This window comes from Ambystoma mexicanum, chromosome 3p, assembly GCF_040938575.1.
Source record: "Ambystoma mexicanum isolate Mex_15411 chromosome 3p, UKY_AmexF1_1, whole genome shotgun sequence".
NCBI lineage: Eukaryota > Metazoa > Chordata > Amphibia > Caudata > Ambystomatidae > Ambystoma > Ambystoma mexicanum.
The window spans coordinates 861352953-862504082 of NC_090925.1; the positions used below are offsets into that span (position 1 = coordinate 861352953).

The 1151130-nt window shown below is 47.4% G+C and overlaps 2 protein-coding genes across 6 annotated transcripts in view; both read left to right on the plus strand.

The window, feature by feature from the left end:
• LOC138581009 (serine/threonine-protein kinase TAO2) overlaps positions 1–48255 on the plus strand; it is a 1567916-nt gene extending 1519661 nt beyond the window's left edge. For all 4 annotated transcript variants that reach the window (XM_069652009.1, XM_069652012.1, XM_069652010.1 and 1 more), the window contains one exon: positions 44273–48255. In XM_069652009.1, coding sequence (XP_069508110.1) covers positions 44273–44740 — 468 coding nt within the window. In that variant the 3' untranslated portion in view covers positions 44741–48255. The remainder of the gene's footprint in view (positions 1–44272) is intronic.
• A 100809-nt stretch (positions 48256–149064) lies between these two features.
• Positions 149065–821382, plus strand: LOC138581011 (uncharacterized). Of its 2 annotated transcripts, none has more exons than XM_069652014.1 (9): positions 149065–149180; positions 185953–186014; positions 419540–419743; positions 545066–545267; positions 747223–747292; positions 748670–748754; positions 749116–749187; positions 762518–762655; positions 821039–821303. In XM_069652014.1, exons 3-9 carry the CDS (start codon positions 419558–419560, stop codon positions 821156–821158), a joined length of 873 nt encoding a protein of 290 aa, XP_069508115.1. In that variant the 5' UTR covers positions 149065–149180; positions 185953–186014; positions 419540–419557; the 3' UTR covers positions 821159–821303. The 2 variants fall into 2 exon arrangements, with proteins under 2 accessions (XP_069508115.1, XP_069508116.1); XM_069652015.1 differs by lacking the exons at positions 149065–149180; positions 185953–186014 and adding exons at positions 291782–291906; positions 292656–292710 and having other exon boundaries at positions 821039–821382.
• Positions 821383–1151130: the final 329748 nt, after the last annotated feature.

Sequence of the window (1151130 nt, forward strand, 5' to 3'; positions counted from 1 at the left end):
GTTGGTATTTTTTGCCGAAACTCGGTTCCAAAATGGCGTTTGTGTTTGCTTCTGTGACTCCAACCCAAGTCGGGCCCTTTGTTCCACTTTTTGGCGGGCTTCTCCACAGAAGCCTCCAAAAGTGGTGCCACTCTGTCTGGGTACCACAGGGGGTGTGGGAGGGGGTTTAGGCACCCTGGACTGAGTTGCCTTGGCAACTCAAGTCGCACTCTTGTGTGATTGGCTCCGGCTCACCACTTAACATGTTTGATTGACAGCTAGGCTGAATGAATGGGGGTTTGCTGCATAAAAGCAGGGCTTTGGGGACTGGAACTTCAGAAGTCGCCACAGGACCTAAAGAATCCGAAGAGGGAGAAGCTGAGCCGACCTGCAACGACGACACCACCGGTGGAGCCCGGCTGAACCGTCTCACCACTTTTCCCGACGACAGAGGAGATCTCCAGCCCGGAGAGTCTTCTTCCTTTGACTGGTGGGGATAACCAGTTTGCCCGTCTTTTCGCCTTCCCGGATCCTCTCGTGGCCGCCTTGCCTGTGCCAAGCACCCCGGCAACCGGGATACCACGGTTTTTCCACTACCGCGAATAAAAGGTTCATACCTTTTAACCGGAGAACTCCGTGGCTGGTTTCTTCCCTGGCAGTGCAACGACCTTCAGCTTTCCTCCACGTCGAGACCATCTCTTCCTCTGGACGACGCCGTGACTTGCACCTGCTGCCAGGAACAACTGCCCCCACTGGAGGATCCTCTCCACTTTGAAGGTACTGTGTCCGCCTGGCCTCCCTCGCAACGGTCTGTGTGGGATGACTCTTAAAGCCTCCACTTACCACTTGGGTTGGCCCTAGGCTGGCTAACTGAACTTTTCTGAGCTGACTTAATTCTTTTCTGAACTCCCTGCAAGACTTTTCAAGACTCTTAAAGTGCGTGATCTTGGGCGCATTGGTGCTCTGTTCGCTCTAAGAGGGAGCCTGGCCTCTGAACTTTTTGCTCACAAGTAGACTTGACTTTCCTGCCTTGCTGGGTGCTTCTAAAGTATTGTGTTGTGTGCTTTTCCTAATTTCTGCCTTTTCCCTCCCTTTTTCTTAACTTATTGGAGTGCCATCTTGAGTTAAGCGCTCACCTCTGTCTGGAAATAAGTGGTGTTAACTAAGACTTGTCTAATAAGGAATAAGGGATGTACATCTAGTAATAGTGACTGTGTGTTGAATTTACTTACCTTTTTGTGCTAGTGTAATTTACAAGTGTGCCTTTAGATAAATAATTATATACTTTTACACCAAAGCTCTGGTCAGTGTTTGCTTGTACTACTGTGTCTCTGTACCTATTGTGTATACTCTGCATACTGCCTAACTCATCTTGAGAGAAGTCTGACTGCTCAGCCACAGCTACCAGGTAAATCTGGGTGGTACAGACTGCTACCAATTGGGTTTACTGCCAACCACCTGTAGTCCTAAATCTTTTGCAGTGGTCCCTAAGGGAACTGCACAGGTTTCTGCCTAACACCGGAACTCTGGTTTTAAGCCAGAGACCCAGGCGTCACTCATAAACAAACCAATCGAGGATTCTAACCTCATTGGGAAAGCGGTGGACGACGCACTGGAGACCGCTAAGAAGGATTTCGAGACCCTAAAGACTTTAGACCAGATCTCAAGGCCTCCCAATAAGCGAGGATTCGGCAACAAACGCCTTTTTCGAGGCCAACGTCAACAACAACAACAGCAGTACACTGCAGGCAACTGGTCCTCTACTCAGGGAACCAGTGGCCAATACACTCAGAGGTCAATGCCGTGGCAAGGGTAGAGGTCGGGGCCCCACTCCCAGAGGTTCCCCGGCTACCAACACCAAATGACCCGAAGGTTCGGGTCCCCTCCCATGCATCGCCAGTCGGGGGTCAGTTAACATCTTTCCTACCAGAATGGGAGGGAATAACATCATACCGCTGGGTATTGTCAACTATAGCCTGCAGTTACTGCATAGAATTCAGTCGGTCCCCCACGTACAGACCCCCAAGGGGACGACGCCTATCACCGGAGCACCTCGCCATCCTTCAAGAAGTGGAACTGCTGCTACTTAAAGGAGCAATAGAGGTTGTGCCTCTATCACAGGTAACGGAAGGTATTTATTCAGTGTACTTCCTTGTACCCAAAAAGGACTTAACCATGCGCCCTGTATTAGATCTGCGCCCAGCGAGAACAAATTTGTCAAACCTCGGCATAGCGTCAGCACGGAGGGTATTCACGAAGGTACAGGCAGTGGCAGCGGCCCACCTGCGCAGGTTGTCCATCCCAGTATACCCCTACCGGTTACCAGACATTTGGTCGAATGCATTTGATTGAATAACAATATGGTCGAATCAATTTGGTCGAAAAAATGGTCGAATTTTTTTTTTTGGGGGGGTGGGGGGTCCCCCCAACCCCTGTTTTTGGTGTTAAAACACCTTTTTTTAACCTATTTTTACCTATACTAGAGCAAAAAATATATATATACTTTAAAAAAAAAATTCGACCTTTTTTTTCCGACCAAATTGATTCGACCAATTTGTCATTCGATCAAATATATTCGACCATTTGACTGGACAGCCCCCTACTTCGACGATTGGCTCATAACAGGGGATTCTTACGAGACATGCTGCTCAAATACCCAAAAAACTGTAGACCTTTTGTTCCAACTGGGCTTCTCCATCAACGAGAGGAAGTCCAGCCTAGACCCCAGCCAGATCAAACAATTCCTAGGGGCTCTAATTCGAACAAAGGACGGCCTTGTCTTCCCCTCCAACGAGAGGGTCCAAAATATGCTGTTTCAGATCCCTCAATATGTGGCCGGTTGAGAGGTGATGGTACGCAAAGCAATGCGTTTGCTAGGAATGATGGTGTCATGTATATATTTGGTACCTCACGCGCGCATGCGCCCAGTGCAAGAGTGGCTCAACAGCCAGTGGTGTCAGGCCAGCGGACAGTGGGACTATCTAGTGGTGGTCTCGCAGGCCTTGGTTCTCTCGCTACGGTGGTGGTTGAAGGAAAACCTTGTAATAGGGAAACCATTCGCCACCCCCGCAGTGGAAGCCACTCTAACCACAGACGCATCCCTCACAGGATAGGGGGGCTCACCTATCCCATCATACTGCACATGAAGTTTGGACTCCGAGTGTAGCGTCCAAACACATAAACTTGCTGGAACTGCTAGCGGTCTTCAAAGCACTGAAGACTTTCCAGGCGCACCTGCAAGGGAAGACAGTGATGGTCCTCACAGACAGCACCACAGCCATTTACTACCTGAACAAGCAAGGGGGCACTCACTCTCCAGGACTGTCCAAGCTGTCCCAGAACATCTGGAAGTGGGCTCTCAAACACAAGATGTTCCTGTTGTCACAACATGTACCTGGGAACTCAATCTGCTAGCAGACGAATTCAGCAGAGACTTTCCCCGGCCCGCAGAGTACGAATGGCGATTACGAGAAGACATTGTCTTCGATGTTTTCACACAATGGGGATTCCCAGAAATGGATCTGTTCGCAACTCTGGAGAACTCCCAATGCCAAGATTACACCTCCAGGTACACCCAGAACCGATCTAAGGGGAACGGTCTCTGGATAACATGGTCAGGGAAATTTGTTTATGCGAGCCACAACCCCCCCACTCCCGACTCCCCTTCTCAACAGGATAGTGCACAAGATGCACCAGGAACCAGTCACCATGATACTAGTGGCCCCGATGTGGGCCCGGCAGCCATGGTTCACTCACCTGATGGAGATGTCTCTATCTCCACCGGTGAAACTACCCTGCCCGTACAACATGCTGTCACAGGACAGGGGCAAGACGCTACACCCATGCCCGCAGACCATGAACTTAGCAGCCTGGCTCATGAGGTCATAGAATTTGGACATTTATAGCTCCCTCAAAGATGCATGGACATTGTTACTGCTATTCTAGCAAGTGGAAGAGATTCGTCATCTGGTGTAGAGGTAAGAGCATCAACCCCGTTGACTGCTCTCCCACACAGATTGTTCTTTACCTGACTCACTTATTAGACTCCGGATTGGTCTTTAATTCTATTAAAGTTCATCTAGCTGCACTTTCCGCATACACCATTTCTCAACACAAAGTGTCATGGTGGAAAGTCCCAGTTATTAAAGCCTTCATGGAGGGAGTGAAGAGGATGCACCCCCCTCTAGCTAACCCAGCTCCCGGATGGGACCTAAATGTGGTACTTGCCAGGCTTATGGGCTCACCCTTTGAACCCATGCACAAAGCATCCCTTAAGAACCTCACTCTTAAAACTGCTTTCTTAATAGCTATCACCTCCATTAGGAGAGTGAGTGAACTACAAGCACTCTCTATACTAGACCCCTTCGTAACAGTTCACAAGGATAAGGTGGTTCTACGCACACATCCTAGGTTTGCACCAAAATTCATTTCTAAATTCCATGTCAACCAGTCAATAGAATTGACAACGTTCCTTCAAAACCCTTCAAATTTTGGAGAAAAGAGCCTGCATACACTGGATGTGCGCAGAGCCGTCATGTTTTATATGGAAAGAACTAGACCTCTGAGAAAGACTAATCGGTTCTTTGTCTCGGTGGCAGCAGGAAGAGAAGGGGATGCAGTTTCAAAATCCACTATATCTAGATGGATTGTCCAATGCATCACTCTCTGTTTCTCTCTTGCTAAGAGAGAACTACCCTTCAAGCCAAGAGCACATTCTACTCGAGGCACTAGGGCTTCCATTGCATTCATTGCAAATGTCCTTCTTGAGTCTATTTGCAAAGCGGCAACCTGGAGTTCTGGACACACCTTTACAAAACACTACTGTCTAGATGCCCACTCTAGATCGGATTACCAGGTGGGACAAGCAGTATTAAAACATTTTTTCTACTGTTCCTTCTCACAACCCACCTCCAACTCCGGGTACTTCTCGCTGGTCTATGCACAGCATGTGATTCTAAGCAGATTAACAAACATCAGAAGACAATGCATTACTTACCGTAAAAGCATTTCTGATGGTTGTATCTGCTTAGATTCACATGCGCTCACCCTTCCTCCGTGCTTGGATGGAAGGAGCATAGACATCCTTCATCTCTCTTTTCTGTAATAGGCTCCCTCAGGGCAGAAAAAATACAAACAGAGGGACCTCGACGCATGAGGGATTGTGGGTACACTGCACGTCACTATAGTGATAGTGTTACAGACACGCCTTGTCGACGTCCCCTTTTCGACTACGAAAAACAAAATGCAATACTCTGCAGTGACCACTGGATGTTGGACTATGCACAGCATGTGAATCTAAGCAGATACAACCATCAGAAATGCTTTTACGGTAAGTAATGCATTGTCATCTAGATACATATGGGAAGAAGCACAGGGCTCGGCGATCATTCCAATTTCATGTTCCGCCCATGATATGGTGATGGTGGACTTACACTGGATAGGTCTGACCCCCAAAGGTGCGAAATGGAGGTGTAACAAATCCCTGTGGAAGGACCCTATATTCCAATTGATGGACAAGAAAATTCTGGAATACTTTAAAACAAATCACACAGGTGAGGTAGAGAAAATAATTGTGTGGGAAGCCGGGAAGGCTACTTGGAGAGGGATCTTGATTAGGGAAGGGGCGAGAAAGAAGAGGGAGCAATCACTAGTTGAAAGTAGGCTGAGGGAAGAGATAAAATAATTGGACAAAGGGGTGCATGTGCTTTCAGGGAAGCGAGAGGAATGCATACTGGAAGCGAGGGGGAAAAGGGAGGAGCTGCGTTTTCTGGAAGAGGGGGAAAATAGTCCACAACCTGCAGTTTCTAAAATGGAAATTAAATGAAACTGAGGCTAACGCGGATGCACTCTTGGCGGCTAGACTAAGGAGGGAGCGTTCAAAAGATTGGAAGGGATTTCGGAGGATTTGGGAGGCCTTGCGGCCTTCTATGAGAAACTGTGGCGGGTGACATAGATACGATTTTAGCTGGTATCCAACTGGCCAAACTCTGTCTCACTGGAAAAGGCCTTGTGTGAGGATTGGTTCTCTGCGGGATTCTCTGCGGGATCTTTTAGGTCATTTCTCTCCGCCTTCCTCCCATTTATGACAGAACAGTTCAATGATATACTGAACACCAGACCAGGCCTCTGAGTCCTTCGCTAGGGCGCTTATCACAGTGATACATAGGGAGGGTAGGGATCCCCGAGTGTGTGCAGCCTATCGCCCTATCTCCCTCCTTAACATAGATGCTAAAATATATACCCGGGTGCTAGCGACTAGATTAGAAAGGTACATGCCGGGGCTTATCCACACGGACCAAGTGGGCTTCATTAAGGGTCAACAGGGAGCGGCTACAATGAGGAAAACCTTACACCCGAAACATGCAGTCCAATCGATTAGTTGGGGACCCGTCCCTCCTGTCAGTGGATACCGAGAAGGCATCTGATAGGGTGGAGTGGGGGTTTCTCAAGGCAGGGCTCATTAAGTTTGGAATAGGGGAAAGGCTTCTCTGAGGCATAATGGCAGTCTACTCATCCCCAAAAGCGTGTGCTATGGTTAATGCTGGATCCTCACGCTGGTACTGGGAAGGCCAACTAGGCAGTGTTGCCCCCTCTCCCTGACATTATTCGCACTCTCGATGGAACCTCTCGCCCATAAGATCAGAGTTGACCCATGTGTGGTGGCATTCTCAGAAGGGGGGGTGGACTACTAAGTTGCACTGTATGCAGACAAGATGCTTCTACACATAATGGATCCCCTGAACTCCATACCTGCATTGATTCAATTGATGGAGCAGTAGGGCTCTATGGCGGGACTAAAAATCCCTACATTTTTGATTGAATATGGAACCATTTTATTCTTAAAAGAATTCATAAAACGAGTCAAAAAGGTGCAAGCAGTTTAGAATTGTTTAAAACAAATTTAGACGGGATAGTGTCGTTCAAACAGGAAGTGGGCCACATGCTCAAGAGTATGTGCCATCTCCATAAGTAAACTAGGTTTAAAATTAATATAACGGGTCCAATGGGAGAACCACTTGTGATCCCAGAATCTTGTAGTACATTATTAAGATGGGCCTGTCCCACAGTTTTTGTAGAGATAGTATGAAATGTATCCGTAAATGTCTGTTGGATTTTCGTACAATCATCATTTGTATGAATAGGTAATTTAGTTTGTAGATGGCTTTTCCAGATGTTTAAGGACAGCAAACATTTTTCTTAGTGATATTGTTAGAGGTCTCAATTTCATTATTGAAAAGGTATTTTTTTGTATTAAATATATTCAGTTTATACACATTTTCCAGTTGTTTCCAGAATTGCTGGTCTACATCAGTTTTATTCTTTAACCATGCCTGTTCGGCACGTCTTTCTGTTTCAGTTCTGCTAAGAAGCGTGTGTACCACTGGCTATGGATAAGATTATCTCTAATAATCCTGGTCTTCAATGGAGCGATATCCAGAAAGTCACCTATTTGATTATCATATAAGGTGACTAGGTGATCTGGGAGGACAGAATCAGATGTACTCGACATTAAGTCACAAAGGCATTTTTGCAGTTTGTCAGGGGTCACTTTTTTAAATTTTTTTACCTGTGACCAGGTTAGGAATTATTTGCTTGGGTACAGATTTGCTAGGCAAAATAACCTTAAAATTAATAATCGCAGAGTTGTTGAGAGAGTTGACTGCAGTTGGAGTCCCTAGCATTTTCTTCATTTCCTTGGTTTTCTAAAGGAAAGAGGCGGGGGTTTTAAAACCCAGTTCAGCACCGGAGCAGTGTTAATGAGAGAGTTGACTGCAGTCAGTGCCGGCCTGCTGCGGACGGACGATCCTTCCTATCTAGCTGTCTCGAATCAGAGACTTTGCAGTGTGTACTGAGACACATGCACATTCTCAACTCCAAACTGAACATACGGCTCATTGCGAGAGTGTGCGCAGGAATGTGGGTCCCCCGAGGACTTGTTCATGGGTGCCCCATAGCCTGTGTTTTCAAGTGGCGTGGATCCATGTGTGTCTGCGGATTTGTTTTAGAATGAGGTTGGGTGTCGTAGCTGGCTTTATTTTACCTGGACGACGATAAGTGGAATTCCCTTGTGTCATTATATTGCTGGTAACCTTGTGTGTTGCCTCTGTGTTCTCATTGGAGTCGTCCTGAAGCACACTAATTACTGATAACAGGAGGGTGCCTCTCAGCTTACTGCAACTGGTCAAAAATAAATAGGAAACTGAGCTGCTTTGGTCTCTTAATCTGGTTATGGTGGCAACCTTGAAAAGCATGGGGCGGGGCGGGACTCCAGTAAATTAGCCTGTACCTCACATTTTCCTGTTAATGAGGGAGCCTCGGCAAGTTTAAAGTATCTCCACTCTGTAGGGAAACTTGCAGACATGGAATTAGCTGGCCTTACTGCAGATTTAACGTTGACACAAAGGACTGGGGTGGTCCCTAAATCGAATGCTTTTGGGGCACCCCTGGGAGGGAGGCCAGCGACTGAAGCAGTGGCCTTGGGGGACGGACACATGGATGGATCTCCCTCCAATTCCCCAAATGGTGTGATGCAGGAGTAACAAGAGGAGGTTGGGTACTTATTTGTGAAATTTACCGGAAATCTTGACCAGGCAATAACAAGGCTGGAGGAAAATATCCAGGATATGGTGTCGGGAGACCTGCTTTCTGCAGTGGACTTGGCATCAGATGTGTCCCTGGTGGAACCTGTTATCTCTCAAGAATTGGGTAAACGCGTTAGACTCTTGTTGGACTTTAAATCAAACCAATGGGTAATTCTAGAATCCCCAGTGAATTCTCATGTTTTCACAGAAATGTTCCTGTATCAGCCTGAAATTGAGCAAATAGGGTGTTCTGATGCAGCTTGTTCCCCCATGTTAAAAGACGGCGGTGGAGGGTGGATACAGGGGAGATTGGTTGATTTTTCTTCCGAGAAGAGCCTCAAGCCAGTTGTGTTGGGGAAGGTGAGGGGGGGTTGATCCCTCTCCTCCCACTGGCCTGGCGCAGAGGGAGAAGTCTGTTAGACCCGGGTCAGACACGACATTGGTACATGTTATAGTTTTCCAGTGTTGTCGCAGTTGCTGGATACTATGGACAAGGGGATATGATTTTCCAAATTTTGAATTGCGTGAGGTAAGAAAGGTCCTGAAAGATCTCTTGGGGAAGGTTGGCTTTCTCGGGGAATTTATTATAGCATCCACCAGGCCTCAATGCCGTCATGTGTGCTGAATGAAGTGTTCTGGGGCTACTCCAAGTTGTAGTCCTAAATCACAGGTGGCTGAGCGTTTCGTTGAAGGGGAGGAGGCACAAATGTAGGGTTCAAAAGAAGAGTTCCTGTCTTCAGTCTCTCTTCTGGATGGGGAGGCTTGGTGGAACTTAACATCTTGAGTAGTAGCCATAAAGAGTCTGCCCCCAGAAACTATTGCAAAATCTAAGCCTTTCAAGGGTGACGCCGGACTGCACATGTGGATTCTGAGCGGAAAAGACATATGGGCAAGAAGAAGGGAGCAACTAAGTCTCAAGGACCTGGAAAAGTTGTTGAAAAATGTACCGTTAAGGGGGACATCGAGGAGAATGAGCTAAGGCCTGATGGTGGGTCTATTAATAGTGAATAGGGTGCTTCCTTAGACATAAGTAACATCTCGGTCTATTCGTGTGATGAGGTTATGGAAGGAAACATTCTGGAGGCCATGGCACAATACTTTAATTAGACATCTGTCCTGAAAGAAGTGCTGGTGGTGGGAAATACTGTTGTAAGGGATTCTAATATGAAAACCCTGAAGGGAAGCCAGGTATGTTTTCTCCCGCCTTCTACTCCCATCCCACCAATAGTGCAAGACCCCAATAAAAAAGCTGAACATCTTCCCAATATTTTCAAAAGGACAGGGCAATAAATCATTGGTGAATTCCCCGAAGGCTCCAGAGGTAATTCTGGAGAAGGCACTCCTTTTGTTGCACACTATTGAAGAGAACGGTTCTGGATTAGCCAAAGGTAGGAATCTACCAGAGGGAACGGTTTTAAGTCCCCCCACCCCACTAAAGGGAGAAACAATAAGATGCATAAAGGGGATAAGATTAAAGTGGCAGAAAACTCAGGAGAGAAAGTACATTGCTAAATCATGCAAATTGTGTGCTTCTGAGTCGTCTGTTCAAAAGCTCTAACAGGATCCCCTTAAACAGACAATATGTCCTCTCCCTATTCTTTGAAATTCCGAGCCTCGGACTGGTTACATCCAAGGATATTGAAATGTCTATATCGAGATTGCTTTGATATTGTGAAAGTGCATCTTCAATCGCACATTAAAAATGCAATCCTGGTAGAGGATGCAGGATTCCTCTCACTGGGCTTTGCAGTGGCTGACTGGGGGTGGTTGGCTTCTTCAAATCCTTTGCTTCCATGGGAGGTTTTAACCTTGAAGGGTGAATGTTTGAGACGTGACTTGAGGGAAGAGGTTTACACTGATAATGCTATAGCTCAGATGAGAGAACATGGTAATGTGGTACGTAACTGGACCCAATCCATGCCCGCTTCCCATAAGGAGAGATGAGGGAATGGGTGGGAAGAGTGAATGACAGTGGGTAGGCTTCTATCATGGAATTGCACAGGGTTTGCTAGCATTATGAGCAATCAGGTTATGCTTGTTCAATTTGACATCATATACATCCAGTAAACATTACTAATGGATACAGCACTGATTGATGGATTTGATGTGAGTTTGTCAAGGCGCAGTGAGGTACGAGGGGCAAGTCCTACTGGGGACTTTTGACAGCAGTCAAGTGTAAATTAGGCCTTAAACTGCACCAAATAGATCTCAATAGAAATGATATGGTTGCAACCCTCTGGCCGCTCTACGGTACAGGTGCATTACACAAATGTCTCAATCAATGTTTACTTAAATCCTGAGCTGGGGCGGATGGAGGAGGCACTCTCTTCCCTCTCGTTTCTTCTTTTGCTTGAAATTCCAGAGGATGGTGCGTCAATAATTGTCCTTGGTGACTTTAATGCAGTGTTTGGAGGATCAATGGTACCAGTTGCCAAATAGGGGGAAAACGTCTACTGTAGCGCGAGAGAGGGGCGCCTTGGTCAAACGAGAACCAGAGGCATGGGACCTGGCAGTGTTAAATGGCAATTGCACAGGTGATGTGCCACCACGTTTTACCTGGCATTCCATGTGCTGCTGAACGCTGGAATACTTATTTGTTACTCCTGACAACTTTGAGACCTGAGGGGGCCTAGAGGCAATTCAGACCGATTTAAGTGACCGTTGCATGGTAGCTTGTGACATTCCTCTGGTTTGTTTAGGTGGTTCTAGATCTTCAGGGATAATTCTTCAGATAAACCTGCCAAACGGTGCTGTAAGATGGTCACCAAGGATCTCCCAGGTCTTTGAGGACCGGATCTCTGCCTTACTTGCGAATAATGATAGGGGCTTCATTTCTCCTGTGGGGTTTGGCCAGAGTTTCCGCAAGGGTCCAGAGTTTTGGGTCATAATCATGCCTTTGACGCTGAGGTACAGGCCCGTAAAAAACAGATGAGGGCCTTAATCAAAAGTATCAGTTTGGTAAAGTCAAAGATTTGCATACAAAGATCTCTGCTGTGAATAGGGATTTTCCAAACTGGCTTAGGGGTCATCATTTTTGATGGCCTTTAATGATGCAGAGAAAATGTTGGGCTGCATAAGGGGAAACACTGGTGCATTTTGGCAACTTATTAAACACAGAGGGTTCGAGCAGTACCTCCAGATACAAGCTATCCCTGAAGAGGCCTATGTACGGCACTCCAGGGACTTTTACTTTAAAGAAGGCTTGCCTATGCAGCAGTTGATATCCTGCTTTTGATTAAGACCAGCAAAAATTCTAATGCTCCAAGTCCGCACAGTTTGACGAATCTGACATTTAAATCTAATCCTTCACTCTGGGCAGGCGTATTGTCCCAATTGTTTGGAAATATACTATTACATCGGGAATTTCCTGGGGTGCAGCCTTGATTGTTATTATTTTCAAGGGAAGAGACAGTCTGTCCCTGTTGCAGTATCGCCAATATAGTTGTTGGATGGGTCCAACAAAACATTTGCCAGGTTACTGTTGAAAGAACTTCAGTTATGGGCGGGCAGCGGAGTCAAATGGCTTGGATCTGTGCCGATCTGGTTTTATGAAGGGGGTGTGTGGTCATTGCTAAATAGTTTTGTTTTGTCCCTTCAAAAAACTTTAGGAGGCTGTTTTTTCTGGCCTTCCTTGATATACCTAAAGCATTCAACCAGGTTAATAGGGCAGTTATCTGGGAGAAGCTTGATAAGAATGGCTGCCCTCGGCCCTCAATTAGTATGCTGGAGCCCTCCATTTGGGAACCAAAATAAAGGTAAGATTAGATTCTTATGGGTCCACATCGGTTTGGATTGACACCAATCTAGGTTTACGACAGGGGTGTGTCCTTGCGCCTTTCCTTTTTAATTTGTATGTAAAGGACATGGCCTCTTGCTGGGAAACGGTAAGGACAAACCCCTTAATCTTGGGGCGAGCAAAACTCCAATACCTGAATTACGCGGACGACATGGTTATCTGCGACATGACACCAATTGGCCTCCAGCAGGCCTTGCAAAGTATTTTGGCCTTTTCAGGGAATTTGGACCTCACAATTAACTCAGCTAAATTGAAAGAAATCTGCTGCTGAATGGGGGGTGCTCAAAATGGAAAAAAATTAAATGGTCCTTGAATGGCCAGAATATGGAAATAGTTTATCATTTAAAACACCTGGGCTCAATTATTTATGCCTCAAAAGAGAAGTTTGGGCCTGTGAGTGACCTCAAAACAAATTCTTAGCAGCAGCTTCTCAGTTGATGCTGTTTGATTATACATTTGGAAGATTCTCGGCTCTGCCGTTGATGAAATTATGCTGGCATAAAATCCTCCCACGGTTTATTTTTGGTGCACAAACCCAAGATGTGGGAATTCCTTGGGCAAAGTTGGAAGCAGTAATGTGGAAGAAGGTTCTCTGTCTTCTGAAAGCGGTACCATTGGTGGATATTCTTCATGAACTGTGTCAACTCCCAGTCCAGACCTTTATTGATTGGGGTCGTTTACAATTCTATCCCAAGATAGTGTTCCCTCCTCCTGCCTTTTTCTTTGTCCATCTCAACTTAATGTTGGGAAAGGGTTTGTGTAGATTATTGGATCAGTGCGGACAATCTTGTAGGATATTGCTGATTCTTCAACTGAGGAGCTGTCTGGAAACCCCAATAAAACACAAATGAAGCTTTTTAGACCAGTATGGATTGAGTTGAGGGCATAAGTAATGGCATATCGTTGTTTTAATGACCATTTTAGTTGATCAATCAAAGCTTTTAATGCACTGTCTCCATACTTAAGGAAGCATACAGCCAGGGACTTCACTTTTAAAAATCTGAGGTCGAAATTAAATCTCCTCCCGACAATGGAGGTGTTTGGGTTTAGGGGGAAAGTTCCAAGAGGCATACGACTGTGTCGGTATTGTATGAGTGAGGATGAATCTTTAAAACACGTGTGCATATCTTGTCCTGCGTTATCCCCCCTCTGGAGATGGAAACTAATTGTGTTTGATTGGTCGTCAAATGAAGAGGATTTCTGGATTAGGATTTTAAATATAAATTCAATTTCGATTTTTATTAAGAGTTTTAGACTTTTTGGGAAATTTGTTTTAGTAATGTTATTGAAATAATGTATTTGATTTGTGTAATGAATTAATGTTGTATGGTTGAAATGTGTGAAAAGTAAAATTTCGAACTAAAACACACAATAAAATAAATAAATGTTCAGACCACACACATGGACTAACATCCCATGAAATAAGGGATAGATTTTTGGACGCAACCCAATCGAGGGTATTCCCCATCACATGTGTGGGAGCATTTTTATCTATAGTAAAATCATTATTTACGAAAGGTTCTTCCAGGATAGAGGAATTGGTTAAAATCGCCCAATATAAGGGGAAAACAATTGGATTCATTCAGTGGTATCATAATAGAAGTAAGATCCTCAATATAATTGGGCATGTCTTTAGAGAGACGTTAAAGTAAGATACCCAGGGGTGGCAGTAGTTGAAAAGAATGTTTGCGAGTGTAGAGGGGCCCACTAAATGAAAATTCTCATTGGCCTTGTGGAATACCAGAGGCCACGCTAATTTTCTCCATAAAGGTCTCTCATTGGACTTTCATTTACAAAACAAGATATTTATGCTACAAGAAACTTGACTAGTGGACCTGTATTTCATTCATGGTTATCACTTGCATCAGGCCATGGCAAAAAAGGGCCCACGGGGGAGACCTTATGGTGGGTTGCTGGTAGGAGTAATCCATTAACATGACTCCAGGGTGCTCCACCCTACCGACCCGGAAGAGAAATGCCCTGGCTGTGGAAGTCCTCTTGAAAGGATCTTTTTTCTGTAAAATGCTTGTTGGTAATAAATATCTATGCCCCACCGGAGGGTGAGTGGACCAACATTTTTGAATATGTTGATTCAGTGGTCATTAACTAGGTTAAGTCACCAGGGGAGGATGGCATTATTTTGGGAGGTGATCTGAATGCAAGGTATGGTGAGCATAGGACGGTGGGAAATGTTGGTACTGTCTGTTTAGATAGTAAAATGGAGATGAAGGCTTCAAACGGAAAGGAGAAAAAGTGGCTAATGTACTTAATGGAGTGGGATCTAGTAGTACTGAATGGAAGAACGGATGGGGACATCCCAGGCAAACCATCCTGGCAGTGTGGGCGTCATCCGGCAACTTTGGACTATTTGTGTTGTAATAGTGTTTTGACTGATAGAATTGCTGGGCTGGACATCTCTATGCAAAAAGCAAGTGGTCACGCTGGCTTGCAAGCGGTATGGGCACTTGAGCTACAGGGGTCCAATATGGGGGGCCCCTCTGATGTGATTGTTTCAGGGGCCGGAAATAGGCTTTCATGGTCTGAAAGTAATGTCACAAGGGCCTGTGTAATCCTATGGGAAGAGCTTAATGTGAAAAAGGTTGTCACATGTGAATTACCAGTGAATGAAATGGAGTGCTGGTTGACAGTAATTGCCTCTTGTGCTGGCAAAAAGAAGGGCAAGATTATCTCCAAGTCAGGTAAACGGGCCACCCACCAGTTCGACCCCGAAATTAGAAGTGCAAAATGTTCCTTAAGAAAACAGTTGTGCACATTGCGCAGGTCTGCCCTCTCCCCGCTCGCAGTCGAGTGTGAAACATCTAGAGTAAAAAACCAATATAGAAACTGGGTAGGGAGCAGGAAAAGAGAGTGTAGGATTGGAAACTGGCAATAAATGACTGACGCCTTAACAAGTCACAATTCAGGCAAAATATGACGGATTCTGGCTTCAGTAAGGTGACCCACTGACCAGTCAATCCTGAACCCTATTATGGAGAGTGTGTGGGTCAGGTTCATTGACGCTAAAATGTTTGGTGGAGGGGTCCAACAGGAGCCAACGTGGCCTTCGGAGTCCAGTTGGCCTATTAAGATCACTCTTAGTAGTATTTGTAGTCACTTAAAGACCCTTAAACTCTATGGCTCCGGGGCCAAAACAGTCTATTGGTTGCAGCACTGATGGGTGATATCAAGTTGTGGGCAGGTGTACTATGTCAATTACTGTTGAAGGTCTGTGTTACAAAAACTATACCAGGCCCATGGAGAAAATCAGTAATGGTCCCAGTTTATAAAGCTGGGGACCGATGGGCTCCGGAAAACTACTGATTCCCCGTAATATCAAGCAGGGACAATAAAGTATTTGCATTATATATCTTGGAGCATTTACAGAGCTGGGTTATGGACAATAACACACTGCACCCCTTTCAGGCAGGTTTCCACCCTGGTTCAAGCACTATACATAATATAACAACACTTGACAAAATGATATCCCAAGCTAGACAGTCTCGAGAGGATGACTTCCGCATCAATTTATATTGCTTTTATCGAGTTTAGGTCGGCATTCGACCAAGTTGATCGAAATATACTGTGGAGGAAAATGCTACAATGGGGGTGTCCGAGCTAGCTTTTGGAGATAATCATGGCTCTGCACACTAACACCTCAGCCCAGATGTAGCTAGAAAAATTGTTTGGTTTTGCTGGGTTCTCGCTAAAAGGAACTTTGTTACTATACAAACAATGGCTTGGCTATGTCCAACGGTTTTGTATGGCTTGGAAACTCTCGATATGAATAATCTAAAATGGCTAGACTATGTGGAATCTCGTTTTTGGAAGGTTGCGCTGGGATTGTCTAGCTCCAGCTCGATCGAATATGTCCGCCTAGAGTTTGGACTGACATTGAAAGCCCAGCTTTTGATCCGCAGGGACTCCTTAAGGGTGACGGCCAAGATGGATCCAATTTGCCCTCTGTTAGCAAACTTGGGTAGGAGTTATGCCTTGGGTAAGTCAGAGAAAAGTGCATCCCTGCAGGTGAATCTAGTCCAAGAAACATGTAAAATGATTGACTGGTTCCCAGATTTTGCCAGATGTAATGTTTATGGCATACTTAAAGTGGCATTTAGTCATCGGGGGGGGGGGGGGGGGGATTAAATAGGATTGGCTATGCAATTTTGAACATCTCGCCAGACTAAAGGGCCATGTGAGTATGACTCATGTGGTTTACCGTTTTAGGCAACCAGAAAGATATCTATTGTTATGCCCAGCTGTCCGTAAATTCAGATTAAGGGTTAGGAGAAATCAATTGCCAGTATTAACCGTTAGAGGCCCACAATTGAAGCTGGCTCCTGAAGCAAGACTTTGGCGAATTTGTAAAATTGTGAACAATCTAGAATCTGCTAGGCGTGTGCTTACAGAATGTCCAGAAATGGGAGCATTATGTATGGTTATGCTTGGGCCATTTGTTCATGAGTATAATTCCATAAAGTAATTCGATTTTTGGGCTTTTTGCTTAAAGCCAGAGTCGATGCTTGCATTTCTGGCGCTATACAGGGTATGGAGACAGATAGAAAAGTATCTCGATTAAAAGAACGATTCGATGTAGCCATTCAGTTGACGTGTAATATTAGGCATTGAAATGAATTGTATTCTGTTTTGTCTCCATTTTGTACTAAGGTTTGTTTTTAGCTGCGATTGGAAGAAACGATTAATTGTTGACTGTTTGAGTGACTGATATATTTTAGTCAATAAAGTAAGTGCTTGAGGTAAATGGAAAATGAATGCTGTATGAATTGATTTTATAAATGCATGTTGTAGAAGTGATTATAAAATTGATTGTAAGTTATTTTAGAACTATCTACAATAAAGTATTCTAAAATAAAATTAACACATGAATTCTCAGGTGTCATTTTTAAATGTGCAATTTCGCAGCCTTTGCAATCAATTGGGGATGTAAACACCCTCAACTCATCTCTCGCTACAAAAGCAACACCACCACAATTACCTTGAGCACGATTTTGCCCAACAAATGTATATCCACTGGGAGTCGTAAGATTAATATCTGGGCCACTGGACTCTTTCAGCTAGTTTTCTGTCGGGCACTTAAGGTCTATATTGTGATCTGAAATATGATCCTGTATATCAATGGCGTGGCTTCGTACAAAACGTGTATTTAGTAAGGAAACAGTAATAGTTTGATTCAAGGGGAGAGCAGCAAGTGGTCGAGAATGTTCAACAGTGGTTTTAGATTTCCTAATAATAGGACTGGGGGTGATGGCCTAGTATTACATATCGTATCTGGAACCGCCCCCGACAACAGGGAGATGGATGGCTCAGAATTTGGGTTTTTAGTGTGGAAACTGGAAGCATGTGAACGTAGCTTATTAGTATTATTGCTCTGATTACTTACCGGTAATCTTCCTTACTCCTAGTCCTACTCTTCCTCGTCGCAGTACTTCATGAGGCACCTGCCTCCGACACAGGACCTTCTTCTATTTCTTTAAATCCCTATAACTCCTCCCCCACATCCACGTCACTCAGTTTCATATTACCAAGCCGGAGCATGGGACCTTCCCCGCAGGGAGGGTGAGTGTCGTCAGTACTGTGACGAGGAAGAGTAAGACTAGGAGTAATGAAGATTACCGGTAAGTAATCAGAGCATTACCTCCACGTCCACTCTTCCTCGTCCCAGTACTTACTTCATGAGGTATACCAAAGCAGCAACGGGGAAAAGGTCCCAATGAGACACAGCGCCAGAAACAGTGCAGCAAAATACACCCACAATAACTCTTAAATCACATCCCCACAGACAAAACTCCAACCACGAAGGAACCAACCCCCGAGTGGGAGAAACTCAACCCATAGCGGTTGATGAAAATGCCTAGACCAGCCAAGGCAGCAGCCATATAAAATCTTTTGCAGAGAAAAACCCTCCTTGCATTGGGCCAGGAAGCCGCCAAACCCCTGGCGGACCGCCCCTGATCGTGCGCAGGTACAGGCAGGCCAGAAGCCACAATGGCCCTGGAGATCACAACCCGGAAACACCGGAAAAAGGAAACCACAGATGTGTTATGCCCAGCCCCAGCCGGACCACAAGCAATCAGAAGACTATCAGATTGGTGGAAAAAGCAAACCAAGCCAAATACTCCAACACGTCCCGCCGGACATCAATGTTAAGTCGAGCCACCTCCTCAGGCGTTCTTGGATCATGAAAGAAGTCAGGGAGAACCAGACCCTGAGAGGTGTGAAAACCGAGAGACAATTTAAGGGAGAAACTTCGGGCCACACCCCCCAGCACCACCGAGTCTGGCAGCACCCACAGGAAAGGAGCGTGACATAAGAGAGCCCCAATTTTCCCAAGCCTATGGGCAGAATGAGGGCAATAAGAAAAGCAGATTTCGGTGTAAGATGTTTGATATCAATCTCGGAAATGGGCTCAAAAGGAGGCCCGAGAAAGAACTGTAATACAAGAGGGAGATCCCAAGGGGAAAGCCCTTTATCAGCACAAGGACGGGAAGAAGAAAAACCCTGGATCAACTTCCCCACAAACACCTCCCCATCCAAGTGACCCTCAGAGTCCCCCAAAAAGGAATGTCATGGAGGCCCACCGAGGGCGAAGCCTGGAAAAACTGCCAGGCCCCTTTCAAAACCCCTCCTGGAGGAACCGAAGGATAGCAGAGAGGCCAGAACGCAGGGGAAGGGATCCCAGACCGCCCATACCAGTCTCGGAAATGGCCTCAATGTCTGCCGAACACCTTCAGAGTGGAGGGTCTAAGAGCATCCATTATGGACTCAACTACAGGATCTGAGAACCCCTGAGATATCAACCTAGATTGAGCAATAGCCACACTGCCCATTGCATTCGTTGGACTTCCAACCGCAGATCCCCTTGAAGGGGACACGGCCACCTCGGAACCACCCAAGGTTCCTAGAACTGAAGCTCCAACAGAGAGGGGAGCCAACTCTGGCGGGACCAGAACGGAGCTAACAACAACACAGTCACCCTGGACACTGATGAGCCAAACCACCCGGGGCAGAAGGAGAATAGGCGGAAAAGCATAAAGGAAAACCCCAAGGCCACTGTACAGATAGGGCGTCCATCCCCCAATCCCCTCGGCCTGAAACCGAGAGCAGAAGAGGGGAACTTCTGCTGAGGCTGGGGATGCAAACAGGTCTAGAACCAGAGACCCCAATCTGACACAGGTCACCGCAAAGATCTGGGCCAATAGGACCAGTTCCGCAGAGGAGTGAAAACCGGCATCTGAGAAGATCCGCTTTAACATTGTCCACCCTTCTGATATGTTTGGCCACCAGAGACACCAGATGAGATTCCTCCCAGGTGCCTATCCGCGCTGCCAGAGCATTCAAGGAACGTCCGGAACTCCTTTTGCAGTTGACATATGCCAAGGCCGTCGTATTGTCCGATCGGACCAAAAACAGCCAGCAACTCCTCGAGGTACACCAGAGCTTGGACAATGGCACAACTCTTGCCAATTGGATGATCACCGGTTCCCAGATCTCACAACCCTTGAGCTGAGAGGACCCCCAATGTAGACCCTTTCTGCTGGTGTTGGTAGTAAGAGAGGCCAGAGGAGGAAGGACCATGCACACCTCAGCCTGTAAACCTGAAACCCCCCTGCCACCATAGCAGGGAGACTCGCAGCGCTGGGGACACTGAAAACAAAACTACGAAAACCGAGATGTCGGGAGCCAGTGGGAGAGAGTATAAGACACCAGTGGACGTAACCGAAGACGGGCTCAAGGAACCGGACAACATGCAAGACGCCACATGCCCCGTAACTTCAGCAACAGGCGAGCCGAAACATACTGCCTTCTGAGAACCCAACACAGAACAGCCAGCAAGCTCCCCTCCCCCCCTGCACAACATCCAGAGTACGCTCTCCCCAGACGTCCGGACAAGCAGTGCAGGCTCTTGAGACCCATAAGCAGGTGACACATCCTAGAAGGCATAGGGACCAGGAACACCTGCAAGTAGAAAACTTGACCCTGAACAGGGAGAGGAACGGGCAAGACGGTAACCCACAACAACCGTTCGGAGAGAACGGATCCCATGGCCAACTACTTGGACCGTGAGCTAGTCCTAACCATGCAAACCTGGACAGGAGGGGACAGGAACGGCAACTGATACCCCCCTCCGGATGGAGCCCATTGCCCAGGAAGCCGAACCCCACTGGTCCCATACACCTCCGAGAAGATAGAGACGAGGAGCCAGAGAAAACCGCCAGTCACTGCACTTGCACCAGAGGGAAATCACAGGACGTTGAAACAGGCCTGCGCCACAATATAACAGCATGCTTGTAAGCCCACAAAAAGATCCGACCTATCAAAAGGAAGATGCAGGACAGCCCAGAAGTCCAGCAGACTATGGCCCCCTCAGCCGACAGAGGAGCCACCAGGCTGGCGTCAAAAGGGCAGAGTACTGTCACAAAGCGGGGCAAAGCAATCCATCCCGGATAGCAGACATCAAAGGCAACCCCCTACCTGGGGTATGCCTATACTGGAAAACCCACTGAAGTGACATCCCCCTCCACCGGCACCAGGGGCTCTGAGAACCCCTCTAAGCACAGACAGGTGCCACCATGTGCCCTATCACTTCCCACAAGTCTGAGAGGAGGCGTGAAAGCAACACATCGGCACTGGAGGACCTAGGCCCTAAAAGAAGAGACACTGGGAACCCCCTGCATGGCCGTTACTTCCATGATGCATTTTCCATAATCCCATGCCGGACAAGGGAAAAGCAAATGAACTCCTTTGACTTTCCCTCGCGCAGTTTAGAGGAAGAGGACAGGACAAGGAGTCTGCATCCATAGCTAGCACAGATCCAAACACACCACTAACACGCCACATGACTGAGAGGTGGGTTGAGCCCTGTATCCAGTAGCTGGTAGCCCCATGCTCTAAATGGTTCCAATGTGTCGGTCTAGGCAGGATGAAGGACCGAGTCAGCACCGCTGAGACTCGAACCCGAAGTGTATACTATTCCAGGCCGGTACCCTTCCGGCCGCTTTTAGACGTGTCCAAATATGCGCCGTATTCACATGCAGCACGCAAGGAATGCAGCCAAAATCAGGTGCATCCTGGGCTGTGTGTGTCTGAGAAGCGGGTGGTATGTGACATGCCTGTGACAGTACAGAGCCCCCGCACTTTCAAATACTCTGTCAGTCACCCCACGACAAGAAGCAGAGAGGCCTCACAACAAAAAGGGAATGCTAGCCCATACTGCCAAGTGCTTGCCATAATTTCCAATAAAGATGTGTACACAGAGCACGAGGAAACGGCCTGTCGAAGGAGTCAAGATGGCTATACCAGCAAGAGAGGGGAAAACATCAAGCATAGTCCTCCCCTCTCCTTACCTTCTCCCAGATAATGCAGCTAACATCCGGTGCATCCTGGGCCGTGTGTCTCTGAGGAGCGGGTGGTATGTGACATGCCTGCGACAGAACAGAGCCCCCGTACTCCCAAAGACTCTCTGCCACTGTCACCCCACGACAAGAAGCAGAGAGGCCTCACGACAAAAAGGAAGGCTAGCCCATACTGCCAAGTCTAACCAAGATGGGCAAAACGGGAGGAGAGGGGAAAAGCATCAAGTCCAGTCCTCCCCTCCCCTCTCCTTACCTTCCCCGGGCCCTGCAGGACCCGGGACACAATGCTCACGCTGCGGTCCGGAGCCCAGCAAAGAACCGAGTGAGGCAATCCAGCTCAACTGTGACCCCAAGTCCCGCAGGGCGCCCAGGAGCAGCGCCGCACCTGAGGGAGCCGAGGGCCCTGCCACACAGCCCCGCCAGGAAAAATTAAACTGAGTGACGTGGATGTGGGGGGAGGAGTTATAGGGATTTAAAGAAATAGAAGAAGGTCCTGTGTCGGAGGCAGGTGCCTCATGAAGTAAGTACTGGGACGAGGAAGAGTGGACGTGGAGGTAATGCAGCTCACAATGGAGCCTACAAAAGGTGTCGTCCAATTAACATATTTTCTCACAATGTCTTTGTGAGCAATTGCTTTTGAGCTGTAAGAATAGTTTGAATATCCAAACATAAAGGCATAATGCTGAGGAGAACAGAGAACGAACGCACAGTGACTTTCGACTCAAACGAGACAAACTGGCACTAACCAGCTGGGCTTGAACGCATCAGGGCGTCTGTTAAGTAAATAAATATTGTGAGGTTTTGCGCGGGCCCTCCAACCGGTAAGAGGAAGTATCATGCGGGAGCCAGGATATGATTCAACCGTTCTTTATTTCAACACGGTAGGAACTGCCGAACAAACCCCTGGCCCCCACCCTCGCCCAACGTCACTTCCCTTCCCTGGGAAATAGGACCGCAGCGGCGGTCCGCCCGCACAACGATGTGGGCGGGCTGTATGCCCTGAGGGACGACCTGACATCTCCCTCCTTTTTAACATGTAAGACACTGGTCGCTCCTCACTCCATCTCTTCTAGAAGTCTGTGGGGTTTTATGCGGCTTCTCTGGGGTCGGCCGCTCTTGCGCGGTGTCCTCCATCAGTTCATGCAACGTGAGATTGTTCTCACTTTCCGAGGCCTCACTCTCTCCTAGGTAGGGGGTGTCTAGGCTTTGTTCATTGTCACTGTATCCGTTTCTGTCCGGCGCATTCTCTGTGTGGCTTCTCCAGGGTTTGAAGTACGATATATTCCTAGTGACAGAGGATTGATCTGTTCTCTGGCCCTTTTCTTTGTGTAACAATCAGCGGTTCTTTTGCAAACGTGGCGTCCTCCTTTCTTTGTTTAGGTTGTCGCATCCACACTTGGTCTCCGGGTTCAATGTTTGACTACTGTGCTTTCCTTTTGTGGTCCGCAATCTCTTTCATCTTGGCTTTTGCCGTGTCATCCTTGTCTCTAGTCTCCTGTTCAAGTGGCGTTGCCTCTGTCGAGTGTGCGTCTTCCGGCAGTCGTGTTTGGATCGGTCTTCGGAACATCAGGTCGGCTTGGCACACGCCCGTCGTGCTGTGAGGGGTGTGACGATAGTGCCTGAGGAACTGATACAGTGCTTGTTCGAAGGGTTTGTTGAGTATGGCCGCTATTTGTAATGTTCTTTTGAGGTTGGCCATGAATCTCTCGACCATGCCGTTTGCCTGCGGCCATCTGGGTTCTATTCTTTGGTGCTGGAACCCCATGTATTTCAAAAGGTTCTCAAAGTCCCTGCTCATGGCGTCCGGTATCGCCTCAAATGCCCTCTGGCAGTCTGTGGACCACGTGTAGGGTTGATCTTTGCGCGTTAGTTGGCGCAGGGGGTTGCTGATGGTTGCATAGTCCTTTAGGTATCTGGAGCAGTAGCTGACCAGCCCTAGGAAGGACCGGAGCTCCGTCGTGTTCGTTGGGGGTGTGGCTGAGTTGAGCGCTGCCACTTTGTCCGGGTCTGGCCACATTCCTTTGCTGGAGAAGATGTGACCGAAGAACCGTAGTGAGCCTTTCCCGAATTCGCATTTTGACTTGTTCAGTGTTAATCCAGCCGCTTGTAACGCTTCGCACACTCTGTGAAGGGCTGTGTCGTGCTCCTCCTTAGTCTTCCCGAATACCAGGACATCATCTGAATAGTTCAGGCAGTTTGGCACGTGCCTGATAACTCTGTGTATTTCATCTTGAAAAATTTCGGCTGCAGAGGATATCCTGAAAATGAGCCTCTTATATTGGAATAGGCCCAGGTGTGTGACGAATGTCGTGATGTACCTGGACTCGGGTGCGATCTCAATTTTATGATAGCTTTTTGTGAGGTCCAATTTGGAGAAGACTTGCGCCCCGTGGAGGAGGTGGATCATATCGGTGATCCGGGGCGCCTGATGTCTCTCCCTTTCGATTGCGACATTAGCTCTCCTCATGTCTACGCACAGGCGTATTGATCCGTCGGGTGACTTTTTGGGGACGGGGACAATCGGGGATACCCATGGCGTGGGCCCTGAGACTGGTTCGATGACGTTGAGTTTGATGAGCTTGTCTATTTCCTTCTCAACTTGATGTTGTATGCTCACCGATATCCCGCGATAGTGTTGAGCGAATGGTGGTATGTCCGGGTTTATGTGCAGCTGTACTTTCCTGTGTTTCAGTTTTCCCAGTCCTTTGAACAGATTCGGAAAGGTTTGTTCTATCGCATCCGGTCTGGCGAAGTATTTGTGGGCCATGAGTTGATACAGTATGTGCACCAAACCCATCTCGACAGCGGTCTTAAAGCTGAGGATGCACCCGCTGTTGGCTTCTGTCTTCAGAATATGTAGGGGAATCTTTGCCGCGTGTGATTTGTGCACGCACCATGCAGAGATGGTCCCTTTGCAGGGCAGTGGGGTGGTAGCTCGTTAAGGGTATATGTCCACTGCTGCCTTTCGTATTTTCGGTGGGTTGGAGAGTGAGTTGTAAGCCTGTTCGCTTATTATGTTAACTGTCGCCCCTGTGTCAATGAGGAACTCAAGTGGAGTGTTGTTGACTTGTAGTGTGAGCGTAGGACTGTGTTGAGTGGCCGTGGCGTTGTTGAGTGCCCACACATAGCCTTTTTTCTGTTGGTCATCCTCTGATGACTGGGATTCGCTGCCTGATGGGGATCGCATTTTGATGTATCGGACGAATCTCCTCCTTTGAGATCGTCTGGAGCTGTCGGATGTCTTCCTGTCTTCCTTCGCATACGAACTCCTCCGGGTTCTGTCCTCTCTCCGTGGTCCCATCTGTTCGTCTTCTCCTCTCCCGGCGGGTGGGCTGTGTCGCGAGCCTCTCCTTCTTTCCTGTTGTCTCGGTCTGCTGGTCCTGGGTCTGGGTGCATTCTTGCAGACGGCTCTGTAATGGTCTATTCCGCCGCAAGCGGCGCACTTTTGTCCGACTGACGTGTGAATATTCGTACCCGCATCAATAGCACGTGGCGTTGGTGAGTTTCCCGCCTTGTGAGGGAGCAGCATATAATTTGTTGATTGTGTCCGAGTTGGGTGTCTGGTGTTGAATGGTGACCTTGCCTAGGCTGTCCAGCTGTGACTCGACTGCAGCTTCCATTCGGGCTAGAGCGAGAATTTCCTCGAGGGACCTTTGCTTTTGGAGCAGTTGTTTTCTGAATGGTTGTGATATGCAGCCAGCTATGACATGAGATCTCAATGCTTCCTCGTTGGAGTATTTGTGGAATTCACAGTATTTCAGCTTGATGTGTAGGCGCATCACGAAATTGTCTAGTGACTCCCCTTTTTCCTGTCTTGTGGTATGGAATACATGGCGCTCATAGTCAATATTTGTATGGGGGGGGGTGAAGTATTCCGAGAGTTTCCCATGAAGTTCTCCGTAAGTAACAGTGTCTACATTCATTAGTTCGCCTGCTATGTCCCTGACAGTGGGGCCTACTGCCATGAATAAGGTGTTTTTCAGCCTTGCGTCATCGGTTAGTCCGATTGCTCCCACATAAAATTTGAAATCCCTTAACCATATGACCCATCTGGGTCCCAGATTAGAGGTGTCTCTAACATCGAATGGACCAGGCATGGGCATGTTCTGGGAGGCGTTACCTGATCCTTGTGCCTGTTGAGGATTATCCGCCATGGTACCCGATCCGCCTGATGGGGATGCTGCAGGGCTTGCTGGAGCCGACATGTCAGTGATGGCGTGTGTGCTCTGGTCCGGGCCTGCTGTTTCTGGAGGGCCTTATGCTGTTGCCGTGTTGCGACCTTGCAGCACGTGGAGCACGTGCCTTGTAGGAGCTGCCAGAGCTCTGCGTCGCCGTGGCAGGCTGTGGTGTATCGCCCGGACCCTCGTGGGGTTTGTCCTAGGGTCTCCGGTATCCTGTGGTGCTTCCTGCGGAGGGAGGAGGGGGGGCGGGGTTGCCACCCGCGACGACCCGTGGGCCTGCTGGGCCCACGTCGTGGCTCACACGCACACCCAACGTGGTGTGAAGAGAAAATGGCCTGCATCTGCCTTGCTCGCGGTGCTGGATGGGCCTCCCTCTTGTGGCGGGTCCGGTCTCATAGAGAGGAGCGCGGACGCGCCGCTCGACCGCGGTCCTCTGCGTGCTTTCCGGGCCTCAGGAGCAGAGTTGCACCGACGCGCTGTGACCGCTCGACTGCGGGCCTCCATCTGGCACGGGCGGGTGTTGAACACCTTTCGTTGCCAATTGTGAGGTTTTGCGCGGGCCCTCCAACCGGTAAGAGGAAGTATCATGCGGGAGCCAGGTTATGATTCAACCGTTCTTTATTTCAACACGGCAGGAACTGCCAAACAAACCCCTGGCCCCCACCCTCGCCTAACGTCACTTCTCTTCCCTGGGAAATAGGACTGCAATGGCGGTCCGCCCACACAACGATGTGGGCGGGCTGTATGCCCAGAGGGACAACCTGACAAATATGTGCAAAGATTGTACCACTGGAAATTGTAATTCTTAAGGCGCAACTACACTTGCAGAGAACAGCACGTTTAAAAGTGATTTTAGCCGGAACTAGGGTTTATAAAAGCCAAAGGGTCAGCAGGGCATACAGCATATTGCTAAAAGTAAGTGACTATTTGATTTAAAATGCAAACGATCAACATATTTAACAATATATATAAAATACAGTTGTTAAAATAAAATGTAGTGCAAGTGGACGCTAAAAGTGTCTAGTGCAACAGCAAAGAGAGAAAGAATCAACAGACCTCTTATATTACCGGCACTAACAGTCTTGTAAATAAAGATGCGCAAGGACTACAGTACCACTGGGAATTGTAGTTCTTAAGGCGCCATTACACGTTAAGAGAACAGCACGTTTAAAAGTGATTATAGCCGGAGCTAGGGTTTATAATAGCCAAAGGGTCAACAAAACTTATAGCAGATTGCTAAAAGTGCCTATTTGATTTAAAATGTAAACGATCAAAACGATATTTAACAATATATAAAATACAGTTAAAATAAAATGTAGTGCAGGTGGATGCTAAAAGTGTCTAGTGTAATAGTAAAATGGTCTTATGTTTCTACCTTTTTTCCTGTGCTGGCCATGTTCCTTTTTGGGTGGTGTTTGTTTTTCTCCTACTATGGCAAAGGTACTGAGATTGCAGGGACCTTTCTGAAAAGGCCATGGATGTGAAGTTGACCTTTTGATCCTGAGTGCACGAAGGCACTTTTATGCCTGTAGAGGGGCAAATGTGTATCATTTGAGGCTGTGCAGAGTTTCAGCCCATTTTGCCCCACAGCTGTTTTCCAATGTTCATGAGTGGTATTAAAAAGTCACTGTTGAGGTCTGTTAGCCACAAAATCTGTTTGTAACCCTTTGTTCTGATTTGGTTCTTTAATGTGTCCCTGATCTTTCTAATGGTGGCTTCTTTGGCTCCTCCGAATGGATGGTCTTTCTGACCGCTGTAATTTCTACAGGCTGTGTGAATAAGCTGCAGGTGCTTTGTTTAGCCCTCTTTTCTGATGTGTCGAAAGGAAATGATTTGTAGAGGAAGACCATTCTTCCAAAAGTATTTGAGTTTCACCTCTTAGAAGATAACATCTTATGGTGTTTTCTCCTCCTCCACATCCCTCATAGACTAAGGAGGTGTTTAATTACCTTAATTCAAAGAGGGCAGTCTGCTTCTGTGTGCTTCAATCCAAAAATTAGTGGATTCACCATCTGCTATTTGTTGCATTTGCTGGCCTTTCAAAGGGCAAGGCCATTGGCAAACAATCTCTCTGTGTGTTGTATCACAAATGGCTTTAATAACACGCAGTCTCCGGGCAAATTCGAAGGGGAGTTGTATTTTTTAACACAAAACAGCGTAAGAGGTATTCACTGTTGTGTTATGGTAATCAATTGTTGATTATTCAGCAGTAAGACAGGCATTTCAATAGAATGCACCAACCTGGAGAAGAGGGTTTGGTGGGGCTCGCCAATGGTCAGCCCTTTCTCGCATATAAAGCACTTCCTCCCCAACCCCAGGTTATTAGATAGCAATTGTTTATCCCTCAGTATGCTAAAGTCTGTATTCTCGAAGACTCAGGGTTAAAGACAAATGCCTTATCTGTTTAGGTTCCCTTAGGTACTTCGTAGACTGGCTCTACACTATCAATGAGGATAGTTCTATATGGCTGTGCCGTAAGACACTCTAGTCCAACTCTCTCCTTGTTACTATTCTCCTCCTGCAACTCTCCTCCATCCAGTTCCACCCACCCTCTCTCCTTACCTCATCTGTCCCTCTGATGCCCCCTCTTTTTCCACCTTCCTCCACCCTTCATTGTTACTAGTGTCTTTCCTATCACTCTCCCGCACACCACCAATGCCACTCTCTGCACCACTACTGCTTACCCCTCTGCGCACTTCTGCTACTCTCCCCTCTCCACTCTACTACACTCTTGTCTCCTTGTGCCACACTTAGGAATGTGGAGTCCTGCTCATTCTTCCAGGAATAGAGTACCCTGCTCACGCTGCAAATACACTCTCCTCATATGCCTCACTGCTCTCACCCCCCCTCACTGCTCTCCCGTCTCTTTGCACCCCACTCCTACTGCCCTCTCTACTATCCCTACTCCCTCCCAACACTCACTTCTAGCCTCAGTACCCCATGCTACCTCTATCTTTTACTTCTCCCTCGCTTTCTACACAGCCCTGTCCCCCATTATTATGAAACACACTAAAAAATGGTATCACTCTCACAAATAACTCCCCTGCACTCTGGTCAAATGATGCCACAAGCTCTCTAGCACTCCTCTCCTCTGTGCGCCTTCCACCTAGTTTCTCGTTCCACCTTCATCTCCTCTGACCTCACCCAAACGCCCATGCTCTGCCTCGCCTCCTTTCTCCTTTTATACAGTGCTTATGATGTTGGTCTTGCCCTCCCATTGGCTGCAGCGCTCACTTGTTTATGCACCAATCGATACATGTATTTTAACCAGGAGCTGTGTTTCACAGATGTGAGGCTTTAAAAACCCTTCTAAGCCCTCCCTCCTTCCTTTTCCAGCATGGTTTCAGAAAGTGTCTCGGATATGGTAACAGCCATGGGCTCATGTTACTAGTTCTGCTTGTGGCTTTGCTCTGGTGTTGGTGATTGTTGTTGCCATTTCAGTTTGGAGAGGGGTTCTGTGTCTCAACTGTCCGCCTGCAGTTTCACCTTGCTTCCAGATCGTTTTCTGCTGGCTCCCCGTTTGTGTGTGGTCTGTGTGTGGTCTGTCTGGGATTGTCAAGTCGCAGTGCTGGGTTGTCTGATTCTTGTTCAGCAGGGAGATTCTTAGTCCATTCCCTGCCTGTGCTTGATTTCGCTCTTGTGACTCTGGTCCGGGGTGCCGTAGTTTCTCCCTGGTGCTCTGTTGGAGATTAAGTCCTGCAACAGAAAAGAGAGAACCGTGGCCAGAAAATGTGCTGGGCGGCTTTGGGAGATAGGGCGGCACCAGTGGTGACATTTGTGGCACATGGGGATGTTTTCAGGGACAGGCCCTTTCTCCACTAGGAGCACCTGGGACACGGCTGGCTGTGGCTTTTGGCCTAGTGAGCGGTCTGCACCAGGTTAAGGGTCAAGACGTATGGACAGGGGAGAAAGCGGTTCTTAGAAACACACAAGCCCCCACTCCACGGTTACATCTGTTCACTTGCAAAACAAACAATACCGCTTCCAGTTTTGCACACTTGTGACTATAACATGATTCATCCTGTGACAGGAGAATACATATACCGGCTGTTTTGCAGCACATTACCTGTTACATATTATGATACTCCCTGTAATCAGGGCCGTAGTTAAGATTATGAAGTGGGAGTTGAAATGATTTTGTAGGTAGTATGTCATTCTAATTCCCATTTGGGGTGTTTAAAGGAATGGTGCGGTCAGAAATATTATTGTCCCCATAGTTGAGGCATGTGTTTTTAACCATACGTTAATCGATCGTACAAACATTTCCTAGGCACCTTACCGTAGTTTTCGTCTTTTGTACACAAGCGAAATCGGGCAGCAAGGCGTGGCCATTTTGTGATAATCTAATCAGTTGACACATCGCCCAGGGTGTACTGCCTTTGCGGCACTAAATCATATCCCCCGCCCCTGAGCCTGACATCACCAAATCATTGGTATTCTTTGCCTTTCTCCCTGACGTTACTGGGCAGCGTAGCCAAATGCGCCCAGTCGTCACCTACGCGACTTGGCGCAGAACCCAGAAAACACACATCGTCTCACAACACAGCATGTCAGAATTCGGAATATGAAACTGTACTTTAAAAGGAAACAGCAAGACTGTACAATTGGTAAAGTACATTTATTTCACAGCAAATGCTTGGGGAACATTCGGCGATTGATATATTCAATCAAAATGGAACTTTTTTTCTTTGCTCTCGATCCGCAAATGTTTATCGTGAGTCACACACTGTTCCTTTTGGGTACACAGGGTGTTCGTTTTGGGTAAAAGAAGCACTTTGGTCGCACAGTGAATTGCAAGGCTTGTGCATCAACTTGGCACTAGACCACCATAAAGGTTATGTTGCTCCTAATCGCTGGTGCAGCGTAAGGGCATATCGGCCCTTGGCGATCGTCCCAAAAAAGAGTAAATAAATCCAGTGATTAACATGTAGCTGCAGCTGGCGGTTGAAGAAACCATCGGGTGGGGTCTGGAATAGATGACAATCGCAGAATGGCAGGATGTACCTGTTTGCAAAACATAAAAATAGAAATGTGTCTCAGTAGCCGATCTTTATTACAATTAATCATTTTACTTATTAGCACAGACATGAAACAATGTGAACAGAGAGAACACAATGTGGCAAGTACTCCACTAATTGCTTCCGAGGATAGTGCAACAGAGTATGTGCAGCTCTAAACGTAATGCGGAAGCTGAGGCAACAATTCGAGGTGCACAATGTAATGATTTATTAGCGTTGAACCAGGGGGAACCGAGTGGTGGTCTACATGCGTGTCGATGCTGGACTGCCCATGTGCCCGGTAGAAAGACCAGCACACAAAGGCTGTACTTGTGTTTCATTGCAATATGCCACACAGAATGAACGAGTACAATGTAACCCAGCAATAACGGTCAGGTAATGATATTTTGACTAGTTCTGGTATAAAATCGTCTAAAGTGAAACTTGCATTATATTCGGCATTTCCATTCTCTTGGCGTAATGTAGACCGTAGCACAGACTCGGTTTGTGTCAATGATTTTTCATAAACTGAACTTACATGTACCTTGGTCCAGTTTTGGAATGGACAACCTTATCATCTCTTACGTTATTACACCCATCCTTCAATTCAATCCCTTTCGGAATGGTCCCTGTCTCTCAAGGTAAAAAAACAATAGAACCTTATACTGTGTGTGCTACGCGTGGGCTTCCTCCGCTCTCAAGCAAAAATTCAAAGCTGGTGACCTTCACTCACAATGAACATACATTCTTAGTTTGCAACATCTGGTGTCAACGCATCCATGAGAACTGGAATTGTGAAGCACGGGGACAGGAGGAAAACTTTGGGGGCTGTCGCTGTTCGTGGCGCTGCTGAGGGGTAGGGGAAACTTGCCAATGACAGAATGCGCCCTACTCCAAAATTGTAGTCGAGGAAACACAAAAATGCAGTCAAAGTGTGTCTAGCAATAGCCACACCTCTACTTATGTCACGGCCTCCTACCCCATGGCATGTTTTCACAGTCAGTACTTCTTGCGTGCCTAGTATCTTATGTAGCCTAGGTCTCATCCCTTTTGTGTGACGAGCAGTTATTCAGCAGGTTGGGTAACTGTATGGTAAGGCAACTGCCGAAACCCAAAGATTCTTGCACACGGTTATCCATCTGGCCCTACCACGATCAATGAAGGTCCCACAGTACCTTGACAAAACAGTGAAATGTGAAAGCACAATGTTACATTGTATGGCAATCGTAAAAATTGTACTATTTGAAAAAAAAAAAAGACCCGATAGATTTCAAAAGAGAAATTGCATACTTTATTTGAACACTTCATGAAAACATTGTTGGTAAAAATAAAAACAGATGGTAATCATTTGTACCGGGATTTGAACTGTTCAACGAGCTCTCCTTTGGGTGGACAGGGCACGTTGGCAATGTTTTGTGGTAATGTATGTGTGCTCTGAACAAAATCGCGCGCAATTCCATGAGTATGCATCTCCAAGACATTAATAAGATATTTCCCAAAATCGAATTCCATTTCTTCATATACTGGCTTGACCACCCATTTTTTGCTTCTTTTCGTAAAGGCCATAGTGTAGCGAAGCATCCCTAAGTTTCCTGCAGTCCTAGATTGTTCACGGCCTACATTCTCGTTATGCACTAATACCGCTAGTAATGTCCTATATTTCATCCCTCCGATGCCAAAATGCAATCTCTTTGGCCTGTACTTTAGGCACATATTGTGGAACACCTCCAAATCTCCTGTGTGACAGAATTCTGAGAGTCCCTCCAGATCTCTTGATGGAGTTTTATCAAACACAATCTTCTCAAGGGCTTTGTGTGGAGGTGAAGATGGAATCAACCACTTCTTCCGTGCTTGCTCCGGGGACAAAGGGCCATGTTCACATTGGTGGAAATGTTGGTTTTCTGTCCATGAGTGAACGTTGGAACAGTGGTGCATTAGTGACCGCCATTTTTCCAATAGAGTTTCCACAGACCCATCACATGTTTTGGAGCTCCACCAAAGATGGTTGCTGAAAGAATGGGACCACTGTGAAATACTTTCCGAACCTTTCTTTCCCCTGCATCCGAGATTTTTTTATTGATTGATTTGGCAACATGCCATACATCAAATTGATGTTTAATTTTTGGAAACTGCTCTCTCATTGTCTTGGCTATTGAAATGTGTCTGTCCGTGGCTATGAGGTCGATTTGCATTCCCCTCGATTGTAGATCTTCCAGTGATTTTATAACACCAAGTTTCTCTATTGCCACTTTGGATTTACATTCGGACACCTGCACGACCATGAAACTCACATTTTTTTTTTACTTTCCATGTCCTGAAAGTGCTATGTGCAGTACGTAGCAGAAAATCCGGGGCTGTCACACTGTCCATCGCCAGCTAGCCTGAACCGTTTGTCAGAGAATGTACTTTGAATAGACAATTGTTCCATTTTCCAAGCTTCACTAATGGCAGGGAATAGATAATCACATTGATATTTGTAGTACTGTGTTTTAGAAATGAAATGGAGTCCCACAAACTGACAACTTCCTGAAACTAGAGCCACTGAAAAGTAAAGCTGCTGCACACAGTAGATTGCCAACTGGCAGTTTCCCCAGCATCGGTTGAGCGGACCATGAAAATATTTTATGTAACATTAAACAGGTGGCATGTATGGGTTACTGTCTTGTGGTAGACAAGTCAAATTCACCAATGGCTTCCCACATACTTCCCCTCTCACTGAATGCACACATTTCCGCATCTTTATAATCTCCATCAAGCTGCTGTCGAATACTATGTATTTGGCCTCCTTTATTAGACTGTCATCCTGCATTAATGTTGTTTCGGACTGAACTGTTGTGGACATAGCAGCCAAACTGGACATACTATAGTTGAGATCTTTGTCTATTTAGTCGGTCAATTGTGTTGATGCTTCAGTCTCTGTCAATTCAACATCTATTACTTGACCATGAATAGGAGAAAACATCAATGTCGACTGCTTTTTGGGTGGCACTTTTTTGGCGGGTGTCGATTATGCCAAGTGGTCTGCGACTAATTGAAAAGTATCTTCAATACATTCAGTTTCATCTTCATCTGGTGAAGCAGTCGCATTGTAGCAATGGTCCAAAAACACTTTGCTGGATTCGCCGGTCCCATTAAATTAATTTACTGGCCATTGGGCAAAGGCATCTCGAGTCTGAACATGCCGCGCCTCAGTTAATAGGTCCTCCATGGTGAAAACAGTTTGGCAAGCAGCATCTCTCATTTGTGTCGCTGTCTGGGTCTGCATAGTCCGTACACCATCGGGGAACTAGAGGACAGATTGGAAAAAGGATGTTCAATGTAAATCCAACATACAGTATAGGACAATTTAAAATAAAAAAAAAGCATATTATGAAGGCCTCGGCACAAAACGCTTGCTAAAAATAGAAACTGTTTATAAATTATCTTATCTTTCTTTCTTTTCGTTGAAACCTTCTTTACTCTAACATCACCAACAGCAAGCTGGTTCACCGACTCGGATCCACGTGCCTCCCGTTCTATAACGGATCTTGTATACATCCCTAGAAAAGAGTATCCATTTAAAATAATTCATTTGTATTACAAATCAAATTAGACCGACTTTCTTTCATTAGAGGGTACTGTCAGTACGCATACCTCCGGCTCCGGATCGACTACAAGGGATGATGTAATTGTAGAGGACGCGCCAGCAACTCCCTGAAACGCAGTACTTGCATTAGTATGGATGAAAATATTGGAAATTGAACACAGACTTTGGGGGGACGACAGAGGTACATATCAATAGCAAACATGAATGAAACATTGTGTAAACGAATGACACTATATGTAAATATGATCAGATTATCTCATTCGATGGAACTGTCGGTACGCATACCTCTGTCTCTGGATCTTCTACAAGGGATGATGTAATTGTAGTGGACGCTTCAGCATCTCCCTGACACACAGTACTTGCATTAGTATGGATGAAAATATTGGAAATTGAACACACACTTTGGGACGCGGACAAAGGTACATATCAATAGCAAACTACGAATGAAACATTGTGTAAACGAATAACACGATACGTAAATATGATCAGATTATCTCAAATTCCATGCATAAAATAAGTCTGGAACAGAATAGTTAAGTAAGACTACCTGATACGCGCTCAAATAGGTTGATGACTCGAGGCAAGACAAGGATGCTGAATTTTGTTCCTTCATATTCAGTGCATAGTCATGGAGTTGTAAAGGGAAAGTATTATTTGATTTAGAAATGCTAATATTAAAAATTGGCCTGTAAGGAGACAGAATACGAGAACATGATGCTTATTTCAATGCATAATATAGCATAGTTATCTGTGTCCATGAATCCATTTTCGAGGGGATTGGCTCCTTCGACGTATTCCATATCTATGACATGTAATCACCACAGCTGTGCTGCTTCGGAAACTTTTTCGGCGTCTGCGTCGATGCGCCGTCGTCGAGGACCTCCTCCGACGTCATCCGATGTGATAAGTAGGACGCACGACGCCCGTCGTTCCGTTTTTTCCGCGAACGTGTTGCTTCGTGAATCTCGGTTAACGCCTCGACTCTTTGGAGTTCTGTTCTTCTCGGTTCTTCGAACCTGTTCGTTTTTGTGAAAATCCTTCTAGGAGTCGGTCTCGCCACTCCTCAGCCTCTTCGAGGCATTCTCGGAAGCGCCGACACCGGTCGTCTTCCAGGTCCTCTTCGGAGGACTCTGCCCGGCACGTCGCTTACCCCACCAGCCCTGCGACGCCGGAGGAATGGGCTTCCTTCGGGAAGAAAATGCTGGCGATTCTTGAGTCGCAGGGTAATAAGCCATCCGCGCCCCCGAGTGGGGTCGGTCGTGAGAGGTCGAGAGACACCGCTCGCAAGAGTGGTCGGCACGAGTCACGGGAGAGGTCCCGTTCGGACAAGGGAACTCGTTCTCGACGTACCCGTTCCAGGTCCCGGTCCTCGACGCGTTCGAGAGCGTGTGCACCTGTGATGTCTTCGAAGAAGACGTCGACGTCTGAGGCGTCGACAGGCTTTCTCGAGGCTCCGAGGAAGTCGTCGAAGCCGTCACCGCTCAGGTCGTCGAAGGACACGCTCGGAGCTCCGGCTTCGAGGACTGTGTCGACGCCGCCGATGCTGGCAGTGCTGCATCTGACGTCGACGCCGATTTACTCGACGCCGATCCTCTCGGCGCCGATGCCTGTTCTCTCGACGCCGGCGCCGATTCGCTTGACGCCCTCGACGCCTTTCGAGGCCGGGGTGTCTGAGGTACCCCGTGGCACGGGGGAACCCCCTAGGAAGGCTCTGGTTAAGAGCAAGCACTCTCGGGTGCCTTCTTTTCGCCACCTGGAATATATTTCAGAGGCGGATGAGGATTCTGATGGCCTGGTTCCTAGTCAGGTTCCAGATGAAATTGTCTCGGGCCATAGTCAGTTTGACGATTTGAGGCAGTCACTGCATGATGCCAGTGGGCTGGACACCTCTCCGGAGGTGGAGTTTGGTAGGCCTGAGCCTGGCTCTCATGCCGATTCCTCGTACCGGCGCCTTATGGCTAGGGTTTCTGAGTACTTGGGATGGTCTGCTCCCCCAGGGGAGTTTGTGCAGGATGATCTAACGGACATCCTTGATGTTGGTCCCCCAACTGACCCGGTACTGCTGTTCCATATGGCTTTACAGAGAAGGGTGGCGGCGGCTTGGACTGCTCCGGAGAGTCTCCCGGCGGTGGGCAGGTCCTTGTTGCGAAAATACCGTCCAGCCAGTAGCGACCCCTGCTACTTGACCAGGCACCCCACTCCGGAGAGTTTGGTGGTACAGGCGGCCCCGGCAAAGCAGGCGTCGTACCCTACCATCCCTCCTGATAGGGACGACGAACGTTTTGATGGCTGGGCGAAGAAAGTGTTTTCTTCTGGTGGTATGGCGCTTCAGGCGGCCAACTCCATTTGTGCCTTGTCTCGTTTCACACACACTCTGTGGAACTGTGTTGCGTTAGCGGCTGAACATATTCCCGAAGGGGACGAACGGGATGGTTTCCTTGCTATGGTCCAGGATGGTAAGGATGCCATGTGTGAGTCCGTTCAGTCAGGTATGGACTTAGCTGAATGCGTCAGTAGGTCCATGGCGGCGAGCACCGTGATACGCAGGTTTGCGCGGTTGTTGGAAGTCGGGCTTCGCTCCTGATGTGCAGTCCCGGCTCCTCAACATGCCCTTTGACGGTGAACACCTTTTTTGGCAGCAAGGCTGACGAGAGCCTTGAGAGGTTGCAGACCTCAAAAGCTGCAGCAAAGTCGTTGGGCGCTGCAGTTCGCCAACCTCTGCCTTTTCGTCCTAGGGGACAGCAGTGGAGGGGTGGTTCCTTTCACTATTACTCGTCCTTCAGTAAAGCGAGAGGAGCTGGCAGTCAAAGAGGGCAACGCAGGGGTACCAGAGGTGGACGACAGTGTACCCGTGGTGCCAAGGCCGCTCGGGCAGTTGCCTCTTTGCCCTCAGGTAACGCCGCTGCCACTCCCACTCAGTCATGAGGCCATGTCCCATGGTTCGCCGGTTGGGGGAAGGCTGGCGCAGCATCTTGTAGAGTGGCAAGCCATTACTTCAGATGTGTGTGTTCTGGAGATCATAACCCACGGCTACTGTCTTCCCTTTCGGCACAGGCCTCGCGACAATCCACCGGGGAACCTCTCTTTGCAGAGTCCGGATCCGCTCCTTGCGCAGGAAATTCAAGCCCTGCTGGAGAAAGGCGCCATAGAACTGGTGCCTGTAGCGGAGAGGAACAAGGGATGGTATTCGCCTTATTTTTTGATTTCGAAGAAAGACGGGGGATTGAGACCCATCATGGACTTGCGCGGTTTGAACAAACTCCTCAGGAAGGACAAGTTCAAGATGGTTACTCTCTCTCAAGTCCTCCAGACCCTTCAGCTTCAGGACTGGTTGGTGTCACTCGACCTCAACGATGCTTACTTCCATGTGCCGATCCATTCCAAGCACAAGAAGTACCTGAGGTTCGCGGTTGGCGACTCGCACTTTCAGTTTCGGGTCCTGCCGTTCGGATTGACCTCCGCCCCGAGGGTTTTCGCCAAGCTCATGGTGGTGGTGGCAGCGCATCTCAGGCAAGGGGGGATTCACGTCTACCCCTACCTGGACGATTGGTTGATCAGGGGGAGCTCTCCCGAGCAAGTCCTGGATCATCTGTCCGTCACCTGCCACTCCCTTCACAGGCTGGCCTTCTCCCTCAATTTAAAGAAGTCCCATTTGATGCCAACACAGCGGCTCCAGTACATCGGAGCAGTGCTCGACACTTCCCTGGGGCAGTGTTTTCCTCCCAAGGTGAGGGCTCTTCACATTCAGCAGATAGTTCACAAGTTTCAGCATGCCCAGACGCTCCCAGCGTTCGAGTTCTTGAGGTTGCTCGGCCTCATGGCATCCTGCATTCTTCTGGTGCCAGAGGCTCGCCTGCAGATGAGATCTTTGCAGTGGGCACTCAAGACGCAATGGTCGCAGTCCTCCGGCAGGATGTCGGACCCGGTCCAGGTGCTGCCCTCGGTCGCCCGGGACCTTCTGTGGTGGGCCGTCGAAGGCAACTTGATGAAGGGGGCTCCATTTTGGCTTCCCTGGCCGGAGGTGACGATCGTGACGAATGCATCCCTCACGGGATGGGGAGCTCATGCCAACGGGCTGACAGTCAGCGGTCGTTGGTCTCCGTCGGAGTCCAGACTCCATATCAATCTGTTGGAGCTGAGGGCCGTCAGGCTAGCCCTGAAGGCTTTTCTGCCGACTGTGCGAGGAAAGAGTGTCCTGATCCTGACGGACAACACAGTGGCCATGCACTACCTCAACAAAAAGGAGGGGGGGCAGGGTCACTTCCTCTGTGCAGGGAGGCGATGCAGCTCGAGTTCTGGGCCATCCAGCAGGAAGTTTCGATCTCGGCAGTTCATCTGGCCAGAGACGAAAACGTGACGGCGGACGCTCTGAGCAGGCAGAGCGCGATCTATCACGAGTGGGAGTTGGCTCAGGAGATTCTCCTGGAGATCTTTGCCCTTTGGGGGACCCCTCAAGTGGATCTCTTCGCCTCCAGTGTCAACCGGAAGTGCGAAAGATTTTGCTCGCGGGAATTTCCTCCAAAAGGAGCCTTAGGAGACGCGTTTGTGGTGGAGTGGTCATTCCCGCTGCTGTACGCGTTTTCTCCAGTCCCCGTCATCCCGCAAGTGCTGCGGAGGTTACGGAAGTTCGGTTCCCGAATGATCCTCATTGCTCCGGCGTGGGCTCGGAGGACGTGGTACCCGGACCTTCTCGACTTGTCCATCTGCCCTCCACGTCGTCTTCCCTACCGAGACGATCTGCTCTCACGGGAGGTTGGTCAGGTTCTCCATCCAGAGGTCGGATCCCTCAACCTTCACGCTTGGCTTCTGAAAGGTTGAGGTATAAGGATTGGGACCTCCCTGAAGACGTGATGGAGGTGTTGCTTTCAGCCCGAAGGCCAGCAACAAAGTCTCTGTACCGTTGGCGTAACTTCTGCGACTGGTGCAGAGTTCAGAATGTGGATCCTTTTGCATGTGACATCCCCATGGTTCTGTCCTTTTTACTTTCTTTGGCCCACAGGGGCTTGCAAGTTGGTACCATTAAAGGTTACTTGGCGGCGCTGTCCATCTTTAAGCGCTCGTCTGAAGAGTGTTCTTACTTTAAAATCCCTTTAATTTCACAGTTTCTGAAAGGGCTCACTAATATGTTCCCTCCGTCGGAGGACCCAATCCCCTCGAAGAACAAGTTACTTTCTTACCTGGTAACGTTATTTCGATGGGATGGTCCGACGACGTATTCCATATCGCTCCCTCCCTGCCTTCCCCGCTGCAGAATTTCTTTTGCGATTGCAGCTTACGTTCCGCAAGGCTTTGTGTCTGACTGGCAGTTGACTAATGTCACATGTTCTATGGGAAAAAACTACAACTGAGGCTACGGGCGTCGTGCGTCCTACTTATCACATCGGATGACGTCGGAGGAGGTCCTCGACGACGGCGCATCGACGTCATCGACGCAGACGCCGAAAAAGTTTCTGAAGCAGCTAAATCCGGAACCATGACTCACTTGAGGCGGCATGTGAACGAATAGTCGGAATAGCATTTGGGAGCAATTTTCGAGTCGTTCTCAGTTGATTCTTCTTTGTGTACAAGGATGTGTCGTACATATTCTGGATAAAGTGCAGGCTGCAGATGCGGTATCGATCACCCCTCTTGTCCTCCAAGACTTTTTTGACTCTACTTTCAAGCTCTTCCGGCGCATATCCGCAATATCTGACCCATTCTCTAATGCGATCTACAGTCTTTGGGAACACATGCATTGTAATGCCTTCAGATTTCTCATGGGTCTTAGAAGGGCAACAGAAAATCGAACATGCAGGCATTGTTGTAAATTCTGCAAAAAAAAGTCAACAGTATTCCAAAATTACTTTACATAAAAACATGAGAAAGAAGGAATTATGCCATACATTCTTCAATGCAAGCTTTGGTTTGGTCACCACAGCAAAGCAAAACCAGTGCAGCGTGGGCGGCTGTATTATACGATAACTTTCATAAACAGTTCTTTGATGTGATGAAAATAATTTCATGTTACTCATCCCTTGAATGTGCTATCATGCATCAATAGGAAATATGCTTATATTACGGACACGGTCCACTAAGGCTGCAATTCGATGCCAATTGACACTGATGGAAATTGATATATCGATAACGTAACAAATTAAACTCAAGTCAATGGCAATGAGACGAATGAACAGAACACTACTGAGTACGTTAGTTCGAAATAGATTGAAATTTAGAGATGAAGGAGATAGGATTAGGATACATGCCCTTACCTTGACCAACAAACAGTTACATTCAGCAAGCAGAGTAGTTAGTGGCAGGAGAACAGGGAGATGTTCACAGGTAGCACAGTGACGAGCTGACTCGCAGCGGTCACAGAAGTTCACAGATAGCACGACGATGAGCAGATTAGCATTGGTCACCGGGGTACTCTGGTAGCAAGTTCACGAGTTGACTTGCAGTGCTCAAAGATGTTCTCGTGATAAATATCAAGTGGTTTATAAAGAATTACAAAAAGGGGTGTCTATGTGAATGAATGACGTGTATATGTTGTGGTATTATGTGGATTGCAGGGGCTTGGCCTGCTTCAAGGGGAGCATGCCTGGAGACACAGGGTCTGAGGAGGGCATGTGAACAATGACCCCTGCACGCAAGATACCTTTGAAGTGTACATGGTGTTTGGCACCTTGGCCGTTTGCGCCCCTGACAGCAACCCTTGGCAGCGCACATCCACTGGTGCCAACTACCTTTGATAATGGAGGGAGGATGGATGGGCCTGGGGCGTGCAGGCAAGACCCGGAACACTGCTGAATGGAGACACACTTGATTCACTGAAAAACTGAAACAACCATTGATAAAAATTCTGTTGTGTTTTATTTTGTTTCTTATTTTGATGGCACAAAACTACTACACATTGTAAAGTTCCGGTTGCAGCACAGTGAGGGAAAATCCCCTGTACTGACCGCTGTCACTGGGGAAAGTTTCTCTAATGGCACCAAAGACACAGGCGGGTATTACTCGTCGAACGCGGTGTCCAAGCCTTCCATGAAGCCACCATGTAAAAGAACAATAGGCCACCAGCCTGTACCACCTGTGAAAGAGAAAGATACAAACTGTTTTTAAATGAACAAGATAAGTGTAGTAAACCTTAGTTGTCAATGACGATGCTTGTATCCATTGGCATTTTTGCCAGTACAAATGCTACCTAGACACTGCACAATATTGAACGACTATTACAAAAAAATTGCAAGACTAAATTGGTATGACAATAATATATTGAAGTTACGACAATATAGGAGACAACCATGAAATAATAGTGGCCTAACTGACATCACAACCAGAGTATACTTACTCGTTACTTGTATTACAAGGGCGAACTGTTGTGCGAAGTTCGTGCATAAGCACCATCAAAATCCTCAACACGGACCGTGGGAGGCAGGCTGCCCTGAAGTCCGGCAGCTCGGTAACTCATTGCGGCCATGGCTCGCCTTGCGATATGTAGGACAAGCATCCAGAGTTTTTTCGACAGCAGCAGTTTTCCACCTCGGTTGGCAAAATGCGCACCGATTGCACGTCCACCAGGTGGAGACGCCGTCCATGCGACTAGGCTCAGGCTCTTGATCTGTTGAATCGTCCTCCAGTCTGTCGTCCGAAGCCCCATCGTTTCTGCATCTTTCTCTTTCCAATAATTCCACCTTGGAATACTCAGGCTCGTACTGGTAGAGCATTATTGTTGCAATTGTGGGGTAAACAAACTAGAATAATTTATAGCGATGGTACTGGTATCTGTTTGCACGGGCTACAAGCAACTAGGGTAGCTGACCAGAGCACAGAAATGAGTCACAGAATACTCAAAGAAATACAGTGAGAGGAATGGAATAGAAAATCTGATGTGTGTTGTGAAACGGTCTGTTTATACTTATTGAGGAAAGAAGTGTCCTGCCAGTTCCATGGCGACACCTCATTAGCTGAAGCGCAGAGAATGTTGACACGAGACGTGCTTTGGCTTTGTGAAATGGGCAGTACGCGTCTAGTGATGTCAGGCTCAGGCTCGGGAGCGGGGGATATGATTTAGTGCCGCAAAGGTAGTCCACCTTGGGCGATGAGTCAACTGATAAGATTATCATAAGATCGCCGCGCCCTGCTGCCTGATTTCGCTTGTGTACAAAATACGAAAACTACGGTATGGTGCATAGGAAATGTTTATACGATCGATCAACGTATGATTAAAAACCCATGCCCGAATGATAGGGACAATAATATTTCTGACCGCAACATTCCTTTAAGTGAGTCGAAATATATTTTAACTTTAAAACATGCGTAGTTTTGTATTCCATACTTCTTTGCACCTACTAATTCATGCAAATTAAAAGATGGTTTTGCATTAAAGGTCTTCATATTAATTAGTAATAATATTTGGGCTCCTTGCAGTGGCTCTGCTAGTACCACTGGTGCAAACTTGCAGAAGTTGCTTTGATGTGTCCATTGTTTCTTATCTTTTGTTACGAGTAACTTTGCTTCCTGGTTTTTGTTGCAGGTATTTTTACTTTTCATTTTTAGCTTGGGCTGTTTGGTGTCGCAAGCGGCACATATAAGCTGAAAACTATTGCATTGGATTACAGATAGGGAGGAGGGGCACAGTCTGTAGGTGTTGTACTCTCCCATTTCCATGCTAATCCCTGTGGCCATTCCTGCCTCTGCCTGCTCAAAACCCCATCTCATGGGAACTCTTTGTGCTCGCTTTAATCCAGCCTTACCATCAGGCTTTGCATTTGTCACCTGCCAGTGTTTGTTCAAAGCAGTCTTCTGAGAGTTAATGACTTAATTGGAGTTGTAAACATGCTACTGCTGTAATAGAAATGTCTTACCAGCTCTGCCTTCACTGATGTCCTGTTAAAAACGAGCATTGGCAAACACACTTTAGTCCTGTTTAAAGCAAGCATTGTCAAAGCCAATAGGTTTGAAGCTTTTTCGCACTGTTTTGCACCTGCTACCAACAATGGGTAGTTAATAACATTACGGCTGTGCCTGGCAAGTGCCTTTCTGATGCCTAAACAAACACACAAACTGTTGGCATTGCCAATGCTCGTTTTTGTGGAAGTATTTACCCATATGTTTGGTGCAAAAATGTCAGGTACGCCACTTTTCTTTAGGGTGGACTGTAAGAGTGATGATATAAATGCACTACTCACACGATAGACACATCTGAGGCCAATGAAAGATCGATCTGGATATGGCAGTGATTTATGTGGCTTTTTTGGGGCAGTTACATGTAGTTATTCCAGACCTTTCCATGCTTAATGTCAGCCTTCTTTTAAAATTATTTTGAGACCACAAACATGTCCAAATCAAACTAACCACTTTATTTGTATTTGTTTATCACTTGTATCATGCACCGAACCCAAAGGTAACTGGGCGCTTGAGACTTAGTAGTTACATAGTTACACAGATACATACATACATGTGAGGAAAATTGCAGTGGCAAACATAAAGGAGAAATTGCAACGACAAAGAAAGGAGAGACCTGGGTTACAGAGCGGTCAGAAAACAAGGGCAAATAAGACTAGTCCCAAGAATAGGACTCTGGTTATAGATGGGTCGAGTGGACCAGATCAGGCAATAGTGCATTATCATACAATGGCTGGGAGAACAACTGGAAGTAGAAGTGCTGTGAGTAAGTTATAATAGCATGCATGCTATAACGGATACAAAGCTGGAAACAACTGTTATAATTTATTTTGCTTCTTTCGCCTGGTATTAATTTTTGTTACTTATTCACCCTTTCTGTCCCCACAAAATGTACAGATCGAGGAGGAGATGCTGGCCTTACAAAACGAACGGTCCGAGCGGATCCGCAGTCTGCTGGAGCGGCAGGCGCGGGAGATTGAAGCCTTTGACTCGGAGAGCATGCGCTTGGGTTTTAGCAACATGGCCCTGACAGGAATTCCGGCAGAAGCCTTCAATCAGGGCTACACAGCCCCTCCCCAGCCCTGGCCCTCCAGGCCTGTCCCACGCAGTGGTTCACACTGGAGTCATGGAGTACAGAACAGTGGAACCCCCCATGCTTGGCGGCAGCCCCCCATGCTTGCTCCGCCATCTGCATGGGGCCACCCACCCTCTACGCCTGGGGCACGTGGCAATGTCTTGCTCCATCGTAACAGCCCACAGCCTTTACGGCGCACAGCCTCCGGAGGACAGTCAGACCAGGGAATGAGCCGCAGCACCAGTGTCACCTCCCAAATCTCCAATGGATCTCACCTGTCCTACTCGTGAACTGAGGTCCTTTCACCAGTTCTTGGATTATCCTTTTATAAATAAGAACTATACATATTTGAAAGAATCTATATAAATATATAGACATATACACACACACATATATAGATATATGTATATATATTTATCTATATAATGTATGTGTGTGTCAAAACTTGAATTCCTTTGCTGCTTTTTGGGTTGGATGAGGATCAATGTTGTTTTGAGGAGGATGTTGAGGGATTCCATTCTAGGTTACTCTTCCCATCTGACAACGCTCTCCTTTTTAAGCTGATGCCAATCCTGTTCACTGGGAAGGGGTAGGGGTTTATATCTCCCTGCTGTTACTAGGGACTATAGAAAAGTCTTGATTGGAGAGGTAAAGGACACCAGAGAAGGGCATACTAAGCAACTTTGAAGTTGATAAACTTAATTTCTTTAAATATTTTTTTTTTACCCAATGAGGCTTGAAGGAAGGGAGGGATCTTTGGGAACACTACACCAAACTAGGCCACCTGTTCAGGTTGGCTGTTTAACTCTTTCCTCATGTTGTGATGGAAATGTCTTAAGGCATATTGCAAAACACACAAAATATATTGACTCAGTAATAGAGCTTGGAAATCCTTATTGGCTTAGATTGGCACAGGAAAGCAGTGCCTAAAGGACAAGATGCTCACAGGGATGCATTCCGTTTCACCTCTAGGATCAGGTATGGCACAGGATTGTAATGCCTATACCCTGCACAATATTGCTGTGCTCAGGTAATCAGAAGGTTGGAGCCTTTAGGGCTGAATGACACAAGGTTCTGGTACAAGGATACTGAATGTGTCTCCTCTAGAACTAGATGGGCTCAAATGGCACATAGAGGGATACAGAGAAGGGCACCCTGTGTCTTTATGGTTCGGGTTCTATGCCCAGGAATACACAGTCGTATACATGACTGGATCGACTAGGATTACTACATTAAAGGTGGCCCACTCTAGAGGCGTAGGGTTATCCAAAGAATCTTTCACCTCTAGCACTGCATGGACTCTAGGCGATTGGTCCACGGACAGTCTGCAACCGCTAATGCTTGTTGGCTGAGTCGTTGAGTTAGGATTGCAGAGACTTTCACTATGATTTGCTGGCACAGGGCTGGCCAGATATGTTGCATCTAAACGGTGGAGTGTCCTTGAAAGTTAACCGTTGTTGTGAAAATGCAGTTGTTAACCAGTCTTAAAATGATTGTACAGTATGATCATCCCATTTCTTGCAGGTCAGCGTCACTAAATGGCACCTTGGTTCATAGATGTCAGAGTCCAGTGGCTGAATGGTCTTAAATATGGGAGCCTCGCCTCAATACTATACTTTGCGGGGGCTCATTTAATTTAACATTCAGTTAGATAGAAAACCCCAGGAGTGGTTGTTTATTCCGTAGTGGGACACAGGAGGATGCAAATGCCTAAGAATATTCTTTTGTTCATGCAGAAATACATTGAGACAGAAGGAAAATGCATACTTTTGGAGTACCTTGAATTGATAAAACAATAAGAAAATAGAAATGCTTGGACTGGCTTTATTCAGTTCAACGACACTGTAAGGCTGGATAATACACATGTGCCTATTGTATGTTGGGGGGGGGGGGTGTAGCTGGCCCTTGGAGATCAATAAGTATAACTGAGTCCTGCTGTTGGGGATAGCTTCTCCCACTGGGGGCCAGGAATGTATGTATGTATGAGTCCCCAGGGGAGCTGTTCCGGGGATTGCATAGGTATATTTGTAACCTGGCGATTGATTAAGCTGCCCTCCTGTGGCTGGGCAGATCTCTCTAGCTCCTTGAAATGTTAAACGCTCGCTGGTTACTGGGCCAGTGTGTCTGGGCCCTGGAGGTCATGATACCTCTTTTGCTGGGGTTTGGCTAGTATATTTGGAGGTGGGTTAGTTACTTTCCTGATGATGAGCTAGTAGCTCTGGTTAATGAAGGTTGGTTAGCTACTCTCCTGGGGCTCTGAAGGTGACTATGGGTCCTAATTCTGAGGGGTAGAAGATAGTCTTCTTCTGGAACCTGTTTCCTTACCCTGAAGGTCTTTTTTTCTGCGTCTCCTGCTATTGGTGCACTGAAGGCGATTGCTGAATTGATTGACTAGCTACAGTAGCATATTGCACTACGATGGCTGCTGTGATTTTACCACTTTAGTGTGTATTGGAGTATATGTTGTGTTGTACTAAGTTATGGAGGCATCTTCCCTGCATGGTCAATAGCTGCCCTATACCAATCCATAAGCTCCCTCTGCAGCAAAGTGTAAGCACAAAAGCTTCCACATCTCTCATGGATCTGACCTGTAGAACTGCACAGGGGACCCTTACAGAAATGTAGACGTCCAGAGGTTTTGACAACCTCTGGGGATAGGCCTATTTTGTAGTTCTTCAGAGGCACTCCTTGCAGTGGAAGTGGTTCAGTCTGGATAGCCCCAGGGAGATGGGGCGGTTAGATGGGTTGGAGAACTAATACATAGGCAAACCTTTGTAGCAGTGATCACAGCAGCATATAGCCTCCGGTCAGGAACATGCATGTAACTGTGCACAGGTGCTCAGTGCAGCATTGTGAACAAAGCCACTACCCTAGCCACCTTGGTGTGGGCAGTGGAAGGTATTGGGGTAGACTGTTTATACGACTGCAACGGCATCCTTTGGAAATGATCACCTTGTATTTGAGTATCAGGAGAAATAATGTGTTTGTGGCTGTGCAGGCACTGCTGCCTGAAGATGGAAGAGGTGGCTCCAAAGCACACCTTGGATGACGCCCGGCTCGGAGAGTCCCAAGAAGTTATATCTGCATCAGCTGCAGACTGGACTTCAGTGTGTGTTAGATTGTCTTGTGCACTGCACAAATAGAATGGTCTTTTTTAATATACAGATCACAATGTTAAACTTTCATTTTCCAGAAATGTAAACATGCTTCCTCTTTCTGTGAATAAACCCCCCCCCCTGCATTTACCTCTACAAAGGAGCAGAAATTGGGGGTTTTGTAACAATCTTCCCCTCCTTCCACCCGCATGGTGCATTGCGGATAGGGATTTTTATTTGTAAATGAAAGCACCGTTAAAAAAAATAGATTTTATGATGTTGGTCAATAGTCTGCATATTCAATGGTTGCCTGCTGAGGTTTTGTAAGATTATATTACCACCTTGGGTTTTGATAGTGATATTTTTTAAAAATTCTGTTGTGCCATATTTTTTTCGTTTGGGTGTTTTTTTGTGTACAGCCATTGTAACACTCCTGTTTTTTTGGGTTTTTCTCCAAAGTCCCTGTTGAGGGGATAACGGTTGTGTGCGTATGAGTGGTATAAATATATATATAATATTTTTTTTAAAAATAGAATAAAGAAAAAAATAATCTGTGCTCAAGGAATGTATTAAAATGTAAAGTGTAAAAATAAAAAAATGTTTTTAGAAAAGCAAAAATAAACCTATTGACGCATTCCATAGCTGTATTTCAGGTGGGGACATACACACAAAAACTGAAGGAACTTTTAATAAAAATGTTGAATATTAAACTTCCTAAGTTTTGCTTTTTGATTTTGAAATGTTGATCCTTTTTTTAGGAAGTTTAAGTACATTTTAAGCCTAGTTGAACACATTTGGATTTTGTAAGTTTCAGAACTTATATTCAGTAGAATCCACTCACCTATACCCAATTTATAGACACATTTTTGACCTGGCACTAGATAATGTCAAAAGGTGCGTGCATGTAGTAATTTCACCTTATTACCTGGATGGAATTTTATTGGAATAACTGATCACATTGAAAAAACATGGATCATAAGAATATTCCAATCTTTCTGAACCCCAGCCCCATTAACCACCACACCTTGTACCTCGCTCACCCACCATAACCTTTCCAAATGTTGAAATTGCATTTCAAAAAGTCTACCAGGAACCAGGGAGCTCATAAGCAACATAGAAGAGAGAGCCAAGTCGACAAGTTACTCATGTTCTTCAGATCTCTGTGTGCTGTCCAGTGTGTTCCCAGTTAGCTGCTCTTTTACCCCAAAGACATTCACCTACTGTAAACTGTTTGCAGTGCTCCAGCTAAGTTTTTGAAGTGAGAGTATTTTACTCCTTTTTTTTTTTCAAAGTTAGGAGTAAAATTATTTTTTAGGGAGTAAAAATATAAGTCCAATTCCCAATAGGAGTATTTTATAAGCGACTAAAAATGTTTTACTTGGAAAACGGAAATGTTTTTGTAATAATTATTCCTTTGCACCTAGTTATTGATACACATTCAAATATAGTGGTTTGCTTCTTCCAATCGGGCAGTGAAAGTAGTAGTTTCTTCCTGGGGTACGACGTGCACTACTAGTCCAAATGTATCCATGGAGCTGTGTGGGTGAAAGCAGGAGCAAAGGTTTTTATCTGTCGGTTTCTTTTTTTGTTGGAAGTTTTTTTACTCTTTATTTTTTGGGAGCATTTGCCTATTTTTAGGGAATAAAAGTGACTAATACACACCTTATCTGTGGGGCTGTCTGTTTCGGACTTATTTTCAATTTCTGCACTTTGCTTTTTCTGTGATAGTCCGAGGGCTCTTAACTGTGTCACTAGGTAGTATCTCTCTGATGCTGGGAAACCCACACCTGCTCAAATGGTGATTGAATCAAGACACTTTAAGCAATCCTGTGTCTCTTATGCCATGGAAACTGTAAAAAGGTTAGCCACAACAGTCCCAAAAACATTCTAAAGGATTGTGTCCTCCCACTAATTCCTCACCTTGGATATATTCAGCTGTGTCAAATGAATCAAAAAAGCACTTTAGCTCAGCAGAGAGGTGCAGTGCGACTCCAGCATCGTGATCCCATAACAGAACCACTCATCAACACAGGACATGACAGGCAGCAATTGTACTTCACACACACCCCTTGACCTTGGTTCCTTTTTTCTGTGTGCTCAGCATGCTTCTTGCAACATGTATTTTTTTTCTTCATAGAAAAATATCTTCAATCACTCCCAAGATGCCCAGTTCTAGAACTTTGGGGTCCAAGCGCTGTGTGAACTGTGACTCTAAGATATTGTTTCTGGACTCGTGCATTTGTTTGTGGTGTTTGGGGATGTATCAGTGTCGGTGAGTGTGGTTTGTGTCAGTCTATGACTCCGAAGTCCCTGAAGAAGAGAGCAGCTAAATTGGCCCCAGGCCTATCCTGGACCAAGTCTCCATGCCCTTGAAATAGAACGCCTCTAGAGGGTAGGAGTTTGGATGCTGCTAAGATATTTTGTTTTACAATTGTTCTTCACTAATTAGGTATCCCTAACACATTCGATCCCCACAATTATGGGGCTACATTAGGGATGAAGATTTCATTTTATTCAAATAAAATCACTTGAAAGGTGGTCCCCTAAGCTTATGCTGGGGAAATCCTGACAGTAAAATAGGTGTGTGTGTGTGTGTGTGTGTGTGGTGTTAGTTGCAGAGTATTGCATCTTGTTTTCGAGGTTCAGAAAGAGACCCTAGTTTACCTCTAGAACAGGGACAAGTTTCATCTTTCTGTAGTAGGGTCTCGACTTCTGCTTGTTGGATGCGCTTGTGTTCTTGCGACATCCTCCTCGGTCTTGGTGGATGGTAACTGGGTATTTGAAGGATCTCTCTAGAATATTTTCTTCTCCCATGTGTGGCTGAATTATGTAATTACTGCAGATGCATGGGAGGGGGCACTCGCCGTTAAGTCATTTATTAGCAAAGGGACGTCGTCTGGGCGTGTCTGTAATACTATCCCTTGTGTACCCACAGTCCTTCACGTGTCGCGATACCTCAGATTGTTTTTTCCGCCATCATAGTCTGTCACGTGTTGCAGGATTCCTGGCTAACACCATTATTATAAAGTTATACTATTATATTAGCCGTTCCAATATATGTACGCCCTTTGCTTGTCGAACAACATTCAGTGACTTTCAACGGACGGATCCAGCTACCATCTTCGACGGGATGTTCTCGACAAACGCAGACTTCGGCCTACACCAGGCCCTCACCAGGCTCCTGCCTATCGCAGTAGGGAGAGTTGGGAATGTCATTTACTCTTCTACTCAGAGAATGCCTATTGCCTTTACACCACTACCCATTATTCTTCATGCTTTCGACTTCCAAAGAGGACGGATCACAGGAAAAACATTACACACCCTCCAAAAACACATTAACAGAGGCTTTACATCATGGAATACATGCCTCTCACCCAGAGCCCTCTCCCTCAGGGTCGCACCCCTTTCCACTTCAGGTATTAGTCATGAGAGACCACTGCGTGGTTGGACCTCAGTGCAGGCTGTAAATAAAGGGCAGGTGCACTCAGTATATGTATCTAGGCTGTGAGGCAGTCCAGGCTTAAAGGAATGGAACTTCTTACCTAGTCAGCGGTCCGTGTAGACACCAGTAGAAAGAACCTTTTGATAACTGGTGTGTTGGAGGGCTTTTGTCCCTCAGCCGCTGAGCTGGTGGTTGACAATTACTCTGATGCGGTGGTCCGGAGGGGCCTCAGGGGACCGTGGGACCTAATTTTGTAGTGGGCTGGTGAGCGTGTTAGTTTCCCTGCGCGATTAAAAGAATTGAGGAGTTCAGACTTGGTACTCTGAAAACGAGTTTAAGGAGAAATCTAAAGTTAAATGGTCCACTGATGGCCGTGGATCTGGATGTCTGTAATGGGCGTACCTTTAATATCCATGGTGTTGCAAATCACGAGTCAGCACAGTGGTTGCGGGCTCTGTGGACTGCGTGTGGGTCCTGGTGTATGGGGGAGGCGCGCTGTGTCTGCTTTCGGAGAAAGCTCAAGATACGCATGCTCTGACAGGCAGTGTCTGGGGCTGGCGTCGTCAGCCGAAAAGGTGCACCGGTCTCGGAGAGCAGTATACTTCTGGTGCACAGCTCAGATGAGGCGCATGCGTATTGGAGTAGTGTATCAAGATGGCGTAGTCATGGCAACTAGCCATTGTGCATGTGTGGTGTTACTGTGAAGTGGCTGTCTCCAAGATGTTATGTAAAATATGACGGTGCCAGCATGCTCATGATGGCATGGTGGTGCTGAGACTGAATTAACTAAGGAGAACTGCCGGATTTCGTGCCTCGTATCGTCGTGACCCGGAGTAGTGCTCCATGCAGGTGCGTGTTTAAACCTTAAAACACTCTCGTTGTCACCACCACAAGAAAGCGGCCATACCTTTAGCCTCAGCCGAAGCACCTCCTGACAAGGAGAGCAAAATGATTTACAACGTAGGCAGAAAAATGGCTTCCTTGGCCGCTTACCAAGTGAGGATAGCTAACAACACTACGCTACTGGCAAATTATAATTGCCCCAAGTGGGACGACATATCACTACAGATGCAATCTGCCCTAGAGCTCCTAAAGACACAGCTTTTACAAATAGTAGCTGAAGGTAAACCGGTAGCAAACTGCATCCTGAAAAACAATTGGGATGCAGCAGACAATGCAGGCCGGATAGTAGCTTAGGGTACCCTCATCAAATGCCAATCATGGTTACGCCAATCAGGTTTCAAGCTGGAAATCCAAGCCACCATTTTAAATATGCTAGTTGAGCCTGATGCCTTATTTGGTAAAGTGGTCGATGACGCACTGAAGAGTGCTAAAGAAGAGTATGACACCCTCAAATCCCTGGGAAAACTCACAAACAAACCCTTTGTGCGGAGAGGCAGGTTTGACACATAGTGTTTTAGAGGAAAAAAATTCCCAGCGGTCCTCCAACTACAACCAAGGCGGGCAAAATTCATATTGGGGATCCTCGCAGGGGCAGTCCTCCAAACACAATTTCAAAGGGGGCACAGAAGGTCCAGAAGTAGAGGCAGATCCTCCTCCAGAGGAGGTTCCACCCCACCAAAACAATGACCACCCGTGTACAGGTCCCCTCCCATGCCTCTCCTGTAGGAGGTCTCATTTCTCCATTTTCCCACGCATGGGAGGGTATCACGTCGGACAAGTGGGTACTTTCCACTGTGCCGGGAGGCTATTGCATAGAACTCAAACACCACACGCCAAGACAAATGCAAACAACGCAGGAGGAACAGAGCATTCTGATGGAAGAGGTCCAAGCACTGCTACTAACCTAGAAATCGTCCTGGAAAACAGGGTAAACAAGAGTATCTATTAATGTACTTCCTTGTGCCAAAGAAAGACCTAACAATGCACCCTGTACTAAACCTGCTTTATGTCAGGCCTCAGAAATGTCACATGAGAAAGCTACAGGAAGTAATCCCACTGCTAAAACGGGGTGACTACATGGCAACCGTGGACATGAAAGATGCTTACTTTCATATTTCAGTGTTCTCGGCACACAGAAAATTCCTGCGCTTCAAAATAGCAAATCAACACTACCAATTCAAGGTGCTACATCGCTCCACGGGTATTCACCAAGGTACTAACGGTAGTGGCAGCGCACCTGCGCAGAGAATCGATCCCAGTGTACCCTTATCTGGACGACTGGCTGATAACAGGGGAATCCCCTCAAATTTGCAAGAAAAATACCCAAAGAACAATCCATCTTCTGTTCAACTGGGATTCTCAATCAATGAGAAAAATTCCTCTTGTTCCAAACAGTTCTTAGGAGCTATCATAAAGATGGGAGACGGGCTAGTCTTCCCGTCCAACGAAAGCATACAAACATACTGCTGCAAATACCTCAGTATCTAGCCGCCCGCCAAATAACTGTACGCAAAGCAATGCGCTTGCTTGGGAAGATGGCTTCATGCATTTACCTGGTCCCGCATGCATGGTTGTGCATGTACCCAATGCAAGAGTGGTTAGCGAAACAGTGGCCTCAGGCAAGTGGTCAGTGGGACAATCAAGCGGTTGTTTCGCTAACCCTAGTTCAAGCGCTACGATGGTGAGCAAAGGAAAATCTGTTAATGGGAAAACCATGTCACAACCCTACAGTGCAAGCGATTGTTACAACAGATGCATTACTCTCCGGATTGGGACCCCATTACCTTCACCACACAGCACATGGCCTGTGGACACAAATCACAGCCAGAATCACATAAACCTTTTGGAACTGCTAGCAGTGCTCAAAGCCCTGCAAACCTTCCAAGTGCGTCTAACAGGTCTAACAGTACAAGTCGTCACAGACAGCACCACTGGCATGTTTTACATAAACAATCAGGAAGGCGCACTCTCCAAGTCTGTCCAGGCTAGCACAAAAAATTTGGAACTGGGCACTCAAGTGGAAACATGTTCCTAGTGTCGCAACATGTTCCAGGAGAAACTCAATTCTCTGACAGACTCATTAAGCAGAGATCCTCTACCCGAAGAGCACGAGTGGCAGCTCAGCAGAAATATCTCAGGCAATATTTTCTCCTTCTGGGGCTATCCTCCCTTAGAAATGTTTGCCACAAGTCAAAACACACAATGCCCAGACTTCACATCCAGGTTTCCCCACCCCGGATCCAAGGAGAGCCTCCTGTGAATGAGCTGGTCAGGGAAATTTGCCTACGCTTCCCCCACCAAACAACACTGCTACTGAGCAGGATAGTGAACAAAATGCATCAGAAACAAGTGACACTAATCATGGTTGCTCCTATGTGGCCAAGACAATCTTAGTTTCTGCGTCTGCGCAAACTGGTGATGTGCGATCCAATCAAACGCCTCTGCCCCTCCAACATGCGCACCCAACGCGGGGGGACAACGTTAAACCCAAATCCTCAATCCATGAATTTGCAGCTTAGCTCCTGAAGTCATAGTTTGCTACCTAAAAGGTGTATGAAAATCCTCAGAGGCACGAAAACCAAACACCAGTCAGTTATTTAACAAATGGAAAAGATTTTTAATATGGTGCCAGTCAAAAAATGTAAACCCAATCAATTGTATGCCATCACACATTCTTTATTACATGCTGCACTTACTAGACTCCGGTCTAGTATTCAACTCCATCAAGGTTCACCTAGGGGCACTATCTGCATACATTACACCACTTCTCAAAGCAAGGAGTCTTGGTAGAAAGTCCCTGTCATGAAAGCATTCATGGAAGGAGTAAAAAGGCTTTACCTCCCACCCCCAATTTCAAACAGACCTCCAGGTGGGATCTAAATGTTGTACTCTCAAAGCTCATAGGCCCCCCGCTTTAAGCCTATGTACAAATCCAGCCTTAAACACCCAACATATAAAACAGCTTTTTTCGAATGGATTGTGTCCTCCAACGTATTCCACATCTTTGACATGTAATGTCCACAGCTGTGTTACTTCTGAATTTTTTTGGCAAAGAGCATCTTGCGTCGATGGCGCTGGGTCAATGTCCCTCGAAAGCCTCCGTTGAGGGCGACGTCAGCAGATGTTATAAATAGTCCGCACGGCGCCCGTAGCCTCAGTTCTGTTTTTTTCTGCAAATGTGTTTGCTTCGAGAACTCAGCACGCCTCGTGTATTCCTCGTGAATAGGTCTTCTTCTTCGACCCCTCCGACTCTGCGGTCTGGTTTTAAGAGTAGCCGGGACTGCAAGTCTAAGATGTCGATTACGGACCCGCACCGCATTTGTTTGTGGTGTCTGGGCGAGAGTCATGACACAGACTGTTCGAAATGCCAGTCTGTCTGCTAATGCCTGTGCGGAGCTTAAGGGAAAGTTACAGGTAGGTAGGGGTCCCGTAAAGCTGCTAAGGGGATGCCCACCGATGATTTGAGGGGTGACTCTCCTCGTCGGAAGGAGTCCTGGGGATCTCGGTCCTGGAGTGGTTCCCACCATTCGTCTTCCTCGTCTCGGCATTCAAGGAAGCGCCGTCACCGGTCGCCTTCCCTGTCCTCCTCGGAGGATGGCGCACCGAGGAAAGTGGCTTGTCCCACTAAGTCCTCGACTTTTTTCAATCCCAGGGCACAGTTCCATCTGCGCCTTCAGAAGCCGGCAGGGAACGGTCTCGATTCGTGGCTTGTGCGCCTTCGGGCTTCGGTCCTCGGCGCGATTCTCATGGGGAACCTTCGAGGTCCCGTTCGGACAAGGTTCAGGTTAGGTTAGTCGCCAGAGAGGTGCTGCATCCAGATCTCGGTCTTTGCCCCCAGCGAAACCGCAGAAATCTGGTAAGGGCTGGAGGTCGGCTTCAACTCCGTCGGCGCTGTGTCCGTCGGATACGGATGTCGAAGCTTTGTCTTCACGCTAGCTGTCGGCGCCTTCGGGGCCTTTTGGCCGGAATTTGCCGATGGAAGTCCCTGGTACTGTGGATCCTCCAAGGAAGGCTACTTCCAAGTCTGTGAGGCCTGTTAAGGATTCCAGACCCTCTTCTGTTCCGAGGCAGGATTTCTATCTTCCTCTGGATAATAGCTATGAAGATGAGGTCAGATTTGGAATTTGACCCTGTTGAGCCGGATGTGCCTCCTGTCTTTCCCAGGGACAGTCAGTTGGTAGAGTTACGTCAATCTCTTCATGATGTCAGTGGCTTGGACACTTCTCCGGAGGTGGAATTTGGCAAACCTGAGCCTGGGGCTTAACGGATATTTTGGATCAAGGTCCTTCCTCTGACCCAGTGTTACCTTTTCATTTAACATTGCAGAAAAGGGTGGCAGCTGCTTGGCAGACACAGGAATCTCTTCCGGCGGTTAACAAGTCGTTAACTAAAAAATACTGCCCTTCCAGTAGCGACCCCAGCTACCTTTCCTCTCACCCCACTCCCGAGAGTTTGGTGGTTCAGGTGGCTACGGACAGCTCGAGGCAGACGGTGTACCCTACCATCCCTCCTGTTAGTGATGAGAACCGCTTCGATGGTTGGGCACGCAAGGTGTTTTCTGCGGGGAGTATGGCGCTGAAGTCAGCCAACTCCACTTGTGCCTTAGCAAGATTTTCACACACTCTGTGGAATTGTTTCTCTAGCGGCTGAGCATATTCCTGAGGGGGAAGAAAGGGATGGGTTCCTTGCTCTCATCCTAGATAGCAAGGATGCCGTGTGTGAATCCCTTCCGTCGGGATTGGACACGGCCGACAGTGTTAGCTGGTCCATGGCTACGAGCACCGTTATACACAGATTTACGTGGTTGCTGCTGTTTTGCTCTGGATCTACAAGCCCGTCTTCTGAACATGCCCTTTGATGGCGTGCATTTGTTGGGCAGCAAGGCTGACGAGAGCCATGAGAGGTTGCAGACCTCAAAAGCTGCCGCTAAATGTTTGAGCGCAGCTGTGCGTCAACCTCTGCCTTTTCGTCCTAGGGGACAGCAGTGGAGGGGAGGTTTCTTTCGTTACTACTCCTCTTTTGGTCGGAAGCGAGGAGCGGCCAGTCAAAGGTGTCAACGTAAAAGTACCTTTGGTGGTTGGGGAAATAGAGGTGCCAAGGCCGCTCAGGCAGCTGCCTCTTTGCCTTCAGGCGCTGCCGCAGCCGCTCTACAACAACTATAAGGCCATGTTCCATTGTTTGCCGGTTGGGGGCAGACTGTCTCAGCATCTCAAAGAATGGCAAGCTATTACTTCCGCTGCGTGGGTTCTGGATACAAAAGCCCACGGCTACTGCCTGCCCTTCCTAAAGCGGTCTCATGACAATCCAACGGAGAATGTTTCTTTGAAGCTTCTGGATCCACTCCTTGTGCAGGAAATCTTGACCCTGCTGGAGAAAGGTGCTACATAGCTGCTGCCTGTAGCGGAGAGGAACAAGGGATGGTATTCCCCATATTTTTGGATTCCAAAGAAAGACGGGTGATTGAGACCCATCTTGGACTTGCGTTGGTTGAACAAACACCTCAGGAAGGACAAGTTCAAGATGGTCGCTCTCTCAGGTCCTTCAGGCCCTTCGACTTCAGAATGTTTAGTGTCCCTGGTCCTACAGGATACTTACTTTCATGTGCCAATTCATCCAAAGCACAAAGTACCTGAGGTTTGCGGCTGGCAGCTCGCACTTTGTTTCATGGCCTGCCATTCAGATTGACCTCCGCCCTGAGGGTCTTCATCAAGCTAAGGGTGATGGTGGCTGCGTATCTGAGGCGAGGGGGGGATTCACGTCTACCCCTACCTGGACGACTGGCTGATCAGTGCGCGTTCTCCCGAGCAAGCAATGGAGCAGTCTCACCTGTCGCTCCCTCCACAAGCTGGGCTTCTCCCTCAATTTTAAGAAGTCGCATCTTACAGCTCCAGTACATCGGGGCTGTGTTGGACATGTCCTTGAGGGTGCTCGCCTCCCAAGGTGAGGGCTCATCACATTGTGCAGATGGTGGACAAATTTCAAAATGCCCAGCGTCTCCCGGCTTTCGAATTCTTAAGTTGCTCGGCCTCATGGCATCCTGCATCTTTCTGGTGCCAGAGGCCAGACTGAGATCCCTGCAATGGGTCCTCAAGATGTAGTGGTCACAATTCTCGGACAAGATGTCGGATCCCGTTCAGATTCCACTCGCAGGATCTTCTGTGGTGGGCCAACGATGGGAACCTTATGAAGGGGGAGCCATTTTGGCAACCGTGGCCGGAGGTGACAGTAGTGACGGACGCTTCCCTCACAGGATGGGGAGCTAATGCCGATCTGACCGCCAGCGGTCGTTGGCCTCTGTCGGAGTCCAAACTCCACATCAACCTGTTAGAGCTCTGGGCCATCAGGCTTGCCCTAAAGGCTTTTCTGCCATCTGTGCGGGGGAAGACTGTCCTGATCATGATGGACAACACAGTGGCCATGTATTACCTCAACAGAAAAGGGGGGGGTAGTGTCACTCCCGTTGTGCAGAGAGGCGATGCAGCTCTGGTTCTGGGCAATCCAGCAGGGAATATCACTCTCTGCAGTACATCTGGGCGGGAGAGGGGAATGCCGCTGCGGATGCTCTGAGCAGGCAGAGCATGGTCTCACGAGTTGGAGTTGGCTCAGGAAGTCCTTCTGGAGATCTTTGCCCTTTGGGAACCCGCACAAGTGGATCTCTTTGGGAACAGTGCCAGCCAGAAGTGCGAGAGATTCTGCTCAAGGGAATTTCCTCTGAGAGGAGCCTTAGGAGAGACGCATTTGTCGTAGATTGGTCATTCCCACTTCTGTACACATTTCCTCCGGTCCGCGTCATTCCTCAAGTGTTAAGGGGGTTGCGGAGGTTCGGATCCCACATGATCCTCATTGCTCCGGATTGGGCCAGGAGAGCGTGGTACCCGGACCTTCTAGAAATATCCATCTGCCCTCCACGTCGTCTTCCCTACCGAGAGGATCTTATCTTGTGGGTGAGAGGGGGGAGTCGGGTACTCCATCCAGAGGTTAAGACACTCAACCTTCACGCTTGGTATCGGAAAGGTTAAGATCTAAGGATTGGGACCTCCCGGATGATGTGATGGAGGTGTTGCTTTCGGCCAGGTTGCCAGCAACCAAATCCCTGTACTGTTGCCGTTGGCATACGTTTTTTGCTTTCTTTGGCCCACAGGGGCCTTCAAGTGGGTACCATTAAAGGTTACCTGGCGACGCTGTCTATCTTCAAGCGCTCGTCTGAAAAATGTTCTTTGATTTCCCAATTTCTAAAAGGGCCCACTAATGTGTTCCCGCCGTCCCCATTTCAGGTGCTGGTTTGGGATCTGAATTTGGTCTTGAAATTCCTGATGGGTGCTCCATTTGAACCATTGCACTCTTGTCCTTTGAGGCTGTTGTCTTTCAAGACGGTTTTCTTGGTTGCGGTTACATCCGCTCACAGAGTGAGTGAATTGCAGGCACTTTCATCTTAGCCACCTTTTACTGTGTCCCACAAGGGTAGGGTTCTACTGAAGGTGCGTCCTTCCTTTCTACGTAAGGTAGTGTCTGAGTTTCATTTAAGCCAGAAGGTGGTACTTCCTGCTTTCTAGCCTCCTCATCCTGGTAAGGAAGAGGAGCGGCTCTATAGGTTGGACCCTAGGAGAGCTCTGAGCTTTTATATTTCTAGGTTGTCCAGGGTCAGAGTGGACAATCAACTCTTTGTGTGGTACGCTGGACACCGATTGGGCCAGGCTGTTACCAAACAGACCTTGTCCAGGTGGATTATCCTCACCATTAATGAATGTTAAATATTGGCGGGCAAGGACCCCCCTGAAGGGTTGTGAGCTCATTCCACTAGGGGAGTGGCTACTTCCACAGCCCTACAGCGGGGAGTTCCTATTAGGAATATGTGTGACGCAGCTACATGGGCTTCTATCCACACCTCTGTCAAACATTACTCCCTGGATACGCTCCATGGTCTTGATATGGCCTTTGGTAAAGTGGTCCTTTATTCTGCCATCTCATTGGGTATTCTAAATTCTTTTCCCTCCTCCATTTTCTGGTACTGCTTTGGGAGTCTGTCAAAGATGTGGAATGCGTTGGAGGACACAATCCATTCGAACAACAAGTTACTTACAAACTGCTAACGTTTTTTCAACTGGATGTTCCTCCAACGTATTCCACATTGCCCTCCCAGCCTGCCCCTCTGGAGAATTTCCTATGCTATTGCAGTTTATGTTCCCTCAAGGCTATTTGCAGTCAAGCAGGTATTGTGTACGAGCATGTCACACGTTCTGGAGGAAAAAACATAAACTGAGGCTACAGGCGCAGTGCGTCCTATTTATAACATCCAGTGACGTGGCCCTCGACGGAGGCCTTAGAGGGACATTGACCTGGCGCCATCGACGCAGGACTTCCTCTGCCGAAAAAATTTCGAAGTAACACAGCTGTGGACATTACATGTCAAAGATGTGGAATATGTTGGAGGAACATCCAGTCGAAAGAACGTTACCAGTTGGTAAGTAACTTGTTCTTCTGGTGGCCATCACCTCCATAAGAAAAGTCAGTGAACTACAAGCTTTGTCAGTGCAAGACCTTTCCTTTGTTATCCACTAAGACAAGTTGGTACTAAGAACACACCCTAGGCTTTCATCTAAGTTCATATCCAAGTTCCATGTCAACCAGTCAATTGCACTACCCCCTTTCTTTCAAAACCCTTCAAGCTCAGCTGAGAAAAACCTCCATACAGTAGATGTAAGGAGGACAGTTCTTTGCTATGTAAACAAGACAACCACTACAAAAAACAGACCGACTGTTTGTCTCCATAGCACCTGCAGGGAAAGAAACTCCATCTCCAAATGAATAGTGAAATGCACACAGCTCTGCTACGCTCTGTCAAACAAAACTCTGCCTTTCACACCAGGAGCTCACTCTACCAGGGGTGCACAAGCTACTTTGGACTTTATTGCAAATGTCCTGCTGGATGCCATTTGCAAAGCAGCTACATGGAGCTCTATTCATACTTTTACTCAGCACTACTGCATTGATGCACATTCTGAAGTAGATTCACAGGTGGGACAAGCAGTGCTAAAACATCAATTTGCCGATGTACCTTCTTACAGCCCACCACCTTCTCATAACACTGCTCGCTAATCTATGCATAGCATGTGATCTAAGCACATTCCACAAGCCTCAGAAGGATACATTACTCACCGTAATCGTATTTCTGATGCTTGTATCTGCTTAGGTTCACATGCGCCCACCCTTCCTCCCCTGAGAGAAGTTGCATAGATGTTATATGAGCTTTCTGTCTATATCTGCTTTGATACAACTGTACTTGAATTACACTTCATGCAACCTCATGTCAGAACAAAACAATCTGAGGGACCTCGACGCGTGAAGGACCATGGGTACAGTGCATGTCACACTAGGGATAGTATTACTGGCACGCCCTGTTGACGACCCTTTTTGAATTTTGTAAACAACTGCAATACTCTGCAGTTGTCAATAGATGTCGGCCTATGCATAGCATGTGAATCTAAACAGATACAAGAGTCGGAAATATACGATTACAGTGAGTAATGTATCATATATATTTACAACACATATGACCCAGGGGTTCAAAATATTCACTAAACCCTCATAGGGAAATATATCAAAAACCCAAGCAATCAAGACCTTGCTGTATTTAAGGGAAAATACTTTATTTAAATAATAAGTGCATCATAAAAACAGGTGAAAAACATAAGTTCACCGGTGATGGCAGACCAGATGGATAAAAACACTCGCCCATAATTTTCTCTTGCCGTTGAGGCATATTTTAATGCAACAGTCTTGCACAGCATTCATTTGCACTATTGTGTCCTTTAGAGCTATGTGTTAGCACTTTAAGGACGTTGAACTTGAACAGTCTATTGAATGTTCAACAATTATTATGTGAGACATGTTTGGACTGCTTAGGTTATGCTTTTTTGTTTCATATGTGCTAGGATGGATACAGGCACTTACACTTTATTCACGCCGGGTGGTAGAAATACATATGTAACCTTTATGTCCATAGCATCTCAATCTACATAGGTTATTTCCACATAAATCCACTTGGCCCTCTAATGGAATGAGTCATTACTGCAGGTTGATTGGGAAATACAGTCAGTATTTAAGCCGTACATTTTTCTGAAATACAGACACTTCATTTGGGGTGTTGTGTGTTGGAATTTACTCTGGACAGTGTGCCATAAAAATAACAGCGCAATTGCACTACTAAACGCCGACATTCATGTAATTACATATATTCTGGGGAGAGTGGCGAACGAAGCCCTCGCTTGCCCGTGTTTTTCCAATTCATATACAATTCTACATATGTTCATAGTGAACTTTATTCATCACTGGAATTACCCAAGATGGTGGCTGTATTATACCGAGCTGCCACTATGTAGATAGAAGTCATGCGACTGCTTTAGAGGGAGACCGGCTGGCGGAGCTGGCGGGTGAAGGCCAAGGGACAAGGCCTCTGTCACTCTCGGCAGCTCAGCTGCGAGAGTTCTTGCCGAGTTCAGAGGAAGCTGCTTTGAAGAAGTCTCCAGGGACACCGGAGTGCACACCTACTCCCTCGTCTGCCGCGCACCATGCGGCATTGAGGGAAACCCAAAATGGCCGGTCTAGTTGTTGGGGCACCCAACAACACGACTCCAGCAGGGAGCGTCACCGCCGATGGCCCACGTTTTCATTGGCCTCCCATACCTGTCTGCTCCTCCCCTCCCACCTTAAAAGGAGACCGGTAGGCAAAGCTGTCGGGTGAAGCCCAAGGGGCAAGGCCTCTGCCACTCTCTGCAGCTCTCCGCTGCTCGAGGATGCCGTGCGCCTACACCCACCTCATCATCCCAAAAAGATAAGGGTCATACAGCATTCAATAGAAATGCTCCTATCCATACCCGTGCTGTTTCTGTGGGCCCTGCCGTTACCCTGCGCTATCCCATGTCAGCCATATTAGCAGATAGGAGCACATGCCTCCATGCGCCTACCTTCCCCGCGCCACTTGTCTCTCTTCAGCCGCCTCCTCACATAAGGAACGTGCGCCTAGGGGCGAGATTTGTATTCCACCCTGCGAACCCTCATAAACTGACTGCTTGCAAATTCGCACACGTGAAATCCTCTGCACTTGTAACATACCTGGAGACATTGCCACATGGAACCCTGTCGGGTCCTCATCTTCCACAACCGGAGTACTTTCCAGTACTAAACACTGCAAGCCTAACGCACCTGGTCACCCCCATCCTGCCTCAGATTGCTGCATATGACTGTGCCATTGATGCCATGATAAATGCACATATGTTACCATCTGCCTTCCAGGCCTCATGGTATGCCCCACAAACATTTCCTATTGCCGATTCTGCATAGCCTATGTCAAATACTGTTGATTTTGTATTACCTGTGCCAAACAGTGCTGTTACAGTACTGCCCGTTGTAATAGTAATGATACAGTACTGCCTGTGCCTAATAGTGTTGATTTTGTATTGCCCGTGCCAAATAGTGCTGCTACAGTACTGCCTGTGCCTAATAATGCTGCTACAGTACTGCATGTGCCTAATAGTGCTGATACAGTACTGCCTGTGCCAAATAATGCTGATAGAGCACTACCTGTCCATAATAGTGTTGATTTTGTATTGCCTGTGCCAAATAGTGCTGCTACATTACTGCCTGTGCCTAATAGGGCTGATGCCAAAAACTGACGATACTACAGCTTTCAATGCATCTGTCTCAATACTATTAGCCAACACCACCATGAAGGCCCCACTGAATACTCCCCTTGGTTGTGCCCTCATCAACGCCCGCTCTCTTCCCGCCCATGCCCTGGACATTCAGGACCTAATCATCAGCTGTAACCTTGATCTCCTGATAATTAGTGAAACCTGGCTTAACGAAGCCACCGGGCCAGCCCTGACCCTTGCCATCCCATCAGGCTACACTATCTTTAAGCAAGACCGCCCACTCCAGAAAGGTGGAGGTGTAGCTCTCATAGCAAAACAGACCATCCCAATCAGAAGGATGAAAGGGGAACTAGGCTAGAATAGAGATTATCTTCTTCTTAAAGTTAACCCCTCCCCTAACCATACCATTGCCCTCCATGTTGTCTATCGACCACCAGGGCCAGTCGCTGACTTCCACAATGCCCTTATTCATACCCTCTCTGATAACCTAAAAATGTCCACCAAATCTATCCTCCTAGGAGATCTCAACCTAGGCCTTAACGACCCTAATGACTTCCAAGCAGCCTCCCTCAATAAAGCCTCATCTACCCCAGGGTTCATACAGGCCATTGCAGAGCCTACTCGCATTAAAGGACGCACCCTTGCCTGGGTTGCACACCATAACTGCCCTCTCATTGTCAGACATCTCCCCTATTCCCTGGTCTGATCATCACTCCATTTGATTTGATCTCAACACCACTAAGAGGTCCCCCAGGCAAGAGACTCCCCCACCCTCCCCCCGGCACTCACCAGAAGCTCTTGTCAGCTCACTAAGGAAAAGCTCACACCCTACCTCCTGGTGCCTGCCCTTTAACCCCACTTCTGCAGCAACCCAGAAGTTCTTGCTAGTACTTTCAAAACCATAATCTCCCAAGTGGTTGACGCCATCGCCCCACTCACCTTAAGGAAAGCTAAGTGCTCCAAGCACTCAAATGCTTGGTTCTCCCAAGAGCTTCTTGAGCTACGTTCCAGGAAAAGGGCAGCGCTCCCCTATTGAAAAACTAACCCCAATGACTCCTCCAAGCTAGCTTTTATGATTATCTCTAAGGAATATAAAGCCGCCATAATCAAAGCTAAAGCCACAATGCCCAGACTTCGCATCCAGGTTTCCCCAACTGGGATCCTAAGGGAACTGCCTGTGGATGAGGTGGTTAGGGAAATTTGCTTGCTCATTTCCACCAACACATCTCCTCAACAAAATAGTGCACAAGATGCACCAGGAACAAGTCACTCTGATTCTGATAGCTCCAATGTGAGCTGGACAACCATGGTATCCACACCTACTCAAACTGGCAATGTGCAAACCAATCAAGCTTCTTTGTCCAGTCAACATGCTGTCCCAACACAAGGGGACAGCATTCCATCCATACCCTCAAACTCTGAACTTAGCCGCTTGGCTCCTGAAGTCATAGAGTTTGGACATTTAATCCTCCCACAAAGGCTTATGGAAACTCTAAAAGAAGCATGGAACCCTAATACAAGACACTGGCCTCATTCCAAGTGTGGCGTTCTGGAAACGAGGATGCCAGTAAATTTACCAGCACCCTTGTTTCCAGACTGCCGCACTAAGAGTTTGCCTGCAGGAGCCATTGCGCCCGGCAGGGTCAGACATGCCGGGCGCAACGGCCCCTGAAGGTAGACTTTTAACAGAAGCACCGGCACTGTTGGCAATGGTGCCCGTGCTTCAGTCTACCTACTCTCAATGAGTCCTATGGGACTCCATGGGAATGGGGAGTTACCAAACCCGTTGCCTGACTTCCCGTGCCACCGGGACATTACATGTCCCGGCGGTGCGGGAAGTCAGGCGGCAGACTGAGTGTTTCTGGGTCGGTGGCAACCTGCCGGTAGCACCGACGGGTTACCGCCGACCTCGGAATGAAGCCCAATGTTATTTTAACAAATGGAAGAGAGTCGGCATTATCACGCAACATCAATCCAATCGGCTTTTCTACATCGCACATAGTTAATTATATGCTTCATCTCCCTAGACCCGGATATAGTCTTTAATTCTGTCGAAGTACACTTAGCAGCTCTGCTTACACTACATAAAAAAAAAATTGTGGAAAGTACCAGTTATCAAAGCGTTCATGGGAGGAGTTAAAATACCATATCCTTCCATTTCAAATCCACCACCTGGTTGTGACCTCAATGTTGCACTCACAAAACTCGTGGCTCCACCCTTTGAACCAATGCACAAAGCCAGTCTGCAACATTTAACTTACAAGACTGCGTTACTAGTGACTATAACTTCTATAAGACAAGTCAGTGAACTTCAAGCACTCGGTCAAAGATCTCTTCATCATTCACAAAGACAAAACCGGTTCTTAGAACACATCCTAGGTTTTCACCAATGTTCATATCAAAGCTCCATGTAAATCAATCTATTGAACTTCCAGCTTTTTTTTCAGCATCCTACAAATTTGGCAGAAAAGAGCCTTCGTACCCTAGATGTAAGGAGGGTCGTTATGTACTACCTAAACAAAACTAAACTGCTCAGGAAAACAGATAAACTCTTGGTTTGCATAGCAATTGGCAGAGAAGGAGATCCTGTCTTTAAGAACGCAATCTCAAGGTGGATAGTGAAATGCATCAAGCTTTGCTTCTCACTGTCAAAAAAGATATTACATTTTACACCAGGAGCCCACTCTACTGGAGGCACAGGGGCTACTTTAGCATTCATTGCCAATGTTCCTTTAGATGCAATTTGCAAAGCTGCTACTTGGAGTTCCATACATACCTTAAGTCGGCATTACTGCCTAAACACACAGTCTAAAGCAGATTCACCGGTTGTACAAGCGGTATTAAAACACATATATTTGCCTGTGTACCTTCACACAACCACCTCCTTCTCCAGGTACTGCTCGCTAATCTATGCATAGTGTGTGATTCTAATCAGATCCACAAGCCTCAGAAGGCATAATACTCACTGTAATTGTAATTCTGATGCTTGTATCTGCATAGATTCGCATGCGTCCACCCTTCCCCCCCCTCTGGAGTTGAAGGTGCATAGATATTTCTCTTTACCTTTCTACTTTCTTTATTGTGCTCATGCAAACACTTCATGCACCCTCATATCAGAAACAAAACAATCTGAGGGACCTCGACGTGTGAAGGACACACTGGTAGCTAGTTTACAGAAAAAAAATTGGCCTGCCTGTGAAATCTCACTAAAACAGTGCACACATGCAGTCATAAAACTGATAAGTTAATGATATTTTTAAATATTTGTCTGAATAATAAACCACAATTCAGATTTCCTTACAAGCCACTTATCGGCCAGTACAGTTTATATTTCACTACACATGTTCCATTTACTTTCCGTAAAGCCGATAAGGGTGGTGCAATCGTTTTACAAGACCGAGAGGCTTATGTGAGGGAATGCGAGAAGCAACTTGTACCCCCTTATCTCTCCTCTCTCATCTTTTTACACCCTCTCCCGCTCCCTTCGATCTGCTGATCTCTTCTTTCTCACCGTCCTCCCTTCCCCATGTGCCTCCTCCTGTTTCTGCTCCTTTCAGCTCCTAGCCCCTCTCCACTGGAACTCCCTACCTCTCTCCATCCCCTCCATCCCCACCTTTACCTCCTTCCGTTCTTCCTTGAAATCTTTCCATCTCCATTCCCCTCCCTGATACCCTTATCCCCCTCATCTCTCTTCCCTCACTTCTTTTCCTATTTACCTCTTCCTAACTGCTCCTTTTTTCCCCCCTCTACCTTACCTCTCCATCCTTACCTCTTCATCCTAAAACCCTCTCTGTTCCCTCCTTCCTCTCTTCCTTAACCCCCCCCCCCTCCTTCCCTTACTTACCCCCACAGGTTAATTGCCCTAACTACTGTTTTATTGGTTTGATTCATATCTTGTAAATTGCTTCTACTGTTATAAATCTCTATGTATCTTGTTATAATGTAAAGCGCTTTGGATTAAAGCTCTATATAAGCACAATAAATACAAATACAAACTATCGGATGCGAGCTCCTACGAACGAATGATCAACGACCCCACAGTACGAGAGAAAACCATTACCAACAAGATCGAAAAAACCAAACAAAGGGGTTGGGTGTCCCTCAAAGAAGCTGAATTTCTAATAATGATAAACCCAGGACACCACAATTTTACATACTGCCCAAAATTCATAACTCTCTTCAGGATCCCACTGGTCGACCAATAGTCTCGGGAGTGAATTCAATTTAAAAAAACCCTGTTGAGATTTGTTGATGCCTTTCTACAACACCTAGTACGCAAGATGTCATACGTACAGGACACCACACGAATCATCAAAGGGGTGGAGGGCATGAATTTTGACCTAGAAAGAGATTTTAGTGGGTTTGGATGTCATAGCCCTATATACAAGCATTCCTCAAGGGGCAACGGTAGAGATGTTCGATGTCATGATGACATCCAGGGTTCATAGTTTAGAATTAGGAGTTCAGGCCAGGTGGGATTCTATGTATAGAACAATAGGTCTAAGGTGGGTGTTAGCCTGACACACATGTCATTCTCACAATTCACAGCATTATATAACCATAGACATCCATAGGGATTCAATAGCTTTTCAAACCTCCATAAGATGGCTGACCAGTGAGTCATGGATAAATATCAGCAGAGATCTAGACATTTGACACTGAGGGATACTTAAGCCCTGCCTCCGCAGTAATGCATGCTTCGCGTTTGGTCCGCTGACAGCGGTGTAACGCTACCAGCGCTTCTGCTCACAGAACCTCTGAAATCAAAGAGTTAGTAATAGTAATACTTTGAATAGCTCACAGAATATCTGTTGACCACAGAGAAGAATTACCTGACCAAAGTTTCCGCTGCCGCAGTCTTCCAGTAGAAGAATTTTCTTTTGTCACAGTTTCCTCTTCAGTCATCAGTCGCAGCATATTCTGAGGTTTTTTCTCTGTATCCAAAGTCCTGCAAAACTTAAGGTACCTTAGTTATAAAGCGAACATTACAGCGTTAAGAGTGAAGATAATTCCTATGCACATACGTACCTGAAGCGTCGCAGAGTTTTTCCTCACAGTTTACCGCGCTTTGCAATAGAAGGTTGTAGTGTTTTCTGACAAGACAAACTTGCGCTGTGCAGCGTTTCTTCTTCCTGATTACGCGTGCACACCTTCCTCAGTCAAAACTCCTGCCAGGATACCGAAAACCCCTTCAAGTTTTGTGCGCTTCATTTTTAGCAAGCGTGCCAACTTTCCACAAGAAAAGGTTTCCATATTCTTTTCCTTGAAACTTCGAACTCTTCTGTTAAAGCTTTATCCTCCCGAGTAGCTGCAAGATAAAGAACAAGAAATTAGATAGCAAGAGAGATCTCTTCAACTTAGAAAGAACGTTCATTCTTCAGAGACAACAGTTTTTTCACTTTGGTTCTGTCAAGAGACTCATTTACTTTTAAAAACACTTGCCTCCAGAGTCTTCCTGAGTTCAACAGCATCCTAGTCTTCAGAGACGCTACATCAACGCGACCCTGTGTGATGGCAGGATGGAGAGCTCCCTAAACACAAAACACAGGTGAGGAGAGTTTTGATTTTAGCATTAGAGGGCAGTTACTGCTGGGTGAAGGACAGACATATATTTCTAGTAGTTTTCTCCATTCTTATCAATTACAGCGCTTCCCTTCTTGGTATTTTTCTTTCTTGACAGGAAACACCTTTTAAAGCCACAGTTTTAGCAGATCAACATGCTCTATCGGCAGATACATGGAACGGCCATGGGGGCAATCCTAGCACCTAGTGTAGCCAATCTCTACATGGAAGCATTCGAAATTCAAAAGACCCACAGTGAGACTAATCCGTACTTGAAACACTTGCGTGTGTGGAGACGCTTTATAGATAACATCTTGATTATATGGAAGGGCAGTGAGACAGGGGTACAACAGTTCTGCGATTGGATTAACCAACAAGATAGATTTTTGAAATTCACATCCAACTCCATTAAAAAAGAATTGAATTTTCTTTATCACTATCACTGTTGAGGAAGCAGGTAAAACACTTTGTGAAACCTTTCCATAAACCAACTGATCGCAATTCGCTACTCCATTATGATAGCTTACATCCACGCCACGTGACAGACAACCTTCTGTTGGGCCAATTCCTACGTTTGAAAAGGAACTGTTGGAGAATCGGCAATATCTGCAGTTGTCTGGATGGCGTATATCAAGGCTAAATTTACTAAACCTACTGCTTTTTGTGGCTATGGGGATACTTTAATCTTTAGGCCTACCCGGTGTGGTTGCCCATGGACGATAGAAGACATAACTATGATCATTAAGAAATCCAAAGGATCAAGAGCCCCAGGTCCGGATGGGATTCCTCCTTGCCTTATTAAACTTAACCCGGATTTGTGGGCAAGAATTCTTAAAATAAAATTTGACGCGTTTTACTCCTTGGGCTACATTCCTAATTCGTGGTGTATGGCCAATATCATACCAATTTACAAAAAGGGCCAATTGAATGATCCGGCCAATTATAGGCCGATAGCTTTGATGGATGCTGCAGCAAAGATCTTCACTAGTTTGTTACTCCAACAGATTAATCAGTACATCATAAAGTCCAATCTTCTATCGAAATATCAGACTGGTTTTCGACGCCAAATGGGTTGTCAACTTAATGCGACACTCATTGCTCATGTATATCAACAGACGAGATGTTATAAGGCAGGACCGGTATACATGGCGTCACTGGATCTTACTGCTACATTTGATTCTGTAATCAGACACATTTTATGGACAAAATTGACTAAATTGGATTCCCTGAGCAGCTTGTGTCCATCATTGCGGCTCTCCATAAACAAACCACTTATCGTATTCGGTTGACTAGAAATGGGGCATTTACCGATATAATTCCCACCGAGATCGGCCTGAAACAGGGATGTAACCTTGCTGCAGTCCTCTTTAATTTATACCTATTAGATTTGGACGAGCAATGGATGGATGCCATCATTTTTCCTGTTAAACTGGGGGCAAATGCGTTAAATTGGTTGAGTTTTGCAGACGATTTGTTATTTTTTGATAGGACCCCCTTTGGGTTACAGACAAAATTGGCCTTGTTTCATTCCTTTGCCAGCAAACATAATCTAGAGATCAATCTCAAAAAATCCTTCATAATAACTTTTATTGAAGGTCGGGGAAAAAAACTGTGAAATTTGATTGGGGTCTGAATGGTATTGGTATCCCTACATCCACTGCCATCCGCTATTTGGGCTACCAACTTGCTAGCTCATACTCTTTGGAAGGATGGAAGATATTTCTGGCCGATAAGGCAAAAATGCTAACAATACAGATGAAAATGATTCATCATCGTCTGGGGAAATACTCTACGATCAAAAGATTGAACAAATTTTATTGTATGCTCTAGATATATGTTCGCTTGATGTGGAATCAATTCTTGACGTGATCCAAGGTAAAATGTTGAAAACCGTATTGGGTCTGGCCTACTCTATCCCAAATGTTATCGTGTGTCATGAGATGGGCTTATTACCATTATCGGTGAAATGGCACTGGCGACTTCTTAGGTACTATGGTAAAATGCTAGTGCCCACTAAAGATTCCCTTTATGAAGATCTAGAAACTATGATAAAGAAAGGATACCCTCCATCGGTTCTAAAATATAGGAATAAGATGGAGGAGTTGTTAGCTAGCGCCATGATCTCTCGGGATGAGTTGGCACTGTGCTTGCCTTCGTGCAAACTTAAATATTTCAGATATCATTGGTGCTAATTGATTGACAAAATTAATGAATATCATACCTTTGGTGAATATGCAAAATGTACATGGCAGTGGGGCTATCGACCTATGTATCAGGCCATTTCTCCCTGTGAACGGGCCAGGAAGACGTATCTGAGATTTCGCTTGAACCAGCTACTTACGAATGAGCGACTGATGTCATGGAAATCCTATAATAATACACCTAATAGTGGTCAATGTAGATTCTGTAACGTGAATAGTATTATGGAAACACTGAAACATCTGACAGTCTACTGTTCGTATTTTGAATCCACCAGAACCCACATACTTGGCAAATAGCTTTACACAGTATCTAACCTAAGCAGAGAGTCCCTCTGGCAAAGATGCATGGTAGGGACGAATCAAAGCCTCATTATTTGTTTAACAAATTTCTTAATAATTCTTGAACAAAAACTGTCTGAAAAGCTACCTACTGTATTTGATGAATCGTGAATTATATATTAAGATTGCCTCATTAGAGGAATATTGTGTCTGTACTAACCTCTGTACCAGCTTGGGTAGTGCATCTTAAAGTTGAAGTCTTATGTAAATGTTTTGTGTGCAATTGGGTATACTAAAGTGGAGACTACTTGCAATACGAAACAAATTGAGTGTTTTATAGTTCTGCCAAGGTCCAATTATTGAACCTTATACTTTTAGTTATGTGATATTGATGCCTAGACATGCTAGCTGCGGTCTGCGATGTTGATGTGTAATCAATAGTTTTTAGATTCTTTGGAATTATTCTATGTACAGATGTTTTTTGTGTTTGTATGTGAAGGATTGTGTTTATGATTTATGTGAATTATACGAGATATTATTGTCTTGTTTGTCATGTTTTAAAAGAATTTTGTAAAGGTTTGTAAAATAAACCATAAACAATAAAAAATAAATTAAAAAAAACTGTACGAATAAACAAGACTTCAAAGAAGAGGCTGGCGAGTTAAGGAAAAAGCTACACCACAGAGGGTATCTGACGTCCTTACATATCAAGCTCTCAAAAGAGCTAGCAATAATAATCGTGATGTACTGTTGGAGTTTAAAGAACTGGAAAATCTGTGCAAATCCACTCAGTAAACCAATAGTGGCGTTTAGAAGAAGTAGAAATCTTCAAGATCAGATAACGAGAAATGACATAAGCTTCAAGACATCAATACAGAAGACATTACTAGAAAAATGGGGCATGCCCCAACTAAATGGACACTATCACTGTGGAGCTTGTTCTTGCTGTCAATCATGAAGAGTACTGAGATCGATATTGGTCTCCCGAAACCATGGAAACAAACAAGCTTCACCAACTGTAATTCAACTATGGTCAAATATGGGATTTGGTGCCCCTGTAAAAAACAATATATCAGGAAAACCGAGGGAAAAATCAAAACAGGCTAAACACCTGTCAATGAATTGGGTACAAACATTTGCCACAGATTAGGCCGTTGTCTGACACTAGTAGTTTCAAATTTGAAGAGTGTCTGGGCAACTACAACATTGCAGATTCCTGACTTGATGTAGGGAACCACAAGCAGAGCACGAGCTTGGTATTGCTAATCTCATGGCATGAGTGGTAGACACAGTAATTTGAAAGAGGACAGGCTATGTTTTAGCCAAGGCCCTGTCGAGCATGTGATTTTTATGGTAATGCATCGAGACACAAATCGAATCGACAACGCATAGAGGAACTGAGACCTCGGCAATGAAGAAAGAAGGAGGGCTCGCGTAGGACTTAAGCACCAAAGATGGTGTTATATATGCCGGATGGAGACCAAGACGCTTGTGTTGTCATTCCACCTAGTCGAGCATTGTAACGCTCACCTGGTATCCACGGGGACACCACTCAATATCTGGACCTCCTATGACCTCAAACCCTTCCGTGGAATCTGTTCGACTGGAGACCGGGCCTGAAACACAGGATTGCCAGCGTTTAACTCTATTGTCTCTGCTTGCTTGACCCCCTCTTCCCTTGGGGACCAAACCTTCCCCTTTGTCCACTCCTCACCTTGCTTTCTTGTGTGGTGCGCTCTCCGTCTTGCCCTTCAGTGCAGGGGTGCGTCGTCTGATGAGGGCTCTATACTGCCTAGTTGCTTCACTGGCGAGGGCCCAACGGACTGGGCTTGCTGTAACTTCAGCACGATCGTTAGGTTGAACGATTCTTATGAACTGTCCTTTTGACTCTTGTCCCTTCTTATAACGTGTCTCACCTCCCTTAGGTGTTGGAGAGGGTCAGAGATGGAGTTGTGCTGCTGAGGGGAGCCGAGCACTAACGGTGAGTGAGAGCGCAATGCTGCCCGCTCTTCTTTGTATTGACCAATATTTGTCTCCGTGTCCTTTTCAGGTGCTGCAACATCCCAGCGCAGCTGCCGGCTGAGAGGGTAAGGTGCGGTGAATAAAGCGCAATGTGCAGGGCCTCCTTATGCTTTCCGTGCTAACCTGGAATGTCTTTTCCCCTTGCAGGTCGATGACATGCTCAGGAGCTGAAGTTACCCCCAAGCGGCTTGAGTTCAGGTAAGCGTTTGACTCTTCTTACAGTTTTTGAGTAAGCTAAGATATGAAGAATGCTTGCTAATGTCTTTTCTTTCAATCGTTTATCCTCCCTTAGGATGTGGCGTGCTGAGATGGAGATGACACCGCCGTAGCTGCCCACAGGACCGGAGGGGCGATGGCTGGAAGCCGACTGCTCCCCAAGGTAAGTATAATATGAATGCCGTTCTTGTTCTTGCCGGTGCACAGACTGCGGAAGAAAGGCGAAGGCCTTCAGGAGACCGATCCGAGCACAGTGAGTGTCACGCTGCAGGTGCGGAAAAACACAAAGCGTGTTTCTCGGGCCCGGCGTGGTTTAAATAGCTTCCATGTATCCCTGGGATGAACCACACACAAAAGGCTAGACCGCATACTCAGTTCAAGGAACTGGGTTATGTGGGGGCATCCATCTTGCCCACAATACATTACAAGTTCAATGCCAAGTGATTCCTTAGAGCTATGTGTGAGTCTGGAGCAACAGGTGCCAGGTCTGACTCCAAGTGGGTCTCTGGTAGGATGGAGAGGCCCTTAAGGGCCATATAGGGGATTGTGGTCTGGTTCCAGCCTGATGTCTCAGAGGGCTGGGGGCAGGAATCATGACAGCATCCCCCCCCCCAAGGCCCCTCTCATAGTGGTTCTTCTGTCTCGCCCTGGTTTGGTTGGATGGTTTTGATGGAACCTTCTAAGCAAGCGAGGTGCATGGATATACTCTCAAGGTTCCCATGTTCTGTTCTGCGGACCATACCCTTTCCGGTCCACTAGATAGTATAGATTAGATCTGACATGCTTTGAATCCAAGATGTCCTTGACCTCAAATTCTGGCTCTCCATCGATTGCTACTGGCTTCGGTGGTGTTGTAACACGGGTCCCAGGTTGAACAGGTTTTAGGAGAGATACGTGGAACACAGGATGAATCTGCATATTGGATGATAAGGCTAGTTTGACTGCTAATGGATTTATCACGGAGGTGATAGTGAATGGACCCAGGTTTCGTGGACGTAAATTCCGAGTTCCCTTAATGGGCACATGTTTAGATGCCAACCAGACTTTGTCTCTGACTTGGTAATTGGGGGCTTTTACTCAGTGTTGGTCAGCAAATTTCTTCTGGAGATTCTTAGCTTCTAAGTGTTCAGCTGCCCTTTTAAAGGTTTCAGAAATATTTGTGTGCAAGTTTTTAATTGCTGCCATTTCCAAGGTCGTAGGGACGTCAGACTCAGAGGTGCGTGGATGCCTGCCATATATGGTATAAAAGGGCGTCTGCCCAGTGCTGGTGTGTAGGGAATTATTATAGGCATATTCAGCTATCCATAATAGGTCTGACCAGCTTCCTTCAGCTTGATGTAGCATACAGCGTAGCTACTGCTTGAGTGTTTGATTAGTTCTCTCTGTTTGACCATCCGTTTGGGGATGGTGACTGGTGGATAGTCAGGTGTCGATTTGGGCCATAGAATAGCACTTCCTCCAGAAGTTGCACACAAATTGAGTACCTCGATCTGAGACCAGTACCGAAGGAAACCCATGGAGCCGTACAATGCGTTCGAGAAACACCTTTGCCCGAGTGGATGCATTTGGGCGACCCTTAAGAGGAATGAAGTGTGCCATTTTTTAAAACGGGCCCACAACCACTAGAATGGTGTTAAACCCTTGACTGGGTGGCAAGTCGGTAATAAAGTCGAGGGATAACGTATGCCAGGATGCTGGTGGAATATCCAAAGGTTGTAAGAGTCCAGCCAGTTTCTGCTTGGATGATTTGTTTTGTGCACACACTCCACAGGATAAGATGAATTGGATAATGGCTTTACGCCACGTGGGCCACCAGTAACTCAGTTTTACTTTGGCTAGGGTTTTTGCAATTCCAGGATGGCCTTCGATTAAAGAATCATAACCGGACATGACTTGTTCTCGTAGTTCTTGGTTTGGCATGAATAACCGATTCCTGAAGTAGGGCAACTGATCCTTTATCATGTGATGTTCTCCTTGTGTACTCCACTCTTCTAATTGCTCAGAACTCATCAAGCTTTGGATTGTTCCATGTAATTCATTTTGTGTTATGGTTTCTGTGATTCCTAGGAGTTTGTCACTTGGAATGATGGCTATCGGGTCAGGGGTCTTGTATCCCTGTTCATGGACACCCATACGGGAAAGAGCATCGGCTTTCCCGTTTTTAACTCCTGCTCAAAACGTGATCACATAGTCTTATTCAGTGAAGAAAAGGGCCCAGCGTAGTTGTCGTGAAGATTGAGCCTTTGCTGTTTTCAGGTACTGGAGTTTTTGATGGTCAGTTATTACGGTGATTGTGTGTCTGGCACCTAGAAGATAATGTCGCCAGGCCTTAAAGGCTGACTTGATGGCTAGGAGTTCTTTGTCCGTGATAGCATAATTGAGCTTGGTGGGTGTGAATTTACACGACCAGAAGGCAACCGGGTATAATTGACCCGTTTCTGGGTCCTTTTGTGAGAGGACAGCTCCCATAGCCATACTCAAGGCGTCCGTCTCCACCACGTACGGGAGGTCTGGGCGAGGATGAAGGAGAATCGGGGCAGAAGTAAATCTCGTCTTGAGTTCCTGGAAAGCCTTTTCTGCTTCTTCTGTCCAGTGAAACTTTTTATTACATTTTCTTAGTAATGATGTGATGGGATGAATCGGCGGTAGAAGTTTGTGAAACCCAACATGCTCTGGTCTCCTTTGAATGAATTTGGCGATGGCCAGTTTAGGATAGCATCTACCTTGTGTACATCCATTCGGATTCCATTCGTATTCCATTCGGACTGAGAATGAAGCCAAGGAATTCCGCCTTGGAGACATGAAATTAGCACTTTCGAGTTTGGCATAGAGCTGGTGTTGACAGAGTTTTGCCAGTACGGATCGAACATGCTTGCCGTGGTCCTGCTTTGATGCGGAGTATACGAAGATATTGTCAACATATACTAGGGCACAGACATCAATTAATTCCCTTAAGACATCGTTCATGAAGTATTGAAATGCAGTGGGCGCGTTGCAAAGGCCAAAGGGCATTACTTGATATTCGTACAGGCCATACTTGGTACGAAAGGTGGTTTTCCATTTATCACCCTTTTTCACTCGAACGAGGTGATACGCTCCTCTCAGATCTAATTTTGTGTAGATTTGGGCGTCTTTGATTTGAACAAGCAGTTCAGGGATTGGTGGCAAAGGGTAACGATTCTTTACGGTGATCTGGTTCAGTGCGCGATAGTCGATGCACGTTCTCAAGTCCCCTTCCTTCTTCGGCACGAAGAATAGGGGACTGGCTGCTGGAGACTTCGAGGGACGGATGAATCTGTTTGCCAGGTATTGGTCTAGATAGGACTTCAGGTGCTGGTTTTCTGGTTCAGTGAGTGCGTAGATTCGTCCACAAGGAATCTGTGCGCCGGGTATCAGATCGATCTTGCATTCGTATGGTCTGTGCGGTGGTAGGGTATTAGCTTGTTCCTTCTGAAATACATCTTGGAAATCTTGGTATTCACTTGGTGAGGTACCGGTTGCCACTGTTCCAAGAGTAGAAGTGCTGGTATCAATTGGCTGTCTCCCTTGGCGATAACAAGTGTGAGTGCAACTCTCGGAAAAGGCCAAATCTTTTGCTCGCCAATCTATTTGAGGATTATGAGCTACCAACCACGGCATTCCTAAAATCAACCGGAACTGAGGTGCCTTGATGAGGTCGAAAGCGATAGATTCCTGGTGTCCATCCTGGCATAGAAGGGTTAAGGCTGCAGTGCATTGGGATACTGGCCCAGAAGCTATTTCCGTGCCATCAACAGTGGTAACAGTGTCTGTGGTTGATTTAGGGCATAAAGGAAGCCCCATCTTTGCTGCGAGATCTTGGTCGATGTAGTTCCCAATGGCTCCACTGTCTATGTACGCTCTTAATGCGTGCATCCGAGATGGTTGTTGGTGATTGACCAAGATCACAGACAATGCAAAATGGGAGGTCTGTAGTTCGCTTTCTTCGCTCGACAAGTGGACCCCCTGCACTTGCCGGGCTTGGGAGTTTTCCGATTCCTTGGTGGTATCTTCCTTGTCCGTGGCCCCTACTGTTCTCTTTGGTGGCTTCACTGGGCACTCTTTAAGGAAATGGCCTGACTTTCCACAGTACAAACATAACTGCTGCTGTCACCTTTTATCCCTTTCAGCCTTAGTCAAGGGGGATCTGACCCCTCCGATCTGCATTGGTTCCCCTGAGCTCTGTTGTTCGAGAGACATTGTCCTTTGAATGCACATACATAGGGTGAGGGTCCGGTCTGGTTCGATCTGCTCTTCGGTCTTGCAATCTATGATCTAATAGAACAACAAGGTTAATAAATTCTGCACAGTCTTTCGGGGGGTCTACCACTTGTGCGAGAACATCTTTTAGCTCTCCCCGCAGACCCCAATGAAATAACGTGGTTCTCTTCTCCTCAGGCCATTCTGCTTCAACCACGAGTCTATTGAATGTGGCTATGTATGTTAATAGGTCTTGGTTCCCTTGATGAAGGGACAAAAGTTTGTTGTCTAATGCCTGTCCATGAGTATGACGGGCAACAAGTTTCTCCATCTCCTGCTGAAAACCCCTGAAGTCATGTAGCAAAGGATCATCTTGATTATCAAAGGGTACTGACCAGTCTGCAGCACTACGGATCAGATAGGATAGCACGAAAGCGACCCGTGATTGGTCATTTGGGAAGGCCCCTGGCCTGCAAAGGAAATGCAAACCGCATTGGTTCATAAATGTTGCATACTTCTTTGGATCCCCCTTGAATCGCTTGGGCGGGGCCAAAGGAACTGCCCCAAGAAGGGTTATCTGAACAGGGTTGGCTGAGGGTACTGGCATTGAAGACACGTTACCCGGTAACAGTGCATGTCCCACTTGTGACTGGAGAAGTTACCGGCTTAAATCTTCATTACGTTCTTTAGCGACTATCAACTCTCTCCTCAGGGTATTGGTCTCCTGCCTGGCTGCATGTACTTGGGCACGTAGCTGCCCCAACATTTGGGCTAACTGGTCGGTTTCTGATGTTTCCATGACGTCCAGGTGGATTATGGTGTGAGGCTTTGCGTTCCGTAACGCTCACCTTGTATCCATGGGGACGCCACTCGGCCTGTCTGGACCTCCTACTACCTTGAACCCTTGCCTGGAATCTGTTCGACTGGAGACGGCCTGAAACACAGGATTGCAGGAGTTTAACTCTATTGTCTCTGCTTGCTTGACCCCCCTCTTCCCTTGGGGACCAAACCTTCCCCTTTGTCCACTCCTCACCTTGCTTTCTTGTGTGGTGCGCTCTCCGTCGTGCCCTTATGTGCAGGGGTGCGTCGACTGATGAGGGCTCTATGCTGCCTAGTTGCATCACTGGCGCGGGCCCAACGGACTGGGCTTGCTGTAACTTCAGCCCGATCGGTAGGTTGAACGATTCTTATGAACTGTCCTTTTGACTCTTGTCCCTTCTTATAACGTGTCTCACCTACCTTAGGTGTTGGAGAGGGTCGGAGATGGCATTGTGCTGCTGAGGGGAGCCGAGCACTAACGGTGAGTGAGAGCGCGATGCTGCCCGCTCTTCCTTGCATTGACCATTGTTTGTCTGTGTGTCCTTTTCGGGTGCTGCAATATCCCAGCGCGGCTGCCAGCTGAGAGGGTTAGGTGCAGTGACTAAGCGCAATGTGCATCGCCTCCTTATGCTTTCTGTGATAACCTGGAATGTCTTTTCCCCTTGTAGGTCGATGAGATGCTCCGGAGCTGAAGTTACCCCCAAGCGGCTTGAGTTCAGGTAAGCGTTTGACTCTTCTGACAGTTTTTGAGTAAGCTGAAATATGAAAAATGCTTACTAATGTCTTTTCTTCCAATCGTTTATCCTCCCTTAGGATGCGGCGTGCCGAGATGGAGATGACCCCACCATAGCTGCCCAGAGGACCGATAGATGGAAGCCGACTGCTCCCCAAGGTAAGTATAATATTAATGCTGTTCTTCTTGCAGGTGCGCGGGCTGCGGAAGAAAGGCGAAGGCCTTCAAGAGACCCATCCGAGCACGGTGACTCTCACGCTGCACGTGCAGAGAAAGACAAAGTGTGTTTCTCGGGCCGGGAGTGGTTTAAATAGCTTTCAGGTATCCCTGGGATGAACCACACCCAAAAGGCTAGACCGCATACTCAGTTCAAGGAACTGGGTTATGTGGGGGCATCCATTTTGCCCACAATACATTACAAGTTCAATGCCAAGTGATTCCTTAGAGCTATGTGTGAGCCTGTCGCCACAGGCGCCAGGTCTGACTCCAAGTGGGTCTCTGGTAGGATGGAGAGGCCCTTAAGGGCCATATAGGGGATTGTGGCCTGGCTCCAGCCTGATGTCTCAGAGGGCTGGGGGCAGGAATCATGACAGCATGGATTATACCACTGGTTGAAGGAAATAACAGCGAGTGGGGCTCCAAGTGTTTGGTACCAACAAATACGCTAAGTATACAAATGGGAACTTCGTAACAGTGAACCATTTGTTTTTCGACAGCCTTTCGCATCAATGACATTAAACCTTCTGTGGATTACTACCGCTGTGGAATCAGAGTTCGCAATACACCAGTAAAGGGCAGACCGTGTTTGTAGAATCACTGAGTTGAATGAATATGTTGGGAAAAGTAGACACCATTATCGGGTAAGAAAGCTCGGTTTGCCTCAGGATATGCAGCATGTAGTTTGGTTATTAGGCATGAGAGTAGCAACAGTGGTCATCTATATTAGAACCCCTATTGTTTCTTGTATATTTAGATGGCGGTTTTGGACTTGAACAGTGATGACCGTTAGCCTGCTGCGTTAAGGGTCTCTTTTTTTTTTTCTCAAAGACTATAGCTCCACAAGCGTCACCGATCCAGAAGTCGGTAAGTGACTGCGTCGGTGCAACGTGCTATCTCTTCATTGATGTAAGACCTTAGCAGAGGCAGGTAATACAGGAAACTGGTATGACAACCGAGCTAATCTATAACATTAGAGACGGTAAACAGTGCATGGATTCATAACCTCCATACCTGGTGCTGCACCATTAAGACCATTGGTTTAGAGGGAGGTGATCTAGATAAGTATACTTTAGATTGTGGAACAGTTGCTCACACTCCAAGGGTAAGGAAGAGTCGAGATCAGTCATTCTAATTAGCAAATGGCGAGCATGCAACATCATTTTTGGCAGTATATAGGAATAATCCACAAGGTAGTAGCCAGTGCCATCTCTCACATGTGACACAGAGCATGTCTCTGGTAGGATTCCATGTCATTTTATCGTGGGATGTTTTTTCGCTGTTTTTTTTTACTGCAGATTGTTTAATGAAAAAACTCATTGAATTTTTTATTTTTGGGGGGTCCCCCCAAACCACCATCCTCCTTTAATTTTTTTATATATTCCCGAACAGCCACACCCCAAATATATATTTTTCTAACCCGCCTAAATATTTCGATGAGTTTTTTTATGTTAAAACATCAGTGGTAAAAAAACCAGCGAAAGGACTTCATACCCTCTGGTAGAGTTTGTACTTCTCATTAAGATTGTTACAAATTAAATTTAACAATACAGAATATAGTTCCATTTCTGTAGTCTAGAAAACTAATAGTGTCCTCTCACTTCAGCACAAGATTATCCATGACATTTTATTGTTAATTTGGAAGCGCATATTTTCTTTGAAAATGGATAGACAAAACACCCTCTCGTCACAATCTGTTTAAATATCTACAGGTATTATTTTATAAATTCACTGTCAGGCTATGATGCATGTGCACCGGTTCAAAACCTCATTTGTGGACTATACCTGTGACAAGCCGCACAATTCAGTTTATTTAGCTATCATTACAAAATGTTGCTCTCGGCCCTGGGAAATGCGCTTTGTTTTTCCTTGCACACACCACCGCGGAAGGCAAATTGCTGTTTCTCCTTATTTAAATGTAATCTCACTGAGCTTTGAACACAGTATATATATATATATATATGATATAATTCCTACTAATAAGCTACAATATCCTGTTCCCATTCTGTCCGTTCGTCATAGTTAATCAGCCAGTGCATGCTGTGCACAATAAAATGCTGTCTCTGCTACAATAAGTCAGATTTCACATGGCTTTAAATATGAGAAAGCACTGTTGCATCTTATACTAAAATATGAAAGCCGTCAATTTAGAATGAACCCACCTCCCCCAGGGGCAACCACCTCCTTAGCCCACCTACAACTGGGTCTGAGCAGATAAATGGTTCTAGAGGGCCTATAACGAATTACATTGGGGACATGTTCATACTCACTTTTGAATAATTATTTAAGGCACATGACCATCAATGGGACCTAAAGAGTTTCCAGGTCATTTATTCCCAGTCAGCTTGCCTCTTCTGGTCTTAGTCTCACTCCTTCAGTAAAGCAGGCCTTCCTGTGGTAAATCTGGTTGAGGCCTCCTCATGGACAATCCCCTTTAATCCCCAAACGTTATCCAAGATCAGCACTTCCAAATGTGTAACGGGGGTTCTCCTTCCCTGTATTTTTCAAAATCCTAGCTCTCCTTCTGTTTCTCTAGAAATATAATGGGTGATATTCCCATCATGACCCCAAACTTTCTTTTAATTGGTCAAATATTTCCATTGACTTGCTCAACAGGCAGACACTCACAGTGAATACAACCCTTTATTTGTTTTTGATAGGTTGATCACATTATTGCACATGTGAATGGGTGGGGATTATACACAGTGGACAATTTTAAGCTCAAAATCCTATTTCTCCTATATTAGCAACATGACATATCGATGAAATATGGATTTCTGAGTTCTTATAAACCTCACAAATGCAGGGACATGTGGCACAAGTTTATGCAATGAAATATAACTTAATTATTCATTTGTAATTTTATCTATCTTTAAGTAAAATAATCCACTTGAGCCAAGTCAGACATGTTGTAACGCCATCTAGTAACCATCACTAGAAGTTCGCCTCCAGTTCAAAGCCACCTCAAAACTGCATTGTTATGCAAATTAACCCAAATACAAGCGTTTTGCTCCAGAAAGTTGCCCTCATCTTGTGTTGGCTGATGTGGCTCAGAACTGGAGGTGAACTTCCAGTGATGGTTACTAGCAGTGGCTATGGCATGTGTGACTTGGCTCACATGAATTATTCTAATTTCACATTTCAGGTACAAATGCTTTTCCAAGCCTTTTTCAACCCGCCATAACATTGCTGATTAATATTTAATAGATCTACAGATATCCTTTTTAGTTTATTTTGTAGAGAAGAATCACATAGTTGTGAAAATACTTTTTTATTTTGGTTCTGGGTTATATGGGTTTGGAATTGCAGCCAGAAATAATTTTTAAATGCATTTCTGGAGCGGATTCAAACACGTTTCATTTCCCCGACTTATGAATCCTGTGCTAGTATCATGAGTCATGTAAAATGCTCTGAGACCCATCTGTTGGATCTTTCATTAGCTGGGCACATGATGTACTTTATTACTCAGATGATGTGAAAAGGTGACACTTAAAGTGCATTTGGGCCTGGAAATACCAAGCTCCTAGCATGCCATTTCTTTTTTATTCCAACTCGAGAGGGCTGTACTTGAGCCCTATTTTTTTTTTTTTTTTATTGAAAAACTACAGTTTTTCTCCTTTCTCTTTCCAACACCAAGATGGAAAGAAGAAAAGAAAAGAGAACTTTTGTTTCAAATCGTCTAAACATCCAATACATATCATTGTTATCAATGAGCCCTAATTGGATTGATAATTATATTTTTCCTGAAAAATATTTCCCTTGAGACGAGTCCATGTGAGGCATCTCATAAAATATTTTTCTCTGGGGATTTGAACAGATGGTCAATGTTAAAGAGATTGAATTATGTTTTTTTGATGCAGTATGGATGAGTCTCTTTATCTCCAAACTGCAAGCTAATCTCCTGGGATATCAACCCCACCCCATTCAACAATGTCTTTTCGGATAAACAGAAGCAATCTTATTGCAAGGGTCCCAGGAATAATCTTAAACTAGCATTGTGTGATGAATCTAGCGATGTCCTGTCCTCACTACTTTGTCTGAGGCCTCTTCCTCCTATGTGGCCAGGGGATGGCAGTGGGAAGTTAATGACATAGAATAACATGGTGATGGGTGAAATGTGAAAGAACTGCTTAAAAGAAAGGAAAGGTCATTGGGAATGTTAGGCAAGATTATATGCAGTACCCTTTGGGTGCACTATAACACCCCTGACCTCTTGGCAATAGGAACCCAACCTTTGGCATAGGTCTGTACTACACAGGTTGGTAGTGTGGTCGAGTAGCTAGGCTTATCTCAAGAGGGGTCAATGTGAGATGTAGCAGAGTTACACAGAGATTCACAGTGACAGGTGTTCAAATAAACTCTCACACACAAGGTTTCTTGATTAAACAATTATTAGTTTAACAGTCAGTTAGAGTAAGCCTTCTTCAGAAGGGGGCAATATAAAGTAACACACAAATATACTTCAAAATACACATTCTTAGTTTTCTAAATCAGCAAATACCCATTTGGGATGGCACGCAGACACTTCCTTCACCCTCAGGTGACTTCAATAGTTAGGGTGCTGTTGACATTAATATATCACTGCTGCATTTAGAATATTCTTGAGAGGAGTGTCAAAGAAGAGAGAGGTCAGAATAAAACAAGAATTCACAGTTATTCTTAAACAGGTATTCACTCAGTCTTAAACAGGTAAGTACTTTTGAAATAACCTCCCAATGCAGAGTCAGTTAACACTTTCCTGGAAGGAAGGTAAAACACATAAGCAGAAGAGAGAAGAGTCAATCAGGGAGCCAGGCCAGCTTGCACAAGTCAAGGGCAGCTGAAGCACTTCTTGCAGGGAAGTAGAAAGTATTTCACAATGTTGAAAAAGGCTTTGTAGAATAGAAGAAATCAAAGTAGGGCCACAAGCTGTTTAGGCTTGTGAGGTAAAGAAGCTGTTAGCAATTCTACAGATGCAACCGAGACACGTCTCCAATGAGGACAAGCAAGGTGTCACAACAAGAGGTAAGTTCTCTCAGACTTTACAGTACCTTTAGGTTGAAGAAAAGTGCTCCAGTTCCTGTGCAGCTCTGCAGATCCTGGTGTCCCTGGCCCTCAGTCATGGATACAAGGGGGAGGACTTCTGGGGAATCCTGCACTGCAATGGGACGGTGACAGACTGCAACGAGCAATCTTCAAACAAGTGGCACTTCAGTGTTTCAGCTCCTCGTGTCTACTGCAAATAGCAACACAGTGGTTCCTGGCTGTAGAGAGGGGCTTTCCTTGCATCTGCGGTCCTAAACTCTGTTGAGGGGGCTCAGGCTCGGTCAGTCCTGCTTCCTGGGAGTCCGGAGGATCTTCTTGGAGCTCTTGGCCACACAAAATCTGGTGTTCCTCTCCCTGGTTATGTGGTTCCAGCAGCGACTGCAGTGGAATTTCAACCAGCTCAGAGAGGATGTCCAGGTGGCTTACTGTGGAGTTGATTGGTCCCACCAACTCAAAGGGAGAAGTCCTTGCAGGGGCTTCTCTGTCAATAGGAAGGAATTTGGAGTTTCAGCACAGCAGCAATGTTTCACCGGGCAAACCAACGGTCCAGGAGTTGCAGCAGGCGTCCTCTTCAAGTTCTTTGGATTCCTTCGTCCAGTGGTTGCCTTCCAAGCCAAAAAGCCTCGCCTTTTATGCAGGTTTCTCCCATTTATTCCATGCTAGCCATCAGCCACGCAGCAGGGTGGCTGTCCTTGCCTGACAGCCAGCCTACCAATCACCTAAGAGTGCCTTCCTGTCTCCTTGGAGATTAAGCACAGAGTTTCGGGCACCTTCCTCGCTTCCTGCCCCCGCCAGACACCCTGAAGCCAGAGGTGGGCTTCAATCGTGAACGCCGCCAAAGGCAAAATAAACAAAGGGACCAAACTTGGTTTAGCGCGCAGAGTAAATCTCAAGAAGGGCGTTTCCACAAAGAAAAGGCAAAAAAAAGACTGCGGCCATTTTGACCAAAATGGCACCCTTGGGTGCTTTACTGCAGCTGCGAACGAAGCCCGCGGTAAATGCACATCACAATATTTAAAAGGAAACCACTGCCACTAGCCATTCACCGAGGAAAGGGTAACATAAATTGTTACATGAGAAGCTAGACAAAGGGGATACTAAGTAACCCCTCCATCACCCTATTTTAAGATAGTGTGTGCTGGGTCTAGAAAGTTACAAATGTAAGTAAAGTCAATTTCACTTTACTGCTCTTGGAAACAGTAGTTTATCCAAGAGAGGGTATTTAAACCTTTGGGAAATCTGAAAGACTTCCCTGTGTCACTGCACGTAAGGTGCTGTGTGACACAATATAAAAGATGATTCCTGTGGAGTTTGTCAGACTCCATAACCGAAAGAAACACAGAAAACACATAGATTTAAAAGTACAAAGTCCCAAAGTTCAGCAAAAGAGCTGGGGGTCTCTAAGGTGGGAGGAATTTAGCACTAAACTGAAAATTCTCCCTAACAGGGGAGAAAGGTACCTTTGGGACTGGAAGTATAGAGGAACCTTGGGGAAGGGAGCCACTTTAGAGAGAAATCCTCTCAGAACCGTGGTGATTCTTTTTGCAGCTGGTTGTTTTAGGCAAAGAACCTATAGAAGGAAGTTCTTCCTAGAACCATGAACTTTGTCTGTGAAGAAACCGTTTTTGTTGGATTTTGAACTCTTGTGTTGAACTATGAACACTTTAAGAACGCAAGAAACATTACCGGTTACACCTTAGTTATTTTAGTGTGTGAGGACCAGCATAGGATTACAGACACAGAACTTATTTTTATTTGGACATCTTGATATTGACAGACTGCTTAGATTTGGGTTGAGGAAGGGACATTCCTAATAGATTAGAGATAGTTAGGGATTTTCCAACCCTTGATTTCATTTAAATAAAAGTGTATAGCCACAAACTAGTCTGTGTCCGTGTCTCATTTCTGGCTCCTCACACGTTGCCAAAGACACATTTGTACATGTCGATTTAAACCATAATGTATTCCTTATTTTAAAGTTTCACATATAATTATAACACATGGTGCATTCACAATGGGTTTGGATTTTACAAGTGCATTACAGTATTTCTCTGACCTATGTTCTTACCAGGATAGATAGTCCATTTATTTGGCTTATTGTTAAAACAGGTAATGTAAGGACTAGTGCCGATTCTTTGGCTTTCTTGCATTCTGTTTCCAACTATTTGTAGGGAGTAATATCAATTAGGTGAAATGATCTTCTCTCAGCAGTCTCCATATTGCTTTATTTTTGGGCCTTGAGTACATTGTTGCCTATGCAGTTCATAAGAATGTTGTGTTTATGGTGAAATCTGCACTGTATGTCAGGTGCTGTCCCTTAGATGGGCAGATAACTACCTGCCTCCCACAGGTACACCCTTTTCATGGTAGCTGAAGGAAAACACAACACGTGAATGAAGTGAGGCACCCTTCCAGAACCTCACACTTTAGAGTTGGCCTTTCTCTTTTATTCAACCCTATGGCACAGGGATGGATAGATCTACAAACATGGAGTCGAGTAAGAGATTCAAGAAGCACCAGAAAGTGTCAGTCATGAAGTCAAGGGCACAGGCATGCAGGGGTCGCATGCACAGGAGACCTGGGTGGACCCTGTCCTGGTGCCTTCGGCGCCAGGCTCATGAACAAAAGTAAACCAGAACATCCATTTAACACCAAAAAGCTTTTATTATGGACATAGCACTTCAGATGCATTAACCTTGAACATTCCATCCATTAAGCAGGATGCATTAACCTTGAACATTCCATTCATTAAGCAGCCCCAATTGTATTCTTGGGTGTGGCTGCTAAAGGATTGCCTTTGCACGTGCTCACTCTCTAGGAGTGGCAGGGTGTGGCTGGTAAGCAGGCCCTAATGGGCGTGCCCACGATCTCAGCTATATAAACTGCCCCGATCCTCAAGACAGACGCTTCGCGTTATTCTGCCCTTACAAGCAGCGTAACGCTCACCATCGCCTGAGGTCAGACTTACCTTTGAAGATTCTGCTTCCTGGACATCCTGCTTCCTGCCAGCATACTTACCAACTGGGGGAAGCTGTTTTTACCTGTACATCTCTTTGGCGATTCATCTTTACACTTTCCGGAACGCCGAAATCTTCATCTTGGCACAGCAGCACGACATGCTCCATTGTCGACAGCAGCGCCTGCAAGGAAAAACAGAAGACAAGGTTAGACATTGAAAAAACAGTCAGGTTAAGGTTGCGCTTCGCCATACTTCGCGCTTTTCCTTAAACCATCACGTACCTGCTGTCGAACATTGCAGTAGCATCCATCTTCCATCCGGCCGTGTCTCGCGTCTCACAGCTGCATTGAGGCCGCATTTCCATCTAAGGGAAGAAAACAGAAGAGCGACATTATTGCGGGCATAAATAGGAGCAACATATAAAGACATTAAACAGAACTAACAGCATCACAAGAGCTCAAGAAAGAGTTACCAATCATAAGAAGAAGCATAGTCGCAGCTGGACTGGACTCATCCTCATCAGGGATCAGTGAAGGAACTAGATCCCATTCGATGTGCCCCTGCCAGAAGTAGCAGGACGGAGAGCTTATCTTCCATAATTCACATGTGAGCTTTATGGGCCGGCGTATGCTCACAGAAACCATACTTTGGGGTGAAGGGTCCGAGAGGTACAACAACCACAGAGTGGCGCACTCCCATACTTATCTCCACGCAGGAGCAGTATCACAGCTGACGGCTCACAGCTATTCTAAGGGAGAGGCCTGAAGGGGGTGATTCAAGTTCAGAGAGGGTTGCAACCGTCCCCCAATGCCTCCGCAGAGACCAGGTGAGCGTAACAGAAAGTACTTTATTAGTGAGTCTCACCATTCCTCCTCATCATCCAAAAAGAGGACAAGATGTGAACACAGCACATCTCCAGAGTTCTATGACTGGGAGCATGTAAACCTTTGTTCAAAATCCTCCACAGCTGGGCGTTAGGAGCAGTTTAGGCTACAATTGCTAGAGCTATTTGCTAACGCAAGGGTGCTCATTGCTTTTGTCCAAGACGCAAATAGTAGTCTGTGGCTTCCATGGCAGTCGGGGCAACTTTAAAGACTGGTACTTGCAAGCACAATAGCTTGGAACTGCTAGTGAGTGCTTCCTGACATGCTCTGCCGAAGCAAGGTCCTTTGCTATCTAAGCAAGGCCCTGTTCAACCTTTTCCAGTTGTGCCTGTACCAGTGGGCATGCTTTCCGGGCAACCATCCCCAACGCCTCCCCTCCCCTGCCAGCTCGTTTAGTTCCTAACCCCACGGGATCAAGGGGTGCATCTATGGACATCATGTCCACTCTAAAGACACTGGTTTTGGAACTCCAGCAATGGCTTCCAGCTGACTTCTCCAGCACAGCCCGTGTGTTTCCTGCAAAGGAAGGGTTGGCTCCTCCACTCTCCATACTCCCTTTAGAGGCTCCACTTTAGTCACCAGTCCTCACAGTTACGGACATTATCCATCCAACAGACAGTTCTCCACAAACCCTCTGCAAACGAGTTTGAGGATCTGGTGCCAGGTGATGGTGAGCCAGCAGAGCAGATCTACCTAAAAGAGGTAAGTCTCCTGACGAGATTGGCTTCTTTCATGTTGCGAGCTGCGAATCTCTTTGATCTCCTCCCAAAGGAGCAGAAATAGGAGGGATTCCTTTATCAAAGGTGACAATCTGCAGAAAGTCGATGATAGCCATTCCAGTGCTAAAAGACATTTGTGAGGATGACCTTTTGCTAGTGAGGAATCCACTCTCTGAGCCACTCACGAAGGATTCCTTCGAGAAGTAAAAGGTCCCAGATTCTGCGCTCAAATGCCTATGCACACTACCCTGCCCATACTGTTGTCTCAGCCACCAACCCAAAGCGCTCGGCCAATCCTTCGTCCCCTTGTATGGTACCTCCATACAAGGAAGCTAAACAACTAGATGCTTTTGGCAAGATGGTCAGCTCTACAGCAGCTACCAACATGAAAGTGGCTAATTCACTAGCAATCCCCTCCCACTACGACCAGGATCTGTGGTTCAAGCTGGGTCCGCTACTTTATTTTCTTCCGGACGATGAACAGGATGAGGCATGAGGGGGAAGCAGCATCAGATCACACCATCTCTATTGCTGTTGACAGATATAGGATTCCGCCAGATGGATAACGGTGCAGTGTTATGACGTCAGGGTTGGCTTAAAGCCACCAACTTCCAGCCAGAAGTCCAGTCCAAGATTGGCCATATGCTTTTTGTTGGCATCGATCTATTTGGAAAGAAAGAAGATGAAACCGTACAGATAAGATAAGATTTTGAAGTGAGAATATTTTACTTCCTATATTTTTAAAGTTGGAAGTAAAATTATTTTTTGGGGGGGGAGTAAAAAAGTAAGTCTCATTCCCAATGTGAGTAATTAGTGAGTAAAAGATGTTTTAATTGGAAACAAAATCTTTAATAACCTTTTATTTGCACTTATTCATGCGCATTAAAAAGATGCATGTTAACCTCTTCAGATCGGGCAGTAATAATCGTTTCTTCCTGTGCACTACTGGTCACAACATAGCCATGGAGCTGTGTGCGTGAAAGCAAGAGCACAAGCTTCTACATTTGTTTCCTATTCTATTATAGGAGTATGTGTAATCCCTATTTTTATTTTGTGGGTGTAATGCTCTTATTTTTGGTTTGTAAAAGTAACCAACACACTGCTTTTCTGTAGGGCTGCCTACAGGCCATCAAAGCCAACACTGAAACCAGTTGTTTGTTGGGTACTCTGCAACAGTGTCACTAGTCCTTTCGATAAGGAAATTGAAGGATTTCAAGGACTGTGAGCTATTATAGATCCTCCTACCACCAGCAGGTCGTCCCGTGCCGGCCCCTACCCCAAGGGTTATAAAGGAAGATTGCAGTCTTCTTCTAGAGGAAACCAGAGGTGATGAGGAATCTCCCACAGAGGTAAAATACCAAAGTAAGCCTGGCAAGGCTCCGGTCCAAATCCCTACTTTGGCACCCCAGTGGGGTGGGGGAGGAGGGCGGCTTGCCAACTTTGATGATCAGTGGAAATACATCACCACCGACAAATGGGTGTTAGCATCATTCAGCAAGGCCACACCCTGGAGTTCATTGGACCCCTATCCTCCATACCTCCAGCCGCAAAGGCTGAAACATACCTACTGCTGTTATTACAAGAGGTGCCGTCCCTCCTAAAAATAAATAAAGGGGGCAAACTAAGTTGTGCCAACGTACCTGCGGGGCACCGGAGTATACTCTTTGTGGTGAGGAAAAAGTCAGGAGGTTGGAGATCTTGGAGCAGCTAAAAAAGGGGGACTTCCTTTTCGCTCTAGACAAGAGGATGCGTACTTTCATGTACCCATTCTTCGGTGGCACTAGTGTATCCTCCGATTCATGGTCGCAGGAAAACACTACCAATTCAACCTTTGGCCTAAAATCAGCAACAAGGGTGTTCTCTAAATGCCTGACTCCATTAGTGGCCCACCTCCGTTCAGGCATTCCTGTTTAGCTGTATCTGGACAACTGTTTGGTGGATGCACCATCACTTCCGCTAGCAATGCAACATACCAGGGGTACAAGCCTATCTCTAACATCTCTGGGGTTCTCCATGAACTTTGCAAAGTCTTGCTTATGTCCTGCTCAAAACTCTTGGTTCCTGGGCTCACGCCTGAACACTTGCGTCGCCATGCCTTTGGAAGAGAGGATGAATACCATCCTCAACAAGGTTCAGCAGCTGCCACGCCTACCAATTGCATCAGCCTGTCCCTTCAAGTCCCTCCTGGGAATGATATCTTCATGCATCCCATTGATCCCACACTGCAGACTCTGAATGAGACCTCTTCAGGGGATCTTGAATACCCATTGGCAGCAAATATCTGGATCTTGGGAGGACAAGCTGCACCTCACGCCCTCCTTTTGACAAGCCCTCCAATGGTGGGGTTGGTGTCTCAACCTATCTCGGGGAACCCCTTTTCGTCTTCCTGCAAACCAGTTAACAGTTTTGATGAATGCCTCCCTAGAAGGGTGGGAGCTCAGACGGGAGAATTCCACACCAGAGGCCTGTGGTTACTGGAAAAAAAGCCCTACACATCATTGTCCTGGAGCTGAGGGCAGTGTTCTGGGCCCTGATGTCCTTCAAGCCACATTTGCAGAACCGGGTGGTTCGCGTCTTCATGTACAACCCCACCAACCATCTTATATAATTGCAAGCAAGGTGGGACCCGCTCTCCGATTCACTCAGCAGAGTACTCTGGTCCTGTCACGAATGGGAACTTCACCAAGGCCAAGTTCTCTGCCTGTTCTCCGAGTGGGGTCATCTGGAGATGAATCGGTTCGCCATAGTGATCCACTGGAAGTGTACCAGTTTTGCAAGCAGGTTTCCCCAAGAGGCAAGACTGAGTGACGCATTCTTGTTCCCATGGGAAGGTCTGTTCCTTTATGCTTTTCCCCAATCCCTCTGTTAACTTGAGCTCTCATTACAGGCCTAGTAGGACACGACGCTTGATGCCGGTACTGTGACTTTGCAGGACGTACATCGTCCATGAGTCTGTCGGGACTCCTTTATGCTCTACACACGTTATTAGTGAGATCATGAACACCAAAGATTGAAAGTTATTGCCCAGATTTGAGAAAGGCAAATGAGTGCCGAAACATGTCATCAACATGGGCTACAACCAAAAATAAAAAAGCATACGAAACAATGCGTTATATAAAAAAATCAAACTAAACTGGTCTCGAACAATATTTCTTGTGGCGCAGTAATGGATGCGTGTGGAATTTTCTAGTCTCATTACACTCCAAGCTGCTACACAATGATCCTGGTAGCCCAAGCTTGGCCATGCCAAATTTGGTACTCAGGGCTGCTTCACCTGTCGGTGGCTCCCTGCATCAGGTTGCCCCCAAAGCACGACCTTCTCTTCAGAGACTGGACAACACGGCCCAACATCTCTCAACTTGATGGCTTGGGTCTTGCAACCCTAGAATTCAGAAACATACCGATTCCTCCAGACTGCAGAAATATCTAGGCCAGGGCAAGAGCACCATCTACATTGACCTACTACAGAAGCAAGTGGAAGCGCTTTATGATATGATGTGCAACTCAACACCTAGATCTGTTCCATGTTCAGGCTTTAGACGTCTTTCCATACCTCCTGTCATTGGCACATGCTGGTTTAGCACTCTTATCAAGGTGCATTTAGCAGCCATCTCACACTACCCAAATGCCTTGGGTACACCTTCCCTCTGGGTGCAAATGTTGATGAAAGAATTCCTAAAAGAACTGGTTCTCATTTTTCCCCCTGTCGGATCTGCTGCTCCAGCTTGGGAACTCAATGAGGTCCTGTCGAAGCTAATGGGCCTGCCTTTCGAACCTCTGTACAGAGCTTCCTAGATGTTTCTCTCCTGGAAGACTGCATTCCTAGTTCCATTACTTCAGCCAGACGAGTAGGCGAACTACAAGCCCTCTCCTACAAGCCTCCTTAATTGGCTTTCCATCAGTCTAAGGTTGTCCTTCGCACGAACCCTTCCTTTATGCCGAAGATCCCAGCAGAGTGATCCCTACATTCCCTAGATGTCACGAGCCCTTAAATTCTATGTGGCTTGCACTAAGGAATTTCAATAGTTTGTTGCCTTCAGATTTGTCGGCAAGAGCAACACCCTTTACAAGTCTTCCATTGCGAAATTACTGTCAGCGTGTATTTCCCACTACTATCATCTGGCCAACAGGCCCCTTCCAGGTAGACCAAGGGCACACTCAACGGGAGCTGTGGCTTCTACTACGGCATCCCTGTCCACGTTCCCCTGGTCTACATCTACAGGGCAGCCACGTAGAGGTCTAGCCATACCTTTACAAGGTTCTACTGCATAGATGGGGATAGGGATTCCAGGGAGGTGCCCAGAGCCGACAAGGCAGTGCTCGCATGAGGTGAGTGTTTCAGAGTTGAGTTGGTTACTTCTGTTGAGTTTTGCCTGTGCCCGTTTAGATTGTGTATATGTACTGCTGTATACAAGTTACTTACCTGTAACTCCTGTTCGCCAGCATTGATATCTTTCATAGTTTCACATGCAACCCTCCCTCCTACCCCTCTCTGGCTCTTCTTGGTTCTTACTGCCACGTTATAGGCACTGCCAAATCTCAAGATGGCCACCAGGGGTGGAGCTAAGGGGACTTGCCTAATTGGCTGTGGGGAAGTATGACCCAAAATGGCTGTAGTAGAGCACTAAAGTGACAAGCAGTTTTAACATTTAAAGGTAAACATCTTAATGTTAACAAGGATTCCCACCCCGACTGGGAATATTAAAGAGCATATGAATTAATGAACAATACCAATGCTGGAGAACAGGAGTCACAAATAAGTAACTTGTTCCTTAGCTCTCATTCCTCGAGTGATTAACGTGGTCAGACTGCATCGGTGCAAACTGATCTTGGTGGCCCCAGCGTGGCCAAGGCAATACTGGGTCTTAGATCTCCTCAGTCTCTCTGCGGCACCTCCCATCAAACTACCTCCAACTGTCAATCTTCTGTCCAGAGATCAAGGAGCAGTGCAACACCACGACCCAGCCTCCTTCAGTCTGACGGTCTCGCTGCTGCTTTCTTAGATTACAGAAGTATACCTTTGCCTCTGGACTGTCGTGAGGTGCTGGCCAACGCCCAGGCTTCCTGCACAGTTTCCTGCTACACGAGCAAGTGGAAGCATTTTCCACTTGGTGTTTTGGTAGTGGTCTTGACCCCTTCCCTGTGCAGGGTCGGGACATTTTAATCTACCTTTTGTCCTTGGCGCAGGCCGTGCTGGCTCACTCTTCCATCAAGGTACACCTGGCTGCTATTTGCAGGTTTGTGTCTTTGAGGACTGTTCCGCTCTTTCCCTCCTGTCCGAGCACCTGGAGTTGAACGTAGTCCTCTCAGCTCATGGGTCCCCCTTTCAAGCCTTTGCACAAAGCCTCTGTGAAGTTTTTGTCCTGGAAGACTGCTCTGTTGGTTTCCATAACCTCTGCCAGGCATGTGGGGGAAATCCAGGCTTTCTTGTGCAAACCACCCACTTGACTTTCCATAGATGCAAGGAGGTCCTTTGCACAAACCTGACTTTCATGCCCAAGGTTCTGTTTTCCACCTAAACAACCCGCCTGTCTTTTTTTGGTTCTCCTTCCTCTTCTGTGGCACACACATTGCAATATTTGGGATTGTTGTGAGCCCTGAAATTCTAAGTCTCTCGCATTAAGGGCTTCTGCAAGCCCTCTTAGCTGTTTGTGACTTTTGGTCAGTCTGGCATGGGCAACGCTCTTTCAAAGTCCTTTCCTGTGATACCTCAGTGCAGCTATTGCCATCCCGAGTGCATCCTTTGAACTTGGAGGATCTTCAACATTTGCTTCAAAATGCCTGCTCCTGTATTTTCAGCCTTCTGGTCCCAACGGAAGTGGTGCAGGACCTGCTCTTTTATTCGCCAACTGAAGATCACCTGTCACCATTTGACCATGGTAACTCCCGTAGAATCCTGTTGTCTTTGCTCCTTGGAGGTCTCCTGAAATTGGCTGCTCTGCAGAAGTCTTCGTCCTTCCTTTCGCAGCAACAGTGACCAGCCGGCCAGTTTCTGGAACCGTAAAACAGCCACTGCGACTGACCAAAACTAAATCCTGCTAGTGTTAACGTCCTCTGCACCCGCAAACCCTGCACCTCCCTCGAGCGGACCAAGCACACTTACGTGACCCAACGGATTGTTGCTCCCCTGAAATGGTCTCTGTGAAAACCGTAGTAATGGGGTAAGTTAACATACCACTTTCTCACCCCCCAACCCCATTTCTCCATTGTGTTATACAGGTGTTAAGTCCTGGCTTTATCTCTCCCTTGACGGACTCAGATCAGTGGTGGTCTAGTCAAGGATCAGCCCCTCCTAAACCTTCTCTATTGCGTTGGGATGGAGAGAGATACTTACCTGAACTTTTCCTAACTTTTGAAACCCTGAAACTCAACCACTGGCATCGTCCAATCAAATAGTAAATATACCTGAGCAATATAACTTTTGGAACTGGTGACTCTAGGGCAGTAGGCCCCATTCCATTTCAGGGCTGGACTTAGTAAGTATTCGGGATCTATTTATAGGTTGCTCTTAAGTGTTTTTGTGTTTTTTAGTAAACTGTATTACACTGGTTTTTAATCAATTGTTTATTCTATCTTCCAACTAACTTTCCCACATAATTATAATAGTTCTTTTATAACGTGCTTCATACCATAGATTGATTTCTAAGCGTGGGATAGGGATTCAAACCAATGTTGTGCTGCTTTGTCTTGCTTCCAAGACAGACGCATTGCCCCCTAGTTGTCGTCCCTTTTCGAATTTCGAAAACAACAACTGTAATACTCCATAGCTTCCACTAGATGTCGGCCTATGCACAGCATGTGAAACACAATTACGGTGAGTAATGTATCCCACTTTATGGAAGTTGAGTGACAATACGTACCTAGATGTTGCATTTTTTATTGTGTATTTTAAGACCCAGCCAATAATTGTATATTTTTGTACGTCTGTCTACCTGGGATTATTGGAGTGCTCTGTGTGTCTCATTGTAGACCCAGACCACTCTCAAACCCCTATGGAGTTTAAGCCTTGCCAAACGGCTGCCTACCTTGATTGGGTTTAGCTAGACTTCAGTGTCTTTCCTGTTCACCATAACAGGTCGGCCTCCCAAAATCCACCACAAGGGTGGATTTAGCAAATCCATATCAACACATTGATAGTTTTTCTGTGCCGTTTATCTCTTAACTCGCATGCACCTGCCTAGCCTCCCAATTTAGGAGCTGATGAGCACAACATGCTTTACTCTGAACATGTTCATTTCATGCCACATAAATTAACAATCTGAGTATATTAACACATGAAGGATCTTGGATAGGGTTAGTGTGGCAGGAATGCCCCTGTCAACACCAGTTTACTTTTGAAGTAAAAAACATATACTATTCTGGTCCAACTACTAGATGGTGGCTTTTGCAAAGCATGTGACCTCAAAGAGGCACAACAAACCACAGAGACTATTACTTGATAGTAAATGAGTCCCCTCGAACCCCACTCTGTCCCTCCCCTCCCCCCGGCTCTGTCCCTCCCCTCCCCCCGTGTCTGTCCCTCCCCTCCCCCCGTGTCTGTCCCTCCCCTCCCCCCGGCTCTGTCCCTCCCCTCGGCTCTGTCCCTCCCCTCCCTCCGGCTCTGTCCCTCTTCCTCCCCCCCGGCTCTGTCCCTCTTCCTCCCCCCCGGCTCTGTCCCTCTTCCTCCCCCCCTGGCTCTGTCCCGCTTCCTCCCCCCCTGGCTCTGTCCCGCTTCCTCCCCCCCTGGCTCTGTCCCGCTTCCTCCCCCCCTGGCTCTGTCCCGCTTCCTCCCCCCCTGGCTCTGTCCCGCTTCCTCCCCCCCTGGCTCTGTCCCGCTTCCTCCCCCCCTGGCTCTGTCCCGCTTCCTCCCCCCCTGGCTCTGTCCCGCTTCCTCCCCCCCGGCTCTGTCCCGCTTCCTCCCCCCCGGCTCTGTCCTGCTTCCTCCCCACGGCTCTGTCCCGCTTCCTCCCCCCCGCTCTGTCTCCCCCTCCCCTCTACCCCCCGGCTCTGTCCCTCTCCCCCCACCCTATCGCTTGCGTCTGTGAGGAATGAGACACGGACACTAGAGTAATCATAGTGATTGCAACAAACCTTTATTGAAATAATAAAAAGGGTTGGAAAATGCCTCACTATCCCTACTATGAGAAATGTCCCTACCTCAAGCAAAACTAAGGGTCTGTCGTGCATGAAGATATCCAAAGCAAAATGTCCTGTGTCGAAAACCCTATCCTAGCCCTCACACTTTAAAAGTAACTATAAGGTGATAAGGGTATTGTCTCTGGCCTAGAAAGTGCACAGATGTTCATAGGAAATGGTTGACTCCAACAAAAAGGTTCTAAATGGAGACTGCTCACAGTTCCATGGGATGACACCCTTCCCCGGGTTTCTTTCCGCAGCACAAACCGTTCAAAGCAATTCAGAATCTCAAAGGCATGTGTCTTTCTCGTAATTCCCTTTTCATAGTGTTGCAACTTGGGTGCAGGTCCCAGACTTGCAAAACACCTGGTGTACTCTCCTGCCAGCCTTCTTTTACATTCAGTATACTTCAAAGTTCTAAGGGCATGCAGTCTTCCTTAGGATTTTCTATCTACACTCTGCTTTGCCTGGTATATTCTCCTGCCAGGGCTTTCTCATGTAATACAACTCTTTCATGTTTGGGTGTGGGTTCCAGGTTCGTAACCCTTTTCTCAATTCTTGACTCTTCCAATTGGTTTCTCTTTTTCCCAGATATTGGGTCCCGACCTGTTCTCACATTCATCAGTTCTACACCTTTGCCCCAGTGTCTCTAATCCCTGCTCTGGGCTTGCTTCCGCTTGCTTAGTGCTTTGCTTTCCTACGCAGTGCTCTGAGCGAAGTGTCCCAGCTCCCTCCTACGGGCTCAGTGGCTTTGTTCGGCTGCTCCAGAACTCCTTGCAATCTTTGCTGCTTCCTCTTTCTGGTCATTAGAGGCGGCTGATGTTTCTCCTGCTCTATTGTTCCTGTGGCGTAGGAGGGACTTATCCTCTTCTCTTGCTCCCAACTCTTACACACAGCTTCTCTCCAAGCAGGATTTCCATGTATGCCGTCTCCTTGAGCCACCTCCTTCTGTGTGACCGTCTGCTTCCACCAGGCTCACCGAGTCGAGACTGTCTCCATTCTCCAGCTGTAATACTTTTAAATGTCCCAGTGCTTATAAGACAGCTGCAACCACTAGAGCACGTTGCCAGCTTCTCTGCGTGAGTGATCAGTATCTCTCCAGACAGCTTCCTCGTCCAACTACTCCCATAATTGGAAATGATGGGCAGTTCTTGACATGTCATACTGAAAGATGTCATTAGTAAGTTTTGTAGATGGTTGGTGGGAATTATCACAGTGAGCCATAAAAGCATGAGACATGGAAGGGCAATCCCTAAAAAGTGGATTTGTGTTTTCATCTGATGATGCTGCATTATCCCATTGAGGGTTGTCTCCCCATGTGGCCCTCCATCGTATAGCTGCCCCCTGGGTTAGGGTCGGGTAGCGGCTGATGTCCCCTGGCCACATGGGAAAATAATACCTCTGGGAAAGGAGTAATGACATCAGATTCATCACACTTCCCTTCTCCCACCCTCTCACTTGCCTCACTCTGTCCCTCTACCACTCACGCTGTGCCCCTCTCCCCCTTTCATACATACACTTACACCTGTAGGACTTATTGTTTCACTTTTTTCATACTCAAGTGCTGAACTGAAACCCTGGAAACACCTAACATAGACTAACAAAGAGCTACAATAAGGCAGACCAGCTGCCATGTAAAAACTGAGGAAAAACGCACTGCCCCAACCTGCAGCACCCTACCACAATGTAACCTCCTGGCAGTTAAAGCTCAGTTCTTTTTTTCACATCTGAGCAGGCAGGATCTTACAACACCAACTTTATTTGTTTAAGCTTTAACTTGCCTTTTTAATCAATATTTCATACTTTTTTACTTTGAGAGTTTATCTACAACTGTCTAGACCAGTCGTTTTTGTGGGTTAAAGAGTATTGTTTCCCGTTTCTCTCTGCATACCTTTTCCCCTCTCACTGCGAAGAACATGTTGGCTCTTTTTGACCTGTGGATTTCATGTGGTGGTTAAAATGTCCTGAAAAGATGACTATATTGGTTGTCTTCCGTGTGACCACACTGTAGAGAAGTGTAAAATGTGTCAAAAGATGTCATATAGACTATTTAAAGACATGGAGGGGATTAGGTTGATATAAGCAAAACAATGGACCGAGATCAAAGGGTAGTGAACAGAACTGGTTACAAACACTCCTAACCAGAGAGAATATATACATGTATTTAGATACACAATTCATGATGAATGGTAATGTTCCAATTTTTACAAACAATATCATACACAAGCACCTAAAAGAAATGAGTAGCTCCAACTCCCATTTGGTCATACACTAATTCATAATTCTCATTCACTCCAACAGTTTTCATACACTCCATATGTCTACTGGTGTGTCTTTCTATTGCACAACAAATGTCAAATATTGTCAACACGTGTTTCAGTCGGAATTAGCGGGCCTTTGTGGTCTGGCCCTTAAGTGTGTATAACTTATAAGTGTATATAAGTAATCATCTCAGATCTCATAGAGACATCCTGAGAGGCATACATCCTCTACCAACCCGAATCTTCCCAGGAAAGTCTCTGCAGGAGCTACTTCACACAGATCAGGCAAAACTGAACATAACCAACGCATTCGATCAGATATCACACCGCCAAGAAAGACTGATGATGGCAACATCCACTGTAAAGATACGTCTCCGGAACGCGACAAAACCAGATACCCGACAGGTCCATGGCAATGGCTAAAGACTGCATTCAAAGGGAAGCCCAGCAGATAGCAATCAGGTTGGGCTAGTACCACACTAGCCCAGGATATATCGGAGACCCTCACATTATCAATGGCCTCATGGAACACCCGGGGACATCTACATTTAACAAACAGAAACAACCAGATCCTGGTGGGTTTTGACATCATATGCCTCCAGGAAACCTGGTTGACTGAGAAGCCTTCTCTAGATGGGTATGAGATTGAACTCTCAGCGGCCAAAAGAGGTTTATTTGGGCATCCGTCATCCGGCCTCCTGCTTGCAGTGAGAATCGGGTCAGGCATCAAGATCTTGAAAAAGTTGATAGAGACTTACGGAATGCTGGCAGTCCTCACATCATGGTCGTTCCAGGGCCCCAGGTCTAAAAAAACCAACACAGTTCAACTGGCAATAGTAAACTTGTATTGGAATCCTCAACAAACATCAATTATAACCTTCTGTAATCAGGTGACAGACGCGATTGACAACATCAGAATTGACTCAAACACAAACCACATAATCATTTGTGGGGACCTAAATGCCAAATGCGCACATGATAACGCCAGTCAGACCAAAAATAAACTCAATTCGTCGTCAGAAGAGAGGCACAGCTTGGATGACCGCCATGAACTCAAGAAACCTTCATAATTTGGCATGGTTAAAACCTTGGGAAAACATCATACCAACGTGGGAACGCGAAAACTCCCGGGCTACACTTGACTACATCTTTGCTTCCAAAAACTTATTACCTCTGATCAAATCATTCAAAATCACGCGGACAAAAGAAAGTGATCACAATCTACTTGCAATAACTTGGTCATCAATACACCATGAGAGTAAGCTTTTTCTTCCATCGTTGGAAGTCAACACCCAACGAACCAGACTTCGCCTAACTGCCATGAACATCAAGACAATCACTGATAAATACGGAAAAACTATAGCAAGAACCCAAAGGATCGCGATCGACCGGATTACCTTCCTTTCCTACTACAGTTCAGGACAGACCCCAAGAACAACAAGGGCCCAAGCAGAAAGCACATGCATGAGTTCGACCGAGCACTAGTGGAAAGAAGAAAAATCCTGAAGAGAGCTAAAAGAAGAGCAATAACTGAACAATCTGATTTGGCCAAGGCAGATTGTATAGCAGAAGTGAACAGCTATAAATCCTGGCTACACATCCGCAGGAGGTCAATGTACCAAAATGATGCGGAGAAGATGCTAAGGACATTAAGCACCAAGAAATCCAGCGACTTCTGGGCACTCATCAAGACTGCAACAAACAGACAGGAAACAGAACTTGCAAAATCTGTCACAGAGGAAAAATTGACCAACTATTTCAAAGGCATGTTTGCTCCAATTATCGGCCAGCTCGAAACGCCATCACAAGCGACCTGCGGCCCATGGGTCAATCTATCAGACGAAGAAGACATCATCAACGTCATCAAACACCTAAAATCCTCGAGAGCTCCCGGCCCTGACAGTCTCAGCAACATCGACCTCAAGCAACACCCGGAAGCCTGGGCCCGATTCATAAGCACTATATTCCAACACTGCAAATCACTTAGAGCTATACCGACCTCATGGACTCACTCAATAATCGTCCCGCTGTTTAAACGCGGCAACAGGGAAGAACCGAAGAATTACAGGCCAATAGACCTGTTGGACATTATTGGAAAAATATTCGCAACGCTATTGCTCAAACATTTCCGAACTTGGGCGAAGGTTTCACCGGCAAACGACCCATTTCAGATGGGCTTCCTAAAAAATGGCGGATCATCCGTAAACATATTGCTGCTAAACTTAAAGCAAAAGTCAAACAGGGTTCGCCACCGGTGTTCTTGGCCTTCATAGATCTATCACAGGCCTTCGATAGAGTGGACAGGAGCCTGCTCTGGGCCAAATTACACAAATGGAAGTGCCCAAATGAAATATTGAATCCAATTATAGCAATCCACACAGCTACCAAACTGCGAGTTCGACTCAACAACCAAGGAGCACTGTCTGAGGAGATTCCAGCAGAGCGTGGGGTGAAACAGGGCTGTCGTCTAGCCCCGGCCCTCTTTAGCAGCTCCCTCAGCGATCTTAAGCACACAGAAGCTTCAGTCAGAGCATTTCCGCCAAAAATAGGAAACATCAATATGTCTCGCCCACTATACGCAGACGATCTAATTTTGTTAGATCAGACGGAGATTGGATTACAGCGTCAACTGACTAAATTGGTACACTACATAAGCTCAAACAATCTGGAAATCAACAAATCCAAAACGAAAGTTATGATCTTATCAAAAAAACACTCCTACAATAGACGCAACAGAGGCTGGTTTCTCAAACACCAAGATTGAAGGAGTTGAGCACTACAAATATCTGGGCATAACGATTGATAGCTCAGCACAGGAAACGACCATGCAAACTATTCTATGGGGCAAAGCCAGGAACCTAGCTGCACAGATGAGCCATCGATAAGCAATATGGAAAATTCTCGCTGGTTCCCGCTATTCAATTCTACAAAGGCAAAGTTGTCCCAGCCTTAACTTATGGAATGGGCGCGACCCTGTCCATGCTGACTTCAATCTGGGCTAAACTAGAAGGTCTACTATGGCGTTCCATCCTGGGCCTACCAAACTCAGCTGCAATCGCAAACATCAGGCGTGACCTAAGGCTACTGTCCCTACTTGCATCCATCGAACAGAATTCTATGCAAATCTACAGAAAAATCCTTCTTCCTGACACACTCCCGATATACAAATCGATTGCTGCAGAACTCTCACCTGGCCATATTAACATCTTAAAAAAATGGTCCCTAAAGCAAAAAACAAAATGTGAAGAAATAGCCTGCACCGAAGAACAACTGGTTGGGAACAAGAACAACTGGTTGGGAACCCTCAGAGAATAAAACGTAAAATTAAACTCATGGACTGGATCCGTACGATCGACAAAGCCCAACAAAAACAAACTGACCGCACATCTGCCACCAGCCTTTAACAAACTAAAAGTCCCCCTGCTATACTGTTCCAAATTTCCTGACAAAAACATAATGAAGATCTTCCTGAGAGCACGTCTGAACTTAATGCCCACACGTGAAGTCCTCTGTATTAGGCTTCAGTCCGTGTCCAAAGAATGCAGACTATGCAGGTCACCTGAGGAAACAGAAAATCTGAAAAATCTACTATTGCAGTGTGAAATGTTAGACCAAGAGAGAAGGGCCTATCTTTCGCCTCTTGGGATGCCTTCCTCAGTTCTAGAAGATGCGTGGTGGAACATATTACTGGCGGGAGAAAACTCCAAATGGACCATTACAACAGCAAAACTTCTGACTACCGCTTTTTATAAAATGAAAGCACAGGGAACATAGAGGAGGGCAGGTAGCAGAACACAGAAACTCTCCCTTTTACGAAGAAAACCCTAGTTCAACCCGTCCATGTAAAAATCACCAGTTGATTATATACAAGTAGGAAAACAATAAAATAATATAACCTTCAGGGCAAAATTGGGTGCCTTGCTGTGCCCCACTTCTACGCCTTATGGTGTTGGTGCCTCATCTATAAAAAACAATCATAAAAAATCCTATTACCAACACACCAAACACCCTTGTTTATTCTTCATGAGAGCATATTTACTCATGCTTGTATTCAGTAAATGATTACATGTCGCGAGTTTACCGCCAGAGAAATCTGGATGCAAGCTTGAGACGATGAGATTACTCCAGGACGTTCACGCGACTGAATCGCTTCCAGCAGAGCCTGTCATTGGACAGTAGAGCGGGAAACGCACAGCCGTAAGTTTCACTGCAATGTGTCTGACTACTTCCACTCAAACTTCCCTTGCACTATACTTACTATGTGCTGTAGAGTGGTTTCTCTCGACTCACAGAAATCCCAATCGCTTCCTCTTGGCTATTCATACCTGCCTGTAAAACATTTATTTTTTTTAAAACACCCATTAAGATGGGGGTCACAGGCTGTATCTTACCTTGATGTCATATACTACAATAAGACAGGCCGCGTACTGCTCACAGTGCTTGTCTTGGTTATCCCGTTTGCAGTCCATGTGTTAAATTCCATTGATATTTGAACTGTCTTGGCTTGACTTCTGTCTGTGTCAATTTCCTTGCATCTAGAGCATGTGAGGGAGAGAGTATATGGCTATAGCCTCGCGGATCCACATATAAAAACTAGCGCGTTCAAATGTTTTAGAATTACACGCTCACACACGGGGGCGCTGGATCAGCAAAATCGCGTATCTGATACAGCACTATTCAGGTGTATGCAATCCCGCTCCCAGCGCTGCTTGACTAAAAGTAACAGTCCATTTCATCGAGAAATTCTGCTCTCCATTGAGAATAAGGCTATACTTATTGCTAAGTCAGAATGTTAAGCTTCCAGGCTCCATATGGCAGTGGTGTGGTTCTTACCTTTGGTAAATGCTCTCTGCTCCATAGTATGTGGCGTTGGTACAACGTCCTTTCATCGCGGGATGTTTTTTCGCGGGGATTCTTACTGCAATTTTTTTCGCCGAAACAACTCATCAAATTATTTTGGGGGGGGTTAAAAAAATTATATAAATTGGGTGTGGGTGTATGGGAATATAAAAAAAATTAAAGGGGATGGGGCTTTTGGGGGGTAACCCCCTAAAAAAAAAAAAGAAAATTAGTTTTTTCGAAAAAAATCTGCGGTAAAAAACCCAGCGAAAAAACATCCCGCGATGAAATGACATGGAACCTATAAAACAGGACTACATGCCTGCTCGTGCTCACAATGGAGCCCTCGTGCAGACACACTGTGCATGGGCTGCATGTCCGGCCATAGAGGTTGTAATGCACAGTAACATGCGCCCGTTATTGTATTAGGACAGGCGCCACACATGTGCAGTCCAAAGGAATGGTCATCCAGTCAACCACCAATGTACTCGCTATAGCCCCAATGGGGCGGCATCTCTCCCACTGGGTACCCAGTTGGGTAAGTCATGCTGATGGTGTTTTTCATGCATCCCGGTATCCCTCAGATCAACATCGGGGATAAAAAGGAAGACCCGCAAAAAGGGCTGTTACTGTTGCAAATCATAGCGGCTAGAAACTCCAGACAGGCGGTCCAACTGTTCATACTATATATGGACTACCTCCAAATAACCTCGAGTGTGAGGACCTTATGTACAGATGAGATTATTCCACTTGGCAGAAATGTTTAATCCATGATTGACTGTATTAAGTCGGTAGTTCCATTTCTGTCCAGTTTTATGCAGTTGTGCTGCCAGATTGCCACCTCGTGACTGCGCTTTGAAGGTTTGAGGATGAACCACCAAAGATCTTGGTCTGTATGGCCCAGCCTGGAGTAATGATCAACCAGGGGTTCATCACATACCTTGTTTCTGATACAAGACCTATGTTCAGATGTGGGCTGTTTAACAGGGCAAATAGTTTTGCCCACATAGAGCAGGTCACAAGGGCACTTGATAATGTAGATGGCATTTTATGTTTGGCAGTTGGTATGCTGCCTTCAAACCAATGTGTAGTCTCTGTAAACCGGCAAGCCACACACTTGCTCATCACTTGGGGGACCGAGACTGCACCAGGCACTCGTAGTATAATACAGGGATTAGGTTGAGAAAGCTGATGGCTTCATCTGAGGCAGATTCCATTTGCTCTCCCTCAAGATGGCAGCCCCTTAAGAGGCCCAGTATGGACACATTCTGATCTTCTAAGCTTCAGATGGCTAGCTATGACACACTGGGTTTCCCTTAGTGGCCCAACATAAGCACCACATCACTGTAAACATGAGTAGACTTGGTCACACAATGGCTACCTGTTCGATATTGAGGGCTGGATTGTCATTAAGGATTTTGAGGTTGGTATGGTATGCTCAATGTCAAGGACATGCAAGGTCAATTTCCTTCAATGGCTGAGCCCACAGAGGTAGCCTAAGTATATCTGCAGCCTAAGGAATCAGATCAATCTCCTCAGGGGTTCTTTTAGGGAACCTTATTCACTGGAAATATCGGCACCAAACCTATCACGCTTTGTAGGACCCCTTAACATCGTGCTAAACCAGAAAATCCAGGTCTGTAGACAAAATACCTGCTTGTAGATCTCATCCCATGATGCTTGTCAGACATTCTGCCGAATAAAGACACTCCTACAGATTACAGCACATATTTACCCAGGTCTCGGGATTCTGTTCCACTTGAAGACAATCGGATTACCTTCTCAGAAGTCTCAAAATGGGCTGCTTGGTATTACATATGCTTAATTATGCCTACAGGCCACAGAGGCTGTCCACTCTCAAGAGAGGTCTAATCATTTCATTTGTTTATTCCCTGCAATGTTGGTGTCTGTTACGGACACCTGCTCCAACAGCAAGGTCTCCTGAAACTGGATGGGAGAGGAAAAGAAATGCTGGGCTCCTGAGCCTGATCCTTTTTGTTTGTACAGATTCTGTAGAGGCCTGTTTCACAGTGATCTGCTATGTTGATGGCAGCTAGCGCCAATGCCCTTCTGGGTAGATATGATGGATCCTTGTGGAATCTGTCAAGAATTTTGCTGAGTTGCTGAGCCAGTAGATAAGGAGGTCCTCTAGGAAGTTTGTCAAGGAGGGATGTATAGTCTCAGACAACAGCATCAGCGTTTCAAAGCAAAAGGTTCATTTCTCCACAAATAATTACTGCTGTGATCTGGTGAATAGAAAATCTACTTGGGTTAGGCTTACATGTTTGAAGCCCAATAGACCACAGGGAATTATGGCTTTGCCCTCCCCTGGGAATGCTCTTTTCTGTTTGCATGCTCATGAGGTGGTGGCAAGGATTGCGCAGAGACCCCCAAATCGGTTTGTTGGGATCAAAAGAAAATGGAGTGCCATCCTACCTTTCTCCGCACAGGGAAAATAAGTTAACAGAAGGCTTTCATTAATCCAAGATTTCCATCACAGTGTCCGAGCAGCAGTACGACTGTTACCAGGAAACGTCACGCCATCAGAGTATCAGAGAAAGAAAACCACCTTTTGGAGGCAGTAGTAAACCGCCTCACCTAAAAAGACACTATGCAGCTACCCAACTTGCAGTGCACTTATGTGCAGGGCAGATGCAGATCAGGCAAACTACCAGTATTGATAGATTTAACAAAAGGTGTTTGGTGCTCCAAAGTATGCAGAATGGATACTCTTTGATTGGTCTTCTTTCCTCCAAACATCGCTTCAAGACCAGGAATTTATCAGCTCTATTAGGACTAGATGCTCCCAGAGTTTCAGACCCCATTGCAGAAAGGTGCAGTAGAACATGTGCCAACGCATGAAAGAGGAAAGGGGATTTACTCCTCATATTTCCTGGTTTGCAAAGAGGATTTGTATCAAATGAGGCCCATTCTGGATTCAGCAAACAATGTGATCAAAAAAGAAAAAAGTACAGTATGATCGCCTTTCATTCGATCTTTCCCAACCCCCGAGTAGACTGGATGTGCTCCATAGACCTTCAGTATGCATGTTTTCATTTGGCAAACATCACAGCGCATAGGAAACGCCTCCCATTCATAGTGAATAAAAGACACTATCAGTTTAAGGTTCTCCAGGTTGGTCTGAATCGGTGCTCCAAGTGCATGATGGTAGAGGCAGCTCACCTCTGAAGAGTGAGAATCTTTGTCTACCCGACTTTGACAACTGGATCATTAAGTCATCCTCTTACCAGCAAATCCTAAACAATTTTCAGATTAACTCAAGGTCTCCGAAATCTGGGCTTCTGTGTAAATTTGAGGAAATCAAACCCCATTCCGTCCCAAAAGATTCACTTTCCAGGAACAAATTGGACGCTCGCCTCGCACTAGTATTTCCTTCGGCAGAGATACTTTTATTCTTAATTGGTGCCCTTTCTTCAAAAGCAAATCAACAACACAGGGAAATGCCACCCACTCTGTGATCAATGTATCTTAATCAATCTTCATGGCAGGTTTCTGTGTGTAGAAGATCAGTCTTCTCAGCTGACAGGCTCCTCAGAAGACAAGTTAATCTTGACCAGGAAAGCATCAGTGTCCCTTTCATGACATGAAAGCAATCTCCTCAAAGGGGCCATTATTCCAGAAACCAAAGCTTCAACTGATTTTTATCACTGTATTAATGGAGGGCTGGAGAGGCCACCTGGACCAGCTCACAATGCAAGGTACTTGTCCAAATAAGGAAAAAACCTATCACATTATCATGTTGGAGCATGGGGTTATGCAACTTCCTCTTAAGGCCTTCCTTCCCTCCATTACAACGAATGAGATTCCGATTCAAACGCACAAAATTACCATGACGTATTACCTGAACGAAATAGGCCGAACCAAATCCGGGATCCTCTTGGAAAGCTCATCCAGAACATTCAAGTAGACTTCCTTAACAGATCTTTTCTTGAAGATCATGAATGGGTCTTCAGTGAAAAAATCCAAGACGACGTATTCTCTTTGTGGGTCTTCAGTGAAAAAATCCAAGACTACGTATTCTCTTTGTATGGCCTGCTAGAAACGCAAACTTCTACTCCAGTTGCCCAGTGCAGAACTCAAGGGGAAATGTCCTTTAGATCAACGGGCATTTATGAATGTCTTTCCTGAGACACCCCTTCATCCCAGGGTGATTCAGAAGTTTAAGGAATCCCCAGCATCTTTGATCTAGATTGCCCCGGTGTTGCCCTGCCAATGCTGACTAGACTTGTTCATTAACCATCATCGGAGATGGCCTTGCAGACCGACCCTCCTGTTCGGAATGAACAAATGTGGTTTTCACCTCTATTTATTGCTGAATTTAATAGCATGACTCTTGTGGTCATGCAACATGGTCCCAGAATTGACCCTCTGACTATCACTGCCTATAGATTCCTTCTCGGATAGCCATATTCACTATCCTAGTGATTACAGATTAAATATTTCTAAAAAGGACTCAAACTGTTTTCCCCCAGTGTGACTGCAATCTCACCATTGGTTGCTGAATGTTATCTCGGCCAAATTGAAGGACTTCCTTTTGAACTGATGCACGATTCAGATTGGCAACACCTTTCCTCAAGAGGCTTTTTTTTATGGCCATAACTTTGGTAGAACGGTGAGCAAAATCCAAGCCCTTTGTATTAATGAACCTTCTATGGTTTTTCACAGTAATGTGTTGCTACAGACTCAGCCCTTCATTTGTCTAATGGTCAGATTTTCATAGTAATCATCCATCTCATAAGTCTTTCTAATGGATTGTCATCCCACGGATTCCTCATCTTTCGTATATTGGTAAATCTGCTTGCAGCTTCGGAAACTTTTTCATAGTAGAGGACGCCATGCATCGTCGACTCACGGCACTCGACGGCCTCCGTCCTGCTCTCAGCCATAACGTCGACACGGTACAAGTAGCTCACATGGTGCCTGTTGCTTGAATTCTGTTTTTCTAAATGCTCAGCACGCTTCGGACAGTTCATCATCTCTGTGATTTTTCTATATACTTTTCCTAAATGTCTACTCCGAAAACTGGATTTGAGAGATGTTCTGATTGAACTAAAGTGTCCAGTGTGGACCAACATCGGATAAGTCTTTGGTGTTTGGGGGTTGGTCACAAAGTCAACGACTGTGGCTTGTGCCAATCTGAAGGTGAAGGCCTTGAATCATTCTCTAACAATTACTTTAGATATAACGGGCAATACTACCTGCAAATATCTGGGGCATCGATGGGCTCACCAGTGGCCCCATCCTACGCAAACATTTTTATGCACCAATTCGAGACTAAACATGTACTGGAGAACCTACAATGGAAAGACAAAGTGAAATGCTGGCTACGGTACATAGATGATATTTTTGGGATCTGGAATGGCACTGAAAGTGAACTACTCGAATTTTGGGAAACACTGTGGCTGCAATAGTAGGATTGGTTTCACAATAGAGATTGGAAGACTGAATGTGAACTTCCTAGATGTAACAATCGAAAGATCAGGGATGGCACTCAAAACCAAGATCTTGTCACGACCCTCACCCAAAACCCCCTCTGGCAAACCCATTGGCCAGGTGGAGTCAGGACTCGGGCCTCTAGAGCCTGGCATCCTCTTCAAAAGCCCTCATGGGGCCAGTCCTGGCGCCTATGGCGCCAGGCTCATACACCATGAAAAACAATGTGCTTGGGAACTACTTTATTCTATTGTCAGCCAACATGGAGGCATCCACATAGCTTTGTTCCTAAGAACCAAGCTATGCGGTCTAGTGTTTTGGGTGTGGTAGCCTAGGGACTACTTTACCTGGACTATTTTGTTGGGGCTATTTAAACCACACCCGAGCAAGACAACACGCTTCACGTTACTTTGCAGCTTGCAACGTGACGCTCACCGTATCCAGCTATTCCCTCGAACCTTTGAGAAGCAGAACCTGCAAGGAGACAAAAGGAACATCATTAGCAGCAGCATCTTACCTGCAGTCTTCATCTTTAAACACTCGCAGCTACTGAGAACAGCTTCCTCGAATCTGCACGCCTCCCGGACAGTATGACCTGAAAGAGGAAGATAGAGGCAACATTAAAGAAAGTAGTAGAGACATTTGCAAATTACGAACTGCTCAAAAGGCTTACCTGGCTGGTCGCCTCTCGGCTGGCACCACTCCGGACATTCCACTCGCCCTGAAGAACACTGCGACCTACAAGGAAGGAAAACACAGGTTATCAAAGGCAAGACTTTGCAGCGCTGCGCATAGAGCTTACTTACCGCATCATAGCGCTCTTAATGCGCCATCATTTACCAGCGGGGCTCAACCAAGCCAGTTCGCCGCGCTGAAGCTCTGCATACCTAAGGGAGAAAAGAGAGACATTTTAAACAAGGAAAGACATGCAGGATAGCAACAAAACTAAAGAGCAGCAATAAGACCTACCTGAACCATATCAAACGGTTCGGCGTCGGTGAAGTAACTGGACCGCACTCGCCCATGAAAGACAACGCGCCCCTGCAAAGAAGGCAGGACGGAGAGCATGCCTAATTCTACCACAAGGTGAGTAGAGGGCGCCGGAGGGACTGAAATCATACAGGGTGGAGGGAGGATACTTACCCCAGTCGGTCAGTCTTGAACACAGTCCTCCTGTATTTTCAGGCAGAATCTTCCCCGCAGACCACATCAGGGCAAAGCTGAGAAGCATACCAGTGAGTAACCCGGCTGGGTGGCGTCCCTGTGGATACCAGGTGAGCGTAACAGATCTACAGAAAACCAATAGATGTCAATAAATGCCTCCAACATAGCAGTTTTCATCCGAAACATTTAAAAGAAAACCTACCATACAGCCAATTACTCAGGCTTAAGAGAATAACATCGGACCAAGTCTTACCGCAGAATGAATATGATCCCATGAAACTGAGATTTCAGGAAAGAGGGTATCCAGTAGAAGCTCTGGATAAAGCACTCTTGAGGACTAATTTACAAGAAAGAGGTGAACTGCTTCGAGGAAACACCAAGAAGGAAACTAAGGACCTAATTCACACATTAAAATACGAGTCAGAGTTTCCAAGTAAAGCGCATCATCCCTAAAAACTGGGACCTCATTAGATCCGACAACACGTTAAAAGAACTTTTTCCTGATCCCCCCCCCCCTATGATGGCTTATAAATGTGGAAGAAACATCAGAGATCAACTTATTAGGGCGGAAAAACTGAAAACACCATTGCAAACCACTCTACGTAAACAGAAAATAGGCACGTTTGCTTGCGTACATTGCCAACACTGCAACATCATCATAAAGGGAGACCATGTGAGACATCCCAACACAGGCAAGAAAATATAGCTGAGACATTATGCCACATGTTATACGAAAAATATCATTTATGCAATCCGCTGTCCCTGTGGGAAGTATTATGTAGGGAAAACCAACCGTAAAGCCAAGGTCAGAAGGACAGATCATAAGTCCTTTATTAGGACTAAAAATACCAAGTCACCAGTTTATAGACATTATCGAGATCAAAATCATAACATCTCACAAATGAGAATGGTGATCTTAGAAGTAGTCCATCCATTGCCAAGAGGCGGAGATTTACTGAAACTGAGCAAAAGGAGAACTGTTCTGGATCCACAAATTGGATGCCATGTTCCCACTTTGGGATGAACGAGGAGTACGACTTAGGACCCTATTTGTAAAAAAAAAGCCCATGTCATCCAATCCAGATCACTATTGGATTACTAAATAGACCTCCTACAACAACTAGCATTCCCCCCTTTTTTCTCTATTCTTAAAAGGGAGAGTACCAAAACTAAGATGCTTAGATGTTCTGATGCAAAGAATGTACACCCCCTAGTGGGTTAGACAAAGCTGTTTTGTGTATATAGATCTATGATATATATAAGACTGTACACCTTAAGGCGTGATGACAAACAAACATCCCTTCAACCTATTCTCAAGGTGGCAAATGTGCTATCTACAGTAGATACATTATTTGTTAAAAATGCTACCTGTCCTAATTTGCCACTGAGGGAAGGAATTATTCTCGTATATAAATCTTTATTCCTTGATTAAGACATTATTACATCTCTATCATCCTTCATCACATTATATTTTCCATTATATTTTCCATGATTACTTATGTTTTTGCAATTTTAGATTCACTGCACATTATTGGCAACCTTTAGCTGCCGAGGCTACTGATACCCTCTTCTACACTTCCTTGTTTTCTTATACAAGACATTATTAGTTTTCACACGTTTTTACATGTAGTATAATTATTGTAGATTTCCATATTTTTCTGTTTACCATAGACCCAGCCTGTGTAGGCTTTTTCTACCAACCCCTTTCCATAGGGATAAATATACAAATTAATATATAAAAAAAGCTTTTTACATAAAGCCTCATACCCGCATTTCAGGCGTCATTTTCGCATATTCGCGGCCTTTGCGTGCATGCGCGAGCAACGCAAAACAAAATGGCTGCACCGTGACGTCATCACGCGCATGTGCGGATGACGTCACTGGCGACTATAAACGCATGATCTGCTTCTGCTCACTGGCAGAAGCGGATGGAGAGTTCCTGCCCTAGTGACTTATCCACATCCAAGAAGACCTCGTTGTGGAAAAGCATTAATTTGCCTACATTTGAGTAAGTAGACCTAAAGTGTGTTTCTACACACTAGCATTAGTATCTTGAATACTTTTACTCAAGTCCTTACAAACCTCTTTTTAGGGATCACCTACACATCACAAGTGCCTGATGACATCCGTTACGCATTATGAGTGCTGGTCTATTGTTTGCCTATTTGTGAATCTACAGACAAACAAGTAAGTGTACTAATGTAGAGCTATTTTCCACACTTCCGCCCACTGTGGTAGATAATTACCTTAGGAACCTTTTTCCTTTTCATTGCTTTTTTGCCAGGTTGCACTAGAAACCCCTTCTTCGCCTACCAGTATAAAGCAGACGGACTCGCATTAAGGAAATTATCACTGATGAAATGTATCTCCCATTTGTTATTTTAAGTAAGTAAACAAACTCCATTTTCAGCCTTGACAGACTAACCTATGTCTAGTTCTACAAACGATTGTGTAGCCACTAGACAATATGAATCCTGATTGAATAATAACAGCTCCTATTAGAGATATGGAGACATGTTTGTCTCCTACCCAACATGGTATTTATTAATGGTACACAGTCAACTGTGCTTTTTCTTTTTTAACAAGAACCCTAAGTTACCAGAACAAAGTCATGTTTAAAAGACTTATTCTTATTAGGCATCTATTAATTATGCATAGCAAAAGGAATTGTGCTTTTGTCTTTGCTTTCTTCTTTGTTTAAATTATAACCTTGAGTTACTAGTATGGGGTTATGTTTAAACTGACATGTATTAGAATACATCATTAATTTTGGATCATCAATTTTCTTTCTCCATAGAAAAAGTTGTTTGAAAAAAGAATGTTTTGCCCCTGATGAAGAGTGCAAGTAAAACTCGAAACGCGTTGGACCAGCTATAAATTGAATATTTTTTTTTAATATGAATAAATATCAATTTGATATTAACATATGTACTATCAAATATGAATTGGGTCGTCGCTGATAAAATGTCCCTGCCATAGCAGGGATAACTAAATTTCTTAACTCAAGAATCTAGAATTGTCTACAAAGCCAAGAGGTTACATTTACATTTCTTTGACAGGAGTGCAGACATAAACCTCTACCAACTTAAACCTCTTACAGGCCTAGGCCTTTTTTGATAGTGTGCAGGGGACGCGGGTTTCCTAAAATTAGGAAACCACTTGTCCTTTAGAAGTGTTACTGTTGCCATGCTAGAAATAGGATTTAGGATAGGTACAGGCAGATGCCATCAGACTCTCCTCTGCTGTCAACTCAACCTCTGACTTCAGTGGTGGCAGCAACCACGTTTGTGGTAAACCGTTCTCCTCTTCTACTGCCTCTACTGCTGCATCTCGGTCGTGCATGACAGACTTTTTGAGGCCTAGGGACACAAGGCATTTTCCAATACGGCATTACACTTAAGGCAAGGAAACGCGGACACCCTTTCGGTTGCTGCAAATAAACGGCTGTTGCGAGAAATATCCTTTTTGCCAAACTTCCCGAAGGACAGGAAGAATCTTTCAAATCAGTTTTGGCAGGGGCTAGATAGAATGGCCATGACCTTGCGTTCACTGTACACCACCTTGACCTATTCAGTCCTGTTATGTGCATCAGCACTGATATGTGGTGCTCTGCCTGGATGTTGTCAACCCATTTTTTTCAAGATGTTCATGAACGTTTTTTGGATCGTACTTTTGATGCCACTGATATATTCTAATCGTCCACAAATTAGGAACTTATAAAAAAAGACAACCAGTTAATTCACTGCAAAGTCTTTGATGGTCTTAAACAAACGGACAACCTCTTCTCCTGGGCACGTTTCTTTGTTGGCTTGCATGGCTACCAGGAGAGAATGGCACATTCGCAGGATAGGTCTTCAAGTACATATTCTTACAAACTTCCCAGGCCAGCTGCTAAGGTTGTTTTCTTTTTTTAGGCCGCCACCTCATCTCCCTGCTCTTCATCCACCTTGGAGGCAAAAGAACAATGAAACATGAGAGAGTAGAAACCCAGACCTTTCTCTGGGACAGAAACCTGTGACACAGCCTTCATTTCAATGAGCTTCATAAGAAGAGGGTGAGAAAAAGCAGGTGGTGAAGGAAGAGGGTGCCAAACCCCCCTCTCCCCCAACACCATGGAGATAATCCATGGGTCTGTAACATGGTGGCACCAAGTTTGGATATGCTGGGCTGGTCTGCCACCAAGCAACATTGAAAATAAGCAAATTTGCGGCTTCTCATTGTTCTATGATTCTTGTCTCCATATTGGCAAGAGAGGATTATGTTCTCTGGTGTCTTGACGGGACACTACAGCGTGTACGCCTCTATTGATATTTGCCAGTGGATTTGAGGCGTTTGAAATCATTTTCAGCTTTGGCAGCAAAAGACATTGGCCCTCATTACGACCCTGGCGGAAATCGAAAAACGATGGCGGAAATGCAATACCGCCATCGAATAGCGCTCGGTGCGATTATGACCCGTCACCGTAAAGTACGATGCCATTAGCGACACCGTAGTGAACGCCAACGCTAACTGCACCAAGTACGCGCACGCGCGCCATGCCAAACCGTAATTACCACCATGGCGCAACGGTACGCGAATTCTGACCCTAGCGGACATGTACCTAACGCCATCAAGCATGGCGGAAAGTACCATTCCGCCATGGTGAGAAGTACGGCATCGCGAATCAACCGTAAACGGCCCTACTGAGTGCCTGTACACCAATCCCTGGCCACATTGCACAACTCCTCGTAGGTGCAATGAAGTCACACAATGCAACCAGTGAAATGTACAAGTCACCCATGCATGCCAACGAACAAATGAATCCAGGGGCTCCAAGTGCCTTGTGAGTGGGCATCCATATTTGCCATGGCACCATTGCCGCACTGATGCAGCACAGGCATGTGAAGGTTCAAGTACAGCAACATGAGCAGAAAAATGAGACAAACAAAAACAGGCCCCCCCATCGACTGACACCAGTGTAAGGCAACATTCAAAGCAGTATCCTGAGTGAGACTGCACCAGCCCTGTACTCCTGCCAGTAAACAAACCAACCATCAGCATAAGCATGTACCACACAAGTTGGCAGAGTGACAGAGCAGCCAGGCTCATCTCAAGAGGGGCCAATGGGAGCTGCAGGGCACAGATGGCACGAATACAGAAGCTATTCCAATGGACATGACCTCAGTCTCCCTCCAAGAAACGCACGCAAACACAGGCACCTGTGACCAGCCATAGTCTGATAATCACATCATTCCACCAATCCACCTGGCTGACCGGCATCTGTTACACAAAAGCTAATCCCCCGCCCCTGAGCATGACATCATTAAAACAGTCATAATGGCAGGCCCCATCCCTGACCTTACTGGGCTTTGTAGGCAAACACGGCCAGTACAGTACCACGCAACTGTACTCAGAAGCCGGAACCCAATGCAGATCTCCTCACAATACACCGCTCCACAAATAGGAATATGCTACATTACTTGCAAAGAATAACGCTACACGGTTAATATCAGAATAGAAATTTAATGCACCACAAAATCACCAAGCCCATACAGCCATTAGGTCATGAACTCCAAAATACATTTCAGTATTGTGGGCTGCATCCGCAATAAATGACCAGCTTCTGCTTGTGTGACGCCCTGTTCCTTCATGGTACACAGGGGCTACATTCACGTTCAAAAAGGCAACATGGAAGCGCCTAGAACCACAGGGCCGTCCCATTAGGTAGGCACTAGTCCAGCTGAAAGGTCGAAATGTTGCTCCTAGCCACTAGTACTGCGTAAGGGCATGTGGCCCATTGGCGATCGTCCCATAAGATCGTAATGGTGCTCCACTGATTAACTCGAAGCAGCAGGTGTCGGGAGTAAAAGCCATCTGCAGGAGTGGCATACAGATGGCAGCGGCAAAAGGGGAGGAGATACCTGTCGCCCAAATGAAATGAAAAAGAATAGTATGGCCATCAGAACTTGATTTGTATTACTCACTTCAAGGATCACACTAAATCTACAGCCATATGCATGCTAGCCCACTCAAAAGGATTATTCCCACCCAAAAATCACTTGCGAATCACAACTATAAAAATCGAGGTGAAAACACTATTACAAACGAGTGTTTGTGTGCATGCGTCTGTTAAGACAGAATCCATTAGATGGGATTAGTAACGTGCATAGACACAAGTGTTTGAAGGCGCGTCGAGACAGGGAGGGTTCAACAAGGGCAGAAAGACGATGGTCCCACTATGGCAGCTCTGCATCACATAGCGCAGGGGAGGTGGATAGATTCCAAAAAGCCCTGTACATGGCAAACTCTCCATCAAATCATCTGTCCATGCATCCATACATCATTCCCTCATCCCGGTATGAAAACGCCTGATTATTTACTCACATAACATGTGAAATTTCCATTGAGTCTGTGCGTAATGCAGTCTGCAAAATCCACTGTGCTTCAGGCCGGAATTCCAGTGTTGTGAAGTAACATGTATTTGGGAACGTCCTGCCTTATCGTCCACTACGCTATTGCGCATCCCATACTATTCATATCAATCATAGCATTCTCGCCATGGCCCCTGTCCCAAGGACATTAAACAATAGAACGTTATATTTGCAGTCAGACCTGTGGGCGTCTCCTCGCCACTAGCTGAAAACCGAAAACGCTGTCCTTCGAATTCCTCATTTGCAACATCACGTCGAAAAGGCATCTGTGACCGCTTGAAATCACAAATCCATCCATGTAGTGCGGCAATGTGTGAAAATGCAAACTGGCTTCACTCACAAATGGGACGCCCCGCCCGTCGGTGAACCGCGGTACAGTGCTGCATGAGGGTCCACCGTTAATCGAGTACTACATTCCACTGACCCTTCACAAGTTTGTTCGCGACTGCAAAGATAGTATGTGAAGCAATGGGACCATAGCAGAATGAACATATGAACCAATATCTCACTGCCATCGGGATTAAATACATGATTGTAATGGCAAGATGCCATGCGTCGAATTGCAGCGTTGTGTGCGGGACGTGCTCGCCCAAAGGGGATTGCAGCTTGCACAGGTGGAATGAATCACCACAGGTGGAGGCAATACAGCTTGAAAACACATAAATTGCACACCCAACCCCCTCCCACAACCACACCCACTCCAAAATGCTACCGGCAGGACTAGCGATGTTGGCCCTGGGGGACCTGATAGCACTGCAAGTACTCCAACTTCAAGAAGAAGACGAACACCAACTACTACAACAACCGGCCGCACAGAGGAGACGCAGGAGGAGGAGGAGGGCAAGGCAGGGCCAGCAAGGCCCGCCAGCACAGCCACTACCACCACGCAGGCAGCCCGCAATCCCACGCCTCCGAGCACATCCGTTCAACCTCACGGATGAGCAGATCCACACCCTCTACCGTTTGGACCGGGACACCATAACCGCCATTGTGGACATGACACAGGCTGACCTTGTCAGCATGATAGATAGCCCAACCGCCATCCCACCCCTACTGAAGGTGGTGTCTGTACTCCACTTCCTGGCCACAGGCACCTACCAGCACACAGTCGGACAGTTGCATGGCATTTCACAGCCAGTGTTCTCACGGACACTATTGCAAGTGCTCGATGCCCTCCTGAAGCACGCAGACGACTACATCTCTCTACCACGCTCGGAGCAGGAAATTACGAACACAAAAGTGGGATTCCATGCACTTGGCGGCATACCGGGTTGCATTGGTGCCATCGACTGCACCCATGTGGAACTGGTCGTCCCACATGCCATGGAGGCCCAGTACCGCAACCGAAAACAATTTCATTCTCTTAATGTACAAATGGTGTGTGACTCCAACAGGATCATTACACATTGTTGTGCCCGATTTCCTGGATCAACCCATGATTCTATGGTCTTGAGGAACTCTACAATACCACGCTACATGGAGCGACACGCAGGGAACAGATCCTGGCTACTCGGTGAGTCTCATTTCATGCATGATAATGTGGGGTATGTGATGCGGTAATGACCTGGCAGGAAGGGGGGGGGTGCGTACGTAGCAATGTCATTCCACAAACATCCTTTATTGTCCACATACAGGTGATGCCGGGTATCCACTGAAGAGATGGCTCCTTACACCACTCCGGAACCCACAGAACCAGCATGAGGAGGACTACAACCATGCCCACTCACGTACCCGTGTAGTCATAGAACAGGCATTCGGCCTACTGAAGACTCGTTTCCGCTGCCTCAGCAGGTCTGGCGGGGCACTCCTGTACCGCCATGAGAAGGTTGCAAAGATGGTCATGGCATGTGTCATGCTACACAACATGTGCGTACGTAGAAATGTGCCCATGCCCCCTGACGCAGAACTGCAAGCACCTGAAGATGGTCATGATGAGGGTGGGGATGTGGCAGCACCTCAAGGAGTCTGCGAGGCACAGGAGGGCCGTGACATTCGTCAGATTCTCATTGATTCATGCTTCTAGCACTCACGCCTGGTGGCTGGTACATGGACACAGGACTTGTGGCACTGTGTGTGTCTGGAACATGCACAATATGGACTGTACGCCTATAAAGGCCTCGTACACAAAGATCAATGTCCACACATCTCATTGGATGATCGTGCATTGTTTATAGCATATGTGAAATTATGTTACACACCCCATCGTCCCGCCACCCAAGTGAGCCCAACACACCCCCTCCACCCTCCTACCTCCCCCCCGAACACCAGTGTCCGAAGATGCTCATTGTCAGTGGGCAGACGCTATTGCAAGCCCCCTCTCCGGGTATCAGGGGCACCCCTGCCTGTGGAGCGCAGGTTCCTCCCAGATCTACGTTCGGGGCTGCCCTGGACGGAACTTGCAACGGATGATGTCTCTGCCTGCTCACGTCCATGCATGTCCCTAAGGGTTTGTGAGAGCTCAGTGAGCACACGGCGCACAGCGGCAAGTTCAGCACATACGTCTTTGGAAGTCGCATGCAGTTCCCCCCTCAGGCTCTCGGTGCTTCTCTCCATTTGTACTCTCAGGCTCTCGGTGCTTCTCTCCATTTGTACTCTCAGGCTCTCGGTGCTTCTCTCCATTTCTGCCCTAAGTGTCTCAGTTGATGTTTCTATGGCTGCCTTAGTACCCCCACATTCATCAGCATGGTCCTTGAGGAGCGTGGCCAGTTGCTGCTGTTGCACGATCACCTGGTCGAGGGACTGTTGCCTCTGCTGTGCCATGGCCATTTGCGGTGGTGTCACAGAGGGGCTGGTCACCTCATGTTGCCTTGCCACAGGGCTTGTGGGGATGGCCAGTCGTCGTCTTGTGGGTGCCCCTGCGTGGTATCCTCATGGTGTACGGGATGAAACAAACAGGGGGATTGAGACAGGTCATGGATGGATCTTACTTCGACATCCCCGTTTTCTGTGTCGGAGCATGCTGCCATTAATGCAGTGTCACCTATGGTGCTGCTGCCACCAGAAGCAGTGCCTTCTGTGGCATCCATTGGGGGGACCTGTGGTGGTGCTGTTGTGGGCATGCTGGCTGCTGGGGTGCCTGTTGAAGTTCCCTCCTGTGTGCTGCCACTTGATTTGTGCTGCTGCCGTGTCTTGATGCGTGCAGCTGAGGTGGAGGGTCTTTGGCCGTTGGTCTTGGCCCTCTTTGCAGGTGTGCTGGTAGGGGTGTCCTGGAGCTCGTCGTTTGAATCGGACCCTGTGGTGGAGTAAAGGAGGGCGAGCGTTATTAATGGGTCTGTTGAAATTGGAATGGCAATGTATCACATGCATTGGGGTGGTACCTGAGGGTGATTTGGGTCGGGGCCTTGGAGGTGGTTTCATTTTTGTGTGGATTGAGGATGCAGTTGTTTTGCAGCCTGCAGTTAGGGTGTGCCTGCTGCACGTGTAGAGGGTGTTTTTAGGATTTTTAATTATTTATGTATTTAATGTGACTTTTAAAGTGCGCTATCAGGCCAATGTATGTGGACGTTCTCCTGGACATGTGTTACTGTTGCACTATGTGGACACATGGTACTTCACATGATTGGACATTGTGGATTTAGCATTGTTTTATTTGGCCCACCTACCGGATTCTTCGGATGTCTGCACTCCTTTCTCCATCCCTCCGACTCCCTCTATACTCTCCATTCCAATGGTGGAGGCACAGATTTCTTCCCAGGGGGTCAACTTGATGGGTGATTCCGATCCTCCCCCGGTAGCTGTGGCAATGTTACAGTTGGCGGATAGTATGCTCCGTACGCGTATCCGCAGGTCGTCCCATCGCTTTCTGCATTGCTGTGGGTTGCGGGGTGCGGTCCCCACCGCACTTACCCGCTGTGCCACCAGGGCCCATATGGCCTTCTTGTTCGCAAGTGCCGTCCTGGTCATTTGCGTCGAAAAGACGACAGCAGCATTCTCCTGGAGGGTCTCTGTGAGCACGGTGAGTTCCTCACGGGAGAAGTGGACCTGCCGCTTGCGGTCGCACGCTTTTTTCGCTACTTTTCCCATTTCTATTGCTTTCACTAGGGTGGATGACGGGTTGGGATGTGTCTCAGGGTAGTATTTTTAATGGTTGTGTGGGAATTCTGATTTTATAGGTGTACGGCGTGCTGTTTCCCGTTCCGGGACCATGTTTTTACTTCCGTTTCCGTATATTTACGGTCACCGTACTTTCCGATTGCCGCTCATTACGGTGACCGCTAAGATGGGTGGCGGAATTGCACCTAGGGCGCCGTACGACGGCGGTGAGGGGCGTTTTGGGGACATTTCCGCCATCGCGGACTTTGCACTTCCGCCATGGCGTAGTGCTCGTGCCCGATGGGTCGGAATTAGCCGCACTTTGCTCCGTCGTGCAATGGCGGAAACGCTATTTACGCTATGGCGGTCAGGTCAGTCACTTTCTGCCAGCGTCGTAATGAGGGCCATTGTCTTTCTTTACGTGGAGACATTTTATCCAGCAACTACTTTCAGTCTTTCTACCAACTTCACACCGAAGCCAGACCCACCTCCTGCTTACGCCCACATCAAAACCATTCTTCAAAGCAGAGTGTGGAGAGTATCTGGTGTCCGTTGTTACGGTGGTCTGATGGACGAAGGGAGAACTCTACATAGGTCAAAAAATAAAAGACAGTCATTTTACTAGCACATTCGTGTGCGATACATCAGCAGTTATGTCACCTGTGCGCATGCCTCTGGAAGACTTGCTTTTCAACTCTTCGATATCGGGCAAGCCTGCATGTAAATCTACATCTTTGAATGTTACTGCCCCACCCCCACATAACATAAGTTTACAAGTATAAGCCCACAGACATTTGTGACCTTGAGCTCAGAAGTGGGGGATGAAGCGTATCATCCCACTCACAACTAATGGGAGCAAGCACAGATGACACAGTACGTGGAGTGATGTTGTGCACACAGCTTTCCGAGGTTGGGTCAGTCGAGGCAAGGTCGAATGCTAAAGCCGTCCTGCACATGCCCCAGAGCACTCTGAATGAGATGTATGAGAAGCACGAGAGGACGTTAGGCATACCTGACTGTTCTCTTTAACAATCATCTAACCTGTCTAATGCATTGGTAGTTGATACCTTGTTGTGCCATAAAGAACTCGTAGTAAAAGCCATGATGCACACCGAGCCCGCCAAGCAACTCGAACAAACGCTGTGTGAGGTCTCCCAGGAGATCCCGCATGATGTTAGATTGAGTGAAATAGCAGTGAATATAACTGCAAATAATTACGAACCCGACTGCAATCTAACAAAAGTTGACTCAGTGAGCACTTGCATGCCGTCTGACTCTGGTTTGAACGTTCAGCGGAAAAGTGCATCTCTTCAGAAAATGTTTCTTGCTTCAATGTGAACAAAAACTCAAAAGGGACAACACCAGCGCCCTCGCCGATTGTAAAAAAAAAAACCTGGGGGTTCTGATGGACAATAATCTCACGCTAGAGCCTCAAGTAAACACTCTCCTCAAGAAATGCTTCTTCCTCCTGAGAGCGGCAAAGAGAATCTTAAGGTTCTTATCGTTCACCAACAAAACAACTACCATCATCGCCCTCGTCATGTCCAAAGTAGACTATGCCAATAGCATATACCTAGGCATGCAAAACTACAACGCATTCAAAACGCGGCAGCCAGACTACTTCTGAAACTACCCCGATGAGAACACACCGCACCAGCGCTGAAAACACTACATTGGCTACCAATAAAACAACAAATGAAATTCAAAACAATGTGCATTACGCACAGAGCAGTACACGACAAAGGCGCAGAGTTCCTAAGAGACAAACTGCGCCTACATCAACCAACAAGAACGCTCAGACCAAGCATGGACATCCGCCTGGAACCGAAGCCCTACAACAAAAGAAAACTTGGAGGATCCTCCTCCTCTCGCCAAGCCCCGAAAACCTGGGACGACCTTCCAAAGTACATACGTAACACAAGAAACCACCTATTATTCAGGAAATTACTCAAAACCTGGCTCTTCACGTCATAACAAGAAAGACTGGCCACAGGGGCACCGACATACCTAAAAACATCAATGAACGTAGAGCGACCGCGATACACACCGATCAATCAATAGGAAAAGCAGAGGTAAATAACCCACGACATACTGAAGAACCAAACGGGAGACAGTCGCAATACGTGCAAAGACAGTAAACTTAGCAAACTAAGACAGAAAGACTAGAACAAATCATCAAGAGGACCATGACCTTAACTATTACCTCCCCAACAGCCCTAGGGACAAAACATAGAGAGGGAAAGGAAGCAATGCACCACGGGCCCCAATGCAATGGGTGAGAAACATAATGTTTCATCACTACACACTGTCCACCAATACAAAGCAGGAAGCACAATGCCCCACCACACAAAACTACAACTAAACAACAGTCTCAAGGATGTTCACCCCACGGAAACCAAAGAACCAGTCAGGACAGAAGGATATGAATGTCTGAATACACAGGCTCACCAAGACGGATCCACTAGGACAACACATCAACATGAACACGACCCTGAACCATCCAAAGCCTTAACCGACCACGGTCACACTAGATCACCTGAGAATAGTTATCACCCACCCAAGCCCACACCTGAAGATTAGATTCAGACGCACCCACCAATCCAAACCATACTCAATAGGATACAGTTGGATCAGCGCAACACTACCAAAGCGAATCAACATCCCAACCCTCAGGCATACAACTCTAACGGAACCATAAGTACCTGAATCAGGATACAGACCCCACAAACCCAACCCTCTACCTTCTGCATACTTAAACCCACACAAAACCACACAACCATCTCTCCCCAGCAATCCGCACGCACTTTACCACACGCATCAACAACACATAAACTTTACCCACAGCACTCGAGGCCTTTCGCCCAATACGATACTAGCACCAAAGCCCAGCATTCAGTGTATACCGAGCTGAAGCTGCCAACAGCACACCACTTCTCCCACTCTCCTTATCCCCTCTTCCCGACTAACCCTACCCACCCTTCCTGTTTACAGATCCGCCAGAGCGCCTGGGGACCAATTTGTTGGTGACGGTGCGCTATATAAGTACTGCTAACATAATATAACAAAAGAGCCATCTAAAATGGGTGGGCACTCCAGAATTCTCAAGAGGGCTCACGTGAGGGGTCGAGGCTCTGGTATCAGTCACCCAAGCACTAACCCCAAGTGACAAGAGCACACGCTCCTTCTGACTTATCTGATGCCGAAATCCTAGCAAGTTTTGAGAATTCCGTTTAAGTAGGAAAAGATATTGAAAGTCATGTTAAAACAATGACTCCCACTAACAAGGAAAGTCCAGGGTTTAAAGACCAAGCTTCAAAAAAGATAGTCCTCATCAGTGCCAATTACACAACACCAACATCGCAGGTGGATTTGAATTTCCCTGATGTCACCATAATAAAGACCTTGACCGATTACGATTTGAGACTTCGAAGTAAAATAACAGTGAACCACGTGATGGAGGTACTTGACAGACAAAACAAAAGCGAAGCAGCTGGATCATTGGGAGTCTCTTCTTCGAAAGAAGTCAGTAATAATGGCAAAGAATGTGCAGCCCTGCGAATGGAGGACGACTCTGCACTGAGGTTGACAACGGAAGAGACGGTTGCAGCCCTAAGTGAAATGGCAATTAATGAATCAACTTACAGTGGAAATGAAGTGACTCAGGAAGAAACTAAAAGGTTGGTGAATGATCAACAACCGCCATCTGTGCGCCAATCAAATACAAGAACTGCACGAGTGACTAGCTATGACTGTATTTGTTATGTTATGTTACTTTGCATTTATATAGCGCCTCATGTACCATTGGTATGATCTCAAGGTGCTGGTAGGTTAAATGCCCTCGGGAACCGTAGTTCAAGTCAGTAGAGAGAGAGAGAGAGAGAGAGTCAATGGGTGCATTTGTGCACCGGATATGTGTGCAGCAGGTGTGGCACTCATATGATAGCTGCTTCATAGCAATAGGTGTGGTGGTTGAGAGATCAGGAGTATGTGTTCGATCTGGCAGAGTGATACCAGACTGATTCTGGCTGCGTTAGGCCTGAGGGAAACGCCTAGACTGGAGAGTGTGCAGCCAGTTGTGTTTAGATAGGATGATGGGGAGTTTGTGGCAGGTGTTGGTATGATTACAGCTATACCGAATGTGTCGTAGTATCACTGTGTTCTAGTTGAGTGGTGGTGTATAGAAGAGAGTAAGCGTGGTGGTGTGATATGATGGTTTTCTGTAGGTGCTTGAGATCGAGCGCCATCATGTTCCATGCTCTTCTAACCGCTCTATGCTCTCCTTACCGTTCTGTGCACTCCAAACCGTTCCGTGCACTCCAAACCATTGGAGAGTTGCAATAGCACCCTTCAAAATGAACTTCCGCTTGAGCAGGAAAACACTCACAGAAAGAGGGGTCCGGGTACTAAAAAACAGAAACCAGATCTCCTCGATTTGATGTCAACCATCACAATAGCGTTAGCCCCATTTATGAAATATGAGAACCTGAACGAAACCTTAAAGATCACACCACGTTACAAGCCATGATGCATTCAAAACTTGTTTTATTGGAGGGCTATGTAACGGCTCACGTTCAAGGTGTGTCTGCTAATCACCTGCAAACAAATCCACGAAACGAAGTAGCAAGACAATCGCCAGTTCACCAACTTGAGGACCACAGACATTATATAATAGCACAACAAGTGGATTTAACAACGGACCCTATGAACCAAAGAGTTCACTGTACTACCCCCATGAAAGTAGCGCCAAACTGGCAAGAGATAGTTACAATCAGAGACTCCGATCAACTTGCCGATGACAAGTAGCGGTAATCAAAACACTAGAAATCATCAAATCCCATTGAAAAGGGCTGATTGGTGTCTTATACCAGACGAGGCATCTAACTTAATTGCAGATGAAATTGGTGGCCCAGATGAAATGCAAAATGTAGCCTTTACCATCTTCGGAGCTCAAAAATTGCATCCGCTTGAAAAAGTACAGCAAGCGAAACGAAATGTCAAAGTAACACAAGCCAGTAAAACTCCAGTCTTCATATTATCACAAACAAAAGCAAAGAATGTACCGCCTAAGCCCGCGCCTGGAAGGTTACCAACAAAAAAGCTAAATAACAAGACATCTGAGCTTGTGCTAACAAAACTCAATCCAAATGATCAAGTGTGTACGTCCATTGGAGACGAAACAAGTCCAACATTGCAAACATTGTTGAACTTGTCAACATATTTATTGGCTCACTCAACTAATGATCTATACGAAGTGTGCAATCAGCAGGAACAAATGTTGGCGCAAGAAGAGGAAGCTTTCCATCTAAACTCTGTGCCGCCTCAACCTTCTACACCACCCTTTATCGCCATGTCAAACAAGAGGAAAATATGTTTTACAACCTGCCCTCAATTGATACGAAGAGAGATCAGTGGATCTAGAGACTCATCAAAAAATACAGATTGGTATATTCAATCTTAGATGAGGAAAAACTTGTGTGACCACAACTGCTCCGTGATTGACAACGTTAGGCATGGATAAAGCAAATGACAATTTGGATCATACATCAAATAAAACTGGGTTAACCATATCTGATCCACAAGGGTCGAATGGTCAAGAGTCCAGCTCCAATGCTGTAAGCAATCGCACAAGTACAGAGAAAAGATCTTCACTACGAAAATCTGACCATCGATCATTTAAATTAGAACGGATATTAGACACCAAGGATCCCCTAATACTGAATAGAAGAGCAGTATTATAACTTTTTGACTACATGCCCAGTCTGTGGCAACTGACTTCAAGAGATATCAAAACCATTGAGTTAGTTAACGACCAAAGAACCAATGTAATATACTTGCACATCACATCTCCTGTAATCAAAACCATGCTTATCAATGCAACTAAAAGATTTCAAATGTTGGGTTACGATGTAACAACAGTCACGTCTTTGGAGGATGTGCAAGCAACCTCAGACGAGAGTTCAATACGAAATGATCGTGAGCTGAATCATGGCACGAGATCTGATCAAAGGAGAGGAGGGCATATTGAGACTGGAATTGTTAAGTATTTGGATCCGTTGAAGGTCGGGCATGTTCCATTGGGCCAGAGACAGAAATTAAAAGTAACATTCCAAACGACCTCCTCCACCCGTGACATTAACTTTACAAATAATGAGTCAACTGCGAAAGCCCTCATCGAGAAACAACGTGATTGGTCTTGGTTGTCAAGAACATTAACCGCTCAGAAAGATTTGTAGCAACTCAGAAACCAATTGGGGCCCGAAATTCGAACATGTGACGAATCAGAAAAGAATCCTTACTGCTTGAAACTGGCCTCACGGAACACTCGCGGCCACACAAATCTCACCAAAAATAATTACATCAATTTAGGTGATTTTAATGTGATTCGCCTAGAAGAGACTTGGCTGTGTAACAAACCATCTCTAGATGGCTTTGAGATTTCATTAAGTGCTGCGGTTAAGGGTAAAAAAGGGCATCCATCATCAGGGTTGTTGACCGCAATAAAATCAGGCAGTCCTCTAACCCTGACACAGTGTGTATTCAAGAGCACTCTGTCGCAAGAAATTGTATTTAAATGGGACACAAATGTGTACTCCCGAGTAACTGGGTCAACAGCAAAAGTTGTACTGATAAACGTATACTGGAACCCAGTATTGATATCAAATGAAAAGTTTATCGATCACATAGTGGAATTAATTGATGATGAATATATAAATCGGAAAACAAACTACCTGATTGTGGAGATCTAAATACCTTGTGCATTACCAACAGCGTGGTTACTCACAATACAGCCCAAAGCCCTGTCAGAACATCTAGCACAACATTGTGGAATAACCTGATGCAGTGGTCGAAGTGTACGAAAAGAAGTAGTGGAACTATGTTCCCTGCTAGCCTGCACCCGCTCCCCACAAACCCCGTCACCCTGCCCCCTCACACACACAATACACACACCCAAACACGTGCACCTGCTGTTTAAGGGAATGCTCGGTGCAGTGCACTGAAAGTGCAGGTTTCAACTTCTTCCTACACTTTTATTTTAAAACGCAACCATTCTGGAACTGTTTCTTTTTAAAATAAAAGTATAGGAGCTGTAAAAGGTCATTTAAAAAAGTAGAGGCGCACCGCTCCCGAACGCTCTCGCTCACTTCGACCACTGACCTGATGGCAACTAAGGAATTGAACATGCTAAATGGAAATTTAGTACAAGACAAACCACCACAAATAACATGGGAAGGGTTGAGCGCCTCCTCCATCATAGACTATGGCTTTGTCTCATAACCATTCTTACCGCTTATTACCTCATTTAAGATAATAAAAACAAGAGAAAGTGATCATCACTTACTCTGCATGGAATGGGTGGGATCCACGAATAAGGTCCGAAAAAAATATGTCGGCAGACATACAAGTGAGCAATCATGGTCAGTGATTGAAGTTAACCCACAAGAACATCGTAAAAATGACAACAGATTTTGATGACAAAAGATTGATGGTGGTCTACAACCCTCTTTTAGAGCCACATTGTGGAAAAATATCTAATAGACGTTGGTTGTCTAGTTATAGTTGTGGACATGGGGGTTAGAAGATAGTAAATCGGAGGAAGAACATCCGAAAACTAGAAAGAGTGGTAAAAAAAACAGATCAATGGGTAACCTTGGAAAACTACGAATCGAAAAGAGAAACTCCAAAAATTGGTTGCGTTCTAAGAGATACGATATATACCAATCTGACTCCGAAGCCATGCTTGAGATCTTGGTAAACAAGAACACGAAGATCATCTGGGCCCTAATCAAGTCGGAGTGCAACCAACGGAGGTTCAAACAAATCTGATGGGGGAAGACAAATGGTTGCAGCACTTGGAGAAAACATACATGGTATCTAACTCAGTCACGGAAACAGACATGTTGACTGAAGGTTCAGTGCAATGGGTCATGCCTGCCAGCCAAGACGAGATCTGCCATCAAATCACTTGTTTGAACAACTCCCGAGCTCCAGGGCCTGATGGTCTCACCAATCTCATGGTAAAAGCACATCCGACAGAGTGGGCGGCCTTCATTTACATCCTATTAATGCGAATTTCCAACACACATCAAATTCCACTCTCTTGGAAAAAGGCTATCATTGTCCCCTTTTTCAAAAAGGGGGACATGGACGATAAGAAATTATTGCCCAATTGCACTTTTAGATGTCCTAGGCAAAGTATATGGTGCAATTATTTTAAATCATTTTTGTACATGGTGTGAGACAATTGGAGCTAATGATCCTCTCCAAACGGGATTTGTTAGAGGCGTAGGAACTTCAGCCAACATTTTCATTATCAACATCTTGAAAAGTCGTGCCCAAAGCAAAAAAGCCATTTATCGATCCTGTACAAGCTTTCGACCAGATCGATCGTGATATGCTATGGACTAAATTGAAAATAAAAAAATGTCCATCTTTGATTCTTGAACCTATAGCAGCAATGCATCAAGATACTTCACTGTGTGTTCGATTAAACGGAAATGTGATGATGTCTGAAGAAGTAATCACAGCTAGAAGAGTCAAACAAGGTTGTCCCATGGCTTCGACCTTGTTTAAATTTTCTTTTTGCAGACTTGAAACACACATACCCTAACATAAGAATCTTTCCGTCAGTTTTTGGAGGAGTGTTCCTCCCGTGCTTACTTTACGCGGACATCGTCTTGGTAGACCAGACGCCGGTAGGTTTGCAACGGCAGTTAAACAGCGTGCTGACATCCATTAGCAATAATGACCTTTAAATTAGCAAATCAAAGACCAACATTTTGACATTTGGGAACTCGAATAGAGGAAAAATCACACCCTCCTGGAAACTTGACGGCGAAAAAATCGAGCAAGTAACAACGTTTAAGTATTTAGGGGTGTGGCTGAGTGACACTATTTCAGAGATTCCCATGATGTGTCATCTGAAAGCTGTCACGAAGACCCTGTCAAGTCAGGCACGAGCTGTGAATCATAATTACGGACGGTTTTGTATCCTACCCGTCCTAATGTTATACCGGTCCAAGGTAGTTTCCACACTATCCTATTGAGCAGAAGTGATGCCACATATTCCTGTAAAAACGTGGGTTGCGCTAGAGAGCCTTTTTCGGGAGAAAGTCCTAGGCCTCCCTCAAGCTGTCCCAATACACACAATAAAACGAGAGCTGGGCCTTTCTTCATTAAATTCAAGTGTTCGGTGGAAAAGTTTGAATTTATTCAGGAAATGTTTTGCACCTTCACGACCTGAGATTTTTTAAATGCTGCGCAAAGAAATCATAACATCTCAAATGCTGATGTTACAACAGTGGAGGGAAGAAATGGCCGTTGCATTAAAAGAAATCGAGAGTTCCTTAGAAGAACTGATTGCAAACCCCATGCGATGTAAGAAGAAACTAAGAGAACTTGATTGGATCCAAACCTTGGAGTCGGCAAGAGGAGTCAAATCGGTTGAACATATATCTGGTGGGTCACGTCGAACTGATACAGTCTGTGACTATTTGAAACAATTTCCAGATAAAAAAAAATCAAAACAATTTCTGCACGTACGTTTTAACTTACAGCCAACAAACGATGTAAGATCCATTTGAGGGCTCAGTGTGAATAACAACTGTCGCTATTGTAAAAATATATTTGAGATTGAAACCTTGAAGCGCACTGGGTTATCTCCTGCCCAGCACTAACTGAGAGACGTACCGCTTTCTTCAACCACCTATTGACGGACTTTCAAAAAGAGAATATGGAGGCATGTTGGTCAACATTGATTGCAGGGGAAAAAAAACAACTCATGTGATTGCAATGACTACATTTTTAATACCTTTACTTGTTGACTCATAATGGAACAAACATCAGTCTAGATTTTAGCACCTAGTCATGGAGTCCATCGTGAACATTGGAAAACAATGGACGATGAAAATGTGTATTGAAATGCCTTGTGACTGATTGTGATGCATGTGTTTTGTTGACTTAGATTTTATATTGATACGTGCAGGTGTCTTGTGCGTTTCGTGTGTCGTGTCTTGTGATGTGATTTGGTTTGGTTGATTGTATGCCTAGTTCTTATTTTGGTTGGTTTAGTGTTTGTCGATAGGTTGCTTTCTTCTTTTTGTTTATTTTTTTTCCCTTTGCTAAAAAAATTGTAAATTACAATTTAAATGCAAATAAAAAAATAAAAATGATGTTCTCGGATCTCCTTCGCCTGGCAAAGGAGGGTCTGAGATTCTTTCAACCTGATCAGGACCTACTTCACCAACAGGAAGGGATGGTTCTTCGTTCAAGCCCTAAATCGCTAGCCTAGCAGCGTGGTACCGGAGGAGTTAACCATGGGCCATATGGGCTTATCTCAAGAGAAACTAAGAATTATCCAAATTGCTGGAAAGCATCAATATTGCCGCAAACGTACAATCTTCAGCCATTCGGCTCTGAATAGGAAATTAAACCCGCTTGCATGTCGGATGGACAATGTTTTATCATTCTTATCTCATCTAGCTCCGAATGGTGTGCAGATTGACAGATGTATGGGATTAATCGAGGGATTCAGTCCCTTCTCCCCAGGGTGAAGCCCCTTCCTGGGAGGCTGGGGAGGTGAGCCTGCTACGCAACATTCCCCAGAGAGGGTAGCGGTAAGTGAGACTCCACTCTTGGGCATAAGAACTTCCTTTTCCAATGAGGAACTCCCTTGTCATTATTCTCAAACATCCAGTACAACCCTATCAGTTGACAGACAATTAGACTCCTCTTAAATCTGTTATTGTAATCTAACAACAGAAGCAAAGTATCAGCCTCATGCTGTGAAGAGCAAGAACATATGAGTGATACAGAATACCTGTCTGTCAATTGCTGAGATGAAGAAACCTAAAGGAGTTATGAAGAGTCCAGATCCAACATAAAGGAAGGACTATCTTGAGAAGCTGGGGAAGCCCCATTGTGGCGTAATAAGTGGGAGGGGCAAGAGAACCAGGGAGAGAGACCCGGGAGTTTCAAACCAGCTGGCAAAGGGAAGCTGGTAACGTGGGTAGAACACTGGATTGTATGTTGGCAAACGGCTGGAGAGACAGCATGCACTATCTGGAGAGCAGGTTAGAGCAAGGTTGTCCAGAGGCTGCTGATCCCTTAAGGGACATTCAAACAGGACTCGAAAGGAGCCCCAACCCAGACGCGTTTGAAGTGAAGCGCGCGCAGGATGGACCAGGCCAGGTCTGTCAATCCAAAGAGAATCCCAGGAGGGAACCGAGCGTGAGAGGTGGTGGCCAGGAAGGGGAGGGGAGTGAAGAACCCTTTCTTTGCTGATAACTCACACACAGACATTGAAGCGTGTCAAATGAGAGAAAGGAAGAAAACCGAGAAGCCGTCCTGACTGAAAACTGTGCAGAAACAAGGAACAATGCCGACCCGGTGACAGAGCCCCATTACACCAAAGGTAAAGGGAGAGTGGGAGACCCGGGGAAAGGCATGAAAGACAAATGGGACAGTCATACTTATGTGTACTAGAAAACTGAATTTAAAGATTGGAGTAATCCTACTCGTCCCAGTGAATTGCAAGATTATAAGAAAAGTGAAAATCACTCGGGGCCTCATCATACTGTGAATGGCAAGAATATAAGAATAGTGTGAACCAGTCAGGTACTCCTATTCATCCCATTGAATGGCAATATCCCCAGAAGAGTAGGAATCAAAGAAAGACTCTGCCTATTTGTTTCATTGAGAAGATAAATAACAGGAGAGGGTGGTCTTCCGAGAACAGATTTGTTTGTCCTAAAGAAGAAAAAAGGATTGTGAAGCCCAATATATATTCAGAGACTCGAGAATCAGATGACGTATAGAGAGGAATTTGAAGAAGAAAGGGACCCAAAATACAAAGGCTTTGAAACAGGACCCTTGAAAGAACTGCAGGACTTATTACGAGAGATAGCGAGAGCATATGTCAAAAGCCAGTGTTGAAGACCATTTTGCTGAAAAGCAATCCAGGAGAAAGGATCTCCTAGTCCCCTTTCCTTATTAAGGCCCTTCCTCCAGCCCTATAATAGTTGGCTACGGCCATGAGACTGGATGGGTTTAGAAGGGGGCTGAAGGGTGCAGCCAGAAGGTGGGGCTTGCAGTTCATAGGCATGCATTCAAAGTTTAAAGGGAAAAGCACTCTTGGAGTGCAAATTGCTACAGTTTAGTCCTGTATGAGACGATCCCTATGGAGGAAAGGGGACTACAGACTAGGAGTACAGTAGTCAATATAGTGAATAGCATTTTCTTTACAGCAGAAACATTGGACAAACCAGAAAATATCTCCCACTGTATACCTTGAATTGACTCAGTGACTCAGTTAAAAAAAATAGCTGAAGCATTCTCCCTAGCTGAAACTGCAGTTAGGGTTGTCAACAGCCCATTGAAAAGAAGTGTAAACCATCACCACGTGATCCATTTTTATTGGAACCCAGCATAGAGGACTGCTTGGTAGTGACCAGTGCAAGAGGATCATAGCCGAAGCTCCCAATGAGGAGAGCAAAAGCATACATGCCATGGGCCAAAAGATGGCCACCTCTCCCGCTCACAAAAGAGAAATGGTACCCAGAAACTATGATACCCCTGTCTCCTGCACACCTTAGTACGGTTACAAAAACCAGTCAGAATTAAGATTTGAGTAGACCATTCAATCATCCAGAGAAAACATGTTGGCGAAAGAGAGTATTCAAAATTCCATAGATTAGTCTGAAGACTACAATTTTTTCTTAAAATAGTCTTTATATTTTGATAGTTGAGGCTCAACTCGTTTCGGGAAAAGCATTCCCTTCATCAGAAGCAAATGGTGACATCTAATAAACAACATAACATATTGGGGTTCTTATTCAGTCACGAAAATGTGCTATAAGACGTGGCTCACAAACCACTGCAGGGGACAAAAGTTAGAGAGATGGCATGCTCTCACAACTGCTGTTCTGGAAAACAGTAAAACATTTTGGCAGATAGTTAGGCCTCAGTCTGAAATTCTACTCATGGTTGTAATGTCAGTAAGGAAGACTGGGAAGCATATATTAGAAAGAACATTGGAACACCAAACAGTTGTGTTTTTGAGTTGGATCTAACTCTGGCTGCCTGGGAGTTTTCCTCAACCGTACAAGATGTAAGTAAGATCATTAGCTCCTTGAAGGACCCTGTGTGCCTGCGCCAGATGGGCTTAGCAGTGGTTTAAGACTTAACCCAATGTGGTGGGGGAAATTACTGTTCTAGTTAAATTGCATCGCTGTAAGCAACAAATTGCCCTCTTCCTGGTGAGGCAGTATAATCGTACCTGTGCACAAAAAGGGTTCTTGCCCCGAAGCAAAAAATGATAGACTGCTTGCTATGACAGATGTGCCCGCAAAGATATTTGCGAGAGTGCTTCTAACTGAGTTGTCTAAATGGGCGATGGAGTTGAACATTATTCCCATGTATCAGACCGGGTTTATTAAGGGGGCAGGCACTCTTGCTAATAACCTGACACTGACTAATGTGATTGAATATTCTTGGCACGTAAAAGGTCAGTGCCTATATGCAGTGTTTGTAGACTTCAGTGCGACTTTTGACATGGTTTGCTGTGAAAAGCTATGGACAAATCTAGCTAACTGGGAGATACCGCCCGGTCTACTTAGGATGCTCATTTCTTTAAATATGGACACAAATGTAACGGTCAGGGTCACTAATGCTGGGGAATCCTCAGAATTGATTTGCATCCATGTAGGCCTTAAACAAGGGTGCATATTAGCTCCACTACAGTATAATCTGTATCTTTCTGATCTCTGCTGTGTTAGATCATAGCAGTTTACTTTGGATGTACGAGAACAAACCGAACGCGAAAAAAGTGCTACACAAATAAATGAAGGAAAAGGTTACGGGCTAATTGGACACTGTCCCCTTAAGGGAGACGGAACTAGGGACTGGGGGAGGGAATGAGGGACGGAAAGCGAAGGTGAGGGAACGAACGTGGGGAAGGCAGTTGGTGTATGGAAATTAAAGGAGATAAATGTGAAGCCCTGTGACCGTGCGTTAATGGTTGCGTGCCCGTGAGAAGGACGCAACAACCGACGATGAGCCAAAGGCCCACGCCTGCTGCCTCGAGGAGGAGGAGGCACAGATACAAAGGAGGACGTCGGCCTGCCTGCTAGCACTAGTACCGTGCTGCTGCTGGTGACGGAGGAGGCTGGCACAAGCTGCATCGGAACCAGTTTGGTGGCCGACACCAGAGTTTGCTGACGGTGGCGGGAAACTGGAGGAGTGACGGTGAATGCAGGCAGGCCGTCGGACACGTACTGAGACAGCTGCGGAGAGAAGAGGATCTCCTGACAGCAGAGAGAGCGAGGTGAGCCCAGACACCCGCGTACGGCGCACACAGAGGAACGCCACCATGTGGGAGGAGAAGCCAGCGGTAAGAAGAGATTACATCAGAACACTGCTGCACACGCTACACATGTAAACGGTTCATTTAAACCCACTAGAACGTGAGGATTGGAAGGTGATAAAGGTGTTGCACAACATATGGACTAAAGTGTTACAAAACCCACTAGAAAGCATGGATCACAACGTCAGAAAGGTGCCGCACACACTGCATGTGCAGAACACTCGTACAAACCCACTAGAAAGCGAGGATTGCAAAGTGATTAAGGGGCGCCCTATTGACACGCAGAGGCACCGCACTTATATAAGCCCACTTGAAAGCAAGGATCACAGCGTTCTAAAGGCACGGGCTGCAAAAGGCTGCACGTGGAGCGCAAAATCAATACCTCCACCCCATCGGGAGTCCACAGACAGGACGCCACATGCCAAGTAGGTCAAAGGCCAACACAGCCTGCATAGCACCACGGGCGCAGTGACACAATGTGCCCAAATTCTGTTGCATATCATCCACGGCACCAGCACGTGTACAGGGACATACGAAATCCCCTACAAAGTGAGGAAAAAGTTCCAAAGATGTCCCAGCACCCAAGCAAAGGTGACCCAGACGCAGCAAACCATATACACGGCGAGAAGGGGCAAATATGTCCCAAGCAGGAGCAGCGGACCCAGCTTCACAAATTGCAGCAGGAGTAGCCCCCACAAACCCGGCGTCCTTACTAAGCCGCCCAAACCCTTTCACCTTGGAGCCACAAGAAGATCCAGGCCAAAGATGGCAGGAGTGGATGGACAAGTTTGAGGAATTCATGAGAGCGGTAGGGAATCAGGACGCACCCAACAAACTAGACATTTTCACCAACCTGGTAGGGAAGGAGATGAAAAGCGTCATTAAGACCATCCCTCCCCAAGAAAATCTACCAACTGCTCATTACCGCAATTAATGGAGGATTGGTAGTCCTTCTCAACAGAGACTATGAACGATACATGTTCAATCAGTGCACCCAGGCACCCTACGAGACGATTGTACAACTTCATACTACGTCTCCAGAGGAAGATCACATATTGTGAGTTTGCAAACTTTAGTGATGACAAAGTCATCACAGTAAGGGTAATGGAGGGTGTGTATCCTCGCAATTTATGAAACACCTGCTAAAGAAACCTCTCCCGCTGCAAGAAATAGCTGAACTGGCAAAGGTCTACGAACGGGTCGACGTACAGGCAGCCCATATAGAGAACCAGAATAAAGCAGACACAGTTGCCGCCATAGTCAACAACTCACAAGGGCCGGCACAGCAGCTGGGTACACCATCCCGCCAAGTCACCTGGAACACCACCCGCCGAGCCCAACCCGAAAGACAATGCTATAGATGCAGGTTTGAATTCCCACATAAGGGCCAATGCCCCGTCATCGGCCAAATGTGCATGAGGTGCGGCCAGGAGAACCATTTTCAAATCATGTCCCGGGAAAGGGTCCCACTACTGCCAGCATACAGACCACCACCACAATCGACTCCCTCCCGAAGATATTACCCGACGAGGCCACCCAACCCACGGCCATACCCAGAGAGAGACAGTGCAAGGACTAACTTCAACAGAAACACAGCAGCGTATGCGACACACCCCGGATTCATCCGAGCCGTGGAGAACTTACAAGTCGAAATGCCAGACCAAGTCTTTGACACCTCGGAGCACCCCTTTCGTGCACAACTTTGCCAAGGGGAAGACCAACGACAGGAATTCTCCACAGATAACCCCTATGAGAACCCTCCAACAGAAGAAGAGCCACCAGTTGCAGAACTGTACTATGAATATGACCGGTACAGTAGGTAATACATCCAGCTCCTATGATACGTCCGATGATAGTACGGCCCCAAAGGTGACCGTTCACCTAGGAGGACTCCATCCACCGTTCCTCATTGACACAGGAGCCACCGTCAATGTGATGAATGAGAAAACATATGAGACCATGGAAGGCACGTACACACAACAACCACCTCAAGCTCACATTTTCCACTGGGAAGCGATCCTACCACTACAATCCAATGGACAATTCCTCCGCGACGTAGTGCAGGGGGCGACGAGTCCCCGTCATGATTCATGTCATTCATAGCCACAGTGACCGGGAGATGTCTCCTCAGTTACAAAACCGCCACTGCCTTACAACTCTTCAACATTCAGCATAACCAGTCTGAGACGATCCAGGGCCTCCTATCACAGACCCAAACCATACGAACCCTGGCCCAAAAGGCACTAGACATAGATGAGCTAAAAACAATGTTTCCCAACCTATTCAAGGGTGTAAGCATTCTGAAGGATACAGTCATCCAACTACACATTGATCCCATGGTACAGCCCGTATTGCAGCACCCTCGAAGAATAGGATTCCATATACAAGCCAAAGTGACACAGGAGCTACACAAATGACAGCATCAAAAGAGTGGAAGAACCCACCCCCTCGGTGTCCCCCCTGGTGGTAGTTCCCAAGTCAGATGGATGCCTCTGCGTCTATATGAGGATTCCTAATAACGCAATCCAAAGAGAGAGACATCCTGGACCTAACATCGAGGACATGCTGGTAAGACTCAACAAGGCCACCCGGTTCTCAAAGTTAGATCTTAACCAAGGCCACCACCAGCTGGGCATCGACGCAGCCTCAAGGCCGATAACTTTCACGACACATGAAGGTTTATTCCGCTATAAGCGGTTCAACTTCGGAATATCCTCAGCAGCCGAGATATTCCAGGAGACTATACGCAGGTTGACAGCACCAGTCACCAATGCTTTCAACTATAGTGACGATATCTTGGTGTTTGGAGTCACTCAAGAACACCATGACGACGCACTAAGACAGGTTTGCACTTTCCTCCATGAGGCAGGCCTCAGCCTTAACGGCCCAAAATGCACCATTAACAAGCACAGCCTGTGCTTCTTCGTACATATCTTTTTGGACCAGGGTATTAGGGCAGACCCCAATAAAATCACCTCCATTGTCGATCTGGACCCCTGAGGGATGTGTCTGAACTAAGATCCTTCCTCGGGATGGTGGGTTACTGTGCCCGATATCTAACTCACTATGCAACATTAACCAGCCCACTTAGACAGCTTCTCAAGAAAGGCCTCCCTTTCACATGGGACGAACACTGTCAAGATGCCTTCTGCACAATCAAAAAGGAACTGGCAAACAACCGCCAGCTTGGTATTTCAACCAGTAGTGGGATACAGAAATTACAGTTGACGCCAGCCCAGTCGGAGTAGGCACCATCCTAGCCCAGACCAGCCCGCACCAAAAGACAGAAATGCACATAGTAGCGTATGCCAGCAGAGCGTTCACCTCTATCGAGCAGGCTTATTCCCAAGCAGAACGTGAGAGCCTAGCTGCGGTCTGGCGAATGCGAAATGTTTCAGCATTTCATCATCGGGAGAACATTTGTCCTCACAACAGACCACCAAGCACTCCTGTCGTTCTTCGGAAAATCCCAAAATCAAGATGCTGCCACGTATAGAACGGTGGGGCATTCGCCATTGTTCACAAGCCGGGAGTAGGCCAACCCTGCAGACTACTTGTCAAGGCACCCCAAAAGCGCTCCAGACACCAATATGCAGCTTGAGGCAGAATCATACATCGCGTACTTATCCCTAAATGCCCTTCCCCCTACCATCACAAAGGAGCAGTTCGCCAAAAAGTGCAGGACTGACCCCACCATCGAGGCAGCCATCCAACTCACAAACACCAATAGATGGCGACACGTGACCACGGAATGCTTTGAAATGGGAGAGTTGGACAGGAGAGACCTGCAGAGAATGGCAAGGATACAGAGAGAACTGGCCACAACAGAACAAGGAACACTCCTAAGAGGAAATCGGCTAGTGGCCCCCAAGAGTCTCAGGACAGCCCTAGTCATTATTGCGCATGAAGGACACAGGGGCATAGCCAATACAAAGAAGATCTTACGCAATCAGGTGTGGTTCCTGTACATGGATACCATAGTTGAGGACACACTGAGACATTGCCCACCATGTCGGGTGACAGCAACAAGCACACCCCAATGTCTGCTCCAAACAGTTCCATTACCATAGGACCCTGGCAAAGGGTGGCAATGGACTTTTATGGACCCCTGAAAGAAGGAGGCCATCTACTGGTGGCCATCGACGAATATTCTTGATTTCCCCTGGTGAAACACGTCCCGTCCGCAGCATTCCACCAGGTAGTGGCCGTAGTGGACGAACTATTCAGTGACTTGGGTGTCCCCAACATTGTAAAGACGGAGAACGGTCCACCATTCCAAGGACAAGAATTGAGGATGTTTGGAGCACACCTAGGATTCCACCATCAAAGGATCACCCCACTGTGGCCGCAGGCCAATGGCATGGTGGAGAGATTCATGGCAACCATAAAGAGGACACGCCAGAAGGCTGCCACAGACCTGGCATCCATGCCCCAAGCCATATCCCAGATGCTGAGGAGCTACAGAAATACCCCTCATGAGACAACCGGCCGAACCCCGGCAGAACTGATAAAATATAAGCCACAAACACAACTACCGCAACTGGAAGACTCTACACCCCAGCTGAAGACACCGAGATCAGGGAACGGGAGGCCAAGAAGAGGAGGAAGGCCAAAGAATGGATGGATCAAAAGTGGAAGGCCAAAGAACATCAAATCCTGGTATGCAAGGTCGTACTGGTCAGACAGACGCAACAACGGAAAACCGACTCCAGATCCGAACCCCTCGTGGTCACTGAAGTCAAAGGGCCTATGATCACGGCCACGGGAGCGCAGAGACATAACAAGAAACAAATCATTCTTTTACAAATTATTCCAAGAGGACCCTGATGGAGAGACGCCCGCGAGGGAAGAGGAAGCTGGTGAAGCGGAACCCCAGACAGAACCCTCTGAGGACCCCCGCTAAATGCACCAGATGAGGACGCCAGTGACCAGCACGGCTGGCCCCAGCAAAACGGTACGCAGGCCCCCCCGCCTCATCGAACAGGCCACAAACTCTCATGATAAGTAAGGAGGGGCGTTATTGGCTAATTGGACAATGTCCCCTTAAGGGAGACGGAACAAGGGACTGGGGGAGGGAACGAACGTGGGGAAGGCAGTTGGTGTATGGAAATTAAAGGAGATCATGTGAAGCCCTGTGTCAGTGCGTTGTTGGTTGCATGACCGTATGAAGGACGTAACAGAAAATTGCATGCATTGTGCAATAATGTCATATTAACAAATATAGGTAAGTATTGCTTCTGCAGGCAGAACACCTACAAAATTAGGCGTTAAAAGTGAAGTTATGCTGCCAAATGAAAATGCTAAGAAAGAAGGTAAGTGGTTTAAATTAACAGAACGGATATTATTAAAACATTGTGTGAAAAAGGACGAACTGGCAACGATGGTGAAAAAATAATTAAAAGATGAAAAAGGAAGTATGTAGTGCGTGGCTAATGAGCAGGAAAAAGCAGAAGACCATGTGAGTAAAAAACTAAAAACCTGCGCAAATTAAATAAAGGAAACACTGACGCAAGTAAGGCTAAGTATAAGTATCACATCAGGGAACTGGAATTTTTACAGGTGAGCACGTTTGGGTATATGAGTAATAAATGGGGGAGTCCAAAACGCGAGTGAAAATAACAGCGCAGTGTATAGGCATTCTGGAAGGCAAACACCTGCCGGTACATGTAAGCACAATGTGGGAGTTCAAGATATATGTGCCGGCAGGCATTTGCTTTACAGAGCGCTTGTCCCCCAAAGTGAAAGTAATTGTGCAGGGTAAAGCTAACATCTTCAGGCAAATGTGTGTTCAGTTTGTTTGTATGGTATAATTATTCAACATTTCCTGTGGTATGGAATCTTGGTACAGCTGAAATGCAAACAATTATACAATACAAACTTTTTTTTCAAAATTTTCTATGGCAACAATTTACTTGTCCCAACCAAGGTTGCAGGCTGCTAAAATCCCCTCTTCTGCCTACCCTGGCGATACCGTTCTTTTAGTTTCCACTCCCAGAGGCTTACAGGTCACCTTAGATAAATTGTGAGAAGTATAATTTGCTAAAAAATTCACTGGCCCTACCCATCGGTTGGGCAATACTTTGGACCTCATATTTTCAGTGTGCTCAGTGGTCACGGTCTTCCCGACTTTCCCAGTCACTAGGACTGATCAATGTATTGTCCCATTTGTCTGGGACATCAGGATATTAAAGCATCCCCCTCACCTCAACGCCGCTCCTCGACGTGGTTGGCACTCTGCCTCCCAGGCTGACGTTAAACAAATCGGCACTTGTCTTGTAGAAACCGCCCCCATAGATCTTGGCTCCCTATCTGACACCTTAGTTTTTGGTGTATTCTTTAAAAAAATAAAGGATCCCTGGTATCAATATATGGTCCCCCAGGTGAGAAATATCAATATAGCAAAAATTGACCAATAGATAAGAGATGACAGTGCCCTTACTTTTATAATTCACAGCAAATGATTTTAATTCATCATATATAAAAACATCACAAAACGTGATAACTAAAGCAAAGGCTTATACCCTTTATCCCATCATTCAAACTCATACACATTCATTCACACAGGCTTTCTAATATCATATACAAAAGAAATGGTGTCACAAAATTGCCATATCAAAATACATAGTACACTGTAGACTTAAAACCCCTTCTGATTAACAAGTGTGTCCCTCTGTATCTGTTACAGGAGATCTAACAGTCGACACATGTTTCAGTTGATAAGGGCATCAAATCTCTTGCCCTTTAATTTCTGCCAACCTTCATCGGGACAAGACAACACCCAGCTGTGTTGCTTTGCAAGAAGATGGGTTTGAGCAGCGTGCTCTATAAAACAATAATAAACTAATTACTCTCTTGGTAAATCTCTGTCATCTAAGACTAACTACTAAACTCAATAAATGGAAGGAAAGTAACGTCTTGCATTGTTACTCTTCTACTCCCTTACTCTACCAAAATGATGGAGGCGAGTGTGGAAGAACTAGGATGAATCCTGTCTAATATCTGTCTGGAAATGCTTGATAAGTAGACATTCCTACAGAGCTGGAAAACAATAGAACAGAGATCTGATATGTAAATCTCCATCTGACCAATTCAGGTAACTTGACCCTGACCGCATAGATAAATGGCAGTAGCAGATTTTTGTACTCACGTTTCAGGTAAGTACGTATAGACAAATCACCAACAAGGCTCTTCTGTTTTTTTTAATGGAGAATCAGCGTCTTGATGATAAATCTCTTAATAAGAGCCACAGAGTACCCCATTAGGTAGTGCCCAAGTGTATCTAAGTGGCATCTGCATGACAGATGCTACTGCAGGTCAGGTGAGTGCAATTCTCATCTATATCTTACCTGGCATCAGTGTATACATTCGTGGATGATCCTATTAGTCTGAGAAGTGGCCCACAAACTCATAAGTGTATTCAAATCCTGTCTGCATGCATATTGCAGTGGCTGAAACAAAAGAAGACTTTTGTTTCCAATGTTTAATACGAAAGGTACATGGTTAAATCTATGTCTACAATTCCCATTTGTCTAGACTTCTCATTGCTGTTAATTACTGATAGGGGCTATATGTTATAGCACAGTTACACATACCGCTCCACAAAGCATACAATTTCAGTGGACTGGCCATTAGGTTAAATGGCGGCTAACCTCCTGTATATCAGTGCCGGGAGCAGTGATCATCACTTCAATGTGCATTTCCGTATCATTGCCGGCCCAGGCACTGAAATCGTACATTCATGTGTGGCTAAAAATGAGTGTAAAAACAGACTGGCATGTGAAGAGGCTGGTGCTGGTGCTTTTGATGTGCACATGAATATATTTAGCTGTGGCGCGGGATACGCACATTCTTTTCACGGCTCAGGCTTAGTGAAAAAGCAGACCGGCATGTGAAGAGGCTGGTGCTGGTGCTTTTGATGTGCACATGAATATATATTGCCACGGAGCGGGATTTGCATATTCTTTTCACGGCTCGGGCTATATGAAAAGCAGACAAGCGTTCGCATTCGGCAGGGCTACGGCCAATGCTTGTTAGTTAACACATACATCGTAGCAAGATGCAACTCCTGGCGCGCATGATGCTATTCCTCATTACACAACTATACAGGCATGTTAAACTAACCTTAAAGGATAGTTCCGGGACTTTTTTTTATTGTCCCTACGGTTCGGCCATGTGTTTTTAAGCATAAATCGGTAGATCGTAGAAAACTTTCCTATGGACCTTACCCGACTTTTCGTCCATTAACGCACTCGAAATCAGCCGCCATTTTCTGATAATCCTATCATTTCCCCCCATCGACCTGGCTCACCTGCTTTTGCGGCACTAAATCAAATCCCCCGCCCCTGAGCCTGACATCAGCAGATGCGTACCGCCCATTTTCCAACGCCAAAGCACGTTTCGTGTCAACAATCGCTGCGCCTCAGCTAATGAAGTGTCGCCATGGAAATGGCAGGACGCCTCTTTCCTCAATAAGTATAAACACACCGTTTCACAACACACAGCAGCAGATTTTCGATTCCATTACTCTCTCTGTTTTACTTTGAGTATTCTGTGACTCGTTTCTGTGCTCTGGTCAGCTACCTTCGCCGCTTCTAGGCCTTGTGAACACCTGTACCATCTCTGTAAATTATTTTACTTTCTTTACCACACAATGGCTACAATAATGCTGTATATGTACGAGCCCAAGTACACCGAGGAAGAACTACTGGAAAGGCAAGCACGCGAAAACGATGGGGATTCGGACGGCAGTTGGGAGGACCAGTCAACGGATGAAGAGCCTGGACCATGTCGCATGGACGGCGTCTCCACCTGGTGCACGTGCAATCGGTGCGAGCTAATGCCAACTGAGGAGGAGAACTGCTGCTGCCGTGAAAATTCCGGGTGCTTGGCCTACATTTCGGAAGGCGAGCCAAGTCCGCAATGCATCACCGAGCTGCCAGAGTTCAGGGAAGCCTGCCTCTCATGGACCGTGTTGAGGATGATGATGGTGCTTATGCACGAACTTCGCGGCACTGTTCGTCCGCGTAATCCGAGTAACGAGTAAGTATACTCTGGTTGTGATGTCAGTGATGCCACTACTATTTCATGGTCGTCTCCCACATATAAAATTACATCTACATATCATTCGAATGCATGTAAATTGGTTCCATGTTGTGCATTTTCTAGATAGAATTTTTTTCAAAGCAGAATGACATTTTTTACCTGAATCGACAGTGATAAGAAAGTTTTGTCATTTTAATACAGTTTGCATCTTTCATTTTCACAGGTGGTACAGGCTGGTGGCCTATCGTTGCTTCACTTGGTGGCTTCACGGGAGGCTCGGACACCGCGTTCGGAGAGTAATACCTGCCTGTGCGGTACTTGCCATTAGACAACATTTCCCCAGCGACAGTGGACAATACCGCGGATTTTCCCTGGATGTGCTGCAACCGGAACTTTACAATGTGTAATGTTTATTATTTATGTTCAATTGAAATTAAGATCTAAAATAAAACCCAACATATATTTTAACAATGGTTGTTTTGATTTTTTAAATGAATCTAGTGTGTCTCCATTGAATAGTCTTCCTGTGCCTTGTCTTGTCACACCACATGTCTCCGGCCAGCATCCTCCCTCACGCTGGCCGCCCACCTTCAATATCCAATTTCACTCATGTTGCATCCGTGGCTGTGATTGCTGCAAAAAAAAAAGACATCAAAAAACATTCTGCAAAAAAAGAAAACACGAACACAAACTGACCTTCATGGCAATTTCGTGTTGGAATACTTAAAAGCGTGAATTATCCCAGATGGCCTCCAAGTGAGAAATATACCGCGTATCTTTGTAGATAACCCAAAGTTCCAAAAAAACCTTAGTGGAGTCAGGAACAAATGTTCCCGTGATTAGTTCGTTCTCATTGAGATGGCTGAGGAGGCAACTAAGAAACAGGGGGACGAGCTAGAAGCCATAGAAAAAGAATTTAAAGATAACAAAAATATACAAGATGTGAAAAAACTACTTGAGAATGTAGAGGAAGAAATAAAAAAATTCAGACAGCTGAAACTTGACAGCAAGTTATATAAATTGCAAAAGGATATAACGAATTACAAAGAGGAGAAAAACTATCCTTCTCTTAAGTATGTTTTCTTCACAGCCCTAGCGGCTGGTCAAAATTACAGGAAAGGGAATCGGCTAGTTACTTTTTCAAACACATCAGGATCATCTAGTGATGCAGATCCTTCCACAAGTGGGACAACAGGTCCACCACCAAGAGGGAGAGGCCAATATCAACAGCAAGGTTTTTTCTTCAGAGAAGGCCAACGGGGACGCCCACGACAAAGACCACCCCAATTTCAGGGCGTAAGGACACGCCAATGGTATTCGAACCAGTGAGGAGCAACTGTATACCCATTATCAACTTGTCAACGTATACACTGAGTGCCATCAAATTACAATTGCTCTCAAAGGGCCTTTCATATGTGCCTGTAGCTAAAGCGAATCTGTTCAACACTGAACTAGAGCTTCATCGCTTTTTTAGGAATATCCACTTAAAGCATTTTTTTTAAATCCAATTGCCGAGCCTGGCTAGAGAAACAGGAATGAACTATCCCAGAGTACTACAATAGAAAATACCACAGGATTGAAAGTTGCATCTAATTTCAATCCTCCTCCACATGTGTGCCCTCTGGAAATTGCCACCTTTGAGAATATTGTTACCAAACAAGTTCTCGGAGCTATAAAAAAGAAAAACTACTGGCCAGATAACCTGAGCAAGGTCGAGAGAACATGTCTTCAAAACCTAAGTGAAATCGAAGAAATAACTATAAAACCCGCAGACAAGGGTGGGGGTATAGTTATCATGGAAGCATCAAAGTATGACATGGAATGTCTGAGACCTTTCAGTGATACTAACTCATACAAAAAACTGGATCAGGATCCTACTAAAAGGCTCCTAAATGAAGAATTGATTATTGTAGAAGGACTGTCCCTCAATAAATGACATCCCAAAAAGGCTGCCTTCTATATAATACCTAAAATCCATAAGGACAAAGATAACCCACCCGGTCGACCTGTTGTCTCTGCCATTAAGTCATTGCTCGAACCATTATCTGTGTACAGTGCAGTGAATTCTTTCTCAAACCTTTCGTTCTTTCCATGCCTTCATATATCAACGACACCACTGATATGATCAGGAATATACAAGCACTGAGTATTGAGGCTGATGATCTATTAGTGACAATGGACGTGGGGTCTCTGTATACCTCTATCCCACAGATGGAATGTCTGGGGGTACTAGGTGACTTCCTTGACCAGCTGAATCAGCCACATAAACCACCTACAGGATTCATACTTGAATGTTCCCGTCTAGCCATAACAGAAAACCTTTTTCTATTTAAGAAACTGCTATTTAAACAACAAAAAAGGAGTCAGCATGAGGGCAACTTTTGCCCCCGATGTGGCTAATCTTTACATGGCTGATTTCGAGTCCAAGTACATTTCTGGAATTAACAACGCATTGGCACAAAACATCGAACATTCACAATATATGCGACACCTGAGGGTATGGAGGCGCTACATAGATTACGTGTTCATCATTTAGAGGGGGGGTCAAGTACTTCTCTACTTGACTTTCACAATTGGCTCAACACACGCGATGTGAATATTAAATTCACTATAGAATGGAGTTTTAATCAAGTAAGCTTTCTTGATCTCATGATTCAAAAATCAGGGAACAAGTTAGATACCACGCTATACAGAAAGCCAACTGATAGAAACACCCCGCTCCATTACTCCAGCTTCCACTCTGCAGGACTGAGGCAAAATTTGCCTTCCAGCCAATTCCTTAGAATCCGCCGCAATTATACAGAGAAGGAAGACTTTAACATACATGCGGGACAATTGAGAGAGAGATTGAAATAACTTGGGTATCCCAAAAAATTGGTGGAGGAAATCCTCAAAAGAGCAGCCAACACAAATGGGGAAATAACTCTGACCCCTCAGGAAAGACGGACAAATTACAGATTGGTATGTGTCACAGCATAAAACCCCATCAGCAATGACATTAAAAAGATCATCAACTGTAACTGGAACCTGGTTAAATATCCAGGGAGCCTGCAAAAAAAATGATGTTTGCGTTTAAACGCAACAGTAATTCACGACAAAGACTGGTGCATATATACAGAGAAAAAGTAAAGGAACAAACAGTATTTGATCAGTGGAGACTGCCACCTGTAATAGGGCACCACAAATGTGAGAACTGCGTGGTATGCCCCATGACTGAAACTAAATATGTGTACAACCATGGCCACGATCTAAGGAGCCACACTAATTGCCTGACTAGAAATGTTATATACATCATCTCTTGTCCATATAACCTGCTATATGTGGGTAAAACCAATAGACAAAGAAAACAGAGAATATGCGAGCACAGATCGTGCATTCGTAACAAAGTGGCAGACAAGCCCCTGGTGTATCATTTTACAAAGAAGGACAACAAAGATACAGAATTAAAATGGTTTGTATTACCAACCATAAAACCAAAAAGCTGCAGAGGTGATATAGCAATGGCACTCCACAAACAAGAACAACAATGGATTTATTCTCTAGACACTGTGCGGCATGGTTTGAACATTTCTATTGAATGAAACGGTCTAATCAGCAGGTGATCGTTTTCTACTGATGCCTTAACTTATCCACTAATAAGTGGTTTGGGAGTTGCACCTACCTTTCCATATGCTCCTGAGGGTTACACTAACACCCCTAGATGGAGACCTTTTGCCCGTTTTTATCCACCTGGGAGTGTGAGCTGGAAATATATGACTCCCTCATGTAAACTACATTTCCTGTGCGTTCATGTAATATGATTCATCAGTCAGTCTCCATCAGCACAGTATTTGCCCACAAATGCCTCTTGATATTATAGAGGGCTTTACTATAACACCTTTACTATATAATTTGATGTTTATATGCAAGAGCCTCTTTTGTGGTTTTACCTATGTTAGCTTCAAATACTTCACTAAGAGGCAACATGTTTGTCCTCTTTCTATGATTAGCTTTCTCCTGCTACATCAGGTGCGGAAAAGATGAGCGTTCACCCTTCCGCCCTCATTGTTTTTGCAGCAATCACAGCCGCGGATGCGACATGAGTGAAATCGGATTTCTATTCAACTGAAGGTTGGTTTAACATGCCTGCATAGTTGTGTAACGAGGAATAGCATCATGCGCGACAGGAGTTGCATCTCGCTACGATGTATGTGTTAACCAATAAGCATTGGCCGTAGCCCTGCTGCCGAACGCTAACGCTAGTCTGCGTTTTCATATAGCCCGAGCCGTGAAAAGAATGTGTGAATCCCGCGCCGTGGCTATATATATTTATGTGCACATCAAAAGTACCAGCACCAGCCTCTTCACATGCCAGTCTGTTTTTACACTAATTTTTAGCCGCGCAAGAATGTACGATTTCAGTGCCTGGGTAGGCAATGGTAGAGCAATGCACATTGAATGTGATGATCACTAATCCCAGCACTGATATACAGGAGGTTAGCCGCCATTTAACCTAATGGCCAGTCCACTTTGACATTATATGCTTTGTGGGGTGGTATGTTTAAACTGTGCTATAACATGTACCCCCATCAGCAATTAACAGCAATGAGAAGTCTAGACAGATGGGAATTGTAGACATGGATTTAACTATGTACCTTTCGTATTAAACATTGGAAACAAAAGTCTTCTCTTTTGTTTCAGCCACTGCAATATGCATGCATACAGGTTTTGAATACACTTATGAGTTTGTGGGCCACTTCTCAGACTAATAGGATCACCCACAAATGTATACACTGATGCCAGGTAAGATATAGATGAGAATTGCACTCACCCTACCTGCAGTAGCATCTGTCATGCAGATGCCACTTAGATACATTTGGGCACTACCTAATGGGGTACTCTGTGTCTCTTATGAGGAGATTTATCAAGATGCTGATTCTCCATAAAAAAATACCCAGAAGAGCCTTGTTGGTGATTTGTCTATACGTACTTACCTGAAACGGGAGTACAAAAATCCGCTACTGCCATTTATCTATGCGGTCAGGGTCAAGTTACCTGAATTGGTCAGATGGAGATTACATATAGCATCTCTGTTCTATTGTTTTCCTGCTCTGTAGGAATGTCTACTTATAATGCATTTCCAGACAGATATTAGACAGGATTCATCCTAGTTCTTCCACACTCACCTCCATTATTTTGGTAGAGTAGGTGAGTAGAAGAGTAACTACGCAAGAAGTTACTTCCGTACATTTATTGAGTTTAGTAGTTAGTCTTAGATGACAGAGATTTACCAAGAGAGTAATTAGTTTATTATTGTTTTATAGATCACGCTGCTGAAACCCATCCTCCTGTGAGGCAACACACATCTGGGTGTTGTCTTTTGTCCTGATGAAGGTTGGCAGAAATTAAAGGTCAAGAGATTTGATGCCCTTCTTACCATTAACCGAAACACGTGGCGACTCTTAGATCTCCTATAACCGATACAGAGGGACACACTTGTTAATCAGGAGGGGTTTTAGTCTACAGTGGACTGTGGGCCTCATTACACGGTAGGCGGTAAGGGTTTACCGGTACCGGTATTTTACCGGTACCGGTAAATCCTTACTGCCTTATTACGAGGTCCCTTTGCGGGTTGGGGAATTTAACGCCTGCTTTTTGCAGGTGTTAAAACCAACCCGCAAAGGGACCCAGGGAGCTAATTACAGTACCGCAATTTGCGGTGCTGTAATTGGCGCCTTCCCCATTCCCATTATGCCCTATGGGGCAAAAATGGGAATGGGGAAGGGCAATGGTAGAAGGGGGAATTACCGCCCTGCCAACCTTGGAATGGGGCGGTAATTCCCCTTTCCACCAAGGCGGTGCCGGTATTTTACCGGCATGAACCATGGCGCTAATAGAGCCATGGTTCTCCGCCTACCGTGTAATGAGGCCCTATGTATTTTGATATGGCAATTTTGTGACACCATGGGCCTCATTACAACCTGGCAGCTTCGGATCGCGGTGATTCCGTGACGGCGGTAATAAAGTTTCCGTGTCCGAAAGGTTGTGGAAAGACCGTCCGATTACGTGCTGTCGGTCGCGCGCACCACACTGACGCAGAAACGTTGTTACCGCCGTCACGGAAAAAGCCACGGAAATAGACATAGCGCTGCCACAAGTAGCGCAAAACCCGTGTCCGCCTCCGTCGCCACGGAACCGGAAATACCATGATCGCCAAAAACCGGAAACAGAGAGGCGGCCATCATATAAAGCACAATCCATTGCCATCCAGAGTCAGCACAAGCACAATCCATACTGTGAGAAGGCAAAATGGACCATCAGCATGTCTGCCAGGATTCCAGCGCAGAGGCAGCGCAAAAAGCGCTTCAGTGAGGCGGAGCTAACTGTGCTCGTGGAGCACATAGTGGAGCATGCAGAGATGCTGTTCAGTGCCGATCAACGGCGTGCCACACAGCAGCGGAGGAAGGAAGTGTGGGCAGAAGCAGCACGCAAGTGCACCGCTGTGGGCGTGACAGTGAGGAGCGTCGAGGACTGCCACAAGCGGTGGGACGACCTCAGGCTGAGGGTTCGTAACCTCATCTCCACACACCGCCAACGCAGCAGTGGGACAGGTGGAGGACCCCGTTCCCCACTGAGGCTGCAAGTATGGGAGGAGCGTTGCAGCAGTGTCCTCCACCTTGAGGGCATTCATGGGATCGGGGAGGCTGAGGCAGGAGTGAGCCCACCTGCAGATGCTGGTAAGTGGTCAAACATGAATGCCATAAAAGAATATGTTGATGGCATTACAGTGCCAAAGGACCCATTAATAACCCCCCCCCCCCCCAGGTAGTGCATGACTGGCCCAAAGGACCCATTAATAACCCCCCCCAGGCAGTGCATGACTGGCCCAAAGGACCCATTAATAAACCACCCCCCAGGCAGTGCATAACTTGCCCAAAGGACCCATTAATAACCCCCCCCCCCCCAGGCAGTGCATGACTGGCCCAAAGGACCCATCAAGATCCGTATGGCACCCAATATCACAACAATGCATACCCCAAGCAATCGGATGCATGTAACGAACACCATACAATGACCAACCTGTATGATGCATGTGATGCACCCATCAGCCACCACCACAACACTAATTGCATGTCCTCTGTGTCCCCACAGCCGTATCCAGTGACACTGCACTACAGGCCAGGCAATCAGCACCGGCACATGCCCAAGTCACTGCCCCCACACAAGAGGATGCTGCCAGCAGTTCGGCATCTCAGCCCCCACTACCAACTGCAACAGCTGTGCCGGCCACCACCACCGACATCCCCACCGTCTCCACGCTGCCTGAGGCAAGACAGGTGCCACGGGAACCCACCATGCCCACCCAAACCAACACAGAAGGCAGCTGCACTGCAGAGAAGGCGGCCTGTAGTGACAACAGTGCCCCGGTAGAGCACTCTGATACAGGGCCACAGGGGGCGACGCCCACATTTGATGACCTGGGTTCCTTCCATCAGCTGGAGTTTAGCCCCACTTCACTCAGAAGTCCCATAAGGTCACCCACCCCATCCATGGCAGAGCTGAATTCCCGCATGCAGCGGATGGAGGAGCAGCAGGCAACCCTCACACAGCTGGTGGAGAGGCAGCTTGAGGAATCTAGGCTGCAGAGGGAGTGCTACAGCACGTCAGTGCGTCGCCTCTCAAGATCTATTGGACGCTTTGCAAGCACAATAGTCACCCTGGCACGCCATGTGCGTGAGGGTAACGACAACACCTCCAGGCTCATTGAGGCCATGTTGATTGGGCAACAGGCAAACCTTGCAGGGATGCCATCCATACCGGATTATGTGCCATCAAATACCACCACCCCATCAAGCTCCACTACTGCCAGTCCAAGGAGGTGCTCAAGTCGGCTAACGGGGCTCTCGGGCAAGGATGCACAGAAGCGCACACGGAAGTGATGATGTGTGTGGGGCACTGCAGGACACACGTGGACTTGAAGGGTGTGAGGGGTGGGTACATTTGGGTGGTGGGGGAGGTTGTTTTGGGTGTTTGAACATTGGGGCCTGGGTGGGGGTGGGTACGTTTGGGTGGTGGGGGAGGTTGTTTTGGGTGTTTGAACATCGGGGCCTGGGTGGGGGTGGGTACGTTTGGGTGGTGGGTGGGCTTGGGTGTACAGCTTCCCTAACCATTTCACCTCCTTCCCTGTTGTGAATTCATCAATATATCATCATTTGAAAGCAAAATATACATGTGTGGACATCTATCATTTCATTTGCAGTACAACTAATCATTTACTGTCATCACTCTATGCATTGCTGTGAATGTGCTGTGTCTCAAAAGTAAATGCGAATCAGATCATCCCGTGCTCTTTGGCCATCAAGTGCACCCCGAGGGGGAGGTGGTGCCATCTCATCCCCATCCTCATCCCCATCCCCATCTCCATCCCCATCTTACTGTTCCTATTGCGGAACACCATCTCAATTGCATGTGGTACTGTCAGCTCAATGTGGGTGCAGTCAAGTGCACCTATGCAATTTGGCATGCCTGCTATGGCATGGAAGGCCAACTTTGTGGCAATGTCCTCGGGGAGGGTACAGGGTAGGGCTATCTGTTCCGACACATGGCGCAAAAGGGCATCCAGTACCTGTACCAGGATTTTCGAGAAACAGGGTTGTGATATGCCGTGCAGCTCACCGACCGTGTGTTGATAGGTGCCAGTGCCAAGGAAATGCAGCACAGACACAACCTTCAGGAGGGGAGGGGGTGGCAGTGGGGGTGTCTATGTGGCTGCTGATGTCCTCAATCATGGCAGTGATGTACAGGATTGTTGGGCGGTCCAGCGGTATAGTGTGTGGATCTGTCCTGGGGTAAGGTTCCAGGGTGAGGCCCTGATGCGTGGTATTGCAGGCTGCCTGCGGGGTAGTGGTGGCTGCACAATGGGGTTTGCCATATGTGCAGGGTTGGCTGGTTGGTGCCTGCGCCTCCTCCGCCTCCTCCTCTGCACCATTACTGCCATCATGTGCAGTGCTGCCTGTTGGTTGAGTAGGCCAAGTCCAAGTGCTACTAGAGCTGCTGCCTGCATGGTTCTGTGTTGTGTTGGGCTGGGTGTGGCCCTTTTGTGGGCTCCCAGTGTGTTGCTGGGTCCAGCTGGGCTGATTTGGTGCACCTATGCCCTGATTCTGTTCAGCAGGCACTGTTTAACGTCATGTTCGCGGTGGCGGCGGTACCGCCACCGTGATCACGGTTTTAACGCCATGTTTCTGGCGGTGTTTCCATGTCCGCGCTAGTTGTGATGCTCGCAGTGTTTCGTGTTGCCGGTAACGGAGGGGTTTCCGTGCAGGTGGACTTTACGGGACCCTTAACTCCGTGGTGGCGGTTTGAGGAGGTGCTATTTCCGGGGCCGCGGGCCATGATTGGGCAGACGTGGAAACTGTGCCGGTATGGTTTTACCGCCGGCGTTAACTCCGGACTGGTGTACTTGTAATGAGGCCCCATGTGTTTTGTATATAATATTAGAAAGCCTGTGTGAATGAATGTGCATGAGTTTGAATTATGGGATAAAGATTATGAGCCTTTGCTTTAGGTATCAATTTTGTGATGTTTTTATATCTGATGAATTGAAATAATTCACTGTCAATTATAAAAGTAAGAGCACTCTGTCATCTCTTATCTATTGGTCAATTCCTTTTTTGCTATATTGACCTTAGTTTTCGTGGCAGATTTATAAGCTGCTCTTAAAGTGTCTCGATTGTCTTCCCGCCAATCTCAGCAGTGGTTTATGAATGAGCTACGAGCTCTCCACTTGAAGCGTAGACAGTCTGAGCTCAAATAGAGGCTATCCTAGTCCTCTACTGCTAAACTTGCCCTATCTCAAGTCATGGCTCATTACAATCGCGCCATCATTAATGCCAAACAGACTTACTATGTAACTCCCTATCTCTCTTTTTTTTCGTGGACAAAATTAACAAGATCAGGTCTAACATTAACTCTCACTCCTTTCAGTCACCCTTGAGCTCTCTGCCTTCTACTTTGTCCACTCCCACTGCTTATTGATCTACCTTTCCCATGTTCTCATATCCAGATGTCTTGGCGGCTGTTAACAAACTCAAGTCTGCTTCCCCTTGGGTCCCTATTCCCCTCGGTATGATTAAGGACATCCTGCCTCAGTTCATCCATGTGCTGACTAAGGCTGTGAACACCTTGTTTCGCACTGGGGTTATCCTTTCCTCTCTCAAGCACGCCATTATCATTCCCCTGCTGAAAAATCTGTCCCTCAACCCCCTGGTTCCAGCTACCTTCTGACTTATTTCTGTTCTCCCTTGAAGCTTTTAGAATGTCTGGTCTGTCCATTACTCATTACTTTTCTTGCAGGATCCTCTTTTTTTCCATGCCTCTCAATCTGGTTTCCGCCCTGGGTGGGGGACAGAGTGTATTCTGGTCTCTGTTGTGGATTATCTGGCTCAGACCCATGTTAAGGGCGGCATCAGTGCCTCGCTTTTGCTCGACCTTTCAGCCGCCTTTTAATACCATCGATCATGGGGTCCTGCTAGAACGCCTAACTGGGGCAGGCATCTTGGGCACTATCCTGGCCTGTGTGAGAAACCTAAGGGTATTTTCCTGAGTAGACCTCCAGAATCCCTTATTCAGGTAGCCAGGGAATGGCTGGCACTCTCAGATCCCATCCCTGGGGGTGGACTAGCGAGGGAGGATCACCTGGGTAGGGGAGCCTGGGTTAGTGCTCAGGGAAATGCCCCAGATGAGACAAGGTATTCCACCGGGAAGGAGGAGAGGAGGACAAGGTCCCTGAGACCTGTGTAGGTTGTACCACATCAGTCTCCCTGCCTGCTAATGAATCTCTGTTCCCCAGATCCGACTCCTCTTTATATGACAAATCACTTAGGTACCCAAACCCTTTTTCACATGGAAACTAGCTCTCCCAGAATCCCTGTTTCCCTGTGTCCTACCCAAATACTCCCAGTCGTTCTCCTCCACATCCCTCTTATTATTGCCAGAAATCCCAATCTGTTTTCACAAAACATCAGTCTCCCCCTATTAATTTATTCAAAAACCCTACCAAACTCACTGAATTTACCTAACCCCCTAGGACAAAGAATATAATTCCTTATGACATATTTTCCCCCTCCTGCCCAGTAGGATACTTAGAGACTTTACACCCTCTGCCCCTTTTTTGACACAAACACATTTGCACACCACGAAAGATGACAGACTAACACCAGAACAGTTTAGCCCTTTCCCCACAGGGATAAAAGGGTGAGCACGAGAGCACACGACAAGCAAGGCAAACTGCACAATGAGACAGCTATCCCAGTACAGCAATTCAAGAGGTGAAGTCGGCGAGAACCGAAGGGGTGACAAGGCGAGAAGAAACCTAACCAGTGAAGGTCCTGATATCGCTAGGAACTTTTGTGGATCTGAGCCCAGATGAGTGGGATCCAGGGGTGAAATGTCATCGCCCAACGTACATGTGGAAAGGAACATTTTGTTTGTTATTTTGAACATATCATGTCCTCGGAGACAAGAGACTTTTTTTTATAGAAAAGAGACCTAATCACTGATGGTCCTGGTAGCTGAAAACAGAACTGTCGTCTCGTGCTGGGAAAGCTCGAGAGTGTGTTGTGTTTAGGAGTCCCGCCTTGTCCCATTTTCTAAAACGTGGGGAAGGGAACCCCCCCCCAGCTACCATATCCTGACTTATCATTTGTGAACACTTCTTTCAGATGGATTGTGTCCTTCCACATATTCCTTGTCTTATGATATTTCCAATAGCCAGCTTAGCTGTTTTGGAATTTTTTTTCCAGCAAAGGGTGCTGCGTTTCGATGTCTGTCGACTCGATGCCCTCGGAGGCATCCATCTCGATGTCGACGTCACCAAAAGCATACATAGCGTGCACAGCGTCTGTTGGCTTCAGTTCCGCTTTGGATACGGTACGCTTTGTTCCTTTGTGAATCTTCGAGAGAAATCTTCGAGGGAAATTTTCGAAAATGTCTTAGTCATCGGCTTAGTTATCAGTATCTTCCACTCCGAAGTCGGGTTTCAAAAAATGCTGTGACTGATGATCAAAAATGTACGTTACGGACCCCACAGAATATGCTTGTGGTGTCTTGGATCCGCTAATCCTTCATCTGGGTGTGAGGACTGCCTGTCCATGACATCGAAATCCCTGAGAGGGCAGAGGGAAACTTGCGGCAGGTAGGATCCATAGGTCCCCCTCAACTGCGTCAAAAAGACAGACATCGGACGAGTCGAGAACTGTTTCTCCTAGCCGTAAAAAAAGTAAACGATCACGAAGTGGTTCCCACCATTCGTCATCGTCAATACATTTGGAGAAGCAATGCCATAGGTTGCCATCTTCAACGTCTTCGAGTTCCTCTCTGGAACGGGTTGTATGTCCAACAAAAATAGCCTCTCCAGCTGAGTGGGCAGAGTTTATTCTCAAAATGATTAAAGTATTTCAGAATGCAGCCTTGACCCCCTCAGGTACTATCAAAAGCCATGCTCGGGTTGAAAGACCCGATTAGCATAAAACCCGTGCACCTTCGGGCCTGGCGGGCAAAACTCCTTGAGAGTGTTCTAAAGATCCCTCGAATCGAGGAAAGGTCCCTTCGAGAACTGAGTCGTCAACGCCATTGACGCTGAAAGAAGCGTCATCAATGCCAAAAGCCCATCAAAAGTCATGGACGCATCGGGCTTTGAGCTCCTGGATGCTACAGGCTTCGAAAGCATTGATGAAGGCATTAAAGCACTCAAAGTCGACTGTGTCCACAATTTCGGGACCTTTGTCGAGGAATATCATGGCACCATTGGGTATCATAGAAAAAACATATACCCCTTTACCTAGGGCTGACTATTTCAAGTCTCTTTCCTTGATTTGCGAGGACGCAGATCCATCATCAGATGAATCAAGACCTTTTGGACTCCAATATGGTATGCGGTCAGTCCCTGAGGCCCTAACTTCTGAAGAAACCAGAATAAAAGACCTTCAAGAGTGCCAGTAGTTTAGACACCTCACCAGAGGTATGAATGAATGCAATTTATTTATACCGCGCATCTCGACCCTGAGGCTTAAGAGCACTGACATTCAAACAATTACAAAATAAATAGATGTCTTAATAAAATAAACATAAAGTCTATAATACATAAATAATTAAAAAGTGGCCACATAAAAAAGTAACACAATATAATATACAGCAATATCCTTAAAGAATAGAAATGTCAATTCAGTACAATTCTTAGTTTGGTAGAAGAATTGGTGTCCAGATTTTTCATTCTATTCAAAAACAAAGGCAGAGTACTATATCCACATCCAATAACAATTCAATCAGTGTTCTCAGTGGAACACTATTTATTTAACTGAATCCTCCGAAGTACTTTCAAATCCTGCGTTCTAACACAGTTGGAGCCCACTCTCCGATTGAACCACAAAAGAATTGTATTCTTCAGTGATTCCCTAGATTCAAATTCCCTGGGCTTATCAACATTTGTAATGATAAGGTTTCTGGGGTCCAAAACAAAGCTCCTTATGTTAGGATCCACGATTTTGGCCATTGTTGATTTTCTTTGGCGAATATCCTTGGGTATTAGAGGGACCTGGGATAGGGCTGGTTTAACTGGGCTCAGGGCATTCTCCACCAACGCAGTACCCCCTATGTCCGGATAAGGGTAAACTACCCTAGCCTGCAATGGTTGTTCTTTGGGGGGAGCCTCACTACGGTCCGTTTGACAGCCTTGATGGAGCCCATTCCGGAAGAGGGGGGTTTGAGAGGATTTATCCGATCTATGAAGTTCTTTCTGTCCGGACTTCCGATCATTTAACGGATGGGAGATGAGCACAGTGGAACTAATGGAGGTCACCCAGGCTTGAAAATCCTCGAAGTTAGAGCAAGCAGAAAAGTCTTGCTGCATGCCTTCTTTAAACAGTGGCCAGTTTTCTAAAGGCTTGGAGGCATCCATCTTGCTGGTGTTACAACCCCTATGCCCTTTACATACCAAGTCCAACATGTTGTTTTATGCAGCAGACTGTTAGGCGATCCTCTGCACACCGATCCACTGCACACCAGAATACTGCTCACATTTCCCCAACACCTCCCTCCAGGGTTCGAGGCTCATGTGATTCGGTTTACCCAAAGGACCGAAAGCTCCGTACCAGGTATGATTTACGGGCTCGATTGCAACCCTTCCTGCACTGGCAGTTGCCATGGAGAACATACAGCAGAAGGGGCGGCGTTACATCTCCACGCCGATCAGTCACTTGCTCACGTGATCCAGAGTGGCATTCCTCACGTGACCTTGGTGGACGTCACATGACCCCGAAACGCACAGTATATAAGGCTTGAGACACGGAACACTCATTGCTTCTCAGCGGTCTTCAGACCCTGTTTGGCGTTACGTTTTGGTTTGCTTTTCTGGTTTACCTTGATCTTGGAACTCTCTTGGACTCCTTCGGATTACCCCTTTGTACCTTTGCTTAGGAACTGTTTACCTGTTGCTGGATTTCGGACACGAACCTGACTTGCCTTCGGATCATCCCTTGGTACCTTGTTGAACTTCTACGCCATTTCCCTTTCTGGGATTCAAGTCACGCCTTCAGTCTTTCAGGTGGTTTATCCTGCATCCACACTTGTCTGCGGTCCTCATGTTCTAGGGACCGCCTCATCTGAGTCTCGAACCTCCCTCCTAGGTTTCCTGGGTTTTCCAAACACCGGATAGGTAAGGCTATTCAGATTCTTTGGTCATTGTGATTATATGCTGTAATTGCCTGGTACTTAACCTCGTTCTTTTTGACAGCAGCATTGGTGTTCCAGAGGTTCAGTGGATCCGGGAAGTAACATCTCCCACCTGTGGCCCCAAAGGTCGCACAGCGGGTTTCTTTTAGTTCCCCTGTGCGTCACTTGAGGATGGAGGTTTCAACGGTCTACACGACACTCAAGTCAGAGCAGACTGAGAAGCCATATAGTCGTGTTAGACAATGCAGGGGTCCACGGAAGAACCCATAGCTGCTTTAGTTCAGGCGATTACAGTATTAAGGGCAGATATGGCCGCCGCTAATACGGTGATTCACCAAAGGCTAGATTCCATACAGAGTGTTCAGCATTCTCTCCCTGCAGACCCTGAATTCGGGGATGCTAGCACTTCAACCACACCGCCTCCGTTGGCAAGTACCCTAACTCCAGCTCCGGTGGTCCTCCCAACCCCTTCCCCTTTGGCTGCTCCTGAACGTTATCAAGGTGATCCCAAGAAGTTCAGGACTTTCATCAATCAGTGCAAGTTACATTTCTTGTGCAGACCTCTGGCATTTCCTAATACCACCACCAAAGCCGCTTTTGCCCTTTCCCATCTGGCCGGGACAGCTGCCGCTTGGGCTAACCCTTTATTGGAGAACAATAGCCCGGTTCTCTATGATTTTGATTTGTTAGTTCTAGAGATGTCTCGAGTCTTTGATACCAGACACAAGGCACAGTCTAGGGATTTGGAGTTGTTAGAACTAACCCAGGGTAGAGGGACTTTGATAGATTACATCACCGGTTCAACCAATTGGTTGCCGAGACATCATGGCCAGAAAGCAAGCGGGCGGTTATATTTTATAGGGGCTTGAATAACGCAATGAAAGATGCCTTAGCAGTGATTCCTTCCATGCCCACTCAGTATCGGGAACTAGTGGATCTTGCCCTGCAGGTGGATGCACGGCGATCAGAGCGCAGAGCTGAGTTGGGGGTTTCTTCCCACCCTACAGTTGTCAGTACCCCTGCTTCCAGTACTGAAGAACCTATGCAAGTAGGAGGTTTACGTAGTCCTATCACAACATCTGAGAGAGAACGTAGAAGGGTGGATAATGCATGCTTTTATTGTGGCACCACGGGACATTATGTGAAGGAATGTCCTCGACGTCCCAAGAAGAGTCAGGTTTTTCGGACAGCTCGACCTTAGATCCGGAGACCAGGTCGAGTGTTCAGTCTTCATCTCCGGGTACCCCTCTTGCCTTTGCTCATGTCCAGCCCATCTTTGTACAGGCCACTCTTTGTCCCTCTACGGGTATTTCTCATGCAGTGACGATCATCATTGACTCAGGTGCCACTGGAAACTACATAGACATTGCGTTAGCCCATTCCCTCAATCTACCTTTAGTGGTAAAAACCCGACCTGAACCTGTTCAGGCCGTAGATGGCACTGCACTAGTCTCTGGTCCCGTTAGACACCAAACTGCACCTCTATTATTGACCATACAAGACATTCACACAGAGACGTTAAGTTTTGACTTCATCACCACACCTCAATTCGGTATCATATTAGGAATACCATGGTTACGTGAACACAATCCTCTGATTAATTGGCAATCAGGCACGGTGCTCTTCGAGTCTGAGATTTGTCAGAACTATTGTCTCCCAACCCATCAAGCAACAGATACTCCTTCTCGGGCCTTGGGAGCTCTAGCTCAACTCACGCTGAATGATGATGGATCAGAGGTTGTGAATTCCCACACCGTTGGGGGGGGTGGTGTCAGGGATTCCATCTGAGTATAAAGCATTCGAATCAGTTTTCGATCGCGGTTCTTCCGAGGTACTTCCTCCACACAGACCATATGACTGCCCAATTGAATTAATCCCTAATTCCACCATTCCTTCGGGCAGGATTTATTCTTTGTCTCCCTCGGAAGAACAAGCATTGAAACAGTATGTACAGAACGCCTTACGATTAGGACATATCCGCCCCTCTACTTCACCAGCTGCAAGTCCCATATTTTTTGTACCTAAGAAAGAGGGGGACTTACGTCCTTGTGTGGATTATCGGCGTCTTAATGCTATCACGAAAAAGGAAGATATCCAATTCCGTTAATCACACCTCTTCTGGACCACTTTTCCCATGCTTCTGTTTTCACCAAGCTGGATCTTCGCGGCGCATACAACCTAGTGCGCGTTCGCGAAGGCGATGAGTGGAAAACTGCCTTTTGCACCCGTTACGGCTTGTATGAATATCTAGTCATGCCCTTCGGTCTATGCAACGCCCCGGCAACATTCCAGCGTTTTATGAATGACATATTCAGGGACATTCTGGACGTTTACATGGTTGTTTATTTGGACGACATCTTGATCTTTTCACGGAATCTTGATGACCATGTAAAGCATGTCCGGGAAGTATTATCCCGTCTGAGGGAACATTCCCTATTTGCCAAACCCGAGAAATGTCAATTCCATAAAACGTCTGTGGAGTTTCTGGACTTCCACATTGCCCCTGGGGCATTATCCATGAACGAATCCAAGGTTAAAGCAGTCCTAGATTGACCAGTTCCTCAAACACTCAAGTCCTTGCAGGCCTTTTTGGGCATCGCCAACTTTTATAGACGCTTTATTTCCTCCTTTTCCACAATTGTAGCCCCACTCACAGCCCTGACCAGCCCTCAGGTACCCTATCGATGGCAGAAGGAACATCAGGAATCTTTTGAGGCTTTGAAAACCGCTTTCACTACCGCAACCGGTGCTCCAGCACCCCAATCCCGATCTTCCATTCATAGTTGAGGCGGATGCCTCTTCTTTTGCTCTTGGTGCAGTATTGTCTCAGACATGTCCTACAACAGGCAAGTTGCACCCGGTGGCATACCACTCCTGTAAATTTTCCAGTACTGAGACCCATTATACTGTAACGGAGAAGGAACTCCTGGCTGTCATGGACGCCTTTCGTGTCTGGCGCCATCATCTTCTGGGGGCCAAGCATCCAATCACTGTATACTCAGATCATCGAAATCTACAGGATCTGGCCTCCTTAAAGTGCATCAATAGCAGACAGGTCCGGTGGCATCTTTTCTTTTCCGCTTTTGATTTCCACATTATGCATCGTCCTGGAAACTCACATGGGAAAGCGGACGCCTTGTCACGTTCTCTGGGTGGGGTCGAATTGCCAACCTTCCCTGACACTGTTCTTGGAAAGAGTCATGTGATTTGTCTCTGCACTCCCTATTTGTCATTGTTAGATTCTGTACGAGCTTGGACGAGCAATCATTCCGACCAACTGCGGGATTGGGATCCCGTTTATTCTGATGGTTTGCCTTTCGTGCATGAACGTCTTTTTCTTCCCACGCCTGACACTCGTAACTTGGCCCTTGAGTGGTCTCATGATGCTCCCTTTAATGCCCATCCCGGTCAAGAACGCACTTTGGATCTCCTAAAGCGCTGGTGCTGGTGGCCCTCTATGAAGCGTGATGTGGAATGCTATGTCAATTCATGCGCTGTTTGTGCTCAGGCTAAACATCGAAGAGGACGACCAGTTGGGCTGCTGCTTCCACTCCCGGTACCTCCAAGACCTTGGCATACACTGACAATGGATTTCGTGACCGATCTCCCCAAGTTACGAGGTTTTGACACCATCTGGGTGGTGGTGGACACGTTCACAAAAATGGCTCGTTTTGTTCCTTGTAAGGGTATTCCTTCGGCCCCAGTTTTGGCAGACTTGTTTTTTGAACATGTGTTCGTGTTATTTGGACTCCCTTCGGTCATTGTATCCGATCGAGGGTCACAATTCACCTCTCGTTTTTGGAGATCATTGACTAAATTACTTGGCATCGATACCAGGTATTCTTCGGCCTATCATCCTGAGACTGATGGGCAGACCGAAAGGACGAATCAATCTATGGAGCAGTATCTTCGGTGTCTTATACTGCAGCAACAGGCCTCCTGGTTGAGCGCTTTACAGCTTGCTGAGTTCGCATACAATAACGCGGTTCATTCTGCTACAGGTTTTTCTCCTTTCTACGCCCTCTATGGCCAACACCCCAAAGTCTTGCCTGTCCCTGATGCTTCTGTCTCTTTGAATCCTGCGGCCACGGCTTGTCTTAGGGATCTGTCTGCTGTTCATGCTAGTACTGTGGTCCATCTTACTGAAGCAAAGGCTTCTATGAAGGCTTGTGTTGACGGCAAGCGTCTGGCTGCTCCTCCCCTGGTGGTGGGTTCTAGGGTGTGGTTGTCTTCGCGTCACCTTCGCCTGGTGGGTTGTCGGAAACTTCTGCCTCGTTTCGTTGGTCCGTGTGTGATCTCTCAGGTTGTGAATCCAGTGGCTTTTCGTCTGGCTCTCCCGAGTTCTTGGCGTATCCATCCTGTTTTTCATGTCTCGCTCCTCAAGCCTTGTCCTGATTCCTCCCGCCTCCGGGCCCCTGTAGCTCCGGTGTCCCTGGCCTCTCCTGATGTTTTTGAAGTGTCGGCCATTTTGGGTTCCCGTTGGTTTAGGGGTAGGCTCCAGTATTTAGTGGATTGGAAGGGTTATGGACCGGAGGAGCGTTCTTGGGTTTCCGCTTTGGATCTTGACGCTCCTCAGTTGGTAGCTCGCTTCCATAGGGATCACCCGTCCTGCCCACGGGGTCGTGGGCCGTTGGGAGGGGGCTATGTTAGGCGATCCTCTGCACACCGATCCACTGCACACCAGAATACTGCTCACATTTCCCCAACACCTCCCTCCAGGGTTCGAGGCTCATGTGATTCGGTTTACCCAAAGGACCGAAAGCTCCGTACCAGGTATCATTTACGGGCTCGATTGCAACCCTTCCTGCACTGGCAGTTGCCATGGAGAACATACAGCAGAAGGGGCGGCGTTACATCTAAACGCCGATCGGTCACTTGCTCACGTGATCCAGAGTGGCATTCCTCACGTGACCTTGGTGGACGTCACATGACCCCGAAACGCACAGTATATAAGGCTTGAGACACGGAACACTCATTGCTTCTCAGCTGTCTTCAGACCCTGTTTGGTGTTATGTTTTGGTTTGCTTTTCTGGTTTACCTTGATCTTGGAACTCTCTCTTGGACTCCTTCGGATTACCCCTTTGTACCTTTGCTTAGGAACTGTTTACCTGTTGCTGGATTTCGGACACGAACCTGACTTGCCTTCGGATCATCCCTTGGTACCTTGTTGAACTTCTACGCCATTTCCCTTTCTGGGATTCAAGTCACGCCTTCAGTCTTTCAGGTGGTTTATCCTGCATCCACACTTGTCTGCGGTCCTCATGTTCTAGGGACCGCCTCATCTGAGTCTCGAACCTCCCTCCTAGGTTTCCTGGGTTTTCCAAACACCGGATAGGTAAGGCTATTCAGATTCTTTGGTCATTGTGATTATATGCTGTAATTGCCTGGTACTTAACCTCGTTCTTTTTGACAGCAGCATTGGTGTTCCAGAGGTTCCGTGGATCCGAGAAGTAACATCTCCCACCTGTGGCCCCAAAGGTCGCACAGCGGGTTTCTTTTAGTTCCCCTGTGCGTCACTTGAGGACGGAGGTTTCAACGGTCTACACGACACTCAAGTCAGAACACAGACATAGCCTGGACACCTACAGTTTGTTAGCTCCTTGGCTGCTAGTGCCCCAGAAATACCCCCATGGGCTTCATGTTGGTCCAACACCATTACCGGCAGACAGTTAACATTGGGAGAGTGAAGGTTGTCATTGCTCATGCAGACTTTGTTACTGAGCAAGAGATTGGTAAGCATAAGACGTTCTTTTTGTAGTGTTTGCCTTCTTATGGCACTAAGTGCTAAGACATCCAATATACAGCTAGAAGTCAGTTTCTTGTTGACCGTAGGATTCAATTCAGGCGCCTCCCAACTCATGGTTACGTGCTTTTGTAAAGCCGCATGAAATTGAACAATTGGGTCTGACTCCCCATTCTATGGGTGCTCAGAGGCAGTTGTGGATTAAGGTTCACCTTGTCCAAAGCTTCAACCTGAGTGGGTGGGTCTGTGATCTTATTCTCAATATCCACATTGTATGGACTTAGCCCTCTAATAAAATACTGAGCCATGTAAATGCAGGCAAACCTGAGGGAATCACCACAGGGCGTACAGACACGAATGCTAAAAAGGCTTACCAGGTAATGCAATGCGGGGGGCGTGAGGGGAACGAGCACAGCAACAAACCGTCCGCACCCAGCTGCTCCACAGAGGTTCCCTCCGGAGTGGACAATGGAGCCACCCCAAGAAGCAGTCTTGCTGAGTTTGATGGATCAGATCCATCTGATCATGCAGAAGTAACTTATAGGCAGTTAGTGTCCAGGGTAGTTGAATACATGGGATGAACTAGACCAAGCCCAGTTTTCGAACAAGATGACCTGACCGATATTCTGGACATGGGACGTCAGGAAGACCCAATTGTTCAATTTAATGCTGCTTTACAAAAGCACGTAACTATGAGTTGGGAGGCGCCTGAATTGAATCCTACGGTCAACAAGAAACTGACTTCTAAATACAGGGTGTCAAGCAGTGATCCCTATTATTTGTCAAAGCTTCGACTCCAGAGAGTCTGGTGGTACAGGCTGCCACCTCAACCACAAGAAAAATGCTACACTACTATCCCTCCTGAAAGGGATGATGAGCATTAGAACGCTCTAGCCAAGGTTTTTTCTGCTGGAAGTATGGCTCTGAAGTCTGCAAATGCCACGTGCGCGTTGGCTAGGTTTACTCATACCTTTTGGGAGTGTATATCAATGGAGGCTGACCATATCCCCAAAGGGGGAAGAAGGAAACAGGTTTTTGAACATAGTCAAGGATGGAAAAGACACATTGTGTGAATCCCTCCAGACTGGTCTTGACTCCGTTGACAGTATCAGCAGAGCAATGGCGGCTTGTACAGTTATGCACAGGTTTGCCTGTTTAAGTAAGTCAGCATTGCTCCAGATGTACAATTCAGACTTCTTAACATGCCCTTTGATGGCATACATTTGTTTGGTAGCAAGGCTGATGAAAGTCTGGGGAAACTGCAAACTTCAAAAGCAGTAGCCAAGTCCCTTGGTGCTGCGATTAGACAACCTCCAATTCGCCCCACAGGTATGCCCTGGAGGGGTAGGTCCTTTCATCACTACTCCACATTTGGAAGAGGCAGAGGACAGCCAGTTCAAAGAGGTAAAAAAAGATTCCCGCTTGGTGGATTGGGAAGAGGTACTAAGACCGCCTCAGCAGAGGCTACTTTGCCATCGGTCACTGCGTCAGCTGCCCCAAAACCTCTCTGGGGACTTAGTTCACAAGACTGCAGTGGGAGGCAGACTTTCACAGAATCAGAACGAATGGCAGGCAATTACTTAAGATGCATGGGCATTGAAATCATTTAACCAGGGTTATTGCCTTCCCTTTCTAAAAAAGCCTCAGACATCCACTGGAGAACAGCTATTTCAAAGTTTCAGATCCACTCCTTATGCAGGAAATATTAACCCAGCTAGAGAAAGGTGCTATAGAAACAGTACCTGTAGCGGAGAGGAACAAGGATTGGTACTCCCCGCACTTTGTAATTCCAAAAAAGGATGAAGGATTGAGACCCATCCCATCTTGGACTTAAAAGACTTGAACAAGTTCCTCAGGAAGGACAGGTTCAAGATGTTTACCCTTTCTCAGATCCTTCAGACCCTCCAGCTTCAGGACTGGATGGTATCATTGGACCTTCGGGATGCTTACTTTCATGTGCCAATCTATCTAAAGCACAGAAGGTACCTGAGGTTCGCCGTTGGCAGTTCTCATTATCAGTTTCGAGTTCTGCCATTTGGGCTGACCTCGGCCTGAGGGTTTTCATCAAATTGATGGCACTCCCTTCACAAGACTGGGCTTTTCCCTCAACTTCAAGAAGTCTCACATGATACCATCTCAAAGACTCTAATTCATTGGAGCAGTCCTGGATGTATCCCTGGGAAAAGCCTCGCCACCAGAGGTGAGGGCTGAAGACATTCTGCAGATGGTCACCAAATTCCAGAGTGCCCAGCATCTCGAAGCCTTCAATTTTCTGAGGTTGCTCGGCCTCATGAAATCCTGCATTTTTCTGGTGCCAGATGCTTTCCTGCGAATGAGATCTCTCCAATGGGCTCTCAGGACTCTATAGTCCCTGATCTCAGGAAGGTGGGCAAACTAGGAAAACATTCTGAAAGGAGAACCTTTTTGGCAACCAAAGCTGGAGTTAACAGTAGTGATGGATGCCTCACTCACGGGGTGAGGAGCCCACGCGAACAATCTGACAATCAGCAATCGTCGGTCCCCATCGGAGTACAAACTACACTCTTACTTTACTGGATTTATTCCACGCTACCATATACCCATAGGCTAAAGGGTGCACATAAATCAACAGAAACTAACGAACAAAAACATAGACCGTGTGCCGAGAACATGGGAAAGAAAAGGGAAACAACTGGGGAGTTAAGCAAATAACAGTGTCTTCCATTTTTCCTGAATGTCTCAGTGTATTTCAGTACTCTGAGGTCAGGTGGCATAGCATTCCATGCTCTAGGGGGCCGCATTCTGAATCAAACCCTTCATAGCTTTGCTGGTGTTGCAGCTGGGGATGACTAGCTGGTCTGCACTATTAGATCTGAGAAGTCTCATATTAGGTTTCTCTTTGAGAAGTTCCTGTAACTAGGAGGGCATTTTACCCAACCAACATGTGTTATGAGTAAAAGGCGATACAATATTCTTGATTCTACTGGGAGCCAGTGCAGACTACGTCTGCCCGACAAGACATAGAGGATCATTACGACCTTAGCGGTAAGGGGTTAACAGCGCCGGTAATGGTGCCGGAGCCATCAACCCCTTACCGCCCGATTACGAGTCTGCTCGCGGGACCCGCAAAGGGCACCTGGTAAAACCAGGTGCCCTTAGCGGGTCCCGCTAGCAGATCAGGGAGCTAACAACGGTTGTTAGCTCCCTCCCCATTCCCATTGAGCCCCATGGGGGCTCAAATGGGAATGGGGATGTACCGGGTCCGGGTTCCTTGAATGAGTAATTACCAGGTCCTCCAAGGTTGGAATGGACCGGTAATTCCTCATTCAAGGAACCCGGACCCGGTACCCGGTAAGGGGGTAACCATGCCGCAAATTGCAGCATGTTTACCTCCAAGGTCGTAATGACCCCCATGGTCTCTCCTAGCAAGACCAGTGACCACTCGAACTGCACTATTTTGTATCACCGGTTGCAGTCCAAATTTGTAATGCCGTACAGCAGACTACAGCAATAATCCATTTTGGCACCCACTATGGCCCTTGCAATGGTTTCGGCACTCTTTTGCGTAATGAATGGGTGAAGATGGGCTAAAAGTTTGATATAGTATGCTGAGGAAGAGACCAAACTGCTGACATGCGCCTTCAAGGTCAGGTGCTGGTCAAGGACAATGGCAAACATCTTAACCTTCTTTTGTGTAGTTATTTTTGAGTCTCGTATAAGACAATTCTCATAGGAGGGTCCTAATTTCTTTACCATATTAGGAGTACAGACTACCATAAATTCCGTTTTGTGTCTATTCCGGGCAAGATTGTTCCGCAGCATCCATCCCTGGATGAGATTGTACACTTTATTGAGAAGAGATTCATCTTTATCATGTAAACCTGTTAACGGGATGACACACTGAGTGTCATTAGCGTAACTCATGAAAGCCACACCATTCTGTTCCAACAGGACAAAGAAGGGGACTGTAAAACTATTATATAAACATGGGGCGATACAGGCCCCCTGGGGAACACCATATTCAAGGATAGTAGGGGAGGCTTCTGCTTCACCAGAGTAGACAAAACACTCCCGATTGTTAAGGAACGAAGAGACCCAAAGGGCTGCTTCGCCTGAAAAATTAGCAACGTCCTGGGGCCTCAATACCTTCAAATCTCTCTTCCTAAATATCTTCCTTCTCGAGCCCTTCGCTCATCCGCCTCCAACTCTCTCATGGTCAGTCGCTTCTCTAAGCAACGAGTTGGTGGTAGATCTCTTTCCTTGGCTGGAGCCTCCCTCAGGAACAGCCTTTCTGCCTCTCTGAAACTTGAAGAGAACCAGCTCTGGTTCTGGAAGCACCTCACAAACTTCCTCTTTGCTTCTGCTTTCTCTCCTCTCCCCTTCTGAACTCCTGGCTGAAACTGAAATTGAACTGGTCACCTGGCTACCCTCTGTTCTCAGGCCCTGGTCCCCTCCCCACCAGTTGCACACCTGCACTGCCCTCCCTGGCAAACCCCTGCACTCAGGGACTGTTTCTGTATTCATACAGCCCCCTACCAGCACCAGACACCGGATGTCTGCACTTACCCCTGCACTTGCCACCACTTGGCTGCACTTCTTATTTATTGGTTTTTATTTATTTTACTGTTATCCTATGTACTGCACTGCCCCCTCCCCTTACCCCTCACACTTTTCTCTCCCCCCCCTTGCACGTTCTCAATGTTACCTGGCCTAATAAGATCATTGTCTCTTGTCTTCCCTCTGTTCCCCCTCCTTTGCCTCGTCGCGGCTTGAAGCACTTGTGTGTAGGTGCGTTATAAATGCCATATCATATCATCATATCATAACCTGGTGATAAAGATGGAATGATCCACCAGGTTGAAGGCCGCAGACAGATCCAATAACATCAGGAGAGACAGATAACCCTTATCCATGTGGTCCAGAAGTCTGGATTTGAGCTCCAGGAGAATAGTCTCTGTACCATCGCCTTGTCTAAACCCTGACTGCTGTTTTTTAAGAATAGGGTATTTGGAAAGGTGGGCAGAGATTTGAATATAGGCCACACAGTCCAACATTTTTAATAGAGACCTTTTGGAACTGAGGGCAATCAGACTAGTACGGGGAAAGAATGTCCTGATAATGACGGACAACACAGTGGCCATGTACTACCTCAACAAAAGAGGAGGTGTAGGGTCACTACCACTGTGCAGAGAGGCAATGCAGCTCTGGTACTGGGCAATCCGAGAAGGGATCTCCCTATCGGCAGTTCACCTAGTCAGACTGGAGAATACGGCAGCGGGCACTCTGAGCAGGCAGAGCACAGTCTCCCACGAGTGGGAACTAGCTCAGGAAGTCCTTCAAGAGATCTTCACCCTTTGGGGAGCCCCCTCAAATGGAACTGTTCTGCTCCAAGGAATTTCCCCCAAGAGGAGCTCTAGGAGACAGGTTTTTGGTGGACTGGAAAATTCCACTCCTGTATGCGTTTCCTCCAGTCCCAGTCATTCCTCACGTGATCAGGAGGTTGAGTAAGTTTGGGAAATCCATGATCCTATTTGCTCCGGATTGGGCCAGGAGGATATGGTACCCGGTCCTTCTGGACATGTCCATCTGCCCGTCAATATGTCTCGCACAATGAGAGGATCTTCTCTCTCAAAAGGAAGGTCGGGTTTTCCATCCAGAGGTCAAGAAACTCCATCTTCACACATTGTTTCCGAGAGGCTGAGATGCAGGGATTGGGGCACCCCGGATGATATAATGGAGATTTTGTTTTCCGCCAGAAGGCCAGCAACTAAGTCTTTGTACCACTGCTGTTGGAACAAATTCTGTAGCTGGTGTAGAGATAAGAATGTTGTTGATCCATTTACATGTTACACCTAGGTAATCTGGGGCTTCAGATTGGTACTATTATAGGATATCTTGCAGCGCTTTCTATATTTAAGCGCACTTTGCAGGAGGTATCTTAGTTCAAAATACCCCTAATAATACAATTCCTAAAAGGATTGACAAATGTTTTCCCGCCGATCCCTTTTCAAGTCCCGGTTTGGGATCTCAACTTGGTGTTGAAATGTATAATGTGTGCTCCTTTCAAGCCTATATGCTCCTGGCCTTTGAGGCTGCTAACCTTAAAAACCATCTTCTTAGTAGCCATTAGATCTGCCCGAAGGGTGAGTGAACTTCAGGCTTTATCCTGCAAGCCTCCATACACTATTTTCTATAAGTTAAACCCACCTTTTTACCCAAAATTGTATCTGAATTCCATCTGACTCAGAAAACATTACCTTCATTTTACCCAGCTCCACACCCTGGGAAGGAAGTGGACAGGCTACACCGGCTTGATCCTAAACGTGAACTAAGATTCTATATCACCAGAATGGCAAGATGACCAACTGTTTGTTGGCTACTCAGGCCACAAGTTGGGTATGGATATGACTACATAGAAGTTATCTAGATGGATAATACTGGCAATATCTGAATGCTACAAACTGGCAGGAAAAGATCCTCCAGGAGGCCTTCGGGCTCATTCGACCAGGGGCATGGTGACTTCCTCCGCATTACAGAGGGGAGTAACAGTTAAAGAAATGTGTGCGCCTGCCACATGGTCGTCCGTACATACTTTCACCAAACATTACAGTTTGGATTCTTCAGGCCGAGAAGGCTTATTTGGTAAGGCAGTGTTGCACTGCGTGCACACAGACCCATGAGATCTACTAAATTGTCATGAAAAATTCAGACTCCCTCCTCCAGAAATACTAGAACTACTTTGGGAGTCTATCGTAAGATAAGGAATACGTTGGAGGACACAATCCATTCGAAGAAGTTACTTTCCCCTGGTAACATTCTGTCGACTGGATGTTCCTCCCACGTATTCCTTATCGCCCCTCCCAACCTACCCCGCAGTCGAATTTCCTTTGCTATTGCAATCAGCACTCTCTCAGTAGGAGTACCTGTCAGGTATGGAATAAATCCTACATTCGTAAAAACGGAACTGAAACCAACGGACGCTGCGCGCACTTTATATGCCTTCAGTGATGTCGATATCGAGACAGAGGCCTCCGAGGGACATCCCTCTGCTGGGTAAAAATTCCAAAGCAGCTAAACTGGATATTGGAAATATCATAAAATAAGGAATACGTGGGAGGAACATCCAGTTGAAATAACGTTACCAGGGGTAAGTAACTTCTTCTTTCTTATGAATCCCATACCACACTCTTTTTGAATTTAGGTATAGGCCCTTTTATTGTCAAGACGCCACTAGGACTGCCTTATTATTAAATGATGGTCGATCTTGCTCCCATCTTATATTTAGGTTTAGAATAGGCGTTTTTCCAACCTGCATATACAGTTTAATAAACACCCTTGAACTGTGATCACTTGTCTGTCTTTACTGTTGCCGCCATGAGTTCCTTACACCTGGTTCTCCTCTTTTCTACTCAAACTGTCACCAAACTCTTTCTCTTCCACCTTTCCTTTGTCAGGCAGCGATCTCACTTGTGTCCCCCAAGGTTCCACCATCTCCCAGGTCTTATTTAACACCTACGTTCAACCTCTGACCAAACTTATCTTCTCCCACGGCTTCCTTTGTTATTCTTATGCCAACGACACTCAGATCCTGGTTTCCTTGATCTTTCCATCCCGGAATCGGCGGCCAGGATCCGTGTCTGCTTGGAGGCCGTGGGGGAATGCATGCGGATCAACTGGCTCAAGTTGAACGGTGAAAAGACTATGGTGTTGGTGGTGGTCCCCCGTCTTGGCTTCCTCTTTCTGGACTTCTGATTTCTGGCCTCCTTCTCTTGGCCCTCCCCTACACCCGTTCCCATCGTCCAAGATCTGGGAGTAAAGCTCTCCTCCTCTTGATGGAGCCACAGGTTAGCTCTATTTGTCAGCGGGGCTACTTTCAACTCAAACTAGTTCAGCGTGTTCGTCCCTTTATCCCTGTCCTCCTCTGTGCTCCTGTCGTCTCTGCGCTTTTCACCTCTGCTATTGATTTCTGTAATTCTCTATTTCCTGCACAACCAGCTTACATTTTGCAGCATCATCAGGTCCTTCAGAACTCTGCTGCTCGCCTGGCCAACTCCACCCCCCACCGCTGGACCCATATTTCCCCCATTCCTAGCAGTCTTCACTGGCTCCCGGTAGCCCAGCGCATCTGCTTCAAAGCCCTCCATCTTGTCCATCAGGCTTTTTATAGCCAAGGTGCAGAATACTTGCAGGCTAAATTTCGGCCCTATGTTCCTCTATAATATTCCTGCAATACAATACAACTATGCCGTTACTCGGAAGCCAATGATTTGATCATTCATTTTTCAAAAAAAAAAAAGCTATGGCTTTTAGTAAGCATACGTTAAAGCCGAAAAATAAGCTTATGTTGAAAATTGGCACGCACGATATTGAGCAAGTCCCTGAATACATATAACTTGGCCTTCCCTTTGATCAGCCTCTCACCTGGGATTTCCATCTTGACCGGTTAGACTCTAAAGTTAAACAATTAATTGCTAGCATTTTGCATTTTGCGGTGGACCACGCAGGCTTTTCTTTGAAGAGCCTGGTAGAACTTTATAAGGCCAAAATATGGACAACCATGTTTTATGGCACTGAGATCTGGGCCAGTAGGCAAATATCCAAACTAGACTTGATGGAAAGACACTGCTTAAATGCTGCTCAAGCTCCCAATTTTCACTCCTATCGAGTACATCTTGTTGGTGAAGAAACTGTATTCGGTGATCTGCTCCTTGAATTTGAGCACTATTCATTTGTTTCTTAAAGTGGAACATTTGGCTGAGAGTACCTTCTTGAATCTTAATTACTTGTTGACTATGACTGAATTTCGGCATATAGGAAAATAACCATTAATAGAATTTCCACGGAGTACCACATTTGGATGCAGAGAGTTGGGTGCTCACCTGGTAATTATGTGTATGCTAAACTGAGCGCTCCACAAAACCAAATCATTCACAACATCAACCTGGAACAGTCATTGGTCAACTTAGCTGCTAAGAGCCTGAGCAGGGACTATGTCTCACACCAAATAAACTCCCTGGGCTTGCAAGGTTACCTGTCTGCATACCCATATAATTGGATAGATAGTATGTGCGTATTCAATTGTATTTGATTAATATCCTGGAATTAACAGGAAGTCTGAATGAGTTAGATATATTCTTGGGTGGGTGCAGTGCCACCGACTTGGAAATGGCCAAGCATCTTATTATTGAGTGCGAAGCCGCCCATGAAAGCCAGAGCTCTTTCTTGCTTGCCTACGAGGCCAATGCAAGGTATACCAACCTCCATGATCTATGGGTTGACTTTTTCTTTATTTTTAAACCAGCACTTTTATCAGATCAAAATTGTTCACTAGTACATTTAGTTGTGCATAATTTTGTTTCACATATCTCAATTCCATCTAACATTTCATACTGTGGTAATTTCAAAACTGCCCCCTCTCAACCCCCCAACCAGTCCTATGAGGGCAGCCCCCGTATTCTTCCTCCCTTGGTTTAGTCCTCTTCCTCCTGCAAAATCCCCAGCATCCTCTGTCTCTTCGGAATATATATATATATATATATATATAGGTGTGAACTATCCTTAAAAGCATATGTAAGAAAGGGTGACCAGACTCAGTGTTCTCCGTAGTATTGCCATCATCTTCTCCACATCCTCAGTGTCCCAAATTACATAGTACCATTGTATAATGGATGGCGGTTTCTTCTGTTTCCACTCTTTTGCTATACACTGCCTCACACTCGTCAATAGATTTGCCCACAGCCTCAGTTTTACCTCCTAATCATTGTGCTCCCTTAGGCACTTTGTTCAGGAGTGCCATAGGTCCGTTGAGTTCCATCTACTCCTAATATCTTACCCACCCTTGACTTCACCTCCTGCCAGAAGTGTTCGAGCTGCAGACATCCCCACCAGATATGTTCCACCGTTCACACTCCCCCACAGCCCCTCCAGCACAGTACCGATATGGAGTTAAACATTTCATGGATCTTTTCTAGGGCGCAGTGCCATTGGTTTAGCAATGTGTACTGTAGTTCGCAGTGCTGTGCTGAGGTGTATTGGCAATACCAACTCTTTAAGGCTTCATTCCATACCCTATCCGTAAACACCTTTCCCAATGTCCTCTCCCACTTGCTCGTCGTTGCCCAGTCCTCCCGTTCCTCCGTCTCTGAGAGAATCCTATAGATGGCTGTTATCAACCCCCTGTTGCTTACGGTGGAGGACATTAGCTTTTCCCATTCTGTCTGTTCCCTTGTGGCCCCTTCCATTATTGCGAGGCCTCCACCCAATGTCTTATCTGCTGATAGGCAAATAGGTTCCCCTTCTCCAGGTTCAACTCTCTAAGGCAGCTTTCAAAGGACCTAAAGTGATTCCCTTCATAGAGATCTCTTATTTCCCTCATCCTTCCTGCTATCCATCGCTTGAACTTGTTGCAGTCCATACCTGGTGGGAAATCAGGATTACGAAAGATAGGTGTTCGCGGCGATGGCCACGGTGCTAGCTTGTTCCCGGTTTAGTCGGTTCCAGCTCGTCAGGGTGTTTCTTGTGGTAGGGTTTTTCTATAAGACCTCCTGGCCTGTCCTCCTTTCTCAGCCACAGTATTTTCCAAAGATATTCCGCCGCCACTGCTTGTTCCATGTTCACCCAGTGTTTTTGATTGCCAAAGCCGGGAGCACCTGTTCCAGCCTAGCCGCTAGTACTCTGGTGTAAAGTTTTGCATCCACATTGAGTGCTAGTGGACGGTATGAAAAGCTGAGAAGCATAGTTATGGGTTATTTTCTGGCTTTGATATGAGAGTGATGTGTGCCATGTTCATGGACGAGGATATCTCGCCCCTCTTTCGGATGTCATTGAATACTTCCGCCAGGCCTTTGGAAAGTGGTTCACTGCATGTTGTGTAGAATGCTGATGTTAGCCCATCCTCCCGCAAACACTTATGTAGCTTCAGACGAGTTAATGCCCTCTGCACCTCTTCCCACGTGATGGATTCCTCTAGTTGGTCTCTTTGCTCATCCCGCCAGGTACGCTTTTTGTTCCTCCCTATTTGATGACTCTTCCCCATAGAGGTGGGCAAAAAACTCACTGACTATCCTGCGTTTAGCCCTTTCCGTCCCTACTTGTTTGCCCCTTTTTATCCTCCAGGGCGGTTATAACCGCCTTCTGTTCTCTAGCCTTTATCTGTCTCGCTAGTACCGTCCCTACTTTATTCCCATGTTCATAGAACGTCTGCCTGCTTCTTAGGAGGATATTCTCAACTGACCTGTTAGTTGTCCGAGTTGTCCTCTCACATGTGCCAGCTTCCTAGAAATCTTATTTGTTCCCCTTTCCTTGTGGGATTTCTCCAGTTCCTGTGTCTCTCTTTCCAACCCCCCTCTCTGCCTCCAACCATGCTTCCTGTAGCCGCTTTGCTTCCCTAATGAAGTGTTCCTTAATCTGTCGTTTAAACTCATCCCATCATTCTCCTGGACTGCCTTTCTTATCTCCCCCCTCGTCTGTAAATCTAAGTATCTCATTCTCTACCTGTTGCCTTATTTCATCATTCCTAAGGAGGTTTTCTTCCAGTCTCCATCCTCTTGACCTCTCCCTTGCGTCCCCTCCTTCCCATTCTAGTGAGAGCGGGGCGTGATCCGAGATTGTCATATTCCATATTTGGTCCCTTCTGGTTAATTGAACCACCCTCTGCATTGCCATAATATAGTCTATTTGGGAGTATGTCCTCTGGACATGTGAGTAAAAGGAGTAGTCTTTTTCCCCTGGGTAGTGCGCCCTCGATACATCGTTAAGGCCCTCCTCCTTTAGCCTTGTCCTCAGTTGTTTGGACATTGTCCCTGCTGCATGCCCCCTCTGTCTGTCCGATCTATCCATGATTGAGTCTGCCACCAGGTTGTAGTCCCAGACCACTATTATTTCCCCCTCCCCAAATCTGTACATCTCCTCCAGGAGCCTCTCACATACACTGATGCCCATGTGTAAGTTAGGCCTCTCATCTTCCCCTTTACCAGGACAAACCTCCCTCTGGGTCCCGTTTCACCTTGGTCCCTTCTACCCATATAGATATTTGAAGGAGAATTGCCACCCCTGCCTGTTTGGTTCCTGCGGATGCGTGGTATTTTCTTATTTATTTTGAATTTTTGTTCCATCGTGCCACAAGCCTGCAGGCCTCAGGGCGCGGAAACAACGACAAAGAAGTAGACAAACAATCGTAACAAAAAGTACAGAAAAGTGCACTAAGAAGGTCAGTGACGGAACTCAGTAGTCGAAGAAAACAGGCCAAAGGAAAGAGTAGTACTAATCAAGTGGAATGTTAAAGAGAAAAGTTTTCAGTGCCTTCTTGAACCTAGACAGAGTATCAATCAGTCTAATGCTTGGTGGAAGTGCATTCCAGGCGCAGGGACCTTGGGAGTCAAAACTGCGTTCACCTGCCTTCACCAGCTTTAATCTCGATTGGACCAGTCTATGATGCTGTTGTGATCTGAGAGCGCGCCTCGGAACATATGGCTGGATGCGCGCTTTGAGGTATTCAGGGGCAGCATTCACCACACATTTATGTGTTAGTATTTTGTGGGTTATACAATGTTTCACTAGTAACCAGTGTAAACCCCTTCTGGCGACAGTGACCAGAGAGCGTCTAGCCAAACCTGCAACAGCCCGTACTGCACCATTCTGGGAGTCCTGAAGTGCCGCTATGACAGAAACGGCACAGCCACTAAGCAGGCTGTTGCAGTAGTCTAGACAGGTATTTATAAGTACTGAGGCTAACGTCGCCAGATTCTCTTGTGTGAGAAAGGGTTGTATGTTATGTAGGAGTTTGTTTATCTGACCACAGGAGGATTTTAGAGCGGCCACATGTTGACACATGGAAAGTTCGGCATCCAGAATCACGGCAAGAGTTTTTACATTTTATTTCACAGCAATGGGCGTGCCAATGACTGAAAACTTTGCATACTCTCCTGAGAGAGATCTCAACTTTTGGCTGGGAGAAACAATAAGAAGCTCCTTTTACTTGCGTTTAGGACCAAAGAATTGACGGCCATCCACACATGAATGGTCCTATAGATGGTATTCAAAGTTACTGAGTCCGCCAGGTATGTGCCTGAGAGTTTGAAAATAACTTGGGTGTCGTCAGCTTAATTTGCCACTAACACACCCAAGCCAAGTAACAGGAGCAAAAAGGGGATCATGTAGATGTTAAACAGCAGTGGGGCGATGCAGGACCCCGGAGGAACACCGCAAGTAATAAAGGAAGGTGCAGAAAAGACATCACCTGCGATCACTTGTGCAGTCTTTGGCCCTAGAAATGAGAAGATCCAGAGCACAGCATTGGGCGAACAGCCCACAAATGACCGAAGTCTCTCTGCGAGTAGATTGTGATATACAAGATCGAATGCCGAAGAGAAATCTAATAGCATCAAAGCTGATGCAAGCCCTTGGTCCATATTCTGGAGCAAATTTGCCTTGAGATCAGGCATAGCCGTCTCAGTGCCAAAGCCTTTCCTAAATCCTGAGTGGTAGGGAAGCAAGATAGTATGAGCCTCAACGTAGTTTTGAAGTTGCAAATGTGCCACTTTGTCCAAAATTTTCTACAAAAGTGGCACATTTGTAATGGGCCGATAATTATCTGGAATGAAGCGGGAGCAGGATTGGAGCGGAAACTCCTTGCTGCGGATACAACCTTCATCTCCCTTCATCAAATGTGTCTCCTGAAGACAGTCTATTCCTGCCCCCCCTTTCTTAATCTCCCACAGGACTGTGACCCTTTTGTTCGGGCTGTTTAGTACCCTTACATTCCAAGAATCTAACCTATACATTTGTTATTTCTGGTCATTGCTCCATTGTGTCCGGACGCCTCTACACCGCTTGACCAAGCCATGTTTTGTCCGACTGCCCCTGGTTGTCCCCCCACCCCGCAGTTTGGTTGTAATTCCCCAACTCTTAACTATCCCTGTAACCATTTTCCAGGTCCTCGACGTGCCCGCTTTGTTCGAGCCTTGTGTGATCGTCGGTCCCCCACCCGTCCTTATCCCCTTTCCATACCCTGCATTAGCCTGTACCGTAGTCCTGCCAGCTTTACTGTGCAGCTTTCTAGGCTTCATTTATCCACTTGTCGTCTTTGGGCTCCACCATTGGGAGCTTGTTTGCACTCTGCCTGATATTCTCCCTTGCTGGTTCTCCATATTGCCCCCCAGATTTTCACTGGGACAACCCCAGTGCCCTTAGTCCATCCTCGACCTGGGAGACTGTCTTTTCCTCGTTACCGGTGCATAATTGGAGCCTTTTTGGAAAGAGCCGTCTGTACCTCGCCTTCCTCTTATTTAGTTCTTCTGTGAGTGGTCTGAACATATGTCTCCTTGCCAATGTGGCTTGCGATAAGTCATAAAGTTGGATTTCACACCCTCTCAGCTGGAGTTTCACCTTCCCCCTTGCCCCTGGCTGCTCCCATGAGCCGTGTTTTATCTTTATAGCTGTGCATTTTCACCAGGATATCCTGCAGCCTTGCTCCTGTATCAGCCATTGGGTGCCTACCCTCTGTGCTCTTTCTATTTCCATGGTTCGGCCCTGATCTCCTTCCATCATGTCCTTGAACATCTATCGGATGGAATCCTGTCATGACCCTTACCCCTGGCCATCACTGGCAAGTCAGGCTTCCAGTTAGGGCCAGGTCAAAGGCCTTAAAACCTCATCCAAGACTCTCTTGGAGTCAGTCCTGGCGCCTTTTGCACCAGGCTCATAACCATCATGAAGACCAACATTAGAATGGGACTATTTACTTGGGAATATTTAACTTGGGGGGGGTTCAGCCAACATGGAGGTACACACATAGCTCAGTTACAAGGAACTGAGCTATGCGGTCTAGTCTTTTGGGTGTGGCAGGCCTGGGACTACTTTACCTGGACTACTTTGGGTGTGGCAGGCCTGGGACTATTTTATCTGGACTACTTTACCTGAGACTATTTAAATCGCACCCAAACAGCAGAACATGCTTCGCGTTATTCTTCTGTGGGCAGCGTAACGCTCACCGTGTCCAGTTCTTTGATGCCAGCTTACCTGAAACCAAGGACCTGCAGAGCGAGAAAGAACACTATGAAATTTACCTGGAACAGTATCCTGTCTTCAATCCATCGCCGACTTCAGTTCCACTCACCCGAAGGTACGAACTCCATCATCCGGCACTGCATGCATCCTCGAATACCATAAACTAGAAAGAGGAGAAAGAAAGACTGCATTAGTAAGCATTTACTCACGTTTCATCCCGATCGTTTCATCTCCTGGTCAGTATCATCGCTGGAACATTACGGCGCTCGGCGAGGAACATCGCGACCTGCAATGAGAGAAAAGACACAGCGTAGCAATATAAAAGGCAAAACAGCGCCGCGCATCGCGCATTACTCACCGGACAGCATCGCGCACACCGCGCTTTCACCTACCGGCCCATGCTCATCTTCAAACTGCATGACAACACCAAAATACCTTTCCATACCTAAAAGGGAAGAAGCAAGACATTATTATCCGAACTAAGAGGAACATAAGAACTGCATATAAAGACTGTAAAGCAGCAAACCTACAGAGTCGCAGCAGGCCTGGATTCCCACAGGGGGGCTTGCACCAGTGAAGTATTGGTCACTGCTCGCCCCCCACATCTACATGCCCCTGCCACGAGGAGCAGGATGGAGAATCCACCTTTTACAATATTAAGACCCATCTTTAACCAGAGGCCTTACCAAGGGACTGGGAGAGGGTTCGAGAGCGCAAATCATCCAACCAGGGCTGGGTGGCGTCCCCGTGGATACCAGGTGAGCGTAACAGAACGCAAAGCCTCAATAATATTATCCACCTGGGCATCATGGAGACTTCAGAGATTGACCAGTTAGCTGAGTTGTTGGGGCAGTTACCCGCTGAAGTACATTCAGCCAGGCAAGAACCCAATGCTCTTAGGAGGGATTTGATTGTTACTAAGGATTCTACCGAGGACATAAGTAGACAATTGCTCCAATCACAGGCAGGACAGACCCCATTGCCTGGTAACATTCCGCCAGCACCTGTACCAACTTCTACCAATCCAGTACAAATAACCCTTCCTGGGGCAGTTACTTTAGCTCTACCTGAACGATTTACAGGGGACCCCCAGAAATACGCAACGTTCATGAACCAGTGTTGTCTTCATTTCCTTTGCAGACCTGAGGCTTTTGCTAACGACCAAGCGCAGGTTGCTTTTGTTTTGTCATATCTGAGCGGCAGTGCTGCGGATTGGTCGGTACCATTGGTAAGTCAGGATGACCCGTTGTTACATGACTTTGGGGGTTTTCAGATGGAAATGGAAAAACTCTTTGCTCATAATACGCAAGGCCAAGCATTAGACAACAAACTTTTGTCACTCCGTCAAGGAAGTCAAGACTTGCTTACATATATAGCAACATTTAACAGACTAGTCGTTGAAGCTGGGTGGCCTGAGGAAAAAAGGACCACACTATTTCATCGGGGTCTACGAGGCAAACTAAAGGATGTCCTTGCTCAAGTGGTTAACCCACCTAAAGACTCTGCAAAATTCATCAACCTTGTGGTGCAATTAGATCACAGATTACAAGACCGAAAAGCAGACCGGATAAGGTAGACACTCGAGCTGTGTATGTCCGGTCAAAGGATAATGTTCCACGTACATTGGGAAACACAGTAGAACCCATGCAAATCAGAGGTGTACGGCCCCCTTTAACTAAAACTGAAAGAGACAAGAGAAGGTAACAGCAATTATACTTATATTGCGGAAAATCAGGCCACTTCCTCAAAGAATGTCCATTGAAACCACCAAGGAGAACTGTTGGAGCCACAGAGAAGAAAGACAATAACAAGGAGTCGGAAAACTACCAAGCCGGCAGGCGTAGAGGTCCGCTTGTCGAGCGATAAGGATGAGCCACAGACCTCACACTTTGCATTACCAGTAATTTTGATCAATCACCAACAACCGTCTGGGATGCATGTTGTCGAAGCATACATAGACAGCGGAGCAGTTGGGAATTATGTAGAGCAAGATCTGGCAGCAGAGATGGGGCTTCCCTTATGCTCTAAGTCGACTAGTGAAAAAGTAACTACTGTTGATGGGACAGAAATAGCTTCCGAACCAGTAACCCAATGTACAGCAGCACTAACCCTACTGTGCCAGGATGGACACCGAGAATCTATTTCATTCGAGCTCATCAAAGCGCCTCAGTTACGACTAATCTTAGGGATGCCATGGTTGGTAGCTCACAACCCTCTAATAGATTGGCGTGCCAAGAAGTTGGCCTTTTCCGATGATTGTGCTCGCACCTGTTATTACCAAGAAAAGGGGAAAACAGACTTATGTACATCTGCTACTCCCAGTATGGCGGCGATTGTACTATGTGTGACTAGTACTCTACCAAATGAATACCAAGATTTTCAAGACGTGTTCCAGAAAGAACAAGCCAACACTCTACCACTGCATAGGCCCTACGATTGTCAGATCGACCTCATACCTGGTGTGCAAATTCCTTGTTGCTGAATCTATGCACTTACTGAACCATAAAACCTCCCTTTAAAGTCTTATCTTGATCAGTACCTGGCAAATGGATTTATCCGCCCGTCTAAATCACTGGCAGCCAGTCCCTTATTCTTCGTACCTAAGAAGGAAGGAGATTTGAGGACTTGCATCGACTATCGCGCATTAAACCAGATCACAGTAAAAAAACGTTATCCACTGCCCCTTATTCCCGAATTATTGGATCAAGTCAAAGAAGCCCAAATCTATACCAAACTGCACCTCAGGGGGGAGTACCATCTTGTTCGAATGAAGAAAGGAGACAAATGGAAAACCGCGTTCGTACCAAATACGGCTTGTATGAATACCAGGTAATGCCTTTTGGACTTTGCAATGCTCCCGTGCATTCCAGTACTTTATGAATTATGTTTTGCGGGAGTTCGACGTTTGCGCCCTGGTTTACATTGATGACATCTTAGTGTATTCTGCTACAAAAGAAGACCATGTCAGGCATGTGCGCTATGTCCTTACTAAACTTCGCCAACATAAACTGTATGCTAAACTCGAAAAATGCTCTTTTCATATCACCAAAGTGGAGTTCCTCGGTTTTATCCTCACACCAAAAGGTATCAGAATGGATAGGCACAAGGTAGATGCCATTCTTAACTGGCCGTCACCAACTTCATTTAAAGGAATCCAGAGTATGCTGGGCTTTGCAAACTTTTACCACCGATTCATCCAATTACATCACTATTGAGAAAAAACAATAAAAAGTTCCATTGGACCGAAGAAGCAGAGAAGGCCTTTCAAGAACTTAAGAAAAAATTCACTGCTGCTCCAGTTCTACGGCATCCTCGCCCAGACCTCCCTTATATAGTTGAAACAGATGCCTCTAGCATGGCTATGGGAGCTGTTCTCTCGCAAAGGGACCCAGGAACTGGCCAGTTACACCCTGTGGCCTTCTAGTCACGGAAATTCTCACCTCCTGAACTCAACTATGCTATCACAGACAAAGAACTCTTGGCTATAAAATCAGCTTTCAAGGCATGGCAACACTATCTCCTTGGTGCTAGACATAATGTCATGGTCATAACTGATCATCGAAACCTGCAATACCTAAAAACAGCAAAGGCTCAATCATCCCGTCGACTGCGGTGGGCTCTTTTCTTCGCTGAGTATGACTATGTGATCACCTACCGGCCAGGAGTCCGAAACGGAACGGCAGACACCTTGTCCCGCATGGGTGTTTATGAAAAGGTATACATAACTCCAGATCCAGTAGCCATCATTCCAGAAGACAAACTCCTGGGTTTTACGACAACATTGACACAGGGTGAACTCCAAAACAAGATTTGTGTATGAGAGTGGTGTACTCAAGGAGAACATTACACCATTAAAGACCAGTTACCATATTTTAGGAACCGTCTATACCTGCCAAGTAAAGATTTACAAGAGCAGGTTATTTCGGGTAGTGCTCTTCTTTTTTGGTCCCATCTACATTTTCCTGTACACTCCTTCCAGGACCTTTACAACCCTTCCCCTGGGATTGCTCTGCTGGCCCTCCGTCTTCCCAGACCTTTACAACCCTTCCCCTGGGATTGCTCTGCTGGCCCTCTATCTTCTCGATCCTTTCCTAATAGTTATGAGTTGCCCCCCACTCGATCTTATCCACCTTTGTCAGGTCTTTTCCGCTCGTGAGGGCGCTCTCCCTTTAGTGCTCCGCTCCCCTCTAAAATCTAGCCCAAATAGACTTGAGGGCTTCCTCTGGCGCTATATGAGACTCTGCTCTCCCCTCAACACTTTGCTTTGCTGCTTGGTGTGTGAAGCCCCAGTTGTTTCTCCAGGGCCTTCAGCTCTTCAGTCCCCTCCTTTCTCTGCTGTCACATTTGCTGCCGGCTGTCCTTGACTGGATTGCAGACCAGTCTCCAGGCCCCCAGGCCTATCAACATCCTTTCTCTCTTTCTTGCTGCTGTTCCGTTGCCTTTCTCCTGACCCTACATGCTCTGTTGCTGTCTGGCAGCCCTCCGTCCCTTCCTCGCTGCCTCTCTGCTATTCCTGTGGTCCGCAGCTTCCTAGCAGGCACCCGGCCACTGATGTGTGCCGTTCTGTATGCCCCCTGCTGCTCCTCACCTCTCGCTCTCCAGGTTCAGCGCTCTCTTCAGGCTGGCTCCTCCTTCTCTCCCGCTTCAGATGTCCCCTGCTGGCTGCACTCCTCACCTCCTTCCCCGCAGGCCCTCCTCACACCGCCTGGGTGCACTGTCCTTCACTGGAGCAGGTTACGTCCTCCAGTGCCTCCCTGCCTTCCTCCGCCTCGGCTCTTTCTCAGCTCCTCTTCCTCAGGACCCACTCCGGGTCTGCCACCAAACCCTCCTTGTGGTTCCACCTTTGGTCTCCGGCGCCCGCTGGCCATGGGATGGTGTCCCTCATCTGCTGGTCCCGGAGCAACGTCCTACATCAGACTACGCAGCAGCTAGGAGGGATGGACAGCTCTTTCCCGCTGGCGTCTACCACATGACAGCCGCCATCTTCATTTTGGGCCTCCGGTCTCCGCGCCCATTGCAATTTTCTTCCATCTTGGCTTCCAAAGCATTTGTGGTGTCCTCTCCTCTGCCTTTGGCATTCTTCTCCTCCTCACAGACTTCTGCTGGCCGTTCACTTGTTTATCATGCAGGATAACGGGCAGGGACGGAGCTCCTCTCCCACGCGTCCTCTCAGCCCGCCATCTTGGCCACGCCCCATGTGATGACTTTTTCAATGGTGAGGTTGTGAATCTAATTTATCATTTGACTAAGTTGTGGGGAAGTGGGGAAGGGTGGAAGGTGGTCTCCAGATGATAAACACATCCTAGATATTATGCGTGATCGCAATTGAGCTGATATATATATATATATATGCGATTGTATGCTGTATTTTTTTATTTTGGGGTTGGGTTGATATACATTTTTAAGTTAAGATGATGTGAATGGAATCCTTTTTTTCCTCTCAAACAGTTGGAGGGATTGAGTGGCGCCTCACATTAATGATGGACACACTTTGTTCTACATGCCTAAAGGTAGGAACTTGGGGCGCCTTCTGTTCTTTGTAAATGGTACTTTCTTTTATTTTCCTGTGACTAGTTGGAGGGACTGGTGGTGCCATGTACTAATGATGGACATATTTGTGCTGAAATTACTTTATAATATGACTGAAGGCAGGAATTGGGGGATCCTTCTTTTTTTTTAAATGTATATTTTATTAGAGGGTGGGATATTGATCATCTTCTAGTACTGTACACATGTGATTGTGAATAATTGCATTGTAATACCATGTCCAAATCAGAGGTGGTTTTAAAGATGTGTTATGTACATTTGCATTTGAATTTGCGTACATTTTTAAGTCTGTGTATATAAAGCCTTTACTTGGCTTTTTTATACTACAAATAAACATAAATATCGTGTCATCATTCTGTTCAATTGACAGGCTTGAGAGTCATATCACAAAAGAACCTCAAAAGTAACATCTCAAGAGAAGGTATACTCAGTACCTTTAGCAAAAAAGAGACACAAGTTCATATAATTAATTTATTCATACAAAAAAAGATATAAGAAAAACTGATATAGCCTCATGTACAACATAGAAGTTAATACAAAAACAATCAGTCAAAAAATGATTAAAAAAAGAAGTAAACACAATGAGGACTGCCGGAGTCAAATCCTCTAGATAACATTTCTGTAAAAGAAAATAAAGACGATATAGCAATAGAAGTCTAAAGATGTGAAATGGTGGAAAAAACAGTCTATAGAATTACCACCATTGTGAGCTACCGTACCGGATTAGGTAGATTCAATCTGCTTGAAGTAAAAAAAAACAACCCTGTAGCCAGAAGTTGTTGAATCTCATAAGAAGCTAAAGGTAAGGAAAAACAATCTGTGAAAATCCAGCCAACAAAAGTGCTATATCATACCCATCAACATAGTGACAGTCATATAGCCTCAAGCTTACCCCAGGTTTATAGTTGGAAACAGCGTGTGCCAGGGTGGAAAAGAGAAAGCCCGTGTGTAGGATTGTAGATATAGATAGAGATAGATAGATAGGTTTAGAGAAAGTAGTAACACATACAAGAATGATAAAGAACATAGAGTATGCAGTACTAGAATTAACCCCGAGATAAGAAGTATAGTGTATGCAGAAAGACAGAAATAGTCTTCAAATGTAGGCTGAATTCTTCGTTAATGCCTCTGGTTGATAGTGTCCAATAAATCAATCCAATACATCTTTCTTTGGAATAATCTTTTAGCTATATCTCCACCTCTGAAGGGGCTATGCACCACTTCTAAAAATGATCATTCTAATGTGAGCAATATTGTGGCTTTTTTCAAGGAAGTGTTGGAAAACAGGTGATTTATGATTGCGTGTCCTAATATTGGATTTATGTTCAATCCGCCTTCCACGTGCCCTCCTGGTGTGATTACTTACATTAAGAAGATTACATGGGCACTTGATCGCTTAGATAACATTACGTGCATTGCAAGTGCTGTAATCCTTCAGTCTACCACCTTGTAACCGGGTCAATTGCACTTACTGTTACCTTTCTTCTATATCTATCTTCTGATGAAACCTGCTCCAAGTCTCCGGCGCCCAGTTACCCCAGGGTTCGGCGTGCGGTATAAATAAATAAACTAAACTAACCTTAGGCCCTGTGTATGGATGTTGTATAGAGTTGCCTTTAATTATATTATTGCAGTTGGCGCAGTTCAAATAGGGGAAAGTGGCAGTTTTCTGTTTTCCTAAGAATCTTTGTCAGCCAATGGGCGTTCAGCTTTCATCAATCTATCCCTCATATTTGTTGCTCTTTTGTAGGCCATCATTGGTGGCTTCCGAAAAAGTTGTGATAGTTGGGGATCAAAGTGTAACCGTGTCTAATGCTTTTTTTAGTAAGCCTAGCTATTTGGGGCTCTATTTACAGTATGATGAAATATGTAACTATGTAATGTTCTTATCCTTCAACTTAGGTTTAAGCAGCTTGCAACTATACATGGTGGAATCTTTAGAGAGCGATTCAGCGATTATTTCCAATGGATAATCCCTGGCTTTGTACCTGTTGCTCAAAATATCGCTATCTGCTTCATAAGTCACAGGATCTGGTGATGATCCTCTTAAGTCTTAAAAGAATTGGCTGCATGGGAAACCTTTCACCAGTGAGCAAGGGTGAAAGCTGTCAAAAATGTAATACATTGACATCTGTGGATGTGCAGACAAATCATGGTTTTAAAACTGTCGTCCAGGAGACTAATCTCAAAATCAAGAAAGTGTAGGGAAGGTGTGTGTACTTCCAGAGTGAATTTTACCCTAGCGTGAATAGAGTTAACATATTCCAAAAACTGGTCAAGTTCAGACCCTTGTTCTGTTCCAAATGCCAAAAAATATGATCAATATATAGTTTCCAGGATATAAAATGCATCACTCGCAATGTACTCTAAACCTAGATATTTAGTAAGTTAGAATTACATTGAGGTTAAAAGAAATGTTTTAAGTGTATTTAGAAAAATACCAGTAATGCAAGCATATAAGGAAAACTCATTAATGGATTAAACATTGAATTCAAATTCACGCAATCGAGAGAACTTTTACGGTTTTTAGAAAAGAGGGAGGAATTAAGCAAAACAGTGTCAGAAACTGGCCCAATAGGCCCACAAACAGGCCAAATCAGTGTCAAAGGACTGGGCATGTTTGGGTCCCAGTTCACCCCCACTTAACAAGCTGCAAACATGTAACTATAATATGGTTCTGTAACACCATTATTCCTACGGGAAAAAGTGAACTGAAGTCATTAATTATATTAAACTATATAATAACACTTGTACTATCTACAGTTATGCTTTCTATTCAGGAAACTCCAGTCATTGACCTTTGGCAGATGAGGGACATCTGTCTAAATCCAGAGAATTACCTCTTAAAGTTTTGAGGAGTTTGAAAAATGTGCCAATGTTTCTCCTGTAGCATAGAGATCAACACGACAAGTGCAATATCCCCGCCAAAGGAGGGGCAATGAGCCAGACTGGTAAACCTTAAGGACCCCCCCAAAAAGAGTTACAGTCCCTGGTTGAAGAACCACTGTGCCAGGAAGAGCTGTTTGCATAGGGAGCCCAGGGCCTATTTATTATGCCCTGACTTCCCTGCCTGTATTTGGGTGAATGGAACCTTGGTGCCTTACTGCTGCATGCTCTCTTGGAATGGCCCCTGAGTGTTCCGTGTGAGTCACTTAGTCTGTTGTCTTCCCTCAGAGTGTAGATGATAGTGTCTGTTCTCTGTATACCTAATACTACCTACTTACCTAACCGATCCTGTTCCTGGTTTCTCCAATGAAGAACACTTACTGCACAGCCTGCCTCCTGTCATCCAGGACTTTTCAACATTACATTATTCTAGCAAAATTGCCTCAACACTAGAAGGGAGTGACTTCAAAGCATCTCTGCTCCCGGACTAAGGGGACCCTGGAGAATGGGACAAACTAAGAGATCAGGGTCTTAGGTTCCCTGATTAGATAGCCGGGGTGCTGGCTGCTGCAGATTCGGGTAGGAACTGCGGGTGCACAGGTGAGTTTGGCTGCCCAATTGAGTTCAGGCTAGCAGCCATTTGGGACTCTGGTTGGTGTGACCCAGAGGAGGCATATCCAATGAGAAAGACACCTGGAGTGACAACCAATGATGTGAAAAACATGGCAGTAGCGTTGGAAGCCCTCTGTACGACCCACAGGGACGTCATTTCACCAAAATGCCTGGGGTAGTGGAAGTGACATCACATGACCCTTGACCCCTGGTGACATCACATGAAGTGATGTCATTTGACATCACCCTGAAGTGATATAGCGGGAAGCGATGGAACACGACCTTTCACCCGTTGACAAAACAGGAAGTGGCATCACATAGCACTGTACACAACGAAAAATATGGTTACGATATCACTACAATGTGATGTACATTTCAAGCAAGACTGGATCGCCATATGTATCATTAAGATCAGTGTGTATAGGCCCATATTACCAAAATACTGTGAATACAAGATGAAAGGCTGAGTTGAGGGGTTTAAGAACAGACTAAATCAGAGACTCACCCCCAGAAGTGTGCCTGAAATAAACCTTTAATGAGTCCAGCAATTATTGTATAGAATTCCAGAAAGACACATTATTTGGTATTCCTATTCTTTCTTATTTAGGGTCAGTGCTGAAAGTGTTAGACTTGTGGCACTCCTGTTCTTATTTTTCTTCTTTTTTTAAGGAGCCTGAACAAGAAAGCCAGCCACTCCAGAAGTAAAGAGCCACATTGCGCTGGCCACAGCCCAGGAGCTTGCAGTTGTGACCTCTGGCGACCCCTAAATGACGTCCCTGACAACGCATCAGGAGTCACCACTCGGCCAATCGGAGAATGAGGGTACAGTAAACAGTTCTTGAGAAGCAGAGGCGTTGCTAGGGGGGGCTAAGGGGGCTATAGCCCCTGATCTTTTGGTTGTAGCCCCGGATAGAATCTCAGGAGCTACAACCAAAAGGCTAGCTAGCCCCCAGTCCCGACAGTCCCAACATCAGCCTAGCTCCGGGTCTTTTCCAGACCTGGCAACACCCCTGCTGAGAAGACAACATTGAGAGCAGCTCACAACCTCCCATGATGGAGCAAAGGTGCAGCAAATGGCAGCCATTCAGGTTTCAACTTTTAGGCACTTGGACCATATGTCTGTTACCAGGGGTACAGCGACTGCGGACAAGGACGAGTCCAGCAAAAACAGCCAGATAAACCGCAAGGAAGACTAGAAGCAAAGTAAGAGCCCAGCAAGAGATTCAACCTGCAATGAGAGGCTGAATGTGAAGCTCCTAGTGTGTATGGCCCCACCAGGATCCTCGGCAGTAGTCTTTAGGTGAGTCCAGCCAGCGATAGGAGTACTGCACAGGCCTTCCCACTGATAAACAAATTCACTCATAAGCCAGCCCAACAGCCTCTGCAGGCAACACATTTGGGTTTGGACGGCTTGCCAATCGATGATGCCCAGGAAATCTGCTGAACAGGCACTCCCACATAGAATGTAGCTTGGGATGTCTGGGAGCTTTAAACCAGTTTTCACTGACCTAAACTGAGGGTTCCTTTGTGGGCTTCGGATGAATCTATGTCCGCAAAACGACTATTTTGGCTGGAACTTGCCCTCAACACTGATCAAAAAACGCCACAAAACTAAATGGCTGGGAGCATGGCTTGAAAGAAAACACATTGTCACTCTCAATGGCTAACATGTAGGTGCATTTGGCTACTAATACGATAACAATTATCAAACACAGGGATAGCGAAAACTAAGTTACAGCTGCCATTAGCTAGTACTCTTCAGTAGAAGGCCCTCTAGTAACAAAAAGAAAGTTGAAAAACTACAGACACCAGCAAAAGAAGTACTGTCGCCTCCTGCGACGTTTCCGGCAGAAGGCCTTTTTCTAAAGCTTCATTATGTTGCCAGTTGTTTTTTAATGATTGTTTTGTAAAATCTTACAGGGAGACTTTCTCTTCCTGATGTCTTCCCAGTATTCAATTTGTTGATTACCAAGCTCTTTCGGTTCAATTTAGTGGTGAATTGAACCACACCCGGTCTTCCTATGCTAGTTCAGGCATACTCAATGAATCCAACATTTCTTGTACCTGCCCTGGATCAGTCCTAATTTGTTGTGTGTACAGTGCTTTTTAATACTCTTCAAATGTTCTGGTTACGTCGGCCTCTCGCCTTTCTGGTTTGAAATAGACTGAATCGTGTCAAACGCCCTCTAGTTTGTTCACCAGCTACGAGCATGAAATCTTTCAACCTTCATTGTTTTGTCTAGCAAAAAGAGGTCTTAGAATTGTACTTCCCTGACCAGTCTTAAGCTTAAAGAAGTTTTCCTTTTTGCCATCAGTTTATCTTGCTTAATGTCGCCAGTGAAAACCAACCTATCTAATTCCTCTCCATGTCTATGTACCCCGAAACATATGGACATGGCTTTGCCCCCGATTGTCAACTTGAATGCTTCCAACAGCAATCCGTGTGAATCCATTGAATTCTCATTGAATGTAAAGTAATCAGTAATTTCTTGAGAGATGGATTGCACAAGCCATGTCTACTAGCATCCGGGCAGACCATCTCACGACTCAAATGCTTGATGTAACCCCTAGACTCCCAAATCCAACCCGGAGTGGTTTATCTTCAGACTTAAATCTACCTAGCTTCTTCTTTGCTGAACTGAACATGCTGAGACTCCTGTTTTGTGTATATGACTAAATCTATGCAGTAAAAAGATTTGCTGTGCAGTGAAACATGAGAATTATGCCAGACCTAAGCTTTCCAGCCCATTTAGATGCCATCGACTGGTGAGCTACCTCCAACACAGGATATGCCCAAGTCCTTATTTATAAAACAGTTGGTTTCCCGCCTATATCCAATCATGGTCAAGTTAGTCACTTAACAGTTTGGCCATCCTCCCAAAGAAGGTCCCTTTGTCTATGTTCGGGCCATACGTACAAAGTAACAGCCCTCCGAATAACATGCCTACATCCCCAAAATACCTCTGATTCTCATCTGATAATGAGCAGTGCTCTCACATACTGAATCCCCACTTGCTGATGATGTAAATTGTATGAATAATAGAGTAGCCCCTTCCAGTCCTTGCCAATCTTATCTACAGAAGTGTTCAGACGTGTCTTGAGTAACATTCAGATACTCACTTGCTTCCGAGTTGGGTATGGGTAGATGCTGTGTCTTTTAACCAAGCTGTTGATGCCTTACATTCCAAGTAAAGCGCTGGAGGTCACACTATGCCATCTACAACAGCTAGTGATATTTATTTTTTTGTTACTTCAACCACTCCAGACGAGTAAAATGTGCAGCCCCTCCATTTGCAAGCTGCATGACTCCAACTAACAAGACCATCTCTAATGCCCCTTCTTCTCTCTTGCACCGCATCATAACCCCCACCAGCCCCCCACCCCCTCAACATCTGCTGCAACATTCTGTTAGGTTAATCCTTGCTACTGTGAGGTGTCCTCCCTCAGTGAACCCGCCCACACCTATAGCGCAAGAGAAAGAAAAACATCTCTTTTGTGTCTCCGCTAAAATAATATAGCTCTTTAACCAGTCTACCACCTTGCAGTAAACTGAGTCTGCTCAGGTAGTGAGAACTCTGACTCAGCATTCAGCGATAGAGGACAGCCTCCCCAGCCATGCCTCTGGGCCGCCTACCACAAACCACATCCTGAATATCCAGGTAGAAGCAGCAGAGCCCAAAAAAGTGAGGCGGCTGTCACCTTCCTCCAGCACCTATCTCAGGTGACGTAAAATCTGCCATGCCTTGTGTTATGTGCATTAGAACTGTTATTTCTAGAACTGTCCCCCATTCTATATATTTCAGTTGACTTTGTCCAAATCTTTTGTTCCATCTCCTGTCATGTGTTGAATGTGTCCTTGAGGTAAAGGCAGGACAACCATTTCTTACATTCTAGGTCATCGTTTCAATGTACTTTGCCTCCTGGGGGGTCCTCAAAGAAAGATCCCTTATCCTGAACATCCATTTGTAATCTCGCTGGCGGCAGGAGGGCATAGCGGATGCCCTTCGCTGTGAGGAACTTCTTAACTGCATCAAATGTTTTTCTGTGTTCTTGCATCCCCACCGGAAGTGTGGGTAGAAGGATATTTTGTTGCCATTACACGTTAGCTACCCCTCTTTCATTTCAGTGGTCAATTCTCTGAGCTTTTCTTGGTGCCTTAGCAGCCCTAAACGTCGCCTTCATAGGCAAAATGCCTGGAGACAAACGCTGCAGGGAGTTTGAACCCAATCCTCTCGTGGGATGCCAGCCCAGTTTTACACCACAGTCCCTCGGCCTGCACCACCCAGCTAGCTGTTCCTCTTTGTCTGAAGCACACTTATGGTTAATGGCCACATTTCAATGGCACCACATTTTCGGTGCTGAATCCGAGGTAACATTTACAGTTCAAAAAGTGTCATTCAGGGCACCATGTCCTAATCCATACACTGCATAATATAGTTTAATGCAGGGGGTTAATCTGCACCCTAGAACTCCAAGATGGTCACCTGGTAGCTCTGCTAAATCATCAGTAGATGCAGTCAGGGCTTTTTTCTATATCTGTGGTATGTAGCCATTTCCCCACCCCTATTCCTCAGCACCCGGATTGCTTGTTTTGTTTCAGTCCTGCCACAAGGATGTAACTGCGCCTTCATGTAGGTGACAACTGCACCCTCTCCCCCATAGCTTTAGTGTAGTGGCTGGCCGTTAGTGGCCAAGGAGGAACTAGTCAACTGGTGGGTTGCTCCTATCGCCACAGCGCCACATGCTGTGAGGATAAAGGCTTGTGCGATGCAGGCTCGGCGGCAGCATCGCGAGACTAAATGGTGAACGCGCAAGCAGACGAGCAAGCGCAAACAGTGATCAGGGAGTGCAGCAAGCGGATGCACCCCGGCACTCCTCTTGGTTAAGAGGCCCGCACCAACGCTACTACACAACAGTGCTCAGTGATTTATATGGTCAATCGGGACATTGAAGCAACTGTCTCTTGGATATTGTTACCACTGAAGCTGGTTGATTAAACACATTATCAGCAATACTGTGTGGTCTCTTATGTGAAGACACAACATAATTGGCGATCATGGAATACGAAATGGACATCCCACATGCATGATGCAAGGAGCTACGCCGTAGGCCTGCCATACCATGGCCTCAGTGGGAACTAATTTGCCACATACTTGGTTGCGTTGGTAGGTGCAGATTATGCCCCAGCAAGAAAGAAGGCTATGTCGCTCAATGCCATGGGGGTGGAAGGTCAAAGAATATCCGCTGGTCTGAAGCCTAGAAGAATAGTCAAGCATTTCTCCAATAGAGAAAATGCAACACTTCACAGAATAAAGTTTTACTGCTTGAAGCAAGAAAATTCTGAGGCAGTGGATGACTGTCATCAGGATGTGGGATTGGCTGCGCTATATGGATTTGTCGACCAGATTGAGAACATGATCTGTGATATACTAACAGTGCATACCAACTGTAGAAAAGTGCAAGATAAGTTTATATTAGAAAAAGATCTGCAACTGGACAGGATGGTCCAAATCGCCAGAGCCGGTGTAAGGAATTGTCAGGAAACCTGCAACCCGCGCAAGTGCATGACATTCAGTACAGAGGTGGCAGGAGCATGTCCAGGAATGATGGCAAGGATGAGAGGAGGTGGGGGGGATAACCTCTGAAATGCCATAGGTGTACCAGCACTTGCCATCTGACGAATGACCTTCACTGTGCAGAGAAGCAAAGAATGCTCGAACTGCAGGAGGTTTGGCCACATGCGTTTGCCTGCATGTGGCGTGGTAAAACAGTAACATCAATTGAAAGTGCATGGTGACGGAGGTGGTAACGAGGCCTCCGAAGAAGACCGACCGTTATCATGGTGAACAGCTCCACAGCAAGGAGAGAGCAAGGCACACTGCATGATCAAAGGGGACGGCACCAAAACGCTGCCGGAGCCTCACAGCGGATCATCGCCACTCGGAAGATGCGAAGCACGCAAACAGGTATATTTGGGCAGAACGAGAGGTCCAGGAGGTATCGGGGATCAACTACAGAACACAGGATAATAGTCTGGGACCCCGAGAACAACAGAGAGAGAAATAAACCAGTTTATGCTTGGCAGACATTATTGTGAGTCTCTGACCCACACCCATATAAGACCCTGAGATTCAGAAGGTCTGGGACCCTGAGAGAAACGGAGATGGAAGAGAAAAACTCCTATGATTGGCAGGAGAGTACACCAAGCTATTGTGAGACTACATTGCGAGTCTCTGACCCACACCCATATAAGACCCTGAGATTCAGAAGGTCTGGGACCATGCGAGAAACAGACGACAAGAAAAACTCCTATGCTCGGCAGGAGAGTACACCAAACTGGTATAATACCTCAGAGCAAGTCTAGGACCCGCACCCATTTAAAAAGGCTAAGAATAAGGTGATGAAGTTCAGTCAAGAAAGCAGGGAAAAGCTGCAAACTTTTGGACACCTTTGGTAAAGCTCAGAAAGCCCAGGGAAGGGAGACAAATCCCCTGGCTGAGTGAACAGTGTTTACTTTTGGAGTTATTTTTTCTCTGTACAACAAACCACATGAGGAGGAGGTGAGATCCTACCTTGTGAACTGAAACAAGAAGGAATCCAGGGGAAAGGAGCTAATGCCTGGTTATTCAAATACTCTTTTGTGGAAAAGGAATGTTTTCTTTATTTATTCGACAACCCGAGACACTGGGAACTTTCTGTTGACAAGAACAGTCATCACTTTATCACTTTAGTTGTGAATGTAGTAGCCTTGCACATTAGGTTTACGTTATTAGTGTTGGGGTCAAAAGTAGGGTTTTTGGGTGCCACAGTGATGGACCTTTTGGCATCCTGACATTTACATTGGATTCCTTTGAGGCAGAGAAATCCCTCTTAGCTTTAGGGAGGGAGATTTATTTTTTTCCAAGGCTTTTATTAGTCAATAAAAGTTTATACTCAAAACGATGTCACCTTTGTGTCTAAGCCTTCCTTCTGCACCGTTACAGTACACAAAATCAGATTAAGACAGAATGCTGGTCTACTCAAACACAAGGTGAGATCCGTGCCAGAGATAGCAAGAAGCGCATTGAAGACACAGCTAAAATAAATGGTTAAAGGCGGCTCAATCGGAATGGTGGAATCGTCTGAATGACTGAGCCTGGTGGGCCTGATTAAAAAAAAAATAGCATGCAAATGACCTGAGAGTATGCATTGACCTACGCAGTTTTAATTTGGAAGACATAAACAAAGAAATCCTGATGATGGAGGCCAAATATTTTTCTAAATTGCACATGAGGGATGCGTATCATGAGATCAATTTGCACAAAGATTCACAACCACTAACGTCTTTCATCACTCCTTTTTGCACATTTCAGTTCACTAGGATGCCATTTGGCTTGTCCTCTGCCGCCTTAGCATTTCAAAGAATGATGGACTCACTGCTATGAAACATTGGCAAACCGTCCTACTTTCAATGAGGCTCCGCTGCAGCATCATAAGACTCCACGGCGCATGCACAAGCGGACAAGTGCGCCAGGCAAGTGCACAGGGAGTGCAGAAAGAGGATGCACCCTGGCGCTCCTCTAGGCTAAGTACCAGTGCTACAACAGAACAGTGTTAAGTGATTTAAATGGGCAGTCAGGACAGTGAAGCAACTGTCTCTTGTAAATAGTTACCACTAAAGCTGGTTGATTAAATACATTATCAGCAATACTGTGCAGTGGCTTATGTGAGGTCACAAAATATGTGTCACACCAGTGCCTCCGATGCACGCCTACCACCATAATATTGTTGGGTGAATCAAGAGTCCCTCTGGGGCCAGTTCACTGCATTCAGAGTCGATGGTGGCGGTCAGCTCATTTTCAATGGCGGGGCTGCAATGGATCAGTGCTGCATGTCTGCCTATTTGGCTTCCCACCCTTATAGGTATTATTGCAAGAGGTCACAGGTGACTCAGACATTTTCATAGCTTAACCATGTTAAAAATGATTTCACTTTGAATTGGTCTTTCAACATTCTGATTTAACTCTGAAAGGTTCCACTTATCCGCCATGTTTGAGCGGCCCCCAGCAACATGGAACTACATTTTATAGATTGCTATCCAGTTATTCGTTGGATTATTTATAGTAGCGAAACGACTTTTGGCTTCAAATCCTAGTTAGAAGACTTCTCTCTGCACTATTTGCGTACCTTAAGCTTTGCAGATAGCTGACAAATGTAACCAGTTTCACTGTTATTTGGCAGCTGGAAAACAAGGAATCCAGAGACAATTTTATATTTGTCTCTTTCCTTGCTACAAAGTTGATTGTTCCCTATCCTGAAATAAAATGTAATAAGAGCTTTGACAACCTATTATTTTTAATGAAATTCTCAGAGCGTGTTGGTTCAGTATGCTATATCAGGATCTATGTGATTATTAAGACCACTTTTATTACGACGGCCGAAAATGCAGACTTTTTTTGTTTTTTTTAAACCCCCCCTTAAACCACATACATATTCGGGTGGAGACCCCCTGCAATACCCCATATTACCATTATATTACATAGCACACACCCTTGACATCCATGACCTAATTCTTAAAAACAATTCCGACCTCCTTATAATGACCGAAACCTGGTTAAATTAAACCTCAGGCCCAGCCCTCTCCCTTGCCATCCCTGACGGATACACCATCTACAGGCAAGACTGCCCCCTTCTTAGGGGCGAGGGAGTAGCCCTCATAGCCAAAGAGAACCTTGCTATCAGGAGGATTGAAGGTGAACTTGGCCACAGTTGCGATTACCTTCCTCTCAAAATCAATCTCTCCCCTAACTTAACCTTGGCTCTTCACATTGTGTACCGACCTCCGGGGCTGGTCACAGAATTCCATGATTCCCTTATCCACGCTCTCTCAGGTAATTAAAAAAAAAACTCCAAAGTCCTACTCACAGGTGACCTTAATCTAGGCCTCAACGATCCGAATGACCGCCATGAGGCCGCACTGAACAAAGCACTTTCCACCTTAGGGTTCGCGCAAGCCATATCCAATCCAACACATATTAAAGGACATTCTGTAGGTTGTGTCACCCACCACAATTGCTCAGTACTAATTACAGGAAAACTCACCTATCCCATGGTCTGACCACCACTACATTCAATTTGACCTAAACACCTCTAAATGGCCCCCCAAACCCACCATCCCTCTTCCTGCAGCTCCCACCAGAAGTGCTCGCCAACTAACTGGGGATAGGATTATGCCCCTCCTTGAGGTGCCTGCTCTCCAAGCCCCCTTCTCTAAGGACCCTGACACTCTTGCTAGCGCCTTCAAACAGGTACTCACCCAAGCAGTTGATGCCATCGCTCCCCTTACTCTTAGGAAAGCTAAGAAAGCCAAACACACAAATGCCTGGTTCTCCCAAGAGCTGCTAGAGTTTCGTGCTAAGAAGTGAGATGCCCTCTCAGCGTGGAAAAATAAACCCAATGATGCTACCAAATCTGCCTTTAAGGCTATTTCTAAAGACTATAAATCAGCCATTATCTCAGCCAAAGCAAATTCCTTCAACACCAGGATTGGCAAAGCTAAATCAAGGACAAAAGAAATCTTCATTTTCAGGGAGCTTGAAACTCCATCCACCCCACCACCCACCCTCCTGAAAGATGAAAAATGGTGCAATGACATCCAATCGGCCATGCTCAACAAACTAAACACCCTGCAAGACAAAATCCGAGCGCACCAAAAAGCCCTGACCCTTTTAATCGCCAACCAGAATAATAACAAGAGCAAGGAGACTAAAATCAACTCCTCCCCCATATTTGACTTCAAGGACATGAGTGAATCTGAGGTCATCTCTCTCCTAAAAACCATCAAACCCTCTAACTGTAAGGGAGACGCATGTACAGCTCAGCTCATCAAAGATTGTGTCCATATCCTTGCCCCTTTTTTGACTGCTTTCATAAATGCATCCTTCCAGTCTGGCCATGTTCCGACTGACCTTAAGGAAGCTTGGGTCCGCCCGCTCCTCAAGAAACCCTCCCTTGACCCATCAGCACCAGGGAACTCTAGGCCCATCACCACCATCCCCTTTTTACTGAAAATTCTGGACAAAGCTGCATACGTGTAAGTCCAAAAATTCCTCAGAGACCACCGTCTTCTGGGCCTTCGGCAGTCTGGATTCAGACCACGACATGAGACCGAAATGCTCTCCTCGACCTGAAAAATCAAATGGACGACATCCGAGACGCCGGCAAACCAGCGCTCCTGCTGCTCCTTGATTTATTAGCCACATTCGACCTCATGGATCATCACACTTTATGTCACCATCTCTCCATAGCAGCCAACTTCTTCCCCCAAGGCGTGTGCATGGATTGCATCATTTCTACAAGAAAGGGCCATGAAAGTCTTCTCTGACTCAGCCTGCGCCTCTCCTAGTCACATCAAATGTGGGGTGCCCCAAGGCTCCTTCATAGCGCCTACCCTCTATAACCTGTTCACCCGGCCTCTCTTCAACCTTCTTGACACCTTGGGCATCTCATACACCAACTATGCTGATGATACCCAAGTGCTCATCCCTCTTACAGGTGATTATGAGGCAGACAGAAACACCCTCAACTCCATATACTGCACTATCCAAGCCTGGATGGCAGAAAATTGGTTATGCCTTAACAGTGAAAAAACCAAGCTTCTGCTAATTGGGTGACCAACCGTTCTGGGTAACCTCGACAAACAATACTGCTCCTTTATCATCGACAATATACCCATTGCTGTGTCCCAAACAGTCAAGACCTTGGGAGTCTACCTCGACTCTAATCTCACTATGGACAGGCAGGGCAATGCTATTGCCTCGTCTTCAGCATACTACTCCAAATTGATTAACACAGCAAGACCCGTCTTATCCTCAGAGAACTGCCTCACCATCGCCAGAGCTACGATAGGATCTAGAATAGACTATTGCAATGCTCTCCTGGGTGGGACATCCGGCAAAAACATTGCTAAACTCCAATTGGTTCAAAATAATACCCTTAGGACTGCCACAGGGCTTTCTAAAAAGGATCACATTTCTGATCTTAGAAGGCGGGTCCACTGGCTCCCCATTAGGCAGAGAATCATCTTTAAAATCCTCTCCCTCACGCATAAACGCCTCCATGATATTGCCCCTCCATACCTTGTCAAAAGAATAGCCATGCCTATTTCTTCCAGGCCTCCTCGAACTGCCTATACCATCCTGATCTCCATCCCAAAAACTCGCAGAGTGCGTGCAGGCAGAGCTAGCTTCCCAGCTACCGCAGCCTCACACTGGAACGACTTACCTACGCACCTTAAAGGGATTGACTCTCACATAGCATTCCGCAAAACCATCAAAACTATGCTGTTTGTTTGACCTACTAAACTCCCTAAGGCGCTTCAGACTTCGTTGCTCTAAATCCCTAGGGCTCACTTGGTACACCTGTTTACAATACTATAACCCAGCACCACATCTGTGACTAAGTACCCTTGTTGTTGACTGTTTTATGTAACGTAATCTTGCATCTGTAACTAAGTACTTCATGTTTTCCATGTAATACGTAGTCTTGCCTAAATACACCTTCGTGCAACAGCGCCTCGATGCCTGTGCGCGCTTTACAAATGTAAAAAATAAAATAAATAAAATACCCCACCACATATATATATGGTGTAAGGCGGGGGGTCTAAAAAAAAAAAGTCGGCATTTTCGACCGTCATAATCGTGAGGGCGACATTTTGGGCCATTACCCTATATCACAGTATCTATGGAGAGTGTTGCTGCATAGGCGCAGATCTCTGACATCTATTTGATAACAATCTGTGAAATAGCAAAAACGTATGAGTTCTTGCTTGCTGTGCTGTATAGTGTGTATTCTGTTTTATTGGTTTATTTAGTGTATGTTTTGATTGTGTAATACCAAGGGTAAACAATACAGTTATTAATTACTGTAAGGGTGCATAAGGAAGAGAGTGACATACAGGTGATTAGTCAAGAAAATAAAGAGAAAACCTAACTTTCCCTTTCTCTAAGAGGGGTTTCCCTGCCTCAATTAAAATACTAAGGGTTTGGTCAGTCTGTCTGTGTAAATCAATAGTCCACCGGTGTGTGTCAAAGAGCCTACTTCTGTCCCTTACTCTTCACACTAAAGATAGATTTTCCTGGTCCCGAAGAATGACTCCCTTCTTCTGTACTAGGGATTCCTGGTGTTAGTTTCTTCTTGGGGGGGGGGGGGAATGGTTTGCTTCATGGGGTCTAAATTGTCCAACACAAAAGACAAAAATCCAACAATTTTCTTTGGTAGAAAGACTGCTTATCATTTAACACTTTGTATCACAAAGTTTTTTCAGCTCTCGTTACCAGGAGAATGACTCAATTCTCCTGGTATCTGGATTCTACAGTTCAACACAACCAAGGGGAAGAACCACCTTCCTTTGGCCTTGGTTTGGTAGTCTACAACACCAGGGGAATGACTCCCTTCCCCTGGCTTTTGTTAAACTTTAGTTTTGGCAGACCTGGTTCACTTTCCTGCCAAGTAGTGCCACAATGATGACTTTGTTAGTGATCAGGGTAGATTAAGTGTCAGAATAGGGGTTATGGTAACGCTAGGTCTAATAGAGTAATTGTTTGGGTAAACAATTGCAATTGTTCAAGAAAGGGATAAGAGGTTGCAAGGTATGGTTATATTGTCGTAGGAAAGGGGCTAGGATAAACCTAGGGGTTAGGGTACAGTAAGCATGTAGGTAGGGCTAAGGTTAGGAGTCGAGCAAGGCTTTGGGTTATGGCCAGTGCTATGGAATTTGTGGAGAGCTGGATATGGGGTTGGAGTTAGGTTCACTGTTCATTTTCTATTTATTTGGAGGTGTGTATATTCACATGTAAATAAAATGCTTTATTGTGCTGAAGGGCTAGTTTTAGGCGAGGGGCCAGGGTAGAATAAGTGTTGAAAATGGAGTTAGGGTAAGGTTTAGGAATTTAGCTAGGGTAACTGTGGAGGTTTTATTGTTGGGGTTTACCACCTGTATTTTTGGGTATTTAAAAATACCTTTTTTGGGGACCTTATTACTGGCAACATTTTCACTCTTTGCATTGCTTGTATTGAACGACTACATTTCTTAAAAACACTTTTTGCTGACTGTTTGAGCTTACTGTAGTTGAGGCCCAGGATAGCACCCCTGCCACCCTTCCGTTTTGTTTGCCTATCTAACTGGAGACTGGGGCTCCAGAGGGGCTGCACCTGGGCTACACCTACCTGGCTTTGGAGTGCCATACTGATGGTAACTCCCCACCCCTCTCCAGTGAGGGCTAATATTGAAAAATGGAGAGTTGGATCCTGGCTAGCTCTACACTACAGATACCAGAATTCCCTGCTGCCACATACTGGTACTTTCCAGAGGGAGCTAGCCCTGAACACCTGAATCCAATCAGCCTCCCTGATGATTGCTGAGGCATGAAAGCGCGCTAGGAGGAGAACATCTTTGGACTGCTTGAGCTTACTGCAGCTGGACCCAGAGTAGCACCCCTGCCACCCTTCCGTTTTGTGTGTGTGTGCATATATATAAATAATAATTTGCACTTACACTACAATAGAATACTAATAGCTTGTAATCTTAATGCCTTGTCGATGTTGGTGGCTAATTTAAAAATATTACCTCTGTCATGTGTGTGTCATGGCGTCTCTATACTTTAGACCATTATCAGCAACAAGAATTATAATCAACAAATATGTCCTCAGCTTGTGGTACCAGGGTCAGAATAAAATGAAATGCAATATATTGTCTAATGGCCACAACCACAAGCCACTGACCTCAGAGCCTGTCACTAGCCATTGGGTCGAACATTTTGTAATTGTGGCAACTCATTAAGTATAATCTGAGTAATTTTCTATTGCAGTTTTTTTTAATTAAATCCTTTTATAACATTTTATTACATTTTTTATTACATTTTTTGTTAAAATTTGACCACAAACAGTTTGCTACCCTCCTAGCATTCTTCATATTTGTCCTGACAAAATATAGCTTTAACAGCTTGTTTCGCATCATGGGAAATCGAATTTGGATTGGTAAGCCACACATATTTGCCTATAGCAGTCGAAATATCTCTCCTATGATAGAGACACCATTGTTTTAGCTTCATAATAAGGTAGAAGGTTTTCAATAACATCTTCATCTTGCCAAAGACTAACCCATGCCCTCTTATATATCATTATATCCCTTATCCATTCAATGTTCAATTCAGTTAAATGTGTGTTGGGCATTTTAAACTGCAAACTTCTCTAGGTGATGAAACGTGGGATTCAGTCACTTGTCCCCAGGAAGGTGTCACGACCCTCGCCCAAAACCCCCTCTGGCAAACTCATTGGCCAGGTGGAGTCAGGCCTCGGGCCTCTAGAGCCTGGCATCCTCTTCAAAAGCCCTCGTGGGGCCAGTCCTGGCGCCTATGGCGTCAGGCTCATACACCATGAACAACAATGTGCTTGGGAACTACTTTATTGTATTGTCAGCCAACATTGAGGCATCCACATAGCTTGGTTCCTAAGAACCAAGCTATGCGGTCTTGTGTTTTGGGTGTGGCAGGCCTGGAACTACTTTCCCTGTACTACTTTACCTGGGCTATATAAACCACACCCTGACTGCAGAACATGCTTCGTGTTACTTTGCAGCTTGCAATGTGACACTCAACGTGTCCAGCTATTCCCTCGAACCTCGGAGAAGCAGAACCTGCAAGGAGATAAAAGGAACATCATTAGCAACAGCATCTTACCTGCAGTCTTCATCTTTAAACACTCGCAGCTACTGAAAACAGCTTCCTCGAATCTACACGCCCGCCGGACAGAACGACCTGAAAGAGGAAGATAGAGGCAACATTAAAGAAAGCTGTAGAGACATTTACAAATTACGAACTGCTCAAAAGGCTTACCTGGCTGGTCGCCTCTCGGCTGGCGCCACTCCGGACATTCCACTCGCGCTGAAGAACACCGCGACCTACAAGGAAGGAAAACACAGGTTAGCAAAGGCAAGTCTTCCCAGCGCTGCGCATAGCGCTTACTTACCGCATCATAGCGCTCTTAATGCGCCATCATTTACCAGCGGGGCTCAACCAAGTCAGTTCGCCGCGCTGAAGCTCTGCATACCTAAGGGAGAAAAAAAGAGACATTTTAAACAAAGAAAGGCATGCAGGATAGTAACAAAACTAAAGAGACCTAAGTGAACAATATCAAACGGGCCGCCGTCTGTGAAGTAACTGGACCGCACTCGCCCATGAAAGACAACGCGCCCCTGCAAAGAAGGCAGGACGGAGAGCACACCTAATTCTACCACAAGGTAGAACCTGCCCCGCAGACCACATCAGCGCAAAGCTGAGAAGCATACCAGCGAGTAACCCAGCTGGGTGGCGTCCCTGTGGATACCAGGTCAGCGTAACAGAACACGAAGCCTACCATAACAAATCCACCTGGGCACCATGGAGACATCAGAAATGGACCAATTGGCCCAATTACTAGGAGAGCTTCGTGCTGAGGTTCATTCTGCCCGACAAGAGACTAATGCCCTCCGGAGAGACCTAATAGTGGCCAAAGAACGCACTGAAGAGATTATCAGGCAATACTTGCAATCACAGGCAGGACAGACTCCTCTACCTGGAAGCAATCCAACGATACAAAACCCCGCCATACCACCCACTCTGGTACAGATCACGTTAACCGGTTCAGTGCCCCTGGCACCACCAGAAAGGTTCTCAGGTGACCCACGGAAGTATGCAGCATTCATCAATCAGTGCCACCTTCATTTTCTTTGTAGGCCTGGAGCATTTCCAAACGACCAAGCTCAGGTAGATTTTGTCTTATCATACCTGAGTGGTAGTGCAGCAGATTGGTTGGTGCCATTGGTAACCATTGACGATCCTCTATTACATGACTTTGGGGGGTTCCAGAGAGAAATGGAAAAACTTTTTGCTCGCCATACCCAGGATCAAGCAGTAGACAATGAACTCTTGTCCCTCCGACAGGGGAATCAGGACTTGTTAACGTACATTGCTACCTTCAACAGACTGGTTGCCGGAGCTAGGTGGCCAGAAAACAAAAGAACCATGTTATTCCATCGAGGCTTACGAGGCGAATTAAAGGACGTCTTAGCCCAGGTGGTTGATCCACCCAGAGACTGTGCAGAATTCATAAATCTGGTCGTGCAGCTAGACCACAGGTTGCAGGACGGAAAGGCAGACCGGTCTAAGACGGACCCTCGGACCGTGTATGTTCGACCAAGAGAAAACACACCCCGTGTACCTGAAAATGCTGTAGAACCCATGCAGATTGGAGGAATACGGCCTCCATTAACAAAACAAGAGCGGGACAAAAGAAGACAACAGCAGCTTTGTTTGTATTGTGGGAAACCAGGACATTTCCTGAAGGACTGTCCAGTAAAACCCCCAAGAAGAACAGTCGGGCCATAGAGAAGGATGAAGCTAAGGAATCTGGAAACTACCAAGCTCGACAAACGTAGAGGTCAGTTTGTTGAGTGAGAAGAAAGAGTTGCTGACCTCGCACTTTGCAATACCAGTGATCTTAATTAACCACCAACAGTCGTCAAGTATGCATGCCGCTGAAGCGTACATCGATAGCGGAGCAGTTGGAAATTATATTGATCAAGAACTGGCAGCAGAGATGGGGCTTCCTTTGTGTTCTAAGCCAACTATGGACAAGGTAACCACCGTGGATGGGACAGAAATCGCTTCCGGACCAGTAACCCAGTGCACAGCCAGGGTAATCTTGCTGTGTCAGGACGGACATCAGGAGTCTATTTCATTCGATCTCATCAAGGCACCTCAGTTAAGGCTAATACTAGGGATGCCATGGTTGGTTGCTCACAACCCTTTGATAGACTGGCGGGCACGAAAATTAACCTTCCCCGGTGACTGCTCCCCTGCCTGCTATTACCAAGAGGAGAAACCCGACGTCTGTATCCCCATGACTCCTGGAGCGACAGTATCAACCCTGGGAGCAACTAATACCTTGCCAAGTGAATACCATGATTTCCAGGATGTTTTCTGAAAGGACCAAGCAAATACATTGCCGCCGCACAGGCCCTATGACTGTCAGATCGACCTTGTTCCTGGTGCACAAATCCCTTGCGGCAGGATCTACGCTCTCACAGAACCAGAAAACCTTCATTTGAAATCCTATTTAGACCAGTACCATGCAAACGGATGTATCCGTCCTTCGAAGTCCCCCGCAGCCAGTCCTTTGTTCTTCGTACCGAAAAAGGAAGGAGACTTGAGAACCTGTATTGACTACTGCGCATTGAACCAGATCACCGTGAAGAACCGCTACCCCTTGCCACTTATCCCTGAGATGCTAGACCAAGTTAAAGATGCCCAGATTTATACCAAATTGGACCTTCGAGGAGCGTACCACCTGGTCCGAGTCAGAAAAGGAGATGAATGGAAAACCGCCTTTCGTACTAAGTACGACTTGTTTGAATATCAAGTCATTCCCTTCGGGTTATGCAACGCTCCTGCGGCATTCCAATATTTCATGAATGACGTCTTAAGGGAGTTAATTGGTGTGTGCGCCTTAGTGTACATAGACGACATCTTAGTATACTCAGCCTTGGAACAGGATCATGTCAGGCACGTTCCTTCAGTCCTCACCAAGCTCCGTCAACATCGCTTGTTTGCAAAGCTTGAAAAATGCTTTTTTCACATCACCGAAGTAGAATTTCTTGGTTTTATCCTTACTCCAGGAGGCATCAGAATGGACGTGCACAAGGTAGATGCCATTCTGAAATGGCCTTCACCGACATCTCTGAAAGGGGTACAAAGCATGCTGGACTTTGCGAACTTCTACCGCTGGTTCATCCCAGACTTCTCTCAGGTTGTGCACCCAATCACAGTACTATTACGAGAAAACAATTAAAAGTTTGATTGGACCGAAGAAGCAGAAGAAGCCTTTCAGGAACTTAAATGAAGGTTTACCTCTGCTCCAATCCTGCGACCTCCTCGTCCAGACCTCCCTTATGTCGTTGAAACTGATGCGTCCAGTCTCGCAATGGGGGCTGTCCTTTCACAGAGAGACCCGGAAACCGGACAGCTACATCCTGTGGCCTTCTGGTCGAAAAAGTTCTCACCTCCAAAGGTTAATTATGCCATCACGGACAAGAAACTCCTAGCTATCAAATCCACCTTTAAAGCCTGGAGGCACTACCTTCTGGGGGCCAGACACACCATTACAGTCATCACAGACCACCGAAACCTGCAATATCTCAAAACAGCCAAGGCCCAGTCCTCGCGCCTACGGTGGGCCCTTTTCTTCGCCGAATATGATTATGTAATCACATTTTGACCAGGAGTCAGAAACGGAAAGGCGGAAGCCTTATCTCGCATGGGCATAGATGAAATAGTATATACAACTCCAGACCCAGTATCAATTATACCTGAAGACAAAATCTTGGGTATCACGACAGTCTTAGCACAAGCAGAACTACGAAAAGAAATCCAACGGACAATGAATCCTGATGCCTACCTCGCATGGCAAACTCAAGGAGAACAATATACCATCAAGGACCACCTACCCTTTTTTAAGGATCGCCTATATGTACCCAAGAAGGAATTACAACAGCATATTATTTCAAACTATCACGATTCACTGATCGAAGGGCATCCTGGGATCGCCAAAACCCTACCTAAGGTGAAAGAGAACCTTTGGTGACCTACCTGGCGTAAGGACATCATTCAGTATATTCAGTCCTGCGGTGTCTGTGCACAAAATAAATCACAGAAACAAAAACCATCTGATCTCCTACAACCATTAGACATTCCTCCAGTTCCATGGCACACTCTTTCCCTTGACCTCATCACTGATCTACCTCCAAGCCAAGGGTTCAACACCATCCTTGTAGTTGTGGACTTATTCTCAAAGATGGCCCATTTTATTCCTCTCTAAGGCCTCCCAGACGCAGCCCCTTTAGCAAAAGTGTTCCTGGAGGGCATGGTTGAGCTACATGGCTTCCCTTCGGTTCTGGTCTCTGATCGAGGCAGCCAGTTTGTTTCAAATTTCTGGAAAAAATGCTGTGCAATGGCGCAGATCGACGTTCGGCTATCTACTAGTCACCATCCCAAAACAGACGGCCAAACCGAGAGAACCAATCAGACACTCGAGCAATATTTACGGTGCATGCTGCACCACAAACAAAGGAATTGGAAAAACCTACTATGGATAGCCGAATATGCATATAACAATTCTTTGCATTCAAGCACGGGACAAATGCCCTTCTATACCCTTCATGGCAGACATCCACGTACCTCTGAACTAGACCTTCCAGCCAGCTTGGAAATGCCAGTGGTAAAGACTCTACACACAACCATTACTCAGGCTTTCAAAAGGGCAAAGGAACACCTTATTCATGCGAAAGAAAAACAAAAGCGATTTGCCGACCAACACCGGAAAAAGGCCCCTGATTATCAAGTAGGAGACAAAGTTTGGTTAGCCGCTAAATTCGTACCCAACAAGGGAACCCGGACCTTTCATCCCAGATTCTTAGGACCCTATACCAGTAAGGCAATTATCAACCCAGCAGCCGTGAAACTGGATTTACCACCTAATCTACACATCCACCCGGTATTCCATGTGTCCCTCCTGAAACCAATGCAACCCGGCACACGGATTGGGACACCACCTAAGCCCATACTTGTTGACGGAGAACCAGAATTCGAAGTCAAAGATATCTTGGACTCTAAATACTCTAGGACCAAGCTATATTATCTCGTCGATTGGAAAGGATTTGGACCACAACATAGATCCTAGGAGCCCAGTGAGAATATCCACGCACCACATCTAATCAGGAAATTCCATCGGAACTTCCCAACCAAACCTGGGCCAGACAGAAGGAACACCATGGGAGGGGCCTTAGGGGGGAGTGCTGTCACGACCCTCGCCCAAAACCCCCTCTGGCAAACCCATTGGCCAGGTGGAGTTAGGACTCGGGCCTCTAGAGCCTGGCATCCTCTTCAAAAGCCCTCATGGGGCCAGTCCTGGCGCCTATGGCGCCATGCTCATACACCATGCACAACAATGTGCTTGGGAACTACTTTATTGTATTGTCACCCAACATAGAGGCATCCACATAGCTTGGTTCCTAAGAACCAAGCTATGCGGTCTAGTGTTTTGGGTGTGGCAGGCCTGGAACTACTTTCCCGGGTATTACTTTACCTGGGCTATATAAACCACACCCTGACTGCAGAACATGCTTCGTGTTACTTTGCAGCTTGCAATGTGACACTCACCGTGTCCAGCTATTCCCTCGAACCTCGGAGAAGCAGAACCTGCAAGGAGATAAAAGGAACATCATTAGCAACAGCATCTTACCTGCAGTCTTCATCTTTAAACACTCGCAGCTACTGAAAACAGCTTCCTCGAATCTACACGCCCGCCGGACAGAACGACCTGAAAGAGGAAGATAGAGGCAACATTAAAGAAAGCTGTAGAGACATTTACAAATTACAAACTGCTCAAAAGGCTTACCTGGCTGGTCGCCTCTCGGCTGGCACCACTCCGGACATTCCACTCGCGCTGAAGAACACTGCGACCTACAAGGAAGGAAAACATAGGTTAGCAAAGGCAAGACTTCGCAGCACTGCGCATAGCGCTTACTTACCGCATCATAGCGCTCTTAATGCGCCATCATTTACCAGCGGGGCTCAACCAAGTCAGTTTGCCGCGCTGAAGCTCTGCATACCTAAGGGAGAAAAAAGAGACATTTTAAACAAAGAATGGCATGCAGGATAGCAACAAAACTAAAGAACAGCAATAAGACCTACCTGAACAATATCAAACGGGCCGGCGTCAGTGAAGTAACTGGACCGCACTCGCCCATGAAAGACAACGCGCCCCTGCAAAGAGGCAGGACGGAGAGCACGCCTAATTCTACCACAAGGCAGAACCTTCCCCGCAGACCACATCAGGGCAAAGCTGAGAAGCATACCAGCGAGTAACCCAGCTTGGATCCCTGTGGATACCAGGTGAGCGTAACAGAAGGTGAACCTGCTATGCGATACATTCCCTAGGGGTTAAAAGCAAGTGGGACCTCACTGGGAGAGACTCCCGCTATGGAGATAAGGACTCCCGTTCCCATGAGGAGCTCTCTTCTGTGATGAATCCAACAATGTCATCACTCCTTTCCCTGAGGTAACCTTCCCCTACGTGGCAGGGTGTGGCAGATGTTTTCTGATCAAAACCCTGGGTGCAGATATATGAGGGAGAATTACATCGGGGAGGTGATCCTCGGGGAGAGGACATGGCATCCTTCCCTTACACAGGACCTGATGACCTATTGTAATATTCACCCTCATTCCTTTGCCTATTCCACCTCCAATATTCTCCCACGTGAAACAGGGAATAATATATCAACAAGTGGAGCAAGGCAGGGAGCAGTAATTATTAACCCCAATAAGGTCCAATATCAGCGTCCCCACAAATACATTTTAAAAGGACTGGTAACATAGACGTGAACCCTTGTGACTAACATATAATGTTTGTGACTTTAAAGCTACTGAATTTATACAACCAAACCTTCCCAGTAATACCAGCTTTTCTGTCCATAGGTATGGAAAGGAAGGACAGAACCTTAATCTTATACCAAGCACGGACTACCATTCCCATAAGCACCATACTCGGACGAGGAAAAGGGATTGAGCAGTGCAGAACAAGGAACAGAACAAGGAAAGCCGCAAGCACAACAAGCGCTCCAGTAGTTCCCCGTACTGTGAGAAACCAGAATGTGTCTCACCCACTAGTCTAAATGTGTATATGCACACCGAACCTCACTAATGCAGAAAGCAGGTAAACAATCTGAGGCGTGTCGAATTGAGAAAGGAGCACTGGGGGTATCCTACATTTTAGTTTTCAGTAAACAACTTGTAATACTCAGAACCAACCACTAGATGGTGTGACATGTAACTCTAAAATTGATAAAAACTCCAGAAAGGCAATTACTGGTAAGTAATATTTGGCATTGTCCCCATTGCACAATTAGGCTAAATGTTCATGCCATGACACCCCCAACAACTCCCCCTTTTTTCCTTCTATGAAAGTTTCCTCCAGCAAGTACCCACGGTAACATTCGTGCGATCACCATAATGGCCCCTTGTGATACCTTAATAATCATTCCCATGGTAACGCAGCATTTTCTCATGGCTGTGGTAACATGCACACACTCAAATTAAAAAGTCGTTCCCATTCCAACTGCCTCTCTCCTTGTGCAATCCTCTTCTATTTTTTGTCCGCACATCCCGTCTACTACTATCCGTCCTGACTCTCTCCTCTTATTCGATTCCCCCCACTGTATCCCGTGGCACACTTTTTGTTCGACTGCGTCTTTCGATGTTCCTGAGGGAAGTGGAAAATTATCTGAAACCAGGCTCGACAACACTGCCCAAAGTATCCAGCTAACTGTTTGGTCCGCTTTGCCCTCCCCAGACCTACCCTGTTGTAAACACTCCTTTCTTCCACTACATCATTTTGAGCCGTTTTCTTTTTCGGCTTCCTGCGGAAGCCCCGTTTTGAAAATCCTGACTGCTGCACTGCACCATGGGAGATGTATACAAATGTTTTAGGATAAGAGGCACCCCCTTATCGGTCAACATTTTTTGAAACGACTGGGTTGTAGACAAATCTAAAATAGGAATAACTGCAACATGGTGTCCTACTTATTTCTTATTTGGTACAAATCTATCCAGCTATTATCGGTTTGTGCGCGTGTTCACAGGAAGCACCTTTTACTGTATTGGAAAATTCATGGGAGTGGGGCGAAAACAGCATTTGCTTGCCAGACATTTGATTTTGAGAATTTCTGCCAGATTCCTCCAGTGAGCCAAAATATATAACCAGTAGAATTTTCAGAAAAGTTCATGCACACTGGTTTCATCTTAATGGTTGGGTGGCGATTGCCACCCTATATATTCTAAATTATCATAAGGTGATGGTTGTCGCCCTACAGTCAAGGCGAAAACATAAGATCCATTGACTGATAACTTGGACATATCTGTATGAAATTATCCAACAGTTTTCCTGCACTGGCCCACCCAAAATTGGAAAGCTTGGTGGAAATAGCTTCCACCCTCATCGTGTCTCCCAACTGAAATGGGAGAAAGTTAGGGCTTTCGGCAAAAGTGTCTTCACAAGTATCCTTCAAGGTCTGAGCTGCCAATGCACTGGCCGCTACGATTTTATATGACTGAGATGTGGTTGAAAAATAATGGTTTTGTGCAATGTTTGCAACCAGACAAGCAAGCTGAAGCACACGTGTGCTAATGGAAGGGGAGATCCGCTTAAACATGCCATTTACATAGTAGTGGGAATTGTGGATGCTGATTTCAGGAAACTGGGCAAAACAGCGGTACAACAGCAGCAAGTGTGGATGAAAGAAACCCATGTTCAGACACAGGTTCAGTCCAAAGTCTTTGACATGCCCTTAGATGGCAATGGCTTACTTGGAAAAACATGTCAAGAACATGTTCAATATCATGACTTATATGGGGAAGGCCATGGAATCCCTGAGCGAATACCATACTTTTCTTGCCTTCAGGTTCCCAAGCTGCAGAGGATCTGGAACCAACAATGGTTCCTTTTCATACCAGAGATATCAGTCGACCCATGGTTTGTACCATTGAAGTTATGGGAGGCAAAAGAAGGGATCCGGGAACATTAAGACACAGATCTCCTTATGTGCCCAATTAGACACAGTCCTTCCTTCCTGACTTCAGCATTCCAGTCGTAGGGGAGAGTAACTCGCCACCTTCACGAGCAGAAAGTCATTACATCAGACAGATGGGTTCTCCAATTGATTGACAGGGCATGCAGCTTAGAACCCACAGCACCACCACATGCTTCAATGTGCTGACAGCACTTGCCCTTTCTGTCAAAATAAGTCTGGACTCCCCTGTGCAAAACCAAAGCGGGCATGGATTTTACTCCGGTTACTGCCTAGTATGGAAAAACAATTGCACTACAATGGAGGCATATTCTTGATCTCAAATAACAAGTACATCAAAAAGCAATTGTTTGGAAGATCAGCATTGCAGAGGGTGACCCCGTTCGTGGGAGCATGATATGTATTGTCCACAATAGACCCAAGTCACAGTGTCCAGAGATGGGGGGCTCTATCAAAGCTGCAAATGTTTTCCCAGATGTCCAGTTGTTCTGTGAGACTGCCCAATTTTTTCATGCGGATGATGTCTTTGTGTGTTGGTCTACTGGCCCACTGCAGACTGGGTGCCCTTAAGTGTACCTAGGCAGTAAATGGGTGATATCAACAGATTAGGTGGGAGCACAAAGTGGTTTTAGGCTCAGCCTTTCAGTTAGGCCTCTGCTGGTGGTCAGTACCAGACAACCTAATTAAGGGTGTAGCCTTGGGGGATCTGTAATGAGCATTGATCATCTGTACTAATGCCTTTCTGGATTGGGGAGCACATTTGGGTGCTCTGCATGGGTAATAGGCACCAGAAAAGCTCACGTCACACCACCATCCCCCCATCAATCGTGGAGCTATACGTCAGGCCCTCATGTTCATTTCAGTCATAAAGGGAACATATGTCAAAATACAAACTGGCCCAATGATGTCCATAATTTTACAGCTGATGGCAGGGCAGAACTAGGTCTCACTTGTTGCAAGGAACACGGCAGCGTAGGACAGAAATATGCAAACGTATTGATCAAACGTCTACCAGGTATGGGAAGCAACCTGGTCAATGCTCTGTAGGGCAAGCCAGATCTTTCATGTCTGGGAGCTGGATGGCCGTCAGCTCAACCCCATTTTTTCCCAGACATGGTGAACTCTGGAACAATATTTGTTTGGGATGGCGGGGAACATAACATGCAGATTCTTTGCCAGCATATATTATCTCGATGGGAAGCTCTTTTGTTGCCTTGGTTACAGAAATGTGATTCTGTGGTTCTGCTCATTCAAAGGGTGCTGATGAGACTCTGATTCCCCAGTTTAGGTGATGACCCTATTGGTCCAAGGTAAATCCGGCTCTTGGAATGCCTGGATCTGCCATGTCAACACTTCATCAGATTGAATGTTAACCTGTCCTCTGATGGGGAAGAAGGGCCAAATCCTTCATTGCGACCCGCATTCATTGGCCCTGGTTATGAGAGGTCAGTGCGGACATCTGACCATATTGAACAATCCTATGCATGAAGAGCTACATGGATAAAACTACCTGGTCACCTTATCTAACTCATGTTTTGGACCTGTTCCTGTCAAGATTCCGGCAGCAATTGCCTATTACTTGCAGGACGAACAACCTTCTCTTGTCATTCATCCAATTGTAAAACAATTTATGTAATGCCTATTGTCACCAGTGACTAGACTAGCATTGGTTTGGGAACTTAATACAGTAGTTTTGCGACTGATGAAGCCATTTGAGCCTCTCACAGAACTGATATGAAGTAGGTTCTTGCACGGCTAAGTTCATAGTGCTGATCGCGCCTGCTCGCTGAGTCAGCGGCATCCACACATCCTCCTCGAGGGAACCATACAGTTTTTCCCAGAAAGACTTGCCTTGCTGCATCTGTGTTACCATCTGAAGGTTGTGGTCAGGTCAAAATGTGCACTCTATGCTCCAAGTACTCTATAGTATTACCCAGAAAAGGCTGCCCCCTAAAAACAATAACCCCAACTCTGTGTGGATTTTGGCTATGCCAACCAAAGTCAAGCTCCACTAGAGCCGGGTGTCTCTAGAGAGATTGTGGGATGTTTTAAGTACTGCCATGAGGCAGCCAACTGGACACTCGAGACTTGCTTGAAAGAGCAGTCAAGAGGCTGAGCAGCCAGAGCGGCATTCCATCTGCCAGGCACAATCCTGGATGAGGATGCGTACCTTGCCGAAGCATTGCTCCTTCAACAAAAAAGCAAGTGCTGAGTCCCTGGCAGGACTACCAGTGATCTGGCATTTATCCTGCAACAAGTGAGAAATTGTGTAGATTTCCTGTTTCTCCCACCTGCCCATTTTAATGTTTTACTGCTTTGCAATCTATTCAAATCATGTGAATCTATTAAAAATAAAATGTAAAGAACAAATGAGTCGCCTGTAAACCTTATTTGTCGAGCATGGCATCTTTCATAGATTCCCATGTGAACCTCCCTCCTCCTTGGTGAGGGAATATGGGATGCCCATTGTCTACATTTCATCAATGGAATTAATCTGAAATGTACCCTGCAGGTAGAGCCTAAGTGTAGCCACCTCACTGGTCAGAATGTAAATTACGCAAAATAAGGTGGATAGGCTACATATATTTACTGTCTTTGTTGCTTGCCTTTGTGTATTTTTTAGAGATTGTTGATCTGTTTAGATTCTGATGCTGGGCAAAGTGTGCCATCTAGTAGTTAGTCTAAATGGGGGTTCTGCAACCCTTATATCTCCAGATGTGTTGGACTACAACTCCCATCAACCCCAGCCAGCATATTCAGTGGAGAAGATTCACGTGAGTTGTAGTCCAAAACATTGGGGGAGTCACAGGTTGCAGGCCCCTGGCCCAGAGAATTACAAACCTATGGTATTAACAGGAGCCTTTCTGTAATATCATCCTTCTACTAAGCATACAGACTACCCACAATACTTCTGTCGGTCAGCACCCTTATCAGACTTTATTTTTCCTCCTTTGGTTCAGTAACGTAGGAAATGCACAAACAACCGTGTTGATCCTATGACAGAGATGCATAACAGAATTTGGAATGGATTGTGTCCTCCCACGTATTCCTCATCTTGTGATAAATCGTTATCTCCAGCTTTGCTGCTTCGGAAAAAAATGTTCTTGGCAGAGGGCGCTGTGCTCGAGGTCGTGGCGTCGATTGTCCCTCGACGTATTCCGTACTCTGTTGACATCACCGATGGTATAAGTAGCTCGAGCCGTGCCCGTTGCTTCAGTTCCGTTTTTCCGATCGCTTCGCTATCGAGAACGGTGCGCTTCTATTTTCTGTGAAGAAAATGTCATCATCTTCGACACCTTCGACACCCAGGACTGGGTTTAAGAAGTGTGCAAATTGTGGATCTAAGATGCCGATCACCGATCCCCACCGGATTTGTCTCTGGTGTCTCGGTTCCAGTCACCGAACCGACGACTGCGGGTCCTGCCAATCGATGACCGAAAAAGCTCTTCGTGAGAGGAGATGTAAACTGTCGGTGGGGAGGGAGGCCTCAAAAAAGGTTTTGTCAAAAAAACATAAAAAAGCGACTGATTCTAAGGGATCGGATCGCCATAGGCACTCAAAGAGATCTCGATCTAGGAGCAGATTGAGACATTCTTTGTCGTCATCGAAAAAAATGAAGAGGAGACGTAGATCTCCCTCATCATCTTCTTCTTCAGAGTCGACCGAAGAAATTCGTTGTCCGACTAAATCGGATTCTCCCAGTAAGTGGGAAGAATTCCGCAAAAAGATGATGGAGGTTTTCGAGAATGCGGCCTCGACCCTCTCGAAAGAACCTCGAAAAAGCCATACCCCTAAAGTCGCTCCATTGGACGACAAAGGGAAGTCCAAGGCTACTATGGCCAAGACCAGTAGCGTCGAGGAATACAAAAAACCTCGAGTCGATGAAAACCGTTGGAGAATCTTCGAGAGTCGAGCACCTCTCCAGTGCCGGCCAAGAAACACAAATCGTCGAAGACTTCGACAACTTCGTCGACGCCCTCGACGTCGATAATTTCGACACCAAAGCCAAATGCGTCATCGACGCCATTATCGAAATCATCTTCGAAAACTTCGAAGACACCCTCGACAACTTCGAGGGATTTGCCATTTCTTTCGAAGCAGATGGAAGAAGAAGAAAGGAGATTCACTCCTTTGCCCAGATCAGACTTTTTCAAATCTATGTCTGTAATCTATGAAGAGTCTGCTTCAGAAGAAGACGAAGTTACTCCTTTGGGAGTTACTTATGGTACAAGACAAGTTCCTGAAGAACTTATTGACCAGAAATCTAGAATGAGAGACCTGAGTGATACTCTATATTCTGCCAGTGGAGTTGACACATCCCCAGAATTAGAGCTCGCCAAACCTGATCCTGCAGAGCATGCAGATGCTGGGTACAGGGGTCTTATGACCAGGGTAGTTGAATACATGGGTTGGGGTAATACTTCACCCATTTTTGAACAAGATGACATGACGGATATTATCGTCAAGGGACCTCAGAGGGATCCTGTTCTCCCTTTTCACAGGGCCCTTCAAAGGACTGTGGAGAAAAACTGGGAGAAACCAGAAACCATTGCTGCTGCAGATAGCACTTTTCCAAGAAAATATAGACCAGCTGGATCGGATCCTGAATATTTGAATAAACATCCGACTCCAGAGAGTTTAGTCATTCAAGCAGCATCCACTTCAAAACAAACTGCTTATCCAACTATCCCTCCAGATAGAGAGGATAAAAAAATTGACGCCTGGGCACGTAAAGTTTTCACGTCAGGCAGTATGGCACTTAAGTCGGCAAGTGTCACCTGTACCCTAGCCAGGTTTACCCATACCCTGTGGGACTGTATTTCGGCGGCTGATCATATTCCGGAAGGCGAGGAAAGGGAAGGCTTCCTGAATATAGTCAAAGATGGGAAGGAGGCAATGGGGGAATGCCTCCAGTCTGGACTGGATACTGCTGATAGTATCAGCAGATCCATGGCTGCAAGCGTTGTGCTACGCAGATTTGCGTGGTTGAGGAAGTCGGGATTTGCACCGGACGTGCAAGCTAGACTCCTCAACATGCCCTTTGATGGCTTGAGGCTCTTTGGCAGAAAGGCTGATGAAAGCCTAGAGAAACTTCAGAACTCGAAAGCGGCAGCTAAATCACTTAGAGCCTCTTTGCGCCAGCCTCTAAAACCCTATTCCGGCTCATCTTCCTGCAGGGGTCGTTCTTTTCAATACGACTCCTCTTTTGGTAGAGGAAGAGGATAGGCTTCTCAAAGGGGCAAAAGGAACTTCCCTCGTGGAGCACGGGGAAGAGGTGCAAAATCAGCCTCAGGAGCAGCATCTGTACCCTCAGCCACTCCTGCAGCCGCCTCCAAATCCCTCTGAGACCTTGTTACACAAAACACCAGTGGGAGGCAGGATCTCTCAACATCTGAAGGAATGACGGGGCATTACCTCAGATGCTTGGGCACTGGAAACAGTAGCCCAAGGTTACTGTCTCCCCTTTCTAAAAAGGCCTCAGAATCATCCACCGGGAGCCAACTCCGTCAAAATTCCGGATCCGCTCCTCTTGCAGGAAATTTTAACCCTGCTAGAGAAAGGTGCCATAGAACTGGTACCTGTAGCGGAGAGGAACAGGGGTTGGTACTCCCCATATTTTCTCATCCCAAAAAAGGACAGAGGACTGAGACCCATCTTGGACTTGAGAAACTTGAACAAGTTCCTCAGGAAGGACAAGTTCAAGATGGTGACTCTTTCTCAGATCCTTCAGGCTCTCCAACTTTAAGATTGGTTGGTATCATTGGACCTTCAGGATGCTTACTTTCATGTGCCAATCCATCCAAAGCACAGAAAGTACCTGAGGTTCGCGATTGGCAATTCTCATTATCAGTTTCGAGTTCTGCCATTCGGGATGAGCTCCGCCCTGAGGGTTTTCACCAAACTGTTGGCGGTTGTGGCAGCAAGTCTCAGGAAAGGAGGTATTCACATATATCATTACCTGGACGAATGGTTGATCAGAGCAAGTTCTCCAGAACAAGCTCAGGAACATCTTTCAATCTCCTGCCACTTCCTCCACAAACTGGACTTCTCCCTCAATTTCAAGAAGTCCCACATGATACCAGGCCAGAAACTCCAGTTTATCGGAGCAGTCTTGGACACTTCCTCTGGAAAAGCCTTGCCTCCAGAAGTGATATCTCTCCACATCCAGCAGATGGTAACAAAATTCCAGAATGCCCAACGTCTACCGGCCTTCGATTTTCTCAGGTTGCTCGGCCTCATGGCATCCTGCATTTTCCTAGTACCAGAGGCCAGGTTGAGAATGAGTTTCCTTCAATGGGCCCTCAGAACTCAGTGGTCCCAGTTCTCAGGGAATATGTCTGATCTTCTGCAAGTCCCGAGCGCAGTTGCTCAGGATCTTCTATGGTGGGCTTGCAACGACAACATTCTCAAGGGAGAATCTTTTTGGCAACCATGGCCGGAGATAACGGTAATGACGGACGCCTCACTCACGGGTGGGGAGCACACACCAACGATCTGACAATCAGCGGTCGTTGGTCTCCATCGGAGTCCAAACTACACATCAACCTATTAGAGCTGAGGGCAATCAGACTAGCTCTGAAGGCCTTTCTGCCCTCTGTACAGGGAAAGAATGGTCTGATAATGACGGACAACACAGTGACCATGTACTATCTCAACAAGAGAGGAGGTGTAGGGTCACTGCCACTGTGCAGAGAGGCAATGCAGCTCTGGTTCTGGGCAATACGAGAAGGAATCTCTCTGTCGGCAATTCACCTAGCCGGAGAGAAGAACACGGCGGCAGACGCTCTGAGCAGGCAGAGCACGGTCTCTCACGAGTGAGAGCTGGCTCAGGAAGTCCTTCTGGAGATCTTCGCCCTTTGGGGAACCCCTCAAGTGGATCTGTTGGCCACCGCGATCAACCGGAAGTGCGATCAGTACTGCTCAAGGGAATTTTCTCAAAGAGGAGCTCTGGGAGACACATTCGTAGTGGAGTGGAAGTTTCCACTGCTGTACGCGTTTCCCTCAGTCCCCGTGATTCCTCAAGTAATCAGGAGGTTGAGAAAGTTCAGGAAAACCATGATCCTAATTGCCCCGGATTGGGCCAGGAGGACGTGGTACCCGGACCTTCTAGACATGTCCATCTCCCCTCCAATACGTCTTCCGCAAAGAGAGGATCTTCTCTCGCAAGAGGAAGGTCGGGTTCTCCATCCAGAGGTCAAGACACTCAACCTTCACGCATGGTTTCTGAGAGGTTGAGATACAAGGATTGGGATCTTCCGGATGACGTAATGGAAATCTTGCTTTCGGCCAGAAGACCAGCAACAAAGTCTTTGGACCGATGTCGCTGGAATAGGTTTAGTAACTGGTGCAAAGACAAGGATGTGGACCCTTTTCAGTGTGGCACCCCAATGGTGCTTTCCTTTCTGCTACATCTAGCTAATCTGGGGCTCCAGATAGGAACAATAAAAGGATACCTTGCTGCGTTGTCCATTTTCAAGCGCTCCTCGGAAGAGGTTTCATATTTCAAAATACTGTTAATAATTCAATTCTGAAAGGGGCTCACTAATGTATACCCTCCAGTACCTTTTCATGTACCAGCCTGGAACTTAAATTTAGTATTAAAATTCTTGACTTGCATACCTTTTGAGCCTCTGCACTCATGTTCATTGAGTCTTTTGACTCTAAAAACTGTCCTCCTTGTGGCCCTATCATCAGCCCGCAGGGTTAGCGAACTTCAGGCTCTCTCATGCAAACCACCATATACTATTTTTTATAAAGATAAGGTAGTCCTTAAAGTTAAACCTTCATTTTGCCAAAAGTAGTCTCGGACTTCCATTTGTCACAAAAAATAGTACTTCCTACGTTTTATCCTCCTCCTCACCTGGGCAAAGAAGAGGAGAGATTACATAGATTAGATCCCAAGAGGGCTCTTAGTTTTTACATCTCTAGGATGGCTAAATTGAGACAAGATGACCAACTGTTTGTGGGTCACACTGGTCAAAAATTAGGCTTATCTGTAACAAAACAGACCATTTCCCGCTGGATCATATTAGCTTTAGTTGAATGCTACAGACTAGCGGGAAAAGAACCACCAGATGGGCTTCGTGCCCATTCTACAAGGGGAATGGCGACTTCTGAGACTCTAAAGAGGGGAGTCCCGGCAGCAGACATTTGTGCAGCTGCAACCTGGAAAACAATACATATCTTTGTTAAACATTATTGTTTGGACACTGCCTCCTCTAACGAGGGTTTATTTGCAAAGGCAGTTCTGCATTCTGTCCACGAAAACTGAAATGGTACTCCCACCTCCAAAAAATTGATACTGCTATGGGAGCCTATCACAAGATGAGGAATACGTGGGAGGACACAATCCATTTGAAGAACAAGTTACTTACCAACTGTAACGCTCTTTCGACGATGTTCCTCCCACCTATTCCTCATCGACCCTCCCATCCTACCCCACAGTACAGTTTACGTTTTCTTACACTTTCCTCTCACGAAGAATGTATCGGTCATGGGACACGCCTGGGTGTTCCTCCTATATATATTTCATCGAAAAAACAGAACTGAAGCAACGGGCGCGGCTCGAGCTACTTATACCATCGGTGACGTCGACAGACAATCGACGCCACGACCTCGAGCAAAGCGCCCTCTGCCGAGACATTTTTTTTCCGAAGCAGCGAAGCTGGAGATAACGATTTATCACAAGGTGAGGAATACGTGGGAGGAACATCCAGTCGAAAGAACGTTACAGTTGGTAAGTAACTTGTTCTTCTGTCTCACTATTGTAGGGTCATGTCATATAGAATATAGAGAATGCTAAACACATTTTTGAAAACGTATGGATTCCAATCCCTCGATCCAACTAGACCCCATATGAAAAAAATGTCCCTTACGTTTTGTCTTCGGAGTAATCAACGTTTCCTTCCGAGAGCTCATAAGTAGAGCACATGCCAGGCCTGCAAATGATTTAAGGGGAAAACTCTAAAGAAACCGTAAGGTGAAGCATTGGGCTCATGCCATAAACGTAGTTAAGGGTGATGTGTCCCAGGAGCTTCACGAGAGAGAGCCTTATATTTTGGAAGCTGCTTCGTCAGTAGGCAGCGACAGAGGTGTTGCTGGTGGGGGCTAAAGGGGCTATAGCCCCAGGTCTTTTGGTTGTAGCCCTGGATAGAAGCTCAGGGGCTACAACCAAAGGGATATAGCTAGCCCCGAATCCCGCCAGTCTCAACATTATCTTAGCCCATGATCTTTTCCAGACCTAGCAACACCCCTGGGCAGCGAGCCTGAGAGGGCCACGCAAATGGGGATAAGCCTAGTGGTTCACTGTAGGGTGACTCCCTTTGGGGCTACGCACAAACCCCTCCTGCCTAGTTATGCCCCAACTCCAAGGGAACTCAAACAAGCAATGTTTATGCCAACAGTTTGGGCTTTTGTGTAGGCATGGGAAAGGCATTTGCCAGGCACTGCTGTAGTGGTATTAGCTGCCAATTGATGGTAGCAGCTGTAAAATGGTGCGAGTTTCTGGACATATAATACCAGTGAATGGCAACTGCCTAATACTTGTATGCAAGCCAAAACTGTTGACTTTGCCAGTGCTAGTTTTTAACAGGACATCAGTGAAGTATGTGCATAGTGCTTATAAATGGAGTGGCTGAAGGCAGACCTGGCTGTCATTTTTATTGCACCAGCAGTAGGTTTACAGCTCCAATTAAGTCATTAAATCTCGGAAGAATGCTTTGAAAAAACACTGTCGGACTGTCGAGCCCGGAAAGGGAATTTCCACACCCCCTCCCTAACCACGGAAGCTGGATGGAGTACCACCCTCCCACCTTGGTTGACATGGGTTCCTGAGCTTAATAAAGCAAGTCACCCTGAGGCAGCCAATAGGGGAAGAGGATTAGAGAGAGGTTGTGGATACATAAAGCGGAGTTGGGATGTCATGCGCCGGGCGTCCCAGCGCATTTGGAACCGCTCGCGGCTTGGGCGCCATTAGTGTTCCATCACGGTTTTGCACTAGCGCACTTCAGCGGTCTAGCGTTGCTGCTGCACGACCCACCCGGGAGGCTTAACTTCCTTCTCCTCTCGACGGCCAGTGCGTTGCAACCGTTGCGTGTTTGCCCTCTGTCCGTTGAATACGCTGTGTTGTCCTCTTGATGCTTACTGCACCTCTGTCTGTCTTTCTCTCCTCTTCGGGCGGCTTGTGCTGCCTTTGCGCTACCTCCTCTGATTCTCCCCACAGCTCTATCTTTGCCTTCTTTCTTAAACCCTTCCTCATACTGGTTCCCTTCTGCAGTCGCCCTCTCTCGCTCTACCTCTCTTTTCCTTTCTTGCTTCTTTCGCTTCTCTGCTCCCCGCCACAGCTCGGCTTCGAGTGCTTCCTGGTCTCTCTCTCTCTCTCTCTCCTCCTGGCTCCCTATCGTCTTAGTATTACGGAAAGTACTAAATTGTTCTTTCTATCCGACTGCCCAAATCACAGACTGGTTCTGAATACCGTAGTGATAGTCCTTACAACTAAAACACCCACATTAGTGGTCCCTGTGATTGTATCTTCCAGGGATTGTTTTCTGCCTTCTGGCTTTTTTCCCCTGCTCAGGGCTTGTCCTGGAAAAGGAGCCAGTGGGCTGCTGTTACTTATCAGCATCCACAGTGGCTTCCTTTCGGGGCAGGCCATACCTCTACAAAAAAAAGGAGACCCCTGGAAAAAGAAGAAGACGACGACTCGGGAAAATCACTAGAGCTCAGGTGAGGAGGAGTGGTTATGTTTGGATTCGGAGGGCGATGTGGATCCCATTGACATGGGAACACCAGAAAGAGGATTAGAGATACGTAAGTAGATAGGAAGGGGAAATGAGGAAAGACGTGGTTTCACACCCAGTGGAATAGCAGATATACCTTGTAATTCCTTGCACTGTTGAGCTCTTTGCCCAAGAAAGGCCAATCTTGTGTGTGGCCCACCTGTCCTGTCCTACCCCTTCAGAAAACTCCTATAAACACAAGAATAACCCATACATTGCAAACATCATGGAGCATAACACATAGAATGAAGATTAGCCCTGCATGTTGCGCAGGGAGTCATGATCCTATTAAAGACACAGAGGCGAGCATTATGCTTCAACTTGTTTATTACTACTCTTCAGCAGTTTCAACAAAAAATAACGGAAATAACTGGAAATGACCACTTTTGCACATTTTCTCTTTTTTACTTTCTGTTTTCTGTTCTTGAACTACATTTCCCTCTGTTCTCACTACTCCTGTAGTCCTTGGCCTTCCTGCCTTGTGCATATGTCACTTCCTGTCCTTCACTCCTCCTCTTCTGTGGATGCTCTGAGCTGATCCTCAATGGTAACTTTAAAGCAAACCAAATAATCCCGACAGCTTTCTGTCCTCCCAATTTCCTTGGGTACAATGCTAGCTTGCCGCACGTATTTTCGCTCTCGCCATGCTGCGTACTGCAGAGGCGGTGCTGGGGGGGGGGCTTAGGGGGCTATAGCCCCAGGTCTTTTGGTTGTAGCCCCAGATAGAAGCTGCGGGGCTACAACCAAAAGGCTATAGCTAGCCCCGAGTCCCGCCAGTCCCGACATTAGCTTAGCCCCTGATCTTTTCCAGACCTAGCAACACCCCTGCTGCGTAGCAGTCCCTTCTCGTCCCTTGCTCAACCTGTCTTCTGGTCATCTCCTGCGGAGCAGACAAGTGAATTGTCAGGAGGGTGGAGGCAATTGCACTGTTCATTACATCACAATTAAGAAATAAAAGTGATCTGTTCTAGTGCATGCGCCAGTGGGAAAGTAATGCTCGCCTCTGTGTCTTTAATCAAATCAAGACTCCCTGCGCAACATACAGGGGAAATCTTCGTTCCATGTGAAGACCGGAGGCGAGCATTATGCTTGTTCAATGCTCCCCACTATTGCTGTCGCCAATGGTTGAATCGGCTTAAAGTAGAATGCCTTAAATGCACTATCGCTGGCCCAGTCCACTTCCTGGAAGATATCCTGTAGCGTCACTCCAGCTGCAAACGCTTTAGAGGCCATAGCGCCTCTTACCGAATGCGCCCCAACATGTCTCAAGTCAATTCCTGCTAATTGCATGATCTTGCAAACGCATTTGGCAAAGTTGGCTGCCACCACTGCTTTGTATGGCTTCTTATGTGCTACTAAGAACCGATTAGCGCCTTCTGGGTGCGTTTCCGCTATTCTCTTTTCATACTCCCTTATACAAGCTGCCACACACCCTTTTCGGGTGCTTTGGTAGATAGGGATAAGAGACAGATGCAGAGTTAGTCTTTGGCCTCCTAGCGAGTGTGAAAGTAACTCCGTCCGGTCCAAATACTTTCCTGTTCACGTCTAGAGCCTTGACATCCGATACACGTCTGCACAATACTAGGTATGGAAGCATAGCTAGTTTACCTGACAATTGCTTCAAGGATAGGTATGTTGGTAGGCCAGTCCGTTAGGAAGCGCCACACTACTGTGACATCCCTTAACTGTAAATAGTTCGGCTCTGGTGGTGCTCGAAACCAGGATCCTTTTATGAGTCTTATTACCGCTGGGTTTATTCATGTCGGTGTTCCCTCCACGGACAGGTGACCCGCTGAGATTGCTGATCTATAAACCCCTATGGTCCTGAAGGCTTTATCGTCTTATAACAGATAGGCTAAGAAATTGAGGACCGCTAATACAGTGGCAGAAACGGGATGAACATTTCTCCTTCTGGACCAACTCGACCATTTACTCCAAGCCACATTGTAGCTCTTCCATGTAGAAGGTGCCCAGGACTCTGCAATGAGCTTTGCAGCTTTTTTTTAAATGCCTGGCAGTGCCCAATGTTTCCTGATATCCTGCATGCCATCAGTGGGAGAGTCCCTTTCACTCTCAGAGGTTTAGGACCAACTAGACCACTTACTCCAAGCCACGTTGTAGCTCTTCCGTGTAGAAGGTGCCCAGGACTCTGCAATGAGCTTTGCAGCTTGTTTCGAAATGCCTGGCAGTGCCCAACGTTTCCTGATATCCTGCATGCCATCAGTGGGAGAGTCCCTTTCACTCTCAGAGGTTTAGGACTATGAAATGGTGGCCATTTTGGGCATGTGACGTTCCTATGATTCACGCAGCTCGAGTCATCAACCTACAAGGATGTGTTCAGAAGAGCCCCATACTCTGGAGCATGTGCGAGGTGCCACGCCCCACTGGAAAGCTTCACCGACCCCTCGCCAGGTTTAAGATAAGTACCAGAGGGCTAGGGGAGACAAGCAGCACATCGTAGCAGCGAGAGCACTAGAGCGGGCCCCTGCTCTGAGTGCAGATAAGTAATGCAGAGTGCATGCCAACCGCACCCCCATGATTGCATGCTTTAGTTTGATGCACTTTGATTAAGCAGCACCACGACAAAGCACATGGAACTTAACCCAAGGAGCCGTTACACATGAACACGGTTCTCAATCCTGATCCTTGAATATTAATCACGCAGACAGCAGCACCCATTTAGACCCACATTTGCTGATACTTTTTGCCACATCTCTAAGACACGGGCAGCATCCTGGAGACAACAAGGGACACTCCCGAAGCTAAGTGCCTTACCATTGTTAAAGTTTGTGTTCATTTGCTTCTCATTGACATAGCTTGTATTTACTGCATATTAGGGGCCAGCCTTGTGTGAGAATGCTGGTACATGCACAGTTCTTGGTCTCAAAAGTTGTATGCATGTATACAGGGGTTACCATAATACCAATGAGGCCCAGCTATTGTGTGCTAGTGTGTGTGTATGTGTGCATGTATGTATGAGGGGATAACAACCAGAGTAAGAACAAGAACACAAGAGCCGTGCAGCAGTACTTGCCCTAACTATCCCCCTTCCTATCCGCAACCTCTCTCTTCATCTCTTTCCGGTTTCCCTGAACTCCTCCTACCCATCCAACCAATGGACCCTAACCATCCCTCCCCATTGGGGTTCCGGAGGCCTGTGTGTATCAAACACCTGCAGGTCCCAAAACCGTAGTATGTGCGAAAGGCCCGTGCTACCCACCCCTGCGCACAGCAATCAGGATCCTGTCGGTGGTGTTCTGAGGAGGTTTCTTCCCACCCACTCATGAAGACCTTTCCTTTTGAAGTAATGCCGTACCTCTTCTAGTATACCCTTTGTGTTGTGACAGCCCACACATTACTTTCTGCTGGAAGTAGGGCCTTTCCTTTGAGTCCTTGTATCTTGGTTCTTTGCTGCCGGGTGGCGTTTGCCTTGCTAGAGTTGATAGGTGACCACAAAGTCAAATTAGTTGAAGTATTGAGACCACCTCAATTGTCTTGGACTTCAAGGATTCACTGTTTTCAAGTACTGTAAATTCTTGTGATCTTTCAACATTGTCACTTGGTGGCGTCCCCCCACATTGTAGTGCCTGCATCGCTGAAAGGCTGTCTTGATCACCAACAATTATTTGTCAGTGATAGAATAAGTGTGCCTGCATCTGTTAAGCTTGTGAGAGAAAAACACCACAAGGTGCAAGGTTCATAATAGTTGTGTTGCTATAGGGAAAGATTGGATGCACCGGTTTCCATCTGGAAAGGTTTGTCTAAAACAGGATGTCAGACTGGTGCCTTGGTGAACGTGATCTTCAACTTTTTGAAAGCATTCTGCCTTGTCATCCTATGTGAAAAGTGTTGACTTCTTGAGTAATCTTGTAATAGAAGTAACCGTCTGGGAAAATGTCTAAGTGAATCATTGATAAAAGTCAATGAATCCCAAGGCAAGTAAAGAAGAAACAGTCAGAACAAATAATACTTTAGAAGTATGGCATAACAGCATAAGCCACACATTCAAAACAAATAATCCAACATTATGGAGGTTTCTGAAACATTTGAAGAAAGAATAATCGTTCCAAGAAATGCAAATGGCACAGTCAATTAAAAGAGAAAAAACAGGAGTACAGAGCCAAAAATATACAGATGCACAAACATGATTAAAAGAATGTATTCAGAATTTTGATAAAATAGAGGAATTAGCATATTTACAAAGCGTAGCATTTTATTTGAAATACTAAATAATGAAAAAAGACTTACCAAGAGGTGTCCAGAATGCAGATATATCCAGGTGCCATAGAAAAGCAAATCCAATTAAATACAAGGGAGAATCCAGAACCCAGAAAAAGAATTCACTTCAAGGAATCAAGACATGAAGAAAACCAGTAAAAATGAGAAAATAATCCAGAAAAAGCAGAGAAATCAAAGCAAAAACCGAAAGTCCAGTGAGCCAGATGTGATCAGAGGAACACAAAGAACCAGTTTACAACCAAATCCAGGGACTGAAATGTAAAGAAGCCCAGCAAAATGATGAAGAAAAACCCAGAAAAATATGCAAAAATAATGTAAGAAAGGTGAAAAATCCAAACGAAAACCAAAAGTCCAGTGAGGCAGAAGAGATCGCAGGAATCCAAAGAACCAGTTTCAATCCAAATCCAGGTACCCAAATGTCAAGAAATCCAGCAAAATGACAAAGAAAGAAAATCAAATGGAAAAGGGATCTCCAGAGAGAGCTGTCCGATCGCATTTAAAGGTGAAGCAGAAAATGGTGTCGGAGAGTTTCCGCTCAAAATATGTTGAAAAAAGTCATAGAAAGACTGACATCTATTGATGAAAAATGATATTGTGGTTTAAAAAAAGAATTACTAGAGTAATAGTTTTAAATATTAATAAAAGATTAAATCCAATTCAATAATTCATTATTTTTGTTTTTCAATAAGTTCTTTCACTATTTTAAATTCACTGAAAATGTTTTCGTTATTATTGTTGTTATTATCACTGTACATCGATTTAAGGCCAGCAGATTCCCCCACCTTTGGGTTGCAAAAAGTTCAAGTCTACTTACATGGAAAACCTCTATTTAAAGTTCAGGAAAGTCAGCTGGATTTTAGGACCCTCTGGAAGGACAGCGTAGGGATCTGGTCACTCCACTCTCAAGGATGGTCCCCAGCTCTTCACCATAGAACCCAGTAAGCTTTTAGGCCTTCCCAGAAATGGACACCTCAAAGCAGATGCACTCTCAGCAATCTCTTCTGGTGTTTCCTTGCAGCTGACAGGTGTTTTGTTTTAGCAGCTCCTTTCACAACTGTATTTTTAGAAGCTCCCCCTTTGTCTCCCATGTTTATAAAAAGCATAATTGTTAAGAACATGCAATGTATTCCCCACATACCTAATTTTACCCCCACCAGTTCGCCACCTCTTATATCCAGGAGATGTTCATAGCAGACATGCACACCTTTTAGCTTGCCATTACAATTCCCTAAATTGCAGATGGAGTAATCTTTAATCACCAAACTCGTCTGGACATGATGTAATAAATGAAACATATATGTAATCAGTGCGACTTGTGGTTTCTGGGAAAACGCAACCATTGTGACAGTCCATTTAAGTAAAGGGAATGTTCATATGTGTAAATATGAGCTTCCCTTCCTCCAGGCCATTTGCCATTTGCCACTCTGGGCCAGCATGTCACCAGAGTTTTTTTATTAGTCTCTTTGAAGTTGGTTGTTTGAAGTTGGTTGCAGCTAGTAAATACCTGGGATATACCAGCTAGAGCCATTTGCTCTGCATAGAACTGCCTTCAGAGACAGCAAGTCTGGGGACACTTGGTTTTCAATACTTTTCAGACAAGCCACATTTTATTGTAGTTTTAAACAGCTGGGATGCAAACCAGGCTTTCATTGGTGGAGTCCTTTATGACATTTCTCCCACAGCAAGCAAAAGTCTACCTTGGGCCTATAGAAACGTTTTCATGAAAACAACGTGGGCTTTACTTTTCAAATGTTTGCCGGTATTTTACATGTGAATCATAATATCAATTATTTTTTTTGTCAACACGCACCATGCCTTTTCCCTGACCTCTTTGGTAGCTGAGGTGCATTTTTGGTGTAAGTCTTTAAAAATCCTGTTTTTCATGTGAAAGCGACCTTTGAATTTCTTCTGCCTTTGTGAATTAAAATACTTCTTTTCCTTCGGTAATGACAGGTAGGCCTTTTCAACATGGCCCTTCAGTTCCGTTAGTTTGGGGCCTTTGATTAAACCCCAAATGCCCCTTCCCAGTCTGTTTTTCCAGGATTCTTTGGTAGGGAAGAGAAGGGCACAGTGGGGTTTCATCTGATAGCCAGTTTGCTTTTTCCTATATTTTTGTTTTCTTTGGACCCTATCGGGCTCAATTTCCTTAATTAGGGAGTGGGCACTCCAGTCTCCCCTTCTGTCTCTGGGTTGGCGGGTGTAGCACGGCACCCCTTTTGTTCCTTCATTAGAGAGTGGGCACTCCAGCCTCCCATTCCATCTTTGGGTTGTGGAGTGTAGCACGGCATCCCCTTTATTCTTCCGTTCTGGTGTCCACAGCATCTGGACTCCCCTCTTGCCTCCAGACTGGAAGTTAAGGAATTTATTCATCTAACAATGGAAAGAAAAAGAGGTTCAGTACTTTTTACACACCAATTTTCTCCGGACGATGGACATTGCATTAGTTTTTATGCTCACCTGGTCTCTGCGGAGGCGTTGGGGCACGGTTGCAGCCTTCCCGGGGGTGAGGTCGCTCGGGTATGACTTCGCCCCCTCTGCACTTATGTGGTGACTGATGGTAATAGGTGATGCTGCTCGGGACTGCTCCTGCGTTGAGAATAGGGGGCGTGAGTATGCCAGCTTGTGCGCCTGATCCCCTTCCAGACCCCTTCTCCCAAACCGTGGTACCCGTGGGATGCGCTGTCCCTGAAAAGCTCACCTGTTGATTAATTTTGGTGTGCACTCCATCCTACTGCTTCTTCATCCTGCTGCTTCTGGCAGGGGCACTTGTATGATCTGGACCAAGTTCCTTCACTTTTCCCTTGCACGTGGTAGCCCAGTCCTGCTGCGACTACGCCACTATACTTCAGGTAAGTGTTCCTGTTTGCCTTTGTCTTTCCTTGTCTGTTTTTGTTGTAGTGTAAAGTTTGTTGTCTTGTATTGCTGTCCGTTCCACTTTTGATGTTTGCTCTTTTGCTTTCTTCCCTGGCAGGTGTTGTTGCCGGCCCGGCAGAAGCTGCGGAGCACGAGGCGACAGCCAGAGGGAATGAGGAACGAAGCTGCAGTGATACAGTAGCTGGTAAATTGTTAACTAGTGGGCGGGCAGGGTTCAAATGCGGCGCGGCCCTAGGAAGGATGTTCTAACCTTGTCTGTCTTCTTCTTCACAGGATCCGAGTTCGTTGATGCGGAGTTTGGTGCTGCGGCGTCGGGATCAACATCACTGGATGTCAGCAGATGAGTCTGCAGATGAAGGGATGAAGCACCGGTTTCCTGGAGGTGAGTCTGCAGGAGAACGCTTGTTTTCAAAGGTAAGTAAACTGGTCCAGGCGGCGGTGAGCATCACGTTGCACGCAAGTGCACAGTAACGCAAAGCACCAGCCTTAAGGATGGAGCAGCTTATATAGCTGAGCTTCTGAAGCCAGCCCCACCAGGTTCAGCCTGCCTGCCACATCCTGCCACACCCGATGAGTGAGCACATGAAGACCAGGCCCAGGGAGCCACACCTGATGAGTCAGCACATGAGGATGTTCTCTGCAATAAAGGCTTTCAGCTCCTGGAAAGTTCTTGTAAAATAAAAGCACTCCTGCAGAGAAATAAAGTAAAAGCACTCCTGCACTGAAATAAAGTATTTCTGCTCACATCTCTATATGATCCTGGCGCCAAAGGTGCAGGGACTGAGTCCAGCCAGGGCCCCTGTGTTTATAGGTCCCGAAGAGACATAAGTGAGTCAAGTGACCCATTGCCCCATCACTAGATAGTGTGGTTTTTGTATTCTGGGGCCTGTTGCCATGACAATTAGAGAGAACATATTTACATAGCAATAGACATCAATTTCAAGACTTCCATTCGAAAGAGGACAACATTGCATTAAACCAGGCACAATATTTGAGAACGTCACCTCAACATATTTTTTTAACATTTCCAAAGAATATTAATTAAAATACTCACATGTTATAATTCTCCATCTGGGGTTTTCACTCCTCAGATGGTTCCTCTGCTTGACTTTCATTTGGCTCGTCAATCAGTTGTAAAGCGTGTCTGGGATGACAGCTTTTCAACTGATTGATGTGGACCCATTTTTCTTTGTCTGTTCTCCTTTTGGGATGCAGGTCTTGTAGGCAACAGGTGATATGTTATCTACAATTTCAAAGACGGGAGAAACTTGTGCTCCTTGGTCCAATTTCTTTGAAAATTGTACAGGTAAACCTTGTCCCCCACTCCATACACTTTCTTGGTGATCTTTAGATCATAATAGGTCTTCATTCCTTCAGCCAACTTTTCTAAATTGTGCTGAACATAAGCAAAAGCGCGCTGGGGTGCTTCCTTATATTTTCAATGTACTCCTTATTAGTGGATGCATTTATAAGTGTCTGCTCGTGAGTTCTGTAGAGCAGATGCTGAGGTAACATCATTTTCATTTGGTCATTAGTTAAAATGGAGACCTCTTTTTTGAGGAAGATGGTGTAGACCAAATAGCCATCAGGACAATTGGTAATCGGATGTCCCAACTGGGTCCAGAGTCTGCCATTAACTTCTTTAAGATACTCACAATTGTCTTGTTGTATCTCTCTATATCCCTCCCCCGCCCCCGCTTGAGGCCAGATCGTAGGCAATGTGCAGTTTTCTTTTGATGCCTAGAATCCCCCACATCTTCACCATCACTTTACTGGTAAAATGGCTTCCCCGGTCGACTCAATCCTTTGTGGCAGGCCGAAACGAGAGATGTGGTTGATCATTAGTGCAGCAGCTATCTCCGCTTTACAATTCAAGTCTGGAGAAAATTGTACCCACTTTGTGAACAAGCATGTCACAGTCAACATGTACTTGTTTCCTCTAGAAGAGCAAATCACTGGTCCAATGAAAGTAACTTGAAAATCTGACCAAGGCAGTGCCATTCCCCTTTTTTGCAGGTGAGCTCTGTGTGTGAGTGAACTGGGTTGAAATTGAGCACACACAAGACACCCCTTTAGGTAAGTGTCGAGGTCATGGCCCATGTGTGGCCAGTAGGCAATCTTGCTCAAGATTTCTAATGTCGTGTGAAACCTCCTATGACCGGCAGTGGCCTCGTCATGGGTGTGGTTCAACATCAGGCTTCAGAATGAGGTAGGTGCCAACCACAGGTCATATAGCCAGATAAGACTCTCCTTACCAACTGTCATGTCCACGCGTACGATCATTCCACAACCGTACGCGTATAGCCCTTCAAGAACGCTGCAGACAGGTGCCTGGAAGTTGGCATGGCAACGCCAGCGTCCCGTCCTTCCCTCTTCCTGGTACCGTCAACGTCACGTAACGTCGTCACATTATTCGTATTTAAGCACCTCCCACTTGTTGTCCGGTGCTTCTGATTTGTAATTAGTGGCGTTACGGAAAATTGCTCGAGTACTCTTGTTTCCCTTGTTTCCTTGTCCTTGTTACTCCCTTGTTCTTGGACCCTCTGTACCTGTACCCCTCCGCCTCGACCCCCACCTTGTTTCTGGAACTATCTTGTGCCTTTGACCCGGACTGTTTACTGGATTTTTGTTTTAGATTGCCCTTTGCTACGTGTCTGCCTGATTCCTGTTTTGACCATGGACAGCTAATGGAACTGCTTTGTCACCGCCCCAATTGTTGTGCTAACTTTCACGAACACGGCAGTTCCTGAACGGTGCTTTTCTTCATCTGCTGCTACAATATGGAAAGCTAAGAACTTTTGGGATACCCAGGATCCTGGGAATTTGTTGGAACCATGACTCTTTAGTCTTCGTGCCGTCGGGTTAGGGTGTGCTTCTTTTTCCCCTGGAATCCAGACCTGTCTCATCTTGCCTCTCTGCTTGGAACTTCCAAAGACCCTACGTACTTTGATATGGTGAGCCCGTAAGGGGTTTCTTGTTTTGGTGCAACCTCAATAAGGGGAGGGGGCTAAGATATATTGATTAAGGTCAGCATTAAGTACCACGTTTACACCTCCAGTCTAACTGTATACTCTTGTAAACTACGTTTTTGTTCCGAAAGAGTGGTTGCCCTGCATATGCACATTGTGATTAACCTCGCACTTCGCTTGTAGGTTCACTGTGTATCCTGCCCTACGCATCTCGTGTTGCCTTGTCAACACCGGCTTCTACGGCATCGATCCTGTGGCAGCGGTCTCCTATTGTGACACCTGGATCTCATCTGGTATCCTTTCTTTCCTCTGATTTGCTGCTCTGGTTGCCTGATTACAGGACCAGAGGGGTACATCAGGTGGAAGAACTCGTCCACTACACTACGTGGGCAACTCGGATCCTGACACCAACAAAGCATCTTGGATCAGGAACAGCTTGGAAAACCTTAACACCCAGAGATCCTCTTTACTGGTACAATCCGACTCTGTTAGAGGAAAACTCACGGGGTCTTCAATGTGTCGATAATATTTCCCAATGATCGGGTCCTCTTTCTGTGCAATGATCCAATTTGCATCTGCGATATCTTTACTACACTGGGCAGTCGAGAGTTCACTATTCGCACGAGTTTGTGACCTGGTGACAGCGGCAACTTGGATGTACTCCAGCAGGGATTCTGTTTCCATGAAATCCCCCTGTAGAGCTCTGGTCAGGCAGGTCCTTCCGAATCTTATCTGGCCCCTTGATTTTGGAATTACCTCTTACCTCCTTCCAATAGATGCTCATCTCATTGGAAGTCACCAGATTGTTAATTGACTGGATCAGTTTGGCATGCTTTAAAGGTGTGTTGGCCCAAAGCATTCCTCGATTCTTCCAATCAATCAGGTGCTCCACAAACCCGTTCCTGACATAATCAGAGACCAGTTCATTGAGTTGGTGGTGCACTGCAATGAGGATAGCTTGATGAATGGCCATCAACTCTGCAACCTGACTTCTTCAGGGTCCTATTTTGTAATCATTATCATTCACCCAGGAATTCCCAGTGCCAGCCACCAGTTCTTTTCCCCCATTGTTTTTCAACATGGTAGGAACACCCATCCAGATAAACTGTGGGTATCCCCTGACACATATTTTCTTCATAGACCTTGTTTGAGGGAGTTAAGGATGCCTCCATGTTATTGTTGGTCATTAGACTTTCGTCCTCAAGACAGTTTTTTGATCACAATCATGCAAGTCTGCCAACCCTTACTTTAGGGGACTCTTCTTGTTTTGGCCATATCTGACCTCCACGGGAAAGCCTTGCATGGACACAATCCAGGAAGTAATTCTGGGATTACTAACGTTCCCTGCCTGGATTCTGTCACTTTGGAGATATTGCAAGGGTTGGTGAGGAGTCTCGACAAAAATCTGCGCCCCCTGGATGAATAGGTGGTAATTCTTCAATGCCCACACCGTTGCCAGGAGTGTCTACTGGCAGTCATTGAATTTGTCCTCCACAGAGGACAAAGGGCCTCATTACATGGATGGCGGTAAGGGTTTACCGGTACCGGTAAGGGTACCAGTGCCAGTAAACCCTTACCACCTTACTACGAGGTCCCTTTGTGGGACCCTACCTTAATGGCTGGTTTTACCAGCTGTTAAGGACGGGACCCGCAAAGGGACCTTGGAGGTAATTATGGTACCGCAAAAATGGGAATGGGGAAGGGCCATGGTGAATGGGGAATTACCGCCCCCACACACCTTGGAATAGGGCGTTAATTCCGCCATTCACCACGGCGGACTCGGTAAAATACCGGCGGCAACCATGGCGCTAATAGCGCCATGGTTACTGCCGTTCATGTAATGAGGCCCAAAGTCTTTCTCGCGTACAAGATGAGTTTGTTGAGCGTGTCATGCTTTTAATACAACACAGTTCTTAGGCAAGTATCTGAGAACCCAGTCTCCAAGAAGAACTCATTGTTCTTTATGGGGTAAGACAAATAAGGAGCCAGGGAAAGGCTTCTTTTCAGTTATTTAACTGCCTCTGCTTGTTCCGTACCCCACTCCCACTTGACTCCTGCCTTTAATAAGTGGACCAAAGGTTGAGTGACCCCTGTGTAGTCTTCATTGTACTTTCGTCTATAATAAGTGCGTCCAGGGAGGCTTCTTAATTCTCGCAGAGTAGTAGGGTCTTTTAATTTCAATAACGATTCCACATTCTTCTCCTGGGGATTAAGACCTATGGGTGCCCTAAGAAGTTCACTCGAGTCTTAAACCACTGTGCCTTCTGAAAAGACAGTTTTGCTCCGGCTTTCTGCAACTGGGTCAGAACATAGCATATTTCTGCTATATTTATTTATTTATTATTCACTTTTTAAGCACTTATACAACAAATAAATACTGTTTCAAAGCGCCCACAGGGTAAAGGGAGGGAACAAGGGAGTAAAACACATTAAAAAAACAAACAAATATTAAAACAGTGGAGGGAAAAAGGAGAAAAAAAGGACAAACTTACTATGCATTGTGAGTATTCAGAACGCACAAGTGCAGCAAGGAAGAAGGGTAGAGGTGTTAAGTGATGGAGTGTCCTAGCTCATGGGTGAGCCACAGATGAAGTGCATGGAATGGTGAGTGCTACACAGCTTGGCGCTGCATTAGGTGTAAGTGCAAGCCTTCAGGGTGGAGGGTGTGCCAAGGTAAGTGCTGAGGGCAGACAGGAGCTAGGGGGATTGGATGTGGGAGGACAGGAGCCCCGAGGATACATAAGAGCCCAGGACACCAATCACAGCAACTGTGAGATTAGCAGAGGAGAGAAGAGAGGAAGGAGGAGGTAAAGAGGAAAGTCTTGAGGAGTTTCTGGAATTCAAGAAAGTCTTGCTCAAGGCGCAGAGGGCAGGGGGGGCTGTTCCATGGGAGGGAGCCAGCTGAGGAAAGCGATCAACCACCTACACTCTGTTTAGCGAAACACTTTACACACACAGAGTTGGTGCCAGAGGAACGTAGAGGTCTAGAAGGAGAGTATTTAGTAAGATACATTTGAAGATAGTGTGGTCCCTGGGCTCAGACAGCCTTGTGGATGATTCAAAGGGATTTGAATTTAATCTGTGCAGCAACTGGGAGCCAGTGAAGACTTTTAGGGCAGGAGACATGCAGTCCCTGGGCTTAAGGCCAAGGATAAGTCTTGCTGCCCTATTCTGGATTAGCTGGAGGTGTTGGAGAGTGGAAGAGGGTAGATTCAGGAGGAGGCTATTGCAATAGTCAAGCCTAGAGAGAACCAGGGCACGAGTAACATTGAGCCTCTGGGGGAAAGGGAGTATTCCTTTGCGAAGGAAGAGCTGAAAGTGGGACTTCTTGGCAGTGTCCCGAGTGTGAGGGAGGAAGGAGAGAGAGGTGTCAAAGATGACTCCAAGGTTTCTGGTTTCAGAAGGATGAATGGTGGGAGAGCCCAAAGAGGAAGGCCAGATTGAAGGGAAGAAAGAGGGAGCAGGGGTAACAATGGGCAGGATCTCAGTTTTACAGGCGGTGAGGCAGAGATCGCTGGAGGTGCACCAGGACTGGATGGCAGATAGGCAGTCCGGGATGATGGAAGGTGCAAGAGGGTTGGCAGGAAGTTTGAAAAAGAGTTTTGTGTCATCTGCATAACACTGGAAGCTGGGGGTGGGGGGGGCGATGAGGAGTGCAAGCTGAGCAAGGTACATATTAAAGAGCCAAGGGGAGAGGATAGAACTGTGGGGGATACTACGGGTGGAGAAGGAAGTAGGAGAGTAGAAGATGCCCAAGATGACTTGGGATGAGCGGTCAGTTAGGAAGTATGTCAGCCTGTCCAGTGCCTGTTCTGAGATACTAAGTGTTTCGTGGAGCCTTTGTTTGAGGATGGAATGGTTGACCATGTCAAAGGCAGAGGAAAAATATGTTCCTCCACAGTTGAGCTCTTGATCAGAACATAGGCCAGGATTCCCCTTTCGCCCAAGTCGGGCATGCCCTTATGTAGAAAGATGTTGAACTAATTGCTGGAGTTGATGTATCCAAAGGGGATCCGGGTCCACGTGTACTGCTGCCCCCCCAAAGGTAAAGGCATGCTTTTACTGGTCTTTCCTACTCATGGGTACTGTTCAGTAGCCGTTGGTCAGGTCAATGGCAGTGTTCTCCTTTGACCCTTGGATCTGGGCCAGTCCCTGATCGATGTAGGGAGGGGGCCATCTTGACATGTGGACCCATTTGCTCAACTCCCTCAGGTCTGCACATGGTCTTCATTGGCCATTTGGTTTGAGTATCCCAAGTACCAGGCTGTTGAAGATACTGTGGATGGGATGAATCATCCCACAGGGTTCTAGGTTCTTAATAATCTCTGAAAGTGACTCCATGGATGTGAGAGGTAACCGGTATTGCTTCACAAATACTGGAGTCATCTATGGGTCCGTGGGTATGGTGGTTGAATGAATGGATATACGTCCACAGTCGTATGAGTCCACTGAAAAGATATCTTGGAATTCCAGGAAGACATGCTTCAGCTTTTGTCTTTGCTCCTCGGTCTCACGGGCATCAGCAAGGTTGATCTTTTCCTCGATCTTCTGCTTGAAGCCTGGGAAGACCTGGGGCTTTGCAATTTCAGTGCTATCCTCCAGTTGGGTGGAGAGATCTTTGGATGGTGTTGACCTGGCCAGTAGCTTCCCCGGATTTGAGGTAGCCGTTCTTGACTCTGAACACTACCTACTCCCTCCTGATGTCACAGGTCACCTCTTGCAACTTGTAGGGGCAGGAAGAGTACACCATGAAATTCCCCCCATGCCTAGCAAGGGTGTTAGATGTTTTTTTTTTTTTCACTCTCAGCTGGCATTTGGACCTCATAGATCCTGGTGGCCTGTCCAATCACTCAATCCAGGGTCCTATGCTCGTGAAAATTATGCTCCAACTGAGTCAGGATGTATTTGGGGAGCACATGGAAATATGTAGTTATGAACTTCCTACTATTTGTATTCACCCGCCAGGAAGTCTGAGAAAATGCACACTTTAGCTCCTCCACAAACTCCCTAGGCGCCTGATCTTCCCCACACTGCAAATTATATTCAGTCTTACAGGCCTCTTGTGGGTTCCAATTTGAGGAGAAATGTTTTAAAATGGCTGCCTAATAGGTGGACCATTTCTAATGATCTTGGTCCTCCAGTCCTGGAACGAAACTGGAGTATTCGGGTAAGAAAGTCCATTTAGCAAATGCTATACAATTCACATAATTTCTGATCTGGAATGATGCCATCATTTACTCATGAAGTTTCAGGTGCTCCCATACCGAATACTTGGAATTTTTGTTGTATGGGGTCAGGAAGATATTTATGGCCTTAATTTGTCTTTGTCACCATCCATGCCACTGACCCCCTCAGGTATAACAGCTCCCTGGCAGCAGTGGGGCTAAAGCCCTTCACACTGGCCCCAAGGGCCTTAAAACTCCATCAGAAACATACATGGAGTCAGTCCTGGTGCCTTTGGCGCCAGGCTCATTATCAGGAATAAAGCAATACCAGTTTTGGACCTTTATCCAACATGGAGGCCTATTACACAGCTCAGTTCTTTAGAATCAAGCCATGCGGTCTAGTGTTTTGGGTGTGGCTGGGCCTGGAACTACTTTACCTGGGCTATTTAAACCACACCCAAACAGCAGAACACGCTTCGCGTTATTCTGCACTCCTGCAACTTAACGCTCACTGTGTCCAGCTCCTGCTCACCTGCTTCTCCGGCGGCCCGATCCTGAAGCTCTAGATCTGGATTCCATGAATAACCTGGAAGAACAAGAACAGCATTAGCGAGCAAGAACACTTACCTGTGAAGTAACCGGTCTTGAATCCATCCTGCGCTTCGCTTACCTCGCCCATCTTCGGAGTTCGCCGCAACCAGCAAAGGTAAAGAAACAAGGACAGCATTAATAACAATTCTTACCTTGGCAAGCAGCGAGTCCTGGCAGCACCCTGCGCTTCTCTTACCTCGCCCATCTCCGGGTTTCACCGCAACCTGCAAGTGAAAAGGAACAAGGTCAGCATTAACAAAGCACTTATCTGGGCAAGCAGCGCTTCGATCGCTCATCACTCCGGAACATCACTGCAACCTATACAAAGAAGGGAAGAGAACACAGTTTAGCAATTAACACCAATAAACAGAGCAGCGCTCCGCGCCTCAATAACTCACTGTGGTCTTCGCCATCGGCGTGGCAACTCCGAGATCGCAACCATCCCTATGAAAACAAAAGACATTGTTAAGGAACAGCGTAGTGGAGCAAGACGCAGAGAAGACAGAGAAAATGGAGGGAAAGAGAGAGACAGAATAAAGAGGGAAAAGACATTACAACTCACCTGGAAGACAGCAAGCAGAGTCAGAGTCACAGCTGGTCTGGACCTGACATAAGGGCACACGGACCAGTGAAGCAACTAGGTCCACGGAACTCCCGCACCAACCACGTGCTCCTGCACAGTGAAGCAGGACGGAGAGTTTAATGCACAAAAACCTAAGGTGAGCAATAACCCCAAGGGAGGGGATTTGGACCAGAGGGAGGTGGGAGTCCACCCATCACAGAACCAGTATCTTAAACCTCCATTCTCCTGTTATAGGCACTACCCAACATCCGGCACTTAACCAAGCAGAGAGGGGTCCGGGATAGCGCTTAGACCTCCATCCAGTATCGTGTGGCACGCCTGTGGATACCAGGTGAGCGTAACAGTCTTATTGGGTCTTTCACAAAACCCTTTCTCTGTTTCACTGTCTTTTTCTTCCTCTGCACCTGAGTCCATTCACCTTCTGACTCATAGCTGCTATTGGTATTCCATTCCCTCTCTTCTAGGTGATCCCTATCTCTATGAAACTGGGAATATCTCAGAGAACCATGGGGTCTGAAGTCCTGTTGCCTGTGCTGCTGTGAATTCTCAAGGTCATTTACCCGGTAGCCACCTTTTGGCACAGGATAATACTCAGTCACTTCCTCAGATTGACTCAACTGTGTAGTCTCCGTACTTCCAGGCAGTCTGGGGAAACTCACCTCTTCCCCTGAATGTAAGGAGGTCTTTAAGGTACCTTTCCTGGGCTGAAGCTTTGAATGTTCTTCTCCAGCGAAGCAAGCTAGGTGGTCTCTCTGCAATCTAATTTTTTTTAGTTCAACTCCCTCATTTTCTCATAAAGGTAGTTTGCATGGTCTGAAGTACTCGCTGGATTATTCCTTACTTCCCAGGATACACTGGTCCAGCCACCTTCCCTTTTGTGTGATAGAGATGAGTACCCTTCAATCTCAGATAAGTACTGGCCTTCTGGATCAGTTTGGCTAGGCATGGGTAAGTCAGGGTGCCTCATGTTTCCTTGGGCTTGGTAGGTGGAAAGCATGAGGCCAGTTGCAGTTGACCCATGGGAAGTTATGGTTAACTGGCATGAGGTTCCTTATGGGGCGGGCACCACCCCTGGATCAGAGGGCCCTTTCCCATATCCTGATTGGTCAGAGTACCTCAATGCCTGTTTGTGTTTTTCAATTTCATTTGCCAAGCTCTCACACCTGCTTCTCTCTGTCCTCATTTCCTGATGGTGTTCGGAGAGCTGGGGCCAGGGCCTGATTGGCCACAAGCACTTTACTCTGGGCCATTAATCAATATTTAATTCCCTGATTTCATTCTGCTTTGACTAGTTTTCGTTTTGTGCAGCCACTTTGTGCGCACATATTCAAAGCGGTTTACTTTCAAAATAATCTTTCTCTTGCGCATTTCTTCAGTGCGCTGCCTGTAACAGCTCAACTCCCGCCTGCCTCACTTGCTCCATGAGTTCTACATTGTGTTGCCTGTTTTCCAGTCATTTCCTGAGAACTTGACTGACTCTTTTCTACATCCATTTTCAATTGGTACACCTCCTGTGCAAGGACACTTTTCTCCTGGTTCAAGAGGTATTTGGCCTTCACCAGTTGAAGTTTCTGTTTTAAAGTATGTACCTGCTGATGTATCTAATCAGAGTCATTTTAAGAATCAACCCCTTTTATAATTAACTGACTGTTTTCCTTGTTTAACTCCTTTATTTGTAATTGAAAGGCCATAAGGTCATCTAACAGCCCTTGATTATAAATAGACTGATCATTGACCTTATGTTGCAATGTGATCCCATTTTCCACATACTCTTTATGTGAATCTTGCAGTGCAGAAAACTGTGTTTCACGTTCTGCACTCTGTTGCTGCTGAGTTTTTAACTCATTTTTGAGTTGTTCCATGAGGCTTTCTTGTTTTAATTCGAAAATATGGTTCTGCTGTGCTTGATCTTCTAACTGTTTAAGTTCTTTCTGTGCCTGATTTAGAATCTCAGTCTGACCCTGTGCACAGCCCTCGATCTTCTTCACTTGCTCTTCCACTTACTGCACAGTGGAAGTATAGCTAAGCTGTGAGCTGAGCCATTTGACTTAGTTCTTCTTGAGCATTTCGGGTCATATAAAATGCCTCTGATGCTTTGTGCCATATCCCACCATCAAACCAGAAGTCAATTCCTTCAGATGTAACATCTTGCATCATTTTAGCTTGCCAGCTCCCTTCATCTGCCTCTGTCCACTCACCACAAATGAACAGTGTAGTAAAGAAATGTCTCCTGGCAGCATCTCATTCAGTTGCATTCCATTTTTTTGGTTTTTTGGGGGGATTTCAATTTTTATTCCAACATTACAATATACAAACATCACAAGTGAGCACATAAATACACTATCTAGGCAAACAATCAACAGCGAATATAAAAACCAATTCTGCAAATGAAACAAATAGACAAGAAAAGAAAACAAAAGGGTAAAAGAAAGAAAGTCAGAAACCAAGAAAGGACAGAGAACCACAAAGCAATTGGTTAGCCAGTGGAACCATCAATGCGAAATCAATGAAACATTGAACATAAATTACAAGTATTAATTAACACAGCAAGAGCATTTTCTAGCTACAGAGACATCACATTGTGAACAGAAAATGAAATTCAACCGTAGACTCAATATCACCCGCATTCTTGTAAATTGCCTTCTCATAAGTTGAAACAGTCAAAAGTTCATCCACCCATTCATCAAAGTTAAAGGAGCTGTTCGACTTGCATGATCTCAATATCATCCTCCTAGCGATCATACTGGCACAAAGTATCCAAGTCGCCTGCCCAAAAGAGATATCATCAATCATTGATACGTCCCCTAGAATCAGCAAGGTAGCTGAGAGGGGAATCGTACAACTCAAAACCAGACCCAATCTCTCACAGATGTACTCCCAGAATTTCTTCGTTTTAGGACAAAACCATATCAGATGACTGAGGGAACCTCTAGCACCCTTGCACTTCCAACAGAGTTCATTGATGAGTTGTCTCTTAAACAACCTGACTGGTGTCCAGTAGGACCTAACGAGCAGTTTCGTTTGCGATGCTCTAAGACCCCAATCCTGACTTACCAATCGGGTATTCTCACAGCAGCGCTGCCAACAGACATCATCAATTTCTCCTAACTCCTCTGCCCAGATCACTGGCAGCCTCGAATCTTCCTTCCTGAATGATTTCAGAAATCCGTACATCGTAGCAGCAGGGTGAGCAGCACTTGCACACAACTGCAACATAGACCAGGCAACAATCGGTTCCGACAAATCATCACCACCAAGGCAAGCATTGACAATGCCTTTCAATTTTTTGTACTCCGAAAATGAACAACCAGCCATATTGTGAGTTCGACACAGCTGTGCGTACGGGATCCAATTTCCTCCATCTATTAGATCACGGAGGTACTTTATTCCCACCAGGAACCCCTCTGGCCAGAAAAAAACCTTCCCTTGACATTTCAGGGCCATATTCAGCCAAATGGAGGCATCCAAATGCAGGTAGGGGTCTGCCTTCATGCGCCTTGATATGTGACACCAGCAATCTTGTAGAAAACCGGTCAAAGGATTCGCACCCTTCGAGTTATTTTTCTTTGAAGTCAACAGAGCTCTGGGTTCCAACTGGAATATAGCGCCACATTCCCACATTACACACTGTGAACATTCATCATTCGGAACAAGGAATTTACAGAGATGTCGGATTGAAAATGAAAGATGGTATTCACTGAAGTTGGGTAAATTCATCCCACCTTTTTTCAATGCCAATTGCAATCTCCATTTAGCTAATCTTGGTGGCTTTCCATTCCAAATAAACTTTTGCTTAAGTTTGTCTATTACTCTGAAAACATGACCAGGAACCTTGATAGGCAACATAGAAAGAAGATAGTTCACTCGAGGAGCCAGGTTCATTTTTATGCAATTAATTTTACCCCACGTGGACAGATGTAAGAGCCCCCACCTGCCTATGTCAGACTGTAATTTTTGGATGAGCATTCCAAAATTCAACGCTGGCAATTTCACCACATCCGCACCAATCCAGATGCCCAAATATTTGATTTGATCACTACACCATCTGAATTGGAAATGTGCACAAGCACTATGAAGACACAGATTATTGAGAGGTAAAATTTCAGACTTGCCCCAATTGATTTTTCTAGCCAGATACAACTCAGAATTCTTGAATGTCATGCATCAAGTGGGGTATGCCATTAACTGGATCCTGGAGTGGGACCAATAGATTGTCAGCGTACAACCAGAGCAAATTGTCACGGTCGCTACCAATTATTGGTTTAAGGTTCACATCCGCACTCAGACAAAGCACCAATGGTTCCATAGACAGGATAAACAACAGTGGAGAGAGAGGACAACCCTGTCTCGTGCCCCTGTGGAGTGTAAATGCATCAGAAATGAGACCATTGGTGAGCACAGTAGCTGATGGGCACCTGTACAGAAGCTGCACCCACTGCTGATATTTATCATCAAAGCGCATCCTCTTCAGGCAAGAGAACAAAAAGGCCCACTCCACCCTATTGAATGCCTTCTCAGCGTCTAAAGAAATGGCAGCAGTGGCTACCCTCTGTCTATGACCACTTTCAATAGACAGCAGCAGACGGTGCATATTATCAGCCACAGCCCTACCTGTAAAAAATCCGACCTGGTTTTTGTGAATTATATTTATAATCACTGGTTCCAGTTGCAGTGCCAGAATTTTCGCAAGTATCTTACAATCACAATTAATCAGGCTAATCAGCCTGTAGTTTTCACACCTTGTGGGACACTTGTCTTTTTTAGAACAGTTATTAATGCATGCCACATCGTTCCAGGCAACAAAACTGAATCAAACGCCGCCTTGTCGACATCACACAAAAGTTGTATGGCAGATTCTGGTAGGATTTTGTAAAACTCGCCTGGAAGGCCATCCATACCCGGTGACTTACCCCCTGTAAGCTTTAAAATAGCCAATTTTATATCTTCCACCGTATATTCCTCTTCAAGATTTGCCGATTGATCATCTGAGAGTTGGGGTATGTCATAAGAGTTAAGAAAATGTACAATACCCGTCTCATCACAGCTCAGGTCTGATTCATAAAGCTTTGTATAAAAGTCACAAAACAATTTGTTTATTTCTCTCTGCTTAGTCTCCATTCCGCCATTTTGATTTGCAATTGCTGAAATGAAACAATCACCCTCTGCTACTTTCAGTCTGTATGCCAACAACTTTCCAGCCTTTTCACAGTTTTCAAAATAATTATTTTTTTGTCTGAATAGGGCATAGTCCACTTGACTTGATATTATTTTATTTAGCTCAAACTTGGCTCTCCTCAGACCATTCTTAATACCTTCATCCCTGCTGCTCGCAAATAATTTATCCAGTCTTTTTGCCTCATTGGAGAGTGTCTGGATTTCCTTTGCCCTCAGTTTCCTTTGCCTACCAATCCTATCAATCAGAAGACCACGGGCAAAACACTTCAGTGCCTCCAATACTGAGGAGAGTTTGACATCATCAGTCTTGTTGATCTGGATAAAGTGCTCGAGTTCATCCTTGATTTCTTCCCTGATAAGTTCATTTTTAAGAATGTTAGAGTTCATCCTCCATCGTGGTGACTTTATCAAAGTGTTTTGTAAAGAGAGGTTCAGAGACACAGGAGCATGATCTGACAGTGCAATAAACCCAATTTTAGCATCACAACAACTGGAAGTCACCCGTCAAGATAAAGTCAATGCGGGAGTATGTGTCATGACACTGAGAATGAAACGTATAGTCCCTTTCACACGGGTGTTCCAGTCTCCATACATCAGCCAGGTTAAACTCCATTATTAGATCATCCAAGGATCTCTTGCTTTTTTGGGGGTTTCTTGAGCAGTCCCCATTTGAGCGATCCAGAGCAGGATCTAGCACCAAGTTGAAATCACCAGCCAGTACAATTGAATCTACATCAAAGCTTTGAAGCAGCACTGCAAGCTCATGAAAGAAAACTGGCTCATCAAGGTTTGGTGCATACACATTACCTATAAGCAATTTTGAATCCTGGACTTTGAGCAAGGCACAGATGACGCTCCCCTCTTCATCCGATTTTTTAAATAGCCTTTTTGCAATGTGTGTAGGTTTCCTTTGCAAAAATCATCCTGTTCACGTTTAATTTCCACTCACAATGCCAAATAAAAATCAATTCTTACTCAATCTTAATGTATCACCTATACACCACCCTGGAACCCGGGGTTCAAGTCCTCACGTCACTTTACGAAAACGCAGATGACTTTCCCTCCATCTTAATGCACTTACATCAAAATGAATGGTCTTTCACAATGCACTTGTCATGAGTCAGAAATAGCCAGCCAAATCCCTGCCACAAGCCCCCAATTGTCACAGTTTGAGAGGCCACCCTCAACACAGGGAGTTCCTTCCCTCCCCATGCTAAGTGTCACACAATAAACGGTTACTGTCAGTTATTTTGTTCAGCCCTATCTCCAATTCATCTAATACCCCTTGGATCCCTCCTCCTGGGCTACCAATGAGCCAAGAACCAGTCTGGTATGCAGGAAATATACTTATTTGAATTAGATGTTAAGAAAATCGCACTAAAATGTAAAACACCACTTTATCCGTGGCACAACACAATATACTTCTCTCAACATAAATAGATAACACAAGTGGGTTGTAATGAACACAAATCACAATTCTTTACTTTCTACAAATTTCACTTGAAGAAATAATTAAACTGAACAATAAACAAAAACAATTACGTATGCAATGCTGTGCAATTTCGATTTTCCTGTGCGCTTAAAAGAGCTAGCTGTTTGATTTACTGATTGGTACCATGCCCTTGGCAATTATGATTTTACCCACACCTTTTTCTTTAAAATAACGCAGGGTGATTTAGCAGTAAGTTCTTCCGACTCACTGCCCCTACTTTGGTCTATGTTGGGGAAGCTTAATGGTAAAAATTGGGATGATTTAAGAATTTGGGATTTCAGACCCTCCTCCAGTTTGAGTCCTGTGTTGGAGAAGCTGGATGGTAAAAATTGGGATGATTTGAGAATTTTGGATTTCAGAGCCCCCTCCACTTCAAGGCCTGTGTGTTGGAAGCTGAACAGAAAGATTACCCCATTAAATTACAGGCTATAGTTTTCAGTGCACACTGGGAATGAGCTTTGTTAAGTTTGATTTTTAACAAAAATCATCTTGTGGTGTTCTGCTACATGGGGAATTAATTTAATTAATATTTTTAGTTAAATAGTCTAAGGATCTACATTGTTTTGCCAAGTTTACAATCTTGGGGAGTACACTGCCAGATTTCTCTCAAATAGGACTCGACAGTTACCCTTCTCTCTCCTCTCAAATCCATCCCATCTCTAAGGATTGGCTTAAGAGTCTAGAGCAGACATATGGCAGCTTCCATTTGCAATCCAAGTTTGTTCTCATGTCAATTTTTTGACAAAAACTAGTTGTGGCAAAAATGTTGTGATTTATTAGTAACTGCCATAATAAATATATATTTGTATTCTGATTCAGCCAATCAAGAGGATTTAATAAAACAATAGCTGGGTGTTGCACGGCTTTTTGGCATTTTTCCGCCATTTTTACAAAAAGCATAATTGTTAGGAAGATGCAATTTATTCCCCACATACCTAATTTTACTCCCCCACAAGTTTGCGAACTATTAAATCTGGGAGATGTTCATAGACCTTTTAGCTTGCCATTACAATTCCCCAAGTTGCAGTTGGAGTAATTTTATATCACCAAAACCACCTGGAAATTATCTAAAAAAATGAAACCTACATGTAATCAGTGCGACTTTTGGTTTCTGGGAAAATGCAAACATTTTGACAGTCCATTTAAACAAATGGAATCTTCATATGTGCAAATATGAGCTTCACTTCCTCCAGGCCATTTGCACTCTGGGCCAGCCTGTGACTAGAGGTTTTTATTAGTCTCTTTGACTGTTTGGGGTTGGTTGCAGTAAATACCTGGAATGCACCGGCTAGAGCCATTTACTCTCCATAGAACTACATTGAGAGACAGCAAGTCCAGGGGAGGTGTGGTTTTCAACACTTTTCAGGCAAGCCACATTTTATTGTAGTTTTAAACAGCTGGGATGTAAGCTAGGCTTTCAGTGGGGGAGTCCTTTGTGACGTTTGTCCCACAGCAAGCAAAACGGTCTGCCTTGGGCCTACAGGAAATTTTTCATGGAAAAAAAGTGGGCTTTTCTTTTCAAATGTTTGCCAGTGTTTTGCATGTGAAGCATAATAGCCATTATTGTTCGTCAACACGCACCCTGTCTTTTCCCTGACATCTTTGTTAGCTGAGGTACATGTTTCTCATGTCTTGCTTTAAACTGCAAACACACGTGCAAAGCCGTTTTGGTGTCAGTGTTTAAAAATCCTGTTTTTCATGTGAAAGGGACCTTTGAATTTCTTCTGCCTTTGTGAATTAAAATGCTGCTTTTCCTTTGGTAATGACGGGTAGGCCTTTTTCACATGGCCCTCCAGTTCAGTTAGTTTGGGGCCTTTGATTACATCACATAACACGCCCTTCCTAACCACGGAAGCCGAATGGAGTATGACCCTCCCCAGCCCTTGGTTGACATGGGTTCCTGAGCTAAAACAGGTCCATGAAGCAGATAAGAGGGGCAAGAGGATTAGGGAGTGGTTGTGTAAAGGGGGGCTGGGAACAATGGAAAGAGGATTAGCGATACATAAGTGGTTGGAAGGGGAAGCGAGGGAAGAAATTGTTGCGCACTGACTGGAATAACAAATGTGTCTTGTACTGCTGGGCACTCTGGCCAAGAATGGGCACTCTTGTTTGTGGCCCACCTGTTCTGTCTACCCCTTTGGTTGGAATATGCCTGTAGAAAAACACTAGCATAACACCTAGATAGCAAGCAACATAAATCCTAACACATAGAAGCTTGCGGGCACAAGTGTTTGCAGCTAGCGTGAATGTAAATACATGGTTCACTTGACTACACAGCCCAGTGAGAGCCTGACATGGAAAGTAATACACAAACACCAAAAGCAAAATGAGCATATGAGGTGCGTGCATGCACTATAACCCCCTGTCTACAGTTTTAGTTATTGCATGTTATAGATTGCCAGAAGTTTCTCACACTGTTATGTAACCGAGTTTTGTATCTGGCATTTACACAAACATAGCATAGTATGTGCAATAGGACATTGTTCAGTTCAAATAGTCATATATATTTTGTCCGGGTACCCTCATGAGAGCTCTCTGGGCACAGTTCTAAGAGTAATGAACTTAGAAAACTTGGAGCTGTACACAATGTGCTACTGAGAGGTTTACGTGTGCCCGATTCCTCCGTGCAGGCAGTTGTCAGCGGGAGCTTGCAGCACCTCTGTCTGGGTGGCCACAACCTGTCTGTTTCTATGGCGAACCGCTGAATATACCACCACTCTTTCCTTGGCCATGCTGCGTGTGATATAATCAGCAAGGGCTGGGGCTTAAATGGAGTTCCTGGCGCAGCATGAACTAGCCAATGTAGTGCTAGCTCCCATCCCGCATCTTCAGGGCTTGTGAGCCTGTTCATGGTAGCTGAGGCAACAAAGGCCCTCGGGACCCCCAACTCCACAATCCTGACCCAGGCACGTCAAGCATACACTTTGATGGGAAGGCTTCATAAAGCTAGCTCAAAGAGATCCCAGGAGGTTGTGTTTTGGGCGGGCAGGGGCAAGAATTGAGTGGGAATGGGCATAGGGATTATTCTGACTATGGGAAGTCAATGGGTGAGTAAATAACCAAACACCTATAAGCTTTGTGTCCCTCCTCATATGCCTTTTCTTACTAACTGTACTTTAAAGCAATAGTTTTGGGTTACAGAAGGTGCTTTAGTGCCACCTAATAGCCAAAACTAAAACGTCCAACAGAAGAAATATGGTGTACAAAAGACTGCCTCTAACATTATGCCCCCACCACCAACAGAAAAAGTGTGCAACTGAATTTACAGTCCATACACATGTCGCTGAAAGATTTGTGTCAGGGGTATTGGATAAGCATGGCTCTGAAACACATGGTTCCAAAAAGGATGGTGGCAAAAGGAGAGTGATGAAATTTCAGATACTGAAATACTGCAAGGATGCAGAGACTGGGAGAATCACAAGACACACGAGTAGTCCTTGCCAGATACATTCGTTCAGAAGTGGGATTACCTGACAACATATACGGCAGACTTGGATGTCAGGCACACATGGAGGACGCTGAATAGCTAAATTCCATAAAAAGTAACAAGCACAGATGTGTTATGAGGACATGCACGTAGGCGCCAGTGATAGCCACCATTGTGACTCATTGGTGGATGGGAATCTTTAAGACATTTAACACTTGTCCAAGCATTATGAAATGTAGAGCTCTTCATGAAAGAGAAGCACAGTGAAAAGGAAAGGTCAGACCAAACAGCCACCAAGCTTTTGAGTTCAAGGCACAAATCTACAGGATACGGAAGATGGTGCAGAAGATATGATTATTTTCCAGAGGAAGAGGAATTGATCAAAGATGAGACAGTGTGTATATGAGAAGATTACCCAAAGGTTTTGAATTAATGGTGACCTATGGCGTTGCCCTACAGTGTGATCCAGTAGTTTGGGTTGGACTTGGAGCCTCTCAAGGTGGGTCCAAGCCTGATTTGCATATGATCTTTTCCCATCTGTAATGGCATGACAAGCTAAAAAATGATGGTCCAGAGGATTGCCAAAGATTATGATTAATTCAAAACCTTCCAGCCATCAACCTCCAGTTTTTCTACCCAATGGATTCTCTAGATATGGAATCCCCTTTATATACAGAAGACCAAGCAATGTACATTGCAGCCATGAGACTAGTACATCAAGGATCAGTATTGGAACCTAAGAAAATGAAAGTGAGAGAATTTGGGGAGATGTGAGCATACTTGCCAAGATAGCCCATTCCAATGTGTAGGTGTTTATCCAGTACTGGTGCCTTTCTTTGCATTCTGGGACTCATAGTTCCAAGTTTCCCATTATAAAATTCAGACTACAAGTCCCATAATGCAAAGACAAAACCAGGACTGGATAAGCACTTATAGATTGGAACGTGTCATGTTCGCAAGTATGCGTGAGAAAGCCAAGACCTGTTTCTCACTGCTTTGCGCGTCATGGAGTCTGTCAAGAAACAGCTCAAGCACACTATACAGGCACAGGCTGCAAACCATCCCCACATGATCTGCTGCTTTAAAACTCAGCCACTGTGCACCTCCTAGTTGGCATGACAGCAAGGAGTAGGTGCAAAACACCCGGTTCAACCTCTGGGGCCCTTACAGAGAAAGAGAGTGTTATGTTTGGAATGAGATCGCATTACCATGCAATATGAAGAACAGGCTGATCTAGATAATACAATAACTTTCAATACGTCAATGATTCACGGAGACAGGAATGTGCGTCTAGCTTCTTCTTTATTCAAGCGCGAACTGCCGTGCCGGCCGTAACCCCCCCCCCTTAACCACGTGGGTCGCAGCCCACGAATAAATGCAATAAAGAGAGGACTCATCCTCTAACAAAGACACATAACAATAGAGGTAGGACATTACATCTCCCCGTCGCTTTAGCATGCAACTGGGCTGCTTAGTTCCTTTCCCCCAATCCATTTCGTGGGTCTTTGTGTGACCCTCCTGGATGGACTGCGAGCTGGTGGAGGAACACTCGTGTGTGTGTGTGTGTGTGCTGTCGCTGTCATCGGCATCTCTTTCTTTCTCATGGTATTCAGAGTCTATGTCTGATGAATCACCTGCTGTTGTCCTTGTGGTACTGGTATGAGTGTTATCGCCTCTGACGGTCCTGAAGAAGGAAGAGTTTCTGGTGACCGTGCCCTGAGGGCTTGCTGCCGTTATCATTGAGCCCTAAACATGTGTTACGGTCATTGATTCAGGTTTGAAAGCGGGAGTGTACTTGGTGTTTTTATTTTGTCGCACCAAGACTTGATCTCCTATTTGCATTGGACTTGGTCTTGCTTGTCTTCGGGTGTCTGCATACTCTTTCATTCTTGTCTTGCTTTCTCTGTCCTTGGTTCTCGCGGCATCAACGTGGGTGGAGTTCATCATGGCTTGAGGGTTGTGTGGCAACCTAGTTCTTATGACGTGCCCGAACATTAGAGCAGGCGGGCTTCAGCTGTCGAGCTGTGGGGTGTGTTCCTATATTCACGTAACAGTATACAAATGGCTTGCATAAATGAGCCATTGGCGATGGAGCATCTCAGGAGGGTGCGTTTGAGGTTTCCCATGAATCTCTCCACCATCCCATTGGCTTGCGGCCACAGCGGCGTGATCTTGCGGTGCTGGAAGCCTAAGTGTTCTGCAAACATGGCAAAATCATGTCCACTGAACGGGGGTCCATTGTCCGACTTTACTATGGATGGGATGCCATAGTCGACAAAATTCTTGTCTAGGGCTGGTATGACTGCCTGTCCGCTGGTGGAGTGGATGAGATGAACTTCCGCAAAGCGTGACATTTCGTCAATGATTACCAATGCGTATTTGCCATTCACTAGGGGTCCAAACATGTCAATGGCTACTTCATCCCACACCTGTAACGGCATTTCAGAGGTTTTGACGGGCTTGGGGAATGTGCGTGGGGCCACTGCCTGACATGCTAGACATTTTCCTAGTAGTCGCTCTACTCGTTCATCCATTGATGGGAACCACACCTTGGTCCTGAGTTGCCATTTGTTTGATACTATGCCTCTGTGCCCTGCGTGTGCGTTGTCTAGTATTTGATCTTGCAGGGTGGATGGAATTACAATTCTGTTTTCTTTTAGTAACAGACCCTCTGGTGACGTCGACAATGTGTGTCGAATGAGTTTGAATGTGCAGAAGTGTTGGTCCTTGCCTGTGTGTATGTTGTGGTCTCCCCTCCGTTTGCTGTGCCACTGGTTCGACCTCAAACACACCTGTATTGTATGAAGTAGCTGGTCCTTTTGTGTCGCTTCCAGTAGTTGAGCTGTTGTGATAGACTTGGGGAGTGCACTGCTTACCCGGTAGTTTAAGTATTGGTTTGCTTTGTTTGACTGTTGCTCATCTTGAGCTGGAAGTGGATGCCTAGATAGGAAGTCTGCGGGGTTATTGTCCTTTCACGGGTGGTGGACTATTTTGAAAGAGTACTCCTGTAGCCTTAACCCCGGCCTGGCAATGCATGGCGGCATTCTGGCTGTTGGTTTGCCGTAGATGGTGGTGAGAGCCTGGTGGTCGATGATTATAGTGAAAGGTCATCCATAAAGGAACAGGTGGTAATGTTCACATGCTGTAACGCTCACCTGGTATCCACGGGGACGTCACTCAGCCTGTTCTGACCTCTTACGACCTCGAACCCTTCCCTGGAGTCTACTCGACTAGAGATGGGGCCTTGTTTTCTTGGAAAGTGTGCTCTCCGTCCTGCTTTCAGCGCAGGGGCGCGTTGATTGATGCGGGCTCGTTGCTGCCTAGTTACTTCACTGGCAAGAGTCCGACAGGTAAGTATAATGAGTCTTTTGAACAGTTCTCTAACTTCGTTCCTTTCCTTCCTTAGATGATGGCTGGCGTCCGGGAATGGCGACATGCTGCTGAGATGAGTAGCGCTGAAGGTGAGTGAGAGCGCGATGCGCGATGCGACCCTTTCGTATTTGTATTGAACTGAGTTCTTTTTCTGTGTCTTTTAGGTGCCACGACGTTTTCAGCGTGGATGCCGGTTATGAAGAAGAAATGCGGTGAGTAAGCACGGTATGCAGCGCCTCTAGATGTTTCCACGCTAACCTGGAGTGTCTTTTCCCTCTTGCAGATGACTGAGAAGTTCCGGAGACAGAGTTCCTCCAGAGCGGCTGGGATTCAGGTAAGCGTTTGAAGCTCATACAGTCTTTAAAAATAAGCGAAGATTTGCTGAATGCTTACTAATGCCTTTTTTCTGTTCTTTTCCCTTTTCCTTAGGAAGCGGCGTGCCAGGATGCGGATGACACCGCCGAAGATGCCCGCAGAACAGAAGGAGCGATGAATGATGGGCAGAAGCGCCTCCTGGTAAGGCTGTTCCTAACAGTGTTCTTGTACTTGCAGGAGCTGAGCGCAGAAGAAAGATGCAGGCCTACTGGAGACAGATCCGAACACAGTGAGTGTCACGCTGCAGGTGCAGAAAACACAAAGCATGTTTCTCAGCCTGGGCGTGGCTTAAATAGTCTCTGGGTATCCCAGGTGTCTCTGGGCTGAACCACACCCAAAAGACTAGACTGCACATCCAGTTCAGGGAACCGAAATATGTGGGGGCATCCATCTTGTCCCCATCAATGCACTACAAGTCCAATCCCCAATGTTATCCTATGGGAGTGAGTGAGTCTGGTGCCACAAGAGCCAAGTCTGACTCCAAGTGGGTCTTTGGAGGGATGGAGAGGCCCTTGAGGGCATGTAGGTGATCGTGGCCTGGCTCCAGCCTGACATCTTGGAGGGCTGGGAACATGAGGGGCAGGAATCATGACAGCACTCCCCCCAAGGCCCCTCTCAAGGTGGCTCTTCTGTCTGGTCCTGGTTTGTTTGGATGGTTTTGATGAAATCATCTAAGCAAGCGAGGTGCATGGATGTACTCACAAGGTTCCCATGTCCTGTCTTGTGGACCATAACCCTTCCAGTCTACAAAGTAGTATAATTTGGATCTGACGTACTTTGAATCCAGGATGTCCTTGACTTCGAATTCTGGCTCCCCAGCGACTACTACTGGCTGCGGTGGCGTTGCTACCCGGGTCTCAGGTTGAACAGGTTTAAGGAGAGACACGTGGAACACAGGATGAATCTGCATGTTTGACGGCAAAGCTAGTCTAACCGCCACAGGATTTATCACAGAGGTGACTGTGAATGGACCCAGGTATCTTGGACGGAAAGTTCGGGTTCCTTTAACGGACACGTGTTTAGACGCCAGCCAGACTTTGTCTCCCACTTGGTAGTTGGGGGCCTTTGCTCAGTGTTGATCAGTAAACATCTTTTGGCCATTCTTAGCTTGAAGTAGGTGTTCAGTTGCCCTTTTAAAGGTTTGAGAAATGGTTGTGTGCAAGGTTTTGACTGCTGGCATTTCCAGGATTGTAGGAACGTCCAACTCAGAAGTACGTGGGTGCCTGCCATACATGGTATAAAAGGGTGTCTGCCCAGTGCTGGTGTGTAGGGAATTATTATAAGCATATTCAGCTATCCATAATAGGTCGAACCAGCTTCCTTCAGCTTGGTGTAACATACAACGCAGATACTGCTCGAGCATCTGATTTGTCCTCTCAGTTTGACCATCCGTTTGGGGATGGTGACTGGTGGATAGCCGGATGTCGATTTGGGCCACAGAGCAGCATTTTCTCCAGAAGTTAGATACGAATTGAGTACCTCGGTCTGAGACTAAAACTGAAGGAAACCCATGGAGCCATACGATGCCTTCAACAAATACCTTTGCCAGAGTGGAAGTATTTGAGAGCCCCTTAAGAGGAATGAAATGTGCTATTTTTGAAAATAGTTCCACGACCACAAGAATAGTGTTAAAACCTTGACTGGGTGGTAAACCAGTAATAAAATCGAGGGACAACGTGTGCCAGGGTGCTGGTGGGACTTCCAATGGTTGTAATAGCCCAGCCGGTTTCTGCTTGGATGACTTGTTTTGAGCACACACTCCAAAAGATAGGATGAATTGGATAATGTCTTCACGCCACGTGGGCCACCAATAATTTAGTTTTACCTTGGCTCGGGTTTTAGCAATTCCGGGGTGGCCCTAGATCAAGGAATCATGATAACCGGACATGACTTGTTCTCGTAGTTCTTGGTTTAGTAAGAACAAACGAATCCTGAAGTAGGGCAACTGATCTTTTATCATGTAATGTTCTCCTTGTGCAATCCACGCTTGTAATTGCTCCGGACTCATCAGGTTTTGGATTTCTTCATGTAATTCTTTATGAGTTATGGTTGCTGTGATTCCTAGGAGCTTGTCACTCGGGATGATTGCTATTGGGTCAGGGGTCTGATACCCTTGCTCTTTCACCCCCATACGGGAAAGGGCATTGGCCTTCCCGTTTTTCACCTCTGGTCGAAATGTAATCACGTAGTCATATTCAGCAATAAAAAGAGCCCAACGTAGTTGTCGTGAGGATTGGGCTTTTGCCGTTTTTAGGTACTGGAGGTTCCAGTGGTCAGTTATTATGGTGATTGTGTGTCTGGCACCCAAGAGGTAGTGCCGCCATGCCTTAAAGGCTGCCTTAATGGCCAGGAGTTCTTTGTCTGTGATAGCATAATTGAGTTCAAGGGGTGTGAATTTATGCGACCAGAAGGCAACAGGGTGTAACTGGCCCGTTTCGGGGTCCTTTTGGGAGAGGACGGCTCCCATAGCCATACTTTTGAGGCATCCGTTTCCACCAGGTATGGGAGATCAGGGCGAGGGTGACGTAAGATTGGGGCAGATGTGAATTTTGCTTTGAGTTCCTGGAAAGCTTCCTCGGCTTCTGTTGTCCACTGGAACTTTTTGTTGCTTTTCCTTAGCAATGACGTGATGGGATGCACGATTTGCGAAAATCCTGGGATGAACCAGCGGTATAAGTTTGCAAAATCAGCATACTTTGAACCCCCTTGAATGACTTTGGGGATGGCCAGTTCAGGATAGCATCTACCTTGTGTACATCCATTCGGATTCCATTCGGGCTGAGAATAAAGCCCAGGAATTCCACCTCGGAGACGTGGAATGAGTACTTTTCGAGCTTGGCGTAGAGCTGGTGTTGACAGAGTTTCTCCAATACGGATCAGACGTGTTTAACGGGGTCCTGCTTTGATGCGGAATGTACTTGTCATGATCTCTGCTTCCAAAAGATCAGGACTTGCCCGACTCCCTTGGAAGCAGACCCATAACCCCGGTTCCGAGTGCCAGCCAGTCCCAATTGGGACCTTTTGGACCCTGTCCTGGCGCCAGTGGCACCAGGCTCATAAAGATGCCCAGTCCCAGCGCTGGAAGCGCCGGGCTCATAATGCTTGGGTGGACTTACCTGCAGCAGACCATGCTGCTTACTTACCTGCCAGTTGAACCCCTGATCCTCTTCTGTTTGGGACTACCTTTCCTGTTGGGTGGGGCAGGAGCCACTCCCTAGGTTCAGAATACTGGAACTCTTCTGGAAAGCAGGAACTCTTTTCTTACCTAGGCATGGCTGTGGAAGGAGACACCGAAGCACTACAGGAGGCTATTTAAACCACACCCGATGGATGAATCTCTGCAGCAGAACGCTCATCGTGTCTTCTGCTTCTGATCCTGGGCCTAAGGGAACAAAGGCTTACCATCCTGGAATCCAGTCTTCAGCAGCACCTGTAAGGACAAAGAAAGAACAGGTTAGCACTACGGTCTTCAGTGGCAGTGCATCTCTTACCTGGTCCATCGGCTGTCACCAACGCCTCGCGCTGCATTCCGGCATCTGAAAGACAAAGGCTTACCTACTCTTCGCATGCTCCGGAGGTCTTCGCACTGCATTCCGGCATCTGAAAGACAAAAGCTTACCAGCCCTTCGCACGCTCCGGAGGCCTTCGGCGCTGCATCCCGCATCTGAAAGACAAAAGAAGGTGCGTTTAAAGACATTGGGCAACTTTATTACTCACGTGCCATTACTCCTTCCTACGCCGAATCCAGTGGGTATTCCAGCACCCTTCAGCTTCTCTAAAGCTCCGAACTTGTACCTGCAAGATAAAAGGGACAGTTAGTGCGCATCGTGAAGCAGGCTACAAGCGCTTACTTACGTGCTTCCAGGCGCTTCTATTCCTCACGCGGGTTCGATCCTCAACTCTCATCAGCCCGCCATCCGCCATCGCCGGAACCCTGCAAAACAAGAGATATCATTACAAAAGACTTTAAAGACATTTGAAGTGCCCAGAACTTACCGTTCGTGCAGTTAACGACGGACAGCAGTCCTCTGAGGTCAAGAGGCCTGCACCCTTATCCAGTGAAGAAACTGGTTACGGCACCCTGCCCCGAGGCAGATGGAGAGCTCGGCGTTCACTTACCTAAGACATCTTACTCTTCGAGTCAGACATACAGTGCACAGAGGTCCAGCCCAAAGAGCCAACCGTGTGTTACACATCACCTTTGAAGATACGGCATTCACCCAGTCAAGACCGGCGCCTCTGCGGGAATCAGGTGAGTGTTACAGAACACAAAGCCTACCGCAAAACTCCCACCCAGGCGCTATGGAAACCTCGGATACCGACCAGCTAGCCCAGTTACTTGGGGAACTAAGAGCAGAAGTGCATGCAGCCCGTCAGGAGACGAATGCTCTAAGAAGGGAACTGATTATTTCCAAGGAGCGAACAGACGATCTCGCTAGACAATTGCTACAGTCACAAGCCGGACAAACTCCGTTACCCGCATCAGGGGCAAATCTTCCTTCAACATCCTCTACGAACCCAGTGCAGATCAACCTACCTGGGAATGTACCTCTGGCTCCGCCCGAACGATTTTCTGGTGACCCAAAGAGGTTTGCAGTATTTATTAATCAGTGCCGGTTGCACTTCTTATGCCGGCCAGCAGCCTTTCCAACTGATCAAGCTAAGGTAGCTTTCGTGCTTTCGTACCTTAGTGGCAATGCGGCAGACTGGTCGATCCCTCTAGTTAATCAAGATGATCCGGTTCTCCATGATTTTCAAGCTTTTCAGCTCAGTATGGAAAAACTGTTCGCAAGACATTCACAGGGGCAGGCCTTGGACAATGAGCTCCTTTCATTGCGACAGGGTAATCAAAACCTTTTGGCTTATATTGCGTCTTTCAACAGACTGATAGTGGAAACTCGATGGCCTGAGGACAAAAGGATTACGCTGTTTTATAGAGGTCTACGTGGAGAGCTCAAAGATGTGTTAGCCCAAGTAGTGAATCCCCCGCAAGACTGTTCGGACTATATTGACTTAGTCGTTCAAATTGACCACAGACTGCAGAACAGGAAGGCCGATCGTTCCAAGTTTGATGCTCGAGTATTTTCCAAACCACCAACTCCTACCAAAGGATTAGACTCCGGGGAACCCATGCAAATAGGGGGCCTGAAAGGACCACTAACACAAAAGGAGCGGGAAAGGAGAAAACAGCTGCAATTATGCTCTATTGCGGAAACTCGGGGCACTTTCTTCGAGACTGTCCGGTGAAACCAGCCAAGAAGGCAGTAGGAGCTGCAGTTACCAGGGTCACAAACTCTGAGCAGGGAAACGACCTCGCCCGACAAGAATAGAGGTCCTCTTGCCGAGGGTTAAAACCAGTTCAGTGACCTCACATTTCGTGATACCTATGGTCCTCATTAGCCCTGAACATCCGGATCGATTACATGCGATTGAAGCTTACGTCGACAGCGGTGCCATCGGCAAATATGTGGATCATGAAATGGTTTTGAGGATGAATCTGACTCTTTGTACAAAGGCTGTAAAGGACGTCATTACTACGGTGGATGGTACGGAGATAGCCTCCGGACCAGTAACGCATACCACCCAAGAAGTGACGCTAGTAAGTCAAGATGGACACCATGAGAAGATCGTGTTCGATGTGATCAAGGCCCCTCAGTTCCAGATTATTCTAGGAATTCCTTGGTTAGAGAAGCACAATCCTCAGATCGATTGGCGAGCAAGAACGGTTCAGTTTCCAGCAATTTCCTCGGAGGCTCCCCAGTTACCTCCTGAATACTTAGAATTCCAAGATGTTTTCCGGAAGGATCAGGCGAACTCTCTACCTCCTCATAGGTCTTATGACTGCCAGATAGACCTGATACCTGGATCTACTCCTCCTTGTAGTAGAATTTATGCCCTCACCGAGCCTGAGAATCTTCACCTCCAACAATACCTGGATCAATACCTAGCGAATGGGTTTATTCGTCCTTCCAAGTCCCCTGCTTCCTCAGCTTTGTTCTTCGTTCCAAAAAAAGAAGGGGACCTTAGAACTTGTATAGATTATCGCGCCCTGAACCAGATCACCGTTAAGAATAGATATCCGTTACCTTTGATCCCTGAACTCCTGGACCAAGTCAGAAAAGCATGCATATATACAAAGCTGGATCTTAGAGGAGCCTACCACTTGGTAAGAGTAAAAGAGGGCGATGAATGGAAGACGGCCTTCCGCACCAAGTATGGGCTATTTGAATATCAGGTCATGCCCTTCGGACTTTGCAATGCCCCGGCCGCCTTTCAATATTTTATGAACGATGTCCTCAGAGAGCTCATAGATGTGTGTGTTGTTGTTTACATTGACGACATCCTCGTTTATTCTTCATCGGAAACTGAACATCGGAAACATGTGAAAATGGTCCTCGAGAGATTGCGTCAACACAAACTTTTCGCTAAATTGGAAAAATGTGTTTTCAACGTGACTGAAGTTGAATTCTTGGGATTCATATTATCACCTAGCGGAGTGCGTATGGATTCAAAGAAGGTCGATGCAATTCTCAAATGGCCATCGCCATCCTCCGTAAAAGGTGTTCAAAGCATGTTAGGCTTCGCTAACTTTTACCACAGGTTTATCCCCGAATTCTCTCGAATAGTCCAGCCCATCACCGCCTTGTTAAAGAAAAACAAACGTTTTGAATGGTCTACCGAGGCGGAACAAGCTTTCCAGAATTTGAAGACTAGATTTATCTCTGCACCGATCTTAAAACATCCTCGCCCAGAACTCCCCTACATCGTTGAAACTGATGCTTCGAGCCTTGCCATGGGGGCAGTTCTATCACAAAAGGACCCAGTAACCAATCAGTTGCATCCCGTGGCATTTTGGTCCCGCAAATTCTCGCCTCCTGAAATCAATTACACTATTACTGATAAGGAATTTCTAGCTATCAAGTCCGCCTTTAAGGCTTGGCGGCATTATCTTCTGGGGGCCCGACACACCGTTACTGTGATTACAGATCACCGAAACCTGCAATATTTGAAAACCGCAAAAGCTCAATCCTCTAGGCAACTCCGTTGGGCATTATTCTTTGCCGAGTTTGACTTCATAATTACCTATCGACCTGGTACAAAAAATGGTAAAGCTGATGCCCTTTCTCGGATGGGAGTGGAAGAACATTTGATCAATCCTAAACCTGTACCTATCATTCCCGAACAAAGAATTCTAGGTGTAATCGCCACACAATCCATAGAGGAAGTTAAGGATAAAGCCAGGCTACTGGTAACTCCAGCAGACATACAGAATTGGCATCTGCAGGGAAAGGACTTTATGGTGAAGGACAACCTATTATATTTCCAAGAACGGTTATACCTGCCCAGCACAGATTTCCAGAAAAAGGTAATCTCTTGTTATCACGATTCTTTAATGGAAGGACATCCCGGTATGACCAAGACCTCGGAAAAGATCAAGCGCTACTTCTGGTGGCCGTCTTGGAAAAAAGATATCAGAGACTTTATAATGTCCTGTGGAGTATGCGCCCAAAACAAGAGTTAAAAGGAAAAACCAGCCGGCCTCTTACGCCCTATTGACATCCCGCCTCGCCCTTGGCATACGCTTTCCATGGACTTCATCACCGATCTACCTCCATGCTCCGGATACAATACGATCCTAGTAATCGTGGACCTATTCTCCAAGATGGCGCATTTCATTCCACTCAAAGGCTTACCAACAGCAGCAACTCTGGCCCGAGAATTTCTCGAAAACATCGTCCGACTGCACGGTTTTCCTTCAGTTCTAATTTCGGATCGAGGTAGTCAATTTATTTCTCATTTTTGGCGAAGTTGCTGTCAGTCGGCTCAAATTGATGTGAGACTTTCGACCAGCCACCACCCTCAAACCGACGGACAAACCGAGAGGACCAATCAACCTCTGGAACAGTATTTGCGCTGCATGCTACAACAAACTGAAAAAACTGGGAAAGATATCCTTTGGATAGCCGAATATGCCTACAATAACTCTGTCCACTCGGGAACTGGGAAGACCCCGTTTTTTCTTTTATACGGTAGTCACCCTCGAACCTCGGAGTTGGATCCACTCCAAGATCTTGGAACACCAGCAGTAGACCACCTGCATTCTACAATCACCCAAGCCTTTAAGGAAGCCGTTTCTCACCTTCAAAGGGCTAAAGAACAATACAAGAAAGGAGCAGACCAACATCGGAAGGAAGCCCCCCAATATCAAGTAGGAGATCAAGTCTGGTTATCCACCAAATATCTACCTCTAAAAGGACCACGCACATTCAACCCAAGATACCTTGGTCCCTATTCCATCACTACCATAGTAAATCCAGTAGCGGTCAAGTTGGACTTGCCCCCTCACATGAAGATACATCCGGTCTTCCACGTCTCTCTATTAAAACCCGTGCAACCTCAAACCCGACTAACTACATCTCCAAAACCTATTCTAGTTGATGGAGAACTCGAGTTTGAAGTCAAAAGCATCCTGGATTCCAAGATCTCCAAATCTAAACTATTTTACCTGATTGACTGGAAAGGCTACGGTCCCCAAGAAAGATCCTGGGAACCTGCAGAATATGTCCACGCGCCTCGTCTAATCAAAAGATTTCATCGAACATTTCCTAACAAGCCCAAACCCCCGGAGAAGCCCGGTTTGGGAGGGGCCTTGAGGGGGGGTGCTGTCATGATCTCTGCTTCCAAAAGATCAGGACTTGCCCGACTCCCTTGGAAGCAGACCCATAACCCCGGTTCCGAGTGCCAGCCAGTCCCAATTGGGACCTTTTGGACCCTGTCCTGGCGCCAGTGGCACCAGGCTCATAAAGATGCCCAGTCCCAGCGCTGGAAGCGCCGGGCTCATAATGCTTGGGTGGACTTACCTGCAGCAGACCATGCTGCTTACTTACCTGCCAGTTGAACCCCTGATCCTCTTCTGTTTGGGACTACCTTTCCTGTTGGGTGGGGCAGGAGCCACTCCCTAGGTTCAGAATACTGGAACTCTTCTGGAAAGCAGGAACTCTTTTCTTACCTAGGCGTGGCTGTGGAAGGAGACTTCTAAGCACTACAGGAGGCTATTTAAACCACACCCGATGGATGAATCTTGCTTTGTGTTATTCTGCATTCTCTGCAGCAGAACGCTCATCGTGTCTTCTGCTTCTGATCCTGGGCCTAAGGGAACAAAGGCTTACCATCCTGGAATCCAGTCTTCAGCAGCACCTGTAAAGACAAAGAAAGAACAGGTTAGCACTACGGTCTTCAGTGGCAGCGCATCTCTGACCTGGTCCATCGGCTGTCACCAACGCCTCGCGCTGCATTCCGGCATCTGAAAGACAAAAGCTTACCTACTCTTCGCACGCTCCGGAGGCCTTCGGCGCTGCATCCCGCATCTGAAAGACAAAAGAAGGTGCGTTTAAAGACATTGGGCAACTTTATTACTCACGTGCCATTACTCCTTCCCACGCCGAATCCAGTGGGTATTCCAGCACCCTTCAGCTTCTCTAAAGCTCCGAACTTGTACCTGCAAGATAAAAGGGACAGTTAGTGCGCATCGTGAAGCAGGCTACAAGCGCTTACTTACGTGCTTCCAGGCGCTTCTATTCCTCACGCGGGTTCGATCCTCAACTCTCATCAGCCCGCCATCCGCCATCGCCGGAACCCTGCAAAACAAGAGATATCATTACAAAAGACTTTTAAGACATTTGAAGTGCCCAGAACTTACCGTTCGTGCAGTTAACGACGGACAGCAGTCCTCTGAGGTCAAGAGGCCTGCACCCTTATCCAGTGAAGAAACTGGTTACGGCACCCTGCCCCGAGGCAGATGGAGAGCTCGGCGTTCACTTACCTAAGACATCTTACTCTTCGAGTCAGACATACAGTGCACAGAGGTCCAGCCCAAAGAGCCAACCGTGTGTTACACATCACCTTTGAAGATACGGCATTCACCCAGTCAAGACCGGCGCCTCTGCGGGAATCAGGTGAGCGTTACAGTACTAGAATATCGTCGATGTACACTAGAGCACAGACATCAATCAATTCCCGTAGGACATTGCTCATGAAGTATTGAAATGCTGCAGGCGCGTTGCAAAGGCCAAAGGGCATTACTTGATATTCGTACAAGCCGTATTTGGTGCGAAAAGTGGTTTTCCATTTGTCCCCGTTTTACACGAACAAGGTGATATGCCCCCCTCAGGTCTAGTTTTGTGTAGATTTGGGCATCTTTGACTTAATCAAGCAATTCGGGGATCAGTGGCAGGTGGTAGAGGTTTTTTACGGTAATCTGGTTCAATGCTCCATAGTCGATGCACGTTCTCAAGTCCCCCTCCTTTTTCGGTACGAAGAATAGAGGACTGGCTGCTGGAGACTTCGAGGGACGGATGAACCCGTTGGCCAGGTATTGGTCAAGATAGGCCTTCAGGTGCTGGTTTTCTGGTTCTGTGAGTGCGTTAATTCACCCACCAGGGATTTGTGCGCCGGGTATCAGGTCGATTTGGCAATCGTATGGTCTATGCGGTGGCATGGTATTAGCCTGTTCTTTCTGAAAGACACCTTGAAAGTCCTGGTGTTCACTTGGTAGGGTGCCGATTGCCACAGTCGCAAGCGTGGAGATTCTGGTGTCTATTGGTTGTTTCTCTTGGCGATAACATGTGTGGGCGCAAGTCTCGGGAAAGGCCAATTCTTTTGCTCGCCAATCGATTCGAGGATTGTGAGCTACCAACCGTGGCATTCCCAAAATCAACTGGAAATGTGGTGCCTTAATGAGGTCGAAAACGATAGATTCTTGGTCTTCATCCTGGCACAGAAGGGTTAAAGCTGCAGTGCATTGGGATACTGGACCAGAAGCTATTCCCGTGCCGTCGACAGTGGTAACAGTGTCGGTGGTTGATTTAGGGTGTAACGGAAACCCCATCTTTGCCTCAAGATCCTGGTCGATGTAATTCCCAACGGCTCCACTGTCAATGTACGCTCTGACTGCGTGCATCCGAGATGGTTGTTGGTGATTGATCAATACCACAGATAGTGCAAAATGAGAGGTCTGTAGTTCACTTTCGTCCCTCGACAAGTGGACCCCTACACTTGCCGGGCTGGGGAGTTTTCTGATTCCTTGATGGTATCTTCCTTGTCCGTGGCCCCTACCGTCCTCCTCTGTGGCTTCACAGGGCACTCTTTAAAGAAATGACCTGACCTTCCACAGTACAGACATAACTGCTGCTGTCTCCTTTTATCCCTTTCCGCTTTAGTCAAGAGGGATCTGACCCCCCCGATTTGCATTGGTTCTCCTGAACCTTCCGTTGTGCGGGCAATATTGTCCTTTGAACACACATACATAGGACGAGGGTCCGGTCTGGTTCGATCTGCTCTTCGGTCCTGCAACCTATGATCCATTTGAACAACAAAGTCAATGAATTCTGAGCAGTCTTTCGGGGGTTTCACTTCTTGTGCGAGAACATCCTTGAGCTCCCCCCGCAACCCCTGATGAAATAACGTGGTTCTCTTCTCCACTGGCCATTCTGCTTCAACTACGGATCTATTGAACGTGGCTATGTATGTTAATAGGTCTTGATTCCCTTGGCGTAGGGACAGAAGTTTGTTGTCTAATGCCTGCCCATGAGTACGACGGGCGAACAGCTTTTCCATCTCCTGCTGAAAGCCTCTGAAGTCATGCAGCAAAGGATCATCTTGGGCCACAAAGAGTACAGACCAGTCTGCAGCGCTACCACTAAGGTAGGATAGAACAAAAGCGACCCGTGATTGGTCATTCGGAAAGGCCCCTGGTCTACAAAGGAAATGCAGGCGGCACTGGTTCATGAACGTTGCAAACCTCTTGGGATCCCCCGTAAATCGTTCGGGCGGGGCCAAGGGAACTGCCCCAGGAAGGGTTATCTGAACGGGATTGGCTGATGGTGCTGGCATCGAGGGCACGCTTCCCGGCAATGGTGCATGCCCTGCTTGTGACTGGAGAAGTTGCCCGCTTAAATCATCAGTGTGTTCTTTGGCTACTATCAGCTCTCTCCTCAGGGTGTTGGTCTCCTGCCTGGCTGCAAGTACTTCGGAACGTAGCTGCCTAAACATGTGGGCTAACTGGTCGGTTTTTGACGTTTCCATGACACCCAGGTGGATTTTGATGTGAGGCTTTGTGTTCTATAGCGCTCACCTGGTATCCACAGGGATGTCACTCAGCCTGCTCTGACCTCTTACGACCTCGAACCCTTCCCTGGAGTCTACTCGACTAGAGATGGGGCCTTGTTTTCTTGGAAAGTGTGCTCTCCTTCCTGCTTTCAGCGCAGGGCCACGTTGATTGATGCAGGCTTGTTGCTGCCTAGTTACTTCACTGGCAAGAGTCCAACAGGTAAGTATAATGAGTCTTTTGAACAGTTCTCTAACTTCGTTCCTTTCCTTCCCTAGGTGATGGCCGGCGTCCAGGGATAGCAACGTGCTGCTGAGATGAGTAGCGCTGAAGGTGAGTGAGAGCGCGATGCGACCTTTTCGTATTTGTATTGATCTGAGTTCTTATTCTGTGTCTTTTAGGTGCCGCAACGTTTTCAGCCTGGATGCCGGTTATGAAGAAGAAATGCGGTGAGTGAGCGCGGTATGCGGCGCCTCTAGATGTTTCCACGCTAACCTGGAGTGTCTTTTCCCTCTTGCAGATGGATGAGAAGTTCCGGAGACAGAGTTTCCCCAGAGCGGCTGGGATTCAGGTAAGCGTTTGAAGCTCATACAGTCTTTAAAAATAAGCGAAGATTTGCTGAATGCTTACTAATGCCTTTTTTCTGTTCTTTTCCCTTTTCCTTAGGAAGCGGCGTGCCGGGATGGGAATGACACCGCCAAAGATGCCCGCAGAACAGAAGGAGCGATGAATGATGGGCAGAAGCGCCGCAAGGTAAGGCTGTTCCTAACGGTGTTCTTGTTCTTGCAGGAGCTGAGCGCAGAAGAAAGATGCAGGCCTACTGGAGACCGATCCGAACACTGTGAGTGTCACGCTGCAGGTGCAGAAAACACAAAGCATGTGAATATGCTTATGTTTTCTAAGCCTGGGTGTGGCTTAAATAGTCTCTGGATATCCCAGGTGTCTCTGGGCTGGACCACACCCAAAAGACTAGACTGCACATGCAGTTCAGGGAACCGAAATATGTGGGGACATCCATCTTGTCCCCATCAATGCACTACAAGTCCAACCCCTAATGTTATCCTACGGGAGTGAGTGAGTCTGGTGCCACAAGCGCCAAGTCTGACTCCAAGTGGGTCTTTGGAGGGATAGGGAGGCCTTGAGGGCCATGTAGGTGATTGTGGCCTGGCTCCAGCCTGACATCTTGGAGGGCTGGGGACATGAATGGCAGGAATCATGACACATGCCCATACTACTGCCAGGCTTTCCTTTTCAGGTTGGGAGTATGCGCCTTCCGTGGTGGATAGACTGCGGCTTGCGTAGGCCACGATTGTTCTCGTGGAATCTGGGGATGCGCCAGGCTTGGATTGCGCTAGTATTGCTCCCAGTCCCACTGGGCTTGCATCTACCGTAAATTCAGTTTTGTGGTCAGGGTCATAGTATGCCATGTATGATGATGCTGTGATACGCTTTTTGATTTCCTGAAAAGCTTTTCACATGCACTAGACCATTGGAAGTCATGATGTTTTCCAGTAAGTAGCCGGAGTGGCGTGCTTAGCGATGCAAAGTCTTGTATATATCGCGTGCAATAACTCGCCATGCCGTGGAACGAGCGCATTGCAGATACAGAGGTGGGTGTCTCCACTAACGTTTGAACCTTTTCGTGGTCAGGTTGCAGACCATCTCCTGAAAAATGTGTCCGAAGAATTTCATGGTGGTTTGCAGATTTCACATTTATCAGGGTTGAGTGTGAGATGGGTTTTTTCCAGAGCCATGCAGACTCTCCTCAGGGTGTCATCGTGGCTATCTTGACTGGTGCCAAATATTAGCATGTTGTCGGAGTAATTTAATCAGTTTGGGATGTGCTTAATTACCTGGTGGATCTCATTTTGAAAGATTTCCGCAGCGATACCCCGAAGCTGAGAGTCTTTTATATCTAAATAAACCAAGGTGTGTTGAGAAGGTGGGGATATACCTTGAGGCAGGGTGCAATTCTAGCTGGTGATAACCCTTATTTAAGTCTAATTTTGAGAACACTTTTTCCCCATGTAGTAAGTGCATCATATCAGTCATTCTGGGGGCAAGGTGACACTCTCGTTCTGTGGCTACAGTTGGAGCCCTCATGTCCACACATATACGAATGCTGTCCTTGTTGTCCTTCTTGGGTACCGGTACAATTGGGGATATCCAGGATGTTGGTCGCAACACTGGTTCGATTATGTCCTGCCTCAAAAGTGACTGGATTTTGTCTTCAACGTGCTTTTGTATGTTGAGAGGTATGCCTCTGTAGTGTTGCGCCGTCGGAGGAACTTGCGGATTTATGTGCAATTTAACTTGTTTGTCCTTTAGCTTTCCCAAACCTGTGAAAAGAGCTGGGAACATTTTCTGCATCATGTCCTTTGGGCTAGCGGTGTATGCTGACATTATCTGGTACATTATTTGAATAAGTCCCATTTGGATTGCTGACTTGAAACTTGCCATACTGTCACCTGGCACTTCACCTTTTATGACATAGATTTTGATTTTCTGGCTCTTGTCCTTGTATTGACAGTTTGCCATGAACATCCCGCGACAATTGAGGGGCTTGTTTGATCCATAAGGATATATCAGCGTGTCTGCTTCTTTTAGCACTTTTTTGTAGGTGAGTAACTTGTATCATTTATTACATTTACGGTTGCCCCCGTGTCAATTAAAAATGCTCTATTTTGTCCATTCAGTTGTAACAGTAGAGTGGGGCTGTATTCTGCGGCTACGCTGTTGCCGATGGCATGAACATATCCCCTTTTGCGGTCTCCGCTGGAGGAGGATGAGTGTGACTCGTGTCTTCTGCGAGGGGAGTCATCTAAGTATCAAATCTTTTGTCTGGAATGTCGTCTTTGCAAATCATGTCTGATTCTGTGATGGCTGGGGTTGTCTCTTCTTTCTTCCCGCCGTCTATCATCGCGAGGTGGTTCACATGGCGTGCTACGAGAATGCAGGGTCTTGGACTTTCCCGACTTTAGATGCGCCATCTTGTCTCCATGTGTCCCTGCTTGATTCTGTTGATTGAAAGAAGTTAATGTTCCTGCAGACGGACTGAAAATTGTTTTCTCCTCCTCATTTGTCACAGTTGTGTCCGATGGCCGGGCATGGGCCGACGTGAGGGAATTTGAAATCGCACCTGTAGCATTTTTTTTGATCTGTCGAGTACCTTGTCGTTCTGATGGGGCATATAGTTGCAGTTGAGGCTGATTGTGTAATCTTGATGTTGCCTAGAGATTCTGTCTGTAATGCTAGAGCAGAGTCAGCTTGTGCTAGTTGCATATTTCTTCTAGTGTTCTGCTCTTTTGAAGCAATTTCTTTCTGAATTCGTGTGATTCACAGCCGGCGATGGCCTGATACTTTAATGCTTCTTCTGTTGAATATCTGGCTAAGTCACAGTACTTCGCTCTTTTCCTTGGTCTCATCACGAAATTGTCCATGCTTTCACCACTTTCTTGGATAGATGTGTGAAAGGTGTGTCGTTCGTAGTCTACATTTCTTAACAGTGCGAAGTAGGTGTTTAATGAGTCAATAACACCTTGAAATGTGTCTGTATTGGATTCTGGCATTTCAAACACAATATCTCGTACCACCGGGCCTAGCGAGTGTAGTAGAATACCTCGTAAGCGGCGCTCTTCCCTCACACCTGATGCATCAATGAAGATGTGCAATTCTTTAAGCCACTTGATCAATCTGGGGGCCAGACTGCTAGTGTCTGCCATGTCAAAGGACTGCATGGCTTGTAGCTGAAGTGATTCAGAGCCACTATCTTCCTTAGATGTGGCGTGGCGTGGCGTGGAGCTGGATGATGGGCTCATGATTCCGCTGTCAGTATTGGCTTTAGAAGTTTTTTTAAACAGTCTTGGTAGAGTAATTGAACTTTGGTGATTGACTGGTGAATTTGGTGTCTTGTCAGGTGCTGCTGACCTGTGCAGCAGTGAGCTGGGCCTTGAATTGGCATATGAGCCGTCCCTGTCAGCTTGAAACTTCTCTTTGCCTTATGAAAACATGAGTGTGTGAGTTTGGAATTGTTGCTTTGTAGTTAAAACACATGCGTGTTTGTTTAGTCTCTCTCTGCGTGTAATACGTGATGCGCGTAGCATAGGCCCAGCTGCATTTGACTCCTGTAGAGATTCACTTGCTGTTTGCCTGATTGCTTCTTACTTGTAATGCGTGCCTTGGTCGTGTGAGTTGTGGGCAACACCAGTGCTGTGATCCGGATGTTCCACCGCTTGCGCACAATCAGGGCGAATGATGCGGCTCCTGCGTTCACCGGACCTCGGTGCTGCTTCAAAAGAACCTCATCGCCATTGTTATGTTTGGAATGAGATCGCATTACCATGCAATATGAAGAACAGGCTGATCTAGATAATACAATAACTTTCAATACGTCAATGATTCAAGGAGACAGGAATGTGCGTCTAGCTTCTTCTTTATTCAAGCACGAACTGCTGCGCCGGTGGTAACCCCACCCTTTAACCACGTGGGTCGCAGCCCACGAAATAATGCAATAAAGAGAGGACTCATCCTCTAACAAAGACACATAGCAATAGAGGTAGGACATTACAGAGAGTAAGAGAATTCAGATTTTCCACACATTCGTTACAGAAAGTCATAATTCTATTAAAGACACAGAGGCGAAGGATTATGCTTTCTCTTCATCTTTACTGTCAGCAGCAAAGAAAAACCAAATATGTAAATGACTAACAAAAAACCAAGAAAAACTACAATAACCATGAAATTTTCGGATTTTTGTAGTCCATCACCATAGGTCCTCAAACTGACCACGTGTTCCATATAACCAATAAAACATCAGTCCTCAGATAAAAGCTCTTGTCCTCTTTCTATTCTCCATCTTTCTTTGATCCTGCGAGGGTATGTTCAGTACTTCTTCGAAATTCCATCCACGTCTTGACTCAGACCCCGGCTTGCTTGTTATCCGTCGCCCCTCCTACAGAAAAATATAAATTTACAAAGGTGACTATAGACCGAAACAAGGGTGGGCAATCGTATACATAAACACTATAAACCATCTCTTCAAGAAATATTACCAATAAAACCAATATTTCTTCGTAAGCAGTACGTAAAAACAGATACAACATGATAAATATCAACTGAACATTCATACGATAGATAGGGTGGGATAATCCTTTGCCTCCGTGTCTTTAATAGAATTATGACTTTCCGTAACAAATGTGTGGAAAATCTGAATTCTATGTCAAGACCGGAGGCTCGGATTATGCTTGTTCAAAGCTTACTTACCACCAACGATGCCGCACTTTCCATGGGTTTAAAATAGAAAGTTTTAAACGTCGACTCATTCGACCAATCTGCAGCTCTCATAATATCTTCTACCCTGGCTCCTATGTTATACGCTTTAGTAACCATCGCTCCTCTAGCTGAATGGGCACCATACCTCTCAACATCTATGCCCGCTTGAACCATCACCCATCTAAGCCATCTAGCAATGGTGGCCGGTACAACTGCTTTATAAGGTCTACAAATCGCTATCAACAATTGAGACACTCCCGGGGGTCTAACTTCCCTCGACATCTCCTCGTAAGCCTCTATACACCTGACTGGTCACAACTTTGGTTGAGCCGGAAAAGATTCATAAGAAATAGATCTCAAGCCTGTTTTGGTCCTTTTTGTTATAAAGAAAGTCACCCCATTCGGAGATGCACTCTTCCTATCAACCTCCAACACTCTAACATCAGATGATCTCTTGAATGCTAAAAGACATAAAAGCATAGCTAGTTTGCCCGAAATCGCTTTCCGGGACAATTCTTGATTATCTGGCCAAGATAAAAACAATTTCAAAACTTTATCTACATCCCACAACAGATTATATTTAACACTGGGCGGTCTCAACATCTTTACTCCCTTTAACAATCTACAGATCAAAGGATGTTCTCCAATCGCTATACCCTCTACTCTAGGGTGCCCTGCAGATATCGCAGACCTGGCTGTGTTGATTGTCCTGTAAGCCTTGCCCTGCGCTGCCATCTGAGCTAAAAAATTGACTACATGCACTACATCTGTTCCATCGGGATGAATATCCCTTTCCATACACCAGCTATACCATTTATCCCACGCTGATCTATAAGCTTTGTGAGTCCCTGGGGCCCATGATTCATTGATGATGTTTTCAGCCTCATTCGATAATCCTGGCCTAACCCAAGATCCCTGAAATCGCCCATGCCACTAGCCTGAGTCCTCCTGACCTCACCAGTGGATGACTGCCCTCTCTGGGATCTCGAATGATAAATTCTGTGTCTGGTAGAACTACTGGGTTGTGATATGTCAGTTCCAATAGACTGGGAAACCACGCTTGACCATTCCAGTCCGGCGTAATTAGAATTATGGATGCTTTTTGACATCTCACCTGTGCTAGCGTCCTCGCTATCATTGAGAAAGGAGGAAACACGTAATTCTTCTGGTGTTCCCAGGATTGAAGAAAGGCATCTGTCGCCTCCGCTTCCGGATCCAGTCTCCAGCTGAAAAACCAAGGAAGCTGTTTGTTTAACCTCAAAGCAAACAGATCGACCTGGCAAGGACCCCACCGAGTCATAATTTCCTGGAACACTACCTCGTCCAGCTTCCAATCGCTGGCGTCTCTGAGGTATCTCGAGTTCCAATCGGCCACTTCGTTCAACTGCCCCGGCAGATATTCCGCCGTCACCGAAACTCTTCTCTCCAGACAGAGTTCCCAAAATTCTTTCGCCAGTTCCGCCAATAACCTGGACCTCGTCCCTCCCAGTCTGTTGATGTATCTGACTCCGGAGACATTGTCCATCTTTAACAGAACGCAACAATGTGCTTTCTCCTGGGTCCAGCATCTCACTGCAAAAGACCCCGCCAACAACTCCAGGCAGTTTATGTGGAGCCTCGTCTCCTGGTCCGACCACCTGCCTCCTGTGGACATGTTCCCACATCGGGCTCCCCAGCCCCATCTGCTGGCGTCGGACTCGATAATAAGGTCCGGGGATGAACCAAATATGGCCCTCCCGTTCCATGCATCCATATGAATGAGCCACCATTCTAGCTCCTCTCTCACTTCCTGTGAAATATTCACTTTTGATTCGTAAGAAACGCCCCTCCTGAGGTGAGATATCTTCAACCTTTGGAGTGCCCTGTAATGCAGGGGCCCTGGAAAAATCGCTTGAATTGAAGCAACTAGCCGGCCCACTAATCTCGCCATGTCCCTCAACGACATTTCTCCTTTCGCTATATGTATGTCTCAGTTGTTTCTTGATGTCGTTCACCTTGAGAATGGGTAAACTGAGAGTTCCCTGTATCGAGTCCACTATGAAACCCAGAAACTCTATTAACTGAACAGGAACTATACTGGACTTCTCCCAATTTATCAGGAACCCCAGACTCTCTAACACCTCTATTGTTATCTGAATCTGCTCTATCAACATTTCCTTCTCTTGACACATTAGACATATGTCGTCTAGATAAATTATCAGTCTTATCCCCTGAGCTCTGTGGTGAGATACCACGGGTTTCATCATTTTGGTGAAACACCACGGTGCCGATGCCAGGCCGGAAGGCAGACATCGAAATTCCCAAATCGTTCTCTCCCAAATGAACCTTAGAAATCTGCAGTGTTCCTCTGCGATGGGAATGGTAAGGTATGCATCTTTCAAATCTATTCTGGCTAACCAATCTCCCTGAATAAGAGTATCTCTCAACAGATGTATTCCTTCCATCTTGAAATGTCTGTATACCACGTAACTGTTTAGGCCTCTCAGATTTATGATTGGTCTCGTCTTGTGTCTTCCTTTCACTATGAACATATTGCTTATGTAACCTCCTAACTGAACCGCAGCGGGTCGAAAAGCTCTTTTGTTTTTCAAACCCTGTAATTCTTTTTCCAATAAAGCCTTGTCTTCTCTGTTCATTTCTAAACCTCTTGGTGGTTCTCTCTGATAAGGAGTTTCTATAAAATCTATATAAAAACCTTGAGCCGTCTGAATCACCCAGGGATCCCCTGAAATGTTCAACCAATTCTCTAAACATTGAGCAGTCCTCCCCCCTACCTCTGGGGTCACCGGAGGTGTGTATGGTAGTCTCACCTGTGTTTTTTTGCTGACGCTCTCCTCGCCAGATTCTGCCTCTTCCCCAACTCCTCGATGGGAAGAAAGGCATCTGTCTGCGCTCTTCCTGATTGCGCCAATTTGCTCTGTCTTGGAAGGATCGGTTGAATTGGTACCGGCCAGCCGAGCGACCCCTGCCTCTGCTGGCCCGTCCAAAAATCTGCCTCCCGAAAACTCTCTTAAGAGAGGGTTGCGCCTTATCTAAGGCTGCCTACGAATTCACAAATCTGGTGAGCTCCTTGATGAAGGAGTCTCCAAATAACTTTCCTTTAGCCGAAGAAGCTGAATCAGACAAGGCTAATTCACTCAACTTTGGGTTGATCTTAAAGGCATGGTCTAGTAAACATTTTTATTGTCCCTACGGGTCGGCCATGTTTTTTTAAGCCTAAGTGGCTCGATTTTAGAAAACTTTCCTATGGACCTTACCCGAGTTTTCGTCCATTAAACGCACGCGAAAACAAGCACCAGAGAGCCGCCATTTTCTGATAATCCTATCTTTTCCCCGATCGCCCTGGCTGACCTGCTTTTGCGGCACTAAATCAATTCCCCCGCCCCTGAGCATGACATTATCAAAACATTCATATTCCCCGCCTCTCCCCGTGACGTTATTGTGCTGCGTAGGCAAACGCGCCCAGTCGTCTTCTGCGCGACTCCACACAGAACCCGGAAACCAACACAGATCAACTCACAACACAGCACGCCACAATTCGGAATATGAAACTGTACTTTAAAATGAAACAGCAACACGGTACATTTGGTAAAGTACATTTATTTGACATTAAATGTTTAGAGAATATTCAGCAATTGCCATATGAACTCCGGAAGCTATTTATTTTCTTTTATCTGTATCCGCAATAACTGTTCCGTTTCATCTTGAGTCACGCGCTGTTCCTTTATGGTACACAGGGTGTTCATTTTCGTAAAAAGAATCACTTTGGAAGCACGGTGAACCGCAAGGCTGTTCCATCAACTAGGCACTAGTCCAGCCTAAAGGTTGATATGTTGCTTCTAGCCACTAGTACAGTGTAAGGGCATGTGGGCCCCAGGCTCGGACTGGCGGCATCGGCCCATCGGCCACTGGCCGATAACCTTTGAGGACCTGGGGGGCCGGTTTTCATGAGGCCACCCCAGGGCCGTTTTTTTTGCCCGTAAAAAAATGTTTACATTCTGCAGCAGGCTGCCAGGCAGGCAGTAGTGACTCATGTGATGTGGCCGAGTCGGGCCCAAGCTGGACCATTTTTTTTTCTCTATTAATTACATTGTGTTGATTGCTATATCAATCGAGCCTCCCTGATGTGACAGTGCCGTCACCACTCACCGTGGCGGCCTGGCGCGGGCCGGGGCCGAAGGCGCAGCTCGCCTAAGAGGTTAGGGGCTGTGCGCTGGCGCCGGCCGGGCGCTGGAGAAGGAAACTGACACACACTCTCTCTCTGAAGGGGTGCGGGGGCGGGCCGGGTTACTTTGTTTTCATCCAAGTTCCACTTCTAGATGCCGCCAGTGCCAGGCCAGCCCTGGCTTAGCCCATGGGGAGCCTGGAGGCGGTGCTGCTGAGTGACGACGGTGACCTGACTGACCTGGAGAGAGAGCGGGACTCGGAAATTGCAAATTGCATTTGCAGTGCAGGTGAGAAGATGCATATCATATGCATGAGCAGCAGCATGCATGAATGCATCAAGGGCCGGCCACCGCCAGCGCCAGCCAGGCCGGCGGCGGCGCAGCAGGCCACCCCTGTGCCCATGTCGTGTGGCCCGCGGGCCTCCCCGTGCTCCTTTGATGTGGGGAAGTTCACAGACAAGTTCCTTTCAACTTTGCAGGAACTAACAACAACGAAATTGTTGTTGCCCTCAATGCCCTGCAAAGTTGAAAGAACTTGTGTTGTGCGCCTGGCCTGGGGGGCGGGCGCCGCCGCTGGCTGCCTGGGGCCGACACTCCGTGCCATTGGACACGTGACGTAACTCTCTTTTCTCTCTGAGTCTCTCTGAGAGAGGATATAGGACCACTCCCCCCCTCTGTTGGGCATTACACCCACCCACGACTGTCGACCACCACCGCGCCGGCCACCGCAGTGCACCCTGCCTGACCCACCAGCCTGAGCCCTGAGCCCCCACAGCAGCAGGCAGAGTACGAGGAGAGTCCGCCGTCCGGGACATGACGCACCGGGCCCCGGCTGCACTCCGCAGCACCTGAGCCAGCCACAGCCAGCCCGGACACAGCGGCAGGCCTAGGCGGGCTCTCCACTCCTCAACATTATTTTTTGCCACACACCAGCACCACCGCCGGCACCAACCACCACCTAGGCTGCCTGTGACTGTCCAGTGCTGACCCAGCCCACGAGGCAGCCTGAGGCTGAGCCACAGCACAGCACAGATGCAGGCAGCAGGCCAGCAGCAGGAACGAGGAGGACTGAGCCTGAGGACACGCACACAGGCACTGGGCCTGGGGTCCGGCCCGGCGCCACTCCGACCGCAGCCAGGACCGCTGACCTGTCCTGAGCCACACAACACACAGCCGCCCAGCCGCAGCAGCCAGCCCCCAGCAGCAGCAGGCAGGAGGCAGCGCAGCAGCAGGCCAGCCACAGTCAGACCACGACCTGGGCCCGGCGCGGCCACAAGACACCACAACACGGTAAGTAACCCAGAGTGAGCCCGGTGCCTGCAGTGCTGGTCGTGGCGCGGGAGGGGCCTTTAGCGCTCGCCGCTCTTCGACTTCGAGGCGAGCTAGCAGCTTGCCTGCCTTTTCCACCATTGTCAAAGCAGCCCAGAATGAAGTATGATCGCCCGGCCGTGCTTGCCTCAGTCATTGTATGCGAATGCGACTCGTGCGCACGGCACAGTCATCCTTCCGTTTAGTTGAATTGCATATGTGCTGCCTGCTGCTCTGCATGTCTCGACTCTAGTACCTCGAGTCGACCATTTCAGCTTGTCTACATCGTTCGTATCTCAGGCAGTGTGCATCTGTGGACCATGTCCGTGCCGTGGCCTGCTCGCCTTGGCTTGTTTCGTACTGCCAGTGCCACTGCTGGTACAGCTCTTCCTTCCCTTGGCCTTTTCCCTTCCAGAAGAAGAGCGCTGCCGTTTAAGGTGGGCCACTGCCTTGCCTTCCACCGCTTCAGCCTCTTATTAGTCAGAATGAAAGTGAAACCCACCGTCTGAACACCTGGGTGACGGTGAGGTCTACTGCCATATGGCCATAACAGCCAAGACCGGCCTGGCTGTATGTAATGTGGGTGCACAGCCTGGTGTGGCAAAAAACAGGGCAACCCTTACCCTACCTTGCTAAACTGATCTTTGGCTACCCCGCCCCCCTCACTGACCTATTCTCGTTAAACCTCACTCTTTTGAAGGGGACTTATCCGCTGCCTTATTCCTGCTTTGCTGAACTGACATATGTGGGTGGGTTTGCCTTGCTCCTAATACTGAAAAACGGATATGCCACTGTCACACTCCTACTCCTGCTGAAGTTGAACTGACGCTGTGATGCATGTCTCTTCCCTCACACCTCCAAATAATCTGATCTGTGTGGACCTGCCTCACTCTTACTCAGGGGCGCAACTCTGGAATTTCGGGGCGACTTCCTTACGAGTTTTTTGTGTGGGTGGGCCAGGGCCACCCACCACACACACTTAGATGATGGAACCCACTTTCAAGCAACGTTTTTGGGCACCATTATTACATTAGCAATTAGCAAATGGTGCTGGCCAGTGGCCACTGTCTGCCAGCTAAGTTGAAGCGCCTTGAAAAGTAGCTTCTGTGGGTTAGCACAAATTGGTTTCGTGAGAGAGCTACATTAAAAAGGGGGGTTCAACATCTCCACATTATTATTGTTTATATAGCGCTTAATGTCCGACTCTTCTTCTAGCTTAGCCTTTGACAATGCATCAAACCCATATTGCATGAAATCGTTCTGTTACCACTGAACTAGCTGCTGTTGGCAGATTTTATTTTATTTTTTATTTTGATGACGTTATCGAATTGTAATGTAATGTTTAACATTGGATTCCTTTACACTGAACGCTAGAAACCCTGTTTCATTCTTTTCTGCTGGCCTCTCTCACACTGCTCTTTTGTGCAGGTCATAAAGAGTGTCTCTTTTGAAAATCACTTACCAGAATTTTAACATTTGTTTAGCAAACAATCATTAAAGCCAGCCAGGTGTGCTTTCAGTATTTTTCGCAGATGTTTTCAGAAGTGTTTGTGTTTATCATGGACAAAAAAATACGACAGTTGCTGGCCGTTTTAAAAGAGTGTTGCTTTTTGAGACCGTGCGATAAAAAATACTGATCAGTGCACTGCAGCCCGATGCGAAGGCTAAGGCTTTATTACAACAATCCAACTCTACACGGTAACATGAGGCTCTGAGCTTGCTACTACATCCCATGATGGGCATGCACAGTCAGACTTCACTTGGGATAAAGCAGTGTGTGAAGCGTTCTTTCTGCCACGTTGTCAATGTCGGACCCTTCCGAGCAGGTTCATTTGGGAGGACTGATCATAGTAGAGGTAGTCTGAATCATCTGCTTCCAATCCCACCTTCCCTGGTATGCATATGACAGCATACAATGCACTGTGCTCCTGGTGTTTATAAATAGCTAGTAATTTTAATTGCTGTGATCTTTTCTTCATTTCCCACTGGTCTCGCCCCCACCTTGGTTCTGAAAAGTATAAAGAAATTAGCAATGTTTTTTCTTCTTTATTTGAAGATGTTGGTTCAATGGAAATGCATAAATACATCTATAAATAATGGAATAGATGAAGAAATGTATACACATTAATCTGGGGGGTACGGGAGAACCTGTCTGTGGAGGGGTTTTGGTGTGAGGGAAATTCAACTCATTGCTCATTGGTCTGGGGTGGATGCAAGGCCCTGGGACAATTACCTGGGTAAATGGGTGAGAGGAGATGAAGTAAGGTGAGTCAGGTCCTGACCTGAGACAATGATACACCTTGGCCAATTTGTGCTCCATATGTAGCGCCTCTGGCATGTAGGCACTCTCCCCTGGCGCCGGCTGCGCTGTGCACCCCAGGGCGTGTTGTGCAGCACCTGTCTGTATTATGCCAATGCCAGGGTGCCAGGCGCCACCACAGTGGCTCTCAGAAGTCACCAGTGCTCCATGCACAACTAGGACTACTTGGTCCGTGGCGCTTAGAAACCTGTGGGTATTAAGCGCGTTATAAATAACCAATCATATCATGTACCGTAATAATGCACTAGACACCGGCTAGAGGATTTAGAGGTCTCTGTCATGCAGTGTATGTTTGCTTCCGGGGCCAGCTTTCTTTCTGCATATTTGTGCTATGCTACTGTGGGTTCCTAATGCTCTACCTTGCTGTGTGAAACGCTATTCTTTCTTAGGTGTGGTATTGTATACTATGTTATATTTGTATGCTAATGCTATACTATATCATATTAAGCTACTGGGACATGTAAAGCAATGTTGGCCTGTTAGGGTCCATGTCGTTTAATGTTAAAACGAAATTGTTCCTTTTAATATACGCCTTCCCTTTATTTGTGGGTCAGGGCCAGGCCCTCCAGAACAGACCTTTGTTGGCATTCCACCCATACACATAGGTGTTCCTGTTGCATCCTTGAGTTGTGTTTCCCTTTCCAATTCCAAACCACCAGTTTGTGCACTTCTCGGCCAGGTGACTGTTCTGGACATACACACACAGAAAAGCTTACATTTATTAATAGGAGTATGCATTACCCTCCACATACATTCAGCATCATTTTTTTCTACAGGCTAGCTACTGTGTATAATGTTTTCACAAAGCAGATGTGAATGTGTACATTACAAATGCTCACATTTTCATCTCCGCTGTGAATTTCCTGCAAGGCTTGCTTGCTGGCGCAACTAATGAGGGTGTGCAAGGGTCTCCTGTCACTTGTTCCAGGAAAGGTTTGTCTCAAGCTCCAAGTGCCCCACATGTTGGTTTACTACTCAATGCGTTCATAACAGACACTGAATGCCGGCGCCGCCTCATATCTAGAAAAAAAGAAAGGCTTTATGGTGCGACCATTAATAAGCATTGAGAATTCCGCTCACTTTGAAATATGTATTGGATAAACATGCCCTTTGCTGCATTCAGAGCTCACCGCATCACAATTTCCCAGATAATCGCCATTAAGAACTGCCATTAGACAGAAGGCTGCTGCTGTTCTGCAAGAGAGAGAGAACAATTCAGCGAAAAGAGTGGTGCATTAATATTTAACTGAAAATAGCTTAGAAATGACATGTCTGCATAGAGTAAACCACACTGTTAAAAGCGGGGTTTCAAGTTAATTTTCATCTAAGGAGCGGGGGAAAGCTCTATTGCGGCACACAGACATCGCCAGTCTGGAAATTCTTTAGCAATTTGCATCCTCCAAATGAAACAAGGAATACATCAACACATCACAAATCATCCTCTATTGTTTTTTAGCTCAATTTGACAATTTGTATACAGCCTTTATGGACCTGGATGCTCTACTCCTTTTTTGTGACAGACTTTCTATGGTTTAGCTAGCTATTGGGGGATGCTTCTTTGGCGCACATCATATCTTTGTTACAAGCCATGCACTGTATTTATATGATATATACTGTGTTTATTGGGTTTTCGTCATCTTTACCTTGTTTCTTTTTGCAGGCAGGTGACAGTCGCTGTTCAAGTATCCATTCTAGTCAGGCCTTAGCGCGGACCTACCGGCAGCAGCCAGCCAGCCAGGCGAGCCCATCCCTGTGCGTAAGTAACCACTCGTGACTGACTGTATATCTTCAATGCAGTGCAATGTAAGGTGGTCCTGTATAGCACACTCAAAGTCTCAAACCACTTTGGCAGCCTTTATTATGCACACCTGTTGTCTCCCCCCAGAAGCACGGCCATCCTAGGCTCCAGTCCATTCTATAAGCAGCACAGTGACCAGGCAGAACTCCTATCCTATTCCTCCTCTTTCAATCTGGCCAAGTTTTGTTATTGTGAATCTTCATTGCATCCAGACCTAATGTGAACTAGGGCAAAAGGAAAACCTGGATTATACCTCTCTCAAACACTGGGGTGGAGGGTAGGATGATTACTGAAACGTGTGCATTTGTGTGCATTCGGCAGGAATTCACTTGCTATATGTATGTTGCTGCATGCACCCTTGGTGTTTCTCATAAATTAATTACAATGCAGCTTTCCTTTTTTGGCTACTATTTTTTTCTGAGACGTCATACCATAATACAACATCCAGGCCACTGCTGGCCTGGAGAAATAACATGCATGCATCCAGTTCATTTACCATGCCATGGCACTGGATTACTGTTAGACTCAGCATATAGGCCCAGCTGGTTGGATATTGTTCTCTTTTTTGGGAGGGAGGTTATGGTGAGGCTGGGGAACAGTCAAATCTGATAATGCTGACAAGCACTTGTTTCCTCTTAATGAAATTATATTTTGGATGTTGGCAGCAAGGTTACTTAGACCTACTGCGGTGAAGGTAGGAATCCGATGAACAATTAAGCTCATTTTATTTTCTAGGAGAGAAATGGATTCCAAAAAAAGAAAGGGAGGAGCAGAAAAACTAAGAGAAAAGAAGAAAAAGCGAATTGAAGAGGAAATCCCGCAAAACAAAAAAATTGAAGATCTGTTTACAGGTCAGACCATCAAAATGTCACGTGGTGGTATTGCTGGGACAAAAGTGGATGAGGGTGACCAGCCATCTCCTTCAGGTACGAGTGTTAAATCTGGTTCTTCACTGGACACATCAGCAAGAGCTCCAGATGTGAGAAGACTAGAAGCCAGAGTCTCTGCAGTTATTGGAGACATCTCAACAGAGGCAGATGCTGCAGCAACTACAATGTCATCAATCATTGAAGGTGCCCCCCGAGAGGAAGTGTCGGAATCAAGTCTGCCAGAAATAATTGAGGCTGTCCATCTCGAGGAAGAGGCAGCCGGTGGTGGTACCAGTCTGCCACAACCAATTGAAGATTCCCCCAAGGAAGAAGTGTCGGAATCAAGTCTGCCAGAAATAATTGAGGCTGTCCATCTCGAGGAAGAGGCAGCCGGTGGTGGTACCAGTCTGCCACAAACAATTGAAGATTCCCCCAAGGAAGAAGTGTCGGAATCAAGTCTGCCAGAAATAATTGAAGCTGTCCATCTCGAGGAAGAGGCAGCCGGTGGTGGTACCAGTCTGCCACAACCAATTGAAGATTCCCCCAAGGAAGAAGTGTCGGAATCAAGTCTGCCAGAAATAATTGAGGCTGTCCATCTCGAGGAAGAGGCAGCCGGTGGTGGTACCAGTCTGCCACAAACAATTGAAGATTCCCCCAAAGAAGAAGTGTCGGAATCAAGTCTGCCAGAAATAATTGAGGCTGTCCGTCTCGAGGAAGAGGCAGCCGGTGGTGGTACCAGTCTGCCACAACCAATTGAAGATTCCCCCAAGGAAGAAGTGTCAGACACAAGTCTGCCAGAAATAATTGGAGACAACATCATCCCCCCAGAGGAAGTGGCAGGTACTAGTCATTCGGAAGAATCTTTATCTGCTTTACAACATACTGAAGACTCAGGGAATGGGGGTGTGAAGCGCAGAGCACGGAAAGATGATCTACAGGTGGAAGACTATTTGTTTCAACGCCCAAAACCAGATCAACTTTCCTATTTCTTTCAGCACCATCCAATTCAACCTCCCAAACATAGACACATTAAAGCAAGCTTAGCCTTTTGGAGGAAAGATGGGGGAAAACGGTATTGGTTAAGTTACTCTGAAATACAAAAGGCCCTTTTTTGCAGTTTGTTTAGCGTTTACTAAACCTGGAGAGAGGGGTCTTTTCATCAACGGGATGAAAAACTGGAGGCGTATTTACCAGCGCATTGCAGAACGTGAGGCAGGCCAAGGTCACCGGAGGTGCACAGATTCATATATGTTGAACTTTTCAGGGGTCGACATAGGCGGTTTACTCTTTCACCGACAGAAATTAGCTCGAAGTGAGCAAATCAGAAAAAGGAGAGACATATTGGAGCGCGTTATTGACGTTGTAAAAGTCATTGGGAAAAGGGGGCTCAGTTTTCGGGGGAAATCAGAGTCCATATCCGAGCTGGATAATGAAGAGCTGGATCATGGCAATTTCCTTGAAACCCTTCTGCTCCTAAGTAAATATGACAGACCTCTAAAGGAACATATTGAGGCCATTCAAACCAAATCCAAAAAGAAAACTGGGCAAGGACGGGGTGCTTCTGTGACCTTCATGTCAAAGACTACAGTTGGGTATGTGATTGAAGCCATTTCCAAACTGATCAAAATGGTCATCTGTCAAGAAATAAAGGAAGCAGGAATATTTTCCATTCAGATAGACTCAACCCAAGATGTGAGTGTTACTGATCAGTGCTCTATAATTATTAGATATGTTACTGACACTGTACATGAACGCCTACTAGCAGTAACCAACTGCACTTTGTCTACTGGAAAGGGGCTGTTTGAGTTGGTGCAGAGTGTTATTAAAAATAATGGTCTGGACCTACGCAAGTGCATTGGGAATTCAACTGATGGTGCATCCAATATGCAGGGGCAGTACAATGGTCTCACATCCTGGCTCAGTAAGGAATCCCCTGGTCAAATACATGTCTGGTGCTATGCACATGTATTAAATCTTGTACTTGTAGAAGGGACACAAGTATCAAATGAATCCACGTCTTTGTTTGGCCTGTTAAACTCCTGTGCCGTTTTTTTCAGGGAGTCCTACAAAAGGATGGATGTGTGGCGTGAGCTGTCTGTGGAAGGCCGCACCATCCAAATAATAGGAGAAACAAGGTGGTGGGCAAAGGATGCAGCACTACGGAAAGTTTTTGGCTCCTTTAATAACCCAAACAAAGCAATGTTCATTGATGTGGTTGTTGCACTCAATAATATTGGCTCAAATACGGATAAATTCAATGCAAACGTCCGTTACCAAGCTTTAAACTTTTCTGAGGCTCTGTGCAAATTCCAAACATTGCTCACAGCCCAGTTATATCTCAGAGTATTTAATTCGACAACCCCATTATCTAAGTGCCTCCAGACAAGTGGAATGGACATTCTACAGGCACAAAGAATGGTCTCGGACACTACAAAAGCGCTTGCTGCACAGTCAAGAAATTTTGATTCTGTGTATTCTGCAGCTGAAAAATTTGCAGAATGGGCCAACGTGGGCTTGGAAGAGAGAGGCTATGATAAAGGAGTGGAAACTGCACTTCCAGAGGGGAGAGTGTCCCACAAAAAGAGGATGCCTGCAATGAATGCAAGGGATGAGCCAATCACTTTGGCTAAAGACCGGTTTAGAGTTACTGTACATAATGCCATTATGGACAACATTCTTCAAAGCCTAACTAGTCGTTTTAAAACCCACTCATCTCTTGCCGCAGATATAGCATGCCTGGATCCCAAAAATTTCAATGAAAGTGTACCCGACAATGCTCTTACAAATATGTGCTCCTTGCTTGAAAGACTGGATGACTCCATAACGCTACAGGGGTTAAGGGAAGAACTCTCAGACTTTGCAAGCAAGTGGACTAAACTGAGGAGGACACTACCAGAAGAGTATGCCTTTGAAGCCCTACATAGTGAAGATCCAGCACTACAAGATTTTGGAGTGCTACCTTTAGCACAGAAATGCAATACATGCCGTAACTGTGCAATATGTTGCTATGCAATTCTAAAAAGGTATGAACTTTTTAGTAGTGCTTACCGGCAATTGTATTTGGCATACAAGTTCATCTTGACCTTATCTTGCACACAGGTAGCATGTGAAAGAAGTTTTTCAAAATTGAAGAATATTAAAACCCGCCTAAGAAATCACCTCTGCCAGGACAACCTCGAAGCCTTTATGCTCATGTCTGTGGAGCGTAATGTGCTTGTCCAATTGCAAAATCCGGACATAATCGACCTGGTTGCACATAAAAGTGCATTGTTGCAGGAACTCTTGATTGAGTGATTTCCAGGATTTTCATGAAGCTGGAAGCAGGATTTCCGGGAGCTGTGGACCCTGTCACAGAACTGTATGCAAAGTTATGTTATTTTATGAGTTGTGTTCTTATTGTGTCATCATTTGGCTGTACTGCTTATTAAATGCAACTCTATTTTCATTACTGGTGTCAACGAGTAGACATGCTTTGTGTCTGGTTCTGCAAAATAAGTATTTTACTATGTGATGATGTTGTTTTTAAAAAAAAAAGAACAAAAGGAATGTTATCACTTTCTCAAGCGTTTACACAAAACATAACAACATGCAACAGACACATGAACCCTCCACAAGTAGCATTTTCTGTTAAGTCGTGAATTGACGCGATTCACGGATGATGGTTTGAGGGCCACTTTTTCTGAGGCGAGGGTTGAGCCACTTTTTTTTGGGTGTCCGGGCATATTTCTTGTCCCAGTCCGACCCTGGTGGGCCCTTGGCGATCGTCCCATAATATGGTGATCGTGCTCCAGTTGTTGACACGAAGCTGCAGGTGTCTGCTGAAGAATCCATCCGCCGGTGTCTCAAACAGATGGCAGTGGCAGAAAGGGATCAAATACCTGTTATGAAAACAAAAAAATGATAATTAGTCTCGCTAGCCGAACTTCATTAATATTACTCATTTTATTTATTACGGCCGATCAGAAACTATTTGCTTGCTTGTTGATAAATCTGAAAAGTAAATATCGACATTATTATACAATCTTCAAGAATAAAGATTTGATACAAAAGTAAATGAATCATACAATGATCAATGCAAGGTTTGTTTTGGTCGCAGGAACTATACCAGTTCATTATGTGCGGCTTAGTATTTGCATAAGTTGCAGAAATGTATAATTGATGTGACTGAAATCTGAACATGTGACTCGTCCCTTGGATGTTCTGTCTTGCACGAGAAGGAAACATGCTTACATTATAGACTGGACCCCCGGAGGATGCAATTCAGTGACAATAGACAAAGATGAAAATAAATAGATCTATTGATAGCATAGCAATGGAAATTCAAGTCAATAGCAATGAGACCAATGAACATAGCACTATTGGGTACTCTACTCGCAAATAGATAGAAATTTAAAAATCTGCGAAATATGACCAGGATACATGGCCTTACCTTGACCAACAAACAGTTGGACTCAGCAAGCAGAGCAGTATGTTGCGGGAGAATAGGTGGATGGCCACAGGTAGTGCAATGATGGGTATGCTCGAAGCGGTCACAGAAGTTCACGGATAGCATGACGACGAGCAGATTAGCACAGATCTCAGTGGTTCCCAGGTAGCACGTTCAGGAGTTGACTTGCAAAGCACAAAGATGTTCTCATGAGTCATATCGAGTGGTTTTTAAAGTATTAGAAACTGGGGTGTGTTTGTGAATGAATGACGTATGTATGTCGTGGTATTAGGGGGGCGGCCTGCTTGAAGGGGAGGCCTGCATGGAGACACGGGGTCTGAGGAGGCCATGTGACCGATGGCCCCTTGGCGTGGGACACCTTTTGAAGTGTACATGTAGTTTGGCACCTTGGCCTTTCGCGCCCCTGACAGCCCCCCATGCCAGCGCGCATCCACCGGCGCGAACCGCCTTTGATACAGGGGGGTGGGATGGATGGCCCTGGGGCGTGCAGATAAGGCACAGGAAGACTGCTGAATGGAGACACACTTATGTGGATTGCAGGGGGGCGGCCTGCCTCAGGGGAGGCCTGGCTGGAGACACGGGGTCTGAGGAGGCCATGTGACCGATGGCCCCTTCGTGTGGGACACCTTTTGAAGTGTACATGTAGTTTGGCACCTTGGCCTTTCGCGCCCCTGACAGCCCCCCATGCCAGCGCGCATCCACCGGCGCGAACCGCCTTTGATACAGGGGGGTGGGATGGATGGCCCTGGGGCGTGCAGATAAGGCACAGGAAGACTGCTGAATGGAGACACACTTATGTGGATTGCAGGGGGGTGGCCTGCCTCAGGGGAGGCCTGGCTGGAGACACGGGGTCTGAGCAGGCCATGTGACCGATGGCCCCTTCGTGTGGGACACCTTTTGAAGTGTACATGTAGTTTGGCACCTTGGCCTTTCGTGCCCCTGGCAGCCCCTCATGCCAGCGCTCATCCACTGGCGCGAACCGCCTTTATATCAATATACAGTATATCGCCTTTATATCAATGATAGTATATCGTTGCTTATCAATAACAAATGCCACATACCGGAGATTCTTGTGAGCACAGACCCACACTTCAACCGGTGTATTATAGTGGTCAAGACCCTAAGGCCTGTATAATCCAATGGTAATTGTTAGTATAGATATATGTGTGACTTTTATAGAGACATAACCTACTGAAAGACTTTGAACAAGTGTTATTTAGTGCATGCATTATCGAGAATATGTTATGTTAGCTTAGATAGATAGTGACCACCCTGCTTCACAGCGACCAGACCTTCACCCATTCGGAGCACAGATGTCTGACGTACATCCTTGAATGGAGACACACTTCATTCATTTAAAAAATCTAGACAACCGTTGTTAAAATATATGTGGTGTTTTATTTTGTATTTTATTTTCATGACACAAAAATACAAGACTTTAAAGATTATACAGGTCAGGTTGCAGCACAGCGAGAGAAAATCCCCTGTACTGACCGCTGTCACTCGGGAACGTTTCTCTAATGGCACGAACGGCACAGGCGGGTATCACTCTTCGAACACGGTGTCCAAGCCTCCCGTGAAGCCACCATGTAAAGGAACGATAGGCCACCAGCCTGTACCACCTGTGAAAAGGAATGAAACAAACTGTTTTGAAATGACCAAGATAAGTTTAATAAACGTTTGTTGTCAATGACAATTCTTGGAACTAATGGCATTTTACACGGACAAATGCTATCTAGACAATGCACACTATTGAACGACTTACATGCGTTACAATGATATGTAGATGTAATTTTGGATATAGTAGAAAAACATGAAATAGGAGTGGCATGACAAGCAGAGTATACTTACTCGTTACTCGGATTACGAGGACAAACAGTTGCTCGAAGTTCATGCATAAGCACCATCATTATTCTCAACACGGCCCGTGTGAGGCAGGCTGCCCTGAAGTCTGGCAGCTCGGTGATGCATTGCGGTCGTGGCTCACCTTGCAAAATGTTGGCCAGGCATCCCGAGTTTTCTCGGCAGCAGCAGTTCTCGTCCTCAGTTGGCATTAGCTTGCACCGATTGCATGTGCACCAGGTGGAGACGCCGTCCATTTGACTAGGCCCAGGCTCTTCATCTGTTGATTCGTCCTGCCAACTGCCGTCCGAAACCCCATCGTTTTCGCGTGCTTCCCTTTCCAGTAGTTCCTCCTCGGTATACTCGGGGTCGTAGATGTAGGGCATTATTGTAGCCATTGTGTGTTAAACAAACTAAAATAATTTATAGCGGTGGTACTGGTATCTGTTCACACGGGCAACAAGCGGCGAAGGTAGCTGACCAGAGCATTGAAACGAGTCACAGAATACTCAAAGTAACACAGAGAGAGGAATGGAATCGAAAAGCTGCTGCTGTGTGTTGTGAAACGGTCTGTTTATACTTATTGAGGAGAGAGGCGTCCTGCCATTTCCATGGCGACACGTCATTAGCTGAAGCGCAGCGAATGTTGACACGAGACGTGCTTTGGCGTTGGGAAATGGGCGGTACAAGTCTGCTGATGACAGGCTCAGGGGCGGGGGAATTGATTTAGTGCCGCAAAAGCAGGTCAGCCAGGGCGATCGGGGAAAAGATAGGATTATCAGAAAATGGCGGCTCCCTGGTGCTTGTTTTCGCGTGCGTTTAATGGACGAAAACTCGGGTAAGGTCCATAGGAAAGTTTTCTAAAATCGAGCCACTTAGGCTTAAAAACACATGGCCGACCCGTAGGGACAATAACATTTTTTACTAGACCATGCCTTTAACCAACAAAGATCTCCTTTCGGTGGTTATAGCATGATTAGCATTACCCAACATGCATATCGCCCTTTGAGCCCATCCTATGAGGATTACCGGGTCAATCGGCTCCCCTTTTACTTTTGCGTCCTCTCCCATCTGGAGGATCTTTGTGAGGGGTCCTGTCACATTAAGCATCTTATCCTGACAGGATCGCCAGGATCTATCAAGTCCTTTCCTCACATCTTTCATGAATTTACCCATAAAGGTTATCATTTTTTCATCAATTACTGGTGTATCAGCTGCACCTTCAGGGAAGAGTGGTCTGGGGCATTCTGCCCTCATTTAGTTTCTAGCCTCTTTGGCTAGCGGCACCCTCAGGCGTTTCTTTAAATATGTCGCAATTCTTTTGGGGGGTTCCCATTCTGATGATCTGGGATGAATCAGTGCCTCCGGATCGAAATCCTCATCATCAGCACTGTCCCCCTCTGCCTCCTCATTCTTCCTTTTCTTTATCGCCTCATGGCTTTCTTCGCCTGAAGAGGATATTGATAGTACTTCCTCCTGTTCAGGGTACTCCTCCTCCCACTCATTCTCACTCTCATCTGAGGTATGAGATGATTCTCGTCCCCTGCTCGGCACCGCTTTACTTTTCCTTTTTCTCTTTCCACCTTTCTTTCCTGGTGGAGTGCCCGGGGGGGTGTGGGCCTCCTCCGCCCTACGGGCTGCTTTACTGCCCCCTTTGGACTTCATTCGAGCCTTCAGACCCTTGACCTCCTCCAGGGCTGAGAAAAACAGATCCAATCCTCCATCAGCGCTCTTTGCTGAGGATCATGTCCCAATGAAGCCCCCAGGGCTTTGTGTAGGACATCAGTCATGGCCGTGTGGCTCCTCTTTTGGCTAACACTAGCCTTCCCCTCATCACTGGAGGAACTCATTATTCTCAGGCCCTGGGGAATTTCCAATGAATAAAAATATGTATACCAGGGATTAATCAACTCTGTCCAAATTAGAAAAAAAACTCCCTGGTTCTGGATATATATAAACAGATATAATAATATCCAATGACAGGTTTTACCTGGGACTGTGCCCGTATGACTGCGGTATCACTGTCTGCCTGCAGGAGCGCTGCAGGGCTCTTGAAACAGAACGCTACGTTCGTATGAACGATGCGTAATGTTATGGCAAGGAAATTGTAATCCCCAACGGATTCCGTTCAAAATTATCACACCGACACTTTCTAAAGACTCCTATCATACGCTCGGCACGGAAGAAGTGAGCGCCGGAACTACGCGGTCCCGTTGCGCTCCTTCTTCCGTACCGCAGTGCCCTCTTAGACGGTTCTGAGAAGCTGCGGCCGCCGGTGCACCAGCCCCGTTGCGGCCGCAAATTCAAGAAACCGTGTAAGCGTAACGGATATGCTCCGCCAAAGGCACGTCCCGTTTACACAGTAAAAAACACAATACACCGTTATAAACACACACCAGGCATTCAGCAAGAATAAAGAAGAAAAGTACTTAACTCGCTACCGAGCAACAAAGAAAGAGGGAGAATAGAAAGAGGACAAGAGCTTTTATCTAAGGACTGATGTTTTATTGGTTATATGGAACACGTGGTCAGTTTGAGGACCTATGGTGATGGACTACAAAAATCCGAAAATCTCATGGTTATTGTAGTTTTTCTTGGTTTTTTGTTAGTCATTTACATATTTGGTTTTTCTTTGCTGCTGACAGTAAAGATGAAGAGAAAGCATAATCCGAGCCTCCGGTCTTGACATAGAATTCATGATGGGTGGGGGGGAAATGGCTTTCGTCAAAATTACCCACCCTGTGTTTTGGAGTCTTTTAGGCCTGTGCTGTAAAATCATAGAGGTATTACTTGGCCGATTCCTTCGGGAGCACTAAAGTTACCAATCGCATACCTCTCACATCCTCCAGCCAGCCCGTCATCCCATTTCAGATTCCTTTGGAATTGGTGAGGGGGATTGGGGGGGGGATAGCTTAAGCCCGTTCCTGGCTGCGAATGCACTGTCCCATATCTAGTAACATGCCCAGGACGTAATTGAAAGGGGCACAAAGTGGTATTCACAGCACAGTGGGTGTCTGCTGCCTCCTAGTGGCCGCTCAAAATAAGAGAAAGGCGCTTCAGCTATAAAGGTCTTGGGGTACTGTTACAACGGCCGCCCCCCTCTACTGGGTGGTGGTCCTCCACTAGCTAGCGAGACTTGCATGAGGAGGCGATTGAATCATACGTGGCTTCCTGGCGGGGCAGTCACTGCTCCGCTCGTAAATCTGAGTTAAAAATGGCGACGGGTCAGAGCAGTTATTGTGAAAGGGCAAACATGCCAGTCACGGTCTGTCCCCGGACGGGCGAGAGAGGCACAGCAGTCACGGCACAGGGGCTGGCGCCTTCTCATGAATGAATTTGTATCGGGGAATATGCAGCGGTTGCCACTGGCGACAGGAGAATGGCAGAAAGGCATGTGTGTTTCCCTGGCAACCAGAAGCATCTTCGAGCAGTTAGACCGACGTGCGAACTCCACCCAAGCGCCTTCCTTCTTCTCGTCGTGTCGCGCGCTGCTCTCTTATTATCGTGTTAAGGAGTACCCCTGCTCTTCACCAGGTTCTCCACCGCCCCCTACTCTCCTTGCTGGCCCCGGATCCTCCCCATTGCTCATAACACTTAGGCTCCCTCATTTCTTCTGACAGTGACAGCGTTGCTTCCTGTTCCTTAACCGTCACTCTACTTTCAGCTAAATAACCTCATCACGCCTCCCCGACTACTTCTTACCAGGCCCAGCCAGCACACCACTTTGCTCCTTCCAGAACTTTCCATCACGCCATGCACCTGAGTAGGACTCGCCTTCATTCCCTGTTTGTCAACAAAGACCACCATCACTCACGGCTTTTCACCCGAGCCTCTCCTCCTATCGTCTCTTCTAGCACTGCCCTGTGCCCCTCAAACAGGCCTACTCCATTCCATACTCTTCACCAGGACCCGGTACTATTGCGGGCTCCTTGTCAGGGCCTGTATTGTTCCCTGCTCTTTAACATGCCCAACACTTCTACATTTTCCTCAACGTAAAATTGCTCCCTTATTAAAATAGATCGTCCTCAATTCTTATGAGCAAAGTGTCATGCTCCTCACAATATCCAGCACCACTGTTTCATTCTGCTCATGTGACCCAGCACCCCTCCCCCATCCTTACCAGGCCCAACACTGCACGGAAAAGGGGAACCACACCGCTCATATTCGCACTATACTTTCTACATTGTGTTAACAATATCTTTTGGTATTACATACACGCACACGTATTTATAAGACATATATTGCCATGCCTATTCTTTTAATCGTCGTATTTTTCTGTAAAGGTTTTCAAGCCGTTGGATCAGAAGCCACCTCCATATTGTTTGCTTGTGTCTGCAGGTGAGACATACATTTTCATTTTGCCATTGACCAGGGGTTAGTTGTGCTGTTCGCTGTTTCTGCCAGAGGTTGCCATTCAGGAATATGCACTGGAAGTTCATGTTCTAGATGCAGGCAGGGTGTCCCCTTGGGTTGTACATTGGGAGCAAGAGAATTAGGGATGATGTTGGGACAAGGCCTGCAATGTACCATTTGCAGGGCATCTTACTCTGTGTAGGGCATTCGTCTAATCCTCAGTTTGGGGTGCTCACTGAAGAGTGAGCGTTGATGGGGCCTTAACACTGCAGTACTTTGACGACCTGCTGTGGCATAGCTACTAGTTGGGTGTGAAAAGTAGAACGCAGTGTTGTTTTGGGCCTACATGGTGGTGCTGTTTATCTATAGAAAGTTAGATGTTTGCATGTTTGTGATGTTTTGCTTCTCGAGTGTGCCGTGGTATGCTTTGTCCTTACTGAAGTCTGGCTCATGGACTGTTGCTAATGATGTTTCGTTCCTGATGGATGTATTGCTCTCTGATTGTACACTGTATAATGCCAATACCTGTGCATGCCTGCTTCTTGAACTGGGGGACATTATGCTTCTTTTTGAGGTCTGAACTTCTGCCCACTAATCTTGCTCGGTCTCCCACCATTACTAATATCACATTACACAACACCCCTCAACATCCAACACCAAACGCAATGACCGGAACCACCACGAAACACGAACCCTACATGACTGAAGCGATACTGAGCTTCCCACTTGACCAGGTGAACTGTGTCATTTGTGCACAAGGTAAGTCCCGGAGAGGGAAACCTTTGGGGTTAGTTCTGCCTATGCCTATTGCATTTCTGCCGTGGTGTGGAATCCTCATGGATTTTATCCTGATCTACCCATGGTTGATAGCATGAATAATATCTGGGAAGTAGTGGATTACTTATGCAATAAGGCTAGGTCCTCCAGTGTACTTGTATGCCTTCTGCCCCAGTACTGGCGTGGTAGTTTTTCCATAATATGTTCTGCTTCCATCTGCTATCATTTCTGGTGGAGGGCTGCAGTTCACCTCTCAATTGTGAAACATATGAACTACCCTATTTGGTATCGATGTATAGTTCTCATCTGCATTTCACCTGCAAACCGATGGCCAAACTGAACAAGTAAATCAGACGTTGGAACAATCGCTTCAAAATACAAATTCAAAAATTGGGTTTCTTAGTTATGAACATCATCATTTTCCTATGATAGCGCCCTGCATTGTTCTATGTTTTTTTCCACCTTTTTACGTGGTATGTGGGCAACAACTTAGAGTGTTACCATTGATGCTGCATTCCCCTCAACAGCACCAGCAAAAGGCGTCTGCTACAATCATCACCGTACTGTACACACCACTATGCAAAAACGTCTTCAAGCAGCACAAGACCAAACCTGCTAGTTTGCAGGTTAGCACCAGCAGAATTTCCTGACTTAACAGGGAGATCAAGTTTGGTTATCTACACAAATCTAAGCATGTGTGGATTTAGACAATTGTAGCCTTGTTATGTGGGACCCAACAAGTAACCCACTTCATCCGGTATTCTATGCCTCCCTTACGCCCTTGCTACCTGACAGGTTCGTTTGCACCAGTAAGGGTTGGTGGGCCAGGTGGGCAGAAAAATGAGGTTGAAACAATTTTGGACTCCCAGGTCTGACAAAGCCACCTTTTATTACTTGCTTGAATGGAAAATAAATGGCCCAGAGGAAAGAGTCACAGAACCAGAAAACCAGAGAATTACAATGTCTTCGTCCTGAATACCTGCATGGGTCGCAGGGCCTCAGGAAAGAGACTGTCAGGGTCCTTGGTGTACCGTGAGAAATGTGTCACCTCCCATGACAAATGGGGGTAACAAAAGTTTGTGTTTTCACCGTCCCATTGACTAAGGTAGAATTGGCAACCTCAGACCTTTAAAGTCAGAGGCCACTTTTGGCCAGTTCCTCGTATTTAAGTCACACTATTCGTTGTTTCAGTTTCCAAGAGAACATAAGAGTCCTAAATCGTGACAGAGGCAGTTATTCTCGTGCAACCTAACAGACGAGGCAAGATTTTCCAACTCGGTGCCAAATTCTCTTTAGTTGCAGGGACGTTAAGGTGAGAACCCCTAAAATTTAGCTAAAGCCACCTTAACTTCGTGCCCCCTGTAGCGCAGCCCATGACCACAATAATGACATCACAGATCACATCACTGATGACATTAGTAGTGACAACACTAATTACATTGGCCCTCATTACGACCCTGGCGGAGATCGCGGTGCAAAATGCACCATGGAGCACGGCGGAAAGCTGCCGATACCGCCATGGGGGTTGGCGGATTTACCGCCCCATTCCGACCTTGGCGGGGCGGTAAATCCCCATTCCCCATTTTACCCTTCCCCATTCCCATTTTTGCCCCATAGGGTATAATGGGAGTGGGGAAGGCGTTAATTACGCCACCGTAAAATACGGTGGCGTAATTAACAACAAGGTCCCGTAGCGCCATGGATTTCTCCGCCCGGAAAAACCAGGCGGAAAACGGCTCCATGGCGCTACGGGAACTCGTAGTAGGGCGGACGGGTCCGCCGCGAATACCGCTGGCGTAAACCCACTCCGCCAGGGTCGTAATGAGGCCCATTGTGTATAACTGATTACATCAATAATGGAATTAAACATAACATAATTTACAAGTTAGCTCATAAAAACCTTTATTACCTTAATAACAATTTAGGCCTTGGACTTGGGTATGACAAAAGCTGAGGTCACTGGCCAGCACTAAAGGCCATAGCTAGTGGTCGGTTAGTGTTAAAAAATTCCAATGTGCATGGCTAAAAGCCATGCCTAGTAGCTTTGAGAAACCAGAGGGTGTCTCGCATGCTAATCCCCAGGGATTTGTCATCCAGCAGGCCAGGACACGACCATCGCTGTCGGATCCCGTTCCTGGGGGTTGACCAGTGCAGGAGGATCACCTGGGTGAGGGATCCTTGGGAAGTAGGGTAGGGGCACCTGATGGTGTGACATGCTATCCCCTTTCCTTTCAAACCTCTTCCCCATCCTACAAGATTAGGTGACCCCCCGCAACCTGTTTTCATGTAAACACTGAGACGAGGAAGAGAGGGATTGGGAGGATGAAGATATGAAGATTACTGACAGAAAACCCAGTCCGACACAAAACAGACTTCACCCTTTTGACAGCAGACTGTCCCAGTAATGATCCCAGTCAGTGTCAGGCCTCCCTTTCCAACTACTCACACCTGACTCAATTTTGCTCTCCTGGGAAGTATAAAAGGTGGAGCAGGAGAGCATACTTTAAGCGAGCTGGGGATGTTGGAAGGTGCCGAGAAGTCAGAGCAAGACCAAGTGAGCTGCAGAGACCGTGGTAGACTGGAGTAGGAGGAAACCGCCCAGACACTGGACCTTTGAACACAGGGGAGGCAGCAGTGTGGAGAGGGAACTGTACCTCCAACAGGCAAAACTAGGGGCAGCTGGGCTCTCCTGACGGTGCCACAGTAGAGCTCCTCCCCTGGGCCAAGCAGGTGAGGCCAGGTCTTTAAGGGGTAGGCGGCGAGACCCTGACCTTTTAACTCCTACAGCCCCCAAAGCCAAAGAATGCTGTTTTGGGGAGCTGTGAAGTGGGAGCAAAAATAACCAGGTGCATTCTGGGACTAAAAGTCCAAAGACATTTTATCGTTGGAAGATAAGAAAAACTTGAAGGGTCCCTGCCCGGCAGAAGGAGACCCTTTGAACAAGGTGAGGAGCCAGACGTAAGTCCCAGCAGGAGTGATAGCGAACTGCTGGCCGGCAGGTGAAACCTAGTCAAAGCTTCCTGCGTGGCTGAATGAAGCAGGGCGGAGCTTTGGCCACTGAAACATCGTCTTTGGCTCCTAGAACTAAAGCTGCTGATGAAAAGGCTTCACGAAACTGGTGAGTTCAAAAGCAAATGTGAGATACCGGTTTGCGTTGGAAGTGAAGGCTGTGAGTGGCAAGAGTGTTGCAAAGTGAACAATTAATTTGAACTTTCTAAATTAAGAAACACGAGTAAATGCCAGATGGCGAGAGGGGCTTTTCCATTGAAGTAAAAAGAAGGCGATTCAGAGATAACTTGCTGCAGAGCGGTCCGGCACCCATGGGGGAGCCCGGTCGAAGGTCTCTGACAAAAGCATCTCTCAGAAAAGCAGAAGACAAAGAGTTTGAAGTGATCCTGCAAAGTCAACAGAAAAATCCCTTTGCAGTCAAAAGTCTTTGAACTTATTGATACCCCAAAGAAATCTAGAAGAATCCTAGGGGAGGGACTTCCCCTCTTGAACGAAAAGTGAACAAGTTTGAGCCTGGATGAGGGGAACTTGTGAAAGAAGAAGGATCTGAGCCTGACTGAGGGGTTCTGTGCCGGACTGAGGGGGATCTGTGATCTGAGCCCGGCTGAGCAGGATCTTTATTCTGAGCCAGACTGAGGGAGATCACTTGTGTGTTAAAAAGGGATCTGAGCCCCACTAAGGGGGATCCGGAGTGGACAGTGAGTCACCCAAAAAGAATATCCTGCGAACTTTGTACAAAAAGGGGAATCCAAGACCAACTGAGGGAGATCCCGATATGAAATAGAAAGAGAAAAAGGTCTGACCCCAGCTGAGGGAGATTTAGAAAAAAGAACGTTGAATTAACTGTATAACTATATAACATTTACTATTCTGTACTACCACAATCCTGGTCCTATGGTAAGGCACCTTTAAACCACCAGCGTAATCGAAATCGCGTTGAGCGATCCTAAGTTTTGTGACATTCATAACAGACCTTTTTCCAATCAGAGAATAGGGAGGTGTCTAATGCACACTCCACCGTATCTACAGATACTCACGCGGTGAAACTTGCTTAGTTCCCCGAGCACAATTCAATCACACTAACATCCTCCCAAAATACTGCATAGTTTTCTGATATATACATTTCACATCATACGTACGCTCTTTAACTTTTCTTGAATACGAGTACACTCATTCCTGCTAATGGCGTTCGTTTCCATGGTGACATCCCCGCCCCAGGGCTCGCGCCCGGCGGTGGGACGCGAGGCGTACGTGCTCCAGCTGGACCACGACGCCTCGTACCGTCTCCATGGTTACATGCAAAAGGAAAGTGAACCCGCCGCGAGCGCGCTTTCCAGCAGCTCACTCGGCTCACACGACTCGCGAGCACAAGCTGACCGGTAAGAATGGCTCGCACAATAGATCCAATGTGCTGACTTCTTTTACACTGGAAGCAGTGTGACACCTTATTTTTCTATTTTGTAGGTACATCTGTGTACAGGCACGTACATAGACAAGAATTGAACATGACTCAGGTAGGACAAGCTAATTAATTACAAACCTCCGGACATAATACATCATACTGCTAGCTAACTAATCAGTGCATTTATTTTGTTTTTCTTTTCCTATGCGCATGGATGTTTTCTACACATGATATGGTATGTGGTGCCGTATTGATTCAATTGAAATGTTATGGTTTGTTGTCTGAAGATTTACAAGATATGAATGCAATATGAGTTCTCCAGCATGGGGTCTGGCATGGATTCACATGCTCATGAATATTCCCCGTCGTCAGGCTGGGAATCCTCGGTAAAGAAAAAATCATTATCAGTTTCGTTTCTGATCTGTCTTTCGTAGTAGTAACCAATCATTGATCTCTGCATCATACTGACCACAGCCAATGACTGCCCTCTACCTAAGCCCCGCCTCTGGCAGCCATCTTCAGATTTTTACCGCACGTTCAAGTGTTGGGATCCTCGTGCTATTGCTCTCGAGCTTTAGTGCTATTTTTTCACGTTTTTTTCTCAAAAACTTCTATTTTTCGGTCAAAAGAGCCTCAAGCTCCACCGTTTCTTCATCCGATCAACGGGGACCCGTGTCGGATTCGTCTACGCCCCTCAAGGGTGAAGATTTCGTCAAGCTACGCTTTTGGAGGACTCCAGAAGTTTCTCAGGCCCATCTCGGACATGGCCCAGGAGAAGGGAAGCTCGACGCCTGGAAAGCTGTTCAGGGTCTGCCCTGGATGCCAGCTTCAGAATGTCTTTAAGGAGGACGAACACTCCTTTTGTCTTTACTGCCTACATGAGGACAAGACGCACGTGGAGAAGGACTGTGCGTTTTGCGGCAATATGTCGGAGCGGACCATGAAGGACCGCCATCAACGTCTCGCCAACTGGCTGGAAGGGAAGAGCCCGTCAGGCGAGAAGAAGAAGAAGAAGTCCGAGCGGTCTTCTAAGACCTTTGAGGACGCCCCGGCGACGGGGGTCCAACACAAGGCCAAGCACTGCGAGTCCGCTGGCACCGGGAGCGCCGAACGGTCGGGCTCTACGGGCGCCAGGCAGGGCGCATCCCCCCCGGCGCCATCAACCACGAGCCAACACTCTATGGTTCGGGAACGAGGAAGGCCGAGCACCCGGCGAAGCTCCTGGAGAGGCCCCGGTCGAGCTTGAAGGCCCCATTGGAGGGAGAGCGAGGCAGTGACCCTCCCCCCAAGGAGAAGGCGGTGAGCGCACCTAAGGTGGTGAAAGCCTTAATCCATCCGGCCAAGGCCTCTATCGAGACAGTCGCGGTGGCCCTGGCTCAGCCTGTGGAGGCTACACCAGTGGTGGCAACCTCGGGGCTCAGAGTCTCCCTGCCACCGCGGAGGGAGTCCTCTTTTATGCCCATCGACAGGACCCCCGTGAAACCTCCGATGGAGAAGAAAAAGGGGGGGCAGGAGGTCGTTGTGGATTCGGCCTCAACCTCTGAGGAAGAGCTGATCGAAGTCTTAAGCCACGGCGTTGGCGTGGAAGAAGACCAGCCCGTCGGGAGGGACCCCGACGTAGGAGACGACGATAACGTCGAGGGTGCCGACAGGGCCCCTGACCGCCCGTCGGACTCCCTTCAACCAGTGCCGCAAGACAACTCGGCGGCCATTTTGTTGGCTATACAGTCCTTATGCTCGGAGATAAGGACGAGACTGCCGTTACCACCAGCGGAGGAACCGCTCCCGACGGGGGACCCGGAGCCAGGCCCTTCTGGGAGCCCTCACCCTAAGAGAAGAAGGATTCATCCTCCGCCTCCTTTTCAGCCATCGCGCCCTGTTCAGCCCTCCTCCCCGTCCACGACTCGGGATGATACGGGGACTGACACGGCCGCGACGGGTACGGACGATGAGGTTTACGACGAGGATCTGCCGTCGTCACCTCCCACCCGGGCTTCCCCGCCCGACGAGATTGAATCGTTTCACTCCATGATCGCCAGGGCATCCAAGCTTTTCCAGCTCTGCCTGGAAGAGAAGAAGAAGGAAGGTTTCCTTTATCAACGGCGCAAGGCCAAGAGGAAGACGGTCCTCTCTGTACCTCTACTCGACGATATTTGGGATGAGGGCCTCACCCTCCTCAACAACCCATCCACGACGCCGGCTAGAAGGGATCGGTACAAGAAGAAGTACCGGGTCCCGGACGCAGCCCCCTTGTGCCTTTGGGCACAGCCGACCCCGGACTCGGTCGTCTCTGCGGCGGCCAGGAAGAAAGCGGGGGGGCGCGGCCTCTACGTCGATCTCCCTGCCGGACGGCGAGGGAAAGAAATTGGATACGATGGGACGCAGAGTCATCTCGTCTGCAGCGACGACGATTAAGGCGGCCAACGCCTTGGCTATCGTAGCCCGCTACGACAGGAAGTTGTGGTACAAACTGGCCCCCTTGCTGGACTTCCTACCGGACGACAAGAAGGCGGATGCCCTAGAGATCTTGCAGGAAGAAGAGGTGGCGTCGGACCACGCCATTACGATTGCGACGGACATCGCTGACACTGGATTTCGCCAGTTGGGCAACGGCGTGTGCCTTAGGCGGCGTGGATGGCTCAAGGCTACTGACTTCCGTCAGGACGTGCAAACCAGAGTCTTGGACATGCCGTTCGACGGAAACAACCTGTTTGGGAAAACAGTGGACGATTCCCTTCAAGCCATCAAGGCAGGCACGGAGACGACCCGGGCTCTTGGGGTTCTCCAGCAACGGCGGCCGCCCTTTCGGAGCGGCGGAGGCAAAAACAGGGTGCCTCCAAAGGTTCCGGCGGCGGATTTTCCACCTACCGTCAAGCGGCCCGTTCGTCGTCGCAGGAAGCTTACAGGGGACGAGGCAAGTCAGGCGGACCCCGCCATCGTCGCCAAGGAGGACAAGGCGGCAAAGCCTCTTCGAAGCAGGACTGAACCGGCCGTGGGGTCGGGCCCCCACCGAAGCACCCCGGTGGGAGGCCAGCTGGCGAGCTTCGTCAGCGTGTGGGAGTCCATCTCCACCGACCGTTGGGTGCTGGACGCCCTGGCCCAGGGTCACGCGCTCGAGTTTCTAAAGAGTTGCCCGCGCGTCCCCCCTGTGGCCAGGAAAGAACATCACGTCGTCCCTCAACTTCTCTTGGAGGTAAAGGCGATGCTCAAGAAGGGCGCCATCGAGCTCGTCCCAAAGAGGCTTCGGGGCTCTGGAGTTTACTCAAGATACTTCCTCGTGAAGAAGAAGACGGGAGGATGGCGTCCCATCCTGGACCTACGAAGACTGAACAAATTCATCAAGGCACACAAGTTCCGGATGGTCACCCTCCAACACGTCCTGGGTCAGCTGGAGGAGGGCGATTTCCTGTCGTCGTTGGATTTGGAGGATGCCTACTTCCATATTCCCATCCTAAAGGGACACCGAAAGTTTCTCAGGTTCGTGGTCCAAGGGCGTCACTATCAGTTCAGAGCCCTTCCCTTCGGACTGAGGTCGGCACCCAGGGTGTTCACCAAGTGCCTCGCACCGGTGGCGGCGCAGCTGCGCCGAGAGGGGATCCACGTCTACCCCTACCTGGACGACTGGCTCATCCGAGCGAAGACGGAGAAGCTCGCCATGGAGCACACGGCAAGGACCGTCCAACTTCTCACGGACCTGGGATTCTCCATAAACTACGCCAAGTCCCACCTGGTGCCCGCGCAAGACGCACTGTTTCTGGGAGCGAAGTTCGACACAGTGTCGCTTCTGGCCTCTCCGTCGGAGGAAAGGACGAGGGCCATCTTGGGCAAGGTGCAGCGGATGCTGGTTGCGGACGCGGCCAGAGTGAGGTCCATCAAGTCCCTCCTCGGAATGATGTCTTCTTGCATTTACCTCATCCGCCTGTGCAGGCTCCGGATGCGCCCGTTGCAGGAGTTCCTGGACGCGCGCTGGATCCAGACGACGGGCAGCTTCGAGGAGAGGATCACACTCGACGAGAGTTTCCGACGAGCGATCCGGTGGTGGGGCACCCGCGCGCATCTGACGGCGGGCATGGACTTTCAGACCGCCGGCCACCAGGAGACAGTGACCACGGATGCCTCCCTGGAAGGGTGGGGAGCGCACACCGAAAATCTGCACGCGAGAGGCCTTTGGCTCCCGACGGAGAAGTCCCTCCATATCAACGTCTTGGAGCTCCGTGCAGTGTTTTGGGCCCTCAGGTCCTTTCTTCCGTCCCTCAAGGGCAAGGTGGTGAGGATCTTCACCGACAACACCACCACCATGTTCTACATCAGGAAACAGGGCGGAACCAGGTCCCCAGCCCTGTCCAGGGAGGTGCAGGATCTGTGGCATTGGGCCGTCGCCCAAGGGATGATTCTGGTGCCGTTTCATCTGGCAGGGATAAAAAACACCATCGCCGACTCACTCAGCAGGGAGCTGCGCTCGTGCCACGAGTGGGAACTACGACAGGATCTAGTGGACCGCCTCTTCCGACGGTGGGGCACACCCCAGATCGATCTGTTCGCGACGGCGACGAACTCCAAGCGCCGGAGGTCCGCCAGCAGGTTTCCCCAGCCGAGGAGCATGGGTGATGCTTTCTCGTTCCCCTGGGAGGGCCTGTTTCTATACGCGTTCCCTCCATTGCCATTGCTGATCCGGCTCATCAACCAGCTCAAGAGGTCACGGTGCAGGATGATCCTCGTCGCACCTGCGTGGCCGAGGCAGATATGGTTCCCGGACCTCCTGGACTTGTCAGCGTCCCCGTCGATCAAGCTGCCAGTGGACGCGGATCTTCTCTCCAGGGAAGGAGGCACCATCCTCCATCACGACCCGAAGTCGCTGAACTTGCAGGCCTGGCTCCTGCAGCGTTAGAGTTTGGAGGATACGACATACCGGTCGACTGCAGAGAGGTTCTTGCAAAGGCCAGGGCGTCCTCAACTCTTAAATGCTACGGACACAAATGGAAGAGGTTCTCTGTCTGGTGCCACGCACAGAGGATTAACCCTCTACGGATTACGGCTCCCCAAGTACTGCCGTACCTACTGACGCTGGCCAAAGCTGGACTGGCGCACGCGTCCATCAAGATTCATCTTGCTGCGATCTCCCGATACACCAGAACCACGGGGCGGACGTTTTTGTGGTCTCATCGTCTGGTGAAAGAGTTCATGAAGGGACTGTTCAGATCGTTCCCGCCGGTGAAGGCTCTGTCCCCGGCGTGGGAGCTCAACGTGGTGCTGACCAAGCTCATGGGACCTCCGTTCGAGCCTCTGCACTCGGCTCCGTTGAAGTTCTTGTCGTGGAAAACAGCGTTTCTTGTGGCCATCACCTCCGCACGACGGGTGGGAGAGATCCAGGCCCTTTCCTGCAAGGCCCTGTACTTGACTTTTCACGACACAAGGGTAGTGCTCAGGACGCAACCCTCCTTCATGCCCAAGGTGCCGTCGGACTTCCACCTCAACGAACCCTTGGTGTTGCCTGTTTTCTTCCCGTCGCCTTCGTCGCCGGCTGAAAGGACTTTGCACTCGCTGGATGTGGCTAGAGCGCTGAAGTTCTACGTGGACCGCACAAAGTGTTTTCGGAAGACGTCACAACTCTTTGTGAACTATGGACCTGTCAATCAGGGGAAGGCTCTCTCGAAGGCTTCCATTTCCAGATGGCTCTCCGGCTGTATCATGTACTGTCATCGGTTGGCAAACCGCCCGCTGCCTGGCCGTCCGAGAGCCCATTCCACCAGAGCGATCGCAGCTACCACGGCGTTCCTATCTGGTGTGGACATCTGCAGGGCTGCTACGTGGAGGTCGACGCACACCTTCACGAAATTCTACTGCATCGATCGGGATTCCAGGGAGGAGTCCAGGGTCGGCCAAGCAGTGCTGCGCAACCTGTTCGCCTAAGGTGAGCCTGGTGAGGAGGTACGAATTGCTTAATGTTGAGTTTGATGTAATGCTTAATGTTGAGCCTTTGCCACCTCCCGTGGTTGTGCATGTGTGTACTGCTATGTATTCTTTATTCATGAGCATGTGAATCCATGCCAGACCCCATGCTGGAGAAGGAACAAGTTACTTACCTGTAACTGTTGTTCTCCAGCATGGGTCTGGCATGGATTCACATGCGAACCCTCCCGCCTACCCCTCTGCGGCTCTTCACTTGGTCATACTGCCACTTCGCGTGCTACCAAATCTGAAGATGGCTGCCAGAGGCGGGGCTTAGGTAGAGGGCAGTCATTGGCTGTGGTCAGTATGACGCAGAGATCAGTGATTAGTTACTACTACGAAAGACAGATCAGAAACGAAACTGATACTGATTTTTTCTTTACCGAGGATTCCCAGCCTGACGACGGGGAATATTCATGAGCATGTGAATCCATGCCAGACCCATGCTGGAGAACAACAGTTACAGGTAAGTAACTTGTTCCTTATGTGGTACTGATTTTGCCTTAATACCGCCCCGAAGAAGGTTTAATCCGAAATGCATTGGCACTAGTGTATTATAGGCAATCCAAGATGGAAACTCATTTATCGATGTGCAAGATTATGTCATTTTAAGGAAAATTCCAGGAATGTGAATTAAACATATCCTGCTATAAAAATATATACTTTTTGAATTAATTATTTAATTTTGATTAAGACTGTTAGGCGCACTTTATATTTTACAAATTAGCAGCAACCACATGGGGCCAACTGAGAAGCGCCATTCCTAACAAAGTAGAGTTACTTTGTTTTTGGATACTTCAAGTTTTGACTGGTCCTAGTGCTATGGGACCATTATGGATTGGCAGCTCCAGGCAAAAACATTTTGAGTATTTAATTTGACTCATCTAAAGAATCCTACTACTTTAAGATTGAATAAAAGTGGTGCCCTCCTCTCCCTCCATACTATCTACTGGCAACCTGGTCAGTTCACCTACTTCCTCTCCGAGTGGGCAGACCTCTTTTCCTCCTGCCTGGTCTCGACCACTCAACTCATCCTCCTTGGAGACTTCAACATTCACCTGGATGCTACCTGTCCTGCCATGGGACTCTTCTGCGACCTTTGTGACTCTCTCTTTTTCTATTCTTCCTTCTGCCCAACTCACTCTGCAGGGCACACTCTTGGTGTTCTGATCTTCTCATACCTCCCCCTCTCTAACTCTCTTACCCCTCCTCTCTCCTGGAGTAACTACTTCCTCCTTTCTTCTCATCTCTCTATCTCGACCCCTTAGACCAAGCCTACCACCCACCTTCTCAGTCATTCGACCCATGAAGTGTGTGTCAGCTGAGGATTTCACTGCATTTTTCTCCTCACCTCTGGCACCTCTGTCTGACACACACCCTGACACGACCCTTTCCATGCTCTACTCTGCTATCTCTGATACTCTCGATTTACTTGCCCCTGTTATGAAGATCCGAATGAAGCCTAAAATCAAGTGCAACTCCTGGTACGACTGGGACCTCGTCATCCTTAAACGTAACCGTAGGGTGGCTGAGAGGAAATAGTTGGCATCTTGTACACCTTCTGACAAACTGGCCTGTCGCCTGCTCCAAAGGCAATACCAACTCTCTAACCACACTCAGAAGAGAGCTCACATACAAGCCCGCGTTTCTGCGGCATCTAACAACTCAGCGGAACGCTTTAAAACCTGCAAGGAGCTGGCCAATCCTGCCGCAGTGTCTTCTTCGCTTGTCCCTTCCCAGGCCCTCTGTACGGCCGAGGCTTCTCACTTCATCTCTAAAACCCAGGCCATCCTACCACCCTCTTGACTTCTCCTGCTTCTTCCCCCATGCTCTCATCTCCCTCCGGCCCCCCTGCGGCCACCCCTCTCATCCCTGACTGTCTCTCTGCAATCCAAGAATGGTGCCCATCAATGATCTCTGCCTGAATGGCAGCAAGACAGAGATCCTCCTCATTGGCACACCTGCACCCCTGTTCCCCCTCACTGTCTGGCCGGCCTCCTTTGGTCCTCCTCCTGCTCCCAACTGTGAGGCTACGAACCTCAGGGTTATCTTTGACTACACACTCTCCTTCTCTCCTCACATTTCTGACGTCTCTTAAGAAGTCAAACTACCAACTGCACCTCCTCAGAGGTAGTCTCCCACCCCTCTCCTTCCCCCAGAAGCTCACTGTTTCTAGAGCTCTGGTTCTCTCTTGGCTTGACTACTGTAACAGCATGTTTTTAAATCTGCCTGACTCTACTCTTTGACCTCTGAAACTCATCCAGAACAGGATGAGTTGTCCTTGACCTCAAGCCTAGGGATCATATCTCTCCATCATTGAAATCCCTCCATTGCCTCCAGTGGCTGCAAGGATCAAAGTCAAGACCCTTTGCATTATCCACAAGGCCTTATGGGGCCTTCTGGGGCCTGGGACCAAAATATCTCCAGCGTTCTCTTCTGAAATACCTTCCTACTCAAGCCCTTTGCTCCTTCACCTCCAACTCATTGAGGGTCAGGTGCTTTTCCAAGCAACGAGCTGGGAGCAGATCTCTCTCTTTGGCGGGCGCCTACCTCTGGAACAGCCTCCCTGCCTCTCTGAAACTTAGGCAGAACCATTTCTGGTTCCGGAAGCAGCTCAAGACTTTCCTCTTTGCTTCTGCCTTCTCTCTTCCTCTTCCCTGCTGATCCCCTGTCTGATATTGCACTGGTTACTTGGCTACCCTCTGAATCACAGGCCCAGGTTCCTGCCCTCCCAGCTGCACACCTGCACTTGAAGCTGTATCTGTAACCCTACAGTCCCCCTAACTGCCCTATCTATCACTTGCTGTTTTGCACTTACCCTTGCACTGCCACCTGCTGGCCGTACTTCTTGTTGATCCTATGTCCTGCACTTGCTCCTCCTCCCTTCCCTCAGCACTTTCGCCCTTTCCTCTTCCCTAAACTTGCGCAATCTCACTATCACTGGGCCTAGTAAGATTGCAGTCTTGTCCCCCTCCCCTGCCTCGTTACGCTTTGAAAAATGTGTGTATGGACGCGCTATAAATAAAATATCATACATCATCTCATATAGGCCATATTTGTTTTGACATGCCACCACTAGGACAGCATTTTTCTTTATTTGATGGTCGTAGCTTGCTCCCATCTGTAGATTTAGGGTTAGATAGGCGTTTGTCAAACCTCTTTGTTGAAATTCAATAAACACCATTGAACTGTACTTATTGTGTCTGCCATACATCTGGTACCATGCCTTCCTTACATAGCCCATCACTGTTTTAAAATCTACAGAGGGCAACGTTGAAAGCTATGGCCAGTGGCCATGGCTAAAGGCCATAGCTAGTGGCCATTGATATGTTAGAATATACAGACTGTACAGCCAACGTCTGTAGCCACTGGCTAGTATTGTGTTGAAGACCATAGCTAGTGGCTGTTTAGTGTATATAATATACCGTGGGCACGGCCCAAGGCCATAGCTTGTGGATGGTTAGTGTTGTACAATACACAGTGGGCACAGCCGAAGGCCATCACTTATTGCATTTTATTATTTTAAAATATACAGTGGACATGGTAAAAGATGTACAAACTGATCAAGGTCAAAGGCCATGGCAAGTGGACCATTTATATGTTAGTATATATATAGTGGGCACAGAAAAAGATTGTGGCCACTGGCCAGTATTGTGCTGAAATCCATAGCTAGTGCCTGATCAGTGTATATGATATACAGTGGACATGGTTGAAGGCTGTATCCACTGGTAAAGGCCACAATCTATGGATGGTAGTCTTTTAGTGATTTAAAATATTCATTACTCATGGGTGAAAGTTGTGAACACTGTCCATAACTGAAGGCCATGACTAGTGATGAGTTAAGCCGGTCCTGAGTTCCCCAATGTGTTGAATTTCAGGGGTTTCGTCGCGATAAGTTTCTTACCTTAACTAATCATTAACGAAAGCTTTTTCATTGAATTTCAAGGGTTTTGTTATTCCATAGATTTGTTCTGCACCAATGGCCATGGCCTTGCACAGTATCCATTTTAAAACTCCAATAGGCTGTGCCCACTGTATTTTTTAAATCACTACCTGGTCAGTGCCATGCCAGCTCTATATTTTAGAACGCCACCAGACCACCAGCCATGGCCTTCTAATAAATATGTCCTCTTGTGCTTTGCAATCGGAATGTGCCAAGTTAAGCTGGTCCAGAGTGCCCCAATGCGTTGAATTTCAGGGGTTTTGTTACGATAGGTTTCTTACCTTAACTGATCATCAACTAAAGTTTTTTCATTGAATTTCAAGTGTTTTGTAATTCCATAGATTCTTTCCGCACCACTCGGTATAGTTCGAATTAGGGTTTCCTGTGTTGTATATATTTGCGATAATTTTGTACACGTACAAAAAAGGGGTCGGAATGCACTCCCAAAAGCAGTTCAGAAACGCTGTGTTGGCTTCTAGCAAAGAGGCAGGGACACCTGAAGGATTCCTGACAAGCAACATCCTTTAATTATAAATATGTCACATAACAAAGAAAGTTACAGAAAAACAACGCGTTTCATGGTGCACAAACGCAGGCAGTCTGTGTTACAGCACCATAGTTGGTGAGGCGACCTGTTTCCGTGGTCACTGATGGCACAGCAATGTATACAATGTTGGTTCCATGGGTGTCGGGATTGGTAGCACATCGTAGTGTCTACTGCGTGCCTGGACCTCATGGAGTGACCCGTCATGTAGTGTGTCCCCTGGGTGCAGTGTGAAGTACTGGGTGCTTATAAGTGGTAGGGTTGCACGGTATGTACCTGGCCACTTGTTCACCTGCATGACTCTGTTATGTTCTGCTGGATGTGGGCAAGACCTACACTAGTGGGTGCATACCGAAAGGCCGTAGGCCAGGCACCGAAGAGCCTAGGCCTTCAGTGTAGCCATGGGACCATAATGCAGGCATGCAGTGTAAAGTATCCATGTCTCCGAGGGAGGTGATGTTTAAAGAATGGTGGGGCAGGAAATTGTAAATGTGATAGAAGAGCACAAGTAAACTTATATGCATACAATACCATATGGTGTACATTATTGCACGTATTGCACAGTAGGTAGCCACATGTCGCCATTTGCCTTTGGTATGGGTTGCCATTTATACCACCCGTCGTATGGTACATTTGTGGATTGCAGCACGCAGCAAATGTTCCCATTCCTGGCGCCAATATGTTGTACGGGGTCTGAGCAAGGCATACACTTTTGGGTCTCAAGAGAGTAGGCCTTGGGCACACCCAGCACCACATAAAGCTGTCATACAGGGTTAACTCTGCATCTCTCCAAGGATGGTGACCTTTGAAGAGTGTTTGTCGAGAACATATTACACTTGGTGGAAAAAGCAAAGGGAGGTAATATGCGTTCACTAGCACATGGTGTAGGTCAGTGAACACATTGTACAATAGGGACCAATTTCTTAATATTTCCGTTTGCTGTGGGTTGTCCTGTACAGGACACTTGCTTAAAGAAGTGTCTTAACACATTGCGCCATGAGAAGAACTTGTCAGCATCACTAAGTGCACGTGTACTGTGTGTGTAACGGTACGTCTGGAGTGCTGAACAGAAATGATAGTGTTAAATGCAGTGGTCTTGCATGTGATAGCTACATGCTTGTGTGCCTATTTCATAATATCTAATGAGGGAGTGTTGCAAATGTAATAGTGGAAACAGAAGAAGGACTCTCTGCTTTTCTGGGGTACGGCCCTTGCTGTAGCTTTGAAGAGGCACGTGGTACAATCGGCCCTTCTGAGCATGGTGGCCTTGCAAATGGAACTGTGGGGATTATCCAATGAGGTGTGGAGGGTGTGGTTCACAGGAAGGGGCGGTAACATTTTCACCCAAAACACGATGCAGTGACGTTGGCAGAGATGGCGAGACGCAGAGTGCTAATTGTGGGTGATACTTTGTGCAAGATCTGCACATGTATGCCGTGATAAGAGGCGGTGCTGCTAACTTTCAGTTGGAAGGAGTGGAAGCTTTTTGGGGCACAGTCTATGAGTGGGGTTTCGGGTGCATGGATCTCCTTTGCCCATGTGTGGCCTCTGTCGGTACTGTTGATGTGGTGGTCATGCCTTTTGGAGCACTACATTTGGGGTACATGTCATGCTCACGCTTGCTCGCTCACCAAAAGAAGTTGATGACAGCAGTGAAGCAGATGTTTCACACGGCCAAGGTGATTTTCTCATCGATAACACCAAGATGAGCATGGGACCATGCCAGTGTACTTTGTCCACAGCCAGAGGTCAGGAGGTGTTGAATAAACAGAAGCATGTGTGACTTTATGTGCAGTGCTGGGATGTTCTGCACCGCCTTTGAAAGCATTAATAACCAGCAAGATTTCCAGTGGTTCCAAGGAATAATTATTTTTTTTTATACCTCCATTGGCAATGCTGTTTTGTTTGCCACTCTGCACGAAGCGTTGCAGAGAATCCCGTAGAAATGTAAGAGAAGCATTGACCTTCAGTCGATAGAAATGTCAGGAGGAGAAGCAGACAGTCAGCGAAAGAGAGAGAACACAAAACAAAATGTATACACGCATGTACATAACAAAAACACGACAAAAAAAACAAACAAAAAAAAAAGTATTTTCCGAGAGAGTACTAAAGACACTCTCCCCATCTCTGTTTTACACCCCACACCACTGCCACCCCCCCCTGTTCCTAGCACGGTAACACTGCAGATCCCGTACTTTTAGGATTAAACATGCCACAACCGGCTCTTTTCAGGATGCAGCTATGGCATTGGCACTGTGGAGGCTAAGTCACTGCGCAATATGGTTGCTGGTTGTGGTGTGTACACAAACACTGTAGCAGAAGGTCTGTTTGTACTGAGAAATGTAGGAGGCTATGGCGAAAGTGTGCAAGGGAAGTGGCAGGCATTCTGTTTGTATGCATGCACTGCGCGCACTTGCTTACCGTTGCTAACATACATTCCGTGCTGCTTTTGTGGGAGCACTTTTCCAACATTTGTAGTACATGGATTACAGTGGAAAGACCATTCTGTGAAGTCTACAAGGTATGTGGGAGGCATCTTGTTGTCATGAATGCAGTGTGTGTATCATATGCTGTGATATGGTATGCTGTGGCATTTGTACCGCACCTAGACTCAAGTGTGTGAAGGCACGATGAGGAGAGGCAGGCGGAACAGATGCCACACAGAGATATTGATCCCACTAGGCCAGGTGACACTGAGAGTACGCAAGTGAATGGGAAGGGGGGGCACAGTGGAGTACATGGCAACAACAAAAATAGCAATAAGTGCAAGGATAAGTGTAGACATCAAGTGGTGGTTGGACTGTTAAGGTTACAGAAAACAGTCCCCAAGTGCGGGGGTTGGAAGAAAGCCAGTGCAGGGGTGGAACTATCGGGAGGGAGGTGGGCTGCGGCACAGATTAGAGGGTGGGTAGGAAACCAGTGCATAAGCAGTTTTAGGCAGGAAGTGAGCAGGGGAGAGGAGGGGAAAAAGAAGGATGAAGGAGCACATGGAAAGGTTTTGAGGTGCTTCCAGACTCTAAGATGGTTCTCTGCAAGTTCCAGGGAGGCAGAGAGCCTGTTCCAGATGGAGACCCCAGCAGAAGAAAAGCATCTACCTCCAACTGGTTGTGTGCAGAAGCAACTGACCCTGAGGGAGTAGGAGGCGGATGAGGAAAGAGCTCGAGCAAGGAGACATTTAGGAAGTGGGAGTGGAAGGTATTGAGGTCCCAGGGACCAGAAGGCCTTGTGCGTAATACACAGGGTTTTTATTTTATCCTTCGCAGCCACTGGGAGCTATTGCAGACATTTTATTCCAGTAGAGATACGATCCCTGGCCTTCAGACCAAGGACAAGTTGCGCATTCCTCTTATGGATGAATTGCTGAGGGCGGCGAGTAAAAGCTGGCAGATTTAAAAAGAGTCTGTGGCAATAGTGCAGCGTACAAAGAACTACAGCCGTGCACACACTGAACCTTTGGGAACTGCCTTTAGGTTGGTAAGATGCATTCAGTGGTGACTTTGATGCCATATTTTTATGATTTATGTAGGAGATAGGAGATAGGTTAGTGGCAAACACAATTCATACCATTGTCGGAAGGAAAGAAGAGAGTTCCTGTTTCGCTAATACACTGTATGATATAGCTAAATGAAAACGTTGCAAGCGGTACCATTGAAGTGCCACTTCATGGTAGGAGATGGGGGAAAACCACTATGCTTTTCAAAAACATAATGGACGCTTAGTGGCAGGTATGGTGCGCAGAGGCACTTATAAGAGAGTTGTAAATATACTGCCAAAAAAATCTTCATACCTTTATTTTGTGGTGATGGGTGCTCATGTGGATGAATGTGCATGCACAAATCCTTCAGTGTTTCACTGAACTTTTCACTGGACGTGGTGCTTAACAGCACACTTGCAGTCTGAATTTGTAACGGTCCATATGACGTCTTGTGGAGAACTGACAGTGTTAGATGCTGACGTCTTGGATGGCATTGGTGGATGCGTGTGTGACTACTTCACAATACCCAATGAGGATGTGGTGGTAAGAGGATAGTGGAAAGGGAAGAAGGACTGTTAGTGCTTTACTGGGGCGTGGGCCTCACAGTACTTTGGGAAGCGCATGTGCCACAATCTGCACTTCTCACAATGCTGGCCAATGGAAATGGCAGTGTGCGGGTTATCCAATCAGGTACTGAGGGTGTGGGTCACAGGACCGGTAACACTGGTATTCATTACTGTGCATAGTGACGGTGGCAGACATGGAGAAACGGATTGTGTTCACTTTGGGTTATGCCTTTTTGATAGATCTGCGCAAGTATGCCCAGGAAAGACACTTTCATGGCAATTTCGGTTTGGAAGCAGTGGACACATTGTGGTGCGCTGTTGATGACCTCAATTTAGCCGATATGCATGCACTTTGCAGAGACCTGTTCAGTTCCGCTACTGTGCATGTTGTTGTCATGCATTATGGCGGCTTGCATTTAGGTTACGTGTCTTGTTTACGTTTGCTCCGTTGACTCAAGAGGCTGATGAATGCAGTGAAGAGGCGTTTTCCCACTGGCCAGGTGGTTTTCTCTGCCATACCACCAAGAAGAGTATGGACCATTTATATTGTCTGTTCTACCCAGCCAGAGGCTGGAAGGTGTCTGAGTAACAGAAGCATGTCTGAATTTCTGTGCGCTCGTGGCATGTTTTTCTGTAACACTGGCATCATTAGTTCTGCAAATGCAGAGGTCTTGCTATCAAATGGCATTTTGCTGTCGTCAATTGAACAGAAAACGCGCTACTCTATGAAACCGCAAACAAGCTCTTTGTGTAGAAGCAGATAATAAAAAATATATTTTTTTTAAAACCCACAACGGTTCTTTTCAGAGCCATCCTTACAGCTGAAAGTCCTTACCCTGGTTGACATTTCTTCCCCCACGCACGCACGCAGCACGAAAGCTACATCTGGGGATTTTCAGAATGGTGGCCGTGGAAATGGGACTGTGGAGGCTGAGGGATTGCGCAACAACATTTCTGGGTGTGGTATGTATGCAGGGGAATGTTGTACAGATCTGCTAGTGTTACATGGAGAGCGCACGTGCCACAATCTGCGCTTCTCACTATGTTGGCCAATGGAAATTCAACTGTGGAAATTGTCCAATCAGGTGCTCAGGGTGTGCGTCACAGGAAAGGGCGGTCATAATTTGTTTTATTACTCTGTGTAGTGAGGCTGGCAGAGATGGCGAGACGCACAGTTTTCATAGTGGGTGATCGCTTTGTGCTAGATCTGCTCCAGTATGCTGTGGAAAGAGGCTTTATTTGCAATTTGGGGGAAGTCGAGGCTTTGTGGTGCGGTGTAGATGTGCATAGTTCCGGACACTTGCTTGCAGAATGTCGACGAGTGGCCACTTGCGCAACTGTACACGTTGTGGTCGTGCACTATGGAGGCTTGCTTTTGGGATCCATGGCTTGTTCACGTGTGTACCATCAACTCAAAATGATGATGAAATCAGTGAAGTATATTTTTCCCACTGCGCAGGTGCTTTTCTCATGTATACCACCAAGTCCAGTATATAACTATTCCAATGAATGTTGTGGTCAGCCAGAGGTCGCAAGGCGTCTTATCAACAGAAGCATGTGTAACTTCTTGCGTGCTGCTGGGATGTACTCCTGTGAGAATGACAACATTGGTTATCGATATGTGCGCCTTCTCAATGGAAATGGCATTTCTTTGTCGCCCAGTGGCAATGACATTTTGTTTTCCAATCTACACGCTGCACTGAAGACGCTATTGTAAGAATGTGAGGCAAAGTACAACAAATAAAAACACTTATAAAAACCAATAAAACATTTTTTCTATGGAAGCAGCTTTAAAAAAAATACAAAACAGCTCTTTAAGAGCCACCACTGCAAACATAATCCCCTACCCTGGTTTACATTTATTAACCCACTCCCGCGCGCACAGCACGAAAAGTCAGCGGACATCGCAATAGATACATGGTTGCACGTCCCACATCCGGCCCTTTTGCAGAGGGCGGCCATAGCAATGGCCCTGTGAACGCTATGGCATTGCTGAAGAAGGTTTCTAGGTGTGGTTTTCGACGCACAAACTGTGATACACAGTGTATTTGTCAATACAAATGTGGAAGTTGCAGTTATGGCTCTGTGCTTCACGCGCCACAGTGTACTTTTTTTGGGGAATTCGGAATACATTGATTGAAAGTGAATGGAACACACTGTGCATTGGTTGCTCATTTTGGATTCTACTATGTGGATTTGAACTGGTATGGAGTACCTGCAACGCAGTGACTGCTTTTGGTTTGTGTTTGTGAGACTTTGGTGACGCGCAATCATGACGCCATTATTGTTGTTCATTGTGGAGGGAAAAATGCACAATATGTTGCCGGAGCTTCCATGCTGTTTGCGATGAAGGAGGCATTTGCCTAGGTCATGCGTATGTTTCCGATCTAATGCATACATTTTTTTATCGCATTACGCAGACACGGATGTGATACTGTGCACTGGAGTATACATTTTGCAGTGAAGGTGGCAGGTTTTTAGCAACAATGTTTTTTATTTGTTTATTTCATAGGTTTTTAGTAGGGCAGTGGATCCAGAAAGTTCCTTCAGTATAGATTTTTCAGTGAAGGTGATAGGTTTTTAGTAGAGCAACTTAACCATAACGTCCCTTTAACAATGTTTTTTGTTGGTAGATATATACCTAAAACACAATGTTATTCTAGTTTGCCTTATACGTGCAAGCTGGATTTGCAATTCTCAATGTATTAGCCGCTCCTTACCCAGCAATAGCTGCTAGTTTCATGTGGGCCTCATGACAGCTTCACCTTTAGAGTGCAATACTTTCAAGGACTGACAGAAGCACGGTTTAAAAAAGAAATTAATGTGGATAATGTGCATTTTTCTTGGTGTGTTATGAGATATTTAAAACCAAGAAAGCACACAGCATCCAGGACTGTGGACTGTCTCCCCTGCATGCAGTTACCGGCACTGACCCTGCTTAGTTTCAAAGCGAGGAAGGGGGGATCCCCTAGGCCATATTGTTCTGAGTGGTCTTGTAACTTGTGCTGATTTATTAGGCAACGTTGCCTAAGCAGGCTGGCCCCTTCCTCGCTTTCAAGCTAAGCAGGGTCGGTCCTGGTTACTGCATGGATGGGAGTTCCGGATGCTTATGTTAGTATGGACTGCAGATAGCCACAGCTATGTGTAGTTCATAGCTGCGAATATCGGAAAAACGGCCAAGTGCCCCCTCGTCTGTGACAGCTCTCCCCACCCCGCGTTGAAGGCCTCCTCACCTCCCCACCCCTATCCCATCCTCCCCCCCCCCGACAGTACTCTGTGTTTCTGTGATACAGTTTGCTTTGAGATGGCAGATATACCCGGGAGGATAGCTCAGCAGCAACGTGCTCACCTTGAAAACAAGATGACACGAAGCAACACAGGTTCGATCCCCGGTTTCGCGCTTAGACTTCGCTCGGTATTAAGCGTGTTATAAATACACAACTAAGATGTATTCAAGTAACAGCGCCTCGATGCCCCTGGCTGTGTGAACGCTTTAAAAATGAAATACCCCAGGTTATAGCTGGGGGTATGGGAAAGATATTTGAGCCCAGTGTTGCAGACTTGGTGTCGCTAGCCTCCCTGCAACTCCCAAATTTCGCTTTCTGTCCTCTTGCCTCCCCCACCTCTAGCCTGATGGCATCTGCATGTTTTTTGACCTGCAAACACCTTTTTTCTGTGTTTCATTTTCCGATACCCTTCGCTATAAACAGTGGTATAATCGCAGTTATTTCTTGCATTGAGAAAAAAAATGTGGCAGCTGTTTCATTTATAAACACCCAGATTCTTCTTTATTTACCCAAGATATAGTTATTTATTTTGGGGAAGCTTTGTGCCCAAGTTGTTTCGGATATGGTCCAAATCCATCCAGCATTTTTGGGCTGTGCAGGGCGGGAAAAATGTACCTTTTTTGTCTGTGTGGAAAATTAATGGGCAGTAGGCCAAAACTGTGTTTTCTGCCTTCTTATTCTTCAAAGAATCTTTCTGAAACTTTCCAGTCTTGGGGGTCGGGGGACGGAGGAGGGTTGACGTAAAATAATATTGCAAAATGTCAGCCAAATCCGTCACACGAGTCAAAGGTTTTTAGCATTTCATTTTTTTTTCGATTTCCCAAGTGACTCTGTTTTACCTTAACCATAGGGTTGTGACCGCCACCCTATAATATAATTACCAAAACAATCACATGGACAAAGTGAGTGTTAACGAATGATTTGTAGTGGTATGGAGTGAGTGTTTGTATCATAACATTGTAATTTCTACAGTTTGTAGACTTTACTTTTGTGTAGAGTAACCTTAACACTTTAAATATATATATATATATAGTGTACATTGTATTGCAGTCTTTTTTGTGGTGAGTGTGGCATATAGCATATGAGTGTATGGCATATGAGGGCATTAACGTATGCATGCAATTGTATGCTCTATATGTATGCCATATGATTTTATCGTGTATGAGTGTGTGGTGTATGACTGTATGCTGTATGACTGAATTCTATAGGGCATATGAGTGTGGAGTAGAGCGATCACTGTACTCCGAAGCCCTACCACTCTACCTACTCCCTGAACAGGCCTGCGCCGCTTATAAAACTGGAAATGATACATTGATTCATACCTAGAAAGTGCCTACTGTGATAGTACTGTGAATTTAAGCATACACCGCACACTTAGAAAATGGTTAGTTTTCCATTGATGCGCACCTAGAAAGTGCTTGCTGAGATAATACAGTGAATTTAAGCCTGCGTCACACACTTATAAAACTGTAAATTATACATTGCTTCACACCTAGAAAGTGCCTACTGTGATAGTACAGTGAATTTAAGCCTGAGTCGCACATTGAGAAAATTGTTAGTATTCCATTGATTCGCATCTAGGATTTGCTTGAGATAATACCTTGAATTTAAGCCTGCGTCACACACCTAGTAAATTGTTAGTATTGCATTGATTTGCACCTACAATTTGCCTACTGAGATAATGCCTTGAATTTAAGCCTGCGTCACACACCTAGAAAATTGTTAGTATGGCATTGATTCACACCTAGAAAGTGCCCACTGTGATAATACTGTGAATTTTAAGCCTGCATCACACATTTATAAACTTGTCAGTACTGCATTGATTCACACATAGAAAGTACCACACTGAGAAAATACTGTGAATTATTAGCCTGAGTCACACACTTCGAAACTGTTAATGGTACACTGATTCACACCTAGAATGTCCCACTTTGAGATAGCACTGTGAATACTAGCCTGCATTGCCCTCTCAGTGAACTCTGAATATTGACCTGTGTTGCATGCCTTGAAAATGGTTAATTCTGCTTTGTGTCACATCTATAGAGTGCCAATATTGAATTGCCCCGACAACAGATATAGTACTGGACAGTGCCTAAAGTAGCCTTCTGCTGCTATCCAGGTGTCCCAACTCTGGGCGCTGCTGTTAAAACTTGTGCTATTATATATCATGTGCTACTACAGCTGCCGCTGTCCCTGTGCTAGGTGATTCTCCCTCTATCCAGGTGTCTCATATCTAGGCGCCGCTGTTACAGCGTGGGTTATTGTAAATCATTTCCTACTGCATTTACAGTCATCCCTGTTAGACCTCTTTCCCCTCTATCCAGGTGTTGCAAATCTAGGCGCAGCAGTCAAATCTTGAGTTACTGTATATCATATATCATTTGCTATTACATCTACTGATGTCCCTGTGTTAGGCCCTCCCCCTCTATCCAGGTGTCCTAAATCTAGGCACTGATTTTATACATCTTGTGTTATGGGATATCATTTATCATTTGCTACTGTATCTACTGTTGTCCCTCGTGTCAGGCCTTCCCCCTTTGTCCTAGTGTTCACAGTCTAGGCGCCGCTGTTACATCTAGGGCTACTGCATCTACTGTTGTCCCCGTGTTAGGCCATTCACCCTCTATCCAGGTGTCCCAAATCTAGGCGCTGCTATTGCACCTAGAGTTACTGCATTTACTGTTACCTCCTCTTTTAGCCCACTTACTGTGTCCTAGTGTACAAAATCTAGACACTGGTATCACATCCAGGGACACTAATTTACTGTTACAGGTACTTCAAATCCTAGGAGCTGCCCCTGACCTCCCCCAGGATGGAAATCCCACATCAACAAAGAACACCTCTCCAACCCCCCCTATTTCCCTGCCTTTCAGCACCATATCCTCTCCCCAAAACTCATCCCTCCAGGCCCCCCTATATCCCACATCTGGCCATAACCCTTGACCCCTGCTCCCAAACAACATTCAAACCGGACCCCGCCTGCGCATCCCCCCCTACCATCACTCCTCCTCCAACTCTAAGATCAGAGGAGCACTCTGGCGAACCAAACACTCGCCTCCTCAAGCGCTTATCCCCCACCCTCAACCCACCAGAATACATCACTATCCGCCTTCCCTCTAGCATCTATTCAGAACAACCCCACGCTCCCCATCTATTCACCCCGCGCAATATCAAACTCACCGGCCAGAGGAGCTCTCTGACGCTCCAAACATCATGAGTCCCCCTCAACCCACCCAAACAGTCCACCACCATCTTCCCTCTAGCATCTATTGAGAACAACCCCTCATTCCCCGTCCATACACCCTGCGCAATATCAAACTCACAAGTCAGAGGAGCTCTCTCAAACTCACAAGCCAGAGGAGCTCTCTGGTGCTCCAAACATCATGAGTCCCCCTCAACCCACCCAAACACTCTACCACCCATCTTCCCTCCAGCATTTATTGAGAACAACCCCTCACTCCCCATCCATACACCCCGCGCAATATTAAACTCACAAGCCAGAGGAGCTCTCTGGCGCTCCAAACATCACCAGTCCCCCTCCACCACCACACCATCCTTGTTCCCACAGAGAGACTCGCCACCCTCTCAATCTACCTCTCATGCTGCCTTCTCCCTCCCCCTCTACCCCTACTCTACCCCTGCCAACCGACACCCCCTTCCTACCCCTTCCCACCCCTTCTCTTCTCTGAAAGTAGCGCATCTCGCCCTTTCTAGAACAGTTGCTTCACCCTCTTCCCCCCTGACCCTCCTACCCCCTCTCTAACTCCTATGACACCAAAACCCTCAAAACACCGAAAGAGTGACTAGTCCTCTCCCTCGACCCTCCATACCTCACCACTTCTCCATCGGTACAACCTCCCAGCCTTTCCCACTCCTAACCTTAGACCTTCCCCTCCCCCCTCTCCCAGGCTCCACCCGCTTGCTCTTGACTTCTCACCCAGTACTCCCAAACCCCCAGCGCCCTCCAGACTCAAACCAGAATCAACCCACCTAAAACCCCACACCTCAAGTGGTCCACTCTCCATCTTCCCAATCCCCCTGAACCTCCCCATCTCGTCTGCCACATACCTACTACCGCCCGCCTACTCTCCCCACCCCCCATCGACGTTACACTCTGACCCAACACTCAAAGTACACAGGCACCCAGTTCCTCCTCTACCCCCGCTCAGCCAGTCTCAACTGCCCAGAATGATCCTACCACAGCCCCCACCGCATCGGGCACCTATGTCCACTGAACACCCCCTGCGATGAGTGTCACAAAATCCAATTCCCCTCACCAAGTCACATGCATCCTTTTTAATGCCCGCTCCGTAGCAAAAAACACACTGCATCTTTGACCTCCTATCTTCGGACAATCCCAACTTCCTTTTTATCACTGAAACCTGGTTCTCAGACGATTTTGAGCCAGTCGCGCACAAGGCCTTCCCCCCTGGCTACTCGCTTATCGCACACAATAGACCCTCCAGAGGTAGCGGAGTGGCATTCCTCTACAAACTCCATTTTTCCGTCTCACACGTCGAATCCCAGACATGCAACGCTTCCTGTGAATCCCTTCTGGTAAAACTCATGCTACCAACGACATTCACCCACAGCTTCCTACTCATCTACAGACACCCTGGATACAACAGACATTTCGCTATTAATCTCTGTGGAGGTCATTACAACCCCGGCGTTAAGGGTTAACAACGGCGTTAACCCTTAACGCCGGATTCCCACTTTAACGCCTGCTTTTGGCAGGCGTTAAAGTCCATGGCGCTAACCCGCCATGGTGCTAATTACGCCGCCGTAATTTACGGCGGCGTAATTAGCGCCTTCCCCACTCCCATTATGCCCTATGGGGCAAAAATGGGAATGGGAATGGGGAAGGGAAAATGGGAAATGGGGATTTACCGCCCCACTCACCTTGGAATGGGGCGGTAAATCCACCATCCACCATGGTGTAAACGTAGTTTACACCATGGTGGTAAAGTTGGTGCACTTAGCACCAAGGTTGTAATGACCGCCTGTGACTCAATAGCTACCATTCAGGTTAATCACCCATCCCTTACACTCCTGGGAGATTTCACTATCTGATTTGATATGCCCCACTACCCCATGACCCATCCTCTGGTCGGCAGTCTTGATGCACTCAACCTCTCCCAACACACCACTGGTCCAACTCACTCAGGTGGGCACACCCTTGATGCGATTTTCAGCTCCTATGACCTTGTCTCTATATTCAGTCCCAAGCCACTTATCTGGACAGACCACTTTACCACCCCTTTCTCTATCCACTCACCTGCGCCGCCTCCTACAGGTCCACCTGCCCCCTCCTTTGATCACAAATGCTGGAACAAAGTCAAGGTACCCCTGACCTTGCTGAAGCCCTGCTACTCCATCCGCCTGCAATGTTGTTCTTTGGTAAACCCTTAACCATCGAATCCATCAACTACTGGCTAAAAGCAGGGTCGGACTGGGACAAGAAATAGGCCCAGTCACCCAAAAAAAGTGGCCCACACCTCGCCTCAAAAAAGTGGCCTATCCCTCGTCTCACGACCCTTGACCTCTGATGACATCACCAGAAGTGATGTCGTTTGACATCACCGGAAGTGATGTCGTTTGAGCCCACCCCAAAGTGACATCCCAGGAAGCGATGAAAAGCGACCTTTCACCCCTTGACAAAACAGTAAGTGCATCAATTAGCATTCTTCCTAAGTACACTAAATTACTGTGAATCCAAGCAGACGTCCAAGGCCAAATGATAAGATGTTATGGTATAGCACTTACGCTTAAGCTCTTTTTTATAGAACAAATATGCATACAATATCACCCAACATGTGTTGGTGCTCATTTATCGACCTAAGAAGGATGAAAGGCTTTTTGAAAAAAAAGTGGGGAAAAAAATATTTTTTCACATTTTTTTCTCTTCAAAACCGGCCAAGGCATGGCCAGAAACCAGCCCCCACTCCCCATAGACGATTTTGCCACGGGCCGAAAGGCTGAGGGGCCAATCCCACCCTGGCTAAAAGAATCACTAATTCCGCTCACACCCTCGCGACCCACAACCTCACGCAAAGGACCGTCCCCCAAATTGTTCACACCCCCACCTGAGGACATTCAAAAAACAAAATAACTCCCTTGAACGCAAATGGCGAGCATCTAAAACCGATCTCAGCAGATCCATGTTCGCCCTCCAACACGTAATTACAAATCTGAAATCGGAAGGACTAAAAAAGCCTACTACAGTAAACAAATTCTGAACTGTGGCAGCAGCAGCAAAGAACTCCACACGATCATCTATGAAGTCGTTAAACCTACTTGCACCTGTGCCCAATCCACTCCCACACAACCACGCTGCGACTCCCTCTCGCTACATTTCTACAACACTGCACTTGACAGGACGGCAACGCTTAACTCCAAATTGACCTCACGGACACCTACCCTACAACGACCCCTCCTGATCCCATTCCCCCGAAGCCCACTCCACCAACCTTCGACTCGTTCAAACCCATCTCCAGAGACAAGTTCCTTGACCTACTAACAGCCAGCAGACCCTCTGGATCACCCCTCGACACCTGCCCACCTCTGTTCTGTAAGAAATTATCTCCTCTACCTGTGCAGGAGAACATGCAAGAGTCATACTAAACCACTCCCTCACCTCTGGCATCTTCCCAGAAGCCTTTAAAATAGTTAATGTCAAGCCACTTCTAAAAAAGACATCCCTCGACCCACTTGACCCCAACAATTGCAGACTGATCTCCAACACCAGATTTCTCGCGAAACTCATTGGCTGGAATGCATACTCCCAACTCAACTGTTCTGTAGAATCCAATAAACTCCTCACCTCGCACAATCAGGCTTCAGACCTCGACATGTAACAGAAACCACTCTGATCTCAATCTGGGATGACCTCAAGGTCACGGCTGACTCTGAGGGTTGCGCAGCGCTAATACTCTGATTGATCTCTCTGCAGCCTTTGACATCATTAACCATTCAATCCTCTTTGACCGCCTCCACTCCCTTGGAATCCGAGGCTTGGCACTCAAATGGATTGCCTCTTTCCTCAGCAACAGGAAACAAATCGCCTTCCTCTCCCATTTTGTCTCATCTGCTCGCCGTGTGAACACTGCAGTAACCCAAGGTGCATGCCTCTCTGCTCTCCTTTTCAATCTCTATCTGACCACTCTACCAGGAATCATCCGCGCGCGCAACCTCTCCTGTTACAACTATGCCGACGATACCCAAATTATCCTATGAATCCCCAAGACATACATCAACCCATCTCCTGACCTTGAAGATTGTCTCCGTGATATTGACCGATGGATGACATGCAACCACCTCCTCTTGAACCCTGATAAAACTGAAATCATGGTGTGCAGCAACAATGTCCTTCTCCCACAACCGCTCTCATGGCCGCCCTCCCTCGGACCACCACTCCCTCCCTCCAGTCAAAAACCTAGGCTGCACAAGGCGCTCAGGCCTAACCCTCTCCGGTCAGATTAATAATGATTCGAAATGCCGTCACTACCACCTCACACTTCCTACGCGCATTTTTCCTTACCTCTCCTACTCCAAAAGACTTGCCGCTGTTATGTCTATTGTTATTTCGAGACTAGACTATGCCAACTAGGAGCACCTGCATACCAACTCAATAAACTGCAAAGAGTCCAAAATGCTGCCGCCAAACTCCTCCTCCCCTGGGACACAGAGACCACATCTCCCCTGCTCTTCTAATCCTCTACTGGCTCCCAGTAGGACGAAGGGCCACCTTCAAGACCCTATGCATTACCCACCGAGCAATGCACAAGACTGGCCCAACGTACCTACAAGAAAAGATAAAACCCTACCTCCCATCCGGCACCCTAAGATCAAACACTGCCCTCTTTCTAGCAATTCCAACCTCCAACTCTGGCAGGATCAGAGGATCTTTTACATATACAAAGAAACAGATGATTAGCAAACAAGAGAGTGAATATCTTATTAGAGAGAATGGTCGGACACCCATATTTTACACATTACCTAAGATTCACAAAAGTTTGGAGAACCCGCCGGGGAGACCTATTGTCTCAGGCGTGAGTTCCCTTTTGGAACCACTTTCCAAATTTGTTGATTTTTACTTGAGGCCTTTCATCCCCACTATGAAGAGTTATATCAAAGACACTACGGATGCGATCAACAGAATAGAGGGAAACAGTTTTGACCCCGAGGTTAACTTACTTATCTGCTTAGACATTCAAGCATTATACACAAATATTCCGCAGTTGGCCACTTTGGAGGTAGTGGAAGAGACTTTATTGAAAAGAGATGATGAAAGCCCGGTATCCAACTCGTTCATAAAATGGTGCACAGAGATGGCCCTTACTAAGAATTTCTTCCAATTTATGGGGCAGTTCTATAAACAGATTGAAGGGACTGCTATGGGCTCAGCCATGGCTCCCAATGTTGCTAATTTATATGTAAACATGTTTGAAGAAACGGTAGTCTATAATGAACGTAATCCTTTCCAGAATAACATCACGTGTTGGTTACGCTATATAGACGATGTTTTCGTCATTTGGAATGGTAACGGAGAGGAAGCAGGCAATTTTGTGAAGTGGCTCAATCAACAAAATAGATACCTGAAATTCACTAGTAATGTAAGCAACGAAGAAGTGAGTTATTTAGATATATGTATCTACCATCAGAATGGGTTACTTCTAGTTCGACCATATACTAAAGCAACTGACAAAAACGCATTATTACATTTTAAGAGTCATCATGCCCTTCACGTGAAGAATAATCTCCCGTTTGGTCAATTCTTACGGTTAAAAAAGAATAGCAGCACCAATGAATCATATGAGACTGGAGCAAATAATTTGATCACCAAGTTGATACACCGGGGCTACCCCGCCCCATTGGTGAAAAAAGCAGCGAAGAGGGCTTTCAATAACAATCGCGAATCTCTCCTCGACCAGCAAATTCAAAGAGAAAAAGGGACAAAAGAGGCACCTCTAGTATTTGTCAACACGTTTAGTAATTTGTCGTATAAGATCAAGGGTATTGTGACTAGAAATTGGAATAAGATCATGACCAAGGAAATGGGAAAACCAATTGTAGCTTTCAAAAAGAGTACCACCATACGTAATCTGATAATGAGAAATGATGTGAATATCAGAAAGAGGCCTATGCAACAAACCAATTTGTGGGGTTTGCCTCCAGTGGTGGGGCATTTTCCATGCGGGAATTGTTCTATGTGCTCGCAAACAAGAAAAACAATGAATGTAGATCTGGGGTTGGATAGGCTGTGGTACATCAATGAACATACCAATTGCAATACGAACAATGTGATCTATTTGATTGTATGTCCGTGTGAACGCATGTATATCGGCAAAACGAACAGAAAATGCAGAATCAGAATGATAGAACATAAGAGCTGCATCAGGAATAAGATAGAACAGGCTCCCATGGTAAAACATTTCATAGAAATGAAACATTCATGCAACGACTTTCAGTGGTGCATCTTGAAACAGGTGAAGGGACAATCTCAGATGTCACCAATAGAAAATTATTACATCTAGAACAGAAACTAATTTTTTTGTCCAAAAGTTACATCAAAGGGATGAATGAAGGTGTCGAATGGCATAATGCTTGATTTGGGGACTTTGCGTTTCTCGCAGTATGTAATACAAAGCTATTTTTGCACCTTATGATGCTTATGAAAAGTGTGGTGTACAGCCCACCCCGTGACACTGTTCTTTCAAATAATACTTGTTTCACATACTTGGTTGGCATTGTTTCTCACATCATGTAATGCAGATTTATTGTGGCACAAAATTATACCTATGGAAAGTTTTGATGTACAGTTCATCCCGTGACACTGTGTTATCCATTATTTATTCAATGGGGTTGTATCACAAAATTATGCTGAATGTAAGCTTGATATATAGTACTATCCATGACTCTGTTCTATGTTTATGCAATGCATAGTTGTTGGGGGCACAATATTATATCGTTGTGAAGTCGGACACTAGTACTGCCCTAGACACTGTTCCTATCCATGAAGTGTTATTGAGTGAACTTGGAGTCGTGATGTAATCATAGGGGGCTCCGAGTGTATAAACATTTGCACTGTGGTACTGTTTGACCTATGTGGATGGACCTGTGTACCACACTAGGGTTATGTGACTACCAACAAATTTTAGAATGTAACTTGAGGTGAAGGCCACATACTTTACATTTCTCCTTTTTTGAATCAATTTATAGTTGACCGTTTACCATCTTAAATATCAGTGATTCTTTGATCTACTTCACATCTCTAGAGTGCTACTTCTGGGCTCCTCCTTTTTGCAGGCGATTCATTGTTGAGTCTTTCTCATTGGGGAGTGTAGCCATAATGTGGTTGTGAGGTTTGCCCACTGTTTTTGGCGCTTGGAGATACTTTTGTGATCTTGGCGCCCACGTGCCCCAGAATCGCACGGGTGCACATAAGTATGGACGTTTTTTGACGCGCCGGCGGCGCTATGACGTCATCGCGTTACGCGTGATGACGTCATCGCGTTGCTTGGATGCGTGATGACGTCATCACGTCACGCGTTTTTTGACCCGCGAATTTCGCGGAGTGTGTTGGATCCTCCTGGAATCAGAGGCAGCTCGTTTTTGTGGCTGGCAGTGAGGAGTAGCAAGACAAAAATTGAAAGTAAGTGAGCAGAGGGCTGCTGCTTGGTGGTCTCTGTGGAGGGGCTCATGTACTTAGTGATTATAATATGGAGTGAAATTTTAATGGGAGTACTGTGCTCTATTTGTTACAGATAGGTGACTTTTGAAGGGAAGTGTAGAATGTTTACACTCTACTTGAATTTTTACACTCTACTTGGATATGGGAAAGAGTGTATAGGAATCTTCGGAACCGGGAGATTGCATTAATTTTCAACATAATGCTACATTAAAATAGGTAAGATTCAGCACCTTTTTATGTATTGACTAGCTCAGGAATTGTAGGATTGTGGGAGTTTACAGCAAAATCCCCGATTAATTATGCTTACTTTGCACACTATTTTAGATAGGGGAGAGAAAGGAGGTGTAAGAATCCTTGAAGAAATTGGGAATCTACAATACCTTACAGAGGAGGCCTAATATTCACTACTGGGAATAAAGGTATGTAATTTTAGACATATCCTGCACCCTTTGAGGGATGAGGGTACATGTTGTACATGTTTTACATGTGGCACATGTTTGTCATGTTAGTAGAGATTGATACTCGAATATAAGTTACTAATAGGGTGTCCAATATATTTTTTATTAACAGGGTCTTCCCCCAACAAAGAAGAATATTCTATATTTCGGCACAAGACAATTTGTCCCCTGAAGAATGTCCGACATTTGTGTAGTTCAAGGACAGAAACTTGTACAAGTTGGGTAGATTGCATTACATTGCCAGGAAATAGGCCTTTAGTAGTGTGGCACAGGAATCTGAGTGTGAGATGTACACACAGTGTAAGATCCTTACGGAATAATTGCAAACATTACTCACTATGGGTGTTTAAACTTGTGTGGTTTTAAAACATAATGGTTTTTTATGTACTATGATCATGTTTTATGATTGTTTTATTATATGAAATTGTAATAAAGTTTTGTGATATTGGACACTATTGTTGTCGTGGTAAGAGGGGTTAAGTTTACCCATGAAAATACCAGACTTTTCTTTGTATATGTAAAAGTGTTTGCTCACAGAGCGAGAGGTCTGTTTCATCCCTTTCTGTGATTCAGAACCGTTTTGAGAATAGAAAGGATCAGAGGATCTGCCTTCTCTACCTTGGCCCCAACAGTGTGGAACTCACTTTCCCCACATATTCGACACACCCAAGACTACATGGCCTTCCGCAAAGCTCTAAAAACCGGGCTCTTTCCATAATGCTGTTTAAGACCATTTTAGGCTGCTGTGACCTTGCAACCTCATGAGAAATGTTCAAAGAGATCCCGAGCAATGACGCCACTGAATATGGCTATTAATGCACGAATAAGTTTACTGCGAATGCAGCAATCTCAAACGAAAATCCGGAATACCAAGCTCACTAGATCAAAACCTCCTCCCAGACACTCACCTGTCCTATCACTATGCTCAATCTTTTCTCGACACCAACACACAATTAGAGCGCAGCTACACCCCTCGGATCAATTTCGGCCTAGATGCTCACATACGAACAATACTTCATGAACACCTCAACATTCACAGGCCTAACGCAGTCAGAACATAGTCCTGGTGACCATCCTCCAGACTGCACACATTCAACTGATATTAAATACCACCACACCTAATGCTAGGATGCAGCTACCATCAGGCAATCACTTCAGCTGCACACATAATCGGTGCACCCAAGCACCCTACCTTACTCTCTTGACTGACCTGGACTACGGTCCCCGAGGGCGTTCAACCTACCAGCGCTTTGAGGTCATTGAGGTCATACCAATGATATATAGAGCGCTATATAAATGCCAAATAACATAACATAACATGACATATGGCGAATGTCGTGTTAGTGTGTGGTGTGTGCGTTTGTCGTATGTATGGCATTTTGGTGCATGAGTGGCAAATTAGTGTTTGGTATGTGAGCGTCTGGCATATGAGTGTGTGGCATGCATGTTTCGGAGGTACAGCATATGGGTATATCGCTTAGGAGTGTGTGTATGGTGAACGAGTATATAATGTATATGTTTATGCCATATGCATGTATGGCATATAATTAGGGTGTATGGTTTGACATTATGGCATATCAATGGTGTATGAGTGTTTGGTATGTGAGCTTTTGCGTATGAGTGTTTGGTGTATGACTGTCCAGGGTATGGTGTATGTGCATATGGTATGTGAGTGTATGGTGCAAGTGTGCCAAGGTGTGTTGTGTAAGAGCTTGACATACATGTGTGATATATGAAAAGTGTGGCCTACAAACATGTGGCAGGGTGTGTGGCAAATGAACGCATGGCATGAGTGTGTGTGGCATAAGAGCGTGTGCCATAAGAGTATATTTTGTAAGACTGTATGGTGTGAGAGCGTTTCTCATAAGCATGTGTGGCGTAATAGCTCTTGACATAAGGGTAAGTGGCATAACGGTACATGGTAAAAGAGTGTGCCATGAATTTGGCATGTGGTGTAAGTGTGTGTGCCGTTAAGTGTGTGTGGTGTAAGGCACACAAGTGTTTGGTTTGTATGTATCTGGCATATGAGTAGCGTCAGTCAAGAAAGATGTGAACCATTTAATTGCAGAGTCAGACACCTGTGCTACTGACGATAGTCCTTGCATAAGAAAATCAAAGTCCATAGTATGGAACGCTGCTGACAGGTCTAGCATGACCAGCATGCAGATATCACCCTCATCTGCAGCCTCGAGTATATCGTCTCAGACCGCGGTCAATGCGGACTCTGTGCCTCGGCCTGGCCTGAATTCCGATTGATATGTATCCTGGATGATGTTCTCCTCGAAAATTCTGTAATTGTGTAGTGCCAACTTTTTTGAGAACCTTCGCAGGCCATAAAAGACCTGCAATGGGATGATAGTTTGAGGATATTGTACAATCCAGATTTGTTTTTTTTAAGAGAGGGGTAAGGTAGGATTTTTTTTAGCTCTGAGGGAACGCATTCCTGAGTCAGGGAGGCATTCACCAAAGTTTCAACAATCCTACCAAGAGCTGGTGCATGTTTTTTAGCAAGATAGGCTGGGACAGGATCGTAAGCAAAATTGGTGGGTTACAGAGTGCTTAGCACGTCGATCACATTTTCAAGATTGACCGGTGAAAGAGCAAATTTACGCAAGCTCGATATATCATCTAAATGTGGGGCCTTAACAATAATATTAGGTTGTAATGTTATCTATTGAGCATCACTGTTCTCCAAAATCCGTTCCATTTTCTTTGCAAAGAATGTATTAAAATCATTAGCTACTTTTTGGGATGCTTGAAGACTGGAGTTAGTACACGATTGATTGGAGATGTTTCTAATTACCTTAAACAGGACCAGGGATCTGTTGTTAGCCAGATGGATCTGCCCTTGAGGACAACAGGATTTAGCTTTTAAAATGTCATCCCTGTATGTTTTCAGAGCAGGTTTTGCTGCAGTACGTTCACATATATCCCTGGTCTTAAGCCATTTATTTTTGGCCTTCTGATAATGTCCCCTTTAGGACTTTTAATGTATCATTAAACCCTTGTTTATTCCTTGTAGACCGTTTCATAACAGTTTTACAAGGGGCTATGGCATCACAGTTAGCCTGCATCTCAGTCCTAACATCAGTCTATAGGACCGCACAAGTCATGTCAAATTGGTCGGTATATTATGCAGCAGGTCATCACTAGATATACAATCGAGGTCTGTCTTTCTAAGATGAACCTCTAATGGCTTATTTGTATTCTTTTGATGTAACATGCTGTCAACAGCCATGGTAAAACAAATCACAAAATGGTCAGACCAACTAACAGGTATATTGTCAGAATGATTTAAAATTAAACCTCTGGGTAGCATGGGGTTCAAACAGTGACCACCTATATGTGTTGGTTGATTGGAAAGCAAATAGAGATCATGGGATAACAGAATATCGTTTAGATACTTGGGGCCTTATCATGAGTAGCTGTAGCCTTTAAATGCGGTGGTCACAGTATTACCACCGCATTTAAGGGCTGCCCCTCTCACTAGCTGGTCACTAAATGGGCTGTTTTATCTCCAGCTTTTTTCTGGAGGTGAAAATCCCATTTAGCGCCCTGTTTTCAGCGATATTACCGCCAGCTGTATTAGCCAGCGGTATTAGGACCGAAAATGCCCCATTGGATCCAATGAACCCTATGGGGAATGGGGATTTACCGTAAGTGCTCAACCCGTGATCTGGCAGTAATACCACTGGGCCAGTGGGCGCTACCGCTATTACAGTTGGGCGGTATTACAGCTGGGATACCGCCCAACTCGTGATTAGGCCCTTGCTATCTGTTTCTCCATGTTCATCACACCATATGTTAAAGTCACCAATAAAATGTACCCTTGAGTGACATAATGCTTCTAGTCCCAGATAAGCATCTAAGGTCTCCAAACAACAGGTAACTGCCCCCGGGCGTCTATAGTACAAAATAAGCTGGTATGAGAGGTGAGGTCCCAATTAAAAGAATGGGAATTAGACAACTCCAGTGTCGTTTTAGTCATAATAGCCGTTCCACCACCTTTCTGTGTTTCTGTATTAAGCCACTTAATTGTAAATGAGTCACCAACTAATAAACAGAAAAAGTAGTGCATGTAGATGTAAACCAGGACTCAGTTATAAAAAGTATGTCCAGGTTGCTAGCACAGATGAAATCATTAATGGTGACCGCATTCTTGATTGCAGATCTGGCATTAATTAATTAATTTAATTTATTTGTACATTTATAGAGCGCGCAAAGCACTGAGGCAACTAGGCGCTAAAACCTAAGCAGTTGGTTACAAGTTATTAATCGTCCACAAGAAGCAATACATTTACATAGTAGTGAAGACATCAATTGCACATCCGGAAAAACATTCAGAAGATAACTGCTGTTTCAACTAAGTTGGTTACAGGTTGTTGAGCTTCCACAAGGAAAGAATACATTTACATAGTAGTCGAGTCAACAGTTGCACGTCCAGCACCATACATTCAGAGGATGACTATTGTTGCATTAATTAGGTATGCTTGGTATTTGTCGTAGTGGTGGTGGGGTCATAAGTATTGACGCTGAGGACTCCGTGGCAAGGTGACTGCGCTGGTAGGTCTAACAAAATTAATGAGGGCCAAGGATAGAAGGTGACGTATATTAAAGTCTAAAATCCTCTTCGGTTGGTCAGTGCTGATATGATGGGTGCGTATTTTGTTTACCGCTCGCAGGGAAAGAATACCCTCCATTGCATTCCTAAGATTCAACATGAAGTCAGCAGAATACGTAGTCAACATTATACTAGGAAGAATTGCAGCCCGACTAGCAATGTGGGGTAAAAACGTACTTAGTTTGCCAAAATGAAGTAAGGCAAAGTTGTTCGTACCACGTATGCCATGGACCGCTACAGACCGGATGGTCCCTGTCGCGCCGGTTCTGTCGCACCTGGTTGCAAAAACTACCCACACAAACTACAATTCCCTTGGGAGTTGTAGTTCCTTCTTCATGGAAATAATCAACCCCTCCACAGTGTTTGCTTTGCAATTTGCGTTATGTGCGAAGTCAGAGGATTATACACTTTAAATCTAGATGGATTGGTGCAGATGGCGGAAATTACAATTTAAACTTCAATCTAAACTTTAATTTTTTAAATTATGCAATACAAACTAAAAGCAGCATCACATTAAAATAAAAAAAATGACTATAGCAAGTATTTAAATCACTGCGCAACGTAGTGCGCCGTTTATTTCTTCCACTTCCTCTGGCAATCTTGGACCAACCCCATTTGCAGCCGAAAGCCACAAGAAGCTCATCTAGGAACCCCAATCAAGAAGAAATCGCCTCATCCTAGCAACAGCAGGGACAATATCAGAGAGACCAACCACTGATGGACTAGTTGATCAGGTGACAAGAGCGTGTGTCAATCCCTCTGGTTTTTAGCCTCACTTTCTGTCTGGAAATTCACTACCAGCAGCCATCTTGGATTGTTCACTGACATCACTTCCAGTAGCCATCATGGATCCATGACATCAATTCCTGTGACTGTGACATCACTTCATGTGGCCATCTTGCACCGACCCCCATCTCCAGCTGAAAGCCACAAGAGGCTCCTCTGAGAACACCAATCAGGAAGAAATCGTCTCGTCACAAGAACAGCATGGACAATATCACAGAGACTAACCACTGATGGACTAGGCGATCAGGTGTACTTCCTAGGGGCTTCCCTGTTAAGGGCGGTACAGTGAAGGGTGAAGACCAGCCCTTGACCAGCCTCTTTGTCTCTTAGCCCATGAGCCTTTGTTTTTGCCTTTCTCCCTGTTGCACATGTGAGTACCAAAAGCTTCCTAATTACTGTACGGCCTCTCCACACTGTGCTACTAACCTATAATGCATTCACTCCTGCTCCTCCTACTACTCCTCCTACTCTCCTCTCCCTACGCTTTCTCCAATCATGCCACAACTTTCTCCTTTCCTATCCCAATTATAAAACTTACAACCCGAAACTCCCACTACTCCATTTCTCTTCCACCTCCTTCCAACAAACAAAGCCGGCAAGCTAACCATACCTCCTCTAACACCTATCCACCTTGCCTGTCTTCCTCTGAGACTCAACTTCTCTACTCTTCCTTACCTCATCAATAGAACATTGCACTTAGGAATGCTCCGTCTGTATGCAACAAAACGTCCTTTATCACTGACTACTTTCACTAGAGCTCAGCTCTCCTCCCCTAGACCTTCTTTCTATCACTGATACCTGGATGTCTCCATCTGATACTGCACCTCTGGCAGCCCTACACCACTCCAAACTATCCTTTGTTCACTCTCCTAGACTCACTGGCAGAGGTGGAGGTGTCAGATGCCTACTCTCTTCCCACCTCAGTGCCTCACAAATTGCCAATGCCACATCTTCTCCCACCTCTTTTGAATTCACCATCTCTTCTATTGCTCTGCCTCACTCGGTTTACACAATCACCATCTATCGCCCTCCTTGTACCACTGGACCATTCTTTGTAGATCTTGGGCAACTCCTTGATTCTCTTTCCACTAAACATCACCTCATTCTCTTAGGTGACTTTAACCTTCTCTCTCCAATCACTTCTCAGAAATATGATATTTTTTTTCTTAGATACCAAGCTCTCCACTCTATCCATAACCTAACTACACACACAGTGTAACCACTCAGACGCTGGCAGACCTGACGTCAACTATTACAAAGACAATGAGGACATGGAGGCTGCTTGTAGTGCCAAAGCCTGAGAAACATGGAAAGCTGCAAAGGTCCCTGAAACTCATGTGGAGCCATCCTTCTCCATGCCCAAGGCTGTTCAGCTGCTGGAAAAATGTGTGGATAATGTGGCAGACCAAACCACTTTGCCAAAGTGTCTCAACCCTCATGGGCAACCCTGAATCAATCGAAACCAGTGGCGGGCAACAGAACAAAACAAGGGAAAGTGGCATCAGTGATCAAAGAAGACCAAAAATCGGTGACAAATCAAGAACAGGAAGATTATATTAAAGTAGTGTTCTTCATCAAATTGATGTTTCAGGGCATAATAAGGAAATGAAGACAACCACGCTGTGTCGTTACTATTGCATTTGACAAGGTACCCGTGCTAATTGATACTGGAGCAACAGTAAATATGCTGCTTCAGCAATGTTGACACTTTCGGCGCACTCATTGCTGGCGCCTCTTCAAATACGCATTTTCACTTATGGCGGATCCCAACCACTCTGTAATGAAGGGGCATTCTACACCCAAATAACGCATGAGAAACGAGCAACACCGGATGCATTTCTTGCCACTGCAAGGCCCAAAGCTACTCTTGAGGTGCGATACTACGGAAGAGCTAGGCATTGTCAATTTTATGCTTAGAGAATATGAAGAGGAGGTAGAAACAAGTTCTTTGAAAGAATAAGCCACTAAAAAGGCAATAAGTCTGACTACATGTCGAACAAACGGTACAATTCATGGCACTAAGACATCAACGGATCCCATTTCACCTGCAGAAAAATGTAGAGGCAGGACTATGTGATAAATCCAATGGAGTCATCATGGATTCCCTGGCACTAACCTCCTCCCATGTGGCCAGGAGACTGCAGCCGCTACCTGATCCTGACCCTGGTGGTGGCTATATGAGGGAGGATCACATGGGAGGAGACAACTACCGGGGAGATGTCGTCACTTCATTGGATGAGGCGCGGTATCCCCCATTTGCCCATGAGGAAGACCTCCTTATACCCAATATGCTGATGGCCTATTGCCTTGTGTCTGTTCCCCTCTTTAGGGAAAATAAAGAGGCCTTTTCCCAACACCCTTTGAGCCAATCCCACATCTATGACCTGAAGAATGAAAGCTCCAAGAAAACCTTTTTCAGTTCTAATTCCCCTTCATATAGAACAGATCTTTCATATGTTTGTTTGTTTGTTTATTTATTTACAATGCGCTCCAGACCCAAAGGTTACCAGGCGCAGCAGAAAGTATATGCAAGATTTACAATGTTACATGAATACATTTACAATATTACAATATTACATAAGTGTACAATTGCATACTTACAATCTATTTAGAAATATTACCAGGAGAAACTATATAATGTACAGGAGTATACATACAATATTAGCAGTTATAAACATAATGGGGGTAGCTAATAACAACTATGTACATTGAGTAGAGCTAAGCGTGCAGAGGAGTAATTTACAGGTGTCTAGGCATTGTTAGCATTAATGTGTTTATTGAAGTGTGAGAAAGGTTGGTCTACTCTTAGGTTGGGTGGCAGAGGGTTCCACAAGTTAGCAGCTCTCAGAGGGAAGCTGGTGCCACCGATTTTGGAAAGTCTAAATCTGGGTACTACCAGGCAGTTGGAGTTGGCAAGTCTCATAGGTCTATTAGATGTTTTTATTTTTATTTTATGGGTCAAGGGGATCATTTTTAGATGGATTTTGTTGTCAGTAGAGAGCCATTTATGTTGCCGCCTAATAGAGGAGATGTGCTCCCTCTTCTTTATGCCAAGTGCAGCTCTGAGAGCATTGTTTTGTGAAGTTTGGAGTCTTTGGGTAGTGGCTTTGTTGGCAGCACTATAGAGGGCATTACAATAGTCAAGTCAGGAAAGTATTAAGGCTCTCGCCAGGATCAGACAACTCGTATTGGATAGGAAGGACTTGCCTGCTCTTATCAATTTACAGGTGTAGGCAGTGGTGTAAGCTAAGGAGTTGACCTGTTTGGTGAAAGACATGGTAGAATCAAGTTAAAAACCAAGTGTTTTTACTTCCCTTGAGACTTTGATAACATTTCCATCTATGCTGAAAGCTGAGTAGTCCGGGCCCAATTTGTTGATGTTGGCTTGTGTGCCCAGAATAATCAACTCTGTTTTATCATCATTCAGGCAGAGACCATGGGTAGCCATCCATGCCTGAATGATAAGATACACGCTGTTCACCAACTCCCTGTCCCTGCTATGATCCCCAGAAAGCGGGAGGAGAATCTGTGTATCATCTGCATAGTTAGTGTAGGTGATACCTAGATTGTCCAGATCATCGAACAGAGGTTTGGTGAAAATATTGTATAGAGTAGGGGAGACGCAGGATCCCTGAGGGACTCCACATGTGATGGGTATAGTGTCTGCTGCTGCCGATGGGGAAAAAAACTCTCATAGTTCTCTCACTCAGAAAGGATTCTATCCATTTGATGGCTTGGGTGGAGAAGTGAGCGGCAGAATCCAAATGTCTGCAGAGGACCTTGTGGTCCACAAAGTCGAAGGCAGCTGAGAGATCTAGTAAGAGGAGGAGAGCTGTCTTGCCTTGATCTCTATGTTCGTCTATTTGGGTCTTTAAATCGATAAGGGCTGTTTCCGTTCCGTGTAGTGGGCGGAAGCCATATTGTCTAGTTCCTAGTAGCTTATGCAATTCAAGGTGTTTTTGAATCTGTGTATAGGCCACTTTGTCCAAGATCTTCAAAAGAAATGGAACTGTAGTAATTGGACGGTAATTAGTGGGGATAAGAGGGTCTAGTGTTTGCTTTTTGAGCAACGGGAGCACCCAAGATTGTTTTAAGTTAGCAGGGATGATGCCTGTGGAGAAGGATGGAGATAAAAGGTGATAAATCTCTGGCAACGTCTGTTATTAACTGTGCTGGGCAGATGTCACCTTTGCAATTAGATGGTTTGAGGGTGAGGATGATTTTCTCTACCTCTAGTGTGGTGGTTTTGGTGAAGGAGAATTTGCTAGACTGGGAATTGTGGGTTTCATTGGGTGGTGGCTTAGGCAGATTAGAAAGGTTGAGCGAGTCTTTTTTCCGTTGAATTTTGTTTTGGAGGGTGTTTATTTTATTAGTTAGAGCGTGTTGTCCGCCCTTAATTACACTAGCAAACGGTCTCTTCCCACTTCCAAACTCCCAGGATGTTTACAAGTGGCGTCATGCACGCGTGAGCGTGATGACGTCACTTTGTAAACACACCCGGGCTTGTGATCATTCACCCAAGTATTCCCTGGATTCTACTCCCTTTCCGCAGAATGCAGTATTCAATTATCCGATTATGATAGTTCTTTTACTATTAATATGCCCAGATATTTTTCCGCCTCCACCGCAACTACAATAATGACGTATTACGCGCATGCGCGTGATGACGTCATGCCACCACACAGTACATTATGGCAGCGGCGTTGCAGGGGGAGCAGGATTACCTGCCGGTCTCCTGTTTGCAGCGCTGCATAATATTAGGTAAGTTCAACCACCTTAGGGTTCATCTGAACCCGTTACCCCCGTCTACCTTGACTTCCTCACTCGGACTTTTTTTCTTACTCTTCTTCTCTGCCTTTTTTACTTTCATTCATAGCCACTAAACCCTGCATAGTGCCAAGACCTCCTGCTTGCTTATCCTCTCTACTACCTATTCATGGGATCACCTATACGGATGACCATTTAAAATATGTAAGTGAATCTCCATGGTCGAGTTTGCTTTAGACATCGAAGCAATTGTTGACTAAACAGAGTACTTCTATGCTCTACTTTTGCAGACAAAGGGCTTCCTGAATCCTGCATACATGAACGACTGGGATTCCTGTCCCAGACCCTCTTGTTCTATTTTTAGAACAATCTTTACAAAAAACACACAAGGTTAGATTTTTCTCTCATTTTTTTCCTCTGTTTATACTTTTTGGGTAAATCAGATTTTATTTCAATTGTTTTGGATACACATATCACTCAATAGGGAATTTAATTAATCAATTAAAAACTGTCTCCTCTCTCATTTCAAAAAAGATATAGGAATGAGTATACTTTTGTTTTTGAGGTATCGGTCTGTACTCAGTACATTGAATCTCATACATGCTAATGCTTTGAGGATTGAATTTCTGTACAAGAGCGCTGGACCTTTTCCTTGAGTCATAATGATATTTTGTCAATTTTTTCGTTTGGATTCATACGTTACTCTAATATAAATATTGTGTATATCTTTTCCTAGAATCATTGTTTTGCCCCTGATGAAGAGTGTTTGTTTCACTCGAAACGAGTTGGGCCTACCACAGCTCCACCACCAAGATGAAAAAATGAAGATTGGTTCTTCTGACCTCAATCGATTGAATGTCATCTTTTATTAAGAATTGGTCTTTCTCATATTAACATGACATGCATTTAGACTATAATTCATTGAGATACTTTATTTTTCTAAAAACGTTGGTCTGGTTATCCAGATATTAGAAAGTGTGCAGGGGGCGTAAGTTCCTAACTTGGGAACTTATTTTTTGTTCTGTAATATTTAGTGCAACCTAGGTGTCAAGGTTGCCACTCTCTCCTCTGCACCTCATACTTCTTCTACCTATTCCTTCAACTAATTTAAATCTAACCTTATTCTTTCATATTTGATACTCCCATCACTAGGGTGTGCCATAGGGTCCTACTCCCTTTTCTTCCAAATTTTGTCCATGGTATCAGTCATGATTTTATTATACTCATGAACTAATATACTAGAGTCTAAGTTGTCGGGCAGTGCATTTAATGTTGGAAGGATGGCAGGTATGACATTGTCCATTGTCATATTCTTCTTGTTTCTCGTCGGGCATGATGGTGCCGTGGGAACAACTGTAGAGGATGGTCGGGAGGTTAGGAGGTTGAAGGACACTAGTGAGTGGTCAGTCCATGGTAAAGGTGAGATAGACAAGATAGCTGCTGTGCAGTTTGAGTCAGCGACCCAGTCTAATATTCTGCCTTTCGTATGGGTGGGATTGTTAACTTTTTGAGAGAATCCTAGGGAGTTAATAGCGTTGGCAATGGTCAAGGCGTGCACGTCCGCTTGGTCATTAAATCCTAGGTTAAAATCCCCTAGTACCAGCAGTTGTGAAGTGGTTTTAGCATTGTTGGTTAGTAGCTTGTGCAGATCCTATTCAAAGGTCCCAAGCGGGCCTGGAGGTCTATAAATTAGGTGAATGGTTAAAGATTGAGTGTTGTTTATAAGGAGTTTGGCAGTGAGGGCTTCACAAGATTGTAAGGTTTGGGTGGGGGCTAGCCTTAGCGTTAGATTCGATTTGGAAATGATGGCAATTCCGCCTCCGCGGGTGCCCTCTCGGTCTTGCCTACATATAGTGTAGCCGCCAGGGATGGCTAACATAAGTGAAGGGCCTACTGCCTTGTGTAGCCAGGTCTCGGTTATTGCAATAAAGTCCAAATTCGCCTCAGTGATTAAATCGGCTATATCAAGGGCATGGGCAACTAATGACCTAGCATTGAGGAGCGCTCCTTTGTAGGAGTGATCCTTGGTTTCCTCTTTCAATCTCTTTCAATGATATGGAATCATTGAAAGAGATTCTCCAAATACTATGCATCAAGTGACATCAATGGACTCCAATTCCCACAGCCATCTAAGTCATCAGTTGACATTAATGGACTCCAATTCCCACAACCGCCTAAGTACTGAGACAAGGTGGATGAAGGAATTGATGCCGGCCAGCAGGAGCCTCAAGCTCAATGAGCGTGTTAGTTGTTTGGTGAAAACACATGTGTGCAGCACATTTAAAAATGGCAACCACACAATGAGAGGTGGTCCAGGAGAAGATGTTGCATCTCACACAGAGATGTGTGGACGCAAGAGCCGTGTTTGTGGAGAAGAGGAGCTTGCCAGCAGTGAAGGAAAGTAACGTCATGCGAGGAGATGCCAGGAACCCCCAGATGATTCCTGGCTGTTCGGCGACTCGAACAGGCAGCGTTGTCCCTACCAGGACTTGATGGAATGCAGGTGTACAGGATCAGAGCCGCAAGAGAAGCTGGAGAGATGTCAGAGCAGGCCAGAGTGGGAAGCAAGCGGCAGAGCTATGCCGTGTAAGCGCAAACAGGACCGAAGATGCTACACAGAGCCGGTGAGTCACCCCAAGTGCGTGGGGACCTTGGGGCATTTCGGCAACCTCGCCAATGACAAGTTGAACGTTGTAAAGTTGCAAAGACAGAAACAACAAGAAGATTGTTTGCGAGTCAAAATGGCACAGTTCAAACCCAAACCCCAGTAACATATGAGTGCATGGAATGCAGATGTGGGGAACTTAAACGAACATTGAAAAAGAAAGATATACCAAGCCAAAGAAGGTATATGTGGTTTTGGATGTAAAGAGGAACTGTAATAAATGATAACTCCTGGCAAGAGTAGACCCGGCAGTTGGAAGTACAGAAGAAGTCCCGGGAAGAGAGTACACTAAGCAGTTGCAAGTGCATGGGAAGTCCTGGCAGGTGAGTCTACCAGGCAGTTGGAAGTGCATAAGTAGTCCTGGCAGGGGAGTATAGCAGGCAAATTGCAGACCTATAAGAAGTGTCAAAAAAGGACAGCGTTTGTTGAACAAATAAAGAACTTGTGTTAAAGAAGTATTTAGAAGGCTAAGGAGCTTTTTACCTAGAACAGGATTGTTGTGGGCCAAGAAATACAGAAAGAACTGTTAGACCAAGAGGCATTGCCACACCATTGACAGGAATCGCCATGTGGAACCAAGGTCTTTTCACCTTGAAGAACATATACGTTGGAGCTATTCTATTTTTATTTAGGAACATCTTTTTCCAATACCAGGTTAAAGACATGTCCCTTCTCACTTTATTATTTTGTTTGTAGTGTGAGGGTCAAGACAGAATGTTTGGACACAAGGACGGATTTTGATTTCTGACATCCTGATACAGACAGATCCTTAGCTTTTGGTTTTAGGTAAGGAAACTCCTCTTTAGAGCACGGCCAGACAGGCATTTTCTCAACCCGTTTAAGTTAATAAAAGTTTTTAACCAAAAACAAGATAACTTTGTGTCTGGCTTTCATTTATGACACCTCACAACTCAATCAGCTTGAAGAGGAACACCTCATTGAAGAGATGCAAGGGCTCACTCCCTGGGTATCACAGATAGTTGTGAATAAACAAAAGTAGCCCAAAAAGGTGTTGATTTCAGAATACCTAACTCACACCATCAAGAGAGATGCATCCACCATCTATGTTAGATGGCATATGTGCAGGCCTGCAAGGATCTACAATCTTTTCCACAATTGACCTTAAGTAAGGCTACCATCAAGTTCCCCTGTGCATCAACTTGAGACCAATAACCACATTCTTATCACATGTTGCCTTTTGAAATATAAAAGGCTATGTTTTGGAGTCTTGTCAGCGACAGACGTATTTCAACATGCGATAAGACGAGTGCTACCACGGCGCCGAGAGGTAATCAACTTCAGTGAGGATATACTCATACACTCAAGGCCTCATTACACGGTAGGCGGTGGACCAAGGTGCTAATAGCACCTTGGTCCATGCCGGTAAAATACCAGCACCGCCTTGGTGTAAAGGGGAATTACCGCCCTATTCCAAGATTGGCGGGGCGGTAATTCCCCCTTCCACCATTGCCCTTCCCCATTCCCATTTTTGCCCCATAGGGCATAATAGGAATGGGGAAGGTGCTAATTACGGTACCGCAAATTTGCGGTGCCGTAATTAGCACCAAGGTCCCTTAGCGGGTTGGTTTTTAACGCCTGCTAAAAGCAGGCGTTAAAGTACCAACCCGCTAAGGGACCTCGTAGTAAGGCGGTAAGGGTTAACGGTCAACGGTACCATTACCGGTGACCGTTTACCCTTACCGCCTACCGTGTAATGAGGCCATCAGTCTCTGAAAAAGAAAATGTAGAATAACTTGCCACAATGTTTCAAAGACTACAAATACAGGGTCTGATGCTTAACAAAAACAAATGTAAATTCATACAGAAGGCCAACATCTTCGGATTCATATTTTAAAAGCAAGAGCTCTCGGCAGACCCAAAAATGGTAGCGGACATGAAAAGCAGCAAATCCGCCAGACAATCCACCCAAGGTACTGCGCTTTCTAGCGATGGTTAATTTCTGTGGCCGCTTCACCCCAAACCTGGCCACTGTGACACACCTTGTCATAGCACTAACCAAGAAAGAATGGGCATGTTTGTGGGGCCCTCGGGAAAGAGCATTATTTGAAAGCATTAAAAACGCACTGGTTCTTGAGACGACAATGGCCTTTTTTGATCCCAACAAAGAAGCTGAAATCCTGGTCGATGCAAGCCCTGTGTTCCTTGGTGCTGTCCTCGCTCAGCGAGATACAGATAGCACATCCAAGCCAATCACACATTCCAGCAAGGCATTGACCCCCTCAGAACAGTGGTATTCCCAAATTGAGAGGGAAGTTCTATCCATAATAATAATTTGGCATTTATATAGTGCTACAAACCCTCAGGTATCTGAGCGCTACTTATTATTACCCACAGTGTGTGTTGCTCATTTATCAACCTCGAAAGGATGAAAGGCTGAGTTTGGCCTCGCCGGGATTCGAACCTGCGTTAGCAAGCTCTGCACAGATGTCAAAGCGAGCGCTCTACTGGCTGTGCCACTTGACTGGCTGATCCATGCTCTGGGGCTGCCAGCACTTTCATCTATATATCTTCCGCAGACATGTCACTGTGGTCACCAACTTCAAACCACTCCTGCCAATTATGCTGGGCACAGCACCTCGACCTGCATCAGATTCGAGAGTTGGTTACTCCAATTACAGGAATACGGAGTCTTGCTGTAATTCAGGGTAGGAGAGGATAATCTAGCAGATTATTTATCGTGGCACCCAGTTCTCGACACGGGGCAAGAACGACCAGTAGATGAAGATGCTCAGGAACATGTCCAAGTCATCATAAGGGCAGTAATCCCCACGACTATGTCCCTAACCGTCTTTGCAAAAGCTAGAACCTAACAGGGTATGCAGATAGCATTGGAGCAACTAAATGCAGGACAGCAGCGTAACTTAATGTCGGAACATAGCCACAGGACAGACCGACTTTTCGGCGGGGGTACTGACTCATGACTCCCACATAGTCAACCCTACACAACTAATTCTACAAGCCATAGCACCGGCCTGCACAGGCCATTAAGGGTCCAGCAAGGCTAAGGCCATACTCGGAGAAAAGGCCTGGTTCCCGGAGTTAGAATGAGACATTAACTCCTTCATACAAGGATGCAGAGGGTGCCAAGCGTCTGGCACCAAACAAAAGACACCCCGAATTGAATTGTCCAAGACGGAAGTTCCCATGGAAAGACCTAAGCATTGAGTTTGGGACTGTCCTACAATCCAGGCATTTATTCGTAGTACTCAGCACATTTCCCAGGTTCCCGAGGTGAAATGTGTCTCCTCCACAGTGGCCGAGGAAGTGATACCATTACTAAAGACTTAGTGAGCACACGGCGTACTGGAAACACTCCAATCTGACAATGGACCACTGTTCCAGCAGAGGGCGTTCAAAGCCTTCGTGAAGCTGTATGTTATCACTCACAAGAGAATTGCCCAGTGCTGTCCATGAGCCTACAGTGACAATGAAAGGTTCATGAGAATCCTCAGAAAGACTTTCTAATGGATTGTGTCCCCTCACGGATTCCTCATTTTAGATATAGATATATCCTGCTTTGCAGTCTTGAAAATGTTTCAATAGCAGAGGGCGCTGTGCGGCATCGAGTTGAGGTCCCTTGATGGTTACGATTCCTGCGTTTGAACGTGACGTGATGATAGTGAGTCATAACTTTATTTGGGCAGTCAACTATAAAAGTATTTCACAACAAATATTAAACATCACAGGTAAATCAGGTTATGTTGGATTAAATAAAATTGAGTGTGGTGGGCCTAGGGTCCAAATGTATATCAGTGGGGGGCTAAATTCATTACAAAGGCTTCACGGCATAAGTCCGGTGAGTGACAGGGGGAGAGCACTCATGCCGGGGCACTCCATGGGCCCGGTGTGGGCCAAGAAAAATGCAGAACAAGTGAAAGTGAATAATGAATGGATCCGGAGACCAAATGAACATTACTGTATATCGAATAAGCTACAAAGTGCTGAATGAATTATTGAATACCGAACTAAAGAAAAGCTATGAGAAGCTATGCAAAATGTATGAAAATACCACACAGGTTGAGAGAAAGTGATGTGTATTTATGAACTGTAAGGAAGGCATGTTATCAAACAGTAAGACAGACACAAATTACCACAGTTCAAGGGTGTTTATTGAACTTCAATTGGGTTTGAAAAATGCCTATCTAATCCTAAATCTAAAGATGGGAGCAAGCTACGACCATCAAATAATAATAGCGCAGTCCTAGTGGTGCCTTGTCAAAATAAAAGGGCCTATACTAATAAAACTATTGCCAATCCTTCTAAATACAAATAGTGTCGGAAACAATGTTTATGCAAAAGAAAAGTGTTCAAGAAATATGTCAGGATATTCAAGCCATTGGTTTTCCCTTCCCCATGTTTTCAGCATGGGACAAGGCAGCACACCCGAGCTTAGCACTCTCTCTCTGACTTCCCTAGGACAAGGATGCAGTTCAAGACTTCAACATCAGGGCCTTCTGTGCCAAAGTCTCTTTGCCATTCAAAGTCTCTTATTTCATAGGGCCTGATGCAACACCACAAACATCAAAGTTCTTTTCCTCTTAGGATTTCACATGTACACATTCTCTGGTGATTTTCTGTTCACCCCGGGCCTGCTCTGCCAGGCTCAGACCCACTTTAACTGTCATGATTACTAGCCAGGGGAGCCGGGACGCAAAGACAATCAGAAACAGCAGCAGCCGCTGACGTGGGAGGACAAAACCCATTCATGAAATAGAACTAACGAAACACGAACGCTTCCACCACAGCGCCCCTTAAGCACCACAGTGGTGGACGGACTAGCCATGAGGTGCCTAAGATCACACACTCGTGGGCCTGAAGGGAAGCATACGGCAACACCGAGATGGCGAATAAACAGGCCAAGGCAAAGGGCAAACAACCTACGTTGGAAGAATACGCGAGAACACTGCAAATGGCAGAAGGGGCTAGGAGCAAGGAGAAGACTCCCGCACCAGATACCGGTACAGCAAGACCAACAGATTCTGGAAGCGATTGCGGACCTGAAACTGGTGTGGGAAACCAAATTAGAATCGGATATGGTCGAATTAAAGGCAGCACTGGAACTTGAAGTTGGCGCAGTACAGGAAGAGGTGAATCTCCTTAGGCAAGATGTCAGAACACTAGCAGAACTCACAGGCAAACTGGAAAAGGAAATGGCCCCGAACACAGCTGCATGTGTGTCTCGCAAATCGGATATCCATATCCTGGAACAACGCGTGAGCAATATGGAAAACAGGGCAGAAGAAGCGGAGGGACGCGCCCGGAGAAACAACATACGCATCGTGGGACTCGCGGAAGGAACGGAGGGGCCGAATCCCACGGATTCTATCGAAACGATGCTGCTGCAAGAAATAACAGGAGGAGCGCTAACCCAAGGATTTGCGGTGGAACAAGCACATGGGGCCCTCACAAGGAGGCCACCACCAGGCACCCCCCCCCCCCCCCCCGAGACCAATAATCGCCAAAATCCTGAACTATCGAGAAAGGGAAAAAATACTAGAACACTTCCGGAAAGGAGGCACGATACAAAAGGCATCGGCGAACATCACGGCATACTCGGACTACTCACTGTTGGTACAAAGACGTTGTATGAACTATGGTGCAGTGAAAAGAAGATTGCGGGAAGCAGGCTACAAGTACATGTTAATATACCCAGCCAAACTGAAGGTGTACCATAGAAACAGAGCATTGTTCTTCGACACCCCGGAGGACGCGTCCGAATGGCTGGACTCCCAGAACTGCCAACTGGAAACTGATACCCAGAAGGAAGACGGCGCAGATAAGTAAAACAGAGGCTGCAGTACCTATGGTGTGGCAAACTCGGACACTGGGACTAGAATATAAGATAGGGCAAAGACAGTGGGGAGACACGCTACACGTGCGGTATAAATATGAAGCTCAAGCACGATGATAAAGTACGAAAACTGCAGGAGTCTCACGGAACATGTTCTCATACCCCCGAGAATAGATTAGATAGGTTACCGTTAGACCGGTAACACCCTGCTGGGCTCCTGATTTCGGCATACCAAGATAGGGCCAAATGCGGGGGAGCCTGAGATCCAGGGATGGAGCTGGGCATCAGTTGGGGATGGGTAGGGAGGAGGGAGGAGAGGGGACATGTGTAGTGAATATAGTTGGGGAAGAGGGGGCGGGGAGGGCTAGTTGAAAAGGGAAGGGGAATGAGCTCACACTCATGCCAAACAAGGTCGGAGGGAGGTAAAAGAAGGGAGGGAGGAGGGATGAGAAATAGACGACAATGGGAGGTCTTAGAATAGTAACGTCGAATGTGAGAGGCCTAAACAGCTACTTGAAGAGGAACAAAGTTATGATGTACCTGAAAAGGCAAAAAGTGGACATAGCATTATTGCAGGAAACCCACCTAACCAAAGAGAAACTAGAGGTGGTCAAGAAAAAGTGAAGAGGGACCACCATGGGAGCGACATATTCAGCTTATGCTAGGGGGTGGTCACCTGGGTGGCACCCCATGTGCCATTCCAGCTGCTTCAGGCCATGGTGGAGCCAGATGGGAGGATGATAATGATGCGAGGGTTGTTGGAAAACAGAGAACTGAGTATCATAAACACGTATGTCCCCAACCATGAAACAGCAGCCTACTTTCGAATATTATACAACAAAATCAGCCCCTTCATGGGAGGCACGATTATATGTGGAGGGATCTTTAACTGTACACTATGCCCTAAAATGGATAGGTCAGATACGAAACTAGATAAACCCACCCCGCCGCAAAAGCATTACAGGCCCTGCTGAGAGACTTTGGGCTGGGGGACATATGGAGACAGCAACACCCGAATGACAGACACTATTCACACTACGCTGCCCCACACAACCTGTACACGAGATTAGACTATTTTTTCGCGTCGCCTCAGACCTCGTAGGAGAAATGATGGGTTCAGAATATAAGGCAAGAACACTATCGGATCACTTCCCTTTGATCCTGGATTGGAGACACCAGAGCAAGAATTCCGACATGGAGGCTCAGAGCAGAGGCCTTGCAGGACTTAGTATTCCAAGAGGACATAATGGAGGAGATTATTGGGTACTTTGACACTAATACAGGGAGTGTGGAGTCAGAAGAAACCCTATGGGAGGCATTTAAGGTGGTAGTGAGAGGGGTGGCCATATCCAAATCCAGGGGGCTACAAGGGGGCATAGAACAAGAATTACAAGAGACAGAGAAGAAACTAGAAGAAATAATGCATAGGGGAGGCGCCTCACAGGAGGACGGCGAACAAGTGTGCCAACTGCAACAACCCAGCAACGGGCTCTGGGAAAGACTATGCAAACTGAACTATAAAAAATATATCGAAAGACAACACGTGGGGGGGGGGATAAACCGGCGAGGCTGCTAGCATGGTTATATGAAAATGAGACACCCAGACCACTAGTCAGGGGGATAACAGGAGAAGAAGGCCAGACTTGGAACACCCAAGAGCGGGTGAACGAGGGGTTTCTTAGGTTCTATAAACGCCTTTATGAAGACACAGAGGAGGTAGCAGAACAGGATATTCTGGAGACACTAGAAGACATAGGATTACCCAAATTAAATGAGGAAGAAAGGGAGGACCTAGAGGCCCCAATCACGATAGAGGTACTAGAGACAGTAGTACTGCACCTACCCACTAGCAAAGGCCCAGGGTCTGATGGGCTCCCTAGCGAATTCTACAAAACGTATGGACAAGAAGTACTCCCCCCTGCTGCTGCTTATGTTAAACGATGCTTTCGAGAGGGAAGGCTGCCAGAATCCCTAAAGGAGGCAGTGATTATTCCGCTCCTCAAACCCAGTAAGCCGAGCACAGAATGAGGATCGTACCGACCCCTATCTATGCTAAACCAAGATAGTAAAATCCTTGCAGCAGTGCTGGCAAATAGACTTAAAAGGGTAATTAACAAACTCATACACCCTGACCAAACAGGCTACGTCCCAGGCAGGAATATAACCGACAACCACAGGAGACTCCACTACATCATAGATCAGACACAGAGCGACTATAGTGAAATTGTGATAGTCTCGCTGAATGCCATAAAAGCCTTCGACTCTGTGAGATGGCCTTGTATGATAGCAGCCTTGAAAGAATATGGGATGGGACCAGGGTATCTGAGGTGGGTGAAGATGGTATATAGCTCCCCAACAGCCAGGGTTAAGATGGGTGCAATCATTTCGGATAAATGGCAATTTAGTAGGGGTACAAGACAGGGGCACAAGACAGGGCTGTCTCTGGTCCCCCATGTTATATATCCTGGCATTGGAACCATTTGCGATTTGCCTCAGATAGCAGTACGGGGAGATTGGGATCCACACAAAGGGGGGGACTGCACCTGATATCACTGTATGCGGATGATATGTTGCTATACCTGCACTTTCCAGAGGAAAACGTGCGGTGTGTCCTAGAAGTGATTGAGCATTATGCAACCCTCTCGGGCATAGCACTAAACCCTAAAAAGTCATGCATGTTCCCCCTGGGGAGTTACAGAGGGGTCCCACAGGGGAATTTACCTATTCTGCAGATACCCTAGCAGACTAGAACAATCAGATACTTGAGGATTGACATATACCACACGATTACAGACAAATATAAATACAACACAGAGAGGGCGGTGGAAGGAATCAAGAGCAGCATGGGGTTCTGAGGGAAAGCTCCCCTTGGCCATGGTGGCTAGGGCAGCTTTGCTCAGGCTGTTACATTTCTTTACGAATATCCCATATATGCCCCCCAAATGCTTTTTCACGAAACTCTAAAGCTTATGCAGGGGCTTCATATGGCATAATACCAGAAATAGGGTGGCCCTATGGAAATTGCGAAACCCGTATGATAAAGGGGGCATAAACCTGCAAAATGTTGAGATGTACCACTTGGCGGGGCAGCTTCAGTACGTGGCCAGATGGTTGTCGGAAGTAGAAATGGCAGAGGTCAGACTGCTAAGTAGGGACTGTGCCCCATTATTTTTAAAAGAACTGATATGGCTACCCAAACCAAAGATGCAAGGACGAGCGAGATTGCTAGAACTAGGTTGGAAAACTTGGCGCAAAGCGTGCCAAGAGGTGGGAAGCCTGACCGCATGCTCCCCGCAGACACCAAGCGTGGCGCTGTGCGGAGAGGACGAGCAAATGACAAAAGGGATCCGCAAATTCTGGGAACCGGTGGGCCTTGCGACCCTGGGAGACATATGGCAAGAAGGGGAGGTATTAGACTTACAAAAAATAATGCAGGAAACCAGAGTACACATAGGGCAGCACATTAGACGCACCGGAATTGTTAAACGAGTGAGAGAAAAGTGGCCCGAAACAGTACTAGCGGAACAACACGATACGGTCATTGAAACAAGGTATGATATCTCGGAGGGAGGACACAAAATATCCCGAATTTATGAACTATTGATGCCCAGAGTGGGCAGGGAGCTGTCCCAACTGAGGAGGGACTGGGAGGAGGAGGTGGGAGAACCTATGCAGGACGGACAATGGGAAAGAGCTCAGAGATATCACAAGAAGGTGTCCCGGAATGCGAGGTTGTAGCAGATCCAGTTATAAGTTACCACAGGGCATACATGACCCCCAGTAAAATTGCTAGGTTCGGAAGCGTGGCGCCGCAGGGGTGCCCCAAATGCGGGGAGGTGGATGCCAGGTTGATTCACATGTTCTGGGCGTGCCCGCAGGTGGGGAGATTCTGAGAGGAAGTCAAACAATGTCTGTCCCAAAAAGGGATCAAGTTAAGGGTGGATTCAGTATGGGCATGCATGCTGGGGGGATTCACCAGACCATGTAACCTTAAGCATATCAGTAAACTGAAAGACCTGGCCTACATCCTGGCCAGGCAGAGAATTGCCATGAGCTGGAAAGCAGTCCAAAGACCTAGAGTAGAGGTGTGGTGGAATGACCTCTTAAAATGGGCAGATGCAGAGACGGTGGCATGGTATGGGGCAGTGAGCAGGGGTGGGGAAGGAAGCGGGCCCCCTGATAGCATGGAGATAAATGGTGGCTAAGATGTCAGGACCCTCCCAGGTCGGACCTAGTGAAGGTGATACATCTGGAAATAGTGAAGGAGATAAACCCTAAGAAATGAACCTTGTAGTATCGTAGTGAGCGCTCAAGTTATTGGGGATGGAGGGGGGAGGACTGTAAAGTGTAACATGTTGATGTACAATAAGAAGCAAGAATATGGAAATGTCCTACATGTTATTTAATGTTGGTGTGTTGTTTAAAAAAATAAAAATTGTTTTAAAAAAAATGATTACTAGCCAGGGGGTCTCCTTTAAACCATTACCCCCTTTTGGGGCAAGTGCAGGCAGGTGGGGGCCAAGTGGGTAAAAGCCTGGCATTCAAGGCACTCACAGCAGTCCCTCAGAGTAAAAACCCCTATCTCTTAGGGTAACTGCATACTTGTTTCCGGTTATTTACATCAATTCCTGCCACTCCAATATCGACATTGAGGGACATCCTGGCATCCAGGAAGTTACAAGGCATTCTAGTGTTTGGGCGTAGCTGCCTATAAAAGCCACGCCCGAAGAGCAGCCCGTGCTTCGTGTGCTACCTGTAAGCTCGAGAGCACATGCTTACCGCCATCTGGTTCTCAGTCTTCAGCCTTCCCGATTCGATTCCATCCGACGACCGGAGTCAGCGCTCGCTTCATTAACCCTGCAACGAGAAGAAGAGAAATAAAACAGTTAGCTCACAGTGAGTTACACGCGCCAGCAAATCACTGCGCCGCATGCTGTAAAGCAGAACATTTACACTTACCTCGAACATCATTGGCCGCAGAAACCGCTGTTCTTCATTGCGCATACCTACGGCTCACCTCGGGTATCCTGCAAAGTAAGAGAAAAGACATTAGTCGCTTGCAGCAGAAACAGCTGTTCTTCTTTTCGCGCATCTACGGCCTGCCTCGGGCATCCTGCAAAGAAAGAGAAAAGACATTAGTATTCTTTCGCCATCTCCGCTCACTGCTGTTGCTGCAATCCAGTGTTATGAACTGGCGCATAACACCACGGCAGAAGGGAAACACAAAATTCGCCCAGTGAGGTAACTGGCCAGTTAAGAACATTGAGACTCTACTTACCTGAACTTATCTGAACTGAAGTCCCAGTGCAAAAACTGGATAACACGAACCCTTGGAGCTAAAGCAGTGCATTCGACAGCAACTCCAAAGCAACTCCCAAGAAATGGCGCCCCTGCATGAGCAGGATGGAGGGCGCACCAAATTAAACACATAGGTGAGACATGCACCAGGGTGCTTAGATATCTAGGTGGGTTGGGAGGGGGAAGGAGGGTTGCTATCCCTTGGAGTTCACCCCTAACGATTCACTCTTTTGGTAGGTCAGACTTCCCATTAACTGAAGGGTGGTGTAGAACCAGAGAAGGAACCGGGGGACTCTATTGCTCCTGCAGAGACTCAGGTAAGCGTGACATTAACACAAATCCTTCAGTTGGTCTCCCTCCGCCCGGCTCGGACCACATTCACATACTTTTCCAACCTTTCTCTGTTTCATCAAAATCAAAGCCTTTCGACTTTGTGCAGGATTTTGCTTGATCTGTCGCAGGACCACATCAATTCACATTTATTAGTTCTCTTTCAATTGGTCTCCCTACACTGCGCTCAAACCAAATTGATCTACTGTTATTACTTCTCAGCTAGATACCTTACATGTCTTCGATTGAGCACCCATGCAGTGCCAGACCACTCCGTCAGAGGTATTATAGCTTGCTTTAAAGTTCAATCACCCATCAGCAGTTTAACTTCACTCACATCTCTTATCACATGCGTTTTAACACTGCTCATTCCAGCGCTCGCAATACAATGTTGCTGCTTGCAACCTTGGCTTCAACACACACTGGGCTTGTATCGGTCTCCCCAACTCAGCTGCTGTGTTGACTTCACTGAAGCTACTTTGTTCTTGGAGCCAAAAAGACAGTACCACAGCGGCTGGTGATTCTCTTTGCCTTGATTACTGACGCGGCAGGGCCCCAGGTATCTCCGACACACAATGCAGGATTATTCAGTTTGGTTTCCTGGTGTTACGCTTTCTATTCTCTGGAAAGTAATTGTTCCTTGCTGAAAAAGGTCTAGGGAATTTCCCTCTTTGCGATCCCCTTTGGTTTTGCCATCTTTCCCCTCCTGCTCAGCTGCTGTCTCAAAACTGCTGTTTCCTCATGGGCTTTGCCTCGCTCATAGTGTGCTCATATGCTCCGCCTTTTATCCGTGTGGGAAAGTGTAATGGAAGTCAGGTGTGAGTGACTGTCGATAATTGCCTGACCTCGCCTGACCATAGTATTGGGACATGTCAGGTACACAGTTCGGGTGTTAATTTGTTTTCCCTTATAGCGGGCTGTACGTGACAAAGTGTTCATGTTGTAAAAGGTGGGTGGTAGAGTTCCTAAATATCCTACCGGGTAGGATAAGGTAAAGGTGATATCAGGTCTCACCATCCGGTGTCCCACTCCCCGAAGACCGCTCACCTATGTGATCCTCCCGCACTGGCCCACCCCCAGGAACTGGATCCAAAAGCGATGGCCGTGTTCTGGCCACCTGGATGACAGACCCCCGGGGACTAGTGGGTGATGCACTGTCTGGTTTCTCACAGAACTCAGTGAAAACAAGGAACAAACATTTATGAACAATGTGAAATTGAAATTAAAAAGCCCAGTGAAAACTCAGTAATGTGAGTTTTTGACGCAGGTGAAAGGCAAATTATAAGCACTATTGGATGGTGTGAAAGCAGAGTGGTGACAAGGAATAAACACCACCAATTGCATTGGGTGAAAGGCACGTGTTGGCAGAGTCAAGAGACAGCCAAGGAGAAACCGAAATACAGATGACTAATGTCACAGGTGCAGAGAGGAAACCTATGGTGACAAGGGAGTCCAATGAGAATCAGTGAACATTACAAAGTGCCAAGGGTTATCGGTTTCATGACCTGTGGATGGTGTGGTCCGACAAGTGCGCCTAGACCGAGTAACCCCTACTTGGAGTGAGCCAAGGAAAATCAAGAAGTTGAAGTTGTTTTGCATAATAAGTGAAAAAGTGGCTAAAGAGAAGAATAAGCCAAGTGAATGGTTGAAAAGTGAAAGTAAGCGTCCCCCAATAAGGCAAAAAAAAAACCTTACTCAGATGCAATAAAGGACACACTCCGGGAGGGAATGAGACCACAACCAAGTGCGGGTGAAGTTAAAAGGTTTTTATCTAAATCAAATAGGGCATGCAAAGGACTCGGCAAACTCTGAGAGCGCTCGGTCTGACAATAGCAAAGACAGTCAGTTATATTACAAATACACGTCATGTATGAGGTAAGCTATAGGGGCCACACAGTCTTGGGGATTGGATGGCGATGTCTAGCTACTATGTAGAATATAGGTTTGGTGTTCCATGATTGGCGGAGATCCACGTGTGGCATCACGATGTGCTTGGGTCAGCTGGGCTCATCGGGGTGGAGCTCTTGGGCGCTGGCTGTCAATGGAGATTCACCACGGTGGTTCTAGAAACATGCCCTTGTGGCATTTCATACCCATTCATCACACTCATCTATACCAAGTTGGGATTTAAAACTTCTAACACGTTAACCTAATACCTGGGTGGGGACACAAGAAAACACTATGCAATACAGGGCTGTTTCCATACATCCTCATAAAGTTGTCAGTAGCAAGGGGCCCAGTCCCGTGGGTCCAGGTATCTTATCAGGGGGCATGGGTCAGTCTATCTTCATCATTTTATTCTGTTTGATGCAGTAAATGATGACTCGGGGGGATGTTTGCACAAGGACGGATAACTGCCTTTGTGGTCTGTTGGATTTGGGGCGAACTGGGATACCATTGGGTCAGAGGGGGTGCCAAGCTGGCACCTCAAAGGCGGTGGGATTTAGGACCAGGTAGCTCATAATTAATTTGGCCTGGCCATGGCGGTCTCTGCCATGGGGGGAGGTAAATACTTGAAGCAGGTCCAGCAGGAATGTGGGGAGGTGAGGCTGTGCTGCTCGAACACCAGCGAGCCCCTGCGGGCCTTGGCGGGAGGAGGGGCAGATGGCCTTGTAACTCTGAGCAGCTCTCTATTCACGGGGCTGCACAATATACCATTGGAGGGGACGAATGCTACATTACTAAGCTCATGACAATGGAGATTTTTCCAGTATCACATGCAGTACATAAATTTAGCCGGTCTAATACTTGCAATTCATGAGAAAGGCGAACGAATAACAAACATGAGGTAGTATCAGGTTGGGTCATATACTCATGAGCATGAAAACAACATGTTAATCTAACATTTCAATTATTATACTAGAAACTGATTCGATACCCTATGTAGCTTACATGTAATACGACATATTTCGTTACATCATTGACAGGCATTTTATATATTGCTTTTTCAATTATCCTTTTTACAATAGCAGCAAACATTGGTTGGCACAGAATGAATATTCGAGTAGTTATACGCTGGGCCTTGGAACATGAAGGCATCTTGCGGGTGTGTGGGGTCACTTCGCTTTAGTATAAATAGTTTGCATTATACATTTACATTTACCATTAATTACTACACATTATTTTGCAACAGGAATAAGGCTGAGAAACTCGAGGCTCTAGTATGTACGGTTAACTTTTCATCTGGGGAACTGGGCAGGGGGGTCAGGGACACCATGTATTACTCGTGCAGGGGTTAGGCGCGGGGTTGGGGTATGTTTGAGAGGGATGGTTTTTGTTCTTTTCCAGACTCCAACAACAAGTCCAGTACTCCTAGGGCAATGATGTACTGCAGAAGGTAAATGATACAGTGTTTGTTCTATTACTTGTTTGTGTCTATTTGCTCGTGAGAACGGACTTTCAGTGCATCTGCCATGGGGTGGAGGCTGGGGGAAGTGCAGGCCTCTCTGTGTGCGGTCAAGTGGGGGCCGAGCTACAGCTTTGTACGCCGGCTATTCTGCATGGGCCTGGGTTCAGCACACTTAAAATGGAGTTTTGCTTATTACAAAATGGTGTCTATGTTATGCCAGGCTACTGGCCGTGCAGCCTCACGTGTCGATCCGCAGCCGCCCTGCCTCCCGGGCCCAGGTGCATGGGGGCTGCCGATGAGTCATGAGCCTCACGTAGGTGGGCAATGCAGGGAAGGGGGGTCCTACAGACCTATCCTCCCATACATTTCCTCCCTTTCGTTACTTAAGTAACGAATACTGCAACTCGCCCAACCTCTGGCTTTCCTTTTCATTTGCAACTGCTTCATCCCACGCCGGTGTCCCCTTTATCGGCATCCAGGCTCTACACAACCCTCGGAGACTTTCATCCCTCCTAGCATATTCGTCTGGCGTGCAGGTCATGTATATACATCCCCCATCTCCCTCCAGATCTACCCATACCTCTTTATACCATTCTCGTTCAGGGGCTCTTTTATTGTTGTATGGTATAATCTGTCCACTACGTCTCCATCATAGTATAAAGGCACCATTCTATACTTGGGTTCGGGATCCTTACCTGCCTGTACTTGCACCTCCTGCATGATCTGTGCTGTTCCTCTAGCAGCACCGAAGACCTAGCTGGCACACACAAAAAATCAGAAGTAAAAATACAACGATGGGTATCAGCATCTTGATAGTCAATCCCAGCCAGGATGGTACCCAGGAAAAAATGTTGTAGAACCACGAGCTCGGGTCCACTCCACCTTCTTTCTTCATCCGTTCCCTCAAATTCTGCACTGCCGTGATAACGGGCGATAGTGTTCCATTATCCGCGTCTTCAGAAGGCACGAATGTGCAGCACGCGCTCCCGATTTTTCGGCAAACACTTCCATCCATCGCCGTTAACAGGTCTAGGACATACCTGTTCTGCATTGTCATTAGCCTTAGGGCCCTTAGCTCCACCTTGATAACGTTGAACCCCTCTTCTGTGTCATTGGCCAGTTGGATCAGCTCCTAGCGCGTTATTTGCAGCCATTTTGCGTTGGCTCGCGCCTGGATACTGGGGACGAGGGAGGCAAAGAATGTTTCAGCGGAGTTGAACAGCTGGTACTTGTCAGGAATCTGTGCCAACAGATCTGAGGAGGCTTTGATTATGTAGTTGGACGATCTCCGCTTTCGTGATATCACACCTTGTGAGTTGTCCGTGGACAGGGCATACAGTGGTGGTTCTTCTGCTGGTTGTGGATTTTCTGGGCGACAGGTGGCTTGCAATCCTTTTCCTCCTTCAATGTGACTCTCCAGGATCACCATCAGGGCCGAGTGCAGCGTCGCCAGAGAACATGTGCCCCTTCAAGATTGTGGGAGGTGCAAGTATGCCTGTTTACCGCAGACCCAGTAAGTGTCCATAAGTGCTGCTGTCCCTTTCTTCATGTCTGGGATAATGAATGTTCGATTGCAGTACTTATTTGTGCCCATGTTGTTTTTCTCCTCACCATGGAAACATAGTTCTTAGGATATTTCTTTTTGCAGTTTGAATGGTTTTTCTATGGCTGTCACCCATGTTAGCCTTGTGATATGCTCCGTCCAAACAGGTGTGCAGGTTTTCTCGATCCATTGTAGTTTCTCTTCTGGCAATACTCGTAGTGCTTCTGCTTTGCATGTTATTACTTTATCTTTCCACTTATTTTCAGAAAACAATGTTCCTTTAATCACGAAAAAAGGTTCTTTCAAACATATCACTCCTTTGGCTCTCGAGTAGCAAGTTTTTTCCTTTTGCAGCATTTCAAAAGATACTGTGTGTGCCTGGAAGGTGTTCTTAATTCTACATAGGGTGAGGTGAAGGAGACATTGGGCATCTGTAAGAGGCAATTCTTGAGGCAACAATACCTTAGGTGTGCCTGAGGCGTGGGGGATCAAGGAACATACATAACAACTCTCATTTGTTGTTTGCTTTGCGGCGGAGCTCATATCCGCATAACATTTATTTGACTGATGTGGATGTCTAGGGTCTTCTATTGTGTCTACCCCAGGCCAGAATACTCATCATATTTTCTCCTCCCAACCTCCCTCTCTTTTCATTTCTTGCTGCGTGCAGTGTTGTGCCCCATTTGCCCCCTCCCCCCGCTTTTCCCACTCATCATATAGGGCCAGAAATCTTTCGGTCATCTCATCATTTTCTTCCTTTCTGCTTGCGGGGGATTCATTTTGTATGAGTGAAGTGATTGTTGGTGAGGGCGGGGTGGCGGTGGTGTCATATAACAATGATAGAACAGAGGGGTTTCGATCATTTAAACCATAAATACTATGTTCAGAAGCGTTGAGCGGGAGAGTTGGGCGTGGGGTCATCCTATTTCTGGTGTCATTTGGATGCTGTGCAGGATCAGGGTGAATGTCATAACCCCATATGAGCTGAAAGCCATCCCATATTAAATAGGCCCCTTCTTTAATCATCTTTGTCCCATTCCCCATGCTGGTTCCATTGTTGGTTCCATTCCCTCCCCCCTCATTCATCTCGATAGCGATGAATGTAATTGCCCAACAGAGGAGTAGTCTGAACATTATTGTAAAAAATATAACTGCACACACAAACAGACCACACTCATACAAATATCTACGCAAATCAAAATTTTCTGTCTGCCCTAACATTATTCTGTGCGGGCTGCCCGTTCGTTGCCATGGTTTCTCCTATACATTAAAACATAAAAGTGCATTAAGCATCCTCACAACAATTATATATATGTTATTTTCGAGAGAGAGAGAGAGAGAGAGCGCTTCATGTCACATTTTCAAAATTATATACATTTTCCATGCTACACAGTCATTTTATTTAGTTTATTCCTTTTCAATCTATACCACTATTTAATGATAGGATGCAGCTACATTTTATTCTCTTCATCTATTGTTACACCTCTTCTGGCTGTTGTACCCCTTCGTCCTCCCTCTGTGTGACATTGTCATAGGCTTTTCGTACGTCTGTTAAATGTATCCAATATCTCAGGCCCTTTACCATCACAGCTGTCGGTGTACAAAACACTACCTCGTACGGGCCATGAAATCTTGGGTGCATTCTGTAACGCTCACCTGACTCCCACGGAGGCGCTGGCCTGGTTCGCGCTGCTGTGACCTCTTCTAAGGTGATGCGCAGGGTTCGGAAGACCGACTGGACGGGCCCTCAAATCTGGCTTGTCTGGCTCGCAGAAGTATCCTTCTGTAAGCGAAAATAGGGGATTAACTGTCTGCGGGGTAATGCAATCAGCCTCCCACTTTCCCCTCTCACCTTCCTCGAAACCCTTCTGTGATTCCTCGTAGCGTCTCACCTTAGGGTCTGGAAGGACGAGCTCTCCATCCTGCTTCTGATGCAGGGGCGCGTTGGTATCCAGTTACTTCACTGGATTTTCGGATTGGTGAGAACCAAACTTGCTTGGCTTCCAGGTAAGTTTTTTTGATAAGAGGTTCCCATTGTGTCCACGCATTAATGTACTAATGCTAGTGTCTTTTTCCCCATAGGGGCCGGGGTATGGAATGCCGGGGAACAGGCACCGATCCGAGATGAGAGGTGAAATCCTTGTAGAAATCAGATAAATCTTTAATGAGCATTTTTTGGTAATGTCTTTTCATTCGCTCATTAACGCTGATGTCTCTTTTTCCCCTTAGCGGCCGGGGTCCGGAAATGCCAGGATGCGGCGCGGACCCAAAATGAAGAGGGATTGAATCAACAGGTAAGTCTTAACATGGAGATTTAGCTTTCCTTATTCCCTTCTCTCTCTCACCTTTTTGTTCTGGTCTTTTTCTCCCTAGGCGCAGGGGCATGACTGCGAATCCGGATGATCGCTGCTGAACATGGAGGCGCCCTGTAATGGTGAGTGGAATGTGGCGCTGCAGCGATCGACGCGATGAGCTTTTAAATAAAAGTCTTCCTTTTCAGATTGTCGGCGAGATGTCTCCGGGATGCGGATTTAGCAGGTAAGGACTTTTCCTTCTTCTGTTCTCTTCTTCTCTTCCTTTGCAGGTGATCCAGGATGCTGGCAAGCGTGGCAGAAGTCAGGATGCAGGAGCAGACACGGTGAGCGTCCAGCTGCTAGATGCAGAACAACGCGAAGCACGTGTGGCTGTTCGGGTGGGGTTTAAATAGCCTTGGAAGAAGTTCCAGGTATGTATCCTTCCTCCAATCAGGTATGTATCCTTCCCCGACCACTTCCGGATGGTAAATTAGTCCCACAGGTAAAGTAGTTCCTTTCAGGCCTCAAGGAGGCCGGGATCCTGCAGCATGGTCTGCATCAGGTAAGTGCACCCAAGCACTTCCATAATGAGTCTGGCGCCTATGGCGCCAGGACTGATGTCTTTTATGAGCCTGGCGCCATAGGCGCCAGGACACTGTCCAAAGGGCCCCTATATGGGGTTGCTGGGTCCTTCCTTGGGGACTGGATGTCCGCTTTCAGGGACGCAGGGCTTGAGCGGCTCCTCGGGAGCGGGCATCATGGCACATTCCACCTACGCACGAAACTCCTCTCATATACCATCTCTCCTGGCATTAGGTGACCTGTTGGGTTCTCTTCTGTGAATTTTATTGTTTAATTTCCTTCCTTGTGTGTGAATGGGGGCGCAAGCTGTCTTGCTATCATACGAGCTGCTTTGGTGAGCTTCGTCAAGTATTCATTAAACTCTTCACCTATTATCGGGGCGCTTCTATGGGCGTCTGAATGTCTGCAGAGTGGGGAGTGCGCTTTGTGCATGCGCCTTCCTGTCACTATTTCGTGTGGTGACAGATGGTGGTCCTTGCTAGGCTGATTTCTCAGCTCGAACAAGGCCAAGAGCAAACAGTGCACCCAGTTCTTTTTAAGTGAGAAACACAATTTCGAGGGGATTGGGTCCTCCGACGTATTCCATATCTATGACATGTAATCACCACAGCTGTGCTGCTTCGGAAACTTTTTCGGCGTCTGCGTCCTGCGTCGATGACGTCGATGCGCCGTCGTCGAGGACCTCCTCCGACGTCATCCGATGTGATAAGTAGGACGCACGACGCCCATAGCCTCAGTTCCGTTTTTTCCGCGAACGTGTTGCTTCGTGTTTCTCGGTTTGAACGCCTCGACTCTTTGGAGTTCTGTTCTTCTCGGTTCTTCGAACCTGTTTGTTTGTGTACATCCTTCTGAAGATGTCTTCTACTTCGTCTTCGACCCCGCGTCCGGGTTTCAAGAAGTGCGGGCTGTGTGGGTCCAAGATGTCGGTGACGGATTCGCACGACGCCTGCCTCTGGTGCCTCGGGGAGGCCCACGACACGGATGACTGTATCGACTGCCAGTCGCTCACGTCCAAAGCCTTACGCGAACGTAAGAAGAAGTTGTCGGTAGGTCGGGTGTCCAAGCCCCGGAAGTCAAAGTCTGCGGGGCTTTCGACGGATGATTCGAGGGGTGACTCTCCGTGTCATCGTCGGAAGTCTCGTGGGTCTCCTTCTAGGAGTCGGTCTCGCCACTCCTCTGCCTCTTCGAGGCATTCTCGGAAGCGCCGACATCTGTCGTCTTCCAGGTCCTCTTCGGAGGGCTCTGCCCGGCACGTCGCTTACCCCTCGGGCCGTGCGACGCCGGAGGAATGGGCTTCCTTCGGGAAGAAGATGTTGGCGATTCTTGAGTCGCAGGGTACTCAGCCGTCTGCGCCCCCGAGTGGGGTCGGTCGTATGAGGTCGAGAGACACCGCTCGCAAGAGTGGTCGGCACGAGTCACGGGAAAGGTCCCGTTCGGACAAGAGGACTCGTTCTCCACGTACCCGTTCCAGGTCCCGGTCCTCGACGCGTTCGAGACCGTGTGCACCTGTGAGGTCTTCGAAGAAGGCTTCGACGTCTGTGGCGTCGAGGGCGTCGACAGGTTTTCTCGAGGCTCTGGCTCCGAGGAAGTCGTCGATGCCGTCGACGCTCAGGTCGTCGAGGGACACGCTCGGGGCTCCGGCCTCGAGGGCTGTGTCGACGCCGCCGATTCTGGAGGCGCTGCATCTGACGTCGACGCCGATTTCCTCGACGTCGACGCCGATCCTCTCGGCGCCGATGCCGGTTCTCTCGACGCTGGCGCCGATTCGCTCGACGCCATCGACGCCTTTCGTGTCGGAGGTACCCCAGGGCACGGGTGGACCCCCTAGGAAGGCTCTGGTTAAGAGCAAGCACTCTCGAGTGCCTTCTTTTCGCCACCTGGATTATATTTCAGAGGCGGATGAGGATTCTGATGGCCTGGTTCCTAGTCAGGTTCCGGATGACATTGTCTCGGGCCATAGTCAGTTTGACGAGTTGAGACAGTCACTGCATGATGCCAGTGGACTGGACATCTCTCCGGAGGTGGAGTTTTGTAGGCCTGAGCCTGGCTCTCATGCTGATTCCTCGTACCGGCGCCTTATGGCTAGGGTTTCTGAGTACTTGGGTTGGTCTGCTCCCCCAGGGGAGTTTGTGCAGGATGATCTGACGGACATCCTTGATGTTGGTCCCCCAACTGACCCGGTTCTGCCATTCCATATGGCTTTACAGAGAAGGGTGGCGGCGGCTTGGACTGCTCCGGTGAGTCTCCCGGCGGTGGGCAGATCCTTGTCGCGAAAATACCGTCCAGCCAGTGGCGACCCCTGCTACTTGACCAGGCACCCCACTCCGGAGAGTTTGGTGGTGCAGGCGGCCACGGCCCCGGCGAAGCAGGCGTCGTACCCTACCATCCCTCCTGATAGGGACGACAAACGTTTTGATGGCTGGGCGAAGAAAGTGTTTTCTTCTGGTGGTATGGCGCTTCAGGCGGCCAACTCCATTTGTGCCTTGTCACGTTTCACGCACACTCTGTGGAACTGTGTTGCGTTAGCGGCTGAACATGTTCCCGAAGGGGATGAACGGGATGGTTTCCTTGCTATGGTCCAGGATGGTAAGGATGCCATGTGTGAGTCCGTTCAGTCGGGTTTGGACTTAGCTGAATGCGTCAGTAGGTCCATGGCGGCGAGCACCGTGATACGCAGGTTTGCGTGGTTGCGGAAGTCGGGGTTTGCGCCTGATGTGCAGTCCCGGCTCCTCAACATGCCCTTTGATGGTGAACACCTTTTTGGCAGCAAGGCTGACGAGAGCCTTGAGAGGTTGCAGACCTCAAAAGCTGCAGCGAAGTCGTTGGGCGCTGCAGTTCGCCAACCTCCGCCTTTTCGTCGCAGGGGACAGCAGTGGAGGGGTGGTTCCTTTCGCTATTACTCGTCCTTCAGTAAAGCGAGGTAGCTGGCAAAGAGGCCAACGCAGGGGTACCAGAGGTGGACGACAGGGTACCCGTGGTGCCAAGGCCGCTCGGGCAGTTGCCTCTTTGCCCTCAGGTAACGCCGCAGCCGCTCCCGCTCAGTCGTGAGGCCATGTCCCATGGTTCGCCGGTTGGGGGAAGGCTGGCGCAGCATCTTGTAGAGTGGCAAGCCATTACTTCAGATGTGTGGGTTCTGGAGATCATAACCCACGGCTACTGTCTTCCTTTTCGGCACAGGCCTCGCGACAATCCACCGGGGAACCTCTCTTTGCAGAGTCCGGATCCGCTCCTTGCGCAGGAAATTCAAGCCCTGCTGGAGAAAGGCGCCATAGAACTGGTGCCTGTAGCGGAGAGGAACAAGGGATGGTATTCCCCTTATTTTTTGGTTTCGAAGAAAGACGGGGGATTGAGACCCATCATGGACTTGCGCGGTTTGAACAAACTCCTCAGGAAGGACAAGTTCAAGATGGTTACTCTCTCTCAAGTCCTCCAGGCCCTTCAGCTTCAGGACTGGTTGGTGTCACTCGACCTCAAGGATGCTTACTTCCATGTGCCGATCCATCCCAAGCACAAGAAGTACCTGAGGTTCGTGGTTGGCGACTCGCACTTTCAGTTTCGGGTCCTGCCGTTCGGATTGACCTCCGCCCCGAGGGTTTTCACCAAGCTCATGGTGGTGGTGGCAGCGCATCTCAGGCAAGGGGGGATTCACGTCTACCCCTACCTGGACGATTGGTTGATCAGGGGGAGCTCTCCCGAGCTAGTCCTGGATCATCTATCGATCACCTGTCGCTCCCTTCACAGGCTGGGCTTCTCCCTCAATTTAAAGAAGTCCCATTTGACGCCAACACAGCGGCTCCAGTACATCGGAGCAGTGCTCGACACTTCCCTGGGGCAGTGTTTTCCTCCCCAGGTGAGGGCTCTTCACATTCAGCAGATGGTGCACAAGTTTCAGCATGCCCAGACGCTCCCAGCGTTCGAGTTCCTGAGGTTGCTCGGCCTCATGGCATCCTGCATTCTTCTGGTGCCAGAGGCTCGCCTGCGGATGAGATCTTTGCAGTGGGCACTCAAGACGCAATGGTCGCAGTCCACCGGCAGGATGTCGGACTCGATTCGGGTGCCGTCCTCGGTCGCCCGGGACCTTCTGTGGTGGGCCGTCGAAGGCAACTTGATGAAGGGGGCTCCATTTTGGCTTCCCTGGCCGGAGGTGACGATCGTGACGGATGCATCCCTCACGGGATGGGGAGCTCATGCCAACGGGCTGACAGTCAGCGGTCGTTGGTCTCTGTCGGAGTCCAGACTCCATATCAAACTGTTGGAGCTGAGGGCCGTCAGGCTAGCCCTGAAGGATTTTCTGCCATCTGTGCGAGGGAAGAATGTCCTGATCCTGACGGACAACACAGTGGCCATGCACTACCTCAACAAAAAGGGGGGGGCAGGGTCACTTCCTCTGTGCAGAGAGGCGATGCAGCTCGAGTTCTGGGCCATCCAGCAGGAAGTTTCGATCTCGGCAGTTCATCTGGCCGGAGCCGAAAACGTGACGGCGGACGCTCTGAGCAGGCAGAGCGCGATCTCTCACGAGTGGGAGTTGGCTCAGGAGATTCTCCTGGAGATCTTCGCCCTTTGGGGGACCCCTCAAGTGGATCTCTTCGCCTCCAGTGTCAACCGGAAGTGCGAAAGGTTTTGCTCGCGGGAATTTCCTCCAAAAGGAGCCTTAGGAGACGCGTTCGTGGTGGAGTGGTCATTCCCGCTACTGTACGTGTTTCCTCCAGTCCCCGTCATCCCGCAAGTGCTGCGGAGGTTACGGAAGTTCGGTTCCCGGATGATCCTCATTGCCCCGGCGTGGGCTCGGAGGACGTGGTACCCGGACCTTCTCGACTTATCCATCTGCCCTCCACATCGTCTTCCCTACCGAGACGATCTGCTCTCACGGGAGGGGGGTCAGGTTCTCCATCCAGAGGTCAGGTCTCTCAACCTTCACGCTTGGCTTTTGAAAGGTTGAGGTATAAGGATTGGGACCTCCCTGAGGACGTGATGGAGGTATTGCTTTCGGCCCGAAGGCGGGCAACAAAGTCTCTGTACCGTTGCCGTTGGCGTAAGTTCTGCGACTGGTGCAGAGTTCAGAATGTGGGTCCTTTTGCATGTGACATCCCCATGGTTCTGTCCTTTTTGCTTTCTTTGGCCCACAGGGGCTTGCAAGTGGGTACCGTTAAGGGTTACCTGGCGGCGCTGTCCATCTTTAAGCGCTCGTCTGAAGAGTGTTCTTACTTTAAAATCCCTTTGATTTCACAGTTCCTGAAAGGGCTCACTAATGTGTTCCCTCCGTCACCTTTCCTGGTGCCCGGTTGGGATTTAAACCTGGTTCTTAAGTTTCTTATGTGTGCTCCGTTTGAGCCTTTACATTCTTGCCCTTTGAGGCTGTTAACTCTGAAAACTGTGTTTTTAGTTGCGGTTACTTCCGCTCGCAGAGTGAGTGAGTTACAGGCACTTTCAGTTAAGCCTCCCTTCACTGTATTTCACAAGGACAGGGTTGTCCTTAGAGTTCGTCCTTCTGTTCTTCCGAAGGTAGTGACGGAATTTCATTTGGCCCAGAAGGTTGTTCTTCCGGCATTCTATCCTCCTCCGCATCCTGGTAAGGAAGAGGAGAGGCTCCATAGGCTTCATCCTAGGAGAGCTTTAAGCTTTTATGTTTCACGCATGTCCCGGGTCAGAGTGGATGATCAACTCTTTATTGGTTACGCTGGAAAGCGTTTGGGGCAAGCTGTGACGAAACAGACTTTGTCTCGCTGGATTATTTTGGCCATCTCGGTGTGCTACCGTTTGGCGGGTAAGGACCCACCGGCTGGCTTGCGGGCCCATTCTACCAGGGGTATGGCTGCGTCTACTGCCCTGCAGAGGGGTGTTCCTATTCGCAACATCTGTGATGCAGCCACCTGGGCTTCAGTACATACATTTGTACGTCACTATTCCCTTGATTCCATCCGAGCACAGGATCTGGCCTTTGGCAAGGCGGTCCTTTGCTCTGCTATTTGATTGGCTATTCTACATTTTGATTCTAAATTCTTTCCCTCCTCCTTGCTTTGGTACTGCTTTGGGAGTCTGTCATAGATATGGAATACGTCGGAGGACCCAATCCCCTCGAAGAACAAGTTACTTTCTTACCTGGTAACGTTCTTTCGATGGGATGGTCCGACGACGTATTCCATATCGCTCCCGCCCTGCCTTCCCCGCTGCAGAATTTCTTTTGCGATTGCAGCTTACGTTCCGCAAGGCTGGCAGTTGACTTATGTCACACGTTCTGGGGGAAAAAACTATAACTGAGGCTTTGGGCGTCGTGCGTCCTACTTATCACATCGGATGACGTCGGACGTCGGAGGAGGTCCTCGACGACGGCGCATCGACGTCATCGACGCAGGACGCAGACGCCGAAAAAGTTTCCGAAGCAGCACAGCTGTGGTGATTACATGTCATAGATATGGAATACGTCGTCGAACCATCCCATCGAAAGAACGTTACCAGGTAAGAAAGTAACTTGTTCTTTGACAACCTCCCCTTCCGGAGGCTGTTGAATTTCTCAACCACGCCATTACTTTGCGGATGATAAATCGAGCATAATTTGTGTTTAATTCCTAGCAAAGCTGTAACTTCCTTGAAAGGATCGTTGACAAAATGTGTGCTATTATCAGAGCGAATTACGTCGCAAATTTCCCAGCGAGGGAATACTTCCCCCACCAAGAAATTTGCAGCACATTTGGCACCTGGATGTACACAGGGTCCTGCTTCAACTGAGCTTGAAAATGGACAAACTACCACTATCATGTACCTTGACCCATTGCACCTCTCTCCCATATCTGCATAATCAATATGCAGCTCTCTGAAGGGGCCTATTGGTTTTGGTATTGTTCCCCGCAGTGTTCTCAATGTCAATCCTGAATTATATATCTGGCACGTTGTACATTCCATTGCCATTTTTGAGAGTTGCTCCTGTAACCCTGGTATGAACCAATTCTCCTGTATTTCTGCGGCAATATGCTGTTTTGCGTTGTGTGCTGGGAAATGAAGTTGTTGGAAAGCTATTTCCAATAGTCTGATTGGCATCACCACCTTTCCAGTGTTGTTTTGACGCCATAGGAGATCTGTTGCTGACTGGCTACATCCCCTTTTCCCCCACAATTCCTTTTCCTCTTTTGTTGCTCCTTCTTGTAGTTCCAGTAGTTGTGACACGGGCATGGCGTTATAGCCATCTGGGAGATCCTCTTCTACTTGTTTTTGTATCAGGTACTCACCTGTTCTCTCTTTTACTAGGTAAGAAGCTTCCTTGGCGGCAGCGTCCACTGCCGCGTTTCCCAAAGAGATCACATCTGTATTGTTTGTATGGGCCTGGCACATCACTATGGCTACCACGGTGGGTCTTTTAATGCCTCCATCAGTTCTTTTAAAAGCTCTGCGTGCTGTACAGGTGATCCATCAGCCCTGTGGAACCTTCTCCGCCCCCACCTTGCTAATCCTCTATGCACTATAGTAGTAATATAAGCTGAGTCTGTGTAAATTGTAACCGCACACCCCTTTGTTGCATGCAGTGCTTCGATAAGCGCTATAAGTTCTGCTGCTTGTGCTGAGTAATGGGCGGGTAGGCGCTGTTGTATTAGTACTTCGTACTCACCTTCTTCTAACCTTACAACAGCTATTCCCACATGTTTTTCACCTGTCTCTGAATTTATTAATACTGGCACGTCTATGAAGAATCCCTCTCCTTCATTCAGTGCATTTTCACTCACCATGGTGGTTTCCCCTTCCTCCCCCTTGTATTTTGCAGAGTCGTGTGCTTGCATGTCCTCCGCGGTGCATGGTTCTGTGATGAATCTTGCAGGGTTTACTGTCTTACATCTCACTATGTGTATGTTGGTGCTGGACAGAATAATTTCATACGCAGTGGCTCTTTGTGTTGTGAGTGTGCTTTTCGATCTTTTCAGGATTGCGAATAGGGAGTGCTCCATGAATAGTGTGACGGAACATCCCATCACTATTGTCGCACTTTTTTCAATAGCGAACGCTGCGGCTGCGAGAGATTGCTCGCAAGCGAAGTGCCTTTGCATTACTGCATCCAATGTGCCACTGTAATATGCCAGGGGCTTGTGTCCCAGAGGTGTCTTTTGTGTCAGTACTGCTGTAATGAGGGACCCTTTACAATGTGAAAACAGATAGAACTTGCGCTCATAATCTGGGTTCGCGAGTACTGGTGCGCTTGAAATTAGTTCTTTGAGTGATGTGAAAGCATCATCTAGTTCTGCGGACCATTGTATCTCTGTGTTTTTTCTCGTTGGGTTTCTTTGAGTCCCTCCAATAAATGGTCTTGTATACGCTGCGTAGTCTAATATCCATGCTCGGCAATAGTTGCACATGGCGAGAAATGTTTGCATTTCTTTTACTGTGTTTGGTCTTTTTACTGCCGTGATGGCAGCTACTCTGTCTGGTATGATTTTCTTACCATCTTTTGAAATTAGCTGTCCCAGGTATAACACTTCTCATTGGCAGTATTGCAACTTCCCTTTGTCCACTTTGTAACCTTTGTGGGCCAACAATGTCAGGAGAGTAATAGTCTTCTCTACACTCCTCATTTTTTCCGCAGACCAGCAAATCATCCACGTATTGAATAATTGCACTGTCTGCTGTCTTATTCCCTAGATCTTCATGTAGAATTCGGTTGAATATGCTGGGGCTTTCGCATTAACCCTGGGGTAGTCTGCAGTGCTCGTATCATTTTCCTCCCAAGGTAAATGCTGTTAAGTATTCTTCTGCAAGTGGTATTGAGAAGAATGCGTTCTTCAAATCCACCACTGTGAAGGTAAACCCATCTTTTGGGATGCTGCACAGGATAGATGCAGGATTGGGGACAAAAGGGAGCTCTTTTTGGATGACGTCATTGAGGGGGCGTAGATCTTGGATCATCCTCCACGCCCCTCTCGCTTTTGTAATGGGGTAGATACAGGTATTACATGGTGAGTTTGAGGGCACTATTATTCCTTGTGCTAATAATGCGCTGACTGTTTCTTTTATCCCTTCTTCTGCTTCCCGGGATAGGGGGTACTGTTTCTGGGCAGTATAGCTCCTGGTTTGAGTTTTATTTTAACTGGTGTCACCCCATGCAATAGTCCCACATCGTGGGGGCCGGTGGTCCACAGGTCACTCAGCACTGATTGCATGTCATCATCAAAGAAGGAAGGTGGCGCTCTCACCACAGCCATTAGTTGCACTGGCACTTGTCTTTTCTGTATCATGATATCACAGGGTAAGGCTATTTCCATTATTATTTCCCCATCACTCTCTGAATCTGTGAAGAGGTCTTCGTCTGACAAATCTCACAGTGCAATGCCGGCATTGATGCACAATATCGTGCGCCACTCGCAGCCGTGTATGTCCTTTGCAATGACTGCTATTCTTTTGGCTGAGATCTGAACTGCGTGTAAATCCCATGACATCACTGTCCCAGGCACTATCTCCGGGCATGCAATGGGGCGGAAAATAAATTCTGCGTGCACCCTCCATTCTAGGTTCTTCAATTCTGGGACCACCCGTGCCAATGTTTTCAACCCTTGAATGAACATGTCAGGGTCCACTGGTATGCCGCGCACTTGTGGTGCTGTAGCTCGTGCGTGCACCACCAGCATTACGTACATAGGGCAAATCCCTGGTGTTGAGCAGACTATTCCTCTCTCTGTGAAGGATATGGTCATGTTAAGCTTACTGAAGAGATCCCTCCCCAATAAGTTAATCGGGGACATGTTCATAGTACAATAGGGGTGCCCTTACTGTTTTACCCCCCCCCCCCACTGTGACATCTAATTCTTCTGTGTAAGGAACTTCGACCACTGCCCCAGAGAACCCCTGCATCTCCAATTTACGATTACATAGCGGAAACCGGCCTTCACGCAAACATGATTTCTCAGCTCCCGAATCCACCATAAAAATAAATTGTCTGTTCCCTATCTCCGCCCTATCAATGGTTCCTCTGCTGCATTGAGGGTCGTCGATAGTACTGGACACGCAAGTGCTCTCTGTGGGCTGTACTATGCTGGATGTCTCGTGGTCCCCCCTTGGCCAAAGACATTTCCTGATGCCACTGCCACTCCCCCCATAGGGTGCAGGTGCACCGTTTGCTGTTGTGGCGAAAGGATTGCCCTGTATGTATGGTATATGTTCGCGGCATAGTGGGTGCTGCTGGATATTATGTGGTTGCTCCCTGTGTTGTTCTGGGCACCTTTGTTCCTGCTGTCCTTGCCCCCCTCCCATTGGTAACCCATATGGACTTCCTGGGTGCGGGTGACCGTAAGTTTGGTCATCTTGGTAATTATTGTTTGGCCTGTTCCTGCATTCGCGTGAGAAGTGTCCCCACCTCCCACAGTTCCAACAGTTCCCTTGCCCTCCTCTAGGTGCTAGCCTCCCGTACCCGCCATTTCCTCCGTACCCCTGACCACCCCCTCTGCGCCTACCTCTTCCTTCCCGGGGACTCCACACTTGCCACTGCGGTCCTCCATACTGCTCCTGTCCATTCCACTGTGCCTGCCCAGTGCCTGCCCAATTTGCTGCCATCCTCCCTTGTATCGCTACTGGTCCCTCCTCCCCCTCTGCATCCCTATCTGTGGGGAGTGCTGCTACGGCTGCAGTGACCTTCACCAGTTTCGTCTGTATTAATTTTGCCTCGTTTGCCAACCTTTTCTGTGCTATCTCCCTCTCTCTTTCTTTAATTCTCTTGCAGTGGTGCACTATTATACTTTGAATTTCTGGCCAGCCTTTCGCTTCAATCCCTGCTATTTTGTTGAGTGCTTTTTGAACTTCTTTTGGGAGCCCTCTCTTTGTTATAAAGTAAAATACAGATGTTGATTGACCCCAGGCCGTACCTGTCTCCGCTCTCCACATCTCCTGCACTCGAAAAATGAAATCCATAGCATCTACCCCATCATTCATGGTACATTGCATTACTGACTGTAAATCTGGCGTGTCTGAGAAGGTTTCTCTTAAGGCATCCCATATTCTTGCACGTACTGTATTAAAGGAGGCTCTATCATGGCGGTCACAATCTAGTGTTTCTCCCGAAAAACCAGCCTTTGCCCAGACCCTGTCTGCTTGGTCACCTACTGCCGATACCAACAAACTTTTGACATCACCCACTGCTAATGGCACTCCCGCGGTATGCTTCTCAAATGCATATATCCACTTACTTGCTCCTCCCGACAGCGGGGGCAATAATTTTAGTAAATTTGCCTTATCCATCTGAACCCAGGGTATGTAGTTTGGCCTCCCACCTCCTCTATGTATCAATGGAAGCTGTAGTTTATTTTTGATTCCTTTTCCGGTACTTACCTTCAACCCTTTTCTCCCCAACGTGGCCATTCTTCCCATCCTGTTTCTTAGCCTCCCTGTCCACTCTTCTTCCATGGCCCTTCCCAGGGGTGTCTCATCCATCCTCCTCGACCTTCCCCCTGCTGCTACCCCCAGTCTTCCAGCTTCCTGCTCATCGTCCTCTATATCACACCACAGCTCTTCCATTCCCCCAGTGGCCATCCCTTCCTCCCCTGTGTTTTCTCCGAGATCATGTGGTTCCAATTCTATTATTCTAGTTGGCGATTCCTGTATCCGGAATAATATTTCCCCCTTTTTCCACCCTTCCTCTGAGGACCTGTCGAGTGTTTGTACCCTCGGCGGTTGTTCTGTTCTTGACATGCTCGTTCCACTCTGTTCACATATGTTTCGTATTCTAGATAGCTCATTTCTAGCCATCGAGAGTCGGGAATCTAAGTCTTCTATTAGTTTTTCAATGTCTACTGTAGGAGTACTTACCTGCCCACTAGTCCTGGGGCAATCATATGGTGGTGGTGCAGTTTGCTGTGGGGCAGCTGCGGGGGTAGGGGTGGGCACATACACATGATCACTATACCCCTCGGCGGGCACTGGTTTGTTTAGGAGAGGGTACAGCTGTGTTACCTCTATTGACCCTTCTTTCCCTCTAGCCTCACCTTCACTCTCGTTTGCTACCAGGGGAGTGTTGGTAGAAGTGGGCTGTTCTGGTGCCATGTCTTTTCTTTTGAGTGGAGGGACCTCTTCAAACAGCCTCCACAGATCAAGTATCTCTCTTCTATTATGGAATTGTTTTCCCTTGTATTTTATGAATATGCATGTGGCAACCATGTCCAAGACACTTTTATCAAAGGACCCTCCTTGTGGCCATACCTGGGGTAGCCCCTCTCCTTTCAATTCCGTGACCCGCTGGTCATGGTACTTGGTTATGCGTTCTGCATAGCCAGGTAGAATTTTACAAATGTGAGCCAGGGGTGTTTCGGTCCCCATGTTATACTCTCTCTATTTGTGTCACCTGTAATTAGGACTGTGGCTCACTTATGTATGTGTGTTAGTACTAACAAGTCTTCAATACTGCAATATTTCTACACAATATCTCTCCCCTGAACCTTACCTGGTCACACTTAAAATGACCATTTCACAGAAACCTCTAGTACTATTAATATAACACTATTATTTTGCAGTACAACATTTTCACTTACAAGAACATAGCACATTAAACTTACGAAAAACATCCAACAAACATTTGACATACAACATGTAACAAAGACCCTCCCTTTCCTTGCCCTGTAACCTTTCTTTACAAAAAGACCCTCTGTCCCTCACGCAATTGTTCCCTTCGACCCTTGAAGTTTATAGAATGTTCCCTAGTACTAATTCACCCAGAATAAAGAAGAAGAAAAAAGCATTTTCTAATTTATACACCGTGTCTCCCTTTTCTCAGACACCTTTATTTCTATTTACACTATTCCACTTATTCCCAGTACTAATCAAGATAGCACTATGCGGCGCCGCCTTATACCCTTTTGCAGAGCCAGGTTCCCGTCTTTATATTAGTATAAGACAGTATATTATTTATAAGACAGTCAGTTACATTACAAATACACGTCATGCATGAGGTAAGCTATCGGGGCCACACAGTCTTTGGGATTGGATGGCGATGTCTAGCTACTATGTAGAATATAGGTTTGGTGCTCCATGATTGGCGGAGATCCACATGCTTGGGTCAGCTGGGCTCATCGGGGTGGAGCTCTTGGGCGCTGGCTGTCAATGGAGATTCACTACGGTGGTTCTAGAAACTTGCCCTTGTGGCCTTTCATACCCATTCATCACACTCATCTATACCAAGTTGGTATTTAAAACTTCTAACACGTTAATCTAATACCTGGGTGGGGACACAAGAAAACACTATGCAATACGGGGCTGTTTCCATACATCCTCATAAAGTTGTCACTAGCAAGGGGTCCAGTCTCGTGGGTCCAGGTATCTTATCAGGGGGCATGGGTCAGGCTATCTTCGTCATTTTACTCTGTTTGATGCAGTAAATGATGACTCTGGGGGATGTTTGCACAAGGACGGATAACTGCCTTTGTGGTCTGTTGGAATTGGGGCAAACTGGTATACCATTGGGTCAGAGGGGGCGCCTAGCTGGCACCTCAAAGGCGGTGGGATTTAGGACCCGGTAGCTCATAATTCATTTGGCCTGGCCATGGCGTTCTCTGCCATGGGGGAGGTAAATACTTGAAGCGGTCCAGCAGGAATGTGGGGAGGTGAGGCTGTGCTGCTCAAACACCAGCGAGCCCCTGCGGGCCTTGGCGGGAGGAGGGGGAGATGGCCTTGTAACTCTGAGGAGCTCTCTATTCACGGGTCTGCACAATATACTATTGGAGGGGACGAATGCTAAAGCTGGGAGCATTAGGGAAATTACACATTTCTGCCGTTTACATATGTTTACATTACTAAGTTCATGACAATGGAGACTTTTTCAGTATCACATGCAGCACATAACTTTAGCCGGTCTAATGCTTTTTCATGAGAAACGCGAATGAATAACAAACATGAGGTAGTATCAGGTTCGGTCATATACTCAGGAGCATGAAAGCAACATGTTAATCTAACATTTCAATTATACTACAAACTGATTCGATATCCTATGTAGCTTACATGTAATACGCCATATTTCGTTACATCATACACAAGCATTTTATATATTGCTTTTTCAATTATAATTTTTACAATAGCAGCAAACATTGGTTGGCACAGAGTGAATATTCGAGTAGTTATACACTGGGCCTTGGAACATGAAGGCATCTTGAGGGTGTGCAGGGTCACTTCGCTTTAGTATGAATAGTTTGTATTATACATTTACCATTAATTACTACACATTCTTTAGCAATAGGAATAAAGCTGAGAGACTCGAGGGTCTAGTATGTACGGTTAACACTTCATCTGGGGAACTGGGCAGGGGGGTCAGGGACATATATTTCTCGTGCAGAGGTTAGGCGCAGGGTCGGGGTATGTTTGAGAGGGATGGTTTTTGTTCTTTTCCAGACTCCAACTACAAGTCCAGTCACTCCTAGGGCAATGATGTACTGCGGAAGGTAAATTATACAGTGTTTGTTCTGTTACTTGTTCGTGTCTAGTTGCTTGTGAGAATGGGCTTTCAGCGGATCTGCCATGGGGTGGAGGTTGGGGGAAGTGCAGGCCCCTCCATGTGCGGTCAAGTGGGGGCCGAGCTGCAGCTTTGTACGCCGGCTATTCTGCATGGGCCTGGGTTCAGCACATTTAAAATGGAGTTTTGCTTATTACAAAATGGTGTCTATGTTATGCCAGGCTACTGGCCGTGCAGCCTCACGTGTCGATCCGCAGCCGCCCTGCCTCCTGGGCCCAGGTGCATGGGGGCTGCCGACGAGTCATGAGCCTCACGTAGGTGGGCAATGTGGGGGAGGTGGGTCCTACAGACCTATCCTCCCATACAAAAGTCTGAAAGGTTGCAAAGTGAATTTTGGAATAATCTTGCAAGCTGAGAAAGTTGAATTAACTGTGAACTGTGTTGAACTTGGGGAAGGGAACCCCAAGGATATTTGGAACTGTGTTGAACGTGGGGAAGGGAACCCTGAGGATATTTGAAACTGTGTTGAACTTGGGAAAGGGAACCCCAAGACTGTTTGTTTGGATTTGTGTTGAAGTTGGGGAAGGGAGCCCAGAGATCTTTTTGTGGAACCGAAAGCTTTTGACTGTGTTAATAGGGGACTTTTGTGGGAGAAATTGGGAGTGAAAATGATTTGCCCAAAAATCCTTCATTTTTTGGAGGAAATGTATAGGGATACTACGGTGACTATCTGCTTGGGTAAAGGAAGGATGTTGTCATCTGACATTAGAACTAACATCGGTCTTAAGCAGGGTTGTGTTACCTCTCCTATACTGTATAATCTATATGTATTAGATATGTGGGAGAATCTTAAGACCTTAAACATCTTCCCACCTATTGTGGCTGGGAAACCAATATGTGGACTTATGTATGCAGATGATACTATCCTTATGGATAAAACTCCGATAGGACTGCAAAGAATGTTGAATGGTTTATCTGCTTACTCGGAGGCCAACAACCTCAATATTAATATAAATAAAACAAAAATTATGGCATTTGGAGTTACTAAACAGGAAAAGAAAAGGCTTATTTCCAGATGGTATATTAATAATATTAAATTAGAAGTTGTTGATGCCTATCCCTATTTGGGGATGCCCATCCTGAGTAAACCATGTATTCATTTTGTCCAAGAGGCAGTTAATTTAAAAATTTTGAAGAAATGGAATGTGATAAGGAAATACATGGCTAGTAAGGGTGGCCAGTCCATTGAAGGTTTTTTAGAAATATATAAGAGTTGTATTACTCCAGGAATTATGTACGCTATAGAAACAGTGGAAAGTAAATATCTGGGTAAATTAGACCAACTCGAAGGGAAGCTTTGGAGACCAGTCCTTGGGTTGCCCAAAGCTGTGCCTATACAAGCAATAAGATGCGAGTTGGGGATAATTTCCCTCTCCACGTGGTGGAAAATAGGATGTTGTAAACTTTATTTTAAAATAATATTGGGGAAAGAGGGGAAAGAAAGCCTTCTTGGTCTCATAGGAAGAAATAAGAGCGAAGGCAGCTTTAAGAATCCCTACATGGTTATTTTACAAAATACAGTACTAGTCTTTCTTGAAATTTTAGGTTTTAATGAGCTCCCGGGGAAGGACAATATTGTACGCATCTTGAAAAATCTCAAAGAAAAAGCATGTATTTGGGATTTGTGTGAAAATCAGTCCTATTTATATAATATCCCCCGATACACACTGTATGCTCTTCAAGGTCTTAAACCAGCCACTCCGAAACAATATTTGTTTAGTACGGGAAATAGGACTCTGAGGAGATTTATTTTACAGCTACGTATGAATACTCTCCCATGTAATGAAATTACTGGGGCTTGGGCAAATATACCCCGTGCTGAAAGACTGTGCAGGCACTGTACATTAGAGGTGGAGACAGTAAGACACATTTTAACTATGTGTACTAAATTAAAGGAATGGTGTTATAAAGGATACTCAAATTTAGTTGGTGACCTCCAAATCATTGAATCTAATCAATTTTGGTCAGTAATTTATGACGGTGAAATTAAGGTTTTTATTGGGGCAGCCTTTTATATTTGGAAGCAAGCAATTTCTTTTTAAACCTGTAATATCTTATCTTAAAATGTGATATCCTGTTTGTATGATTTACATGATTTGATGTGCGATATTCCCTTCTTATGTATGGATAATATGAAATTAATGTATGTTCTCTGTTTCTGATGTAATTAATTTTGTTAGTGTATAAGGTTTTAATTAGCCAATATGCACTTTAAATAAATAAAAAAAAAAGGAACTGTTTTGAGCGTGGGGAAGTACGCTGAAAGTTATCCTGGAGCTGGAAGAAGCTCAGAACTTTATTTTTAACACTGTTTCTTTGGTTGCTGACATCCCTACACATTGTATAGGTTTAGTTGTGAGGGAAAGCATAGGTTTTGGACACAGACAGGCTTTTAAGTTGAACTTTAAGACACTGACTAGCCTTAGTTTCTTAGTTGGGGAAATCCCACCATAGCAAAGGGCCAGTTAGGCCTTACTCCATCCTAATATTTGAAAAATAAACACTTAATTTTAGAAAATTGGATCTGTCGTCTGTGTCTTACTTCGTGATGCCTGCACACCACCCAGCGATATCCCATTGTGAGAGCCATGTGGGTCAGGGATTCGCTTAGTGGGCCAAGAGGGTTCAACAGTGGTATCCGCTTTGGATGGCATTATAATTCCCCCCCAATTGGCACAAGGATTTAAGGATTTAACAGCTGGCAGAGAGAAGGTGATGCTCCAGCCGGTGCTCGTTGGGGGTCTGAGGTACGGGGCTGTAGGAGATGCAATGGTGTGGGTTGGGGTAGTGGTGGGAGCAGAAACGTTAGTTTTGTGTTCTTTAACTTCCCCTTTTGCCACATTCAAGTGACATTCAGAAATGGTCGAGAGCAAGGTGCCGTGAGACTGGCCGGGTTGTGGTTGATCAGTGCTGGTCTTGGTCCAGTTACCAAAAAGGCTGATCCCCAGTAACATGCTCAGAGCCCATTTCTTCATTGATTGGGCTTGTGGGTTTATCACTAGCAGTAGGCGCCTTGATGTTGATTACAGTCTTTCTCCCCCACCCCCAGGGGTCCAGACTGATGTGGGAGTTGAGTGTGTTGAATGAGCCCAAAAACTGGTGAATTTCACTGATCAGAGAGAGGGTTTCCCCCAATGGTTTTACAGTTAGTTGAAGTAGTCTCAGCAGCACTTGGTGAGGACATTAAGGCTACAGTTGGCATTTTCCTTTTGACAGTCATCATTTTCCTTTTAGGTGTGGGTGCAGGCACAGACTCAAGTGCAGGTATTGCTGACATGTTGGGGGTTGTCATAATGGGTTAAGCTGGCAAGGGTTTGGCAGTAGTTAGTGAGGTGGAAGGAGTTAGTGGCATACTCTTTTTTTGGGAATAAGCTTGAGGTAATGGACAGCTGCACAAGACTGTCTCTTATGTGCCACAGGCCTGCTTGCAATCTCTGTTGGTCTGTAGTTGTTTTTATTAGTCTCTATTAGTGGAAACGTTGTGATCCCACCCTCCAGCTTAGCTCTTGCATGGTCTGCTTCTTGGCCAGCACAAAACCCCCAGTCTCATGCTTCCTTATACAGGTCCTCAGTGCCTCTTCCGGCATTTCAGTATGTGTCGGGCAGGGGATTGAGTGGGAGCAGCTCCTTCCTGGCTGCGATTTGGAGGATGGCTTTTAATGGCACGTCTTTCATGCAGGGCAGGTGGAGGAGTCCCCTTCCAAGTGCGAACTCCGTTCAGGTGCAAACTCCCGTTCCCTTCCCCCCACTGCAGGATTCGCCCTCGTGGGGGGTTAGCACAGCTTAAGTTGTTTCAGGAAGGGGGTGGGGCTCTAGCAGCAGCAACAGCCGACAAAGCAGGGACTTGGCGCAAACTCTTGCGCCCTTCCCCCCGTGGGCTTCAATTATAGTATAAATAGCACACACTGCACCCATTGCTTCTGTTTTTCCGCATGCACAGCATACTCTCGGAATGGTCCAAGCCTCAGCGAATCTTTCAATTAAGGTCTTTATCCTTTTGTAAGAATCTTCATTATGTCTATGCCAAAAACAAGCTTCAAGAGATGTGCAGACTGTGATTCAAAGATGTGAATCACTGATCCGCAAAGGATTTGTCTCTGCTGCCTCGGTGAGACATGCAGTGTGGCTCTTTCCATCGATGACCAGCAAAGCCTTGAAGGAGAGAAGATCGAAGCTCACCCTAGGTTGGTCAGTTTCCAAGTCTTAGTCTTACACACCTTTGAAGAGAAAATCTTCCGAAGGTAGAAGCTCCACTGGAGACAAGTCTCTAGAAAGGCCCAAGAAACGATCTCGACATTCCAAACAGTCAAGATCCAGCAGCAATATCTGTCATTCTTCCTCTTCATTGTCACACAAGAAGTTAAAGAAACAATGCCATTCTTCCTCATCCTCTGGCTCCTCGCCCAACAAGCGTCAGGTACTTTTTACAGATAAGACTGCTTCTACAGTCCAGTGTGAAATGTTTAGAGAAATGAGGATGAAGGTCATTTCAAAGGCGGCTCCTCGTGGTCCCTTGAAAGAGCCGGAAAAGGCTGTTGAGCCCACCACATCTTCCAAGACTGGCAGGCTTTGACCCACACACCCAAGAGTCTGCGCCTGAAGACCTCAGGTATATCGTTTGGTGTAGCATCGGCAGCATTAACCGCAGAGACTTCATCGAAGGAAAAAGCTTCTGTAACTTCCTCCTCGAAGTAGTCGAAGGGCTCTTTGACATCGATCTCTGAGGCAACTTTGAGTTTTAAACACAAATCGAAAACGGATTTCTTCAGACCCTCTGAGTCCATCTTTGAAGAAGATGAGGAGGAAAATGACGTCGTACCCTTTGAGTATGAAAGTTTTGGATCTCCCAATGTTCCTGAAGAGTTGGTCTTGTCGGAAGCGCCCTCTGATTGCAGTGGAAAGCGAGGTGCGGCTTGACACATCGGTCTGGAGCACGTAGGATCGTGCTCGTAGGTGCTTTCCTCTAACCTCGACTCAGCTCTGTGTTTGGCGTTATTGCGAGCGAGCGAGGAGGAATGTGAGGAACGCGCTTGCGGGTAAGCAAGCAAGCAGGGAGGCGAGGAGTGAACCTGATCAGAGGCTCTCTGCACCTTTCTGCTCAGTACGGCGGACCAGTAATACAGCTACTCGGCGGCCCTCCGTACTAGCCTCCAGTATCCTATACCCTCCTTCTGATCTGCCCTCTCCACGCTGATCTGCCTTGGAACCTGCCGGGAGAGGATACTCCCTGGAGGACAGGTGGGTCTGCGCGGGAGTGACCGCGAGGAGTGGGCAGTGGGAGTTTGGAGGGCTGGTTAAGTGGGGCCAGTATCCCTTGGCATCCGCTCCCTTAGGGATCAGGATTACTGGTGGAAGGGGAGTGTGGGGAGTTGGAGGGGTCCCGCGTGGCTAGGACAGGAATTACATATTCTGCCTGTATACCTGGCATTGGATCTGGAGGCGGCCCCTCTGGGGTGGCAGTAACCTTTTAGGCAATTGCTGATATTCAGGAATACATCGAGGGTCCTATTCCCCCATACCCGGGCGCCTCCAGCTCATCTTTGCACTCAGGGGTTACCTGCGGAGTACCAGCACAGTGTTTGGCGGGCCGGAGACTGCGGGCTCTTGCCTTGGATCCGGGTTGGGAAGAAAATAAACACTGTCTAAGCCACAATAGGATGTGCTACCCTAAGAACCTTTGAGTGAGAGATTGCTGGGATTAACTTCTTTGTGCCTTCAAATCATTGCACTGAGTAGTACTTCTGCCATTGAGGCACGATTTAGATAAAGGAACCTCATACGGCCTTCGTAATCACTCTGCAGACATGCAGCGGGGGAAAAGAGCTCCCCATTCGAATTCTAACCTGCGGAAAAGCAAGGCACAGCCTTTGAAGGAAGGCAAGGAGAATAATAAGAAAGGCAAAAACTGCAAGAAGAATACAATAAACCCCATGCCTGTGGCGCAAGGAGCTATCGCAGACTTTTTTGGTGTGAATCCTCCACCGGAAATAAATTCTACAATTAATGAGGAAACAGCTTTCGCAGGCTTAAATGGTAGCATTTCTTTAAATACCACGAACTTTGATGATATTGACAATAATTCATTACTAGACCTCTGTTTGAGTATTCAGAGAGGAATGTCATCACAGAATCCACAGAGGGCAGCTAACAATTTAACTCCCCAGAAGGAAAACATCAGCACTACATTGGAGGCGCTTAATCCCGAGGGTAGCAGTGTTCACCTGTCTGCCTCCCCAAATCTAGCGATGGCTTCCATGGAGGATGGCCCTGAAAATGAGGTCGAGGATGAAAATAGTCCGCACACCAGCTTTACTGCGATAGCTGAGCTTCAATCGTCGATAGCCTCTTTACAATTTGCGCTTAAAATACTTCTGCAAATGTCAGGGCGCATTCTGACAAATACTAACACCATCACGATGGCACTGGAGCTTAAGGACTTCCCCCGAGACGATGCTGAAGTGAATCTTTCGGATGCGGTGCATACTGTGGAAGAGATGGAAGAGCAGGAAAAGATTCCTGAGGAAACCGCTGAGTATCCTGTACCTAGTGGAAATGCCCTAGAGGAGGAATTACCAGTAGTGAATGTAGAAGACCCAGAGCTAGCACAAAGTCCTGGGGCTCTTCCCACACGGAAACAACGCAGGCTAGCCACGAGGGCACTCAAAAATAAGAAAGCGTCAACGAGTGCCCTACTTCCTATCGCGGGACCACAGTCTGCCCCAGAAATTCGCTCCAAAAAAGCCAGAAAAAGACTGGCACGAGCGGCGGCTCGAGCTACAAAGTCAAAGGGGCCTCTTTCAGACTGGCTAGTACCGGGAGAGAAGTCTATTGTGGTGGATCTAGAAGAAGTCTCACTGGCGGATTCTGAGCAAGTTCTAGATTACAGTGCTACTCTATATCCTGAGGATCTCCTTGGGACGGGGGTAGCAGGAGAATCACCAGAGCCTACGCGGCCCGTACAAAGAAGCTCAGAGGAGGAATATAATGTGAATCGCATCTGTTTCATTAAGAATCTCTATCCTAGTGGAAAAATCCCTGGTTGTCACGTTCAGAGTTCTTAACTAGACTCCATTATATTCCTCAACTTCGAGTTATGAAATCTGATGACTTCTTGTGTATCAGACCCCTACAGGTGCCTAATTCCCATGTCTTTGCCATACAGTGCACCTTTTTGGCTTCTGCGCAAATGATTAGAAACTTTAAAGAAGAACTGAGAGCGATAGATATTGCCATTGATGTTGATCCGCAGGAGAGGGAATCACATGAGGAACCAGAGGCCATTGACATACATGCCCCCACAGCCAATGAACGCAAATCGGTGGCACCGAAAAATTCTGCGTTGGCTGAAACACAACAAGCTCTCAAAACACTTCTGGAAGCCCTCCCGCGAATCATACAGAACCACTGAAGTTTCTCTCTTATTTCGTGGAACTGTCAAGGCTTTGTACATTTTTTGAGGCCAGAGGGATCAGTAGACTCACTGTCTAAGCACAGTTGCATATGTCTCCAGGAAACATGGACATTGAACCCCCTACTGCTTGATGGTTTTGTAATATACCAGTCACTTGCCAAAAGGGGGGATAAGTGTCGCCCATTTGGGGGTTTACTCACAGGGGTGGTTAACACGGTTAACTCACGGAAGATACAGTGCAAAGCTGCTGATTATCTTCTGGCGGTAGAGGTTGATTATCCAAATGAAAATGGTCAATGTAGATTCTTATTGATTAACCTCTACAACCACCAGGGTGCGTTGACAAGAGAACCACTATAAGAAGCAATACAGGAGCTATTGTCATCTTGGACACAGAGGCCTGGTAACATGGCGGTAGTGGTTATGGGGGACTTTAATTGTCATATGACGGGCGACCACCTGGTATCTCCTAACCCCGACCTTAGTGAAAGATGCTTGATGACTCATGGGAGAAGGGAGAGTGAAGGGTTGGGGTGGTTGCAATTGTTTGACACATAGGAATTAACCATGATTAATGGTCGAACATTGGGAGATCGGCCTGGGAAACATACTTGGACTAATGGCACATCGTCAGTACTCTGGATTACATATTTATGTGCCCCGAGATGCAGTCCAGAGTTACTGACATGAGTGTAACGCCCAATAAATGGAGCAACCATGCGTTGCTTCTTTGCTCACTCTGCCTCACTCTCCCCTCTGCCTCTCATTCCAACATTGGCAGCATCCAAACCAATTGCTCAGGATCTAGAATAGTCTGGTCGGAGAGGAACATTAGAGCGGCCACAGAAACACTTAAACCTGCCGCTTATTGGTCTCTTCCTCACTTCTATCATATGACTGCTAATGATATAGAAGACTGGATCCTGGGATTCTCGGGTTTACATGCCACTATAAAAAAGAGGCACATGTTAAAACTGGGAGGTACAACACTCCCCTACAATAAGGGAATACGTGACGCCAAGAGAGGGCTAAGAGTGGATATTCGGGGTCTCAAGAACTTGTACATAGTGGGAGCCGCCTATTATGATAAAGTCAGAAAAGCCAAAAATAGATATAGAGCCTGCATTAGGAGCATCAAAACAATAGAGAGGAATAATAGAAATCAAAGGCTCGTTAAAACCATCTGCTCTAGAAATCCGCGTAATATATGGCTACTTTTAAACGAGAATAGAGAGAAGGTCAAGGGCCATTTAGTCAACCCAATTGGTGAGGAAGTATGGGTTAGATATTTATTAGGTTGTAATTCTGGAGAGGCGGAGGATCCTAATATATCCATAGTGAAGGCTCCCTTTCCCCCGCCTCTTGATGTTTCAGAGGAGGCCATATATAATAAAATAGCCACACTTAAAGCTTCTAGAGCCCCTGGCCCTAACGGGCTGGCCAATGTATTCATTACTACCCTGCTTTTTGGGCTCATCTCTTCTCTATTCTTTTAAAAAAAAGTCTTAGCCCAGGAGACGACTCCCCGTTCATGGCAAACGGCTATTTTGGTTCCGGTGTTGAAAAAGGGTAGCCGTATAGATCTAAATAACTACAGGCTCCTCTCCATGCTTGACACCACTGGAAAACTCTTTGCAGCATTACTGCTTATTGAACTGCAGAAGTGGGTAGAACTGACCAACATACTTAGCAAATTCCAATGTGGTTTTCGGCGAGATTTCTCAACCACTCATAATCTTTGGGTGATGGATATGCTCCGTACACGGGCGCTTAGCAAGGGGCAGCCCCCGCTCTATGCGCTATATATTGATTTCAAGGCTGCCTTTGATTCCATCCCAAGAGCAAGGTTGTGGACTAAGTTGGAAACTATGGGCTGTCCGCCAGGTCTTCTATACTATCGAAGCCAGTTGCACCATAATACCACGGTGTGCCTCAGATTAAACCAAGAGGGCAGTATGATTAGACAGGTGAAACAGAACAGAGGGGTTAAGCAAGGATGCGTAACGGCACCCTCTGTTTACAATTTATACATTTATGATATCCCAGCAGTACTTGCCGAGGCTAACAACTGCCCACCTAAAATTGGGGAAGCACCGTGCACTGTCTTAGCATATGCAGACGACCTGGTTGTTTTTGACAACACTATAGCTGGAATAAGGCGCTCTGCGATCACTCTATGGGAATACGCCAAGACCAATGGCTTGACCATTAATCTAGATAAGACAAAGGTGCTCAGATTTACGAGGAAAAGAGTATCCCGAGTCGAGCTGTGGGTGTATAATAATCATATACTCTATGCTCCCTCTTATCGGTATCTTGGTGTGGAAATTGAACCGCTGGGCGACTATCCCCTGTGCAGACAAGGACGTATAACCAGGGCGCAGCAAGTAACAGCATTAATAACGTCATTTACCTGGAAGCAGGGCGGTTTTACCTTGTGGGGGACGAGACACTTATACATCCAAGTGTTTGCGCCCATGATTACTTATGGGCTTGAGGCCCTTATTTCATTCGATCTGGCCTGGCTACAAGTGATGGAGGGTAAATTCTGGCGCCGGATACTGGGATTACCTTAAGTGTCCCAGTGGCCCTGATTAGGCTTGAGTTGTGCCTTCCCTCACTTAAAGCACTGGTACTTAAAAGGAGGGCAGGTTTCTATCTCAAAATGAAGAGCAGTTCTCCCAACCCGTTATTGGCTGTGATCCATCAAGAAGTGAGCAAAAAATACACCACTTCCCCCCTCCAGAAAGATATGACTAAATTTCTCAGAGACATAGGCTGGACGCATAGAGGGGTAACTGTCTCCCAGGACGTTTTAAAAGCGCTTGGTAAAAAGGTGGACCTATGGGATTGGTTAGAGAATTTCTCACACTTGAGCAGCTTAAAGTCTTTTCATTTTGTTAAATATAGACTTTATAATTTTATGAAACCCCAAGCATATTTGTACCTCTGTCCCACCAAAGGCTCAGACGTTTTATTACTGTGTTCCATTTGGAGCAATTACCCACCCTGTATAATGTAGGAGCCAGGAATAAGATCCCTGCTATTGAGCGAGCTTGTCGTTTATGCAAATTCCCTGAATGCCTAGAGACAGCCAAGCATTTATTGACTGAGTGTTATACATTGGGTTCCTCAATCTCTAAATATCTTGGGGAATTTGTACATGATCCTCAAACCATTTGTGAAAGTTCATTCTGGCTCTACTGCACTAATGCTTCCAACATGCATCTGTTTATTGCGCTGTATAATGTGTGGCTGCAGATTGAAAAAGTTCTGGGCGCCTTGATTTGAAACATCTCAATAGGGTGGGTCAAATATTATTTGAGTTATTCTGATTAGGAAGAGGTCTCACATCTCTTACACATTTAATGGGTTTTGAGCCAAGGTGTATTTTGTAGAAATGTATAACTCTTGCATAAGTGGCATGTACTAATTTGTAGGCAAGGATAATTAGCCACATATTATTGCTTTTTCCACTTTTTTCCTGAGTATTTTTGTATTTTTAAAGGAACTATGTATTAATGTTTATTTATGTCTTCTTTTAAAGAGTATATTTTAATGTATGTAATTTGTAATATGTGTAAAGTTTGAATTATTTTCAATCTGTATCACATTAAAGTATTATTATTATTAATAGCGACTTGAAGACTTAGCCACTTGTCTGAACAAAGACAGTCATCTGAACACCTCCCCAGAAGTTGAATTTGATACGCCAGACATACTCTCTCACCCAAATGCAGCCTATAGAACGGTCAGGTATAGGGTGATTGTGTATTTGGGTTGGGGGGGGGGGTCCTGCTAAGGACATTACCCAGGATGATCTTACAGACATTCTGAATAAAGGCCCTCCTAAGGAGCCTGTGATGCCCTTCCATACAGCACTAAGAACCCCCATCCTGGAAAAATGGCAAAAACCTTATACTACTCCTGCTGTGAACAGGGAGTTGGTAAAGAAGTACAGACCTTCTTCTGTAGGTCCTGACTTCCTTTCCAGGCAGCCTTCACCGGAGAGTTTGGTGGTGCAGGTGGCTACTTCCACTCCAAATGCTGCAGCTTAACTGATCACCTCCCTGCATAGGGACGATAGGAAATACAATGCACTGGCAAAGAGGATATTTTCTGCTGGGAGCATGGCACTAGAAGCCATCAATACATATTGTGCTCTGGCGAAATACATGTACACATTATGGAATGTCATTTCTCAGGCTGAAGAATACATTCCTGAAGGGGAGCTGAGAGATGGCTTTAATAATTTCATCAGTGATGATAAGGAGGCTTCTTGCTAGTCCCTTCAGTCAGGTCTTGAAGTATCATACTGCATAGGGCGGTGTATGTGCTTGATTGTGGTGATCAGGAAATGTGCGTGGTTATGCACGTCTGGGTTTTCCCCTGACGTCCAATCAAGACACCTGGATATTGTGGAGAATCGAGTGGATCCCCACTAAAACCCTAAAGGAGAGGACAGATGCTTCCTGATCGCAATCTGGGGGGTGGTGTACTGCAGCAAGATCTCCTGGGTGGTGACAAGGCCCAGGACGCTGGGGTGTTTTTGGGTGTTTTTGCAGGGTGAGACACAGTATTTCTCCTTAAAGAGCATTTCAGCCTCCTCCTAAGGATGGAAGGATACATTCTAAAGAAGTGATTCAACATAGTTTTGAATCCAAAGAACACGTCTTGTATACCCCTAAACTCCCATATCCTCCACAATGACAAAGGTATACCAACATGAATGACAAACATGTAACTTTTTCTGTCCCATCTGTCTCTAAAAAAGTTAAACCCTATAATTCCTCTTTCAATAACATCAAGGGAGGAAAATCATTCTTAAACCTTTTAAATAAGGTGGACTACATGTACTAGAATCCCTCATGGACTGTGACAAAGAAGAGGGCAGGAGATGCATGTAGGAGCCAAGGACAGGCAGGCAGGCCTAATAGCTTTTGGCAAGGTCAAGCAATTGGGTCTAAGGACCTGTACCTGAAGACATTTAACCTACCTGAGGGGCATAAAAGGCTGCAGCAGGAAGGAGTAGTAGAAATAAGCTGAAGCAGGATCTGGAAGGTCGGCAGTAGTAGCAAAGCAGGAAGCAGAGCACAAGGCTGGCAGTGCAATAGGAAGTGTGACCACGGAAGGGACGCCGGAGCAGAGGAAGAGCAGATTTCACCTGCAAGCTCTGAATTGGTCTTGCGTTCACAAACCCGGTTTGACTGTGGCTGCATTGGAGGAGACTGGAAGAAACTGACCGTCTTTCCAGGTGCACCGAATTGCTGTGAACGCAGAGCTTAAGTTGTGCATCCACCCGTGGGCGTAATTTTAGGGGGGGACGGGGGTGTTTGTCCCACCCCCAATTTTCATGGAACACCATTTTGTCCCCATTCATTTGGCTGGGGCACCTTTTAAACAGATGTCAGTTCCCCCCCCCCCGACTTTTTCAGAAAACTTACTTCACTGCATCCACCTGATGCCCATGTGCAGAAGCAAGCGGAGGGAACCTGAAGAAAGGAAGACTTTCCATTAACGAGACCAGATCTGAGACAACCGTGCAGCAGAGGGGTGTGGGTCCCAAGAGTGCATGTAGCAGTAGTAGCACAAGAAATTAAGTTGGGAAGTAGAAGCAGCCCGCAACCGCTGTGATTGTGGAGTCAGTGAATGAAGCTCTGTACTCCAAATCATCAGGAATCCCTTGCTGGTAACTGTATCTTCCGTAATTGTTGCTCGCGTGTAAGTAAAGCGAGTAGAAGTTGTTTGCAGCTGTGGGAAGTCATTCTAACAAGGGAATTGTATCACTTGCTTATTGCACCGAAGTTAAAGTATCCGCGTGAAGAGAAAGCCTTTCTTTTTCCGATTGTTAGAGGTTAGATTTAAAGTTTAACTTTAAGAAATAGAAGCTGACTTTCACACAGTGTTACAAGCCTATCTAACATCAAAGAGATGTTGCTCATATGAAACTGTTTCCCGATTTCTATTGAAGTAAAACGCTGCTCGAATAAGAGGGAACGCAAACCTTTAAATTGGAAGTTTGTCATCAAAATGAAATCATGTGTACCTAAATTAGTTTCTACAGAGAAACTTCAATCTTGTAACATCTTGAACAATTATTTAATTGTTGTAGAAGTTGCTGAAGACAGTAGAAGAACACACATGACCCAATTCAGTAGACAAAACCCTTTCAAGGTGAAACCATCCCAAATAAGAACTGACCACCATTGTTTGAAAGTTGTTGAAGCTGTTGTAAACCTCTTATATAAGGGTGACAAGGTTATCCAAGGCTGGAACAGTGGCAATACAGCTTTGGGGTAACTACTGGAGACAAGAAGGCGCACATGAAACTGGTGAGGGGAGATGTATGCTTGTTAAAAGAAATCATTTTCTAAATCTGTAGAGCCGAGACTGTTCAAGTCAAGAGAGAGGAGCAGCCTGGGAGCTAAGAGATTTTGTGGTAGCTGCAAGACAGAAAGGAACAGGCAGAGAGGCTGCCCTCTCTTGCCATACAAAAGGAAGAGTACTTTGTCAACCTGTAGTGGTCGAGGAGTCTTGTTTAAGTTGCCTAAAATACTAAGTGGCAGCAGAATCAGTTGAATCGTAGTGGTCAATACTTTTGTCATTACATTATTATTTGAATGTAGCAGAGGTAGATGCAGACTGTGGGGCAAAGAAGCCTACTCTCACAGTATCATTGGCAGAAGGGAGTTGCCAGAGAGAGAAAAAACCCTAAGCAGAAGCATCCTGACAAATTATATTCAAGACGCTGCAGAAGTTACAAGAAGAAGATTTGTTAAGCAGAAGTGGTACTTTTGTCCTAAATTTGTTCCATTCTGTCCTGGAAGGAGGTTATCCAGGAATACCATTGGTGCTGTTGTTTTCTTAGAAAGGGAATCTTTTCATCAAGCGAAAAAGGAGCTGTTACCAGTGGATTTTTGTTCAAGTGAACTTCTGTTTCTTTGGAACTTTTCAAGGACTGATTTAAGACTTTATTTTTCTTGGTAGAAATTGACTTTGGGGCATTCCTGCAGGAGCACGATCTGCCCAGGACATTTAGATGTCATCCAAGACACTGGTTATTTGGTAATCTTTTATTTATGTGCTTTATATGTTACTTTGCATGTTTTGTTTTTTAATGTGAGGGTTAGTTTTGTGCATGCTAGGAGGTTTCCCCTTAGATCCTAGACTAGGTAGGGAATCCCCTGGTAGAGTATGTTTAGTTAGGGTTTATTTACTGTTTTTGTTTAAAATATAATGTCAGACCTTGAGAAAACTAAACAATGTTGTGAGCTTTACATTACTGACCCCTCACAATATGCCCCTCGATGGGTCTAACCTTTTTGGACCAAAGGCAGACGACAGCCTAGAAAAGCTACAGACATCACAGGCAGCAACAAATTCCTTATGGGTAGCCATTAATCAGCCTCAACAACAACATCCATCTATGCAGCCTTGGAGAGGGAGTTCCTTTTACTACTATTTGGCCAAAGGGGAAGAGGTCAGGCTACCCGGAGAGGACAAAGGAGATTCTCACCTTCCCTCCTAACGCCATGGAGGAAAAACTGTTCAGGCATCCACCTCCTCACTGCCCTCTGCCCTAACCTCTCTGAGCACTTTGATAACAGGAACCTGGTGGGAGGCATCTGCAAGAATGGCATTTCATTACTTCAAATGCATGGGCACTACAGACAGTGGCACAAAGACACTGTTTGCCATTTCTACAAAGACCCCCAGATTGTTCCCCGAATGAGCGATCTCTTCGGGAACCAGATCCGCTCCTTCTACAAGAGATTCTTGCCCTGTTGGAGAAACGTGCTGTAGAAAGGATACCTTAGTGGAACAATACCAGGGTTGGTACTCCACCTATTTTTGGGTCACAAGAAAGACAGAGGACTCTGACCCATCTTGGACCTGAGATGCTTGAACAAGTTCAACAAGGACAGATTCAAGATGCTCACACTTTTGCAGATCCAGCTCTAGGATTGGATGGTGTCACTCAATCTTCAGGGTGCTTACTTTCATGTGCCTGAACACACCAAGCACAGAAAGTTCCTGATGTTCACCATTGGCAGTTCTCGCTATCAATTTTGAGTACTGTCTTTTGGCTCATCTACACCCCAAGGGTCTTGAAAAAGTTGATGGCATGGTGGCAGTGAATCCGAGGAGAGGGATTTACATCTTTACCTATCTAGATGATTGACTGATCAGAGCCTGTTATCCAGAGCAGACTCTAGAACATCTCAACAGCACCAGCCACTCTCTCCACAAACTGGGCTTCTCCCTCAACATCAAGAAGTCCCAGGCGACACCTTCTCGAAGGCTGCAATCTGCAATTCAAAGCTGGACTCTTCCTCTGGGAAGGCTTTGCATCCCAAGTTGAGGGTTTAACATATCTTGCAGATGGTAAAGAGATTTCAAAATGTACAATATCTACCGGCATTCGACTTTCTGGGGTTGCTGGGCATCATGGAATCCTGTATTTTCCTGATGCCGGAAGCACACCTAAGGATGAGGTCCTTCCAGTTAGCCCTCAGATCTCAATGGTCACAATTCTTGGGTAGGATGACTGACCTTCTTCAGGCCCCCTGCAAGGTTGCACAGGATCTCCTACAGTTAGCCTGCAAGGGGACTGTGATCATAGGGGAACATAGGGGAACCTTTTTGGCAACCCTGGCCAGAGATAACTGTAGTCACAGATGCTTCCCTCATGGGATGGGGAGCTCACATGAGTGATCTGATGGTCAGAGGACTTTGGTCTCCTGCAGAATCAAGACTACACATAAACCTTTTAGAGCTGTGGGTGATCAGCCTGGTGCTGATGGCCTTTTTGCCATTCATAGAGGGGAAGATCATCCTGATATTGACAAACAACACAGTGGCCATGCATTACCTCAACAAAAGAGGAGGTGTAGGGTCACTACCACTGTGCAGGGAATAAATGCAGCTCTGGTTTTGGGTGCTACAAAAACGGGAACTCTGTCAGCTGTTCACCTAGCCGGAGAAGTGAATACAATGGTGGATGCTCTGAGCAGGCAGAGCACCATCTCCTACGAGCTGGAGTTGGCTCAGGAAGCCCTTCTAGAGAGCTTCACCCTTTACTGAACCCCTCAAAGTAGATCTCTTCACGTCCAGTATCGACAGGACGTACAATCTGTTATGCTTAAGGGAATTCCCTCAGAGAGGAGCTCTGGGGGACATGGTCATAGGGTACTGGGAATGTCCACTCCTTTATGCGTTCCGACCAGTCCCCGTCATTCCTCATGTCATCAGGAGGTTGAGGAAGTTTGGGAAATCTATGATCCGGATTGCTCCGGATTGTGGACAGGAGGACGTAGTACCTGGACCTTCTAGACCAGTCCATCTGTCCTCCATTCCGTCTTCTCCAGGGAGTGGAACTTCTCTCACAAGAGGGAGGCTATCTTCTTTGCCCAGGAATCAGAATTCTGTACCTTCATGCCTGGTTTCTGAGAGGTTAAGATATAAAGATTGGTACTCCCGGAAGGCATGATGGAGGTGTTGCGTTCGGCTAGAAGACCAGCAACAAAGGTACTATACTGTGGCAATTGTAACACATTTTGCAGCTGGTGTAAAGCTAAAGATATAGATCCTTTTTCTTGCAATACACCGGTAGTGCTTTCTTTTTCTTTCTTACTACACATAGCCCATCAGAGGCTGCAGGTAGCTACCAGCCAGGGATATCTAGTGGCGTTATCCATTTTTAAACGCATGTCAGAACAAGGCTCTTACTTTAACATACCAATTGTTTGTTACGCTCAGCTGGTCTCTGCAGAGGCGTTGGGGCACAGTTGCAGCCCTCTCTGAACTTGAATCACCCCTTTCAGGCCTCTCCCTCAGTAGAAAAGCTGTGAGCGGTGGTACGTGGTGATACTGCTCCTGTGAATTATGGAAGATAAGCTCTCCGTCCTGCTACCTCTGGCAGGGGCGCGTCGAATGGGATCTAGTTCCTTCACTGACATGGATGTAGGACATGGGGGAGATAAGGGGGACAAATCCCCCCACAATTTTAAGTGGGAGAATACAATGGCATTTATCCCCCCAGTTTTCTCCAGTTTGTGTGTCTCTTTGCTGCACCAGTTTGTGTGTCTGCACGATGTCCCTGTGCAGTGATGCGTGCAAACTTCAGACTCTGAAGTTTGCACGCAGTTCAGACACTGGCGTAACAGGGGCCTCTGCAGCCCCCACAGTGCAGGGGGCCCCGCTAGCACATGTCCTGGGAGATGCCCCCCTAGAGAAAAAAAAGAAAACATATATTTTTTCGATTTCTTTATTTAAATATTTCTTTTTGTAGTATGACTTCAAAAAGAAATAGTTTATTTTTGAAGGCACTCTATTTTTTAAAGACATTGGGACTCATTACGAGTCCGGCGGTAACCGTGCCGGAAATTCCGGCAGGTTATCGCTGGACTCGTGTTACCATTCTGCCTCTGTGATTGCCGGAATCACTGGCGCATTACAACCAGGGCATTACAATAGGACTTCATGGGAATGGGGAAGTGGAAAAACCGGCACCATGCTGTAATGGTGCCGGTGTTTCCATGTCCGCCTGCAGGCGGGTGGTGTTAAACCCACCAGGTCAGACCTGGCAGGAGTGACACCTCCCGCCTGCAGGACTCTTAATCAGCTGGTTCCGGAAAGAATGGTGGTGGTGGATTTACCACCACCGTTCTTTCTGGACCGGCTGACTCGTAATGAAGCCCATTATTTCCATTATTTCCATTATTTCCATTATGGATCATTCCTTAATGGAAATCATTTCTTTATGAAGTCAGAGTGACTTCAAAAAGAAACTATTTCTTTCTGAAGTAATAGGGCTCCCCTCAACCCCATAACTTGTGCATGTCTGTGTGTATTATGAAAGGGTGTACACTTAAATGTGCAGGTGGCTGCCTGTGTGAGTGTATGGTGAAAGGTTGCACCCAAATGTATGGGTGGCTGGGTGTGCGTGTGTGCATATACGGTGAAAGGTTGCACACTTAAATGTATGGGTGGCTACCTGAGTGTGCCTGCATGGTGAAAGGGTGCACACTTAAATGTAAAGGTGGCTGCCTGTGTGGGTGTATGGTGAAAGGGTTCACACTTAAATGTATGGGTTGGTGGCTGGGTGGGTGTGCCTCTATAGTGAAAGGGTGCACACTTCAATGTACGGGTGGCTGCTTGGGTGTGGCTGCATGGTGGAAGGGTGCACACTGAAATGTATGGTTGGCTGGGCGTGGGTGGGTGTGTGTATATGGTGAATGGTGTGTTTGCTTGGGTTCAGGGGTGCAACAAAACCTACATTTCAGGGGGGGCTAATCTTCAAATGTTGGGGGAGGCGCTAACTTCACGGGCGGTGGGGGAGGGGCAAACTTATTTGTGTGGGGGCATCTAACTTCTTTACGCATTTTACTGAGACTATTCTAGTGCAGCTTCAATGTTACATGCAGTTAACTCTCTCCTTTAAGTCTGAAAGCACCCATTTATGGACTGCTGTGAGAATGAACAGTCTCCTGTCCCCTCTCTACCCTTCCAATCACTCCCCTGACATGCAAGTACTAAACCCACATCACGATTTCAATTACCTAAAAATGTGGCATTTGAATGCAGGTACTAATAGTGAAATGCTTTACGTTAGTAATTGCTGGGCCCTTGTTAACAGCGAAACCCAGGTGCCGTTTAACATCTGTGTCCTGTTCTGTCTGGCAACTGCTCTGACGGTCAGCTAGTTTGAGTGAACATAGCCCAAAATTTCAGGAGGGTGGGGGGGGTGCTGAAGCCCAGTCAACTCAATGGTGTTATGCCACTACTTGTGTTTAATGCCTTGATTACTTATTGGTAATCGTCATTACTTCTAGCCCTACTCTTCCTCGTCCCTGTACTTGTGTATGAGGCAGTACTTGTGTGTGAGGCACTGTGCCTCATACACGAGTACTGAGATGAGGTAGAGGTACATGGAGGTTATGCCTGACTTATCTCCCGGTAATCTTCATTACTCCTAGTCCAACTCTTCCTCATCCCAATACTCACCTATGAGGCAAGGAGCCTCATACATCAGCCCTGAGACAAGGAAGAGGGACATGAAGGTAATTCAGGGCCAATTAGCTGATTTTGGAGGATGGTGTAGGAGGCGGGAGAGAAAGGGAGTGTGTGGGGGTCGGGATTGTGCGATAAATCATAATGGTTGTCCAGGTCCAGGCTAAGCAGGCATGATATGTGTTATTAGTGCCTGGAGAGGCATTTTGGTGGAGCCAGTCTAGTCATTCCTCAGTTTGGTATGACTTTTTTTTAACTGCGCATTTCTGATAAAGCAGACTTGCTAAGTGTAATTACCTGGCTAGACTGGTATTTGGGTGCTTCCAGTCTAGCCGTTTCTTACTGTGGCATTGTATATATTCCTGGACATCTGTGATAAAAATTATATGATATAAGTAATTTATAACAGCCCTGTACACAAGTGTTTCTAGGCACGACAAGACAAGGGAGGCAAAATAGCGGGAGAACAAGACAAACAATCTTACTAGGCCTTGTGTCATTCAGATCGTGCAAGTGCGAGAATGTGAAATGGGCGGGGGGGTGCAAGGAAGAGGGGAGGGGAAAATAGGGCAGTAATGCTCTCAGTGGGTGCAGCCACGGCAGCGCGGCTCTGGGTAGTGCATGGAGAACAAGGGACTGTAGGGTTACAGTTACAGCCCCTTTGTGCGTGGTATTCCTGGAGGCAGTGCAAGGGTGACTGATCAAGAAAGAGCCTGGACTAGGTGAGACTAAGAGGGTAGCCAAGCAACCAGTTGGTACAGCTGACAGGTAGGTCAGGTAGGTCAGCAGGGGAGGGAGAGAGAGAAAGCAGAGGAGAAGAGGAAAGTTTTGAGCTGCTTCCGGAACTTCAGGTGGTCTGCTTGAATTTCAGAAGGGCAGGGAGGCCATTCCAGACAGAGGCACCTGCAAAGTAGAGAGATCTACCCCCCACTCTCTGCCTGGAGAAGCGTCTAACCCTTAGAGAGTTGGAGGTATCTGGAGGAAGGTCTCGAGAAGGAAAGATATTTTGGACGAGAGCGTTGGATGTAGTGTGGGCCCCGGCCCCAGAAAGCCTTGTGGACAATGCAAAGGGTCTTGAACTTGATCCTTGCAGCCCCCGGGAGCCAGTGGAGAGATTTCAGGTCTTGAGAGATACAATCCCTGGGCTTGAGGCCAAGGATAAGTCTCTCAGTCCTGTTCTGGACTAGTCGCAGAGGGCAGAGAGTAGAGGAAGGCAGATTGAGAAAGAGGCTGTTGCAGTAGTCCAGCCTAGAGCGAAACAGGGCTCTGGAGACAGTGAGCTTCTGGGGGAAAGTGAGAAAGGGAAGAGTCCCTTTGAGGAGGAGCAGCTGGTAGTGGGACGTCTTTGCGATGTCCGAGATGTGAGGAGAGAAAGAGAGAGGTTTTTTGCCTCGAAGGAAGGTGAAGGAAGAGGGCCCAAGGTGGGCGGCCAGAGTGAGAGAGGGGAAGCAGGGCAGGGGTCCCAATGAGAATGATCTCTGGTTTACTGGCATTATGGCAGAGATCGTTGGAGGCTACCAATCCTGAATCGCGGATAGACAGTCAGGAATAAGCGAGAGAGGTGAGGAGCCTGAAGGAAAGCTGAGTGTGAGCCGCATAACACTGAAAGGTAGAGGAGAAGGTAGAGATCAGGTGGGCCCATGGGGCCAAATAGAGGTTGAAAAATCTGGGTGAGAGGCTAGAGCCCTGGGGAACGCCACAGGTAGAGAGAGAGGTGGCAGATAGAAAGGGACCAACAGATTCAGTGTGAAGAGTAAACTGGGAGATGGGCATCTTTTCCAAGAGTTTGCCCAGGAAAGGGGTGATGGAGATTGGGCAATATTTTGCCAGGCAGGTATGATCGGCAGACGGCTTCTTGAGGAGTGGGTGCATAAGGGAGTGCTTAATGGGAGAGGGGAACGTTCCAGTGGCAAAAGAGTGATTTCAGAAATCGGCTAAGGCTGGAGCGAGGGTGTCAATATGGTCCTTGATGGTTCTAGAGGAGCAGGGGAGCACCTGTTTGGACGACACTTACATAGATCGGACTTGTCTAGAAACCTTGTCAGGTGTTGTCAGAGAGAAAGAGGAGAAAGGTGGAGGAGAGGTAGAGATGGCCAAAGGGGGGCTGAGAGAGGAAGAGGAGGAGGAAGAGGAGATAGTGGACAGGATGTCCTGAGTTTTAGCGGAGAAGTGAGAGGCCAGAGCCATACAGAGGGCGTGGGAGGGAACAGGAGAGGTGGAGACCGCAACAGGATTGACCAGTTCCTTGCAGATTTTAAAGAGTTTGGCTGTGTTGTTAGAGGCCGCAGAGACCCGTGCTTGAACGTGTGCTCTCTTCTTGATGAGTGTTATTGCTTCGACTGGCATTTTGGTGCAACCGGTCTAGGTTTGTCTAAATGTGGCCTGGCATGCTTTACTGTAATGTTATTATGTGTCTACTCTCATCTACATTGTGAAGCCAGTGGGACATGTTTTCAATGTGGCATGGAATTTTTTTATAGCAAAGCATTCATGTTCCTGTGCATTGTGGGTGACTTGCATGTATTGGATTGGCATTACCTTACAAACCAATTGCAAACACTGACTTTTTAGCCACTTTTTCTCAGAAAGTGTGCTGTATATTGCAATAAAACACATATTTATATATTTCTCCTAGTACAGTGTGTGGCATACCCCTTCAGCAGCACGTTTGTACGTATTGTGATAACGTGATAATCTAGGCTGGCCCAGAGTGTGGCATGACCAGTGATTTGTTGCCGAGATGGGGGGCCCCCCGAGCATGGCTCGCAGGGGGCCCCCACATTTTGTGTTACGCCACTGAGTTCAGAAAGTCAGCAGCAGCGCTGCGGCCCTGGAATTAGTAATGGTAAACAAACAAGATTCTCAACTCTGCTGCCTACTGCGCAGCTCGCTCATGCGTTCCTCCTCCCTGTCCCCTAGCGCCTGCCGCCTACGCATTTGGAGCGTCACGTCCCCAGGCCGGCATACTGCAGGTGCCCCTGCAAGTGTGCAGACTCCGCTTCAGAAACCACTAGCCAGGCAGCAACGCGTGCTCCTGACTACTGACAGCGTGAGAGAAGTGTGACTCCGACGACTCAACTTCCTGGAGACTGGAGTGCTGAGGAGAAACCTCACACTTACTCAGCCTACTAAGTAAGGTAAGTCAAGTCAAAGTGGCCCCAGGCAGGTGTGTTTTCATGCAGAGGTGCCACAGCGATGGAACTCTGCCTGTTTAGTCAATGTTTAGAATTCAGGAAAAGCCAGCAAGCCCCTTAATTCGTCCCACTTGTTAATTAATTTGCACACAATAAATTGTAAAACTTCTCTGGGTTTTCCTGTCTGGCACCTTTAAAGCTGCATAAACTGCCGATGTCACTGAGCGGGAGGTTTGTGCTGCATGGTTTCTCACCACAAAAACTGCACTGCTCGTTCACATGCCATGGGTCTAAGCAAAAGATGGTGCACAGCTGCTAAGTGCCCCCCGTCGAACCCCATGTCCTGTCTGACACCCTGGGAGGTGCAGTGCAGGCCGGGCCGGCATCAGGTGTTGGGGGAGGAGGATTTAATTAGAGGGAACGAACGAGTGACCGTCATATTTAAAACGCCATGCATGTTAATTGTATAAATATGATATTCATACAGTTAACACACACAGCGCGTTGAAGTTGAAGGAGCTGCTAGTGCTTCCTCAGTGTGGGCCCGCCCCCTGCAGCCATGCAACCCCCCTGTGGGCAGGTGGCATACTTGCCACCATTCTGTGACCAAAAGGTCTAAAATGTAGGATTTTTCAAGTTTCAAAAATAATACTTAGCATAACAATGACATCACAGGAAATTACAAACCAAACATTGTTGGCACCACTGGAGCATTCTAAAATCCACAACCCATCAAACAGCACAACATGGAGAGATGTTGAAATGTTTACAATGTATAATTTTGAATGGTAAGTTAACACTAAATTTAATTACCCTCCTTCACAGAAGGTAATCACACAGAGCTGGTAGGCAACGTTTGCCATTCCTCTGTAGCATCAGTCCGGGTAGTACATATTTATTACTGCAGTCGAGGTGGAACACTGAACAACATGGAGGCTGATACCCTCCTCAGTCTGATAGGCAGATGCTGTGTGAAGGTGGTGCACTCTACAACTTGCCTTCACTGGTGGTTAACATAAGGTCTGTCCCTGCAAGAGTGCAGCGCAGAGTCATGTAGCTTTCAGGTCAGTGGATTGATCTGAGCCCATCACTCAAATGTATCACTTATCCACCCACCGAACGGACAGATTAATTGCCTTAGAGTGACATAAATTACCTGCCACTATAAAAAGCAGTAGGATCTGTCACCCAAATCTGTAGGCAGTAGGACAGCTTAAAAAGTAGTAGCCCGCCTACTGCCTAAATCAGTAGTGTTGGCAAGTATGAGGCAGTACACAGGCCCAAAACCGCTGTCAGTCTGCGGCCATTCTGTTTGCGCAAATGTTGATGGGCAGCCATTCCAGACCTCTTATACCCTGTAGGCCTCCAAAGAACAAACCTATGCTATCTTTGTCTTGCCCTTTAGGCACTGTTCAGAAAAACAAACATGTTTTTGCGCAGGACCTGCCCCTACACGACCCCACCAGCATTGCACTGCCTAGCAATCAGCTGCATTGTGCTAGCTGCATGTCTCTGACTGTCTCTGGTTGTAGCATTACTGTGCTTCTTGCTAGGAACGTTGTGAGTTTTGAATTTGAATTCAAATTTATATCTCTTTACAAGGGGGCAGTGTCTTTGCCCCCAGATGCACAGCCACTACTGTTACATCTCTCCATGGAGACATGGGCATACAAGCATCTTCACAACACCACCCCAATCCACCTCCCCCTGCACCGCCGCCAGGGAAGAACATCTTTCTTTCCAATTCAACAATTTCAACCTACTAATGTGCACCCAACAAGTATTAACCCCCACGCACTCAAAAATAAATACTAGCAAATATTGTAATTTTAAGCTGATGTCCCAAGAATAGGCTGCACACACGTTAAACCAGAACATTGCACTCAAACTAGGGGGTGCCGAGATGTGTAGATTCTCCCTTGCCGGTCTCCTCCACTGGGTCTGTTTTAAGGGGTCTGCGCCCCCCCCCAACCTCTAGGAGTGAGTGCCCGACTCCCCAGGAGTTGTCTGAATCCCGGGGGTTCTGAATGCTGCAGTCCCGATTCTTCTGTGCCTTGTTTCCGCGAAGATCTAGGCATCCGGACGAGAGAGGCAGAGTCCTGTCAGCCACAAGGCCGCCTAGAGTGGCAGAAAAGTTTAGCCTGGGCGCCCAAGAATTGGGGATTCCGCACTTCGCCAGCCTGTCGGGACGCCGTGGTCTGCCCTCGTCCAGCTGGGAGCCTGCAGACGGAAGCGGGTGTCACTAATCGACTCGTCTCCTAGTAGCGGATCCTGGCAGCTAGCCCCCCATCTGCGCACCTCTTCTCAGAGGTGAGAAGGCCCCTTGCCCCGGCAGCGCCCCGCCTGGGATTCGGTCGGGAGGATTCTTCATTGAACCGCCGGCCCGCACTGCTAGGTGTTCTGGACGAGGCTTCCCTCCGTCTTGTACTGGCGAAAGCAGTTCCGCCCCGACTTCGCTCTCTGCATCAAGCGGAATAGGAGAGAGCAACGTGGCTGTTGCTGCAAACGGCATCCAGACTGGCCTGACATCCAGATAAGTGTGTGACCAGATCCGTCGGTGGGGGAAGGAGTGCGCATCTTTGTGTGCTCTGTGGCTGCTCCCCCCTGCCTCCCCTGCCAAACCCACGATTGCCTTGAGAGGGACCCTCAGTCTTTATCGTTCTTGCTTGGGACCCCTAGGGGTGCGTAAAGCTGCTGTGCATGGCGCTGGGGGTGCTGTGGTGGGACTCAGTCGCATAAAAAGAAGCAGTGAACATGTGCCCCTTCTTTCCGCGGCCCCTTTCCCAGAAGTGGGTGGACTGGTGTGACTATCTTGACTCTCTTTGGTCGGCGTGGGGTGACACGATTGTCTAGTCTAGAAGTTAGCAGTACAGCAGTAAGGAGAGTGGGTGGGGAATGAGGTTGCCCCCCCCCCCCCCCAGCTCACTCCTAACCCAGCACGGATCCAAGCCTGATTAAGAGGCTACAAAAAGCCATACGGGAGGCCTGGACACAGAGCCAGATCTCGAATCAAAGTACAGCCCTCCAATTTTATAACTACCACACTGTACTGGGCACGTGTACACCCAATGGGAGTTTGAGGAATAAAGGTGCAATCCCTTGCAGCTGGCATTAGATGTAACTGCGAGAGCCTGCACAACTACTGAGGTGCAGTGACAACCGACGGAGAAACCTCTCCCACCTTCACCTGCTCTGTGCCGCCTTCTGGGACACAGTCGCCCACCTGCTGAGCTACCTCACCCTTCCCAGGTTTGAGCCGCCTTGCCAGACCACCAGCATCTGGGCGCTATTAGTGCCCTTGTGCTCGGCCTTCTATCAAGTCATCGAAGTCGCCATCTGATGGCCATTCACTCGCCTGCTTGTCGGACTGCCCCACCCTGCATCTGGCACTCTCCTGAGCGCAACACCTGCTGAGCCACTGCCTCACAACCACCAGCGGGATCACCTCACCCTGCCGAGGACTGTCTGCCTGCAGAGCTCCTCGCCAGAACCACCAGTAGCTGGGTGCGGCTGGCGCCCTCGAGCTCCATCTCCGGGCCACTATCTGGCTCTCATTCGCCCACCTGCTGGGCCACCTCCGACGCTCTCCTGAGACCTCCAACCACAGGAACCTTGCCTCGCTACCGCCTCCTGGGCCACTTTGCCCTCCCAGTTCATTACTGTGCCCCTCGCCGGAACCACCAGCTCCTGGTTGCTGTCACTGGTCTTCATTCCCTGTTGAAATGTGTCTTTGCCTTACTGCCCCCTCCTAGCTCTGCCTCTGACCTCTCTTCTATGGACGCTCTGCTGCTCTCTGCCCTGAACGCTCTGCTGCCCTGCTGACCTCTCCAGCTGCCCTTGATCGCACCCTGCCACAACCCTTACCCTACGCCCCTGCTGTTGCCATTCTTTTCCCTACCCCTTGGGACTCCTCCTAACCTCTACTACCCACCCCTTTGCCTTGGACGCTCTGCCGCCCTCTGCCCTGGATGCTCTGCTGCTCTGCTGACCTCTCCAACCCCCCCTTGATCACTTTCTGCTGCATCCCCTATTCCTGGCCCCTGCTGTCCGCACTTCTCCCACATCCACCAGCACTTACTTCTTCCCCTTCCTGCCATGCACCCCATCTGTCTCTCCCTTCGTCGTCTCCCCTCCATCTCCCTCCCACTCTCCCTCCTCCTCCTCTACCTTCCCCTCACGCCCTCCTCCCAGCTCCCCCCCTGCCCACCCCTCCCTCCCCGCACTATCCCTTCTCGCCCCAATCTTATCCACCTCCCCACTGCTAGCCCCTCCGGCATTATCAACATTGCCCTCTGGAATGCCCATTCCATCTGCAATAAAGCCACGGGGACCCTTGACCTGTTCTTTCGACTCAATCTTCACTTCCTCTGCGTCACCGAGACTTGGATCCCCCTCTTCAATTCCACAGTCCCTGCCTCTCTCTCCACCTCCTCCTCCTCCTTCTTCTTCACTCATGTCTCACGCCCATCTGGTCGCGGAGGTGGCGTCGGCCTCATTTTTCACCATAAATGTCTTTCCTCATCCCCTACCCTTGCCCTCCCCACCTTCTCTTCCTTTAAATTTCTTTTCAAATCCTTCTCCTATCCTCACGCGATCTCATTCTTAATTATTTACAAACCTCCTGGCCCCCTCTCTTCCTTCTACGAAGACCTTGACCACCTTCTCTCTCTCATCTCTCCTTCCCCTACTCCTCTCTCAGTCCTTGGTGACTTCAACCTCCCTCTCTCATCCACATCTCATTCTTCTCCTCTTCTTTCATTACTTGACTCCTACCTCCTCTCTCCCCTTCTTACCCCCCCCACCCATTCCTCTGGCTCCACACTCGATCTCATCTTTCTCTCTTCTTACTCTTCCTCCCTTGTATCGTCTCTTCCCAACTATCTCTCCGATCACGCCTTGCTCTCCTTCTTCCTCACTCCTCCCCCCTTATCTTCCCCCACCTCTCCCTCCTTCTCTCGTCGCAACCTCCGCAACTTTAACCCTACTCTCTTCCACGACTCATGTTCTTCCTCCCTTCCCCCCTCTCTGAGTTCGCTTCCCTCTCAGCAGATGATGCCCTCTCCTCACTGTCCTCCTCTATAACCTCCAGTCTTGACCAACTCTATCCTCTCACTCCCTTCTTCCCATCTCACAAACCTCCCCAACCCTGGCTCTCTTCACACCTTCTGTCCATGCGCCGCCTCGAACGACGCTGGATCAAATCCCCTTCGGACTAATCAATCCTCTTATTTCTCTTATCACTCTCTCTACGACTCTTGCCTCTCATCTGCCAAATGCTCCTACTACTCTAGCCTCCTCCACTCACAAGCCTCTCATCCTTGCCCTATCTTCCAGACCCTCTCTCGGCTTCTCCCCTCCCACTCCTGACCCTTCCACGAACTCTCCCCTCTCTCCCTCTGACTTCACCAAGTTCTTCTCATCCAAAATCCTCTCTCTTTGCCAGAACATCCTCTCCTCTTCTTCCTTTTCTCCCCTCCCCCTCTTCCAGCTCTGCCACCTAGTCCACCTTTTCTCCTATCACCCCTGCATGTGTCTCCCACCTCCTGTCCAAAACTCACCCTACTGCTGCCCCCTCTGACCCCATCCCCACCTCCCTCATCCTCAAAATGTACCCCCTCCTTATTCCCTACGTAACCACCTTCTTCAACATCTGTCTCTCCTCCGCCACCTTTCCTTCAGCTTTCAAACACGCTACCATAATCCCTATCCTGTAGAAACCTTCTGCTAACCCTCTTCTTGCCTCCAACTTCCGGCCAATCTCCCTTCTCCCCTTTATTTCTAAGCTCCTCGAGCGCCTTGCCTACTCTCAACTTTCTGCTTTCGTCTCATCACACTCCCTCCTCCCCACCTCTCAATCTGGTTTCCGCCCTAAACACTCCACTGAGACTGCCCTCACCTATGTCCTCAACTCTCTCCTCACTGCTCGCCACGCTAAGCAATCTTCAATTCTCATCCTCCTTGATCTTTCTGCAGCTTTTGATACCGTAGATCAGCCCTTCGGCTTCAAAGTCTCTGTTCTCTCCTGGCTCACCTCTTACCTCTCCAATCGATCCTTCACTGTCTCCTGGGGCGGCCGCTCCTCCTCCAGCCTCCCCCTGAACTATGGCGTCCCTCAGGGTTCCGTGCTGGGGCCCTTTCTTTTCTCTCTCTATACCTCCCTTCTCTCCCCAGTCATTTCTTCTTTCGGCATTTCCCACCACGTCTACGCTGATGACACCCAACTCTTTCTTTCCTTCTCTTCCTTCACATCTGACCTCCACCTCACTCTTTCTTCCTGCCTCACGGCCATAAAAGATTGGATATCATCCCACTTTCTTTCCCTCAAGACTTTTCTTCCCTCCTAACACTCTCTCCCCATCTCCCCCTCCCTTCATCCATTTTCCACCTTCCAACCTCCCCATATCTTCCCATGCCCACAATCTCGGCCTCCACCTCGACTCGATCTCTCTCCTTCTCCAACCACATCTCTCTAACCTCTCGAGTCTGTCGCCACCACCTCTATAACATCCGCAACATCCGCTCTTCTCTCAAATTCCATGCTTCCAAACTCCAAATCTCCTCCCTCATTTTCTCCCGCCTCTTCTACTGCTCCTCTCTCCTCTTTGGACTCCCTGTCTCTCACCTAACGCCCCTAAAATCCATCTACCACTCTTCTATCCGTACTCTATTTCTCCTTGGCCCTCGAGACTCTATTTCTTCCTCTCTCTCTCAATTTGACTGGCTTCCCTTCCTCTCACAACTGAAATTTCAATTCCTCTGTCTTGTCTACAAATCTCTCCATGACTTGGCGCCCCCCTACCTTTCCTCCCTCCTCTCATTTTACTCCTCTTCCCGCTCTCTTCGCTCATCAAACCTCTACCTCCTCACTGGACCCCCAGCCCCATGTGCCTCCTCACGCTTCCACTCCTTCCAACTCTTGCCCCCCCTACACTGGAGCTCCCTCCCGCTCTCCATCCGCTCCACCTCTACCTACTTATCCTTCTGCCACTCCCTGAAAGCCCATCTTCTTCACTCCCCCCTGACTTTCCTTCCCTACCCCTCCCCTCCTACCCTTGCCCTCCTCCTTTCCCCATCCTCTCTCCTTCCCCTCTGACCTTAAATTAGTAACACATACTACTCAAGGGCAATGAGGACACCAGATCACACCCCCTTCCCTTCCCCTCCTTCCCCTCAAGCTCCCCCTACCTTAAATCCTACACCTTAACTCCCTTCACCTACCCCCTCCTCTACCCCCCTTGTAAATAGTTCTACTCATTGTTCTAATGACCTGTTCATGTTTGTATATATGCCTCTCTCACTTTTGTACCTGTTGTTTTATTGTAAAGCGCTTTGGCTTAAAGCGCTATATTAATTCAATAAACATAAACATAAACATAAACTGTGTCATAAAGGGTTTCACCCCATCACTGCGCATCCCAAAATTCTGAATTTCCACAGCCCCATTTCACTGCATATATATATGGGGGGGGGTAAAGTTAATAATAAATGTGAGCGGTTTTGTGGGGGAAGGCTACACAGGGTCTGCTCCGCTTATATGTGCAGTGAAATGGGGTAAAACAAAAACTTCTGCATTTTGGTGATGCACAGTAAAAAATGCATAGTGATCACATAAAGTTAAGGACGTAAATAGAAATTTCTTGTTGAATGCACCACTTTGTTGATAACCTTTAAGTTACTTACCTTCATGCAATGTGTCTAATACATCAAATATATTTCAAAAAATATTCTTGAACCAAACATTTGTGTCCCAACAAATGTCATGGTACTACAGTTAGTCTTTTTGGGACACATTTTAAGTAACTCAAAAGTTATCAATAAAGCGGTGCATTCAGCCTGGAATTTCCACTTACATACATGGATAACGCGCCCAATGTGATACAATAAAGGAAATACTGTGCAGTTTGAGTGTTACACTTAAGTCCAGCAACAATCAGTAGCACTGCAGTGCTAATAATAACAAGGGCGACTGTGACCTGGCCAGTATGAGCAGCAACCACCCGTGCCTTCTCTCTCACGAGTGGGGTATTATTTCACCCTCTGTGGTTAGATAAGGGTCAGCATTGAGGGGCAACAGTAGTTTGTTACCCTTCTACACCAACCTTCTTCTTGGTGAGTCGCTTGGTGACTCAGGAGAACTTTAATCTAATTTCTGTTGTTCTTACATTTCCATTAAGTCAATTACTTTGCAACAGTGCCGCCCTTCTCAGCTTCTACGCCACTATGCAGGTGCATTGAATCACAAAAGGCCTAATCAGGTGTATTGCTTGCAGAGCCCATTTGGATGACTCTTATTCTGCGGACACTTCATATTGGTGCTTTCCTGTCCTGTGTCACGTTCCTATGCCTCAATTCTTTCAGCAAATGCAATCCAGTGAACCCGAACCCTCTTTCCTGGGCAGGTTGCGGACGGTTCCCTGTTTATAAATAAAGTGCAGGTGCCAAGACCTTACGGGGAGGTAGGAGTTTGTGCTACCTCTACGTAAGACCCACAAAAGATCCTGACAGCAAGGCTCTCATCATATCGCCCATAGAATAAGGCAACACATTCCTCTCGGCTCCTCTCTACCCCCTTTAAAAGGACTTTATGTGGCAGCTTGCGTAATCACACGCTCTTCTCAATACAATCACACTCACAATGCCACCACACTGGTCGTTTTTCACAGGCTTTCACTCCCAACTCACTTTCTCTACACAATGTTCTACATCATAATTAAGGCCCTCACCATCAAGAAGACATCGCCAGTAGCCTAACAATCTAACTGCACCATGAGGCTACCATTCCACTGAAAGCTATGCCCACGTCAGGCTGGAAATCTCTAGGTGTAAGAAAGAGAAGACACGCAAAGCCTGTCTTAATTGTATGTCCAAGGATTTAGCATGCTCTCGCCAGTTCCGTCAGACAGTGGGACTGCAAAGTGAAAAAAGGGTAGAAAGGGTGCAGAGGACAGAAAAAGAGAGGAGCAAGGGAGGGGAGAGATGGGAAGAAGAACTGAGTGCAGATGAAAGATAGGGACAGTTTGCAGCACGGGATGACCAGTGTGTGCAGGGGAGAGAGGGGTGCAGGAAAGACCAGAACACAGGACAAGCCAGGAATGATGGGTGGACACCCAATCTTTTTGGACGAGATATGCTCAGGCAATGAAAGCCTTTTGACCTGGGAAGTGGTCAAATTTTTACATGAACTGGGCCTTCTGAAGTGAGACGCCAAATTGAAGGATTTTGTACTGTGAACTGCTTTTCTTTTTCTTTCTTCTGTTTTCGCGAGACGCGGCCGAATGGAAGATGGATGCTACTGCAATGTTCGACAGCAGGTAAGTGATGGTTTGAGGAAAAGCGCCAAGTATGGCGAAGCGCAACCTTAAACTGACTGTTTTTTTTAATGTCTAACCTTGTCTTCTGTTTTTCCTTGCAGGCGCTGCTGTCGACAATGGAGCGTGTCGTGCTGCGGTGCAGATGAAGATTTTGGCGTTCCGGAAAGTGTAAAGATGAATACTTGGTTTGCCGAAAAGGGATGTACAGGTAAGAACAGCTTCCACCAGTTGGTAAGTATGCTGGCAGGAAGCAGGATGTACTGGAAGCAGGATCTTCAAAGGTAAGTCTGACCTCAAGCGACGGTGAGCGTTACGCTGCTTGCAAGTGCAGAATAACGCAAAGCGTCTGTCTTGAGGATCGGGGCAGCTTATATAGCTCAGATCGTGGGCATGTCCATTAGGGCTGATTTACCAGCCACACCCTGCCACTCCTAGAGAGTGAGCAAATGCGAAGGCAATCCATTAGCAGCCACACCCAAGAATACACTTGGGGCTGCTTAATGGATGGAATGTTCAAGGTTAATGCATCTGAAGTGCTATGTCCATAATAAAAGCTTTTTGGTGTTAAATGGATTTTCTTGTTTACTTTTGTACATGAGCCTGGTGCCCAGGTCTCCTGTGCATGGGACCCCTGCATGCCTGTGCCCCTGACTTCATGACCATGACATTGTTATACAATTCCTGAAAGGACTGAAAAATGCTTTCACACATGTCCCTTTTCTGGTTCCTTTCAGGGATTTGAACTTGGTGCTAACTTTCTTAATCAGAGCTCCATTTGAACCTCTCATTCTTGAGTCTCAGGTTATTATCCTTGAAAACTATCTTTTTGGTATCCATCACCTCTGCTCGCAGAGTGAGTGAGCTACACCCTTTGTCATGCAGGAGAAGGTAGTTTTAAGGGTTCTTCCCTCTTTCCTTCCCAAGGTATTGTCTGAATTTCATCTAAGACATAAAGTAAATTTCCCAGCTTTTTATCCACCTCCTCACCCTTTCAAGGATGAAGAGATGTTACACAGGCTTGTCCCGAAAAGAGCTATTAGTTTCTACATTTTCAGGATGGCAAATGTCAGATAAAATGACCACTATCTATTGGTTAAAGCAGCCACAGGCTAGGCCAAGCCATGACCAATCAAACTTTATCACTTTGGATCATGCTATGCAATTCAGAGTGCTACTCTATTGTTAGAAAGATGTCCCTGAGAATCTAAGAGCTTATTCCACCAGAGGAGTGGCAACCACTTCGGCTCTCCAAAGAGGTATTCCAGTGCAGAACATTTGCAATGCCGCAACTTGGTCCTCCACACTTCTTTAAAGCATTAGAGCTTGGGCATTCTTTCGGTCCAGGACGCTCTATTTGGAAGAGTGGTTCTGCATAATATCAATCAATAAACAGAAAAGAGCACAAAATCCACTTTTCGCACCTACATCTGCTATGCAAGTCTAAGATGAGGAATCCTTGGGAGGACACAACCTATTAGAATAACACATTACTTAACCCTGGTAACGTTATTTCTGATGGACGTTCCTCCCAAGGATTCCTCATCGCCCTCTCAACCTACCCCTTTGATTGTGGGTGAATTTTTTAATACTTCTCTCTTTTCACACCCATGCAGGTTATTTAATCCTCAAGTTGGCTGTGCCGAAAGAGGGAAACACTGGCAACTGAGGCAACAGGTGCAATGTATGCTATTTGTACTATCATTAAAGTCACGTCCGGACGTGGGAATGGTAACCAATTAGGAACATCGACTTGATGCTGCACAACAATAGAGGAATCCGTGGGAGGAACATCCATCAGAAAGAACATTAACAGGGGTAAGTAATTTGTTCTTTTGCAGCATGGCGCATGAACATGGAGAAGCCCTTGAAAATGAAGTGACATCTTTCCTTATGAAGTATCGAGCCAGCCCACTCACAGCCATGATGGTGACTCCCAAGAAGCCCTGTGAAACTGGAAGATATGTTCCATCATACTGGAAGTTGGAACATGATTGCAGACAAGAGCACTGATTGATACAAATTGAGTGAGGCAGAAACAAATAGAAGACAATAGTAAAGAAACACTCACGGACGGCAGCTAAGAGGTACCAATGGTAGCGGGGGAACAGGTGTTTCGTCGGAAATCGCAAAGCATAAACTCTGTCGACCCTGTGATATCGACCATTGGGTGATCACAGAAAACTGGGGATCGACCGTGATGCCTACTGATGGGCAGCCGAGAATGACCCTTAACTGCAGCTGATTTAAAGGGTTAAACAGACAGGTGGTTGAACCATTTGGGCATAACAGCTCAGGACAGAATTACCTTGAGGAGCTGTACACTGACCCAACACCGTGTTAGCATGACAATCTTGAGCTGAGGTATGACATTGATGTGAAACAACCAGCGAAGATATCCCCGAAGAGTGAGAAGTTGTGGCTCTGCTCATTGAAATTATTATTTGCTAGAGTGATGCATTAAGGGTTGTTATTATTTTGTTGCACCGGATGGGATGTTGTGATGGAGGAAGCTTCATTGTTACTGGACTCCCCCATCACAAGTTTGTGCAGTTAGATGATAAATGAAAAAAAATCCACCTGCTAGCATCAGTGGTGCGGTCAGTCCCCAGCCATCCCGTGTACAGGTCTTTATTCGGAGGCCACCACTGTGCTCCGATACAGAGTCACAACGGGGCTCTGTTCTGTGATTCACAACACTCACCATCCTCCTATCAATTGAGGCAAACTTTCAAATTTTATTGGCTAGTTTGTTTCCTAGTCCACGCCAGGGGAGAAGGAAGTCTTTAAAAGGGTTGCCGCCATTTTTGATTTCTTTCTCTCTTTGTTCAGTGCAGAAGATGCCATTGGTTTGCAGCCTGCTACCCTCTTGGCTCCGGGCTGTTCCCCTGCAAGAAAAATCATTTGGGGATTTCAGGTGTTTAACATGCCATCCCCAGAGACAGGAAAAGCACTAGGTTTTCCACTTGTGAAGAAATGTTATCCTTTAGAGAAGGCGGAAGGACACATTTATCTCCTTAAATGCTGTAGCTGCAGGAGAGAGAGAAGGGCATTCCCCTTTAGAAGCACTGCTGCCAGGTGGAGGCTGGTGGTTAATGGGTTAGGCTTCTCCCTTCAAGGACCCGTACTTGTGTTCGAAGGGGTCTCTGTAAATGTGCTGGGGTTTCTCCATAGTGTATCTTTTTCTGAATCCCTGGAACAAATTCAGCAATCTGCTTGTGGTCTTGAACTCTAAACATAAAGCAACCTGGGAGATGGAGTCTGGAATATCCTCTTTCTTTAGAACCTGGTTGTTACCAACTAGTTGTATCCTTGGGTTTTTCAGAGATGGCATGTCTAACATCCAGGATCTGATTTAGAGAGACTCTCTGGTATGGTTTCTGAGGAGAATCATGTGGGGTTAGTCTGTAAGGGCCCCCGTTGTGCACTGATTCTTCTCCTTGCTCCAGTTAACACTTAGGATTCTTCACTAGTCAGGTTGGGGTGCATGTCCGGGTCCTTTCGAGCTTACTTTCAGGCAGACAGTGGGCAGCATACGAGGTTGGCCCTGTGACTTTGTTACATATTAATAATAATAAATTAGCTTTTATATAGCACTACGAACCCTCAGTCATCTGAGTGCTGCTTAATATTACCCACAGTGTGTGGTGCTAATTTATCAACCGCAGAGGGATGAAGGGCTGAGTTTGGCCCTGCCTGGATTCAAACCGTGTCAGCAGGCTCTGCATAGATGTCTAAGCGAGCGCTGTACTTGCTGGGCTATCGACCGGCTACATGTATGAGGGTTAGGTGTCTGTCAAGTCATATGAAATGCACATGTCCTGTATGACTCCAACATGTATGAAAACTCACATTAAAGTGAGGTTTGACTGGCGTCCATTTCTGTACCTATAGCAGCCATTGTGGTAGGTCAGAAAAAGAAGACAGACAAGGAGGCATGTTATCTGACCATTTATTTATTCTTTCTTTCAAAGAAAGTTAGGCCTAAACTATCCCTAAGTCTAAAATTCTGTGCCCTACTCTACAAAGAAATAGATAAAAGTGTGCTCGCCAGGATGGCTTACATACATGAAGCCCTTGCACTGGAATCCTATTCTAACCTGAGTTCTCTCCCTACCACTGAAAAGAAAAACACAAATCCAACAAAGACATACTTTGGGCCATTGCGCAGATAAAGGGACGGTGGCTCTTTACCCTAGGCTCCTCACCTAGATGCACAGTCCCAAACATGCACTGAGTGTCTTTTCAGTTTCTTTCTTTCCCAACTCTGGTCTATCAAAGGACTTTCTCCCTTCTAGTTTCTAGTCTGGGATTCTTTCAGTCTCTCATCCCTTGGTTCTTTTCCCAGAGCAGGGTTTATCTTTCTCCCCCAAAACACAGTTTGTCTGTCTCTTGTTCCACACTCTGGGTTTGTTATTTTCCTCTTTTCCCACCCGGGGACCTCTTGCCTCTATGCTAACTCTGGGGCTTGTCATACTCTTGTCCCCCACTCTGGGGTTTTTCATGTGTCACCCCGCTGTGCTCGCCCCATCATGGGGTCTTTCTGTGCTCTCCCCGTCTTGGGGCTTTTTTGTATTCTCCTTGCTTCGCTGCCCTCCTCCCTGTTCCCCGGAGCCACTTCATCCTCTGTGTGGTGCTCCCCGGGAAGGTTGGTGAGTCTGTCTGACACAAAGCTGCTTATATGACTTCAGCTGGTTCCAGGGAGATCTCTGGTGCTAGCTTTCCTGTGTGCCAGTCTCTTGGCTCGCCATAGGTTCTCGGTCTCATCCGCTCCTCTGGGCTAGGCCTGCCTGGCTCCATGCTCAGCGGGTGTTGAGATCTTCCCACTGTGCTAACCGACTGTGGGAACACCACACCTGACATACTCTCACTCTGCCTTGCCACACCTCCCCCGAGGATCTCTGCTCTCTCCAGCTCCGCGTGCTTCTCTCGCTCGCCACTTCTGATTGGTTCTTTATTTGACGCTCCTCTAGGGGCTGGGCCATCCACTGTTCTGCTATTTCAGGCGAGGACTGTGGATACTTGGGGTCAGAAACCAAACCTGCCGTTATAATGGGAAGTTTTAGATTATCATACATTTCATCTCCCACATAGACAACAAAGATGTTCGGGGGAATGGAGGAAACCTTCTTTCCTTTCTGGGGATTTCCTGTCCCCTATTGGGGGGGGTCACCCCCAGTGGGATAACACTTGCCCTGTTCCCTAGGGGTTAAGTGTAGCAGGCTAACCTCCCTAGTCCCAAAGGGGGTGGCTCTCCCTTGGGGAGAGGGGACGAACTCCTTGGATTCGTCACAACATATACGAGTTTTACATTGCCTACATGTACGTAATTTACACCTCCGGTACGCCTCATATACATATGGAAACTGACATTAAAGTAAGTCCTGGCTTTGATGTGAGCTTTAATACATATAGTATTGTAAATGTACATCTATTACATGCCTGTCTACAGTTAGTATAGAAGATGTGCATCCATTTTGCGCATGTCTTATACACCTCTTATATGTATGAAATGCACATGTCCTATATGCCACCAATATGTGTGAAATCTCACACTAAAGTGAGGTCTAACTTTGAATTGCCTTTTTATACATGTAGAAGGAGTACAGGAGATTTACATTTCCTATATGTGTCACATACATATGAAAACTTACATAAAAGTCAGTCCTGCCAATGATGTGCGTTTCCTTACATATAGTAGTGTACATGTAAGAAATGTATGACTTCTACATGTATGTGTTGTAAGAGTGAAGAAGTAAGACTCGGACACAAAGCTTGTAGAATTTTGGATAAAGAATTGTATTAACAATAAATGGTTTGGAAAATGTCTCTCTATTCCTAGAGCTAAGAGGGGTTCTCCTGCCTCAGAGGAAACTAATGAGATTGTCAGGGAGTCCAAAACTAAAATGTCTGTCACTGTTGTCCCAAAAACGTACTTCTGTCCCTAACACCAACAATCTAATATAAGTGTGCATGGTTGATCTCATACTTCTTACTAGCTTGGTATGCTCTGTTCTCAAGCGAAGGTTCCCAATGCAAAGGTTATACTTCTTTCTCCTAGATGTCTTTTGATGATACAACTCAGGAGGAACTGTTTCCCAGCTGCACAGATCGCATATCCTGTCAGCTTGGCATATTCTGCTACCAGGTTTAGGATTTCCTTACTTTCAGTCTTTTTTTATCTTCTTTTTTTCAATCCCTCATGTGGGTGCGAGTCCTAGACTTGTAATACTTTGTGACTTGTTTGGATACCTTCTTAAACATGTGGTTATCTCTTGTGTTATTTCTCGTGGTCACAGACCCTCCTGGCTTTAGACTTTGGTTTCACATGTGGGTGCGAGTTTCAGACTCACAATGTTGTGTTGTCTCGACTTGGTTCGCTTCCCACCAAGTCTGCAACTCTTTCCCACTTGCTTCAGGGCCCAAGACCCTTCTGAATATCTAATTGTCTCTTGTTCACTTCAGGGTCCCTGACCCTTCTAAATTTGTAATTCTCATGTTCACTTAAGGTTCCCTGACCCTTCCAAATATGTACTTGTCTCTAGTTCACTTCAGGATGCCAGGCCCTCTCCTTTTTTAGGGTGCCAGACCTCTTTCTCTTGGGTACGGGTCACATACTCGTAACATTGAGCTGCATCCACTTGGTTCACTCTCCTGCTAGGTTTACAGCTCTCATATGTTTCAGGGTCCCAGAACCTCTCAGTTTGGCTACGGTTCACACACTCACACAGGTGCATTGTATCCATTTGGTTCATTCTCTTGCCAAATATACAACTAATTTTGTTCACTTCAGAGTCCCAGACACTCTCCTTTAATAGGGTCCCAGGCACACTTGGGACTCACAACACTCTGCAGCACGGGTGCCACAGGTCTGGCCATGCCAGCTTGGCATCTCCTTCACTCCTCTGTCTCTCGGCTTGCTTCTTGCTCAGGCTTCAGCACGGTCACGGCTCTGCAATTACAGCCACTAGGCACACCTGTGAAGATTTTCACTCTCAGCAAGTCTCACTCAGTGCAGCCAGAGGAAGGCAGGGTTTGTGAACTCAGGACCCCCTAGGAACTTGCAGGTGAAATCTGCCGTCTCCTCGTCCCAACATCCCTTAAGTGATCACACTTCCTCATGAACTGCCAGTCTCATGCTTTTCTGCTTCTGCTACTACTGCCAGCCTTCCAGCTCCTGTACCAGCTCCTTCCCCAGCTCTTTCCTTCTTCCCTCTCTTGCTGTTCAATTGAAAGAGAACAGTTATAAAATACTGTATCGCTGGTATCTCACCCAGAGCGGCTGAATAAGATTAACCCCGGGATCTCTTCCACTTTTTGGAGATGTTCCCAGGCTCAAGGCACACGTTTTCATATCTGATGATCATGAGTTCGAATTCAATCATACTGGAAGGAAGTGCTTGCCCAAATAAAATTCGAATATGCGGCGGACCTCCCCCTTGATCCACTAGTGATTGAATTGGTTATTGAAGATGAAGGGGGTCAATATAAATTGACAGTGAAGGGTTCTAAGTTTCTTAAGCACTTTCTGGTATCAGCCGGATTACGGTGGCTCGGAACTGGATGATGTGGTTTCAGGTGCAGGCCATTACTGTCAATCGCATGACCCTCATAAGGCTGTTTGGACTAATTGCCTGTCCTCCACATCTACATGTCTCTTCAGCCCTCTCCTTCGTCTCAGTCCTTATGGCATTCTGGGACATGTAGTTTATTTTCTCAACTTCAGATTTTGCCACCTCTTGTGTACTTTTAAGCGTACATTTAATTCCCTTGGTAATTTTAACAGAGGGGCTGTAGGTTTTAACCTTATTAGAGATGGTGTAGAGAAGGCAAAACTTAACTATTCCTTGTATTGTAACTTTGGTATTGAGGAGAACATTTGATTTTAGGGATAAATGAGATTATTTGTTTTAGTATAATAGGTTTGGGTGTTATAACCTTAGGTGTTACCACCTTATATTTAACAAGAGGTTGAGAGATATTAAAAAGACAATACACCATAAGCTCTTCTGGCATAGTGGTAAGATTCTCCCTTTCAGAGGAAAAATACTGTGCCTCATCCCACAGAATCTCCTCACTACCCTGGGCCCTGTCTCCACCCAGGTGATCCTCCCGCAGTACACCAACGCCAGGGTTGAGATCAGTAGGCATCTGCCTTCCCCTGGCCTCCTGGGAGGAGACTTTAGGCAGGGTTTCAGTGAGGAATCCGCAGGATTCTTCACAGTGCATATTGTCACCTTTATTGTTCGCTTTATCTATGGAACCGTTGGCACAGAAGGTCCATTCACTGGAACTTATTTGAGGAGTAGAAATAGCCAATTATCATCATAAAGTTGTATTATATGCGGATGATCTTTTTTTTAATGCAGGACTTTGCCATTACATTGCTTATATCATATCCCTGTTAGAATCATTTCAAAGCATGTCAGGCTTTAAAATAAATTACACTAAATCAAAAATACTTAATGTATAGGAACAACCCAGAGTGGTTACCATGCTGCAAGAGGCTTTTGATTTTCAATGGTCTAATCTTACGCCTAGGTATGACCTGGGACGTCATTGGGCTCGGGAGGCTAGCTCAATGGCAACAAGCTCACTTTGGAAGCAAGACGACGCGGAGCAACACAGGTTTGATCACTGAGCCTGCGCTTAGAAACCTCTAGGTATTAAGTGCGTTATAAATAACCAATCATATCATCATATAATTTAGGGGTCGCCAGGGGTCGCACTTGCGACCCCTGAGGTCTCCCTTGCTACCCCTAAAAAAGAATGTACATTTTTTTTTTGTTTCTTTTTTTTTTTTACTAATTGAAGCTCCTGGGCTGTGGCCAATGCCATGTGCTTCTGTGTTTCTAGAGTGGCTGGCTTTCTTGTTCAGCCTTCTTTAAAAAAAAACAGGGGGTTCTGCAAGTGTGACACTTTGAGTAGTGACCCTAAATAAGAAAGAATAGGAATGACAAATAATTTGTCTTTCTGGAATTCTAAAGAATAATTGCTAGACTCATTAAAGGTTTATTTCAGGCACACTTCAGGGGTTGAGTCACTGATTTAGTTTGTTCTTAAACACCTCAAGTGCACAATGCCGACAAAATCCCCCAAAAAGCATTTAGAGTAGAATAAGCAACCATTTTGGACTATGTACTTTGCTTTTCACAAGTTGCAGTTATAGCAAGTTTTTTTCTGCCGACACATATGGTGATCCCATCTTGTACGAAATGTATATCACGTTACAGTGATATTGTAACCATATTGTTCATAGTGTACTTAGCAACAATGCTATGTAATGCCACTTCCTATTTTGTCAAGGGGTAAACAGTTGTGTTCCTTCGCTTCCCCTGATGTCACTTCGTGGTGGGGTCAAATGACATCACTTCCTATGATGTCATCAGAGGTCAAAGGTCATGGGATGTCACTTGCACTACCCCTGGCATTTTGGTGAAATGACGTTCCTGGGAATGACCAGTTATAGCTTTAGTTTAGTTTAGTTTATTTCTTATATAGCACAACACACCCGAAAAAAAGACAACAGTACAAAAACATAACATAGAGATACATAAAATGTCGAGCATATGGAAACATCAAGAAAGGGCAACGAAAGTTAGCAAGGCATGCATAGCCATGGGAAAAAAATAATCAATTCACAATAATTCTTAACTTAGTGAAGGAGGACATATTTTGCAGATTTGTATTTCTGTTCAAAAACATGGGTAAATTACTTGAACCACAACCAACAACAATACAATCTGTGTTGTCAAGGGAACACCAGTTATTAATCTGTATCCTTCAAAGGACTCTCAGTCTTGGGTTCTGACACAGTTACTGCCTACTTTATGATTGAGCCAAGCTCGGATTTCATTTTTAAGCGCCTCCCTAGATTCATATTCCCTCGGCTTGTCCACATTGGTGATGAAGATGTTTCTGGGATCCATGGCAAAATTCCTTAGAGTGGGATCCTCGATTTTTGCCATAGAGGACTTTCTCAGGAGGCGAATACCCTTCGAGGTTTTGCGAGCTGATGGAATGACAGGTTTGATAAGAGCATCACTGGAGGAAGATTCATCATCTGTGCCCAAAACCGGCTTAGCTGTGATGAACTGAGAATTCATTCCTATTTATGGAGACCCTTCAAAGCCGGTTTGACAGCCCTTATGGGCCCACTTCTGGATATGGGGGTTTGAGAGAATTTATCCTCCCCCATAGGCTCAGATTGGGCAATATTCCGGGGTTACTGGCAAATCTGAAGGCCAATTTGCTGCACTGGGGCACAGCCGAAATCTCATGGTTAGGGAGAGTGGCAGCAGTACAAAATGACCGTGTTGCCAATAATGCTCTGTTTTACGAGCTTTGCCAATTTAGTTCAGAGGAAACTATACAAGATCTCCATCGTAGATTTTAAAATGTATTTGGGTCAGACCGTTTCCCGACACAGGATGATGCTGGCTATGGAAACGGGTGACTTTGGCATGTTGAATTTAGAGAGATATATTTATGCCACTCAACTAGCCCCACTTCTGGACAGTAAAGGGACTTACCAATCAAATAAACATTGGATGGACATTGAACAATCTGGGGTGGGGAGTCCCTCTGCATGACTGGTGCTGGCACTTGCAAATACTTTGGCGAAGTGCTGCTCAGGTGCTTCCAACAACTAATGCTATATTGGTGTATTGGGACAGAGCAGTGAATAAATACGCTATTACTACTACTTCCCCATCTCCCCTTTCTTCGATCTGGAATAATCCACAGTTTCCTCCAGGGTTGCATCCCAGACGATGTGCTCACTGGATAGAGGGATGGTTACAGAGATCTGGTCAATTAATTGACAGGGAGCCTGTTATCTTTTGAGGAGTGCAAGCAGGCGTTTTTAGTAAGTGATGGCGATGGGTATAGCTTTACACAGTTTAAGCACTGGATTAATAAAGGCAGGTTATCTAGAGAGTGCAATGAATCCCTTGGTGTCACCACTTCTCTCTAGGAGGGGGAATCTTCCCAAGGGGCCAGGGAGGTGAGGCTGTTATCTGTTAGTCCCCCTGGAGGTGGTAATCGGCGGGAGGATCCCATGAGAGGTGACCACCTATGCGGGAGAAGGGATGACTATCAGGGGAGAACGCGATATGTCAACCACCATGCCGCCACACATTGCTCGCCCAACAACATAGGGCCAATGCACCCCCACTGTCTGCCTCCTCTTTCTTCTGTTAGTTACTTTATGCATAGTAACCCTGTCTTTCATATAGACACTACTGGGACGAGGACGAGTGAGGAGAGAGGGAGAGTAGATGACTCTAGACATACTGACATGCAGAAGAGCAGGGCAATGAAGAGCCCTACGCGGAACCAAGACAAACATACTGGCTATCTGGAATTAGAAAGACAGCTTACTATAAAAACAAATGAAGGACACTCTTCAAAGTCAGACCCACCCCAGAGGAGTATTGAGCTAGGGAGCGAAGCCGCAAAGGGGGCACACTCTGCAGACCCAGACGTCGAGAAAAGGAGGTTGGCATCCTAGAAGGCTGAACAGAGCGAGGGCTCACCTGAAGGCTGGGAAACCTGAAGTCCGGTATCAGGAAGATAGCCATCAGAGTAGTCCAGGTGAGAACTGATGAGAAACCAGCGTGGTGGAGCTGCCGAGAGAAGAGCAGACCACGAGAGCCCAGGGGAAGCCAGAGAAGCTTGCTGGTGTTGCCAAGGACCGGGACCCTCACAGACCAAGCTAGAATCTACGCGTAGGTGGGCCGGGAAGGCACTGGGAAACCCTAGAGATTGTGGTTGGGAGGAAGTGCAGAATCATGTTCCTCATCCCAGCGGGACCAAACAGAGAAACAAAACATACCAAAGAAACCAGAAGAGGGATAAGAGTCTGCGACCCGAATGTTGAGATGTTTGGGGAGGTATATATACGAGACAATGCCTGGCAGGATAGTGAACCGGGCTTGAGAAGGAGACATTATAAACCTGAGAAAGGGTTCCTTGGCCCACATAAACAGAAAAGAAGACCAAGGGTAGCTAGAGATATCCCTGGGCAAAGGTCAGAAGAAGACCAACAGAAAAGAGAAACATACTTTAGTCAAAGTCAAGAGAAGACCAGGGGAAGAGAGAAACATCCTTTGCAAAGAGGTTTGAAGAATTGTACATGCAATACAATACCTGACAGGATAGTGAACCGGGCCAGAGAAAGATGCATTATAAACCTGAGAGAGCGGTCTGGGACCCACATAACCAGAAGAGAAGACCAAGGGTGAAGAGAGATATCCTTTGGCAAATGTCAGAAGAAGACCAACAGAGGGGAGAGGCATACTTTAGTCAAAGTCAAGCGAAGACCGAGGAAGAGCAAAATATCCTTTGGCAAAGGTTGTGAGAAGACCAGGGGAGGAAAGATATATCCTCTGGTAAACATCCAGATATCACTGTGACTGTCGAAAGAGAGCCTAGAAGAGGCTTAGGGAAGGGAGACATTTTCCCCATTTGTTGCAACTATAAAGAGTTGCCTAGGAAGGCCTGGGTAAGGGAGACCTCCCACCCATCTCTGGAACTATACAGAAAAGCCTAGGGCCTGCCAGGGGAAGGAGGATATTGTACCATCATTTATGAACTGCCTAAAACCATCCAGAAGGAAGGAGCCATCCTTCTGAAGTTAGGGCACAGCCTGTTAGATAGTTTTCTATTGAAGTGTAAGGGATGGAAATAGGTTTGGGACCTAGCACAGCGGACTATTTACGTTTGACGGATGTTCTGACATCGTTCTTAGTTTTGTTTGAGGCAGGGAAACCCTCTTAGTTTTAGGATAGATAGGTTTTTTCACCTTATTTACTTTCAATAGAGGTTTATGCCAACAAGCATTCCACCTGTGTGTCCCGTGTCTACATCTGCACCCTTATAAAAGGCAAGTAGGGAGACAACACCTTTGGAGGGCTTATTTGGGGTGGATCCACCGGCTAGGAGGATTTCTTCATTGTATAACGTTCTCAACGGGTGTCGTATTAAACCTCTGCATGCATACATGGAGAGTTGGAAAGAGGATATGGGTTTCCCGATCAATGAGCTCTCATGGTATAATATCTGGTCTAGAGCTGCAAAATCATCTGTGTTCAATTGAAAGAGAACAGTTATAAAACACTATATCGCTGGTATCTCACCCCAGAGCGGCTGAATAAGATTAACCCAGGGATCTCTTTAACTTGTTGGAGATGTTCCCAGGCTCAAGGCACACGTTTTCATATCTGATGATCATGTGTTCGAATTCAGTCATACTGGAAGGAAGTGCTTGCCCAAATTAAATTCGAATATCGGGGCAGACCTCCCCCTTGATCCTCTAGTGATTGTATTGGGTATTGAAGATCAAGGGGGGTCAATATAAATTAACACCGAAGGGTTCTAAGTTGCTTAAGCACTTTCTGGTATCAGCCCGGATTACGGTGGCTCAGAACTGGAGAATGGTGTACACGACAGATATAAGGGAGTGGTTGTCAAGGTTATGGTTGGTGGCCTCAATGAGTAAAATAGAGGCCTCTCTTAGGGGTGAGATGCCACGATACTTAGAGATATGGAGGCCCTTTATTCAATTTCTTCAACTGCATGATTATCCGGGGGTGCATTACAAGCCTCATGATTTACATTCCTTCACTTTAGTGTAACAGCATGGTTATAGCAAACAGTTTAGGGTTACGTCGCTCTAGGTATCATTGGTCTTCTTTGCAACAGCAGGGCCTTGGAAACCTGTTTAGGGTTGCTTAGAGAGTCTGAAAGTCATTCAATTTTTTGTGATGTAAATGGAAACAATTTCGGTTTATGCGATTCGTAATGGAATACTGTTCTGCTGTCCATGTATTGTACATGTATGTTAATATGTCTAATAAAACTGTGAATGGCAAAAAACAAAATGTGGAATGGTTCACACTCAAGAAGATAGATAGTGACACTTTAGCACAATATGCCATACCAGGATGGAAATATTCATTTGCATACTGGTGTGGTCCTGCCCACAAGTCCCGCCCACAGGCCACCACCGAAAATACTGTGTAGTTCTCCTCTGGACAAGAGTACCAACAGCAATCCCAGACATGCCTTTTTGGGTGTCAGCCTTGAGTTATGGATGTGGTACTGTGTTTCTGTAGGAACAGAGAGCAAAGAATCTATTATCTTTATTTATGGAGTGTGAAACCATGAGCATTTCAAAATTTGCCAAAAATGTGTTATAATGTTAAAAGGATATAAATATATTATCACCTGCTTATGAAAAAGCCCAAACTGTTGTTTATGCCAATACATGTTTTACTGAGCGTAATATGGAAAAGGTTGGCATATAATTTTATTTTTTCCCTTTCTCAACAAGTGTCTGACTGGATGTTAAATGGAGGCGATAGAGAATTTTGCAGGAGGGGTCACAGAACCAGAAGGGAATGCCACAGGGATGCTCGGGAGCGAGTCCTTGAATGGGACCCCAGCAGAAGATGATCCACGAGCGATGGAAAGGGTGCTAGTGGACCTTATGCTGGGCTCGGCCAAGCTGGTGCAGGTGTCTGGAGAGGCAGCTCAGGTAGGAGGCTAGGCTTATTTTCATTGAAAACTCCTTCTCACAATTCCTTAGCTATCAATGCATTTCCTTCTATGGGAAGTTAGAGGCCCCTAGCTTGATGGCAACATTATACGCCCTGTTTCCTCTATCACTTTCAACCCTATTTTTCTTCCATCCTTACCCTCTGACGTTAGCATCTCTTCCTTTGCCTACAGATAATTTATTTTGTAGTGTTCCCGTAACAAGAGACAAACTAAACAACAGAAATCTAACATGACCACCAGCAGAGTTCCACATCCTCAAACTGTGCTCCTGTGGCACCCAAAGACACTTTCATGATCATCAGAAGACACTTGCATAGCCTAAAAATCAGATACCCTCAACAACTCTATCATTTACCTCATCTTTAAAGTTCTGCAGGGGATCTTGCTACTAGTTTTTTTTATAGAAATTGGTTTTATTCACGTATGAGCGATTGATTAGTACTGTCGATGGTCATGTGGTGCTGGTATGTATTGATACTTATATGATATTGATACATTATTTCTATCACGCTCGTACACGAGTGTTTCAGTGATTTGAATTCTTTTTGTACGTCTGAGGACTTGGAGATGGAGGAGTTATGGCTACCTCAAGATTCATTTCAACGAGTGCTAAGTAGGGAGGTGCAGGGCTAACTTTGGGTTGCGGCACTCATTTCACAGGGTCTTTTTAAAATGAATGGGTGTAATTCGGGGGCCCCTGTTAACCGACCTACTTGGCACAGGAGGAATTCTTTGGCAATTTTAGATTATATTTCCGTTGATGATTTTTTATATGATAGCTGTTTAAGTTTTTGTATCCTAGACACTCCTATGAGTGATCATTGTATGGTCACTGCCCATTTTAATATTCCTGTAAAGAAATGTGTCATTTCCTCCTTGATTAACTTAAAGGGAAACCCAGTGAAGAATCATATCAGATGGAATGGACAGACAATGAGTACTTTTAATCGTAAAATTGAGGAGGTTATTTCTCTGTCGACAAATAATATGAAGTTGGATACTTTCAATTGCGCGAACTTCCATTGGTTTATTGAAAGTACTTTAAATAAAATATTCCCATTTAAGTGTCTATCTTAAATAGGGATGGGGAAATTATGCTGGGGATATTGCGCTCTCAGAATGATTCTAAATTTTGGAATATAATTAATACCCTGGGCTGTGTGCAAGAAGTTGCTCAGTTAAGTCCAATCTATGAATTAACTTGGGTGGGATATTTGAAACCTTGTGCAATTCTCCCAAGCAGGATAGCTCTTCTCAGTTGAGTGTTGCCGCTCTGAACAGGGGACATGAGACTTGGTTTCTTATGATCTCCTGGGAAGATGTATTGAATATTATTAAAAAGTTGAGTTCCTCACGGTCTGCAGGACCTAACAATTTGTCCAATTGTCTCTTTAAGACTGACGCTCTTTTATGGGCGACTATCTTGTAAATCTATTTTAAGAATCTTTTAGAGAGAGGCTCTTTTCCGGTGTCTTGGTAAACAGCTTATGTTGTTCCTATTTTTAAGAAAGGTTCAAGAACTGAACCTAAGAACTATCGCCTGATCACCATTACTGACGCACAAATAAGATCTTTGCTTTCATTTTATTAGAACACTTGATAAAGTGGGCAGACAGCGTGGGTCAGCCTAGAATATTCCAGACAGGTTTCAGGAAATCTCATGGCACAATTTTAAATGGATTTCTTCTTAAGTGTTGTCAAGACTGGACGTGGGACAAAAAGTGTATGTCTATCTTTGTCGCTTCCATCAACCTAATTTTAGCTTTCGACATGGTTAATCGGGGGTGTTTGTGGAAAAAGCTGGAACGTTGGGGCATCCTACCTGGCTTATTGAGGCTGATTATTGGACTTCATACAAATTCAAACATTCAGGTAGGGCTAGATGCGGAAGGTCATTTATCTGAGAGAATTTACCTACAAACGGGACTCTGACAAGACTGCATTCTGGCACCTTCTCTGTATAACATGTACGCATCAGACTTTGACCATTACCCGATAAATGATGCCTTCATAGCACCGGAATTGACAGATTTGAGATGTTCCTGTCTGGCATACGCCGATGATTTTCTTCTTCTTGATTGCACCCATATGGAGTTACAACGGCTGTTGAATAAATTTGGTACTTTCGCCGCTGATAATTCATTGTTCATTAATCTGGCCAAAAGTAGGATTCTTCAATTTACCAGGTCAAAAACAGCTTTGGGCGGGGGTGCTGTTGAGCAGCCGATGGTAATGGCCGCCTGAGTGTAAGGCCCCGGCCCGATCTATGATCCTGATTTGAATAAATCCTCTTGCACATCTATAATTGAGGATTTAAACTGAAATTCTGGAAGGTGAAAGGCTGGTGCACCAGAGTACGAAAAATGTGCACGTTCTCCTGAGAGATGCCCGAGATATCAGCGCAGAAATAATGAGGCTGCACTATCCAACTACGAAACGTAACACGGCCTGAAGCCAGAAGCTGCCGGTACTCGCTGCAACAAGAGTGCGATCCCTGCATATCCGAACAGATGCCGCAGCAGTGCCTGGGCCTTGCTCGCTAAGATCCTGGAGGCGGGACAAAGCTGAAGCGCAGAGCCATGGCCACACAAGCGGAGACGGGCCGCCCGCCGAGGGAACCCCTCGAGAGCAGCAGAGGAGAACACCACTGCCGTGGCTGGCCGCTGTAGAGAGCAGTTGCCGGAGCAAGACCTGTGTGCGATACCCCTGAGGCACCGAGAACTGGGTGAGTGATCTCCTCCCTTCACATCTACCCGCTGGAGGATTCACATGCAGCGACAGGCGGTGCATGGCAATGCGCCGCCCTCCTCTCTTCCCCCGCCCCTCGCGGCACTGCAACACACCGGGGGAATAAATAAATAAATCAGTACTGACCACTTGGCCCAGGTGACGTCCTGTCTCGTATCGAGTCGCTGTCACCGGTCGTACCCCTAAGCTCCCTGGAAGAGTCGGGACCCATTACAGGGGAGAAAACAAACATACACGCGCTGCCTGCATCTATGCAATCTATGCAGTAAAGGAGGGAAGGAGTCTGGATCAGAGACACGGCCGGCTGGTGGGCTGGAAGCTAACTTCCATAACCCCTACAGTAGACCAGCCCGGGAGGTGAGGGAGAGGAGGGGAAACATTGAATTTAAAGAGGTGCATAACAAGTGTCATACTATTAAGAAAACAGTAAAGACTCCACTATATCAAATTACTGCACAAACAGCAGTCTAAAGCATGGATAAGGAAGAAGTCCCACACATGTAAGGCAAGGAGCAACAACCCATTATAGCACCAATGAAAGCACAGCTGTACTAAAATAACAACAAAGCAATCCCAATTAACCTTGTGTAGAATGCACTCGCCAGCAAACACGACGCTGCAACCGCGTCGATAAAGATAACCATCATCCACGAGTAGAAAACAATCCTGATCAAGATATCTATAAAGGAGGTGATCCTGAAAAGAACACACAACGTGATAATACTGTGCAAAAGGATTCAGGCCATCCAGACAAGATCCAATCCTTGAAAATTTTAACACAAACAACTGAGCACAAGAATTCCCCACAGAAGGCATCAAGACAATTCTGGAAACAAGGACAGACATAACTGACCGATCCATATGCAGAGGATATCTCGGGTGACAGGAGCAAGAAGCGTAAAAATCCAAAGAACATTTTTGTGCCTGGACTGCACAGTTTCACACTGGCTGAACCAGATGAAGATAGTGGAGCAATCCATTTATATATACAAAGAGCAGTAAGAATTATTGTAAGAACGACAGTGTGTCACTCCAGATTATAACCAACCAGTAGGCAACCTACTTAAACGGATGGGATAACTTATGACCCAATAAACGTAGGGTTGGGAGATAGAGGAAATATAGCCAAGAAATCCTCAATTAATTGGAACCTGCCGACTACAAACCATTCAAGGTTTTAAGAGACTCTGGGACAACTATCCCACGACACGGAGCGGGTACCCCTTCACTGTTAGAAGATCCTTCTAGCGGATTTCAGAGCTACTTTGAATAGAATCGACACAAGACCTATTATACCCCTGAAGAATGTCATTGTTTGTGTGTAAGGGACAGAAACGTGTACAAGTTGGGAACCTATAGAGTACAGCAAATAATATGAAATAGCCAGAATTGTTTACGGCATAAGGATCTGTGTGTGAATAAGTTACACTTGTTTCGACCTAAGAGAAATCATATTATTAGGACCCACTTATATAGTACACTTGTGTTGTTGTTTTTAGTTTTGTAATTGTTTTATGTGATATGATCATTTTTATGATTGTTTTTATTAATAATTCTATTATATGTGATTAATAAAATTTGAATTGTGCGGCAATGAAAAATATGTAATGGTATTGACTGCCAGACAGAATAGCCGTTTAGATAGGCACTTTTGTGTTATTGAACTTCTTTTTGTACAATATAAGTACTTCTGCATGGAGTAAGAAGTTGTAAATCCCCCACTGTGGATTAAGCCGATTTGAGAGTAGTGCGGGAACATGACATGAACATGAAACACAAATGCTCTCTGTGTCTTTCAATGCCCCAAAAATCCTTGTTGCTCCACAAGGCTACAATCTGCACTAGAGAGCATGTGTTTGTTTGTTTGTTCATAACAAACATGATAGTTACTTATCTCAAGCTCGGGGAGCCTCCCAAGGCCGGCCCTAACAAACTAAAGATGGCGTCTCAACAAACTGAAGGATCCGGCTGATCATTTCCCTGAACACCAAGGCTGGAGTGAAGGCTTTGATGTCTACCGTGAAGGCGGCTGGCTCTGAGGAATGTTCGAAGCCGTTCCCTGGAACACCAGGCTTACCACGGGTACCATTACCACGGTTTTCTTTCACAGTCCAATTGTGTTTCCTGAAGAAGGCGAAAACACTGCAACGAAATCTCGTCGCCCTCCCAGTACCTGTAATCATCAATAACCAGCTCCTGACCCGGGAAGGGACAACCTTTAATAGCGTTCTTTCGCTACATGCTGCGTGCACCCAGCTGCCTAGTCTGCTGTGGAATGCAGTTGGGGACCTCAACATCACGCATCTCCAGGGCTTAATAGCCTGTGCCTGGTGGCTCCAGTTGCAGCGGCCCCCATGACCAGCCAGAGCCGCCACATTCCTGATAGTACCTATCTTCCCAGGGGGCCTTAAAGGACCTGGTTTCTCTGAATGCAACCGGTGAAACTGTCTTACCAGTCTGCAGCACGCACTGCATCTGCCGGTTCCCAAGAACAGTCCTCAGGTCCATAACCTGCCCGTTCCACAAAATACCACAGTCGCTGTTGTCGTTTCCTTGAGTCCAGAATGCATCGAACCTCATATTCTTTCTGACCATCCTTCATGACAATCGGTGGCTCCACGGTCTTGGCCTTGGCAGCTGCTGGCCTAATCAGAGACACATGAAAGATGCAGTGAATCTTCATGGTTTGGTGTAGACGTAACCACACAGCCGTACTGGAAACACATTTTTCAAAAGGATGAGGCCCAATAAATTGGGGTACGAATTTATGATGCCCCACCAACTGTATGACTGTGTAGACAACTATACCCTATCTCCCACTGCATATTTGTCAGGGCCCAAAATCAAAATCCAGCTTTGGTGGCTTGACACGTTGTGATGCAATTGAGTCTTTCTGGCAATATACCCCTCAAGAGTACAAAAGCACAGATTGAGGTGAGTATTGCCCGAAAATATTTGGTACACCCTGGTACCCAGAAAGTAACCAAGTATTAATATGTATGGCACGAGGACGCCTACGTTTTTTGATCCTTGCGCCGATGCGCCAATGTCCTTGAAGTTTTTCAAAGTCCTCCATTTGGATAGCGGGCAGGTAAGACGTGGAAGGATGAGACAAATGCAGTCCAGTAAACTTTCCGGGTTGGCAGTATGCAGGTAAGACGTGAAGGATGAGACGAATGGAGTCCAGTAAACTTTCCGTGTTGGCACTATGCAGGTAAGACGTGAAGGATGAGACGAATGCAGCCCAGTAAACTTTCCGGGTTGGCACTATGCAGGTAAGACGTGAAGGATGAGACGAATGCAGTCCAGTAAACTTTCCGGGTTGGCAGTATGCAGGTAAAACGTGAAGGGTGAGACAAATGCAGTACAGTAAACTTTCCGGGTTGGCAGTATGCAGGTAAGATGTGATGGATGAGACGAATGCAGTCCAGTAAACTTTCCGGGTTGGCAGTATGCAGGTAAAACATGAAGGGCTATGCGGTTGCAGTCCTGAGACGTTCTGAGTCGACAACAGGTATCCAGTAGGCAATGGCAAGGGACGAGGCAAAGGTAAGTCCAAGAATGGAACAAGGGATCGAAGACAGAGGAACAAGGTAACAAGATACGAAGCTTTCAAATGACAAATTCAGAAGCAGCGCCGTGCAGCGGGGGAGGGGCTAATATATATGATCAGCTGACCGCACGCAGAATGCACCGCCGTAGACTTGAATGCCTACGTGTATGCAACGGGCGCTAGCGTTTCCAGGGCAACCCATAGCATTCTCTGAAAGGACGCATCCTTTTGGACGAACAAGTGTTCCAAGAATTTACTATGAATCCCGCATTTCTACGTGTTGAATCTGCTGGGGAATCGGGAACGTTTCCTCATGTTTGTACCTGCTCCATGGCATGAAAATGAGGAATCAAAGGGAACCCTGACAGTTTCCCCCCCCAAAAGAAGGATCCGTGGAGTTAGATGCCAAGAACCTGGACATGAGGAGAGGAGCATGCACATTTGACTCGGTTCCCATGTACGCTCCTCAGGACCGTAACCTTTCCAGTCAATGAGGAAATGACAAACCCCACGGATCTTCTTGGTATTCAGAATGGCCTTAACCTCGTACTCCTCCACACCCTTGCCTATCACAGGTGCCTGACGAGTAGGGAGGCGGGTACCCGCAGGGCATGGTTTCAGAAGGGAAACATGAAAGACTGGGTGAATCTTCCACTGGGAAGGCAACTCTAAACAAACTACTAAAGGATTGAGCACTTCCTTAATAGGAAAAGGACCCACAAAACGAGGCAACAAACATCTACGACCAGGCATATGGAGATTCTTAGAGGCCAACCAGACCGGCATTCCGGGTTGATACTCGGGGGCAGGAGTCCGATGCTTGTCAGCATAGAGTTTGGCTTGCCATTGTGCGGCCTCCAAGTGATCAGAGACCATCTCCCTCAGGGCAATGAAGTCACGGATACAATCCTGAGCTGCCGGGTTGTCAGTGGTAGGTATAACAACCCCAGGAAGCGACCTAGGATGTAGACCATAAAGGGCAAAGAAAGGAGTGGTGCCAGTTGATGAATGAACTGAATTATTGTACGCATATTCTGCTGCTCCCAAAACATTTAACCAGGATTCCTGATGTTCAGCAATTAAACAGCATAAGAACTGTTCCATAGTGGCATTTGCCCTCTCTGTTTGACCATCAGTCTTGGGGTGATAGGCCCTGGAATAACGTCCATCAATACCCAAGGCAGTGACGAGATGACGCCAGAACGAGAGGTAAACTGTGAACCTCGATCAGTGATGATGATTTCTGGCAGGCCAAAGCGACGAAATACGTGCTGCAAGAACAAATCTGCTAGGACCGGAACAGAAGGCAGTCCTTGGCAAGGTACGAACAAGGCCATTTTAGAAAAGTAGTCATGACCACCCATATGGTATCACATCCCCTGACAAGAGGTAATTCAACCACAAAGTCCATCGAAATCATAAGCCAAGGTTTCTTTGGGATAGGCATGGGATGAATCAACCCTATAGCGCAATTCTTGATGTATTCCGACACATCCTTAGTCATAGTAGGCCAAAACGCCCATCGTTTTAGTTGCTCAAGAGTCTTGCGTCTGTGCAGCCATTAAGGCGTCATGACATCACTGGAGAGCCAACACATGGGTTTCAGTTGTAGGAAGATAAAGCCGCCCTTGTACATATGGCAGTGAGTGGGTGATTACCATCTCATAATCTCATAATCACGTAGTTCTGGAGGATTAGTCGCCAGCCAAGACTGAATTAATCCTTTCAAAGAGGAATCAACAGTACAAGAACAAATGACAAATGACGGCTGTAGTACCTTCCCTTTCCGAACCGGCGGCTGCTCAGCTTCATTCAATCTGGACAAAGCATCTGCCTTGGAATGCAGGCTGCCGAGACGGTAGGTGATCTGGAAGTTGTACATTAAGAAGAATTCATGCCAACATGCATGGCGAGCGGTAGTACAGCGTACTGATTTTAGAGCAAGAAGATTACGATGGTCGGTGTAAACCTGAACTGGAGCAATGGTACCTCCATACCATGAATGCATCACGTATTGCAAGTAGTTCATGTTCAGTGATCGTATAATTCATCTCATACTTGCTAAGTTTTCTAGAATGATAAGCCACCGGATGTAGAAGACCTGTGTCTTCACATACCTGGGAAAGAATAGCACCAATAGCTCGATCAGAGGCATAGGCTTCTACAACAAATGGACGTTTTTGGTCCGGATTCTGTAGCACCGGGGATGAAGTAAACGCGGATTTAAGCATGTCAAAGGCTTCTTGGGCTTATCAGTCCATACAAAGTGATTCTTGGAGCTAGTTAGTGTCGTCAAAGGAGCTGCGATAGCTCTTCGATGAGCCGCCTGTAACAGTTTGCAAACCCTAAAAAGGATTGAAGAGATTTCACAGTAGTTGGGACAGGCCAGTCCAAGATCGCTTTAACCTTAGAATTGCTCATCTTAACTCCCTCGCTGGTGATGTCGTAGCCCAAGAATTCCACCTGATCAGCATGAAAGACACACTTCTCCTTTTTAGCGTAGAGACTATTTTCACGCAATCTCTGTAAAACAGTGGAGACGTGCTGAACATGTTCTTTGTAGGTAGAGGAATAAATGAGAATATCGTCAACATAAACAACTATGAATCGGTCCAGTAGATCCTTGAAAACATCATTGATGAAATACTAGAACGTAGCTGGAGCGTTACATAAGCCGAATGGCATGACCAAGTATTCAAAACTATTCAACGAGCATACAAAAGAGCGAAACATACCAATAGACAAAGCTGTCTAGCACCAGCAATCAGAAGCACAGCAGCCAAAATTACTTGTGTATCAACCTTCTCACCCAACAGTAATCTCCTAAGGAAGACAATAATAAAAAATTGGCACATCATAAAAACTCCTGATTTTGCTCCTTCCACACCACGTTTCGCGTTTAAGAGACAATCCAATCTCAGAGATAAACTTGTACATACGTATCCCATCACACGCAAGCCAGCAGTTTCTCAAACCACACTTTTGTCTCTACCACCAGTGGTAGGTCATTTTAAATGCAGCTCCTGCTCTGTTTGTTCTCTAACAAAAAATGTGAAAACACTTGAACTATATGAAATAAAATGGACTTCAACAGGTTTCTCAAACTGTAATACCCCGTGGGCCATTTATGGCATTAAATGCCCATGCAATTTACTGTATATTGGTAAAACTAAACGTCCTGTAAAACAAAGAATATGCAAGCATAGGTCGTGTATCAAAAATAAGATCGATAACAAACCCATGGTTGCACATTTTACTCAGCTAAAACATTCCTTTAATGATCTATCCTGGTTCATTATCCAAACCGTTCCAGCGCCCACACGAGGGGGGAATAGAGACCTACTCCTCACAAAACAAGAACAAAAATGGATTTTTAATCTGGGCACGGTAAAACAGGGCTTAAACACTACAGTGGAGTGGTCCCTCTTTTTTTAGAGGGCCTCTGCCTCCATACACTAAAATATATCATCCGTCCCTATGTGTAAGAGTAAAAATAAAAAATAAAAATAATCAATAGATCACTGTCTCCAATCATTATAATACCATTATGTGCCATTATTTAGTCTTTTTTGCAATATCGCCTTTCCCTGAGGAAAAGTCAGGACAACTTGAACATCCTTTGCTCAGTTCTCTGAACGTTTCAATCCGCTTTTTGCTTTGTGCAGTGACGCATTGCAATCTCGCCCGGTTCCAACAACACCAGACGTGAGTGCGCTTTCGCTTTCTCAGGCAACAACGTCATCGTGACATTTACATAAAAGACTCAGCTGAATTCCTTCAACAGCTGTTCACGTCGGCACGCACGCCTGATACGCTGAATGTTCCGGGCCCAAGACTCCTGGTGACCACGCCCCCGAGTTTGTCCTCAGCGTTTGAAACACATCGAACGGAGCCTTTGCGAGCTTGTTCGTTCTACGCTGCTTTACAATCAGCCTTAAGGTAAGCAGCCGCCACAATTCTTTGCCTTTCTTAGGCACAGACCAGACCCATTATTGAATTTATTGTGTCTACCTCTCCTTAGGCACTTGTTGATCGATGCCAAAAAAAGGCTAATTATAACCTCTATTAAGCGGACCCAATCTCCGGCCAATTCAGAGGTAATAACCCCGACTTTCTGTATACAAAATTTAGTTGGCAGATCTGACGAATTTCTAACAGCTGTCTTTCACATTTGTTGCCTTTAGTAGATTCTGAAAACGCCTGTATCTACTGAGATGGCATTCCAGACTAAGTACGATCCGAAAACACGTCCCGTGGTTACACCATACAAGTCTCTATCGTATTGAATACAGGTGAGCATACTCACCTTAATATCATTAGACATTTTCTGTATGCAATTACGTTGCTTAAACATCAAATGCAAGTAAATCAATGGCACACTTCATGGAATTTATATTGATCTCTAGCTGTTTTCTATTGATAGATCTCCGTCACTGAAATCAAAAAGATATTCGGCTCGTGTTGTACTCTCGTGAAGCAAATCACAGTTTTTCCACCTTAACTTTATACATAGGTGAGTTCTCTCACCGCAGGCTGTTAAAAAATAAGCATGCCCTCACAAATATCAAAAGTTCTATCAATTTACTAGCTGGAAGGCCCAAGTAAATACGCCTTCCCCATATTGCATGGTAAATTAAACACTACATGCCTGATGCTTTTTGCTTGGCCGCAGTCAGTGATGATAACAATGATGTGTACTGTCAGTGGGGACCTTGCCTCTATTACACTGCCATTTTTTCTTTTTCTTTATTTTGATATATATTTTTCAACCACTTTGTTTACATTTATATGTCCATTTTTGTTTATTTTGTAGTGGGTTTCGTGTTTATATAAAAAGTATGGCTACTAAGAAGTACTCAGCACTACCAAATTGTCTCATTGTTCCTCTCCTCTTGCCCTGAAGACGGCTACACCTGCATCAACAGACAACGTTTTTTGTGCTTTGCCTGATTCCTCCTGATGCTATTAGCCGAAACATATGTCGACTCTCGCAAAACCAAACCTAAGACATCTAATAGGTTTTTCTCCATGTGATAGAGCTGTAATCAAACAATGCTCTACCTTTAATTGTCTGATGTTGTACATTTAGTGCTTATACAACACCTTCTGTTCTCACGTACTAACCCCACAAGATTTTTCGTACTTATTAGACTATTCAGCTTTGTCAACAAAAAATGATTTGCTGTAGTCAGATTGTATATTGTCCTTTCTTTTTAACAGAATTTTTAGATTGATTTTAGTATGATTAAAAATAAAATTAGTTTTGTTATTATTTAGTGGTTGCTTTTTTCAATGTTTTTTCAAATGGTTTTCAGAAAACTGTTGTGTTGTCATCTGTGTGTCTAATTTTAGACTAGTTGAGGATTAGCAATATACTCAACATTATATTAATAAAGTGTTTCATTGGCGGGTTTTTTCCTAGCGACAGACACACCATTCACCTTTCTGTGGTTCCAAGGTCATGGGGTCACCACTCCTCCTCCTGCTGCTCTCTTTATTCTTCTGTGATAGCTGAGGGTGGGGCTCCCAGAAATTGGATCCTTCCTAACGTTAAATAGGCAAGTATTCAAAAAGAACATACTTTGTCTTAAAGGCAGTCTTCCATTCGTCCCCTTCTCTGATTCTCACCAGGTTATATGCACCCCTTAAATCCAGTTTGGTAAAAAACTTGGAGGAACCCAGTTGATCCAATAGAACTGAAATCAAGGGAACTGGATACTGATTCAGGACTGTGATCGCATTAAGTTCTCTGTAGTCACTACAGGGGCGTAAGTCTCCCTCTTTCTTGGGAACAAAAAAAAGAGGTGATGCTGCTGGAGACCTCGAGGGACGACTAAATACCATACTTAGTGCTTGGTCTAAATACTCTTTGAGCACTACGTCCTCCTTTTGCATGAGTGAATATATTCTACCAGAAGGAATACGGGCCTCAGCCAGTAGTTCAATCGGGCAATCATAGGGACGATGCAGAGGTAGTATTTCTGCCGCCTTTTTATCAAAAACATCACTGAATGAATCATATTCCTTAGGGAGGAGCACTGTAGTGATAGCCCCAATAGTAAAGGCTGCATCCAGGATCATGGAACTAGGGTTTCCTGATTCAACCTTAGATACATGACAAGACTCTTGACATTGGGCCGAGGTAAATTCAACAGAACGTGACACCCAGTCAATGATGGGATTGTGTTTTGTTAACCAGGGCAGTCCCAGAATCAGCTTGAGTTGTGGAGCTGAAATAACATCAAAATGGATGACCTCTGTATGTGAGGTACCAATGGATAACACAAGGTCAATGGTTTGGTCCGTTACCAGACTTGAGGTCAGAGATGTACCGTCCACTGCATTGACTAATTCTGGTGTTTTCTTTGTAAGCAACGGAATGGAATGATCAAGAACTTATTGAGCGTCCACATAATTCCAAAATGCACCTGAATCAAGAATGAGTTCAACAGGCCAGGGTTTTTCAGATGGACCAGACAAGGTAGCCAAAACCGAGAAGGGAGCCGAGGATCTAGGGTCCATGATACCCGGACTCGACAAAGGGGCCCCGTCTATTGTCGAGCTTTGGCGTTTCCCGCCTTCTTAGGTTTCTTGGGATAATGTTTCAGAAAGTGTTGTGATGAACCACAGTAGAAGCATAAGTGATTAGCCCTTCGAAGCTCTCTTTCTGTGGGGGTAAGTGGGCCTCGAATGGCACCGATCTGCATTGGCTCGGAGGTCGAAACGGATGTTAACACAGGCTGTCATGACCTACAGGACGCGCCCCTTTTGGTCTTCCTGGTCCTTATCGCAATGGGCCTTGCATTCCCTGACACTCCCAACATGGCCGTCCAGCGTGACATGCCTTCCGCGGTCAATACGTTGGACGTAACGTATTCTACTAATAGACCGCACCCCCACGGCTCCGCGCGTCTCAATGCTATTGCCAAGTAGCGATCAGACGTGTGCTCCGTAGTTCACAGTATTGCTTTCCTGGTTCCTAGCTTTTCTACCTCCATTCCTTGCTCCTTTCCCTTTTCCTCTTGCTTCCTGGACTCGTGCGCCATCAGCACATCTTCTTCGTTTCCCGGATCCCCGGATTGCTGCATCCCGGAATCTTAAACGCACGCTGGAGTCGGAAGAGACTCACTTAGCCTTATTCAAGTCCAGGTCTGTCCGCAAGGAGACACCGCCCGCGAAGTCCAGCAAGGATCAGTCTTAGGTGAGAAGGGGGGAACTCCATGACAGTTTGAGACGCCTACCGACCGCACTCGAAGTCGACATGGAAGCGGCCGTCCAGGACCTGATGCGAGGGAAGCAAGAATTAACCACCGAGGTGCAGAATTTAAAGGCGGAAAACGCTGCTCTCAAACAATTAGTTCTATCCCGTGATTCAGCCGCAAAAGAAAGTGTGTTACTGGGCGGCATTGTTGACAAATACGATGGGTCGGCAAAAACCCTTTGTGGATTCCTGGACTCATGTTTGGTTCACTTTACATTTAAGCCCTATTACTTTTCCACTCCCAGGGCTAAGGTGGGGTTCATAATCTCTCACCTTTCCGGAAATGCTTTAACCTGGGCTACACCCCTAGTTAACTCCAGCGACGCTCTCCTAGATGACTAGGATGGTTTCATACGGGCCCTAAAGACCATGTTTGAACGCCCTGAGCAGGTCTTTAGTGCCCAGGAACGCCTCTTAAACTTTCAGCAGTGATCCCAGGATGTGCTCACGTATGTAACCCGCTTCAAGCAATTGGTCAAGGAAGCTGATTGGTCTCCGGAGGCAAGTTTTACCCTTTTCAGGAGAGGACTAAATGAGGAGATTAAAGATGAGTTAGCCAGAGTGGCCCGACCAAACTCATTCCAGGCTCTTATGGACCTTGCCATGCAAATAGACTTTCGCATCCAGGAAAGGAAGGCAGAGAAGAAAAAATCTAGGGGAAACCCTCCGACGGTGTCCTTTGAGAGTACCTCCAAATCTGACACAAACCCTGGATCAGTCACCGAACCGGAACCCATGCATATAGGAGCCTTCCGTGGACCCATATCCCCGCAAGAAAGGATGAGAAGGATTAATACGGGGTTGTGCATGTATTGTGCCTCAGACAAACACTTGGTTAGAGAATGCCTTCTGGCCCCTCCTCGGGGTTCGGGAAACGCCAACTCCCGATCCTAGATGGAGCAGGGCTTCGGGAGAGAGATGTTTGCTCCACATCAATTCCATCCTTGAACTCTCCTGGACAAAACAATCTAGTGATACTACAGGCCTTCCTATCAACCTCCGGGAGTAAGACCTATCCTGTTTTGGCCTTGGTGGACTGCGGGGCTATGGGAATATTCATTGATCAAGATTGGGTTTTTAGTCACCACATCCCATACGAAACACGAAGCATCATGCAGCCGGTGGAAGCGATCGATGGAAGACCCCTCACTTCGGGGCCCATAAGCCTGCAGACCAAAGAGATCCAGCTTTCAATTAACCACCACCAAGAGCGGATTCGATTCGACATTATTAAGTCAGCTCATTACCCCATGGTACTGGGCATGCCCTGGTTACAGAAACACAATCCCTATATCAATTGGACAGCAGGATCACTATTCCTCGGCTCAGAGTTTTGTATGTCTCACTGTCTAATCCTGGATCCCTCCTTGACCCCTTCCAAAGAACCACCAATAGACCATCAAGCACCTCTCATGGTTTCTAATATCGTGCAGGTTCCTAAGCCCTATCAGGGATTTGTTGATGTGTTCTCAACTGCCATAGTCCAGACCTTACCCCCTCATAGGCCTGAAGACTGCGCCATAGACACGGATCCCTCAGCAGTGATTCCTTTTGGCAGGATGTTCATCCTTTCCGAACCTGAGAAAAAGGCCCTCCGAGAATACTTGGATACCAAGCTTGCGAATGGCACCATAAAACCTTCAACATCTCCAGCCGGAGCTTCATTGTTCTTTGTTCCTAAGAAGGACACCAACAAACTCAGACCCTGCCTCGATTATCGTGGATTAAATCAATGCACCCTCAAGGACCGGTACCCTTTACCCTTAATCTCGGATATCCTGGAAGCGGTCAGAGGTGCTGTGATTTTCACGAAACTGGACCTCTGGGGTGCCTATCATTTGATTCATATCCGGGAAGGAGACGAATGGAAAACAGCATTCAGAACACCCTTTGTTCACTTCGAATATCTGGTCATGCCCTTTGGATTAGCTAATGCCCCAGCAGTGTTTCAACGTCTTATGGACAGGGTGTTCTCTGACATGCTATTCCTCTTCGTCATCGTCTACCTGGACAACATTTTGATCTACTCCAAGGACCTTCTAAAGCATGAAGAGCACGTAAAGGCAGTACTGCAACGACTCCGTGAACATAAACTCTTGGCCAAACCCGAGAAATGTCTGTTTCACGTTGCTTGTGTTCATTACCTAGGATTTATCCTTACTCCAGAGGGAATTGGCATGGACCCTTCAAAGGTAAAGGCTATATTATCCTGGCCTGCTCCCACGTCCGTGAAACAAGTTCAATCCTTCCTGGGGCTTGCCAATTTCTACCGGAAGTTTATACCCACCTTCTCTGAGATTGTTCAACCGATTGTTGCTCTCCTGAAGAAAGACACCCCCTTTGTCTGGTCTATTCCGCAAGATAAGGCATTCCAACTCTTGAAGCAAGATTTACTCATGCTCCCATTCTGGCCCAACCTGACATTGATCGACCATTCCTTGTGGAAACGGATGCCTCTAACTACGCCATTGGAGCGGTGTTGAAGCAAGAATTTGAGGATAAACTAAAACACCCCATTGTTTACCTTTCACGAACCCTGACTCCCAGTGAGACACACTACTCCGTCCTAGAAAAATAACTTTTAGCCATCCGCCAAGCCTTCACTGAGTGGCGACATCTACTCCTGGGAGCAAGATATCCAGTCCAGGTCCGCACGGACCACCGAAATCTTCAAATTCTACAGTCATAAGAGTGTCTGAACAGTCGTCAGGCTCGTTGGGCCTTCTTCTTTGCCCAGTACCAGATCACTCATGTTCCTGGATTACAAAACTTGATTGCTGACGCCTTATCTCAAAGGACTGACTACGAAACTACCGAAGATAAGGCCTATCGTAAGATGTTTCCCCACATGATTTTTGTAGCCCAAGCAGTCAACTTCCTGGAAGAAATCCGTGTACAAACCCAATCCTCTGAACTCTGGAAGAATATTTCAAGAAAGAATCAATGAAACCTGAGAGTGCTGGATGCAAAATAACGCAAAGCGTGTGCTGCTCTTCGGGCGTGGTTTAAATAGCCTCCAAAGTAGTCCCAGGTAAGTATTCCTCCCCAGCCCCACCCGAGTAAAAAATAGTCCCTTCCAAGAGTCATTTGGCTTGGAGCTCTGCAGCACGGTCTGCATCAGGTAAGCTTGCAGCATGGTCTGCATCAGGTAAGTTCTACTCTATGAGCCTGGTGCCTATGGCGCCAGGACTGACTCTCCATATGAGCCTGGCGCCATAGGCGCCAGGACTGCACCCAAACAGCCCATAGCAGGGGTTTTTGGGCTTGCTCAAAATAACTTGATGCCTGCTTCCGGGGTTGCTGGACCTGGTCTGGTTCCCCGGGGGTAGGCATCATGACAGCACTCCCCCCCAAGGCCCCTCCTAAAGTCGTTCTTCCCCGTGGTTTTGGTTTGTCTGGGAAATTTCGGTGGAATCTTTTCACCAATCGAGGTGCATGCACGTGGTCACTAGGTTCCCAAGACCTTTCCTGTGGTCTGTAACCCTTCCAGTCGATTAAATAAAAAAGTTTTGACTTCACCATCTTAGAGTCCAGGATGTTCTTAACTTCAAATTCGGGTTCCTCGTCTATAAGGATGGGGTCTGGTGTCTTGGTTAGTCTTGTCCCTGGTTGCACTGGCTTCAAAAGTGACACATGAAAGACGGGGTGAATTCGCATAGTAGCAGGTAAGTCCAACTTGACGGCCACCGGGTTGATAATGGCCTTAATAGAGTAAGGTCCCAAATATCTAGGGTTAAAGGTCCGCGTTCCCTTGAGAGGTATGTGTTTTGTGGCCAACCATACTTGGTCCCCTATCTGGTACTGTGGAGTATCACTTCTTTGCCGATCAGCATCTTTCTTATATTTCTCCTACGCCTGTTTTAAATGTGCAGTTGCCTCCTTAAAGGCTTGTGTAATCGTAGCGTGTAGATGGTCCACTGCGGCCATTTTTAAGTGTTGGGGTGAGTCAAGGTCTGAGGTTCGAGGGCGGTGCCCATATAGGGTATAAAAGGGGCTTTGTCCAGTTCCAGAATGTACTGAATTGTTGTATGCATATTCGGCGATCCAAAGAATGTCCTTCCAATTACTCTCAGTCTGATGTAACATACAACGCAGGTATTGTTCAAGAGTCTGGTTGGTCCTCTCCGTTTGACCATCAGTATGGGGGTGGTGACTGGTCGATAATCTCACAATGATTTGCGCCAATTGACAACATTTCTTCCAGAAATGTGAAATGAATTGACTGCCCTGGTCAGAGAGCAACACAGACGGAAATCCATGTATGCAAACAATGTTTTCGAGGAATTCTTTGGCCAGGATTGAGGCTGAAGGTAGTCCTTTTAAAGGAATAAAGTGGGCCATCTTGGAAAAAAGATCCACAATAACTAGAATGGTGTTAAACCCATTACAAGGAGGTAGATCGGTTATAAAGTCTAACGATAAGTTGTGCCATGGTGTAGGCGAAATGTCTAAAGGTTGTAAGAGTCCAGCTGGTTTTTCTTTTGACTTTTGTTTTGGGCGCAAATGCCACAAGACATCACAAATGATTTAATATCCTTTCGCCAAGTGGGCCACCAGAATTGTCTTTTAGTTTTAGCTTCAGTTTTTGCAATACCTGGGTGCACCTCCATTAGCGTATCATGATAACGGGAAATGACTAGCTCTTGTAGTTCCTTGTGTGGCAGAAATAGCCGCCCTTGGTAATAAGGCAGATCATTGGTGACAGAGTAGTCCGGGCCTTTCTTTACCCAGTCATGCAGGGCTGTAGGATCAAAGAGTTGCTGGATCTTTACCTGAATGTCCTCTACTGTCTGTAGAGTAGTCATGCCAAGAACCCTTTGTTCGGAAATTATAGGTACTGGTTCTGGGTTCACTTCTGCCTCTCCCATCCCTATTCGGGATAAGGCGTCTGATTGACCATTCTTACAACCTGGTCGATAGGTTATCACGAAATCGAACTCGGCAAAGAACAATGCCCATCGGAGTTGACGTGACGATTGGGCGTTGGCTGTTTTTAAATACTGTAAGTTCCGGTGATCGGTGATCACAGTAATGGTGTGCCTGGCACCGAGAAGATAGTGCCGCCAAGCCTTGAAGGCGGATTTAATGGCTAATAACTCCTTGTCGGTAACCGCATAGTTTAACTCGGGTGCCGAGAACTTTCTGGACCAAAATGCTACTGGGTGAAGCTGGCCAGTTTCAGGGTCCTTTTGCGACAGAGCAGCTCCCATGGCTAGACTGGATGCATCAGTTTCCACTATGTATGGAAGTTCAGGGCGCGGGTGCTTTAACACAGGTGCAGACGTGAATTTCGCTTTCAGCTCTTGGAAGGCATTTTCAGCTTCTTCAGTCCACATAAAGCGTTTATTTTTTCGCAAGAGTGCTGTGATGGGATATACGACATGTGAAAAATCTGGGATGAATCTGCGGTAGAAATTGGCAAAGCCGAGCATGCTTTGTACTCCTTTAACTGAACTTGATGATGGCCACTTAAGAATTGCGTCCACCTTTCGTGAGTCCATTCGGACTCCCTTTGGGATCAGGATAAACCCAAGGAATTCAACTTCTGTGGCATGAAAAATGCATTTTTCTAGTTTTGCATATAGTTTGTGCTGGCGCAATTTCTCAAGGACTGCTCGGACGTGCTTCACATGGTCAGATTCTGAAGAGGAGTATACTAGAATATCATCGATATACACGACAACACAAACGTCAATGAGTTCACAAAGGACATCGTTCATGAAGTATTGAAAGGCTGCTGGTGCATTGCACAACCCGAAAGGCATCACCTGGTATTTGAATAACCCATACTTAGTGCGGAAAACAGTCTTCCATTTGTCGCCCTCTTTTACACGTACCAGATGGTATGCCCCCCAGAGATCTAATTTAGTGTATATACAAGCGTCCTTCATTTGGTCTAGTAGTTCAGGGATCAGAGGCAACGGGTATCGGTTCTTAACAGTTATCTGGTTCAATGCGCGGTAGTCTATGCACGTTCTGAGGTCACCTTCCTTTTTGGGTACGAAGAACAAAGCTGAAGATGCAGGGGACTTGGATGGGCGAATAAAGCCATTGGCAAGGTACTGGTCTAAGTATTGTCGTAGGTGAAGGTTCTCAGGTTCCGTAAGGGCATAGATCCTGCTACAAGGGGGTTGTGCACCGGGTATGAGATCGATTTGACAATCGTACGATCTGTGAGGAGGTAAGGTGTTTGCCTGTTCCTTTTGGAAGACATCCTGGAATTCTTGGTATTCTGGAGGTAGTTTCATGACTGCTGTGGTTACTGTGGCCAGGCCTGCGTTCTGATTTTTTTTTTTGGGTAACAGGTTTGTGCCCAATCCGGGAAGGTTATTCTCTTCTCTCGCCAATCAATACAAGGATTATGTGTTTCCAACCAAGGTATCCCCAGTATTATTTGGAACTGTGGGGCTTTGATTAGATCAATCACAATAGTCTCTCGATGCCCATCCTGGCCCAATAGTGTTACCTCTGCGGTGGAATGAGTTACAGGCCAAGAGGCAATTTCAGTTCCATCGACTGTGGTGATGACATCTGAGGTGGTTTTTCGGCAGAGAGGTAGATTCATCCTGGAAGCCAATTCATAGTCCACATAGTTTCCTATGGCCCCGCTATCAATGTATGCCCTTACTGCGTGCATGCGCGATGGCTGCCCTGGATCTACGAGGACCATTGGTATGATGAAATGCAAGGTCTGAGTATCCTTGTTCAAGCTTGGCAAGCGGACCTCTACGCTTGTCAGGCGTGGTCGTTTCCCGAGTCTGACTCTATATGGCTTTTATCAGCAGCTCCTACCACCTTCTTGGGTGGTTTTACAGGGCAATCCCGTAGAAAATGCCCAGAAGTTCCACAATACAGACACAATTGCATTTGCCGTCTCCTTTCTCTTTCCTTCTGGGTTAAGGATCCTTTAACCCCTCCGATTTGCATGGGTTCTGAAGCATCTGCTCCTTTGGGGTTAGCGTGGGTTTTGACCAACACCCGATTCTCAAACTTGGCTCGATCAGCCTTTCTGTTCTGAAGTCTGTGATCTAACTGGACCACTAAGTCTATATATTCAGCGCAGTCTTGAGGTGGGTTCACAACTTGAGCCAAGACATCCTTGAGTTCTCCTCGAAGCCCTCGAAAGAAATAACGTGATTCGTTTTACCCCAGGCCATCCAGTTTCCACTATTAACCTAGTAAAGGTCGCGATGTAGGATAGAATGTCCTGGTTACCCTGTCGTAGGGAAAAAAGTTCGTTATCCAGTGCCTGTCCTTGGGAGTGCCGGGCAAATAATCTTTCCATGCTAGTTTAAAAGCCCTGAAAATCCCGAAGAATTGGGTCATCCTGAGTAACTAGTGGAATTGACCAATCAGCTGCACTGCCGCAGAGATATGACAATACAAAGGCTACCTTGGCTTGATCGTTTGGGAAGGCTCCAGGTCTGCATAAAAAGTGCAAGCGGCATTGGTTCATAAACACAGTGAACCTTTTGGGATCTCCGGCAAAGCGTTCGGGTGGGGCTAATGGAATATGTCCTGGTAGGTTTATTTGCACAGGGTTACTCGATAACACTAGAGCTGGATTTCCCCCGGAACCAGGTAGGAATGCTTGTCCAGCCTGGCTTTGCAATAGTTGCCTAGCAAGGTCATCAGTTCGCTCCTTTGACAAAATCAGTTCTCTCCTAAGAGCCTTGGTTTCTTGACGGGCGGAATGCACTTCAGCCCTCAGTTCCCCTAGTAATTGGGCCAATTGGTCAGTCTCTGAGGTATCCATAACGCCCGGGTGGGAATTTGTGGGTAGGCTCTGCGTTCTGTTACGCTCACCTGGCTCCCATAGAGGCGCCGATCTGAACTGGACAGCTGCGGTCTCCACCAGTGTGACGTGTAGGGCCGAGAAGACGGACTGGACTGGCCCACCTAGCTTCGTTTGCTTGGCCCGTAGGAATATTCTTCTGTAAATGGAGAAAGGGAATTAACCACCCATGGGGTTGAGCGTAAATCCCCCCAGCCGCTGTTCTCCCCACAGATCACCTTTGATGTCCCCTCTTATAGTCTCACCTGATGGTTTGAAAAGATGAGCTCTCCATCCTGCATTAAGCGCAGGGGCGCGTTGATAACCAGTTGCTTCACTGGCTCGAAGGAATTGGTGAGTTCCAGAACAATATTGACTCCGAAAAGAAAGTAGTTCGTAAGAGTTCACATGTCTGACTTTCACTCTTGTCCGATTCCTTGCAGTTTGCAGCTTGACCCCAGCGAAGAGTTCCTCGTGGTAGCTGACGAAGTTCAGGTAAGGATTTGGCTTATCCTACACAGTTCAACAGAATAAGCCCAGAATGTAACCTGTGGCTTTCTCCCTTATTCAGGTGTGGAGAGAAAATATGAAGTTCGGGGAATAATGCCTCCGGCGGTAAAATTAGGTAAGTCTATTGTGGTGAGAAGAGTTCCCCTTGTTAGTCCCTTCGTCTCACCTTGTTGTCCTTTTGTTCCCCTTAGGGGCCGGGGTATGGCGAGGATGCAATGGAGACTGCGCCGACCCGTGAAGAGGAATAGTACCCCCGGCGGTAATCAGGTAAGTCTATGGGGGTAGTTACTATTGCCTCTGTTTATTCCCTTGGTTCACCTTTGCTGTTCTTGTGTTCCCCTTAGGTGCCAGAATGCGGCGGGAACGTGCAGAAGGATGCGGTGGTTCGTGAGGATGCTGCGAAGGCCGGTGAGTTCAGCGTGGCGCTGTAGCAGGCGAGGCGGCGTGCGTAAAATCCTTCTTCCAGCTCGAAGGCGCGGTGGATCCGGAATTCAGGTTTTGCTCTTATTCTAACCTCTTCTCCTTCTGTTCCTCCCTTTTTCTAGGAGCTGCAGACTCGAGGCGGGCGTGGCAGAAGACTGGATGCAGGCTTGCAGACACGGTGAGTGTTACGCTCCTGGATGCAGAATAACGCGAAGCATGTGCTACTCTTCGGGCGTGGTTTAAATAGCCTCCAAAGTAGTCCCAGGTAAGTATTCCTCCCCAGCACCACCCGAGTAAAAAAATAGTCCCTAGGTAAAATAGTCACTTCCAAGCATCATTTGGCTTGGAGCTCTGCAGCATGGTCTGCATCAGGTAAGCTTGCAGCATGGTCTGCATCAGGTAAGTTCTACTCTATGAGCCTGGCACCTATGGCGCCAGGACTGACTCTCCTTATGAGCCTGGCGCCATAGGCGCCAGGACTGCACCCAAACAGCCCATAGCAGGGGTTTTTGGGCTTGCTCAAAATAACTTGATGCCTGCTTCCGGGGTTGCTGGACCTGGTCTGGTTCCCCGGGGGTAGGCATCATGACATTCCATCCATCAGTTCTGCCCTCTGTTCTTCCACAACCCACACTGGTACCTACTGTCGGTTCCTGGATTGAAACACTCATCAACATACATAAGGAGACCAAAGAGCACTTAGAGAAGGCCAGAACACAGACCAAGAGATATGCAGATTCCAAAAGAAGACCCGGGCCTTCTTATTCAGTTGGAGATCAAGTCTGGTTGTCCTCGAAATTACTACCCCGACGTCTACAGCCAAACAAATTGGCCCCCCGGTATTATGGTCCGTTTTCCATCAAGGAAATTATAAACCCAGTCTCATACCGGCTCAAGTTACCAGAATCCTGGAAAAAGATTCACCCAGTTTTTCACACCTCCTTATTAAAACCTTACATTCAATCCTCCCGGAAATCCTGCCGACCCACTCCTGTGGTGGTGGACAATCAACTGGAATATGAAGTGTCCCGGATATGCGACTCCAGGTATAAACGGGGTCAGATTCACTATCTGGTTGAATGGAAAGGATATCCCCTGAGTGAAAGAACTTGGGAACCACTTTCTAATCTGAATACCCCTCAACTGCTCAGAAGATACCACCTCATACACCCAGGCAAACTTGCAGGAACAGGTTTTCGGAGGAGGCATGCTGTCATGACCCACAGGACGCACCCCTTTTGGTCTTCCTGGTCCTTATCGCAACGGGCCTTGCATTCCCTGACACTCCCAACATGGCTGTCCAGCGTGACATGCCTTCTGCGGTCTATACGTTGGACGTAACGTATTCTACTAATAGACCACACCCCTGCGGCTCCGCGCGTCTCAATGCTATAGCCGAGTAGCGATCAGACGTGTGCTCCGTAGTTCGCAGTATTGCTTTCCTGGTTCCTAGCTTTTCTACCTCCATTCCTTGCTCCTTTCCCTTTTCCTCTTGCTTCCTGGACTTGTGCGCCATCAGCACAACTTCTTTGTTTCCCGGGTCCCCGGATTGCTGCATCCCAGTATCTAAAACGCACGCTGGAGTCGAAAGAGACTCACTCAGCCTTATTCAAGTCCAGGTCTATCCGCAAGGAGACACCGCCCACGAAGTCCAGCAAGGATCGGTCTCAGGTGAGAAGGGGGGAACTCCGTGACACAGGCAGCATGGCTAGGGTTGTTCCTTGTTCGCCCTTTCGTTCAGCCTTGCGAGCGTCAATTTGCAACACGAGATCCACCAATTCTGGGAAACCAGTAGGCACAACCGGTACCGTTGCTAAAATAATCTTCAAACTTTCTGAAAGACCTTTATAGAACAAGGCAGCTTTCATTTCATCTGGCCAATCTGTTTCTGCATCTAGCTGGTTGAATTTAGCCAAATAATGGAATAGAGACATATTTTTGTGTTGCAAAGAAAGCAATTCCAGGTCCGTAGCCTGTGACTTATATCTGGTATCAAAGACACGGGTCATGGCCGTAATCAGTGCTTCGCAATCATAAAGTACCGGGCTACTTTGTTCCAGTAGGGTATTGGCCCATACTGCAGCAGTACCCCCAAGGTTAGACAAAACAAAGGCTGCCTTTGTAGTAGCATCCGGAAAGGAGGCAGGTCTACAAAGGAAATGTAAGCGGCACTGATTATTGAACGTACGAAAAGTCTTAGGATCCCCTAAGAACCTTTCTGGAGGGGCCAACGGAAACTGTGCTGCCATGTAGACAGGGCCTGACTCAGTTCTAGATTGAGCCCTTCCTGCAGCAGTTTCCGCACCAGAACTAGGTGCTCCAGCCCCTGACTGCAAGCCAGCATGTAACTCATTGATACGACGTTGAGTAGCATCATGTGCTGCTCTCATGTCGGCCCTGAGGTCAGCCACCACTTTGGACAAAGCCGCCAAATGTTCAGTAGCTTTTTCCATTTTAAAGGCTTCTGAATATGTCAGGGCCCAAAATAAAAATCCAGCTGTGGTGGCTTGACACGTTGTGATGCAATTGAGTCTTTCTGACAATATACCCCTCAAGAGTACAAAAAGACAGATTGAGGTGAGTATTGCCCGAAAATATTTGGTACACCCTGGTACCCAGACAGCTGGCTGCAAGAGAAAGTAACCAAATATTAATATGTATGGCTCAGGACAATTAAATGCTTAGGCAAGATTATGAGAAAAAACTCACAAGCAATAATGGTAGATGGGACTGATAAGTTCCAAGCTAGACTGGTGAGTATCCTGAAACAAGAGAGGTAGCTATTACTATTAATACAAGGTAGCAAAAATAAGAGAGAACCAGGCAGTAGCAACTTACCAATGGATTGGTGTTGAGTTCTGGCGTAATTCTGAAGAGAAGATAGCTGGAGTTACGTGGTTGTTCTGGAAGCACAAAGTCTTGTTGCCTATTCCCGCCTAAGTTTTTTGATCCTGGCGCCGATGCCCCAATGTCCTTGAAGTTCTTTAAAGTCCTCCAGTTGGATAGCGGGCAGGTAAGCCGTGGAAGGATGAGAAGGAAGGATGAGACGAATGCAGTCCAATAAACTTTCCGAGTTGGCAGTATGAGGTAAGACGTGATGGATGAGACGAATGCAGTCCAGTAAACTTTCCGGGTTGGCAGTATGCAGGTAAGACCTGAAGGATGAGACGAATGCAGTCCAGTAAACTTTCCGGGTTGGTAGTATGCAGGTAAGACGTGAAGGATGAGACGAATGCAGTCCAGGAAACTTTCCGGGTTGGCAGTATGCAGGTAAGACCTGAAGGATGAGACGAATGCAGTCCAGTAAACTTTCCGGGTTGGCAGTATGCAGGTAAGACGTGATGGATGAGACGAATGCAGTCCAGTAAACTTTCCGGGTTGGCAGTATGCAGGTAAAACGTGAAGGGCTATGCGGTTGCAGTCCTGAGACGTTCTGAGTCGACAACAGGTATCCAGTAGGCAATGGCAAGGGACGAGGCAAAGGGAGGTCCAAGAATGGAACAAGGGATCGAAGACAGAGGAACAAGGTAACAAGATACGAAGCTTTGAAATGACAAATTCAGAAGCAGCACCGTGCAGCGGGGGCGGGGCTAATATACTGATCAGCTGACCGCACACAGAACGCACCGCCGTAGACTTGAATGCCTACGTGTATGCAACGGGCGCCAGCGTTTACAGGGCAACCCATAGCGTTTTCTGAAAGGACGCATCCTTTTGGACGAACAAGTGTTCCAAGGATTTACTATGAATCCCGCATTTCTACGTGTCGTGTTGAATCTGCTAGGGAATCGGGAACGTTTCCTCATGTTTGTACCTGCTCCATGACATGAAAATGAGGAATCAAAGGGAACGCTGACAATATTGAGGAGCAACCCATCTCATTGGTCTTTTTCAAATGATGGCATGCTTTCTGTCTGATTCTGAGAAGCACTTGTTTGCGCCCTGCCACTGCCGGCATTGTAGAATGAGTCAGCAATACTTAGGGGAGCATGTTTTGCTCCTGACCATACAGGCACATGTTCGGGGCCATGCCTAATGAGATATGTTCAATGTTATTGTAAGTAAATTCTGCAAGCAAGAGGGCTGTGGCCCAGGATTCCATTCCCTCTGCTAAGAAATAGCGAATATACTGGTCCATGGTTTGGTTTGCTCGTTTTGTTTGGCCGTCAGTTTGTGGATAATAACTGGTAGACAGCACACAAGTGATTCCCAGCATTTCACACAAGGCACACCAAAACTGAGACGTAAACTGAGAACCCCGATCAAAAACAATGGATGCTGACATGCCATTTAATCTTACCACATGTTGTAGAAATAGATCGGCCAGTTTCTCAGCATTAGGCACCCCCACACAGGGTATGAAATTAGCCTGCTTGGAGAAATAGTCAACCACAACCATAATGGCATCACAATTGTCAGCTTTAGGTAAATCAGTAACAAAGTCCATTGAAATGTGCTTTTAAGGCTCATTCGGGGTGGGCCGGGGTTGCAATATACCAGCCCTTCTGGAATGGTCCACTTTATGTCTCATACAGACATTACATTCTTGTATATATGTGTCTACATCTTGACTCATGCTTGACCACCAGAAATACCTTTTAACATGTGCTTAGTCTTTCGTTCCAAGGAGTGCCCTGCCAGTGGGACTTATGACACTAAAACAAAGCTTTATCTCTCAAAGGTGGTGTTGGTAAAAACAATCTTTTAGCATGATTTGGTAAACCGTCACGTGAGGTTCTCACAGGATCTTTGGCAACCCAGTCTAGAAGTTCACGTGTGGTAAAACCCTGCATACTTGCTCCATTATGTTCGTGCTGACCGCCCCAATAATCATCTCCATTGGAATGATAGCTTGATTTTCTGAGACACCCACTTCAGTATTTCGCTGCCTAGTCAATGCCTCTGTCTTGCCATTTCACCTCCCTGGATGATAGGTCACCATAAAGTCAAATTGGCTCAAATAAAGTGACCATTGTAGTTGTCTCGGGCTCAACATCTTTGCGGTCTTTAAATATTGTATATCTTTGTGGTCAGTCAGCACAACAACTTGATGGTGTGCTCCCATCAAATAATGAAGCCATTTCTGGAATGCTGCTGTCATTGGCAGCAGTTACTTGTTCATGATGGAATAGCTTTGCTCACAACTAGTAAGCTTCCGTGAAAAATAAGTCACTGGCCCTCATTACGACCCTGGCGGAAAGCGACTGACCGGAGCGCCACAGCGTAAATAGCGTTTCCGCCATTGCACGAAGGAGCAAAGTGCGGCCCATTCCGACCCATCGGGCACGAGCACCACGGCATGGCGGAAGTGCAAAGTCCGCGATGGCGGAAATGACCCCAAAACGGCCCACACCGCCGCCGTACGGCGCCCTAGGTGCAATACCGCCACCCCTCTTAGCGGTCACCGCAGTGTGCGCCTACCGGAAAGTACGGTGGCCGGAAATATACGGAAACGGAAGTTAAAACATGGGCCCGGAACGGGAAACATCCCGGCGTACACCTATAAATACACTAAAACCACACAACCACTAAAATCACTACCCTGAAACACACCCCAACCCGTCAACCACCCTAGCGAAACCAAGAAAAATGGGAAAAGTAGCGAAGAAAGCGTGCGACCGCAAGCGGCAGGTCCACTTCTCCCGTGAGGAACTCACCGTGCTAACAGAGACCCTCCAGGAGAATGCTGCCGTCGTCTTCTGCACGCAAATGACCAGGACGGCACTTGCAAACAAGAAGGCCATATGGGCTCTGGTGGCACAGCGGGTAAGTGCGGTGGGGACCGCACCCCGCACCCCACAGCAATGCCGCAAGCGATGGGACGACCTGCGGATACGCGTCCGCAGCATACTCTCTGCCAACCGCAACATTGCCACAGCCACCGGGGGAGGTCCTGAATCACCCATCAAGTTGACCCCCTGGGAAGAAATCTGTGCCTCCACCATCGGAATGGAGAGCATAGAGGGAGTCGGAGGGATGGAGAAAGGAGTGCAGACATCCGAAGATTCAGGTAGGTGGGCCAGATAAAACAATGCCAAATCCACACAGTCCATCCATGTGAAGTACCATGCGTCCACATAGTGCAACAGAAACACATGTCCAGGAGAACGTCCACACACATCGGCCTGCAAGCGCACGTTAAAACCCACAATAAATACATAAATAATTAAAAACCCCTAATACACGCACTACACGTGCAGCAGGCACACCCTAACTGCAGGCTGCCAGACAACTGCACCCTCACTCCACACACAAATCAAAGCACCTCCAAGGCCCCGACCCAAATCACCCTCAGGTACCACCCCAATGCATGTGATACAATGCCATTCCAATTCCCACAGACCCATCAATAACCCTCACCCTCCTTTACTCCACCACAGGGTCCGATCCAAACGACGAGCTACAGGACACCCCTACCAGCACACCTGCAAAGAGGGCCAAGACCAACGGCCAGAGACCCTCCACCTCAGCTGCACGCATCAAGACACGGCAGCAGCACAAATCAGGTGGCAGCACAGAGGAGGGAACATCAACAGGCACCCCAGCAGCCAGCATGCCCACACCACCACCACCACAGGTCCCCCCAATGGATGCCACAGAAGGCACTGCCTCTGGTGGCAGCAGCACCATAGGTGACACCCCATTGATGGCAGCATGCTCGGACACAGAAAACGGGGATGCCGAAGTCAGATCCATCCATGACCTGTCCCAATCCCCCTGTCTGTTCCATCCCGTACAACATGAGGATACCACGCAGGGGCACCCACCAGACGACGACTGGCCATCCCCCACAAGCCCTGTGGCAAGGCAACATGAGGACAACAGCCCCTCTGTGACACCCCCGCAAATGGCCATGGCCCAGCAGAGGCAACAGTCCCTCGACCAGTTGATCGAACAACAGCAGCAACTGGCCACACTCCTCAAGGACCATGCCGATGAATGTGGGGGCACTAAGGCAGACATAGAAACATCAACAGAGACACTTAGGGCAGAAATGGAGAGAGGTACAGAGACGCTAAGGGCACAAATTGAGAGAAGCACCGAGAGCCTGAGGGGGGAACTGCATGCGACGTCCAAAGACGTATGTGCCGAACTTGCCGCAGTGCGCCGTGTGCTCACTGAGCTCTCGCAAACCCTTAGGGACATGCATGGACGTGAGCAGGCAGACACATCATCCGTTGCAAGTTCCGTCCAGGGCAGCCCCCAACGTAGATCTGGGAGGAACCTGCGCTCCACAGGCAGGGGTGCCCCTGATACCCGCAGAGGGGGCATGCAATAGCGACAGCCCACTTACAATGAGCATCTTTGGACACTGGTGTTCGGGGGGGAGGTAGGAGGGTGGAGGGGGTGTGTTGGGCTCACTTGGGTGGCGGGTCGATAGGGTGTTCAACATGATATCACATATGCCATAAAAAGTGCACGATCAACCAATGAGAAGTGTGGACATTGATCTTTGTGTACTAGGCCATCATAGGCGTACAGTCCATATTGTGCATGTCCCAGACACACGCAGTGCCACGAGTCCCGTGTCCATGTATCAGCCACCAGGCGTGAGTGCTAGAAGCATACATCAATGAGATGCTGACGAATGTCACGGGCCTCCGGTGCCTCGCAGACTCCATGAGGTGCTGCCACATCCCCACCCTCATCATGACCATCATCAGGTGCTTGCAGTTCTGCGTCAGGGGGCATGGGCACATTTCTACGTACGCACATGTTGTGGAGCATGACACATGCCATCACCATCTTTGCAACCTTCTCATGGCGGTACAGGAGTGCCCCGCCAGACCTGCTGAGGCAGCGGAAACGGGTCTTCAGTAGGCCGAATGCCTGTTCAATGACTACACGGGTACGTGAGTGGGCATGGTTGTAGTCCTCCTCATGCTGGTCCCGTGGGTTCCGGACTGGTGTGAGGAGCCATCTCTTCAGTGGATATCCAGCATCACCTGTATGTGGACGAGAAACGTATGATGTGGAATGCCATTGATACGTACGCACACCCCCCCCCCCCCCTTCCTGGCAGGTCAATGCCAATTCACATACCCCACATCATCATGCATGTAATGAGACTCACCGAGTAGCCAGGATCTGTTCCCTGCGTGTCGCTCCATGTAGCGTGGTATTGTAGAGTTCCTCAAGACCATCGAATCATGGGTTGATCCAGGGAATCGGGCACAACAATGTGTAATGATCCTGTTGGAGTCACACACCATCTGTACATTCAGGGAATGAAATTGTTTTCGGTTGCGGTACTGGGCCTCCATGGCATGTGGGACGACCAATTCAACATGGGTGCAGTCGATGGCACCAATGCAACCCGGTATGCCGGCAAGTGCATGGAATCCCACTTTTGTGTTGGTTATTTCCTGCTCCGAGCGTGGTAGAGAGATGTAGTCGTCTGCGTGCTTCAGGAGGGCATCGAGCACTTGCAATAGTGTCCGTGAGAACAGTGGCTGAGAAATGCCATGCAACTGTCCGACTGTGTGCTGGTAGGTGCCTGTGGCCAGGAAGTGGAGTACAGACACCACCTTCAGTAGGGGTGGGATGGCGGTTGGGCTATCTATCATGCTGACAAGGTCAGCCTGTGTCATGTCCACAATGGCGGTTATGGTGTCCCGGTCCAGACGGTAGAGGGTGTGGATCTGCTCATCAGTGAGGTTGAACGGATGTGCTCGGAGGCGTGGGATTGCGGGCTGCCTGCGTGGTGGTAGTGGCTGTGCTGGCAGCCCTTGCTGGCCCTGCCTTGGCCTCCTCCTCCTCCTGCGTCTCCTCCGTGCGGCTGGTTGTAGTTGGTGTTCGTCTTCTTCTTGGAGTCGGAGCGCTTGCAGTGCTATCAGGTCCCCCAGGGCCAACATCGCGAGTCCTGCCGGTAGCATTTCGGTGTGGTTGTGGGAGGAGACTGGCTGTGCAATTTATGTGTTTTCAGGCTGTATGGCCTCCACCTGTGGTGATTCATTCCACCTGTGCAAACTGCTCTCCCCTTTGGCCGAGCACGTCCCGCGCACAACGCTGCAATTCGGGGAATTGTATCTTGCTATTGCAATCATGTATTTGTACCCGATGGCCGTGTAAGATTGGTTGATATGTTCATTCTGCTGTGGTCCCATTGTTTCACATACTATCTGTGCAGTCGCGAACTGACTTGTGAGGGGTCAGTGGAACGTAGTACTCGAGTAACGGTGGACCCTCATGCATCACTGCACCGAGGTTCAACGACGGGCGGGGCGTCCCATTCGTGGGTGAAGGCAGTTGCCATTTTCACACACAGCCGCACTCGATGGAATAATTAGTGATTTCAAACGGCCACAGATGCCTTTTCAACGTGATGTTGCAAATGAGGAATTCGAGGGGCGGCGCTTTCGGTTTCCAGCTAGCGGCGAGGAGATGCCCACAGGTCTGACTGCAAATGTCTATTGTTCTATGTCCTTGAGACAGGGCCCATGGCGAGGGAGCAATGATTGATATGAATAGTTTGGGATGCGCAATAGCTACGTGGGCGATGAGGCCGTCCGTTCCCAAAAACATGTTACTTCACAACACTGGAATTACGGGCTGGGGCACTGTGGATTTAGCAGGCTGCATAACGCACGGACTCAATGGATGTTTCTAATGTTATGTGAGTAATTATTCAGGCATTTTGATCCCGGGATGAGGGAATGATGGATGGATGCATGGGCAGGTGATTTGATACAGAGTTTGCCATGTACAGGGCTTCTTGGGATCTATCCGCCTCCCCTACGCTATGTGATGCAGGGCTGCCATTGTGGGACCATCGTCCATCTGGCCTTGTTGAGCCCTCCCTGTCTCGAGGCGCCCTCAGACACTTGTGTCCATGCACGTTAACATTCCCATCTGATGGAATCTGTTTTGACAGACGCATGCACAGGTACACTCGTTTGTGATGGTGTTTGCACCTCGATATAGATGGTTATGAGTCGCAAGTGGTTTTGGGGTGGTGATGATCCTTTTGGTTGGGCTAGCATGCATATGGCTGTGGATTTCGTGTGATCATTGAAGTGAGTAGTTGGAATGTAGTTCTGATGGCCATTCTGTTCTTTTTCTTTTCTTTTGGTTGACAGGTATCTCCTCCCCTTTTGCCACTGCCATCTGTATGCCACTCCTGCAGATGGATTTTACTCCCGACACCTGCTGCTTCGTGTTAATCAGTGGAGCAGCATTATGATCTTATGGGACGATCGCCAATGGGCCACATGCCCTTACGCAGTACTGGTGGCTCGGAGCAACATTTCGGCCTTTCAGCTGGACTAGTGCCTCCCCATTGGGACGGGCCTGCGGTTCTGTGCGCTTCCATGTTGCCTTTTCGTACGTGATTGTGGCTCTGTGTACCATGGGGGAACAGGGCGACACACAGGTAGTGGCTGGTCATTTCTTGCGGAAGCAGCCCACAATGGTGATTGGTGTTTTGGAGTTCATGGCCTGATGGCTGTATGGGCTTGGTGATTTTGATGTGCATTAAATTTCTATTCGGATTTGGCCCGTGTAGCGTTTTTCTTTGCAAGTGATGTGGCATATGCCAATTTGGGGGGCGATGTATTGTGAGGAGATCTGCATCGGGTTCCGGCTTCGGGGTTTAGTTGCGTGGTACTGTACTAGGCGCGTTTGCCTACGAAGCCCAGTGTGGTCAGGGATGGGGGCTGCCAATATGACAGTTTGAATGTTGTCATGCTCAGGGGCGGGGGATTGGGTTTTGTGTGACAGATGCCGGTCAGCCAGGTGGACTGGTGGAATGATGTGATTTTCGGAATATTGCTGGTCACAGGTGCCTGTGTTTGCGTGCGTTTCTTGGTGGGGGACTGTGGTCATGTCCATTGGGATGGCTTCTGTATTCGTGCCATCTGTGCCCTGCAGCTCCCATTGGCCCCTGTTGTGTTTCTTTTGTTCGTTGGCATGCATGGGTGACTTGTACATTTCAATGGTTGCATTGTGGCTTCATTGCACCTACGGGGAGTTGTACTTTGTGGGCAGGGAGCGGTGTACAGGCACTCAGTGGGGCCGTTTACGGTTGATTCGCGATGCCGTACTTCTCGCCATGGCGGAATGGTGCATTACGCCATGCCTGATGGCGTTAGGTACATGTCCGCTAGGGTCGGAATTGGCGTACCGTTGCACCATGGTGGTGTTTGCGGTTTGGCATGGCGCGCGCGCGCGTGCTTGGTGCAGTTAGCGTTGGCGTTCACTACGGTGTCGCTAATGGCTTCGTACTTTGCGGTGACGGGTCATAGTCGCACCGAGCGCTATTCGATGGCGGTATTGCATTTCCGCCATCGTTTTTCGATTTCCGCCAGGGTCGTAATGAGGGCCACTGTCAATGCAAGATCCCTTCAAGATCTTTTTGCGAGAAAAGTGCTCCAATCGCCTGATTGGAGGCATTCGTCTCCACTCGAAATGGCTTTTCCAAATCTGGATGTCTTAGAATGAGAGCCCCAGTGAATGGAGATTTCAGGTCCCTTCTCCGCTTCTTCATCCCACACAAAGCGAGATGCCTTTCGAAGTAATCGGGTGATTGGCATGATAATCTGAGAGAAGTTGTCAATGAATCAGCAGAAAAAATGAGCAAAACCTAAGGAGGATTGCACATCCTTAAAGCATTGAGTGGATGGCCATTTGGTTACAGCTTGCACCTTCTTATCATCCACAGCCACCCCTGAAGGAGTCAGATAGAACCCCAAGAACTCGGCTCTTGTGGCATACACACTTCTCTAACTTGGCAAATAGCATGTAGTCCTGCAGACGTTGGAGCACTGCCTTGGCATGGTGCACATGCTGTTCCCCAGTCTCAGAATAGATAAGTATCATCAATGTACACATTTACAAAAAGATCTAGCTAATCTCGAAGAACTTCTTGCATTAAATGCTGGAAGGCTGCTGGAGTATTACATAAACCAAAAGGCATCACAAGATATTCATACAACCCAAATTTGGTTCGAACTGCAGTTTTCTATTCGTCTCCCTCCTTACCTCGGATTAAACGGTAACCTCCTCTGAGATATAACTTAGTGTAAATCACTGCGGTCTTTACCTGATCTAATAGGACCGAAATCAAAGGTAATGGGCATCTATTCGTAATTGTCACATTGTTTAATGCCCTGTAATCAATACACGTATGTAATGTACCCTCTTTCTTGGGCACGAAAAATAAAGAAGAAATAGGTGATTTGGAATGTCAGATAAATCTGCATGCCAGCATGTCATCAATGTATTTTCGCAAGTGTTGGTTTTCTTTTTCTGACAGGGCATAAATCCGACTGCAAGGTAACTTTGCACGTGGTTCCAAATCAATAAGTCTTACGGCTTGTGGGGTGGTAATGTTTACGCCTTCCCCTTGTCGAACACTTCAGCAAACTCTCTGTAAACCTCAGATAGGACCATTTCCACAGCGCCTATGCTAACCTGAGTCACTGTGCCTTCCACTAAGAAGGCGGTGGGTTCTGCCCTGCCATGTAGGTCACTCTCACACTGTTGGGATGCAAATGTCCATGTAAGTTCGCCCCATTCAATTGTCTGGTTATGGGCCACTAACCAAGGCACGCCCAAAATTAACCCGAACTGGGGGGGTGCAATTAGATCATATGCCAAGACCGCCTCAAGACCTGGCGGTTAAAAATATCGTGATACAAAAATATCACCATATTTTTGCAGCAATATTGAGCCATGGACCCTGCGGGGGACACCCCCACAACCACTGCATTATTTTTAAATGTGCGGGGGACACCCCCGCAATCCCCACTCCCACAAATTATCCCCCCCACAAATCTCGCCTATGGTGAGACAAACTACTACATGTATGGCGATATTTTTGGTGGGGATAATATCTATGGATACCGACCTGGCAAACGCACCATTCTCAATGGTTGTGTCGTAATTGGACCAGAAGTTAAACAGGAGCCATCCACTGATGCAATATATGGAGAATCATAGAGCGCAAACTATGACCAAAAGGGGCATCTAGGTGCTTAAAGGTTTGGTTACCATCTTTGTTTAGGTCAGAACCCCCATCCTCCGGACCAATGCAATGTCAATGAAATCACCTGCGGCTCCTGAGTCAACCATAACTGACAGTCTCCTTGGTGTCTAAAATACAAAGAGTTACTAATACATAAACATGCTGTGTCTTATTTTGGACCGTGTTTACAATGGTACTTGAAAACTCTCGAGTATGATATTGACGCTGGTATTTATGGCACGCACTGCGCCCGTTGCATCAGTTCAGTTTTTACACACAACTGCTCGAAACGGTTCTTCGCCTCGGCATGTTATTTACTGCGTAGTTACGAGTTCGTTACACAAAAATGTCTACTAATACCCTAAAAACTGGCTTCAGGAAATGTGCTGAGTGTTCGGCTGAGATGTCCATAACCGATCCTCATCGAGCATGTCTCTGGTGCCTGGGGGTGGGACACTTCGACAAAGATTTTGGATTGTGCCAGTCTATGACTGGAAAAGCCTTAAAGGAGAGGAAGGGAAAACTTGCTTTGGGCAAACCATTCCCGAGTTTGTCTTCGGTGACCCCCACAAATGTTTTGTCCGAAGATAAGAGCCCAAGAGGGAGATCGCCGCACTGGGCTAAGAGGCACAGTAAAAGTTCAAATCGTTCGAGATCTCAGCTGTCCTCTTTGATATCTTCGAGGAGATCAAAGAAATTGAGTCATCGCTCCAGGTCTTCCTCTACGGATTCCTCACCCGAAGGGAAACGGGTAAGATTTCCTAAAAAGTGGGCTAGTCAAGCAGAACTGGAAAGGATGTTAAATGTGTTTCAGTAGGCGGCAAAGCCAGCCCCTTCATTGAAGTCGTTAGAGACTCCCGATCCCATCACGCGAAAGGCTGACAGGTTATAGTCTATGAAAACACTGACCACGTGCCCAAGGCCCCACAGACAGTAGGTTGAAGGCTTTGAAGGATTCGAAGACCTCCAAGGCATCTCGTGCATCTCTCATGACCTCAATGCCTCAAAGGGATCCTCCTTCTCCGACCCATTTGTCAGTGTCAAAGGCGTTGAAGTTGAGTCTATCAAAGCCGAAACATTCAGGGTCGAAACCCTTGAGGCCTTTTGCAAGTCCATCGAAGATTTTTAAACCTCAGGGAAAAAGAGACTTTTTTAAGTCCATGTCCTCTATGATAAAGAGGTGGAGGAAGAAAGCCCTATTTATAGTTTTGGTAGGGAATATGGCACTCCTGGTGTTCCAGAGGAGCTAATATCCCAAAAATCTAAAATGAGAGACCTTGTGGACATCCTGCAGGATGCCAGTGGTCTATACACCTCTCCGGGTGATTTTGGCACTCCTGAAGGTTCAGGTCATGCTGATGCATCTTATAGGTCAATAATGGCAAAAGTTATTGAATACCTTGGATTGGGTAGATCATCTGTTGAATAGGATGATCATACAGATATTTTGGAGGGGGGGCCCTCCAATGACCCAATCCCTCCCTTCCATACAGCAGTGAAAATTAGAGTTCTAGTGAATTGAAAAAATCCAGATACCATTCCTGCGGTTCACAAGGATTTCACTAAAAAATACAGACCCTCATCAGTGGATCCAGAGTATCTTTTGAAACATCCAAGTCCTGGTTGTGCAAGCAGCTACTTCTACATCTAAGGGAGCAGCCTATCCCCTAGTCCCTACAGACAGGGAGGATAAAAGGCTCAGTGCCATGGGAAAGAAAGTTTTCGACGCAGGGAGTATGGCACTGAAAGCAACAAATGCAACTTGTCCTACAGCAAAGTTTACCTACACTCTGTGGGAGGTGATAGCCATGGCAACTGAACACATCCCAGAGGGTGAGAATTTTATGAGCATTATTCACGACGGTAAAGATGCTATGTGCCAATCATTGCAGTCCAGACTAGACACTGCAGATTGTATTAGCCGTTCTATGGTTGCTGGTACAGGGCTTAGACTATCTGCCAGTTTCCATAAATCAGGCTTTGTTTCTGAAGTGCAATCCAGATGATTGGATATGCCGTCTTGTTTGGATCTAAAGCAGAGGAAAGTCTTGAAAAGTTAAGGTAGCGGCAAAATCTTTTAGTCAGGTCATTATGCAGCCCAAACAAGGTTGAACAGCTCCATCTTCTGCTCGGGCATGGAGAAATCGATTGTTTTGTTACTATTCCTCAGTTAACAGAGGAAGAGGTAAATTTAACCACAGGGGACAGAAAAGCTAACCCCAAGGCGGTCGAGGACGTACAGGCAGAGGAGCTGCAGCAGTATCCACTGCCTTGCCTTCTGCACCAACCGGTGCCACAAAACCACTTTCAAACCTCGAAACATTCGACAGTGGTGGGAGGTAGATTATCCCATCATGTGAAAGAATGGCGAAGTATTACAACAGATGCTTGGGCACTACAAAATGTCACCCATGGTTACTGCCTCCCTTTTCTAAAGAGACCACCAGACTGTCCCCCTCGAGACCTGTTCTTGAAGGTACGAGATCCGCTCTTTCTTCAGGAAATTCAGAAACTGTTGGAGAAGGGTGCAGTCGAACAGGTACCTGCAGCAGAAAGAAATCAAGGCTGGTACTCTCCTTATTTTCTGATCCCAAAAAAGGACATACGGTTGCGACCCATCAACAAGTTCCTCACGAAGGACAGTTTCAAGATCTATCACTATCTCGCAAGTCTTCCAGGCCCTTCAACTCCAGGATTGGCTGGTGTCATTGGATGTCATTGGATCTTCAGGATGTTTATTTTCATGTACCAATTCATCTCGAGCACAGGAAATACCTGAGACTTGCCCTTGGCAGTTCTCACTATCAGTTTCGAGTTCTGCCATTCAGGCTGACCTCCGCCCAAGGGTTTTCACCAAGCTAATGGCTGTGGTGGCAGCAAATCTACGGAGGGGGATTCACATCTACCCCTACCGGATGATTGGATTATCAGAGCCTGTTCACTCTCACAGATTCTGGAACATCTGGACAGTACCTGTCATTCTCTCCACAAGCTGGGCTTCTCCCTCAATTTCAAGAAGTCCCACATGACACCTTCCCAGAAGCTGAAATTCATTGGAGCAGTCTTGGGCTCTTCCTCAGGAAAAGCTTTGCCGTCCGAGGTGAGGGCTATCCACATAGCGCAGATGAAAAACAAATTTCAAAGTGCTTCTAGTCTCGGGAGGATAGTCCAGGGGCAAAGTGCTCGCCTTGGAAGCAAGACGGCACGTAGCAACACATGTTCGATCCCGGGTCCGCGCTTAGAAACCTTTGGGTATTAAGCGTGTTACAAATAACCTATCATATCATATCAAATCTTCTGCCTTCGATTTTCTGAGGTTGCTCGGTCTCATGGCATCCAGCATTTGTCTGGTGCCAGTGGCCTGTCTCAGAATGAGGTCTCTTCAGTAGGGGCCCTCAGTACTCAGTGGTCACAGTTCTCCGCAGGATGATGGATCTGGTACGGATCCTGAACAGGGTTGCGCAGGATCTCCTGTGGTGGTCCGTCAAGGAAAATGTGTTGAAGGCGGGATCCCTATTGGCAACCATGGCCGGAGATTACAGTGGTTACAGATGCTTCCCTATCGGGTTGGGGAAGTCACGCCAACAGTCTAACAATCAGCGGGCACTGGTCTCCGACTGAGTCCAAATTGCATATCAACCTTTTGGAGCTGAGGGCAATCAGACTAGCGCTGATGGCCTTCCTGCCCTCTGTATGAGTATCCTGATAATGACAGACAACACAGTGGCCATGCACTACCTCAACAAGAAAGGGAGTATGGGGTCACTGCCACTGTGCAAAGAGGCAATGCAGCTCTGGTTTTGGCACTGCAAGAAGGAATCTCTCTGTCGGCAGTTCATCTTGCGGGAGAAGAAAACACGGCGGTGGATGTTCTGAGCATGCAGAACACAGTCTCCCACGAGTGGAAGTTAGCTCAGGAAGTCCTTCAAGAGATCTTCACCCTTTGAGGAACCCCACAAGTGGATCTGTTTGTGACCAGTGTCAACTGGAAAAGTTCTGCTCCAGGGAATTTTTCCCAAGAGACGCATTGGTAGTGGACTGGCAATTTCTACCTCTGTACGCGTTTCTGGCGATCCCCGTCATTCCTCATGTTCTCGAGAGGCTACGAAGATTTCAGAAATCCATGATCCTGATTGCCCCGGACTAGGCCACAAGGACGTGGTACCCAGAAATTCTGGAAATGTCCATCTGCCCTCAAATTAATCTTCCACAAATAGAGGACCTTCTCTCACAAGAGGGGTGTCGCATTTTTCATCCAGAGATCATGACTTTCAATCTCCACCCATGGTTTCTGAGAGGTTGAGGTACAAAGATTTGGGACCTTCCGCAAGATGTCACGGAGGGTTCTAGGTCATTTGGTCGAATATAAAAGGCAATCTGGCTGTGCTGTCCATTTTCAAGCGCTCTCCAGAACAAGGTTCCTACTTCAAGGTTCCTATAGTCATCCAATTTCTGAAAGGGTTGACCAACATCTTCCCACCGGTTCCTTTTATTTTTCCGGTCTGGGATCTCAAACTAGTTTTAGGTTTCCTGATCGGTTCTCCATTTGAGCCATTACATTCTTGTCCACTTAGGATGTTGTCTTTGAAAACTGTATTCCTAACGGCAATTACTTCTGCTCACAGTGTGAGCGAGCTTCAGGCCTTGTCTTCTAAACCACCATTCACAGTCTTTCATAAGGACAAGGTAGTTTTGAGGGTACGTCCCTCCTTTCTGGCAAAAATATAGTGTCAGAATTTCATTTGACACAAATGATTGTCTTACCGGTTTTCTACCCTCCTCCTCATCCATCTAAAGAACAGGAGAGATTACACAGACTTGACTCTAGAAGAGCCTTGAGCTTTTATAGCAACAGAGTGTCTAAGATAAGAGTGGACAACCAACAACATGTTGACTATGCGGGCCACAGAATGGGACAAGCAGTTACTAAACAAACGCTGTCTCGGTGGATGAAGCTGTGTATATCCAAATGTTAGAACCTGGCCCGGAAAGAGGTTCCCGAAGGTCTAACGGCCCACTCGACCAGAGGTGTAGCCACTTATTAAGCTCTGCATAGATGGGTACCGCTACAAGACATCTGCAATGCTGCCATCCGTTCTTCCGTGCATACATTTGCAAAATATTTCTGTTTAGATTCTATTTCGGGCCAGGAATGCAGATTTGGAAAGGCAGTGTTACACAGCATAAACCAACATTCAAACAAAATCAAACTTTTTTCCCACCTCCTGCAACACAATTCTATGGGAGAATATCAAATATGAGTAATATGTGGGAGGACAAAATCCATTTGAAGAAAAAATTGCTTACTCCTGGTAATGTTCTTTGGACTGGATGTTCCTCCCATGTATTCCTCTTCGCCCCTTGCCAACCTGCCCCTCTGTCAAGAAGGAGTTTCCATGGTTCACACCTACATCTCTGTTACCGCTCAAGTAGTCTCATTTTCGAGACTGCTGTGCTGGTGAGAGGAAAAACACAAACTGAGGCAACGGGTGTGGTGCGTGCCATGTATACCCGCGTCACCGGCATACTCGAAGGACACAAGGTCGCGGATGACGCACAACGCCCTCTGCTGAGAAAAGTTTCCGAGTTGCAAGCAGGATATCAGAGTATATCGACAATGAGTAATACATGAGAGGAACAACTTGTGCCTTGTTTCCTGTTCTCAATGGTGCTGACCAATGGCAGTGTATTAAAGTTCTGGCGGTCAGCACAAATGTTGCTTCATTAATAACAAGATGTTCTAGGGTGGGATGTGAATAAAATATGGTACCACATGGGGAGGTGAGGTGATGGGAAACTATTGAACTGTTTGCTCTAATGACGTTTTCAGTAATTCATGTAATTATCAAGGAGGAGGAGATTGCAAACCAATCAAATCCATGGGAAGCACAGAAAAAACAAATTCTCCAACTTACAAGTGTTTCTCCTGACTTCCGACTGTTGTATTTCTTGTTATAAAACTACTGTTCATAGTACATTCAAAAGTCAGCCTCTGGATCATAGCTAATCCACAGTTCTGTTTGATTTGTGCTCACCCAGCTGTAATAAACAGCATTGCTTCTTGCCCAGTTTGTGCTCCATTTTTGAGTATTTCTTTTTTTATCATGCAGTAATTAGCAGACCCCTCACTACAATGGCGTCTCAATAAACTGAAGGATTTCCCTGAGTATTGAGGCTGGAGTCAAGGCTTCGATGTGAACCGCGAAGGCGGGTGGCTCTGTGGAATGTCTGAAACCATTCCCCAGAACACCAGCCTTACCACGGGTACCACTAACGCAGTTTTCTTCCACAGTCCAAAAGGCGTTTCGAGCTGAGCGCAAGAGCTCCGCAACAAAACTTTGTTGTCCTCCCCATGCCTGCAATCATCAATAACCAGCCACTTGCCAGGGCAGGGAAGACTTTTAATAGCATTCTTTCGCTATGTGCTGTGTGCACCCAGGCACACCTAGTCTCCTGGGGAATGTAGTCCTAAAGTGGTCTTGGGCCCCAATGCCTGGCCCGTGCCCGGTGGCTCCGGCCACAAAGCCCCCCATGACCACCCAGATCCCCCACATTCCTGACAATCTCAGCGCAGGCGAAATGGCAAGCTTGGTAAAAACACACTGCGCATGCGTAAGTCTACATATTTCCTTATTGTTCCATTTGCATGTGATGAGGTTCTCTCGTCACCCACGATTAACTGTGTTCTTCCAGAAAATGACATCTTCCCCTTGTGGGCAAATAAATGTTCATTACTCAAAGTTCTGTTCTCGTATCTCGTCGATCAATCTTACTGGTCTCCTGATACATTGCTTGGGTCTTGTATGCTCTTCCACCGCGGGTTCAGAGTCCTCACTCCTTGACCTTTCCTCACTGCACCCTTTGGTATTCTCCTATTCTTGATTCTCATCTTCTCCTTCTCGGTATAGTTTAAATTGCGACACGTTTCATGTAATGGCTCGTCCAGGGGACCGGCGGTCACCATCAATCCCTTTATCTGGGATACAACCAAGTGAGTGGAATCAAATTTGGATTCCAATTTCCTCTCTTGCCTTTGGCAAACGAGAACGTTGTCACTTGTTTGCAACGTTGATGGTTTGCATTTCATCAGTGTATTTCTTCAACTGTTGTTTCTTGGAGGCAGCTGTACACTTCAGTAGTGGTGTTGTTTCCTTGAGAGTCCCCAATGTGGGGAATTCTTGTTTTCACCTTAATTAAAAACAGTAACTCTGAAGGACGAATCCCTGTCATTCCAAGTGGCGAGTTTCTGTAGTCCCTGAGCAGGTTGCATACTGCTTGATTCAACGACATTGGGCTCAGCTCGTTTGGTTGGAGCACCTTCTTGAGAGACTCCCGATAAACCTCTCTATCATGCCATTCGCTTGAGGCCATAATGGCGTGATTTTACTGTGATGTATGCCCATGTAACTCATGAACCGGCCGAATATTAGACTGTTGAAGGATGGCCCATTGTCTGATTTTAATACCTCTGCAATGCCCTATGCTGAGAACCTGTTATCCAGTTCAGTGCCACCGTGGAGGAAAACTGTATGAGAGGGAACCAGAAAAATTCATCCATTACAACCATCCAATATTTACCACCACCAAATGGTTCAAAGAAATCGATGGCTACTGGCATGTCTGACATCCTGAGTGGTTTTGGGTCGTTGGGTTGTTGGGTTTGGGTGTGCACTGACACAAGTGACACATTTTCCCTGCGTTTTCCGCCATCGCATCAATTCCCGGGAACCACATGGTGTCCTTTATTTTCTGCTTGGTGGACCTTAATGCGCCAAATTCACAACTTGGTCTAGTGGGTCAGTAAGTGTTACCATGCAGCCACCTCGCATGACAAGACCTTCTGTCGTTATTGACAGTTCATCCTTTACGTGCCTGAACACTTGCATTTCCTGCTTAAACACTCCTTGAGTGTCTCGCCTATCATCTAGCCCTACTTCTCTTCACCTTCGGGATGCTATGAGTTCTCTTACTTTCCTTAGTATATTGTCTTTCAGGCTATGTTCTCACATGTTCATCTTGAGTGGTTACGGGGGTGCCTGCTGGGCGAGAAAGTTGATCTATTCTGCTATTGAAGATTGCATCCTGTGATCTGGAAACGGGTGCTGAGACATGAAATCTGCTGGGTTGTACCCCTTTCCTAGCTTATGTATTATTGTGAAATTAAAGTCTTGCACCCTCAAACCCCATCTCCCAATTCGACATGGCATTTTGCAATGAGGGTTTCCGTATATGGTGACTAGAGCCTAATGGTCGTTCACAATGGTGAATGGTTTTCCCTTACTTTTACGGCTGGGAGTATCTTCTTTCTACATCTGAAAGGCTCTTGGAGGCATATGCAGCAATTGTTCTTGTAGTTTCTCTCCCTGGTTGATGTTGAATCAAAATGGCACCAGACCCACCAACCTGGCACCCGCTGTTAGCTTTGTACATTTGGTAGGCTGTAAGTAAGGCCATATAGTCCGATGACGCAATACTTCTCTTCTTGATTTGTGTGAACGCTTCCTCACAACCAGGGTCCCACTGGAATACTCTTCCTTGCTTGGTGATCCCCCTTAATGGAGCACTGATGGCAGTGAAGTCCTTCAGATACCAGTTACAGTAGCTAGCCATTCCCAAGAATGACTGTACTTCTCTCACGTCTTGTGGAGAGATGTCATCAGTTATGGTGATTACCTCTCCTGGGTCTGGGCTCATCCCTTCACATGAAAATATGTGCCCGAAGGTGTTTTTTGTGAAGTGCACACTTCTCCAAATTTAGTATTAGTCCTGCTTGAGATAATGCGGCACATACCTGATAAAGTCTTAGATCATGTTGTTCGATGTTGACTCTGAAGACCAAGATATCGTCATTGTAGTTGAAACAGTTCTTCACGTGACAAATGTGAGCTTACGGCCCTTGGAATGTGCATCTGTATTGGATGGGATTACACCAGAATAATTCTGAGTCCAACAAACTGGACAAACTCAAGAAGAGGGCAAGTTGCTGTTTTATTAGCAATGATCTAAAACAGAGAGTTTACAATGAACATCAAGGGACGTACGCTCATTCTCTCAGTAATTTCCGCATGAAATACAATGCTATACTCTCTTCGTGCGTCAGAATGCCATCATGCTACGTGGCAATAGTGAAAAACCTATGAAGGGTTGGAATTGGTTATAGGACACATCTAGATTATCAATCATATAGGAGCTAAATTTGTTATTGGTTGCCCAATATCAGGTGGACAACTCATGACTACCTCTTCAAACGTGTCATATTAAGACAAATCAGTTAGTGTTTCATTGGTTTCTCAAGCTATAAAGTCCTTTATATGGACTACACAACTGGTTGGCATGCTTGTGCAATGTCTGGAATATTCGGTTCAATTAACAGCAGGTAAGCCAAGACCCAGGTGCAAGTAGATAGGACACAAGGCTGCCCTACCACCCAATTAGCCCAACATCTCTCATCACCCATGCCTTCTGCCATGAAATTCTCTTTGTAGTTGGCCTTGCAAAGTATTCTTGTCCTCGAAATGCAACAGGAGTGAGGGCACTCGCTATCGTGTCTGGAACTCCAAGTTCAAGCCCTATTTCCTTCCTTGACCCATGTGACAGAAGACCACGATTCTGCTAATTCTGCAAGCTTTTAAATGTTTTAAATGAATTAAGACTTGGCATCCTTTGTGTTCTTCCTTGCACCTTAACGTGAGAAGATTCATCCTCCGGACACATGTTCCTCCTCATTGTAGATAGCTGACCTAGACTTCTCACTTCTTGACTTCCGGCAAGACAGCCTCCCAACACAGCTCCAGCAGCTCGTTATTCTACTGCGACCCAACCTTTCATTCTTCCTTCATGATTTATTTGGCTTATTATTTCATGATATCAATGTCCAGTTTCTGTACAATGGCGGCTCTGCTTGCATTCTATTCACTACTTGTAGCTAGTCTATACGATGACTTCATCTATCTTGCGTTTCAGCGTATATACTTTCTTTATACTTTGGTTTTCTGCAAAAAATTTTACAGTGTAATGTTCTTCTTTTACACTTTAAGTTTCACTTGATTCGTTACTTCGTCATTTCCCTTCTAGGATCCATACATCATCTTTGTTCAGTATTTCACAACGTTGTGCACACTTTCTCATGATGTCATCAGTTCATTTTCTTAACACTTTCTCATATTCCTTCAGGGAGTTCCTCCTGCAAGCTGTCATCAACTCGAGGGTGCATTCGATATGGTCGGCTTAATGGATATCGTCTTCTATATGATCGCTGCGGTATTGTTACAGTAGCTGGTGTGAGACAGGACATGGTATCATGGCTCCAGTAGAGGGGAGGCAGGGGGGGCAGAGTCTCCTGCGAATATATACTTTTGCTCCTCTACATTACCCCCTCTGGTCGAGTCCCCTCAAGTTTTCCTTTTTCTCTGAATTTTCTCTTGAAGAAAAGTTTCTTTGGTATCCGTATCTTCGTCACCCCCCTCAGGATGCCTGCTTTTTTGATATGTTCATCCACACTCCAGGTCATGTAATTGCATTCTCCACTTGGGAGACCCAACATCCCACATCATTCTTATGATCTCTTGGATACAGGAATTTCGTTCCTTCAGGTGCCACAATATTTTCTTTTATGTGGTCTCTAATGGTAGTTTCAGTCTGCGCGTTGTCTTCTATTTCATTCTTCACATCAATCATGATCTTCATTCCCACTGCTTTCTTTGCTGTTTTTCTGGCATTGTCCAATTATTATCCTTATAACACAGAATCCAAACATTATCATCACCAATATTGCTCTAAGAAACTTGAATATACTTGCCACCCAGTCGGGAATCCAGGAAAACAGGTATGAGTACCAATCGTCATTTCCAATAGCCTCTGTCTCCTCCTGCATTTTCGTGTGCAATTCTGTCAACATGATTATAGCATCCGTCAGAGTCCCATTCTCACCGTCATGAGATGGTCTGAAAGTACAGCGAGAAGGCCTAACCTTGGCGCAAACACCTCCTTCCATCGCTGTAACCATGTAAAGGACATAACTGGACTGGAGGGTCATCAACCTTATGGCCCTCAACTCCTCCTTTATGGCGTTAAACCCTTTTATAGTGGCATACATTGTCTGTAACAGCTCCCATCTGGTGATCTGTAGACATTGGGCATTCACTACTGTTTGGAGTCCAGGCATGAATATAGATGTCATTATTATAGCAGTCTTGCTGAACAACTTGTGCTCATCAGAAATGTCTTCATAAGCCTTTATTGATTTCAATGAGAAATAATTCTTTCTTTTCATCCGCCGGAGTGCAAGTGACCTTCTTTTTCTTTAATGCTCATCCACTTGAGGAAATCCCTTGATTTTTAGTTCGCTCTGAGGAATCACCAAGGCTGGAACATGGATGAGTACAATGGAATACACTCCTCCCCAGTTCCAGGGCAACTTCATATATGCTCTGGATCCACATGCCCAATATCGATCCATTAGGACAGCAGTCCTTTTCCTCATTCCTGGGACATCAATTGTGTTCTTGCACACCTTATTCACACCAACTCAAACTTTACCTGTGCTTCGAAACCACATTGTCACATTAATCAATGGGTACACAGCCATTGGTCCTGATTCGTCATCCACCCATGTCAATAGTTCTTGGCCCAGGATTTTAGGCACTCATCTACTTTCTGCAACTCGTGCACTGGTTCCTTCCTTAGTAGATGAGCTGCATAGTACATCATCCCATCTTGCCATCCTTTGGTTGTAATCACTCGCCCAAAGATTAACAGCTGTGAGCGCTCCCAACATCCAGACATTCCAGTTTTGTCGGAGCAGTTCATGCTCTTCATTTCTTCGATTATCACTTCGATTATCACTTTGTCTTGTCCCGCAGAAGGATACACAAGCATCTTGTCTGTCCATCCAGGCTTGTTTTCCATTTGCTGTGTCTTGATATAATCATCCTGGTATGAGAACGACTGTCTTGATCGCCATCACAGGGTTGCCCAGCTCCCTTAGAGCTGTCCTCTGGTAGTACATGCTGCTTGATGGCTGAGACACTTTGCATCATGTGCCGGCATCTCTTTTGAAATTAATGTTCTTACTGTACTCATGAGAGAGCAGACACAGCAGCTCTCATCAGATGCTCTCTCCCCCACCTTTTTCATATGTTGGTGCCACATATTATTCCCCAAGTGAGCTGAATTATCAAGGTAGGTTTTTATCCCCTGGTTATCTTCTTCTGCATCCCTCTTATGTCATCTGACATGCCCAAATAGGTCAAAGAAGTTATCATAACTTGTACTCATACTGGGAAAAATCACGTGTCATGTTTTCAATTAAACCATCAGAATGATAGATACTTTGAAATGTAAGGTACAAAAAGAAAATGAGAAAGAACATGCATATGTATATCAGGCATAAGAGTCTAGAAAACAATGTTGTATGCCATGCCATTTATCATTGAATTGCTAGTTTCCCTGCAACTGCATTTTCTTTGTCCTGAATAATTTTTAATACAGGTGTTTAGATCACATTTGTAGTTGCACAATCTGCTCGATTATGGCAATCAATAGTCTTTTTATAACTGGACCGTTCTACAGATCATGAAGAAAAGTGAGAATATTAACATCTCTCCTAACGAGGGTTGGGTATGACTGGAGTATAAACACACAAACTGCAACTACAAGCCTATGTGTGTTGCTATCGGCTGGCGTCATAGTTTATTCTTAAAACAGATATTCTGCCCAAAATGCATCTGGGTATTGAATTCTCTTCCAATATCAAATGATGAATTGGCGCTTGGGCATAGTGCTGTTATGATTTTGCTTATTATTTCTTCAAAGAATCTCTAAAAGTACATTCAAGCTCTGGAATTCTCTGCAAGTTCATGCACTTCCTGCACATTTTTAAGGTGTGTCCAATGAATTCCAGTCCAACAGAAATGTTTTTCAATCGCACACTGTTTTATCGTCATTCTTCTTGGTCATCGATCAAGTCTGCACACGCAGCAATTCTTCTTCTTGTTTTACTTCCTGTTCAGCAGTACTAGAGGGAGGGTTTCGCCTTTGTAGATCTTTACGTTGTGCAAATGTAACCAAGCTCTTCTTACAACCACCCTAACGGCAGTAGGGGAAACTTCCTCTACTTGAAAAGGTCCATTAAACCTTGGCTCATGCCATCTATGGGTACAATTTTTAATAAGCACTTGATCTCCAACATACAACTTGGGTGGTGGCAATAATTCACTCGTATTGGTTACTGGGCCATCCTCTTCTGTGTTCCTTGACCCCTCCCGCCGATGCTTGACTTGATTTGAAATGAAAGAAACACTGGTAGTCATACATGTCAAATATTTGTGCATCTCATCACCTAGAGTATAAGCTACACTCTGGGCATCACTTCTAACTCTAGATGGGGGCATTAGAGGCATCCTCATGTCGCGCCCTGTTACCAACTCATGGGGCGTGAGATGATTATCTGAACCTGGCTGATTTCGAAGGGCATACAAGGCCAGGGGAAGGCAATATAGCCTCAAAGTTAATCTGATCTTTGCTATTCTTTCCTTTAGGAGGTCGTTGAGCCTCTCACATATCCCATTTGCTTGCGGTTGATAAACAGAAGATAATGTATGCTTTATGCTCAATAAATGCCCCATTTGTTCAAATAGCTCATTGACAAAGAGTGGCCCATTATCGAACCTTAATACTTCGCACACACCCCATCTTGGAATTACTTTGCACACTATAAACTTCGGTGCGCAGGTGGCATCAGGGTGTGTGCAAGTACCGGCTTCAATCCATCGAGAAAAGGCACACACCACCACCAATAGATAACTATATCCATTGCTTGTCCGCAGCATGTTGACATATTCGACATGCAAATGCTGAAACTGACCATTTGGACAGGGTATTACTCCTCTGATTGTTCTTAGTGTATGCCCTGCTGTAAACTTCTGACACACTATGAAACTCACAATGAACTGTGCAACGTGTTCCAATAAATTGGGAACAAACCAGTCTTCTGCAATAGTGCCAGCAAGACATTTTTGGGTTATATGCATGGGGTAATGCAGCTGCTCAAGTGTGACTTTCAGTAAAGCCGCTGGCATCACTGGCTTTCCAGTACTTTCCCGTCTCCATAGTGCTTCTGTGGGGAATAATGAACACCCCCTACGTCCCCATAGCTCCTGCTGTTCTTGTGGGGCTCTACCCTGTATCTCTATTAGTTGTGTAATTGGCAGCATATTAAACCCCTCTCTTACCAACATGATTCTATTCAGCACTTCCTTAACATTTTCAGTTTTGAAACTCGAAATTTTTGAAGAATATGCAACCCCTTTGGCTTATAAATAAGGAGGCTTTGTTTCTGCATGAGATAACGTGTGTTTGTTTAGTATGTGCTGCACATTTTACGACCGCTATGGCCACTCGGTGTTGTAGTGCCTTAATGAGCCTGTCCAATAAGGACACAAGCTGCACTGGAGTGCCATCTGCATGGAGATAACCCCTCCTTTTCCAACGTGACAGCCCTGTGTGCACGGTTGACGTCACATAGGCATAGTATCTGTGCACCGTCACTTACTGACCTTTGTGTTTCTCGAGCGCAACAATAAGCGCTACCAGTTCTGCTGCCTGTGCTGAAAAATGAGACGGTAGTCTTGCACTCGCCACTACCTCAAATTCACCATTTAATCTGTGTCTCACAACTGTGGATCCTGAATACCTCTCCCACTAGTTTGGTCACATTTTGAAGAACCACCAATAAAGAGAATCTCCCCTCCCGCTAAAGCATTCTCTTTCACACGTGGTATATCATCATAGAATTCAACATAATTAGTGCAATCGTGTAAATGATCACCTTCTTCTGCAGGTTCAGCTACAAACGTGGCTGGTTCACTATTTTGCATCTTACAATTCTATTTGCTGGATTAGAAATCATCACCTCATGCGCAGATGCTCTTTGTGATGTCAATGTACCTTTGGGTTTCTCTAAAATGGCAAATAAGGCATGCGTCGCATATAACGTCATTGCACAGCCCATCGTAATACTTGTGGACTTCTCAATCGTGAATGTAGCAGCAGCCAAATATTGTTCGCATGGAAAATGTCCTCTCATGACTGGATCTAAAATCCCACTGTAATACGTCAAAGGTTTATACCCTAGTGTTGTTCTTTGTGTGAGTACTGCTGTCATTGCTGATCCATTAGTGTGCAAAAATAAACCAAATTATTCACTATAATTGGGGATTCCCAAAACTGGAGCTGTACAAATTGCTGTTTTTAATTCTTCAAACCTTTCCTCCATTTCTTCAGTCCATTCTACCTTTTCCATACCAACTTGTGCTTTCTTGAGTGCTTGCAAAAGTGGCTTTGTATATGTGCTGTAATCGAACACCCAGGCCCTGCAATAATTGCATAAGCCCAGAAATTGCTGCATCTGCCTCACTGTATTTGGTTTTGATGTTTTCATAATAGCCTCAGCCCTCACTTTCTTTCCTTCATGTGAATTAAACTGGCCTGTGTACAACACCTTCTGGCAATACCGTAATTTCTCCTTGTCTACTTTGTATCCCTTGTCTGCCAATATAGTCATTAACTGAAAAGAGTCTTGCCTACATTCATCTTCTGTTTCTCTACAAATGAATGTCATCTACGTATTGAATTACCGCACTCTTGAGTTCAATGTTGCCTAAATCTATCTGTAGGACCCTATTAAAAATGGACGGGGACTCACAGTACCCTGGAGGGAAACGAGTATGCTTTAGACTCTTTTGTCTGAACGTAAGAGAAGCAAGGTCTTGTGAGTCTTTGTGCAACAGGGTTGAGAAAAACACATTCTTTAAATCGATCACCGTGAAATACCTAGTTTCAACTGGGATGCTACACAATATTGTTGCAGGATTCGGAACTAATGGAAATTCTTCTTCCACAATCTGATTAAGAGGGCGCAAGTCTTGGAGGATAAATCTCCACGACCCTCCTTTACATTTTTTAATCGGATACACTGCTGTATTGCACAGGGACTCTGATGGCACTACGATTCCCTGTTTCATCAATGCTGAGATGGTCTCAAATATGCTTTCATCAACTTCTCGAGACATGGGGTACTGTTTTGCCCGGGGTAGAATTGCTTCTGGCTTGAGTTTTAGTTTAACCTCCCCCATTCCCTTCAATAATCCAACCTCATATGGGCCTGTAGTCCAAAGGACACTTGGCACCTTTTCTATATCTTCCTTAAAGAACGCTGGTCTTTGCCGCATCAGTGCCATTCGCTGTGGGATTTCCCTTTTCTCAATCTTGATCCAATATGTAATGCTTATGAGAAATACTACCTCATCATCTATAAATTAATCTCTAAACATATCTTAATCTGTTATATCAGTCAATCTGTATCCCTCTTCAAAAGCTATTACTGTTCTCCATGCCCTGCCTTAGTCATCTACTCCTTCGAGCATTGCTATCTCCCCTCGTACTATGGCTGCTTCCAATTCTATGGAAATAATCTGCCCTACTTCCTAATCCATAGGTACTTGTGGCCTAAATAAAAATTTGTCAGGTATCCTCACAGTTTTCCCTGCTAATCCAGGTGACCATGTTAATAAAATGCTCATCCCATACATGAACATTTACAGAATTACTGGGACTCCTCGTAGAGCCACTTGTCCTGTAAATGTCAATATAAACTCCCCTATGTTTAAATAGTGTATTCCTGGAGTGGAGCACACTATTCCTTGATCAGTGAATGAAATCGTCATGCTAAGTTTCGTCATTAAATCTCTACCCAAAATGTTAACTGGCGTTTGTCGTGAATATAACAAGGGGACAGACATGTCACATTCCCCTATAGAAACAGGTAATTTATCAGTAAAAGGAACTAAATTCGTAGCTCCAGAGAATCCTTGAGCATTCATGGCAATACCTGACATAGGGTATTTTCCCTCCCTTATACAGGAGCGAGTCACTCCAGTGTCTACAAGAAAAGAAAAAGATTTGCTTCCTATCATTATCATTACATCGATCCTTAGATAGTACTGAACAACTCAAGTCCCCCTGTGAGCTGTCCTATTGAGGGTACAAATTCATCCCTGTCCCTGTAAAAGGATTCTCTCCTACCGCACTGATACCCCCTATTCTAGGTGTTTGTGCTTGCCCTGTGTTCGCATTCCATTGTGTCTGCATGGGTGCTTGTTGCGATTGCCCTTGCTGTGGGTGAATTTGCACTTACTCCTGCTGCTGTGCCTGATGTGCTTGCGGCACCTGTGTCTGATAGGATGTGTGATCCCGGGCATAGCCCTCTCATGTTTGTGTGCTGTATGGCGGGGGTGGGTGACCTGTCCCCCCTCTTGAATTGTGTCAGTTCTGTTGCATGTTTCCTCGGCTTCTACATACATGCGCAATATGCCCTGTTATCCCACAATTCCAACACACTGGGGGTGGCCCTCTGGCAAACCCACCATTATATCCTCCCTGCATATTCTGACTTCCACCCTGGGCATTTTGAAATCCGTCTTGGGCATTCTGAAATCCGCCTTCTCTTCTTCTGAACCGTACACCTCTACCTCATGGCCAAAACCCATACCCGCTTTGTTCCAACTGGGTGTACATTATTCACTTGCGATGCACCTATTATTTCCTGCGTTCCTACTCCTTCTTCACTTGTCAATACTGCCCCTTCTATAGCAAACTTTGAAAATTTCTTCTGAACTAACTTGGCTTCCTCAATCTTTCTGTTCTGATTTTTCTTTTTATTCTTGTCTTTTAACAATCGGCAATGATGCACAATAGTCAACTGTATCTCAGCCCATGGCTTTGCTTCCATTCCTACTTGTTTTCTCATTTGTCTTTGTACTGGATCTGGCAATCCCTTACACAGAATATGATATAATAGTGGCACTATTTTTTCTCGCGGTTCACGCATCTCAAGCTGCCATCTCGCTTGAATTTCCTGAATATAAGCAATAGGGTGTAGTCATCTTTAATTTTACATGTCATAAATTGCACCCATATCTGATGTGTCGGGATACTGTACCCTGAGAGCCCTCCAAACATCTGCCCTAAAATTATTAAATGGTGGTCTATCTTGCACTGTATTTTGTGCTGTCACACTGGCATATCCCGCTCGTCTCCAAATGTCTTCAGCTCTCTCTCCAAGAATAGCTACCAACAAACCTTTTATGTCCCATATGGGCAACGTATTTCCCCCTATCATTTTCTCTAATTCGTATATCCATTTCCCAGCCCCAGATGTCAAACTAGGTAACATGCATTTCAAGTTATCCTTATCCATCTGGGGCCATGGAATATACTGCGGTCTTGCCCCCCCCTTCTCTAGCAAGGGGAACTGTGAGAACCCCATCCCATAACTGGACCCCATTATTCATTTACCCAATGCAGGGGTAATCGTCCCTATTCATCTTCGTGCTATTAACAACCTCAACATACTCACAAACGGGTGGGGATTCACCCAGCACACTACACAATCGTCTTTGGGAAAGTGCGGGATGTGATATAGGATCGGGGTTCTTTCCTTAGGGTGTTTCAGATCTGACCATATTACCTCTTTATCCAAATGTTGACTTCCCAAGGGGACACATGTACCCTCCCCTTCTATCTCACGACCTGACTCTCTTTCTCCGTCTGACATTGCTAGACTCCAACTGGTATGACTATCATCCTCCTCTTCTCTATCTAAATTGAATCTACTCCAAGACAGTGCTCTGCGTTCATCACTAAACATATTCTCCTCCTTGTCTCGTGGTTTTGGTATCAGGGATCGTCTACCGCTCCCTTGAGTCCCATACTCGCTGTTCTGTCTCATTTGTTGATATATCTTATCAATCCTGTCTCCAAAACTTTATGCTTCATATCTTTCCTCTTCTTTTGCTACTTTAGGTATTTCTTGAGTAATTTTTCTCATTGGGAGAACTTCGCTTATCATGTCCCGTTGTCCGTGTATTTCATTGCTCGGTCTTATTCATTCTTTAAGAACAAGACTGGCATCACAACCTCGCTGCCTTCTAGTCTGTAAAATTAGTAGTTCCACTTCCCTTCATTGTCTAGCATCTCTTCTTGCTCTCTCTTCTTCTTGCTTTCATGCGTTCCTTTTACTTCTTGTCTTTGTTCTTCTTTTCTTCTCTGTAATATTTTTTCCTTCACTGCTTGTGCCCCTCCTTCCTCTCCTTTTCTTTGCTATCCCTTTCTTCTATTTCTTTCTTCATACTGTCATACTTCCTTTGTTCCTCTGGCCGCTTTTCGTCTTTTTCTTGTTTTTTTCTATATACCTTTTCCTGTCATTCCCTGCTTTTCCTTCCTTGCTCATCTTCCCTTAACCGCTTTTCTCATTCCCTATTCTTCTTTTCTTGCTTGTCTTGGTCATCCCTTGGCCTAACCTCCTCAATGCTTTTCCCATCTAACTTGAGTAATATCTGTACTCCCATCTATTCGTTCTGTACAAGCGTTACCTCATCAGCCCTATCCTTTTCTCCTTTCCATCTCTTAATTTCTCTGTCTTTATCTGTTGATATATTCGATCTTTCACCTTGTTCCTTGTTACCTTGTATGAATCTGCACTCGTCTTCCTTCTTTTTACTCTCTTCTGGGCTGTCAAAACTACTATAAGCGCGGAGTGCATATGTCAGGATTCTTTTAAAGGATAAAATCCTATCTCCTCTGCATCTACGTTCTTAGTTTCAGGCAGAATAAGAGAAGCTGAGGGCTCAATGCCCTCCCCTTTATGCTGATTAAGCATCCACTCTTCTGGTAACGGGTCCTCTTTCTCTTCTTGATACATTTCCCAAAGTTCTAAAACTGCCAGTCTTTTCTCTAATTTCTTCCCTGTGTACGCAGCGTGCACATATGTGGTCATGTGTTGTAATACTGCCTTTCACAATGATCCCCCTTGCGGCCATGGCATGAACATTTTATCAGCTGTACCCTTTACCCATTCTGCTCTGTACTGTTTGAGCTTGGGCGCATGTCATGGTAATGTTTTACAAAGGTGCATAAGAGGAGGGTCCTCCATAATGACAAGTCACAATTAACTGTCGATACTTACCAGGTCGTTACCTTGTTTATATTTAATAAATGTCTACTTATCTCAAGGCTTATTGCTCAACACTTTTAATCTCAAAACAATAAATATGAGCAAGCACCATCAATCGCCGCTCAATCCTCTTTTGTCTTAACCTATTCTGTCTTCTAACTGGTCCTACCTGTCTTCTGACTGGCCCTACCTGTCTTCTGATTGGCACCAATCGTTTACTACACTTAACTTAAAACAACATCACTTCCACGTTTCACAATTTATCACTTTTAAAAACTTCATGCATCAAATAATACTCAAAATAATAACACAACACACATTAATAACCCTTGTGGTCATGTTCCCTTTTCCCTATAATCATTTATAGTAAGAGGTATTCTTTCTTCGCCTCCAATTATATTACCCCATACAGAGTTTAAGACCTCACCTTCCACAGTCCTGACGTGTGTATTCTCTCTCTTAATATTCCGACTGGAATTTGAGACGTCTTCTTCTATCTCCCTTGAAATAGGATTCTTTTATCCACACAAAATTCTTGTTACCCAACTTATTTTCATAAAATATCACAATCCCACCCCTTTTATATTGCCATTTCCCTTAGTCTACTTACATGCGTTTAATCAACTTGAGGCCTTCAGTATCGTCTCCTGCTTCAATCCGACCACTTAGCCTTCCGTCCGCGGAGCGTCTGTGAAAACCGAGCAGGGATTTTACCTGCCCACCATCTCGCTTCTTCTTGCAAGTTTATTTCTATCGACCGCTCTGCACAGGAAACTCCACGATCTTCGAATTAATGGCAGAGGATGCCAGATCGTCCAAAACTCTGAAGCCAAACTAGTTTAGATTGCAACCATCTGCACTGCTATCACATGATCTTATGGCCCTTGGAACGTGCATCTGTATTTCATGGGATTACACCAGAATAATTCTGAGTCCATATAACCGGACAAACTGAAGAAGATGGCAAGTTGCTGTTTTAGTAGCAATTATCTAAAACAGGGAGTTTACAACAAACATCAATGGACGTATGCTCATTCTCTCAGCTATTTCCGCATGAAATACAATTATATACTCTCTTTGTGCTTCAGAATGACATCATGCGAAGTGGAAAAAGTGAAAAATTTAGAATAAAATATACAAAAAGGAGGAAAGGGTGGGCACCACCGATGAGTTTTAATTTTAAATTCCAGATGATTCAAAAATCAGTGAAGTCAAAATTAATCAGAGCGTACCAATAAAGCCTTGGCACAAGTATGTGTAGAATCTAAAAAAGAGAAGAACTAGGAACAAAATCCCTAGTTCATAGTACGCTCTCATTCTGCCCTTGAAGAAAGTTGCAGTTATAAGTCGATTGTTTACTTAATGTCTCTAATGATTCAGAAATTATAGTCCCTAGTTCCTTCAGTAAAATTTCCCAAATGTTTTAATTTGCATAAAAGGCAGTGTTTTTCAAAGAAATGAGTGTCCCAATATTTTTTGCCAATTCATTTCGGAATTAAGTCCGTCTTCAGGGCTGGACACTATACATAAGTATTACATCAACATATAATATCAACATATGGAACATAAAAGTGAATAAATCAAGAAATCAATACCTACCCCACATGTATCGTTCACATAAAGAGTTGAAAAAGAAAGAAAAATCAATATCAGCATCTACAAGGGTATGCCATCCCTAAAAGCTTCAACCATCTTTGGTAAGAAAACTTTATTGTATTAAATGATGGAAAAATACTGTTTACCTGACTATGGACAAGCCTTTAGGTATCTAAAACGGAACAGAAGGATAACAAATCACTATTGGCAGCCTGTCTCCATAACAGAGAGTTGGTGTGTGTTGAAACGTGTGAAAGGAATACATATGTGTCATGATTAGGGAATTACCTGGGAAAGTGCAGTCACCCCGCTGACTATCTGGTTAGATTCTTCTGTACCTGCAATAGAAAATAAAAACAAAAAATTCCTGATAAATTAACCTGCTTCATTAAAGCAACGCTATTGTAAAAGTTCCTGAATAGCGTGCTTGTCCATCATGATCTTACCTGTTCCTATGTGGTTAGAGGTGACATGGCAACAGATATGGAATGGCTCGGTTCGCGAGCTAGTTACCAGTGTTTGTTGGTTTCTGTGGCTGCCGTTCCTAGGCAACGCTATGTCAAGCGTACCCGTACGCGATGACGTCACGTGCACCCTGGGGAAAGGGAGCCTCGGTGGGTGGCCATGTTACGGATGGCTTTGAGTGATTGGCATGTTCCAGCCGATCACAAAATGAATCAAGAATGATTGAATATGGTGGATGGACCAATGTTGATCAGAGTGCCTAGGGTGGGCACGCATATATCATAGCAGACCTTGCTGCATGTAATCAAATACTGTGTTCACTGAGACCGCTAAATTGTACATTGGACTAATGTGTTCAGAGGTTTGGATGACATCCGCATATCTTAGTATCTCAACTCATTGCAGGATAAACAAACAAAACAAAAAACAACAGCAACAAATTGTACAATAACTTGATACAACCATATGGATGCAGCAGTTTAAATATGTATGTGAATATCATCTGAGTGACAGCTTATTTGTGGGTCAATTATCATAACAAGGAGTGGTAATGCTCAGGTTAATCAATTGTGATGGACAGGAAAACACAGATACATTAATGTGTCAGGAAATATCTCAAAGTATACATTCCAGTTAATTGAAAATTAGGAAGTGTATCTCTTCCTCGGATGTAGTTTGGTAGGAATAGTTCATGGTAGTCAATCAAAGTTAAAGGTAACACATGTAATTGATCTCTTCATTTATTCCTCCGGGGGTCATGGCATCAAATCTCTCTATCCAATAGGTCTCTCATTGGTCAAGTCTTGTCGCCACATTCTCATGAGCATTCCGCTTTGTAACTACCTCTAATATCTGGAAACAGATTTGTGCAATGTTGTGCTTTATCTCGAGCCAATGGCGAGCCACTGCTGAGTTCATGTTGCAGTTTCTAATACAGGATCTGTATTTGTTCCACCTTAGCTTACCTTGACGTTTTGATTGTCCAACATAATATATACCATATGGACACTTGATTGTGTAAATGATGGTAGCAGTGTCACATGTTGCAAAAGTGTTAAGGTTATCCTGTTCTTGGGTGGTTGATGGTGTTCCCCTTGGTTATGAAGCCACAATTGCTGCAGTGTAGACATGGGAAGGTCCCTTGCCTTGCTGTCTGTGGTTGTTTGCTCCCTGGCCCTGTTTTGACAAGATAGTCTCTAGGATTATTGCTCCTTATATACGAATGTGGGCAAGTCTTGGAATAAATGCTCCACTCTAGAGTCACTGGCCAAAGTCCTCCAGTTTCTTTTGATCACTGACTGAACACGGTTGCTCTGTATGGAGTATTTTGAAACATACACTAGAGATTGGGGGGTTTTCTCTTTCCTTCTCCCAACGAGATGTTCTTCTTGCTGTAGATTAGTTGATCAGTGGCTGTTTTGATCTCCTCTGATTTGTATCCTCGGGCTAGGAATTTCTCCCCCATCTTGTTAATTTCCTTCTCATATTCATTGGGATCACTGACGATCCTCCTGACACGTAGCATCTGGCTAAAAGGTAGGTTCTTGATAGGACTGGGTTCATGAAAGCTGAGCCCAGTGCTATAGGTTGTTGAGGTCTGTTTTCCTACCAATAAATATTGGTGACATATTTACCATCCCGTGCACTGATTGCTACGTCAAGGAAATGGATTTGTTCCTTTGACAATTCACTGGTGAATTGGATCCTGGGATCAATTGTGTTTATGTAAGCAAAAAATCCTTCAAGGTTCTCTTGAGTCCCCTTCCATATTCCCAAAATATCATCAATGTATCATATTCATAAGGTTATGTAATTACGCCACTGTTCGAGACTATGTTCTTTTTCAAACTTATGCATGAAGCAATTTGCTTAAGTAGGGGCCATTGTTGCCCCCATGGAAGTACCAGATACTTACAAGTGGAAGTTGTTGTTATATTGGAAATAGGAATTCTCTGAGATGAATTGTAACAATATAAGGATGATTTCTTTGGATGCTCTGATATCACCTTCATTGAGAAGCATCCATTGAAAACTCTCCATGCCCAAATCATGTGGAATAGATATGTAAAGACTCTTTATGTCTACAGTAAACATGATGGAATCCTCAGTAAATACTGTATTCATTCGGTGCTGTAAAAAGTGGTATGTGTCCTTGATGTATCTACTAGTACTAATAGTTGTAAGAAGAAATCGATGTATTTGTCTAAAGACTGAAGTACACTATCCATTCCCTATACGATCAGTCACCCTGGGGGTGAAGTGGGATGTTTATGTATCTTTGGTAGTTCGTAGAAGTTGGGTATTCTTAGATGACCATTCTGTATGAATGTTTTGGTATGTTGATTAATCCACTTGAGGTTTCTTCTTTGTTAAGAATATCTGCCAGGTTAGACATGTCAATATTAGGGTCTGATTCGAGTTTAGCATATACAGTGAGGTCACTGACTTGTCTTTCGCATTCAGCGTCATAGTCCGTGCTGTTCCTTGTGCCCAGGGCGCCCCCTTTATCTGCGGGACAGATCGTGACATCTTTATCACCATACAATTCTTCAGTAACGTAAGTTCAGAAAGTTTCAGGTTTCTGTACTTCAAATCTTTGAGAGTCTGTTTGTGAAATATTTCTATGGGTGGTATGCTGATAGGGGGCATGAATGTGCTTTTGTTTCAAAATTCTTGATAGTCATCCCCCTCATCTATTTTTCTCTGGACTTCGTCATCCAGCTCATTGAAAAAGATTTTCAGCTTTAGTTTCCTAATGAACCAAAGCTATTCAATTTTTAGTGTCAAATAGATTGGTGCTGTATGTTGGTACAATGTTGAGACCTTTTTGCAACGTGTCAGTCTCAGCTGTGATCAGTGGTCTATTGGATAGATTGATCACTAAGTTTTCTTTTGCTATCTCGTTACTCCTCCTTCCCCTCCTGGGTTTCCTCTTCTCCCTCCTGGTGCTTTTTCTGCTGGTTTGCATCCTAAAAAAGTCACAGTCGATGTTGTAGGTCTGGTTCTGTTCTTTTCGCCGGCATCTGTTCTCTCACCAGCTGGTATTTCCTGTTCATGTGTGGTCTCTATTATGGAGACACGCTGCCAATAGTGATTTCTTATCCTTGTGTTCCGTTTTAGATACCTAAAGCCTTGTCCATAGTCAGGTAAACAGTATATTTCCATCATTTAATACAATAAAATGTTTTTACCAAAGATGGTTGAAGCTTTTAGGGATGGCATATCCTTGCAGATGCTTATATTGATTTTTTTTTTCATGTATGTATTGATTTCTTGATTACTTATTTATATTCACTTTTATGTTCCGTATGTTGCTATTATATGTTGATGAAATACCATATGTGTAGTGTCCAGCCCAGAAGATGGACTTAGTTCTGAAATGCATTGGCAACAAATATTGGGACACTCATTTCTTTGATGTACACTACCTTTTATCCAAAAATAAAAAAATTTGACATTTTACTGAAGGAACTATGGATTATTATTTCTGAATTATTAGAAACATTGATATGATATGATATTATAGGTTATTTATAACACGGTTAATACCCAGATGTTTCTAAGCGCGAACCCGGGGATTGAACATGTGTTGTTGCTCCTTGTCATCTTGCTTCTGAGGTGAGCACGTTGCCCCTGAGCTATCCTCCCGAGAGGATTGTAGTCGATTGTTCATTATGTGAACAATCGACCTAAAGCTGCAACTTTCTTCAAGGGCAGGACAAGAGCGTACTTTGAACTAGGGATTTTTTTCCTACTTCTTCTGTTTTTACGAATGGTGAAAAATCTATCAAGGGTTGGGATTGGTTAAGGGGCATATCTAGATGTGCAATCCTATAGGAGCTAAGTTTGTTATTGGTTGCCCGATATCAGGTGGACAACTCATGTCTACCTCTTCAAACGTGTCGTATTAAGACAAATCAGTTACACAGTGTTTCATTGGTTTCTCAAGCTATAAAGTCCTTTGTCATATGGACTAATACAATTGGTTGGCACACTTGTGCCATGTCTGGAACATTCGGTTCAATTAGCAGCACACAAGCCAAGACCCAGGTTCAAGTAGATGGGACATGAGGCTGCCCTACCACCCAATTAGCCCAACATCTCTCATCACCCATGCCTTCTGCCATGAAATTCTCTTTCTATTTGGCCTTGCAAAGTATTCTTGTCCTTGGAATGCAACGGGATTCAGGGCACTCGCTTTCGTGTCTGGAATTCCAAGTTCAAGCCCTATTTCCATCCTTGACTTTAGTGACAGGAGACCACGATTCTACTAATTCTGCACGCTTTTAAATGTTTTAAATGAATTAAGACTTGGCATCCTTTGTGTTCTTCCTTGCACCTTAACGTGAGAAGATTCATCCTCTGCACATATGTTCCTCCTCATTGTAGATAGCTGACCTCGACTTCTCAGTTCTTGACTTCAGGCCAGACAGCCTCCCAACACAGCTCCAGCAGCCCGTTATTCTACTGCGACCCAACCTTTCATTCTTTCTTCATGATTTCTTTGGCTTATTTTTTCATGATATCAATGTCCAGTTTCTGTACAATGGCTGCTCCGTCTGCATTCTCTACACTACTTGTAGCTACCCTATAAAATGACTTGATCTATCTTGCATTTCAGCGTATATACATTCTTTATGCTTTGGTTTTCTGCAGTACTTTTTACTTTGTAATGTTCTTCTTTTACACTTTAAGGTTTACTTGATTCTTTGCTTTGTCATTTCCCTGCTAGGATCCATACATCATCTTCGTTCAGTATTTCAGGACGTCGTGCACACTTTCTCATGATGTCATCAGTTTGTTTTCTTAACTCTCTCATATTCTTTCAGGGAGTTCCTCCTGCAAGCTGTCATCAACTCGAGGGTACATTTGATATTGTCGTCTTAATGGATACCGTCTTCCATATGCTCACTGCGGCATTGGTACAGTAGCTGGTGTTAGACAGGACACTGTCTCATGGCTCCAATACAGGGGAGGTAGGGGGGTAGGGACTCCTGTGGATATATACGTCTGCTCCTCTACAATGGACTTTCCGAAGACTCTCATGAAAGAACTTAGCAGCAGATGATATGCTGAAGCAGAGTCTTTTATACCTGAATAAACACTTGTGGGTGGCTAGCGTGGTTATATATCTTGACTGTTCATCAAGTTTGATATGGTGGTATCCTTGGTATATGTTAAGCTTGCTGAATACTTTTGCTCCATTTAACAAGCTGATCATATCATCTAGGTGCATGCCAGGTTGTTGGCTCGCGGTCCAATTGCTTTGTGTGCTTGTCACATGTCTCCAAAGAGGCGGATGTTGTGAAATGATCCTTGCTTCAGTACTGCCACCACATGCGAGACCCATGGGGTGGGACCACAGGCTTGCTCAATGATGTCCTCATTTAGCAGACACTCAATTTCCTTTCCCACTTGCGGTTATAGGTGAACAGGTATCCTTCTCGGATGTGGTGCAACTGGTGTGACCGACTCCTCTATGTGAAGAGTGACCGGGTCTCCCTTGAGGCATCCAATGCCCTTGAATAACTCTGGAAAACGTTGAGTGACTGGCACGTTATGCTGCATGGCATATGTCACCACTGTGATCTTCATCTCAAGGGCTGTGGGGTGGCCCAGTAGATTGCTTCCTGGGACTTATCCTTGATGGACGTGCAGTTCTGCCGTGGTGTGCCTTTCTATGTAACTAAGCATTGTTGAGAATTTCCCATGGTTTTGAACAGGACCCTTTGCAGCCCACTAGAACACCTTCAGTTCTGAAGGTGTTAATTGAGGGGGAGGGGGCCATATTGTGAAACTCTGATAAACACATGATGTTCAGAGTGGCCCCCGTGTCAATGACAAACTTGGCTGGGTGTTTTTCCTAGTGGAATGTCAATATCTCCTTCAGGAGCGGTCACCGCGTCATTCATCATGTCGTGCTGACTTTTTTTGTAGATGGGCAGAGGTAATGGGGATCATCCCGTGATCTGCCTGACATGGCTCACAAGATCTCTTCTAGCAGTGCTGGCTCTTCTTGGAATTGAGGTGCGCACGCGATAATCTGGCATGGTGACAATATTGCTGTTTCCTTGCGTTCAACTCTGCAGTGCATTGCATACTCTCGCTGTCAAGGAGTTCCCCCCTTCTCACCTGAGTTCGATCTTTGGTGGATTTCTTGATTGATGCCTTCTTGCTTACTGCTCGAGTCTTGAATAAGGCTGCACGAGTCTCTTCCGACTCCAGCGTGCGTTCAAGTACCGGGATGCAGAGGTCCAGGAAATAACAGGGTGAGCAACTAGCACACAAGTCCAGGAATCAAGAAAGGAAGGAAAGGGACTAGAATTAGGTGAGAGTGGAAGAAGCAAGGGAAACAATACTGCGAGCAACGGAGCACACGTCTGGTCGCTACTTTGCAATAGCATGGAGCCGCGCGGACTTGCCATATTTATGGAACGTACTACGTCCGCCGTGAAGGCTGGTGCGAGGCGTGTCACGTGATACAGCCATGTTGGGAGAAACAATGAATGCAAGCCCCGCCGTGACAAGGACCAGGAAGTCCAGAAGGGGCGCGTTCTGTGGCCCATGACAGCATGCCTCCTCCGAAAACCTGTTCCACCAGGTCTTGAGATTAGAAAGTGGTTCCCAGGTTCTTTCACTAGGAGGATATACTTTTCATTCAACCAGGTATTGAAGCTGACCCCGTTTATACCTGGAGTCACATATATTCGAGATACTTCATATTCCAATTGGTTATCGACCAGTAGAGGAGGAGGTCGGTAGGATTTCCAGGAGGATTGGTGGTAGGGTTTTAATAAGGATGTGTGGAATACTGGGTGAATTTTCTTCCAAGAGTCTGGTAGACTAATCCGGTATGAAACCGGGTTGATAATTTCCTTGATGGGCAATGGACCATAGTACCGAAGGGCCAATTTGTTTATCATTCTTTGTTGTAATTTCTGTGTAGGAATGACCAGTGCATTGTCCTTGAATAAATATCCTTCCTTAAGTCTAGGTTCCATGGATTCTTCCTTGAAATATCCTTCCAGAGGTCAGAGGTTTGGGTTTGTACTCAAATTTCTTCCAGGAGGCTGACTGCTTGAGCTACAAAGATCGTGTGGGGAAACATCTTAGGATAGGCTTTGTCTTCAGTAGTTACATAGTCAGGACGGTTGTAGGTCAAATGATCGAATCTAAATGGTCGACAGGACAAATGGTCGACACCAAAAAGTCGACAGGTCAAATGATCGAATTTTCTTTTTTTGTTTTTTCACATTTCTTTTTTTTTTGGGGGGGATCCCCCCCGCAACCCTCTTTTTTTGCAAAAAAACACTTTTTTTCCCTAAACGAAAACCTAAAAAAATATATATTACTAAAAAAAAAAATCGATCATTTGACCTGTCGACCAAATTGTGTCGACCATTTGTCTGTCGACCATTTGACTAGACACCAGTCAGGACGTCGAGATAAGGCGTCAGCAATCATGTTTTGTGATCCGGGAACATGAGTGATTTGGTATTTTGGTATTGGGCAAAAAGGTAGGCCCAACGCGCCTGACGACTGTTCCTGCACTCCAATAATTATAGAATTTGAAGATTCCGATGGTCTGTGCGGACCTGAACTGGATATCTAGCACCCAGAAGTAGATGTCGCTATTCAGGGAAGGCCTGGCGGACGGCTAACAGTTCCTTTTCCAGGACCGAATAGTGTGGCTTACTGGGAGTCAGGGTTCGTGAGAGGTAAGCAATGGGGTGTTCCAGTTTATCCTCAAGTTCCTGTTTCAAGACCGCTCCTATGGCATAGTTAGAGGCATCCGTTTACACTAGGAATGGGCGATTTATGTCTGGTTGGGCCAGGATGGGGGCTTGCGTGAACTCTGTCTTCAATTGTTGGAATGCTTTGTCTTGCGGTGTAGACCATATAAAGGGAGTGTCTTTCTTCAAGAGAGCAACAATCGGCTGGACGATCTCAGAAAAGGAAGAAATGAACTTCCGGTAGAAATTGGCAAGCCCTAGGAAGGATTGAACTTGTTTCACGGAGGTGGGAGCAAGCCATGCCAGTATGGCCTTTACCTTTGAAGGGTCCATACCAATTCCTTCTGGGCTAAGGATGAATCCCAGGTAGTGAACAGAAGTAACGTGAAACAAGCATTTTTCGGGTTTGGCTAAAAGTTTGTGTTCACGGAGTCGTTGCAGTACTGCCTTTACATGCTCTTCATGCTTTTGAGGTTCCTTGGAAAAGATCAATATGTCATCCAGATAGACAATGACAAAAAGGAATAACATGTCAGAAAATACCCTGTCCATAAAACGTTGAAAAAACGCGGGGGCATTAGTTAGTCCAAAGGGCATAACTAGATATTCATAGTGACCAAGGGTGTTCTAAAGGCTGTTTTCCATTTGTCTCCTTCCCGGACACGGATAAAATGATAGGCACCCCGGAGATCCAGCTTCGTGAATACTATGGCGCCTCTCACAGCTTCCAGGATATCCGAGATCAGGGGTAGTGGGTACCGATTTTTGAGGGTGCATTGATTTAAGCCACGATAGTCGAGGCAAGGTCTGAGTTCCTTGGTGGCCTTCTTGGGTACAAAGAACAATGAGGCACCCGCTGGAGATTTTGAAGGTCTTATGGTGCCGTTTTCAAGGTTGGTATCCAGGTATTCTCTGAGGGCCTTTTTCTCAGGTTCGGAAAGAATGAACATTCTGCCAAAAGGAATCACTGCTGAGGGATCTGTATCTATGGCACAGTCTTCAGGACTGTGAGGGGGTAAGGCCTGGACTATGGCAGTTGAAAATACATCAGCATATCCCTGGTAGGCCTCTGGGACTTGTATGATATTAGAAACCATGAGTGGTGTTTTCAGGTCTCTTGGTGGTTCTTTAAGGGGTGTCGAGGAGGGATCCAGGATTAGACAGTGGGACATACAAAACTCTGAGCCTAGGAATAGTGATCCTGCTGTCCAATTGATATACGGATTGTGCTTCTGTAACCAGGGCATACCCAATACCATGGGGTAATGGGCTGACTTAATGATGTCGAATGTAATCCGCTCTTGGTGATGGTTTATGGAAAGTTGGATTTCTTTTGTCTGCAGGCTTATGGGTCCTGAAGAGAGGGGTCTTCCGTCGATTGCTTCCACCGGCTGCATGGTGCTTCGTGTCTCGTACGGAATATGATGACTAACAACCCAGTCTTGATCAATGAAAATTCCCATAGCTCCGCAGTCCACCAAGGCCAGAATGGGATAGGTCTTATTCTTGGAGGGCGACAGGAAGGCTTGTAGTATCACCAAATTGTTTTGTCCAGGAGAGTTCAAGGATGGAATTGATGTGGAGCAAACATCTCTCTCCCGAAGCTCTGCTCCATCTAGGATCGGGAGCTGGCATTTCCCGAACGCTGAGGAGGGGCCAGAGGACACTCCCTAACCAGGTGTTTGAGGCACAATACATGCACAACCCCGTATGAATCCTTCTCATTCTTTCTTGAGGGGATATAGGTCCACGGAAGGCTCCTATCTGCATGGGTTCGGGTTCAGAGATTGAGCCTGGGTTTGTGTCCGCCTTGGTGGTACTCTCAAAGGACAGCTTCGGAGGATTAGCTTTGGATTTCTTCTTCTCTGCCTTTCTTTCCTGGATACGAAAATCTATTTGCATGGCAAGGTCCCTTAGTGCCTGGAATGAGTTTGGGCGAGCCACTCTGGCCAACTCATCCTTAATCTCCTCATTCAGTCCTCACCTGAAAAGGGTAAAACTCGCCTCCGGGGACCAATCAGCTTCCTTGACTAACTGCTTGAATCGGGTAACATAGGTGAGCATATCCTGGGATCCTTGCTGAAAGTCTAACAGGCGTTCCTGGGCACTATAGACCTGTTCTGGACGGTCAAACATGGTCTTAAGGGCTTGTATGAAGCTGTCATAGTCATCTAAAAGAACATCGCCGGAATTAACGAGGGGCGTGGCCCAGGTTAAGGCGTTTCCTGAAAGGTGGGAAATTATGAAGCCCACTTTAGCCCTGGGAGTTGAAAAGTAGTAGGGCTTAAAAGTAAAGTGAACCAAACATGAATCCAGGAATCTCGAAAGGTTTTTGGGGAGCCATCATATTTGTCCACTATACTGCTCAGCAATACACTTTCTTTTGTGGCAGAATCGCAGGATAAAACTAGTTGTTTGAGAGCGGCGTTTTCCGCCTTTAGATTCTGCACCTCGGTTGATAGCTCTTGCATGCCACGCATCAGGTCCTGGACGGCCGCTTCCATGTCCATATCGAGTTCCGTCGGTTGGCGTCTCAAACTGTCAAGGAGTTCCCCCCTTCTCACCTGAGTTCGATCTTTGCTGGATTTCTTGATCGATGCCTTCTTGCATACTGCTCGAGTCTTGAATAAGGCTGCACGAGTCTCTTCCGACTCCAGCGTGTGTTCAAGTACCGGAATGCAGAGGTCCAGGAATCCAGGAAATAACAGGGTGAGCAACTAGCACACGAGTCCAGGAATCAAGAAAGGAAGGAACGGGACTAGAATTGGGTTAGAGTGGAAGAAGCAAGGGAAACAATACCGCGAGCAACGGAGCACAGGTCTGGTCGCTACTTTGCAATAGCATTGAGACGCGCGGGTCGCAGGGGCGTGGCATATTTATGGAACGTACTACGTCCGCCGTGAAGGCTGGTGCGAGGCGTGTCACGTGATACGGACATGTTGGGAGAAACAATGAATGCAAGCCCCGCCGTGAGAAGGACCAGGAAGTCCAGAAGGGGCGCGTTCTGTGGCTCATGACACTCGCTATGCGGTTTTCTCTCGCGCAGTTAGTACACTTGTCCAAATGTGGGGCATTTTACTCCTTTCCTGTGTGGAAATGGTAGGCCACACCGGTAGCATCTTCTTATCGAAAAGTACTTTCTTGAGGGAGTGTTGACAGTTTTTTTCCTCTTCCAGATTGAGTAATTTGGTATGCTTGTTCCTTCATTGGACCTTTGTTAGTTTCCATCTGTGACGCTTGCAAGTCTGTTCCTGTCCTGGCCATCTGCAAAGATCCTCCAATAATTCTTAGTCTGATAGCCGCTGAATTTGTGAACTTGTGGACTCATTTGAATAGTCGAGTCGCAAAACCGCCCATTGACTCACCCGCCATCTGACACGCAGTATGGAAGGTGTGTCTTTCGTGATCCACATTGCGCTGAGGGTCAAAATAGGTACTCAGTGCTTCCTGAGTCCCTCAAATGTCTGTACCTCATCAGGTGATGTTCCCATCGCTGACCAGGAGCCTGCTGATCGCCCATGTCAAAATGGGCTGGTCGGTGAAACACAGCTGCACTGGGCCCTTACTCTTCTGGTACCTCCTTTTCAGACATCTCCCAGGCAGAGTAATATTAGGATAAATGGCACTATTGAGTGAAATACCGCCAAATCGATCTGCCGCCTGGTTGCTGTGAAGAGCAGGTATTATTTATCCCATGTTCGTTTCCATTTTTGTGTCCCCTTTCTATTCAGTGCACATTACAGCAGGATATCTCACACTCAATTGAACTTATTTATTCTCTCTGAGAGAAGAGGCGCCAGAATGAAGAGACACAGAGACAGTGGGAATTGCCTCTCTCTTTAATCGCTGTGCCGGCGAAGTGCAGAGCGTGGTAAAAACACACTATGCATTTGCGAATCCGTGCAATTCTTTATTGGTCCATTTGCGTGTGGCGAGGTCCTCTCATCACCCGCAATTAACTGTGCACATCCAGAACACAACACATAATAGGAGGTCTATAGATATCTGTGATGGTCAGTAATGCGAGGCGGACAACTGCTTGTGTTTTTTTCAGAATTAAACATTTTAAAGAAAAGAACAAGTTACTTAACCCTGGTTACGTTCTTTCGACTGGATGTTCCTCCCACGTATTCCTCATTTTATGATATCTGCAAGCTGCAAACGAAGATATCATAACATGAGGAATAAGTGGGATGGCATAATCCATTCGAAATGTTTTTAAATAAATCCTTGCTAATCTTACTCTATCAGGGAATTCCCTACCTAGTCTAAAGTCTAAGGGAATTTCTCCTAACATACACAAACTGGCCCTCACACTAATAAAAAAAAACATTCAAGGTAAATAATAAATAACATAAACAAGCAAACAACAAATAACCAGTTATTTGGATGACCTTCACCTGACCTGGGTAAATCCCTTCCCCAGGATTGTCTAAAGTCAATGTCCCCAAATGTTCAAAAGGAAAAGGAAAGTCTTGAACCAGTTCTTGTAAGTTCCAAGTAAAACAAAAGTTCAAACAAAAATCCACTGGTAACAGTTCTTCAGCTTTCAGTTGAAAAGATCTCCTCTTTTTTTTTAATTATTGGTATGGTTGAGAAACTCAACCTTTCAATATACCAAATTAAAATAAATGTTTACATTTGTCATTTAAATCCATTCAGCACTCAATATAAACAGTCATCATCTACATCATATACATAAATAAGTAAAACAGAACAAAAAAAACACAGGTATAAAACACAACCTCCTTCAGACTTTTCCAATTTATCAAGACAGATATGGAACTCAAATCTTGGGCCAGCTTTATGCCGGCTTTAGCTGTTTTGTCACTATCGGAATGTTCCCTTTTTTTTCATCTATACCATATCTATCAAGTTTTAGCTCATTCAAGAAATTGATTGATGCATACCCAACCCAACTGATTTAGAATACACATGGAATATATATTTCCAAAGATCTTCTGCTCCCATGTTCACCTTGTGTTCAAATAAAGTGTTGAAGTGCTTAGTTCTCAGGCCCTTTAACATGTTGCATTTTGTGATAATATGCTCAAGGGATTCAACTTCAGCATTACAAAACCGACAGATATTATTCACCGTTATATCCTTGACCCATTTTGCTGTTACAGCTCTTGTATGCCAAAGGTTCAATCTCAAGCGCAAACGTCCAGAACGGTGCATCACACTAGGGGATTTCAGAAGATACGCCTCTGTATTACCATAAGCTTTAAGGCCAAAGGGGTTTTGATTGAAGTTTTTATACTAACGGCACAGTTCTCTGTTTGCTATCCAATCCGTCTCCCACATTTTACATTTGGCTTTGTCGGGATTTTGAATAAGTAGATTTTCTGTTATCTCTGCATCTTGCAAGAACCTCTGCACCTGTAGTTTCCATTTTAGGAAATAGGCATCCTTGGATGTTTGTACATAATGAGCTAGTTGTACAACAAGACCATTCCTATGTTCCTCCAGGACACATTTCCTATAAAGCATACATGCTTTCCATTTATAAACAGCATATATAGATGTTAAACCCAATTCATGCCTTATCAGGGCTATGAGTACAGATGGGGGCAAGCATAACGGTGTTCTCCAATACATCCCTTCTCTCATGTTCCAAAACTTATTGGTTTGAATTGCTTTGGTTTCAGCACCATATAACAAGATTGGCAGAGCTTTTTGTTTGTAGTAAACTAGTAGGGGTGCAATGGTAAATTTGCAATACATAGCACTGATGATTTTTGACTGAGAAATCAGGTTCTTCCACTTAGCGTTTAGACTGGAATCATAGGGAGAGTCGTTGGGATTGTTGCTGATGTTTATGCCCAGGTATATATACTTGGTTACTGCTCTACTTCCTCTCCATACAGTTTCCATCCCAACTTTTTGCTTCTTTGTTTACAATTACCTAATTGTATCACCTGGGTTTTCTTGGTATTGATGGTCATTTTATTATGTATTGCATAATTCTCCAAGGCACCAAGCATGTTTCTGAGGCCCATAGGTGTTTTGGATAACAACAGGAGGTCGTCAGCATATAACAACCATTTCACCTCAAACAAGCCTAGCCTAGGGGAATCGATCACAAAATTCTCAAGATCCTTACCGAGGTCAAGGATGAAAAAGTTGAAAATAGATGATGCAAGAATACATCCTTGCTTCAGACCCCTAGAGCTGTAAATCGGGTCAGATAGACTCCCATTGTTAGACAATCTGATTTGTATTGAGGTCTGAGTATGTAGATCGATAATCCATTTGAGGATGTTCCAAGGGCAGTTGTTTTTCATCAACTTCATGATTAGAAGTTCCCTTGGAACCGCATCAAAGGCGGTTTTAAAATCCACAAAGGCCACATACAAAGGTAGATTTAGCTTGGCTTGCTTGGCAATAATCGTGTTTAAACATAACAAATTGATCCCTGTACCTAAGCCTTTTAGAAAACCAGTTTGCCATGGATCTCTTAGTCCCTTATTGTCAAGCCACCTGTTAAACTCACGGAGCACTAAACGTGCGAATAATTTTCCCGGGCAATCAAGGAGGGCAATAGGCCTATAAGAGGCCGGGTCTAATCTATTGCCTTTTTTATATAGCGGGATAAGTATGGACTTCCTCCATGAGGAGGGCACCACCCCAGATCTCATCACTTCATTAATTATTTGCTCGAGAATGCTTGACCATATTTCTGGGTTGTCCTTGAGCATTTTATTGCTAAGGCCATCGGGACCAGCAGCCCTCGAGCTGCTAAGCTTTGCTATGTACAGCAGTATATCATTCCGGTCAAATGTTATTAGATGATTCCAGTTTTTACTTTCTCTTTCAATGGCAATTTGGCTGCCACTCAGAGGAGATTGATATATTTGCAAGAAGTACGCACACCAGGCTCCAGCCGAAATAGGGTTTATTTGGACCAAATTTTGGTCTTTATAAATTGCCTCGTTTAGCACACCCCATATTTCAGCTGTCGATTTGGAGGCAATCTTTATCAACATGAATTCACTATCTCTCTGAAAACATAAGGTTTTCCTTCCTTTTTGCCAGTTTCTGTATCTCATAGAGTTTTTTAGTTTGTAGCATCTTTTCCTCCCTTGGGAGACATTTTAACATGCGTATCTGATGTCGGAGCTCTGATTTTTTAATCTTCACCTCTATATCAAATGTATGTGTATGTTTATGGCTTTGGCCTTGTACAGAGTTCTTGATTGTCACATAATAAAGCATAGAAGACACATAATCCCTCCCAGAATTGCAAGACAGTTGTTTATTAAATCGAATTAGCGAGGCGTCAGACCATTTCAATCAATTTCTTGCATTATTGGCAGTTACACTGCCATTGTAAGTCCTCCCGTGCTTTACCACAGGCTCAGTCTCCAATTCCCATTCTAAGCAGAGTTGGTGATTATCACTTTTAGCACTAGGTCTTATATTCAGGGATTGGATCATGTTCATCATTGCTTTGTTTACAAAAATGTAATCAAGAGTAGCCTCAAATAGTTCATTATGCCATGTGCTCATTGGTGGGATATCACCCTCCACAGCACCATTGACCATAAACAATTGCATATTTTCCATACATTGATTCCACCTTATTTCATCATTCACTAATTTTCTCTTGTTTTTTCGAGCTAGATGCAGATTGATGTCTCCCATCACTAGCATAAAGTTAACATTTTTTTCCAGAGCAATTCTCACAAAAATGTCCTCCAAGTGCTCAAAAAAACAGTCTGGTGACAGATGAGCTTTCCCCCAATAGATGTTAACTAGAAGGAAGGTATGGGTCTTGCTTGACAGTTTGATAAATTGAATGAAGGGAGTGCCAGAATTCAGGTTTGCGACTTTAAATCCTTTGGATTTTCTTATAGCTACAAGAAGTCCTGCCATAGGTCTTCCCCATAGAGGTGAAATGGCAGGTTCTATCACTATGTCAAATCCATTCAAGATGGGTGATTCAACCAACCCGGTTTCCTGCATTACTACAATATCAAACTCATTGAGCTCTGAGCTATTGGTGTTGATAAAATGTTTGAAACCCTGTGTGTTCCAGCATAAGAGGTTGGTTTTTTCATTATTGTTGGATTGTTATGCGTGGTCAAATCTTTCATTTCTGTAGGTGTTTTGTCCTCTATTATTCGACCCAAAGATGCGGGGAGCCCATTTTTTTTAACCCATCCTTTCACCTCCTAATTCTTGACACTCTTCTCTATAGATATTGAAGCCCATGTGGAGAAATGAGTTTCTAGCTTCCCATACTATATCAGCTAACAGTGTTGACCGAAACATAATCCTCGACCTTGACAAATCCTTGTCACTCAAGAATTCCACTCTGTCAATGTCAGAAGATATTATGTTTCTCAATTTCGGTATCTCTTTACAGATATTAAGAATACATGATCGGTTGAGATCACATTGATCATAGGGATGTTCTCTACATTCTAGAATGAAACCGTGGTAATTGTTTTGACCCAAGGTCCTCACCTTTGGAGTTAACAGATGGGTTGAGCTTTTACTTGATTTCCACTGATCTCCCTGAGTCATTCTCCCTGACTCTGGCAAAACCCTTTCATTATTAGGAGTAGGCAGTACAGAATCGGGCTTAGATTTCCATGATATCTGGTTTGTCTGCTCAGTGTCCCTTTTGAGATTCTCCGTTTGTCTTTCTGCAATGTAGTGTTCAATTGTCTTGTTTATTTCCTTGCGCATTTGCGCATCTAACAGCCCACGCCCGTCTATCTTTGCTTGTAAAGACAAAGGCAAATCAGAATGGGAGGTTTGCAATTGAACACTTTCCTTCACACTTGCCTCCTCATTTGCAGCCACCAGATCATCTAAAGGTTTGTAACATAACCCAAAGGAGAGTTTCCCCTTGTTTGCCACCAGTAGTTGGTTCGATTGGTCCCTGCATTCGTCGTTCTTCTTAACTTTGGGGACCTCAGCATGATTAGCATTGGTTATTTTTAAGAATCGTCTGGGCTTCACCTGTGTTTTGTTGGTTTTTTTCTTTTTACAGAGATCTGCTTTTTTGCTGTTACAAGGATCACCCAGCAGCTTTTTCGTTGGGACATCAGTTATCTCTGGCTGGCCTCTCACATTATCAGGGGCGTCTTCAGTTATCACTGTGACCAAGTCAGTCGCTACATTTTTTGAGCCATCGCTGTTTGAATTGGTCTGAGTTTCCAGCTCCACCTGGGCACTCCCATTTTTTACATCTTTGCATTCACCAAATATGAAATATCTGGTCTGAGCTTTCTCTTTGCAGCCATTATCCATTAGACCATTAGTTCCTGACTCTGAATCTTTCACACTACAATGTCGGAAGATCTCAAATTGGGGTCCACATGCTCTGGAGGAGGACACACCATCTCTTTCATTAGATTTGTTTATTAATTTGGTCAACAGTATTGTCTGATAGTTAATTTTTTGATCCATGGCTTCATATAATTTGGCCAGGGACAGTAAGGCTGAGTTCATTGCCAGAATGGTTGAGCTCATATCTCCCTGTACAACACTTTCCTCCAGATGGTTATTATTAAATCCCACAGAGGCATGTCCTTCCCATGGTTTCTTTACCTGTCTCGGAGTGGGCAGGGCAAATGATGATGGACTTATAGAAGCATCTTTATCAGAAACTACAGATGTATTAGGAGATACCTGGGAGTGCTTGTTTGTCTGATTTTGAGGTTCACAGACCTCGCTTGTCACATCTAGTGGCACCTGATTGCTTGAGTTTTGCATCCTAATTGGCGATAAGTCATCAATCTGCATGAAGTCACCTGTGTTAGAATGTACAAACACCACTTCCTCCTCACTAGAAGATATTCCAGATAAGTCCATAAAGTTAAGGGCATCCTCGTCTACTTGACCAGTTGTACATGTATTATGATATGCTTCCCTTATTCTATGTTGAGCCTCGACAGTACATGTTTTGGGCGGGCTCTCAGCAATTGTGTCAAGTTTATTGCCTAGACTTGGAATATCATTCTCACAGCGTTTTACTTTTCCATTGTAGTATCAGATATCATGCTTGTGCCTTTTATGCACTCAGAGGCCGATTCATGGAATAATTAGCGCGGCGCAAGTGGGCAAAAACGTGCGAATCGCAGTGGAATAGCGAAAATCGCAGTGAACGTGCGAAAATCGCACGAAAAGCAGCGCACGTCGATTCATGGAAGGCCGTGCGCGAGAAAACCAGCGGATGTGCGAAAAAAAAGTGCGCGGCGCACGTTGGCGCACGTTGGCGCACAGGCCATCTAACAGCGTGCGCCAGGTCACAGCGAAAATCGCACAGGCCACAGCGAAATTCGCACATAGCGCGGCGCACGCAATAAAAGTAGGCGGAACACGGGCGTAACACTCGGAATGGGGAACAACTTGCCAAAACGTGGGCGTCACGGGGGAAGTACAGGGCACAAGTGCGCGGAACGCCCACACGCTCGCCTACAACACGTATTCATGGAATAGAATAGGGGAAAAAAGCGCACGCTCAAACCAGCGCACAGGCACAAACACGACCGCCACAAGAAAGGAGGCGGTAGCGTCTCTGCGGCTGTAAGAAATGTGCGCCAAAAGGTGCGCCAACAAATAGCACCTATATACTGCCATGATGAATGTCCCATACTGTGGCCCTCCAGGAAAAATGACGTGCAAAGGGGTACCCACAAACACGGACACCCGCTGACAAAAAATACGTGTGCATGTATACCGGGGTGCGCGGGAAGTGTCACACGCGATTTGCAGGGTACGTGCATCACAGGGGTTCGCGTGAAGTTATTCACACGATCGGGCCTGGGGGAGCGGGCTACGTGTATTACAGGGGTTCGCGTGAAGTTCCTCACGCGATCGGGCCTGGGGGAGCGGGCTACGTGTATTACAGGGGTTCGCGTGAAGTTCCTCACGCGATCGGGCCTGGGGGAGTGGGCTACGTGTATTACAGGGGTTCGCGTGAAGTTCCTCACGCGATCGGCCCTGGGGGAGCGTGCTACGTGTATTTCAGGGGTTCGCGTGAAGTTTCACACGCGAATAGCCTGGGCGCGTGAATTTGAGGGGTGCGCGGGAAGTTCCACACGCGATCGGGCCTGGGGGAGCGGGCTACGTGTATTTCAGGGGTTCGCGTGAAGTTTCACACGCGAATAGCCTGGGCGCGTGAATTTGAGGGGTGCGCGGGAAGTTCCTCACGCGATCGGGCCTGGGGGAGCGGGCTACGTGTATTACAGGGGTTCGCGGGAAGTTCCACACGCGAATAGCCTGGGCGCGTGTATTTCAGGGGTTCGCGGGAAGTTCCACACGCGAATAGCCTGGGCGCGTGTATTTCAGGGGTGCGCAGGAAGTTCCACACGCGAATAGGCTGGGCGCGTGTATTTCAGGGGTGCGCGGGAAGTTCCACACGCGAATAGGCTGGGCGCGTGTATTTCAGGGGTTCGCGGGAAGTTCCACACGCGAATAGCCTGGGCGCGTGAATTTGAGGGGTGCGCGGGAAGTTCCACACGCGAATAGCCTGGGCACGTGTATTTCAGGGGTGCGCGGGGAGTTCCACACGCGAATAGCCTGGGCCCGTGTATTTCAGGGGTGCGCGGGAAGTTCCACACGCGAATAGCCTGGGCGCGTGTATTTCAGGGGTGCGCGGGAAGTTTTACACGCGAATAGCCTGGGCGCGTGTATTTCAGGGGTGCGCGGGAAGTTTTACACGCGAATAGCCTGGGCGCGTGTATTTCAGGGGTGCGCGGGAAGTTTTACACGCGATTTCTGCACGGTACGTGTATTTCAGGGGTGCCGGGGAGTCCCACATGTGATTTGACAGTGTGGGTCCTCCCAGGTGTACCCTGTACACCCTCCACGGCCCCTGCAGGCAGCCCACACCACAGGGGACTACCCTGCATCCCTGGTCATGTCCCGCAGGCAGCCCACCCAACATGGGCATGCCCCCCAGCAAAGGCACATGTCTCCTTGAACACCAACACATGTCCCCTTGCACCCCCACCCCCCAGCACTGTGGGGCACCTGCCAGTAGGCCCCCACCCATGTCCAACTCATGTCTCCCACCACCCCCACCCCCCAGCACTGTGGGGCACCTGCCAGTAGGCCCCCACCCATGTCCAACTCATGTCTCCCACCACCCCCACCCCCCAGCACTGTGGGGCACCTGCCAGTAGGCCCCCACCCATGTCCAACTCATGTCTCCCACCACCCCCACCCCCCAGCACTGTGGGGCACCTGCCAGCAGGCCCCCACCCATGTCCAACTCATGTCTCCCACCACCCCCACCCCCCAGCCACCAGGGTCACCCTCCACCAGGGCCCCACTCATGTCTCCCACCACCCCCACCCCCCAGCACTGTGGGGCACCTGCCAGTAGGCCCCCACCCATGTCCAACTCATGTCTCCCACCACCCCCACCCCCCAGCACTGTGGGGCACCTGCCAGCAGGCCCCCACCCATGTCCAACTCATGTCTCCCACCACCCCCACCCCCCAGCCACCAGGGTCACCCTCCACCAGGGCCCCACTCATGTCTCCCACCACCCCCACCCCCCAGCAGTGCAGGCTTAACCTCCACCAGGCCCCCACTCATGTCCCCCTGCACCCCCACCCCCCTGCCACCATGTGCAGCCCCCACCAGGTCCTCACAATCCCCAATCATGTGCGTAATGGTCATCCTCCACAGTCAAAAAGACCTACCAAGTAACCCATTCACCCACATGGAAATGGAAATCACATGTTACACCCCCAATGTACATGAAGCAAATGAACCCATGTCCGTCACACACATATTTTCAAATTGAATGGGAAAACACACAACATGACATGCATGAAACCAATGAGATGAAACCACACAGTGAACAATGGAAAAAAAAATGTATTGAAAAAAATACAAATGCCAAAGAAAGAAATCTAACTACAATGTAAATGTGAAAAAATAAGCTGCATGTCCGCATAAAAACACAAAACTAGAAAATCAAATCCAAAAAATTATGTCCAAAGTGAAATGTAAAAACTCTCCATGCAACAAACAACTATGTACAAAAATAACAAGGGTCCATCATCACAACTGAACTAAGGAAACCTCCTAAAAAACCTACCTAAATATCAACTATATACAAAAAGTGGAGCAGTGTCCATCGACTCCAAATAATAATAAGAACGAAAGGAAACCTAAAACTAAAGAACTATATACAAAGGCGGCGGGCAAGTCCAGCGGCTCACTCTGTGGTGTTCCGGGCCAGGGCATCATCGAACTCCTGTTCGATGTCCCGGAGGCGGTCCAGTTCCATGGCCCCGAGGGTCCGCAGGGACGACGCCGTGTCCTCCTCCAACCCCCTGCGGATTGCCTCGAGGCACTCGGCCCGCCTCAGGGCCCTCCGCATGGAGTTCTCCGCCCTGACCATTGTGAGCCGCGCCTCTTCCGCCCGCCGCCGCTCCGCACCTATGGCGTGGCCCAACCGCTGCCACACGGAAGACACTCTCTGTCCTGGGTCCTCCTGCCCTCCGGCCGATGCCTGCCCCTCCGATGTCGAAGGCCCCGAGCCTTCATGGCTCCCACCATCTTGCTGCTGCTGCTGCTCTGCCTCTGCCCGTGCACTGCCTCCTGCTGCCTGCACATCCTCCGCCGGCTGGGGTGCACCTGTTGATGTGGCCACCCCTGCTGGACGTCCGACTCCCGACTGTGGCAGGGATGCCTCCTCCACCAGCCTGGCCGCACTGTCAGAGGCAGCTCCACAGGGCACCCAGGTGACTGATGGGTGGGAAGATGGCACAGAGGACGACTGGCGCGTAGGGGGTCCAGTTGAGGAGGGGGTCGGAGCAAGCCCCATCAGACAGCGGAATCCGGCCTGGGTGACCTGTCCCAGCAGGCTGACGTGGTCAACGAGCCATTCGAGATGACGTGCAGTCTCTCCATGAAAAGACTGCAGGTCACCTCGCATGGCCCGTTGACGCAACGCCACGCCAGCCAGGACAGGCTCAACCCGGTCCTGGATGGCCACGTCCGCAGGCAGAGGAAGGCCAGTTGACGTCAGCTCATCCCCTGCCTGAAAACGGGTCTGGACGTAGGCATCCCTGCTGGTGCAAGATGATGCAGGGACAGGATCGGGGACAGGATTGCACACAGGCACCTCCGCGGCCGCCTGTGCTGCCTCCTGTCCCTGGTCCTGCACTGCACCACTAGCACCAGTGGGATCCCCACCTCCAGACCCTGTCTCTGGTGCTTGCGCGGCCCCCTCCTCCACCAAACCCCCCACCAACCTGGATGACTCTGTGCCATCTTCCCCTGTTGGGCCCTGTGGGGTCCCAGCTGCCCCTTCTGCTGCCGAGGAGTCCAACTGCAACCTCCGCCTCTTGGACCTCCCCCCGGCAGCTGCGGCCTGGGACGCGGCACCGGACTCCTCACTCCCCGACGAGATGACAACACGGGAGGGGAGCCGGGCCTTGCGTCTCCGGCTGGCGGTCGGATCCCCGCCGCTGTGCTCCACAGCACCTTCTCCGCCCTCTTCATCAGTTGACGCTGCAGACAGGGAGAAACAAAACACAGGCATCAGGGCACTGTACAATGGACACATACACGCATGACAGTTGCACATGAGTGGCATTGGCAAACCTCAGACATGTCATCACAATCCCCAACACACATGTCATTGCAACTGGCACACATGAGCCATACCACAGCCATATCGCAACTGCCACCACCATCCCTACACATACAACAGCATCAGCAGCCAAAGGGGAGCCATACATCACATGCAACACAGGAAGTGCACCACACATGTACACACACCACCACACTTGCATGCATGTCTACACCTCTGCCAAGTGTCGCACTGTTCAGACGGGCATCCATGTCACATCTGCCAATCAGGCTTCCACATACCGCTGTCACATGCATCCATGTAGCATCACTGTTGCACCTTTGACAAATACACACACATGCACATGTACACAGTGCTCATACATGCAGCCGAAAACAACATACATGCCTGACATCACGGACATGTCTACTTACATACACATTCATCCAAACATGTGTGCACGCACAACTGCATTTGCCATGCAAGCCCACACACACAAGCACCATCCATGTCTCACACATTACAGCCCTCGCATGTGTCAGCCCCACGGCCCTGTACACCCCCACCCATACTCCACCCCATACAAACAGATGTGCAACCGGCACAATGGGGAATGATCACCACACGCCCTGCTCACAACCAGGATGCATGTACACTCACCGCTCGACTCCAGACGGCTCTGCTTCTCTAGGACCTGGACGTGGAGCGCTGGGGATATGCGTTCCAGGACCCCCATCTGTTCTTCCGACAAGTGGCCCCGGCGCCCCTTGGCATCCGCTGCCTTCAAGAGGCGCCGGGCCTTGTTCAGGGTCCTGGACCTGAAGTCCTCCCAGCGCTTCCTGACATGTTGTAAGTCCCGGACTGCCACCCCCTCCGCGTTGATGGCAGTCACGATGTCTGTCCAGATCCGAGTCCGTCCTTCCTTGTCGGCGCGGGAACTTCCAAAGAGGGCATCATACTGCCCCAGGACTTGCTCCACCAGGACACCAACTTCGGTGGCACTGAAGCTGGTGCCCCTCTGCCTCTCTGGCCGGGGGTTGTCAGTGGTCACAGATGGTGTTAGCCCCGACATGACAACCCCAGAGGCAGGAGTGGGTGGGCAACTGGGTCCTGGGGCTGGGCTGTGGAGCGATGGAATTCCAGTCGGGAGTCTTCTGTTCCAGCAGGGGTGGTCACAGCAACAGCACCCCTGGCTGATGTGCAGGCAGCAAATGGCAGTGCACGTGGGCAGCAGGCAGTCAGGCAGCAGCAGATAGCAGGTGGGAGCGTGCTCGGGGCTCTGGGGGGCAGTAATTCGGCCTTCTGGGCAGGAGCGTGGTCTCCCGTGTGCTCACGCGTGGCCAGCTTGGTACGGAGTGAATTGGCACGTGAAAATCCTGCACGTCAGCGTGAAAACCGAGGAAAGGCCCTTAGCGCGTAAGCGCGTCAGCACGCATACGCGATTCCATTGGACCAAAGGCCCTCAGCGCGTAAGCGCGTCTGTGACGTGACCCGCACGGGTGTTTCCCACACAGCACGTGATGACAGAGCACACGTGGAAAGACTGCACGTCAGAGTCTCATCGCGTGTAATTGGACAAAAGTGCGTGTACACGCGATTGGCCTATGTACGTGTATATGAGGTGTGCGCGGACACTTACACACGCAAGTACGTCAGCGCACCTGTATCCCGGTGTACGGCCATTTCCACCAATCACACGCAATGAGACTCTGACGTGCAGTCTTTCCACGTGTGCTCTGTCATCACGTGCTGTGTGGGAAACACCCGTGCGGGTCACGTCACAGACGCGCTTACGCGCTGAGGGCCTTTGGTCCAATGGAATCGCGTATGCGTGCTGACGCGCTTACGCGCTAAGGGCCTTTCCTCGGTTTTCACGCTGACGTGCAGGATTTTCACGTGCCAATTCACTCCGTACCAAGCTGGCCACGCGTGAGCACACGGGAGACCACGCTCCTGCCCAGAAGGCCGAATTACTGCCCCCCAGAGCCCCGAGCACGCTCCCACCTGCTATCTGCTGCTGCCTGACTGCCTGCTGCCCACGTGCACTGCCATTTGCTGCCTGCACATCAGCCAGGGGTGCTGTTGCTGTGACCACCCCTGCTGGAACAGAAGACTCCCGACTGGAATTCCATCGCTCCACAGCCCAGCCCCAGGACCCAGTTGCCCACCCACTCCTGCCTCTGGGGTTGTCATGTCGGGGCTAACACCATCTGTGACCACTGACAACCCCCGGCCAGAGAGGCAGAGGGGCACCAGCTTCAGTGCCACCGAAGTTGGTGTCCTGGTGGAGCAAGTCCTGGGGCAGTATGATGCCCTCTTTGGAAGTTCCCGCGCCGACAAGGAAGGACGGACTCGGATCTGGACAGACATCGTGACTGCCATCAACGCGGAGGGGGTGGCAGTCCGGGACTTACAACATGTCAGGAAGCGCTGGGAGGACTTCAGGTCCAGGACCCTGAACAAGGCCCGGCGCCTCTTGAAGGCAGCGGATGCCAAGGGGCGCCGGGGCCACTTGTCGGAAGAACAGATGGGGGTCCTGGAACGCATATCCCCAGCGCTCCACGTCCAGGTCCTAGAGAAGCAGAGCCGTCTGGAGTCGAGCGGTGAGTGTACATGCATCCTGGTTGTGAGCAGGGCGTGTGGTGATCATTCCCCATTGTGCCGGTTGCACATCTGTTTGTATGGGGTGGAGTATGGGTGGGGGTGTACAGGGCCGTGGGGCTGACACATGCGAGGGCTGTAATGTGTGAGACATGGATGGTGCTTGTGTGTGTGGGCTTGCATGGCAAATGCAGTTGTGCGTGCACACATGTTTGGATGAATGTGTATGTAAGTAGACATGTCCGTGATGTCAGGCATGTATGTTGTTTTCGGCTGCATGTATGAGCACTGTGTACATGTGCATGTGTGTGTATTTGTCAAAGGTGCAACAGTGATGCTACATGGATGCATGTGACAGCGGTATGTGGAAGCCTGATTGGCAGATGTGACATGGATGCCCGTCTGAACAGTGCGACACTTGGCAGAGGTGTAGACATGCATGCAAGTGTGGTGGTGTGTGTACATGTGTGGTGCACTTCCTGTGTTGCATGTGATGTATGGCTCCCCTTTGGCTGCTGATGCTGTTGTATGTGTAGGGATGGTGGTGGCAGTTGCGATATGGCTGTGGTATGGCTCATGTGTGCCAGTTGCAATGACATGTGTGTTGGGGATTGTGATGACATGTCTGAGGTTTGCCAATGCCACTCATGTGCAACTGTCATGCGTGTATGTGTCCATTGTACAGTGCCCTGATGCCTGTGTTTTGTTTCTCCCTGTCTGCAGCGTCAACTGATGAAGAGGGCGGAGAAGGTGCTGTGGAGCACAGCGGCGGGGATCCGACCGCCAGCCGGAGACGCAAGGCCCGGCTCCCCTCCCGTGTTGTCATCTCGTCGGGGAGTGAGGAGTCCGGTGCCGCGTCCCAGGCCGCAGCTGCCGGGGGGAGGTCCAAGAGGCGGAGGTTGCAGTTGGACTCCTCGGCAGCAGAAGGGGCAGCTGGGACCCCACAGGGCCCAACAGGGGAAGATGGCACAGAGTCATCCAGGTTGGTGGGGGGTTTGGTGGAGGAGGGGGCCGCGCAAGCACCAGAGACGGGGTCTGGAGGTGGGGATCCCACTGGTGCTAGTGGTGCAGTCCAGGACCAGGGACAGGAGGCAGCACAGGCGGCCGCGGAGGTGCCTGTGTGCAATCCTGTCCCCGATCCTGTCCCTGCATCATCTTGCACCAGCAGGGATGCCTACGTCCAGACCCGTTTTCAGGCAGGGGATGAGCTGACGTCAACTGGCCTTCCTCTGCCTGCGGACGTGGCTATCCAGGTCCGGGTTGAGCCTGTCCTGGCTGGTGTGGCGTTGCGTCAACGGGCCATGCGAGGTGACCTGCAGTCTTTTCATGGAGAGACTGCACGTCATCTCGAATGGCTCGTTGACCACGTCAGCCTGCTGGGACAGGTCACCCAGACCGGATTCCTCCGTCTGATGGGGCTTGTTCCGACCCCCTCCTCAACTGGACCCCCTACGCGCCAGTCGTCCTCTGTGCCATCTTCCCACCCATCAGTCACCTGGGTGCCCTGTGGAGCTGCCTCTGACAGTGCGGCCAGGCTGGTGGAGGAGGCATCCCTGCCACAGTCGGGAGTCGGACGTCCAGCAGGGGTGGCCACATCAACAACTGCACCCCAGCCGGCGGAGGATGTGCAGGCAGCAGGAGGCAGTGCACGGGCAGAGGCAGAGCAGCAGCAGCAGCAAGATGGTGGGAGCCATGAAGGCTCGGGGCCTTCGACATCGGAGGGGCAGGCATCGGCCGGAGGGCAGGAGGACCCAGGACAGAGAGTGTCTTCCGTGTGGCAGCGGTTGGGCCACGCCATAGGTGCGGAGCGGCGGCGGGCGGAAGAGGCGCGGCTCACAATGGTCAGGGCGGAGAACTCCATGCGGAGGGCCCTGAGGCGGGCCGAGTGCCTCGAGGCAATCCGCAGGGGGTTGGAGGAGGACACGGCGTCGTCCCTGCGGACCCTCGGGGCCATGGAACTGGACCGCCTCCGGGACATCGAACAGGAGTTCGATGATGCCCTGGCCCGGAACACCACAGAGTGAGCCGCTGGACTTGCCCGCCGCCTTTGTATATAGTTCTTTAGTTTTAGGTTTCCTTTCGTTCTTATTATTATTTGGAGTCGACGGACACTGCTCCACTTTTTGTATATAGTTGATATTTAGGTAGGTTTTTTAGGAGGTTTCCTTAGTTCAGTTGTGATGATGGACCCTTGTTATTTTTGTACATAGTTCTTTGTTGCATGGAGAGTTTTTACATTTCACTTTGGACATAATTTTTTGGATTTGATTTTCTAGTTTTGTGTTTTTATGCGGACATGCAGCTTATTTTTTCACATTTACATTGTAGTTAGTTTTCTTTCTTTGGCATTTGTATTTTTTTCAATACATTTTTTTTTCCATTGTTCACTGTGTGGTTTCATCTCATTGGTTTCATGCATGTCATGTTGTGTGTTTTCCCATTCAATTTGAAAATATGTGTGTGACGGACATGGGTTCATTTGCTTCATGTACATTGGGGGTGTAACATGTGATTTCCATTTCCATGTGGGTGAATGGGTTACTTGGTAGGTCTTTTTGGCTGTGGAGGATGACCATTACGCACATGATTGGGGATTGTGAGGACCTGGTGGGGGCTGCACATGGTGGCAGGGGGGTGGGGGTGCAGGGGGACATGAGTGGGGGCCTGGTGGAGGTTAAGCCTGCACTGCTGGGGGGTGGGGGTGGTGGGAGACATGAGTGGGGGCCTGGTGGAGGGTGACCCTGCACTGCTGGGGTGTGGGGGTGATGGGAGACATGAGTGGGGGCCTGGTGGAGGGTGACCCTGGTGGCTGGGGGGTGGGGGTGATAGGGGACATGAGTGGGGGCCTGGTGGAGGGTGACCCTGGTGGCTGGGGGGTGGGGGTGGTGGTAGACATGAGTGGGGGCCTGCTGGCAGGTGCCCCACAGTGCTGGGGGGTGGGGGTGGTGGGAGACATGAGTGGGGCCCTGGTGGAGGGTGACCCTGGTGGCTGGGGGGTGGGGGTGGTGGGAGACATGAGTTGGACATGGGTGGGGGCCTGCTGGCAGGTGCCCCACAGTGCTGCGGGGTGGGGGTGGTGGGAGACATGAGTGGGGCCCTGGTGGAGGGTGACCCTGCACTGCTGGGAGGTGGGGGTGGTGGGAGACATGAGTGGGGCCCTGGTGGAGGGTGACCCTGGTGGCTGGGGGGTGGGGGTGGTGGGAGACATGAGTTGGACATGGGTGGGGGCCTGCTGGCAGGTGCCCCACAGTGCTGCGGGGTGGGGGTGGTGGGAGACATGAGTGGGGCCCTGGTGGAGGGTGACCCTGCACTGCTGGGGGGTGGGGGTGGTGGGAGACATGAGTGGGGCCCTGGTGGAGGGTGACCCTGGTGGCTGGGGGGTGGGGGTGGTGGGAGACATGAGTGGGGGCCTGGTGGAGGGTGCCCCTGCACTGCTGGGGGGTGGGGGTGGTGGGAGACATGAGTGGGGGCCTGGTGGAGGCTGCCCCTGCACTGCTGGGGGGTGGGGGTGGTGGGAGACATGAGTGGGGGCCTGGTGGAGGGTGCCCCTGGTGGCTGGGGGGTGGGGGTGGTGGGAGACATGAGTGGGGGCCTGGTGGAGGGTGCCCCTGCACTGCTGGGGGGTGGGGGTGGTGGGAGACATGAGTGGGGGCCTGGTGGAGGGTGCCCCTGGTGGCTGGGGGGTGGGGGTGGTGGGAGACATGAGTGGGGGCCTGGTGGAGGGTGCCCCTGCACTGCTGGGGGGTGGGGGTGGTGGGAGACATGAGTGGGGGCCTGGTGGAGGGTGCCCCTGGTGGCGGGGGGTGGGGGTGATAGGGGACATGAGTGGGGGCCTGGTGGAGGCTGCCCCTGCACTGCTGGGGGGTGGGGGTGGTGGGAGACATGAGTGGGGGCCTGGTGGAGGCTGCCCCTGCACTGCTGGGGGGTGGGGGTGGTGGGAGACATGAGTGGGGGCCTGGTGGAGGGTGCCCCTGGTGGCGGGGGGGTGGGGGTGATAGGGGACATGAGTGGGGGCCTGGTGGAGGCTGCCCCTGCACTGCTGGGGGGTGGGGGTGGTGGGAGACATGAGTGGGGGTCTGGTGGAGGCTGCCCCTGCACTGCTGGGGGGTGGGGGTGGTGGGAGACATGAGTGGGGGCCTGGTGGAGGGTGCCCCTGGTGGCGGGGGGGTGGGGGTGATAGGGGACATGAGTGGGGGCCTGGTGGAGGCTGCCCCTGCACTGCTGGGGGGTGGGGGTGGTGGGAGACATGAGTGGGGGCCTGGTGGAGGCTGCCCCTGCACTGCTGGGGGGTGGGGGTGGTGGGAGACATGAGTGGGGGCCTGGTGGAGGGTGCCCCTGGTGGCGGGGGGGTGGGGGTGATAGGGGACATGAGTGGGGGCCTGGTGGAGGCTGCCCCTGCACTGCTGGGGGGTGGGGGTGGTGGGAGACATGAGTGGGGGCCTGGTGGAGGGTGCCCCTGCACTGCTGGGGGGTGGGGGTGGTGGGAGACATGAGTGGGGGCCTGGTGGAGGGTGCCCCTGGTGGCTGGGGGGTGGGGGTGGTGGGAGACATGAGTGGGGGCCTGGTGGAGGGTGCCCCTGCACTGCTGGGGGGTGGGGGTGGTGGGAGACATGAGTGGGGGCCTGGTGGAGGCTGCCCCTGCACTGCTGGGGGGTGGGGGTGCAGGGGGACATGAGCAGGTGTGCAGGGTAGTCCCCTGTTTTGTGGGCTGCCTGCAGGGGCTGTGGAGGGTGTACAGGGAACACCTGTGAGGACCCACCCAGCCTAATTGCGTGTGATAATTCCCGCACACCCCTGTAATACACGTACCAAGCCAAATCGCGTGTGATAATTCCCACGCACCCCTGTAATACACGTACCTGGCCAAATCGCATGTGAAACTTCCCGCGTACCCCTGTAATACACGTACCCTGGCCAATCGCGTGTTGAACTTCCCGCGTACCCCTGTAATACACGTACCCTGGCCAATCGCGTGTTAAACTTCCCGCGTACCCCGGTAATACACGTACCCTGGCTAATCGCGTGTATAACTTCACGCGTACCCCTGTAATACACGTACCCTGGCCAATCGCGTGTTAAACTTCCCGCGTACCCCTGTAATACATGTACCCTGGCCAATCGCGTGTTAAACTTCCCGCGTACCCCTGTAATACACGTACCCTGGCTAATCGCGTGTTAAAATTCCCGCGTACCCCTGTAATACACTTACCCTGGCTAATCGCGTGTTAAACTTCCCGCGTACCCCTGTAATACACGTACCCTGGCCAATCGCGTGTTAAACTTCCCGCGTACCCCTGTAATACACGTACCCTGGCTAATCGCGTGTATGACTTCACGTGTACCCCTGTAATACACTTACACTGGCTAATCGCATGTTAAACTTCCCGCGTACCCCTGTGATACACGTACCCTGGCCAATCGCGTGTTAAACTTCCCGCGTACCCCTGTAATACACGTACCCTGGCTAATCGCGTGTATGACTTCACGTGTACCCCTGTAATACACTTACCCTGGCTAATCGCGTGTTAAACTTCCCGCGTACCCCTGTAATACACGTACCCTGGCCAATCGCGTGTTAAACTTCCCGCGTACCCCTGTAATACACATACCCTGGCCAATCGCGTGTTAAACTTCCCGCGTACCCCTGTAATACACGTACCCTGGCTAATCGCGTGTATGACTTCACGTGTACCCCTGTAATACACTTACCCTGGCTAATCGCGTGTATGACTTCACGTGTACCCCTGATATGCACGTTACCCGCTTTGCGTTCCTTGTTTGGCTGCCCTGTAAACTGGTCCAGGGTTAGCGCAGCCCTTTGCGATGATTTAGCGATTTTGCTGCCTTTTCCTTGCGCGAGGGCGTTCTTGGGGGCGTTACTGGCGCTGCTGCAGGGTCGCTGCGATACTCTGCGCCACGGCTGGTTTGGGAGCATGAAATCCATGAATACGCTGTGCGCGGAAATCGGTTTTAGCGCACGTGCCTGGCGCAGTCAATCGCACGCGGACACTCTGCGCCAGCCGCTTGCGACACTTTTCTGCGAAATTCTATGAATTACCCTGTCAGTTGTTTGTGCATTGTTTTTAATGGCGGCTACTTCTAGGTCAAGTCGAGAGTTTAGTTCGTAAAGGTTAGCAAGTTTGCCAATAATAGCTTTGTTTGGGAGCTGATCGTTTCCCTTAGCTCCAATGACAGCGCCTGGATTGTAGTTTTGTCGAATATCACATCCTTTGGTGACTAAAAGATTTCTAACTTTATTCGCCATTTTTCTATCACTTGTGCGATTCACTGGGTTTTTCTTTTGTTGTTTTAAGGAAGTAGCCGTGGCGGGGACCACGGGATTAGGCATCACTTCTGCCCCATCTTTAAATAATGTTATATTTATCGCTGGCATGCCTGTTTTCAGCGTAAATGACATTTCTCAATTAAATAAAAGAACAAATAATAATTTAAATAATAATAATATCAAATAATATACAAGCACGGCTGCCGTTTATCTTCTATTTTCGTGAGGGGAACGTTGGATTTGTACGAACAAAATACTAAGATAAACTAAAATAATAACACAAGCACATAAAATAAATAAACAGATATAAACACAGTTATTAAGAGACCTCACCCATCACACTACTCCCGCTAGACAGCGAGACAGCAGTCGCTCAAAAAACACTTGAGCGAAATGCACTTCTGCAAAATGCACTTCTGCAAAATGCACGCGCGCAAATGCACATGCATTAAACTTATGTAGGATTCTGGGATGTAGTGCACGTCAGTGACTGGGAGGGAAAGGGAGGCAGAGAAAAAGAAAGGGAAAAAGAAGTTGAAACTCAGCAGTTGCAGCTAATTGGCAGTTCAAAGACAAATGTCTTGCGGTTCAAAAGTCCATGCCGCACAGTCCTATTGGATACCGGATCTCACTGGCAAAGTTACGTGGGACCGTTGTTGACAGTTCCACAGGCGTCCACAGCAACTGCCAAGCGCACACAGAAACAAAGCAGTCCAACAGCGAGACAGCAGTTGCTCAAAAACACTTGAGCGAAATGCACTTTTGCGAAATGCGCGCGCATTAAACTTATGTAGGATTCTAGGATGTAGTGCACGTCAGTGACGCACAGTCCTATCGGATACAGGATCTCACTGGCAAAGTCACATGGGACCGTTGTTGACAGTTTCACAGGCGTCCACAGCAACCGCCAAGTGCACACAGAAACGAAGCAGTCCAACAGCGAGACAGCAGTCGCTCAAAAACACTTGAGCGAAATGCACTTCTGCGAAATGCGATCTCCTTTCAATTCCAGCCTAGAAAATAGCACCAATGGTAATCCTGGATATCCTCTGTCCAAGATTGTTTTGTCACAGTTCAAAGAAAATAGTAACACATTCTTTTTCTGCTACTTGACAAGTGTTTATGACCCCTGCAGTGTATTTGGTATAATTGTCAGGATGCATCTTCTTGGGTTGTTGATTTCCTTCTACTACTGTTACCGTGGGAACAGACTCCTTTGTTCCACATTATGCCACTACTTGAACCAACTTCAATTTAACATCCACTGACAGTATTATGCACAACCACAGTTCTGGTGTTTCTACTTCAACTTTGTACTTCGGGATTGTTAGGCAATTTAAAGACAAGACTCTTCGACCTATACAGGTAGGCAAGGCACTCTTCTTTCTTATGCTCCAAGAAAAGGGCAGCCTCTTTGCCTCTTCTGCCTGCCTTACTGCCACAAGTATAACCTGCCTCTGCTTCCAGGCTGACTTTCTCTCAACTTCAGCAGTCTCAGAATTACAGATTATTTGGTCAGTCTTCTCACAAACACCCAGCTCCTTTCCCCAGCTTTGTTCACACCTTCTTGGTTTTAGTAGCTACCTCAAAGCTGTATTGCCACACTTCCAGCTTCAGATAACAATGTCACACTTGTATCAGAGGACACTGGACCTTTAACAACTTTGCCAGTTAAGTGGATACATTTAAACAGGGTTTGCTTCACTATAGAAAGGGTTCACCTCTGGGCTTGGGTAATGCGTGTTCTTCTCGGTAATACAACTTCTGGGATTAAAGAATTTTTGTTCTATCTTATCTAGGTTCAGTCTTCAAAGGAAAAACAGATTTAGGCCTGCAGAACCACTCTCTAAGGTAGATCTTGAACCTTAAATACTTGTAAGTACTTGTGTTCCCACGTATTATTACGGAGATGCTTTCTTACTCCTGGCGGGAATCACAATTGGCCACACGCGACCTTCCTTTTATGCTGTAAATGTTTGTAGCAATTGTGAAAGTCAACATTGGGGTGTTCAGAGTGTTTAACAAGCGTTCCATCTTTCATTAGAGACACGCAACCACTCCGGCAACATCAAGAGTTTAACAATGAGAAATGAAATGCTTTTCTTCATACGTGAGCACTATAACTTTTACTGTGATACATTTCCATTGTAAAGAATAGCTTTCACAACAACAAACAATTGATACTCACTTCTGCTCTTACATGAGCCAATATAGAGCTGGTAACAGTTACCAGCAAAGGTTTCTGAGTGAACCTGAACGCAGAGCTTCACTTCACCGGCTCCAGGAACACTGCGGTTGTGGGCTGCTTCAACTTCCAGACTTCTTCCTCTTCTACTACAGCTTTAGGAACCCCTGGGACACACACACACCTCTGCCGCATGGGTGCCTCAGGTCCGGCAATGCCAGCTTGGAGTCTCCTTTTCTCCTCTGTCCCTCAGCGTGCTTCTTGCTACGGGCCTCAGGCTCCAGCAGGGTCACAGCTCTGCAATTACAGCCACTAGGTGCACCTGGGAAGACCTTCACTCTGAGCAAAGCAGGGGTTGGTGAACACAGGATCTTCTCAGAACTTGCAGGTGGAATCTGCTGTCTCCACGTCTTGGTGTCCCTTAGGTGATCACACTTCCTCATGAACAGCCAGCCTCATGCTTTTCTGTTTCTACTGCCTGCCTTGCAGCTCATTCCCCAGCTCCTTCCTTCTCCTGCTACAACCATTTATGTCTCCTAGGTGGGGCAATTAGTTTCAGGTGCAGGCCATTACTGTCAATTGCCTGATCCTCATAAAAAGGCTGTTTGGCCTAATTACCTGTCTTCTACATCTACATGCCTCTTCAGCCCTCTTCTTCGTATCAGTCCCTATGGGATTCTGGGACATGTCATTTATTTTCTCAACTTCAGGTTTTTCCACCTCTTTAATTTGGCAAAAAAACATCAAAAGGGAGGGATTACGGGGAAAGTTAAAAAGTGGTTCCTCCCAGTCTTCCTGGTCTGATTCCCCCGCCCACGTGAAGGAAACAGTGATCATTCCGTAGGAAACACCACTGCCAGGGTCAGGATCAAAAAGTGCCTGCCTTTCCGTGGCCACATGAGGAGGGCTTTGCCAGACTCCTCCACCTCTGACCACCCCATGCCAAAGAGGGCCTCCAGTTAAGAGTGCAATGGTGACCCCTCCAGCCAAGAGCCATATTGGGCCCTTTGGGTCCATTTACTTTGTAGCAACTCGGGAGTACGATGATGCAGCAAAGAAATCAATTTTTCTGAATAGGTCAGGCCAGTGGTACATAGCATTTTCACGACCCTACATCAAGCAGACTATCGATATGGTACTGAGATGACTTGTCTTGTTGTGTATTTCAGTGCCTTACTAAATGCACACTACTAGAGACTTCAATTGCTGTAGGCTTGACAAAGGGAGAAAATTTCACAGGATACCTACTCGAATTGGCTTTGAAAGCTTCACGTGTACCCTCCGTGACAAAGATCATGTGTGGGTTCAGTTCATTAAGCTTTTCAACAAAGTTGAGGCAGCAAATCATCGGGAGCGGGCATCACCCTGCAAAGGATTTTGGAGCATGGTCACTCCCATGAACTTGCTGATGCCGACCATCACGTATTGAGACAATGTTGTGCCCCTTGAAGGAACGAGTCCTGGCTAAGGGTTCATGGTGGTGTCACATGTCTGTGACCATGTGACCAATGTAATAAAAGGGATGTCAGTCACTCCACCAGACACCTGCCTGATGTGTGTTCTTTGCAGCGCTGCACCAGTGCTGTGTCCCAGGCAGAGGGCCTGCCCTGCAAAGCATTCCCCATGGCAGTGCCCCTGTGAGGCAACCCTGTTCACCTGTAACCAGGCAGAGCATGTGCGTGGAAACTCTGCATCAGTGTGCCAGACCCCTTGTGTGGCAACTTTGGCTGTGTCTGTTGGAATGGCCTGGATGTCCCAGGCCATGGTGCGCCAGAGTGACCATGGAAAACAGGGTGATCCCTGTTATCGGATGTCGGCTGGGTGCCTTGGGGGTCCAGACAAAACAATAGCAACGAAGTGGAAGAACCCCTGTGGTGAGGTCGGTCACCAAACCTCAGTATCCAAAAATCACTGCTGATGGATACAATCTATCAGCAAGAAGAAGAAGACGAGAGAGAGGCAGATCCATGGCCCATCGGCAGTGTGTTGTGGTAAAAAAAAAAAGAGGCATGAAACAATCAGTGCGTCCGAAGCACTCGGAGCTCCTTTAAAGCTCCCTGGAAGATCCAGGGCCGAACAGGGGGTGTTTGGAGTGAAATTGTTTTTTTTACAAAAAATTCATGAAGGGGATAGTTGTCACGTGGCTGCCTGTGCCCCTCTTACAGCACCCGCGGTCCTCAGGCGGTGATTCATTGATTAGTGCAGGCTCTGGGTTTGGAGACATAAAAAGAAACTAAACAATGGCATCGCACAGACCAAAGGTGCTCCGCACTGTATGCGGAGCATCAACAATGAATAAATAAATAAAACTCCTGCCTGTGCGGGCTTATTGGGGGATGTGGCCTCAGATACCTTGCCACCAGTGTTGGTGCTGCCTGCCCACTGTGAATGGACAAGGCCGGTGTGGCCCCCTCGGGTGCGGTTTAGCCGGCCTCTAAAGTGTGGTGTTGACTGTCCTGAACTGATTCTTGTGCATGTATAAATTGGTTTTCCTGCTGCCCCGCAAGTGCTTAAAGAGGACTCAGTAAACATGTTTCTGGATGCTGTGAGCCTGCATGTTAAGGATATGCTTAAAGTGGTCCCAGTTAGAATGCATGTGAAGCTGTGCCCCTGCAGATTGTTGCCATGCTTTGTAGCTGGCAATGGTGTTAGTCTGTGGTTCGAGTGCCATCCTCCCATGGATAATAGATTCTCTCAAAAGTGGTGGAACTGTCAACATGCCACCAACCCCTACCATCACCTTTAATGTCTGTAAAGTTTGCCCAGTATATGTTTTGTGTTTGCCACAGTCTGAGTCCTAATGTGTGTGGCCATTGTTTGCACCTATGATTCCAAGTATTGCTGTTTGTTGACTGTTAAAACATTGTACGCCCAGTGATGCTTGTTATTGTTTAATTTGTATTGTTTAATTTGTTATGAAAAGGAGGAATGTGATGTTGTGCCCCTTTAAGGAACGAGTCCTGGCTAAGGGTTCATGGTGGTGTCACATGTCTGTCACCATGTGACCAATGTAATAAAAGGGATGTCAGTCACTCCACCAGACTCCTGCCTGATATGTGTTCTTTGCAGCACTGTGCCATTGCTGTGTCCCAGGCAGAGGGCCTGCCATGCAGAGCCCTCCACATGGTGGTGCCCCAGTGAGGCAATGCTGCCCATCTGTAACCAGCAGAGCCCCCGCGTGGCAACCGTGCATCAGTGTGCCCAGAGCCCCTACGTGGCAACTCTGGCTGTGTGGTTGTAATGGCCTGAGGGCCCCAGGCCATGGTGCGTCCGAGTGAACACGGGCTAACAGGGTGATAATTCCTGTTATTGGATGTCGGCTGGGTGCCCCCAGCAACCATGTGCCTGGACCCTGTGCCCTGGGGGTCCCGAAATAACCAATGTCATGGGCACTCTGTGTGGAGGAAGTACATGTGGTGCATGTGTATGAGGTGTGTGCAATGATGAATATGCTGGAAGTCTGATTAAGAGGGAACATCTCAACTTTTTTGGACTGGATAACCCAACACAACCTTCAGATTCCTGTGAACCTTGTTGAGGTTTGACATTATATCAGGGTCAATGTCCTGCGAGAAGGCAAACGTGAAGCCTGTATGTAACATTGAACCACTTTGCACGTCTGTCATTCCCACATACCTTTAGCAAGGCCATGTCATGTCAAAGACCTCCAGTGGCAAGGCCTGTATGGTGCAGGTGTGAAAAGCTGCAGCCGAGGTAGGAGAGGAGGATCGAAAGGACAAGAACATGTCTTTTTCATCTTGGCAATAGAAGGTGTTGATCACTGCAGGAGATGACAGACCTTATTTCTGTGCAAGGAAAGGTGATTATCTGTGTTGATGAGGAATAATATCAGTGAACATGCTGGCATATGATAACTATCAATCCGTACCCCACGCTGACAAAAAGAAGACTGTGTGTGTCTGTATTATTGGCGATTCGACTCCAATACCCCTCGAAGGTGCTTTCACTACTAATATCACTCACTGCAAAGGAATGTAAAAGACAGATTGTCACAGTGTAAAAGTGGGTCAGCACCACTTTTTTGACATACAGAGTGGAAGCACTGGATGTTGTACATTTTGCCTTTGGCATTTACTTTGAAGATGTCTCCAGCATTCCGAGTACATACAAAGCACTGTTTCAGGGAATAGGGCCCCTGAAGGTGCAACCAGTTCATCTCCTCATTGGCAAGACAAATCATCCTGAATTGCTATGATATTGCTGAGTCCAGTTTCATCTGAGGAAGAAGGTGGAACTTGAGTCAGAGAAATAGGAGCAAGAAGTCCTCGTGGAGGGTTTCTGGCCCAGCCCTGTTGGTGTCTCCCATCATTGCTGCTACAGAACCCAGGCAATCTGGCTTTGCTTGCATTTGTTTAAACATGAACGTTACCAATAGGGCAATGAAACGAGAGCGCCATTTAACACCAACCATTGATGACATCACAGCAGACTTGAAACGTTTATTCTATAAATTGGACTTAAACGCTTAAACGCTAGGTATCATTAGTGTGAAGGGGTGTCCACCACAAATAACCACTGCGACTTGGGCTGTAAGTCCAAGGGAGTTTATTGTACTTAAATATTTAGGTGATTTGGGGGCTTCCGGGCTTGGGTTTTGGCCACTAGGGCCATGCCTCTCTAGCACGACTTCCCCGGCCTTTTCCCCCTCCCTAGCCCAGGCGTCCGTAGCAGGGATGTTAGTTCTATTTAACGGTGCCACCTGCCTGTCTGATCTTCTGACTGGGACTAATGTCTTCCCTAGTATGATGGTGGCTACCTGACTCCATAGGAGCTTTCTATGCTTTCCCTGACCCAGCCCACTTAGTATGCTTGGGGAGTTATGGGATGTTGCCTCCTTCCAGTTCTACTTCGTCTCCTTGCACACACTGTCTCTCCTGACACTTCTCTGCACTGGGCCCCAGGATGTTCTCCTTCCGCTGTACTACTGTTCCTCCTTTCTCACGCGCTGCCTTCCTACCTCCACCCTTAGATGTTACCACTTTCCTCTATCTCGAACCACCACTCTATTACCACGACCTCTGTACTATCTTCTTCCTTCCTCCTCACTGCTACTCCACCTTCTACTCTACTGTTACTACTACTTCCACACTACCATGACTACCTCTCTGCTGTTCCTACTACTCCTATTACCACTACTACTCTCACTAACTCTCTCTCCTGCTGCTGTCACTGCCACTCAGTACTGTCCACTACCAACTACCTACTCCTACTCCTACCTCCACTCCCAACTACTACTACCTTATACTCTATCAATATTTCACACACTCATTACTCTCACACATAAACACTCTACAGAGGCCCTCTCTCTAATAGCCTCCACACTCCTTTCTCTTTCGCCTCCTCTGATCTCTCAGATGTCCTCCTCCACTTCCTGTCCCCACCCAGCTAACCTACACTCAAGCTTGCACACACACCTCCTTAAGTACCCACCCCTCCCAGGATTGGATACTTCTCCTACCAATCACCTACCTTGCTCAAGGGGAAGGGCTTGATGAAGGCTGATAAGGGCTTGAAAGCCTTGCCCCTTTCTCCAGGCAGTCTTACAGCCTTTCAACTGTACTGGGGGAACACATATCCCCAAATATTCTAGGTGGCATAGTGGGTTATCATGGCCTGCATGGAGTTTTTTTTAAATAATTAATATAGATTCCCTGGTGGGCCTTGAATGTTTCCATTAGGCCGCTGTAAAAGCCTTTATTTATTATTATTTGTAAACCTCTGCTGGTTGTGTGGTTAGGCTCCAGCTCTTTTTCTCAGCGGCATTCGGTGTGGTTGCGCTCGTCAAATTGCAAACCACAGCTGTACATGCCGCACCCCGCCGCCTTATTGGTTCCTGCTCGGCTGCATTTGTCTGGGTCGTTGGGCTGCAGCCCCTACTGCTGCTCCTCAGTGCCAGGGTTCTCCTGTGGCGGTGATGCCATCATCAAGACAGACAAGGTGAGGATGGGGACTGCTCGCTCTCGCTCGAGCACCATGGGTCATTTGAGTTGGGTTCCCTCCCTCCCCTGACAGGGCTTGCATGCAGGCCAAGTCACATTAGTTAGTGCTACATGCTGACTCTAGTTCTATAGCTTCCTGCTACTATATAGCTATCTAGTTATATATCTGCCTACTAATATATTGCTTCCTAGCTACTCTAGCTTCCTGCTCATATAGATCCCCTGGATACAATAGGTGTTTTAAAGAATCCCTTAGTGGCTCCTTAGCAGCCACAATGGTTTCCCACCCCGCCTCACAATACTAGGGAATTTCAATATCTGGTTCAACATTCCACCTAACCCTATGACATGATCCCTATTGGACCACCTGGAACTGCTACATCTAGCACAACTAGTCTCGGGCCCTACAGACTCTGCAGGTCACACCTTGGACACAATCTTCAGCTCAACAGACCTCATCACCACACTGCCACCCCTCCCACTCATCTGGACTGACCACACAGACATCATCTTCAATCTTTCCATGACGGTCTGCCTCCTGCCCCCCCCTCGAGCAGCCCCCAGGATACTTACCCCTGCCTGTAGAAGAAAGTCAAAGTATCTCCTGACCTTGCAGAATCCTTACTGGCCTCCCTGACCTCCTCACCCCTCCATTCTGGTGTGAACGCCATCCCCCTCTTTGAACTCTGGCTCTCTGAAGCACTCAGACCCCTCACCACACTCTGACCCTTCTTTAGTAGACAAGGCCTCTCCCCCAAATGGTTCCTCGCCACCCTTAAAATTCTTAAATCTCAGAATCACATCTTAGCATGCAGATGGAGTGCAAACCCTTCGCCATCAAACAGATTAGCATACAGCTCCCAGCTCAAGGCTTACTGGCCAGAATTGTGCCAGGAAAACATGCCTATTACTAGAATGGAATCACTTATGCTCAAGGGAACTAAACAAGCTTATCTCCAAATTCTACTCACCATCATCCACCGCCTCCACTGCCATCCACACCAAAACACTCTGCGACTACCTCACAGACCACCACTGTCTTTAAAATAGCATCACTCGCCCCTCCCTCAATTGGGACTTCAGTACCACCTGCCATCCTCCCGCTCTTCTCCCTACTCTCCCACCCTGAATTTCTCAAGCTACTAACAACCAGCCGTGCCTCAGGATTCCCGGGAAACCCATGCCAGCCAGCCCTTCTAAAAGAAATCCTGACATCCACCTGTGCTGGCAAATTTGCAAGATTCATCGTCAACGATTCTCTCATTTCTGGCACTTTCCCAGCAGAATTGAAAACCGCCTACATCAAGCCCCTGCAAAAAAAATCCAAACTCCACACCCTTGCCCCCACCAATTACAGACCCACCTCAACCGATTCATAGCTAAACTGACTGACCAACCAGCATACTCACAAATATGCGAGTTCACAGAATCCAACCAGATCCTTGACACTGCCCAATCCATCTTCAGGCCTCTATGACGAACTTAATCATGCCCAGTGTCCATCTGCGATGATCTTAAAAGACACTCAGACTCAGAAACTGCTCCACCCTAATCCTACTCAACCTCTTGACAGCCTTCAACACCATTGACCACCCCATCCTCACAGACAGACTTCACTCTCTTGGCATCAGGAACTCAGCTCTGAGGTGGATATTGTCCTTCCTCTCCAACAGATCCCAAATAGTACATGTGCCTCCTTTCTCCTCAACACCCTCCTCCCACGGAGTGCTGCAGTGTGCCTCTTTCTACCCTACCCTCTGCTCTTCAGCCTCAGCCCCCTACCCACACTCATTCGATCCCATGGTCTAACCTACTACAATTATGCAGACGACACCCAAACGGTAGGCTGCTGTCGGAGTTGTGTATCTTTTTCTGGCGCCTGGCAATGGGGAATCACCGGGGCATTGCATCTAAAAAAATAACTCCTCATTCCCATTGAGTCCTATAGGACTCAATGGGAATGGGGAAGACGGTAGCACCGGCACCATTCAGAATGGTGCCGGTGCTACCGTTAAAGTCTGCAAGCAGGAGCCTTTCCGTCTGCCAGGTCAGACCTGGCGGGCGGAAATGAACCCGGCCCGCAAACTTGTACTCTGCCAGTTCGGTTACAACGATGCCCGTAAGCCTACCGGCACCGTTGTTAGCGGACCGCAGGGTTGTAATGAGGCCCAGTGTGTTTCCACTAACAGTTCTTTTGTATCTAACCTTGGTTCACAATACTCCTTTTAGGCAATATGTTCTGTAGAAATCTTTCTTTAACACAGTTTCTTCTTTGTCTAACAAATACTGAATTTCTTCAGTATTTCTTGTAAGTTTGCAAATTGCCTGGTGTACTCCCTTGCAAGGACTCTTTATGCATTTCCAACTACCTAGTGTACTCTCCTGTCAGGATTTATCTTCTGCACTTTTTGAGGAGTCAGAAATGAGAGGCTGACACAAATCTGTAATATTCTCAACATCAGACATCTTTATTAAAACAAAAGGGTTGGATGAAAGCCTCTCTGTCCCTATCCTAAAGAGGCTTTCCCTACCTAGGAAACTAAAACTAAAGATCAGTCTCTGTCAAGTCGTCAAAACTTATAAACTGTTTTTGTGTCCAAAACATACTAATTTGACCCTCACACTAGAAATGTTCAACCAAGGGTGCGAGGAAATATCTTAACTGATACTTGGCAAAAAGTGTTCATAATCAAAACAAATAAATCCAATAGAACCATTTTATTTTCTCCAAGGAGAACTCCTTGCATCCAGAGGGTGGTTCCCTTCCCCTGAAAGTGTCTCTTCCAAACAACACTTTCTTGAGGATGGCAAAAAGTGTTTTTCAAACAACCGTTGCTCTAGGATGACAAAAGTGTCTTTCCAAACAATAATTCCTTTAGGATGTCAGAAGTATCTCTTTCAAACAACACTTCTTTCATGATAGAAAAAGTGTCTCTTTCAAACAATAATTCCTTTAGGATGGCAACAGTGTGTCTTTCTAATAATAATTCTTTCAGGATGGCAAAAGTGTGATTGTATACTCCTTTACCATGTGCTTTATAAAATAAGTAAGTATCTTTGTATAACTTTGGTGGACCTCCTGGTATACTCACCTGCCAGGATTCCTGTAGTAGACTCTTCAAATTGCCTGGTATACTCCCTGCCAAGTATCTTGCTATACACTTTGAGTGGATTACCTAGTATACTCTCCTGCCAGGAATACCCTTTTTGGGTTATGTAGATCCCCTGGTATACTTCTCTGCCAGGTATCCCCCCCCGCCCCAAATAAAATATATTTGCTGCATGATATAGTCCTTTTACCAGGACTTCAATGTCTTATCATAGCACAGTTGTATCACTTCACTGTGTTTCTATTTACTTGCGGTGTAACTTGTTTCAACTTTCTCCACATTGATATCCCATAGGTGGGGACTTCTTCAAGTTCTGCCCCTGTGCTTATGTCTTTATCATTTACTTGCTTAGGATTATACTTGCTCCAACTTTACCCATATTGTCATCCCATATACTGATACTTGTTTAAGTTATGCATTTCCACTTCATTTGTTCGGTATTCAAATATACTCAGATGTTTTTTTTTACTTCTATGCCTGTTGGTACGCCCCACAGGGTCCCCTATGGCTTTGGGTGGACTCACCAGTGTTTTGTAGCATCCCCAATGCATGGCATGTCATCACAATGAAGCTTCCTCTCTGGGACAGCCTCAGTTACTCTGCAGACCTTCCTCCGGCTCTCCCGGTAGCTTCCAGCTCATCCGCCGGCTTCTTGCTGTGACCAGGATTAAAGGCTGCTGCCTCTCAGTGTGACTACGTCTCTGGTAGCTCTGTTGCTCCCGTGGGTGTTCTGGTAGTTCTCCAGCGATCATTGCAGCCTCTCTATGGGTCTCGCACCACTCCAATAAGTAGCACAGATAATTGCAAGCTGACTTCTGGACTTGTCTGCCTTCTCTATCTCCTCCTGTGTGGTGCTTTCTCACACGCTTCCATTCTCCTGCACACTCTGCAGTTAAAGTGCGGACGGCATCTTTAAATGTCCTGTGCACTCGTGATCTTCCAAAACAGCTAGTCCGTTCATTCAGAATGGAGTTTTCTTCAATATGCATCAACTCCTCACTCCTCGTCTCACTACCTGTGGCCTTATGGGTGTTCTATTTTCCATATTTTCTAAGATTTTTATAGTGATATTATTTAGAATGTTTACCTAAGAAAACATCAGAAACAGGGATGTTAGGTTTGGATTATATGTGTGTGAGGTATGAATGGTGTCATGACCTGAGTGATTTGCAACAAGGGGTTTCTGGGGTTTTCGCTGAGAAGGATTAATGCAGTGACAACAAGCTATTAAGAACTCAGGAATGATGAGGTCTTACTCCCTGAAAAGTGGATAATACAGACAGCCTGATTCATGGAATTATTTGCATGAAAAGGGCAGATTTGCACGCCTTTCTGGACGAAAATTCCTGTGTGAAGTATAGGGATTTTCGGGCAGAAAGTCGCGCAAATCTGCGTTTTTCACACAAATAATTCCATGAATCAGGCTGTGTGTCTTTCCTGATGGGGTCACCAATTTCTTCAGACAGCCGTCTACTCCCATGTGATCCTCCCTCATAATACCACTCCCAGGGTCAGAATCAGATAGCGGCTGCCGTCCCCTGGACACATAGGAGGAAATCTTTGTCTGGGAATCAGTGATGACTCCACAGGATTCATCACCACTTCCAACTGCCTGGTATACTCTCCTGCTAGGACTTCCCTTCTTTTTCCAACTGCCTGGTATACTCCCCGCCCAGAATTTATGATGTGGTTTCAACTGCCTGGTATCCTTCTCTTGCCAGGACTTATCTAGATTCAATTGGATGGCATCCTTCCCTTGTCAGGACTTCTTATGTGTTTTACAGTTCTTTTTTATCACCAAAACTGCATACACCTTGCTTGGATTGGTATCTCTGTTTGTTTAAACGTTCGTTCAAGCTTTTCCCCACACTTGCATTCATATGTAATTGGGGAGTAAATATGCACTTTGCCTTTTCTGCTTTCAAACAATCTTTTTATTGTTTCTGTATTACCAATTGCATAGCATTCAATAGTCGGCACAATCGATGAAATGCCCCGGGGTCCCACTTGCTTTGGGCTGACTCATCGGCTTTCTGTAGCATCTTCAGTCTTGTTCGTGCTTCTGCACTGTGGCTCTGCCGCTCGCTTCCCACTGTGGGTTCTTCAGAAGTCCTTCTGGCTTCCTTCGTGGCTCTGCTGTCGTACACCTATTTCCTCTCAGGCCCTGGTAAGGTCTCAGGGCTGCCGAGTGCCAAGGAACTCGGCGCTCGGCAGGAACTCGTGTCTCCACAGGGTTCCATGTCATTTCATCGTGGGATGTTTTTTTGCAGGGTTTTTTACCGCACAGTTTTTTTATATCCCCGTACACCCACACCCAATTTATATAATTTATTATAATTTATATCATTTTCTGTAACCCCCCCCAAAAATTCGATGATTTAAAAAAAAAATCTGCGGTAAAAAACCCAGCGAAAAAACATGCAGTGATGAAATGATGTTGTACCCTCCACGGCACATCCTGTTGGCGCACGGTGGCTCTCCTTCCTTGCGGTAGAGCTCCACTGCTCCGCCACACCGGCTCATGATATAGCGTTTGCAAGCCTCTGGTGAGGAGCCCAAGTCTGCTCCTGCTCTGTGTGAGAAATCCGAGGGTGTTCTCACGGATAGACCCCGAGGATCTTTTTTTCAGGTGACCAGGGCACGGCCATCACCTTTGGAACCAGACCCTGGGGGTGGACCAGTGCAGGAGGATCACGCAGACAGTGGGTCCTTGGGGACTGCAGGAGGAATGCCCTCGGGAGAGATGGGCTATTCCCCCCTTATTGACACACCCCTACCTGACACCCCCACAGTTTACATAGGATATGTTAACCCAATTTTCCCATAAATACCAGAAAAAACGATGAATTCCCAAGCCCTCCCTCCTTCTATACAAACACTGAGACCAAAAAGAGAGGAATTGCGAGAAAAAAGATCAATGAGAAGAAAAACACCCAGACACAGACGACAGACTCTTCTGGCAAGGTCAGGCCTCCTTCAGAATCAGTCTCACCCGAGACCTATTAAGCCTCCTCCTCACTATAAAAGGCAGAGCACACAGGCACACTGAGCAAGCTGGGGATGCTGGATGGTGTGTGGAAGCCAAAGGGAGAAAATTGGAACTGGAGAGACCCTGGAAGGCTTGGAGAAAGAAGGACTGCCTGATTGCTGGGCCTGTGAGCACAGGGGAGGCTGCCGGGTGGAGAGGGAACTGTACCTCCAGGAAGCCAAACCAGGGGCAAATGGGGTTACCTGGTGGTGCCCACACCAGAGCTCCTCCCCTGGGCAAAGCAGGACAGCCCAGGCCTTTAAGGGGCAGGTGGCGAGACCCTGAACTCAATAAGTATCCCCATAAACTCCTGCAGCTCCCAAAACCACCAGAATGCCAAAAGGGGGAGCTAGCGAAGTTGGAGCAAAATCAAAGAGAAGGATTATGGGACTGGAAGTCCAAAGACATTTATTTTTTTTTACCTTGAGAGGGGTCCAAGCCCGACTGAGGGAGACTCATCTGTGACCTTTGGAGGGGGTCTGAACCCGACTGAGGGAGACCCCTGAAGAAATCCAAGAGAAAAATGCACACAGCTGCTGAGTTGGCAAGCGACCTGAGAGACCGGTGTGGGCTAACAAAGATTGAAGTTTGCAACAATATATCGCAAGTGAAGGCTGCACATGTGTGGCTGAGACGCGAGGAAAGGCAGACGTGCGAATGAACTTTAAAGCAAGGACAGCTGTGGAATCAGTGATAATGAGTAACAGAGTCGTCCAGCAAAAGGGAGTAGCCCATTCGTAGGTCTATGTGAAAGGTACATTGTTTGTAACGATAAAAGTGAATGAACTGTAAAAGTGAAAGTGAACAAATTTAACCCAGAGAGAAGGGGAGAGGAAAAGCTGAACATTGAATTCTGGGTCAAAGTGGTCCTGCAGTGGTCTGTAAAGAAGCCACGCACATTCGAAAGTCTTCAACATCCGAAAAGTGGTCTGAGCCTGACTGAGGGACACTCAAAGTGTAAAAAGCTTGGGGAAGGGAGCCCCTCCAAGTGTTGTTGAACTGTGATAAGTCTGAGCCTGGCAGGGGTGGACCAAAGTTGAACTTTTGTTCTTGAAGGGGTATGAGCCCGACAGAGGGGTGACCATGTGAACTTTGTACTTTGAAAGGTCTCAGCCCGACTGAGGGAGGCCGGTGCGAACCTTTTGTTGAACTATATATTGAATCTGGAAAGAGAGACTTAAGTGTGGAAGGCCAGGCGGGCCTCAATACACGTTATGAACTGCCTTTAATTTTGAAGAATCTTAGCCAGAGTGTGTCATCCTATCTACGGGGACCGTCTTTCCCCATGCTGTCCAATGTGGGGAGGAGAGCTGACTCAACCACATTGATTCTTTATAGTTTTGCACATTATTCCTTTTACAAACACATTTTTTCCCACACACATTTTGTTACATTCGAGTAAGGGCTGGCATTAGGTATTGTTAGCATAGGCCTTATTGTTTTGACAGACTCCACTAGGACTGTGTTCTTTATTATTTGATGGTCGAGCGTGCTCCCATCCTAGATGTAGGGCAAGATAGGCATTCTTCCAACCCCTTTTTCGAGAACCATAAAGGTTTTCCAAACGTATTTTTTGTGTTTGTCTTGCGTTTGCTATCATGCTTCCCTTACATCTGCCACTCATTATAGTGCAGTTGCCATCTTTAAATGTCCAGCACACAAGTGATTTAGTTAAACAACTAGCATGCACATTGAGCTTGAGGCTCCTGTTACTTTGTGCCAAATCCTTCATCTACCTCGTCTCAGTACTTAGCTGGTTATGGGCACCGAAGTCCATGTAATTGGACATACAGTCTTTGCATAGTCTTTCTCAATGGTTTGACATGAAAGAACAGTCTCACAAAAAAGGTGAACCAGAAGCAAAAAGCCTTTTCTTGCAGCTTTTATCCATTAGGTCATAGATGCGAGTTTGACCTAAAGAATATTTGGAAGAGGTTTCTTTACTTCCTCAACACAGTGGGAATAAGCACATGGTAATAGGCCATTTGGGTATTGGGCATTAGGGGGTCTTCTCCACGGACAAAGGGGGGGATACCGCGCCTCATCCAAAGTAGCCATAACATCTCCCCAGTAGTTGTCTCCTCATATGTGATCCTCCCTCACATACCCGCCCCCAGGGTCAGGATCATATAGTAGCGGTCCCCATGCCCCATGAGAGGAGGTCACTGCCGGGGAATCCGTGATGACTCCATTTGATTCATCACATACCCTTCTCCTAAAGGCCTGGCTTCCCACACTAGGGCTACTACTTTGATGCGTTTCAAGCAGCTCCCCCTATATGAGGAAGAGATTCTTTAGCCTTGGTTTCCCATCATTCCCAAGGGTCTGAAACAAAACCATCTTCTTTCCAAGAACAAAGCGGGGAGTAAGGAAGAGGGGCCTTTTTTGCATTTGTTTGTATGTTCTCAAAGTTGGGAAAGTCTGTGCCAATTATTATTGTTTCTTCCGGCAACCCTGCAATAACAGCAGCATTAATCTCAGTGGATTCCCTTGTACTCGGTTGGTAACTGGGGTTTTGATCTATCGCCTAGTCTCCATGAACACAGGAAACGTTTACCGGGGTTCCTGTTTTAAGGCCCCTGCTAGATATTAGATTGCATCTTATTGCTGCCTGTTTACTCTCTGAATTAATTAGTGCTTTAACTGGTACTCCATTTACTATAGTAGATTCATGAGTTTTAAAATGAGTATTTACACAAAAGAAATTACTAGTAGACTCAATATCTTCTCAAGTGAAGTAATTTTCCTCCCATTCCCTTCCTACCAAATAACTAATCTCCATGGGCTCTACTTTCATATTGCAAGGACACCGTAGGGACAAATGTCCTGTTTCCGACATGAGAAGCATACCATGGAGGTGGGTTTTGGAGTCTGTCCTCCTTTGGGTTTTACGTCTCCCTTTTCTTTCATAACCATAGGCTTTCTTTCTCCCTTTGTTAGGTCTCTCACTAAGGGTTTATATAAACTGTCTTGATTTCTATCTTTAGTAGGAAAGGAGGAGGGGTAAATCCTCTCGGTTCTCTTTTGGGTTCTTCGGATTTTTTAAAAGCTGATTGGCTTCTTCATAATTATGCGCTATTTCTACAGCCAATGTTAGCCTGGGTCTATTTAGTTGAAGAACCGCTTTTTGTAGCTATGGGGGTAATGAGTTTACATAGTGTTCTATGGTAAGTGTCTCTAACACTTCTGGTCGGGATTCTTTCCCTAACCATATAGTTAAAGTGCTTTGTCTTTTGGCCCCAAGTTCCACCAGTGTTTCATCGGGGTGCCTTTAAATACTCCAGAGTTTCTGTTTGTACACATTTTCTGTTCGATGTACTCTCTTCAGTAACCCTTCTTTTATTTCATCAAAAGATGTTGTCCCCAAAGGATTTATTAGCTGATATGAGTTCTGTAACTCTCCCTTAAACAAGGTGGCTAGGGAACAGGTTTTCGTTTGTCGTCCTAGTGAAACTGATAGGCCAATCTTTCAAAGTTGAGAACAAAATTCCCCAGATCTTCCCCTTCATTGTAGAGTTGTAATAACCCATGTGGTAGTATAGGCCTCTGATGCAAGGCAACAATTCTATCCATTCCAGCCTGGTGCCTGACTTCAGCCTGGATTTGGTGGGCAGTTAGCTGACCTAACAGGTCTTCTAAGGTAGACATCTCAATGTTCCTTTTAGGCTTTTCCATTTAAACAAAACCCATGTCCTTTTCAAAATGGTATGAATCAGGATCTCTACCCAGATCTCTGGGGTGTCAGTCATCAACAGAAAATACCCCTGCCTCTTCCTTGGTAGGTTGGTCTACTTCTATTGGCTCACTTATATCTAGTGGATGGCTAGATTCTGTTTGTCCTTCCCACTCTGCATGGGCTTGAGGGGGCCTCCTAATATTAGGTGTGATACCTAGAGAGGGTATCAGAGGTAAATCAATCTCAACTTTAACTATCAGACTCAATTTACTATTCAGCCTTATATCATAGTCTGATACTTTAAAAGTGTCTAGTAGGGGACGACCATGGAATAGGAACTTCTGATGGTTGATGGGAAAGGCACATTTTGTTAAGATCTATTGTTTAATACTAAAGAGGGTATCATGAGGACTTACTTCAATGACCAAGACTTCTTCCTCTAGCTGTTGGATGGTAAGCTGCAGTTAGAGTGTAAAGAATACAATTTGAAAATTTAGTTTGGTGGGTTCCCAATTTGTGTCAGCTAGTTCAGCATCCCATTCTTCACACCATATATGAGGGGTCAGAAATTAAAGCCGGACATAAAGTTGTCATGTTTTTGGTTAAAGACTTTTATTCAACTGAAAATGGGTTGGGGAAAATGCCTCTATGACCCTATTATGAAGAGGAATGTCCCTACCTTAAACCAAAAACCAAGAATCTCTCTGTGTCAGGATGTCAGAAACTAAAAAACTGTCCTTGTGCCCAAAACGTCCTATCCTGACCCTTGCACTACAAACAAAATAACAAAGTGAGAAAGGAAATGTCTTCAACCTGATACTGGTAAAAAGTGTTTGTAAATGAAAAATAGAATGGCGCCAATGAAAATGTTCTCCAAGGTGTAAAGACTTTGGATCCAGAGGGTGGTTCCCTTCCCTTGGATTATTTAAGGGGATGGCAATGTCTCATGACTAACAGTTCTTTTGCGTCTTCTTTTGTGTCTTCTCCTTGGTTCATAATACTCCTGTTAGGAAACAAGTCCTGTAGCAGTCTTTCTTTAACATGTTTCTTCTTTGTCGAACAAACACTGTCCTCCTTCAACATTTCTTGTGGGTTTACAAATTGCCTGGTATACTCCCCTGCCAGGACTCTCTCTACAATTCAAACTGCCTGTGTACTCTCATGCAAGGACTTCTTATGTGTTTTTCAGTTCCTCTTTATCTTCAAAACGGCATATACCGTTCTTAACTCAATATATATGTCTGTTTAAATGTTCGTTCAAGCTTTTCCCCACATTTGCCTTTCTTTCATTCATATATAATTGGGGTTTGAATCTGTACTTTGCCTTTTCTGCTTTCAAACAATCTTGTTTTTTCTGTATTAGCATTAAAAATGTTGTTGGTACCATCGCTGAAATGCCTCCGGGTCCCCACTTGCTTTGGGCTGACTCACTGGCTTTCTGTAGCATCTTTGGCCCTGCTCGCGCTTCTGCGCTGTGGCTCTGCCACTCGCTTCCCTTTCTGGGTTCTTCAGACATACTTCTGGCTTCCTTCATGGTTCTGCTGTCACACGCCTTTAGACACAAACAGGGTAAGAATGACATTATCCTTCCTTTTGCAAAACTAATATATGTATTCCTTAATCACCTTTAGCTTTATGAATCAACAACCTCTTAAGATATTGGGCCTCATTACGGGTCGGGCGGTCTGGAATTAACAGTGGCGGTAAACCCGCCGCCACTGTTAATTCCGGACCGCCCGATCCCGACGCCTGCAGGCGGAAGGTGATCTTCCCGCCAGGTCTGACCTGGCGGGTTGAACACCTCCCGCCTGCAGGTGGACGTGGAAACACCTGCACCATCACGAGATGGTGCCGGTGTTTCCACTTCCCTATTCCCATTGAGTCCTATGCTCAACCGTCTCTGTGATAACCTGGGTATCCTATGGGACTCAATGGGAATGGGGATTAACACCATTCCGCCTATGTGACTCCCGGGATACCGGGGCTGTAATGCCCTGGTAATTCCGTGAGTCACGGAGGCGGAATGGTAATACGAGTCTGGCGGTAACCAGGCAGTTTTACCGCCGCGGTTACCGCCGGACTCGTAATGAGGCCCATTATCTGTTATATCATGATGATCCCACGAATGACCGTTTCTCCAAACTTATGATTGTCTATTCAACATGCTTGTACCCTCTTGTGAATAATAAATATATTCTGCACTAAATCAGATAACTTTTTTCTAAAAAAATGTTTCCAATTGTTTTAAGATACAACAGAGAAATGTACAATTCATTACACAATCTCTTCACATATACATCTAACAACAGTTCATTAATGAATTTTTTAGAAAAAATATTTTTTTAGGGATTGATTTAGACTGAATGAAAGTTTGGATGCATGTTTTATAGAATGCTTTTATAACTAAATTGATTAAAATGTGTAATGTTTTTGTATGTGAATCAAAATAAAATGAAATAATGATCTGATTTGTTTAGCTTTCTGCCCTCCTTTTCCTAGTTAGTCCCGCTCTCCTGGTACCACCTTGTATTTCATGTTATGCTTCTACCTCAAGGTGCCAGTGATTGTTGAGGTTCCCACTTTGGGTTTTGTATACATCCCCCATCGCCCGCCAAATCCACCCACACTCCCTTATAGTTTTCAGGTTCTGAGGGAGGTACAATGGTTGTGTGGTATAAGTTGTCAACCACGTCACCAAGAGGGAGGGGGACCATGTGGTGTGCAGAGCCGTCATTTTGCTCAGTTTGGAATTCTACTTCTTTTGTATCACAAGGTACTTTATTGTTAGTCTTCCCAATATTCCCCATCATCATTGTACTATTAGCCACAGCTGTGGCACAACACCAGAGACCCAATTGGCATGTGCAGATGTTCACCAAGATAACCACGATGATAGGGACCATCATCTTTATCAATGTTCCAAGCCATGATGGGACCCAGCTGAAGGCCAGGGTGAACCAGCCCTCTTCCTTGACCCCAGCTTCTTTCTTAATTTTCACCTCTAGCCTTGTGTACAGCTGCGATGACGTGTGACAATGTCAATGTTCTGTTTTCTCCATCTTCAGAAGGTACGAACGTGCAACATCAACTCACAATCTTTTTTCAAACACCTCCCTCCATAGCTGTCAGGAGGTCCAAAACGTACCTATTTCGCATCGTTGTGAGCCTAAAGGCCCTTAATTCCACCCTGATGACGTTGAACCCTTGTTCAGTATCGTTTGCCAACTGGATTAATTCCCACCTGACTATCTGCAGGCACTTCACATTGGCTCTTGTCTAGATACTGGGCACCAAGGATGCAAAAAATGTCATTGGAGATGTAATTTTATGCTCTTTTTCTTCTGCGCAGTTGGTTATAGGGCTTCTTTTCAGGGAGCATGCGAAAGTTTCGTGGAGGCTCTGTGTGTCGTGCTTCTGTGGTGGGGGCACGGTGGGCCCTTCGAACATGACTCTCTCCTTCAGGTGCTCCTCTGGCACGACCAGCAGGGCAGAATGCAGCTTTTCTAGCGAAAAGTAGCCCCTCCAAGAAGGCGGCAGGTGCAAGTATGCTTGCTGGCCGCAGATCCAGTAATAGTCCATCAGTGCAGCTGTGCCTCTCCTAAGGTTAGCTACTATGACAGTTCTGTTGCAATGCTCGTTTGCCCCGACAGCCACTGTTCCTTCGCTGAAAAAACAAAGTTTGTATGATTTCTGTGGGTGTACTTTCACTGGTCCCTCGAGAGCCACGACCCAAGTCAGCTTTGTGACATGTTCTGCGCAGGCTTGCTCGCATGTCTGCTCCACTAGTATTGCTATTTTCTCTGACAGCCTCAGGAGTCCCTCGGCTCTGCACATATATGTTGATTCCTGCCACTCATTTACCTATCTCTTTCCCTTGATCACTAGGTGTGATTCCTTGAGACAATTAGGGTTGCTCGAACTCATTTTGCACTTTTCGGGATCAGGATCGATGAGTTCTAGATGGACGCTGCGTGCCTGGAAAATGCCTTTAATCCTACGTAGTGCAAGGTGAATCAGACATTGTGTTTCTATCATGGGTATGCCTTGTGGTACTAAGATCCTGGGTGCCCCAGATGCATGCAGTACTAAGGAACAAACGTAGCAACTCCCATTAGTTGTTCGCCTTTCCATGGTATTCATGTCGGAGTACCAACTGTTCAAGTGTTCAGGGTGGCAAATGTCTTCCACCACATCTAATCTTAAACTATGATGTGCATCATATTTACGTTGGCTCGCTTGTCTCTTCTTTCTGTCACTACGCATTATGAGCCTCTTTCTTACTGCTATTATTTCTTTAGTACTGTTGACCTTGCATAGGGTTTGTTTTACCCCCGGCATCAATAGTTTGAACATTGTGTTATTGCATATTGTGGTTTGGGAGTTGCTACTATTCACAAGGCTATTATTGTAACTTGTGCCATTTGTTGATATTATAAAAACCTCAGCTGTTGCTGCTGACATACTCACATTCAACCTTTCATTCAAGTCAGGAAAGGGGGTAGGGTCGATTTTAGCTTTGGTAGGGTACATAAAAATAGAAGTTGGGACACTGGGTGGCATTACAGTTACATTAGAAAGAATTACGGTACCTTTGAAAGCATTTTTTTTCTCCTTGAAATCTGGGTTTGTAATGTTCAAGAGTGTATTTCAATTCCAGGTCCATTTAAACCCCTCCCCCCTTCTTTTAGATGGCCAGCCCAGATAAAATATGTTCCCCAATAAATACCCAAAATGAGCATACATATTGTGAACAAAATTGCTGTAAAATGGAGGCCACAGTCATAGCTGTAAGCCCTAGTAATACTAATTCTATTTCTACTACTATCTACATTTGAAGAGTCTCTTAATGGTGTCATCTCCATCATTGTTGCACCTGCGGAAATTGGAAAAAACGGGGAAGGTAGGAGGTGGCGAGAAGAGGAGAACAAGAGAGAAAAAGAGAAGGACAGACAGAGAGAAAAAGAGAGGATGTTAGTTTCTGTAGCTTGTGCTCTCGCAGCAATGCATGTTCTATGTTTATTTTCACATGCACAAATATGGTCAGCGTGGAGCTATTGATTTGAGGTAGTGTTGTTGTTTTCAGACTGGGCGCCTGGTGTTCTGTGGTGTGCTATGAATATCAGAGAGGTTTATCCAGTATCTCAGCCCTTTCACCTTCACTGCAAGAGGGGTGGAAAACACCACTTCATACGGTCCACGGAACCTATGTGTGTTCCATTTTCATACAAAACTTCTGACATAAATCCATTCCTCAGGCAACAATGGTTGGGTTTTGGTGGCGTCTGTCAGTGGGGTAGTTGTAGATTCTCTGTCCTCCGTGTGGGGCAGTGCGATTTGTTTAGAGATGCATCTGATTGCAGGTCTGAGTTGGGTTAGGTATTACTTAAATTCTTCGTAGCTGCTCTGAGCATCTGATGCTCTTGTTACTGGTGACGGGTGTTTGCATGCGTCGGCCAGTCACTATCTCATGGGGCAAGTGGTGATCTTTGCTGGGCTGTGTGAGCAAATGGAATAGTGCTAGGGGAAGGCAATACACTCAATTCTTTTTCAGGGTTTTGCATAGTTTGGAAAGTCTGCTTTTGAGGAGGCTGTAGATTCTCTCCACCACCCTGTTAGCTTGTGGGTGGTAAATGGAACACATTCTGTGTTTAATCCCCAAAGGGTAGTCACATCCTTGAACAGTTAATTGAAAAAATGTGTTCCATTGTCAGATCGTAGAACAATGCACAATCCTGATTGGGGAAAAACCTCTCTAACAAGGAGTTCCGCAGCACACTTGCGCCTGGGTGGGCACATGGGCTAGCTTTAACTCATTGGGAAAATTGTCACATCACCACAATTAGATATTGTGCCCCATTGCATCTTTCTCCCATGTCAGCATAGTCAATGTGCAGCTCTCGGAAAGGACCCACAGGGCGGGGCAATGTCCCCCTCAGAGTTCTCAGTGTCATTCCTGTGCTGAACACTTCATACGTTGTGCTTTGGATCACCATCTTTTGCAGGTGCTCCTGTAAATTTGGGATAAACCAATCTTCCTGAAGGTCTGCTGCAATGTGTTGCTTAGAACTTTGAGATGGACAATGTAACTGATCAAAGGCCGTGTGGAGTAACTCCACGGGCATCACTACTCTTGCCGTGGCCTGCTGTCTCCATAAGAGATCTGTGGGTGATTGAACGCACCTGTATTTGAGCGATAGATCCTGTTCTTCTGTGGTAGCCCTACTATGTAACTTGATAATTTGGGCTATCGGGAGGGCTGTGTAAGCATCTGTGTGTTGCTCTGTAGTGGATGTGGCCACAACATATTCTGCCGATATGGGGACTCTGAGGTATGCCGCCTCCTTGGCTGCCACGTCAGCAGCTGCATTCACCGATGATATTCTGTTTGTGTTGTGGGTGTGTGCTATGCATTTAATGACCGCCACCACAGAGGGCTGCGCAAGGGCCAAAATCTGTGTGTTGAATAGTGTTGCGTGATGTACCGGTGAGCCATCTGCTCTTCGAAACCCTCTCGTTCTCCAGCGTGACAGACCTGCATGCACCGTGGTGGTGACACAGGCAGAGTCCGAGTAGATGGTAACGTAGCACCGTTTTGAAGCCCGCAGGGCTTCTATGAGTGCGACGAGTTCTGCTGCTTGAGCAGAATAATGCTGGGGTAACCTTTTCATGACCAGTGTTTCGCACTCTCCCTCTTCTAGGCGCACCACTGCTGCCCCAACATCTTTTTCACCTGTGTCCTAGTCAATGTATGCTGACCCATCAATGAAGAGTACTTCTTCTTCTAAGGGGCTGTCTTTGGCTTTGGGGATATAGTCACCTTCTCCTTCATGTGATGCGCAATCATGCTCTTGCATGTCCTCAGCTGTGCATGGCTCGGTGAGAGATTTGGCAGGGTTTACTGTTCTACGCTGCATCGCATGAATATGGGGCCTGGACAGTATTATTTCATATGAAGATGCTCTTTGTGTGGTGAGTGTGGATTTTGATCCATCTAACATAACAAACAGGAAGGCTGCGGCAGCGAGGACTTGGTTGCATGCAAACTGTCGCTGCAAGGCAGAATCGAGCGTGCCTCTGTAGTAAGCTAGAGGCTTGTGGCCCATTTAACTTTTTTGCGTGAGCATGGCTGTCATGAGTGTGCCATTGGAGTAGGAAAAAATGTAAAATTCCTGCGTTTAATCAGGGGTGGCCAGAACAGGAGCTCTCGAAATTACTTCTTTTAGGTCATTGAAACTTGTTACCATTTCTATTGTCCAGTGAATTTTGTTGCCCTTTTTGTGGGCCTCCTTGAGGGCTTGTAGGAGCGGTCTCATGTTTGCTGCATAATCTAAGATCCATGCTCTACAATACTTACAGAGGCCCAAGAACTTTTGCATGTCTTTTACTGTGAGTGGTTTGGGAGTGCCATGCACTCTGGCTGCTCTGTCTGGAATTATCCTTTTGCCCTCCCTGGAGATGAGTTGCCCTACGTAGAGCACTTCCAATAAACAGTACTGCAGCTTTTTCTTGTCTACTTTGCGCCCTTTCCTTGCTAGCAACTGTAGTAGTGTAATGGAATCCCTTCGACAACTCTGCTCGCTGTCGCTGCAGACTAGTAGGTCATCTACGTATTGAATGATCATGCTGGGCACCTGAATGTTCCCTAGATCTTCATGCAGTATCCTGTTGAAAATTCTGGGGCTTTGACAGTACCCCTGGGGCAAGCAACGGTGTTCGTAGCACGTTTCTCCCAGGGTGAATGCTGTAAGGTACTGTGAGTCCGAATGGGGGGATACTGGAAAAATGTATTCTTCAAGTCTACCACTGTGAAATGGGTGGCTTCTTTGGAAATGCTGCATAAAATGGAAGCCTGGTTAGGAACAAGTGGAAATTCTTTTTGCACAATGTCATTAAGGGGTCTTAAATCCCAAATCATTCTCCAACTGCTCCCGTTGCTTTTCTGATCGGATATATACCTGCATTACATGGTGATGTGGAGAGCACTATAACCCCTTGCTGTAACAGGACCTGCAGTGTTTCCTGAATCCCTTCCTCTGCTTCTCTGGAGAGGGGGTATTGTTTCACCCGTGGGAGTATGGCTTCTGGCTTGAGTGTTATCTTTACTGGTGTTATCTCTTTCAACATACCTGCATCATGCAGGTTTTTTGTCCACAAATGTGTACGGACATATGGCAAATCACTCTCACTAAATGGAGGTGGTGTGCTGACAACAGTCAAAAGGGGCTCTGCACCTTCCTGTATTGGACCATTATGTCACAGGGTATTCCGAATTTGAGTATTATCTCTCCATCACTGTTGTCTTCAAAAAGGTCCTCGTCTGTCACTTCTCGTAGAGGTACATTGGGGTCAATGCATAGCACAGTGTGCCATTGGCACCCATGGGGGTCAGTTACCAGCACTACAATCCTTCTAGCAGGCACAAGCAAGCCTACTAGATCTAATGACAAGATTGTGCCAGCAACCACCACAGGAAGTGCTACAAAATGAAGTCTGCAGGTACTCTCCATTCTTTTATGGTAATCTGAGGGACAGCTCGGGCCAGTACTCTGATACCATAAACATGTCTGGGTCAACAGAAATGCCCTTCACTAACATTTCACTGGCCACAGCTTGTATTACCAGCATTGCTCGGAGGGAGCAGACAATCCCTCTATCCGTAAAAAGCATGTTCAGTTTGCTAAGCAGGTCCTGGCCCAGTCAGTTGACGGGGGAACTCTGAGTAGAGGAGGGGTGACCGTACAACCTACCCTCCTACCTTAACGTCTAACTCTTTTGTGTATGGAACCGTTAATACAGCCCCAGAGAATCCATGCATGTTGAGTTTTTCCTGATAACAGGAAGTTTTCTTATATAATGCACGACTTCTCCGCTCCCGAGTCCACCATACGGATGAATCGCTTATTTCTCATCTCTGCCCCCACCAGTGGTTCCTCTTCTGGATGTAAGGTCATTGACAGCACTGGACACGCAAGTGCTCTCTGTGGGTTGTCCTAGTCGGGGTAGGTGTTAGTCCCCGGGAACGAGAAGGGGTTCTCCTCCACCATTGTCGCTCACTGGTATGGGGCTGCTGCTCCGTTGGGCTTAGTAGCAAAGGGGTAAGCTGCTTTCCACTGCCTGTTGGTTGGGGCGGGTTGGAGTGGCTGCATGGCCTGTTGCTGGTGTGGTGGGTGGTAAGGGCCAGAGATTTGAGGAGGAAACTGTGTATATGGTTGATGTACTTCATGCAGGATTAAAGACATCCCCTGAATGGGCCCTAGTGGGCTACTTGGGTGAGGATATCCATAGGGTTGTTGATTGTAATTATAATTCCCTCCCTGTCTGATATGGCATTCTCTTGAAAAGTGTCCCCACCTCCCACACAACCAGCATTGCCCGGGTCCACCACCTCCTCTCTGCCCTCGGGACCCACCTCATCCTCATTGCGGCCCTCCTTGCCACAGGGGCCCCGAAAAGTGTTGCTTTCCTCCCCACTGTCCATGTCCATTGTCTGCCCACACCGCTGCCATTCTCACTTGTGTTGCTACGGAGGCACAACCTTCCTCTCCCATCTGCTCTGGGGCGGCGCTGCCACCACCGCTGCTACCTTTACTAATTTATTTTGAACTGGTTTCACTTCCCTGCCTGCCTCCTCTGAATAATTTCTTTCTCGCGCTCCTTGATCCTTCTACAGTGGTGCACTATGATAATTAGAATCTCAGGCCATCCCTTTGCTTCCACCCCAGCTATCTTGTTCAGTGCCTTCTGCACCTCCTTAGGCAATACCCTTTTCACAATAAAGTAAAACAAATACGTTGATTGATCCCAGGCGCTGCCTGTGTCTGCCATCCTCATCTCATGAACCCTAAGAATGTACTGCGCAGCGTCTTCCTCATCCCCCATTTGGCATTGCATTATTGATTGTAAATCCGGGGTGTCATGGAACGAGTGCTGCAGTGCATCCCACACTCGCGCTCTGAATTTGTTGAATGATACCCCATCATGGGCATCACTACTCAGTTTTACTCCCGGGTACCCTGCTTTAAACCACACCATCTCAGCCTGATCTCCTACTGCCGCTACTAGTAAGCTCTTAATGTCTCCTACAGCTGGGTCACCCCTGCAGTGTTTTTCTCAAATGCATACATTCATTTGCCCGCTCCCACGGTGAGTTGGGGGAGGGCCTTGAGGAGGTTCTTTTTGTCCATTTGTGCCCAGGAGAATGGGGTCATCCTGCACCTTTATGTATTAAGGGCATTTGTAATTTCCTCCTTTCTTCCCCACTTTTGACAACACTTCCCTTATTGTTTGCCAATGCTATGCTACTTAACCTTCCGTACCATAGGCTTTCCACTGTGTGTGGTCATGGGTGCCTGCTCAGCCCCTCCCCCCCTTCGCTTTCTTCTGTGTCATCGAAGTCGCTCCAATACTCCTCATCTCCTCGTCGGGACCCCACATTTTCATACCCCAGGCTGTCGGTTTCTCCCTCCCGTTCCACATGACCAGCTCTGATGGGGGCGCAGTCAGTCCTGAACAGGAAGTCCCCTGACTTCCATTCGGTCCCGGGCAGCTGTGGGGGCATTTCTGGGGGAAACATTGGAACCTCTGCCGCCGTGTTGTTTCACAAGTTGCTCTCAACCTGGCCAATTCTGTACTTGTAGTGGCCAATTCCACTTCAAGGTCTCTTGCACTTATCCCTGTATTGGTGGCCACTTCAGGGGGCACAATATATGGTGGGGGCGGGTCCGTACTGGGATCAGCCATCATCGTACCCCCAGACACATAGGTTGCGTTAGTGTATCCTTCTGCTGACTGCGTGGCGAGCCGGTAAATCCTCCTTTTCTTCTCTCGTCTTCCAAGTCTCCTCTGTACTTATTTTCTTACCATTGTCAGGTGTTGCCGCATGCCCCTCGGGGGCCTCTGTTTCCTCAAAACTTCTCCAGAGGTCCAATATCGCCCTTCTATTCTTTAATGGTCTCCCCTTATACCTTGCTGTTAGGTATGTGGACATATGGTCCAAGGCGCACCTGTCAAATGACCCCCACTCTGGCCAGGAGTGGGGCATTCCTTCTCCTTTAGTCTCGGTCACCCATTGGTGGTGGTACTTCTTGATGTTCTCCTAATACAGGGACAGGGCTTTACATATATGGTCTATGGGCATGTCGGCTCCCATAGCTATGCCCAGGCAGCGTTGTGTCAAAAGTGTGCTTGTACAGTTGTCCCCCAATTAATGTCAAAGCTAAAATTCGTCCAACGTCACTTTAACACATATACTCTAATCGTGTCTGTACTGTCAGTCAATACTGTCAAAATGTTCATAACAAAAAACATACATTTTACCTTTTGCCCCCTAGAGCATCTTCTTTCATTCTCTTCACGCTCCCCTGATGCGCCCACACATACGCACACTATATACGCCCCTCATGCGCCTCCTCCGTACATTTAGAAAATACACTAACAAACTAAACTAAAATAACAAGATAAAACAACAACAACCACTACTTTTCCTGAGCTCGCTAATTATACAGAGCTCCTAGATTTCCTCTTATATTTATCTCCCACACTGGTTGAGACAGTGCACCGTGGCGCCTCCCTCTCCCCTCACTTGGGGAGGCTCCCGTATTCCTTTTTCCTTATCCTTAATATAATTTAAAAAAGTAAAAATGAATAAAAATGGCCACTAAACTTCCACAATCACTAAATGACAATAAGCTTTCACTTTCATTCACTGCGTGTTCACCCGTTTCTAACTGTTCTATATCCCCACCCAAACATTGTTATTCCTTGCAGGCTATACTCACGTGTTCACGTTCTTCTGAAAGCCTCCGTTCATGGGGAATCCACAACAGGCATTGGCCTCACCCTGGGGCCGTACCCTGCTTCAACGAGCAGACGGAAATTCTGCAAAGTTGGCACCTGCAAGGGCCACTTCAGCGTACGCGTTTTGGGGACTGGTTACTGTAAATTGGCACAGCCCTTCTGGAGAGGCCACCTGGATACCTCCGCAAGTATGGGAGCGATGGAATCACGTCATAGGGGTGACCAAATGAAGGCAAGTTCCCTTTTTTAGGCACACTCCAGAATAAAGACAACCTGCTTGGGAAATAGGCCAGGAGATAGCGTTGCAAGGATAACATATCAGCAAAGGATCTGCTGCTCGAGAGCACTCTGACCGGTTCTGATGCAAACACGAGCTTAAAAGCGTCATCACATATAGTACAAAACTGGTGCCACCGATTGGTGGAACCCTACACATAGGTCTGATCCATAAGGGATGCCAGCCTACAATAGGTTGGTTGTTCTCCGTCGATCAGGATTCACGTGGGTCAGCTGGGCTCATCCTTGCAGTGAAGGTCAGAGTACAAATTAATACATTGTTCCTATCTAAACTAAACATGCTAAACCTGAATATTAACTAATTGTGGCAGGCACCTGGCCGGCACGGGAAATGGTGCCAGGGGGAAGGGAGGATAAAATACAGTCATGCTGACCCACACATTCAGGGGTTCATTGATACCTCAGTTCCCGCACTCAAGGTCTCCACCAAGGGTTTTTGATCTTTAATTATCCCTTCCAGGACCTTGTGCTACAGGGGATATGTGTTCATGTTGGATAGAAATACAGCCACGCATGCTCAGATCTTCGTGGACACTTGATTTGTGTTGGGACCTGGGGGTCGCTTGCTTATCAGGGAATACAAAAGGTGTGGAGGTCAAATCAGTGGTGTGGGGCAGGGTCCGGCCAGGCTGGGTGGGGGTTAGAGGCCTAATGGCAGTTTAGTGGAGATGAAGAGACGCAGCGCGGGGCCTGGTGTTGTCTCACGCTCTTGCAGGGCGCATTCCTTTGGAAGATACTAAATATTCGCAACACTGAAGGGACTTGGGGGAAGTAGACTTCTGTGGGAACAGGGCTCTTGCGACGCCAGTGTGTTATACAGAAATTGGGCCTTGTACCTGCAGCTTATCCCTTTTGGGCCTAATACAAATTGGAGTTGAGGGCTATGGGTTTTCTAGTGCCATGCATCTACTTCTAAGTGCCACAGAGCCCCTACATGTTGCCTGATAGTGCAGATTACTCCCCCCTTGTGCGTTGTATTACTTCATATTGTGCTCATCTTATTTGGAAGCGCCTGGGTGGTGGGATAGGCTCATTTCCATCCCAACAGGGGAACAAACACATGGCATTTAGGGAAATTGGGCATTACGGGGGAATACTGCACGTCATCCAATGAAGCCATAACATCTCCCCGGTAGTTGTCTCCTCCCATGTGATCCTCCTTCATATAGCTGCCCCCAGGGTAAGGGTCAGGTAACGGCTGCCACCCCATGACCACATGGGAGGAGGTCAACGGTGGAGAATCTGCGATGACCCCATTGTATTCATCACATAGATCAGGGAGATTTCAGTACTCCTTTCCTCCCATCCAATTGGTTCAGAAGGATGTCAGCAAGCTGAAGTTCACATCCTGCAGCATGATCCTGATCACTCTAATGTGGGCAGTATTGACCCGGTTAACCTGTCTCTTGAGCCTGGGCAGAGTCATCCACTAGGACTCAACCTCACTCAGTCTAGCAGCATGGCTCCTGAGGTCCTAGAGTTTGGTTATATGGAGTTAGAGCAGGATTTCATGCACATTTTGGCTGAGGCAAGGGCTCTTGTGACAAGGCACAACTGTTCGAAACAGATGAAGAGGTTCTGCAACTGGTGTGCTTGTTTAGAACTGCACCGTCATTTACTAGCCTCATGAGGTTTGCCTTATGTACATGATCTGGTTCTGAAAGGTCTGCAGTTCTCTTTGATAAGAGCACATCTCCACTGTGACGAGATATGAATAGAGATTAGGTCAGGATTTGTTGTCCTGTGCTCTGTAGTAAAGGAGTCCATAAGGGGGCTTCTTTGGAAGTTCCCACCAGTCTGCAGACAGCGCTGAGTTTGGAGCTGAATGTGGTGCTGTGAAAGCTGATGGGCACCCTGTTTGAACCAATCCACTCGTCAGTTTGAAGTTCCTCTCGTGCAGGTTGGTTTTCATCCTGGCGATCCTGTTGACGTGGAGGGTGTGAGAGATGCAGGCCCTCTGCGCACAGGAAACCTTCATGTGATTCACAGAGACAAGGTAGTGCCGTGGACTAACCCTTGATTCATCTTTAAAGTGGTTTCAAGTTTCCACTTACATCTGAGCACCTTTCTGTCGGTGTTCTTCGAGAACATGGCCAGCACACGCTGGAAGCCGAGCGTTCTGAAGTTTTACATCTTTCAGGCAGTTGGAACAACCACTTATTGCATACTCGGAGCAAAACAAGGGTCAGGCAATTTCTAAGCAAGGCATCACCCGATGGATTATGGGCTATATTGAATACTGTTATGAGAACGGCAATCGGCTGTTGCTTGGCAGGATGGCCTCACACTCGATGGACAAGGCAGCGGCGACATGCGCCTTGTTTCCTAACACTCCTCTCCAGGATGTCTGCAATGTGGCCACATGTAGGAGTGTGCCAACGTTCAGACGGCACTACTGGCCGGACTCAATAGCTCACTAGGATGCACAGGCTGACCAGGTAGTGCTGAGGAACCTATTTTGAGGAGGCCTCCTTCCCTCCATCTGAGATATATTGGTTCTTCTCTTGATTTTTGAATTGTGTTCTCGCTATTGCATACACTGCTTCCTTGACTGCTTGGTACTCTGTATTCTAAAGTATATGTACCTATAAACTACCTAATACTAGGGATGGATTAGTTAGATACATGTTGATGGCCAGTATTGATGTCTTTTGTAGCTTCACATACGCTCGCCACCTTCCCCTGGGAGGTCTGGGGTACATTAATGTTGCTGGTTAGCACATCAAGAGTTGAACATGAAACTTTATTCTCTAGACTGTGGGCTGGCATCACTGGGTGTATCACAGTGGCCTGGCTGTTTTGACTGGTCCAACAGCCATCTCTGTCTAGAGCGGATGGGATCTCCTTTTCAACCCGGGCTGGGAGGCAGCGAGAAACTGCTGCATGGCAGAATAACCTGGACAGAAGACCAACAGAAGAAACCCACTATGCAACAGGACTAGCATGAGAAAAGCAACTTGACCATCAGCGCACATGCAGAGCAGTCCGCACAGCAAACCGGCAATCCCAGCCCTCTCTGCAAAATACCCACAGAGACAATTTCCTTATCTACGACAGGGCTGCAGAGCAGTCCCCATGTAAAACTGTCATACCAAATGAACCGCCAAGCCCGAACACTAAGTGTGAAATTGACTGTTTGTTATTCAGGTGAGGAGAAGGAGGACCAACAAACCAAGAGTAGGAAGCACAGTGCAGAGAAGCGTAGAGAAGGATTGCTGAAGGAGTGTGGGAGGCAAGGCAATGCTTGGTGAGAGAAGGTGGTACTTGGTTGTGAGTGTGTGTGCAAGGTGTAAGAGGGAGACTAGTAGAGTAGGGAGTGAAAGAGAAGGTGACTGAGAAAGTGAAAGGAGAGTGACCATGGGAGAAGGTGAGGGTGGAGTGTAGCATAGGAGTGTGGCGAGGGGAGAGTGGTAATGGTGTGGAGAGGGCAAATTAGTGGTAGAGGGAGGCGGGAAGTAGAAAGAGGGAGAGACAACATGAGACAGAGAGACACAAAGAGCAATAGAGAGCAAGATAAGAGATTGAGAGGAAGAAGGGGAGGACAGTTAAAGGAAACCTAGAACATCATGGGGGAAAGGGAAGCGTACAAGTGGGGCCTCAGTGTCGGAAAAGCACATATGCTCACATTGAGTTGCACTGGGGAATCTAGGCTATGGACCCCGTAGATTGTTCTCAGAGGGAGATATTTAGAAAGGGTGTTGGCGCTTAGGCCAGCACCACAAGGTAGTCCGCATTTTAGAAAGCAGGGGTTACTGATCTCTAGAGACCATCTTGTGGTTGAGAGATGCCTGGTTTGGGGATGGAACTGCCTGCTCCAGGCGAGAGAGATGTGGACAGCCCTTAATGAGCCCTTTTTAGTTTCCTCTAATCAAAACCCTTGGACTGTCTTTGTCTTTAGGAGCTGGTGTGGCCTTGGGGACATCTGTGGCATTGTGCATGTGCTCTTGAAGAAGTAGCAGCCTGCTAATGGAGACTGGGTGTGATTTTAAATGCATTGACGTATAAATGGAGATTCCCAGGGTTCCCATCCTGTTGGTGGGAATGTTCTAAAGCATGTGACTCTATACAAGACACCAATACTAAAGGTAAGTAACTAATCCTTTGCTTGTTTGTAAGGCTTCATTGGATAGTAATACACTTATAATAGGAATGAGTTTGGAGAAATGCACCTGAGCTTAGGTAGGATACACATTTAAACACTGGGGAAAGCAGGTTCAACTAGCTAATTCAAACTGGACCCATCCCTTGTGAAAAGCAAGAATGGAAAAAGTCCTATCTGCACACGCATACACACACGCAAAAGTTCATACTTAATGTGCATTTTACCATTCTTTTCATGAGACAGGAGAATGAAGTTGTGACACCGGAACTGGGTAAAATGTTTTGGACATTTTGATTTGCCTTAAAGCTGAGCATTCTGACTGAAGGACCCCTCATGCCTCTGTGGTGGGGGAAAATGTGGGACATTCTGATCGCAGAAAAGGTAACCACAGCCAGAGTCGGACTACTGCATCGCTTCCAAAACATCTGGGCTCCGTTCCTGGATTACAATAGCAAATTCCCAGCGCTGACCCATAAACCCCGTAGTGCCGGGAGGATCCTGGACTCAGAGGAAGCTCTGCAAGGAGGCGTGGGGTCTGAGGCGGTAGCATGACCCATGAATGACTAATGCTTTGATTATGGCGGGGATTCAGGGAGGGGGTGGAGGGAGGAAAATGGGTTTACTATAAGCTATGTAACAAGAAATGGTAAAAAATTACTTTGATGCCACTCTGCTCTGGTTTAAAATAAACACAGTTAAAAAGAAAAAAAGCTGAGCATTCTGGCTAAACCGCTTGCCACAACTTTCTTCCTGGCGACGATTCAGGTTTTGCTCTGTCTCTTAGTGGAAGACGAAGCGGGGAGAATGCCCCCACATTCCACATTTGTAATCTGTGGAATATCCCAGGCTTGGAACACTGTATCCAATTCTAGTCCTTTGCATTTTGAGCTGAATAGGAGGTCGCTGGTTACTGTCATCAATTTCTATTTTGTAGGCAAGAGGATGGTACTGATGAAACCTATGTGATGTTGGTTCCGGAGGAGAGGTTGAATCCCATAGGTTCTCCAGTTCATCTATTGCATGTTGTGTAACCTCATCATGTACTCCTAATGTTAGTAGTAAGACTGGTGGCTGGGAAGGCTGATGTCCATGAGACCCCTGTGAGGGAGTTTAACTTTAACACAGCAAATTCCCCTGAAACCTGATGGTCCAGGAGAGTTTGGGCAAGAGACCTTACGTTCATGAGCAACTTTATTGCACACTTGTATGTATGGACACTCTCACCGTCCCCCCCTTAACCTCCTCACTCACTTGTATCTCAAAAGTTGGAACGGACAGGTGTTTAATAGACAATCGCAATCTTTACACATCCTAGCCCCGCTGCAGTGATCTCCCGCAGGCAGCCCAGCATAAGCATTGGGGACTAGTTTGCTAGGAGACATTCGGTCCTGCTCACAGCTGTAGGAGTTTGTGGGTTGTCATGGGCCCAGGACACAGTGCAGCATTCGGTTTCAGCATACTGGAGCATGTGCCATAATAAGATGCTGCAGTCCAGTCCTTATCCAAGAATTGAAAGAAACAAAGATGGCGCCATCCCACATAGGGCTGGGTCTGCGACATGCGTTACGTAGTAACACATTTAGCACCGTTTTTAAGTTTGCAGTTTCCACAACAACCAGCCAATTGGAGGGCTCATTCCTCCAGGTGGCCCTGCTGAAAGTAACTGCAAATTTATTAAATACAGAAGCTGATTCGACTCCCTCGAAAGGGGAGCAGACACTCTTGGTGAGTGTTATAGTGATAGTGTTAAGGAGGAGAGTGGCCCAGCATATCGAGGAGGGGTGGAGGAAAGAGGGAGAAGTAGAGGAATGGGGCAGACAATGGGAAGAGTGATGTACAAAGAGGAGGGAGGGGAGGTGGAGTTGGAAATGGAAAACCAAAAGGAGCACAGGAGTCACAGAGAGGATCTACCAAGAGAGCATAGTAAGCAAGAGGCAAAGAAAGAGGAACTAGTAGAGCAAGGAGGAGCGGAGGGCACAATAGAGGAGGTAGAAGGAGGAGACTAAAGAGAACAACCCTTTAAAGTGAGATAAAAAAAGAAGGGAGCGGCTGAAAGGGTTAAGATGGCATCAGAAGAGAAAAGCCCTGAACTAAGAAGGGGTAATAAGGTGGTGGAAAGGATATCTAGGACGATAAAATGGAGGGACTGCCAACGGGAAGAGTAGTGCCTGAGAACTATGTCAAACGCCATGGACGAGATACATCAGCCCAGCTGTGAGTGACCTGTCCCTTTTCCAGCACTGTTAAGGAGATGCCTATGGAGAGAGAGTGTATGAAGGGCTGAACGACTACAGTCCAATTAGAAAGACTGATTAGCCTTAATTGTAAGACCCATTTGCTCAACGTTTTAATCTTCCCTGAACGCTTCAGTTTTGCATTTGTGTAATAAAGCCGTTTGGAACATGACTTTTGGCCTTGAATCTTATGTTGATTGCTCAGCTCGTAACAGCACCCTGTTGGAAGGCCAAAAGTACAGATCAAAAACATTCACTGAGAACAGGCCATCTCATTAACTCTAAGCGCCTGTGTTTCTGTCACAGAATACTTTTCTATATGTTTGGGAGTCACCCCCTATTTACAGTGAGTGCTTGTTTTTATGTTTTGGGATGTGTTCAAGAGCTGGTCTGACCATGCCTCCCTCTAAATCCCCCCTGTGCTCTTTATCCGCAGCTGGTGAGTGACGGCACAGAAGACTCGCAGGCCAGCAAGGCGCTTGCTCTCTCCAAGGAGGTCTTTCTTAGTGCTCATAAACTCGGTCGACATCTCTTGGTACAGCTTAACTATCCGAGCTTTGAAGCCCTCTTCCAAAGCCAGCAGCCGCTTCCTCCAGGCCATCAGGACTTCAAGAGGTTGATGCTGGACTGCGAGGCTGGTATTGGAGTCTGTTGAGGCAGACAGCTCTAGCTTTGACTTCTCTAGTTTACTTCCCCATCTGCTCTGCAGCAATTCCTTTTCATCTATCCTCTATTCTGCTCCTCTTTCCACTTAACCTTTCTGTCCTCATTGGTGGCCCATTCTCTCTGTGCAAAACGTCCAATGTCTAGGTGTTTAAATAAGCAGCAAAAACAACAAATAAGCAATGTTTTCAGTATTGTTCACTACAATGCAAGCATAACTATAACCTAATAATGTGAATGGGCAGCATTCCCTTAAAACCTATGGGGCTGGAACTACAAGGCTGAATCTGAGTGTGTCTCCAATGCTATCGAGGTAGACAGTTAGGATTCCGAGGTTTAATCCTATACTGTTATTTATATCTCAAGCTCAGGTGTGACACATGGCTATGTTGACCTCTGTGCTGTGTCTGACAAGGCACCCCCCCACCACACCTTGCTGAACCATAGCATAGGGCCCTCCCATAAAATCAGAACTGCTGGTGGCCTTCCGGATGAGGGCCATACTCTGTGTCCCTGCTCATCGGCCTAGACCCACTGGTGACCACACCGCATAGCTGAGTCACTGTATAAAGTCCGTAGTCAGGCGGTAGGATAGCTCAGTGGCAACGCGTTATAAGCAGTATTAAGCAGGTTATAAAAGACTAATTAATTCATTATCCCCTCAGCTCAGACACACTGTTGGCGAATTTGCTTGTCTGGGCTACACTCTAAGGCACTGGTCTTTCACCGCCAGACCATAAATGCAGCCTACGCAGGCTTACCTCCCCCTCCAAGATGCGGTAGTACTTTGCACAGGTCATCCACGATCCTAACTGCCAACTGGGATTATAACGTTCAAACCCCTTCAAGCCATGCAAGAACAGTTCAAATGATAAAGCATAACTCTGCAAAGAAGCATCTCACATCCGTTTGCTATTCTGCAAAATCAGCCTACTGCGATAGTAACATTCTCCAAGCTTACCCACAGGAGGGCGAAGAAAGGGCTGACCACGAACCACATAGTCGGGCAACTGCACCACAGCAGTCTGCTCCCCGAGCCTAGGAGAACACGGGATGCCCTGGAACGGAAAGCTGCTACGAGTGGAAACCTAAAATGGTGCTGACGTCACGCAACCCCAATACAGATGCGTAACAGCCAGGTGAGACTAGTACTGCAATTAACCAATGTGGAAAAGTTGCTTATTACAAGTTTGAGTCAATTAAGAACCATGGGAGAAAGCCAATCCAAATACACAACACTCACTCAAGCGCTCCACAGTCACAAAGGGCAGCACATATGCACACAACTGCTGAGGCCTTATTACAGAAGATACTGGGTATACCGAGCAGCAGCAAATGGGGAGGAGAATGTGTTTCTTGCCGCTCCCTGCCGAGGGAGAGAGTCTGCCACTTGGTACAAGGTGACTGTTTTGCTGAAGACCCGCTACCCTGATACAAGGGTGTGTTTACTGTCAGAGGTCTAGTAGAGAAGTGAACATTGAATGCTGAAATACCAGCGGTCTATAAGACACATGAACCCTGCGAAGAATAAACAGTCTGAAATAGACCCACTCAGTACTGTGAAGTACTTGATGTTTGGGAGAGATCCAACAGTGCAACGAGAAGCTTTGAAGAAACACCAAGTAAAAGATGGTAGCCAAAAAGAAGCCGGATAATCCTGAGGCCCGCGAGAGGTCTAAAGGTGCATGAAAAAAGCAGGAAGACAGAAGAAGGGTGACAGCTGAAATACCTGGAAGAGCCTTCCGAGGAGACCTTTATTTAAGTTTGGTTATAGACTAGGGCTGGACATTTAAGAACAAGACTTATAAATGCTTTTATTGGTCACGACTTGGAACATTTGTGTTTTAAGAAAGGGTTCGCTGGGAGGCTTACCACTTTTTAAAAATAAGGTTCTTCATCTTTATGATCACTATTGAATATTGGATATTGTTTGAAGAATAGGGTTTCCCTGGAGGAACAGGAACTCAAGACTAGGTTATGAACTTTGATTTGAAGCAAACCCCTCTGGAGGTCTACGATACACCACGGATATCCCACTTTGTATGGTCCAATCCTTGACACTTTCATTAAGAGCTTCCTTATTATTTATAGATCTTCCTGTAGTTTCGAAAAAGACCTTCGGTCCAACCCCGTTTCTTGGCTTAGCAATGAATATATACACTTTGTTGAAATGCATGTATGTTTCTACAAACTCATGTCTCCTCCCAATTTACTGCTTCTTTCTCAGTCCTCTAGTTTTAGCCGAATTCCTTCTTCAAGTTATCTATCTTTAACCTTGTCTAAAAAAATCAATCTCAGGCCTCTTACCACTCAATTGCTCTTACATCCAGGTGCACTCCTTCCTCCACTACTTGTTGGGGACCCATCGCCTATAGCAAATTGGGATGGAAAATTGCTCTTTACATATTAAAATCCTTGGAATGTTCATTAGGCATTCTCCTTAGACAATCTGCAATTTCTACAAACTGAAATAGCCTGCAGATTGTTCAGAATGGCACATGCCAAGTTCACATCAGCACAGAGAGTCAAAGTAGGCAATTCCCTGTGACCTCCAATTTGCAATTTTGTACTATCCATAGGCCTGCGTGGATGTCTGAGCAGCCAATTTCCCACGACTGCCCTTGTGGATTTAATTAATATCGACAGATGTCTGCCTACCCAGGTTAATGCCCCTCCAGGAAATGAAGGATCCTAACATGACTGTTATATAGACATATAAAAGCATTACTTGCATCCACCATTCATCACTTTTGACTTAATGTTTCTATCACGTGAAAAGGTGAGGTTGGCTATAATGGCTTTAAACCACTTCCCTCGGGCAATGGCAGACGCCATGGGCCAGTAAACCTCATTAAAGGCCTTTTCTCCACTCTGGCCTTGGAATGTTTGCAGTTCTATTGCAGACAGTGCAGTGGCAGAGGGCTAGAACTGATGATATAAGTTTTCTATCCATACATTTTCCTGAGTCCATCCTTGTTTAACCGGAACATTCTACAGTCATGGGTGGAATGTTCCAATAGCAGTAATGCCTTCCTCCTACGGCTAAATTACCATGTGGTAATGTCGTGCCCTGATAATGCGCCATCATTGCTTAGTAAAATCTGTAGCTTTACCATTCAAAACCCCCAGTAAGTGTCCCATCACATGCCTACAGTCCTTATCATCAGCATTTGTAATATCTGCCACAACGGGATGCACCTTTTTTCTGCAAAACGTCACCCTATGTCTTGGTGAGCAGCCTCTAACACATTATTTTTTTCCACCATCACTTATATTCCAAAAGGAAAACTATCTGCACCTATCCACAGGGAGGCTCTAGACGCAAACCTCACTATCCGTGCGCAACATTTAACCATACAAAACGTAGCTCATTATCTTCTGTCCTGCAGAGTAGGCACTCGATGCCATCTCCACGTTTGCAGTCGTTAGTGAAATACCATGCAGATCTTAAGAGTACAAATGCTCTATGAACGTGCCATTGTTAGTATATAGGTTTAAACATTCCACTTAAAAAGGGAGCAGGCGCAGCCCCTGGAGGTGGGTTCGAACCTCTACTCCAATAAACTTTTTTAGGGTGAACTGTTAGGGTCTAAAATGGCCTGAAGTGAAAACAAAATAATAAATAATCAATGATACCAATTATCAATTTGTTGTGGCCTCTAAGGACGACAGGACGCCAGGGTAATTGTAACTGCCTTTATTGATTAACAAAACGCGGGATTGCAATAGTCCATGTGTGGGACGGGGCAGGTATTCACAGTCTTGGCTAGGCCTTCCAGTTATTTGCACTGGAGGCAGTGTGTGCATTTGTGCTGCACACTGTATACTTCCAGGGCCCCCAGGAGGCCTTCCTTGGCATTGGACTCAGGCCCTGGAAGTGAGCTGGTAATGGCTTGGGCCTTCAGTCACGTTGGCTCCTCACATGGAGCAGCGCTGTCCAGACCGACTTGTCTGGCGCTCCACCAGCTTCCGACTGGTGCCAAAGTCCCTGCTCGCGGAGCACGGGTCCGCGAGATCACGTTGGGCCGAGATCTCACGAGACCGCGCTCCCGCGATCACATGATGTCCCCACATTTCAATATTGAACAGATGGGGGACTGCTATTGAATTACTATGCGGTTGCTCTACAGTGGCCTACAATTAAAACCCACTACTTTATTGAAATGTGTGCTATGGTTCATAGAGAAAGTCAATGAAACAGCAATATTTAGAACTACCACTCCCATAATACATTTCTGGAGAAATGAAAGTACTTGTGTAGGAATATTAGCAGCGGGTGGCCACGCCTAGGCCCATGGATCATTGGCCAACAAAGTCCTAAAACACTGAGCGCAAACTTTCACCCTAGAAAAATGGCAGTGCTTGTTAGAAAGGTCTCTTCTGCTCCCCTGTCCTTCAGCCACTTAACAGAATATAAAGTAATAATTATTTGCGTTTGAGCAGCCATGTTGCTTTCAATGCGCCCTGTGCTCCATCTGCGCCTGCAAATGTAAAGGCCCCTTCATTGCTCTTACTGAGGCTTTTGGTCAATATTCACCTCTCACTGATATGCAAATGCCTGCAAAACTGTGCGCGGGAGCCGACATATGGGCAGTGGCTAACCACACATTTAGTGGGAGTGTTCATACATGAGGAAATTGTGTGTGTTGTGCAAACTAAATGATGACGTGTTTTGTGTGTACAGACTCAAATGGCTAAAGTGAAATATAGTTTTCGGCGGATCACTTTCTCCAATAAACATGAAGTAAAAATGCAATGGGTGAACAAAGACCTGAGGAAAGTCCACACATTTTGATTAATGATACTGCATTCCACAGTATGAATCACATGCCAGCACTGGATCCACCTGGGGGCATATTTGAATGCTGTCTAATGATGACATTCATTTTAGTAAACTGTCTCCTCTCGGCCAATCTTTCCCTGCTTCAATATGCACTGCCTGGCTTAAAAACGTACTGGGTCTGATCACGAGTTGGGCGGTAGCCTTTAAGTACGTTGGTAACGGTATTACTGCCACATTCAAGGGCTGGCCCGATCACGAGTCTGGCGTATTTACCCCCCAGCTCTGAGTGGTATTACCGTGTGGCAATTGTGGCAAGAATTCCCCATTGGGTGGACCCAATGGGGACTTAGTTAGCGCTAATGTAGTTGGGCTATATTACAGCCCAAATACCGCCCAACGCGTGATGATGCCCACTGTGTAGTATGTGTCTATTGTTGATGATATGGCTTCATGCGAGCAGCACCAATAAATTGCCCAGACAAAATAAATGCCATAACTACAATTTAAAACGCCATCTATAAAGATACAGTAGTCTTTATATACTGAAAAAATACATTAGTGCAGGTTGTCGCTCTCCCATAGCTAATGTTGTTTCCCAGAATTAAACCTGAAATGCAGAGGGATCTTCGTGGCTGACGTGCAGTGACTTTTTACAAAACCGAGAAGGGTTCCCCCACAGAAACTGGACCACAATGGAAACACCCCTTCATTAACAAGACCTCTAGTATAGGAGGGGGATCAGAACATCAAGAAACAGCCTTTGGGGCAATGGAGAGCAGGTGGAGGGAGTAAGATGGAAAATACAGTCAAGATATTTGTGGTTTTACTTTCCAAGAGCCAGGACTACCAGTCCTATAATCCATTTAGCTATGGAATTAAATCCTGGATCAACACTTGCCCCTAAATTGCAAAAGGTGACCAAACTGAGGGGAATCTCTGTTTAGACTCATGTCTTTCTACAGCACAAGTCCCATAGCAGCATTTGTGGTATAGGAGGGATCCTACTGTGCACCGTTCTGAATCCGATCTTATTATCCCATTCTCAGAGATGCAACCATTGTTGCCATCGGCCAAACATGCCCAGCTCAAGAGTGTGCGCTAGGTTTTAAGTAAGCACTGTTTATTAATATCCTGTATAATAATATCCTACTCATTAATAACAGTACATTTCAATATGGAGGCACCCACAATGTTCCCTCTAAGAAACAAATCCCACATCACAGGTGATTTTCTCCAATCTTTTTTTTTGTATATTCCAGGGGTCTGCAACCTGCGGCTCTTCAGATGTTTTGGACTACGACTCACAAGATCCCTCGCCATTGACAGCCTAGTGATGGGAGTGATAGTCCGAATCAACCTTGGAGCCAAAGGTTGTGGACTCCTGGTATATTCAGTCAACTACCTCAGCTTTCATAAAATCATGTCCTTATTATTTAATTGTTGCATTTGTTAAATGACCGAAATAACAAAAGAAATCATCAGTGATGAGGATCGAACTCATCATTTTTGAGGGAGTGCTCCCACCTATTGCCACCTACGCACGCCTGATTGCTGGTGCACCTATGCGCCTTGTGGACAAGCCAAATGATACAGCGTCTCATATAACTGTATCAGAAAATTTGGGGGGCGCAATAGTGTTGAGATCTATTAATGAGATGGACGTTTCAGGAGATAAAATAGAGCTGTATGTTAAATGTCATTATCAAGTACAATAGGGTCTTTCATCCACAAAGACAGCCAGAAACTGGCCAAATGACATTTGCTGTTTTTCACCTTAACAGTAGGGTAAAGAATCTGCGATCAGGTTCAATGTTTCGTTTCAAGGTATTTTGGGATGTAAGAAAAAGAAAAACAAAGAAAGCACTGGGGGGTCAATACGATCCAACCCCTTTATTTTAAAGCACCAAACAATTCCAAGGAAAAATCCCTTACATTGTTATGATAAATGGGGGAGCCCTAGTTTGCCATCAGATGTTTTTCTATCCTAACATAGGGCTTCATCAAGGAGGGTGAATTCCTTTTTCATAAGTCCTTTTATCATACCGAGAAGCACATTTACCAGATTACATGACCAATGTATTCCTGGAACTCATCTTTGAATGGAAAACATTCACTTTCTGCCTTAATGAATGGTAGAGGTCTCAAAATGACTCTTATTATGGTTTTATTGCTTTATTTCATTATTACTTCCTTTATTTCTTTTTTTAATTTTTTTTATTTTTTCAACAACACTTTATTATTTTTCATATAAACAATAATAGTAAAAGCAACAATGCTTCACAATCAGCATAAAGAATGAATTTTACAAAAAGACAAGAGTATCATAAATAATGCAAATCAAACAGAAAACCAACCGTAGTGAAACATAACCAGCAAGACAGCACACAAAAAAAAGGGGAACCCCACTCTTTTCACTACGACTACCATATCCGTCAAAACAAGTCCACCTTCCCATCAATCATATAGAGCCATAAAGGGACCCCATAATTTCAAATAATCCTCATCCTTACCTTTATTATGAAATGAAACCTTATCATACTGTGCCTATTCGGCAAGCATGGGTAATGCTAGTGAATAGGAACATCCTACAGAAAGGGTATATTATTATTATTATTATTATTATTAGTATTAGTATTATGGTATGGTATTTATTGAGTGCATACATTCGAGAAACAACAGAGTGCTTTACAATCGCTTTAACCACTTTAATCTAAATATGACATAAACTCAACTGGGGCATATATTGTTGATTTTTCCGTAACCCAATTACATTATGGCGGTCCTCCTCTTTGTCATGGAATAGGCTAGACATTGCGTATCCATAAAAAATAAATATGGGTTGCCATGCATTACATCACTACTTGATATGAGCAGGGAAGGGGGAGGAGAGGAGTGCTGAGGGCAGGGGGGAGGGGGGAGGATGAAGAAGTGCGGGACAAAGAAAAAAAAACAAGAGTGCAGCCAGCTGGTGGCAAATAAGTGCAGGGGAGGGGACTGTAGGGTTAAAGATACAGACCACAAGTGCAGGGGAGCCAAAATGTAGTTCAGGATTGCAGCTGGACAGGCAGGGACCTGGGCCCGAATACAGAGGGTGACCAGGTGACCAGTGCATGGAACAAGCAGGTGATCAGCAAGGGAGAGGAAGAGAGGAGGCAGAAGCAAAGAGAAAGGTATTGAGTTGCTTCCAGAACCGTAGATGGTTCTGCTCAAGTTTCAGAGAGGCAGGGAGGCAGTTCCAGAGGGAGACTCCAGCTGAAGAAAGAGATCTGCCCCCAACTCTTTGTTTGGAAAAGCGACTGACCCTCAGAGAATTGGAGGTGGAAGAGCAGAGAGCTCGAGAAGGCAGATATTTAGGAAGGGAGAGTTGGAGGTAGTGTGGTCCAAGGCCCCACAAAGCCTTGTTGAAAATACAAAGGGTCTTGAACTTGATCTTTGCCGGCACTGGGAGCCAGTAAAGAGATTTCAGAGCAGGAGAGATAAGATCTCTGGGATTGAGGCCAAGAACAAGTCTCACAGTCCTGTTCTGGATGAGTTGTAGATGACGGAGAGTAGAGGTAGGAAGATTTAGAAAGAGGCTGTTGCGGTAGTCCAGCCTAGAGAGAACCAGAGCTCTGGAGACAGTGAGCTTCTGGGGGAAAGTGAGGAAGGGAATACTTACCTCTGAGGAGTTGCAGCTGGTAGTTTGACTTCTTAGAGATGTCAGAGATGCGAGGAGAGAAGTAGAGTGTGGAGTCGAAGATGGCCCTGAGGTTCTTAGCCTCACAGGTAGGAGAAGGAAGAGGGCGCAGGGTGGGCAGCCAGAGAGTGAGAGGAAAGCAGGGAGCTGGTGTTCCGATGAGGAGGATCTCAATCTTACTGGCATTAAGGCAGAGATCATTGGCGGCACACCACTCCTGAATTGCAGAAAGATAGTCTGGAATGAGAGAAGGGGTAGAGGCAGCTGAGGGGAGCCTTAAGGAAGCTGAGTGTCATCCGCTTAGCACTGGAAGTTGGAACAGAGGGTGGCTATGCTGTGGAAACGAGGTGCCAGGTATTGGTTGAACAGCCAGGGAGAAAGATTAGACCCATGGGGAACACCACAGCTAGAGAGAGAGAGAGAGAGAGAGGAGAGGAAGGACCCCTGTTGGACCTAGGAGGGTCGATCAGTTAGAAAGGAGGTCAGCCAGCCCAAGCCTGATCAGTGATACCAATGTTATCACGAAGCCGGTTGAGCAGGATGGCATGGTTGACCGTATCGAAAGCAGAGGAAAGATCGAGGAGGATGAGGACAGAAGGAAGGTTAGAATCGAGGTTTGAGAGCAGATCTAAACGGATGTTCAGGAGAGCAGTTTCCGTGCTTCTGGCCGCTCCGAAGCCAGGCTGATGGTCATGGAGACAACCAACAGATTTAGTGTGAAGGTTAAGCTGGGAGATGCGCAGCTTTTCCAGGAGTTTTCCCAGGAAAGGAGTAATGGGTGATAGTAGGCCGGACAGGAGAGATCAGCAGAAGGTTTCTTAAGAAGGGGGAGCACAAGGGAGTGCTTCAGAGGGGAGGGGAAGATTCCAGTGGCGAAAGAGTAATTGCAGAAATCGGCCAAGGCTGGAGCGAGGGTGTCAATGTGGTCCTTGATGGTTTTGGAAGAACAGGGAAGAACCTGTTTTGACAAGACTTTCATAGAGCTGACTTGTCTAGAAACATTGTCAGGGGTGAACAAAGGAAAGGGGGGGAAGAGAGGAGGAGAGGCAGCCGCAGTAGGGCCAGGAGAGGAGGAGGATGGATAGGAGGAGCGGGTGGACAGGATGTCATGAGTTTTAGTGATGAAATGAGAAGCCAGGGCCGTGCAGAGTGCATGGGAGGGGACATGAGAAGTAGAGACTGCAGCAGGATTGGCCTGCTCCTTGCAGATTTTAAAGAGTTCAGCCGAGTTGTTAGGTGCCACAGAGATGCCAGCTTGGATGTGCGCTCTATTCTTAGCAAGGACAGTTTAGCAGAGGGTGTACCTGTTGCCCTCCACTTCCTTTCAGCCACCCTACACTCGTGTTTAAGGATGAGGAGGTCTGAGTCGTACCAAGAGTTGCACTTGGTTTTGGGCTTCAGGCGGATCCTCCTGACAGGGGCAAGCACATCAAGAGTGTCAGAAACAGAGCAGTGAAGTTTAGAAAGGGCTGTGTCAGGGTGAGAGTCAACCAAAGGTGCAGAGGGAGGAGAGAAAGTGGTGGCAAAAGCCTCAACTGACACACGCTTCATGGGTCAGATCACCAAGAAGGTGGGTGGCAGAGCTGGAGTAAACTTGGCCTGAGGGGTAGTGAGAGAGAGATGAGAGGAAAGGAGAAAGGGATTACTCCAGGAGAGAGGAGTGTTGAGAGGGTTAGAGAGAGGAAGGTCTGAGGAGATCAGAACATCCAAGATGTGCCCTGCAGAGTGAGTCGGCCAGAGGGGTGAATAGAGAGAGAGAGTCACAGAGGTTGCGAAAGAGTCCAGAAGGACAGGAAGCATCCAGGTGCATGATGAGGTCTCCGAGAAGGAGATGTTGACAGGTAGAAGCATGGAGGGAGGGGGTGAGGTTCGCCCACTCGGAGAGGAAGGAGATTACCCAGCTGGGCGGCTGGTAGATAGTGGCCACAGTGAGAGAGAGGCCAGGAGAGAGAGAGGGAGCCTGCAGACCAGGCATTCAAAGGAGGAGTAGTACTGCACAGGATTGATAGAGGCAGGGATCCACTCCAGGAGATCAAAGCTACACCGCCACTGGGACGGGTGGTTCTGGGTGAGTAGAAGATCTTGTACAAAAAGGAAATTGCGAGGAGTTGAAAAACCGAATGGAGTCTATAATTCTCATTTATATGATCCAGAAAGTGAAAGTCGTAGAATGCTATAGAAAGCGGCACACCTTTTCCTTAAATCAATTAGAAACAAAGGGCCAGTTCCACTGGAATGTGTTCTGTTAAGTGGATTTATATTGCGCGCCGCTGCTATTTCCATGGTCTCTAAGCGTTCTTGCGGATCTGAAAGGGAAAGCAGGGTGGGTTGGTTAGGCGACAAAGAGGAAAAAGACTTAGGGGCTGATTCACGGAATTATTTGTGCTGAAAAACGGTGATTTGTGTGCTATTCTGCCTCCAAATAACTGTTTAACAAATGGGGATTTGCGGGCAGAATGGCGCACAAATCCCTGTTTTTCGGCGCAAATAATTCCATTAATCAATTTCACAGTGTTTGTTGTGCTAAGCTGTTGGTGTGTGTCGAACCAGGAGTAACTGACGTCCGTGCAGATGTGCTTTCTAGGTGGGCTTGGTGTGTGCACACCAGAGACCTATTGTTTCCAGATGGGACACGTCCTGTATTTGACTGGGCAGGGTGTTTGAGTCTGTTGGAGAGGTGTGTATGATGCTTAGAGAGATGTAGGGTGTTGGAGTGTTTAAGGAGGATATTTTCTCCAGCCATTTGTGTTGGTGTGATCGTTCAGTAAGTGGTGAGTGATGGGGTTGAGTAGGAAGTTGTTAGTGGGTTTGTTAGGGTATCTAGTTGTGAAGCATAGCAGGGGCACAGTACAACAATGAAGATTGCCAAAGCGCATAGCGCAGGAAGTCTTGATTCTACTAAAGACACGGAGGCGATCATTATGCTTATTCTTCTTTAATACTGCTTAAAACACAGCTTTTCAAATCATGTTCATTCATTTATTTTATTTTTTTACAATAAATCTAAACAAACTCGAAACTTTATCCAACATGGATCTTCTAACCAGCTTAAGCTATGTCTCTACTACATGTCCCATGAGGCTCCAGGTATCTTGTAGTCCCAACCTCAGTGTGAGCCACCAATAAGACTCCCCTTCACAGTATGAGTCCTCCTCTGCCTAGGTGCTTTCCTCTTCTTTTCTGTTGCTCAGCCTGATCTCGTCCTAAAAGACTGCTCCTTAAAACGGTATCATTCTTCCTGCCTTTCCTTAACAAGGGTCTCCTCTCTCGGGAACAACATTGCATCACTCTCTTGAATTCTTCATCTCTTCCCCTTAAATGAAAATCAAAAATACATATGTTAGGGTGGGGAATTCCCTCCCTATTCTCAAAGGAAAAAACCTCATATTAATGAATAGACTTCTACCTTCTTAGAGAGCGACATTCGTTCGGGAGGGATAATGATCGCCTCCGTTTCTATAATAGAATCAAGACTTCCTGCGCTATGCGCTTTGGCAATCTTCATTCTATGACAAGACCGGAGGCGATCACTATGCTTGTTCAAAGCTTTCAATCACCGCAGATGCAATGTTCGCTAGCGGCTTAAAATAGAAGGCTCTGAAAACTGAGTCACTGGACCAGTCTGCTGCCTTCAGGATCTCCTGCAGCGGAACTCCAGCTGCGAAAGCTCCGGAAGCCATGGATCCCCTGGTCGAATGAGCCCCGAATACAGAAATGCCAATGCCAGCCAGTTCCATAATTACTTTCACCCATCTAGCAATGGTAGCCGGGGCTACAGCTCTATAAGGCTTTCTTCGCGCAATGAGAAGCTGAGTGACCCCGTGGGGCCTAACTGCCGCTGTTGCTGCTTCATAGCATTTAATGCATTGCTCTACGCATATCTTACTGTTGTCAGGGAAATAAGGGTAATTAATCACTTTAGAATTAGTCTTGGTACGCTGTGCCAGGTTAAACGCTATGCCCTCCGGATAAAAGATTTTTCTGTCTATCTCTAGAGCTTTAACGTCTGAAACTCTCCTGCAGGAAATCAAACATAGTAATGTGGCTAGCTTGCCTGACAGCTGCCTACTCAATAGCAGGTCGTCCCGAGGCCACTGCTCGAATAATTGAAAAACCTTGTTAACGTCCCATAGCGTTGAATATCTAGGTAAAGGTGGTTTGGTAAGCTTTACTCCCTTAAGGAGTCTAGTTATTCTGGATGTTCCCCCACCGGATTTCCGTCTATGTGGCTGTGACCTGCTGAAATGGCTGACCTGTAAACTCCTACTGTTCTGAAAGCTTTTCCACTGGCTGTCAATGCTGCTAAGAAGTTTAGAATATGTTCTATAGAAGCTGAAACGGGAGAAATACCCCTCCCCTGCACCATCTGACCCAGACCTGCCAAGCGGAATCATAGCTCCTGATCGTGGATGGAGCCCACGATACCTTGATAAGCTCTGTAGCTTGTTCTGAAAGGCCTGGCAGGCACCATCTACGCCTGAAATTCTGCATGCCAAGAGGTGCAGCATCTTGTTCTGAATCAGCGGGTGTGCTTTGCTCCTCGGATTGATTAGGAGATCCGTCCTGTGGGCAATCCTCTGCGGAAAATCCATAGAAAGTTCCATCAGAACTGGAAACCATGCTTGCGACTTCCATTCTGGTGTCACTATCACTAGCTGCGCTCCTTCTCTGCGAGTCTTTGCTAGGACCCTCGCCAGCATCACGAAGGGGGGAAAAGCATAGTGAATAGGTCCCTTCCAGCTGTGCATGAATGCATCTGTCCCAGATGCTCCCGGGTCTAGCCTCCAGCTGAAATATTTTGGCAGGTGGGCATTCAGTCTCGATGCAAAACAGATCTATACTGAAAGGGCCCCATTTCTGCTGCAATTTCTCGAAGACTGACTCGTGCAGCTTCCAGTCGCTGGATTCTGTTAGGTATCGGGAGTTCCAGTCCGCGACTTTATTCTTTGCTCCTGGAAGATACTCTGCCTTCACTGCTATCACCTTTTCCAAGCAAGCATGCCAGAAATCCTTCGCTAATTCGGCTAGCATCTTGGATTTCGTGCCCCCCCGCTTGTTGATGTATCTCACTGCGGAGATATTGTCCATGCGCAGAAGGATGCAGCATCTCGCTTGCTCCTTGGTGAATGCCTTCACTGCGAACGACCCTGCCAATAGTTCTAGGCAATTTATGTGTATATCTAACTCTTCTTTTGACCATTTTCCGCCGGTCTCAATAAGACCACATCTCGCCCCCCAGCCTGTTCTGCTGGCGTCTGATTCTATGACCCTCTCTGGAGTGTCCCCGAAAATGGCTCTGCCATTCCAGGCCTCCATGTTGCTGAGCCACCATTGAATTTCCAACTTGCTGTCTACGTCTAAAGGAACTAGGTGATGGTACCTCCATCCTTTCTGCAGGAATCAAATCTTGAGCCTCTGAAGGGCTCGGTAGTGCAAAGGCCCCAGAAATATCACTTGCATCGAAGCTGCTAGGAGACCCACTATCCTTGCTAGATTGCGAAGCGATATAACCGGCTTCTTCAGAACCGTTCTCAGATTCTTCTTTATCGATCTGATCTTGGCGACGGGAAGCTCTAGAGAAGCTTTCCTTGTGTCTATCACAAAACCCAGAAACTCTATTCTCCTGCTGGGTACTAATTCCGACTTCTCTGTATTGATGAGAAACCCCAGCTCCGCAATCAGGTTGCTTGCCCATTGGATTTGACTTACTAGTCTCTCCCTGTCCTCTGACATGAAAAGAATGTCGTCCAAATAGATAATCATCCGTATACCTTCGTCCCTGAGGGCCGCTGCCAGAGGCCTCATTAGCTACGTAAAGGCCCACGGAGCTGACGCTAGCCCGAAAGGCAGTGTCTTGAACTGCCACCTCTGGCTCCTCCAGATAAATTGGAGGAACTTGCGATCCTGGATGGCCACCGGAACTGTCAGGTATGCATCCTTCAGATCTAACCGCGCTAACCAGTCCCCTTTCCAGAGCAGATCTGCCAGTAGATGGACCCCTTCCATCTTGAAGTGCTTGTAGACTGCCAGCTGTTGAGCTCTTTCGGATTTATGACAGGTCGAACCTTGCCCTTCCTTTGCACTAAAAACATGTTGCTCAAGAAACCTGAGGAATGCGGCTGTGCTCTCTCTATGGCTTGTTTCTGCGCTAACTCTCGCAATTCCTTGTCTAGCAAGGACGTTTCCACCACTGAACAATGCAAGCGCGGAGGGAGTCTTCTCTGTTTGGGGTAACTCACAAAATCTAACTTGTATCCCTGCGCAGCTTGAAGCACCCAGGCGTCTGTGGAAAGCTTTCGCCAGTTGTACATAAAAAGCGTGGTTCTGCCCCCTAGTGGAGGGTAACTCGCTGCGCGCACTCTCACCTGCGTTGTTAGACTGGTATCTGGAGTAGCCTCTTCCTCTAAAGCCTCGGCCTCTATTAGGGAAGAGGGCGTCTTGTTGCCGCGATTCCCAGTGCTGGGCTCTCGGCCCCTGTGGCCTTCTGTTGGAGTTAAACCGGTCGGTCGAGCGGCCCCTGAATCGACCGACCCCGGCAAAAACTCGACCGGGGAAGACTTTCTTGATAGCTGTCTGTGCTTTCTCGAGGGCCGTATATGTTCCTACGAACCTGCACATTTCTTTCACGAAGGTCTCTCCAAAGAGAAGACCTTGAGCGCCCTCACCCGCTTCGTATGAGGCCAAGTTGCCTAATTTTTCATCTATCTTGAGTAATGTAGATCGTCTTCTTTCTGCTGAGATTGCTGAATTCGCATTACCTAAAAGGCATACGGCACGTTGCGCCCAATTAGCCAGGACATAAGGATCCACCGGTTCCCCAGTGTCTTTGACCCTCTCAGCGAGGTCCATAATTTTCGCCAATGGCCCCGTCAGGTCTAGCACCTTATCCTGGCATGAACGCCAGGCCCGGTCCATGCCTTTCCTTACATCTTTATTCGCCTTAGAAACTAATGTGAGCATTCTCGGGTCTAATTCCGGAGTCTCAGTGACTTTCCCGTTCAACTCCGGTCTGGGGCATTCTGCCCTGAGTCGGAACCTCGTTTTTCCTAGCGGTTTCTGTATTTTCTGAGCCATATAAACCGCCACCCTTGGTTAGGGGGTCCATTCGGTGGAGCGCGGGTGCCTTATTGCTTCCGGCTCGAACATATCAGATATGTCTTCATCAGGGGTAGCCTCCACTGCGCTGACTTTACTTTTTTCTGTTTTGGGCAGTTTCAGAGGTCTCTCTGTGCCCAAAAGGCTCTCGTCTTCTTCCACTTCATCTTCACACTCTTCCGACGACGTGCCTTTGTACCCCACATTATCTGCCCCTGGGGTCGGGGGTATGAGGCATGGCACTGCTGATTTGGCTAAGAAAGCTTCTTTAAGTCTATAAAAAGCATCAGCTGCCTCCTGGGGCTGTTCATCTAGTCCCCTGATAGAGCCCAGGGGGGTAGAAGAATGTTTCCTCTTCCGGGACACCTTACACCCCCTATTAATATCTTCCAGAGGTCTTGTGGAGATACCTTCCCCTGGATCTTCAAGCCCGCCAGCTTTAGTGCCTAGTAAACTGTCATGATGCCTACCCCCGGGCATCCGGATCGAGTCCATCAGCCCCAGGAGCAGGCATCCAGATACTCATTAAAACCCCAACAGCCCCGGCTGGGGGCTGTCTGGATTCAGTCCTGGCGCCTTAGGCGCTAGGCTCATCATAGAAATCAGTCCTGGCGCCATAGGCGCCAGGCTCATAGACTTTACTTACATTATGCAGACCATGCTGCAAATGAGTCCAAGCCAACGTGAGGCCTCGATGGGACTATTTTATTACAGGGACTATTTTTTACTCTGGTGTGGTTCTGGGGAACTTCTTACCTCGGGCTACTTTGCAGGCTATTTAAACCACGCCCGAACAGCAGCTCATGCTTCGTGTTATTCTGCATCCAGCAGCGTAACGCTCACCGTGTCTGCAAGTCAGCATCCAGTCTTCTGCCACGCCCGCCTTGAATCCGGAGCTCCTAGACAAAAGGAAAAAAAAAGAAGAAGAGGTTAGATCAGGGACATTATTTGATTCCTTACCTGATTCCGGACCCAGCACATCTCCGAGCCTGGAAAGGACATTATTTCAGCACGCGTCGCTTCGCCAGCAGCAGCGCCGCGTTATACTCACCAGTCCACTGCATCTTTCAACTCGGCGCTGCCTCCATCATTTTCTTCATCGAAACCCAGCACCTGGGGGAAAACAAAAGGAATAACAAGGTGATCCGAGAAAACCGACAAAGACAATCTCTTTGCCACCATAGGCTTACCTGCTTTACCACCGGAGGTATTATCCTCTAATTCGCTGCATCTTTCTATGCCGCACCTATAAAGGGAGAGAAAACAGCAAGTTAAACTCATGCAACTTTTACCGGACAGTGTTTGGTAATACAGACTCTTACCTGAACGCCATCAGCTGCCTCCAGGCAATATTCTTTTGGACCCAGCTTCACCTAACGAGGGAATGGAACAAGAGTGAACATCGGACATATTGAACTCTTTGAACTTTATAGACACTGGAGTCAATATCCCTCCGGAACTCCTCCAGTAACTTCAAACCAGTGAAGTAACTGGTATCTACGCGCCCCTGCATGCCATGCAGGATGGAGAGCTCATCATTTAAAAACATAAGGTGAGGTTACCAAGAGGGGATATCGGAGGTGATTAGTGGGGAGAACGAGAACAGTGGGGGGGGCATCACTAAAGGCCACGGGTGGCTAAATCACTTTCTCCACTTGCAGGAGAATACTTCTACGAGTCCAGCAGACAAGATTAGGCGGGCCAGTCCAGACTGTCATCTCTTCACTACGCATCACGTTGGTGGAGACCGCAGCTGTCCGGGTCCGATCGACGCCCCTGTGTGAACCAGGTGAGCGTAACAGATGCTGAATTCAGGATGATCGTCTCAAGCAGTCTGCAGTTGCTGGTAACAGCACTGGGTGATACTATCCAGGTCGGCGAGCCAGTCCCATGGTTACTCGCGGGAGCTGGGGAAATCGACCTAATCCAGGAAGTCACTCGCGTGACACCAAGGGCAGTTTCAAATCACCCTTTGGCCAGCAGGTATGGGAACAAGGATGTTAGATAGAGGGGTGCTCCAAGAAGAGCCAAACAGACGGTAAGTTTTGGTGTCCCTGGAAAGTAACAAGCCCACAGAGTGTCCACAATAGTGTTTGCGAAGGTTATCAGGCAGGTGCCGTGTGAATGTCTCCCTTCCCACAAGCTCAGGGTGTCTCATGTTTCTTCCTCCCTGGTGCTGGCCAATGGCAGACAAATAAAGATCCGGAAGGTCAACACATTCTTTTTTTTAAAAAAAATGTTATTGGCTTTTTCTTACCAAAACAGTACAATGCATAATGTTGAGTTTTCATGTGCGCAAATCAATGCATGGAAGTCCAATAAACAAAACAATAACAAGGGAGTAAGCAAAAGAAACGAGGAAGTAGAGAAAGAAGAAACAACAAAGTGCCCAACTTTGTTAGGGGGAAAAACCAAGAATCAGGTGTGTGCTGCCATACTATAAACAGTGACTCAGCTTTACTCATTGGAGGTCAAATATACAATGCACTGTTAATCGTTCAGCAGGGGTGGTCTGGTTCAGCATATGTTAATCCAGTGCAGAGGAAAGTGACAGGCGTAGGTCCTGCTATGGCTGTGGGGATGGGTTCACAGTGGTCTGTCATCAGAGGGGCAAAAAAACAAATTAACTAAGGACTTTCATGTTTCAAAGTTGAACCTAACATCCCCGCTCTGTACATCTATTGATCTTTCCCAGGCGGTGGTCTCAGCTTCGCACCAGCGCTGCATTTTTCTCAACCATATCTCAAAATGCGGGCTTTTGCATGATGTGCAAGTTATAGCTATGCATCTCTTTGCCAAAATACAAGCTAGGTCCATGAATTTAGAGATATGTTTATGCTTGCTAGCTCTAGAATATGCTCCTAATATGCACTTCAGTGGGTTCCACCCATATCTTTTGATCCCTGCTGTTTCGCAGATATGTTTGATTCGGGACCAAAACCTCTGTGTGGCCTCGCATTTCCAGAGCATGTGCATTAAATGGGCATTCTCTTGACCCCACCGAGGACAATTGGAAGGTGCATCTTTTATGAACTTGGAGATTCTGAAAGGAGTCGTATACGTGCGGTGAAGCACATTAACTTGTATATGTCTGAATCTCGCATTATACATTTGAACGAAACCTAGCGCCCATGCCCATTGTCTGTGGGTGATTTTTAGCCCCAAGTCCGCCTCCCATTGTGTTTTCAACTTCGTGAACTTAGTGTTTGTGTTATCTAGGTGGCACCTGTACAGTCTGGATACAGGCCTCCAGCTATCCTCTAGATCATACATTAGTGCCAAGAGGGTGTTTTGTTGTGTTTAGCAGGCCAATTCGGCCAGGTACTTTTGGCAAATTTGGTTACTCTCATACCTTAGGAACTGCCCCCTTGGGAGACCCTCGTTTTGCATGAGGTTGACCAAGTTCCTAAAGGTGCCATTCTCGTACATGTCTCCCCAAGTGGCAATGACCGATCTCTCCCAGCATCGCGCAACTTTTAGTACCTCTGGCTCACTCCGTGTGTTAATCAAGATGGGGATATTGGGTGAGTAGGGGTGTTGAAGTCTCAGTGTCTTCAGTGTCCTTCACCAAACCTGTCTGCCCACCCTTAATGTTAATGGGTAAACTACGTGTTTGCTCCCCGAGCACCATAATGCTTCCTTTAGTAACACAGGGCTTAGAGTACTGAGCAACGCATGCTCTGTTGTAACCTCATCTGATAGCTATTTCGCAATGATGCCAAGTTGAGCTGCTAAGTAGTAGTATTCTAGCTGCGGTAGTTGGACATCTCCCTGCTTATAGGGCAGGGATAAGGTAGTAATGGCCAGTCTGTGTCTTTTCGGGCCCCATAAAAAAAGCTCTGAGTATAATATCTAGATCCTGGAAGAAGGGGGCTTCTATATAAAAGGTAACGTTGGTGAAGCTATATAAGAGCCTAGGTCGGATGATCCTGTTTGTGATGGCCACCCTGCCCATAAGTGAGAGGGGCAGTCGAGACCGGAACCCCATAGATTTTTTAACACCTTCCACGGCTCTGTGTGTGTTTAGGACATGTGTCTTTTTTGGGGTGTGTGTAATTTGTATACCAAGGTGTCTAAAAAGGAGTCATGTTCCCATTTCAGGCCCCATTCCAGCGCGTAAGTCTTGCAGCACCGCTAGAGGGAAAAGGCATGATTTCTGCTTTTTGAAGGTGATGCCTGATAATTTGGCAAAGTAGTCTAGCACATCTAGCATTGTGGGTAAATTATGTTTCGGCTGGCATAGGTATAGTAGTGCGTCGTCAGGGAGAGCAGATGTGTGGTGCCCCCTATGTGTATTCCCGCCGGCAGATACTCTTGTCTCAAGTATACCGCTATTGATTCCAATGCTAATATGTAAAGCATTGGCGAGAGCGGGCACCCTTGTCGGGTCCCCCTTTGTATGGCCCACTGTCTTGATATGTGCCGACCTGTCGTAACTCTGGCGGCTGTGGGGGGAAGTATACAATATTCTAATACCAGCATGTAAAAAACGCTCCAAACCCAAAGCCCTGTAGTGCAGCCTCTATCCACTCCCAATACACTGAATTGAAGTCTTTGACCGCATCTAGGGATGCCACTACATACTGCTCAGGGCCATCATTAGTTTGGTTGATTACAAGTGGTGTTGCGACCAGGTACATATCTACTCTGGTCCGGGTGTATTAATGCGGCAATGCACTGATGAAGTTGTGTGGCTAGCATGGTGGTAAGTAGCTTGACGTCGTAATTGAGCATGGCCAGGGGACGGTATGAGTCGCATATTTCTGCAGGTTTCCGAGGTTTAAGGATGGGGACCAGCCACGTTTCACGCATTGTGTTCGGGAGTTCACCAATATCAAAGGTTTCATCGAAGACTTTTAAAAGCGTCGGGGCTAGAGTGGATTGTTGTTTTATAGAATTCTATAGGTGTTTTGCCAGAAACTAGTGAGGTCATCGCTCCCTGTAGCTCTCATAAAGTGAAGTGTTGGTCTAAGCGGTCACGCTGACTAGTGGTGAGGTTTGGGAGTTTGATCTTTGTGAAGGCCTATGCAAGTTCTTCAGGTGGTGTTTGGGAGCTGTGAGTATATAGCTCAGTGTAGTAGTCAGCAAATATTTCATTGATTGCTCTCTGTGCTCTCCAAGGTGCTCCACATTCATCTTGTAGAAGTGTGATTGGAGCTCTAGGGTATTCTATTTGGCTTAAGCAGGTGAGCAGCTTCCCCGACGTCTCCTGTGTGCGTTCGTGCTGTCTTAGTGACCTGGTCAAACTTTGACAGTTTCTCCCATGTGGCTCGGCAGCAGGACAGAGCCTCCCTAAGAACTCGCTTCGCAGATGGCATGTTTAGATGTAGCTTTTCTAGTTCCCTAACTTTAGCTTCAGAGACCTCAAGCTCCTCTCTTAATTTCTTGCGGATACCGCCAGTGCTAGCGGTGATCTCGCCTCTGGTTTCAACCTTTAAGGTTTCCCAGACAGTTCCCCAGCTATTCACACTGCCAATGTTATCTTTCATGGAAAAATCGAGTTTAACACGAAGTTGCTCCCTAAAGGCAAGATCTGTCAATACGTCTGTGGGCATGCACCACGTCGCGATGGGGGTGTTCGCCTTCCTGCAGTCCCATGAGGCAATAAGTGGGGAGTGATCTGATATGGTGCGGCCCATGTATTCAGCACCCACAAATTTGGGGAGTTGATTGGAGCGAGCAAAGACAGTCTATCCCGGTGTGCAGTTTGTGTGGGGAGGAGTAAAAGGAGTATTCTCTAGACTCAGGGTGGAGCTCTCTCCAAACACTAACCAGGGCTAGGTCAGCTACCGCGTTGTTAAGCTCAGTTGTAGCTGGGAGTAGACCGCTCTTAGGCGGTGTGGACCTGTCATGCACTATATCTAGTACACAATTGAAATCCCTGCCCCATATGAAGAAGGTAGCTCTGTGTGGGGTCGTTCATGTTCATAGTTCCTGAATATGTGCAGGTATAGCATGGTTCGGAAAGTAAGAATTAACTATGGATAATTCTGTGTTACTGAGGTAGCCTCGCATGATGATGTACCAGCCCCCCGCATCTTTGTCTAAGTTCAACGCCAGGAGTGGGAGCGAGTCGGTGACCCATATGAGAACCCCTCTGGCGTACCTAGAGTATGGGGACCCGTGTACCGTGCCTCCCCAGCATTTTGCTACTATTTCCTGCTCTTCGGCTTTCAGGTGGGTTTCTTGTAGTAAAGCTATTGAAATCTTTTTACGCTGGTGGTATGATTTAATCCTATTCCTGCGAATGTATGTGCCGAGGCCTCTCACAACCATGACAAGATTCTAATCTGCACTATGACTTATTGTTGTCTTCTTTCTGGAACTGGGCCCTTTGGCACCCCAAGCTGTATTGTATTTGTGGTAACGTGCAGGGCTTTTCCAATTCTATATCCAGTGCATGTGGTGACACTGTGTCTATCACATAGTAGGGGATGTCGTTTAACCCTTAACTTATATAGATGGCTATGTAGTAGGCAGACAACCTTACACTGGTTGGGTAAGAAGAACTAAACATAAACAACAGGCCCCTGAACATGGGATATAAACAATTCCCAACAGGTCTGTCCTGTTCAGGCAGTCCGGTGTCAGCGGGCAGTTGTACCAACAGCTGGCAACGGCTTCATAGGTCAAAAGGGGTGTTGTGTTGACGATCCAGATGGATCGTGGTGGGTTCCTTTGACGCTCAGTGGGCTTGATCGCCATCTCCGATTAGGTAGAAATGATTTCCACGGTGCATAGAACTGATTGCACCGGTCCACTCTAAAGCTGCCAGTCCATCTTCTGATAGGTGGTTGTGCCAACACTTGCGTGCAGCTCTTAATAGAGTGGTTCCGTTTCTGATTGCTCCCAGCAAGCCTATTATGGTGGCATGTTGTGCTGTTTGTTAGTGTCTGCTGTTGAGAGGGCTCTAGCTCCGTCATCTCTATGTCAAGGGTCGTTGTGTGTGTCTATGTTGTTGTGCTCCATCTACATTGTTACCGCTTCTAGGCTCTCAAAGAAGTGCGACAGTCCTCCATGTATCACTTTCAGTCTGGCTGGCTATACGAGTATATATTTGATCCATTTCTGCCTTAGCATGGCTTTGATTGAGATGAATCTATTCTGTTGCTGTTGCACTAGGTGGGTGTAATCTGGATAGAGGAATACATTTGAATTGTCTCTCTGAATCACTCCTCCTTCCCTGAAGAATTGTAGGAGCACTTCCTGGTCTCTGAAATTCAGGATCTTTGCAATTATAGGGCAAGGGTGCGATCCAGGTGTGGGTCTTTTTTTGTAAGGATCGGTGGGCCCGTTCAACAGCAAAGCCTTGTGACAGTTTGCCAGGTCCAACTTCATGCAGAAACAGGCTTTCTATGTAGGTCGTTGGGTCTCTGCCCTGGGTACCTTCCGGTATCCCTAGGACTCTGACATTGTTTCTGCAGGAGCGACCCTCCGTATGTTCAGCTCTTTGTTCTAATATGTGGTTTCTGAATTCTAGGGTTTTCATTCTGGTGTCTAGGTCATCAGTGGTGGTGGCAGTGTCTTTCAAGAGTGTTTCGGTGATCGTGTCCCACTCCGCAAGAGATCTCGCTTCTTGACTGAGAAGTTGCACATCTATCTTAAACTCCTCGATTCTGTGTTCCAAAAAGGATCTCAGGACTGCAATGGTTGCAAGTACTTTGTCTTCTTGTGGGTCCGGTTGAGAGCAGACCATTCCCGTTCTCACCGCACCTGTTGTTGGGTCTGATGTCTGTGACTTCCCAAGGCCAGCAGAGGAGTCCATGATGGTGCCTTTGTGTTTGTTTTAGGTTGGGGATAAAGCTCTTAATCTCGGGGTTCAACACGTGTGGCACCGTTGGTGTGGCACTGAGTCCTGGCTCCCTCGGCTGTGACGCACCATGCCTGTTGCAAGTCCTGCACTTATGAGGCACAGCCAGACATCCAAGAGTAGGTTACAATCCTGTTCTGTCACTGCTAGTGTATCACTGTATCAGACCTGGAGTTGGCTTGCGGTTTCCAGGCGATACCTTGGTCTAGGTGGTACTTCAGTGTACAAGCTATGACAAGCCCAGCGTGCTTTGGTTGGTTGCTACGTTGTGGAGGACGTGGTAGTGGAGTAATTGGCCCAAGATGCGTGTGATGTAGCTGTTTGCCTGGAGTCAGGCTCGCGTGAGAGTCCTGTCGTGTCTGTGGTGCAGCGTCGCTGGCTACGCTTCGCTCTGCTTCTTCAAGCTCTGCAAGGGTTGTGGTGGGGCTTGTAGCGGGAGTCGCCATCCCTGATTAGTGCTCTTTCATGGGCAATGCTCACATAGCTGGCGATTTGCTGGTACAGCTACTGGTGTCTTGAGTTATTGCTCACACACTTGGGTCATGCTTACTCGGGTCCAGGGTTCGCTGTGGGGTGGTGGTGCATGCCCTCGAGGGCCTCAATCCACAGTCAGAGGTCAGTGTATAATTGCTGGCCCTCCAGCTCCCTGGTTTAATCTCCTATTCGCAGGGGGTTAATGTGGTGAGTGCGCAATCTTCTGCCTCACTGGCAGGGACGAGTTGTCGCAGGACTGTTCCCCAGGATGCCCTCCACATTGCCAGCAGAGTGCGCGGCTGCCAGGCAGGCGCTTGTCCACTGCAGGCGCTTCCCAACTGCTTTACTGGGCCGAGAGCTGGTGTGCAGAGGAGCTGGGTTCTGGCGTTATGCACTGGAAGGGTATATGCTCCCCGCAGCAGAGCCTGTATGGGGGTGTAGCGATCCTCAGCTCCACGGGCAGAGGTGGCCTGTCATGAATTTATATCTCTGTGTGCCTGCCAGTGTGGCTTACCGTAACGGCGAGATAAACAGCGATGGCGCAGGCGCCTGTAAAATCACAATACCTACACCGTGGGGTGCCTGCTCAAGGGCAGCGCCTCCGTCCCCCACTGTAACTCGGGCCTAGGATCATCAATGCGTATGCTGTGTGTTCTCTGGACGAGGGCTGGCCCAAGGAGGTGGAGGGATCTGGTACTTTGCCCTAGGGGGGTGTTTGCACCTCGTTGGGGGCACTTGTGGTGGCGTTCTACATCTGCGCCTTCTAGTCAGGAATGTAGCAACTACTGTTTAGCTGCTCGATGTATGTCCAGCAGAGCCGCCTGCTCTGGCAGCGGCAGCAGCACCATCAGCAGTGGGACTGTCACAGGTAGGACTTGTTACCTTGCTGTATCGGATAAGCCCGAGGGCGGCATTCTCCTCCTCTGCAGCGGCTGCAATGCAGTCAGCCTTCAGGCACGTCCACAAGTCGGCGAGCTGTCGCCGATCCAGACGCTTGGCTGCTCGCTGTGAAATTGGAGTTGCAGCTTTGTGGTGCCTCCTTGCAGTGCGCCCTGGTTCCTCCGAGGTGGAGTATATGTGCTGGCCGTCATTTTGGGTGGTGTCGCCCATGCCACTTGCAGTCCTTCGCTATTACCCCAGTGTTCGTTTATCTGCAGAGGACTAGCGCCAGCTGCATGCCGCTGCGTCGTTATAGACAAAGTTTAACGGATGCGTGCTGGAAATAGCCAAGGAAAATGCCATGTCATAGGATCATTGATCGGCTGGCTGTCGGAGCTCAGACGAAATGCAGCCTCACTGCATGAGCTCCAGGCCACGCCCCCAAGGTCAGCACAAAGATGTTATTACTAATTGCAAACTGTTTGTGGGGTGGAGCGGGAAGCAATGTGGCGCCACAATAGGAGGTAGGAGGGGATGAGCCGGGAGAGGGCAGGTCTGTTTTGCTCCAATCATGTCTAACTAACGTATGTTTAGCAATAGGGGCATGACGTTTTCTAATCAGTCAGCTTCATGAGAAGACGTGAAGTTTGAAGTACAACTGTTTCTAACTGTACACACATTGTATTAGCGGTATAAAAGTACTGTCCGCTGTGAGCCAGTTTGTCAGCTCTCATCAACCAATTCTGTTGCACTGTGCTGTTTTGATTTGTGCTTGCCCAGCTGTAATAACGGCGTTCCTTCTTGTCTGATGTTTGCTCTTTCTTGGACTACTAGTGTACTACTGGTAACTTATTGATTGTGAGCTCTAGATGGCCCCTAATACATATTTGGAGGCCCCAGCGAGATCCTCTGTTCTCTCGGTTACCTGAGGGTATTCTGGCCGCCCTCAATGGGGGCGTAGGTCCGGCAACCGCAGCACTGAGGAGGCGCTGCAGATGCTCAGTTCAGAAAGGACTGCCTGGACCCAAGCGCCACCCACACTCAGGGGGAGAAGTGAGCCCACACAGGAGGCTTGGTGCCGGGAAGACTCAAGGATATCTAGGACACGTGAGTGTAACCGTGTAAGAAAGCACTGTCTCGTGGTTGCATGCTCACAGAGGAGGGAGCGACTGTATGTTATGGTGTCTAGGACACATCCTCAAGGTGGGAGGATGATCAGTGTGGTAATTGTAGATTTTAGTACACGCTACCCCCTAGGGAGTGGACGTGTGTGTGGGCACACCTGCGTTAGAGCAGGAGAGGTGCATAGCGAGAGGCGGACCCCAGGAGACGGGAGTTGCACGTAGTACCAGCGATTGTACAGTTTTGTCATTTAGGGGAGACAGGTGTTATTTCATTTTGTAGTTGAAGCAGTGTTTTGAAGGCGCATGTAGGGACGTGCGTGTGGTACTAAGTGTTGTTCGTATTGTGTTTGTGGTGTTGACTAAGACTAAAGTGGAAGGGTCATATCGACAGGTACCCTGTGTATAATAGTGCACTTGGCATTTTTAGCGGTGGCCGTGAGAGAGAGGCATGGATGTGACTCAGCACCTACCTTTACTAACATTGAGTAAGGTGTGCCTGATGAGAGGGCCATTGCTCAATTAACCCGGAGTGCATGGGTGGGCCAATGGAGAAGGCAAGAGCGAAAGGGTGGAAAAAGGGGGAGACGGGTGACTGAGGTTGAGGGTGAGTGTGATTGTTACTGTCGCAGGAAGACGGATATAAAAGAGGAAGGGAAGGAGAAGTAGGAAAAGGTGCCCTACGGAAATTAGGGTATAGAAGAGGGGGCAGCCAAAAGACAGGAGATAATGGCCCATCGAGATAGCCCTCTCGACCATATATGCGATACGTTGCCCCAATATCGCGATAAAATAATAAAATATAACTTTCAGTGGATCCAGGAGACTGCAGGTCAGTGTTTCCATGCGTGACCCAGGGAGGGAACTTTCGATAGTAAAATAATAGAAAATATGTTCTCATAGTTATCAAAGTATAAAGGCTCAAAGTTAAAAAGCAGGCAGAATATATTGGGACTTTGGAGACTGTATGAAGAAAAGAAGGGGGAGAAAATGAAGGAGCGAGAGGGAACTGAGGAGGGGCATCAACCAAGCTCTCTACTGCCACCTATGGTGCCTACCTGGCATTGCAGCCTGTGGCCGGATTTACAAACCTGCATGGTATACAAACCCACAGCGGGAAAGCCCAGAGCGGAAAGGAGGGATGACTGGGAAAAAGAAGGATAGAGATACACGGCAGGATGAGGCACATAAAAGGGGTGAGAGGAAATACTTAGCAGACATTGAGAAGAACACACGACAACAGGTGACTGCATTATTTAAGCCCACCACGATGAAGGGCGCCGCTGTCTGCTGCCCCCCCGGCCCGCACATGGCAGCAGTGTTTTGGCTCTGCTCCCTCAGCCACGAAGGAAGAGGCAGACGAGGGTACAAAATCCCCAGCGGGACACCATTGTGGCGTAAGCCCCCCGCAGTGATGGGCCCCGCTGGCTGGTGCTCTCCAGTGGCTGGAGGTGGGGTGTAGTGCCACTGGAGTATTTGGTTAATGGCTTCATGTCTGCTCCTATTGCAAATATCCTGTGTGAGTACTCCTGAGTTTCTCCTTGTGAACCCAGTGATTTCTTTAGATTGGCATGGTGTCCTGTCCTATTTATTGTAGGCTGATTTTGCTTGACTTTTACGCTGCACAATTATAGGACTTTGTGTATTTTAAAGGTTTATAGCTCTGGAATCCTCAACATTGCTTTTGGGCCTGGGGATGAACTAACGTTCCTGCCAATATTGATCAGCTTGGTTGGCGTGCAACTAAGCGACACGGCCATAAAGCGGGTGCACACCTAAAAAAATATAATCCTTTGGCTCGCCAGCTCTGGTTATTTAAAGATTAAGCTGAAGTGCCACAGAGGTGTGGCTCATTGGTCAATACTATTGAAAGGCCCAGCCCGAGACCTCCCAGGGCCATTTAACAGGTGCCCAGATCATCAGATATCAGGCCCACTGCTGTGAGTTTTACAGGTGGGGCGCAAGGTGGGGACGTCAGACTTTGGTAGTGCCCTAATCTGTCGGGGCGTTCCCTGCCCGCCGATTGTCTTGCCCTGCAGGCTGACCTTGTCGCTGAATAAAGACACTAGCTATCGTCTACCAAGACCCCTGCTTTGGAATTTGGGTTGGAACTCAGAACTACTAGTCCCGAAAGCCCACTGGACTTATTTACATAATTATTTGTGATTCCAAATGTTATATTGTAGATTACCAGGGCCTGCTATTTATTTTTTATTTTTATTTAGTTTGTTACAAACTTTGAAAAAGAAGGAAAGAAACAAATTCCAGAGTTCACTGAGAGGCAAAAAAAACGAGAGCACGCCATCAGACTCTTGTGTCGTTATCCTCCAGTTTGTTCGCCAGTATGCAGTAAAAGCAAATAACAACTGTTTGTTAGATCCTTCGTGTATCAGACTCCACACATCCTCCCTATTTTGGCATGTCTTTATAATGTTCACTTTTTCCAGGTGAATTTTTCTTAGTTGCTGTAAATTTAAGCAAATCAGGACCAGATGTTTTAAGGTTCATCTTCTTTTGTACAAAAGCGGCACAACATATCGTTTCCATCCGTCTTCTTCCAGAAATTTAGGACTTCTTTGGTACTGTGGAAATAGTGGCGGAACATAATAAAGCTTTTTCTCCTTAGGGAGCAGGGAAATCTCTCTAGGTATTTCGGGAGCATGTTAAGCGCCTTTGCTTCCAGTGGAGCGTTTTTCATCCACCTGTAGTTCACCGTCTAATCGGCAGTTTCGCACCAATCTAGTTCCCATAGTTTCTTCTTTACTTTATTAGGATTTTGTAGGTGTGTCTCTGTATTCGTTTCGAGTTGTTGGAGCAGATTTTCACAGTTTGCCTTCCACTGAGTAAATATAGTGTCTTTTGGGGTTTGAACTAAAGTTTTTAGAATTTTAAATTGGGGTAGGTCATCAGCCCACAAAATTATCCTGTAAAGGGTTAGCGTATTCCACTGCACTCTGGCATTAATTGATAGTAAGCCCAACTCATAGCGTAGACAGACCACTGGGGCTCCTCTAGGGAGTTGAAGTACCTTAGACCAGAAAAAGTTCTCACACCATGTCCAAGTATTGAAAGAGCATCCCAGAATTGTTTCCACGCCAAAAATCAGAGGCGGGATTGCCTTTGCTCTGTAAAATTCTACTACGGTTTTAGACTGCATTTACCATACTTTCGATTTATTGTCATGGCTTGAGCACCCAGCATCTTACATTTTCTCTTTATTTTTAGTACAATCGGTCCGTCAGTTATGCTGGTATTTATAGTTGCGCCAAGGTATTGGACTTGATTCACACATGCAATCAGTGTGCCTCTGATTGACCATTTGTAGCTGTGTGTCATTTTTTTTTAGACCCCTAAGATTTTCTAGCACAAACACTTCTGTTTTTTTTTTTTGCGTTCATCACTAGTCTGTTTCTGTCCGTGTAACCTTTCAGAGCTGTCAGTTTTCTTTGCATCCGATTGGTGTTTGATCTAAAATGACCATATCATCGGCATATTTCATGTGCCCCAGTTCTTGGCCATTTATATTTGGCCGAAAGGATCTGACTCCATTCAGGTCGTTTCTGGCATATGCTGCGAATAGGTTAAACAAGGTGGCCCTGCTTAACCCCCCTTTCAGTTTTTATTGGGACAGATAGAGTACCTGCATCATTTAGCCTAATTTTGATGGTTGTTTCAGAATACAATTCTTGTATTGCCCTCAACAGCTGGTGAGGGCAATTCATTTCCATCATCTTAGCCCAGAGCAGCTCCCGGTCCACGCTATCAAAGGCGTAGGCCAAGTCTACGAATGCCACGTACACCTTTGCCTTGTTCTTGATCGCTTTCATCTTTATCAGATTTAGCAGTAATAAGTTTAAAGAGCAGCCGACTCCTTTGACAAAGCCTGTCTGCCGAATGTCAATTTGTTCGGTTGACGTAATCCAAATTCCTAGGTGTTTAAGTAATTATGTGGCAAATAGCTTTCCAATAACGTCGAGCAATGCAATGGATCTTAAGTTTTTTGGGTCCGCTCGATCGCCTTTTTTAAACACCGGCACAACCACTGCTGTCTTCCAGGATTTAGGCACTCTCATCTCTGATTGGATGTTCGTAAAAAGGTTGTAGCAGAAATCTGCTCAAGCCTCGGGATGCTGTTTTAGAAGTATGTTTGTGAGGCCATCCGGGTCAGGTTCTCTTGAGGAACTCAGTGTTTTGATGTTACACAGAATGTCCTCTTTAGTGATGTTAAGGGTTCATTCGGCCAATTTAGGTACTTTCGCTTTTGATGTTTGGGTCTGTTTTTTTGAAGAGTTTTGTAAAATGGTCTGTCCACTTTTGTTCAGTCACAGCGTCTGCAAGTAGCGCTCTTTGGGGGGGCTTCCATTTTATTTATTTATTTATTATTTATTTAGCCAGACGGTATAGTATTTCTTGCTTTTTATTTGTTTCAGCTCCAACATCTGGATTTTTGCTTTTCTTTAGAGCTAGCTCTGATCTTTTTATGTAGCTCTCGTTTTTTTCTGGACTATTTTCGCATCATAAATGTGCTGATGTTTTAATATCGGCTTCTTTTTTGTAGTTTGATGTTCAATGAACTCCTCAAGCAAGGCGTCATATTCAATCGACTTGTGGATCACACAAGTTCCAACCTTGCCGAGTGAGTTTGTCATTTTGTTGATTTTTCTCTCGTCTAGCCGGACCCTGTTTCGCCTTGGGCTAATTTTTATTTGATTTTTCCATGAGTCCAGGGTCTCTAACTGGGCCGCCTTCAGGGCCAGTGTGACCAATTTATGGTCACTTTGTTTCATCGAGATTACCTTTAATGAAATCACTGTGCACAGTATGTTTGCGGAGATGTAAAAGTAATCTAAAATCGATCTGCTGTTGCCTCTTTCCCAGGTGTAATTAGCAGGGATATCTCCAGACACGTTTCCATTTAGTAGCATCATATTCCGTGTTTCAATCTCTTCTGACCAAGCTGTATTTATTTGGTAATGGGTATTATTTTTTTGTTTTACTAATTTGTTCTTGGCCATTTGGTCATTTACGAGGCTGTCCATATTCAGATCGCCACATAAAATAATTGCTGCGCTTTCTTCCTCCTCATTGATTTGATCAATTATTTTGCATATCATGTCAAGGAAATTAGATTCATCTGAGGCTCTGTGCTGCCAGTAAATGTTGATTATGTGCAGATTGTTAGGTGGAATGCCGCCATATGGTTTTACAATTATCTGTGACACCTGAACATAAGGGGACGGGTTTCGGGAGGAGATTAACTTTATGTTTCTGCCTGTTTTTATTAACGTTAACAGTCCCGCCTTTGGTCTTCTTTTGCATTGTTTTATTGCCGAATTATGTGCTATCTCATAATTTCCTGCACTTGGTTTGCTGAATACCCATGTCTCTTGCAGACAAATGATGTCTATATCTAAGAGTTTGTTTGGTTGTGTATTGTATAAGTGACAAAATCCTCGCGTGTTCCATGAACCCAGCGTTAGAACTTCAGTCCTTGATCCTTTTTGACATTAACGTTTTACATTACAGTTTAGTGTCTCAGCTAGCCAGTCCTACTTTCCCTTTCCGCCTTTACCCGATCGTCAATCTCGCACTCAGAGTCTTCCTCTCCTGTTTTTTCTGATTGAATAATTGTTATTTCAATCTCCTGTTTTCTGGCACTATTCGGTGCATTTTGTTCCACGGATTGGTCATTTGTTTTGTTCGGTCTTATATCATTTGTTTCTCTCCTTCTTCTAATCTCAGTCCATTCCTCTTTGGGTGTGTGAGCTTTGACTTTTCTTGGAGTATGTTCAAGAGTCTTTGGCAGATGTTTCTTCTCATTATCCTTTTGTGATGACTTTTCGTCTGTTGTTTCCCAAATGTCAAAACCTAAAGAGTTTAGGTCAGATTTGTTATTCAAAACCAAGTCTCTCACTATCCTTGAGTGTTTATGTAATATCACCTGATCCATTATTCCTTCTTTTACAAACGCGACTGTTTTGATAACATCCGTATCAATTGAGCGAAGTTGGGGTATATGTTTAAACAACTGTGAGATGTTTCGCCTGTTTAGTATCAGGGTGTCCTTTCCACTGAGAACTCTTTCCAAAGTCAAACTATAATTTGCACTAGTTTTCGTTCTCTTAAACGGCATCTTCCTTGTTGCCGTTTGTACATGGTCACATCTTTTGTCTCTCTCTGACCTCCATTGAATGGGGTCTAGTTTAGAATTGTTTGCCCCCTCTGAGCTGTTGGTTAGACTACGTTATCTCCCGGTCCCGCCGGTTTCTCCCTTGTTTTGCATCAGGTGCAGTTCTTCGTTTGCAGTTACCTGTTGTTTTGATTTATCCAGATAGGCCCAGCATTCGCCTATCGTAGTAATTCGCCTCAGGGGCAATTGTGAAGGCACAACACTCGGGACGTCCGGCAAGGCCTTTTTCTCTTGCTCAGTTAGCTTTCAGATACATCCGGCTGATGGACCGGTATGGATTTCAACCTTTTCACCCCTTGCCAGTTGGATTGTTTTTTTGGTTGTACATCGTCCTCCTCTTCTTCTTAACTCAATTCTGATCAGAGCCGCCCTCTTTTGCAGTATCTTCTTCGTGTTTTGATAGATTCGCCAACAGTTCTATCATGGCTGCATCTTCTTTTTCATTTTCTTCATACAACCCCCCTTCCTTTATCTTCTCCCTGGGTGTCTCAACTTCCGGTTTGTCACATCCGGTTATTTTTACTTGTGAATTGCATCTCACTTCTTTGTCTATGTTTGATTGCAGAAGGGCATTTAAGTTCTTGACGTTTCGTAGAAATTTGCAGGAGTTTGTCTGATTATTTTTAGGTTTTGGTATGTTTTTCGACTTCCTTGTTTGTTTTTTTGGTTTGTTCTTTTCCTCTGTGATCGGTTTTGTGACTGTTTCATCACTGCACTTATTGAAAATTGGGAAGTTTCCACTTCGTCCTTCTTTTGGCCCTTGGTCTGTGATCGTCTCGGTGTCGGGCATAGCATCTAGTTCTTCTGCATTAGCTGAAGTTGAAGGTCGGCTATCGATGTTCTCGACCAGTTCGACTGATCTCCCTCTTGACTCGCGATCTCGTCTATCTTTGGTCTTGTTTTCATTAGTTTTGACGGTCTCAAGCTCTATGATCTCTGGTAAATATGTTTTTACATGTTGGTTGGTTTTGCCTGCTTTCGAAGTGTGGGGTGGACATTTAATACCCTCATCACGTTCTTGTCGTTCTACGCGTGGCTTACTTCTTTCAGGTTGAGTCTCCTCACTATGGTATGCCACTTTTTTGTTCTCAGCCTCTACTGGCGGTTGTTTAGTTACTGTTTATGGCTGCGTTCACAGCATTAGAACTGCTTCTTTAGCTACCTCAGCTAATAATATTTTGTCCTCAGCATTTGATTTAAATTGTTCCTTCAGCAGCATAGCCATTAGTTCGTATGATTTGACATTGTGTTTTGCCTGTTGCTTCATATCATGTATTTCCATTTCTAGATTCACAGTTTTTGAGTTCATCAAGGCTATTAGTGTGTTTTGATCTTTGCTTGTTTCATGTAGTTGTTCATAAAGTTTGAACAGCGGGGCCGCTGTAATGGTTAGTGCTGATGTTAGGTTGGGGCGCAGTTCGTTAATTATTTCTTCTATTAAATTTGTGCCCCATGTTCGTTCGTCATCACGGTTTGGTGAGATCGGGTTTTTATTACATCTGCAAGATTCTCGACGTATCTTCGGGTACTTTCCATGATTGAAGAGTCTGTTGATGTCTCTATCTCTGAGTCAGAAGAGACTTTACTGTCTGTCGTCACTTGAGATCTTAACTGCATCGCTAAGAGTTCTGCGCATTGAGTTGTTTGTTTTGTTTTCATTTGTGTTGAGTTTTGGTTTCTTTTTTGGGAGCATGATAATGCCGTTTGCAGGCTTAAGGCAATTTTTCTCTTATTTATTGGTTGGCTCGACGCTCCCTGTAACTTAAAATCCCAGTGGCGTTGGTGCGTTGATTCATCCCACTTTTGTTTGTTTTGGTCTTTTGATGTATTCATTTGGTCATTACAACTCAGTGGTTGTGTTTTAGATAGCTGGTTAACTGAAAGGGTTTGATTAATCTCCATCAGGTCTTTCAGGAGTTTATCAGCCATTGCCATTGAGTCTCGTCTGTTGACTATGGGCTTTTGTTTGTCGTTAGAATCTAGTGTGTTGCCACTCTCAGCGTCCATCTTATTTAGTAGTGTTACTTTTGCGCCTGTATCTGCTATGAACATTTCATCGTTGATGGTATTTGATTTGTAAAATGGTGATTGGAGCGGTAAGGCTTGTATATGAGAACATAAGTGAGCTTTAGTCCCATCACGTGCTAGTAAATCTATGTTATGTGGATGACTTTGCACAATCATGCTTATTTGGGGTACGGTCCCATTGTCATTCACATTAGGAGTCATTGGTGCCCTTCTCATCGGTGGGATTGTTTCAAGGTGTGCCTGGCCAGATACTAGAACGTTAGGCTCCGTCTCCGCGGTATTACAGTCAGCCCCCATTTCTCTTAGCGGGTCCCACATTGCTATCCCTTTCGGCTGCCCTTTTAGTCATCTCTAGGTTTGTAGTTCTGCTCGGAATTTGCAACTAGGGTAAGTGTATGTTCACGGTTTTTGTTGCTGCTGCCTCGCGAGACTCATTGCTCCGGCCACACAATTGCACCGGCGTTCCTTCATTGTTTTAGCATTTCGTTTGGAATCGCTGTTGGGCAAAGTGTGCCGTGCTCGAGGTGCCAGGGTAGCTCTTTAGCCTGGCACTCACAGAGTCTTTAAATCGAGCTTGCCTGTCATTTTGACTATCATTAGACATTTCAATACCCTCTCCCAAACCTTTTTGCAATCTCGTCATCATCTATGTTGTACTTATTTCACTTACTTGGGAGGTCTTGTTTCCATTGCCCGGTGGAACCTGTGGTGATTCGGCGTGCCGTCTTCTCAGTGATCTTAGTCGCAGTGTGATCATTTCTTTGGGTGAGGGAGGGCACTATTATTAACCTTTTCTAGTCACACGACTTTTCCGTCCAGCGACCCAGCAAAGCAGCAAACAGCCAAACAGCAGTCTTGGGTATCTGCAACTCGCCCTTTGCACACTTAGGCTTAGCGCCGCGAGGATGCCCGTGGGTTTGTTTTGTCCCCTCTCACTTCCTGCTTGGGCGCGACTTCGCGCTGGTAGGCGGGGCCAAATAGCGCGACAGCGCTTCTTCTCCTTCTCCTTCTTCTCTCACGTCTGGTAACTTCAGATATTAAAACTGCTTCCAAATGCTCAGCAGTAGCAGCCAAACAGTAGTCTTGGGTATCTGCAACCCGCCCTTTGCACACTCGGGCCTGCTAGTATATTTATTTTCACTTGTATTTTTCATCTTGTAGTGCTTTTAAAAGCTTTAACAATTTGTGGGATACTTTTTTTAATTGATAATATTTTTAATATTGCAGGGTTGCTTTTATTCGGGGAGCGTATTTTAACAAGGCTTTACTTATTACTGTGTATCTTTTAGCCGTGTTTGTCTCTTAAATCTGAGCACACATTCACTTTGACTCGCTACATGCCTCTAACATGTCAAAATGTAAGGCAGTACAACCCATCTCACCAGGGGTGGGGGGGATAGAAAAAAGGGCAAATAAATTGCTTGAACCTCTAGACGAAATTAATGTCCTGCTAACAGAAATAAAAGGTTTCCTGTACGATATTGAAGGCCCAACTAACAAGAAAATAAAAAGACCCACCGAATAGGAAGCCAGCGGCAGCTTTAAATTGCATATCTGCCTATCGAGGACATTGAAATTCTATGTGAAAGTGTAGCCCCATCCTAAAACCCATAGTATAAGCCCAACCACACTTGTATAGGCAACGTGGTAAGCTAAAAGACCATATGGGTTCATATGAAATAGGCCCCTATGAGGGGCAGGAGGGGGGAGAGACTATGCCCTCTCCATCATTGTACAAGGGGTTGTAGGTGCTCAAGTAATTGAACTCCATACAACCAATAAGGACCTTTTAATTCTATCTAGTCCCACCGCCACTAGTGATATGAGAGGTAACAGACCATCAACATAGATAAGGGGGGTGGGGGGCAGTAAGCACACTCTGGAAGAGAGTCAAGGGGAGATCGAAGTTATGGTCTCCACGTCAAACTGATATCAGGTCTTGGAGGTAGAGCAACACAAGGGAGGAAAGAATAACACCCACAAAGAGACCGGTGCCACCGATAAATACATAAAAGGTGCACTGAGTACGATGCAGGGCATGCTGGACCGTGAGAGACCTTGTACCGGCACAGATGTAGGGACCCAATTGGAAGGAGCCGCCTTGCATAACACCCCTGATATGGGGCGGGAAGCTAGCCCTGTGGACCCACCAGGGGGAGTCCTTGGACCTATGGACCATATGTGTGATAAACTAGAAAGAAATATCAAGGAACAGTTCCAATCGCTGGCAGCTGATATAGCACTCATCATAGAAAGGTTGACAACACTCCGCCCCAATAGGGCCTATGTCAACCAGGAAACCAACTAGTGTCAAATCATCAAAAACCACTCAGCCAAGCGTTAGCCTACTGGCCCACAGCCTCAACAGTGAAAAACATAACAAGGGAGAGAGCAAAGAACACAGGGGGTGGGCAAAGGGTCGGGCGCATGGTCAGGTGCCCCGCTTCCCGAATGGCTCTGTGAATGTGCCCAGCGGCATGCTACGAGGGCCCACCGAGGAGTGAGGGGTTGGACCCTGGGCTCTGTGATGGGTAATACTCAGACTCACAATCCGTACCGCTCCATAGGCACCCCCCACTGAATCACAGAACCTAATGCCACCCCAGTGGGGTCCATGATAGGGGAGGCACCGCCATGACACCTTAACCAGGGCAGGGTACCACCCTTGCAGTTACTAAACTCATCTAGCGTAAGGGGTCAACAGACATGGACGTCCATTACATTGCATAATGTGGGGAAAGTGGCATTTGGGTCACATAAAAAACATGACTCCCTCACAAATAAGGTCACCCATTTTTTTAGATCAATGAGAGGCTGTAACACTGTCATTAGAAGCGATATAGTGAAGTGCGTAAGGCAGAGTACGCCCAGCAAATGTGATAAAATTGTGGTCTTTTAAAAAAAATTCATGGTTGGTGAATGGTCGGTTATCCCTAGAAGCCAGAACATATCCTCCTGTGGGCTCAAGAATATCAATCAGGCCAACAGTCGACACCCAGATGAATGATAGTCGGAACAACAACTTTTTGCCTATTGCCTCTGCCCCCGCCTTAGTGAACGTGAGGATGACGAATAGAACTAATAGTCGGGCCAGCACAGACCTCGAGGCCATAGATTGACAATGCCTTCCCCGCTCAAATGTACCAGACCAGAGAGAGAGAGAAATTAGCTTGATCTCCTGGAATATAGCTGGTCTCAGGAAACATTTGGTAGACCCTGACTGGTATTACTTTGTCTGGGGACACAACATTATCTGCTTTCAGGAAACCTGGGACAAGCAGATTATTTTCCAGGGCTATGAGGTCTTTAGGGTGCCAGCTTCAAAGGGACCCAAGGGCATGCTCCCTGGGATCCCACCCAATATCCCTTTGTAACGTGTACAATCGAGTCGCCAACAAGGACCCAACAAATGAATTGGCCGGGAATCTTGTGGAGACAAGATTGTGCCAGTACACATTGGACCACCAAATCATACTTGTAGGTGACCTAACTCTTCAAATAGAACCACTTTTAGACTTTGAGAGTGATTGGGATAACTTGAATGAGACAGGGCACATACCACCCTTAGATTCACCACCGAGGGCTAGAGCATACCCGATGGCCCTTAGGTACGCCACCTTGATCATAGGCATATGGCTCAGGGCCTGCAATGACCGCTTTAAAAAAGACCAGCCACCAAAGCCAACATTCGATGGGCCCAGTGGCACCTCCCATGTTGACTGTATCTTTTTATCAATTAAATTATAGGGTAATGTAAAAGATTTTGAAGTCATGAGCACATATGGGAGTGACCATAAGCCGTTGTTCTTGAAGCTAGTCAACATGTGTGGACACGAGAAAGACCACTTTAGCATCCCCAGCCATTCCATCAATATACATGGCCAATGCAAACGGCGGATAAAATGGACAGATCTTGACCTGGCCCAAGTGAAACCACACATTTATGATGCCATCTTGCCCCTATTAGAACATTTCTCATTGATGGAACCCGGGGATCTGGATACTTTTTCTGCTTATAATAAAGTTGTCCAGACAATCCGACCCTTTGTCAATAAATCTAGTAAAATAATAAAAAAACATGCAATAAAATCACATCCATGGATTGACGAGGATTATAGGATAGCGAAGTCTGCTATATTGAATGGCCTAAAAAGATACCAAGGCCCAGATAAAATCGAGTTAAGATCATTCAGGGCATCTTATAAAACCCTGATCAATGCAAAAGAGGCCCATGCACGGCAAGAATGGGACAAAATGCAGGATGTACAATCTGATCTGATGATTCATGTACGTTTTGGAGGATAGTGAGTGGGAACAATGAAGGGCAAGATAGGGGTGTGGTGTCAGAGATAAGCCCAAACACCTGGAAGAACCACTTGCAGGAGCTCTATGGAACGGGAGACCTGGCATATGATCAGGGTACTATCCAACAAAATCAGGACAGTGGGAATATCTTTGAACCAATCCAATTAGAGCTGTAGGAGGTATCTAATGCCATATCAGCCCAGTAACGGGGGAAGGCACCGGGTCCCGACTTAATGCCTATTGACCTAATGAAAGATGAATTAATGGTATGGGCACCCACTCTATGGCTCCTTTTTAACACTAGCCTCAAGCAGAACAGTCCCTCCCCTTCCTGGCAAAAGGCAACAATAATCATACAGCCATACATGTGCATTTGCAAGAGGGGGAACTCCCAGGGAAACGTGATAGACCACCTACAAGCTGTTTTTTACCAAGGCTAAGCACCTTAAATCAGGCTTTCTGTCTCCACATGATTACACAGAAATACGTGGCCCTGAAAAAAGATGAAGGTATTTTCTGTCTTCGTCGACCTCAGTTTGACTACGTGCCTAGTTCGACACTGTGGGCAATACTAGCAAAAAAGGGGGTACCAGCTGGACTTTTTCAGATAATAACCCAACTCGACTAAAAACACTGCCGCAGTGCATTCGCAGTTGGGGGAGAACTCATAGACCCATTTAAGGTATCCAGAGGCATGAGGCAGGGATGTATCCTGGCGCCCCTACTCTTCCTGATTTATATTGATGAGGTGGTTTGCTATGTTAGGACGTAATGTCTTGATTGGCCAAAGTTAGGACAAGAGGATTGCCCGATCCTTCTCTTGCAGATTATGCCATCCTTTTATCAACATCTGCTAAGGGCCTTAGGCTGTGGGCTTCTGCAGAGAAATGCTTGGAGCTCCAACTTAAGATTTATATGGAGAAAAGCAAGACATTGGTCTTTCGTCCTCGATTTAGCAAATTTGCTAAATTTAGGCTGGCCATTAACTATACCTCCCTTGAACAAGTGCAACAATATGACTACCTAGGGGTGAGATTCAATGACCAAGGCAATTGGTCTTCCCAGTTGTCTAAATCTAGCTTATCTTTGGAAAAATATGGGGGGGGCATATCTAGATACTTTTATTCACACGGCAAAGCCCCTATTTCACCCGCCACCAAAATGTATTCAGCCCAAGCCATGTCGGCAGCAAAGTACAGGGCTGAAATTTTGGGCCATTCAGAAAGTAACAAATTGGAACTGGCTGAAAGATCTTTTCTAAAAAAAAACGTTTAGGATTGCCTAAATCATGCCCCAATACCCCGTCTATTTTGAATTGGGCTTAAAACCAATCCAGAAAGAGGTCCTATTCAGACCAGTATTTTTCTGGTTAAGATTGTGGTCGGTCCCAGAGTTGCAAATATATTGGGATGCTACGTCCCACATTCTGGAGGCATAGGGTGGCAGATATTTGCCTTGGTTCCAGCATGTTAAACATAGGTTGGTGCAAATGGAACTGGGAGATCTCTGGCAGAACCCCCAGGGAATCACCCAGGGTGATTTACCCAAAGCAAAAAACATCAATGATTGTATGAGGGTAACATCAGGTAATACTTACTTGTCCCACAAGCCAACTATGGGGCTCGAAAAATATCTAGATCATGCCAGGCCCCCATTTGCATATAATCTTTACATAAGGCTTAGATTCTTTCAAGTGAACTTGGCATACCGTACCAGAAAATGGTCACCCGATGAAAATGAGAAATGTCCAATTTGTGGATCTGCTAATGAATCTTTGCTCCATTTCTTCTTCTTTTGTCAGGGCTATCGTGCAGCACGATGTACGTTTTTAAAACAATATGTGGCACGTATGGTATAAGTGTATAAGTCTTGCGCTCCTGCTTTTTAAAAACTGTGATGAGATGAAAGTGGTTTATTGTATAGCGAGTAATCTCGCCCAGGCTTGGCGAGTAAGAGCGAAAACCATAAAAGATGGAAACCTTGTGCTATGCTACTCAAGCACTTTCCTACCTGTCTACACTATACGAGTCTGTTAAACTACACGCTAAATGGTACTTAACTAATGTGGATTGTACCAAGCATATGATTTTAGAACATATTTTAGGTTTTAACAATGATTTTTATACTATATTTTTTGTTTTGGCTACAAATGAATTATGTTTTTAGATGTAGTGTACCTTTTATGTTCCCAAAATATGTATTTATGGCAAATGACTATACTGTCGAATAAAAGCCAATTGAATTGAAAATTGTTTAATGAAGCTGAGAGGGTGATTGAACAGGAAGTACGTAGGAAGAATAGAAAAGGGAAGAGGGGAACATAAAGCAATGGTTGTAGGGAAGAATACAATGCAGACTGGACGATGAGAAACATGAACAGGGTGAGTAAGAGGCCAAAGGATGGGACGAGGATAGTAAAGCCTCAGAGGAGGAAGTAGGGGAAGATTTTAGTGATGGAGAGGGCGATGAATGGACCCCAGTCAAGGAGAGGAGGGGGGGGCAAAGGGACTGGTCAACCTCCCTTCGTAGTCAGAAGGAGAAGGTAAAAATAACACTGGCTCAGGCAAAAGAAAGGGAGGAGGAACAGGCCCCAGGGCAAAGCAGATGATGCTGTTACAGAAAGGGAGAGGAGCCGAACATTACATACCACGACACACAATGGACAGAGGCAACCTAATATTCAGCTTGCCCTCTGTTGTGGCAGGGGCCAGCAAATGGATACAGGCGCTCGAGAAAGAGACAGCAGGGGTGTCACTGCCAGTAGGGGATAAGAAAAGTTTATTAAAGACCATGATAGGGGAGCAAGGGGACAAAATATTGGAGCAAGCGAGGTAGAAGGGGGTGAAACTAAGCACTAACGCACATGATAGGGCTCTGTTTAACAACTGCTGAGCGCACGTATGGGAGGTCCTGAGAAGCATGTACCCAGATAGTTACGACTTAGGGACAGTAAGATGAAGCCTGACGAGGACCCCGCAGAATATATAAAACTGGTCCAGGATCTCTGTAAGCAGGAAACACAAAGATGCTGGAATAATTGCATGCCCTTATTCTACCACATACTGTTCAAGGGATTGCAGATGGACACCCAGGCATTGCTAGACTAGATTGTAGGATTAGAAGCCAAGGGATGGTTAGTGTCACAACCCTTATCCCAGACCCCCACTGGCAAGTCACTTGCCAGGTAGGATCAGGGCTTGGGTCTCCATCAAGGCCTTGAAGGCCTGGCATCCACTCCCAACACTCTCTTGGCGCCAGGCTCATACACTTTGAAGAACATGTTTAAAGGGGGACTACTTTTTTCATTTGGGCCTGCAGCCAATATGGAGGCACCCGCATAGCTTGGTTCCTAGGAACTAAGCTATGCGGTATAGTGTTTTGGGTGTGGTGGCCTAGGGACTACTTTACCTGGACTACTTTGTTGAGGCTATTTAAAACTACACCCGAACAAGAAAGCACGCTTCGCGTTACTTTGCAGACTGCAACGTGACGCTCACTGTGTCCTGTTATACTCACGAGCCTCGGAGAAAAAGAACCTGCAGAGGAGACAAAAGGGACATTGTTAGCAGCATTTTACCTGCAATCTCCATCCTGTTATCCGCTTTCAGCTCCAGTGAACAGCTTCTTCTGGACTCTGCATAACTTCTGGACCGAAAGACCTGAAAGAGGGAAGGAGAGGACAATATTAGAGAAGGCATATTCTGACAGTGCTAAACCACAAACAGCACAAGAAGCTTACATGGCTGGTCGCCTCCCGGCCGGCACCGTTCCGGAGTTCTGCACACGCTGGAGAAGCACTGCGACCTTTAAGGAAGGAAGAAAACAGGTTAGCAAAGGCACGACAAGGCAGCGCTGTGCATATCGCTTACTTACGGCATTGTAGCGCACATCATGCGCCATCATTTACCGGCGAGGCCCAACTCAACCAGTTTGCCACGCTGAAGCTCTGCACACCTAGGGGAGAAAAAGACATTCTACAAGAAAGGCATGCACGAATTACAATGCTATACAGAACTGCTGCAATAGGACCTACCTGAGAGACATTGAAACGGGCACGTACTAGTGAAGTAACTTGGCTGCACACGCCCACAGAAGACAACGCTCCCCTGCCAAGAAGGCAGGACGGAGAGCACGCCTAATCCCACAACAAGGTGAGGAGAGGGCCTAGAGGGGCTGAAGTCACACGGGGTGGTGGGAGGATATTTACCTCAGTTGGCCAGTCTTGAACCCAGCTCTCCTGTATTTTCAGGCTGAACATCCTCCATAGACATCTGGGAAACTGGGGAGACGATGCCTGCAACCAACCTGGGCTAAGTGGAGTCCCCGTGGATATCAGGTGAGCGTAACAGCACGCAAAGCGTACCATAACTTATCCACCTGGGCACCATGGAGACATCGGATATCGACCAATTGGCTCAATTGATAGGACAATTATGAGGTTCATTCTGCTAGGCAAGGGACTAATGCCCTCCGGAGGGACTTATTAGTAACCAAGGATTGCACTGAAGAGATCGGCAGGCAGTTCTTGCAATCATAGGCAGGACAGACTCCTCTGCCCGGAGACAATCCATCGGCACAAGACCCCACCGTATCGTCCATTCCCCCCACTCCGGTACAAATTACGATGCCCGGAACCGTTCCCCTGGCACCACCAGAACGGTTTTCAGGCGACCCAAGGAAGTATGCAGCATTCATCAATCAGTGGCGCCTTCACTTTCTTTGTAGGCCTGGAGCATTTCCAAATGACCAAGCTCGGGTAGATTTTGTTTTGTATTACCTGAGTGGTAGCTCAGCGGACTGGTCGGTGCCACTGGTAACCCAAAATGATCCTTTGTTACATGACTTTGGGGCGATTCCAGAGGGAAATAGAAAACCTTTTGCTCGCCATACCCAAGAACAAGCAGTAGACAACAAACTCTTATCACTCCGACAGGGGAATCAAGACTTGTTAACGTACATTGCCACCTTCAATAGACTGGTTGCTGAAGCTAGGTGGCCTGAAAACAAAAGAACCATGTTATTTCACCGGGCCCATGAGGCGAATTAAAGGACGTTCTAGCCCAGGTGGTTGACACACCCAGAGACTGTACCGAATTCATTAATTTGGTCGGGCAGCTAGACCACTGGTTGCAGGATCGAAAAGCAGATCGGTCTAGGACGGACACTCGGGCCTTGTATGTTCGACCAAGGGACAATGTATCACATGTGCCAGAAAACACAGTAGAACCCATGCAAATCAGAGGGATACGACATCCATTAACAAAACAAGAGCGGGATAAAAGACGACAACAACACCTTTGTTTGTATTGTGGAAAACCAAGACATTTCCTTAAGGACTGCCGAGTGAAACCCCCAAGGAGAACAGTCGGGCCACAGAGAAGGATGAGGTTAAGGAGTCGGAAAACTACCAAGCTCGGCAAACGTAGAGGTCACTTTGTCGAGTGAGAAGAAAGAGCCACTGACCTCACACTTTGCAATACCAGTGATCTTAATTAACCACCAACGGTCGTCTAGGATGCATGCCGTCGAGGCATACATAGACAGTGGTGCAGTTGGGAATTATATTGATCAAGATCTGGCAGCAGAGATGGGGCTTCCTTTATGTTCCAAGCCGACCACGGACAGGGTAACCACCGTGGATGGGACAGAAATCGCTTCTGGACCAGTAACCCAGTTTACAGCAGGGGTAACCCTGCTGTGTCAGGATGGACACCGGGAGTCCATTTTGTTTGATCTCATCAAGGCACCTCAGTTCCGGGTAATATTAGGGGTGCCATGGGTAGTTGCTCACAATCCTTTCATAGACTGGCGTGCACGGAAATTAACCTTTCCTGACGATTGCTCCCCTGCCTGCTTTTACCAAGAGCAGAAACCTGACTTTAGTACCCCCTTGACTCCCAGAGCGGCAGCATCAACGCTGGGAGTAACTAACACCCTACCAAGTGAATACCACGATCTCCATGATGTGTTCCAAAAGGACCAAGCAAACATATTACCGCTGCACAGGCCCTATGACTGCCAGGTTGACCTCGTTCCAGGTGCACAAATTCCTTGCAGCAGAATCTATGCACTCACAGAACCAGAAAAGCTCCACCTGAAATCCTATCTAGACCAGTACCTGGCAAACGGATTTATCCGCCCATTTAAGTCACCGGCAGCCAGACCTTTGTTCTTCGTACCAAAGAAAGAAGGGGACTTGAGGACCTGCATCGACTACCGTGCATTAAACCAGATCACTGTGAAGAACCGCTACCCCTTGCCACTCATCCCTGAAATGCTAGACCAAGTCAAAGATGCCCAGATGTATACCAAATTGGACCTTTGAGGAGCGTACCACCTGGTCCAAGTTAGAAGCAGAGATGAGTGGAAAACCGCTTTCTGTACCAAATACGGCTTGTACAAATACCAAGTCATGCCCTCTGGGCTATGCAACTCTCCCGCAGCATTCCAATATTTCATGAATGATGTCTTGAGAGAATTAATTGATGTTTGCGCCGTGGTTTACATAGACGACATCTTAGTGTACTCGGCCTCGAAGCAAGACCATGTCAAGCACCTTCGTTCTGTTCTCGCCAAGCTCCATCAACATCGCTTATACGCAAAGCTTGAGAAATGCTTCTTTCACGTCACCAAAGTAGAATTCCTTGGTTTTATCCTCACTCCAGGAGGCATCAGAATGGACGTGCACAAGGTAGACGCCATTCTGAAATAGCCATCACTGACGTCTCTGAAAGGGGTTCAAAGCATGCTGGGCTTTGCGAACTTCTACCGCCGGTTCCTTCCAGACTTCTCTGATTGTACACCCCATCACAGTACCATTACGAAAAAAACAACAAAAAGTTTGTTTGGACCAAAAAAGCGGAAAAAGCTTTTCAAGAACTCAAACAAAGGTTCACTTCCGCTCCAATCCTGCGACACCCTCGTCCAGACATCCCTTATGTCGTAGAAACTGATGCTTTCGGTATGGCAATGGGGGCTGTCCTTTCACAGAGGGACCCTGAAACTGGCCAGCTACACCCGGTGGCCTTTTGGTGGAAAAAGTTCTCACCTCCGGAGATCAATTATGCCATCACCGACAAAGAACTCCTGGCCATTAAATGTGCTTTTAAGGCCTGGGGACACAGACACACTATTATAGTAATCACGGAACACCAAAATCTGCAATATCTAAAAACAGCAAAGGCCCAGTCCTCTTGCCAACTACGTTGGGCCCTTTTCTTCGCCGAATACGACTATGTAATCACATTTCGACCAAGAGTCTGGAATGGGAAGGCTGATGCCTTATCGCGTATGGGCAGTGATGAAATGGTGTACACAACTCCAGATCCAGTACCCATTATTCCTGAAGACAAACTCTTGGGTCTCATGGCAGCCTTGATGCAAACACATCTCCGAAACGAAATTCAATGAGCAATGAATCCTGACACCTTACTTGGATGGAATACTCAGGGAGAACAATACTCCATTAAATACCAATTACCCTTTTTTAGGGACCGTCTATACGTACCCAAGAAGGAACTACAACAACAAATTATTTCAGGTTATCATGATTCACTGATTGAAGGTCACCCTGGAATCACCAAAACCCTAGCCAAGGTGAAACAGAACTTTTGTTGGCCTACCTGACGTAAGCTGGATCACATTCAGGGAGGCGATGAATTGAACTTCAAAGTTTTTCCCGAAGTGTTATTCGAAACAATGTTTTAACACACATGAACACTTTTTGGGCTCCACAATTTCAGTGTGGAGGCTGATGCTTATTTTGGTACCATTTAATGGGTGACCTCAGAGGAGAATTTTCACAGGAGGTTCCTCATAGCATATGGGGGCTTCTGTCCTTAGGCATGGGGTGTATGGGACTGCTGCCCATTTCAGAGATGATTTTGTTGTTTCAAAGGAACTTGGGGCCACATTTCAGAGAGGAACTATTTTTTCTTTTATTGACCTTCATAAGAAATGTGTGGTCCCTGAGTCGTAGATCACTTGATGATTCTTTAAGAACGATAGAATATTCATAGAAGAGATTTAAAAACACTGAACTTCATCCATAGTAGAGAGTTTTATATGGTTTAGTTCATGGGATATCCCGGGTTGGTTCCTGCGATATCCTTAGTTATGAAATGGTCGACCGGTTTCAATGAAAAATATTGATCATCTTCTTCAGGACCGTGATTTTGGCTTGTCTCAATGAGATCAGGGGTTGGGGAGGGTCGCAGGAACCTTCATCCCATTTACCTTGTATATAGGCGCTGTCAGCCGGGTCTTAGGAAGTTTTTTGGCTTAGGTCATGTGTATCTCGAGTCCGTGTGTTACAAGCGGCTGCTTGTGTCTGCGGGACGCCGGCGAAGTTGCTCTGTTCTCTGAAATGTGGCCCCAAGTTCCTTTGAAACAACAAAATCATCTCTGAAATGGGCAGCAGTCCCATACACCCCATGCCTAAGGACAGAAGCCCCCATATGCTATGAGGAACCTCCTGTGAAATTTGTCCTCTGAGGTCACCCATTAAATGGTACCAAAATAAGGATCAGCCTCCACTACCTGGCGTAAGACATCATCCAGTATATTCAGTCCTGCGGTATATGCGCACAAAATAAATCGCAAAAACAGAAACCAGCTGGTCTCCTACAACCATTGGACATTCCTCCTGCTCCATGGCACACCCTTTCCCTTGACTTCATCACTCACCTGTCTCCCAGTCAAGGGTTCAACACCATCCTAGTAGTCGTTGACGTGTTCTCGAAGATGGCACACTTCATTCCTCTCAAGGGTCTCCCAGATGCATCAAGGTTAGCGAAAGTGTTCCTGGAAGGCATTTTTAAACTACATGGCTTACCATCAGTTCTGGTCTCTAATCGAGGCAGCAGTTTGTGTCCAACTACTGGAGGAAGTGTTGTGCAATGGCACTTATCGACGTCCTACTATCCACCAATCACCATCCCCAAACGGACGGCCAAACTGAGAGGACCAATCAAACTCTCGAGCAATACTTACGGTGCATGCTGTACCATGAGGAAAGGAATTGGAAGGACTTACTATGGATAGCAGAATATGCTTATAATGTCATGATGCCTACCCCCGGGGAACCAGACCAGGTCCAGCAACCCCGGAAGCAGGCATCAAGTTATTTTGAGCAAGCCCAAAAACCCCTGCTAGGGGCTGTTTGGGTGTGGTCCTGGCGCCTGTGGCGCCAGGCTCATATGGAGAGTCAGTCCTGGTGCCATAGGCGCCAGGCTCATAGATAAGAATTTACCTGATGCAGACCATACTGCAAGCTTACCTGATGCAGACCATGCTGCAGAGCTCCAAGCCAAATGAGGCCTGGAAGGGACTATTTTACCTAGGGACTATTTTTTACTCGGGTGGGGCTGGGGAGGAATGCTTACCTGGGACTACTTTGGAGGCTATTTATTTATTTTTTTTTATTTTTATTTGAAACTTCAGACTTGATTGCCTCAGTGCTCACACTGTGCCATCAGACTTTTGTTACAACATAAAGAGTTTTGTTAGTTTCCGCACTAAACATACAGTTCAGTATTTTCAATGACACTTCAGCATCTTGTCTAAAAGAAAACAAGAAAGAAACAAGGAAGACAACCAGTTTTCGATCAATGATCATAAAAAGCCTCCAGCTCTAAAGAGTCTATAAAATCTACCACAGCACAGCTTAATTTCACTGAACTGCCAGCCATTGCATATGACCACCAGTCCCGAGATTCAAAGTTCACTGGACTGAAGCTTCCCAAGTCCAGAGTTCGTTTTTGTATGATCTGAGTACATTTTGTAAGTAAATGTTCCAAAGATTCAATTTCTTTCAGGCAGAAGCGACACTTATTGTCATTTACTTCTTTTAAATGACGAAGCCACATCATCGCCTTGGTTTTTATTGAATTTAAGCGAATACGTAGAAATTGCTCATGATGATGTCTGGAGGGACAATTTTTTAGGTAGCAACATGGTACTCCTAACTTATGTGCTCCTAACCATAGTCTAAAGTCGTTGGCATCCTTAGACGTTCGTCATTATTTTGAATCCAACATGAAAGTTCAAATTTTTTTTTCACGGCTTGTGGTCTCGTTACCAAAGCTTCTACTGTTAAATCGGCTTGTTTTAGGATCTGTTCCATACATAATTTCCACTCTTCCAGGGGAATTGATTTTCCTGTGCCTGGTCTGGAGGAGAAAACTTGATAAGCTGGTGGAATTGGCATTGAGATCATTTTCCGCAGAGCCATCAAGGATTTCCACATGACACATGCATGAAGAGAATTCAAAGAAAGTTCATATCTTAACTGCTTCATTGAGATATACGCCGGTATCCTCAGAACTCGCCGCCAAAAAATGCCTTCTAATTTATTCCAAAAGGTGATGTCAATGTTTCATCCCGCTTCAGACCCAAAAGTTATTGCTGGAACTACTTTTTGGGTATAAAATGTCAGTACGGGGGTTAAGGTAAATTTTCCGTATGTTTTATACAACAACTGAGCTTGAATACTGAACTGAATCATTCGATTTGTCATGTCATTTTTCCAATGCTGTTCACACAATGAATTGTTAAATGAGATTCCCAGATATCTTATTGAGTCTACCACTTCCAGATGTTTATCATAAATTGATTTTTATTTTTGGTATTTGTCCTACCAATGATGATTATTTTGTTTTTTTCAGTGTTTAATACCAAATCATTTTTATTTAGATAGTCATGTAGATTTGTTATTTGCCTTTGTAAACCTATCGGGGTCTTATCTAAGAGAACCACGTCATCAGCGTAAATGATGTACCCGATTTCTGTATTATTTAAGATAGGCGGAAAACATCTTAAATTTTTACGATGTGCTGGAATATCAGCAATAAACAGTTTAAATAACTTGGCAGCGAATGGGCAGCCTTGTTTCACGCCCATGTTTGTAGATATCTGATTAGATAAGGTGCATTGGTTATTCAACCTTATGCTGATGACGGTATTTGAGTATAACGCTCTTATAGGTTGAATTAAGTTACTGGGACATTTCCAATTTTCCAATTTTTGCCACAATTTTGATCGATTGATGCTATCAAAATCCCCCCGTAGATCAATGAAAGCTACATACAATCGTGATTTAGTTCTTAAACTTTCAACTTTCAAAATAGTCATTAATAGGAGATTAACCTCAACACCAACTCCTTTGGTAAAACCTGTTTGCCGTATGTCCGGAATTTGTTTCATAACAGACCATTGTACCAGCTTCTGGCGTAAAAATGGAGCAAATATTTTCCCAATAGTATCTGACAGGGCAATCGGGCGATAATTAGTTGGATCTGCCCGATTTCCCTTTTTATAGATGGGAACTATTATTGCTTCGCGCCAAGACACTGGAATCGTCATTGTTTCTGATAATCGTAGGAACAATGATTCCATGAACATTGCCCATTCATCTTCATCTTTTTTCAACATTACATTAGTTATTAGATCTGGACCAGCAGCATGTGAATTTTTTAGGGTCCGTATTACTGCTTTTATATCTTCAGCTGAGATTTGCCTGTCCCATGATGACAAATTATGTTCAGCAGATCTTGTTTCTTCATGCTGTGAATTTCTGAAGATTTTAGTAAAATGAAGTTCCCATTGTGACGCATCGATCCCATTTGACAAATCAGAGTGATGTTTTGAGTTTCCTGTGTTCAGGATTGCCCAGATTTCTCGAGAATCTTTCTGGACTAACTGTTTCATTAATAGCTCTCCTTTGTCTTGCTCAATAATCATTTTTTGGGATTTTAGCCAATTCCGATACAATTGTCGACGCTTTTTTATTGCAATTTTGATGGATTCTATTGCAAAACGTGATTTTTTTCAATTTCCTCACGTCACGTCGCATGGCCTTTTTTGCTAGCGTCAATAATGTTGATGACAAATGTTTATGTGTTTGTCCCATAACCAGTTTAGAGGCTCTTACAGTGACGAAATCCGAAAGCAAGGGAACATAATCAACCGACATTGATTTGTCATAGAGAAGCTTCTGATTTAGTTTTTGTATTTTGGAACCATTTATCCTAAGGCGATTTCCGCCAGCATTCACAGAAAGTGGTATATCATGAATTCTTGTTTCATTTGTCCATTCCACTGGACAGGCCAACCGCAACAAGTTATGGTCACTATTTGACATAGGAGATATTAACAGTGACAAATCCTTTTCAAATAGATTTTGGGAGACCCAGAAAAAGTCAATGATCGATTGTGCATTATGATCCGACCACGTTTGCTTTGGCGGTTGATCACCTGGCACATGACCATTTACCATTTTACAGTTGCGATTTCCTAATACGTGGCTCCAACAGTGCGCTCGACTACTTACTTCATTTTTTGGTGATAGTTTAAACACATGATTAACTTGGTCGTATTTGAACCACGTACAATTTAAATCTCCAGCGCAAATTATTGAGACGTTCTTATAATTCAATATTGCTTTGTCAATAAGATGTTTTATTGAATCCAGAAACGATTTTGTGCTGATTTTTTTCGGGTTCCAGTATCCATTTAGTATAAGCAGGTGCTTCCTTATATTCATATTTTTGTTATTTGTTTGAAGTAAGGCTCCTTGCACATATGGATTAGGACTAAAAGAGTCGATAAGCCGCCACCACGTGTTTATTCTAATCATCATCAACAGTCCAGAGGAAGGACGCCCCTTTGTGTTTTTAATAGCGGGGTTTAAGAGAATCACAAAGCCATCTCTTGCTGGTGGATCGCTTAACCATGTCTCTTGCAGGCAGATGGCAAAAACCTTTTTTATCTCGACATCAAATCGGTTGAACAAATGAGTAAATCCTCTCGTATTCCAGGACAGAAATTCCCGAATACTTTCATTTTCAATTGATGGTGGCTAGTGCCAAGCATTTTTGTTGTTTTGTGTTTTGTATTTGATGGTCTTCTTTGTGCATTGTCTTTGGAAGCCTGGAATTTGCATTTCTCGACGTAAATTAGGACATCTTTGTTCTAAATTTTTATGAGAGGTACTCTTCAAACTGGTCGTAGAAGTCTCTGAACCAGAACTAATTGGTTCAACCGATATATCAAATCCAAACATCAACAGTTCGTCAGAGGCATTCAGGATAGTATTACGAACAGAAGCTGAGGAAATGTGCAAGAGCACTTGGTCACAACACCGCTCAGTTGCGTGCTCCACAATTTTTATATCATCGGATGTGATTGTTCGAAGTGATGGAATGCAAGAAAATAATTTCATCACATTATTGCGGTTTAAATTCAAATCATCATCCTCTTGATGGAGATTTTGCAGTCTGAATTTATAGTTTGAGGTTTTGTTGTCTGATTTCAAAGATGTGGAAGCACGAGAGAGGTAACGAACTTGTTTATTGTTTTGAGTTCTTGGTTGTTTGGGGTTCAAGAGTGATGGTGTGTTTTTCGAACTTTTCTCAGTCACCGTTGATCTGTATTCAGAACTCCTATCTTTTTGCAACTCAGATGTTAGAATTTGTGGTGGTGGAACATGTGGGGTTTCAGGAGCCATGCATGGATTTAAAGTTTGTCGATCACTTAATGTGTCATTCGAGTATGTAGACAGATCACAAATGTTGATCGAGGATCCTGAAGAGTGACTTCTGATACTTTCCGGTCCTGAGTCCACTCTTTGACGCTTACGAGAGGGAGATACAAAGCGCACAGGGTCCTTATTAGAATTCACTAGATCATGTATAGTATTAGGAACACTTGATTTAGATGTCTCGGAGCGATTGAACAAGCACAGCCTAGCATCTGCGGGTACATTTCAAATAAAATTTTGTGATTTCCGAGGCTGTGCCTCCTTGTTAGTGACAGGCCTCCTTTTTTCTTTCACTGATTTGCACTGGTTTTGCCGATTTAGTGTGCAGTTGCCCTTTTTTGTTGTAATCTCGATTGACTTGGCTGATCCTTGGAAAATTCCAAAAGACATCGAGGGCATCAGGGAGACTGCACTTTTAATTTTTTCTTCCATTTGTTGGCTCTTTTTTTGTGCTAAAGCGGGAACAGTACAGCAAGTATCAAGATTTATATTATTTGCTGGCAAGTCCGCATCAGGGCACAGTATTGTTTGAGGAATTGTCATAGACGTCATTTCCATTTCTGTTCCATTTAGAGACTGCTCATATAATTTATACCCACCTTCAATTAAGTTTTTTGATGTTATTTTCGATACTGCATCACGTTTCCCTGCAATGGTTAATCCTTTTTTATGAGACTCGATTTGAGAGTTCATCAATGTAGAAGAGTGGCGCATCCATTTCACGGCATCAAGGAAGCCATCAGATAAAGAGTCATTCTGACAATGAGGGCGTACTTGCCAACGCAGTGTACGTTCAGCTTCCTGAGTCAACTGAGCTTGCAGAAAATTTGTGGCCGAGTCAAAACTATCCATCTTTTCCTTTAATGATATTATGAGTAAGGTCTGATCTTTATGGGATTCGTGAAGAGACTCATACATCTTCAAAAATGGTAAAAGAGCTGCAGACAAGGCCACTAATACATTGTTATATATCTGCATAGCTGCTGCCGAGGAGAGACTTGGTTTCGACTCAGTTCAAGTCTTATCTGCTGAACATGTATGTAGATTGTTTGATTCTGAATTGGAATTATTTGTTGTTGACAAGTTCCCAAATTCGGTCGTCACAGGAACTTGTAAAGATTGCAATTGATTCAATCGTGATCCACTCTTTCTTGGTGAGTTCTTTGAAGTTCTCATGTGAGTTCTTAATTTGGTTGTACATGTACTTGTATCTTGCTCAACTTCATCATGTAGATAGCAATTTTCTTGTAAGAGTGGACCAGTAATATAGCATTTCCCCATCTGAGCAACATTGTGTTTCTCTCGAGATATTTTTGATGCTTCTACTTCAAGGTTATGGACGTTGCAAGATGATTTCGCTTGAGAACTTTGATTTTCTCGTCCTAATGAAAAACAGCTTGATCGTTGCGTTGCATCAGCTTCATCAAATCGGAACCGTGAGTGCCTAGAAATACTTTGTGGTGATATCTGTGTAGTTGTTTTTGCATTGACCACTCGTGTAGGTTTTTTAAACCGATCTTTCGTGTTTAAATGTAGAAGGGTTTTTTTAGTCATGCTAATCACTGACGAGGAGCCAGCTAAGATTGTGTCATCATTATCAACCGAATGAGTAATCATTTCTGGTGCTACTGTGCATTTTGTTACTTCATTTATATCCTCGTCTTGAGAAGCTTCCATTAGTTCTGCATCCGTTAATTCGTGGGCAGTAAAAAAAACATCTACTATATCAGATTGAATTGGAAGTGGTGAATCTATTCCTAGAGCACTCCGGTCGAATAAAGGTAGGTTGAGCAGAGTCAATAGTGGTTTTTGTAGTGGAGTGACAAAGGGAACGGCCACTACCTCCGTAGCTTCAGAGGTAGTTGTCACTTCAACTTCACTGACATTCACTGGTTCATTATTGGATCTACTAAGATCTCCAGAATTATTTGGATATTTTTGCACAACATCAAAAACTACAGGAGCAACAAAAGAGTTATCAGCGACGTGTAAATCAGCCAATACTTGTGCCGGAAGACTATTTAAAGTTTCCATTTCATCAGACGGGGCAAAAAGGCTAGTTGACATAGTTTCATGTCTGTCCCCAACTTCTACAGTAGATAAATGTACAGACGCCTTAGGTAAATATTCCAAATTGTTAGTGTTTGTGAAAGGGGTTGTACAGTCTACTGATAGAACAGTGTGCTCAATGTGTTCGAATTGTAGACAAGGATCCACTAATTGCTTAGATGCACTTTTTCTTGATTTTGAGCTTACCTTGGACGTCTCTAGGCCAGAGTCTGCATTCAAAGCTGTCCATGGATTCTGCATCCGCCGTTGTTTTATGGTCTTTCGTCTTGTTTGTGGCCCTACCTGGCCCCCTGATCCCGATTGTGCGGTCATGCTGTTTGTGATACCGCACCACTCTGCGCACAAACTGCAGTTGGAAGTGACCAGAGGCCGAGATCTAAGCTTGACAGCAGATCCAGTGAGTGCCAAGACAGGACCAGGACCCAGCGCCAAACAGCAGCTAAACAGTTCTTGCCGCCGAAGAATGCGCCGCCCTTTACTCCGCGGCCGGGCTTAACGCCGCAATGGTGGTAACCTCTGTGTAATGAAGGCCCCTCAAAATCACGTGATCAGGACACGTGACAGGTAAAGTCCCGCCTCCTCCAGGAAGCGCGGCAGGACAATGATGCCGGCAGGAGCGCAATAGATGCTCGCAATGCCGGGTAAGCCGGGTAAGCCGGGTAAGAAATCACAGCCTTCTCTTCAATACAGGTACTCTCTCCAGCACAACGCACAGAGCGGGCGGCAGCCACTGTGTAATGAAGGCCCCTCAAAATCACGTGATCAGGACACGTGACAGGTAAAGCCCCGCCTCCTCAGGAAGCGCGGCAGGACAATGATGCCGGCAGGAGCGCAATAGATGCTCGCAATGCCGGGTAAGCCTGGTAAGAAATCACAGCCTTCTCTTCAATACAGGTACTCTCTCCAGCACAACGCACAACGGAGGCTATTTAAACCACGCCCGAAGAGCAGCACACGCTTCGCGTTATTCTGCATCCAGCAGCGTAACGCTCACTGTGTCTGCAAGCCTGCATCCAGTCTTCTGCCACGCCCGCCTCGAGTCTGCAGCTCCTAGAAAAAGGGAGGAACAGAAGGAGAAAAGGTTAGAATAAGAGCAAAACCTTCGATCCTTACCTGAATTCTGGATCCACTGCGCCTTCGAGCTGGAAGAAAGAAGTATTTTACGCGCGCCGCCTCGCCTGCCGCAGCGCCGCGCTGAACTCACCGGCCTTCGCAGCATACTCACGATCCACCGCATCCTTCTGCACGTTCCCGCCGCACTCCGGCACCTAAGGGGAACACAAGAACAGCAAAGGTGAGCCAAGGGAATAAACAGAGGCAATAGTAACTACCCCATAGACTTACCTGATTACCGCCTGGGGGACTATCCTTCTTCACGAGTCGGCGCAGTCTCCATTGCATCCTCGCCGTACCCCGCCCCTAAGGGGAACAAAAGGACAACAAGGTGAGACAAAGGGACAAACAAGGGGAACTCTTCTCACCACAATAGACTTACCTAATTTTACCGCCGGAGGCATTATTCCCCGAACTTCATATTTTCTCTCCACACCTGAATAAGGGAGCAAGGAACAGGTTGCATTCTGGCCTTATTTTATTGAACTGTGTAGGATAAGCCAAATCCTTAGCTGAATTTCGTCAGCTACCACGAGGAACTCTTCGCTGGGGTCAAGCTGCAAACTGCAAGGAATCGGACAAGAGTGAAAGTCAGACATGTGAACTCTTACGAAATACATACTTTTCGGAGTCAATATTGTTCTGGAACTCACCAATTCCTTCCAGCCAGTGAAGCAACTGGTTATCAACGCGCCCCTGCGCTCAATGCAGGATGGAGAGCTCACCTTTTCAAACCATCAGGTGAGACTATAAGAAGGGACATCAAAGGTGATCTGTGGGGAGAACAGCGGGGGTGGGGGGGATTTACGCTCAACTCCACGGGTGGTTAATTCCCTTTCTCCATTTGCAGAAGAATATTCCTAAGGGCCAAGCAAACGAAGCTAGGTGGGCCAGTCCAGTCCGTCATCTCGGCCCTATGCGTCACATTGGTGGAGACCGCAGCTGTCCAGTTCAGATCGACGCCTCTGTGGGAGCCAGGTGAGCGTAACAGAATGCAAAGCCTACCCACAAATTCCCACCCGGGCGTTATGGATACCTCAGAGACTGACCAATTGGCCCAATTACTAGGGGAACTGAGGGCTGAAGTGCATTCCGCCCGTCAAGAAACCAATGCTCTTAGGAGAGAACTGATTTTGTCAAAGGAGCGAACTGATGCCCTTGCTAGGCAACTATTGCAAAGCCAGGCTGGACTAGCACCCCTACCTGGTTCCGGGGGAAATCCAGCTCCTGTGTTATCGAGTAACCCTGTGCAAATAAACCTACCAGGAAATATTCCATTAGCTCCACCCGAACGCTTTGCCGGAGATCCCAAAAGGTTTGCCTTGTTTATGAGCCAATGCCGCTTGCACTTTTTATGCAGACCTGGAGCCTTCCCAAACGATCAAGCCAAGGTAGCCTTTGTATGGTCATATCTCAGCCGCAGTGCAGCTGATTGGTCAATTCCACTAGTTACTCAGGATGACCCAATTCTTCGGGATTTTCAGGGCTTTCAAACAAGCATGGAAAGACTATTTGCCCGGCACTCCCAAGGACAGGCCCTCGATAACAAACCTTTGTCCCTACGACAGGGTAACCAGGACCTTCTATCCTACATCGCAACCTTTAATAGGTTGATAGTGGAAACTGGATGGCCTGAGGTAAAACGAATCACGTTATTTCATCGAGGGCTTCGAGGAGAACTCAAGGATGTCTTGGCTCAAGTCGTGAACCCACCTCAAGACTGCGCTGAATATATAGACTTAGTGGTCCAGTTAGATCACAGACTTCAGAACAGAAAGGCTGATCGAGCCAAGTTTGAGAATCGGGTGTTGGTCAAAACCCACGCTAACCCCAAAGGAGCAGATGTTTCAGAACCCATGCAAATCGGAGGGGTTAAAGGACCCTTAACCCAGAAGGAAAGAGAAAGGAGACGGCAAATGCAATTGTGTCTGTATTGTGGAACTTCTGGGCATTTTCCTCGGGATTGCCCTGTAAAACCACCCAAGAAGGTGGAAGGAGCTGCTGATAAAAGCCATATGGAGTCATACTCGGGAAACGACCACGCCCGACAAGCGTAGAGGTCCGCTTGCCGAGCTTGAAGAAGGATACTTAGACTTTGCATTTCATCATACCAATGGTCCTCGTAGATCCAGGGCAGCCATTGCGTATGCACGCAGTAAGGGCATAAATTGATAGCGGGGCCATAGGAAACTATGTGGACTATGAATTGGCTTCCAGGATGAATCTACCTCTCTGCCGAAAAACCACCTCAGATGTCTTCACCACAGTCGATGGAACTGAAATTGCCTCTGGCCCTGTAACTCATTCCACCGCAGAGATGACACTATTTGGTCAGGATGGGCATCCAGAGACTATTGTGTTTGATCTAATCAAAGCCCCACAGTTCCAAATAATACTAGGGATACCTTGGTTGGAAACACATAATCCTTGTATTGATTGTCGAGAGAAGAGAATAACCTTCCCGGATTGTGCATAAACCTGTTACCCAAAGAAAAATCAGAACGCAGGCCTGGCCACAGTAACCACAGCAGTCATGTAACTACCTTCAGAATACCAAGAATTCCAGGATGTCTTCCAAAAGGAACAGGCAAACACCTTACCTCCTCACAGATCGTACGATTGTCAAATCAATCTCATACCCGGTGCACAACCCCCTTGTAGCAGGATCTATGCCCTTACGGAACCTGAGAACCTTCACCTACGACAATACTTAGACCAGTACCTTGCCAATGGCTTTATTCGCCCATCCAAGTCCCCTGCATCTTCAGCTTTGTTCTTCGTGCTCAAAAAGGAAGGTGACCTCAGAACGTGCATAGACTACTGTGCATTGAACCAGATAACTGTTAAGAACCGATATCCATTGCCTTTGATCCCTGAACTACTAGACCAAGTGAAGGACGCTTGTATATACACTAAATTAGATCTCCGGGGGGCATACCATCTGGTACGTGTAAAAGGGGGCGACGAATGGAAGACTGCTTTCCGCACTAAGTATGGGTTATTCGAATACCAGGTGATGCCTTTCGGGTTGTGCAATGCACCAGCAGCCTTCCAATACTTCATGAACGATGTCCTTCGTGAACTCATTGACGTTTGTGTTGTTGTGTATATCGATGATATTCTAGTATACTCCTCTTCAGAATCTGACCATGTGGAGCACGTCTGAGCAGTCCTTGAGAAATTGCGCCAGCACAAACTATATGCAAAACTAGAAAAATGCGTTTTTCATGCCACAGAAGTTGAATTCCTTGGGTTTATCCTGACCCCAAAGGGAGTCCGAATGGACTCATGAAAGGTGGACGCAATCCTTAAGTGGCCATCACCAAGTTCAGTTAAAGGAGTACAAAGCATGCTCGGCTTTGCCACTTTCTACTGCAGATTCATCCCAGATTTTTCACATGTCGTACATCCCCTCACAGCACTCTTGCGAAAAAATAAACGCTTTATGTGGACTGAAGAAGCTGAAAATGCCTTCCAAGAGCTGAAAGTGAAATTCACGTCTGCACCTGTATTAAAGCACCCGTGCCCTGAACTTCCATACATAGTGGAAACTGATGCATCCAGTCTAGTCATGGGAGCTGTCCTGTCTCAAAAGGACCCTGAAACTGGCCAGCTTCACCTAGTAGCATTTTGGTCCAGAATGTTCTCGGCACCCGAGTTAAACTATGCAGTTACCGACAAGGAGTAATTAGCCATTAAATCTGCCTTCAAGGCTTGGCGGCACTATCTTCTCGGTGCCAGGCATACCATTACTGTGATCACCGGAATTTACAGTATTTAAAAACAGCCAAGGCCCAATCGTCACGTCAACTCCGATGGGCATTGTTCTTTGCCGAGTTCGATTTCGTGATAACCTATCGACCAGGTTGTAAGAATGGTCAATCAGACGCCTTATCCCGAATAGGGATGGGAGAGGCAGAAGTGAACCCAGAACCAGTACCTATAATTTCCGAACAAAGGATTCTTGGCATGACTACTCTACAGACACTAGAGGACATTCAGGTAAAGATCCAGCAACTCTTTGATCCTACAGCCCTGCAGGACTGGGTAAAGAAAGGCCCGGACTACTCTGTCACCAATGATCTCCCTTATTACCAAGGGCGGCTATTTCTGCCACACAAGGAACTACAAGAGCTAGTCATTTCCCGTTATCATGATACCCTAAAATTAAGACAATTCTGGTGGCCCACCTGGCAAAAGGATATTAAATCATTTGTGATGTCTTGTGGCATTTGCTCCCAAAACAAAAGTCAAAAGAAAAAACCAGCTGGACTCTTACAACCTTTAGACATTCCGCCTACACCATGGCACACCTTATCGTTAGACTTTATTACTGATCTACCTCCTTGTAATGGGTTTAACACCATTCTAGTTATTATGGATCTTTTTTCCAAGATGGCCCACTTTATTCCTTTAAAAGGACTACCTTCAGCCTCAATCCTGGCCAAAGAATTCCTCGAAAACATTGTTCGCATACATGGATTTCCATCCGTGTTGGTCTCTGACCAGGGCAGTCAATTCATTTCACATTTTTGGAAGAAATGTTGTCAATTGGCGCAAATCGATGTGAGATTATCGACCATTCACCACCCACAGACCGATGGTCAAACAGAGAGGACCAACCAGACTCTTGAACAATACCTGCGTTGTATGTTACATTGGAAGGACATTCTTTGGATCGCCGAATATGCATACAATAATTCAGTACATTCTGGAACTGGACAAAGCCCATTTTATACCCTATATGGGCACCATCCTCGAACCTCAGACCTTGACTCACCCCAACACTTAGAAATGCCCGCAGTGGACCATCTACACGCTACGATTACACAAGCCTTTAAGGAGGCAACTGCACATTTAAAACAAGCGAAGTAGAAATATAAGAAAGATGCTGATCGGCATATAACTGATACTCCACAGTACCAGATAGGGGACCAAGTATGGTTGGCCACGAAACACATACCTCTCAAGGGAACGCGGACCTTTAACCCTAGATATTTGGGACCTTACTCTATTAAGGCCATTATCAACCCGGTGGCCGTCAAGTCGGACTTACCTGCTAATATGCAAATTCACCCCCTCTTTCATGTGTCACTTTTGAAGCCAGTGCAACCAGGGACAAGACTAACTAAGCCACCAGACCCCATCCTTATAGACGGGAAACCCAAATTTGAAGTTAAGAACATCCTGGACTCCAAGATGGTGAAGTCAAAACTTTTTTATTTAATCGACTGGAAAGATTACGGACCACAGGAAAGGTCTTGGGAACCTAGTGACCACGTGCATGCACCTCGATTGGTGAAAAGATTCCACCAAATTTCCCAGACAAACCAAAACCACGGGGAAGAATGACTTTAGGAGGGGCGTTGGGGGGGGAGTGCTGTCATGATGCCTACCCCCGGGGAACCAGACCAGGTCCAGCAACCCCAGAGGCAGGCATCAAGTTATTTTGAGCAAGCCCAAAAACCCCTGTTAGGGGCTGTTTGGGTGCGGTCCTTGCACTTATGTCGCTAGGCTCATATGGAGAGTCAGTCCTGGCGCCATAGGCGCCAGGCTCATAGAGTAGAACTTACCTGATGCAGACCATGCTGCAAGCTTACCTGATGCAGACCATGCTGCAGAGCTCCAAGCCAAATGAGGCTTGGAAGGGACTATTTTACCTAGGGACTATTTTTTACTCGGGTGGGGCTGGGGAGGAATACTTACCTGGGACTACTTTGGAGGCTATTTAAACCACGCCCGAAGAGCAGCACACGCTTCGCGTTATTCTGCATCCAGCAGCGTAACGCTCACTGTGTCTGCAAGCCTGCATCCAGTCTTCTGGCACGCCCGCCTCGAGTCTGCAGCTCCTAGAAAAAGGGGGGAACAGAAGGAGAAAAGGTTAGAATAAGAGCAAAACCTTCGATCCTTACCTGAATTCCGGATCCACCGCGCCTTCGAGCTGGAAGAAAGAAGTATTTTATGCGCAGCGCCTCGCCTGCCGCAGCGCCGCGCTGAATTGACTGCCTTCGCAGCATCCTCACGATCCACCGCATCCTTCTGCACGTTCCTGCCGCACTCCGGCACCTCTGGGGAACACAAGAACAGCAAAGATGAATCAAGGGAATAAACAGAGGCAATAGTAACTACCCCCATAGACTTACCTGATTACCGCCGGGGGTACTATCCCTCTTCACGGGTCGGCGCAGTCTCCATTGCATCCTCGCCCTACCCCGGCCCCTAAGGGGAACAAAAGGACAACAAGGTTAGACAAAGGGACAAACAAGAGGAACTCTTCTCACCACAATAGACTTACCTAATTTTACCGCCGGAGGCATTATTCCCCGAACTTCATATTTTCTCTCCACACCTGAATAAGGGAGCAAGCAACAGGTTACATTCTGGCCTTATTTTATTGAACTGTGTAGGATAAGCCAAATCCTTACCTGAACTTCGTCAGCTACCACGAGGAACTCTTCGCTGGGGTCAAGCTGCAAACTGCAAGCAATCGGACAAGAGTGAAAGTCAGACATGTGAACTCTTACGAACTACATACTTTTCGGAGTCAATATTGTTCTGGAACTCACCAATTCCTTCGAGCCAGTGAAGCAACTGGTTATCAATGCGCCCCTGCGCTCAATGCAGGATGGAGAGCTTATCTTTTCAAACCATCAGGTGAGACTATAAGAGGGGACATCAAAGGTGATCTGTGGGGAGAACAGCGGGGGTGGGGGATTTACGCTCAACTCCACGGGTGGTTAATTCCCTTTCTCCATATGCAGAAGAATATTCCTACGGGCCAAGCAAACGAAGCTAGGTGGGCCAGTCCAGTCCGTCATCTCGGCCCTACGCGTCACATTGGTGGAGACCGCAGCTGTCCAGTTCAGATCGACGCCTCTGTAACATATAACAATTCCTTGCATTCTAGCACCGGACAAACGTCTTTCTACACCCTTTATGGCAGACACCCACGTACTTCCGAACTAGACCTTCCAGACAGCTTGGAAATGCCAGCAGTGAAGACTCTTCACACAATCATCTCTCAGGCTTTAAAAAGGCAAAAGAAAATCTCACTCACGCCAAGGACAAGCAAAAGACATTCGCCGATCAACACCGAAGAAGAGCTCCTGACTATCAAGTAGGAGACAAGGTTTGGTTAGCCGCTAGATTTGTACCCATCAAGGGAACCCGGACCTTTCGTCCTCGATATTTGGGACCCTATATCATCAAGGAAATTATCAACCTTGCACCCGTCTGTTACGAGTGGCTGCCCCTTTAAAGCAGCCCTCGTTAGGTGGTGAAACGTCACCACAGGAAATGACGGAGGGAGAGGAAGAGGGTGCCGGGGAACGGGACTTGGGTTTTGTATGGGGAATAAAAGAGACGTACTTACACCCGCTGGTGTCCGTGTATTCATTGGGGCCCTCCAACCCCCAACACCGTCAAACTGGAATTACCACCTAATCTGTAAATCCACCCGGTATTCCATGTCTCACTCTCGAAACCGGTGCAACCCGGTACACAGGTTATGACACCACCAAAACCCATACTTGTTGACGGAGAACTAGAATTCGAAGTCAAGGAAATCCTGGACTCTAAGTACACTAGATCCCAGTTATACTATCTCGTCGATTGGAAGGGGTATGGACCTCAAGATTGATCCTGGGAGCCCAGCGAGAACATCCATCCATCACGTCTGATCAATAAGTTTCATCAGAACTTTCCGACTAAACCTGGGGTGAGCAGAAGGACCACCATGGGAGGGACCTTAGGGGGGGAGTGCTGTCACGACCCTTACCCAGACCCCCACTGGCAAGTCCACTTGCCAGGTAGGATCAGGGCTTGGGGCTCCATCAAGGCCTTGAAGGCCTGGCACCCACTCCCAAGACTCTCTTCGGGCCAGGCTCATAAACTTTGAAGAACTTGTGTAAAGGGGGACTACTTTTTTCATTTGGGCCTGCAGCTAATATGGAGGCACCCACATAGCTTGGTTCCTAGGAACTAAGCTATGCGGTATGGTGTTTTGGGTGTGGTGGCCTAGGGACTACTTTACCTGGACTACTTTGTTGAGGCTATTTAAACCACACCCGAACAAGAAAGGACTCTACGCGTTACTTTGCAGACTGCAACGTGACGCTCACTGTGTCCTGTGATACCCACAAGCCTCGGAGAAAAAGAACCTGCAGAGGAGACAAAAGGGACATCGTTAGCAGCATATTACCTGCAATCTCCATCCTGTTATCCGCTTTCAGCTCCAGTGAACAGCTTCTTCTGGAATCTGCATACCTTCCGGACCGAAAGACCTGAAAGAGGGACAGAGAGGACAATATTAGAGAAGGCATATTCTGACAGTGCTAAACCACAAACAGCACAACAAGCTTACCTAGCTGGTCGCCTCCCGGCTGGCACCGCTCTGGAGTTCCGCACACGCTGGAGAAGCACAGCGACCTGTAAGGAAGGAAGAAAACAGGTTAGCAAAGGCAAGGCAGCGCTGCGCATAGCACTTACTCACCGCATTGTAGCGCACATCACACGCCATCATTTACCGGCGAGGCCGAACTCAACCAGTTTGCCACGCTGAAGCTCAGCACACCTAGGGGAGAAAAAGACATTATTAAACAAGAAAGGCATGTACGAATAACAATGCTATACAGAACTGCTGCAATAAGACCTACATGGGAGACATTGAAACGGGCACGCGCCAGTGAAGTAACTTGGCCGCACACGCCCACAGAAGACAACACGCCCCTGCCAAGAAGGCAGGACGTAGAGCACGCCTAATCCCACAACAAGGTGAGGAGAGGGCCCATAGGGGCTCAAGTCACACAGGGTGGTGGGAGGATATTTACCTCAGTTGGCCAGTCTTGAACCCTGCCCTCCTGTATTTTCAGGCTGAACATCCTCCATAGACAATATCTGGGAAACTGGGGAGAAGATACCTGCAACCAACCCGGGCTGAGTGGCGTCCCTGTTGATATCAGGTGAGCGTAAGAGTCAGAGATATAGGTAACCATAGTACACTACTGTAAAAGGGAGCAAAAGAGCTAGAGACCGGTGGCAGAGAATGCTGCAAACACAGAAAACAAACTGGTGCAAAAGAAATTGGCACTGTATACAATGGAAGGGCCAATGCTCGTACCTGCCGCTGTCGCTGTGGTACCTGCCCAACAGGGAGGATTTCCTGTGGGGAACGCACTACAGCAGTGGGGTTATGTGCCACCACAGTATATCCCACAGTGGGGAGCACCACTGCAGGGTAACATACAGGGGTGTTTTTTCCACTGGGGAGCGCACATGTCCTTTTGGTCAACAAGTTCAGGCAAAAGCGATCCAAATGGTGCAGCAGCAAGGGTTTGTCACAGCACAACAGCATTGGCAGCAGATGCAGCCCCACCCAGTCCAACTGCAGCAGGGGTTGCAGCAAGCCCAAGGGGGTCTGTTAGATGGTGGAATGGCACCGCCTAGTATGATGCAAATACCAGCACCAGCCGCGAGAAGTACAGTAGTGTTAGGACAGAACGTGTTAGGACACCCCACTACACCGGGGTCAGCGTTGTCGGAGGGAATCCTTTTTCTTTCCCACAGAGTAATCCACAACAATAGGGGGGCTTGCAGAGAGTTCAAGTGTGTCCAGTCCTAGCTACAACTTACGGGCCGAAGAGAATTCCGAGGTAGCAGTGAAAATAGGACCAAGAGAGTTCTCATTCCTTATAAATACACAAGTCTCCAAATCTTGTCTAAGGGAGGGGGGATTACCGCTACAAACAAGGTGAAGGATAAGCAGGGCTTCTCTGGGGCGATGATGACGGTTCCATTAATGAAAGACTTACTACTAACAGTAGGGACACAGCACATTGTAGCACCCCTGTTGTATTCTGAAGACCCCCCCTATCAATATACTAGGAGAGACTTGCTGAACAAACTGAATGCCACAATATCATTCACGGAAAAGGGGGTGCTCCACGCCAGGCATCTATTACACATGAGTGGCTGCACTCCTAGCAGTACATGCCCAGAGCATACTACAAGGCCAACCCATGTACCTTAGCATGTTTTTGCATGGGGTTGAGATATTGCTGGGATGGGTCCTGGGGATATGAGAGAAGGTGTTCCAATTGGCATCAGAATTCCTATTCCGACTGCAGTGCCAGAAGGAAGACACAAAAGGCGCCACAGTAGTGCTACAGCTTGACGAGGTACTGATACGCAAAGGCATGGGGCCTCATTACAAGTGTGACAGTCCGGAAACAAGGGTGCCAGTAAGCTCACCAGCACCCTTGTTTCCAGACTGACATACAGCAGGTCTGCCTGCCCAGGCTGCTGCACCCGACAGGTCTGACCCTGGCAGGCGCAGCGGACCCAGTAGGCAGATTTGTCATGGAAGCACCGGCACCGTTAGCAATGGTATCAGTGCTTCTGTCTCCCCACTCCCATGGGGACTCCATGGGAATGGGGAATTACAAAATCCGGCGCCTAACTTCCTGCGCTGACGGGACTTGTAATGTCCCGGTGCCACCGGGTAGTCAGGCGCTGGATTCAGTGTAACAGAGTTGGCGGCACCCCGCCGGTGGCACCAACGGGTTACCGCCAACCTCGTAATGAGGCCCATGGTGATTCTGTGTGGGACAGACAATGACAACATGGAATGACGTACTGTTATGCATTGACCTAACACTGACAGTAACAGGAGTAACGGATGAACAACTGTTCACCGATGGGGAGGCGGAGGGAGAAATGGTATTCCGGCAACAAATACCCTGCCCAGTAAAAGAAGTAGAAAAACTGGTGCCGATACACAACTGGTTAAGAGGAGAAGCAGACACTCAGTTGAGTATCTCAAAAGGTTTCCACAGAGACTGTTCACAAAAGGGCCCCATGATTTAGGGGTATTAAAAGGGGTAGGGACAGTTAAGATAAAGTTAAAAGAAGGGACGCTGCTGCCCCGAGCAAAACAATACCCATTGTCAGAGAAGCAGATGACATGGGATATACTTGACCCTACATGCACTGTGGCAGCAGGGCATAATAGAGACATCCACATCACCATGCAACACAGCAAAGAAATCAAAGGGTGGGTCGTGGAAATGTATACAAGTTTTACACCCTTTTAACGATGTAGTTGAAGCAGAGTTCACCCTGGTACCAAACCCTGCTACAATATTGTGCAACATTCCTGCAAAGGCAAAGTACATTACGTTCAACGACCTAAAGAATGCCTTTTTTTACATCCCACTATACCCAGACCCAAGATATTTGACAGCTTTTACGTATCAGGGACCCCGATTTCAACACACTAGGCTGCCCCAAGAGTACTGCGAATCACCAAGCATTTTTAACAGTGATACAAATGGACGTAAGCAACTTACAAATGCTGAGCACAGTAATAAAATATGTTGACGATGCATTGGTATGCAGCAAGACTGAGGAACAGCGTAGGGCCGACTCAGTGCACCTCTTGACACTGCTAGCAGACAAAGGGTATAAGGTGGATAAGGACAAACTGCAATACTGCTTGGAGGAGGTTGTGTAATTGGGGCAAATAATATCAATTGAAGGATGCAAGCTAATGCAGGAGAAAGTAGAAGCAATACACCCGAATGTATGTCCACACACAGTGAAGGAGATGCAGAAATTCCTGGGATTATGTAATTTCTGCAGGGCGTGGGTTTTGATTACTCTACATTTACAAAACCCTTGCTGCGGGCCCTTAAGGAGGCCCAGAAGGAGAAAAGTTAAATAAAGTGGACATCAGAAATGAATGACAACTTCACAGAACTAAACGTAGCATTTGCACATGTGCCAGTGTTGGTAACCCCTAACTACAAAGAGTGGCTGTACTTGTTCTCCCACTCAGATGGCTCAGTGATGATGGCGGTTTTCACGCAAAAGAAGCCACAGGGGCACAAACCATTAGCTTATTGTAGGGGTGTTTTAGTCCCAGTTATGCATGGACATTTCCCCTGAGAACAAGCACTTGTGGCTGTAGTGTTTGCAATAGAAAAGGTAGCGACAATTACAATGCGATGCGATGCCCAGTGGTACTGTACGTGGAACATTCATTATTTGCCATTTTCAAAAAATCCAAGAGTACACTGACAACTCAGAGGGTGTCAGGGTATGAAATAATACTGACAAGCCCAGCCATCAAGGTAGTGAGATGTTGTGTGGTAAACCCGTCAACATTCATAGCAGAACCCGCAGAGGAAGGAGATTACATGAACAACTGCGCATTTTTAAACCAATTAAAATTGGGAGTCTGAAAAGCTGAATGGTGTTTTTTTAGTATACTATGGTATCTTAAATACTTATGAATGTGGTAATGTTTTAGCTTAATTTTTGTTTCTACAAAGGATATGTTATGTTAAATGATGATAATTGTGACTTTTATATTGTATTATCGTATTGTATTATTCTTTTATTGATGTATTAATGAATTTCTTTTAATCTGTATTGAAAATGTTAACATGATTTAACAAAACCAAATAAAGTATTAATAATAATAATTAAAATCAGTTCAACAGATATATATCATCTTATAACCCCCCACCTTTGCCCCCACAAGCTTGCTTAAATCTATTTGTTTGGTTGATGATGTGCAATTTGCTGGTCATTGTTGGAAAAGTATCCCCCAAATAACCAAACTTCTTAGAGCAATGCACTTCTAGCAGTGCACCCAGGTTTGAAAACACAACATGAAACCCAACATGGTTTGGTGTTTTCAGTGTGTCGTAATAGGTACCTAGATCTGCAATACCTCTGGATCTATAAGGCACACGGTATAGAGACAATTAAATGAGCTTATGCGGGGTAATTTGTTTTGCGCAAGGTGAAAGATGTAAGTTCTGATTCAAAACTTACATCTTTCATCGAACACACAGTGTTGCAAACAGACAGTGGCAGCAGGGTGTACATTGTGCATAAATGCACGTGCATGGTGATGCCCTGCCTGAGCCTGGTGGTGGCCTGCTTGGGCGTGCCCCTCAGCACAAACATTTCTGTATGGATCCCAAAGGGCTACACACAGATAGCGTAAATGTTTTATTTAGGATACTGCCATACCGGCAAGGTGTCCGAGACCTGGCCCCACTTCCTGAGGCCTGCTCCACTGCCTGAGGCCTTGAAAATGTTATCAGTGCCTCTGTCAGTCAAACACATTGGGCCTCATTACACGGTAGGCGGTAACCATGGCGCTATTAGCGCCATGGTTGCCGCCGGTACCGTACCGAGTCCGCCTTGGTGGATGGTGGAATTACCGCCCTACTCCAAGGTGAGCGGGGGCGGTAATTCCAAATTCACCAAGGCCCTTCCCCATTCCCATTTTTGCCCCATAGGGCAAATTGCGGTACCGTAATTGGCTCCGAGGTCCCTTTGCGGGTCCCGTCCTTAACGCCTGGAAAAACCAGGCGTTAAGGGAGGACCCGCAAAGGGACCTCGTAGTAAGGCTGTAAGGGTTTACCGGTACCGGTGCCCTCACCGGTACCGGTAAACCCTTACCGCCTACCGTGTAATGAGGCCCATTGAAAGGTAATTCTATGTCAAGACACAGAGGTTCGTATTATGCTTTCTCTTCCTTTAGCGAAAGCTCGAGCGGCCTTTATAAAAATAAACATTCAACAATATGTAAGAAAAAGAACTACAACTTGCTATGCCAATGTAGTTTTTGAACTTAAAAACTCTATGCCCTCAGGCATGTCACATGCCACAATCCACCAACCACAACGTCTCTGGGCCATCACCTCCTGATTTCTCCTCACAACTTCCTCTTTCTTTGATGGTCGGGCAGCAGATAAGTACACTTTATTGCTTTTAGCTGTCACTTTAGTGCAGGCCTTTTATCTAGCGCAATAGCACTAGAAAGCGTGCCACGGCATACGCGAACATTGATGTGTGCTTTATATTAAGGTGTGTTTGTCACTGACGTGGCAGTGCATAGCTGCAGAGTGTGACTTGGGGGGGAAACGAAATGCTGACGCGCCCGAAACATGCTTTCAGTTCCAGTGTCATTGTTTCGGCTTCCCACACACACTTAAGCCGGTATAGTGAAGTGGTGTCCGCCTCCGTGTGCGACTGTATTCCCAGCCAAGCATTCACTGTGCCCTGAACCAGAGAGAACTCTGCACTTGGGTCGCTGCATCTCAGTGAGAGATCTGAAGCAATGCTCCTCGGCGGGCGCCACCTAGTGGTGATGCATGCTCACTGCGGGGCCTGCAGTTCAGGTCTCAGGGAACCCAGCCGCTCCCGCCGCACAGCCAGTGGCAGATTACTTCAAAGCACATTTCGCTTGCATTAAGCGGATAATATATAATGCATAGCGTTTCTCCTACGGGGCAGACCCAAGAACTCCTGCCTCATACCACATACATGTTGTGTGACAGGCATGGTATCAAGAGAGACACAGACTCAAAAGTAGCAGTTTGAAAACCTTTATTATCAAACTTGGTGGGATTGGTGTAATGCTTACTTGGCTCTAACTCTAAGAGGATTGATCCCTCAACTGATGCTTCTAAGGGCTGTTGATGTCCATAAATCCAAAACCAAAGTATGTCTGTGTCCAAACCCATGCTTGCTCTTACTCTTAACTCAAATGTGACAGGGGTCATCTTAAAGGAAAAATGGTGATTCAAAAGGAAATGTAAACCACAGCTGATTTCAGGTAATCTTACCCATAGGTGTAGTTCTGCCAGTTCAAAGTCGTTCAATTGCTTTGGAACAGTCCAGCTAGGGCTCTTGCAGAAAGTCAACAGAGTTTACAATGTCTCTGGGTCTCTTGGGGTTCCTGTGCCCCAAGTGTTGATCCTTCCAGTCCCAAACACAAAACACAGTTCCTTTTAGGTATCTCAGGTTTCCCTTCCCCAAGTCTAGGCTTATTTTCACAAAGTACATAAATGACTTTAGTGTGCCGTTTAGGGCTCCCTTCCCCAAACCTAGGCCCCTCTTTACGCAGTTGAACAAACAAACAGTTCCTCTTGTCGGATGTACCTTCCTCTGTACAGTTACTTCATGGAGTAATATCAGAGACTTTAGAGAAGACTGTGTTCTTTGCTCCTGCCAGGCGCGACCACTCTGACCTCCAATCCCTCTCCTTATTCTCTGGCACCTCTCCACTCTGTCCTTTTTCCTCTTTACTGTGCTTCCTGCACACCTTTTTCTATCGTGCACACTTGCACCTTCTTTCCACCTTTCTGTGCCTCTTGCACACTTCCCTTTGCTTTTACTGTGCTCTCTTGCACCTTCATTTTATTATATGTGCCTCTTGCACTCTGCAGTTATTTCAGGTCGCTTTCACCCTCTTTCTCACTTTCGGGTTGCTCGCACCCACTCTTGGCTGTTTCTGTGCCGTGAGCACACTTACTCTGTCTCTATGTATTACCGTGCTTACAGCACCTGTTTCTGTTACTGCTTTGCCTTCTTCCCGCTTTTCAGCTTTCACTTACTTCGCTTTGCCTTTTACCCCCTTTTCTTGCTCTGCTTCACTTTTTCCTGCTTTCACTCACCGGGCTGTTCGGTTTCTCAACGCTCCTGCTCCAGCCACCCACACGCTACTGAGTTTCTTTCTGGCTCATGAAACTCACCAATAGTAGCGCGGTGCTGGCGAGCAGGTAAAAAGGTTCTTGGGTCGAAGTCAGGGTCTCACCACCTGCCCCTCGGATTCCCCTGGGACTCGCACATGTCCCAGGGGAACAAGCATTGATCTGAACATGGCCAACAGACTGCCTTATGTCCAGCTTTGGCTTCTTGGAGACACGGCTCCCTAGCCAAGCTGCAACCCCTTTCACACACTGTGCCAACGTCTTGGGGCCTGGCATTCCACCTGTACTTCTGGGCTCCTCTTTCTGCAACCTTCTGCTTGTTGGCTCCTCGGGTCCAGTAAGCTTCCCCAGCTCACTCAATGATCCTGGCAGACCCTGGCTTGGGACTGAGAAGGGATCCCCAGCTGGTCTCAGCCATGCAGCCTCCCTTGTGCTCTCCAAACTGCTTCTCATTCTCTCTCTCTCTCAGCAGTCTCCTTTTAGACACCTCTGTGGCATCAATGGGCTGCAGGTGTGTGGTCAGGACTGAGTTTGCTTGACCTCCAATAGTCCAATTAACAGGACATGCCTGTTGTTAAGACCTGAGTAGGTGAGTTCTTAAAGGTGCAGTATACCATTTCCTTACTTGCTCTTTCTTTCTGATAATCTGTATGGGAGATTCAAGTCAAGTCAAGTGTGCACAGTTGTAGTCAAGTGTCTGACCTTGCCTCACTATTGGTGGGACAATTCAAAGGTGTTAGATGGTAGGTCTCACTTTGTATCCCTATGATGTTTCTATGGGTAATCTTCAATATTCTCGGTCGCCTCTTCCTCGTCCCAGTAAATGTTGGAAATGGGCAGCAGAGGGAGATTGGGTGTGATTGAAAATACCCTATGAAGGCTGAGGGAGAGTGGGCTTTTGGGAGTGATATTTTCCATCTTTCTTTTTTTGGGTTTATAGTAAATTCTCTGGGTTTTGAGGAAGGAGAGATAAGGTGGGGGTCAAGGGTTGTGAAAGGGGCTGGTCTCCCTAGATATTTTATCTTCCCTTTTTTTGAGAGAAGGTCAAGGGGTAAGGCGGGACCTGGGTGACAATATCCCATCGACAGATGGACGGTAGGATGGATTGGGGCAAGGAACGTGCAAATACCATGTCTTGCCTGCATATACTCACCCTCAGTCCCCAAGGGCCCCCTGCCCAGGTGATCCTCCCTCGCTTATCCGCCCCCAGGGTTGGGATCCAAGAGCGATGGCCCTTCCCAGGCCACCTGAACAACGGATCCCGAGGGACTACTTGTGAGAACGCCCCCAGGTTTCTCACAACATATATATACATTTTATTTAAATGGGCATAAAGGGATAAGAAATACTTGAGCTCCAAGCTCACATCTATGGGCGGAAGCCCAGGACAACTACCTGATGGTGACAGGCCCGGGGTACAGCCTGCTAAACACCTTAAATCAGCCACAATTGTCATTCAAGATATGGATTTTCTTTGAGGGGAATCCTCGGGGAGTGAGTCTGGCGGGGAAGGACCTTCACGTCTCCTGGATGACCCCTCAGTGGAACAGCTCATAGAGCAAGCAGCATGGGCAGGCCTAGGACCCATAGCCAGCAGGCTAGATTTCTTGCAAGACTGGATGGCATTTTCACGGGGTTCCCGGGCTGTTAAGCTCAGGTCCCACAAGTGGCAGTGGCAAGATGATCGCAAGTCATGGACACAATCTCAGCCCTTGGCGTGCAAACAGCACGCCAAGACCATGCACACTAAGAGCAAAAAATGGCGAAAGTGGCACGGTGGTAGACCCTCAAGCCCGGAGGAAGATACTGAGGGCATAGACACTGAGTCGCTCAGAGTTGATCATTGAAGAGGAGAGTTCCTACGTTTCTCTGGGCTCAGAACCAACACAAGACAAGATGAAAAGCACCAGGAGAGCCCTCAGACGATACGCTTGACCCAGGCACTTTACTCCACCCGACATACACGCATTCGGAGCCACCAGTGAAGTTGGCCAACTATCTATCCAAACTATCTATCCAAATGCCTACGTATGCCTCTTAATAAGGAGGCGAGAAGTAAATTGAGGGCGGAATGCCCCAGGCCATTGCTACCAGACAAGGTGGCAGAAACACCTTAGGTGGATCCTCGTATGCTGACCTTTATAGCATAGTATAGAAGGGACATTAAAAAGGGCATTAACCATTCGTGGGGGGCTTGCCAGGACAAGCTGCTGGATACTGTGTGCTCTCTAGCCAAGATCCTCCAAATGGCAGAGGAAGCCAAAGGAGGCAAAGCCATCGAACCTCACATCCTAGCAGGGTAGGTGCAATGAGCGGTAGGTCCATTGGGCAAAACAAGCTGCGCCGTCACTGTAGAACGTCGACTGTCGATTCTGGTGGATTGATCCCAAGCTGAGGGAAAGGGCATCCTCAGAAGCCACAACTGTGGCCAAAGGACTACTCTTCAGCAAGACATTTGTCAATGACATGTCGAAGTTTGTGAGTACCTTTGACACCTTGGATAGAGCCCAGACATCCCTGAAGAGAGTATTCACTCCTTGGGTTTTTGCCAGGGCTGACAGATGCAGATGCTGCTCAGCCAGCCGCAGAAGGAGTCAAAGGCACTACAGGAGCAATAACTGGTGCCAGGATCAGACCCAAACCTTTCTTCCTGTCCCGTTGGTGCAGCGGCAACAGAACACAGGACGCTAACGCAGGTGAGACTGCAGTCGCAAGCGCCCAACACAGCGGCAAGCAACACGATCCCACCCATAGGGGCACGCTAGCAGCACATTCATAGGCTTGGCAAGAGCTTACTGCGGACTGATGGGTCTTAGACACTGTGCAAGGGTTCTATCTTGAGTTTTAGCCAGTGCAGTACGTTTTTGGTTATATGCCAGTTTTCAGTGATATGCTCATTAGTGTTGGGAAGTAGAGGGCTGGTGTTTTTTGCGAGAGTAGATTTTTGTAAACATCGAGAGTTCATTTGTTGAAGTGGTTGAGTACTGTATTTAACATTGTATTTTCTGGAAAAGTGTTATTTGTATTCAAGGTGGATGCGTCGATGGCCTGTTGGATTGTGTTTATTTTGCTTCTGAAATGATCAGTGATGTTGTCACATAACTTTTTCATGTGTACGTGGTGATTGGTGCATGAAGTTGTTTTTTTTATTTCCTTGAAGATCTTGTACATTTCCATCTGTGAGTTTGTTGCTGACTGGATTCTGTCCACATGATATGCTTTCTCATCTTTAAACATGGCTGCTTTATATAAATAAACCTGCCTTGGTATTTAACTTTGCCTTGTTAATTATAGCGTTTTCTCCATGTGTTTTATTAGCATTTGTTTTTCTAGCCTTTTTTTTTAGTTCTCAATTCCACTGTGAACCATCTAGCAGTTACTTTTTTGTGTCGGTTTGAGGTTTTTCAGGTGTGTCAATCTATCTAGTGAGTTTGTGTTCCAAGTCTAGAGTTCACCTTCAACGATATCTTGCCTAAATAGATGGATTTCTTGTAACAATAATCTACTCAAAGAGAGTAACATGTTTTGAAAAAAAATGTGACTTCATTATTTCACAAAATACTAAGAAAAAATTAATAACATTTTTAAAAAAAATCATAATTCATAGTATCAAAATATATATATATGCAAATTAAAACAATGAACCATGAAAGCAAAACATATTACATATTCATAAGAGAAACTATAACCCCTCATTGATGTTGTGAGCAGATTATTGTTTTTTCATTCTGATAATCATACTCGCTTTCATCTGTCTTAGGGTCAATTCCTGGTTACATGTGCACCAAAGAAAGGCAAACCACCATCTGCACTGTCTTCATGTACACTTGCAAAATGTACAGCCATTTGGTACTGCGGGTCAATTCTCTGAATAACGCTAATATGCTAATTGAACTAAGGCTGTATAGAAGAGGAGAGTTTCTGGACCACCCAACCACGCCCAGCTCTGTGACAGAGGACTGTCACAGGGTTGTGCTGGTCATTTTAAGGGGTGCACTGAAACATTATTTACATTGCTGCTCGAAGGTCTGCAGTATAAACAATATGTTCCCTGATCAGCCCGTAGGAGAGGGGGACAATGGGAAATGTATTATGTTTGGTTCGGCAGCATGTGGATGAGCAGACACACTGTAGCAGCAGACCAGGGGAGAACCGCTTGTCTGCTATCCACATGGCAGAGTCCAGACTATGCATGACCAATTCAAGATGGCAAAAAATCCTTTTCAGAGCTTTGTCCGGGCTCTAAAGTTGCCCAACAAACCAATCACCAATTAGATATTATCACATGTATGTACACTTCATTAGGTTGAGTGCAGCCATGGGGGATGGGCTGAGGGTCAATATAAACTGTTACCCCATGTGGTTAGTGTGTCCATGAGAAGTTGGCAAGAGGATCACAGATATTATTGGAGAGAGGAGGCTGTTTAAGAGACCAGGAAGGTGGTGGAGAGTTTGTGAGGAATAATCCTGGCTGAAGCTAGGGAGAAGAAAGTTGAGAGAATAACAGGAGGAATATGGGCATGAACAAGAAAGAGGTGGTGTAAAGGAGATGTGATAAGGGTGGTGGAAAGAGGTGAGCAGCTGTAAAATCCCCAATTTGAGCTGTGTGCGTAGTTCGCTACAGCTCATCACACACGCACCAAGCTCCCGCTCCGTGTGCAGTCGCTACGATCCTTCGCAGTCTAGGGGAAGCATCTGCGAAAAGAAAAGATGGGGAAGAAAATGCACTGCAGCAACAATGCCTAGACAATTGGGACAGGCTGGGCAAATATAGCTATAATAAATAGATAGAGAGACAGCATGCAGAGGGGGATAAGCCAGGAGGATTACCAGCCTTGCTATACAAGAGTGAAGAACAGTGTACACCTATTTACTCAATGCTCACACAACAGCCCCTCCCCTTATGCCATACACAGGTGGGCATCAATGAGGTATTTAAAAACTTCTACCACAACTTATATTGCGAAGACTCCCATCTTAACACGGTGGAAATAGAGGAAGTACTAGGCGACATACACCTTCCCAGATTAGGCGAGGAGACGGTAAGAGAACTAGACTCGCCGATCACGGTAGAAGAATTGGTGGGTACAAGAAACACATTGCCTACTGGTAAAACCCTGGGCACAGATGGCTTCCACAGCGAATTTTACAAAGAATTCACCACTGATTGGCCCCTCACCTTCTAAACACATTGAACAAAGCTTATGAATCGGGCATTCTCCTGCCAAGTCGAAGAGAATCAGTGATCATACCTCTTCTGAAACCCAATAAACCCCCACAAGAGTGTAGCTCTTATAGGCCCCTGCCTATGCTCGATCAAGACTTCAAAATCCTCCCGACAGCATTAGCCAATAGATTGAAAAGAATAGTGCATATGCTGGTGCACCCGGATCAAACTGGTTATGTACCAGGCAGGAACATGTTGTGGAACCTACAATGCCTACATCACATCATGTATAACACCACCTCCTGGGACACACCATGCGCCATTGCAACATTAGATACAGTGAAGGCACTCGTTTCCATTAAATGGGAATGGTTATATGCTACGTTGCACAGGTTTGGCTTCGACCCAAACTATTTCAGATGGGTCGAACCATTATACACTAAACCTACAGCCAGAGTCAAGACGGGCATTGACCTTTCATGTCCCTGGGTACTGGAGAAAGTCACCAGGCAGGGCTGCCCTTTATCCCTACTACTGTACATACTGGCCATGGAACCAGTGGCAACATATATGAGGACAGAATACAGGGTATACTAGTTTAAGGAACGCACCACGTTCATATTTGTGCAAAACCCTGAGGATAACCTTGAACTTATACTAGAAACCCTCACACACTTCTCATGACTCTCTGGCATTACAATCAGTTTGGGACAATCATCCCTGTTTCCAATAGCAGGAATGGCCGAGATACAACAACACAAACTCCCGATACTGGCCCTGAAATGGTCCGTGTACACATTTCGCTACCTAGGGATTGACATATACCCTGACCCCACCCAGGAACATAATAATAATACCCTGAAAGCCCTTGGTGGCATAAGGAGCTCAACGAAGTTCTGGACTAAGCTACCCCTCTCACTTATGGGCAGGGTGGCGCTACTGAAGATGGTTGCCCTCCCGAGGTTCTTACATTACTTCGCCAACATACCATACTGTATATTCAAGTCCATTAATAGACTCCTTATGTAGAGAATTCTTTTGGCAAAATGGTAGATGCAGATTAGCATTGACTTCACTGCCAAGACCACACAAGGAAGGTGGCATCAGAGCACCTTGCATTGAATGCTATTACCTGGTGAGGCAACTACAATATGTGGTGAACTGGCAGGCAGACAAACTTAATTCAGAAACACAGCTACTTCAACCCACGGAACCGCACTACTGTCATGATCACTGCTTCCAAGGAGCCAGGACCAGCCCAACGTCCTTGGAAGCAGGCCCCTAACCCTAATCCTAGGCACCAGCCGGTCCCCACTGGGACCTTTTGGACCTTGTCCTGGCGCCGGTGGCACCAGGCTCATCAAAACCATCGGTCCGGGCACTGGAAGCGCCGGGCTCATAATATGTGTGAAGATGCTTGGGTGGACTTACCTGCAGCAGACCATGCTGCTTACTTACCAGCCACTTAGAAGTCCTCTGTGAACAGGAACTACTTTCTTACCTGGGTGGGGCAAGCTCCACTCCCTGGATACAGCACTGGAACTCTTCTGGAACTGGAACTCTTTTCTTACCTAGGCGGGGCCGTGGAGGAAGACGCCTCATCACTCCAAGGCTATTTAAACCACACCCGATAGATGAAACGTGCTTCGCGTTATTCTGCATCTGCAGCAGAACGCTCACCGAGTCTGTTCCAGCCTTTCTTCTTTCGATCCTGAACCTGCAAGAATTATACTTACCATTCCTGTATCCAGTCAACAGCAGCACCTGCAAAGACAAGAAACAACAGGTTAGTAAGGCAACCTTTACTCGCAGTGCTTACTCACCTGATCCATCGGCTGCGGCCATTTCTTCACGCTGCACCTCCGCCTGTGAAGACAAAAGCATTGTTATTACTTACCGGCACTCCGCGAATTCCGGATTTCTTCACGCTGCATCGCCGCCTGTGAAGACAAAAGCATTGTTATTACTTACGGGCATTCCGCGGACTCTGGCGCTGCAACCCAACTTCTGAAAGACAAAAGAAGAGACATTAGACAGGTATTTACTTACGCCCATCGCGCTCGTCGCAATAGAACGCCTGCAAATATTCCGGCGTCTCTTCAGCACGAATTAAGCTGCAAGGGAAAAAGACAGTTAGAGCGCTTGCATTTACTTACGCATTTCCAGGTGCTCACTCCATCTTCCATCTCAAGAGTCCTGCAAGACAAAAAGGGAAAAGCATTATACAGAGTCCTGTTCAATATTAACGTGCCATGCACCTAAAGACTATAAAGACGAAAAAGGTGTCTGGAAACTCACCGCTCGTGCAGTGAACGACGGTAACGATCCTCTGAGTTCAAGAGGCGTATGTTTCACCAGTGAAGGAACTGGCAACGGCACCCTGCACCAGACGCAGATGGAGAGTCCAGCATTCACCTATCTAAGGTGAGCACGTTGACCTGGGGGCTCTACGGAGAAGCTAGGAAGAGAGAGAGAGAGAGGGACATTCAACAACCCAGACCATTAACCCCCATATTCTTTCACCTGCAGAAACCTCACCCTACGAGTTCGACACACAGTGCGAAGAGGTTCGACCCCAGAAGCCAATCGAGTCCTGCACATCACTTTTCGAGTCACAGACACCTTCCTGCCAAGACCAGCGCCTCCGTGGGAATCAGGTGAGCGTTACAGAACGCGAAGCCCACTGCAAAACTCCTACCCAGGTGCAATGGAAACCTCAGACACTGATCAATTAGCCCAGTTGCTCGGGGAATTAAGAGCAGAAGTACATGCAGCTCATCAGGAAACAAACTCTCTAAGAAGAGAACTGATAATTTCCAAGGAGCGAACAGAGGACCTCGCTAGGCAATTGCTACAAACGCAGGCAGGACAGACACCTCTGCCCGCTCCAGGAGGAAGTTATCCTTCTGCATCATCTTTAAATCCAGTGCAAATCAATCTACCCGGTAATGTGCCCTTGGCTCCGCCCGAACGCTTTTCTGGTGACCCAAAGAAATTTGCAGTGTTCATCAACCAGTGCCGCCTACACTTCTTATGTCGACCAGCTGCATTCCCAACAGACCAGACCAAGGTGGCTTTCGTGCTTTCTTATCTCAGTGGCAGCGGCGCAGATTGGTCGATCCCTTTAGTCACCCAGGATGATCCGGTTTTACATGATTTCCAGGCCTTCCAGTCCAGCATGGAGAAACTGTTCGCAAGACATGCACAAGGGCAGGCCTTGGACAATGAACTTCTTTCATTACGACAGGGTAATCAAGACCTCTTGACTTATATAGCCTCATTCAACAGACTTATAGTGGAAACTCAATGGCCCGAGGATAAGAGAATAACGCTTTTCTACAGAGGCCTGCGTGGAGAGCTCAAGGATGTGTTAGCTCAAGTTGTGAACCCTCCACAAGAATGCTCAGACTATATTGACTTAGTTGTCCAATTGGACCACAGATTACAGAACAGGAAGGCTGATCGTTCTAAATTTGATACCCAAGTGTTTTCTAAACCACAGACCTCTACTAAGGGAGCTGACACTGTGGAACCCATGCAAATAGGGGGCATGAAAGGTCCTTTAACCCAAAAGGAGCGGGAAAGAAGAAGACAGCTGCAATTATGCCTCTATTGCGGGAACTCAGGGCACTTTCTTCGAGACTGTCCAGTGAAACCAGCTAAGAAGGCTGTAGGAGCCGCAGATACCTGTACCACAAGTTCTGAGCAGGGAAACGACCTAGCCCGGCAAGTGTAGAGGTCCTCTTGCCGAGCGTTAAGATCTGTCCCGTGACCTCGCATTTCGTGGTGCCCATGGTCCTCATTAGTCCTGAACGTCCGGATCGTTTGCATGCAATTGAAGCTTACATCGACAGCGGAGCAATCGGTAATTATGTGGACCGTGAAATGGTATCAAGGATGAATCTACCCCTTGTCCCTAAGGCAGTAAAAGACATCATTACTACAGTGGATGGCACGGAGATAGCCTCCGGACCAGTAACGCACGCCACCCAAGAAGTGACGCTAGTGAGCCAAGATGGACACCGGGAGAAAATCGTGTTTGATGTGATCAAGGCCCCTCAGTTCCAGATCATTCTGGGAATCCCTTGGTTAGAGAAGCACAATCCTCAGATCGATTGGCGAGCAAAGACGGTTCAGTTTCCAGAATGTTTTACACTTGTTATCCTCGGCCTGATGTTTCACTGGCGGCAATCTCTTCTGAGGTTCCCAAATTACCCCCCGAATACCAGGAATTCCAAGATGTCTTTCGGAAGGATCAAGCTAACACCCTGCCTTCTCATAGGTCTTACGACTGTCAAATAGATCTGATACCCGGAGAAACTCCCCCTTGCAGTAGGATTTATGCCCTCACCGAGCCAGAGAATCTTCACCTCAGACAATATTTGGACCAGTACCTAGCTAACGGGTTTATCCGTCCTTCAAAATCTCCAGCTTCATCGGCTTTGTTCTTCGTTCCGAAAAAGGAAGGAGACCTTAGGACTTGTATAGATTACCGCGCCCTGAATCAAATCACCGTTAAAAACAGATACCCGTTACCTTTGATCCCTGAACTCCTGGGCCAAGTCAAAGACGCATGTATATATACAAAGTTGGATCTCAGAGGAGCCTACCACTTGGTACGAATAAAAGAGGGCGATGAATGGAAGACGGCCTTCCGCACCAAGTATGGGCTATTCGAATATCAAGTGATGCCCTTTGGACTTTGTAACGCTCCTGCCGCTTTCCAGTATTTTATGAACGATGTCCTTAGAGAACTCATAGATGTGTGTGTTGTTGTCTACATTGATGACATCCTTGTCTATTCATCATCTGAAGAGGAACATCAGAGACACGTTAAAAAGGTTCTCGAGAGATTGCGTCAACATAACCTTTTTGCTAAGCTTGAAAAATGCGTTTTCAACGTAACTGAAGTTGAATTCCTGGGATTCATATTGTCACCTAACGGAGTCCATATGGATTCCAAGAAAGTCGATGCAATCATCTAGTGGCCATCACCAACCTCTGTAAAAGGAGTTCAAAGCATGTTAGGCTTCGCTAACTTTTACCGCAGATTCATTCCTGAATTCTCTCGGATAGTCCAGCCCATCACCGCTCTGTTAAAGAAGAACAAACGTTTTGAGTGGTCTACTGAAGCAGAACAAGCTTTTCAGGACTTAAAAGCTAAATTCATTTCTGCACCTGTTCTAAAACATCCTCGCCCAGAACTCCCCTACATCGTGGAAACAGATGCTTCTAGTCTTGCAATGGGGGCAGTTTTATCACAAAGAGATCCGGTCACACACCAATTACATCCTGTAGCCTTTTGGTCCCGCAAATTCTCGGCTCCCGAGATCAACTATTCAATTACAGACAAGGAACTTCTAGCTATCAGATCGGCCTTTAAAGCCTGGCGGCATTATCTTTTGGGAGCCAGACACACAGTCACCGTAATGACTGATCACCGCAATTTACAATATCTGAAGACGGCCAAAGCTCAGTCTTCCAGACAGCTTCGCTGGGCTCTGTTTCTGGCTGAGTTTGACTTTATAATTACTTATCGACCAGGCAGTAAAAACGGAAAAGCAGATGCCCTCTCCCGGATGGGAGTAGATGAACATTTGACCAATCCAGAACCAATACCCATAATCCCAGAACAAAGGATTTTGGGTTTGGTCAGCGCTCAATCCTTTGAAGACATTAAGACTACAGTCAAATCACTCCTAACTCCGGCCGATTTGCAGGACTGGCAATTAAAGGGAAAATAATTCTCAGTGGATCAAGACCTACCATATTTCCAAGGACGATTGTACTTGCCCTGTGAGAAAATACAAAAACAAGTAATCTCCTGTTATCACGACTCTCTAATGGAGGGTCACCGTGGCATTACCAAAACCATGGAAAAGATCAAAAGACATTTCTGGTGGCCATCATGGAAGAAGGATATTAGAGACTTTGTAATCTCCTGCGGTGTGTGTGCCCAGAATAAAAGTCACAAGGAGAAACCAGCCGGCCTATTACACCCTCTAGACATTCCTCCCTGTCCATGGCATACCCTGTCCATGGATTTCATCACGGACTTACCTCCATGCTCAGGGTATAATACCATTTTAATAGTCGTGGATCTATTCTCCAAGATGGCTCACTTCATTCCCCTGAAGGGCCTACCTTCAGCTTCAGTATTGGCACGAGAATTCTTAGAAAACATCGTTCGGTTACACGGTTTTCCCTCGGTTTTAATCCCCGATAGGGGAAGTCAATTCATCTCCCACTTTTGGCGAAGTTGCTGTCGTCTAGCCCAAATTGATGTAAGAATTTCAACCAGTCACCATCCCCAAACTGACGGACAAACCGAGAGGACAAATCAGACTCTAGAGCAATATCTATGTTGCATGCTCCAACAAACTGAAAACCCTTGGAAGGATATTCTTTGGATATAAAGTTTCTTTTGTTACAAGAGTAAAGCCTTTGGTACAATCCGGCAATTAAATGGGAAAACAAATCAATACATTGGCACTCCTGGCATATGGCTGGAATCTGGAAACTTAAGGACATTCTAAATGGAAACTGTGTCGAATCTGAGGATGTTGTTGCTTCTTCCCAAGGGAGAAACCTTTCTTTTGGGGCAGAGCAGTGCAACCACAGTATAATAGTCCACCTGGGGTTGTGCAGTGAGGGATGATCACATGGGGAAGGAATCCCTCTATGGGACTGGGGACGACCATCATCAGTGAATGCTGTATGCACTGCTTCAATGCACTCAACCCCTTCTCCAGCCTTCGATTCTCCTTCCCCTTCTTTAGATAAAGCCAATGTGTTTTGTTGTGAAGTTAGCCAACTTAATATGCATAACAAGACTAGGAATCCAGAAACTGCAAAGTATCATGCATTTACTTGTAAAACTGGTACTGTGAAAATGGTGACAAGGAGTCCAAAGATCATGCTGGAGAAGCAGAGTTGGCGGTCTAGTTTCTCAACGCAAGGGATTGGCCTGAAGCAGCACAGCAATCTCACATGGGATTTTGAAAGCGGCTCAGCTGGGACACGGAAATGAGAGCGTGGTCCCGTGTGTCGGAACAGTGGGAGCCGTGCACAGGAGCACCTGACACAAGCCAGACAGGTACCAGGAAGAGAGAGCAAACCCAAAGGTTGTCCCGCATGAGAGGACTACTCAGATTTAGATTTTTTTTAAAACATGTAATTAGATTTTGTTATAGACATAAGAAATATTTCCAATGTGTGCATTCAAAATACAGAAAGAAGTATAAAATACCACTACAGAGTTTTCCCCATTTTGTGATTTCAGATGTTGTTCTCATTAGCTTGTTCTTTCTCCCATCGCGTTCAGGCTTCTCACATGCATTTACCCTCTTCAGGCTTCACCATTCTATCACACGTCTCCACTCAACATATCTAAAGAGCCCCAAAATAATTCCTCAGTAATATGACCCCTCTATTTGCACCCTACCTAGTCTCAGAAGAGTTGTCCTCTCTCTCATGGTGGCTTCAAGTCTTGGCAGGTAGTAAGAACATTCAGCAATTGTCCCCAATCAATTACAGTTCCCTCCACTGATTCCAATTGCTTATTATTGTGTAGTATCGCCACTTGGCTAAATCCCACCTTCTAATGCCTGTCACCCATTGCTGGAGAAGAGGCCCCTTGGAACTTTTCCATGATATTGCAATCCTCCTTTTTGCCAATAACAGCAGAAATTGTACTATTTTTTCCTCTTTTTATCCCTCTTACCCTGGACAGTTTTCCAAATAGGCAAGAGAAAGCATACACTGAAAGGAACTCTGAAGTAAGGTGTTTATCCTATCTACCACCTCCCTCCAATACTTCAGGAACACCAAGCACTCCCAGACCATGTGCCAAAACCCAGCTGAATTCTGTTTGTATTTTGGACAATTATTGGATAACTTTTAATCCTGACCATGCAATTTTGCTTGGGTCATATATAGCCTGTCCAGAAGGTTGTACTGAATCAATTTCAAGCAAGCATTCCTGGACACCTTTTTCATATGTTCCCATATCTTAATCCATTCGCGATCTGATATTGAATAAACCATGTGCCTTTCCATTTATCCTTTACTTTGAGAAGTGGAGATGGCATGCCACGCACCAGTATATTATAAATATGAGAAACTATTCCCGTCTCATCTCCCACTGAGAGAAATGCCTGCAATGACATGGTTGTCTCTGGTTCCTCTGGAATGTTCTCCCATATATCGGCCATTCTCCTTACCACCCTGGCACACAAAAAGAAATGCCCTTGTGACATTTCACATGTTTGCAGACATTGTTCAAATGTGAGTACGACCTCGTTCTTGAAGAAGTCACTTCTTGTCCTGTAAGATCGAGGGACCCATAAAACCTAAGTATTTGAAAAAATAATCATATCAATGTCAATTTCCTTGGAATCCTCACCCAGAATCAGTTATCGCCTCTTCCTCCTCACCTGAATTGCTTGTGTCAAGGTGTGTATTCGTAGAGCATCTTCTTGAACGATAGTCATTTTTTAAAAATGTAGATAGGGTGTACCCTGAGAGGAAGCCACGGTGACTGCTTGTCAGGTTGCAGGCCTGTGACCCCTCTCCCAAGGTAATCAGAAATGGGGAAAAAGCTGCAATTGGCATACAAAACCCCAGTAGACTGGAAGCGTGGTAGAGTAGCACTGTCTTAATTGGAGTCCAGAAGAGGTCTGTGATCGAGAGGTTGTTCCCAACAGGAAGGTAGGTTCAGATCCGAAAAGAAAGAGCGGGCTGAGGAAACCGCCGGGCGAGCCGGTGGAGCGTTCTCAAACAGAGACAGAAGAGATGACGAGGAGACGGGACTCCCAGAGGAAGGTAAGGCGCGTTCCCAAGGCAACCTGATAACAGCCGAGAGGCCGGAAAGGAGCGAGCGAAGTACACAGAAAGTACACCGCTCAGTAAGGGGAAGCATGGAGAGAAAGGGAAAAGAAAACAGTAGAGAAGGCAGAATGGAGGGACGCGAGCATCGAGCCAGCACAACGGGAAACTAAAGGGAGCAGAGAAATCCAGAGATGGAAGCAGAAGCAGGCAGAGGGGGCGAGGCCAGCCGCCGGAGGGGAGAAAGAGAAAGAAAATCAGAGAAAACGGCGCTCCGGTGCGGTACGGAACGAAGAGGAAGGTACTTGCGCCTGACCCACAGCAAAGTAAAACACACTGAGGTTGCAATGTGCCGACTGCCTGGGAGAGGAGGGATTATGAACCTCCCGGTGGCGGCCATGATTGATAACAACTAGACCGCTCACAGAGTGAGCAAATCAATGGCGCCAATTCCTCCATTGATTCCACAGGCGCCACCATCCCTGGCGCATGACAGTATACCCCCTTCTACCCCAGGGGCTCCCTGGCTTACCTAGATGGGCCCGATGGAATTTAATGACCATGGCCGGGGCATGAACAAAGGAGACCGGCTCTCAGGAATTCAATGGGGATGGAATCCAGATAATAGGGCTTTCTCTATTCCTACCAGATTACAGAGTGCCTTCCAGACCTTTGAGATATACTGACTCCCTCTATCTGATATGATCTTGTCTGGTAATCCGTGTAGGCGGAACACATCCTTGACGAATACCTCAGCCATGACTGAAGCAGATGGAATCCCCGGCAAAGGGGAGAAGTGAGCTAACTTGGACATCGAGTCCACTGTGACCATAGTACAGGTACAGGACTGTGACTCCGGGAGATCTATGATAAAGTCTGTCATAACAAAACACCAGGGCCGAAGCGGCAGAGGTTCTTATTCTAACAAGCTGACCGGTTTGAGTGTGCTATGCTTGCTCCTAGCACAAATGGGACAAGACCGGGTGTATTCCTCTATATCTCTCCTCATGTTAGTCCAATAGAAAGAGCGCCGTACTAGTTCTAGAGTACCAGTCTGGCCGCAGTGGCCTGCAGTTCTGTTCTCATGGCACCAGCCAAGGACCACCTGACGCAGGGGTATGGTTGGAATGAAGAGTAGCTGGTTGAGAAAAAGGAGATCCTCCTTGGTTTCCATGTGAGAGACTGAACCCTACGTGATGGTTGTTTGTTCCAGGACCGTGGCTTCTTTAACCTTCTGCAGAAAGGAGGTCACCTGTGCTATAATCCGTTTTCTAGGAAAGAAACATTCTGGTTTGTGAGCCCCTGTGGGATCAGGGGTATGCCTGCGAGAGAGGGCATCAGCCAGGGTGTTCTGACTGCCGGGTAGATAAGTGACCTGAAAATTGTATTGCGCACAGAAGTGCGCTCACCTTGCTTGACGAGAGTTGACACAATCCATGGTTTGGAGCACTTTGAGGTTCTTGTGGTCAGTTCGGATGAGGAATGGATGTGATCCCCCTTGGAGGAGATGACCCCACTCCTCGCAAGCCTGTTTTATGGCAAGGAGCTCCTTTTCAATTACTGAATAGTTACATTGACTGGCTGTTAGGGTCCTGGAAAGATACACTATCAGGGTGTTCTTTGCCCTCGTGCTCCTGTAGTAAGACCACATCCACCGCTGCAGCGGAGGCGTCAAACTCTACAATGAAGGGCAGATCTTGATTGGGTTGGCGCAGTATGGGATCCGTGCAGAACAATTCTTTCAGGTGTCTGAAGCTAGCACCAGCCTGTTCAGTTCATAGAAACAGGGTTGCTGACTTCTTAAGAAGACTTGTGATAGGTAAGACCACCTTTGAAAACCCTGGGATGAAACGTTGATAAACGTTTGCTAGGCCAAGAAAACTTTGGACCTCTTTCACCGTGGTCAGAGCTGGCCAGTCGAGGATGGCAGACACCTTCCTTTCATCTATCTTGATACCTTGATCCGAAAGGATGAACCCAAGATAGGGGATTGAATGGATCCCAAACAAACACTTTTCGGGTTTGGAAAGCAGGTGATGGTCTTTAAGACCCCATAAGGCTTCCTGTAAATGGGAACGGTGTTCCTGGAGAGTGAGTGAGAATACCAAGATGTCGTCTAAATAGACGATTACAGAAAAGTACATGAGATCAGAAAACAGTCTGTCCATAAATCGTAGAAAAATGGCAGAAGGGTTGACCAACCAGAATGGCATCATCTTGTATTCAAAGTGCTTGTATGGTGTTCGGAAGGCAGTCTTCCATTCATTCCTTGCCCAGATCCTCAAGAGGTGGTACGCGCTTCTGAGATCCAACTTGGAGAACACTTTGGCACCTTGGACTGCCTCAAGGATGGCGGCGATGAGCGGCATGGGTTAGCGGTCTCTGACTGTAACCTTGTTGAGTCCTCTATGGTCTATGCAGGGCTGGAGCTCAGTTGAATTTTGTTTGGGTATGAAGAAAAGAGAGGCGCCAGCAGGGGACCTAAAGTGATGGATTAGGCAGTTCTGGAGATTGGCGTGGAGGTATTCCCGGAGTGCCTTCTTTTCGGATTGCGAGAGAGAAAACATCCGTCCAAACGGAACCAAAGCGTCTGGAACTAGATCAATAGCGCAACCTTCAGGTCTGTGGGGTAGAAGATCCAGCAGTATCTTTTCAGCAAAGACTTTGTTGTATGGAGACAGGTCTATGGGTATACAGTGTACCCCGATAGAGCTTTCAGTAGCTGCTGGGACCGTGCAAACGGTTCTGTAGGCGGCCTCTGAGAAGCAGTGTTGCTTGCAGCAAACAGAGTCAAACTCCAACTGCTTCTGTGCCCAGTCTATTTTCTGGTTGTGCTTCCCTAACCATGTTATCCCCAAGATGACCGGAAAGTGGGCAGCCCAAATTATTATTTTTTTTAACTTTATTTTTGGTCTTTTTTTAAACATCAACAAGTCACAGTACAACTTTGCGCAATGTGACCCCTGCTCACCCCTCCCCCCCATCTGAATAAAAGGCATGTTTGATAAGCATGGAACTTTATTACAACCTGCGTACAGTACTGTCAGGAGGAAGGGATTGCAAACCCTTGGTATGTTACTTGGGAACAATGTGGTATAGTTCAGTCTGAAGTGGCTAGTGGGTGACTGATGTATGGCCCTCATACGTCGGGGGTTCTTGCGTGTAGGGGCAGCGTTTTAATGAAACTCGACTCCATATCATGGCAGTACGTTATGTCTTGTAGCCATAGCGGTATTGTGGGCGGGCGTCCCTTTCTCCAGGTCATGGCGATACGTCGTCGAGCAATATCAGCAGCAAGCCGGCTAATCTTCTCACCGCTGGTTGCAAGTTTTTGGTGTATCCTAGCATAGACACTATAGGGTTCCGTTCAAGTTGCTCTCCTATTATCGCAGAGGTCTGGTCTAGTACTTCCATTGGCAGGCACTCCCATGCCAGGTAGAAGAAACCTGCCAGGGTCTCGCTGCACCTCTCGCAGGCGGCCGTTATGGTTGGTCATTGTCTGTGGAGTCTGGCTGGTGTGTGGTAAACCTGGTGGATAAAGTTGAAGTGGATCAGCTTGTATCTCGAGTTTAGGGAGACCTTCTGTGTTTGCCGTACTATGTATGCCCAAGCTTAATCAGGTCCAGTGTCTTTTCCCATCTTTGTTTGGGGGTTGTCAGCTGGTTTGTCTTGATAGACAGTGGGTCCTGGTAGATGTTAGATACCAGCCTTCCTTCTCCTTGTGTTTGAATCACCCCATGTAGGAGTTGCCATGTGGCTGGCTGGGTTGGGAACGATGGGAACAAAGATTTAAGCGTGTCTGAGTCGGAAGTAAACAAAGACGTCCAAGGGAGATTTGGCTCCACGCTCACACATCTGTTGGATTGTCAGGATGCATCCATCTACGAACCAGTCCTTTAGAGTGGCTATCTTCAGCTTGCCAGCCCAGTGGAGGTATATCTTTTCCATCGTGAGTGGTATTCCATGGATGACTCTTGCTGGGAGGAGGGGAGAGTATCTGACAGTGATATTACTTTTGTGTGCGATTCTTTTCCATATTTCATACGTGATCAGTACCACATTCATAGTTCTTTGCTGCACTTGGAGTTCGCCTACGATGGCTGCTCGCAGAAGATTGTGAGTTATTAGGGCCCTTTTGAACTGGACATGTGGGAGGACAAGTTGGGTGGCATACCAGTGGCTCAGGAATTGTGCTTGTGCGGCCCAGTAGTAACATTCTAGGTCGGGGAGTCAAAGGCCTTCTCTGCATCTAACAGGACTGCCACTGCCTGGGTGAAAGGGTCTAGTGCCTCAATGATACCAAAGAGTCACCGAATGCCAAATGTAGTGTTTCGCCCCGGTATAAATCCGGCTTGATCTGCCAGTAGCAATCCTGACATCAGGGGGAGTGGCCGATTAGTAAGGATTTTAGCAAGGATCTTATTGTCAACGTTTATCAGCGATATCGGCCTGTATGAGGTGCATTCTTAAGAGGGTTTCCCTGGTTCCCGGAGTAGGATAATATGAGCTTCACGTAGCGTGGGGGGCAAGCATCCCTTCTCCAGTGACTCCTTGTACGCTGACAGTAGGATCGGTGCAAGGGTCGGGCGGGTGCTTTATAAAATTCACCTGTCAGGCCATCAGGGCCTGGCACTTTAGTTCCCGGTAGTTCTTTTATGGCTGTTAGTATCTCCTCGAGCGAGATCAGTCTATTTAAAGATTCCCTCATTTCACCCTCTACCCACTATAGTTCAATTTCATCTAGGTTTGCTTGGAGGGCTCCTGGGTCTTCTGGTGCTTTGGAACTATAAAGGTCAAGGTAGAAGGCGCGAAAGGCCTCTAATATCTCGCCTTCCGTATGGACTAGTTCCTACTGAGAGTTGTGGACACATTCTACTTGCATGGGTCGTCTGTCTGCCGCTAACAGTCTCGCCAGGAGAGCCCTGGGATTCTTGGCTTCACCGTACTGCCGTACCTGGTTGCCACGTGCCAAGAACTGGCCCTCATGGTCGACGTTGCTTCTGAATTTGTCCAGCTCTGCTCTGAGGAGGGCTAGTGTTTAGGGATCATTTAGGGCAGCGTAGTTCTATTCATATTCCTTCAGCCGAGCCTCATTTTCAGTTAGTTCTTGTCTAATAACCTTTAGTATCCCATTCTCCATGGGCATGCATATCACCCTGGTATAGCATTTCAGTGTCTCCCATAGGGTTCCACTCGATGCAATTGAGTTCTGATTAATGGTAAGGAAGGACATGATTTCTGTTAGGAGTTCTTGAGCAAACACTGGATACTTGAGTGCTTCCGATTTAAACCTCCAGCTGTGGCCTTTTTTTTATAGTCTGCAGGAATGCTCTCCAGAGTGACAGAGGAGTGATCTGAGAGCGTCTGTGGCAGAATCAGACATTCGTCCTATTGGAATCCTCCCACCCGAGACACCAGTAAATAATCCAGCTGCGAGTCAGTGCCATGAACCCAAGACTGGAAGGTGTACTCACAAGTGTCCTTATGGCTGAGTCTCCACATGTCGACGAGGTTGAATGCCTCGCAGATTTCTCTGACCTGAAGGCACGCCTTAGTGGTTGAGTGTCACAGGTTTCCCCCCTTCTCACCTGTCTGTATTGTTTGTTCGGGATCTTCGAAGTTGCCTTCTAACACACTGTTCGGGTCTTGTACAACCCTGTGCGTGAATCCTCGGATTCCAGCGTGTGGTTCGTGACCCGACTCCAGGAAGCGTTCAGATGTCCGAGATATGTCCAGGAATGACGAAGAGCGCACTCGGAGAATGCGCTCGCATTCCAGGAGTGCAGGATGAGGAAGAAAGGGAAGGATGATAGGAGAGGAGAATCAGGAGACCGGGAACCAGGAACAACAAGAAATTGCCGTACGAACTCCGGCCGCACACGTCTGACTACTACAAGCGGTAGCGTTGAGAAGTGCAGAGCCGCAGGGGCGTGCCTGTTTTGTAGAATGTAGAGCGTACGATGCGAAGACTGGCAGACAGCGTTCCGAGTTCCGCGGCCATGTTGGGAGTACAGTTGAGTTTAATCCCCTATGGGTCAAGGACCACGAAGTCCAGAAGGGACGCGTACGGTGGTTCATGACAGCATGCCTCCTCCGAAACCCAGTTCCTCTGGGTTTGCCCGGGTGTATAAGGTGGTACCTTCGGAGCAGTCTGGGGGCATTTATGTTTGAGAATGGTTCCCAGGTGCGTTCACTGGGAGGATACCCTTTCCATTCGACCAGATACTGTAGCTGTCCATGTCTGTACCTGGAGTCACATATTCTGGAAACCTCGTATTCTAACTGATCATTGACAATCACAGGGGTAGATCTTGGAGCAGTTTGGGAGGACTGGATGTATGGTTTCAACAGAGAAGTGTGAAAAACTGGGTGGATTCTTTTCCAGGATTCTGGTAGTTTGAGTCGGAAGGCCACTGGGTTAATGACTTCCTTTATGGAGAAAGTACCATAATACCGGGGAGCCAATTTATTTGGTCGTAAGTGTCGCGGAAGAGGTTTCGAGGATAGCCAGTCCTAATTGCCTATTGTGTATGATGGTCCTGGTCTTCTTTTGGAGTCAGCTGTCCGTTTGGGCCTTTTCGAGGTGTTCTTTTGCTTCTTTGTGTACGTTGAGGAGGGTTTCAATCCAGGAATCGACTGTAGGTACAGGGGTAGGATGCGGGAGAATGGATGGTAGAACCGAAGGGTGGAATCCTTGGCTACAGAAGAAGGGACTGGTCTTGACAGCCGAGTGATCCGAGTTGTTGTAGGCGAACTCAGCCACAGGGATTAAGAGTGACCAATCGTCCTGGACCTTGGTGGCAAAACAGCGAAGATATTGTTCCAGAGTTTGGTTCACGCGTTCAGTAGCCCCATTGGTTTGTGGATGATAACCGGAAGATAGGGCACGTTGGATACCCAGTATGCGACATAACTGTTTCCAGAACTGAGATATGTACTGGGGTCCTCTGTCAGATATGATCTTTGAAGGTAGTCCGTGAAGTCGGAATATGTGTTTCAGGAAGATTCCGGCAAGTTCAGAGGAGGATGGTAGTTTATATAAAGGTGTAAAGTGAGCCATGTGAGTGAATAGATAAATGGTAACCATAATTGTTGTGTATCCCCTGGAAGGTGGTAGTTCCACAATAAAATCCATAGCAATGAATTCCCAAGGTCCTGTTGGCAGCGTCGCCTGGAGTAGGAGACCTGCCGGTTTCTGGTTGTCATGCTTGTTTTGAGTGCAGATTGCACAGGTTTGGATGTAATGCTGGACGTCATCCCTAATTTTTGGCCACCAAAACTGCCTCTGTATTAGACGGAGGGTGTTGGTGATGCCACGGTGTCCTGAATGAAGGGTATCATGGCATAGGCTTGTGATCTTTTGTCGTAGTCTCTGAGTGGGGATGACCAGACAATAGTCCTTGAATAAATATCCGCCTCTCGTCTTGAGGTTTCATTGATTCCTCCCACTATATTCCTTCCAGATTTCAGAAGACTGAGTTTGAATCTGAATGTCTTCTAAGAGACTGATTGCTTGGGCAACCAATATCGTATGGGGAAACATCTTTGGAAAGGATCGGTCTTCAAGAATTTCGTAGTGAGGACGTCGGGACAAGGCATAGGCTATTATATTGTGTGTTCCAGGAACAAGATTTATTTGAAACTGGTACTGGGCGAAGAAGAAGGCCCAACAGCCTTGCTGGCTGTTCCTACATTCCAAGGATTGCAGGACTTGAAGATTCCGATGGTCCGTGCGGACCTGAACAGGATGTTTCGCTCCCAGGGGTAGATGACGCCAGTCTGTGAAGGCTTGACGGATGGCTAGTAGTTCTTTTTCCAAAACAGAATAGTGGGTTTCGCTAGGGGTTAAGGTGCGAGAAAAGGTAGGCGATGGGGTGTTCTAACTTGTCATCAAATTCTTGTTTCAGGACTGCCCCGATGGCGTAGTTAGAGGCATCAGTTTCCACTAGGAAGGGTCGATCAATGTCAGGTTGGCCCAGGATGGGGGCTTGTGTAAATTCCGACTTTAACTGTTGAAACGCCTCATCTTGAACTGCTGTCCAGTGAAAGGGTGTATCCTTCTTCAACAATGAGATGATCAGATGTACAATCTCCGAAAAGGAAGGTATGAATTTCCGGTAGAAGTTAGCAAGCCCCAGGAATGATTGAATTTGTTTCACAGTTGTTGGAACAGGCCAGGATAAAATAAAGTCTACTTTCGAGCAGTCCATTCCAATTCCTTCTGGGCTGAGGACGAATCCGAGATAGTGAACAGTGGTCACATGGAAAAGGCACTTTTCGGGTTTAGCCAGGAGCTTATGTTCACGTAGACGTTGTAAAACTGCCTTAACATGTTCTTCATGCTTCACAGGGTCCTTGGAGTATATTAGTATGTCGTCCAGGTATACTATGACGAAGAGAAACAGCATATTGGAGAACACCCGGTCCTTAAAACGTTGGAAAACCGCTGGGGCATTGGCAAGTCCGAAGGGCATAACCAAGGTTATCATGCCATGTTCTTTCTGGAGAGGAGCGCCTGCTACCTTTTTTGAAATATTTGCAAGGAACTTGGGGTTGGTCACCCTGAGTTACCTGGGGGCAACCAGACGTGGACTCCCTGCTCACTGTGCTCAGAGAGACAAAGCTTCACCTCACTGGTGAGGCCCAACAAGGCTGAAACACGTGTATGGGGTTGCTTTTGGTACTCTTGTTCAGAGAGGAATTGCCATAGCATTTCGGTGCTGGACTGCCCATGTGGGTGGGACAAAGACTGATATGCAAATGGATATTTCCCATCTGTGAAAGGTACAGTGAGCAAAAAGCGTGTGCTGCAAACTCGCATCTCAGAACAGGTGATAACCATGGTGATGCCATGTTCTTTCTGGAGAGGAGCGCCTGCTACCTTTTTTGAAATAATAAGCCCCAGGAATGATTGAATTTGTTTCACAGTTGTGGGAACAGGCCAGGATAGAATAGAGTCTACTTTCGAGCGGTCCATTCCAATTCCTTCCGGGCTGAGGAAGAATCCGAGATAGTGAACAGTGGTCACATGGAAAAGGCACTTTTCGGGTTTAGCCAGGAGCTTATGTTCACGTAGACGTTGTAAAACTGCCTTAACATGTTCTTCATGCTTCACAGGGTCCTTGGAGTATATTAGTATGTCGTCCAGGTATACTATGACGAAGAGAAACAGCATATCGGAGAACACCCGGTCCATAAAACGTTGGAAAACCGCTGGGGCATTGGCAAGTCCGAAGGGCATAACCAAGTATTTAAAATGTCCAAAAGGTGTTCTAAAGGCTGTTTTCCATTCGTCACCTTCCTTAATACGGATCAGATGGTAGGCACCTCTGAGATCTAATTTTGTGAACACTACAGCTCCTCTTACCGCTTCCAGGATATCCGAGATTAGGGGCAATGGGTAGCGGTCTTTGAGGGTGCATTGATTAAGCCCACGATAATCCAGGCAAGGTCTTAGCTCCTTGGTGTCTTTCTTAGGAACAAAAAACAATGAAGCTCCCGCCGGGGATTTGGATGGTCGTATAGTGCCATTTTATTAAGTTCATATCCAGGTATTCTCGGAGGGCTCTTTTCTCAGGTTCTGATAAAATGAACATTCTTCCAAAGGGAATCACTGCTGAAGGTTCAGTATCAATTGCACAGTCTTCAGGTCTATGAGGAGGAAGGGCTTGAACTATGGCGGTCGAAAACACATCAGTGTGTCCTGATAGGCCCTGGGAACCTGGATGATGTTCGAGACTGTGAGTGGACCTTGTTGGTTAGTTAGCGTATCTTCAGGGGAGTTTGAAGAGGAATATAGGGATAAACAGTGGGACATACAGTGTTCTGAACCAAGAAACAAGGATCCTGCTGCCCAGTTCATATAGGGGTTGTGCTTCTGTAACCAAGGCATACCCAGTACCATTGGGTAATGGGCAGATCTTATGATGTCGAATTTGATCTTCTCTTGATGGTGGTTTATAGAAAGCAGGATCTCTCTGGTTTGGAGGGTAATTGGTCCTGAAGAGAGAGGTCTTCCATCAATAGCCTCTACAGGTTGCATGATGTCTCGAGTTTCATAAGGGATGTTATGGGTAGTGACCCAATCATGATCTATGAATATCCCCATTGTTAGAACTCGGCTCAACCTCCTCTAACTCCTCACCTGAGCCTTCAGAAGTAGTGTCCTTGGAAGAGATCCTTGCCTTCAGGCGGCTCTTCTTCTTGGTTGGGGTCCTTTCCTTAGCCTTCTTGATCTTCCGTTCATGTAAGTAAGGTCTGGCCCCACCGGAGGCCACCTTGACAGAGATGGGAATCTGTCCTTGGGGACTCCCAGGGGGCCAGCCTCCAATTTCAGGGAAAAAGATGGATGGCAGAAAAAACCCTGGAGAGTTCGTATGCAGGAAGGGATTTGTGAAGACAGTTTGAAGACACCGGTCTTGGGAGAGCAGTATCCAGCTGAGACAAGTATGAATAGCCAACTCCAATCACATTCTAGGTAAGTATTAATGAGTTCCGAATAATAAGAAAGAATCTGACGTAGGCCAAAGGATTAGGAGATAAACAGTAAAAAGTAAAGAAAAACAAACTGAGTAAGGACAGGTGCAGAAACAAAGACCCAGTCCGGGTGTAACAGATAGAGGAGATACCCCGGACTAACCCCAGCTCAGAACAGATTGGCAGCAAATGACAAGTAGAACTAGCAAGGATACAACAAAAGGGTTGGAAATAGAACAAAGTAAGAATTACGGAGAAATGCTACAGCAATAAGATACGGTCAGAAAGGGAAGGCAAGAGAGGGCTTAATGCCGGAAAACCGAGGAGAGGATCAAAGAGGAGGAGTAGCGTAGCGTAGCGGAATGAAACAAAGCCCATAAGATGGGTAGCAGAGGTTAGGAAAGGCTGAAGCATGCCAAGTAGGAAGGAAACAAACCGAAACCAAACGGCGGAGGGACCGTAGAAAAAACAGAAGCAAGGCGAGGAAGCTGACTCGGATGTCAGAAAGTGGAAGCCTTGTAAAGAAGGGAAACACAAAAAAAGACTGGATCAAAGCGAGGAACAATGAAGGCAAAGAGTAGCACAGAATGCACGGAGCGTTGTAACAAAAGGCACAGATACAACGCACCGGCAGAGGGGGCGGAGCCGACCTTTATAGTGGCGACAGCCATCTTGGGTGAGGACTAGAGTGGAGCACACGTAAAAACTAGTGTCTCCAATCGTCCCATAACTTCCAGGACTGATTCCTGACACCCATAGCCCCATAATCCACTAATGCCAGAATGGGATAAGATTCCTTCTTGGAAGGCGATAGAAAGGCCTGCAGAATCACAAGATTGTTTTGTCCAGGAGAGTTCAAGGATGGAATAGATGTGGAGCAAACATCTCTCTCCTGAAGCTGTGCGCCATCTAGGATCGGGAGCTGGCGTTTCCCGAACGCCGTGGAGGGGCGATAGGGCACTCTCTCACAAGATGCTTATCAGAGGCACAATACATGCATAGACCAGTGTGAATCAGTCGCATCCTTTCTTGCAGAGTTATGGGTCCGTGAAAGGCTCCTAGTTGCATGGGTTCTGGGTCCATGGTCGGGGAAGAAGCAGGCTCAGGTCTAGTGGAAGGTTCTGTGGAGGCCTTTTGGTAGGATACTTTATTCTTCTTCTTCTCTGCCTTTCTTTCCTGGATACGAAAGTCAATTTGTAAAGAAAGATCCATGAGAGCCTGGAAGGAACTTTGGCGAGCTACCCTGGCTAGCTCGTCTTTTTTCTCTTCATTCAATCCTCTTCGAAAGAGGGTGAACAGGCCTCTGAGGACCAGTCTGCTTCCTTGGCTAGTTGCTTAAAGCGTGTCACATAAGTAAGCATATCCTGGGATCCTTGTTGGAAGTCCAATAAGTGTTCTTGGGCACTGTAAACCTGTTCTGGGCGATCGAACATGGTTTCCAGCGCCTGCACAAACCCGTCATAGTCATCCAAGAGGGCATCACCCAAATTAACTAAGGGAGTTGCCCAAGTTAATGCATTCCCGGAGAGATGTGAAATCATAAAACCCACCTTTGCCCTGGGAGTGGAGAAGTAGTAGGGCTTAAAGGTGAAGTGCACCAAACATGAGTCGAGGAAGCCACAAGGGTTCCTTGAAGAGCCATCATATTTATCCACCACTCCGCCCAACAACACACTTTCCTTGGTTGCGGAGTCACGTGATAGGACCAGTTGTTTCAGTGCCGCATTTTCGGCTTTAAGGTTTTGGACTTCTGTTGTTAACTCCTGCATGCCGCGCATGAGGTCTTGAAGTGCAGCCTCCATTTCCGTGACTGTATCAGTTTGTTGGCGTGTCAATCTGTCACAGATTTCTCCCCTTCTCACCTGTCTGTATTGTTTGTTCGGGATCTTCGAAGTTGCCTTCTTACGCACTGTTCGGGTCTTGTACAACCCCGTGCGTGAATCCTCGGATTCCAGCGTGTGGTTCATGACCCGAATCCACGAAGCGTTCAGCTGTCCGGGATAAGTCCAGGAATGACGAAGAGCGCACTCGGAGAATGCGCTCGCAATCCAGGAGTGCATGATGAGGAAGAAAGGGAAGGATGATAGGAGAGGACAATCAGGGGACCGGGAACCAGGAACAAGAAGAAATCGCCGCACGAACTCCGGCCACACACATCTGACTACTGCAAGCGGTAGCGTTGAGACTCGCGGGGCCCCAGGGGCGTGCCTGTTTTGTAGAACGTAGAGCGTACGATGTGAAGACTGGCAGACAGCGTTCCGAGTTCCGCAGCCATGTTGGGAGTACAGTTGAATTTAATCCCCTATGGGTCAGGTACCACGAAGTCCAGAAGGGACGTCTTTGTCCAGTTGGTGAGGGAGCGTGATTTGTCCAGTTCAGGATCCAGTGTGGTGTTCAGGTCATCTCCCCATATGACGGTGGCCGTGTCGATACCCCTGTCAAGTGTCTCATCACCCAATCAATGGGAGTTGGTGCTGTCGATGTTCGGGCCGTACGTGTTTAGCAGGATTACCTTGGTGCCTTCAAGCACCCCATGGACAAGCAGTGCTCTGCCCTCATTGTCATGCGCCGTCGATATCAGCCTGAACTTCACGTGTCTACTGACCAGTATGGCTAATCCTCTGGCATAGGATGAGTAGGAGGAGTAGTATCTGTGGTAGCCCAGCAGTTTTCTCAGGATGAGAGAAGGCAAGTCTCTTGTATGAATGCAACATCTATGTTGTGTCTTTTGAGGTATTGTGATATTTTTTGCGTTTTAGCTGGGTTGTTCTCTCCCTCCTGATGTTCCACGTTGCTAACTTGAAGGGTCTTGGAGCATTATAGCTTCACACAGGGTGTGTTTGGCGTTCAGAGGTATTGTATCATAGGCGTATGCATGCTCTTTTTGTGCCCACGTGGATGCCCAGCAGTTTTCTGAGGATGGGAGAAGGTGAGTCTCTTGTATGAATGCAACATCTATGTTGTGTCTTTTGAGGTATTGTGATATTTTTCGTGTTTTAGCTGGGTTGTTCTCTCTCCTCCAATGTTCCACATTACTAACTTGAAGGGTCTTTGAGCATTATAGCTTTACACAGGATGTGTTTGGCGTTCACAGGTATTGTATCATAGGCGTATGCATGCTCTTTTTGTGTATTCAGGTTTGGTGGTGGGGTCTGTCGGCAGTGACCAGGTCCATGGTCGGCGCATTCCCTTGAACTGTTTCTTCTCGTTCAGAGAGCCACACTCTGGCGAACCTGTATTGGTGGTTCTCTGTTAAACACCCTCTGACTGGAAACCCCCAACTTGCCCGTAAATTGTTCACACGCCCCTAACAAATAACTCTGAAACATTGGTGAGCTTGGGGCACTAGTGCCCAGCCAAGTCTGCAGGCTCCCATCTGTAATTCGTGTCTTGATGTGCCCAGATGTGCTTGATCTATTAATCATTATGACAGCAGTAGTTTGATTGTGGATGCATTTGTGAGCCCTTGTGTGTGGGGGCTCTGAACAGTTTTGTAAGGTGTGATATTCAATTTGTTTTCCCAGTGCGTATCTTTCATGGGCATCCAGCGTGGGTTTCTCCTGCCTTGATCATTTTACTGGTCGTTGTTAGAGGGACGGCAGCCGGCCTCGTCAAGTTCCTCTGGGGAGGTAAAGAACGGTGTCTTACCGGCATGCTAAATACAGAGTTTCAGCAGATAGAATCTGCGTGTCGCTTGGACTGCCTGCGAAAACTTGGGGTAGACTTGGATCTTGTCGCCGTCGTAGTGCAGTTCCCCTTTCTCTCTGTAGAGCCTTAGAATTGTGTCGCGATCTCTGTAATAGAGCAGGCGTGCCAGAATGGGGTGCGGTGATGCTCCCGGTATCGGGCGATTGGTCGGACCACAGTGTGCTCTCTCGACTACGAAGAGCTGAGACAGGAAGGTTCCCCCAAATAGGTCTCTGCACATGGTTTCGACGAATTCCTCCATCTTCGGTGGTGTTTGCCGCTCTCTCACCCCCACAAGGGACATATTGCGGTGGCTCCATCCCTTCAAGTCCTCGTTCTTGGCCAGCACTGTTTTCATCTGTGCTTCCAGTGTCGACACCCTGGCTGTTAGTGCTGTGCTACCGTCTTCCAGGTTGGATACCCTCTGTTCAGCTGTGTCCAATCTGTCGCTGTGTTTGTCTAGGCAGTGTTGGAGTTGGTCTACCTTCGAGGACAGGCTGTCCGCTTGGAGTCCAAGTTCCCGATGCTGGCTTTGAGTTCCAGGAGGATTTCTCGGATGTCGATGTCTGGTAAGAGGGGTCGGCCGCCATCACGCTCCATGCTTGTCGTTGGAGGTTCCGGCTGTGAGTTTGTACAGGGGGTTCTGTTGGCGGTACCGGAATCAAAGGTTAATTTTCTCTGTGATTTGTCAGCCTTCCCCATTCTGTGCGGTCTTGGATGCTGGGATCCGAGCCCTCTGGACGAAAGTGGTGAGCTCCGGGGCGAGAGAGTAGATTTATTGCCAGGGGTGGAGGGTGGAGCAAATGTTCTCCCTGGGGCTGCCGGTCTGATGTCCGACTGCGGGTGTGTGTTTGCAACCTGGAGGGTCGGTGCACTGTTCCATCTGTGTTCTATTGCTCTTGGAGTGGGTCACTTGTTATTATCTTCAGTGACTGGCTGCTGGGTCGTACCCTTGTCTGGCTCCCCTTTACCTCAGTCGTCTGGGCAGTTAGTCCTCAGAAGCAAATCCACGTTTCTATTGCGGTATCCCTGTACCCTTCTCACTTGTTGTGGTTTGGCTGGCTGCAGGGTGTTATTGTCTTGAGGGGATGGATGCACGGGGGTGGTACTTGCTTCACCGGGGCGTCAGGTTGTTCAATACAATCGGTCTACTACCCCCAGGTGCTGTTGGTTGCTACTTGTTGTGGGAGCATGAGTTAGCACTCCGCAGTGCCTAGTTTTTGTGTTGGGGCCCTGTTGTGGTTGTGTGGTGGCCTCTTGGTCAGCCTCGAGTGTGGGTCTGTGGGTCCAGTGTAGAGCTGCTGAGGTGGGGGCTTGGTCACATTGTATGCAGGTTGATAACTGCAGCGTTGGTCATGGTGTCTCAGCGCAGCCGTGCAGAGCGGGACAAGGCTCCACCAGCCACTGCTTCAGCCAGTCTCAGGGTGGAGTCCATGGAGATGCGTGCACGGCCCGGGTCCGCCCTCTCTCCTGCAGTGCACCCGGCGAGGTGGTCTAGTTTCCCGGAGGTGTCCGATACTGTTTGGTTGGGGGGTGCGTATTGTGGGCTTTTGCTCGTTGCCCGGGTGCAGACCACACTTGTTCTGGGTCTTGCCCTCGCACCGGGGTGGTCCGACCTGTGTGGGTCTCTCGCCGTGGAGCACTGGTTTTTCCCCCGCAGGTCACAGAGGAGCAGAGACTAAGAGCAGAGGACTGCTCCATCAGCAGCGCCGGGACCGGGCCAGGTGGACCTTCCACCCCAGTCTTTGTGGGTGTATGGGGGCGGGTTGGTATCACAGGGCCCCGGTGCCGGAATCACTCACCGGTGTCCCTGGAGCGCATGGTCCCAGGAGGCTGGGTGGTCCAGAAGGAGAGTTCTGTGGTGCTCGGATGGGCAACGCCGTCTCTTGTTGCCACCTCTGGTTCTGTCGTCTGGCAGGATGTCAGAATAGGTGTCGCGGCAAAGACACCGGTTGATTTGTGGGAGGTGGTGCAGCCTTGCCTCTGCGTCCCTCCCACCACATTAGAAGCAGGCCAGCAACGAGGCTCTGCACTCAGTCCTCACGCCTCCACCGCGGGCCGTTCCCGCAACACCGCTATCGGATTGTGCTTCCCTGCTTTCAGTAGTGCCACCGGCTCTCCTGGGTCTTTTCTCGAGCCCGATTTATTCTGACAAGTGGCCTCAACCAGTGTGCGCAGCCTCTGCAGTCTCAGCTGGATGTCGGTGTGCCTCCAGAGTGGGGGATGGGCTCATGCTGGGGTCCTCTGTTGCTGGTTAGCAGGAGGGGATTCTTACTCTCACCCTCCTTGGTTCCACTGAGTCTTGGGGATACTAGGCAGCTACTGCCGTCTCATGGTGTTGTATGCACCTCAGGTGGGTTTTTCCTCAGGATTTTCGGGAGCCCTGCAGGGAGCTCACAGTGGAGCCGCCATCTTGGTTGGGCTCTCTAGCGCCCTTGGGCTGCCCGAATTATGTCAAACTTGAGGACTTCAGAATGTTGCATAATCGTGACATGTAGGTCTTCTGTCATTTGAGTGATGGGACCTGAACGAAGAGGGCTGCAGTCTACTCCTTCCACCTTCTGCCCTTCCTTACGTTCAAGTCGTCTGAGACCAATCTTGTCTGCCCATATGGTGTCCACAAAGTTCCCTGCCGCCCCACAATCCAAGAGAGCGAGGGACTCGATCTTTCGTTGGTTTATGCTCAGTTGTATGGCCACAACAATAAAACGGGAGTCCTCAGGGACATTTGAAGAAGAAACAGAGAGAGAAACATAGGGACTGACAGTGACACCTCGGTAGCCCATCCCTCCTAGGACCAAGGTCGCCCTTTTCCCAGACATCGAGGGGGAACTTCTGGACATTCCCAGAGCAGGTATCCATCTGATCTGCAGTAGGCGCAGAGCCCCTTTTCCCTTCTGCGATTCTGCTCTTTAGGCGTAAGTGGCGACCAAGTTGTGCCTATCTGCATGGGTTCCTCACAAGCCCTTGGCTGAGGCAGGGAAGAAGCTGGAGGTGACAAGTCTGAGGAGGAAAAAGTGCCACGAAGACGTCTTCTTTTGTTCCTCCTTTCTTGCATGCAGTATTCAATCTGCAGTACGGTGGAAAGCAGGTCGGAAAAGGTGGGGGGTCCTGGAGACAGAACCAATTTATCTTTTATCTCTTCCCTGAGTCCACACCAAAAGATAGCATATTGTGCTTGTTCAGGCCAGCCGGCTTCCGTGACTAACCTCTTGAAAGTAGTGATGTAAGATAGCAGATCCGTCGTACCTTGGTGGACGTCTAAGAGTTTCTCACATTCAGTGTAGGTAGTTTCTGGCAGTTCAAACGCTTGTTTTAACTGTGCCAAAAACCCTCTGAAGTCGTGAAGAATGGGATTGGTGTTGGGAACCAATGGCGTAGCCCAGGCTAGTACGCTGCCGATCATATTCGTTATCATAAACCCAACTTGGGCGTGTTCCAAGGTATAAGAGGTAGCCCGGAAGGTGAAATAGACCATGCAAGCCTCAAGGAATTCCGTCAGTTTCTTCGGTGCCCTGTCATACTTTCTAGACGTCAGAGCCATGGGTGGTAGTTTCCGCTGGGTGGTGTTCATGGGCAGTGACCAGTTGACGCAAAACAGTTTTTTTGGTCTTGAGGTTTTGCCCCTCTAGAGTGAGACCTTGGACTGCTGCTACGAGTTCCTGGACCTGCTCTGCTGTGGCCATGTTTTCCTTTTGGCTTTGCAATCTGTCAATTTCCTTGGAATCCTCCCCAGAATAAGTTATTGTTCAAATGTGGGTAAGACCCCGTTCTTGAAGAAGTCACTTCTTGTCCTGTAAGATCGCGAGACCCATATACCTAATTATTTGAAAAAATAATCATATCAATGTCAATTTCCTTGGAATCCTCCCCAGAATCAGTTATCGCCTCTTCCTCCTCACCTGAATTGCTGGTGTCAAGGTGCGTCTTCGTAGAGCATCTTCTTGAACGATAGTCTTTTTTTTAAATGTAGATCGGGTATACCCCGAGAGGAAGCCACAGTGACTGCTTGTCAGGTTGCAGGCCTGTGAAACTTCTCCAGAGATAACCATAAATGAGGAAAAATCCGCAATTGGCATAGAAAACACCAGTAGACTGGAAGCGTGGTAGAGTAGCACTGTCTTAACTGGAGTTCAGAAGAGGTCTGCGATTGAGAGGTTGTTCCCAACAGGAAGGTAGGCTCAGATCTGGAAAAAAAGAGCGGGCCAAAGAAACCACCCGACGAGCCGGTGAGCGTTCTCAAACAGAGACAGTAGAGAGGACAAGGAGACAGGACTCCCAGATGAAGGTAAGGCGGGTTGCCAAGACGACCTGATAACAGCTGAGAGCCTGGAAAAGGGTGAGCGAAGTACAGAGAAAGTACACCGCTCAGTAAGGGGAAGCGTGGAGAGAAAGGTAAAAGAAAACGGGAGAGAAGGCAAAGGAGAAGGCAGAATGGAGGGACACGAACGGAGAGCCCGCACAACAGGAAACCAGAGGGAGCAGGGAAACCCAGAGACGGAAGCAGGCGGAGTGAGGGAGAGCCACGCTAAGAGGGGGAAATGCCAGCCACCGAAAGGGAGAAAGAGAAAGGAAATCAGAGAAAAGGGCGTTCCAGTGCAGAACGAAGAGGAAGGTACTGGAGTTTGACCCACACCAAAGGAAAACACACTGAGGTTGCAACGTGCCGACCGCTGGGAGAGGAGGGATTATGAACCTCCCGGCGCCAGCCATGATGGATAACAACTAGACCACTCACAGAGTGAGCGAGGGAACGTGTTGGAGCAAATCAATGGCGTCAAGTCCTCTATTGATTCCACAGGCGCCACCGTCCCTGGCGCATGACAATTGAAGCCTAGTGATAAGTCTGGACTGTAACTGCCTTTCAGCTGAAATTACAACACCAGCCTCTTCCACGTCATTCGCAGAACATTCACTATACAGATAGTCCTTCTTTCTCACATTGGGTCCGAAAGCAATTCTATACTCTATCTGTTTCTTGGAGGACCCCCTAGCAATCTACAAAAGGCAACTGCATCAGCAACACCTGTCAGAGCTCTGTCCTTGTTTTAAACAAATGTGTCTTCGACCTCATGGAAAACCTGAATTCCCAAGCACTTCAAAGATTCAAATTTTCATTTGATTTTCCCATTCAGGGAACATGTCCCTACTTCTATTCCACAGCTAGCATCAAAAGTATAGATTTGTCCCTATTAATCTGAAAACAGAATAGCATCTGTGAGAAACCAAGCGGTATTCTCCCATGTGAACCCAAAGAAAGCTCTGTTCAGGTGGCCCGGGGTGTCCGGGGTTGTATTCATTGGGGTGCCCGAGGCGAAACACTGTATACCCATCGGGCAATAAGAGAGACAGAATAAGTACCGGAAGCCTTTATGGGGTATTCTGACTCTCTTAGCCCTGATCCAGGTCTCATTACTCCAAATTCAAAGCCCATTATTCATGGTCCAAGTAAGATGAGGAAAAGAGTGAAGTACACCAAGGCTAGATAATGTTCCTATCTCCGCTGTCGATCTCCTAACAGTATTCTGGTAAATAAAATTAACCATCAATTCCAATTCAATTCCCCCTCTCCCCCTTTTCCATCTGAAACCTCTTCCTCAGCTTTCATGGGATATTTGCTATCCCATTCCATCTTCCCCTCCCCATTTTCGACAAATACTGGGAAGAAGAAGAGGCAGCTGAGAGTAGTGACGATAACCTGCATGAAACGCCTTGAGAAACAAAAGGAAGACTGCCACCTACTACCATTAGGTTGACCCATTAATAGGGTCAGGCAGGGTCAAGCATTTCACACTGACTACTCACATCTGACTTGACATTTTTTCTTTTAAATACGTTTATTTTAAACCAGCACACAGGTGACAGCAATACAAGTGTACAACCCCCCATCCAGTTTTCAACACGGGGCAGGCAGAAGTCCCACCTGTCTCTGCCCCCACTCTGCCCCCCCATTCCGTCATCCCCTTGATTCCACCCAGGGGTTCTCAACGCTGGACCCTCTTTCTCCAAGTCAATGACCCCCCGCGGCCTACAGAGGTCTGCGAGTTAGTGACTGTCATGAAAAGCCTCTAGGCGCTTGCAGTAACCTGCACTTGCATTAACCTACTGGCCTATCTTACGTGTATTTAGAGCTTATTCGAAGCGTGGAGGAAAATGCTGAACCAGCCAGGCCTCTCGAACTGGGTGAGCCTGCATGCTTGTAAGGGGTTAACTGCGAAGGCCCTTCTTGAAGAGAAAAATATCTAGTTTGCAAGAGCCCCTGTGCAGCCTTTAGGAGCCACCCACAGCCTTGCTCTTCTTCGCACTGATAACACAGGAATGTAAGGCCTTCTCAAAACAACGTACACGGAACCTGGGAGCCAAGACTGGCTGTTTCTAGTTGTAACTTTCCAGGCAAAAATATGTTGTGCTGCATAAATGTTGGGCCCAGAAGATTCTCGAAGAGCTAATACGTCATAGTGATTGACATGCAGCCCCTAAAAAGAGAACTTTACCTGGGCCAGCTAGGGAGGGACTATTCCTGGGCTGTTCGTGAGACGCGCGCACAGACAGAAAACAGCGTCTGGACTAACAGCCGTGCACTAGAGGGCCGAGACTCCTAGTATCACACCCCCGCTCTGGTGCAGGCCTTTGAAGGGCTGGGCCAGTTCCCCCCTTCCAAGGGGTGCCAGGCACACTGAGTGGCGTGGGTCCTGGGTGTGATTCAATTGTATCTTCATCCACGATTCCTAGGAGCGTAAGATATAATTACATATTCATCTGTGACTGATAATTGGTATTATTCAGCCTGCACTTTCATTCCCATATTATTGTAAAATGCTGCTTAATTCTCATTAGCCACTGTAGTAATAAATGCAAGCATCAAAGTTTCTGTGTGATTGGCTTTCTTCCAGACTGAGTTCACTGTGCTTCGCATAGATTTTTACTTGTGTGGGAAGGTGATTAGGAGTGATTTTATTGCACTACGGGCTGGCCCCAGGGAAGTGCGGGTTCCTCTTTTCACTACATTTTGCGCTGTGAGCAGGGTTTGCGAGCACAATGGCATTCTGGAAGAAACAGGCGAAGGATGAATGCAATGAGGGGGATAGTGCACTCTGTCACATTCCAGGATGCAGGCAACAAATGCCTGGTAGCGTGTGGCAGACATTTTGCATCGGTATTCGGCACCGAGGGCATGGGACATGCTTGAAAATGATGTTTCCCTGGCGGTAATTAGTGTGTGTTTGGAGAGTTTGCCGCTTGGAAAATGCAGACGGGAGCAAAAATCAGCAGGAAACGTGGGCTGGTTATTCCTGCAGGCGCTCAGGAAGTTGCATGAGAAGGAATTGCTTAAAGATGCACAGATTCGTAAATTACAGGATGAGATTTCCCTGATCCAGGAGCAACAAATCATTATGAGAGAGACCCTCGACTCGTCCGTTAAGCGGGCCGATCAGATGGACGCACAAGCGCAGACAGCGGCGGGGCAATCCGTCAAAGATAAGGATTCGCTCAATAATTAGGAAAGATAATTGGGACCCAAATTTATGTTAATGTTAATGTTAAAGGACATTTGTACCGTGCACTATCACCACCGGAGTGGTCCCCTCGCGCTCTGGCGGCTCTGAAAGAGGAGGGGGGGGGGTTGCGTTAGTGGGAGGAAGCAGGAAAAGTGCAAGAGAGCAGTGATGTGCTGTTGGCGGCCACAGCCCGGTGGGTCCGTTGGCTGGGCCTAGGGTGTTTGCGGCCGGTAGTCGTTGTGTACTGTTGTGCAAGACTATGTGTGTTTTTGTTTTGTTGTTGCAATGTAGTGAAGTTTGTGCGGTTTGTTTTGCTGTAGGTTTTGGTTGTGTTTGGTTTGGAGTTTGAGAGGTGTATGCAGAAAGGGAAATTGTTAGTAGAGTTGGTTATTTTGCGTCTCAATCCTGAATTGAGGCACTCGGCTTGCATAGTCTCCCCTGATGCGTCTCTGTCCTGCTCTGGGTCGACTGGCATACATGGTCTAGTGAGGTTAGTGATAGCGAGACCGAACAAACATTTGACTGGAATGAATCCGTTGAAGTCAGACTTGCGGAGCTAGATGGCTCTGAGGAAGAGGAGCTGGAATGTACTCCAAAGAAATGTGTTTATCCAGCATGGCCGTTAATCACTAACAAGTCAAAAGGCAAAGCTGGCGGTGGAAACTTTCAGAATACTAGGATTGTCCGCGATTACACGCAGACAGAGCTTTTAGACATTGCCAAGTTGTTTAGACAGAGGGCAGGTAAATTGATTTTGATGTGGCTTTTAAGAGGGTGAGATACAGGTGCGGATGGCATCTTCTTAACCCCAGAAGAACTATTAAAAATGGGTTCAATCACTACTAATGCAATGCTGGGAGAGATGTTGTGAGGCGCGCTTGGGCAGCAAGGCTTGCATTCCTTGTTTAATTGGCTTCAGACTGCCCTAATAACTCTGTATGCAAGTCCAATGGACAGGGAAGAAGCTTGGGGCCCCTGAGGGTCACTAACGAAGCGACAGGTCAGCTTAGAGTGATGGCTTTACAGTGCGCAATGTACTGTGCAAATTTTGCAGGGCCTGACATGGAGATGTTTACAGCTGGAATGCGCGCGCTTGTTGAGGAATGCCCCAGGTCATATGAAGGGAGCATTGCTTTAATTGCTGGGTCCAGCGCAAGGTAAAGCTATTGGTGAGGTTGCACTGCTGCTAGGGCAATTAGAAGGGCTGGATGTGCGCAAAGCAGCACGCCTAGTGGCGGCGAGTAATGATTCAGAGCAAAAGCTTTGCAAGAATGCAAAGTCTAAAGCGAAAACTGGCACAATTGAAATCACGTGCAGGCAAATGTGGGTGGACCTGCTAAAAGCGGGAATTCCAAAGGAAGAGATAGACGGTAAACCTACATCTGTGCTGCTTGAGAAATGGAAAAAATTGCAGAAAGAGTGGTCAGGCAAATCTAGGCCTTCTGCACCCTCGGAAGAAGAGCTGTTGAAGCCCAAAGTGCGAGCAAAAGGTTACCCTGATTTGGCAAAGGACAAGTAGGAGGTCCCAGACCCTATTTTTGATTGAAGGGCTGGCTCTGTCTTTGAGGTACGGTTAATAAAGAGAACCAGTCCCAGAGACGCCCTTTTGTGCCACTGACGTTGTATTTGGATGAGAAAGTAAAACACGTATTGGCTCTATTAGACAGGGGAGCTGTGGTAACCATTTTGAATGGCAATCCCAGTAAACTATCTGGTCCCAGAGTTTTGGTCAATGGGTATGGGGGAGCAGAAACTGTTGCAAAAGCCTTTAATGTAAAGATGTCAATTGGCGAGGGATTGCCTTTCACAGCAAATGTCTTGATTGCAGACATACCGGAGTATATATCAGGCATGGATGTATTGTTGGGCAAAAGTGTGACTACAGATTTAGGTGAATTTGTTTTTAGCAATCGGAAAATCCATGTGAGAGTTGTTAACCCCATGGTGGTTGGGCACGCAAAATGGTCCCCCTTGCATTTACCTCCTCATGCTGAGCCAGTGTGCGTGAAACAGTACAGGTTGCCAGGAGGGCACAAAGAGATTGGTGAAACTATTGAGTCATTAGTGAAAGCTGGCATAATGAGGCCGGCAGTCAGTCCATTCACCTCGCCGATCTGGCCTGTTCGCCGCCCAGATGGGCGTGGCATCTGACAATTGATTTTCGCGCTTTGAACAAAAAGGTGCCACCCTTAGCTGTGGCGGTGCCAGACATCATTACTCTGATTGAAAACCCTACGAAAGAAGTAGGTGAATGGCATGTGGTCCTTGATTTGGCCAATGCAATTTTCTCCATTGATATTGACACTGAATCACAAGACCAATTTGCTATCACTTGGGGAGACAGACAATTTACCTTTACTAAATTGCCCCAGGGGTATTTGCATAGTCCCACTCTGTGTCATGGATTGATTGCCAGAGACTTGAAGATGGTACAGTTGGATGATGTATGTTGCTCACTATATTGATGACATCATGCTGACCAGTGCTAAGAAAGAACATGTAGAAAAAGCTGCTGAAAAGTTGATTACACACATGCAAAACCGAGGGTGGGCCATAAATCCCAAAAAGGTACAGGGGCCCGCTCAAGAGGTGACATTTTTAGGTGCAATCTGGTCTGGGTCAGTTAAGAAAATTCCTGACCCTGTAATTGACATGGTTCAGCAGATTACTCCACCAACAAATAAAAAAGAGGCACAAAGGTTCATTGGGTTCATGGGTTTTTGGAGAAATCACATACCTCATTTAAGCCTGATACTGAAACCCATCTACAAAGTCACCAGAAAGAAACATGATTTTACATGGGGCCTAGAGCAACAGTCTGTCTTTCAGCAGGCTAAGAACGCTTTGCAGAATTACATCACTCTGGGCCCCATGACGAAAACTGATCCGTTTGAACTGGAAATTCTTGTCTACAATGATGTTGCTGTGTGGAGCTTGTGGCGAAAGCAAGGACAGAAAAGAGTGCCACAAGGTTTCTGGTCAAGGAAACTCACAGATCCTATGACAAGATACACTCCCTTTGAGAAACAAGTTGCTGCAGTGTACTGGGCTCTAGTTGAGACTGAAAGAATCACAGGCGAGCAACCAGTGACAATTTGCACAGAAATTCTGATCATGGGCTGGGTGCGCGACACTGCTGCAAGAGGAACAAGTGGCAGAGCGCAAGACGCTACTCATGTCAAATGGAAATGGTATTTACAGCAACATGCGAAAGCTGGCCGCACAGGGGTTTCCAGACTGCAAGAACAAATGCTGGAGGCAGTGGATCTGGAAGCAATGCCTGAACTGAGCACCCCCGTGGCGTTGCCAGAATTTCCCTTCAAAGTCGCACCCGCCTATGATACATTGACAGAGGAGGAACAAAAGTTTGCATGGTTCACGGACGGCACATCAAAGTATGATAAAGGGCAAAGACACTGGCAAGCTGTTGCATTCCAGCCCCACTGAGAAACACTGCTGATGAGAGAAGGCGTGGGAGGATCCAGTGAACTGCAGGCGGTGGCCTCCGTGATTGAACAGGTGAAAAAGACAGAGACTGCATACATTTACACGGACAGTTGGGCCACATATCAAGGCCTGACGCATTGGGCACCGGCATGGAGAAGAGACGGCTGGCAGATCAAGAACACTCCGATCTGGGGAGGGCCCGACATCTGGGAAGAGATGTGGTGCAAAGGCAAGAGGTGCAAAATCTGCATTGGGCATGTCGATGCACACATGCCCCCTGACACCTCACTGGCTGTCCTGTTCAAAAACGAAGTGGATAAAAATGGCAAAGATTTGCCCAGTGACAACACCTGAAGAAGCTGAGGTATTGCAAGGCATGGCGGACTGGCCACACCAAACCTCAGGGCATCTAGGGCAAGCAGGAGTTCCGTGTTCTGCGAAGTGAAGCACTACCCGCTGGAGAGGAAGCCTCAAGGCCCTTTGAGAAGAGGTGAAAGAGCTGCTAGCGTATGGCAAGTTGACTACATTGGCCCTTTACTGCCGGAGAATGGAAAGTATTATGGGTTGACCATGGTAGACACATATTCTGGACTGCTGTTAGCCTATCCATTTGCCCATGCAGATCAACGGGCTACCTTGCAAGGAATGGAATACCTCATCAGGCACTATGGCATTCCGGATGAAATCCAATCAGATCAAGGCAGCCATTTTGCTGGACATAATGTGCAGAATTGGGCACTAGAACAAGGCATCAAATGGACACTGCACATCAGTCGATACCCAGAATCCTCTGCTCTGGTGGAGCGCAGCAATGGGCTGCTCAAGCAACAAATAAAGAAACTGACGAAGGCTCACACTCTCAAGGGGTGGTCCAAACACCTGGCACAAGCACTGTTCGAACTGAACAATCGTCCTTTGGGAAACCGGCAGACACCCTTTGTGAGACTGACAAGTGAGAAAGTGGAATCCACAAAGACTCTTATTGTGTGGAAAAACTGACAAAGAAGCAAAGCTACCTGTGCAAGCCATGGCAGGCAGCATTGGACTTAATTTATCTACCTATGAAGATGATGTTATACCAGCGGGGCAAACTAAATTCATATCGCTGGGTATTGGCATCAAATTGCCAGCTGGCACTTATGGACGCATTGCTGCACGATCCAGCCTGGCGAAAAAAGGCATTGACATTTTGGGAGGTGTGATTGATCCTGATTATAGAGGGACCCTTCCTGGGCTGTTTGTGAGACGTGCACATGGAGAGAAAACATCACCTGGACTACCAGCCGTGCACTAGAGGGCTGAGACTCCTAGCATTACACCCCCGCTCTGGTGCAGGCCTTTGGGGGCTGGGCCAGTTCCCCCCCCCTTCCGAGGGGTGCCAGGCACACTGAGTGGCGTGGGTCCTGGGTGTGAATGAATCGTATCTTCATCCACGATTCCTAGGAGCGTAAGATATAATTGCATATTCATCTGTGACTGATAATTGGTATTATTCAGCTTGCACTTTCATTCCCATATTATTGTAAAATGCTGCTTAATTCTCATTAGACACCGTAGTGATAAATGCAAGCATCAAAGTTTATGTGTGATTGGCTTTCCTCCAGACTGAGTTCACTGTGCTTCGCATAGATTCTTACTTGTGTGGGAAGGTGATTAGGAGTGATTTTATTGCACTAAGGGCTGGCCCCAGGGAATTGCGGATTCTTCTTTTCACTACAGTGTCGGAAAGTTTTGATCATAGTTTAGGAATGGTGCCCAGATGTCCACAAAGCAGTGTACGAGGCCTGCTTTGGCTGCTGACACTTTTTCAGCAATCAATATGTCCCACATTTTTATCCACCAGAGCGCCATCAACAGCCCTTCCGTAGTGTCCAAGGTGCGGGCAACTGTGATTTTCCCTGCCAAGAAAAATTGGGTCAGTAGTTTGGCTCGCTTTCCGGATCTTGGGTAAACCCCCGGGGCCGGGACTCCCAATAGGATGGGCTCCGGCTCCAGTGGAATCGCCACCTGGGTGATGTCACTTATCGTGGCGATGCATTATGTCCAGAAGTCCTTAACAATTGGTTGTCCACATAGGTGCCAGCAGCCAGGGTCCAAGGCCTGGTTGATACGGTGAAGCCGGAGGGGGGGGGTAATACCGGTGCAAGAGTAACTTGTGGGCTCATTCCCTATTGGTAATGCAAAAGGATGAAGAGTGTGTTTGTGTCCAAATGTCTACCCAAGTCTGGTCTTCCAGGGGGTGTCCCAGGTCTCTCTCCCATTGCAGCATATATGGGGCCCTTGTGGACAGAATGTCTTCCTGCAGCAGTTTATACAGGGTCGAAATTTTCCCATGTGGTGGGATATCTTTTAGAGTCAGTTCAAGGGCATCGGGGGTGCGTGTAGCAGCCTGACGAGTTAGGGGATGAGAACTCCAATGCCGCAATTGAATTTAGGGGAACCTGTCGGCTTTGGTTAGCTGGAATGCTACTTTGCATTGCTCAAATGTGCAAGGCTGGTCCCCCTCAAAGAGTTGACCCAGGGTTTCCGGGCCACCTACGGCCCAATTCTCAAAGTTCTGTGGATGGAATCCAGGGGAGAATGCCGGGTTCTGGAATATTGGGGAGGAAGGACCCAGCCCCCTTGGAATGCCCCTACGCCTCAGAGCCCAGTCCCATGTTTTTAGGGTATGTGTGGTAGAAGACAGCTTCTTCTTCCAGTGTTGGCACAGTGTGGGTGGAATGTGCGGGAGAAAGCGCAAAGGAAGCGACAAGCGGGATTGTTCCACCTCCACCCACCGCAGGCGCTCAGAGGAAACAAGCCATTCCCGTGTGTGTGCCAACTGTGCAGCCATATGGTATTTACGCAGGTCAGGGACCCCAAGGCCACCCAATTTGGCACTACCCATCATTGTTTTTGGGCGATCCTTGCTTTTCTACTCTTCCAGATAAACTGGAGCATTTCCTCTGAAAGCGGCGGAGCGGGGGCAGCGCGATCTTAGTGGGCAAAGAGGAGCAGACATACAGGAACCTTGGAAGGAGGTTCATTTTACAGGCGGTAATGCGCCCGATAAGTGAGATTTCTTGTGACCGCCATCTATCCAGGTCTGTCTCAAGTTCTTTAAGATAGGGAATGACCTTTTCGCTCCATTGGACTGGAAACTAACTCGGAAGTCCGTGGATGCTGCCCATAGATTGTAAAGAATGGAGTCTGTCCTGTGCTGCTATGTAGCGAATTATTGTAAGCGTATTCTGCGATCAATAGAAGTTCTCTCCAGTCCCCTTCGCCCTGGTGAAGCATGCAGCGCAAGTATTGTTCAAGAGTCTGGTTGGTTCTCTCGGTTTGGCCGTCGGTTTGAGGATGGTGGCTCGTGGACAAACGGATATCTATCTGGGCCAGGGAACAGCACTTCTTCCAAAAGCTAGATACAAATTGAGATCTGCAATCAGATATCAGGACTGAAGGAAATCCGTGTAGGCGGACGACATGTTCAAGGAAAGTCTTGGCGAAAGAAGTGAGCCATTTTCGAAAATAGGTCCACAATCGCCAAGATGGTGTTGAAGCCTTGACATGGAGGAAGATCCGTAATAAAGTCCAACAACAGCGTGTGCCCAGGGGCCAGGGGGAATGTCTAACGGTTGAAGGAACCCTGCTGGTTTCTGCTGGCTGGATTTGTTTTGGGCACAAACTCCACATGAAGACACGAATTCGGTAACATCCTTGCACCACGTTGGCCACCAGTAATTCCTTTTGATTTTGGCTAGAGTCTTGGCGATTCCTGGGTGGCCCTCCATGAGGGAATCATGATTCTCGGAGATAACCTGTCCCTGCAACTCTTTCACAGGAACAAATAACCGGTCCCGGTAGTATGGCAGCTGCCTTTTCACGCGGTAGTGCTTTCCTCTAGAGGCCCACTCCTGTAGCTGCTCCTGGGTGAGGATCTGTTGAATCTCGTAAAGAAGTTCACTTTGGGTCATGGTGGCGGTAATTCCTAAGACCCGATTTTCCAGTATGATGGCCACTGGGTCTGGTGGTGAATGTGCCATTTCGTCCGTGCCCATACGGGAGAGAGCATCCGCTTTGCCGTTCTTGATTCCCGGTCGGTAGGTGATCACAAAGTCAAATTCGGCAAAGAATAGGGCCCACCGCAGTTGTCGAGACGATTGGGGTTGCCTCCTTTCAAGTAAGGCAGGTTCTGGTGATCTGTTATTACAGTGACGGTGTGTCGGGCTCCAAGCAGGTAGTGTCACCAGGCCTTGAAAGCGGCTTTAATGGCTAGTAACTCTTTATCGGTGATGGCGTAGTTTAGTTCTGCCAGTGTACATTTTTGTGACCAAAAGGCCACCGGATGCAATTGGTCCGTTAGAGGATCTTTTTGGGACAAGACTGCCCCCATGGCCAGACTGGACGCATCAGTCTCCACGATGTAGGGGAGTTCTGGGCACGGGTGTCGCAAAATAGGGGCGGAGGTGAACCGCGTCTTCAGTTCTTGGAAGGCCCTTTCCGCTTCTTCAGTCCAGTGAAGCGTCTTGTGTGTTTTTCTGAGCAACGAAGTAATCGTGTGCACGACTTGGGAAAATCCAGGGATGAAGCGCCGATAAAAGTTTGCAAACCCCAGCATGCTTTGAACGCCTTTAATGGAAGTGGGAGCTGGCTAATTGAGAACTGCGTCCACTTTATGGGCGTCCATTCCAATGCCTTGGGGAGAAAGGATGAATCCTAAGAATTCCACTTCAGTGACATGGAACGAGCACTTTTCCAGTTTCGCGAATAGATGGTGTTCGCAAAGCTTACCCAGAACGGCCCGCACATGTCCAACGTGTTCTTGTTCAGAGGAGTACAACACCAGGATGTCATCGATATACACGAGGGCACAGACATCAATGAGTTCTCGAAGGACGTCATTCATAAAATGCTGGAATGCAGCAGGGGCGTTGCATAGGCCAAACGGCATGACTTGGTATTCAAACATGCCGTACTTGGTACGGAAGGCCGTCTTCCGTTCGTCCCCTTCTTTTATACGCACCAGGTGATAGGCCCCTCTCAAGTCCAATTTGGTATAGATCTGTGCCTCCTTAACCTGGTCCAATAACTCCGGAATCAGGGGTAGAGGGTAACGTTTTTTTACAGTTATCTGGTTCAATGCGTGGTAGTCAATACACGTTCTCAGTTCGCCCTCCTTTTTCGGTACGAAGAATAACGGAGCCGCGGCCGATGACTTGGATGGGCGAATAAAACCATTGGCCAGGTATTGCTTCAGGTAGGCCTTCAAATGTTGATTTTCGGGTTCGGTAAGCGCGTAAATGCGCCCGCATGGGACTTGGGCTCCTGGCAGGAGATCGATTTGGCAGTCGTAAGGCCGGTGAGGTGGCAACGCATTCGCCTGCTCCTTCTGGAAAACGTCCTGGAAATCTTGGTAGTGAGCCAGCAAAGTCAAAACCCCTCCAAGGGTATGAGACAAGCCTTCCCGCACCGGAGAAGTTGCGAGCTTGGCCTTCCGCCTCTTCGGTTAACAGGTGTGCGTGCAGCTGTGGGCGAAAACTAACTTGCGAGATCACCAGTTGATTCGGGGGTTATGGGCCACCAACCATGGCATTCCCAGGATCAGCCCAAACTGAGGAGCTTTAATCAGGTTAAAGGCTATGATTTCGCGATGCCCATCTTCACACAGGAGGGTGAGTTCCGAGGTGCACTCTGATACAGGACCAGAAGCGATTTTGGTGCCATCAACTGTGGTTACGGTCTCTGTGGTTGTCTTGGAGCACAGGACTTGGCCCATCTTTGCTGCGAGATCTCGATCAATATAGTTCCCAACTGCCCCACTGTCTAGGTACGCTTCTAAAGAATGCATCTCAGACAACTGTTGGTGGGGAATAATGATCACTGGTAGCGCAAAATGGGAGGTCTGAAACTGGATTTCCTTGCTCGACAATTGGACCCCTACAATTTCCGGGCTTGGTCATTTCCCGACTCCTCCGGTATTTCCTTATCCATGGCACCAACTGCTCGCCGGGGGGGCTTGACCGGGCAGTCCTTTAAAAAATTACCTGCTTTTCCGCAATACAGACACAATTGCAACTCCCTCCTTTTGTCCCTTTCGGCCTTGGTTAAAGAGGGCCTAACCCCGCCTATCTGCATTGGTTCACTGGTTCCATCAGAGCCCCGTGGGGTGTGATCCTTGGGACGGACGAACAAGGGACTTGAATCTGACCTTCCTCGATCACTCTTCCTATTCTGCAGGCGACGGTCCAACTGTACCACCAAACCAATGAATTCGGCGCAATCCCGGGATGGATCCACCACTTGGGCCAAAACGTCTTTTAGCTCCCCGCGAAGACCCCGATGAAACAACGTGGTTCGTTTATGCTCATGCCAGTCAGCTTCGACCACCAGTCGATTAAAGGTTGCTATGTAAGTTAACAGGTCCTGACTCCCTTGGCGGAGTGACAAAAGTTCTCTATCCAGGGCTTGCCCATGGTGGCGTCGGGCGCAGAGTTTCTCCAGTTCCCGTTGGAACCCATCAAGGTCTCGCAGCAGAGGATCGTCTCGGCTGATGAATGGAACTGACCGGTCAGCCGCGCTCCCACTTAAGTATGAGAGTACGAAAGCCACACGTGCTTGGTCCGTGGGAAATGCCCCCGGCCTACATAAAAAAGTGGAGGCGACATTGATTTATGAAAGTGGCGTATCTCCAGGGGTCCCCCGCAAACCGTTCCGGAGGAGCCAGTGGAAGAGTCCCAGGAAGGTTAATTTGAACTGGACTGCTCGCGGTAGCCAAGGTGGAGGGACTTACTCCGGGTAACTGGGTTTGTCGTGCCTGTGACTGGAGGAGTTGTCTTCCAAAGTCATCAGTCCTTTCCTTGGCGACAATCACTTCTCTTCGCAAAGCATTAGTCTCCCGCCACACGGAATGGACTTCCGCACGTAATTGCCCCAGCAATTGGGCCAGCTGGTCAGTTTCTGACGTTTCCATAATAGACGCCGAAGTGGGTTTATGTGTTAGGGCTTCGCGTTCTGTAACGCTCACCTGTTCTTTTCCACAGGGACGTCTCCAGACACACACCTAAGGGCTCTTCGGTACCCCTCGCCCGTCCCGGACCCCTGGATAAACGGCTTCAGCTCTAGAAGTCAGGAGAGGCAGCTTCGATGATTTCCTACTAGATCGCCCACCTCCCACATTCCCGTGCAGGATCCCTAAGGGCGACTCTCACCTTATTGATGTTAACGGTGCACTCTCCGCTCCGGGCAGCGGCGCGTCGATTTTGGGCCCGTTCCGCCGAGTTGCTTCACTGGCGAGGGCTGGAGTTCAGACCGGCTGCAACTCCTTCTTCAGATAAGTCTTAGGGCCTCATTACACGGACAGCGGTGGACCAAGGTGCTATTAGCACCTTGGTCCATGCCAGTAAAATACCAGCACCGCCTTGGAGGAAAGGGGAAATTACCGCCATATTCCAAGGTTGGTGGGGCGGTAATTCCCCCTTCCCCCATTGCCCTTCCCCATTCCCATTTTTGCCCCATTTTTGCCCCTTAGGGCATAATGGGAATGGGGAAGGTGCTAATTACGGCACCGCAAATTGTGGTACCGTAATTAGCTCCCTGGTCCCTTTGCGGGTTGGTTTTTAACGCCTGCAAAAAGCAGGCGTTAAAGTCTCCAACCCGCAAAGGGACCTCGTAGTAAGGCGGTAAAGGTTAACGGTCACCGGTACCATTAATGGTGACCGTTAACCCTTACCGCCGTCTGTGTAATGAGGCCCTTAGTGTCTTTATTGATGAGAGTAAGTCTTTATAGGTGAGAATAAGTCTTTATAGGTGACAATAAGTCTTTATAGGTGGGAATAAGTCTTTATAGGTGAGAATAAGTCTTTATAGGTGAGAATAAGTCTTTGGTATATGAGCTAACTCTTGTCCTCGTTGCTGGTGGTGGAGGACGCAAAGAAAGCCGAAGACTGGTTCAAGTAGGTAAGCGAGTCGCCATGCGGCGCTGAAAGCGTCCTGGCAAATGACTAACCTGCTAACTTTGTCTTGCAGATCTAGACGGGCTGGAGTTGGAGGAACCCCCGAAGGAATGAAGAAATCGGGGGCAGTGCAAGTTGGGCGGCTTCGACGAACAGATGAAGCAGCTAACGGGAGAGAGTTGAGATGATACCTGCTTCGGATGACTAGGAAGCCACAGGATGCTGCGAAGTGGTAAGTATGGTGATGGTCTTACCTTCGTTACTCCAAGGTCGAAGGATGCTGCTGAATTGGTAAGCGGGGCGTTGGTCAGACCCAGGAAGGCTCCGAAGACGATGGATGAAGCTGAGCAGGTAAGGATGCGGAGCAGGATGAGCGTCACGCTGCAAAGGCAGAATAACGCGAAGCGCGTGCTCTTGGTCGGGCGTGGTTTAAATAGCTAGATAGTATCCCAGGTGCCTTTGGGACGAGCCCCACCCTGGAAGCTAGACTGCAGCATACAGTTCTCCAGTATTCCACATGGGGGCGGCCATGCTTATCCATTGGCCATAGGAAGCCCGTCCCAGTGAGCGTCTCCTATGCCAGCAGCGCCAGAACTGGCTCCAGGGCATCCGAGGAGGCCCCAATAGGGTTCGTAAGGGTCTGTGTCCCTTTGAGGGAGATAAGGTCATGACAGTAGCGGACCTGGTGATCCTGGAGGAAGAGCGTGAGGGGCCGGAAAGCCCTTCTCTTTTGCATTGTCAAGAGAGAGAGATCCTGAAAGATTTGCAGGGGGGAGCCCTGGAATGAAAGTTCATCTTTGGAACGCCCTATTACTGATATGGCTTCTTTAGTTGAGTAGAAGTGCACCCTGGTTATCACATCCGGGGGGAATCCGAGTCCACACTCCTAAGAGGGCGCAGCCTGTGGGTGCGTTCCAACATAAGTTGCGATTTGTCCAGATTTGGGAGTACTGACTGGAAGAAGTCGCCGATATATTTAGCCAGGTCCTTGTCGGGGACCGAAGAGGGAACCCCCCCCGTATCCGCAGATTGTTGCGTCAGGCCCTATTTTCGAGGTCCTCCTTTTTGAATTCAAGAATCTTGCTTCTGCTAAGCAACTGCCACGGCTTGAGGTTTGTGTGATGATTGGAAACCTCTGTCCCTAAGCAACCAACAGCGAGATAGAAATAACTCACTGTTCGAGGATTAGGGCCACAGGTGAGAGAAACAGGAATGCCAGCCCCTCCAGATGGCTGCTGTGGGAAAAATAGGCAGGTAAAGTAAAACCAACACAACAATGTTGCAGTAACTTAAGGAGAGGCTAAAGTACTAATTTACCACTGAGCAATGTGCAGGGAAACGTTAAGAAACAGAGAGGTCTGGAGATGTCAAACCTGTTTCCCCAGCAGTATGGCAGCTGGAAACCAGGGTAAATGCTGCAAGCTGGATATTGCCAATTCACTGGAGGCACCTGTAGATGAGTACTTGTGCGGTGTGAGGCACAGAAAGGAAGGAAAGCCTTCACTGTGTCCGGTTTGCAAGGTAACAACTGGGAGAGCGAAAGAGTTCAAATCCGTAAGGCAGTCCGAGGTCGAGCAAGCAAGCGATCCGTGGAGATGCGAAGTACCTGTGCGGCAAGAGTTCTGCGATCCGTGATGAAGTCCGAGGTCGAGGAGGTAAGCAGTCCGTGGGAAAGGCCAAATCAGGTAAGGAACAGACAATGAGCAATTCAAACGAAGTCCGAGGTCACAAGACGGGAAACACAAGAGCCAGGTATCTTGACGCCAAACGCTGGTAGAAAACAGCTGAGAAGCAATGCGTCTCTCTATCACAGCTGATTTAAACTTCCCGGTTGATCACATGACTGCAAAGCAGGCATACAATGCTGACTCAGGCCCAGGTCACATGATCTTTTCAAAGGGCGGTACACAGGTTTGGTACAGCGTTTAGAAACACTGGTAACTTTATCACGTGGCCGTAGCATATATCTGCCATGCCGAGGCGCCAGGGAAACACGCGATAGCGTCTTGTCAGTGAGGTGCCAAGGAAGGTGCCATTTCCATCGTTGAACCAGGCGCCCGGTAAATCGACGTGCAGTGGTTCTTCGTGATTGCTGATGGGTAACAGCTGGATATCTCGAACCCTAGTGAGTGCTCTGAGAGCTATTCATGACAGCAACTGCTGTATCGATCATTGTACTTCTTCAAGGGTGGTAGTATGCTCTTGAGTTAAGTCCTCAACCTCCCCAAGTCCCTGCTCCGCATCTGTGACCCTCTGGTCCGTCCGCTCCAACTTGGTGGAGCGCTCCGCCATGCATGATCTAAATTCTGTCTTGATGTCCGTCATAAAGGCTTGCATGTCCTCTTTTGTTGCCAGTAGTCTGCTGCTCTTGGAGGTTTTCTGAGGCGTGAGATTTGGGGGTTCAGATCCCCCCTTGTCCCCTGAGAGCAGTATGGCAGCAATGTCAGGGTTTTTGGCAGGCTTCAGGGGCTTGGCCATTACCCCAGGACCGCATCGGGGGTACCCCGTGTGTTTTCCGGACTAGAGAGTGTTGGGGCAGGGGGCCTCAGCGATGTCCACTGCTCCGGCCAGTGTGGCGAATGCCGCCAGATCTTATTCAACTCACTCTGGTCAAGACTTTGCCATATGGCCAGTCTCACGGCAGAAGGTTCGAAGCCACGACCCAGACCATCGGTCAGTCCATCCCCAGATCTCTTCAGTTATCAGGTGACTGAGAGCACTGACAGGTAGAGCTGTGTCATGTAACATAACTACATTACTGTTTTAGCCTGCAAAAACCAGCATGTCATTTTAATGCAGGCCTTAAAGCATTGGATTACTATTGAATCTGCCTCTTTTTAGCAGCAGACTAAAAAGATTGATTCTACAGGAATACATTATAAATGTCTCCCACAAGAATAATAAATTGGCTGAGGCATTTACACTGTGAAGTGCAAAAGAAAGTTCACCTGTTTTCACTGGATTTAACATGATTATTGGCCCTTTGTAGTGCAAATGACCAACATTGTTTGGAGTGGACCAAAATGAACGAAAGTGCAAACATCTGCAGTCCTCTCCATGAAATGCACTTGTTTTTTAAAAAATGACTGCCTTTCAGTTCCCAAATGGTAGGTCATTGTTCTTTAAATGAGGAAGCGAGAGGGTCAGATACCTTTATCCCAAAATATAATAGCCTACTGGACGTTTTATCTTTCAAAATATTTTTGAATGTATTAGTTGACAAACTCAGATTGTGTTAAACATTCCCTATGTAGCATTTTGATTATAAAGCATAAAAGATGTTCCGCAAATTGACTTCTAGCTAATGCCAGCTGCAACAGTTTTACTGTTGCAGGTGACCTTAGTCTAGTAAAACTAGAACTGCATATAGGAAATATGGAATATTCAAGTTTGCAAGGCGAGGTGTAGAAATATTGAACACTTGTCATGTCTTACCAAAATCAGATATATAAGCATTAAATAGGAGAGGGGCCAACACGCACCCTTGGCGAAGGCCCCTCTCACTCCTTATTCAATCATTGTCCCATACGTATCCAATTGCACCCTACGTCTTGTCCACGAGTGCAGAGCTTCCAACATAGCTAACAAGGATATTGGACAGCCCTCAGTTTTTTACTTTGACCATAGCAGGGACTGATTGACATAATCAAAAGCCTTCCTTATATCAAGGACGACAATAATAGCTGTCTTTGAAGTTTGAGTTTGGGTTGACAGTATGAAACAATTCAGAGATGTATTTGCTCCTTTCTTAAATCCTTATTGGAATATATGGTTATCCATTGGAACCTGAGTATGCCTCAAGACATGTTTCAAAATACGGGTTGCAAAGATGATTTTTTTAAGAGCTATCTAGAAGAGAAATTGGGCTATAGTTTGATGAGTCAAGTCTGTTTCCTAACTTGAATATTAGTATAATCGACGCATCCCTCCAAGAAGGAGGGATTGTTTTTGTTTTTTTAATGTCATCAAAGTGTTCCATGAGTATGTGAGCCCATAGTCCGGGATTTGACTTGAACGTGATGTTAGAGAGGCCATAAGGCACAGGGGCCCTCAGAGATTTTGCCTTAATGATGGTACCAACCACCTCATCGTACGAAGTCCCAGTTCACCAGGTCATAATCATAGTGTATCTTGGTGACTGAAGATTCTAACTGTTGATCTCCATAGAGTACAGTAAAGGATTCTACCTATGTATCGTTGGCAATAGGATTAGCTTGGATGGAGGTCTGCACATATCTTTCCTTAATCAATTACCAAAAAGAGGCATTATTTTTACAAGCTAAAGAAGACAACATAGCTTCCGCGTCATGTTGGTATTTAAGATGCCTCCTAGCCTTCATACGATTTACATATTATTGTTTTAGCTTTTTAAATCAAGGGTAAACCTTTGCCACTCTACTTCCTCAGACACTGAAGCTGACGTTTAAACTGCTTCCATTCACTATGGGCCTCGCTAACATATACATGCATATGCTTCTTCCTAGGCCCCATGTTATTTAAGTTCTTACGCAAAATCAAGGAGATCTTGAATGAAGGGAGCGAAATTCCCTGCTGAGAAATCACCCATGTTTGCTGTCACTAGACATCCCAACAGTTTGAGTCGAGAGGCCATTATCTCTCTCCAAAAGATCTTATTGGCCAAACATTCTTTCCATTGGCATCCTCTTTCTCTGGCATGGCATCCTCTTTCTCTAGCAACCAACTCTACAGGTATACCACCTCCATAATATTTGTCATCTAGACATTCACTGTTTAAGAGAATACAGCTCATGTCTTCACACTTCCATGATTTCTTGAATTTTGACCAGATAATTTGCCAGGTTGCCCGTACCAGAATTAAAATAAACATTCAACACAAGGCAGGAATATGAAATACCATTGGCATAGACTTTTGAATTAAGAATCACCGCCAAAATACCTTGGTGTACCATTGGTATTTTTGCCATTGAAGCATCACAATCATTACGCAGGGCGCAGACCAGGCCACCAAATGGTCTACCCCTCGTGTTTTTCATTGCTGGTTCAGCACAAACTGTATAGTCCTTCTGGATAGGAGTCTCCAATAACCAAGTTTCCTGGAGAGCAATAAGTTGGCACACGCCCCAGATAGTATATGGATTAACAAGAAGCATATAGCCCCTAGTGTACCAGGAGGCCACACTAAATGGGCTAGCTCACTTTTCTAGATGCAAACCCCCAAGTTTTATATTTAGACTATTCAAAATGTGAGCCCTTTTAGGGCCTAATGGATCAATCACCACCCGCAAGGAATTGTCATTTATATTAAAATGTATGACTAACGCCTCCCAAGATGACCCTTCCATTTCATTTTTTTCTGTATGGGACAGGTCATCTTCGGATATCGACACATCATAACCCATTCTTGTAAATTGGGGAGCTTCTTCCAAAATCTAATTTCTAATTAACTCATTTAAAACCCAGCCTCACAGAATCCACTCTCGCAGGGTCGGTAAACTGGACCTGATCAATGTCACCCTAATGAATTGACCCCAGCATTGGAATGTCTTGAAATAGGGCCAATATGTATTGCCTACTTAAGGTTAATAAATAATGAACATTAAATGTTCTTTCAACAAATAAGTACCACGACTGCTCACGCTGCTGAACGCCATTAGCCATTGCAGTGGACGTCTTCATGCTGTATTGGGTCTCCCGCTTCTTAGGCAACTTAAATGACACTTTAGACAGCTTATCAGTTTTAGATTTTTTACCTTCTATCCCTTTAAGAACCTTTTTCCGACGGTCCTTTAGAGACAGAAAGGTAGAGCATGGTCTCTCGTCACTACTCATCAGTAGTGGTCCCTGCAACAACACATTCTTCGATACAACCATATTATTTTCCACAGTTAACCCCCCTGTTGGCCCAAAATTAGATATACCCACAGGAGGTGCCAGCAATGTATGCTGGCTGTTTTGGAAATGATTCACAATAGGACCCACATTAGAAGTTACCATATTCAGACTAAGGTTTGTGGTCAAACTAGATTGAGCCACCTCCTCCAAGAGGGGAGCCTGGAGAGAGATACTACATGTGTGAGGCCCCCTAGGCATTCTCTGCTCCAAGAGTGCAGGGGAAAGTCGGGAAGACCGAGGAATGGAAGTCACAGAGGTATTCATTTGATTTAAGTCTTGGGGCATAACATCAGTATCTGAGTGCACAGATAAAGCACTAAGATTTAAAAGATTGTCCTGATTTCTTAGGGGTTTTAGAAATTAGGTACTAGAACCTATACCCTCTGCCAAAGAAGTCCGCTTTATCTGATGTCTTTCTTCTTGTCCTTTTTTTTTTTTTAAACAAAGTGTTTATTGGCATTTTTATTCGGACATAACATTCCACAAAATTCCGTCATAACAACAATGATATATCCCACCCTCTTGCCTTCGCCGCCCTTACACAAAGTCTTGTATCATTAGCTATGATGTACACACATCTTTTCCATGTGGTCTCAGGGATTGCATCACCCATCCATTTTGGTTCACTTTACCAGATGAAACTGCAAAAAAACTGAAGTTTCAAATTCACCTTAGGCTTCCCCACACAGCCCTGCAACTCAAATCCCAAATGTTAATCCCTCAATCTCCCAACCCTTATAGCTCCTTTACAGCCGATGCTTGCTTCTGCCACATATCCCAGTAACTAACGTCTCCACACTGCCCCTTTCTTCGTAATATTCTTGGGTTGGGTTCCTGCCAACTGTCCCACCTCCCTGTGAGAAATCTTAAGGTGTCTCACCCGCTAGTCCCCGGAGATCTGTCATCCAGGTGGCCAGGACACAGCCATCGCTTTTGGATCCAGATCCTGGGGGTGGACCAGTGCAGGCGGATCACCTGGATGAGAGGTCCTTGGGGAGTGCAACTGTGACACCGGATGGCGAGACGCAGTATCCCCTTCTCTGTAACATCTTTACCCCATCTTACCAGGTAGGAACTCAACCCCTTCTCCCCCCTTTCCCAACACAAACTTTCTCACGGACAGCTCACTGTGAGAGAAAACGGACTAACACCCAAGCCGTATACTTGACATGTCCCAATACAATGGTCAGGCAGGGTCAGGCAATTACTGGCCATTACACACACCTGACTTCCATCACGCTTCCCCAAACGGATAAAAGGCAAAGCAGGAAAGCACACTGTGAGCAAGGCAAAGCACACGAGGAAGCAGCAGTTCCAAGATGGCAGTTTAATACAAGGAGAAAGACGGAAAAACCGAAGAGGATTGTAAGGAGGAAAGTGCCCTTGACCTTTTCACCGAAAGACTGTTACTTTCAAGAGTCTTCGAAAATAGGAAACGTAAGACCGGGAATTAAGGATCAGATACCTGGGGCTCTCCCGCGTCCATAGTCAAGGCAGAGAGAATCATTTGCTGCAGTGGTACTGTCCTTGACTCCTGCAACAAAGCAATGCCAGTGAAGTCAGCAGAGTCGGTGAGTTGGGGAGTCTGATACCAGATCGGGTTGTGTTGAAGTCAAGGTTGCAAGCGGCAACATTATATAGTGAAAACTGCAGTGTGTATGAAGAGTATGTGGCAAACGACACAAACACAATTAAACAAGCAGATGAGTGATTGAACTTTTGAAGCCGAGATACAATACCCTAGACAGAGTGGTCCGGCACCACGTGGTTGCTCATTCGAAAGTCTGTGTTAGTTATCCAGCTGAAAAGTGATAAATGTGAAGAGTGACAAAGAATTGTTATATCGAAGTGGTCCTGCAACAGTTCAAGCAAAACCCCATGTGATTGATGAAATCGTGTAGGAAGTTGGTCCGAGCCCGGCAGAGGGAGATCAGCTAACAGCTTTGGTTAAAGCAAGTTTGTGTAAAGTTACGAACATTGTGTTAAGAAATCTGAAACCGGCCGAGAGGGATCTGAGCCCGATTGAGGGGGATCTGAGCATGACTGAGGGGGATCCTGGGTGAACCATGAGTCACCCGAGAAAGAACACTTTATAAGTAATCAAATGCATGAATAAACATTGTGTTTAGAAAGATCTGCACCCGGCTGAGGGGGATCCGAGGTGAATAACGAATCGCCTAAGAAATTGAATACTTGTGATCATTTGGAAGAGGAAAGGAACATATTGTTTCTCTATCGCATCAGGCCCTCTGAATGAAGAGACTTTGAAAGACAAAGAGACTTGAGCACAGAAGGCCCTGATGCTAATGGTTGAACTGTGTCTTTGTGCTAGAAAAGCCAGAGACTGTGCTAAGCATGAGTGCACTGCCTTGTCCCGTGCTGAAAACGTGGGGAAGGGAGGCCAACGGCCTGAATATCCCGACTAATCATTTCTTGGACACTTCTTTTTTTTAGTAACATTGTTTCCCACACTATTTGTATTTAGAGGGAATCTATGTGATCACTGCGCCACCCATAGTGTTCACTATTAAATTGCTGACTCCCATTACGGCGCAGCACAGTGATTACATAGATAACTGTCCACTGCATCCCCATACCCTGCAACCCCCCTATCCACTTAAATTATCAGCAGCACACAGTGAAGCGTGCTGCCGTCTCTCCTCCGATCCTGCAGCATCAGTTCCTCCCAGTCGATACTGACGCTGCAGGGTCCTTTTTTTTCCCTTCAACTTCTTATTCCCTGTTTACTATTAAGATGAGCAGGGGACATCCCCACAACCCCAGACTCCCGTTACTGCAACCAAGAGGAGCGGAGGACACCCCTGCAGCCGCCGCTCTGCTTGGGCTCAGTAATGGGAGTCAGTATTTTGTGCGCATTTAAAGGCGCAGCAACGTAGTAGTCATAGTTATGGGATCGACATTTTAGTATTATTCCTTTATAGGTAAGGCTTGGCAATAGGTTTATTAGTATAGGTCTCTAAGAAGTCAACCTCCCTGCCTCTCTGAAACTTGAGGAGAACCATCTCCATTTCCGGAAGCCCCTCAAGACCTTCCCCTTTGCTTCTGCCTTCTCTCTTCCTCTCGCCTGCTGATTTCCTCTCTGATACTGCACTGGCCACCTGGCTACCCTCTGATTCGGGCCCAGGTCCCTGCCCACCCAGTCGCACACCCGCTCTGTCTCTTTGCAACCCTTGCACTTGGGTCTGTATCTGTAACCCTACAGTCCCCCTACCTGCACTTTTGGACACCTGCTGTCTGCACTTACCCTTGCACCCGCCACCTGCTGGCCGCACTTCTTGTTATTGTTTTGATCCCATGTACAGCACTAAACCCTCCCCTTTCCCCTGGCACTTTCCCCTCTCCCTCCCTGGAACTTGCGCAATCTCAATGTCACTTGGCCTAGTAAGATGGTTGTCTCTGTCCTCCCCCTGATCCCACTTCCTTGCCTCGTCGCGCCTTGAAACACTTGTGTATAGGCGCATTACAAATGCCATATCATATTTTATCATATCCCTTCCTCCTCCCATTTGGTAATCAAGAGGGCCCATTCCTTATAATATGTTTCAAGATGATCGTTTACTAAAGCCGTCAATTTCTCCATTATTATTTTGACGTTTTTTTACCCATTCCATTTTCATTGACAGATTTTTGTCTTTCCATCTCTGGGCCATAGCTATCCTAGCAGGTCTCAGCATGGCCTCTACCAACCTAGATAACCTAAACCCTGTCCTATCTCTTGACAGGAGTCCTAGCAACATCTGAAGGGGATCCAGCTCCAGTCTCTCCCCAGTTAGATCTTTGATCCAGCTCAAGATCTCCTCCCAAAGCAACCTCACTTTTGGACATCTCCACCACATGTGAGTTAATAACCCCTCCTGGCTGCACGCTCCAGAGCACATTGGAGAGGCTACTGGAAACATCTTTGAGAGTCTACAAGGGTCCCTGTACCACCCCTGGAGGACCTTAAAATTATGCTCCATGGTTGTAGTGAACAGATTTCTATGGAACGTTATCTAAGATATCCTGTCTCAGTCCTCCTTCCTGCCAAATCCCCGCAGAGCCCCTTATATTCTTGCCCCCCTGTTATGTCCACTGTAATGATGGCCTTGTACAACCGTGATACCATTGCTTTTCTGCTCACCGCCGAGTTCAGTATCTTCTCAAAGGGCGTGAGGTCCCTTGAAAAGCGTTCCTCCCAATTCAGCACCGTAAATATCCCTTTCAACCATATATAATCAAAAATTGGAATTGTTGCCTGCGGCATCTCCTGCCTCAACTCCTCGGGCGTTATAAAGCGACCCTGCCGAAAAAGTTGGCTTGCTCACTCTAGTTCCTCGTTCGACCATTCTTGCGAATACCTAAAGTTTTGCCGAGCCAGGCTGATCTGAGGGCCCCATACCGAAGTCAGGGACGAAGGCCACAAGGATAATTTGCTAGTCCCTTTTTTCCACTGTCATATCCCTGAGGATCGGGTGATTTTTCAAGTTAGGTGGAATATCTTTCAATGGGGTCCACAAGAAGTCCCTCACCTTTCCAGGAACGTCCAGTATGTCCGAAGATCCTCCCGCATATGCTCCAAAATAATCCTCAGCTGTGCCGCCCAATAGTAACCCTGGAAGTCTGGAAGGCCAAATCCGCCACATTCCCTCAGGAGGGTAAAGGTTGATTTCTTAATTCTCTGACTTTCTTTTCCCCAGACAAATCTGGACACCATTGCAGTTAACTCATTAAAAAAGCACTCACTCTGGGAATACCACTGGAATAGCCGTGAAAAGGTAAAGAAGACTATGAAGGATGTTCATTTTTACAAAGTCATCTGACCATACCAGGACAATACAACCAATCCCCACCGTTTCAAATCTGCTCTGATTCTGTCCAGGATCGGACTGAAATTAGCCGTAACTAAACCCGCCAAGTTTATAGTTATGGTCACCCCCAAGGTATTTAATACCCTTCCTCTCCACCCTCATTCCGCCCACCCTTGCCCCAGAATAAAAAAATGACTCCCCCCCTTCTTATCGGCAACATCCAAGATTTGTCTGTGTCGATTTTAAGACCCGAGAATAGCCCAAATTGGGAGGTCTGAGCCACCAGTTCTGGAAGCGAGGTCTGTATATCAGTCAGATAGGCCAGTATATAATCTGCAAAAAACAATTAAAATATATCCCCCCATGTAATCCCTTTTATGTTTGGGTTGGATCTAATGGAAATCGCTAGTGTTTCCACTGCCAGCGCAAATAGCAATTGGGATAGGGTGCAGCCCTTTAGAGTTCCCCTAGAGAGAAAAAGGGGTCAGTTAACATCCCGTTTATCAGAATATGCACTGTCAGGAATTTGTACAGGGCCGCAACTAACTTCCTAGAATTCTCTCCAAATCCCATTCTCTCCAAGACCTCCATCATGTACTGCCGTTCTACCCGGTCAAAGGCCTTCTCTGAGTCGATGGTTACCAGGACTGCCTCCCCTTCGTCTCCGATGACGCAGTGCATCAAGTCTATGGTTTTCGTGATATAGTCCGTACCCTGCCTAACCCTTATGAATCATACCTGGTCCCCATGGACTAAGGTCGGTAGAACCCCCTCAATTCTATTCCCCAATAATTTTGCCATGATTTTAACGTCCACATTTAATAGAGATATTGGCCTGTAGGAGAAGCACAGTAACGGATCCATACCCTCCATTGGCAACACTACTAGGTGGACGCGTTGCAGCCGTGGCTGGTCCCCTACCCCTGGAGTCTGCTCCTGCTCCAGTCCTCTTGCGAGGTGACCCTGCCCCCCCATCATCTCCTGTGGCTTGCTTCCTCGACTCCTCTAGACTTGTTGTTGCAGGCTGTGTTCAATCGGGCTGCGCCTCTACCTTCCAGCTCCCGGCCTCCTCCATTGCTGCGTTCCTGCTTACCTGCAGTGTTCAGACCTCCACAGACCCTCTTTACCCAGGTCTGCCTCCTTCTACTGATTGCTCTTCTCCTCCGTTGCTGGTTCAAGGGGCTCGAATCTCTGGAGGCCCTCTCCCTGGAACTGCCCACCTCCTACAGTCTGCTCTTTCCTGCGTGGGTTTTTTTTGTGTTTGGGTGTTTGTGCCTGCCTAGACTGCAGTTCTGTTCCTCCCGCTTCTGACTATCACTGCTGACAACACGTTACCTTTCCCTGCTGCAACTGGATCTCCGTAGACCCTCTACATCGTGAGTCCGCCTGCCTCCTGCGTACTGCCTCTTCTACATCGTGGGACTTGCCAGTGTAGTGCTTCTGCCCGGACTGTAGTGCTGTCCCTCTGACTCTTCACTTTCTCTGCTGCTGACACATCCACGTTCCCTGCAGCGCTCGGATCTCCGTACGTCCTCTCCTCCTTGGGCCTGCCCACCTCCAGCCTTGGGGTCTGCCGGCCCTACCATCTGTGTTCTCCGGACTGCTGGCCTCCACTGCTGCTGGACACGACTGTGTGCTCTGCTACGACCAGTCCCCTCCAGCCTCTTTCAATCCTGTGGCTGCCTTGTACCTTCGGCCAGCCTGCACTGTGCCTTCTCTCCAGAGCCTGCACCCTCTTCCGCTTCTGCCACTAACTCTGCCTTAGCCACCTCTGTGACCTCTACCAGCACATTGTGACTCTTTGCTCTGATCCCACCACTGCTCTGGCCTCGGTCACCCCCAAGTCCTCTCCTAGCTCCTAGAGACTACCCTCAGCCCCCCCTGTACCATATGTACCTCTATTGGTCCCCTCCACCCTGGGTCCCCACCTCGCTCTGGCTCATTGGCTGGTTGCTTCAAGCACTGTTATCATCTACTCTGACTATCTCTACCTGCGTAGCGTCCAGCGACCCTCCCTACTTACTGCATACTTCCTACCTTACTACGCCCTTACCAGCAGTGCTTCGGCTTTCTCCTTTTTGCCCCCCTAACTCTACCAGCTCGCGGCCCCACCTAGCCAGCTGCACCTCCTCTTCATCCATACCCAACAGCTCCTCAGTACTCTCTCCTCCTGAGACCCCCTAGTTCCCTTTCTCCCCTTTCCCCCAATGCTCCTTCTCTCAACTCTCCCCTTCCCTCATTAGCCTCCTTTTGCCAGTACTCACCATTCTTCCCAGTCCATCACCTTCTCCTCCCACCCTGACATGCGCGTTTTTGACATGCGCGTTTTCTTATTCCACACTCCTCTTCCCCCTCACTCTTTGCTCTCTTCCCCCTCTTTTCATCCCTACTCCTTGCCCCTTCTCCTTTCCATTACCCTCATGACCATCCCAACGCGCACCTTCTACCCCTGTTCACGCCACCCCCCTTCTACCCCTTCCTCAGCGTCCCAACCTCATCTATACCCCTATCGTTGAACCTTCCAGTTTCATCAATATTGCCCTCTGGAATGCTAGATCCCTCTGCAACAAGACTGCAGCTGTTCTGGACATGTTCTTGCGACTTAACCTTCAATTTCTCTGTATAACTGAAACTTGGATCCCCCTTTACAACTCTACTGTACCTGCTTCCCTCACCACCATCTCCTCCTCTCATGTCTCCCGCCCTTCTGGCCGCGGTGGTGGCATTGGTCTCCTCTATCACACTAAATGTCACTCTCCCCCCTCTACAATGCCTCTTCTTATCTTCCCTTCCTTTGAATACCTGTACAAATCCTTTAATTCCCCTCACAACATTTCCTTTCTAATTATCTATGGACCACCTGGCCCCTTGCCTCCTTCTATGATGACCTTGACCACCTACTCTCCCTCACCTCCCTCCTCCCCCTCTCCCCTCACAGTACTCAGTGACTTCAACCTTCACCTCCCCTCTTCCCATGAACCTTTCCCTCTTTCCATCTTCGACTCCTACCTCCTAACTTCCCCTCCTACTTCTCCTACTCACTCTTCTGGCTCCACTCTTGACCTTATCTTTATCTCAACCTTCTCCTCCTCCCCAGTTTCTACCCTTCCCAACTATCTTTCTGACCATGCCTTACTCTCTTTCTCCCTCAGTCCCCCTCTCTCTCAGTCCACTCCCTCCTCTTCCCCCATTTCCTTCTCTCGTCGGGATCTCTGGAACTTTAGACCTTCTCTTTTCTTCGATACCTGCTCTTCCTGCCTCCCCCCTCTTTCTGATTTCTCTTCTCTCTCGGCTAATGAAGCTTTATCATCTCTGTCCTCCTCTATGTCCTCCAGTCTCGATCAACTTCACCCCTCCCCTCTTTCTGCCCTACCCGCATAGCCTCTCAACCCTGGCTTTCCCCTCAACTTCTGTCTATGCCCCGCCTCCTTCGTTACCTTGAGCGACGCTGACTCAAGCTCCGCTCTCCTGCTAATCAAGCCTCCTATTTCTCATAACACTCTCTTTATGACTCCTGCCTTAGCTCAGCTAAACGTTCCTACTACTCTAACCTTCTACAATCCCAATCCTCCCATCCTCGTCATATCTCGTCTTCTCTCCCCGCCTACTCCTGACCACTCAACTACTTCTTCCCACTCCACTTCCGATTTCGCTGACTTTTTCTCTTCCAAAATACTCTCTACGCCAAAACATTCTTCGCTCCCCCTCCTATTGGCCTCCTCCCCCTTCTCTCACCTCCTCTTCCTCTTACTTGTCAAACTTCTCTCCTGCTACCCCTTCTGATGTTTCCCTCCTCCTGTCCAAAACTAAACCCACTGCTGCCCCCTCTGATCCCCTCCGCACCCCCCCGATTCCTAAGATCTACCCTCTTCTCATTCCTTACCTCACCTCCTTCTTCAACATCTGTCTCTCCTCTGCTACCTTCCCTTCCGCCTTCAAACATGCCATTATCATCCCTATTCTGAAGAAACCCTCTGCTAACCCCCTCCGTGCTTCCAACTTTTGTCCAATCTCGCTTCTACCATTCCTTTCTAAGCTTCTTGAACGCTTAGTCTACTCTCAGCTTTTGTAACCAATTCCTCTCTTCTCCCCCCTTCCCAATCTGGATTCCGCCCTAAACACTCCACTGAAACTGCCCTCACCTATGTTCTCAACTCCTTCCTTACCTCTCGCTACTCTAAGCAATCCTCTGTCCTCATCCTCCTTGACATCTCTGCGGCCTTTGATACCGTTGATCACCCCTTACTTCTCAACATTCTTTCTTCCTTTCGTTTCAAAGCCTCTGTTCTCAACTGGCTCTCCTCCTACTTCTCCAACCGTTCTTTTGCTGTCTCCTGGGGGTGGTCGTACCTCCCCTACTCTCCCCTTGGACTTGGGTGTTCCCCAAGGCTCCGTACTCAGCCCTTTCCTTTTCTCACTTTACACTTCCCTTCTTGCCCCCATCATCTCTTCTTTCGGTATTTCTCACCATTTCTACTCTGATGACACCCAGCTTTTCCTCTTCTTCTCTTCTTTCACTCCTGACCTCCACCTTAATCTTTCTTCCTGTCTTACTGCTATCAAAAACTGGATGTCATCCCACTTTCTCTCCCTCAACACTGATAAGACTGAAGAATTATTCTTTCTTTCCAACACGCTTCCCTCTCCCCCTCCTTTTATTCTCTTTCCCCCTACTAATCTCCCTATCTCTGCCTCTGCCCGCAATCTATGCCTCCACTTCGACTCCACCGTCTCCTTTACCCACCACATTTCTCTAACCTCCTGCGCCTGTCGCTACCACCTCTTCAATGTTCGCAAAATCCGTTCCTCGCTCACCTTCCATGACACCAAACTCTTAATCTCTTCCCTCATCTTCTCTCGTCTTTTGTATTGCTCTACTCTCCTCTTTGGACTCCCTGCTTCTCATCTTGCTCCTCTCAAATCCCTCTACCACTTTGCCATCTGTACCCTTTTCCTTCTCTCTACTCACGATTCCATTTCCTCTTCGCTTTCTTATCTTGGCTGGCTTCCCTTTCATTCCCAACTTACATTAAACTTCCTCTGTCTTGTTTTTAAATCTCTTCATGATCTCACTCCCCCCAACCTTTACCCTCTCCTGTCGTTCTATTCTCCCTCTCACTCCCTCCGATCTTCCGATTTCTTCCTTCTCACTGTTCCTCCGTCTCCTTGTACCTCTTCTCGTTTTCAGATCCTTTCTGCTCCTCTATGCTGGAACTCTCTACCTCTCCCTATCCGCTCCATTTCCTCTTACTCCTCCTTCCGCACCTCCTTGAAATCTCATCTTCTTCATCCCCTGTCCTGAAATCCCTCATTACTTCCCTCCTAATTCTCTCTGACATTCCTCATTACTTCACTCTCACTTACCTTCCCCTATCTGCTCCATTTCCTCTTACTCCTTCTTCTCCCCCTTGAAATCTCATCTTCTTCCCCTGTCCTGACTTGCCTCATTACTTCCCTCTTACTCTTCCTCTGTTCTATTTCTTATTTATAGACTTAGGTAAATTGTTCTAAATACTGTTTTCGATGGTTCGCTCATGTTTTGCAATTATGCTTCTATTTGATTATTCTAATTGTCAGATCCTCACTCCTCTTGACAAGCGCAGAGGCAGCACAAACTCCTCCCTCCCCATTGGGTCTTGGCACCTGGGAAATGAAAACCGCAGGCCACCGCAACCCTCTGGGGAAAGAGGGTTAGGGTTCGTTGAATGGATGGGTAGAGGGAGTTCAGGATCACCGGAAAGAGGTTTAGGGAATCACAATGGATGGGAAAGGGGGTTTTAGGGAAACATGCTCCTCGGCTCCAAAGCTCCTCTTGCTGATGGTTGTTGGCATTGACTCTCACACACTTTCTCACTACCATCACTCTCACAGAAATTCTCCTTGGAGGCCTTTGTATTGGAGCCTCTAACCAACTTACACCTAGATCAGTATTCTCTAGTGCTGACTGGTTTTCACACTGCCTCCTCAAACATGAACTTCGCCCTCATTACTTCATGAAGGCAAACCCTACCAACCTCACATCATATCGTGGTAACTCCCCACCAATATGCAGTTTACATGTTCCCCACCTCACCCTGTGCAATAGTAACAACAAACTATAACATGCACACGAGGTGCTAAAGCACTTAGCTCAGTGTTCTGTGGAGTTTGAGGTCCTTCGGCCTTTTCGTGTTGACGGGCGTGATATGTCTCACCAATCCGATCAAACAATAAGCTGAAAATAGCAAAACAAAGTCAGTGCACGTGCGTGCGAAATTGCCGTTCCAAAGGAACGTTCCCTAAAGGGTTAAAGATCTGTTAAAGGTGCGGTTGCTTCACCGCCAAGCTAACTCCAACTCTGGGTTAGTATCATGCTTTGCATGCAAAAATGTTTAACTCGTCTTTTCGTGCTTCCGAAAATGTCCTCAGCGCGTAACGCGTTTCCCTCCCACGGGATAAATCAGCTGTCTAGGAAAAAGACGTGTACTTAGCTTTTTCATGTACGCGGGGCCGGGGGTTGAGCTGGCGGGCGGTGCCCCGCGTAGGCGTGCCTGCAGGAGCTCGAGGGCAACACGTCCTCTCTTGCCGATGGTCAGGATTGCGAGCGCTGCTCCCTGGGCGCGGCTCGCGCATGCGCAATAGCACGCGTGTGTTCCTTTTCCTCCCAGCAGGCCCGTGATGCGCTCGGCCTGCTGGGCAATGTATTCTCTGGGCGGTTCTCCTTCCTTGGGCCTTTGTCCTGCAAAACGGAAGGAGAACACGCCTGGACAAGGTGATGGGACTCCCCAGGGCCCTCTTACCTCCTCCCAAAATCCCCAAGACACTGCCAACTGTCCCAGCTCTGACAGTACTCCCCCTCCCTCCAGCAGGTCCTGGTTTAGTGGGGTGTAACACATGGAATTGGCGGAGGAGCCGAGGAGCATGAATATTACATGTGGGCTTCCATGAGCGGTCTTCTGAGCCATACCCCTTCCAGTCCACCAAATACCAGAGTGATCCCTGTCTACGGCGTGAGTCTAGGATGTTATGGACTTCATATTCAGGGATGCCATCTCTCAAGACCGGTGGGGGTTTCTTGGATGTTATGGAAACTGGGGCTGGTTTGAGTAATGAGATGTGAAACACCGGGTGTATCTTCATGGATGGGGGTAAGATTAACTTTGCTGCCACAGAACCAACCAGAGCTTTAATCGGAAATGGGCCAATGAAACGAGGGCTAAATTTGCGGGAGCCCTGTAGCTGAAGATTGTGTGTCAAAAGCCACACTTGATCCCCCACCTGGTATGGAGGACTTGGTCTCCTTTTCTTGTCAGCATGGTGTTTGTAAGTTGCTTTAGCGAGATTTAGACTGCATTGCGCAGCTTGCCAGATGCTTTCCAAATGTCTCTGTCTCTCCCTGACTGCCGGAACTTCGGGCACTGGTTCATGTGCCACAGGCTGAAATCGTGGGTGATAGCCATAAGCACAATAAAATGGGGTGACCTTAGTTGATGCATGTATGGCGTTGTTGTAAGCCAGTTCGGCCAGCCAAATTACTTCTGCCCATTCGTGTTCTTTTCCTTGAGTCAGACAACGCAAATATTGTTCCAATGTCTGATTAAGTCTCTCGGTTTGACCATCAGTTGCAGGATGGTAACTGGTGGACAACCGAATCTCGATCCCTACTGTTTTGCAAAAAGCCTGCCAGAATCGCGAGGTAAATTGAGGTCCTCGATCTGAAACTATCCCATACGGTATACCATGAAGCCGTACCACGTTCTGTAAAAACAGGTTTGCTAGCATGCTGGCTGTTGGTGTGCCTTTGCATGGTATAAAATGAGCCATTTTAGTTAAGTAGTCCACAACAACCAGTATAGCGGAAAACCCCTGACTTGGTGGTAATTCGACAATTAAGTCCAACGATACCGTGTGCCATGGTGCCGGAGGAGTTGGAAGGGGTTGCAATAGACCTGCAGGTTTTCTGTGCTCAGTTTTGTTCCTTAAGCAGGTGTCACATCTTGATATATATTGTTTCACATCTTTTTGTACACTAGGCCACCAAAAATGACGCATGATTAGCTCCTTGGTTTTCAGTGTTCCAGGATGACCCACGAAAGGGGAGTCGTGGCACCACCTGATGGCTTGTTGTCGAAGTGGTATAGTAGGTAAGTATAGCGCTGATTTGTAAAATGGCAACCCCTCCTTGATAGTTTGCTCTTGACTCCTACTAGCCCATTGCACCAGATCTTGCGCTGACATGGCTTTTCGGATTTTTTCAAATATGGCGTCTACCACCACACTTCCGATTATTCGTGCTGGGTCCACAATTGGTTTGGGTTCTTCTATGGTCTTTGATAGAGCCGAATTTGCCTCCGGATACCTATAGAGTATATCTGCCTTTCGATTTTCCACTCCAGGTCGATATGTGACGACAAAGTCATATTCCGAGAACTGCATGGCCCACCTGAGTTGTCTCGGACTAAGCGCCCTGGCGGATTTCAAGAATTGTAAATTACGATGGTCGGTATAGATGGTAATAGGATGATGGGCTCCCATTAGGTGATGACGCCACTCATCGAAGGCCACCTTAATAGCCAACAATTCCTTGTCTGCAATAACATAATTTTGTTCTGCCGGTAACAATGTTCGTGAGTAGTAAGCGACTGGGTGTAATTGCCCATTGTTGTCGCGCTGCGACAGAATAGCACCCACCGCATAACTAGATGCATCGGTTTCTATGACGTAAGGCTTAGAAGGGTCCGGATGCTGCAACACTGGTGCTGTCACGAACGCTTCCTTCAAAGTGCGAAAACTTGCTTCAGCCTTTTCGTTCCACTGAAAAGGAACTCCTTTTCGTAGTAGTTTTGTAATGGGTTGGACCTCCTTGGCAAAACCGTCAATAAACCGGCGGTAGAAATTGGCAAATCCCAACACCGTTTGAATGTCCTTCACTGAACTCGGAGAGGGCCAGTTGGCAATGGCCTGCACTTTCTTTTGATCCATTGTGATGCCTTGAGGTGACAAGATAAATCCTAGGAATTCAACTGTGGTTTGATGAAATTGGCACTTCTCAAGCTTGGCATACAACTTATGTTCCCGTAACCTCTGTAGAACAGCCTTCACATGGCCCTGATGTTCTGCAGCATTGCGAGAATAGATTAAGATGTCATCGATGTATACGATGGCAAAGACATCTAGGTAACCACGTAACACCTCATCTAAAAAGTGCTGGAATGCTGCTGGGGCATTACATAGCCCGAAGGGCATGACCTGATATTCGTACAGACCAAACTTGGTCCGAAAGGCCGTTTTCCATTCGTCGCCTTCTCTGACGCGTACCAGATGATACGCCCCTCGCAGATCCAACTTCGTGTATACGGTGGATCCTCGTACTTGGTCCAACAACACAGGGATTAAGGGCAACGGGTAACGGTTTTTGATGGTACTGCGATATATCGCTCTATAATCGATGCACGTCCTCAGGTCTCCCGTTTTTATTGGTATGAAAAACAAAGGGGAGGATACCGGGGACGTAGAATGTCGTATGAAGCCGTTTGCCAAATTGGTTTCGATGTATTCCTTCAGGTGTTCATTCTCGGCTTCTGTGAGTGCGTATATTCTGCTACAAGGTAGCACAGCGCCCGCTTCTAGGTCTATGCGACAGTCAAATGGCCTGTGTTGTGGTAAAGTCTCGGCGGCCACCTTACTGAAGACATCCCGATACTCCTCATACTCTTCAGGTAAAACCACATCTGTACTGCCACCTACGTAGTGGGGACAACACTTCCCCACACTACAATTAGCCTGGCAATGCTTTGACGAGAACTGCAGCGTTCCTGCGGCCCAATCCACGGCTGGGTTGTGGAGTTTTAGCCAAGTTAGGCCAAAAATGAATCCAAATTGTGGTGCAGAAATCACATCAAACTCAATACTTTATTGATGTCCCTTCCCACACTTTAATTGCATGGGTTGCGTATGCTGAGTGATCGGGCCTGAAACCAACGGCGATCCATCCACTGATTTCACTTGTTCTGGCTGTACTTTAGTCACCAATGAAAGTCCTAGTCTTTTAGCTACTTGATCGTCTACGAAATTACCAGTGGCCCCTGAGTCGACCATAAGTGACACTGGTATGCGCCTTCCTTGTACTTCCAGATGACCAGCAAGCATAATGTGAGCTGACGGAGTGTGATGAACATTTGCTAGCATCTTTGGGGTATCTTCAGATTTGCTCGCCCTCACCCCCCTCACGGACGAGCTGGGGCGTTTCCCAACTGGGTGCCTTTGGTGTTTTATTGGTGCATTCTCGGACAAAGTGGCCCGACTTGCCGCAATAAAGACATAACTTTTCTCTCCTCTTTAGTTAAGGGGCCTCGTATGGTTCCAATCTGCATCGGTTCCTCGGTTCCCTTCTCGGATGACTTGGAGTTTTTCTGTTGGTCCAGCCGAACCATAGGCTTACTGTCCCATTTACGACGGTCTTGGCGACGTTCACTTTGTCTCTGATCTAATCGTAATGCCAGATCAATCATGGTGGAACAGTCTTCAGGTTGGGGGTCTACTTGCGCAACTAAATCTTTCAGGTCCTCCCTTAGACCCTAATAGAATAGGGCCATTCTCTTTTCCTGGGGCCAATCAGTTTCCACAGCCAATCGATTGAAAGCTGTGACATACAAAACCAGGTCTCTGCTTCCTTGCCTCAGTGTCAGCAATTCTCGATCTTTAATCAATGTTGCAGCCCTACGGTTAAATATTTTACCGAATTCATCCAAGAAAGTATCCCAGTTGTACAATAAGGCATCGTCCTTGCGAACCAGTGGTGTAGCCCAAGAAGCTGCATCCCCCGTGAGATAGGATATTACGAATGCTGTGCGGACTTGCGCGGTTCTAAAAACTCCTGGCTTGGTCAAAAAGTGCAACTGACACTGCATGATAACTGGTTAAAATTCTGTGGGTCCCTATGGTATCTTTCGGGTGCAGCAAGGGGCAGGGATGGTTCCGTGGCTACCTGCACTTGTACTGGCGCTGGCGGGGTTGTCTGGGCAAGGGCGTTGCTTTGGCCTGAGTCTGGATAGTCACGGTATGGACTTGACCTGCTAAGTTCTGATAATCCTGCCTGGTTGCTGCCAATTCAGCCTTGAGGTCCTGGAGAAGGGCTACTACGTCTGCCATGATTGTGCTGCCTAGGCGCCGAAAGAATACGTGGGCTCGCAATTCTGTCAGATCCTCACTCCTCTTGACAGGCGCAGAGGCAGCACAAACTCCTCCCGCCCCATTGGGTCTTGGCACCTGGGAAATGAAAACCGCAGACCACCGCAACCCTCTGGGGAAAGAGGGTTAGGGTTCGTTGAATGGATGGGTAGAGGGAGTTCAGGATCACCGGAAAGAGGTTTAGGGAATCACAATGGATGGGAAAGGGGGTTTTAGAGAAACATGCTCCTCGGCTCCAAAGCTCCTCTTGCTGATGGTTGTTGGCTTTGACTTTGCTCTCACACACTTTCTCACTACCATCACTCTCACAGAAATTCTCCTTGGAGGCCTTTGTATTGGAGCCTCTAACCAACTTACACCTAGATCAGTATTCTCTAGTGCTGACTGGTTTTCACACTGCCTCCTCAAACATGAACTTTGCCCTCATTACTTCATGAAGGCAAACCCTACCAACCTCACATCATATCGTGGTAACTCCCCACCAATATGCAGTTTACATGTTCCCCACCTCACTCTGTGCAATAGTAACAACAAACTATAACATGCACACGAGGTGCTAAAGCACTTAGCTCAGTGTTCTGTGGAGTTTGAGGTCCTTCGGCCTTTTCGTGTTGACGGGCGTGATATGTCTCACCAATCCGATCAAACAATAAGCTGAAAATAGCAAAACAAAGTCAGTGCACGTGCGTGCGAAATTGCCGTTCCAAAGGAACGTTCCCTAAAGGGTTAAAGATCTGTTAAAGGTGCGGTTGCTTCACCGCCAAGCTAACTCCAACTCTGGGTTAGTATCATACTTTGCATGCAAAAATGTTTAACTCGTCTTTTCGTGCTTCCGAAAATGTCAACAGAATAATTCCTCAGCGCGTAACGCGTTTCCCTCCCACGGGATAAATCAGCTGTCTAGGAAAAAGACCTGTACTTAGCTTTTTCATGTACGCGGGACCGGGGGTTGAGCTGGCCGGCGATTCCCGCGTAGGCGTGCCTGCAGGAGCTCGAGGGCAACACGTCCTCTCTTGCCGATGCTCCCTGGGCGCGGCTCGCGCATCCGCAGTAGCGCGCGTGTGATCCTTTTCCTCCCAGCAGGTTCTCCTTCTTTGGGCCTTTGTCCTGCAAAACGGAAGGAGAACACGCCTGGACAAGGTGATGGGACTCCCCAGGGCCCTCTTACCTCCTCCCAAAACCCCCAAGACACTGCCAATTGTCCCAGCCCTGACACTAATGTATTCTTGTTGTAATGTAAACGATTTGGCGTAAAGCGCTATATAAAATTTAATAAATACAAATAAAATACTAAGATCACCCCCATTATTGTGTCGGGGAATGGTCTACCAGCCAAGACCGCGTTAAAGACCCTTACCAAGTATGGTACCAGGATAGATCTTATACTGTTTGTAGAACCTCACTGAGAAGCCATCACTCTCTGGAGTTGTACCACCCTTTATCCCTTTAATTTTTCTCTCCATCTCCTCTGCTTCTACTGTTCGCAGCTACCTCCCCTGAGATTCTCGGGATTTGCAATCGGTCTAGGTAGTTTGTGATGTGTGAGCCATCTCCCGTGTATTCCAAGATGTAGAGGCGACCAAAAAAGGTCCTAAATATCTCCCTAATCCTTTCAGTATCATAGATCATTGGCCCTCCCTGGGGCCCGAATATTTGTCACCATTTTCCTCTTCCATTCCTCCCTCCGTATCCATGCCATAATTTTCTCAGCCTTGTCACCCTTCTCATAATATTTCTGTATAAGAAACAGCACATTTTTTTCTGTATCCTGTACAAGTAGTGTCGTAAGCTGCGCCTCATACCTTCTGAGTTTACCAGCCTCCTCCTCGGGGCAGAGTGGGATCCCGTCCTGCTCCCTGACTGAATGCTCGCAATCTTCCCCCGCAACTCCTCTTCCTGATGCAACCTCTCTCTCTTTTTCCAAGAGCCCCTTTTAATAAGTAACCCTCTTATGGTGGCTTTGAACCCTTCCCTCAAGGTCTGGACCCCTACTACACCATTATCATTGTGCTCAAAGTATTCTTTGATCTCACTAAGCAGGACTTGCATGGTTTCTCTGTCCCCGGGATGTCTCCAAAGTCCACTTTTTCCAAATGAAAGAGGAAATCATGCGCAAGGTGAGGCAAATGCGTCAGATCACCTTTCAGGGGTCCACAATTTTGCTCTATCAAGACTTAGCTACCTCCACTCTCCAAAAACAAAAAACCATGCGACCATTAACGGAGTGGTTACGCGAAAGGAAGATCCCATATCAATGGGGATTCCCAGCCTCGGTCAGATTCAAGTGGGAAGGGGCTCAGAAGCAAATTAACTCACCAAAAGAGGCAGTGAAATTCATGGGCCTCGGAGGAACGGACGGAGAGTCGGAATCAGAAGAACCGAACCACCCTCCCCCCCACCCCCCTGCCCGGGGTAAGCCGTCAAAAGGAACATGGTCAAAAGCTGGCAGGGGGCGCAGACTCCGAGGTCCCCCTAAGAAAGTCAACAATCCGGGATGACCAATCAGCAACAACTTTGGAGAGTCCTGCCCTTGAGTCCCGGGCTAACATTCTTCTCAGGTCGACAATCTAAAGGTGATGCGCACCACTCAGCTCACTATGGTTCAAGTTCCTCACAAGGATGAAGTCCTCAGAGAATCTTACTTGTAAACATTTCAACAGTACGGGAGCAATGTTCGAGCTCCAACATACTCCATCTCAGCGGCCCAGTTGGCCAACATCAAGCGCTTTGGTGCCACCAGTTCCCCAGTGGCAGTAGGACGACGGTTCTCCTACCAGTTCAAGTTGGGGGGAGAGGGGGGAGAAACAGTAACAGAGGGATCAGCCTATGGATGGGAGCACCGGTTCCACCAGATCCCGGCCTCACATTCAATACCGCAGCATGACGCAACAGCAACTATGTTTATACGAGACCAATGCAGCAAGCTCTCTTTTCTAGCAGACTCTCGGCCCCGGTGGGGGGACACGGATCGATGCACACCTAACGCAAAAGCAAAAAGACAATGTCAGACTCATGTGAGATAGTTATCCTCACATGGAATGTACAAGGCCTGAACTCGCCACAAAAGCGCAAATCAGTGGAACACAGATTGGGACAATTATCGGGAGACATCATACTTCTTCAAGAAACTCACCTGCTGTAAGAAGATGAATACCAGGTGAGATTCAGCAGGTATAAAAGAGCATACTTCGCCTCCTCCGGAAAGAAGAAAAGAGGAGGGGCTATTCTACTAAGTCATAGAGTCCCACTGTCAAAGATCACCATAAGGAGAGACCCGGAAGGCGCTTCCTCCTTCTAAAGGGCTTTTTCAAAGAACTCCCTATCACCATCGTTTCAATTTATGGCCCCAACACGTCTCAAGCCAACTTCATCTCAAACATAATACCAACCATCCTAGCTTTCCGGGAAGGCCACCTGATCATGAGTGGGGATTTTAATTGCATGCCAAACCCACAATTGGATAAAACTCTGCCCCCCACAAACACAGACTTTGCACAAGCACTATCAATAGCCAAATTGCTCAGAGAAACCGAATCTGTCGACACATGGAGGTTATTCAGTGGCACCTCAAGAGACTGATGAAACACCATAAATCTATAATGTCCGGAAAACCCACTGCACTAGACAATCTGCCAGACTATCTGCGCACCATACCCTCCCGTGGCACATCCCAACTGGAAGCCCTAGAATCTCCCATCTCTATCGAAGAAATCATGGAAGCTATAAAAACTCTCAAACCTGCCGCCCCGGTCCCCCTGACGGTCTATCCGCAAACTTTTATAAAAAAATATGCCACAATCCTAGCTCCCCAAATGGCAGCCCTGTTGAACTCCTTCCTATCTTCGAGGTCAGTCACCGGATCAATGGCAGAATCGCTCACAGTACTGCTGCATAAACCTGGGAAAGACCCCAAACTAGTCGCCTCGTACCACCCAATCTCACTCCTGAACAATGATGGTAAGATTTTTGCCAAAGTATTGGCCAGAAGGCTGGGTCCGATCCTACCAACTCTGATTGACCAAGATCAGACGGAATTCATCCCAGGGAGAGGGACCCACGATAATATCAGGAGGACAATAAACATTATCGAAAGCGCTCACAAACTGAAGGTAGGAATGGCTGTTATATCTCTACACGCACACAAAGCCTTTGATCTGGTCGACTGGGGGTACATCCGGGCAGTCGTCGAGCACTTTGGCTTCGGCCCAAATTTTAGCACATGGGTAATGGCTAACTATCAATCTCCCACCACACAGCTGCGGGTCAATGGCACCAGGTCCGGGACAATCCACATATCCAGGGGCACTAGACAGGGATGCCCACTCTCACCCCTAATCTTTGCTCTATCCATGGAACCTTTCACAGCAAAAATCAGGCAAAACACTAGAATAAGTGGGTTATCCGTGGGAGGCTATGAATATAAAATAGCGCTATATGCAGACGATGTCCTAATAACAGCATCAAACCTGGCAATGTCCTTGGGCGCCCTGTGGAGGGAGATCGCAGAATTCGGGGGCCCTATCAGGGTTCAAGGTAAATCTAACCAAATCCGCTGCCTTAGCAGTTAATCTCTCTAAACAAGAAAAAGACTCCCTTAGCCCCCTAATGCCGATCCCATGGTCGACAGGTGCAATTGATTATCTCGGGGTACATATCCCCAACGACCCATTACGCTTGTATTCAAGCAACTGCCCGCAATTGATTAGAGAGCTCCAAAATGATCTTAAAAGGTGGAAGCCCCCGGAAATATCCTGGTTTGGTCGGATTACCGCCATCAAGATGAATCTATCCTCCCTCCCGGGAGGATAGCTTAACGGCAACGTGCGCGCCTTGGAAGCAAGACGACACGAAGCAACACAGGTTCGATCCCTGGGTCCGTGCTTAGAAACCTCTGGGTGTTTAAGCGCGTTATAAATACGCAACTAAGATTAACAAAAACAATTATGCAACTAAAAAACCAAACAATCCCGTAACAGCGCCTCGATGCCCGCTGGCTCTGTGAGTGCTTTAAAAATGCAAATAAATAAATAAATAAATAAATAAATAATCCCCAGATGGCTGTACCAATGCACAGCATTACCAATTCATATCCCGGGTCCGGCCCTGACAGCCCTACAAAAGAAAATTCAAGAATTCGTATGGGTGGTGGGAAACCTCGCATCGGCAAATGAATAATGATGAGGGGGATAGCACAGGGAGGTTTGGGAGTTCCCGATCTGGCCAGATACACCCTAGCAGCGCAACTGTCCCACGCATTCTCATGAGTTCAAGAGACAGACACACCGAAATGGACACATCTTGAAGAAGCTTGGTGTCCGGTAGCGCCCTCTGCACTCCCACACCTACCAACCATAAAACCACAAGCAAACAGCGGCCCCCTACTGGAAACGATAACAACAGTCCGCTGCTGAAAGGCAGCAGCCTGGAAATGGGGCATCTGCGGATCACTGGGCCCCCTAACCCCCATCTGGAACAACTCTGAATTTTCTCCAGGCATGTCTCTGCACAGCTTCCAACCCTGGATAGAGGGAGGCTTACAAAAGACCTGCGATTTCCTAGAAGCAGGAGCACCCATTTCATTTGAGAGGTGCAAAGCAAAATTCGGGGTTGATGAACGAGAAAGATTCCACTATGCCCAAATCCGACATTGGCTGTCCCACAGAGTAACCAGAGAGAAATGCTCCAGAGAATTAACAGCGTTGGAACTATCTCTAACGACCCCTACCAGCAAAGGCAGAACTTCGTCCCTTTACCGACTCCTAGATAGGGCAGACCCATCTAAAAAAGAAAGATACATGCTCAAATGGGAAAATGACTTGGGAAAGGAAATTGAAGTCGAACACTGGGGGAAAATTTGGGCCAGGCTGCATAAAAGCTCACAATGCATCACAAACAGGGAAGGGGGCTATAAACTCTGCTACAGGTACTATGCAACTCGGGCTCAAATCAACAGGGCCAATCCGAATATTCCCGGAACCTGCTGGCGCGGGTGCCCGGCACCCGGTTCCTTATTCCACATGGTATGGACATGCAGAAATGTACTGGAGAGAGGTAATTAAACACATCAAGGAAATTTACGACCTCTCCATCCCCTGGGATCCCGGAATCATCCTTTTGGGCGACACAGGTGACGGCGCTTTCCCACTCTCAGGCCAAATCTCCCAGCTATGCACGCACCTACTCCTAGCAGCGAAAATCGCAATGGCCCGGGTGTGGAAAGACAAATAAGGACCCTCAGTAGCACTTTGGTGGGCTAAATGTTGGGACATAGCGGTTCAAAAGATTACCGCAATCTGAACAGGCTCTCTGAATAGAGCCCTAAACATATGGGACCCATTTATGGACTACGCCGCCAAGTTTCCACTCTCACCAGAAGGCCTCCATTAACCAGATGGCTCCAAAGCAGCCCGCTTTATTGAACTACAGTCTCATGCCATAGCAATCCAGCACACCGAAACCCGCTTGGCTACTGCGGACAGAGTGGGCCACGGACAATAATGCTCAGTCCGCCAACTTGGTCCCCCTCCCACTGATTTCACAGAGAGACATTATCACTTTAACATACCTAGCGATTGCTGATTTGTTATTGCCGTTATGCTCAATGTAATGCTCATCTGTAAAACCCAATAAAATGTTATGCAAAAAAAAAAGAAGGCCCTCATTACACATCCATCTCCCCCTTGTTTTCTGAACAGCTCAGTTCCCCAACACTATTTTTCACTAAGTTGTGGTATGTCCATGGAACAGTTTCTACCTGGAAGCTAGTGACCTGTCCCTTTAATTTGTCATCTAACAGTATTATGTTGATTCTCGAGTTGGAATTATACACTGGAGAGTAGAAGGTAAAAGGTCTGTCTCCCCCCCGCTGTCTCTATCAAAGAATCCGAAATCCCAAACTCCTTGTTCACTCTCCGAAATCCTGCAGAGGTGCGATCTCTACTCTGGGGAGTCGTAGCATTCCCCACTCTATGGTGGTCTTTGACTGGATCCAGAACCATATTAAAATCCCCTCCCACCACCAAAGGACCCTCAACAAACCCCTTCAATTTGTCCCTCACCCCTTTCCAAAACAGCTGTTGGCCCACATTGGTGCAGTAGACCAATCGCATCCTCATGGGGCTATCCTCTAATTTGCCCTTTATAAACACAATCCTCCCTTCTCGGTCCGCCATTTGTGCATCCCCCTTAAAGTTCAAATGGCTTGACAGCAAGATCGCCACTCCCATTTTTTTTTAAAAATCAGTCGAGACTCTATAAATTCCACCCACTATATTTGTCTTCACAGGAGGCTCTTTTCCCCCTACTCAGTGTTTCCCAGACCATCAAAAGATCCAACCGTGCCCTCCGGAATTCCCTCAACAGCAGGGACCTCTTGGTCGGAGAATTTACCCCCTTGCGTTTAGGGAGCCTATAGTTATGGCAATCCCCATGGTGATATCGTTGGTTGATTACCCTTAGCACCTCAGTGTCCCCTACATTACTCACCATCCCCTGTGCAATCTGCAATTTCATCGAAATTGTGTTACAGTGCTGATCAAATCTCCATGACTGAGACAAATGATAATACCTACCCCGAACATCAAACTTTTCTCCCCTGTTCCCACTAGCCCCCACCCCGAGCACCCAGCCCTCATCGACATCCAGTTTGACTTCAGGCCGGACCACCAGCCGCCTTCCTGGGTGAAGGAAGTTAAATCCTGGGAAATAGTGATCCTGGCCTCTCTGTGCCACAGCGTGCCCACCTGCCGGGCTTTCTCAAGAATTTTCATTTTCTCGGGATAGTGGTGACAATGTGCCAACACGGACCTCAGACCCCTTGCTGCTCGCCAGGCTCTGTGGGCTCCGTCAATCCTAGGCATCAATCCTAGGCTCATCAGCAGTGTAATCTCCAACTAGGAGATTGGCGATCTCATGGATAGCTCTCCTTATGTCTCTCTTTGTTTCCCCTTCTTTTTCTGGCTGGCCAAAAGAACGCAGATTGTGGGCCTCATTACACAGACGGTGGTAAGGGTTAACGGTCACCGTTAATGGTAACGGTGACCGTTAACCCTTACCGCCGTACTACGAGGTCCCTTTGCGGGTTGGGGAATTTAACGCCTGCTTCTTGCAGGCGTTAAAACCCAACCCGCAAAGGGACCTTGGTGCTAATTACGGTACCGCAAATTTGCGGTACCGTAATTAGCACCTTCCCCATTCCCATTATGCTCTATGGGGCAAAAATGGGAATGGGGAAGGGCAATGGTGGAAGGGGGAATTACCGCCCCACCAACCTTGGAGTAGGGCGGTAATTCCCCTTTCCGCCAAGGCGGTGCCGGTAATTTGCCGGCATGGACCAAGGTGCTAATAGCACCTTGGTCCACCGCCTAACATGTAATGAGGCCCTGTTTCTCTTTTCCCTATTTTCTAATTCATCCATCTTTAGGGTTATTTCAGTCTCCCTCCTCTCCAATTCTGATAATCGCATGTCCATCTGTGTTTCCACAGTGTCCAAGGAGGACTAGTTGTTCTCCACCGGTTGTATCCTCTCGTCCATCTTATCAACTCTCTGGTTTAACTTGTCCAGCTTGCCATCTATATCCGCTCTCATTCCCCTTATTTCTTCCATAAGGGAGAATATCTTTCTTTGTAGAGCCTTGGTCGCCGGTATCCTCTGCCATGGCCCCATGATGAATAGCAGGGGGCATGGAAGGGGTCTAGGAGTACTGGAATTGCTGCATGGAGGCTCTCCGATGCATACAGGGGGTGGGGGAAGGTCGCAAAGCTTATCGAGACCACCTCTGTCTGTTATCCCGGCCCATCAGCCCTGCCGTCAAGGCTGGGGGGGGTGCCTGCCCAAGCCAGGAACTGGCCAGCTGTCAAGGCCTAACTATCGTCTCATTAGATGCATGCCCCAGGCCAGCCCCATGGGGGACCCCGCAACATAAAAACCCTGAGTGGTGGAGCAACCCGCTTCCCAGTCTGGGAGGAGGACGCCGTGCTGGAGGTGAGTTCTCTTGTTTTGCGTCCTGGGCCACTCAAGCACTAGTCGTCTAAGTCTTCAGATAGAGGGTCCCCTGGCATAGGTCCCCAGTCCTCTCCCCCAACCTAGTTCACGCGGTTAGCTCCCTCGTGTCAAGAGGTTGGGCCGACCGAGGATTGGGCGACTCCCTCTTCCTGTTAGTCCGATACTCCTCCGCCCTGCTCACCACCTGCACTCTCCTGTTTCCTGACCCCCGATGGGATCGCTTTAACTCCAACGCCCTCTCGTCGCCTAAAGTGGGCGCACCTGGCGGCGCCTCCCGACCCCGGCATATGACAATCAGCTACCAGCGATCTCAGCAACGGTCACCTGCCCTCTCAGGCAATGTGTGGTCGGGTTCACGGCCTGTTGGCACCTCTGCCGCCAATGGGCCAAGGCCCAAGAGGCGCCACGGGCTCCTGCACAAAGTCACTCTGGGTCACTCAGAGCTGAGTTGCGGAACCCGCCACCACCGTTCTCCGGTCTCCGCTTTCTGCTCCCATATCTCTTGAGAGAGACTGCCAATCCTCTCACTGTCTTGGCACCGTAGTCACGACTTGGGAGGCCAGCAGGTATGCAGCTCAAAATGCATCCAGGGGGAGCTCAAGGGGGCTCAGATCCCTTTTTTGCCCGAGCTGTCTGGTGCTTCTCTCTAAGGTGCGTTCATCAACGTGACCCCTGGTGGCTTCCCCTTGTCCTTTTTTTTTTTTCAACAATTCTTTTTATTGTTTTTGACAAAAAGAAACCAAAAAGCAGTACAGAATGAAAAGAGACATGCAGCTTTTCGAACAGACCTCGGAATTAAGGTGATAATGAAGCTCCATTCAACAAAATGAACAAAACAATAGGACAGAAGTCCGGAAAAGGAACAGTAGGAGGGGAGAGTGGAGACACAAGGAGCATCAATTTGCACAATGAGCTGTATCGGGAGTCTTTTTTACTACGCATTCTTAGGACAGGAGGGGGCGTAATGACTAGCCGCAGTTGAGGAAAAAACTTTTTTTCCGTTAGCCACACAAGCTTTCCTCTTTATCCAGTGACTGTGCACTTTGGGAAGTTGAAAATGTTACCCTTTTAAGAGCGTTGGAAACCGCAGATGATTCTTTTGGAAATCCTTATATCAGCATATACTTCAAATCGTTATATAGGTGTAGAAACTGTCAAATAAGGGAAACCAGGCAGCAGCAGACCCAGGTCTATTGCCACAAAGCTGTGCAGAAATTGACATAGCCCCAAGCATAGATGGTAGCCCTGTCCCAAAAAGAGGCCCAGGAACACAGATTTCAACAGAACATCCCCTGACACTGAGAGGCATGGCTTAAACAGCCCCATGCTAGGTCTGTACAATTCAGCTCGGCCTACAAACGTGGCACTCTCTGCCAACGGAGGATCGCTCCATCATACATAACATGCCTCAGTCAGACGACTGGCACCCCACGTGACCCCCTTTTCCAGTTCCCAAGCAAGAATGCCTCGCCCTTCTGTGTGGCGTGCCATGTGTCATTTAGTGGTCCTGGGAGCTGGGTAAAGACTACCATCACAGCTGCATAGGCTTATGGCTGCTGATTCTTGTCAGCCAATCATGTTACGTGGTTCTTGCTGCATCATAGGAGTAATCATGGCTGCGGTGCTGCTCTGCCTGTGATACATGCATGGTCAGCACTCATAAGAAAGTGCGGCAAATGTTTCTGCAGCAGAACTGGGCAGAATGATTGCCACTGCAGAGTCTGTTTCCAACCTGCATTGCTGGAGAAGGAGCCCTGTTTTCAAAACATCAGCTTCCCAAGCGGAAGAGTAGCTGTGGCGCGGCAAGTGTTTCTGCAGCAGAACAAAGCAGAATTATTGATATGTGGAGTCTATTTCCAACCCATATTGCTGGAGGAGGAGCCTTGTTTTCAAAACATTAGCTTCCTAAGTGGAAGCATAGCGGGAGTGCAGCAAGTGTTTCAGTGTTCCGGTGTCTCCATGGAGTAGAAGAGTTGAAAGACTGCTGTTCCCGCCGTTTATGGTATTTTTATTGGTACTTGCTTTGTACCGGCAACTATAGGAAGCTTTACTATGGCTTATACATTGAAGTCGGGTATGCCTCCCCAAAGACCTCCTGTGTCATTAGTAGTGCCTCCAGTCTTGGACCTAGTTTCTAAATCCCCTACCTCCAATCTGGTTGATGGGGTGCTACATTTGGACAGTACTTTACTCACCATCAAAACATGTGACAAGGAGCTACACGTGGTACTGTCTGTGGATGTCCCACGTACTAATGAGACCGTTGCTGAAGGCCCTGTTTACTCTTCAGTATTTTTGGCCCCGATAAGATCCCCTAAGTTGCCAAAAGCAGATCACGAAAGTATGTTCTTGGCCGTGTCGCTGCCCTGTGACCTGTCTTGTTCCATAGAACACCTTGAGGTGGAAGACCTGATTAATTGCCCACACGTAGATTTAATGACAGATGTATCTATGTTGGATCCAACAATTTCTCATGAATTAGCGAAACGAGTACGTCTATCATTGGGCCCCTGAAAAAAGTGTATTCTATGGTATGGGACAATAGAGAAACTGTCTGTTTATTAAGAACCCTCCTCCAACCTGTAGAGAGGGGGTTCATGAGTATCATCAATGTCCACCGATAACCCCAGGCCCCCTACAGCAACCTCATTATGATCAAATGCGAGGGCATAACTTCTTTCAGAAGATACAAGAGGAACTCTTTCCAAAGGAGAAGGTATTGGATGTGTTTTAATTTCCGGTACTGTCCCGTTTACTCACATCGATGGACAGGGGGCATTAACTATTTCAGTTTGAACTGCGTGACATCGGGAAGACTGTAAATTACTTATTGTCTAAAATGTCTCTCCTTGAGGGTTTCATATTGGTGTCAAATCATCCTTTTAATCAGACTTCATCATTTGTGGGTGTTAGTATGAAGGTCGATCGAGGCTATCAAGGGATTGATTGTAGGAGCCCCGGAGGATCTTCTGGGGTGGTGGTTGGCCTTGAAGGACTGAAGGAGTAACATAAACTGAGCAACCAGTTGCGTTGCCCAAAGGAGAGTCTGTTACAAATAGACTGAATTACATAGATACTAAGGGGTTACCTACCCCGGAATCTGAGACGCAGCTGGAAAATATATTGGTGGAGTTAGAGAAAGTTAACCGGCTGCAAAAAAAAAATTAATAATCAAAAAGAGCACACTAAGAATTGCCCTGGAGGGTCTTGAAAATGCTTGCGTCAAATTACTCTATTCTCATCTAGGGCCACTTTGCTTGCACCTATTGAGTCTGGAGATAGGTCTATCATTTGTAACCCGATGAAGGGCGAAAGGAAGAGGTGCTACAGATGAAAGATATTCTTAAAAAGAAGGACAAGTTAATAAATTATGCCCACATCTTGTCCCCCAAGCTGGCAACCCTATTCAACTCTTTCCTCGAAACGGGCTCCACAACCCCATCATTGGTAGAATCAGTGACGGTCCTCATTCTAAAGCCGGGGAAAGCCCGGACCCAATGCGCCTCATACAGGCTGATCACCCTGCTAAACAACAATGCCAAGCTGTTCTCAAAGATCCTGGCGAACAGATTAGCACCGACCCTCCCGAACATAATCCATCCGGACCAAACCGGATTCATCCCGGGCCACAGCACACACGACAATATCAGGCAAACAATTAATACAATCGAGTCAGCCAACAGAATGGGATCAGAACTAGTTATCATGTCACTCGATGCGCACAAAGCCTTCGATATGATGGACTGGGGCTACATCAAGGAAACGCTAAGTCATTACAAATAAGGCCCAAACTTCTCCAAATGGATCCTGTCCAACTACCAACATGCATCCACGCACCTCAGAGTTAACGGAAGCAGGTCCGAGAGAATCACCATGACAAGAGGCACTAGGCAAGGCTGCCTCCTATCCCCCCTCATATTCACGCTCTCTATGGAGCCCTTTGCAGACAGAATACGAGCAAACCCGACGATCCACGGCCTCAAGATCGGCGGAGAGGCCTATAAAGTAGCCCTCTATGCAGACGATGTACTCTTGACAGCCTCCGAACCAGAGGTATTCATGCAAGCAATCTGGCAGGAATTAGAAAGGTTCAAAGAAGCAACGGGGTTCCAAGTAAATTTCAAGAAGTCAGCTATGATAGGTATCAACATTCAGAAGAAACGCATGGCCTCCCTGGTGGCCAAACACCCGATCCCATTGACAAAGCAATGTTTCACCTACCTGGGTGTCCAAATGCCAAACAGAACGGATAGAATTTACAAAACAAATTTCCGCCCGCTTTTCGCTGAACTCCGAAAGGACCTCACCAGATGGCAAAAACAGGAAATCTCGTGGTTCGGAAGGATCACTGCCGTAAAAATGAACTTAATCCCAAGACTACTATACCACTGCCTAGCCCTACCAGTAACAATCCAAAAGAAAGCCATCCAAAAGCTTCAGACAGACCTCCTAAAATACGTCTGGGATGGGGAAAAAAACGCGAATATCAAGATGCATCATGCTCCCGAGTACGGCTACGAGTGGCCGAGGGGTTCCAGATGTCGGCAGATACTGCCTCGCGGCCCCGCTCTCCCATGCCTTTGCATGGTAGCAGCAGGACTCCCGACCGCGCTGGCTAACACTGGAGGACAATTGGAGCCTGCCACCAATAGAAGACCTACCACACATGATTTGCCCTAACCACCCCACCAACGAGGGGCCACTGACGGCGTCAAGAAACACGGTGTCCAGCTGGAAGAAAGCAGCTCACCAATGGAACCGCAGAACCACGATAGACGCTTTCACCCCCACCTGGAACAACCCAAGCTTCTCCCCAGGCGTCACCCCAAACAGTTTCGGCAGGTGGAAAGCGGGAGGACTTTGCTTCATTGCGGACTTCTTCGAAAACGGCAACCTCCTCAACTTCGAAGCCTGCAAAGCCAAGTTCCAAGTTCCGGAAACGGAAAGATTCAGATACGCTCAGCTCAGGCACTGGCTATCAAGCGAAGGAATCAAGCAAGGCGGAAGCAGAGAACTATCTGCCCTAGAGAAAACCCTCACTTCCACCCCCCCAAAGGGAAGGTGGCCACCCTGTATAAACTACTAGATAAAACGGACCCCAATAAGAAGGAGCCCTACATGATAAAATGGGAAAAGGATATAGGCAGAGAGATCGACCCAGCAGAATGGGACCACATCTGGTCCCGGGTACACAAAAGCTCCAAATGTATTACCAACAAAGAAGGAGCCTTCAAAGTGTGCTACAGATGGTACCGAACCACGGAAATCCTCAACAAATGCAACCCCTCCATCCCGTCACACTGCTGGAGAGGATGCTCAGAAAAAGGAACGCTATACCATCTACTTTGGGCCTGCCCGAAAGCGACCCAATTCTGGAGGAATGTCCTGGGCCAAATCAAAATAATCACAGGCCTTCAATCCCGTGGGACCACGGGACAGGCGAGGGTCAATTCCCACTAACAGGTCGCATGGCAGATCTCTGCTCTCACCTCCTAACGGCAGCAAAAATATGAATCGCCAAGCTATGGAAACACCCTGAGGGTCCCTCAATCCCAATGTGATGGGCCAAATGTTGGGACATAGTCGCAGCAGAGAAAATCACAGCTGTGCGCTGCGGTAACAGAAGCAAATTTTACCAAACATGGGCTCCTTTCCTAGATTACACGCAGTAATTCCCGGGCGTGGCAAGGCAGCCTCCAACCCTGCGATGGATGGAGAATCTCGACTGAGGACAATCGACGGAGGCGAAGCAGGGACCCACTCCCGAGGCCAGGTGTTGGGGGTATTCAATATTTTTACAGAAATTCTATCTCCTGGGACAACAGGCAAAATCATTTTCCTGTTATCCTTGGCGAAGGAAGAGACTTTTCAGCAACTTTCAATTAACAAAGGTTTGATGGATACCATGGAAGCTTTAGAGATTTTCAGAGCCTGCAAAGTGAAGCAGTGCAGGTCCTGGCCGCCGGGACAAATTGGAACTTTGGGAGAGCACGTCAGAAACTGTGATGTGCTCTGAAGCCTGGAATGAAGGCTGTCAAAGTGTGCAACAAACACCAGTGAGCATAGTGACAGAAAGAGAGCAACCGCGCTACACCTTGCAACCTGAAGTGAAGTTTCCCAAACGCATGACAACCACTAATGACCATAGCGTGATGAGCAACCATCCTGGTTCTTGCAATGAAGTTTCACAAGCGCATATCAACTAGCAGTGAACATTTTGAGAGCAAGAAAGCAATCATGCTGCACACTTGACCCTGGAGTGAAGATGATGAAGCGCATAACCATCAGTAAATATTGCAAGAACAAAGAGCCTGGAGTGAAAGTTCCCAAGCATGTAATAACTGCCAGTAACCATTGTGTGAAGAAAACAAAACTACAATACATTCTGAATTCAGGAGCAAAGATTTCCCAGTGCACAAATATAGTAACTGAACATTTTGGGGAGAGAAACCCACACTGCTGAATGGAAAATGGAGTAAAGGTTCACAAGTACTCTACTGTAGTAAATGAACGTTATGTGAAGGAGAGAACGTGGTACTGACGTAAGTTCTGGAACCTTGAGTGCAGGATTCCAAGACATGTGCACATCGCAGTAGCAATTGAGCACTAAGAGAAGGAGAGAAACCAAACTGGAGGGAAGGTTCCCAAATGTGCAAAAGTAGTAAATTAAGAATGCAAAAACAGATGAACATGTATGGAGAATTCAGAAACCTGAACAGCGTTCTGGAATCTGGAACAAAGATGTGTGATGCGAAGTGGCAGTAAAGCAGTTACTGGAGTCGGCAGTGGACCTATCCTCAGAAGCTGCGCTGTGCTGTACATTTTCCAGGCCAAAATCAAAGTCCTGTGACTCCACCCACGTTTGCCTCAAGATCCCGCGAGAGCCATGAAGCAGCCGCAAAGTGTCAGTAAAGTGGTTACAGCAGTCTGCAGTCCGTGGTACGTGGGATGGTGCAGAGCCCCTGCGTGGGGTTAGCCACAGCAAACATCAACCCCTGACGAAAATATAAGGTCGGTGCGAGATTTGAGAGCGCTGTGATGAGGGAGAATTCTCTCTGTGCAGGACATTGATCTGACTCATTCTACCCTACATCCCCCTTTCTCTTCCTTGACGAAATAGTAAACTAACAACAAATTAAATGCTTGAAGAAACTATATAATCTGCTTAGGCATCCGAGGCGCAAATGAGCGGGGCACAGCTGAGAGAAAAGCCACAAGCTCTCTGGCTTTTTTCCCCCTCGCCTTACAAAATCCTTTAGGGAATTAATTCATACTAACACCCGGAAATGTGTAATGGAGGTGAACCAGGCACTGGCCCTCCCTGCAGAATTTACAGTCTGTGAGACTTTGGGTCCGGTGTTGGGTGAAACAGAGCACAGATTGAGCATCTCTCCACCTGAGGAGGGAGTCAGTTTGGAGAGTGAGTTAACTGCATCTGACATATTGACAGAACGACTGAGTATCCCTCCACGTCTGTTCGAATCCCAAACACAAAATCATTCACTGGAGTTGAGCACTTTAAGTGGAGAGGGTGGCTCTGATGATTAACAAAAGGTAGAGAAGTTCTTGCAGCCCCTTCCCGATGACTCGACTGCAGATACGGAGCTAACTGATCCAAATTCTAGTCCTCTGGTGGCACTGAACATCGTGTTACAATCCTTTATAAGACTATATGATAAAGTAGTGTACAAAGTCAGGGCAAACTCGACCTCACTGAAGGAGATTCAAACTTTGTTATCAGACTGGAATAAAACTAAACCTAGTGTGACTGAGGTGAACGTACCAATGTATGGCTAGAGTCCTGGAAGTGACCTAAATAAAGTCGAGCTCATGACATTGACCGTGGACTTGGATGTCCACCAAAGTTTCAGCAAGATTATGTCTCGCGAATCCTGAGAGGAAACCACAGCAAACATGGTGGGGGAGAGCATGGGCCGAATAAAAAATCTAAAAACAAACAAATGCCCAAACAGCAAAGGAACAAAGGATCTCGAAAAATTCCTTAGAACCATGTTCTCTGCTACCAACAACCTGATGGCGATGGAGATCAAAGGAAACAAGACTGGAGTGCTTTCAGCAACTAACACTATGTCTAGCGGATCCGGAGAGACAAACAAACAGTGCAATTCCAACATTGATTTCAGAAAAAATAAGGATAAAAAGGTCCAAAAGGAGCTTGAACGGCAAGTAGTCGTGAGGAAGAAATCCAAAAAAAAGGGAAGAGTAAGCCTTCCCAGAATGGACGTAAGAACCCAAGGGAGTACAACGACTGGGCCCCAAGACACCATGGACCTATCTTTAAGCACTTTGTCGAGTCAAGTTAATCCGTCAATGATCGGACCCAGGCTCAGTGGTGAAATGAGTGAGTCTCAATCTAAGCGGGCTGACCGGTTACAATGGCTAATCCCCCACACTAGCGGGAGAAGGGGGTTTAGATTCCATTAAAGACAAGGAGGCGAGTATTATGCATTACAATCTTTACTCTGAAACCACAGCAGCAAAGAAAAAACTTTTACAAACAAAAAAGTTAGAAAAAACCGAACTAAATAGAGTTCAATGTCAATGTAAGGGGGGCTCCCCAATCCATCATGGAGGACAGGTCATGCCCTGCAGGAGACCAATGAGCAGGGACCCTTCCTTATATAAATCCATTACTTTAAATCCAACTCCTCTTTCTATAGCTGTCTTGAACCAGACGTCCACTGCACAGATCAGATGATAAACGATGAAGACAAATCCAGCGAAGCTCTCGTATCACGCACTCCACATCTTGTAACTGTGAGCCACATTCCTGTTCAGAACCTCAACTCGTAGCTGTAAGAACAACAAGCCAGAAGGGTGGGTAGATGGGAAGAACAACAAACCAAAGAATGTTCTCTCTTGAAACACCTGTGTATATGCGTGCCATAACTGCCATATCATATCATATCAAGGGCGGGTGGGTGGTATAATACTCGCCTCCTTGTCTTTAATAGAATCTAAACCCCCTTCTCACGCTAGTGTGGGGGATGAGCCATTCTATGACAAGACAGGAGGCTCATATTATGCAAGTTTGAAGCCCTTGCATCCCATTAGTACAACATGATCAATGCAATAGTGACAATATAATAAAATAATAGAAGAAAATGTTTTAAATGTTTTCATTTGAACAATCAGCTGAACGCAAGAGTATTGTCCAAGGCTAGGCTGCCCGAATAACTGTCTTATAAGGCATTGCCAAATCCACTGCAAGAAAAACTAGAAGATGTGCCAATTCCAGCGTTCCTTACAGGCCACCAAAAACAACTGGTTTAAAGAGGGGAGTGGGGAGGAGCACTGAACAAAGTTTTCCTATACTAATAGGTTTGGAAAAAACCATCGGAGTAATAAACTCATCTTTTGTACAATCAAACATTTAAAACACTTAAATTCGTACCATCTTTGGGAACCTAGATAGTAAACAAAAGAAGATAACCACTTAGCTCTCCTGGAGATAAAGAAAAATACCCCTTAGGGGGTGAAAGCTTTGTAGGTTCCATCCCATGCGTTAAAGGAAGATAACGTAGTAGAAACAGGACATGTCTCATTACTACACTGGGGAACCATGTGGGAAAGACAAATCTTCATAAAAGGTAAAATAGGAGTAAAAGGTCATTTTATTAACCTGTAGTAGGACAACCTATCCTGAGCGGAGCTGAAAAGCAATAGACTTAACACACAATTGTCCCCAGACATATGTGTATACTAAGAAAGGTATGTCCTGTGGAGGCAGAGGCAGAAGGGAAGAGAGGGGCCCCACCTGAAAAGTTAAACCTGCCAAACCTCCAAGACGGAGACCCTCAGACCTCCTGAGCTCTTGAAGGACTCTGCTACCATGACAAAAGGAAGATATTTACAAAAACCTGACCCTTAAGAGACCGAACTTGGCAAGGAGAAAAAACGTATCTTACATCCAATCGCTACCATTATGGTGATATCTGAACCCCCTTGCAGATGTGGCAGGTGCTTGGACCTTGTTCCCTCCTCCATGGTTGATGAATCCCCTAGAGGATCATAAACTAACCGAAGGAGGACCACTAAATTCCATAGTTTTAGTAAAGACTCTAAACTGCAAAGAACTGATCACTAAACAGTTAAAATGAAGTTGCTCACCAGAAGAGTACTAACCTCTATCTTAGCCAATCTGAAGAACCTTGAAGCCCCCAGCACCCTGAGATGGCACCTTATTGCAAAACAACCTCCTGTGAAAACCCAAAAGGTCTACCTGCCATGCAGGTAACTAGGAGAACCAAGTCATTAACTAAATATATCCCAGCCCTCTGGTAATCGCACTGACAGACACCTTCTGAGATGGTTAATGTAGAGACGTTGGAACATCGTGTTATAGAGGGCCGTAATAACCTGGATGGAAGATGAGTAGCACTCCTATACCCCTCTATCCCACCGAGGGATGTTGTGCCTTCCAAAAGGAGGAGATAAAACCTCTCCCACTTATCTAAGGAAAACCTTGCAACCCAGATGAAGGCTAGCCTGAGGACCACACTAAAGCCCCACTTTACACCCTTAAAATAAATACACTCTTGCACTTCTAACCAACCCCCATGACCGTGGAAGGGGGCTCCGCTTAACTTAGTGGAATACCAGGAAATTGGTGCAAAGAAAAGTAAACCTGATGGGAGGGAAATGCCCAGTGCGAGCTTTGCACTGGTCAAGAGCCAGACTCCTGTTAAAGGAAAAACGGAAACCATCCGGTGTTACTCCAAGTGGTGCAACATTATGATGCAATCCCCCCTCCAGGGTGGCGGGAAGGGGAATGAGGGGGGAAGGTACTTTGGGATAATTATCGTGCCCCGTAAATGAAAGGTTGTGAAAGAAAACTGGGACCACTGTCCCTTCAAACATTGAGGCCTGAGCCTCCGTATGCATGTAAGGCTGACTGGCCTCTCTGAGGATCAGGGAAAGGAAAAAATTAAGCACATTGCCCAAAGCAGAATAGCACTTATACGAACCCTGAGGTATACGAGTGTTACTCATCATTACTACCCACAGTGTGTGGTGTGAGGTATTCACTTATCGATCTCAGCAGGATGAAAGACTGATTTAGACCCTTCCAAAATTAGGAACCTACATCAGTAGGCTCTGCACAGACTTGAGAGCCAGCACTCTATTCGCTGCACTGTAGGAAAATATATAATGAAAGAAACTAAACAACTCTCGAGGGTACCGAACCCTGCTTGTACTCCTCGAGCAGAGGAGAAATTGTAACACACCGCTAGATGATTAACGGAAAACAGGCCAATCCTTGGGAGCAAAAACCATAGGGCAGGCGCCAGAAAGTTATTATTTGGTAACCCGTCTCTCTGTTTCCAAACACTCCATCCAAATCAGAACATGGTTGCTGAACCTGCCTTGCAACAAAACGGAACAGTTACCCTCGAGCTGACCTTTTCCCAATCAATAGTCCAAATTGTATAATGAATATCATAATTGGACAAATAGTAAGGGAAACACGCTACCCTCCAAAGAGAGATTCAAGCTCTGCAGCCCTCAATAGGGACATAAAGTGTCATTTATTTTTCTCTTCCTCAAGTCGAGAGAAAATTCTGCAACTTAATCAACTCGGGTACTGAGTGGAGCAATTGTTATTGGGGAAAGAAATGCCTGAGGAAACGGACTGAGTTGTCCAGAAACAAACTAATGTAAAGTGCGACAAATTTAACTAAAAGACGAAGGTTAACACCTGTGTGATGTCTAGAGAGGAAGGTACAACCCTCCACATGGGTCTGTTTACAACCACCTCCACACACTCTTTTCTTTAAAGTACTTAATTAATAAATAAATAAAATAATAATATAAAATGCCCTAGGAAGTGGGGTTACGCCCCCACAGGGGTCCGAACCCCGGCCCCTTATAGAAGCTGATGCTTACTGAGCTATCCGGGCTACTGACAATCCTGAAAACGTAAATGTGTTCCAGGCACCGCTTAAATATAATGTTTAGCAAAAGAGTACACTGAGCAAGGGCACCTCCACTGCTCACCTTAGCAGGGTGTGGAACCAGCAGTACACGAGGGGTTCACCTCGCAGAAAAACACAGGCAGGTTATGGCACACAAACAGTGAAGGTAATCACCAATGCCATATGCAACACACAAAGTTACCTACTTTAAGCGAGGAATACACTGAGCAAGTGTACCTGAAACTGCTCACTCTAGCAGGGTGTGGTAACCAGCAGTACACGAGGGGGTAACCCCGCATTAGAACTCAGGCAGAACCTGAAACCGAGCAGGTTATGGCACCTACAGTGAAGGCAAATCACCTATGCCCTGCGCAGCGCTTAAATAAATAAATAAAGCTGCAGACTGGCAGTGTATGAGGCTCTTCAGTAAGTGAACTAGTGTCAAATATAAGGTGAAAAATACCAATTCAAAACAAAATTAAATTTTAAAAAGGAATGTGTATATATGTAAATATATATATATAAACATATATACACATACATATCCATATGTGTACACTGGAAATGGTGGGAAGCTAACCCAGGACCTTCTGCATGATAAACCTGCAGCCTTCTTATTGAGCCATCTCGCTTGTGTGCTGAAACAGAAGCCTTCCGTATACTTCCGAACAATTAAGGGCCATGTGCGCTAGGTTAAAGCTGAAACAATATATACACACATATATATATATATATATATAAATAAATAGAACAACGCCCATACCAAGAAAACACATGGAGACGTTCCACTTAAAGGAGTATACAGTTGCACTCTGTAGATATGCTCACTGAAAGAGCTTTATCAACAAAAAGAGGGCTGTGCGTCTCTTTTAAAATTGTCATTTTTATTTCATGACACTTTCAGAATTTTTATGTAGCAGGATTGGCTCGAACCACTAACCTTTCAGGTACAAGTCACAATGCTTACTGGCTGTGCCACAGACACTGGCTTTGTAAATGCGTTCAAAGAAATGAAAATGAAATGAAATGGGGCCACGCATGCCGGGACTGAAGCAGAAGCTTCTGTCAGCCCGGCGTGTGTCGCTGTAAATACACTCTGGATTTACATGACAGGAGAGCGCTGGGAAAGGAGAGGGCGGGCCAACCGCCAACACACAGCCACACACGGGGCTTGGAGCGGAAGGGCTGTTTGGCCCATTAAACAAATCCAGCCGCACACGCGGACTGGAGTGGGAGGGCCAACTGGCCCCTTAGCCGCCAATTACACACACAAAGGAATGAAGAGAGCAGGCCGCTCAGCGCTGCTCTCCAAGCAACAAATCCCTGAAAGGACACCTGCGCTGCTTGAGTGCCAGAGACCCACGCGCATGTTGGGTAATGACACCAAAAGAAAAAAGACCCTGCAAGAATAAAGTGGCGCAAAACCATAAAACTTAATATTATAAGTGTAAAACAGTAAATATATACTTTATAACCACTAAACCACACAATATAAACATATTATATTAATACAATATACAAAATGACAATTATTTCCTAGCATGCAAAGCACAACTAGAAGGAGTGACTTAGCTGTGGTGTCAGCAGCAAAGAAAGAGGAATTGGGTTTCAAGTAATGAACTTATATAAGGAAGGGTCCGTGCTCATTGGTCTCCTGCAGGGCATGACCTGTCCTCCATGATGAATTGGGGAGCCCACCTTACATTGACATTGAACTCTTTAGTTCTGTTTTTTTACAACTTTTTTGTTTGTAAAAAAAGTTTTTTCTTTGCTGCTGTGGTTTCACAGTAAAGATTGTAATGCATAATATGAGCCGCCTGTCTTGTCATAGAATCTATTGTAGGGGTGTCACGATCCTACTCACCTGCCGCCCAGCACCGCTACATGCGCACATTCGGAGACTCTGTTTATGGTATACTTGCAAAGTTAAAACCTGCAAACTGCCTTTGCATTTATTTACTTGTTTTACCGCTGCAGTTTTGGACCAACCTAATTTCATGTTCCATTCCGGATTTTGGGTTAAACCAGCAGATGCATTCTGGTACATGTATGCTACATGTATGCTGTCCAAAAGACAGAGGGCTGGAGGAGGAATACCAAATACATGTGTTAGCAGCAAGCAACTAAGAGCTGCAGAGGACCTGATTTAATTCACCTGTTCCAAACTACTGCAGGCTAGGCTGCAGAGAGATGGAGAGCCCATAATTAGAAACCACTGCTGCAGGCTACTGAAGCCAGGGCTGGGCTTAATTGAACACAGCTGCCTGAGACTGCAATCAGCTCCACCCTGTTGGCCTGCTGCTGAACAGAAGCAGTCAACTGCTTCCACTGGGAGTTCGTGCTCCTGTTACCAGTTTTTGACCTTTCCTGAAAATCCTCATTTTGGCTTTTGAATCCTGTTGCTGCTTGCAGCACCCTCTCCAGTCTGCTTTTGCCTTCTGCCCTGCTCCTCTGGGCTCCCTGCCTGGCAGCCCTGCCACACTCTTCTGCCTTCTGCCCTGCTCCTCTGGGCTCCCTGCCTGGTTGCCCTCCCACTCTCCTCTGCATTCTGCCCTGCTCCTCTAGGCTCCCTGCCTTGCAGCCTGCCTGTTATTCAATATTTCCTTGATTTCCAGCTTTTGACTTCTGATACCCTTTGAGACATTCAGTTCTTAACTGATGTCTTTTCTGCCTTTCTGTAAACACCCTGTTTTCTGTAAGCATTTCTGCTTCACAGACCTGTCCTGTTTCTACCTTGCTTTCCTCTCTTTCTTGCTGCAAACCCAGCCTTTTGAAGTTTTCCTGTTTTTTCCTTGCCCGCTATATTTCCCGACTGCAGTCAATAATTCTAATGCCCGTTCTTAAGTACTATGAGTGCCTGAATCCCTTGTATTAGCTGTGTTGGCCGCAACCATCTTGCCTTAGTCCTTTGGCTTGTGTATATTGATATTCCAGTCTACGCTTTGTACTGTGTTTCTCTATCCTGTCCTGTACCTGGTTATTTCTTTCAATGCTGCTTTCTACTTGTATTACATCTTGGTCCCTGTTGTGCCTACCCTTTGAATCTGTTTACAGTGTGACCCCTGGGTTGGTCTCCGTTCAGATCAGTTAAGGGAATGACTTTGGTTGCCTTTGCCTAGTTCATTGAAGTCTTACCTGCCTCAGTATATGGTCTTCAGTTTTACCCTTGCACTGAGTACAACAGTTTCTTCGGCACGCCTAACTCATGACGCTGCTGTATGACCGTTAAGAGTAATCTGCTGGTACCAATCCCAAGGGCTTTCCTTTATCCCTGGAGATCCCTTATCATATTCCAGTACACCCTAATCTGTGTTGCCCAGTGTATTTGCTTGCCTTTGCTTTCTCTCTGTCTCTTTGTTTACAGCCAGCTTCTGCCACTGCAGTCCCTGTGAATACCTGTTTCAACTCAGTTCAGCTTGGTATGTACCCTGTTTCTGTTATATGCTATAATTGCCTCCGGAATGTCCCCTACTCTACAGTGCTTAGCCTTTGCCCTCTGCTCCCCGGCCAGACTTGTGACAGATTGACTGACCGAAAAACATTTGATTCTTGGGCCAATGCTTAGCATAGTTAGATCCAAGATGCCTCTGAAGAAAAATAAAAACGCTTGGTGTGCCCCTACATCCTCCAAGCAAACTGCCAGTACCCAGTTACTTGACACTTTTACTGATAATGAAGTTACCATCCGTAGAGAGAATGAGTATCTCCGTGCTAAATATATTTCACACTTTTCTGTCAAACCCAGTACTGCGGGATGAGACTCTGTTTTCTGCTAATCCCGATTTGATGACCGCAGAACAGTTACAGGAAGAAAATAGGTATTTGATTCAGTCATTGGCATGCCCCTCCAAGACAAGGGCTGGGTGGGAGGCTTCAACTTATAACCCAGTGAATATACTTCCTACTGTGTAATGTTCCAGTGAACCTATAAAGTATTGTCCTGTCACTGTTCAGTTTGTTAGAGCTGGCATCATGAATCAAGATTCCAAGATGCCTTATGTTGGTGCTATACAATATCCGGATAGCCAAACCTGCAGCCGGAACAATGCCTCTCATGCCTCTAGACTTTGTTCTGTACCACAGATATACTCTGAAACCTCAGAGGCTTATGCTAAAACAACATCTGATCCTGGGCCTTATACCAATAAACATTATGTTAAAGAAAGACCAGCTAAGCCCCCTGAGGACATCTTTGATTGGGAAAGTAGCCAGAAACAGCCATTTGCTCTAAAGAGACAATCCATGGATTTATATGACGGCTATGTCATCCAGTATTGGCTAAATGTAAGAGAGGGATACATTTCATATTCAGCTAACCCGTGTCATCCTGAACCAGACATTCTCTCTCTTTAATTATTGATGACATTTGGATTCCTAAAGAGTTGCATAAGTTAAAAGAAAGAACGTTGGAGCAAATAGAAATATTGAAGCAGGAATATGCTTACCAGTTGCAGGTTAACTTGCAAGGCTCTTCTCTTTCTGTACAATATGCCAGCCAGGCTTTCCCCGACTACGACCTATTTGGTGAAGACTTGTCCTCCTGTAGCTCACCAAGGTTTATGGTCTTTCCATCTAAAAACTTTGCATCTAATGGATTTTGTGGGGGGCGGGGCCCGACAACCCCCGTTCTTTACCCTTTGTAATGCACCTAAACAGAAATTAACCCTTGACCCCCCAAGCAAATGCATTAGATGCAAAAAAGTCGATGGAATGGCATTAGATGCAATGGCATTAGATGGCAAGACTAGATACCCTCACCGGGTGGCTCCTATGAAAGGCCTCTTCTGTCTCCTGCTGAGTCTCCCTTTGCCATCTCTTCTGACACTTCTGCAGACTCTGTACTAGATCTTTTTCAGGAGCCTAACCATAGTCTAACTCCATTTCTGCTCTCTGCCCAAACGCCTTCCTTGGTTCCAACACCAGTATCCAGCACTGCCTTGCACACAGATAGCAATGCAATTGACTTTTCTATTGATCACAACCCCACAATTGCTGCAGTATCCGACACAACAGCCATTCCAACAACCCTCTTTGTCAAAGACTGTATTTCAATGCCTGTTCTGGCCTGTGACCTGAATCGGGACTGTGCATCCATGCTTATCCCCGAGTCCACTTCAACACCCAAAGTAATCAAAATACCTATGCCTGAAATGAAACCACAAGAAAGTAATGAGGATCACCTTGAACGCAAGATCATATCCTTCAGTGAAAAGGAAGATTCAGTAATGGATTTACAGGCCGATTCATGGAATAATTAGCGCGGCGCAAGTGGGCATAAACGTGCGAATCGCAGTGGAATAGCGAAAATCGCAGTGAACGTGCGAAAATCGCACGAAAAGCAGCGCACGTCGATTCATGGAAGGCCGTGCGCGAGAAAACCAGCGGATGTGCGATAAAAAGTGCGCGGCGCACGTTAGCGCACAGGCCATCTAACAGCGTGCGCCAGGTCACAGCGAAAATCGCACAGGCCACAGCGAAAATCGCACATAGCGCGGCGCACGCAATAAAAGTAGGCGGAACACGGGCGTAACACTCGGAATGGGGAACAACTTGCCAAAACGTGGGCGTCACGGGGGAAGCACAGGGCACAAGTGCGCGGAACGCCCACACGCTCGCCTACAACACGTATTCATGGAATAGAATAGGGGAAAAAAGCGCACGCTCAAACCAGCGCACAGGCACAAACACGACCGCCACAAGAAAGGAGGCGGTAGCGTCTCTGCGGCTGTAAGAAATGTGCGCCAAAAGGTGCGCCAACAAATAGCACCTATATACTGCCATGATGAATGTCCCATACTGTGGCCCTCCAGGAAAAATGACGTGCAAAGGGGTACCCACAAACACGGACACCCGCTGACAAAAAATACGTGTGCATGTATACCGGGGTGCGCGGGAAGTGTCACACGCGATTTGCAGGGTACGTGCATCACAGGGGTTCGCGTGAAGTTATTCACGCGATCGGGCCTGGGGGAGCGGGCTACGTGTATTACAGGGGTTCGCGTGAAGTTCCACACGCGATCGGGCCTGGGGGAGCGGGCTTCGTGTATTACAGGGGTTCGCGTGAAGTTCCTCACGCGATCGGGCCTGGGGGAGCGGGCTACGTGTATAACAGGGGTTCGCGTGAAGTTCCTCACGCGATCGGGCCTGGGGGAGCGGGCTACGTGTATTACAGGGGTTCGCGTGAAGTTCCTCACGCGATCGGGCCTGGGGGAGCGGGCTTCGTGTATTACAGGGGTTCGCGTGAAGTTCCACACGCGATCGGGCCTGGGGGAGCGTGCTACGTATATTTCAGGGGTTCGCGTGAAGTTTCACACGCGAATAGCCTGGGCGCGTGAATTTGAGGGGTGCGCGGGAAGTTCCTCACGCGATCGGGCCTGGGGGAGCGGGCTACGTGTATTACAGGGGTTCGCGGGAAGTTCCACACGCGAATAGCCTGGGCGCGTGTATTTCAGGGGTGCGCGGGAAGTTCCACACGCGAACAGCCTGGGCGCGTGAATTTGAGGGGTTCGCGGGAAGTTCCACACGCGAATAGCCTGGGCGCGTGTATTTCAGGGGTTCGCGGGAAGTTCCACACGCGAATAGCCTGGGCGCGTGTATTTCAGGGGTTCGCGGGAAGTTCCACACGCGAATAGCCTGGGCGCGTGTATTTCAGGGGTGCGCGGGAAGTTCCACACGCGAATAGCCTGGGCGCGTGAATTTCAGGGGTGCGCGGGAAGTTCCTCACGCGATCGGCCCTGGGGGAGCGGGCTACGTGTATTACAGGGGTTCGCGGGAAGTTCCACACGCGAATAGCCTGGGCGCGTGTATTTCAGGGGTGCGCGGGAAGTTCCACACGCGAACAGCCTGGGCGCGTGAATTTGAGGGGTGCGCGGGAAGTTCCACACGCGAATAGCCTGGGCGCGTGTATTTCAGGGGTTCGCGGGAAGTTCCACACGCGAATAGCCTGGGCGCGTGTATTTCAGGGGTGCGCGGGAAGTTCCACACGCGAACAGCCTGGGCGCGTGAATTTGAGGGGTGCGCGGGAAGTTCCACACGCGAATAGCCTGGGCGCGTGTATTTCAGGGGTTCGCGGGAAGTTCCACACGCGAATAGCCTGGGCGCGTGTATTTCAGGGGTTCGCGGGAAGTTCCACACGCGAATAGCCTGGGCGCGTGTATTTCAGGGGTGCGCGGGAAGTTCCACACGCGAATAGCCTGGGCGCGTGAATTTGAGGGGTGCGCGGGAAGTTCCTCACGCGATCGGGCCTGGGGGAGCGGGCTACGTGTATTACAGGGGTTCGCGGGAAGTTCCACACGCGAATAGCCTGGGCGCGTGTATTTCAGGGGTGCGCGGGAAGTTCCACACGCGAACAGCCTGGGCGCGTGAATTTGAGGGGTGCGCGGGAAGTTCCACACGCGAATAGCCTGGGCGCGTGTATTTCAGGGGTTCGCGGGAAGTTCCACACGCGAATAGCCTGGGCGCGTGTATTTCAGGGGTGCGCGGGAAGTTCCACACGCGAATAGCCTGGGCGCGTGTATTTCAGGGGTGCGCGGGAAGTTCCACACGCGAATAGCCTGGGCGCGTGTATTTCAGGGGTGCGCGGGAAGTTCCACATGTGATTTGACAGTGTGGCTCCTCCCAGGTGTACCCTGTACACCCTCCACGGCCCCTGCAGGCAGCCCACACCACAGGGGACTACCCTGCATCCCTGGTCATGTCCCGCAGGCAGCCCACCCAACATGGGCATGCCCCCCAGCAAAGGCACATGTCTCCTTGAACTAATGAACACCAACACATGTCCCCTTGCACCCCCACCCCCCAGCACTGTGGGGCACCTGCCAGCAGGCCCCCACCCATGTCCAACTCATGTCTCCCACCACCCCCAAACCCCAGCCACCAGGGTCACCCTCCACCAGGGCCCCACTCATGTCTCCCACCACCCCCACCCCCCAGCACTGTGGGGCACCTGCCAGCAGGCCCCCACCCATGTCCAACTCATGTCTCCCACCACCCCCAAACCCCAGCCACCAGGGTCACCCTCCACCAGGGCCCCACTCATGTCTCCCACCACCCCCACCCCCCAGCACTGTGGGGCACCTGCCAGCAGGCCCCCACCCATGTCCAACTCATGTCTCCCACCACCCCCAAACCCCAGCCACCAGGGTCACCCTCCACCAGGGCCCCACTCATGTCTCCCACCACCCCCACCCCCCAGCACTGTGGGGCACCTGCCAGCAGGCCCCCACCCATGTCCAACTCATGTTCCCCACCCCCCCACCCCCCAGCAGTGCAGGGGCACCCTCCACCAGGCCCCCACCCATGTCTCCCACCCCACAGCAGTGCAGGGGCACCCTCCACCAGGCCCCCACCCATGTCTGCCACCCTCCCACCCCCCAGCAGTGCAGGGGCACCCTCCACCAGGCCCCCACCCATGTCTGCCACCCTCCCACCCCCCAGCAGTGCAGGGGCACCCTCCACCAGGCCCCACCCATGTCTCCCACCACCCCCACCCCCCAGCAGTGCAGGGGCACCTGCCAGCAGGCCCCCACCCATGTTCCCCACCCCCCCACCCCCCAGCACTGTGGGGCACCTGCTAGCAGGCCCCCACCCATGTCCAACTCATGTCTCCCACCACCCCCAAACCCCAGCCACCAGGGTCACCCTCCACCAGGGCCCCACTCATGTCTCCCACCACCCCCACCCCCCAGCACTGTGGGGCACCTGCCAGCAGGCCCCCACCCATGTCCAACTCATGTTCCCCACCCCCCCACCCCCCAGCAGTGCAGGGGCACCCTCCACCAGGCCCCCACCCATGTCTCCCACCCCACAGCAGTGCAGGGGCACCCTCCACCAGGCCCCCACCCATGTCTGCCACCCTCCCACCCCCCAGCAGTGCAGGGGCACCCTCCACCAGGCCCCCACCCATGTCTGCCACCCTCCCACCCCCCAGCAGTGCAGGGGCACCCTCCACCAGGCCCCACCCATGTCTCCCACCACCCCCACCCCCCAGCAGTGCAGGGGCACCTGCCAGCAGGCCCCCACCCATGTTCCCCACCCCCCCACCCCCCAGCACTGTGGGGCACCTGCTAGCAGGCCCCCACCCATGTCTCCCACCCCCCCACCCCCCAGCACTGTGGGGCACCTGCCAGCAGGCTCCCACCCATGTCCAACTCATGTTCCCCACCCCCCCAACCCCCCAGCACTGTGGGGCACCTGCCAGCAGGCCCCCACCCTTGTCTCCCACCCCCCACCCCCCAGCAGTGCAGGGGCACCCACCACCAGGCCCCCACCCATGTCCAACTCATGTTCCCCACCCCTCCCACCCCCCAGCACTGTGGGGCACCTGCCAGCAGGCCCCCACCCATGTCTCCCACCCCCCCACCCCCCAGCAGTGCAGGGGCACCCACCACCAGGCCCCCACCCATGTCCAACTCATGTTCCTCACCCCCCCCCCACCCCCCAGCACTGTGGGGCACCTGCCAGCAGGCCCCCACCCATGTCCAACTCATGTTCCCCACCCCCCACACCCCCCAGCACTGTGGGGCACCTGCCAGCAGGCCCCCACCCATGTCTCCCACCCCCCGACCCCCCAGCACTCTGGGGCACCTGCCAGCAGGCCCCCACCCATGTTTCCCACCCCCCCACCCCCCAGCAGTGCAGGGGCACCCTCCCCCAGGCCCCCATCCATGTCTCCCACCCCCCAACCCCCCAGCAGTGCAGGGGCACCCTCCACCAGGCTCCCACCCATGTCTCCCACCCCCCCTCACCCCTCAGCACTGTGGGGCACCTGCCAGCAGGCCCCCACCCATGTCCAACTCATGTTCCCCACCCCCCCACCCCCCAGCAGTGCAGGGGCACCCTCCACCAGGCCCCCACCCATGTTCCCCACCCCCCCACCCCCCAGCACTGTGGGGCACCTGCTAGCAGGCCCCCACCCATGTCTCCCACCCCCCCACCCCCCAGCACTGTGGGGCACCTGCCAGCAGGCCCCCACCCATGTCCAACTCATGTCTCTCACCACCCCCACCCCCCAGCACTGTGGGGCACCTGCCAGCAGGCCCCCACCCATGTCCAATCCATGCCCCCCTGCACCTGGGTCCCAACATTCCCCAATCATGTCCGTAATGCCCATCCTCCCCTGCCAAAAGGCCCAACCAACTATCACACCCACCCACATATCAAAGCCAATTACATGTTACACCCCCAATGTAAATAATGCAATTTAACACATGTCTGTCACACACAATGGCTGCAAGTGAATGACAAAACACCCAACATGACATGCCTGAAAGCAATGAGATGATACGACACATTGAAGATTAAAAAAATAATATGTATTGAACAGCAAATAAGAAAAAACACAAAGCAAATCAAACAAAACAAGATGAATGTCCAAGAAAAAATTATGAAAAATTAAAATAAGCCAATCAAGAAGATAATCCTGGGTCCATGAGCCCTACCAAATTAAACCTAACTGACTACTAACTAAAAAGGGAACTATATACAAAAAAGTGGTGCATTGTCCAATCGCAACCCAAAAAAAATTCAAAACAACAAAGGAAACCTAACCCTAACTATACAACTATATACAAAGGCAGCGGGCTATTCGGACGGCTCACTGGTTGTCGTCATGGGCCAGGGCATCCTCGAACTCCTGGTCAATGGCTTGGAGGCGGGCATGTTCCCTGGCCCCGAGGTCCCGCAGGGATAACGCAGTGTCAAGCTCAAACTCCCTGCGAAGACCCTCGAGGCACTCAGCCCGCCTCAGCGCCCTCCGCATGGAGTCCTCCGCCCTGACCATCGTGAGCCGTTCCTCCTCTGCCCGCTGCCGCTCCGCACCTATCCGCTGGCACAACCTCTCCCACACGGAAGCCACTCCCATTCCAGGGTTCTCCTGCCCTCCGGCCGATGCCTGCACCCCTGATGTTGATGGCCCCGAGCCATGATGCCTCCCACGTTGAGCCTGCTGCTGCCTCCGACGCAACTGCCTGTGCCAGCACGACGGCATCCAGGCTGATGGAAACCACCGACGCCGTCGTGCACGTGCCCTGCCCGATGATGCCGTCACATCCTCCATCTGCTGGGGTCCAGTTGCTCTGGTGTCCACCCCTGCTGGATCTCTGACTCCCGACTGTGGCAGGGATGGGATCCCCACCGAGCTGGCTGCATTGGTCGGGGCAGGTCCACAGGGGGCCCTGGTGGCATCTGGGCTGGAAGACGGCAAGGAGAGCGACTGGTGGATAGCCTGCACAGAGGAGGAGAGGGCCGCCACATTGGCCAACACATGCAGGAAACCCCCGAACATGGCCGATCCCAATTGGGCCACGTCGGCACGGTGCACTTCGTGATGACGTGCGTGCTCCTCCCGGGAAGCACGCACGGCATCACGAATCGCAGCCGTGCGCAACGCGACCCCAATCAGGACCTTCTCCGCACGGCCAGGGGTTCCCACGTCCGCAGGTGGAGGGGAGTCAGGTGACATGGACATCCCCTCTACCTGCGGACAGGCCTGGGACGGGGCATCCCTGCTGGTGCATGGTGGTGCACTCACAGGGTCAGGGACAGCGACATGCACAGGCCCCTCCACGGTGACCTGTGCTGCCTCCTGCCCCTGGCCCTGGACTGCACCACTTGCACCAGCAGGGATGCCCCCACCAGGCCCCATGTGTGCCCCAGTGGCGGCCTCCTCCTCCTCTGTGCAAACCACCAACCTGGATGGCTCCTCACCGTCTCCCACCGTAGCAGGCCCCTGTGGGGGCTCACCCACCCCTTCCGCTGCAGCCGTGGGGGCATCCCCGCCGCCTTGCTCCACAGCGCCGTCTCCGCCCTCTTCTTCACTAGCCGCTGCGTAGAGGGAGACAAAGAACACAAGCATCAGGGCACTGTACAATGGTCCCCTAGACAGGAAGCAATAGCAGATGAGCACCACTGTCAAAGTACACTTCCATCATGTCCCTCCACAACACATGGGCCAGTCCAGGCAAAACACACACAGTAACAGGCATGGTGCATGCCATGGACATTTCCATGCATATCCAATGGACTCTTGAAACATTCAATGATATGTAACTCACATGCATCATGCCTCATGCCCATCACATGCACACACATCACCTCAGTCACATCCATCTGGCCCCAAACACACCAAACACAGCGGATACAAGGGTAATTTTGCTGCTTTACTGAATCTCTGCATTGTCACACACATGTGTCATGCATCCATGGCATGCACAAGTCACAGACACGCAGGTCAGGCACACAGACATGGCTACCATATATGTACCTGGCATCAGCACCCATCCCTCACCCCCACCCATGTTCAGGTACAGAGACTGGCATGCTCTCATGTTCATAATCTGATTAGGGCTCCCCATGCGGCATATCAACACATGCAACAACCATGTGCATCACACATCACTGGTCGCACATGCATTACCATGATGTCCCTGCACACATACATGCATACATGGGCTATGGCACACATACAGGCAAGTATCATAGAACCAGCACACCGCAACATGCCCTGTCTCACACAGTAATGCATGGACACTTACCGCTCAACTCCAGACGGGCCTCCCTCTCAAGGATCTGGGCGTGGAGCGCTGGGCGTACGCGTTCCAGGACCCTCATCTGGATGGTACTCATGCGGCCCCGGCCCCCCTCCACGAGGCGCCGGGCCTTCACAAGGGTCCTGGACCTCAAGTCCTCCCAGCGCTTCTTGATCTTCAGGACGTCGCGGGTTGCCACCCCCTCCGCGTTGATGGCAACCACACAGTCGGCCCAGATCCTCTGCCGTCCTTCCTTGCTGGCGCGGGACGATCCAAAGAGGGCATCATACTGCCCCAGGACATGCTCCACCAGGACACCAACTTCGGTGACAGTGAAGCTGGTGCCCCTCTGCCCCTCTGGCCTGGGGTTGCCACTGGTGCCAGATGTGGAAGTGCCCGACATGGCAACCCCAGAGGCAGGTGTGGGTGGGCAACTGGGTCCTGGGGCTGGGCTGTGGAGCGATGTAATACCAGTCGGGAGTCTTCAGTTCCAGCAGGGGTGGACACAGCAACTGGACCCCTGCAGATGGCTGATGTGCAGGCACCAAATGGCAGGGCACGGTGGCAGCAGGCAGGCAGGCAGGCAGCAGCAGATGGCACGTGGGAGGCTGCTCGGGGCACTGGGGGGCAGTAACTCGGCCTTCTGGGCAGGAGCGTGGGCTTCCGTGTGTTTTCGCGTGGCCAGCTTGATACGGAGTGATTTGGCACGTGAAAATCCTGCACGTCAGCGTGAAATCCGAGGAAAGGCCCTTAGCGCGTAAGCGCGTCAGCACGCATACGCGATTCTATTGGACCAGAGTCCCTCAGCGCGTAAGCGCGTCTGTGACGTGACCCGCACGGGTGTTCCCCACTCAGGACGTGATGACGGGGCACACGTGGAGATACTGCACGTCAGAGTATCATCGCGTGTAATTGGACAAAAGTGCGCGTACACGCGATTGGCCTATGTACGTGTATTTAATGGGTGCGCGGCCACTTACACACGCAAGTACGTCAGCGAACCTGTATCCCGTGGTGCGTGTGAATTTCCACACGCTATTGGACTGGGAACAGGATTCCAGGGCTGCGCGGGTCACACGCTGTATCCCGTGGTGCGTGTGAATTTCCACACGCTATTGGACTGGGAACAGGATTCCAGGGCTGCGCGGGTCACACGCTGTATCCCGTGGTGCGTGTGAATTTCCACACGCTATTGGACTGGGAACAGGATTCCAGGGCTGCGCGGGTCACACGCTGTATCCCGTGGTGCGTGTGAATTTCCACACGCTATTGGACTGGGAACAGGATTCCAGGGCTGCGCGGGTCACACGCTCGCCTAGAACACGCGCTAAGCATAAATTGCGGACTTTAACAATAACAAGCTCAGACGCCAGGATGAACATACCGTTCCTAGCAGCAGTGGCAGTGGGCTACCAAAGGAGGAGGAGGAGGATAGTCAGGGCCAGAATATTCACACCCAGAACCAGCCTTTTCGGGATGCCTGATGACCAGGTGTATGGGAGGTACAGGTTTCCACCACACATCATACTGGACCTGGTGACTGAGTGGGAGGATGACCTCACATCACCCACCCTGTGCTCCCAAGCACTCAGCCCCCTGGAGAAGGTCCTCAATGTACTGCACTTCTTAGCCACTGGATCATTTCAGCGGACAAGTGCCATAGTGGGTGGGGTGTCACAGGCCACCCAGTCACGCTGCCTACACCAGGTCTTGAACATCATGACTGCACGCCCATCAGTCCGCAGGCACATATACCTGCCCAGAACACCTGCAGAAAGGCATGCTGCCGCCCTGGATTTTTACGCAGTGGCACGATTCCCCAAAGTGCTAGGTGCCATCGACTGCACCCATGTGGCTCTACGTCCCCCCAGGGCATCTGAGCACATCTATAGGAACCGCAAGCACTGGCATTCCATCAACGTGCAGGTAGCATGTAATGCCAAGGGAATCATCACCTCAGTATATGCCAACTATCCCGGCTCCACCCACGACAGCTTCATTTACCGAATGTCCACCCTAAGCCGGGACCTAGAAGCTGGGCAGCATGGCGATACATGGCTGCTTGGTGAGTATGTATGCCACTGCACATGCATGCATGTTGGATACTGAGCAAGGTCACAACCTCACCAATGATACCAATCCCCACCTCCACAGGGGACAGTGCCTACCCTCTCAGCCCCCACATGATGACGCCAATTCGGAACCCCACCACGCCACCCCAGGTAAGATTTAACACAGCCCACATTACAACCAGGGGCATAGTGGAGCGCACATTCGGAGTGCTGAAGTCACGCTTTCGCTCCCTTGACCGTTCTGGCGGGCAGCTGTTATACGCTCCCCCAGTAGTGTGCAGGATCATAGTGGCAGCATGTGTCCTGCACAACGTTGCAACACGCCGGGGCCTGGCCGTGGACATGGTGGTGGCCCCACATCCCCAACCACATGCACAGCCGCTGCGCATGGGAGGGGAAAGGGCACGGGGGGAGGCAGCCCGTACACAGCTAGTGGCTAATTACTTCACATAGAAATCACACCCCTGTGGAGTGCACACTGCCCTGGCACATTCCATCTGACAATCAATGATGACTCAACCTGACACTGATCCTGAATGTGTGGAGAATGAACCGGGAATTCCATGTCAGCCTGAGATTGTTCACCTGGAAGTGTCACAATGTGTGCATCCCTACCCACACAGACACCACCAATGCAGTTTTGTGAAGTTACACATTGAAGCAGCTAAAATGAATACCCACTTGCAAAATGCAACAAGAGGACAGTGCCATGTCAGCCAACCCAACCCCAGCACTGCCACACGACACACCGTGCCATGTCATGCTAATTGCAGGTAAACAAAGTAATCCCCACAACATGACATCACTCTCACTATGTACAGTGGCACTATTAGAAACCTGCAACACCTGAAATGCTCACAGCAATGCCGGACCAACAACATACTTGAGCACGTAGTACCATTAACATGACATCAAAAATGTAACATATTAGTAGTCTCACCACCTGGAAATGCCTGCACTCCCACCACTACCAACTGTGCAGTGTTGGCGCCATGTAGAGTTGTAGGTGCACTGCTGCCAACATGGTCCCCATCGCCAGACTAGAGGTCCTTGTGTGGACTTGAGGAAGGGACCTGCAAATTGGGAGGTAGACACAGAAGAAGAGTTACACATCAATGCAACATGCAGTGTACAACACAACAGCAATATGCACTAGGAATGTATACACAGTATTGACTACAGACTGGCCACACAGCTCATGGGAGTCCAACGTCACTGTGTAATTCACTGTCACTTGGGCACACCCTTTGCAAGCCCATGGAAACGGGAAGCAGGAGGGGTGTGTGTGACTCAAACCCAAGCATCTGAACCAAATACATTACAAGCCTGCATGTGCCCAGCCACAATGCAGCGTATGCCCACAGGAACCACGGAAGCCAACAGATCGGAGCCAACAGATCGGAGCCAACAGATCGGAGCCAACAGATCGGAGCCAACAGATCGGAGCCAACAGATCGGAGCCAACAGATCGGAGCCAACAGATCCTCCCAAAAAAATTGGGAATAAAAGAAATCAAAATCAAAATAAAAAACAATCAAAAATGGCCATTGATGGGCCCGGGGGGGTTGGGGAGGCCACCCAGGAGGTCCGAGGACAGGATGCACACCAGAACCCACCTGCGTGGATCCTGGGAAAATAAAACACCTCCATGGGCTCATGGCCCACACGGCTACCCTATTGTGGGAGTGTCACTGCTGTCGCTATTATCACCCTGTGCAGCTGCATCCGGAGGTGGTTGCACTATGGGAGGCAGCCCACGCAAGGCCCTAGTCTGCTCCTCCATGGCTGCAAGCATGCGGGTGTGGTAGGTCTGGTTCTGGAGGATGAGTGTGCGGAGGTCCCCATGCAACAACTCACGGGATGCCCGGACCTCCGCCCTCGTTGCCTGCATCTCAGCTGAGAGCGTACGGGTGAGACGCTCCAGCTGTTGTTCTGTCCTTTGGTGTGTTGAAGCCTCAAGCTCAACAAGAGTCGTCCTGAGGTGTAGGAGCTCCTGCCTCAGGGCTTCCCTGTGGCCCTGGGACTCAATGGAGATGGCCTCCTGCAGAGTCGCCAGTGCCGCCCGCCTGTCCCTGTTGGACCCCAACATGTCCTCCCTGTGTGACTGGCAGATGGAGTCAGTTGCCTGCTCTAGTCGCTCCATCAGCCTTTCTGGGGGGACAATGGAAGTGGCCACCCTATCCATGGCCTGAGCCATCATCTCGGATGATGCAGCCTGTTGGGTAGCCATACCGTAAATGGATTGCTCCCATGCGGTATTGCCAGGTGGCGTACGGCCACCACGTCGGCGGGCACCACACCTGTCTGGGGCAAGGCGAACTGCGCCTTGCTGTGCCGGCACTAACTGAGGCTGCAGGACTGCATTCCCCCTCTGATCTGCTGGCCCAGGAACAGGATCAGATGTCGCGGAGTGTGACCCTGCATCCGTAACCACCGAAGGCGTAGCTGCCAACACTGACATCCCCATGGAGGGTACTGACCCTGGTGCAGGTGGGTGAGACAGAACAGAATCCCTCCCTGGAACACTCACCTGCGACGGCACGTAGGTCTCATCCGAATCAACACCTGAGTACAGCTCGGGGGAGGTGCAGCCAGAGACACCCCTTGAGAGCACGACCTGCAGCACTTGTGGGTTCTCCCCCACCACCACACCACGTCCCTCACTGGTGGTTGGTCGGCCCTGGGACACCTCCTGGGTCTGCACCATCTCCACAACCCCAGCAGTATCAGGTGCGTCTTCCCCTGCAAAGACATGAAAACAAAGTAATGGAAACAGGCATTAGCACCATGGCACACATTGAGGGCTGAGAAGCAAGAGAACCAGTACTTGATTGACATGTCCCACATGACTAAAACCCTCCCATGCATGCACCCACACTGCGTATGAAGTGCAGGCAAACGGCACACACTGATGACACCAAGATGGAAGATGAACAAATTTTCTGCATGCTGCCTGGCAGTGGCATCACACATTGGCCTGTGATTGGCAGGTGAAACACACATGCCATCACACAGATGGCATGTACCATTGCTATTGAGTGAAGATGGAGAGGAGGGCAGCACCTATTCATTCAGTCCAGTTCCCGCATGTAATAGCTTTTCTGATTCTAACAGGTCAGATTTTTCACCTGGAGCTGCCAGTCTGTAATGGTCAAATTGCACAGGGACATGTGTGTACAAATGATATCCAGGTAACAAAGTCACTCCCCTTTACCATACCCATGTCAGACATGTGACTAGTGGACAGCGACATGCCTAGTGAAAGTGGTGGAATGCAAACAAACTGACTGAATGAACAGTGAAAAATAAGCAAATCTGTTGTGTCAAGGTGACACTTCAAGGGCAACTGGCGTGCAGTTGTGCTAGATGTCTACTGTTGGCAGAAGGGATACTGCTATGGCCAAATGCAGCTGCGCAGGAAGTATTGCATGAAGCACATGGCTGACCCATACGACTGAGGCGCACACACTCTCTCCTGCCACCCAAACAGAAGCCCTCACACACACACCATGCACATGTATGACACACACATGCATGTGCACTCACCGGACAATGCCTCGTAATCAGCCAGATCTCCCCCGCCTTGGATCTGTTCCTCCGTGACGTAGGTCCCAGCGACTGACTCATGTGGAGTGAGTTCCATGTCTACTACTGGAGACCCACCTCCAGTCACTAGAGTTGCGGCATGACTTGAGGCCAGCTTACTCTTTGCCCTGCGCTTTAGGTCATTCCAGCGCTTATAGCAATCATTGGCTGTGCGCCTCACGATTCCAAGGGCACTTACAATGTCCGCAACGGTCTGCCAGTGTGCCTGGCGTTGTGCAGGTGTGGTCTTGGATCCTGCAACAATGACCATCTCGTTGTCATGTCCGGACACATACTCGTCAAGTGCATTCAGTTCGTCATCCGTGAAGCTGGGCTTCCTGGACGGGCCGGACTGTGTAGCCGTGTCTGGGGCATCAGCCTGTGCCGGACGAGCACTCTTCCTCTTCCGCTTGGAAGGTGGTGGTGATCCTGAGTGTCCTGCGCCGCTCTGGACACTAGGGGCAGGAGCCCTGGTGGACTCTGTATCAGGAGTGTGGGATTGCACACTCAGCATGGGAGTTGGTGCAGGCATTGGCTCTAGTGTGATGGTGTCAGGGGGAATGTCAGCAGCATGGACTAGGACCGACACTGTCCTGGCTGGGTGTGTGAGGGCTGGGGTGGATGGAGCCGCAGCTGCCCCTGCAGCCACTCCGCCCTGCCTCCTTGGTGCAGCAGATGACCTTGCTGCCCCAGATCCACGTGGCATGATGGCATCAACGTGCACCAGCGCACGTGTCGTAGCCCTGCTGACCTGGAAGTCAGCCATGGAGTCAGCCAGGTCTGGTGCCACAATGGGCTGGTCCAACAAGGGCTGAGCATGGATGGTGTCAGCCACTTCAGCCTCAACGGGAGGGGGGGAGGGGGGGGAGGGGGGGGGATGATGGGTGCCCTTGACTGGTCCTCCACACATGGGGGGACAGGCTCACCCTGCAAGTTACGACCACGTCCCCTACCGGATCCACCACGGCCACCACTTGTGGCTCTTCCACCTTTGCCACCCTTACGGAATCCTCGCCTCCCAGCCATGGCACTGATATTAATGTGCGTATGGGAGTGGCTGTAGACAATTGTCCTGGGCAATTGGGGGTCAAAGGGGTTGGGTACCAGATGGTAATTGTACCCTAGTGCTCTAGCACGGCTGATTGTAACCCCTGGGGAAAGATGACGGGTCACGCAACGCACAGGAGGCCCAAAAAAGGGAGATGACGTGCACGCAACCCCTCCTAGACCACGTGTGCAGAAAGAAAAACCTGCACTACGCTGTGGCACCCAGTAACACAAGAATGAACGTATGCGTGTCACACGCAGCCTAGAATGACCTCTGAAGGGGTAGGCAACACACGGGGCAAGCACAGAAGTTGGATACGTGCGTGACTCACCGTCTGCCAGGTAAAAGAGCGTGAAGAATGAGCGCGTTTGGCTGGCTAAACCCCCGCCAAAAGAAGATGTGTACGCTGTCTGAGAAGACAGGACAACAGTAGAAGGGGACACTGTTTGAGGGAACAGGCCCAGGTAAACCAGTAAAAGAGAAAAAAGAGAAAAAGCTGTCAGAGGTAACAGGGAATACGAACTGGAAACGCCGTGAAGTAAATCGCGTGTGAAACGACAAGAAGTACAGATTTCACCCACTCGCTCTCCACGAAAAGCACGTACAAGGAAATGGTGTTCTACATGTACCTTATATACAGGCCCACACGTACAGCGTCACTTACGCGGCGTGTACGTTCACCAATCACACGCTTTGTCACTCCTGCGTGTAGATCCATTTTCACCAATCACACGCTTTGTCACTTCTACGTGTACATCCATTTTCACCAATCACACGCTTTGACACTGGGACGTGTCACGCAACAATTTCCTGCACGTGCAGGTGACTATAGGCGCGCATATGCTGTTGACGGGTTTACGCGCTAAGGGCCTTTGCTGACGTGTGGGATTTCACTACCTATCAGGCTGTCCACGCGTTCACACACGAGAGACCACGCTCCTGGCCAGGAGGCGAAATTACTGCCCCCCCAGAGCCCTGAGCACGCTCCCACCTGCCATCTGCTGCTGCCTGACTGCCTGCTGGCCACGTGCCCCACAGTGCTGGTGGGTGGGGGTGTTGGGAGACATGGGTGGGGGCCTGGTGGAGGGTGCCCCTGCACTGGTGGGGGTGGTGGGAGACATGGGTGGGGGCTTGGTGGAGAGTGCCCCTGGTGGCGGGGGGTGGTGGGAGACATGGGTGGGGGCCTGGTGGAGGCTGCCCCTGGTGGCGGGAGGGTGGGGGTGGTGGGAGACATGAGTGGGGGCCTGGTGGAGGCTGCCCCTGCACTGCTGGGGGGGTGGGGGTGCAGGGGGACATGAGCAGGTGTGCAGGGTAGTCCCCTGTTTTGTAGGCTGCCTGCAGGGGCCGTGGAGGGTGTACAGGGAACACCTGTGAGGACCCACCCAGCCTAATCGCGTGTTAAACTTCCCGCGTACCCCTGTAATACACGTACCCTGGCTAATCGCGTGTATAACTTCCCGCGTACCCCTGTAATACACGTACCCTGGCCAATCGCGTGTTAAACTTCCCGCGTACCCCTGTAATACACGTACCCTGGCTAATCGCGTGTATAACTTCCCGCGTACCCCTGTAATACACGTACCCTGGCCAATCGCGTGTTAAACTTCCCGCGTACCCCTGTAATACACGTACCCTGGCTAATTGCGTGTTGAACTTCCCGCGTACCCCTGTAATACACTTACCCTGGCTAATCGCGTGTTAAACTTCCCGCGTACCCCTGTAATACACGTACCCTGGCTAATTGCGTGTTGAACTTCCCGCGTACCCCTGTAATACACTTACCCTGGCTAATCGCGTGTTAAACTTCCCGCGTACCCCTGTAATACACGTACCCTGGCCAATCGCGTGTTAAACTTCCCGCGTACCCATGTAATACACGTACCCTGGCTAATCGCGTGTATGACTTCACGTGTACCCCTGTAATACACTTACCCTGGCTAATCGCGTGTTAAACTTCCCGCGTACCCCTGTAATACACGTACCCTGGCTAATCGCGTGTATAACTTCCCGCGTACCCCTGTAATACACGTACCCTGGCCAATCGCGTGTTAAACTTCCCGCGTACCCCTGTAATACACGTACCCTGGCCAATCGCGTGTTAAACTTCCCGCGTACCCCTGTAATACACGTACCCTGGCTAATTGCGTGTTGAACTTCCCGCGTACCCCTGTAATACACTTACCCTGGCTAATCGCGTGTTAAACTTCCCGCGTACCCCTGTAATACACGTACCCTGGCCAATCGCGTGTTAAACTTCCCGCGTACCCATGTAATACACGTACCCTGGCTAATCGCGTGTATGACTTCACGTGTACCCCTGTAATACACTTACCCTGGCTAATCGCGTGTTAAACTTCCCGCGTACCCCTGTAATGCACGTACCCTGGCCAATCGCGTGTTAAACTTCCCGCGTACCCCTGTAATACACGTACCCTGGCTAATCGCGTGTATGACTTCACGTGTACCCCTGATATGCACGTTACCCGCTTTGCGTTCCTTGTTTGGCTGCCCTGTAAACTGGTCCAGAGTTAGCGCAGCCCTTTGCGATGATTTAGCGATTTTGCTGGCTTTTCCTTGCGCGAGGGCGTTCTTGGGGGCGTTACTGGCGCTGCTGCAGGGTCGCTGCGATACTCTGCGCCACGGCTGGTTTGGGAGCATGAAATCCATGAATACGCTGTGCGCGGAAATCGGTTTTATCGCACGTGCCTGGCGCAGTCAATCGCACGCGGACACTCTGCGCCAGCCGCTTGCGACACTTTTCTGCGTAATTCTATGAATTACCCTCTTAGTGTTTCACTGTCACATCCCGTTCTTGTTGGAAATTGCCATGGCGTTTATATGAGCGCTCTTCAACACACAGAACCCACTAAACTACAATTCCCATCTTCCTACTATGTTAGTCACGTGACACGCACGCACCACATTGCCGTGTCTTCTGAAGACCGTATTTAATACTGTCTGTTCGAGTGCCCAGCGCTCCGAAACTGTGTTAGTTTCGAGCGTTGTTTCCTGACTCCTGTTTGATCTTGAATCCTGTGCTGAATCCAAGCCTTCGCCCCTGCCCTTTCCTTCCTGTTTCCGACGCCCGCCCCTCTTCGACTGATTTCCCCGGAATCCTTGAACTCGGCTTGCATCTCGACCTCCACTTGTTAAAGTCCTCTGGCTGTGACGCTTTTTTCACTCGAGCACGATAATAAAGGAACTAGCGTGAAGTAACGCTTATTTCCTTTGCCCTTAATTTTGTTTACTTCAACATTCATTTTTTGACACTGTTTAATTTGGACGCTTTGCTGAATTCTCTTTGAGATATTTCTGGGTATTTTTTGGACGCTTTGCTGAATCTACTATTGGATTGCTTTGGACATATTTTGGGACGCTTTGCTGAAATCGATTTGGATCACTTTGGGATATTCTTTGGGACGCTTTGCTGAGTCTACTTTTGAACACTGTGGATATCTTCTTGGGACGCTTTGCAGCACTGAGGTCCTGAGGCACTGGCGCAGTCCTCCTTCACCGTTGATATAAGATTTCCCTCTTTGTCCATTACTAGTAGGTTACTGGTACATTTTTGCTACGGAACAGGTAAGAGTGGGTACTTGGGGGGTGTTGTTTGCTGTTAATTCGGCAATACCTGGCTGCATTCTGAAAGTCTGCTCTGTTCTTCCCTCCTTTAGCTCTGCTGAGTCTGCTCCTGCCTTTTCACTCAAGCCCTCAGCCTGACAGGTGGAATAGATTCATTGTAGGCTGAGCTCTTGGGGGAGAAGTCTTTGGCATATCACATTAGAGACTTTCGTGTTCGAAGATAGAAGGATACTTTTCCATAACTGGGAGAGTAGTATCTGTGGCAACTGGGATACTATACCTAGGCTGTGACAGATTTAGGAGCCTCAATTTTAACCGTCTCTCGGTTATGGAGGCTGCATCGGACCCATTGGCAGCCCTCATGCAGGCTTTTTCTGCTCTTCGTACCGATATGGCATCAGCACATGCGACATTACATCAACGCATGGATGTTTTACAGAGCTTTGTGCAGCCCTTACCCCATGACGAGGAATTCGGTGACGCCGCGGCTGCGGCGCCTCCTCCTGTACCACTTGTACCACCTCTGGCTCCAGCTCCAGTAGTCCTCCCTGGGCCATTCCCTTTGGCCCCACCAGAACGCTTTTTGGGTGATCCCAAAATGTATCGGACCTTTGTGAACCAATGTCGCCTTCATTTTCTTTGTCGTCCCTTGGCATTTCCTGATGCTACTACAAAGGCGGCATTCGTTCTTTCCCATCTGGGTGGCACTGCTGCAGCATGGGCTAATCCATTGCTAGAAGCAGATGACCCGGCTCTGTATGATTTCGATAGATTAATCCAAGCCATGAACAGTGTTTTTGATATGAGATATAAAGCACAGTCCTCGGATCTGGAATTCTTGGCTATTAGTCAAGGCAAGTCGGATCTCTTGACGTATCTTGCCCGTTTTAATCAATTAGCGGCTGAAACCACATGGCCAGAACAGAAGAAATCGGCTGTGTTTTATAAAGGTTTGTCAGACGACCTGAAAGATGCCCTATCAGTGGTACCTGCTCTTCCATCTGGCTTCCCCGAATTGCTAGACTTAGTCTTACAAGTCGATGCTCGACTCCGGCAAAGACGTGGCAAACGTCGCTATCCTGATATTCGCAACACCCCTCGACCAGATGGAAGCACACCTGTTTCTCAGGGAGAAGCTGAACCTATGCAAATCGGGGCAATTAGGGGTCCATTGTCCAAGACTGAACGAGAAAGGCGGGTGGTGAATAATCTATGTTTCTACTGTGGACAGTCAGGTCATTACATCCGTCTGTGTCCTAAAAGACCTGCTAAGTCGTCGGGAAACGCCAGGACTCGCCCTTGAACCGGGCCTTCCGGACGAGTCAAATGATCCCAAGCCCGGGTGAGTGTTTTCCGTCTTTGCATGTTTACCTTGCTATGTCCTTTACGGCTCCCGGCGTCATTACCTTTTCCAATCCGGTAATGATAGACTCAGGGGCTAGCGGGAATTATATGGACCTTAAGTTGGCCAAACGTTACGGACTACCTATATTTCCTAAAGCAAGACCTGAGGAAATACATGCGGTAGATGGTTCACGTTTAATATCTGGACATGTGACGGATCAAACAGGTCCACTACAAATGTCCACATTACAAGGACATTCGGAATCCATCACTTTCGACCTTATCACGGCCCCTCAATTTGGCATCATTCTGGGGCTTTCTTGGTTGCAAAAACACAATCCTGTAGTTGACTGGGTTGAACAAATCGTACGGTTCTCCTCCTCTTTTTGTATACAGTGGTGCTTTACGTCCCGTAATGTAGTGGTATTGTCCCCTTGTCTGGCGATGGTAGATTGCCTCCCTTCTATCAACGCCACGTCATCTAACCCCGGTTCGGTCCTCCCTTTGGAATACCAGGAATTTTCTGATGTGTTTAACAAAGGACTTTCAGAAAGACTGCCCCCACACAGATGCTATGACTGCCCCATCGACCTGATACCTGGAGCAACAATTCCCCATGGTCGAATTTACTCCCTTACACAGAAGGAGGAAGAACATCTACGGAGCTATATTGACAACGCCTTACGTTTCGGACACATACATCCGTCCCGTTCACCAGCGGCCTCCCCAATATTTTTTGTGCCAAAGAAAGAAGGGGATCTGCGCCCCTGTGTGGACTACCGCGCCCTTAATAAAGTCACGGTGAAGAACCAGTATCCGTTGCCACTTATTACTGAGCTCCTCGATAAAATGACCTCCTCCACTATCTTCACCAAGTTGGACTTGCGGGGGGCATACAATTTGGTGAGGATGCGAAAGGGAGATGAGTGGAAGACTGCCTTTAAGACAAAATATGGGCTTTATGAATATTGTGTGATGCCCTTTGGGCTTTGTAATGCCCCGGCAACATTTCAGCATTTTGTAAATGACATCTTCAGGGATATGCTGGATTGCTATGTTGTTATCTATTTGGATGACATTCTAATATATTCAGACACTTTGCCCCAACATATACAGCATGTGTGCTCTGTTCTACTTCGTCTAAGGGAATACTCTCTCTTTGCAAAACTGGAGAAGTGTGTGTTCCATGCATCATCTGTAGAGTTTTTGGGGTTTCAGATTTCCCAAAAAGGAGTACTCATGTGTACCTCCAAGGTTCGGGCAGTTTTGGATTGGCCCGTTCCGAGCTCACTAAAAGCTCTTCAATCCTTCTTGGGTTTTGCCAATTTTTATAGGCGTTTCATCGCCTCATTTTCTGAAATAGTAGCCCCATTAACTCGGTTGACTAGTCCTAATGTTCCTTTTTTGTGGGATGAAGAAGCGAAAACAGCATTCCAGAACCTGAAGGACGCTTTTACCACCGCTCCTGTATTACAGCACCCCAATCCAGCTCTCCCATTCATTGTTGAAGCAGATGCCTCTGCTATTGCAGTAGGGGCCATCCTTTCGCAGGTTTGCCTCGCTACTCAACGCCTACATCCAGTGGCTTTCCACTCTCGAAAACTTACCCCAGCTGAACGTAATTATACGATTATGGAACGAGAACTCCTTGCAATCAAGGTGGCGTTCAAGGAGTGGAGGCATCATCTCTTAGGTGCAAGACACCCGATAACTGTGTATACAGATCATCGAAACCTTCAGGCCTTGTCGCACGTGAAATGCACCAACGCCAGACAGATACTTTGGCATTTGTTTTTTACCATGTTTGATTTCACGGTGACGTATCGCCCTGGTCCATTACATGGAAAGGCAGATGCCTTATCCCGCATTGGTACTGACACGGAAACTGTGAAACAATCCACCCCGGTATTACCATCAGGGGCTGTTATATGTGTTTGTTCGGTCTCTCCGTCAATTGTAGTCAGTTTACGGAGATGGGCCAGGGATCATGTTTCTGTCCTGAAGGAAATGGACGCTGAACTGATCTCCGGACTTCCCTACGTTAAAGGTCTACTATACCTACCTGACAACCAAACCAGACGGAAGGCTCTTGAATGGTCCCATGACCTCCCGTTAGCAGCCCATCCTGGCCAGGCAAAAACCTACGATCTTTTGCACCGTTGGTGCTGGTGGCCTGGAATGAAGAAAGATACCGAACAATACGTCCGTAGGTGTGCCGTATGTACACAATGCAAAAGACAACCTGGTAAACCCGTTGGTCTTCTAATGAGTATGCCTTTACCACCGCACCCATGGCACACGGTGACCCTGGATTTTGTGGTAGAACTCCCCTGTATCGGGGGTATGTCCACAATTCTTGTGGTAGTGGATGTCTTTACCAAGATGGCTCGGTTCATACCATGTTCGGGAATACCAACTGCTCCCACATTAGCAAACTTATTCTTTGACCATGTGGTACGCTTTTTTGGTTTACCTACGATTCTGATTTCCGACCGGGGGTCTCAGTTTACCTCGCGCTTTTGGCGCGTTCTCACTTCCTCATTGGGTGTTGATGCCCGCTTGTCCTCGGCCTACCACCCCCAAACGGATGGCCAGACCGAACGTACCAATGGCACCATGGAACAGTTTCTTCGATGTCTGTGTCTACAACATCAATCAAATTGGCTGTCGGTCTTAGGTGCCGCGGAATTTGCCTATAACAACTCCCTGCACTCATCGGTTGGCTTTTCTCCGTTCTATGCGTTATATGGGTTGCATCCAAGGACCCTTCCACCTGTTTTGCCTTCCCTACGGCAAGTTCCTGCAGTCAATGCAGTTAGGGATTCATTGATTGCCATCCGTAAATCCGTATTGGCACATCTACAAGCTGCACAACATCGCACCAAGATACAGGCGGACAAGCGGCGTGCTCCGGCTCCTCCTTATTCCTGTGGGGACCGCGTATGGCTCTAAACAAAGCACCTGGCCATTCGGGGTAAACGGAAACTTTTACCATGTTTTGTGGGTCCTTACACGATCCTGCGGTGTCTCAACACCGTTGCTGTTCGTCTGGACATACCAGTACATTGGAGGGTGCACCCGGTCTTTCATGTCTCCTTGCTTCGGCCTTTTGTACCTGGCACCCGATTGCCTCCCATCCCGGCCCCACTTACCGTCCGTGGCGAGGATGAATACGAGGTGCGTGCCATTCTAGACACCCGCCTCTGCCGTGGGGTTCGGTCCTATTTGATTGACTGGGTGCGGTATGGCCCAGAGGACAGGTCCTGGGAACCAGCCTCTTATCTGATTGCACCCCGTTTGTTGCGTGCTTTCTGGTTGCATCGCTTGCGCGGGCACTGGAGAAATCGCCCTTGGTGGAGGGGTACTGTCACATCCCGTTCTTGTTGGAAATTGCCATGGCGTTTATATGAGCGCTCTTCAACACACAGAACCCACTAAACTACCATACCCATCTTCCTACTATGTTAGTCACGTGACACGCACGCACCACGTTGCCGTGTCTTCTGAAGACCGTATTTAATACTGTCTGTTCGAGTGCCCAGCGCTCCTAAACTGTGTTAGTTTCGAGCGTTGTTTCCTGACTCCTGTTTGATCTTGAATCCTGTGCTGAATCCAAGTCTTCACCCCTGCCCTTTCCTTCCCGTTTCCGACGCCCGCCCCTCTTCGACTGATTTCCCCGGAATCCTTGAACTCGGCTTGCATCTCCACCTCCACTTGTTAAAGTCCTCTGGCTGTGACGCTTTTTTCACTCGAGCACTATAATAAAGGAACTAGCGTGAAGTAACGCTTATTTCCTTTGCCCTTAATTTTGTTTACTTCAACATTCATTTTTTGACACTGTTTAATTTGGACGCTTTGCTGAATTCTCTTTAAGTTATTTCTGGGTATTTTTTGGACGCTTTGCTGAATCTACTATTGGATTGCTTTGGACATATTGGGACGCTTTGCTGAAATCGATTTGGATCACTTTGGGATATTCTTTGGGACGCTTTGCTGAGTCTACTTTTGAACACTGTGGATATCTTCTTGGGACGCTTTGCAGCACTGAGGTCCTGAGGCACTGGCGCACTCCTCCTTCACCGTTGATATAAGAATTCCCCTCTTTGTCCATTACTAGTAGGTTACTGGTACATTTTTGCTACGGAACAGGTAAGAGTGGGTACTTGGGGGGTGTTTTTTGCTGTTAATTCGGCAATACCTGGCTGCATTCTGAAAGTCTGCTCTGTTCTTCCCTCCTTTAGCTCTGCTGAGTCTGCTCCTGCCTTTTCACTCAAGCCCTCAGCCTGACAGGTGGAATAGATTCATTGTAGGCTGAGCTCTTGGGGGGGAAGTCTTTGGCATATCACGTTAGAGACTTTCGTGTTCGAAGACAGAAGGATACTTTTCCATAACTGGGAGAGTAGTATCTGTGGCAACTGGGATACCATACCTAGGCTGTGACATTCACAACCTTATGATCAGTGCCATTATTAGTGTTATGCTGCTTGAACGAAGTACCTGCACTCCCTGTCTGAGAAAACATTTTGATCAAACCTTTGCTAGCCTTGCACTCAGCAGTAGCTCCTTCCAAAGTTCTTGAACACTCTGAGCCTGTCGCCAACTACATGAGTGTGGTATCCACGTCTCAAGGCCAAAGTCTACATATAGGAATCCCCATGTCAGCTGAAGTAATGCCACCAGAAGACCAGCTCTCAGTGGCAAAGAGTAAACTTGCCCTTCCTGAAAGTCACCAAGATAGTTCAGTTTTGCCACAGCCGTCTGAGAGTAAAACATTTTTTTTGCATTCTGAGTCACATTCACAACCACTGCATCCCAAGAACAACCTGAAACCAGCAATTCCTGTGTCTGTGCCAGCATCTATTGCTGTATCCTCTAAAAAGCCTCAGTCTACAATTCGAAGTACTACACTGAAAGAGTATAAAACCTTTCCCTGGGCATTGATTTTGACTTTAGTGCTTCAACCCTTACTCTTTATACTGCAACTTGAAAAATACAATGGACTATGCCTTCTTTTGGCACACCCGTAGGGGCCGTGTGGGAGGCATACTGTCACAATCCTACTCACCTGCCGCCCAGCACCGCTACATGCGCACATTCAGAGACTCTGTTTATGGTATACTTGCAAAGTTAAAACCTGCAAACTGCCTCTGCATGTATTTACTTGTTTTACCACTGCGGTTTTGGACCAATCTAATTTCATGTTCCATTTCTGCTTTTGGGTTAAACCAGCAGATGCATTCTGGGACATGTATGCTGTCAAAAAAAAAGAGGGCTGGAGGAGGCATACTAAATACATTTGTTTGCAGCAAGCTACTAAGAGCTGCATAGGACCTGATTTCATTCACCTATTCCAAGCCACTGCATGCTAGGCTGCAGAGTGCTGGAGAGCCCTTAATTAGAAACCACTGCTACACGCTACTGAAACCAGGGCTGGGCTTAATTGAACACAGCTGCCTGAGACTGCAATCACCTCCACCCTGTTGGCCTGCTGGCTGGGAGGGCGTTTATAAGCTCACTTTGAACAGAAGCAGTTGTCAGTCAACTGCTTCCACTGGGAGTTCGTGCTTGTGCTCCTGTTACCAGTTTTTGACCTTTCCTGAAAATCCTAATTTTGGCTTTTGAATCCTGTTGCTGTTGCTGCTTGCAGCACCCTCTCCAGTCTGCTTTTGCCTTCTGCCCTGCACCTCCGGGCTCTCTCCCTGGCAGCCCTGCCACTCTGATCTGGGCTCCCTGCCTGACAGCCCTGCCACTCTCCTTTGCCTTCTGCCCTGCTCCTCTGGGCTCCCTGCCTGGCAGCCTTGCCATGCTCCTCTTCCTTCTGCCCTGCTCCTCTGGGATCCCTGCCTTGTAGCCTGCCTATTATTCAATCTTTCCTTGATTTCCAGCTTTTGACTTCTGATACCTTTTGAGACATTCAGTTCTTAACTAATATCTTTTCTGCCTTTCTGACTTTCTGTAAACACCCTGTTTTCTGTAAGCATTTCTGCTTCACAGACTTGTCCTGTTTCTGCCATGCTTTCCTCTCCTTCTTTCTGCAAACCCAGCCTTTTGAAGTTTTCCTGTTTGTTCCTTGCTTAGGATATTTCCCGACTTCAGTCCATAGTTCTAGTGCCTGTTCTTAAGTACTCTGTTACCTGAATCTCTTGTATTCGCTGTGTTGGCAGCGACCCATCTTGCCTTAGTCCTTTGTCTTGTTTATATTGATATTCCAGTCTATGCTTTGTACTGTGTTTCTCTATCCTGTCCTGTACCTGGTTATTTCTTTCAATGCTGCTTTCTACCTGTATTACACCTTGGTCCACTGTTGTGCCTCCGCTTTGAATCCGTTTACAGTGTGACCCCTGGGTTGGTCTCCGTTCAGATCAAATAATGGAATGACTTCTGTTGCCTTCGCCTAGTCCGCTGAAGTCTTACCGGCCTCAGTATATGGTCTCCAGTTTTACCCTTGCACTGAGTACAACAGTTTCTTCGGCACGCCTAACTCCTGACGCTGCTGTATAACCGTTGTTAAGAGTAATCTGCTGGTACCGATCCCAAGGGCTTTCCTTAATCCCTGGAGACACCTTATCATATTCCACTACACTAATCTGTGTTGCCCAGTGAATTTGCTTGTCTTTGCCTTCACTCTGTCTCTTTGTTTACAGCCAGCTTCTGCCACTGCAGCCCCTGTGAGCAGATCAGCTTGTTATGTACCCTGTTTCTGTTATATGCCAGCATTGCCTCCGGAATCTCCCCTACTCTACAGTACATACCCTTTGCCCTATGCTCCCCGGCTAAACTTTTGACAAGGGGTCTGCCAGTCAACCCAACGTCTCATGCCCCATTGGGGCCCGCAGAGGCTGACTTTAAACCGCCACCTAGACCCCAAGAAGTCACTGATATTTGAATGTCTTTGAGGGGGAGTGAAACACCCCGCTGAATCGAGCAAGAATACTGTCTCTGTTGTCTTCAATCCCTCGGCTCTCCTCAATCTCAACACAAGACTTAACCTTTGTGCACCTAAATGACATATCTCGTCTTTTCAAGTGTGTTATTCATTTTGCTTCAAAAGCTGGTCTACACGCATCAAGAGGCCATTCTACTTCAAGGATATAAATGTTATTACTCTGAAAAGGCCTTGAAGCACCACATACTACCGGAGCAAAACTTAACTATGACCTGCCACTATGAGGATGATTGGGCCACTAAACAACCTTACCCAGACGCAGGATGGAGATGGCTGGCAAACACTGTGCCGCCAATCCTAACCACGTGACTATGCTTTTTCTATTGGAATTATTGTGTTGGAACACCCGAGGATTCAATTCCTTCTTGCAAGAGGCTCAGACAAAGAGACTGCTATGTTATTGTCACAATGCACGCAATAATGGAGGAGAGAAATCGACACTCTCCCCCGAACCACAGAAGCGAATGAATCGATCCTCTCACCGTGGTTGGCACAGGTGCCTGATATGAGTACAAAGGACACCACGTGGAAGCCAGTGGTGGGAAGAGGAGGAGGTTGTGAATAGGGTGGGGAAGTTAGGAACACCGGTTAGAGGTTTAGGGAACACCTAAATTAGATAGGGAAAAGGGAAGCACAGGAAAAAACCCTCCTTATCTCTAACCTGCTTAATAACTAATATGAAGCCTTATGCAACATTTTCCCAAAACCTGACCAAACACCCACATACCCTACCACACCTTAATACGTGTGTAGATGCAGCGGACATACCCATATAGCAAGCAGATATGAGCACATAACAATGGAATTAGATTCCACATATGAAAAACAAAACACATGGCCCCTTGGGCAAGCTGAAGCAACACAAAACATACATGACCCTATAATCCATTGCCCCATGCACCAATGAAATGTGAACACTTGTATGAACACTTGCATGTCTGTAACCCCATACTCTAATTGAAGGGCTTTTAACATAATTTCCTTCTCATGCCTGATGAGTTAACAGCACTCATCTTTTGTCCCAGATTCATGCGAGAAGGGTTATAGTTTGATTGCCACACTGCAGATGTCGAACTGAGCATCAGTGATACCGTAAGCAGTTTTCAGAGTTTATATATATATATATATATATTAGCAAATGCAGTGTTCACTTATCTGAGCTCTGAGAGGCCCCACGGGACCTCTCGGAGATAATGTAGAACACTGTGCACAGCCCGCCAGCCGATCTGCCTGCTCCTTCCTTGCTCACAGCGTTTATCCGGAAATTAATGTTCTGAGCCGTCCATGCTCGCCGTGGATTCTTTCCGCATCCGACTCTCACCACACCCAAAAACAAAATAAGCCACACCTGCGTGCGTGCCGTTGCTTACTTTATGCTGCTCATAATCACCTGCAGCTGGCAACGTGCATGTGCAGGACTACATTTCTTACCACAGCCTGCTGGGAATTGTAGTCGTTTTCCCCCCATCTTCGCGCAATCCTCATGCTTAGCAGGCAAACCTTGTCACTCCCTTTCGGCCACAGCCCTTATTCCTAACAGTTATGATATTATCGTTTTTCCAGAAACGCGGTTAGTCAACAGTCCTGTGATTGACGGCCGTTTCATTAACTTCAAACCCGCTACAAAAGGTCCTCGGGGGCGCCCAATGGGAGGCTTGCTAACTGCAGTAAAAAAACAGTCTGAATCGTTCCCTAGGGAATTGGTATTGCAAATCCATTGCCCTATTAGCGATGGTAGTCTCTGATAATTCAGATTCTACGCCCTGACATATGCGAATAATGAATATTTTCTTCAATTCAATCTCTTCCCTTATTGAGGAAGTGCTGAGTGATTTGGAAAATGTATTGATTAAGTGGAATGTCACCTACCCCCGTTCTCCTGTTGTGATAGGGTGGGGGGGGGGTCCTGAATTGTGAGTGCATAGTCTGAGTGGGGATAGGGTTTTGGAGATAACGAGGCTTGTATTTTGATTGATCACCCAATAAGTACAGGGAAGAGGGGTGCACATGGTAGAATATTGTTGCAGTTCTTCTCATGAAAGGGTGTCACTCAATCTAACGTAGTCTTTGGGGATACATGGGCTAAGACACCCACTTGGCAGAACCATGGAGCTGAATCCATAATTGATTACTTGTTCCTGGGAAATATTGATTTGACTAACATACATGTCTTTTAGGTGTTAAAAACGCCGCCGAGTGATGTCTCCATGCTCCACTTGACTATCGGTGTGGGGGCTCCGGTGGCAGTGAACACTGATGGTCTGACCAATTTGGTAATAACTGGCAGGCAAATCAGAGTCTGGAAATTTGGGAAGGTCCGTAAAGCAAATCTTAAATTGAACAATTGGTGGGCCTTACTCCCAGAAGATCAGAAAAAGGAAGTTACTCACCCAGCAGAATTTGCTAACATCCTAGCCAAATTGGGCTCCAGTAGGTTGGAGCCGCTGGGGCCCCCTCTGGTCTCCTTTGCCTTAAATCGCCAAAATGGATTTGATCAAATCATTAATGTCAAGAAAAAGGAGCTAAGGCAGACAATGAAATTTCTGAGTGTCACGGTTCATAATACAGAAACCTTCACAGAAAAGAAAAAGATACTCAAAAGAGAATATAGCAAATGGCTCAAGGGGCATAGACTTCAAATTTATATTATGAAAAATCAGACTTTGTTAAAAATACTGGTCGATAAGGACACATGTTCTATTTGGAGGATCTTGAATGGCACACAGGATCACCAATCTAGTTTGCAATCATTCTGCGTATCAGAGTCCTCATGGTGTGACTATTATTACAAAAAACGTAATTCTGACAATACAGGCATCTCTGGTACACGGACAAGGACTTCAAAGCTTGAGACTTGGAATTGTGACTTTGGCACTACAGACATTTCCATGGCAATTAAGACCTTGAACAGTTCCAGAGCCAGTGGACCTGACTGGGTATCAAATCAATTCTACAAGGAAGATCCTGAACTATGGTCTGATGTTTTATTCAGACTATTTTCTCGTATTGCTGATGGTGAGGTTTGTCCTAGCTCTTGGCGAGCAACAACCATTGTCCCTGTCTTTAAAAATGGTGACAGATCTAGCCCGGCCAATTATCAACCAATTGCCCTGATAGACTCTGCAGCTAGGTTATTTGCAAAATTGGTGCTGAAGGACTTAATTAAATGGGCTCAGGAGGCGAGAATACTTAGCCCTCTTCAAACCAAGTTTAGGAAGGGTGTGGGTACTCTGAGTGACGCAGCCCTTTCTGTCTGCACTTCAGACATAGGCGGCAACTTTGGCAAAACCCTGTACGTGGCAGTACTGGATTTGAGTGCTGCATTTGATAATATCAACATACTAGTCATATGGGAAAAATGAAGGCGATGGGGCATAGAAGAGAGCCTGTTACGAATGATCCAGATGCTCTATAGGGCTAATTCAGTAAAAATCAGGCTAAATAGTGAGGGGGACATGTCACAATCTATGCCCGTCACAAAAGGGGTGAGGCAGGAATGCGTATTGGCCCCAACCATATTCTTCAATCTGTACCAAGCCGATATGTGGAAGGAAAGTTTGGCCTCGGGAGGCTACGCCCCGAGGTGGCGTGATCTGCGGGTGAACATCATTGCTTATGCTGATTTGATATTAATGGATTATACCCCGGCAGGCCTCCAACGGCTTCTTGATGGTGTTCAAGCCTTTCTGGAGGTTAATCATTTAAAAATTAACCCTCTGAAATCCTATACAATGACCTTTACAACAAAACACACAGATAGTACGTACATATGGAAAGTAAATCAAACTCCGATAACACAAGTAACTGGCATACATTATTTAGGCTTTCCGATCTCATCTAAGAACCATCTTAGAATTTAAAAGGGGAAAATGGAAGGGGAAAATCAATTCATCCATCTCCCTGATGAAAGTCTTAGAAAACAAGCTTTGTGCATTTTCATTGCTACCATTAATTGTATTATATAAGCTAAAGATAACAGTGATGATATTGTATGGCTGTGAGCCAATATTGTTTTCGGATAGGGTTTTCCTTGAAAGATTGGAGGGTAAAATCTGGAAAGCGTTTTTGAGCTTACCAAAGTCCACCTCTATTAGCACAATCAGATTAGAATTGGGCCTCACATCTTGATGGGCTCAATACATAAAAAGATCACCAACACTGTCAAATAAAATATGGGAGGGCGTGGAGTATACTCTGTGCTCATACTTACAAGAACGTTTGCTGAATGTCCCAGACCACAAATCCTTCCTGTACAAATTTCATAAAAACTTTAAGAATTATTTCAATAGGTTACAAGTGAGGAGCACTGGTAGTGCTTACATAATAAACAAAATAAAACGCTGGGACAGAAACTCTGACCATGAAGATTTGAAAAAGACTACATTTATACAAACATAATCAGCATTTATGCACGCCATCGGCCAACATGAAATCCTATGTATTAAAGTTTCCTTCCAAAAAGCATAGAGATCTATACCTAAGCCTTCGTCTGAATGTTCCGACAATGGAAGTCCTAGGGCCGAAACTGGGACGAAACTGTCAGTACTTAAGGAAATGCGAGGATGTCGTGCATGCGGGCGAGTCCCAAACAAATCTTTGTTTCACTTGGTCCTTGAGTACCCTGCCTTCTTGGAGCTTAGAATCGGTCCGGTCTTCTGGGAGGGTTCATCCAATCGACTTTTTGGGTATTGTCTGACAATCTTTGGGATAGGATCAGGACTACCTCAAACGAGGCTCTCATAATATCCATGACAACACTGCTTGAGCAAATCTTTGAGGAACTGAATAAGAGAATGTTTCAGGGAGAAGCAGACTTGGGAGCGATATGGGGGACTAATGTTTCTCCACAGAGCTGTGCTGGTTTTAGTACCTGCCGACATATTCTGTAATGGGACATGCGCACAGTTCTGGGGATGATTTCATTTGATTAGACTTTGTAAGATATAAGTGTGCCCCTGAAAAAGTCTTTCTTTGCATTTTGATTTGAGTTTATGTGAAGACAGCATTTCGATGTTGTGGTATAATTATGTTCAGCCATTCTATTACTTATTGTTTTTTTGTTTTTACTAAGCGTAAAAGTGTAATTGTAAACTAAACACACCGTTCTTTAAAAAAAGAAAAAAAAAGATTCCCAAGTAGGTCAAGGCAAATAAAAGACTGTATGAGAACTATCAGCACGCTGATATCAGCAATAATCGACATACTGAAACAACGCTGATCTAAGGTCCTTCATTTTCTTTTAATACGACACACGCAGTTATTTCCAGTTGAGCAAGATTATATGGTATCCATTTTTCTGGTTAACCAGATTGTTCGCTGGTAGGTTAGAGGACAATGTGCTCCCTCTCTGTATGGCCCCCAACCCTCTAGTTTTGTTCCTCTAGGGACCGGGGGGAAGACACAAACTGTTGGCTATGGACAGTGCTGTTGGAGCTCTGTCTTCACGTCCATCTTCATGCGACCATCTTGGTTCATGCCCCCTGGTGGTGTCTCAGACAGTACTTTTTAATGTAGATCATATATACAGTTCTACTAAATCAGATTGTAGCACAGGAAAGGGCAAAACCTTTCAATAACATACCCAATGCATTTCAGTGCATTACCATAATCAGGGGCATACTTGTTTTTATTTGTGGAAGAGCAAAATCCCAAGCATTCAGGATGCAGCCAGGCAGAACCTCTGGTGGCAGAAGGAGCACAAATGGTATAATTGGCTGCAATATATATTACTTTTTCAAAAGAGCAAAAGTCCAGGCAAACTTGAAGCAGCCAGGCACAGCCTCTGGAGGCATCAGGAATAGTGTCAGTGCAAAAGAGACATGCGTATATGCTAATTGAGGGTCATTTGACAGAAAACACTCAATACAGACTACAAAGCTATGAAAACAGACCATAAAGGAAGCTAAGAAAATAAAAGAAAGACTCTGATACTTGATAGTCATGTGACTTTATATAGCCATTCTTTTATTTTCATAGTTTCCTTTATAGTCTGTTTTCACGGTTCCATGTAATAATGTCGCCACAAAAATCTCGCCATACAAAAATATCGCCGAAAAATTGCTGTTTTTTGTGGCGACATTATTGCAAATAATATCGCCACGACCTTTTCCCGGTGATATTATTTACGGCGACCATATATATGGGGATAATATTACCTGATACCGTTTTCACAGTCTCAGTCTGTTTTTAGGGTTTACTGATACTCTTAGTGCTAGCATACATTTGGTTAGAATATTTTGTAAAGTGCAATATACTTTCTTAGGCTTTTTAGTCTTAAGTTAGATTGTCCTTGTTTATCTTATATTGCTTTTTGGCGATTATCCTGGTAGCAAAACTGTTTGAAGCAGAGTCGTCCAACTACAGGCCTCGAGGGCTGGGATCCAGACGGGTTTTCAGGATATCCCTCATTATTATTCATGAGGAAAAATGTGCATACATTTAGAATCCTTGTATGCAAATCTATCTCATGAATATTAATGAAGGGGTATTCTGAAAACCTGATTTGGATCCGGCCCTCTGGACCTGGAATTTGACAACCCTGGTAAAGTAGTGGGCATCTCCTTACTTAGAGTTATGTTCCATAGTATCAGATAGTATTCTGCTAACACGCAGAGTGTAACTGTGCTCTGTTATTTTGTATACATTTTCTAAAAGTATGTATATATGATTGTTCTACTGTGAGAATTGTCATTGTTATATTATTAGGTAATTGGCCCTTGAAGAAGGATCTGAAGGATTTGAATACATAGAGAAATGTTTGTAGATTACTCTGCTAAAGTTACATTTGATATTCGAATAATTCATTGAAAGGTTTCTAAAAGTTTGAAACCATTTCCCCTAAACGATTTTATGCGGTCTGTATGCCAGCGGGAGAATGCTGGCCCACAGTGTGTCAGCATGAAGATGCTGGCATGCAGCCTGCGGCTGTTACTAAAACACTCATGTTTTCGTCAACGCAGAAGACAAGTACAGATATTTGATGGACTGTTGGGGCCCCCAATAAGGTATGTGGTTGTAGGGTGTGGGGGAGCAAGTGTGTGGTAGTGTGGGTGTGGTGTGCAAGAATGAGAAGAACGAGAGGTTTGAGAGGACTCCTTAGAATGTGAGCAACCTACAAGACAATTACATTTTTCTGTTGGTTCCAGGGGCAAGAGCAGTATCATGTATACCAGAGGAATGATGCTAGAATTGAGTGTCGCAAGAGTTATTCCTTCAACATTCTAACCAAGATCCAAAAAAGGTGTTTGGAACTTAATTAAATGGGTGTCTGGATTATTTCAGCAGATGGTGTGCTCTTGTGGGACGATCAATGCTTACGGGCAGCATTTCATCATATTCCTGGCCTCCTCAAATACTAATTTGTTATAAAGCAGAATGTGAAATGTTAGTAGTAAGAGTCTTGGAATAGGAAGGGTCACAGGTCCCATTCTGGATTGGTCAGGCAGGTCATTGTATACTTTCCTGCCCTCTAACCCCTGTTCTTCAGACTTGGTTAGAAATGCTATAAGAGCAAGGATGTTACAATGGTTCTTATTCGCTGAATTGGCTTCATCATTTTTGGTTTGGTACTCCGATATAATAGTTACATCATGGATAGCTTTTTTGAAATGAGAGCTTTCTTTGAAGAAAGACCATCTGTTTTAGGAAAAGGCTTGGATTTGCCACCATTACCTACCATCACTCAACTTGATAGCTTGGTTCCTTGAGGGGATTCCTGGACATAACATTACTATTGTTTATACGGCTAGCAAAGGATTGTACTAATAATTGATACACATGGAAGCCCTTTCGCCATTGAACAAAGACGAGAACATTGTCTGCTTTAACATTAACACATGGTAAGTACTGGCATAAAACTTGATTCTTTTAAATATCACCTCTAGGCTATTGTGACCTCCACAAATCAAGGTCAGAAGGTTTTCCCTTTGGTCATTTTGACGGTCTATATTAGCTTTATCCCCCTGTTGGTAGGTCATCCTCCTCAGTAGTGACATTGGAACTTTGTTTTTCTGATGAGGAAACGTATTGAACAATATTCATCATCTTCCTTGAAGGCTATTTTCTTAATTGCAGTCATTTCTGTTTGGAGAGTGAACGAGTTGCAGGCATTATCCTTCACATCATCCGTATATACAGGCTCCTATCATGAAAAGGTAATATTAAGGACTTCTTTATTTTCTAACGTTTTGTCAGGTTTCCATTTGAACCAGGAAATCTTTCCACCCCTTTTCAGCCTAGACCATACAATACTCCTCTCGAAGACGCCCTTCATAACCTGGATGAAGCTATGGCTTTACAGTTTTATAGAGATAGAAAAATACCTTTGCATCGGTCTAAGAAACCTGCAAGGAAATTCCACCTAGGCATAATCGCATGAGGACACTATAGCTAGAAACATTGTGTCCTGTGTTTCTAAGGCCTATCACCTACATTACAGTGAAATTACAGAGCCACTACATACACATTACACCAGATCCAAGGCAATATCTAATGTTTTTATGCAGCATGTTCCAACCAAAGAGACTAGTAGGGCGGCAACATAGGATATGCCCTATGGCTTTCTTGCAAGCATTACTCACTGTACATTTCCAGGAGGTTCTTCATTTGTTTGCTTGACACCTGTTGCACATGCGATCATCTTGTCTCATGATCCTAATCTGTAGCATCCATCCCAAAAAGCTGAGACTAAAGGAGAGCACGTGAATGTAAGAATTATGATAGTGATTCGCCAGTTCTCTTCATTAGCTCTCCCTCCTCACAACTCCCCACTTCTCTCACTTTGTGCATAGGACGATAGTCCCCACTTTGGCACTTGTCAAAAAGGCTTATGGGACTGGCAGTTAGCACATCATATATATTTGTGTTATAGGGCCACTATCATCTCCCTGTAGATAAGGTGAAACCAATGAGCCATTGTATTTGACAAGATGCTATGGTTATTAACTTTTGACCAATTTGACTATCAGCAGAACATATTCCAAAAGTTTGGCTACGACCACCAAAACGAAGAAAACATTTTGTGTAAATGCATCCAATAGTTCAAAATATATAAAGCATGAACAAGGTTTTTTTTTTTTTACCTTTTGCATTGGTTTTCCCATAGGGCAAATGTGCAGTTTTTAGACCGCTGTCTAACCTGAACCAATGTTCACCAAGTTGTGCTTCGGAAACACAGGAGTGCATTCCTTTGTTGATTTATCAGAAATATGTTCAGTCATTTTAAAAATAATCTTATATAAATGGTTGTGTGTGTGGGATGGTGTTTAAACATATTACAGTGGGGGTGAGGGAAATGGGGATGCTCTGGCAATTTGCTGTTCTAGCTCGCGGCAGGAGCAGGGCTCCCAACAAGTTGTAAAGGAGGATGCACTATGGACTAATAGGGCTTGTTTCACTATGTATCAAGGTGAGTCCCCTGTGATTCCCGCATACCTGTAGTCTTGCTTCGTTGTCGATCCAGGGTAGTTTCAGAAGATGATATCCCGTATGGCCCTAAGTTGTGTAGTAAGGGTAGCCACCTCTAGACCCAAGCCAGATATCGGACACGGGCCAGGAACAGAAAGCAGCTTCCCAGCACCATGGAAAAAGTACCCGCCACATATTTACGGGATGCCATGCAGTGCAATGCACTGAGTGTGCGAAGTCCAAAGCATAGGCGAAAGCAGGCAGTAGAAGGAAGGAAAGCAAGCAAGGCAAAGCAAAGGAAGCAGGGGGGTCAAAAGACTCAACACGAGAGGAGAGAAAATCATAAGACGTGACAAAGTGAGCAGGAGAAGAGGAAAGCAACTGGAGCAGTTTCCAGGGGAGCGGCAAGAAACTGGTCCAGGCAGAACAGGAGGACAAGACTAGAAGTGGAATAAAGACAGAGCACAAAGCTCAGCCTTGTTACCTTTAGGAAGGAAGAGGTTGGTGCCTGCCAAGTTTTTAGAACGCACCAGCAAGTGGAGTTACAGCTCCGGCACACTGGTCACCCTTGGCAATGGCCCATGCTCCATGCACCTTGCATGTGTGTAAAGCAGCCGCTAGTCCTCGGCACATCAACAGTGCGGCAAAGATGGCGGCACCCAGGGATCGAGGATGGCCTGGCAGAAAACGTTGGGGAAGACGGTCCAGCGAGCTCCAGCGGGCCTGCCACAAAGGGAAGTCACGGCAACCAGGACGGGTAAGTGCTGTGATATGATGATCATATTTCTTTAATTCCTATCCAGTTACCATTCAAGTAATACCTTTCCACTGTCTGTCATACTCCCCAGTCTCACCACCCACTCCATCTCCTCTTTTCTCAACTCTATTGGGGTTTCCCCTGATTTCCACCAGCCCACTTCTTTTGCTCTGTTGCCACTGGCCCCTCTTTGTTGCCTCATATACACACTGTACATGTCCCTAATGTCATCTTTTTCTGATTTTAGTTCTGAACAACCAGCCACGGGACAAGTCAAATAAATTCCGATCTGCAAATTGCTGCAGCCTCTGTGGCCTGTGAGTTAATCTCTTGTTTGTACTTTTATTTTTTTATACAAATTGCATGCTTCCTGTGGCACTCCAAAACAACAACCTGGAAAAGCTATTCCTTTGCCCATGCTCTCTAATCAGGAACCAGAGCAGACCCTTTCAAGATCATATAGGGTATTGACAGGCTTTAAAACATCACTTATATATGCCATTAACGAGGCCTACTTAAATTATAAAATGAGTTTGCTGCCAAACAGATTCTCAAGATATTTACATAATTGAAAAAACAATGATAAATCATTTAAGGTTCTGCAGGTGGATAAGAGGATTATATACTTGATACTTCAAGGAGGAAATTGGCTATGATCAAAAATCTTGTAAATTCCTATGCAGGTAGCCTCTTCTTTTTTCATGGAAAAGGGCATGTTATTCTTAAAAAATGGTTGATTTCCCTTCTGATTTGCTGTACTTTGATTCAATCTCTTCGGACCAGGGAACACAAGGCTGCACCATCTGCTGTGAAGCATACTTCTTTGCTAACACCACTTACTGCAGCAAACCAGGACGTGCCATTTCACTTGCCCTCCTGGAGTGTTGTGATTAGATTCGAGACAATATTTGTAAACAGTGTGTGAAGACCAGTATTCTACTACACAGAAAATCTACGGTGGCAAGGAATTTGAATGCCACGTGCTTCTACTGGTATTGTTCCCATTAGCCAAAATGATACACAGGGTTCATGACGTTCTGACATGACACACATGAGCATGCTTATTGCTTGATAGTCCCTCTGAAAATCCATACTTTACCTTCTAATAGCAAAAGGTTGTTAATGGACTTGGAGAATTTAGTCCCAGAAAACTCTAAATAGACAATGAGTCAACCCTAGGTCTGTTTGTGGTGACAATACTGGGGTAATTTAGAGACACCATCCAACAACCCTCTACATAGCCAGCATGAGGATGCTTTTCAGATTGGGTCAACAGGTATATTCAAAGACCTTACAAGGGTACCCAGTCATTTTAACAGAAATAAAACAGAGTGGTAAGTTTTACTGAAACCCAAAAAAAAGAAAAAATACAGACAATTGTAATTAAATATATATATATGGTAGTGGGGTAAGGAGTAAAACTGGGTGGGGATGTGGTTGGGGTGGGGTTAAAAGGATAGAAAAACGGGGGGACTGAGGGGACGCCCCAACTCCCCCCCAAAAGGTATTTCTTCAGTATTTTGACTTCGGTGAAATATACCACTCTGATTTTACCTTTGTAACCCTTACAAGTATTAACCAGTTGTCCAACTCTCCTAGAGTATAATTGCATCAGTCAGATGTCCTTATTGTTAATTGCACAATGGCTGTCCCATGGGATACCTTACAGCCATGCCCTCTATATCCTCTTTCAGGTCTCTGGGACCGTATGATGGTGCTCCATGCAAGATCAAGAACCACACGGCGGGAATAGTCGGCAATATCTGCTGCCATGATCATGTAGGTATCTTACTGAGCAGGGAGAAGTGTGGAAAGAAAAGTACAATTGAAGGAAGGCTTGTGGGGGTGGGTGGTAAGTCTTCAAACTCTCCTCTCTTAGGAGGCTGAGAGAACCATCCGCCCTAATAAAAAACAATGTTCTATACCTTCTCTGTTCAACCGTTGGCTTCTTTCTCTCTCGGCTGGTATTATTCGAGGATGAATGCCCCTCACAAAGTCGCACAAATCCTCAGACTGTCATGGCTTTACACATTGCCCATGTGTCTGTGAGAGCTCAAAACACCACAAACCATTACTCTATAACAGTGAAGTTTCTGGATTTCCTTAAGATCTCCCCATCTCTTCCTGACCCCTTCTGCAGGATGACGGCCTGGATGCTGCTGACAGAGACCCAATGGAGATTAGAAGCAGAAGCCCCTCCCATCATAAGCAGGTAATGTCTCCTCGCTCAGTTGCTAACATCTCTCTGAGATGGGTTGGGGATTAGAGTGTTGTTCTCTAACCAGAAAGATATTTCTCTTGAAATACTAGACCAATCAAGGTGTCAAATTGTTGTCCAGCCACCCTAAAATGGCAATAATGGCCTCAGGGGAAGCATTTTCTGTTCGTTTCTGTGCAGGTGGATTTATAATATCAATAGTGATGAATGTATATTTACTTATTTTGTGAATTTGTGGATTTTCTTCTTACATTAACATTTTACTAAACATCTCAAGTAAACCTAAATTCATTATGCATGTTGTTTTTTAAGTACTGTATTACATTTATTTTGACTACATTGGACCCCATTATCAACAGTCTCCGATCATTATAATATTTCATTCATGATTGACGTATTTTTCTCACCTTGCCCAAGGTTCATTAGAATTCGGCTTTACTCCATGGATAAAGGTATATCTGAATGTGGATCTCAATGTACAATCCTATGACAATAGCTATGTTGTGAACTTAAAAGGGGGATTAAACAGAGTAAGGTGTAATCCCACAAAGTCGGCTAAAGCAAAGAGCAGTGTGTAGATATCTAAGACAAGGATCTGATTGGTAGGTTTCAGTCGTCAATGAATGCTATTCATGCCCAAGTGCGTATAAATACAGGGTGCAGGAAACACAAAGAGGCATGTAGCAAAAAACTTGGGCAGAAGCAGAAATGTGACAGGGAGGTACAACAGTCAAAAAAACAAGGCTAGATATAAAAAAACCTTACTGCATCTCTATGGCAAAATGTGTAGCCATATAAATATCAGGGTAGCCATTTCAAGTTTGAAAAAGGAACACCAGAAGTGGCTGTGTTGCCATTTTAGCATATCATGTAAAAAATAATGCACATAGATTGTTCTGGGGAATTATCAATTTGGTTAAAAGCATGCCAGCTCTAGTAAATAGGGCATCCAATATGGATTGGACGGCCTACATAACAAGCACTGTAGGGCAATTATATGTGAAGATCCCTTTTTGTTCAGTGTGAATTTTAAATGGGCTGTAAAACCACAGTGGCATAATTGGTGACCATAATACAAAAAAAACAAATTAATCTTGGCCAGTGGACCCAGATGGAACATGCAATACACTGATCAAAATTAACCCAATCCTGTGGGTAGAGCCACTCTATTGGCTGTTTATTATTAGCCATAATGGCGCCTTGCCGGGATCCTGAAGGATAGTAAGATAGTGGCAATTCGTAAGAAGGGTAGTTGGAAGAATTCTGGAAACTATCGATTGTTAGCCATGCTTGATATCCCTTCCAAAATGTTTGCAAGAGTGCTACTAAATGAGCTAAGGGACTGGATTCTGCAAAAAGTCTAGCATGTTTCATAATTTGATAATGTTAGTTACTTTAGTTTAACATTCATGGGCAACACGTCAACAGCCAATATATGCTATATATATTGATTTTAGCGCAGCCTTCTACACCATTCTTCGAGGGCGACTATGGTATACACTTGCTGCCTGGAAAATACCTGCTGGTCCTTTGGCTATGATTATACAATTGCACACTTTTGAATTACAAAAAAGGTAGCAGACGCCCCTCTCTAGAAAGAACATGGCATGATAACCTGTTCTGTGTTTTTTTCCCCACTTTGAGAATCCCAGCCATCACTTTTTGCTCACTGTACTTCACAAAGGAGAAATACCCATTTGCATATCAGTCTTTGTCCCGCCCACAAGGGAAGTCCAGCACCAAAATGTCAGGCAAACCTCCTTTGAACAAGAGTACCAACAGAAAACCCAGACATGTGTTTCAGCCTGGTTGGGCCTCATAGGTGAGGTGGAGCTGTACCTCTCTGAGCACAGTGAGCAAGAGGCCGACGTCTGGGTTCCCCCAGGTAACTTAGGTTGACCAACCCCATGTTGCTTGAAAAAATACAAAAAAGGTAGCAGGTGCCCCTCTCTAGAACGAAACTGGCCTTTTTTATTTTTGAATGGTAGCATCGGCTGTCATATGCACAATGTATTATTACAAAGACCCATAAAGCATATAGGCCAATCTCTTCATCAACAAACATACAGGTAACACCAGTCAGACTTCCTTGTTATGTTATTGCGATTTACACCATGCACCAGTGCCATTTGCATGGACATCCTTGTGTTCATGGATCTTGAAGGGAAAGGGGGGTGGGAAGGAGGTTGTTAGGGGGATAGCCGGAAAAGATAAGAAGTTGTGCTTAAATGTTGGTGCCGTTAGAGCCAGGAGAGAGTGGCTATGTGGGTGGGTTCTGTAGGTGGTTTGTGGTGTTTTAAAAAGAGCTCCTTAGGAGCAAAATTTCATCATTTGCACTGCAGCATGCAAAAGTTCAAAAGCGGAGGCCAAAGGGCAGCGTACAAGTCTGTACGCCTCCTCTTGCGCTCCCCCTTTTGTTCCCTGCCATGCAAATGAAGTAAACACTGCCTGCTATGTACGCTTGGCAGGCAGCATTTATAATGGATCCATGCGGGGTGCAAATGCTGGAGGATTTGTATGGCGGAGAGGAAGGGAGCGGCAGAAACACAAGTTACGTTCCGCCCCTCCTCTCTGCTATACAAATTGATGAAAATGGGGCATGGCATGAATAGAAGGCAGAAAAGCCTTTTATGCCTTTCATTTATGTTATAGCCCGTTACAAAATGAGATCCTTAGTGTCTTGTGTCCTTAGGAGCTCATTTTAAAGGAGCTCGTAATTTGGTGGCGGGAAGACGTTACATGAACAATTCAATGAAAATGGCTCCCAACCGCCAACTTTTCATTGTCTGCACGGCGGAGAGCAAAAGCACTATGCTATCAGAAGGAATAAACAAAATCATGGCTAATACTAAAGATGACGATTCATGCAAACATATCATACGGATATACAACCAAGACATGACAAAACTACTCGATCTCCAAGCCCCCCTAAAAAATAAAAAAGTTAGGCCAAACATAAATCACCAAAAATGGTTCAATGCCGAAGCCATTGAACTCAAAAAAGAGAAACAGAATCTAGAAAGGAAATGGCTAAAAGAACCTACAGAAACAAATAAAACGAATTGGAAGAACACCAACTGCAAGTATAAGTCCAAACTCATCGATCTCAATAAAAACCATTACAATGAGCTTATTAACACCGCTGCCAACTCCACCGGAAAGCTCTATCAGATTCTCAAATGTATAGATAAACCTAAGGCACTTACCCCACCTTTCCAGCCTACAGAATCAGACTGTGAGAAAGTCCAAGTGGCCTTCCAAAACAAAATCATTAAAGCCAGAGAGACTATTCTGAATTGCCAGACTAATAGCCCATTGACTAAGAACAAACCCATTGGAAGGGAAACTGAATTGAAAAATCCCAAATTTCAATTCAGGCCCATAACACTTGATGAAATGAAGAAAACACTCTCAAACATAAGATGCACCTCATGCTCAGAAAATGTATTGTCACCTAAACTAATTTTAGAAAACCCAGACATCTTTGCTCCATTCTTTAGAAGAATGGTAAACTCATCGTTTAGGGATCAAACTGTACCCGCCATAATCAAAACAGTCACAGTCACTCCCCTGCCTAAGAAACCAGAACTTGACCAACAGGATCCTGCAAATCTTAGACCCATAACAAACTGTAATTTTCTGTTGAAAATACTAGACAAAGTAGCCACCGAACAGCTCCAAAGCTACGTGGATGAAAATAACCTACTACACCCCCAACAGTCCGGCTTTAGGACTGGTCATAGTACCGAATCGGCTCTTTTAGACCTCCAGACCGAGATGCTAGGCATTTTAGACAAGGTGAAATCAGGCTTACTGATCTTATTAGACCTCTCGGCAGCCTTTGATCTGCTTGACCACACAAGGCTTCAGGAAATTGCTCACCATAGGCAACTGATTGGCTAACCTCTTTTGTACAAGACAGGCAATCTAGGATTGTCTGGGGAAATAAGGCCTCCAACAAAAATCCAGTGGACTGTGGTGTCCCGCAGGGAGCTAGCTTCTCTCCACTGCTATTCAACCTGTACATGCGATGCTTATGCACCATGCTGTCCCAAATGGGAATATTTTTTACCAACTTCGCCGATGATACCCAGCTGGTCTTCGAGCTCTGCAGAGATTACAAACAAGACAGCGATAAACTAACCACCATATATAACATAGTCGAAAGCTGGATGAAGGACAACTGGATGTGCCTAAATAGAACCAAGACTGAGCTAATGATTTTTGGATCCCCACATGCCAGAAAACAACTGAACTCCTCATTCAATATCAAAAACACTCTAATACCAGTATCTGAGAAAGTGAAGACGCTAGGAGTTTACTTACAAGCCTTTCTAGGAGCCGAGGCTCTTACAGCTTATTTAAAAAGAAACTGCCAGTACCATCAAAAACTCTTGAAAAAAATCAGACCCCTGCTTGATCAGAAGAATAGCACCACAATAGCCAGAGCAACAATACTCTCAAGACTCGATTATGGCAACTCCTTGCTCCTTGGAGCAAACAGTAAATGCCTGAAGCATTGCCAGGTTATTCAAAACAACGCGGTTAGGACAATCACAGGCAGATCAAGAAGAGAACACATCACAGGCGATAGGAAAGATCTGCACTGGCTGGCCATGGAAGAAAGAATCACCTTTAAGTCCCTCACCATGGTCCATCGATGCCTATATGGTAAAGCCCCAGCTTACTTAAAGAAACAGTTTAAGTGGCACGTACCAACTAGATGCCTAAGATAATCAAACAAAGGCCTTCTACGAACCATCTCAACAAAAAAGCTAAATGGCCTTGGGAAGGCATTCCCTACCAGAAGCATCCAAAAATGGAATGAACTACCTCTGTCCCTGAAGCTTGATCCCAACTATACCCAATTCAGAAAGAATCTAAAAACATTTTTATTCAAATAACCATTAATCCATTTCAACCCTTAGCACCCATGAGATGATCACTATATGTATCTTCACGCTGTCCTGTTACTCTGCATCTATATGTTCCGTCTTTTTGTAATACGCTCCGATGCCTGCGGGCTTTAGCGCTATATAAATAAATAAATAAATAAAATAAAAGGGGAGGGCAAAATACAAGCATGTAAGCTGCCTCTTGTCCTCCCCTTTTGCACTCTGCTGTGCAAATGCAATAAATGCTGCCTGCCATGCATGCATGGGAGGAGCATTTACAATGGATTCCTATGTGGTCCACCTGTTTTTTGGTTATGCATAAAGCAGGCGGACCCCATCGGGAACCCCATCATTTGCGCCACCTGAAAATGGCATACATGGCAGAAATGTAAGCTGTGTACCGCCCCTCCTCGCCGTCGTACACATTCACACAAATGGGGTGTGGCGTGAATGGAAAGGGTGAAAGCCTTACTTACACAGGCCTTTTTACCTTCCATGTACATTAATGCCCCCATCCAAAATGAGCTTGTTAGTGCCTTGTGACTTGGATCTTTTTACTTGGATAACCGCCTTCTTCAATGTTATTACCTTGGCTAGAAGGCTAGACAAACTTCAACCTCTTTCTTCAGAGGATACTTATTCTGCCTTCCATAGGGATAGGGTTTACTTATGGACTGTTGCATGCTTCATTCCTAAGGCCCTTTCTGATTTTGAATAAGTAAATTGTTCTCCTGGTCTTCCCTCTTAGACCTCACACTTCCTCAGCAGTGGAGACATTGCACAATCTCAATGTGGCGATAACCCTGAAATTCTATCTGGATAGAACAAAATCGTTCAGGAAATATGACCATCTGTTTGTAACCTGTGGTGGCCTTTCACCTGTAAACAAAGTGGCCAAGGCAACCATCTCTAGATAAATAGGTTCTTGCATTTCTAGAGCTGATCAGTTATCTAACCTCTAAATTCCTGAAAGATTTCAGCCTCATTCCAGCAGAGCTAAAGCATCCCTATCGCAGTAATCTGCGGGCAACCTCTTAAGCCACTCCTCATGCTTTCATTAAGCACTACAATTTGGATGCGTCTTCTAGGAAAAATACTTCCTTTGGTCGACAGATCTTACACAATCTCTTTGCATAAACCCAGGCTGGGCATATGCTGTTCCTGCACCCACCACTTGGGTCTGCATATTCTGCTCTTCCATCCAGTTGGGAAGAAGGGAAAGCAGGGCATTAGAGTATGAAATGCATACCAGCTCCATTCCAAAGCTCTTAAAGTAATAGCATCCTCTTTTTTGTCAACCAGTCTAAGGTACATGCATGCCCCACTAATTGTGATGGAGGGAGAGCAAGGACTAAGAGTCCCGAAATCACCCTGATGGGCATTAATTCATATTTGCATACATCCAATGACAATTCACCAGGGCAGGGATTCACCTCTCACCCTATGAGAAAAAGGAGTACTCTCCATTCTCATAAGGGCCATCAAAAGGCAAACGTTCAGGAGTATGAGATGGCTATCAGGAGAGCAAGGAATGAGAGCAACAGCTAACCACACGAGGACCTAACTTGCAGCATCTGAATCTAAAGCATAACAAGGAACACAAAGGTGCTGAACCAAAAGGGACCCAGAGACCATAAGGTGCGGATCCAAAAGGGGCCCAGAGACCATAAGGTGCAGATCCAAAAGGGGCCCAGAGACCATAAGGTGCGAGATAAAAGGGGCATAGGGACCACAAAGTTCAGAACCAAAAGAGGCCAGGGACAACAAGGTACAGAGCCATAGGAGTCGTCAGTCCAAAATGAACAGAGAAGGGGTGGTCCAACCTCACAGCAGGACGACATGGAAGAAAAGGCTACTGTCGCAAACACCTCCCCTGCCACAGACCAGCAGAAGCATCTTCGGAAGTAAGTAACTTCTATATTCTACCACTTAACCCTTAATCAGATAAACTAATGTCTCAACACCCCCTGGAAATTATGTACAGTTTGAGTTTCAAAAATAGGTTTTTAGCTAAAGCTAGAAAATATTCCTCTATGATCCATCCTAACACATTTCTAAGTAATACACAGACACACAAACACACCATTGCACTATAAAAGGAGTGAGAAGTACTTCTTAAGATCCGGATCCATATTTTAAAGTCAATGCTTTATTTCAAAACCTTGCAACACCATCCAATCATTCCAGGGTCTTCGTGCTCATAAGCTTTTCCATGGCACAAGATCTTTTTTGTGCACCTGCATTCTTCCAGAATTGTACTAACTAACTATTTCTGGTTAGTGTGAGCAGTTGGCATGGGCAGAACATGTGGAACTTAATTTAAGAACTGCAAAAACCATCGGCAGAAATTATGATTTTTATTGCAAAAGCTCTAAAGGGCTTGGTGCTCTACAGTGGGCAGTTAACCCATTCGGAATTTCATGAGAGTGCATTACAGTTCCATTTTCAGTAGCTGTAGTAGTAAATATTCCTCACACTAATTTTTCATCTCCTATAATATTTACAGGTACTATACCATTAAATCACAGCTTTCAACTATTTACCCAAAATAAATTCTTCAATGCTATCTTTCTCTTCACGGGCAATTTCCACATTTGCATCAAAATATTACTTACGACTATTCTAGTATGCATCTGCTAACAAAACCAGTAACTGGATAAGAGAGTTCACTTTTTCTAAAGGATAAAAAACAGCCTTTTGCCATAGACCCATCAACTCGATTTTTCAGTGTTAATAGTCGGAAAAACATTCTATTGCTTGGGAGAGCTCTGATGTTGGGATGCCATTGTCCGCATGGATCAGATGCAGCCGTGGCATTCGATACTCGCATAAATTGCCTCCAAGCCCAGTCTTCAAATGTAATCCTCTCTGGATTTTTTCCAACCCCATACACAGCAACTATACAATATTGGTACTGTGAAGAGCCTAGGAATGAGTCTTTAGCCCTCTTCACTACTGTAGTTCTTGGTGACTTATAAGCAGAGCATGGGAAGGTATTCTTAATATCCTCCATGGGTGGGTGAAGGGAGTTATGACAATATGCCATTGAGGCATGGGGAATGGACAGGGTATCACAAAAAGGAAAAGGGGGATACCATGTCTTGTCTGCTGATGTTGTGCCAATCCATAGCCGCCCCCAGGGTTAGGATCAGGTAGTGGCTGCCGTCTCCTGGCCACATGGGGAGAGGTCACCGCTGGGAAAGAAGTGAGATCACCATCGACTTTATCGCAGTACCAACTTTCTCCAAACAGTAATTAGTTAGAAAGCCATACATACCGCCTCTGGAACCCAATAAAGGTATACACACCTAATCTGGCTCTTTCTATACCTTGCCTTGAATGCTGACTCCTTTCTAAACCAGAAGCAAACACTACTCCTAAATATTTAAAAAGGGAAACCACTTCAGGGATGTCCTTTCTCCAACTTTTCACTAACACCATCCCATTTATTTTGACTGATTACCACGAACAATACTGTCTCATGTGCTTGAAGAAAGCCAGATCATGATAATTTGAATCGGACATTAACAGAAAAAGCCAACAACAGATTTTGTAGCAATGGGCTAGAAATGTTGTCTATTGCAAAGATTAAAGCAGCACTGTAAGTAAGTATTTCCGTTGCTGCAGGTATTGTTCGACACAGACCGGTCTACATAGGGCTAATTTCTCTTAAGTGAACAAAGCATCTTCCAGGGGTTGATTTCTTAGCATATCTATTGGGTACATTTAAGCCACCTGACACGGCAATGTGTTGCTGATGTACAGAGGGAAACCGGGATTGTGGTTATGAGAAGCAGGTTAGAGAACCATTGAGCACTGAACGTTGCTTTGGCAAACACTGGAACCGTCCCCTCCCTCCTCAAGCACTGCCTTTTGCACCCCCTTCCTAAGAAGCCCTCTGCTGATCCTTCCTCTCTGGCTATCGCCCGATCGCCATCACTCCTTTCCCGGGAAAACTCCTGGAAAAGCTGCCCATCTCCCAGCTTAATCTGCATACTGAATCTGTTGGTTGTCTCCACGACCACCAGTCTGGATTCAGAGCTGCCAGAAGCACAGAAACTGATCTCCTGAGCACCTGTGAAGTCTGGTCCTCTGATCTTGACTCTAATATTCCTCTTTCCTCATTCTCCTCGATCTATTCTCCGCTTTTGACATGGTCAACCATGCCATCCTGCTTAATTGTCTCTGTGACAACTGCTCAGGCCCTGTCCTGGTTGACCTCCTTTCTCACTGACCGACCCTCTCAGGTCCAACTGGGGTCTTTCCTCTATCTATCTCTCTCTCTCTCTACTTTTGGTGTTCCCCAGGGGTCTAACCTTTCTCCCGGGCTATTCAACCACTACCTGGCACCTCTGGCCCGCCGCACATTCTGGTCTAACTTTCACTGTTATGCGGATGACACCCAGCTCTCCTTCAGGCTCCCCTCAACCACCTCTGCTCCTTCTCTCATACCACACTGACTGGCCGCAATTCAGGAATGGCGTACTGCCAATGATCTCTGCCTTAATGTCAGTAAGACAGAGATCCTCCTCATCTGGAAACCTCCTCTCTCCTTTCCTCTCACTCTCTGGCCGCCTACCCTGGGCCCCCTTCCTGCTCCTTCCTGTGAAGCTAAGAAACCTTGGTGCCATCTTCCACTCTACCCTCTCCTTCTCTCCTCACATCCCCAACGTCTTTAAAAAGTCACACTTTCAGTTGCACCTCCTTAGAGGTATTCTGCCTTTTTTCACTTTCCCCCAGAAGCTCATTGTCTTTAGAGCCCTGGTCCTCTCCAGGCTGGACTATTGCAACAGCCTCTTTCTAAATCTGCCTGTCTCTACTCTTCGACCTTTACCACTCATACAGAACAGGACTGTGAGACTTGTCCTTGGCCTCAAGCCCAAGGATCGTATCGCTCCAGCTTTAAAATCTCTGCACTGACTCCCTGTGGCTGCAAGGATTAAATTCAAAACCCTTTGCATCGTCCAAAATGCTTTCTGGGGCCTGGTACCGCACTACCTTCAACTTTCTCTTCCTTAACATTTTCCTTCTGGAGCTCTGCGCTCATCCACCTCCAATTCTCTGAAGGTCAGATGCTTTTGCAAGTAGAGAATGGGGCGTAGATCTCTTTCCTCGGCTGGGGCCTCCCTCTTGAACAGCCTCCCTGCCTCTCTCAAACTTGAGCAGAAACACCTCTGTTCCAGAAGCAACTGAAGACCTTCCTTTTCGCTCCCACTTTCTCTCTTCCTCTCCCCTTCCAATGTCCCTGATAGCTCCTCACTCTGGTCACCTGGCCACCCCAGAACTCGGGCCCAGGCTCTTGCATGTCCAGTTGCCCTCACACTGCTTCCAGGCTCCCTCAGCACTTAAGGGTCTGTATCTGTAACCCTACAGTCCCTTCTCTTTGCACTTGAGACCCTCTGGCAGCACTTAATGAGTCACCTGTTCTTCTCCTCACCCCCAACCACCCTTGGCACTTCTCCCCTACCCCCTTCTTTGCACTTGCGCGATCTGGATGACACAAGGCTTAGTAAGATCGTTGTTTGTCCTCCTGTTTCCCACCCTCCTTGTCTTGTCACGCCTAGAAAAACTTGTGTACAGGCGCGTTATAAATAACTTATCATATCATAAGTCATATCATATCAAACTATAAGTGAGTTAGAATCCATAGGTTGTCTTCCTGATTCACGCGAATGTTGTTCTACTTGAATTATTTTACCAAAGCATCATGTATTATGTTGTTCTTGGGTCTGGTTTTTAGTTTCGGTATAAGCTGACGTAGCTAATTGTGGATGTAATATTCTATGGTGCAACAATAGGTTCACTCAAGGGTGTTCTAGTGAAAGGTCGAAATTGAGTATATTTAGTGCTTGTTTAAAGACATAAAGGAGGGAGAAACGGATGAACAGGGGGTACAAAAGAAGAAACAGAAGGATGGCACAATGCAGAAGAAAGACTGAGAACGATCTAAAGGCAGAAAACAAGACGACATTGAGGAAAGTTTGGTAACTGAATGACAGGACAATATGAAATGAGCTGCTTCGTGGTGACTTAATGGAAGCAGAATTACTCAAATAATAATTCACCAGCTTACGATTCACTGAGCACACTACTTAACACATTAGTGGAGGGGAAGTTGTGGTATCTGTGGATGGTATCTAGAATGGAGATGTTAAAGGTTTGATTTTGGGGGAAGGGATTTTTCTTCCTTTTTATGGATGGTTTTTTGGAACAAAAAAGTTTAAAGGTTTATTTTAAGTTAATGATTGTTTTTACATATTTGACTTCTAACCAATAAAACATATATATTTAAAAGAAAACACTACTTAACACATTCACCTCAGCATATAGTGTCATTGAGGGTGCCACACTCAAGGTGGGGTCGACCAGAGAGTAGAATTCAAACACAAATTCCTTCACCTAATCAAGACTAGTCTTGAGTTCAGCTTACCTTTCAGGTTATGTTAAGATCTATTAAGTACCAATGTGATCAGGCCTTGAATTCTTGACATGCCTTCAGGTAAGTAAAAGTCTTCATGTTTCACATTGCATCAATTGCATGCAGGTAACAATTTGAATGATTAAATCCGAGTTCATCAACAATAGTGTGAAAGCGGTGTGAAAGGCGGTATGCAAAAGCAGTAGCTTTGTTCTACACAGGCAACATTTCCACTACTGATAAAACACACTTGGAGAGGGACAAATTACCACTAATTTCTTAAAATATGTATGTTAACCTTTTTGTCGCTAGATGTGTATCAAGCATTTTTGCTATTTTGAGAAGATAATTGCTGTTTTATTGTCTATAATTGTGCAATACACGCAAAACTGCCAATTATGAATTCACACAACTAATGGTACTTAGGTTATATTTTCCCCTTTAAGCCAGGGTTAAATGGGTATATATGGGTAGATCTGTGTTAATTACATTTAATATCATAAATATTTTAAGTCTATTGGTCTATAACTTGAATTAGTGCGTTAGATATTGCAGTACATGCAGTAAGAACACAACTTGGCAGTTTTTATTCCAAACTGAAATAAAAGAAAGAAAGAAGCACAATATTTAATGTGTCTTGTGGTGGGGCTTGGGGGAGTGATTAGCAACATGTTTAAAGGCCGCTAAAACTTTCAGTATGGTATCTCTGCCACAACAGTTGAGGCTGCCTCAACAGATTATGTTTTTGATTGTAACTGTATGTTAATTTTCCGCGGGTTCCCAGCCTTAGAATATTCAAGGTACGTGATTCCATCAAAAAGGCACTCATAATGGAGAATGGAGTTTACAGACAAGTAACATAGAGACGATTACTGTGTGGTACACATTTGCGCTCATTGGAAAATGTGATTTTGTGAATTAGTCATAAGAGGTAAACAATGTCCAATTATACTGAATTAAAAGTTAATTCATAAGATTGAAAAGTACAATAATGCAGACATGTGTTTATCACTATAGTTAGTGCTTTTCAAAGGCACACATTTCTTCGGTTATGTTTGAAGGAGGGCTAGAGACGTCCATTTCTTTTGTGTAATTATCAAGCACAGAAGGCTGGGAAACAAACATTGATCATAGTCATTTTCCTATTGCAGCAAAATAAGGTTAGTAATTACCAAAAACCAAGAAATCTCGAGCCCTCATAAGCATCTAGCTCAAGAAATGCATGCCTTGAGAATGTGCTACATAAATATTTTCTAATGGATCAAGGCTTAACTCTTATGACAACCTTTTAAAATTCCATTTTCCAACCAGCGCACATTTGTAACAATTAGATAATCTTCCTTGTTCAATCTAATTCTCCATCGTATTACCTTAATACTTTAGCTTAGCCATGCACTTTCGTGGCCAATGGAAACCTACAATCTGAGCTAGCAGCACCTGAGGCTCATCATTATCAGCCTGCTCCATTCTCTTCAGATAAGTCATGTTTTCCTTTTTTACGGAAACCAAATTGGCCTCTTAGAAACATATTGGCAATAGGTTTCCCCCAATAAATGCTTTCTTTAGCTCAGGCCTAGGCTATAACATTGACAAAGGGTTACGGTCGATGCCACAAAGTTAAATTGTTTGCATACACTATTTGCCTTCTAGTTCTTGATGAAATCCATCTTTTCTAGTTGCAATAGGTAGAAGAAAAACAGTTTGATGTAATTTTACCACCCAGGAATATAGATCAGTGGGCGGAGAACCTATATTAGTGATTTGTCTTAGACCTGTAGGTTATAATTTCTGCAGCAGGTTCTGAAACCACAAGCTATATTATCGGATGATAAAACCACTTCAAATCACACTGGTAACTGATCTAACTAAACCCACATTTTACTGACATATCAATTACAAGGACATGGATACAAATGTTGCTTAGTAGAGTTGTGATTAGGGATAAACTTGCCAAACCTGCTCTGTCTGTTCCTGAACCACTGTTCTAACTTATGTTTCCCTTTCATTGCAGCTGGAGGCATTGAGAATCGAGGAGAACATGGGTGGGACTTATATGACGCAGAGGCGCCGTTCCCCTCGCCGCTCCCCTTCCTCCAGCACTGATGGGCTGTCACCCTTGGTCTCCGAAGAGGAGTTCAGCTCCCTTAAGGTACAGTCATACATGCATAATTTAAGTTTCACCCGCTTCCCTGAAGGCTTCTCACATGCATTCAAACACATTGTTCCAAATGTGGGCACACTTGAAATGCCGAAATGTTCATCCAGAGAGCCACCTCGAGATAACAATAAAACAAGGAATTAGAATGCACTTAATTTACAGGGAACGTAAAGCTACTGATTAATGATGGCATTAGCAGATGAATGTTAGACAAGCAATCGGGTTCTTCAGTTTATTAACTGGGCCAGCAATTGTGCAAACTCGAGGTGCTGGAAATGAATGGAGACACAGTTATAAAGCAAGGCACTAGATCATTACAAGAATCAATACATGGACATTGACTCAGAGCTGTGGTTCTGTGCCTGTATGTGTTTTAGGAAAAACATTGGGTAGGAGCAGGAAAAGGGGTGGAAACAGCACAGTGGTGGAGAAGAGGAAACTAGCTAGGAAGGGGAAGCCCAGGCTTGTAGCAACTGGTGCTGAAACGGGGTCCATTGCACTAAGCCAGCTTCAGAACCGATCGAAGTCTCAAAAAGGGAGACCATTAATGCACCAGCCTATGGGAGCCGAGAGTCGTCTAAGACGAAGCGCATGTTGTCGTTGCCACCTTCAGCGGTTGGGGTGTTTTCAGTGGTGATTCCGACTTCTGAGGTGTTGTCATCAAGAATGTCACAGCTGTGGTCCCATCAGTGATCCCAGTTGCTGGAGTTGGCGTTATGGGCAGTGAGGTTTGGGCAGTCGTCTGTCATATCCCATTGTCGAGAAGCATTCAACATCGATCTGAAGATGGAGTTTCATGCAGGCCCAGATCTCAGTGCAGGTCAAGATTAGGGCTCTGTAGTCGCTGGTCCTATACTTGTCGTCAACACTTGTCATCCACAAGACACTGTTGTCTTTTCTCCCTCGTAAACACCCCTGAGCAGGATATGGGGAGTTACTATCCTGGAGAGGCCAGCAATGCTCCTAGGACCATCGGCGGCCGGAAAGGGAGGCATGCCGCCCACATTGATGGAGAATTTTATGGAGGTCTTTCAGCACTTCTGAGGAGAACAGGCACCATCCGTGGGTGTGGGAACTCAGGGCACAGACTCTGGTCTGTTCTTGGGAGGCTTTAGAGAAGGATTTGCAGCATGAGGAAGGGGAGATTCCTTGGGAGGAGGTCTCAACTACCAAGGAGACACTGAATTGCGACCCCATCAACCCCAGAGAACAATTTGGCCTTCCAGAACTTGATGGGCCCAATGTGAGCCATTTGCATTTGGATGTTGTAAGGAAGGCATGGTGTCAAAGTAAGACAGAAACAAGTGACCACAGTTCAAGGGTGTTTATTGAACGTTATCAAGGGTGTGATAAACACCTATCTAAACCTAAATCTAAGATGGGAGCAAGCTACAACCATCAAATAATAATAATGCAGTCCTAGTGGAGTGGAGTCAAAATAAAAGGGGCCTATACTAAAAAACCTATTGCCAATCCTTACCGCTAAGTTACAAATAGTGTGGGGTAATGTTCATGAAAAAGAAAGAAGTGTTCACAAAATGATAAGTCAGGATGTGCAGGCCATTGCCCTCCCTTCTCCACGTTTTCAGCACAGGACAAGGCGGTTTACTCTAACATAGCACACTCTTGGGCTTCTTCGGCATGAGGACACAGTTCCATTACAAGAATCAGGGCCTTCTATGCCCAAGTCTCTTAAATTATCAAAAGTCTCTTGATTCAGAGGGCCTGATGTATCAAACAAATGAAAAGTTCCTTTCCAAGTATTCTTGTAGGGTGATTCACACTTCACCCTGGATCCCGCTGAGCCGGGCTCAGATCCCTTTTCTACCACTATCTTTTCTCGGGTGACTCACGGTTCACCCCGGATCCCCCTCAGTCGGGCTGAGGTGCCTTTTACACAATCAGTCTCCCTCATCCGGGCTCGGACCAATTAAAGTTGGTATATCTTTTCTCAGGAGACTCACGGTTCACGCTGGATCCCCTTCAGCCGGGCTCACATCCCTTTTACACAATTAGTCTACGTCAGCAGGGATAGGACGAATTACAGTTCGTATTAGCTATCTAAGACTTTCGAATGTGCACAGGGTTTGGCTTGACCTGTTGCAGGACCACTTTGATTTCTCAGTTCAAAATTTTACATTCTCAGTTGGATACCTAACAGAGACCTTCGAATGAGCACCCACGTGGTTTTCGGACCACTCTGAATATGGTATCTTGGGTTGCCTCCCAAAGTTCAATCACAAAGCTCAATTACTTCTTTGGTTCCAATTATATTTGCGTTGCTCATCGCCACTGCCTCACACAAAGTTCTCTTTATACAAAGTTGCTGCTTGCAACATTGGTCCTAGCACAGACCGGTCTGCTATCAGTCTCTCCGACTCAGCTGTGCTGACTTTACTGGCGCTGCTTTGTTGTGGGAGCCAAAGACAGTACCACAGCGGCAATCGCTCCTCCGCGCCTTGGCTATCGATGTGGCAGAGCTCCGGGTACCTTCGATACACAATGCACCTTTCTTCAGCTTTGATTCCCGGGTTTTATGTTTCTTATTTTCAAGGGTTCGTAAAAGTAGCGGTTTTCCTCTGAAAGGCCAAGGGCAATTTCCTCCTTGCAACTCTTTCTGGTCTTGCCGTATTTGTCCTCGTATTAAACTGCCAACTCGGAACTGCTGCTTCCTCATGTGTTTTGCTTTGCTCAGAGTGTGCTTTTGTGCTCCGTATTTTATCTGTGTGGGGAAGAGTGATGGAAATCAGTGTGTGTAATTATCAGTAAGTGCCTGACTCTGCCTGACCAACATGTTGGCACATGTCAGGTATACAGCTCAGGTGTTAGTCCGTTTTCTCTCACAGTGAGCTGTCCGTGAGAAAGTGTTTTTGTCGGGAAAGGTGGGTGGGGAGGGTTGAGTACCTAGGTATCCTACCTGGTAGGATGGGGAAATGGTATTATAAGGAAAGGGATACCGTGTCTCACTTTCCCGTGTCCCACTTCCACTCCCTGAGGACCCCTCATCCAGGTGATCCTCCTGCACTGGTCCACCCCCAGGAACTGGATCCAAAAGTGATGAACATGTCCTGGCCACCTGGATGACAGATCTCTGGGGATTAGTGGATGAGATACCTTCTGGTTTCTCACATACCTTCCTCTATGCAATGTAGTGCATCTGTTTCATAAGGGAACCGAGAGAGGAAATCCATGTTTCCTTGGTCTTTGCCCTTTTGGTGCTCCACAGTGAAACAATAGGGTTGCAGGTCTAAGAACCATTGCATGACTCGAGGGTTAATCTATTCGCTGGCTAATCCCAACTAGTGGAGAATGATCCGTGACGAGTGTGAACTTTCTTCCAAGGAGGTAGTATGCAAGGTGGATAATGGCCCACTTGATGGCAAGGGCCTCTAAATCCAGCACAGAGTAATTTTTTTCACGTGGGAAAATGTTGTGACTCTTAAATAGGATGGGATGTTCCAATCCGTCGCAAATTTCTGACAAGACTGCTCCTACTCTAGTAAGGGAGGCGTCTATTTGTAATACAAACTCCTTGGAGAATTCTACTACCTTTAGGATTGGGTTCTGGCACAGGGTTTGTTTAAGGTTGTTGTAACATATATATCCTCTTCAGTCCATTGCATTTTCTGGGGTTCAGCATTCTTTAATTTGTCTGTTAGCCTAGCTGTTCTGTCCGAGAAGTTTGGGATAAACCTACGGTAATATTCAATTAACCCTAGGAATGCTGTGAGATCTCTTTTAGTTTTAGGTGTAGGGCTATCTAGGACTGCCTTCACTTTCTCTCGTTGAGGTTGGACGCTGCCATCGCCTACAAAGAAGCCGAGGTATTTCACAGCTGATTGTGCCAGCTTGCACTTGGATGGATTGGTAGTTAGGCCAGCTTCTCCGAGGGCTCTCATAATAGTAAAGAGGTGGAAAAGATAGTTTTCCCAGGTTTTACTATAAGTGACGATATTGGCAATATAAGCTCCACAGAAATCAGAGTAGGGCTGTAATATTTTGTCCATAAGTCATTGGAAGGTATCTGGAGCCCTATGTAAGCCAAAAGGGAGGACTTTGAACTGGAACAGTCCCAGGAGCGTCGAAAAAGCTGTTGTTTCCTTATCAGGTCCATACACTCGGACCTGCCAGTGTTCTTTTGTTAAATCTAGGGTTGATAGAAAAGTGGCGTTTCCGAGTTTATCGATTAGGTTGTCGATGCCTGGCATGGGATAGGCATCGAAATTGGAAATAGCATTGACTTGATGGAAGTCTATGCAAAACCTCTAGGAATCGTCAGGTTTGGTGACCAATACAATAGGGGACGGCCATGGGCTTGAAGAGGGTTTGATAATATTCACTCTCATCATTTTATTCACTTCCTCAACCACTATTTGTTTACGGGCTTCCAAGTGTCTATAAGGTTTCAGATGGACCACCTTTCCTTGGGTGTTCCAATGTATTGATAAGTGCCTTTCACTCTTCCCGGTTTCTCAGAGAATACATCAGGAAATGATATAACCAAATCTTTTAAATCTTCCTGTTGTTGATTAGATAGCTCTTGGGGGATCAGTTGGAAGTCATCTATTTCTTCTGGCACTAAACAAGATAGTATTGTGGCATTGGTGGCAGATGGATTTTCCTTCCACTGTTTTAAGAAATGTATGTTATATAGATGGATCTTTTGTTTCCTGTCAGGTTGAGTTACTTCATAGGTACAGGTTCCTGTTTGTACCAGTATCTCATACGGCCCATGCCACTTAAAGACTAGTTCGTTTTCCGAGGTAATGCAAGAGGACCAATACTATTTGTCCTATGGAAAACAATCTTAAGTTTACCTTCTTGTCAGAGGTGGATTTTTGTTGGATTTGGACCATTTGCATATGAGTATGGACTAGATCTCGAACAAGTCTCACATGCTCTCGTAACCTGGTAGCAGTTTGTGAAAGGGGAATGGGTGCCTCTTCTCTTTCTTCCCAGGTCTCCCGGAGCAAGTCCAGGATATATCTAGGCTCCCTACCATTAAGGAGTTCAAAAGGAGAGAACCCAGGGGAGGCTTGAGGGTTTTTTCTTAAGCCCAGGGTGGCATATGGTCCCAGTCCTTTCCATCTTTATCTACCAATTTTCTTAGGATAATTGTGACTGTTTTGTTGAATCTTTCTACCAATCTGTCTTTTTGGGGGTGGTAAACTGAAGTTCGTAAGGTTGTAATATGGAGTAGCTCCTTGACTTCACCCATGAGCTTGCTCATGAAGTTGGATCCTTGATCCGTTAGGATTTCCTTAGGAAAGCCAACTCTGGAGAAAGAAAATGGAAGAAGGTGTTTTATAATCTGTTGGGTGGTGGTGGTGTTCGGTATAGGGAATGCCTTGGGGTATCTGGTCATGTAGTCAACAATCACAAGGACATATTTGTTACCCAGTCTAGACGTTTCTAAAGGTCCAATGATGTCCATTCAAATTCTTGAGAAAGGGACTTCTATTATAGGTAAAGGATTCGGAGGGGCAGGCAATGGGATGAGAGTATTGGTTTTCTGACATATCCCCCATGTTTTAATCAAGGTTTTTTTTATCAGCATGGATACCTGGTCGGTAAAACTTCCCACTGAATCTGTTCCTGGGTCTTGAATTGTTTTAAGTGTCCCCTTACTCATATGGGAATGTGCAATCTCTAGTATGATCTTCTGGGGTTTTGTGGGGATTACTGAATATTACTTGGGCCTTCTGTAGATGTTTTTCTATATAGCAATCCTTACTTTTTTTTTGATAAAACATTTTTTATTAATTAATTATAACATGGACAAAACAACCAAAAACAAAAGAAAAACGACAGCCACAGCGGTTGATGCCAGCTTGTCCAATCTTACAGTAGCATTAGTATCACCAATTACCTAGATCACAACCGTGACCCACTTTGTATGTGTTCAGAGATGCATCACCAATGTTCGTACACCTCAGGGCCCTCCCTCCTCCCACGCCCCCAAATTTTAGAAGCTTTGGTGGGGCAGCCTCTTGCATTGTATATCCAGCGTTCGATCATAGCACATATGTCCATGTCCATGTCCACTGCCCATTGCTCCAACGTCGGGGACTCTGGCACTCCCCATTTTTGTGCGATGTTGTGCTTCATCAGGGCTGCTGCCGTATGCAGTAACAATTTTCCCCACTTATTGATATCGCTCTCTCCTGGTACACCCAGGATTAGGACCTTCGGATCCAGTTCTATCGTGCTAGAGAGTATCCTAGCCAGTTCCCGGCAGCAGGCATCCCAGAAGTCTTGGATGCAGGGGCATGACCACAGTATATAAAAGTAGGTTCCCTCCTCCTCCCCACACCGGAGACAGTTCGGGTTTGTTGCCCTCTTCCAACCATACAATGCAGTTCTAGGGTAATACACTCTGTGTAATATTTTGAGTTGCACCAGCCTAAGCCTAGAGGAGATGGCCACCACCCGTGGGTGCATTAGTACCTGGATCCAGTCCTCGGGGTTGATTTCCCCTACATCTCTTTCCCATTTGGCTTTTAAGCTGGTCAATTCAGGAGTAGCGAAGGATGTGATGGCGTTGTAGAGGATGGATGTGCATGTGGTGGGGATGTATTCAGGCAATATGTTGCGTTCTATTGGTGTGTACTCCGGGATATTGTCCTCTGTAGGTATGTGGGTTCTCAGGGCGTGGGTCATTTGCATGTAGTGGTACCTCTCTGTGTCTGGGAGTTGGAATTTGAGTTGCAACTCCGCAAATGGGGCCAGATTCCCGTCTTTCAAGACGTCCCCCACTTTCAGAATCCCAGCCCTCACCCAGCGTGGCCATGGTTCAAGTTTCTCAATTTCCCTCAGATTGCCGTTTTTCCATAGGGGTTGTGTACGTGTCTCCAAATGGTGGTGATATGTGCCCCCGTTGTTGGCGGAGGGGGTCTCTGGGGGGTTGGTACAGTAAGTGTAATGGATCAGTGTCTTGCATGGCCCCCATGTCGGCCCTAATATGGGGTAATTCCCGGTCCCCGTGCAGCAGGTCGTTGACCACCACGAGTTGTGAGGCCCAGTAATAGGTCTGAAGGCGAGGCACTCATATCCCACCCTCCCAGACCGACCTTTGAAGTGTGGTCAGTGCTATACGTGCTGGCCTCCACCCCATAGAAGCTCCCTGAGAAGGGCCTCCCCCCGGTCAAATTCAGATTTTGGGATCTGCAATGGGGCATTCTGAAGGACGTAGAGGAATCACGGAAGGGCCATCATTTTAAAAAGTGCGGCTCTACCCATGAGGGTCAGGGGGAGAAGCTTCCAGTGGTGGACGTCATTGGAGAACCGGTGAATGATTGGTTGGAGATTCTGCGCTGCATAGCTGGTAAGGTCTGTTGTTATCCAGATCCCAAGGTACCGGAAGCCAAGCTGCTCCATACGGTATGGGCATTCCCGTGGGTTAGTCTGTCCTCCTCCCTTCACTGGGAAGAAAACAGATTTCTTCCAGTTGATTCTCAGTCCACTAAATTCCCCGTAGCGGACGAGTATCTGAGTCACTATAGGGCATGTCCTGGCAGGTTCTCCCAGATATACCAGGAGGTCATCCGCATGCAGGGAGATTCGATCTTCGTGTCCCTCTGGCCATCTAAATCCCGTCCAGGATGCACTCTGGTGGAGCCATAGGGCGAGTGGTTCAAGCACGAGGGCGAAGAGAAGGGGGGAGAGGGGGCATCCCTGTCGCATGCCCCTGCCCAAGTAAAAGGATCGAGAGGTCCACCCACTCACCCTGACTTCCGCCTGGATATTTGTATATAACAGCTTCATCCATCTTAGAAACCATCTCCAAACCCCATGCATTTCATGATCTCCCAAAGGCTATCCCATCGGACCGAGTCGAAGGCCTTTTCAAAATCGATTGCCAGAAGGGCAAGCGGACTGTCAATGATGGGAGCCAGTTCTAATGTCAGGTGGAGTCCAGGGCAGGTTCATTCGGGTTGACTTGTGTGGCATAAAGCCACATTGGTCCTGGTGTATCAGAGTGTCAGCAACCGGTTGTAGCCTGTTGGCTAGGAGCTTAGCCAGGACCTTGGCTTCGCCATTGATTAACGAGATTGGCCTGTAAGAGGCACATTTATCCTGGGGTTTGTCAGATTTAGGGATAACCACGATGGTAGCCTTACACAGGTCCGGTGGGAGGGTGCCTTGTTCAAGGGCGCTCAGTAGCATTTTATGGAGGGAGGCCGTTATATTGTCCCCGCCCAGCTTCTGCCAAGTTTCGACCGGGAACCCGTTGGGGCCCAGCGTTTTCCCTGTCTGCAATTGTGCTAGTGCTTCGGCTACTTCGGCCTCTGAGAGGTCACAGTCCAGACTTGCCCTCTGTTGTGCTGAGAGAGTTAGGAGTGTTATGCCGTTTAGGAGGGTTGGGTCCAACGACGAGGTTGGGGCCTGGTATAGTGCCGCATAGAATTGGGTAAAGGCCTCCGCTATCTCAGCGTCCGACTGGCACCTCTCACCCTGTGGGGTGACGATCTCCCGGACACAGCGTTGTCCCTCATCCCTCCTCTCTAGCCAAGCTAACATTTTGCCGGCTTTGTCCCCATGCTCATAAATTCTTGCTCTGGAGTCCCAGTGGGCTTGTTTGGCATTGTCTAGCAATAGGTTTCGGTGGCTCGTTTGAGGGACATTTGGGTCTGAGGGGGATGGGTCAAGGATGTGTTCGTTCTCCCTTTGGGTCAGTTCCCCCTCCGCTATCTTCTGGAGTCTCTATTTCCGTTTGTTCACTACCCAGGAGATTAGTGCGCCTCGTAGCACGGCGGCCTTGTAGGCCTCCCATACCACTACCGGGTCGTGTTCCCCAGTGTTGTTAAGCTCGAAGTACTCGGTGGAGACTTCAGCAAGGCAGTCCACAAGCTCGGGGAAACCCAGGTAGTAATTATTCAGTCTCCATGTTCTAGGAGGGATGCACCCTGTATCCTCATTTCCACCAGCAGGGATGAGTGGTCTGAGACACCCCGGGGGAGTAAGTCTGCTGATGTTACCCTGAAAAGGTCTATATGCGGGAGAAAGAGATAGTCAATCCTGGAGAGGGAGCCGTGGGCTCTGGAGTGGAATGAGTACCCTCTAGTATCCAGGTCCAACTCTCGCCACACGTCACAGAGACCCAAGGCAGATGCAAAGTTAAATAGCCTAGTGGGGATATCCGGGTTGCGCTGTCTAAGATGGGTGCGGTCATTGGCGTTGCACATGACATCACTAAAGTCTCCCCCAAGAAACCACTTATCAGGCTGATGTTTGCCTATGAGGGTAGTCAATTCATCTAGTAGTTCCTGCCCCAGTCCGGGCGGGGAGTATATTGAGACAAAAGCGACTTTCGAGGGGATTGGGTCCTCCGACGTATTCCATATCTATGACATGTAATCACCACAGCTGTGCTGCTTCGGAAACTTTTTTCGGCGTCTGCGTCCTGCGTCGATGACGTCGATGCGCCGTCGTCGAGGACCTCCTCCGACGTCATCCGATGTGATAAGTAGGACGCACAACGCCAGTAGCCTCAGTTCCGTTTTTTCCGCGAACGTGTTGCTTCGTGTTTCTCGGTTTAAACGCCTCGACTCTTTGGAGTTCTGTTCTTCTCGGTTCTTCGAACCTGTTCGTTTGTGAAAAATCCTTCTGAAGATGTCTACTTCGTCTTCGACCCCGCGTCCGGGTTTCAAGAAGTGCGGGGAGTGTGGGTCCAAGCTGTCGGTGACGGACTCGCACAACGCCTGCCTCTGGTGCCTCGGGGAGGCCCACGACACGGATGACTGTATCGACTGCCAGTCGCTCACGTCCAAAGCCTTATGCGAACGTAAGAAGAAGTTGTCGGTAGGTCGGGTGTCCAAGCCCCGGAAGTCGAAGTCTACGGGGCTTTCGACGGATGATTCGAGGGGTGACTCTCCGTGTCATCGTCGGAAGTCTCGTGGGTCTCCTTCTAGGAGTCGGTCTCGCCACTCCTCTGCCTCTTCGAGGCATTCTCGGAAGCGCCGACATCGGTCGTCTTCCAGGTCCTCTTCGGAGGGCTCTGCCCGGCACGTCGCTTACCCCTCGGGCCGTGCGACGCCGGAGGTATGGGCTTCCTTCGGGAAGCAGATGTTGGCGATTCTTGAGTCGCAGGGTACTCAGCCGTCCGCGCCCCCGAGTGGGGTCGGTCGTGTGAGGTCGAGAGACACCGCTCGCAGGAGTGGTCGGCACGAGTCATGGGAGAGGTCCCGTTCGGACAGGGGGACTCGTTCTCGACGTACCCGTTCCAGGTCCCGGTCCTCGACGCGTTTGAGACCGTGTGCACCTGTGAGGTCTTCGAAGAAGGCTTCGACGTCTGTGGCGTCGAGGGCGTCGACAGGCTTTCTCGAGGCTCTGGCTCCGAGGAAGTCGTCGATGCCGTCGACGCTCAGGTTGTCGAGGGACACGCTCGGGGCTCCGGCCTCGAGGGCTGTGTCGACGCCGCCGATTCTGGAGGCGCTGCATCTGACGTCAACGCCGATTTCCTCGATGTCGACGCCGTTCCTCTCGGCGCCGATGCCGGTTCTCTCGACGCTGGCGCCGATTCGCTCGACGCCATTGACGCCTTTCGTGTCGGAGGTACCCCAGGGCACGGGTGGACCCCCTAGGAAGGCTCTGGTTAAGAGAAAGCACTCTCGAGTGCCTTCTTTTCGCCACCTGGACTATATTTCAGAGGCGGATGAGGATTCTGATGGCCTGGTTCCTAGTCAGGTTCCGGATGACATTGTCTCGGGCCATAGTCGGTTTGACGAGTTGAGACAGTCACTGCATGATGCCAGTGGACTGGACACCTCTCCGGAGGTGGAGTTTTGTAGGCCTGAGCCTGGCTCTCATGCTGATTCCTCGTACCGGCGCCTTATGGCTAGGGTTTCTGAGTACTTGGGATGGTCTGCTCCCCCAGGGGAGTTTGTGCAGGATGATCTGACAGACATCCTTGATGTTGGTCCCCCAACTGACCCGGTTCTGCCGTTCCATATGGCTTTACAGAGAAGGGTGGCGGCGGCTTGGACTGCTCCGGAGAGTCTCCCGGCGGTGGGCAGTTCATTGTCGCGAAAATACCGTCCAGCCAGTGGCGACCCCTGCTACTTGACCTGGCACCCCACTCCGGAGAGTTTGGTGGTGCTGGCGGCCACGGCCCCGGCGAAGCAGGCGTCGTACCCTACCATCCCTCCTGATAGGGACGACAAACGTTTTGATGGCTGGGCGGAGAAAGTGTTTTCTTCTGGTGGTATGGCGCTTCAGGCGGCCAACTCCATTTGTGCCTTGTCTCGTTTCACGCACACTCTGTAGAACTGTGTTGCGTTAGCGGCTGAACATGTTCCCGAAGGGGATGAACGGGATGGTTTCCTTGCTATGGTCCAGGATGGTAAGGATGCCATGTGTGAGTCCGTTCAGTCGGGTTTGGACTTAGCTGAATGCGTCAGTAGGTCCATGGCGGCGAGCACCGTGATACGCAGGTTTGCGTGGTTGCGGAAGTCGGGGTTTGCGCCTGATGTGCAGTCCCGGCTCCTCAACATGCCCTTTGATGGTGAACACCTTTTTGGCAGCAAGGCTGACGAGAGCCTTGAGAGGTTGCAGACCTCAAAAGCTGCAGCGAAGTCGTTGGGCGCTGCAGTTCACCAACCTCCGCCTTTTCGTCCTGGGGACAGCAGTGGAGGGGTGGTTCCTTTCGCTTTTACTCCTCCTTCAGTAAAGCGAGAGGAGCTGGCAGTCAAAGAGGCCAACGCAGGGGTACCTGAGGTGGACGACAGGGTACCCGTGGTGCCAAGGCCGCTCGGGCAGTTGCCTCTTTGCCCTCAGGTAACGCCGCAGCCGCTCCCACTCAGTCATGAGGCCATGTCCCATGGTTCGCCGGTTGGGGGAAGGCTGGCGCAGCATCTTGTAGAGTGGCAAGCCATTACTTCAGATGTGTGGGTTCTGGAGATCATAACCCACGGCTACTGTCTTCCTTTTCGGCACAGGCCTCGCGACAATCCACCGGGGAACCTCTCTTTGCAGAGTCCGGATCCGCTCTTTGCGCAGGAAATTCAAGCCCTGCTGGAGAAAGGCGCCATAGAACTGGTGCCTGTAGCGGAGAGTAACAAGGGTTGGTATTCCCCTTATTTTTTGGTTTCGAAGAAAGACGGGGGATTGAGACCCATCATGGACTTGCGCGGTTTGAACAAACTCCTCAGGAAGGACAAGTTCAAGATGGTCTCTCTCTCTCAAGTCCTCCAGGCCCTTCAGCTTCAGGACTGGTTGGTGTCACTCGACCTCAAGGATGCTTACTTCCATGTGCCGATCCATCCCAAGCACAAGAAGTACCTGAGGTTCGCGGTTGGCGACTCGCACTTTCAGTTTCGGGTCCTGCCGTTCGGATTGACCTCCGCCCCGAGGGTTTTCACCAAGCTCATGGTGGTGGTGGCAGCGCATCTCAGGCAAGGGGGGATTCACGTCTACCCCTACCTGGACGATTGGTTGATCAGGGGGAGCTCTCCCGAGCAAGTCCTAGATCATCTATCGATCACCTGTCGCTCCCTTCACAGGCTGGGCTTCTCCCTCAATTTAAAGAAGTCCCATTTGACGCCAACACAGCGGCTCCAGTACATCGGAGCAGTGCTCGACACTTCCCTGGGGCAGTGTTTTCCTCCCCAGGTGAGGGCTCTTCACATTCAGCAGATGGTGCACAAGTTTCAGCATGCCCAGACGCTCCCAGCGTTCGAGTTCTTGAGGTTGCTCGGCCTCATGGCATCCTGCATTCTTCTGGTGCCAGAGGCTCGCCTGCGGATGAGATCTTTGCAGTGGGCACTCAAGACGCAATGGTCGCAGTCCTCTGGCAGGATGTCGGACTCGATTCAGGTGCCGTCCTCGGTCGCCCGGGACCTTCTGTGGTGGGCCGTCGAAGGCAACTTAATGAAGGGGGCTCCATTTTGGCTTCCCTGGCCGGAGGTGACGATCGTGACGGATGCATCCCTCACGGGATGGGGAGCTCATGCCAACGGGCTGACAGTCAGCGGTCGTTGGTCTCCGTCGGAGTCCAGACTCCATATCAATCTGTTGGAGCTGAGGGCCGTCAGGCTAGCCCTGAAGGCTTTTCTGCCGTCTGTGCGAGGGAAGAATGTCCTGATCCTGACGGACAACACAGTGGCCATGCACTACCTCAACAAAAGGGGGGGGCGGGGTCACTTCCTCTGTGCAGAGAGGCGATGCAGCTCGAGTTCTGGGCCATCCAGCAGGAAGTTTCGATCTCGGCAGTTCATCTGGCCGGAGCCGAAAACGTGACGGCGGACGCTCTGAGCAGGCAGAGCGCGATCTCTCACGAGTGGGAGTTGGCTCAGGAGATTCTCCTGGAGATCTTCGCCCTTTGGGGGACCCCTCAAGTGGATCTCTTCGCCTCCAGTGTCAACCGGAAGTGCGAAAGGTTTTGCTCGCGGGAATTTCCTCCAGAAGGAGCCTTAGGAGACGCGTTCGTGGTGGAGTGGTCATTCCCGCTGCTGTACGCGTTTCCTCCAGTCCCCGTCATCCCGCAAGTGCTGCGGAGGTTACGGAAGTTCGGTTCCCGGATGATCCTCATTGCCCCGGCGTGGGCTCGGAGGACGTGGTACCCGGACCTTCTCGACTTATCCATCTGCCCTCCACGTCGTCTTCCCTACCAAGATGGTCTGCTCTCACGGGAGGGGGGTCAGGTTCTCCATCCAGAGGTCAGATCCCTCAACCTTCACGCTTGGCTTCTGAAAGGTTGAGATATAAGGATTGGGACCTCCCTGAGGACGTGATGGAGGTGTTGCTTTCGGCCCGAAGACCGGCAACAAAGTCTCTGTACCGTTGCCGTTGGCGTAAGTTCTGCGACTGGTGCAGGGTTCAGAATGTGGATCCTTTTGCATGTGACATCCCCATGGTTCTGTCCTTTTTACTTTCTTTGGCCCACAGGGGCTTGCAAGTGGGTACCGTTAAGGGTTACCTGGCGGCGCTGTCCATCTTTAAGCGCTCGTCTGAAGAGTGTTCTCACTTTAAAATCCCTTTGATTTCACAGTTCCTGAAAGGGCTCACTAATGTGTTCCCTCCGTCACCTTTCCTGGTGCCCGGTTGGGATTTAAACCTGGTTCTTAAGTTTCTTATGGGTGCTCCATTTGAGCCTTTACATTCTTGACCTTTGAGGCTGTTAACTCTGAAAACTGTGTTTTTAGTTGCGGTTACTTCCGCTCGCAGAGTGAGTGAGTTACAGGCACTTTCAGTTCAGCCTCCCTTCACTGTATTTCACAAGGACAGGGTTGTCCTTCGTGTTCGTCCTTCTTTTCTTCCGGAGGTAGTGTCGGAATTTCATTTGGCCCAGAAGGTTGTTCTTCCGGCATTCTAACCTCCTCCGCATCCTGGTAAGGAAGAGGAGAGGCTCCATAGGCTTGATCCTAGGAGAGCTTTAAGATTTTATGTTTCACGCATGTCCCGGGTCAGAGTGGACGATCATCTCTTTATTGGTTACGCTGGGAAGCGTTTGGGGCAAGCTGTGACGAAACAGACTTTGTCTCGCTGGATTATTTTAGCCATCTCGGAGTGTTACCGTTTGGCGGGTAAGGACCCACCGGCTGGCTTGCGGGCCCATTCTACCAGGGGTGTGGCTGCATCTACTGCACTGCAGAGGGGTGTTCCTATTCGCAACATCTGTGATGCAGCCACCTGGGCTTCAGTACATGCATTTGTACGTCACTATTCCCTCGATTCCATCCGAGGGCAGGATCTGGCCTTTGGCAAGGCGGTCCTTTGCTCTGCTATTTGATTGACTATTCTAAATTTTGATTCTAAATTCTTTCCCTCCTCCTTGCTCTGGTACTGCTTTGGGAGTCTGTCATAGATATGGAATACGTCGGAGGACCTAATCCCCTCGAAGAACAAGTTACTTTCTTACCTGGTAACGTTCTTTCAATGGGATGGTCCGACGACGTATTCCATATCGCTCCCGCCCTGCCTTCCCCGCCGCAGAATTTCTTTTGCGATTGCAGCTTACGTTCCGCAAGGCTTTGTGTCTGACTGGCAGTTGACTAATGTCACACGTTCAGGGGGAAAAAACTACAACTGAGGCTACGGGCGTCGTGCGTCCTACTTATCACATCGGATGACGTCGGACGTCGGAGGAGGTCCTCGACGACGGCGCATCGACGTCATCGACGCAGGATGCAGACGCCGAAAAAAGTTTCCGAAGCAGCACAGCTGTGGTGATTACATGTCATAGATATGGAATACGTCGTCGGACCATCCCATTGAAAGAACGTTACCAGGTAAGAAAGTAACTTGTTCTTCTCATTCCACAGCGTTCCCAGGATTAGCACGTACCGACCCAGAGGGTCTTGTTCTAAATACTGGAGGGCAAAAGGGATGCGTTTATGTATGAGAATGAGAGTGCCCCTGGATCCCATTATGTATCCCGCTTGAAAGGCGGGTTTTTGATTTTTATATTTGGTACTCTATTGGTGTGCGATTCCCAGAAAATAATATACAGTCAATTTTCCAGTCTGATTTGATTTGTTTATTTTATAATATAAGTTGCCAGTTCCTTCATGTATTCGATTCATACATTATGGTATTGCTGTGTCCTTAATTTGTACTTGCAGTATGTATTAACTTCATACATTTGTATACAACTTCTTGTTCTTAATGATTAAATAACACATATGTATAGTTCCACATTCATTACATAATCTCCCAACACGTGTTTCCCGACAGTTTTCGCTGTGGTTCTTCAGGAGAGATTCTAGGACCAAAAGAAAATATAAAAATAAGAAAAAGTTTTTTTTAATTGTAAATGGAGAGCATTCTCTTAATAAGGTCATAACTATTTAGTTTATGACAATGAGGACCTTAATTATTTGAAAAGTTTGTATGAGTCCACTCACCCTTTTTCTGTTTTCTGGATCTCGGTTTGACAATAGTAGCTGGATTTTTTGTATATTTCCATTCACCTTTTCTTGAGATTATGTTTGCAATTTTCCTCCACAAATCTATGAAAAAGCGCAAACATTAGCTGTTCTAATATAAGATTTTTATTGTAATGTATTACCTAAAAGTTGTAAATTTGTAGATTTTTAGAGGATCCAGAGTTATGAAGATAGTTACTAGTCTCCCCATATCTTCTAGTCATAGCTTTTGACTAAATCTCAGACTAAGATTGCTTGGTAACTTTGAGGATACAAATATATAAAAAATGCACTGGTCAAGGATGCTAAGTAATGAATGAGATAAAGGAAGAAGTTGGAGATTAGAGTTTCGAGCGTTACCTTTTATAATTCTTGTATTCGTCTCCCGCGGCAAGGTACGATTGCCTTTGCGCCTTCACGATCCGAGATGGATATGACCTTGTTGACTGCTGCTATATATACGGTGATGCGCGTAGCGCGTGATGACATCATCGCGTAAACGTAACGCGGAAATGTCATGCGTGTCAACGCGAGTGGCGGCCATTTTATAGTAGCAAGTTTGCCTACTAACTTTGTATTGGTTTGAACAGGTTCGATAGGGTATCTACACAGAATTCATTTTTCTTTATATTTAGACTACAGTGCCATAATCATATTTCACGGGCACCCTATTATGTTGTATTGCTAAAGTTACATAAATGCTCGGGCTTTTGCAAACTGATTTTTTGTGTTCTGCTAGCGCTCCTAATATGTGAAGGCAAATTTCATAACAAATGTATATAGAAAAGAAGGAAGAATTAATGAAAAAATTAAGGAAAAAATTAAAACAACAATAGAAAGTCAAATAGTAAAAAAGGAAACATTGTCTGGCAAAGATTCAACAAGTTCCTCTTTTGACTATGTTCTCAGAGCCAATATGCCATCTCTGGTTCTGTGTTTAGACCAGTGTGGCAAGTGTCCAGGAGGCAAATCCATTTTGATTCTTTTCTTTGCAGTAACAGTTCTGTGTTTCCTCCTCTTTCTGGTCTGTCCACTTTCTCAATGCCAAAGAATTTGATGTCCTTAATGTCTGATTGGCTATGTTCTTGTGTAAAATGAGTAGCCATCGGGTACCTGGCGTCTCCATTCTTGATTGCTCTAAGGTGTTTCAAAATTCGCGTCTTCAATTCCCTAATTGTGCTGCCAATGTATCTTTTGCCACATATACATTGTATTGCGTAGATGACATACTTACTTTTGCAATTGATAAATTGTTTTATATCTTGCATTTTGCCAGTTGGTAATTCGAATTTTTTGAAAGGCGGTCCTGTAATTGGTACGCTGGAAGAGGGAGCAATGCGATCCCGCTAGGTGTGTTTCAGATAGCAGAGCCACCTCGGGGGATTGTCTACTGAGTACCTGCTTGATCAGGTGCCTTTTAATCGCAGAGCCCATCCCGTTTACGTTCCAGGTGAGCACCCTGAGGGACTTGGGGTGTTCAGTCGGTATCAACTGGGATTGTACAGGTGCCATCTAGCAATCTTGTTAGAGGGTTGGGCGGGTGTCTTGCGGGGGTAAAATCCCAGTGTATGGTGATGTATTGTGGTACATGCCTTAAGTGGTGATTGTATTGCTGTCTGGACATGCTGCAGCCTTCTTTAGCCACGAACCATAACAACCCCTGGAGCTTGCGAGGGTGCGTTGCTCCTGGGGCAACAAAGAACTCTTCACAACTATCCCTTCCCTCCCCCTCCCCATACTCCAGCCCAACACGAAGTACCTGTCGCCCCAACATCGCTGACACTCAAAAGAGGTAGGGTGTCAACTTAACAATCCCTGATTGAATTAAACTAAAGAAGTTGGGGGGGGGGCTGTACATTTTCCCCAAGTGCGAGGGCGGTACGCCTCCGCTAGCCGCATTATGAAAGTGTAAACACCTTACGTGAGTTACTGTGACATACCTCTGCACAGTCCATAGATCAGTTTCACACCTGCCGGTAGGATCTGGTTCTTCATTGGGGATCAACCAATCCTTGCTTTAGGAAGAAAAAAGGACTTCCCTTCTCTACTCTCTCTCCTTCAGGATTTGCTTGTAAGAAAGCCTCAGCAAGACTGGATCATTTCACTGGGCGAAGGCCAGGTCTGGAAAGATGATAAGCTCTTCTTCCCTGTTCTCTCTAGTGCTAGATGGTTCATCAGCTTCCTGAAATCCTAAAGGTACCTCTCTCTTTTTTGTCTGGTTTACTCTCTTTAAAATGAGGGAATCAAGCTTTTTCAAGAATTCCTTGTGCAATTTGGTCCCCATGGTGTACTTCAAATGGGATTTCACCACGGTTCTGCAAGAGAAACTTTGTCTCCCCGGAAGTCAGGATCGATGACGCCTACTGGAATGTCTATACCGAACTTTCAGGCCAGGCCAGATTTTGGGGCCAATCTTATATAACACCTAGGAGGGGGGTATCAAAACTAAGTCTGTGGGAAACATTCCCCTTTTCCCAGGAGGGATAGTAGCCTCTCGGCTGCTACAGATATCAAAGCCTATTGACTCTTTCATGGCAACAGAAGGGCTAGAGGCTTGATGACTAAGCTTCTGGAATTGTAGATTCAGGCTTTAGAAGGCTTTTTCTTGAAACCGACTTGCCCGTCCACTCAAATGTATGTTATTTATAGTTTTTTGTTGCGTCTTATTAGAGTATATCAGTGATAAACCAAATTCCAATAAATCAAGTCTTTGTACATATACTCATTAAAGACAGGCGCCAAAGTTCAATTTTAAGGTTTCACCATTTAATTATCCAGTATGTGTGCCCTCTGATTACACATGTTTCGGCTAAGTGCCTTTTTATAATCTGGGCATAACTGGTTCTCTCATCAATCATGTGTCCTGATGTGCGGTCTGTCATGTATTAGTGGGATAAATCCCTCTACAACATCTGCTCGCTCATGATTCCTGCGCGTCGGCTCTCATGTTTCTGGAATTGTAGGGTTCCCCAATTTGTTTCAATTGAGTCACATCCTAACACCATATGTAAGTAAGGAATGGTATCAAAGTAAGACAGACACAAGTGACCACAGTGCAAGGGTGTTTATTGAACTTTATCAAGGGTGTGATAAATGCCTATCTAAACCTAAATCTAGGATGGGAGCAAGCTACGACCATCAAATAATAATTATGCAGTCCTAGTGGAGTCTCGTCAACATAAAAAGGCATATACTAAAAAATCTATTGCCAATCCTTACCGCTAAATTACAAATAGTGTTGGGTAATGTTCATGAAAAAGAAATAAGTCTGCATGTGTAGGCCGTTGGCCTCCATTCCCCACATTTTCAACACGGGACAAGGTGGTTCATTCTAGCATAGCACACTATTGGACTTCTTCGGCACGAGGACACAGTTCCATTACAAGTATCAGGGCCTTTTATGCCCAACTTAGTCTCTTAAGTTATTAAAAGTCTCTTGATTCAGAGGGCTTGATCTATCAAACAAACGAAAAGTTCCTTTTCAAGTATTCAAGTAGGGTGATTCATTCTTCACCCGGGATCCCCCTCAGTTGAGCTCAGATCCTTTTTACACAATTAGTCTCCCTCAGCCGGACTCGGACCCATTGCAGTTCATATTAGTTATCAAAGACCTTTGAATGTGCACAGGGTTTGGTTGACCCGTTGCAGGACCACTTCGATTTCACAGTTCACAATTTTACACTCTCAGTTGGATACATAACAGAAACCTTTGAATGAGCACCCACGTGGTGCCGGATCACTCTGTATATGGTATCTTGCGTTGCCTCCAAGTTCAATCACAAAGTTCAATTACTCCTTTGGTTCCAATTATACTTGCGGCGCTCATCGCCAATGCCTCACACACGATTCTCTTTATAAACAGTTGCAGCTTGCATCCTTGGTCCTAACACAGACTGGTCTGCTATCAGTCTCTCTGACTCACCGGCTGTGCTCACTTTACTGGCGCTGCTTTGTTGTGAGAGCCAAGGACAGTACCACAGCTGCAATCGCTCCTCTCCACTTCAGCTATCGATGCGGCAGAGCCCCGGGTACCTTCGATACAAAATGCACCTTTCTTCAGCTTTAATTCCTGGTCTTATGTTTCTTATTCTTGAGGGCTTGTGAAGGAGCAGTTTTCCTACAAAAAGGCCAGGGCCAATTTCCTCCTTGCAAATCTCCCTGGTCTTGCCGTCTTTCTCCTCATATTAAAGTGCCATCTCGGAACTGCTGCTTCCTTGTGTGTTTTGCCTTGCTCCGAGTGTGCCTTCGTTCTCCGCCTTTTATCCATGTTGGGAAGTGTGATGGCAGTCAGGTGTGTGTAGTTATCAGTAAGTGCCTGACTGCCTGACGCTTGTGTTGGGACATGCCAGGTATACAGCTCAGGTTTTAGTCCGTTTTCTCTCACAGTGAGCTGTCCGTGAGAAAGTGTTCCTGTCTGGAAAGGGAAGGGGGTTGGGGAGTTGAGTTCCTAGGTATCCTACCCGGTAGGATGAGGAAAAGGTGTGATAAGGAAGGTGATACCGCGTCTCACCCTCCAGCGTCCCACTTCCACTCCCCGAGGACCCCTCATCCAGGTGATGTTACTCTCACCTGGTCTCTGCGGAGGCGTTGGGGCATAGTTGCAGCCCTCCCTGGACATGAATCACCCCCTTCAGGCCTCTCCCTCAGTAGAAAAGCTGTGAGCGGTGGTACGTGGTGATACTGCTCCTGTGAATTATGGAAGATAAGCTCTCCGTCCTGCTACTTCTGGCAGGGGGGCGTCGAATGGGATCTAGTTCCTTCACTGATGCCTGATATGGATTAGTCCAGTCCAGCTGTGACTATGTTTCTCCTTATGATTGGTAAGTCTTTCTTGAGCTCTTGTGATGCTGTTTGTTCTGTTTAATGTCTTCATATGTTGCTCCTATTTATGCCTGCAATAATGTCTCTCTTCTGTTTTCTTCCCTTAGCTGGAAATGCAGCCTCAATGCAGCTGTGAGAAGCGAGACGCGGCCAGATGGAAGATGAATGCTACCGTAATGTTCGACAGCAGGTAAGTGATAGTTTAAGGAAAAGCACGAAGTATGGCAAAGCGCAACCTTAAACTGACTGTTTTTTCAATGTCTAACCTTGTCTTCTGTTTTTCCTTGCAGGCGCTGCTGTCAACGATGGAGCGTGTCGTGCTGCGATGCCAAGATGAAGATTCCGGCGTTCCAGAAAGTATAAAGATGAATACTTGGTTCGCTGAAGAGATGTACAGCTAAGAACAGCTTCCCCCAGTTGGTAAGTATGCTGGCAGGAAGCAGGATGTCCAGGAAGCAGGATCTTCAAAGGTAGGTCTGACCTCAGGCGACGGTGAGCGTTACGCTGCTTGCAAGTGCAGAATAACGCAAAGCGTCTGTCTTGAGGATCGGGGGCATCTTATATAGCTGAGATCGTGGGCACGCCCATTAGGGCCGGCTTAACCAGCCACACCCTGTCACTCCTAGAGAGTGAGCACGTGCGAAGGCAATCCATTATCAGCCACACCAAAGTACACTTGGGGCTGCTTAATGGATAGAATGTTCAAGGTTAATGCATCCTGCTTAATGGATGGAATGTTCAAGGTTAATGCATCTGAAGTGCTATGTCCATAATAAAAACTTTTTGTTGTTAAATTATGTTCTTGTTTACTTTTGTTCAGGAGCCTGGCGCCAAAGGCGCCCGGACAGTGTCCACCCAGGTCTCCTGTGCATGGACCCCTGCATGACTGTGCCCCTGACTTCATGACCATGACAGGCGATCCACCTGCACTGGTCCACCCCCTAGAACTGGATCCAAAAGCAATGGCCGTGTCTTGGCCACCTGGTTGACAGATCCCTGGGACTAGCGGGCGACACGCCTTCTGGTTTCTCACAATGGGCCTCATCACGAGTTTGGTGGTATCTCGACTGGGATACCGCCCAACTTTATTTGCTTTATTGCCCACCCGTCCGGCAGAATAATTACTGCCGGATCACGGGTTGGGCACTAAACATTACTCCCCATTCTCCAATGGGCAATTTGTCGGCGTGTTTAACCTCAACTGATAGCTGAGGGTAAACATGCCAGAATCGAGATTGGGTGCAGCGGTAAATGTGGTGGTAAAGCCATTACTGCCGCATTTAAGGGCTACCGCCCAACTCCAGGTGAAGCCCAATGTGTAAGGGGAAGGAGGAGTTTGTGAATGGCAAAACTCAATAGGTCCTGCAAATCAACTTTTCTGGGCCCCTTTATGCCATTATTTGCACGGTGGGTGATGGCACACTCTACGAGAAACCAGGCAGCGACTTATGCCTTGTTAGCTAGAACTCCCTTACAGGAGATCCATAATGCTGGCATGTGGAGCAGTGTGCATACCTTCAGCAAGCCCTACTACTTGGGCTCGATGGTGCACATTTTTTTTCGATGGGAGGCCTCCTTCCCTCCTTCTAAGTTATAATAGCAATTACTACATACTAATGAGTAAAGCCGATGGGCACGGGCTAATGTGCGTGAAGAAAGAAATGTTTAGGGTGTAATATAATATGTGGTTTATTTTAACGTAATTTATGTCAATAGCAAAAACAAGTTGTAAAGGATCTTGCTCCTTTTACGTGGAGGAGTAGTAACCTCAAACAAAATCTCACAGAATCCTTTGAAAGTTAAACATAGTACATACGGCCAATTGTTGTATCTGCTCCTCATTGTCTTGGATTCCACTTATGGGTTTTGGACTCAAATATATAATGTTGAGAGAGCTCTGGGTAATATAATTCACGTGCAGTATGATTCGAAATAGACAGGCAATCATAAAATAAAGTATGTTCAAGTCAAATAAAGTTTAAAATGTACATGAAGAATATTATTTATATAATACATACCAAGAAATATTACAATATTTACATCAAACATAAGTACATTGAAAAAAAAGAAATGTCTTTTGGGGAAATAGTGCTTAATCAAATTAATTTCTGTTTATATGTTTTTTTTATGTATACATTTTCTTAGTGTATGCAACTTGAAGTATGCTGTTAAAGCGGTATCCCTGTCTTGGGCCTTTTCTGCAGCTAATTGTATGTTATTTTCGAAATACACATTTTGTTCGCTTGGAAGATGAACTTGAAATCTTATTGCTGTATGTGTAAGGCAACAGCTCCCTCTAGCGTGATAACAGGCGAAGCGGGCCGGGACTTCAGACAAACATACATCTGGCCTTTTATTATATAGTATGATTGATTTGTTGTGCTGTTTCCAGGTGCATGCATTGCTTCCTTACCTGCTTGGTACTCTGCATTGTATAGAATGTGTATCTATAAAAGACCCAATACCAGTAAGTGTAGATCCCCAGTATTGTTTTCTTTTATAGATTCACGTACGCCCACCCTCTTCCCCAAGGAGGCTGGGGTCCCTGCGTCAAGAATCTCAATGTAAACTGTAGGCTATAGAATGTGAGCTGGCAGAACTGGCTCTGCCACGGGGTCTGGCTGCTCGTGAACCCTTAAAGGAGCAGCAGCCTGCTGACAAAGGCTGGCATGTAAATGGGGTTCCCAGCCAATGGTGGTAATTATTCTGCAGGGTGTGAATCTATAAAAGACGGCAAAGGGTGGGGATCTACACTTACAGGCAAGTAACTAATCCTTACATGTAAGTAACTCAACCTGCTAAACATCATTAATACAGTCACCTTTGATGACGCTAAACAATATTATGTAGAGAAACACCTAATTGGAACAATAGTACAGTACGTTAATGACAGATCCATTTGGCAAGGAACAATAGCTTGTAGGTTAATAAAAACTAGCGCATAGAGATCAGCTACAAGAACAAAATCCTTTGGTAATCAAGGGTTGTCCAACAATGAATCTTTCATGAATGCACATGCTTTCTGCATATCCTGCATGCCAGATAAGGACACCAGAGAAAAATCGGAGTTCCTGCCTGACATCAGGAAATAATCAAAGCCTGTGAATCTAGGAATGATACTAATGCTGAAGAACTGGTATCACAAGTAAGTATGTTGACCTTTCATGCGGCACTCAGTTGTCCCAAACTGGTTGCCAATATTAACAGTCGTGGGCTTAGTACAATTAGAAATGGGATGAAAAGCCATACTACGCTGGAGCACTTCATTTATGTTTTCATCAGAAGATGCTGTGCCTTTATAGAAGCACTGTATGCCCAGTAGACAAATGGTTGTGCCACGTAACTTAAGCAGTGTCTGAAACGGTATGCCACTGCATCAAAGGACATTCATAAGTAATATGTCAGCAAAAGCTATGCCAGTTTTAAATATTGGACCAGGGGATAAAATGCAAATCGTTTTTTATACTCAAGTAAATGAAATACAAATCACAATGGTTGGAAGTACATTTGGAGTTCTTATTTCCAAAAAATGAAGATTGCTTCAGTATACTGTGGTGTTCATATTGATGTCCTGGCAAATACACCCACACATAAAACATAACCATGGAAACCAACAGTGGGATGGTCAAATGGGCTGTGGGCTGCCCTGAGCAAGTGGATGATGGACCCATCATAGGTATGCTGGGGATCCTCAGACCACCCCCTTTGGGTCTCTGCACAAAGGTGCAGGGCTGTCACTGGGGCACACCCACCAACACCAATGATCACCAGTGGCAGAGAGCCATGTCAAAAATCCTTGGGAGCAGTCCCAACGTGCCAACCCTCAAGCAAACCTACAAAAGATTCCCTTAGGAAATGGCACATACTCCTATGTCCCGTCCCATCCCTCCATACTGTATGGGCGTCCCTCACTAGGGACTGGAAACAGAACCTTTTTCATCAGAAAAAATGGTCTTCCGCTTTAAATTTAGATGCGCGCATGGGCGCGGCCCTGGAGCATGTGCTCCCCTGACTCCGCTCTCCCGTGCCACTTCTCAGCCCTCTTTTCCGCATAAACGGGAACGGACCGATTTCACCAGCGCTCCTTTCTTAGGAATCTGTCCTTGTAATTCCATGCGCTCTTCCCCGAAAGAAGTTATTCTCTTTTTCTTTTTTCTCTTCCAATTATCAGGTACTCTCTGTCCTCCCCGGCGCATGTCGATGACGGCAGGTTTCAGCAGGTGTCCAGCCTGCGAGGGTCCCTTCCCTATGTCCGACCCCCACACACTCTGCCTCCGGTGCCTTGGCCCAGAGCACAGCTTGGACAGCTGTACCGCGTGCAATGCCTTGACCCCACGCGCCCTGAAGAATCGGTTGGCCAGGTGGAGAGAGCTCTTCGAAAAAGGTCACCTCCAGAGGATCTCAAAGCATACATGAAGAAGACCAGGCTCAAGGTAAGTGCTCTGTTCTCCTCTGCGCCCCGTAAGGGCGACTCCATTCCCCGGGAAGCTCCCAACCGGGAATGTCCCCCAGGTCCTAAAGCCAGCAAGAAGACTGAGGCTACTCCAGCTACCGGCCCGCATGCTGAGGGGTCGCAAGATCCTACCGATCTCACCGCTGAGGGGCCGCAAGGCTCTATCACCGGGCACCGACCCGAGTGGCTTCGCCCTAGTACCGGACCCATGTCCGAGGGGGCGCCTGTAGGCAGCACTACCGGTAGCATGGCCGAGGGCACTATGCCTCCCAGGTCTAGACCTGAGGTGCAGGGAAGGTCCCAGCCTTCGCTATTTAGGGTGCAGGTAGAGACTGTGCACAGCACAGCAATCACGCCTCAGGCAGGTGGCGCAGATCAAGAAAAAATGGCCACCGGGCCAGACAAAATGGTGGCTCCCCCTATGCCTTTTCCACTTGAAGACCAGGCAGGTGAGCGTGCATCCAAATGGGATTGGACAACGGCTGTTACCTGGTCCATGTCCTATCCCACCACTTTGCAGTAAAGATAAACATTCCCCAGTTTGGCGAGACAGGGAACTCCCAGGACACTGCAGCCTCGGGGCAAGGCCACCTACGCCTGCAGGCACCCCTGCACCATCAGGCACCCCTCTGGCTGGAGAGGATAGGTTGTTCGAGAAGTTCTTCACCCGCATGAGATCACCGCAGATGGGTACCATTCTCAGAGATGTAATCAGGGACATGCTCTCTCCGGCACGACCCCAAGCTCCCACTGGCTCCCACGCCCGCTCCAATCACGGCAGCTCAGCCCCCGGATAAGCCCCCTCACCAGCGCCTCACTGCCAGTCAGCAGGCCACGGCTGCCTGCACCCAGCACTCCTCCTGCACCCACAGATCTGCAGGACACAGCGGCAGACAGACGAGTAGGAAGATCCAGACACACCATTGTCAGCTAAAGCATTCCATAAGAGGCTGGCGGCCCTGGTGGAGTACCTAGGTATGAACATGAAAGAGGTTCCCAATTAGGGAACTCTCATCCCCCACACACTGTCACTGGCCCTGTTTAATGAGACTAACATTTAACAAATACTTTTGTATAGTAGTTAAGTATTTCTGGTAAGTCTAAGATCAGGTAATCACAATTATTTCATACATAATTAGTATCACAAATTTGTCTTGAGGCAATTAGTTTAACACATGATTTAGTGTTTATTCATGAGGCCCAACGCATTTCAAGAAAATCATTCTCTTCATCAGGGGTTCAATTTTCAAATTAGTTCTACAAAATAATATAAATACAATAATATTAGAAGTTCATTCAACTTACAAGCCTGATCTTCTATATTTAGTCATAATCAGGGTCATTAGCTACATATCATTTAGTACTCTTCATCTATTCATAAACAATATTCCAAAGAGGTTATGAAATGACCTCTGTGTAATATGTCATGTGCTTACATATTCTAAAAGATCCATTGTATTTACTGTACAGACATCAGCTAATTCTTTCTTTGCCATTAGTCAGCATGTCTACATTTAATATACAACATCTGTCATGTTAAATTTCACTTCCCACTTTAGTTGTTTATGCTACATTTCAATGTGAAATCAAAATAGATCAATATATCTTTCAACTAGAATTCATTTGGATTCTAATATGCTCAAAACAAACTCATCATTTGAACAAGTGAAGTGAATTCTCACCTCCACGTGTGATTATCCAGACCCCTTATGGTGGAATGCACTTGCTTCCTATTCTTGCCAACTAAAACCGTCCCATGCGTTTTTCTGTGAAAACAGCCAAATGTAATTATTAACTGTTATGCTCACCTTGTCTCTGCGGTGACGTGGGGCACAGTTGCAGCCCTCCCTGGAATGTGATCACCCCTGTCCAGCTTCTCCCCCTGCGAGTATTCAGTGGACTGCAGTAAGTGGTAGCACTGCTCCTGCGGAAATATGAGAGGAGGTGAGTTTGCCAAGCTGCGACTGCTTCCCCTCTCGAACCCTTCTTCCCAAAGGGTGGTTTCTGTGAGCATGTGCCGACCCATAGAAGCTCACCTGGTAATTATTGATGATGAGCTCTCCGTCCTGCTTCTTCTGGCAGGGGCGCTTGTACTACGGGACCAAGTTCCTTCACTGGACCCTTGCACGTGGTAGTCCAGTCCAGCTGCGACTATGCCATTTCGTGTTGGTAAGTGTCTTTGTTTTTTCTCTTGTCTCTTCTTGTCTGTTGTTTCTTAAAGTGTTTGTATTTTTCGTTCTAATCCTGTTTTCAATACTGTCATCTGCACATTAAATAATGTCTTTCTTCTGCTTTCTTCCGAATAGGAGAAGTTGCGGCCAGGCAGCTGCTTCGGAGCCCGAGACGAAGCCGGATGGAAGAGGAATGAATCCGCGATGATCTGACAACAGGTAAGTGGTGGTTTAAGGATGAGCGCGAGGACCAATGGTAGCGCGACCATAAACTGAATGTTTTTTAAATGTCTAACCTTGTCTTTCGCGTTCCTTGCAGGAGTTGTCTTCGTATATGAGGAGTGCGTCGTGCTGCGGTGTCAAGGTTAAGATTCTGCATTCCGGAAGGTATGAAGATGGAATAATGGTGCTGGGTTCAGCAGAAGATGCGTGCAGGTGGTAGCAGGTCTCCAAAGGTAAGTGCGAAGGCAGGAAGCTGGATTCCAAGATGTAAGTCTGCACCCAGGCAGCAGTGAGCGTTATGCTGCATGCGAGTGCAGAATAACGCGAAGTGCCGGCCTCTAGGATTGGAGCAGTTTATATAGCTGAGCTCGTGGGACACGCCCATCAGGTCTGGCTTACCTGCCACACCCTGCCACTCCCTGAGTCAGCACGTGCAAGGCAACCCAGAGAAGCAGCCACACCCAATATTGTACATGTGGGGCTGCTCCTAAGTAAAGTACATGGAAAGTTCCAATAATAAAAGCACTCCTGCACCAAAATGAAGTGTTCTTGTTTATTGTTGTTCATGAGTCTGCCGCCAAAGGTGCCAGGACTGTGTCCATCCGGGCCCCCTGTGTGGTTTTTGTGACTTTGGTCCTGTGACCATGACATTAACTCATATCGATCTATTATGTCTTATCTTACTACTTCTCAATTTCTACACTCGCCTAATTTGGTTAATTGTGATGAGCTCCCAGTTGTAACTTCATCCAATATGTGGATCTTTGGACGTATATTCAGAAATCCTGTGAATCAGAGAGTATTCACTAGATCAATGCCCCAGTATTAAAGGTAAATTATGAAAAGAAAGGTATAGATGTTATTTCAACCTCATTCACCTACCTGGAGGATTCCTTGTATCTCACATGTGGTTATCCTGGCCGCAGAGTTTCTAGTACACCCTAATTGAGAACCTCTTCCATGTTCCTACTGTAGTTTTTCAACCCATGTGTCAGGGTTGACCGATTCTCCTCTGCACCTTAAAATTACAAAAATACCTTTATGAATATCTATTTGCACATACTTTTCCTCTAAGGATATACTTACATCACTATTGAACAAAGGTGTGCCGAGCGTAAAACCGTTGTGGAGTACCTAGGTATGCCTCAGCCGAGGCAGGAGTCCTGGCCGAGGTGCTTACACTTAGTCATCCCACGAGAACTGGCATACCTCTCCAGATGTATGTGGAATCCCTAGCCAAAAAGGGATGGGTCAAGTCACACTCCACCCAGCCTACCAATAAGCACTTGGACGGCAAATACAGGCAGATGGAAGGAGATTCCCTCTTATTGTTGGTGCACCCCCAGCCACATTCCTCTGTTATAGCAGCGGCATCACTATATTCCAAACCGCAGTCTTCCTCAGCTGCATGCGATTCCTCAATCCTGGGCAAGGAGGAGAAGTTTTTAGAGTCGTTTGAAAAAATGATGCAACTGCATCAGGCCAACGCTAAGGCAATGTTGGCGGCTGTTAATCAGAAGTTGTGGCAGGAGATCGCAGACTTGCTTCCAGAGCTTCCTGCTCACAGCCAGGCACGGTTCAAGGCAGGGTTGGCAGACGCCAAAATTGTGGCCCAGGATATAATGGAATCTACAGTGGCCCACATTGACACCTCGGGCAGAGCCATATGTATCGCCACCGACATGAGGACGACGGCTAGGCTAAAGGTGACAAAATACAACCCAGACATGCATGAACGCATCCTCAATCTGCCGTTTGATGGGGGTGACCTATTCCACTCGACAACAGACTAGGAACTAGACAAGAAAAGAATAGCTTCCAGACATCTAAATCCTTGTTTATCTTAACAAAATCTACACCCAAGACCTACAGCCAGGCTCACCAGCGCTCGGACAAGGGTCAGGCCTTTGGAGGCTTTAGAGGTTCCCAGGAGAGACGCTTGAGGCAACCTGATAGGTCTCTGAGCCAACACAGGCGAAAAGCAACACAAGGCGGCTAACAAGGGGTTCTTCCAGTCCCCCTCCTCAGCACCAACCTTAGAGGGAAAGAAGTTGTGACAGATCCATCCGGATCCACGAGTCTCCGGTGGTAGGCAGATCACAGCAATCAAAAAGGCCACGAGGCATTTCCTCAGGAGAGCAGTAACCTCAGCCTGGTGGTACCAACGCTTGCTGGGAATAATAGCTGTGTGTCTCCTCGCTGTGCCGCATTGGAGACACAAGAGGAGGAGGCTGCAGCTTAATTTCTCAGCTTTCTGGAATCAGGAGAAGGGCTCTCAGGCGCAGTCAGTCTGCATCTCCACCAGGACCTAGTCTGATGGGCTACAGACACCAACCTGTGGTAAGCAGGCCATTCTGGCAGCCGTTACCACAGATCACCATTACTACAGACTCGTCCCTGGAGGGATGGGGGAGATACCCTGGAAAACCACAGTGTCCATGGAGTCTGGTCTCATCATGAGAAGCTGGAGCACATTAACTGGCTCGAGATGATAGGCATCTGGCTTGCTTTCAAGGCCTTTCTACCCATGATCAGCAGCAAATCGGTCTGCATCCAAACGGACAGCTCCACCTCCATGTATTGCATCAACCTGCAGGGCAGGACCCGGTCCCCACCTCTCTGAAGGCTCTCTATCGGCATTTGGGAGTGCGGAGTGCCCATTGTCGAACAACATTCACTTGTCAGCTGTCCGCCTTCTGGGGGAATCCAACCTGGAGGCGGATAGGCTCATCAGGCTGGGGATGGACAATTACGAGTGCCAGTTAAACGAAGAAGTCCTCCAGGAGATCTTCAGCAGGTGGGGCCACCCTCAGGCAGACCTCTTCACCACCAGTGCCAACAGGAGATGCCCACAGTTTGCCTTGTGGCTGGGGGAGGGCAGGGGCTTGTTGGGCGACGCATCACATATCCCGTGGAACAACATGAATGCGTATGCTTTTCCCCCCACTCATCCCAATAGCGCCATGGTGGCCAGCAAGATCCTGATGCTCCGAACTCCTATGGCTGTCGGACCAGCCCCCGGAAAAACCTCCCTGTGGGCTCAGACCACTTACTCTTCCAGCAGGGGGGCACAGTGGTTCAACCTGCTCTGTAGAACTTAGGCCTCACAGCTTGGTTCCTGAACAGCTTGCCCTGAAGCCTCTGCACCTATCGCAAGATAACTAACATACTCGCTGGACGATGTTCTATCTTTCTAAGCGCAGACGGTGTTCTATCTTTCTCAACGCATTTTTTGCTCATTCAGGTGTGCAGGTAGACACATGCTGCACGTATCTGGCGGTCATAGGAGCCTACAAGAACTCTGGTGATGATATTTTTCCATCCTCCAACCCGGTGGTTAAGTGACACCTGGCTAACCAGGTTATATCCGCCTGTCAAACGTCCACATCCAGTCTGGGACCTTAATATGGTGCTCGGCACCCTGGCGCCCAAACCATTTGAGCCCATGGCATCTGCGGACACCAGGATGGTTACCATTAAGACAGCACTGCTGGTGGGCCTTACATCGGCACGCTGTATCAGCAAAACTCAAGCCCTCGTGGCTTTAGAGCCCTATACAACATTTCACAGTGACATGGTGGTGCTTAGAATGCACCCCGCCTTTCTTCGTAAGGTCGTTTCCTCCTTTCACTTTAACGAGGAGACAGTACTCCCAACATTCTCTGCCAACCTAAAGGATGAGGCTCAGAAGGTATTGCACTGTCTGGATGTCAGACGTGCTCTAAGATTTTATCTGGACAGGACTAAGAGCTTCCATAAATTGGACGCCTTGTTCATCACATTCGGAGGATCAAAACCAGACTGTCAAGCATCCAAGGCTTCCATAGCAAGGTGGATGGTTATGGCTATCAAGGAGGTGTAGGAGGGGCAGCACAAGCCCTTGCCAGCAAACATGCATGTCCACGCCATCAGAGCCAAGGCCACAGCGGTAGCTTTCAAAAGACCCGTCCCATGGCAGACTACCAGCAAGGCGCCTACGTGGGCTACTCCCTCTGCTTTTGGCAGGCACTACTGCTTGGATGCCAGCACCAGGTTGCATGCAGCATTTGGCCAGGCAGTTTAGTTTTGAAGAACTTGTTTTCTTAAGAGGGGCAACTCTCATTTAGTTGCAATCGCCTATACAGTATGGAGGAAAGGGGATGAGACATAGGAGTAATTATAAGTTACTCACTGTAGTGACTAACGTACTTCTAGCCCATAGTCCCCTTTCCTCCATATGTCCCACCACCCTCTCCCTTAATAAAACCTGTGTCATTAGGCAATCGTAATATTGTCGATGTGTCAAAGGGGACAGAGGAGTGGCGCCGGTGGGTGGAGTCAGGGGAGCGGATGCACCCAGGGCCGCGCCCCGACAAGCATCTAAATTTAAAGGGGAAGACCATTTTTTCTGGTGACAAAGGTTCCGTTTCCCGTCCCTAGCGAAGGATGCGCATACAATATGGAGGAAAGGGGAATATGGACTATGAGTATGTTAATCACTACGGTAAGTAACTTATAATTTTCCCTTTAAGGCAAATGCGTTGCAGCTCACCAATGTTGACCGCAAGTGTTCAGACATATTTGCCTGTTTGTTTCAACCTCTGGCAAGGTCCTACTTTGAAGGTAAACACATTTCCAATGAACACAGAAAGCACACTGACAGATTGTTGCCCACTGGCAGACTTCGGAACATTGAAGCAACATTGCTGGAAATAGCAAGTGATCCCCATTGTTTGCCGCTAGCAAGGTCAAAGCTACTGAGACAAAGTTAACATTTCCCTGTGCTGACAGTTGTTTCTCTGTTATACCATGGTCTGTTCCCTCATCACAGTGTTGGCCATACTCTGACATACAATTAAACCAGAACCCATAGAGTCAGCACGGTCCATCGCAAGGTGGGTCACTGTGAGATTCAAAATGGGGACTCAGCCATATATAGGTTTGGTCCAGCCGACTAAAACCAAACCAGTCATAGGAGCACCCCTTAGTTGTATATGTGCTATCTTGTATTTGAATGAATTTATGTTGCTGAGGTCCATTATCTATGTCCACTGGTCCTCTTTGCATACCGGTAGAATGTTGGTGAATGGGAGTGAGTGACAGCTCAGTGAATGTAGGATGAATGCTGAGAGGTGACTGTTCTATCGGTGTCAATTGAGACCTTAGCTGGAATGAATGAGGATGGGCCAGTGGGTGTGCTAGCTTTTAAAAGTAACTTGAACCCTGGAACTGTATAAATGAAGCTACATGCTTTCTACGTGGCTCAATCCGAGCTATCAGTTTCTGCAGAGTGGCTTTTATATAAAGAACACCAGTGATGACGATGGAATTTGAACGCACGCATGCTGTGGAAGTGGGTAACAGGAAAGAGTGTTTAAGTGCCTTAGACCTGTGTGAACTAGCCTGTGCAAAAAGGATATTAAACATGTTATGCAGAGCCAAGTACATTAATGCATAAGATTAGGGATTTTACATTAAGGAGCTCAGTTACTGTTAGGAGACCTGCTGATGGTGTTGTGTAGAAGAGGCGTATTGTTTAGTGCGTACCTATGTTGGCCAAAGTACCTGGAGTATCAAAAGTATGCAGGAAGTGCCCCAGTGCTGCAGATTGTTGCCAGAGCGATACATAGTGTAGCCCATGCACTCTGTTTGGAAGAATGGGCCACAATGTTCTCAGAATAGCACTGACGGCTGTGCTCTAAAGAGAGAGATGGTAGCGCTGAATGGACTGGGCCATGCACTCCATTTGGAAAGATAAGCCACCATGTGCACAGAATAGCACTGTTGAGGGCTGTGCTGCATGGAGGGAGGTGACCGAGCTGGATGGATTTGCCCTTGCATTTTGCTTGGAAAACCATCAAAGGTTACATACGACACATAGGATACCACCTCAAGTGTGGGAGGGCTTTCATGTGGATGTACACCTGAATGGGGCAGAACTCCCTGAGTAGACTCTTCTCCCGTTAAGGCACACTGTTCATGTTGAGTCCTGCAAGGATCATAGGATTTCGTCAGTCACTGAGCAAAGTTTTTTATGTGCCAAGACTGTATGGGCGTCTTTACTTAGCAATAATGTGGCCATTGGCGGGTGGGTGTTTTGGCCATGCCTTTGTAGTCTGTGGACCATTGTCTTGTGATATGGTGTCTGAACCTTTGTGCTATTGCCCACTCTTTGCAATATTGTTTGTGGTGGTTGTGATAGTTCCTTGTCCATCACTTTACTGTGAGAGTTTTGGGCAATAAGGGGTTGGGCCATATGTCTATGATTGTTCCCCTATGTGGGATTATAGGGCCACCGCTGTTGTTGTGGTGGATCCCTGTCCAACAGTCTGCTTTGAGTGGGTTGAGCAATGAAGATTTGGACCATGAGGTGTTTGTTATGGCTGGCACTTGGCTGGATGTGCTGCCTAGTTTTCTATTTCACCTATTTTAGGATGGGCATTATGGATGTGGATGTTGTTGTGGCGATCAAGGGACCACCTGCTGTTGATGTGGCAGATTCCCTGTTGGCACTCGAGGTGGGTGTTGAATGATAAAGGTCCCTGTGATTGTGTGGATCTAAGACTACCTGCTGACATTGTGGTGGTTTCCCTGTGTGCGCCTGAGGTGGGTGTTGGTGTCATCCCCTCTGTGTGAATGAGCTCATTACTTTGATAATTGATTGCAGTGAGTCCCTAGTGTGGGTGAAGGTGAAGGCTTGCATTGCAAATGCGAGTTTCTAATTGCACCAGTTGGTGAGAGTGAGGCTGAGTGTGCATGCAGTGTGAGAGTACTAGGTTGTGTTAACGTTTGGATATTGATTGGTGTATGGTGTCACTCTGACTTCCACTTTTTGTGATTTGTAAAGCTGGAAGGTGTGTGGTATCTTAGGTCTTGGTGTATGCATAGATATGAAGTCTATTGTCTATGTCCTAAAGGTCCACCATGGATGCCGGTAAATGAGGTAATGGATGTAGGTCCTCACCATACAACCCACCCAGGGAGGGGGAGATACACACTATAAAAATAGCCACACCAGTCTGCTAGTGTGGGTTGTTCTAGAAACATCTGGAGAAAGTTGTTTGGATGAGATTTCTGAGCAAGAGGCCTTTTCAGAGGCAAGCGTGGCAGAGATCTTTAGATGCTGGGGCGCAGGCAGTCGTAGGTGACGAGGGGTACAATTTGGAAAGAGCTATATCGAGGAGGTTGGTGGGAGAGTATTACACTGAGGAAACTGGAGAGAGGAAGATATCATCTGGAGTGAAGAATAGAAGGAAGAAGGATGAAACCATTACCATCTGGTGAGGAAGATTAACAGAAAGTAAAGAGAGAGTTAGAGTAGCCAGCTCTGAGGAGGAGGGAGAAGAACAGCCACCCTTACTAGCCAGCAAGACCAAGTACGTTCTGGCACACAAGGTCCTTCCAGGGCAGAATTTAGAGCTGCGAGGGGGGTGCTCCTCACCAGCGCCTCTGCGCCATTCTAAGATGCCCGCCAGGTCTCTCAATGCGGCCGCACAGGTAGCATCCAGCTGCGGTGCAGCCTTGGTCCAAGCCCCCATCCCGGAGTATCCTGATTGGCTGCTGGAACAGGATAATGATCCTGTGTGACAACGTCGGCTAGGGAAGCCGGCCTTCCTCAAGGCCTTCATTGCCTGTTGGAGCTGGGGCTGTGCTCCCCAAACCCTGTGACCCCCATGCTTCTGGATCCCCTTCATCCCAACATGAAGAAGTGCTCCTCACTAGCACCTCTGTGCCATTCTAAGATGTCCTCCAGGTCGCTTGACGCGGCCACACAGTCAGCATCTAGCTGGGGTGCAGCTTTGGTCCGAGCCCCCACCCAGAAGTATCCTGATTGGCTCCCAGAACAGGGTAATGACCCTGTGGGAAGACGCTGGCTTGGGATGCCAGCCTTCCTCAAAGGCCTGACTACATGGCCTTCATTGCTTGTCTGGGGCTGTCCGGGGCGGCAACCAACCATTAATGTATGCACCTGTTGCTGCATATACCGCATATGATCCTACTACCAAACTTCCATCTGAACACACTTGCTGGTATGGCAGCAAGCTTTTCATATCCATATTCCTTAACCAAGAACTCATTTCCATGTTTATTGCGCAAAATCCTCTATCACACCGATGTAGCCCCCAGTCTCGCTGGGTGCGGCTTTTCCAGTGTGCACCTAGAAGTATCTTAATGTTCCCATCTTGCTTTAATTCACACATCCGACGTAGCCCACAACCCCATTGGGTACAGCTTTTCCAGAGTGCTCCTAGAACTACCCAATATTCCCATTTTGCTCTAATTCACACATTCGACATAGTTCTCAGCTGCTTTAGTGTGGCTTTTCCAGAGGGCGCCTACCACCCACTGCTCTTCTGCTCCACTTAGATGCGTGGCTAGGCTCCCGCAAGCTCACCATGCCTCAATTTGAACCCAGTAAGCGGGTCTTGCCTAAAGACACTTCCGCAGTCTATTATTTCATTGTCGTGTACCTCAACTAACCAAGCTTCATATATGCAACTCGTAACTGCCTTACCGTTGTGGATTCTGTATCTGTTCCTGTAACTGTAACAAGCGCCTAGATGCCCCAGGGCTTTGTGCGCTGATATACATGCAAAAATAAAATAAACCAGTCAGTGCAACCTCGCTGAGGGCCAGGAATGGTACTTTAGGGAGGGGGAACACCCCGGGACCAGGACCCTAGAACAAGGGAGGTGGCCAGGCCCCTCAAGCGATGCATAAGACCATGAAAGAGCAGTTAGGGGCGTATGTTATAACAATAAGCGTAGATGTGTCTATAGTGTGCTTGGACACAGTTTATTAATGCAATCTAAATAAGAGATGTGGCAGCTGCAGGAGTAGTAATATGGAGCCCAACCAAGCTCTATACAAGTTACTTTTCCTGAAAACAACTATAACTCTGTGCTGGCCCGTTGTGTTTACTCAAAAAAAGACTATACAATGGCTATATTAAACAATCAGCAGAACAAAACCCTTCATATCAAGATTAAGAAAAATCTTTTCATCCTAAATGCTATTGCATGAAAACAATTCATCTGTAATAAAGAAGATATCAATTTAGTTTGATGTACGAGGACAATACATCATATACAATTGATTTGCTGGTAATGAACTTACCCTAAACAGGATTTACTCATGTGACTTCCTTATGTGTGGATCCAATCCCTAATATAATCTTGTCACAGTTACTGCAAAGCAAATGGTGTTTCAGATAATTTAGGACTAATGTTTAAAAATGTCCTCTGACCTCCCAACAATAATATCTTCAGTCATGGACAGATTTCACTAAATAGTGACTGGTGCCTCAATTAGAAGTATAACATTGAGCATATATGGTGTCCTTATTAACCCAGTGATGTTATAACTCTCCGCATAATCTATACAATAAGGTGTTTTTTGTCATTTTGTCCAGAGTAAATCAATAATGTCCTCCCTTATTACACTTCCCTTATTAAAGTGCATACATGCCAACCCTCACGATTTAGGTGGCAGGCTCCCGATTTTATTAGCAAAAATGTTTCTGTTATTTACTGCCTCCCTCCTAAAATAATTCTAACCCCAATGCATTCTAATGGGGAAATTAAGCTCTCCCGATTGCTCGGAGAGAATCTCCCTCCTATGTGCTGCACAATGTTGTCATGTGTGAAAGTGCTCTTACTACTTACCTTTCTTTCATGTGAATAAAAGTTCCAGGATTATTCCAGAAAAGGTTGAGCGTCCCACGTGTGTTAAAACGCGGGTGCCATTTTGTTTTGAAGCATATTTATTTGTGATGTCACGCGTTCACGCCACGTGACGTCACTTCCGTGTTTACATATTTATGAGAACAGAGAAGCAGGCGTTCTCCCGCGATGTAATTCACTACAGCGGAGTTGTTTGTAATATTAGGAGCGCATTTTGCCCCTGTGGCTCAGCTGTCTTTATTATCTGTCTGCCACTATTCATGAATCTCATGAAAAATATGGGGTAGTAATGTTGGAGGGTGATACAATGTTTTCTCATAACACCGAAATTACAGCATTTGCATTCTGCCTGTTTTACATTTTGCCACTAATTATAACCACAGGTTCTAAAGAAGGAGTAATATAATCACACTGTGAATGACACTGGTTAGCTAATTAATCATGATATCTAACACTTCCATGTAACGCCTATAACATCAGCCATTCCCCTTGCAGTCAAACAACTATGAATAGCATATCTGCTTAACTTAACCCTCTTTATCTCTAATGACAGAACTGAATATTGCACATTTTACAAATCCAATGTGTATTTGTGTTTCCTCCCACTCTATTGTGGTATTAGTCATTTCACAATTCCTAATATTAGTCTCACTTGACTAACATGCAACTCAACATAGTTGATATACCTGAAATCTTTACATTTTTATTCACCAAGGTAGATACATTTGAAAGTTAATCCTTTTTCTGAGTGATGTGCTTTCACCATGCTAGAATTATACCATGCTGGTCTACATAATATTATGTTCATCATCACATAGCTCTCAACCATTTCTGTCACAAAGGCAAATGAAAACACCCCGATTTCGTTTTTGGCGGGTGAGAGCCCATTGAAATGAATGGGCATGCAGGAGGCTTGGCGGGTGAGTCAGCTCTTTACATGGTGGGTGAGTTGAAAGCTATGTAATCATGATTATAGTCACGGGCATCTATTGACAGGACACAAAGATCCTAAGTATCACATCAAGTCAAAATTAAAAATGCCCCACATGATATTGGCAACATGTTGCTAACATGCAAAAAAACAACTAAGACACAGAATATTAATACTACAGTACTCAGTAAATTGTTCGAAGTTTCATAAAAAGACATTCAACTCATGTTCTGAATTCAAGCCACTGATAGTACTGCACAGCCTGCAAATACACCTTGCTTCCATTTGTCTGAGCACTCGTTTCTGGTCTCCTCCTCGTTTAGTGCATTTTGCTCTTTGTAAACCAATACATCTTAAATCTCCTTTATTATCCATCTGATGATGCGCTTGCCAGTGATTTTCTAAGGGCAGTTTTGGGTCAGGGTTGGTAAGACTCGATAGATGCTCTCTGATCCAAACTCTTAATTGTTGTATTGTACTGTTATATAGATTTTCTTACATACACATTCGATTGCATTGACAACATATTTCGTTTTACAATTGATGAACTCTGTAATATGCGTTACAATACCTGGGTCTCTGAGAAATTTGACACTATCAGAGTGTGCATAACCGCACATGCTTCATGTCCTACATTTGTGAAAACCTGCAAGTGTTCTTAACCAATCGCTGCTAATGGGCCCTGGTTCACGAGGTGTTTTAAAAAATGATGGACTCAGTCTTGTGTTAATAGTTGGTGCTCTTGTGTAAATGAATTTGGTTTTGTTATCAATATACTTTTTAATCATTGTCCACTTGTAGGAGATGCCAATGTCTTTGTACTATTTTATGTAGGACTTGTGTGTCCTTATAGTACTTGTTAATAATATTGATCAAAGGTCTCCCTTCTCCCCGTGGATGATACTCAGGTTCAAATAGTTTGGTCCTATACATGTTTTTAGTTTTATCATAAGCACACTGTATGCCTGTATGAGAATACCCTCGTGCCCTAATTTTCTGCTTCAATAAATTACATTCTTGCTGTAGGGGCATATGCTAGCATTTTTGGGTAAAACCATTACAGGTGTGTCTTTTCAGGGGCAACCACTGGCAATATTGTATTGTTATTACAGTAACAATACTGGCCTATTCTGTCTATGCTGTATATCTACAAAAAGTAACTCTAGCTGGGCATCTATTTGTTTTTCTGCAATGTAGTGCATGTGTATTCCTGTGCGGAATTACATGTTATCATTTTCATTACTTGTTTCACGCTGACATACCCATTGATGGAAGACCTTGCGCCTAATCAGTGACCAGTAATAATAAATAACTAGCAATTTAAAAAGAAACATTATTTGTCACCTTACTATGGTCACAGTTGCTTTGTTATCTTATAAATCCAATTAAGCCACTAATCTATCTTAAAAGGTTATGTTCCAGTTTAAATGTATTTTACAACAGGCCTTTGAATAGATAAAGGAAATGGATAGGTAGGTAAGGCTACTTAAGTGAAAGAGCTTAGTCACTTAAAGGCAGTTCGATCTGTTCGAGTTTCCTTCAATGCATTGCATTCAAAATTAATGGCAAGCCATCTTTCAGATTTCCTAGCATTTCTTGTGTTGCTTCATGCAACTTCTTTCATTAGTGAGGTTAGCCATAACCCTTTCAAAACCATGTTTCTCCTCAGTGACCAACCAGACACCTTTTGACAAATGCCCTTTCATAAATAAATAGTTGGAAGATGGCCACACCGTCTGCGTTGAGAGCATTTCTGTAAGCCATAACATTGAGGCATTCCTTATTTGTCCGAAAATGCCATACATCCGAATGAAGGACAACAAAGGAAATCTATGTTGGGGCAAAGCTGGACGCTTACGACACACCAGGTCTCTCTGAGCCTTCAGCTTCAGTGCCTGGGAAAAGAAAAAGATCTAGGGGGGAATGATCCCTGTACTGTGTATCATTTTGGGGTGTTTTCTGGCACGCCCGGGGAAACTCAGAAGAAAAACCCTGTCATCACTGTATGTCAACATCATTGAGTGTGCCCCAATAGCGTCACTGTATTAGAGTTTAATTTCGAAGGTATTCCCAACATCATTGAGTGTGCCTGGTCGCATACACCTTACTGATTACTACAATAGCACACTACTACGCTTACTCTCTCCTATACACCACCATTCAACTAGAACACAGCAGTACTATGACACATTCGGTAAAGCTGTTCTCATACTAATATGACTCATCAAACTATCCATCGTCCTAATAAAACACAGCTAGCTAGCACATACCGGCTAGCTTAGGCGTCTCCTCAGGCCTAATGCAGCCAGAACTCAGTCTGGATGTCCACCCTCCAGACGGAACACGTTCAACTGACCTCCTCAGCACCACACCTACCGCTAAAAAGCAGCTATCATGCAACAACCACACCAGCTGCACACATACCTGGTGCGCCCACGCACTTTACGATCTCTCTCTCTCTCAACTGATTTGAACTGCAGTTCCCGAGGGCGTTCAACCTACCGGCGCTTTGAGATCATACCAATGATACATAAGGCGCTATACAAATGCAAAATAACATAACATAACATGGTCATCGCCACTCAATGTCAATCGTTTCAACAGGGAGTTCCTTACTGGCGGCAGGCTCAATTTTTAGGGACCATTCTACATCACAGTGACATTGGCCATTGAGTGTCTATATGTCGAGACATGATTTGCAGATGGGTTAATTGCCAAAATCTGGCTATCGACATTGGATGTTACTGAAAAGATGTCAGGGTCACTAGCAACCTCTGGGAGAACTTTGCAGCACCAGATTTACTCTCCATTTGACAGGGATGCAACACTAGCCATTATTGGATCTTCAGGGATAAACACATCCAACTTATCTTGCCCTCATTACACCTGTTCTGAAGTTTAAAGATCACTCTGGCACTAGGAAAACACTGCTCCAGGTGCAGAGGCAGGCATGTGAGTTTGTGAGGCTTGTGAGTTTCGACACAATCATCAAATGTAAACACAGGTCTTTGAGGGCAGTCACACTGCCAACATATCAGACAGTAGTTATGTCACTGAGATCACAGATGAGTATGGATATGGATCAGAATATTTTCTTCATTAATTTGCCAGCCTCAATCTCGTCTAGAACTTCACCCATGGATGGCATTGCTGCATTCAAGAGAAGTAGCAGCCAGAACGGTACTGAAATGTAGCAGTGGAGCATCGCTGACCAAATTCTCATCTTTGTTCCTTGATTTCACTGGTACCTGTGCTTCTGGAGCAAGCAATGGAAAACTATGTAAGCATAGACAGGGGAAAAGGTTCAGGGCTCCTTTGTGTTGTTGAGAAGAACCTGCATCCAGACTTCCTGCTAGCAGTTAAAAGAAATGTTCCCATTTTTGCTGATTTATACATGAGCAGCATTTCTTCAAAAGGGGAGTTGATGCCTGAATGCACAGGGCAGGAAAGTGTGCACCACTTCGCTGAAGATGTTGAGGTCTGTCAGGCTGCCAGCTCTCTTTAGAAAGTGGACCGGTCTGTAAAGGGGGCACTAAAATAATGAGCTACCTATCTCCCAACTGAAACACGAGATTATGAAAGATGGTAGTGGTCTTGGGCCAAGTCATCAGCGCAACTAAGGACACAGCTGAGCTATTTGCCAACGGGTATGGTATACCATAAGCCAGCATCTTTTGCCAGAGCCGAGTGCGAAGCACATTATCAAATGCAGCTGAAAGATCCAGTGCTGCCATGTATATGGTTCCATTTGACTTGGAGTGAGCATTCCGAAGGAGATGGGCTAAAATTGAAGCATTTAGTTGAGTGCCCATTGCTCTCCGAAAACCGACCTGGGCTTTTGAGAGAATGTTTAGGTCATGTATATGGACTTCTAGTTCTGACAAGATCAGTCGTGCAAAGATTTTCCCAGCTGTACCTATAAGGGCAATAGGCCTAAAGTTTAGAGGATTGCTTAGAGCACACTTTTTATGTATTGGAATGATTATGGCGGTCAGCCATGATTTTGGAATATTGCCAGTTTTGTAGATCAACTGGTAGCAAGGAAGGAGATATCTGGCCCAGAAATAGGGATCGTCTTTTAGGACGCAGGGGGGCAGCCCATCTGGCCCAGCTGCTTTAGAAGAATTCAATTGGGAGATTGCCCATATAATATCCTTTATATCCCAGGGACAAACCCGCGGAAACGACAATTGCATACAGCTACTTTCTGTTTTGGAATGCATAGTTGGCAGAGCATATTTTTGGGAAAAAAACTTCTCCCATTCCAGTCCCGAGATGGTCGCCACAGAGCGGGTATCTGCCTTACCTGACGGATTTCTTAAAATGGCCCATATCTCTCGAGTTTTTTTTTTGCAGAGCAGACTAATCATACGTTGGTTGACGAAGGTAAAGGCAGCTTGATGTAGGGGCTTTATTTGGTGCTTAAAGCGCTGAATGATATAGTTTTTTTCACGATGATAGATAGGAGGACTGAGTGACTTTTTCCTTATGTTGGCCAATTCGCGATTTTTTTGCTTTTTTAAGATTGCAATCTGATTCAAGTTTGGATGGGCATCCAAAGGGATACCTTTACACAAAGCATCCTTCGCTAAGGATACGAGGTGTGTCTGGATCATATTGATATTTCTTTCGTTAATTTTTTCGATATTCCCCAACGATATGGAGTCGTCATGGCAAACTATAAGGTCTCTATTCACCAGAAACACCAGTTTCCTGCACACGACAGGATTCCAGTTGACAGAGATGGTACTTCTGTTGGGAGCCGCCAAACAGGCAGGAGGTGACGACATATAGGCATCACACCTCATATGGAATTTCGAGCACAGCATGTGGTGGTCGCTCAGGCCCAGGTCTAAAATTGAGATTGGATCAAGCAACCCAGAACACACTTTGGATGCCAGGACATAGTCGATAAGGGAAGAAGCATTGCCCCGAGACCATGAAGTCTGTAGAGAATGAGGTGCCAAGTGAATTGGGTAAATGCCCCATTTTTCAAAGAAACTTGTCAGTTGTTGCCCTCTAAGAGAGGCTTGTTGAGCGTAGGAGGAACAGGAAGTAGGAGAGCATGTTATATTAGAAAACTGTAGGTATGAGTTTAAATCGCCACCGATCACAATTTCGTGATTGGGGCACGAGACAGAGGCATGGTCCAAAATCCTGTCCAGATCCTCCAAAAGACAAGTAAGAGAAACTGACTTAGGATTCCAATACAGCGACATTAGAAGCAAGGGCGAGACCTTGGTGGTTTCAAACGACAACTCCACCAAAATGCATGATATCGAGGTATCCAGTATAGAGGCCACAGCTTTGAGACCATTTTTAATAAGAACAGCGATACCCCCGGAAGGACGGCCTGCAAGTATGCGGCTGGCTGGAATAGAAAAACTGGAATAACCATCGAGAGTAATCTCATTTAGGCTCATTGTTTCCTGAAGAAATAATATATCTGGTTTCTTCTCAGGGACAACCCGCTTATGCCATCCTACCAGGTTGCCCAGGCCACAACAATTCCAAGATGAGATGGTCAGACTGGCCAATTATGAGCCCGGAGTGGGCCCTTTAATGGCTGCAGCTGTTATTTGCCAACGGGTATGGTATCTCCATAAGAATATCGCCATCGCTCACACTTACAGGACACATGGTCTTGGATTTTCCATTCTCGTGCAGCCAAACAGGTTACCCAGGTGAGTTAAAAGTTGGGTAACTCAAGACAGTTGGACTTAACCAGAAAAAGAGAAATCCTGGGAAGTAGCTAAATTTCTTTAGCGTTCGTAGTGTCCTTACTGGAAGCAATAACAGCAGCCGTATCATTAAACAGAGAAGCGGCTATTTCAATGGCAAATATATCATTTGAAAGTGAAGAGGGAGCAACACGCCTTGTGCTCCGGTATAAAGGCAATGACCCGAGCAGATGTTCCTCAATGAGGAGCATCCAATACAAAGAAACCTCAAGACTTTTGCCTTCTTGGTGTAAGATATGTAGGTTCTAAATATTGTGCAGCTTTTCACAGCTGAACAGTTCAACAGGAACGTTTACCAATTCTCAACATCTGGACTGGTTGTCAAAGGAGTCTTCATGCTTCTAGAAGAGAATTCAATACAGAAGGCGCCCAGAACAGACGCCCAGAGCCTGGGCATGTATATCTGGTATTTCTTGAGGCAGAAACAAACATTGCACAGATCCGCTCAGACACATTCTGGTTTTGGAAATGACCAACAAGTGAGTAAAAAACAGACACTTTGAGGATACAAGTCTTTGAATTCATCTTCCGAAACCTATCAAATGATGGATGCACGGCATAAACCTACAGGATGCATGCTCTCATATTGCGAAAGCTGTAACACAAAAGAAATTCTTTCATGATTGTTAACCATCAGAAACACCAATACAAAGCCCTACCATTCAGCCTGCAGTCAGTTCGATTCTACAAATGCATGGTTGTGGAAGACACTTTTTATAACAAGAAATGCTTCCTCTACCTGTACTTCATTCCTGTTTGAGGGTCCACTGGTTTACTTTCTATCTGCCTGACCCCTGAACCTTTACCTGATGCCTCTTAGCACCATGCCCCAGTCATTCGGTGTGACCTGTTTAAGGTTGGGTTGCAAATGGCAAAACCAGGGATGTTGGTTCAACATAGTTTATTTTGTAAATCATGATGGTTGGGGCTTTACAAGTATGCGCCAAACTGTCTATAAGTAAAAATATTTTATGGTATACCTGGAAGTCCCATGTTGACGGGACTTACGCGTTCTCTCATGCTCCATGTTAGGCCTTTGTTTCTTCTTTCTTTACCGTCTCATGGACTAATTGCCCATTTTCTGAGTTTAGGGTCTCTACCCTTCTCTATCAACTGGGTATATATGCTGACTTCTCTTTACTCCCTTCTGGGTCAGAGTTTCTCTCGCCTCCACCGTTTTCTGTGTGTTCCCTTTCACGGCACTTTCTTCTGATTTCTGGGTCTTAATTTCTTCCACTCTCTGGCGTTTGCTTCTATCTTCACCTTCCCCCGGTCTCTGAATTGCAATCTCCTCCGTTCTCTGGATTCCATACCCTCTTACTCTGCTTCACGATGTACATTTGGCTTCGCCACTCAAAGTCTTACAATGATCTCTCTCTATCCAGGTCTTAAAATTGCTCTCCCCTTTCCACACCTTAGAATTGGTCACTTGGTTCCAGGTCTTGTAAATTGCCTCACCTTTCCAGGTCTTACATGCTGCCTACTTACAGTCTCTCCTCTTTCCACTCCACAGCCTCTACTTCCCCTTTTGACAATTCTCCAGCTCTCTAACCCAATCTCCAACACACTCCCAACAACAACAATCCTGTTGTCCTGGGAGCTAGCCTTCATATAGGGCTGATGCTTAATAGTTCCTCTGTGACTGACTGGACGTTCTACCTGACTTGTCTGCTCAGTGGAAGGGAAGGTTTGTAGCTCTGACCCTTGTGAACAAGTTTTCAACTAGGCCAGCCGCCATTTTGAATCATTTCTCATTGTTTGTCGGCTACTTGTGAAGATCCAGGTGCTAGTTTTTTCCATGGATCAGGCTGAAAAGGAAAGGAATCTGGAAGCAGAGTGCAGGGGTTGGAGGAACCCAGAGAGAAGAGGAGATGGAAGTCAGGCTTCCAAGGAGTAAAGGGTGATGAATGATACTGTACAACCCTAACAGTCAAGGCTAGGTAGGAGAAGAGGCTAAGGACGAAAAGGGGCATGGGCAACAAGGGGCAATGAACTGACGAGGGGGGAAGAAAGGAGTCGGGGGAAGAGGGAATTGGGAAGGCTAGAAGGAGGGCTGGGAAAAGAAGGGGATGCAGGGAATGAGAGGGGAGGAGGGGACTCTAGGAGTAGGGTATGGATGTGCTATCATTGCCTAGAGTAGGGGTCAGGCAACGGCAACAGTGACAACGCCAGTGCGGAGGCTGGTCATGAGGAGAGCCCGGCAAGGGGGAGAACTGTCTGAGGGTATGCTGAGGAGCTGCAGTACTGTACTGATGCAAGAGGGCTAACTGGTCCCTGGACAGGGGCCACCAAATCTACACCCTGTTCTTCCGTTGTGCATGGTACAGAGTTGTCTATGTATAAACGTGATCATTCATGTTCTGTCCCTAAAATTTGTTCTTGCTATTTTTGTCAATAGGTCTGTCCATTAATCATGCTCATTACGTCCGTGTTCTCTTTCTGTGAAAGAGGGATATTTAAGGACAGATTATTGGTGTCTTACATGGTCAGCCTTGATTATGTTAAATATGATTAGTACCCGGCGGGGTGGGGGGAGGTGGCAGTCTCTCAGCCAATGGGGAGGCTTGGAACGGGGGCACTTCCCCTCTCCCCTTCCTCCTCCCCATCCACAGAATTCCCTCCCTGCCCTCATCCCCACTTACCTTTGTTGAGGTCTGCTTTGGTAGCGGACGCAGTGGGAACACTTCTGTCCTCAGTGCGTCCTCTCCCGGTCTGCGACAGGCCGTCATGGAAAGGAAGAAGGGACTAGAGTAAAACCGGGCGCATAAAACCAGGGTACTAAGAGTATTTTTTTTCAGTTTCAGAACAGAAAAAAAAATGTTAAAATTGGCCACCGGGGAAGGGCCTTTCCCCATTGCAGCTATTGAAAAAAATAGAAAAAAAGTAAACAAAAAAATGGGCACCATTGGAAATGAGAGAAGTGACACACACGTCCATTCTTCCTTTCCAATTGCGGCCATTTTTTTTGTTAACTTTTTTTCTATTTTGTTCACTGGCTGCCATGGAAAGTCCCTTCCCCGGCGGACCTTTTTGACATTTTTTTTTCTGTTCCAAAACAGAAAAAAAATACTTTTAGTACACTGGTTTTATGGCCTGGGGTACTAATAGCAATAGGCCCCTCACAGGGGCGACATTACTACTTCAGGTAATGCCCCGGGGTCTTCATCCATCACTTTGCTCGGCCCTGCAACTATGGCCCCGGGGCATTCCCTGAAGTGGTATCCCTAAATGTACAGTGCAAATATAAACGGCTCTAACAATGCTATATATAATTAATTAAAGCCATCCTAATATTGTTAAGGACCTTCAAAAGTGTGGATATGATATGATAGGTTATTTATAACGTGCTTAATATCCAGAGGTTTCTAAGCGCGGACGCGGGGATCGAACCTGTGGTGCTCTGTGGCGTCTTGCTTCCAAGGCGAGCACGTTGCCCCTGAGCTATCCTCCCGAGACTGCACGAAGTAGATACTTGTTGATCAACTGGAAAACATGATCTGTCATACACTGTCTGCTTTCTGTGTTTTTGCATGCTGTTCATCTTCCTGATGAGTGTCTGAAAGTCAAACTTTGGTATTGCCAAGAGCCACATTTTTCAGTTGGGATGATTCTTTCAGCCACAGCAATAGTTCAAGGAAAAGTACCGTGTTGATGCAAATATTGACAACCATGCTCATCCGTGGTTTACATTTTTAACGTTTGAAGGGTAAAATGAAAAAAGGATAATTAAACATACCAAACCGTCTACATGTTTGTCTATCCATGGTTCCCAAACTCTTCAGGATCCGGAACAACCATGTATGTGCATGGTACCGTGGACACTATTAGACCATGGTCTGTCCCTGAGCCGTTTACCAATCATAGCTTTCAATAGTTCACCATGGTCAAAATCATGACCAAATCATGGCCATCCATCAACTATGTCCGTGGTTGACCATGTGAAAAACGATGGACAAGCATGTTTTGCCCATGAACTTAAAGATCGGGCAGGACTGAACGATGAAACACAGGGGAGCTGTGGTTCAGAGCGAGAGGGGCAGGAGCAAATTGGGGAGCACGGGCATGAGGGCTCTGAAATAGATCCGGCATTAGGAGGGGTAGACTAGGTACAGACAGGAGATCGAAAGAGCACAAAGAAATAACAGAAGGGGCATAGCCAGGGTGTTGGAAGGAATGCATGTGAGAGGAACTGATATGAAGCTTTTGGCAGGGTTTGTGGGGACGAGGACAAGTACTAGTAGATAGGTGGGCTAAGAGAGGCAGGTGAGCAAAAGTGGTGGAGTGGGCACAGATGTGAACAGTTGCTGTTCCTTTCTGTTAGGAGGAGAGGGTCAGAGCATTGTTTTTAGCAAGGAATCCCAGCAGATGGTAAGAGATAGAACTGGCACGCAGGTTAACAGATTTGGCCCTTTTCCAACCCCCTTCGTTAACCACCTAGGATAGCTGCCACATCCATCCCTCGCCCCTGGTCATTTGATGCTGGATTCTACCAATGGCATGGCACTTCTCCTGTAATCTATCCTGGCAGTAGTGTGGGAAGGCTGGCAGGAAATCATTGATCTACCAGTTCAACCTCAGCCGGTGCTTCCGTGAAACCTCTGCGGACAGGTGGAGGCACGCCCGGCAGAATTGTAGTGTGCCGGTCCGGAAACAAAGGTGCCGGTAAGCTTATTGGCACCGTTGTTTCCGGACCGACACACTTATAATGAGGCCCGTGTCTTTATAATGACAACACAAATAACGAAAACATTTTCAGTAAAATAAAAATAATGAAAACATTTCGAATTTCTTTCTCTTTTTTCATTTGGGGGGGTCCCCCCAAACCCCTGTTTCCACAGCTTTTTTACACCCCGCCAAGCTCTCCTCACCCTTTCTAATTCCTTACCTCACCCCCACATATACCTTTACTAAACAATTCGACATTTCTTTCGTTATTTAGGTTCCACTGAAAAAGCTTGTCGTTATTTTTATTTCGTTATAAACTCTGTATACCCAAACAAACATCATAGTACCTCAGGCACGCCTACATATGAGTCACCTTTGTGAATTTCCAAGGATCAATGGTTACAGAGATTTTATTCTTTGGAAGAAAAGCGAATACAGTCCCCAACTGACACTCCATTACTTTAGTGGTGGTTCCAGGATAGCAACAGATTAAAAGGAATGTCTTTACAGCAGCACTGCTTTCTCAGTATGGATGAACCCAGAGGTGCCTTTTTGCAATGACAGGCAAAAAAAAATTCGGAGATTTCACATATACACATCCGGAGCCATGTGGTGTGCAAAATGCTTATATGATCCAATCAACTAGAGCAATTCCTTTCTACCCATACTGATTCTTCCAAGGGTGATTTTCAAGCTGAAAGATTCCAGGACCACTCTGATCTTGATAGGTTGGGTGTGGCCTCATCGGCGGTGGTGCCCGGACCCTTGATCCCTTGCAAAAGGAAGCAAAGAGAGACTGCAATCCTGTGGGGATCACCTCTCCAGGATGAACGGCAGCACCTACTATCACAGGCTACCTTAGCTGAACTTAGCAACATGGCTCCTGAGTACCTGCAGGACAGACTTTTGAATCTACCCTAAACTCCATGATCGCCTTCAAAAAAATTAATTTTTCATCGAAACGTAGACAAGGCAGCAGGATACTATCTTCTCTGTAGTTAAAATCCTTAGGGAAAAAAGTCACTTTATCCCCATTCGAAAGGGATCTATCAAGTTTCTTTGACTTTTTTGGCCAACTTGTATTTGGACACATTATTTTTGACTGTGTTTGCCATTTCTTGTTCCTGCAAAAAGTAGCTGGAGATAGCCCTTAAGCCGTCTATATACATAATCGAAACCCACCATCTATCTATTTTGTGATAAAAAAATGCAGCAAAATGTAATTCGGGTCAAAAAGTGGGGAATGCTGTTTAAAAGCCATATGGAAAACAGACCGGAGAATGAACGCGCGCATACACGCGCAGTCAGGTTTAACTCAAGGGAGGGAGGGAGGATGGCTACAAGTGAAGTACAGTTATTCCCAAATGTCACCTCAAAAGAAAACAATATATTGGCATTCGGGAAAAATATACACTTTATTAAAAGGTCACGCTTAGAATGACTATTAAGTCAAAATAAATACTTGGGTTAAACGTAACACACAATACAGTGTACTTATAAAAACTGTAATTGTCAGTTAAGACCCAAACCACACCAGCCCATAAAATGTATGCCTGTTATCTGGGGATAGACCCTATACATATAGACTTAAAGGATGGGAAGGCAAGGGTAGATAATAAAAACATACATCAATATCATGTTCAGGACCCAAAATGCAACAGAGAAATTTGAGACAGGATTCCTCCCACACTCTGTTAAAAGTAATATGAACAATACATATTCACAATAAACAGTTGTATAGCTACTAGAGGGAGAAAAATGATATGCACAAAATCCAACAAAACCTGGAGGGCTACCAACATTTAGGATACATGTAGTCTCATACTATCCAGACTGCAAGGTCCTATCGCACTCAGAGGAATTACAACACAAGTAACAAGGATTGATGCACTATGGATCAAGAGGCACGTGTGTAGTACAGGGATTTTAAAACAGTACAACAAATTGGGGGTAGTTGCTAAAAATGTAAGCTTTGGGGCAAAGATCAGGGACCCAAGGGGGACCCAGATAAAAGGTCTCTGTCCAAATAAGTACCTTTAAAGGGTTAACTTGGAGGAGTTTTCAGAGTTGGAGAAGGTGTCCCATAGCAAACAATCGGACAGAGTATGTAGGCAGACCAATGGTTGTAGCGAAAGCCAGGGAAATCCCAGCTCTGCCCACAGCTGCAGAGAAGGCCCCAACCTGGCCCGGAGATGCCAGAGACTGTCAGGAAGAGTTCCAGTGCCAGGTTGAGACTCAGCAGCCCCAATGTAAGTCAATGGCAGAACAGAGGCAGAAAGCGACCTGCAGAACCCAACGACCACAGGACCCCTAGCTATCTCGAATAATCCACCAACCCAGGGCCTAGAGATAAGTACACACACAGTAGTAGTTCCTGAAAATGTGGCTTGGAAAAAGTGGAACAACCAAGTGAGAATCAGATCTTCCCTTCAGGGTGTATTACAGGACCCATGGACCAAGCAGACAACATAAAAGAAGAACAGTCGACCTTCACAGTAGTGAGAGCGAGGAGAGGAAATAATGACGATGATGCCTCCATGAAGACGGAGGAACCTGGCTGAGCAAATTCCAATGGCCCAATGGACAAGAAGGGCCAGCCAGCAGAACACAGTCCCATGGTGAGGACAACAGTGGATGTGACCAAGGGCAACACTTTTAGATGGCAGCAGAATCCTACGCCAAGATGCATTACTAAGGCAGTAAAATGCGAAAGCAGCAGTAAAACAGCCGAGAGAAAGTTCCAGCCCATCAGATTTAGAGGACCAGGGGGAGGACATGGCCAGCCCATGAAGGAAGTTCAGTAGCCAAATATCAAAACTAGAACTATGTTTTTGAGACACAAGCCTGGCCAATATGGCCAAAATTGGTCACTAAATTACAGCTGCTGCCTTTCGGTGACAAAATCATCCAACAGGTAAGTAAACCTGCAGAGTTCAATAGTACTCTCAGAACAATTCAGCAGAACTGTGGCAGGGTTAGGGTTTCCCTTTGAAATACCCATTCACTCCTGAATCGGGCAAGGCCAGCCTTCAATACTTCACCAGGTTGGCCCCAAAATCCTCCAAAGATTCAGGTCCATTCACAATGGATGTGTAATATCCTGTCTCGGGCTATTGACTTATCTAAACCAGTACATACAACTATAGAGGGTGCAGAACTGGGGTCCAAGTGAGCCCATGTGTGCACATAGGAAACCCCAAAGGGCCTACAGTGTCCTGAGACAAAGAAAAGCCCACGAAAGAAAATTGCTGTGAGCAGGACTTAGGAATGCTACTAATGTGAAATGCACTCGTATTGAAGCCAAAACTAAATTACAGCTACAACCAGCCTCCCTAAAACCAATGTTGAGTGATATCATCACAATAGGGCCAACATGGGGGGTTTAAAAATCACCATTGTCCCAGGGGCCATGTGAGCATAAGACCACACTCTAAAATGGATTGGAATGGCAGGGGGACTTCAGTGGAATGCCCCAGACCACAAACAGTAGCCAGATAACCTAAAAAAACAAAGGGAAAAACTCCCACAAAATGTCATCCTACTCTAACAATCCATATTTAGAGTTAACATCTGATCAAGTAAATCACGCTGATGTCAAGACATCAATGGAAACATAGAGGCAACACATATGATGGATGTTAGGCAAAGTTTGTATGCAGTACCCTCTGGGACCACTACACACAACTATGACTACAGGTGTAAGCAAAACCAACCTTTGGTATAAGTCTGTACCACACAGTTTTTGGTAGCGAGCTGAGAAGCCAGACTTATCTCAAGAGGGAATGTGAGCTGTAAGGGTGTTACACAGAGGTCTACAATCACAAGTATTCAGATAGACACTTATACTCAAGGTTCCTTGGTAAAACACTTCTTAATTTATTACACAGTCAGTTAGAAAACATTAACTAAAAGGAGGCAATCAGTATCACACAAAAATATTCTACAGTACTTCACACTATCTGGTTCTGAGGCATTTAAACTACTTTGAAGGAGGAGCAAAATGTCATTCAGAGCATTTGAAGTAGGAGCAAAAAGGCATAAGTTAATAAAACGAATAGTAGAGTTATTCTAAAACAGTGCAAATAGTTTGAGTTCACCAGAGGAGTTGGTCCAATGCAATAGGTAGGCCAAAGTCAATAGGCTAGAGTCCTGTATCAGAAAAAAACGGTTCTGCTAGTTAAACGGAAAAGTCTTTTCCACGGTTCTCAGAAGTAGTTCATAACAGAAAGATTCATATGTCGGGTCACAAGCTGACTAGGCCTGCAAGTTACCAAAGTTTTACGCACTTTCGCAGTGAGAGGTAAGTTCTCTCAGTTGGGTTTTCACAGTATCTTATGTTGAAGAAACAGATGCAGCTGAGGACTTCTGTTCCTGGCAGTTCCTGGGGATCTCGCTGTTCCTGAGCCTGAGTCGTGGGGACAAGAGGGAGGACGTCGGGGGACTCCTGCACTGTACGGGGACTGGTCACAAAGCTGGCAAACTGGCAAATCTTAGATTCCGGTAGCTGTCGTCAAGCACACAAACTGGTGTCCTTCTCCCTGGCTATTCGGTCTCCTGCAGCACTCTGAGGAAAATACAACCAGCTCTGAGAATGGTATCCAGGTGGCTTCTGAACTGATTGGTCCCACCAACTCGAAGGGAGAAGTCGTCCTTGAAGGGCTTCTCTGTTGAGATGAACTTGGCGATTTGGACCTGGAGCAGGGCTTCACCGGGCAAACCAACGGTCCAGGAGTTGCAGCAGTCGTCCTCTTCCAGCTCGTCTTCAGTTCTTTCGTTCCAGTGGTCGACTCTGCCTTCCAAGCAAAGAGGCTCGCCTTTTATCCAGTTTCCTCCCATTCATTCCAGCCTAGCTGCCCCTCACCCAGCAGGGTGGCTGTCCTTGCCGGACAATCAGTCAGCCAATCACGCTAGAGTGCATTTGGGTCTCCTAGGAGACTAAGCACAGGGATTTTCGGGCACCTCCCTCACTTCCTGCCCACACCAGACACTCGGGCGCCAGCGGCGGTCTTCAGTCCTGAAGCCCGCCAAACGCATAGGAACAAAGGGACCAAACCTGGTTTGGCGCGCAGAGACAATCTCTAGAAGGACCTTTCCAAAAAGAAATGGCGAAAAAAGAAGACTGGGACCCGTTCAAACAAAGGAGGCTCAGACGTCATCTTGAAAAGCATGGCTCCCGTGATTTAACACTACCGGTGTTCGCCGTTGGGAAAAATCATGGTAGTTCGTTGTAAAACCACTGCCACCAGCCATTTTGAGAGGAAAGGGTAGCATTTGACTGCTACATGAGTTTCTAGACATAGGGGATACTATGTAACCCGTGCAGCACTCTATTGTAAGATAGGGTGTGCTGGGTCTAGGAATTTGGAAAAGACTAGTAAAGTCAATTTCACTTTACTTACTCTGGGAAACAGTAGTTTGTCCCAGAGAAGGTATTTAAACCTTGGTAAAGCCTGAAAAGGTTTCCCTGTGCCACTGCACTGAAGGTGCTGTGTGACACACATGAAAAGATGATGCCTATGGAGGTATCTAAAAATCCATAACCAAAAAAAACACAAGAGTAAAACACATTGAAATAAAAGTTCAAAGTCCCAAAGATTAGCAAAAGAGCTGGAGGTCTCTAAGGTGGGAGGAATTGGCACATTTATGAGAATTCTCCCTAACAATGTAATACAATGAGATAAAATTGAAAGCAGGTCAAAATAAGCAGAGAGACACATTGTGAACAGTGTGTGATTAGTCAGTTACACCTGGTTGTAGGAAGAATCCGGGCCCAGAGCAGAGCAGCAGGGAAGTCCCATACTTAGTGACAGCATTTTGTCTCGGGAGGATAGCTCAGGGGCAACCTGGTCGCCTTGGAAGGTCTGTGCTTACAAACCTCTGGGTATTAGGCGCGTTATAAATAACCAATTAAATTAAAAAAATATAAAATACAGTTTTCAACCCTAGTTGCACATAAATGCCTTGTTGCCAAATTGCCTGCTCCCTCTTCCCGTTATCTCCCAGCTCCCATGTATCTCTGCTTCCCTCATATAGTAGTGCCCTTGCCCTATGACTTGTAAAGGGCTCTGTTGCTTCCCGCAGCAAGGTCCGCCCTCCTATAAAAAGCCAGCAATAATAATAATAATGATGCAGTTGGACCAGGTGGGGGTTTTGCAGCATGGATTTATTTTTTTGAAGACCTTCTTAGCTGGGCAATACTAAATCCTGTGATGGATTATTCCTGATTGTTAGCTTTTGTATTTCTATGCAGCTTGCCTATTCGGAATATTAAAATGGATTATATTTAACATCCTGGTTTTATGGTATTTATTTTTTCAACATTTCCGTCTGTATTTAGCAATTTTAATTTTTTGGGTCATTTATCTGTACTTATGCACACTTTGTAAGGCCCTGTAAACAAATATGTCGAAATTTGTTTTTTCCCACATATATTGAAATAAAAAAATGTAGTGCTTGGATGCCTGTAATGGGACGCTCACAGAGTTGGGTTCTTGTAAATCAAGCCACGATCCATGCTGTTATTGATGCTGGCCTGAACAACATCTCTGCAGCATGCAGACATGAAAGGGAAATATAACAACATGCAAGCAACATGAAAGGGAAATATATTCATAAAAAAGGAAAACACACAGCTGTGATGAATCCTGTGGAGTCATCACTAATGCCCAGCCTAAAGTCTCCTCCGATGTGGCCAGGGGACCGCAGCTGCTACCTGATCCTGAGCCTAGGGGTGGTATTATGAGGGAGGATCACATGGGAGGAGATGGCTGTCGGGGAGATGTTATGGCTCCATCTGGAGGGATGCGGTATGCTCCTCTTCCCTGTGGAGAAGATCCTATCATTCCTGTTTTCTTGATGGCATATTGTCAGTATACCAATCCTTTCAATAATAAAACTCAAAGACCTTTAGACACCTTAAGCAGGATAACATTCACACTTCATGTGCACATAATATTCACCTAACATCTTCTATATCTGGCCATCTTGACTTGAATACAAATCCAAAACATTATAGCTTTACAGAGTCTCAATCTCCAATGCACTCTCAAGTCCCATAATACTTGTAGTACTGGGACGAGGAAGAGGAGAAAGGAGTTAATGTGGAGCGGAAAGCACACTAAGCTGAATGTGCAGACTAGTGGTTGTAACGGTCAACTGTGCGGGACATTTAAAAATGGAGTGCCTTTGAAAATGCAAAGTAGAACAGATGGAGAAGAGAGATGCAGAGCGGTCGTAGCGGGAAGCAGAACCAGAGGCAGACACACGTGAGCAAGCTACGCTAAAGGAGGCAGGTGAATCTTACTGGAGTGCAGTGAAACTGGGAATGGCATAGCAGGTGCAGAAAGGGGGCCGCTGAAGGGCCAGCAACTAGGAGAAGGTTGTCAGAGCGCAGTCACACTGTGGAGCAACCATCCCACCGACAAGTGAGAGAGAATCCGGAAGGAAGACCGAAGAAGTGTCTGCAGAGTGGGGAATGCTTTTCCACTGCATGAACATTGCGGCAGGCGTACGCCAAAGTTCGGGAACACCAGGAAACACCAGTGAGTCTGCCCTGGAGTATTTGGAGGAATGGGGAGAACCGACAGGTGTACACGCAACTACCAAGTTGTCCTAAATCACCAGGCAACATTGAAAGACTAAGTTTACACAAGTCTCCATGTTCGGGATGCCAATACAGGGTAAGTTGGATTAAATATTGTCAAAAGCAAATGAACATTAGCAATGAAGTAATTGAAAGGCAAGATTTGTACAACTCTTCATATGTGAAAGGTCATATGGGGAAGAGTTGAACAAACATTGCCACAAGCCAATGTACATTACTGATTAAATTAGCAAGCAAAACTTTAACCAAGTCTCCATATAAGGGATAACTGAAGCAGAGTATAAAACAGTGAAGGAGTAAGAACTGTGTTATACTCAAGAGAGAAACAGGTTGTAAGAAGACCTGGTGAATGTGTTGCATCAGGTGGTGAGCCTTTGGGGTAAGGATACCTGGCAGGGGACCCTGGCCGGGGAGTACACCAGCTAATCCAGCCAAAGTATGTGAAAGAAGAAAAGACATTGTAAAACAAGTTCCTGGCAGGGGAGTATACCAGGAAATCCTGATCAATAAGCTGTTGAGTGTAAGAGACTCTCCTATTCGCCATCCTTACAAACATCATACATTGCTTTGAAAAGACACTCTTTGTCAGCCTTAAGGAAGTGCTAAACCATCATTACTTAAACTGCCAAGAGATACCTTACCATCTTTAAAGCACCTTTTGTTTGGAAGAGGCACTTTCACTTTTGAGGAAGTGTTATATGAAAGAGACATTTCTTCCACTCTTTAACAACTATTGTGTGAACTGAAACTTTCTAATATTCTACCTGAAACAGTTCAGGGGAAGGGAAACCTCCCCTGGATAGAAGGATTGTTCTGTTGGATTTATATCGTTTTTTAAAGCAGAGACACTTCCTTTGCACATTTTGTTGTTCATTTTTAGTGTGAGTGTCAGATACGTTTTGGACACAAGGGCAGCTTGCTTAAGTTGGATGACGACACACAGACTGTTCCCCAGTTTTGTTTTCATAGGCAGGGAAACTGTCATTTGGATACGGATAGGAAGCCCTTTATCCAAACCCTTTTATTTTAATAAAATGTCTAATGTTGAAAACATTACAACTTTGTGTCCGTCTCTCATTTCTGACCCCTCACCGAGCCTTGATCATATTTGGGTAATGAATTACATAGAAATATGAGAAACATTCCAAGCTGAATGCATGTATCCAGCAGTCAAAACGTAGTCACTTTGTAGTGACCTCATCCCCGTAACTCAACATGTTCATCTCGCTTGCAGGCAGACAGAGGTATGTACTCCAGCGAATGTCAAACACTTGGCTAGCAATCACTTTATTTGTCAACAGAACCATGTTCTACGGCCGCATGTTTTGCCTTTAAGAAGGTTTTCTCAAGGCAGCCATCAATTAATATTTTATTGCTTACGTAGTTACCAATCATGCTTTGTTCTCAAAGTCTTAGTAGTCCAATTGGCATGGAGTTTCATTTTGAATGTTAAGATTGGTTGATGTATGAAGGAGGATGCTTTGACTCCATTCCAGTGTATATGTTATATAATGACTAATCATATTACTTGAAATCCAAATTGATCTATGAAGTGTCATGTGCAAATCTAAAGTTACCAGTCCTTAAAAATTGCAGAAATAGTTGATCTCTTTATATTAATACACCAAAGAAGCAGCAAATAAATAAGCACAGTAACAGCAATGTATGCATCTCATTGGGTGCTCATAGGCCCACATTATGTGGAATGATATATGGTGCATCTCAGTCTTTGTTACACATCTTTCATCTTTAGATGCACAGATTTGATCCTGAGCCTGGACGGTGGCTGTTGTATTATATACATGTGAAATAAGTTTGTTTTTATCCTGCCTACCAGTGGGTTTGCATGCTTGTTTGTGTATTCCCATGATCCCCGTCACAAAAACTACTTCCATTGCTGAATGTACAGCCAATGTATCAGCGTGTGCCTCTGTTGAGGAGCTAAGGAACACCAGGGTTTTATTTGTGTTGCCTTCAAAGAAAATGGAATCTAGACAAATTGGAGGATCACTTGCCAAAAGCAACTGGAATGTGCCAAAATATGTATATTGCCATTAAAGGAGGTACAGTAGGTCCCAATGCTCACTATCTGGCTCCAGGCCTGCATGCACACAAAATCCAACAAAATAACCACAAAAAAAGTACTTATTATCTCTCAATCCCACTTGTTTGTGTGACTTTAACAGGAACTTTATTTGTAATTTTATTTCCACTTCTCTTCTTTGCATTTCTGGATCTGCAGCCTATCAGCCTTTCCCCATCGCGCCAAAATTCTACCAGGTACCTGAACATGGTGTTGCGGCGGAACAAGCCTGAAGGGTCGGACAGTGAGCCAGAGCCCATGGAGGGCAAAGCGGCCTAAAAGACATGCCACCTTTGCTGCTACCAGCAACATACAGAGTGTATTTTAATAAATCCTGCCATGTCTTTCACAAGTTTGCATCTATGACATGTTTGTGCACGTTAGGGAAATCAGTTGTAAACAAGGCCCAGTAGGATGACTGTGCACTGTGTGGATTTTCTTTCAGTTGTTTCTATTATGCGCTACATTGCTGAAGTAAATCTGTACTCTACATATGGATAAGTATGCACTATGTCGCCTTGTGTTATGTTGAAAGCAAAGAGAACTAATATTTGCACCCCGGGGAAGGGAGTTCAGCCAATCAGGTGGCTGGGAACCCAGACGAAAACACACAGTGCACCACCTTTGTTTTTAAGCCACCGCAGCCCCTTACATGGGTGCTGCCATCTGGAGTGTAGGCAGGCAAGAGGGAGTTTCTCCCTGTTACCTTACCATGCCTACACCAAGACCTCCCGCAAGACCTCCCGCACCACTCCCTCTCTCACCATGTACTTGCTGGACTGGATCTTTGTGCTCTGGTCTCGGCGCTCCTTCCCCGCTGCCGCAATAGGAATAGGAAAGGGGCTATGAGCCCTTTTGCTATTTACTAGGACAGCAGCCATCATGTTATGTTTTATGGGAGATTTGGCTCACGCAACATGTTCGGGCCTGCTTGGGCTTGCGGGCTGTTACTGGCCCTGTATGCCTCCCGCTAAGCGGGGGTGATTGCATTGCTACATACTACGTCTACAAAATCTATGCAATTTACAATAAATACTGGAGGAGAAATCGGTAAGGAGCCAGTTGGGCAAATTGACTAAGGAATATGCACTTGCCGCAGTGAAGGAGGAACAGAATACTCAATATCATTGGTAAAGTAGGGTTTAAAAGCTTTTCTTTCGCATTGAGATGCTTGTCTCAACAGGAGGTGTACAGTAACTGATGACCTACCCAGTTGAATAATGCAAATAGTGACTAGCGGGTGAATGAACAAAACAATGATATGGGAAGCGGTTTCCTAGGCTTCTGTATTTAGCATTGCCTTCTCCTGTTACATCTAAACCATAGAAGCCCAGACTTGCCTCCCCCATGCCTTTCTTCAGCTCACTCACATTCACAGGGTATCTAAAGTGTCCCAGCACACTTATTTCCCATTCTTGAGAGTAGCTCTGTGGATCAACAGTGGCCCTGCTAGACATTGGATCTTGTAGGCACAGCAAACATCCACCATCCAGAAACTAAGAATCTTCCTGGCCTTATGGGAATGTCTCCCCTCGCCCTTTGTGGGTGATTTTCAGTCAGATGTTGTGTTCACCAAACTGTCTTGGATTACTCTCATGGGCTGGAACACTCAACCGCGTACTGATTTCTCCTCTGTGGGTGTGAGCCAGCCACAGTCACTTGGTTACCAGAACCCATCCCAGTCTCTTGGATTCTTATTGTCATGTTTGGGTTCTCCCCAGGGACATATAATGTTGCCCACAGCATAGAATATAGCCCAAAGTAGGCTGCTAAATTCCTTCTTATGTCTAATGGTCTTTGACTTCTACAAGGGTCTTGGCTATAGCCCCAAAAGGCTCTGTGCAAGTTGACTCCCTTACAAGGTCATAAACCCAGCAACCATTGTCAGCAAATTCCTCTTCCAATGACCCCTTATGTCTCCAGCCTCCTGTTCTACTAACACACCAACTCTCTGGAACGCCATCTTAAGTCTTAAGGGTTTCAATTATGTCTGTGATTGACTGAGCAGGTTCCTCTTTAACGGGGCCCTCTGATTGGTCTGCGCTTTGTATTAGGGGTCCTCTAGAGCTCACAATGAATAAGTTACCAGTCATAGTCGAAGCAGGAGCGTACACCAGGCAAGACAAAACGCTGTTTATTACAGCTGGGCAAGCACAAACCAAACAGCACAGTGAAACAGAACTTGTTAATGAGAGCGGACAAACCGGCTCACACCAGACAGTACTTTTATACCGCTAATACAATGTGTGTACAGTTAGAAACAGTTGCACTTCAATCTTCATGTCTTCTCTGTTCTCATGAAGCTGACTGGTTTGAATACAGCATGGCCCTATAGCTAAACATAAGATAGTTGGACATGATTGGAGCAAAACAGACCTGCCCTCTCCCGGCTCACCCCCTGCCAGTGTGGCGCCACATTGCTTCCCACTCCACCCAGCAAACAGTTTGCAGTTAGTAATAACATAATTGTGCTGACCTCTGGATCTTTATTTATCTGGCATTAGCCAGCACCAGGAAGGAATACAAGACACCCTGAGCTAGTGCGAAGGGAGACCTTCACACAGCATCTGCGTAATGATAAACTTCACAAACACGATTGTGGACACTCTGTGGGCTTGTTACTTATTGATATTGATAATTATATTTTATTTGTATCACGCTCGTACACATGTGTTTCAGAGCGCGACGAGGCAAGGGAGGGGACCAAGGGAGTACAAAAACAACAATCTTACTGGGCCCAGTGACATTGAGAATGTGCAAGTGCATGGGAGAGGGAAAGGGGAAAGTGCATGGGAGGGGGGAGAAGTGGAAAGTGCGGAGGAAAGAATACAGATAAATAATAATAAATAAATAAATAAATAGTAAAAAGAACAAAACAGTGGTAGTGCAGCCAACAAATGGCAAGTGTTAGGTATAAGGCAACAGACAGGTTGTGTCTGATAAGTGCAGAAAAAACGGGTGGACTGTATGGTTACAGATACAGACCCCAGTGCAAGGGATCGCCAGAAAGCAGTGCGGGTGGGTGGCAGGGTGAGCAGGTACCTGGGCCCGAAGTCAGAGGGTAAGCCAGGTGCATGGTGCCAAGACAGAGCAGATCAGCAGGGGAGAGGAGGAGAGAAGGCAGAAGCAAAGAGGAAGGTCTTGAGGTGCTTCCGGAACCAGAGATGGATCTCCTCAAGTTTCAGAGTGGCAGGGATCCTGTTCCAGAGTGAGGAGCCAGCCGAAGAAAGAGATCTACCCCCAGCTTGTTTCTTTGAAAAACGACTGACACTGAGGGAGTTAGAGGAGCTCGGGAGGGAAGGTATTTACGAAGAGATAGCTGAAGGTATTTTGGACCCAGGCCACAGAAAGCCTTGTGGACAATTCAGAGGGTTTTGAATTTAATCCTTGCAGCCACTGTGAGCCAATGGAGAGATTTCAGGCTGGAGAGATACGATGCCAGGGCTTGATGCCGAGGACAAGTCACGCAAGCCTGTTCTGGATAAGTTGCAAAGAGTGGAGTGTAGAAGCAGGTAGATTTAGAAAGAGGTTGTTAAATAATCCAACCTAGAGAGAACCAGGGCTCGAGAGACAGTGAGCTTCTGGGGGAAGGAGAGGAAAGGCAGAATACCTCTGAGGAGGTGCAGTAGGAAGTTTGACTTTTTTGAGACATCACAGATGTGGGCAGAGAAGGAGATCGTGGAGTCAAAGATGACCCCAAGGTTCTTAGCCCCACAGGTGGGAGTAGGAGGGCCAAGAGAGGCCGGCGAGAGAGTGACAGGAAAGGAGGGTGAAGGTGTGCTGATGAGGAGAATCTCCTTCTTACTGGCATTCAGGCAGTGATCGTTGGCAGCACACCAATCCTGACTGGCCGATAGGCAGTCAGAGATGAGAGAAGGGGAGGAGGTTGCTGAGGGGCGCCTGAGAATTAATTGAGTGTCATCAGCATAGCACTGAAAGTTAGAGCAGAAAATGGCAATGTGGTTGGCGAGAGTTGCCAGGTATTGGTTGAGGTTAGACCGCTGGGGAACACTGTAGGTAGAAAGGGAGATAGATGAAAGGAAGGACCCAAGTTGGACCTGGGAGGGTCGATCAGAGAGGAAAGAGGTCAGCCAAGCCAGAGCCGGATCGGTGATACTCAGGTTGTCACAGAGACGGTTGAGCAGGATAGTATGGTTGACTGTGTCAAAGGCAGAGGAGAGATCGAGTAGGATTAGGACAGGGGGGATGTTAAAGTCAAGGTTGGAGAGCAGATCTTCACGGATGTTCAGGAGAGCAGTTTTCCTGCTTCTGGCAGCTCTAAAGCCAAATTGATGGTCGTGGAGACAACCAACAGAATCAGAGCTGAGGTTAAGCTGCGAGATGGCCAGCTTTTCCAGGAGTTTGTCCAGAAAGGGAGTGATGGAGATTGGGCAATAGTTAGCCGGGCAAGAAGGGTCAGCTGTGGGTTTCTTGAGAAGAAGGTGCACAAGAGAGTACTTCAGAGGAAAGGGGAAGGCTCCTGAGGCAAATGAGAGGTTGCAGAGGTCAGCCAGGGCAGGAGCGAGGGTGTCAATGTGGTCCTTGATGGTTTTGGAAGAACAGGGATGAACCTGTTTTGACAAGACTTTCATAGATCAGACTTGTCTAGAGACCTCGTCGGGCGAGAAAAGAGGAAAAGAAGAGAAAGAGGGTGGGACGTGGCTGTAGGATGGCCAGAGTTCATTGAAGGAAAGGGGAGGAGAGGGGGAGGGGACAAGAGGGTGGATAGGATGTCCAGGTTTTTCTAGATGAAGTGAGAGGCAAGGGCCGTGCGAAGGGCCTGAGAAGCGACAGGAGAGTTAGAGACTGCAACAGGATTGGCCTGCTCCTTGCAGATTTTAAAGAGTTTGGCCGAGTTGTTGGATGCCGCAGATATACAGGCTTGGATGTGGGCTCTCTTTTTAGTTTGGACACAGAGTCGGTATTGCCTTTGTAGCAGGAGACAGGCCAGTTTGTCAGAGGATGAACAAGAAGCCCCCCATTTCCTCTCAGCCACCCTACACTTAAGTTTAAGTGTAGCTAGGTTAGAGTCATATCAAGAATTGCACTTGACTTTGGGCTTCAAATGGATCCTCATGACAGGGTCAAAAGCATCAAGAGTATTGGAAATAGAGGAGTAGAGCATAGACAGGGCTATGTCAGGATGTGAGTCAGATAGAGGTGCAGAGGGGGACGGGGGAGAGGTTGGCTGCAAAAACCTCAACTGACACACGCTTCATGGGCCGGATGTCCAAGAAGGTAGGTGGCAGTTTTGGGCTAGACATGGCTTGGGAGGAAGAGAGGGAGAGAGGAGAGACATCAAGTGTATGCCCTGCAGAGTGAGTCGGGCCAGAGGGGAGGATAGAAAGGGAGAGCGAATCACAGAGGTAACGGAAGAGTACTGAGGAGGAAGAACGAGAGTCAAGATGGATATTGAGGTCTCCAAGAAGTAGGAGCTGAGTGGTTGAGGCCAGGAAGGAGGAGGAGAGGTCTGCCCACTCAGAGAGAAATGAGGCGATCTGACCATGAGGTCAGTAGATAGTAGCCATGGTGAGAGAGTGGCTAGGAGAGAGAGCCTGCAGGTAAGGCATTCGAAAGAGGAGTATGTATGCGTGGGAATGACAGAGGCAGGGATCCACTCAGGAAAGATCAGGGCTACATCCCCTCCGGACCTGGTGGATCTGGGCGTGGAGAGGATCTTGTAGCCATCAAGGAGGAGAGTGTCAAAGCTTTTGACAGAGCTAGCCGTGAACCATGTCTCGGTAAGACCGAGGACATCAAGGTCAAGTTCTACTAGGAGGTGGCAGATGTCAGAGGGAGTCTTTGACAGCAGAGCAAGAGTTGAGAGTGGCAAGGTGAAGGAGGTTGGCAGCCTTAAAGGCCGTCCAGGGAGGGGTACAAATCAGATGTATGCCCTGCAGAGTTGAAGAAGGAGCCTGGGGTGGGGCAGAAGAGGAGGAAGGAGAGGACATCAGGAGATGAAAGGAAATTGATGAGGCGAGGAAAGCGCCTATCAAAGAGGAGGAGATTGGCCTGAGGGCCTTAGACCATGACGGTGCTATTAAGGTAGACATTAATGATTACTTTAGAGGATTCGAAGGGAGCCATGAGAGTTTCCCAGGGGGTGCCACCATTAATGGGAGAGGAGGAGACAGGACATAGATCTGGCAAGGGAACAACAAAGAGGATGTCGGTGAGGGTCTGTCTGGAGAAATTGCTGGAATAGGTGTCAGCGATAGAGAGACCAGGATGTCAGAACTCTGAAGGATTTCTGGTTGGAGTTCTGCTCCGGCAGTTGAACCCGTCGTGTAGCCGACGAGTTCTTTCTGTCAATGTACCCCTCAGGAATGTAAACACAATCGCCTGAGGAGTTAATTGACCCAAAGATGGATGGACGCCACAGGATACCGCTGACCTGCAAAGGAAGGTCAAGATTAATACCAACGTATGCACATGAACAATTGACAGGACAAAATCAAGGAAAAGTACCTGTATGTAGCAGGTAATGTTCCAGTATTAAGATCTATGTTCCTGAGATAAGTAACAGGCGTATCCTATGAAATGGATAACAGGATAATAATTGGGTTGAATTAACCAAGGAAATTAGCAGTATGACAAAACAAGACAAGCAAGACAACACCTTACCATATGTCCAAGAGTGGGTACTGCAGGGTGAAGTAGGCTTGGGATGAATGGAGAGGGAAGGACCTACCCCCTGTTACACAGTCATTGTACCAATGAGGTGAAGAATGCTCCTCCTAACACCCGCCGACACAAGGACGCCTAGCAAAGTTCCCAGAAGCAGTCCAAGTTCCAGCAAAGAAATGATCCTCCTAACACCCGCCAACACGAGGACGCATAGCAGAGTTCCCAGGAAGCAGTCCAAGTTCCAGCGAAGAAATGATCTCCTAACACCCGCCGGCACGAGGACCCCTAATAGTTTCCTGAAAGCAGTCCAGGCACACGCGGTGGAAAGAGTCACAAGGTAAGTTCGTGCGGGGACGGTTATAGATGAGTGCAAGAACCGCACGCTGAGCAAGTAGAATGGTCAAGAGTTCCGGGTCAATATCCGTGCAGGCAGAAAGAGGTACAGAATCAGCAGGCTTAGCGGGTCAAAAAGCGTTCCAAGGTCGTAAACTGGATATTGCGAACAGACAGACAAGGAGCAAGACAAGACGATTCCGTGGAGCGTAGCCGAGTAGGTAATCAAGAAAGTAGTTCTAAACAAGGTAGTAATGGCCGTAGAAAACAAATTCAGAAGCAGGGATTGAAGGAGGGGCGGGGCATAAGTAGGAAAAATGTGTCACGTGACAGGGTGAACCAAGGATTAACGTGCAAAAGCAGGTGACTTGAACGTGGAAGGACCACGTCTCCATGGTAACTTCCAACGCCGTTTACCTGCTAAACAGCAGATTCTCATGGAGTGAGATGTACGTGGTGCAATACACTTAGGGGGTAATTCATAGAATTCAGCGCACAAGTGGCGCATGCGGCTGGCGCACAGTGTGCGCGTGCGAATCCCTGCGCCAGCCGTGTGCGCTAAAATACATTTCCGCGCACAGCGTATTCATGGATTCCAGCCACCAAAACCAGCCGTGGCGCACAGTGGCGCAGCGAGCCTGCAGCAGCGCCAGTTACGCCCCCAAGAACGCCCCTTGCGCAGGGAAAAGCCATCAAAATCCCCAATCCAGCGCAAAGGGCTGCGCTAACCCTGTAACAGCACGGCAAGCGGGGTACGTGTATCACTGGGGTGCGCAGGAAGTTTCTCACGTGATTTCAGCTGGGTACGTGTATTACTGGGGTGCGCGGGAAGTTTCACACGCGAATGGCCCTGTGCGAGCGGGGTACGTGTATTACTGGGGTGCGCGGGAAGTTTCACACGTGAATTCAGCAGGGTATGTGTATTTCAGGGGTGCGCGGGAAGTTTCACACGCGATTCCATCAGGGTACGTGTATTTCAGGGGTGCGCGGGAAGTTCCACACGCAATTCCATCAGGGTACGTGTATATCGGGGGTGCGCGGGAAGTTCCACACGTGATTTCAGCTGGGTACGTGTATTTCAGGGGTGTGCGGGAAGTTCCACATGCGAATGTCCTGGGTACGTGGATTACTGGGGTGCGCGGGAAGTTTCACATGTGATTTCAGCTGGGTATGTGTATTTCAGGGGTGCGCGGGAAGTTCCACACGCGAATGTCCTGGGTACGTGTATTTCGGGGTGCGCGGGAAGTTACACGCGCGAATTCAGCAGGGTACGTGTATTTCAGGGGTGCGCGGGAAGTTCCACACGCGATTCCATCAGGGTACGTGTATATCAGGGGTGCGCGGGAAGTTCCACACGCGAATGTCCTGTGTACGTGTATTTCGGGGTGCGCAGGAAGTTTCACATGCAAATTCAGCAGGGTACGTGTATTTCAGGGGTGCGCGGGAAGTTCCACACGCAAATGTCCTGGGTACGTGTATTTCGGGGGTGCGTAGGAAGTTCCACACGCGATCCCATCAGGGTACGTGTATATCAGGGGTGCGCGGGAAGTTCCACACGCAAATGTCCTGTGTACGTGTATTTCATGGTGCGCGGGAAGTTTCACACGCGATTTCAGCAGGGTACGTGTATTTCAGGGGTTCCGTGTGGGTCCTCCCAGGTGTTCGCTCTACAACCTCCACGGCCCCTGCAGGCAGCCCACACCACGGGGGACTACCCTGCACCCCTGCTCATGTCCCGCAGGCAGCCCATCGACCATGGGCATGCCCCCCAGTCAAGCCACATGTCACCTTGCACTACTGATCAACAATGCATGTCTCCCAGCACCCTCACCCCCCAGCAGTGCAGGGCACCCTCCACCAGGCCCCCACACATGTCTCCCAGCACCCCCACCCCCCAGCAGTGCAGGGCACCCTCCACCAGGCCCCCACTCCTGTCTCCCAGCACCCCCACCCCCCACCAGTCAGGGGCACCCTCCACCAAGCCCTCACACATGTCTCCCAGCACCCCCACCCCCCAGCATTGCGAGGCACCTGCCAGCAGGTCCCCACTCCTGTCTCCCTGCACCCCCACCCCCCACCAGTCAGGGGCACCCTCCACCAGGCCCCCACTCCTGTCTCCTGCACCCCCACCCCCCACCAGTCAGGGGCACCCTCCACCAGGCCCCCACACATGTCTTCCAGCACCCCCACCCCCCAGCAGTGCAGGGCACCCTCCACCAGGCCCCCACTCCTGTCTCCCTGCACCCCCACCCCCCACCAGTCAGGGGCACCCTCCACCAGGCCCCCACTCATGTCTCCCAGCACCCCCACCCCCACCCCCCAGCAGTGCAGGGCACCCTCCATCAGGCCCCCACCCCTGTCTCCCTGCACCCCCACCCCCAACCAGTCAGGGGCACCCTCCACCAGGCCCCCACTCCTGTCTCCCTGCACCCCCACCCCCTACCAGTCAGGGGCATCCTCCACCATGCCCCCACTCCTGTCTCCCCGCACCCCCACCCCCCAGCAGTGCAGGACACCCTCCACCAGGCCCCCACTCCTGTTTCCCAGCACTCCCACCACCCACCAGTCAGAGGCACCCTCCACCAGGCCCCCACACATGTCTCCCAGCACCTCCACCCCCCAGCATTGCGAGGCACCTGCCAGCAGGCCTCCACTCATGTCCCACTCATGTCCCCCTGCACCTCCACCCCCCAGCAGTGCAGGGCACCCTCCACCAGGCCCCCACTCCTGTCTCCCAGCACCCCCACCCCCCACCAGTCAGGGGCACCCTCCACCAGGCCCCCACACATGTCTCCCAGCACCCCCACCCCCCAGCATTGTGAGGCACCTGCCAGCAGGCCCCCACTCCTGTCTCCCAGCACCCCCACCCCCCAGCAGTGCAGGGGCACCCTCCACCAGGCCCCCACTCCTGTCTACCAGCACCCCCACCCCCCAGCAGTGCAGGGCACCCTCCACCAGACCCCCACTCCTGTCTCCCTGCACCCCCACCCCCCACCAGTCAGGGGCACCCTCCACCAGGCCCCCACTCCTGTCTCCCTGCACCCCCACCCCCCACCAGTCAGGGGTACCCTCCACCAGGCCCCACACATGTCTCCCAGCACCCCCACCCCCCAGCATTGCGAGGCACCTGCCATCAGGCCCCCACTCCTGTCTCCCTGCACCCCCACCCCCCACCAGTCAGGGGCACCCTCCACCAGGCCCCCACTCCTGTCTCTCTGCACCCCCACCCCCCACCAGTCAGGGGCACCCTCTACCAGGCCCCCACACATGTCTCCCAGCACCCCCACCCCCCAGCAGTGCAGGGCACCCTCCACCAGGCCCCCACTCCTGTCTCCCTGCACCCCCAGCCCCCACCAGTCAGGGGCACCCTCCACCAGGCCCCCACTCCTGTCTCCCAGCACCCCCACCCCCCAGCAGTGCAGGGCACCCTCCACCAGGCCCCCACTCCTGTCTCCCTGCACCCCCACCCTCCACCAGCCAGGGGCACCCTCCACCAGGCCCCCACTCCTGTCTCCCTGCACCCCCACCCCCCACCAGTCAGGGGCACCCTCCACCAGGCCCCCACTCCTGTCTCCCAGCACCCCCACCCCCCAGCATTGCGAGGCACCTGCCAGCAGGCCCCCACTCATGTCCCACTCATGTCCCCCTGCACCCCCACCCCCCAGCATTGGGAGGTACCTGCCAGCAGGCCCCCACTCCTGTCTCCCTGCACCCCCACCCCCCACCATTGCGAGGCACCCTCCACCAGGCCCCCACTCCTGCCTCCCTGCACCCCCACTCCCCACCAGTCAGGGGCACCCTCCACCAGGCCCCCACACATGTCTCCCAGCACCCCCACCCCCCAGCATTGCGAGGCACCTGCCAGCAGGCCCCCACTCATGTCCCACTCATGTCCCCCTGCACCCCCACCCCCCAGCATTGCGAGGCACCTGCCAGCAGGCCCCCACTCCTATCTCCCAGCACCCCCACCCCCCAGCAGTCAGGGGCACCCTCCACCAGGCCCCCACACATGTCTCCCAGTACCCCCACCCCCCAGCATTGCGAGGCACCTGCCAGCAGGCCCCCACTCATGTCCCACTCATGTCCCCCTGCACCCCCACCCCCCAGCATTGCGAGGCACCTGCCAGCAGGCCCCCACTCCTGTCTCGCAGCACCCCCACCCCCCAGCAGTCAGGGGCACCCTCCACCAGGCCCCCACACATGTCTCCCAGCACCCCCACCCCCCAGCATTGCGAGGCACCTGCCAGCAGGCCCCCACTCATGTCCCCCTGCACCCCCACCCCCCAGCATTGCGAGGCACCTGCCAGCAGGCCCCCACTCATGTCCCACTCATGTCCCCCTGCACCCCCACCCCCCAGCATTGCGAGGCACCTGCCAGCAGGCCCCCACTCCTGTCTCCCTGCACCCCCACCATTGCGAGGCACCCTCCACCAGGCCCCCACTCCTGTCTCCTTGCACCCCCACTCCCCACCAGTCAGTGGCACCCTCCACCAGGCCCCCACTCCTGTCTCCCTGCACCCCCACCCCCCACCAGTCAGGGGCACCCTCCACCAGGCCCCCACACATGTCTCCCAGCACCCCCACCACCCAGCATTGCGAGGCACCTGCCAGCAGGCCCTGACACATGTCCCCCAGCCAACACGTCATCACAATCTGGATCCCTGGCCCTTATGGGCAGCCTCCACATGCCAAACACCCACCCAAGTATTGCATCCACCCACTCAGAATTGCCAATTACATGATACAACCCCAATAGCAAGTATGTAAATGAACACATGTCCCTCACATACACACAATGGGTGTAAGTGAATGTCAAAACCCATATCATGACATGCATGAAACCAATGATATGATACTACACATTGAAGTTTGATGGAAAAAATGTATTAAAAGCAACATAAATGGGATTAAAAATAAACAAACGACAATGGGAATTAAAATCAAAAAAGCAGCATGTCCGTAAAATAATGAAAAACCACAAATCATAATCCAAAGGAAAGGTGTCCAAAGTCACAGTTCAAAAAAGTACATCCAAGGGAAAAACAAAACCAAAAACATTGCTCCAAGGGTAAATCAAAAAAAAAATCCATAATCCAACAGTCAACTATATACAGATAAACAATCCAGGGACCATGATCCCAACTGAAGAAATGAAACCTATCTAAAAATACTACGTAATAAAAAAACTATATACAAAAATGTTGGCCATTGTCCAAAAGGTCCAAAATCAAGAAAAAAGCAAAGGAAACCTAACACTAACTACATAACTATTTACAAGGGCAGCGGGCTAGTCCAACAGCTCACTGGATGTTGTCATGGGCCAGGGCATCATCGAACTCCTGTTCAATGGCTTGGAGGCGGGCATGTTCCCTAGCCCCGAGGTCTCGCAGGGATAAAGCAGTGTCCAGCTCCAACTCCCTGCGAAGACCCTCGAGGCACTCAGCCCCCCTCAGCGCCCTCCGCATGGAGTTCTCCGCCCTGACCATTGTGAGCCGTTCCTCCTCTGCCCGCTGCCGCTCCGCACCTATCTGCTGGCCCAACCGCTCCCACACGGAAGCCACTCCCATTCCAGGGTTCTCCTGCCCTCCGGCTGATGCCTGCACCCCTGATGTTGATGGCCCCGAGCCATGATGCCTCCCACATCGAGCCTGCCGCTGCCTCCGACGCAACTGCCTGTGCCAGCACGACGGCATCCAGGCTGATGGAATCCACCGACGCCGTCGTGCACGTGCCCTGCCCGATGATGCCGTCACATCCTCCATCTGCTGGGGTCCAGTTGCTGGTGTGTCCACCCCTGCTGGACCTCCGACTCCCGACTGTGGCAGGGATGGGATCCCCACCGAGTTGGCTGCATTGATCGGGGCAGGTCCACAGGGGGCCCTGGTGGCATCTGGGCCGGAAGACGGCATGGAAAAAGACTGGCGCATAGCCTCCACAGAGGAGGAGAGGGTCGCCAAAGTTCCCGACACATGTACGAGACCCCCGACCACGACCGCTCCCAACTGGGCCACGTTGGCACGGTGCTCTTCGTGATGACGTGTGTGCTCCCCCCGGGAAGCACGCACCTCATCACGAATGACACCCGTGCGCAACGCGACACCAATCAGCACCTTCTCCATACGGCCAGGGGTCCCCTCGTCCGCAGGTGGAGGGGAGTCAGATGACATGGACATCCCCCCTACCTGCGGACGGGCCTGGATGGGGCATCCCTGCTGGTGCATGGTGGTGCAGTCACAGTGTCAGGGACAGTGACATGCACAGGCACCTCCACGGCGACCTGTGCTGCCTCCTGCCCCTGCCCCTGGAGTGCACCACTTGCACCAGCAGGGATGCCCCCACCAGGCCCCATGTGCGGCTCAGTAGAGGCCTCCTCCTCCTCTGTGGAAACCACCAACCTGGATGGCTCCACACCGTCTTCCGCCGTTGCAAGCCCCTGTGGGGGCTCATCCACCCCTTCCGCTGCAGCCGTGGGGGCATCCCCACCGCATGGCTCCACAGCGCCGTCTCCGCCCTCTTCTTCACTTTGCGCTGCGTAGAGGGAGACATAGAACACAAGCATCAGGGTACTGTACAATGGTCCCCTAGACAGGAAGCAATAGAAGATGAGTGGCACTGTCAAAGATCACTTCCATCATGTCCCTCCACAACACATGGGTCAGTGCAGGCAAAACACATGAAGTAACAGGCATGGCGCATGCTATGGACATAAGCAAACATGTCCAAGGGACTCTTGAAACATACAAGGTTGTTTTTGAACTCACATGCATCATGGGTCATGCCTATCACATTCACACACTTCACCGTACTTTCATCCATCTGGACTCGTACACCCCAGACACAGTGGATGCAAGGATCGCTAGGGTGAATCAGTGGATCTGAACATTGACACAGACATGTGTCATGCATCCATGGCATTCACAAGTCACAGACACGCAGGTCAGACACACAGACATGGAAACCATACATGTACATGGCATCATCACCCATCCCTCACCCCCACCCATGTCCAGGAACAGAGACTGGCATGCTCTCATGTGTCCATTCCGCATAGGGCTCCCCATGTAGCATTTAAACACATACACCAACCGTGTGCTTCACACATTACTGGTCTCACATGCATGACCATGATGTCCCTGCACACACACACGCGTACATGGCCTATGTCACACATACAGGCAAGTGTCAGACAACCAGCACACTACAACATGCCCTGTCTCACACAGCAATGCCTGGCCACTTACCGCTCGACTCCAGACGGGTCTGCCTCTCAAGGACCTGGAAGTGGAGCGCTGGGTATATGCGTTCCAGGACCCTCATCTGATCTTCCGACAAGTGGCCCCGGCGCCCCTTAGCATCCGCTGCCTTCAAGAGGCACCGGGCCTTATTGAGGGTCCTGGACCTGAAGTCCTCCCAACGCTTCTTGACATGTTGGAAGTCGCGGACTGCCATCCCCTCCGCGTTGATGGCAGTCACAATGTCCGTCCAGATCCTGTCCCGTCCATCCTTGTCGGCGCGTGATGATCCGAAGAGGGCATCATAATGCCCCAGGACATGCTCCACCAGGACACCAACTTCCTTCTGACTGAAGCTGGTGGCCTTCTGCCCCTCTGGCTGGGGGTCGCCAGTGGTCTCGGATGGTGTTTGCCCCGACATGGCGACCCCCGAGGCAGGCGTGGGTGGGCAACTGGGTCCTGGGGCTGGGCTGTGGAGCGATGGTATCCCAGTCGGGAGTCTTCTGTTCCAGCAGGGGTGGACACAGCAACTGGACCCCTGCAGATGGCTGATGTGCAGGCACCAAATGGCAGGGCACGGTGGCAGCAGGCAGGCAGGCAGCAGCAGATGGCTCCTGGGAGGCTGCTCGGGGCTCTGGGGGGCAGTAATTCGGCCTTTTGTGCAGGAGCGTGGTCTTCCGTGTGCTTACGCGTGGCCAGCTTGATACAGAGTGATTTGGCACGTGAAAATTCTGCACGTCAGCGTGTAATTCGAGGAAAGGCCTTTAGCGCGTAAGCGCGTCTGCACGCATACGCAATTTCATTGGACAGAAGGCCCTTCAAGCGCAAGCGCCTCTGTGACGTGACGCGCACAGGCGTGCATGGGCGTTTCAGCGCGCGTAAAAAACTGCAAGTCCGCGTGTAATCTGAGGAAAGGGCCCATGCGTGTAAGTGACGTGATGCGCGCGGGCGTTTCCCTCAGCACGGGCTAAAGGTGAGCGGGGCCAGCAGTTCGCTGTACGTGCCTTTCGTGGAGACCGACGTGTGTTGCTGCTTCCTGTTGTTTCGCGCGCCATCACAACTTCACAGCTATCAAGGACATATCTCTTCTTTTGGCGGGGGTATTGGCTACGCGTGTTTTTCTGCATCGCGCTAGTCAGACGGTGAGTCGCACACGCTATTTTTCCCACTGTGGGTGCCCCTGTGTATCGCACCCATTTTCGATGTCATAGTAGCCTGCGTGTCCCACGCGTACGCGTTATTCGTGTTACTGGGTGCCACCGCGTACTGCGGGAGGTTGATTCCACGCACGTAGGCTGCAGGGTTGCGTGCACAGTTTTACTGCAGTTTTGGGGTGCCTGAGCGTGCGTGATCCGTCACTACATCACCGGGGTCACATACAGCCTTACAGGTGCAGGGGGGCTGTTAACATCTTGCTTCCCACCCCTTCACCCCAATTGCCCAGGTCAATTGTGGTGTACACCTCCCATTGGCACTACTCCATCTGTGCCATGGTTGGGAGGACACCAAAGGTGAGGGGCGCCTCAGCTGGGCGTACTCCTCGTGGCGGGCGTGGTCGGGGACGTGGCCGTGGTGACCAGGGAGTAGGGGCACTCCAGGGTGTCCAGAGCGGCCACAGAGGGGGAAGAGGCAGGGGTGCGCCACTTGAGCACAATGTTGTGCCATGTGTCGGTGCCGTCATGCCACCACCCCCTGTGGTTCCGGGGATGCAGCTTCTGCATCTGGCACTGGCGCCCGTGTGACCCGGCAGTCCGTTCCATCGACTGCCACGGGCCCAAGGGTAGTGGTAGCTGCAGGTGCAGCTGTGGACACCGCCACCCAGGCTCAGGGTCTGCCAGCGCAGGCTGCGTTGGCACTTGAGGAGCCCTTGGTAGATTTCCAACAGGCCAGGAGGGAAACCATAGGGGCAGGCAGGGCTGCTCAGACCAAGACACATGTCCCGGGGGCAGTTATGTCATCTGCTGCCCTGAACAGCCAGGTGTTGGCAAGTGCAGGGGCAGATGCACCCAACAACACCCTGGTTGTGAGTCTGCCAACCAGGACCGTTGCGGTCAATGACCCTGCCACAGCTGATGTTGCTGCGCAGGGTCCATTAGAGGGCACCCAGATGCCACTGACACAAGTCAGGCCTTTGGTCGTCCCTCCACTTTGGTCGTCCCTCCACCTGCCACTCCCTTGGCTCAATCCACCAAACCCACTGGCCATACTGGTCAGGGTGGCATTAGCCAGCCAGGGTCTGCGCCACAGTCCAAGAGGAGGAAGGTTGCACCTGCAGCACAGGCTGGGACCACGCACACAGCCATGACCTCCTGCACGTCGAGGAAGAAGCCTTTCTGCAAGCAGGAACTGGACTTCCTCGTGGGCTACGTGCGGGGCCACAGCCGTGACATGCTAGTGGGTGCCAATAGTCAGACTACGGCTGCCCAACGTGACACCCACTGGAAGCATGTTGCGGAACATGTCAGTTCATTCGCCCATGAGGTGCGCACGCCGCAAGAGTGCAAAAAGCGTTGGAATGACATCAAACGCAGCACTAAGGCTAAGCGTGCCTCTAATTACAACTTGACTCTGGTGTCTGGGGGTGGGCCTGCACCAGAGGAGGAAGAGCTCACTCCGCATGAGGCACTCGTTGCGGAGTTCATACCACCTGAATTGGTGGAAGGAGTGGGAGAGATGCTGGACTTTGATGCCCAGTCCAGTGAGTGTTGATGCGTGTTTGTTGAGGACGTGTGTGTTTCACTTGTGGGATGTGTTGTGCATGATTGCCACTACATGTGACATGCACATGGTTCTGATGTGTAAGTAATGCAATGCTTCCGTGATGCATGTCTGCTCTGCTGGATGGTGGACATGTGGAGCAGACGGGGACTGTCCGCATCACCACTATTGCACCCTACTGACATGCTGGTTACAAGTATGCCCCTCCGGTCCATGTTTCAGCTCACTGGCCCTTCTGCATGTGGCGTGGGGTGACCTTCCTCTCAGCCCAGGCACAATGTCATTGCATGACTGACGTGCATGTCTCCTCTGCCTGCATGCGGGGACTCCATGTAGGCATGCTCCCTTGCCCCTCCTCCGCCACTCTGCACCCCAGTTCCACCTTTGCACTGGTCTGCTTCAATCTTGCCAATGTGTACTTTCCTGTTCATGCGTCCTGTGTAGATGCTAACTTCCAGCGTACAATCTGCCAGACATATGCCGTGTGGTACAGCCTTAGTACTTGATGCAGGGTATCTCACTTGTACTGTGCATAGGTCAGATGTCCCGCAGGGACATGAGTGCCCATTCATGCTCCATGTGCATTGCACACATGCCCCTATGTGTCCTTGACTGGATGATCACTGTAATACAAGTCCTGGGTGACATACATTGCATGGCATCTCATCAGCCTTCCCATGTCAACTGTGGGTCAGTACTGCATTGCACACATGTTTAGGGTCTGACAATCTGTGTGGCTCACAGGCCTCAGCCTGTTCAATGGCCAATGACTCTGTCCAACTGTTGTTGTGTCTTCTTCACACGTGGGCGGCCTCCAGAGTTTTCATCATGTGTCCTGCTTACTGTCCCATCATCATTTGCAGTGTTGTCACTTGAATCACATTAAGCTGTTGATGCCAGTCAACACTGCCTGTCAATACACAGGTGTATGGTCAGCCTTTTGATACCATGCTAGGCATCCCTGCTTTTGTACTTGGGTGGAGGGGTGCTTGGCTTCTAGATATGGTACACATTGAATGCGCAATGCACGTGATGCCTGAATTTGACCTTGCACTGCCTTCACATTTCCTGACACACACCATGGAGTCCTTGTACATGTAGGTATTGAGTGGCGTACACATTTTCTGCACTGCATAGACCCACTTCCATGGAAACTGACATTTTTCAACAGGTCTGATCACAGAAGCAATTCAAAGTTGACCCAGCATGCATGCCAGGTTATATGTTGTGTGTCACATGTCTGCCTGATGCGTTTGTTGTCGGTGTGTGTGTGTGTTGTGTGCTTCTGACATGTGTAGTGACCTTTTTTCTCTCTATTTTTCAGGTGATGATGCAATGGAGGCGGAGGATGCTGTTGTCATGCCAGACACAGGGTTGTTACCACTACATCAACCCGGCACAAGTGGGGGTCGTGGGGTGGTAGGCCACGAAAACCCCCAAGTGCTACAGTCCATGTTGTCTCTGGCTGCCTATGAGTCCAGCCTTGATGACGACTCTCACGTCCATGTTGAGTTGGATGAGCATCAAGTCCATGTGTCAGGGGTGAGTGATTCTGATGTGGACACTCCTCTGTCCGCGACATCTGCACTGAGGGATCAGACAGTCTTGGTTCCTCCGCCCGTGGTGGATCGGGACGCAGGGTCACCCTTCACACCAGTCACTGATGTGCCTGGGACATCACGTCGACGGGGGCATGTAGTCGTGCAGCCGCGGGCGGTGCCAACACAGCGAGGACCCCCGGTCCTTGGGTCCCGCAGGGGTCAAGCCCGGCAACGCGGTCGCCGCGCGCAACCGCAGTATACTGAGTGGGAGCAAGACATGACTGCCAATTCAGAACGGCAGGGGGCAGCAATGGAGAACATCGCTGAGAGCATGGAGCGTGTGGCCCGATCTGTGCTCCCCCCTGCTAGGCGTGTGCTTCTCCAGCAGCAGGCGGCACGGTCCACGGCCCGCTCGCTCAGGCTGGGCATGGCGGCCTCAGACAGGGCACGCCAGGCTGAAATGTCGTCTCTGCGTCAAGCAATTGCTGCTCACGCAGAGGCGCACATGGATGCCCTGAGGGAGGAGTATGCTTCCCTCAAATCCACTCTGGGTGTCCTTATGATGTCCCAGAGGCAGCGGGCAGAGGAGAGGTTTGCACAGCTTGAGCGTACCATCTCGGCTGAGCTACAGGCTTGCCGGGAGGTGCAGCGGTTGTCCAGCCAGGCCTTGCAGGAGGAACTCCGTGTTACACGTGCTACCTTGCAAGAGGAAGCATGTGTATCACGTGAGGTTCTGCATGCAGACCTACGTCACATCGCCACACAGAACCAGGCTCACCCGTCCGGCAGACTTGCTGCCGACGAGGGGCAAGCTGCGGCTAGGCGTGGCCAGGCTACTGTGCCACGTCCTCCTTTCCAGGATGAGCCAGACTCGGACGACCATCTATCTCCCACATAGGTCGGGCTGTGCAGGCGTTGAGCCCATGGAGTTTTTTTTTTTGGCTCAGCATCATCGCATGTGGGTGGTGAGCAGCACCCTGTACCTCCCCCCTCCTGGGTGCCTCCCCTCCCCCCCAGGTCGTATGTGGCCATTTTTGATTTTTCTTTTAGTTTAGTTAGTTAAGTTTCTGTTTGATAGTTAGTTTAATTAGGTAATGTAGGTTTTTCATAGTTAGTGTAATTAGTTAATATAGTTTAAAATTGCTTATCTATTGTGCTTCCATGTGATGGTGCGGTGCTTTGTGGCTTTTATAGGCATCCACTGTCTGTTCCAGGCTTGTCTTGTGTATGTGTTTGCTGCTTGGGGTCCTTGACTCACATATGCCACTCCTGCCTCCCTTATCCATGGGCTCGCAAGGATGGTTCGGTGTGACAGCCTATTACACAAGGGCTTTGGACTGTCATATCTGTGGCATGTCTGGTGCTGTGTGACTTGTGTTGACACCCCTAGTGGGGATGATTGCGGTGTTATTGTCCACTGTTCAGCATTTGCTAGATGGGGTGTTTCATGATTAATGTGTACATTCATTGCTATGCATTGTGTAGTATGTTTCTTATCTTTACTGTACACGTGCTTGTTGTAATTCATGCCGCAGATAGTGTGTTCCACACTTTGGATGTGAAAGACGGACTGATGGTGTGATTTCTGATGTAAGTCTCTGACATGGTCCAGTAATGAGATGCCTGAAGAGACACACACAGATGACTTTAAAGCATTAATCATGTGTTTCATGCCCTTTCTGCAGGAGAATGAGCCTCCAGACCACCTTTGCCAGCAGACATGGCCCATTGGACATCTGAATTCTGGACACGTTTCTTGGTGCCCACATGCACATGTGTGCACAAGCAGAGCCACAGGGTTCGCAGACCTACATCCTAGAACTGCTGACGTGTTCCAAGGAACACCAGGCAAGGTGAGCAGCACCGGGGGCCACAACACAGCAAAGCTTGCACCAGGCGAGTTGCACATACAGGCTTAGTAACAGCACTGAGGGTGAGCTTGGACGAATATTGGTGTTGAAGCACACAATGCAGCTCAGATGTGTTGGTGGACTGATGACTGTTGATTGTAAGGTTGTCTGGGACACCTGCAGGGGCAGTGGCACATACCCTCCGGTACACCAAGGTCCATTGAGGCACTTGTATCAACCATGTAGCCTTCCGAGACATGGAAAGGGGCAGCTCACAGGGACATACAGCAAGGGACATACTCGGGTGCATTGCATTTCATTTCCATGTACATTTTGATACACGCACTGCCTACTTTGTTTCGGTCATGGTGGAACACGACTTGTTCTGAAGTCATGCCTTGCTATATGGGTCTGTCTGCTTACCCAGGGAACATTGCATGTTGTGTGAATTGTGACACATTGGTGTTCCATTTGCCACGCACCCACCGGTGGCCGACTTACTGCATTGACTGTGTATGACCCATCAGAGGGGTAATGTTACATATGGGTACGAAGCATCTACACCAGATTGTCTGTTTGTAGAGTAGTTTGTTGCTATGGGGCATGTTTGGTGGTGTGTTTTTGTGTTATGGGCACGGACAGATTATTAACTGTGGCTCTCTTTGCAGCATTGCAGTGCTCTTGTAACCGGACCTGAGAGTGCGCAGGCAGGAGGCCAGCACTCAAAACCAGAGCTAAGTGTCTTGTTGTTTTTCTTTCAAACTGCTCTGCATAGGCTTGCTGAGGGATGCACTAATGCATGGATGAATGTGTAATTCCATTTGGTATGTTTGTTTTCCCCTAATCACCCGGAGTCCTATCCAATTTAAAAACTGTACCCTCTACCCGGTGTTCCTGCTTCCCGTACCTATCCAAGCAACGTTCCCTAACCCTCTTTCCCCGCTGGGGTTGCGGATGCCTGTGTAAGCCCGAAACTTGCAGGCGCCAAAACCCTAGAGGGGGTGGTTCGTTCGTGCCACTCCTAAGCCTGGACTACAGAAGGCCATGACAATGATGTCCAAGTTTGTTCGAATTGTGTATGTGTTCATGCAGGTAGTACATTTTCGTGCATTCCCTACTTTCATGTGTCATTCCTCCTCCCCTCTCCTGCCACTCATTCCAGTTATCCAGTGTGCCAACACCTGTCCCGACTGCATATCCCTGACCCTCCTTCCCCACCAGGGTCTCAGAGGCCTGTGTGAGTTTGACCTTGCAGGCACCCGGGACACGGTGGGGGTGGTTGTTTCGTGCCACTCCTGCGCCTGTACACGGGACCTGTGACAGTACACATCCGTTCATGGTGCATCATTCTATGTTATGTACCACACATGGTTCACATCCTGTTGTGACATTGTTTTACTGTGCTACCTTGGTTGTTACATCATTGTGGTAGTACTTGGCCTTTGTGAGGTACTGCTACGTCAAGTCATCTACTGGAGGGTGTTCTGGTTCGTTTTTCTGGCTTGGATTTTGTGATTTTGCAAATGAGGGTGCAGGGACCTTTTTACACACAAGGTGGGAGATGGTGACGAAGGGGAAGGGTGATCCTGTGGCCAGGTGAAATTGAGGGTGAAGGCTCCATGACCCAGGTGCAGTTGTTCAGTGGGTCATGGTCATTTGTGAGGGAGGGGGGAGTTTGTTGTTGATAGTTGCCTTGCCCTACAGTGTGATGGGAACCCTGACATTGTAATTGTGGTATCCTATGTACATGTTGTGTTCTGCTGATCAATGCCTGTTCATGTGTTGTGTTTACCTTTCAGGTGTGAGGGGATATTTGTGGTTTGACATGCTGGGGTGTACACATGGTGAATGTTCACATGTGATGTGTAGAGGACACTGATGGTCACTTGATTGCACATGCATATGTTGAGTGCATGTCCTTACTGACCCACACACTTGCACTATGATGCACTACATGTACAACCACCCTTGGATATCCACGTGTACACTCTGTTTGCCTTCTGGTGCCCACTGTGTCCCTGCAGCACATGTTCTGTGACCAATTATGAATCCTGTACATGCTTAATTTGCTTTTTGATGTGGTTTGTCGCTTAGATGTGATACTCAGGGTGTGCATCACACACAATAGCTGTTCACTGTGCTGTGCGCTGAGCAGTGTGTTGCAGGAGTTGGACACAGCACACAGAAGCTGCAGTGTTGATTTTGCAATGCACAATGTGCATGTAGACAGGCATTCATTATTATGTTACGTCTACAACTTTTGCAATGCATTTGGGAATGACTTCTTTTGGGTGGGAGGTTGTTGGTCAGTCATTTCATCTGATTCCATGTCAGGCATCATTGTCTGATGCCACTGTACATTTTTGACATGGCAATGTGTACCTTATTGGTACTGTGTTGGTGTATGGGTATTGCTTGCCATGTCATGTTGTGGTTTGGGAGGGTTTGAGTGACATAACAGTGATGGTCATGGCCTGTTTTGCAGGTGTGTGTGATTCACACCTTGCATGTCAGGGTCATCCGCTTCTCGAAGCGACTAGCTGGGGGTAGATCTCTCTCCGCGGCAGGGGCCTCCCTCTGGAACAGCCTTCCTGCCTCACTGGAACTTGAGGAGTACCATCTCCGGTTCCGGAAGCACCTCAAGACCTTCCTCTTTGCTTCTGCTTTCTCTCTCCCTCTCCCTTGCAAAATTCTTCACTGGAACTGCACTGGATCTGCAACTGGGCCACTCTCACCAACCTCGGTCCCTGGCCCAGCCACTCTCCACTTGCACTGCCTCCCTGGCAACCCCTGCACTGCGGGACTGTCTCTCTATCCCTACAGCCCCCCCTTCCCAGCACTTGTCTGCACTTACTTTTGCAGTTGCCACCAGCTGGCCTATTTATTTGTTTTTTAGTCTACTTACCCTGTACTGCACTCCCTCCCCTCCCCCTCCCCTTGCACTTTTCCCTTCCCCCTACCCCTGCACTTGCGCAATCTAAATGACACCTGGCCTAGTAGTATCATTGTCTGTCTTCCCTTGTTCCCCCCTCCCTGCCTCGTTGCACCTTGAAACACTTATGTATAGGCACGTTATAAATGCCATATCATGTCATGTCATATGTGTGCCTTTTGGTCACACAGGATAGCTTGTGTTTAAGTAGCTAGGGATGCAGACAATGTGGCACTTCCATGGCAACTATCTCAGGGTGGTAGGGTTGTGACAGTTGACTGTCTCTTTGTCATCATCGATTGTCACCTGGTATGTGCCAGGCCTGTGTGCACTCCGCAGGGGTGGGAGTTTAGGTGAAAAATGTGGCCACAAGCTGGGTCCGGGCTTCCTCGCCACGTGCCCTGTCCCCTCCCATGGGCAGCGCCTGTGCCTGTGGTTGGGGATATGGGGGCACCACCATGTCCACCGGTACGCCCTGCCGTGTTGCAACATTGTGCAGGACACATGCTGCCACAATGATCCTGCACACTACTGGGGGTGCATAGAGTAGCTGCCCGCCAGAGCGGTCAAGGGAGCGGAAACGTGACTTGAGCACTCCGAATGTGCGCTCCACTATGGCCCCGGTTGCAATATGGGCGGCGTTGTATCTTACCTGGGGTGGTGTGGTGTGGTTCCAGATTGGCGTCATCATGTGGTTGCTCAGAGGGTAGGCACTGTCCCCTGGGGAGGTGTAAATGGTTGTGATTATTGGGGTTTGTGTATTTGTGTGTGTGTGTGTGACATGCATGCATGTGCAAGGGCATTTGTACTCACCTAGGAGCCAGGTGTCGCCATGCTGCCCAGCTTCCAGGGCCCGGCTCAGTGCGGACATTCTGTATATGAAACTGCCATGGGTGGAGCCAGGGTAGTTTGCATAGACAGAGGTGATGATTCCCATTGCATCGCATACCACCTGTACATTGATGGAATGCCAGTGCTTGCGGTTTCGGTAGATGTGCTCAGTGGCCCTAGGTGGACGTAGGGCCACATGGGTGCAATCTATGGCACCGAGCACTTTGGGGAAGTGTGCCACCCTGAAAAAATCCAGGACAACGGCCTGCCTTTCTGCGGGTGTTCTGGGCATGTATATGTGCCTGCGGACTGAGGGGCGCGCTGTCATGATTGCCAGTACCTGGTGTAGGCAGCGTGACTGCGTGGCCTGTGAGACCCCCCCCCACCCTGCCATAGGGCAGTAGTCCGCTGAAATGACCCAGTGGCCAAGAAATGCAGGACATTGAGCACCTTCTCCAAGGGGCTCAATGCTTGGGAGCAAAGGGTGGGGGATGTAAGGTCATCTTCCCACTCCCTGACCAGGTCTAGGATGATATGGGGTGGAAACCTATACCTGCCGTAGACCTGGTCGTCAGGCATCCCAAAAAAGCTTGTCCGTGGTGCGAAAATGCGTGCCCTGGCTATTCTCCTCCTCCTGCGGTGTCCCACGATCAGTGCTACGACAAATGGGGCATTCATCGTATCTGTATATACGTGTTTGTTGTTTGCACGCACTTTTATACTGTGCGCGGGGACGCTTCCGCCTGCCTTCGTGTGGCGGACGCGTTGACGCCTGTGTGCGTCTTTTGCCGTGCGCGGGTTTCCCGTATTCGAATCCATGAATACGGGTTGTTCGCGTGCGTGTGGGCGTTCTGTGTAGTTCCCTGCAGTACTTCCCCAGTTACGCCTTCTTTTTCACGCGTTATTCCCCATTCCGCGTGTTATGCCCACTGTTCCGCCCACTTTGGTTTTGTGTGCCGCGCTATGTGCGCTTTTGCTGTGCGCGTAGCGCATGCCGTGTGTGCCCGCGTGCGCCATGGCAGGATTTGGTGCACGGACAGCGGGAAACACGCGCAGCGTCTTCCGTGAATCGCACGTTGTGCGCGTGCGCTGTGTTTCTCACGCTTGCGCCACCTTGCGCCTGCTTGCGCTGGGATTTTCGGTGCACGTTTTCTCCATGAATCGACCCCCTAGAGTGTAAACGAGAGGGAGAGCCATGGATAGGGAACATAGCCCATAAATGAGCCTTAATTTTGCCTGAGTGTCGGGACCGAGGCGGTTTCCTGACACCAGGGTTTGAAGCCAAGATATCATTTTTGAACTTCTTCCTACCAGACTTAGTGAGAAGGGAGCGATAGTCAATGGAGAAGCAGTTGGAGAACATAGGAGAAACAGAAAGTGCCATGGGTGTGGTAGCGAGAAAAGGGGGGAGAGGCAGTGGGGGAACAAGGAGAACAATGAAGTCGCTGGGTCAGCAAGTTACAGAGAGGCAACAAAAACAAACCAAGTGCAGAGCAAGTTAGCAAAACACAGCAGGATTTGAACTTTTACCAAAATGCAAAACACCGCAGAATTTGGAAATTCCAATTTGGGGTTGGATTGTAAAGTATGCAATGCAATTTAGTATGTAAGCATGGGAGAAGCAGGCAGAGAAGGACAGTGAAAGTCAAAAGAGGGAAGGAGTGAGTCTAGAGGGGGGGAACTAACCCATATATAAGGTGGTATGAATGGCATGGTAGTCCATATTTCTTGAAGAGTGAGGCAGCGGCATCATGGAAGTTCATGTGTAAGGGCGCAGAAGGGACCCCAAGAAGTAGCGTTCTGGTAGAGGACAGGGAGCAGACAGGGGCCTTTGTGGTGGGCCTTTGAAACTGGTGTCAGCTCCCGCCTCCTGGTGACACTGAATGGGCAATGAAGGAAGTCTGTGCCAATCAGAGGGGGCCAGGGTGCAGGGACAAGAAGGAGCCACCACAAGGTGAAAGGCAAGCAGCAATCTTTGAGGAATGCACAAATGAAGACTTTAACACAGCAGAAGCACTGTGCACCTTGTTTCTTTTTTAAATCAGGGATGCAGATGTAAGGGCATCACAGACGGATGATGTGTAATCAGCAAGAAAGGACCCAGGGGAAATTTCGTGGGACACCAAAACTTACCTTCTGATCGGCTGTTCTTGGAGCACCCCTCCATCCCACATCCTTCTTCCCATACCTGCTGGCCAAAGGGCGATATGAAACAGCCCTTGGTGTCATGCGGGTGCCTCCCTGGATTAGGTTGATTTCCCCAGTTCCTGTGAGTAACCGTGGGACTGGATCGCCAACCTTGATAGTATTGCCCGGTACTGTTCCCAGCGACAGCGGCCTGCTGGAGACGGGCATCCTGAATTCAGCTTCACCCTCCCTTAGCCGCTGCGTTTAGAGCTGGCCTACTGTGGAGTGCGCTTACCTGCGTTTTTGCCTCCTTGCATTTACTCAGCAAGTTCCCTTGTGTCCATATTATTTTATATACAGTGTCCCCCCTTGTACCCTTCCACGCTGGGCCCCTGGGGCTGGCTACAGCTTCCAACAACTGCTTGCTTCACCCTTAGAGGTGTCCCGGCCCATCCCCCTTATTCCCGCAGTTGGTAGGTACACCCCTCTGTCTGGTGCTGAATCAGCACCTTTACTGCATTCCCCCCTTCAAACGATCTTTCGATCAACACCTTCTTCCCCATCTTCTCCTTACTTTGTTCTTTGGACATCCATAGCCGTGTCAACCTCTCCATGTCCCCTCTTCCTTCCCCGTACACATCCAATGAGGACCCAATTATCATGCAATCCCATCCATTTAGGGAACATGCTACCCAAAAAGCAGCATAGGCTTCTGCATTTGGTGGGGGTACTGCAAAAACCACATGCACTCCGTCCTCCTCCTCATTCACCCTGGGAGGCTGCCTTTCTGATCCGCTACGTTTATCACCAATTTTATTAGCAGACATTATACACCATACTTTTCCCTGACAGCAATTACACTGTCTGATGATCCACTATCCAACACAGAAGGCAACAAGCGTCATGACGAGCATGGGCACAGTTATTCTGAACATAGCCGCTAGCCACTATGGTACCAAGGCAAATAGTGAGTCCAGCCAATTTATGTGTTTCTGTTACCATTTTTTCATGCAGTGTACGTATCTACGTATCCCCTTCTACAGCTTCCGTGAGTGTTCCATTGGCAGCATTGTTGGTGGGTACTGCTGTACAGCAGTTGCTCCCAATTTTATGGCAGACCCTGCCCTCCATTGTAGTCATTATATCAAGAACAAATCGATTCTATAGGGCCATCGGGTGCAAGGCACAGAGCTCTTCCCGCACTGCATTCAGTCCTCTTTCGGTCGACTTTGCGAACTGTAGCACCTTGTAGCAGATAATCTGCAGCCATTTGGCATTTGCATTTGCTTGTACCCCGGGAAGAACTAGGGAGGTGAAGTAGACCGATGCCTTGTTGAAAAGTCTTAAGTGCTGTGGGTTCGCGCTCAGACTATGTGATGATTCGGCTGAGATGTAATTGCTACTCCTTTTCTCGACCAATGCAGGGTTGTGGAGGGTCACACGTGCGTATACCCCTCCCCGGTCTGGAGGCAAATGGGCATAAGCTTTAGACCTGCATGCCCACCAGTAATCCATCACTGCCACCGTCCCTTTCTGCAACGCCGGGATGCTCATCGTCTTCCTGCAGCCAGTGTTCATCCCCAGTACGATAGTCCCTGTTGATCTGAAACACAAGGACAGATGTGAAAGTGGCTTTATGTACACTGGGCAGTGTTTCTCATCTACTTATTGAACATTTGTATGGTGCCTATGCAGCAAAGTGTTTTCAGGCGCCACAAGACAGAAGAGAGGGGTGAGGGGGGATTAGAGGAAAAAACAACAATAACGGTCTTACTAGGCCTTGTGACATTCGGATTGTGCAAGTGCAGTAAAGGAAGTGCAGGGGGGGAGAGGGGAGACAGGGTGAAGGGATGGGATAGGGAGAAGGGGAGGGAGTGGAGGCGGAGGGGGCCCAAGGGGCTGGGCAAGTGCTAAGTGGAGCCCAGGAGGACAAGTGCCATGGGAACAAGGTAGGGCTAAGCTAGTGCTAGAATAGGGGTGGACCAGACTCGGTAGGCTAGTCAGGGAAGGGTGCACAAGGGCAAGTGCTGGTGAGGAGTGCTAGGGAAGACTGATTGAAGGAGGGCCTGGCTGCTATAGGACTCATAAGGGACACAGGCAACCAGTTGCAGCGGCAGGTGGAGGTTAGCAAGGGAGGTGGAGAGAGAAGAAGCAAGAGAAAAGGAAAGTCTCAAGGAGCTTCTGGAACTTAAGGAGATCCGGTTCAAGTTGGGGAGGGGCAGGGAGGCCCTTTAAGAGGGAGGCTCCTGCCGAAGAAAGAGATCTAGCCCCCACCCTCTGCTTGGAGAAGCATCAGATTTGCAGAGAGTTGGAACTAGAGGACCGAAGGACTCTAGCTGGGGTGTATTTAGGGAGACAAAGTTGGATGTAGCGGGCCCCAGGCCCCAGACAGCTTTGTGGATAATGCAGAGGGTCTTGAATTTGATTCTTGCAACCACTGGGAGACAGTGGAGGGTTTTTAGGCCAAGGATAAATCTTGCAGTCCTATTTCGGATTAATTAAAGAGGGCAGAGGGAGGAAAGAGTCAAATTAAGAAAGAGGCTGTTACAGTAATCCAGCCTAGAGAGAACCAGAGCTCTGGAGACATTGGGCTTCATTACGAGTTGCGCGGTAAAACCGGGTTCATTCCCGGCATGCCGGAATGAGCGGGTCCGTGCTCGTATGAACCCACTAATAGCGGGTGATTACGAGTGCGCGAGCACACACGTTACCCCATGCCGGTAGTGGCAAAACCGCCATGCCGGTAATGGGCCACCAACCCCCCTATTCCGGCATTGCGGGTACCGCCCATTCCGTAACCGCGTCATAACAACCACTAAACACCGGCACGGTAATACCGGCACAGTATTACCGTGGTCGCAAAAAAGGACCCGGAAATTACGTCATCGCGCCGGAACGGGAAATGAGCCGGCGGCCATCTTTAAAAACACAATCCATTGATATCCTCCATAACCACCACTACACTCGTGTTGTTGTGTGCCACAACTGAAGCAGGATGTCGAAGGCCACCAGTAAATCCTCGCAAAGGAAGAGGAAGCAGCGTTTTTCTGATGCTGAACTGACTATGCTTGCTAACACCCTCGAACAGCATGCAGACACAATCAGGAGCACAGACCTCAAGCATGCGGCACAAACCAAAAAAAAAACAGGTCTGTCAGGAGGTCGCTCAGAGGGTGTCGGCAGTGGGGAGCACCCCAAGGAGTGTACGTGACTGCCGGAAGCGCTGGGACGACCTCCGCCTCCGGGTCCGGAAGATCCTGGCGGAGAACAGGAGGGCCGCAATGGCGACAGGCGGTGGCCCACACTCCACTGTGAAGATCACCGCATGGGAGGAGACCGCAAGTGCATTCATTGACCCGGAATCCATAGAGGGAATAGGAGACCAGGAGTTCGGCGCTGCAACTACCACAGAGGAAGGTGAGTGAACCATCACATCCACGTATACCAAAACATGATGTGGCACAAGTGATGTTGAAGTTAGACTAGGCAAGGTAATGCATGTTCCAAGGCTACATCAACACATCCATAGAATAATGAGTGCCACACCCTGCACCACACGCATGCTGAGTGAAAATCCCAACAGAGGTGCAACATGACCCAACCATGCCCATGGGACCCACCACACAGACACCAAACCAATGCTATGCCACCAGCCATGCATTTATTGCCAACATGTCCCCTCAGTACACCAAATGCCACACACCAGAAATGAAATGATGCCTGAATGTATGAACATATCACACTGCAATACATCATAGCTGCCATTTGACAACATCACTGATGACCTGCATCTCTTCTATCTCCCCGGCACCGATGAGGAAGGTGGAACACAGGACAGGGGTGCGAGTACATCCAGTGCACGCAAAGGGACCAGGGCCACCGCCACCCCCCCCGTCCAAGAAAATGCCTGCAGCAACACCCAGTGTGCCAGGCAAGGCATCAACCCTGCAGGGGGCACCTGCAGCGACAGAGCAGCAGCAGGCACCCACAACAGTGGGAGCCATTCCGCCAGCCATCACGGACGTTGTGTCCATAGAGGTGGATGATGAGGCTGGAATCATGTCTGGAATACCCACCCCAAGCCCCATTGCCAGCCCCCACCCACCTGCGGAGTTTGAGAGCCTGGACGATCCGTGTCTCTATGACTCTGACCTAGGAGAATCAGACATTGGGATCTTCCAGGCGGACAGTGCCCAAGACGAGGAGCCCACGCAGGTGCCTTCCACCACCCTGCCAGCCACCAGTACACCTGCGGCCAACACCTCCTTCGAGGCTTGCCTGGCAAGGGTAGAGGACCGCCAAGAGTCAATGCTGCAAATCATGCATCGACAGGTCGACGCTGGGAATGAGGCCATGAGGGCCATAGCCATGGCCATTGCAGCCAATACAGCTGCTGTGGAGGCATCTACGTGTGCATTCAGGGAGTGCATGGGGTCACTGACACAGGCCCTTCTTGCCAACATCCCGCAAATGCAGCGTCAACACCTTGGCCCAGCCATGGGACTGACAATAGACACCTCCACTACAACAATCCCTTCCACCTCGGTGCAATCGAGCCCTGTGCGGTTAACGCGCAGGAGCGCACGGCGCTCGGCCATGGCACCCCCAGACCCAAAAGTCTCAAAGAAATAACAGTATGGCCAATGACAATGTGAAGAACTACATTGGTGAAGGGAACACTGTTTGCTGCACACATGGGGACATTTGGGATCTGTGGGTGGGTGAGGGAGTTTGTTGGGGTATTTTCTGGGGTTTGTGGGGTGGGTGAGGGAGTTTGTTGGGGGGGTCTGGAAGGGGGTTGTGAGAAGAAAATTCCATGGCTGGACATTGTTATTTTTCGTGTGCATCCATTCAATGTGTTACGGTGTTTAGTGCCCAACTCCCAACATTCCCTGTGTGCATGTTCATATTGGCCCAGTGTCTGACTGACACAAGTCTTTCATAGTCCCTGTGTTTCAGAAGTATACTTGAATTTGTGCTTGCCGTACAGCCTGGCCATCCCGTGCATCACCTACTGGCAGTGGGGCTACTTCACCTCCGTCTCCGTCCTCATCATCCTCACCCGGCCCATCCATGTCAATGTCAGGTGACAATGGTACATTTCTCCGGACGCACATGTAGTGCAGCATGACACAGGCCATGGTGATCTTTGCCACCTTCTCAGGCCTATATAGGAGTGCCCCACCAGACCTGCTGAGGCAGCGGAACCGCCACTTCGACAGGCCAAAGGTCTGCTCAATGACAACACAGGTACGCGTGTGCACACGATTGTACTCCTCCTCATGGCCATTCTGCGTGTTAGGCACAGGGGTGTGTAGCCACGGCCTCAAGGGATATCCTCCATCACCAGCAAGCAGATTCAAATAGGTGTGTGTCACTCTGAACTCCCGTAATTCAGGGAGCACAGTCATGCCGCCAGCTATTTGGTGTGGCCATGCACATGTCCCTGTAAGCATGAAAAAATGTTATCTAGGTGCAATTTGTACTGTCATGAGGTGTGGTAGTCTGGTTGGCATTCAATAGATGATGCAGGGTGTAATCATGCATGCTGAGGCAGATATGCTGTGGTAGTGCAACAATGTTTTGACTCCATTCATGCTGTTCATTATTTACTATGCATGGTCACACTGCCCACATAGCCACACTTGCCGTCCTGTTCATTCATGCATTGCTTGCCATAACCATGGTGGCCTGGTTGCGCCTCTTACTTGTTCTCATTGATATGCATTATTTGTGATATGTGGCCCAGTGAAGTGTCATGTACCGTTTGACTGGTTCAGGTCAGGAGTGTTTGGCTCTGCATGCATTCTCCAATCACCGGCTATTCCGACCCAAGTGCAGTATTGCCCCCCCCCCCTCATGCATCCCCACACATCAGTACCCCAAAGCACTGCCATGGGACGGTTGTGCAACTCACCAAGCAGCCAGGCACGTGGTCCGGCATGTCGCTCCATTTGATGGGGTACCGTGGATTTACCCAGTAACATGGCATCGTGTGTTGATCCAGGAAATCGGGCACAGCAATGGGTGATGATCTTCCTGGAGTCACATTCCATTTGCACATTGATGGAGTGGTGTTGTTTGCGATTGCGGTACACGGCCTCCATGACATGGGGGACTATCAATTCCACATGGGTGCAGTCGATGGCACCGACACATTTGGGCATGCCTGCCAGTGCATTGGAGCCTACTTTGGTTTCGGCTATCTCCTGGGCAGTCCGTGGTAGGGATATGTGGGTGCTTGCGTGCTTCAGGAGGGCATCCAGTACTTGGTTCAGCATGCGTGAAAATAGTGGTTGTGAAATGCCATGCAGCTGGCCCACTGTGTGTTGGTAGGTGCCTGTGGCCAGGAAGTGTGGCACAGACACCACCTTTAGAAGTGGGGGGATGGCAGTGCATATTTGTATGTGGCTGGCAATGTCATTCTGTTTCATGTGCACTATGGTGGTGGTGGTGTTACGGTCCAACCGGTACAGGGTGTGGATCTGCTCAGGGGTAGGGTTGAAGGGGCTGGGTCTGGTGCGAGGTATTGCTGGCTGCCTACGAGGTTCTGGTGGCTGCACTGGTGGTAATGGATGGGCCTGTCTCAAACTCCTTCTCCTCCTGTGTCTCCTCTGTGCTGCCTTTTCTTGCTGCTGTTGTTGTTGTTGCAGTTGTTGCTGTAGTTGTATCAGTATAGGCAGGTACTCCTGCGCCATGTTTGCAAATGCTAGTGGTGGCATTTTGGTGTAGGAAGGGGTGTGGTGTTTAGTTGTGCTCCTTTTGTACGGGCAACTCTGCATTGCCTACACCGGGGGGGGAGTTGTGGTGTCTGGGTGTGCTCAGTTCATACTGGCACAGCCGCCTTTGACTCCACCTGTGGGGATTGTGTGCACCTGTGGCAGCTGCCTTGTATCTTGCTTGCTGTTTGCGGGTGGTCTGAGATGCCTGTATGGCCGGCATCGTGCAGGCCGTGATTACCGGCTTCGCGATGCCGGTATTTGTATGTATGCGTGGGTTGGAATTACCCCCTATTACCGGCATGCCGGTATTTGCTCCCTGAAGGGGCGCGTGTACGCGCCTATGCCGCTATTAGCGGCACCGTTGTTTGGTATGCCACTAATACCGGGTTTGCGGGTCGGAATGCTACGGAACGGTAAATGATGCCGGTATTTACATACCGGCATCGTTTTTCCCTTACCGGCATACCTCGTAATGAGGGCCATTGAGTTTCTGGGGGAAGGTGAGAAAAGGGAGAATTCCTCTGAGGAGGTGAAGCTGAAGGTGTCATGAATCGTCGGACGTGTCCCTTTTGGACTTCCTGGTCCCTGGCGCATAGGGGCTTGCACTCTGCGCTACTACCAACATGGCCGTCAAACACAGAACGTTGCTTACCAGCTTCTGCGCCGGACGTAGCACGTTCTATAAGTAAGCCACGCCCCAGCGGCCCCACGTGTCTCAATGCTACTGCTTGCAGTGGCTAGACGTGTGCTGCCGTAGTTCGCTCTCGCTGACTACTCGATTCCCAGTTCCTGATCCTATTATCCCTTCCTCCTTCATTCCCTTCCGTTCATCTTCCTCCTGTTTCCCGGACATCCGTGTACCCATTTCCGAGTACACTTCTTCAACTCCTGGATTTCCCGGACATACTGAACGTTCCTGGCGTTGGAACGCCCAACGCACACTGCACTCCGAAGACGTCCACACGGGACTATACAAGACACGGACTGTGCGCAAGAAGGATCCTTCCAGGAGCTCCAGCAAACAACATCGACAGGTGAGAAGGGGGGAAACCTGTGACAGATTGAGACGCCAACGAACTGAAATAGATACGAACATGGAGACGGCACTTCAAGATCTCATGCACGGCATGCAGGAGCTAACAACTGAAGTGCAGAATCTTAAGGCCGAGAATGCCGCGTTAAAGAAATTAGTTTTGTCCCGGGATTCCGCGACCAAGGAAAGTGTATTGCTGGGCGGAGTGGTTGATAAATAGACGGTTCTTCAAAAAACCTTTGCGGATTCCTTGACTCATGTTAAGTCCATTTCACCTTCAAGCCCTACTACTTTTCTTCCCCCAGGGCAAAGGTGGGCTTTATGATTTTGCATCATTCCGGGAATGCACTGACTTGGGCCACGCCCTTAGTCAATTCCGGAGATGCCCTCCTGGATGACTATGATGCATTCGTACAGGCTCTAAAAACTATGTTTGACCGCCCAGAACAGGTCTATAGTGCCCAAGTACGCCTATTGGATTTCCAACAATGTTCCCAAGACATGCTTACATATGTGACACGTTTTAAACAATTAGCCAAAGAAGCAGATTGTCCTCAGAAGCCTGCTTTACCCTTTTTCGAAGAGGATTAAATGAAGAAATAAAAGATGAGCTCGCCAGAGTGGCTCGACCGGGAACATTCCAGGCTCTTATGGACCTCTTCCTACAGATAGATTTCCGTATCCAGGAAAGGAAGGTAGAAGAAGTCTAGACTGTCTTTCCAAAAGACCTCCATGGAAACCTCCTCGAAGACTGAGCACACTCCTACCCCCGCTAATGAACCAGAACCCATGCAACTCGGGGCCTTCCGCGGCCCCATATCCCCGCAGGAAAGAATGCAACGGATTCACATCGGGCTTTGTATGTATTGTGCCTCAGACAAACATCTAGTGAGGGAATGTCCCTTAGCCCCTCCACGGCGTTCGGGAAACGCCAGCTCCCGATCCAAGATGGAGCACAGTTTCAGGAGAGAAAAGCCTGCTCCACGTTTATTCCATCCTTGAACTCTCCTGGACAAAACAATCTTGTGATATTACAGGCCTTTCTATCGCCATCCAAGAATTAAACCTACCCCATTTTGGCATTGGTGGATTGTGGAGCCATGGGGATATTTATACATCAACATTGGGTCACTACCCACCACATTCCATATGAAACTCGAGGCATCACGCAACCTGTAGAGGCTATTGATGGAAGACCCCTCTCTTCAGGACCAATAACTCTACAAACTCGGGAGTTGCAGCTCTCGATAAATCACCATCGAGAGGTGATCAAATTTGACATCATTAAGTCTGCTCACTACATAGTGGTGCTGGGTATGCCCTGGTTACAGAAGCACAACCCATACATCAACTGGGCAACAGGTTCCTTGTTCCTGGGTTCAGAGCATTGTATGTCTCATTGTCTATTCCTGATTCCTCACCAACATCTCCTGGAGCTACTCCGTCAGACCAGCAAAGGCCATTCAGCGTCTCAAATATCATCCAGGTTCTAGGGCCTATCAGGATTACACTGATGTGTTTTCAGCTGCCATAGTTCAGGCCCTACCACCTCACAGACCTGAAAACTGTGCTATAGACACTGAACCCTCAGCCGTGATTCCCTTTGGAAGAATGTTCATTTTGTCCGAACCTGAGAAAAGGGCCCTCCGTGAATACTTGGATACCAACCTTGAAAATGGCACTATACGACCATCCAAATCACCCGCAGGAGCTTTGTGTTTTTCGTTCCTAAAAAAGACACCAAAGAGCTTAGGCCTTGTCTTGATTATCGTGGTTTGAATCAGTGCACCCTGAAGGACCGCTATCCATTGCCCTTAATCTCAGACATCTTGGAAGCAGTGAGAGGAGCTGTAGTCTTTACGAAATTAGATCTCAGAGGTGCCTACCATTTGATCCATATCAGAGAAGGTGACGAATGGAAAACGGCCTTTAGAACGCCCTTTGGTCATTTTGAATACCTGGTCATGCCCTTCGGACTCGCCAATGCTCCAGCGGTCTTCCAACGTTTCATGGATCAGGTGTTTTCTGATATGTTGTTCCTCGTCGTCATAGTATACCTGGACGATATCCTAATATTTTCTAAGGACCATCTTCAGCATGAAGAGCATGTGAAGGCAGTGTTACAGTTACTACGCGAACACAAGCTTCTGGCTAAACCCAAGAAATGCCTTTTCCACGTCTCCACTGTTCACTATCTAGGATTTGTCCTTAGTCCAGAAGGAATAGGAATGGACCAATCAAAGGTAAAAGCCATACTATCCTGGCCTGTTCCAACAACTGTGAAACAGATCCAATCCTTCCTGGGGCTTGCCAACTTCTACCAGAAATTCATACCCTCCTTTTCTGAGATAGTTCAACCAATCGTTAAATTGTTGAAAAAAAAAACTCCCTTTCTCTGGACCACATCCCAAGAGGAGGCATTTCAACGGTTGAAGACAGAGTTTACACAAGCCCCCATCCTGGCTCAACCTGACATCAATCGACCATTCCTAGTGGAAACGGATGCCTCCAACTATGCCATTGGAGCAGTTCTAAAGCAGGAATTTGAGGATAAATTAGAACATCCCATTGCTTATCTTTCACAAACTCTAACTCCCAGCTAAACCCATTATTCTGTTTTGGAAAAGGAACTGTTAGCCATCCGTCAAGCCTTCACAGAGTGGCGTCATCTACTTCTGGGAGCAAAACATCCGGTTCAAGTCCGCACAGATCTTCAGAATCTTCAAGTTTTACAGTCCCTGGAATGTAGAAATAGCCGTCAGGCTCGCTGGGCCTTCTTCTTTGCCCAGTACCAATTCCAGATCCAGCATGTCCCTGGAACACAGAACATAATTGCTGACGCCTTATCCCGGCGTCCCGACTACGAAACTCTCGAGGATCGGTCCTTCCCAAAGATGTTTCCCAACACAATTTTTGTAGCTCAAGCAATCAGCCTCCTGGAAGATGTCCGAATAAAAACCCAGTGCTCTGACCTCTGGAAGGAATTTATAGGGAAGAATCGCTGGGGTCTAAGAAAAAAGGACGGGTATCTGTTCAAGGATAACGGCCTGGTCATCCCCACACAGAAACTACAACAAAAAATCATAATTCTCTGTCACGATACCCTTCACTCAGGACATCGTGGTATCACCAACACCCTCCGCCTAATACAAAGAAAATTTTGGTAGCCAAGAATAAAGACTGATGTTCAACTGTATGTCCAAGCCTGTGCAGTTTGCAATCAAAATAAACATGATAACCAGAGACCGGCTGGCCTCCTACTTCAACCTACATTACCAACAAGACCCTGGGAAGTCATCGCTACAGACTTCATTGTAGAATTACCCCCTTCCAGGAGATACACGACCATCATGGTCACCATGGATTTATTCACTCATATGGCTCATTTTACACCACTGTACAAACTACCATCTTCATCAGAACTTGCTGGAATCTTCCTGGAAGACAAATTCCGACTTCATGGACTCCCTTCCAAGATTATATCTGACAGAGGGCCTCAATATATTTCTCAGTTTTGGAAACACTTATGCCGAATACTAGGGATCCAGCGCGCCCTCTCCTCAGGCTATCATCCATAGACCAATGGAGCTACGGAACGTGTGAACCAAACCCTAGAGCAGTATCTTCGATGCTTCAATAGCATGGTACAAGACGATTGGTCACTCTTAATACCCCTGGCTGAATTCGCCTACAACAATTTGGATCACTTGGCTGTCATGACCAGCCCTTTCTTCTGCAGTCAAGGATTCCACCCTTCAGTGCTACCTTCCGTTCTCCCACATCCTACACCAGTACCCACAGTCGACTGCTGGATCAAAACTCTCAACAACGTACACAAGGAAGCCAAGGAACACCTGGAAAGGGCCCGAACTCACATCAAGCATTATGCGGATTCCAAAAGAAGACCAGGACCATCCTATGCAGTGGGTGATAAGGTCTGGCTAACCTCAAAGCTACTGCCTCGACATCTACGGCCAAACAAGCTGGCTCCCCGGTATTATGTCCCCTTTTCCATAAAGGAAATCATAAACCCAGTGGCCTTCCGACTCAAAATACCCGACTCTTGGAAGAAGGTCCACCCAGTGTTTTATACGTCCCTACTGAAGCCATACATCCAGTCTTCCCGAACTGCCCCCAGGCCTAACCCTGTACTTATCAATGATCAACTGGAATATGAAGTGTCCCGAATATGTGACTCCAGATACAAACGTGGTCAGCTACAATGCCTGGTTGAGTGGAAAGGGTGCCCTCCTAGTAAACGCACCTAGGAACCAATTTCGGATCTGAATGGTCCCAGATTACTTAGAAGGTATCACCTCATACACCCGGGAAAACCCAGAGGGACAGGTCTTCTGAGGAGGCATGCTGTCATGAATCGTCGGGCGTGTCCCTTTTGGACTTCCTGGTCCCTGGCGCATCGGGGCTTGCACTCTGCGCTACTACCAACATGGCCGTCAAACACAGAACGTTGCTTACCAGTTTACGCGCGGGACGTAGCACATTCTATAAGTAAGCCATGCCCCCGTGGCCCCGCGCGTCTCAACGCTACCGCTTGCAGTGGCTAGACGTGTGCTGCCGTAGTTCGCTCTCGCTGACTGCTCGATTCCCGGTTCATGGTCCTATTATCCCTTCCTCCTTCATTCCCTTTCGTTCACCTTCCTCCTGTTTCCCGGACTTCCGTGTACCCGTTTCCGAGTACACTTCTTCAACTCCTGGATTTCCCGGACATACTGAACGTTCCTGGCATTGGAACGACGAACGCACACTGGACTCCGAAGACGTCCACACGGGACTATACAAGACCCGGACTGTGCGCAAGAAGGCTCCTTCCAAGAGCTCCAGCAAACAACATCGACAGGTGAGAAGGGGGGAAACCTGTGACAGAAGGTGGGCCTTTTTGGCAAGGTCAGCAATATGAGGAGAGAAGGAGAGAGAGAGGAGTCGAAGATGACACTTATGTTTTTTTCCTCAAATGAGGGAGAGCGGAGGGGGACCATGGAGGGAGGGCAGAGAGTAGGAGGGAAGGATGGGGCAGGAGTCCCAATGAGAAGGATCTTGGTCTTACTGGCGTTAAGGCAGAGATCATTTGAAGCGCACCATGCCTGAATAGCAGTCAGACAGTCAGTAATGGAAGAGGAAGGAGAGGAGGAAGAGGAGGGAAGCTTAAAGGAGAGCTGTGTATCATCCATGTAAGACTGGAAATGAGGGGAGAAAGTGGTGATCAAGTGGGCCAGAGGGGCAAGGTAAATGTTGAAATGCCATGGTGAGAGGATAGAGCCCTGAGGGACGCTGCAAGTAGAGAGTGAGGTAGAGGAGAGAAAATGCCCCAGTTGTACTTGGAAGGGCCCATTTGAAAGGAAGGAGGTCAGCTAATCCAGTGCCCGGTCTGTGATGCCCAGGGAATCTCAGAGCCGATTTATGAGAGTGGAATGATTGACCATGTCAAAGGATCAGGAAAGATTGAGGAGGATGAAAACGGAAGAAGAGTTGAAGTCAATGTTTGAGAGCATCACGGGTGTTCAGGGGAGCAGTTTCCGTGCCTGTGGCTGCTCGGAAGCCGGACTGGTGATTGTGGAGACAGTCAACAGATTCAGAGTGAAGGATCAATTGGGAGATGACCAACTTCTCTAATAGTTTGGCCAAAAGGGGTAGTGGAGATAGGGCCAAGCATGGTCCGCAGACTGCTTTTTTAGGAGGGGGTGCACAAGAGAGTGCTTGAGGGGTAAAGGGGAGGAGCCAGTGGCGAAAGAGTGGTCACAGGACTCAGCCAAGGAAGGAGCAAGAGAGGCAATATTTTCCTTGATAATTCTAGAGGAGCAGGGAAGCACCTGTTTGGAGGAGACTTTCATAGAGCGAACTATTTTGGTGACCTCATCAGATGTTATGTGTAAGGAGGGGGGAAGGAGAGCAGGGGGCCAAGTGAGGCCTGTGTGCAGGTCGGAAGATGGAGGGTAGTAGAGAAAAGAGAGGACAGGATGTCCTGAGTTTTGGTTGTGAAATGGGAGGCCAGTGCTGTGCAGAGGGCTTGGGAAGGAAGAGGAGAGGTGGAGGTTGTAGTAGGATTGGCAAGTCTATCCATGTCAAAGCATGCATATTGACATTCCATATTCCCCTGCTTTCATTGTTTGTTTTCTTTACCACCCCTTCTTCACTTCACATCCCCCAGCCCTCTGTGCGGCACTGCATCATTCCCGTTTGCCACTTCCCGTCGTGAAACACTGAACCCATGATCTGCATCAGGGGTCTGGTGTGGCACCATGGAATATCATGCTCTGTTGAGTTCTTGCAATATATTCTCCTGTGGGTAGTGGCAAATTGCTCCCCCCCTTTGTACCCCTTCTGTACTATATTCTGCACTATATCTATATGCTTCATTGCCTCTTCCCTGGCCATGGTTTCGAGCTATATATAATTGTCCGCATATACCTCTTTACCTTCTTCCTTCCATTGCACTTCTACTGTAGTTCCCTGGAACAGACCCCGAGTTCTGCATAATGACAGGTGCATCAGGCCTCCCCCTTTTCTTCTGCTATCTTTTATAGCAAAAATTGTTTTGTTGTCCCTGTAATGTGCAGGATTTGCGAGCACACATAGCAACTGCCATTAGTGCTCTCTCGCCCCACCCTTTTCATCTCGCCGTACCATACATTTTCAGATGCTGTGTCTCTCGAATCGTGTCATAGAACTATGCAAACAATTAAGAGGAATTGAGGGATATCATCTTTAGAACCTCCGCACCCTAACTCATCCGTAGGTTTGTTGAATCTTGCATGTGCGTGAAAAGTAAACAGAGAAAACAGAGTTCCTCTACTCCGTGTGATATATTTAAAATCGAAGCTTTCACACAAACTTATGCACCACGTAGTGTACAAGAATACTCGAATGGTAATTAGTTGAAAGACATATTCAAAGTTGTATTTGTGTGTTTTTTTGTGTTTTTTTATCACATAAAGGTTTCACCTTTCTGAGATACGTGTTTCAGCATCTCTTGTGCCTTTTTCAAATCAGGGCATTAACGTTACTTTGCTCAATTGTCATTTGTCTTGTTAGAAGGTGATATGTCATGGGTTTAATCCCTCCTGACAATTCACTCTAATAATCTCTGGCGTCTCGCATCAGCTCTCTGTGTCTTTCAACAAATTACTGTTTGAGTATTCTTGTACACTACGTGGCGCATAGGTTTGCATGAAAGCTTCAATTTGAGTCATAGAACTACTCAGTGCTAAATATACTTCTCTTAGTATGTGCCTCCTTTCCATTGTCGGTGGGCACACACCTACTTTCTTTATACAATAGAAACCAGAAGAGGAAAAGAGAAACAAGAAAGAGAAAAAACAATCTTATCCCTATAGTTTTCACATCGTGTTTATATTTTCTTCCATTCCCCCCACTTGCGTCCTGCCCCCCTCCTTCTCCATTTGTGGACTTTCTGTAAAGACGTATAGCTGTAAAGAATGTCAATGATAATTGGGTAATACTTCCTATCAAGTTGGTCCCCTCTGTACTTCTTCAGAGGGGATGCTGCTGTTGTCTTTGCAGATGTCTGAAACATGTATCCATGCCCTCTTGTCTTTAATCTTTAATGCTGTGGGTGTCGCATATATTACTTCGTAGGGACCGATTAATCTTTGTTCTCGACACATCCTTATGAAGTACTGGACAAATATCTTGTCCCCTAGGTAAAGCAGCTGCGTTTGTGGGAATTCTTCCCCGCTGTGTGCACTTGTCTGTTCTTCTGCGTTGGTCAGCCGACTTGTTGAACGTTGAACCTGGCGGGAGACGTATTTGAGGGCATTTGTTATTTCACTTAAATATGTTTGCAGTTCTTCTCCCAAAACCTGTGCTGTATTATTTGCAACTGAAATTGAAGGTGCAGGAGGAACAGGCGTATGCATCCTCCTACCAGTTACAATTGCGTGCAGAGTCAATTGATGAGCCACACCGGGTGAGTTGCGAAGGGCAAAAAGCGCTAATGGGAGACAACATAGCCAAGGAGGTGTGTTATTTCCTTGAAAAGGACTTTGGCAAAATGTTGCCCATTATCAGACCTTATCTCATCGCATACCCCCTACCTCGAAAACACCTTCTGCACTACGAACATTACGACCGACTGCATAGTTTTTAGCACTGGGCCTCTCCTCAATCCAACGTGAAAATGGACAGACAACCACAAGCATGTACCTATAAAAGGAACATCTGCCTAGCGTATCAACATAGTCGATATGCAAGTGCCGGAAGGGCCCTTCTGGTGGTGACAATGTCCCTCTAACTGTTTTAAAGTATGGCCAGACTAAAACTGCTGACACACCACACAATTCCCCATAAACTCTGCCTCTCACTCATGTATATTTGGAATGTACCACCCTTTGTTTACTTTTGCCGCTGTGTGTTCTTTGGACATATGGGCGGGAAAGAGCAAATGCTCTAGTGCTACACTTCACATCTTTTGTGGCTTTATTTTGCTGTTTTGCCTCCAAATTAAATCGGTCGTGAGAGGCAGCATCCTCTCTGTATCCACTCATCTTTTTCCTCCTGTGGGGCCTGTCTTTGCAGCTCTATTTTTTGTACAATTGGTATTGTGTTAAAACGTCCTCCCCCTTTTGTTCTTGACCCTTTCTCCTGTTGGCCGCCATTATTTTCATTCTTTCTTTTGCACCTGGGTATAGTCTTGTGGTTCCTTCAGGTAAATAGGCTGCTTCTTTGGCTGCTCTATCGATCATCTCGTACCCTAAAGATATCTGGTCCTGCCCACCTGTATGGGCAGCACATTTAATTCTGGCCATCTCCAGTGGTAGCTTCAATGCTTCAATCAGTCGCCCGAGCAACTCAGCATATTGTACTGGGGACCCGCCACTTCTCCTAAACCCCTTCTCCTCGTGCTAATCCTGAATGTATTGTGGATGTCACGTAAACTGAATCTGAAAATATGTTAGCTGCATGCCCTTCCATTATGTTCCATGCACTTATCATGGCCGCTAGCTCTGCTGCCTGTGCTGAATAATGCAACGGTAACCTCTGTTTTTTTTAAAAACATTTTTTTGTTTTAGTTTAACAAACACCAACAGTTTTCACTGTGACAATGCATTTCCTAAATATGTTTTCCACGTGGACGTTACATATCTACACATTTCTTACTCAGTATTTTTACAGTCCCGAGGTCAGTATGTATGCATGCTCCTATTCCAATCATCTATCACCGCATGATCGCCGATTTCAATGTGCATTTGCTAGGTGCCACTTCTAGGTCCCGTTCAAGGGTTCTCAGTGTCCGCTGTATCAAATATCCTTTCTGTCAGTTAATTCCAAGCTTCCATTCCCTCACTCCGCTCATGCATGCCTTTTTGCAGCACCTTTTGCCACACTGCTGTCTCGGCCAATGACCAACGTCTCAGATCTGCCCACCAGGCCTGTACCCTGGGTCCTTCAGTCGATTTCCAGGCCATTGCTATCCTGCATTTGTCTAGAAAACAGATCAGGTCCTTCATTTTGGAGAGGTGAGCAGCCAGCCTCCCTCCACTCGGGAACAGTCCCAACAGGCACAACTCTGGGGACCATGCATCTGGATCCCTCCTCTCTTCACCTTTTAGGCAATGCTCTGTCAGAATCTCACTATCACTTGGCATGTCCATAACATGTGCATCATGTCCGCGCTCTCCTAGGTGCATCTCGGGCAGACCTGATCAGTGTTCCTGTATACGCATGACATCCTATCCGGAGTTAGGTATGTCCTATATGTCACATATGTTTGGGTGAGTTTAAATCTAGCGTTTCTAGAGACCTTTTTAGTATACAGTAGTACTCTCCGCCCTTCGGTGTCTGTAAAGACCCTCTCCACATCCCGTTCTCACTCCCTGCGCACCACCAGATCCCCTCTGTCCAGCCTATTTAGTAATAAGTGTAAATCATCAAGACCTCATGTCCCCCTTCCAACACATCATGCAATGTGTCTAGTACAGTGTTAGATTCCCTCCCATCCCTTATACCAGGCCATCTCCTGTCCATCCTGCCTACCATGCCCAAGTGTATCAAAAACTGGCCCTTGTGTATGCCATATTCACTTGCCAGGGCAGAAAATTCCAGCACCTTGCAGTCCTCAAGGAGGTCGCGCCTACCATGGCTATCCCTTTGTCCTTCCAATGCTTCCCTTTGCCCTCCCAATGCTTCCTTAACTGTTTCACTATCCCTTGTTGTGATCCCATGATCCCTGCTATGGGAATTTACTTGGAATATTGGTCCAGGGTACCAAAGAGTTTCCAGGTTCTTCTCCACAGGTCCATGTCGAGTTTCAATAGCCCGGAGGGTCTTGGTAGCCTTCGGTACCCCACCAATAGCACCTCCTTGAAGTAGTGGAGTTCCAGCATTGGCTGCAGTAGCTGGGTGTTCAGGGTTACATCATCTCCGAGCCAATTCGCTATGAACTGCAGCTATCAAGCCAGATAGTACAACTCAAAGTTGGGTACCCTCATCCCCCCACTGCTATAGTCCCTTTGTAGTGTGCTAAGGGCGATTCTATTTCTCCCTGCTCCCCACAGGAATTTCCTTGTCAGCCCATCAAACCACCTGAAGAATCCCCTAGGTAGGTCATAAGGTATGTTGTTAAAGTGGTACAGGAGATGCGAGAGTGACACCATTTTCAACAATGCTGCCCTGCCGGTACCCCAAGGGGCAGTTTCTCCCAGAATCTCATGGAGCTCTCCACCCGCTCTAAGGCCTTGTGCATGTTGTCTATATGAGTAGAGACATGGTCGTGCCACACGTTTACTCCCAGGTATCAGAAGGTTTTCTCTGTCCACCTTAGCCCCAAGTTTGGCAATTGTTCTTTGGCTAGGCCCCGAGTACTCCCAATAGGAACAGGCTAGATTTTTCCCTGTTTATTCTAATACCTGAGAGTTTAGCAAACTAGTCCACTATGTCCAGTAAGTGGGGCAAGTTATCCTGAGGTTGGTTTACATACAGTAACATGTCTTCCACATACAGGGACACCATGTGTACCACCCCATCCATCTCTATTCCAGCTTCTGCGTACTCCGTTCTAAGGAAGGCCGCCAGCGGCTCCAATGCCAGGATGTATAGCATCGGTGACAGCGGACAGCCCTCTTTAGTGCCTTTACATACTTCCCATGCTCCAGAGATCTGTTTCCCCATTCTCACTCTCGCCCTGAGTGCCATGCACATCAATCTCACCCACCTCATGAAGACGTTGCCAATCCCAAACTGCTCCACGGGCCTTAGGAACCAGTCCCACCTGACCGAGTCAAAGGCCTTGACTCATCTAGGGAGGCTACTGCGCAGTCTTCTTCTTGGTGGTTTGTGCTGTCTATTACGTGGTGTAGTCTTCGTAGGTTCCATGAGGTGCAGCTCTCCAGGATGTACCCAGTTTGGTCTGAATGAATGAAGCTTCCTATTACTCTCTTGAGTCTGTTCGCCAGTACCGCCTCTAAGATTTTACTATCTTGGATCACCATAGAGAGTGGCCTATATGATCCACAGTCCTGCGGGGGCTTCCCCGGTTTAAATATGGGCACAATTACGGAGTCTCTAAGGCTACTAGGCAGTATTCCTGACTCATATGCATCTGTGAAAACTCCCAAGAGCTTAGGCACCAGTACATCCATGTATGCCTTATAAAATTCCCCGGGAAGACCATCTGGTCCCGGTGTTTTAGCGGTCGGGAGTTCAACTATTACAGCACTAATTCCTTTTAGCGTGAGAGGTGTGTCCAGTGTAGCCACCTGCTCACCCTCCAGCCATGGTAGGTCTATTTGGCCTAGGGCTTCCTTAATATCCATGTAATTTCCTTTTGCATCCCTTGAATACAGGGATACGTAGAATCTGGAGAATATATTATTGATCTCCCTTTGTGTCCTGACTACCATCCCGTCTTCATCCATAATGCTATTGATCATATCCCTCTCATCTATTTAGCCAGGCTAGAAATCTCCCAGGCTTGTCCCCTTCCACGTGTATCTTCTGGGTATACATTGTGTAGTCTAGTTTCCCCAGCCTTTCCCATTCGGCTATGCATTTTTGGCGCATTTCCAGCAATCTTGCCTCCCCATGTTCCCTCCTGCGGTCATGCTTTCCACCTGTCATTTTCAAAGCTCTCCAGGGATCTCTGTATGTCCGGCCTCAGGCTACCCATCTTACCTATCGCCGCACCTCTTATAACAACCTTAAAGGCTTCCCTTAGTGTTCCTATTTTCGCTACACTACCCATGTTGGTATCGAAGTAGTCTTCTATTTTATCTCCGAGGTGGTCCTTGAAAGTGTCGTCTAGTAGGACCTCGGCCCTTAGTCTCCATGTGGGTATTGGCGCTCTGTGTGGTCACCTGCCAGGTCGCCATTAGCAGGGCATGGTTTAATAGCACCCTAGCCTTGTATTCTGTGTCCCTGAACTCTCCCAGGGTTTCCAATCTGGTGAAGATGTAATCTATTAGAGTGTGCATTCTGTGGGGAGCTGAAAAATGCAAGTATCTCTGTGCCCCTCCGTGCCTTTCCCTCCAGACGTCTACTAGCTGTAGGTTTTTCAGTAGGGCTCCCAGTGTTTTAGCCAGTGGTGCAGACTTTCCATGCTTCTCATCAGACCTATCTAGTTTGGGGTTTAGTGTGCAATTAAAATCGCCTCCCCACACCCACGTCGCGCCTCTATATGTAGCCAGCTTTGAGTAAAGTGGCCTAAAGAATGCTGTTGCGTCATGATTCAGGGGTTATGTGTTTATTAAGCATACCTCCCTGTGCTCTAGCAAGCCATGCCCCTCCACAATCCTGCCATCCTCATCCTTTTTTAATTCCAGCAACTGGAAGGGGACTGAGGGGGCTATCCAAACCAGGACCCCTCGAGCGTATAACAAAAACATTGAGCCATACAATTTTCTGGCTATCGTGGCCTGCTTGTCCGCTGTGAGGTACATTTCTTGTAGTAACGCTATTTGTATTCCCATTTTTTTCAAATATGCATGCCCCCATATCTTCTTGATGTAGTTGTTCAGTCCCCTGACATTCCAGGTGAGTATTCCTGGCCATTTATACCCATCATGGATATAAATCTTGGTGATCTCCCAGGGCTGTACCCGTCCCACTGCCCAGTCCTCTTGTCAGCCCCACCCTGTGTATATCAGTTGCCCGGTAGGGCGTTTATGATCAATCCCCCAGTACGGCAATCAGGCATCTCCACACTGCTTGTGCGTCCATTGCATCCTTTTACATCACACATGACACAGTTTAGTCTATTATTACACTAATAACCTTTTGTAAACTTTGCATAACTGCCTAGCCACATACTGCTTGCTCTGGCGCAGCTGCTTCTCCTGTACCCTCCTCCCCCTCCCATTCCTTGGGTGGTGTGCAGCAGCTCAATGCCTTCTGTAGAAGCAGCCGGCTGGACGTTGGTCTATGTCTCTATCATGAGACTCCCAACTTCATTATATCAGTTTTCGTCATTTGTGTCTGTTCATTGGTCTCGCAGACACCACCTGGATCTTGTTTCGCTATGCTGTGGCAATTGCGCTTAAGGGTCAGTCATTGTTCCTGCCTGGCAGTTGTAGAAGTCCCTGTTCATCCATCCAAGAATGTGCCTCCTTCGTGCTTTCAAAGAAGTCTGATCTGCTGTTATGCAGGACTTTTAGCTTCGCTGGGTATATCAACATGTATCTTAGGTTGGCCTTCCTTAGCCTCTCCTTAGTCCTTCCAAACATTGTCCTTTGTTTTTTCACCTGTGCCGTGTAGTCAGGGTAGATTGCAAGTTTGGAGAATTTACGCGTAATCGCGCCTCCCTCCCTCGAGAAAGTCAAGATCCTTTCCTGATCCTTAAAGTTAATCATTCTCACTATCACATGCCTCGGGGCCACTCCAGGCGGCGGTCTCTTGGCCAGGGATCAATGTGACCTTTCAACTGTGAATTCTTGGGTCAGTGTGCCAGGCCCTATCTCCTGCAACAAGAGGTTCTGCACATAGCTCGTCGGATCTCTACCATCCTCTCTACCGCACTTCTGGAAGGCCCAATATTCTAATGTTGATTCTTCGGGCTCTCCCCTCAGCGTCCTCCACGCGATGTTCTAGCGTCCAGCCTCTTTCCAATACATCTGCCATCAGGGTCCATGTGCTGGCTATGTTGGTGGTGTTCTCCTGTACTCTCCTCTCTGCCATACCCAGTCGGTCAGCTAACTCATGGATATCCTAGCGTAGCAGTCCCACATTCACAATTACAGCGTCTATCTTGTGTTCAAGTGCTTTTTACAGCACCCCTATTGCCGGCAGGATCGAGCTTTGCTCCTTCAGGCTGATCTGTGTGGGTTCTGTATACCATTGCTATTAGCCGCTGATGGGGTTGCCTCATTGTCTTCTTTCCGGGCGTATGCGTTCATCGTCTGTTTGCTTTTGCTCTTGTGTGCCTTATCTGACATTTGGATCGCCAACCTGGAGGCCTGCGTGGATGGCTTGAGCGTTCTGTGTGTCCCACCTGATGCGGTGGTGCCTTATGTTTGTGGGGGCCAGACACATAATTTGGAGTGCTGTCCTGCCTGAGCTCAGTGTTCTACAAGTGTTTCCATAAGCAGAGCCTCTTCTAGGCTAATTGTCGTCTGTCCAGCCTTGCGTGGGGCTCCTTTCATCCAGTGCTGCAGACTGGGCCAGTCACTCCTGAGCACCAGCCATGGGTGTCTATTTCTGCTCCGCCACCCGGGTCTCTGCACTAGTCTCGGGGCCTTGCCTTGGGGTCTGCACTCTATTCTTGGTGCTTCCCTGCTGCTTTCCCAAGATTCATCAAGCTGGGCGGGTGTTGTTGTTCCTATTTGCGCCTGTGCCTTCTCCTCGGGTCGATGTGGACATATGTCTGCATATTAAGGTTCTTATGCGCTCATTGTCCATTCCTATCTGCTGTATGTGTTTTTCTGTGCTCAGGCGCCTTCATGCAGAGCAGACACTGCCCTCGATGTTAGCTTGCCCCCAATGGTTACTGGGCACTTTTTGTTTCCTGCTACCCTTCAACTGTGGAGGATCTCCTCTCTGCAGGTTGGTGTTGCTTTGGTCATCCGGGCCGCTGCAGAGCGATCAGCTCCCTCTCAGCCATTGCCACATGCAGCTAACCGCTGGCGGTCAGTCTCTGCCACAGTGATCCCCCGGTGCCGTCTCCCCTGGGACTCACTGGGAGTCTTGCCGTGACCTCCGCCTGCATCTGTGTTTCTGCTGGCTCCAGCTCCCTGGCGCGTCAGTTTTGGAGGCTGACTCTCACCTCCCTCTCCTGCTCCACTTCCCCAGCCGGTCCCCAGTTCTCTGCTGCATGCTTCTCTGCTCCTCCTCTCAGGCAGCTCGGATCTCAGGCAGTGCAAGTGGGTCCAGTCACCATCTTGGGCTCGATGCACTCCTAATTTCAGAAGCTTATAACTCTGTTTGTTTTTTTCCCCGCTGCCTCTGCTAGGTCTTCCTGTGGGTGTTCCGTGATTGCCGTTAGATTATATTTTGTGGTTAGTTTGCAAGATCAGACGTCCTCAAATATATTATGCTAGGATCCAGCGGGTGCTCACTTTCCTACTGCCTCACTCCATCGCAGCTAGTCCCGCCCAAGTAACCTCTGTTGTGATGCTATTACATACTCCCCGTTCTTGTAGCACACTATCACAGCCACAGTATGTCTCCCTCCTGTATTACAAATACTGTTAAAAATGTTAAAAATGCTGGGTGATTCGCAGTACCCTTGGGGCAGCCTAGTATGTTCAAATCTGGTGCCCCGATATGTAAAGGCTGTCAACTATCTTGAGTCTGGGTGTAGTGGGATGGAGACCAAGGCATTCTTTTGGTCGATGATTGTAAAGTACTTAGTCTTTGCTGGAATGTTGCACAATAGTGTTGAGGGGTTCAGTACCAGGGGAAACTCTGCTTCAACTCTGTGTCAACTACATCGGCAATAGGGTGTAAATCTTGTATAAATCTTGTATAAATCTCCATGACCCACCCTTTGATTTCTCATGGCGATGTGGATGTATGTATTACGTCCTGCTGCCACAACAGTGCATGTAGGGTCGAGTATATCCCCTCATCTGCTTCTTGGGACAATGGGTATTGTTTTGCTCTGGGCAGCAGCGCCCCATCCTTTAACTTTATCTTTACCACACCTCCCCCTTTTAATACTGCTACATCATGGGGCCCTTTTGTCCATAGTCTCTCGTGAACCCTTTTGAGATCCTCATCTGTGTGTCTACTCCCCCTCTTTACCAGTTGTGTGAGTATCGGCACCGGCTTTTCTACTACTTTTACTAGGCAGGGTATTTGTAGCTGGAATACCATCTCTCCCTCCTGCTCCCCATCGGAAAAACAGTTGTTCATCCGTTAGTTCTGTTACTGTCAGTGTTGGGTCGATGCATAACACCACATGCTATTCCATGTTGTCATTGTCTGTCCCGCACAGAATCACCAGGCCTTTGCTTATCACTACCTCCTCAAGTTGTAGCACCACTGTGGTGCCATTTGTGTCTTCCTTATGGCACTGTGGTTGGAATAAGAATTCTGACGCCAATCGGAACACCTTCCATCATATCCCCATGAGCCACCCCCGCAGGCGTAGACAGGGTAGGGCCTGAGCGGGCAAGGCCCCCGGAAAATCTGTAAATGCCCACTCGGCAGCGCTGTGTGGGCATTTACAGATGTTAATACCACTGTAGAGGGCCCAGCTACATTAGCTTCAGGCCCTACTTGTCAGACAATCCTGGCTACGCCTCTGGCCACCGCAGCAATATCTTGACCCCATACAAAAACATGCTAGGATAATATAAATGGGTTGGCCTTGTAGTGTGCTCTGGGCATGTGCTGCTAGAGGGAGCAAAGCCACTCATCTGTAATAGATCCCTGGCGTTGAGCACACCATCCCCTTTTCCGTGAATTATATTGTGGCGTTCAGTTTGCTCAGCAAGTCTCTCCCTAGTATATTGATTGGGGTGTCTTTGGAATACAACAGGGGTGCTACAATGTGCTACTTCCCTATTATTAGTGGTAAGTCTTTTGTTAACCGCCCCAGAGAAGCCCTGCATGTCCATCACTGTGTTTGATAGTGGGAATCCCCGCTCCCTTATACAAGATTTTGTGGCTTCTGAATCTATGAGGAATGAGAACTCTCTTGGTCCTATTTTCACTGCTACCTCGGGTTCCTCATCAGGGCTGTCAGTTACTACTAGGACTGGACACACTTAAACTCTCTGCGGGACCCCCTATTGTTGCGGGTTACTCTGTGGGAAAGGGAAAGGATTCCCTCTGACGATGCTGACCCCGGTGTAGTGGGGTACCATGTTCTGCCCGAACACTACTGCACTTCCCGTAGCTGGTGCTGGTGTTTGCGTCATACTTGGCGGTGCTCTCCATCATCCATTGAACCCCCTTGGGCCTGCTGCAGCAGGGGCTGCTGCCCCTGCTGCATTTGGGCCAGGTACGACTGCATCTGCTGCCACTGCTGTTGTGCTGCGACAAACCCTTGCTTTTGTGCCATTTGGATCGCGTGCTCCTCAGTTTGTTGCCCAATAGGACGTGTGTGCGTGAAATTCCCCATATTCCTGCATATAAAGCATAGTCCAAAAACCCTGTATCCTGTACCCCAGTATCCTCCTCCTCTTCCCTGTTGCGGTTACCCTCTCCCCATTGGAAACAACCCCCCCTGAATGCAGTGGCGTATTTAGGCTTCCTGCTGCCTTACGCCCAAATAAGTGCATGCACCCCCATCCAACTTTACTCCACCTCTGCCAGACTCTGCACCTTCACCAGATTCTGCCCCTTCACCAGATTCTGCCCCTTCAACAAACTGTCTGCGTTTCCCAAACTATGCCCCTTCGCCCCCATTTTTCCCCCATTTTGGCTCCATAACATCATAAAGAAGTTTTTAAGGTTGCAGGAATCAGAAACCTATTGCTTCTTCTGTAGTAATTCAAGCCTGTCATCTTCTATCTTATGTTAGTTGAAAGAGCATTTTCAGATCTCTGCTGCCCAGGATTTGGAGAAGGCAGTGTGTTTTACAGTTGAGTGCACTAGAGGTTATTGTTATGGCTAATTGTGTGCGTTTGGTTAGGTCCGAAAACAATCTTTTATAGGAAGCAATAATAACATAAGCTGTCTGCCAACTGGACACAAGTGAGAGAAGGTTGGAACAAGAAATGTTGGTTTCAATGCTAATATCTCTCATAAATTGTCTAACAATCTATGAGAAGCACAATTTATACATCCAGTCTTGTCAAATGGTAAAGTTTACATATGAAATATATGCAAGTTGTGCAGGCATAATATTATAAAAATGTTGAATAAAAAGAGCTCAACCGCTGTCTCATTGTTGCAGCTCTGGTGTTAGTAGGGGGCAAACTGGAAATAAGGCAAGTTACCTGCTGCAGCCGATGTACCGCCAATCCCTTGGGCTGGAACGCCTTTGAAATATGGAAAAATTACAAGTGAGGTTTGTAAATTCTGCCTGTGCATAAACAACTCTGTAGAGTAAAGACAGTTAGAGAAGGTTCTTGGAATCTTCGGCTGTGCATTCTCACGGTGGAGTAATGGATAAGGGCAACTCTGAACATTCATGCGTGGGAAGCAACATCATTCCTCGTAGCTGCACAATGCAGGCACATTTTATAACAAATTAAGTGGTACATACTGTTTACATCATTGCTGTTTATGTAATTGTTCAAAATACCCAACACTTCAAGAGTAAAATTGAGCAATGGATCGGGCGTTCCACCGCAATATTACCTTTGTGGGTGTGGTTTAGGTTTTGGGTCTTGCCAGCTTACGTGTAAGGTAATCTAAAATGTTTGTTAACTCCGTAGAGTTGGTTAAACTGTACAATACATAGGAACATTTTGAGATTTGTGGATGTGTATATATATATATATATATATATATATATATATATATATATATATATATATATATATATATATATTCAATGAAAAAACTTTGTTAAGGGGACATTATGGTTAAGTTGCACTAAGAAAAACCTATGAAATTCAATTAAAAAACTTTGTTAAAGGGACGTTATGGTTAAGTTGCACTAATAAAAACCTTTGAAATTCACTGAAAAAACTTTGTTAAAGGGACGTTATGGTTATGTTGGACTATTAAAAACCTATGAAATTCAAAGAAAAAACTTTGTTAAAGGGACGTTATGGTTCCAAGTAAAACAGAAAACCCCCTGAAATTCGCCAGTTATGGCAAGCTAAGCAACCATAACTCGCGCCACCACGTGCATTGATAAGACTAACACCCAGGACATCAAAGATGACATCACAAATGCCATTGATGACATCACTGATGACATCACATGTGCATTTACTTTTCATTAAAACTCTGTACAAGGGATTATTATTATAATGTTGACAAAAAAGTGTCCAGGATCATTGGAAGTAGATGTCTTGAGCTATGTAGTGCATTAGGCAATGCATTGATATAAATAGCATTCTATTATGAAGTTCTTTACAGTATACTAAGATACTCATGTATAAATGTAAGCATTGTGTGCAGCATACATGATTGAGGTGCAATATTCATAATCTTCCCATGTTGAATAGTGAAATGATAAATGCTTTCTTATTACAGTTTTGTGTACTGTGCAACATGTAATAAGTAGCTAATAAAACCACTTACAACATAATTTCATTATTACATACAAAACACAAAGACACAACAACACAACAACACATACAAATATGAGTATATATAGAGAAGGTGAAGTGTGCAAAAAGGCAGCAGTAGAAGCAGAAAGTGTTCACAACCTAACTGATTATCTTTATGCACAGAAAGGATTGCTCTGCTTCAAACCTACTACTTCCCTATGTACACATATTACATGATGTGACTGCACCCTAAAGAAAGTAATGCAAATACAAATATTAGCACATCCAGAGAAAGTACAGTAATAAAAAAACAGCAGAACAATAAGAAAGTGTTGCTAACTTTACTGATTGTCTTCATATACAGAAAGCATTGCTATCTTTTAAGTGTGTATTTTTCCTATGTATATGTTTCATATGCTGTGAGTGGATCCTAAGTGAATTATTGTAAGAACATTTTTGAAGTATAAATATACAAATATAGTACTTTTTGATTTCTTTGTTCCTAACTATTACTGTCTAAGATATATCACTAAAGGAAAAAACTGCGAGTCAGACATGTGATGTCATCAGTGGTGTCATCAATGATATTTTTTATGTCATTTTTGATTTCATGGGTGTTAGTTTTAGCAGTGCACAGTGGTGGCGCGAGTTATGGTTGCTTAGCTTACCATAACTGGCAAATTTCTGGGGTTATTCGATTTTATTTGTAACCATAATATCCTTTTAACACACTTTCTCCACTGGTTTTGATAGGTTTTTATTAGTGCAAAGTAACCATAATGTCCCTTTAACAAAGTTCTTTCACTGAATTTGATAGGTTTTTATTAGCAAACTTAACCATAATGTCCCTTTGACAAAGTTTTTTCACTGAATAGTATATAAGTATGGCCATATCTATTAAAGAAGGTAGAGCAGACCCCTGGATGTAAGAAGGTGGAGTAACCTTTTAATGATAATGTCAATGTAAAGTATTGAAAATGTGTTATGTTTTAGTAAGGGAACAGAGAAATATTGTGATTAAAAGTTATAGGCAAAAATTGCCTGCACTTAAATAGGACACACGCTTATTTTAAGCATCAAGGGTAGGCATATTAGAGTTGGAAGTGCAACATGAAGTGTTAATTATATCTGTCAGGATACACACAGTAAAAAAAGGAAAAAAACGTGGTCTGGCAACATCAGAAGAACCACTACAAAAAGAAGAGTACAGAGAAAATGTTCATTAAAATAAAGAAAGCTAAAACCAGGCCTGCCATTTCGTTTATACAATATGGAAAAAGCACAGTGCACCAACGCCTCTACTCTATGAAAATAAGATTGTGCTCTACCTGGTCATGGATAAACAGAGATGACCCAAGCACCATTATGTCAAGAAAGCACAGAGCACTAAAGGGAGTTCCCAAATGTAATCAAATAATTTGATATAGGAATGAATCGACCCTCGGTAGTGATGACTTGACTACTGTGTGGCAAAACAAATGTACAATATTTTATTTCCACAAAGAAAGCACAGAGCAACAAGGCCAATGCCCTACATGCAAAGAACGAAATGAAAGACTTACTAAAAGGAAAGTACAGATTAATTGGTTAGTATATCATGATGGGTTTATACAATAAGACAGAAACAACAATAATAGAAAAGGAACAAGCCTTTTTTGTTCCTTCTTCTGCTGCTCTTTTTCTTTCTTCTTGGCGCATCCATCAATCAAAGTCATTTACTTCCTGTAGAGATTGAATTTGGAAAACAAGTCATGATTATTAGCATATTATGAGTCATTGCAAGAAAGAAGAAATCATGTGTTTCAGGAAGCGTTTATGTCCAATGAAAACAGGCCATGCACTTTGCTTATAGAAATCTGGCCTATCATATTGTAAGGTTCATAGTAGAACAGAACTGTTGTATGATGTCTTAATTCTATAAATGTGTGCCACAGATAGAAAAACGTTCAGTTTTTCTTTGCTAACTGAACATCTTGGGTGATGGGAAACCCTGCCAGCTAGCTCTAAAGAATAAAGGCTTCTGTTTTTTGCACAATTGTGCATCTCTGTCCATGAATGGCTTTTATTGAGTTATGGCTAAGAAAAAACCTTTTAAAGTTACGTACCTGGTGAAATCCAGCCTGGGCCTCATCTAACAAGCTCTGATCTTTAACAAAGACCTGCAGTTGGGATGTAGCCACCATATTAATAAATTTGCTCGGATAAGGGAGTAATGAAATTCGTCGACAATTGGCAAGATCACAAGGGTCTTATGATTTATATTAGTATACAAATACAATGGCTGCAATTTTGTAATGTATTTAAAGCAAATAAAGGCACTTTAACCCCTCCCCGCTCCCCAAATGGAACACAAACAGCAAGCGTATGCGTGTACAATTGTGCTTGATATTTATTACATTAACCTGACGAAGGTGGTAAAATAGCTGAGTGGGTTGATGCAACAGTTGCATCCCATCAGAGCCAACACAGTCTTTCAACCTACTGAAAGTAATCAAATGAGCGCCATTGAGTGGGTCCTAGAAACATTTGTTGATGTCAAGAGTTATAAGAAGCTGCAGGATTGTGTCAGTAAGAACAAAAAACAATGTAATTTTTGAACGTGCATACTTCTCTTTTTAATTTTAGCTGAAAGTTGACGAAGCAAAACTTCTTTAAAAAGTATGAGAAAGGCATTTATTTTTGATTTATTAGGTAAATTGAAAATAAATGTTTTCCGATGTGTTCACCAATAAGGACTTCCTTTCATTATAATGCACAAAGCAGATACAACAAGTGCGCTTTGGCAATAAACATGCCAGAACTTCACACTGAGCTCAAAGCACTGCATATTCACAAACACCAATACCAGCTAACACAAACTCCTAGCACGTACACGAACAAACCACCCCACAACTGTGTATTGTGACATTGTAGAAGATATCGACAAAGAGGTGTATACATTTATTCAATAAAAAGAGTGTTGTGGAAATACCCTCCTATCCCTAATACTAGGAGGAGCTTACGGCTTCAAAATAAGGAGCCTGTAGGGATGTCAAACAAAACAAGTCCACTGTTGTGTCAAAAACCTATTTCCAAACCTAACACTAAATACTCAAACTGAGGTGCAAGGGAATCTTCTTCAGATCAATTGCAAAAATTCTTCTTCAGTTCATAAAGCTAAGTCCCATAAATGGTGCAACAAAACAATTTCCAAAAGATGGACAACCTTGTCCCATGAGGTTGTCGGATGATCAAAATGCCAAGAGCGGGCATACTTTCTCTTGACTTTTCTACTATGTCCACAAATACCACAAAGGGGTATGCTTCCCTTTCCTTTGATTTCTGCCAAAAGATGGACAATGTTGTCCCACAAGATTGTCGTGTTCTCACAATGCCAAGAGTGAGGGCTTCCTTTCTCTAAAGTCTTTCTTGGGAATACAAACATCAAGGGGTATGTTTCCTTTACCCTTGTTTCTTTCAGTTACTCCCCAGTCAACCTGGCGTCCTCTTCTCTCAGGTACGGCGACTAGGAAAATGATTCTCAACACTATTCTCAAGGGTACTGACCATTCTTCCCCTTTCTTTCTTCCTATTCTCACACCCAATCCAGTGCACTAGCCTGCCAGATTCTGTGATGGTGCAGATGAGTTTTGTTTCTAATCTTCATGTGCATACAAGTACCCTACTCACCCTTTTCAGGATGCTTCACATGTGGGTTTTGTTTTCTGTAGGCTTTCTTAGATTACAGCCAACTTGGTACTATCCTGCCAGGTACTGTGAACATGAACATTGCTTTGGATGCAATCTTCAAATAGGTGCGAATCCCAAACTCACTTTCTATGTGTTTTTCCTGCAGCAAGACTATTCCTCCTTCTGTCAGGGTCCCTGATGCTGTATTTCGGATCCGGCCCTTCTTTCCAACTTCTACTACTACTTCTTTCGGCCCCCGCGTCCATCAGACAACCAGCACGCCTTAACTCTTGATTTGCGATGGTTGTGGGTCTCGATGCCAGTGGTCTGCTGTGGGGCTAAATCTGCCTTTGCTGTTGTCTGGCATCCTTCTGCAGTTTGGCGTAGGTAAGCTCTGCGCTGGGGACACTGCTTTGCTTCCTCGCATCTCCCAGACCCTAGGCACACCTGGAGCTTTGGCTTCATGGCTCAGAGAGTGGTCCTTCCACTCAGAGCCAGCTCCTCTGCCTTTCGCTCCCCTCTCGGCATCCCAGCCAGCCTGATCCCCCAACTTCGTGGCACACCACTCGCAACAGCAGTTCCTCCAAGGAACACTTAACTCTGTGTCAAGTTCTTCTTCTGTTTTTATATGAAGTGGTATTCTCAATGGTCCATAACGACTAGACCGTGCTGTTGGGACCTGCGCAGTGCTCAGTATTGCTCCACGCTTCTTCATCATATTTGTTCTAGCTTGATCTTCACATGTGTAGACACTATTCTTCTTCATCTCAGTAGCGTTGCCGTGGGAGTCATATGGGTAGTCCATACTCTTCCTCGTCCTAGTACTGGGCAAAGAGGCGGAAGGGTCTTGAAGAACATGAATTTGTAGGGAACTACAGGACAATGGGGAGGGTAGGAGGTTGATGAAGGTGGGATAGGTTTATGACTATAACATGGGCCTCATTACGACCTTGCTGGTCCGGAAAGAACGGTGGTGGTAAAACCACTGCCACCGTTCTTTCCGGACCGGCTGATTAAGAGTCCTGCAGGCGGGAGGTGTCACTCCCGCCAGGTCTGACCTGGCGGGTTTAACAGCACCCACCTGCAGGCGGACATGGAAACACCGCCTCTGTCATAGACAGAACCAGTGTTTCCAGTGTCCCCATCCCCATGGAGTCCTATGGGGCTCCATGGGAATGGAGACTTACACAATTCCGCCTCTGGAATTCCCGGGTTACCGGGGTCGTAATGCCCCAGTGATTCCAGGAATCACTGAGGCAGAATGGTAATACGGGTCTGGCGGTAACCTGCCGGTTTTTCCGGCTTGGTTACCGCTGGACTCGTAATGAGGCCCCATGTCTCTCTTGGGCTGTTGTCCCTCATCCCACAGGGGCTCTCCCTCCCCATGTTATTCTCCCACGGTGCACCAACCCCAGGGGGATTATTGGACTGTGGCTGCACGGCCCTGGTCACATGAGAAGGGCTCTCCCCATGGGAGAAGGGACAGCATCCTGGGATTCGTCACAGTATACATCCCATCCAGCTGTAATGCACACGCACACTATCCACTGCACTCCAGACATGCACACAGCCCCAACACTGCTCTGCACTCCCACCATCCCCACACTGCATAAATGAACACAGCCCAAACCCTGCTCTGGACACCTCCCATCCCCACACCACATGCAAGCTCACAGCCCCAAATTGACTCTGTACACATTTCCTCCAGCACTGCATACCCTCTTGCTCCACACACTTGCTCACACAATTCCCCCACTGTACACACAAATCACCCTCACCACCACAAACATTTTTCCCAACACTGCACTGTACTGTATACAGATACGCTAACGATGACCATAATGGAACCTGCATTTGATGCCCGAATTGGGCGTAATGGAATCTTGCACTGCTATGCTAACTAGACTTCGTGGAATCTAGCAATGCCTCTTTCGCAGGCATCATGGAGACTGGCACTGCTATACTGATTGGGCATAGCCTTGGCAATGGAGTGAGTACCTGGGCATTGAATGGCAATGGCGCAAGTATCTGGTGTATTGATGGCAACAACTGGTAATGGTATGAGTGCCTTTGAGTTTGATGAGAAAACCTTGTAATTATGAGTACCAAGGCTTTGATATCATTACCTGGTATGGGACATCAAGATATGGTACATGGTGAGAGTACCAGAGCACATCATGCCAATACCTGACAAATTATGGTCCACTCTGGGTTCATGATGGAAATAACTGATAAATACCATTAGTACCTAGAGTTATGATGACAATGCCTATAAAATGATTAAAGAGGTTCCAAAACGGTTACAGGCATCAATCGGAAGGTATACTTCCCAATGATTAGGAATGACCACAAGGGGTTTAGATTGGTGTTTCTGAACGTTAGAAGTCTCAATGCATCCTTCAATCACAAATCGATCCTTCAGAGGCTGCAAACCATGAAGGCTTCTATTGCATTCTTGCAGGAAATGCATCTGCTCCCGGAAGATGAGAAGAGCCTCCTTAATAAAACATTTAATGTAGAATATTATGCTTTCAGTCTAATAAGGAAAGGTTCCCATTTAAGAAAAGAGGTATCTTCTGGGATTCAGAAGGTTGGGTGTTAATCGTTAAGGGCACAATTCTATTTTGGGGCAGAATTCGAACAATTTATGATTGTGTAATTGATTACTTAGCTGGTGTTTCCAGCATGATGCGCCTGCGCTAAATGTGATGCATTGATCTTTGTTTTCACCTGATGCCCTGCGCATTGCCACCATGCCTAAGGCCAGGGGAGTTGCTAGGGCTGGAAAAGGCCCGGGGCTACGCTGATGTCAGAACTGTTGGGACTGGGGGCTAGCTAGTCTTTTGGCTGTAGCTCCTGAGATTCTATCCGGGGCTACAACCAAACGATCAGGGGCTATAGCCCCCTTAGCCCCCCCCTAGCAACGCCCCTGCCTAAGGCCCTCCAAGATGGCCGTGTGTTTGTACTTCATGCGAAGTGATGTTGGAATGTTTCCTGTTTTGTGACCAGCTCCCGCCCCCTCTCCCATTGGTTGCCATTGGCCCCTTAAGCCAATGGCTGTAACCGGGAGGCGGGAGCCGGCCCAACCACCTAAGGCCCACAACGGGGCCCTGCCTCCATCTGCTCTTTCTTCCCCCCTCTTCACTTCGAGCTGGAGCCCTTCCCTCTGCCCTACAGCACTCATCATCTGCGCTGGACTTGCAACAATATTGCGCCCTGCTGGGGGTATGGACTGTGAGACTTTACATGCACTTTTTGGACGATACGAGTGACTTCCATTTTGGGCGGAATTCGCACAATTTATGATTGTGTAATTGATTACTTAGCTGGTGTTTCCAGCATGATGCGCCCGCGCTAAATGTGATGCATTGATCTTTGTTTTCACCTGATGCCCTGCGCATTGCCACCATGCCTAAGGCCCTCCAAGATGGCCCTGTGTTCGTACTTCTTGCGAAGTGATGTTGGAATGTTTCCTGTTTTGTGACCAGCTCCCACCCCCTCTCCCATTGGTTGCCATTGGCCCCTTAAGCCAATGGCTGTAACCGGGAGACGGGAGCCGGCCCAACCACCTAAGGCCCACAACGGGGCCCTGCCTGCATCTGCTCTTTCTTCCCCCCTCTTCCCTTCGAGCTGGAGCCCTTCCCTCTGCCCTCCAGCACTCATCATCTGCGCTGGACTTGCAACAACATTGCGCCCTGCTGGGGGTAAGGACTGTGAGACTTTACATGCACTTTTTGGACGATACAAGTGACATCCATTTTGGGCGGAATTCGCACAATTTATGATTGTGTAATTGATTACTTAGCTGGTGTTTCCAGCATGATGCGCCCATGCTAAATGTGATGCATTGATCTTTGTTTCCACCTGATGCCCTGCGCATTGCCACCATGCCAAAGGCCCTCCAAGATGGCCGTGTGTTCGTACTTCTTGCGAAGTGATGTTGGAATATTTCCTGTTTTGTGACCAGCTCCCGCCCCCTCTCCCATTGGTTGCCATTGGCCCCTTAAGCCAATGGCTGTAACCGGGAGGCGGGAGCCGGCCCAACCACCTAAGGCCCACAACGGGGCCCTGCCTCCATCTGCTCTTTCTTCCCACCTCTTCACTTCGAGCTGGAGCCTTTCCCTCTGCCCTCCAGCACTCATCATCTGCACTGGACTTGCAACAACATTGCGCCCTGCTGGGGGTAAGGACTGTGAGACTTTACATGCACTTTTTGGACGATATGAGTGACTTCCATTTTGGGCGGAATTCGCACAATTTATGATTGTGTAATTGATTACTTAGCTGGTGTTTCCAGCATGATGCGCCCGTGCTAAATGTGATGCATTGATCTTTGTTTTCACCTGATGCCCTGCGCATTGCCACCATGCCTAAGGCCCTCCAAGATGGCCCTGTGTTTGTACTTCTTGCGAAGTGATGTTGGAATGTTTCCTGTTTTGTGACCAGCTCCCACCCCCTCTCCCATTGGTTGCCATTGGCCCCTTAAGGCAATGGCTGTAACCGGGAGACGGGAGCCGGCCCAACCACCTAAGGCCCACAACGGGGCCCTGCCTCCATCTGCTCTTTCTTCCCCACTCTTCACTTCGAGCTGGAGCCCTTCCCTCTGCCCTCCAGCACTCATCATCTGCACTGGACTTGCAACAACATTGCGCCCTGCTGGGGGTAAGGACTATGGGACTTTACATGCACTTTTTGGACGATACAAGTGACTTCCATTCTGGGCGGAATTCGCACAATTTATGATTGTGTAATTGATTACTTAGCTGGTGTTTCCAGCATGATGCGCCCGTGCTAAATGTGATGCATTGATCTTTGTTTTCACCTGATGCCCTGCGCATTGCCACCATGCCAAAGGCCCTCCAAGATGGCTGTGTGTTCGTACTTCTTGCGAAGTGATGTTGGAATGTTTCCTGTTGTGTGACCAGCTCCCGCCCCCTCTCCCATTGGTTGCCATTGGCCCCTTAAGCCAATGGCTGTAACCGGGAGGCGGGAGCCAGCCCAACCACCTAAGGCCCACAACGGGGCCCTGCCTCCATCTTCTCTTTCTTCCCCCCTCTTCACTTTGAGCTGGAGCCTTTCCCTCTGCCCTCCAGCACTCATCGTCTGCGCTGGACTTGCAACAACATTGCGCCCTGCTGGGGGTAAGGACTGTGAGACTTTACATGCACTTTTTGGACGATATGAGTGACTTCCATTTTGGGCGGAATTCGCACAATTTATGATTGTGTAATTGATTACTTAGCTGGTGTTTCCAGCATGATGCGCCCGCGCTAAATGTGATGCATTGATCTTTGTTTTCACCTGATGCCCTGCGCATTGCCACCATGCCTAAGGCCCTCCAAGATGGCCCTGTGTTCGTACTTCTTGCGAAGTGATGTTGGAATGTTTCCTGTTTTGTGACCAGCTCCCACCCCCTCTCCCATTGGTTGCCATTGGCCCCTTAAGCCAATGGCTGTAACTGGGAGGCGTGAGCCGGCCCAACCACCTAAGGCCCACAACGGGGCCCTGCCTCCATCCGCTCTTTCTTCCCCCCTCTTCACTTCGAGCTGGAGCCCTTCCCTCTGCCCTCCAGCACTCATCATCTGCGCTGGACTTGCAACAATATTGCGCCCTGGTGGGGGTATGGACTGTGAGACTTTACATGCACTTTTTGGACGATACGAGTGACTTCCATTTTGGGCGGAATTCGCACAATTTATGATTGTGTAATTGATTACTTAGCTGGTGTTTCCAGCATGATGCGCCCGCGCTAAATGTGATGCATTGATCTTTGTTTTCACCTGATGCCCTGCGCATTGCCACCATGCCTAAGGCCCTCCAAGATCGCCCTGTGTTCGTACTTCTTGCGAAGTTATGTTGGAATGTTTCCTGTTTTGTGACCAGCTCCCACCCCCTCTCCCATTGGTTGCCATTGGCCCCTTAAGCCAATGGCTGTAACCGGGACACGGGAGCCGGCCCAACCACCTAAGGCCCACAACGGGGCCCTGCCTGCATCTGCTCTTTCTTCCCCCTCTTCCCTTCGAGCTGGAGCCCTTCCCTCTGCCCTCCAGCACTCATCATCTGCGCTGGACTTGCAACAACATTGCGCCCTGCTGGGGATAAGGACTGTGAGACTTTACATGCACTTTTTGGACGATACAAGTGACTTCCATTTTGGGCGGAATTCGCACAATTTATGATTGTGTAATTGATTCCTTAGCTGGTGTTTCCAGCATGATGCGCCCATGCTAAATGTGATGCATTGATCTTTGTTTCCACCTGATACCCTGCGCATTGCCACCATGCCAAAGGCCCTCCAAGATGACCGTGTGTTCGTACTTCTTGCGAAGTGATGTTGGAATGTTTCCTGTTTTGTGACAGCTCCCACCCCCTCTCCCATTGGTTGCCATTGGCCCCTTAAGCCAATGGCTGTAACCGTGAGACGGGAGCCGGCCCAACCACCTAAGGCCCACAACGGTGCCCTGCCTCCATCTGCTCTTTCTTCCCCCTCTTCACTTCGAGCTGGAGCCTTTCCCTCTGCCCTCCAGCACTCATCATCTGCGCTGGACTTGCAACAACATTGCGCCCTGCTGGGGGTAAGGACTGTGAGACTTTGCATGCACTTTTTGGACGATATGAGTGACTTCCATTTTGGGCGGAATTTGCACAATTTATGATTGTGTAATTGATTACTTAGCTGGTGTTTCCAGCATGATGCGCCCGCGCTAAATGTGATGCATTGATCTTTGTTTTCACCTGATGCCCTGCGCATTGCCACCATGCCTAAGGCCCTCCAAGATGGCCGTGTGTTCGTACTTCTTGCGAAGTGATGTTGGAATGTTTCCTGTTTTGTGACCAGCTCCCGCCCCCTCTCCCATTGGTTGCCATTGGCCCCTTGAGCCAATGGCTGTACCCGGGAGGCGGGAGCCGGCCCAACCACCTAAGGCCCACAACGGGGCCCTGCCTCCGTCTGCTTTTTCTTCCCCCCTCTTCACTTCGAGCTGGAGCCCTTCCCTCTGCCCTCCAGCACTCATCATCTGCCCTGGACTTGCAACAACATTGCGCCCTGCTGGGGGTAAGGACTGTGAGACTTTACATGCACTTTTTGAAGGATATGATTGACTTCCATTTTGGGCGGAATTCGCACAATTTATGATTGTGTAATTGATTCCTTAGCTGGTTTTTCCAGCATGATGCGCCCATGCTACATGTGATGCATTGATCTTTGTTTCCACCTGATGCCCTGCGCATTGCCACCATGCCAAAGGCCCTCCAAGATGGCCGTGTGTTCGTACTTCTTGCGAAGTGATGTTGGAATGTTTCCTGTTTTGTGACCAGCTCCCACCCCCTCTCCCATTGGTTGCCATTGGCCCCTTAAGCCAATGGCTGTAACCGGGAGACGGGAGCCGGCCCAACCACCTAAGGCCCACAACGGTGCCCTGCCTCCATCTGCTCTTTCTTCCCCCTCTTCACTTTGAGCTGGAGCCTTTACCTCTGCCCTCCAGCACTCATCATCTGCGCTGGACTTGCAACAACATTGCGCCCTGCTGGGGGTAAGGACTGTGAGACTTTGCATGCCCTTTTTGGACGATATGAGTGACTTCCATTTTGGGCGGAATTCGCACAATTTATGATTGTGTAATTGATTACTTAGCTGGTGTTTCCAGCATGATGCGCCCGCGCTAAATGTGATGCATTGATCTTTGTTTTCAACTGATGCCCTGCGCATTGCCACCATGCCTAAGGCCCTCCAAGATGGCCGTGTGTTCGTACTTCTTGCGAAGTGATGTTGCAATGTTTCCTGTTTTGTGACCAGCTCCCGCCCCCTCTCCCATTGGTTGCCATTGGCCCCTTGAGCCAATGGCTGTAACCGGGAGGCGGGAGCCGGCCCAACCACCTAAGGCCCACAACGGGGCCCTGCCTCCGTCTGCTCTTTCTTCCCCCCTCTTCACTTCGAGCTGGAGCCCTTCCCTCTGCCCTCCAGCACTCATCATCTGCCCTGGACTTGCAACAACATTGCGCCCTGCTGGGGGTAAGGACTGTGAGACTTTACATGCACTTTTTGGAGGATACGATTGACTTCCATTTTGGGCGGAATTTGCACAATTTATGATTGTGTAATTGATTACTTAGCTGGTGTTTCCAGCATGATGCACCCGCGCTAAATGTGATGCATTGATCTTTGTTTTCACGTGATGCCCTGCGCATTGCCACCATGCCTAAGGCCCTCCAAGATGGCCGTGTGTTCGTACTTCTTGCGAAGTGATGTTGGAATGTTTCCTGTTTTGTGACCAGCTCCCACCCCCTCTCCCATTGGTTGCCATTGGCCCCTTAAGCCAATGGCTGTAACCGGGAGACGGGAGCCGGCCCAACCACCTAAGTCCCACAACGGGGCCCTGCCTCCATCTGCTCTTTCTTCCCCCCTCTTCACTTCGAGCTGGAGCCTTTCCCTCTGCCCTCCAGCACTCATCATCTGCACTGGACTTGCAACAACATTGCGCCCTGCTGGGGGTAAGGACTGTGAGACTTTACATGCACTTTTTGGACGATATGAGTGACTTCCATTTTGGGCGGAATTCGCACAATTTATGATTGTGTAATTGATTACTTAGCTGGTGTTTCCAGCATGATGCGCCCGTGCTAAATGTGATGCATTGATCTTTGTTTTCACCTGATGCCCTACGCATTGCCACCATGCCTAAGGCCCTCCAAGATGGCCGTGTGTTCGTACTTCTTGCGAAGTGATGTTGGAATGTTTCCTGTTTTGTGACCAGCTCCCACCCCCTCTCCCATTGGTTGCCATTGGCCCCTTAAGGCAATGGCTGTAACCGGGAGACGGGAGCCGGCCCAACCACCTAAGGCCCACAACGGGGCCCTGCCTCCATCTGCTCTTTCTTCCCCACTCTTCACTTCGAGCTGGAGCCCTTCCCTCTGCCCTCCAGCACTCATCATCTGCACTGGACTTGCAACAACATTGCGCCCTGCTGGGGGTAAGGACTATGAGACTTTACATTCACTTTTTGGACGATACAAGTGACTTCCATTTTGGGCGGAATTCGCACGATTTATGATTGTGTAATTGATTACTTAGCTGGTGTTTCCAGCATGATGCGCCCGTGCTAAATGTGATGCATTGATCTTTGTTTTCACCTGATGCCCTGCGCATTGCCACCATGCCAAAGGCCCTCCAAGATGGCCGTGTGTTCGTACTTCTTGCGAAGTGATGTTGGAATGTTTCCTGTTGTGTGACCAGCTCCCGCCCCCTCTCCCATTGGTTGCCATTGGCCCCTTAAGCCAATGGCTGTAACCGGGAGGCGGGAGCCAGCCCAACCACCTAAGGCCCACAACGGGGCCCTGCCTCCATCTTCTCTTTCTTCCCCCCTCTTCACTTTGAGCTGGAGCCTTTCCCTCTGCCCTCCAGCACTCATCGTCTGCGCTGGACTTGCAACAACATTGCGCCCTGCTGGGGGTAAGGACTGTGAGACTTTACATGCACTTTTTGGACGATATGAGTGACTTCCATTTTGGGCGGAATTCGCACAATTTATGATTGTGTAATTGATTACTTAGCTGGTGTTTCCAGCATGATGCGCCCGTGCTAAATGTGATGCATTGATCTTTGTTTTGACCTGATGCCCTGCGCATTGCCACCATGCCTAAGGCCCTCCAAGATGGCCGTGTGTTCGTACTTCTTGCGAAGTGATGTTGGAATTTTTCCTGTTTTGTGACCAGCTCCCGCCCCCTCTCCCATTGGTTGCCATTGGCCCCTTAAGCCAATGGCTGTAACCGGGAGACGGGAGCCGGCCCAACCACCTAAGGCCCACAACGGGGCCCTGCCTCCATCTGCTCTTTCTTCCCCCCTCTTCACTTTGAGCTGGAGCCCTTCCCTCTGCCCTCCAGCATTCATCATCTGCGCTGGACTTGCAACAACATTGCGCCCTGCTGGGGGTAAGGACTGTGAGACTTTACATGCACTTTTTGGACGATACAAGTGACTTCCATTTTGGGCGGAATTCGCACAATTTATGATTGTGTAATTGATTACTCAGCTGGTGTTTCCAGCATGATGCACCCATGCTAAATGTGATGCATTGATCTTTGTTTCCACCTGATGCCCTGCGCATTGCCACCATGCCTAAGGCCCTCCAAGATGGCCGTGTGCTCGTACTTCTTGCCAAGTGATGTTGGAATGTTTCCTGTTTTGTAACCAGCTCCCACCCCCTCTCCCATTGGTTGCCATTGGCCCCTTAAGCCAATGGCTGTAACCGGGAGGCAGGAGCCGGCCCAACCACCTAAGGCCCACAACGGGGCCCTTCCTCCATCTGCTCTTTCTTCCCCCCTCTTCACTTCGACCTGGAGCCCTTCCCTCTGCCCTCCAGCACTCATCATCTGCGCTGGACTTGCAACAATATTGCGCCCTGCTGGGGGTAAGGACTGTGAGACTTTACATGCACTTTTTGGACGATATGAGTGACTTCCATTTTGGGCGGAATTCGCACAATTTATGATTGTGTAATTGATTACTTAGCTGGTGTTTCCAGCATGATGCGCCCGCGCTAAATGTGATGCATTGATCTTTGTTTTCACCTGATGCCTTGCGCATTGCCACCATGCCTAAGGCCCTCCAAGATGGTGTGTGTTCGTACTTCTTGCGAAGTGATGTTGGAATGTTTCCTGTTTTGTGACCAGCTCCCGCCCCCTCTCCCATTGGTTGCCATTGGCCCCTTAAGCCAATGGCTGTAACTGGGAGGCGTGAGCCGGCCCAACCACCTTAGGCCCACAACGGGGCCCTGCCTCCATCCGCTCTTTCTTCCCCCCTCTTCACTTCGAGCTGGAGCCCTTCCCTCTGCCCTCCAGCACTCATCATCTGCGCTGGACTTGCAACAATATTGCGCCCTGGTGGGGGTATGGACTGTGAGACTTTACATGCACTTTTTGGACGATACGAGTGACTTCCATTTTGGGCGGAATTCGCACAATTTATGATTGTGTAATTGATTACTTAGCTGGTGTTTCCAGCATGATGCGCCCGCGCTAAATGTGATGCATTGATCTTTGTTTTCACCTGATGCCCTGCGCATTGCCACCATGGCTAAGGCCCTCCAAGATCGCCCTGTGTTCGTACTTCTTGCGAAGTTATGTTGGAATGTTTCCTGTTTTGTGACCAGCTCCCACCCCCTCTCCCATTGGTTGCCATTGGCCCCTTAAGCCAATGGCTGTAACCGTGAGATGGGAGCCGGCCCAACCACCTAAGGCCCACAACGGTGCCCTGCCTCCATCTGCTCTTTCTTCCCCCTCTTCACTTCGAGCTGGAGCCTTTCCCTCTGCCCTCCAGCACTCATCATCTGCGCTGGACTTGCAACAACATTGCGCCCTGCTGGGAGTAAGGACTGTGAGACTTTGCATGCACTTTTTGGACGATATGAGTGACTTCCATTTTGGGCGGAATTCGCACAATTTATGATTGTGTAATTGATTACTTAGCTGGTGTTTCCAGCATGATGCGCCCGCGCTAAATGTGATGCATTGATCTTTGTTTTCACCTGATGCCCTGCGCATTGCCACCATGCCTAAGGCCCTCCAAGATGGCCGTGTGTTCGTACTTCTTGCGAAGTGATGTTGGAATGTTTCCTGTTTTGTGACCAGCTCCCGCCCCCTCTCCCATTGGTTGCCATTGGCCCCTTGAACCAATGGCTGTACCCGGGAGGCGGGAGCCGGCCCAACCACCTAAGGCCCACAACGGGGCCCTGCCTCCGTCTGCTTTTTCTTCCCCCCTCTTCACTTCGAGCTGGAGCCCTTCCCTCTGCCCTCCAGCACTCATCATCTGCCCTGGACTTGCAACAACATTGCGCCCTGCTGGGGGTAAGGACTGTGAGACTTTACATGCACTTTTTGGAGGATATGATTGACTTCCATTTTGGGCGGAATTCGCACAATTTATGATTGTGTAATTGATTCCTTAGCTGGTTTGTCCAGCATGATGCGCCCATGCTAAATGTGATGCATTGATCTTTGTTTCCACCTGATGCCCTGCGCATTGCCACCATGCCAAAGGCCCTCCAAGATGGCCGTGTGTTCGTACTTCTTGCGAAGTGATGTTGGAATGTTTCCTGTTTTGTGACCAGCTCCCACCCCCTCTCCCATTGGTTGCCATTGGCCCCTTAAGCCAATGGCTGTAACCGGGAGACGGGAGCCGGCCCAACCACCTAAGGCCTACAACGGTGCCCTGCCTCCATCTGCTCTTTCTTCCCCCTCTTCACTTTGAGCTGGAGCCTTTACCTCTGCCCTCCAGCACTCATCATCTGCGCTGGACTTGCAACAACATTGCGCCCTGCTGGGGGTAAGGACTGTGAGACTTTGCATGCCCTTTTTGGACGATATGAGTGACTTCCATTTTGGGCGGAATTCGCACAATTTATGATTGTGTAATTGATTACTTAGCTGGTGTTTCCAGCATGATGCGCCCGCGCTAAATGTGATGCATTGATCTTTGTTTTCAACTGATGCCCTGCGCATTGCCACCATGCCTAAGGCCCTCCGACATGGCCGTGTGTTCGTACTTCTTGCGAAGTGATGTTGGAATGTTTCCTGTTTTGTGACCAGCTCCCGCCCCCTCTCCCATTGGTTGCCATTGGCCCCTTGAGCCAATGGCTGTAACCGGGAGGCGGGAGCCGGCCCAACCACCTAAGGCCCACAACGGGGCCCTGCCTCCGTCTGCTCTTTCTTCCCCCCTCTTCACTTCGAGCTGGAGCCCTTCCCTCTGCCCTCCAGCACTCATCATCTGCCCTGGACTTGCAACAACATTGCGCCCTGCTGGGGGTAAGGACTGTGAGACTTTACATGCACTTTTTGGAGGATACGATTGACTTCCATTTTGGGCGGAATTCGCACAATTTATGATTGTGTAATTGATTACTTAGCTGGTGTTTCCAGCATGATGCACCCGCGCTAAATGTGATGCATTGATCTTTGTTTTCACCTGATGCCCTGCGCATTGCCACCATGCCTAAGGCCCTCCAAGATGGCCGTGTGTTCGTACTTCTTGCGAAGTGATGTTGGAATGTTTCCTGTTTTGTGACCAGCTCCCACCCCCTCTCCCATTGGTTGCCATTGGCCCCTTAAGCCAATGGCTGTAACCGGGAGACGGGAGCCGGCCCAACCACCTAAGTCCCACAACGGGGCCCTGCCTCCATCTGCTCTTTCTTCCCCCCTCTTCACTTCGAGCTGGAGCCCTTCCCTCTGCCCTCCAGCATTCATCATCTGCGCTGGACTTGCAACAACATTGCGCCCTGCTGGGGGTAAGGACTGTGAGACTCTACATGCACTTTTTGGACGATACAAGTGACTTCCATTTTGGGCGGAATTCGCACAATTTATGATTGTGTAATTGATTACTTAGCTGGTGTTTCCAGCATGATGCGCCCATGCTAAATGTGATGCATTGATCTTTGTTTCCACCTGATGCCCTGCGCATTGCCACCATGCCTAAGGCCCTCCAAGATGGCCGAGTGTTCATACTTCTTGCGAAGTGATGTTGGAATGTTTCCTGTTTTGTGACAGCTCCCACCCCCTCTCCCATTGGTTGCCATTGGCCCCTTAAGCCAATGGCTGTAACCGGGAGACGGGAGCCGGCCCAACCACCTAAGGCCCACAACGGTGCCCTGCCTCCATCTGCTCTTTCTTCCCCCTCTTCACTTCGAGCTGGAGCCTTTCCCTCTGCCCTCCAGCACTCATCATCTGTGCTGGACTTACAACAACATTGCGCCCTGCTGGGGGTAAGGACTGTGAGACTTTGCATGCACTTTTTGGACGATATGAGTGACTTCCATTTTGGGCGGAATTCGCACAATTTATGATTGTGTAATTGATTACTTAGCTGGTGTTTCCAGCATGATGCGCACGCGCTAAATGTGATGCATTGATCTTTGTTTTCACCTGATGCCCTGCGCATTGCCATCATGCCTAAGGCCCTCCAAGATGGCCGTGTGTTCGTACTTCTTGCGAAGTGATGTTGGAATGTTTCCTGTTTTGTGACCAGCTCCCGCCCCCTCTCCCATTGGTTGCCATTGGCCCCTTGAGCCAATGGCTGTAACCGGGAGGCGGGAGCCGGCCCAACCACCTAAGGCCCACAACGGGGCCCTGCCTCCGTCTGCTTTTTCTTCCCCCCTCTTCACTTCGAGCTGGAGCCCTTCCCTCTGCCCTCCAGCACTCATCATCTGCCCTGGACTTGCAACAACATTGTGCCCTGCTGGGGGTAAGGACTGTGAGACTTTACATGCACTTTTTGGAGGATATGATTGACTTCCATTTTGGGCGGAATTCGCACAATTTATGATTGTGTAATTGATTCCTTAGCTGGTGTTTCCAGCATGATGCGCCCGCGCTAAATGTGATGCATTGATCTTTGTTTTCACCTGATGCCCTGCGCATTGCCACCATGCCTAAGGCCCTCCAAGATGGCCCTGTGTTCGTACTTCTTGCGAAGTGATGTTGGAATGTTTCCTGTTTTGTGACCAGCTCCCACCCCCTCTCCCATTGGTTGCCATTGGCCCCTTAAGCCAATGGCTGTAACCGGGAGACGGGAGCCGGCCCAACCACCTAAGGCCCACAACGGGGCCCTGCCTGCATCTGCTCTTTCTTCCCCCCTCTTCCCTTCGAGCTGGAGCCCTTCCCTCTGCCCTCCAGCACTCATCATTTGCGCTGGACTTGCAACAACATTGCGCCCTGCTGGGGGTAAGGACTGTGAGACTTTACATGCACTTTTTGGACGATACAAGTGACTTCCATTTTGGGCGGAATTCGCACAATTTATGATTGTGTAATTGATTACTTAGCTGGTGTTTCCAGCATGATGCGCCCATGCTAAATGTGATGCATTGATCTTTGTTTCCACCTGATGCCCTGCGCATTGCCACCATGCCAAAGGCCCTCCAAGATGGCCGTGTGTTCGTACTTCTTGCGAAGTGATGTTGGAATCTTTCCTGTTTTGTGACCAGCTCCCGCCCCCTCTCCCATTGGTTGCCATTGGCCCCTTAAGCCAATGGCTGTAACCGGGAGGCGGGAGCCGGCCCAACCACCTAAGGCCCACAACGGGGCCCTGCCTCCATCTGCTCTTTCTTCCCACCTCTTCACTTCGAGCTGGAGCCTTTCCCTCTGCCCTCCAGCACTCATCATCTGCACTGGACTTTCAACAACATTGCGCCCTGCTGGGGGTAAGGACTGTGAGACTTTACATGCACTTTTTGGACGATATGAGTGACTTCCATTTTGGGCGGAATTCGCACAATTTATGATTGTGTAATTGATTACTTAGCTGGTGTTTCCAGCATGATGCGCCCGTGCTAAATGTGATGCATTGATCTTTGTTTTCACCTGATGCCCTGCGCATTGCCACCATGCCTAAGGCCCTCCAAGATGGCCGTGTGTTCGTACTTCTTGCGAAGTGATGTTGGAATGTTTCCTGTTTTGTGACCAGCTCCCACCCCCTCTCCCATTGGTTGCCATTGGCCCCTTAAGGCAATGGCTGTAACCGGGAGACGGGAGCCGGCCCAACCACCTAAGGCCCACAACAGGGCCCTGCCTCCATCTGCTCTTTCTTCCCCACTCTTCACTTCGAGCTGGAGCCCTTCCCTCTGCCCTCCAGCACTCATCATCTGCACTGGACTTGCAACAACATTGCGCCCTGCTGGGGGTAAGGACTATGAGACTTTACATGCACTTTTTGGACGATACAAGTGACTTCCATTTTGGGCGGAATTCGCACGATTTATGATTGTGTAATTGATTACTTAGCTGGTGTTTCCAGCATGATGCGCCCGTGCTAAATGTGATGCATTGATCTTTGTTTTCACCTGATGCCCTGCGCATTGCCACCATGCCAAAGGCCCTCCAAGATGGCCGTGTGTTCGTACTTCTTGCGAAGTGATGTTGGAATGTTTCCTGTTGTGTGACCAGCTCCCGCCCCCTCTCCCATTGGTTGCCATTGGCCCCTTAAGCCAATGGCTGTAACCGGGAGGCTGGAGCCAGCCCAACCACCTAAGGCCCACAACGGGGCCCTGCCTCCATCTTCTCTTTCTTCCCCCCTCTTCACTTTGAGCTGGAGCCTTTCCCTCTGCCCTCCAGCACTCATCGTCTGCGCTGGACTTGCAACAACATTGCGCCCTGCTGGGGGTAAGGACTGTGAGACTTTACATGCACTTTTTGGACGATATGAGTGACTTCCATTTTGGGCGGAATTCGCACAATTTATGATTGTGTAATTGATTACTTAGCTGGTGTTTCCAGCATGATGCGCCCGTGCTAAATGTGATGCATTGATCTTTGTTTTGACCTGATGCCCTGCGCATTGCCACCATGCCTAAGGCCCTCCAAGATGGCCGTGTGTTCGTACTTCTTGCGAAGTGATGTTGGAATTTTTCCTGTTTTGTGACCAGCTCCCGCCCCCTCTCCCATTGGTTGCCATTGGCCCCTTAAGCCAATGGCTGTAACCGGGAGACGGGAGCCGGCCCAACCACCTAAGGCCCACAACGGGGCCCTGCCTCCATCTGCTCTTTCTTCCCCCCTCTTCACTTTGAGCTGGTGCCCTTCCCTCTGCCCTCCAGCATTCATCATCTGCGCTGGACTTGCAACAACATTGCGCCCTGCTGGGGGTAAGGACTGTGAGACTTTACATGCACTTTTTGGACGATACAAGTGACTTCCATTTTGGGCGGAATTCGCACAATTTATGATTGTGTAATTGATTACTCAGCTGGTGTTTCCAGCATGATGCACCCATGCTAAATGTGATGCATTGATCTTTGTTTCCACCTGATGCCCTGCGCATTGCCACCATGCCTAAGGCCCTCCAAGATGGCCGTGTGCTCGTACTTCTTGCCAAGTGATGTTGGAATGTTTCCTGTTTTGTAACCAGCTCCCACCCCCTCTCCCATTGGTTGCCATTGGCCCCTTAAGCCAATGGCTGTAACCGGGAGGCAGGAGCCGGCCCAACCACCTAAGGCCCACAACGGGGCCCTTCCTCCATCTGCTCTTTCTTTCCCCCTCTTCACTTCGACCTGGAGCCCTTCCCTCTGCCCTCCAGCACTCATCATCTGCGCTGGACTTGCAACAATATTGCGCCCTGCTGGGGGTAAGGACTGTGAGACTTTACATGCACTTTTTGGACGATATGAGTGACTTCCATTTTGGGCGGAATTCGCACAATTTATGATTGTGTAATTGATTACTTAGCTGGTGTTTCCAGCATGATGCGCCCGCGCTAAATGTGATGCATTGATCTTTGTTTTCACCTGATGCCCTGCGCATTGCCACCATGCCTAAGGCCCTCCAAGATGGTGTGTGTTCGTATTTCTTGCGAAGTGATGTTGGAATGTTTCCTGTTTTGTGACCAGCTCCCGCCCCCTCTCCCATTGGTTGCCATTGGCCCCTTAAACCAATGGCTGTAACTGGGAGGCGTGAGCCGGCCCAACCACCTAAGGCCCACAACGGGGCCCTGCCTCCATCCGCTCTTTCTTCCCCCCTCTTCACTTCGAGCTGGAGCCCTTCCCTCTGCCCTCCAGCACTCATCATCTGCACTGGACTTGCAACAATATTGCGCCCTGGTGGGGGTATGGACTGTGAGACTTTACATGCACTTTTTGGACGATACGAGTGACTTCCATTTTGGGCGGAATTCGCACAATTTATGATTGTGTAATTGATTACTTAGCTGGTGTTTCCAGCATGATGCGCCCGCGCTAAATGTGATGCATTGATCTTTGCTTTCACCTGATGCCCTGCGCATTGCCACCATGCCTAAGGCCCTCCAAGATCGCCCTGTGTTCGTACTTCTTGCGAAGTTATGTTGGAATGTTTCCTGTTTTGTGACCAGCTCCCACCCCCTCTCCCATTGGTTGCCATTGGCCCCTTAAGCCAATGGCTGTAACCGGGACACGGGAGCCGGCCCAACCACCTAAGGCCCACAACGGGGCCCTGCCTGCATCTGCTCTTTCTTCCCCCTCTTCCCTTCGAGCTGGAGCCCTTCCCTCTGCCCTCCAGCACTCATCATCTGCGCTGGACTTGCAACAACATTGCGCCCTGCTGGGGATAAGGACTGTGAGACTTTACATGCACTTTTTGGACGATACAAGTGACTTCCATTTTGGGCGGAATTCGCACAATTTATGATTGTGTAATTGATTCCTTAGCTGGTGTTTCCAGCATGATGCGCCCATGCTAAATGTGATGCATTGATCTTTGTTTCCACCTGATGCCCTGCGCATTGCCACCATGCCAAAGGCCCTCCAAGATGACCATGTGTTCGTACTTCTTGCGAAGTGATGTTGGAATGTTTCCTGTTTTGTGACAGCTCCCACCCCCTCTCCCATTGGTTGCCATTGGCCCCTTAAGCCAATGGCTGTAACCGTGAGACGGGAGCCGGCCCAACCACCTAAGGCCCACAACGGGGCCCTGCCTCCATCTGCTCTTTCTTCCCCACTCTTCACTTCGAGCTGGAGCCCTTCCCTCTGCCCTCCAGCACTCATCATCTGCACTGGACTTGCAACAACATTGCGCCCTGCTGGGGGTAAGGACTATGAGACTTTACATGCACTTTTTGGACGATACAAGTGACTTCCATTTTGGGCGGAATTCGCACGATTTATGATTGTGTAATTGATTACTTAGCTGGTGTTTCCAGCATGATGCGCCCGTGCTAAATGTGATGCATTGATCTTTGTTTTCACCTGATGCCCTGCGCATTGCCACCATGCCAAAGGCCCTCCAAGATGGCCGTGTGTTCGTACTTCTTGCGAAGTGATGTTGGAATGTTTCCTGTTGTGTGACCAGCTCCCGCCCCCTCTCCCATTGGTTGCCATTGGCCCCTTAAGCCAATGGCTGTAACCGGGAGGCGGGAGCCAGCCCAACCACCTAAGGCCCACAACGGGGCCCTGCCTCCATCTTCTCTTTCTTCCCCCCTCTTCACTTTGAGCTGGAGCCTTTCCCTCTGCCCTCCAGCACTCATCGTCTGCGCTGGACTTGCAACAACATTGCGCCCTGCTGGGGGTAAGGACTGTGAGACTTTACATGCACTTTTTGGACGATATGAGTGACTTCCATTTTGGGCGGAATTCGCACAATTTATGATTGTGTAATTGATTACTTAGCTGGTGTTTCCAGCATGATGCGCCCGTGCTAAATGTGATGCATTGATCTTTGTTTTGACCTGATGCCCTGCGCATTGCCACCATGCCTAAGGCCCTCCAAGATGGCCGTGTGTTCGTACTTCTTGCGAAGTGATGTTGGAATTTTTCCTGTTTTGTGACCAGCTCCCGCCCCCTCTCCCATTGGTTGCCATTGGCCCCTTAAGCCAATGGCTGTAACCGGGAGACGGGAGCCGGCCCAACCACCTAAGGCCCACAACGGGGCCCTGCCTCCATCTGCTCTTTCTTCCCCCCTCTTCACTTTGAGCTGGAGCCCTTCCCTCTGCCCTCCAGCATTCATCATCTGCGCTGGACTTGCAACAACATTGCGCCCTGCTGGGGGTAAGGACTGTGAGACTTTACATGCACTTTTTGGACGATACAAGTGACTTCCATTTTGGGCGGAATTCGCACAATTTATGATTGTGTAATTGATTACTCAGCTGGTGTTTCCAGCATGATGCACCCATGCTAAATGTGATGCATTGATCTTTGTTTCCACCTGATGCCCTGCGCATTGCCACCATGCCTAAGGCCCTCCAAGATGGCCGTGTGCTCGTACTTCTTGCCAAGTGATGTTGGAATGTTTCCTGTTTTGTAACCAGCTCCCACCCCCTCTCCCATTGGTTGCCATTGGCCCCTTAAGCCAATGGCTGTAACCGGGAGGCAGGAGCCGGCCCAACCACCTAAGGCCCACAACGGGGCCCTTCCTCCATCTGCTCTTTCTTCCCCCCTCTTCACTTCGACCTGGAGCCCTTCCCTCTGCCCTCCAGCACTCATCATCTGCGCTGGACTTGCAACAATATTGCGCCCTGCTGGGGGTAAGGACTGTGAGACTTTACATGCACTTTTTGGACGATATGAGTGACTTCCATTTTGGGCGGAATTCGCACAATTTATGATTGTGTAATTGATTACTTAGCTGGTGTTTCCAGCATGATGCGCCCGCGCTAAATGTGATGCATTGATCTTTGTTTTCACCTGATGCCCTGCGCATTGCCACCATGCCTAAGGCCCTCCAAGATGGTGTGTGTTCGTATTTCTTGCGAAGTGATGTTGGAATGTTTCCTGTTTTGTGACCAGCTCCCGCCCCCTCTCCCATTGGTTGCCATTGGCCCCTTAAGCCAATGGCTGTAACTGGGAGGCGTGAGCCGGCCCAACCACCTAAGGCCCACAACGGGGCCCTGCCTCCATCCGCTCTTTCTTCCCCCCTCTTCACTTCGAGCTGGAGCCCTTCCCTCTGCCCTCCAGCACTCATCATCTGCGCTGGACTTGCAACAATATTGCGCCCTGGTGGGGGTATGGACTGTGAGACTTTACATGCACTTTTTGGACGATACGAGTGACTTCCATTTTGGGCGGAATTCGCACAATTTATGATTGTGTAATTGATTACTTAGCTGGTGTTTCCAGCATGATGCGCCCGCGCTAAATGTGATGCATTGATCTTTGCTTTCACCTGATGCCCTGCGCATTGCCACCATGCCTAAGGCCCTCCAAGATCGCCCTGTGTTCGTACTTCTTGCGAAGTTATGTTGGAATGTTTCCTGTTTTGTGACCAGCTCCCACCCCCTCTCCCATTGGTTGCCATTGGCCCCTTAAGCCAATGGCTGTAACCGGGACACGGGAGCCGGCCCAACCACCTAAGGCCCACAACGGGGCCCTGCCTGCATCTGCTCTTTCTTCCCCCTCTTCCCTTCGAGCTGGAGCCCTTCCCTCTGCCCTCCAGCACTCATCATCTGCGCTGGACTTGCAACAACATTGCGCCCTGCTGGGGATAAGGACTGTGAGACTTTACATGCACTTTTTGGACGATACAAGTGACTTCCATTTTGGGCGGAATTCGCACAATTTATGATTGTGTAATTGATTCCTTAGCTGGTGTTTCCAGCATGATGCGCCCATGCTAAATGTGATGCATTGATCTTTGTTTCCACCTGATGCCCTGCGCATTGCCACCATGCCAAAGGCCCTCCAAGATGACCGTGTGTTCGTACTTCTTGCGAAGTGATGTTGGAATGTTTCCTGTTTTGTGACAGCTCCCACCCCCTCTCCCATTGGTTGCCATTGGCCCCTTAAGCCAATGGCTGTAACCGTGAGACGGGAGCCGGCCCAACCACCTAAGGCCCACAACGGTGCCCTGCCTCCATCTGCTCTTTCTTCCCCCTCTTCACTTCGAGCTGGAGCCTTTCCCTCTGCCCTCCAGCACTCATCATCTGCGCTGGACTTGCAACAACATTGCGCCCTGCTGGGGGTAAGGACTGTGAGACTTTGCATGCACTTTTTGGACGATATGAGTGACTTCCATTTTGGGCGGAATTCGCACAATTTATGATTGTGTAATTGATTACTTAGCTGGTGTTTCCAGCATGATGCGCCCGCGCTAAATGTGATGCATTGATCTTTGTTTTCACCTGATGCCCTGCGCATTGCCACCATGCCTAAGGCCCTCCAAGATGGCCGTGTGTTCGTACTTCTTGCGAAGTGATGTTGGAATGTTTCCTGTTTTGTGACCAGCTCCCGCCCCCTCTCCCATTGGTTGCCATTGGCCCCTTGAGCCAATGGCTGTACCCGGGAGGCGGGAGCCGGCCCAACCACCTAAGGCCCACAACGGGGCCCTGCCTCCGTCTGCTTTTTCTTCCCCCCTCTTCACTTCGAGCTGGAGCCCTTCCCTCTGCCCTCCAGCACTCATCATCTGCCCTGGACTTGCAACAACATTGCGCCCTGCTGGGGGTAAGGACTGTGAGACTTTACATGCACTTTTTGGAGGATATGATTGACATCCATTTTGGGCGGAATTCGCACAATTTATGATTGTGTAATTGATTACTTAGCTGGTGTTTCCAGCATGATGCGCCCATGCTAAATGTGATGCATTGATCTTTGTTTCCACCTGATGCCCTGCGCATTGCCACCATGCCAAACGCCCTCCAAGATGGCTGTGTGTTCGTACTTCTTGCGAAGTGATGTTGGAATATTTCCTGTTTTGTGACCAGCTCCCGCCCCCTCTCCCATTGGTTGCCATTGGCCCCTTAAGCCAATGGCTGTAACCGGGAGGCGGGAGCCGGCCCAACCACCTAAGGCCCACAACGGGGCCCTGCCTCCATCTGCTCTTTCTTCCCACCTCTTCACTTCGAGCTGGAGCCTTTCCCTCTGCCCTCCAGCACTCATCATCTGCACTGGACTTGCAACAACATTGCGCCCTGCTGGGGGTAAGGACTGTGAGACTTTACAAGCACTTTTTGGACGATATGAGTGACTTCCATTTTGGGCGGAATTCGCACAATTTATGATTGTGTAATTGATTACTTAGCTGGTGTTTCCAGCATGATGCGCCCGTGCTAAATGTGATGCATTGATCTTTGTTTTCACCTGATGCCCTGCGCATTGCCACCATGCCTAAGGCCCTCCAAGATGGCCGTGTGTTCGTACTTCTTGCGAAGTGATGTTGGAATGTTTCCTGTTTTGTGACCAGCTCCCACCCCCTCTCCCATTGGTTGCCATTGGCCCCTTAAGGCAATGGCTGTAACCGGGAGACGGGAGCCGGCCCAACCACCTAAGGCCCACAACGGGGCCCTGCCTCCATCTGCTCTTTCTTCCCCACTCTTCACTTCGAGCTGGAGCCCTTCCCTCTGCCCTCCAGCACTCATCATCTGCACTGGACTTGCAACAACATTGCGCCCTGCTGGGGGTAAGGACTATGAGACTTTACATGCACTTTTTGGACGATACAAGTGACTTCCATTCTGGGCGGAATTCGCACAATTTATGATTGTGTAATTGATTACTTAGCTGGTGTTTCCAGCATGATGCGCCCGTGCTAAATGTGATGCATTGATCTTTGTTTTCACCTGATGCCCTGCGCATTGCCACCATGCCAAAGGCCCTCCAAGATGGCCGTGTGTTCGTACTTCTTGCGAAGTGATGTTGGAATGTTTCCTGTTGTGTGACCAGCTCCCGCCCCCTCTCCCATTGGTTGCCATTGGCCCCTTAAGCCAATGGCTGTAACCGGGAGGCGGGAGCCAGCCCAACCGCCTAAGGCCCACAACGGGGCCCTGCCTCCATCTTCTATTTCTTCCCCCCTCTTCACTTTGAGCTGGAGCCTTTCCCTCTGCCCTCCAGCACTCATCGTCTGCGCTGGACTTGCAACAACATTGCGCCCTGCTGGGGGTAAGGACTGTGAGACTTTACATGCACTTTTTGGAGGATATGATTGACTTCCATTTTGGGCGGAATTCGCACAATTTATGATTGTGTAATTGATTACTTAGCTGGTGTTTCCAGCATGATGCGCCCGTGCTAAATGTGATGCATTGATCTTTGTTTTCACCTGATGCCCTGCGCATTGCCACCATGCCTAAGGCCCTCCAAGATGGCCGTGTGTTCGTACTTCTTGCGAAGTGATGTTGGAATGTTTCCTGTTTTGTGACCAGCTCCCACCCCCTCTCCCATTGGTTGCCATTGGCCCCTTAAGGCAATGGCTGTAACCGGGAGACGGGAGCCGGCCCAACCACCTAAGGCCCACAACGGGGCCCTGCCTCCATCTGCTCTTTCTTCCCCACTCTTCACTTCGAGCTGGAGCCCTTCCCTCTGCCCTCCAGCACTCATCATCTGCACTGGACTTGCAACAACATTGCGCCCTGCTGGGGGTAAGGACTATGAGACTTTACATGCACTTTTTGGACGATACAAGTGACTTCCATTTTGGGCGGAATTCGCACGATTTATGATTGTGTAATTGATTACTTAGCTGGTGTTTCCAGCATGATGCGCCCGTGCTAAATGTGATGCATTGATCTTTGTTTTCACCTGATGCCCTGCGCATTGCCACCATGCCTAAGGCCCTCCAAGATGGCCGTGTGTTCGTACTTCTTGCGAAGTGATGTTGGAATGTTTCCTGTTGTGTGACCAGCTCCCGCCCCCTCTCCCATTGGTTGCCATTGGCCCCTTAAGCCAATGGCTGTAACCGGGAGGCGGGAGCCAGCCCAACCACCTAAGGCCCACAACGGGGCCCTGCCTCCATCTTCTCTTTCTTCCCCCCTCTTCACTTTGAGCTGGAGCCTTTCCCTCTGCCCTCCAGCACTCATCGTCTGCGCTGGACTTGCAACAACATTGCGCCCTGCTGGGGGTAAGGACTGTGAGACTTTACATGCACTTTTTGGACGATATGAGTGACTTCCATTTTGGGCGGAATTCGCACAATTTATGATTGTGTAATTGATTACTTAGCTGGTGTTTCCAGCATGATGCGCCCGTGCTAAATGTGATGCATTGATCTTTGTTTTGACCTGATGCCCTGCGCATTGCCACCATGCCTAAGGCCCTCCAAGATGGCCGTGTGTTCGTACTTCTTGTGAAGTGATGTTGGAATTTTTCCTGTTTTGTGACCAGCTCCCGCCCCCTCTCCCATTGGTTGCCATTGACCCTTAAGCCAGTGGCTGTAACCGGGAGACGGGAGCCGGCCCAACCACCTAAGGCCCACAACGGGGCCCTGCCTCCATCTGCTCTTTCTTCCCCCCTCTTCACTTTGAGCTGGAGCCCTTCCCTCTGCCCTCCAGCATTCATCATCTGCGCTGGACTTGCAACAACATTGCGCCCTGCTGGGGGTAAGGACTGTGAGACTTTACATGCACTTTTTGGACGATACAAGTGACTTCCATTCTGGGCGGAATTCGCACAATTTATGATTGTGTAATTGATTACTTAGCTGGTGTTTCCAGCATGATGCGCCCGTGCTAAATGTGATGCATTGATCTTTGTTTTCACCTGATGCCCTGCGCATTGCCACCATGCCAAAGGCCCTCCAAGATGGCCGTGTGTTCGTACTTCTTGCGAAGTGATGTTGGAATGTTTCCTGTTGTGTGACCAGCTCCCGCCCCCTCTCCCATTGGTTGCCATTGGCCCCTTAAGCCAATGGCTGTAACCGGGAGGCGGGAGCCAGCCCAACCGCCTAAGGCCCACAACGGGGCCCTGCCTCCATCTTCTATTTCTTCCCCCCTCTTCACTTTGAGCTGGAGCCTTTCCCTCTGCCCTCCAGCACTCATCGTCTGCGCTGGACTTGCAACAACATTGCGCCCTGCTGGGGGTAAGGACTGTGAGACTTTACATGCACTTTTTGGAGGATATGATTGACTTCCATTTTGGGCGGAATTCGCACAATTTATGATTGTGTAATTGATTACTTAGCTGGTGTTTCCAGCATGATGCGCCCGTGCTAAATGTGATGCATTGATCTTTGTTTTCACCTGATGCCCTGCGCATTGCCACCATGCCTAAGGCCCTCCAAGATGGCCGTGTGTTCGTACTTCTTGCGAAGTGATGTTGGAATGTTTCCTGTTTTGTGACCAGCTCCCACCCCCTCTCCCATTGGTTGCCATTGGCCCCTTAAGGCAATGGCTGTAACCGGGAGACGGGAGCCGGCCCAACCACCTAAGGCCCACAACGGGGCCCTGCCTCCATCTGCTCTTTCTTCCCCACTCTTCACTTCGAGCTGGAGCCCTTCCCTCTGCCCTCCAGCACTCATCATCTGCACTGGACTTGCAACAACATTGCGCCCTGCTGGGGGTAAGGACTATGAGACTTTACATGCACTTTTTGGACGATACAAGTGACTTCCATTTTGGGCGGAATTCGCACGATTTATGATTGTGTAATTGATTACTTAGCTGGTGTTTCCAGCATGATGCGCCCGTGCTAAATGTGATGCATTGATCTTTGTTTTCACCTGATGCCCTGCGCATTGCCACCATGCCTAAGGCCCTCCAAGATGGCCGTGTGTTCGTACTTCTTGCGAAGTGATGTTGGAATGTTTCCTGTTGTGTGACCAGCTCCCGCCCCCTCTCCCATTGGTTGCCATTGGCCCCTTAAGCCAATGGCTGTAACCGGGAGGCGGGAGCCAGCCCAACCACCTAAGGCCCACAACGGGGCCCTGCCTCCATCTTCTCTTTCTTCCCCCCTCTTCACTTTGAGCTGGAGCCTTTCCCTCTGCCCTCCAGCACTCATCGTCTGCGCTGGACTTGCAACAACATTGCTCCCTGCTGGGGGTAAGGACTGTGAGACTTTACATGCACTTTTTGGACGATATGAGTGACTTCCATTTTGGGCGGAATTCGCACAATTTATGATTGTGTAATTGATTACTTAGCTGGTGTTTCCAGCATGATGCGCCCGTGCTAAATGTGATGCATTGATCTTTGTTTTGACCTGATGCCCTGCGCATTGCCACCATGCCTAAGGCCCTCCAAGATGGCCGTGTGTTCGTACTTCTTGTGAAGTGATGTTGGAATTTTTCCTGTTTTGTGACCAGCTCCCGCCCCCTCTCCCATTGGTTGCCATTGGCCCCTTAAGCCAGTGGCTGTAACCGGGAGACGGGAGCCGGCCCAACCACCTAAGGCCCACAACGGGGCCCTTCCTCCATCTGCTCTTTCTTCCCCCCTCTTCACTTCGACCTGGAGCCCTTCCCTCTGCCCTCCAGCACTCATCATCTGCGCTGGACTTGCAACAATATTGCGCCCTGCTGGGGGTAAGGACTGTGAGACTTTACATGCACTTTTTGGACGATATGAGTGACTTCCATTTTGGGCGGAATTCGCACAATTTATGATTGTGTAATTGATTACTTAGCTGGTGTTTCCAGCATGATGCGCCCGCGCTAAATGTGATGCATTGATCTTTGTTTTCACCTGATGCCCTGCGCATTGCCACCATGCCTAAGGCCCTCCAAGATGGTGTGTGTTCGTACTTCTTGCGAAGTGATGTTGGAATGTTTCCTGTTTTGTGACCAGCTCCCGCCCCCTCTCCCATTGGTTGCCATTGGCCCCTTAAGCCAATGGCTGTAACTGGGAGGCGTGAGCCGGCCCAACCACCTAAGGCCCACAACGGGGCCCTGCCTCCATCCGCTCTTTCTTCCCCCCTCTTCACTTCGAGCTGGAGCCCTTCCCTCTGCCCTCCAGCACTCATCATCTGCGCTGGACTTGCAACAATATTGCGCCCTGGTGGGGGTATGGACTGTGAGACTTTACATGCACTTTTTGGACGATACGAGTGACTTCCATTTTGGGCGGAATTCGCACAATTTATGATTGTGTAATTGATTACTTAGCTGGTGTTTCCAGCATGATGCGCCCGCGCTAAATGTGATGCATTGATCTTTGTTTTCCCCTGATGCCCTGCGCATTGCCACCATGCCTAAGGCCCTCCAAGATCGCCCTGTGTTCGTACTTCTTGCGAAGTTATGTTGGAATGTTTCCTGTTTTGTGACCAGCTCCCACCCCCTCTCCCATTGGTTGCCATTGGCCCCTTAAGCCAATGGCTGTAACCGGGACACGGGAGCCGGCCCAACCACCTAAGGCCCACAACGGGGCCCTGCCTGCATCTGCTCTTTCTTCCCCCTCTTCCCTTCGAGCTGGAGCCCTTCCCTCTGCCCTCCAGCACTCATCATCTGCGCTGGACTTGCAACAACATTGCGCCCTGCTGGGGATAAGGACTGTGAGACTTTACATGCACTTTTTGGACGATACAAGTGACTTCCATTTTGGGCGGAATTCGCACAATTTATGATTGTGTAATTGATTCCTTAGCTGGTGTTTCCAGCATGATGCGCCCATGCTAAATGTGATGCATTGATCTTTGTTTCCACCTGATACCCTGCGCATTGCCACCATGCCAAAGGCCCTCCAAGATGACCGTGTGTTCGTACTTCTTGCGAAGTGATGTTGGAATGTTTCCTGTTTTGTGACAGCTCCCACCCCCTCTCCCATTGGTTGCCATTGGCCCCTTAAGCCAATGGCTGTAACCGTGAGACGGGAGCCGGCCCAACCACCTAAGGCCCACAACGGTGCCCTGCCTCCATCTGCTCTTTCTTCCCCCTCTTCACTTCGAGCTGGAGCCTTTCCCTCTGCCCTCCAGCACTCATCATCTGCGCTGGACTTGCAACAACATTGCGCCCTGCTGGGGGTAAGGACTGTGAGACTTTGCATGCACTTTTTGGACGATATGAGTGACTTCCATTTTGGGCGGAATTCGCACAATTTATGATTGTGTAATTGATTACTTAGCTGGTGTTTCCAGCATGATGCGCCCGCGCTAAATGTGATGCATTGATCTTTGTTTTCACCTGATGCCCTGCGCATTGCCACCATGCCTAAGGCCCTCCAAGATGGCCGTGTGTTCGTACTTCTTGCGAAGTGATGTTGGAATGTTTCCTGTTTTGTGACCAGCTCCCGCCCCCTCTCCCATTGGTTGCCATTGGCCCCTTGAGCCAATGGCTGTACCCGGGAGGCGGGAGCCGGCCCAACCACCTAAGGCCCACAACGGGGCCCTGCCTCCGTCTGCTTTTTCTTCCCCCCTCTTCACTTCGAGCTGGAGCCCTTCCCTCTGCCCTCCAGCACTCATCATCTGCCCTGGACTTGCAACAACATTGCGCCCTGCTGCGGGTAAGGACTGTGAGACTTTACATGCACTTTTTGAAGGATATGATTGACTTCCATTTTGGGCGGAATTCGCACAATTTATGATTGTGTAATTGATTCCTTAGCTGGTTTTTCCAGCATGATGCGCCCATGCTACATGTGATGCATTGATCTTTGTTTCCACCTGATGCCCTGCGCATTGCCACCATGCCAAAGGCCCTCCAAGATGGCCGTGTGTTCGTACTTCTTGCGAAGTGATGTTGGAATGTTTCCTGTTTTGTGACCAGCTCCCACCCCCTCTCCCATTGGTTGCCATTGGCCCCTTAAGCCAATGGCTGTAACCGGGAGACGGGAGCCGGCCCAACCACCTAAGGCCCACAACGGTGCCCTGCCTCCATCTGCTCTTTCTTCCCCCTCTTCACTTTGAGCTGGAGCCTTTACCTCTGCCCTCCAGCACTCATCATCTGCGCTGGACTTGCAACAACATTGCGCCCTGCTGGGGGTAAGGACTGTGAGACTTTGCATGCCCTTTTTGGACGATATGAGTGACTTCCATTTTGGGCGGAATTCGCACAATTTATGATTGTGTAATTGATTACTTAGCTGGTGTTTCCAGCATGATGCACCCGCGCTAAATGTGATGCATTGATCTTTGTTTTCACCTGATGCCCTGCGCATTGCCACCATGCCTAAGGCCCTCCAAGATGGCCGTGTGTTCGTACTTCTTGCGAAGTGATGTTGGAATGTTTCCTGTTTTGTGACCAGCTCCCACCCCCTCTCCCATTGGTTGCCATTGGCCCCTTAAGCCAATGGCTGTAACCGGGAGACGGGAGCCGGCCCAACCACCTAAGTCCCACAACGGGGCCCTGCCTCCATCTGCTCTTTCTTCCCCCCTCTTCACTTCGAGCTGGAGCCTTTCCCTCTGCCCTCCAGCATTCATCATCTGCGCTGGACTTGCAACAACATTGCGCCCTGCTGGGGGTAAGGACTGGGAGACTCTACATGCACTTTTTGGACGATACAAGTGACTTCCATTTTGGGCGGAATTCGCACAATTTATGATTGTGTAATTGATTACTTAGCTGGTGTTTCCAGCATGATGCGCCCATGCTAAATGTGATGCATTGATCTTTGTTTCCACCTGATGCCCTGCGCATTGCCACCATGCCTAAGGCCCTCCAAGATGGCCGAGTGTTCATACGTCTTGCGAAGTGATGTTGGAATGTTTCCTGTTTTGTGACAGCTCCCACCCCCTCTCCATTGGTTGCCATTGGCCCCTTAAGCCAATGGCTGTAACCGGGAGACGGGAGCCGGCCCAACCACCTAAGGCCCACAACGGTGCCCTGCCTCCATCTGCTCTTTCTTCCCCCTCTTCACTTCGAGCTGGAGCCTTTCCCTCTGCCCTCCAGCACTCATCATCTGTGCTGGACTTGCAACAACATTGCGCCCTGCTGGGGGTAAGGACTGTGAGACTTTGCATGCACTTTTTGGACGATATGAGTGACTTCCATTTTGGGCGGAATTCGCACAATTTATGATTGTGTAATTGATTACTTAGCTGGTGTTTCCAGCATGATGCGCACGCGCTAAATGTGATGCATTGATCTTTGTTTTCACCTGATGCCCTGCGCATTGCTACCATGCCTAAGGCCCTCCAAGATGGCCGTGTGTTCGTACTTCTTGCGAAGTGATGTTGGAATGTTTCCTGTTTTGTGACCAGCTCCCGCCCCCTCTCCCATTGGTTGCCATTGGCCCCTTGAGCCAATGGCTGTAACCGGGAGGCGGGAGCCGGCCCAACCACCTAAGGCCCACAACGGGGCCCTGCTTCCGTCTGCTTTTTCTTCCCCCCTCTTCACTTCGAGCTGGAGCCCTTCCCTCTGCCCTCCAGCACTCATCATCTGCCCTGGACTTGCAACAACATTGTGCCCTGCTGGGGGTAAGGACTGTGAGACTTTACATGCACTTTTTGGAGGATATGATTGACTTCCATTTTGGGCGGAATTCGCACAATTTATGATTGTGTAATTGATTCCTTAGCTGGTGTTTCCAGCATGATGCGCCCATGCTAAATGTGATGCATTGCTCTTTGTTTCCACCTGATGCCCTGCGCATTGCCACCATGCCAAAGGCCCTCCAAGATGGCCGTGTGTTCGTACTTCTTGCGAAGTGATGTTGGAATGTTTCCTGTTTTGTGACCAGCTCCCACCCCCTCTCCCATTGGTTGCCATTGGCCCCTTAAGCCAATGGCTGTAACCGGGAGGCGGGAGCCGGCCCAACCACCTAAGGCCCACAACGGGGCCCTGCCTCCATCTGCTCTTTCTTCCCACCTCTTCACTTCGAGCTGGAGCCTTTCCCTCTGCCCTCCAGCACTCATCATCTGCACTGGACTTGCAACAACATTGCGCCCTGCTGGGGGTAAGGACTGTGAGACTTTACATGCACTTTTTGGACGATATGAGTGACTTCCATTTTGGGCGGAATTCGCACAATTTATGATTGTGTAATTGATTACTTAGCTGGTGTTTCCAGCATGATGCGCCCGTGCTAAATGTGATGCATTGATCTTTGTTTTCACCTGATGCCCTGCGCATTGCCACCATGCCTAAGGCCCTCCAAGATGGCCGTGTGTTCGTACTTCTTGCGAAGTGATGTTGGAATGTTTCCTGTTTTGTGACCAGCTCCCACCCCCTCTCCCATTGGTTGCCATTGGCCCCTTAAGGCAATGTCTGTAACCGGGAGACGGGAGCCGGCCCAACCACCTAAGGCCCACAACGGGGCCCTGCCTCCATCTGCTCTTTCTTCCCCACTCTTCACTTCGAGCTGGAGCCCTTCCCTCTGCCCTCCAGCACTCATCATCTGCACTGGACTTGCAACAACATTGCGCCCTGCTGGGGGTAAGGACTATGAGACTTTACATGCACTTTTTGGACGATACAAGTGACTTCCATTTTGGGCGGAATTCGCACAATTTATGATTGTGTAATTGATTACTTAGCTGGTGTTTCCAGCATGATGCGCCCGTGCTAAATGTGATGCATTGATCTTTGTTTTCACCTGATGCCCTGCGCATTGCCACCATGCCAAAGGCCCTCCAAGATGGCCGTGTGTTCGTACTTCTTGCGAAGTGATGTTGGAATGTTTCCTGTTTTGTAACCAGCTCCCACCCCCTCTCCCATTGGTTGCCATTGGCCCCTTAAGCCAATGGTTGTAACCGGGAGGCAGGAGCCGGCCCAACCACCTAAGGCCCACAACGGGGCCCTTCCTCCATCTGCTCTTTCTTCCCCCCTCTTCACTTCGACCTGGAGCCCTTCCCTCTGCCCTCCAGCACTCATCATCTGCGCTGGACTTGCAACAATATTGCGCCCTGCTGGGGGTAAGGACTGTGAGACTTTACATGCACTTTTTGGACGATATGAGTGACTTCCATTTTGGGCGGAATTCGCACAATTTATGATTGTGTAATTGATTACTTAGCTGGTGTTTCCAGCATGATGCGCCCGTGCTAAATGTGATGCATTGATCTTTGTTTTCACCTGATGCCCTGCGCATTGCCACCATGCCTAAGGCCCTCCAAGATGGTGTGTGTTCGTACTTCTTGCGAAGTGATGTTGGAATGTTTCCTGTTTTGTGACCAGCTCCCGCCCCCTCTCCCATTGGTTGCCATTGGCCCCTTAAGCCAACGGCTGTAACTGGGAGGCGTGAGCCGGCCCAACCACCTAAGGCCCACAACGGGGCCCTGCCTCCATCCGCTCTTTCTTCCCCCCTCTTCACTTCGAGCTGGAGCCCTTCCCTCTGCCCTCCAGCACTCATCTGCGCTGGACTTGCAACAATATTGTGCCCTGGTGGGGGTATGGACTGTGAGACTTTACATGCACTTTTTGGACGATACGAGTGACTTCCATTTTGGGCGGAATTCGCACAATTTATGATTGTGTAATTGATTACTTAGCTGGTGTTTCCAGCATGATGCGCCCGCGGTAAATGTGATGCATTGATCTATGTTTTCACCTGATGCCCTGCGCATTGTCACCATGCCTAAGGCCCTCCAAGATGGCCGTGTGCTCGTACTTCTTGCCAAGTGATGTTGGAATGTTTCCTGTTTTGTAACCAGCTCCCACCCCCTCTCCCATTGGTTGCCATTGGCCCCTTAAGCCAATGGTTGTAACCGGGAGGCAGGAGCCGGCCCAACCACCTAAGGCCCACAACGGGGCCCTTCCTCCATCTGCTCTTTCTTCCCCCCTCTTCACTTCGACCTGGAGCCCTTCCCTCTGCCCTCCAGCACTCATCATCTGCGCTGGACTTGCAACAATATTGCGCCCTGCTGGGGGTAAGGACTGTGAGACTTTGCATGCACTTTTTGGACGATATGAGTGACTTCCATTTTGGGCGGAATTCGCACAATTTATGATTGTGTAATTGATTACTTAGCTGGTGTTTCCAGCATGATGCGCACGCGCTAAATGTGATGCATTGATCTTTGTTTTCACCTGATGCCCTGCGCATTGCCACCATGCCTAAGGCCCTCCAAGATGGCCGTGTGTTCGTACTTCTTGCGAAGTGATGTTGGAATGTTTCCTGTTTTGTGACCAGCTCCCGCCCCCTCTCCCATTGGTTGCCATTGGCCCCTTGAGCCAATGGCTGTAACCGGGAGGCGGGAGCCGGCCCAACCACCTAAGGCCCACAACGGGGCCCTGCCTCCGTCTGCTTTTTCTTCCCCCCTCTTCACTTCGAGCTGGAGCCCTTCCCTCTGCCCTCCAGCACTCATCATCTGCCCTGGACTTGTAACAACATTGTGCCCTGCTGGGGGTAAGGACTGTGAGACTTTACATGCACTTTTTGGAGGATATGATTGACTTCCATTTTGGGCGGAATTCGCACAATTTATGATTGTGTAATTGATTCCTTAGCTGGTGTTTCCAGCATGATGCGCCCATGCTAAATGTGATGCATTGCTCTTTGTTTCCACCTGATGCCCTGCGCATTGCCACCATGCCAAAGGCCCTCCAAGATGGCCGTGTGTTCGTACTTCTTGCGAAGTGATGTTGGAATGTTTCCTGTTTTGTGACCAGCTCCCACCCCCTCTCCCATTGGTTGCCATTGGCCCCTTAAGCCAATGGCTGTAACCGGGAGGCGGGAGCCGGCCCAACCACCTAAGGCCCACAACGGGGCCCTGCCTCCATCTGCTCTTTCTTCACCACCTCTTCACTTCGAGCTGGAGCCTTTCCCTCTGCCCTCCAGCACTCATCATCTGCACTGGACTTGCAACAACATTGCGCCCTGCTGGGGGTAAGGACTGTGAGACTTTACATGCACTTTTTGGACGATATGAGTGACTTCCATTTTGGGCGGAATTCGCACAATTTATGATTGTGTAATTGATTACTTAGCTGGTGTTTCCAGCATGATGCGCCCGTGCTAAATGTGATGCATTGATCTTTGTTTTCACCTGATGCCCTGCGCATTGCCACCATGCCTAAGGCCCTCCAAGATGGCCGTGTGTTCGTACTTCTTGCGAAGTGATGTTGGAATGTTTCCTGTTTTGTGACCAGCTCCCACCCCCTCTCCCATTGGTTGCCATTGGCCCCTTAAGGCAATGTCTGTAACCGGGAGACGGGAGCCGGCCCAACCACCTAAGGCCCACAACGGGGCCCTGCCTCCATCTGCTCTTTCTTCCCCACTCTTCACTTCGAGCTGGAGCCCTTCCCTCTGCCCTCCAGCACTCATCATCTGCACTGGACTTGCAACAACATTGCGCCCTGCTGGGGGTAAGGACTATGAGACTTTACATGCACTTTTTGGACGATACAAGTGACTTCCATTTTGGGCGGAATTCGCACAATTTATGATTGTGTAATTGATTACTTAGCTGGTGTTTCCAGCATGATGCGCCCGTGCTAAATGTGATGCATTGATCTTTGTTTTGACCTGATGCCCTGCGCATTGCCACCATGCCTAAGGCCCTCCAAGATGGCCGTGTGTTCGTACTTCTTGTGAAGTGATGTTGGAATTTTTCCTGTTTTGTGACCAGCTCCCGCCCCCTCTCCCATTGGTTGCCATTGGCCCCTTAAGCCAGTGGCTGTAACCGGGAGACGGGAGCCGGCCCAACCACCTAAGGCCCACAACGGGGCCCTGCCTCCATCTGCTCTTTCTTCCCCCCTCTTCACTTTGAGCTGGAGCCCTTCCCTCTGCCCTCCAGCATTCATCATCTGCGCTGGACTTGCAACAACATTGCGCCCTGCTGGGGGTAAGGACTGTGAGACTTTACATGCACTTTTTGGACGATACAAGTGACTTCCATTCTGGGCGGAATTCGCACAATTTATGATTGTGTAATTGATTACTTAGCTGGTGTTTCCAGCATGATGCGCCCGTGCTAAATGTGATGCATTGATCTTTGTTTTCACCTGATGCCCTGCGCATTGCCACCATGCCAAAGGCCCTCCAAGATGGCCGTGTGTTCGTACTTCTTGCGAAGTGATGTTGGAATGTTTCCTGTTGTGTGACCAGCTCCCGCCCCCTCTCCCATTGGTTGCCATTGGCCCCTTAAGCCAATGGCTGTAACCGGGAGGCGGGAGCCAGCCCAACCGCCTAAGGCCCACAACGGGGCCCTGCCTCCATCTTCTATTTCTTCCCCCCTCTTCACTTTGAGCTGGAGCCTTTCCCTCTGCCCTCCAGCACTCATCGTCTGCGCTGGACTTGCAACAACATTGCGCCCTGCTGGGGGTAAGGACTGTGAGACTTTACATGCACTTTTTGGAGGATATGATTGACTTCCATTTTGGGCGGAATTCGCACAATTTATGATTGTGTAATTGATTACTTAGCTGGTGTTTCCAGCATGATGCGCCCGTGCTAAATGTGATGCATTGATCTTTGTTTTCACCTGATGCCCTGCGCATTGCCACCATGCCTAAGGCCCTCCAAGATGGCCGTGTGTTCGTACTTCTTGCGAAGTGATGTTGGAATGTTTCCTGTTTTGTGACCAGCTCCCACCCCCTCTCCCATTGGTTGCCATTGGCCCCTTAAGGCAATGGCTGTAACCGGGAGACGGGAGCCGGCCCAACCACCTAAGGCCCACAACGGGGCCCTGCCTCCATCTGCTCTTTCTTCCCCACTCTTCACTTCGAGCTGGAGCCCTTCCCTCTGCCCTCCAGCACTCATCATCTGCACTGGACTTGCAACAACATTGCGCCCTGCTGGGGGTAAGGACTATGAGACTTTACATGCACTTTTTGGACGATACAAGTGACTTCCATTTTGGGCGGAATTCGCACGATTTATGATTGTGTAATTGATTACTTAGCTGGTGTTTCCAGCATGATGCGCCCGTGCTAAATGTGATGCATTGATCTTTGTTTTCACCTGATGCCCTGCGCATTGCCACCATGCCTAAGGCCCTCCAAGATGGCCGTGTGTTCGTACTTCTTGCGAAGTGATGTTGGAATGTTTCCTGTTGTGTGACCAGCTCCCGCCCCCTCTCCCATTGGTTGCCATTGGCCCCTTAAGCCAATGGCTGTAACCGGGAGGCGGGAGCCAGCCCAACCACCTAAGGCCCACAACGGGGCCCTGCCTCCATCTTCTCTTTCTTCCCCCCTCTTCACTTCGAGCTGGAGCCCTTCCCTCTGCCCTCCAGCACTCATCATCTGCGCTGGACTTGCAACAATATTGCGCCCTGGTGGGGGTATGGACTGTGAGACTTTACATGCACTTTTTGGACGATACGAGTGACTTCCATTTTGGGCGGAATTCGCACAATTTATGATTGTGTAATTGATTACTTAGCTGGTGTTTCCAGCATGATGCGCCCGCGCTAAATGTGATGCATTGATCTTTGTTTTCCCCTGATGCCCTGCGCATTGCCACCATGCCTAAGGCCCTCCAAGATCGCCCTGTGTTCGTACTTCTTGCGAAGTTATGTTGGAATGTTTCCTGTTTTGTGACCAGCTCCCACCCCCTCTCCCATTGGTTGCCATTGGCCCCTTAAGCCAATGGCTGTAACCGGGACACGGGAGCCGGCCCAACCACCTAAGGCCCACAACGGGGCCCTGCCTGCATCTGCTCTTTCTTCCCCCTCTTCCCTTCGAGCTGGAGCCCTTCCCTCTGCCCTCCAGCACTCATCATCTGCGCTGGACTTGCAACAACATTGCGCCCTGCTGGGGATAAGGACTGTGAGACTTTACATGCACTTTTTGGACGATACAAGTGACTTCCATTTTGGGCGGAATTCGCACAATTTATGATTGTGTAATTGATTCCTTAGCTGGTGTTTCCAGCATGATGCGCCCATGCTAAATGTGATGCATTGATCTTTGTTTCCACCTGATACCCTGCGCATTGCCACCATGCCAAAGGCCCTCCAAGATGACCGTGTGTTCGTACTTCTTGCGAAGTGATGTTGGAATGTTTCCTGTTTTGTGACAGCTCCCACCCCCTCTCCCATTGGTTGCCATTGGCCCCTTAAGCCAATGGCTGTAACCGTGAGACGGGAGCCGGCCCAACCACCTAAGGCCCACAACGGTGCCCTGCCTCCATCTGCTCTTTCTTCCCCCTCTTCACTTCGAGCTGGAGCCTTTCCCTCTGCCCTCCAGCACTCATCATCTGCGCTGGACTTGCAACAACATTGCGCCCTGCTGGGGGTAAGGACTGTGAGACTTTGCATGCACTTTTTGGACGATATGAGTGACTTCCATTTTGGGCGGAATTCGCACAATTTATGATTGTGTAATTGATTACTTAGCTGGTGTTTCCAGCATGATGCGCCCGCGCTAAATGTGATGCATTGATCTTTGTTTTCACCTGATGCCCTGCGCATTGCCACCATGCCTAAGGCCCTCCAAGATGGCCGTGTGTTCGTACTTCTTGCGAAGTGATGTTGGAATGTTTCCTGTTTTGTGACCAGCTCCCGCCCCCTCTCCCATTGGTTGCCATTGGCCCCTTGAGCCAATGGCTGTACCCGGGAGGCGGGAGCCGGCCCAACCACCTAAGGCCCACAACGGGGCCCTGCCTCCGTCTGCTTTTTCTTCCCCCCTCTTCACTTCGAGCTGGAGCCCTTCCCTCTGCCCTCCAGCACTCATCATCTGCCCTGGACTTGCAACAACATTGCGCCCTGCTGCGGGTAAGGACTGTGAGACTTTACATGCACTTTTTGAAGGATATGATTGACTTCCATTTTGGGCGGAATTCGCACAATTTATGATTGTGTAATTGATTCCTTAGCTGGTTTTTCCAGCATGATGCGCCCATGCTACATGTGATGCATTGATCTTTGTTTCCACCTGATGCCCTGCGCATTGCCACCATGCCAAAGGCCCTCCAAGATGGCCGTGTGTTCGTACTTCTTGCGAAGTGATGTTGGAATGTTTCCTGTTTTGTGACCAGCTCCCACCCCCTCTCCCATTGGTTGCCATTGGCCCCTTAAGCCAATGGCTGTAACCGGGAGACGGGAGCCGGCCCAACCACCTAAGGCCCACAACGGTGCCCTGCCTCCATCTGCTCTTTCTTCCCCCTCTTCACTTTGAGCTGGAGCCTTTACCTCTGCCCTCCAGCACTCATCATCTGCGCTGGACTTGCAACAACATTGCGCCCTGCTGGGGGTAAGGACTGTGAGACTTTGCATGCCCTTTTTGGACGATATGAGTGACTTCCATTTTGGGCGGAATTCGCACAATTTATGATTGTGTAATTGATTACTTAGCTGGTGTTTCCAGCATGATGCACCCGCGCTAAATGTGATGCATTGATCTTTGTTTTCACCTGATGCCCTGCGCATTGCCACCATGCCTAAGGCCCTCCAAGATGGCCGTGTGTTCGTACTTCTTGCGAAGTGATGTTGGAATGTTTCCTGTTTTGTGACCAGCTCCCACCCCCTCTCCCATTGGTTGCCATTGGCCCCTTAAGCCAATGGCTGTAACCGGGAGACGGGAGCCGGCCCAACCACCTAAGTCCCACAACGGGGCCCTGCCTCCATCTGCTCTTTCTTCCCCCCTCTTCACTTCGAGCTGGAGCCTTTCCCTCTGCCCTCCAGCATTCATCATCTGCGCTGGACTTGCAACAACATTGCGCCCTGCTGGGGGTAAGGACTGGGAGACTCTACATGCACTTTTTGGACGATACAAGTGACTTCCATTTTGGGCGGAATTCGCACAATTTATGATTGTGTAATTGATTACTTAGCTGGTGTTTCCAGCATGATGCGCCCATGCTAAATGTGATGCATTGATCTTTGTTTCCACCTGATGCCCTGCGCATTGCCACCATGCCTAAGGCCCTCCAAGATGGCCGAGTGTTCATACGTCTTGCGAAGTGATGTTGGAATGTTTCCTGTTTTGTGACAGCTCCCACCCCCTCTCCATTGGTTGCCATTGGCCCCTTAAGCCAATGGCTGTAACCGGGAGACGGGAGCCGGCCCAACCACCTAAGGCCCACAACGGTGCCCTGCCTCCATCTGCTCTTTCTTCCCCCTCTTCACTTCGAGCTGGAGCCTTTCCCTCTGCCCTCCAGCACTCATCATCTGTGCTGGACTTGCAACAACATTGCGCCCTGCTGGGGGTAAGGACTGTGAGACTTTGCATGCACTTTTTGGACGATATGAGTGACTTCCATTTTGGGCGGAATTCGCACAATTTATGATTGTGTAATTGATTACTTAGCTGGTGTTTCCAGCATGATGCGCACGCGCTAAATGTGATGCATTGATCTTTGTTTTCACCTGATGCCCTGCGCATTGCTACCATGCCTAAGGCCCTCCAAGATGGCCGTGTGTTCGTACTTCTTGCGAAGTGATGTTGGAATGTTTCCTGTTTTGTGACCAGCTCCCGCCCCCTCTCCCATTGGTTGCCATTGGCCCCTTGAGCCAATGGCTGTAACCGGGAGGCGGGAGCCGGCCCAACCACCTAAGGCCCACAACGGGGCCCTGCTTCCGTCTGCTTTTTCTTCCCCCCTCTTCACTTCGAGCTGGAGCCCTTCCCTCTGCCCTCCAGCACTCATCATCTGCCCTGGACTTGCAACAACATTGTGCCCTGCTGGGGGTAAGGACTGTGAGACTTTACATGCACTTTTTGGAGGATATGATTGACTTCCATTTTGGGCGGAATTCGCACAATTTATGATTGTGTAATTGATTCCTTAGCTGGTGTTTCCAGCATGATGCGCCCATGCTAAATGTGATGCATTGCTCTTTGTTTCCACCTGATGCCCTGCGCATTGCCACCATGCCAAAGGCCCTCCAAGATGGCCGTGTGTTCGTACTTCTTGCGAAGTGATGTTGGAATGTTTCCTGTTTTGTGACCAGCTCCCACCCCCTCTCCCATTGGTTGCCATTGGCCCCTTAAGCCAATGGCTGTAACCGGGAGGCGGGAGCCGGCCCAACCACCTAAGGCCCACAACGGGGCCCTGCCTCCATCTGCTCTTTCTTCCCACCTCTTCACTTCGAGCTGGAGCCTTTCCCTCTGCCCTCCAGCACTCATCATCTGCACTGGACTTGCAACAACATTGCGCCCTGCTGGGGGTAAGGACTGTGAGACTTTACATGCACTTTTTGGACGATATGAGTGACTTCCATTTTGGGCGGAATTCGCACAATTTATGATTGTGTAATTGATTACTTAGCTGGTGTTTCCAGCATGATGCGCCCGTGCTAAATGTGATGCATTGATCTTTGTTTTCACCTGATGCCCTGCGCATTGCCACCATGCCTAAGGCCCTCCAAGATGGCCGTGTGTTCGTACTTCTTGCGAAGTGATGTTGGAATGTTTCCTGTTTTGTGACCAGCTCCCACCCCCTCTCCCATTGGTTGCCATTGGCCCCTTAAGGCAATGTCTGTAACCGGGAGACGGGAGCCGGCCCAACCACCTAAGGCCCACAACGGGGCCCTGCCTCCATCTGCTCTTTCTTCCCCACTCTTCACTTCGAGCTGGAGCCCTTCCCTCTGCCCTCCAGCACTCATCATCTGCACTGGACTTGCAACAACATTGCGCCCTGCTGGGGGTAAGGACTATGAGACTTTACATGCACTTTTTGGACGATACAAGTGACTTCCATTTTGGGCGGAATTCGCACAATTTATGATTGTGTAATTGATTACTTAGCTGGTGTTTCCAGCATGATGCGCCCGTGCTAAATGTGATGCATTGATCTTTGTTTTCACCTGATGCCCTGCGCATTGCCACCATGCCAAAGGCCCTCCAAGATGGCCGTGTGTTCGTACTTCTTGCGAAGTGATGTTGGAATGTTTCCTGTTTTGTAACCAGCTCCCACCCCCTCTCCCATTGGTTGCCATTGGCCCCTTAAGCCAATGGTTGTAACCGGGAGGCAGGAGCCGGCCCAACCACCTAAGGCCCACAACGGGGCCCTTCCTCCATCTGCTCTTTCTTCCCCCCTCTTCACTTCGACCTGGAGCCCTTCCCTCTGCCCTCCAGCACTCATCATCTGCGCTGGACTTGCAACAATATTGCGCCCTGCTGGGGGTAAGGACTGTGAGACTTTACATGCACTTTTTGGACGATATGAGTGACTTCCATTTTGGGCGGAATTCGCACAATTTATGATTGTGTAATTGATTACTTAGCTGGTGTTTCCAGCATGATGCGCCCGTGCTAAATGTGATGCATTGATCTTTGTTTTCACCTGATGCCCTGCGCATTGCCACCATGCCTAAGGCCCTCCAAGATGGTGTGTGTTCGTACTTCTTGCGAAGTGATGTTGGAATGTTTCCTGTTTTGTGACCAGCTCCCGCCCCCTCTCCCATTGGTTGCCATTGGCCCCTTAAACCAACGGCTGTAACTGGGAGGCGTGAGCCGGCCCAACCACCTAAGGCCCACAACGGGGCCCTGCCTCCATCCGCTCTTTCTTCCCCCCTCTTCACTTCGAGCTGGAGCCCTTCCCTCTGCCCTCCAGCACTCATCTGCGCTGGACTTGCAACAATATTGTGCCCTGGTGGGGGTATGGACTGTGAGACTTTACATGCACTTTTTGGACGATACGAGTGACTTCCATTTTGGGCGGAATTCGCACAATTTATGATTGTGTAATTGATTACTTAGCTGGTGTTTCCAGCATGATGCGCCCGCGGTAAATGTGATGCATTGATCTATGTTTTCACCTGATGCCCTGCGCATTGTCACCATGCCTAAGGCCCTCCAAGATGGCCGTGTGCTCGTACTTCTTGCCAAGTGATGTTGGAATGTTTCCTGTTTTGTAACCAGCTCCCACCCCCTCTCCCATTGGTTGCCATTGGCCCCTTAAGCCAATGGTTGTAACCGGGAGGCAGGAGCCGGCCCAACCACCTAAGGCCCACAACGGGGCCCTTCCTCCATCTGCTCTTTCTTCCCCCCTCTTCACTTCGACCTGGAGCCCTTCCCTCTGCCCTCCAGCACTCATCATCTGCGCTGGACTTGCAACAATATTGCGCCCTGCTGGGGGTAAGGACTGTGAGACTTTGCATGCACTTTTTGGACGATATGAGTGACTTCCATTTTGGGCGGAATTCGCACAATTTATGATTGTGTAATTGATTACTTAGCTGGTGTTTCCAGCATGATGCGCACGCGCTAAATGTGATGCATTGATCTTTGTTTTCACCTGATGCCCTGCGCATTGCCACCATGCCTAAGGCCCTCCAAGATGGCCGTGTGTTCGTACTTCTTGCGAAGTGATGTTGGAATGTTTCCTGTTTTGTGACCAGCTCCCGCCCCCTCTCCCATTGGTTGCCATTGGCCCCTTGAGCCAATGGCTGTAACCGGGAGGCGGGAGCCGGCCCAACCACCTAAGGCCCACAACGGGGCCCTGCCTCCGTCTGCTTTTTCTTCCCCCCTCTTCACTTCGAGCTGGAGCCCTTCCCTCTGCCCTCCAGCACTCATCATCTGCCCTGGACTTGCAACAACATTGTGCCCTGCTGGGGGTAAGGACTGTGAGACTTTACATGCACTTTTTGGAGGATATGATTGACTTCCATTTTGGGCGGAATTCGCACAATTTATGATTGTGTAATTGATTCCTTAGCTGGTGTTTCCAGCATGATGCGCCCATGCTAAATGTGATGCATTGCTCTTTGTTTCCACCTGATGCCCTGCGCATTGCCACCATGCCAAAGGCCCTCCAAGATGGCCGTGTGTTCGTACTTCTTGCGAAGTGATGTTGGAATGTTTCCTGTTTTGTGACCAGCTCCCACCCCCTCTCCCATTGGTTGCCATTGGCCCCTTAAGCCAATGGCTGTAACCGGGAGGCGGGAGCCGGCCCAACCACCTAAGGCCCACAACGGGGCCCTGCCTCCATCTGCTCTTTCTTCACCACCTCTTCACTTCGAGCTGGAGCCTTTCCCTCTGCCCTCCAGCACTCATCATCTGCACTGGACTTGCAACAACATTGCGCCCTGCTGGGGGTAAGGACTGTGAGACTTTACATGCACTTTTTGGACGATATGAGTGACTTCCATTTTGGGCGGAATTCGCACAATTTATGATTGTGTAATTGATTACTTAGCTGGTGTTTCCAGCATGATGCGCCCGTGCTAAATGTGATGCATTGATCTTTGTTTTCACCTGATGCCCTGCGCATTGCCACCATGCCTAAGGCCCTCCAAGATGGCCGTGTGTTCGTACTTCTTGCGAAGTGATGTTGGAATGTTTCCTGTTTTGTGACCAGCTCCCACCCCCTCTCCCATTGGTTGCCATTGGCCCCTTAAGGCAATGTCTGTAACCGGGAGACGGGAGCCGGCCCAACCACCTAAGGCCCACAACGGGGCCCTGCCTCCATCTGCTCTTTCTTCCCCACTCTTCACTTCGAGCTGGAGCCCTTCCCTCTGCCCTCCAGCACTCATCATCTGCACTGGACTTGCAACAACATTGCGCCCTGCTGGGGGTAAGGACTATGAGACTTTACATGCACTTTTTGGACGATACAAGTGACTTCCATTTTGGGCGGAATTCGCACAATTTATGATTGTGTAATTGATTACTTAGCTGGTGTTTCCAGCATGATGCGCCCGTGCTAAATGTGATGCATTGATCTTTGTTTTCACCTGATGCCCTGCGCATTGCCACCATGCCAAAGGCCCTCCAAGATGGCCGTGTGTTCGTACTTCTTGCGAAGTGATGTTGGAATGTTTCCTGTTGTGTGACCAGCTCCCGCCCCCTCTCCCATTGGTTGCCATTGGCCCCTTAAGCCAATGGCTGTAACCGGGAGGCGGGAGCCAGCCCAACCACCTAAGGCCCACAACGGGGCCCTGCCTCCATCTTCTCTTTCTTCCCCCCTCTTCACTTTGAGCTGGAGCCTTTCCCTCTGCCCTCCAGCACTCATCGTCTGCGCTGGACTTGCAACAACATTGCGCCCTGCTGGGGGTAAGGACTGTGAGACTTTACATGCACTTTTTGGACGATATGAGTGACTTCCATTTTGGGCGGAATTCGCACAATTTATGATTGTGTAATTGATTACTTAGCTGGTGTTTCTAGCTTGATGCGCCCGTGCTAAATGTGATGCATTGATCTTTGTTTTGACCTGATGCCCTGCGCATTGCCACCATGCCTAAGGCCCTCCAAGATGGCCGTGTGTTCGTACTTCTTGCGAAGTGATGTTGGAATTTTTCCTGTTTTGTGACCAGCTCCCGCCCCCTCTCCCATTGGTTGCCATTGGCCCCTTAAGCCAATGGCTGTAACCGGGAGACGGGAGCCGGCCCAACCACCTAAGGCCCACAACGGGGCCCTGCCTCCATATGCTCTTTCTTCCCCCCTCTTCACTTTGAGCTGGAGCCCTTCCCTCTGCCCTCCAGCATTCATCATCTGCGCTGGACTTGCAACAACATTGCGCCCTGCTGGGGGTAAGGACTGTGAGACTTTACATGCACTTTTTGGACGATACAAGTGACTTCCATTTTGGGCGGAATTCGCACAATTTATGATTGTGTAATTGATTACTTAGCTGGTGTTTCCAGCATGATGCACCCATGCTAAATGTGATGCATTGATCTTTGTTTCCACCTGATGCCCTGCGCATTGCCACCATGCCTAAGGCCCTCCAAGATGGCCGTGTGCTCGTACTTCTTGCCAAGTGATGTTGGAATGTTTCCTGTTTTGTAACCAGCTCCCACCCCCTCTCCCATTGGTTGCCATTGGCCCCTTAAGCCAATGGTTGTAACCGGGAGGCAGGAGCCGGCCCAACCACCTAAGGCCCACAACGGGGCCCTTCCTCCATCTGCTCTTTCTTCCCCCCTCTTCACTTCGACCTGGAGCCCTTCCCTCTGCCCTCCAGCACTCATCATCTGCGCTGGACTTGCAACAATATTGCGCCCTGCTGGGGATAAGGACTGTGAGACTTTACATGCACTTTTTGGACGATATGAGTGACTTCCATTTTGAGCGGAATTCGCACAATTTATGATTGTGTAATTGATTACTTAGCTGGTGTTTCCAGCATGATGCGCCCGTGCTAAATGTGATGCATTGATCTTTGTTTTCACCTGATGCCCTGCGCATTGCCACCATGCCTAAGGCCCTCCAAGATGGTGTGTGTTTGTACTTCTTGCGAAGTGATGTTGGAATGTTTCCTGTTTTGTGACCAGCTCCCGCCCCCTCTCCCATTGGTTGCCATTGGCCCCTTAAGCCAATGGCTGTAACTGGGAGGCGTGAGCCGGCCCAACCACCTAAGGCCCACAACGGGGCCCTGCCTCCATCCGCTCTTTCTTCCCCCCTCTTCACTTCGAGCTGGAGCCCTTCCCTCTGCCCTCCAGCACTCATCATCTGCGCTGGACTTGCAACAATATTGTGCCCTGGTGGGGGTATGGACTGTGAGACTTTACATGCACTTTTTGGACGATACGAGTGACTTCCATTTTGGGCGGAATTCGCACAATTTATGATTGTGTAATTGATTACTTAGCTGGTGTTTCCAGCATGATGCGCCCGCGCTAAATGTGATGCATTGATCTTTGTTTTCACCTGATGCCCTGCGCATTGTCACCATGCCTAAGGCCCTCCAAGATGGCCGTGTGCTCGTACTTCTTGCCAAGTGATGTTGGAATGTTTCCTGTTTTGTAACCAGCTCCCACCCCCTCTCCCATTGGTTGCCATTGGCCCCTTAAGCCAATGGTTGTAACCGGGAGGCAGGAGCCGGCCCAACCACCTAAGGCCCACAACGGGGCCCTTCCTCCATCTGCTCTTTCTTCCCCCCTCTTCACTTCGACCTGGAGCCCTTCCCTCTGCCCTCCAGCACTCATCATCTGCGCTGGACTTGCAACAATATTGCGCCCTGCTGGGGGTAAGGACTGTGAGACTTTACATGCACTTTTTGGACGATATGAGTGACTTCCATTTTGGGCGGAATTCGCACAATTTATGATTGTGTAATTGATTACTTAGCTGGTGTTTCCAGCATGATGCGCCCGTGCTAAATGTGATGCATTGATCTTTGTTTTCACCTGATGCCCTGCGCATTGCCACCATGCCTAAGGCCCTCCAAGATGGTGTGTGTTCGTACTTCTTGCGAAGTGATGTTGGAATGTTTCCTGTTTTGTGACAGCTCCCACCCCCTCTCCCATTGGTTGCCATTGGCCCCTTAAGCCAATGGCTGTAACCGTGAGACGGGAGCCGGCCCAACCACCTAAGGCCCACAACGGTGCCCTGCCTCCATCTGCTCTTTCTTCCCCCTCTTCAATTCGAGCTGGAGCCTTTCCCTCTGCCCTCCAGCACTCGTCATCTGCGCTGGACTTGCAACAACATTGCGCCCTGCTGGGGGTAAGGACTGTGAGACTTTGCATGCACTTTTTGGACGATATGAGTGACTTCCATTTTGGGCGGAATTCGCACAATTTATGATTGTGTAATTGATTACTTAGCTGGTGTTTCCAGCATGATGCGCCCGCGCTAAATGTGATGCATTGATCTTTGTTTTCACCTGATGCCCTGCGCATTGCCACCATGCCTAAGGCCCTCCAAGATGGCCGTGTGTTCGTACTTCTTGCGAAGTGATGTTGGAATGTTTCCTGTTTTGTGACCAGCTCCCGCCCCCTCTCCCATTGGTTGCCATTGGCCCCTTGAGCCAATGGCTGTACCCGGGAGGCGGGAGCCGGCCCAACCACCTAAGGCCCACAATGGGGCCCTGCCTCCGTCTGCTTTTTCTTCCCCCCTCTTCACTTCGAGCTGGAGCCCTTCCCTCTGCCCTCCAGCACTCATCATCTGCCCTGGACTTGCAACAACATTGCGCCCTGCTGGGGGTAAGGACTGTGAGACTTTACATGCACTTTTTGGAGGATATGATTGACTTCCATTTTGGGCGGAATTCGCACAATTTATGATTGTGTAATTGATTCCTTAGCTGGTTTTTCCAGCATGATGCGCCCATGCTAAATGTGATGCATTGATCTTTGTTTCCACCTGATGCCCTGCGCATTGCCACCATGCCAAAGGCCCTCCAAGATGGCCGTGTGTTCGTACTTCTTGCGAAGTGATGTTGGAATGTTTCCTGTTTTGTGACCAGCTCCCACCCCCTCTCCCATTGGTTGCCATTGGCCCCTTAAACCAATGGCTGTAACCGGGAGACGGGAGCCGGCCCAACCACCTAAGGCCCACAGCGGTGCCCTGCATCCATCTGCTCTTTCTTCCCCCTCTTCACTTCGAGCTGGAGCCTTTCCCTCTGCCCTCCAGCACTCATCATCTGCGCTGGACTTGCAACAACATTGCGCCCTGCTGGGGGTAAGGACTGTGAGACTTTGCATGCCCTTTTTGGACGATATGAGTGACTTCCATTTTGGGCGGAATTCGCACAATTTATGATTGTGTAATTGATTACTTAGCTGGTGTTTCCAGCATGATGCGCCCGCGCTAAATGTGATGCATTGATCTTTGTTTTCAACTGATGCCCTGCGCATTGCCACCATGCCTAAGGCCCTCCAAGATGGCCGTGTGTTCGTACTTCTTGCGAAGTGATGTTGGAATGTTTCCTGTTTTGTGACCAGCTCCCGCCCCCTCTCCCATTGGTTGCCATTGGCCCCTTGAGCCAATGGCTGTAACCGGGAGGCGGGAGCCGGCCCAACCACCTAAGGCCCACAACGGGGCCCTGCCTCCGTCTGCTCTTTCTTCCCCCCTCTTCACTTCGAGCTGGAGCCCTTCCCTCTGCCCTCCAGCACTCATCATCTGCCCTGGACTTGCAACAACATTGCGCCCTGCTGGGGGTAAGGACTGTGAGACTTTACATGCACTTTTTGGAGGATACGATTGACTTCCATTTTGGGCGGAATTCGCACAATTTATGATTGTGTAATTGATTACTTAGCTGGTGTTTCCAGCATGATGCACCCGCGCTAAATGTGATGCATTGATCTTTGTTTTCACCTGATGCCCTGCGCATTGCCACCATGCCTAAGGCCCTCCAAGATGGCCGTGTGTTTGTACTTCTTGCGAAGTGATGTTGGAATGTTTCCTGTTTTGTGACCAGCTCCCACCCCCTCTCCCATCAGTTGCCATTGGCCCCTTAAGCCAATGGCTGTAACCGGGAGACGGGAGCCGGCCCAACCACCTAAGGCCCACAACGGGGCCCTGCCTCCATCTGCTCTTTCTTCCCCCCTCTTCACTTCGAGCTGGAGCCCTTCCCTCTGCCCTCCAGCATTCATCATCTGCGCTGGACTTGCAACAACATTGCGCCCTGCTGGGGGTAAGGACTGTGAGACTTTACATGCACTTTTTGGACGATACAAGTGACTTCCATTTTGGGCGGAATTCGCACAATTTATGATTGTGTAATTGATTACTTAGCTGGTGTTTCCAGCATGATGCGCCCATGCTAAATGTGATGCATTGATCTTTGTTTCCACCTGATGCCCTGCGCATTGCCACCATGCCTAAGGCCCTCCAAGATGGCCGAGTGTTCATACTTCTTGCGAAGTGATGTTGGAATGTTTCCTGTTTTGTGACGGCTCCCACCCCCTCTCCCATTGGTTGCCATTGGCCCCTTAAGCCAATGGCTGTAACCGGGAGACGGGAGCCGGCCCAACCACCTAAGGCCCACAACGGTGCCCTGCCTCCATCTGCTCTTTCTTCCCCCTCTTCACTTCGAGCTGGAGCCTTTCCCTCTGCCCTCCAGCCAGAGGCGGATCTAACGGTCGCTAGGCAAACAAAAGGCGACCGGGCCCCCCCCCGCCCCGGGCCCCCCCGGCCCTTCCACACAACAGGGCCCGCCCCTTCCACACAACAGGGCCCGCCCCTTGCCCGCCCCTTCCACACAACAGGGCCCCGCCCCTTCCACACAACAGGGCCCTTTCATTTTAACACTCCGGGTTCATTCCAATCCTGGGCCAGGACTGGCCCAGGAGACGTGTCTACGTCACAGTGACGCAGTGTTATGTGCCGGCGGTGTGATCCCACGAGGAAAAAGAAGTAATCTCCATTGCCCGGGCCCAGCTGAGAAGAGAAGGTGCTGCTCGAGTCGAGGCTGTCGAGTGGTGTTTGCTGTTTGCTGTCTCCTGCCTACTGAAACAACGGGTAAGTTTAGCTATTGTGGGGATTTGTGTCTCCATGCTCCCGTGACTGTCTCCATGGACCATGCTCCCCTCCTGCCCCAGCCCCCCGTGAGTGTCTCCATGCCCCCCTCCCTCCCCAGGGCCCCCGTTTGTGTCTCCATGCCCCCCTCCCTCCCCAAGGCCCCCGTTTGTGTCTCCATGCCCCCTCCCTCCCCAAGGCCCCCGTTTGTGTCTCCATGCCCCCCTCCCTCCCCAAGGTCCCCGTTTGTGTCTCCATGCCCCCCTGCCTCCCCAAGGCCCCCGTTTGTGTCTCCATGCCCCCCTGCCTCTCCAAGGCCCCCGTTTGTGTCTCCATGCCCCCCTGCCTCCCCAAGGCCCCCGTTTGTGTCTCCATGCCCCCCTGCCTCCCCAAGGCCCCCGTTTGTGTCTCCATGCCCCCCTGCCTCCCCAAGGCCCCCGTTTGTGTCTCCATGCCCCCCTGCCTCCCCAAGGCCCCCGTTTGTGTCTCCATGCCCCCCTGCCTCTCCAAGGCCCCCGTTTGTGTCTCCATGCCCCCCTGCCTCCCCAAGGCCCCCGTTTGTGTCTCCATGCCCCCCTGCCTCCCCAAGGCCCCCGTTTGTGTCTCCATGCCCCCCTGCCTCTCCAAGGCCCCCGTTTGTGGAGCGTAACTGACCCAATATCCTCAAAGCACTGTTACTTGAGACTTCAGCCTTTCATCCTTCTGAGGTTGATAAATCAGTGGCAACTTTGGTTGGGCGATTATTGTATGTGAATATGTCTATATATAATGGTTGACAAAATAACCAATAATGATCATTAACTAGAGTTTAGTGTGTCGAGAGTAGATGATTTTATTTTATAACAAAAGTTGCCGGACAGCGGGCCCCTCAATAAAACAAACCTGCATGCTGTAGGAATTATCCTGTGATGTCACCTCCTGTGATGTCACCTCGTGTGATGTCTTCCCATTGCCCATGTTAATAAGGACCAATTTTTCTTCTTTCTTTTTTAAGACTTGCCCTGCCACGTACACATGCGCATTGGTCATCAGCTACTGAAACAGTCAGGATATAGTACTAGAATGGATCGAAATGACGTGGCCACCACCTACAGGCACAAGTCTGGTGCTTTGAAAAGGAAAGATAAGCATCGACTACTTTTGAATTCTGCAGCAAGCGATCCAAAACAGAGGAGATTATGTTTTTCCAGTACAGATTGTCAGAAGAGCTTGAGTACAGAAAGAGGGGGGCAAAAGTCTATTGGGGCCTCAGTTGCTCTGCAAATTGGTGAACCTGCTGTGGCATTTCCATTGTATGCGTGCACTCAACAGCTCTATGAATGTGCACCGGTAGCTACGGCTACTATAGCAACTAACCTAAACCAAAATGTTGACCATGTTGATGTGATCACAAACATGAGCCCACAAAAAGTACTCCAGAATAATTCTGTAACCGATTTGAAAATAGGAAGTGCTGCAGATAATACAGAGAATGAATGTATCACTGAGGTGGAATCACCGGGTGATAAATTAAGATCTGTTTTTGTAACAGATAAAGCGCTTTACAAACATGTTACGAAAGCTGAACTGTGTGCTCTGGTTTCTCATGGTGCATGCCAACCACTAGAAAAAGACTTTGCAGATGGCCAATATCCAAGAAATGCCAGTTTGCGTCACTTCTCCTCTTCATCCTATTTCATAAAGAATGCATTAAATGAAAGTGTAAGAGTGAAATGGCTGGCTTACTCATACAAAGAACACTATGCATATTGCCATTATTGCTGGCTTTTGGGTGACCATGAAGCCAAACATGTAAAGTGGGTTCAAGGCTTCAATGATTGGCGGCGTCTTGGACAATCAATGATGCTACACGCAAAAAGCAAATCGCACATGAGAGCTACTTTAGCTTTTTTAGCTTACAACAATGACCAAAGCATTGAAACATTTCTTGACAAACACATTTCCGAAGAAGCTAAGAAGTGGCATGAAGTGCTAACTATTCTTTTAGTCATAGTTCGAAGTTTGTCTACTTTAGGAATGCCTTTTCGGGGTCATCGGGAAAACCTAGATGGTCTCAACTGTGGACTTTTTTTGATGGTTGTTAAGTTGATTGCCAGGTACAATCCTACTTTTAATGCTCACCTCAACTCACAAAGCCGTATAAAGTATGTCAGCAAAACCATAACTGATGAGCTCATTAGCATGATTGCTTTGGAGACTAGGAAGTCAATCCTAGATTTGTGCAAAGAGGCGAAATTCTTTACACTGATTGCCGATTCAACGACTGATATATCCCATGTAGATCAAATGGCAATATTGGTACGATATGTTCATATTGATAGAGAAAAAAACAATGTGACCATCAATGAGAGCTTTCTTTCTTTCATTGACATACAGCAAGCAGATGCAGCTGCATTGTGTTCCCGCATTGTGAATGTTCTTTTTGGGGACTATGGGCTGAATCGTAATTATCTATGTGGGCAGGGATATGATGGAGCAAGTGTGATGTCGGGCGCACGGGGTGGATTGCAGGCAAAAATTAAAGATTATTTGGGAGACCATCTCTATGCCCCTTATATACACTGCCCTGCTCATCAAATTAACTTGGTTCTGGTACATGCAGCAGAGAACAGGGCCAGCCCAACCACCAAATGTTTCTTTGCCGTCATACAATCAGTGTACACTTACTTTGCATTTTCCAATCGTCGCTGGGCACTTTTATTGAAAAAATCAGAAAACCATGAACACCTTACTTCGCTTGCCCAGGAAAGTGACTCAATAGTTACAAAGGAAAATTCCCAACTAGATGACATTTGTAACTTTGATGATCTAGAAGACTGCAGCGGAATTCCACAAGAGGAATCCTCCAGTGCAGTAGAAAATGAAAAAGAACTATATGATGTCGCACCTAGTTCATCAAGCCAAGAATATAAAAAACCTCGCCATGTTCCATTGCGCTTAAAAGCCCTGTGTGAAACACGTTGGTTTGCTCGTTTGAAGGCAGTTGATGCTATGAAAGAGAACTTTTTGAACATAATTGAGTGCCTTGAGGATGAAGCCCATGCCCAACGAAGTAATGGAGAGGATGTAATGAAGGCAAGAACACTCCTCTTATCAATGGATTGGGTATTTTATCTGAACTTGTTGTGGTGGCAGAAAGTCCTCACTGTTATGGATGCTGTGGCACGCATCTTACAGTCTAAGTCAATTGACCTATTTTTGGTTGCTGAAATTTTTAAAGTGACAATACAGAAGCTTCAGAATTTAAGGTCAGATGATGCCTACTTTGATTTGATTAAATGTGCCAGAGAAGAATGGGAAGCAATGGGGCTTGAACAGAATGATTTCCCTGTCCAACGTGAAAGGCGTGTACCAAGGCGTGATGGAGAAACTTTAAGGGATGTGGCACTTTCACCTTTGGAAAAACATAAACTAGGATACTTTGAAGTATTGGATAACATGCTTGGTGAAATGAGAGAGCGATGCAATGGCTTCCAAGAAGTGAGTGAACTGTTTGGCTTCCTACAGCCCCAAAGGTTATCAGGCCTGAGCAGTGTTGAGCTAGGAAAACCAGTTGAACTCCTCCTAAAGAAATATTCAGTCTTCAGCCCGGAGCTACTGGGCAACCTGGTCTTATTCCAGACCTACTATTTTGAAGTTCAGAAACATGTCAAAACTGGGAGTGCATGCCCCACGAGTACAGTGCTAAATTATCTGCAGTTTATAATCTCCTCTTCTCTGGAAGATGTCTTACCAGAGATGTCCATGCTGTGCAGGATATTTTTAACCCTGCCAATAGGCATTGCAAGTGCAGAGAGGAGCATGAGTACTTTAAGGCGTGTGAAAAACTACATGCGCTCTACCATGACACAGAAGCGTCTAAGTGACTTGGCGCTTCTGGCAATTGAACAAGCTACTGTGTATAATTTAGATTTATCAAAACTGATAGAAGCATTTGCAAAGGCAAAGGCACGAAGAGGCAGTGTATTCCTATAAAATTTGGGGACCTTTGGTTGGCGCTGGCAATTTATTTACTTCTAGCATTGCACTTTATTTTTTTATGTATGCGTAGGGCATCATTTTATGAAGCTTAGCTGGCAATTGTGTTTTAACTTCCCTTATTGCACAAGAATGTCTATCAAGGAACTGTTTTTTTTTGGTTGCACAATACTGAATTTATTGTACTGCGAAATGTGTACTTATTAAAGACATATTTCCACAAGGTTCTGTATTTTTGTGAAAAATGTCCAGAGTTGTAATTACAAACATTGGATCCAGCTAGACTTCTTAGAGCCATTTTTCTAGAAAATTGGGCGCTCTTTAAAAGCTTTAAGTAATTCTCTTTCGCCATTAGCCTTGAAGCATGTTCATTTCCAACATTAGCTTTAGGCTTCATCCGCCAATATTACCATTGATAGCAAAGCCTGCTTAGGAGGCCCATCTGTTTCCAGTTAGTCAGACCCCTAGGCAACTGTAATAAAGACAACTTCATAAAAAATAGCTTTTGTCCCTAAAGTTTGCCATTGTGCACTTGTTACCTCAATTAACTCCGCCCACCCTAAGCTCCGCCTCCATGACCCGCCCACCTAGGGCCCTCTGTCAGGTGCTGCCCACGGGGCCCTTTGCCTTAAATCTGCCACTGCCTCCAGCACTCATCATCTGTGCTGGACTTGCAACAACATTGCGCCCTGCTGGGGGTAAGGACTGTGAGACTTTGCATGCACTTTTTGGACGATATGAGTGACTTCCATTTTGGGCGGAATTCGCACAATTTATGATTGTGTAATTGATTACTTCGCTGGTGTTTCCAGCATGATGCGCCCGCGCTAAATGTGATGCATTGATCTTTGTTTTCACCTGATGCCCTGCGCATTGCCACCATGCCTAAGGCCCTCCAAGATGGCCGTGTGTTCGTACTTCTTGCGAAGTGATGTTGGAATGTTTCCTGTTTTGTGACCAGCTCCCGCCCCCTCTCCCATTGGTTGCCATTGGCCCCTTGAGCCAATGGCTGTAACCAGGAGCCGGCCCAACCACCTAAGGCCCACAACGGGGCCCTGCCTCCGTCTGCTTTTTCTTCCCCCCTCTTCACTTCGAGCTGGAGCCCTTCCCTCTGCCCTCCAGCACTCATCATCTGCCCTGGACTTGCAACAACATTGTGCCCTGCTGGGGGTAAGGACTGTGAGACTTTACATGCACTTTTTGGAGGATATGATTGACTTCCATTTTGGGCGGAATTCGCACAATTTATGATTGTGTAATTGATTCCTTAGCTGGTGTTTCCAGCATGATGCGCCCATGCTAAATGTGATGCATTGCTCTTTGTTTCCACCTGATGCCCTGCGCATTGCCACCATGCCAAAGGCCCTCCAAGATGGCCGTGTGTTCGTACTTCTTGCGAAGTGATGTTGGAATGTTTCCTGTTTTGTGACCAGCTCCCACCCCCTCTCCCATTGGTTGCCATTGGCCCCTTAAGCCAATGGCTGCAACCCAACCGGGAGATGGGAACCGGCCCAACCACCTAAGGCCCACAACGTGGCCCTGCCTCCATCTGCTCTTTCTTCCCCCCTCTTCACTTCGAGCTGGAGCCCTTCCCTCTGCCCTCCAGCACTCATCATCTGCGCTGGACTTGCAACAACATTGCGCCCTGCTGGGGGTAAGGACTGTGAGACTTTGCATGCCCTTTTTGGACGATATGAGTGACTTCCATTTTGTGCGGAATTCGCACAATTTATGATTGTGTAATTGATTACTTAGCTGGTGTTTCCAGCATGATGCGCCCGCGCTAAATGTGATGCATTGATCTTTGTTTTCAACTGATGCCCTGCGCATTGCCACCATGCCTAAGGCCCTCCAAGATGGCCGTGTGTTCGTACTTCTTGCGAAGTGATGTTGGAATGTTTCCTGTTTTGTAACCAGCTCCCGCCCCCTCTCCCATTGGTTGCCATTGGCCCCTTGAGCCAATGGCTGTAACCGGGAGGCGGGAGCCGGCCCAACCACCTAAGGCCCACAACGGGGCCCTGCCTCCGTCTGCTCTTTCTTCCCCCCTCTTCACTTCGAGCTGGAGCCCTTCCCTCTGCCCTCCAGCACTCATCATCTGCCCTGGACTTGCAACAACATTGCGCCCTGCTGGGGGTAAGGACTGTGAGACTTTACATGCACTTTTTGGAGGATACGATTGACTTCCATTTTGGGCGGAATTCGCACAATTTATGATTGTGTAATTGATTACTTAGCTGGTGTTTCCAGCATGATGCACCCGCGCTAAATGTGATGCATTGATCTTTGTTTTCACCTGATGCCCTGCGCATTGCCACCATGCCTAAGGCCCTCCAAGATGGCCGTGTGTTTGTACTTCTTGCGAAGTGATGTTGGAATGTTTCCTGTTTTGTGACCAGCTCCCACCCCCTCTCCCATTGGTTGCCATTGGCCCCTTAAGCCAATGGCTGTAACCGGGAGAAGGGAGCCAGCCCAACCACCTAAGGCCCACAACGGGGCCCTGCCTCCATCTGCTCTTTCTTCCCCCCTCTTCACTTCGAGCTGGAGCCCTTCCCTCTGCCCTCCAGCATTCATCATCTGCGCTGGACTTGCAACAACATTGCGCCCTGCTGGGGGTAAGGACTGTGAGACTTTACATGCACTTTTTGGACGATACAAGTGACTTCCATTTTGGGCGGAATTCGCACAATTTATGATTGTGTAATTGATTACTTAGCTGGTGTTTCCAGCATGATGCGCCCATGCTAAATGTGATGCATTGATCTTTGTTTCCACCTGATGCCCTGCGCATTGCCACCATGCCTAAGGCCCTCCAAGATGGCCGAGTGTTCATACTTCTTGCGAAGTGATGTTGGAATGTTTCCTGTTTTGTGACGGCTCCCACCCCCTCTCCCATTGGTTGCCATTGGCCCCTTAAGCCAATGGCTGTAACCGGGAGACGGGACCCGGCCCAACCACCTAAGGCCCACAACGGTGCCCTGCCTCCATCTGCTCTTTCTTCCCCCTCTTCACTTCGAGCTGGAGCCCTTCCCTCTGCCCTCCAGCACTCATCATCTGTGCTGGACTTGCAACAACATTGCGCCCTGCTGGGGGTAAGGACTGTGAGACTTTGCATGCACTTTTTGGACGATATGAGTGACTTCCATTTTGGGCGGAATTCGCACAATTTATGATTGTGTAATTGATTACTTAGCTGGTGTTTCCAGCATGATGCGCCCGCGCTAAATGTGATGCATTGATCTTTGTTTTCACCTGATGCCCTGCGCATTGCCACCATGCCTAAGGCCCTCCAAGATGGCCGTGTGTTCGTACTTCTTGCGAAGTGATGTTGGAATGTTTCCTGTTTTGTGACCAGCTCCCGCCCCCTCTCCCATTGGTTGCCATTGGCCCCTTGAGCCAATGGCTGTAACCGGGAGCCGGCCCAACCACCTAAGGCCCACAACGGGGCCCTGCCTCCGTCTGCTTTTTCTTCCCCCCTCTTCACTTCGAGCTGGAGCCCTTCCCTCTGCCCTCCAGCACTCATCATCTGCCCTGGACTTGCAACAACATTGTGCCCTGCTGGGGGTAAGGACTGTGAGACTTTACATGCACTTTTTGGAGGATATGATTGACTTCCATTTTGGGCGGAATTCGCACAATTTATGATTGTGTAATTGATTCCTTAGCTGGTGTTTCCAGCATGATGCGCCCATGCTAAATGTGATGCATTGCTCTTTGTTTCCACCTGATGCCCTGCGCATTGCCACCATGCCAAAGGCCCTCCAAGATGGCCGTGTGTTCGTACTTCTTGCGAAGTGATGTTGGAATGTTTCCTGTTTTGTGACCAGCTCCCACCCCCTCTCCCATTGGTTGCCATTGGCCCCTTAAGCCAATGGCTGCAACCCAACCGGGAGATGGGAACCGGCCCAACCACCTAAGGCCCACAACGTGGCCCTGCCTCCATCTGCTCTTTCTTCCCCCCTCTTCACTTCGAGCTGGAGCCCTTCCCTCTGCCCTCCAGCACTCATCATCTGCGCTGGACTTGCAACAATATTGCGCCCTGCTGGGGGTAAGGACTGTGAGACTTTACATGCACTTTTTGGACGATACGAGTGACTTCCATTTTGGGCGGAATTCACACAATTTATGATTGTGTAATTGATTACTTAGCTGGTGTTTCCAGCATGATGCGCCCGCGCTAAATGTGATGCATTGATCTTTGTTTTCACCTGATGCCCTGCGCATTGCCACCATGCCTAAGGCCCTCCAAGATGGCCCTGTGTTTGTACTTCTTGCGAAGTGATGTTGGAATGTTTCCTGTTTTGTGACCAGCTCCCGCCCCCTCTCCCATTGGTTGCCATTGGCCCCTTGAGCCAATGGCTGTAACCGGGAGGCGGGAGCCGGCCCAACCACCTAAGGCCCACAACGGGGCCCTGCCTCCATCTGCTCTTTCTTCCCCCCTCTTCACTTCGAGCTGGAGCCCTTCCCTCTGCCCTCCAGCACTCATCTGCCCTGGAATTGCAACAACATTGCGCCCTGCTGGGGGTAAAGACTGTGAGACTTTACATGCACTTTTTGGAGGATATGATTGACTTCCATTTTGGGCGGAATTCGCACAATTTATGATTGTGCAATTGATTACTTAGCTGGTGTTTCCAGCATGATGCGCCCATGCTAAATGTGGTGCATTGATCTTTGTTTTCACCTGATGCCCTGCGCATTGCCACCATGCCTAAGGCCCTCCAAGATGGCCGTGTGTTCGCACTTCTTGCGAAGTGATGTTGGAATGTTTCCTGTTTTGTGACCAGCTCCTGCCCCCTCTCCCATTGGTTGCCATTGGCCCCTTGAGCCAATGGCTGTAACCGGGAGGCGGGAGCTGGCCCAACCACCTAAGGCCCACAACGGGGCCCTGCCTCCATCTGCTCTTTCTTCCCCCCTCTTCACTTCGAGCTGGAGCCCTTCCCTCTGCCCTCCAGCACTCATCATCTGCGCTGGACTTGCAACAACATTGCGCCCTGCTGGGGGTAAGGACTGTAAGACTTTACATGCACTTTTTGGACGATACAAGTGACTTCCATTTTGGGCGGAATTCGCACAATTTATGATTGTGCAATTGATTACTTAGCTGGTGTTTCCAGCATGATGCGCCCATGCTAAATGTGGTGCATTGATCTTTGTTTCCACCTGATGCCCTGCGCATTGCCACCATGCCAAAGGCCCTCCAAGATGGCCGTGTGTTCGTACTTCTTGCGAAGTGATGTTGGAATGTTTCCTGTTTTGTAACCAGCTCCCACCCCCTCTCCCATTGGTTGCCATTGGCCCCTTAAGCCAATGGTTGTAACCGGGAGGCAGGAGCCGGCCCAACCACCTAAGGCCCACAACGGGGCCCTTCCTCCATCTGCTCTTTCTTCCCCCCTCTTCACTTCGACCTGGAGCCCTTCCCTCTGCCCTCCAGCACTCATCATCTGCGCTGGACTTGCAACAATATTGCGCCCTGCTGGGGGTAAGGACTGTGAGACTTTACATGCACTTTTTGGACGATATGAGTGACTTCCATTTTGGGCGGAATTCGCACAATTTATGATTGTGTAATTGATTACTTAGCTGGTGTTTCCAGCATGATGCGCCCGTGCTAAATGTGATGCATTGATCTTTGTTTTCACCTGATGCCCTGCGCATTGCCACCATGCCTAAGGCCCTCCAAGATGGTGTGTGTTCGTACTTCTTGCGAAGTGATGTTGGAATGTTTCCTGTTTTGTGACCAGCTCCCGCCCCCTCTCCCATTGGTTGCCATTGGCCCCTTAAACCAACGGCTGTAACTGGGAGGCGTGAGCCGGCCCAACCACCTAAGGCCCACAACGGGGCCCTGCCTCCATCCGCTCTTTCTTCCCCCCTCTTCACTTCGAGCTGGAGCCCTTCCCTCTGCCCTCCAGCACTCATCTGCGCTGGACTTGCAACAATATTGTGCCCTGGTGGGGGTATGGACTGTGAGACTTTACATGCACTTTTTGGACGATACGAGTGACTTCCATTTTGGGCGGAATTCGCACAATTTATGATTGTGTAATTGATTACTTAGCTGGTGTTTCCAGCATGATGCGCCCGCGGTAAATGTGATGCATTGATCTATGTTTTCACCTGATGCCCTGCGCATTGTCACCATGCCTAAGGCCCTCCAAGATGGCCGTGTGCTCGTACTTCTTGCCAAGTGATGTTGGAATGTTTCCTGTTTTGTAACCAGCTCCCACCCCCTCTCCCATTGGTTGCCATTGGCCCCTTAAGCCAATGGTTGTAACCGGGAGGCAGGAGCCGGCCCAACCACCTAAGGCCCACAACGGGGCCCTTCCTCCATCTGCTCTTTCTTCCCCCCTCTTCACTTCGACCTGGAGCCCTTCCCTCTGCCCTCCAGCACTCATCATCTGCGCTGGACTTGCAACAATATTGCGCCCTGCTGGGGGTAAGGACTGTGAGACTTTGCATGCACTTTTTGGACGATATGAGTGACTTCCATTTTGGGCGGAATTCGCACAATTTATGATTGTGTAATTGATTACTTAGCTGGTGTTTCCAGCATGATGCGCACGCGCTAAATGTGATGCATTGATCTTTGTTTTCACCTGATGCCCTGCGCATTGCCACCATGCCTAAGGCCCTCCAAGATGGCCGTGTGTTCGTACTTCTTGCGAAGTGATGTTGGAATGTTTCCTGTTTTGTGACCAGCTCCCGCCCCCTCTCCCATTGGTTGCCATTGGCCCCTTGAGCCAATGGCTGTAACCGGGAGGCGGGAGCCGGCCCAACCACCTAAGGCCCACAACGGGGCCCTGCCTCCGTCTGCTTTTTCTTCCCCCCTCTTCACTTCGAGCTGGAGCCCTTCCCTCTGCCCTCCAGCACTCATCATCTGCCCTGGACTTGCAACAACATTGTGCCCTGCTGGGGGTAAGGACTGTGAGACTTTACATGCACTTTTTGGAGGATATGATTGACTTCCATTTTGGGCGGAATTCGCACAATTTATGATTGTGTAATTGATTCCTTAGCTGGTGTTTCCAGCATGATGCGCCCATGCTAAATGTGATGCATTGCTCTTTGTTTCCACCTGATGCCCTGCGCATTGCCACCATGCCAAAGGCCCTCCAAGATGGCCGTGTGTTCGTACTTCTTGCGAAGTGATGTTGGAATGTTTCCTGTTTTGTGACCAGCTCCCACCCCCTCTCCCATTGGTTGCCATTGGCCCCTTAAGCCAATGGCTGTAACCGGGAGGCGGGAGCCGGCCCAACCACCTAAGGCCCACAACGGGGCCCTGCCTCCATCTGCTCTTTCTTCACCACCTCTTCACTTCGAGCTGGAGCCTTTCCCTCTGCCCTCCAGCACTCATCATCTGCACTGGACTTGCAACAACATTGCGCCCTGCTGGGGGTAAGGACTGTGAGACTTTACATGCACTTTTTGGACGATATGAGTGACTTCCATTTTGGGCGGAATTCGCACAATTTATGATTGTGTAATTGATTACTTAGCTGGTGTTTCCAGCATGATGCGCCCGTGCTAAATGTGATGCATTGATCTTTGTTTTCACCTGATGCCCTGCGCATTGCCACCATGCCTAAGGCCCTCCAAGATGGCCGTGTGTTCGTACTTCTTGCGAAGTGATGTTGGAATGTTTCCTGTTTTGTGACCAGCTCCCACCCCCTCTCCCATTGGTTGCCATTGGCCCCTTAAGGCAATGTCTGTAACCGGGAGACGGGAGCCGGCCCAACCACCTAAGGCCCACAACGGGGCCCTGCCTCCATCTGCTCTTTCTTCCCCACTCTTCACTTCGAGCTGGAGCCCTTCCCTCTGCCCTCCAGCACTCATCATCTGCACTGGACTTGCAACAACATTGCGCCCTGCTGGGGGTAAGGACTATGAGACTTTACATGCACTTTTTGGACGATACAAGTGACTTCCATTTTGGGCGGAATTCGCACAATTTATGATTGTGTAATTGATTACTTAGCTGGTGTTTCCAGCATGATGCGCCCGTGCTAAATGTGATGCATTGATCTTTGTTTTCACCTGATGCCCTGCGCATTGCCACCATGCCAAAGGCCCTCCAAGATGGCCGTGTGTTCGTACTTCTTGCGAAGTGATGTTGGAATGTTTCCTGTTGTGTGACCAGCTCCCGCCCCCTCTCCCATTGGTTGCCATTGGCCCCTTAAGCCAATGGCTGTAACCGGGAGGCGGGAGCCAGCCCAACCACCTAAGGCCCACAACGGGGCCCTGCCTCCATCTTCTCTTTCTTCCCCCCTCTTCACTTTGAGCTGGAGCCTTTCCCTCTGCCCTCCAGCACTCATCGTCTGCGCTGGACTTGCAACAACATTGCGCCCTGCTGGGGGTAAGGACTGTGAGACTTTACATGCACTTTTTGGACGATATGAGTGACTTCCATTTTGGGCGGAATTCGCACAATTTATGATTGTGTAATTGATTACTTAGCTGGTGTTTCTAGCTTGATGCGCCCGTGCTAAATGTGATGCATTGATCTTTGTTTTGACCTGATGCCCTGCGCATTGCCACCATGCCTAAGGCCCTCCAAGATGGCCGTGTGTTCGTACTTCTTGCGAAGTGATGTTGGAATTTTTCCTGTTTTGTGACCAGCTCCCGCCCCCTCTCCCATTGGTTGCCATTGGCCCCTTAAGCCAATGGTTGTAACCGGGAGGCAGGAGCCGGCCCAACCACCTAAGGCCCACAACGGGGCCCTTCCTCCATCTGCTCTTTCTTCCCCCCTCTTCACTTCGACCTGGAGCCCTTCCCTCTGCCCTCCAGCACTCATCATCTGCGCTGGACTTGCAACAATATTGCGCCCTGCTGGGGATAAGGACTGTGAGACTTTACATGCACTTTTTGGACGATATGAGTGACTTCCATTTTGGGCGGAATTCGCACAATTTATGATTGTGTAATTGATTACTTAGCTGGTGTTTCCAGCATGATGCGCCCGTGCTAAATGTGATGCATTGATCTTTGTTTTCACCTGATGCCCTGCGCATTGCCACCATGCCTAAGGCCCTCCAAGATGGTGTGTGTTTGTACTTCTTGCGAAGTGATGTTGGAATGTTTCCTGTTTTGTGACCAGCTCCCGCCCCCTCTCCCATTGGTTGCCATTGGCCCCTTAAGCCAATGGCTGTAACTGGGAGGCGTGAGCCGGCCCAACCACCTAAGGCCCACAACGGGGCCCTGCCTCCATCCGCTCTTTCTTCCCCCCTCTTCACTTCGAGCTGGAGCCCTTCCCTCTGCCCTCCAGCACTCATCATCTGCGCTGGACTTGCAACAATATTGTGCCCTGGTGGGGGTATGGACTGTGAGACTTTACATGCACTTTTTGGACGATACGAGTGACTTCCATTTTGGGCGGAATTCGCACAATTTATGATTGTGTAATTGATTACTTAGCTGGTGTTTCCAGCATGATGCGCCCGCGCTAAATGTGATGCATTGATCTTTGTTTTCACCTGATGCCCTGCGCATTGTCACCATGCCTAAGGCCCTCCAAGATGGCCGTGTGCTCGTACTTCTTGCCAAGTGATGTTGGAATGTTTCCTGTTTTGTAACCAGCTCCCACCCCCTCTCCCATTGGTTGCCATTGGCCCCTTAAGCCAATGGTTGTAACCGGGAGGCAGGAGCCGGCCCAACCACCTAAGGCCCACAACGGGGCCCTTCCTCCATCTGCTCTTTCTTCCCCCCTCTTCACTTCGACCTGGAGCCCTTCCCTCTGCCCTCCAGCACTCATCATCTGCGCTGGACTTGCAACAATATTGCGCCCTGCTGGGGGTAAGGACTGTGAGACTTTACATGCACTTTTTGGACGATATGAGTGACTTCCATTTTGGGCGGAATTCGCACAATTTATGATTGTGTAATTGATTACTTAGCTGGTGTTTCCAGCATGATGCGCCCGTGCTAAATGTGATGCATTGATCTTTGTTTTCACCTGATGCCCTGCGCATTGCCACCATGCCTAAGGCCCTCCAAGATGGTGTGTGTTCGTACTTCTTGCGAAGTGATGTTGGAATGTTTCCTGTTTTGTGACAGCTCCCACCCCCTCTCCCATTGGTTGCCATTGGCCCCTTAAGCCAATGGCTGTAACCGTGAGACGGGAGCCGGCCCAACCACCTAAGGCCCACAACGGTGCCCTGCCTCCATCTGCTCTTTCTTCCCCCTCTTCAATTCGAGCTGGAGCCTTTCCCTCTGCCCTCCAGCACTCGTCATCTGCGCTGGACTTGCAACAACATTGCGCCCTGCTGGGGGTAAGGACTGTGAGACTTTGCATGCACTTTTTGGACGATATGAGTGACTTCCATTTTGGGCGGAATTCGCACAATTTATGATTGTGTAATTGATTACTTAGCTGGTGTTTCCAGCATGATGCGCCCGCGCTAAATGTGATGCATTGATCTTTGTTTTCACCTGATGCCCTGCGCATTGCCACCATGCCTAAGGCCCTCCAAGATGGCCGTGTGTTCGTACTTCTTGCGAAGTGATGTTGGAATGTTTCCTGTTTTGTGACCAGCTCCCGCCCCCTCTCCCATTGGTTGCCATTGGCCCCTTGAGCCAATGGCTGTACCCGGGAGGCGGGAGCCGGCCCAACCACCTAAGGCCCACAATGGGGCCCTGCCTCCGTCTGCTTTTTCTTCCCCCCTCTTCACTTCGAGCTGGAGCCCTTCCCTCTGCCCTCCAGCACTCATCATCTGCCCTGGACTTGCAACAACATTGCGCCCTGCTGGGGGTAAGGACTGTGAGACTTTACATGCACTTTTTGGAGGATATGATTGACTTCCATTTTGGGCGGAATTCGCACAATTTATGATTGTGTAATTGATTCCTTAGCTGGTTTTTCCAGCATGATGCGCCCATGCTAAATGTGATGCATTGATCTTTGTTTCCACCTGATGCCCTGCGCATTGCCACCATGCCAAAGGCCCTCCAAGATGGCCGTGTGTTCGTACTTCTTGCGAAGTGATGTTGGAATGTTTCCTGTTTTGTGACCAGCTCCCACCCCCTCTCCCATTGGTTGCCATTGGCCCCTTAAACCAATGGCTGTAACCGGGAGACGGGAGCCGGCCCAACCACCTAAGGCCCACAGCGGTGCCCTGCATCCATCTGCTCTTTCTTCCCCCTCTTCACTTCGAGCTGGAGCCTTTCCCTCTGCCCTCCAGCACTCATCATCTGCGCTGGACTTGCAACAACATTGCGCCCTGCTGGGGGTAAGGACTGTGAGACTTTGCATGCCCTTTTTGGACGATATGAGTGACTTCCATTTTGGGCGGAATTCGCACAATTTATGATTGTGTAATTGATTACTTAGCTGGTGTTTCCAGCATGATGCGCCCGCGCTAAATGTGATGCATTGATCTTTGTTTTCAACTGATGCCCTGCGCATTGCCACCATGCCTAAGGCCCTCCAAGATGGCCGTGTGTTCGTACTTCTTGCGAAGTGATGTTGGAATGTTTCCTGTTTTGTGACCAGCTCCCGCCCCCTCTCCCATTGGTTGCCATTGGCCCCTTGAGCCAATGGCTGTAACCGGGAGGCGGGAGCCGGCCCAACCACCTAAGGCCCACAACGGGGCCCTGCCTCCGTCTGCTCTTTCTTCCCCCCTCTTCACTTCGAGCTGGAGCCCTTCCCTCTGCCCTCCAGCACTCATCATCTGCCCTGGACTTGCAACAACATTGCGCCCTGCTGGGGGTAAGGACTGTGAGACTTTACATGCACTTTTTGGAGGATACGATTGACTTCCATTTTGGGCGGAATTCGCACAATTTATGATTGTGTAATTGATTACTTAGCTGGTGTTTCCAGCATGATGCACCCGCGCTAAATGTGATGCATTGATCTTTGTTTTCACCTGATGCCCTGCGCATTGCCACCATGCCTAAGGCCCTCCAAGATGGCCGTGTGTTTGTACTTCTTGCGAAGTGATGTTGGAATGTTTCCTGTTTTGTGACCAGCTCCCACCCCCTCTCCCATCAGTTGCCATTGGCCCCTTAAGCCAATGGCTGTAACCGGGAGACGGGAGCCGGCCCAACCACCTAAGGCCCACAACGGGGCCCTGCCTCCATCTGCTCTTTCTTCCCCCCTCTTCACTTCGAGCTGGAGCCCTTCCCTCTGCCCTCCAGCATTCATCATCTGCGCTGGACTTGCAACAACATTGCGCCCTGCTGGGGGTAAGGACTGTGAGACTTTACATGCACTTTTTGGACGATACAAGTGACTTCCATTTTGGGCGGAATTCGCACAATTTATGATTGTGTAATTGATTACTTAGCTGGTGTTTCCAGCATGATGCGCCCATGCTAAATGTGATGCATTGATCTTTGTTTCCACCTGATGCCCTGCGCATTGCCACCATGCCTAAGGCCCTCCAAGATGGCCGAGTGTTCATACTTCTTGCGAAGTGATGTTGGAATGTTTCCTGTTTTGTGACGGCTCCCACCCCCTCTCCCATTGGTTGCCATTGGCCCCTTAAGCCAATGGCTGTAACCGGGAGACGGGAGCCGGCCCAACCACCTAAGGCCCACAACGGTGCCCTGCCTCCATCTGCTCTTTCTTCCCCCTCTTCACTTCGAGCTGGAGCCTTTCCCTCTGCCCTCCAGCCAGAGGCGGATCTAACGGTCGCTAGGCAAACAAAAGGCGACCGGGCCCCCCCCCGCCCCGGGCCCCCCCGGCCCTTCCACACAACAGGGCCCGCCCCTTCCACACAACAGGGCCCGCCCCTTGCCCGCCCCTTCCACACAACAGGGCCCCGCCCCTTCCACACAACAGGGCCCTTTCATTTTAACACTCCGGGTTCATTCCAATCCTGGGCCAGGACTGGCCCAGGAGACGTGTCTACGTCACAGTGACGCAGTGTTATGTGCCGGCGGTGTGATCCCACGAGGAAAAAGAAGTAATCTCCATTGCCCGGGCCCAGCTGAGAAGAGAAGGTGCTGCTCGAGTCGAGGCTGTCGAGTGGTGTTTGCTGTTTGCTGTCTCCTGCCTACTGAAACAACGGGTAAGTTTAGCTATTGTGGGGATTTGTGTCTCCATGCTCCCGTGACTGTCTCCATGGACCATGCTCCCCTCCTGCCCCAGCCCCCCGTGAGTGTCTCCATGCCCCCCTCCCTCCCCAGGGCCCCCGTTTGTGTCTCCATGCCCCCCTCCCTCCCCAAGGCCCCCGTTTGTGTCTCCATGCCCCCTCCCTCCCCAAGGCCCCCGTTTGTGTCTCCATGCCCCCCTCCCTCCCCAAGGTCCCCGTTTGTGTCTCCATGCCCCCCTGCCTCCCCAAGGCCCCCGTTTGTGTCTCCATGCCCCCCTGCCTCTCCAAGGCCCCCGTTTGTGTCTCCATGCCCCCCTGCCTCCCCAAGGCCCCCGTTTGTGTCTCCATGCCCCCCTGCCTCCCCAAGGCCCCCGTTTGTGTCTCCATGCCCCCCTGCCTCCCCAAGGCCCCCGTTTGTGTCTCCATGCCCCCCTGCCTCCCCAAGGCCCCCGTTTGTGTCTCCATGCCCCCCTGCCTCTCCAAGGCCCCTGTTTGTGTCTCCATGCCCCCCTGCCTCCCCAAGGCCCCCGTTTGTGTCTCCATGCCCCCCTGCCTCCCCAAGGCCCCCGTTTGTGTCTCCATGCCCCCCTGCCTCTCCAAGGCCCCCGTTTGTGGAGCGTAACTGACCCAATATCCTCAAAGCACTGTTACTTGAGACTTCAGCCTTTCATCCTTCTGAGGTTGATAAATCAGTGGCAACTTTGGTTGGGCGATTATTGTATGTGAATATGTCTATATATAATGGTTGACAAAATAACCAATAATGATCATTAACTAGAGTTTAGTGTGTCGAGAGTAGATGATTTTATTTTATAACAAAAGTTGCCGGACAGCGGGCCCCTCAATAAAACAAACCTGCATGCTGTAGGAATTATCCTGTGATGTCACCTCCTGTGATGTCACCTCGTGTGATGTCTTCCCATTGCCCATGTTAATAAGGACCAATTTTTCTTCTTTCTTTTTTAAGACTTGCCCTGCCACGTACACATGCGCATTGGTCATCAGCTACTGAAACAGTCAGGATATAGTACTAGAATGGATCGAAATGACGTGGCCACCACCTACAGGCACAAGTCTGGTGCTTTGAAAAGGAAAGATAAGCATCGACTACTTTTGAATTCTGCAGCAAGCGATCCAAAACAGAGGAGATTATGTTTTTCCAGTACAGATTGTCAGAAGAGCTTGAGTACAGAAAGAGGGGGGCAAAAGTCTATTGGGGCCTCAGTTGCTCTGCAAATTGGTGAACCTGCTGTGGCATTTCCATTGTATGCGTGCACTCAACAGCTCTATGAATGTGCACCGGTAGCTACGGCTACTATAGCAACTAACCTAAACCAAAATGTTGACCATGTTGATGTGATCACAAACATGAGCCCACAAAAAGTACTCCAGAATAATTCTGTAACCGATTTGAAAATAGGAAGTGCTGCAGATAATACAGAGAATGAATGTATCACTGAGGTGGAATCACCGGGTGATAAATTAAGATCTGTTTTTGTAACAGATAAAGCGCTTTACAAACATGTTACGAAAGCTGAACTGTGTGCTCTGGTTTCTCATGGTGCATGCCAACCACTAGAAAAAGACTTTGCAGATGGCCAATATCCAAGAAATGCCAGTTTGCGTCACTTCTCCTCTTCATCCTATTTCATAAAGAATGCATTAAATGAAAGTGTAAGAGTGAAATGGCTGGCTTACTCATACAAAGAACACTATGCATATTGCCATTATTGCTGGCTTTTGGGTGACCATGAAGCCAAACATGTAAAGTGGGTTCAAGGCTTCAATGATTGGCGGCGTCTTGGACAATCAATGATGCTACACGCAAAAAGCAAATCGCACATGAGAGCTACTTTAGCTTTTTTAGCTTACAACAATGACCAAAGCATTGAAACATTTCTTGACAAACACATTTCCGAAGAAGCTAAGAAGTGGCATGAAGTGCTAACTATTCTTTTAGTCATAGTTCGAAGTTTGTCTACTTTAGGAATGCCTTTTCGGGGTCATCGGGAAAACCTAGATGGTCTCAACTGTGGACTTTTTTTGATGGTTGTTAAGTTGATTGCCAGGTACAATCCTACTTTTAATGCTCACCTCAACTCACAAAGCCGTATAAAGTATGTCAGCAAAACCATAACTGATGAGCTCATTAGCATGATTGCTTTGGAGACTAGGAAGTCAATCCTAGATTTGTGCAAAGAGGCGAAATTCTTTACACTGATTGCCGATTCAACGACTGATATATCCCATGTAGATCAAATGGCAATATTGGTACGATATGTTCATATTGATAGAGAAAAAAACAATGTGACCATCAATGAGAGCTTTCTTTCTTTCATTGACATACAGCAAGCAGATGCAGCTGCATTGTGTTCCCGCATTGTGAATGTTCTTTTTGGGGACTATGGGCTGAATCGTAATTATCTATGTGGGCAGGGATATGATGGAGCAAGTGTGATGTCGGGCGCACGGGGTGGATTGCAGGCAAAAATTAAAGATTATTTGGGAGACCATCTCTATGCCCCTTATATACACTGCCCTGCTCATCAAATTAACTTGGTTCTGGTACATGCAGCAGAGAACAGGGCCAGCCCAACCACCAAATGTTTCTTTGCCGTCATACAATCAGTGTACACTTACTTTGCATTTTCCAATCGTCGCTGGGCACTTTTATTGAAAAAATCAGAAAACCATGAACACCTTACTTCGCTTGCCCAGGAAAGTGACTCAATAGTTACAAAGGAAAATTCCCAACTAGATGACATTTGTAACTTTGATGATCTAGAAGACTGCAGCGGAATTCCACAAGAGGAATCCTCCAGTGCAGTAGAAAATGAAAAAGAACTATATGATGTCGCACCTAGTTCATCAAGCCAAGAATATAAAAAACCTCGCCATGTTCCATTGCGCTTAAAAGCCCTGTGTGAAACACGTTGGTTTGCTCGTTTGAAGGCAGTTGATGCTATGAAAGAGAACTTTTTGAACATAATTGAGTGCCTTGAGGATGAAGCCCATGCCCAACGAAGTAATGGAGAGGATGTAATGAAGGCAAGAACACTCCTCTTATCAATGGATTGGGTATTTTATCTGAACTTGTTGTGGTGGCAGAAAGTCCTCACTGTTATGGATGCTGTGGCACGCATCTTACAGTCTAAGTCAATTGACCTATTTTTGGTTGCTGAAATTTTTAAAGTGACAATACAGAAGCTTCAGAATTTAAGGTCAGATGATGCCTACTTTGATTTGATTAAATGTGCCAGAGAAGAATGGGAAGCAATGGGGCTTGAACAGAATGATTTCCCTGTCCAACGTGAAAGGCGTGTACCAAGGCGTGATGGAGAAACTTTAAGGGATGTGGCACTTTCACCTTTGGAAAAACATAAACTAGGATACTTTGAAGTATTGGATAACATGCTTGGTGAAATGAGAGAGCGATGCAATGGCTTCCAAGAAGTGAGTGAACTGTTTGGCTTCCTACAGCCCCAAAGGTTATCAGGCCTGAGCAGTGTTGAGCTAGGAAAACCAGTTGAACTCCTCCTAAAGAAATATTCAGTCTTCAGCCCGGAGCTACTGGGCAACCTGGTCTTATTCCAGACCTACTATTTTGAAGTTCAGAAACATGTCAAAACTGGGAGTGCATGCCCCACGAGTACAGTGCTAAATTATCTGCAGTTTATAATCTCCTCTTCTCTGGAAGATGTCTTACCAGAGATGTCCATGCTGTGCAGGATATTTTTAACCCTGCCAATAGGCATTGCAAGTGCAGAGAGGAGCATGAGTACTTTAAGGCGTGTGAAAAACTACATGCGCTCTACCATGACACAGAAGCGTCTAAGTGACTTGGCGCTTCTGGCAATTGAACAAGCTACTGTGTATAATTTAGATTTATCAAAACTGATAGAAGCATTTGCAAAGGCAAAGGCACGAAGAGGCAGTGTATTCCTATAAAATTTGGGGACCTTTGGTTGGCGCTGGCAATTTATTTACTTCTAGCATTGCACTTTATTTTTTTATGTATGCGTAGGGCATCATTTTATGAAGCTTAGCTGGCAATTGTGTTTTAACTTCCCTTATTGCACAAGAATGTCTATCAAGGAACTGTTTTTTTTTGGTTGCACAATACTGAATTTATTGTACTGCGAAATGTGTACTTATTAAAGACATATTTCCACAAGGTTCTGTATTTTTGTGAAAAATGTCCAGAGTTGTAATTACAAACATTGGATCCAGCTAGACTTCTTAGAGCCATTTTTCTAGAAAATTGGGCGCTCTTTAAAAGCTTTAAGTAATTCTCTTTCGCCATTAGCCTTGAAGCATGTTCATTTCCAACATTAGCTTTAGGCTTCATCCGCCAATATTACCATTGATAGCAAAGCCTGCTTAGGAGGCCCATCTGTTTCCAGTTAGTCAGACCCCTAGGCAACTGTAATAAAGACAACTTCATAAAAAATAGCTTTTGTCCCTAAAGTTTGCCATTGTGCACTTGTTACCTCAATTAACTCCGCCCACCCTAAGCTCCGCCTCCATGACCCGCCCACCTAGGGCCCTCTGTCAGGTGCTGCCCACGGGGCCCTTTGCCTTAAATCTGCCACTGCCTCCAGCACTCATCATCTGTGCTGGACTTGCAACAACATTGCGCCCTGCTGGGGGTAAGGACTGTGAGACTTTGCATGCACTTTTTGGACGATATGAGTGACTTCCATTTTGGGCGGAATTCGCACAATTTATGATTGTGTAATTGATTACTTCGCTGGTGTTTCCAGCATGATGCGCCCGCGCTAAATGTGATGCATTGATCTTTGTTTTCACCTGATGCCCTGCGCATTGCCACCATGCCTAAGGCCCTCCAAGATGGCCGTGTGTTCGTACTTCTTGCGAAGTGATGTTGGAATGTTTCCTGTTTTGTGACCAGCTCCCGCCCCCTCTCCCATTGGTTGCCATTGGCCCCTTGAGCCAATGGCTGTAACCAGGAGCCGGCCCAACCACCTAAGGCCCACAACGGGGCCCTGCCTCCGTCTGCTTTTTCTTCCCCCCTCTTCACTTCGAGCTGGAGCCCTTCCCTCTGCCCTCCAGCACTCATCATCTGCCCTGGACTTGCAACAACATTGTGCCCTGCTGGGGGTAAGGACTGTGAGACTTTACATGCACTTTTTGGAGGATATGATTGACTTCCATTTTGGGCGGAATTCGCACAATTTATGATTGTGTAATTGATTCCTTAGCTGGTGTTTCCAGCATGATGCGCCCATGCTAAATGTGATGCATTGCTCTTTGTTTCCACCTGATGCCCTGCGCATTGCCACCATGCCAAAGGCCCTCCAAGATGGCCGTGTGTTCGTACTTCTTGCGAAGTGATGTTGGAATGTTTCCTGTTTTGTGACCAGCTCCCACCCCCTCTCCCATTGGTTGCCATTGGCCCCTTAAGCCAATGGCTGCAACCCAACCGGGAGATGGGAACCGGCCCAACCACCTAAGGCCCACAACGTGGCCCTGCCTCCATCTGCTCTTTCTTCCCCCCTCTTCACTTCGAGCTGGAGCCCTTCCCTCTGCCCTCCAGCACTCATCATCTGCGCTGGACTTGCAACAACATTGCGCCCTGCTGGGGGTAAGGACTGTGAGACTTTGCATGCCCTTTTTGGACGATATGAGTGACTTCCATTTTGTGCGGAATTCGCACAATTTATGATTGTGTAATTGATTACTTAGCTGGTGTTTCCAGCATGATGCGCCCGCGCTAAATGTGATGCATTGATCTTTGTTTTCAACTGATGCCCTGCGCATTGCCACCATGCCTAAGGCCCTCCAAGATGGCCGTGTGTTCGTACTTCTTGCGAAGTGATGTTGGAATGTTTCCTGTTTTGTAACCAGCTCCCGCCCCCTCTCCCATTGGTTGCCATTGGCCCCTTGAGCCAATGGCTGTAACCGGGAGGCGGGAGCCGGCCCAACCACCTAAGGCCCACAACGGGGCCCTGCCTCCGTCTGCTCTTTCTTCCCCCCTCTTCACTTCGAGCTGGAGCCCTTCCCTCTGCCCTCCAGCACTCATCATCTGCCCTGGACTTGCAACAACATTGCGCCCTGCTGGGGGTAAGGACTGTGAGACTTTACATGCACTTTTTGGAGGATACGATTGACTTCCATTTTGGGCGGAATTCGCACAATTTATGATTGTGTAATTGATTACTTAGCTGGTGTTTCCAGCATGATGCACCCGCGCTAAATGTGATGCATTGATCTTTGTTTTCACCTGATGCCCTGCGCATTGCCACCATGCCTAAGGCCCTCCAAGATGGCCGTGTGTTTGTACTTCTTGCGAAGTGATGTTGGAATGTTTCCTGTTTTGTGACCAGCTCCCACCCCCTCTCCCATTGGTTGCCATTGGCCCCTTAAGCCAATGGCTGTAACCGGGAGAAGGGAGCCAGCCCAACCACCTAAGGCCCACAACGGGGCCCTGCCTCCATCTGCTCTTTCTTCCCCCCTCTTCACTTCGAGCTGGAGCCCTTCCCTCTGCCCTCCAGCATTCATCATCTGCGCTGGACTTGCAACAACATTGCGCCCTGCTGGGGGTAAGGACTGTGAGACTTTACATGCACTTTTTGGACGATACAAGTGACTTCCATTTTGGGCGGAATTCGCACAATTTATGATTGTGTAATTGATTACTTAGCTGGTGTTTCCAGCATGATGCGCCCATGCTAAATGTGATGCATTGATCTTTGTTTCCACCTGATGCCCTGCGCATTGCCACCATGCCTAAGGCCCTCCAAGATGGCCGAGTGTTCATACTTCTTGCGAAGTGATGTTGGAATGTTTCCTGTTTTGTGACGGCTCCCACCCCCTCTCCCATTGGTTGCCATTGGCCCCTTAAGCCAATGGCTGTAACCGGGAGACGGGACCCGGCCCAACCACCTAAGGCCCACAACGGTGCCCTGCCTCCATCTGCTCTTTCTTCCCCCTCTTCACTTCGAGCTGGAGCCCTTCCCTCTGCCCTCCAGCACTCATCATCTGTGCTGGACTTGCAACAACATTGCGCCCTGCTGGGGGTAAGGACTGTGAGACTTTGCATGCACTTTTTGGACGATATGAGTGACTTCCATTTTGGGCGGAATTCGCACAATTTATGATTGTGTAATTGATTACTTAGCTGGTGTTTCCAGCATGATGCGCCCGCGCTAAATGTGATGCATTGATCTTTGTTTTCACCTGATGCCCTGCGCATTGCCACCATGCCTAAGGCCCTCCAAGATGGCCGTGTGTTCGTACTTCTTGCGAAGTGATGTTGGAATGTTTCCTGTTTTGTGACCAGCTCCCGCCCCCTCTCCCATTGGTTGCCATTGGCCCCTTGAGCCAATGGCTGTAACCGGGAGCCGGCCCAACCACCTAAGGCCCACAACGGGGCCCTGCCTCCGTCTGCTTTTTCTTCCCCCCTCTTCACTTCGAGCTGGAGCCCTTCCCTCTGCCCTCCAGCACTCATCATCTGCCCTGGACTTGCAACAACATTGTGCCCTGCTGGGGGTAAGGACTGTGAGACTTTACATGCACTTTTTGGAGGATATGATTGACTTCCATTTTGGGCGGAATTCGCACAATTTATGATTGTGTAATTGATTCCTTAGCTGGTGTTTCCAGCATGATGCGCCCATGCTAAATGTGATGCATTGCTCTTTGTTTCCACCTGATGCCCTGCGCATTGCCACCATGCCAAAGGCCCTCCAAGATGGCCGTGTGTTCGTACTTCTTGCGAAGTGATGTTGGAATGTTTCCTGTTTTGTGACCAGCTCCCACCCCCTCTCCCATTGGTTGCCATTGGCCCCTTAAGCCAATGGCTGCAACCCAACCGGGAGATGGGAACCGGCCCAACCACCTAAGGCCCACAACGTGGCCCTGCCTCCATCTGCTCTTTCTTCCCCCCTCTTCACTTCGAGCTGGAGCCCTTCCCTCTGCCCTCCAGCACTCATCATCTGCGCTGGACTTGCAACAATATTGCGCCCTGCTGGGGGTAAGGACTGTGAGACTTTACATGCACTTTTTGGACGATACGAGTGACTTCCATTTTGGGCGGAATTCACACAATTTATGATTGTGTAATTGATTACTTAGCTGGTGTTTCCAGCATGATGCGCCCGCGCTAAATGTGATGCATTGATCTTTGTTTTCACCTGATGCCCTGCGCATTGCCACCATGCCTAAGGCCCTCCAAGATGGCCCTGTGTTTGTACTTCTTGCGAAGTGATGTTGGAATGTTTCCTGTTTTGTGACCAGCTCCCGCCCCCTCTCCCATTGGTTGCCATTGGCCCCTTGAGCCAATGGCTGTAACCGGGAGGCGGGAGCCGGCCCAACCACCTAAGGCCCACAACGGGGCCCTGCCTCCATCTGCTCTTTCTTCCCCCCTCTTCACTTCGAGCTGGAGCCCTTCCCTCTGCCCTCCAGCACTCATCTGCCCTGGAATTGCAACAACATTGCGCCCTGCTGGGGGTAAAGACTGTGAGACTTTACATGCACTTTTTGGAGGATATGATTGACTTCCATTTTGGGCGGAATTCGCACAATTTATGATTGTGCAATTGATTACTTAGCTGGTGTTTCCAGCATGATGCGCCCATGCTAAATGTGGTGCATTGATCTTTGTTTTCACCTGATGCCCTGCGCATTGCCACCATGCCTAAGGCCCTCCAAGATGGCCGTGTGTTCGCACTTCTTGCGAAGTGATGTTGGAATGTTTCCTGTTTTGTGACCAGCTCCTGCCCCCTCTCCCATTGGTTGCCATTGGCCCCTTGAGCCAATGGCTGTAACCGGGAGGCGGGAGCTGGCCCAACCACCTAAGGCCCACAACGGGGCCCTGCCTCCATCTGCTCTTTCTTCCCCCCTCTTCACTTCGAGCTGGAGCCCTTCCCTCTGCCCTCCAGCACTCATCATCTGCGCTGGACTTGCAACAACATTGCGCCCTGCTGGGGGTAAGGACTGTAAGACTTTACATGCACTTTTTGGACGATACAAGTGACTTCCATTTTGGGCGGAATTCGCACAATTTATGATTGTGCAATTGATTACTTAGCTGGTGTTTCCAGCATGATGCGCCCATGCTAAATGTGGTGCATTGATCTTTGTTTCCACCTGATGCCCTGCGCATTGCCACCATGCCAAAGGCCCTCCAAGATGGCTGTGTGTTCGTACTTCTTGCGAAGTGATGTTGGAATGTTTCCGGTTTTGTGACCAGCTCCCACCCCCTCTCCCATTGGTTGCCATTGGCCCCTTAAGCCAATGGCTGTAACCGGGAGACAGGAGCCGGCCCAACCACCTAAGGCCCACAACGGTGCCCTCCCTCCATCTGCTCTTTCTTCCCCCCTCTTCACTTCGAGCTGGAGACTTTCCCTCTGCCCTCCAGCACTCATCATCTGCGCTGGACTTGCAACAACATTGCGCCCTGCTGGGGGTAAGGACTCTGAGACTTAACATGCACTTTTTGGATGATATGAGTGACTTCCATTTTGGGCGGAATTCGCACAATTTATGATTGTGTAATTGATTACTTAGCTGGTGTTTCCAGCATGGTGCACCCGCGCTAAATGTGATGCATTGATCTTTGTTTGCACCTGATGCCCTGCGCATTGCCACCATGCCTAAGGCCCTCCAAGATGGCCGTGTGTTCATACTTCTTGCGAAGTGATGTTGGAATGTTTCCTGTTTTGTGACCAGCTCCCGCCCCCTCTCCCATTGGTTGCCATTGGCCCCTTGAGCCAATGGCTGTAACCGGGAGGCGGGAGCCGGCCCAACCACCTAAGGCCCACAACGGGGCCCTGCCTCCATCTGCTCTTTCTTCCCCCCTCTTCACTTCGAGCTGGAGCCCTTCCCTCTGCCCTCCAGCACTCATCATCTGCCCTGGACTTGCAACAACATTGCGCCCTGCTGGGGGTAAAGACTGTGAGACTTTACATGCACTTTTTGGAGGATACAATTGACTTCCATTTTGGGCGGAATTCGCACAATTTATGATTGTGTAATTGATTACTTAGCTGGTGTTTCCAGCATGATGCGCCCCCGCTAAATGTGATGCATTGATCTTTGTTTTCACCTGATGCCCTGCGCATTGCCACCATGCCTAAGGCCCTCCAAGATGACCGTGTGTTCGTACTTCTTGCGAAGTCATGTTGGAATGTTTCCTGTTTTGTGACCAGCTCCCACCCCCTCTCCCATTGGTTGCCATTGGCCCCTTAAGCCAATGGCTGTAACCGGGAGACGGGAGCCGGCCCAACCACCTAAGGCCCACAACTGGGCCCTGCCTCCATCTGCTCTTTCTTCCCCCCTCTTCACTTCGAGCTGGAGCCCTTCCCTCTGCCCTCCAGCACTCATCATCTGCCCTGGACTTGCAACAACATTGCGCCCTGCTGGGGGTAAGGACTGTGAGACTTTACATGCACTTTTTGGAGGATACGATTGACTTCCATTTTGGGCGGAATTCACACAATTTATGATTGTGTAATTGATTACTTAGCTGGTGTTTCCAGCATGATGCGCCCGCGCTAAATGTGATGCATTGATCTTTGTTTTCACCTGATGCCCTGCGCATTGCCACCATGCCTAAGGCCCTCCAAGATGGCCGTGTGTTCGTACTTCTTGCGAAGTGATGTTGGAAGTTTCCTGTTTTGTGACCAGCTCCCGCCCCCTCTCACATTGGTTGCCATTGGCCGCTTAAGCCAATGGCTGTAACTGGGAGGCGTGAGCCGGCCCAACCACCTAAGGCCCACAACGGGGCCCTGCCTCCATCTGCTCTTTCTTCCCCCCTCTTCACTTCGAGCTGGAGCCCTTCCCTCTGCCCTCCAGCACTCATCATCTGTGCTGGACTTGCAACAACATTGCGCCCTGCTGGGGGTAAGGACTGTGAGACTTTACATGCACTTTTTGGATGATACAAGTGACTTCCATTTTGGGCGGAATTCGCACAATTTATGATTGTGTAATTGATTACTTAGCTGGTGTTTCCAGCATGATGCGCCCATGCTAAATGTGATGCATTGATCTTTGTTTCCCCCTGATGCCCTGCGCATTGCCACCATGCCTAAGGCCCTCCAAGATGGCCGTGTATTCGTACTTCTTGCGAAGTGATGTTGGAATGTTTCCTGTTTTGTGACCAGCTCCCACCCCCTCTCCCATTGGTTGCCATTGGCCCCTTAAGCCAATGGCTGTAACCGGGAGACGGGAGAAGGCCCAACCACCTAAGGCCCACAACGGGGCCCTGCCTCCATCTGCTCTTTCTTCCCCCCTCTTCACTTCGAGCTGGAGTCTTTCCCTCTGCCCTCCAGCACTCATCATCTGCGCTGGACTTGCAACAACATTGCGCTCTGCTGGGGGTAAGGACTGTGAGACTTTACATGCACTTTTTGGACGATATGAGTGACTTCCATTTTGGGCGGAATTCGCACAATTTATGATTGTGTAATTGATTACTTAGCTGGTGTTTCCAGCATGATGCGCCCGTGCTAAATGTGATGCATTGATCTTTGTTTTCACCTGATGCCCTGCGCATTGCCACCATGCCTAAGGCCCTCTAAGATGGCCGTGTGTTCGTACTTCTTGCGAAGTGATGTTGGAATGTTTCCTGTTTTGTGACCAGCTCCCGCCCCCTCTCCCATTGGTTGCCATTGGCCCCTTAAACCAATGGCTGTAACCGGGAGGCGGGAGCCAGCCCAACCACCTAAGGCCCACAACGGTGCCCTGCCTCCATCTGCTCTTTCTTCCCCCTCTTCACTTCGACCTGGAGCCCTTCCCTCTGTCCTCCAGCACTCATCATCTGCGCTGGACTTGCAACAATATTGCGCCCTGCTGGGGGTAAGGACTGTGAGACTTTACATGCACTTTTTGGACGATATGAGTGACTTCCATTTTGGGCGGAATTCGCACAATTTATGATTGTGTAATTGATTACTTAGCTGGTGTTTCCAGCATGATGCGCCCGCGCTAAATATGATGCATTGATCTTTGTTTTCACCTGATGCCCTGCGCATTGCCACCATGCCTAAGGCCCTCCAAGATGGTGTGTGTTCGTACTTCTTGCGAAGTGATGTTGGAATGTTTCCTGTTTTGTGACCAGCTCCCGCCCCCTCTCCCATTGGTTGCCATTGGCCCCTTAAGCCAATGGCTGTAACTGGGAGGCGTGAGCCGGCCCAACCACCTAAGGCCCACAACAGGGCCCTGCCTCCATCTGCTCTTTCTTCCCCCCTCTTCACTTCGAGCTGGAGCCCTTCCCTCTGCCCTCCAGCACTCATCATCTGCGCTGGACTTGCAACAACATTGCGCCCTGCTGGGGGTAAGGACTGTGAGACTTTACATGCACTTTTTGGACGATATGAGTGACTTCCATTTTGGGCGGAATTTGCACAATTTATGATTGTGTAATTGATTACTTAGCTGGTGTTTCCAGCATGATGCACCCGTGCTAAATGTGATGCATTGATCTTTGTTTTGACCTGATGCCCTGCGCATTGCCACCATGCCTAAGGCCCTCCAAGATGGCCGTGTGTTCGTACTTCTTGCGAAGTGATGTTGGAATGTTTCCTGTTTTGTGACCAGCTCCCGCCCCCTCTCCCATTGGTTGCCATTGGCCCCTTAAGCCAATGGCTGTAACCGGGAGACGGGAGCCGGCCCAACCACCTAAGGCCCACAACGGGGCCCTGCCTCCATCTGCTCTTTCTTCCCCCCTCTTCACTTCGAGCTGGAGCCTTTCCCTCTGCCCTCCAGCACTCATCATCTGTGCTGGACTTGCAACAACATTGCGACCTACTGGGGGTAAGGACTGTGAGACTTTACATGCACTTTTTGGACGATATGAGTGACTTCCATTTTGGGCGGAATTCGCACAATTTATGATTGTGTAATTGATTACTTAGCTGGTGTTTCCAGCATGATGCGCCCGCGCTAAATGTGATGCATTGATTTTTGTTTTCACCTGATGCCCTGCGCATTGCCACTATGCCTAAGGCCCTCCAAGATGGTGTGTGTTCGTACTTCTTGTGAACTGATGTTGGAATGTTTCCTGTTTTGTGACCAGCTCCCGCCCCCTCTCCCATTGGTTGCCATTGGCCCCTTAAGCCAATGGCAGTAACCGGGAGGCGGGAGCCGGCCCAACCATCTAAGGCCCACAACGGTGCCCTGCCTCCATCTGCTCTTTCTTCCCCCCTCTTCACTTCGAGCTGGAGCCTTTTCCTCTGCCCTCCAGCACTCATCATCTGCGCTGGACTTGCAACAACATTGCGCCCTGCTGGGGGTAAGGACTGTGAGACTTTACATGCACTTTTTGGACGATATGAGTGACTTCCATTTTGGGCGGAATTCGCACAATTTATGATTGTGTAATTGATTACTTAGCTGGTGTTTCCGGCATGATGCGCCCGCGCTAAATGTGATGCATTGATCTTTGTTTTCACCTGATGCCCTGCACATTGCCACCATGCCTAAGGCCCTCCAAGATGGCCCTGTGTTCGTACTTCTGAATGTTTCCTGTTTTGTGACCAGCTCCCACCCCCTCTCCCATTGGTTGCCATTGGCCCCTTAAGCCAATGGCTGTAACCGGGACACGGGAACCGGCCCAACCACCTAAGGCCCACAACGGGGCCCTGCCTGCATCTGCTCTTTCTTCCCCCCTCTTCCCTTCGAGCTGGAGCCCTTCCCTCTGCCCTCCAGCACTCATCATCTGCGCTGGACTTGCAACAACATTGTGCCCTGCTGGGGATAAGGACTGTGAGACTTTACATGCACTTTTTGAACGATACAAGTGACTTCCATTTTGGGCGGAATTCGCACAATTTATGATTGTGTAATTGATTACTTAGCTGGTGTTTCCAGCATGATGCGCCCATGCTAAATGTGATGCATTGATCTTTGTTTCCACCTGATGCCCTGCGCATTGCCACCATGCCAAAGGCGCTCCAAGATGGCCTTGTGTTCGTACTTCTTGCGAAGTGATGTTGGAATGTTTCCTGTTTTGTGACCAGCTCCCACCCCCTCTCCCATTGGTTGCCATTGGCCCCTTAAGCCAATGGCTGTAACCGGGAGACGGGAGAAGGCCGAACCACCTAAGGCCCACAACGGGGCCCTGCCTCCATCTGCTCTTTCTTCCCCCCCTTTTCACTTCGAGCTGGAGTCTTTCCCTCTGCCCTCCAGCACTCATCATCTGCGCTGGACTTGCAACAACATTGCGCCCTGCTGGGGGTAGAGACTGTGAGACTTTACATGCACTTTTTGGACGATATGAGTGACTTCCATTTTGGGGGGAATTCGCACAATTTATGATTGTGTAATTGATTAATTAGCTGGTGTTTCAAGCATGATGCGCCTGTGCTAAATGTGATGCATTGATCTTTGTTTTCACCTTATGCCCTGCGCATTGCCACCATGCCTAAGGCCCTCCAAGATGGCTGTGTGTTCGTACTTCTTGCGAAGTGATGTTGGAATGTTTCCTGTTGTGTGACCAGCTCCCGCCCCATCTCCCATTGGTTGCCATTGGCCCCTTAAGCCAATGGCTGTAACCGGGAGGCGGGAGCCGGCCCAACCACCTAAGGCCCACAACGGGGCCCTGCCTCCATCTGCTCTTTCTTCCCCCCTCTTCACTTCGAGCTGGAGCCTTTCCCTCTGCCCTCCAGCACTCATCATCTGCGCTGGACTTGCAACAACATTGCGCCCTGCTGGGGGTAAGGACTGTGAGACTTTACATGCACTTTTTGGACGATATGAGTGACTTCCATTTTGGGCGGAATTAGCACAATATATGATTGTGTAATTGATTACTTAGCTGGTGTTTCCAGCATGATGCGCCCGCGCTAAATGTGATGGATTGATCTTTGTTTTCACCTGATGCCCTGCGCATTGCCACCATGCCTAAGGCCCTCCAAGATGGCTGTGTGTTCGTACTTCTTGCGAAGTGATGTTAGAATGTTTCCTGTTTTGTGACCAGCTCCCACCCCCTCTCCCATTGGTTGCCATTGGCCCCTTAAGCCAATGGCTGTAACCGGGAGACGGGAGCCGGCCCAACCACCTAATGCCCACAACGGTGCCCTGCCTCCATCTGCTCTTTCTTCCCCCCTCTTCACTTCGAGCTGGAGCCTTTCCCTCTGCCCTCCAGCACTCATCATCTGCGCTGGACTTGCAACAACATTGCGCCCTGCTGGGGGTAAGGACTGTGAGACTTTACATGCACTTTTTTGACGATATGAGTGACTTCCATTTTGGGCGGAATTCGCACAATTTATGATTGTGTAATTGATTACTTAGCTGGTGTTTCCAGCATGATGCGCCCGCGCTCAATGTGATGCATTGATCTTTGTTTTCACCTGATGCCCTGCGCATTGCCACCATGCCTAAGGCCCTCCAAGATGGCTGTGTGTTTGTACTTCTTGCGAAGTGATGTTGGAATGTTTCCTGTTTTGTGACCAGCTCCCGCCCCCTCTCCCATTGGTTGCCATTGGCCCCTTGAGCCAATGGCTGTAACCGGGAGGTGGGAGCCGGCCCAACCACCTAAGGCCCACAACGGGGCCCTGCCTCCATCTGCTTTTTCTTCCCCCCTCTTCACTTCGAGCTGGAGCCCTTCCCTCTGCCCTCCAGCACTCATCATCTGCCCTGGACTTGCAACAACATTGCGCCCTGCTGGGGGTAAGGACTGTGAGACTTTAAATGCACTTTTTGGAGGATACGATTGACTTCCATTTTGGGCGGAATTCGCACAATTTATGATTGTGTAATTGATTACTTAGCTGGTGTTTCCAGCATGATGCGCCCGCGCTAAATGTGACGCATTGATCTTTGTTTTCACCTGATGCCCTGCGCATTGCCACCATGCCTAAGGCCCTCCAAGATGGCCGTGTGTTCGTACTTCTTGCGAAGTGATATTGGAATGTTTCCTGTTTTGTGACCAGCTCCCACCCCCTCTCCCATTGGTTGCCATTGGCCCCTTAAGCCAATGGCTGTAACCGGGAGACGGGAGCCGGCCTAACCACCTAAGGCCCACACCGGTGCCCTGCCTCCATCTGCTCTTTCTTCCCCCCTCTTCACTTCGAGCTGGAGCCTTTCCCTCTGCCCTCCAGCACTCATCATCTGCGCTGGACTTGCAACAACATTGCGCCCTGCTGGGGGTAAGGACTGTGAGACTTTACATGCACTTTTTGGACGATATGAGTGACTTCCATTTTGGGCAGAATTCGCACAATTTATGATTGTGTAATTGATTACTTAGCTGGTGTTTCCAGCATGATGCGCCCGCGCTAAATGTGATGCATTGATCTTTGTTTTCACCTGATGCCCTGCGCATTGCCACCATGCCTAAGGCCCTCCAAGATGGCCGTGTGTTCGTACTTCTTGCAAAGTGATGTTGGAATGTTTCCTGTTTTGTGACCAGCTCCCGCCCCCTCTCCCATTGGTTGCCATTGGCCCCTTGAGCCAATGGCTGTAACCGGGAGGCGGGAGCCGGCCCAACCACCTAAGGCCCACAACGGGGCCCTGCCTCCATCTGCTCTTTCTTCCCCCCTCTTCACTTCGAGCTGGAGCCCTTCCCTCTGCCCTCCAGCACTCATCATCTGCGCTGGACTTGCAACAACATTGCGCCCTGCTGGGGGTAAGGACTGTGAGACTTTACATGCACTTTTTGGACGATATGAGTGACTTCCATTTTGGGCGGAATTAGCACAATTTATGATTGTGTAATTGATTACTTAGCTGGTGTTTCCAGCATGATGCGCCCGCGCTAAATGTGATGCATTGATCTTTGTTTTCACCTGATGCCGTGCGCATTGCCACCATGCCTAAGGCCCTCCAAGATGGCCGTGTGTTCGTACTTCTTGCGAAGTGATGTTGGAATGTTTCCTGTTTTGTGACCAGCTCCCGCCCCCTCTCCCATTGGTTGCCATTGGCCCCTTGAGCCAATGGCTGTAACCGGGAGGCGGGAGCCGGCCCAACCACCTAAGGCCCACAACGGGGCCCTGCCTCCATCTGCTCTTTCTTCCCCCCTCTTCACTTTGACCTGGAGCCCTTCCCTCTGCCCTCCAGCACTCATCATCTGCGCTGGACTTGCAACAACATTGCGCCCTGCTGGGGGTAAGGACTGTGAGACTTTACATGCACTTTTTGGACGATACAAGTGACTTCCATTTTGGGCGGAATTCGCACAATTTATGATTGTGTAATTGATTACTTAGCTGGTGTTTCCAGCATGATGCGCCCATGCTAAATGTGATGCATTGATCTTTGTTTCCACCTGATGCGCTGCGCATTGCCACCATGCCTAAGGCCCTCCAAGATGGCCGTGTGTTTGTACTTCTTGCGAAGTGATGTTGGAATGTTTCCTGTTTTGTGTCCAGCTCCCACTCCCTCTCCCATTGGTTGCCATTGGCCCCTTAAGCCAATGGCTGTAACCGGGAGGCGGGAGCCAGCCCAACCACCTAAGGCCCACAACGGGGCCCTGGCTCCATCTGCTCTTTCTTCCCCCCTCTTCACTTCGAGCTGGAGCCCATCCCTCTGCCCTCCAGCACTCATCATCTGCGCTGGACTTGCAACAACATTGCGCCCTGCTGGGGGTAAGGACTGTGAGACTTTACATGCACTTTTTGGACGATACGAGTGACTTCCATTTTGGGCGGAATTCGCACAATTTATGATTGTGTAATTGATTACTTAGCTGGTGTTTCCAGCATGATGCGCCCGCGCTAAATGTGATGCATTGATCTTTATTTTCACCTGATGCCCTGCGCATTGCCACCATGCCTAAGGCCCTCCAAGATAGCCGTGTGTTCGTACTTCTTGCGAAGTGATGTTGTAATGTTTCCTGTTTTGTGACCAGCTCCCACCCCCTCTCCCATTGGTTGCCATTGGCCCCTTAAGCCAATGGCTGTAACCGGGAGACGCGAGCCGGCCCAACCACCTAAGGCACACAACGGGGCCCTGCCTCCATCTGCTCTTTCTTCCCCCCTCTTCACTTCGAGCTGGAGCCCTTCCCTCTGCCCTCTAGCACTCATCATCTGTGCTGGACTTGCAACAGCATTGCGCCCTGCTGGGGGTAAGGACTGTGAGACTTTACATGCACTTTTTGGACGATACAAGTGACTTCCATTTTGGGCGGAATTCGCACAATTTATGATTGTGTAATTGATTACTTAGCTGGTGTTTCCAGCATGATGCGCCCATGCTAAATGTGATGCATTGATCTTTGTTTTCACCTGATGCCCTGCGCATTGCCACCATGCCTAAGGCCCTCCAAGATGTCCGTGTGTTCGTACTTCTTGCGAAGTGATGTTGGAATGTTTCCTGTTTTGTGACCAGCTCCCACCCCCTCTCCCATTGGTTGCCATTGGCCCCTTAAGCCAATGGCTGTAACCGGGAGACGGGAGCCGGCCAACCACCCAAGGCCCACAACGGGGCCCTGCCTCCATCTGCTTTTTCTTCCCCCCTCTTCACTTCGAGCTGGAGCCCTTCCCTCTGCCCTCCAGCACTCATCATCTGCGCTGGACTTGCAACAACATTGCGCCCTCTGGGGATAAGGACTGTGAGACTTTACATGCACTTTTTGGACGATACGAGTGACTTCCATTTTGGGCGGAATTAGCACAATTTATGATTGTGTAATTGATTACTTAGCTGGTGTTTCCAGCATGATGCGCCCGCGCTAAATGTGATGGATTGATCTTTGTTTTCACCTGATGCCCTGCGCATTGCCACCATGCCTAAGGCCCTCCAAGATGGCCGTGTGTTCGTACTTCTTGCAAAGTGATGTTGGAATGTTTCCTGTTTTGTGACCAGCTCCCGCCCCCTCTCCCATTGGTTGCCATTGGCCCCTTGAGCCAATGGCTGTAACCGGGAGGCGGGAGCCGGCCCAACCACCTAAGGCCCACAACGGGGCCCTGCCTCCATCTGCTCTTTCTTCCCCCCTCTTCACTTCGAGCTGGAGCCCTTCCCTCTGCCCTCCAGCACTCATCATCTGCGCTGGACTTGCAACAACATTGCGCCCTGCTGGGGGTAAGGACTGTGAGACTTTACATGCACTTTTTGGACGATATGAGTGACTTCCATTTTGGGCGGAATTCGCACAATTTATGATTGTGTAATTGATTACTTAGCTGGTGTTTCCAGCATGATGCGCCCGCGCTAAATGTGATGCATTGATCTTTGTTTTCACCTGATGCCGTGCGCATTGCCACCATGCCTAAGGCCCTCCAAGATGGCCGTGTGTTCGTACTTCTTGCAAAGTGATGTTGGAATGTTTCCTGTTTTGTGACCAGCTCCCGCCCCCTCTCCCATTGGTTGCCATTGGCCCCTTGAGCCAATGGCTGTAACCGGGAGGCGGGAGCCGGCCCAACCACCTAAGGCCCACAACGGGGCCCTGCCTCCATCTGCTCTTTCTTCCCCCCTCTTCACTTTGACCTGGAGCCCTTCCCTCTGCCCTCCAGCACTCATCATCTGCGCTGGACTTGCAACAGCATTGCGCCCTGCTGGGGGTAAGGACTCTGAGACTTTACATGCACTTTTTGGACGATACGAGTGATTTCCATTCTGGACGGAATTCGCACAATTTATGATTGTGTAATTGATTACTTAGCTGGTGTTTCCAGCATGATGCGCCCGCGCTAAATGTGATGCATTGATCTTTGTTTTCACCTGATGCCGTGCGCATTGCCACCATGCCTAAGGCCCTCCAAGATGGCCGTGTGTTCGTACTTCTTGCGAAGTGATGTTGGAATGTTTCCTGTTTTGTGACCAGCTCCCGCCCCCTCTCCCATTGGTTGCCATTGGCCCCTTGAGCCAATGGCTGTAACCGGGAGGCGGGAGCCGGCCCAACCACCTAAGGCCCACAACGGGGCCCTGCCTCCATCTGCTCTTTCTTCCCCCCTCTTCACTTTGACCTGGAGCCCTTCCCTCTGCCCTCCAGCACTCATCATCTGCGCTGGACTTGCAACAGCATTGCGCCCTGCTGGGGGTAAGGACTCTGAGACTTTACATGCACTTTTTGGACGATACGAGTGATTTCCATTCTGGACGGAATTCGCACAATTTATGATTGTGTAATTGATTACTTAGCTGGTGTTTCCAGCATGATGCGCCCGCGCTAAATGTGATACATTGATCTTTGTTTTCACCTGATGCCCTGCGCATTGCCACCATGCCTAAGACCCTCCAAGATGGTGTGTGTTCGCACTTCTTGTGATGTGATGTTGGAATGTTTCCTGTTTTGCGACCAGCTCCTGCCCCCTCTCCCATTGGTTGCCATTGGCCCCTTAAGCCAATGGCTGTAACCGGGATGCGGGAGCCGGCCCAACCACCTAAGGCCCACAACGGGGCCCTGCCTCCATCTGCTCTTTCTTACCCCCTCTTCACTTCGAGCTGGAGCCCTTCCCTCTGCCCTCTAGCACTCATCATCTGCGCTGGACTTGCAACAACATTGCGCCCTGCTCGGGGTAAGGACTGTGAGACTTTACATGCACTTTTTGGACAATACAAGTGACTTCCATTTTGGGCGGAATTCGCACAATTTATGATTGTGTAATTGATTACTTAGCTGGCGTTTCCAGCATGTTGCGCCCGTGCTAAATGTGATGCATTGACCTTTGTTTTCACCTGATGCCCTGCGCATTGCCACCATGCCTAAGGCCCTCCAAGATGGCCGTGTGTTCGCACTTCTTGCGATGTGATGTTGGAATGTTTCCTGTTTTGCGACCAGCTCCCGCCCCCTCTCCCATTGGTTGCCATTGGCCCCTTAAGCCAGTGGCTGTAACCGGGATGCGGGAGCCGGCCCAACCACCTAAGGCCCACAACGGGGCCCTGCCTCCATCTGCTCTTTCTTCCCCCCTCTTCACTTCGAGCTGCAGCCCTTCCCTCTGCCCTCCAGCACTCATCATCTGCGCTGGACTTGCAACAACATTGCGCCCTGCTCGGGGTAAGGACTGTGAGACTTTACATGCACTTTTTGGACAATACAAGTGACTTCCATTTTGGGCGGAATTCGCACAATTTATGATTCTGTAATTGATTACTTAGCTGGTGTTTCCAGCATGATGCGCCCGCGCTAAATGTGATGCATTGATCTTTGTTTTCACCTGATGCCCTGCGCATTGCCACCATGCCTTGTGTCCAGCTCCGGCCCCCTCTCCCATTGGTTGCCATTGGCCCCTTAAGCCAATGGCTGTAACCGGGAGACGGGAGCCGGCCCAACCACCTAAGGCCCACAAAGGGGCCCTGCCTCCATCTGCTCTTTCTTCCCCCCTCTTCACTTCGAGCTGGAGCCCTTCCCTCTGCCCTCCAGCACTCATCATCTGCGCTGGACTTGCAACAACATTGCGCCCTGCTGGGGGTAAGGACTGTGAGACTTTACATGCACTTTTTGGACGATATGAGTGACTTCCATTTCGGGCGGAATTCGCACAATTTATGATTGTGTAATTGATCACTTAGCTGGTGTTTCCAGCATGATGCGCCCGCGCTAAATGTGATGCATTGATCTTTGTTTTCACCTGATGCCCTGCGCATTGCCACCATGCCTAAGGCCCTCCAAGATGGCCGTGTGTTCGTACTTCTTGCGAAGTGATGTTGGAATGTTTCCTGTTTTGTGACCAGCTCCCGCCCCCTCTCCTATTGGTTGCCATTGGCCCCTTGAGCCAATGGCTGTAACAGGGAGGCGGGAGCCGACCCAACCACCTAAGGCCCACAACGGGGCCCTGCCTCCATCTGCTCTTTCTTCCCCCCTCTTCACTTCAAGCTGCAGCCCTTCCCTCTGCCCTCCAGCACTCATCATCTGCGCTGGACTTGCAACAACATTGCGCCCTGCTCGGGGTAAGGACTGTGAGACTTTACATGCACTTTTTGGACAATACAAGTGACTTCCATTTTGGGCGGAATTCGCACAATTTATGATTCTGTAATTGATTACTTAGCTGGTGTTTCCAGCATGATGCGCCCGCGCTAAATGTGATGCATTGATCTTTGTTTTCACCTGATGCCCTGCGCATTGCCACCATGCCTAAGGCCCTCCAAGATGTCTGTGTGTTCGTACTTCTTGCGAAGTGATGTTGGAATGTTTCCTGTTTTGTGACCAGCTCCCACCCCCTCTCCCATTGGTTGCCATTGGCCCCTTAAGCCAATGGCTGTAACCGGGAGACGGGAGCCGGCCCAACCACCTAAGGCCCACAACGGGGCCCTGCCTCCATCTGCTCTTTCTTCCCCCCTCTTCACTTCGAGCTGGAGCCCTTCCCTCTGCCCTCCAACACTCATCATCTGCGCTGGACTTGCAACAACATTGCGCCCTGCTGGCGGTAAGGACTGTGAGACTTTACATGCACTTTTTGGACGATACAAGTGACTTCTATTTTGGGCGGAATTCGCACAATTTATGATTGTGTAATTGATTACTTAGCTGGTGTTTCCAGCATGATGCGCCCGCACTAAATGTGATGCATTGATCTTTGTTTTCACCTGATGCCCTGCGCATTGCCACCATGCCTAAGGCCCTACAAGATGTCCGTGTGTTCGTACTTCTTGCAAAGTGATGTTGGAATGTTTCCTGTTTTGCGACCAGCTCCCACCCCCTCTCCCATTGGTTGCCATTGGCCCCTCAAGCCAATGGCTGTAACCGGGAGGCGGGAGCCGGCCCAACCACCTAAGGCCCACAACGGGGCCCTGCCTCCATCTGCTCTTTCTTCCCCCCTCTTCACTTCGAGCTGGAGCCCTTCCCTCTGCCCTCCAGCACTCATCATCTGCCCGGGACTTGCAACAACATTGCGCCCTGCTGGGGGTAAGGACTGTGAAACTTTACATGCACTTTTTGGACGATACGAGTGACTTCCATTTTGGGCGGAATTCGCACAATTGATGATTGTGTAATTGATTACTTAGCTGGTGTTTCCAGCATGATGCTCCCGCGCTAAATGTGATGCATTGATCTTTGTTTTCACCTGATGCCCTGCGCATTGCCACCATGCCTAAGGCCCTCCAAGAAGGCCGTGTGTTCGTACTTCTTGCGAAGTGATGTTGGAATGTTTCCTGTTTTGTGACCAGCTCCCACCCCCTCTCCCATTGGTTGCCATTGGCCCCTTAAGCCAATGGCTGTAACCGGGAGACGGGAGCCGGCCCAACCACCTAAAGCCCACAACGGGGCCCTGCCTCCATCTGCTCTTTCTTCCCCCCCTCTTCACTTCGAGCTGGAGCCCTTCCCTCTGCCCTCTAGCACTCATCATCTGTGCTGGACTTGCAACAACATTGCGCCCTGCTGGGGGTAAGGACTGTGAGACTTTACATGCACTTTTTGGACGATACAAGTGACTTCCATTTTGGGCGGAATTCGCACGATTTATGATTGTGTAATTGATTACTTAGCTGGTGTTTCCAGCATGATGCGCCCATGCTAAATGTGATGCATTGATCTTTGTTTCCACCTGATGCCCTGCGCATTGCCACCATGCCTAAGGCCCTCCAAGATGTCCGTGTGTTCGTACTTCTTGCGAAGTGATGTTGGAATGTTTCCTGTTTTGCGACCAGCTCCCGCCCCCTCTCCCATTTGTTGCCATTGGCCCCTTAAGCCAATGGCTGTAACCGGGAGACGGGAGCCGGCCCAACCACCTAAGGCCCACAACGGGGCCCTGCCTCCATCTGCTCTTTCTTCCCCCCTCTTCACTTCGAGCTGGAGCCCTTCCCTCTGCCCTCCAGCACTCATCATCTGCGCTGGACTTGCAACAACATTGCGCCCTGCTGGGGGTAAGGACTGTGAGACTTTACGTGCACTTTTTGGACGATACAAGTGACTTCCATTTTGGGCGGAATTCGCACAATTGATGATTGTGTAATTGATTACTTAGCTGGTGTTTCCAGCATGATGCGCCCGCGCTAAATGTGATGCATTGATCTTTGTTTTCACCTGATGCCCTGCGCATTGCCACCATGCCTAAGGCCCTCCTAGATGGCTATGTGTTCGTACTTCTTGCGAAGTGATGTTGGAATGTTTCCTGTTTTGTGACCAGCTCCCGCCCCCTCTCCCATTGGTTGCCATTGGCCCCTTGAGCCAATGGCTGTAACAGGGAGGCGGGAGCCGGCCCAACCACCTAAGGCCCACAACGGGGCCCTGCCTCCATCTGCTCTTTCTTCCCCCCTCTTCACTTCAAGCTGCAGCCCTTCCCTCTGCCCTCCAGCACTCATCATCTGCGCTGGACTTGCAACAAAATTGCGCCCTGCTCGGGGTAAGGACTGTGAGACTTTACATGCACTTTTTGGACAATACAAGTGACTTCCATTTTGGGCGGAATTCGCACAATTTATGATTCTGTAATTGATTACTTAGCTGGTGTTTCCAGCATGATGTGCCCGCGCTAAATGTGATGCATTGATCTTTGTTTTCACCTGATGCCCTGCGCATTGCCACCATGCCTTGTGTCCAGCTCCCGCCCCCTCTCCCATTGATTGCCATTGGCCCCTTAAGCCAATGGCTGTAACCGGGAGGCGGGAGCCAGCCCAACCACCTAAGGCCCACAACGGGGACCTGCCTCCATCTGCTCTTTCTTCCCCCCTCTTCACTTCGAGCTGGAGCCCTTCCCTCTGCCCTCCAGCACTCATCATCTGCGCTGGACTTGCAACAACATTGCGCCCTGCTGGGGGTAAGGACTGTGAGACTTTACATGCACTTTTTGGATGATACGAGTGACTTCCATTTTGGACGGAATTCGCACAATTTATGATTGTGTAATTGATTACTTAGCTGGTGTTTCCAGCATGATGCGCCCGCGCTAAATGTGATACATTGATCTTTGTTTTCACCTGATGCCCTGCGCATTGCCACCATGCCTAAGGCCCTCCAAGATGGTGTGTGTTCGCACTTCTTGCGATGTGATGTTGGAATGTTTCCTGTTTTGCGACCAGCTCCCGCCCCCTCTCCCATTGGTTGCCATTGGCCCCTTAAGCCAATGGCTGTAACCGGGATGCGGGAGCCGGCCCAACCACCTAAGGCCCACAACGGGGCCCTGCCTCCATCTGCTCTTTCTTCCCCCCTCTTCACTTCGAGCTGGAGCCCTTCCCTCTGCCCTCCAGCACTCATCATCTGCGCTGGACTTGCAACAACATTGCGCCCTGCTCGGGGTAAGGACTGTGAGACTTTACATGCACTTTTTGGACAATACAAGTGACTTCCATTTTGGGCGGAATTCGCACAATTGATGATTGTGTAATTGATTACTTAGCTGGTGTTTCCAGCATGATGCGCCCGTGCTAAATGTGATGCATGGACCTTTGTTTTCACCTGATGCCCTGCGCATTGCCACCATGCCTAAGGCCCTCCAAGATGGCCGTGTGTTCGTACTTCTTGCGAAGTGATGTTGGAATGTTCCTGTTTTATGACCAGCTCCCGCCCCTTATCCCATTGATTGCCATTGGCCCCTTAAGCCAATGGCTGTAACCGGGAGGCAGGAGCCAGCCCAACCACCTAAGGCCCACAACGGGGTCCTGCCTCCATCTGCTCTTTCTTCCCCCCTCTTCACTTCGAGCTGGAGCCCTTCCCCCTGCCCTCCAGCACTCATCATCTGCGCTGGACTTGCAACAACACTGCGGCCTGCTGGGGGTAAGGACTGTGAGACTTTACATGCACTTTTTGGACGATACGAGTGACTTCCATTTTGGGCGGAATTCGCACAATTTATGATTGTGTAATTGATTACTTAGCTGGTGTTTCCAGCATGATGCGCCCGCGTTAAATGTGATGCATTGATCTTTGTTTTCACCTGATGCCCTGCACATTGTCACCATGCCTAAGGCCCTCCAAGATGGCCGTGTGTTTGTACTTCTTGCGAAGTGATGTTGGAATGTTTCCTGTTTTGTGACCAGCTCCCACCCCCCTCTCCCATTGGTTGCCATTGGCCCCTTAAGCCAATGGCTGTAACCGGGAGGCGGGAGCCGGCCCAACCACCTAAGGCCCACAACGAAGGCCCTGTCTACCCCTGTCTACCACGGTACACCCCCTGTGAGTGTCTATGTGCCCCCCTGCCTCCCCGTGAGTGTCTATGTGCCCTCCTGCCCCCACGTGAGTGTCTATGCGCCCCCCTGTCCCCCCCGGAATTGTCTATGTGCCCCCCTGAGTGTCTATGTGCCCCCCTGCCCCTCCCCTTGAGTGTCTGTGTGCCCCCCTGCCCCTCTGTGAGTGTCTATGTGCCCCCCTACCCCTCGTGAGTGTCTGTGTGCCCCCCTGCCCCCACGTGAGTGTCTGTGCCCCCCTGCCCCCCGTGAGTGTCTGTGTGCCCCCACTCTGCCTTGCCCCCCCTTTTTCCCCCTTACCTGCCTTCTACCCCTTTCCCCCTCCATAATTCCCTCCTCTTCTACTATCTTCCTACTCCCCTTCCTACTTATTTCTCCCCTCCTCTCAGCCTTCCACCTCCTAGCACTTACGCCTATCATCTGTTCCCTTGGCTTTTGATAGCAGCTTGTCTGTCTCCCCTCCTCCCCTTGTTCTTCTCCCTCCTCCCTCCACCACTGCTTTTTAAATTTGTCACTGACAAATTTGCTCAGTAGCGTGCCTTGTTCATCTCCTTCTCCCAACTCATATCCCCCCGTGCCCACCCTCCCCCCCTCCTCTTGTATACCTCCTGCACTACATCAATTGTCATCAGACATAGTAATGTTACTGCTTGCTTTGCTCTCCTTTCTTTGCCATTACCTCTTGCCTTACTTGTTCTATGCACTTGCACTATCAGAAATGTCGACAGGCGCATTACGATAGTTATTTTTCACATTCTGTATTGTTTCAAGGACTTTAACTGAATGTAACTGTATTTTCCAATGTTCCCTCCCTCCTTGAAGTGCTTTGAAACACTTTGTGTATAGGTGCTATATAAATAAACAGTCAATCAATCAATCCCTCTGTATGAACCAAACAATAATCAAGATTGGTTCTTCATGTATATAATCCCTAAATTGGGCCATATTGTTGAAGAGGAGGTCATAATGGGCAGGGAATTCAATTGTGGCTTCGACCCCCTAATGGACAAGATGATGTCTTCCTTCATGGCTGATGGTAGAAATGTCCAGATAAGATGCTCAGATATTTCTCCCTGATCGAAATATGGAGGTTCTTCCATCAGGCGCAGAGGGACTACACTCATTACCCAGCCGTACACCAGGGGTTCTCTAGAATAGACATGTTTGTAGTTGTGTTCATCTTGATTTCCAAAACCCTGGGGGTAGAGATAGGGCAGAGAATACTATTTGACCACGCCCCAGTTGTATTGCCCTAAATCTCTCTGCACCACCCACTTCTGCTTGCAAACAATGGCACCTCAACAATTTCATACTATGGGCTATGGCTATTAGGCTCCACATCGCGGAAACCTTAAAGAGGTTCTTCAAGGAGAATGATGATGACAAGGTGGAGGTGGCAGACGTCTGGGAAGCAGCGAAAGCTGAAGGAATAATCAAAGGCTCAGAATTATAGATAACAGTGGTAAGTAGACTATTATGGAAGACTGAGTCTCTGGAGAAAGGCAACACCTGCAGCGTATTGCTTCTGGGCTGAAAACCAGGTTCTGAGATTTTGCACGGTCTGGGCTTTTGATAAAAGCCTAGTGTCTGGAGTGTTTCCTGTGTGGAGCGGACTGCGAGAGTTGGAAGCACACGTTGCTGAGCCAGTCTGTTGTCCCTGTTTGCTGCCTACCAGAGGAGGAGCCAAGCTTCAGAAACCCACTCCACGACATGGAGCATAGGGGGGTGTCTAGAGTCTTTACTGTGTTCCCTGGGAGACTGGGGGACTCAGGCGTGCCAGAAGTTAACAACTTCTGTCGCCCGGGGCTAGAGTGTAACTTTTCCGAGCTATTTAGCGAGTTGAACAGTGAAGCAGAATTAGAGACTTTCACCGCTGCAAACAAGAAAGCAAGTCCGACTACTTCTTAAGAACCAATCATCCATATCCACTTAAACGGTGACTGACTATGTGAGGCGGACTGATTACGAAACTGAGGTGGAGCTTGAGAAATAGGTCAGAACTTCCCCTCCATCTACCTCTGTTTCTGTCTGTGACTCATCAATGTCAAACATATGTCTTCCCTTTGAAAGAGACGAGACCTCTATTGAGGGTGAGAAGAGAACTGTTGTGAATGGAGGAAACAAAGAGCGTGAGCGAGAGTGCACCTTGGCGACACCTGCTTTACGATTACTGATAAAAGACAGCAAAAAGACTCTCCACTCCACAACAGTTTACCCATTCACTGCAACAACTATGTGTACTGGTAACACTGCTTTTGGTGACCTATTGCAGCGTGCAAATGCAGACCAACTAAAGTCACTTATCTCAATACTACGAAATAAACACCAACCATCCCCCTTATCCCTACCATCCCAGTTACCTCAAAACCAAGTGAGCACTCACATAAACAGAGATGAAATTCTGGATCTCTGAGAACTGGCACATGAGGTGACACATTGTGAAATGTCTGAAGTACATCCAGAACTGACAATATTGGAAACCTCTAATACGAAAGTGCATAAAGTCGATGTCGAATGAGACACACCTGAAATGACACCTAAAATTAGGCTTAACTTGACATTGTCTAATATCCAAGACGAACTAAGCTAGAGCCTGTTCACTACTTCATTACCATCATCAATTAACACAGGGACTATATACTCAAATCTATCTAGTGAATTAAATCTGTTCAGTGAAGATCCTCCTTTTCCATCTGATTCCCTTGCTCTGGCTGAGAAACTGTCATGTGACATTGCTGAGATCTCCTTGCAGCTGATGAACAACAGAGCTAATATTACAAGATATGCTGCATCAAGTGACGTCTTAGTGGCTTCGTGAGACAGAACAACTATTCCTTCAAACAAACGCAGAAGGATTGATTAATGTACCTCTCCAGCGTTTACCTGTTCACAAACCAACACAAGGGCAAAACGTGAAAACATCCAAACACAACCCACAACCACTTCAATCTTCTTACTGAGAAATAAATTGAGCTCCAACTCATCAACGGACTCAGATGAGTCCTAAATAGATTCCTTGCTGGTCCAAAGGGATTTTCCTATGGTAAGAAGAACACAAGCTAACTGGAGACACAGTGGAGAAAATTTAAAAAAACACCAAATCTAAAAAAAATCCCCAGGACATACATTCGAACATGATGTCTGCTTTGACCCTTTCCTTGGCGCCATTTCTGAATATGTATGAAAGCATCAATGACCATTACAAAGACTAAACCACCATAATAGCCATGATGCATTCGAAGCTTCTTCATCTTGAATCCTTTGCATTAATGGTTTAAGAAAAAGTAAACCAAGATTCTAAGAGAGTAAATTTGGCACAAAAGACCATGTGCGAACAGTTAAAGACAAATGGTGGGGAAAAAACTGTTAGCAGATGTAGCACGAGAAGCGCTGACACTATTAAAAATGAACAGAACCATCACAACCGAGCTATGCCCAAACTCCAGTGTGGGTGCTGCAATAAATCCAAATGCCAATGAATCAAGTCAAAAAAGAACAGTGGCTGGCACCCAGACAGACGTTTTGAACCTCAAAAGTTCTGTGACAGCACTGCATATGACAAATGTTCATATATCGATAGTTCCTAGTCAAGGAATTGATAACCCATTTTTCCTTGAACAAGATCAGATGCTCCCGGTGACTAAAGCCAGAGATAGCTCGATGTATGTGGAGCAAAGTGAAACAAATGACATCTCATCATCACTACCACAATGTTCTGTTCTTGATTGTCGTGCAGAGTATGGAACCTCCGTCCCCAAGCACCACAGAGGAAGAGTAGAAGCACTCCCTCTGCGGTTATTGGGGCCACAGGTGGGTTTCCCTCGCCGGTCTGATACCACGAAACTGCTGACCCCAGACAGCTGTAGAAAAAGGTCTGATTAGTTACCAAGCGAGCACAATAAAACACACTGATGAAAACAGAAGGCAGAGTCTTACCTATGTGGAGAGTTGGTATGCCGTATACCTATGCTGGGGTACTTCGTGGAGAGGGGGGGTGATCAAGTGAGCTGGCCTCCCAGTAGTATCAAGACCAATGTCGTGCGAGGGTCCACCCAACCAACCTGCAGAGATATATGCGCAAGCTGGAACGGCGAGAAGCCAGATTCGAGACACAAAATCCGTAAGGGGCAATCCAAAGGCAATTCCGAATAACGTTCCAAAGCAAACAAGTAGTCAGGAGGGGCAGAAGAGCAGAGCAAGGTCCAGAGTCGAAATCCGTGTCAAAAGCCGTGAATCCAAGAAGCAGAATAGCTGAACAGAGTCCTCCGGTGCGAACAGCTGTGAAGCGCTGTTTCGCGGGAGTCCAGCGTTTAAATCCTGTGTGTCCCTGTGTCAGCTGATCCGCGAGCGGGACCGGTAAGCGTGTCACGTGACCCGGGACCAGGAAGTGCACGCCGGAACTGTGTTGACAAATGCCGAGGCGTTTGTCTGTAGTTGCTGTCCCATAAGCGCCATGGAAGCCACCAGTGGAGGTATGGAAAGCTCCTATTGTACCTGGTTGTTTGGTGCTTCCGACCCCAGAGATGAGCCTGCTCACGTGACACCCCCCGGACATGAGAGCGTGTGTGAGAGCTGTGTGAGGATGAGGGGTGTATGACTGGCGTACTTGAACGGAGCCGTGAGTGCGTGACAGAGCCCCCCCCCAAAGGCCCACGACCCCGTGGGCACAGCGGATTATCCCTATGGAAACGGGAGACTAAACGAGGGGCAGAGACATCCCCAGCAGGGATCCAAGACCGCTCCTCGGGACCATAACCGACCCAGTCCACTAAGTACTGAAGACCCCCCCGAAAAAGACGGGAACCTAGAATGGCAGACACCTCAAAAACGTCCGGAGAGGACGGAGAAACCGGGGCAGCGGGGAAGCGAAGACGAGTAGGGCTAGGACATGGCCTGAGGAGAGAAACGTGAAAGACAGGATGCAGCCGCCAAGAGGAAGGGACCCGAAGGCGATAAGCCACCGGATTGATGACCCGAGAGACCAGATAAGGGCCCACAAAACGGGGTAACAACTTGCGACAACCCCGCAAATGCAAGTGACGGGACGAGAGCCACACTCGATCCCCAACAGAAAAGGAAGGAGCGTCAGAGCGCTTCAGATCCGCAGAGGCTTTCATCGAGGCCTGAGCCTCTCTGAGATGCACCAGGGTCTGCGAGTGGACAGCAGAGAGATCACGGATGCACGAAGAGGCGGCCGGATTGCCAGATAGCGAATAGTCGGGAATGGGCAGGATCTTAGGGTGCTGGCCATACAAGGCGTAGAATGGGGTGAACCCTGTGGATGAATGAGTTGCATTGTTATAGGCAAATTCGGCTAAATGCAGGATGCGCAACCAGGACCGTTGGTGTTGGAGGGTCAGACAGCGTAAGTATTGTTCCATAGTCTGGTTGACCCTTTCGGTCTGGCCGTCCGTCTCGGGATGATATGCCGAAGAGTAGCGGGAGTCGATCCCAACTAACGTGGTCAAGGCTCGCCAAAAGCGGGAGGTGAACTGGGAACCCCTGTCGGATACCAAGACAGACGGCAAACCGAAGAGACAGACGACGGAACGAAAAAACAACCCTGCCAACGCCGGGGCCGAGGGGATACCAGTGCACGGGATGAACCGTGCCATCTTGGTGAAGGAGTCAACCACTACCCAGATAGTATCGTAACCCTGGATCCTGGGGAGGTCTGTTACGAAATCCATCGACAAAGTGTGCCAAGGCCGAGGAGGGACCAGCAGGGGTTGAAGCAAGCCCAACGGACGGCCTCTCCGGTGCTTGCATTGGGCACAGACAGAGCAGGTGCTGACGTAGCACTCCACGTCTCTCCTCATAGAGGGCCACCAGCACCACCGCTGTAACAAGGAGAGAGTCCGACGCTGACCAGGATGTCCGTGAACAGGAAGGTCATGTGACCATTCGAGGGCCAGGTTCCGGGCATCAGAAGTGGGCAGAAACAGTTTGTCATGGAAAAAGGGCAGGCCGTCCCGCACCGTCAAATCCCAGTCAGGAAGCAGGGAAGGATGGGCGGTAGTCCAGGAACAGATGCCGTCTAATAGAGGCAAAGAAGGGGTACAGAGGCATATGACGTTTTTTTTGTCAAGCAAGGTTTCGGGATAGGCAGGCTACGAGACACCACCAGGAGAACGGGACAATGCATCTGCCTTGCCATTGGATGAACCAGGACGGTGTGTGATAGTGAAATCATAGGCGGCGTAGAATAAGTGCCACCTGACTTGCCTGCCGTTCAGACACTTCATGGACGCCAAGTCACGTAGGTTTTGATGGTCCGAGAATACCGTGACCCGGTGCTTTGCACCCAACAAGTGATGACGCCAGACCTGGAAAGCCTCCTTGACCGCCAGGAGCTCTTTTTCTGTCACGGTGTAGTGACATTCCGACGGCGTAAACTTGCGTGAGTGAAACGCGACTGGGTGCAGTCGTTTAGTAGTGGGACACTCCTGGGACAATATTGCCCCTAGGGCGAAAGAGGATGCATCTGCCTCCACTACGAAAGGCAATTCAGGATCGGGGTGCTGAAGGACAGGGGCCGTGGTAAAAGCGGATTTGAGAGTGTCGAACGAAAACTGTTGCTCAGAGGACCATTTGAATGGGACGAGGGGACTGGTGAGAAGTGTAAGTGGAGCTGTTATGGAAGAAAACCCAGAGATGAATCTCCTATAGTAATTTGCGAAACCAAGGAACGATTGCAGAGCTTTCCGTGAAGTAGGGACCGGCCAATCCAGAACCGCCTTGACTTTTGCATGGTTCATAGTGAGGCCTTGAGGGGAGATGTGGAAACCCAGGAACTCGATGTTGTCAGTGTGGAAGTGGCATTTCTCGGCTTTGGCAAACAGGGAGAAGGTGCGCAAGCGCTTCAATACCTCCCGCACATGTACCACATGTTCCTCCAGTGACCGTGAAAATACCAGTATGTCGTCCAAATAGACGACCATGAAAACGTCCAAAATGTCACTGAACACCTCATTCATGAAGCGCTGGAAAGTGGCGGGGGCAGTACAGAGGCCAAAGGGCATAACCAGATATTCATAAAGCCCATAACGAGTGCAGAAAGCCGTTTTCCACTCGTCCCCCATCTTCACACGTACGAGATTGTACGCGCCCCTAAGATCGAGCTTGGTGTATATGGATGCGTGTGTGAGGCGGTCCAATAGGGGTGTGATCAGTGGTATAGGGTACCGATCCTTCCAGGTAATGGCGTTCAAGCGCCGATAGTCAACACACGGACGGAGGTCACCCTCCTTTTTGGGCAAAAAAGAAAATGGGGCTGGCAGCAGGAGACGAGGAGGGACGTATGTGACCCTTACGTAAGGACTCCTGAATGTATGTCTTGAGAGTCCGCTCCTCCCCCGGGGACAGGGAATAGATACGACCCGTAGGGACTACCGAACCAGGTAGCAAATCGATGGGACAATCGTACTCCCGATGAGGAGGGAGTAGTTCCGAGGACCCTTTATCAAAAACATCGCCATAGTCACGGTAAGCCTCGGGAATTACATCAGAAACCAGACCCACTGTGTGTGCATCGAGCCCAGAGGTGGAAGGTACCTCCATGGAGAGATGCGCGATGGAGCTAAGGACCTGGGCAGGGGAATCCACACCAGGGGGAGTCGATAGGCAAAACTCCTGACAAATATCCGACTCAAAGTGTACCGTACCCGCTTTCCAATCAATCAGTGGATTGTGTAGCCGTAGCCATGGAATACCCAAGATGACCCCGTATTGTGGCATGGTAATCAAATCAAAACTAATGGTTTCCTTGTGAATGCTTTGTACGATCAACATAAGGGGGGCTGTCTGGTGTTTAACAGGCCCAGAGACCAACGTGCTGCCGTCAATGGAGTGTACCTGCTCTGGTCGGGTTTTGTTGATAAGCGGCAAGTTGTAAGAGAGGGCCAAAGAAATGTCCATATAGTTGCCAGTGGCACCTGAATCTATGATGATGGTGACTGGGTGTTGGTTGTTTGTACTAGGTTGTAACAAAGCCTGCACCGCAAGGGGTCGGATGGTACCAAAGGCAGGCGAGGGGTTCGGGGAAGGACAAACAGTGCTCGATCCTGCCCCCGATTCTAGGGTCGAGCCTCCCGAAAACCCTGCGTCCTGGGCTTGGGACGACGAGGACAGTTTTTTACGAAATGTCCCAGTAACCCACAGTAATAACAGGCGTTGTCCTGTCTCCTGCGCTCCCTTTCGGAGGAAGTTAACGGACTACGGAGCCCTCCGATTTGCATGGGCTCCGCAGTAGTCTCGGAGGAAGGAGAGACAGTGGTGGAGGCGTGACCAGAGAACCGGGCTTCGGATCGGCGTTCAAGACGTCTGGCATTGATCTGAAGAGCCAGGTCCACTAGATCAGGGAACAAAGTGGGCAGGGAAGGCACTGCGGTAAGCGCGTCTTTCATGGAATTGTTCAAGCCCTTATAAAAGACGACGGCTTTCTTACCCTCTGGCCAGGAAGTCTCTGCGGACAACTGGTTAAACCGCGTAAGATACTCAATGAGTGTTCCCTTGCCCTGGTGGAGATCCAAGAGTTCCAAATCCCGGGATTGTACCTTGTGGCGAGTATCAAAGATGCGTGACATTTCGACTACAAGAAGATCAAAGTCGTATAACATAGGGCTATTGCTTTCGAGTAGGGGGTTAGCCCAGGCTGCCGCGGTACCAGTCAGATGTGATAACAAAAAGGCAGCTTTTGAGGTGGCATCGGGGAAGGAAGTGGGACGACAAAGGAAGTGTAGCTTGCACTGATTGATAAACGTGCGGTACTTGTCAGGGTCCCCTTGAAACCTTTCGGGTGCAGCCAGGGGGAAAGGAGTAGGGAGAACCAGGGGAGAGGGCGAAGTCGAGGTCGAGCCTCGGGGCGTGGACAATGGTGGTACCGTCTCTCCGAACTCCGTATCAACGGGCAGAGGGTGGCGTGTGCTTTGGAGGGTGTCTAGCCGCTGATGAAGGGCTGTGGTTGCTGCGGCCATGTCAGCTCTGAGTATTGTGATCGCTTGCACTAAGGCCGCCATGGGGTCATTCGCGGAACCCTCCATACTCCGCGCGACAAGAGGCTTCACAGTCTGTTCTGTTCTTGATTGTCGTGCAGAGTATGGAACCTCCGTCCCCAAGCACCACAGAGGAAGAGTAGAAGCACTCCCTCTGCGGTTATTGGGGCCACAGGTGGGTTTCCCTCGCCGGTCTGATACCACGAAACTGCTGACCCCAGACAGCTGTAGAAAAAGGTCTGATTAGTTACCAAGCGAGCACAATAAAACACACTGATGAAAACAGAAGGCAGAGTCTTACCTATGTGGAGAGTTGGTATGCCGTTTACCTATGCTGGGGTACTTCGTGGAGAGGGGGGGGTGATCAAGTGAGCTGGCCTCCCAGTAGTATCAAGACCAATGTCGTGCGAGGGTCCACCCAACCAACCTGCAGAGATATATGCGCAAGCTGGAATGGCGAGAAGCCAGATCCGAGACACAAAATCCGTAAGGGGCAATCCAAAGGCAATTCCGAATAACGTTCCAAAGCAAACAAGTAGTCAGGAGGGGCAGAAGAGCAGAGCAAGGTCCAGAGTCGAAATCCGTGTCAAAAGCCGTGAATCCAAGAAGCAGAATAGCTGAACAGAGTCCTCCGGTGCGAACAGCTGTGAAGCGCTGTTTCGCGGGAGTCCAGCATTTAAATCCTGTGTGTCCCTGTGTCAGCTGATCCGCGAGCGGGACCGGTGAGCGTGTCACGTGACCCGGGACCAGGAAGTGCACGCCGGAACTGTGTTGACGAATGCCGAGGCGTTTGTCTGTAGTTGCTGTCCCGTAAGCGCCATGGAAGCCACCAGTGGAGGTATGGAAAGCTCCTATTGTACCTGGTTGTTTGGTGCTTCCGACCCCAGAGATGAGCCTGCTCACGTGACACCCCCCGGACATGAGAGCGTGTGTGAGAGCTGTGTGAGGATGAGGGGTGTATGACTGGCGTACTTGAACGGAGCCGTGAGTGCATGACACACAAGTAAATTCCCAGACAAGAAATACTATTGACCTGAGATCTCCAGCAAAAAATCCTAGAAAAAGCAAGATGGAAACAACTTCTCAATTTTCAAGAAAGGTCAAAAACCCAAGTATGTGCAAAATGAGAACAAAAATGATCTGATAAGGAAACCTAAAAACATTACACAAAACAAGTAGTCAAAATCTAATGGATCGAGAAAATGTTTACGGAATCTTAAATCCTATTCCCCAGAATTCGCAGAGAAAACTTGGGAAAAAAAGGTAAATGGTATTAAAACATAAGGATACTGACTACGTTCCTGTCAAATCAAAAGATGTCAGACAAATTGTGTGCCTTGCAAACACCTCTGACATAGATATGATTGATATGCTAAACAAGACAACACATGATGAGGACCTGGAAGAAAATGCACATGAAGACCAAAGTTGCCATCAAGCGGCGTTTGCAAAGTCTTCAACACCCCCGAGCGACACAGTGATCTAGAAATGTCAAGTCGAAGGGTGGTAATAGAACACAAAGCCCCACAGAGATCTAGTGTTCGATTCATGACTCTATCAGAGAAGAGACACAAAATAGACGTCAAATTTCATGAAGATTCTTATCACAGGGATACGTTGCAGGAGGGTCATGGAAGGGTGAGAGAAGCTACTCATGGAAACTCATTTTTACATCAAATCATTTTAAATCAAATAAGACATTGGAAGCTCTCCGGCATACTAAAGGAGTCAAAAGTGGTAAATCAAATCGAAAAAAAACAAACAAACACAAGTAATCAACTACTATTGGAATGAATATCCTCCATACTGTCCTGAGGCTTAAGGCAATTGAGTCGGATGACATCACAGTAGTAGAATTCACGGATGAACAGCAATGCGAACGTGTGCGTCTACACATTCAATCAAGGATGATATGCAACCTCTTACTCAACGCGTCGTCCTCGTTACTACCTTTAGGCTTTGACATTACAGAATGTAAAACAGTAATTGAAAATCATAAGGATACAAAAAATCACAGAGGCGATCCGGATGTCAACATCACTAAACGATCCACAAGTCATATTGTGATCACACAGGAATCATCAAGACTTAAAGACAAAGCTTGGAAAAAGTATTATAAAACCAAAAGCACCTCATCATCGTTCAGTGAGACTCAAAGACCAATTTCTAGTACAAGAGATGGAGTAAATAGCAATACTCCGATAAAGATAACCCTAAATTGCCTTAAAAACATTGGCAGGGCGATTAATGAAGACGTGCGAAAAGAGTCTAATGAAGCGAAACAAGATTTGGGGGATGGTTAGCTGAGGCCCTGGTCACGGAAAATAAAAGATAATGCCAAGACAACACGTTTAAGAGAACAACCTTAATGGGCTCTTAGAACACGAGGGGATTTATGCACCTATTCACCAGATGTATGTAAATTACAGAGATTTTATATTTTATGCCTTTAAGAGACATGGTTAACAAATTCTCCAACTGTAGATGGCTTTTGTGTTAAGAAAAACCCTGCCATAAAAGGACAAAAAGGTCGCCCAATGGCTGATTTACTGACACTTATAAGAAATGGAATTGGGCTATCAGTGAAGGAAGTACAAAATCCCACTCCATACATCCTAATACTAATTTTAGAAATCGTTAAACAGAATAACCTGCTCTATCCCTCATAACAATGAATTTATATTGTCAAGCTAAGGCCGCAGAGTCAATACAATTCGTCAAGCATGTAACATCTCTAATCGATGTTTTTAACATCATGATGACAGAGCCACTTATCATTTTATGTGGTGATTTGAACATCAATTGTCTATACTCACACCCTGGTGTAGGAAGAGTTACAAACAGAACATTTACAGGAAAAGGAAACAGAGCAAATGTCTGGCTTTGGGAATCGGAAGACCGAAACGTAGCTATGCTAAATAGTAAAACATTGGGTGACATTCCTGGAAGGGGCCACATGGCGAAGAGGGTCACAAAAATCCACTTTCTTTGCCTCAAGTAACATGTCAAAAGAGTTATATAACTAACGGTGTCTCCCATGAATAATAGCGATCATGACTTATTTGAACTACGATGTCAACTAATAGACCACCAAAGAAAAAATCATTGGAGAGAAAAAGTCATGGTAGAGCCTAGTAGAAGCAGGCTGCGGATAACTCCATCTAATGTTAGCGCAATGACAAACAAAAATGTAAATTGGCAACCGAAAATCAAGTGACTGGAGTGAATTATATGGCAACTCTTCAAGAATTTACAGAAGTGTTGCAGGGAAACCATAGACCTGGTTTTAAAACAAAACACTTGTACAATATAGAGCTAGCATCGCAGAAAAAAGCGCTGTGAAAAGCAATCTGAAATAGGAATAGATAACTGATGTGTTACGCTCACCTGGTCTCCGCGGAGGTGTTGGGGCACGGTTGCAGCCCTACCGGGGATGAGGTCGCTCAGGTCCGACTTCACCCACTGCGCTTATGTGGTGACTGGTGGTAATAGGTGATGCTGCTCGGGACTGCTCCTGCGTGGAGAATAGGGGGCGTGAGTATGTCAGCTTGTGCGCCTGATCCCCTTCCAGACCCCTTCTCCCAAACAGTGGTACCCGTGGGATGCGCTGTCCCTGGAAAGCTCACCTGTTGATTAGTTTTGGTGAGCACTCCGTCCTGCTGCTTCTGGCAGGGGCGATTGTATGATCTGGACCAAGTTCCTTCACTGGTCCCTTGCACGTGGTAGTCCAGTCCTGCTGCGACTAAGCCTCTATACTTCAGGTAAGTGTTCCTGTTTGCCTTTATCTTTCCTCGTCTGTTTTTGTTGTATTGTAAAGTTCGTTGTCTTGTATTGCTGTCCGTTCCACATTTGATGTTTGCTCTTTTGCTTTCTTCCCGTGCAGGTGATGTTGCCGGACCGACAGAAGCTGCAGAGCTCGAGGGGGCAGTCGGAGGGAACGAGGAACTAAGCTGGTACAGTAGCTGGTAAGTTGTTAACTAGGGGGCTCGCGGGGTTCAAATGCGGAACGCAGTGCTGCAGCATCGGGATCAAGATCACTGGATGTTAGGAGATGAGTCTGCAGATGAAGCGATGAAGCTCCGGTTTCCTGGAGGTGAGTATGCTGGAGAACACCTGGTTTCAAAGGTAAGTAAAGTGGTCCAAGTGGCGGTAAGCGTCACATTGCACGTGAGTGCACAGTAATGCGAAGCACCGGCCTTAAGGATGGAGCAGCTTATATATCTGAGCTTATGAAGCCACGCCCACCAGGTTCAGCCTGCCTGCCAGACCCTGCCACACCCGATGAGTCAGCAAATGAAGACCAGGCTTAGGGAGCCACACCCGATGAGTCATCAGATGAGGATGTATCCGCTCCTGCAAAGGTCTTGTAAAATAAAAGCACTCCTGCACTGAAATAAAGTGTTCCTGCTCACATCTCTATATGCGCCTGGCGCCAAAGGCACCCGGACTGATTCCAGCCAGGGCCCCTGTGTTTATGGGTCGCAAAGGGACATAAGTGAGTAAAGTGACCCATTGCCCCTTCACTAGATGGTGTGGTTTTTGGGTTCTGGGGCATGTGGCCATGACATGATGTCAGAAAGAGCCATAAAGCTCAAAAATGATCAAACAGCGATACAAGAACTGGCTCATTTCTTATGAGAGCATCATATATCAACGTGATGCTGAAATAATGATGCAACCAACAACGACTCACCAGCAAGCCCTCCAAAGTACCATAATCCAAGAAGCAGAGTGGGTGCGATACTATGACAAAGTATAGGAGAAAAGGGAATGGACTAATGACCCGATAATACCCCACCACGTTGACTGGGTAATTCAGTTTGATAGAGAAGATATCCTCACGATGATCCATAAAGCGAGCAGTTCGAGAGCACCAGGCCCTGATGGCCTAAGTAATTTCATGCTGAAAGCTTCCCCGGAAGAATGGGCCGACTTCTGCTTGATCTTGTTTTTAACCAGATGCTAAGAAAAAAAGAAGTACCCCAGTCCTGGAAGTCAGCGATTGTTGTACCAATAGTCAAGAAGGGTGAAAGGACAAACCTGAAAACTATCGACCCATCACACTCCTTGACGTTCTGGGAAAACTTTTCACTTCATTGATATTGGTACGATTAAGGGATTGGGTGTTAGAGTCCTGAAACATTGACTGTTGCCAAACAGACTTTGTTGTGGGTGTTGGTTGTAATCAAAAACATGCTACTGATAACCCTACTAAAAATAAAAACTATCAAGAACGGAAGCAAAGTCTATTTGGCATTCATAGATTTGGCTCAGGCTTTTGACAGCATAGACAGAGAACTGCTATGAACCAAAACGATGAAATTGGAAATGCCCAGCAAGTGTCTTGTCAGCACTCAAGGCTTTACATACAGAAACCACAATCAAAATACGCTTAAATCAAACTGGTCTCCTGTCATCAAAGTCAATCACTACGCATAGAGGCGTAAAAAAAGGATGCCCGTTAGCATCCCTGTTGTTGAACCTATTCATTTCAGATCTAAGAATAGTGATGGAGAACACAGACTTTCGGGAGGATAGCTCAGGGGCAACGTGCTCGTCTTCGAAGACGACACGGAGCAACACAGGTTCGATCACCAGGTTGGCGCTTATAAACCTCTGGGTATTAAGCGCGTTATAAATAACCATGACATAATTAGGCAAGGGTAGACTGTGTCCAATTGAGTTGGGTTTTAAGAAGTATAGTCTACCAGCAGCGAGGCGAGTGATAAATGTTAACCCTTGTACCACTTGAAAGTAAGTAAGGAAAGAAGGAAACCCCTCACACTTTGCGCTTGGTAAATGCAGCTCTACAATGTGTTTGACAAAAGATTATTCAGATTTAGTAATGTTTGAGTTAAAAGTCCTATGGTCTTAAGTGGGCTTGTTAAATAACCAATTAGAGTTACATTGAGGAGTACACTTGAGCAGACCAATTACAGACTCATTTCCACCGAAAATCAATGGTAAATCACTAGGTTGGATGCTCTATGCTGATGACTTAGTCATTCTGGACAAAACACCTAATGGCATGCAGAGAAAATTGAACACGCTTCAAACATATGTCCAGTGTAATGGCCTCCAAATAAACGCAGCAAAAACAGAGATCCTAATACTGCATAATTTAAAGGGAAAGAAGAAGAAATCTTTCGAGGGAATCTGGGGAAAGAAACGCTAAACTGTGTAAAAACTACAAGATACTTGGGCATGTGTATTTACTCGAGTTTGAATGATGCACCTTGGACTGCTGCCTTGAAGTCAAAAACAAAAAGCCTATCAGCGTAAGGAATTGCTATAAACAATACATTTTGCAAATTTTCGATGATTCAAATTATAACCTTCTACAAGCAGAAAGCAGTTCCCACGCTACTTTGTGGAGCTGAATGAGCTTTAAATTGTTTATGGGAACTCAATGCTAGAAAGTATATTCTCAAGAAAAATCTTACACCCACCCAGATATGTGCCCACTGCCATTATAAGATACGAATTAGCATTGGTATCATTGAATGCAAGAGTGACCTGGAAGTCACTATCCTTGTATAGGAAACTGATTATGGAACCGACCCCTACTCAGTTTGCAATACTCCAAACGAGAAACGAGCACAACAGGGAATGGATTCTAAATGAATGGATTGATCGATGTAATGAAATATTAGAAGAGCTTGGATCATCCATAGTTGCCTTAAGAACCAATCCAGATGCCTTAAAGAAGAAATTGATTAGTCGAGACTGGATGAAGACCAATGAGCAAAAACAGAAATATCGACTCTACGAACATTTAGTCAAGGAAGTAAAAGCACTGAACATTGTCCAAGTACCTAGAAACATTTCCAAGCCCTTATCACCGCAACTTGTTCTTGAGATTCTGCATGAATCTATTTCATACAAAGGACATTTTAATAACAAGACGATCAAGATCTTTCGAGGAGGAAACCTGTTGATTATGCAGTGTTAGGCAAGTTTGTATGCAGTAACCCTGTGGAAGACTACTCCAGCCTTGTCCTCTTGGTATTAGGTAACCCACCTATTGGTATAGGTTTGCACTACACAAGTTGGTAGTGCGACAGAGCAGTCAGAGCTGTAGCACTGAAATCCACACACACAAGTATCCAAATAACACTTACATTCAAGGTTTTCTAGTAAAATTATTTATTTATTTAATGGTCAGTTTTAAATAAGCATTCTTTAAAAAGGACAATATGCACTTCATAACACTTTTTCAGAATCAAGATAAGCAAGTAGATACTCTTAGCCCAAAGAGACTAGAAGCAAGTGTGTCACCGCAACATGAACTCGAGAAGCTGTGGATTAGAGGCGAAGCAGCCAGAGGACAATTTCGCTGAGCTGCAAGACCACGGCAGTGTCTGAAAAAGACAAAAGGAAAATGGCGGCTGAGGCTTGCAGCGCGAGGCAGCAAGAGAGCTGATGACTGAGACACCTCAGCTGTGTCGCTAGCAGAGAAGGTACGTCGTCGGGTCGGGAACCCCAGCTGACTAAAAATAGAAGCTGCGGGAGATTTATGCCATCAACTGTATGTAGAGGAGCACATCAATAGACAGCCACGCAAAGCACAGTGCCGGGAACAAAGAGACCTGTGGCCAGCGGCGGAGAGCGCAACCTCATTGAGGTCATTGCACGGTCCGCGGCAGAACGTGGAGAGGCAAGCAGCGTACCTCCAACAGGAGGACATAAGGGAGCAGGCGAATCTATGAGCGGAGGGCGAACCACCAGCGCACTGCCACCAGAGAACGTACGCAGGGGAGCTGCCGAGTGGAAAGGGAAAGGGCACCACCCTTCCCCCCAACTGGGACTGGGAACATCACTGGAGGAGCAGAGGCAGTGTGGGATGCCGTGTGACAAACCGAAGGACTCTGGAGCCAGCGTGGAGGGGGTGGCTGTGCAGGACATGGCAGGATGAGGACAAGGATCCTGGGCACCCTCCACCACCCCCATTCCTGAAAATATTACCGGGCGCGGCTTCTGGAGTGTATAGGCAGCACCTCACCCAACAAACAGTATTAGAGAAGGTGGAGGGATCCCCTCGGCAGAGGCCATTGACACGCACGGGTCGTGCGCAGGCTCTGGATAAGGAGCGGGGGCAACACAGCGGCGGGCGGCCTGGCGGCCACAACAGCAAACCCCCTTGTATGATCCAGAAGGGGTGACACCTAACAGACCTTACACAGAGGTTTGGCATTAATAGCAAGAAGGAGCCTGCATGTAAGAGAACATATTAGCATATGCTCCATAACAAGCAATACCCCCGGAGGAAGTAGCTCCCTCCCACCGAAGTGAGACATAGCAATTGGACAGTAGAGCACCGGTCCATAGTGGATCGGCCAGACTGCATCGGAGGAGGGCTACCAAGGAAGCACAGGAGCAGTGCGGCTAATGGGACAGCTGCCAAGGGAAGGGGTGCTGTGGGATTCCATATCAAACAGGAAGCTGCCTGGAAGAGCCACTTCTGATGCAGCAGACCCTGAGGTGGGATTAGACAACGCCACGACCAAGCAAGTGTGACGGGCACCTTGCAGCCGGAGACAAAGGCCTGGGGGAAGGAGACCTAACAGTGGTGAATCAGATGGTGAGTCCCAACATATAGATCGGACAAACCTTGATTCCCCCCCCCCCATCTTGACCAGACTGGCCTGCAGAAGCAGTGGGGACAAGGCTGGACACCAGCTGTGGCCATTAATAGCCAGTGCTTCAACTGCGTCGATTGATCGAGGGACTACACTGTGCTTGCTCCAAAGTGTTGAAAGACAAGAAGGCCAACACATACTGAGCCAAGGCGGCACAGGCCTAGGGCATACTGGGAAGAGGGTCTGCAGAGGAGGCAGCAGCAAAAGACCAAACTGGCTGTAAACGAGAACGTTGCAATAGCAAAGAGCGTGGATTGTATGGCATAACAGACACGCTGGGCCCGAGATATCATATTAGAAGGGACTCTGACACCTGGAAAGGTGGACGGACCCTTGAGATCCAGGACACAAAGCCGACATAGTGAAACAAGCAGTGCGCGATGGCGGCCAAGTGCAACAAGAACAAAAACAGATACTGGAAGCCATTGCAGCGCTGCAAATGTCACTAGAGGCCAAGATTGATGCGGTGGGCATTGCTGTGGGACTGCTGAGACAAGATGTCCGCACCATTGCAGAACATACCAGGAAACTGGAGGAACGGGTCAAAGAAAATACAGAAGCAAAGGCACAAGCAACCAAGAACATTGACATCCTGCAGCAGAAAGTTAAGCTGCTAGAAGACACAGCAGAGGAGGTAGAAGGGCAAGCATGCAGAAATAACGTGAGAATTGTGGGACTACCGAAGGGAGTGGAAGGGTCTGACCAAACCACCTATATTGAATACATGTTGCTCCAAGAAATAGGGGTTGGATAATTTACACAGGGGTTCACGATCGAAAGAGCACATTGTTCCCTTGTCAGGCACCTGCCGCCAGGTGCTCCGCCAAGACCTGTGGTAGCCACGGTATTAAACTATAAGGACCGACAGAAGATCCTGGCCTTCTCCAGATCGAGAGGGACGATACAAAGGGCGTCAGCCAAGATTTCAATCTATCCGGATTATACCTTCCAGGTTCAGAAGAAGGGAGTCCAGTATATTGCGATATAGGCCAGGCTCTGGAAAGCAGACCTAAAATGCAAGCTAATATATCCAGCTAAGCTAAAGGTGATATATAATGGAAAGGGCCTCTTCTTCGAGACGCCAATGGAAACACAGGAGTGGATGGATAGCGTGCAGATCCCAGAGACAGCAGAACAGAACCAATGCACCTAAATGTGGGGAAGACACCTGGCGTGGACTGCGGCAGCAGAAATGATAAAGAACATACGTATATATTAAGAAATAGATGTACCCATGCAAAGTAGTAGTAGCAATGACAAGTAACATGGAAGCTATAAAATAAGCGATGAAGTAACAGGAGCAGAAGCATTAGTTAAAGAAACCTGGTAGAGGGAAGGCGTAGAGAGGACCCGCTATCCCCCAAAGAAGTAGCTTAATGGCCATTGTACAGGGCCCGTCCGTAGGGCACCAGGAGACTAGTCTTGAGATCAGGTTGAATGGAGCGGAAATGGGAAAGTCCCTGCATGCATGGCATAGCGGGACGAGTTATGTTTGAAGTTAGTTGGCAGTGGGGGGGAGGGGGAGGAGGGAAGAAGAGAGCCTAGCATATGTGACTGCATGTTGCATTGAACTCTTTGTGGTGGCTGAGTTTAGTTTGGAGTGGGGTTTGGGGTGGGGGAGGGTTGATGATGGGGAGCCTGGCACATATGATCAACAGTTGCATCGAACTCTTACTGATGCTAGCAATAGGCTGGCAGCCTCACTTACACCCATCCGCGATATAATGGCAGACACAGTCAGGATTATGACGTGAATGTCAGGGGGCTTAATAATTATGTGAAACGCAGAAGAGTGAGCATGTATATCAAGAGGAACAAAATAGGGATATCATTGTTGCAGAAAACACATCTAGATGCGCAAAAGCAGAAAAACCTGGTGGGTGCATGGGGTGGGGTGATGGTGGGCTCCACTTATTCGTCATACACTAGAGAGGTTCCCATTTGGGTGGATCCCGCTATACCATTTAAAGTGCTGACCCAAAAAACAGATGATGAGGGCAGAATGGTAATGTTACATGGAATGCTGGGGAACCGAGAAATATGAATTGTGAATACCTATGCCTCGAATCATGACGCCACAGTGTTTTTCAGATCATTGTACGCAAGGTTGGGGGCCTTACAGAAATGGGATTCTGATTTGGAGAGGGGATTTTAACTGCACGCTGGACCCAACAGTGGACAGGTCGGATGAGAAACACAAGCAGCCATCCCCACCGGCCAAGGACTTACATTCGCTTTCGAAGCATTTCCAATTACAGGACCTATGGAGGGCAGAGCACGGGGAAGGTAGGGAATACTCACATTACTCGGCTCCACATAAGATGTACACCAGAATTGATTATGTGTTTGTTAGTGCGGAACACGGAATAGACTTCTCGGAGACAGAATATTTGGCAAGGGTCTTGTCAGACCACTCTCCACTAGTGGTGCGATGGCGAGTGTCAGCTCTGAGACCGCCCATACCCACATGGAGGTTGAGGAGCGAAGCACTGTTGGACAAATCATTCGCGAAGCACATCCGAAAGAGTACAGTTGAGTTTATCAGAGTCAACGAGGGGAGTGTGCAGAAGGTGGGCACAGTCTGGGATGTGTAAAAGGTGGTCATAAGGGGGGAAATGATAGCAGAATCTGGGGGCGTACAAAAAAACATAATTAATGATCTCAAGAACATGGAAGAAAAGTTGAAGGTATTGTAGAAGGGAGCTAAAACAAATAAAGAGCATGCAGAGGAAGTGATAACATTGAGGCAGGCATGCTTAGTACAGTGGGTCAGATTGGGGAAGTTTAAATACACCAAATACCTGGAGAGGAGTCATGCACAGGGAAGCAAACCTGATAGAATGCTGGCCTGGCTGTACAGAAGCCAGGACGTTAGATTCCCCCATATGCTCCATCCAAAATGAAGACTGAGATGAGATAAACACGCAGGCTGGCAAAAACGAGGTGTTATCCAAGTATTATAAAGCACTATATGCGGCACCCCCAATGGATGAGGAGGAAGACTTGCAAGACGTCCTCAACCTTATGGCCCTGCCCCGCTGAGATGCGCTTCAAGCGGAGTCACTAGATGCACCAATAACCCCGGAGGAGGTTGTAGCCATGATCAGAACACTGCCTATGGGGAAGGCACCAGGTACGGATGGGCTCCATAGCGAATTCTATAAGGCCTGCGCCGATACGCTGGCGCCACTGATGGCCAGAGTGTATAATGAGTCGCATGTAGACAACATACTTCCGGAGAGTTTGAGAGAGGCCTTGATAGTTCTGCTACTCAAATCACATAAAGTAAGTACAGATTGTGGATCCTTTAGGCCACTGTTGCTGCTGAACCAAGACAGTAAGATCCTTACAGCAATTTTGGCCAACAGACTCCGCAAGGAAATACATGTCTTGATCCATCCGGATCAGACTGGGTATGTACCAGGGAGGAATATTACTGAGAATCTTAGGAAACTGCACCAGGTGATTTACAGTACGGCAGGTCGCTCTTCGAACTGTGCTGTGGCCTCAGTAGCGGCAACTAAGGCATTTGATTCAGTACACTGGAACTGGTTGTATGCCACAATGATAAGGATGGGGATTGGACCACAATATATGAGATGGGTGCAGTTGATATATACAAAGCCAATGGCCAGAGTTCGAACAGGGAGAATGTTTTCAGAAAAATGGCAACTGTACAGAGGCACGAGACAGGGCGGTCCACTGTCGCCAATGATGTATATCGTAGCAGCAGAACCCATGGCGGCGTACTTGAGGCAAGAATATGGGGCTGCAGTATAGATATAGGGGGGACAAAGCACATGGTGTCCATGTATGCAAATGACACGCTGCTATATTTGTGCAACCCAGAGACAAATTTACCATACATCCTGGAGATACTGGACAACTCCAGTGCCTTGACAGGAATCAGGATAAACAAAAGGTAAGTCCTGCTTGTGCCCATTGGCAGCGACAGCGACTGTGGCTGAGGGGGACTTGCCGGTCCTTCCTCTGTCCTGGAGCAGGGACTCATTTCGGTACCTGGGTATTCATATCTATCACGACCGAAAGCGGGATCATGACTCCAACACAGTGCTGGCCAAAAACAGGTTGGAGAAGTGTATAGAGTTTTGGAATAAGTTGCCCCTGTCGGTGATGGGTCGAGTGGTGCTGCTTAAAATGGTGGCTCTGCTGAGACTCATGCATTGTTTCGGGAATGTCCCGTACAACATTCCAAGGGCCTTCTTCCGATAATTGGAGAAAATGTGTAGGGGTTTCTTGTGGAGCGAGGTGTATGAACACAGTGGGCTAAGGTTGCCGAATTTCGAGCTATACTTTCTGGCTTGCCAGCTGCAACATGTTCTGCAATGGATGGCCGATGATCCCATGGCAGAAACAATGCTGTTGCAGCCAGTGGTGAAAAGGAGGTACCTTAGAGACCTCCTTTGGATTCCCACAAGGGAACAAACCGGTTGTCCTTATCTGGTAGAATGGGGCATTCATGTGTGGAAGAGGGCGTGTGGAGTAATGGGGCTAGTGGATCCGCTTTTGCCGCAGACACCGATTGCGGCAATCCTAGAGAGTAGACCTGGCAGCAGGGCAATAGTGCGATCAAGATGGGAAGCATGTGGCATAGCTACGGTGGGGGGACTTGCGGAATGAAAGTGGGCTGATGACGTTTGGGAAAACTGCACGAGGCCACGGGTATACACGAGGGCCAGTTTCTATTGCATAGCACAGTGATGAAGGTGCTAAGAACTAGATGGCCAAATTGTAATGATGAGACCATAGAGAGTACGGAAGTCAAGACACTGTTGGCTGTGGCGGAGGGAGGACATGCGATCTCTAGGATCTATGAGGTATTAATAGAGCGTCACTCTAGGACATAATTGAAGTGCAGGGGAAGATGGGATGGGGAATTGGGAAGGACGTTCGAAGACAGTGATTGGAAAAAGATAACTACATATCATAAGAAGGTATCTAGGAATGCCAGACTACAGCTAATACAATGGTATATTACAGAAAGATCATACCTTATACCTGCGTTAATTGTGACATTTAAAGGTGCGAGGAGACAAGAATGTCCCAGATGCAAGGAAGAAAATGCAGGCCTCACACACGTTTTGGGGATGCCCTATAGTACAGGGGTTCTGAAGGGGGGTGACACAAAAAGTGGCCCAGGGCAGCATAAAGCTGGACATCCAGACCCCAGAAGCCTGCATGCTGGGAAGATATAAGAGGAGTAAGAAAGATAAACCGCTGAATAAATAGAAAGATTTGATGTATATATTAGCTAAACGCAGTATCGCTATGAGATGGAAAGACGCTAAGGAACCGAGCATTGAGGGATGGTGGAGGGCGTTGGAAACGACGGGCTCCTGCGCCCTACGAAGGAGGGCCCCTCGGCAGGGGTCCCCCTTAGTGCCGACTGCCTCACGCGGCACGGTGGCAAGAGGAGTCGGGAGGGGAAGGGGGGTTGGAGGGGGTGGGTGACGTCATCTCCCGCGCGCCCATTGGCGCTATAAATACACCTGGACATGGGTCGCGGGGTCTCTCTTTGCCGGCTCCTCGCCGACGTTGCTGTTGTGTTCGTGTTCCAGTGCGAAGAGGGAAGCGGTCCAGGTCGGGTTGTTCCTGCGGTTCCAGTGAAGGAGTTGACCAGTTCCGGGAAGAAGGGGAAGGTAAATGCTTTTACGGGAAGTTTTGCATTGGGCCATGTGGGAAAGGCGGAGGGCATCGCGATGGGTGGAGATCATGGGGATCGGGTCGAGAGGGGTCATTGTTGTGGGACGGTTGGCTTGGGTGCGGAATTTTTTACTGGGATTGAATTAGGTAGCATAGGGGGTTGCCATGTACACGGGCCCAGGGCAGGAGTTGGCGCGCGATGGCCGCCGCACGGTGAGAGGCGGTCAGACATGGGCTGTACCACCTGGACGCGCAGCATGAGTTTGTGCCCATGTCTGGGATAATTTAAACGCACAGTTAGCAAAGGCGGAGTTGTGGTACGGCCGCCGTGCCGATACATTAGAGGGGCAGAGGCTCGTTACGTTTAATTTAACTGTGCATCGTGCGAGTTGTGCGCCCCAGAGACAGGCTACTGATGTTTCTGGTATCGGTAAACTACTAACCAAAGCGCCCTTAGTGACTCAGTACCCTAGTATTAAATAAGCACTACACAAGGTTCCGCACACTATTGCACATCGCCAATTGATCTTTCATTGGCAATTTGTAGACCTGTGCGCACCCGCGAAATGTTCCACACCCTCGCACATTCAAAACGTACATTGCGTGCCTCCGACTGTGGTCGGGGGAGGGGGGGTGTGGTGCGAGGAACCATTTTGGTGCCTCGGCTGGTGGCCGTACCGCGTGGGGCCTTCTTTGATGACTGTAATGTAGCCGTTGTGCCACAGATGGCTGTTACTTACGTTAATATGCAGGCACGCTTTGCATTCTGGGATATGTAGTTTTTGTTTAAGCCTCAGGATTGTGGGCCTAGAGTGCCCAGCAAGTAATGCTTTTAACTCAAGCCGGTCAAGTGGCACAGCGAGTAGAGCGCTCGCTTTGACATCGGTGCAGAGCCTGCTGACGCAGGTTTGAATCCCGGCGGGGCCAAACTCAGCCTTTCATCCTTCCGAGGTCTATAAATGAGCACCAAACACCGTGGGTAATAATAAGCAGCGCTCGGATACCCGCTGTATAAATGCCAAATTATTATTATTTGCAGGGTTAGCTGCTTGCCGTCCAGGTCCCACAGGTGCTGGTGAACTCTGACTTGTTTCGGTGAACGAGCATGCTCTATTTTAATGCACGGCATACATTCCTGGGGTTTGCTGGTGCGGTACCACGAGGGGAATGGTTGTGGCACTTTCGCAGTAGGGAACGGTTTGATATTTTGCAGCATTTCATAAGGAGAAGGGGCACGTTTTGATAAGGAAGCTAGCTCCCGTTCACATTGTAGTGCTTCATCAGTCGGTGTGGCTCGAACTGGTATCACCATAGGGCGGCTACTTAAAGGTGGGGGTTCAAGCCTGCAAAGTTTGAAAAGATTTATTCGTGAGACGTAGTGGCGTAGAGCTTAATGAGCTAGGCCCGAAAACATGAGGTCTTGAGTTCGATTCCTCTGTAGTACGACGCTGATGTTAACGTGCTTTGTCGCGTTGGGATTTGGGTTAGAAGATGATTACATGTACTGAATGGTGTTATGGTTTTGTGTTTTTGCATGGCACACGGTTGGGCGGTAGAAAATGCTTGATGAGGTACGATAAGGGGCCTCCACGCGCGCCACACTTTTGTTTCTTTTGTTTGGGAAACAATTTTTGAATTAGGCAAGGGGACATGCACCGTTCATCGGTATATTTCAACCACTTTCCCCTCGTACACGCGGCTTGTGGGGCCTCAGCCGGGAAGAAGGTGCGGGGCCACAGTTTGTGTTGGGGTGAATTACGATTGTATGGTTAAATTGTCTTTTCGACACGGGGCTTGCTCAGTGGGCCTTTGCCACGCACGTTCTCTTTATGGTTCAATGCAGGCACCAATTTTTAAGAAAACATTACCCATTCCAGCGTGTTGTCATGGCCTCTGTGCCATGCGTTTCTGTGCATAGTTTGATGCTTTGTGTTAAGGACAGGTGTTCTTGTTTTGAACGAGGATGTGGCGCGGTTGCTTAGTTGGTTAAAGCGCCTGTCTAATAAACGGGGGATCCTGAGTTCGATCTCAGCAGCGCCTGCTCTTTAGCCCGAGTGGGTCATGAGCGTGTGCCGCAGCGGTAATTTCGGCATATACTGTGTATTATGAATAGGTCGTACGCGCAACACAATTTTCTTTGATTATGATACAATAGTTCAGCCGGTCAAGTGGCACAGTGAGTAGAGCGCTCGCTTTGACATCAGTGCGGAGCTTGCTAACGCAGGTTCGGATCCCTGCAGGGCCAAACTCAGCCTTTCACCCTTCCGAGCTCGATAAATGAGCAGCACACACCGTGGGTAATAATAAGCAGCGCTCGGATACCTGAGGGTTCGTAGCGCTATATAAAATGCAAAATTATTATTAAATTTTTCGGAATGGTTGTATTTACGGGGCATCACAGACTGATGGTTTATGACCCTTGGCTGAACAGGCTCCCACTAATGACAAGGCTATTAAAGTACAGCGCGCAATTAAGGTATATGGGTTTCTGTATGTTCGTTGAGCCACACAGCAAGTGACACTGTGCCTCTTTCTGGGTCTGCCATGGGCGTGTTTTTAAGGTCCTGTTCAAGGTTGAAGATCAGAGAACTTTTTGTGTGCAACAGTAGTACAGCAGCGATAAGGCCCGCCAAGGGGCTACAAGGCAAATGGCAGGACGGTTGTGCGCTGGGGTCCGTTGGTGCGCTTCCGGCCGGGGTGGGGGGGTGTTTGGATACCCAAGGGGCATGGTGGCAGTGGCCACAGCGCCGACCTTTAGGGATAATTCGCTTTCAATCTACAGTGGGATGGTCGCGTTTCAAATGTTTTGTTGCATAAGGGGGGGGGGGGATTTCATACATCGGGATCGTGCTGTTTATGTGGATTTGCAAGGCTAAGATTACCAATGTCATATGGTTTAGTGGGTAAAGGAGGGTATTTGCGTCCTGCGGTGTGCTCAAAGTAGGCTTTGTGTTCATTCGGCAATACCTTTCGTCGGCATTGCAGACCCAATGTACTTAACAGGCACTTAGTCAAAAACGCAGCATGGCAGTTGCACTTAGCAAGGAGAGGTGGAGCGTTGGTCAGTAAAAAATGAGCAATTTAAAGGAAAGGTGTTATGCAAACAGCTGGTAGCCAAAAAATAGTAGCTGCTTTTGGGTTTCGTCACTTTCAGCAGAGCTCGCAGCCATCAATTTTGTCACGATCATCTTTATAGATGTGGCGGAGGGCGCAAAAAACGGGCTGCATGGGGACCGACTGAGGGCACTTACTGCGGGCGCATCACAAATGGGTTTGAAACTGTTGAGCGCAGAGATCAGGGAGCACGGCCATTAAATATAAATCGCGATGGAATTATGGACGGGGTCTCGGCTCGGCTTGTAACATTAGGTTTTAGGCGAGGGTTGATAACAGGCATGGGGATTAAATCCAGGCGAGGCAGCTATGGGGTTCGCAGGTGCCAGCTGCGGCAGGAGGAAGAAATGGTTGCTAGTGAACACCGCACGTTTTGACGCAGTGTGGAATTTATAACACGCATATACACATGTGTTTCAAGGCGCAAATTAAGGTCTGGAAGGATTGGATTACCACGCAGGAATGCCGGATACAGTTTTAAATGCTCCATCTGTTGGATTGTCGAAGTGTGGGCTGGAATGCGGCACATTTAGGCGGAGGGAGTGCGGGCTCGTACGGGCGGGTAAGCAGCAGGTCGGGCAAGGCGCACAAAGGTTTTACATGGGTAGGCGGGGATACGCCGGGCAAGATATCCAGCTGCAGTATGAACGCTCTTGTGCTGCGCCAGGATCGCCCTCCAGCACAAAAACATAAAAGAGTGGAGGAGAGTGGGGCAGATGTAGAGTCTGATGTTTGCCTACAATAGAATGTACATTCAAACCTGGGGGCAACGCCCGGCCTAAGACCGCAAGGGGCCGGTGCGTGTTCGGTGTTTGTACATATAAAAGCGTTTCTCTCGCTAATGATTCACCAAGGGCGTTTCACTGCACAATCTCGCTTTTTCGCTACTTACCGGTGTCCCTTAAGGTTGGGAGTTTTGACAATGTTCACAGGGTTCAAGGAGTAAGATTAACCAACAACAGATACAGGAAGAGAGCGTTTGGTTAGAACAATTGGCAACTTGGGTACGCCTACAGATGCCCATGAGAGCGTAGTGGCGCATGGTTTTGCATGACTAGCTGTGGTTGAAACAGAGCATTTTGGGCTGGGTGCAAGGGCAAACCACCCCGCTCTGGGAGGGGCAAGTGATGGAGCGGCACAGGCGCAACCTCCGCCACGGGCTTTAGAAGTGGGATGGCCAACAGCGCGGTTTAAGCTAGGGGGAAGGTAGGGTGCGCAAGCCGGATCCCCCTCTCTCTCTTGCAGGAGAGGGGTGCTCTGGCAGGCGTGTGAAGGGGGCAAAGGGAGGGGGCGCTAGGAGGGGGCTGATTACGCGCACGGTGACAGGGGGGGTTGCAAGGGAAGAGGGGGTGGGTGAGGGTATAGAGCGGATACGGGGAGGGGGGTGGAAGGACAGGATTCTTAGCATACGGAAAGGATATGACGTGGGTAAATCAGTCTATCAAATCAATAGTCATTAAGACATTGCTTAGACAGATGCAACAACAGAAGTAATCAAAAGGCTTACAAATGAGGGCCCACAAGGAAGGGGGGGATGGAACGCTATAGATTTACCCATTAAGAAAGGCCGTTAGTTGGCCCGAAATGCCCCCTCCCCAACACTTAGGGGGTTTTGGGGGCCTCCGCTAGGAAACGGAACGGAACGGTCAAAGGAAGGCCTCATTTCGGAACGCTGCTGCCAGGTCAGGGGCCCTCCTGCAAGGGAGTACGGAACAAGCAGCAAACTGTCAGGAGGAGCACCAGCAGGGAAGGCCGCAGCACCATTCATCACGCCACCGGTTCTAGCCGGAGGGCCTGCGTGTCTGTTGCGGACGGAATGAATGGGGGTAAAAAGAACAGGTTGGGATTATAACTGGGGATTCGTGCACTAAGGCGACCAGGTGCATGAGGGGGAACTCACTGCGGCCGGTGGCCCGCTGTGAGTCGTGGCGGTGACACCGGTCGCAGCGACCGGTCTCTTGCAGACAAGCCCAGCGGATGTTACCTGGTGTTCCCGTTAGAAAGTACTGGCGGATACCACAAGGGGAACTGCACAGCCATCAGCTTATTAAGAACGGCGCCCAGGAGTATTAGACTCAGGGGAGGCCCACGTTAATGGGGAGGGTTAGGGGGCTTGGAAGACCTTTCCAACTCCAAAAGTGGGTGGGGGAAATGGGAAGTGCATCGTTGGAAACTGAAAATTGGAAAGCAACAATGAAGTCAGCAAGGGGGGGGGGAATTGAAAGTTTGCACTGCAAACGGGGCTCCGGCAAGTACGTTGGTAACTGAGGGGAAGGGGGGCCCCTGGGAGTTGGAGGATGTTAAGGGGGGGTTCAAGAGAGGGGGGCCCTTCGTGATTGGCAGCTTAAGGAGATCAAAAAGAAACTTGGGGGGGGCCTTGGAGTGAGGGGGGTAGGGGCCAGGAGGAGCAGGGGGGGTAGTTGGGGAGGACCCCTCTTTAGCGAAAAGCAGGGGAAGAGGATGGGGATAAGAATGATGTTGGGCTCTGGGGGATAGGTAGCGCTTGTTGGATGGGGCTCTCTAGAACAGGAGGGCGCGATGGGGGCTGGAGGGGATGGGACAACTAAGGCGGCGGGGAGAGCTAGGGCAGATCGGGGTCTTGGCGGAAGGGGGGAGAGGGGCTCCCTGGCAGGATGGGTTGGAGGAAGACCTGTTTGGGGAGAGATAATTAACAATGATTAATAAGCCAACCCGGGGAAACGGGAAGAGGGAATCCAGGGGTAAGGGAGCAAAAAGGGGAAAAGGAGACCGGAATGCATCCTTTAGAAGGAGCCTAAGCGGAAATGGAGAATGGAAAGAAAGTAAAGCACAGAATAAAATTGCACTTAAATAGCGTTGGGGAAAGAAAAATGAAAAGAAAATTGCAAAACAAAGAAATTGCCAAAGGGTAGAGAGGGACTGCTGAGGAAGGGACTGGGCGCTCGTGTCGGGTCCCCCAAGGACCCGAAGGGGCGGGGGGGGGGAGTTGCTTGCTCTCAGCGCAGAATCCTGAGCGTGAACGGAACACCTGTAAGCTAACTCCTGACTTTATGTGTAATAAAGTTTGCTGTGGCAATTTTTTCTCCCACTCATCCTACTGGTCTCTGCCTATCCTTTGGGTGGATGGGGGTTGGGCCAATTTGGGAGGAGGGTAGCTGGGCAGGAGTGAGAGTCGGAATGTGGAATGAGAGCTGGGGGGGGCATTGGGAGCAACAAGGGCTGCCACCGTGCCACCCCACTGAGGGTGTCGGCGCTAAGTGGGCTACAGCGGAAACCGGAGCATGGGGAAAAGCACTGGGCGAAGTTGATTTAGGAATGGATATTCAAAGATGGATAGAACTAACTGTGACCTTGTTTACATGCTATAGTGATGAGAATGCCACCCAGGCCACATTGGGGGAAGAAGATGCTATATGATTAGAAATGTGTAGTCTGACAAGTAACGTGCCGGCTGGGTTGGGAGTCGGGGGGGGGGTTATGATAGTTTAGATGTCAGTTGACAAACATGGAAATGATAAGCTGCATGTTATTGTGATGATTGTTGTTTTTTGTTGTTGTTATAAGAAAATATATAATAAAAATCATTTAAAAAATAAAAACAGGTTCTCAGAGCATGTGAGCACTTTTTAAATCTCCCAATGAAGTCTAGATAAAACCTTTCCCAGCAACATAAGTTAAAAACAATTTATCACCTATGAAGGACAGTTAGAATCAAAGTCAATTGGCCAGAAGAGTCTGCAGGGAGCCAGGACAGCCAAAGTCAATTTGGAACAAAGTCTATATAGCTGAGGCACTTCTTAGATAGCAGAAAAGTCGTGCACAAAGTTAGAGTTTGCTGTAGAAAATCACTGTTGGGCCACAAGCTGTTACACTTGTTAAATGTTAGAATAACTCTAGAAAGGCAGCTACTGCAAATCTCAACTGAGACAAGCAAGCTACAGACAAAGAGATAAGTACCCCTTAGTCAGAACAGTACCTTAGGTTAGAAGGATGGTCCAGCTGGCTTCTATCCTGGTTGCAGACTTGCAGATCCTGTGTTCCTGGGCCTCAGTCGTGGGGACAAGAGAGAGGGCATCAGGAGGACTCCTGAACAGCAGTTCAGAGGTCGGCTGCAGCGACAAGCTCTTTTCAGTTCAGCGGCACTTCGTGGTTTCAGCTTCCGGCAAATAGCACCACTTTGGACCTTGCTCACTTCCTTGAGTCCTGAATTCTGGTGAGGTGACTCGAGCTTGGGTCGTCCTGCTTCGGAAGGGTCCTCAGGATCTTCCTGGAGCTTCGGTCCGGCTTAAAGACGTTGCACTCGACTATGGATTTCTCAACCCTTGGCACTCGGTTCCAGCAGCAGCAAAGAAGTAAAGCCAGTTGGGGAAGGTCTTCCAGCAAAGGTTGTCTAGGGGTTAGTTGGTCCCACCAACCCAAGGGAAGAAGTCTTCCTTTCCACAGCTTCCCTAGTAGATTCAGAAAAGGAGTTTTAGCACGGCAGCAGGGCTTCACCGGGCAGTTCAACGGTCCAGGAGATGCAGCAAACTTCTCTTCAAAATGTGTTTGTCTGATGTTTCTTCCAGTGGTCGACTGTCTTCAGTTCAAGAAGCCTTGCCTTTTATGCAGGTTTCTTCCATTCATGCACAGCCTAGCTGTCACTTACACAGTAGGGTGGCTGTCCTGCAAGGACAGCCAGCCACTCAGCACTGGGTGCATTCAGGTAACCAAGGAGACTAAGGACAGGGAGTTTCGGGCACCTCGCTCTCTTCCTGCCTTGCCAGACACAGTGGAGCCATAGGCAGGTTTCAGTACTGAAGCCTGCCAAAGGCAAAGTGAACAAAAGGGTTAAACATGGTTTGGCGCGCAGAGTGAAACCCAAGAAAGACCTTACAAACAAGAAATTGAGAAAAATGAAGACCAGTGCCATTTTGACTAAATGGTCACCCATGGGTGCTATACTGCAGCGGAGGATTCAGCCTGCGGTAGAAAAGCACAATGGTAGGAAAATTAAACCACTGCCACCAGCCATTTAAAATAGTGAGGGTAACATAAAAGTTTTTACATGAGTAAGTAGAAAAAGGGGCTACTAAGTAACCTCCCAGCACTCCACAGAAGATGGGGTCTGCTGGATCTACAGGGAGAAAAGGTAAGTAAAGTCAATTTCCCTTTACTATTTCTTGGGAACAGTAGTTCTCACAAGAAAAGGGATTTAAACCTTAAGAGAAATCTAAAGGATTTCTCTGTGACACTGCACTGAAGGTGCTGTGTGTCACCATCCAACATGTAGATGCCTATGGAGTTTGTAAGACTCCAAAAACAAATCAGATCAAAATACACGAGAGTGAGAAAAAGGTTCCACTCACCCCAGGATGAAAATCAAAAAGTTCTGAAGTCCAGCAAAAGAGCTGGGGGTCTCTAAGGTTGAAGGGGATTAGCACAGAAATGAGAATTCTTCCTAACATGCAGTGATAGAGTGGAATCCCTGCAACACTTAATCAATTCTATTTTGCCCCACGTTAAGAGACATGAGCACACGCCATCTAGGAGATTTAATAATAGAAAGACCACTCCTAACTGGAGAAGACTGGTGGCAACGGATGTGTTGGAGTGATAATCTTAAAATCATTTTGGCACTAACCAAATTTTTAGATGACATTTTTAAATCATTGGTAAATGAATTGTAAGAAGAGTATTAACGAAGACCATGTCATCTGTGGTTACAAACAAGACAGATAACTTTATTTTGGAGCAGTTAAATAATCAATTGAAAAAACCTAAAGAAATAGGACGTGACACTACTTGAATTAAAATATTTTAGATTTTGTAAATGTTTGAAATAAACTATATACAAATAAAAACATTTAAAAAATCTATTATGGAAGAATTTTACTAATAGCTAGCTGCAGGGTCTCTACTGATCAGGGCAAGATCCAGCGCCTTTCATAAGTAACACTACTATTCTTCAAGTCATTATAACAACTAAAAGAAGAGCCTTGCCCACACAGCAGCAGACCATTGAATAAGTCTATAACTTCCCAGTTCTTCCACTCTAATTGTGTCGCTGCCTGGGCAGCGAGTAATTTTTCAACTCTATTGAGGTGATGAAACTACATAGTACCTCGATTTGGATGATCTGAGAGCGCCGGAACAAGGTGTTCTAACACTACCTAATGGTGAGAAAAGCCCGGACGTTCTAAATAGTGAGCCTGAAAGGGTCGTGGAGGCAAACAATGCAAACCTAGCAGAGGGTCCCAAGAGTAAAGTTATTCAGGCCCAAATTCCCAATCCGGTTGGAATGGAACTCTGCACCCCGGTGTTAAGATCTGGACAAGTCAGGAGCAAGGAGAGTATAGCTCACGCTTGGAAGCGTGGACTGGAATACACAATAATGACTAAGAAGATCCAGAGAAAAATAGACAGCCATTTCGGAAACAAGAGCAGTAAAAGTATGAATGTTGAAGATTCCTTCTTAATTGCTCAAGAACTAACACCTCAGCAAAGCGAGAGCGATAGAAGGGCAGGCGATCTATGTGAGGCTCCTACCTTTAACGAATTCTATCATGAAGAGGAAAGATTGTCTCATCGGATTAAAGAGGGAACCCATAAGACTGGACGGATAATGATTGATTGATATTTTATTTCTATCGCGCTGGTACACAAGTGTTTCAGAGCGACGAGGCAAGGGAGGGGAACAGGGGAGAACAAAACAGCAATCTGACTAGGCCCAGTGACATTGAGAACGTGCAAGTGCATGGGAGAGGGGGAGGGGAAAAGTGCATGGAAGGGGGGAGAGGTGGAACGTGCAAAGCAGAGGAGAAACAGATAAATAACAATAAATAAATGATTAAGGCAACAAACAGTGGTAATGCAGCCAGCAATTTGCAAGTGCTAGGTTTAAGGCAGCAGACAGGGTAGGTCTGATAAGTGCAGGAAGAAAAAGGGGGGGGTATATGGGTACAGATACAGACCCCAGTGCAAGGGGTGGCCCGGAGGCAGTGCGGGAGGGTGGCAGGATGAGAAGGTACCTGGGCCCAAAAGACAGAGGGTGGCCAGGTGCACAGTGCCAAGAGAGAACAGAACAGCAGGGGAGAAGGGGAGCGAAGGCAGAAGAAAAGAGGAAGGTCTTGAGGTGCTTCCGGAACCAGAGATGGTTCTCCTCAAGGTTTAGAGTGGCAAGGAGGCTGTTCTAGAGGGAGGCCCCAGCTGAAGACAGAGATCTACCCCCAGCTTGTTTCTTAGAAAAACTACTGACCCTGAGTGAGTTAGAGGTAGAGGAGCGAAGAGCTCGAGAGGGGAGGTATTTGCAGAGGGATAGCTGAAGGTATTTTGGACCCAGGCCCCAGAAAGCCTTGTGGACAATGCAGAGGGTTTTGAATTTAATCCTTGCATCCACTGGGAGCCAGTGGAGAGATTTCAGAGCTGGAGAGATACGCCAAGGACAAGTCTCGCAGTCTTGTTCTGGATTAGTTGCAGAGGGCGGAGAGTGGAGGCAGGTAGATTTAGACAAAGGCTGTTACAATAGTCCAAGCTAGAGAGAACCAGAGCTTGAGATACCATGAGCTTCTGGGGGAAGGAGAGGAAAGGCAGAGTACTTCTGAGGAGGTGCAGTTGGAAATTTGACTTTTTAGAGACCTCAGAGATGTGGGTGGAGAAGGAAAGGGTGGAGTCAAAGATGACCCTGAGGTTCTTAGCCTCGCAGGTGGGGGTAGGAGGAGGGCCAAGGGAGGCCGGCCAGAGAGTGAGGGGAAAGGATAGTGAAGGTGTGCCGATGAGGAGGATCTCCGTCTTGCTGGCATTCAGACAAAGATCATTGGCGGCACACCAATCTTGAATGGCAGTTAGGTATGTCCCTTACCATCAGGAGAAAGTTCAAGAGAAGAACAGGGGGATCTCTCTGTGCTGTCAGAGTCATCGTTACCACAGAACAATTGGCAAGCCAGGGATAATAATACCCTGGCTGTCTTGAACTTAGTGCTAAATCCAATGGTTTCTGTCTTTGAATTATTAAGGGGCGAGGTTCAGGCTCAAGCGGGGATCCTCTTGGAACTCACAAGGGAGGTGGCAAAACTGTATTCAAATCTAGTAGGGTGTAATAATGTCATCAATACTTCACTGGCACCCTCTCTGAAAGAAATGACATCAGACATTTTCAAACAAGGGGTGGATATATCAGCTATTCAACGCTCACTGGCATCAAAAAAGGAGGAGGAAGTCAGTGTGTCGATCCTCCTCCAAGATCTTCTGACTAAAATAAAACCAATTGTCAGGGAGCTGCCAGAAGAGAAGATAGAAGACACAAAGGTGGTCAATAATTCTATTTTTGACGATACTCCTCTGTCGGAATCTGTCCTTGAAGAATTCCTACAGCTAGCTAATGTAGTTGACGCCTCTTTAGAGATGGTGGAGCAACCGTTGAATCAGATGGAAGAAAACTCTGAGAAAAATATAGAGTCGATAGGCAAGGCCAGCTCAGAGACAGGGCTGTGCCTCTCTATAAATAGAAGGCGACTAAGGAAAAGAGAGGCGAGAAGGAGGAGGAAAAGCAAAGGGGCCGTGCACTCCTGTGATGGGGGTGGGAAGAAACCAAAAAATCAAGGGAGGGAAAAAATAAAGAAAACAAAAACAACCTCCTTTCTGAAATCACTGCTGAAGCCAAATGCAACTACGTATGTAGAGGGGAGAGAGGCCTCTGACTCCACAAAGGACCCCAATTAGGACTTATTAGTAGAACGTCCTATAGGTGGTCACCCTATCCTGAAAAGAACAAAAGAGCACCAGTCAGCAGACATACACTCAGAAGAAATTAGGGTTATTAATGTAAGTGTGGGGCTTCAAATGGATTGGAAGGAAGTGGAGAAGGAGGAAATGGAGGAAGATTTGGAAAATGGAAGGAAGGCAGGGGGCAATTTGTTGGGCCCAAGCTTTTGTTGGGGCAGTAACAACAAGAAAATACCAGTGGCACCAATCTTCTTAATAAATAAACAGCATGCAGCACCGAAGTCAGCTGGTGAAAATAGTAAAGCACTGTCATCAGTAGAATCGAATAGGAGGATAGCCCCCATATTTCTGATAGGTCAATCCAAAACCCAAATTCCTGGGAAATCTGTGATGCTGGAAGAAGTGAAATTGGGGCAAGGAAAACAGTGCTCATTGAATATAGATCATAATGGAATGGGGAAAGTCCGGGAAGTGACCAATGATGGAGACATTTCATTGGAGGCCTCAAAAGACTGGGCCCATTGGTCCGATCAGGGGGTGGCCAAAGAGGAGGAAACGTCAATCTTCGCAATACCCAAGAGCTAGCTATCCCTTGTATCGAATAAAAAAGCCACTAGATCACTTTGCAGAAGTGTTAATTTGTCACACTTGAAAAAAGTGCAAAGCCTTTACATGATTAAATCAGAAGACATTGAATATGTCTGCTTCCCTACCGCTCAAAATGCGTTTATGGTGGAACTTGGTCTTACCACAAGAGAGTGTAAAGAAGCAATAAAGGTAGCTTCAAAAGAGCTGGAAGGACTGGGGATTCGATTATCAAGTACCTGTCCAGTGGAACCACAGAAGCCAAAACAGAAATTGTCAAAATGGAGCTCAAGTGCGACAGAATGGTCGGGGACTCACAGGAAGGCCTCCCCTCGGTCATGAGGGCTGATGTTAGTGGGGTAAATAGAGATAATACATCTATCTCTCTCCTGCCAGAAATTGTGTCGCAGTTTCTTCTCAGGCTGGGGGTAGGAACCCAGCACCTTTAGACAAAAGGAGTTTAGAGGGTATGACGTCCTTTCATCGTAGGATTTTTTTTCGCAAGGTTTGTTACCGCAGATTTTTTTTTTTTAAACTCATCGAATTTTTTGGGGGGTTAAATAAATTAAACAAATTGGGTGTGGGTGTACGGGAATATTAAAAAAATTAAAGGGGATTGGCGGTTTGGGGGGTAAACCACCAAAACCTCCTCCCAACAAAAAAAAAAGATGAGTTTTTTTTAAAAAAAATCTGCGGTAAAAAGCCCCGCGAAAAAACATCCCGCGATGAAATTACATGGAACCGTTTAGAGTAATCAGCTGGAAAACGCGGGGTCCCAATACATTCACATCCCAAAAAATTAAGGCGCTTCTTTTTAACTCCAGGGACATTGTAATGCTCCAAGAAACATGGATGGTCAATCCGATCGAAATTGAAGCCTTTAGAGACATCTCCAAGGCTGCCTCCCAAAAAGTGAAAGGTAGACCATCGGGTGGTTTGTTATTGGCATTCAGAAATATCTTACTTAGGGATTCTCCCTTAATTCTAAAAAATGATGGTGGTATTCAAATTTGTCGGTTTTTTTTAAGTGTCTGGTTTCTATGTCAGAGTTGATATTTGTGAATGTGTATTGGAACTCCGCACGCTGCAGTTTGGAGGACTTTTTGAGGGATTTGGCTATTTCTCTGGAGAAAATCAAGCTTCTCTATGGGGGAGCTCACGTTATTTTTGGTGGAGACCTAAATTCCCATTGCCTGCGCCCGGTAAAGGAAGGCCAGGTTACAGAGGGGAAGAAACCCTCGGAGAAGGGTAGATCTTGGGTGGAGTTTTTGGAAGGATGGGGTTTGAAAATGGAAAATGGGTCTCTCCCAGGGGACATTCCGGCAAACTCGACGAGATCTCAGGGTAAAACGACGTCAATCATTGACTACTTTTTCTTGTCCTCTGATCTTTTTGCTTATAATATATCAATGAACATCGAAAAGGGGGCGGGAGGAGTGATCATTCCAGGCTGGTACTTACTTTTATAGATATGGTTTTTGATGGGCAATGTAGACAGAGGCAGCTGGAAGAAAGTAGAAAGGACAGAGTACGCCTACAAAAATATAAATGTGATGGGAAGGCCATGAATAACCATTTGAGCGAAACACCAGATTACATATTAAAAGTTAATTGTAATCCGGACAATTTTTCCAAATTTATCTGGTCATCCTGTCTGCCAACTTTGGGGGAAGGGGGCAAAAGACAAGTACATCGTCATGCTTTTGATGAAGAATCCATGCTGAGGAAAAAACAACTAAATGAAAAGCTGAGGATGGTAAAGAAATTGAATATTGGAAAGGATGAATTGGGGAATGAGATCCAAAGCCCTACGTTTGACGTATAAACAATGGTCGCTGGGTAGGAAGGCCATACGTCTTCAGCAGGAGAGTGAATTCATGCTGAAGCTGGTGGCAAATAAGGGCTCGGGTAATTTCTGGAAGGTAATTAATCAACTGGCGGGAAGCTCAAAAAGTTCACTTTGTAACCTGGTTCCTGAAAAGGTTTGGGTGGAATATCTTTTGGCACTCACAGAACACTATCGCATTTAGTTATGGAGAGTGCAAAGTGGGACCGCCCGCTAGATGTGCAGATCTTGGAAGTTCTGATTAGGACAAGCTCATCTTCTAAAGCGGCGGGCCCGAATGGGTTGACATATTTAGTGTTAAAAGACAATTCCACATTATGAGCCAAATTGCTATTTTGGTTATTTGGGGAGGTTCTACTTAGGAAAAGGCTGTCACCCTCCTGGAAGTCTGCTATAATTATCCCACTCTTCAAGGGGGGTTATCGTACGGTACCAATAAATTACTGCCTGCTTCCCGCCTGGATATTGATGGAAAGATCTTTATGAAAATTCTTTTGGGTGAAGTGGAAAAGTGGGCAAAGGATGCCAAGATTCTCTCCAAATACCAAACCGGTTTCCGGAAGGGTCTCTTAACAGCTCTAAATGGTGTTGCCCTTAACAGTATGATGGAGAACACCAGGAAGCAGGGTGGTACGTTGTTGTATGGGGCTTGGGTGGATTTCTCCCAAGCCTTTGACCCAGTAGTGGACTGGGAACCAAAAGAGGCCCTGGAAATAATTACTGAGAAGCAGAAGAGGCCCAGGAAATAGTTTCCAAAGTGGCCCCATATAACACATTTTCAGCAAGCCCAACCCTTTTCCTATATGAAAATGTGTAAATACCACACAAGAGAGGCCCAGGGTGCAGAGGCCTACTGAGAAATCTCCAGAGTTCCCTATAGGCCAGTCCACCCCTGTTTTGTCCAGGTCGACAGGAGCCGACTGTGGTCAAAGCTAAGAGCTTGGGGCATACCCGAGGGGATGCTCGCCATGTTGATTGAGTTCCACAAAGACAATACAATAAGAGTTCACCTCGATGAGGAAGGGAACCTGTCAGAGACTATCAGAGCAGAAAAAGGGGTTTGGCAGGGTTGCCTCGGAGCACCTCTGTTCTTTAACTTGTACTTGACGGATGCGGGAGAATATCTAAAACCCTTTGCGTTGGCCAGTCCGGTGATCAGTAGATCTAGGATTCACTGGCTGGCCTACGCCGAGGATGTAGTTCTGTGAGATTGTACACTTGTAGGATTGTAGAGATTGCTTAATAGGTTGGATTGTTATGCCAGTGAAAATGGCTTAGCTCTCAATCCGAAAAAATCAAAGATACTTGTGTTTAGATAGTCTTAAAAGAGTGGCAGGCGCTGATATATCTAGGCTTTAAAATCGATGCCTCCCCCACTGTGTGCAAGGTTGAGAAAGATCTGTAAAACAAAATTCTACAACTATCAGCACAGATGAAAAAAAATCTCATTGCAGATTCTCAATCCTACCATTGATTAGATTTTACAAGGCTAAGGTTATCCCGGTAATACTCTATGGATTGGGAACAAAACCTTATTTATGGCATACAGATTGGCAGAAATGGGAGGGATTGGTCTAGAATAAAGTCCTCTATCTCCCCATGAGCCTCTCGATGGGGTCCCTTAGATTCGAACTAGGGTTAAGCTCTTTAAAAGCCCTAGCGGCTTGGAAATTGATCTCCCTATTCAGGCTTCTTACTGGTGCACAAGAAGATTCTCTGTATGGCGACATCAGAGCAGATCTCGAGATGGGTGGTTCTGAGATATTAGGAAAGTTGGAAGGGTAGGCGCTGAGCGAATTATCTAGGGCAAATACTGACCTAGACTCTTTCATTCATAACCCCTGTAAGGCCAAAAAAGCTCTGGAAGAAATGGATTGGATTGAAACAATAGAAATTAGGCATGCTAGAGGAAGCACAAATCAATTCATGGTAGAGTAGAAGAAACTAGGTTATATTCCAAGATACTTAGTAAAATTCCCTGATTGGAAAATGAGGAACAATTTCCTTAGAATCCGGCTCAATATAACAAGAACAGGTGAGGTTCTGGCTTAGAGAGGTAAGGGTGATCTAGCCATAAGCCTTTGTGATAGGTACTCTAGTCCAAAGGATCAAACATTGAGACATCTCTTAATGGAATGTCAAGGAACCTGGCAATTCAGATCTCAATTGTTTGCAAGATTTGGTCTGAATAGAGAGAACATTTACCAAAGATGTTCTGGGACTGGTTAATTGCTGGTGACGCTCAATCCCTAACAATTGCAGTGGTACACAGGTGCTTGCCAGTTGTAATATTGTTGATTGACCATTTTCTTTTTTTCTAAGGCTGTGTTGGGTTTTTCTCCTTCTCTATTTTTGAATTTAGTGTTGTTGGTGCTATGTGAGACCCAGAAGAGTAACATCCTATTTTTTATGCTATTTGTGAACTTGATATGGAAATTTTATAGAATTTTTGATTTTTAGATTGTTTTCATTTCATTTTATTTTTAGTTTTTTGTTTCTTAGTGTATTCTGTGCAATAGAAGAAGTTTTGTAATATGTGATTTATGTTTGAAATGTGTTGTACATTTTTGTTAAAGGTTGTTTCAACCGAACACAAATAATTTTTTTCAAAAAAGATATAAACATATACGCTTTGGTCTGTAGTGAACGGTTCCCATGTTCTGAATTTATGGTGTTGTCAGCCACTGTCAAGAACCACGAATCATACTTCAATGTCTTGTCAGGTATATGGAGTGTGAGCCTAACTCGTGTATGTTAAGGATTTAAATCAATTACAGCCCAGCCGAGCTGGACTTAACGAATACCGTGCAACCCAAGAATATGCTGCTTCTTATCTGTGCTAACAGACTAGCTCCCCCACTTGTTCTGCCGGTTTGTGACTTCTTTGCTTCACGCCCTCCTGCTCTAGTGTGGACATGGTCTTGGTGCCATGCCGTCATTCCTTACTCGTTGTGGTCTGGGTCCTCGCTTGTTCCTGCAATAACAAGTGCGATCAGTGGGAGTAGCCGCATTTTACAGCACACGCTGGAAGCAGTCTTTTCCCCAGCCCCATGGGATATGTGGTTTTGCCGAGGCAAAATGTTTCATGGTCCTGATTTTGGCCACTCTCCTGACAGGATCACGCTTTTTATTTTACCGGGACCTGGACGGTACAGTCCCTGATAGTACCCGCACTCCTTCTGAAAGGCTTTTAAGGGTATGGTGGCAATGGTATAAGCTTAGGAGCCGAGGAGCATGCAAGTGTTGAGCCGATTCCCAAGAGCATTCCACTGGAAGATACCCCTCGCCGTCTGAGATACCACACTGCCCCTTCCTCCATTTTGAATCCAGGATGGCTTTCACAACATATTCATCATCCCCTGACATTTCAATATTTGAACTGTGGGGCGGGTGGAGGGGGGTGCTATGGACTGGTGAAGGCCCCTGTTAAAAGGTTTTAACAAGGAGAGATGGAATATGGGATGGATGCGCATAGTAGATGTCAATGCAAGCTTGATGGCCACTGAACAGATGACAGATCAGACGGTAAATTGCCCTATATATGGTGGTTGAAGCTTCGTGGAACCACAGAGGGCATGTGGTGTATAGACAGCCACACCTTGTCACCTACTTTTATTTGGGCGCTATCTGTCTCTTTTTATCTCTACCATCCCCTACCCGGAAAAACTCCTCGAAACCCACGTATACAAACTAACCCAAGAATACGTTGAAAAACACCACCTGCTAGACCAAGCTCAAGTCGGCTTCAGACCCACAAGAGGTACAGAAACAGCACTACTATCAATCTGGGAAGACCTAAAAACAAACACAGACTCCAACACAACATCAGCCCTTATTCTTCTTGACCTCTCTGCAGCCTTCGACACAGTCAGTCACGACACCCTAACCAAAAGACTAGAAGACATAGGCATAACAGACACAGGACTGCACTGGACTAAATCTTTCCTAGCAGACAGAACAGAAACCGTTTGGATTAAACCCTACAAATCCACCCCACGAGTTAACGACTGTGGAGTGCCACAAGGATCCTCGCTATCACCACTGTACTTCAACATCTACCAAACCCCAGTTATCAGAATCTTCAAGAAACACAACTTTGCATGCTACTACTACGGAGATGATACTCAAATCATCTACAAAATCAAAGACACCCAAGCCGATCATTCAAACCTAACCGACTGTCTAAAAGAAGTCTTCAACTGGATGAATGCCAACAACCTGAAAATCGACCCAGGAAAAACAGAAATCATGATCATATCCAAAATCCAAGAGGAGGAAACCGCCATCCCGTGGCCTACGGAAATGGGAACTGCACCATCACTGTCTAAGGTAGTAAAAAATCTTTTGGGACAACATCCTAACTTTAGAACCGCAAATAAAAGCAACAGTCAAGAAATGCTTCTTCCTCCTCCACACAGCAAGAAAAATACTACCTTTCCTCTCCTTGACACATAAAACACCCACTATCGTCGCCCTCATCATGTCTAAAATCGACTATGCAAACAGCCTCTACCTCAGAATACCGGAATACCTACTGAAGAATCTACAACGGATCCAGAACACAGAAGCCAGACTACTCCTCAAACTATCCAGAAGAGACAACATCACCCCTGCCCTAAAAACACTATAGTGGCTCCCAGTAAAACAGCGTATCACCTTCAAAACAATGTGCATAACGCACAGGGCAATCGGCGGACAAGGAGCAGAATTCCTACAAAAGAAAATAACAATCTACAAGCCGACGAGACCCCTCAGGTCAACCAACGAAATCCGCCTGGAACTAAAACCATGCATCAAGAAAAAACTCGGAGGAACCGCCTTCTACCACTTAGCCACAAAAACCTGGAACAACATCCCAAAAGAAATAAGAAACACCAAAGGTCACCTAAAATTCAGAAAATTACTAAAAACCTGGCTCTTCAATACCAGAGACTAAAACCGGAACAACAGTAAGATAAAATGACTAAACGGGAAAGGACATTGACAAGCTCACAGAACCAACTGAGAAGCACCCACAGCACCTGTACGGGTGACGCCGGACAGAGTGGTTCACATGCGAGACCCATGGAGACGGAGGCAACAACCCCAGCCAATCCTTACCAACATCCCCAACCGCCCGTTTAGCTGCTACTAGGTACCACTGGGTTGTGGAACTGTCGAGATACCACCAATCACCACACTAACTGAGGTGTGGACACTGGCAGGTGCACTAGCCATGTAAGTGAGAGTGAGGAACATGCAGGTTTGTTGACGGAGCGGGTGGAGGAGGCAGCGAGATGTTCAAGGGTCCTCAAATGCAAAACGGGCACGGACCATCCAGAGGCACAGGGTGCCCAAGCACCCTATCGGGTGAGATTACGCAAGCCCAACTCCTCAACTCAGGATAGAGATGCCAACTAACCAATTCCACTAACAATTTCCTCCTCTGCATACACCTCTCAAACTCCAAACCAAACACAAACCTCCAGCACAACAAACCACACAAACTTCACTACACTGCAACAACAAAACAATAAACACACATAGACTTGCACATCAATACACAACGACTACCGGCCGCAAACACCCCAGGCCCAGCCGACGGACCCACCGGGCTGAGGCTGCCAACAGCACATCACTGCACTCTTGCACTTTTCCAGCCTCCTCCCACTAACTCACCTTCCCTCCCTCTTTCAGAGCCACCAGAGCGCCAGGGGACCGCCGGTTGTGATAGTGCGCGGTACAAATGTCCTTTAACATTACCATTAACATTAACAGCATAGTGCTTGTAACTCTCCTGGGCCTTTTGGTGGTTGGTGTTGGCAATGCACAGCACATGCTCAATCTCCCCCAGGCATGACTAGACTTCTGGCAAAGTTGACTCAGAGGCATCATGTGTGGATGTGTCCCGTAAGTCAGATGGAACAGGGTGGCCTTCTTGGAACTGTGGTGGCTGTTATAAGTGAACTGTGCGGTCCACACTTAGTCCACCCAATTCCAGGTACCATGGGCGCTTAAACTGAGGAATTTCTACATGCTTTGATTAGTCTGTTTAGTCTGTCCATCGGTTTCCGCATGATAGCTGTGGACAACTTGATGTCTGTACCCAAAAGGCCTTTAAAAAGGCCTTCCAGAAGTTGGAGGTGAACTGAGAAACCCTCTCGGTAATAATACCGATCAGCCAGCCCACTTTCAATGGGGATAACCTTACAGAACACAAAGTGGCCAATTTTCTTTAGCAAATTTACAGTCATCCACAGAGTGTTGTACCCCTGACAATTAGGTTGTAGTAACCCTGTGTGTTTTGTATGACAAGGAAATGTCACCTTACCAGTTTGTGTGTTTTCTTTTGTCCCAGATCCCCGGCCAGGTGGGAGTCATGAAACCACTGCATTGCCTGCTGTTGCAGGGTGGCCATGGGTAAAAACATTGCGTCTTGGGGTATCGCAGACCCTGATGGACAGATCTGTCGGAGGAGCACTTCACCTAGTCCAGTAATTCCTCAGCTGAGAGGGCTTGTCCTACCTGATCAAACAGGTTGCTCTTTGCATTAGTACCCACAAACACCGTCTCTGGAGTGGGGGGTAACGCGGTTTGTTCTGGCCCAGTTCCGGATCTTCATCGGGTTTGTCCTGTCAGCGAGATAAAATACCTGCTTTCCGATTGGCAGTTCCCAGACAATATGCTACCACAAATTCACAGCCCGTGAAATACAATGACCAACACAGCTGGCGTAGTCTTAACGTTCGTGCAGATTCAGGGAACTGTATGTTTTGATGGTCAGTGGACACTGTTACTGGGTGATGGGCCCCCAAAAGATAATGCCTTCATTCGTCATCAAAGGCCAGCTTTATGGTCAGAAGCTCTTAGTCCACTATAGCATAGTTTCATTCTGCCTTGTTTCTTTTCCGGGAGTGATAGGCCACCGGGTGCAATTGGTTGGTACGTGGATGGCATTCTGACAGAATGGCTCTACCACCATATTGGAGGTGTCTGTTTCAATGACAAACAGTGAGCTAGCATCAGGATGCCTACACACTGGAGCTGATGCGAAATCCGCTTTTAACCGTCAAAAGGTATTCTCGGCTTCGTCAGACCATATAAGAGGATCCCACTTAGGTAACAAGTCTGTGATGGGGGCTACTATTCCAGAAAACCCTACAATAAAGCGTTGGTAGAAGTTTGCAAATCCAGGGAATATCTGGATCCCTTTCACCGATGTGGGTGTTTCCCATTGAGTGATGGCTGCAACCTTTTTTATGTCCATTTAGACCCCTCCTGGATTGAGGATGTACCCTAGGAATTCGATTCTGGTGGCATAAAAAACACAGTTTTCAATCTTTGCGTATAACTGTTGCTCCATGAACCGCTGTAACACTGTTCACACGTGTTGGACGTGTTCTTCCTCCGAACTCGAGAATATCAGAATGGCCATGTAAATGATTGTGTAGTAGTCTAATGTTACACGTAACACTGTGTTCAAGCAGTGGCGGACTGCGGCTGGGGCATTGCACAGTCCAAAGGGCATGACTTGGTATTCATACAAGCCATAGCTAATCCAAAATGCCTTTTTCCACTCATTGCGCTTGCATACTCTTACCAGGTGGTAGGCTTCCCATAAATCCAGATTGGTGTAAATGGAAGAGAATCTGGTCCAATAGTATGGAAATGGAGTAGACAGCTTTTTGGGGAGGGGAGAAACCAAGGTTTATTGTCACATTCTTCTCATTCAACCATTCAATAAAACCTTATGTAGTCCAATAACATGTGGCTCTTTTCAATAATTATCCCACCCGCCAACCCCATGCATTTCTAACACAACCACGAGTAACCTTATCACAGCTTCCACAATCGTATCCAATAGCTTAACTTTCGCATGGCAGGTTATCATCCATACTTGTTGAAAAATGGGAGCCATCCATGTCCCTTCTTTCTGACTTCTTGGCTGACTTCTTTCCTCTCTGATCGACCCTCCCAGGTTCAACTTGGGTCCTTCCTCTCCTCTATCTCTATCTCTACCTGTGGTATTCCCCAGGGGTCTAACCTCTGTCCCTGGCTGTTCAACCAATACCTGGCACTTCTTTCCCACCGCATTGCTGCACTCTTCCCCAACTTCCAGTGCTATGCAGATGGCACCCAACTTATCTTCAGGCTACCCTCAGCCACCTCTTCACCCTCTCTCATCTATGACTGTCTGTCCGCCATCCAGGAGTGGTGTGCTGCCAATGATCTCTGCCTTAATGCCAGTAAGACTGAGATTCTCCTCATCGTCACACCCGCTCCCTCCTTTCCTGTCACTCTCTGGCCGGTCTCTCTTGGCCCTCCCCCTGCTCCTACCTGAGGCTAAAAACCTCAGGGTAATCTTTGACTCCACATTCTCCTTCTCTCCTCATATCTCTGACATCTCTAAGAAGTCACACTACCAGCTGCACCTCCTCAGAGGTATTCATCCTTTCCTCTCTTTCCCCCAGAAGCTCACCATCTCCAGAGTTCTGGTTCTCTACAGGCAGGACTACTGCAAAAGCCTCTTTCTAAATCTACCTGTCTCTACTCTCCACTCTCTTCAACCCATCTAAAACAGAACTGCAAGACTTGTCCTTGGCCTCAAGTCCAGGGATTGTATCTCTCCAGGACTGAAATATCTGCTCTGGCTCCCAGTGGCTGTATGGATTAAGTTCAAAACCCTCTGCATTGTCCACAAGGCCATCTGGGGCCTGGGGCTTCAATACCTTCAACTCTCTCTTCCTAAATATCCTCCGTTTTGAGCACTTCGCTCAGCCGCCTCCAACTCCCTCATGGTCAGTCGCTTTTTCAAGCAATGAGTTGGTGGTAGATCTCTTTCCTCTGCTGGGCCTCCCTCTGGAACAGCCTCGCTGCCTCCCTGAAACTCAAGGAGAATCATCTCTGGTTCCAGAGACACCTCAAAATCTTTCTTTTTGCTTCTGCTTTTTTTCCTCCTCTCCCCTGCTGACTTCCTGGCTGAATCTGACACTGCACTGGTTACCTGGCCACCTTCTGATCTATGGCCAGGTCCCCTCCCCTGCCAGTTGCACACCTGCACTGCCTTCCTAGCAACCCCCGCACTTGGGGACTGTTTCTGTATCCGTAAAAGTCCCACTACCAGCACTTGACACCTGATGTCTGCACTTACCCTTGCACTTGCAGTGATGCTGGAAATGCATCGGAGGGACAGGGCCTCCGTATCCTTGTCCTTTACTGCCTTTTATCGTGTGTTCTGTCATGTTTTCCGTGCAGGAGTTCATGTGGGACACCTGGCGGTGAAGCTCTCTCTTTTGGTTTGGTGTACAGACCCATGGGATACCCGTATGGCACCCATGGGTGGGGGTACAACCCTGTGCCCCTAGTGTATGTTTTTGGGCACCTGTGTGTGGCCCACAGAGCAGGGTATGGGCTGGTGGCAGCTGCATGCTGAATTTGACAGGTGCTCTGAGTATCCTCCATTTTGGGATACCCAGGCCCTGCCTTTGGAATCAGTTGATTCCTGATAGGAAACAAGATGGCCCCTGTGGCCTCTTGCTTTCTACTGTCTGTTACCTTGTTTTCCCAAAGTCCTGGGAAGCCCTGACTCTGTCCCTTCCCACTGACTGGCTGTTGGGTGGAAGTTCCATATATGGTGTTGTTGTAAAGTCCAGGCCAGACTGGCTGGAGCCTTCCCAGTGACTGTATGTTGTGGGTACACCCTGTGGGTGGGAGCTGGGTGAATGGAGTGTGTGACGAATACTCATTCTGTGTTGTGGATGTCTAGTATCTGGTGTTTGACACAATGACTGAGACAGCCCTGCCCGAAACTGGTATGAATGCAGTGTGGAGTGTTGAATGGCTGGGTACTTGTCCCAATACACATAAATTGTTGTGAGTGTCTGGAGAGAAGTGAATGGCCTGAATGCACTATGCACCTGATTGGATGCCTGCCTGCATGAATGCCCTTCTGACCAATTGGTTGCCTGAGTGTGACCCAGCAGAATGAATGGGAGATCAACTATTATATCGGGGGGCCTCTCACTGCTAGAATTCGTGCTCTGAAGCTGAAGAGGAACTGGAGTTGAAACTGAAGCCTAACCTTGAAGCCCTGCTGGAAGAGAAGAATTGCTGTTGCCCTTCTTCATCAATCTGAAAGCTGCTGTGTCTCCAAGGACTGACCCAGAGAGGACCTGGTAAGGCGCCGTCTTCCCGAGCTACGAGGGACCATCGTGCACCAGCTGATCTTTGTCAAAGCTCCCTGGTAGACAGACCTATGACAGGCTGGCGACCGGAGACAAGGACCGGCGCGGAATCACAAGGAGAAGCACCTGGACACTGTTGTCCACCACCGTCGATGACCACCGTTGCCGACCGGAGCCGATGTGCTCCCGTTGCCTGAGAACTTTTGATTCACGGACGCGCTCGTCTGCACTGCCGCCCGCCTTATCCCGCCAGAGACGGCCAGGCCGTCGACGCGCCGAGGAGCATCCGCCGGTGGTTTTCCCGCCACCCAAAGACCACAGAGACGTTGACGACTCGACGCCCTTGCTGGGCCACAGTTCTTCAAACTCTTTGCGGTCCTGAACTTTCGACATCGAGGTGCCCCGCCCGCCTCATCCTTGCAGGACATCTACACTCCATCGCCGACGAGCACCGCTAGGAACGAAGCTGCCACTGTAACGCTCACCTGATTCCCGTAGAGGCGCCGGTCTTGACTGGGCGTATACCGTATCTTCAAAGGTGATGTGTAACACACGGCTGGCTCTTTGGGCTGGACCTCTGTGCACTGTATGTCTGACTCGAAGGGTAAGATGTCTGCAGATAGAAAATATGGGATTAATGAACTGGGTTATTGAATGTCTCTCTCTTCTTCCCTTTCTCTTCTCCTGTAGAACCCCAAAGGTTAACGCTCTCACCTTAGGTAAGTGAACGCTGTGCTCTCCATCTGCCTCGGGGCAGGGTGCTGTAACCAGTTTCTTCAATGGATAAGAGGAGCAGGCCTCTTGACTTCAGAGGACTGCTGTCCGTCGTTTACTGCACGAACGGTAAGTTTCGAGTAATTCTAATGTCTTTAAAAGTCTTTAGTAATGATGTCTCTTGTTTTGCAGGGTTCCGGCGATGGCGGATGACGGGCTGAAGTGAGTTGAAGATGGAGCCCGTGTGATGAATAGAAGCGCCTGGAAGCACGTAAGTAAGCGCTTGTTGCCTGCTTCACGATGCGCTCTAACTGTCTTTTTATTTTGCAGGTACAAGTTCGGAGCGGCTGCAGGGTGCCGGAATACCCACTGGGTTAGATGTGGAAAGGAGTAATGGCACGTGAGTATTAAAGTTCCCCAATGTCTTTAAACGCACCTTGTTTTGTCTTTCAGATGCGGGATGCAGCGCCGAAGGCCTCCGGAGCGTGCGAAGAGTTGGTAAGCTTTTGTCTTTCAGATGCCGGAATGCAGTGCGAAGACCTCCGGAGCGCACGAAGAGTAGGTAAGCCTTTGTCTTTCAGATGCCGGAATGCAGCGCGAGGCGTTGGTGACAGCCGATGGACCAGGTAAGTGAAGCGCTGTCACTGAAGACCGTAATGCTAACCTGTTCTTTCTTGTCTTTATAGGTGTTGCTGAAGACTGGATTCAGGATGGTAAGCCTTTTTCCTTAGGCCAAGGATCAGATGCAGAAGACACGATGAGCGTTCTGCTGCAGAGGATGCAGAATAACGCAAAGCAAGATTCATCCATCGGGTGTGGTTTAAATAGCCTCCTGTAGTGCTTAGGTGTCTCCTTCCACAGCCACGCCTAGGTAAGAAAAGAGTTCCTGCTTTCCAGAAGAGTTCCAGTGTTCTGAACCTAGGGAGTGGCTCCTGCCCCACCCAACAGGAAAAGTAGTTCCAAACAGAAGAGGATCAGAGGCTCAACTGGCAGGCAAGTAAGCAGCACGGTCTGCTGCAGGTAAGTCCACCCAAGCATTATGAGCCCGGCGCTTCCAGCGCTGGGACTGGGCATATTTATGAGCCTGGTGCCACTGGCGCCAGGACTGGGTCCAAAAGGTCCCAATTGGGACTGGTTGGCACTCGGAACCTGGGTTATGGATCTGCTTCCAAGGGAGTTGGGAAAACCCTGACCTTTTGGAAGCAGAGATCATGACAGTACCCCCCCTCAAGGCCCCTCCCAAACCGGGCTTCTCCGGGGGTTTTGGCTTGTCAGGAAATGTTCGGTGAAATCTTTTGATTAGGCGAGGAGCGTGGACATATTCAGCAGGTTCCCAGGATCTCTCTTGGGGGCCGTAGCCTTTCCAGTCGATTAGGTAAAATAGTATAGATTTGGAGATCTTGGAGTCCAGAATGCTTTTGACTTCAAACTCGAGTTCTCCATCAACTAGGATGGGTTTTGGAGATTTAGTTAGTCGGGTTTGAGGTTGAACGGGTTTTAATAGAGAGACGTGGAAGACCGGATGTATCTTCATGTGCGGGGGCAAATCCAACTTGACCGCTACTGGGTTTACTATGGTAGTGATGGAATAGGGACCAAGGTATCTTGGGTTGAATGTGCGTGGCCCTTTTAGAGGTAGATATTTGGTGGATAACCAGACTTGATCCCCAACTTGATATTGAGGGTCTTCCTTCCGATGTTGATCTGCTCCTTTCTTGTATTGTTCTTTAGCCCTTTGAAGGTGAGAAACAGCTTCCTTAAAGGCTTGGGTGATTGTAGAATGCAGGTAGTCTACTGCTGGTGTTTCAAGATCTTGGAGGGGATCCAACTCCGAGGTTCGAGGGTGACTGCCGTATAAAAGAAAAAACGGGGTTTTCCCAGTTCCCGAATGGACAGAGTTATTGTAGGCATATTCGGCTATCCAAAGGATATCTTTCCAAGTCTTTTCAGTTTGTTGCAGCATGCAGCGTAAATACTGTTCCAGAGTTTGATTGGTCCTCTCGGTTTGTCCGTCGGTCTGAGGGTGGTGACTGGTCGATAGTCTCACATCAATTTGAGCCGACCGACAGCAACTTCGCCAAAAATGAGAAATAAATTGACTACCTCGATCCGAAATTAGAACCGAAGGAAAACCGTGCAGTCGGACGATGTTTTCGAGAAATTCTCGGGCCAGAGTGGCTGCTGTTGGCAAGCCTTTGAGCGGAATGAAATGCGCCATCTTGGAGAATAAGTCCACGATTACTAGAATCGTATTGTATCCGGAGCATGGAGGTAGATCGGTGATGAAGTCCATAGAAAGCGTATGCCAAGGGCGAGGTGGGATGTCAATAGGGCGTAAGAGGCCTGCTGATCTTTCCTTTTGACTCTTGTTTTGGGCGCATACTCCACAGGACATTATAAAGTCTCTGATATCTTTTTTCCAAGACGGCCACCAGAAGTAGCGCTTGATCTTTTCTGAGGTCTTGGCCATACCGGGATGTCCTTCCATTAAAGAATCGTGATAACAAGAGATTACTTTTTTCTGTAAATCTGTGCTGGGCAGGTATAATCGTTCTTGGAAATACAATAAGTTGTCCTTTACTGCAAAGTCCTTTCCCTGCAGATGCCAATTCTATATGTCTGCTGGAGTTACAAGTTGCCTGGCTTTATCCTTAACTTCCTCTATGGATTGTGTGGCGATTACACCCAGAATTCTTTGTTCGGGAATGATTGGTACAGGTTTAGGGTTGATCAAGTGTTCTTCCACTCCCATCCGAGAAAGGGCATCAGCTTTACCGTTTTTTGTACCAGGTCGATAGGTAATTATGAAGTCAAACTCGGCAAAGAATAATGCCCAACGGAGTCGTCTAGAGGATTGGGCTTTTGCGGTTTTCAAATATTGCAGGTTTCGGTGATCCGTAATCACAGTAACGGTTTGTCGGGCCCCCAGCAGATAATGCCGCCAAGCCTTAAAGGCAGACTTGATAGCCAGAAGTTCCTTGTCAGTAATCGTGTAATTGATTTCAGGAGGCGAGAATTTGCGGGACCAAAATGCCACGGGATGCAACTGATTGGTTACCGGGTCCTTTTGTGATAGAACTGCCCCCATGGCAAGGCTTGAAGCATCAGTTTCCACGATGTAGGGGAGTTCGGGGCGAGGGTGTTTTAAGATTGGTGCAGAGATAAATTTAGTCTTCAAATCCTGGAAAGCTTGTTCCGCCTCGGTAGACCATTCAAAACGTTTGTTTTTCTTTAACAAGGCAGTGATGGGCTGGACTATTCGAGAAAATTCGGGGATAAACCTGCGGTAAAAGTTAGCGAAGCCTAACATGCTTTGCACACCTTTTACGGAGGATGGTGATGGCCATTTGAGAACTGCATCGACCTTCTTTGAATCCATACGCACTCCGCTAGGTGATAATATGAATCCCAAGAATTCAACTTCAGTCACGTTGAAAACACATTTTTCCAACTTAGCGAAAAGTTTGTGTTGACGCAATCTTTCGAGGACCATTTTCACGTGTTTCCGATGTTCAGATTCCGATGAAGAATAAACAAGGATGTCGTCAATGTAAACAACAACACACACATCTATGAGCTCTCTGAGGACATCGTTCATAAAATATTGAAAGGCGGCCGGGGCATTGCAAAGTCCGAAGGGCATGACCTGATATTCAAATAGCCCATATTTGGTGCGGAAGGCCGTCTTCCATTCATCGCCCTCTTTTACTCGTACCAAGTGGTAGGCTCCTCTAAGATCCAGCTTTGTATATATGCATGCTTTTCTGACTTGGTCCAGGAGTTCAGGGATCAAAGGTAACGGATATCTATTCTTGACGGTGATCTGGTTCAGGGAGCGATAATCTATACAAGTTCTAAGGTCTCCTTCCTTTTTTGGAACGAAGAACAAAGCTGAAGAAGCAGGGGACTTGGAAGGACGAATAAACCCATTTGCCAGGTATTGATCCAGGTATTGTCGAAGGTGAAGGTTCTCAGGCTCGGTGAGGGCATAAATTCTACTACAAGGAGGAGTAGATCCAGGTATCAGGTCTATCTGGCAGTCATAAGACCTATGAGGAGGTAGAGAGTTAGCCTGATCCTTCCGGAAAACATCTTGGTATTCTAGGTATTCGGGAGGTAACTGGGGAGTCTCTGAAGAAATTGCTGCCAGTGCAACACCAGGTGGAGGGTGACAAGTAGAGACACATTCTGGAAACTGGACCGTTCTTGCTCGCCAATCGATCAGAGGATTGTGTTTCTCTAACAAGGTATTCCTAGAATAATCTGAAACTGAGGAGCCTTGATCACATCGAACACGATCTTCTCATGGTGTCCATCTTGACTTACTAGCGTCACTTCTTGAGTGGTATGCGTTACTGGTCCGGAGGCTATCTCCGTTCCATCCACCGTAGTAATGACGTCCTTTACAGCCTTGGGACAAAGAGTTAGATTCATCCTCAAAACCATTTCATGATCCACATAATTGCCGATGGCACCGCTGTCGACGTAAGCTTCAATTGCATGTAATCGATCCGGATTATCAGGGCTAATGAGGACCATAGGTATCACGAAATGCGAGGTCACGGAACTGGTTTTCACGCTCGGCAAGAGGACCTCTATTCTTGTCGGGCGAGGTTGTTTCCCTGCTCAGAGTTTGTAACTTTGGTAACTTCAGCTCCTACTGCCTTCTTGGCAGGTTTCACCGGACAGTCTCGAAGAAAGTGCCCTGAGTTTCCGCAATAGAGGCATAATTGCAACTGTTTTCTCCTTTCCCGCTCCTTTTGTGTTAGAGGACCTTTCAGGCCCCCTATTTGCATGGGTTCCCCGGAGTCTACTCCTTTGGAAGGAGTTGGCGGTTTGGAAAATACTCGAGCATCAAACTTGGAACGATCGGCCTTCCTGTTCTGCAGTCTGTGATCTATTTGAACGACTAAGTCTATATAGTCCGAACAATCTTGTGGGGGATTCACTACTTGGGCTAACACATCTTTGAGCTCTCCACGTAGACCTCTATAAAACAGCGTAATCCTTTTGTCCTCAGGCCATTGAGTTTCCACTATCAGTCTGTTGAAAGACGCAATATAAGCCAAAAGGTCTTGATTACCTTGTCGCAACGAAAGAAGCTCATTGTCCAAGGCCTGCCCCTGTGAATGTCTTGCGAACAGTTTTTCCATACTGAGCTGAAAAGCTTGAAAATCATGGAGGACCGGATCATCTTGATTTACTAGAGGGATCGACCAGTCTGCCGCATTGCCACTAAGGTACGAAAGCACGAAAGCTACTTTAGCTTGATCAGTTGGAAAGGCTGCTGGCCGGCATAAGAAATGCAACCGGCACTGATTGATAAATACTGCAAACCTCTTTGGGTCACCAGAAAATCGTTCGGGCGGAGCCAGAGGTACATTCCCAGGTAGTTTGATCTGCACTGGATTCATAGAGGATGTAGAAGGAAGATTTCCCCCAGATGCGGGTAACGGGGTCTGTCCGGCTTGTGACTGTAGCAATTGTCTAGCGAGATCATCTGTTCGCTCCTTGGAAATAATCAGTTCCCTTCTTAGAGGGTTCGTTTCCTGACGGGCTGCATGCACTTCTGCCCTTAGTTCCCCAAGTAACTGGGCTAGCTGGTCGGTATCCGAGGTTTCCATAGCGCCTGGACGGGAGTTTTGCGGTAGGCTTTGCGTTCTGTAACGCTCACCTGATTCCCATAGAGGCGCCGGTCTTGACTGGGCGTATACCGTATCTTCAAAGGTGATGTGTAACACACGGCTGGCTCTTTGGGCTGGACCTCTGTGCACTGTATGTCTGACTCGAAGGGTAAGATGTCTGCAGATAGAAAATATGGGATTAATGAACTGGGTTATTGAATGTCTCTCTCTTCTTCCCTTTCTCTTCTCCTGTAGAACCCCAAAGGTTAACGCTCTCACCTTAGGTAAGTGAACGCCGTGCTCTCCATCTGCCTCGGGGCAGGGTGCTGTAACCAGTTTCTTCAATGGATAAGAGGAGCAGGCCTCTTGACTTCAGAGGACTGCTGTCCGTCGTTTACTGCACGAACGGTAAGTTTCGAGTAATTCTAATGTCTTTAAAAGTCTTTAGTAATGATGTCTCTTGTTTTGCAGGGTTCCGGCGATGGCGGATGACGGGCTGAAGTGAGTTGAAGATGGAGCCCGTGTGATGAATAGAAGCGCCTGGAAGCACGTAAGTAAGCGCTTGTTGCCTGCTTCACGATGCGCTCTAACTGTCTTTTTATTTTGCAGGTACAAGTTCGGAGCGGCTGCAGGGTGCCGGAATACCCACTGGGTTAGATGTGGAAAGGAGTAATGGCACGTGAGTATTAAAGTTCCCCAATGTCTTTAAACGCACCTTGTTTTGTCTTTCAGATGCGGGATGCAGCGCCGAAGGCCTCCGGAGCGTGCGAAGAGTTGGTAAGCTTTTGTCTTTCAGATGCCGGAAAGCAGTGCGAAGACCTCCGGAGCGCACGAAGAGTAGGTAAGCCTTTGTCTTTCAGATGCCGGAATGCAGCGCGAGGCGTTGGTGACAGCCGATGGACCAGGTAAGTGAAGCGCTGTCACTGAAGACCGTAATGCTAACCTGTTCTTTCTTGTCTTTATAGGTGTTGCTGAAGACTGGATTCAGGATGGTAAGCCTTTTTCCTTAGGCCCAGGATCAGATGCAGAAGACACGATGAGCGTTCTGCTGCAGAGGATGCAGAATAACGCAAAGCAAGATTCATCCATCGGGTGTGGTTTAAATAGCCTCCTGTAGTGCTTAGGTGTCTCCTTCCACAGCCACGCCTAGGTAAGAAAAGAGTTCCTGCTTTCCAGAAGAGTTCCAGTGTTCTGAACCTAGGGAGTGGCTCCTGCCCCACCCAACAGGAAAAGTAGTTCCAAACAGAAGAGGATCAGAGGCTCAACTGGCAGGCAAGTAAGCAGCATGGTCTGCTGCAGGTAAGTCCACCCAAGCATTATGAGCCCGGCGCTTCCAGCGCTGGGACTGGGCATATTTATGAGCCTGGTGCCACTGGCGCCAGGACTGGGTCCAAAAGGTCCCAATTGGGACTGGTTGGCACTCGGAACCTGGGTTATGGATCTGCTTCCAAGGGAGTTGGGAAAACCCTGACCTTTTGGAAGCAGAGATCATGACAGCCACTTCACCGCTGTAGTTCACCCACTCACTCCATTGCCGGACATTCGACGACCTGTGGCTCCTGCCTTAAAGGGAGTGCACTCAAGAAGGGCCGTCGATTTCCCGACGAGGAACTCTACAACACCAGGTTCTTTGGGGTTGCTGAACTATTGGAAAGACTCTTGTGAACAATATATGGACTGGGCTTGTGCTATGTCTTTACTTTACAGGTTGCCCAGGTGGGGGGAGATCCACACAGAGCTGTGTCTAGGTAGCAGGGCCAGTATTCTACCTATTGTTCTAACCAACTGCTTTCCTCTTATATCTATTGTTGGTTTCCTTTACGAACTGATTTGTGTGACATTTAACCGTACAGTTGATGCACTTTAATGAGATCTAATAGTAAGAGTGGTACCACGTAGAACTGTATATTTGCCGTGGTAGATAACTGAGTACAAAGTGAGTTTTCGTGATATTGTACATAACCTAGAACATTAATTATTTAAAGAATGTGTTTTAACTAATACAGTGTGTGGACATTCCTTTGTGGGGGCGTGGGGACTACGCTGTACTTAAGAACCAGCCTGCATCACCTCTTGAGAAGCTAGGCCTTGATTGCTCGACCACGTACCAATAATAGAGAATCTTGGCTGGGGTCCTCTGTGCCTCTCCTCTACCATATAGAGAGCAGAAGTACAGACACCCCCCTCCAGTCTTTATACTTGCCACCTGCTGGCCGTACTTTTACTTTTTTACTTATTGCTATTTATTTATCCCATGTACTGCACTGTTACCCCTCTCCCACACTTTCCCACTTCCCCCTCCCATGTACTTGCGCGATCTGAATGACACCTGGCGTAATAGGATCGTTGTCCATCTTCCCTCTGTACCCCCTCCCTTGCCTCATCGCTCCTTGAAACACTTGTGTATAGGCACGTTACAAATGTCATATCATATCATCGTATATTCGTGCCTGTCTCATCCAACAAATGCACCAGGTATTCCATGTCATATATAGTCCTTACTTTCTGTATCCCTTCCTCTTCGGTGGGAGCACTTTTCGTGTCCAGTGCTGTGCAACGCAGCTTCTTGCTGCCACTAGCAAGTTTCGCACCATGTGGTCTCCCTCTTCCACAACCTCATCCTAAGCACTCACCCCAAACAACAACCAACAATATAGGATCCACTGTATCCAAAATCCCTGGCCCACTTTGCCCTTGTTGGGAGAATATCATTTGGGTCACACTTCCTTAATTTCCCATACAGTTTAGCTAGCCGCCCCTTCGTATTTGTATTCTGCAATAGTATCTTCTCAAAGGAGGTAAGATCCCTTCACAAGTTGTCTCCCCAACCCAGCATGTTAACACCCCTTTGAGCTGCAAGTACCTAAATATTGAGAGCTTGCCTACACAAAGGCATTCCTCTAATCGGTCTAGGGACACACAACTACCCCCCTCCCACATTTGCCCTGCTCTAGATAGGCCTGCCTCATACCACAACTGAAAGCACAATGGGTCTGCAACTAAGGGGGGAGGGCCATGTCGAGGGCCATTCTCAATGCCCAATGACATACCCTGCCACGCCATATGCACACATACTGCTCTGGCTACCTTTCTGCTCCTTCACACACACACATGCACTTTTTGTATTTGTTTCCTCACACACTACGGCAACTTGCTTGGTGCACTGTTGCACGCTGTAAGCAGCGTTAGTTCTAACACACTGGCACTGCGCTCATGCCCTTCCGTCTCCCAGTACCCCTGTGTGACAGCACACAGCCGGTTTGTACACGAGAAAAAGGATATAAGCGTATATGCGTTGGTCTATGGTGAACGCTTCCCATGTTCTGAATTTGCGGTGTGCTCGGCCACCACCAAGAACCATGAATGCCGCTCACATATTTAGCCGATTAGACATAGATACTATTGGTACTGTGGTTAGAAGTGAAACGCTTCTCGCGTTCTAAATTCACAGTGTTGTCAGCACACAGTCAAGCACCATGAATCGTACTCCACTATCTAGTCGGGTACATGGAGCGCTACATATGTCAATCACTTACATGAAGCCAAGCTCAAATGCAAATGACATGCAAATCAAGAATGGGCTGGTACTTATCTGTGCCGCCATCAGAACAGCTCCCCCGCTTGTTTTGCCGGTGTGTGGCTTCTTTGCTTTACGGCATCGCTCCTAAGCATGGGAAAAGCAAAAAGCTGTTGTAAATGACTGTGACTTATTGTATACACATACTTGCCAACCCGACAGATTTAGGCAGTAGGCTGCTGTTTTTTTAAGCGGTCCTACAGCCTACAGATTTGGGTGACAGATCCTACTGTGTTTTACAGTAGCAGGTCATTTATGTGCCTCTAAATCAGGCTTCAGGACAAAGCATGCAACACATTAATTTGTCTGTGAAGTGGGCTGGTAGGTGATCACTTTGATTGGGCGCAGACCAATCCACTGACCTGACAGCTACGTGACTCTGTCCTGCACTTTTTCTTGGACAAACCCTTAGGTGAGCCACCAGTGAAGGCAAGTGGCACAGCATAACACCATCACACAGCATCTGCATGTCAGACTGAAGGGGGTATCAGTCGCCATGTCATTCAGTGTTCAACTTGCACTGCAGGAATACGTATGCATTGCCCAGGCTGCTGCTACAGAGCAGTGGCAAACATTGCCTACCAGCTCTGTGTGATTACCTTGTGTGTAATTGAATTTGGTGTTAACGTACCATTCAGAATTATACATTTTTAACATTTGAACATCTTTCCATGTTGTGCTGTTTGATGGGTTGTGTATTTTAGAATTCTCCAGTGGTACCAACAATGTATGTTTTGTATTTTCCTGTGATGTCATTGTTATGCGAATTATTATTTTTGAAACTTGAAAAATCCTACATCTTTTTCGCCACAGAATGTTGGCAAGAATGTATACATAATCATTACCCAGCGACAAATTGTAGTGGCAATTAAAGGCTATAGGCTTTATTAAACATAATACCAATAACATTCTCTGTATTATGATATTCCCAATAGCAGGTGTGCTATATTGTCTTGTTTTGTACTTTTGGGCACCTCGGCCAGAAAAGGAAAATTGTCCTTTGCCATTCAGTGTGCCTCCAGCGTGACAATAGTCCTGTAGATGCTTTTCCAGCTCTGTGCCATTAGGACCTGTTGTGTAATCCGGCTGGTGCTGCACTACTGTGCCTGATTGCAGTTTCCTTCCTGGCCCATGCTCTCTCGCTGCCCACAACTTTTGACATTGTCCGTTGACTGTGTGCTCCTCTGTCTTTCGTAGGTTGGGTGGGATAGAAAATAGGTTTTCTGTGTGCACTAAAACGGTATCAGGTAATAATATCCCCATATATATGGTCGCCGTACATAATATCGCCAGGAAAATGTTGTGGCGATATTATTTGGGAGACCATATATATGGGGACAGGGGCAATAAACATTTAAAAAAAAAAAAAAGTTTGGGGGTTGCGGGGGTGTCCCCCACATGTTCCATACAATAATGTCGCCACAAAAAACGGCCATTTTTCGGCAATATTTTTGCGTGGCGATATTTTTGTGGCAACATTATTACATGGAACCACTAAAACGTGATGTACTCCGTTCGGAGTGTAGGATGATTCTGAAGGTCCTGCTGTCTGTCTTCTTCTTGCTGATAGACTTTATCCATCAGCTGTGATTTTTGGATACTGAGGCTTGAGCATCATTTCTCCATCTTCTCGGGTGGAGTATGTAGTCGTAGGTTAGGATTCTTCTTGGTCTGTGTGCACTTGTCACAGTAAGGCTGGTTTCACTGGGTTTTTGCCGTGATAGGCCGCGGGTAGCAGTCGAAGGGGTTTGCAGTGGTGGCAGTGAGTCTTCTGATCAGAGGGTTCGGGTTCTGATCCAGCCCTTGGCAGAAGTTCTTACTCAGCTTCGCTAGATGTTCGTACAACATCTCGATGTCCAGTTCTCTGTGAAGGTCAGCTATCCTTGTGAAGATTGGAGCGCCAGACGATATCCACAGGTCCTTGTTCTGGACTATCTGAAGACACTTCCGGTGTCGCTCATGGCAGGTCATCCATGCTGGGGAGGCATACGTCAGGGTCGGTCTGATGATCCCTTGTAGATGTTGATCTTGGTCCAGAGGGGCATGGACTTGGTCTTCAGGAATGGGTACAGTGCTGCCATCTTTCCTGTTGCCTTCTGCAGAGTATTCTTGATATGGCTTCCCCAGCTGAAGGTGCTGGCTCCGGAGCCTGTTATTTAACGGGCAAATTTCACCTGGGGCCATGCATTTGGTTGTCCCTGGGCGGCATGATCAAAGCCTGCCAGGCTCTGCAGAATTCCGGCCCGGGAAGGCCAGGCCACTTCGCACCTAAGTGGCTCCTGTTAGCTCCATTTGCCCAGCTCACTTCCTCCTTTTGAAGTGGGGGAAAGAGATGACCACATGAACTCTCTCCCCGGCACCAATCCCCCATCAGGCCAGTGTCACCACCCCGCCCATATAGTTTCTGTCCCCACCTGAGAGGCAGGGTGGGGGATGGGGCGCCTGTCTGTCGTCCCTTTTGTCTTCCTCCCCCATCCTACACTTTCTCCGCTCCCCCTGCTTAGGGCCTGTGCCCTCCAGCTACATTATAATTGTTCTTTAATTATAATTGTTCTTTTATAACGCACTTAATACCAGAGATTGGTTTCTAAGCACAGGATTGGGATTCAAACCTATTGTGCTGCGTTGTCTTGCTTCCAAGACAAACGCATTGCCCCTGAGCTATCCCCCCTCACCTGTGTGCCTAATTCTACGGCACAGGGCATAAGCTGTGGAAAAGCAAAATGTGACTTATTGTATAGATAATCATTACCCAGAGACAGATTGCAGTGGCAATAAAAGGCCATGGGCTTTATTAAGCATAATTCCAATAACATTGGGGGTATTATAATATTCCCAATAGCAGGTATGCTATATTGTCTTGTTCTGTACTTTTGGGCACCTGGGCCATAAAAGAAAAGTGTCCTTTGCCATCAGTGTGCCGCCAGCGTGATGATAGTCCTGTAAATACTTTTCCAGGTCCGCGCCAATGGAGGATCTCCATGGAAAATATATCCATCCGTTTTATTGTTAAGTAGGTCCCGTCTTTGTGGAACAAATCTGTGGTTGCCAATGCTATGCCCCTGTGTCTAATAAAATTAAAACCCATGCTCACGCAAAACTTTTCGATACCTTTGTGGAGCTTTTTCTTGCTATGTCAATGGCTTTTTTAGATAAAGCACCTCTCCATTGGTTTCTGGGTAGAATTTCAGACATGAAAATCTGTTTCTTTCCAGCCATGTAGTATGCCCGTGAAAGCTGAGTATATATCATGCACTAACTGCTTTCTCCCGAAATGGACTAAGTCCTTGACCCCCAGATGTATTACTAGGTACAACATGCGTAATAACAAATTTGTCTGGTGTCTAAAGAACGAACCATTGGAGTCGACCAGCAGCATTCGTTACTTAGGAATACTGCTGAACACTTCTGTCCGGGAGTGGGAGTGGACACAAGACCTATCTGCTCGCATGAAAATGTTTGCTATACAGGGGGCTAAATTGCATGCCTCCTATGGCAAGTTTACTCTGAAATCAGTCTTGACTTTTTACCTCCAAAAAGTGGTTCCAGTAATCTCATTCGGCAGCGAAGCAGGCTGGAATATCTCTTACGATATTTGGTCGAACCTGGAAGGAAAATGTTGGCGTAAGGTGCTGAGATTACCTTCAAACACCTCAATATCAGCCATTCGCTACCAGTTATGTATCAAGTCGCTATATGGCACCGTCCTGTGGAAAGCCATATCCGCCCTCCGCAAAATCCGCTTTACAGCCAGCGCAAGACCCTACAAAATATTAAACACAAAATCAAATCATCCAACTGCCGACTTGTTGAACACCTGGGAAGATAAATTGCTATTCATAATGAAAGAGGCTGGAGTATCGTTGGATTTGCTATTGTTAACACCACAAATTGCAACAACAAACAAATGCGCCAATACAACTGGATTCTAAATGATGAGGCTCGAAAAAAACTAGCTTCGACGCAAGATTTTGGACTTGCAATGCATAATCTTGACGCAACTCCAAAATATTTAAGCAAATTCCCTTCACGTCATCATTGAGACATGTTTCTAAGGCTATGTCTCAATCTTTATAAGACAAAAGAGATGCTAAAGTTAAAGTTGGATCCGCTGACCCTAGACAATCAATGTCGCTTTTGCAACAAATCAACAGAATCAAACATCTAGTGATTGAATGCACTGAAATTTCCTCCCAGCGGTCGTTGCATCTCCTGCACCTTGCTACACAAAATGACAATATGGAGGAGTGGTGGAGCTATCTGATGGCAGGCACAAATACCCGCTTGATTTGTGCTGTAATTAACTTTATGGACGCCTTGTTGTTAACTGTTTAATCAGTGGGGACTGTATAACGTCACACAATGCTCTCTTTTGTCTTTTTCTGTGGACAGTAATGTAAAGTTTGTCTTTTTTTTAAATTAAACTAATGTTACTTAATAAAAAAAAATAAAAATTACTAGGTACTCCGGGGGATCTCTGAAACCCACCAAGTCTACTAATCTGTCATGTTTTTCTTCCTATCTCATGCCAGGGTTGCCCCACCAAGAGGTGATAGTCTTAGCGGTGTCTAGTCAAAGGATCGAATATAAAGGGTCGACAGGTCAAAGGATGGACACCAAAGGGTCGACAGGTCAAAGCAGCGATTTTTTTTTCTTCACATTTTTTATTTATTTTTTTGGGAAAAAAGTGGTTTTTAGCAAAAAAAGGGGGGATGGGGGGAAATCCCCCCCCAAAAAAATTTGAAAAAATAAATAAATTCGATCCTTTGACCTGTCGACCCTTTGGTGTCGATCCTTTGACCTCTCGACCCTTTTACTGTCGATCCTTTGACCTAGAACCAGTATTAGCCACAAAAGAGTGCGCTACGATCCAGGCTGACCTGTGTCGGGCGTCGTCATCTGTTAAAAGAATGTGTTGTGTTAGATTAGCTCGGCCTCATGTATCTTTTGTAACATCCCAAAAATGGCTGAGTGCCTTGTCATCTCTGTGAATCAGAAACGGCGTGTGGTGAGGAACTTTTTTGTGACACATATTGTACTGTTATCGTTATCTTTATCTTCTATGCACTAAAGGTTGATCATTCTACCTTTCCCTTCTTGGTCTGTCTTTGGTTTAGTTATCAAGACTGTCGTGCTATCCTTCCCCATGCGTACATCTATTATGGCTAGCCCGTCCTCTGCCTTTGTGCTAGAGGCTATCAATTTGCTGACTCTGAGGCCCCATAATAGGCTAGTGCAAAGGCTGCTCTGAACCACTTGGTTTCATATGTGTGTGTGCATACGTCATCCAGTGATGCTATTAACACTTTCAGTTTTTAAAAATCCTGGGCCGTCTTTTGTCCTTTGTTGGTACTTCCAGCCTCCCCAACCTTTGAGTGCATAATTCACAAGAGTGCTGTCTGTGGGATCCCCTCCACCTGCCAGTTTCACAAAGTGTGCTACTGCTGACAAGAGCGCCCTTGCCCAGGATTTGTTTTTCTTTTTCTGCCAAAAGGCCCATTCCACAAACTTGTTAACATCGTTCTCATGTATATCTCTTGTGTGCTCCACATTTGCTACTTGTTTCACCATAGCCAAACACTTACTGCATTGCTTTGATGTTCTTGTTGCTAGTGCCTTGTTGGCCAGCCCCATCAAAACACTTGGCCGAGGCTGCTGGCTGCGTTGAGAAACCAGAGGGTGTCCTCACAGCTACTTCCTTTTGATCAAGGGCCGGGAGGATAGCTCAGGGGCAACCTGCTCGCCTCGGAAACAAGACGTCGCAGAGCAACACAGGTTCTGTCCCCGGTCCGCACACTTAGAAACATTTGGGTATTAAGCGTGTTATAAATAACCAATTACAATTACAATCCCCTACTCAGGTAGACAGGGAATGATCATTGCTCTTAGACCCCAACCCTGGGGTTGAGGATATGAGGGAGGATCACCTGGGTGGAGGATTCTTGGGGCTTGGGGAGAGGATAGCCCTGAGGGAAGACGTGGTACTTCTCCTTTCCATTTCATAATGAACCTATAGTCCCTGAAGCTTTTGTGGGGGTGTTATCCTATTTCTCTTGATCAAGATAATATCAGGAAGAAGTATAAACCTCAGAGTTGCAGAAAGGGAGCGAAAAAGAGAAAGGTGCACTTAAGTGAAACATGGTACCCACTGTCCCTAATTGTGACCAACCTGAACCTTCCCCAATCTTTATTGGGTATTGCAGGAACACTCCCTTCATTTCCCCACATTTAACACCTGAAAGTGCTCGGACGAGGAAGAGGAGACTAAGAATGATGGACACCCTACACCTTTTCACCACTTAGGTACTGAGACGAGGAAGATGCCTGTAAAGTATGGTGAGGGTCAGGCATGTTCTCTTAAAAAGGGTCAGGCAAGTCTAATTAGACGTCCTCACCTGCAGCCTGTTAAGGGGCTGCATGTGTGTAAAGGGAAACCACTGAAGAGACAAAATAAACAGCAGCAGGGAGGCCTGGGCAGCAGAGACCAGGGTACCCTTCCTGTGTGGAGCAAGCTATGGTGGGACATGAAGTGTGACCAGGACGCCGGCTGATATTCCCGAGTGTCGGAGCCTCTGTGGTGGAGGTGGAGCAGCTGAGAGCTGCTAACAAGCATCAGAAAGAGAGGATGCTGTTCGTGTCCACCCTGTGGCAACAAAGTTGCCGGCGCCCGCAGAAGTGAAAGCAACATGCGAGCAGGGCTCGCTGAGGTCAGGCCACCAACCTGGGAAACCGAGAGAAGCAGCAAGAGCTGCCGGAGGAAGATGCTGCAAACCGGTGACTGCTAGGGAAAAGACACTCTAAAACCGGGGTGCTCTGGCCGGGCTGCTTACTAAGAATGAAGCTCTGTATGAATTAAAAGGTTTAAAGCGAAACAAGATACATATTATCTACCAAACTGAATGGTAGTCTTCTAATAGTGCTAACCTAAATGTACTGAATACCGAACTGAATGAAAGTTTCCAAGTAGCGCTTAATTGCACATATTGAATATCGAACTGAATGAAATTTAAAAGCAACATTAAAACTACATATATTGAATACAGAAATAAGAGGACGTTTTAAACGGTGTTACCCCATATATATTGAACGCTGAGCTGAATGAAAGTTCACAACAGTGATAAATCAAACAGGTTGAATACAGAATTGGCTGAAAATACAAAAGTTACACTTATATTGAATATTAATGAACTTTACAAGCAAAACCAAGAATCAATAGAGACTCAAAGGAGAATACCCATGTGAAAGCAATCCATGGGGAAGGGAATACATGTGAAGGTGTGCAATCAAAGGTGGTCATTAACAGAATTGCCACCAAATAAACTTTTGTGAATAAACGCAGTGCGGCAAGATCAACGGCTGGAAAAAGGCGTGTGGCAACGCCAAGAGTCCAACAAAGTGAATCTAAGGGAGCGTGCCTTTTTCACATAGGAGCGAATACAGAGAAACCTGTGTGGGCTGAAAAACCAAGAGGCCCTGGTTGCGCGACCTGTGATCAGTGTACTGTGTGGTCTGATAACTGCGCCTAGACCAGTGAGCCCTACATTATAAAATGTAAAGACACTGCAAAACCTACCAAGAAGGAACACTACGAGTGAGCTGGTGACGCAAACCAGAAGATGGGCCAAGTTCACCCAGAGTTGAGTTCAGCTTTTAAAAGAGTGAATCATTCATTGGTTGCGACGTGAAGTCTTGGGGAAGGGGAGCCCTGAGACTTGATGAACTATTAATGTTGTCTTGAGGACGGGGCCTCAGGACCTTTTTTGTTTGAACTTTATTACTTTGAACTTGGGGGAGGGGATTTGAAGATGAGTTGCGAGATGGAAGAGGCTCAGCATTTTGTGTTGATCACCATTTCCTTGATTATTGACACCCCTACAGGTTGGTTAACTTTAGTTGTGACGGCAAGCATAGGTTTTGGACACAGACAGGCTTTTAAGTTGAACTCTTTGACTCAGACTTTCCTTGGTTTTGTTCAGGTAGGGAAATCCCACCTTAGTATAGGGCAAGTTAGGCCTTCTACCATCCTGACATGTGAGTTAATAATGATTGTTTGTTAGCACTCAAGTCTGTTGTCTGTGTCTTACTTCATGATGCCTTCACACTGCCTGACATGGGGGGGGAACCTTTATTGGCACTGATAGCTGTGATGTTTTTTGCTGCTGTGTTCTCCTCCGGGCCCCGGACGTTCGGTATTGGCCGTTCTGATTGCGTTAGCCTCCCCTCAGGAATTCCCAAACCTCCTGTGGCACCTTTGTCATAAACTGGTCTGCATATGGTCTGAGGCATCTGAATGTTTCCCACTGTAAGCGAGACAAAGCACCTGCAACATCACTCTCTTTGACCACAATGTGTTTCGCTTTTACTTCTATATTGTTATTGAAATTAGTTTTGGTCATTGCCCTTAGGACCTTCAGGACCAGCTGGCATGATGCAGTTCTATTGATGATACTGACGACTGCCATGTTGTCAGACCAGATTACCAGCTCCTTGTTGCTCAACTGCCTGGCCCATAGCCATAAGGAAAACCACATGGGGAACATTTCCAGTAACAGTGTGTTTCTTGTCCACCCATTGCAGTGCCATGCCTGAGGCCAAGGGCCAGCACTCCAAAACACTTTTGTCCAAAATGGCTCCAAAGCCCCTGCTGCCGGCTGTGTCTGCAAATAGCACTCTCCTCTTTTCCATATTTAATGGCGTGTGCCAGATCACTGATCCATTGAATTTCAAGAAACCTTCCCATGTTGCCAAATCTTTGCTGACGTTACCCACCCCAATCTTGCGTGTAAATGTGGTTTTCTAAAACCTTTGGTTTTTAGTTCCAGGCTTCTTGAGAAAATCCTTCCTTGTGGTATGACCCTTGCCACGAAATTGAGACTGCCTGCTAATGACTGTAGCTCCTTTACAGTCTCTTTCTCTTTCTTCATTAATGCTGGGATTGTCTCCCCAGACCCTCCACTTTGTCTTTGGGGATCTGGCATTCAACTTTAAGAGTGTCTATTTCTATTCCTAGGAAGGATATTATGTTTACGGGGCCTGCTGTCCATGTCCAGTGATGATCTCGCAGCAACAAAGCCGCAGCAGACAAGGCTGCAGTTTAGAAATGCACTTTTAAACACATTTATATGTGGGGGAAATGGGTATGGTAAGGGGATTATAAATGCGTTCAAAATTGCATTTTTAAATGGTGACTTTTTCTGCCAAGGGATTTTGCGCAGCGAGATTATCACATAGAACAAAAGCTGTCTTCTTAGTGGGCCCTGTGGGAAGTCCCAATTCCTCTAGTAATCGTTCAAACTCCCCCAGCACTCAGTTTCAAGCGCCCAAGTTTTTGGGTCCAATAAATAGTAAGTCTTCTAGGTAGTGGACTGTGGAAGCCTCAGGCATGGACCTTTGGTAGGCCCATTGCAGAACGCAACCATTTCTCAAAAAAGGCACCTGAAAAACTGAAAACATAGCTGTAACGTCCTCCCTCCATTGCCATCACATGCTCAGAGGAATAGTCCTCTATCTATGACGGTAGAAAGTGGGCTGCGTCCCACGTGGTACTAGAGGCGGGGTTACCGCCTCGGGCGGCAGTCAGAAGAAAATAAAGAAAGCTATCAGACGTATACTGCCTCCGCTCCTGTTTTATTGCATGTGCCTGCCCATAGTGATTTATTGATTCATTCTTACAATCATTCATACATAGTTCACCCTCAACAATGGCGACGAGGTTTCTGTAATCCGGTACCGGAGCACGCATGAAAGTCCGGCCAGCCGTCAGCTCGAGACTCCGGGACTTCAGCCGCCTACTCTACTGCTCCGGAGCCGTTCACGAAGCACGCGGCACTCCATCGCCGTCAAGTAAGAGCCCCGACTCCTAGATAGCCATTCATTGCCAGCACGGCGCTGCCGATCCACGTGTCACGCGCGCCGCGTATCACACGCGGTACTCAGCTGAAAGAGCACGCGTATGCCGTTCTGGCCCCATCAAGCACAGCATGCGTGCGGAATTGCATCACGCTTTACTGCCGTTCTGTCTCAGGCCTACGTCCAGGCCCAGGCCTACGTCCAGGCCCAGCACGCGCATCCAGGCCCAGGCCTACGTACAGGCCCAGCACGCGCGAAGCTCCATCGCGCTCTTCATTATTACGCAACGCTCCAGCATCAAAGGCCCACCACGTGTGCGATCATCCCATAGCACGCGAGGGCTGGAAACTGCACGGCAAGCCTCCAAGACGTTATCTGAGCAGGGATAAGAAGCAAACATGTCGGAAGACAACTCGGACAGAGGTATTCTGAGCCCCTCCTCCAGTTCCACGCCCCGTCAAGCCACTCACAAAGATGACTGTGGCTCAGAATCGCTACAACTACTGGCTGTGCCGCCTTTTGACATGTCAGACACAAGTAGCCTTGCTCCCAGATGGGCCAGATGGCTCAAAGAACTGCATGTCTACATAGATGCGTCAGGGGTAAGGGAGGAGCGCCGACTTAGAGGTATCCTACTCCACTCTCTAGGACCAGTGGTACGTGACATCGTTTTCGAAATGCCTGAATCCACCACAGACACCTTCCAAGGTATCATCGATGCTTTGAATGCCTACTTCGCACCCCTGCGAAATGTCGACTATGAACGTCATATTTTCCACACCTCCACACAGGACAGCAGCGAAAACATGGACAGCTTTGTAATGCGTCTTAGAAAAAGAGCAAAATATTGTGATTTCGATAGATATTCAACGGAAGAAGCAATAAAGTCTCAAACCATTGCCGGGTGTGCATCTCAAGAATTCAGGAAGAAATTATTGCAAAAGAGCAGGACATTAGAAGAGATACTACAACTTGCTCGAGCGGACGCTGCTCTCATGCAGCAGACTGAATCACTGGACAACATCAAAATCACCAAGTCTGCCTCCACGGCATCAATATGCCCCATCAGAACATCCAAAGAAGCACCACGTCCCACTGAACAAAAGAAATGCTATAGGTGCGGTTTCAAATATCCTCACGTCGGCCCATGTCCTGCCATAGGGCACAACTGTGACAAGTGCGGAGGTGAAAACCATTTCCAATCCGTATGCAGAAACATAAATTTCTTTCCATCCACCGAAGTGCACCGGGATACGAGGAGGTCAGACCGATTTCCAGCTAAAGAAAGCCCGAGATCTCGCTGGAGACAATCACCCACAAGATCCAGACACCCATTTCAAAGCTCATCCCGTGACACGCCACGGGAGGGGAGAAGGCGGGAAGAAAGAAGAGAATACGCGAGCAGGAGACATTCCAGACAAAAGATCAGACACCTAGAAAGCTCGCCTCTCAGAAGGCGAGACTCACATTCATCCTCATCCAGTGGGGACAGGAAAAGGGGATATGTGCACGCAATTGGAAACAGCATAGCCACGGAATACAGCCCCACGCTGCTACTACAATTAAACGGACAAAACAGAGAATTCCTGATTGACACAGGGGCAACAGTTAATGTCATAAATGATGAGACCTACACAAGACTCAACCACAAGAAGTCACTAAAGGAATCAGACACATTAATATACTCTTATGGCTCAAACACGCCTCTCAATTGTCAAGGAATGTTCATGGCACACTGTCAGTACAAAGACAAGAGTCAGAAAATCAAAATATACGTCATAAAAGGAGACGTACCAGGCGGCAGCATCTTGAGTTTCAAATCTGCAATTCAAATGGGACTCATCCAAATCATGTATCAAATAATGTCGGCTTACACTACCAGCCCCAAAGACATGATAAAACAAATGTTTCCCTCTTTGTTCAAAGGGTTAGGCAAATAAAAGGACAAACAAGTAAAGCTACATATCAATCCCCAAATAACCCTGACAGCACAACACTACAGAGGCATACCACTAAACATACAAAGACACGTGGAGGACGAGATTCAATCATTACTGCAGCAGGACATCATAGAGCCAGCATCAGGACCAACTCCCTGGGTATCTCCCATCGTACCCGTGCCGAAGAAAGACAACAAGGACAGCATCCGCATTTGTGTGGACATGAGGGCCCCCAACGTAGCCATAGAGCGAGAACGACATCTGGCCCCAAGAATGACTGATATGATGCACTTACTGCATGGATCCAAAGTGTTCTCTAAGCTAGACCTGAATAAGGGATACCATCAGCTAGAACTACACCCTACCTCGAGGTATATCACCACTTTTTCAACGCATGTAGGTCTGTTCAGATACAAAAGACTCAGCTTTGGAGTATCGTCGGCTGCCGAAATATTCCAAAATGAGATACATCAAGTGATAAAACACATTCCCAACTGTCTAAATTACTCGGATGATATATTGATCTTCGGCATCACACAAGAAAGTCATGATGACACTCTGAGGAGAGTCTGCATGGCGCTGGAAAATGCCCACCTCACACTCAACCCAGACAAATGCGAAATCAGCAAATCCACGCTCAAATTCTTTGGACACATCTTCTCAAAGGATGGCCTAAAACCAGACCCGGAAAAGGTGCAAGCACTTGTTGAGACACCCACACCCACGTCAGTTTCAGCAGTACGCTCCTTCCTGGGAATGGCGAGCTACTGCACCCGATATATACAGGATTTCGCCTCAGTAAGCACGCCTCTTCGACTCCTAACCGGGAAACATCAGGAATTCCAGTGGTCAAATGCCTGCGAAGAAGCATTCCAAGAAATCAAGAAGAGGATTGCAACAGCCTCCTGCATGGCTTATTACGACCCTGACTTCGACACAGAACTCACGGTAGATGCGAGCCCAGTTGGACTAGGAGCAATCCTGGCACAATCCAGGCGTGGTGCACCCCCTGACTCACCAAGAAGAATTGTAGCCTATGCCAGCCGCAGCCTCTCCAAGACAGAATGCGCATCCTCTCAACCGGAAAAGGAGAGCTTAGCGGTAGTGTGGGCATGTGAGCACTATCACTTATTTCTGTATGGACGACCATTCACCATAATTACAGATCACCAGGCCCTCACCACCATCTATGGGAAGCCGACCGCGAGAATGCCACCCCGAATCGCCAGATGGGGTCTAAGACTACAAGAGTATTAATTCAAGATAATACATCGACCAGGCAAAGACAACAACCCTGCCGACTTTCTATCACGTTACCCGCTCCCAGCTCACGACGAGCGCCAATCACACAAAGCAAATCAATATCTAAGATACCTGATCAGCAGTGCGCTGCCTAAATACATCACCACAACACAACTGCTCGAAGAGACCCAAAAGGACAAGCTACTCCAGATAGTACAAACCTGCCTCAAATCAAACCAATGGCAGGTCAACACGAAAGGAGCATCGTCTTTGTCTACGGAAGAGGACCAACACTTCCGCACATTCAAACTAATTCGTCACACGCTATCCACATCACCGGAAGGCCTATTACTAAAAGAAAACAAAATAGTCATCCCAAAAACCCTGCAAGATCAGGTTCTAGACATCGCTCATGCCGGACACAGGGGAATGGTGTCGACCAAGAGGCAACTGAGAACCAAGGTATGGTTCCCATCCATAGACGAGCGAGTAGAACAGCTACTACAAAAATGCCTAGCATGTCAGGCGGTGGCACTGCGCACGTTTCCCGAGCCACTCAAAACCTCGGAGATGCCACTGCAAGTGTGGGATGAAGTAGCTGTAGATATGTTTGGCCCGCTGGCAAACGGAAAATACGTGCTGGTGATCATTGATGAAATGTCACGATTCCCAGAAGTACATCTGGTTCACTCGACCAGTGCACAGTCCATCATACCTGCGCTGGACAAAACATTTGCTGACTACGGCATACCCTCCAGAGTCAAATCGGACAATGGACCTCCTTTCACGAGCCACGACTTCGCCATGTTCGCAGAACATCTAGGTTTCCAACACCACAAAGTCACACCACTGTGGCCCCAGGCAAATGGAATGGTAGAACGTTTCATGGGAAACCTTAAACGCACCCTACAAATCTGCTCCATTACCAATGGATCGTTCATGCAAGCCATCTGCACCTTACTACGAGAGTATCGGAACACACCGCACAGCTCAACTGGTGAATGTCCATCAATGCTAATGTTCGGACGTGTCATCAAGACACGACTTCCCCATCTTGTGCAAAGGAGGGACGAGTCCTCACACACAAAGAAGGCCAGGAGCAAAGACCAAGAAAGCAAGGATAAGATGAAGAAGTACACAGACGTCCGAAGAAATGCACGACCCAACACCATCTGCATCGGCGACCAAGTACTAGTACGACAAAAGCAAGTCACGAAGGACATGCCTGCTTTCAAGCCAGAGCCCATGAGAGTGACCCACATTCAAGGGTCAATGATAACCGCCGCTAGCCCCAATGGCACGATCACCAGAAATTCATCCTTCTTCAAGACTTTCAACAACACCGACACCACCGTCAACACATCAACAACATCGAGAAGTGACTCCTCGGACACAGACTCTAGCTATCATGAAGAAGAAAGGGACGCGGATGACAGTGGCAGTGAAAGCGACAGCACCCTGGAAAAACCAGCCCCATGGCTGCGTAGCCCGTCCAAGAGAGTCATCCGCAGACCCCTCAGATGGATTGAAGAATCCAACTAAACGCAGGCGAAGTGTTTGTTCAAGAGGGGGGAAGATGTAACGTCCTACCTCCATTGCCATCACATGCTCAGAGGAATAGTCCTCTATCTATGACGGTAGAAAGTGGGCTGCGTCCCACGTGGTACTAGAGGCGGGGTTACCGCCTCGGGCAGCAGTCAGAAGAAAATAAAGAAAGCTATCAGACGTATACTGCCTCTGCTCCTGTTTTATTGCATGTGCCTGCCCATAGTGATTTATTGATTCATTCTTACAATCATTCATACATAGTTCACCCTCAACAATAGCTGCTAATCAACGTGCCAGCGGCTGGACATGCGACCACATATAAGGCATCGACAGCGATTACAACACACATTTGCCATCAATCGTGCCATTCCACTTAATGCTTGCCTGAACACAGACGTAAGAAAAAGGTTTGCTGTCAAAACCTGGTCTCCTCACACACACAAGGACGCGCCTTGTCGAAGATACACAGTGCATCCAAGTTTTTAAAAAATGACAAAAGATGAACGCACACAAAGTTTGCTAGTCTAACGGAAATAATTCACCAAATGGCTAAAAAATACATTGAGAAAATAATACTTTTCCTAACACCCAACTGCATGTTCTAACATCCGTCATGCTCTCCAGGTCGCCTTCCGTGCCACCTTAATGCCATGATTCCCCGATTTCCGACCAGTGATCTGTCAGTGCCACACATCAGCGAGTTTCCAGTCTGCTGTTGAAGTCTACGCTTTTGCATATTCGCCGCAAGAATATTGCCGCCATAAAAAGTCTGGTTTCCCTTCCCCAAATACAAAAGTGTGGATAAATACGAAATTCTCCTCATCTTCATTAAAATCCAATAAGGAAGAACCTATCAGTCTGTAACAGTTGCTTTTACAAAGCACGTTTCTAAACACAATCCAAATGGACTATGCGCACCGCCTATTTCCTGTCCAATGGTGCCATCTACGGTAGACATTAGTATTGCTTCTATCGATACTGCATCTCTTTATAACAAGCTCGAAGTGGAGAAAGTGGCTATTAATCCAGAAAGGCGTCTTTAAAGGATAGTTCCGGGACTTTTTTTTTATTGTCCCTACGGGTCGGCCATGTGTTTGTAAGCATAAATCGGTAGATCGTAGGAAACTTTCCTATGGACCTTACCCGACTTTTCGCCCATTATCGCACTCGAAATCAGCCTCCATTTTGTGATAATCCTATCATTCCGCCGCATCGACCTGGCTCACCTGCCTTTGCGGCACTAAATCAAATCCCCCGCCCCTGAGCCTGACATCAGCAGACGCGTACTGCCCATTTCAAGCACGTCTCGTGTCAACAATCGCTGCGCCTCAGCTATTGACGTGTTGCCATGGAAATGGCAGGACGCCTCTTTCCCCAATAAGTATAAACAGACCGTTTCACAACATACAGCAGCAGATTTTCGATTCCATTCCTCTCTCTGTGTTACTTTGAGTATTCTGTGACTCGTTTCAGTGCTCTGGTCAGCTACCTTCGCCGCTTGTAGCCCGTGTGAACACCTGTACCATCTCTGTAAATTATTTTACTATCTTTACCGCACAATGGCCACAATAATGCCGTATATGTACGAGCCCGAGTACACCGAGGAGGAACTACTGGAAAGGCAAGCACGCGAAAACGATGGGGATTCGGACGGCAGTTGGGAGGACCAGTCAACGGATGAAGAGCCTGGACCATGTCGCATGGACGGCGTCTCCACCTGGTGCACGTGCAATCGGTGCGAGCTAATGCCAACTGAGGAGGAGAACTGCTGCTGCCGTGAAAATTCCGGGTGCTTGGCCTACATTTCGGAAAGCGAGCAAAGTCTGCAGGAAGGCGAGCAAAGTCCGCAATGCATCACCGAGCTGCCAGAGTTCAGGGAAGCCTGCCTCTCACGGACAGTGTTGAGGATGATGATGGTGCTTATGCACGAACTTCGTGGCACTGTTCGTCCGCGTAATCCGAGTAACGAGTAAGTATACTCTGTTTGTGATGTCAGTGATGCCACCACTATTTCATGGTCGTCTCCCACATATAAAATTACATTTACATATCATTCGAACGCATGTAAATTGGTTCCATATAGTGCATTTTCTAGATATAATTTTTTTCTAAGAAAAATGACATGTGTTACCTGAATCGACATTGATAAGAAAGTTTGGTCAGTTTAATACAGTTTGCATCTTTTTTTTTCACAGGTGGTACAGGCTGGTGGCCTATCGTTGCTTCACTTGGTGGCTTCACGGGAGGCTCGGACACCGCGTTCGGAGAGTAATACCTGCCTGTGCGGTACTTGCCATTAGACAACATTTCCCCAGTGACAGTGGACAATACCGCGGATTTTCCCTCGATGTGCTGCAACCTCAACTTTACAATGTGTAATGTTTATTATTTATGTTTAACTAAAATCTAAAATAAAGCCCAACATATATTTTAACAATGGTTGTTTTGATTTTTTAAATGAATCTAGTGTATATTCTCCTGGGAGGGTGAGGTATTTATAAACTCACCCCCCTGCCTTCCATGTAGTAGATCCTGCAGCCATCCTCTTACATTCAGTTAGATGGCCTCTCCTTGGTGAGGCCCTGCGGCAAACGGGTCTTGTCTGCACGACCACCGCCCCGATCCACCCCCCCCCGCCCTATCAAAGGCAGTTCGCACCAGGGTACTTGCGCTGCTGGCAAGTGGAGCTGTCAGGGAGCGATAAAGGCCAAGAGGTGCCAAAGACCATGTACACTTCAAAGTGGTCTATAGAGCATGAGTTGTTGTTCCCATGTCTACCTCCAGACCCCGTGTCTCCTGCCAAGCATCCCCCCTCACGCTGGACGCCCCCCTGCAATCCACATAAGTGTGTCTCCATTCACGAGTCTTCCTGTGTCTTGTCTGCACGACCACCGCCCCGATCCACCCCCCCGCCCTATCAAAGGCAGTTCGCACCAGGGTACTTGCGCTGCTGGCAAGTGGAGCTGTCAGGGAGCGATAAAGGCCAAGAGGTGCCAAAGACCATGTACACTTCAAAGTGGTCTATAGAGCATGGGTTGTTGTTCCCATGTCTACCTCCAGACCCCGTGTCTCCTGCCAAGCATCCCCCCCTCACGCTGGACGCCCCCCTGCAATCCGCATAATGCCACGACATATACACGTCATTCATTCACAAACACACCCCTGTTTCGAATTCTTTATAACCCACTTCATATTTCTAATGAGAACTTCTTTGCGCTTTGCTAGTCAACCCGTGAAGGTGCTGGTTATCTGCTCTTCGTCTCTGTGAACTTCCGTGACCACTTTGAGCAAACTCGTCAGTTTGCAACCTGTGAACTGCTCCCTGTTCTACGACAAGAAACTACTCTGATCCCTGCATCTAACTGTTTGTTCGTCAAGGTAAGTCCATGTACCATAATCATTTTGCGTCCAATTTCTTAATTTATATCTATTTGCTAGTAGTCATCAAATTGCATCCATGTTTTCTTTTCGTTCACGACAGTACATGCAAGGAACTAGTCACATGTTCTGAGTTTAGTCAAATTACTTTTTCTATTTTTTGAAAGTTATTGAAATACTTATCCGCATGTGAATAACGTGTATAGTTCCAAGAACCAAAACGGACCTTGCATTGAACCTTTTATGTGTCATTTAATGTTTTAACACATTGGTATTCATAGAGAATTGTTGATCTTTACTTTTCAGAACTTTCCATAATGCCTGCCTGTTCCATTGGCGGTTGCCCTTCGAAGACTCATAACAAATCTGAAGGTACTATAATGCATGTTTTCCCTAAGACAATAGATCAGATAAGAGAATGGGTCCGATATTGCGGATATCCAGCCTCTGAGCTAGAAAGTAGAGTCCTAGAAGTCTTTGCGGACAAGAGGGGTGATCGATACCGCATCTGCAGCAGGCACTTTAGCCCAGACATGTACTCCACATCATTGCTAATAAAGAAGAAAACACCGCGAGCGAGGCGAAAATTGCTCTCAACCGCTATTCCCACTCTATTCGTCCACATCCCTCCACTGGTGAGTCAAGTTTACGTATTTGTCTCTCGGCCTTGCGGTAGTGTGTAGCATTAGCTAACAATAATTTCCCCATTTATGTATCCACTCAATATGAAGGCGGAAGATTCTCCATCCGTGTCGTTATTGCAGTCATCAGCCACTTCAAGCGCCTATCGGGTAATCTTACTTAGCTATTCTGACACTGACTTGTTTTAGGCATGTAAATCAATAGTTTTAATTGATCGTGTAATTATTTTACCTAATGGTACACCACAGTACTCGTCCTCTAGTCTTTGTTTTCAGTTATAATTATTGTTATCCAAAATAATGCAAGTACTGTCTTTCAGGGAGATGCTGAGGAGTCCAACGCATTGACGACAACCGTAGATGTCACTCAGATGCTCGAGGTACGTTTCCGGACAGTTCCATCGATGGAGATCATCAGATCTTGCATTCTTGTAGCGTGATTGTTACACACAATGTTTCTTTCGTTTTTAGCCATTGGTATGTCCTTCTGTCGTCGCCCTCCTATGTGTCTTCTTTTTTCAATATTGTGTTCATTACTAATGAAAGTCCTATGTTTCAGGGAGTCGATGGAGCATTAGTCCAAGAAGAAGGGGGAGCATGCAGTTACGGGTCGGCGCAACAGCTTGCAGAAGTGTGCACCGCAGTTACAGCGTCCCTTGATGTTCTTATGCATTTCGAGGTATGGATACTGACAGATCAATCATGCGAGATCAAATGACGTGATTACATCCGCTATACTTCCTTCTTTATTAACGCAAGTACTATGTTTCAGGGAGCTGACGGAGCTTCTTCAACAAGAACATCACCCCTAGTAGTTGATGCAGATCTCTGGGTGGTGACACTTCCAACGATGGAGCAAATCGAATCATATTTAGATATCCATTATTTATTTTAGACAACTGATCATTTGTGCAGGTCTATTTAGATGAGCCGTTGACGCCTGCAGAAAGTTTATGTTCTTTTAAACAAAATAGAAAACCATACTAATGCAATTACTGTGTTTCAGGGAGTTGCTGAAGCGTCATCTTCAATAATATCATCAATGGAAGTCTATGCGGAGCCCGAGGTATGGATCTTGACAGTTCAATCTAACTAGATCAACAATGCGTGAACTATTGTCGTTTGAATGTTCTACACAATGCGTTCATTCGTGTTTTGCTATTGAGATGTACGTATGGGTATTGGTCCCCAAGTACATTTTGTGTTTTCAATATTATTATACATACTAATGAAAGTTCTATGTTTCAGGGAGTCGATGGAGCCTCAGTGAGTGATGGATGTGCTTATCATGAAAATATAGTCGTTGCAGCGCGAGAGGAAGTGGAGACATGCACACACGAGTCGGAGCAACAGCGTCCAGATGTTGAAGTTCGAGGCAAGAAAGTTTCAAAGAAAAGAAAGCAAAAGAAGGTTAGTGTCCTGGTCACTATATTATGTTGTTTTTCACTGTTAATAGTTCAATACTGTAAGTTGTGTTTAAACTGAACATCCCTTTTCTAATCTGTCCTCTAGTTGCGAGTGGGTGTAAGAACTAGATCTACACAGACAGTGAAGCGAACGAGAGATGTTGCTTGTCAAACCTTTTGGCAGGGACTTGAGACTGGAGATGCATCGTGCCAATGGGAAGAATATGAAGTGATTGACAACGGAGCTATACCACCACCAGCCATTGATAGTGAATGTCCTCCTGGTAGTTTGGATGCAGTCGGAGATCAATTCACAGAATCCACACCCGCAAAAAATAAGAGCGCGCGAAAGTTGAAGACATTGTTTTTTTCTCCCATCTCCGGACAAGGAACAGATGTTGCAATGGAAGAGAATGAAGTGGACGACAATGAAACACCATCAATATCACTCAGCATAGCGGAAGACGATATCAGAGATTGTACCTTTCATGCGAGTGACATGTCCTCAACGTTACAGGCCGAACCAGCTGGGATGCAGAGTGACAGTATAAGGAAAGAGGCCAAATTCATTGTATTCGATAGCTGTTTGATGGATATTATTATGATGATGAAATGTGGGCATTGGGTTGGTGGGGAAGTATGTGGGGAGCCATTGATTAATGTGACTTGTGCAATTCGAGGCACTAACCTTAAAATACATGCCACCTGTACACAATATCATCCGTTCGCATGGTCTGCACAACCCATGCTGGGGCAACTGCCAGCAGGCAATCTACTTTGTGCAGCGGCCGCACTTTTTAGTGGTTCAAGTTTTAAAAAGTTACAGTATTTCTTTCAGTTTGTGGGAATCCATTTCATTGCGAAAAGTCAGTTCTACAAATACCAAACCGATTATCTATTTCCAGCCATCAGCGAAGCTTGGAGAATGGAAAAAATGTCAATGGAAAGTACATTCGCGGGCAAACGCTTCAGGCTAGCCGGTGATGGACAGTGCGACAGCCCAGGATTTTCAGCCAAGTACTGCACCTACCACTTTCAGGACATGGAAAGTAAGAAAATTGTGAGTTCGGTGGTCGTGCAGGTGTCACAAAGTACATCCTCAGTGGCCATGGAGAAAGTTGGCTTTGTAGCATCATTGCAAGAACTACAATCGCGGGGAATGGTGATCGACCTGATAGCCACGGACAGACACGTTTCAATTGCCAAGACAATGAGAGAAGAGTACAAAAATATAAATCACCAATTTGACGTATGGCATCTTGCAAAAACAATCAATAAAAAATTGTCGGCTGCAGGAAAAAAAAAAGATATGCAAGGTATTTCACAGTGGTTCAAGTCAATCAGCAACCATCTTTGGTGGAGCTCAAAAACATGTGAAGGGTCGTTGGAAATTCTACTGGAAAAATGGCGGTCAGTAATGTTGCACTGTAGCAACGTACATCGATGGTCGACAAATGAGCATTTCCACAAATGTGAACATGGCCATTTGTCCACAGAGGAGGCACGGAAGAAGAAGTGGTTGATTCCTTCATCACCCACTCACAAGGCCATTGAAAAGATTGTATTTGATAAAACTATAACAAGAGATTTGAGGGGACTCACGGAATTCTGCCACACAGGAGATTTGGAGGTGTTCCACAATATGTGCCTAAAGTACAGGCCCAAAAGATTGCATTTTGGCATGGAAGGCATGATAAATCGGACTCTTCTAGCGGTCTTGGCACATAACCATAATGTTGGCCGTCAACAAAGTAGGACGACCGGAACTTTAGGGACGCTTCGCTACAATAAGGCCTTCACTAAAAGAAGTAAACAATGGGTGATCAAACCAGTGTTTGAGGATATGCAATATGAGTTTATTGAGAGACTTATCGTAGATGTCCTCGATAGGCACATACATGGAGTGGTGAACGAACCTATGCAGGGGACAACTGCATTGCCACCCAACATTGCCTCTGTTCCATGTCCACCTAAAGCAGAGCTCATTGAGAAATACACATCACGGTTTAAATGATTGTAATTTGATTGTCTGTTCTCTCGAGTCTCCTCATGTTGCAGGCCCATTGCAATTAAACCAAACAGTAATATAAATCATTTTTACAAAAATTATAGAATGTTTCCGTATTACAAACACATGGCCGACCCATAGGGACAATAAAAAAAAGGCACGCAGACAAGATGCCCTTACACTAACTGCAGCTAACTAGAAATGTGTGCTCGCTCAAAGTGAAGGTCAGCTGCTTTGATGTTTTGCTCGGGTGGCGGAACGGCCCACGACCCAGTATAAGGTTCTATTGTGATTTGACCTTGACAGGCCGGGACCATCCTGAAAGACTAAGAAAAGATAATGAATAAAATTTCAGAAACGAAACGATGAGCCACGTTCATTAGAAGAAGTAACGTCGGCAAAGAAGGAGTGGTGTTTCGGGTCTGCCCTACACAGAGACACAATGGAAAATGCAAATATAATGTAAGTAACTTTTGATGAGTTTATGCCGCAATTTCATTACTATACAGTGGCTTTAAAGACGGGTTCAGTTGTACTTGTTCGTTCTATGTGGCATATTGTTTTCTACCGCGCACTATCTTGAGGAGAAACATCTGCTTTTACTGAAGCACCTCAAAACCTTCCTCTTTGCTTCTGCTTTCTCTCTCCCTCTCCCCTGCTACAACTGGTCCACTGTCTGCGACCTCGGTCCTGGGCCCTTCCACTCTCCACCTGCACTGCCTCCCTGTCAACCCCTGCACTGGGGGACTGTCTCAGTATCCTACAGCCCCCCCTTCCCAGCACTTGTTCTGCACTTACCTTGCACTTGCCACCAGCTGGCCCTATTTATTTATTATTTTATGCTACTTACCTTGTACTCCACTCCCCCCCCTCCCTGCCTCGCCACGCCTTTAAACACTTGTGTACACCCAGTAGCGCTGTCCTCGCTATGATTTTAATAAGGATCTGATGGTGAGACTAATTTCATTTTTTATGTTTTTAGGTACATCATTCACTACTGTCTGTGTCACGAGTACCGGACACCGGCGGACGGCTTCTACAGCCGCCAGTTGCTTCTCCGCGTGAACAACGTTACCACCCTGACCATTTTATGGGACGATCGCCAAGTACAAGTATGCCCTTACGCGGTACTAACGGTTAGATGCAACATACCTACCGTTGTGGTGGCCTAGTGCCTCGTTGTTGGAACAGCCATGCGATTATCAGTGCGACCGAAGAGCTTATTTTTATCGTAAACCAACACCCTGTGTACTGCACACGAACATCGCTTCCCTCAAGACGAACTAATTTGGATCGAGAGCAAAGAAAAATGCAAATCGCTGAATATTCTCTAAACATTTGATGTCCAATAAACGTACTTTGCCAAATGTACAATCTTGCCGTTTGCTTTTAAACCACGGTTTCACATTCCGAATTGTGGCGCTGTATTGTGAGATGCTCTAAGACCCTGTGTACAGCAAAGGACCATCGCGTTCCTCAATACGAACTTTTTGGAACATGAGCAAATAAAAATGCAAATCGCTGAATATTCTCTAAACATTTGATGTCAAATAAATGTACTTTACCACATTTACAATCTTGCGGTTTGATTTCAAAGTACAGTTTCATATTCCGAATTGTGGTGCGCTGTATTGTGAGCTGATCTGTGTTGATTTCCGGGGTCTGTGTGGAGTCGCGTAGAAGACGCCTGGGCGCGTTTGCCTACGCAGCACAGTAACGTCACGGAGAGAGGCGGGGAATATGAATGTTTTGATAATGTCTGTTTCAGGGGCGGGGGATTTGATTTAGTGCCGCAAAGGCAGGTGAGCCAGGTCGATGCGGCGGAATGATAGGATTATCACAAAATGGAGGCTGATTTCGAGTGCGATAATGGGCGAAAAGTCGGGTAAGGTCCATAGGAAAGTTTCCTACGATCTACCGATTTATGCTTACAAACACATGGCCGACCCGTAGGGACAATAAAAAAAAAGTCCCGGAACTATCCTTTAAGTCTCGATGCAAGGATAGGTTTTCTTCTCAACAAGATGCTGGTAAAGCGCCCCGAGGAAACTGTACAGCTGCTTCTGATTACCCATCTCTGGAATCCATGACTGCATTCAAGGCTGGTAGTTTCCATATTGCCCCTAAAAATTCAAAATAAGAAAAACATGTTTACACTGAGGCAAAGAATGAGCACTGCTTCACCAGGGTGTAGTGGCTTTTGCAAAGCATGATCAGCTCTGTATGCATTATTTCCCAACAAATGTCAAGCTCAAGTGAATACAATGGGCCTCATTACGGGTTTGGCGGTAGCCATGCCCTTAATAAGGGCATGGCTGCCTCCAAAACCGTGTCCGGGTTCCCTGAATGGGGAATTACCGGGCCATTCCTCCTTCAGGGAAGCCAGGCCCGGACCTTCCCCATTCCCATTGAGCCCCTATAGGGCTCAATGGGAATGGGAGAGGGAGCTAACAACGGGCCGATTACGACCGGCCCGTTGTTAGCTCCCGTAATCGGCCCGTTGTTAGCTCCCTGGTCCCCTCGCGGGACCCGGTAAGGATGCCTGGTTTGACCAGGCGTCCTTACCGGGTCCTGCGAGGGGACCTCGTAATTTTGCAGTATGGCGTTAACGGACCCCCCACCATCAGCGGCGCCCATTAACCCATTCCGCAATTCTCGTAATTTGGCCCAATGTTTTCTTGAAATAAACCAACTTTGGCAGGAAAAAAAGAGAGTGGACCAGATATCGCAGGCCTATGACAAGCATATTTTAAGGTCTGCTCATTTGACACAAAAAAACGGTTTGCTGCTGTGTAAAATTCAACGGTTTTTCTGCAGGTTTCTAAATAACATTTTCACAAGATTGTGTTTTGAGCGTATTTAAAGTTTTAAAATACAAAAGAGGAACAGAACCATTAGTATGCTGGTACTTATATACTTCCCTTTGTGATGGAGATGAAGCTAGAATTATTCCCATTTTGTATAATCCGCTTCAGTAACATTTTGTTTTTAAAAACTGCCATGTTGGGTTACGTGATTTGTGTACTTTCCAAGACAGTTCTGTGAAATCAGATTATTTTAGTTAAGAACAGGAAAAAATGTGGTAAAGTACAGCAATTGCAGAATGGGCGCACATCCCAACTTCACCCCTTTCCCCAATGTATGATCCTGGGCATCACATTTAATCTCGTATTGCCTAACCTTTCAACATTGCCAGTCGCTAAAGCTTTAAAAATGGCCGCCCTTCGGAGTGATTAAGTTCTCAGGGTATGATCTTCAAAAAAGCCTCACTCATGGTTTCAGTGCTCTAGTGTCGCTTACTCTATAATAGTGACAATAGTGACCATTGATATATTGCACTCCACTGCCACTTGTTTCTTCACTCTCTAATGCCAACACTCCTTGAAAAACAAGTCCCTCTTTTAACATCGGTCCGTCTGGATACGGACACTTTAATTCTTGATTATGTGCACCCTTTTCATATAATACGTGTCCTGCATTTATGCTACGGCTAGTGTACCTTCCTCATGGCTGCTATTGATGAATCGTGTCCTGTACCTAAGCTAGAACACAAGTACCCTTGTTGTGGACTGCTAATGTTGGCCTTGAAATCATTCTGATTACAGCACGAATTAAGAGGATAATGGGACGAAAAGGGAGTAGCCAGGCTTATTTTGATCACTGCAAGGCAGCATATCAAGTTATGGGTTGTGATTGCGACGAAGGTGTGCGACCAGAATTCCTTTGGTTCGGTAGAGGTGGGCCCCAAAGGTGTTCGTACCCCAGTCCTAAAAGTGCTTAGCCCTGTGTGCCGGCAGAACAGATCCTCTGCTTGTTCTGCCGGTGCATGGTTTCTTCGCTTCACAGCCTCCTGCTCCAGTGAGGCCTCACCACGGCGCTGTTGCTCCCTACTCACCAAAGTCTGGGTCCTCGCTTGTTCCTGCAATAATGAGGGGGGATCCGTGGCGTGTTTTATAGTGCACACATCTAGTAGCTTCCCCAGGCATACTGGGAAGTGTAGTCTATTCGCCAGCCCCCATGGAACATGTGGTTTTGCTCAGGTAACACGTTTTGTGGTCCTGAGTGGCCCCTCACCTGACAGTATCAAGCTTTTCTATGGGAGCCTGGACGGTACAGTCCCTGACACAATCACATTAGCCGAAGCTGCACAAGCCATTAAATCACATCTGGGGAGGGCGTGGGGGGTCTCCAGGGCCAGATGGGTTCTCAAACCTGTTTTATAAGACCTTTCAAAATATTTTGCCACCTTATTTGACCAAACTGTATAATTCCTTTCTAGCTTCTGGTTCGGTCACTCCCTCCATGACCGAATCAGCCACAGTCTTTATAGCAAAACCAGGAAAGGACCTTGAGAACTCTTCCTCTTATCACTGCATCTCCCTCCTCAACAGATATGGTAAAATCTATCCACAAATCTTGGGTACCCGCCTAATGTCAGTGTTGCCTTCCCTGATAAACCCTGATCAGGTAGGTTTCATAGTGGACCGAGGAGCCCATGATAACATTAGAAGAGTAATACACCTATTACACCCAGGCTCGCATTTGGGGCGAAATGTGCAATGATATGATATGGCATTTATAACGCACCCATACACAAGGCAGGGTACATTTTGGAGCACACTGTGAGAAATTGGGATGGGCCTGAATGTTTATCAGATGCTTATGGCAAACTTTCATATACCATGCACCAAGGTGAAGGTCAATGGGTTATGGTGGCACTCGGTCCGGATACAAAGGAGCAGCCAGCAAGTATGTCCCTTATCCCCTCCGATATTTGCCCTAGCAATTGACCCGCTAGCCCGGCACATGCCTAATGATGCAAAGAACAAAGGGATGCCTTTTTTAGGTGTCAATTATAAACTTGCATTATATGCAGATGGCCTGATCTTGTTCCTAGAGGACCTTCCCTCCTCACTCCCTGCTGTGACCTCTACACTTAAGGGTTGTGAGCAGATCCCTGGCTTTAGAATGACCATGTCCACACCCACCGCAATGAACATCTCTGAATCCCCTGCACTGCAAGAAGAAGCCTACTTTAAGTGGTCTAACTCATCGCTGGAGTAATTGGAGGTATATATCACCCCCACATATGACTATTTATACCGGGTCAATATCACAGAGCTATAGGCTAACAGTGTGGAGCAGCTGAGGAAATTGGAGCTCCAACAATCCTAATTATGTTGCATAGCGGCGATAAAGATGGCGGCCAAAACTTGTATACATATTTCAAGCATTACCAGTTCAGATTCGTCTAAAAGTATGAAACAACTACAGGGGCCAATCTTCAAATTTATTTGGGACAAGAAACTCTCCTTACTTACCTGCAAGATCCTCCAGAGAGGGACCGTAAAAGGGGGTACTGAACATGCAACGCTACCTGATGGCTTCCCAGATGTGTCATATTGTTGATTGGCCAGCAGAGCCAGGAGATAAGAAATGGAAGCCGATTGAACAGGAAAAAAGTTTGGCACCGTTATCACATTTGCTCTTCCTATATAGAGGAGATGGTCACTGGTGGGAAATCTCTTACCCGCGATTTGGCTAAAATGCTGGGATAAAGAGTGCAGACAATTAAAGGTGAAATCTGGCTTGGGTCCCCTCACAGCAATATCTCAGAATCCTGATTTTACCCTTGGTGTGAACAAAAATGCATTTGCCAGACCTGGGGGAGGCGGCGGGGCCTCTGACCTTGTATGAGTTATATAGTGATGGTACACCCCTTACTGTTGTCCAATGTAAAGGAAGGTTCCAGTTACTGGAAACTGAGCGCTTTAGATCCATTCAGTTGAGGCACTGATATTGCATCGGAGGTGAAAGAAGTGGTTTCTAGAACACCTAGGAGCATAGAACTCCTGGCATACATGGCTGTGTCATGTAAGAAGATTTCACAGTGTTACAAATTGTTGGCCACAGAGGGCAAAACTGAGATCCTCCCCTATATGACCAGATGGGAAACTGAATTGGCTATCTCGATCCTGATTGAGACATGGCATCGCAAAAAGGGCACTTTGAAACAGAATTGACTTACTATATAAGCACCTAACAAATGCACAATAAAATAAAAACATTTAAAATATGGGGTAGGTTCCAAAAAAGCTCCAGATTCACGGCAATGAAGGAATGTGCATATACAATTTGTTGTCGGTGGTATTTGACTCTGCAAAGACTGCATGCCATCTTACCAAACTCAACTGATTCGTGCTAGATGGGTTGCAGTGGGGTGGGTAGTTTGTGTCATACAAGGTGGCATTGCCCGGTTATTCAGATAGGAAAGAAGCTCTTGCAACAATTAGAGACATTCTGGAGATAGAACTTTCCCTGCACCGACTCATGCTTATCCTGTGGGGGGAGCCCTATACACCAACATGGCACAGATCGAGCCTGACCACTCCGCTTCTGAATGCTGTCCATTTAACATTAGCACAATTCTTGAAGGCCCCAGAGGGTCCACCCAGTGTTCTATGTGATATGTGAGCATTTTGAAGGCTGAACCGAAAAACAACAGATTTATTTCAGCTATTTTGTGTGGCGTTCCAAATGCTGAAATATAACACTCTGAATCCTCCCACGCCCGGAAGGCAATCCCAACCCCATTCTATGCCGTTATGGTGGGATTTCTATAAAATCGGGGGGCGGGGAGGGGCTCACTCCACAAGACCCTCTTTCATCCCCACCACCCCCTTTCCAGCCAAACACATCCCCCCTCATCCTCCAGCACTCACACAGACCGATGAGCAAACATACTTTTACTCGTTCCCCTGCCACAAACATTCACCCTCCTCTCCCACACATATACACAGACCAACACAAACACACACACAAACAAAAAAACACTTACCTCACTCCTGGGACTTTCCTCACCTGGCCGTGCCTGTCAGCTGCTGCATGCACTCATGTGCGACAGGAGTTTGCATGTGTGATTTAGAAGGACTATTTTTTGATTGTTTAAGGGACTTAGGTTTAGTCACCCTAAGTTTCCTAGGGTCATCCAGATGTGGACCCCTTGCTCACTGTGCTCAGAGAGGCACAGCTCCACCTCACAGATGAGGCCCAACAAGGCTGAAACAAGTGTATGGGGTTGTTGTCGGTACTCTTGTTCAGAAGGGAATTCCCATAGCATTTCGCTGCTGGACTGCCCATGTGGGCGGGACAAAGACTGATATGCAAATGGGAATTTCCCATCTGTGAAAGGTACAGTGTGCTAAAGTGTGGCTGCAGACTTTTGAGTGGTTACCTTCCCAAAGAACCGGTCATTTAGCCGTGTTCGTTCTCGCAGAGGGCCGCCACTGACGATTTTTGGATTTAGAAAGACCGCTCAGAGTGGTCTCCAAGTGGCCTTTCTAAAAAGATTTGTGTTGTTTAGTTCAGTCCACAGGTATTTTCCCGATACACTCAGTATGACCCTAACACTGTTGACAACCTACCTATGATCGAAGTCGAAAAAGCACCTGTGGCTGTTTATGTGACACAGGCCCCAAATGCACAGTTGTAACTTTCCTTCTCCAGGGAGTCTAGCCCATCAGGTGGCCAGACAAAGGGGTATTGTAAAAGGGTCTCACCAGATTATCCACTTGACGCAGACTGAGCCTCATCTCTCAATCTCAAATGTTCTTCTGCGTCCATAGATGTACTTTGACCCTAATGCCACACAACCTTGAGTCCTATCCTGTTCTAAGTCGTGTGCCTGTTATACCACCAATTCTACTACCAAGCCCAACAATTAACCAGTAGCATCCAATGCACAATTTTATATTACTGACCTACTGCTTTACCCGTTAGTCGCTAAAGCCCTAATATTTCATTTTGGCTGCTTCCAACTCACTATTCAACTTTTTGGTTGCTATCGGCATAATATTTTATTCTGTTTGCTACTAGCCTAACAGTGCTACAGCCCACTGTTTTACCTGTTTTTCACTACCATCCTAAAACATCATTTTGGTCACTATTGGCCACAGCCTTACCTGCTTGTTGCTACTGGTTAATATTCAATTTTGGTCACCACAAGCCCACTGTTTTACCTCTTGACCATTTATGAGCTAGTTCTTAATCCTTGGTTCGTACTGCCATGCAATTGAGGTTATGGTCTCTGTTCTATTAGCAACCATACCCGCCAAGCTTTCCTACTCACTGCCCTTTCCCTAACCTTCTCATGGACCTTCAATGATATCCCCTGCATGATGCTCTCTCTGCTCATATCCACAATTTCCAGTCACCCTTCCCCCTCCTCTATCCCTTGTGAGAAACCTGAAGGCATCCTCACATTTTCTCCGTCTGGATCCCTTGCTCAGGTGTCCAGAGAAGGGCAATCGCTTGTGGATCCCGACCCTGGGGGCAGACTAGCAAAGGGAGGATCACCTGAGTAGGAAGTCCCTGAGGAGTGGGAAGAGGATGCCTAAGACTAAGACACGTAACCCCCCTTTCCCAATAATCCATCATCCTACTCTCCCTCAGTTTTTACGGGATATTATAATTTCTGTCCCATTTCCCCCCTGCCCATTTTCAAAACATACTGAGACAGGGAAGAGGTGACCGAGAGTTAGAAAGATTACCTATGAGAAAAGTACTGTGAGGAGGAAGATGAATAGAGAGGCATACTACACTACTAGGTTTTCCCTTTAATGAGGTCAGACAGAGTCAGGCACTTAACAGCATATATCCACGCCTACAACACCACTCTAGTACCGACAAGGAGAAGAGGAAACCTAAGGCTCAGGCATGTCCCATTCATTGGCCTAATGAGAGTCCGGCAAGGGAGTCCAAGGACTCACACCTGAAACCCCTTGACAGGGCTCAGGTGTATAAAAGTTGGGGCACTCAGCAGTGCAGGGAGAAACAGCTGGGAGACCAGAAGAGAGGCTCCATGGCTGAGTCCAGCAGGGGATCCCTTTTCAATACCAAGCCAGGGTTTGCCAGTAAAGCAGAGCGAGTAGGGAGAGGAGCTGAAGAGCCGTGGCTGCCCATGACCAGCTGGAGGAGAACGGAACGCCGAGACACTGAAGGTCTGCATGGTGAAGCAGGAGAGGAAAGCATGGTGAGGGAGCGGTGTTTCCAAGGAGCCCATAGATTCCATGGAAAGGAGCCAGGAGGCATGCTAATGACTTTTCAAACTGGTAACCAGAAATTCGAATTCACCTGGTAACCAGAAATTCGAGTCCCGAAGTGTCTGAGGGGCAGGCGGTTAGATCCTGACATCAGGCGGCAAAGAAAACACAACCGTTGAGTGAAGCACAGTTTAGAGTCCGGTGTGTGTATTGACAAGGATACGAATTGGCAGATTGGTCGCGTGTATTATTACAGGTTCTCGAAAGACTCTGTGTAAAGAAAGGAAGTGTCTGCAAAGAGGGTCTCTGTGTGCAGACACGAAGTGTGAGCGAAACAGAAGGGGGAGCTGTGCGAGAAATGAAGTGCTATTGAGAAATTAAGAAGTATCGACATAAAGTAAAGAGCCTTGGAAAAGCATTGGGGTGGCCTTCCCTCAGGAGATTGATCCAGGAGGGCCGCAGCGACCCCGCCACAAGAAATAAGCACTGGGGTGACCACCAGGCAGGAGCGTGATCCAGGAAGGCTGCATAGACCCAATCACAAAGAGATCAGCAAAATACACGTATGAACTGTTTGACAAGTTGGTACAAATATCTGAGGGGCAGGTGGGGAGACCCAGACGTCACAGGAACTTTGAAAATGGGGAAGGGAACCCTGAAAGAAGCCAGTTGAACTTTGTGTTTTGCAAGTTGACCATTTGTGTTAAAGAGAGTGGAACACTGTGAAACCAAAGAAGGATTTGAAACTGAGGGAAGTCTAAGAAGCCTATTGAAGTGTATGGTCCAGAAAGTTTTGAATCTAGGAAAAGGGAACCTGTAGAAACCAAAGGAACTTTGTGACACCAAGAGGCATCTGGGCTTGGGCAAGGGAAGCCTGAGAAACCCGTTGTGAGAAATAAGGTACTTTGAACTTTTCAATCCTGAAAAGCCTGTTGAACTTTGAGATCCTGTGTGCTTTAAACTTGGGGAAGGGAGCTACAGAAGAGCTCCAATGCCATCCTATTTTTACTTTGTACACTATTGAGTTTATCCAGTCCCCTACACATTGTTATCGTATAGAAGTGGGGCAAGCATAGGTTTTGACACTGGCAGCGTTTTATTTTGGACTGACTGACTTGGATCTCCCTTAGCTTACTTTCCTTTAGGGGACATTCCCACCTTAGAGCTAGGGCAAGTTAGGCATTACACCATCCTGACCATCAAAATAAAGGTTTTCAAACTGTGTTTCACTTGTCTGTGTCATCTCTTGCTACCATGCCTGTCTCACACCCTTCACAAAAGATACTCTGCTCACACTGCCAGTTCGAACCTTAGCTACCCGCCTTGAATTTCTGTTATAGATCCATCTCACTATCTTCTTTCATTCCTACTCTCGGGCTCGAGAAGGCCCTATAACTGTGTCAGACAAACTCTTTCCTCATTGACCTCTTTGACTCATACGACCCCCTTTTCTCTGTTATGCACATTTCATTGCCTCACTTTCTGCTATTCACAGAGACTTTGCAACTTTCTCTCACTCTCCCTCACTGACCAAGAAAGAAAGTGGTGTAGGTTGATCATCCTTCCATCATTCGTGGTAAAAGTCTCTCGAGTTTTTTCACCCATAGGAACAGCGTGGGTGATATGCATGCTGGCTATGTTACGCACGGGGCACCATCAATCCCTTTTGCAATCGTTGACTCTCTATCGATCCACAAGGGGATACGCAAGTTGTCCGCATTTGGGCAGCTTAGCAACCTGCTTTGGCTCCTGCTTATGTCTATGACCATTTTTGTCAAATATAAGACACACTGGGCTTCATTACAAGTATGGCAGTAATTTGTCAAATTGGTGGTAAATCCCGTATTGCCAACTTTACCACTACGACAAATTATGCCTTCCATAAAAAGTGGGGTTCATACTGCCGGCGGAATTCCCACTGGCGGAATTACCTCCAGCAGGAATTCCTCTAAGAATCTGTGGAATCGGTGGCAGGGCTAATTTCACAGACGGAATTACCTCCAAATATAGAAAACCTATTTCTGCCTAATTACAAGTCCAAAATTAGCTGAATTACCCCCCAGAATTGGGGAAAATTCTGCCCAAAACACAGCGCAGTAACAGCCACCAAAAAGGTGCAGGTAAATGCAGACAGGTGACTGAAATCAAGGCACAGGTGCACCAGATCCACTCAGGTGGAACAGAAAAGTAGCACACCTACCCCCAAAACACATTCAAGCAACATGCAGCCACAAGCAGATGTGCATAGTGGAATCCACGACCTCGCAACATACATCCAGCTACAGCAGCATGCAAGACCACAGCAGGAATGGAGACATGCACCACAAAGGTGCAGGAGATGTGTGCTGCGGAGGGCACCCATACCATGTGACTGCCCATCCCCATGAACACTGACTGACAGCCAATTAGTGACCCTCTATCGTCTGGACCGTTCACCATCATAGACCTGCTCACTCGGATCCAGGGCCATCTCCAGAGAGCCATCGCAATCAGAACTGCCATCACCCACCCCTGCTGAAGCTAGTGCCCATCCTACACTTATGTACCACGGGCAGATTCCAGCACACTGCTGGGCGACTGCATGGGATGTTCCAGCCCACTTTCACAAAGGTGCTGTACCAAGTCCTAGATGCGCTCATGAGGCATGTCCATGGGGGCATAGCCTGAGCGCATGCACTGAGGTCGCAGCGTCTCGGAGCTCCTGCTGAGATCCTACATTTTTATCCTGTTTGCAGCGTTTAATATAATCTTAGCTGATTTTGAAGGCATCTCTAGGCTGAGCATAAAAAGGCCCACACATACGGCGTTGTGCCAATGGAAATCGGAGCCGGCGAAGCCCTGAAACTGCAGCTGGACAGGGGTGTTGATAGGTCTGGAAAAGACCTGGGTCTACACTGATGTTGGAACTGTTGGGACAGGGAGCTAGCTAGCCTTTTAGCTGTAGCTCCTGAGATTCTATCCAGGGCTACAACCAAAAGACCAGGGGCTTTAGCCCCCTTAGCCCCCCCTAGCAACGCCTTTGCAGCTGGAGCTCAGGATTTGCGTTCCCAAAATGACAGTCAACGCAACTTCAGAAGACCTTGCTGCCTGACTGCGATGTGGGCAGAACTGACGATATGCGAGTAGACTCCCCGGCTTTTCCCTCCGACTGGGATGTGCCCCACACACTAAATTCGAGCAGCCTGGCTGACTGATTGCTCGGACGAGCGGTGACGACAGAGACCTTGCTCCTGACTTGAGGGAGCCAGTGAGTGGGTCGCGCACATCAGCGCTATTGGAATTGGCATCCAATGACTTGACATCTGCGACAAGCAGATCTGCTGTGGCTCGCTGTGATTGTTGGTGAGTGAAACTCCCTGCGCTGGCCCAGGCCGTCCGTCCCCTTGTGACAGATGGGAGGATTTCTACATGGACCGCATTGGGCTCATGCTGCCTGCCCTCCGGCGTCTGGAGGCTCCAGAGGAAACTGCATTACTGTTGCCCTGCTCGAGATGTAGCAGCCCATGCTTGTTGGGGGTCTGCTTCTGACCATTGGCTCATTTTAACAAGGACCCTTCCTAATATTACTGCATTGCTGACACCCAAGCTGATGCTCAACCCATTATAACTGCTGTGAGACAAGTGCATGGGCATCTTTGTATGTGTATATTGTGACTGGTTGGTGCGACCTATTGAATTTTATGCACAGGGAAAAAGGCACTTCCTGATAGTGACTCTACTGCCTTCTATGCACTTGACCTCAAAGTGATAGCGCATTTGATGTCTTGGAGCCACTGCTAACTTCTTATTGACACTGCCCCACTCTGGTGAATCCGGATTGGGAACATTGGATCCTCTGGCCTCTCTTGGTTGAGCCCTTACGTTTTGATCTATGGGATATTACAACTTACTTTTTGCTCTGCCACCTAAATACTCTCTCTGCCATGTCACCCGCCCAGAGTAAAAGCAAGGGCACGATAATGGATTCCTTTGCGAACCAGACCAAACACCAAGATCTCACCCAAACAAGGGCTGCTGAGGAAGCGGACACTCTGCCACCACAACCGGGCTTGCAAGAGAATATCATTCTTGCTGCCATAGCTGCCCTCAGATCCTCATTGAAAAAGAGGATTGATGAGGTCAAGATTGATGTTCAACTACTCAGGCAGGATGGGCGATCGCTGGTGGAGAGACTTACAACTGCAGAATCATTATTGAAGGAGACAGCAGCTACGACCAGAGAGCTTGTGACGCAAGTGAAGACACTAGAGGCGCGGAATACCACCCTGGAACAGCAGGCTTAGGAGGCGGAGGGCAGATCTGGCAGGAACAATGTTTGGGTGCTATGGCTCCCGGAAGGCACAGAGGGTTCGGAACTGACTACATATATTGAGAACTTACTACTCCAGGAAATTGGCCCTGGGAAGTTGTTGCAGGAATTTGTGGTGGAAAGGGCCCAACGATCACTTCAGAAGAACCCCGGCTGCGGGTTGCACCCCAGACCAGTCATAGCCAGAATTCTCAATTTCAAAGATAGGGAGGTAATTCTACAATTCTCTAGAAATGGTGGTGAGATACAAAGGGGTAACTCAAAGATCGCTGTGTATCCGGATTATATAACTGCTGTCCAGAGAGCGAGAAGCACGTTTGTGCCTACTAAAGCAAGACTTGGGCATCTGTGACTCAGGTAAATGCTTATGTATCTGGCTAGGTTGAAGGCCCTTTTCAATGGCAGATCGCACCTGTGTGATAGCCCGGAGGTGTCACATTGGTGGATTGAGCACAATACCTTAACTAGCAAAGGCAACAGTGATGTCCGGAAGAATAAGAGTGCTGCCCTCTACGTCTTTTGTGAAGACGTATGATTTATGATCTTGCATCTGCTTTGAACCTACCGAACATTTCTGCCACAAGCAATGATGCTCAGGTGCGGACATGGTGCTTGAAATGTACAACATGCAGGCTGAACTGTCGAGATAGGAGGACAGACTAAACCCTGCGGCGTACTTGTCCTGGAACTTCCTAGATGATGTTACACTGCACTGCTTAATGCTGACATTTACACTATTTCTTTCAGTGGGAATGAAGATCTGTTGCCCACTGGGTGGACTCAGCCAACCTCGATTTTGGTTGTTACCTGGCACCAGCCTGTTGTTGGTGCTCTACCTGGTGCCTGATCGCTCTGGTGGCCTTTGGAGGTACGGGTTCATCTGAACAGTGTATCTCTGTTAGACAACGTTTAGTCCCCAAATTTGGGGCATTGTTGTTCGGTTGTTGTTTGGTTTTTGCTGAAAGGCTTGCAATGCATTACTGTCCTGAGGAGGGGGGTGTACTGGAGAGGTGGATGTGTGTTAGGTATATTCCCAGCTAGCATGAGGGAAACATTGGTGATACCTATCCCTAAACCCGGGAAGCCTATGGAGAAGTGCAACACTTACCACACCCTAGCCATGTTAAATTGCGATGTGAAAATACTCACGACTGTATTGGCTGCACGGTTACGTAAATCTATTAACTTCCTAATGCATACAGGTGAAACTAGGTTCGTGCCTGGTCGGAATACTACCCTGAACCTTTGTCGTTTACAACTAACCCTCGAAACAAATGCTATGTGGTTGCATCTCTTGATGCTGCCAAGGCATTTGACTCTGTTTATTGGGAGTGGATGGTTGCTGCTTTGCATGGTTTCGGGTTTGGGGATGTTTTCACTCGCTGGGTGACACTACTATATGCTTCCCCAACTGGCAGGGTTTAATCAGGTAGGCAGATGTCGGCATCCTGGAACATATAAAGGGGTACTCGCCACAGATGCCTACTTTCCCCAATGTTGTACATACTATGTTGTTAGAATATCTAGATTCCGGCATCACGATAGGTGGTTCTATACATCTTCTGTCATTGTATGCTGATGACATACTTCTTTACTTATGTGAACCCCAACATAATTTGACCATTGTTTTGGATGTACTAGATGAGTTTGCAGGGTTGTCTGGGATCTCCTTTAATAAACAAAAGTCCTGTCTTTTTCCCTTGGCGGGCTATATGGGCGAGACATGGGGACTCTTCCTGATATGTGCTTGCAATGGGAGACGCACTCCTTTCGATACCTGGGTATCTTCATTAGACATACGCGTAAGGAAATGCATATATGTAACACGCTTAGGGTAGTAGATGGTATTAGGAATTCTATGGCTTTTTGGGCTAGGCTACCACTTTCTCTTATGGGCAGGGTCGCCATAGTCAAGATGATTATTCTTTCCAGGTTGTTGTACTCTTTTACTAATGTTCACTATTATATAGAAGCAGCCTTTTTTCGCTCTCTCAATGCCCTGTTGAGAGACTTCCTGTGGGGCCCGGGACAACATAAACTGGTACTAAGTGTGTTGTGCCCACATTACAAGGATGGTGGGGTACAGATGCCAAAACTGGAACTTTACTACTTGGCAGCCCAGCTAGGTTTTGTTGCAAAATGGCTGTCCAATGGTTTACCCCTGAATCTGAACTATTCCTGTCATTGGTGAGACCAGCCTGGCTTAAAGAGATTTTGTGGCTCCCAGGAGGTTGTATTAACCCGCAATCCTTGTTTGTGAAACTGGGCAGACAGATCTGGGCTAGGGCACTAAAATTACTTGTCCTGAGACGAGTCCAGTCAATCGCCAAATAGGTTGCTGAAAGGACTGTCTGGATAACCTCTTCAAAGACTGGTGTTCACTGAGTGTCTATTTGCTGGGAGCTGTCGCTTCAAGAAATCTATAACTGCCTGGAGCAAGCTCAGAGTGCCTGTGCGGAGTCCTGAGACAAATCCAGTCACTCGCCAAATAGGCTTCTGAAAGGACTGTCTGGATACCTTCTACAAGGACCGATGTTCACTGAGTTTCTATTAGCTGGGAGCTGTCGCTTTAAGAAAGCTATAACTTCCTGGAGCAAGCGTGGAGCACCTGCGTGGAGTCGTGAGACGAGTCAAGTCACTCTGCAAATAGGCTGTTGAAAGGATTTTCTGCATACCCTCTGCATGGACCGTTGTTCACTGAGTGTCTATTTGCTGGGAGCTTTTGCTTTAAGAAATCTATAATTGCCTGGAACAAGCGCGAGTGCCTGTGCGGAGTCCTGAGACAAGTCCAGTCACTCGCCAGTCAACCGACTGTCCTGAGTGGCTGGACAGTCGGGTGGACCGCCCGTGAATCAACAATGTCTAGGAAACCGGGCAGATGTGATCCGCCTGATACTAGAGGGACCACGGACCGCGCTGCAGGACTTCGAAGTTTACGAAGTGGAGTCACACGCCCCTCGCCGGAAGACGGCGTAACAAAGGCTGTAGCTGATACCGTGAGTAAAATAAACACAGCATCGCCCGCCACGGCAGGCAAGCCAGCTGATACACTTAAGTCTACACCTTCAGAGCTAAATGAAAGGGAAACAGCACTAAGTCTACGTGCTGCCCCAGGCTCTGCCACTTTCGCTACCTTTGACGACTGTTCCCCCTACAGTGTGGATATGGAATCCTCCAAACCCACCTTGGCCCACCTTAAAACCCCTCTTTTGCTTACCATGCCTACGGACTTGTTCTCTATTCCGGCAGGCCCAAACATGAATATAAAGGAGTGGGAAGGGCTAGTGCTACCAAACACAGATCCACCCCGGCCCAGTCTATTCAATACCCAAGAGCCCATAAGCCTATTGTATCATCTAACAGCGTTGCTGGCCAACCTTACAACTTCGGGGAAGGTGGCTGCCACCACTTTAAATCTGACTTTGTCCTCCGAAAAAAAGGTACTACAGATCCATTCCACCAAGAATTCCCTAAGCAGCACCGACGAACATAGAGACTTAACCCCCCAAAAACAAGCCAGAGACACATTTCCGTTAACCCACAACCAAGACACACAAGCGGAATCAAGTCCCTCTATGACTAACGCTGGTGACTACACTGAAGGGGCAGTTGGTGGGCCCGTAGAAAGTCAAGCGATTTGCCGACCAATGGGTGTGGCTTCTTTTTCATTGGGATCTAGAGCTGCTAAACCTAGCTCTCCAAATGCCCCAATGGAGAACCTGGCAGACACACAGACAGCTCTGTCGCTACTGAAATGGAAATGGGCAGGCCCAGTGAGACAGGCGAAAGGGCTTTACAACCCCTTGATGCATAATGGGACTGATCAGACTCCCCCATACCAGCTGTCTTCTACAGAGAGAGAACGAGGGCTGTCGAGACAACCACTAGATTGTCCCATTGTCCGCTGGCCTGACACCAATGGCTGTTGAGCCACTCTTGCATGGGGCACATGTGCAAACGTGCGTGTGGGAATAAGTAAATGCAGGGGGCCATCATCCCTAACAGTCGCATGGCTTTGGTGGTGTGTGGTCCAGAAAGTTTTGAATCTAGGAAAAGGGAACCTGTAGAAACCAAAGGAACTTTGTGACACCAAGAGGCATCTGGGCTTGGGCAAGGGAAGCCTGAGAAACCCGTTGTGAGAAATAAGGTACTTTGAACTTTTCAATCCTGAAAAGCCTGTTGAACTTTGAGATCCTGTGTGCTTTAAACTTGGGGAAGGGAGCTACAGAAGAGCTCCAATGCCATCCTATTTTTACTTTGTACACTATTGAGTTTATCCAGTCCCCTACACATTGTTATCGTATAGAAGTGGGGGCAAGCATAGGTTTTGACACTGGCAGCGTTTTATTTTGGACTGACTGACTTGGATCTCCCTTAGCTTACTTTCCTTTAGGGGACATTCCCACCTTAGAGCTAGGGCAAGTTAGGCATTACACCATCCTGACCATCAAAATAAAGGTTTTCAAACTGTGTTTCACTTGTCTGTGTCATCTCTTGCTACCATGCCTGTCTCACACCCTTCACAAAAGATACTATTCTCACACTGCCAGTTCGAACCTTAGCTACCCGCCTTGAATTTCTGTTATAGATCCATCTCACTATCTTCTTTCATTCCTACTCTCGGGCTCAAGAAGGCCCTATAACTGTGTCAGACAAACTCTTTCCTCATTGACCTCTTTGACTCATACGACCCCCTTTTCTCTGTTATGCACATTTCACTGCCTCACTTTCTGCTATTCACAGAGACTTTGCAACTTTCTCTCACTCTCCCTCACTGACCAAGAAAGAAAGTGGTGTAGGTTGATCATCCTTCCATCATTCGTGGTAAAAGTCTCTCGAGTTTTTTCACCCATAGGAACAGCGAGGGTGATATGCATGCTGGCTATGTTACGCACGGGGCACCATCAATCCCTTTTGCAATCGTTGACTCTCTATCGATCCACAAGGGGATACGCAAGTTGTCCGCATTTGGGCAGCTTAGCAACCTGCTTTGGCTCCTGCTTATGTCTATGACCATTTTTGTCAAATATAAGACACACTGGGCTTTATTACAAGTATGGCAGTAATTTGTCAAATTGGTGGTAAATCCCGTATTGCCAACTTTACCACTACGACAAATTATGCCTTCCATAAAAAGTGGGGTTCATACTGCCGGCGGAATTCCCACTGGCGGAATTACCTCCAGCAGGAATTCCTCTAAGAATCTGTGGAATCGGTGGCAGCGCTAATTTCACAGACGGAATTACCTCCAAATATAGAAAACCTATTTCTGCCTAATTACAAGTCCAAAATTAGCTGAATTACCCCCCAGAATTGGGGGAAATTCTGCCCAAAACACAGCGCAGTAACAGCCACCAAAAAGGTGCAGGTAAATGCAGACAGGTGACTGAAATCAAGGCACAGGTGCACCAGATCCACTCAGGTGGAACAGAAAAGTGGCACACCTACCCCCAAAACACATTCAAGCAACATGCAGCCACAAGCAGATGTGCATAGTGGAATCCACAACCTCCCACCATACATCCAGCTACAGCAGCATGCAAGACCACAGCAGGAATGGAGACATGCACCACAAAGGTGCAGGAGATGTGTGCTGCGGAGGGCACCCATACCATGTGACTGCCCATCCCCATGAACACTGACTGACAGCCAATTAGTGACCCTCTATCGTCTGGACCGTTCACCATCATAGACCTGCTCACTCGGATCCAGGGCCATCTCCAGAGAGCCATCGCAATCAGAACTGCCATCACCCACCCCTGCTGAAGCTAGTGCCCATCCTACACTTAAGTACCACGGGCAGATTCCAGCACACTGCTGGGCGACTGCATGGGATGTTCCAGCCCACTTTCACAAAGGTGCTGTACCAAGTCCTGGATGCGCTCATGAGGCATGTCCATGGGGGCATAGCCTGAGCGCATGCACTGAGGTCGCAGCGTCTCGGAGCTCCTGCTGAGATCCTACATTTTTATCCTGTTTGCAGCGTTTAATATAATCTTAGCTGATTTTGAAGGCATCTCTAGGCTGAGCATATAAAGGCCCACACATACGGCGTTGTGCCAATGGAAATCGGAGCCGGCGAAGCCCTGAAACTGCAGCTGGACAGGGGTGTTGATAGGTCTGGAAAAGACCTGGGTCTACACTGATGTTGGAACTGTTGGGACAGGGGGCTAGCTAGCCTTTTAGCTGTAGCTCCTGAGATTCTATCCGTGGCTACAACCAAAAGACCAGGGGATTTAGCCCCCTTAGCCCCCCCCTAGCAACGCCTCTGCAGCTGGAGCTCAGGATTTGCGTTCCCAAGATGACAGTCAACCCAACTTCAGAAGACCTTGCTGCCTGACTGCGATGTGGGCAGAACTGACGATATGCGAGTAGACTCCCCGGCTTTTCCCTCCGACTGGGATGTGCCCCACACACTAAATTCGAGCAGCCTGGCTGACTGATTGCTCGGACGAGCGGTGACGACAGAGACCTTGCTCCTGACTTGAGGGAGCCAGTGAGTGGGTCGCGCACATCAGCGCTATTGGAATTGGCATCCAATGACTTGACATCTGCGACAAGCAGATCTGCTGTGGCTCGCTGTGATTGTTGGTGAGTGAAACTCCCTGCGCTGGCCCAGGCCGTCCGTCCCCTTGTGACGGATGGGAGGATTTCTACATGGACCGCATTGGGCTCATGCTGCCTGCCCTCCGGCGTCTGGAGGCTCCAGAGGAAACTGCATTATTGTTGCCCTGCTCGAGCTGTAGCAGCCCATGCTTGTTGGGGGTCTGCTTCTGACCATTGGCTCATTTTAACAAGGACCCTTCCTAATATTACTGCATTGCTGACACCCAAGCTGATGCTCAACCCATTATAACTGCTGTGAGACAAGTGCATGGGCATCTTTGTATGTGTATATTGTGACTGGTTGGTGCGACCTATTGAATTTTATGCACAGGGAAAAAGGCACTTCCTGATAGTGACTCTACTGCCTTCTATGCACTTGACCTCAAAGTGATAGCGCATTTGATGTCTTGGAGCCACTGCTAACTTCTTATTTACACTGCCCCACTCTGGTGAATCCGGATTGGGAACATTGGATCCTCTGGCCTCTCTTGGTTGAGCCCTTACGTTTTGATCTATGGGATATTACAACTTACTTTTTGCTCTGCCACCTAAATACTCTCTCTGCCATGTCACCCGCCCAGAGTAAAAGCAAGGGCACGATAATGGATTCCTTTGCGAACCAGACCAAACACCAAGATCTCACCCAAACAAGGGCTGCTGAGGAAGCGGACACTCTGCCACCACAACCAGGCTTGCAAGAGAATATCATTCTTGCTGCCATAGCTGCCCTCAGATCCTCATTGAAAAAGAGGATTGATGAGGTCAAGATTGATGTTCAACTACTCAGGCAGGATGTGCGATCGCTGGTGGAGAGACTTACAACTGCAGAATCATTATTGAAGGAGACAGCAGCTACGACCAGAGAGCTTGTGACGCAAGTGAAGACACTAGAGGCGCGGAATACCACCCTGGAACAGCAGGCTTAGGAGGTGGAGGGCAGATCTGGCAGGAACAATGTTTGGGTGCTATGGCTCCCAGAAGGCACAGAGGGTTCGGAACTGACTACATATATTGAGAACTTACTACTCCAGGAAATTGGCCCTGGGAAGTTGTTGCAGGAATTTGTGGTGGAAAGGGCCCAACAATCACTTCAGAAGAACCCCGGCTGCGGGTTGCACCCCAGACCAGTCATAGCCAGAATTCTCAATTTCAAAGATAGGGAGGTAATCCTACAATTCTCTAGAAATGGTGATGAGATACAAAGGGGTAATTCAAAGATTGCTGTGTATCCGGATTATACAACTGCTGTCCAGAGAGCGAGAAAAAACGTTTGTGCCTACTAAAGCAAGACTTGGGCATCTGTGACTCAGGTAAATGCTTATGTATCTGGCTAGGTTGAAGGCCCTTTTCAATGGCAGATCGCACCTGTGTGATAGCCCGGAGGTGACACATTGGTGGATTGAGCACAATAACTTAACTAGCAAAGGCAACAGTGATGTCCGGAAGAATAAGAGTGCTGCCCTCTACGTCTTTTGTGAAGACGTACGATTTATGATCTCGCATCTGCTTTGAACCTACCGAACATTTCTGCCACAAGCAATGATGCTCAGGTGCGGACATGGTGGTTGAAATGTACAACATGAAGGCTGAACTGTCGAGATAGGAGGACAGACTAAACCCTGCGGCGTACTTGTCCTGGAACTTCCTAGATGATGTTACACTGCACTGCTTAATGCTGACATTTACACTATTTCTTTCAGTGGGAATGAAGATCTGTTGCCCACTGGGTGGACTCAGCCAACCTCGATTTTGGTTGTTACCTGGCACCAGCCTGTTGTTGGTGCTCTACCTGGTACCTGATCGCTCTGGTGGCCTTTGGAGGTACGAGTTCATCTGAACAGTGTATCTCTGTTAGACAACGTTTAGTCCCCAAATTTGGGGCATTGTTGTTCGGTTGTTGTTTGGTTTTTGCTGAAAGGCTTGCAATGCATTACTGTCCTGAGGAGGGGGGTGTACTGGAGAGGTGGATGTGTGTTAGGTATACTCCCAGCTAGCATGAGGGAAACATTGGTGATACCTATCCCTAAACCCGGGAAGCCTATGGAGAAGTGCAACACTTACCACACCCTAGCCATGTTAAATTGCGATGTGAAAATACTCACGACTGTATTGGCTGCACGGTTACGTAAATCTATTAACTTCCTAATGCATACAGGTGAAACTAGGTTCGTGCCTGGTCGGAATACTACCCTGAACCTTTGTCGTTTACAACTAACCCTCGAAACAAATGCTATGTGGTTGCATCTCTTGATGCTGCCAAGGCATTTGACTCTGTTTATTGGGAGTGGATGGTTGCTGCTTTGCATGGTTTCGGGTTTGGGGATGTTTTCACTCGCTGGGTGACACTACTATATGCTTCCCCAACTGGCAGGGTTTAATCAGGTAGGCAGATGTCGGCATCCTGGAACATATAAAGGGGTACTCGCCACAGATGCCTACTTTCCCCAATGTTGTACATACTATGTTGTTAGAATATCTAGATTCCGGCATCACGATAGGTGGTTCTATACATCTTCTGTCATTGTATGCTGATGACATACTTCTTTACTTATGTGAACCCCAACATAATTTGACCATTGTTTTGGATGTACTAGATGAGTTTGCAGGGTTGTCTGGGATCTCCTTTAATAAACAAAAGTCCTGTCTTTTTCCCTTGGCGGGCTATATGGGCGAGACATGGGGACTCTTCCTGATATGTGCTTGCAATGGGAGACGCACTCCTTTCGATACCTCGGTATCTTCATTAGACATACGCGTAAGGAAATGCATATATGTAACACGCTTAGGGTAGTAGATGGTATTAGGAATTCTATGGCTTTTTGGGCTAGGCTACCACTTTCTCTTATGGGCAGGGTCGCCATAGTCAAGATGATTATTCTTTCCAGGTTGTTGTACTCTTTTACTAATGTTCACTATTATATAGAAGCAGCCTTTTTTCGCTCTCTCAATGCCCTGTTGAGAGACTTCCTGTGGGGCCCGGGACAACATAAACTGGTACTAAGTGTGTTGTGCCCACATTACAAGGATGGTGGGGTACAGATGCCAAAACTGGAACTTTACTACTTGGCAGCCCAGCTAGGTTTTGTTGCAAAATGGCTGTCCAATGGTTTTACCCCTGAATCTGAACTATTCCTGTCATTGGTGAGACCAGCCTGGCTTAAAGAGATTTTGTGGCTCCCAGGAGGTTGTATTAACCCGCAATCCTTGTTTGTGAAACTGGGCAGACAGATCTGGGCTAGGGCACTAAAATTACTTGTCCTGAGACGAGTCCAGTCAATCGCCAAATAGGTTGCTGAAAGTACTGTCTGGATAACCTCTTCAAAGACTGGTGTTCACTGAGTGTCTATTTGCTGGGAGCTGTCGCTTCAAGAAATCTATAACTGCCTGGAGCAAGCTCAGAGTGCCTGTGCGGAGTCCTGAGACAAATCCAGTCACTCGCCAAATAGGCTGCTGAAAGGACTGTCTGGATACCTTCTACAAGGACCGATGTTCACTGAGTTTCTATTAGCTGGGAGCTGTCGCTTTAAGAAAGCTATAACTTCCTGGAGCAAGCGTGGAGCACCTGCGTGGAGTCGTGAGACGAGTCCAGTCACTCTGCAAATAGGCTGTTGAAAGGATTTTCTGCATACCCTCTGCATGGACCGTTGTTCACTGAATGTCTATTTGCTGGGAGCTTTTGCTTTAAGAAATCTATAATTGCCTGGAACAAGCGCGAGTGCCTGTGCGGAGTCCTGAGACAAGTCCAGTCACTCGCCAGTCAACCGACTGTCCTGAGTGGCTGGACAGTCGGGTGGACCGCCCGTGAATCAACAATGTCTAGGAAACCGGGCAGATGTGATCCGCCTGATACTAGAGGGACCACGGACCGCGCTGCAGGACTTCGAAGTTTACGAAGTGGAGTCACACGCCCCTCGCCGGAAGAACGGCGTAACAAAGGCTGTAGCTGATACCGTGAGTAAAATAAACACAGCATCGCCCGCCACGGCAGGCAAGCCAGCTGATACACTTAAGTCTACACCTTCAGAGCTAAATGAAAGGGAAACAGCACTAAGTCTACGTGCTGCCCCATGCTCTGCCACTTTCGCTACCTTTGACGACTGTTCCCCCTACAGTGTGGATATGGAATCCTCCAAACCCACCTTGGCCCACCTTAAAACCCCTCTTTTGCTTACCATGCCTACGGACTTGTTCTCTATTCCGGCAGGCCCAAACATGAATATAAAGGAGTGGGAAGGGCTAATGCTACCAAACACAGATCCACCCCGGCCCAGTCTATTCAATACCCAAGAGCCCATAAGCCTATTGTATCATCTAACAGCGTTGCTGGCCAACCTTACAACTTCGGGGAAGGTGGCTGCCACCACTTTAAATCTGACTTTGTCCTCCGAAAAAGGTACTACAGATCCATTCCACCAAGAATTCCCTAAGCAGCACCGACGAACATAGAGACTTAACCCCCCAAAAACAAGCCAGAGACACATTTCCGTTAACCCACAACCAAGACACACAAGCGGAATCAAGTCCCTCTATGACTAACGCTGGTGACTACACTGAAGGGGCAGTTGGTGGGCCCAGTAGAAAGTCAAGCGATTTGCCGACCAATGGGTGTGGCTTCTTTTTCATTGGGATCTAGAGCTGCTAAACCTAGCTCTCCAAATGCCCCAATGGAGAACCTGGCAGACACACAGACAGCTCTGTCGCTACTGAAATGGAAATGGGCAGGCCCAGTGAGACAGGCGAAAGGGCTTTACAACCCCTTGATGCATAATGGGACTGATCAGACTCCCCCCATACCAGCTGTCTTCTACAGAGAGAGAACGAGGGCTGTCGAGACAACTACTAGATTGTCCCATTGTCCGCTAGCCTGACACCAATGGCTGTTGAGCCACTCTTGCATGGGGCACATGTGCAAACGTGCGTGTGGGAATAAGTAAATGCAGGGGGCCATCATCCCTAACAGTCGCATGGCTTTGGGCACAGTCACCTCGCGACTGGCTACATAGTGAGGGATCTGGAACAACATATTTTGAACCCTCTCATTGGAGAAGACGAGGCTGTCTTCTGTCTGAACTAGAGTTCCCAGAAATTGTTTGACTTGACTGGGGTCTAGGCTGGACTTTTTGTCATTTATCGAGAATCCCAGACTGTAGAGTAGATCTACCATCTTTTGGGTGTTTGATAGGCATGTTCCGTACGAATCCTCTGTTATTAGCCAGTCGTCGAGGTAAGGATAGACTGGAATTGACTGCCTGCACAGGTGAGCCTCTACTACTGCCAGAACGTTTTTAAATACCCTTGGGCCTGAGGCAATGACGAAGGGAAGGACCTTGAACTCATAGTGTTTGCCCTCTATCATGAACCTTAGGTATTTTCTGTGCGCTGGGAGCATTGAAATATGAAAGTATGCATCTCTCATGTCCAATGTTGCCATGTAATCCCCCCGTGTTAGCAGAGGGATTACCTCTTGCAATGTTGTCATTCAGAACCTTTGTGGCTTGAGGTCCTTTACTTCGATAGCGCACTTTTCTTGCAGCATCTCAACCTCTTGCAGTAGGATCTTCAGATGTTCTGGCGATAAGCGTCTGGATGTTGGTGGTCAGTATCGAGGTGGTTGGCTGAACTCGATACAGTAACCGTGGGTGACGGTCTTGAGAACTCACTGGTCTGTGGTAATTCCCTCCCATGCATGAACGAATGATGTTATCCGTCCCCCGACCGAGGAGGCATGGGAGGGCACCTGGATCGGCAAGTCATTTTTATTTGAGGCCAGGGAGCCTTTTGGGGTGGTGCTTCTCCCCCTTCCTTTGCCGCGGCGCTTCCCTCTTGGCTGATATTGGCTTGTGGAAGCTGCCCGATGTCCTGAGGACCATGATGTATTCCCGTTCCATACTGATTTGGGGGAGAGCTACCCCCTCGCTGCCGATAGGGTCTTTGTGTAATCTGATTTAGAGACTTTAAGGTTTCATGTTCTTTTTTTGCAGTCTCCAAAGCTTCATCCACTGCCTTTCCAAACAGGTTAGTTTCTTCTACCGGCTTGTTAATGAGGAATGCCTGGGTTTCAGGTTTAAATCCCAAATTCTTTAGCCAAGCGTGCCTTTTTAGCTAGGTACCTTGGGCCAGTGTTCGACCCGCTGTTTCTGCAGCATCCAGGGTGTTTTTAAGAATGTTTTGGTTGACCTGCCTTCCCTCTGACACAACCGTCAGTAGGCGTGATCCTGTTGGCTCTTGGACTTCCTGCAGGGCCTCCTGGAGCAAATTCCACTGGACATCGCTGTAACTAGCCAGCAATGTGGTGTTGTTAACTATCCTGGTGGAGTAGGCTGCTGACGTTATAATGCGCTTCCCCAAGGCATACAACCTCTTGCAATCCTTGTCTGGCAGTGCCTGAGCCATAGACAAGGGTACTCTTGCTCTCTTCCTAGTAGTTGTGACCACTAGGGAGTCGGGAGTGGCACTTCCCCGGATATATAGCGGGCCTGTTGGAGAGGAGCGAAAAGGTTTCTTGACTCGTGGGTTTACTGCTCTTGTCTGAGAAGGAGTCAACAAAGGGGGGGGCCATCCTCCGTTTGATGGAGTTCAACAGAGGTAACACCTGACTTGAGGGTGTTTTATTTTTCAAAATATCCTCTACGAAGTCAGTGTCTTGTAGCGTCTCTTGAATGGCAATCTGAAAGTGTTCAGCTGCTTTCTTAAGGATAACATTGAATGCCATCTGGTCATCGATGGGAGATGCTTGCCTTATAGGAGGTGAGGAGGGAGGATCTATGCACAGTGTGTCTGGATCTGGGGTAGTGGACGGTGACAGCCATGGTGCCTCGCCCACTGGTTGTTCATCACCCCATTCTGGAGACTGGTCTATAGTCTTGTCAAAGGGATCCTCTACTTGATCATAAGGGTCCTGATGGATATCCTCTGGCTCTGTTAGGTCAAACACCTCCTCATAAGGAGTCTGACTGGAAATTCTTTGAAGTTTGGTCATAGTAGGGTAGGAGTCTTCCTCTCTTGGCCTTTTCGGGGTGATACATTTTTCAGAAATGTCCACAAACTTAGAGAGCTTGTTCATATACCCCTCAAACCTATCTCTGGTCCATAAGGGTGAACCAGAGGGGTCTAGAGGGGGAAAAGACTCTTCCTGAGGACTTGGGCCTCTAGGCGGTCGAGATTTGTCTGACAAAGTCTTAGACAGGGGTTGGGAACCCTCAGAATATTCATGCCGACCTTCTCGATGCCTCGATGTGTCTTTTGACGTGTCCTTAGGCCTATTAGCCGCCGAAATGATGTTCGTGAGGCTCTTGTGGATCTCCAGCGTATCTGGGAGAGATTTCGATGAGCCTAATGGCTTTGTCGTGGTTTTCGGCACCACCGAAACCTTTGGCGCTGATGTGCTTTTATGAGGCATCTCGGCACTCTTGTGGTGTTTGGTGCTGGCGCTCTTCTGACTTCATTGCCCAGATGCATGCCGTATGGACGGTTGCGAGGAGGGCAGCCAATCCTGAGGAGCAGTGGGTTCCGTCGAGAGGCTCGGCGTACCCGTTGTCATCTGTGACCTTCCCGACGAGTCCATCAAGGAGGGTCGGGGGGGTTGTGTGCTTTCCTTTACATTATGTGTGTGTGTGTCCTTGTCGCCGGGGGGTTCTTGCCCCATAGCAGAACCGGTGGCCTGCCTGCCGGGGACGGTCATCTCAGAACTTGGCTGTTTCGCAGATAGGGCAATGGCCTCCGGATCGGAGCCATGGCTGTCGCTTACTTCCTCGTCACTTGAGATGCCTGCAGTCGCGGCATAGGATGCTCACCGCTTTACTCTCCATTCTTTTATCATCTTCGGACGCAAAAGTTTGCAGGACCGGCAGGACTGCTCGTTATGATCTCGAGGTAGACACTTATTACACCTGCGGTGTGTGTCTTTCCATGGGTACTTGCCGTTACAAGAAGGGCAACATATAAAAAGAGTCCTGTTCATAGCTCAGGTTAATAGCAACAGCAAAACCAGAAGGGAAGAGAGAGGGGAGAGGGAAATGCATTCTTGAAAAGTCAAAGAACCCCGTGCCCCACTCTCCCTACTGTGTAGGCCGGGCCGCAGGGCCGAGGCCACGCGGTCGACAGCGTAGACCGGAGCCCGAGCCGCTGAAATCTGCAGTCATCTTCAGCAATCTTTCCCATTGGTTCTGAAGTAGTTGTCGGTGAAAGGGTGACGAATATTAAATGACCATAGGTCGTGGACAAAGAAATATATCTTAGCAATTTTAGAGCTCTGCATAAGGCGACCAGGTAGCTGGGCGGAAAAAAACAATCTCAGGGACCTTGACACGTGAGGGATTTTGGGTACACCACACGTCACGTTAGGGATAGTGTTACAAGCATGCCCATGTCGACGTCCCCTTTCGATCTTCGAAAGACAAGATGCATTACTCTGCGATTACCACTAGATGTCGGACTATATGCGCAGCATGTGACTCTAAGCAGATTCACAAGCATCAGAAATCCCTATTATATGGGACCAGCATGAGAGACATAAGAGCCGAGATCGGGAGGCTCGAGAATTAAGAAAGACCTGTAATCAGCCTTATAAAACGGAGACAAGGAAAGCAAAACCACCTACCAGTCACCCACATCCATCAAAATATTACTCAAGATGTCTTAGATTGGAAAGAGTGGTCGACGAGGGAGACAATTTCATTCTAAACAGATATAACATGGGCAGACTATGCCACTGCATCCCTCTACTAAAGCAAATGAACAGAAGAGAAGATATATCAGATCTGGTCCATCTACACTTGAGATCCATTGTAGTAAAAAATCTACTCCTGACTGCAATGGCGAGGTTCCTCATACTGGGCTTTGATCTGATAGACCTCTCCAAGGGCCAAGGTAGGGCTGTTCTTTGGCCCTTGCCCTTTATAATCTGTACATCGCCGATCTGGGAGAGTTCATGAAACAAATTAGACGTTTCCCTCCTAAATTTGGAAAAATGAAAGTCTCACATCTACTATATGCAGATGACCTAGTCCTACTTGATTACATCGAAGTAGGTCTACAAAGACACTTAGACAGATTACAGGAATACACAGAGGAAAACAACTTAGAAACGAACGCAAAAAAAACTAAGATCCTGACCCTAAAAAAAGGACACAAAGCAAAGAAAAAGCATTTTAAACGGTACCTCAAACACTCAGAAATCGCAAAGGTATCATGCTTCAAATATCTAGGGATCCTCATCTTGAAGAGTACAGTAGAGATCCACACCTCTGAATCCCTAAAAAAGAAGGCTGGCACTCTTGCGAGTCAAGCATTGATCCTTAAACAGAAATACTGTAAATACTTGCTTAAGCCAATAATTGATTTCTACACTGCCAAGGTGGTTTCGGCCCTAACCTACAGTGCTGATATACTCTTTGATTTGCCAATCAAGCGCTGGGTCCTTCTAGAAGGTCTTTTTAGGAAAAAAGTCCTGAGCCTCCCACGCTCAATCCCAATACAGGTAGTCAGAAAGGAACTGGAGTTAGGATCTCTGAAAATGGCAGCCCAATGGAAAATGCTGAGCCTGTTTGGGAAATGCATGAGTGCGGCCTCCCTCCCCACACATGATTGAGGGGATTAACCACAAACTAATACATGGAGACAATAAAACATGGTCTAACTGGGGGAATTAGTGTAGAAAGCTACTCATGGAAATAGAGAGCTCAGTGGAAGACCTCTTGACCAACCCGGGAAAGGTGAAGAAAAAACTGCAAGAACAAGATTGGGTATCCACCATAGAAGTCGTAAATAAGCTGAAATGTTACCAACATTTAGATGCCGAGACAAGAAAAAGCAAGGTGAAATCCAACCACACCTAAAGAAATGCCCAGATTGTGGGATAAGAAAGACATTTATGAGGATTCGACTTAACCTCTGCAGAACAATGGAATTTATCAGTGAGAGTCAAAGAAGAAGTAAGGAACATGTGAAGATTTTGTGGAACAGAAGAGGTGAAAGAAACTGTTTGTCATCTGTTCACCACCTGTCCCGCCTTCTCCATAGAAAGGACTCACTACTTTGGCCATTTCTTGGACAAATTCCGAACTTTGATGGCAGAGGACTGGTCGAAGCTCGAAGTTTCTGCTGAGTGGAGTCCAAACCTCAGTGACAATTGCGATGGTCAGTTACTTTAGGAATGCTTGGGAGAACCCAATGCGAACTGTGGCTACCTAAACAATTCTGTTCACAAGGACAATTTTCTGATGAAATGGATAAAAGGAACTCATTTAGCTGATGACTTGGCTTCTTTTGGTTTGCTAAAAGTTTAATGTAAACTAAAATTGGAAATAAATAATAATAAAAAATTACTTGGAGTGCGTCACCCTTATTCACCTAATGTTCCGATTATTGCGGATATGTGCACAAGTGTGAGTGAATGGAATGATGCAAGACGTTGGGAAGTTTTGGGTATAGCCACCTGAAGGGGATATGTATGACAGCGAGACATTTAGGGATTTGGAAAGTCTGCTGTTTTGCGGAAGGCCTTCCTAAAGGTCAGTTTTTGAGGTATATGCAGGTGAGGAAGGTGGCTAGATGCCTCTGGGTCACATGGCCTGATGAGCCGGAGGAAAACACGTTACTGGCCCTAATGTACAATCTGGTAGATGGCTGGACACCTATATCTAGACTGTGAATGTTTATTGAAGGGGAGAAGCACTAGGAATGCTGCACTGAAGGTTCGGTGGGAGACTGATGTTATTTCCGAAATATCCGATGTACAATGGGCTCAAGCATAGGTTTTTATTAAAAATGTCTCCCGGAATGCGAGATTCCAACTGCTTCAAATGAATGCACTCCATCGCACCTATATGACGCCCAGTAGGGTGGCTAAATTCAATCTGAATGTTACATCGGCTTGCCCCTGCTGTGAACGAGAAGGTGCTGATTTAATGCACATGTTCTGGAGGTGTTTGAAAGCACAGGGTTTCTGTGTTCAAATAGAATGTGCTTGCACTGCGGCTGGAATTACTAGATATCGCTGGAGCCCACTTGAATGTTTGTTGGGCATACACCCTAGGCCGAGCAAACATAAGCATGTTACCAAATTCATGGACCTTGCATGTGTGCTTGCAAAAAGGCACTTGGCCATGTCATGGAAACTTACAAAAGGTCCACAGTATGTACCATGGCGTAATGACTTTAAAACCTGGTGTGAAGCTGAGACGAAAGCGTGGCTTGGGGCACTACCGGTGCATGATGACAACTCAGCTAATGCTTTTGAGGACTGGAAACTGTTCACTTTGACAATGCTCCATTCTTTGGATGACAAACCACCCTGAACATATTGTTACTGTTGCTTTGTTTTAGTGCTTGTATACATACAAATCTCGCATGCTTAAGCCGGGTGTGTAACTATGGTTTAGCGGCTTGGTTTATTACACTGCTGCACCCACTGAGCTGCCCCACTCTAAAATGTTTACATGTAGGCTCTACTTTGTATGCAGGCCTAGTTGGTTCATAGTTTCTTTTCATTTGCTTTGTTTATACCATGATGCCTGGATATTGGATTGTATTGTACTGCGATTATTGATATGCCAATAAACACACTTTAAAATAAAAAGAGGCACGCACATCAGCTCATCTCCATGGCCATCACCCAGGCGTAGGTTCATGCAGCAAAGGCACATTCAAACACCATTGCCCATCACCATAGCAGCATTGGGCTGCACACATGTGGCATTGGTGCCTCCCAGGCAAAGGAACACGCTTACTGGAACAGGAAACAGTACCATTCCATGAATGTATTAATGAGATGTGATGCAGGCCTCACAAGCAGCCGCAGTTGCGCCCGATACCCTGGTGCCAAACATGATGAACAGCATCCTATCAACGTACATGGACACACACAGAGGACAGCATACCTGGCCTGTGGGAAGCAGTAGTCGACCACAATCTACATGGCCTTCCACAAACCTCTAAAAACCTGTCTATTTAGATAATGCTGATTAAGACCATCTAAGGCGGCTGAGACCTTGCAACCTGCTGACTAATGTTTAAAGAGATCCTGAGCAATGACGTCACTGAATGCGACTATCAAGTCACTAATAAGTCGACTTTGAACGCGGCAATTGCAAACGTGCACTTGAAATCCGGAATAGCGAGCTTGTCAGATCAAAACCTCCACTAAGACACTCACCTCTCCTATCACTATGCTCACTCTCTACACCAGCACTCAATTAGAGCGCAGCTACACCCCTCGGTCAATTTCAGCCTATCTGCTCACATACAAACAATACTTCATGAACACCTCAACATTCTGATAAAACTCAGCTATATCCCATGAAAAATCGACCTAGCTGCACACATAAGCGTCCTACACAGGCCTAATGCAGCCAGTGACCAACCTCCAGGCTGCACACATTCAACTGATATCAAATACTGGTGCAATGTCTTTTCATCGCTGGATGTTTTTTCACAGGGTTTTTTACCATGGATTTTTTAATGAAAAAAAACTCATCGACATTTTTGGGGGGTTTGAAAAATATATATTTGGGTTGTGGGTGTTTGGGAACATATAAAAAATAAAAGGGGCTGGGAGGTTTGGGGGGGACCTCCCCCAAATAAAAAATAAAATATGCGTTTTTTTTTGGGAAAAATCTGCGGTAAAAAACCCCACGAAAAAAAACACAACGAAATGACATAGAACCCAAATACTACCACACCTAATACTAGGATGCAGCTACCATAAGGCAATCGCATCTGCTGCACACATAACTGGTGTACCCAAGCACCCTATGACACCCTACTCTCTCGACTGACCTGGACTACGGTCTCCAAGGGCGTTTAACCTACCAGCGCTCTGAGGTCATACCATTGATATATAGAGCGCTATGTAAATCCCAAATAACATAACATAACAATCAAGTAATCATTGTCAAGCACTTGGAGTACTTAATCATTAGCAATGTGCCAAACTACAATTACCATGAAGCCACAACAGAAATGCACAGACCAGGCGATGAACCATGACTGACCAACCCCAGTACACAGACTGAACTCATACACAGCACATTGTGGAAAATCACATTATGACCCAAAACATGCTCCCAGACCCACACACCGTCATGCGTCACACAGTCCATTCATGTTTTGCAGGTGACGCTAGCTATGCACAGTTACTGTGGCTGATGATACCTTTGAGGAACCCTAGTACACCACAGGAGATAGCCTATTATGAGGCCCAGACGAGGACCGGGTCATGCATTGAGCGTACATTTGCCTTGCTGAAAGCCGGATTCATGTGCCTTCACCACACAGGCGATACCCTTGTGTACATCCCAGTGGGGGACATAGTAGTCATATGCGCAATGTGGCACAACTAGTGTATACGAAGGAACATAGAATTGCCTCCTGATATGAACCATTCCTCCCTGACTCAGATTATGAAGACGTTGCAGGTGAATACAGGGCACCACAGGGCATAGGTGGGGAAGTAAGAGAAGGACGAATGGTCCACCAGAGCATCATGGACAATTCCTTTTGACACGGCACAGATGCACCCCATACGTATACTGAATGCACATGTCTCGACACAATGGAATGAAAACTGTTCAAATAATCATGATTCAACAGTTTTTAATGATCGCAACAAGTAAACCCCAGCCCCAACACCATCACCCTCCCCACACCCCAGCCCCAACACCATCTCCCACCCCACACCTCTGCCCCAGCACCATCTCCCACTAGCGCATCCTCTTTTCCCCTTTGTCTGCAGGCTTGGCAGCATGTGATGTATGGCGCTGTGAGTGTCTGGATCGGGTGCTTGCCAAAGACCCCTCCGTAGTGGTGGCAGACAACAAACTCCCCTGCACGCTTCCCCAGAGATGTTCCATGATGAGGTGAATGGCCCTGGCCATGGCTTCATGGTAGTAGGACAACTGTTCTGCCAGCTGTGTAAGGTGCTCCTGCACAGACAAACTATTGATTGAGACAACGGACTTGAAGCCCCCTTTATGCAATGCTATTGTGCGCATCTCAGCATGCTTCTGCTCTATTCTGTCTAGCCTATCCCATATGGCCTCAGTATGGGGCCTGGCACTGGCCGTGGTAATTGTCAGTGTCCATGGCCATCATGATGTGCTGAACATCGAGCAGGCTCAGCCTGCTCGTCCGAGGAGGACTCATGTTCATACTGTATAGCACAGCAGGATGACCGAAGGGAAGGAGGTGAGTGTAGTTGGGAGAGGCTGCGCAGGGGGGATGATTCAGGGGAGAAATGGCGAATGGGGGATTGTGGCTAGCTTGATGTGGGGAATGCTGACACAGACAGCACGTCTGCAGTGGTTGCAGTGGCCTGCTGACATTGTAGGCTGTCGTCCCCACACAGGCTCATGTGTGAGTCGGCAGTTGCCCCAGCTGTGGGTGATGTGGAGGCCTTGTGGCTGTACCCTTCTCAAAGTGGCTGTGGTCATAGATGGCAAGCCTCCGTGGGGCTGTTTCTTCACTGGAACAGTCCCGCTCCCCGAACTGCCTTGGCCTGTTGGCTTCATGACACCGGTTGAAGCTGGTGTCATAGGGGGTCCAGCCACCTCAGATGTTTCCTGGGTGTCTTTAGTGCCTGTTGGGGAACATTGGAATGTGCGTTAGGAGATTGGTGCTAAGGTGCATGGCGAGTCAACATTCACTGTCACGTTGTCATCACAGTATGTTGGGCCTCCTGGGGGGGCATGTATCATGTGTCTGGCAGTGTGTAAGTAGCATGCATTGAGTCTGGGCAACCATGTGCCAGGTGTGGGGTGCACTTCTTGGTTTGGACGTGCATCCCTGCGACAGGTGATCCTACAGGGTGCCCTGTCCACATGTGTGTCGGGACGGTTGATGCTTGGTTTCAGGTAGTGCAGTCAGGTGATTGCTGTGCATTTGGTTGTGTGTGAGTCAAGTGGACATCATGTCGGGCATGGATTTGACAATGTGTGAGTATATGAAGCGTTTCAGTTGATCCTCGTGGGTCTGACACACACACCAACTGACATACATTCATGGACATGGGCTTTGCAAATGATTCCATGATGGATGTGTTGCCTGTGCATGGGCTACCAGTGTGCGGGCAAGGGCTGGTTGTGATGTGCAACGTGGATGTGCATTGTACCTTCTACCTTGCATTGCAATGGTGATACTTAGCTACGTCATCCCCTCCCCATCCTGCCTGGGTGTCAAGTAAGGGGTTTCATGGCTTCACTGACTCATGTCATTGGTGGCCTGCTGCCTCATATGGATTTTGTATGCTTGCTGGGCTAGATGTTTCATGCATGCAGGGCAGTGTGTGTGTTTGTAAATGCCTTCATGGTTGACCAAATATGGGACTATATTTCACTCAGGTACTCACCAGAATTCCCCTTGGCTGCCGGCTCCAATCTCTGTCATGCCCACGCCATCGATGCCGACCATGTGGAGGAATCCACTAACCATGCCCTCCCAGGGTGTGAGTTGCAATCGACTGTGTCACCACCAGTGGCAGCCGTCTCCCGGTGGTAGATGAATATTAGGCTGCGGACCCTGGCCTTAAGGTCATTCCATCGCTTCTTCATATCCTCCACGTCACGGACATGGCCTACGGTCACCACTTGCCCCTGATCTCAGCCCATATGGAATTTTTCTGCTGCTAGCTTGTCTTGTGGTTTTGGGCCCCATATGATTCCTCTGAGTGGGCCACCCCCTGCTCAGCAATTACAGTTAGCTCCTGCTCAGAGAATATTGGCTTCTGAAGCCTCATCTCGGGCACCCTGGCTTTACCGTTTCCTTCTGAAGTGTTTAAATTGTCTTGGGGTTCGGATGGCACTCCTATCTCCTGATATTTGTCACATTGTGATTTCCAAAATGGCTGCCGCTGTGCTTCCTTTTGGCGCAATGAAGAATTTCCATCTGCGAAATTTCCGCTGGCAGAAATTCCGCTGTCAGACATGGCAGTAATGGTAATTCTGCTGATTATTGGCGGAAATTCCACCATGTACTCGGTTTTTGGCGGTATTACCATTACCGTTGTTGTTCTGTGCGTGCATCCGCCAGTTTGGAATACGGCAGAAATTCCATTGTTCCACACAGCGGTAATGCTAATTCCGCTGTAGCAGAGTTACCACCGATTTTGGCACAGACTCGTAATGAGGTCCATTGAGTCTACTTTAATTCTAAATACATGTCAACGGTCTTTTTCACAGAACTGGCACTTTAAAAGACACAATGTCGGAAGGACCTTTAATAATCGTTCCAGATCCAATGATTGAACAACACATCAGCGCTGGAAATTTCTCTGAGCTGTTCTTCCTGTATCTACATCCAAGTAAAACCTGCACTGTATCTACCTCCAACTAAAACTCCCAATTTTTTTCCCTATTTTAATTATGTCCCCTCCATGCTGGGGTTGTCACACTCTAGCTGAGATTGTGCAATACTGTGCCTACAGCCTTCCAGACCTCCACTAAGAGTTGAACACCCAGAGTATTTGATAAGGGTAAGCTCATTGGGGCAACCAAGAGGTAACATTTTATTTTAGGTCATTCATCTGGTATGACACCCAAAATATCTACACACATTTTTGCAGGATCTTCATGCTCTGACGAAGGCAGCCTCACCAAACATATTGCAGTTGAAACGTGGAAAACTGGGGATTCGGTCTTCACCACTGGATCACCCAGTCATTCTTGTGATGCCACATACATGTTGGCAGACCCAACAAAGCGTTAATAACTTGAATAATTAACATATTTGGCATTCACCCAAATGCCTGAAAAGTAAACTGTAATTGACAAATGTTACACTGTGTTAAGAAAATGTGTGACTTAATAACCAAATGAGATTTGAAAAATGTATTCATTTGTTGATTATCTGTTTCCGCTTGCTGAGGCACTTAATATGATACTTGGGATCACCAATATTGAAGTAATGTTTCCCGCCTCACTATCATCAGAGCCCACCACGTGACTACTACAACCTGCTCGGCACCAGGAAGCCTTGGTTAACTGCAAAGAAGATGCAGGTATTAAGATGGCTGCCGCTATGATCACCACTATCCTGCAAAAAGACCCAGCACCCACTGAGATGCCTGATTGGGCCAGCCTGCACCAAATGTCTTCAGCACGACAAAGCCGGAAAGCAGAGCCGGCCTTTACCAAAGGCTGATGCCTTAGGCCAGGGGAGCTCTCTGCCGCCTCACTATAATCAGAGCCCACCATGGGGCCACTCCAACCTGCTCGGCAACAAGGAAGCTGCAGTTGTTAAGGTGGCCACTGCTACAACCACTACTATCCTGCAAAAAGACCCACCAACCACTGAGATTGCTGATTGGGCCAGCATGCACCAAATGGCTTCAGCCTGTCGTAATCGGAAGGCAGAGCCGGCCGGCCGTTCCTGAAGACTGATGCCTAAGGCCAGGGAAGCTCTCTGCTGCACTACGTTGCACGAGGACACCAGCGCAATGAGCAGATGCAACACCTCATTGGTCCAAGGTAAGCGTGCACCAAAAATGCCCGCTAACCTTGCCTTGCCTCTACATGATTTGCATGTCTGCCTACCTTGCACTGCCTCCCATTGATTCTCTCAGTCCTCAGCCACCTCCCTTCCTCCCCCATGAGCCAACGACACTTGCGGAACACACGCTAGCCCCGTAGGGGATCTAACTGCACCTGATACACCTCCTACCAATGGCTTATCGGCGTGCATGGCCCCCTTTACCCACAACTATGGCTCTGCGAGTTCCCCCACCTCCCGATTGCCCTTTATGAGCTTTCCGGCATGCCTGTGCCCACTGGAGCAACCAGTTTGCTGCACACTGGTGCAGCGAGGTCCGCCTGCCTCCCGACTGCCTCTCAAGAGCTTTCTGGCATGCCCGTGCCCACTAGAGCAACCACTTTGCCCCACACTGGTGCTGCGAGGTCTCCCCATTGCCTGACTGCCTCTTAAGAGCTTTCTGGCATGCCTGTGCCCACTAGAACAACCACTTTGCCCCAGCACTGATGCCACACGGTCTGCCTGCCTCCCACAGGCCTATGTAACCTCTGCCAACAACCATACCAACATATGCTCCAACCTAGCCCACAACACTAAGATCATGCCCCCCTTTGACAGTAATACCCACACTCCTGCACTTTATTGCCTGAGCAATTCGAATGATCATCCCACTTTCACAGGGCGTAAGAGCATTGACCGTACAGACATAAGACTTGCTGTCCCCCACGCTACTGACACCAGAAACATGCTTTGCACTGTAGAACTTTCCTTACCAGCTCTTCCTGCACCCAACCCGGACAAGTCAGAAACCTGAGATTAGCCGACCGCACCTTCACAAAGATGCCTGCCAATCACATTCAGACTAAGTATCGCTACACACCCCAGGATAAAGGAACTACCATGTCCACAAACACCCTTCGTCTCTGCTATCTACACAGGCAGAGGGAACAGCAAAGATCTAGGAGGGCACCCAATATTATGCCAACCACACCAAGGGAGCATTGATTAACGCGAGATCCAACCCTGCCCACGCGAAAGACATCCATGACCTCATTACTTGACTGGATTTAGACTTCCTAGCCATCACCAAATCATGGCTACCTCTGACCCGGTCCCTTGCCATCCCCTTAGGGTACACCATTCTGAGGTCTGATAGACAGGACTCCAGAGGTGGGGGTGTTGTGCTGATCTATAATAAAATCACTCAACATCAGACAATGTGCGTCAAAATTTGACCGGAACTGTGACCTGCTATCTGTACAACTCACTATCTCCCATATTAGCTCGATCCTGCTTAACATTCTGTATCGGCTCACTGGACCCCAAGGCACCTTTGAGGAAGATATCGTACATTCTCTCAAAGCTGACCTCAAGCCCACCTCTAAAATCCTGCTCCTGCGTGACCTTAATCTAGGCATAAATGACATGACAGACCACAATGCTGCCTCCCTATCCAACTCTCTAAGTGCCCTGTCCTTTGTCCACCGTATCAACACCCCCACCCACATCAAAGGCTGCACCCTCGATTGGCTCATGGACCCTAACGGCAGGGTAGATATTAATGCTATCTCCCTGTGTCTTGGCCTCACCACTCCATTGTGTCATTTACTATCCCCAGCCCATGGTCAAAGCCTCTGCCAACACCCCATGCCACCCACAGCTCTCGAAAAATTACTGAAGAAAGCATCACTCCTCTTCTGTCCAAGCTTAACCAGACCACCTCCATCACATGGCCAACATCCCTGTTGTACTCGCCGACATGAATACGAAAACTCTGGCAACTGCTGTTGACTCAGTTGCCCCCTTGGTGCTACGGAAGGTTAAGACTCTGACCAACACTAACTCGTGGTTCACCAGCGTACTTACAAGAACTTAGAGCCAAGAAACGACAGGCTGAACTGCCTGAGTCCCCTTCAGATGCCCACAAAGCCTCCTTCAAGGCTATTGCCAGAACCTACAAACAAACCAAAATCCAGGCTAAAGCCACGTCCTACAACAACAGAATCACCAATGCTAATTCTAATTTCAAAGAGCTCTTTGTCATCCTCAGTGAACTTGAATCCCCGGCCTCTCCACCCCCAGGCATCACCAAAGACAAAACCTGGTGTGTGAACATACAAGAGGCCTTACTCAACAAAGTCGCCACCCTACCAGAGAAAATTATCACCAAACAATCCTTGATCAAAATCCCTCTGCGCTCCTCCCCGCCTCACCCCACTCCTCCCAAACCAGACACTTTCAACTTCCACTATGTCTCAGAAACCGAAGTAGCTGTCATCCTTAAAAACCTCATGCCATCCGATGTAAAGGTGACATCTGGCCAGCCCCTATTGTAAAAGACTGAGCAGAAGTGCTAATTCCCTTCATCACCAGTTTCATCAATGCCTCTTTCTCCTCCGGCAAAGTCCCTGCCTCCCTGAAAGAAGCCTAGGTTCTCCCACTAATCAAGAAACCTACGCTGGAACCGACTATCCCCAGTCGTTACCGTCCCATTACCACTGTCCCGTTCATGCTAAAAGTCCTAGACAGGGCTGCCTATAACCTAATAGAACATAACCTGGAAACCAACCACATCGTAGGGCTGCACCAGTCTGGTTTCCGACCAGACCCTGGAACAGAATAAGCCTTGTTGTTCTTAAAACCCCAACTGGACGCCATTAGGGATGAAGGCAAGCTGGCCCTGCTCCTCCTACTAGACCTCTCTTCCCGCCTTTGACCTGGTGGACCAAGAAATCCTAAGCCACCAGCTCACATCGACTGCCCATTTCTCACCCAAAGCTACCTCATGGGTAGCATCCTTTCTGGCTGAGAGGTCAATCAGCGTCTTTTCAGATATGGCTTGCGCCCCTTCCTGCCCATCCCATGTGGCGTGCCCCAAAGCTCATACGTGCCCCCTACACTCTACAATATGTGGCCACCTTGATTCCATCGGCATCTCCTACACAAACTATGCCGATGATACGCAAATTGTGTTACCCCCTCACCGGCAACTACACAGAAGACTCTCACGCCCTCAATGGAATCCATGATGGCAGTGAATGGCCTCTGTCTAAATGACGAAAAGACAAGAGATCTTTTTGGTTGGACCTCCTTCTGTTACCGAAAAACTGGATCCCCAATACGCCAACTTCAGCATTGATGGGCTTCAGGTTCCTGTCTCTGCATCAGTAAAGACCCTAGACATTTACCTCGACTCCTCACTCTCGCTGACACGACAAGTCAACTCCATTGCCACCTCAGCCGCCCACACTACAAAGCTAATTAACGCTGCCAGACCATTCCTAGACCCAAACAACTACCTGACCCATGCTAGAGCCATAATTGGAGCCAGGTAGACTATTGCAATGCCCTCTTCGCAGGCACCTCTACGCAGAACATCCACAAACTGCAAGTGATGCAGAACAATGCTATCCGAGTGGCTCGTAACATTCCAAATAACAGAGCACATAAAGGAGGCAAGAAGAAACATTCACTGAAAAGCATCATCTTTAAAACCTTATTCATCACCCACAAATGCTTGTCGGACTCTGCCCTACCTTACCTCTCCCACAGATTCTCAAAGACCCAGTCTTCCAGACCTGTAAAATGGGCGTACACCCACAGACTTATCCAACCCAAATCCAAACGGGTAAAAAGTGGTGGTGCAAGTTTTCCATTTGTGGAATTCGCTCCCAACACATCTAAGAGTTGACCAACCACACTGTTCCTTCAGAAAAGCATTGAAAACCTGGCTCTTCACAGACTTATGTACATTTTCCTTTGAACCCGTATCTCCCTCCTCTCCTGTTCACAATTTGAGTGTAACTGATTGTAACAGCACCTGGATGCCTGAGGATTTGTGTGCTTAACAAATGTAAAAGAAATACATATAAACATTTTAAAAAAATGTTTTTCCTTTTTTATAGTCTTTCCTTTTCCTTTGGGTCTCTTATTTCAGAACCTCTTGCTCCTCTGCTTTTAAACTAATTTGTATGATTCCAAGGCCCTGTCCCTTGGACGGTTGTTGTACTCATTAGTTGATTTATTCCTTTTCTTTTGTAGGGATACAAAATGCTGTCATTGAAAATACACTGTCACAAAATAATTCCTCCACTGTTTCATACCAGTTGCACAACAAGCAGGTAACTCCCTTAGGAGTCCGCCATTGAAGAATAAGGTGTAACTAATAATAATAAATAAAACCCAATGAAAGGTTAGTAGGTTTTGTCTGCCGATCATCTATCTGGACCAGCTCATCGCCCCACTCTCTCCTCAGACGACAAGATGACGTTGGGTCCTCCCTCTTTTTCCTCCCTCCAACCAATGCAAGCTCCTTCGAGGGAGGGTTTTTTTTGGATTTCAAATCAACCGTTGCCTCCCCATCTGAAAACCACAGTCCTGTTTGCTATTTCATCACCTTTGAAACAGCCCTGCAGCCATTAGTAATCCCTGGGATCCGCTAGCTGAGGACGATCATGCAACTCCATCTGCGATGCTGGCCAAAGTCCCAAACTTCTGCTCTTCTTGTCACCTACATGGAATCCCTTCTGCCTCTGTCAATTGACCATGATAAAGCGCAGTACAATACTAACTTTATCTCCTCACTCTGCTTCCATTCCAGCATACTCTCCTCCGCCATGCATGCCATGCACGCCTCTTCCCCATCAACTCATTACTTCCAGCAAATGGCTTTACCTCTTCTCAAAAATATCTAAACCAAACACCCCACTGACCCTTTTATCCCACCCTCCTCCTCCATACCATCACCTTCTTCTCAGTCTTTCCTCCTATCATACTCACTGAACTGGCTCCAATACTTGGAATTTCCAACACATCATGTGCCCCTGTAGACCAGTTCACCACACTGACTATCAAGGAATTAGCAGTCCTGACCTAGTCCTCCTTTCCCCTCTCTTCACCCACTCTTTCATCTAGGACCTTTGCTGTCTGATACTAGATCACTATTGTTCTACCCATCCTTTAAAAACAAACATAATGTGCATTGAACAAATGTAAACATTCAGACATGTAAAAGGACATATGTCCTTTTTCCTGACGCCTTTAAGACAACTCTGCCAGTGTCTTCATTTGATTTCTATCTTTGTCGCTGCCACTTCCCTGTGCTCTGGCTGCCATGGGAGGTATTAATCCAAACCTTCAAGGCATGGATTCCTAACAAGTGCGAGACTTCAAGGCAAGTGAGAACCCGCCCCCCCCCCTGCACTGTTCTTTTATACCCAAAGGAACACATGCATCACAATGGCAGAGGAGGTCCAGACAGTGCAAGGAATCATACTGAAACAATGTTACAAACAGGTAACAAAGCCCCAGTATACAAGTCTTTAATACCAGCTGCATTCGCACATCTTGAGACCGTGTTATCAGAAACAACAGCATAAATAGATACATTTAGTGAAGCTGAATATACTCTTCAAAGGTTCACGCACGGTCTGAGGCAGGCGTGCATGCTTACAGTATAATGGCTTCTATCTGCCAAAGCCACTTTTTCTAAAGAAGCATGCGCCAAAAACATGTTTACATATGCCAAAAGGGAAACACGTCAGAAGTGGGAGATGTGAAGGCGAGCATAGCTACACACTAGACGGAAAGCCTTCACTGGAAGGACATGCGCAGTAAAGCCTAAAGCCTCTCTTCGCACAGGCAACAAAGTGTTGTTTAAAATGGCAGTTTGCAGTACCTATTCAGTATTATAATACAGCATTGTGCTAGGGAAGTACAATTGCAGACTTTCCCCCACAATCCCCTCCTAGAAGATCTTCACTACAGCCTCATTAGATACATTTTTTGGGGAAAAAATATCACATGCAGGCATATCATAACATATTATTTCTTCAGTAGCATGACAGTAAAGTATTTGAGTAGTATGAGCGACTTCAGAGTAGGTGGCACATGCTCGAGAATAGAGACACTTGCAAGCCATCAATAAACAGGACAGATTCAGAATTATGACTAGCTCTATGAGGAAAATCGGAGCAATAGATGTACCTAGAGGTCCGAGTAGAGCCTCAATCGAAGACCCAAAAGTCCAGGAAGCATCGGTAAAGGAGGTTCACAGTGTGGCAAATGTGGGTAACAATGCCAGTAATATTACGGGTGTAACTGGGTGTTAATGTACAGCAGTCACTCTTCGTGATTGCTCAGAATCCTCCTTGTGAGGCTAGAACTATGTCTAAAGCCATACGGTTCTGAAGCACCATGGTTTGCATGGCTACTTTTTCCCCGGGATAATAGAGTCAAGGATCATGCTGCAGTATATCCTCTACTAACCGTGGCAATTGGTTAAGGCAGTTCTATTTATCTTGGTCCCAAGGGCACAGGTTTGAGATATTCTTCTCCAGCAACAACATCTTCCCAGGTAGTGCTTCTCCTGCGATGGGGCTGAGATGGAAATGTGGGAGTATGATGCACTGCGGACAGGACATACCCCATTTAATAACTTCCTCCCCAATTAATGGGCAGCCAGGGATAAGCTTTTTCCCCGCAAATGAAATGCGTGGCATATCCGGATTGGAAAAATGAAAAATCAGGGTTGAAGACACATGTGACATTATCGATCACTACACTGGAATTGGTGGATATGTAATAATGACATTTGCTAGTTTCCATGAACAAAGGACCTGAATTAGTGTAACATACAAGGCAAGTTGCCGGGGAGGAAAGGTGGAGTGCTGCTGGTTTGGTGTGTACTTGTTCGGGTTAGTGTGAAGAGCCCAAAATGAGACACAGACACAGAGGACTTACAGTGTTTGCCATAAACCTTTATTAAATAATAAGGGGTTGGAAAATGCCCACTGTCCCGAATTTAGCAGGTATTTCCCTACCTGAACCAAAAACTATGGGTCTATCGTGCATCAGATGTTCAAAGCAAAAATGTCCTGTGTCGGAAATCCTATCCTAGCTCTCACACTCTTTTTTTTGTATTCTTTATTTTACGTTTTATAATTCAAAACATAGTTACAACAGAGCTAGAATACATTGAAAATCAAAAAAATCAACTTTAAAATCAGAAATAGCAAATGAATCAGGAAAATTCCAGACATTCCTAACTATGAGTAACTTACAACATATGTACAACGTATTAAAAAACCACCCCACACACCTACTTCCCCCCCTTATTCATACATACAGGTAGAGACGAATATAAGAGCTCCCACACTCTTAAAAATAACTCTAAGGTGCTAAGGGTAATGTCTCTGGCTTGAAAAGTGTGCAAATGTTCAGGTTCAACAAAAAGGTATAAATCCAACACAAGTTCTAAATTAAGGTTTCTCTCCACCAAAACATAATTTCCAAAGAATAAACAAGTTCTTTGTAGCTCAAGAGGATAACTCCCCTCCTCTTGATGTTGCAATTTATTCCACGGGAAATGTCTCACATCCCCAGGTCTTTTTCACATTCAATGTAAGTGGCAGAAGTGGCGAAAGAAGTGGTCTGCGGTGGTATAGAGCACTGTAGAGACCAAGCCATGTGTTTGGAAGTATTTTTTCTGTTGTTGGAGGTGTGTTCTGCTGAACGGACCAGAGAAGAAACCTATATATTATCAGTTGCCACGTGGAGGTGGTGACAGAAGTGGTCTGCTGTGTTCCACCGTGTTTGCCGCGATTACGGTTTGGATTTAATTTTTCTTCCAGACTCGGAATAGCATTTCTTTGCAAGGACGGTAAGATGAAATGCGCAGTATAACAATTGTTACATTACATGTTACCTGTGTTAAAGCATAGTACAGATTTGAAATTACCTGTTGCCTTTAATGAACTTGCATGACTTGAGCAAAGCAAGGGCCTTGCGAATATCTGACTCAATGGAGGTTCTTCTGGCTTCTCGCATTACTTATGGTGAGTCCCAAGCAACTCCTACTATTGCTGCTTTAACAGAAACCTCTGAGAAACTCATTGCCTCTGTGATGAAGCCAACAATGGCTTTGCTAGAAGATATTGCAGCAGAACCTATTGAACATATTATGTTGCCTGGCACTTTGTCGGACTCAATGATGTTAAACACATAATTGTGCCTCAAACACTGTGCAGAGTCCGGTGATGTTCAGGGTGATAGGCCTGTATCTTTACCGGAAAGCAATACTTCCATTTTAATGGTGAACAAGACTGACTATACCCCCCAGAGAGATTGTGCATTTATTGTGGATTGTATTGATCTTGTTTCTCAGTGGGGAGTTAGTAAGGAACCAGAAGTAGATAGAAGAATCTCCTTTTCTTCAGAGACATGTGTTGTACTGTACACAGATCTTTTGTGCTCACCTTCATTATTTAGGGGTGAATCTCCAATGGTACGGTCCTCAAATACAAATTCTCTACAGTCTTCCCCTTGGAGAACTGTTAGAGACCCTCGTTCTGGCTATTTACTCCCCCGATCCTTCTGCCAACCCGGTCTCGGCACTATATGCCCTGAATGTTATGTTATCCCAATTGGCTAACTCCTATGAAATCTTTTCGGAGGAATTAAAAAAACTGTCACGATCCGTAGGACGTGTCCCTTTTGGGCTTCCTGGTCCTTGACACAACGGGGCTTGCACTCCGTAGTACTTCCAAAATGGCCGTCTAACATAGAACGCTCTCCACCAACCTCCACGTCAGACGTAGCACGTTCTATAAAGAGGCCACACCCCCGCGGCCCCGCGCATCTCAACGCTACCGCTTGCAGTGGCTAGACGTGTGCTCCGTAGTTCGCTGTCACTGAACTCTTTGATTCCTGGTTCCCGGAACCTCGCTTCCCCCCTCAATCTTCCCTTCCTCCTTATTCTGCCCTGAATCCTGCATCTTGTGCACCCGCCTCCGAGTACACCTCCTTCGTTTCCTGGACTTCCTGGAGATTCCAAGTGTCCCTGGATGTAGAACGCTGAACGCACGCTGGAACCCGAAGAAGCTCGCGCGGTGTTGTACAAAACCCGAACCGTACGCAAGAAGACTCCTTCCAAGAATTCCAGCAAACATCGAAGTCAGGTGAGAAAGGGGGAAACCTGTGACAGATTGAGACGCCAACTAACTGAAGTCAGTACGGACATGGAGGCGGCAGTTCAAGATCTCATGCGTGGCATGCAAGAATTAAAGATTGAAGTACAGAATCTGAAAGTGGAGAATGCTGCATTAAAACAATTAGTCTTGTCCCGTGATTCCGCTACTAAGGAAAGCGTATTATTGGGCGGCATAGTTGATAAATACGATGGGTCTTCAAAAATCCTTCGTGGATTCCTTGACTCCTGTTTAGTCCACTTTACCTTTAAGCCCTACTACTTTTCTAACCACAGGGCTAAGGTGGGCTTTATAATTTCGCACCTTTCCGGGAATGCATTAACCTGGGCCATACCTTTGTTAATTCCGGAGATGCCCTCCTGGATGACTACGACGGATTCATACAGGCTCTTAAAACCATGTTTGACCATCCAGAACAAGTCTATAGTGCCCAGGAACGTCTACTTGATTTCCAACAAGGCTCCCAGGACCTGCTTACGTATGTAACACGCGTTAAACAATTGGCTAAAGAAGCGGATTGGTCCTCAGAAGCCTGCTTTACTCTTTTTCTAAGAGGGCTAAATGAAGACATCAAAGATGAACTAGCCAGAGTGGCTCGCCCAGGTTCATTCCAGGCCCTTATGGATCTCGCTCTGCAGATAGACTTTCGTATCCAGGAAAGGAAGGCAGAGAAGAAGAAAACCAAGATGCCCTTCCAGAAAATTCCTAGAGAGACCTCCTCGAAGTCTGATCCTACTCCTGCCCCTGTTAATGAACTAGAACCCATGCAACTAGGGGCTTTCTGTGGACCCATATCCCAGCAAGAAAGGATGCGAAGGATCCACACGGGTTATGTATGTATTGTGCCTCAGATAAACATCTAGTGAGAGTGTCCTTTATCCCCTCCACGGCATTTGGGAAACGCCAGCTCCCGGTCCTAAATGGAGCACGGCTTCGGGAGAGAGATGTTTGCTCCACATCTATTCCATCCTTGAACTCTGATGGACAAAACAATCTAGTGATTTTACAGGACTTCTATCACCATCCAAGAATGAAACTACCCCATTTTGGCATTGGTGGATTGTGGAGCCATGGGGATATTCATAGATCAAGATTGGGTCTTTAACCACCACATTCCATATGAAACCCAAGACATCATGCAACCTGTAGAAGCAATTGAAGGAAGACCCCTTTCTTCAGGACCCATAACCCTTCAAAACAAGGAAATAGAGCTCTCAATAAACCACCATCGAGAGAATATTAAATTTGACATCATAAGGTCTGCCCATTACCCAATGGTGTTGGGTATGCCCTGGCTACAAAGGCACAACCCATACATCAACTGGGCAGCAGGTTCCTTGGTCCTGGTTTACGAACATTGCATGTCTCATTGCCTACTCCTGGATTCCGCGCCGACACCTTCAGAAGGTACATCGGCAGACCAGCAAGGCCCACTCACAGTCTCAAATATCATCCAGTTTCCTAGGGCCTATCAGGAATACGCCAATATGTTCTCTTCTGCCATAGTTTAGGCCCTACCTCCTCATAGACCTGAAGACTGTGCTATTGATACTGAACCTTCAGCTGTGATTCTCTTTGGAAGGATGTTCATCTTATCCGAACCTGAGAAAAAGGCCCTCCGTGAATACTTAGATACCAACCTTGAAAATGGCACCATACGACCATCCAAATCTCCAGCTGGAGCTTCACTGTTTTTAGTTCCTAAAAAGGATACTAATGAGCTCAGACCTTGTCTTGATTATCGTGCTCTAAATCAATTCATCCTGAAGGATCGTTATCCATTGCCCTTGATCTCAGATATCCTGGAAGCAGTAAGAGGAGCCGTAATCTTCACGAAATTGGATCTCAGAGGAGCCTACCATCTGATCCGTATTAGGGAAGGAGACGAATGGAAAATCGCCTTTAGAACACCGTTTGGTCACTTTGAGTACTTGGTCATGCCCTTCGGACTTGCAAATGCCCCAGCGGTCTTCCAACGCTTCATGGATCAGGTGTTTTCTGATATGTTGTTCCTCTTCGTCATAGTATACCTGGACGATATCTTAATATTCTCTAAAGACCATTTTAAGCATGAGGAGCATGTTATGGCAGTGTTACAGCGGCTACGTGATCACAAACTCCTGGCTAAACCCGAGAAGTGCCTCTTCCATGTCTCCTCTGTTCACTATCTAGGATTTGTCCTTAGCCCAGAAGGAATTGGGATGGACCACGCAAAGGTAAAGGCCATACTATCCTGGCCCATTCCGACTACCGTAAAACAAATCCAATCCTTCCTGGGGCTTGCTAACTTTTACCGGAAATTCATACCTTCCTTTTCGGAGATAGTTCAACCAATCATTGCATTGTTGAAAAAAGATACTCCCTTCCTTTGGACAACAGCCCAAGATGAAGCATTCCAACGGCTAAAGACAGAATTCACACAAGCTCCCATCCTGGCTCAACCTGACATAAATCGTCCTTTTCTAGTGGAAACGGGCGCTTCTAATTACGCCATTGGAGCAGTCCTAAAACAAGAATTCGAGGACAATCTGGAACATCCCATTGCTTATCTTTCACGGACTCTAACTCCCAGCGAGACCCATTATTCTGTTTTGGAAAAGGAACTCTTAGCCATCCATCAAGTCTTCACAGAGTGGCATCATCTACTTCTCGGAGCGAAACATCCTGTCCAGGTCCGCACCGACCATCGAAATCTTCAAGTATTACAAGCTCTGGAATGTAGAAATAGCCGTCAAGCCCGTTGGGCCTTCTTTTTCGCCCAGTATCAGTTCCAGATTCATCATGTCCCTGGGACACAGAACATAATTGCTGACGCCTTATCTCGACGTCCTGACTACGAACCTCTTGAAGATCGGTCATTCCCTAAGATGTTTCCCCATACGATTTTCGTGGCACAAGCAACCAGTCTCCTAGAAGACATTCGAATACAAACTCAGCCTTCTGAGCTTTGGAAGGAATTTTCGGGAAGGAATCGATGGAACCTGAAAACTAAGGACGGATATCTATTCAAGGACAATGGTCTAGTCGTTCCTACACAGAACTTGCAGCAAAATATCATAAACATCTGCCACGATACCCTTCACTCCGGACATCGTGAAGTCACCAACACCCTCCATCTGATACAAAGACAATTTTGGTGGCCTAGAATGAAGACTGATGTACATCGGTACATACAAGCCTGCGCAGTCTGTAGTCAAAACAAACATGACAACCAGAGACTGGCGGGTCTCTTACTACAGCCCACGCTACCAACAAGGCCCTGGGAAATTATTGCTACGGACTTCATTGTGGAATTGCCACCTTCCAGGGGATACACGACGATCATGGTCACCATTGATTTGTTCACTCATATGGCTCACTTTACAACCTTATATAAACTTCCTTCCTCCTCAGAACTGGCTGGAATCCTCCTGGAACACATATTTCGACTTCATGGACTTCCTTCCAAGATCATATCAGACAGAGGTCCTCAATATATTTCTCAGTTTTGGAAACACCTTTGTCGAATACTAGGAATTCAACGTGCCCTCTCTTCAGGATATCACCCACAGACTAATAGGGCTACTGAATGTGTGAATCAGACCCTAGAACAATATCTCCGTTGCTTCACTACCAAAGTCCAAGATGACTGGTCGCTCTTAATACCTGTGGCTGAGTTTGCCTACAACAATTCGGATCATTCGGCGCTCAGGATCAGCCCTTTTTTCTGTAATCAAGGATTTCATCCTTCAGTGCTACCTTCCGCTCTTCCACACCCTACACCTGTTCCTACAGTAGGTTCTTGGATCGAGACCCTCATCAATGTACAGAAGGAAGCCAAAGAGCACCTAGAAAGAGCCCAAAACCGTACCAAGCAGTATGCAGACTCCAAAAGAAGACCAGGACTCCCTTACGCAGTAGGTGATAAGGTCTGGCTTTCCTCGAGACTACTGCCCCAACATCTATGACCGAACAAGCTGGTTCCCCGGTATTATGGCCCTTTTTCCATAAAAGAAATCATAAACCCAGTGGCCTTTCAACTCAAACTACCAGACTCCTGGAAGAAGATTCATCCAGTTTTTCACACTTTTTTAATAAAACCATACATCCAGTCCTCCCGGAAGTCCCTCAGACCCAACCCTGTGGATGTTTCTAAAACCTTGAATGTGGAGGTAGTTGGTAAGGAAAGTTCAGTGCATATGGATTTGAGAGATGTCAGAGGGCCACTGTGAAGTGGAAATGATTGAAAGGGACACAGTGCTGGTTGATCGTGAAAGAGCTACAGGCCCCATGAGGGTTGCCCCCTCCTCCCTCCTTATGTTGGAGGAAAGGAGGGATATGGCTCTGCCGGTGAGGTTTGGTGCCCTTGGTTTGGGTGGTTTGGGTGTATGCTCTGGGGTTAGTCTCCTCCTCTTTTCTTACCTTGAAGAGCAGAGGGAAGGCCTTGCAGATGGCGGGTCATGTTGTTGGTCCATGTGCAAGGCCACTTGTCCAATCCAATTCTCAGAGGGCGTGGGGGGTCATGTATCTTTTGGGGCTGGTTCCTCGGGGGATGCCTCCTCCTCCTTTCTTACCTTGGAGAAAAAAAGGGGGAGGGCACTGTTGAGGGCGGCTGGTCCTATTAACCCATGCGTAACGCCTTTGGTTCAAATCTCAGAGGACTTGGGGTGTGGGGGGCGGTGGTGCGGGATAGGCGGGGTCATCACTTAACTGGGGATTGAGGACAAAAAGCGCGTAAAATGACTCCTGACTCTGGGAAATCCAGGGGGAGATGTAAAGTGGGTTTAAATTCTCAGTTTACAGATGATCACATTTGGTTTATTGAGTACATTTTTCCAGAGGGTGACATCCTTTCACTGAATCAAAGTCATATTTTGAGGTTGTTTTCTGCTATTCCAAATCTTAGATTGGTAACTTCAAAAGATATTGCTTTGGTGGAATTTCCCTGTAAAGAAAGATTACAGCTAGCTAAATTGTATTTCTGCTCACGGATGATAAGAAATGTGGTGTTAGCTGAGACAGGGTCTTTATTGTTGCTGGGGTTTGACGTTAGAAGTTAGAAGCCCATTCAATACAACAGGAGAGTGCTGAAAATAACCATGGACGCTTCCACCCATGATCTTTCACAGCATCTACCACTTAAAATAAGTATAAATGCCTCTGCTGATACAGTATGCAATTTTATAAATACAAAACCCCTACCCACCCAAGTGGATTATAATTGGAACTTTATTTTAAATGTATTGCATGGGGTTACTTGGATGGGGGGTAGCCCCATTGAGATCAATTGTTCTGAGCAGTGTCCTGGAATGGCAGAGGATCTACAAATATTCACAAATCTTTAGCCACCTTATGTACTGACTTGTTAATATGCCGCCAGGAAACCTGAATAACTAATGACCCGATGGTGGATGGTTTCACCATCTGCTCCAAAAAAGCCCAAAAGGGAGAGCGAGCCGACCATACGGAGGACTGCGATGTGCCCTTAAGAAGAATTTGGGTCTTAAAATGACACAGGTGGACACAAAAAGGGATGACATGCAATTGGTTCAATTATCATGGTCAAGTCCTCCTGCGGAGGGTAGAGTTGGTCTGTATGTGTTTAATCTTTATTTTGGTCCTAAAAGTGCGAATTTGCCAATCTTTTTGGAACGTTTTTCAAATTTGCTCTTACAGGTAGAAGATGTGGATGCTTTTAGTGTTATTGTGCTGCAAGCAGGAGAGAGCTCTGCTCTGGCTAGACAGAGGGGCTCTCTCGTTCGGGGCACTATGCGTAGTTGGGTATTGTCCATTGTGAGCGGGAACATGAATGACGACATTCCACCACAATTTCTATGGAGTAATGGTTCAGCTAGATCTGAGTTTCTGTTGCCTAAAATTTGATGTGGTTGATCTGATGAGGAGTGACCATGGTCTGTTGACTCTATGCTTGAATTTGATTATTCATACTGAGGCGCCTCTTTATGGCAATGTAGTAGTGGACGTGAGTCCTAGAAACCATGCTCTAACATGGAAACCTGCTGTCGCAATTCAATTTAACAATACTATTGTAGCACTAGATAATGTGCATAAGGATCATCTGTTAGAACCTTCTATATATGATGAGGTTGTTAAAGGACTATTAAGGGCATTAATAAAATCAAGACCTGGTGATACAATGCAAATTGTTACGTTTGGGCACAATCCTGTTTTTGATATTGGAATGCATGAAAGGAAACATATCCTAAATAAATCTAAATCTAAATATCTAAATCTAAATAGATCTACTTCACCCCCTTTCCTTCTTCCGTTCAACCCGGAAACCCTCTCAACCGTGGCTCTCTCCTCAACTTCTCTCCATGCGTCGTATCCTCCGACGTCTTGAGAGACTCTGGCTTAAATCTCCTTCGCTTTCAAACCAAACCTCATATTTCACTTACCACTCTCTTTATGACTCTTGCCTCTCCTCAGAAAAACGGTTTTACTACTCCAACCTTCTCCATTCCCAGGCCTCCCACCCTCGCTGCATCTTCCAAACTCTTTCCCGTCTTCTCTCTCCTCCTACCCCTGATCCCTCAACCTCTTCCACCCTTTCTCCCTCCGACTTCGCAAACTTCTTCTCTTCCAAGATCCTTGCCCTTTGGAAAAAAATCAATTGCTCCTCTTATTTCCCCTCTTCCCCTTCTCCCTTCTCCCCCTCAACCTGCACGACTGACTTCTCCCCTGTCTCCCCTTCTGACGTTTCCATCATCCTCTCCAAATCCCACCCCTTGTCTGCTCCAACTGACTTTTTCCCCTCCCTTCTTATACCTAGGATCTACCCTCTTCTTATTCCCTACTTAACTTCCTTCTTCAACACCTGCCTTTCCTCAGCTACCTTCCCCGCTGCTTTCAAGCATGCCACTATCATTCCTATTCTAAAGAAACCTTCTGCTGATCCCCTGCTCACCTCTAACTTCCGTCCTATCCCACTTCTCCCATTCCTCTCTAAGCTTCTTGAGCGTCTAGCCTACTCGTAGCTTTCAACCTTTGTCACTAATCTCTCTCTCCTTCCTCCCTCTCAATCTGGCTTCCGTCCTAAACACTCTCCTGAAACGGCCCTTACTTACATCCTTAACTCCCTCCTCTCCGCTCGACACTCTAAGCAATCCTCTGTCCTTATTCTTCTTGACCTCTCTACTCTCACTGTCGATGACCCCCTTCTTCTCAACACTCTTTCTTCCTTTGAATTCAAAGGCTCTGTGCTTAACTGGCTTTCCTCTTACCTCTCTTCCCGCTCTTTTACTGTTTCCTGGGGAGGCCGCTCCTCTTCTACCCAGCCTCTGGTATACGGAGTACCCCAAGGTTCGGTGCTTGGCCCTTTCCTTTTCTCACTCTACACCTCCCTCCTTGCCCCTGTTATCTCCTCATTTGGTATTTCTCACCATTTCTATGCTGACGATACTCAGCTCTTCCTTTCCTTCTCTACCGATCTCCACCTTAAACTCTCTTCCTGTCTTATTGCAATTAAAAACTGGATGTCTTCTCACTTTCTTTCCCTTAACACTGATAAACTGAAGTAGTTTTCTTCCCCTCCAACTCTCTTCCCCCTCCCTCTGCTCCTCCTTTCATTCATTATCCTCCTTCTAATCTCCCCATTTCTGACCACGCTCGCAATGTAGGCATTCGCTTTGACTCCTCTCTCACTTTTTCCCATCATCTCTCTCACCTCTCGTGCCTGTCACTAGCACCTCTTTAATATTCGCAAAGTCTGCTCCTCTCTCACTTTCCATGCTACTAAACTTTTAATCTCCTCCCTCATCTTCTCTCGCCTCTTCTACTGTTCCTCCTTACTCTTTGGACTACCTACTTCTCATCTCGCCCTCCTTAAATCTATCTACCATTCTGCCATCCGTACCCTCTGTCTCCTCTCCTCCCGTGACTCCATCTCTGCTTCCCTTTCCTCCCTCGGCTGGCTTCCCTTTCACTCCCAACTTAAATTTCATTTTCTCTGCTTAGTCTTTAAATCTCTCCACGGTCTTGCTCCCCCTTATCTCTCCTGCTTCCTCTCTTTCTACACTCCCTCCCGCTCCCTCCGCTTTGCTGACCACTTACTTCTCACTGTTCCTCCATCCCCTTGTGCCTCATCCCGTTTCCGCTCCTTCCAGCTCCTAGCCCCCCTGCACTGGAACTCCTTACCTCTCTCACTCTGCTCTATTTCTACCTTTTCCTCATTCTGCACATCTCTTAAATCTCTCCTTCTCCATTCCCCGCCATGAAACCCCTCCCCCTCCTTGCCCCCCTCCCTCCTTTCCTTATCACCATGATCATCTCCCTCCCCTCCCCTCTCCCCCCCATTCTCACCCTTGACCCCATCCGTTTCCCTTCTCCTCCTCCTCCTCCTCCCCACCCCTTCCTCTTCCTGTCAGTTCTACTGCACTACTATCCTCCTTCCCTTCAGTTTAATTGATCTACTTACTGTTTTGTTGGTCTGATTCACAATTGTAAAATGCTTCTACTGTTACTGTTATAATGTTAATTGTTATATGTATCCCGTTGTTAAAATTGTGCAGCGTTTTGGAGTAAAGCGCTATATAAACTAAATAAATACAAATACAAATAAATCTTTAGGTGCGTTAATTAAAACGCGGGGGTCTTATGAAGAAGAAGCAAACTCTCTGAAGAGATGCTATAACAACTGCCTTAAAAACCACAGGGCCAAAATTAAAATGGTGGATGCTGAGGCCATTCAGAAACGGGGTTCTGCCTCTTTCTGGAGATTAATTAAATAACCAGTATTGCAAGGGTCCCTTCAGGTCCAACCTATTGAAGCCTCTAAATGGGAAAACATTTTTGCAGATTTATATTCAGTTGCGTATTTAGGAGAGGCCCCTAGTGATCTTGAATGTAAGGTAAAATGAACTGATTATGCACATTTGGATCTCATATCGGTGCAAAATTGTATTACAAGAAGTAAAAGTTCTAATGCTCCAGGGCCAGATAGCCTGGCAAACACTACATTTAAATCTGATGTTCTCTTGTGGTCAGCTATTTTGTGGGGCCTATTCACTAGTATTCTCTCCCCAAACCGCCTTTTTTCATCTTGGAGAGGAGAAAATAATGATCTTAATATACAAGAAAGGGGATAGGATGCTGCCGGAAAACTACCGTCCCATACTGCTTTTAGACTCCGGGCATCAACACAAGGGTGTTTGGATGCATACCAATCAAAGTTTAAGGCTGGTACTGGGACAGTTCTTAATTTATATTTAATAAACCGGCTTCAAAAGAAGGCTGTTGATCAAGGCCGATCCATCTATTGTGCTTTCTTGGACATCTCACAAGCTTACGATAGCATGAATAAGAAAATTCATTGGCAAGAATTGGTTGCTTTGGGATGCCCACAAGGTATTCTCAGTATTTTGATTGTGGTACACACTAATACCAGGATAAAAGTAAGATAAGATCAAGCTGGGAATACTACAAAGTGAATATATACGCATTGTGGGCTTCGACAGAGATGCAAATTAGTGCCTTTTTTATTCAACATCTATATTAATGACTTTGGTGAATCCTCGCATGAGTCTCGTTGCTTTCGACCAAAATTGGGATTAATATGTATGAACGATTAGGTCTAGGCGGACGACATTGCCCAGTTTGATATGACACCGATTGGACTACATTGACCTTTGGTAGTAACCAACCAGTATTTTAGTCACCTGGATTTAAAGTTAAATCTAAATAAATCCAAGATCCCTTGGTTACAACCCGTTGTATAACATCACACTCCCACATGCCTTAGCCCACCCTCTATTTCAAACCACAATGTTGAAAGTAACCTATGAATTTCTGTAGTGCCGGGGGCACAGCCAAGGTAGAAAATACTCGGACGAAGAAGAGCACAGAAAATATGAGAAATACTAACTGTGCTATTACCGAGACAAGGTGGCTCACAGGAGCCATGAGGAATACCATGGAGCCATTGGGAACAGGTGTTGATGTTACTCTTGGGCGGAGTTAATCCCATATAATGGAAAGGGAAGAAAGACTTGTCTTCAACTTCCATCCTTGTCAGAGAACCTAGGAGTTTCGAAGTCTGCAATCGACCCGAAGAGAGGACAATGAAAGAGGACACTGGCAAGTGGCTGAAGGAGTACGTGGCGTGTCCTGCGTCGGCAGGACCGAGCCCAGTGGGAAGCAGGCGAGGCAGTGGTAAGACCTCCAGGAGGAGGTCGACCACACAGTCCCTGAACGCTTCCGAGATTACAAGAAGCCACAACAGGCAGAGCCGCTGCAAAAGCATTAACGAGGCAGACGGCTGCAGGAAGCAAGAAGGAGACCGATCCCAGTTGCCGGGGAGACTGGCGCTGTGCAAGCAAGTCCCAGAAGGTAACGGAAAGCACAGGTGGACCGGTAACGACGTGGGGGGAGTCTTCATGCCGGTGCAAACATAAGGCCTATCAGAGGGCCATCAAAGGTCGGGGACCCACACAGTGCTTAATTTGTGTGGGGGCTTGCCAGGGCTCAGGCCCGGCACTTATTTCTGAGCCCCAGCAGTTATTTTTACGCCTAGCTTGATTGGAGTGTTTTAGCTACCTTATTATTTTAGCTGTCAGTCATAGTAACATAGCAATCAACAGCAGTGTGCACTGGCCAGGGTCTCTGCATCCTGGGCTGGCTTATTGTTATTCACAAATCTGATGACCAAAGTTGGCTATTTTCATGAGAAACTATGAGATGCAAGGTGACAATCCTGGCTACTGATGCTGCTCCACTCAGCCTGCATGGCATTCCTGCAAATTCTCTAGTGTAATAACTAACAGGACGGGTTGACAACAACGGGACAGTCATCTGGCAACAGTCCAAACACAGGGGCAAAGTCAATGAAAAAACTCATATCGAAAAGGTCATGACTACCAATCAATGCAAGACGATCTTGCTGCAGTGATTGATAGGCAACTAATCAGTTTAGTAAGGATTTTGCCTACATTTGTTCATCAATTTACAATAGGAGGAAAGCATTTTTGCTCTTTTTTCCTGTGGTCAGATGGTTAACATGCTCCACTTGACACCGATAAAATTAGAGCAAAATGTTAACGATGGTGTGTTTTAAAGAAACACTTAAACATTTATTTTATTTCAAGACATAACTAATGTGTTATGTTGATTTCGCCCTCAATGAACCAGTAGGAGTTGGAGCTTTAACTCCAAATATGTAGACACTTTATGGAGCAGTTCTGTGACACTGTATGAAGCAACATTGAGTGGTATGAACAGTAGACGGGGAACTGTCCCTCCCAGGCAAGACAATATTTGGGCCCTGGCACTTATTTTCTTACAAATTAAGCACTGGACACACAGGGGGGGCGAAGAGTGCATCTGATTAAATATTCTTCGTACCATTGGTGGAGATAAGTCCACTGACCACCAGCGAATGGTCTGGGAGCCCAACAAAGGGAAACAAAGCATTAGAGGAAATCTTACTCCTTTCAGTGGTGGAAATAAGTGTACTAACCACCAAAGAAGGGTCCGGGAACCCAACAGAAAAGAGCCAAGCATCTGAGGAAATCCTCCTTATACCAGAGGTCCACGGACCATTAGAGAAGGGTCTGGGACCCCGATATAAGTAGGATTTGGAACTTTGTTGATGTAGTTAAAAGTTTCCCAAATCGAGAAGGATCTTGCAAACACCTGGGGAAGGGAGTCATTCTTCTGGTAAGAAAATTGAATCGTTTCAGCTACACTGTAGAGACTCCAGGGGAAGGGAGTAATTCCCCCAGGCCTTGTTGTGAAGCATTGTTGTGAATTGCATTGGAAAGTGCAGACCAGTAGCAGGAGAAGGGAGTAAGTCTCCTGGTCCAAAAAGTTGGCTGTACATAGTGTTGGCACTGCCAGGCAGGAGAAGGGAGTCATTTTCCCTGGCACTTGTTTACAAGAGACAAAAAGGGACTTGAGTGACGTAAGCTACACAACAGTCTAAGAGTGATTTATACAGTCACAATAAGTGATTGTAGCCAAAACTTCGGGTGCTGCTGGGAGTGGAACAACCCTGGCACAAGGCTGACTAGTATAAAATGAAGGAAAAGAGTCCTAGACTTCAGGACCCTTGTGCCCCCTGCACTCCATTATCCTGAGAACAGTCAATTGTAGACAACAATATCAATAGGGTTTTTACAAGAAAAAAGTTACATATAGCACAAGTATCAAATACACCAACAATGTATTCAAAACAATAATTTCATCCAAAGGTTCATTCAGAGCTCTACATGTTTCGTGCAAACACCCTTCTTCCGGAGCAGGTTATATACATCAAAGTTCCACACACTTATAGTCATCATCTAGATAACAAGAGTGGTATTGGGAAAATGATCTAACTGATATTCAATAAAACTGTCAATAGCTAATTAAATATATAGGCAGTATATTCTCCCATAATACAGAGTATTCATTCATCTGGATTATTTATTTTCTGATCTCGGGTTTTAAGTGGACTTCTTATTACAGGTACAAATAGAGGCTGCTCGTGGACTGAGCGACTTCGTTCTTATTTCCTTCACTTGTTTACAAGGGGACATTTTGGGAACACCACTTGCATACTGTGAGAAACCTGAGGGTATTCTCCCAAGTAGACCTTGATAATCCCTTATTCAGGGTTCCGGGGAAGGGCTGCGGCTCTCACATCCCAACCCTGGACGTGCGAGGGAGGATCACCTGGGTAGTGGAGCCCGGGGTTATGCTTGGGGGAATCCACCAGGCGAGAGGTGCTATTATACTGGAAGAAGGTGAGGACGATGAAGTGCCTGAAGCTTTTGTAGGCTGTTCCAAATCTACCACCCTTCCACCCAATGAAACTCCCTTACCCAAATCCAACAACCCCTACGCATCTGGTAACCCTATTAGGAACTAAAACCCCATAAACTACATCTTCCAGAATCCCTGTCTTCCTGTTGCCTACTCAAGTACTCCTAGTCATTCTTCTCCACGTCCCTCTGATTATTATTTCCCGAACTCCCGGTCTACTTTGACAAAGCACAACCATTCCCACAATCCCCCCTATTCATTTCACAAACCTTACAAATCTCACCTTTCCCAATTCACCAATGTCCCTAGGACGAAGAATATAACTTAGAAACTCTACCCCCACCCCTTTCTGACACAAACACGTTCTCACACCGTGACAGACAACGGACTAACACCAGAGCCGTTTACCTGACATTTCCCAACACAAAGATTAGGCAGAGTCAGGCAATTGCTGATAACTATACACACCTGACTGCCCTTTCCCTTCCCCACAGGAGTAAAAGATGAAGCACGAGAGTACACTTTGAGCAAGGCCAACTGCACAAGGAAGCAGCTATTCCAGGACGACAGTTCAAACGGAGGAGAAAGGCAGTGAGAAGTGAAAGGGCAGCAAGGAGGTAAGTGCCCTTGCCCTTTTCAACACAAATCCTGCGAAGCCTCCGTGAAAGGAATCATAAGAACGGGAACTACAGCTGAGGTGTGGTGTGACAGATGTCAACAGTACACAGGGCCCTACCGCACTGATATCCAAGGTGGGGAGAAGCGCTTGCCGCCGTGGTACAATCCTTGACTCCAGAGGCAAGAAACGCCAATGAGTTCAGCACAGCCGGTGAGTCAGAGAGAGCTGATAATAAACCAGACTGTGTTGAGCCCAAGGTTGCAAACGGCATCATTAATTGAAGAAAGAACTTTTATGTGATTGAACCTTTAAGAGACCCATTGAAGGACCAGCAACAGAGTGGTCCAGCGCCACGTGGCCCCTCATTCGAAGGACTCTGGCTGGTCCCCTTGGTTGAAACTACAAATACCAAGAGGCCCTCGGAGACCCGGCCAGTGGTCATACGAGGGTCAAGCAAACCCCCTTGTACAATCGAAAGTCTTTGACACGCTGAAGGATGCCTACAAATTAGGGTGACCAGTAATAACTCTGAGAACATTGTGTGAATAGAACTATGTGAATCCTGACTGGGGGCTGAGACCCGGACCTAGGTAAGAAGAGAACCTAAGGGGTCTAGCAAACTAAGGCAAGTGTGAACTCAACAGGGGGATGCTAGGAGAAAGCTAGGGGAAGGTAAACCCTGCTTTCTAATGATATTGTGAAATAGCGAGCTGAGGCAAGTATGAACCCGATGGATGGATGCCGAAAGAAAGCTAGGGGAAGGGAAGCACGCTTTTCTGATGAGATGATAGAATCATGAACTGTGTTAGAATGGCTATGTAAACCTGATGGGGGGATGACAAAGGAAAATCTAATGGAAGCAAATCCCACATTGTGTTAAAACCAAGTGAACTGTGTTTGGGGCAAATGTGAACCGGACTGAAGGATGCCTACGAATTGGGGTAAACAGTGATACACCTGCAAACATTGTGTCAACAAGCGTGAACCCAACTGAGGGATGTCCACAGTGAATGGTTTGTCTGAGCCCGACTGAGCAAAGCTATTGTGAGAGAAGCATCAGAGCCCGGCTGTGGGGGATCCAGGGGTGACGAGTGATCGCCCAAAGTGAAATCTAATAGAAGGAACTTTTTGAATTATGTGGCAATCTTTGTTACAGAGTTAAAACATTAATACTTTACAGATAATGTAATATTTACATACAATATATATACAATTACAGTCGAGGTGATTGGGAGAAGAAAGAAAGTGTAAGGATAGAGCGAAAGGTTAGTTAGCGAAGGAAGTTTTGAGGTTCTTGCGGAAAGCAGGGAGGGAGGTTTCAGCTCTGAGCGTGGTGGGTAGCGAGTTCCATAGTTTCAGGGCTGTGTAGGAGAAGCTAATCCCTCCTGCTTTGGCTTTGCGGATGTGAGGGATATGGAGTTGATTAGCGTACTGCGTTCTTGTGGGACACGTGGAACATGTTCTGGATATTGATTCTGTTAGGTATGATGGTGCTGTGTGGTTGATGCATTTGTGTGTGATGGCGAGGATTTTGAGTGTGATGCAGTCTTGATCGGGAGCCAAAGTGCTGTTTGTCTGGCTAGAGAGATGTGGTCCCATCTGGGGATGTTTAGTGCTGTTCTAAGGGCATTGTTTTGTGTAGTTTGGAGTCTGCTTAAGTTTTTTGAGGATGTGCCTGCTAGAAGGGCATTACAATAATCTAATTTGGAGCCTATGGTTGCTCTAGCTATTGCGAGGCAGTTAGGTTTAGAGAGGTAGGGTTTTATGGCATTTATGAGTTTGGTGCTGTATGCTGAGGCGGATGTATTGGCACTGACTTGTTTGTTCATTGATAGCGTAGCATCAATGTACACGCCTAGTGTCTTGACAGACAAAGAGACTGGGGTGATTGAGTTGTCAATGTTGAAATTGGAGTATTGGAGGTCAAGTTTGGCTAAGGTGGCTTTTAGTCATAGGATAGAATTTCTGTTTTATCCTCATTTAGGCATAAGCCGTTGGCCGCCATCCAAGCTTGGATTGTGGAGTACATTTTATGCAATGTGGTGGAATCTTGGTCGTAGGACCCAGACAGTGGTAATAGTACTTGGGTATCGTTAGCATAATTAGTATATGCTATACCCAGTGAATCAAGTAGGTCAAAGAGGAGCTTTGTAAAAAGATTGTATAGAGTCGGGACTGTGCAGGAGCCTTGAGGGACTCCACAGTGGATGGTGGTGGGGTCAGCATTAGCTATGTGAGAAAATACCTTCATTGCTCTACCCTCAAGGAAGGAGGTGATTCAAGTGGTTGCTTTTTTGGATAAATGGGCTGCTTGAGTGAGGTGTGTGGGCAAGGTCTTGTGATCAACTAGATCAAAGGCCGCAGAGAGATCGAGGAGTAGGAGGAGGGCTGGCTTACCCTTATCCAGCATTAATAACATATCAGGTCCTCTGAAGCAAGAAAACTTGCATGAAAGAGACTTGGGCGCAGAAGGCCCTGATATTGTGGAAAGGAACTGTAAACATGTGTTGGAAGAGCCCAGGAGTGTGCTGTACTCAAGGGTCCTGCCTTGTCCATGGCTGAAAACATGGTGAAGGGAGACCTCGGCCATAACATCCTGACTTATCATTTTGTGAACACTTCTTTTTTTTCTTGTGAACATTATGAGCACCACACACCGTGGGTAATAATAAGCAGCGCTCAGATACCTGAGGGTTCGTAGCGCTATATAAAATGTGAAATTATTATGATTATTATCCCTTACTGTTTTGTAGTTTAGCGTTAAGGATTGGCAATATTTATTTTTACTAAAGGCCCTTTTATTTTACTGGACTTCACTCGTACTGTATTATTATTATTTGATGGTCGTAGCTTGCTGCCATTTTCTATTTTTATCTCACCCATTTTACAGTTTAATAAACCCCCTTGAACTCTGATCACTTGTGTATGTCTTACATTTATGCCATGCGTTCCTTACAAAACCAGGAGAAGGGAGTCAATCTCCTGGGGAAAGAACTTTCTGTTAGATCGCTAAAAGCCAGGGCAGGGAGTCTTTCCCCCTGCTACTTTTTTGCAAGAGAACATTTTGGAATCACCACCCATATACCAGGAGAAGGGACTCATTCTCTTGCAGAAGGAACTTTGTGTTGGATTATCTTACTCTTTAGTTACAGTGTAAGGGACAGAGATAAGTTGTGACACAAGATGGTGGACTTTCATTTGGAAGGACATTCTGACAGATCCTCTAGTATTAGTTTGAGGCAAGGAAGCCCCTCTTAGAGATAGGGATAGTGAGGATTCCTTTACTATGAATAAAAGTCTATAAACACAATCACGCCACCCTTGTGTCAGCCTCCTTACAGTTGGTTGTTGGGTGGAATCTCGGCTAGCCCTTTGATATTCGGATGTAACTTTTAAAATAGTAGGGTTGTAAGTGTCCAGAATATCTTAGGAAGCTTCCTTTGGCGGGGGCTCCCCTTGGATTACAGGATATATACATTTGTACCCGTTTTAGTGGGCTGTGTGAGGGGTCGGTAATGCGAAGTGGACAATTGCTTGTAGTTTTCTCAGAAGTGAGACATTTTACTAAAGAAAAAGTTTGCAAACAAAGCCTTGCTTGCCCTACTCTACTGAGGAATTCCTTACCTAGTCTAAAGGCTAAGGGAACAATCTCTAGCATGGGCAATCTGGCCCTCACTCCAAACAACAAACATTCAAAGAAAGTGATCAAGCAAAATAAGATAAACAATAATTGAACAATATTTGGATGACCTTCACCTGCCATTTGGGGGATACAGCGTGCACATGGACACCTAACTTGTTTGTTCAGATGCATGGCGTTTGCAAATAATGTAGCAATAACACAAAGGAAAGGGAAGTCGGTGGTCGTGATTGCCGTAGCCCAATACTATCGAGAGGGACATATGGTGATTTGCATTTTGGCAGGTGATTATGTGTAAACCTATGTGCATGGAAGGACTGATCAGAAGTTTACTGCATATTGTTTGATTTGTAGACTGTACTTTGGACATCTCCAATGTCACAGAAAAGGAATACTGTGAATGAATATTTAATCAAGAACCGGACGTTCTCAGTCCAGGTGACTGAAAAGCTTTCTTAAGGTAGGGTCCCTGTGACTGGTGATTATTGGTGTTCAATGTTGTATGCTTTGTGTTGGACTTTTCAGTGGATGAAGTCCTAGAGTGGCCAGTTCTTTGTTTATATCTTTGTGACAAAGGCGCTTGGATGCTATTTAGAAGCAATTAAAAGTGATTGGATTCTTATTGACTTGGAATCGTGGGATTTACTCTACAATGTGGAAGAAGCATCATGCATACTGTGAGTCAATTTGGTGATTTTGTTTCTTTTCTTTTATCCCTTAGTGTTGTTTATACAGCAAGGAGTTTTTATGTGAAAGTCACCCACAGCACAGAGCTTTGTAGAACAACCTAACTAATGTGTAAAGTACTTCCCCTGATGAATGTTCTACCAACGTGGTGTGATGAACAGAAGCATGTTGGGACTTTCAAATTGTGACACATTATTTGGATTAAGTTATTATTTTTGTAAAATTGTGTCTTATGAATTGTTAATTGTGTTTGTATTGTTATTGGTGTGTGATTTTATTGTATGGATATATGAATTGCTTTGTGTATTGTTGGGTGTAAAGTTTTATATGTTGTTATGTCATACTGACAAAATAAATAGGATTGTTTACTTTTTAAGGTTTAGTGGGTCAACTTTTTCAAGACATACAGTCGGTTAGGAAAAGGGTCATTTAACAGATATGAGATACTTGTTGATAATGACATTTATCTATCTCTTCTCTTTATTCACACACACCTCTATTTAAGACATGATCATGCCAATTAGAGAATGTTACATTTAATTCCTGATTTGATGACTTTTCACAACATTTTCTTTGGATAGTTTCATAGGAGGGACTTGTACAATGACAGCATGCCATTAAATATTTGGGGACCTCATCCTCATAAGAAGATTAACACTGCGTCTCTCCCAGAGGAGTCACCACTTCCCCATGACAGCCATCTCCTCCCATGTGATCCTCCCTCATGTTACCACCACCAGGGATAGGATCAGGTAGCGGCTGCCTTCCCCTGGCCAAATTGGAGGAGATCTTAGGCTTGGGTTAAGTGATGACGCTGCAGGATTTAAGACACTACTCAATATTATAATGAAGCATTGTGCCAGGGGAATACATGACATTTTCAATACCAGACTTTCCCCCACACAAGCTGCTGCTGGATGGGCGTCTTGCATAATAACTTTTTTACAGAACCCTGAATTACCCTCCCAACCTTCCTTACATCAGAGACCTTTTATGAATAGATGGGTAAACACCACAGTATGTTGCCTCGGTTGCCTTTTAAGTGGGAGCAATGGTCTAGCCCTTTTGCTGACCTACACCCATACCGAATGCATTTCTACTGCTTTTTTCTTAACCACTTTTTTTGCCGCAAAATGTAGATTGTAAGGTGTATTGAAAAACATTTGGTGAAAGTGTAAGTCTGCAAAATGAATTCTACAATTATTGATAGAACCTGAGCAAGTACCGAACAGCAGCACCCGCTGTACAAATCATTGCTTAACAGTCATGAAGATTTAACACTTTTTATTGTGTACAACTCGGCCAATGTGCACCCTACCAGTTTGTTTTCCAACGAGGGTGAGAGTTCCCCTCTAACTAATATCAGCAATTGGGACGAGTTGTTCCAAATGAAGAAAAGATTGATACGCACAGAACTCCACGGTACAATTATGTTAGAATATCTAAGGAATGGAGGATTACCACAAGGACTCGTTGTGAGAAACGAGCCTAGATTGTTCCTAGATAATAAGGAGTTCATTGTTAGATGGAGCTACATCGCCAACAAATGCGGCCGAGATTGGCTGATTTTGATAATAGATACAGCGAAAGAGATGACTGAAAAACAAACTGTAGAATTGGCTAAGTTGGAAGACGAAATAAAGAAATTGGTTTCTTTAGAGGCCTTCACCAAGAGACTTGATCAAATCATCAAAGAGATGAATGATTTTAAAGAATCTACGGTGAGGGACAGGATTAGAAGGCTAAAAAAGGACATAGCTGATTACAAACATGAGAAAGCCTTCCGATACACACAAGAAGGCTACGTCCCCGACCAACAATACGATGGAGCTCAGAGAACAAATAAGAAAAATGTTCGGTTTACCAACACTTCTTATAGCTCTCACAGCTCAGATGAAGACAGCTTCCAACAGGATCCCAATTACAGATTTCAAACACGTGGTTCCGGCAGAGGCAGGGGAAATGGCAATAATTGACGGAGAGCTCAGAACTTTCGTCCAACACAACAGGGACGTGGTCCCTCTGCTGGTTTTTTAGACCAGGACATGTCAACATGGGATTACGAACCCAGGGTGACCAGGAGCAACAGAGCCTAATAATAAATCTCTCTTCATATATGCCTACAGAGGTTGGGAGAACAGTTCTGGAAAAAGGATTTGGGTTTGTTCCTACTGCCACTTATGACGGTTTCAACTCACGCCTCGAAGTACAGAGTCTTTTCAGGAAAATACACTTGAAACAATATTTCAAGGACAATCCATTCGAGATGGACCACGCTAATAGTGGTCTTCATAACCCTTCGAATTTCTGCCCTCCTATCACTATTAATAGCCCGGAATCTATAGTTTTTGAACGGAGAGTATTGTCTGAATTAGATCGTTTAGACGGGTCTCAGATAGTACGAACTTTCCAAAATTGTTCCCATTTACAACGCCAAGCCATTCATTACTGCACTCAAAAACAACAAGTCAGTTGTAATTCGAAGTGCAGATAAAGGCGGTGCTATTGTCTTGTTAGACCGGGTTGATTACATTTCTGAATGCAACAGACAGCTGGCAGATACCAGTTTTTACAGGTTACTTACCACTGATCCAACTGCACAATTAAAATCTTTGATTACCATGAAGGTTGAGAAGGCAAGAGATAGAAAATGGATTACCAAGAAAGAAGCAGAATTTCTGGTTAAAAGTGATCGGTGTGTCCCACAATTTTATATTTTACCTAAAGTACACAAGACACTGGTCAATCCCCCAGGGAGACCGATAGTGTCGGGGACTAATTCTTTATTGGAACCTTTAGCAAAATGTGCAGATTTCTTTTTGAAAGGTTATGTGACTGAGATGCACTCATTCATACAAGACTCAATGAGTGTCATCAACCTTATTGAACACTTTCCATTTGACAGTAGTGAAGACATATTGGTCACCTTGGATATCGTATCTTTATATACTAAGATTCCACAGTCATCCACGCTTGATATGATTGAAGAACTATTGCTTGCCAAACAAACACCAGGTATTACACCTAATTCCTTTATACTTTGGTGTACTTCACTTGCTCTAACAGAGAATTAATTCAAATTCAACAATGATAATTTTCAGCAGATCCATGGCACGGCCATGGGATCAGCGGTGGCCCCGACTTTGCCCAATCTTTATGTTGATTCGGTTGAACAACAGAGCATTTATAGTGAGCAGAATGCCGTCCGCCATCATCAGATTTTGTGGAAAAGGTACATCGATGATGTGCTGATGATTTGACACGGAGATGAACAACAACTATTAACATTTTTTGACTGGCTTAACAGTGTTAATCCATTCTTACAGTTTACCATCCATTATGACAGGCAAAAAATGGATTTCCTAGATCTAACGATTCTAGTGAATAACTTCAATAACACTCTACAAGTTAAACCTTTCCACAAATCCACTGATCATAATTCTTTATTAAGATATGATAGCTTCCACCCTAAAACACTTCGAGATAACCTGCCCTTTGGCCAATTTTTGAGGTTGAAGCGAAACAGTACAGACCCTGACGTATTCCAGAAGGAAGCTGGTGTTCTGAGTGGGAACCTCATCCGAAGGGGGTATCCCCGGAGGACTGTCAAGCGTTCTTTGAAAAGGGCCTCAAACAACCATCGACAAGCACTATTGGAGTATAAGAAAAAACCACTTGTACTTGATCCGGACGGATTAGTGTTTGTGAGTACTTACAATCCATTGTCACACAAGATTGTAAGAATTATTAGGAAGAATTGGCACATCCTATCAAAAGGAAGCAATCCCATTCCCACTCCTAGATGTGCATTTAAACGTGGACGCAATTTAAAAGAATTGATGACAATGAATGATATCAGTGACCAGTTGACGTCTCAAATAACCATAACTGAACAATGGGGCTTGGATAAACCGAGTGGCCATGCCCCGTGTGGCATGTGCAAGTGTTGTGCCTCCACTAAACGTAGCACGCATGTGGACATAGTTTTAGCCAAACCTTGCAACAGAAGATGTTCACCAATTGCAACACCAGTGGTGTTATATATGCCATTTGGTGTCCCTGTACAAAATTGTATATTGGACAGACTTAACGCAAAGTGAAGATACGTATAACTGAGCACAAGAGCTGTATTAGGAATAGAAATGTAACAGCTCCCATGGTTGGGCACTTTGTGGCTAATAACAATGATTGTGAAGACCTTCGATGGACAATTTTAAAGAAAGTACGGACGTCTAATGGTTGTAATACGAGCAGACATATTTTAGTGAGAGAAGAAATGAGGTTAATATTTTTAACCAATAGTCATCAGATTGGTCTTAACGAACAGTTAGATTTGGTCTTGTAACTGCAATCCTTAGATTGAGTGAGGTGTTCCCGTTAATTACTTACTCCTGCTTTATTTCTGATTGGGATTTCAATCAGTTGCAATACGGTCCGTCTTGTCTTTTGTTGCTTTCCATTGTGCTAATAGTGTTTCTTCCACTGAGCACATACTAGCTTTTCCTAGTTACCTCAATTTGGCAGCTTGAAAGGCTCATTATTCAGGTGCACAATGTGACGTGAGCATTGGTCACCAATGATATATATAGCACAGCTGCATGCACTTTCCTGAGTCCGCCCACTATATCTCGGATGAACTTTTCGTTCTGGTAACGGATACTGGCCCTGCGATTTACTCACGGTGAGTTCTGTACGTTATCATGGTTAAGTGCAGGCTGTTTGATTTATTAGCCATGCGAGCCTCAATAGGCAGGGCTGTTTAGTTTCTTTATGACTGAGGATTGCCTGTTTAATCCGTAGTGGCATGTTGTCATACGGTATAACTCCCGAAGCCTTCGCATACTGAATTTTTTCATCGGGTGCGGTAGGTAACTAGAGCTTTGGGCGTTCAGTGTAATGGATATATTAGGACGTTTTCACATATTGTTTATGAAGCAATTTATGTTTGGTTCAGCCGTGAATTGCGATGCTGCCAACTATTTTTGTAGTGTCTTACCTCCTTTGTTTGTTTGCTTTACAACAGCCACTAATTAACGCTGGCGAGGAGGCGCTTTCACAGCAAGCACTGCCCCATCTCTGCTTGACTCAGCACAGCTGCGCCTTATTTAAACAAGCGTTTTGTTTTCATTGCTCAGACAAGTAAGTGTGGGGTTCTAGCTTCATTTGTCAATATCTTTTTGGCTTCACTCTCAGTGGAAGTTGTGGTGGTCCTGATTAGTTAGTGTCCAAGTGAGTAACACTAGCTATGTATATATATTTTTCTCCCCTTTTCGCAGGGTGTATTTTCACTGTTAACATCGCTTGTGTGTGGGAAACTCCTTTCGACTATCAATAACAGCTGATTGACCAGCATTCGCTTTGCAGTAGTGTAAGTGGCATTTCGAACTACTTACATATCTGCGCATTTAGAACAGTTTTATATAACGTACTTTTTTTATTCTGATGTATGGGTAAGGATGACCATTATCATAGGGTCCGTATTGGCAGTTCTGATTGCTTCATTTGATGAACGAATTTCTGGTGTCTGTCTACTTTCAAATACCATAATATTAGGAAGTAGGCAGTTTCTGTCCATTTTATCAGATTTTACTGTTCTACTCTAACATCTCGAGTGGGACCTAGTTATTGGTGTAATTGGTTATTACACAGAGTTATGCTTTACGCAATTCTTAGGGATAGCTTATTTCACTCGTTTATACAGTACATTGGGCGAGAACAAAATGTATATAGTTCTGTGCTCTGTTGGTCCGATCACCGATTCTAGTGACCACTTTAAGGTGAATGTTTGTTTTGTAAGGTTTTATGGCCTTTTGCTGCTTGCTCATTTATAGAGCGTAGTAGATATATACTGAACCCATTAATGTTATTTGGTATGAGATCAGTAACTCTTGCTTTCTTATTTAGGTGTCAGGCAAAGGCAGTTGTATTCAGTATATTGCAGGAATCCAGTTTCATTCTGTTCTGATGACTTCAGACCTTCTATATCCCTGATGAATTTCCACAAAAAAAGTTTAATAATTAAGATGGAAAGAACCATGTTGGACTTTTGATTATTGTCATGAACAGTGATGAATTAATGTGACAAGTCAAGTTTTCGAGTTATTGGAAACTTTATATTTAGCAGTACTTTGTTGTTTGTTACTGTCTAGAATATGTTAATTTTGTTAATTGTTGTGGTTTAAATTTTACATTTGTGTTTTGTTGACAATTATTGTAATCAAGGTGTGTTGAGTTTGGTGAATTTGAACGAGTGTAGTATGGATGGAGTAGTCAGTGATGCGAGTGGTTTTGAGTTTGTTGCATTATGCATTGTGAATGTTATTATGAATTATTATGCACTGTGAATGTTAATATGAATCATTAAGTGTATTGTATCTTGTGTTTTATGCATTTATTCTAATTTTGATACATATTATGAGATTTTTACAATCCATATGGGAGTTTTTAGAACTAATAAATTTATTTTACAAACATGTTTGTGGATGTGAATTGAATTTTTTCACCTCCAATTGTGAGATGTGCGAACTGGTCAATGTTGATAACAGTATGCATTAAATAAAAATTTCTGTCTTGCCTTTCACCTAAAGAAGCTTGCTTATCCCGGCCCCTTAGTTGTCCTATATATATTTGTGCTTTCCAGGTATGCCCGTGGACAAACTTGACCTGGCGTCCCCATTTTAGTGTTTTTGCCCCTACCATTTTGCGCCATTTTCTTATTCACCCATTAATAACAAATTCGTAACATTACCCCGTGTCTTTGGTAGCAGATGGTTTCACAGTGGAAACAATCTGTCAAAAGCAGTGTTAGAGTTAAACCTTTCATCGGTTGAAATAGCAAAGTTTACCCTCCGTGATTTCTTTAATGTTGTGGGTGCTTGTCAAAAGCTGTCAGGGGGACAACCGTTTTCAACAGCAGCAATTTGATAGAGGATGGCCTTGCATAATGACAGCGATTATTTTGTACTCAGGCAATTTGTTTACTAATTATAGGGCATGTTTTAATAAAATAATTTGTTTAATTGTTGGTTATTGTAGAGCAACAGTGCTGTACAATAATAACACAAATACTCAAGGTTCCTTGGTGGAGACATAGAGTGATACTTTGTGCAATTGCTCATGTTCTTATGATTTTGTTTTAATTGTATGCAGTTATATGCCACTTTAGGTCATAACAGATCACATTAGAAAAAATCATGAGGGGTTCAAATTACTCTCCCATGACTTTTTCCTTTTTTAAGTTGAATGTTCACACCGCTGCACTACCAATCCTGTGGTCATGAAGTATATATAAGCGTACAAGAGCTGCATATGAGCTTAGGCTCAGCAACTATAGCACTATGCTCTCAGCTGTATCTTGGATGGTATAGTTTACGTTTAACTCCACGATGTGGAGAGAATGGAGAGGTAAAGTTAGTTTGTTTTTAGGAGTATCATTGATGGAGGATAACTATTCAGGAGGCGCCTCACTGAGACACATTGGTATTACAAATGCTTATGGCAAGTACTGTAATTATATTATTGTTTAAATTGCTAACGAGGTTATTTCATTCAGGTACCATTTGTTACTTAATCTTCTCTATTCTCAAGCCAGCAGAACGGCCACAAAAAGAACCTTCTGTCTGCTTTTTGATTGCCTTTGACCCTAATAGCTAATCTTTTAGTTTTAACACTTTAATACATAACCTTTCTCTCATAATCTGCGTACAAACTATTCGCTACACAAATAAATTCTGGTCTATTTTATTCATTGCCACAGGCTGACAGATCTACCAAAGACTTGAAGGTGGATGTCAAGGATGAGGCGCATGTATTATAAAAAATAACGCAAAACAAAAGAGGTGGTGGCTGGAAGGTTTGGATTTAATCCTAACCTCTGGCATTGCTCTGGGCAACTCTCCAGACCGGTTTAGGTCTGTTTGACTGAAAACAATTGACCTTTTCCTATTTTACCTAATTTATTTTGGTGGTTTTTTGTTCAAAATTGCAGGGGGAGACCCTCTGCATCCCCTCCACTTACCACCACCTTAACCTATGCCCTTACCCAACCGCACATATATATTTATTTTATTTTGACGGAATGTCAACAACAACAAAAAATCCCAAAAAAGTCAGTCAAATAGGAAAGGTCAATTTGACTTTCGATCAAGTATACTGATACCTCCAGACCATTGTTCTTCGCCTGCCAAGCCATTACAAAAGTCGAAAGACCATATGCAAATCAGGCTTGGTCCCACCCCAAAAGGGTCAGTCCAGCTTGAACTGCTTGGTCACATCTCTTCTGCACGAGACCACAAGCATCCCCAAACATGTTTCGGCCTTGTTGGGCCTCATCAGTGAAGAGTAACTTGGGTCTCTAGGCCCAGCAGGCACGGGACCCACGTCTGGACTTAACAGTCCCATTCGGGGTGACTTACGCAAAACAAAAGAAATGATGGCTGGAATGTTTGGAATTAATCCTAACCTCTGACATTGTTCTGGGCAACCCTCCAGACCATCGTTCTTCACCTGCCAAACCATCACAAAAGGGGAAAGACCATACGCAAATCAGGATTGGTCCCATTACGAAAGGGGCAGTCCAGCCCAAACTGCTTGGTCACATCCCATCTGCACGAGACCACAAGCATCCCCAAAAATGTTTCGGCCTTGATGGGCCTCATCAGCGAGGAGTAACTTGGGTTTCTAGGCCCAGCAGGCACGGGACCCACATCTGGGCATACCCGTCCCACTTGGCGTGACTTACGCAAAACAAAAGAGGCGATGGCTGGAATGTTTGGAATTAATCCTGATCTATGGCATTGCTCTGGGCAACCCTCCGGACCATCGTTCTTCGCCTGATTTGCATATGGTATTCCCCTTTTGTAATGGCTTGGCAGGCGAAGACCAATCTGGAGTGTGGTCATGCTCTTTCTGGCCCTGTTCTCCTCAAACTTCCAAATCCCACAGCGCGCAACCAGCTTTTAGGAGAGCCAACCAAAGAGATTTCTAAGAGACTTGTTTGGACTTTTCTTGAAGTATTAACTCTTCATTCCCTGGGAGGGGAACGAGACAGTACTGAAAAATAATAGAGTAAGATCAAGCTTGGGACTGATCACGTGCTTATGTTGTCTGACTGTAGTAGCTACATTCCCAAGAAGATAAACTGTTCAGTAGGTATAAAAACCAGAAAGCTGGGATCTTTTTAGCTGCTATTATGGCACTCTTAGTTCAAGCCTGACCTTCCCCATTTTGAAGCTGGCAAAGAACCCTTCTTTACCCTCTCCCCAGCTATTGTGTTTAGAGGACACATGGTGGCCATTTACCTGACAACTTGTTTTTTATTGGATGTTTTTGTGAGAATTAATACCGTCATTCCCAAGAACCTTGATGACTCTTGTCTTCATCTGATCGGCACACTCATAAAAAATGATAAAAAGATCAAACACCATTTGCCACTGATTTACAGTTATTCAATTAATTGTGCGTGTTCTCAGCTGGTACTTTTCAGTACCCATTTCCAGCAATCTATTGCTTTCCTGTTTTAAAAAGAAATCACTTTTTTCCAGCTATGCAAACTTTTCAGCTGACCCTAACTACGTATTTAACTAAAGAATGTATTGTTTTATGGGTATTTTATTTCTTTAGAATTTAACCTTCCCTATATGACGGAAACTTTAGCAAATCATCGGTTTGATTTAAAGCAGGTTTCTGCCATTTGCATAACCCTGATGCCTGGAGCACATTCCTCCATTTGTCACTTTGAGCAAAATCCAAAACGATTTGCTATCTTACATTTTAAAATAGTGTTTTAACCCCTTTGATAGGCTCTAAAGTGGAACACTGTATTAATGTTTGACTATATAATGTTTGTATAATTATTGGGGAAAATTGTTTGCACTGTTCAGATTTTATTGCCGATAGTTTGAGTCCTTCCAATACAAACTTTTTGACCTAACCTTTTAATCAAATCATGTACTTGGATACTCATGCAATTATTAACAGAACCAGTACAAACCATCATATTGTGGAAGTACTGGTAGGGGTAATTCGATTGCCCCTGAGTCTGTTTTTCAAGGGGGCACTGTCCAGTCCCCCCTTGTCGAGTTTCTGGCTGGTGGCAGTGGTTACCACACGAAATATTCCACCGGAATATTTCCTATGGGATTTTCCCATTCATTTTAAACGCACCACTTTTTTGGTGCAATGTTAAAGATACCGCCGGGTTATTTATTTAATATTTATTCCCCGGTTGGGTCTTTTTGCCAGGACTCAGTTTTAAAATGGCGTTTGTGTTCGCCTCTGTAACTCCAACCCAAGTCGAGCCCTTTGTTCCACTTTTGGCAAGCTTCTGCACAGAAGCCTCCAAAGGTGGTGCCACTCTGTCTGGGTCTACAGGATGTGTGGGAGGGGGGAATAGGCACCCTAGACTGAGTTGCCTTGGCAACTCAAGTCGCACTCTTGTGTGATTGGCCCAGTGGTGAGCCGCCCGGCTCACCACTTAGCATGTTTGAGTGACAGCGAAGACTGATGAATGGGGGTTTTCTGCATAAAAGCAGGGCTTTGGGGACTGGAACTTGAGAAGTCACCACAGGACCTAAAGAATCCGAAGAGGGAGAAGCTGAGCCGACCTGCAACGACGACAACACCGGTGGAGCCCTGCTGAACCGAACTCCCCACTTCCCAACGACAGAGAAGATCTTCTTCCAGGAGAGTCTTCTTCCTTTGAGCTGGTGGGGTTAAACAGTTCGCCCTTTTTTCGCCTTCCTGGATCGTCTCGTGGTCGAATCGCCCGTGCCAAGCACCCCGGCGGCCGGATAGCCACGCTTCACCACTACCGCAACTAAAAGGGTAGTGCCTTTTAACTGGGAAACTCTGCGGCTGGTTTCTGCCCTGGCAGTGCAACGACCTCCAGCTTTCCTCCACGTTGAGATCTTCTCTTCCCCTGGACGAAGCACCGACTTGCACCCACTGCCAGGAACAACTGCCCCCACTGGAGCTTTCTCACCATTTCAGGTACTGTGTCCCGCATGGTCTCCCTTGCAACAGACTGTTCAAGGTGTCCCGTAAATCCTTGACTCTCTATCCTGGGGTGACCTCGGACCTGTTAACTAACTTTTCTGAACTGATCCAACTCCTTTTTGAACTATCTGCAAAGACTTTTAAAGTGTACTTCAACTGTGTGATCTTGGGCACATTCCGCCTTGCTCTCTCCAAGAGCGGGCCTGGCCTATGAACTTTTTGCTCTACAGTAGACCCTGCCTTTCTTGACTTGCTGTGGTTCTTTAAAAGTGTTGGTATTGTGTGTTTTTCTATTTCTGCCTTTGCTCTCCCTTTTTAAATCATTATTGGAGTGCCATCTATGGTTACGCGCTCACCTCTGTTTTGCTAAATAAGTGGTGTACTAACCTAGACTTGTCAAATATTAATTAGGGAGGTGTATATATTTCTAGTGACTGTGTTTGAAGTTGCTTGACATATTAGTGCCAGTGTATTTTTACAAGTGTGGTTTTAAATAAATAATTATATACTTTTATACCAAAGCTCTGGTCATTGTTTGCTTGCGCTACTGTATTTTGGGCCCTATTGTGCATACTCTATATACTGCCTAACTCTTCTTGAGAGAAGTCTGACTGCTCAGCCACAGCTACCAGGTAAATCTGGGTGGTACAGACTGCTACCAATTGGGTTTACTGCTAACACCTGTAGTCTTAAACTTTTTGCAGTGGTCCCTAAGGGAACTGCACAGGTTTCTGCCTAACAAGGCTGTGACCCTCTTTAGACTGTTTGTGTTCAAGCTACCGGGATTCTGTATCAAGACAGGACTGAATTCTGATGATTTCATTGTGTACCTGCAGATGGTTATTGCTCATAGAAACGTATCTTTGGTGCCACTGGTATAGCAAAGAAGGAATGCTGTATTCAATATCATACGGTGTCTGTCATCTTGCACTGCCCACATTAAAGTGAACACATCTGACCAACTGCACAATCCTCAAATCTCCAGTTGCTTGGAAAGTACAGCTTCTGTCATCATTATTCTTCAAGTTCGCCCGAGGGTGCATTGCCTGATGAATCCATGTCATCAGCACACTGCTCCAGTTCTGGCTTTTGATTTAACAAACCAATGGAAACATGGCGACTTGCACACCTGATAATGATTTGTAAAAGGAAATTGAGAATTATAGTATGGAGGCTGAACTGTAGGGGCTTCCAGAGTTTGTTGACTTCGGTATGCAGTGTTTATATTGAACATTTTGTAGTGAAACAAACATATATCGAGTACTTTATAACGCAACCCTGCATACCAAATGTATTTTTAGGTGGGGTAAAGGATTACATTTTTACTTCCAGATAGTAGTTGATTTAGTTAAATTCTACACCTTCAAGTCCTTTGATTATTGGGGAGGAAGGGGACAGATTAATATTTGGCAAGGTTATCAAAGTTGTTAGGGTGCTTTTAAGAATGGGAAGAACCATGACTATTTTGAAGAAGGCGGGAAAAAGTTATGTTTCAAGAAAGAGTTTGACCGAAGGGGAGATGTAGGATATGCAAGTGCCTAAAGTTAGGGGTGCAATATGCACCTAAGGAGAATGGGGGTTAGTTCAGCAGATGAGGCAGGGGGCGATGGGAGAGGAAAATAAGGCTGAGATGGGGAGTGGTGAAGTAGGTAGGAGGAGGGAGAGCAGGGATGGCAGTTAGGATGTCACTGATCTTAGAAATCTTACATGAGAAATAGGGGGAAAATTCACTGGCCCACAATGAAAAGGGAGTAGAATGAGCACAACCCAGCATGGCCACAAGGGTAGAAGGTGGGGTGTGATCTGAGTGAAGAGGTACGTTTTCCATGGGCAATAGTCAAGAGCAGAGAGGGTAGCTTTACAAATGGTCAGGAGTGAAAATGAGAAGTCTATTCACCAAGTTTGTAAATTTAAAAAAATAGAAGCCAGAATTAAAGGTAGGCGGCCACACTGGTTTTCAAATTATTCACAATACCTCTCTTCTATACTTGACTTCTCAAATTGATTTTTGGAGTGCTCGCTCACACTTTACGTTCTTTCTCTTTAATTCTGGCTACTCCCCATAGATTTAAACTTTGGTCTGCAAGAGGGGAAGCTGTTCCGGGTGCTAACATTTACAACTTTGCCTACATTTCTTAATGCCTCTTCCACTTTCTACCCTTTTTTAACTCCCCAAGATCAACCAGTGGTGGTGGGAGCTTTGGTAAACGCCCATCTCGACTATTGTAACAGTCTTATGACAGGGATCCCTGTGAAACAAATGTCAAGACTACAAAAGGCCCAGAATGCGGCTGTGAGGTTAACTGCCCACTTGGGCAAAAGAGACCACGTTTCCACATCCCTGAAAGCATTCCACTGGCTGAGGGTGGAGGACCGTATTAAATTTAAGGTGGCGTGTCTGGTATATAAATGTTATCACAAACTCGCACCCAACTACTTGAATACGAGAATCCACAAGTATTACCCTACCAGAGACCTCCGTTCAGGAGATAAACTCTTGGTATGTGTCCCCCTGACAGAACACACCTCTAAAGGAGACAGGAGGTTCTCCGTGTTTGACCCCAAGTTGTGGAATCAGCTGCCTTTTGGCATTCGTTCATGCACCACACTGGCAACATTCAGAAAAGAATTAAAAACATTCCTATTCAAATGAACTTAAGTAACAAGGGTGACCACAAGCATCCAAAGCTAAATATATAACATTTATTGAACATCTGCGCCCGAATGCAATTTTTTGCTTGGTGCGCGTAAGAAATGACACAAAATCAAAAAATCAAAATCAATCTATTTCATTTTTTAAAAAAATCTTTAACACCTTTTTGTTTCAAACTTACTTTACCACATATGTTCACTCTTTTTGACAGTTTAGTTGCTAATAGGTAATGCTATGCCCCGGGTTTTAGTGCTATACAAGTACTAATTAACATAACATAATTGAGATATTACCCTTTTAACAGGGTCAGCGACCTGTCAGCCTGGCATGGGAGGCCTACCACAGGGATTCACAGAGCCAGTCCTGCCCTAGAGGTGGGGTGTGAGAGTTGAGAGGGCTCCATTTCCTACCCCTACCCCATGTGTCTGGTTGCATGACAACAGTACCGTTGTCCATAACCCCATGTCTGCACAGCCTCACCATTGTCTTTCTATTGGTCTCCTAGAAGCTACACCTGAGCTGCACCACCATCAGACCACTGTAGAGAGAGCACACCGAACAAACACCAAGAGGAAACACAGAACCAGTCTGAGAGCAACCAGCCGCTACGTGACCCAATTCAGCGAGAGTATTGGGAAGGAGAGAGGCAGCAGAGTTCTGGTCATGTATGAAGACAGGGTCACATCCACGCCACACTGGTGTGTGACAAGGGTGGAGCACCCAGCAGGATCCACCTGCTTCAGAACATTTCACTCACTTATGCAGGGGCTGCTGCGTGCATCCTCTGTGAACTGACATTTCAGAGCCGGGAGAACTTCACATGAACTGGAACATTGATTTTGGTGGGCCACCATTGTGGAAGACCTGGGGGGCACATATACGAAAAAGGGCCAGGGCGTAAGACCCCTGTAGAAGGTTTTGATGTTTGTAATACCTTGACAGGGAAAAGGGCAGTCAGCGATTGGCCCAGGGAACCAGTAAAGCATGGGGGGGGGGGGAAGAGGGAGGTTAAAAGAGAGGACAGGAAGCAGGAAGGCGTGGGTTATTTGGGTGAGATCAAGGGACGAGTAGGAGGCCCAAGAGACGAGGCGGAGGAAGAACAGTGCGGAGGAGTGTGAAGGAAATATATTGAAGGAATATGCAGGGTGAGGCATTGGTTGGTGGGAGAGAGTGGTATTGGCGTTTGGTTGTGCACGAAAGGCGTATGAGTGACAGTAGTGGGAGAGTAGACTGTGAAAGCTGGGTAACGGAGGGAGATGGTATGGGTGAAGTGAGTAGTTGTAGTGCAGGGAGGGGAGTAGTTGTGTTGTGGGGAGGTGAGAGTAGTCATTTGAGTAGAGGGAAGACAGAGAGTAGTATGGAGTAATAGTGGAGGATCAAGGTAGACAGAGAGAGGAACATCGGAGGGACAGAAGAGGTAGTGTTAGGGAGAGAAAGAAGATACAGTGGTTGGCAGAGGAGGAGACAAGGGAGAGTGACAGGGAGACCTACGAAGAGGAAGTGGGGTCTGAGTGCCTGCAAGGCACACCAATCCAACCTAAAACATCTTGGGGGCTTTAGAGCTAGCTTCTTCTATGTGGGAAGTTTGCACAGATGAGGCGTTAACTTTCAGGCCATCACATTTAGCAAGACAGGCTTTAGATAGCAGGAGTTAATGAACTCTAGTGAAAATCCTGGGGTGTAGGGATGCTTGGGTTAGGGAGGGAATGCATGTTTCTGGCCAAGATAGACAGGGACAGCCCTTAGGGGAGTTCCATGACTACTACACAAATAACCCTAGATCTGTCTTCGAGAGTTGGTGTGTTCTTGAGGCCATCTGTAACATGTTGTGTCACAATGGGATTATTCAGGCCACGATACAAAGGCCACCCAGAAGGGACAGACCACCTACAGGGAAAGATAATCAGGATGATGGGGGCACAAGAGCAGAAGCCAGTTCTAGACCTGAGCAGGTTAACATCAGAGAAAAACAGAGTCGAGGGTCAGATATTCCATACAATGACTGATCAGGCATGGTCATCCATTCAAAGGACGGTTTTGGAAAATGCTTAAAAGGTACACAGCATCTACTACTACTGGGTCCCCACAAATGAGAATGTCCTGGTTGAGACAGATCTAAGGGGAGAATGTCCTGGTTGAGACAGATCTAAGGGTACACTTGCCAATGAACAGCTATGGGGATTTGACTCTATCCCAAAGAAACTGGACAATGCCAACCTACTAGTTAGTACTATGGTCAACCTAGCCATGCACCACAGTAAAATTCAGGTTCAGGCCTTGCTGATTAACCTCTCCCCCAATCCATCTTCAGAAGAGGGAAATGCCTTGTTGTAGTGAGAGATGTGGTTCACCAAGCAAGATCCAGAGAGGGATGGCACCACCAAAGACAAGACAAGTGGTACCTACTGGGAGAATTCAGTGCTATCCCTGAGGGCACAATATATTCCTGGCATGATGACCAGAGGATTCCACAAAGGGCTTAATGCAGTCCATGCCAGTGGAGGGAGTCAACAAAGATGTGACCGGAGGTCAATATCAGCCCCAGTAAGCCCTACATCAATGAAGAGAACTTGAGAATGAGCTTGCTCCTTGTCCCATCCAATACATCAATAGAGCCTGGATTGGGATGGATAACCTGGCATCACCAGGAAAAGGAGCACCCAGTCCCAACCCGAGAAGAGATCAGAAACCAGGGGCTGCACCTGACGACTCCTGTGTCCAAGGTACTGATGGTGTGGCTTGATGGGGTCAAAGATGAAACAGGAAGTCCACCCCCAGAGGGAACAAGAGGGGAAGACCCAACAGGAAGCTGAGAGTTTGCAACTAGAATGTCTATCCAAGACCAAAAGAGAACCATTGCCTTCAGAGAAAGACAACTCTGGGGGACATATGGAAATGGAGACAGGACCATCCACCCTGCAGTAGGAGGATATCTCAGCGGAGGAGGAGAAGGAGGGACCCTCCCTAAGGGAAATAGTCTGACTCAAGATCGGCATATTACAGTAATGGCCCACAAGAAGGGACTTGGACTCCCCAGAGAACAGTGAAGGTAAGGCAGAGGGGATGCTGTATTTGGTCTGTGGGAGGATGGGGCCTATTGCAAAGCTATGCTCTCTCCCCAGGTACCAGGAGTTGGACCTTGCTCCTCTATTAAAATCAACCTCCCAGGTGAAGGACCAAAAAAGAACTGCCTAGTGACCCTCCCGCCATCAACGCCTATACAGTTGCAGTGAGCTGCTGGAAAAGACCTACTGAGTGCCAGTCGAGATTGAGAGGAAGACAGTCTGGACCCTGTTAGACTCGGGTAGCACCCACAACACCATTTGCCTGGAGCTTCAATCCTTGCCTAGCTTTCGGGGAGAAAGTCCCATAGCCACCTATTGTATATAGAGGCCTCGGTAACCTACATCTTGGATCATAAAATTGACATATGTGCAGTCACAAAGACATGGCTGCACACAACCGCCAGACTTACACTCTCCTTAGCGTTGCCTGCAGACTATAAGATTCTCAGAGCAGAACATATATCTGGAAAGGGAGGTGGGGTAGCTCTGATGTATGATGCCTCAATCCAAATCCATCAAATTGATGGTGTCAATATTTTGAGCTGCAAGATTATGCTGGCTAAACTATCAGTAGAATAGTAAGTGTACACTGCTCACCTTATTAGTGGGTACATATAATGACGTAAATTGACCTTAGTAGACAAGGTACTAAACTTGAGGTGTATGGGAGAAAACACGTTCCTGGCACATGGAGCGAAAAAATGCAAAACACAATAACAAAGTTCCCACGATGGGGGAACTCCCGTCCCCTGCACACTATCACTGGTCGAAAAAAGCTAAATATTAATTAATAAAGTTAAAGAAATAATTTCAAGCAACATTTCTTTTTTAAAAGGTAGAATATTAACACTTTCTGTGATTATGGAAACATGTTAAGCAAGGAAACATATTAAACAAGGCATCTTCACACACAATTCTGTGGTGTCCAACATTTTTCTTTAATGAATTGCCCAACGTGTTTTGAGCTGGTATGCTCTTCATCAGGGGGTCATGATTACTTCTTATAGCTGTAGTGTAACAGATAATAAGATTGAGTGAGTCACAATGTTCCTCTATTGCACAGGAATATTCATGAGGTACACAATTTGTAAGATCACTCGAAGCTTAATTAATCACCTCGTCTCAGGTCTTCCAATCGTCTCAGAATGGAAGTTGACGGTACGTCGGTAAGTGATCTACCAAATTCAGAAAGTCCCAGGTAACCCTGTAAAAGTAGAAATCTAGAGTCATGTATTACTAGTAATTAGACCAAGAATTGGATAATTGGATTCCAAAGCGTACAGTCTTACCTCGTCTGGATGTTAATGTGAGTGGTTCCCAGAGGACAACAATTCCCTCGTAGCTATTTTTACTCGATACATAAAGGGTTCCCTTCAATCTACATGGTAAAAACACGAATGTGTGTAACATAATCTGTTGTCTACCCCTCTTAACAAAGATGGTCAAGGAAACTGTCTCACTAAACTTACTTGTCACTGCTCTAGGAGCGTGCGTTGCATGTCGATGTTGGGGAATAATTCATTCCAGTCCATGCCGGCAGACTAGCCGATCGCTATTTAACTCTGAATGTTGTAACCTGATGTCAAAAAAGAAATTAACATGATGCCATGTTGTCCCCCTATCTTGTATTTATATCACCTCGACCCTTGTAACTAGACTTACCAAAAGTCGTACTAGCTGTAAGCATTCTCCCTGTTCTTGTAATGCAGCTGCTGTAAAGCAAACCCAAGTTGTCAGAGAAAGTAGTTCATGGCAACCGGTTACGCGTATGGCGTGATGACATCACCACACACCGTAATTGGCAGCGTATCCCTATCCTGTTGTCATGGTTAGCGTAAACAATCTCACAGCGTCATGCATGTTGAAAGGATCTGAAACCTACTTGTAAAAACGTACAATAGGTAATTTATTGTCATAAGTAAAAGGATAAGGTAGTGTCCAATATTTAAGAACCGGTTGGGACTGTGGGTTACTCAAGCTTCGAGCTGTACAAGTTATTACCATTGTCTTGTCTTGTTAAGGAAGTACCCTCCAAAGTATGGTACTCAGCTCAAAACTGAAACTGAAAGTAGCCAAGAATAGGTCATTCCAACAATTGAAAAAAATCAAATCAGTTGAAAATACAGCCAATTATGCCATTGCCACAAAAGCCCATAAAGCTGCCATTTCTGGGGCAAAAAACTCTCCTATGATAAAAGAATAGATAATGCCACCTCGAATTCCAGAGAATTGATTAGAATACTAAAAGAGCTTGAAAATCTCTATCCTATCACGTGCACTGGCAACTATCTGGTACATAGGATGCCATGATGAAAAGATAGAGACAATTAAAGAGAATGTTGCTGCAAAAAGCATCACCCTGGAGAGAACCACGGCAAGCAGGGAAAGGGTTTCATCACATGCTCTTCCACCCTTGTTCAAATTTAGGCCGGTCACGGAAATAGAAATTGCAAAGGTCTTAGTGTAACTCAAACCGACCTACTGTAAAGGCGATATGTGTCCTGCTCTGGTTGCTAAATCTTGTGCCCCTCAGCTGATACCACTTATTACAAAATGTGTGAATGGCTTGTTTCTGACACACTTAGTCCCCTATTCCATCAAGAAGGCATGGATGTCCCCCTTATTAAAGAAACCCTCCTTGGACCCTGCTCTACCAGAGAACTACCGCCCTATTACTAACACACCCTTTTTGTTAAAAATTCTAGATAGGGTAGCTTTTACTCGGGTCCAAGACTTCCTGGACACTTATAACATTCTTGGTCAGAAGCAATTGGGATTCAGGAGTGCTCATAGCACCCAATCTACATTGCTAGATCTCAAGGCAAACATTTTGCATTATTTTGAAAAGGGGAGCACTGCACTCCTGATGCTCCTAGATTCATCATCAGCATGTGACTCGGTGGGACCATTCAATACTCTTGTCCACATTACAAAAAGTGGCCTCCTTTTCTTCTGAAGCGGCGGATTGGATTACATCCTTTCTCTCTGACCGAAAAGCCAAAGTCTTGCCTGAAAATGCCATGGCAATTGAATGCCTAGTTACGTCGGACTTCCACAGGCATAATCTATCTCAACAATCCTCTTTAACATCTTCACGTTGACACTTTTGAAGATATTTGATACAGAAGGAGTGGTTTTTGCGAACTATGCTGATGACACACCGAGCCTTATTCCACTCTCAGGGGATCATGACACAGACACCATCACTGTAAACTTCATCTACCACATCACTGGATGGTAGAAAATGGTGTAGCACTTAACAACGCGAAGACAGAGCTTATGATAGCCGGCACAGCACCCCAGCTTCGTAAACTCAGCGATGAGTACTGGCTATTTCAGATCACAAGCTGCAACATTGCCACACTGCCCAAGATAAAAACACTGGGTAGGATTCTTGATCAGGAACTGAATGTGAGGGTGCATGTTAACATCCTTATCTTCAGCATGTCATACTATCTTAAAGTCTTTGCACAAGTAAGGCTCTTTCTTAATCCTGTAAATTGTGCTACCATCACTAGGGTGCTAGTCTACTCCAAGGTATTGGTAAAGGCAAAATCTTGCGCCTTCAACCTAGTCAGAACAATGCGGTTCGCATTGTGGAGGGATTTCACAGATCAGACCACGTATCAACAACAAGGAGGGCTCTGCATTGACTGCTCATGAGTAGCAGAATCGTCCACTCTCTGTATCACGCATAAGCGCCTTTATGGCAAGAGGCCAAGCTATCTCTCCAACAGACTTACCTGGCTGCCGGATCTTAGAGTACTCAGGTCTAATAACTCTCATCTATTACAAATTGACCATGGTTACTCACGGGTCTTTCCCTTATTCCACATCCAGATGCTGGAATGCCTTGCCACCGGATCTAAGAAATTGCTCTGTCTTTGCTAAATTCAAACGGGAACTGAAAACTGTGCTCTTTGAATGAAAGTTACTGATTCTCCTTGAACCCATGACATAGGTGTTTATCTCTGCGTGCTACTCCGGCTGTTTTTTCTTTTAATCGCCTTAATTTTCACCTCTCTTGTCTTAGCACTATTATGCCTATAGGCCTTGTCTAAGTGCTTTACAAATAAAATAACCTACGACACAACAACGGTCCAAGTCCAAGCAGGGCAGATGACCTGGAATAACAAGGTGCTCATAAGCCCGAACCTCCAAGAGGATGTGGTATTGGGCCAGATTTCCCAGATTTAAGCGGTGGTGTGAGGAATCTGAGGGCATCCTCACTTCTTTCCCCAATATATTTTCCTCCCAGGTGGCCAGGGAAAGGCTGCCGCTATCAGATCCTGACCCTCGGGGTGGATATGCGAGGGAGGACTACCTGTGTGGAGGAGACTTTGGGAGTGGGGATGAGGCACCCTTGGGTGAGACACGTCATCCCCCATTTCCTTTTCAACATGAATCCACAGTCCCCCAAGTCTTTATAGGCTATTGTCAATCATTCCCCTAAACTTTTCCCCAATAGATACCAGTTTGGTACTGGGATGAGGAAGAGACCAACTAGAGAAATACATCCTCTTTTTATTGACACACATATACAAACAGTTAAGCACTGGGATGAGGAAGAGGCAAGCAAGAAGAAGGCAGAACTCCCAAGTCAGCAATGAGCGGTCTAGTCCTTTTTGGACCAATCAACCTGGCGGGAGGTTTAAAAGCAGGAAGAACGGCGAAAATGGAGTAAGCTGTGGAGGCAGGCCTACAACTGCTGGACGAGAGCAGACCTCTCCTGTGCGGCGGCATGGCAGATGGAGTACTCGAGAACCCCAGAAAGATGCAGAGTGTATGCAGCGGGAAGCAAGGCGAGGCTTAAAGGAAGATGGAGGCTGGTGGCAGACCATGGAAAGGGAACCGGCATAACCAGGCAAAGCTTCATTTTGTGGCCCAGGCTGTGAGAGACGCATCAGTGGTGTGAGCGAAGCCACATAGAACCACTGTGAAAGACAGAGCGGGAAGCTCACTAGAGAGAGAGAGAACTCATGACGGCTGGGAGCCTCACTGGAACGCTGTAAGCACCAACCGATGAGTCAACCTAGGAAGGGGACACCGGGATAGAAGGCGAACACGTAAAGCTTGTGAAAACCTAAATGAATGTCGATATAAATGAAAGCAAGTACTTTTTGAATAACGATCTGAATGAAAATGAAAGCAAGCAGTTTTTGATTATCTATGCAAATGTAAGTAATACTTTTTGAACTGTGATCTGATTGAAAGTCGTTTGGTGGAATTTCTTGAATATAAGGAACTGTGTAACTTGAGAGAACAAGCATTGGCAAGAGCCATACGAATATAAGGAACTGTGTAGTTTCAGAGAACAAGCATTGGCAAGAGCCATAAGTCTATAAGGAACTGTGTAACTTGAGAGAACAAGCATTGGCCAGAGCCATAAGAATATATGTGAAAGTGCAACAAGTGAATGGTGGCAAAACAAGCAATGGTAAAGCATCATGAGGATATGAAATTAGAGTAAACCAAGCACCACTGTAGAGCAGAAACAGTGGCAATGTGCATATGAAGGAGCAGCAAGTAAGGTGTGTCGGTTGCGTGACCTGTAATGGGTGGACGGTGGGGTCCGACAACTGTGCCTAAGATGAGTATACCCATCTATGGAAAAACCACTTAAATCATCCATAAAGAAGGCTGTGATTGAATACAAAGGAAATCTTGTGTGATTTGAAATTAAGGAACTGAACTCTATGAAATTGGTGAAAGGTAACCAAACCAGAAGAGCTGGGAAGCATCCCAAGGAATTGTGTTGTTTTGGAAAGTTGAAAAGACTTGAAAGCTTGTCAAAGGGATCCCCTTTTTGAACTGTGATCTATTTTGCACCTTGGGAAAGGGAAAAACCCTTTCCAAGCAGAGAGCTGGAAGAAGTTCTGAACTTTTATTTGAACACTTTTCTTTGTGATGCTGACATCCCTACCCATTGTATACAAATGGATGTGAGGGCAAGTATAGTTTTTGGACACAGACAGACATTTGATTTGGACTTCCTGGCACAGACTATCCTTAGTTTCATTTAGGTAGGGAACTCCCACCTTAGCATAGGGCAAGTTAGGCATTTTTCCAACCCTCCTTTTGATTTAATACGTTTATAACCCAAACCTTATTTCAGTTGTCTGTGTCTACTTCCTGATGCCTTCACAGTGGGTGGAATCATTTTTCTACCAGGTAGTGGTAAATCTAAACTGGAGACTCTGTAGGAAACCAACTATAAAAACAAGGGAGAAGCAAGGGACAAAATCCTATGCACGTGGGGGCAGGGAAAAATTACTTAGCAGTGTCCCATAAGACCTTCAGGGCACGTTGCACAGGGGATTCAAAAGCAGAAAAGTGCTGGGAGGAGAGAAGGTCCCAAATAACATCTGGGGAAAGGTAGGTAGCTGAAAAATAGAGGAGGAGGGGGCCTCTAAAGAAAGAGTGGAGTTGTATGACATAGTCAGCAACCTGACCATGTCAAGAGGCGATGGGAAAACATTTCAGCCTGGTGTGGAAGGTCTACCACAGGGATTTCCAGAGCTAGTCCTGCCCCCGAGGTGGGTGTGGGAGTTGAGAGGTCCCCTGTTCCTCCCCTTCCTATTGTGCTTATTTGCATGCAGCAAGTACCACTGTCCATCACCCCATGTCTACACAGCCCTATGCTGGCCAGTAAATTTCTCTTTGTCTCCTAGAATATACAAGGTCACCAGCCTTGACAGATGCCCCACCACCACCAGACTGCCCGGTAGAGTGCTGAACAAAGACCTGGATGAAACAAAGAACCAATCTGAGAGCAATTACCCAATTTAGCCAGCATGTCGGTGTGGAGACAGCCAAGTCAGACCACGCAGGGAGAGTACGTCACACCCCACCACAGTGGTGTGGAACAATTCACTCACCTACATGGGGGGCGCACACCCGCATCCTCAGCGAACCAGCGTTTTGTAGCCTGCAGACCCTCACAATAACTGGAACATTGACTTTGGCGGGCTACCATTGTGGGAGACCAACTGACCAGCGTAAGAAAAAGGGGCAGGATTTGAGCACCCTTTGGAATGTTTTTAATGTTCATAAAAATCTCTGTGAGAACTATCAAAAGAGCACAGCCAATAGAGAGGGAAGAGGGAGGATAATAGGGAGGACAGGAAACAGGAAGATGTTGGCTTTTTGGGTGATGTCAAGGGAGGAGCAGGAGGACCAAGAGACCAAGTAGAGGAACGTGGAGGAGATTTGTTGAAGGAGTGTGCATGGCGAGGCATTGGTTGGTGGGAGAGAGTGGTACTGGCATTTGAGTGTGTGTGAAAGGTGTGTGAGTGGCATTAGAGGTGGAAGAGTAGACTGCGGAATGAGGGTGACTCAGGGAGAAGGTATGGGCGGAGTGAGTAGTAGTTGTATTGTGCAGAGGGGAGTTGCAATGGTTTGGAGAGGTGAGAGTATTTTGGTAGCACAGAGCAAGATCAGAGGGTAGAGACAGGCAGCAGAGAGAGAACATCGAAGGACCAGAAGCGGAAGTGTCAGGGAGAGAGAAGAGATGGTGGTTGGACTAGGAGGGAGGAGAGTAGGAGGAGATGAGGGAAAGCTATAGCGAGATCTAGGAAGAGGAGTAATTGGGCATACAACGGTATTAGGGTTTACTGGTTCACCAACATACTCTTCCCTACTTATTGACTTTTTGTGAAACTGGCGCTGTGAGAAGAGGTTGGGGTGGTCACTGGATTGAGCCACCCTGGCACTCTAGTTTTTGGAATCGCACCAAGTGTCCAGGGCAATCCATGCAGCGATTTCCAAGAGGGAAAAAGCAGTGGCAAAAAACCCTCTTCACAGCGATGTAGAGGTGCAGTCCAGGGGCAGACGCAAACCAGGATCAAAGGTTGTAAAGGAACCAGGGGAAGGATCTTGATGAGAAGCAGCAGCAGATGCTCGAGGCAGCAGGGAAGGAGCAGCAGCAGCAGAGGCCTGAGGCAGCAGGGAAGGCAGAAGGGCAGGAGGAAGGCAGGAGACAAAGGAGCCACAAGGCAAGCATGGGAAGAGAAGCAGAGGAGCAGGCAGCAGGAGATTGCTGGGAACAGAAGCAGGGAACAGCAAGGCAAGTAGTCTAGGAATGTATCCAGCAGAACGCAGGATGGAGCGTCAACAGGGGAGTCCTGAGTTGCGACACAGTGAGAAATCGTCCGTCGCAGAAGAAAACAGCGTTATTGTGGAAGCCAGACGGAGACATGGTAGCAAAACACTAGACTGCGCACTTCAACGCAGAGCGTAATGGAGCTGCAAACCCGGGCACCATGTTCTCCACTAGTGACACAGGGACCAGTGGTGAGCCCGGGCCAGGACAATATGCCTCTCCCCACAGGCCAGAGGCCCCAGCTCCAAAGGATGAAGGAAATGAAAACGGGCCAAGAGCCTCAGGGCATGGATTTGGGACGCCTGTTCCCAGGTGCGGTCGCAGACCCCATATCCCTTCCAATCCACCAAATACTGGAGGCGACCTCGGTGGTAGCGAGAGCCAGAGAGGTGCCAAACCTCATATTCAGGGCTGTTGTTGTTGATCGCAGCTGGAGGAGGTGGCTACGATCTTCCACGAAAAGGGCCGGGAAGAAAGGGCTTCAGCAGGGAACCATGGAATACCAGGTACACGCGGCTAAAGGCTGATGGTAGAACCAGCTTGAAGGCCAAGGATGACATGAAAAGGTCCAGTGTATGGGGGAGACAATTTAGAAAACAACCTCCAGGGTAAGAATTTTGTGGCCAACCAAACACAGTCACCAACCTGAAATCCTGGGTTATTCCGGCAGAGGTGATCAGCAGCACGTTTCGTAAGGTCCCTAGTGTGGTGCAGGGTAAACAAGGCTTTAGAGTCACCTTCTTGTATAAGAGCGATCAAGTGTTCCACTGAAGGTACTTTGGATGCAATTGGCAACTATGGAGGAAATGCTTTGGGATGTAGACAATAGGAACAGAAAAAAAGGTGTGGCCCGGATGGAGGCATGTATTGAGCTGTTGTAAGCAAACGTGGCAGTGGTTAGGAGGGATGCCCAATAGTCCTGGGCCAGGGCTGTAAAGCAGCCTAAGTATTGTTCCATGGTTTGGTTTAATTGTTCAGTGCTCCCATTCGATTGCAGGTGATATCTGGAGGACATGCCACGTTTGATGCGTAGAGAGGAACATACACCAGAACCGTGAAGTAAATTGTGACCCTCCATCTGAAATGATGGTAGACAGGAGTACATGCAGATAAAAGATTTCCTTGAATCTTGGGTAACAAAATGTCCTAATTTAGTGAAGATTTATATGGTCACATGTTGCAGTGTTACTTTGGGAAGGTGGTAAATCTGTCACGAAATCAGCAGGAATAGTATCCCAAGGAGCAGTAGGTAGTAGCTGTTGCCGAAGCTTCCCGATAGGTTGTGAGGTAATTTTTGTTTTGGGCACTGTAAGGGTGTTGAAGAAGGAAGCTGACACAAAGCTGAAATCACACTTCATCACCCCACAAGAAATCTGCAATCAGGCACTGCTCTCCTTCAGTGATTCCCCCTTTTAAATGATCCAGAATTGTACGCACCACTTTCGCAATTCAAGCGCCCACTATCTGTAACTCTTTGCCGCTCAACATCCGATGCATAGAGGACCACCTGACCTTCCGGAGGAAGACATGGCTATTCTCCTCAGCACCATGAATAAACCTGGCTCACCCCCTGAATTAACTACGTAATCCCAGGATGACAAAGAATTAAACAAATCATCTACGACCAATGAACCAATGTGTTATATTTGGATGAAATGGGAGAATGGTCTACATATTGCACTTGGATGAACTGTGAGGGCAGTCAATATGGTGCATTTGGGTGAATTTCGAGAGTTGCCGGCGGATTGGACTTCGGATAGATTTCAGGGTAGCCCAGAAGTTGCAGCTGGCTGAATTAAGGAGAGTAGCTAATGTACTGCATTTAATGACATTCCGATGCATTAGAGAACATAAAATGTACTGCATTAGAAGAATTTCCAGGGCGGCCAAGGTATTGCGCTTTAATAAATCTGAGGGAGCAAGTGTATTGCACTAAGACACTCTTAAATATATTACATTTATATGAATCTAGGATAGCCAATCTGTGGCATTTAGATGATTTCTGAGGGTAGCCAATATATTATATTGGGGAGCCAATGTATGAGTGCAGATGAAATGTTAAGGCTGACCTACCAGAGACTACCTCTCTGCACCCTCCACTACATACATCAGAGCTAGAACCTTAGTAGGGTTACCTATCGTGAACATCCTGCCTGGGGTACAACAGCGTCTGGATTATGGAGGCAGAGCACCTCCAGAAGACAAGAGAGGGATGGCCCTTAGTGTGCCATAGTTCAGCCAGCTGCCAAAAAACCCTCAAATCAGCTACAGAAGAACTCATATGTGTGTATATTTTAAGGCCATCTGTGACATCTGGTGTCACTATGGGATTGTTCAGGCCCTGATACAGAGGCCACCTAAAGGTGAGAGGCCACCCACTTAGAGAAATAAATGAGAAGATGGGGTCACAAGAGCAGAAGCCAGTCCGAGATGCTCACCTCAGCAGAACACCATCTTAGAAGAGCATTGTGCAATGGTGCAGAAGTAGACGCAGGACACAATGGTGGCATGCTTGTTGGCTCAAACAAGCCACCCTGACTCCAAAAGGGTGGTTCCCTCCTCTGGGGTGATTTCTAGGCAGTTTGTGAAAGATGGGAGTAAAAGCCTTCATCCCCTGGCCATTACTGAACTTTTCTGTACTGTTCCACACAGATGGAAAGGAGGTCTCTCTTCCCCAGACCTTTTCAGGCGATTTGCTTAAAGTTCCAAAAACAAAGTTGAGAAGGTGTCTCCCTTCTCGAAGCCTTTCTTACGCTCTCTTCAAGTAGTAAGAATAATGTCTGGGTTTCTACCAAAGGATATATCTATTTACCTTCATCTGGTCTTCTCATAACTTGTGCCAAAGGATCTCTTTCTATTCAACTGGTCTTCTCTTGACTTTGGTTAGAGAATCGTTCTCTCTTTGTTTGTTCTCCTTCTGTCTTTTGCCAAATGATACCTTTCTCACCCTTTTGTCTTCTCTTCTCGTTATGTGGGTCCCTGACCCCCTCTCAGCTTTGCAATGTCTCTTGCTTAAGCCCAATTAACTATCCTGCCGCTAAGCATTCCCTTGCATATACAAGTCTCCAAGATTTTCAATGTTCAGGCCCCAGACCCCATTCTTAGGTATATTTATTTATTTTATTTATTGGACATTTGTTTTACGCCGATACACAGGTGTTTCCAGGTGCCACAAGACAAGAGGGGGGCAGGGGGTTGGGGATGGACAAGGGAATCAAAAAGTAGCACCATAAACAAAAGTTATATTGGCCTTGTGACAATCCTACCGTGCAAGTGCATGAAAAGGTGATATGCAAGCGGGAGGGGGTAGAGGGAGAAGTGCCAGAGTGGGGTACCACTAGGGGTTGGGGAAGGAAAGTGTCGGTGGGCCAAGACTGCAAGTGCCAGGGGATGAGTGGGGAGGGGAGGGGGAGAGCGCAGTGGACAGGGAGGACCAAGTTGGGCTAGTACGGGAAAGGGAGCCCGAGGGCAAGGATGAGAATGGAGTGGTTGACTGTGTCAAAAGCAGAAGAAAGTTCAAGGAGGATCAGGACAGAGGCAGTATTAGAGTCCGGGTTAGAGTGTAGGTCTTCAGGGGTGTTCAGGAGAGCTGTTTCCGTGCCTCTGGCTGCCCTGAAACTGGACTGGTGGTCATGGAGGCACCCATTGATTTCGGTGTGAAGGGTCAGTTGGGGGATGACTAGCTTCTTCATGAGTTTGCCCAAGAAAGGATTGACAGAGATACGGCGATAGCCGGGCAGGAAGTGTCAGCAGACAGCTTTTTTAGTACAGGGTGCACAAGAGAGTGCTTACGGTTTTGAGGTAAGGAGCCAATGGCAAATGAGTGGTTGCAGAGGTCAGCCAAGGCTGTAGAGAGAGAGGAGATGTTGTCTTTGATGGTTCTGGAAGAGCAGGGGAGCACTTGTTTAGAGGAGACTTTCAAAAAACAGACAACTCTAGAGATCTCATCAGGTGCAATTGGAGAGAAAGAGGTGAGTATAGTGGGGGAGGGAGACCAGGGGAGGCGGGAGAAGAGAGGGGTGGGGGGGAGCAGATGATAGATAGGACAGGATGGCCAGAGTTTTGGAGGAAAAGAGGGCGGCTAGTGAGGAGCAGAGGGCCTGTGAGGGAGAAGAGGATGAAGAAGGATTGGCAAGTTTCTTGCAGATTTTAAAGACTTCAAGTGTTATTGGTGGCTCCAGAGATGCAGGATTGGACATGAGCCCTCTTCTTGGACCAGATGGAGAGACGGTATTGCCTTTGAAGTAGGCAGCAGGCCAGTTTGTCAGAGGATGAGCTAGATGCCTGCCACTTCTGCTCTGCAGCTTTGCACTTGTGTTTCAAAGCGGCCAAGTCTGAGTCATACCAAGAGTTGCGTTTGGAGGCAGGCTTCATGCAGGTCCTCATGACTGGGGTAAGGATGTCCAGGGTGTTCAAGATAAAGAGATGGAGGTTAGCTAGAACAGAGTCAGAAAGAGACTCTAGTGAGGGGGAGGGATGAAAGAAAAGGCAAATGCAGCGACTGGCACACGCTTCATTGGTCGAATGATGGAGAAGGAAACGGGCAGTGCGGGTGGAGGGCGACAGGGGAGGTCAAGGTGGGAGAGGAGAGAGGGGTCAGACCAGGAGAGAGGGGTAGTGAGAGGGTTAGATAGAGGGATCTCTGTTGAGATGAGAGCATCCAAGGTATGTCCGGCAGAGTAGGCTGGGCCAGAGGGGAGGATAGTGAGGGAATGAGTGTCGCAGAGTTTGCGGAAAAAAACAGTGGCTGAATCAGGCGAGTCAAGATGGATATTGAAATCCCCAAGGAAGATACATTTGGGGGAGTAGGCGAGAAGAGAGGAGGAGAGGTCGGCCCATTCAGAGAGGAAGAGGGAGGTCGGACTGGGTGGTCTGTAGATGGTAGCTAGAGTAAGAGAGAAAGTAGGCGAGACAGAAAACCTACAGACTGGGCTTTCAAAGGATGTGTAGGTTTGAGTGAGGATGATGTAGGCAGGATCCCACTCGGGGAAAATCAGAGCCACACTACCACAAGCCTGAGAGGTCCTAGAGTTGGAGAGGATCTTGTACCCCTCAGGGAGAAGAGTGTCAAAAGCAGTGACAGAGCTGGCCTTGAACCACATCTCAGTGAGAGCAAGGATGTCAAGGTCAAGGTCTATAAGGAAGTGACAGATGTCAGAGGAGTGTTTGATAGCAGAACAGGAGTTAAGGGTAGCTAAGTGAAGCTGGTTGCTTCCTTTAAAAGATTTGCGAGGGGGGCACAGGGGTGCGGTGCCACCACTGGGCGCAGTGGGGAAAGAGATGGGGGGAAAGTTGAAGAGAGAATGAAGACCCCTGTCAAGAAGGAGAAGGCGGGGCTGAGAGCCCTGGGCCATTATGATAGACATTAATGGTGCATCATTTTGAGGATGCAAAGTGAGCCAGAAGCACTTCCCATCTGGTGCCAACAGTAATGGGCGAGGAGGAGAAAGGGGAGAGGACAGAGACCATAGGGAGGGTCCAGGGGTTAGAAGAAGGAACAGCAAAGAGAATGTCAGTGATAGTCTGTCTTAAAGAAGCATTGATGTAGGTGTCTGCGATGGGCAGCCCAGGGGTGGAACTCAGGAGTGCCTTTTTAAGTTTCTTCCTTCCAGACTTTGAGAGAGGAAGGGTAGGAGATGGAGAAGCAGTTAGAAAGGATAGGAGAGACGGAGAGCACCATGGTTGCAGAGACAGGAGGGGAGGGGGAAATCGGAGGATAGCATGGGAGAGGGTCAGAACAATATGCAACGATAGGATCACACCAGGCAGCCAAACAGACAGAAATCAGTGAGCATGTTGGAAATGCCCTGGTCTACAGAACATTAACAACTTTGTAAGCAAACACCTAAATTCGATATTAGCTAGAAAGCACTCACAGTAGTACAAAATGGTGGATGCACAGTTGGAAGCACACCTAAATTCGATTTTAGCCAGAAAGCCATCTAAAGCAGTGCAAAATGGTGGATGCAGTTGGAAGCAGCAAATAATAGAAAAAAGGTTAAACATGTGTTTGCTTTCTTCTTTCATATGAAGCAGGGCATTAAGAGAACAGTAGAGAAGTTAGTATGAGGCACAACATGATGCGTAGAACGGTTGGTGCAGAGATTAGAGTTAGCAGATTAGGCAGGTAGGAGAGGAGCAAATAGCAATATGAGCAGTCATAGTGTACAAGGGAGGTGGAAGGGCCAATGCGATCCATAATTGCTTACCAGGGCAATTGAAGTCAGGGTTTTGAGTCGAGGTCAAAGATGCTGAGTGGCTGCAGGAAGAGGTGCTCACTCCGGCTCCAGACAGGCTCAGACAGGGACCTTACTGTGGGCCTTGGTGAGGGGCCAGCATTTGCTTGCTGGCTCCCTGAAGTGTGACGCTGGGCCAATTAGGAAGGTGGATGTGAGGGCAGGCACTCCTGTGCTTGCTCCAGGCGGCAGCCATGATTGAGATGAAAACAGCACCAAGATTCAAACAGCCCAACTGGGCGTTGCAAAGTATTGCTCTCAATTAATCAAATTCAGAGGTGAAACACTTGGATTGATTTCAGAGCTTATCAGGGTAATTTAGATCTTGAGGAGCACTCGCCGCTCTGTTATTCAAAGAAAGCGCTAGCCCCACGACACAATGCCCATTAGGGCTTACCTCGCTGTGAAAAATGGGAGCGTTGCTTCTGCTGCCTCGTGGCAATGGGTCAGGCCACTGATTTTTCCTCTGGGCAAGCAGAGTAAAGTGTCTTATAGTGTCTTTTAATCAAGCCCGGTTCACTATCCTGCCAGGCCTCTCTGTGGGTCACCTAAATGTCCTTATTTGAGCTATTTGCTTGGTCTCACTGGGACGAGGAAGATGGTACTGCACTTCCTCCCAACCACAGCCTCTAGGGTCTCTCAGTGCCTTCCCAGTCCCTCTTTGCATACCTTCCAACGTGTACCGCAAAGGTTCCGGTAATCAGCAACACCAGTAAGCTTCTCTGGCTTCCCAAGCCTTCAGGTAAGTCTTGGCTCCTCTCCGCCTTTTCAGTCCCCGCCTTTGCTCTCCAGGCATTTGTGTCGAGAGTGCATCCTCTCGAGGCGACTTTGCTCTGTAGTTCGATGCTCCTCTGGGGCAGTACTGACACTCAGGAGAGTCCTTCCTCAGTTTTTATGGCAGATTGACGCTCGTGTCTCAGAAAGATAGCATGTTTTAAACTATCCTACTGCTGTGGCCCAATCCCATGTTTGTTTTGGTTCCACATGGGCTCTTCATTGCCCTGCTCTTCCTCGTGTCAGTACTTTTGGAGTCCTCCACATTCGTTCGTCCCTCATTCTTCCTCCTCACGATATTGTCTACCTGATGGACAGGGCTACTTTGTAGGAGGTACATGCGGCAGAAAGAAGAAAGAGAGGGTGGGGGTGCTTGGGCCCTATCCATGTTGTTGGATGGGCAATGCCTGGCAGCATGGTAGTTAACCCCATATTCTTCACTGATAGTCTTCCCTTCTCCCTGGGATGGAGTCCCCCGCCATGGAATCCACCCGCTGAGTACCACCCCCACGGGGACTATCGGGCAGCAGCCTCACCTCCTTGGCCCCATGTTAAGGGTCCACCTCCCAGGGAGAAGTGACGATAACAAAGGACTTGTCACAATAGTCACAGGGCACGTCTTCCATGCCCTGGTCTAGCGGGCATGCCTAGAAACCTGAATATCCTCTCGGGAAAACACTTACAATTTCCATAGAGCCTACAACTACTAGGACCCCTCTAATGAAAGGATCATGGTTAAGACCTTCTGAAACACAATTTAGGGTATTTCACCCCAATCCAGAGAAACTCAAGGGTACCCCCATACCAGTTGGTTACAGTGGGTAAGCCTGGAGAGCACTATAGAAATGGTGGGCTCTGCTAGTCAACCCCTCCCCCACTCCTATACAGCTCCAGAGCGGGGAGATAGTGAGCTAGTTTTGGTGGGATGCCCTGAGAGACCTAGAGAGTGGAAGAATCTACAGCGGCAGTTGGTGCCTACCTTGGGAATCCAGTCCTGTCGCTGAGAATCCACATCTTCTTGGCAAAAGGATCTTAAGGATTCCATGGAAGGCTTGGTGCAGTTCATGCAGCCAATGAGAGGCCAGGCAGTGTTGATGAATGTGAGGTGCTGCAGGGGTGCGGAGGAGCTCGATAACCTATCAGTCCCAGCGACCACTACCAAGGCAAAGGATCATAAAAAGGAGCTTGATAGTGGAGAAGAAGCGGGCCTGCACCTAGTCCTGCCCAGTTAAGAACGACTAACCTTACGTACAATCAAAAGTGATAGTCCGGACCAGTATGCCGAAGAGACAAAGGACTCAAAGCTGCACCTGCTGAACTCTGGCGGGGAAAGGGATGAGGATTCACATGATGGGGCCAGAGAGAAGACTGGAAGACCCACCTCAAGGAAAACATAGGGAAAATATTTGTTAAGGGTGTCAAGGCAGAAGATCCCTCCAAGACCATATAGGAATCATTACCTCCAGAGAGAAATATTTTGAGGAGGTGCAAAGAGATGTAACCACTTTTGATTACCTGGTTTCAGGAATGGATGGAGTCCTTATGCCAGCAAAAACAAAGCTGTAGGACACCAATCAAGTGAACAACGTGACCCAGCGCTACGACTGCGGGGCCAGAGGATCTACTCACATTGTCCCAAAGGTTCTCCATATTCAGTTCCACAGAACAGTCTGGAGCATAGACGTCTGGTGGAGCGAAAGTCCTGAACAACATCGCCTAGGGGAGAGAAGGGTCGGGCCATGCCGCTGCAGAGGTTTGAGCACCTGCCTGGGGGAGAGAAGTGGCCATGCCACCCCATTGGTTTCAGCTCCTACCTGGGGGAGAGATGCAGCCCATGCCACCACATTGGTTTCAGCTTCTGCCTGGGGTAGAGAAGCGGCTCTGCCACCAAAAGCAGTACTGGCTTCCTGCCTAGGGGAGACAAGCAGAGTGGCAAGGACCTCTGCTGCAACTCTTCTCACTGGGGAGATATGCAGTACCTGGATGTGCCCCTGCCTGGGGGGAGAAGACAGCAGGGCAGTCTGCCCCCTGGACAACTGGCAAAGGCACTCCCATCAGTGGGAGAGGTGCACTGCCTCAAGCAAGGCACTCCCGTTGTTGGGAGTGGAGCAGTGCCTCAAGCGAGGGGACCCCCAGCTGGCGGAGAGGCGGACTGCCTTAAGCAGAGGCACTCCTGACTGGGGGACAGGTGCGCTGCCCAAGGAACACTCCTACCTGGGGGAAAGGCCTGGGAGGAGAAGAACAGCGAAGTAAGAGCTGACGCTGCTGTGGTTTCACGAACGCCACAACCGTGACCCTGCCTATCCTTGCAGCCAAAGGGCCAGGAGCAGGTCATGCAGTGGGGTACATCCCCAACACCGCCAACGGGAGAAGAGCGGCGCAGCAGGATCCACCGCTGCAGTGGCTGTACCACAGAGCCCATCATAGCGACCTCCCACGTGGGAAAGGTGATCAAGGATGCAACAGCTTTGGCCCGGCCACGGCTCTTCCCTGCGAGTGCTTGTGCGGCCAGGCAAGAGGCGTGCCAGAAAGAACTCCTGGCTGGGGGAGGCTGGCCATGGCATGGCCATTGCCGCATCAGCACAAGTTGGGTCTGCCAAGGAGATAGAAGACGTGGTGGGCCCTGACTGTCGCTGTAGTGCTGCTGGCCTGAGGGGAACCTGGGCACTCTCTGCCCCGATCGATGCACTTGCCAACTCATGCAGCAGGGAGCCTCAACACTGTGGTGCTGCCGCCGTCATCGCGGTAGCGTGAAAGAACTCCCTCCTGGAGGGGGAACCCAGGCGCGGCCCTGTCCGCTGTTCCTCACCTGCTGGGGACTCAAGGAGAGTGTCCTATCCTTCCCCTATCCTAATGGGGAAATGGGGGCCCAAAAGACTCCAGACTACTGGTCTGCCACAAGGAATAAGAACCACCCAGACCCCTCCAGAGTGACCATCCTGACGCATCGGGAGCAGGGGGGCTGCTGTTACGCTCACCTGGACCCCACAGGGGTGTCGATCGGACCCGGACAGCTGCGGTCTCCTTCAACGTGATGCGTAGTGCAGAGATGACTGTCTGGACTGGACCGCCTAGTCTTGTCTGCTGGACCCGAAGAAGTATTTTCCTGCAAGTGGAGACAGGGATTAACCACCTGTGGGTTTTAGTGATGGCCTCCCAACTGTTCTCGCTCTCCCCCACTAATCACCTCCGATATCTCCTTATTAACCTCACCTTATGTTCGTAAAAGATGAGCTCTCCATCCTGCGTGTCTTGCAGGGGTGTGTAGATACCAGTTACTTCACTGGTTTGAAGGTGTTGGGAGAGTTCCGTTAAGTATTGACTCTGAAGTCCCTGGCAGGATTGGTAAGTATCAAGTTCAAAGAGTTCAATGTGCCCAATGTTCACTCTTGTCCCCTTACTTCCTTAAATTGCAACTGAGTTTGTGAGAAGAAGGTCTCGTAGCTGCTGCTGGCGTTCAGGTAAGAGTCTGTGTTACCCAACGCTGTCCGGTAACTATTGCATGCGTTAACGTGTTGTTTTTCTCCGTCTTTACAGATGCGGCATATGAAAATGTGGAGAGTTATGGAATAATACCGCCGGTGGTAAATCAGGTAAGTCTATGGTGGTAAGAGGTTGTATTTGTTGATTCCCTTGGCTCACCTTGTTTTTTCTTGTGTCCCCTAGGTGCCGGATTACAGTGAAGAAATGATGGAGACAGTGCCGGATCGAAAGATGCAGTGAGAACTGGTGAGTATGGCGCCGTGCTGGAGCTGGGGAAGCGACGCGTGCAGGACTGATGTACTTTCCAGGTCCGGAGATGAAATGGTTCCGGAATTAGGTGAGGAATTTGAAATAAGTTTGTTTTCTAACCTTGTCCTTTTCGTACTCTTTATTCTAGGAGCTCCGTATTCGAGGCGGGCGTGGCAGAAGACTGGATGCTGGCTGCAGGCACGCGGGCGTGGCAGAAGACTGGATGCTGGCTGCAGGCTCGGTGAGTGTCACGCTGCTGGATGCAGAATAACGTGAAGCATGTGCTGCTGTTCGGGTGTGGTATAAATAGCCTCTAAAGTAGTTCCAGGTAAATCGTCCCATCCAGGCCTCATGTAGGCTTGGTCTCTTTTGCAGCATGGTCTGCATCAGGTAAGTAAAGCCTATGAGCCTGGCGCCTATGGCGCCAGGTCTGATTTCTATGATGAGCCTGGCGCCTAAGGCACCAGGATTGAACCCAGACAGCCCCTAGCCGGGGCTGCTGAGGTTTAAAGAAATGTCTGGATGCCTGCTCCCGGAGCTGAGGGCCTTGGTCTTGATGCCCGGGGTAGGCATCATGACAGCTGCAAAGGCCTTCCATCGGCTGCGTAGCGGTGGACTGCATGCTCAGCCCCAAAGGGGCACAGACTTGCTGTCAAGATGACAGCCAATGTGGCCCCTGGTATGCCGGGCTGCAGCTTTGCCCGCTAGTGGAGTGCACTCTATCGTGGGTGAGCAGGCAGAGGGACTGCCCTGTGACCATCTGCCGATGTGGCCCCGGTATCCCCGGTGCAGCTTTTCCAGCCTGTGGTGCAATCCCCACTCTCTCATGGACTAATACCGTTTGCAGTGGTAGAGCTTCAAAGGTGTGCTACCCACTGATGTACATATGTATGCAAGTTCGTACCACAACAGTGAGGCATGAATAGATACAGTGATCTGTTTATAGTAGGTCCAGTATAACAGCATGTCATTAGTGTTGGCCAGAACTGCAAGTGGGACAAGTTTTTTGCATCATCACTCACACGATAATAAACTGAACCGCCCAACCTCTGGTAGTGTACCCTTGAAGATAGCGTGTACAGTAGCGTGCCTAAATAAGAATGTGTATAGTAGTGTTCAAAAGTGGCCCACAAGGTCAGTGAGAGTTTTGAGCGTGATTTATTTGTTTTACCCTTGGCATGGGATGTTGTAATGTAGGCAACAAGCTACCAGGGTTGTGCCTAGTCATATGTTAAGAGTCACATGTTAAGGAGCATAGTTCATAAAAAAGAAAATAAACGTCTACCATCCAACAAGACCACTCCGATCAAGCAACGACATCCGCCTCGAACCAAAACCGTACAACAAAAGAAAATTCGGAGGATCATCGTTCTCTCACCTAGCACCAAGAACCTGGAATTAGCTACCAAAAAAGATATGCAGCACACAAGACCATCTTCAATTCAGAAAATGAATCAAAACATGGCTCTTTGCCCCTGAACCAGAATGAAATCACCAGGAAACATAAACAACTGAAAACGACAATCCTTGAAAGAAAAGCCACCCCTGGGTATCATATCTTACACTATCCTACGCTGAGGGCAGGGAAGGGGATAACTTCAGCGCATATCGCCGTACCATAGAGAAAATGCAGGTAGTTCAGGACCAGGGAATAACAAGGAGGCCCTATCGGGGGGAGGAGGAAGACAAAGAAGAAATTAAAAAAAAAACATCAAAAAAGAAAAACAACTAAAAAACCTCAAATTCTACCCATACGCTTCTCACACAGAAACCCTCACAACCATCTCTCTG

Bases quoted from the DNA above. Each gene is read 5' to 3' on its own strand.
- LOC138581011 (XM_069652014.1), top strand. From the start codon at position 419,558: ATGGAGGCGATAGAGAATTTTGCAGGAGGGGTCACAGAACCAGAAGGG. The intron at 748,755-749,115 runs GTAGGTATCTTA...CCCCTTCTGCAG, and splicing joins ATATCTGCTGCCATGATCAT to GATGACGGCCTGGATGCTGC. The intron at 749,188-762,517 runs GTAATGTCTCCT...CTTTCATTGCAG, and splicing joins GCCCCTCCCATCATAAGCAG to CTGGAGGCATTGAGAATCGA.